At 35.1% G+C, this 1,153,433-nt stretch overlaps 2 protein-coding genes, 1 non-coding gene and 2 pseudogenes across 3 annotated transcripts; 3 read left to right on the forward strand and 2 right to left on the reverse strand.

Moving 5' to 3' along the window:
• The first annotated feature begins 124,990 nt into the window (after nt 1–124,990).
• NLGN1 (neuroligin 1) lies at nt 124,991–838,570 on the forward strand. Its single transcript, XM_047786673.1, has 6 exons — nt 124,991–125,425; nt 142,434–143,247; nt 358,575–358,727; nt 832,007–832,219; nt 835,593–836,382; nt 837,410–838,570. The coding sequence occupies exons 2-6, from the start codon at nt 142,755–142,757 to the stop codon at nt 838,230–838,232; spliced, it is 2,472 nt and encodes an 823-aa protein (XP_047642629.1). The 5' UTR covers nt 124,991–125,425; nt 142,434–142,754; the 3' UTR covers nt 838,233–838,570.
• LOC125114167 (U1 spliceosomal RNA) lies at nt 804,756–804,919 on the forward strand. The gene has a single exon (XR_007131718.1). It is a non-coding gene; the product is annotated as a U1 spliceosomal RNA (small nuclear RNA).
• Nucleotides 838,571–859,381: 20,811 nt separating the features above from the next.
• On the reverse strand, nt 859,382–863,718 carry LOC125110901 (anaphase-promoting complex subunit 15-like; annotated as a pseudogene).
• A 5,672-nt stretch (nt 863,719–869,390) lies between these two features.
• On the forward strand, nt 869,391–870,651 carry LOC125110910 (transmembrane protein 256-like). The gene is made up of 2 exons (XM_047752586.1): nt 869,391–869,481; nt 870,305–870,651. The coding sequence occupies exons 1-2, from the start codon at nt 869,391–869,393 to the stop codon at nt 870,649–870,651; spliced, it is 438 nt and encodes a 145-aa protein (XP_047608542.1).
• A 233,893-nt stretch (nt 870,652–1,104,544) lies between these two features.
• LOC125110919 (la-related protein 1B-like) lies at nt 1,104,545–1,105,573 on the reverse strand (annotated as a pseudogene).
• Nucleotides 1,105,574–1,153,433: the final 47,860 nt, after the last annotated feature.

Consider the following 1,153,433-nt stretch of genomic DNA (forward strand, 5'->3'; position numbering starts at 1 on the left):
TGGATTATAGGAACAGTTCAGTGATCATAGCCATTGTAGCTGTCAAAGATCAGTTGGCACTCTCAAAGAATTCAACTGGGGAGATTTTAATGAAGGGGATGTTTATTGAGGTGTGGACCTAGCTAAGGGAACCAGCAGTACATGGCACATCACCCAGGTAATAGCATCCATGGGAAGCCATTACTACCTTTAGGCCTAAAGGACAAAGAGAAGGAATGATGTTATTTACCAAAACCTGTGGGAGGGAGCAGTAACTGTGGTAGATGGTCTCCCCTAACAAGAGCTGAGGTGATGGGGAAATTCAGCTGCTGTTTGAAGAGTGACTTGAAAGGGAAAACACTGGGGATGTGAGCGTGGATAATACCCTACCGTCTCTCTTCCCACCCTTCAGTCTCCTGGCAGTGTTTGCTCTCAGAATACGCAACTAGAATTCAGGACAAGAGAGTTAAGGTGGGGCCGTCATTGGAGGTCATCCTTCTAAGGCACAGAACAAGAAGAAGAATAGAGAATAATTTGGGGAAAACAGGCAATTAGCTATCATCATCATCATAATCATCATTATTATGCCATTTCAAAATTGTCATTTTGTCTTTTTAGTTGGTTTTTAAAAATATTTTGTTATAGTTGATTTACAGTGTTCAATTTCTGCTGTACAGCAAAGTGACCCAGTTATACATGTATATGTGTGTGTGTGTGTGTGTGTGTGTGTGTGTATTTTTTTTTTCTCACATTATCCTCATTATGTTCTATCACAAATGACTGGATATAGTTCCCTGTATTATACAGCAGGGTTTCATTGCTTATCCACTCCAAATGCAATAGTTTGCATCTACTAACCCCAGACTCTCAGTACATCCTACTCCCTTCCTCTACCCCTGGGCAAGCACAAGTCTGTTCTCCATGTCCATGAGTTTGTTTCTTTTCTGTAGATAGGTTCATTTGTGCCATATATGAGTCCACATATAAGTGCTATCATATAGTATTTGTATTTATCTTTCTGATATGACCTCACTTAGTATGAGAATCTATAGTTTCATCCATGTTGCTTCAAATGGCATTATTTTGCTCTTTTTATGGCTAATATTCAATTGTGTGTATATACCACATTTTCTTAAATCTATTCATCTGTCGATGGACATTTAGATTGTTTCCATGTCTTGGCTATTGTGAATAGTGCAGCAATGAACATATGGGTGCATGCATCTTTTGCAATGAAAGTTTTGTTCAGATGTAAGCTCAGGAGTGGGATTGCTAGATCATATGGTAGTTCTACATTTAGCTTTCTGAGATAACTCCATACTGTTTTCCCTAGTGGTTGTCCCAATTAACATTGCCACCAACAGTGTAGGAGGCTTCCCTTTTCTGCATACCCTCTCCCCCATTTGTTATTTGTGGACTTATTAATGATGGCTATCTGACCAGTGTGAGGTGGTACCTCATTGCAGTTTTGGTTTGTACTTCTCTAACAATTAGTGATACTGATCATTTTTTCATGTGCTTATTGGCTATCCATATGTCTTCTTTGGAGAAATGTCTATTCGGGTCTTCTGGCTATTTTTCAATTGGGTTTTTGGCTTTTTTGCTATTGAGTTGTATAAGTTGTTTGCATATTTTAGAGATTAAGCCTTTGTCAGTTACATCATTTGAAGCTATTTTTCTCCCATTCTGTAGGTTGTATTTTTCTTTTTTTTTTTTTTTTTACGGTTTCCATCTCTGTTCAAAACTTGTAAGTTTGGTTAGGTCCCATTGTTTTATTTTCCATTTTGTTTCTGTTGCCTTGGAAGACTGACGTGAGAAAACATTTGTACAGTTGATGTCAGAAAATGTTTTGCCTATGTTCTCTTCTAGGAGTTTTATGGTGTCTTGTCTTATATTTAAGTCTTTAAGACATTTTGAGTTTATTTTTGTACATGGTGTGAGGTCGTGTTCTAGTTTCATTGATTTACGTGCAGCTGTCCAGTTTTCCCAGTACCACTCACTGAAAAGACTTTATTTTTCTCACTTTATATTCTTGGCTCCTTTGTTGAAGATTAATTGACTATAGGTGTCTGGGTTTATTTCCGCGTTCTCTATTGTGTTCCATTGGTCTATATGTCTGTTTTGGTATCAGTACCACACTATCTCGATTACTGTTGCCTGAAGTCTGGGAGAGTTACACTTGCTGCTTGTTTTTTTTTTTTTTTTTTTTTTCCCCCCTCAGGATTACTGGGTCTTTTATGGTTCCTTATACATTTTTGGATTGTTTGTTCTAGTTTTGTGAAAAATGTCTTGGGTAATTTGATAGGGATTGCATTGAATCTGTAGATTGTATTTGTATACTATGATCATTTTAACAATATTAATTTTTCCAACCCAGGAGCATGGAATACCTTTCCATTTTTTGAATCCTCTTTAATTTCTTGATTAATGTTTTATCATTCTCAGTACATAAGTCTTTAAGTTGCTTTGTTAATATTATTCCTAGGTGTTTAACTTTTTGTGGTATAATTTTAAAATGTATTTTTTTATTCTTTTTCTAATATTTCATTGCTAGTATAGAGAAATGTAACCTGTTTCTGAATGTTAGTCTTGTATCCTGCTACTTTGCAGATTTCATTGATCAGTTAGAGTAGTTTTTGTGTGGAAAACCTTTGGGTTTTCTATCTATAGTATCATGTCATCTGCATAGAGTGACAGTTTTACCTCTTCTCTTCCAAATTGGATACCTTTTATTTCTTTTTGTTTGAGTGCTGTGGCTAGGACTTCCAGTACTATGTTGAATAAAATGGAGATAGTGGGCATCCTTTTCTTGTTCCAGATTTTAGGGGGAAGGCTTTCAGTTTCTCTCCATTGACTATTATATTGGCTTTTATTATGTTAAGGTATGTTCCCTCTATACCCACTTTGGTATGAGTTTTTATCATGAATGGATGTTAGATTTTGTCAATTTTTTTTTTTTGCATCTAATGAGATGATCATGTGGTTTTTGACTTTTGTTAATATGGTATATGTTGTTGATTGATTTGCATATGTTGAACCATCGTTGTGAACTTGGGATAAATCCCAGTGGTCATGGTGTATGATATTTTTTGTATGTACTTGGATATGGTTTGATAAATTTTTGTTGAAATTTTTCCATCTACATTCATCAAAGATAATGGCCTGTAATTTTCTTTTCAGAAATATCTTTGTCTGATTTTGTATTAGGGTGATGTTGGCTTCATAGAATGTCTTTGGTTCCTTCTTCTTCAACCTTTTGGAAAAGTTTACGAAGGGTGAGTATGACTTCTTTGTATGTTTGATAGAATTTGCATATGAAGCCCTGGATGTGTGTTGTAGGGCATATTTTTATTACACATACAATTTCATTTCTAGTAATCCATCTGCTCAGTTAATTTCTTTCTCTCTTTCTCTTTTCTTTCTTTTTTTTTGTTTTTTGTTTTTTGTTTTTTTTGTTTGTTTGTTTTTTAGGGCCACACCTGCGACATATGGAGCTTCCCAGTCTAGGGGTTTAATTGGAGCTACAGCCGCTGGCCTACACCACAGCCACAGCAATGCAGGATCTGAGACACATCTGTGACCTACACTACAGCTCTTGGCAACAAACCCGCATCCTCACGGATCCTGGTCAAGTTTGTTAACCACTGAGCCACAAAGGGAACTCCGATCTATTTCTTTTTGATTCATTTTTGGTGGGCTCTATGTCTCTAGAAAGTTGTCCTTTTCTTCCAGATTGTCAAATTTGTTGGCATATAATTGTTCATAGTTTTCTCTTACTGTATTTTGTATTTCTGCAGTATCTGTTGAGATTTCTCTTTTTTTCATTTCTCATTTTGTTTATTTGAGTTCTTTTTCTCCTCTTCTTGGTGAGTCTGGCCAGATGTTTGCCAATTTTGTTTACCCTTTTAAAGAACCAGCTCTCGGTTTTATGCATTTTCCTATTGTTTTTTTTTAATCTCTATTTTATTGATTTCCCCTCTGATCTTTAAGATTCCATTCCTTCTGCTGACTTTAGGTTTTGTTTGTTCTTCTTTTAGGTGGTGGGTTAAGTTATCAATTTGAAATTTTTCTTCTTTTATGAATAAGGCCTCTATCACTGTGAACTTCTTCTAAGAGCTGCTTTTGAGGGATGCCCTAGATTTTGAATCATTGTGTTTTCATTATCATTTGTCTCAAGGTGTTTTTTAATTTCCTTTTTGATTTGCCCATTGGTTTTTTTAGTAGCATATTGCTTTGTCTCCATGTAGTTAGTTTTTTCTCATTTCTTTTCCTGTGGTTGATTTACAGTTTCATGCCATTGTGGTCAGAGAAGACACTTGAAATAATTTCTATACTCTTAAATTTGTTGAGGTTAGTTTTGTGCCCCAGTGTGTGGTCAGTCCCTGAGAATGTTCCTGTGCTCTTGAAAATAATGTATATTTTTGATTTTTTTGCTGTAATGTCCTGAAAATATCAATCAAGTCTAACTTTTCTATTTTGTCTTTTAGGATCTCCATTGCCTTATTGATTTTTCTGTCTAGAGGATCTTTCCATTGATGTGAATGGGGTGTTGAAGTCTCCTACTGTTATTGTATTCCCATCACTTTCTCTTTTTATGTCTGTTAGTATTTATTGTATGTATTTGGGTGCTCCTATATTATAGACATATATATTGATGAATGTGATATCCTCTCGAATGGATCCCTTTATCATTAAATAGTGTTCTTCTTTGTTTTTCTTTATAGCCTTCGTTTTAAAGTCTATTTTGTCTGATATGAGTATTGTAACTACTGCTTTCATGTCTATTCCATTGACATGAAATATCTTTTTCCATCCCCATCACTTTCAATTTATATGTGACTTTTGTCCTAAGATGAGTCGCTTGTATGCAGTACATAATAGGCTCTCATTTTTTATCCAGTCTGCCATCTGTATGTCTTTTGATTGGAGCATTCAGTCCATTGACATTTAAGGTAATTATTGATAAATAAGTATTTATGGCCATGTTAAACTTGTTTTCCAGTTGATTCAGTGTTTCTCCTTTGTTCCTTTTTTTTGGTTGGATGATTTCCTCTTGTGTCCTCTTCTTTTTAGTTTTTATAAATGTAATGTTTGGCTTTGACTTATGGTTTTCCAGTTTTTCAAATGTGTTAACCCCTTCCTATATCTGCTTGCTTTAGCCTGATAGTCATATGTGCTTAAACACATTCTAAAAAAAAAAAAGTCTAGATTTTCTTACTTTCCTTGCCCACATTTTATGATGTTGAAGTCATTTTTTTTAACATCTTCATATTTGTCCTTTTGTTGTTCCTTATGTTTATTGTAGCTTTTTCATTAAGTTTTTTTTTTCTTTTAGTTCTGTATACTGGCTTATTTAAGTGATTGCTTTCCAATTGTGATTTCCTCTATCCTATTTCTTCTTACTTCTTTTTTATTTCAAGGCACCCTTTCAGTATTTATTTTAGAATGGGTTTAGTATTGCTGTATTCTTTTAGCTTTTGTTCGTTGGAGAAATTTGTTATCTATCCTTCCATTTTAAATGATATTCTTGCTGGGTAGAGTATTCTAGGTTGAAAAATTTTCCCTTTTAGAACTTCATATATATCTTGCCATTCTCTTCTGGCCTATAGTGTTTCTTTAGAGAAACCAGCTAATAGTGTTATGGGGGGGGGTCCTTTATAATTAACTCTTTGTTTTTCTCTTGCCGCTTTTAGAATCTTCTCCTTATCTTTAACTTTTGCCATTTTTCATATATGTCTTGGTGTAGGCCTGTTTGGGGCCCTGTGTGTGTCCTGTAACTTAATATCCGCTAACTTTAGATTTGAAAATTTTTCAGCCATAATTTCTTCAAATATATTTTCAATCCTCTTTTCTTTTTCTTCTCATTCTGGAATCCCTATTATGCATAGATTTGCCTGCTTTATATTATCCCATAGATATCCCATATATTGCTTTCATATTTTTTCATTTGGTTTTTGTGTCTGCTGTCCTGATTGGGCAATTTACATTATTTCTATTTTCCAAGTCACTTATTTATTCCTCTGCATTATTCATTCTGCTCTTCAGTGCCTTTAACTCAGCTTGCATCTCTGCAAAAGAATTTTCTAACTTTTTTGGTTCCTTATATTTTCTAATTCCTTTCTAAAGTAATCTGCATTACTGTTCATATCCACTCTTAATTCCTTCACATTCCCTCTTAACTCTTCAGTATTTTCACTCTCCTTTTTGCACTCAGCATCTCTTAGGCTGCAGAGGTCTGTTTCATTATTTGTTCCTTTAGGAGAATTCTCCTGATCTTTTAACTGGGAATGGTTCCTGAGCTTCTTCATTTCACTTATATTTTCTTCTTCTGTGAGTTTAGGGAAAACACTACTGTAGTCTTGGAGGGCGATTTATATTTGAGGGAACCCCTGGGTATTATGTGAGGGCTTATTATTATTATTATTATTATTATTATTATTATTATTATTATCTGATGTGAGGGCTGCTTTTGGTTTGGATGCTTGCTGACCCTTTCTTTAGTGTATGCAGGCTGTTAACCCCATGCTGGTGTACGTTTTGCAGTTGCTTCCAGGGAGATGAAGGCAATGGACAGGTCTAGTAGCCAGTGCCTGGTTGCTGGACCTGCAGGGAGCTGGCACAGGCTCCTTCTGGTTGCCAGAACCTGGGAAGTGTCAGTGACCCTCAGGCAAGTGTGGGCAGTTCCCAGAGCATTTGACAGTGGCAGCTACAGACCATGTTCATTCTTGGGGGAGTGAGTACAACAATGGGTGGCACTGAGTTACAGTGCCTTCATCTGTGCTGACCTCTGAGGTGACTGGGGCCAAAAGTTGTGCCTAGTGGTTGTGGACTATACCCACCTCTCGAGTCTGAGATGGCTGTGGTGATTTACTCCTGCTGCCCTTTGCCTGAGCAAGAGATGCCCTTCGACCCAAGAGCCCATGCTTGCACAGAGAAAAATATTCCTATGGTGGTCTTCCCCTCTTCCTCTTATCTTCACAGCAATGGTTCCCCTGCAGGCCTAACCTTCCTCCTGGGTTCCCTCAGGTATAGTGCTCCACTCTCTAGCCCTGAGGGAGTTGTCATGTCCACTTCCGAACCCTAGTGTTCTCACTGGAAATGACCTCTGGAGCCTGAGTCTCAGCACCCAGCCCACGCCCGAGCATCTCAGGCTGTGGTGTCCAGGGGTAGTGGTACTCATGGTTTGTGTGTGTGTCTCTCTCTGCTTTTTCTTCCTAGGTCCAGCTGTCATGCTTTTCTCTGAGGCTTTGAGGTTCCACCATCTTGGCTGATCTTTCCATCATTTAGGTGGCCTCCCAGGATATTGGTTCCTTTTCTCTTTCACAGCTCTTTCTCAGGAATGCTGATCCCATTCTGATTCTTTATATTTTCTCTTCTCCCTGTCTCTCTTTTTTTCCCTTTTGTTCTACTCAGTCATGTGGAGGCTTTCTTGCCCTTTTTGTAGGTTTAAGGACCTTTGCCAGCGTTTAGTAGATGTTCTGTGCAAATCATTTACATTCAGATTTTTTTTTATGTGTGTGGAAGTAGGTGATCACCATATCTTACTCCTCTATCATCTTGATCCCACCTCAAATTTTATTTTTTAAAGAAGATTTTACTTTTCAACTTTTAAAATTACAAATGTTGCAAAAATAGCACAGGAAGTTCTATATCCTTCACCCTATTACATTTGTGCCATTTCAGAATTGTCATATTTTACCTAATTTTTTATTATTTGATATACATATATATATAGGGAAATCATTGCCATCATTATCAAGTATATTTGAGCTGAGAAGTCAAGCCATTCAGTGATCAGGGGAAATGGTATCAGAAAGAGAGAAAAGTGAGTATCACTGCTCTGAAGTAGGTTTGCTTCATTGGTTGTGCAGATTTTGTAGGGGCTGCTATTCACATAGGTGGTGTTCACAAAGCAGAGAAATATGTGTGATTTGAATAAAATAAAGAAGGGAAATTGAGGGATACATGCAACTGAAGAGACAGGCAGGGCTCAGTCATCTCCATTCTTATGGGTCATGATAATGATTTTGAATTTTATTTTAAATGTAATAGTAAGGCCATTGAGATTTTAAATGAGGAAGTGTCTTGATCTGGTCTGTATTGATAAAAGATAACTTTGGGTGCTACCTGGAGATTGAATTGTGGGCAGGCAAACATAGAAGCAGGCATGTTGTCATTGCAGTATACTAAGAGATGATGGTGGCTTGGGCTGGAGTGGAGGTAATAGAGAAGTAGATGGAATCTGGATATGTGGGAAGTAAAGCCAACAGGCTTTCTGTTGACTGAATATGGGAGGAGTGGTGGATGATGAAAAAAGAGTCATCAAGGGTGATTCCAGGTCTTTGGTTTAAACAACTTGGTAGATGAGATTGGCATTTACCAAGAGTGAAAGCCTGGAAATAGAAATGTCTGTGTTTTGTGTTTGTGGGATGGGGTAGGGAATGATATATGTGGTCATTGCAGAATCAGGAAAGATGTCTATAAGACAAATATGTAGACATATTAAAAAGATATGTCTACATATTTGTCCAGCAGTCAATGGTGAATTAAGACACGAAAGATACATTTAAATGTTATCAGTATTTTATGGTAATTAAAGCAGTGGAAATTAATAAGAAGATTAAGGATTGAGCTCCCTGGGTCTGCCCCAATATTGAGAGTCCCACAGAGGTACAGACAATATAGGAAAGTGAGAATAAGCTGACGGTGAAGTAGGAGGGAGACTAGGAAAGTTTGTGTTTTGTGAATGTCATAAAACAGGGTGTTTTAAGAAGGAGAGAGTGATAGGCTCTGTCCTGTGGAACTGTACATACCATCTCCTTTCAGTTTCAGGAAGCTTCTGTTAATGTTGATTCATTTTTTCCTCTATATCATTTTTCTTCTCCTCTGTATTGGATCTTTTCAATCCTTCACTTAAGCCTGTTCAAATCTTCTCTCTCTTAAAAACTGAAACCAGGAGTTCCCGTTATGGTGCAGTGGAAACAAATCTGACTAGGAACCGAGAGGTTACGAGTTTGATTCCTGGCTTCGCTAAGTGGGTTAAGGATCCAGTGTTGCTGTGAGCTGCGGTGTAGGTCACAGATGTGGCTTGGATCTGGCATTGCTGTGGCTCTGGTGTAGGCTGGCAGCTGTAGCTCCAATTAGACCCCAAGCCTGGGACCTCCATATGCCGCAGGTGTGGCCCTAAAAAGCGAAAAAACCCAAAACAACCAAACAAAAGAAAATCGAAACCCATAAATTTCTCCCCAAACTCCATATTCAGCAACTTTCCTACCCCTCAATATTTTTCTTTTCTTTTTTTTTTTGTCTTTTTGCCATTTCTTGGGCCGCTCTTGCGGCATAAGGAGGTTCCCAGACTAGGGGTCGAATCAGAGCCATAGCTGCCGGCCTATGCCAGAGCCACAGCAACGCAGGACCCGAGCCAAGTCTGCAACCTACACCACAGCTCATGGCAATGCCGGATCCTTAACCCACTGAGCAAGGCCACGGATCGAACCAGAAGACTTTATGCATGTTTAACTCAAAGATTCAGAGGTGTCAGTGCTCTATGATTTTGGCTTTCCCCTCATGGCTATAGGGAAGCTGCAGCATTCCTAAGGAGATGTCCTCACATCAGACATGTTTTTACCTCTTAGTGTTTCATGTTTTATTAAGGAAGAAAAACTTTTCAAGAGGCCACCAGCAGAGGTCATTTAGGTTTCACTGGCCAGTACTAGAATTCATTCTTTAGATATAAGGGAGGCATCTTTTAACCTCAGTGGTGGGAGACAGGCTCTGTCAACAAGAAGAAAGAGGGCAGTGGCTATTGGGTAGGCAACAGAATGCTCTGGCGTACTACTCCAGTATTGCTCCCACCAGATCCCTCCACCAAAAGAGCTTTTACATTGATTAGTAATAGCAGCTCCATTGTGATTTTCATTTTTATTTCACTTGATCTCCCACCTTTTTTGGAAAAATCTTCTTCTTTTGAATTCAATGACACCATGCTCTTCTTCTCAGTGGCTTCCTATTATTCTTAGGATGAACCCAAAAGCCTATCCTAGCCTACCAGACCATGTGTGTTTCATAGCTAGATTCTCCTGCCATTCGAACTCTGCCCAAGAGCACATTACCCCATGATCTATGCCCTTCAGCCACACAGACAGATCTGCTTTAAGACATTTGAACCATGCCTCCATGCCTTAGGGCTTTCCTATATGCTGTTGAGTCTTTTTGCCTGAGTTCTTCCAATCCCTTTATCTAGTTTATGTCTGTCTATCTTCCAGTTTCAGTTCAAAGTCACTTCATTAGGGAGGTGTTTCCTAATTTCCTCCACCTGACTTGCCTCATGCTTCCTTCCTCTTTCAATCTTACAGTTTTCTGTATTTTTCCTTTGTTGCATTCCTCAGTTTCTATATTTGTTAGGTTACTGATGAATGCCTATTAAACTACATGATGTAATAGCAATATCAGTTTTGTTCACCATTTTATTCTTAATTCTTAGTTCATTGCTTAACTCTGTTAAAATACAGTTGTTTAATAGGTAAAGGAATGAATTTCAATGTGTCTTTTCAGTTAACTGCACTGACAATTCTGATTTTCTATTTCCACCTTGCCTGAGATTAAACAAATCCCAAAGTCCTTTCAGGTGTGTGTGTGTACACCTGTGGGTGGGTGTGAATATCATACCAAATAGACTTGGCAAGAATGACTGACAACTCTTGTGTAACTAAAGCACAAACTCTCTGACATTTTTTTGGTTACTCAGAAACCTTACATGCTAATTTTATTGTTTTTAGGTCTTTTAAGGGAAGCAGAGATTGACAGATAAGAGGCATCTAGACCAAGGAGATATTATTTAATTTCTTGTTGAAAATAAGATTGTGAGAAATTATGGCAGATATTCTGTGCTCACTTTTTTTCCTAATAACTGAAATAATCTGAAGAAATTAATGTCTGATTGCAGTTAAATAAGAAAAGTAAAACTATTACTGTAACTGTATTTATGATAATTTTATGCTATAATGATAAGTCATAAACAGACTCATTTCACAAGAGTCCTTATGATAGTTTTAAATGAGAGCCAAGTCTTAAGTAATTTGGAGTTAAACACTGTGATAGAGCTTTTTGTAAGAGTGTCACATACATATTTTTAGTTTATTTAAAAAAGAAATTATAATCAGGAACTTTATTTATAAAGCTGTTATCCAGGGTTACTGGGAATTTTTTAGCTTTTATTTAAAATAAAAGTATTATATGAGATGCAATTATTCTTCTAGCATATGTGGACGAAAATTAGAAATGCAAAAGAATATTTTGCCATGAGAATTCTTAGATACATACCCTAAATAGTAATTTTAAAAATCAATATTTATTAATTGACATTAATACATATTTAGAGAGCTACTAATGTAGGGTAGGTACTGTGGTAATAAGAGTTGATTGCAAATTTCAGAGTTGGAATATGTAATTTATAAATCATGTAGGAATTTCTATGTACTGTAATTACCCTTTGGACTTATAACTGTGTAATATAGGTGTTCTAAGTTACTCGTGAAATACTTCTAAGATAACTGAAAGCAGGCCAAAATAAAGAAAGAATATTAAACTAGAGAAGCCTCCATGGAAGTTCCTCTCATGGCTCAGTGGTTAATAAACCTGACTGCCATCCCTGAGGATATGGGTTCAATCCCTGGCCTTGCTCAGTGGGTTAAGGATCCAGCATTGCCATGAGCTGTGGTGTTGGTTGCAGACTTGGATCCCGAGCTGCTGTAGCTGTGGCTGTGGCTGTGGCTGTGGCCAGCACCTGTAGCTCCAGTTCAACAGCTAGCATAGAAAGTTCCGTATGCGGCCCTAAAAAGCAAAAAAAAAAAAAAAAAAAAAGAAAAAAAGCCAATGTGTTTTATAACTAAAACAACCAAAATGGCCTCCAGAAAATTGTAAACCTTGAGTATTTTGTTTTTCAAATACTGGCATTCCTTTCTCCTTTAATAGTTCAATCAGCTAAGATTGAGCTATTAAAATGTTGGAATGTCATGACCCAAATAGTATCTTAGAGCTCAAGAACTCACAACATGCTTTACTGATTTTTCTTGGGAACCATTCAGAGTTCATCAACTGATTGGATTCTTTTTTTGTCTGTTTGTCTATTGTTGGATCTATAAAGGATAAAGTAATTTTAATTTGGTTATAATCAGTTTCTTGGTGTCTACATGACAATAAAAGAGGTTTTCAGGGATAAACCCACCTTGGGGTTAGGCACTGGTCTCGGGTGACTCTGATGTTCCCACAGTGTAAAGAGTTGTCCAGGAATTCTCTTTCCAGACATAAAATGCAGTTCTGTCCCTTTTGCAACCATCTAAAAGAGTTGGGTTTGAAAGGGACTTAGGCGGTTTCCCCAGAGACATCTAGAGAGCATCAAATAGAAGGATGAATTAAAGAGAAAGACAGGAGTATGAAGAGACAGGAATTTACTCAAGAAATTATTGAGTGTCAGAGAGGTCCATTATAGGCAAGTGAGATACATCCCCCAATCAGCTCCGAGCAATTAACACCTATATAAGCTTTGATGTAAGGGAATCAATCAAACAGATTGAACTGTCTATGCATGGCTGAAATCCTTGATTCTGAATTAAAAGGGTGGTAAAGTACCAAATTCAGTTAGAACTTTTAGTAGCACTTGGGGAATTTTATATTCTAGCTAACCATATGGTTATCCAGTCCTCCTGGGAAAATATAGGCTCCTGAGTACACTTGTTCTTCCCACCTCATTTATTTCTATTTTTATTTTTGAGCCTTTGCATTAGTCAGGCATTGAACTGAGTTTTACACGGACCACATAATTTAACCCTTAAATGGGGAAAATTCTATTATGACCATTACATAGATGTGGAAACTGAGGCTTGGAAGGGTTATTGACCTAATTAACTCCAGTTAGAACATCTCTGCCCCCACTGTCCACCTTTCAGCATGGCCCCATGTCATATGTGCAGTGGGCCTTCAATACATATTTGAGAAATGGGATAATAAGTTATGTCAGTATTAATACCATTCTTTTAATTTTCAAGTTGGTTTTATCATTGTTCTGTAAATATTCATGATTTAGTCCACAAATGCTATCAAACCATATGTTATGCACTCACAAAAGAAAGTATAAAGATTCTCTCCCAATATATTTTCTTTATTCCTTGAAAGTGTACTGTTTGATTATATAACAAATCTCTCTTCTTCCTTTTCTTTGTCTGCCTTCTCCTCATGCATTGTTTTAAATGTTCTATACCTATGTAGGTTGAATTTCTTATCACTTAATAGTTATATGAGATGGCTCAGTGCCTGAAATCTTGACCTGTATAGTAGGCGTAAGTGAGATGCTGCTATATAGACTAGGAACTCTATCTAGTCACTTATGATGGAACATGATAATGTGAGAAAAAGAATGTATATATGTATGTGTGACTGGGCTACCTTTCTGTATAGTAGAAAATTGACAGAACACTGTAAACCAGCTATAATGGAAAAAATAAAAATAATTTTTAAAAAGAATAATACTTCATAGCATAACTTTGAGAAATAGACAAAGTTTGTGAAGTTGTGCTTCTTGGAATATTTATGGTGAAGAATCATTTTTGGAGGGGCTTTTTTTTCCTTAAGGAAAATAATTAAATGAAAAATTTAAAAAATGTTTATGATTAAATTCAGCGGATGATGTCACTATATCAAATTGATATAAAATTTTCCCCAAATTTACTCTCATTTCTGTGTTTGTCTCACAGCAGACAGGGAATAAGATCACTGAGGTAGTAGCCCACTGGCCCTGTGTTGAGTAATACTGATATAAAGTTCCTAAAAGAGCGCCCCACACATATTCAATGCTTAGTACCTGTTTGCCTTGCCATTGAAAACAAGCAAGGTACAATGAAGCTCTTAGTTGGTACCTTTCTTGCCCTTTTAACTGTTTCTCTCCTCCAAACCACTTGTTTCTTTCCACATTTCGTCCCTTAGTTTTTTTTTTTTTTTTTGTCTTTTTGCCACTGCTTGGGCCGATCCCGCGGCATATGGAGGTTCCCAGGCTAGGGGGCTAATCAGAGCTGTAGCCACTGGCCTACGCCAGATCCACAGCAACGCGGGATCCGAGCCACGTCTGCAACCTACACCACAGCTCACCAAGGCCAGATTGTTAACCCACTAAGCAAGGGCAGGGACGGAACCCGCAACCTCATTGTTCCTAGTCAGATTCGTTAACCACTGTGCCACGACGGGAACTCCCTGTCCCTTAGATTTTTAATCACTTCCCTATCTCTTCCGCACCTTTATTGCTCTTGTTTATTTATTTTGAATCTTCTTTAAAGTTTAACACTAGGACTGAAGACTCTCTTCTTGCATGCATTTCCTTGGGTTGTTCATTTCATTAGAAGGTCACTTCTAAATCTCTATTGCCTCCTCCCTACCTCTGCAGCTTCCTCCCCTGGTTTTGTGTCTTTCCATAGCCAGTTTCTAATTCACATAATTCTGCCTTCAGGATGACTTTAATCTTCAGTTTGTGATGCACTTCCTGATTAAGACAATCACTTCCTACTGTTCCTCTAGCATCATGTTCTTTCTTTATCAAATCATCTTGTATGCAGTGGTTATTATTCTCTGTTTTAATACCTCATTCTACTTCAGATGATCACCGTTTATTTATTTTTCATTTTCAAATTTCTATTAGGAATTGATAACCTAGTATGTCCAAGCAAATTAAGAAAAGATGATGTTTATTTTCTCCTGAGATTTAACTCCAGCACTAAGTCTTCTACCTAGCTACTCTATTCAGAATTCGAAGTCCATCTCTTCTTAGCCTCCTCTATCCACCCATCCACCATTCATACCTCACATGCTCTGTGAAGACTGTTTGTAACTAATGTCATGCCAAATTCTTTCCTATAAGAGGGCCACAATCTTCTCCTTGTTCTAATCCCTCTGGGGGCATTTTCTATGCCCAAATCTAATTCTGTGAAGAAACCTGTTGTTCTCTGAAGATCCTTGAAGATTGCTAAAATTTCCACAAGTGACCTGTGACTTTGTATTTACCCCCAAGCATCAGTATTATTAACTATTCTGAATAATTAATATTTCACTTTTACTAATAAGAATCATCTTGTTCAAAAACATCTGTAGAACATTATTCATCCAAAACAATTTGAAAACAAGTCAATACAAAATTATAAATATAAGTATGCTTATTCCCAATTGCATTCAGAATTTTCATGTCCCATGTTTCCTTTACCCTTAAAATCTCCCAATTTTTCTGCATTTTTTTTTCTTCAGTCCAAATCTATTACTGTCACTGGCCTGGTCCCCTCATGATATTTTACATTGGGTACAGTCACTTCTACATTTCAACTTTCAGTCCAAATGTTAGCACTACCTAGAATGCTTCTTTGTAGCCTTTCTGCCAATTGACATTTATTATTGTTCTTATTACTCTTACCATTGTCATCTTCATCATCATTGAATTGACTGAATAACTTGCTTCCTTCAAGAAACTGTCATGACTAACTTCAGGTAAGCTCTTTTCAAAGTGTGATCTGAGAATCCCTCAAAGTTCCTGATATCCTCTCAACTGCAAAATTGTGTGTGGACAGATTTTCTTCTAATATATCAAGCAAAGCAGCATATCCCAACAGATTGAATGCAGAAGCAAGTATAACAGTGCAGCTGTCTTATAATAAGCTCAGAAAACCAAAGCCATTTTTCATTTCTTAGTGACTAGTTTTGATTTTGAAAATATTACTATTTTTATAAAATTGTATTGATATAAACTTCCTTCTCAGAACTGCTTTTGCTGTGTCCTATAGTTTTGGGATGTCATATCTTCATTGTCGTTTGTTTCTAAGATCTTTTCATTTCCTCTTTGATTTCTTCAGTGATCTATTGGTTGTTTAGCAGCATAATATTTAGCTTACAGGAATTAGTGTTTTTTGCTGTTTTTTTTTTTTTTCTTGTAGTTGATTTCTAGTCTCATAGAATTGTGGTTGGAGAAAATGCTTGAAATAATTTCAATTTTTAAAAATTTACTAAGGCTCGATCTGTGGCTCAAGATATGAACTACCCTGGAGAATGTTCCATTTGCATTTGAGAAAAATTTATGTTCTGCTACTTTGGGATGGAATGTTCTATAAATATTCATTAGAAATATATTGTTAGTATTGGTATGTAATGGAGTCATCAGTGTTATTTAAAAATGAAGCAATAAGCAGAGCCTCCTCACCTGCCTGCTTGTATCCCTCACAAGTGTCCTGTCTTATCTTAATAAATCTATTTCTTGCCTAAAAAATGAAGTACATTAATATTTTAAATTTTTTAAAATTTAATTTTTCAATTATGATAAATACCCTTAGTGCATCCTAAATACAGAAAAAGTCTTTGGAGTACTCCATAATTTTTAAGAGTCAAAAAAAGTACAAAGACTAAAAATTTGAGAACTGTTGTTTTAGCCATTAAGATGTAAGGGACATTTTGTTACTATATATCTGCTTATACTTTCTAGCTTTATAAGTAATTATAAATATCATTTATTGAGAGTCTACTATAAGAGGCATGTTTTGTATATTATCTCTATTATAGTAACACTGTAAATTAACTTCCTTATTCTAATTATATAGATTGTAAACTGGGGTGTAGAGAAATTAAGAAATCCTCTAAGTTCTCCCAGAAATTAAGTGGTATAGTCAGACTACTACTTGACTACAAACCCCTAGAATTTCTTACTGTTTAACACTATCTTTCATAAGTGCATATTATGGCTGAAACTACCTCCCAGGACATGAGTTAAAATTTTATATGCATGGAGTCAATTAACAAAATGATTATTGAATATGTATGACCATTCTTCAGAAGCCTTTAATGACAAAGGTTAATATTCAAATGACTTGTTTATCTCTAGAACAATTTTTTTTTTGCAAAATTACTTCCAGTTCTGGATTGCCTTATATAGACAGTGGCATATTGGTTTTATAAATCATTAGATTTCAAAGAATAAGCACAAATAATTTAGCATTTCCTAAGGTAAGCTTTTGAAGCCTAATTTTATATTAATTCAACTGTAGATGCTTAACATGATCTGAAAACATTTCATAGTTCCATTTCTTGATAATATGCTTAGTTCTCCATAGAGGAATTAAGATTTTCAAAGTTATCAGTGAACAATTAAGCTTTGTTCAATTAACTGGCCTGCTGCCATGCTTCAGGGTGCTGTGTCCTGCAACTCAAAGAATTAACACTGCACAGAGGATACTGGCTTTTGTAGATGAAGCCAACATTGAAGACCTGATGCTCAGGAAAAAAAAAAAGAATAATTGATTTTATTTGTTGCTGAGAACTTCTTGTAGGAAGGAGCACTGCCTGACTCATCTTATAGGAACCTTATATAGACTTTGTGCTGGGAAAGAGCCTAATAGATGAGACCTACCAGGGCAGCAGGGAAAAGATAAACACCCCACCCTAGCATACAGAAACAGAGGAATTACCTGAGGAAGGGAATTGGTAAAGAAAGATGATACTTTAGTTTTAGTCAAATTTGGTGTAGAGGCTAGACTTTCAAATGGAAGTGTCATAGTAGGCATTTAGAAATCTCTGTCTGAGTTTAAGGAACGAAAAGGATGGGATTTACAGAGGTGAGTCTTTGGATTAGAGGTGAGAGATACAGCTATACTTTTTTGAATGGAAATCACAAAGAAATAAGCTTGAAGAGATGACTGCTAAACATTGTACAAATCCTGTTTAGACTGAAAGATTAAGAAAAAAACAAGATAAAAATGGCCAAAATAGAATGTGATAGAACATACCATTATAATACATAAGTGCCTTCAAGGGATCTAGTGAGAAAGAAGTTTCAGGGAAGAATATTTCATCAACAGTATAAAATGTCCCAAAGGAGGAGGAATTAGGAAAGGAAGAGGATATTGTGCTTGTTAATAAGAAGTCATTGATGACCTGTGACTGTTGGTGTAAATGGTGGATCCTGTAACAGTAAACACAAGAAAAGAAATAAGATGATAGCATAAGAAACTAATAGAAAGATAACAACTATAATTAAAGAGATGAAAGTAAATACACAGGGTTTTAAAAAAAAAGATTGATAGATGCAGTTAGGAGGATGCATGGATGACCTGAGAGAAAAATTTCTTCATCTTCAGGTTGTCTGGTAAATACATGAAGCCAGTACTCACTAAGCACCCATGGTATATAGGCAATCTTCTAGGTGCTTGGAATACACCAGGGAACATTTTAACCCCAAATCTCTTTGCAGTAAAGCCTGACATCTTTTTTGATTACTTGACAATCTCCTGGCCCTGGGCTAATTAAGCACCACTAGAAGAATGATAATGTGTATATGCAGTGGTTTGCTGATAAACTGGCTCACTGGAGAAAAAGATAAAAAGCCCTAATAGAGTATTTGAGGATTTCCTAGGTATAAATATTACATGATGCCCAGTTTCTAGCTACATCATACCACTGACAAGATTTGGAAAAATGTGCAGAATGGGCTTTCACAAGCCAATGCAGCCAGCCCCAGGCTCCAGCATGATACTGCCATGTCTTGTTTTGTGTTCTTGGTGTATTAAAGCACGCTGCCTTCACTTCATTCATCTGTACAATGGAGAAATACTTTGGAATTTTTATGGGGAGGGAGTTTATTATTGTATAGTTTTGGTGGGATCAAAAGCAGGAGAAATGCAAGCTATCCAAAAAATCACGTCATAGATCTTTATAAGTGAAAACAATTTTAAATTTAGATGTGAAAAACAACATTTAAGAAATAAACTCACAGATGGTAGACAAGTTTTAGAAATACTGTAATAACACCTCATTTATCTAACATCATCAGAGAATGAGCTGTTTCACATAAGTGAAATTTCCTATTAAATAGAACTTATAGATTTAAGCACTAGAGCTTTTTAATTTTAAACAAGTTTATGTGGAAACTTCACAAATGGATTAGAAAACTTCTTGCCTTTATAATTTTTATAGCATATTTTGAGGATTCAAAAATAATTTATCATTATACAACATTTTAAAATAGAGACTATATATAGAGAGGATAAAATACAATTTATTTCTAATCCTATCATCTAGGGATAATTAATATTAACATATTGCTTTATTTCCTTTCCATCTTCTTATTTGCATTCACATTTTTAACAAGTTGAAATATTTTGTCTCTAGCATATGTCACATAAATTTATTTGCAAGCATTTTCCTGCATTAGCTTTTCTGGGAATACATGATTTTCAATGGATGTATAATATTTCATCAGTTGTATTGGAATTATTTTAAATATATACATTCTGTTAATCATTTAATTTTTTGCAGTTTTTTTCATAATGATAGTGTGCTGCAATGGATAGTTTTATTTATCTCTGTGTAAATCTTTGACATTTCTAATAATAAATTCCAGGAAGTGGAATTAGTAAAAGATAAGGTTATTATTTTAGACTTTCAGTGAAATTGGTTATATTTTAGTAAAAATTGGTAAACCCTTGACTTCAGAAAGATTATGACAATTAATATTTTCACCAAAAAATGCGTGAGAATACCCATCTCTTTATGTTCTTGCCATCAGCAAGTATTGCCATCTTCGCTATTGTTTTCAAACCATGTGCTGCATGTCATAATGAACTCAGAGTCATCACTGTTCATATGAATGGGATAAATGAGATGACACAAGGGAAATCACCTAGTATACTCCCTGGCTCATGGTCATTATTTAGTAAGTAGCTACAAAGGATCATAGTTGTGAGTTCACACAATGAAGAGTTATTTCTCATTCATGTTTCAGTATGGATCAATTAGAAGTCTTCTCCATGCTGTATCTTATTTGCTCAAAACACAATGAAAACTTTTTTCTTATAATGTGTGAACTGTGAATTTTTTTCTAGGAAAAAATATAATAAAAGCCCTTCTTATTTCAGCAGTTTACTTAAGGAAGATGTCATAGTTTGGATTACTACAATTGGTTCAAGTCAACCTCAAGGAAATAAAGGCAATTTATAGGAAATGACTCCTTTGCAGTGCAGGTGGCAGAAATGTGAAAGAAGGCTACAAATAAACACACCCACTGGAATAAAACTTCACAATAAGCCAATAATACTTCAGAATCAGTTACTAAAGTCAAAATTTATCATAGATTTATTAGTTATCTAGGGGTGGCTATATAACAGAAATTTGTTTTATAAGTCTTGAAGTCTGAGATCAAGATGTTATCAGCGTTGATTCCTTTTGAGGGCTATGAGGAAGAGTCATGCTTCTCATTTAGCTTCTGCTGTTTTGCTAGCAATCTTTGGCGTTCCTTGACTTACAGATGCATCACCTCCATCTTTGCCTCCACATTCACATGGCATTCTCCCTGTGTCAGTGTCTGTGTTTAAAATTCTCCCACTTATAAGGACACAAATCATATTGAATTAGGAGTCCACCTACTCTATTATGACTTCATCTTTATTACATCTGCAAATACCCTACTTCCAAATCAGGTCACATTCTGAGATATTGGGGGTTAGAACTTTGATATATAAATTTTGGAGGGACATTGTCAACCCATTTCAAAAGACTTTTAGAGAAAGTCTTTAAAGTTTATTAAAGGCACAATTTAAGTTTAAGTGATTTTTGTCCTACTGGTTTGCAATTGCATTGTTTTTGATTTGTCTTGTCTTGCATTTGTTTTGTCTTTCAGAATATAAATGTGAAGGGTAAACAAATATCAAGTATTATGATACTTGATATTCCTGCATACTGGAAAAATTTCCTATCCGAATAGATGTAAGTTTATGATTGCTTAGAGAACATGGATCTTAACGTTGCTGAAGCAGGCAGGTTTGCAAATTTTAGCAGTATTGACATTCCAAGGAAGAAGATAATGAATTCCAGCTTTCAGAACTTCAAATCTTATTATTAATGAAGAAGCATTTAGAGTTAATATAAAACTCAACAGAAGTAAAATATTTAGAAGAACTGTGGAGGTATCATCGAATTTAGGGACTTGGGGAACATGGGATCCTTCTCTTAAGAAAAGATATCCAAAATAAAGAACACATTCTCAAATCCCCAAACACAAGAGACAAGATGCTGGTTACATTACAGTATAAAATGGAGTTGAAAATGCTTAGCTTTTTATTGTTCCCAGTGGTAGCATCTCTTAAAATTTGATCATAAACTTTAAAACTGTCTCTTCCTTCTTACTTTTCCCCCCTTTTCCAACAAAGACAAAAAAAAATGTCCCCTCTCTTCTCTGTCATTTCATCCTTATTCATAGTGGTCTTTATGAGTGATTTCCTTGTTTTACCTCATTAAATCTTGTCCAATATAAAAAGTATATATGTGAGCCATAGGGGAAGCTGTGTTCCTTGCCCAGAAAGGATATTTCATGAGTAAAATTTGTACTCAGGAATTATAGTAAATAGTTAAATTGAGTATAGCTTCATTTAACAAATTATATGTGAGTTAACCTTGAGGAACTGCCAGTATCTAGCATTGTGCCTTGGGTAGAAAAAATTTATTAATATTGCCAACCACCTTGGACTTATTAAAATTATCCTCTATTCAATATTCTTCACTAAAATTAATATTTCTCTCTTTTATTATTACTAATAAAGAAAGAGTCTTACCTGGAAAGTGAACGCATAAAAAATGCTACAAGGGTACAAGTTCTTAGAGAATATAATTACTGTGCCTACAGTAACTTTTCTTAGAATTTTTCAATTATCAGCTTGAAAAAATTTGTTATTTATACTGTGTGCAGTATTTTTGTTCAACTCTGAAATTTTTGACCCAAATAAGACAGCAAATTGTTCTTAACTGTCCTCTCAGGAATCTTTTGGCCTGGGGGATCATGAATAAATAAATAGTGTTGGATCATAAATTCCATTAAGAACACAGTATCTCAGAGATTGGTATTTATTTCACAAAAGACAGATACACTGAGGAAGCAAATCTGCCAATTCTGTATAAGGCTTATTTTCAAGTGTGTAGTAGGAGGACTTTTTCAGGTGATGAGAAGTCAAAACCCTTAATAGCCAAAGAGTCAGTAAGCACACCACAGAAATACATGAGTGATTGTTATCTTTCCTCATATTAAGACCTGTGAAAATTTTAAAAGCTGTTTTTAGTTTATAAATTTCAGCTATTACAAAGCAAAAAACATATTGAAAAGCTGTATTGATAAATACTGCAAATTGAGAACCTGTAATGTTCCAGCAGGAATACCTAGCCTTCCTAGAATAATGAAACAAAACTTCAAAGAAGACATTCTCTCTGTTCATTTTGAACGGTGGCCATTGGGTTAAAAGTAGTGGTGAATTCCCCACTGTGGAAAATGAGCTTTGAAGTTCTATAAATGCTGATTTGCAGAAAATATGTTTAGAATGAATTCACCTTCCTCTGTTTTGACCTGCAAATATCGACCTTGAATTCCAGAAAGAAAAGCGTAAAAACATGAAACTTTAGTGAAATAATCTCTACTTAAAGAATCTGAATCTTGAATACCAGTCCTTCCAGACAATGATACAACATGGTCCTTCCAGAAAACTCTCTCTGGAAAACTCCCCTTCAATTTCCCTACTTCCTATGGTCTGTTTATAATTAGGAATATTGTATAATAAAATAATGGATTTCTTTTTGCATTGGGCAATAATTCCTAGTCTCCTGTAATGTGTGTGCATTCTTTTTTCAGTCTCCAAAGAAATATTGTCAGCTTCTCAGCATCTTTTTACTGGTCAGGAGGACAAGCCTGCTGTGTACTCTCCGGCTGCCAGGATGCCAACAGCCTAATAACACAGTGCTCCTTTTAACGAGGTGGCAGATTTCCTATCTCTGAAAATTAAGAATGTTGGTCTCTGTTGTAATTTGGCACAGGGTTTCCTTTCCCTTATACAATTTCTTCTAGTAGTAGCAGAAAGAGTTCCACTGTTAGCCTCAAACCTAGATCAAGGTAAGGGAGATAAAGTACATTGCTAACTTAGGCCAGGTTTCCAGTGACATTAATAGTCCTGTGTATGTTTTTTCTCCTCCTCTCTCTTTTCTTCCTCCTCCTCCATCATCTTCTTTTTTAAAGTTTAGTTTGTCTTCTTTGGGATCTTAAAACAATCCTCAGTGAGTATGAGATAGGATCTTTAGTACTTGATATAAGGATTATCTTTCTTTTACTTGAAAACAAACAAAATAAACATGTGTCAGTAGCTGATAGAACAAATTGATCTGGAATTCTTACCTGGGAAATGTGCCATATAGTCTGTGGAATGTTGCATTGTCTAAAAAAATTAATTTCAATTTGTTTCTTAAAAATAGCTATCTGTAGATATGGATATGTCCATACAGCTATAGACATAGATGATATATATGAACAGAACAGAAAAACATGAGAACATCTTACTAATATTTTATGTTATTCTGACATAGTTTGACTAGTGTATATATATAAATATATATATATATATTTATATACATACTGATAGCCACAATTTTTCTTAGTTACTTTAAACATAAAATATACATATGATTTATTATATGTCTTCATGAAATGGTGGAAGTTATGTGTAACAAGTTAATATGGTTTCTGATATTTTTATATTATATGTAAATTTTTTTTTTGTCTTTTTAGGACCATGCACACGGCATATGGAGGTTCCTAGGCTAGGGATCCAATTGGAGCTATAGCCTCAAACCTATGTCACACCACAGCAACACCAGATCCAAGCTGCGTCTCCCACCTATACCACAGCTCACGGCAATGCCAGATCCTTAACCCACTGAGTGAGGCCAGGGATGGAACTTGCATCCTCATGGATACTAGTCAGATTTGTTTCCGCTGAGCCACAATGGGAACTCCTTATATATAATTTATAAAGTTTTAATATTATCTTAAGTGCAGAGTGAAATTTACCAAAGTAAAGTTACACCAAGGCCAATAATTTTCAAAATGAGCAAATAATAATGACACTTACTTTTCACTAATTAACTTAGACTTTCAAGTCATACCTATATAATTACTAAAATTTGTGAAAAATAGAATATACTTGCAAAAGTAATGTTATTGCAATGTGTTAGTGCAGTTAGTGCTATTTATATATGTAACAAGTTACATGTATATAATGCTTTAAACTTTTTCTTAAATGAATCATTCTATTCTTTACTGATTAATAAAAAGCCTTATACAAGATAACTATAATCTCTATGTATATGCATCTGCATATATACACATTATTTAAATGTGGTTGACTTACAGTGTACTAGTTTCAGGTTTACGGCAAAGTCAATCAGTTATACATAAATGTATCTCCATTCTTTTTTCTCATATAGGTTATTACAAACTATTGAATAGATTTTGCTGTTCTATAGAGTAGGTTCTTGTTAATCATAGTGTGTATGTGTTATCTCCATCCTCCCAATTCCTCCCTCCTCTCAATGATTTCACCTATGGTAATCATAAGATTGGTTTTGAAATCTGTGAGTTTATTGTTTTTATTTCCAAATTTCCAGCAAAATGTAGGAATGAGAATCAGCTGCTGAAAACATCTCATATGATATGCCCTTTTTGCTTACAAGTCAGACTGCATATTAGAACAGACTTTTGGGGAGTAAGTACTGTATTTTTTCCACCATTGAATCCCTAGATCCTTACATGATGATGAATACATAGGGAAAATCTAACAAATATTTGTAGCATACATTAATGAATTATTGATTTACTTAAGGAACAATTATTACTAATCATTCTTCAAGTAAATATTTCATCTTTTCTGACTGAGCACATTACTTTTACTAAGTTTTATAAAATTTGGAGGAAATGTAAACACAATTTACATCTGGAACAGTTTCTAAAAGAGACCGACATCTAAAATGTTGTTAGAAATCAGTTAATTGGGTCCATTTATTAATTAAACAAGCATTGTACTTTAAAGGAATTGGCATACAATCCAGTTAATGGGATGACAGGAAGGAAGGGAGTCTTTTTCTTCTCTGAGAAATTAGTGAAGTTGGCATGGTATTATGATATTTTATGACCGTAGTTCTCTGCCTCCAGTGTCTCATAAATATTGATTACTTGAAAGCAGAGTGAGATAAGCTGGAGAAACCTAAGGAGAAGGCCAAGAGGAGAACAAAACCCCATGTAGCAGGAAGACATAATTCAACTCAGAAGCAAGCTGATGTCTCCTTTGACCAGCAGAGCGCAGCCTGAGCAGGGACTTTGTCCTCTAGAGATGATAGTAATGCTCTAAGTTGAAGATCTGCTTTCAGGGCTGTATTAGCAAAAAGTCAAAATTCTGTAATAGGCTATATAAAAATGATTTTTCTTTTATTAACCTGTATGTGGAAGAAAGGTTTGGATAATCTTAATATTGTAGCTTTTAGAAGTTAATTAAGCAAGCTAATCATATACATATTTATAAATCTCTTTATCACCTTTTTGAAAATTACACTAAAAATTCATTGGGTTTTGTGGTGTACGTGAGCCTGCTTGACACTGGAGTCACAGTTCCAAGAAAAATAAACTGGATAGGTAGAGCCCTAGAGGCATAAGAAACATGGAACATTTAGGGAACTGTATAAGTAGATGTCATAGGTAGTGAAATGGAATGAGGAATTAAGAGGAACCTGAAGGTGAAAGGCCTTTGTGTGCTAACATAGAGAATCTGTGTCTTGGAGTTCCCTTGTGGCACAGCACATTGAGAACCTGTGTTGTTACTGCAGCTGCTCGGATTGCTGCTGTGGTGCAGGTTCAATGCCTGGATCCCTGGCCTGGGAACCTTCACATGCAGTGGGCATGGCCAAAAATAAAATCTGTGTGTTACTCATTAATAAAGTGGAGGGAAAAATTATTTTGAAGGGTCATTCTGACATTTCTATTGAAGATGAATTGGTGGGGTTTTATCAGAGATGGAGAGACCTGTAATAGAATATTTCAGTATGCTAGAAGAGGTAGAAAATTTATTTGCAGGTAGGAGTAACATCCCTAAGTATTAATTATGGATTGATTATAAGTTGGAGAAAGAGAGAGGAATCTATGGTGTTAACTTGAGCCAAGGTCATTGTGGTAGCAATTGAATGGATGGTAGTGACACTGACCAAGATAAGAGGGAAAAGGAGGAATGGGGAAGAGTATGGCAAATTCATATTTTGATTTGTTGAGGCTGATAGATAAGTAATATCTAATGGAATGAGCACTGGCAGCCAGTTGTATGTATTGCTTAGAATTCAGAAGAGAGATCTTTACTAGGCATGTAGACCTGGATGTCATTTACATATAGGTGAAGCCATGAAACGTGTAAGTAATGGTAAAATTTAAGGGATAGGTAAGAAAAGGGAGCCTCTGTAGGGACCTGAGATTGAATAATGAAAGAGGAAAAATAAAGAGAATGGGAGCATGAAAACCAAAGGAAGAGTATATTTCAAAGAGTTAATAATCAACAATGCCTGTGTTGAAGGTAAATAAGGACACAAAAGAGGAAATTGATTTGGAAAAGAATATATCAATTTTAACTGCTGCATACCGCATTTTAACAGAGTAAATAGGGTTAAAAATAATGCCATTTGCAGCAACACGGATGGAACTAGAAACTCATACTAAGTGAAGTAAGTCAGAAAGAGAAAAACAAATACCATATGATATCATTTATATCTGGAATCTAATATATGGCACAAATGAACCTTTCCACAGAAAAGAAATGCATGGACTTGGAGAACAGACTTGTGGTTGCCAAGGGGGAGGATAAGGGAGTGGGATGGACTGGGACCTTAGGGTTAGTAGATACAAACCATTGCATTTGGAGTGGAAAAGCAATGAGATCCTGCTATATATAGCACAGGGAACTATATCTAGTCACCTGTGATGGAACACAATAGAGGATAATGTGAGAAAAAGAAAGTATATATATATGTGTGTGTGTGACTGGGTCACTTTGCTGTACAGTAGAAAATTGACAGAACATTGTAAACCAACTATAATGGAAAAAATAAAAATCATTAAAAATGATTTGAGGATGTGGATGAAACAAATGTAGACTATTTTTTCAAGCCTACTTGTAAACAAAAGTGGGAAAAGAAAGAGGTAAAGAGAGCAGGAAATGCCATGAAAGCAGCCTGTGTTTGTTATGTGACAAAAGACTGTTTAGATACAATGTAGAAAATACTTGGTAGAAAGCCATGACTCGAAGACAGAAAAATGAAGGCTGTGATGGAATTATTTGGTAAAGCAAAGTTCCTGAAGTGATAGAAGTGGATAAGAGTGAGGATGAAGGAATAAGAAAATAAAAGGAGATAGGGAGAGGAAGAGGGAGGAGATGGAAATGATACATATTTTAAAATACCAACCCAAAATATCACAAGCTTTAAAGGGAGTTTATTGATTTTTATACTTGTGTGGTTTTTAAAGTTAGATCCAAAGGAACAAAGTCATCGTGGCTGATTTTAATTCCATACATAGGCTTTCTTCATATCATTACTTTGGTGGTCTCTGAGAGGTCTAGATTTCACTCCCATTTTAGAAATCTCCAGGGAAAAGACTTTTCTACTCCCAGTGTTGACATATCAATTCAGAGAAATTCTCTCCTTGACTTTTCCTGGCCATGTGCCTCCCCTAGATTACAAACAGTGGTGGGGATGGGGACATGGTTGACAGCCAAGCCGAGACCACAGGGGATGGGAAGGGGATGGATGAGGAACCATCAAAATTGTCTGGGACAGGGAAGAAAAAGCAGCCCTCCTCAACGAAGAAGAAAAGTTGATATCTGAGAATGGGCTTAAGCTTTGGGGAGTAAACACACAATCATCTTTATTTTTATCTTTTGTCATTTGTGTGTGGGGGGGTGTGAGTGTGTGTATGTGTGTGTGTGAAGTAGAAAAGAAGTTATAAAAATGGGAAGGACTGGAGTCAAGTAGGCGACTTTCAGACAGTGATGGAGATTTGCAACTGTCATTGAGAAGAACTAAAAGTAATCTGACTTCAATATGTAAAGAGATGGACAAGTTGTAGGGTGTTTATTATATAGGACAGCTTAAAATTTACTAGATTTGGTTCAAAGGGATTGGAGTATATTCTAGTGCTGTCACATATTGTTTGTGTGAGTTTAGGCAACTCTTCTTGTTTGACCCTTTACTTTTTTTTCACTTGTAGAAATAAAATGTGCAAAGCATGTTAATCTCAGGGCTAGCCACAAACTGGATATTGCATTATGGATTTGCAGGCTTAGAGTCAGATGAATTGCATTAAAGTGATAATAGGAGACGATGCATGACTTGCTTCTTGGAAGGGATGAATAATGGGTTTCCATTTGAAATTAATATTTAACTTTCACTGAACAGAAAATGTTACAAAAAAATCAAAGTTCACTTTCCCTTGTCTGGTTTTGAAATATTTTGAATATGAACATTTTATTATTAGTGAAGTTCTGCACATAAGCGTTCAGATTTGAATAAAGCAGTTGAGAATATAAAAAGAACAGGTCCAGGATTTTACTCATGGGGTCTGAAAAGATACTAAGACAGATTTATAGCAGTTACTTTCCATATCTCATTACATAATTACCCAATCAAGGACATCAACAGGATTTAGTCTGATTAAATTGGTAGTAAATGTAGTAAATTTTCTAATTTATCAATAGGAAATCTCTGGATAATTTGGCTAGGTGATGGTTCCTGCTTTTAAATTATTCAACTTAATTAGTCAATCAGTTACCTAGGTCTCTAAGCTCTTTCGATAACTGTTACTTGAATTTAGTGACTCTAGGGTCTTTGAAATTACCTGGACTACAGCAGAACTTCAAACTGTTTAGTTCATTTGTTCATCACAGGGAAGTAAAATAAAATAAATCAGGTATTAAGTAATTACTGTTTCATGAACACAACAAGCTTGTGTGTGTGTGTGTGTGTGTACACAAACCCTTACACTGTATTGTGTCAGGCACTCATAAATACTTCACATATATTAACTCATTTAAATCTTGCCTTGAGATAGATGTTAGTGTTATTATTATTGGTCTAGTGGTAGTATTATGATCTCTTAGATGAGGAAATTGAGACAGAAAACTGGTGTTCATACCATGGCTCAGGAATCCATGCATGATACAATAATTATGCTCTAAATATTTGCTATTTTTAGAGAGGTTTTATGTGCAGAATTTCATTATTTTCCAGAATTATTTTTTCCAGTAAAGATTCATAACAACTGAATATTTGTAGTAACCACTATTTTAAAATAACATTTATTATTTTTCTGACTATAAAGTAACAAAGAAAATAAATAAAGCTATATATTACACACACACTATCATGAAGAGCTATTAACTGTTATCAATTTGGTCTATTTTGTTCTGGCCTTCCTAGTAAGATATTATTATATTTTACAAAATTTGGATCCAATTTAAAATAAATTTTTCTATTTTACGTCTTTCATTTTACATTCGACAAGGACCATATATTTTCCTAAATTCCTAAATATTCTTTAAATTTGTTTTTGGATATAATGTTTTCATTTGGGTATATCATGATATATTAAATTCATCTTCTATTGTTGGATACTTTGTGAATCCAGTGATGATTGTGGTTATTATGCATTTTGAAAAAATTTTAAAGGTACTCAGAAGTTAAATTGCTCAGAAGTTAAAATATATGAAGATTTTCAAGTCTATTTGAAAGACGCTCCCAAATTTCTCTCTAGGAATATTATTATGCCAGTTTACATTCTCACCAGCAGAGTGTGAAAGTACCCATCTCATCACACCCTAATTAGCATGAATAATTTCATTTAAAAAGTCTTTGGCACTTCGATAAGTGACAAAATTACATTTCATTGGTACTTTAACTTTTACTTCCTTGATATTAATAACATGAAACACTTACGTTTGGTAATAATTTTTGTTTCCTTTATGAATTGCTGTCTTTTACTATTTCTTTCTTTCTTATTAATTTACACTTAGTCACTTTGTTTTCCAAACCCTTTCCATTCTCCCTAAACTGTTGTTAGTCTTCCAGTTTTGTCTGTGGTAGTTATCTGATGGTATGTCCCTTGTTTGTAATCAAATTAAGTGTCCCTTTATGCATTATTTTCCATAATGGTGGCACATATGAAAATACTTTCTTCACTCTTAGATTATCCTAATCTGTATACATTTCTAGTGCTTTTATGTATATTTTCTTACAACTAGTAGGTCTCAATTTCTCTTTTATATAAGGGGGGAGGAGGATCTCACATTTCTTTCCAGAGTACTTTTGAAGTTACCACTTTATCATGCAATGCAAATATTTTAATATAGTCGATTTGTTTCTCTATGTGGGTTTACCTGTGTTTTTTGGTTTTGATAACCATTTATATTCCTATCTGTCTCCACACTTCCAATACACTATCCACAATTTCCTAGATCTTTGTATAGGTTTTCCTTTCTAAATGAATTACAGGAGCATTTTTCTGATACTTCAAATATCTCATAGGTATTTTAATTAAAATTTTTGTTAAATCCCTAGGCATTTTGAATGAGCTCTATTGATTGTTAATGTTTCTCTTTATAGGTAGAGTGGTCAAGGAAGGTTACTCTCTTTCTCCTCCTTCTTCCCCATTCCATTCCCCTTGGGAGTATTGCCTCCTCTGGCAGGCTAAGATGATAGCTCTTGTTGGCCCAGTGAGCCAGGGAGTGAGGGGTAGTGGATGTACCACAGGGATGGAGACCCAAACAACATAAAATCATAGAAAGTCTATCTGTGGTACAGAATAAATCCTCAGGTCAAGGCTTCAGTCTTTGACCCTGAGGAGAAGCAAACTTAGGAGAAAACATCAGATCAGGGGCCCCCATGAATATATGACACAAAATCACTATTTTCTAACTGAATTTTAGCATTGCTTTCTTTCTATATATATATACACTTGTTTTTCCATTATAGCTGGTTTACAGTGGAAAATTGACAGAACACTGTAAACCTGTATTGCTTTAAATAATGAGTGTAAACATTATCACAGTACATATCACAGATATTTTCAATAACTATCACAGATATTTTCATGCCACTTAGAAATATCTCAAGTATTATTTCTGCTTATTATTTTTAAATTATAAGTACAGCCTTGTAGCTATCATATTTAATGCTTTTTTTAAAACACATATAATGCCAAATCATACATTTTTAAAAAATAATTTGATGGTTGAATTTAATTTTAATTTATTAGTAATACTGTATTTACTGTATTTATGGATATTTTGAGATGAGGTTTATAGGTTTCAGCAGACTGTCAAAGGGGCTTATAGCACACAAAACTAACAACCATAATTACCTGTCTAGGGATTTGGAGCCAAAGTTGCAGAGAAAAAGCTTCCTAAGATTGTTCATACCCTTTCTGTTTTTTGTCTCTCCACATACGCATGGTTCTGTACCATCCTGACAATCTTCTTAGATACTGAAGTAGAGCTCTGAGTCACTGAAGCTCTTGCTTGGTACGGGCATTATTTGTCTCAAGGCAATGGCAGGAGGGAAGCAAGAGTATAATTCTAATTGTTCCTTACTATTTTATTCTCCCACACTCATGGCTGGCTGTCTTTCCTCAAGACAGACATACCTGAGCAAAACAGTCATCAATTTATGCTTTCTTAGTTTCTCTTCACATAATCAACTTTTGCCTGATTTATTCTACAATAACTGAATTGTATGTTTCATTAATTTTTGTTCAGATAAAAATTTCTTCCTTTTAATTATTTCAAAAATTTTAAAACTTTTTAACTTCATAAGCTAGACTTAAGTTTGTTCTTATTTTATTTTATTTTGTGTTATTTTTTTTTAGGACTGCACCTGTGGCACGTGGAAGTTCCCAGGTTAGGAGTTGAATGGGAGATGTAGCCACTGGCCTACACCATAGCCACAGCAATGCCAGATTCAAGTTGTTTCTGCAACGTACACAAAGCTCATGGCAACACTGGATCCTTAACCCACTGAGCCAGGCCAGGGATCGAACCTGAGTCCTCATGTTTACTAGTCAGATTCGTCTCTGCTGAGCCAGGATGGGAACTCCCTGTTCTTTTTTAAGCTCTCTTCTTTTCCAGTATATGCATTTAAGCGTACAAATATTCCTCTAAGTACTGATTAGGATACACTGAAGGTGTGTCCTAGACAACACATGTAGTGTTCTCATAACCATTTCAAATCTATATATTTACTAATTACCTTTATGATATCGTCTTTGACCCATCAATTATTTAAAATTATACTCAAACCATGGTATAGAGGTTTGGGGGTTAAATATTTGTCATTTTGTTACAGTGTGGTATTTGTTAAGATTTGTTTTCTGTGATCAGTTTCTGTAGATGTTCTATGTGTTTTTGAAATAGCATTAATTCACTAACTGTCTAGAATCTTATACTCATCCACTAGAAATTATTATTTTTGTTTTCCATGTCCTCTACATTCTAGTACTGTTTTGTCTGCTTTGTCTGTAAGATATTAAGATATCTATGTTAAGATTACTAAATTAAATATTTGCTTTGGTCAATTTCTCCTTGTAATTCACTCAAAGATTTTACTGTATTTTGTAACAATGTTCCTGGGAAAATCCAGGTGAAAATTATGTCTTCATTGTGAATTGTTCTTTTTTATCACTGTATAATTACTCATTTTTCCTCTAAAATTTCTTTTTGTCACAAAACGTATTTTCTCTGAAATGAGTGTACTTATACCAGTTTTCCTTTCTAGGTATTTGTGTAATTTCTTCTTTTTCATTCTTTTCTTTTATACTTTTCTCTGTTACTGTGTTTTAGCTATTTATTTTTTAAATAGTCTACAGATATCATTTTTAATGCATTCTAAGAGTTTATCCTCTAAACTGATGATTTATTTACTATATATTCATTGCGGATACTGAACCGTTTAAATTCTTCTTTTTTATCTTATGTGCTTCATAATTACTAGTTTTTGTTTTGTTTTGTGGGGAGATTTGTTGCTTTTTCATTTATTCGTGCCTTCTTTGATGACATACATTTTATTTTGTATGTTGTATATTCTTTTCAGTATTATACTTAAATTTTAAAAACCATTTTTCTTGGGAGTTCCCATTGTGGCATAGCAGAAACAAATCCGACTTATATCCATGAAGATGAGGGTTTGGTCCCTGGCCTTACTAAGTGGGTCAGGGATCCACTGTTGCCATGAGCTCTGGTGTAGGTTGCAGATGCGACTTGAATCCTATGTTGCTCAGGCTGTGGTGTAGGCTGGCAGCCCTAAAAAGCAAAAATTTCTTGCCAAAGCAATGCCTAACATTAAATAATAACTGTATTTTCCTTTCTAACAATACAAGATACTAGAATGCTGTTTATCTTTAATCACTACTACCTCATTTTATGTGCTATTGTTTTAAGGTTTTTATTGGATTTCAGCTTTTTTTTTTTTTTGCAGGCTGAATCATTTATTTATTTATTTATTTTCATTTTTTTTATTACTCAAATGAATTTATCACATCTGTAGTTGTATAATGATCATAACAATCTTATTTCACAGGATTTCCATCCCATAGCCCAAGCACATCCCCCCACCCCCCAAACTGTCTCCTCTGGAGACCATAAGTTTTTCAATGTCTGTGAGTCAGCATCTGTTCTGCAAAGAAGTTCCGTCTGTCCTTTTTTCAGCTTCCACATGTCAGTGAAAGCATTTGATGTTGGTGTCTCATTGTATGGCTGACTTCACTTAGCATGATAGTTTCTAGGTCCATCCATGTTGCTAAAAATGCTGGTGTTTCATTCCCTTTTATGGCTGAGTAATATTCCATTGTGTATATGTACCACATCTTCTGGATCCACTCCTCTGTCGATGGACATTTAGGTTGTTTCCATGTCTTGGCTATTGTAAATAGTGCTGCAATGAACATTGGAGTCCATGTGTCTTTGCGAGTCATGGTTTCCTCTGGATAGATGCCCGGGAATGGGATTGCTGGATCAAATGGTAGTTCTATGTTTAGTTTTCTAACGAATCTCCATACTGCTTTCCACAGTGGTTGCACCAATTTACAATCCCACCAACAGTGCGATAGGGTTCCTTTTTCTGCACACCCTCTCCAGGACTTATTGTTTGTCGACTTTTGGATGATGGCCATTCTGGCTGGTGTAAGGTGGTACCTCATCAAGGTTTTGATTTGCATTTCTCTAATAATGAGTGACGCTGAACATCTTTTCATGTGTTTCTCGGCCATCTGTATGTCTTCTTTGGAGAATTGTCTGTTTAGATCTTCTGCCCATTTTTGGATGGGGTTGTTTGTTTTTTTGGTATGGAGCTGTAGAAGGTGTTTATAAATTTTGGAGATTAATCCCTTGTCAGTCGATTCATTTGCAAAGATTTTCTCCCATTCTGTGGGTTGTCTTTTCATTTTGTTTAGGGTTTCCTTTGCTGTGCAGAAACTTTGATGTTTGAGTAGGTCCCATTTGTTTATTTTTGATTTTATTGTCAATACCCTGATAGGTGGATCTGAGAAGTTGCTATTGTTTATGTCAGAGAGTGTTTGGCCTATGTTTTCCTCTAGGAGTTTGATAGTGTCTGGTCTTATATCTAGGTCTTTAATCCATTTGGAGTTTATTTTTGTGTATGGTGTTAGGGAGTGTTCTAATTTCATTCTTTTCCATGTGGCTGTCCAGTTTTCCCAGCACCACTTATTGAGCAGGCTGTCCTTTCTCCATTGTATAGTCTTGCTTCCTTTGTCATAGATGAATTGGCTGTGGGTGCATGGGTTTAATTCTGGGCTTTCTATCCTGTTTCACTGATCTATATGTCTGTCTTTTGGTACGTGTATACTTCTTATGAGTCAATACAGCGATATTTGGATGCAGAACAGATTGAAATTTACAAATGATTGCATTTTATGGCCTTAGGATTTCCTATAAATTTGGATGTCTTCTAGCTAAGGTCAAAATTAGTGTGCATATATATACATGCTTCATGTTTCTATTAAAATTATTAAGTTCTAAAGATAGAATATAGTAATATATCAGTCATAATTATATAAGAAATTGACAAGTGAGGATATTTTAAAACATATTGAATCAGAATTCATTGTGGAGTTCCTGTTGTGGCTCAGTGGAAACAAACCTGACTAGGAACCATGAGGTTGCAGGTTCTATCCCTAGCCTCACTCAGTGGGTTTAGGATCCAGTGTTGCCGTGAGCTGTGGTGTAGGTTGCAGACATGGCTCGAATCTGGCATTTTTGTGGCTCTGACATAGGCCAGTAGCTATATCTCCTATTCGACCCCTAGCCTGGGAACCTCCATATGCCATGAGTGCAGCCCTAAAAGGACAAAAAAAAAAAAAAGAATTTATTGCAAGTATAATATTATAATATGGTTGGCTCTTCATATCTGTGGGTTCCACATGCTTGGATCCAACAAAATTCAGATCAAAAATACATGGAAAGGAGTTCCCGTCGTGGCGCAGTGGTTAACGAATCCCACTAGGAACCATGAGGCTGCGGGTTCGGTCCCTGCCCTTGCTCAGTGGGGTAACGATCCGGCATTGCCGTGAGCTGTGGTGTAGGTTGCAGATGCGGCTCGGATCCTGCGTTGCTGTGGCTCTGGCGTAGGCTGGCGGCTACAGCTCCGATTCGACCCCTAGCCTGGGAACCTCCATATGCCGCGGGAGCAGCCCAAGAAATAGCAAAAAGACAAAAAAAAAAATACATGGAAAAATTCCAGAAAGTTCCGAAAAGCAAAACGAATTTACTGTGGTGCAACTATTTATATAAATTTTAATTGCATTTACAACTATTTACATAACATTTGTATTGTATTAGGCATCATAAGTAATCTAGAGATGATTTCAGGTATACCAGAGGATGTGTGTGAGTTGTATGTTAATACTATGCCATTTCCTTTTTTTTTTTTTTTTTGCTTTTTAGGGCCATATTTGCAGCACATGGAAATTCCCATGCTAAGGGTCCAATTGGAGCTACAGCTGAGGGCCTTATGCCACAGCCACAGCCACGTGGGATCTGAGCCGCATCTGTGACCTACACCACAGCTAATAGCAATTCCTGATCTTTAACCCGCTGAGCAAGGCCAGGTATCAACCCTGCATTCTAATGGATCCTAGTCAGATTCATTGACCGCTGAGGCATGATGGGAACTCCCGTTCTATGCCATTTCATATAAGGAACTTGAGCATCCTTGGATTTTAGTGTGGGAAGGTAGGGGAGTGGTCCTGGAACCAATCCCCTATGAGGATGCCAAGGCAGGGCTGTAATTCATTGCATCACAGGGCCAATAAAAAGTAGAGTAGGTTGAGGAACATCAAAGGATAAAGGAACCAGTAACCTTTGATTTATTTGCACTGAATTATTAAAAAACATGATAGGTGAATAAATTGGTTTTAAGGCATTTAGTGATTAGGCAACAAGAATGTTATCTCTCAAAATTTGTGCTTAGTAGTAAAATGTACAGATTTTTTTTTTAATATACTCACATCTCTCATTTTTTAAATTCTGGTGAGGCAAATTACCCAAGAAGGTGATATCAACTCTAGTAATAAAATATTTCAACAATATGAATATAAACTATAGAGTACTATACATAATCCATATTTCTCATTTTTTTTTCTATAATTTCTCTCTGGCCCTTACACAGTCTTTTGGTTTATTTTCTAAAAATAATGCAGTAAAAATACAAATAATATTTTGTCCATATCTAGAAATTTAATTTTGCTAGTTTAACCTTCTACTGTGGGCTTAAAATTTGGAATACTGATGTTTTAACATGGCAGTTATGAGTATTACCCTAAGAATCCTGGTAGAAAGAGCTTTCTGGATCTTTGAACCTATCATCTAGCTGCAGGTCATTGTCAGCAGTCCCTGAGACTTATTATTATTATAGATCAATAAATATTTCTCAAGTAGTAAAAACTGAAAGCTCTATTTATTGAGTTTATATTATATGCCACTCTCTGTACTAAAGTTTTACATATAGTAAATTTCCTTTATTCCTCAATATATGCCTATAGGGTATTATCAACCTCATTTTACAAATGAAGAAACTAAAGTTCAGCAACATTAAATAACATGCCCCAGGTCACACAGCTGTTGAGTCACTTGTCTGAGAATTCATTCCAGGCGTGTTTATGAGGTATGAACCACAGTCTCTGCCTTCTGGATATGTGCCATATTTTGCCTACATAGTGAACAAATTCATTTTTGCATGCTCCCTGGTCCAAAGAATATAAAATAGCTTCATTTTAGCATCTAATATCAGACTGTAATTTGCGTTTTTCAGAAGAAACTGCTGATAGGAATAGGGATCCATGACTCCACAACCTCACTGTGTACCCTTGTCTGTTTCAGGTACTTATGGAGTGGATGATGTACATGAATTAATGTATGTATGTCATAATATTGTATTAGCTACAAGTATATTTTCAAGTATCTACTTTATGCTAAGCCCAATTAGAGGTGCTTTGCATATATAAGATCTTTTAATGCTTATTACAACCTTGTGAAAATGGGACTCATTACTCATATTTTACAAATAAGGAAATTGAGGTACAGTGAGGATAATTGTTTTGTTCAAATCCGTTGAAATAGTAAGTGGACACCTGAATTTATAACTTAAGCAGTGGAGCACAAGGATTTAGATATTCAACACTACTCTGTAAAACAAATACATGGAGAAAAAGATTTAACATATGTGTAATGAATGATTTATTTGAAACATATGTAAAATAGGTATTTCCTTGAGGTTTATATTCTTATTTTTAAACTTTATTTGAAGATTCCTAAGAATTATAAAAGTTGAGAGAAAATTGCAATAAACTTCCATACAGTCACTGTCCCATATTCAACAGTTGCTGCATTCTGCCATATCAAAATGATGGTCCTATAAAATGTTCCATAATCTAGACCTGTCTGTTTGATCTATGTGCTTTTTTTTTTCACTTGTTTTTCCAGTTTCTTTATGTATTTGTCAGTATTTAGTGTTGCTAGTTGTATGTGTGTATAATTCGTATTTGGTTGTTTTGTTAATTTTTGCCATTGTAGACAGTGTAGTGTTATAGTGGTATCCTATTATGGTTTTAATTTAAATTTATCTTCTGAATGAAGATGTTGAGCAATTTTTCATGTCCTAATTGGCCATTTATAAATCTTTAATTAAGTGTTCCTTTCAGGTATTTTGCTTGCTTATTTTATTGGTTATGTGTCTTTTTGTGATTGAATTGTAAGTGTTCTGTAATATATCATGGATACTAGTCCTGTGGTAGATTTATGTTTTATAAATATTTTTCTGAGTTTATTGCTTTCCTTTTCATTTTCTTAATAGTCTCTCTTTACTTCATTAGGTAAAACTTTTTGATTTGACGAAGTCTAGCGTATATATATATATATATTTTTTTCTCTCTCTCTTTTTTTGGTTTGTTTTCTATTGCCTACATGAGAGATTTTGACTTTCCCAAAATTATACGGATGTTCTGTGTGTTTCTCCAACAGCTTTTTATTTCAGATGTTATGTTTAAATGTATAATCTGAATTATATATACATATATATATATATAAATAAAAGGGAAGACTCTCAGTTCTGTGATAGAACTGAGAGTCTTCCCTTTTACCCCCATCCACTTATTCCAGCACCATTTGCTGAAAATGCTTTTCTATCATCATTTGATTGCTTTTGCATATTTGTCAAATACCAGAAGACTAAATAAGTCAGAATTTGTTTCTGAGCTTGTTATTGTTTCATTGATTTCTTTGTCAATTCTCATCCCGATATTATTTAGCCTTGATTATTGTAGCTATTGTGCATAATATAGCATAATACTAACTCTTGAAGTCAGAGAGTGTGAATCTTCTAATGTTGCTTATTTACTAAATTGCTTTAAATTTTCTAGACATTTCCATTTAAGTTTGATAAACAGCTTGATAATTGTTTTGGCTGTTCAGATATACATATAAATTTTATAATCTTGTGACTGTTTACAAAACAAGCTGCAGGGATTTTAATAATGATAGTATTGAGTCTTTGGATTAATTTGCAAGAATAAGTATCTTTCAATTTATGAACATGAAATATTGTTCCATTTGTTGAAAACCTCTTTTAATATCTGTCAGCAATATTTTGTGCTTTTTACCATCTTGTATAAACCTTCCACATCTTTGTTAAGTATATCTCTTAATATGCTAAGAAATTATAATATTATCATAAATGGAATTGCTTTTAATTTTAATATCCAGTTAGGTATTGGTCTATATAAGTTTAGATTTTTTTTATTATTAACCATATATCCTGCTAGTTTTTAAAAGTCACTTTCTGGTCCAGTAGCTTTTTGATAGATTCTTTATCATTTTCTGTACAGATGATCATGTATTGTTTGCAAATATGTTTTTACTTCTTCCCTTCCCATATAGCTGGTTGTATTATTTTGTGCCTTATCTCACTGCCTAAAACTTCTCGCACAAACTTGCGTGGAAATGGTAAAAGCAGAAATTCTGATTTGTTTTCCAATCTTAAGTGAAATTATTTAATCTTTCACAGTTAGATAGGTTATTTGCCACAGTTGTTTTTCTTTTTAAAAAGGCTTAATCAAGTATGAATTTATTGTCTTTTTTATATAAGACTCTCTGGAGTTATGCTTCTAGTTGCATTTGTTTGGCTAGCTGACTATGCCAGAGCTATCATCAATATACATTTTATATTTATTTCTCAGAAATCTAGAATGTCACATAAAAACAATAAGAACACATTTACATTTTATCAGGTTTTGAGCTGTACACTTTTTTTAATAGATGCCCTTCATCAATTTTTGGAAATTCTCTTTGTTACTAGTTTTCTGAGACTATTTTCTAACCATAGCAGGGTATTTAATTTTCTGAAATTGTATTAGAAAATATATATTAAAAATTTGTATTGGTTTCACTTATAGTCACCATAGTTAATCTGACTGACTATTCACTGAATTTCAATTATTAAACCAACATTGAATTCCCCAGATAAGCCCCAATTGGTCAAGATATGTCATTATTTTTATATATTACTGATTTTACATAGATAACATTTGCTAAGGATATTTTTTTGCATCTAAGTTTATAAGGGATACTGGTCTGATAGAGAACAGACTTGTGGTTGCCAAGAGGAAGGAGGGAGGGAGTGGGGTGGACTGGGAGTTGGGGTCGGTAGATGCAAACTATTAATTACATTTAGAATGGATAAGCAATGAGGTCATACTGCATAGCACAGGGCAATATATCCAGTCTCTTGGAACAGAACATGAAGCAAGATAAGAGAAAAAAATGTGTATATATGTACGATTGGGTCACTTTGCTATACAGCAGAAATTGGCACAACATCCTAAATCAACTATATTTTAATAAAAAATAAATAAGGAATGCTGGTGTATAGATTATTTTCTTAGAATGCTTTTTGTGAGGGGGGCAACAGCCCATTAAAGTTGACTTTGTAAGTTGTGAGGTTTTTACTACTTTTCAAGAAGTGAAAGTGCTTTTGTGGGATTATATTATTTCTTAAAACTGTTTTGATTTATGTTTAAGTCTTTAAGCCATTTTGAGTTTATTTTTGTGCACACTGTCTAAATTACTGTAGCTTTGTAGTAAGTCTGAGAGAGTTATGCCTCCTGCTTTTTTTTTTACCAATTGCTTTGGCAATTCTGGATCTTTTATGGTTCCATATAAATTTTTGGATTGTTCTAGTTCTGTGGAAAATGTCATGGGTAATTTGATAGGGATTGCATTGAATGTATAGATTGATTTAGGTAGTATGGTCATTTTAACAGTATTAATTCTTCCAATCCAGGAGCATGGAATATCTTTCCATTTCTTTGAATCCTCTTTAATTTCCTTGATTAATGTTTTGTAGTTCTCAGCATATAAATCTTTCACCTCCTTCGTTAGGTATTTAATTTTTGGCAGTGTGATTTTAAAAGGTACTATATTTTTATATTCATTTTCTAATATTTCATTGTTAGCATACAGAAATGCAACCAGTTTCTGAATGTTAATATTATATCATGCTACTTTACTGAATTAGATGATCAGTTCAAGTAGTTTTTGTATGGAGTCCTTAGGGTTTTCTATCTCTAGTATCATGTCATCTGCATAGAGTGACAATTTACCTCTTCTCTTCCAATTTGGATACCATTTATTTCTTTTGTTTGTCTGATTGCTGTGGCTAGCACTTCCAATACTACGTTGACTAAAAGTGGTGAGAGGGCATCCATGTCTTGTTCCAGATTTTAGTGGGAAGGCATTTGGCTTTTCTCCATTGAGTATTATATTGGCTGTGGGTTTGTCAAAATGGCTTTTATTTTTTATTTTATTTATTTATTTATTTATTTTGTCTTTTTTTTGCTATTTCTTGGGCTGCTCCCGCGGCATATGGAGGTTCCCAGGCTAGGGGTCGAATCAGAGCTGTAGCCACCGGCCTACGCCAGAGCCACAGCAACGCGGGATCCGAGCCGCATCTGCAACCTACACCACAGCTCACGGCAATGCCGGATCCTTAACCCATTGAGCAAGGGCAGGGACCAAACCCGCAACCTCATGGTTCCTAGTCGGATTCGTTAACCACTGCGCCAGGACGGGAACTCCAAAATGGCTTTTATTATGTAAAGGCATGTTCCCTCTATACACACTTTGGTATGAGATTTTATTATGAATGGATGTTGGATTTTGTCAAATGCTTTTTCTGCATCTATTGAGATGATCATGTGGTTTTTTTACTTTTCTCCTGGTACTATGGTGTATGACATTGATTGATTTGCATATGTTGAACCATCCTTTTGAATTTAGGATGAATCCCTCTTGAGTGTGATGTTTGATCTTTTTTTTTTTTTTTTTTTACATGTGGTTGGATTTGGCTGGGTAAAGTTTTGTTAAGAATTTTTGAATTTATATTCATCAAAGATATTGGCCTGTAATTTTCTTTTTTTGGAATTATCACTTTCTGGTTTTGGTATTAGGGTGATGGTTGCATCATAGAATGTCTTTGGGATTATTTCTTCTTCTACAACTTTGTGGAAAAGTTTAAGAAGGAGAGTATAAGTTCTTCTTTGTATGTTTGGTAGAATTCACCTGTGAAGCCATGTCGCCCTGGACCTTTGTTGGTAGGGAGTGTTTTGATTATACATTCAACTTCTAGTATTCGGTCACTTCAATTGATTTCTTCTTGATTCAGTTTTGGTAGGTTCTATGTCTCTAGAAATTTTTCCATTTCTTCTAGGTTGTCAAATTTGTTGGTATATTATTCATATTATTCTCTTGTGGTTTTTTTCTATTTCTGCAGTATCCATTGAGACTTTTCCTTTTCCTTTTCTTATTTTGTTTGTGAGTTCTTTCTCTCCTCTTCTTGGTGAGTCTGGCCAGAGGTTTGCCAATTTTGTTTACCCTTTCAAAGAACCACTCTTGGTTTCATTGATTTTTTCTATTGTTTTTTGAATCTCTATTTTATTGATTTCCTCTTCGATTTTTATGATTCCCTTAATTCTGCTGACTTTAGGTTTTGGTTTTTTCTTCATTTTCTAATTCTTTTTAAGTTATTGATTTGAGATTTTTCTTCTTTTTCAGGAAGGCCCATGTAGCTATGAACTTCCCTCTAAGAACTACTTTTGTGGGATCCCCTAATTTGATTGATTTTGAACAGTTGTATTTTCATTATCATTTGTCTTGAGGTATTTTTTCATTTCCCTTTTGATTTCATTGTTGACCCATTGTTTTTTTAGTAGCATGTTGTTTAGTCTCCATGTAGTCAGTGTTTTCTCATTTCTTTTCCTGTGGTTAATTTACGGTTTCATGCCATTGTGGTCTGAGAAGATACTTGAAATAATTTCTATACTCTTAAATTTGTTGAGGTTAGTTTTGTGCCCCAGTATGTGGTCAGTCCCTGAGAATGTTCCATGTGCTCTTGAAAATAATGTATGTTTTGATTTTTTGGATATAATGTCCTAAAAGTATCAATAAAGTCTAACTTTTCTATTTTGTCATTTAAAATCTTTTTTGCTTTATTGATTTTTTTGTCTAGAGGATCTTTCCTTTGATGCATTATTATTGTATTCCCATCAGTTTCTCCTTTTATGTTTGTTAGTGTTTGTTGTATGTATTTAGGTGCTCCTATATTAGGGACATATATGTTGCCGAGTGTGATATCTTCTTGAATGGATCCTTGTATCATTAAATAGTGTCCCTCTTTGTCTTTTTTTATGGCCTTCATTTTAAAGTCTATTTTGTCTGATATGAGTATTGTAACTCCTGCTTTCATGTCTTTTCCATTGACATGAAATATCTTTTTCCATCCCCTCACTTTCAATTTACATGAGTCCTTTGCCCTAAGGTGAGTCTCTTGTAGACAGCATATTGTCGTTTTTTAAAAAAACAATGTGCCACTCTCTGTCTTTTGATTGGAGCATTTAGTCCATTGACATGTAAGGTAATTATTGATAAATAAGTATTTATTGCCATGTTAAAGCTTGTTTTCCAGTTGATTGTCTCTCCTTTGTTCCTTTCTTCTTCTTTTTTGGTTTGAATGATTTTCTTTTATTTTATGCTTGTGTCCTCTTTAGTTTTTGTGAATGTATTCTTTGGTCTTGGTTTGTGGTTGCACTGTTTTTCAAGTATGTTAATCTCTTCCTCTGTCTGCTTGCTTTAGTGTTACAGTCTTATAGGCTCAAACAAATCCTAAAAAATAAAATAAAAAAAAAAGAGTATAGGTCTTCTTACTTTCCTTGCCCACATTTTATGATATTATTGTTCTTTTTTTTTTTTTTTGGTCTTTTCTAGGGCTGCACCCATGGCATATGGAGGTTCCCAGGCTAGGCGTCTAATTGGAGCTGTAGCTGCTGGCCTACACCAGAGCCACAGCAATGCAGGATCTGAGCCACATCTGCACCTACATCACAGCTCACAGCAACACCAGATCCTTAATCCACTGAGTGAGGCCAGGGATCGAACCCACAACCTCATGGTTCCTAGTTGGATCTGTTAACCACTGAGCCACAAGGGGAATGACTGCTGTTCTTTTTTAACATCTTCATGTTTGTCCTTTTCCTCTTCCTTGTGTTTAGCATTGATTTTTCAACAGTTTTCTTTTTATTTTAGATCTGTATAATGGCTTTTTTAAGTGATGACTTTCTAGTTGTGATTTCCTCCATCCTCTTTATTCTTTTTTATTTAGAGGAAACCTTTCAATATTTCTTTTAGAATGAGTTTAGTATTACTGTACTCTTTTAGTTTTGTTTGTTGGAGAAACTCTTTATTCTACTTCTATTTTAAATAAGATTCTTGCCAAGTAAAGTATTATAGACTGTAAATTTTCCCTTTTAGAACTTTGAATATCTTGCCACTCTATTCTAGCCTATAGTGTTTCTTTAGAGAAATCAGCTGAAAGCCTTTTGGGGGTTCCCTTATAATTAACTCTTTGTTTTTTCTTGATGCCCTCAGAATTCTCCCCTTATTTTTAACTTTTGCCATTTTTATTGTAATATGTTGTTGTCCTGTTCGAGTTCAACTTGTTTGGAGCCCCGTGTGCTTCCTATATCTTGATATCTGTTTCTTTTAGATTTCTTTTCTCTTTTCTCTCTCTCTCTCCTTTTTTTCCCCTTTTGTTCTACCCATTTATGTGGAGGGTTTTTTATCCTTTTTGGAGGTTTACTGTCTTCTCCCAGCATTCAGTAGATGTTCTGTGTGAATTCTTCTACATGTAGATGGTTTTTTTTTTTTTTTGATGTGTTTGTGGGAGAACCATGTCTTACTCCTCTGCCATCTTCATCCCACCTACTTAAAAATTTTTAATTAAAATCTGATTGGATTTCCCATCGTGGCATAGTGGAAACGAATCCGACTAGGAACCATGAGGTTGCAGGTTTGATCTCTGGCCTCACTCAGTGGATTAAGGATCCAGTGTTGCTGTGAGCTGTGGTGTAGGTAGCAGTGTGGCTTGGATCAGGCATTGCTGTGGCTGTGGTGTAGCTGTAGCTCTGATTAGACCCCTAGCCTGAGAACCTCCACATGCCACAGTTGTGGCCCTAAAAAAGACAAAAGACAACAACAACAAAAAAGTATAATTGATTTACAGTATTGTGCCAATTTTTGCTGTACACCAAGTGACTCAGTTATACATTATGATACATTATTTTGTATATTTGTTCATCATGGTCTATCCCAGGAGATTGGCTATATCCTGTGATATACAATAGGATGTTGCTGTTGATTCTTTCTAAACATAATAGTTTGCATTTACTAACACCTAACTCCCTGTCCCTCCCACTCCCTCTCCCCTCCTCCTTGGCAACCCCAAGTCTGTTATCTATGTCTGTTCATCCTTTCATAGATAGGTTCATTTTTGCCATATTTTAGATTCCACATACAAGTGATATCATATAGTATTCATCTTTCTCTTTCTGATTAACTTCCCTTAGTTTAATCACCTATAATCTCTAGTTACATCCATGTTGCTGCAAATGGCCTTATTTCATTCCTTTTATGGCTAGGTGGTATTCTGTTTTTTGTGTGTGCATTTGCGTGTGTATCATACCATATCTTTTTAGAACATTCATCTGTTAGTGGACATTTAGGTTGTTTCCATGTCTTGGCTATTGAGAACAGTGTTTATGTGAACATAAGGGTACATGTATCTTTTCAAATTACAGTTTTGTCTGGATATATGCCCAAGAGTGAGATTGCTGGATCATATGGTAATTCAATTTTTGGTTTTGTGAGGAACTTCCATAATGTTTTTTATAATGGTTGCACCAATTTCCATTACCACCAACAGGGTAGAAAGATTCTCTTTCCTCCACACCCTCTCCAGTATTTGTAATTTGTTGATTTTTTTAAATGGTAGCCATCCTTTCTGGTGTGAGGTGGTACCTAATTGTAGTTTTTATTTACATTTCTTTAATAATTAGTGATGTTGAGCATTTTTTCATGTGCTTACTGGCCATCTGCATGTCTTCTTTGAAGAAAGGTCTGTTTAGGTCTTCTGCCCATTTTTTAATTGGGTTGTGTTTTGTTTTTTGTTGAGTTGTATGAAATGTTTGTTTATTTTGGAGATTAAACCCTTGTCATTTGCATTGTGTGCATCTATTTTCTTCCATTTTGTAGGTCGTCTTTTCATATTTTTTTATGATTTCCTTTGCTGTACAAAAGCTTGTTAGTTTATTTAGATCCCATTTTTTTATATTATTATTTTTATTTTTTCCAACTCTTTTATTTTTGTTTTTATCTCTCTCAACTTGGGAGATTGTCCTAATAAATCTTTGTACAGTACCACCAAAAAAGCAAATTATAAGCCAATACTTTTCATGAATATAGATGCAAAAATTCTTTAAAAAATTCCAATAAACCTAATTCAGCAACACATAGAAAAGATCCTACACTATAACTGAGTGGAATTTTCCCAAGTTCACAAGAATTATTTAACATATGCAAATCAATCAATTTAATATACCACATTAACAAACAAGAAGTCAAAAACCACATGATCATCTCAATAGATGAAGAAAAAGCACTTGATAAAATTCAACATCAATTCATGATAAAAAAAAAACTCTTATCAAAGTGGGCATAGAAGGAACATATCTCAAATAATAAGAGCTATTTATGGCAAACCCACAGCCAGTATAATACTCAATGGAAAAAAACTGAAAGCATTCCACTAAAAACTGGTTTAAGGCAAAGATGCCTACTCTCACCACTTCTATCAACATAGTATTGGAAGTCCTAGCCACAGAAATCAGACCAGAAAAATAAAATGTATCCAAATTAAAAGGGAAGAGGTAAAATTGTCACTATAGGCAAATGACATGATCCTATATAAAAACCGTAAGGGCTCCATACGAAAACTACTAGTTCCAATAAAAAATTCACGAAGAAGCAGAATACAAGAGTAACATTCAGAAATTTGTTGCATTTCTGTATACTAACAGTGAAATAGAAAGGGACTGTAAAAAATTATCTTTTTAAATCACACCAAAAAAACCCAAAAAACCAACCAACCAAACAAACAAAAAAACCTAGGAGTAAACCTGACCAAGGAGGTGAAATACTTATACACTGAACACTATAAAGCATTAATAAAGGAAATCAAAGAGGATTCAAATAAATTGGCTTTTATTTATTGAACTAATTTTAATTCATTTTCAGTTTATTCTTATTTGACCTAAATAGATTGTGTCTTGCAAGGAATCAGACAATTTTATTTAAGTTGTCAACTGTATTGGCATAAAATTGTTCATATTATTCCATTATTAATCTTAATGTCTATGACACCTGAGTGATATTTTTTTAGGAATTTCTTTTTATTGTTACTTTTGTGTTTTCTCTCCATGTTTACTGATCATACTAATTATATGTTTCCTGATTGGTTTGAACTTTTCAAAGAACAAGTGTCTTTTTTACACAGATTTCTGCCCTTAGCTTATGATTTTCTCCTTCCTACTTACTTTAAGTTCTGTTTGTTCACTTTATTTTTTTTTCTGTTTTCAAAAGATGGACATTTAGATACTTGGTTTTAAATTTTTCTTTTTTTCAAATGAAGGCATTTGAAACTGTAGATTTCCTCAAAGCAATGCTTTATCTATTTTTTCCCATACATTTCTTATGTTGTTTCTTTCTTTCATTCATTTAAAAGTATTTTCTACCATTCCATGTGTTTTCACTCTGACCTATAGAGTCTTAGAGGTATGTTTTTAAATTTCTAAATATTTATATATTTTTAAAGTGCTTATATTTCTAAATCAGTTTTATTCTTGTAAGACTACATTCTACATATTATTTCACTGCTTTTTAAATTATCATGATTCTGTTTTTAGTGGCCAAGCACTTGTTCTACCTTGGTGAATTTGCCATATTCATTTTTTTTTCATTTTTTTAATGTTTAGTTGATTTACAATATTGTGATAATTTCTGCTGCACAACAAATGATTTAGTTAAGTTATACATGCACACCATGTTCATTTGACAAGAGTGTGCCTTCTGCAGTTGTTACATGTTCTATAAATATCAATTAAATGTTCAAATCATCTATGAGCCTACTTAATGTCATTCTATTTTTATATATTCATAAAAATAGGTACAAAATCTTAAATCTTTAGTTTTAATTATGTAAATTTCTTTGTTCTCTATTTCTGTTCATTTTACTTTCACATATTTCAAAGATTTCTTATCAGACCCATTTCTCTTTATGAATGTTTTGTATTCCTGATGAATTAAGTCATTTCTCACCTGTAAATGCATCCATCATAATATTATTATTATCTGATAATATAGTCAGATGATAAAGCCTATATTATCTGACTTTATTACACAATCACCATTATGCTTATTTTTTGCGTGATACATCTTTTCGTATCCTTTTAATTTGAATTATATCTTTATATTTAAGGTGTATCTCTTCTGGCTACCATATGTCTAGGTCTGTTTTTTAATGCATTTTGAGAATGTTTCCCTTTTAGTTAGAGTGTTTATTAGTCCATTATCATTTTATGTAATTATTTTTAATAATAAATAAATCTGGGCATAATATTTTATTATTTTTCTTTGTCTCTTCTCTTTTTTGATCCTCTTCCCTTTTCTGATCTTCTAGATTATTTAAAATATTTTTAGCATTTCAATTTCTTTATTGATTTTTTTTACTATAGTTCTTTGCACTTATTATAGTTGCTCTAGGAATTCTTGTATATACCTCAACATGTGCCTAGATGTGGGGTTTTTGTATATATCCTAGTTGTAGTTTGCTAAGCTTCTTGAATACATAAATTTATGTCTTTTACCAAATTGTGAAATATTTGGCCATTAATTCTAGTATGTAGTATTATGTAGTAATTTATGTCCCCTTTTCTTCCTTCTGTCCTTGCATGACTCCTATTATGTGTGTATTAGGCCTTTATATGTTGCCCTGAGATCCTTAAGTCTTTGTTATTCTTTAAAAGTATTTTTTCTCACTGTTCTTCAGATTCAGATTCTATATCTTCTATTATTCTGTATTCAAATTTACCTGCTCTTTTCTTTGCTATGTAATAAACTATTTTATTTTAATTTTTCATGTAATTATTGTCAGTAGTTTCTTTTGCTGAAGATTCTTTTATTTTTAAGTATGTTTTCTTTTACCTTGTGCATACTTGTAATGACTGCATTAAATTCTTCTGACTTCAGCCTCAATATAATCTGAGCATTGGCCTTCATTATCTTCTTGAGAATAATTTTTGTTTTTTGGTCTTTCATATGCTGAGGAATTTTAGATTTATCTTGGACATTATTAATGTTGTGTTGTAGAGTCTTTGAGTTTTATTTTCATCCCATGAAGTGTTATTATTTTTGTTTTTATCAACTAACTTGGTTGTGATCAAACTACACACTGTCTTGGGCACCAGCTCTAATTTCAGGTTTTTTTTTTTTTCTTCTTGGATAGGCTGTTATTTTCTTTATCCAGGGGTCTCAAGCCTTGAGTTGAAAACAAATTTTGTTAGGTATTTTTAACGGCTTCTTCATTTAAAAAACTTTTGCTTTTTAATATTTCACAATACTTTAAATTATTTTGTACATAATTTGTATGGCATTTGATTGTTTTATAGTGTTTTCCTTAGAACTTTGGTTCTCTATTACTAACCATTTTATTAATATTATAATAATCACTTAAGTTTTCTTGGTACAAAATACCCCACACATAACTAATTTTCTTACTTATAGACTATATATTTTGCCTGCTATCTAACTTAACTGTGCAATTAACTTTTCCTGTATCCTAAGCTCAAGCTCTTCCTTCTCTCTGGAGAGCAAGTAACAAAATATTTTATCCATTCTCTTTTTACTATCTCTGTTATTTAGGACAGTTGTACATGACCCCTTGTTTTCTTCTAAATGTCTTTCCATGTCACAATTTGATTTTGGGTCAGCCCTACTTGTTTTTTCTCTTTGTTTTTGGCCCCTTCCTTTTTTCTCTCTACTATATTTCCCCTCCTAATTTTCAGTCAATTTGGATAAAGTTTTGTTTCATTACTTATTATCTTTCTGCCATTTTCTTATTTTCCCATATTGCAGATTCTGACTGCAGAATTACGGTTTCCCTCTACCTTTCAAAGTTCATGGTTCTAGACTTTAAAAAAAAATACTAGACAAATCTCTCTATGCTTTTGTTTTTGTCTTTTCTCAACTTCTGTGAATGTTGGGCTACCAGTTATACTTGGATTTTTATATCTTCATGATTTTTCTTAGGTTTCTTCCTAATAAGATTTTATTCCCTCTTTGTCACACAACTTTGAGAACAGAGACCATGTCTTCATTATTCTATATTCATCAGTCAGTAGTTTATTGAGTGCCTGTGTTTGTCTCTATTGTTCTGAGAATCTAAAGTGCAAAGATGTAGTTCCTGTCTTTGCTTGTGTAGAATGCATACTCTTTCATCCCTCATCTTTGCCACTCTCATCAGTTCCTAACTTAGCACCTTGCCATAAAAAGTGTATTAACTGAAGTGAATAGCCACCATATTTAAAGTCTATAATTAGATGCACCCTCATTTAAAAATTTTTGTCATGCTGCATATTCTTTTTAAAGCTGTGGTAAATTATCACTTATGGAAAATTTAAGCTCTAGACTAAACTTCCAAATTCTGTTGAAATCATATCTTACTGTTTTTTTTTTCCCCATAATCGTCACTACTTGCAGTCCATCAGTTATCCCAACCAGTGATTGGGTCAGTTTAAACTATCATGGTAATTGCTTATCAGTAGTGATACCTAAAATTCTTACAGCAGCGTTTCATAAACTTTTATGTAGATATATGAATTACCTGAAGATTCTGTCAAAAGAAGAATCTGGTTTAGAATGTCTTGGGTGGGCTTGGGGTTCTACATGATGGGCTATTCTGTAATGTTTGTCCTTCTGGTTCAAGAATCACAATTTGAGTAGAAAACTTCCAGCATATCCTGAGGGTATTGGGGACAGATAGATAAATGTTAGATCAATAAATACTTTCCCATCTGCTATAAATAAGAAATGTAATTTTATGTAAACATACAAAATATTGAAATTTATATTCATCAAAAAGGCAGCATATACCACAGGTGAACAGAACTAAGTTGAAGATATATACATATTTACTAAATTTTGTTTTTGTTCATTTTGCTGAAAATTGGAACTAACTAGGTGATGGCTATTAAAGTAACAAACATTTTTAACCAAACTTGGGAAAATCTAAGATGCATACAAATCATGAGCAGTGAAGACACTAACTATGTACATTTTCTATTCAGGGGAAAATTAATATTTAGCTTTTCTTATGTTATCAGAATTGACAGAGATACTTTGTTAGTTTGGACTATGAAAATAAGTGTGGCTGATAGAAAAAATAAGGGATTTTTCTTTGTGAAAATATGTAAAAATAGATTGATATAGATATTAATATTACTCATATGTTTAAAAAGAACACAAACTTTATTAGAGTAAGATTTAAAGAAATATGACTTCTTGTTTTAACTAGATATCTTTTAATCTTTATTAATTACTAAAACCCTTCTTAATCCAACTCTGAGATTTTGAAGCCCTGAGGCTTCTTTTATTCTGCATACCAACAGCTTTTTTTTTTCCAGTTTTTCTCATTCTCATTTTAATCTTTTTAGTAAAGAGTACCAATTCCTTCTAAATGGCAGGGAAAGAAAGTTAGGTAGAGATGTGAGGGCACTGTTCTCCATGAATCACCATGAATACATTTTTTCTAGACAAAGGGTTTTTTATTTGTTTTCCGTTTCTTCAGAAAGCCTTATTTATGTCTTTTCCTAAACTTCTCTAGCTAGCCAGTATACCAGCAATATCAGCTCACAAGATAATTTAGATACCTCTTTCTATGAAAATTTTGGTGTGATAATTTTTGTGTGAAGTGAAAACAACATTACCACCTGTAGGGTGGTGAATTCCAGTTTTTCTAAACCCCACCCACAAACTGAGTAGAATTATTCCTTTAAATAACTTCATTTTGGCATTCCCACAGTAGCATAGTGGGTTACGAAACCGACTGCAGCAGTTTGGGTCACTGCAGAGGCATGAGTTCCTCCTGAGCTTGGCATGGTGGGTTAAAGGATCTGGTATTGCCCCAGTTGCAGCTTGGATTTGATGCCTAGCCCAGGAACTTCCGTATGCCTCAGGTACAGTGAAAAAAAAAAAGTAAGAAAGAAAAAAAAAAAAACAACTTCATTTTCACAAAGTGGCCTTTTTTAACTCTTCAGTGTTGGTTTACCTCCCTTGCTACTAGCCCCATGACATCTTTGTCTTACATTTACCTAATTACAACAGCACACTTAGAAATATCACCTGACCAATTGTCTCTATTCCTTGCTATACTGTGTATTTCATGAAGGCCTGAATCAGATACTTCTTGTTTATCCCAACATCAAACAAAAAGCTTGATACACTAAAGAAAATATCCGCTGCATTTCAGTGGTGATTTAACGACTATGTGTAAATACCTTCCAAGCTGACATCTTCCAGGTTTGTTTAATTCTTCCAATGAGATGCTTCAGTGTTGTGAACAGGAAATCAGATCATCTCTGAAGGCTTAGTTCTCAGATTCTCACAGGTTCTAGTAATAACTGTTTTGTGAGAACCTAGAAAATATTAAAAATAATCAGACAAACAATAAAACCCAAAGTCTAAAGTTGGAGGGGATTTTCTCTACCTACTTTTCTCATTTAGGAATTGCCTCTTATCATACAACAATAGTTCTGTTTCCTGTCTACCATTAATGTTACCACTGTAATTTGTTATTTTGACAGATTTTGTCCAGTTCAAGAGATGGGAAAACATGTGAAATGAAAAACAACTTTCAATATATTATCTTTTTAATGTTCAGTGCATGTAAAAAATCCTCATTAGTGTAAAGAATAGACATAGTTTATAAAATTTTTATCAGAAAAAAGTTGGCTTCTCCCTAGCTCATTAATTAATTCTGAACAATCATGTAAAGATCATTGATTGGAGGGTTCTTAAGGGCTAGCTGGGACACCTGCATGCCTTAGTACAGTCTTCACCCTATGATGACAATGTGTCTGAGTACCCACATTTTGCAAGACCATGGCAGATCCCAGCATTGTATCCTCTCATTCATTCTTGATTTAATAATACCTGCCATGACCTGGACTTTGAAGTTGCTAGACACTTAATGACTTTATATTTTAACTTATACTGTAATAATTTTTCCACGAATATTTTTGCAAGTTAAACATTTCAAGTGGTAAGTAGTTCATTTTGACAGCAATCAAACTTTTGATTATCAAGAGTGGATTTCTATTCTTCAGTATGCAGAAGTGATTATTAATCTTTTTGCCCATAAACATTAAACTCTAGTACTTGGCAATTTTCCTAGAGACTTGCGAAGAAAAGGTCTTATGTCTCAAAAGCTAAAGTATATAAATAAATCTCAAGGTCTGAAGGGCTAATTTCAATGAAATGTGATACCTTTTATTCATGTGTGAACTTTCAGATGACACAAATTAAGTTGATTTGAGGTTTGTGCCATGTCAAGTCATGTATTTAATAAATGCTTCCAGAGAATATGAACTACTACCCTGATGTTTCCACAATTCTCAGTTTTTCACAACATAACTGTATCCTTTTGTAGCTAATGTTTTCATCATGTGTTTACATATGTTTCAAGTTTATGTGTGTTTTACCAAATACTAAGTTTATTCTTTATACTGAAAATATATGTGAGTTTTGGATTTTTCTATGAAATCAGTCACCTGCATAAGAAGTATTAATAATTTGGTGCAGAGTATAAATACTAAGTATAGAACAACTGGGAAAGAGAAATAGGCAAATGGCACACATCACTGAATTTTAATCGACATCCTCTCCCCTGGCTGTACTGATAAGTTCCTATATGACCTTCATAGGGGGTTTCATGTTAAAACATTTAGAGGAAATAGTGATCAGGTTAGCAGAAGAAGCTAAAAGTACACTTCTAAGTCTTGGAGCCTACTTACAGTTGAGTTGCTATTTGTTGTAGTTATATGAAGTGAAGCTGAATTATGTATGAATTGTATTTACTAATTGCATATGATTTATAGACCTTCTATAATTTATCAAGCCTTATGGTGTATAGTATCTCCTTTTCCCCACAGTTAACATTCAGGAAGATGTGGATATTTATGTATATGTATTTTATGTATGATATAATTATATGTACCTATTACATATATAAAATTAACCCTATTTACAAATGAGACTTAAAAACATCAACTAACCAGAAGCCTCACAGCTGTTAAGGTTGGTACATAGCAACTTGGATACTTAAAATCTTGGTTAAAGCCTACTTAAATAAATATATAAGGATTAAGCAATTTGGCAACAAATAAAACAAATCCATTAGCAAATGTTTGCTGAATACCTACTGTGTGCAGAGCAGTGTAGGAACCTCATTTTCTCATTGCTTAGTGGCACTTTCTAAACTCCTTAGCTGTTTTATAGTTGCATTTTCCATCACTATAAAGACATGACCCTCTCCTGGGCTTCAAGCCAAATACTGAACAGCATGAGATAATGTGCAAAGGCTTATTCTTGTCATCTGATAATTTATAAAAGTGAAATTGTCTACGAGAAAGATTTCTATAAATATGCTTTATATAAAATCATGTGTAAAAGATTTTACTTTTTGAATTAAACCATTTGTTTTCATTTGTATTTTAAGATTGTCTATCAATTTGGCCTACGAAGTTATTATGGAAGCAGACATTCCTAGTGCCTGCTGTTCTCCCTAGGAATGCTTGTCACTTTATGGCAACCACATTATCTTTTTGAGGCCACCTGGGAATAGTTTATTAATTTGTTGGTTTACCAGTCTCTAGTTATCTAGAAAAACTTAATGCTATTTCCAAAGGTGCTACAGAGAACAGCACTGTAAATCTGATACTTGGTAATTTTCACTTTATGATGGCTTTCATGGGATATTCTGAATGCCTGTATAGAAGGGAGCCCTGGCTGGGGTTCTTTCTCCTTAATTTATTATTCCCCACCAAAGATACTTTGTTTCCTTTGCTTACTGACTAGAAAAAATAACAGGCAGGAGTTACTGGCAGCAGAATAGGAAAGTAGCAACATCAGAATTGTGATAATTAGGAGGCCTACAATGGCACACACTGCCAATTAATCTTGATGATAAGAAATGTAGTTTACTTCAGTTACTAATAATTCCTCTTCCAGAAGACCTTGATAGTCATCAATGGTCAGTGCAATTTCTAATTTGGGTTCTGTTTCATTGGACCATTATGGACACACCTTTTTACTTCACTCCGGAATTCTCATCTGGATACTACAGGGAATATTGTTTCTAGTTATTGAGTATAATCCACATATTTGCTTATTTGTACATAAAACTTAACATATGTATAAAGCACTTGGTGAATTCATGAAAAAACATGTGGAATATATTCAAAGACTCTCATACTGGTAGCTCATACATGTGTTTCAGTATTCCAAGGAGTAGTCAATGTTTTTTTTTCCTTTATATTAAATTTTTTTCAGACTTATTTTTGCATCAGCTTCAATAATTCAAAATATAACCTAAAAAGAAAAAAAAAGTAGTTTTCAAAGTGCATATCTTGTGGTTCAAATGTTCTGATGGTTATGAGGACTCTTGAAATCTCTTAACCTCACATTTATTTTCCACACTAGTTTGCTGCCACTCACAACCCAAGGTTAAAAGAGACCTGTTTACATCCAAGTTTCCATGTCCTCTTTTCTCATACACTCTTCAAATAGCTCCAGTTCTGCCTCATGTCAACTCAGCATCAAAATAGATTTTATAACATCATCTTTCATTCTTCCCTGTTGTTGATATCTCAGCAGCATTTGAGCTCACTGGCTACTTGCGCTTTCCCTTTTCTTTTCTTCCTATCATTTTCATTTCTTCTTTCAGAATTCCCTGTAGGCTTGTCTCTTAAATAGGGCCAGTTAGAATCAGAGTTTCGTAGGACCAGTAAGTCCTGGATGTAAATGCATAAGGCCCCCATTCTAAGCAGTGGACCCAGAGATTGAAGAACCTGCTTGATATCTAGTTGGGTATCTCATAAATATGTCAAATGTAACATGTCTGTAAATAAAGTATACCCTTCTTCGCTCATCCACACACCTTACACCACCCCCCCCACACACACACTCCTTCATAGCCAGATTTCCTCATATTCTGTGTCTCAGTAAATGTTATTTCTCGTCAACCGCTCCTTGAGTCAGAAAACAGGGAATTAGGCTAATCATCAGTCTCTTTTTTTATACCCTTTATCTGGTTATAAACTTAATTTCCAAATCCTCCTTGAATTTGCCTATTTCCAGTTCCCATTGTTGTAACTTGAGTTCAAATTACTTTCATCTCTTGACTGGGATGGGATTTCGGGGGCAGATCCTCACTGAGCTCCCTCCATTAATCTAAACACTGCATTTCCACCAAAGTGAACTTTTAAAAATAGATCTATCATGTCACTGCCTTACTTAAAACTCTATGTTTTTTTAATTTAATATAATTTAATTCTATCCTATAATTCTTAGGATAATGATCAAGTGTTTAATATATCTCATGACACCCTACAGAATATAATCCCTGCTACTTCTTCAGCTTTATTCTATACCATTCTCCTCCTAAGTGCCTTTAAAATTTTTAATTTATTTTAAAATTATTATTAAAGTATAATTATAACTATTATATATAATTAATAATAATTATTATTAAAGTATAGTTGATTTACAATATGTCAATTACTGCTGTACACCAAAATGACTCAGTCATATATATATATATATATACACACACACACACACACACACACACATATACACACACACACACACATACACATTCTTTTTCTTATATTATTTTCCATCATGGTCTATCCCAGGCGATTGGATATAGTTCCCTTTGCTATACAATAGGACATTGTTATTTATCCATTCTAATAGTTTGCATATACTAACCCCAAACAATGTACCAAGCTCCTTCCTATATCAGGACTTTATCATGCTTCACTCCCTTCATCTTGAAAACTCTCTGCACCTATTGAACCCTGTCTCATCTCTCTTCACCCAATAAGTAACTATATATCCTAAAAAGCTCAGTGAAAACGTCAGTTCCTCAGAAACCTTCCCTGACCATGCATGATCCTCTTGTTATAAAGTCTCCTTGGCCATCTGTTCTTTTCTGTTGTTGAATCTAGCACAGTTATTAAATAATAGCTTAATTAACTACTTGTTTGAAAATTTTCTCACCTGCTATAATATATGCTGCATAGGATAAATTACTATATTTATATTGCTCATTGCTGCACAACACCCAGATAGCACCTTGCCATGAAAGCAGTGTATATATTTAATGAATGATCAAATGAACAAGTAACAATTTAAATGACAACTGGTACTAGCAATTTCTAAAATCACTGGCACATAGTAAATAAATGTTTATAAATAAGTAAATGTATATTAATTTTTAAAAATACTATTTTTCTTAAAAAATAATCCTGATAAATGTTGACCTTGGCCAGATTATTAACTATACATCTTATATCGAAATGATGTTTGTTACATTTTTTTGTTTTGGCAAAGGGTTTGTTTTATCCTCTTAAAATCATACAATTTAGAGAAGAGGATATAGAATGGTTGAATGTCAACCATTCTACACTATACTAAAGCTGATAGTTATCATTTTATATCTCGAAGTTTTTTCTTGTCAGAATCCACGTATTTCAGATTTTTACAAAATGAGATAGAATAAAATTTTCTGCAACTTAAGTTTAACTGAGTTTGTCATTTTATTATTCCAGAGTTGGTTTTTGTTGTTGTTTTTTTTGTTTGTTTGTTTTGTTTTTTTTTTTGTTTTAATCTGTAGGGCCATGCCTATGGCATATGGAAGTTACTGGGCTAGGGGTCAAATTAGAGCTGCACATGTGGGCCTATGCCAAAGCCACATCAATGCTGGAACATAGCTGCATCTGCAGCCTAGGCTGTAGCTTGCGGCAATGCTGGATCCTTAACCTACTGGGTGAGGCCAGGGATTGAATACTCATCCTCATGGTTGCTATGTTGGGTTCTTAACCTGCTGAGCCACCAGAGGAACTCCCAGCGTTCTTCTTAATTAAAGTCCCAAAAGTTCTTTGATAAATTCAGTATCCTGTGCTAAATTGCAGCATTTTATTTAATTATGAATTTAGGCAATATACATACTAATACTGGTTATAACTGTGATGTCATTACTTACAGAAATGAATTAAAGCTTTTCATATACTATAGTTGCTGCAGACATCTCAAATATATTTTTAAGCAATCTCTCCTTTGAAAGTGTGGTAGTTACATCTTGTTACCTAATATGCTAACAGACAAAAAATGCTGTATTACAAATTTGATTCTTTTTTTTTTTTTTTTTTTTGCTTTTTAGAGCCACACCTGATACATGTGGAGGTTCCCAGGCTAAGGGTCTAATCGGACCTACAGCTGCTGGCCTACACCACGGCCACAGCAACACAGGATCCCAGCCACGTCTGTGACCCACACCACAGCTCCTAGCAGCGCTGGATCCTTGACCACTGAGCAAGGCCAGGGATCAAACCCACAACCTCACAGTTCCTAGTCGGATTCATTTCTACTGCGCCACAATGGGAACTCCACAAATTTGATTCATTTAAAATATTGATGATTGCATATTGGTTTCTTTGAAATCCTGTTTTTTGAAATGAATTTTAAAATATTATTCTGGAAAGAGACCTTTGTTAAATTTTGCCAGATTGCCAAGGATTTCATATGACAAAATAGTAAAGAACTCCTGCATTTTTAGTTGTATCATTCATTGTGTTTAGTGTTCATTCATAAAAATTCTTTAGGGAGGAGACTCCAGTCTTCAAAAGAAGAGTCAACATGAAAAAGAATGCCATAGGTCCTGCATTCAGATTCACTTGTAAAAACCTGGGTTTTTCAAATTGTTTTCTGAGTTCCTTGCTGTTAACATGCAGTGTGTTCTTTTCCAACCCTATCAAGTTCTGTACCCAAATTCTACTCATTTTAGGGTGAAACTGAGGTTGTGAAGCAGAACTGGGTCCCTGAACACTTGCTACTTCACTACTCTGCAGGGAAGTAATTCTTTTGGACTAAATTTTTCTCTTCCACTCTACGGAAAAAATACATATTTGCTGCTCATGAGAAAAAAATTAACCTCAGTCTCACTCTACCCTGGGCTGCACAAATCTATGATTCTGAATGGAAGGAGGTTGTAAGACCCATTCTTATTTTGACACACTGAGGATGAAGGAGTTGGTTGAGGAATCTTTTCATGGTAGGTGAGGGACAATCACATACATCCAATTAAAATGAAGAAAATGAGAACACAGTCCCCTTTTCTTTTTAACTAGGGTTTGTTGCTGTTTGAACTAATTTTTTCATTTCTTATGGTCATTACTACCCCTCAGTAAGAGATAATATATTGAATTCTGTGAAAGCTATTGAAAATATAGAAGTTCCATTGTGGATCAGTGGTTAGGAAACCTGACTAGCATCCATGAAGATGCGGATTTGATACATGGCCTCACTCAGTGGGCTAAGGATCCGGCATTGCCTTGAGCTGTGGTGTAGGTCACAGATGTGGTACAGATCCCGTGTTGCTGTGCCTGTGGCATAGGAGGGTGGCTTCAGCTCTGATTGGACCCCTAGGCTGAAACCTCCATATGCCGTGGGTGTGGCCCTAAAAAGACAAAAAGACCAAAAAAAAAAAAAAAAGAAAAAAGAAAATATAGTTCTGGTCAGTATTTCCACCATGCTACACTGGGTTTAAACAAATTCACAATTAACCATCTATTTTAGTGAATTTTCTAGGTAACTATTGATTTTTTTTTGTAAATGTAGAAATTTTATATTATTTTATTGATAAATTTATATCTAAATACATTACATCTTTCCTTATTTTCTTAAAGTGTGTTTGTGGATATGTATACGCATACATACACATCCACACACATATTTCTTAGCTGCTTCCAAAAATAATTTAATTGTGACCATAAATATTCCATTCTGTTAACCATGGTTCACTTTTCCTGACATTTTCAGATTACCAATAATGAGAACAAGTGTTGGTATCTGGAAGGACATTGGCTTTGAAGCAAGACAGCTGGGCTTGATTTCTGGCTCCTTTGTTCAACAGGCAGTTTTGTGACCATGGGCAATTTATTTAGCCACAGATCAGCTTACTCAACTGTAAAAGGAGGATGCTAATACTACCTAATTAATTGAATGAAATAGTAGCTGTGCATTGAGAGGTACATATCTGGTATCGAATAAATGGTAGTGATAGAATTATTGTGTTGTAAAATTCTATATTCAGGACGACTGAATACTTTGTGCTTTTTCCTCTATGAAAGATCTTTTTGAGTGTTCTTTTGTCTATTTTTAGCGACCAGCACATCACTGCTGAAAGAGTATTTGTTGCACCTTGTAACCTTCCTTATTTTTGCCTTTTTTCTTCCTCTCTTTGTAATTTTAATTCATAATTTTTAGTTTTATGAGTAGCAGTTCTTTCACTTTACAGACAAGGTCAACTAGTGCACATGCTTTTTCTATTTGGTCAATGAACTAATAATGAATTATATTTTGAGGATGCGATTATTTTTTTTCTCACTGGTCCTATTGTCCTTTGGGTGTTTTTATGTTGTTCAGAGGCTTTTCTTTTTTCTTTTTTTTTTTCTATTTGCTCTCTTTTGAGATGATGGCAGCTACCAGGAATAAACAAATGGCATCTGTGGCTACTTTCCTGTGTAATCGCCAATGTCACCTAGGTTCTGCAAGTCATATATCTACAGGGACCTCACTATTCTTGCTTTCCCTCTGTTCCTGGAGCTTTGGAACATTTGTCAGTCTCCTGAGTTCTGCAACCTACTGATCTTTTCCTCCTTATTAAGAGAGAAGCCCACAGTTCTTTAGTTTGCTCCCCAAGGAAGGTAGAGAAACTATCCTCTCCTAGGCAAAGATCAGTTATAGGGTGGGGTTGATGGAGGCAGGTTGGGTCCTGTGGAGTTGAGTACAACCTAAACTTTATGCTTGGTTGACTACATATTCTGACACCCCAGTCTTACTCCCACAGCTCAACCAGCCCATCACCATTAAATGTCCTCTTACTCATTTTCTCACAATTTTCCAAGAGTCTTACTGTCTTTCTAACATCATAGTTCCATCATCTCAAGTCCATCACGCAGATGGTGCTTCTGAGAGTTCCTATTGTGGCTCAGTGGTAGCAAACCAGACTAGTATCCATGAGGATGCGGATTTGATACCTGGCCTCGCTCAGTGGATTAAGGATCTGGTGTTGCTATGAGCTGTGGTGTAGGTTACAGATGTGACTTGGATTCCACATTGCTGGGACTGGGGCATAGGCTGGCAGCTACAGCTCTGATTCTACCCCTAGTCTGGCAACTTCCATAAAGAGGGTGCAGACCCAAATAGACAAAACAAAACAAAACAAAAAAACCACAACGGTGCTTCTGGAATAGGTTCAAATTTCTTTCCCATGGGGAAAGAACATTTTGGAACAGGAAATTCATCAAACATTCTCAAATAGAAGTTTTCCTTCCCTTCCCCTCACAACCTCAAACAAATACAAAATAAAATTCTGATATACTTTCAGCACTGGCTGAGTTAAACATGCTGTTATAAAAATAAGTTTGAGAAGTTCCCTTTGTGACTCAGTAGAAATGAACCCAACTAGTATCCATGAAGATGCAGGTTCTATCCCTGTCCTTGCTTAGTGGATTAAGATTCCGGCATTGCTGTGAGATGTGGTGTAGGTCACAGATACAGTTTGGGATCTGGCATTGATGTGGCTGTGGTGCAGGCCGGCAGCTACAGCTCTGATTAGACCCCTAGCCTGGGAATTTCCATATGCTATGGGTGTAGCCCTAAAAAGCAAAAAAAAAAAAAAAAAAAAAAGTTTGATAAATCTGGATGTTTTCAATATTTCGTATTTTGAAGGAAGATTTAAAAACTAATTTTCATCCCATTTGAAGCTTTCACTACATTTTTCCTGTTACCCTGTTTTTAAATCTTTCTTCAAAATATCGAAATGGATTTGCTTTAAAAAGAGTATGATAAATCTACCTTCAATGTTCAAATGGCCCATAATGTGAAAGTATGCTTCAGTACACAGAACAGCATTTAGTCATATGAATAGATTTGATTGGAATCACATTCTGCAGTGTAATAGGAATTTATGTGTGGTGCGGTGTAGCAAGGTAAATTCCTAAATGTTCTAAAATTGGGTTGTGATGATGGTTATACAAGTATAAATATAATAAATTTTTTTTTAAATGTTAAAAAATTCTTCACTTAAGGGATCAAACTGTAAAGCAGACTTAAATAGCTACTAGTTTGAAGCATTATGATGTTGTTTTGTCATCATTCACTGCTAGGGTTTATTTTGTGCCTCTGTGTGAGAGTTTTTGTTTGTGGGTTTTTTTTCACTATTATTTAAGCTATTTATTCATTAATGTTTCACAGTGTCTTTCAGCAAACATTTATTCCATTCCAAATCTGGAAAAAAAAAGTTCTGTTAGGTTCTGTGGAGCAGCAGAAATCAATAAGGTATGAATTTGCACTATCTCCTAGTCCACTAGGGCAAAGAGATAAACAGGCAACTAATTCACACAGAGTGAAAGGAAATGAGAGCTGTGGCATGTATGCAGAGGGACAGTGTCAAATTGGGTATGGAGAAGAATATGTCTATATGTCATAAGTAGATTCTTAAAAAAGAGATGGGATTTATGATGGTTGGACCTGGCATTCAATTAAAAGCCTGTGAATAATATGGGTAACTATTAGAGATTTATTTATTTTTTGTATTCAAGCATGCTGAATGAAAAAATAGTAAAAATTGTGACAGGTGAAAAGTTCATATAAGCATCCATGTCACATTTGCTTTTTCTTTCGGGAGCAATATAAAGTTAAGTCAGAGAATAGGGAGGTAGCTTTATCAGAAGAGTTCTAGGAATCACTAACATCTGAGTTAAAAGCAAATGATTACTTCAAATATATACAGTTTTCATCCCAGTGACTATGTTTAAATCTTAAGAAATCTAGCCAACAGAAACATGAAATTTCTCATTGCTAGACACAGATAAGCATTCCACACTTGCCCTTTTTTGCCTCTGTGTTTGCTTTCCATTTTGGACAAAACTGATTAACTAAATCTGAAAGCGTTTTTTTTTTTTTTTTTTTTTTTTTGAGAATAAATCTAACAGAGTTTGAATGGCTTAGGAAAAGATACTTATTTTATTATAGCGCTTGCTTTCCTGTAAGAAGTTCAGCATGTTTTATGGGCTTATCATGGGCATATTTAGAAATCAAACAGAGAAAAGGTTTTAACAAAGCCATGTTTCCTGGTGTTTGTCTAAAGCTCCCATGCAACTATTAGCTCAGCCACCAAAGCTGGTGCCCTATCTTGATGGTGGAACTTTAATGAATGCCCTTATCCCCTTTTCTTAGTGTTAGGTATGAGCAGTATATTCATTGTCTTCATACTAAAAAACATATGCACTAAGTAGTAAGTCAAGTGGCTAGATCTAGAAAAGAAAATGTGACGATCAAGCCATTCCTCAACATTCTCTCTTCCTTTCCTCAATACTGAAAAATTTTAGCATATTATACTTATTTCTGTGTAAATTTTATAAATCTGCATACTATTTTGGAGGCAGAGTTATCTTTGTATTCCTTGCAATAGATAATATGGTCCTTGCATATAAAAGACTCTTGGTGACTATTAGACTGAGCTACATAAATTGTTCTTTGTCTAGAGTCAGAAATGATCAAACACTAGTAATATCAAATGGCTCAATTTAAGTTTGAGTGAATGAATTATTCTTAGAACTCACAGTCTATGGGTTTTTATCACACAACCTAGAGTTTTCACTGCATAATGTACCTTACTGAGTCTTGTCACTCTAGAACGTTGTTCTGCAAACTCTTTTGATCACATACCCCCATTAATAAAACATATTTGAAGTTACATACATATACAAATATGTATTCTTATTATAACTTATATACTTACTTTTTATTACCTTACTAAGGTATGCTTGGAATTGTGTGCATCATCTACCAATTCTCTGGTATATACATGCCCCAATTTTGGAAAATGCCATTCACAGATTAGCTTTCTGATTGTCTCAGAGAATGAAAGGTATATTGTAAGTGGTCTTCAAAGCTAATAATTTCTGAATAATTTCACCCCAAAATAAAGAGTTAATGATGAATTCAACTAAAGTGGGAGAAGGGATATTACTCATATATAGACACATTAAGGGAGACCTCATACATCAAAACAGATTCCTCCTTTTGCAAATCTATTTTAAGTCAATTAAATATAGCCGATTTTTATCCCAGGTCATGTTTTCAATTTATAGCTATTCAATCTTACATAAGTCGTAGTATATTTTACATAGGATTTATGATTTATATTGTTTATACTGTTTAATACTTTAACTTGCCTTTTTTCCTCCTTAAAAATTCTAATAACATGTATTGTCTGATTGAGACAATCAGTCGTAATCATACACTGTTTTCGTTGGGGAATCTAAGGAGGGAACAGAGGCTGGAATTAGATGATCTGCTAAGTTTGATTCTAAGATTTGGTGCTTCTTGGTTTAGGAGAAGGCTTTTAGGAGTTCCAAGTCATCTTTGACTATTCAAGAAATAACCATATAATCAAATGATTTTTCTATATTTTTTAAAAAATATAATAGAAGAAGGTTGCTGGAGCACAGTTAGAGAAACTGACACTCCATTTGTTCCCTTAGCTATATGGCTGCTTTATTCAGTGTGAAGATTGATATCACTCACCTGTTATTGAACTTGATTCTCTAATCTTGGCAAGCGTTATTCTCCATTAGGCTCAGTGGGTGATGTCATCACTGTCCATATGATTAAATGACATTTAGTAATATGGATTTCCCAAATTGTGTAATATCTTCCTACTATGTCATCACTATCCCCACGTTTTAGCCAGAACACAGGCAAATTTGGCTCTTACAGTGAAGGGTTCAGATAGATAAATACAAGAAGGGAAGGTTTTAATTTGGCACTGACACTGTTTAACATTCATAAAAATTGTTTTACTGCCCAGATGTTGGAAATTTATTAATTATCATATTGGCTCTTAGGCCTGGTTCTTGTAAGAACTGTAGTAGAGGCCAGACGCTAAATAATCTTTTGTCATTCTGCTGAATAAAGGATTGTTTGTGCTCTCCAGTTGATGAATTATCTCTGTGCCTTGTCATTATAAAAAGAAACTCATCTTGTTCACTGGTCTGGCAGGAGATGAGAAGGCCCTAGAGAGAGCACAAAGGATTTTTCCTTTCACAAATCATGTGTAGGATGTGTACTGTGGGTCTTGTTTGGAAATGAATGTGAAAAGAACCCAGGACAAAACATAAAACTTTCATTGTTAGCAATACTTGATATATGATAGATCATTAGAAATTTACAGGATTAAACATCTGTTTTTATCCATAATAAATTACGTTAAACCTAGAAATCAACTTTAGAATAGACTAATGTACTTGTGTGTGCTTTGTGAGTAAACGGAAAACTTAAAATTCGAATGAAGCGGAGAAAGTACCAATAATTGTATGTTATTGTACTAGTTTATAACAGAGATTTATGGAAACATTGGACATCAGCATATCATTGTGTATTGAAGAGAAAAAAAAAACTAAGTTATTCCTAAAAATCACTATATTTCCACTAAATAATATGGGTAAATACCTATAGTTGGATAAATTGTTTTGCTGGTTTTTTTTAAAACAAGTAAACTTTATTTTTTAGAGCAGTTTTAGGTTCACAGTAATGTTGAACACAAAGTACAGAGTTCCCACATAACCCTTGTTCCCACACATACAAAGCCTCACCCATTATTAGTATTCCACACTGCATGGTACATTTGTTATTATAGAGGAACCTTCACTGATACATCATCAGTCCAAGTCCATAGTTTAGATTAAGATTCATGCTTGGTGTTGTGCATCCTATGGCTTTGAACAAATGTGTAATGGACATGTATCCACCTTTGTGGTATCATGCAGAATAAACTCTCTGTGTTCTGCTTATACATCACTTCCTTTCCACCCTCAACCATAGGCAACCACTGATCTTTTATTTTCTTCATAGTCTTGCCTTTTCCGTATTATTGAAACCACACAATATGTTGCCTTTTAAGATTGGATTCTTTCACTTATTAATATGCATTTAAGTTTCCTCTGGAGGAAACTCCTTTTAAGGCTAGATAGCTCATTTCTCCTGATATGGGTGGACCACAGTTTATTTTTCTATTCACCTAATTATTTTCATGTTTTGACAAGTATAAATATAGCTTCTATAAACATCCATATACAAGTTTTTGTGTGGATGTAAGGTTTCAGTTTTGGAGGGCAAATACCAAGAAGCACAATTGTGGATCATATGTCAAGAGTATGTTTAGTTTTATAAGAAACTGCCAACTGTCTTGCAAAGGGGCTGTACTATTTGCATTCCTAGTAGCAATGAATGAGCGTTCCTGTTGCTCTGCATCCTCACTAGCATTTGGTGTTGTCAGTGTTTTCTAGATAACCTATATCCACTTTTATCTTTTCAAGTAACCAGCTTTTGGTTTTGTTGATTTTCTCTACCAATTTTCTATTTATAGTTTCTTCAATTTTAGCCCTATTTTTATTATTTATTTTCTTATGCTTATTTGGATTTAATTTGCTCTTTTTTTTCTAGGTCTTAAGAGGAAAGCTTAGATTATTGATTTTTAGATTTTCTTCTTTTTAAATATATGTATTCAATGCTATAAATTTCCCTCCAAGCACTGCTTTTACTGAATTCGACAAATTTTTATAAATTGTATTTTCATATTCATTTAGTTTAAAATATTTAAAATTTTTCTTAAGGTTTTTTTTCCTCTGGCCCATGTTTTATCGAGAAATGCATTGTTTCGTTTCCAAGTATTTTGGATTTTTCAGCTACCTTTCTGTTTTTGATTTATAATTTAGTTCCATTGTAGTCTGAAGGCAGAAATTGTATGGTTTCTATTTTTCTAATGTATGAAGGTGTGTTTTAAGGCACAGGATGTCATCTGTCTTGGTGAATGTGCTGTGTGATCATGAGAAAAATGTGTACTGTGTTGTTACAGAAAGAACTAGTCTGTATATGCCAAGTATATCTAATTAAGTGATGATGCTGTTGAGTACAACTCTGTCCTTATTGATTATCTGCTTTTTGGATCTGTCCATTTCTGATTAGAGGAGTGTAATAGTCTGCAACTATAATAGTGCCTTTATTTGTCCTTATAGTTCTATCAGTTTTGGCCTTGCTCATTTTGATGATGTTGTTAAGCACATACACATTAAGAATTGTATACCTTCTTGAAATATTTCTGTCATCATTTTGGATGACCCCTTTTTAATTCCTTATCATTTTTTTCTTGCTCTTCCACTGTGAGCTTAACTGAAGTAATGAGGAGGGAATGCAGGAGGTAGAATAACAGATTTATAGAGGCCTTCATTGGAGAAAGAAGGAACAAACTCATCTCATCAATCTCACTTATTCCTCAACCAAATGCAGTTATGAATTCTGCACACATAGCTCATTTATGGAATTACTTGTTCCAAATACAGTTAACTAATTTTTAGTTCTTATCTATTTGTTCTCTCAACTGAATTTGACACACACACAGGGAGACTGCTATACTATCCCCTTATTTTGAAATATTATTTTTCTTTGCTTTCTGTGATACTGCCATCTCCTAACTTTTCTATTTTTCTCTCTTAACCTGTAAACTGTGGTTATCTGTATGACATTATTGTAAAGCCTCTTCTCCTCTCCCTTTGTGTTCTTTCCTGGACAATTGTGTCCATGTCTGTGGCTTACATTTCAACTTTTATAATTATTAATCCCACATGTACATCTCCAGTTTAGGTCAGTCTCCATAAGGAACCAAACAGAAATATTCAAGTGCTTACTGGGAAATCTTTCAAACACCCTGAACTCAGTGTATAGAATGCTGAATTTGAGGACTTTCTCTGTAATTCTAGTCCTTTTTGTGCATGCCCTGGCCTAATGAATGATATCAATCCACCATTCTATGTTGCTCTAGAAAAGAAACTTGTAATAATTCCTAATCCCTCTTTCTCATCTCCAATATACAATCAATCACCAAATCTTGTGTATTTGAACTCCTTAAAATCTCTTGAATCTATTCAACTTCCCCTATCTTTTTCTTTTCTTTTTCTTTTTAAGGCCATACCTGTGGCATATGGTAGTTCCTGGGCTAGGGGTTGAATCAGAGCTGCAACTGTGGGCCACACCACAGCCACAGCAATGCTGGATCCAAGCTGCATCTATGACCTATGCTGCAGCTTGTAGAATGCTGGATCTCTAACCCAGTGAGTGAGGTAACCTGCATTCTCACAGACACTGTGTGGGGTTCTTAACCTGCTGAGTCATAATGGGAGGTGCCCCTATCTTCTCAAATTTGTGTTATTGTCGTATTTGTTTCTATTTATTTATTATTTATTGAAGTATATTTGATTTACAACATTTCTTCAGTTTCTTAGGTACAGCAAAGTGAAATAATCACACACAGTTCCCTCTGCTGTACAGTAGGAGTCTATTACCCATTCATTCCAAATGTTTGCATACACCAACCCCAAACTCCCTATTGATCCCACTCTGCCGCCTCCCCTCTGGCAACCACAAGTCTGCTCTCCATGTCCATAATCTGTTTCTGCTTTGTATATGGGATCATCTGTGCCATATTTTAGATTCCACATGTAAGTGATATCACATGGTATTTGTCTCTCTTTCCGACTTATTTCGCTATGTATGAGAATTTCTGGTTCCATCCATGTTATTGCAAATGGCATTATATTGTTATAATATTTTATGGCTGAGTAGTACTCCATTGTAGCACATGTTATTTATTTATTTATTTATTTATTTAATGTATTTATTTTGGTTTTTTTAGGGTCACACCTGTGGCATATGAAGGTTCCCAGGCTAGGGGTCAAGTCAGAGCTGTAGCTGCCAGCCTATGCCATGGGCACAGCAACACCAGATCCGAGCTGCATCTGTGACGTACACCACAGCTCCAGATTCTTAACCCACTGAGCGAGGCTAGGGATTAAACGTGCATCCTCATAGATGCTAGTCAGATTCGTTCCAGTGAGCCACACCAGGAATTCCCTGTACCACATCTTAATCCATTCATGTGCTGATGAACATTTAGGTGGTTTCCATGTCTTGGCTATTGTGAATAGTGCTTCAGTGAACATAAGAGTACATGTATATTTTTGAATGAATGTTTTTTCCAGATATATGGAGAAGAGTGGGATTTCTGACCATATGGTAATTCTATACTTAGTTTTCTGAGATAGCTCCATATTTTCCATAGTGCTTGTACCAATTTACATTTGCACCAACAGTGGAGAAGGGAACGCTTCCACACCCTCTCCGGCATTTATTATTTGTTGACTTGTTAATGATGGCCATTCTGACCAGTAAGAGGTAGTACCTCACTGTAGTTTTGATTTGCATTTTTCTAATAATTAGTAATGTTAAGCATTTTTTCATGTTGGCCATCTGCATGTCTTCTTCAGAGGAATGTCTATTTAGGTCTTCTACCCATTTTTCAGTTGTGTTTTTTGTTTGTTTGTTATGGAGTTGTATGTGTTGTTCATATGTTTTGAAGATTAGGCCTTAGTCTGTTGCATCATTTGCAGAGATTTTCTCCCATTCTGTGGGTTGGCTTTTCATTTTTTAATGGTTTCCTTTGCTGTGCAAAAGCTTTTGAGTTTAATTAGGTCCCATTGCTTTATTTTTGTTTCTATTGACCTTATTCTAGAAGATGGATCAGACAAGTGTTGCCATGATTTATGTTTGAAGAGTATTCTACCTGTGTTTTCCTCTGGGAGCTTTGTAGTATCTGGCCTTACATTTAGGTCTTTAATCTATTTTGAGTTTTTGGTATATGGTGTTAGAGTATTCTAATTTCATTCTTTTATATCTAGCTGTCCAGTTTTCCCAGCACCACTTACTGAAGGGACTTTATTGCCTCCTTTGTCATAGACTAGTTGACCATAGGTGCTTGGGTTTATTTCTGGACTTTCTATCCTGTTCCATTGATCTATATTTCTGTTTTTGTGCCAACACCATGTTGTTTTGATAAGTATAGCTTTGTACAATTATCTGAGGTCAGATTCCTCCATTTCCATTTTTCACTATTGCTTTGGCTATTTGGGGTCTTTTGTGTTCCCATACAAATTTTAATATATTTTATGCTAGTTCTGTGAAGAATGTCATTAGTACCTTGATAGGGATGCCATTGAATCCATAGATTGCCTTGGGTAGTGATTAGTACTTTGATAGGGATGCCATTGAATCTGTAGATTGCCTTGGGTAGTGTAGCGTAGTTTTGCCAATAGTGTTTCTTCTAATCTAAGAGCATGCTGTATCTATCCATCTGTTTGTGTTGTCTTTGATTTCTTTCCTCGATGTCTTATACTTTGCAGACTATAGGTCTTTTGTCTCTTTCGGCAGGTTTATTCCTGGGTAGTTTATTCTTTTTGATGTTATGGTAAATGGGATGGTTTCTCTGATTTCTCTTTCTGATCTTTCATTGTTAGTATATAGAAATGCAGTACTTCTGTGTGTTAATTTTGTATCCTGCAACTTTACCAAAATTCATTGGAGTTCTAACAGTTTTCTGGTAGTGTCTTTAGGGTTTTCCAAGTATAATATCATGTCATCTGCAAACAGTGATAGATTTACTTCTTTACCCATTTGTATTTCTTTTATTTCATTTTATTCTCTGATTACAATTGCTAAGACTTCCAAAACTATGTAGAATAGTGGTGGTGAAAGTAGGCATCCTTGTATTGTTCCTTATCTTAGTGGAAATCTTTTCAGTTTTTCACCATTGAGAATGATGTTTGTTGTGGGTTTGTCATATATGGCTTTTATAGTATTGAGGTAGGTGCCCTCTCTTCCCACTTTCTGCAGAGTTTTTATCAGAAACATGTGTCAAAATCTTATGTCAAAAGATTTTTCTGCATCAATCAAGATTATATGGGTTTTCTTTTTCAGTCTGTTGATTGGTGTATCACACTGATTGATTTGCAGATGTTGAAGAATCCTTGGGATAAATCCCACTTGATCATGGTGTATGATCCTTTTAACATATATTTGTATTCAGTTTGCTAATATCTTGTTGAGGACTTTTGCATCTATGTTCATCAGTGATATCATCCTGTATTTCCTTTTTTGTGGTATCCTAGTCTGGTTTTGGTATCAAGGTAATGATGGCCTCATAGAATGAGCTTGAGATTGTTCCTTCCTCTGCTATTTTTTTTTTGGAAGAGTTTCAGAAGAATAGGTGTTAACTCATCTCTGAATATTTGATAGAATTTACCTGTGTAGTCGTCAGGTCATGGGCTTTTGTTTTTTGGAAGTTTTTTAATCTCATTTTCAATTTCAGTGCTTGTGATTGGTCTGTTCATATTTTCAATTTATTCCTGGTTGAGTCTTGGTAGGTTGTACCTTTCTTTGTAAGAATCTGTCCATTTCTTCTGGGTTGTCCATTTTATAGGCATATAATTGCCTATAGTAGTCTCTTATGATCCTTTGTATTTATGTGGAGTCAGTTGTAATTTCTTCCTTTTCATTTCTGATTTTATTGATTTGAGCCCTCTCCCTTTTTTTGTCTTGATGAGTCTGGCTAAGTGTTTATCAATTTTGTTGATCTTTTCAAGGAATCAACTTTTGGTTTCATTGCTATGGGGACAATAATAGTAGTTAGTTTTCTTTTTATAATTCTACATGGAGTCTGCGTATTCTTAAACATCTATGTATATTTATATGTATGTGATTTTTAAAATATGTTTTACAAAGTCAGCAGTGTGATATACGCTTTTCTGTTCTGCACTTTGTTTCTGCTGTTTTTCTGTCATCTACCTATCTATCATGTGCTCATTAGTGTAACCTTATTATTTTTAAACTTTCATAGAGGTCTGTTATATGGATATGTCATGTTTTATTTTTTTGCCATGCCTAGGGCAGGTGGAAGATCCCAGGCCAGGGACTGAACCCATGCCACAGCAATGACCCAAACCACTGCAGTGAGAATGCCAGATCCTTAACCGGCTGCACCATACAGGAACTCCGTGTCATATTTTATTTAATCTGATTCACACCGTGAATAATTAGACTGTGGACAATTAGACTGCTCAATCTACTACAGTAACAAAGAATATCAAAATATATACCCTATACAAGCATCACTTTGCAAACATGAAACATAAAAACTTAAAAATATCAGGTAAGGAGGTTCAAATATTTTTAATCTTGAAAGGCCTTACAAAGATACCTTCACTGGAAGCTGTATCTGTTACATTACCACCAGCTGCATCTACAGCTGCCTCTACAGGCACTGCCACCAAATGCAGTGTGTTGCCAGGCAAGTTTATTTTTGACAAACTAATGGGTAAAAAAATATCTCCTTTTTATTATACATCTTAGAATACAGTGTCCTTTTCTATGTTTAAAAGCCATATGTTGGTTTTTTTTTTTCTTTTTAGTAAACAGACCATGTTTTGCTCATTATATTCTTAGTGGGCTATGAGTCTTATGATGATTTATTTCAAAGTTACATATCATCATAAATATATGTTTTTATTATAGTTGATTTAGAATGTTTTGTCATTTTCTACTGTATAGCAAAGTGACCCAGTCACACACACACACACACACACACACACGCACATACATTCTTTTTCTCATATTATCCTCCATCATGTTCCATCACAAGTGACTAGATATGCTGTGCAGCAGGGTCTCATTTCTTATTCTCTCCAGATGAAATAGTTTGCATCTACCAACTCCAAAGTCTCAATCCATCCCACTCTCTCCCACATCCCACTTGTCAGCCACAGGTCTGTTCACCATGTCCATTAGTTTGTTTTTTTTCCTATAATAGTTTCATTTGTGCCCTATATTAGATTCCATATATAAGTGATATCATATGGAATTTGTCTTTCTCTTTCTGACTTCATTTAATATGAGAGTCTCTAGTTCCATCCAATTTCCTGAAGATGGCGTTATTTTGTTCTCTTTTTTTGGTTTACTCAGTAGTATGCCATTGTGTATATATATACCACATCTTCTTAATTGGTTCATCTGTTGATGGACATTTAGGTTGTTTCCATGTCTTGGCTATTGTGAATAGTGCTGCAGTGAACATGTATCTTTTTCAGTGAAAGTTTTGTCTGGATATCTACCCAGAATTGGGATTGCTGGGTCATATGGTAGTTCTATATTTTCTGAGGTAACTCCATACTATATTCCATAGTGGTTATACCAATTTACGTTCATGTCAACAGTGAAGGCGGGTACAAATGCGCCCTTTTCTCCACACCCTCTCCAGCATTTATTACTTGTTCATTTGTTAATTATGGCCATTCTTACCGATGTGAGGTACCTCATTGTAGTTTTGATTTGCGTTTCTCTAATAATTAGTGATGTTGAGCATTTTTTCATGTCCTGTTTGCCATCTGTACATCTTCTCTGAAGAAATGTCTTTTAAAATGTGTTTAGTATTCCTATCCTCTTTTAGTTTTTGTTTGTTGTAGAAATTCTTTATCTTTCTATTTTAAATGATATTCTTGCTGGGTAGAGTGTTCTAGGCTGCAAATTTTTCCCTTTTAGAACTTTGAATATATCTTCTGGCATGTAGTGTTTCTGTAGAGAAATCAGCTTATAATCTTAGGGGCGTTCCCTTATAATTAAGTCTTTGTTTCTCTCTTGATGGCTTTAGAATCCTCTCTTTATAACTTTTACCATTTTTATTATAATATGTCTTGGTCAGGGCCTGTTTGGGTTCAACTTGTTTGGGGTCCTCTGTGCTTGCTGTATCTTGATATCTGTTTCCTTTAGATTTGGAAAGTTTTCAGCCATAATTTTTTCACATATATTTTCAATCCCCTTTTTCTTTTCCTTTTGGAATCCCTATTATGCATAGTTTGGCCAGCTTTATATTGTCCCATAGATCTCTTATATTGCTTTCATGTTTTTCCATTTGGTTTTCTGTCTGCTGTCCTGGATGGATAATTTCTACTATTCTATTCTCCAAGTCACTGTTTCTTTCTTCTGCACCATTAATTCTTCTCTTAAGTACCTTTAACTGAGCTCTCATCTCTGCAAATGAATTTTCTAACTTTTTTGGCTCTTCCTTATATTTTCTAGTTTCTTTCTAAGGTAATCTCTGTTACTGTTCATATCCATTCTTAATTCCTTCATATTCCCTCTTAATTCCTTCAGTATGTTCACTTCCTTCATATTCCCTCTTAATTCCTTCAGTATGTTCACTATCTCCTTTTTTTAACTCAGTATCTGCTACACTACTTAGGACTGTTTCATTGTTTGCTCCTTCAGGGGAATTCTCCTGTTCTTTTCACTGAGACTAGTTCCTGAACTTTTTCATTTTGCTTATATTTCTCTTATTCTGTGAGTTTAGGGAAAGCAACTACTGTATTATTGGAGGGCTCTTTATATGCATGAGTCCCCTGGGTGTTTCATGAGGACTTACTATTTATTTTTAGAGTCCTGCACATGCTTCCAGGGAGATGGAGGCAATAGTCAAGGCTAATAGCCAGTGCCTGGTTGCTGGACCTTTGACAGTGGTAAGGGGAACAGCTGGTATAGGCTGTTCCTAATTGCAGGTCCCTGGGAAATGACAGTGATCTTCAGGCAGGTGTAGGCTGTGTCTGGAAAGTTTGGCAGTGGCAGTAACAGGGAGTGTGTGTTCCCAGAGGAGTGAGAACAGCAATGGGTGGTGATGCTCAGTTGCAATGCCCTCCTGTGTACTGACCTCTGAGGTGACTGGGGTCTCTGGTGGTGCCTGTTCACAGACCCCTAGTGGTGTGGGCAGTGCCCATCTCTGGTGTCTGAGATGACTTCTGTGGTTCACCCCCTCCACGCCAAGAGGTGCCATGTCGCGCTTAACCCCCTGGTGCCCTTTGCCCACGTAAGAGGTGCCCAGCCACCTGTAGCCTGCACCAGAGGTGTCCCACCCTCTGAAATTCTGTGTATGCTCCTATGGTGGTCTGCCCCTCTTCCTCCTGCCTTCTCCAACAATGGTGACTTGATTCTCCTGTGCACCCAGACCTCCTCCTGGGTTCCCTTGGCTATGGTGCTCCACTCCCAAGCCCATAGTGCCCCACTCCCTAGCCCCTTAGGCTGTCTCCACACAGCCACCCCAGTCCTCTCCCTGGAATTGACCTCTAAAGCCCAAGTCTCAGCACCCAGCCCCTAACTGAGCATCTCAAGCTATGGCATCCAGGGGCAGTGGTGCAGATGGTCTATGCACTCTCACTCCTGCCTTCTTCAGTCTAGCTGCTGCACTTTCTCTGAGACTATGAGATTCCCTCCCTCTCAGTTGATCTCCCTGTCAGTATATGTGGTTTCCCAGGATGTGGCTTCCTTCCTCTTTCACAGCTCCCTCTCAGGAGTGCTAGTCCCCATCCTGATTCCTGTTTTCTCTCACTCATTTTTTTTTCCTCTTGTTCTACCCAATTATGTGGAGGGTTTCTTGCCCTTTTTGGAGGTAACATCTTCTGCCAGTGTTAAGTAGATGTTCTGTGCTAATTATTCTACATGTAGATGGTTTTTTTGATGTGTTTATGAGAGAAGGTCAGCACCACATCTTACTCCTCTGCCATCTTAATCATTCCCTAATTATAAATATATATGTAACTTATATTTAAGTATCTATAAATGTAACTTTTATTATTGTATATATGGGTATATATAGTTGTAGTTTTATATGTTAGAGTTACATATCATAAAGGTATATGTATATGTGTATCTATAGTTTTATATATATATATAGTTATAGTTACATATCACCCATATTATATCATGTATTTATGTATGTGTGCATGCACAGACATGTGGACATGAGTCGAAAATATTTCACCCATTTATCTTTTATCTTCTGACTTTGCTTATGAAGTTGTTTCCCCTTCAGAGATTTTTAACTCTGTGGTCAGGTTTATCAGTTTTTCTTTACTGCTTCTGAGTTTTGTATAATTTGGGAAGTCATTCCTCACTTTAAATTGGTTTTAAAAATTCTCTGCTGTTTTCTTTGAGTATTAATTAACTTTTTCCTTTTATATATAAATCTTTAATTCAACAGAATTTTATTTTGTTATAAAATTTGAGGTTATATCCAACTTTTCCCAGATATTTTCCCAGATTATCACAATGTTATTCATTTTTTGATACATATTTTCTTCATTAACTTGAAATATTCTTTTTTATAAGTCAGTGATAATTTGCTCAGTTTTAATATGTGATTTATTTGTAGGGTTTTGATTCCAGTTGACTCTTCTTGCTACTTCTCCACCACAACAATCTTTAAGTTATTAAAGACTTATGTTTTGATATCTAATAAAGATAGTTCTTCCTTTCTCATTAATCTTTACAAGATCTGTTGAATATTATTATTAAAACACATTGAAATAGATTAACTTACAAATATTAACAACTTAGTAATTTTGTATCTTCCTTGGCAAGAATATTTTTTTTAATTTGTTTTAGTCCTTTTATTTTGTCGCTAAGGGGGTTTTAAAAGTTTTCCTTGTATAGAATTTACACATCTTCTTATTAATTCATTTCTTTATCTTTGATATTTTTTTGCAACTTAAGTGATTTTCTTTCATTATTCAGCATGACTTTTTTCTATTAATATATGAAAGCTATTGATTTCCACATGTTAAATTTTTAGTCAATCATTGATATCTTTGAATTTTCAGATAAAACAATTACATCAATATCAAATGATTTTTTCTCTTCCTTTCCAATTTGCATATATTTTCCCTGTCTAATTGTGTTGTATAATACCACATAATGACAAAAATTTTTATAGGAGAAAACATCACTGTCTTGTTTCTGACATTAATGGGGATAATTCTATTGTAAACTTATTAAATTCATGTTGTGAAGTTTAGGATTTCAGATGAATATATTTATATTTCATCATATTAGTAAAACATTTCTCCATCCCTCTTTTCTTATTAACAGTAATACTCTTATTAAGAATAGATTTTGATTAAGTAAAATCTACTACACTATAAAATTTAATATATTTGTATATAATAATTATATGATTTTTTTTCACTTTAGGTGTTATTTCGGTGAATTACACTAATATATTTCTTTTTTCTTTTTTAACATTTTTATTATAGTTGATTTACAATATTCTGTCAATTTCTGCTGTACAGCAAAGTGACCCAATTATGCATATATATATACATTATTTTTTTCACATTATCCTCCATTGTGTTCCATCACAAATGATTATATATAGTTCCCTGTGCTACACATCAGGATCTCATTGCTTATCTATTCCAAATGCAATAGTTTGCATTTGATAACCCCAACTCCCAGCCCATCCCACTTCCTTCCCCTACCTTGGCACCACAAGTCTTTTCTCCATGTCCATGATTTTTTTTTTCTTTTCTGTAGATGGATTCATTTGTGCCATATAGCTCAGCAGTTTAAGGATTCAGTGTTGTCACTGCAGCAGCTGTGACATAGCATGGCATAGGTCACTATGGTGTTGCAGGTTTAATCCCTGGCCTGAGAACTTCCACATGCTATGGGCCAAAAAACAAAAAGAACCTCCATACACTAATATATTTCTTTCTTTTCTTTCTTTCCTTTTTTTTTTTTTTGTCTTTTTAGAGTTGCATTCGCAGCATATGGAAGTTCCAGGTTAGGGGTAGAATCAGAGCTTCTACTGCCAACCTACACTACAGCAATGCTGGATCCAAGCCACATCTGCAATCTACACTACAGCTCACAGCAACTCCACATCCGTAACCCACTGAGTGAGGCCAGGGATTGAACCCATGTCCTTGTGGATACTAGTGGGGTTTGTTACCTCTGAGCCACAATGAGAACTCCCTCTATTTATTAATAGTTAGGTTTCCTCACATTTCAGGGAAAAAACGTACTTGGCCTTTCAATATGCTGCTGAAATCCATTTGTACATAGACTTATGTGATGGTAATAGATGCAAAATTATGTTGAGATGGGAATGAGCAAGTGCATATGCTTATTAGGAATAACCTTGATCATTTCACTGAAGAAAAATGATTATTATTAAATAATAATCTGTTTAATTACTCAACATTTTAAAAGCCCATGCTAGAAGCAAAGATTGAAGCAAGGATTGGGGTTAAGAAGATGGTAGGACATTATTCCTGCCTTCAAAGACCAGCACATACCTGAGTGGGGCAGAAAAATACTCAACAAATCACAGTGCAAAGTGGTCAGTGCTTTTACAGTGATGGTGGCCATAGAAACTCAGGGACCAGGACAACTGAGATGTTTGGGGGTGTTAAGGGCATCAAGGTGGTGACACATAGTCTGATCTGGAAGGGTAAGTTTAAGTTTTGCTTTGGGAAATAGAGACAAAGTAATGCAGAGGGTGGCATGTGGGACATCCCCAATACATGATACTGTTCTGGAGACTCAAGATGGATGAGAGAACTGGCAACAGGGTACAGTTTGCTAGGAAACAAAACAGAGATGGCATTAGGTAGCCTGGACATAAAGAAATGTCAACCTGAATTCAAAACATATGCTTTTATAGAGCTAAGTTGACCACTAAAATTATTGTATAAAGGCTAAAACTTAGGACTCACTTCATTTATATGGTTACCTTGGTTGATAGCATCCTTCTCTAGCCTGAGAGATGGTACTGAAAACAACCAGGTGTGACCAGTTGATAGAAGTCATTGTGTGCAAGAGCCTAGTTAGGTTCTGGGCATAATGACTATTTCTTCCAGAGAGAAATACAAATTATTCCACTATGTAAAGAGAGAGGCATTGAAAATAAACACAGTCTAATTAAGAAAGAAATCAGATGAGACTGTGTAGCTAATATTTAACAACCACCAACGAATGCATGTCAGGCAGTGTGTATGTAATATCCCCAAACCTATCTGGGAGTTAGGTATTTCCTTAGTGAAGGGTCAAATATACTATAGAGTATGCTTAAGTCACAAAGCTGGTAAGTGACAGAATCAGGATAAGAAACCATGTCTACCTGGGTCTTGAGTATAGTGAGACACATCACAAACTTGAAAGGATTTTTTTTTTTTTTGTCTCTTTGCCATTTCTTGGACCGTGGCACATGGAGGTTCCCAGGCTAGGGGTTGAATCTGAGTTGTAGCCACTGGCCTACACCAGAGTCACAGCAACGCAGGATCCAAGCTGCGTCTACAACCTTGTGGCCATCATATGCCTGCAAGTATCGAACACCCAAATATGGCAGTGACTAAAAAAGGGCAGTAAAACCTAGATTCAGCAGTGTGCTTATGATACGGTTTCTTATTCTTTACTAATTTTTAAGATCAAGAATCCTTGAACCCTTTTCTAATGCTCCTAGTTGTATCTACTCTTACAGCAAATTTGACCTCTCTACATTACATACAAAGTCTTATACATTAGGACTTTATTTAGAACTTCCCAGCTCACTTAGTAATAGTAATAATGGTAGTACTTATGTAGTACTTATCATGTGCTTGGCACTGTTCTAAGAGCTTTATATATTTTAACTTATTTAATCCTCCCAGCAATACTAAGTAGGTACTATATCATCAGGAATTAAGCGACAGAGCTTCTAATGGCAGAGCATGGTTTGGGCTCAGATCATAACAATGAAATTAATTTATTAAACACTGTCTGTGTGCTAAGATGCAGTAGGTGCTTTATCTGCATTGTTAGCTCTAATTATCACAACTCTGTGAGGTGGGTATTATCATCCTGGTTTGGTAAATGAGGAAAGAGAGATTATAGAGATTAAACAACTTGCTAGTAGGTGATAAGTGAATCTGGAATAATTTAAGCATAGGGCTGTTTGACTCCAAAGCACAAGCTATCTCACTCCATCCATGCCTGGGGCCTACCTGTCATTCTGAACTAGCTCTACTCATCCATGTTGGGTCATGAGAGGAGGGAAGAAATAATGGACACTGATGGGTTTGACATGCCATCATACTGGATGGTAAAGAGTGAGATTTGGGGGAAATGAATGGAATAGAAGCTAAACTCAGGGAATAAATATTCTCTTCTGGACAGTAGTAGATATTATCCTTATACACAAAAGCTGTTTGTGAGGATAATTTCCAGAAGTGAGCTTAATTAGATTTCTTTCATATATTTGAATGAACTAAGACTTTCCATCATCTTTACTTAATTTAGCACTTTTGACTGAGAGCTGCTGATTTGGTCTTTTATCAGTAGAGAAAATATTATTGAGTTAATTGTCACTTAAGGTGTTAATCTGCTTGTTCTTTAATTTCTCACCTTTCTACTCATAAATCTGATTTGATGCTGAGCAAATGCCTATTCTTTTGCTTTAATTGTGAATATAGACTCTGAATATAGAGTCTAAATAATTACTTCATAGACTATTATTTTACACTTCATCACTTTTCTTTTGTCAGTTGCTTAGTGCGTAATTATATAAAATATTTATTGGTTTTAGTTGAAATATGTTTCACTGCTTGATGCTCTTTTTAAAAAATTAGGTTCCTTGAGGTGTTTTTGATTGTCTTAGGCTTTGATTTAATTGACATAACCTTCCTGTTCTCCAGCTTTTTTAAACCTTTCAAAATCTTTTTTTTTTTTTTTATTCCCAACTCCTTGTCTTTTCAGTATTCTGTGAACTATACTGGTCTTTACTTGTAATATATACTGTTACCCTGCTTGAAAAATTATATGTTAATCTAGTGTGGCACTTAATTTTCTTGACACTAACAAACATTCCATAAATTTTATGTTTAAGCATACAAATCTAGAGAATAATTTGATTTTGTCTTCATTATTTAAAAAATATTATAGTTGTTTTATAGTATTCTGTCTATCTCTGCTATACAGCAAAGTGAATCAATTTTGCATATATACATTTTTTCTCATTTTATCTTTTATCATGTTCTGTCACAAATGATTGGATATAGTTCCCTGTGCTATACAGCAGGACCCCATTGCTTATCCATTCTAAATGTAATAGTTTGCCTTCATCATTTTTTTATTGCTATTATTTTTCCAAACACATTGATATATGGGAAAGTACGTGAGAATATATAGACTCTAGGGTGTGAAGACTTTAATTTTTTAAGAATTTTGTATAACAGCATAAATGTACATAACAGTAAAAATAGTATAAATAAAAGTATAAAAATAGATATATCTCTATATATCTCTATAAGATAGATATATCTATATCTATATATCTCTATATATCTATAGCTATATGAAATAGATAAAAACAGTATAAATAGATAACAAAATATAAGCAAAATAACATGGCACTATGAAAGCTATAGCAAAAACTTTTCTGTAATTTCCTATTATTGCTTATTCTGTAGGATGTTTAAATGCTTAAGTCTTCATGGTATTCAATTTTAAAGAAAAATTCAATTTGTCTTTAAATGTTTCTTTATTCTTAAGCTATTTCTAGTTCACATGATAGACTTGATTTTTATTCATTTTTATTTTTCCTAAAAATTTTATTCATTTTGCCTATATGAAAAATATACATACATGTTTTTATAGAAATCATGTTATTAGCCAGTCAAGTTCTGATTTTCTTTATTCCAGCTAAACTTCCAACTACCTATAAATCCCACGCCTCTTTCATTCAAAGTCATCGTAACCAATTATTTAAACATGTAATTCTCAATAGATCAAAGATTTTACCTTTGATTGGCAGCTGGTCTAAAGCTCTACCTTACATTTTATTCCTGTAAGCCTCCAGATAGGATATTTGATCCTTGTCTAAGTCCTCTGCTCTTTTTTGCCCTCATGCCACTCATCTCCTTATAAAATCCTGCATTTCATTATTGGCTTCACACAGACCCACAAATGGCTGTTTTCTCTTATTAAGTTCCCCTGGGCTCTTCAGCTAAAATGGAGCTCTATTTTATAGAAATGCATTTCTACTCTTACTATTACGATATCCTTTCACTCATTGCTTCAATTTCCTCTTCACTAGATTTCTTTTGAATTTCCTTTAATTTGGTCCCTTAACTCATGAATTCACCAAGGCTATGCTTCCAAATGCCACTAATAATCATTTCTTGTTAAAAACCCAAAGCTATTACTCTGTTCTTGCATTTCTTTCACTCTTGATTACTTTAGACACATTTAAAACTCTCTTTATTGCTTATATATTTTTTCTCAGTACCAAGATCCTATGAGTTTTAGATGTTTGATGTCATCTCTTTCAGGTATATCTTTCAAACTTTTAAAAAAAGTCATTTAAAAATCCTCCTGAGGACCAACTGTGAATATTTCTTATATTTTCAGTAACTGCCAAAATGAAGGATAATTGGAACTACATTTACATTCATAATGTTTTTTGCTTTCTTTCTTTAATTTTCACACTGCCCAGAGGACATAGCCATTAGGATTACCCATCGCCACCTTAAAGCGGACCAGAATTTACTAATTTTTTCCTACTCTAAGCCATTTGTCTTACTATGTATATGTGTTTCTTAAAGTAATTCTGGTGATTAATCAGCTACTATCTATTGTCTGTATCATCATAATAATCAAACTCTGCTCTAATACAGTAGTCGCTAGCCATGTTTGACTATTGAATGCTGTAACTGTGACCAGTGGTTATTTTTGCCTGTTTCTTTTTCATTTTTAAATGCATATGATGTATTTTGTATCTATAGGACTAAATATTAGTAAAACTAATTTCACCTGTTTCTTTTGACACTTTTAAATCTGGTTCCTGAAAAACCTAAAATTGCATTTGTGGCTTACATTTTATTTTATTGGGTAGTACTGAGATAGGTTATACTACAGTTACAACCTCCAGATTTTAGTGACTCACAACTGCAAAGATTCAATTCTCCCTCAGCCTCCATGTCTGTTGCCCACATTTTTTCCTCCACCTCTGCTCAACTCTTGTGGACCTCTCCATTCTCTGTAATACTCAACATACTGTCTTGATTCATGCTTTTACTTGATTAATAACTAAATTTAAATTTTCTTAACCATCATTTATTTTATTAGTAGTCAACTTTTGTATTATCCATAAGAATTGAAGGGATCCAAAACACTAATACTGCAGAAAGTAATACCTCTCTCTTCAATTTTTTTGTGATAAATAAGACGGATCACAAAACATAACTGAGAAGTACTATTTCACCTGGGCGGAAACTAACTTCTAAGCTTCAGTGTCACGCTTTTGAGCTTCCTTCACAGTGCATGGCTCATCTACACTGTAGATAACATTTCCTCCTCTATCTCCCTCTCTTCATTTATTACCTACTTATTGCTTATACATTTTTTTTTTAGCCTGGCTATATTTTGAGGTAGCTCATTACAATACATACAATTTAATAGAATAACAATGAAAAGATGAAAAAAAGTGGGATAAAGGAAAATAAAAGTAGAAAAAACAGATGTCGGGGTATAGCTTGTTCACAAGGATATAAATCATAAGGCCTTAGGCAGAGAGTAGTAAGAGACTGCAAGTTTGTTGTTCATCTTCTTTATACCAAAGTGAAAATCTAATCAAATGTGAGATTTAGTGTTTCTAATATGGAAAAGACTGCTTTCTCAAGGGAATTTTAACATATGCAGGCATGTTTGGATGTAGTGAAAAATACCCTTTATTAAATATAACATTACTTTTTCCATAGCTATTTAATGTTTTGCTTTGTGACACATTAGTACAACAGAATTCACTTATTAAGTCATGTATATTTTTTCTTTCCACCAAATGTCCATCTCACTCTGTACTACAGTTAGACATCAGGCTGCAGGTGGAGCACTGGGCACTTTGAGCCTTAATAATGCATAAAATGAAGGCAGAAATGTAAGTAAGATTGTATTCTAGCCTACCAAAATGTTCAGACTCCAAAACTGGAGTGAGGTGGCCAAACCAGAGTGAACAATGACTAGAGATGTTAACTCACTAACTTTTGGTAATGATGGACAAGAGCTGTTTTCCGTAGTGATTCTGTACATTTTTAATCCTTGCTCACATTTCATTGTTGCTTCTTCAGCAGCCATTGCTAGCTTTTGGCTTTCTGTTGTCAAAATAAGTAGGAAACACCAAAAGTCAGATGGATATGACATTTTTTTATTCAAAGATAGGGCATGAGATTTGAATATAGCCACAACATGCACAGATGAGTGTTGACAGCACTGAGACTGCTTTCACAGTCATCAGGTCAACTGTCATGATCTGAAACTGATTAACTAATTTACAAAAGCAAAAGCACTGTGACTAGGCAGCAGCAGAAGCTTAGAGAATATAAACTGAGTTGCCTCTTGCAGTTCTCTTTTTGAGTGGTGTTGGGGCCTTGGGAAATTTGACTAGCGTGGTGAACCCCCCTCTCTGTGTTCTTCCTGTGCCTCTCCTGGATGTGTCTATGGGCATGGGAAGATGGCCATCCGTCCAGCTGATATCTTACCAATCACTGCATTCTTCTGAGAGGTGACCAGACATGACCCTCACTCCATCTTAATCACAGTCAAATTTTGAGATCATTAATCTTTCCTGATAATGAGGATTTAATTCTATTTAATAATAGAATTAAAATAGTGATTTTTTTTACTTTCTCCCTGTTTCCATTTCCATTACTTTGTTCACTGATAGTTAATCACTTGGTATTTGAAAGAAAAAGTAAACAATCTTTCAAACTTTAATGTGTAAAGAGCAAAACATTAAGGCAGTATTCTCAACGTGTGTCTAAGGGCTAACTACCTGCCTCAGAATCTCTTCATTTACCTGTTAAAATGCAAATTTCTGGTTCCCACCTCAGACTCACTGAAGTTTGAGAACCAGCATCTTATATAGACTACCCTAACAAAAAAGTAATTTTTACTTATTCTTCATCATTTTAATCATTTAAAAGTATAATAATGTTGAGGAATGGCTAGCTATCTTTTCATGAGTTACCATACTAAATCCTCATGGGCACTATGGTCCAAGTAGCCTTTCTCAGCTGCTGTCCCACAAGGAATTAAATCCTAATGACTTAAGACATCTGTTATAGGTAATGAATTAGCTTTTCTATTATGCCTCTAGAATTATACTAGTTATATACCAATTTCCAGACAATGGAAAACATAATCACTCAATCTGCCATGTTCTGAGGTTCAGAGTTTATTTTATTGAGTTTATAAATTTGGCATTCTTATCCATAAACAAAGACATGATATTTATATTACTTAGGAAAATTAGAAGTTGGCAGTGTCTTTCGATATTTTGAAATCTCTTATTATCAAAGTAAATCATACACATGTTGAAAAAAACAATCAAGTAGCATTCTTCCACTAACTTCTATTGCAGTGAAAATAAAAAAATTGTAACAGCTCACACTAACAAAGGTTTATTTCTAGCTCATACTGCAAATCTATCCCAAGTTGTCTGGGGGCTAGCTCTGAAACATGTATTCTTATTCTGGGACTTGGGCTGATGATTGACCACCAGAGTTTCTGACTATAGAAAAAAAAAGGGAGAGTGTGGTGAATTATGCACTGGTTCTTAAAGCTTCCACCTGGAGGTGACACATGTCACTTTCGCTCACATATCATTGACTGTGACTAGTAATATAGCTTCATTTAATCATACCAGGATCAGAAAGTTCAGTACTGCCATATTCTCAGGGGACAAACTCTGGAAATACTTGGTGAACAGCAGTAATGATTACAAGTTAATTGAAAGGCAAGTGTTATTATCAAATTTTCCCTTTTCCCAGGCTCTGTCCCCAAGAGACAACTACTTCTGTTTCTGTGTTTACCTTTTGTAATGCATATTTTTAAATATTGATACCTCTTTAAAAAAATCAATGTATGTATTGTAGTTGATTTTCTGCTATGAAAGAAGAGTTTAGTTCATTCACTCCATCAGTCTTCTCTCTGGTCCTGACCCTTCCACCAACTATTTGCCTTTTTTGGAAGTTAATTGCTGATGTACTATAGTGAGAAGCGGGTATACCAAGAAAGATGAATACATGATGTCAAGGAAAGAGTGGTCTTAATTTAGAAGCACAGTAACATGTTGTCCTACTATGATATCTATACTGTTGGCTTAGAGAACAGTGGAACAAAAGGTTTTTGGTGGAAGACTCTAGGCAATAGGAATCTATAAAATATAAAGATAATTAATATATAAAATGTAAAGATAATATAATATTTATACAATTGAGAATATGGTAAAGGCATATATTTTTTAATTTATTTTTTATTGTTATTTCCCTCAACACACTTTTTTTTTATTTCCACTGTACAGCATGGGGGCCAAGTTACACATGCAGGAATACATAATTTTTCTCCCATTGTTGTGCTGCATTATAAGTATCTAGACATAGTTCTCAATGCTACACAGCAGGATCTCATTGTTAATCCATTCCAAGAGCAATAGTTGCATCTATTAACCCCAAGCTCCCAATCCCTCCGACTCCCTCCCCTTCCCCCTGGGCAACCACAAGTCTATTCTCCAAGTCCATGATTTTCTTTTCTGTGGAAAGGTTCATTTGTGCTGTATATTAGATGCCAGATATGAGTGATGTCATATGGTATTTGTCTTTCTCTTTCTGACTTATTTAACTCAGGATGAGTGTCTCTGGTTCCATCTATATTGTTGCAAATGGCATTATGTCATTCTTTTTTATGGCTGAGTGGTATTCCATTGTGTATATATACCACATATTCCTAATCCAGTCAACTATTAATGGACATTTGGGTTGTTTCCATGTCTTGGCTATTGTGAATAGAACCGCAATGAACATGCAGGTACATGCGTCTTTTTTAAAGTTTTGCCCGGATATATGCCCAAGAGTGGGATTGCTGAGTCATATGGTAGTTCTATGTATAGTTTTCTAAGGTACCTCCATACCGTTCTCCATAGTGGTTGTACCAGTTTACATTCCCACCAACAGTGCAGGAGGGTTCCCTTTTCTCCACATCCCCTCCAGCATTTGTAATTTGTGGACTTATTAATGATGGCCATTTTGACTGGTGTGAGGTGGTATGTCATGGTTGTTTTGATATGCATTTCTCTAATAATCAGGGATGTTGAGCATTTTTTTCCTGTGCTTGTTGGCCATCTGTATATCTTCCTTGGAGAAATGTCTATTCAGGTCTTTTGCCCATTTTTCCATTGGATTGTTGGCTTTTTTGCTGTTGAGTTGTGTAAGTTGCTTGTATAGTCTAGAGATTAAACTTGACAGTGGATTTAAAAAAGGAATATTCATTCTAAATGACATAAAAAGGTATTTTCCTTATAGAAATATAGGGGCTATTGGACTTATAAGAGATGAAATATAATCCTACTATATGAGTCAATGTTGTAACTGACCACACTTGCAGCAGCAGCATCACAGAAAAATAACAACTACTAGGTTGGAGGTTTTAGAACTAATCTAACTGTGTAAATATACAAGGAAATTTAAGGTTGTCAAAGTTTGTGTAGAATAAAAGAGAGGATGAGGAGCGGATAGGAATACTCATGTCCTTTCTCATTCTGCAGAATGGCGAGTTAGTGCATATTGTCTGTAATTCCTGACATTTGGTGTGGATGTTTTGTTGTGCTATTTGAAATTGCAAAGCTATCAATGGTGACTGAGGATAGTGATTTAATTATATGTAGATTGGAAGATTAATTTTCTGAAAAAGGAAGCAAGAGTGGTAAACTTTCTGATTGTTGGCATTTATAAAAATGTCTTTATTCTGCCCTCATAATCAACTGAGTTTCATTTTACATAGAATCTTTTTTTTCATTATAGTCCATTACTTTGAAGATTGTGCTCTATTTATTTTTATATTTCCAATATTACTAGAATCTAATCTGATTCTTGTTCCTTTATTGGTGACCTATTTTTTTTCTTCTCCTTAAAAGAAGTTGTGGTCCTGTTCTTGAACTTGATGTTATTAATTTTACAAAGATCTATATGTGCATTTCTTTTTTCATTCTTAGCAGGTGCTTGATGGGTCATTTCATATGAAAAGCTATACCCCTAAGCTTGGTAGATTCAATTCTCACATTTTTTTTTTGATAATTTTTCCCCTACTTTTTTCCCCATTCTCTCATGCTTGAACTCTGGTTAATTTGATAATGGACTTCCTTGTTTGACCTCTGGCATTACGTATTTTCTCATATTAATTTTATCTTTTAAACATATTTTTCTTTCTAGAGTACTTCCTTTAATGTGACTTTCATTTCTTCTACTGAAGTTATGTTTTGGAAATTTTATTTGTCTTTTCCAAGAGCTCTTGTTCTTTTATTAATCTAGTTTTGTTGAATCCATTTTTTATTTTATGCATGCGGTGTCTTCCTATATCTTCTTCTGAGGTACTAACAAAAGCATTTTTTAAAGTCTTATTCTGTTCTCTAAATTTTTTCTCTCTTTTGGAGTTCACTCTTCCATATGCACAGTTTGGCTGTTTTTTTTTTTCCACATTACTTTCCTTAATTGTCTAAATCACTGATTACTTTTAATAGTTAGAGTGAGGTAAGTAAAAGTTTCCTAGAAGCTTTGTAGGTGTGGACAGCATTGATGACTAGTTTTCTTTTTATGGTGAACAGGAAAGAAGGCAGCCCTTATACTGTTTTTTGTTTGTTTGTTTGTTTGTTTGTTTGTTTTTGTCTTTTTGCCTTTTCTAGGGCCACTCCCACGGCATATGGAGGTTCCCAGGCTAGGGGAATAGTCAGAGCTTTTGCTGCTGGCCTATGCCAGAGCCACAGCAACTTGGGATCTGAGCTGCGTCTGCGACCTATACCACAGCTCACGGCAATGCCAGATTCTTAACCCACTGAGCAAGGCCAGGGCTCAAACCTGCATCCTCATGGTTCTAGTCAGATTCGTTAACCACTGCGCCACAACGGGAACTCCCAGTATACTGGGGTTCTGATGCTGAGTTTTCTTAAATTTCTTTAGAGCAGAATCCTTTATTTTTTGTGTGTTTTATTTTTGACTTGGATGAATGATAGGTAAAATGCATATTTTTCTGGATCAGGATTTCTGTTTAGAGACTTTCATTTAATCCTTCTCCTGTTTTTCAGTCTCATCCCTCAACTTTAGTGTTATATAGAGTTGTCCTTTATATTTAAAGATGTTGTTGCACATGTCAGCTATTACTGAGTGATTAAAAATCCATGGTACGTGTCTATTATCCCTACCACTCCAGTTACTATAGAGCACAGCTTTTTTGTATAAACAATTGTAGCTAGTGTTACTTGTTCCCAGATTTCTGAATATTTCCTTTAACTTTTCTACCCCATCATACTCACATCACCTGTCTTCAGCTCTTAGTTTGCAGTAGGTGGTCTAGTAGAATGTATTGAAGAAAACTCAGTATTTACTTGCAGCATTTTATCTAGTTCTGTTGCTACCCTGGCTTTAGACAACTCAGATTAGTATATTTACTAGCTCAGTTTTGTCCAATTTCTTAATTCTGTTTGAAATGTCTGTTGCTGGTTTGGGTTTTGTTTTTGGTTTCTGTGGGTTTTTCCCCCACACTAAAATGTCAGAAACTGTGTCATTGAAATAGAACTCTTCATCCAGAAAAAAAAAAAAATTGTTGCTTATATAGCTTGCAGCTAATTTCACAACATATGTTCAGATTTTATACTTTTGTCTATTATCATAGCCCTTAACAGTGTTCTACAAATATAGCAAAAATGGATGTACTACTAATGAAATCTGTCATTTGGTTGTAGGGCTTACCTGGCACAACTTAGTAAAGAGCTTCTTCAAGAAAATAACTCATTCTTAGCACTATTCTGCCGTTTGAAAGCAGAACATAAACTCCTAATATGTGAGCATATTCATTGGGATAAAGCCAGTTCTTGAATAATTGTCTTGAAGATGTTTTGATGGTTTTAACAGTGTCCAGCGAGTGGAAAGTTTATGAGAAGATAGCAAGCATATTATGTTATCTTGTGCTCTGAAATATGACTAAAATAGATTAAATAAGTCAGATATCATAAGTTAAGTTCTTGTAAGAGTAGCCAAAGAATCTTGGATTTCTCAGAATAAGATATCAATGAGATTGATGATGATGATTCATTCTTTTATATATCCAACTAAATGTTTATTGAACTCAAAATCTGTGCTCTAGTCACTACATTAGAAGCTAGAAATAAAATGGTAGAGAAAATAGAGGCAGTTCTTTCCCTCATGAAGTTAGAGGTAAGTAAAGACAGAGTTGTCATACAATATGATAGTGTAACAAAATATTGTCCTGGTAACATAGATGAGCGATAGTAAACAAAGTCTTGGATGGAGGGATGGAGGTCAGGGAAGTTTTCTCAGTGGTAAAATATTGTCTTATCTGAAATATAAATGGTGTATAGAAGTTGACCAAGTATATGAAGGTCAAAGGAGTGCATTTTAGAGAAAGGGGAGGTGGAAAGTTCTGAAGCATGGATATAATTAAGTATCACAATAATGTTTTAAGTGACGAAAGTAGTGTGTTGAATTGAGTGTGAGAGTAGAATAAGGTGTTAATTCATAATAGTGTGTTGTCATAATATGGACTTTATTATCTTAAAAGTAATAGAAAGCCCTTATTTGATTTTAAGTAGGAAAGTACTATGATTATGTTTGTGTGTTTATTACTCTGGCTCCTGTTGGAGAATAGTCTAGAGAGAAGCATCATTGGACAGTAGAAAGACAAAGGGCTAGCATTCATCTGTGTGAGAGATAAGAAAGTAACAACAAAAACAGAGAAAAGTAGATATTATAGAATTTGTAAATTCTAGTAATGTGTTGGATATAATGAATGGGGAAAAAAGATTCAGGAAGCACCGTGTTTCTCGTCTGGGCAACTAAGTGGCTAACACTGCCATTCCCTGAAAACAAAACAAAACAAAACAAAAAAACAAAAAAATAGGAGTACATGGAAGTGATTAGATTTAGAGAAATCCTTGAGACAAGTTTGTGATATATTGAGTTTGAAGTACTTGTGGAACACCCAAATAGAGGTATGAAGTAGAGAGTTAGAAAAGTAGGTTTAAAAAAAGATTTGACCTAGATATATAGATTTGGAAATTTGCAGCAGATAGGTGGCAAATTAAGCCATAGAGTTCATGATACAATCCAGAAAGTAAAGGCAGAATGAAAAGGGAAAGGGTCTATAATAGAAAACTGAGGAACCTCAACATGGAAGAGATAGGGAGACCAAGAAGACCCTAGAAGGAGTATTACAGCAGAACCAGGGAGAGAAAGCAATGCGAGATAGAGGGAGAAGATGATCAAGAATGTGAAATGATACTGACAAGTCAATATATAGTCAAGAACGTAAGTTATCTGTTAAGATTTAGCTACAAGATAGTCATCGATGACTCTGCAAAATTTCTATTGTCAAAGATAACTGAAGTCTCAGAGGTGTAAAGGCAAAGATAGAAACAAATGTTACTTTCCCAGAAGACTTAAAACTCTAAGCAAGTATGTGAGAATGGGCTTTCTCTGAAACCCTGTCAGATAAGAATAGAGATAGTTAAAAATATGTAGATAAATAGATTAATTTTAGTACAATTTGAGACTTTTTCACCAGAGTAACAATAAAAGAAAAATGCATATAAATTAGATTCCACTGGATCTCAAAGTCCCTGATTCTATGCTATAATGCTCTCATTCCAACATATTTCCTCTGTCTGGGACATGTTAGTATAATAAGCCTGGGCACTTGGGTTATGCTGTCAAATATCACCATGATTGTTCAGCTAACAATGAAATGCTAAGAAATATACAGTGTCATCACTTTAAATACACTTTTACTTATATATGTAAATTGAACAGTACTCACAAGTGTATAAACAAAAAATTATTCTACATCTTGAATGAAGAAGAGAATAAATATCTTACTAAATTCATTAACAAGATTAGCAATACTCTTTAAAATACTATTTGAAATTAATACATACATATGCTTTTTAAAAAAGCAAATAGTGCAAAACTCAAAAGGTATGAAATAAAAATGTAACTTCTCATATTAAGGCCCTGGCTTACTCACTGGAGGAAACCATCTTTTCAGAACTTTAGCCTGAATCTTTAAGTAAGGTATGCTTTTTAGGGGAGGCTTATCCAGTTTGGAGCACTTATTACTTGAATTTGGGGCTAGAGTGACTGGCATTACTTAAATTGTCCGTGGGTATTATTACTGTTTTCTCTTGTGACTGTCTTACTGCATATCAATATAAATCTTTCCAAATCTTATTTTTATACCAGAGGCCATCATCAGCTGTCATTTGAGTTCTCTCTCATTCTGAACTACAGTCTTGTAAATCTTTTATTCACTCATCAGGATTATAGCCCATACTTTGAAAGAAGTGCTTCATTCTAATTAGTTCCACAGGTGTCTTTCTTTTAAAAAGGAAATGGATTCCACACTGTCTCCAGAAGAATGTTTTTGGGTCATTATCCTTTTGATAAATGAACTCATTGCTGAGCTGGGGTTTCCCTGAAGGGTTTCTGTGATGCACAAAAATGCTGTGTTATAACTTTTGATCCATGATTGCCCTAATTTTCTCAATTTATCCAATGTTATATCCAGATATGCAGTCTCAGATCTCCAATGAACCACACTGATACTTCATTGTTAATTTTATGTACTTACTTTTTTCTCAGGTTGCTAATAAACCTAAGTTCTTCTCTTCATACTAGATATTATGTGTCAGCTCTTGTAATAATGGATTGTTTATGGCATTGGCATAAGAATAGGTATTTATAGACAATGGATTAGCAGTTTGAATTCTTCCCATGTTATAAGCTTTCAAAAGTTGTTAGTACTCTCTTGGGGTCTATATAATATGAAGGTGGTCTGATTACAATTCTAGACCGTCAGAAAGGAGCATGGTTCCTATTATAGAGGTCAGGAACAGAAGTCTTGATAAAGAGACCAGATGTCTCCTTTGGATGGCTTATTAAAACAAAACCTGAACATGTTTGAATTTTTTTCCCAAAAGTTATATCCCTGGAGTAGTGATAAAGTGTTTCATTCTCTCTTCCCAACAATCTGCTCATACTATAGCAATTTATTAAGTTACTAACTTACTCCTCTACTGCTGTCTCCAACACTAAAATCTGAGAAAGTTCTTTGATATTGTTCATTTTTCTTGTTCCAAACTCTCTCCTGCCAAAAACAGACATCTTTGACCCTTCACTTAGCATCTCCAGCCAGCCACCTTGTTATTCATGTTCTCTGGATTTCATAGTTATCATATTGTCAAATGGTGGCTGTAAATCTACCCTACATCTCTCAAATTAATTGTTAGTCACTATATCAAACTTTAGGTACATTTGACCAAGTTGTACTAGGATACAAAAGCATATATGTAAGATGATTTTTAAATGCCTTCCATTATATCAGCCCAACTTAAAAAATTTGCATGCCTTAATGTAATAAAAAGGTGAAAGAAAATATTGAAGAACTCAAACTTAAAACCGTGCTTCAAAACTGGATTGTTTTTAATGAGACCAGCACCTTCTTTCTAGATCATGTGGTACTTCTGAAATTGTTATAGAAATAATGTGACCTGTCTGGAAAGCTAATGATGGTCAGTAAGTTTTAAGACAGTTTTCTGAAGGGAAGTATAGTATATGATTTCAGTTTGGTAATAAAGCCTGGGCTTTGATATTATTTACTGAAGAAGTTTTCAATTATTTTTTTAACCATGACCCCAAAAGCACGTATGATTTTATATCAGTATCTGGTACACACAAACACACTTACATGTGTGTGTATGTGTAAATATGTATGTAAATATATTTGTGTGTATATGATATGAAGAGGAGATATTACTGAATGATTCTTATTTTATAATGCGCAATGCCCTCTGATATATTCTGTACTTGTCTATTCTACTGTGAACCGTTAAAAAGTAAATGGTCACATCCCATTAGATTTATTTCATACTCAGTTGATGGGTCACACACTGCAGTTTGAAAAACACTGCTCTACTGTGGCTTCTTGAGAATTGTGAATATATATTTCTATATTATGTCCTTTCTACTATGATTGCTTTCATTTCAGAAAAAGATTTGTCATAAGATATGTTTATGCATTGGGGATTTTTTTAACCAATAACTGAATTTCTGTTAGATTCAAGATACCACATGTACTGAGTGAAGACTGCAAATGTGTTCACTATCATTGTGGATCAAAATAGTTTGTAACTATCCTCTTTCATACAACTAGATAGTAAATCCATATAAGCTTTGTGTTTAAAAGTAGTATCAAGATTTTTCTTTTCATTCATGCTTAACTGTTCCCTGAATAAATGAAAGACTGCTTCCTAGAGTATTATTCCAGCATACTTATAAAATTTAAATATTCTTTAGCAAAAGATAAAGGAAAATAATTCAAATTTAGGTTAAGCCAAGTGATCATTTAATATTTTTTGTCTATTTTAGTGTAGTTTCAGTGAGTCATGCAGGGTTTTTTTTATTTTTATTTTTTTTTCTGTTTAGTGGTCCATATGCCTGTATCAATATAAACATTGCCTATCATTTTATACTAAAATTTACTTTCTCCCTGAATAAAAACAATGCTTCCTCTTTTTTATTAAATTATTTACTGGAGGGATGCCAAATCATGCAATGCTTGTTATAAAAATTGTTTGAACCAGTTCTTTATGATGCTTACATTACTGGAGAATATGACCATGCATATTTCTGAACCAGCTGACGGTGTTAACGCTTAGGTTTCAGAGAACAAAGCAATCCTTTGTAAATTACGTTCATATTTTCTTTGCCTTGCAAGTTATTCAACATTGTTCACCCTATTACAGAAGTCAGTCACACAGTCTCTCCTAAAATCTAACTCTTCCTAATGGGCTGTTATTGGTGACATAACCTTATCTTCTATCTCAATGATTAATTTCACAGGTCACTGGCAGATGGTGGTTTTCAAAATGCAGAAGGTGACGAGGAGGTTATGAGAATCTCTGTCACTTGAGTTAGACTGCAAAGGGTCATGAATTCTATTGTTGACTCAGTCAAGATTTGATTTTTAACATCAGTTGAACTTACCCATTTTGCCTCTCTATACAGTATTGTAATTTGTTGGTTTTTTTTTTTAGCAGTGATGTAGATTTTTTCCAAGTGAAATGTGATTGAGAACTATATTTAGGCAATTAAGGTGGAGAAAATTTTGTTTTTAATAAATACATGCAGAGGCTTAGAACAAGTATCAATGTAGTGCCCTTTGCCCTTGATTGGATATGGGATCTGATATATGACATGTTTTGATAAATAGCAGAAAGTCGTCATTGTCATCATATGACCACTTGGTATTAAGTATATTTCCTAAAACTACTGAAAAGGTATTGAAAGTATTTTCTAAATTCTCAAAGTTCACAAGTCACATTAGTAACCTATAAAGCATTTGTGAGACCATTACGCTACTACTTGTGAAGTTAATTTTACTAACTTAAACTTCGTTGATAGACTAGTGACTAGAACAATAGAATGCAAAGCAGGATATTATCATGGAACATCTTAGACATTGAGAAGTTATGACTTTTTAAATTATGTACCCCAGTTTATTTGCTTATAGCTATATAAGAAATATTTTTAATTTAAATTCCCTGACATTCTTCCAGTTGTTTCTCCTTACACAAGACATCTTTTTTTTCCTCATCACATACATTTCTTTCTAATCAGATTTCTTTATTGTACTACCACTTTATCTGAAAAACCTCATTATTTTCTTTCTTATTATCACCTCCATTTTTTCTTAGCATCATCTATAACTTTGGTAGTTGAGAATCACAGATTGTGTCAGGCTGGAGTTGTGGACATGAGGTGAGGCGATGACTCCAGAAAGTAAAGGAATATCAGTGACAGGCAGTGTAATTTTCAGATCCTTATCAAACTTTTTACAAACAAAGTAAAAATTTAAGAAATTAAATGATCATCACAGTACACAAAGCTATGCCAGCTCAGTGCTAACAAACTCAAGACAGAACTATTAGTTCTGCTAATGTCTATATTAGGAAGTTCTTAAATTTGTGGGATACTCTTTGCCACTTAGTTAATATGTGAGGTTTAAATAGCTTAAAGGCTGGATTGACTGTTTTGTGTTTTTAAAAGTATTGTGTTTGGCATAAATTATTTTTGACGATCTCTGATCCTAAGAAGGGTTATATTTATGTCCTGAGGATCCACATTTAAAAAGACCCTTTTGTCTTTTACATGTACTTTGGTTCTAGTTTGATATAATCTCTCAGTTTTAAAGATGTTTATAACTACTTTCTTCAGTAGAAAATATTTTAGGCAAGAATATGAAACCCCTTCCAGAGGTAAGCAGGGTTTTGCTGTGATCATGAAGCCAAAGCCATCTAGCTCCATATCCCAACTTTAACCATCAACTACTCAAGTGACTCAAACCAAGCTATTTCACATCTATAAAGTTCTGTTCATTTATATAATGGTACAAATTATACTTATTCAGAATTCTGTAAATATGACCAGTGACAGTACTGTGAAAGAAATAGGCACTCAGTGAATGGTAGTATTAACCATTTTATTGTTGTTTTTATTAACAAAAGCTCTGTGTATAGTTCCTATATACTATAATAAATTAGTAGTAATTGTAATTTATGTAGTCATAAGTTACAGTAATTCCTATTATCAAGTTTGTAGAAATCTAAATAAAACAAATATATCCAAAATGATAGAGAATACCCTTTGTAAGCCAGCTGTAAGATGATGACTATTAAGCAATGGACAATCTAATCCTTTCCTCAGATGAGAGAAAATTACTTCCTCCATATTGAAATAGATTCACTGTGGAAAATTCATGCTTAACACATGAGAACCTTTCTGTAGAATGTATGCCTAATATGCTGGATAATAAATTCACTTTCACCATTATGAAAACATGGAGAATTCTTTTTGATAGCAAAAGTGAAACCTGGCCACCTGGGAGCAGCCTATGGAAATCAGATTCTTATTAATGGGTAGAGGGTCAGAAAAGTTATGGTGGCTTTAAATGTAGAACAAGTTTTGAGCAATGATTGCCCTCTAAATAATCCAAGATAATTTGAAAGAAATTTTTCCCAGATTAAAGCACCCATACTTCAGATAATAACTGCTAACAGTAGAGAACTAATGATCTCTTTTTTTTCCTACAAATTTGAGTGTGTGGTATTAAATTTCAACACATTTATATATGTGTGCTATTGTTAATGTTTTGCCTTAATTATATGTTTATATAATATAATGGTGTTGTAAAGTACACTATATTTTTGAAAGCTAATGATTTCTGTATAAGAAACTATGTTTAGACACTGTTATTCAAAATGTGATCTGTGGACTGGCAACAAGGAAGCTTGTTAAAAATGCATACTTTTAGATTCTGCCTCAGAACTAAGCAATTAGACATTGTGTTTTAAAAGGAGTCCAGTTAATTTGGTGCCCTTTAAAGTTTGCAAGGCCTTAGATTAGACCCCAAAGCTATTGCTGACTTTGAAGGTCTTTATATTTCCACATTATAAATACTTGGAGAATTAACCTGCAAATCCAGTTTCTAAAGTGATAAGGATTACCACAGTTAACTAGTTGATGAAGAAATAAATCCTAATTGCACATAGACACGTATGAAAAGGAAATTATATTGTCTACCAAGGCTAATACCAAGTCCAAATAAATCATGAGGCTCTAAATATATCCAAAAGAAGTTGAGATTACTCCATGTAAGTGCAGAATGAATTACTATGGTTGACGAATAGACTATACAGGAAAAGAGATTTTGGTGACAAATAATTGAGCAGTGCACATGTACATTGCATTCCCTCTCAAGTAATATCTGTTTATTTCCCTTCCATAAGCAGAGGTTACCTAATAATGTATTAGGAGCACTCTCGAAAGAGCATCTTGGATAAGAGGTTTAAACTGAAAGACCTCAGAAGAATGACCTCGGAGGGGACTTTCAACTCTAAAAATTCTGAACTTTGTCCACTCAGGTGCTAAAAATGCCTGTGAATAATTGGATATATGTGACAAGTGAAAAGAGAAGTGTTTGAATGAACATAAGTAGTGGTTAGATTTAACAACTAATAAGAATAATCAGCTACACTGCCTGTGCAGATTTAAGAGGCAAATTACATGTTTAACAAAGCCTACTAACAGAGGTGCTTTTAGCTATTTTGTGAGGACTTAGAAACTCTCTCATTGAGCCCTCTGCTGGCTGATATGCAGGGTAACACTGGTTTTTGGATAACCTTTTCCCCTGGGCAAAATGTTAATTAGTTTTACTACAAAAAGAGGTGCGGAGAAAGAGCAGGGATCAGTTGATTAAGATGGCTCATGAGAGCTCCCACTTGATTGACTCTTGGAAGTTTTTTTTTTTTATTATCTTTGTAATGGCAGTTGATTCAACTGGTGCCATGTGGTGACACCAGCAAATAACTTATCTATTTTTAAACATTAAAATCAAATATATTTTCAAAAACCGTTCTAAAATTTATAATTATATAAAGCTTTGAAAAAGTATAATTAACTAATGGAAGTTTCCTAAACTAAGAATGAGAGATATTTCAAAATTACTTTGGAAGAGAAACAAAAAGATATACAGTTTTGCTTAAACATGTTTAGAAACAGGTTTAAGACTGAATCACAGTAAAGTTTAATTCATTATCATTTTCAGGATGTAGTGGTGCTTTTGAGGGAGAATCCAACACAGGAAAGAAAATACTTCAGTGTGTATTATTTCCATCATCCCCAGAAGTTCCTACTGTGCTTTTTTTCAATAAATCTCTATTCCCTGAACACTCCTCTTCTGAACTGAATCACACTTTAATCAGCATAGATTAGTATTGCCTGTTCTTGAACTTCACTATAAATGATTTGTATTTTGCTTCTTTGAGTCTGAAAAATCCATCCAGGTTGTTGACCTTATCAGTAGTTTGTTCTTTTTTGGTGATGAATAATATTCTACAATTTATTAGTTCTTCTGATGGTGGACATTTAGCTCATTTGAAAGTTTTTAGCTCATATAAATGAAGCTGCTATGAATTTTTAAATTTATCTTGTATAAATAGGGAGTGGAATTTTTACTCTTATGGTAAATGTGTAAATGTAAAAAAACTTACAAACTATTTTTCATACTGGTCGAAGCTTTCTACATTCCCATTAGCAATGTATGAGAGTTCCAGTCACTCCACATCCTTGCCAATGCTTGCTATTTTTAGCATTTTAAATTTAAGCCTTTCTAGTGGGATGTGAAAATGTATTTCCTTGTTGTTTTATTCTAATGATGTTGAATGTATTTTTGTGTGCTAATAGGCCATTTTTTTAGTGAGTGTTTTTTTGTTCAAATATTTGGCTATTTTTTATCACACTTTATCTACATATTGTCGATTGCTTAGTGTATTATAGATATAAGTCCTTTACCAGATCAGAAGAAATCCCTATTATTGTTGATTTGCAGATATATATATATTTAAATCACAAATTAATATAGAATTCTATTGTTATTTTTCTTCATCAGTTGAGATGTTTGTGATTTTGAACCTTTAATTAATGAATTAGATTTTATTTTTTTAATGTAATGTTAAACGTGCCTTGAATTAATGGGAACCCACGAATTGTATCTTTTCTATGTATTGATGTATTCATTTGCTAATATTTTGTTAAGGATTATTATTTCTATGTTTAGAAGGAATATATGTGTGTATGTATATATGTGTGTATATAGTGTGTGTGTGTATGTGTGAAATCCTCATCAAGTTTTGGTATCAGGATTATGTAGAGCTCATAAACTGAATTGGGAAGTGTCCCATACTTTTTCTGTTAATGTGTTTTTAAAAGATGAACATTATTTATTCCTCAATTGTTTGATAAAATCCAGCAGGGAAATCTTTAGGCCTATAGTATTTTTTAGGGAAGAATTTTTATAAGAATCCAATTTTTTAAATAGATATGAGGCTATTTAGTTTTCCTATTTTCTCAATCACTTTTTTTTTCTTTTTAGGGCCGCCCTAGTGGCATACATAAGTTCCCAAGCTAGGGGTGGAATTAAAACTATAGCTGCCAGCTTATCTACAGCCACAGCCATAGCCACAGCAGATCTGAGCTGCTTCTGTAACCTACACCACAGCTCATGGCAATGCTGGATTGTTAACCCACTGAGTGAGGTCAGAGATCAAATCTGCATCCTCAGGGATACTAGTCATGTTCCTTTCCACTGTGCCACAATGGGAACTCCTCAGTCACTTTTGATGAGTTGTGCATTTCAAGTACTTTATTTTATTTATGTTGTCAAATTTATTGGGATAAAGTTCATAATATACTTATATTTTCCTTCTATTATCTAAAAGATTCTTTATTGATCTTACCTCTTTCATTCATGATATTAGTAATTTGTATCTCCTTATTTTTCTTGGCTAGTCTTCTTAAGTATTTTTCCATGCTGTTGATCTTTTCTTAAAAGCAACTTTTGGCTTTGTTGGTGTTTTAAATTGTTTCTTTACACATATTTTGGGGAGTTATTTGTTCTTTTTTGTCTAACATTAATTTATGACTATCAGTTTCTCTCTAAACACCATTTTAGCTTCATCTCACACATTTTGATATTTTATAACTATATTATCACTTAGTTTAAATATTTTTCTAAATTACCTTGTTAGGTATTCTTTGATCATTGTGTTTTTAGGAGGATGTTTTTAATTTCCAAATGTATGAAGGGTTTTTTTTTAGGATTTTTTTTTTTTTTTTTGCTGTTGATTTCTAAGAATTATTTGTGGATCAGAAAAAGATATTCTTTATGATTTTAATATTTAAGGTGTTAAAACTTATTTTGTGCCACAGCATATGTTATATCTTGGTAAATGTTCCATGTGCATTTATAGTTTTTGTTTGGATATCGGATTCATTAACCACCGTGCCATGATAGGAACTCCTTATTTTTTTATTAAAGTATAATTGATTTACAGGGTTGTGCAGATTTCTACTGTACAGAAAAGTGACTCAGATACACACACACACACACACACACACACACACACTCTTTTTCCCATACTATCTTCCATCGTGTTATATCCCAAGAGATTGGATATAGTTCCCTGTGCTGTACAGTAAGATCTCATTGCTTATCCATTCTAAATGTAATAGTATACATTTACTAACTCAAAAATCCCAGTCCATCCCAATTCCTCCCCACCTTGGCAACCACAAGTGTGCTCTCTATGTCTGTGAGTCAGTTTATGTTTTATAGATAGGTTCATTTGTGCCATATATTAGATTCCACATATAAGTGATATCATATGGTATTTGTCTTTCTCTTTCTGACTTACTTCACTTACTATGAGAATCTCTATTTTCATACTTGTTGCTGCAAATGGCATTATTTTGTTCTTTTTTATGGCTGAGTAGTATTCCATTGCATATATGTACCATATCTTTTTAACCAATTCAACTGTCAATGGACATTTAGGTTGTTTCCTTATTTTAGCTATTGGGCATAGTGCTGCAATGAAAATAGGGCTGCATGTATGTTTTTTAATTATAGTTTTGTCTGGATATATGCCCAGGAGTAGGGTTCCTGGTTCATATGGTAGCTCTATATTTAGTTTTTTGAGGAACCTCCATACTGTTTTCCATAGTGATTGTACCAATTTACATTTGTACCAACAGTGAAGAAGGGTTCCCTTTTCTCCACACCCTCTCCAGCACTTATTATTTGTAGACTTATTAATAATGGCCTTTTCTGACCCATGTGATGTGGTACCTCATAGTAGTTTTGATTTGCATTTCTCTAATAATTAGTGATGTTGAGCATCTTTTCATATGCTTATGGGCTATTCATATGTCTCCTTTGGAAGAATGTCTGTCTTTTTATTTCTAACATATTTATGTCTTTATATTTTAAGTGTGACTTTTTTTGTACAACACATAATTCATCTCACCTTTTTACCTAATTTTAATATTATCTTTGAATTATTTTGTCTACTTATATTTAATATAATTATTTTAAGATTGTATTGAAGTCTCCTATCTTCTTTTACTATTTTTTATTTACCCAATCTAATCTTATTTTGTTCCTGCTGTTCTCTATTCTTTGAGTGAGTTGTATATATTTCAACATTCCATTTATATTTTTTGGTAAATATTTAGTTAAACCTCTTTATTTGATGACTGCTTTAGAAATTATAATATGAATTATTAACTCATCAAAGTCTACCTTAATTAAATCTTCATTATTTACTGCTTCACAGAGCCCCTTCCCTTGTATTTTGTTCTTTTATTTCTATATTGCTAACCCATGACACTTTGTTATCATTTTTCTTTAGTCTTCAAACAAATTGAGAAATATCTGAAGCTACAACCCAACACCCTTCTACTTCCAATATTTTAAGATCAAAAAGGTAGAGGCCGCACTAATGGTAGTTGGTATACCTAATTGCAGATGAATTCAATATAATTAAATATGAGTACCATTACCAAATCAGCCCAACCTGCAAGGTTGTTCAAAGAGTATTCCCTCATACTAACTACTAGGAAAAGAAAGAGTTTGCACTTTCGGACATTTAGATTTATTTTGATTGATCTTTACTAAAGCCCCCAAATCTAAGGGGCTGGAAATATTATGAGTATGAGCTATCTCAATTTTTAGCCCATGCTCCACTGCTGCTTTCTTGGAAAAAAGCAGGAGGGAAGAAGTGATAGTCCAAACAATTTTTTCTAATATTTGGGCCTCTTTCATATACACTTACAACCTATATGCCCTACACTGTCATCTAAGTCATGATTTTACCTTGTCCCTGAAAAGTCTCTGTCTGTGGCAGACCTACTCTCTCTTTGCCCAGACCAAGTATAAAATCTGCCAAGCTCACCTATCAGTTGCTTGTTCTTATCTGAAATTTGGTTCATCAAGATTTCCTAGTACCTGCCATTCCTCACTAACCACACAAAATATTATGATTTTTTATTTATCAGTCTTTCCTTATTATTATGATGGTAGTGAGGGTGTTTGTACTTCCCTACATCCTATTTGGAAGTAGAAGACACACGAGCAATATTTTAAATAAACACATACTCTCTCTGGAGATACAATCAGAGATGTAGATATATAAAGAGATAAAGACTTAGATATAAAGAAATGTTTTAGCTTAATATATATTTTATGTTCTATGAATGCTAAAAAGCTTTTTATATATTTTATATGGTTAAATGAGAGTTTTTATTAATAGATTTTAAAATAGTATATGAAATATTGTTCTCTCTTGTGAAGAGAATACATCTGATCATTAATAAAAGACATTAAAGTATATTATCAATTGACTTCAGTGATAACATGACTATATTTAGGTCAACTTTGTAATAAATCTGAGCATTATGACTTTCCTTATAGTCCTAGAAATTTAGAATTGTAATAAGGAAATTGATGAGAGAGAAAGAATAAAAAAGAAAGGAAGAGGAAAGAAGGGAGGAAAGGAAAAGAGAGGAGTAACTTGTTATTTACTGCTGTAAATTTTAAAGCAATCAACATAATGATTTTTTTTTCCTTGTTCAAATACTCACCAGTTTTAGGTCAGTGCTAGTTTTTCTCCATATTTTTTACATTTTAGACTAAATTCTTAGATATATTCTAACACATTAAGATTGCAGAACATAGGAGTTTGCTTGTGGCATGGTAGGTTAAGGATCTGGTGTTGTCCCTGCAGTGGCTCAGGTAGCTGCTATAGTGCAAGTTTGATCACTGGCTGGGGAACTCCCATATGCTGTGGGTGTGGCCCCCCAAATTGCAGAAGTTTATAAAACTTGCAGAAAATTTTAGTTAGTTGCTTTTACTCCAAGATAAAAAGAGAAATCTTAGAAATTGTGAAAAGACTCAAGATTAAAAATCCCTAAAATTTTTTTTTTTTTTGTGTGTGTGTGTGTGTGTTTGTATAGCTTCTGGAGAATCCTTCTCTTTAAGGCTATTCAGTCCTGGTTATTCTTAGACTTTCCCAAGTTAATATAGATATACCTTTTCATCATTTGCATTATCAATGAGGATGAAATATGTTGAAGAATGTAACATATAACTATAAGCTATTAGCTGAAAAATAAAGATGTTAAGATATATAACAGTTTATCAACTATCACCTATACAATTAGGTTTGTTTCGTTTTTGTTTTTGTTTGTTTATTTGTCTTAAGAGAAACTTAGATTGTTCCTATCAAGAATAATCTGCAATGCTTTAGAACCAAGAAGCACTTCTTTGTGAACATAGATTTCAGCCACTGCAAAAAATTCTGCCATTGCTGGACAGGAGCTATAGGTGGCCTTCTTACTTTCAACTTAGGGATGGCTGCTCTCTAGGCAGGCTGTCATTGGGTCTTGCTCTAATAGGGAAACCATCAGAGAATTTCTATCTGAGGAAACCCTGGCTTCGCTCCCAGCCTCTTGTCTCTACGCAATATACACTGGTTTACTTCTAAGATCTGCATACTCTCTTCAACATTTTCCTACTCTTTGTTTTCAAGTCTCCTAGATCCTAGCTCAAAACCCTATCCAAAAGTTTATTATATTCTGGCGGAAACAGGGGTGTAGGTCACTATGGTTGTAGGCACATCTCTCACATCAAGATCCCCCAAAGGCCACAGATATCCCAGGGACATCCATCTTCAACTTAGAAAACATAATAGCAGGCATGATATATATTTAGCTAATATGAAGTTAATTAAAAAGAGACCAAGTTCTGTATCAAAAGATAAATATAAGTTGAAGACTTTTCTCTGAAAAAGAAGTAAACTATTGTGCAGTACAAACATATTTATTAGTTTAGTAATTAACTTGTTCATTGGATTATCAACTAATTCATAAGCCCACATGGCATATTAAGCATTAAATTAGATGCTTTGAAAAGTATTGAGATTACTTGAGATATAGTCTCTGTCTGTAAAGAATTTAACCATCTAGTAGGAGAGATGAAATATGTACATTAAAAAGTGTAATAAAAGGTATAATCTACTGAGGGCTGTAAAATATGGTAGGAAACAGCTTTAATGGGCTAATTATTTTATATGATGTGGCACAAGGATTGAAAAAGTTGGGCCATGAAAGAACAGCGCAGTTGGACATTTTATAGAGGGGGAGGGTGAAGACAGTTCAGAGGGTAAAAAGAATGTGAGCTAAGTAATAAAGGAGAGTCATTGAGAGGCGTGCTCAAGGAATGAAAGGCAGTGCCTTTGACCAGATGCTAGGGACTGTGGAGAGGTTTTAGCTAGAGACAATCCTGGAGAAGTAGACCAGGATCTGATGTATACTTGTGTGTGTGTGTGTGTGTGTGTGTGTGTATGTGTGTGTGAGAGAGAGAGAGAGAGAGAGAGAATGAATGTGTGTCTTCGCAGTGGAGAATGCTGTAAGGGGGATTATTTCAACCACTAGTGATAGTAGTAACAACTTTATGTAGCAATTTGCAGTTTACAGAATACATTTATATATGTCATCTTACTTAATCTTCCCAGCAGTGGTCCTCACTCGTCACTCCTTAGTCTCCTTTGTTGGTTACTCCACTTTATGTAGACATTTTAACATTGGAGTGCTCTGAGGTTCATTTCTTTGTTCTCATCTTGGGGTTTACACTTACTCCCTTGGTTATTTCATTCAGTTTCATGGCTGAAAATAGCATCTATGTACCATAATTTTTTAAAGCTGCGTCTCTATTCCAGGAAGGTCTTTTGAATTCCAGATTTGTAGAAAAAGATACAAGTCAGTACTGCCTACTTGACATCTCTACCAAGACGTCTAATAAACTTTAACTAACACATCCAAAGCTGTGATCTCTATCTCTTCACATCCTCTTAAATATGAAGCCCATCTCACCTGTAGCCTTTACCACCTGAGATAGTGGTGACTCCACCATTCCAGTCACTCTGTAATATGTTGCAGTGATAGACAAGCCTTCTTCTAGTCTGGATCATCTAAGGACATGTGCTGGCACAGCACAAGCCTGCAGGTTTGCAGACATCAAACATTGTATAAAGAGAACACAGTGCACCTACTCAAAGTGAGTTACTATTAGATAAATTTTGAAAACAACATGGGATTATTGATACTATAAATGCATTTACTATTTGAAAAACATCAACAGGGTCTTTTAGAGATGCCTCAAACTCACCGGAATATTGCATAAGAAATTCAGAGTAAACAAGCACATTTGTAAGAAAAGCTAAGGGAAGTTAAATATAGGTAAATGTGTGCTGAAAGCCAAGGCATGATTTAAGTTTATCTACTATCAAGAGACATGTATTTACATCAAGTAGTAAAATTACATTACTGAAAAGATAAGAAAAGCAACAACCTTATCTAATTAAGAGCCTCTAGCATTACTGGGACTCCTAATTCTCTCCAGTCTACTTGTATCTGCTCTCAAACAGATGTGTATTTCACTGAGCTCTCTGCAAATGTGATAATGTTATGCAACAGGGTAACAAACCTTAGAGTCATCCTTGACTCATTTCTTTTTCTCATGCCATCATGTATTCAGTGGATCTTCTTGGATCTACCTTCAATATATATGAGAATCCCCCACCTTTCTTATCACCTCCATTACTATTACTCCAGTTGGAGCTATCAGCATCTCTCACTTGGATTTCTGCAACTGGCATCTGACTGGTCTTCTTGTTTCCACTTTTGCCCATCCATTATCAATGCAGCAGCCAACTGATTTTTATTTTTAATAAAATGTATTCTTCTATTTTTTTTTCTTGTCCTTTTAGGGCTGCACCTGTGACATATGGAGGTTCCCAGGCTAGGGTCCAGTTGGAGCTGTAGCTGCTGCCTATGCCACAACCATAGCAACCCAGGATCCGAGCCGTGTCTGTGACCTACATCACAGCTCATGGCAACACTAGATCCTTAACTCACTGAGCGAGGCCAGGAATCAAACCCCTGTCCTCATGGGTGCTAGTTGGGTTCGTTAATTGCTGAACTACTACAGGAACACCCTATTCTTCTATTCTTCTGTTCAACATTCTGCAAGGGGTTTCCATTTCTCCCAGCATAGCAGCCAAATATCTACAATGGCAAATAAGATCCTCATGTGATCTGGCCTTTGTTACCTGCCTGACCTCACCTTCAGTCTCTTTCCTTTTTCTCTCTGCTCCAGCCACAATGGGCTTCCTGATCCACGAATAGATGTACCAGGCACACCAGGTACTTGTTATTCATGTGATCCACTGTGTAGAATGTTTTTCTCCCCTAAAGAAGTTTGCTTCTTTAAGTACCTTTTATGTGTTGTAGGTACAGGTTTCTTTTAAATACCTCTGGATTTCTCTTATGTTCTTTATAAACTTGAGTGAAGGGAAAATATAGGCATATAAGACTAATAATGAAGAATGTAAATTTCTCTTCATCCTTTTTGTTTGAATAGAAAGACATTTAAGTAGAACTCTGCTGATCCTACTGAGTAATGGATGGTTAAGGATATCATCCTTAATGACTAATTATGTAAAATATGACATGTCCTCATCAACATTTTAATTTCTCTTCTTCATCCAGGGCTATGGGAGGATTACAGTTTCATGCCTTATTGAAGTTTGGTTGTCACCATATAACTTACTGTGGCCAAATGAGAAGGTGTTAACAGATATACTCTTTGTCTATCTAAGAGCCAGCGTGCAGTTATCCATGCTTTCTTCTCCCTCATGAACCCTGAGTTCATGAAAAGATGGCTGTATCACAAGATGGTTCAATCCTCATTCTCTGAACTGTTTCAGTAACTATGAGGACCAGAATCTCTACTGAATCATATCAAACAGATTTTTAAGTTGTTATTACAGCCTGGCCTAACTTTTTCTTGAATGCTATACCATCGTTTTAATTCATTTATCATGTTTACTAGGGTTATAATGAAGAGTTTAGAAAACTAACAGGAAGTAATGAGGAAAATATTTCATTCAGTTAATATGTATTAATGTCTACTTTCTAGATACTGGAATATAGTGATAAACGAAATTTCTTGTCTTCATAGAGCTAACAGTCTAGGAGAAGTTGGGGTCAGGTGTTGGGTAGAGGGAATTATAGGACAAACCTCCTGCCATAAGGGAAACCCAGGTCAGTGTGATGAGGATGAAGGACCGAGGCGTGCAGGGCCAAGTAGGAGATGATGTCAAAATAAGTTATGACCAGTTTAAGGTGGGAGGTCATCAGAGGACCTTTAGAACTCAGTCCTGGGAAGTGGGAAAAGTGGGTACTGTGAAGTTGTGGAAGAGAGCAGGCATCCAGGTGAAGAATTCAAGAGAATAGTCAACTTGAAGTCCCCTATGTAAACTGAATAGAGTGAGATAGGCTGCAGGCTGCCTTACAGATGGAGGATGAAGTGAATGTGAGATTGAGAGCAAGTCCTCTGCAGTGGTGCAGCATGGGAGTAGGAAAAGGGAGACTACCTGAAAGTGACTGGGATTTGGTAGCAGAGCAGCAGAATTGTATTTTCCAAACTCTACTAGATCCCAGGACCAGGGCTGGGGAATTCCCACTTATTCTACTTCACTGAAGCCAGGAAAGGGCTAGGATGCTTTTAGAAAGCTGGAACCTTCTTCTAATACTTAGAATAGACCTAGGGATACATAGGTACTAAAAGGTGGTAGAAGAAACATGGGCAGTTCTTTGGAGAGAGAAGTTTATTTTTCCTTTTGCATAGGGAAAAACAGGGAAATTGTAATAAATATGTCACCACAGAGAAAGGAAGAACAGAAACCAGAAATAATGATTTTGATACGGGCTCTCTCAGATTCCTGGTTATATGTAATATATAAACTACCACCAAGATGCTTTGACAGAAAGAAATGTTCTAACAGACATGAAAGAAATGTTTAGTAGAATTAATTGGAGTGAAGATGGAGCAGATGTTAACAATGAGAATTTTATTAAGATATAGATGCGTATACTGAAGAGCATTTACACTGAATGAATGAAAACAATGCCAATTAAAGCTGTTTCAGGCGTATTAGAATTCATTGAATTAAACTGATTTTTCTACTCATTATGAATAGAGATTTAATCCCTCACTTGTTCATCTTCTTCAAACTCAAAGCAGAGTTATTCATAAAGAAAGAAGAAGAACTGAGAGTAGTGGGATTATGCAAAGAATGGACTAGAAGGAGTGAGGTATAATGGAGAGATGTAAGCCTATAATTAATGGCACTGAGAATGGCTGATGTCAGACAGTTACTATACAATAGTACTTTATTATTTCAAATTCGTCTAAAGAGAGCTTGAAAGTACCCATCAGCATCTCTTGTTAGTAAATAGGTTAACTGATCCACAAATTTCACGTGTCATGATTTCAGTGGGAAATAACTTCAGGATGGAGATTGAAGCTATAGAGCCTTGCTTCTCCCCTAGGCTTTTAATCGTGAGGCATTGTTCTTGACCCTCCCTTAACTTCAACAGCATTCAGACAAATTAGTTAATTATATGGGTTAGTAGGTCATCAAAACATGTATAATTGAACAAACCATATGCAAATCAAGGCTAAATTATTTGTAATTAAATAATGATTGCAAAATTGGATTCTTTAGTGGCACCCATTAACAAAGGTCTATTAAATACTTAAATTTGGAAAAATAATTTGATTTCTGGAAGCTTGGGGTTAGTAGATGCAAATTATTATATTTAGGATGTGTAGACAACAAGGTCCTACTGTTTAGCAGAGAGAACTGTATCCAATCTCCTGGGATAGACCATGATGGAAAACAATATTTTTAAAAAAGAATATGAAAAAAAGAATTTTCTTTCTAAAGTAGTATCACTTTCTGCCAAATTTTATATCTCAGTAACTGATACTTATCTTCCATACTTAGCTTTTCCCAAACATTTTCCCCAAGTTCCTCTATACCACCATCACACAAAAGATTAAACTTTTTCTTGTGTGCTAGTGACAGCTCTGCTTCAGCAGTTTTCACTTTGATTCATACAACTTCATTTCTTTGTCTCTATTCCTATACTTGAAATCCTTTAAGGATGAATTGTAACTTAGGCATCTCTTTATCTCTAGGGTTTGGTAGACTGCATGGTATTAGTGTGTCTTCAAAATTTTATTGCTTAAAAAAGGAATGAATGAATGAGATATAAAGAATTAAAAACTTCAGCATTTGGGGAACTAAAAAAGAGATTTATGCCATGTAAATCTCATGTAAAATGAATTATTCTAGTATCAAATTGTGTCCTAGGATGACACTAATATAGAAGAAAGATTTGCAGTGAGTTTCATTCTGTGGCTCTATAGGATCTTAGGAAATTCTTTTAACTACTTTATCTGCTAAAAAAGGATGATAATACCTATCACTTATTCTTCTTATCTGCTTTAGTTTTGCTTTGTGTTTAAGAGAATTGAATAATTATGTGTTTGTGTGAGTGTATGTGTTCTGTGTGTGTTTGATTCTGATACACATAGTGTGGTAAACATTTAAGTTTCTATTGATACATTAAAAGTGGTCCTCTATAAGATAAGATTAGAAAAGGCAAATTCATCAATTTCAAGGACCCCCCCTATTTAATGTCAGGATTAAGTGTATGAATAGTACATACATTTTGCTATTAATTTTAAACTGAATAAAATTTTTTTTCTTGTAGGGTACTGTTACTTTCAGTAAGCTTGAGATGTTGATGAGAAAGAGAAAATTCTGTTTTTTTTTTTCTTTTTAAAAATCTGGTATACTAGGTTTATTGCAATGATTAGATATGAGAGGTATATACTCAATCAAATAAACCAATTTTTTTATGTTCTCCTTCAAAATAATTCAAATGTTTACATTTTTATATAATTGGACTCAGTACAAATTTAATTTTGAATACTGTTTCTTTCACTTACATTATATCTTGAACATTTTCTCATGTTGCTACATGATTTCCTAATAACATTTATCTCAAGTATATTGCCATATTTCATTTAAATATTCTACTAACTCTGCATATTTTTATTGTTGCTAAATGTGGTATTACAAATTATAGGGCAAGGGGCATCTTTCCATAAATAGGTTTTCCTTCTTTGGGATTATTTCTTTGGATTAAATTTCTAGCAAAGGGATAATTAAATCACTGGGCTAAGTTTATCTCCAGAATATATCTAGAGAGGAAATGACAAATATTTTCCTTCTTAATAAAGAATTCTTCTGTTGAGAATCAAAATCCTGAAGCTAAGTTAAATTAATGACCACTAACAATTTGTGATATTTCATGAATAATCAAAACCATTAAGCAACCAAAAAAAAAAAAGGAAAAAACCCTAAAAAAAGAAATCAAGGAAGCAAAGATAGCTTGAGAACTAAAAAGAAGTTTCCAGTACTTATTTCTTCAACACTGTTTTCTTAATACTTTTGGCTGAGGTGAAAAATGCAAAAGGAACAATGGAAATGTTACAATTCTTAAAAAGTTCAGTTAAAATTACTTTCTAAAAGAATTTAACACTAATAATGTACTAGTTTATCCTATCAGTTTTGTGACAGTGTTTTGTAGTATTGAAAATGTTTTATTAGATATAATTTTAGTAAAATTATAATATTGTTTACCTTAAAAACAAAAAAAAAGTAAAAGAAACCAAGGGAAAACACAGAATTGTGAGCCTTCATTAAAATGTTTCTTCACAATCTATTCTATATTAGCTTTTAAATGGAGATTTTCAGGAGTTCTCATTGTGGCTCAGCAGGTTAAGGACCTGACATCTCTGTGAGGAAAGGGTTCAATCCCTGGCCTCGCTCAGTGGGTTAAGGATCTGTTGTTGCCACAGGCTGCAATATAAGTTGCAGATGCAGCTTGCATCTGGTGTTGCTGTGGCTGTGGCATAGGCTGGCAGCTGTAGCTCCGATTCAACCCCTAGCCTAGGAACTTCCATATGCTACAGATGTGGCCATAAAAAGAAAAAAAAATGAATAAAAGGGAGATTTTCATTCGTCTTTCAGTTTATGACCTAATCTATGGCTATGTGCATTTTGTTTACTGAGGACTTCTGTTAAATTTTTCCTTTCAATATTTAAATTCTATAAAATCTCTTCATCTTTGTATAGTTATGTTTTCAGAGAAGCCTATTTTTACTTTCTCTAAATAGTAGTCACTTGAATCTCATTAAGAATATTACGATAAATGAAAAAAAATTCTCCTATGTTTTCTTAAATATATGTTTCCCCACCATGGTTTTCTTTGTTTTTTTCATATTTTTCAATCTGTTCTTTCTTTTTAATGCTGTTAGTTTTCCTCAGATGCTTGCTGTTTTTGCTTTTCTGTTTACATTTATAAATAAAAGATTAGATTGTTTAATATAGGTATCTGGCCAGGTTCTTCTCTCATGGAAAGAGAGAAGTGGAAAGTTTTAGAGCTGTGAATTAGGAGCTGCTGAGGATCATGGCTGTCCTATTTTCTGGCAGAGTGATACAGCATATGCAGCAAGTTCAAGTGAGGCCCACTTCTCTGCAGTGTATGCCACATTGTCCCACATTCATGCTTTTCATAAAATATTCCTTAGAAAATAGCATTCATTCATTCTTGTATTTCTTCTTTCAACAAATTCTTTATTGTGACACTGAATAGGTTCAAAGTGCCAGTGAAGAAAGGTGGGGAAAAAAAGACTCTCTCAAAGAGCAATTAGTAAAAGTGCAAGTGTGATAAGACAAAAGGAAAAGAAAAATTAAAATTCCTCCCTAACCCAGTTTGGGAGTGGGACCAGTGAGGGGTGGGATGGGGTGGGTGGTGTCATGGTTTCTACAATCAGTGCTAACTAAAGTAAGATTTGATGAATTGGTATAGGTAAAATGGGTGAATTAGTTGGGAAAGAGGGCTTTCAAAGAGAGAATTTTCTGGACAAAAAGAAAACTGTGAACAAGTCAAACGCTTACGAAAGAGCATGGTGCATTTGAAAAATCACAAGTAGCTCAGCATGCTTAGAGAAGCAGTGTGTGGCAGGTGCTAAGGCTGGACAGGAGAGCAGGAGGCTGACTTACAGGTAGTAGCTGGAGCTGACAACACCCATGATCTAGAAGACATTATTATAACATAAGGGAAAGAACATTTGATTGAGGATCAAGAAATGAGAAGTCACTAACTAGATGAGCTTCTTGGCCAAATCGCTTGATTAGATGGAGGCTTCATTTTCTCATCTGTAAAAGGAGCAAGTAGTTTTCCAGTCATGCTCCAGATTTGTCCTCCTAGAGGATGAAGGGATATGGTAGGCATGGCTCTTGCTCCCCTGCCACCTTCCCTTCTGCTACATCAACTCTGTTTTTACCTGAAATATTTGCCTTAGAATTTCATGTGATGTTTTTTGAAGACTTACCATCACCAAAATTACTTTTAAAGCCAGAAGACTAAACTGTCTTGGGTCTTTCTGCAAATTAGGAAAAAAATAGCAATGTATAGTATTAGAAAGAATGTCAGACTAGAAGTCCAAGTTCTGATTTCAACACTTAAGAAATCCCTGCGTGGCTATAACATAGTCAGTTTTTTCCTTTTAGTCAATTCCTTCAATCATCACACACACACAAAAATACTATCTGCTTTCTTGTCTTGAAAGTTTTTTTTTTTTTTTCGGAAGTCAAATAAAATTAGATATGCTCAAAGTACAACTATTTTATAGATGGTTGATATTCTTAAGGAAAATACTGCCTTACTGAAAGGTCTTTCCTTTGTATGAGAATCTTGTATGTCAAAGATTCTTGGCATGAAATATTTTTTATGGCTGCACTTGTGGCATATGGAAGTTCCCAGGCCAGGGATCGACCTACACTAAAGCTGTGGCATTGCTGGATCCTTAACCCATGGTGCCACAGTGGGAACTCACAAGGATTTGGTTGTTTAATGGAAGTGAAGTTTCTTTACCCAGAAGAGAGATGAAAATCTCTTTACTGGACAAATTTCTCCATAGCTTTCAATGTGTATCAGAATGAGTTTTATTTATTTAAAATTTTTATTATAATAGAATTTAATATTAAAAAGCATTATATAGTTCTTGACCAGTGATGGTAACCCTGTATCTCAAGATATTTCCTTGGGTTATCCATTCCTTAAGTTGAGATACTATGTATGAAATAAAATGTATCTGCTGTTCAGAATACATCCCTTACAAAACTCTAGAAAGTAGGTTTAGGCATTTGTTTTTTTGATTGTTGGCCTCATTGTTTTATTTATTTATTTACTGTCTTTTTAGGGCTGCACCTGTGGCATATGGAGGTTCCCAGGCTAGGGGTCTAATCAGAGCTGTAGCCACTGGCCTACGTCACAGCTACACCAATGCCAGATCCGAGCCACATCTGCAACCTACACCACAGACATGCAACTGCAGATCCTTAACTCACTGAATGAGGCCAGGGATCAAACCTGCCTCCTCATGGTTACTAGTCAGATTTGTTCCATGGAGCCACATGGGAACTCGTGGCAGCATTGTTTTAATAGAGCATTTACAAAATCAACAAACCTTTGTCTTAATAATGCTGATTGTTCCCATTAGCAGAACTTAGACGTGTTGTTAAGAGATCTTTCTCTATTCAGAGTGAGCAGGGGAAAGGTAGAGGAGAATAGGTAATTCTGCCTTTTCATAAATATTGTAGCCATTTCAGTATTATGGGGGGAAGGAAAAACCCAAAGGGAATAAAGTATCACTAGCAAGTGAAAAATTTAGGAATTAAACCCAGGTTCATCTGATAGCAAATCCTATGCACATTGCTCTGTGATAACAAGGTCCAGTTTAATACAGATAAATGTATTTAATGCAATGTACATTATATACTGTATTATATGTATATTCAAAACAAGAGAGGTAAAAGGGGAGAGAGAAAAAGAGAATAAGGAGTTGATGCAGGCTATATTGAAACTTTATTCTGTTTTCTGTTGTTATTATTTTCTCTGTAACATTGCTTCCTGATCTACTTCTTCTTGATGTATTCAGGGAGAGAGAGGATAGAGAAAGATTTAAAATTTTTTCCAGCATGAGGGGTCAAAAAAAGATGAAAGAACATTGGCATTATATCATAAAATTTCATTTGAAATATATGTAGCCAAAATTAGGATTGATACTGAGTTGTATTTTGATTGATTTCATTTAGAGTTAGATTAATTTTGAAGCTTTTATTAAATGTACTCTATAACTCAAAGTTCTTTGTAACTCGCTTAAATACAATCAATTGGCCCTTTTGATAAAAATATGGTTGATTAATTAAATTGAAATATTCATATTATATTGAAGAGTAAACCAAAAATAGGGAGACCTTGATTTCCAAATTGCACTGGAAAATAGAGGAGATACTAGATGTCAGAATTTGATTAAGTAGAATTAAAATTCAGTTTGAAATTTAATATTTAAAATTTATATAATACTTCCTACAAATAAATAGTTTAAAAAACATTATGGGAAGCATAATTCCAAAAACAGTTGATCATTTTAGATATTCTGTTTTTGAAAGGTTATGATCTAAGGCTGGCTCCTACCAAAGGTTCTCATTCATACCCATCATTAGACTAATTTACTTAATGGACAGTCCTCGTTACAAAACAAATTCCTTTAAAAAATTTAATCCTCAAAAAAGGGGTAGGGAGAGAGAAGAGGACATCAGAGAACATTCATTGGATGCTACAGAAGAATGATTGTTCAACTTTAAAAAGATCTACTTAGCTACTCTATTATACTTCACAACTTTGTGCAGAAGAAAATTATGAGTGCTTTTTACAAAAGGCTTTGGATGCAGTGAAGACAAACAAATCAAGACACATTTTTGATCTGCCACTCCAGTAACTCTAATAAAAATATTTTATTCTGATTCGATACACACTTAGAGAACACATGAATGTGGGTTCTAGACTTTCAGTTAATGTCAAGAATATTAATTTCAGTTTCTGGAATTAGGTTTGAAAAACAGGACAGATAACAATTTTCATGGTGTTTTTCCATTATGACTCCAAGATAGTAGATATTAGTTCCAATAACATATCTTCAAGTGTTTTTAGTATCCTATTAAGTAACTGATTTAGACCTGATTAAACCTTCAGGCTTTCTTATCATTCCCTTACAATTATATTCTTTTCTAGTTCAAACATCATTCTTCTCTATGGAGAAATTGGAAGCTTGGGTTTAATGGTGCTTTTCTCTTGGTCATTTGTTCATATTACCTAGTTGGCTCCAAGCAATGCTATTTTTAGCCTATCCTTGGTTTTATATGTGCCCTGAAAATATCAGTGACATTTCTTTTCTGTTATCCTTAGCATTTTTCATAAATATCAGATAACTCAGTATCATTAGGTAATCATATTCTTCTTTCATTTTATTTTGTTGTTCTTCCTTTCCCAGGCTTTCTTGTTAAATACACTTCTCAAGTGCAGACTAATAGGAAAATTGGCTATAGATCATCCTGATTTCTTTATATTCCTTTATGATTCTTAATCTTGATTGTTGTAGATAAGAGAGTATTAGAATCATCTATATAACAACATATGTATTTTTCTTTGAAATTTGTCTCTTATAGTCTGATGCTGCAGTATTTGATATAATAGTCACTTATTTGTGACTGTTGAGCTCTTCAAATGGGATTAGACACCTAAATGTCCAAGATAAAGATTAGATTTTTTAATATTTTGTATGAAAGATTATAAAATATCTCAGTAATTTTTGATAGTATTGCATGTTGAAATGATACTTTTAAAATATATTGAGCTAAATAAAGTAAATTATTGAATTTAATTTCACCTGATTCTCTTTTTTTAAAAAAAATGTGCATTAAAAATGTAAAACTGTATATGTAGCACACATTATTTCTATTGACTAGCATTGATTATTCTCAGAATACTTTTGATATTCTTAATTAAGTGTATTTTCTTCTTATTGTTGCTATAACAAATAACCATACATTTGGTGACTTAAAACAACAAAAATGTATTAACTTGCAGTTCAGGAAGTCATAAGTCTGAAGTGGGTTGGCAACGGCTCTGTTCTTTTGGAAGCTTTAGTGGGTATCATTTCCTTTCCTTTTCTAACTTCTAGAGGCTACCTGCAATCCTTGGCTGATGGCCTTGTCCTGCATTTGCTAAGCCAGCACTGTGACATCTTAAAATCTTTCTCTTAGTTTATCTCCCTATGGTCTCTGCTTCTGTTACCACATCTCTTACTCTGACTCTTCTGCTTCCTACTTATAAGGACTCTTGTGATGACATTAGGCCCATCTCAAGATCTTTAATATAATCACACTTGTAAAATCCCTTGTGTCCTGTAAGGTAACATGTTCACAGCCTATAGCGATTTGGGTGTGGGCATCTTTGGAGGGCCATTGTTCTGCTTGCTATTTAAGTGCATTCAATGGTATGCTTTCTTTGTTAATTGCAATTAAAAAATTGTTTAGGGACAATGATGCTTTAATATAAACAATAAAATTTAAGCAACAACAAGTCTAAAGTGGCTTGGGGCAGTGGCGTGTCATCTAGCAATGCCGTGGACCTCAGTGTGACCTTGGTTACGTCAGTCATTTACCTTCTTGGGTTTTTTCCTATTTAGCAAAATGAGATCTTTAGAGTCTATGCAAGGACTGTAAAACTGTAGTTCTTTGGGCCACAGTTCAAATGTGCTTAACTTATTTTAATGATTGAATCCTGGTAAAACTAATTTTAGCTATAAGATGTTTTTCTATATCTTTTATCAGACTTTTGAATGATGAGGATGTGAATTATGAATTGTTTTAATGTATTGCAGATAACCAAGAGTTATGCTCATTTCATCATATAATAAACTTTTTGTTTTTCTAAACTAACCAGCTTGTAGACTATCAATTTGATCTTATAACAAATCTTGCTTTAACTTTTTTGACATTATCTTCTCTGCATAATCTACTTAAGCAACTACTTTTTAAAAAATTGCTTTTTTTCTCTTTCCTTCTCTCCCTCCCTTCTGGTAAACAGAAATAAATAGTTAAGATTTTATTTTTTAAATAACAAAATTTATTAGCTTTCTTATCTCTAGGGAGGTTTGAGGAATTTTTATAAAAAAACACCAAAGTACTTAAGCTGAATGTCATGATTTTTAGAATGGATAGTTGGAAAGTTGAACAACTTCTTTTGCATTGAGTGTAGTGTGGTTTTATCATTCTATTTGACTGCATCATTCTATTGTTTGTGTTCAGGTATCAGAAATAATTTTATTCACATACAATAAAAAAGCAAGCTCCAAATTTAAATACATATGATTTTAGAAAAACTCATACTTTTTTTTTGTCTTTTGTCTTTTTTGTTGTTATTGCTATTTCTTGGGCTGCTCCCGCGGCATATAGAGGTTCCCAGGCTAGGGGTTGAATCAGAGCTGTAGCCACCGGCCTACGCCAGAGCCATAGCAACGCGGGATCCGAGCCGCGTCTGCAACCTACACCACAGCTCAGGGCAACGCCGGATCGTTAACCCACTGAGCAAGGGCAGGGACCGAACCCGCAACCTCATGGTTCCTAGTCGGATTCGTTAACCACTGCGCCACTGCGGGAACTCCTAGAAAAACTCATACTTTTGAAACCATTGTTAAATAATTCCTAGTTTGTAGGAATTATCTAAAGAGTCAGATTTATGTGTAAAGAGATCCTTGGAGGGGGAAAGATAGATTGACAGAGACAGAGGTTAGAGGGGGAATGACAGAAAGAGACGGAAACACACACAGAAACATACAGACACATACACACACTGAGAAGGGGAGGGAGAGGGAGAGAGAGATCCATTCCCTTTTAAAATGTAATTTAAAGGTCTCCTTTATTTAATGTTTTAGGAAATTATGGAACTAAATATTTTGGGACAGGTAGATGATGCTCATTAAATCACTAATTAAACAATAATGAAAATCCAGGCTACTGTTTACTTTTAATTGAATAATTAGCATAAAATCCCATTCAGAAAAGGAAGAGTAACCAACCCGTGTCTGTGAAGTCAATGAGATGGCAATGCCATTGGGATAGAACTAAAAAATTTCCAGCTTGAACTACAGAACATTAATTTTCATGTGGCTTTTCCATAATTAGGTCAAATTTTACAGTAAATTTTACTAATACTGGAAATGTAGACTCAAATAAGCTAATGTTACACAATAAACTTTAATGGATGATATACAATAGGATGGTTTCCTGGTTGTATTTATTCAGAGCTAAAGGGATACTTAAGGTCATTTTATATAATTAAACTCATTCTAGACTACACTTCAGTGTATTAAAATTAATCATAGTGTGATGGAATCAAAGGCAGCTAAAATATCGAGATAATTTGCTATGAGGTTATGAGAGGGTAAGCATAAATACTATTCAATCTGACAAATTTATAAAAATCTACAATTTTATATAAACCAGATATTCCCCCCAAAAATAAAGTATTAAACTTTTACCAACTTAAATCTTTGAAGTTGAAAATTTATTTTTTAAAAAAATAATTGTTTCAAATAAATATAAGTACAAATAATAGATGTTTTAAAAAAGAGCTCCTTCAACAAGAAACAAAACAGGAGTTCCCTTGTGGTGCAGCAGGTTAAAGATCCAGTGTTGTCAGTGCAGCAGCTCAGGTCACTGCTGTGACATGGATTCAATCCCTGGCCCACTGGAATGGCCAAAAAAAAAAAAGGAAGGAGAAGAAAAGAAACAGATTCTTAACTATTAGCATAATGGTACAAATATTCAGAAGTTTTTAATAGTTGGAAATGAATCATTTGTTTTGAAATCTGGATGTATTTCTGTCTTAAACCCCTGAACTTTGAAAATATGTTTTTATAATCTCAAACCAGCCTTGATGAATAAGCCCTATTTCTCTATGTAATAGTCTTATCCTAAAATATCTAGTATTGATCATTCCTTCCTTGGTTTCCATTCCAGGGCTTCAAACCATGAAATATAAAGATGCATCTGGTAAATTTAGCATTCAAGCAGGTGTGTTCTCCCAGTACATACCTGAAATATTCAGTATCACTAAAGTGTTTTAAGTAGTCTTTTCTAATTAAGCAGGATTGTGTGAGCAGATTCTTCCCTGAAGAAAGAACCTCTTCGTAAACAGCCACCTTTTCAGTAGTTAGGCCTTGTAATGTTGCAACACTTTATATTTTTATGACTTTCATAATTCTGAATTGTCATTCATTTAAATTCAAGATGTGAGCACTTAAAATAAGGTTACATCAGGGGAGTTCTGAAGATGATGGAGGAATTTTTCCCCTAAGACTTGCTTTTGAAATCTGTTTTACAGTATTTTATAAGTTATTATTTATTGAGACATCTTTCAGACAATCTTTCATAGCATCCTAAAATGTTTACTACCAGGCAGACTTAATTGATTTGACCTGGTCATAAAAGTATGCTTTTATATCAATTATCCAAAAAAAGCACAACTCTCTTTTCAAAATGACTTATATTAAAAGGAACAGTTAAATACTTTCTCATCTATTTTTAGTAGTACCATACCATTTCTTTACATTATCCACTTGGTATTAAGCATTTTTTTTGTTTACAGTACAGAAATCAAAATAAGAGGGGATATCCTACCTATCATGGGTTTTAGCAGAGCTGAAATTTTAGTGACATAATCAAATTGGAATTCCACATTCCAGTTGACATTCAAGTTTGTCATTCTTAGTTCTTCATTTTCCAATTATTGTTAGTCATAGTAAGTTTTTACTTCCCTCCTCTGTTTCATTCTCTGAAGAGAGACTAGCAAGCCCAATGCAGAGAATAAATTTGTTTTCTTGATGTATAACTAGTTTCACTCTTTGATCTATTAAGTCATTCATTCACATATCATTTGTACTATGAGGAATAATATAAAGACGAAGTAAGTTTCCATCATCTCTGTAAAGTAAATCACCAGGGATTCATATTCATATTTTAGTCTCATCCTACTCTTTCTCCTTTTACTCTTCCACCTTCCTTGACTCTTTTAACCTGTCAAACAAGTTTGTACTTAAATACACTGAAAATGAGCCTTTAGTTTTTTTTTTTATTTTTGCCTTTTTGCCTTTTCTAGAGCCGCTTCCTGCGGCATATGGAGGTTCCCAGGCTAGGGGTCTAATCGGAGCTGTAGCTACTGGCCTATGCCAGAGCCACAGCAACGCAGGATCAGAGCCGCGTCTGCAACCTACACCACAGCTCACGGCAACGCCGGATTGTTAACCCACTGAGCAAGGGCAGGGATCGAACCCACACCTCATGGTTCCTAGTTGGATTCGTTAACCACTGCGCCACGACGGGAACTCCAGCCTTTAGTTTATATTAATATCTATCTATATCTCTTCAGTATGCTTGGTAAAGTATTAATTCAGAATAATACTAACCATTTATAGTCAACCAATCAGTCATCAACGGCAAACTCTGGTTTTTGTTGTTTGTTTGCTTTAAAGTCAGCTCTTCTATCACCTGTAATAAAATTTTTTTTTAAAAAAGTCAGCTTTTCTGTTATATGCTTCGTACTGGGCCCAGTATGCACGAGGTATTCAGTAAGTGGTTGCTGGAAGAATATGTCAGCTTCTCCAAGTTTCAGAAATATTATATCTACTTTTCCCCCTTGTCTGTTCTATTCTCAAAGGAAATTAAATTGTCATCTTACTCTCTATAACAAAACGGCTTTGCTTATTGCCCAGGAACACTGTTCTGAATGGTTGACATTCTATGGTTTGACCATTTGCCCAGACATCTTTCCTGAGTTTTGTGTGAGTTGAGAATATTAGTTGCAAATATAGCTCATTTTCCTAAGATCGAGCTCTAAAAAAATTCTTTACTGGAGTTCCCATTGAGGCTTAGCGGGTTAAGAACCTGACATAATGTCTATGAGGATGTGGGTTCAATCCCTAGCCTCACTCAGTGGTTTAAGGATCCAGCATTGCTGCAAGCTGCGGCATATGTAGGTCACTGATGGAGCTTGGATCTGGTGTTGCTATGGCTGTAGTGTAGACCTGCAGCTGCAGCTCTGATTCAGCCTCTAGCCTGGGAACTTCCATATGCCACAGGTGGAGCCCTAAAAAAAGAAAGAAAAAAATTCTAATATTTTAGTATCCTTACATATTTTGCACGAAATGTGAAAAATACTGTATGATGATTTTTGAAATGAGATTTCCAGTTCTCATATTTCACATCAGCAAAGCCTCCTTTTGTGAATTCATGTACTATTTTAAATATTCTAAAAGAACTTTCTTTTGTGTTGTAGTTTGGCTTAGGGATAGTCTGGATTTGGTGGTTTCTAGTTAACTAGTCAGAACTGAATGTAATTGATGGATTGCCTGTTTTACTGTTTCAGAGGTCCTGTTGCTATATGTCAGACCAAAAGAAACTATATTTTTAAAACAAGCTAGTTGAGGATTACTTTTTTCCCCTATCTCAACCACATTTTTCTTATTTAGTGGTGATTTTTGCTTGCTAGCTGGAAATTTGTATACTTATTATGGTAATAAACAAGCATCTATGCATTTTTGTTTCTTAGAAATATAAAGTACTATAGATTTTAAACATATCTACATAGATTTTAAAAATCTATACAGACTTCTATGCAAAAAGCACACTATGAAATTCTAAACTCCTATACTATTTTCTTCACTTCTGCATATACTTACTCTAATTAGAAATTTTTCTAAAACTGTAATGGTTTATAGAAATTATATAGTTTAATTATTTCATTTTAGGGAAATAGTTAACACATAAAAACAGTTTATATATATTATAAACACCTGTACAGTCAAGATTCAGTTTGATAAATAAACATTGGGTTAAACCTCCCCATGATATCTTTCCAGTTTCAGTAACCCCAGTTTATCCCAGAGATAACCTATACCCTGATTTTCATGTTTATATACTTTTGCTACATATACATATGCTCAAAATAATAGGTATTATTAGACATTAATATTTTAAAACTTGATATGTAAACGTGTCATCCCACAAGTATCTACAACCTGCTTTTGTTGTTGCTGCTCTCCTTTGTACTTTTGAGATGCACTAATGTTAATTCAAGTGCATTTTTCTTTTTATTGCATCTAATATTGCAGCACATGAATATTCTGTAGATTCCTTGTTCTCTTATATATCCAAAGATGTTTTTATTTTTTCTCTTTTAAGTAATTCTGCAATGTGTGTTTTCTGTACATATGGAGAAATGTAGAGAAGAATGAAGGAGTGGGGAGACTGAATTTGGGGATAGGAGAATCTTGATTGCTAAACTGTTCTCTGAAGATGTACTATTAGATGTTCTTCATGACTTATCCACATTCTCATCAATATTTCATATTGCTGAACTTACAGAATTTTTTGCCAGTTTCATAGTTGTGAAATGATATTACATGACTTTTAACTATTATTTTGCTAATAACAATGGAAACTGAGTACCTTTTTCAGGTGTTTATTAGACATAGAGAATCCTCTGTCAGTTTTTCATTTTTTTGGCTCATTTTTTTCTGTAATATTTTCATCTTTATAGATTTATGAGATCTTTATATACTTGGATACTGATCCTTCTTTGTTATATAACCAAAGATACTGCTTGACAAATATCTTCTCTCAGTCTCTGCTTTGACTTTTTTGATGTATATACATTTTTTTCATATGCTTAATATATTGTGTGAATAATTCATCTTTTCTTACAGCCCTATATGCCCCCTGGTATTTATTAAGTTCTAAGCCCTTTATTCTATTCCTCTGGACTAGCTTCTTTCCCTGAACCAAACTAACTTCTATCCCTGAATCTTAAATTTTATAGATTAATTTAAAATTGAGTCTTCCATCCAGGAACAAGTATAGTTGTTAATTAATTTGAGTTTATTTTTTAATGTTAATATATAAATCAAGCTTGGGTCAAAGGTGACTGCTCAGTGTCATATAGCCAATTAATAGCAAACGAGTGGTAGAAGGAAGATCTTTTGAGTCCTTAATAGCTCATACACTCAGAAGGTTTAATTATTTAGTCAGTTAAGAAAGAAGATTGTGGAGTCCTTGCAGCTACTGCACCCACCATTAGGAAGGTGAATTCAACTTCCCCAGTTTACTAGGCCCTTGAAAATCAGTGTGGTTGGAGGGCTTGTTACAAATGCACACTTTCATCTCTTTCTGGTCCTACTCCCTATTATAAAAAGATTCTTGACTTATTGGTAGGCACATAAAGTTTATGAATTTTTACTTAACAAACAGAATCCTGAAATTCATTGCATTTTTTTTTCTCTTTAGAGAAAAAATGCTAGTAGTAATCTTGAGGTCATTGAATTGCAAAGGTTTCAGGTAAGCAACATAGAAGCCTATATGATGACACTTAGATCTTGCTTTTCAACCACAGGCTTCAGCAGCCATCCTCTACTTTGCTGAATGAACTTCAGAAGTTATATATGCATTTATTTATGCATATGCAAAAATATATATGCATATTCCTGTAAAGGAGACAAAATGTTAAGGATTTCTCTAAAAACAGCATATCTTAGGAATAGGGAGGTTTCTTTTGATATATTTAGTTATTCAGGCAGAAAACACATTTGCTTTGAAATCACTAGCTGCCCCAAATTGGCATTTTTAGCACTATATGCCATTGGTGAAAATTCTGTGGAAAAATGATTGAATATTGGAAAAACATAAGCAGAGAAGATTCAGTCTAGAGTAAAACAAAGAAAGATCAGGCAATTTTTTCAGATGGTTATATACTGCTCTCGTTAATCTCAGTGCCGCCTTCTTCTTGTTTGACTACAGCCAGTTATCTACAGGGGGAGAGGTGGGGGATGAGGAGAGGGGATTTAAAAAAAAAAAAAAAAAAAGATTCCTGCAGTATCACCTCGAACCACTAGGGGTATCTTTGTACCATTTTTCATCCCGCAACGATTTGGAGTAGAAACCTATATTAGGGGAAAACCAGGGTCCTCGGCATTTTTTTTTTTTTTTTTGCGAGCAGTGCACCCAGAATCCAAAAACATTTTTTAAAAAGAAAGGAAGAAAGAATCCATAGTTCTTTTGGTCACCCGAACAGTGCTACAAAATCGCTCTACTGGACTTCAGCACCAGGGATTCATTTTTGAGGTCAATTTCCAATCGAGATAAATCTATTGGATTAGTAGGATTATCTGATTGCAGCTGAAAGAAGTAACGTTGTTTGATCATTTGTATTTCTTGCCTGATGGTCGGATTTACGTGGAAGTGGTTTTGGGTCCCAAGGATTCTGGATCGTGGTTGCATCTGGAGAGAAAAAAGGATCAATCGACACGTTTTGGAAGTGTCTGTGGGTGAATAAAAAAGGGGGGGGGCGCAAAACTGGGATTGCGGCTGTTTAAAGAAGAAAAAAAAAATAAAGGACGCATCTTGAATTCTGAAACAAGAATTACCGGGTGCTGAAGATTTCAAAAAAAAAAAAAAAAAAAAGCGTCTAGGAACTGGTAAATACTTTGAGCAATTCAGCTTGAATTTGACGGCGAAGTGTTGTAGAAACTGTCTCCTTGAATATTGGAAGGGGACTGGGGGAAGATGAGGGGGCCCCCTCTGTGGATTTATCTTACTGAGGGTAAGTTTGGGGGTTTTTAATTGGGAATGGGTTGCCTGGGTCTGTGTGCCGCTGCGTGAAAGGTGCTGCGGACGCTGTGCCTGTGAAATGGGGAGATAAGGGGGCATGTAAACCACCTCGCGCGTCTCCCCGGGATCACCAGGGAGCTACCTAGACTGAGCTTAAAAACCTTATTTTGTGGCATCGGTGGGGAAGCCAAACAACCCTCCAAGCTCTCAACTTTGCATTGAAAACCTCTCAGTCGGAAGATCCCTCTTGGATCCAGTCCTTTCTCCTAGTGATACTTTAAGGAGAAGAGGCAGCAATGCCTTGGAAAACCTGCATGTAGAGGGGGAGAGCCCAAGTAGAAATCGCTGCCTTCTCTCGGCCGTGGTTTGGGTGGCATTATTGGCTTCTAGGGTAATTTTGCATGGGAAATTGGCCGTTTTCATGTCTCCTTCTCCCTCCCTCTTTCTTCCTTCCCCCTCATCTTTCTTCCTTTCCCTTCCCGCCTCTCCCTTCTCTCAGCCAAACACAAAATGGTTAAAAGGGTTACAGGGTCACTGCATCCGATAGAAACAGGTGACTTGGCCACACATGTTGTCTTGTAATTCACTTCCACGACTTTGCAAATACAGTCCGAGGTAACTTTCTTCGAGTTGAACGAATCCAAATAGGCGTTGCAGCCTTTCAGCCGAGGGCCCAGGCTGGCAAGTGCGCCAGGCAGCCGGCTGCATTTCTGATGCGTCCCTACCCTGGCTGCCTCGCTACTTACTGGCTTTTCTTTCCAACTGAGCGGTGCGCGAGTTTCCAGACATTTTCTTGCAGCTGAATTCAGGGATTTTTCTTTGACTTTTTCTTTTAAAATTTATTTCATACCTCTTAAAAAAAGCTTATCTTTATTTGCAGAAGGATGATCAATTTCAGCAGATAAAATTAATCACTCAAATGAATGAATGTTAATTGACTTAGGAAAATAAAAGTTGCTTTGGAATCCACAAGAGCATATTATTCTGAACCAATTTTGGAGTCGACAGAGAACTACTACATATAAAGAACTGACTTATTTAAAATATATGTATAGATATTAAATAAGTTAACTCACCCTTCCCTTTATAGGCTTTTGTTTCTTCAGCATCATAATTTTAGTTGTCTTTTCTTATTTAAGGCCAATTCATTAAATTTTAAACCCCAGACATTCAGCTGCATTAGAATAAAATGGTGATAATCTTTAAAATTAAAATAATGTAGTTTCTACATTTTAAGCTTTTAAAGAAAAACACCAAATATTTTTTCAAGGATTTATCTTTACAGATTGAAAGGCATGTAGATACCTTTATGGTTTTAGTACCAAAGCCTCTCCATTAAGTGTGAACTCATTGAAAGGCAACTCTTCAATGTCATCTAAAACACTCATAGTTCCAGTACTTATTTCAGGAATTCCAGATACATCAGGCATTCTGGTATTAAGAGGAGCCTCACTAAACTTTCTTTCTGGTTTTGTGTGTGTATATGTGTTTCTTAAATCTAAATTCTGAAGCAAACATGATGCTATTACTCTTTTTCAAGATTAAATAGCAAAATTTGAAAGTCTTGTCTCCCAAAAATTCTACAGTGGGAAAGTTATTTTCTATTTCTGCAGACATTGTGTAAGCTTGTCTAAAGATGACAAAAAAAAAAAAAAAACAAGAAATAATTTCTACAAGCCCAACTGTTAGTTTTAAGAAGATATCTGAGAGGCTATGTTTGCCTTTTTTTTTTTTAAATACAGTTCTAAGTCACATGGCTCATGTGCAGCATGAACTTGAATGGATATTCTGTGTTTTGGTACATTCTAGCCACTGATCTTAGCCACACAGTCCACTAATATTTAATGTATTTTTTTCAGAGTTTAACTCTAAAAAGACATCTAGCAAATAACAAATAATAATAGTAAATGCTGAAGGTGAATGGGAGGTAGGCTGGAATTCTTCTTTTTAGGCTACTAGAGAATATGTTGATATTATAAAAATAGAGAATATGAAATATGAAAAAGAAAGTCATTTTAAGAGGTAATTTGCGTATTTCACAAACACTGACCCAGTGGTCATGGCATGTGCCACAGTACTGAAGCAGAAGGGTCAGCTTAAAATGCCTTTGTCATGGCTGAACTATATTTTTCTCTGTCAAGAATAAGCAATACTTTCTAGTCCCTCGCACAGTTTTCCTTTGGCAGTGAAAAGGAAAAGTGGGAAACTTGGGCTTACTCTATGGTTTCTACATCTGTTCCTATATAAAACTTCGGTAAACTTTGTAGGTGGTAGATCCACTTTGGAAGGCTAATAACAATAGAAATAAAAATAAACAAAACTACACACGACAAAAATTTTTAAAGCTGTAGCCAGTAAATAAAGAGCAAAATACCCAGTTGTATAAATATTCTCTACGAATTAAGTGAATAGTTCTGAGAACTATTTTGAAGTCAGAGAAGTTCACTTAGAAAATTAATTACATTTTCTATACCTTATCCAAATACATATTTTTGGTTATGATTATTAGAAAGGACATAGTGGAGTTTCCATTGTGGGTTGGCAGTTAATGAGCCCAGCTGATATACATGAGTATGTGGGCTTGATCCCCGGCCTCGCTCAGTGAGTTGGGGATCCAGCTTTGCCGTGACTCTGTGGTGTAGGTCGCAGACGTGTCTCAGATCCTGCATTGCTGTGGCTGTGGTATGGGCCAGTGGCTACAGCTCCAATTCAACCCCTAGCCTGGGAACCTCCATATGCCATGGGTGCAGCCCTAAAAAAAAAAAAGACTGAGGGAAACAAAAAGCAGGGAGGCAGTGAGAGATTGGGAATTTGATTTGGAACCCCTCAATCTTAGACTATACATCTGAAGCTGGGTCTTTAGGTCATGGGGAGCCATAGAGAGTTTGTTTGTTTGAAAAAAAAAAAAGAAAGAAAAGGACATGGTGGCCTTGATCAGATGTTCTAGTTTTGCTACAGAATAACACAAAATATAGTAGTTTGAGGGTAAAGAAATGGAAACTCCCAATTAAGCCTGAAAGTTTCAAGCACAGTTCCTAATGCATATAAAAAGAAATAGCATTGGATTCCCTGAAGCTTGTGACCATGGAAAAACTGATATTGCATTCACTGGAGCTTTGCTGCACCTGTCCCTTGAAAACCATCAATGTGTTCTAGCTGGCCTAACAATCAGGGGGAGCTAATACATATGCTGCAGATTCATTCTATGATTTTGAGATATGGAAATACAGTTAAATGTTATTCTACATTAAGTGATATTTTTAAGGGAAATTATTACACACTCTTAGTTGAAGGCAAAATGAAAAAGGCAATCCTTTTTTAATTTGTTCAAATTTAACACATAGCATCTCAAAATGCAAATCTTCCATCTCTTTTGCTTTATTGAGAAATGAAAAAAAACCTTAAAACTTATAGTTTAAATTTTTAATATTTAAATTTTCAAAGCCCATAAAAATTTTTAAAAGTTTATAGAACTTTCGTGATGAATCTAGTGTGTCTTTTTTATTGCCTTTTAAAAGATAATTTAAAGCATTTTGAGGTAAGCTAACCTCTTAATCTTGTAGGATAGCAACATTCTCAACTCTTCCTTAAGAATAATTACTTAATAGAAACAGGTTTGATTATTTTTCTTTGTTATTAATGGCATCGCATTGACAGTGTTCAGTAATGCTATGTTGCAATAAATGAATATGAATTATTTCTGCCTTCAACATCCTCTCCCTAAATAAACAAAAACACAAACAAACACCTATTTGGTATCAAACATGTGAAAGAGAAAGACTGTCAACTCTTAAGCTTAACTGAAGTCAGGAAAAATAGTAAGTCATTCCAGGCATTTGAAATTGTTAGACATTAAACTTTGGGGGGGGGGTATATGAATTCTTTTTATAACAGTCAATATAATCTCTTCTGTGCCTATTTCCCTTGCATGTAAGAGAAATTCTAGTCAATGGCAATACGCTTTACTGCTGCCATTACTGCAGACTTTATAGATCAGAGATGTGTCAGCATGTTAGCTTTAGCAGTAATGCCTCTATTGTGTGAAATCTTATGGGCCTTGCAGGCACTCTCTCATCCTGACACTCATAAAACGTTCAATCCCCATATTTATTATTTAATTTTCTTCCTATATTTAGCAACAGAGCACTTCAGTATATGAATGTGTAGCCAAAAAATGACAGGCAAGCGTGAATGGGACTGAGTTTTAATAATAAACATATTAGGGACTGCTAAAGGAAGTTTAATTAAGAAAAACAAGTTGAGCATGAAATTCATTTTGGAACAAATGCAAGTTAAGTTATTGCTACAGAAGTGAAATCAAAAACCACAGAGATACATCATAGGAAATAAAGTTCTAGGCTGAGACTGGACCTACTAAGTGCAGTTGACATCTAAGTGCCTGCCTTTAATTGATGAGATTGGTTCTGACTTATGAAATCAAAGAATATACACTTTTTCACTAAGTTTTCACTTTTCTATAGCAATTTCGGTTTAGTGTGTTAACTTTGTATCCAGGCATGCTTTCTGCATTAGCTCCCTTGAGACAGGCCACCACAGTAACCTTTCATTTTTCTGTAGTCTGCTTTTCTAATACCACGTGTGCCTGCAGTTAGAGCTACTTGCTAAAACCCATACCACCCCTTTGGGTGTGTTGTAAGTGGTACTTCAGTAAGAGAACTGCTGATATATCATTTTACCTGTACCTATAGTTCTATTTAATTTTTGACATGATTTAGAAAATAAGTAGATTTATTTATATATTTGCTTGTTTATTTATTTGGTGTGAGATTGTATCTTGGGGCACAAGTTGAAGAGGAAATAGATTATTGGGCAAATATTTCCTTAGAATGTGGTTTTCTTTCATTTTGTCTATATTTAAATAATGTAGGTACATTTTTGAAAGACTGAAGCAGTCAGGCAATAATATGAAGGTCTTATGTATGTTCCTCAACAACTACCTTTTTGCTAACATCTGATTGATAGGCTAATTTATCCTTTACATAGATTTTTGGCATCATTTACGTGTAACAGCAGTTTTTTCTTCCTTGAAACACACAATGAATATTGAGTCTTCAGAAAAAAAAAGAGATTAGTTGTAACATTTCAAAGGGATTTGAAAATCTTGTAATCTTTTTTTTAAATAGTTATGGTGAATAATTTCATACTGTCATATGGAATAATCATCATGCTTGGAAACTTAACGTGGTCACATATTAAATCAATGAATACTGATTTGATTTAAAAAAAAAACTTGGAATTATCACTAGTACAAGTTTTTCCATAGAGCAACCATTTTTCTTATGACAAAACTGACCAGGAAAACCACAACATAGAATACTGACCAGTAGTTGTCACAACATTCACACCTGAAAATAATTCTTGAGATATTTAATAGTTAACCATAACACTAAAAGGAAGAAAGGTTCACTTCAGTAACCATTATGTTTCAAGTCAGTGCATCTGTCATTTTTGATTTAAATCTATATTACTTAGCTGTCCAAAACTTTGCACTGAAGTGACATTGTTATCTATCCTTTCTCTTATGGGTGAAAAAAAATGGCACTAGTTTCATTACCTCTTGAGCTATGCCAAGTGTTCTAATGCATCTGTTGCTATGAGACTGATACCAAAAGTTTCTAGTATTCAGCACTGTGGTCTTTAGTAATAACATTTGAGGAGTTAATTAATATACAAAAGTAAAACATTTTACATGTTGCAATAATACAGTAGTAGTAGCGTATACAACTTCTGTGATGACAGGGATTTTTAAATTTTTTTCTGGGTCTTCAAAGTTGTGTGTGTTTCTCTCCAGCACCTAGAATAGTGCCTGGCATACTACTAGTGACCAATAAATATTGTTAAATGAATAAAAAGACCCAGTTGTAACTTTGAATGTTAACAAGTAAATATATAACCTCTTGCTTAATACCTGGTCTCTTCATTTTTGCTTTTATTTTTTTCTTAACATAAAATAATTGGTATTTGAATTGATAGATATTTTAAAGCTATGCACAAAACTCCAAAAGTAAAAAGGAATGTTTTTAAAAGATTGAATTTGAATCAAAAACAAATAATAATTGACTTTTTAGTGAAATTTTTAAATAGTTTATTTATTTTGATAAATTATTTTAGAAGTCTTATAAGTGTAATATAATTATTTGTGGTTATAATTTACCATTATTGTGGTTAAAAATATTATTTTCTGCCATGTATAAAACATTAAAATTCAAGAAACTTTGGAAGCACTAAAAATTATTTCAACTACTTGGAACATAAACAATAGGCTCTAAAATATAATGAATTTTGGTATTTTGGTCATTAATTATAACTTTGTCAGCTTTAAAAACACTTTATAATCACAAGTTTCCTATTATTCAGTTTTATTTATATGGTGAATTCATTTAAGCTTATATGCCATGTGCATGTTAAATTCTTGTGAATGTATATTCAGTGATGTTCTGTTACCCAAATGGCCCATAAATAGAGCATTATTTTTAATTTTGTTATTACTATTACCAATGGAACTGTAATATCAGGGGGAAAATGTCAGTATCTGAAAAAGATTGCAGGTGTAATATTCTTTCTCTTTTGGGGCCTTGGTTGATCTCTAAGCCAGGTCAGGAGTTACAGGAACTCTTACTGTCATTTGGTACCTTACATGAAAGGAGTTGGTGGTTATAGTCCAGTTCCTAGCAGACGATTACTCCTTAAACAATGCTAACTGTAGTATTTGTCAGTTCTAATAGAAACCTAGGACTGAATGGGCATAAAGGTTTAACTATCCCCTCTCTGCTAATCATCCTCCAAGGGGTCAAGATTGACTCACCCTGGCACAGCACCAGACTGAGAAACTTAGCACTGCCTCTGCCAAAGTTGTAGCTATTCTCTGGCAGCAAGGGATTTTTCAAAAAGGACTTTAATTAAGCAGGGCACCAGGAATGGCAATTCTCCATTCTTCCCAGGCCCAGCAACTCACCAGAAACAAAAATAGGCTTACATAGTGAATTGAGAATGTAGTATTGCTCTTAGGTTGTACTATCTTCTCTATGAAGATATCAACAGGCATAATTAAGTTGCTTCTGAACAGGGTGACTTGCAACCCAAAAGCAGCCCTTTTCAAAAAGAAAAAAGAATCAATTTAATATCAAAGGAAGTAATCAGCTCTCCCTGCAGTCTCTCCTGAGCTTTTGAGTGATTATTCATTGTCTTCTGAGGAAATCACAGGGTCCCCCATTATTTTTAAAAACGTATCCTGCAGTATTTTACATATATGTTGAAACTCTTGCCCAAGGTTTTTTTTTTTTTTTTAACATGTCATATAGGTTCCTGCCCTTATTACCCCCTTAACCTTGTGCATTGGAAAGTAGAGACTCTTCAGTAGATTTGAAATTAATTAAATAATTAATATTGAGAGATTCTATCTGGGAGAGTATGTTGAATAAACAGAAAGTAAAACTTTTTTATATAGTTAAATGGATTGTTTCAGACACATCCCCAAAACGAAACAAACAAGAAACTCACCAATGTTTAGCCATTTGTTGCAATGATGGTCTTAGCAGAAACATTCAATTGTAGAATGCAGAAGGAAATGCTATTACTTTGATCTCTTTTTCTTTGTGTTGTCAGAAAGCTGTTATGGCACCTTAGAATCCCATTTTTTGTCAAACAATAATGGAATTAGGCGCCAGTCTGTATGGCTATGCATGCACACCTCTGTATGATGAGGAAGTTTCCTTGTACTTCTATTAGTTTTCACCTCTTCTCTGTTTTGTCCCCTCTTGCTGCAACTATAATTGAGATACTTTCTTCACAGAGGCCAGGTATCAGAGGAAGAAATAAAATCTGAGGTAAGGTTAATTGTTGAAAAATAATATAATAAATGAATGGGTTTTTCATTCAAGAAATATTCTCTAGTGACCTACAATGTAATGAATTGTTCTGGGGACAATTGTTAAAAATCAACAATTCAAAAGCCATAACCTCTATGGTCAACAATTAAGGCTATCGGATTGTATTCTTTTTGTGATTATAATTATCCTCATCATACTTGGGATAAGATCTCACCTCCCTAATGTTTTGGCCTCAACCTTTTTTTTGAATGGTCAGTTCCCCTCCAGCCAGATGCCTACCCCCACCCCAAGTCACACAAATCTCTTTGTTCATAGAAAGCCTCAGCCTTCTCAGCATTTGAGTCTTCTCTTGTCTCTGTCTGACACGCTTTGTCCCCTGCCAACTTCTCAACTTTCAGAACCCACTTTACAGGTCATTTCTTCAGATCATCCTTCCTCCAGGCTTATTAACTCTCCCCTCAGAGCACCCTGCATTGTCCTTCTTGGCAAAGCACTTATGACTAAATAGTTGTCAGTGTGATTGATTAACATAAAGTTTGTCTTCTTCATTGAATTTTAGTCTCTGAAAATCAACACCTTGCCTATCTTGTTCATATCCACCTGCCAATGCCTGGCACTAAATGATGTAAGAATCGAAGAATGAAGAGGGAATCTGAGTTTGCAAATTATTGCAGTAAAAAGGACTATAGGTTCAGTTACAAGTAAGGCAACAAATGCTTTGAGAGTTGAGGGGAGTGTTTTTGTTGCTGAGAGGATCTGGGAAGGAAGTACTAACATTTGAACCAGGCCTTGAAGGATCCTAGCTGGAGTCCCTCTAGGCAAAATCCGAAGGGGAGAGTATTTTCTAGGAAGGAAGATCTTAGTAAATAAGTTGGGCCCAGTTCACTGACCACTGATCCCAGTGCTGTGTTTTATTTGTTTGCTTTATTAGTATTTTTTTTTTCTCACAAAGATAATTTGCTACCGCATATAGCCTCTGTGATGTACACGTGGATTACTTCATTACTTCTTTAAGATATTTCTTTGATCAAATTTTTCTTCCCATTACTGTCCAATTTTAGCTTGCTTTTTCTCCTTAACATACTATTTCCTCTATTATTTATATACATCATGTAGAGAAGTTCATTCAGTGTAGAAATAGCCCAAGGAGAGAGAGAACAAGTAAAACCCCACTTACATTTTCTTCAAAGGAAGGGAGAATGGGATGTAACCTAGGAATGCGTTGAGGGCTGCCTACCCTTCTTCCTAGAAGGAGGCTCTGGACAAAATTGAGGAGGAGGGAGAGTCTAACTTTAGAGTCTACTAATTCTTCTGCCTTATCTGTTTCTCTTTGTCTGCTACATTTATTTATTTATTTACTTGTTCTTATTTTATGGAAAAATATTTCAGTGGCCTGTGTTTCTGATCTTTGGTTTAATTATCAGTTACACAAAGATGATAATTATCCCTACCTCTTGGTATTTAGAGACAATTAAATCAGATGATATATGTAGCTCCCTGCCCCAGTCCATGCTCATTGGCCATAGCATTAATCAAGTTATTAATTGGTTAACAATGGTCATGATAGAATATACTTGTGACCACATTTGTTCTCAATAGCTCCATGTTGGCACAGCCACAACATGGGTGGTGATAGCCCTTGAACTTCTGTGTGATTGAACTTTGATATTCCCATCTTTGTGATTTGTGGTTCTATTCCTTTCTTAATTTTTCTCCTTATCCCTACCCTTCTGGTACTGCTTGCCTTCCTACCCAGATTTAATTAATCCTTTCAACACTAGAATTACTATTTCTTATAAATTTTGCTCCTTTAAATTCTACCATTCTTGACTTGCTTATCCCCAGTTCTAACTTCTCTCATTTACTTTATGCCCCAGGTTATAGGATGCTACTGGAAAAATTCTCAATTTGGAGCTACTCTAAATCATGCCTATTAATTAACCCAGAAAGGTGACCAGCTACCTTCATATTCCCTCTGGTTGGTGTCCCTCCTGTGTGTTTCACTCTCCTGAGAACCCTCAGACTGAACATATGACTTTATTGGATTAATCTCATTCAAGAACAAAGCAAAATGTCATGAATCATAAAGGTTCAAGGCATATTCTTTAGAGTTAGGAAGTCTGCCCTTTTTTAGCATTGTAGCCTTAAGAAAGTTACCTAAGCACCTAAAGCCTCATTTTCCTTATCTCAATTAAGAATATCTGGCTTATAAGTTTGTTAGGAGACCTAAATGACATGAAACAGGTTAAGTGCTTGGATATGGCATAAGTAGTTGGTGATCTATAATATTAGCTGTTTTTGATATCATTTTCCCATAAATGTGGATGTATTCAGCTATACTTCAAATCAAACATGAAAATAAAATAGCTTCTGGTTTCTTTCCCACCAGTTCATTTACTGAGGTAATGATTTCCACACGTATGTGGTTACACAATCTTCTGCTTTTAATAACCTAATCATGGAAAAAGTATAAAATATATGCTTATACTCCTGCATAGATGTCTCTATCAGCAGATTACAAAACAAAGACAAAATCAGATATTAAATAATGAGAAAGATAAAGTCAGTATTTTTTAATTTCTTATAAATTTAGTGCCTTCATTCCATCATTCATTAATATCTCAAGATGTAGAGATTCTCAGGGCATATTCCCACTACTAAAATAGATATAAATTTGCATTTCAAAGTTATCTTTCTGATATTTTCAAATATTTTTGTCTGCTTGTTATTATATGTGATTAGATAGCCATTATTTTTAGTCTTGCGATGTAGCTGAAGAAAAGCTTATACTAGATGTAGAAGTTTTATTTCAGCTCGTTTCTTGTCCTTATGGTTCTATTACTGGTAGTTCCTTTAATCTATATTTATCTTGTGGGAAAAACTTAATTCAGTAGTCAATTTTTAGAGGGTTACATTAACTAAAACATGATTTTAAAAAGGAATAAATCTACTTATCCAGATTTATTCTTGGTGTTAACACTTAGTACATCACTGAACATTGAAGAGGAACAGTAACAGCTAAAAACTGCCACTACCGGCAAACTCACCACAGTGTAGAACCATCACCTTCCTAAGAACATCTCAAGCACTATGTGCATCACACAACCATATGAACACACTGGTGTGAAACCATATATTCATGTTAGCAAAGCTTAATTTCCTTCTCTGTTTGCTTTATGTAAAAACATTACAATTGTAGAAATTCAACAGTTTACTTCCTTTCTCTCATCTGGTCCTCTTGTGGTGGGAGATCTCTGTTCCATAGTACTGCCAGTTTAATTATCTTATGAATAGATTTGATAATACTCTTCTCCTGTTAAGAATATTTAATGGCTTTTCATCATACAGTGAATAAAATTCAAACTCCTTAGCCTTTTAGGGAAAGGCTTGCTTGATTTGGCTGTAACCTTTCTTTTCAATTCTATCTAATGCTCAACCTCATTTACTTTGTGTTCTGACCAAACTAAACTGCACCCTCTTCAAACGTAGCTGCTTCTTTCCTTTCTGTCAAAGGTCAGGTTTCCTGAAGAAAAAAATAAAAAGACTCTGAGATGGAAGTTTGCCTGCAAAAAGTTTATTGGGACAGTACCAGTGGGAAAAAACACCTGGGAGGGAGTCAGAGAATCAACAACCAACTCCTTCTACCCATTTCCACAGGGAGCTTTGGGGTTGGCCTGAGTTGGTTGCATTGAGACAAGAAGACTAGACCTTTCTTGCTACAGTATGTGGACTTGCTACTTGAATGTGAGCTGCTCCCAGGGAGATTGAGCACCATACTGTCCATTACATATCTTTTCCACTGTTTTTAGAATGTTCCCTCTACCTTGAATTTCTTCTGTGACCATAAGTATTGTCCAGTCCTTTGAGGCCCAGCTCATATTCCTCCTGTTTCATGAACTCTTTCTTAATCCACTGACATGAGGTAGACCTGTCTCTTTCTTTTTTTAAAGTCTAGCAACCTTTTTTTCTGATTGCATTCATTTGTTTATTCATCTCATTTTAAGTTACTATGTAAATTAACTACATATTACTTACTTAAGCATTCAGTTACTGAACAGACTCATAGGACTCAAATAGTTTATGCTCATTTAACATCTTTATTACAGGCCAATGAATCAATAGAGCAACCGCAGGAGAAAAGTATGCCTTGAATGGGGTCTGGAAATGCCAGACTCAGGCTTCTTTGTTTTCCTACTTCTGGATCCCAAAGGATACCCCTTGTGTCCAGGTCATGAACCACCACTGGTGTACATGTGAAACATCTTGGTACAGGAAGCCCACGATCTGCTGGTGGTCAGGTTGTCTTAAACAAATGTGCATAAGCACATTTCAGTTACACTGCCAGGCTTAGCCATGGAAAACTGCCATACTCCACTGAAACCAGTTATTACTAAATGCAATTATTATTAAATTATTATTACTAAATCCAATTCTTAAATCCCATGATTATTACTGAGTGCTATTGACAGGCTATGTTCTAACCTCAAAGCAGCTTATTGATTCATACATATAAAACATTCTTTATCTTAGGTGAATGCAGTCAATCTTTGTTGTCTCCAGATATGTATTGTAAATTTACCTATTCTCTAAAATGTATTTGTAACTTCAAAGTCAATACTCATAATGCTTTTGCCATCATTTGCAGGCATGAGCAAAGCAGCAAAAATGTGTTTCCTCATGAACACATTTCCTGCTGAGGTTGAGCAAAGTAATTATCTCACTTCGTGTTCATCTCCTATGTGGAGATGCATAGAGGATGGAGATGGTAGAGTATAGCATAGTGCAAGGAGCTCTAGCTCCAGGTCAATTGGAGGGGGATTGAATCCCAGTTCTGGCAGCTGGTAGTGAGGTGGCCTCAGACAAGTCATTAAATAGTTCTGAACTTTGTTTACTGTTTTGTAAAAGAAAATAGAACCTACTAGGATGAATTGTTTTCAAAAGGGTTTAGGATTATAATTTATAACAGTGATGTACATGCAGATGCATATATATATGCATTTCCCTCAGAATGATACAGTTCCCTCAGAACAATGGATACAGAGGCATTTCTCTTAGAACAATGGGTCTGTATTCCATAATTCAGTGTTTGCAGTGACTTAGAACATAACTATGTGGTGAATAAAGACCATCAGTTGTGTAGCACTACCAAGCTCCATGCAACTCTGATGATAAGCTTGCCGCCAAACCAGATCAGCTGAGACCCATATGTGCACAATGTAAAGGATTTTCACATAAATTTTATGATGAAAATTTAATTTAAAAATAAAGATATTTTTAAAATAATAGCACAAAATCCTTGCCCTTGAATAACAAATTCAGTATGAGGGAGTTGGGTTAAACAATAAAACAAATAAAAACACACAATAAAAGTAAAATAGAAAATTAAAAAAGGCTATGTAGATTTAGAAGTTAGAGTCATTCTCCTGAATTCCACCTCCCCATATATCTTGTATTTATTAGAGACATTTCCTGTCACATTTCAACCTGTAATAGACACATTTTACTTCTTTACAATATTGTAGCTACTTGGGAACAATGACTAGATTGTACTTATCTTTAAGTTCTCATAATGATTAGCACAATAGTTTATACACTGTAGATGTCCAATAAATGTTTATTGAGTGAATGAAGGAGCAGATGAATGTGGCCACCCACTGTGATTATTTAATGTCCTAGAAATTTCCATCTAGTCTCTCCAGCATCATCTTTTTGATTTGGGTCACTCGGGAACAAACTGGTTGAGAACTAGATGTTATGATAAATTAATGCAAGGAGATCATATATTCCCATTTATGATATATTTTTAAATATTTTTTATCTCAGCAGGATTGCACATGTTTTAACCTAAATATATCCCATTTATGATATATTTTTAAATATTATTTTTTATCTCAGTGGGATTGCACATGTTTTAACATTTAAACCTAATGCCATGTTTGTGAGCTGGTATCTTCACCTATTGCAAGTCAGAGAAAGGAAGCTAGTCCTGTGTGAATTGATAGGCTCATCTACTTGTCTAGAGTGCCAAATAAGCCTTTCTGACTTCATTATTTGCATGTATTTATTATAAATTATTTACGTAAAAATACAGAGAATTCCATAACAAAAGGTTGTGTGTGAGACACAATACCATCAAATCTTAGATTTGTAAAATTTGCTGTAATTAATTAATTGTGGTCTTTTAAGGCCTCATCACAGGTTATCATTCTTATTCCAATTAATTAATAACATCAATTGATAGAACTAATTTTCTACCCTTTTTTCTTTACCCATGTATAACAAATATTCTGTTTATATGTATTTATCTGTGAATAATATGTAGTTTTATTTTGTCTTCATATTTAAACTTTATTTAAATAGCATTTTACTGTGCCTGATCTTTGTTAAAAATTTTTGAGATTTATCCATGTTGATATATTTAGGTCTAGGTTTTTTATTTTCATTGAAGTATGGAATTCAAATTTGTGGATGAATTATAATTCATTTATCAATATCTATTAATGCATATTTATGCTATTAGGAATTTGAGTTTTTTGGGGTTACCCATTGTTTTTCTATCATGATCTTGTGTAAATACATATGAACACCCAGTCACTGCATTCAATGTAAAGTTAAAACAGGTAAAAAAAAAAAATAACAAAATAAAATCTAAAGTTCCACCAGGAACAGAGGAAATCATTTAAAATTTTCTATTTCTATGAGATTGTCGGAGTGTATATCTAGAGTCTATCTTCTGAAGGAACATAAACCCCTTTTACAATTCAATTTTAACTGCACTAGGATCATTTTTTTAATGGTGAAAGGAGAGACTGTATCCTGTGTAATGATTAAGAGGATGGCCTTTAAATTAGATGCCAGTGGGCTCTTGGATCTGCTATTGATTGCTTGAGAGACCTGGGCCAAGATACTTAACCTCTTTAAGTCTCAGTTCCTTCTGAGTACAAAGGGGATAACTGTTGAACCCAATTTATAGGTTGTTATAAATGAGATGAAAACACCTAAGAGCTCAAGAGTTTGGCATATGCTAAGGAAGTACCAATAAATAGGAAGAAAAAACCTGCCAACAAATTTGAGAATTTTTATATTTAGGCATATATATGCACATATATGTTTAAATTTTCAGTTGTTTAAACAAGCCATATCTTTTATATTAGACTTGGGCAACTGTTACTACTATAGTAGTAACCTCTGAAAAATATTTGGGATCAATACTATAGTTTTCTATAAAGGTGAGCCCATGTATAATGGGATATTTTTGTAACTTCAAAAGCTAAACATTATTAGAATTTGAAAATTTACTGTAGTATGAAAAACTCTGATCCTCCACAATTTGTGTTAAAGTGCACATTAGTGGGAAACAAGAGGCCTTTTATTTTTAACATAGTTAAGGATTTGTAAGTACAAAAATGAGTGTCATTTTGTTAGTAACCAAACAAGTACTTTTTATTATTGATGATAAACCAAGTGTGTAAAGAAGAATTTTTGGAAATTACTGTGTTTGAAAATTAGGTTGAATAAAATATGGTGATGGCGACATTTAAGTCCTTACCACATACAGGTTCTCTATTTTAGGTATTTTAGATGTCAAAATGATGTTTTTTAAATACCAAAAGGTGACTAGGAAAAACTGAGTTGTGCTTTGACCTACCACTGTGCAAAAAAGAACATAATATACTGTTAATAGAAATGGTTTGTGTAGCTCAATCTTCCGTACATGCTAGAGTTCCGGGACACGAATGGGATTGGGTCTAAGGCTGTCTTTCTCGTGTTAATGTGCTTTCACAGCAAAAGTGTGCAAATTAACACAGACTAAAGTATCCTTGAAGAAAGACATTTATCTCCTTATTGCCTCTGTGATGAATTGTTCAGAGCTAAAGAACACCAAGCTTGAACCAAATCTCCTGCTGCCCTATATAGTTTTTACAATCTCCTTTTCAATAACACAAAGTCAGGGCAGCCTCGCTGCCAGACCAGCACTTCTTCAGGAATCTTCCCATCATATAATAGGGTGGAACCATCGGTAATACAAATAAACACTATTATTTTCAAACTAAGTACTTTAAAAGGTTGCTTGAACAAGAAGAGACAAATTTGTCTGGTGGTGTGCTATTTTGCAGTTAATATGAGATTCCATTGTGAATTGCACTGCACTGAATGTTACATTTTATTCTGATGGTCTTAAGTTGGACTGGGTAAACAGTGCTAAAGGTTTGATTAAAGTTAACCTGCAGGATGCTATGATTAGGTGTGGTGGTTCTTTTAAACTACGACACCTTTTTTGGTATTGCTCCTTTGATATTTGACAGATAATGAGAACATTTTTAATTTAATATATTGACTTTGACTCAGAAATTTATTTTTCTGTTGCACAATTACTGATATATAAAATATATAGCTATATGGTTAAAAAATCATCTGCAATAAATTACGCCAAAGTGTATCTCTTTTTTCAAATTGTGTCTAAAATCATTTTATGTTTCAAATTCTTGAATCTTAAGTTATTGTGAAGGAGCTATAGCCAATGATTTTATGCCTACTTTTCAGAAACAGCAACGAGATTGTACTTATAAATTAGTTCCTCTTAAATGATCATAGTTGAGCTAACACTGGTTTCCTTGTTCTAACATTGTTTTTGTTTTTTCTATAGCACAGGGTTGGGGACCACCTTTTTCTTTGTTTGTTTTTTAATATATATATATAGTCAGTCTTCAAAATTTGTTTGTATTTCACTAATTCCATACCAGTATTTTAAAAAAGGCTTTCTTCTATTGAATCTTCATTTTTAAGTAGGTTTGGTGATTAATATTGTGGTTCCTTGAAGTGTTTGAAAACCTTTAGTAATGGGGAAATTTCTCACATACACTTCAGTATTTTAAGAAAACTGCATTGTGAAATGCTCCTGAAACTGTGTGTTTTGACGAGGCCTGCTTCAACTTAAATAGGTCTAAAATCAGGAGGCAAGTTTCTCAATATTCCAATAATCAGTTATTTAACCTGTCAAATCATATCAAACCATAATTTTCCTATGGTAGTATTTAACTCACCTGAATCTGCCACTAGTAATGTATTTCTGTAGCTTGTAAAACATCTAGTTATCACTCTGTCTATTTTAGCTTGTTCATACTAATGATTTATTTTCATTTTCTCTAGGATATAGACCTGCAGCTAACTGGATTTGATTTATAAGAGGGAAATATACAGTCAATGGCCACTCTTCTCACATTGGTACTATGGAAAACAGAATCGTCAATAGGACATGGTCTGATAAATAGTGATGATTGAAGATTCTGCTTCAATACATGTGAAATCAATGGGAGATACAGGCTGCATGAAGAGCTTTCTGAGCTTTTCTTGACAAGCTCATCTTTAAGAAATCGGAAGTATATTCTACCATTTATACGGCTTTTCTCAAGTGGATACAAATACTTTTGCCTCACTGTAACCAGACAACTATACAACTAATGTGGGACCATGGCACTGCCCAGATGCACGTGGCCAAATTATGTTTGGAGAGCAGTAATGGCATGCTTGGTACACAGGGGATTGGGTGCCTCATTGACTCTTTGTGTGTTGGGCTGTTTGCTTCAGGCTGCTCATGTGCTCTCACAAAAATTGGATGATGCAGATCCACTGGTGACTACCAACTTTGGCAAGATAAGAGGGATTAAGAAAGAACTCAATAATGAAATTTTGGGTCCTGTTATTCAGTTTCTTGGGGTTCCATATGCAGCCCCACCAACAGGAGAACATCGTTTTCAGCCTCCAGAACCACCATCTCCCTGGTCAGATGTCAGGAACGCTACTCAGTTTGCTCCTGTGTGTCCGCAGAATATCATCGATGGCAGATTGCCAGAAGTCATGCTTCCTGTGTGGTTTACTAATAACTTGGATGTGGTTTCATCATATGTACAAGACCAGAGTGAGGACTGCCTGTATTTAAACATATATGTCCCAACTGAGGATGGTGAGTTTACTACCGGAAAAACAGGGAGATAAATTTATATTTTTCTTTTCTATTCTAAGTATTAACAATATTAATTCATGCGTATTGGTAGCATGCATGGCTTTTCCTGTTGGCATGTAGACATATTATACATGCGTGCATGCTGCTCTTTTTGTTTATGTGTGTTAGTGTATCTGTTCTTATTTTTTCCCGTGCCTACTCATTTTCTTTCCTCTGCAGCACGTATATTTAGGTAGAAATGGGTTCCTAATTTCCATTTCCTACCAAATGACTTCTGAGAAGATGCATCAACATTTTTCCATTGCATGTGCAGGCTCAACGAATTGGGGATCTTTCGCACTCAGTAAATGCAGGAGCATATTAAGTTAGACAGTGGTGTTGCATGTTCCGGCGGTCTGTGATGGAGCGCCATGTTATTTTCTAGTCTTCTATTCATTTTTCAGTAAAAAGAATATCCAAGGAATGTGCCAGAAAACCCGGCAAGAAAATATGTAGAAAAGGAGGTATGTATAAAAGTGGAAATAAAAAATGGGGGAAACAGCTTGCAGAGGAAGAACAAGATATTCTCCCTTAGGATGATCTGCTGATGCTGGGAAGTGAATAGTTAGGCGATATTTGGAAGTTAATGAAGCCTGTCAAAGCATAGAAAGATGGTTAAGGAGAACTCTAGCTGAGTAGATGACATTGACAAAGCTCTTTGGTGGTGCCTTGTGTGCTTGTGCTGGTAGCATTGACAGGAGTTGAAGTTCTGATTTGAGTGTGTGTATAGAGGAAAAGATACTTAGGTTATTATGTTGCCTACAGGGAAATCCAAAGATGCTGGTCAAGTGGTCAACTTTGATCTCAGAAACCTTTTCTACAGATAAGAGATTTCTGCTCCTGTTAAAATTGATCAGTTCAATAACAAGTCCAGGTTTTTTTGTTTGTTTGTTTATTCTTAGTTCCTTCGGAACACCCTGTGGACTTTGTCATATAAGGGTAAATTTGCCATAACTATTTGGCACTTACCAATATTAAGTAATGATATTTTTCCCCAGATGGTCTTTCCATTTTCAGTCACTCTTCCAGAAAAAAAAGATTTAATTTTACAGCTTTTTATACTAAATATTTACAGTCTTAAAATTGCTTTAGCATTTTTATATTTATGTTAAACAATTTAAAACATAGGGAAGAACATGATTCAGAAGCTACAATTAAATCAACCTTCAAATCATCCTCTAGCCAGATTGAGCAAATGTAGACACTGACAGCTGCAAGCTTGCATCTGAATGTAGCTTGTCCACACTCCATTTTTATATAACATCCAGTAAATCACTCATAAAAGAGTATGATTTTCCATGGCAGTAAATTATCTAAGTGTTATTTTGACCTTATTATAACTTTGTAGAATTTTCAATCTTCATACAGAAGTCATATTAATATTCTAGTGCTGTACATTCTCTATGCACCTCTAAAATCTGGCTGGACCAAGTCAGATTTCATTACAACATCCTTGTGGGGTGCGAGTGTCTAAACTGTTCTTTTACTGGGATTGTGTTATATGGAAGAATCTTCATATAACCAAATCCTCATTTGCAGATCAGAAATATTTGCATTAAATTGAGTTTTGTTTTGTTTTTGTTCATTTCTTTCTTAAGTAGATAGAATGGGATTTAACCTTTATTTTATTATTATAAAATGTCATGATTTGGGTTAAAAGAATAGTACTTAATAAGGTAGATATGGAGGCAACAAGGATGTTTTAAATAATTAAAAAAGTCTCTTGTTTTTTCCCAAATGAGAATAACTGCAGTAATTTACATGCTTTCAACTAATGTACAATACTGCAGTGGTTATTATTATGCAGCTTATCAAGCATGTGTAATTAGCTAAGTGACTTTTGCCTCCTATCACAAAGATGTTGATTCACAAAGTCATAAATAAAGATGCTATTGAAGAATGCATAAATAGACCATAATACATAAAAGCATGTACAATCAAAAAATGATAAGGACACCAAAAGGTAAGCTAGTAAGTAAGAAAGTGACCTTTATCCTCATACAACTTCAGAAGGAAATGGACTCATTAGAAAAGTATTTTTCATTGTTCTTTGGGTTGTTGGTTCCATCTACTTTATGAGAGAATTGGCAAAGAAGTATGTAGGCTGTGCTATTTACTTTGGCAAAATTTGAACTAATTTATAATTAGCCTGAAGACAAGATCTATAGATACCTACATCAGTTTGTATGGTTTATAATCCAAACCAATTGTGTTTTTATAGTAAGAATTCTAGAGAATTGATTCACTTTGTTAATATATCCAATTATTATTAAATAAGTTTTTATTTATTAGCTGTTTGTATATTATCCTAAAATCTAAATAACAAAGAATTTAATGTAATTCTCTATGCAAATAGTCTTTTTAGAAAAATAAACAAAACTAAATTTTATAGCTTGACTTGTAACCTGAGGAGTAGAAATTTCTTCCCAAAGTTTCAGCTGTTTTTTTCTTCTCTGTCATGAAGGATCTATCCTGGTCACTTCAAGAAATCATGTTTTGCTAGTTCAAAAAATGTTAGTCATTTCATATTTATACATATATATATTGCATATGAACTGTGAGTTCTTCAAAAGAATTCTGGAAATTTATAAATAATGGTTTAGATAAGAATAGTTGTACTGTATTTTATCCAGGTACTAATAAAATTTTGGCTTATTATTTATCTCTTTTTTAAATTGTGTATAGTCATCTGCAGAGGCAGATGGACCCCCACTCTTGTGCCAATCTGAGTATATTGTGTTCATTCAAAACTGTTTAATTGCCTAAGTCATGTGTTAGTCAAGGGGGTTAGTAATGAATGAAACAAAGATCTCTTCTCTCATAGAACTTACGTTCAAGAAGTTTACAAAGAACAAAGCATTTTTTGCATTTTAATTTGTGTGAAAGGAAGAAAATCTTCTCCCTCCTCTGAGATGCCTTGCTATAATTTTTAAATAGAGCTTTTAAAATATTTTTTTCCTGTGCAGTTGAATAAAAAATACAATTTTTTTTACTATTAGCTTGCCTTTTATTTAGAACAGGTCCTCCTAGTTATGTGTTTTAATTTATCTTGTTAAATTTCCCATGATAGTTTTAGTCATATGGTAATTACTCTCTAGATTTGTTTTTTTTGTTTGTTTTTCGGGTTTTTTTTTTTTTTTCGTGTTTTACTCTTGCAAAATTGAAAAAAGGATGCATGCTTAAAATGAAATGACTGTCAACACTGGGCCAGATAGGCAGGAAACATGTGATAGAAACTGAAATTTGGTTGTAGAGGACAGACATAATTTATCACAAAAAGTTTCTGAGCAAAGTAAATGACTATCCTTATTTTACAATATAAAAGTAGGTTCTGAAAGTTAAGTGTTCTGACCCAGTTTCTGGTAGGTGGGAGAGTCAGGTTTGGCCCTAGTTCTTGCTTATATTATATGCATTTTCATTATGTTAAATTACCCCATGTGGATGCTTTCTACCGCAGAATCTTGTATATCGCACCCTCTAGCCCTTCTTTTCTTCCTGCTTGCTTTTGAACATTCAAATATATTGTGAATTCATTTTATTCTATCAGTTGACTTTGTTTTAGTTGGGTTTAATGCTCACTTTAATTGAATTGGGTCAAGTCAATGTTAGCAACTGATTTCCAAAGAAAAGTGCTTAGTACCCATTTTAGTGAACATGTTTCTCACTGTCCAGACCAAAATCCCAACACAGTCTTCCTAGCTGCTCTCAGGAGTAGCTTTAATTTGCTTATATTTCATTTTGTTTCTCCAGATTGCTGTCTTGTGAGAGTGCCAACAAACAGTAAAGTAGTCAAATATTAGGCAGTAAACATGAGAAGGAAAAACAAGGGACCAGAGAATCCACAGCAAATTGATTGGCTTATGGACACCCTGGAGTTGTTTGGTTTCTCCAGTACTTTTACTATTATTTACATAGTTCCTGTGAGATGAATACAGAATTAATTTTAATTTCTGCAGCAGTTAACTTTTTTTCACTTCCCCCAATTTTTATTGTATAGAAAATTAGAATTTTTCTAGATGGTGCTGGTATAATTCTTGACTCCTTGAGACTCTTATTACTGATTTTAATAAATATTTTACTTTCATGCATTGTTTAATAGTTTTTATCTTAGATAATACTGAATTCATTCAAGAGCCTTTTCCACAAACTTAGGGCTTATTTGGTGATTTATAGAGACTGATTTTTTTCTTAATTAAATATGTGTAAAAATGACTCCTATCACTGTCAATGTTTTTAGGATTTTGAAAGGCAGTTATATTTTAGAATGCTTTTCCTTCACACTTATGCATTTCTATCTAAATTATTTATTCTCTTAACAAATGTTTATTGTCCTTACTCTACACTGATTAATTACCACTCTAGGCCCCCAAGATACATCAGTGAAAAAAACCCAAAACAATAACAACAAAAATCCTTGCCCTCCTAGAACTTCTATGCTACTGTGTGGTGACAAATTATAGACAATGAACATCATAACAACTAAATTTGAAAGGTATAAAGCAGATGAGAAATAAACAGCTCAAGTGTGCTGGTGTGGAGGGTGAAGGTAAATGTGAATAAGATAGTCATATAGTCCTCTTTTCCCAGATATCTTGAAACAGATGTCTGGGAAAAGAGCGCAGCAAGGAACAAGTACAAAGGCATTAAGGTGGGAGTCTGCCTTGTGTCTTTAAGGAACAGCTAGGAGTATAGTAAATCTGGAAAGAGTAGAAAGAGGGAATGAGATTCAGAATGCTCTGACTTTATATTAAATAGATCATTCAGGCTTATGTATTGAGAGTAGATTACAGGGGAATTTGGAGAAACTGGGAGAGCCAATAAGAAGCTATTGTAGTTTGGACAAGATGGCAGCTTGGTCCAGGCTCAGACCAGAGGAGTAACAGTGGAAGTGTAGAGGTTTGATACAGTATGAAGATCACATTGCTTGATCATTTGGTTATGGATTGTGAAGGAAAACAGGCAGTTAGAGAAGATTCCTAGATTTTGGTCTAAATACCTAGAAGAATAGATTTGCCATCAATTAAGGTGGAGATAAAGGAATGTAGAATAGTTTACAGGGAGGCGTGGTAGAAAGGTGATGTTTTGGACATCACTTTTTGATCACCTAAAATTGAGCTGACTCTTAGACATCTAAGTGTAGACATCAAGGAACCAATCTGACATTCAGAAAAGAGGTGTCAATGGAGGTATAAATTTGAGAGTCATTGTGATAAAGGAGGTAAAGTTTCAAAGTAATGAAGCTGAGTGAGCAGAAAAGCAATTGTTTGAAAATAGAAGAAAGAATACACCAAAGATTAATCCATGAGATATTCAAACATTAAGAGGTCTGTGAAAAGAGAAGGAAAGGCTATGGAGACTGAGAAAGTGTTACATGTGAGATGGGAGGTAAACAGAAATATTTTTGTTGTCCTAAAAGCTAAGTAAAGAAAAATAGCAAAATAGAGAAGAGTGATCAACTCTACTAAATGAACTTTTGTAGGGTGATCTGGGTCTGACATTCTTTAGTGTGTCTAAAAGAGAATTGGTGAAGATTTGGGGTCACTAAGCACAAATAATTATTTTTAGGATTTTTTTGCTATAAAAAGAGCAGAAAAATTAGAACCATAAGGAATAATAGAAGTTGTTTGTGCTGCTGTAGTTTAATATGGGAAAAATAGGGAAATTTTTGTATGTAGAAGGAAGGGAACAATTAGAAATATAGTAGAAAGATGGTAGACTTCTAGAATAATATCCTTAGAGAAATATGGGATCGAGTATAAAGTTGGAGGTTTTAGATTAAAAAGAGCATAGGTAGAGATTTAAATTAACATGTGCCTAAGCAGAGAAGAAGAAGCAGTGTGGTTCTATTCTCATCTGACTGTTTCTGTTTTAATTGTTCAATGTATAACATTAAGGGAAGTGGAGATAGAATTAACATTTGGTGAGCTCGTAATATGTTCCAGACATTTAGCCTTAGTAATTTATTTTATATCACAACTGTGAGATTCCTATCTGCCTTTACGAATGCAGACATGGGGGACCAAAGAGGTCCTATCCCCCTTTACAAATGCAGAAAAAGAGGACCAAAGAGGTCCATATTTCCAAAGATAAGTAATTTGTTAGTGGCCAACTAGATTTCCTTTAAGGAGACTATTTTAGAACACAGGGAATAAAACAAAACAATAAAACAACAACAATAATCATATTTATGTGGGATCTCAGATCAAGTAGAAAATGAAATTGGTGGCCAATTTGCTAGTAGAAAATGCTAGAATAATTACAACATCTGGTTCATTTGGGGGTTGGAAGATGAATGGGAAACCAGATTAAATCTGAGATTTAGCTTCATATTTGAAGTACTATCCTTGGATACATGTGGTTAAGTGTCCTAAAAGCCAAATAGTTTAAGTTGAAAGTCTGAAATGAAGTAGATGTAAAAGGGTTGTAAAGTTTTAAAAGAACAGCATCAATTGTTCCATTGTTTACTGACAGTCAGGGAGATCCTCTTGAAGCCAATGATTAAAAGACCATTATAGTTGTCCAACTCAATTTTTCCAGAGAATAAATACTTTTTTCTTATAGAAACTGGGGTTGAAGTTGAAAACATATAAGACATGCCACCAGCAAAAAGAGCTATGTCACAAAATAAATTCTTTGTAGAAAATGCTTTCCTTTCTTCTATCCAATATGACAATACATTTTTAATGTATTCTTTTCGCATTATAGAACATCTACCAGCTTAATAATTATGATGCAATCTTTGCTTTAATTAACTCCTGCATTACTTTCCATTATAGATTTTGTTGATAATATTTTGATCTTTAATATTTCTCCTCTGCATGCTCTTCTCCTTCCCCTCATGGTGGTGCATGCTAAGGTAGTTTAGAAAATGACCAACTTGAGAAATCACACCAGTACATAAATTTGTGTTAGTAACAATCACAGAAGGTCATTCTGGAGTTGATAACCTTAAACTCTGGACTAGATGTAGAAACACAATTTCTCATCACAAATCTTCACATACTCCTTTTTCAGTGGATAGAATATATATAACACTCCTTGTATTAGATTCCCAGGGCTGCTACAGAAACTGTGTGGCTTTAGACAAAAGAGCTTTATTCTCTCACAGGTCTGAAGTAGAGAAGTCCAAAGTCAAGAAATTGGCAGGGTTGGTGCCTACTGGAGGTTCTGAAGGAGAATCTTTCTGCTGATTGTCATTGGCATTCTTCAGCTTGAGGTTGTATTGCTCCAATCTCTAATTCTGTTGTCACGTGTGTGTACTTCCTTGGGTGTCTCCCCATATCTTTGTGTTTTCATATGGCCTTCTTATAAACGTACTAGACATAAGATTTATGATCCACCCTAATCCAGTATGAACTCAATTACATTCGCTAAGGCTCTATTTCCAGATAAAGTTATTATTTTGTTAGGGTTGCTGTAACAACCACAAACTGCATGACCAAAAGAATAGAATAATTTTGGACTCAGAGTTTTAAAGATTAAAAGTCTGAGGAGTTCTTGTTGTGGCTCAGCAGTAACAAACCTGACTAGGTTTCATGGTGTTGCCAGTTCGATCCCTGGCCTCACTCAGTGGGTTAAGGATTCGGAGTTGCCATAAGCTGTGGTGTAGGTCATAGTTGTGGCTCGAATCTGGTGCTGCTGTGGCTGTGGCTGTGGCTGTGGCCGGCAGCTGTAGCTAAACTTCCATATGACGCAAGTGCAGCCCTGAAAAAAAAAAAAAAATGAAAAAGAGACTTTGGCATGTTTGGTTCTTTCTGAGGGATGTGTGTTGGAATATTCTGTACTAGGTCTCTCTCCTTGGCTTGTAGATGGCTATCTTCTTCCTGTTGCTTCACAGGGCATTCTCCCTTTGTCTATTGAGGCATGATTGACATGTTAGTTTTAGGCATACAACATTATGATTTGTTACTTGTATATGTTATGAAATCATCACCACAATATTTTAGTTAACATCCATCCCCATATAAAGTTACAAAGTTTTTCTTTCTTGTGATGAGAACTTTTAAGATGTACTCTTAGCAACTGTCAAATACACAGTACAGTATTAACTGTAGCCACCATGCTATATATTACATCTCTGTGGCTTATTTTGCAACTGTAAGTTTGTACCTTTTGAGCCTTCTTCATCCATATTTCCCACCCCTCACTCTAGCCCCTGGCAACTATCACTTGTTCTATGAGGTTGCTTTTTTGTTTGTTTGATTTTTAAATTCCACATTTATAAGTGAGATCATACAGTTATTGTCTTTTTTTGGCTTATTTCCCTTAGTATAATGCCCTCAAGTTCCATCCATGTTGTCTCAAATGCAAGGTGTCATTCTTTTTTATGGCTTGATAGTATTTTGTTTTCTTTATCCATTTATCCATCAGTGGACACTTAGGTTGTTTCCATATCTTGAGTATTGTTAAGTAATAATGCAATGAACATATGGGTACATATATCTTTTCAAATTAGTATTTTTGTTTTCTTCAGATAAATGCCAAGAAGTAGAATTGCTAAATAATATAGTAGTTCTGTTTTTAGTTTTTGAGGCATCTCCACATTGTTTCCATAGTGATTGTGTCAATTTACATTCCCTCCCAACAGTTTCAACAAGGTTTTCTTTTTTCCGGCATCCTTACCAATACTTGTCATTAGTTGTTTTTTTGGTAATAGGTATTTTGATAGGTTGATAGGCATGAAGTTATGTCTCTTTGTAGTTTTAATTTGCATTTCCCTGATGGTTGGGGATGTTGAGCATCTTCTTATATACTTGTTACACATCTGTATGTTTTCTTTGGAAAAATATCTATTTGGATCCTCTTCCCATTTTTTAGTCGGTTTTTTTTTTTGCTACTGAATTGTTAAGTTAACCCTTTTTATAAAGATACCAATCATATTGGGTTAGGCCCACCCTAATGATCTCCTCTTAACCACTTACATCTGTGAAGAGCGCTTTCTTTCTCTTTCTTTCTTTTTTCTTTCTCTTTCTTTCATTCTTTTTTCTTTCTTTTCTTTCTCTCTCTCTTTCTTAAAACAGAAAAAATAGAAAACAAAAACAAAAAAATTGAGATGTAAATAAAATAGTTTTATTTTTTCAGATATACTTTTATCTTATCTAGTTTTTACTAAATATTATGTGATAGTTCCTAGAATTTTCTGAAGCTAAATCGTGTTGAGTAATCCCCCTTTCCTCTATATATCAGTTTGATTTTTTTTTTTCCTTTTCCTAGCCCTGCTCCTGCAGCATATGGAGGTTCCCAGGCTAGGGGTCTAATAGGAGCTGTAGCTGCTGGCCTATGCCAGAGCCACAGCAACGCAGGATCCAAGCTGCGTCTGCGACCTACACCGCAGCTCATGGCAATGCCGGATCCTTAACCCACTGAGCAAGGCCAGGGATCGAACCCACAACCTCATGGTTCCTAGTCGGATTTGTTAACCACTGAGCCATGACGGGAACTCCCTGATTTTGTTTTAGACAATGAAATTTGCTCCTTTCTTAATTCCCCCTATAAATTTGTGCATGCTTCTGTTACATCACTCACCAGGCAATGTAAATTATTGAATTACATATCCCTTTCCTGACTAATCTGCAAAAGTTTTAAGGATAGGAACTTTATTTAAGTATCAATGCAATATAATATATCATCATGCACATGTAGAGTATTGATGGAGTTAATGTTTCCCCCTTTTTTAATTTTAGCTCTCTCAAGCAGATAATCCCAAACTTGAAACACAAGCCTTCTAGAATCTCCTAGCTGGCTTTCATTTGAGATGTCCTTCTCTGTTTGTGGCATTGGGATCTTCAGAAGACCCTATTTCTAAATAAGATCATATTCTGAGATATTTGTGTTTAGGACTTAAGCATAGGAATTTTGCAATGACACAATTGAACCTATAAAGTCACATTCTGAGGTTCTAGTTGAACGTGATTTTTTTTAATGACCTACAGTATTTTTTTATTGAGGTACAATTTACACATAACATTGTATAAGTTTGGGGGTACAAATGTATTGATCTTACTTATATATTTGCAATGTTATTAGCAATATAGCTTAAGCTGACACCTCATTGTGTCATATAATTATCATTTCATTTTTTTTCTTATAGGGACACCAAGTAGTCTTCCATTTTTTTTCATTCAAACTGAATCCTCAGAAAGATCTCAAAATGGTGCTATCATTATACCCCTGCTATAGGTTGAAAAATTGTTGCCTGTTAGATTTAATTGACTTATCCAAGGTCACATGGCTGCCAATTAGAAATGCTGGGGCTCCTTTTCAAATCAAAACTCAAATTTCACTTGCTATTAAATCCCTTCAATAAACACAGATGTCTCTTCTGTACTGAAAAGTTTCTTTAAGTATTCTTCTATCAAGATAGTATGTTATGCATTAGTCTAGATATTTTTAAATATCTAAGTGTTTGGCTTTGTGTATACAAAGTGATTCAGACTTTTTTTTAACTTTTTTTGGATTTTAAACATTTTATCCAGATGGTCGCTTACGTATAAACATGGTGTTAGTTAAGATTAAGATCTTACCAATTTAAAGCTGTAGTATCATTGATTTTTAGTATTGTTACATTTGTCATATTTAGGCAATTGGAAAAAGTTCTTTCTAAAATAATTTTTAATTTAAGAGCTATATCTTTGTCTACTCTAATCTTATTCATCTGGTATCTATATAATGATAGCATTAGAGCAATTTAATTATAGTCTATAATTTTCATTAAAGCATGAGAATGTTGCAAAAAATCAGTTTTAAACAGTGACAAAAAGAAATCTGAATAAAAGGAGCTGGGGTAATTGAAGCCATAATTGTAATTTTCAAAAGTAGAGAATCTGATTAATCAATAACAGTCTTAATTTTCTACTCCTTATTTCTGGACTAAAGGAAGAAGTTTTCACACTTCTCTTCATCTCTTTCCTTTGAGGCAGGACTTTTGGAGCTGTTATACCAAAAAAGGAATAATATATTGTTTCCTAATTAGGAGGACCATGTACCTTCCCTCTCTTCTCTTTGGCTCACATTCCGTTTTCCCAAAAAGCTTCACTGATCTTCTTCTGGAATATTTTTTTCCAAGTTCCTCAAAGTGGAAGGTAGAAGAGAGAGGAAAGAGGGATAAGTGCACAGAAAGATATGACACAAGGACAAGTGCTTTCCTTCCAAGTAGATATGAAGCATTTGTAAATATAGCTGCTGCCAGGAAAGAAAGAGGAAGCCCTGTGTAGAATTATCAAGAACATTTGGATTCCGAGGCCTCATGGAAATAGATATGCCTCCATGCAGGGGGGTCTCTGGAAAGAGGAATGCCCATGGCTAGTGATCACTCTCCATTGCTGCTAAGTTCCCACTCACCATCTTCCTCAAGCTCACCATCATTCCAGAGAGTGAACTGGACAGGCCTCCATTGGCAGCTCTAAGCTTTCATCAGAAAGAATCGACATGCCCTTTTGGCACAGTGATTTACAAGCCAGGCAGTTCCTGAGGATTCTGAGCTGCCTCTGAGCTAGGCATCCAAGTAGCCCACTGGTGCCTCTCTCTCTCTCTTTCTCTTTTTAATTTTCTTATTATGATTGATTTACAGTGTTCTGTCAATTTCTACTGTACAGCAAAGTGACCCAGTCATACATTTATATACATTATTTTTTCTTGGTCCCTCTCTTGACTCACACCATGTCCTCACCATCACACCCTTCCATGCTCCGGCATACCCCTACCACCGGCACAACCTGGCTTTCATTCCTTACACATATAGGGAGAGACTACCCACAGTGCCAGGATTTCTTTAAAAAAAGAAAAAGGAGGGGGAATTCTGTTGCTTAAAAATGTTACAAGTCATTTATTTAGAGATTAACTTTATTTCAATGAAAACTGAAATATCAATTTGCATTCTGAAATTTTTTCTGTAATGACTATTTAAGATATTTTGTATTCCAACTCACTCTGAAAGACCAAGGATGAAATTTTTTCTCCCTATTTTTATTTGATGAAGACCTTCAGCCACCTGTGCAGTTTAGCAAGCATCTTTTTGAGGGAAACATACAAATATAAAACCTTGGAGGATATTTACTGGGGCTTCAGACTGTCATTAGTGTATTCTTTGAAAGCAGTGTTTTTCCATGTCTATCTCTATCTATCTATCTATCTATTTCTGTATTTACTATTCTTTTGGCGTTGATGTTACTTTGCTCTGTTTTGTCTTCTGCACCCAGGAGACACTGCCTCAGATTTCCTGCATGGCTGTTCCCTCTCTCTCTCTCTCTCTCTCTGCTTGAGTCCACTTTGGACAAAGCACTCATGTCCAGTGCTGCTGGAATCTCAGTTGGGCAGGACATCATCTTTGCCCTTAGGGAGCTTAAACTGCAATGACAGCCTGCAGGTAATAAGAAAAACAGGACTTTTATTAGTGGCCATGTCAGTAAGACCAAGTAAATGTAAGCCTGATTTGTATTGAAATCTCAAAAATGAGGGAACGGCTGCTTCTGTGGAAAGAAAAAAAAAAAAGGTAATGATGTTGATATTTGGCACTATGTTCCCTATAATAAAACATTTAATTAAATCTTTAAATGTGTACGGAGCACAAAATATGCACATCAGAATAAAACACATCAGGCATAACCAAAACTATAATTATATCAGCTATGTTGCCTGAGCCCACCTTTGTTGCTCTGCCAAGAAGAAATGGTTTAAAACTTTCTATCCATCTGTTTAAAAAAAAAAAAAAGCCTCTGCCATACCTATACACATTTCCATGAAACTTGGGAATGCTTTGGCTACTGATATAACAGCTGCGGAATTACTAGGCTGCAGGCTGTCTCTTCTAGAGGTAAATTAACAGCTACTACTCTGTGGTTCTTTTCACACTTTTGTTGAGTGTCTACTCTGTGCAGGGCCCTGTGGTACATCCTGGAGATACAGAGATAAAAAGGGCATTAAAGAGCTTTCCTCAAAGCATTCCTGTCTTGTGGGAGTGGCAGATACAGAAAGAGAAAACAAGGTAGTGAGGACCCTGAGGAAGGGCAGCAAGGAGCGTTATGGGAACGCATATGAGAGGTGTCTGTGGTTTAGAGATGTCTTGTGATAGAAAGTCATCCCTGTGATTTAATATATATATGTATATAATATTAAATATATTAATATATATATTAAATATGTATATATATATATCTGATTTACTTTGCTGTAAACCTGAAAGTAACACAACTAAGTCAACTATACTCCAATTTTTTTTTTTTTAAAAAAGAAAGAAAAGAAAGAATGTCATCCCTGATGTGAGTACCCAGGAATAAATCTTAGAGTCCCTCAATGCCTTATGCTGTTAAAGCCTAGAATGGTAGAATGGTCTTTGGGACCTTAACAGAGTAACTCGATTAAAATATTTCTGAGTGCTTATTTTGAATGTTTGTTTGCTTGTTTACTTGTGCGTGGATATGTATGTATGTATATCTGTTTGTCTCCACCTTCTTTACCCAGATAGCATTTGCCTTCTGTGACTGTTCCCGCTTTGCCATGCTTTAGAACCACTTACCTGCCTACTTCTGAGATGCTGAATCTGGTCTGTTGTGTGTTGGGAAACTGAGCAATCACACTCAAAGGAAAAAAAAAAAAAGAAAAACATGTTTGTGAAATAATAACAAATAGGCTTGAAATCAGTGGTTCCACTATGAATCATCCATAGCAACTTAAATATATAGACTTGGTTCAGAGATTTTTTACATTTTATTTTGTATTCTAAATAACTGAGGCAGTTTCCAAATAATTGGGTGTTTACTAATTGTGAAACTATAGGAGCCACCCCTCTTTTCATGAGTTGATCCCTCAGGGATGTTTGCAGGCATCACTTACTCCTGATAGTCAGGGCACTGAAGACATTATCCCTCCACCTTGGTGCACTCCTTCCCTCCTTCTTTCTCTGCTTCCTTTACCTTAATCTTTCCCCGTCTGAATCACTACAACAGCCTTTAACAGGTCTTTCTATTTCCATTCCTGCTCTTGCAATCCATTCTGCATGTAGTGGCCAGTGTGATCTTTAAAGTCTAAAATCCAAATGCTGTCAACCCTTTCTAATCCTTTAGGGATTTCCTCCTGCTTTTAGAATAAATACAGGACTCCTGACCATGGTCTATGAGATCCTCTGTGATGACTCTCACTATATTTTTCCCCACTCTCTAGACTGTAGTCTTTCTGATATGCTTTTGGTTACTGGAATAGCCAATTTCTGTCCCACCTCAGGACGTTTGCACTTGCTGTCCCTTCTACTTCGAATGTACAATGTCTCCCTTTTTTCCTAAGTCATATAATTCTTGGCAAAATGCCACCTTATCAAAGTAGCCTTTGGTGAACACTGTTAAGATAATCTCACCTTACCCTTTCCTCCAGTTATTTTTTAATATCCTCTTGGTTATTTCCTTCATTATATTTTTTTATCTCTGTATGGAATTATCTTGTTCGTTCATGTGCTTACATATATACTCTCTGTCTGCCCCAGAAGAACATTTTTCTTCTTCACTGATCACTCCTTAGCTCTCACAAGGGATTCAATAAATAATCATCCAAACCATAAACAGCCTTAAGAAATAATGCACTTTATTGGAGGAAGCCATCATCTCCCACCATCTGTGTTTCCTTCAGTGATACTATGCCTGCTATCAGTCCTCACCAGACAGAACAAGTAAGAATATATTCTATTCCCCTCTGATATGCAATCACTATTTGTTTATGTTTCCCCCAATGAAGAAAATTTCAAAGCCAACTCCAGAGTCCTTAACTAAAAAATAACAGTGCTCTGTGGCTCAGTGTCTGACAGATATAACCTGGACTCTGTTGCAGGGGCCCTTGGGCCTGAGTGGCTGCCAACAGCCAAGGCTCTTGGCTTTCTGCCTGTGCACGTTTCTGCCAACCTTATTGCCTCTGCACTGAATTTATATTTTAATACAGGACGCCAGCAATGCATTTGTGTAATAGGAGCACGGAGAATGATTTTCCTTTTCCAGGACAGAAGCTTCATTTTCCCTTCCCACCTTCTAATTTAATTTCCTTTCCCTCTTACCCAACCCCAATTTCCCTCCTGTGACAAATACATCTTTTTTTGTAATTATTTTACTTTCTTTATCCTTGTTCTACCATCTATCTCTATGATAGAACTTCTCACCACTCTTTCCACTAAGGCATTTGATTTGGCATTACTGAGGAGGCAGCCCCTGAGAACTAGATGAGCTAAGAAGAGATCTAATTGGATTGCCATAACGGGTTCTCTATATAGTATGAAATCACTCCTCCAGTGGCCTGTGCCGGGGAGCTCCTTCCTTATGATTTAGCCTTCAGTTCCTTCATCTGCATGCATCCAAGGGTTTTTTTTTTTTTTTTTGCTCTTTTCTTCTTTTATTAGGTGTTAGAAACTATCGGCTTTCCTATGAAAAGCAGAAATACCCAGAGGATGAGATCTTCCTTTATATACAGAACCAAAGGCTGAGTTTTGGGAACCTGGTTTGTGACCTCCAGATGGTTGATAAGTGAAGAAGTATTTTGAACCTGACAGATAATGTGCAGCTTAGATTACTGAGATACATGGAGAGCCCAGTGGCTTTTCTAGTGGGTGGTGGAGGCTGGATTTTGGACAGTTTAGGATGGAGAGGCATAGTAAGACCATGATAGACCTAGAATCCCTCAGTCTGGTTGAGAGAGACAAATATGGCATAGTAGGAACTCGATCTGTGTCTCAGAAGATACTGCAGAGATGATGAGAAGAAGGTGATAGATTCCTAGCTGAGCTGCTTCAGAGGTGGGTAGTCTCTGCAGTCAAACTGATCCCTGTACTCGGGATGGCTTCACAGTTAAATTCTCTACTGTTGCTATCTTGAAATTCATAATCATTTTTGAACAAGGGATTCTGCATTTTCATTTGGCATTAGGCCTCACAAATTATGCCGCTGGTCCTGCTTCCTGGCTTTGCTGGCATTTTCCCCATGCTGTATACCCATAGATGCTCTCATATTTCTGAGAGATAGTAGAACAGAAACCCTCTGTGCCTGTCAGAAAGTTTGATTCAAACTCTCAACTAAAACACTATGAACATTTGTGTTTGTACCCTTATAATTCCTTTCACATCTAAAGGGAATAATGAAAAAGGGACATGTTGTAATTTGGGGAAATAAAAGGTCTGTTTTTCTTATTCCTATTTTTATGCATTTGTTCATTCTTTCATGAAACAGTTTTAAGTGTCTAACATGTCCTAGGGACTATGGTAGAAACTGAGGAAAAAAACAACTGTATATGGTGTTTTCTCACAGGGGGGCAATCAGACAAGGAAGAATAAAAAATAATTATTATAATAGCTACCACTAGTGCAGTGCCTATCATGGACCAGCTGTTGTTTTAATGGTTTCATATATCAATTCTTGCAAAGCCCTAGAAATTTTTACTATTAGTGTCCCTATTTTACCGATGAGAAATTTGAGGCACAGATAGGACACATAAATTATATGAGGTTCCACAGCCTGAGAATGGTAGAGCCAGGATTTAAAACCAAACAGCTTAATTCCTTTGACTGTGCCCTTAGCCACTAAGTATAACAGATGTTAGAGGTGCTATGAAGGAAGTAAATAAGGTTATGTGTGGTAGGGTGCTGCCCAGAGGAGGGAATGGCCAGTTCCCCTTTGGATGAGAGTGGTGAGAAAAGTGTTTATCATAATCATCTTGTTTGAAATGGACTAGGAATCATGAAGAAGTGCCCTATCCACTGAGGAAGAGGATTTACTAGGGTGAGGTAGGAGGAGACTGGGCTAAGTATGATCAGAGTGTTCACCGAGAGATTGGCCTTGATAAGGCCAGCTCCCAGTTCTTTGTGTCTAAGGACCTTGGAGGTTTTATCTAGGTGACGGCAAGTCATTATACATTTTAAGCAAAGGCTTGACGTGATCAGATGAGAACTTTAGAGTATTCTTTCTGACTACAGTGTAAATGGTATAAATGATAGAATCCACGGTTGAAATACTACCGTAGAGGAATAGAGGGTTATTTTAATGATGTGTCAGTGACTATGCAGCCCGTACCAAAGACAATGGCTAGAGGTTATAAAGGGGGAAATGAAGGATAAGAGATGTTTTTTGGCAGCCTAATAGGATTGGGGGTTGATTGGTGTTGGGAGAGCTGAGGAAGTTATGGAGCTCAGGATGTCTGTGGGACATCTCACCTCCCAGTGCATTTGATGCATGGCATTTAGTTTCCTTCACCAGGCTTCTCTAACATGCTTCTTCACCAGGACTCAAGAGGGGAGGGCAAGATAGAGACTCAGAAGAAATAGAAAAGAAATAAAGTTTGAGAAAATGGCAGAGGAGAAAGAGAAAAGGAAAAAAGTTTCCAGAAAACAAACAGAGGACAGTATAGAATACTGAACAAAATGTTAATTTCCCATATTCCAAAATAAGGTAAACTCTTGAAAATAATGTCCCCTGCCCCCATGCATAGTATATGTCTGAGTCATCTTTTAAGAATAGAACTTGAGGGAGAGGTGAGTATGTTAGAACAAGACAGAGAGAGATGACAGAGAAGTATGGCAATAAGGCAGAAGAGAGTCCTAAGTCTATAACCTACCCTAGGTTGGGGCAAGCTTGAAAATGGTAAGAAAGACAAGTAGAGACAGCAAATCACAAACTGTCAGCTAAAGAGAGAGTAAAATCATTTAGTTAAATGTAAATTGCTAAAAAGAACAGACAGGTGCATAATTTATGTAGATTTGTATTAATGACTAGACAAATGAACATAAATTTTCAGAACACTAATAGCTCAGAAAATACATGTTGATTGAATTCAGCATGCATTTGGAGCATTTACTGTGTGGTATCCTTCATGCTAGGTACTAGAATACAAATCCAGTCTGTACAAATTAATAGCACACAGAGACATACACATTATACATGCTGCACTCAAGTACTTAAAATCTAGCATGAAGGTGAATTATCAGTAATCAAGTAAACATACTGTAAGACTAGAGAGATCATTAGAAAAATGACATATTATAGATCCTTGTGAGAAGGCAAGAACTCACCGAGCTGAGTGTGAATTAGAACCGTACTTTAAAAGAAGTATTATTTTGTTTTGGCCTTGAGGAATGGAGTAGGTTCTCAGCAGTCAGAGGTGTAGGATTTTTGTCCAGCAAAAGGATAGGGGTAGCAGTTAATAAAGACTGGGGACAAAAGTGTCCTGTAATTTAGATCACAGACAATACTAAATTGTGGTACAATATCAATATTAATTTTGGTAAAATATTAGAAGGCCTAAATGGCTAAGATGACTGGTTTTATTATCTCCTTTTTTGCCTCCACCAGAAAGAAAAGGGCAGTTTTTTTGTTTGTTTGTTTTTTCTTTTTTCTTCTTAAGGCCACACTGTGCCTTATGAAAGTTCCCAGGCCAAGGTTAGAGTTAGAGCCACAGTTCATGGCAATGCTAACCCACTGAGAGGGGCCAGGGATCGAACCCACATCCTTACACGGCATTGGGGCCTTAACCCACTAAGCCACAACAGAAACTCCTACTATCTACTATTATGCATTAATGATTTTTTGGGCAAGAAATTATAGTGACAATAAGGGTAGTTTTAGAAGAAAGTGGAAAAGGAACTGGAAGTTTAGATAATTGATTAGGTTACAGGAAAGGAGACTAAATAGGAAATAGTTCATATGAAAGGTGGCTGGCAGTGGAAACAAAAAGATGCATTTGAGAGACATTTCAATGCAGAATTAGCAGAATTGGAAATTGATTGCAAAAATGTGGGGGTGGACAGCAAGAAGGCTTTGGGCAGGTTGATAGCAGATTGGAGACGGTATGGCCCTAAGGAAGGTGGGCTCTTAATATATTTTCAGACCTACTTAGGAATAGATGAGCTTGTAAAATTTTCAGCAAAATTGATCATAGTAATGAATAAGCCCTCCTTTTCTTTATTCTTATCAAAATGAAGGTATAAGAAAAGCTATTTATGCCTTGGTAGTGTGTTCAAATAAAATATTAACCTCATCAAGGCAAGGAAAGCCTCTGAAAAAATCCTGCATCCATTTTTTACCAAAGAGGGGAAAAAAAGATGATGCACCTTCTGCACTGAAATTCCTCTGTTACTTTCATTTCTCAGATGGGAGTAGTTCTAGATTTCCAAAAGAGAAATGAATAGGATACATAATACTTTACTCAGAAAAGGGCCACCCACTGCCATAGCCTGTGTGAGTGTAATTCTCATTGACAAGCTAAGATAGAGAAGCATATATAAGGCCACTTGCACAGACTCAGCCTGTTTTTCCAGCTATTTAACTGTTCACATCAAGACCTGTGTTTATTTGCATGGAAGTGGAATGGACCCAAAGAGCCTGAAAGCAGCATAGCCGAGTGTCTTGCTGTGAATTACAGATGAGGCTGGTGAGGCTTTGCCCTGAGACTCATATACCTAGATCATTAAAACCACAGAAACCTCAGAGAAAGACTGAAAATACAGAATGTGAAACATGAAGTAGAAAATTATCTAAAGCAATGGCAGGAAGATCTGGCAAGATTAGAGCATGACAGAATGCTCAAATTGCTTTTTGATGCTGACCTGCTGAAAGAAGAGAAATAGTTACAGGAAAAAGAGAGGGGAAGAAAAACAAACTCATTTTGAGATTTGAGGAAAACTGAACATCACATTTCTCAAGTGCTCATATTGAACCCTTTTAATAATAGGATTCAAACAGGAAAATTACTTATTTGGGTTATTTTTGGAAAAAAAATAGAACAAAGTTACTAGCCAACCCAATTAGTCAACACAGCAGGTTGCCATATTTCCTGGCCAATAACATATGCAGGCCTTAGGGGAGCTGCATGCTGCCTTCCAGATCATTGAACAAATGACTTCCTCAGTGTGTTAATTATGCTGAAAGAGTTAAAAAACAAATCTTCTAAATGTGTTCTCCACTCAAGGGAATGTTGAGTTCAGAGAAGCTAAGGTGAGTGACGAACCAAACTAGGACTATTCCTAAAACCCCCAATGCCAGGATCCTGTCCCATCCCCATTCTACAGCAACACATGTTCTTTATTCCTTCTGTTCATCTTATTTGCCATGTCCATGTCGGTGGCCTGCCTCTAAATTGGGCTTCCAAGTGAAGGTTAACTTTAGTGGAGGTTAAATCATTCTTATGTTTTTTTGTCCTGAAAGCTCTTTGGCATGGAAGTCAGCAATACTGATTGAATGTTGGCAGCCGGGGAGCCTATTGACTGTACTGTCAAGGAGCTCATTCCATTGGGAAAGGAAATTAGGGCAGGTGCATATTTAATGTAACTGCAAGGGACTGTGATGATCATGAAAGAGGAAAAGGTCTTTGGAAGCTTAAAAATAGGAGGGATGAATCCTAATCTCCCTCAAATATGTTTTAGATCAGGATAGAGAGTGGGCAATCAGAGAATGATTGTATTTCAGGTGACGTGGACTTTTGACAAGTAGGTGTTCAAGGAGAGCATGTGTGCCAAGAAGCTAGATAGCATGAGCAACAGAAGAGATGGAGGTGGAGAGGAACACAGATTGTTGCTCTTGTGCCTGGAGTTGGGCTGGGGAACAGGTAAAGAGTAGCAGGAAAGAAAGATTGGGACTTTTTGAAGGACTTTGAATGCCATTGTGAGGATTTTACATTTAATTTGTTAGGCAAAGGGGAGCCACCAGATGTTTGTGCATAAGAGAGTGACATAATTAAAACAGTTTTAGGAAGATTAATTTGGCAGTTGTCTTTGGTTAGATTGATGTTGCAAGAGGCTGGGACTTGGGAAAAAATAGTTAATGGGCTTTTACAAGTGTGTCATCTAACAAGAAGTTGATCAGTAACTTGAAAAAATCTTGTAAATATTTAAAATTCCTTATAATTCCACTGATATCTATTTAAAAGGCTCCAAAAGTGTATAAAGGACATTATTATTTTTTTCTTTTTCTATTTTTCAAAGAAAGAAAGGTGAGCTGAGAGAACCAGTACCTGCAGTTGAAAGTTTATTTTCTGGAAAAGGTGCTGGGCCTCCCACTTTCCTGCCAGCACATCAGCTGTGGAAAGAGCTCTGGCTAGATCCATGGTTTCTGGTTCTTGTTCTGTCTTTGCCTTGCTGGGTGACCTTAAACAAGCCATACCACCTCTTTGGGCCTCAGTGTGAAATGAGGGCTTGGGCTCCATGACCTCTAGCGTTATTTCCATATTTCACATTTTCAGGTTTCTTTTCTTATTTTTTAAAATAGGACAAGGGAATTGCAATGGATAAAGGGTTAATGCCTGTATAATTTTCTTCTGCCTATTTCACTGACTCATCAAGAATTTTAGAGAGGAGGATGAGTTGAAGACTTCATGCATGGATTTAATGTAGCATGAGCTTGTTTCATTTCTTGCAACAATTTGAATGCCACCTTTAATGTTTTCTTGTCATGCTGCTGCTACTGTTTTTCCTTGTTTCCAAGAAGCTAAACTGTTGCAGATATCTGTTCCCGCATCTTACAGTGAATTAAGAATATGTGAAGGATATATTTTCTTCTTCATATTTAAAAAGATTTAGAATACCAATTTAAGTAAACTAGCTGTGGTATAATATTAGTATATCTTAGTTTTATCTGCAAGGGAATAATTTAAATCAGCCTTCTATGGATTGTAATACTTTAAACACATGAATGCAGAGTTCCCGTCGTGGCACAGTGGTTAACGAATCTGGACTAGGAACCATGAGGTTGAGGGTTCAGTCCCTGGCCTTGCTCAGTGGGTTAACGATGCGGCGTTGCCGTGAGCTGTGGTGTAGGTTGCAGACACGGCTCGGATCCCGCGTTGCTGTGGCTCTGGCGTAGGCTGGTGGCCACAGCTCCGACTGGACCCCTAGCCTGGGAACCTCCATATGCCGCGGGAGCGGCCCAAGAAATAGCAAAAAGACAAAAAAACAAACAAACAAACAAACAAAAAACATGAATGCAAGACGGGTACCACATGAAGTAACATACAGAAATTATTTCAATTATTTAATTAAAATAATTAAATGTTAATAGAAGACATAGTGAGTATTAGGCAACCAGTGGTAGTATTTCCAAGACTAACTTATGGCTCACATGTTGGTTAATTTTCCTTAACTAGGAAGGTGCTATGGTTTATAATTCTCATATTTTATTGTCTCCCTATTCATTTATTAATTTTTTTCTGGGGACTTCCAGATAGTTTTATAAATGCTTGTAAGGATAGCATGGTTAATGTGTATTTCAGTGAGAATCTGCTCGAACTGTATACAATTATCAGAGGTTTCATCCATGTCAGTTTGGTCAGACAGATGGGTGAGTCAAATATTTTTAACTCTACTCACTTGTCACTTTCCTTATTATTTCCATTTAGGTAGTCATCTGTTTCTAGATATATCCTATTACATTTAAAAAGTATTTAGCAGACAGAATTTGAGTCTGGGTATACCACTGTCAGAAGTACCCCTCCCCTTTTCTTCAATTTTGCATAAAAATGGACATAGGAACTACAATGGTGAAGAACTAATATAAAGGAATGACATATATTTGGAACAATATCCTTGATATGAGTTTCAGAAATAAGCTAATATAAACTCTCTTCTGAGATGTGGACAAGTATAGAACATGAAAAGAATATGCCTCTTGCACAATCCCTGCCTCCCTCAGACACAGATAACCACTGTTACTATCACCCTGGTACTTTTGCTCAGATTGCAGTTGAATAGACAAGTTTGGTTTTCTTATTGAATTCAGTATATTAGATTAAGTGGAGACATATGTACATTTATTCATGCTTCTGCATTTTCTCCCAAGTAGTATTTTCTATTGGGTCTTGATCTTTCCCTTTTCTCTTTTAGAAGACACCAAAGGCATGTTTGCTTTAAGCTACAAATCGTTAACTATTTACTTAATAATTTGTTATGAATTATTTATGGATTAGCAAATAAATCAATATTTTAGTTTTAGATCCAATAAAAGAAATTAACTAGTAAGGTAATAAGATCATTAAGAAATGTTCATTCAACTTGCCTGTTTTATTCACCTAAATCTGCCTCAAAAAATCTTGGAATGTTTAATGTAATAAAAGAAGCCTTTAAGGAGTCTAAGATACGAATCAATTGACTTTTAACAGTTATCAGTTTGAAAAACTCAGTATATAATTGAAATAAACTTACTATTAGTAATTTGGACTTTGATTAATATAAAGGATGATATATACATCTTTGAAAACTTATTGTAGTTATTGTTTCTTATAGCTAGAAATGCACCTTTGGTAATTGAGTTTATATTAGCATCTATATTACAGTATATTCAAATATATAAAGTCTCTTCTCTGTTTATAGCCTGTAGATCAATGTCTAATAGAACTACCTACAGTCATAGAAATGTTGTATATCTGCTCTGACTGGCATGGCAACCACTAGCTACATGTGGCTATTAAGAACTCCAAATATGCTAGCGTTCCCGTCATGGCTCAGTGGTTAACGAATCCAACTAAGAACCATGAGGTTGCGGGTTCAATCCCTGGCCTTGCTCAGTGGGTTAAGGATCTGGTGTTGCTGTGAGCTGTGGTGTAGGTTTCAGATGCGGCTTGGGTCCTGAGTTGCCGTGGCTGTGGTGTAGGCTGGTAGGTACAGCTGCAATTGGACCCCTAGCCTGGGAATCTCCATATGCCGCGGGAGCAGCCCTAGAAATGTCAGAAAGACAAAAAAAAAAAAAAACTCAAAATATGTTAATGTGACTGAGAAACCACTAATTTTATTTAATTTTGAGTAGTATAAATTAAAATTTAAATAGCTATCTCTGATTAATTGCTGTCATTTTAGATAGTGCCACTAGAGAATGAATGTTAATATCACCGCAAGGAAGATAAATGTTATCAAGTATTTTTAAATGTGAGTAAAAATTTAGTGTCTATATTTTTATGTTTTGAGTTTAGAAGATAATAGCTAGATATTGTTATAAGAAAGGAACTTATTCAAATGGACTGTATCATGTATGATTATTTTTAATTTCAGGCATTTTTGGAGTAGGATACTATAAAATTTATTGTAATCAGGTCTTCGTAGATTTTTTTTTCCTCAGAATTTTTATCATCGGTGTTTCAAAATTGAAACACAAGTTATTCAGGATAATCTATTGCATCAGAAGTTATTTTATATAGGATGCTCTTAATAGTATTTTTTTCAGAGAGATACATACTTAAGAACTTTTTTTTTTTGTTATTGAAACTAATGTTCACCATATCCTTGAGAGATTATATATATATCCTTGACCATTGTGAGCCACATTGTTCCTGCTGTTCTAGAATTGGTCTCTGAAAAAATGACTTAATCATTTGGAAATATTTTTATTAGTTGTTTTTATGATTCTTAGCTTACAAACTTATCACATGGCTTGTTTCAGAGATTTTAAATTGACCATTATAACTGCTGACTTTTCAAATCATTTTCTAAGACTGTGCTGATGATTCATAATCTGTCCTACATTTACAAAAACTCACTGTTGTCAAAAATGGCAAAACTATCCCAGTGGGAGAGAAAAGTAGATTTCCCTTGGGATCTCTTAAAACTCACTGAGTGGGAAACAACCATATTTTCGTAAGATTGGTTCATGAGTAAACCAGTGGCATCAGAAGTTATATCTTCTTTCTTGCCTTCGTTTTTTTACTCCAATCTGCCATGGTTTCAGTTGAACACATTGTATAGAAACATTTGCAATTTGTGACTTTCTAGCATATTAACTTGAGAGCTAAAATACTTATTATTTGTCATTGCATCATCTCACCTAGCATTATGCTTTTTTTTGTTGTTATTTTTTGTTTATTTGTGGCATTCTAACCCTTGGTACAAAATCTGTTACTTTTAAGGCTATTATTCTTTTACTCATGATTTTCTTAATAGCAGCTTGAGTTTTTTTTCTAATCTTTTTTTTATTTTTTATATTTTTTACAGAATAAAATACATATATTTAAACACAATTACATTCACACAGATTATTATATCATGGATTTTAAGAAACAGATTAAGTGACTCCCTCTGGAGAAGTGCAATGGAAAATATGCTGAGACAAATAGGAAATTTATTCTATACTTTATCCCATTTTGTATGGCTTTCATCTTTACTATTTAGTATTATCTATTACATTTCAATTTTTCTTTAAATATTAGCATTATATTAAAATTGTGTATATAGCAACTAAAATTTATAAAGAAGAAAGGCTTATATACCATTAAATATTTTATATAGCATAATAAATAGAATAACTGGTAAGAATAACAAAAATAATACACCCTCTGAAAATAAGTAAAATATAAAATGCATAAATTGGTTAAAAAACAGTGTAACTATATAAATATGTCCTCACAATTTGTTACATCTATTTGATTCTTCAATATAGGCATTACACCATTCTAGGTGATGTGATAAATAAGACATTATAGACCTAACATTGTACCATGGAGAGAAATGGTTATTAATAATACAATTGTAGAACTGTATTATTTAATTGTACAGTTGCATTATTTAATTATAATTATCATCAATTCTTTGATGGAGAGGAAATCAGAATCAGATCTAAGGAGACCTCAGCATTCCAAGAATGATGTCAAATGACCCCCTTCATGGTGGATTATGCACTTACTTACTATGAGATATATTTCTTCTCCAGAGATTCCTTGTTTGTGTATCCATTGTAGATTTTTGGTTTGCAGTTATTCTGAAGTTTTGATATGAGTCTATATGTATATGAAATTGTTTTGAGTTGTTGTTCTCTTAATTGCAAGTTCATCTCCAGTGTCCTGCATTTATACCCACCTCTTCTCATGATTTCTGATTTTGGTGGTAAAATTGTGCATGGATGATTTTGTATCTTTACTATATCTATACCTTTACTGGTGAGCCTTGTCATTTGTGGTATTTTTGTTTCCTGCTGCTGTCTTTTCTTTTCTGCCTAGAGAAGTTCCTTTAGTATTTGTTGTAAGGCTGGTTTAGTGTTGCTGAATTCTCTCAACTTTTGCTTATCTGAGAAGGTTTTTATTTCTCCTTCAAATCTGAATGAGAGCCTTGCTGGGTAGAGTAATCTTGGTTGGAGGTTTTTTCCTTTCATCTCATGAAGTCTATCATGCCACTCCCTTCTGGCCTGCAGAGTTTCTGCTGAAAAATCTGCTGATAACCTTTTTGGGGTTCCCTTGTATATTATTTGTTTCTTTTCCCTAGCTGCTTTCAATATTTTCTCTTTGTTTTTAGTTTTGGTCAGTTTGATTAGTATGTGTCTCAGTGTATTCCTCCTTGGGTGTATTTTATATGGTACTCATTGTGCTTCCTGGATTTGAGTGAGTGGTTCCTTTCCCATGTGAGGGAAGTTTTTGGCTATTATCTCTTGGAATATTTTTTCTGTCCCCTTCTCTCTCTCTTCTCCTTCTGGCACCCTATAGTATTATAGATACTGGTGTTGGTACATTTAACATTGTCCCAGAGTTCTCTTAGACTCTCTTCATTTGTTTTCAGTCTTTTTTCTCTTTTCTGTTGTGCATCCATAATTTCCACTAATCTATGCTCCACCTTGCTTATTCATTCTTCTGCCTCCTGTATTCTGCTGTTAGCTACCTCTAGTGAATTTTTTATTTCAATTATTGTATTTTGCATCTCTTCTTAAGTTTTATATCTTGTATCTCTTTGCTCAGTGTTTCCTGTAAGTTATCCATCTTTGCCTCCAGTTTATTTCCAATGTCTTGCATCATCTTCAGCATCAACAGTCTAAAGGCTTTTTCCTGGAGGCTGAGAATCTCCTCCTCACTTAGCTGATTTCCTGGGGTTTTTCCTTTCTCATCTGAGGTATAGTTCTCTGTCTTTTCACTTTTACTGGTTTTTGGTGTGGTGACCTTTTGACAGATAATAGAGTTGTAGCCTCTCTTACTTCTGATGTCTGCCCCCCTTGTGGCTGAAGTTGGTATGGGGGCTTGCTGTAGGCTTCCTGATGGGAGGGGCTGATGCCTGCCCACTGGTAAGTGGAGCTGATTCTAATCCCTCTGGTGGGTGGGGCTTAGTCTCTGGATGGGATTAGAGGCAGTTGTGTGCCTGAGGGGTCTTTGGGTAGCTTGTTTACTGAGGGGTGGGGCTGTGATCCCACCTGGATTGTTGTTTGCCTTGGGGCTTCTCAGCACTGATGGGTAAGGCCAGATTTTCCCAAAATGGCCACCTCCAGAGAAAGGCACGTTGATGAATATTCCCGAGAGCTTTGTTTTCAATGTCCTTCCCTCACAACAAGCCACATTCACCCCTGTTTTCCCAGGATGTCCTATATAGAACTGCAGTCAGGTTTGACCCAGATTCCCATGGAGACCTCGCTCTGCCCTGGGACTCAGTGCACATGAAAGTCCGTGTGCACCTTTTAAGAATGGGGTCTCCGTTTCCCCCACTCCCATGGAACTCTTGCGCACAAGCTCCACTGGCCTTCAATACCAAATGCTCCAGGGGCTCTTTCTCCCAGTGCCAGATCCCCGCACGTGAGGGTTTGATGTGGGGCTCAGATCTTTCATTCCTGTAGGTGAGTCTCTGTGAACCAGTTAGTTTTCTGTCTGTGGAGCTTCCCACCCAGGAGGTGTGCGGTTGTTTATATCACATAATCGCCCCTCCTACCTCTTGATGTGGCCTCCTCTTTTTCTTCTGGAGTAGGTTATCTTTTTTAAGGTTTCTGGTCCATTTGGGTGGAGATTGCTCAGCCTTTAGTTGTGACTTGTTGTTTTTACGATAGAAGTTGAGCTGCAGTCCTTTTATTTCGCCATCCTAATCCTCCTTTATTTTCCTAATCTTTAAGAAGTTGTGTGTTACTTATTCTACATACTTTTTTTCTCACAAGGACTCATGTTTTCAGTTTTCAAGCCCTGGCCATACATTTCATCCAGGTGAAATCTTTTAATCTGTTGACTGTGCGGCAAAATAAATCATTCCTGAAAATCTGTATGCACTGTCTGAATTCTTATTTAGTTTTCCCATGAGGCTTTTGTTGATGTTGTACCTGATCCCAGTATTTGTCCTTTGAACTTCTCTCTTTTATATCTCCATATCTTTCCTTTTTATGTGAATTCTGGCTTCTCTTCTGGTCAGATAGTGCTCTCATCCTCTGTCGTTTACATAGCTGGGAGTTAAGGCAGTGAAAAATAATTCTCACTGACTTGATCCTGGCCTGCCTGAGTAAACAACCTTCCTGAGGCCTCAGGGTCATCTGAAAGGGCTTTGATTCCTCACCTCTGGGATGACCTTGCTCTGTAACATGCTGTTCTTAGTGAAGACTGCTTTCTGTTCTTGTTTATAGATGCGAGAATGTCATTGGCATTAACCACAAGGTGAGTTCACTCAGCTGGGGGAGGGGGAACATAAAAACCTTCTCTTATTCTTTTATTATTACTGAGTTTCTCTGCCTGCAATTCATGTGAAATTATGTATATTTTATGAATTTTAGGTTTTGCCTTTTAACAATAGTCGTACAGCATCTAAGCTGTGTAGAACATCATATTGGTCTTGTGATTGGTTAGATATGAAAAACATCCATGTAAAAATGCCCATAAAGAAAAGAGTTAAAAGATACACAGAATGAAGGTTTTAAATATGTATTCACTCTGTATGTAAAACAACATATAGTTACTGTCTAACAAAATTGAGAAGAATCTTAGAGATACTTTAAGCTACATCTTCATTTTTTAGGAAAGTAATTTGAGAACTGATGTAATTTTAAAATTTTGTCTTAAGCTAGATGTAATATTTCAATTACTTAATGAGGTGAAGTCACTTTGTGGAATGTTATACAAATAACTATCATTACTTTATAAGCAATTTTAGGATTCCTCTAATCCTTTTCTTTTCCTTTATTCTTCAATTTAATCACACTGGTAAGGGACATTTTTGAGTTTTAGAATATCTCATTGCTCAGTTTTTTTGGTTTGGTTTTGTTTTCCTTTTTCTTTCAAGTCCAATTATTTCCTTGTACATGGACCATATTCCCAGACTGGAGTTGATCCATTGTTAGTTATTTTGTCACACACCCTTTCTAAGTTCTTAAAAATTAGACTTCAAGAATAGCAAGCTGATCAATAGACAGTTACTTTTTAAATTAACAAATACCTCTTAAATTAAAATGAAATATTCTTTATTCAGAGACTTAGCTTTACTTAATGATTAAAAAAAATCATAATTTAGATTTAAAAGAAAAGCCATATAATAACAGGTTATAAAACATCTAATGAAACACTATTTGAAACTTGAGAATTCTTAGATAAAGGGCTTTTAGCCAGTTGTGTATCAAGTTTCTGTTAGACAAACTCTCTTTGAATCCTGTACATATAACTAGTCCCTTTATCTCTAACCCTTTCACATCTAATTTAATATTGCTGCTTTAAACATTGTACTTTCATTGCTCAAAAACAAACAAAAAACAAACCTCTACTGTGCTAAGACATTGAAGAAATCAGTCTCCAGCCTAGTCATTATCAGACTTATATAATTATAGTTGAAAAGCCTTCAAAATTCAATAACTTCTTTTTCTAACCTTTATAGAAATGTTTTATTATTATTATTATTGTATACCAAAAATTCAAGAGAACTTAAAAAGTGCTGAAGGTTAAAGAAGGCAGGAGTTGTTTGACAAGGATTTTCTTTTTTTTTTAGACAAAGAAAAAGAGAAAAAAATGCATGTCTTTAGAATAAACTATGTTCCTAAGTTCTGTATGAGACATGCCTGGGAAAGCGAACAAAGGCAGAGCTAGTCAAGTGTAATTGGGAAGCTAAGCTATTTTGGAAGGAATTACCAAGTCTACATAGACAAGGAGAAAAGTATTTTCAGGGAAGTGCTTAAGTAGCTGATGTTCTCTCCCAAGTATGAGGAAGATTTTTAAGGCACAGAGCTAAGGTTTTCCTCTATTGACATCATGAATAAAGAACAGTAATCTTTTTTTTTAAAGTAATGAATATGAAGTTCTAGAATTCTTAACTGTAATTATTCATACTTTTACCTGCTTTTTCTTAATTTGGTAATAAGTCTGGTATATTTAAGGAGGTAGAACCAAAAGACATTTCAAAATAAAGTTGGGTATAATATTTTTTTTAAAAAAAGGAAAAAAGAAAACTTTATTAAAATATTCATGGATGGCAGTGTTCTGCATTTCTCCAAAAATAAGGTGGTTAGTGTATTCCTTCCAGGTAGTTTCTACTGATCTTTTATAATTAGATACTTCCCCTCTCCATTTTGTGCAGTTATCAGTTTAACAGTATTCCTGTTTAATGTTACCATTCTTCAAATTTTCTTATTTTCTGTGAAGAGAAGCTCAATTCTTTGTAAGTTCTGTTCTTTTGCAAGGACATCTGTTAAGACATCAATATTCTTTAAAATTCCTTTCTTAACACATTTTCCTAATGTAGAACAATATTCTCTGATATGCCTTGCTTAAATTTTCTTTCAAGTATTATAAACCTTTGATTTTGTTACCACAATTAACATTGTATGCAAATTTTAAAGTTATTGGAGATGAGGGAGGAAGACTTTTAGGAGAGAGAGACTTGAGAGGTGTAGCAAGAAAATAAAAAAGAAGAGAGATGTGGTTTGGTGGAAGTTGGTCCACATGGGGAGCTTCAGACTTTTTTGGTCCAAGACAAGAATAAGTAGGTAAGTTGCCTTCTCAGGACATGAAGGTGTCCACACCTTCTCAATGATCTTTCTGACTGATAACTTTGTAGAGAGTTTTAGATTTATATCATTGGAGAAAGACAAGTCCATTCTGAAAGTGGTTATTTTAAAGCTTGTTATTAGCAAGTATCTGTTACATGATCACTGAGTAAGGAATATTCTGTTAAGCAAGCATGTGGAGGATTCTTACATGTGAGAAATAGATTCCTTGTATTTCTTTTTCTTTTGTCTTTTTAGGGCTGCATCCCACAGCATATGGAAGTTCCCAGGTTAGGGATCAAATCAGAGCTCTAGCTGCTGGCCTATGCCACAGCCCCAGCCACAACAGTTCAGGATCTGAGCCCCGTTTGCAACCTACACCACAGCTCATGGCAACGCCGGATCCTTAACCTACTGAGCAAGGCCAGGAACAGAACCTAAATCCTCATGGATACTGGTCAGATTCCTTTCCACTGAGCCATGACAGGAACTACCCAGATTCCTTGTTTTGAAAAAGATTGTTTATGTTGCTATTTGTTCATCCTTTCTAAGTATAGTTTAAAAAAAAATCTTCAGGGCTTATCTTTTTTTTTTTTTTTCTTATTTATTTTGGGACTCAGCTCTCCTTTTACAGCCTAAAATAACAAAAGACTCTGTGTTTGGCTCATATGTTTCTATGTTTCTGTGTGTGTATGTGTGTGGTAGGTGGGGAATAAGTATTTCTATGAAATATGTATATAAGAAAGAAAGTGATGCTACCAGGAACAAAGATTTCACTTCTTTGTACTTCACAAATGTTTTTTATCCCAGAGTTATTTTTTGAAGTATAATATCATTTGACTACTCAGTAAATAGAGATATTTGTAGTTACCTATAGCCATGGTTGTAACTATGTAACATAGTAACATATGTAACATACTTGTAAGAGTAATCCAGTCCAAGTAGGGGGAAAATCTACTCTGGGTTTACGGTTGTTTACTTGGGAAATTATTTTCCAACATGCCTTCAGAATAAGTGAAAATGGGTTTCCATCTCATAAATTTCTTGTCATTATTTTTCTTGCCTTATATATTAAAATTAACAAAAGTCTGGAAAATTATGTTTTAGTAATTTATAATTTTAAGACATTTAAAAATGTTCTGTATTTCATAATGAACTTTAATATTTTTCTCTTTTCTTAAGCTGAAAAAACTTGATCCAGGAGCAGATTTTTTTACTGCTGGGGTATAAACTCTTGGAAAATGGTTTTTATAATAGAAATGCTGCCATAACTTTAAATCCAGCAGTGCTAGGAGGCAGCCTTCAATCTTCATGATTTGCTGACAACATAGAAGTTTGTTTTCAGATGCATCTGCAATGTCTATCTTGAGCATTCCAGATTGTAGGAAATAAAGTGTCTTCCTCTTACAGGGAAAAAAATCATTTTGCTGAGGGCAGCATCAGGGGAAATGGGTTTAGTATGCTGTACATGTCATTTAGTGCTTCTTGAACTTTGCTAGATGTTTTGGTTATAACTTGGGGCTTCACAAATGGTGGCTGTGCAAACATTTGTTCTGCGTAATTTTTTTTTTCCCCTCCAGAGTGTCTGGAAACCATGGCTATGAAATTTCTAGGAATAGAGTTAAGAATTTCATCTTGCTTCCCTTTCAAAAACATTGGTGCATCCTGGTGTTGTGGAAAATGCCTGAAGTCACTGTGAGATTATTTTATCTGAAGGGATGCTTTTGTTGATGGTCTATATATAAACACTCCAAAAAATGGCCATAAACTAAGTGCATCAGAAAAAAAGACCTTGCTTTACTTTTAGCTTTGTCATTTCATGCTTTATGTTCAGGTGAAGGTCAGAGAATTCAGTCAACCAATCATTAGATATTTGAATTCTTGCTGGGTGCTTGAATATTTGCATGCCCAGAAAAAGTCAAGGAGGCAGGATTTTCTTACAGGTAACTAGGCTCCCACTGTCCATTCTTCCTCTCATGAGAGTAAGAGCCAAGGAAAACAGCTTCTGGATTATTTGTTTTTCTAAAATTGTGGGTTCACTAGGTACACAGGTAGGATTTTTGCTAACTACAGAGTGATCACCTTGAAGAGTGGTTCTGGTAATTATCTTCCAAAAAAGGGATGGAGGTGAGATTAATTCAGTATCTAGTTTGAGAGAACTTTGAGTGTAATGGCTCCCAGAATTTTTTTTTTCATGAGCTAAAAGTTTGTAATTTGCATTTAAAATATTCTTAACTTTTGATACCATGAAATATTTGTTATATAAAAAAAGAATTGTGGGAGCTAAAATCTGGCAAATGTAGAACCAGATCATAGAATGCCTCGTAGGCTCCATTATATACCTTAGCCTTCACTCTTTTTGGGATGAGGAGCCTTTGAAAAGGCCAAGAAATGCCAGGAGCTGAATTTGTTGGCTCTTTTCAACCTTAATAATACTACGTCCAGAATTGACAGCTTCATACTATGACTGATTATTTTGCTATCCTTTCATAGACTCCAGCTCAAAACCTTTCTGTGGCGTTCATTTGTGCTGCATTTAATATCTTTTGTGATTTGGCCTCTGCCTACTTTTCTAGCTTTATCTGGTTCCACCTTGCTATCGGGTCTGCAGTTACTTTGTCTTTCCTTTAGCATGTCTAATGTACTCCTCACTAAGGCAGTTTTTCTTGTCGTATGCTCTTAGCCACATATATATATGTGTTATTTAAGAGACAAAATGGCTGTTTACAATTGATCTGATAGGAAATAGGATTTTATAAGTTCTCTAAAGAGGTATTTTGTAGCTCACAGATGGAAGGAATTTTGGAGATAATTCAAACATATTCATAGCATTCAAAAATGGCAACATAGGTTCTATGTGGACACCTCCAGTGACAGGGAATGGAATTGCTACCTATAAAGGAAGCCCAGTCCTTTGAACTGTTAGAGACAGTTTCTCTGAGAAAAGAAAATTCTGGTGAAGTCTTATTGGATAAAGATCTTCCAGGTTGACAACAGAAAGAAACATCCTGATTCTCTTTATCATCTAGCAGTTCTCATTTAGCAGTACAATATTTATAGAAAACACATAATATATTGGGCTGCATTTTTTACTCTTAACCCTTTCTGTTTGCCCATAGCTTGTTAACCCTTTTATGCATAATCCACTTATATTAGCTTATACTGACAACAGCATTGCAGGACATTGTTCTGTTGCTCATTTTCATAGAATTCTGAGATGATATGATTAATGAAACTTGTTTAAATGATTCCTTACTAGAATAAAGACAATATACTCAAAGTTGTATCTGCCAATAAAGGTAACCTTGCCTAAATCCATATTTTTAATTAAAAACAGTATGGGCTTTAAAATTTTTCAAATTATTGGTGAAACACATGTTCTTTGTTTTATAAAAAAGAAAATAATATAGTACTAGATAAAACAGTAAGTGAAAATCTCTGCTGACCTCTTCCATCTCACTGGGTAACTTGGTGACAGAATATATGGAAAATATAGTTAAAAAACAAAAATTAGAATTTTATTAGCAGTTTAGTGGGTTCATGATTAGGTGTTGTTATTGCTATGAAGGGTCACTGCTGTGGTACAGGTTTGATCCCTGACCTGAGAACTTTAGCATGCCATAGGTGTAGGCAAAAACAAACAAATTAAAAAAAAAAAATTAAGTTAAACAAATGTCTATTATATACCCCATAAAATAAATAAGTAAATATAATCTCACCCCTATGCTCCCCAATCCTATCCCACGTATATGATAACTATGAACAAATTCATAATCCTCTGTATTTACTTAGTTTATACTACTATGCTTCATATGGTAGGTTCTTACATACATATGTCAAATATCTATCATATGAATAAGTTTAAATTAACTCTTTTACAAAATAGAATAAAGTACTAGATGTTACTCAGCAATTTGCTTTTTTTCAATTAGCATATTATAGACTTCCTCTCATATCTATCATGTGTATCTTATTTTATTTTTTATAATTTTAATGCATATATAATAGGAATGTACCATGATTCATTTAACCATCCCTGTCTTGACAATATATTTTAAAAGGGATACAAAATGTTATTTTATTTAGTGCATTTATAGTGCAGCTTACTATTGTTACCGAAAACTGTGCTTTAGGAAGATTGTTCCATTATCATTGTGCAGGAGGAATTGGAATTGGGAAAGAAGGTGTGGAAGAAGAGCAATAAGATATTTTTTCTCCCTGTGATGATCCTGATCTGAGATGGAGAGAGATAGACCAGTATGGGGTAGAGGAGGGGCTGGAGCTGAGAGGTGCAGGGAGCACAGTCAGGGAAGGGGCCCTTGGAGTGACCATAGGACGTCTGAGTGGGCATGGAGAAGATGAGAGTGCTCTGCTACACAATGTAGGACTCTTACCATTGTGACACATGGATAGATTTTAATTTTGGATCTTTTCTAAAATACAACACACTTAAACAATAAAGCCGTTAATAGTAAAACTCTGCTTTCCTTTTTATAGAGTCCATGAACATTTATTTTGCCTAAAACACTGGTAGTTACATAACACCATAATAATAACAAAAATAGCTACAGGTTATTCTATGTTTCCACCTGCCAGTTGCTTCTTATATCCTATGATCCACTTTTTACAGTCCTCCTGTGAGACTGGCATTGTCATCCCTATTTTATTTTATTTATGTAACTCAGAAATACTAAGTAATTTAAGTTTATATGGAGTTATTGTCTTTGGAGCTATGCTGCTTCTGCAGATAAGGACAGGGGAGATTCTGTTTCCTGTATTAATTCTCATTAGTTCTTGAATACAGATGAAATAAGGCATGATGCCAACAGAAGTGGAGTCCTCTCTTACTTTCGAAATATAGATCGTTCTTGATCCTCTTTTTCTGTTTTGAATTGAAAGTTTGGGTTTATTTTTTCTATTTGTTAGAAGAGAAAAACAATCACAAAGATCTATGATACCTTGACTGTATCTAATAAGAGTATGCAAGATATTTCTAAAGAAAATGGCTTCAGAGCACACTTTTCTGGAATGAATGCTCACCAGGCCGGCCATTCAAGGAACTGACTACAATTTGAATTTGCTTCCTTTGTTTGGGGAATTTCTGAGCTCAGAAATAATTTCTCTTTATTATCTTAATTTTCTCATTACTGTTGTTAATTAGACATTTTATTTCAGTGAAAAGCTTGAAATATCATTCATTCTTTCCTCAAAATTATTAGAAATTCTGTCTATGGGGAGTTAATTATAGAAAACATTTTCTAAAGGACTGAGTTTTATGTTTAGAAAAATGAAACCCACATTACTATGGAATTATTTTACTACTGAGTCTGTTAATAAATAGATATGCAAGAAGATGGTGATCAAGAATGTTAGGCTCCTGGGGTGTAATTCCAGTCAGAAGAGAGCTGTAGTTTATTTATTGGCCATGCAAAGACATCAAGGGGGCTGTGTTTTATTCCCAGCTTCTAAATTATTTTAATTTGGTATTTGGCAAATTGCCTACCCTAGTTTCTATATTTCTACCAAAAAGCAAGAAGGGACCTTAACAATGGTATTTATCAATTGTTTGTCTAGTAGAATGTAAGTAGTCAGTATAAGGGAACAAATGCCACACATAAATTGTATCTGTGATTATCCCTACCTCACCCCTGCAATCCTCAGTTCCAGGAGAACTCACCTCTGTTGATTTCCAGACTCCACACTTGGTCATTCCCTTTTGGATCTCCCACCAATATCAAAAGAGAAAAGAAAGAAAGCAGAAAAAAAAAAATGCTTTCTGTCAACCATCTTTTCACTGTATAATTAATAGTGATGTGAAGTGGTTTTATTACCCTTAGAGATAATATAAAACCCCAGAGAAAAGTAAGACTCAAGAAGCCAGAGCTGAAGGGGTGGGATAAACTCCTGAGGGAAATTATAACATATAGATTATAATTGAGGTTGAATAGATTCGGATTGAGGTTCAGAAATTGAGTGTCTTCCTTAAGATCACAAGTTGTCCATGACATTTTTCTCTCTCTCTCTTCTACCTTCCTTCCTTTTATTTTATATTATTTTATAAACCAAAACACCCCTCATTTCTCATTTTTAGAATCTCAATTCTTCAGATTGGGATAGTATGTCATAACTAAAAATTTGTAAGTCAGAGAATGCAGTCGAGGGTCTGGGATTTTAGCACATGATTATTGTAAACTTTTTGTTCATTTTTGGGACAAGCTGGAAAATAATTCTTTGGTGATTTAATGTGAACTTGATATAATCTTAAGGATGGTATGATATTTGTCTTCCAGATAACAAAATGACTTTTATATTTCTCTTGGAAACATACATTATTGGGGACATTAATAAATATAATGTTTGGAGTTCCTGTGGTGGCTCAGCAGTAAGGAATACGACTAGCATCCATGAAGACTCAGGTTTGATACCTGGCCTTGATCAGTGGGTTAAGGATTCCATGTTGCCTTGAGCTGTGGTGTAGGTTGCAGGCACAGCTTGGATCCCATGTTGCTGGGGCTGTGGTGTAGGCTGGCAGCTGCAGCTCTGATTTGACCTTTAGCCTGGCAACTTCCATATGCCATGGGTTAGGCCCTAAAAAAGGCAAAAAAAAAAAGAAGTAAAAGATTATAATAACAAACAAAATTAGAAATGTAAAATAAAGAATTAGGATGAGAATGACTTCCTGTAAAAAGAGGTCAAAAGAGACTATTTGGGTGTTTCATGACAGTGCTGTGCAGAAACCAGTATAAAAAGCAAATTGTCTGTTGTTAACGGTATGATTCAAAGAAGAATCGAAGTAAGATATATTCTGGGAATTTTTTGTCTCCTTATATTAGTCTAACAGTGAATAAAGTAATACAGGTTACTTTGATACACTCAAAAGAAAAGTGTTATCTTGGCTGAAGGCACATGCTAAGTGATATGGAGCACTCTTTATTTTCAAGAAAAGGACTCAGCTTACCTGTCTCTAAAGTATAAAAGTCAAGGAAAATAATTAAAGAGACCTATAAGATTTCTTAGCATATAATACAAGGGATGATTAGGTAACTGTATCTAGGAGATGGTTTGTTTTTTAAAACATCTTTGGAAATATGCATCTTAAGATACTGAGAATAATTTGAGATTCCTCCTCCTTGTTCATTTGTTCTGCTATTATAATAGATAAATGAAACAATGGTCACAATGGTCCATAGTTGGTTTCTGGATAACATTAAAACTGAATGACCCATACTTGGTGTGAATCAAATAGAAAATTATTTTTATCACTATTCCTTTATATGTAAGTTTTTGACATACTTTTGTTCCAATTACTATAAAATGGTGAAGGTAACATTTAAAAACTAGTCAAACAACAGTACTGTATATTTATTTAAGGCTCCTGAAGTAATCAGAATTTGCTTTTTATGACCCTTATTGCTTTCACAGGCACTACTTTATACTTGAGATGTTGAGATATTGTGATGTTATGAGGCATGGCTATATAGCACAGATGTTTGTTCTCTTGAAGCTGAGCTCAGGGAAGCTTCTATGACATCTTAAAATATAGAACAAAATTATGGGTGAGAAAAACATGGGGAAGTTAAACCATTAGCTATACCATTATTCAGAGCCATGAAGATGGTTTCTTTTGTGGCTAGGTCCTCATAGTATGCACACGGGACATATACTTTGATGGATACTGTGCTTCACTGAATCTGTGTTTTAGATTTGGCCCTCTGGACCCAGATAAAAATCACCAGAGATGCTGTTTCATTCCTTACCTTTCAACATTTGGAAATGGGAAGTTGTGAATCTTTGTTGGTAAACCACTCACTCCAGTCAAGAATGTATGCTATTAGGTTTATTAGTAGATTTTAGTAGAGGTTTTTGCTCTCCCTACATCCTCCAGAGATCTAAAACTTGAGATATGACTTTCTTTTCGACTAGGATAAAAGTCTGGTTTTATGCCACTTCTTGCTCATCAGTACAGTTCACATTTTTTAAACCAATGGATAGAAGGGGAATGCATTTATTAGAATATTTCTTTTTTTTGTCTTTTTTGTCTTTTTGTTGTTGTTGTTGTTGTTGTTTTTATTTCTTGGGCTGCTCTCGCGGCACATGGAGGTTCCCAGGCTAGGGGTTGAATCGGAGCTGTAGCCACCGGCCTACGCCAGAGCCACAGCAACGCGGGATCCGAGCCGCGTCTGCAACCTACACCACAGCTCATGGCAACGCCTGATCGTTAACCCACTGAGCAAGGCCAGGGACCAAACCTGCCTCATGGTTCCTAGTCGGATTCATTAACCACTGCGCCACGACAGACACTCCATGAATATTTCTTTTATGTAGCCACAGAGATGAAAAACCCTAGATGTGCCCCTGTTTTGCTGCTCCAGCCTGAAAAAGTGTTATTGTAGCTATGAAATGAAGTGGGTGTAAAATGAATTTGATAATTCCATTGACTTAGTAGACAAATGCTGATTTCATCCTTTTTTTGTCTTTTTTTGGTCTTTTCTAGAGCCACACCCATAGCATATGGAAGTTCCCAGGATAGGGGTCTAATTGGAGCTGTAGCCGCTGGCCTACGCCAGAGCCACAGCAACATGGGATCCAAGCCGCGTCTTCGACCTACACCACAGCTCACAGCAATGCCAGATCCTTAATCCACTGAGCGAGCTCATGGTTCCTAGCTGGATTCATTAACCACTGAGCCACGACGGGAACTTCTGATTTCCTCTCTTAATAGGGAAAGGTAATGCAAATATCATTATAAAATTTAAAGGACAATAATTTGCAGGTTGTGAGCATTGTTAAAAGAAATATATGTGGAATTTTTAAGTAACATTTTAGGGAGTTCCCTGGTGGCCTAGAGGTTAAGGATTCAGCATTGTCACTGCTGTGGCTTGGGTTCCATCTCTAGGCCCAGGAACTTTCACGTGCCTCGGCGGCGCCCCCAAAAAATAAGTAAAATAAAATAAAAATTTAAGTAATAGTCTTATAAATAATTTTATGTTTTTAACAGTGCCTTCCTATTACCTCCTAAGTATGTGACATTAGGTCTCTTAATCCTGCCAATGTTTTTATTCCTCATTTGTAAAATGAAGGCAATGTCTGCTACACAAGGATTCGTGAGCAATTAGATGACAAAATGTGAAGGAGTTTTAGCTTTGAGACCCTCTTTGTGTAATGGATTATTTTATCAGAGATGAGATCTCCAAGAAAGAAGTTCTTTTTATAGAAATATGAATTTTTAAAATATTATTTATAATCCCTTGGTTATATGATAATTTCTTCTGTAAGAACATTGTAAGGAGTATCTGAAGTAATTTTGAAAAGAGGAATTATTTTATTGTATTAATTTTCATACACAAATTATAGGCATTAATTGCTTTTCCAGCTGATAGAATATAAGCATGTAGTACAGGAGAGTATTGCCATACATAAATGTATTTCCTACACTGAAGAATAGTCATAATATTTAAAATTCAAGGAAGTGGGAATTTAGGGAAAAGTTCAAACTTAGCTGCAGGTTTGATACCAGCTATGCTTGTAAATTATAACATATTCCTACTACTGTTATCAAAGGTGAAACATTCATGTAAAATATGAAGTAATGGATTTAATCTTATTTTATTAATTTTTTTATGGCTGTACACATAGCATATGGAAGTTCCTGTGCCAGGGCTTGAATATGAGCCACAGTTGTGACCTACATTACAGCTCCAGCAATGCCAGATCCTTTAATCCACTGCACCAGGCCAGGAATCAAACCTGTGCTTTCTCAGGGACCTGAGCCCCTGTAGTAAGAATTTTTGTTTGTTTGTTTGTTTTTTGTTTAAACAACAGAAATTCATTGTCTCACACTTGTGGAAGCTAAAATCCTTGGTCAGTGTATCAGCAGGGTCATACTCCCTTTGGAGATGCTAAGGAAGAATTGATTCTGAGTCTGTCACTTAGCTTTTGGTAGTTTCTTGGTCTTTGGCAGCAGAGGTGCAATCTTCATATGGCATTCATCTTGTGTCTTCATGTTGTCATCTCTGTACATTTCCCTTTTAATAATGACACTATCTGTATTGGATTAGAGCCCACCCTAATGATTTCATCTTAACTTGACCACCTCAGTTGAATTCTTAACCTACTGCACCACAGCAGGAGCTCCAAAGGATTTTATTTTTAATAAAAATAGAAAAATAAGGAAAATTTAGAGTGAGTGATTGCCTTGCCTTTATATTACTTATGTCTTGTTTTATGTGCTGAACAGGAATGCTGAAGACCTTGTGAGAGCTGTAGGGATGGGGGGAATAGCAGTATTGTCGAATTTGAATCTTTAATATAAAATACTTCACCCAATTAGAATTGGATTTCACTGTATTTGTTCTCTAAATCTAAATGTGAATGGGTCAGACCATTAAGAATAAAATATATAATCAATAAGCAGTTTTCTTGGCCAGCATGCTCTTTCTGACTCAGTTAGGGCAACAGCCTAGAGAAAAGCTGCCAATCACCTGTCTCTCTCCCAGTGGAGTCAGGTAGCAATTTGCAGTCTTAGAGTCCTGAAAATTCAACTAGGCAGGTGGCTAATTTGAGTCAAGAGGCGAAGTGAAGAGTATAGAACTTGGTCTGGCAGCAAGCAATGTGGTAGGCAAAGAAGCTGCTGAGGCATCTCAAGGACTGGTAGAACTACCTGGCCCTTCAGACCTCTGGTCTTATGAAAACTGATGGGGGCAAGGCAGGTGCCCAGTCAAGAGGTGCTAGGCAGCTTCTCAAAGCATGGCTAGACATCGGAAATTGGCAGTGGGGTCTAGTTACTGAAAATGTAGATGAAATGCAGAAATGTACTTACAAGACTGATTTTAGGGTGTCAGAGCAATTGCTTTGACCTAACAACGAGTCTCCTGAGCTACTAAACTAGAAGTCCTGAAAGCCTCCTAGAGAAAAACCAAGACTGGTACCAGAAGATGAAGCTGGGTGAATGCACAATTGAAAACCTAGGCTCTGGGTAGAGAAGGAAGAGGTGTGCCCTTGGGGAGCCATGCATATCTTGCAATATTCACTTACAACTGACTCTCTGCCTGCCTCCTTCCTTTTCTTGTTTGTATTATTTTCCTTTTTTTTTTTTGCCTTTTCTAGGGCCGCTCCCGTGGCATACGGAAGTTCCCAGGCTAGGGGTCTAATCGGAGCTGTAGCTGGTGGCCTACACCACAGCTCACGGCAACGCCGGATCCTTAACCCACTGAGCAAGGCCCCCAGTCAGATTTGTTAACCACTGAGCCTCCCTTCCTTTCTTCTCCTTTTCCTTTCCTCTTTATTTCCTTCTTTCTTTTTCTTTCTTTTTTTTTTTTTTTATTTATCCCCCTTCTTCTCTCTCCTTCTGTTCCCCTCTCTTTTTCCTTTCTTGCTCTTCATCCTTCCTGTTTGGCTTTTAGCAAGGGTTTAAACTTCAGTATTCTAGTTCATTCTAGGAAAACACACACACTCCTTAATCATTTATCTACATGAGGCTTAATATATCATTTACCAAAGACAACAGAGTCCATAATATGATTCATAATGTTCCAAGTATGTTACATATAAAAAATGAATTGCAAATTATTTCAAGAATCACTCTTAGTAAAAATTATTCAGTGAAAGTTCTTGAATTTACATCAAGGAGCCAATAAAATTCATGAACAGTATATTTAATATGTCTTAATCTATTTGCCCTACATTCTAATTTTTGTTTTTTGTTTTTCATGATACTGATATTTTTTCAGTGGCCCATTCCAATTGTTGTTCATAATAACCCATATTCAGTCTTTGATTATTTTCTTATACGTAGATCAATTTAAACATTTTTGGCAAGCATATTACCTACCCAGGTAATCTTACTTGCTTCTATTGGGAGGCATGCAATGTATGATTATTCTATTATTGATGATGCTATATATTTGAAGACTTGATTAAGAACGTGCCCATAGTATCTCACTGCTGAGATACTGGGGTGGCTTTGATCTACCTTGGAAGTGGGTAAACTAAGTCCTGTGGGTCAAATTCTTGTAAATAACATGTTATTGAAAACACCTATACTTAGTTGGCTACTGCTGTTTTCACACTACAGTGGCAGAGTTGAGTAGTTGTCACAGAGACAATATGACCTGCAAAGCCCAAAATATATACTATTTGACTCTTTATAGAAAAAAAAGTGTGTCAACCCATGATTTATATGCTTTTAGTGGATTGCTATTAAATATATATCTTTACATATTTAATGTTAGGAGTTTACTTCTCTTTTGGCAAAAATAAGTTAACAAAGACTAGATTTACCTTCTGCCTTAAATAATCAAAAAAATGAAACAAAGCAAACATAGTTAATATATATGAAACCAGGGGTTTTAAGACAGTGGATGTCATACAATGGAAATTAAAGAAAGAAATCTCTGAGAAACAGGGAATAAAATGAACCCTGTAACTGTCCCATCTTACTCCTTTAAAGAGTTTCCAGACCACAGTATAGGGAAGAAAAATCCAGATGGAATCCAACCAGCTCCTAGAGTTGAAAGATCCTAGTATTTCAAAGTAGCTATGGAACACAGAGGTAAGAGAGCTGAACAGAAAGAGAAGTCCAGATGTATCGTGAGTATTCAGCACAGTGATTACAAAAAATATGTGGGGAAACTATCAGAGACCAGGAAAGAATTAGGCAGACCTATCAAAATGAACAGTACGTGATACACACACAGACTGGACAAGATTAATTCATGTTCCTACCAGCCAGAGTGGTAAAACTCATAATTTATGAGGCGCATGGCAAAATACTTAGGAAGTTCTTGCCTTAGCAGATGGGGAACTAATTAGCCATAGATTAAGCATTGTCCTATACCTACCTAAAAGTCTTATGGTAAGCCTCAAAAGATCAAACTTTTCTATGTAACTTAACAGAGCCCTACAATGAAGCTTAAGAATATTTATAGGACTATAGACATACCCAGTATCTAACAAGATAAAATTCAAAATGTTTGGCATTCAGTTAAAGGTTAACATCCATGCAAAGAAGAAGGAAAACATGACCCTTAATGAGGAAAATAAGTCAATTGACCTAGAACTAAACTGGAAAAGATGGTAAAATTAGTAGACAGGATAATAAACGTTGCTATAACTATGTTCCAGGTGCTTAAACAAAGTTAAGATATGGAAAATATAAAAAAAAGATCCAAGGAGTTCCATTGTGGCTCAGTGGGCTGAGGACCTGATGTTTCTGTGGGGATGCAGGTTCAATCCCTGGCCTAGTTCAATGTGTTAAGGATCCAGCAATTCCATAAGCTGTAACGTAGGCTGCAGGTATGGTTCTGATCTGGTGTTGCCATGGCTAGGCCTCAGCTTCAGCTCCATTTTGACCCATAGCCTGGGAAATTCCATATGCCTCAAGTGCAGCTGTTAAAAACAAACAAACAAACAAACAAAAAAACAAGTCTAAGTTAAAAAAATGAACACTACAAAATGTAAGATGAAAAATACATTGAGCTAATGGCTGATTAGCATTGTAGAAGAAAGAACTTGACATAAAAATAGAAAATATTCAAAATGATACACGGAAGAGAAATTTAAAAAATGAACAAAATATCAGTGCTCTCTGGTACAATTTAAGAGGCCAAATATGCTTTGAATGGTCTCTAAAGTAGAGAAGAGAGTATAGAAAAAATATGTATTTGAAGAAATAATTGTTGGAAAATTTCCAAATGTGATGAAAATTATAAATCTACAGGTCCACAAAGTGCATTGAGCCCCAATTACAAGAAAAATTTTTTAAGAAGACAATAATCTCATCATAATCAAATTGCTCAAAATCATTGTAAAAAGAACATATGAAAAGTATCTGAGAGAAGATGCTTGACATACAGAAAAAAAAGTTAGTGATGTCAGTGTAAGTTTCATAAGAAGTAATACAAAGGAAGAGACAGTGATCAAAGTACTTTTCATAAAACTGTCAACCAAGAATTCTCTATACCCAACAAAATATACTTCAAAAACTATAGTGAAATATAGTAACTTAAAGAATCAATCATTAATAGACACCATAAAAAATGATAACAGAAATCCTTGGAGCAGAAGAAATATTGGATAGAAACATGGTTGACATAAAGAAATGAAGAGCATTGAAAATAGTAATCAAATTTGTTAATTTATGATTTTTTTCTTATATAAATCTCTTGAAAAGATAATCGACTAAACAAAACATTTGAAGGATGTATAAGTAAAATGTATGACAACAACACCATAATGTCTACGTAAGGCCAGAAATGAAAGTACAATCTAAGAAGATTCTTCTTTTTTTTTTTTTGGCCACACCCTCAGCATGTGGATATTCCCAGGCCAAGAGTCAAAACTGAGCAGCAGTTGCAGCCTGTACCACAGCTGCAGCAAAACTAGATTCTTAACATGCTGCATCACAAGGGGACTTCCAGAAAATTCTTATACTGAACATAAAATCGTATAATATCATTTGCAAGTAGACTGAGATACGTTAAAGATGTTTACCCTATAAACCCTAAATAGATGATTAAAATAACAAAACAGTTGTATCTAACAGGCTGACAAAAATTAGATGTGGAGAGTCTAATCCCCTTTCTTCCTTTTTTTTTTTTTTTTTTTTCCTTTCTTCGGCACCCGTGATATATGGGAGTTCCCAGGCTAGGGGTCATGGGAGCTGCAGCTACAGGCCTATGCAACAGACACAGCAATGCAGGATCTGAGCCAGGATTAGAGACGTATCTGAGCTACATGTGTGACCTATGCTGAAGCTTGTGGCAACGCTGAATCCTTAACTCACTGATTGAGTGCAGGAATTGAACCCATATCCTCTTGGATACTAGTTGGGTACTTAACCCACAGAGTGACAACGGGAACTCGTAATTCCATTTCTTTTGAATCTGGGCTGGCCATGGTGACTTGCTTTTCTAGCGAATGCTGCAAAAGTGTTTATCTGCAGCATAGAGGCCAGAGCAGAGAAATGTCATAGAAACTTGCCAGACTCTTGAGACTTGCTGGGACCAAGACATTATGTGGTGATTAAGTCCAGGATGCTCCATGTAGAGGCCACATGGACAGAGATCAAAGATTTTGGCCAACAATCTTAGGTCAACAACCACTACCAATTAGACAACCACATGACTGTCTTCTTTGAAACAGGTCCTCCAGCACAACTGAGTTACCCCAGCTAATGCTGTGTGGAGCAGAGATGAGTCCCTGACTCTGAGCTCTAGCCTCACTCAAATCACAGACTTTTGAAAAAAAAAAAAAAACAATTACTAAAGGTTATTGGCATTTTAAGCCACTAATTTTGGTGTAGTTTGTTATATAGCAATAAATTACCAGAGCAGTTACCTTAAAGAGAATTAAAACTAAGTAAATAATACTTTAATTTCCCACTTTACACTAAGATGCTTTTGTTAACTCTTGAACTTTTATTTCCCTACCCTATTTTATTAAAGAATATTGTGTACAGGATTGTAGGTTAGTATATTAAATGTTTACACATTTATACATCAACAATGCCAGTAACATCCTATCAAATATTGATCCGCAGTAGCATAGCATAGGATTTATCTTAATAAAAATGATAATTTCCAAGAATTAAAAGCAATTTGTTTATTACTATTATCCTATCTACTTTAAATAAGTATTAAAGACAGTTAAAAAGCTATGTGTAGATCAGGTCCTTGTTAAAACAAAATAGAAAGAAATCCATAAAAAGAAGGAATTAAATCATTGCATTGTTTTCTTGGTTCTAAGTATTACCCTTTTAACATTTTAATATTTCTCAAGTCGAATGCTCTTTATGATGGGCATATGTGTTTGAATAGTCGTTCTGCCTGTCCACCCCAGAGCTAGTACTAAATCAAAGAACTGTGTGTACATCATGAAGCATGTTTCTTTTTCTTTTCAAAATAAAATAAGAATCTGTAGACCGATGTCTAATATCTGCAAGAGGATTCGTCAGGTATTTTGTTTGAAATGGCCAAACGTAGATAGACATAGAGCTCAATTTGCGTAGGAGGTGAGGAATTGGTGCTATTTTTTTCCCTGAAGCATTGCCTTTTCAGTCATACATACAGCATAGATTCAGTAGAGTATGTAGTGATCACAGATGCTGAAACCATGCTCCTTGGGTTCAGATCCCAGCTATTCAATGGTAGCTAAATTTTGGGAAATCCTGACTGCATTTTAGTTTGCTATGATGATTAAATGAAGAGCTAATATTTATAAAGTAGACAGGAAATTACCTTCATATACTAAGCATCATGCAAATGCTTGTTAAATTAAATAAGAGGCAGGGAGAACCTCGGGGGGGGGGGGGTAAATAGGCAATTATTTTAAGGGAGAAAAAAATAGATCACTGTAATAGGATTTATTTAAGCAGCTGCTATTCTATTTGCATCAACTCCTGTTCACTTCTACTATAGCAAGTATGAGAGATGCTTTTGAAAAGTTTTCAAGCCTTTAGAAAGTTCCAAGGTCTAAATATATGCGAACCTTTTTGTACTGCAGCAAGTTTTTCTGTTATGTACACATTTTAGTACAGATGGCTATTTTGAGAGAGTGTAAGCAAAACTGGTTATAACAAATGAATTTTGTATTCTCAAGATTTGTTTTTCTCTCACTCTGTTATCATTTTGAGCTACATTTTTGGAAGCATATATGACAGGTGTACTTACCAACTATGCCTGAAAGAATTATGTTCCGAAAAAAAAAACAAAAAAACAAAAACCTCTACCACTGCAAGTCTCTAGCTCCCTCTCCTTTTTTCATGTTGAAATTATTCCTGCATGAATTTGTTTACTTCATTTTTCTCAGGTGTATTTATTTATAATTTATACCCTGCCTACTTGGCAAATGATTTTAGGATAGCTTTTTAAAATTCATGTATAATAAGACAATTAAAATAAAAATAGCTGAAACTCATATGAGTGTATGTGAGGGTAAGGCTCTCAGTGGAAAGTACATATGCTTAAAATCTTAGTAATTTATATAAATTCAGTTTTAAACTTTGTGGTAGGCAAGATAAAAAGGAACACTGATTTAAAAAGGGACTATTCAGAGTTAATTAGAACTGATAATAATTTTCTTTTTCTTGTCCTTAATTCTGAAAAGCATTTTCTGTGTGGTTTCTGCCTTTTCATGAAAAATGTCCTTTACAGAGTTTTTACCAAAGCTGAAGAGCTATTTCTTATATTTCAGCCCACTCTAATAATAGTCAAGGGTGTATCTTGATAATGTTTTATTTAAACTTTTAATTGGTTTTGAGTTTTGGGTTATTTTGTTTGTAGAGAGATGTGGCTAATGTAACCCAGATATATTGCCTTCTGTTTTGAGTACAATTAGGATATTTAATGAAGCATTTCTCAATGGCTGGTCCCCCACCACCTACGTTAGAATCACCTGAATAATTTATTCAGGATCTCACCTCAGTCTTAACAAGAATCTTTGAGACTTATTTATTTTTTTGGCCACACCCATGGCATGTGGAAGTTCCCTAGTCAGGAATTGAACTTGCATTACCCATAGTGGTGGCAATACCAGATCCTTAACCACTTGGCGACCAGGTAACTCCAGGGACTGTTGTTTTAATTAAGCTCCTCAAGGGATTGTAATGAACACCAGTCATGGCAAATCTTTTGGGAAGAGATCAAGGGGCAATCTAAGCTACAAGAAATTTGAAGTTGGAAAACTTTGGATGCCACCGTTCCAGTTTTCACAACTTGTAAGTGATTAATTTTATCTCAGTTTCTTCGCACATGTGAAAATAGAGGAAATCATTTTATTTAACATAATAGGAGATTATTGTAATGATTATATTAGACAATTAATATAAAAATCTTTGGAAACCATGAAATAAAATAAGTCAGTTTCCATTATTGTCATGGGAAGATGTGGTTTAATTACCCAAGTGGACTATGGCACAGGGTGGGTAGGGCTTTACATCTCATGTCTTGTTGGACTCTTGAATTCCTCTTGCTGTAGGATCCCAGGAAAGGGCCTCTCTAGGAATCAGGTAATGTAGGGATTCTTCTACTTCTTAAATCAACTTTCAAACAATCCTACTTATTTTAGACCTGATTCACTACTCTTCCAACTACTTGTCTGCCAATTCTTAGAATATTTGGAGTTTGGCAGTGAAATTGGGTTACTTTTGACCTTCTGTATTGCCATCAAATTTTCATAGGGAAGTACTTCATTTCTTCATTATAGCCTCCAAACTAGTACTCTTGTCTGCTTTCTCTTCTTTTGTTGTTGTGAGCTTTTGCCTCTTTGAGAGAATCTGAGCTATCGTTTTAAGCAGTACTAGGGAGTAGTGAGGACTGCTAATATAAGATTTTTACTCTGAGTTTATTCCCATAAATTATAAATAATTTCTCATTAAAATAAGTTGGAAACCTGTTACACACTCTTGTTTTAGAGTATTTTAAAATGTGGTGCATATATTTTGCCTTCACCCCACCCAAAAAAATTAGAATTATCCCACCCATTCCAGAGACCCAGATTCACTCACCTTATCCACAGTAACATTAAATAAGTAAATAAATGAATTAACAAACACCAGAGCTTCTTGAGAAAGGGGGCATGAATAGTGGATAATTTTGAAAAGTACTGGATGATGATCCTTGTTCCCAAAGTTTCTTATTACTTCATGTTTTTTTTTTTTTTCCCTCATAAAAGCTGATAAATGTGACAGCAGATGTATGCCCAGATCTACTGTGGGAGTGATAAACCTAAGTTTGAAAGTGCATAGACACTTCAGTAAAGGGGATTGGAAGAAATTAAGTTGTATCAACCCTACCAATAAAACATGGATAATTAAGGAAAGAAAAATGATATAACCTGTATATCTCAGTTAAAGTAACTTAACAGACATGGTGATAGGTTCCCACTTTTCTTATTTTCCTTAGGTATAATCTAAAGTATAACCTAAATTACTCTGTCATTGACTCTATTGTTGAGTCTATTGTTATTCTATTAATTACTTCTCACCAAGGATACGAAGATTTGGTGTTGATTCCAGTGCTATTAAGCAGTGGTTTTTAAGTGGATACCCCAAATGATCCACTGGGCGTAGTATCTCTGTGTTAGGCAGTTCCCTTCATGGCTCAGTGGTTAAAAAACCCAACTAGTATCTATGAGGACGCAGGTCCAATCCCTAGCCTCACTCAGTGGGTTAAGGATCCAGCATTGCCCTGAGCCATTGTGTAGGTTGCAGACGCTGCTGGGATCCTGCATTGCTGTGGCTATGGCATAGGCTGGCAGCTCTAGCTCCATCAACCCCTAGCCTGGGAACTTCCATATGCCTCAGGTGCGGCCCTAAAAAGAAAAAAAAAAAATCTATGTGTTGTTTGTAATGTGCATTGTAATCAGTTCTTACAGAACTGTATCTATATGATTTATAAACATGCACAGAATGGAGGCCCATTGTTAAAACATTTGTAAAACTATCCTATAAAGTAAAAAAATTTAAAAAAAAAAGTTATTCAGAGAATAATTCTCTAAGGTAGTCTTATTTGACCCTTCTCTGAAGACAGGCTCACAATTATTGTAGTTCTCTCTTCTCCAAGAAAGAAATGTAACACCAAAAACTTGAAGCCTAGGGTTGTCTCATTAGGCAGATGAGTTCCTTAACTTATATTGCCTCTATTTTTACATTTTAACCAAAGAATCTTGGCTTGCTATTAGTGTCACTGTGAGCAATAGCCAGTGGAAGTAATAATAAAACATCCAGTGAAAGTAAAACACAAATATAGAAGAATTTTAGAGTTCAGAAGGGTGCCAGATTAAGATAGAAATCTCATATTATATTTAATTATTATGTATAAGCTGTTAAAAACCAAGTGGATTCAAGAAAAGGCATTTCTATAGTAATTTTTTCAAAGATGCAAGTGGTGATTTCTAAGTCTGTTCTATTTGCTGACTTCTCTTTTTGCCAAGTGTCAGTTCTTTGTGACACAGCTGAAATGACAATCACTGTGTGATATAAGCATCTACTTGTCGTGTACATACAAGGGTATGTCAGAAATATTAACCATGTGGGAGTCATTTAAAAAGCAAGTAAGTATGACCAGAATCATTTGGCACTTAGAACCTTCCAGAGCAGCAGTTTAAAGAAATAGCCTTGGGCCACAGGGTCTTCTTTGCCAGTTAATATCCTGGGTTTGTTAGGTAAAAGGGACACAGTGATGCCTTGATCCCTGATTCACAAATTTTAGAGCATTTCTAGCTTTAAATTTTGATGTGTGTATTGTTGCTGCTTATTTGTGAATCTCTGGGCTTCTTTATGTGCCTTTTTAATGTGTTTTCTTCATTGCTTTCATCATTTGCATGCTTATGTTTATTTTTAGCTAGGAGTTATATATGTGTGGTTCTATATTTTGTCAAAATTCCTTATCATAATGGCCTTCCACCGCAATGTTGATCTTTTAGGCTAAGTGTAATTCCTGAAAGCCATATGTGTTTTATTCTGAATGTCCTTCAGCTTCTTATATTTATTGACAGATAAGCAGGTCTTCTTCTGTACTCTCTTGGTTTATGTAGGTTTCCTAGGCTAAGTATACAGCAAGAGAAAAATGTGCTACATGTTCTAGTAAAATGAGTGGTTATTCTTGCCATTATGTGGAATCCTCCATAACATAGAGACAGCGGAGGAGGAAGGTGAATTATGTTCCACTCTGTCAGCCCCAAGCTAAATGGAGCTTTATCTTTTCCACACAGTGAAAACATCTAGAGAGAATGCAGTCATTTCCATTGTACAATGAATCACTCATTAAGACATCCATGGAACACAAGCTCAGGTATCCTAGCTACTGGGGCAAAAACTGGTTATCAAAGTTAGGCAGAATACCACACTAAACTAATCATATTTTATATTCTATTCAAGTGAAAATCATACTTGGGAGTACATTAAAGACATTTTCTGTGTATGTGCATTGAAATTTGTGTACCCCAACTTTCAAATGTTGTGTTACAAGTTTCTGAACATATTTGCTTTGTTTTAACCTCTAAAAATGATCAAAACTGTTAAATTGCCTGAATAATTAAGGATCAAAACCGTTCTAGTCAATTGATATGTGAATGCCATTTGAGTGAAGATCCTTGGAACACAAGACTTTATACACTAATTCAGCTTTACAGCCTGGAGGTAAAAACAAACAATTTCATGGGACAGAGACTGCTTTATTATTTACCTAAGACACTCTTAAAATGCTAAAACCTACTACTAGTTTAAGGAATCAGAATCAAAGATGCATGATTTTTGCTACTATAAAGTTCCTTTGAATGGTGATAAAAATACAGGTTCATATTTTATCTGAGTGTACCCAGTCTGTTTTCTCTTTGCATTACACTTGGAGCTATCGTTATGTCCTATAAAGAAGTTTGGCTCAATTTCAGACTCAAGTGTCTAGTCTCAATGTATCCTCAAGTTAATGAACTTCTCTGGGCTTGAGTTTCTTCAGCTACAAACCAGGAGAGTGTGAAGGTGTTTTTAAAACATTGTTTGAAGAGACTGGAGAACAAGCATGAATGAGTAGTGTCCAGTTAAAGGTCTGTTGTAATTGTCCACTGAAGAATGATTGTGCCTTTCATAGGTGTTGTAGCAGCAGAATCAAAGAGAAAGGAACTAATTAAAGAAATAGATGAAGAAGATCAAGAGAATTAAAGCTAGAGTAGTGAATTGAAAAAAAATTTATAGAGTTTTTCTGGGATTCCAAGAAATTTGGTTGATGACTATGATGATTATGCTACCTAATGTTTATTAAAGTCATACTACTATGCATCAGTAAAAGGTGAGTGATACCCACATTTTCCAGATGGAGAAATTGAAATCTGAGAAGGCATGTACCTTCCCTAGCATTACATGGCTGATAAGTGGAAGCATCTGGATGTGACTCTATGTATGTCTCACTTCAAAGTCCAAGCTCTCATCATAAGATACAAATCAAACAATGCGGTAAGAGTACGTGGTTAATATTATATTTCATAGAAGTAGTGATGGTATGTACAGAGCACTAATAATTACCCCTGGGACACTGGTTACCTTCCACCATTTTGATAAATGAATTTCCTCTTAGATTTTTGACATGTGTGTTCCTCAAACTATGTATCACCAGACATAAGTCTTTGTTGTGATTAGAAACATATACTATTCCTTGTCTTTAGCTATATGTTAAATGCAGCTGCCATTTGTAACTATAAATTGTTAGAATCATTAAGTAAATTTTGTAATCCAGCATTTTTGGCCATTTAGTGAAGGTCATTAAAATAACCATTTCATTGATTAAAAAAAAATGTTTACCAATATAGTTGATGTAAACAGTGATATACTTATGCTCCATACATGGTAATAGGGCAAATTAGAACAAGAAGCAATGTGTGCAAGCCTTTGGGATACCACCTAATCAGACAGCAGCAGCTTTTTACTAATTAAGTTGTTGTGGGCTGATTGCTGAAGGCATTGGTCTGTCAAAACTCAAATGACAAGACTCCTGCCAGTGTCTGCATATGGTAAATTCTTTAATCATTTCACTGCTCATTGTATGGCATATAATTCTGTTACTCTTCCAAGATACAGGCTCTCTTTCACTAGTTACTGAAGTCTCTTTTCAGCTTTGTGTAAACTTATGACAAAGGACATTATGGGATCTTAAGAAGAAAAATATTAAGGCTGTTCAATCTCATCGTCAAATAAGCCCTTGCAGGGCCTAAACTTAATACATAAGGAAGGGATAATAAACTGAGACACACATAATTTGCTCGTAGGTATAGTTAAGCTACTTTAAAAATTTTTTTCAATCTTGACAAAGTCACTTTATCTCCATTTCCTCACATATGAAATAAGTAGGTTGTACAATTTAAGGTGTATCTCATCTATGATAGCCTAAAACCTTGTCATCTAACTATGTTTAATTTCATAAACTGTTTTAAAAGTTGAAAAATCTGTTCAGTTAAAGGTTGATTCACAAATCCACTTGCAGTAGCTATTTCTTTCATTATGGCAAGTGTTTGCTATTGTATTCCTTATAAATATTAGATGTTTCATTCTTTATGGAAAATTGAAGTCTTTTTTATTTGTTGGAATACAATTTTATTGATTTCCTTTTACTTAATCAGTAATTCCCAACTGGAGGAATTTAGCACTGTCTATAGACATTTTTGACTGTCACAAATTGGGGAGTGCTGCTAGTACCTACTGGTAAAGGGCAAGGCTGCTGTTTTACATCCTACAATGCACAGTAGAGGCCCCTAACCTCAGTAAAGAGCTATCCTGCTCAAAATGTCAACAGTGCAATGTTGAGAAATCCTAAACATTTACTTCAGAGTAAAGAGGGATTAGTCTGGAAGTCTTGTTTGTACCATATTACAAGGTACATTACAGGGAAAAAATATATATAAATCAATTCATTAACTATTGTAAATGAATCAAGCAACATTTAGTTGTAAATAATTATGTTCAGTTTCTATAAAGGAATATTTGGAAGGAAATGGCATAGTTGATGAGAGATTCTGGAGTAGGCAGGTATGAGTTCATATCCCGACTTTATCTTTTGAAATTATATGACCTTGAGCAACTTATTTCTCTTTTTTAAGTCTGAGTTATCTCATTTGAAAAGGTGTTTAATTATGCCTTCCTGTCATTGTTGTAAGACTTAAAATAGAGCATTGTATGCTTATAACTAAAAGCTATTTGAAACTGACACATGGCAATGATTATGTTAACAATGATTTCAATGAATAGTATAGTTTTGCTAATCGATTTACTAAAAAATTCTATGAATCAAAAATTTATTTGCCCCAGTTGTTTAACTTATTAAGATTTTACAGCAGAAAAAGAATACTGAGGTATGCTTCTGTGTCTTATTTAAACTAGAAAAGAAAATAGGAAAACAACAGCTTTTAAAAACAGTTTTCTTTATCATTTTAAAATAATATATGGAAAAATAATTTCAGATGCTATAAAAAAGAAACTACTTGCATATATAGAAACCGGTGCCAAAATAATAAATAGCATTGGAAAGATACCGTAAAGAACTGTGCTGAACAAGAGAAGCTCCTAAAGATATTAAAACCACCCACAAATGAATCAGAAAAAAGCTGCAGTTGAAACATGACTAGAAATGTTCTGGTAGTTGAGCTGGGAACCATTTGCAACATGCTCCTTTTCTAAACTTTCTGTCTTTTCTGCACTGTTACGCCTTGTCAGGGTCAATAACCTTGAGCAGAAAATGGTCAGGTGTAGAGCAGTGAATTCACAGATGCTTGAAAAGCCAAGCTTCTTGAAAATGATGAGTTTAAAATCTGTAAATCAGTGCTATTCTTTTCCATTATGAGCAGTCTTTCTCCCAAAGGAATCCTGGCTGATGAGTAGGAGTGCATTATTTAAAAGAACTGTAGAAGTACTTCTTAGGTGTTTTTCCCCTTTAGCAAACTGTTGGGAAGATGGAGGAGTATTCAGCATGAGGTATCCTGTCATTAGATTTATTCTAGGCTTTTTCAGCACTGTAATTTATTTCTGTGCCAAAACAATATGAATTGTTAAAAAAAATGTACTTCTTCACAAAATGAAACAATTGGACGGGATCCCTATTGAATTATGCACATATCTTAGCTAAGAGAATGATATTTTCTGAATAGTAAAAATCACATCCTTTTGCAAAAACAAAATACTTAAAATCTTTATCAGTACATTTTTAAGGGCTGCTCTTGTAGTTGGATCAAAAATGAACTTTTGCAAAACTTTAATGATGCCCTGAAAGCTCATCACATCTTTAATTTAGAACACTACATCCATCATCTCTTGTCTTTTTACTAAGATGCTTCCTTCTGGAAATGAACACTTTCATAGAATCAGTTCCTATGTTTTAGAAATATGGTATCATTTCATTGCACGTGGAGATTCTTCCAGAAAAAAATATGGTCATTTCATATCCTTTCTGAAAAAGTAATGGGCAGCTTAGGTAAGGGAACAATTAATGTCTAAAAATGAGCACCAGACAGAATTAGCAATTCCCTCCTCTGTGATCCTAAGGCAAGGGGTAAGGAAGTTTCTAGTCACTGAGTGCCACTGTGGCTAAAACACTTTTGATGCCTTCACATATTTCTCATGGAATCTTCTGGGCCACTGTGCATGGTGAATGGAACTGTAATGTATATTTTTCATAGATGAGAATACAGAGAAATTAATCTCAAATGCGTTGAGTAACCAGTGAGTAGTATGTCTGAGTCTGAGTCCAGACTTGAAGGTCTCTAAATTTAAAATCCCTCCCTCTGTTTAGTGTTCTTTTGTTTACATTTCTGTTTTAAAAGCTTCCTCAACTGCCTTAAATCTCCACTGGTAGATGAATACTTCTGTGTCAGAAGCTAGGCTTTGTACATCTTAGTGCTCATCAGATATTCAGTATTCCTGACTGGCATATGATTGGTCCTTATAAATAATAGTTAAATAGATGCCAAGATTGAAAACATTCACAAAATGCATCTTCCTCCATTTGTCAAACAAAGGTGTACCTGTCAAAGCATTTAGATATCCTGAAGATCAGTGTTAAATAAATGTGTGGTTCTATTTCTACTGGAGTGACAAGGTTTACATAATTGACACTAAAGACTCCAACATGCTTAACTTCTCTTTGAATCACCTTACCAAAAAAAAACAAAAAAACAAAAAAAAAAACAAAAAAAAAACAAAACAAAAAAAACAATTCTTTAGGTAGGTGTTCAGAAATAGTGCTTATCTTTTACAACATGAGAAAAATAGGATATGTATTTCAAAGGAAGGCATTTACATTTACCTATGTGGTGTTTGTGCATTTTTTAATGTCCAAATCAACTGTAATTAGAAGATCTAAAATAGTAGTGACACATCTTTGGTGAATTTTTTTCCTAATAGGAAGTTTGTTATATTTATTCATATTTTATGGATTTGTAATTGGTGTTATTCTCTAGCCCTGATTGATATTATAATGGAGTGCTGCCCAAGCATTTCATTTATATCTTTGACCTCCTTTCAGTAACACGTGGTGGGCAGGGACTGGCTACACATCTTTGTATTACTGCAGGTTTGTGGTTAATGGGTGAATTCATAGTTTGCTATATTGATACATATGACTGAGGATGCAAATTACGATGTACTAGGAAAAACATCATGCCTGGACTGGAAACTCTAACTCCAAATCTTCTCTTTGGGAGTTCCCTTCGTGGCTCAGTGGTTAACGAATCCGACTAGGAACCATGAGGTTGCGGGTTTGATCCCTGGCCTTGCTCGTTGGGTTAAGGATCTAGGGTTGCCAGTGAGCTGTGGTGTGGGTCGCAGATGTGGCTCAGATCTGGCGTTGCTGTGGTTCTGACGTAGGCCTGCAGCAATAGCTCCAATTAGACCCCTAGCCTGGGAACCTCCGTATGCCGCAGGTGCGATCCTGGAAGAGACAAAAAAAAAAAAAGACAAATCTCCTCTTAAATGTCTCTTGACTTTGAGTTCTTGGTAAGGAAAATCATAGCATTGCAAGAGTTATATAAAGCCTTTTCCCCCCTCTGACAATCATATTCTATTGACATAGATAAATACAAGCCTAAGGATCCTCTTCTAAAAAGTTAAGCTCCATGTTAATATTGATACATCTGTGCAATTCTGGACCAAATCAAAAGCTCTGACCAAAATGTGTATCGTTTTAAATGAACTATGTTCAGTGAGAGTTAAAAGTTAGACTATAAAGGAAGTAGAAAGCATGCCTGATGTATTTATTTTAAAAGAGTTTATTGTTTTTGAAGGGAAATTTTGTTAAGTTAGCTCCATTTTAATCAGAGGATGTCAGAGTTTAAAGATCTTTTCTCCTATAAAAAGATATGACTAACAGATAAGTCATTCCCTAAAAGGGACTTTCTTGATGATGCTGTCTTTCTTTGAAAATGATCCCAGTTCTCTCTGAATGTGTAATAGATTCACTGCTATCCTGAGGGTGAAAACTCTGCTCTAGTCACACGCGCGCACGCACACACACGCACACACTTGCATGATTACTAACTAAAATGATAATAAAGATGAGCAGTTTTATTTATAATATTACTTTTTATCACATCCATTATCAAAACATCTTGAAATCTACGAACAGCATAGTTATTAATTGCCCTCTTAGAGCTATTGAAAGTACATGTTAACAAAGAGAACACTCATTATCTTACTCACTTAAAAAGAAAGTGTTAACATTTTATTGTGTATTATATATTGCTCAAGATCAATCCCTTTACACATATTCAGAAATAAGAACTTTTTGGACTTAAATACAAAATTTTAAAAATATACAGATAATAATTTTTATGTTGTGTTTTATGTGTATTTTGTTCTGCTCTTTTACATAACAATGGATTGCAAACATCTCTGTATGCCAATAAATCTCAAGGAACATCTTAATTTTCATGGCTATATATAGCTTTGTGTATGAAACATAATTATGTGTTGGGCATTTAGGTCATCTCCATTTTAGTTATTTAAACATAAAGGAATGTGCGCATACACACAAGTGTCCATGTACACATATAGCTTTGTGGGGTTTAATGATTATTCCCTTGGATAAATTCCTGCTGGTAAGTTTCTGGGGTTAACAGGTATAAACATTTCTGGTTTTTTTTTACATTAAAAAATAATTTTAGACTTACAGAAATATGGAGAAAATAATACAGAGATTTTCCCAACACCCTTCAGCCAGCTTTTAAAAATGTAACATAGGAAATTCCCTCATGGCTCAACAGTTAACAAACCCTTCAAGGATCCGGCAGAATGCGGGTTCTATCCCTGGCCTTGCTCGGTGGGTTAAGGATCTGGCATTGCTGTGAGTTGTGGTGTAAGTTGCAGACGCGGCTCAGATCCTGCGTTGCTGTGGCTGTGGTATAGGCTGAAAGCTATAGCTCCGATTCAACCCTAGCCTCTGAACTTCCATTTGCTGTGGGTGTGGCCCTAAAAAGAAAAAAACAAAACAAAACTGTAGCATAGTGTAACCATAGCCCAATGATCAAAAGCAGGAAGTTTCATTGGTATGATACTATTATCTAAACTTCAGACCTTAATTGAATCTCACCAATTTTCACTATAATGTCTTTTTTTTTTTCTGTACCAGAAATCTGTATGCATTTAGTTGTTCTCTCTTTCTTTCATATCAGTGACAGTTCCTCAGAGTTTTATTTTGTGATCTTGACACTTTGAAAGAATCCCAGTAAGTTGTTTTATAGAACATTCCTCATTCAGGTTTGTCCGATATTTTCCTATGCTTAGAATGAGGCATACATTTTTGCCACAATATGTGTCCCTCACCTTGCATAGCACCAAGGGTTTTGTGAGGTCCATATGTTTTTTCACTGGTGATGATACCTATCTTGAACATGTGGATAAGGTGGTGTCTTCTGGGTTCCCCACTGCAAATCTGGCATATTTCCCAGGTAACGGGTAAGTATCTTGAAGGAGGTACTTTGATAGTATGCAAATATCCTGTTTATCCTTACCTTTTGCCCACTAATTTTTGAATCCCTGAGTGAATCTTGCCTGTAACAAACATTACTGTGGCACCTGTCTAATGGTGATTTTTCCATTTCTTTCCTCTCTTCATCGATGCTCCACTTTTATTTATTTGTTTATTTTTTTTTTTTTTTTTAGGGCTGTGCCCGCACCATATGGAGGTTCCCATCTAGGGGTCCAATCAGAGCTGCAGCTGCCAGCCTATACCACAGCCACAGCAATGCGGGATCAAGTGGCATCTTCTACCTACATCATAGCTCATGCCAATGCCAATTCCTCAACCCACTGACTAAGACCAGGGATCAAACCCTCATCAACATGGATACCTGTCTGGTTCGTTAGCATTGAGCCATGAAGGGAACTCTGATGCTCCACTTTCAAAATGACTTTTTAAAATTTTAATTTATGGGATATTTCAAAACTGAATTCTTCAGAAAACAATAAAACAGATATCAATGCATGTCTCCAATCTGATTTAATAAATTGGTAACATCATTTGGCATATTAACTTTAGGTCTCTTATTTTGCACATAATTTTTAAAAAACCTTTCACTTTTTTGGCCATGCTTTAAGGCATATGGAAATTCCTGTGCAAGGGATTGAACCTACTCCACAGAAGCACCTGTGCTGCTGTAGCGACAATGTCATATCCTAACCCCTTGTGATGCAAGAAACTCCTGCATATGGTTATTTGTTTTGATATTCCTTTAGAAATAAAATATAACAGGTATAGCTAAATTTCCTCTCCTATCCCTTTACTCTCCTTCCTTCTCCAAGAAGTTGGCATTTATTTAATTACATGCATTTTAATTATACACATGCATATAAGTTTGACCATAAATACTGTAAAATTTTATGCATTTCATATTTTGATCTAATCTTATCATGCATATAAAACTAAATGTACTTTCTATACTTTTAACCTTTCAACAATGACATTTTGTCTTTTAGATTTATCAGTGTTAATATGTATAGATCTAGTCCGTTCATTTTAACTGATGGAATGGATAATATTCCATATGTTCAAAGAAAAATGTTTAAGATTCAGTATTTGTTTGACACATTTATTGAGCGGTTACTGTTGGGATATAAAATGTTTTATTTTCTGGCTTTAGAGAGGATATATTAAAGAGAAGGAAGATTTACATTTTAGTACAAATATTGTGATCTTCTTTGTAGTAGCTAAATCTTGGAACCATGAAAACTTAACTTAATACTATGTTATATTCTCACCAAAAATAAAAAAGTATAAAATGTGAAGGGAGGGATGTGTTAAGTTGATGGCGGAGTCCTTTCACAAAGTAGATATATATATCAAGTTATCACATTGTACACTTTAAATAACTTACAGTTTTATTTGTCAGTTCGCCTCAGTAAAGCTGAAAAAATAATGTCATTCATTCATTTATATGATCTAGAAATATATGTTTATCATATGTTTTAGGTACTAGGGATGCAATGTGCTTTCCTTAAGAAGCTTGTGGTCTAGAATTAAGATTAGATCTGTGAATAGTAATATAATTATCTAAATACTATAATTGGCACTTTTCCAGGTTATAATGAATTCAGAAAGTAGGCAGTGATCATCAAATTTTCCTAAAGTAGAATCTACCTAGAAGTGATTGTTGACATATCTTAAATATGACAAGATAGATTTCAGTTGGTTGTGTTTTCAAAGGAGAAGAAAATGCAAAATGTTAGCAGAAATAACGAACCAGGCAAACATCCAGCTCAATTAAATGTCACATAATTTTAAATGGGTGTATGAGATGGGAGGTGGGATATTGGGAAAGGTAGTGTGAAGTGAAGAAATAAGCTTCAAGTGCAATATAAGTAGAAACCGTATCTGGACAGGACTTTCAATTACTGTAGTTTTCACATGGTCTGTTACTACATGTGCTCTTAAGAAAAACAATTCTCGGTCACGTCCTGACTTGGCCCTTTTTTTTAGTGGTATTGATGTGGACCATTCCCTCCCTCACTGTTATCTTTTTAAATCTTTAATATGGGACCACTAATGCTTAATTCAGAAGGATTCTAGAGGTATGTAATAGTTATGACTAAACTCCATGCATAGTAGTAGTAGTTCATTATAGTTCCCATTGGTTTATTTTTGTTTTTATTTCTGTTTCTTGGGGAGACTGACCCAAGAAAACATTTGTACCATTGATGTCAGACAATGTTTTGCCTATGTTCTTTTCTAGAGTTTTATGGTTTCTTTTCTTATGTTAATTCTTTAAGCCATTTTGAGTTTATTTTTGGGCATGGTGTAAGGGTGTGTTCTAGTTTCATTGATTTACATGTAGCTCTCCAGTTTTCCCAGCACCACTTACTGAAAAGACTGTCTTTTTCCCATTTTATATTCTTGTTTGCTTTGTCGAAGATTCATTGACCATAGGTGTCAATTATTTTATATTTATAAATATAAAAGCTATCATTGCTATATTAACATGCTATGTTTATTTTTTTCTGTAGCTGGTTAAGCAATAGAGTAAATGACTACTTTCCTCCATTAAAAATTGGTGTGGGGTAATTTTATTTTCATTTTGAATTTAATTGAGGAAAATGATCACATTCTCTTTTTTTTACCCATCATCTCATGTATTTATCTCGTTTTCTTTTTTTCTTCTTTTTTTGGGGGTGGGCAGAACATTTTAGTTGTACTCTCTAGCAAATTTCTTTCTTTCTTTCTTTCCTTTCTTTTTTTTGTCTTTTGTCTTTTTTTTTTTTTATGGCTGCACCCACCGCATATGGAGGTTCCCAGGCTAGGGGTCTAATCGGAGCTGTTGGGGCCGGCCTATGACAGAGCCACAGCAAAGCCAGATCCGAGCCATGTCTGTGACCTACACTACAGCTCATGGCAATGTTGGATCCTTAACCCACTGAGAGAAGCCAGGAATCGAACCCACAACCTCATGGTTCCTAGTCGAATTTATTTCTGCTGCACTACGACAGGAACTCCAGCTTGCTTAGCAAATTTCAATTATACAATAGTGTTATCAACTGTAATCACCAAATTATACAATAGATCATCAGACTTTATTCATCTTACAGCTGAAAGTTTGTACCTTTTTATCAACTTTTCCCTAATTCCCCTACCCCCAATCCCAAGCAGGCTCAGTACTTTCTATTTATGACTTTGACTTCTTTAAAGATTCCACTTAGAGGTGTACCATGTGATATTTGTCTTTTTCTGTCTGGCTTATTTCACTTAGTATAATGCCCTCAAGGTCCACCCATGTTGTCAAAAATAGTGATTTTCTTTTTTCTCGTGGCTGAATAATATCCTCTTGTACCTACATATTTTACATCTTCTTTATCCTTTCTTCTCTGATGAACTCTTAGGATGTCTCTGTATCTTGGCTACTATGAGTAATGCTGCAGTGAACATTAGAATGCACATAACTCTTTCATATCCTGCTTTCATTTTTTTCTGGGTACATATCCTAAAGTGGGATTGCTGGATCATATGGTAGTTCTATTTTTATTTTTTATTGTTTTTGGAGGACCCTCCTTTCTGTTTTCCATAGTGGCTGCACTAATTCACATTTTCAAAATGATTGCATTTTTAATTTAAGAAAGAACAGTATGCAGTGAACATAGGGGTGCATGTATCTTTTCAAATTATAGTTTTATTCAGATATATGCAGAGTGAGATTGCTGGATGATATGGTAGTTCTATATTTAGTTTTATGAGGAACCTCCTTACTGTTTTCCATAGTGATTGTACCAGTTTACATTCCTACCAACAATGTAGGAGGTTTCCCTTTTCTCCACACCCTCTCCATATGTTGTTTTTGACTTTTTAATGATGGACATTCTGACCAGTATGAGGAAGTACCTCGTTGTTTTGATTGGCATTTCTCTAATAACTAGTATTGTTGAGCATCTTTTCATGTGCCTATTGGTTATCCTTATGACGTCTTCGGAGAAATGTCTATTCAGGACTTTTGCCCATTTTTCCATTGGGTTGTGTTTTGTTGTTGGTGGTGGTGAGTTGTATGAGATACTTGTATATTTTGGAGATTAAGCTCTTGTCAGTTGCATCATTTGCAAAAACTTCTGCCTTTCTGTGTGTTGTCTTTCTTTTTTCTTTTTTTGATGTCCTTTTCTATGCAAAAGCTTTGAGCCTAATTAGGTCCCATTGGTTTATTTTTGTTTTTATTGTCATTATTTTTGGAGATGGATCGAAGAAAATATTGCTGTGATTGATGTCAAAGAGTGTCCTGCCTAGGTTTTCCTCTAGGAATTTTATAGTATCTGGCCTTACGTTTATGTCTTTAATACATATTGTGGCATTATTCACAACAGTCAAGACAGAAACAGCCTAAATTTCCAACGATAGATGAATGGATTAAGAAGATATGGTACATATATACAATAGAAAACTACTCAGCCGTAAAAAGAACAAAATAATGCCATTTGCAGCAACATGGATACAACTAAAGATTATCATACTAAGTGAAGTAAGACAGAGGAAGACAAATACCATACGATATCACTTACATGTGAAATCTAAAATATGGCACAAAAGAACCTATCTATAAAACAGAAACAGATCAGGAATAGAACAGACTCAGACTCATGGTTGCAAAGGGAGAGGGGGAGAAATAATGATGGACTGGGATTGTGGGGTTAGTAGATGCAAACTATTACAGTTAGAATGGATGGATAATGTGGTCCTACTATATAGCACAGGGAGCTGTATCCAGTCTCTTGCGGTAGAACATGATGGAAGATAATATGAGAAAAAAGAATTTTTATTTAAAAAATTTTTATTAATAAAAATAAAATTTTTATTAATAAAAATAAAATTTTTATTAATAAAAATAAAATTTTTATTTTACGTAAAAATAAAACTTTAATTTTATTTATGTATGCTTGAATCACTTTGCTGTACATCAGAAATTGGCTCAGCATTGTAAATCAACTATATTTCAAGTTAAAAAAAAATAAAAACAAAACCAGTGTGGTGGCAATATGAGAAATGACTTGAAGGGACTTAAGAGAGTAAGACTTCTTAGGAAGGTGCTACATTTGTTGAGTGGTAACAACGAGAACAATGTAGTACACTCTTATATATTGTTTGCATCATTTTCCTAGGGATATTGTAACAAAGTACCGTAAACTAGGTGGTGTAGAACAACAGAAACTTATTTTATCACAGCTCTGGAGTTCAGAAATCAGAAATCAGGGTGTCAGCAAGGCCAGGATCCCTCTGAAAGTACTAAAAAAGAATCTAGCTTCTGGTAGCTCTTTTGTTTGTAGCAGCATGACTTTGGTCTTCTTGCATCATTCTCTCCGTGTGAATGTCTGTCCTTCACATGGCTTCCTTTTTATCAAGGCACCAGTGGATGTGTTTGGATTAGGGGCCCATCCTACTGTAGTATGACCTCCTTTTAAAGAAATATATCTGCAGCTATCCTATTCCAACTGAGGTCACATTCTAAGTTACTAGAAGGGGGAGGTGAGGACTTCAACATATGAATTTGAAGGGACGCAATTCAGCACATACATTGTTCTTTCTGACTTCAGAGTCAGATAGCCCTTTTTTAGGTATTCCCTGGCCTTGTGGTAATATTACAGAGTGACCTTAAAGAGTGACCTTAAAGCTACTTTATAGCTAAAATTTTAGTTTTTTAATAGAACCAGCTGCCACTGCTTATTGGTGCTAATCAAAAGCAACCTCACATTTCAAATACTAGGTAAGTATGGAATGGTGTCTATAACTTCTTTTTACTTATGAGTGCATTTTGTGGATCAGATAATTTTAAATTATCAGATAATATCAAGTTTTAATAAAGCAAAGTATACAATTTTGTTTATAATATAATTAAAACTCTATAGGGGCTATGCATGTATGTGCATGTCTGAAAATTAACATGCTAGAAAGGAAATATAAGTTATTATGCTGGTAAGATTATGGTTTTTTTTTCAAAAATTGTCTTTAATTTTTCTTATTAATAAAGAGAAAACCAGTAAATACAAAACATCAACTGATTTATTAAAACTGATTTCTTTGACTCTTAGATCTTATTTCCAGACTGTTTGAAACTATTGTCATTATTCTGAACACATAGAAAAAGCTTAGTAACTGCTTGGTGCTTTGATGTGATTATTAATACCACAGCTTAGACGTGACATGAAAAGTGAATAGAGTGCTGAATTATTTTACTGCATGCATCCCACTTTTATTTTAACTATTGGCCCATTTCTTGATGTTGAGAGAGGTAATGTTTAACTCAGTCTCATTTTAATTTAGAGTAAGTATGAAAAAGTGATGATCATCTCATTCATTTGTAGGAAGATTATCATGGCACTCTTTTCCTTCGGGAAAAATAATGTTGGAGGCTGCATAAAAATGTACTGCTTTTGAGTGTACTATTCGTAATTTTGGGTTATTGGTGGTATTGTCAGAAATTCTATAAATAGCTAAATTTAAAAATAAAATGAAGTTATTTGGGGAACAAAGTGTCATTACTGAAGGTGTTTTTTTCATATGTTAAACTAATAAATAGTTTAGACAGTCCTTTGCCAATTTATCAAAATATCATCTTCAGGTACTATGTTGGAAAATTACTAACTGTTGGAGTGTGTGGCTTTTGAAAGGTGTCCCTATATGCAGGGACCTATCAGTTTTTTGCTTCTGGAATAAAGCAAAGATGTTAATCATCAGTATTGAGATTTAAAATGTCAGAAGTTCTTAGCATAACAATTAAAGGTTAAAAGTTAAGCATCTATGGTAGCATAAATCCCATTGTACAAAAAGAAAACAATGCTAAAAAAAGTACTGAAATAAACATTCGAGTACTTAAATATACTCAAATAAATCACAATAGCTAAGCATGACATAGGTAGCAAACACTTTTATACTATAATGGCATATTCCTTAATTTTATTCTTATAAGATGATTTGCTTTGACTTTAATCCTATAGGTGGTCTGAGAGATGGTTAAAATACCCTCACACATGCACCATTCACCCTTAGGTACATATGTGGCCATTGATATGTTTGGGGAAATAAATTTTGCTTCCCTGACAAAATTCTTAAAAGTGGAAGATGTAGCATAAAACTTTTGATGAAATGATGTAGGATTAAGACCATTTTACTTTAACAGGAATAACCACTTGGAAGAGAGAAGACCTAAATAGCAAACAACTCTATGCTTCACTATACCTGCAACAATAATTTTCTTGCCACTTTACATTTGGCTCTTATTTTTGGCCATGCCCTTGGCATGCAGAAGTTCTTGGGCTAGGGATCAAACCCATTCCAGCTCAATAACCCAAGCTACCACAGTGACAACATCAGATCCTTAACCTGCTGAGCCACTAGAGAATTCCTACGTTTTTCTTTGTTCGCCTTCCCAACACTTTTACATTTACTGTGCTCATTTACTTCTCCCCATGATACAGATGAACCCAGTAGGAAATCCCACTTGACAGGTGAGGTGAGGAAACCAACCCTCTGGTATGTCTAGTCTCTGACACAAGGGCAACTGTAGGCTAATGTTCAAAAGGGTGAGAATTTGGATCTGCCAGAGGTCAGTGCTCTACTATAAAGTATTGTGGATACAACCATATTTTAAGTGCAGAATAACAATTTAGAGCTCAGAAAGGTTCTAAGAAGAAAGGGATAGTTTATTTGTAGTCACGAAGTTGTATTGGTCCAAGATTTGAGAAGAATAATACTGGAGATTTATATGCTACCTTCCCTTGAAAGGAAATACAGAAATGTTTCAAATGATATCAATCAATACCTGTAAGATAGCAGATGGTGGCTATTGGGGTAGATAAAGACTGACCCAAATGCTGAAGGACCTACATATGGTCACTGTTTACAGCAGAGTGTTCTGACACCTCATGATGTAGAAACCCTTGGATAAATGAAGATTAAATCCTGACTGAATTCTTTTTTTTTTTTCTTAAATATTACAATTTTTTTTTTTTTTGTCTTTTGCCGGGGCCAGCTCAGCAGGATGGGGCTGAAGAACGGGTGCTGTGGAACTTAAGGAAAAGTAGTTAACATAAAACAAGACACAGAGACATTTATCTTAAGTAGAGGTGGGAGCCAGGGAACTCAAGGTCTCCGGGACCAAGAGCGCCCTGCCTCAAGAAACCACACTGCTTTTATTGTGAGATCAAGTGAGGAGTGGCTATGGGTGGATGATACAGGGTTTGTTTACTATATATAAGTTCTTTTACTATTTAGAAAGCCACTTAGGTGGTAAAGGGTTAAGCTCTTACTCTGACCTCTAGGCACATAACAGTTCTTAAGTTTAAGTCACTTATGCCTTTAGGTCTTTGTTCTTAAACTTAAGTCATTTACCAGCACTGTGACTGTTTTTCAAAGCAGGAAGATGGGATAAAGTAAGACAAGAAGATGGGATAAAGTAAAGAAGGACAAGATGGAGTTTTCAAGGAAACATGACTTGCAACATCTCCCCCTTTTTGTTTTTGTGGGAAGACAAAAATAGGTCTTGCAACTTTTTTCATTTCTTCTTGAATTATTTGCTTAGACAGAACACAGTCCAAGTTAAGTCTCATAGTTCAAGTTAAGTCTCACATGGAACTCCTCGGGTTTCTGCTGTGCATAGACTGACCAGCTTCCACGGGTGGCCAGAGCAGGGCTTAGCACTCTGATGATGGCAAAGGGAGTCTCTGGAACTTGACCATGAAGAGATTCTTGAGGTGCTATACAGCCTCCCCAGTGTCCATGTCAGCAGCAGATGCAACCTTCTTCACTCTGATGTGATGGATCCATGGGGCAATACCCACAACCTTTATAGCAGTTGGGCTTGCTATGCGACCCTCAGTTTACAAATGTTAATAAATAGCCACAAAGAATGTATCAAAGCCCATATCTCTACACTGACTACCTGAGTTAAAAATCTACCTTAATTCCCCCCCTTTGAGTTGGAGACTCTAACTTTGGGAAAAGGGGCGACGACCGCTCTAACTTCTTCCTGCTGAAAAGGGGCGTCGTTAGGGAAAGCAGTTAGGTCTCCACTCATGGAATGGTCAAGTGGGCTTTGATAACATTGCTTTGGATACCTCAAAGAAATATTTTCACCGGGAGGAGGAGGTCAGCTGGTTCCACAGGGCAGCTCCAAAAACTGGAGCTGGATTGACAGCTCATGAATCTACTGATGAAGATCTAGCAGGGAATTAGACACATTCTGTGAACAATCAGGACTACAACATTTAGATTTTATAATAGCACAGGTAACTCATGATTCTTCTGATTTCTCTGGCTGGTTATGAAACATTTGTATACCTTGGTCAGCATGCAATGGAAAGCTACCTTATGTCCTTTTGAACAGTATGATTTATGGCATCACCTTCAAGTTAACTTACTCAAATATATTCTAAACAGTCCCCACCATGTTCAAAATTCTCTTCTCAATGTCCACTTGCCACACACCCTATATATTTTTCTGTATCCATATTAGTCTGTCACTTATTTTCCAAGCAGAGCAATCAGCTGAAGACAGACTATCTTTCTTTTGCCTTAATAAGATGCAATTCCATTCCTCATTCCTTCTATATTGAAAACACTCATTCTACTTTTCTAAAGCAACCACGGACTGACCTTTATAATTTCTAAAAACAAGTTTTTCTTATAGAGACCATCTCAGGGTGGCACTGATCATATTGGTTAATCATTCTAAAGACCTTTAGTTTTTTGTTTAGTAACTGATGTTTCAGTGTCTCATTTGACTTCTGTTAAACCTAGGTACAATAAGATATTATACCTAATGTTGACAACTGTAACAACGTGTATGTAGTTACCTTCCATATTTTAGGAATTTCTAAAAGAGGAGTTGGACTCTGAAACAATCAGAAAGGTATTGAGAAAATAAAATGGATTCCCAGTCACAACTCAAAGGTTGTGTAAAGAATTTTGTAACCGGCTTGCCAGAAATATAAATGCGGCAGATTCATGAGGGAGGGGCCCAGGATTGGAGAGGAGGACTGAAAAGTGGCTCTGTATTCCTACATTTAGAGTCACCCAGGGCTGAGTGGTGAGAAGGACAGGAGCCATTATGGAAATGTTCCATCAGTCTTGATCCTGGGCCTGAGGGGTCAACCACAGAGACCTTCGTCTTCAGGGGCAATTCCTCTTCCAGTGATCTGAGTCTTGGGGCATTCCCATTTAAAGGGTCCCTCTTTTCCTCAGAGGAAACAGACTCCGGGCCTAGTTCTTTGCCCTAGTCCTCTCACCTTTGAGACTCCCAGGTTGACTCCCTGTAGCACCATAACTAGAGCCTCAGCCTTTTCTCAGTCTCTCTTCTTGTTCTCCTTTCATTCTTCCTGGCCCCGATTATAACATACTCTGAGGAGGTGCTCCAGATCCTGATCAGGGCCAAAAGCCAATTTTTGGAGCTTTCTCCATATATCTGGCACCGGCTGAGCTATGAATTTATCCTTAAGAATTATTTGGCCCTCCATTGTTTCTGGGTTCCTTTGTATGTTTTCTCAATGCCCTTCTGAGTCTTGCTAAGAAAGCTGATGGACTCTCTTGTTAAACCTTCAATAGTTTTTAATGGGTTTTACTCATGAGGCTTTTAATCCCTGTACTATACAAGTAATAAAATGATTTCTATGCTAGTTGTGAGAATACTTACTGCGATGGAAACCAAAGTAGAGAGAGCTAGGACCAAATTATTTGGAGTAAGAGGCTTTCCTTTTCTTAGTAGATTTTCAGCTTCTCGGGTTAGATGTTTGATCTGACCCCAAGTGGGAAGATGAGCCCTTATCATCCTCCTTCTGGGGTCTGGAGTCGAGGGATGCTTCACAAGCTTGCTCATGATATGGTTTGATTCTTCTATATGGCCCTTCTCTAATTGTTCTTGGACAAGATCACTTAAAACCTTTAATTTTTCTGAAGAAAGAGGCCACTGCTCAACCCAAACTGGTTTTTCTGTAGTCCATTTCAGTCGAATAGGTTCAGGAGAAACATAATTATTTTTACAAGCAGTGGCCGCTAATGAAAAGGCCAATATCCCAAACCAGATTTGTCCATTTTAACCTCAGGTTCAATAGGTTCCACTCTCCCTTGATGATGTCTTCCTAATCCCAATCCGGGAATGTAACCCTGTTTCTGCAACATTTTTTGGCTTTGATGACTATATTGATCTACTGGCGGTAAGTAAATTTCTGCATGCCACTGTTGTAATAAATCTCTCCCCCATAGATTAATAGGGAGTTGAGCAACATAAGGTTTCAATCGAGCTGGCTGCCCATCTGGTCCTTCACAATTAAGCCATTGGGCACTCTTTTTGAGACCCTCTGCTTTTCCTAACCCAGTGACTTCAACATCAGCTGGCTGAAGAGGCCACGTGTCTGGCCAGTGTAAATGGCTAATGATTGAAACATCAGCACCAGTATCAATCAATCCTCTAAAAGACTTCCCATTTATGATAACTTGACAAGTGGGTCGTTCCTCTAGGACCTTTTCTGATAAAAACACTCCTGCCCCTCCTGTGGGTATTGAATCTCTTCTGTCTAAAATTATTCCTGTCTTTTTTCTTCTGGACTCTAGGTAAAATTAAGATTTGAGCAATCTGATCCCCTTTTTTAATTTTCCAAGGCATCGCAGTGGAAACTATCACTTGTACTTTATCATCCCCGATATTATCCAATATCCTGGTATGAACTCGGATTCCTTGTTCTGTTAGCTCTGCCCTTCCTATTATCAATCCTATTGTATCTGATGGTAATGGATTTTCCAATTTGGTTGTAATAGAAGTAGGAGTTTCACTAGGAAGGAGAATTAAATCCTGTACACTAGGGAGATCTACTGTGATGTCGAACTCTGGTGCAGAGCGTAGTTCCAGGGAGTCTGGCTCTTGTTCTGAATGGGGAATGCTTCCTTGGTTGACGGGGCTGGAAGCTTGCCCCGAGGGTAGTTTCCCAACAAGGGGGTTCCATCTTTATGAAAGATGGACCGGCACTGGTTAGCCCAGTGATTTCCTTTATTACATCTTGGACATAGTCTGGGCTGTTTGTTATTGTTACTAGAAGGTGCTGAAGCTCCGTGAAAGAAAGGTTGGGCTCGTGGAAGAGTGTGACATTGTTTTTTAATATGTCCTGTCTCACTACAATTAAAACATTTTCCTGAAAATTTGTCTTTAACTTTTAAATTAGCCATTGCTTGGGCTAGCATTGAGGCCTTAAAAGACTCCGTCCCCACTCCCTGACAGGCTTTAATATATTCGGCTATGTTAGCTTTTCCTTTTAAAAATCCTATGGCCTTTTTGCAATCAGTGTTTGCGTTTTCATATGCTAACAATTGAAAAATAGTATCAGACACCTCAGAGTTAGTAACTTGTCGTTTTAATGCCTCTTGTAAACGAGCTAGAAATTCAGTATAAGGTTCCTTAGGGCCTTGTAGGATCTTTTGAAAAGAAATATTTATTTGACCCGTAGATTCAATTTTATCCCATGCCGTTAAGCAACATTGTCTAATCTGTTCAATAGCCAAATCATTCATTCTTAATTGATCTTGAAGATTACTCCAAGGACCAATCCCTAACAATTGTTCCGTTGTAATTGGAAGATTTCGAACCTGATTACGATTAGCAGTAATTTGGGCATGATCTTGCCACCAAGACTTAAATTGTAAATATTCACTAGGTGATAGCACCGCAGGGGTTAAGCTATGCCAATCAGCAGGAATCATACGATTTCCTTCAGCTACTCCCTGCACGATTCCTTTTGTAAAGGGAGAATTAACACCATAGTTTTGAACGGCCTGTTTTAATTCTTTAAGTATTTTAAAAGGAAAGGGCTCATGAATGAACTTGTAAACTCCATCAGGGTTGGCGGGATCAATGCCTGGAGCCACTGTCTCCCTGACAGTTACTGGAAAGGCTAAGTGTATGGCATCCAAATCGCCTTCCCTTTGAGCCTGTAAAATTCCCTGTTGAATGGATGATAGGTGGTGTTCACGGATAGCACTCATTTTCTTTACAACCCTGGAAGTAGAGGCTTGACGAGTCCTCGTCACCTTACTCCTAATAGGAGGTGATTGAGGAATATCTGAATCAACAATTGGAGCCGAAGGCTCAGGAGCCAGATACCCTCTATGATAATTTTGTTCAGGGAGTGCATATTTAGATTCTTCCAACAAAGGTGTAAACTCCCCTTCTTCCTCTAAGTCCTCTGTGGTCTCTGGAAGTTCTAAAACTGATTTAATTAAGTTCCAAGTACTCCAAATGGACACAGGAATTTGAATGCCCTCATCATGCAATATCCTAAGTTCCATTCCTATCGTTTCCCATATCTTTAAATATAATGTTTCTGATGTAAAAAGCCAATCACAATGTTTCTCAATAGTCTGAAAAAGTTTCAAAAGCTTACTTTCACTTGTTTTTGCACCCCCCTTTTTAAGGAGTTGTCCAAACAAACAAATGTAAGGATTATAGTTTCCCATTTTACCCCGTAAATACCTGAGAGAGGGAACTTATCTGCAGGATTTCTTTAGCGTGGCCACACAAAATTCCTCCCTTCTTCTCAGGGCTCCACAGCACTTCCAGTGAATAAAATTTCCGCTGTAGTCGCGATCCTTCGTTCCTCGTGCCTGCCTGCTTGTGAGCCTGCCCCATGTTGGGTGCCACTTGCCGGGGCCAGCTCAGCAGGATGGGGTTGAAGAACGGGTGCTGTGGAACTTAAGGAAAAGTAGTTAACGTAAAACAAGACACAGAGACATTTATCTTAAGTAGAGGTGGGAGCCAGGGAACTCAAGGTCTCCGGGACCAAGAGCGCCCTGCCTCAAGAAACCACACTGCTTTTATTGTGAGATCAAGTGAGGAGTGGCTATGGGTGGATGATACAGGGTTTGTTTACTATATATAAGTTCTTTTACTATTTAGAAAGCCACTTAGGTGGTAAAGGGTTAAGCTCTTACTCTGACCTCTAGGCACATAACAGTTCTTAAGTTTAAGTCACTTATGCCTTTAGGTCTTTGTTCTTAAACTTAAGTCATTTACCAGCACTGTGACTGTTTTTCAAAGCAGGAAGATGGGATAAAGTAAGACAAGAAGATGGGATAAAGTAAAGAAGGACAAGATGGAGTTTTCAAGGAAACATGTCTTGCAACAGTCTTTTTGCTATTTCTTTGGGCCGCTCCCGTAGCACATGGAGATTCCCAGGCTAGGGGTCGAATCGGAGCTGCAGCCACTAGCCTACGCCAGAGCCACAGCAACGCGGGATCCGAGCCGCGTCTGCAACCTACACCACAGCTCACGGCAACACCGGATCGTTAACCCACTGAGCAAGGGCAGGGACCGAACCCGACCCACAACCTCATGGTTCCTAGTTGGATTTGTTAACCACTGCACCACGACGGGAACTCCCTGACTGAATTCTTAATGGGTTTGGACAAGTTTTTAAACGTCTAGGAGGCTCTGTGCTCTCTGAGTGCAATCAGGTTCTGATAATACCTCTTGGATAGAGTTGACCTAAGGATTAAATGAGAAAGCACATGTAAGTTGCCTCATAGAGGACTGACACATTCGAGAAAACATAGTTCTTGAAACATTAGTTCCTCTCTTTCATCTCCCCACCACCTAAGGTATTTCCTTAAGGTTTCAGCCTAGTTGCTCCAATCAAACCTAGTTGCTAGCAATCAAGCCTAGTTACTATTTACCTCATTACTATATTTTTAGTATTTATAGTATTTTGTAGTTTTATCATAAAGTTTAAGTACCTAATACAGTGTGCCTCTTTCAGCTGTATTGTTTTATTCTCCTTGCTGAAAAATAAAGATTCAAAGTCACTTTATAACAGCATAAATGATTATGCTCATTATTTGGGGAACATTATAGGAGGAGGTAGACCTTTAGGGACTCACTGAAGGCTTTGCTGGTTTAGGCCGTGTCAATAAGCAATTGATCTCTCAGAGTAAAGGAATTTGGAATGGCTGAGTTATATTTTTAAGAACTGTTATGATATGATGAAAGAGCTGGTTTGTGATAAATAAAGTTTTGTTTTTTAAGGACTAATTGGAAATTTTAGGGAATTTTATTGATAATTCAATAATTTGTATTATTGGTATCAATTTTTTCCTTGAAGAATATTATGGAAGAATTATACATGAAAAAAATGGCATTTTCTGGTGCTATGAAATGTGCCAGTGGGTAAGTGAGCAAAGTAAGTTGCCGAAAGATGTAATGAATCTACATTGTGAGGAATGTTTCCAAATACATTGATTTTCCTTGACCATAATTCATGTTAGTTAATTTTTCTTTTTTTTTTTTTCGCAATAAGTAGTTTCCAGTACTAGTTAACCCCTGGTGAAACGTTTTATGTCTGATGATGTGGTCATGTCATCCACCTAACATCTTCCTATTTGCCGAGACCAGCTCAGCAGGATGGGGCTGAAGAACGGGTGTTGTGGAACTTAAGGAAAAAAAGTTAACATAAAACAAGACACAGAGACATTTATCTTAAGTAAAGGTGGGAACTGGGGGACTCAAGGTCTCAGGGACTAAGAGCCCTGCCTCAAGAAACCACACTGCTTTTATTGTGCTCTTGAGGATTACATCAAGTGAAAAGGGGGTTGTAGGTGCAGGATATAGGTTTTATTTTTATTATTATTTTATAAGTTCTTTTATTATTTTAAAAGTCACTTAGCTGGTAGATGGTTAAACTTTTACTCTAAACTTTAGACATTTAAGAATCATTAGCATTTGAGTTAGCTGTCTATGCATAGCATGTCAGAGAATCCTCACTGTGCTTCTGCAAATGGCATGCCTATTTGTGGCAATCCTGCGTGCCTAGATTTGCACCTTGGTTCTCTTTGCTAATGCATATTCTGCTAACGACCACTCATAAACCACTTGGCCATGAGGTTCCTCTTTCTCTTATTCTTTAGAGGACATATCATGTTTGTGCGAATGGCGTGCCAATCTGCACAGGTCCGGCGTGCCTAGACCAATGTATTATGTCCTCATTCAGCTGATCCCGCGAATAACCCATGCCTTTAGGTCTTTGTTCTTAAGCTTAAGTCATTTACCATCACTGTGACTCTTTGTCAAGCAGGAAGATGGGACAAAGTAAGGAAGGACAAGATGGGGTTTTCAGCAAAGAGGCTAAGAAAATATTATAAAAACATGTCTCGCAACACCTATTTGCTTCAGTAGAATCCTTGTGTATTTATTCTGAAAGCAGTATCACAGCATTAGGGTATATGTTAAGAGAAGAAGTTTTAAAATATGGCTTCTTTTTGAAATACTGGTCTGGTCTATTAAGTTAGCATATCTACTGACTGTGATTTTTGCAGTAATATTAAAATACCATTTTTTAAGAAAAAGAAAGGAGTATCAAGTATGATACCAAGAATCTTACATTATTGTATTTAGTTCTTAGAATAACCCTATAAGCTCAGTGGTATTATCTCATTTTACACATGAGAAAATGAGGGCTTGGAAAAGATTAGTATTTTGTTAATGTCACACAACTAGTTAGACATTAGAATGCAATCTGTGACTATAATAGCCACTCTGTTGTTGTTGTTTTTAATTATATGCAGTCATCCAGTAATCATGAGTGTCTGGAGCTCCATGTTTATTTAGGTCATGAAGGTTTGTTTCATTTTCTGGAGGCGAATGAAAAGTGTACAATATTGAAAGAAAGTTTGGGCAGAGTTCTGTAAAATATAAGAGAAAATAAAAGAATGGTCTTTTCTGAAATTTACTTATTTCACATATGAATTATTGGTCATTTTATCAAGCATATTTATTGAGCCCATATTGTGTACCAAGCATTAAACATTCACATTATTATCTTAGTTTTACTGACAAGCAAATTGAGGCTTTGAGAGTTTAAAGAGGAGCCCTGTAGGGGCAAATATTGTGGTCAGTTTTGAACATGTTATTCAAAGCTGTAGGAAAATTTGTTAAAGGCATAAAAGACTATGGTCAAAAACGGTGTTTGCATAAGAAACTATTATGGGGGAATTAATTAGGACAATAGTAAATTAAGTTACCCGTTAATTATTAGGGTAGCTTTAAGATTTTCCAGTGCATAGACCTTTCCTAAAGTTATTTTTTTCCCCAAAATTAAGGTAAATAAGACATAGTAAGGGAGTTTTGGAGAGTCCCAATTGGCATAAGACATAGGTTCATACACTTGGAGGAAATGATCCAGATTAGGGAAAGTTTTCTGCCCCCAGAAATCAGTAGTGGTAATAATAAGTATCTGAGATCTATCTTTATTGTTACAAAAAACCTAATTGTTTCATGCTTTTTGCATGATAAGGTTATTCAGATTCACTGCATTTCTTTGTTTTTTATTCAAATTACATCAGGCAGCATGGTCACATTGTTTTTCCTAAGCTGGCCAGAAGGTTTGATTGGCAGCTATAACCCTTTAATTTATACAATAGATTGATTATTAATAAATAATGTTTGTTAGCCTTGAAAAATATGAGTTTTTGGATTTAGTTTAAAGAAGGAAAGAAGCAATAAAACAGAAATCTTTGTTGATTAAATATTTGGAAATGATTATGCTGAAGTCTATGTGAACCTTTTTTAATGAAATATTTTTATCCAAACATAGATGAATGTCAATAGAATATCCTTTTTTGTTCTTTTTGTTCTTCAAAGTAGTTGATTTTCAAAGTACTAGAGTCCCAGGCTCATTTCATTGCTTATACATCTCTCAATTGACCAGCCAGCTCAATTTCCAGCCCTGATCATTTCAATGCATTTTAAGAGCTTTAGGTAGCAGTATAAACTGAGCAATTTATTAGAACAAATAAACAAAAAACTCTGAGAAGTCCTTATAAAGAACTAATCCGAAAATCACACTACAGACTGAAAAGAAAAAAACTGGTTATAAGTGGGGAAAGTATCCCTTTCCTCAGTAGTTGTAACCAATTCTCTTATTCTTGATGTCTGCTAATAGTTTATTAACTATCAATTGTTGATGCCAGGAACCAAACTAGATGTTTTATAAGTATCCAATTCAGTGTCCTAAAAAACATTTGAGATTGCTTTATACATACAAAATAAGGTTAAATAATTGATATAATGTTATACAGCTTGGGATTGAACCCATGATTTCTTGATGCAAAAGCCCACAGTACCTTATATCATGCCATTTTTGAATACAGTGTAATAAAAGATATAGCAGTGGTACCATGGCGTATGACTCAGCAATAAAAAATAATGAATTATTAATGATTTATGCTCAGTGAAAAAAAAGGCCAGTTCCCAAAAGATTACATCCTATGTGATTCTGTTTATATAACATTCCTCAAATGACAAAATTGTAGAAAGGAACAGATTAATGGTTGCTAGGGGTTAGGAAGGGAGCATATGGGCTGGTGCAAGAAGGAAGGGGGTGTAGTTACAAAAAAAAACCAAGGGATTTTTGTGGTGATAAATTGTTCTGTGGAAACATGAACCTGTACACTGATAAAAGTGCATAAAACTGCATGCGAACACACACACTAACACCACCTGCATATACACATGAACATATATGTATACACACAGAAGAACAAGTAAACTGGGGAAATCTGAATAAGGTTAGCGGGTTGCATCAGTGGTGATATTCTGGTTGTGATGTGGTGTTACAGTTTTGAAGATGTTATTAAGGAAGCTGAGTGAAGAGTACAGGGGATCTCCCTGCAATATTTCTTTCAACTATATGTGATTCTACAATTATCTAAAATAAGAAGTTTAATGTTTAAAATGTAGCAAAGGGTAGTGGAAAGGGAAACCTTCAGTGATCTTTGGGGCTTGCTGGTTTTTCCTGGTTTCTAAAGAGCCAGAGAGCTGGGGTAGTGATGCCTTTGACAGATTGTAAAATCTGTGCAGGCTAACAGGCACATCAACAGGATTGGATGTTAACACAGTTTAGATGGAAAATGAAAACAAAACAAAACAAAAAAGGCCTGGCAGTGTGGCCAGAGCTCTGCTGTATTTCAAATGAGTATAAATCCCATGTAAGGAATCTTAGCCAGTCTACCCTGGGCTCTGACAGTGGCCATTCAGCCCCCAATAATTGATAAACTATAAAGAATACATATGCTATGTTTTCTAGATAAAGTTAAGTTTTGAGATTGTTTTTTTAATAAAGGTAATATATTAAATCCAGAACTGATTATATATATATATATCTTTGGTTTACTTTTCATATACATTTACATACTAGAAAATACATTTAATAAAAATAAGATTTTTATTTTGATTATGTAGTGGCTACCTACTAAAAATATTAAGTAAATATCCTTCCATAGACTTAAGAATGGCTGGACTTCCACTGCACATCTCAGCATACTCCAAACAAAGCAATTTTTATGCTTTCTTTTACTTATTTGTTTTCATGTTTCCCCCTGTCTAGACATTGAATCCTAGGATTGTTAAACATTTTTTCATTTGTATATGTCTCTTCTTCTTTTACCCTGAGCATAATTCCATGCAAATGTTGATGCTGAACTAATGTATGCTGAAATAATTTAAAAGTGAATGGTGAGGAGAAAAATGGTGAAATATCATGTGTAACTACCCAGTGCATATTACATTTCCAGGGAAGAAGAAGGCTACAGAATCAGAACTAAAGGACCTAAGATCTGGAGAAAGAATATTTCTGTAGCTGTCATATCAGGGCATTGTTGAAGGATTGGGGCAGGAGATACAGATGTTCAGACAGTTGTGGAGTGAAAGGTTGCTGTCATCTGGGCTAGAAAGGTGATCTGGAGACCAAGATTTATACCTAAGGTTACAAATAGAAAGCCAGCCAATTATAGAATTTTGTCTTTCACCATACCTAATGGTAGTTGCATCTTTCATATGCTTGGAGCTGGATGCTAGAATATATTTCTTACATCCAGGCTAATCCAGAAACATGTATGAAGATTAAGCTTTTCTCACAACTCCATCTAACTCATATCTCTTTTGTATCCTTTTATTACTTCATTTTCATGTCCCATAACTTATTAATAAATTTATCACTTAAAGTCTTCAAATTTCTTTTAAATTATTGAGTAGGAAATTTGATTTTGACTTCCTTAGCAATATTTTTTTTAAAAACTGGGACAGTTTCTTTACAGATAAAAATATAGCTGCTCAGAGATAACTATATAAATTTGATATTTATATAACCATTATATGAAGCTTATGCATTCTGAACATGTATTCTTAAAAACATTTTAATACAGATAAAAATAGAGATGTGATATCTAAATATTTAGATCTGTGGGGAAAAAAAACTACTGTAAGTGAACCATCTCAGTATCAACCCAGTACTGTTTATAGTGTGCTAACCACCTTTATAATAGTAATGTCTTATAATAGGTAGTGTGCTAACCACTCTTATAATCTTCCTAACAGTCATCCTTTCATTGTGTATTAATGTCCATATTTGTCAGGTGCAGAAACCAAGCTGAGAAAACATTAAGTAATTGATTGAAAATTATACAAAAATAGTTGAGATAGGATTAAATTCGATGACTGACTCCAGGGCCCTTTTCATTCTGTGACATCAAATGGCTATTTTCAGAAAAAAAAAAATTAAAAAGCCTAGTATAATATAATTTGATTTTCAATTATCTACAGTTTCTGGTGTATCTTTTAAAATTTATGTCCAGTTCTATGAGTTGAATTGTTTATGTGTAACTTCCTCACTTTGTCCTTTATCTTGTTGTAGCTGTATGGAAGCAGTTATGGTATCAGCTATTGAAACAGTTTCTGAATTGAAATGCAGTGCATCTAGTCAACCTGAGTGTCCAAAGTCCTTTAATGTGAGAAGAGTTCATTCTCGGGGTCTCTGATATAGTCATTCAACATACATATACTAAATGCCTACTATTTATCAATACTTGTTCAATGTACTGGAGACACTAAGATGAAATGACATGATTACTCCTCTTAAGGAGCTTACAGATTGGTGAGAGGGAGATGAAAGAAATAAGAACTGTGTATAGTAATTATTGGTATAGGATAAAGAAAGGCTGTTTGTTGTACAAGAAGGGAGAGCTTATCTGCATGTCTGTGCAGCCATGAGGAAACCAACAATGCCTTCACAAAAGAGATGATAACTTGACTATGAATTGAAGGAGTAGTAGGAATTAACCAGGAGACAAAGCCTGGGGTCATTCCAGATGGAAAGATTCATGCTGTGAGGTCTTGGGGGTAATATAATGATTCATTGTTGCTGCAGTGAAGAGAGTGAAAAATGGAGGAAGTTGGTTGCAGAAGGGGCTTAGAGAAGTAAGCTGGGGCCAGATTTTAAAGGGACTTGTACAGTGGCCAAAGGGTTCAGTCCTCCTGTCTGTAGTAATGAAAATCATTCACAAACTAGTTTATTTATTTATTTTAATTGGCAAGTGATAGAATCAGATGCAAATTTCAAAATGATTGCTTAGACAACAGCTTGGGGAAAAAGATAAAAGAAAATCAAACCCTGGAAGCAGAATTCTAGTTAGGGGGCCACATATCTAATCTAGATGAGAAATTGAGAAATACAGGGGTCTTCAACTAAGGCATTGGTGGTGGGAATTGAGAAGAGGGGCAGATTTTAGAGATATCTAGAAAAATGTGTTGCATTATAACATGTTGGAGTTGAAGAGTATAATAGCTGGGTGGTTCCATGAACCAAGATAGAGAATATAGTAAGTGGAACAAGTTTAGTGGGGAATTAAACAGATTTGGTTTAGGTATGTTGTTGAATTTGAGAATACTCTAGAGACCATCAACTAGTATTGGCCCAGTCTGTCAGTACAAAGAATCTATTCTGCAGTGTTATGCAGCCTGGATGTGAAACATGTGCAGTTAGATTTTAGAGGCAATCTGAGGTTGATGAAAGACAAGTGAATGAGTTTATTGAGATTTTTGGTGAGAGAAAAGTGTGATTCACTAGGGCTAGTGAAAAAGAATAAGTACAGGAAGAAACTGATAGATCAGTAGAAATTACCCAGATCAAGGACTTAGAGGTTCCAGGATTTCAGAAAGAATAGAGTAGGAAAGAGCTGAAAATAGTCTAAAGATTTTACAGGTAGAACAATTCTGAGTCATATGGTACTCTGTAGATTAAGGTTATATTAGTGGGTTGCTGAAATGACTTGGGGATAAATGTTATAGAAGAAGAGATAAAAAAACTGAGAAGTTCAGAAATTGGATAGGTTACTGAAATCACTCAAAAATCGTTACCCGATTTAGCTTGGACAGAGAGATTATAAGCCGAGTTATATTTTGTGAATGTAGGAGAATGATTTTAAGTTCGGTAGAAGTGGTTGGAGTGAGGGGTAAAGGATGGTATAGTAAAATATTTTGGCCTCAAGGAGAAAAGACTTTTTCAAGAATGAATTAATTATATTCTTAAAATTGAAGCCAGAATCCAGGAAAATGCCTGAGGTAGCGCCTGTGTTTGATGAGAAACCAGTTGCATGAGTACCACGATCAGTTGCTGATCATGGATGACTGAGTGATGAAACTGGCTCCATGTTCTAAAGAATATGACATATTCTATATGATAAAAGTTCTTTGGAAAATGTGTGCAGAGGAACAATGAATTTTTAATTGGGAGATGTCAGGGAATGTTCTGCAAAAGGTAAAATATAGGACTAATACTTGAAATGTGTGCAGGAGTATGGCTGAAGGAAAAAAAGAAGTTTGAGGGAAGTATTTGGGAATTGCAAATATTTTGAGACTACAGTGAAAGGAGGATGAGAATGGAAATATTTTATCTTGTATTTAAAATTTTTTTTTTCTTTTGCAGGGGTATGAGTTTCGTGCTGATTTATGTGACTATTTTGCAAGTTTCTTAGAATTTTTACTTGTATATTGCTTATTGATAAAGTCATTTGTTGAATAGTAACTTAGTATTGATTTGAAAAAGAAGATGTCATTTTAGAGATGACCAAAAATATGCTTTTAATATAAATTATTGCAGACATATTGCAGAGTTTTTTTAAAAACTCAAAAAAACAAAGGTTGAAAGTTAATAATGTAATATTTTGAATAATTTTAAATATAATCATTAGTTTTTTTAGAACAATGCTCTCTGTATTATGAAGGTGGTATTAAAAAAAATCTAAACCACTAAATTCATTTTAAATTCTAATTCTCTGAATGTCAAGTGGCAAGATGGATCAAGTTCATGGTCCACGTGTTTTCTCTGGAACACCATGCTATGACAACGATCATATTTCAGCACATTTGAAATATGTCAACAGCAAATAGCCGAAGGAGAGGAAATTGGTTGATTTCCATTTAGATTTGTCACTAGGGGATTTGTAAGGAAACTGAAGTAACTTTGGGGATTGAATAATATATATATTATTTGTTTCAGTTCTTGTTCCAGAATATTTTTGACCTGATTTCATATATATGTGAATATATATATATATATATATAGTAACATATAATACATACATAATATATAACATATAGCAAATATAGTAATAGAGATATTACATATATGCTATAGAATATATATATTTACATTGAGAATATACTTGATATATATATAATATAAGGTTAAAGAATATTGTGAACCAAGAACTGAAACAAATGTACCCTTTCTGACCCAAATTAAGCAGTCTGATGCCTTGGAATTGGAATTTTAGACATAGGAAACTAGGTCAGATTTTTTGGGGGGTTCAGCCTACATTAAAAAGAAAGCTAGAACAATTCATCTTAAGTATTTCCCATTTGCTTCATGTTAAAGCAGTATTTTTCAAGAAAATAATGTTTACCAGTAGGGATTTTAGCTACATTTTTTTTCTTTGAAATTTGTTAGGCCATCAAATACATGATGACAAATTGTCTGTTAACTTTGTGTATGTTCAGACTACTCTCCCTTCAAAATATATGTAGCATTTTCTGTCCTGTGAGATGAGATAAGCAGAGGTTGTTTTATATGCCGAGCACTGTTTTTTTTTTTTTTTTTTTTTTTTAATATGGTAAGGAAATAGAAACATGAAATGTTTGCTCCAAGCTAAGGTAACAGAATGACTTTATGGTCAGTGTTTGGATATGAAAGAGGAATAGAAGAAGATTGATGTTTTGATGGATAATAATTGACTCTTAGCTGTTCTCACCCTTCTACAGGCAAGGATGAATTTGCACTGATGCTTCCTTGCTGTCATTCTAAATAATATATTTCTGTGGCTCAAGCTGTTATCAGTAATTGTAAGTAGGTGTTTTTGTGACAGTCAGCCCTCTGGAGCCTGCATGATGAATCTGTCCTTGGCCTCTTCAGCCCTCCCTGGCTGCAGTACTTGAGTTTTATATCTCAGCACTCCCTACCTCTCAGGACAGGATCTGCACAGTCTTTTGAAATTGTTTGTTTGTTTGTTTGTTTTAATGAAGATCTCCCTGAGCAAGAAGCATTTGAATGCTCTGATTAAGCATTGTACTATGGACTCAGACTCAAAACTGCCAGTAACTATCTATTTAATATGTGATCCAGACAAGTTGAAGCTCTCTGCACCAGATTCCTACACTGAGAATGTTAACAATAACCAACCCCACAGAAGTGTTGTCAAGTTGAATGAACAAACATGGAATGCTGTCAGTACAGAGCTCATATGAGCTCAATGAATGCTCAGTACTATACTTACTATGATGCTTGGGAATTCACTTAACTACCCTACTCAATCTCCTTATTTCTAAAAATATTTGTAAAGAAGTTTGAGGTTTGTAAAAATGAACTTACTAAGAATTGACAGATGGTATAAAGCCCTACTCAGTACGAAAACAGGCTGTGAAGTTTGTCAGACCTGATTTGAACTTGACTGTGCCATTTACTAGTGTTGTCTGTGGGCAATTTGCTTAAAATCTCTTTGCTCTGTTTTTGATTTTCAAAATGGTGATAATAATAGTAATACCTACCTCATAGGGTTTTGAAAGAATTAAGTGGGAAAGTGTATATACACCACTTCTCATAGTGGCTGACATAGTGAATTCAAGACATGATAACTATTGTTATTATTAATACTATTTTGAAAATTTTCTTTAAATGATTCCTTTTATGAGGTTGTCTCTGCTCAATATAATAACAATAGCTCTTACTGTATGTGCCGTGATTTTCTGAAAGATAGTCCATATCTTTGAAATTGCGGCCTGAGGTGTCAATGAATTATATACTAAGAAAGTCATGGATGTTGAAACCTGAGGTTCAAATCAAATTTAGGTATCTTTTTAGTTGAAGAAATCCACTCAACCTATTATAATTTAAGGAGTTTTCTCCAGCATGAGAGAATATTTAAAGATTTTTATTAAAATGTCATCCTGTATGCTGCTTTTGCAACTGTTGACAGAGATGAAAGCTATGCTTTTCATTACAAGGCATTCTGTATACAGCATGCATTTTTGTGGTTAGTTTTACAAAAATAAATTTAAATATTGCTTCCTTCCATTTAGTATTAATATGCAGCTGGCATGTATTTATAAATGATGTATAAGTAGCTATTTTTGCCCCTTTTAAAATACAGAGATTTCATTTGATTTGCTTTTCTCTCGTTTTTATCCCCTTGTGTTCTCAGTGGAAGACATGAACATTCCTGCATATTTCAAGTCCTCCTTCCCTACCCCCTCCTCTGCTCCCCATGAATTTAATACTTCTTCATGCACTGTGTGTTTGAAAACACCAATTTAGTGAGTGCTGGTATTATCTTTCTGAAAAATAGGGTTAAAATTTCCCCAAATCCCACTAGGCTTTCTTCAGACTGTCACAATTGAGCATGTGGAATTGACTTCAAATGGGAGAATCTCCCAGTGCCAGAATGATGACCAGTGCTGAGACATGTAAAAGGTTCAGAATTAGAGAAAGACTAGATTTGAAAACCTAGATGTAGTAACACAAAATATAGTTTGTTTTCCTCTTTACCCCTCCCATATTCATGGTAATAAAAATAATTAATGACTTAATTACAAGGTAATCACTTCCTGTGAGCAAATCATTTACACTTAACCTCGGGTCTATACAATTAAGGTACAAGTTAATTCCCTTCACTTGGTTGATAGACTCAAATAAGGTAATGTATATGAAGGCACAGGATAAACCGTAAAGTTGAGAAGGATAAGTCAAGTATTATGCTTTGTGCTTTGAGAACATTTTCAAATTTAATCATTCTTTCTACCCCAGGAGATGCATATTATCACCATTTTGCAGATGAAGAACCAAGACTCTAAGCATACATATTAGTTAGTATCTATAGGGTTTGATTTTAACCAAGGTCCGTCTGATTCCAAAGCTAGTGATTTTTGTTTTTTTATCACAGTATGCAAATATATTATTATTACTTAATTGTATATAACAAGAATACCTTGTTTTATTCAGTGAGTTAAAATTCAAACCAGCTAAAACAGAAAAATAATTCAGAGTGATTATTAACTTTTCAAAAGAATTCTTTGCTTTTGATGACACAGTAGAGTCTTTTTGAATAGAACTTTTGTTTTCTAGTGCAATTAAGATACAATTTGATATTTAAAGACTTCATTTAAATTCACATTTCCAGAAACATGGCTTGTGGAAGCTGACATATCCCTTCAGTGCCTTTCCATTTTGAGCTCAGAAAGGAGATGAAGCATATTTGACAAAAATAAATGTGGAGGTTAAAAGTCAGACTCTACATAGCGTACTTTCCGGTTTGCAGTATAGTTTAAAGAGTATCTGAGTAATAAGACATAAGCAGTGTTTACTTACAAGCCATTAGATTTCTTCACATCTTGACCTTGAAGACCTAGGCGAAAGAAAAATATGCCTGAGTTGTTCTAAGAACTCAGTTTTTCTTTTTCTTCTTTGGCACCCTTCAGCATATGGAGTTCCAGAGCTGGGGGTCAGATCCAAGCCAGAGTTGTAACCTATGCCTCAGCTGCGGAAACACCAGATCCTTAATCCAGCGAGCTGGGCCGGGGATGGAACCTGTGTCCTGGCACCGCAGAGGCACTGCCAATCCTGATGCGCCACAGTGGTACTCTAGAACTCAATTTTTACAGTGGGCTGAAGTGGTCGCCCTAGATCTTTGAGCTCATGTGATATCCAGTTTAGAGCATATTGAAAGTGATAATCACTGAGTCAGGTTGTTTGCTTCTTTGTCAGTTTTAAAATTACATATGGAGAATTTATATGGAATAAGTTTTTCCTGGAGAAGATATTTAAAATTTGAAAATTATATGTAGTTTCACTGACTATATATTTATCTCAATTTAGTATTTTCCTAGCCATAGCAGCTAAGTCTATAATAAGCTATTCTAAAACTTTAGCAAATGAATAAGGGAACAATATTCCAAAAGCTTTAAATGTAAATAATACCTGTCTTACATCTAATGATTCAGAAGTTATTGTTTTTAATAAAGTTCTTTTGCATTGTGGATACTATGTTATTTCATACTAATAGATTTAATTTGTGTCACTGTTTTAATCCTCTCTGCCCCAGTATGATGGCAGATAAGTCTTACCATGATGTTAGCCTTTATTATTAGCCTATCTAAGGGCCTTTCTCTTTAATAATGGAAATTCATTTAATAATGTATTATTTGTGTTATATAAAAGATAATTACAGGATACCATTTGTTGCTCCAGTTGAAAATAAATTTAAATAAGTTGCTCCCAATATTACAATAGACACAAAATGAAATATTGGTAATAACTAATTATGAGACAAAATCATTAAGAACTCTTTGGACAAGGAGAGAACAGATTTGAATCATTTTTATGTATGGTTAAGACCTATCTCTAGTTTTTATGAGCTATGTGGGTTGAGGTTACTAATACCTTAAGAAAATTAAGTGCTAAATGTATTTTGAATGTATCAATACTTTGACGTGTTCTAAACACTGGTAAAAATGCTCCCAAGATTCCTACCCAGATATTTGCTGGGTGTTTTTTGAGGCCTTAAAATAATATGTATCACTGTCATGCCTTAGCCCCTGCTTAGAACATGGGATATCAAGCAGACTTTGGACCTGAAGAAAAGAGGATATTGGGATCTAATTATCAGAAATCAGTTGAAAAGCAGTGACTTTAGATAGTGAATAGAGCCAGATGATAAATGTGTCAGCTAAGAACTCCTATCCAGGAAATTTAGTACATCAGTCTAAAAGTACCTAGTTTGAATGACTCTGAACGACTCTGAAGCAGGGACTAGGATTATATATATATATAATCTCAAAAGAATAAGCATGATAAGATTTGATGTGGGCATGGGCAGATCATTAACTTCTTCTCAACCTGAGATATCATCATGTAATTAAAATCAAATTAATAGTCTTACTTGGTTGAGAAGATCAGAACCCAAAACTCATGAGGTGTGTGTCTGTGTGTGGAGGAGGAAGGAAGTGGATTGTTATCAGGCTACAAGAAAGGAAGGTAAAGGCAAGAAGGAGAAAAAGAGGTCTAGCAGATTCTAGTCGTCACTGAATATGTTCACTTGTGCAGGTAGCTAATGCCTAGTACTTTATTTTTAAATTTTAAAACATTTTATTAGGAAATACATTGAGTTAAAACCAATGGCAGAACTTGTCCTTTTGGTCACAGTACACAATTGATTTTCCATAGCATAACTCTGGAGCAATACTGAGATAACTTGAGACTGGAGTTGTTTTAACTTATTCTTGAGTTGCTGAATTCGGAGTTCTAATATTGTACTATGGTGAGGAGACATGACGTATTTGACTAAAAATAGCCAATACGTAATAACCACAACAGTTTAATCAATGAAAGTTTTTTTACTTCCTCTCTTTTTTCATTTTCAAAAAGGAGATTAAACTTTATTGCACTTCTCTTTAAGTCAGAATTATTGTATCCTTAAGGTTTTTAAATTCAAATTATGTTTTCTGATGATTTCCTAAGGATGGTTAATTTTCATTTTCATCACTGTGTAGATTTCTGCCAACCTCTAATCATAGGCTTGCTATTGCTTATCCATTTCTCCCAGCCATATAGATCAACTAAATAACCACCTCAATATCTTGCACGTAAATAGACACTCAAGGACCTCATATTGAATCTTAACGATGTGTTCGGTATAGTGACGTGTGTCCAAAAAAAGGGGTTATCATGAGTGTGAAAGTGTGTAGGTAGCATCGCTAATCTGTGCATGTTGGGTTCTGCTGCGGTTGCAAGGAAACGCCAAATGGAATATAATATTGTATTGGTTTCTTTGGGTTTGGGACTTAATTGTGTATTTGTAGAACCATGTTAGATTCCCCTGCAACAGTGGTTCTCAAAATGATCAGACACAATAACTCATTTGTATAAAATCTTCTGCAATGTACTTTCAATTACACTGAAATTAAGCTAAATGACATATTTTCTACCTACATATACCTTTTTAAAATTAATTTTAAAGTGATATATATTTTATTATGTAAATGTAGAGGTGTGGCTTCACTAAAAGAGAGATGAAATAGGTACTTAGGCCTATGCATAGACTTGCTAACATGGTTAAAATGCAGACAGATACAGGTGTGCTGTGTTGGAGACACAAACACCACAAGCAACCTTACTTTTCCAAAATAGTAACTGACTCCTGATAATGTTATGAAAAAGAAAATACAGACTTCTTTGAATTCACAAAATAGTTGTATCTGGAGATAATTCATATTTTTATTTAACTGTGACAAAAATAGTTTTAATATCGATATGTAAAGAGGAGTTGAATCATGGACTCAGATAATTGTCCATAGTTTTTTTATATAGATGTCCAGGAAGGTATTTGAAAGATGTGTCCGATGTAGGATTATTCTTTACTCTATAGGATTGTTCTTGAAAGCAGAACAGTTAGCAAGTGGTGCTCAGCAATCGGTGAGAGAGCTTCCCGAATTAAAACAAACAAACAAATGAACAAACAAACCTAATACAGACTAGAGGACACAAGCACTCTAGGTGGGAACTGTTGCTCTGCACTAGTTTTTAAATCTGAATTAAATTTCAGGAAATACTAGTTTTCTAAGAAAGGTCTTAAATCAAATAGAAAAGTAGGAAGTGCAATAATAAATGCTAGTATCTAAAATGCCTGATCTTATGGGCATTCTGCAGTTCATATATAGGAATCCATGAATTTGTTTGCGTTGCAGACATAGACCAAGTCTGAGCAAGATACTGATGGCTCTGTGCCTTTACTTTTCAAAGCCTCTTTCTTCAAGTATTAAATAATACTAAATTACATAGTGATGTGAACATGCTTTGTAAACCTTTAAGACAAATATGAGTGCTAACTAGCAATTCTATTGTGGAGATTTGCTTAAATACAGATTTCCTGACATAAGGATTTGTTAATGGCTCCTAAAAAGGCAATGGAATCCTCTTAATTTGTTTGCTCTCCTGGGATAGTGAGTTTAAATAGGCTTAGGCAAAATTAATGATTCATTGAATTTTGACCTCCAAAAACAATACTGTTTTCTTAGGACTTTGTGTTCCTCTGAGTGCTGTGTGGCTATGAAGCAGAAACCAACTTAAAGGTCGTTTACATTTTTTTTTTCATACCTCAGTAATATACTGGAATCAAAGAATCATAGTTACTTAGAGAACCCTTTAATTGTTTTAGTCATTAAAATTAGGTTGTTTATTGAATACTAAACATCTGCCAGGGACTATGTTATTAAAGATATTGTAGGCAAGTCTCACGGTCTAATTTTTACTCTAACTGTATGTGTGGGAAAACTAATCCTGCCTTCTCCTGCTGGTTAGAAATTAACTAAGTTTCCAATCTGTTTCAACAATCCTTCAGTCACTATTCAAAATTAGTCTTCAAAATCTCATAGACAAATTGCTAATTTCTGAAATAAACTTTCCTGACTGCCTTTTCTCTCCCTAAAATTGTGTCAGGGAGCATTTGGAAGGCTGTTTGGTATGAAACTGTGGCAAAGGTTGAGTTTTTCCATTTCAGCATCCTATTGTCAAATTTAGTCCCTGTAACTTCCACTTACTCGTATACCAATTATTCGTGACTGCTATCTGCAGCTAGTAAAATTTATGTCCTGCTCTGACAAGTCTTAATCTACTCTGATTGGCTGTATTGGCCCCATTTGGCTCCAAGAAAGTCAGACCCTGGTTTTTGCCCCAATTCACTTCCAGCCTTTTCTTTGGATTCCTCTATATTGTTCTGATGGACTGCACAACAGACTTGGTGGTTCTCAACTCAATATGCTGGCTGTGTGAGATAGTGCTTGCAACATGGCAAAACCAACCCCAAAACCTTTCTTTGTCTGACTGCTTCTCTTTCTAAGGGTTAGGAGATCTAGCTGTGTCCCAAGATCGTGTGGGGTAGCCCAGGAGTTGGCTTCTTCCCAAAGTTTGTAGAGACTAGAGAAATGTTGGAGCTTGCAATTTGTACATGCCCCATTCTATTCTTAAGGTTCTTCCCACTTAGCCAACATTCCACCCATCTTTCAGACAAATCTGGGGAAGTCAGGCCACATATCTATTAGACTGGCTCTTCTACTTACTTTTCCTTTTTTCCAGTATTCTCTGGGGACAGAAATGAGGGAGTGGGATTTGGCTCCACAGCCTTTTCCTGTTGGCTCTGACAACTCTGACCCTCATTATCCTAAATGAGGAACCAAATTAATTTTGACCTTTTTTTTTTAATCAATATAATAGTAATCTGGTTTGCAAGGCTCACATGTGCAGAAAAATCTAATTTTGACTATCAGAAACTAAATTTGATCTTCATTTATTCTTCCTTTTTGCATTTCATCTTTAGCAAATCCTAACCCTCCCATTCTACATTGCCTCATTCATTTGGGTGCTTTGGTTGAAGTACAATAAAAAATATTCTCAAAAATGTTTGATAGAAAAGCACTTTGATAATTTTCAAAATTCATCCCCAGTAAACTAAGCATTTAGGATTCAGTGGTGGTGAAGGTAGGCATGATCTCTACACTCATGGAGTCCACACTCTATTTGTGGAGAATGGGCACAAGATAAATAAATATAAGTTCAAATTAGTGTAACAAAACTGTAAACAGAATGTTAAAGCAGGGAATATTGGGAGGTTTGAAGAAATGGGATGGTGCTTACTTTTTCTTTATATTTAAAGAAACTGAGACTTAGAACTTTCCAAATATGAATTGTTTAGTTATTGACAGAGTCAGGAATAGAGGCAGAAATTCAGAATCCTTTCTGAGCACACCCATTTTACAGGTGACAATAATAATGATGATGATGATGATTCTGGCATGAGTTCAAGTCAGACTTGTTTGTGTAAAATATTATGCTATAAAACATCCTCTACTCCAGTTAAATTAGGCTGCTCACCACCCCCATCATAGCTTACATATTACGTACCTTTGTGCTTTTTGTTTTTCATTCCTGGAACGTCATCTCCTCTCACTTTATGCAGCTCAGACACATCCTTATTCATGAATCCAATTCTGAATACCACATCTAGAAATAATCTCTCAGCTCTTGAAATTACCTCATGTGACATTTTTCACATACTGCCTGAATTACTGTTTGGTTTCCCACTGAATAGAAATCATTTTGTGGTCCAAATACTGTATACTGTAAATGTATAAGTACATTGCTCACAGTTATCAGTAAATATTTGGTGAATACATGAAGTATGCAATAGAAACCTATGATTCTAGATTCCATAGAAATCCCTGGCACCTAAATGGTTCAAGGGCCTCATAATCTAATCTAGTTAATGAAGGCTATAGTGTCTGCTTCTGTTTACAGCAACATTGAATGCATGCAAGAAATAAAAGCACAATGAAGCGTAAACACAGATACGTGACTAATTTTGTGTATGAGATCAGAACCAAGTGTGGTTAGTGAAGGGAGCTGAAGACAGACTTGAATTTAAACCATTTTTGAAGTACGGGCTGAGCAGGTTGTGGTGCTTTAGAGAAAGTGCCTTCAGAGAAGCTTTAGAAATTACAGAAGCTATAAAGAGTGAAGACAAGCTCTCTTGATATGCCTGAGTGAAGTATTAGCTGGAATATCTAGGAGGTTGAGAGGTGGAAGCTTTGAAGCCTGTGATGAGGAGTTTCAATTATATTCAGTGGATAATTGGGAACCATCATTGGCTTCTGAGAAGGGGAACTTGAAATAACATTTAGGGAAAACTCCTACTCCTGTCCTTTGCTCATGCTGTTTTCCCATCTGGAAGGTTTCTTTCCTTTCTTCCTACCTCTCTTTAGCCCATTTTCTTTCAAAGATTAGTTCAGGCCCCTCCATCTCTGAAGTTCTTCTGATGATCCTAGTCAATGTGTGCTATCTCTCTCTCTCCTTCTCTCTCTTTTTCTTATCTCTCCCACCCATACCTTATTGTTTTCACTACAAAAATTAGCACCATAATTAATTCTTCATTCTTAATTCATAATTGAGTCCTTAATTTTTTTGTTTTATTATATGGACTTATTCAGTAATCCAGTGGTTCTTATGTTCACTGATGGAAAATAAGGTTTCTATGGGCAAGTATTGTGTATTATGTTCTTATATACTCCACCTGAAAGAGATCTAGGTGCATGGATATTTAATATGTATCTTTAAGTTACACTGGGAAAATCTATGAGCCAGGTATGAATTCAGAAATAAATAAGTTTAAAGGTTAGACGGGACCTAGAGTCCTCCCTTGAGCTTGTGTTGGGATCAAATATGAAATCAGTACCAGAGGTTTGTATCACACTTTTGACCCTCAGTGGTGTTTCTAGATGGATCATATGCTAGATTCACCATACCTTATTCTGGATGATAGTGATCTTGCCTCAGAAAAAAAAAAATGAAGCAGCCACAATAAATATTTCCTCTAGATGAAATGTTTTCACTTTTGAAGGTTTTTGAAGAGGTATTGACTTCTAGGGGTAACTGATAGACTTAAATTTCCATTTGCAGAAGGACTTCAGTCACGTGAAAGCCAAGATTGTCAAGAACAATGCACTTTTTTGTAATTGAATACAGAATTAATTTCATTGCTCTTGTGTGTACATAATATCTTACATACTGTGGATTCAATATATCAGAAAGTAGTAGAAGTTTTATTTTTCTGGTAGCAATAATTAGTGAATAACATTCAAATGTACAAACAAATTCAATGTACTGACTATTATGTCAAAATTTTGTATGTTTAAAAAAATCTATCATCATTATTATTTCCTTTATATTTGGGTTCTAGAAATAAGAAATTCTCATTTGAGATCAATATTTTATTAAGCCCATTAATGTTTAAAGATAGAACTCTTCTGATATGTCACTTAGGTAGTCACTATCTTTTCAGGTATTAAATAAGTAAGCTAAGCTAAAAACCTTGTTTGGTGGTTATCACTTCTCTGGGCATGGCAGAAGTACATTTTTACCCAGTTAATTTTTTAAAAGGCAATGATATACTCACATATACGGCATAAGCAGTAAGTGATAAATACCTCTAAGGCTTTAATACCATGTGACTGCTGTATAATATAACAAATGTTCCATTTTGTCTTTGAAAATAAGGAATATTGTATAAATGCAAAGTATAACTTTTTTTTAACCACATTTCTCTGAAGTACAGAGGTAAGATTGGACTTATCAGATATATGCAGTGGGTGTTGAAAATCCTTAGTAACAAACTAGTATAACTTTTACATTATTTTAGAAATGTGTCTGATAGTAGAGATTTGGAAATGCACAGAAAGCTACAGAACCCTGAAGGCAAAGATGAACTACTTGAATTTAATATGAACTAAAATGATAATACCTTATACTTAAAAAGCTAACTTTTTTTTGCAAGATAACTGAAGTCTTTAGCTGCATTACTTCTAATCCTCAGAATACATCTGTGCACATGGTCTCTGTGAACAGGGTTAAATGCATTGGAAAGAACATCGACGGAAATAAGGAGGGGGTCACTTCCCCATTAACAGCTACTGTATAGAAGGAAAAGTACGTGCCTGATTTCAGAAAGAGCTGATTAACACAACTATCTTCTCCACTGTAGGACAAGTCAATCAAATCTAATGTCCTTGCTGTTTTACATGGTATAAATTTGTGGCCTTACAGAGTTTTGTTACATGATTTCCTTGAGAATACACTGTAAATGGGAGTAAGAATTAGAGTTAAGAGAAGCTGGCTAAGGAATCTTCGTAAGGTAATTTTATGGAAAAATAATAGAGCCAGTGATTTTGATATCTTGAAGCAGGAACAGTTGATACACTGATGATCTTGTAATATCGAAGGCACTGTTTAGGGTGACCTGTGGACCATCTGTAAAGTCAATCTTGTTAAGGACTGGGAATATATTTTAGCTATGAATTTCAAGAAGAAACTGATACAAAATTTACCTATTAACTACAGAAACAAGGGCCATTATTGCTATTTCCTTCGTAGATGGTAGCATAAATATGTAACTTGTCAGAGATAAAAAAAAATAAAGAATAGTGGAGCATGTAGGGAAATGAATAATAAGTAAGTCACCCACATGTATTTAGATCCAACTTGTGTTTTGCATTTGGGGCAGGAAAACAAACACTGCAGGCCTTTAAACTGAGACTTCCAAATTGCAGGACTTTAAATTGTGTTCTCCAATATATGTCAAACGGTTTTCCAGAAATAATAAGACTGTAATTAGAAAATAACATTTAGTGGAGATTCTAAACTATGATTTCAAACTTTATCAATACTTCAAATACTGCTTAAAAAGTTACTTAAATATTGATAGGGTTTTGATAAGTCAAATGATCCATTTATTGAAGAGAATTCCCCTAAGCATCACTTTACAACCTGATTATATTTGTGTTTTATTAGAACTTTAATTCACATTAGCCTTTATTCTCCTGAAGTTAGAAGCATAAATTAGAGAATTTTTTTCACTAAAACTGGCTGTGAGAATCACAGATAATGTTTGGAATTGAAAACATGGAAAATAACGAATAAAGTAAAACAGGACAATGTGGTTAGAAAGATGAAAAGTGTTTTTCTTGGGCTTATTTTGAGTCTCTAGGATATCCAGGGAGAATATTTTTAGGAGAATTTGGAAGTACTGGCTTGGAGAATGAGATAAAAGTGATTTGAAAATTCTTAGTATGGAGATCTTAATCCAATCCATGCTGCAGAATGAAATTTATAAAGTATAAAGGAACACATTTAAGGACAACCTACTTGCAGTAATATGAACATATACAGGAATAATAGGAAAAAAAAAAAAAACCAGTCCTTGGAAAGTGTGGGGAGAGTCCAGAGCAAACTCCTAAAACACTAACAGAGTGCCATGAGATTGACCAGCCCTATTAGTGATTTTGTGGGTCATATATTGGTTGCTGCTGGTTGAAAGTGCTGTTTTTCTCTTTGTGATCTGAATTAAAGATCAATTGTCAATTATATTTACACTTCTATATGTTTAAGTCAATGATTCATTGTGGTCAGGGCAGGACAAAAAATGACAAGATGAACCACCAAATAAAACTTTATCTAATGTAGGCATGCTAAGCAAGCTGAAAATGATTTGGACACTTGAGGGGCAAGAGGTGTTTTGAAAGCTTGTGAACAGTAATGACAAGGTCCCATTTAGTGTCTCAGCGTGTTTGGTGTATTGGAACACACTGAGGGGTACATCATTGAAGGTTTTAACTAAACTGAGATATGGATTGATTCAATAAGACATATGTTGTTATTACATTGCCTTGTGCCACAAAATGAAGCAGCATTGCGCAAGTTTTTGTGTGTCTGTTAGAGTGTGTGGTTACATAAATAAGACATGTTTTGTGCATAGTTTCTGGTATCCAGAGTGGAAATCTGCCATTGTTGCATAGGCAACATTGAAAATATTACTTGCCTTTTCTGCCTTGATTGTAAATTGAAAAGCAAGATTATTAAGCTCAGGCCCCCAGCATATGTATGCAGTGCTCCCTATTGGAAGATTGCTCACATGTGCAATTTCATGTTGCCTTTTATTAACTATGACAGAACACACTTGCAGTGTTCACTCAACCAATTGCTCTGAAGAGTATTGCAACAAAGGAATTTCAAACATGAAGAACAGAAATATATTCCACTGCCAACCCTCTGCTGAAGTGTAGACAGATGGTTGACTATTGAAAATATATGGGTTTATTACTAACAAATTCTACCTATATCTTTATTTATCCTCCCTTTTTTAGTAATGATTTTGAGACTCTTTGCTGACACTTTTCCAAAGACTTTCAGCTATACTTGTGGAGCCTTATAGTCAAGGACTTCTGATTTTTTTAATTAGTCAGTTTTTTTGTTTGTTTTTTTTGTTTGTTTCTTTGTCTTTTTACCTTTTCTAGGGCTGCTCCCATGGCATGTGGAGGTTCCCAGGCTAGGGCTCGAATCAGAGCTGTAGCCACTGGCCTACACCAGAGCCACAGCAACATGGGATCCAAGCCTTGTCTGCAACCTACATCACAGCTCACGGCAACGCCGGATCCTTAACCCACTGAGCAAGGCCAGGGACCGAACCCGCAACCTCATGGTTCCTAGTCAGATTTGTTAACCACTGTGCCATGACAGGAATTCCTAATTAGTCAGTTTTTTAATATTATACATTTTATGGCCTTAATAAGGTTGCCAATAAATAATACATTTCAATGTAAATTATTTTTTCAGAGGAAAAAGAAAAATATTTACCTTTAGTACCTAAAGTACTTTGAAAACAAACATAGTTCTATAATTTTAAATATTATATCAAAATGGACATTATTAATACAGTTAGCCCCAGATTTCAAAGGACTTGTATTCTAACATTCACTTGTGGGTCAATAGCTTGGAAGCTTATTGATTTATTTATAATGGTTAGGGTCCCAGAATGACCCACAAAATCCTCCTCAAAAATGGTACCACCCAGGGGTATACATTCATATCTGGTCTTCCGTTAACACATTTATTGTTCCAAGTTGTTGATAAAGTTTAGCAGCAAAATTTGGGCTCATATTTGAATCCTTTGATCCTATTATTTTCCAATGCTATCTACACTGGTATGCTTCCCCTAAAAGTTATGTTTTTGTTTCTTTTTTTTAATCGGGCATTCGTGAGTAGTCCATAGATTTTTCTCAAAACCAGTATAACAGAAAGTACATCCAACAAGCATAAGGCAGTTTTGTCTTTTTTATTTCTTGCAATAAAACCTTGGGCAATTTAATCTCTGACTCTCGGTTTCTCTCTCTACTTGTAAAATGCAGAGAGTAATACCTTTATCATAGGATGTCTGCTACCATTAGAAAGTTTGTGAAGTGCATATCAAAGTGCCCAACATACATTGAGATTCTCAATATGTGGTAGCCATTTATTTGTGATTATTTTTGGTGCGTTCCAACTAATTTGATCAAAAACTGGATATCTATTAGATTATATACTTCAAGAAAAGAGTGAATAATAAAAGAGTGGCCCTCAGAAATAACCACAATCCAAGATTTAAATGCTGACAGCATTCACTCTTGACCTTTTGTTTCTTCTTGTCTTTGTTTCTTGACTTCAGTGCCTTCCTGGATACTTCAGCTTCTCTTATGGCATAGTGGGAAAATGACTGTATCAGCTTCTAAGACTTTCCTTTTCATTTCTAGTTCTTTAAATCTAAGGAAAGGACTTTGAGTTGACTCTGTTAGTTCAAAGGGTTTATACACTGCTGAACCAATCATCTGTGGCCTCAGAATGGTGTCATTATGAACTAGAGTGAATGTTCATTTGGCACCTGTCCGTAAGGAGAAAATAGGCTCAAGTTTCTGGAAGACAGAAGACAGTGCTGGGCAAACAACCCTGTTTGCTACACTTCTTCGTTCTTTTCTTTCCTTCACCTACCTTTCCTTGTCTTCCTCTCCCTAAGAAGGATATGGCCTATTGACCATTGAAAGGACAACCAGGTAAACTTGTTTCCTTGTTTCATATGTGTTTCAGACACCTACAAATGTTGCCCTGCCTACACAAAAATTCTGAATTTTTGCAATCTAATCATAATTCCATGATTGCATTATGATAATTATTTACCTACAGGGAGTTCTACAGACATTATGGAGTAAATGCTTAATAGAGTAATATGCTTCATAGAAGTATTTTGCCAGAGAAGAATAGGTTTGCTGTAAAGAAAAAAAAAAAAAAAAGATACAACTCTTCCAAAAGTCTACTATGACACAGAGGAAGCCCGAGTACATTGTACCTGACTGTAATTACCGATGCTACTCTTCTCATATAACTTTAAAGACTAGATCAGAAGTAATATTTTCATATTAGTTTTGACCATGGGAAGACTTAAATATTTCTTTCCAGTTTTTATTCTGTCTTCTATTCACTAACATATAGATATATATTTTAATTGCAATAAATTTCATAGCTATCCATGAGAAATCTGGTGCAAATCTGCATGGTGCTATGTCAGTGGACCAGAACTGGGTTCCAGTGATTTTTTTTGTTTTTTTGGCCTGGATTTCCAGGTCTATGTGAACTCCTCAAGCAAGTAATTTTACTTTTCTAAGCCTAGGTTTCTATATCTGATAGAGAAGAAAATGGAGATATAAATAGTGCTTATCTCCTCAGATCTTTTGTGAGAAATAAATAAATAATGCATGCAAAGTATCTTTCACACAATGTGTTAATATAGGTTTGTGATGATAGATGTGAATATAATTGAATTAGTGGCCATTTTTCCTCTTATTTTATGAAATTTTTAAATAAGATTGAGAACAATGTGCAAATGTCTATAGTGTTTATTAGAGAGACAGGGAGAGGGAGAGATTTTCAATCTAATTTTCATGCCCATTTTCCCTTACAGGCTGGACCCTGTCTGTGATTAGAGGGTAAATTACTCACCTTTTAGTATTACATTAATATTTTTCAGATTACGGGGGCCATTTGTAAATGTGTGTTGCAGTGCATTGAAAGGTAATCAGTGGTCTAAAAGCATTAAAATAAGCCTTAAGAAGTGAGAAAAATTTCTTTCTATATGCTTTATTTCTAGGTGGTTGAAACCCTGTCTACTTTTTCATGTTTTATTTTATCAGTCCATAAATTCTTAGGAACCATTGCTTGCAGAAGATTGCTGATTTGTGGAGCTTAGAATTTTTCTGCAACTATTAGATACCCCATAAATGCTACTTGATGATAACGGTGATTCATTTTTTCCCTCAAGAAATGGAAAATCACGAAAGAAAGGCACACTACAATACTGAATTATCAGATTGAAGACTTTTTTCCCCATATACTAGTGAAAACAAAATCAAGGCTCAGGTATTCTTTTACATAACTGATTCTCCCACTGATGAGAAATAAAAGACCTTTCAAAACATCCCAATAAATAGATCTGGTACCTAATGGATCCATGCACTTTCTAATGGAAGAACAACAAAATATTCCCTTTTGATGTATGACTTCACCCATTGATGGCAAAATTCCTTAAAATGATAATTGATTCTCAGATTCAATTGGCCACAAATTATTCATGCTTTAGTATGTGCCTTGTTCTTTACCAGGCCCTATAGAATATACAGAACAAATACGTCCCCAAAAAGCAATATTTTGCTAGAGAAATTTTTCTATGTTATGAAAAGAAAATATCTGAAATTCTTAACAAAACTAGAACCCTCCACCTCATACCCATGACCAAACCTTTTTATAAATTTTTAATCTATTAGGATATGCTCATACGCCATGGTTAAATCCTTGTAATAGCCAGCCTTAGGGACATCTATTCATTGTTCTGTTGTGTAAAAATGAGAAAATTAAGGCAAATGCCTGTCATAAAGAAGGATTTTAGATCAACTAATTACACAGTGAGGCCAACAAATATATGTTTTGCCTGGGATTGTGGAGTTATCTCACTTGTTTTATGTATACTTAGCTTAATAATAGCATGAGTTATTATATCACTTGTCACAAAGCTTCCTATAATTAAGTGAAGGGGTTAATCTAAAATTAATCTAAATTTTCTTTGTTTGGATAAATATCATGACATAATTTGTAAGCACATATGACCTCCCTCCTGTACCCTGTAAAATAACTGTTTTTTTTTATTTTTGCTATTATATGTACTCTTCTAGCATTTCTACTTTCACTCATAGTTGTAATCAAAATTCATAATGATATGGATACTAAAATGCATTTCCCTTCTGAAAACAGGACATGGCCTTAAAGGTATGGGATACCTCACTTAAAAAACACCTTACAAAGCCTTACCTCAAAGACAAACGTATGTATGACTAATTTAAAATTTAACAATTTGTGCATTGTATAGCTGTGCCTACATAGCTATTTTTGGTAACTTGAGTATTAATTTTTGCATTCTACCCTATTTTATTTGGTTTTTATTTCCCTGAGTATGAATAAGCATTTTTCTTTACATAAAGAAAGGAGAGATTTAAAATATAGGAACTACCATCATCTTAATTTTATTCTGTGTTCTGTCTACTTTACGTTTTTCCATTTCAGAGCCCACATTTCATGATAATTTACCAAGCATGGACATAAGATAAAGGAATCCGAATGAAATGTCACCAATACAGTTAAAAATATACATACATAAATTTTAAGGCAAATCCAAAATCAAACTGACATTAAATATGTGAGTTCACGCTTGTCAAGCTCTTCTTGGTTTACTTTGACCTAAATTTCCAATCTGATATTCTTATTCAAATGTGTCATGAGGGCAGCCAGATGGCCTGATTTCTCCAAGCAGAAGTGTTCTGCTTTCTCATGGATTATTTGAAATCAGTTGCTCTTGTAGTGAATGTAAATGTAAACTTCTTGTCTCAGTGAGCTAAGCACCAGTATGGGAGGTTTAAAGTCACACATCTGAGTCCTGGTCTCCAATACTGAGTCATCATGTAGCCTCCATGGTCTTGACTTCTTATTTCTCTGTCTTGAAAGCAAGAATAATAATATAATAGCATTTTTTTGGTCCTAAGGTTTTGGGGGAAAAATAATGTAGAAAGGTATAGAAATAACAACAAGTAAATTTTGGGGGACATGTAAATAGAGACATTGTAAAGTGCTCACAAATAATGAGCTCTCCTTTCTGACCAGTTGGGAGAAAATTGCCCAATATTGGAAGGTTAGAGGACAATAAGAAAAAAAAAGAACTTTTCTGGCCACAGAGGTACCATTTAGTGCACTGGAGCATAATTTATTAAGTGGACCTCTGTGGCTAAAAAGAGCTAATTCACCTACCAAATTGAGCAAATTTACATTCTTCTCATATAAAAGATGAGACTCAGAATAGCTAGTTATTCATCTTTTGGGAAATAACTTGGTAAGATATGAACAATGAAGTAAATCAGCAAAATGAAATGTATTCCCAAATGCCAAAAACCACAGGCTCCTGGGATATATACTAAAATATTATTGCTAATTGTATATCTTCAAAAATTATTGTAAATGCGCTCATATTAATCACTACTGCAAAAGTGCTCTCTTTCCTTACTTTTTTCAACATTCCATTTCTTGGAAAAAAATACAAGATAATTTTAAAAGCAATCAGAAGAGTCAGATTAGTTCATTTTAATTAAATTTTACAGAAAACTGCCTTGTTATAGATGTGAACCCTAGTTAGTGACTTTCTCAAGGTGAGAAAAGATATGCTCAGATCTCCATATTACTGTAATGTACTTTGTACTCTATAGGTAGAAACAAATAAATTCCACCATCATTAAGACTGTATGGAGAAAGCTGAACAGTAGTGGTTAATGTTTTCATAATGAGTTTTTCATATCAAATGCAGAACTTCTATCATATTTTCATGGAGTTTTCATGGTATCTGTACACAATGAAATGCCTGTTTTCTCCTCTCTGATGCATCATCTTTAGGCAGAAACTTGCATTTGTGCTTTTGGTATCTGGCTATTACCTGAATCTAACCTAGTCTCCAAAGATTTCTGCCACATTTATTTTTTGTGTGCAAAAGATTTTTCTATAAAAGCTATGACTTATATGTGGCAGGGCAAGCCAATTATCAAGAAGCCAGAGTAGGGTTACTTATGTGTGCTAATTTGGGAGTGGCTAATAGAAAAATCTAGACCTTATCACAAAGGTGCCAGGAAATCTTTTTAAACTCTATAAAGTTTTTCTGATGAATATAATCAGAATAATGGCCCCCCAAAGATGCCCATGTTCAAGACTATGGAATCTATGAATATGTTACCTTATATGACAAAGAGAATGTGCAGATGTAATTAAGTATCTTGAGTGGGGAATTTATGTTGGATCATCTGGGTGAACCCAGTTAATCCAAAGCAAAGTTTTAAGAGGGAGGCAGAAGAGTTAGGGTCAGAGAAGGAGGATATGAAGAAGGAAACAGAAAGCCGAGTGATACAGCCTTGAGCCAAGAGTAAGGGTAGTCTTTAGAGGCAGGAGAGTGCAAGGAAACAATTCCCTTAGAGCCTCCAGAAATAAAGCAGCCCTGCTGACACCTTAATTTGGCCAAGTGAATCTGATTTTGGACTTCTAGTCTCGAAAGCTGTCAGATATTACATTTCTGGAGTTTTAAACCACTAAAATTTGTGATAATTTGTTAGCAGGAAACTAATACACAGTTGTTAACTGGACTTTTCAACTTTGGAATATAGAATTCTGAAGTTTAAATTAGAGCACAGTGATTGAGACTCAATCCTGTAGCATATTCTTCATCTTTTTCAAATGATGAAGGTAGACTGTCTTCATGACACAAATCTATTGCACTTGAATAACTAAAGCCAGAGAAGGAAAATGACCTGCTCAAGGTAACAGAGCTAATTAGCATCCAATATGAGTCTCTTTTGGGGCTGCAGAAGATTCTTAGACCACTGATATGTAATTTCTATTAAGTTGCCTCTGTTTCATGATAGACATTTGCCTACTAAAGATCAGTGCTTAAGAAGTGTTTTCAAATGCTGAGATAAGGAATAGGGGTAAAAGTGAGTATGAGGGTGAGGGGATAGGGCTGGGGAGGAGTCCCTTTGGAAGAATTTACTAGGGTCCTGCTGAATTCCAGTCTCCTCAAATAGTCATGAATTGATTAGCCATGGTCCCTGCCCTCTTGGTACCTGCTAATTAGGAAGGTAAATATAAATAAATATAATTATAATTAACTAATACCTTTCGAGGAGGAGCAATATTCTGCAATAAAGTCTTAAAGCACATAATACAAGGATTTTTTTTCTCTTAATCTGTATGATCTTTGAACAAAATGATGACTGAAAAAGAATTTAGTTTCAGTAAGATCATCATAATTTTGAGCTGTTTGCTCTGCAGAGAGTTAATAATCACCTTTTACTCGGGGGAGGATGGATATATGTGTTTTTCAATGTCTTTGGAAACATACTTGTGTATATTTTAGAAGCTCGGGTTTGTTGATGACACTTCACTGCAATACCATCAGTTTCTATGGAGACACTAACTATTATGCAGTTAAGGGAGAAAAAAAAAAAAAGACTTTCCTGCTTCCCTGTGGCTTTAAACTGTTTTTACTTGTTTTCCTATTCTGCACATTCGGAAATAAAATTAAAATGGCTTTCTTTTCAAACAATATTATTTAAATGCCAAGGATCCTCTTTTACTTCTCAAAGACTATAAATGTTTACACATTAAATACAGTCCAGCAGAAAATGAGATCTTCCCTGACTGTCCCAGTCTAATGGCAAAGGTAGTGTTTCCTCTCTGTGGTTTGTAAATATAGAATTTGTTGGCATTATATTAAGTTCCTGTTTTAATAAGTTATACATTAAACACTACCAATAACTACAACTTTGGTCTTTTGCACAGCTGTGGTGTGTAGATAACTTCCATTTATACTAGCTGAAGTTGCATTCATTTGCATGCCAGTAGGAAAGTACCCTTTATACAACCAAATTAGTACAAAGCTATGTGAAAGAATACATCTTTTCTACTTAGAAGAGGCATGGCAATTGTCTTTAATAAAGAAATCCATATTAGTGTTTGTTTCCTGGATTGTGATGGTTCTATTGTGTTTTCTTTTTCATCATTCATTTTAAATGTTTAAAAAAAAATTGGTAAACAACAGATAAGATCCCCTGCTGTGAACTCCCCTTTTATACAGGCTTTACTCACTGGGTGGACCTTTTGATTCATTAAATTCCTCCTTAAAGTAGGATTCTCTGTGTTACTGCTTTTTTTTTTTTTTTAATTCTAAGAAATGCAGAATTACATACCTATCAGTAAATAGTTGGTAAAGGCTTAAAACCATTTCTAAAATTGCTTATAAGAAATGAAAAAAAAAAAAACCTCCTGAATTCATACATTCAAATGTATTTTAATATCAAAATTGAATGTTAAGTGTTAACAGTGAATCCATAGAGATAGTGTCATACTTTGCAGTCTGAGTACCTTTAAGTAGCACAAGGTCTTTCGACATAATTAGCACAGAATATTGAACCCTGCCAGAAATATGGGATCCGTCATTAAATTTAGAGGCTTCTTTATCTCTCTGAGTCTAATCATGTGTGCAGAAGACTAATTGTTAATAGCATGGTCTTTATTGCTCATAGCTTTCTTTTATTTTAAATGGAATGGTCTGCTTCGTGAGAAATAATTAGGTTTTATAGGCCTACCTGCATAGAGCCTTTTGTTGAATGTCTTATGGTTTTGCCAATTCAGATCCTGAGAGCAATTAGAGGCTGTGGCGGAACTGTTCCTTAAATCACATGCATATTGTGTTATTGTCTGCTTTTTATTTTTATTTTTTTACCTGCAGTAGCAGATGCAGAAGCTTCAGTTATTTGCGAGTACACAGAGTAATTGTTAGCCACTGCAAAAGCTTGGTTAGGGAGGCGTAAACTTGGGAGAGGGGCATGTTATATAATCTGGCACATGGCAGTGTGTCCTGATGTCTGACTTTGTCCTCATAGTGATTATGTTCTGTCATAGAAGAACAAGTCTTTAACATTGTTTAAAATTACAAGGTGGTTTCATTGTGTAAAATGATGGTTCAGAGTTAGTCAAACTGTAGTCTTTTAGGATGTATGGATTTGTTCAGCCAAAAATAATTTATTTGCTTCCTGTGGTCATTTGGGAATCATTTGTTTTTCAGTGAGGTAAATAACAGGGACACTTTTCAAAAGCCCATAATAGTTGTCACAATCAACATTTCATTTCTGAGCGTTCAATTTATATGATGAGTCAGAGACTCCCCTGGTGAGATCTGATAGAACCATTGTCAAAAATGTTGCAAAGTTTAATAAGATCTTGAGAGAAATTCATGTTATCGTGGAAAATTTTGCTGAAACGATTTGGCTACTTGGCTGACTGACCTTCTCCATGAGATCGAAAGAGTCAATGATATTACTGTTAATAATTTAATGATGATGAAAATCACTGTTGTTGCTGTATTAAAATGCCTGTATAAACTGCATGTTACTTGCAGTTGTCAAGTAGCGGTGAAGAATTGGTATTCAATTTCCAATATTCTTGCTTCAAGTGACAGTAAACTCTATGCGTATACTGTTGCATTTGACTTGAACTTAACAGTGCTTTTTCTTTTCTGTATCTTCAATGTGTTAGCCAGTTACCATTTGCTCAGGCAACTCTACTTCTGCTACCATATAATCAATAGCAGTCAGGCTACTTTCAATCTTGACAATTTTCTTTAGTGGAAAATTGTTTTGCATAGGCCTTTTGCCATCCCAATTGACAAGACATCTTCACTCAAATCTATAGTGTCAGGCATTATTAACCCCCAAAAGGCACTGACAGCTTTAGACATATGCATGTACAGATCAATAGTATTTTCCAACTAATATCCTTTGGAAACATTTTTTTATTAAAATAATAGAAACTAGATACATTTGTGACCTATATCTAGTGGCAAACCTGGAACTAAGTTTGAAAAATGTCATATGAAGTTGTGCGATCCACACTGAAATATACCAGTGGAGAGTGGAGCGGGCCCATCATTTTTGGTAAAAAGAAATAGGTCATCGTAAAAATGTTTTTGCATCAACCATGGTACTAAGATGTTTATTTTCTTTCCTTATCTCTCTTTATTTCTTTCTTTCTCTTTCTTTCTTTCTCTTTCTTTCTTTCTTTCTTTCTTTCTTTCTTTCTTTCTTTCTTTCTTTCTTTTTCTTTTTCTTTCTTTCTTTCTCTCTTTCTCTTTCTCTTTTTCTTTCTTTTTCTTTCTTTCTTTCCTTCCTCTTTTCCTTCTTTCTTTCCCTCTCTCTCTCTTCCACCTTTCTCCCTCTTTCTCCCTTTCTTCCTTCCTTTATTCCTTTCCTCCTTCTCTCTCTCTTTCTTCCCTCTCGGTGAAGGAAAAAACAGGAAAACATCTTTCTATTATATAGCAGATTCTATTTTGGGTAACAGATTTCTGATGGGTAAAAATGCATATTGTCGCTTTGAAGCATACCTGAGATTTTTGAAATCCTGAGAGGGGTTTACATTTGTATAAGTGATTGGCTAATTAAAATATTATTGAAGGGAGTTCCTGTAATGGCACATTGGAAACGAATCTGACCAGGAACCATGAGGTTGCGGGTTCCACCCCTGGCCTCACTCAGTGGGTTAAGGATCCGGCATTGCCATGAGCTGTGGTGTGGGTTGCAGATGCAGCTCAGACCCCACATTGCTGTGGCTACGGCGTAGGCCGGGAGCAACATCTTCAATTCTACCCTTAGCCTGGGGACCTCCATATGCTGTGGGTGTGGCCCTAAAAAGACAAAAGATGAATACATGTATTATTGAAGTATTATTTTAGAGAATATTTCTTCTTATGGAGAAGAGATGAAAAACTAGAAAATCCAAGAATAACCTACCTTAGCAGGTAGAAAGTTTTATTGGAAATAATCTGACTTTTTTGGTTATAAAAATAAATGAAAAATTATTCTTTCATCAAGCAGAAAACCTATTTGTCCTCTTTTTTTTTCCTTTGTACATTTTTGCCACAAAAAAAATCCTGTTTGTATTTATGAAAAGCAGTTGTTGTGCTGTCTTATGGTCTTCAGATCAAACATAATTAAGAAAAAAAATTCTAAATAAGGTTAAGATTGAGTAACTTACCCTTCAAATGCAGTAAGGTTGGGGAGAATTACGTGTTTATGAGTTATGGCAACTTTAACAATTAAACTTAAAATAATCGAACTGGAAATAATTTGCATATTCCTTGTAAATATTCAGATATGTTTTAAGTAGAACTTGAAAGTTCCTTGGAGTCCTATTTTCAGAGATAAATATTATTTATGTTTTATAGACCTTTCCATCTTTTATCTACCTAAATGCAGGCTTAATGTATTTACTGTTCCATCATTTGCTTTCTTCATTTAACAATATATTGATGATTTGTTAGTACACATAGATCTACCAATTTTTAGAATAGATGTCCTATAATTTGTTTTAAAAAATTCCCTATGATTAAGATTTGGACTGTTTTCAAATTTTCTCCATTATAAATACTACTACTACTGTATTATACTACTATAATATATGCACTTATGCATATATATTTGCATACTTGTTCAAATATCTCCTACATATAGGTTCCTGGAATTAGAGTTGCTGGCTCAAAGGTATTCAGATAATTTTTTCTGCACTCCCACCATCAGTGTATGAAAATTTGGGTTTCCACAGTTACATTGCCCTTTACTATCTTTTTGTTCTGTGTTCCCCTGATAGGTTAAATATATATCTGTTTGGTTTTTAAATCTGCTGTTCTTTGTTTTAGTAAGCTGTTGTCTTTTTAGCCATCATATTTAGCAGGTATTACCAAACCTCTATAGGTGTGGCTATCTACTTTTAGGTATCTGTGGTTATAGATCATATAGATATAGATATAGACATAGACATAGTTACAGGTATAGTTATAAACATAGATGTAGACATTGGTATAGAATATAGACGTAGGCAAAGATACACAAACACACACACATAAACATACACACCTTTTCCCATAGCTAGCTTTTGCTTATGCTGTTTCATCTACCTAGAAACTTCAATTTCTCCCTGCATACCTTAATTCATTCTGGGAAGCTGAACTCGTATTCTGCTATCCCTACTGAGTCATAACTGTTTTTTGATTGCTCTTGTCAGAAATCTTATCTCCCTCCTTAGAACATCTATGGTGCCTTGCACTCCTCTGGGACACTTAAACTTATTCTTTTGTCTTTAATCTGACTTAGGCATTTTCAGCTTCAGTATTAGTAGGCAAGGTTCCTGGCTGCAGGAACTATGTCTTACTCATCTTTTATCTCCCATGGATACCTTATGATTTGGCAATATTTATTGGTTTGGGGAAGGTAATATGTCAGTGTTCTATACTGCTGAATTCTCATTATTGTCTGCCACAAAAGGTGTGATTTTTGAGAATTACAGTGTTTTGGTAAGGAACGAAGAATATGGAGATAATAACAATGTACTTCACAGAGTAGTAAAGATGAATAATAAGACGATAGTTTGACAAATACTTTGTATACTATTAGTATTAGAGTTAAGATGTGAAATTTTATGTCAGTAGAAAGTAAATAAGACTGAATCCCCTTCTCCCAGTGTGTACCCAATGATGCGAGTCTTAAGTATGTAAATAGATAACAAGATTCCAGTGGTAAATGTTATGGCCATATGCATCCATCAGAAATTGTTTAGTAAAAGCCAAAAGAAAAGTCAACTCCCAAATAGGGTTATACTCTCTTTCCTGTATGATGGAATAGTTAAATTAATGGCTAAATCTAATTAAGAAACTGAAAAATTACAACATTACCTGCTGCCAATACTAAACCCAATGGACTGTGAGATAGGGATATGGTACACTCAAAATTACCTCACCATTGTTGAATATTAAGGCAATTTTGCTACCTATCCTTAGAAACAGAACAGCCCTTGCAATTACATTTTGTAAATTGTTATTGGTTCAAAAATTAATGACTTTTACTGTAACAAATGGATCATCACAGGTGACAAAGCACAGTTTTAATTAATAGTGACAAGTAAAACTCTTTACAGTCAGATTGAATTTATATTAGCAATTATATAAGAAATTATATTTTGATCATCACAATTTTACATTGAGGTTAAGGTTCTAATCATATACAGTCCTGCCCCTAACATTTTGTAGGGCATGAGCAAATATTAAAAAAAAAATGAAATAAGTCAACAAACTGTTAAATATGTTCTTCTTGATAAATATACTCTCATAATGACCAAGAAGCTCAGGTTTGAATTTAGAATTCTCTAACTCTTATGTGAGAATTCTCTAACTCCATGTGAGATTTTAGCTGAAGGGTGCATCTTTTGCTTGCTGCCTAATGCATCACTTTTCCACTCCTAGCTCAATGCTGCCCCACAAGGGATCTTATGTTCTGACTCTAATGAACCCTGTTCTAAGACCATTGATACAACTTCCTAGTCCCCAAAGCTCTGTCTTGACCAACCATCTGGTCTAGGGATACATATACTACTCTCAAGAGGATGGACCAAGAAAAAGTCCTAAAAAGCCCTATAGTAAGCTTAGGAGCATTAGGGCAAGAAATGTTAGTTTTGTGTATCCTGAAGAATGGTCTAGGAAGGGGTATTATAAACTACATCCCTTTGGCCCTGCAGATTCTTTGTCACTTGAGAAATGCAGAATGGCAGGGAGTTTTAGGTAGATCCAGGGCCCACCTCACCTGTGTCTAGGGGTGGTGATAATTATACATGAAGTGCTTGACATATCTCAGAGATATGCCACAATTAGATAATGCCACAAATGGCTCAATGATGATAATAAGTCTAATACACTGATTTTTAAATTATATACATTTTATATAATAAAGAGGAAGGTTTTATATTTAAACCAACACATTATTTGGTATATTAATTTTGTTTTGAAAAAAGGTTTCTCCACAATGTGATTTCTATTCAGTTGTGGTATTGTTTCTTTTTAAATGTATTTGTAGGGCATATAGTTATTGAGAAATCTATATTTCAGAGTCACATACGTCAAAGTCAGAAAGCACATCAAATAGTTCACATAGACATAGCAACAACCATGGGTATATGCACCAGTTAGGAGAACCTAGATATTTGTTTAACAGGACTAATAACTAATTCTGTACACTGTATACATGTATATATCTAGAAAAGCATAAGAAATGTTAAAAGCATATTCATCAAATTGTTAACAATGGTTTCTTTGGGGATAGAATCTGTATTTTAAATCTTTCTCTGCTTTCAGTACTTCTGTAATATTTTAAAAACTAAGGCTGTTGATAGACTTTAAAGGTGTAAATACCTAATACAGTACTTATATCTTGAAATTTAAGTATTTGTCCATTTAGCATTACTTTTGCTTTTATGCCATGCTGAACTGGTGACAGACATATCTTAAATTTGACATTCAATAGACAAAATTAACTATAGATTTTTAAATATTAAATGAATGAATATATATTTAACTTGATATTATAAGAAAAATTAAGGAGTTCCAATTGAGGCTCAGTGGGATAAGGACCAAAAATTGTCACTGTGAAGATGAGGGTTTAATCCCTCATGTTACTCAGTGGGTTATGGTCCAGTGTTGCAGCAGCTTGCAGCATAATCTCCAGATGTGGCTTGGATCTGGTATTGCTGTGGCTGTGGTGTAGGCTTCAGTTACAGCTCCAATTAGACCCATGGCCCAGGAACTTACATATGCCACAGGTACTGCCTTAAAAAGAGAGAGAGAGAGAGACAGAAAGGAATAAAGAAAGAAAATTTAAATCAATGTACCAAAAGATATAGTGGAAAATATTAGCCTTACATAAAATAGAAGAGGACTAACAAGTTACCCTTGTTGGCTTCTTTGGATCCTATAAATTCTAGAAATGTTATGTTTAACATTTCACTTAATATTCTATTAGCTGTATTGCTCTATTCCTACTCACAGTAAAACAAAAAAATCTCTGCATTGATTTCCCATGATTCATGCATTTCTTCCTTACTTGACTATCTAGCATAGTCTAATTTTTCAGCATTTAAGTACCTCAACTTAGTTTTAAATGCAGTATTTCTTTTTTTTTTAAGTCTTTTTTTTTTTTTTTTTTTGTCTTCAGGGCTGGACCCACGGCATATGGAGGTTCCCAGGCTAGCGGTCTAATCAGAGCTATAGCTGCCAGCCTACGCCAGAGCCACAGCCATGCCAGATCTGAGCCACGTCTGCGACCTAAACCACAGCTCATGGCAATGCCAGATCCTTAACCCACTGAGCGAGGCTAGGGATCAAACCCACAACCTCATGGTTCCTAGTCAGATTCGTTTCCACTGCACCATAATGGGAACTCCTAAATGCAGTATTTCTGAAAGTATTTCCAATCATTACCTACTAAAAATGAGTCATATTGTTTAAAGATGATTTAATTTTCCAAAATAGGTGTGTCTCCATCATTCTTATCTTTTACCTGCTCTTAGATGCACTCATCAAGTATGGTGACTGGTTATGATTGTTATGTTATTGGCCCACCAAGATATATATTGCTGTGTCCCAAGTCTCATACTTGGTCTGTGAGAATGCTCTGTAAGTCTATGTCTGCAGTGTCCATTGAATGCCTCATAGCACACAAGTGTATTGTCTCTGATAGCAGGGCCTCTATTAAATTAATAAAAACTTAATAATTAAATTTTTAACCGTATCTGTAAAATTTTCATTAACCGAGGATCATTTCACAGTGGATCCCTTTATACCTGAGACACTTTGGAGGTCGTATATACTTTTAGAGTCATCTAAAAAGGCATCTAGAGGCTTAACAAACTCAAAAGTACCATGAGAAAGTAGACTGGGTAGTCCATAAGAAAGCTGGAACTCATGGTTCATGTGGTGATCTGGGAGTTCATACTCCTCCTAAAGGCATCTTATTAGAACTCTTGTAAAGTATCGTGCCAGTGAAACCAAACACTCTCATGGGCTGTAAGTTAGAGACTCTAAAACTAAGATTCCCATCTATTATATACATTTATTATTCGGTATTTACAGATGCAGATAGGAAGGTCCAATATTGCTATATTCTAAATTGAGGAAACAGGAACAACACAAAATCAAGAGATGCAAACATTTGTAAGAGGAATAATAGTACTGATTTTATAATGGGTATCTGGTATTGTTGAGCTCATTTCAGCCATCTGTTTAGATTTAAATGATTTGGGATAATATTTCACAGATATCCCAATTTATTTTCTGGCTTAGAACCAACAGTGAGATTATTAGTTTGGTGATGGGGGGGGTGCAGGGTGGGCAGAATCAGTGTGTAACTTGCTTTTCAAGTCAGAGAGGTAAAGGACAACCTTCCAAGTCAAAATATGGAGCATAAAAAAAGAAGGCCTCTCTCCCCACCCACCCACCCAATGAAACATAAGCTGTCAAAACTACTACTTTCTGCATGCCGGTTTCCTTTGCTAATGTGTGAAAGCAGTAAGGCTCATTATTTTCATCTTGGTACAGGTGTCAGGGAGGTTAGACTACCGGGGTTCCTCAGAATAATCACATAGTGAGAATGAAGTTGTAGATTACTTTATTCTTCCCTTTAGCACAACTTAGCAGATAGAAGGAAGGCAGTTTCTGCCAAGGCGGCCCACTTGGAGACACTTCCTAAAATACAGTCAGGAGTTCGTGGTAGTCCCCCCCAAGGTCCTAACTGGGGAGGGAGAGAAGTAGATGGATTCAATTCATGTGGCATCACTTCTTTAAATATAAATACAGGCTCCCTGCAAATGATTCTTTCATACCCATTTCACTTTACTTCCTTTGCCCAATAAGAACTTAAATACTCAGGTTTGACAGTTTTGATATATGCATTGTTCATGCCCATTTCCACAACCATCATATAGAATATTTCTGCTTGAAATTTATTAAGTTAATTGTTCTAATACCAGTAAGATCATAGGCAAAATAAATATGCTACTTCTTTTTTTCCTTTTTCTATAAGTGACAATTTCCTTGGTCTCATTCATTTCATTTATTAAAAAGCTTTAACATTTGAGGGTCTGGTCTTGAACTATTACAGAATAAGGGTAGCAAAAAGGGACTAATTTCCCTTGGTCAGGAGAAAGGTTTTTCATCCCTTTCATTACTTGACTTCAGTTTTCTCCTTATTTTCTATCCTTTGACCAGTATATAGTAGTTTTATTATGCTTCCTGATACTACATTGCTGAGAAAAATTAAATTACTTAAGTAACACACATTGCTTTTGCAGATAGAAAATTTATTAGTCAAAAATATATAAACTATTCTGCACCCTGCTTTGGTTGATAGTTTAAACAAAAAAATAAAATCTTTGTTCTGTTTTCATTTTGTCTTTTATGTTATGACACAAAGAAAACAGGGTTTCAGATTTATTTTTTTCTTTATTTAGATTTAATGAATTTTTTTCAACTCTTGCTGAACAACAACAAAGAGAATACAGCAGAGAATTTTATTTTAAATCATTTGGAAGATTTTTAAATGTCTAATAAATAAACATGTTTACAATAGTTGGAGATATTCATAAAAAAATTCTAGCATTAATAGAAAAACTTTGAGTTATTTTACAAAACAAAATTGAGTCTACAGTTTTATTGGTTTCCTGTCAAAATTGGCTATCTATAAGAGCTAGTAGAGAAGATGAATTTGAAGTTTTAGAAAGGAGATTTAAATGAATTAATCTTTATAGACACTTTTAATTTTAGAATTTAACTAAAATATTTCTCATTTACTGGAAAGATGAGTCACAAATTTTGTAGGTCTGTTCATTTTATCTAAATACTTGAGTGCTTGGCAATAGGATAGTTTTTTATTTGTGTATAATATGTACCATGTATACATAATGTCTGCTTTCCGATTAAAGTATCATCTATCTAATCTGTAAGAAAGTGACTTATCTGAACTCCAGTCCCTCTCTTACAGCAGGCTAAGCATTACTAATATATAGGAAGGAAGAGGCAGCAGAATTTTTGCCTTCAGAAAACCTCAGGGTCGCACCCCTTTGGAGCTCATCAGAACCCATTCAGGTTTACCCCAAGGGGTCACTTGATGCACTGCCTGATTCTCCTCTGTGCTGGGGCTGAATGCACAGCTTCAGCAAGACACCCAACTCCTGCCAGCTTAAGAAAAGTATTATTTTAATGATGATTATAATGAGCTTGAGTGTTGCTGGAAGCCAAATGTATCCTTAAGTCCAAGAGAGAACACTGCAATCAGAATGAAGTATAATGTAGCTGAGATTATTATTTGATAAGTTGCCCTTTTAATTTTTCCCTTCTACTGTACTCCTTTATTGGATACTGTTCCAAGGTGAATAATTGTCATGTTATCTTAATGAAGATATCATAGCTACTGAATGCACTGAAAGGAGGAGACTGCCTCTGACCGTTTATCCTGACACATTAATCAATGAAATGGTGCCTTTGATCCCAGCACCTGAATTCATTTCTAGTATTTGATTTTGCCTCCAGCAACCATTACAAGCTACATTTTACTAAGTGACTTCGGTCTTAGCAGATGGCTTTTAACCACTTATAAGCCCATCCTTGAACTGCATTGTCATGAGAAGTTCATTAAGGGAACATCTAATAAAAGAAACTTCAGCTAGACAATTTGATATGATGATGCCATGGCAATCCTTAGACTTAGTGGACATTGAGAATAAATCTTGGTCTTTAATAGAATTTGATGTAGTCTGGTTCCAAAATGGTCATATTTATTTTAACTTCTGCCAGACTTTGTGATGGAAAATTATGGAAAAGAGTAAAGTTAAATAGTTTTCATTTTTAAGTTGTTGCAATCTCTTAAGGGAAGTTCATTGACTTGATAATTGCTCCTTTCCATTTTCCAAAAAAATATTTATCCTGCCAGATAATATTAGAAGTGCATGAGAGGTAGTAAACTAGAGGACTTGGTCCCAGCTTGCTGTGTAACAGCTCTTGACCAGTGATTCCCAAAGTGTTTAGGGTGTGAGTGACATATTTTCTATGGCAACACAGTATGCATAGTATGTTAAAAACTGGAAAAAAAAAAGGTTTACAGATAATGGACTCTATTTTCTATTCTATTTAATTAAAAAGAGATGCTGGTCACAAATCACTAAATTGAGTTCATAATCCATGAATGGATCTTATTTCATAATTCTACACCACAAGTTATATGAATTAGAATAAAGGGAAGTGTACAATAAATTTCTAAAAGTTCCTCTCAACTGTAAAAATCTATGGCTCTGACTAGAAAATGCATGTAGATATGATCTTCATGTGATAGATTCAAATCAGTGAATATTCTGAATAGGTCAATAGATGCACCACTTGCCTGTGTGATTTCATTCAGTATGTTGCTCTGATGCAATTTTTTTTTAAAATAAGTGGTAAAATGTGATAATTTTTAAAATAATATTTTAATAATCACTAAAAATTCCTTATAAATAGCAGAGAATTTCCTGTTACTGTACAGTATGTATTAAATTTGATGAACTGAATGCGAAAAACTTTTCTTGAACTACTCAAATAAAATAATTACTTAATTGCTGAGCCACAGTTGAAGGTAATTTGTGTAACGAGATCTACTTTTCATACCTCTGTCATTTCTCTGCCCCTAGGATAGACGCGGCTGGCATGGAAATTTCATGGGGCCAAGGACCATCATGTCTTTCAGGACTACTGACAGTTTTTTCTCAAAGCAAGGCACTATCACAGGCCCAGTTCCATGGCACTCATTAAGGGTTTGTCAAGTCTGTGATATAAAGGAGTGGATGAACGGATGGATAAACAAGTTTGTTTTATAAAGGCTTGCTCTAGTTTACTTGGAAATAGCAGAATTGTCCTTTTATCTCTGGTTTTATTTTTGTTTAATCCTTCCTGTACTTAAAATTCGTAGTGACTGCATCTCTTCTGATCGCTTGTTTCACCTAAACTACTCCCTTAACAGTGCCTTCTTGCCTGGCCAAGTTCCTGACCTTATTTTCATGTTTTCCTCACAAAATTGACTTGGCTATTATGTGGTTCCTCAGATCATGTAGTTACACACTAATGCCCCTTATTTGGTTCTTCAGGCCATTTGGTTGCACACTAATTAACTCATGTTAAGGAATGAAGAAATCTCATTAATTGCTTATAGTATAACTGCTTTCAGAAGAATTTACATCTCAATCTTAGATCTCTCTTCTAGGGGAATGCATCCTATTGGATGGTGTTATTAGCACTTTCAGAAAGATATGGGAAAGCTAAAAGAGTATATTTTGTCAGTATCCCACAAATAATACTATAGAGTTGATGTATGCTCCTCAGAAAATGCTGACACTATACTGGGGATAGAGGTTAATAGGAAATCCTGAAACTATCAAAGTGTTTGTATGTATGTGTGTGTGTGTGTGTGTGTATATATATATATGTATATATATATATATATATATATATATATATATAGTCCCTTTCTGTGGTTTAGGACATTTTTCTCAAACTGGTTGTAGATTTTGGGGTGCTTATAAAAATAGTCAATCTCTTAGTCATTGTCCAGACCTATTAAATCAGAATTTCTGAATATGGTAACCAGAAATCTTTAACTATCTCAAGTGGTATGTATGCATGCATGCTAAATCAAAGACCCAAATTTTCTATTTTTTTTTATGTTGGAAAAGATCTGTGATAATTTCTTTGAATATAAGTTTGATTTCCCCTTTTCCAGATGACCAAAGGTCACTTATTTTTCTTCTTGCATTATAAATTGGCACTGGGCCAAGGGACCTGAAAGCATAGTTTAGTCAATAGGAACTTATAGGAACTTCTGTGCTACTATTAATACTTATCAAAAGTCTACTTCCAATACCAGGCAGAGCCAGCTTTCATTTTATTACAGATTACTTGCTTAGGAGTGACAAAAGATGCTAAATGAAAGGATAGAAGTAGATGATCTTTTAATCCTATTTTAGCTCTATAAAAACACTTTTTTCATTATGCCACATGTTATTTGGAAGTTAAGCCCACTAAGGATAAAACACAATGAAACTAAATGTTTTATTTGAATTTCTATGCAGATATATTTTGGATACTCCAGACCTTCAGTGTTTCCATTTGATTTTCTCTACTAGCAAGGGTAACAGAGTTAAATTTATTCTTTAAACAAATATTATTGAATGCCTTCTAGATAGCAGGCATAGTGCTAAGATCTGGAGATGGAGGAAGAAAAATACTTGATACCTGGTTTTATGGAGCTTTTGATAATCCTAAGGAGATAGTTATTTGTGATATTAATTTTTAATGAGATTTAATCGGTACAGTTGCAATGAGTAGTATGTGAGTGGTAGATCAAAGCACCTGGTCAAGGAAGGAAGTCTTGAAATGATATTTCATCACAGTCCTGAAAAATGGACAAGAGGTAGCTGACCAAGAAGAGGGTCAGGTAGAGTATTTCAAGAAGAAATAGCATCAGTGAAGAGTCTATCCTTTTATCTTAAAAGATGTTTCTTTAAGTGGTCATAGGCAGCACAGCACATATTTTTATAAGTAAACACTATTAATTTAGTTGTGCATAATCATTACTTTCTATTTCTAAATTTGTCAGTTCTGATCACCAAACCCTAAGGTAAAATATAAATGTGTGATAATTAAAAACAATGATGATAATAAGTTCCAGTACTTACTGTGTGCAAACTATTGCTCTTAATACACTTATGAATTATCTTATTCCTTTTTTACAGTAACTCAATGGGTTTTTCAAAGGCAAAAAACAGTATATAAATTTTATGTAATTATTTATAGAGATTATTAGAGAAGGCCTGGAGAGAGAGAATTTTAAAAGCAAGATAATATGTTTATTAATGCTAGAAAAGTTATAAAATAATTTTGTATCATCTGCAATATAGTAGTCACTAAACCATGGCTTGCTCTTTGCTTTGCATATTCATTTAAATGATTAATCATTTTAATAAATTAGAAAAGTGGCTCCCATTTGGCCAGGATAACGTACCGTACATGCATTGGTACTGAGGAGAAAGTGGCTATGACTTCATGGACATCAGGAGTATGTGCTGGACAAAAAGGGGCCCCCATGGACCTGAGTTGGATATTTATTAGAGTTTAGAATTGTTTATATTTTTCAAGAGTCTTCTATAAAATCATAAATTTCCTAGAATGAAGAAATATCTTAAGCAATGGCAATGGCACCTCGGATGGATTAGTAAAATAACAGAATCAATTGAAAAATTACTCCCAAATTGGTATCCGTAGACTGGATTGGTAGCCTTTGCTGTCTCAGTAACAAGCTCTTTCAGAAGCCATTACCCTGTATATGCTTTTGCTTTTTAATTTTCATAAGTGGCCTTAGACTATGCTCCTATATTAAGGCACAAGAAACAATACTAAGGGAAGTTTTGTTGCATAGGCACTGTGACCACACCAAATCCAGAGTCTGATAAATATGCTACCTATGTGACCTTCCTAAACATATGTAACCTCTCCATACCTCCCTTTCTTCATCAGTAAATGAGAATTGTAATATTGTCACTATCATTTATAATGTTAAGACCTATCATAAGAATTTTGTGAAGACCCATTCGTTCACTTATTTACACAGCACTTTTTTTAAGAGCACTTGCTATGTGCCAGGCACTGTGTTACTTTTCAGTGGAATAAAGACAATAAATAAAAGAATGAGAAAAATATAGAGTGTGGAGAAAATTAATCTGAGAGGGGCAGGGATATTTTAAATGGCATAAGTAGGGAAGATTTCTCTAATAAAATGACATTTAAGCAGAGACTTGAGAGAATCCATAAAAGAAACAGCAGAGAGTGTTCATGACATGTTCATAGATCTGCAAGGAGGCCATTGTGGCTACAGCCATGTGAACAAAGGGGAAACTTTTGCAGAGGTAAGTTCAGAAATATACCAGGAAGGTAAGAGCATATGATGGCCTTGTAAGGACTGGCTTTTATCATATATCACCACATTTAAGACACCTTTGAGTGTTACTTTCATCTTTATTCCATGTATGAGTAAGAAAAAACACACCTTTCATGTAAGTGGTAGTACAGTATTTTCCAATCAAGTATTTTTATTTTCTTTTACTTAAAGAGCTCACCAAGTTTTATTTCAACAAAGATGCTACTCTGTGCCATTCTGGCCTGCTCTTGTGACTTTTTGCAAACACAGTAACTTCTAATTTCAATGTTGAATCAAAAGGGAAACATCCTGAAGACGTTAAACTCAAGATATATAGTCCCAACATACCTATGGTTCAACTGAAGTGATGGCGCTATGAGCTGCTATAACCAAGTTTGTTCATGCATAAGCAGTGGCCACTATATCCCAACTACCACCTGGCTGACAGCATGTCCCAGACACCTTTTGATTTCATAGGTAAAAAGTAAATGTGTATTATTATCAGTTAAATGTAGAAATGACATAGAAATTCAGAGGAGAGAGTGTTGAGAAACAAGGTAATTATTTACTTCAAGAATCCTTCTTGCTCCCATGGAGAGAATAGACTGAAATGAACAAAGGTGGAGGCAGAGAGTGGCCAGGAGGTTTATTTTAGTGACAGTAATTCAGATAAATGGTAGTGGTTTGACTCAAAGTGCTAGTTCAGAGTTGGTCATGATGTGATCAGGTTCCTATATATTTTGAAATCAGACAAGGTTGCTGCTGATCGGTTATGGGGAATGAGAGAAAGAAATCAGAATGATTCTTGGGTTTTTGGCTTGAGATGGAGAAAACTGTGGGCAGTGGTTTAGGGCCCATAGGTCAGGAGTCTGATATTAGACATGATATGTGTGAATTGCCTGTTACTCATTCAAATGGAAATGTTGAGTAGGCAGTTAGAAACTGAGCCTGGATTCCACGGAAGTACAGCCTAGAGATATAAAATTGACATAAATTGACTAGGTCCTAGGATAGATACTTTTTAATACCATGAGACATGATGACATCACCTAGGGCAGTGTTTCTCAATATTTTTGGCACTGTCCACACTTACAATAATGTTTTACATCACAAAGGTATACAGCCTACACACTGAAAAAAGATGTATTGTTTCATGTAACTTTATCTTACTATTTGTGATATGTTTTGTTTTTCTTGTCTCTTTTTTTCTCTTTTTGTTCAAAATCCAAGTTATTACATGTTTCTCAGATTGAAAAACAATGACCTAGGGTGAGAATGAGGATAGAGAAGAGGTGAATTCTAAGGACTGAGCCTTGGAGTTCTCCAGCATTTAGAAGTCTAACAGAGGTAGTATATGCAAAGGTCTTCAACAATGCCTAACTCATAAAGCTAAGTTTTTAAAAAATGTTCATTTTTATTTAGAATGCCCTCCCTCCCCCAAATGTTCCTTAATTTATTTTAATCAGTCTTATAGGACTCAGGGTGAAGTATACAGAAAAGGAAATAGATATTGTGTTAGTTTTCTATGCTCTGTATTATAACTCACAAATATAGTAACTTAAAACAGTGTACATTTATTATGTTAGTTTTGATAACTTAGAAATATGGGTACAGTTTAGCTGAGTTTTCTCTTAGGATCCCACTAAGCTACATTCTAGGTGTTAGCCAGGGATGTAGTCTCATCAGGTCAACTGGGGAAATATCCAGTCCAGAGCTCCTCAGGGTATGGGCAGCATTCATCTTCTTAGAGTTGTAGGAATGAGATACTTCATTGCCGACTGTCTGGTGGGGGGTCAGTCTCAACTCCTAGATGTGATCTCCTAGTCCTTGCCGTGTGACCCTCCCTCTTCATAGATAATACAGAACATGTGTCTTACTTTTTAAGCACAGCAGGTGATTTTCTCAGTCCCCATTCTGCTAAGATGGACTTTTATATAATGTAATACAATTATGAGAATGACAGTACACCATCTTTGCCATATAAAATAACATAATTGTAGGAGTGAAATCACTTTTGCCATACTCTATTGGTCAGAAGGAAGTAATTTTTATACCCATAAGGGGAGAGAATTATGAAAGAAACTGACCTATTAGGGGTCACCTTAAGATATGTCCTCCGGCCTTTCTCCTTCTTATTCAGGTTCCCCACAGTCTGGAACTTGTAGAAAAGAGTGAAATTTCTGTTTTTTATCTTGATTATGAAGTAGGAGAGCACAGACTAAGGGTGAAAAGACATGAGCTCTCCTCTTAGACTTTTACTTTTATCATGTGAATATGACAATGTAACTAACCCGTTAGAACCTCAGTTTTCCCGTCTTTAAAACAGTGGTGGCAGTGCCTTTCCAAGCATATTTTCTCACAGGATTCTCATAAGTACGACAAGAAATAATTTATGTAAAATTGAATTTTGAGCTATAGAGTAATGACAATATAAAAACTCTAAGGTGACAATATTCTGTATGATGATGTTTATACTCTAATTCTCTGAGCTTTCATTAGCCATCAGGGAGGGTACAGCAATATTCTAAATGGCTTGTGGCCTTTCACCTTGTTCTAAACCTTATCCATAACAGGATCTCAAATATTTATTGACTGAATCAAGCATGTTTTTCTCCATTTGGTGTATAACTAGTTTTGTTTATCTTGGGAGCCATAGATAGTTTTACCTTCTCTTATAAAGTATGTTTGATTTTTAAAACAAACCACAAGTGTTTCACAGTTTGTACTAAAGGAGTACTTTATTGCTTTTTTTATTACCTGAAAAATGCAACAAAAGTTTAAAATTAATAACAGTCAGTAAGAGGGAATAGGGATAATAAAAGTTATGTTCCTTGCCTCAGAAGCAACTCACTTTCCATTTCCTTATTTTAAAAAATCAGAAAACTTTCTGGTGGTTTATCAGGGGAGTTAAAAAAAAAAAAAGAGAGAGAGAGAAAGAAATATGAAACTTTCACACTTGAAGCTTAATTTTTCTACTCAGTATCTGTCAGTTGAGAACAGAGTAGGGATTTACTTGATTTGGATGGTTCCTCAACTCCCAGAAGACACATACTCATATTTGCGAGGAGAAGACAAACATGAGAAGAAACATGAGAGGAAAAACAGATTAATTACAAAAGAGCGAATCTGGATACCATAATTATTTTATGGGACCATGTCAGTTGGTCAAGTGGCAAGCTTAAATGATCATTCCCAGAAATTTTATGAAATATACAGAGATGAATCCCCAGGAGAAAAACATATTTTTCTCTTTGCAGAACAATAACTACTTTGTATTTGTTAAATTTTTAAAAAATTTCATCAAACACATCTTCCAGTGCTCATCATTTAAAATAATGGCATCTTGTCGATATCTTCCATTTATACCTGTCACAGATCTATCTACTGCTGGAGTTTTATGCCCTTTTAGCATCTTAATCGATCTCCTAGAAATGATATTGACACAGTCCAGGCTTGCCTTTCACCATCTGCTGAGTATTTCCAAATAAATATTCTTAAATTGAAATTCACTTCAGCAAAAGCCAATTTCTAACCTTTCAGCCGAGCTCTTCCCAGCCCTTTCCCTTCTTTATCTTCACAAGGACAAGAATATCAACATTTAGCAAGTGCTGTGGCCCTTAGTCTATGCATATATACTCATCTGTACTCTTTATACTTCATTCAGGGAAGACATTCTAGTACACTTACAAATCTTTTCTACCAAACAACATTGACTTAGTGTGCCTTTTAAGATGAAGGCAAAATTATGCCAATTAATCTGTACTTTTTTTGATATTGCTGAGATGGAATTTTTGTAATTACTTTCTTTTGCAATGCAAGCAAAATGTGAAGGGGGGACAGACACAATAAACTCAAGCATACTGGAGGTGAGTTCCCCATTTAGTTGTAAAAGAATGTATATTTGAATGCATGAGTCAAGTCAAATCATAACAGTCTTTGCAGCTGGTGTGAGGAGCTTAGATTCTGTCCCCAAAGAATGGGGTTGCCACTGATAGTTTAGTGATTATGAGGTAATGTGGAAAAAGTTAACAAAATAATCTCTAGTGGTTTGACTGATGGTTCAGACATTTTAAGGCAAATGTTGCTTTGAAGGTGGTTATTCTCATGCTGGTGTGAAGTGCTAAGGTGGATAGAATTAGAAGTGAGAAAGACAAACTTGTGAGAGCTGGGTAGTTCAGAAAAATGGCTAGGGTGAGTGATAGATGTGAGTGACAAATGGATAGGATGTGTTTAGACTCTAAGTTTTAAAACAAAAGCTTTAGTAGAAACTCTCTTAAAGGCAAGTTTTGGACAATGGAAAAATTTCATTTTTTATACTGCATCTATGTATGAGAAGGCAGAATTATGAAGAGGTGACTATTGCTTTTATACTCCATTGCTTTTTGAACTTTCTCTTATTTTGCTTAAAGTCATGTGAGCCTGTGAATTAGTTATGTGGTTTGGGTAGTGCCTCTCCCAAATTCATGTCCACCCAGAACCTCAAAATATGACCTTATTTGGACATAGGGTCTTTGTAGATATAATTCTTTAAGATGATTCATGCTTCATGAGGATGGTTTCTGTATCCAAAGACTGGTGTCCTTACAGGACTAGGAGAGAATATACAGAGGTACAATAAAGAAGAGAATGCTATGTGAAGACAGAGGAAGACTACATAGTGAGGCAGCTACAAGTCAAGGAAACCACATATTGCTAAGAGCCAGCAGAAGCTAGAAAAAGGCAAGGGAGGATTCTTCTCTAGACTTTCAGAGGGAGAGTGACCCTGGTGACTGTTTGATTTCAGACTTCAAGCATCCAGAATTGTCGCACAGTAAAATTCTCTCATTTCAAGCCGCAAAGCCCATGGTAATTTGTTATAAACACTGTACTTGGTGCTTTGTTCAAATGAGCTCACAGAAATCTGTGTTGGGGGGGCTTATTATTATAAGCTTTTTAAATGAGGAAACTGAGGCTTTGAAGGATTTTTGCCCTAATTACACCCTAGTGGTAACTGGTTCAGCCAGGATTCTTAAAACTACAGTTGGATTTAAGATCCACCAAGCAGTTTAACTCTCCTCCATTCCTTCAGCTTCAGAGCAGCTCCTAGGAAACACATTTTATGGTTTAAGGGTCACTGAAAAACATTTTTTGTTGAGTAATTAGAATCAGGAATGGGCCGAGGGTTTTTGCTCCAGATAAAACATCTTATTCCTGTGTTTAGACTTCTTGGGCCTTCCATGGGCCTATGACCCTTTTGGGGATTACAATAACTTCATTTTGTTTCCACCTTTCCCAATTCTCCAGTCTTTGGTAACTAAGATTTTTATCTCTAATTTTTTTTATACAAGGACATAAGTTGTGTGGGTGGTTTAAAATACACATACTTCCATAAACTTGGAGTCACAGTAAAGCAATATGCAAGATATTTAAGCTTTTTAAATGATTTCTTCTTGATTTTTTATAATGCCTTTGATGGAATGCAAATCTGAACTTTGGAGTTTCTGCTGTTTATAGAAGATGTGCATTGGCAAGTGAACTTTTTTCCTTTTGAAGGAGAAGTATCACCAATATTGAATAGAAAGCTTTAAAGGTGTCTTTCATAACCATGCTTCTATATATTGAAGGTGAATACAATTTTTAAATCTCCAAGTTACCCACATGTATACATTGCTGGATTCATAAATGAGCAGTTTGATATTTTGATCATATACATCTTTATTTATTGTAAATTTCTATATTATTGTAAATGTTTCAGAAGTCACATTTTTCATTTGCATGTCTCTGTTTCAAATATTTCATATGTGGGATTTAGAATTTCTCAGTAGGGCTAGGAGGCACATTCTCCTCTTTTTTTTTTTTTAAATGATTTTTATTTTTTCTGTTATAGCTGGTTTATAGTGTTCTGTCAGTTTTCTACTGTATAGCAAGGTGACCCAGGCACACATGCATGTGTACATTCTTTTTTCTCACATTATCATGCTCCATCATAAGTAACTAGATATAGTTCCCAGTGCTGTACAGCAGGATCTCATGGCTTATTCATTCCAAAGGCAATAGTTTGCATCTTTTAACCCAAAATTCTCAATCCATCCCACTCCCTCCCTTCCCCCTTGGCAAACACAAGTCTGTTCTCCATGTCCATGATTTTCTTTTCTGTGGAAAGGTTCATTTGTGCCATATATTAGATTCCTGATATAAGTGATATCATATGGTTTTGTCTTTCTCTTTCTGACTGGCTTCACTTAGTATGAGAGTCTCTAGTTCCACCCATGATGCTGCAAATGACATTATTTTGTTCTTTTTTATGGCTAAGTGGTATTCCATTGTGTACATTTACCTCATGTTCTTAATCCAATCATCTGTCGATGGACATTTAGGTGGTTTCCATGTCTTGGCTATTGTGAATAGTGCTGCAGTGAACATGCGGGTGCATATGTCTTTTTCAAGGAAAGTTTTGTCTGGATATATGCCCAAGAGTGGGGTTGTTGGGTCATATGGTAGTTCTATGTATAGTTTTCTAAGGTACCTCTATACTGCTTTCCATAGTGGTTGCACCAATTTACATTCCCACTAACAGTGAAGGAGGGTTCCCTTTTCTCCATACTCTCTCCAGCATTTGTTATTTGTGGATTAATGATGGCCATTCTGACTGGTGTGAGGGGATATCTCATGGTAGTTTTGATTTGCATTTCTCTAATAATCAGTGATGTTGAGCATTTTTTATGTGCTTGTTGGTCATCTGTATATCTTCTTTGGAGAAATATCTATTCAGGTCTTTTGTCCATTTTTCAGTTGGGTTGTCGGCATTTTTGCTGTTGAGACATTCTGCTCTTTTTGTGCTCTACTCTATTGTGTTTCCTGCTGGAAAAACACATTGGTTCAAAATACGATCAACAATTACTTATTGAGTGCCTACTATTGGCCAGACACTATTGTAGATCTTGAAAATATAATTTCCAATAGGAAAGTAAAATATATATGCTTTTTATGTATGCTTATGTCTATGCATGCATAAGAGATTAATTTGATCAGTTCTCTGGGAAATACTTGGACATAAAGGAAATAATAAAGCAAAATTGTCCTAGGAAATTTTTATTATATAATATCACTGCCTTCAAATTCAAACTGCTATGCCTCATGCTTTGATTTTCTTACACAGTGCAATCCTAAAGAAATAGAATATGAGCTACAAGTTTTACCACATGTAATTTAAAATTTCCTGTCGATCATGCTTAAAAATGTAAAGAAATATAGGTTAAGTAAACAGTAACTATATATTTTATTTAACCTAATATTTCCGAATATTACCATTTCAACAGGTAATCAGTATAAAATTATTAATTAGATCATATTTTTTGTATCAGGCATTGGAATTCAATGGATATTTTGTACATACATATCAATTTGGACTAATCATATTTCTGGTGCTCAAGGACACATGTGGCTAGTCATCCCTGTGTGACGCAGTGTGTATCTAATGCCTTGATTTTTTCTTCCTTGCCTTTTCATTTTAAAATTGGGACACCTGACCTTTCTTTTTCTCTTGTTCTACAAATGCAAAAGAAGTGGGAAAAACAAGCATTTATGCTCACTTGTTTTTCTGAAGTATTCCAATAGAAAAACAAAGTACAGTGTTTATGAGAATGATATTTAAAAATATAAAGCTAAAATATTCATGCTTTTCTATAATAATTTCAAATTTGGATATGAGGTAGATAATAAAATCTCTGATATATGCTTTTTGAGCAAATGATATTTTCTAAATTTAGAAATTTAAATAAATTTGAGAAAGGCTTCAAAGAAGCATGGTATGAGCCTTGAGAGATCCTTAGTTGTTCTTTCTCTTGGAGATGCTCTGCAGAAGAATTTTACTATATAACCTCTATCTGTGTCCTTTCAAATATCTAAGACATTATGTCTCAGATGATGATTTTTTTTTCCTCTGGCAGAATTTAATATTATTTTATGCATAATTTAATTACTGTTATTACTAAATGGCTTTAAGAAAAAATAGACTTTTTGCAATTCTTAGTTTCATTTAGTTCTTGATGAGCTTATAGTTCTAAAAAGTTTTATACACTAATTAATTTAATATGACAATGAAACCTAGCACTGAAATCTGAAGAATGACAAAAGAAATGGAGTTACTTTGTAATTTTTGTTTCTAATAATTTTGTTTCTAATATTTTGCAAAATCATTTAATTATAGGATAGACTATGTTCAGTTTCAAATTTTTACTTCAGAGGTGCACAACTGGTGTGAAAACTGTGTGGACTTTGAATCCTGGGCCCCGTGAGGATTATGAGTTGCCTCATTGTGAAATACTAACTTCACTGCTGAACTGTTGAGAGGATTAAATGAAATAGTATGTGATATACAGTGTTGTGAGATATCATAGCATTGTGTGAATATTAGTAAAGGCTAACCATTCTTCCTCCCTTACCACAGTCACAACTTATTTTTCTTTCTTAAAAAAAAAAAAACCAAAAAAACAAATAACCAAAAAAAAAAAAATCAAGTTCTTTCTTCAAGCTGAACAATAACAGATGAAACATTTTTTTTCTTTTTAAGGAAACTAATAAAAAAATAAATTTGGTTTAAAAAAATAATGAATCAAAACAAAATCCTGTTCCTCTAACTTATGAAGGCATGTAAATGTTCAAGTGCAAAAGCACAAAATAACACGTGATTAGGTTTTTGGATCAGGACTGATTACTTGAAGTAGTCAAAAATTCAGAAATAAATTTTTTTTAAAATGAAGATACTGCTCTTTGCCAATAGATTAATCAAAAAATAAAAATCACTGAAGAATTAGATCAATAAAAATCATAGAAGAATAATCATTGTAGTTTAGAATAGCTGATTTTTTTTTCAGGAAAAGTACAAACTATTGTTTACATTTATTCAAATGCATCCCTTTAATTTATCAGTGCTTAGGATAGTATTTTAAGCCAGTTAAGATAAAATATTGCCTGTCATTTTAATTGCTTTAAACCCTTTTCACTAGGACCCTAAATGTCCCAGTAGGACATCTTAGCATAACTAGATGTTTTCCATCTTTTAATTACTATGACTAATTTTTTACAGCTCAGTTACAAACCCTTGAAAATAATGAATATGGTGACACAATCTTAATTATAATGGTGCAAATAGCGCCACTCTAATACAGTGTGGGGCTTACATTGAAAAGGAATTTCCCCGGAATTGAAGCTCCTCTGATTGCTTTCCACATCACGTTTTAAACAAACACTGTGGTGCTTTAGCCATTACTTGGTTGCCTAGGATACACAGTTAATGTAGCCCTAAGATGCTGCTACCAGTTCGGCTTTGAGGCCATGCCTGGAAGCTCTGCACATAGCTGCTTTTTCAAATAAATCAGAGAAATTTAACGAAGACACTTTGAGGGAAGTGCATTTTGATTAATGAAATAACCAACTGTATTTTTGAGTAGTTGCGTTGATGAGTTATTTTTATTTTAGTTTAATTTTCTTTGAGAGTGGTTAAAAGTGACTGTTTTTAAAACAAATACAAAATTGATTTAAATCCATAATTCTCAGGCCATTCTCCAAGAATATAATTTTGTTTTGTTATTTAAGTACTGAAAAAGGTAACTAGCTGATCACGAGAGTCATTTCTATAAGCCTCTTCATTTGATAGTGTGTCTTTTATTGTTACATTTTTATTTTGTCTATGTGAAAAAACATGTCACAGTTTATTTTTATTAAAATATTGAAATGTTCATAATTATCATAGAAGTTTTATTACAATAAAAATAAACATTAGCAAGACAATATTTGTAACCAAGTAACTAATGACAGTATTGATGCTGAACCACAGAAAGGTACATAAATTTCAACAGTTGGTGTACATTAACATGGTATCTTTCAATTCCTATAATAGATATTTTTAATGTTTCACCAAAAGTTGGTTTGGGATTACATGTGAGATGGAAATAAAAAGCTAGTTCTAAATCTTAACAAAACTTTGCTTATGTGATTTTAAAAATCAGTGTAAGTCTTGTCTTAATCCTATGAAAAATTGAATTATCTTCTTCGCTGATTTGAATGCAAATCAAATTGGAATCCTTGAGTGGGAAAAATCCAGTACTGAACCAGCAGGTGGTGCTTGAGTTATAAGTGCATTTAGAACAGTGATTTTCTTTTTTAATCTTGCACACTCTTCAGGAGTGATTGGTCTTGTTTTCATTTATTCTATAAAGGTCATTACATTTTAGAGGGGAAAATATTATTTAGGGCTTTTGAATTATCTCGAATTGATAGGCTTAACTACTTTCAATTCTTTGCCTTCCTCCCTGCCTCCCTCCCCCTTTTATCTAATCATTGTTTTCCGCTCTACAGTTGCTTTCAGCAGATATACTGTCAGCAAGGAAGGGCAAAATCTTTTCTCCAAAGCCGAATTACCTGGGTGGTAGGAATGGTAATATATTGTTTCTACAGTCAGGTGCACAGAGAGATTTAGGCATGTTGCTTGCACATGCATCACTGTCTTATCTAGGAAGGACTCAAGGAAGTTGCTAACTTCATCTTGAAATCTAGGTGTCTGTTTATGGCTCCACTTTCCAAATTCACTCTTCTCTGCTAGCTCTCTCTGTTTTTCTTTTCTTTTTTTTCTTTTTTTTTTTGCCTGTGGTTATTAGCATGCAGAGTTCTTTATGGTGACTTCACTTTCTTAAGTCCTCAAAACACATATGATCTGAAAAGTAACAAAGTTATGTGTTTTCCCGTTTGTTACAAGTAGGAGGAATGCTGTTTATGTACTAAATTCTCCAGAAGAGAGTTACCCATTTGGCCAAATTCAGCAAGAAATTAAAATTCATTGCTTTTTGATAGATTTTGCATTTTTAAATGCAAGTATAGTTAATTTACAATGTTGTGTTAGTTTCAAGTGTGCAACAACATGACTCATGCACATATATACATATATATACTCACATATATAGTGTTTTTAAATTAGATGTACTAACTCTAGTTAATGACCATAATTCCTAAATAACAAAGGACACTATACTGCTGCTTACCTAATGTTTTATCTTTTCATAAGCATATCAAGTATATTTTACTATTATATTTTAATTATTGAATATTAACTCTAAACAAAGTCCTTAGGTGATCCACTGTTTCCATAGAAATATCAGAGAGCAATGTATAATTTCTTAATATACATTTCTTAAATACAGAGAATCTCTTTATTGGCTGATTTTATTAAGTAATGTTTTGTAGTATGGATCATTTTAAGATTCTAGATTCTAATTTATTTAGACCATTAGATTTCTGAAGCTATAGTTTAGGTGATAACTAACTCATAATCCTAAAGTAATAGGTGTGCTGTTTCTCTACCGATTAGAATTCCATTAGATGATAATTAAACTATGTGGATAATTAATTCATTTTAATATAAGCAATCTGAATAGTCATGTGTTTGTTTTTTTTTTTTCCCTCTCAGAAAAATCCCCCTTTCTCCTATTTTTTCCCCCCTGTGGGAATTTTCCTTCCTAGAGTTAGTATCTTTATCTTCAACCAATTACTGTAATGTTTTCTTCTTCAACTTTGATTTAAAGTGATCAGAACAACTGATGTCATCAATGGCAGAATAAAGCAAATAAAATAATGGACCTTCCTCTGTATGTCATCATCGCACATCTTTTTTCTGCAAAAATTTTTATCGTCTAAGAATTAAACTTAATACACTATTTGTCTGCTATAAATCAGCTGGGTCTCTGATAGAGGAAATGAACTTCATTTTGCCTGTGTGAGCTCCATTGGTTCGTATGTCTTATTAATATTCCATTTTCAGATTCTTGTGATTATGAGTGGGCATAAGATGCAAAATATATTCATGATTCAGTCAGACTCCAACTGCTATTGAAGTTTGACCGGTGTAACAACAATCCAAAGTCCTTCTAATCTTGGGTCCAGGGAGTGAATATTTTGTTGTTTTTATTCATGGGAGTTTATTTTCATGTCCTTTCTCCCTATGGGTCTTAAACATCAGAACCAGTGAAACCAATTTATTCTTTCCCAGTTCATCTTTGGCTACTCGAATTTACTGCAGAGCTAGAGAAAAGGAATGTAAAATACTAATGAAACAATTCCAGCTCACATCCCTGAGTGCTGCAAATCAAACCTGAAGGATTAGGAAAAAGACCCCTCTTACAAGTTTATAAGGAGTAAAATTTCTTACAAGTTTATGAATTATATTTAGCTTTTCATTCTTCTGCTGCATGGAAAGCTTGTCATCAACTGGCTGATTCTTTGCACACCAGGGCAACTCTTCTGCCTCAAATCTGCATAGAGATAAGTTTTGCGAGGAGCAGAGTCCCTTTGGGGATGAAATTTGCTTTTGCTATTTTTGTTATTCCTTTTTCACAGGAGACTGTATAATAATTTTCTGCTCCAGGGTCTTGAAATAACATTAAAGATTGACAATTCAGTTAGGCTTATCCCTCTCAGGTCTAAAGTTGACTCATATTGCACAGGGGAATGATGATGTCCACATGACTTTTTAAAAATACTTTTTACATATGAATATTATTTTTCTGGTTATAGATAGCATTTCAGAATGCTTTCCTGTGTTTGTGTCACTCAAAAACATTATAAAAATATAGTTTATCTTTGTATACTCATATTCTCCCTTAGGGTGATTTTGGTCTTTGGAGGAGCTCTTAGAAACTTCTTTCTCAGGCAGACACCAAGCAGATGGGAGCACAGAAAAGTTGGAAGACTTCGTGATTGGAAGAGGTAGGCAAAGGCTAAAGAAAGTAGATGTCCTATGTTAGAGAGAATCCCCACAGCATTGAGGGAATGGGGGAAAATGAATTCAACCTGATTTAATTTTAGGCTTTATATTCACTACTTAATACAAATATGAACATGAGGGTGCTGTCCACCTTCAATTCTTTTTGACCTTCCTTCCTTCCTCCACTTTCTCATCCATGGAGGTGAAATTAGCTTATTTATTTCAGTGGTTGAAGAAGGAGGAAATTTGTCCTGTGCCGTAGCCTCTTTTTCTGAAAAGCCCTGACAGTATGATCACTGAGCTTAGAAAAAGCGTGTAGGTTAATTATATACGTGTTGTATGTAATATGCTGGCAAACATAATATCCAGGGACATAATTTACAGACAGGTATGAGAAACCAGTGTCAAAGGAATGGAGAAGAAATACAAACATAGAAAGAGACCAGAACATAGTTATGATATGTGATTAAGTCTTCTCCCTTTTGTTTTTATTTCTGAACAAAAATATTTCCTTTGTCACTTCTCATGGAGCCTTCTCCTATTTAGGAGGGAGACTTGAGAAATTGGGGAGGATTCCAATATAAGAAAGAGTCAGAGTAACCAAAATGAGTTTTCACTTGAAAATCCATGTACCTATGCAAGTTCCTTTTTCCCATTCTATGGATTTTTGTTTGTTTGTTTGTTTGTTTTTATGGTATTGTTTGGAAAACAAAAGTTTTTAATTTGGGCAAAATCTAGTTTATAAATTTTGTCTTTTGCTGTTTGTGTTCTTGGTGTCATATCTAAAAAGACTTCACTGGAGGTCTCGCTGTGGGGCAGTGGGTTAAGGATTCTAATGCAGTAGCCTGGGTCTCTGGGGAGGTGAGGGTTTGATCCCCTGGCCTTGCACAGTGGGATAAAGGATCTGGCGTTTTAACAGTAGCCGCCTAGGTCACAGCTTCACAGCTGTGGCTCAGATTCAACTTCTGGCTGGATTTCCATATGCCATGTATGTGACCATAAAATTCAATTCAATCAATCAATCAATTTTAAAAATAAAAAGGCTTTGCCTAACCCAAGATCACAAATATTTGTATATATATATTTTAAGAGTTTCTTTATAAGCTTTACTTTTTATGTCTAAGGCCCACTTGAGTTAAATTTGTGTATGGTGTGACGAAAAGTTCTTTCACATGTGGATAACCAGTTGACACAGGAACATTTGTTTAAAAAAATTATTCTTTCCCCATGGAATTGACCTGGAAACCTTGTCAAAAAGTTATTTACCACAAAGATTTATTTCTGGACTCTTAACTCTATATCCTTATGCTAGTACCACACAATTTTCCTTAGTTGTAAGTTTTGAAACTAAGAACTGTGAGTCCTCTAACTTCATTATTTTTCAAGATTATTTTTGTTTTTTGGGGTTCCTCAAAGTTTCATTTAAATTTTAGAAACAGCTTGCCAATTTCTGCAAAACAATCAGCTGAAATTTTGATAGAAATTGTTGAATGTATAGATCAATTTGGAAATTACTACCATCTTAACAATAATATTTTGACCCATGAACATGAGATGTCCTCCCTTTTATTTACATCTTATTAACTTTCTTTCAATAATTTTTTTTGTTTTCAAAGTACATGTTTTGTACTTTTTATTATTTATTTATTTATTTGTTTAATTTTGTCTTTTTGCCTTTTCTAGGGCTGCTCCTGCGGCATATGGAGGTTCCCAGGCTAGGGGTCAAATCGGAGCTGTAGCCCTCGGCCTACGCCAGAGCCACATCAACTCGGGATCTCAGCCATGTTTGCAACCTACACCACAGCTCACGGCAACGCAGGATCCTTAGCCCACTGAGCAAGGCCAGGGATTGAACCCGCAACCTCATGGTTCCTAGTCGGATTCGTTTACCACTGAGCCACGACGGGAACTCCTGTACTTTTTAAATTAAATTTATTCCTAAGTACTTTATAGTATTTTTTTATATTTTTATAAAGAAATGGTTTTCTAAATTCACTTTCTGTTTATTTAATGCTAGTATGTTAAAATATAATTTATTTTTTATGTTGATCTTGTACAAAGCAAATTTGCTGAACTTATTTATTAGTTCTAATAGTTCTTAAATGGAGTCCTTAGGATTTTATATAACATGATATATTATCTGCATATAGGTTTTTCATTTCCTCTTTTCTAGTATGGTGCCTTTCATTTCAATATTTTGCCTAATTGCCATGGAAAAACCTCCAGTTCAGTGTTGAATAGAAGTATCAGGAGCAAACATGCTTGTCTTGTTTCTGACTTTATGGGGAAAGCTTTCAGTATTTTACCATTAAAATGGTAAAATTAGCTCTGGGTGTTTCCTGGATGTCCTGAAGATGTCCCTTTCTACTTCTAGTTCAGTGAGTGTTTTTTCTCATGAAGAGCAGTAGAATTTTTTCAAATGCTATCCCTGTATATATTGAAGTAGTCATGTGACTTTTGTCCTTTATTCTGTTGTTACGGAGTATTACATTAATTAAATGTAAAACCAACCTCAGATGCTTGGGGTAAATCCTACTTGGTGATGGCAGATATTCTTTTTTATATGTTCCTGGATATTATTTGCAAGCATTTTGTTTAGGAGCATACTCACTTTTACAATGCAAAGCACTTGTAAAAACAGGCTGAAACACAGATGCAAAGAAACTATGCATCTATCCTTTCCTTGTTTTCATTTGATATGTTTGGCACCAGTAGAAAAAATGGGGAGATACAAGTTTAAAGTATTTGATATTTTAAATATGCAAGTGCATTAGTGATATGGCTAAAGAAATACATAAAATACCCAATAATGCCAATCCTAACTATCAGTTTATAACTAGAAAAAAAAATTTGGATCTGAATCTAGGTGCCCCAGAAAGATATCCGTGCCTCCACTGTGAGGTAAGGGAAAAAATTGTAGATCTTGATCTGTATGTCATCTACCTGCCTTATCTATTATTTTATTTACCTATTTATTATTATTTATTATAGATATCCATATTTATTTATATAATCTTCCCACAAAAATTAAAACATATTTGTTGAGGAATGTCTTTTTCTAGTGGTTTAGCCTTTACTTGGTAGGCAATGCAAAAACACTGCTATCTTTTGATTGAGGATGTGCTGTAAGAAAGGTTGCCAAATGTGGTTAGATGAAAAGCACGTGTATCTGTAAAGATTTTAACCTACGCAAAAGGCTACCTACAAAAGGTCTGGGCTCTGACAACCAGCCTAGTACATCTTCTAGAAAACAAAGGGAAACATTGTTTATCTTGTCAATGGAAGGGGTTTGCTTATACTAATTCAGGATTTAATAGCAAGCTAAGCCATGGGGAGCTGCTATCATGATGAAAAACGCCACTGGCGTCCTCCGGAAAAGGTACTTCTGATGTAAAAGACCTCAGGGAAAGATTTCTGGGGAATCCATAATTAAATGTCACATCATGGCAACGGCAGAGAAAAAAAATGACTCTACTTGGAAAAAGATAAAATATGAATGTCGGGTCAAAATATTTTTATACCTTGTAAAAAAAAAAAAAAAAGGCCAACTCTTTTCCTAGTGGCTCTGGACTTCCAATCAAGCAGCGTCACTGAATAAACCATTTGTTAACAAAGCAATGATAGGGAATACACTTCAGCGTTGCTTGTCTTGATAATGCTGATTGAAATTCCTGGATTCTGGTTGGCATTTCTTTCATTCTGGATTGATGGTCATGAGATAATTGAGAAGAATGATACAAGAGTGATTTATTTCCTAATAGCTTAAAATAGATTAGGGATGAATAGCTTTATTTGCTTTCTTCACTTGCCCTAATGTAGTTTGTTTATTTAAAAAAAAAAAAGAAAGAAAAAGAAAAAACAAATGTACTCTAGCTTTTGTTTGTGCAGCCTGCTAAGACAGTATTGTGATTCAGAAACAGTTCATTCCTCCAGATTGGGCCAACTCACCATGACAAACACATAAAACATGAAGGTCGGTGAATGATCAGACAGTACTACCCCTGGGGAGTGCCATAGAAGCTGAATGGTTGAAATTGTGGGGTTGTTGCAATGACTTCAGTGATTTGGGACTATAGTAGGGGTAATTGAAAAATTCTCTTGTTTAATCCTATTGTAGGGGTCATTGAAAAATTCTCTTCTTTAAAAAATGTGGATTCCCGCTTTCATGCCCTTCTGAGGTGAGTTTAACAGTTAGGGGCCATCTTTTGCACATGGTACAAAATGAATATGGCTCTTTAGATAAAGTCAGATATAAAGCCAATATAAAACCAACTTCTCCTTAATCCCTCACACAATCCCCTTTTCACAAGAAATACTGACTAGGAAGAGAAGGACATGAGCTAAGACAAAAAGGAAAGAAAAATCTCAGGAATAAGGGGGAAAAAAAAATACAGTGAAATTTAGGAAACAGAGAATACCAAAAACAAAAGCTACAGTGATAAGCAACAACACCTTGCTTGTTTTTTCTCAAACCACAGTTCATAGGAAAGGAAACATCCATATGCTTAATTCTTGATTATTGTCAGACTTTGGAACTGAAGGACAAACTGAATGAATAAATTGCTCTCAAAAACTAGAAAATCTGTACATAAGGTAGAAGAGGTAGGGCTAAGGACCAGCACTGACACAGAACCAAAGAAAGTAAATGAGATATGAAATTAAGGAGGAGTGAAATTATCTTCTGTGATACTTTCAAGGCCTACAGAAAGTTTTGACACACTTTATTGTTAGCATCCAAAAACCCACTAGTAGATTTAGGAAAACTCTTAGCATATCGATATGGACTTAGTTATAAGAAGGACTAAATATTTGACTTAATATTTTGTAAACTAACATAGTCTAATTAAGATGGTCATTAGTACATAAGTATTACATCTTAAATATCATAAGATCAATGCAGTAGTAATCCATTAACATGCTGCTTGATTTTCATTAAGTGGAACCAACTATGTTGTTGTACCTAGCCCTAGTACAAATCTGGTACATAGCAGGCAATCAATAACTATTTCTTAAGTTAATACATAAGTACATTTTAGTCAGTGCCTTCACAGACAGACTATGTTATTGGCCTTCACCCAATATTTCTTACATGCCCATTCTGTGCCAGATAAAAAGGACACAATAATGTTCCAGGGGTCGATAATCTTCAAAGTAGCATAAATGGGCTTACTGGCATTTAGTCTTTTTACTGTGGTCTTTGTAACAGCCTTCCAACTCATGGAAGCATAGTCATGTTCCAGCTAAGAAAGTCCAAGGTACAAAGTCTAGAGGTAAGAAAGCTTCTATCCCTAAGAAAGCTGAGTAGGTATCCTTACACCTACCGTGTCCCTCTATTTCATGCTCCCTTCATGGAAGTGGCATTTTTGCTGCCTCTGGGCCCTCTGGTGAGCAAGCAGAACTGGTCTCACTTCAGTTCTTACATCCCCCAAGTCACAGAGATGTCTTAATTTATCCTGCAGTGCTCTCCATCCTTTCTGTAGCATGATTTGTTCCATCCATCTCTTTTCTTTTTCAGAATCCTCTTCCTTTTCTCCAAGGATAACTGTATTACCTCTTACGGATGCAAAGTATGTCTATTTTCCCTTTAAAGGATGCTGACACTGTTAGTGAAACTAAGGATTCAAGCAGTCATCAACAGGGACATTGGGGAAGAAGGGGTGAGGGGAGGAAAAAAACTAAGATTCTCTTTTAATATCACAACTAATGTCACTATATCAGGTAGTAAATATAGAATTTTTCTATTTGTCCCAATTGATTAAATGTAATTAATGGCATTTCAAAAATACTGTTCCTTGATGAAAGAAAGTGAGTAAAATATTTTCAAATTCCTACTACATGCTATACATGCACTACTATATGACATACGCATTTTATATGCAATATCTTATTTAATCTTTACAATGATCTTTTTAAAAGGTAGCTACTGTATTTCCATTTTACAGATGAGGAAACCATCAGAATGATTAAGAGATTTCTTTAAAGACTTATAACTAGTTATATTATGGATATAGCTCTAAAACCTTATATTTTCTGGAGTCCCTATCATGGTGCAGCGGAAACAAATCTGACTAGGAACCATGAGGTTACGGGTTCGTTCCTGGCCTTGCTCAGTGGGTTAAGGATCTGGCATTGCCATGAGCTGTGGTGTTAGGTCGCAGAGAAGGCTTGGATCTGGCATTGCTGTGGCTCTGGCGTAGGCCAGCAGCAACAGCTCTGATTAGACCCCTAGCCTGTGAACTCAATATGCCGTGGGTGCGGCCCTAAAAAGACAAAGTAAATAAATTAATTAATTAAATAAAACCTTATATTTTCTTTTATAAGACACTGTTGACCATATAAAAAAATCTAAGATTTCACTTTTTAAATGACATGCTGATGCAACAGATTCTACCTGAGTTCAGGTATACATTTCCACTTCATTTTTTGATTTATGATGGGTTCCTTTGCAAGAGGGCAAGTTGTGATTTTGTTCTCACAAAAGTGGCTCCTGGTTTTCTTATTTTAGTTGAGGTTTTAGCAGCCTGTTGCTATGGGTCATCCCTAATGTAGGAAAAGCATAAAATACATTTGATGCTCTTTTGGATAAATTATTCCTCTAGATTTAGGGGAGAATTTTTTATACTATACCTATAAAATTATTTTCACATACTTGAATTTAAATGCATTTTCCCAAAACTTCTATGTAGAGATTGCCTGGCTAGACCTCTGTCTTAATAGCAGCAGCTTTGCTGCAGAAGATCATTACAAGGAATGCTTTGGTTTCCTTAATATGCTGTGTCTACCAAAACTTGTCTTATTATTGAGGCATTTCTCTCGATGGACATTTTCCGCTGTTGATCCTTTAAGACTCACAGTAAACTCACACTTCAGCAATATATGGCAACAGTTGAGTTGTGCATTCTAAATTTAATTTATTTTTATCATTCATATTTGATAGTAGCTTTAATATTTAAAATCACGCAGATATCTAACAAGAAGTGGTGACATGTATAGAATGTTGAGTCTCTACTCCTAGAGTTAGTCTAAATTATGGTCTCTGTGAGAATGATTTCTTAGTGACTAAGTACTCATCAGCTCGAGGGACAAATACACCATTTACTCTACTGTGTTATATTTCCTTCTTTGAACAGCTGCTACTTATTATTCATATTACTTCATGTCAGGGCTTTATACTATCAAATATATCATAGCAAGTATCCATTATCTTTGCCTCCTTCACATAGAGCTGAAGAAGAAAAACAATTTTCTTCTTTAGAATTTCCTCTACAGTTTTTCAGCTATGAAACAACATAGCCTACGTTTCGTCGTCTTCTGTATCTTAGGGGAAAATATTTTATTCTTGATGGGGCTACAGGGGTGAAATAACAGAAGCAGCAAGCTGCTGGCCTCTCATTGGGCAGTCTGATGGGGAGGGAGTGGGGATTGATCAAGAGCAGACTCTGATTCTTTGAGCAAGTTCTTTGTCTCTCTTTGAAGGTTAACTCCAGACAATACAGTTTCTTTGACTATCTACAGAATATGATATTTGGAGATGGACACTCAGATTTCATTTGTCATAAGTTTAATGTTTAATACAGTAAAACCTGTCAGACAAAGCAGTTGCCAACTGTGTAAGATTTCTGAATACTGGACCACCATTTAAAAAATTAAAATAAGCCAGTTAGAATTGAGAAAAATTTCTGTAACATATAGAGGCAGCATGATATAGTACAGAGTGGTGGAAAATACATGGATTTGGGGCCACACTGATCAACCTCATACTTTAGTTATGGAATTGAAGACCATTGGCTTCATTCTCTGAGATTCAGTGTAATGCAAATAATAGGACTCACGTTGAAGGGTTGACAGAGGAGATATATACCACAACAGGATAGTAGATACTACACAGTGAATGTACAGAAAGTGTGTGTGTTTGTTTGTTTGTTTTCTTCCTTTTCTTCTTCCTTGAAACAGGGATTTATTGGGTTTTTGGACACTATGCTTTGGTCTGAGGAGATGGTGATAAGCAAAAGCAGATCTACTGTCCACTCACAGGGGGTATATAACCAAGTGGAAAGAACTACAATAAGGAAACATTTTTAGCAATAGAGAGACACTCCCACCGGAGCAGGTGCTGTAGGAATGAGAGACAGATGAGAGCAAATTTCAGAAGAATTTGAGCCCGTCATGAAGGTCTGGGAAGACTTTTGTGAGATGGTGACAGCTGAATTAAGATATGAAAGAAAAGTAGGAGTTAACTAGGCATAGTAGGGAGTGAATAGCCTCACCACCACCACCATTATCCCTACCATCAACATTATAAAACATGAACCTCATAATTGTTTTTCCAAAGAAGGAAACACCATCTCCAGTTTTTTGGGTTTTTTTTTTTTTGGTTATTTATTTATTTATTTATTTATTTATTTATTTTTGTCTTTTAGGGCTGCAGCCACAGCATATGGAGGTTCCCCAGACTAGGGGTCCAATCAAAACTGTAGCCGCTGGCTTATGCCAGAGCCATAGCAACATGGGATGCTACTGCGTCTGTGACCTACACCACAGCTCACGGCAATGCTAGATCCTTAACCCACTGAGTGAGGGCAGGGATTGAACTGGATGCTAGTTGAGTTCACTAACCGCTGAGCCATGATGGGTACTCCCATCCAAAATTTTGAACTTTATTAAGTTTTGCTGTGTATCACATCCTTGTCTTTCTTTCTGCCTTTCCGTATGCACATCCCTGCTTCTGGTCACTTTTGAGGCTGCTGATCTGCAGTAGTACTGAAGAGGCTGTTATTAATTTTTTCACTTCTTTATTACTCTGCTAGAATGAGACTGATAGATCTGTATTCACCACTACACATACCTTCCCACAATTAAAAACCTCTCTATTCCTCAGCAGAGTCACATCAATCACTCTTCATCCACATCACCAACTCCAGATGTTCTTAGCATCATTAACAGACCACCTGTCTTTCCTAGCACTAAACTGAAGCTGGAAGGTCCAGTTAGGTCAGTGGTGTCCATTCCTAATGGCTCATTCCTGACCCTGAGAGATGAGCCCTGTGTATGGGCAGACCATGGCAAACATGCACAATGGCACTTGTTTCCTTCATCTACCATGAAATGTCTTTAGAATTAGTGACTTAGAAATTCAACTCTTACCAAGTTTTCTGTGTTCAGAGATGCCTTGCTTGTGACTAATGTCCTTATTACAGTTTAAATGAAGAAAAAAAGAAAATTGAGTTATAAGATAGCTTTCTTTGTCCTTTCTTATCTCCATGGAGTCATTCAAATACGTTGCTAAACATGTTTTTTAAAGTATTAAATCCTTGGAGATCCTATCTAGTTTATGCTTAATTATATTAACATGTAGTAATTGACTAATTTAATTGAGTAAAGGGATTATCTTGTTTTTTCCTTAAGTGAGGTCTTAAATTCCTTTTTCTTCTACATGGAAGAGTTTGTTATTCATGTATTTGTTTTTTTTGAACAGACCGACGTTCAGATGAACCTAGCACTGCCTGAGTTGCATCAGTGATAAGAATAGGGAGGAAAAAAATATGCATTTTTTGAGGACTGAAAAAGAATTTTAAAGATCATCAAGTCTATACCTCTTGTTTTATAGATAAGATTATATGATTTGCCCTAGATCACATGGCAGGCATTTATGGGAACCTCCCAGCATCAGGTGATGTTTGGGTGTACTGTGACAGAGCTATTAGATGGCACAGTTACCTAGTGCCAGGAAACAGCTACTCCAGAAAAAAGGGGGCAGATTTCAGTTTGTTTGTTTACTATCACAATGTCTTATTTGAATCATGGATTAGTTTAAAAGAGATTTCAGGTAAGTATAAATCAGGCATGTTCGCTTCATAGATAGGGAAACTGAGACTCATAATATTGTGGTTACTTATCCGTGTGTAATTGATTTGCAGAGGACACTAGACTTAATCAGAACTAACTTGGTAGTCACTGAATGCCTTCGCTAAGTGAGGCATTGTACTAGCCAGTGGGTTATGAAGTTAGTGATAAAATTTGCTCCCTGAGGATTGATGTTTTTGTAATTCGCAACCAGCAGAAGGAATGGAAGGTTTAGACCATCCATTGAAAGTTAATCTCAGGTTCAGGGGACCCTATTAAAATTCTTCAAAATTTTTCTTGTTATTCTCAAGATAAAGTTTAAAATCTTTAACATAGAGTCTACCTGGCCTTCTACAGCTGGCCATTCCCTTCCTAGCAATTCTGACTCATTTCCTAATACACTCCCCTCCACTCACTGAGCCCCAGCCACAAAACCCTCACCCCTTTCTCTAACTCCTGTCAGGTATCCCACACGCCATTGTCTCCACACTAGCTAGTTCTGACTTACTTTCAAGTCTGAGTCTAAATGCCCTTCAGGAAAATTGTTCCAGTCTACTCTATATTAAGTCTCATTTGTCCTATGATCTTATAGAGCATTTTTTTTTGTCCTTTTTGCTATTTCTTGGGCCGCTCCCGTGGCATATGGAGATTCCCAGGCTAGGGGTCCAATCGGAGCTGTAGCCACCGGCCTACACCAGAGCCACAGCAACGTGGGATCCGAGCCGCGTCTGCAACCTACACCAACTCACAGCAACGCCGGATCATTAACCCACTGAGCAAGGCCAGGGACAGAACCTGCAACCTCATGGTTCCTAGTCAGATTCGTTAACCACTGCGCCACGACGGGAACTCCTTATAGAGCATTTTAATGGGTCCTTTATAGTCACAGACATAATAATGTAGTTATTTATGCAATTATTTACTCAGTTTATCACCAGAAGATAAGTAATCCCCATGAAACACAGATTATGTCCTTTTGTTCAGTATATCACCCTGTAGCATATGGAATGGAGCCTGATATATAGTAGGTCCTCAACAATTATTTGCTGAATGTCTGAATAGATGAATGAGTCTCTTTTAGGGTGACTTGTCACTGCTCTGCTTGATTGGTGTGGGAGAGTTTCATTCTAATCTCAAAGGTCTGTTTTCTCACAATCCCTTCCAAATCCATTAGGAGATATGTCTTCCCACACTCATTCACTCATTAACACACTTTCACTTTCTTCCAAAAGTGAATAATATACTCTTTTTCAAAGCAATTCATAATTTCATTCATTTAGGGAATATTCTTAGGATATGTGCAAATATTGGGGTATGATATGAACGTTATAAAGCAAAGTCTTTTTTCCCCTGAAGACATATATTTCAGAGCCTAAAATTATATTATTTTTTGATATGCTTACTGATCTGGAAATAAGTGCATTGTTTTACTTTCATTTTAAGAGTCATGAAGTGTTCTGTCTAGAAGGGTGCAAGCAATGAAAAATTTATAAGTGCTGAAGAGATAAAACAGTTCATCCCTTAGATTTACTCTTGCAACTGACTTCCACATTTTTACAGAAAGAACATCATATCTAGTCATGTAGGAAAGTGAAAGTTATAATGGAGGAAACAATATCTACCTAGTATACGTGGAACAATCTTTTACTCCTTGTGACAGCTTCTGGGAAGAAAATGTCATGGTCGGATAGGTCTCCCTTGAAGTTATCCTCCAACGTGTATGAGAAGAAACTAGCTGTATTTTTCATCTCTGTATAAGCATTGACTGTTGGTCTTCCCGTATCTAAATGGGGGAGAGGGAATAAGAAAAGGATGGATATCAAGAATTTGGCTCATGGGGACTGGCTATGTCTGCATAGTACCACAATATCCATATAGGATTTAAAAAAAAAATCATCTTACTTATAAGTTCACCCATTAACTACTGAAAACTGCTTGAGTATAGCCTTATACTTTTTACATTTCATCTATCTGTTACAAATTAGCTTAAGGCCTAGAGCCTCTTCCCCAAATATTACAGAATAGGTAGGTGTTATCCAACTTATTTATACAATTTTCAAAAAGAAAGGATCAGCAGAAACTCTAAAGTTCCTAAAAGGAGAGGCTTTTGGTAGCAATACAGTTGGGAGATTGAGAGATTGTGTCTAAGTAAACTCTGAGAGCTTCATAGATAGAGCCTACTGTTTAAGACTGCTTGTTTATTTGCAGAAGTTTTGTTTGCAGCTAAGAGAGGCTAATTGATATAACAAGATGACTACTCTTTGGTGCTTCCTCTGAGTATAGAGAATCCAGGTTGTTTGTGGCCCTGTAATTGCAAACATGAGGTCATGATAGGCTTATAGCATGATTAGTTGTGAAATTAAGTTCAAATGCATGCTTATATTTTGTTTGCATATGTGTATCATCTTCTATGTGCTTGATTTGATCATAGATAGGTGAGTAGAATACCTGGATGTCACTCAGGTGCACTCAGAGGTTCTGATACATGGATTACATTTCTCTGGCTGCATCTTTTATTTTGATACCTAATTGGATCTGGGGTTATCTTTTTCTGGTCAGACTCTTAGGCATGCTTCCTTTTCTTTTTACCCCTTTTGTTTCATTCGTCTACAGTCTTTCTGTTTGATTTTTTTTTCTAGGAAACCAAAAACACTATGTCAGAGAAAGAAAAATCTTAGGGGGACTATATTTTATTGTATGCTTAATTTGCTCTAGTTAATCAAAGACTAAAAAGTGAAGGTGAAAATATAAGGTGGGGAACCCTATAACTGAATTAAATATACAGCTTGTCTTGAAAAAATATTTCTCTTACTCATTCTTTGTTTTCTTAACCTAAGCATCTTTTTGCTATAGTTTAGAAAGCAATCTTGGCATGAAGTCAAGTGCAAAGTAAGAAGATGACTTATGGCCTGCTAGATTTACGAAGTCATTTTTCTGTATGAGATGACATACTTCAGTCAAAAGGCTATTGAACAGGTATTGGGAACTGTGTTGACCCTGAATGGATCAGTTTGTCTTTCCTAGCCCTCAGAATCCTCATCTGTAAAATGAGAATATTGTCCTGGCCAAATGGTCTGTAAGTGTCCCCTCTAATTGTAGTGTTATATACATTTTATATTGGGTTACATAACTTGAGATTTTTGGCATGTTAATGACAAATTTAAATATAGGCAAATAATTTGAATGTCAATAAATCAAATTATAACTGAGGATTTCATTAATTAGAAAGACCCTCCCTCCAAAATAAAAGCTCATATTTCTAGTTTGAAACATCAGTGATCCTTATTCCACATATAAAGCACCATTTCCTTAACTAGTGCTTCTACTCTGAAAATTAATTGTGGTAGTAACATGTACATTCAAAATATTTCTCTTCCAATGAGAGATTTTTATAAGCCACTAAACATTGCTGTCACTGTGCCCTGGTGACCAATACATAGTAACGGAAAGCACAGATTTAAAAATCAAACTTATGGTTACCCAAAGGGAAATGTGGAAGAGAGGGGTAAATTAGGAGTTTGGGATTAACATATACACACTACTATATATAAAATAGATAACCAACAAGGACCTGCTGTATAGCACAGGAAGCTATATTCAATATTCTGTAATAACATATATGGGGGAAAAATCTGAAGAAGAATGGATATATGTATATGTGTAATGGATTTTCTTTGCTGTACATCTGACCCACAACATTGTAAATCAATTATATGCTAATAAAATTTAAAACAAAACAAAATACATAATTACAACTTGGAAAGTGCATAAAAACAAAAAACAAACAGAATGAAGTATTCCTCCATTATCTTGTTTTCTCAGAATAACTCCCTCTTTAACAGGGTAACTATATTACAGTAAAGTCTTCATAAACTGCATTAAGTTATCTAGACAGTAGATGGAAATGTTCCTGGTAAATTTTGCATACCTTTCATTTATTCATACTCAGCTGAAGATAACACTGCCCAAAGTAAGTAAATTTAACAAAGTTTATCTCCTGTCTTCTTCCCTGTGCTTTTCTCTACTTTGGTCAGAAATTTGTCCAACTGGAAATGTGGAGACCTAGACTGAATTAATTCTGTCAGCCCATCAGAGGCTTCTTCCAGAATGTGGATACCACCCTGCCCTGATTTACTCTGTACTGAAGCAATTTTCTTGTCCCCTGCCTGTCATAGAAACACACCTGTTCTCTCATTTCTAGTCCTTGTAACCCTTCTCATTAGTTTGGATTTTTCTGCTGAAGCCTATTTCATATTGTCCAGTTGTTGGGAGATTATTTTGCTCTATATTTAATGAAATTTTATTACCATATCACTACTTTTCTCATGCCTTAGACCATAACTTTACGCTTCCTCTATTTGTTTTATACTTGGGTAATGAAGTTTCTGGTAACAGTGTGTCCCTGGATTGCATTGCCTCTGCAAATTGGAGGTTACTGAACTAAGATAGAAAACTCATTTTTTTGGCATAGTCAGAATATTCTATTTTGTACTTAACAAAACTTAACAAAACATTAGCTTACAGACTGAATGGGATTTGCCAATTTTCTAAGAACTAGAATGCAGTACAGTACAAGTAGTAGTGGATCTGTACCAAAATAATTTTATATCTATTGAGAATTCAGAACGCACTTCTGTGCCTCAAAGGAATCATTATGCACACTAATTATTGTTGTACACTGCAGAAATAGCAGTTAGTAGAGGTTTCTTTTGATAGAAAGGCAGATAAATCAACTCCCCTGTAGTTTATTCTTTAGATGATGCATAATCCCTTAATGCAAATGCCCAGTCTTCCTGCTGTTTACATTGAGGTCTAAACTCCAACAGAGTTATGATGTGTGGAAGAAAATTCAAAGGCAAAAAAGTTCTTTGTAATGTACTTGACCCTGGGATCATTAGAACATTTCAGGACAACTCAACTGCCTGAAGAAAGAACAGTGCTTTAGATGAAGTACTTTAACTACAGTGGTTGAGGCAAAAATCGCACTAAGTACAGTAGTTGCAGAAAAGAGTGCTTCAGAAAACAGTTGAAACCAAGTGTTCAACCATGTGGCAATATGCTCCTTGAAACTGAATTCTGGTTACAAACTTTGGAATATAGCTTTGAATTTAAAATTATGATTTTAGCATTGCCAGAGAAGGGGAATATCAGTAATAGGACTCTACTAGTTATAATTAGGTTTTGTGCAAAAACCAAATGTGGTCTTTTTTTGAGGGGGGGAGAGGGCATGTTTGCAGCATGCAGAAGTTCCGGGGACAGGGATCAAACTCACACCTCAGCATTGACCCTACTGCAGCAAGAACAATGTGAGATCCATAACCGGCTGAGCCAGCAGAGAACTCTCCTTTTTTGAAAAAAGAAAACAAAACAAAACTGACACAATCCAATTGCAAATGGCTTAAATATTCTGTATTTTCACTTGATGCTTGCCAGAGAGGATTATAAAAGCATTTAATATGTTTGTCAGTAACCTAATATGCATATAAAGACATGATCGTAACGTGATTTTACTGTAACAGTTATTTATCAACTTTCTAGTCCCTCACAAAGTAGCTTTAATTCAATCCATCTTTATTTGCTATATGTTTTTTGTAAAAGCAAGCGTATGTAAGCATAACTGTCACATCTCCCTACAAGCTGGCATGTTGCATCCATTTATCCAGTTCATTCAAACAAGCCTTAAACTAAGTTACCTCTTTCTGTAAGAATCTGTTATGCTAAGAATCAGACACTGATAAGACAGAAACTTCTGCCTAAGCATTGACAGTCTAAACAAGTAAATCAATGATTTTGTTGTATACAGAAAGGAAGAGGATATCCTTACAAGAGAACAACAGAAACAAAGTCATGGAAGTGTTAAAGTTTAAGAGGATTTGGGACTCAAATATAATAATTGTTACTAAGCACTGTTCTAGTTACTGGGCTAAGAATTTTATTATCTAATGTTATAATAATCTATTTTACTGCCTAATATTATAATATTAGTATTATCTGTTGTGAGTCTCATAACCATCCTTCAAGTTAAGTTTGCTCTCCTTGCTTTACAGATAAGAAGTTGAGGGTTAAATAACTTGACCAAACTGTCACATCTAGTAAATCACAGAGTAGTGATTTGAATCTGATTCTGACACCAAGTCCTGTATTGTTAAAACACTGTGTCTAGTGTGAGTGATTTGTCATAGCTGAGGAAAAGAATTCTGAGAAAAGCGGCTGAAACACAATCTCTTTACTAGGCAGGTAAAGAACTTATGGACCCTGTATGCTACATTTGTATTTTTCTGCTCTTCAATATTTCATTCACTGATGTAAGTTATTTCCAGGATTATACTGCTAACAAATATCCCTCCTGCCAGACTTCTGAGTGGCAAATAACAAATGTTTTCTGGTATCTTAATAACACGGATTTGTATTCTTGAATTGACTTTTTTTTTGTACATGGAAAGCTTAGCCAGTTTTTACCGTGAAGAATGTTGACCTTCTGAACTCTTCTCCTTTCTTCTTGTCTTCAACCCTGTGTCAATCATTCACCCCCACAGGCAAACTCTGTATCTTTTCAGAAGCAGACATTTTTCCACAATCGTGCTTTCAAGTATTCCACTCTCCATTCACTCTCCAGCTACTTTTTTCAAAGCTTACCCACAGTGCCCCCAAATCTTAAAATTCTTTAATCTCACTCAGCAATGCAGTAATTGATCCAACCAAATCTTCCTTGTTTCTCATCCCATTAATGTCTTCTTCCTTGTATTTAAACAGCTTAAAGTCCATCCTTATTATCTTACCTATTAATTCCCTACTCATCTCTTCCTAGACCTTGACTGTCTGCCTCGCCACTCATTCTGCTAAACATAACAGGAAAGGCCGCAAGCATGTTGAATGGCTGACCACTCTAAATATACTGCCAACTCCAAGTAGTTCTCAGGCTGCCCCATAATTGTATTACAGTTTCCTTGTTTATTCTCCTTCCTTCTGTAGTTGACCTCTCCTCCCCTCAAATCTTCAAGAGTTCCTCTCCAGTCTTCACTTTCAGTTGCTTACCTTGACTCCTTATTTCAGTGAAAAAATAAAAGCAATGAGAAAAGCATGTTCATGACTCCCCCTCATCTTACCTACTACCTACCCCCATCTCTACCCTTATACTCCAAGAAAGACCAAAACCTCCCCTTGTATACTAGACACTATCTACTTTGGCCAGCTCCTGGAAATTGTTCCAAAAAGTTTCACCCAACCACCTTTTTAGCACCATCTATTTTTTTTTCTTTCTTTCTACTAGATCATTACCATCAGCATGCGAACATGCTGCGGGGCTCAGTCCTTGAACTCTTTTTCTAAGCTATACTTATCAAGACTCCTGGCTTTAAATTCTATCTATGAATTTGTAACTGTCAAATTTAGCTTTCTGCTCCAGTTCACGCCTTCACTTCCGGATTTGTATATTTCAGTGTCCATTCTCCATCTCTTCTTGGAATTCCTGTTGTTATCTCAAATATACCATGTCCAAATGGTTTTTCCTTCCATACTGGCATCATGGTCGTCCCTACCTTAGTTAAAAGCAACTCCAAGTTTATAGTGGCTCAGGCTAAAAATCTTGAAGTCATCATTGACTTTCAGCTTTTCCTTATATCAGTATCTAATATGCCAGAAAATTGTGTTGGTTATACCTTCTAAATATATCTGGAATCTAATCTCTTCTTATTTATCCACTCTGGACCAAAACACCATCATCTCTCCCCTATATTATAATTTCTCTCTTTCTATCCTGTCCCAATAGGCTTGTTCTCGACAACCATAGTGATTATGTTCAAAGAGAACTTATAGCATATCATTATTTGCCTCAAAACCATTTACTGGCTCCTTTTCCAGACAAAATAAAGACCAAAGTCTACCTAGTGGCCTACAAGACCTTATAAAGTCCAGCTCATGTTACTCCTTAAGTTATCTACTTTTTCTCCATTCTCTCACTATCTTCAACTACACTAGCCTCTTGCTTTTATCAAATTAGGCATGTTCTAGTCTCATCACCTTTCCTTTATGTTCTCTTTATAAAGAATGCTTTTCCTCCAATACCTGTATGATGTGGTCTCAGTTTTATTTATTTATTTATTTATTTATTTATTTATTTATTTATTTATTGTCTTTTTGCCACTTCTTGGGCCTGTCTCGCAGCATATGGAGGTTCCCAGGCTAGGGGTCTTATCAGAGCTGTAGCCGCTGGCTTATGCCACAGCCACAGCAAAGCGGGATCTGAGCCGCGTCTGCAACCTACACCACAGCTCACAGCAACACCAGATCCTTAACCCACCGAGCAAGGCCAGGGATTGAACCCACAACCTCATGGTTCCTAGTCGGATTTGTTAACCACTGTGCCACAACAGGAACTCCTCTCAATTTTTTTAAGTCTTCCCTAAAATGTCGTAATATCATCAGGTTTTTTTTCTCACTGTGCTATATGTAATTCTAATGCCCTCTTCCCCTAGTGTGCACTATATTTTTCCTGTCGTTTTTCTAGAGAACTTGAAACATTTAAAATATTATATAATTTACTTATTTTTATGGTTTGTTATCAGTGTCTCTGTTAAGGATTTTATTTGTGTAAAAATTTTGAACATTTGTGCATTGATGTATTTATTCCCTATGCTTAGTATAGTGCATAACATGTAGTGGGCTTGCAAGGAATTTGATGAATGAATAAATAAATCTATAGGAAAATGGGTAATGGCTTTATCACAACTCCATCTAAAGTAGGAAAAGAAAATTTAAATGCTTTATCCAGCTCTTAGCACGAGACATATCAGACATTCCTAAACATTTAGGAGTTGTAGGGAAAAAGTTCTTTACAAAAGAATCCTGTATATAAATTGTAGAAGATGTTATAACTAAGAAAAATAAATACTTTTTCAATACCTAACGAAGTCTCTGATTCAGGCAGAATCATTAATAGATAAAACCATTGGATTAAAGGTTAATGAGGAATCAGGTATCATCATCTTGACCCATTGCTCAGTCTTAAATCACTAAAATTGGGATAAACCAATATCATGTGATAGATCCATCCTGATATTTTGGTAAATAAAATACACAGAATCACTTAGAGACTGTTTTTGCCAAAAAATGAAAAATCATATTCAAATCTCATAAAATCTTCAGAATTAGCTGATAGTTCATGATAAATACAGATGATTTGGGGGCACTTTAAAGGACATCATGATGAAATATATACATTTAGAATATAGGGAATTCTCATAAAAATTATGACTCAGTTTTTTTGAAAAAAAATATGAGTGAAAAGTCAGTTATATCAAAAGAAATATGTTATATAACAACCCATGGTAATGTGCAGACATTGTTTAAATTCTGATTCAAACAGAGCAACAGAAAAATAGTGTTTTGAAGACAATCAGCAAAAATTGAAAATAGTTTGGTTGTTAAATTATATCAAGGAACTTTTGTTAATTTCATTAGATATGGAATGGCTAAGTGATTATTTAAGTAAAAGCTAAAATTGCATACTGAAGTTTATAGTATGAGATGACACCATATGGGAAACTCACTCTAAGATACTTTGTAACAAGAGAAGTAGGGCATATGATATAAGAGTGGCAAAACTTTTATCAAACTTGAATGACAGGTGATATGGACTGAATTGTGTCTCCCTCAAATTCACATGTTGAAACTCTTAACTCCACTGTGACTTTGGAGATAGGGCTTATAGGAGATAACTAAGATCAGATAAGGTCATAGGGTAGGATTGGATTCTAATCCAATAGGATTGGTAGCCTTATAAGGAGAGGAAGAGAGAGGGCTCTCTGTTTTCCTCCCTATGCACACATTCCAAGGAAAGGTCATGTGAAGCCACAGCAAGAAGGTAGCCTTTGGCAAGCCAAAAACAGTGCTCTCACTGGAAACTGAACTAGTTGGCACCTTGATCTTAGATTCCTCAGCCTCCAAAACTGAGAAAAATAAATTTCTGTTGTTTAAGCCACCCCATCTGTGGAATTTTATCATGGCAGCCCAAACAGAGTGAGTGAATATAGAGGAATTGATTATGGTAAGCTCTGTAATGTTAGATTCTTAGAAAAAAAAAAAAAATCCTCTGCTGAAATTTTGACCCATGTCAATAAAAATGTTACTTAAAATTAAAATTCTCATTTTGCTACTCTGTCCTCTACCCTCAGTCCATTTGATCTTGTGGTTTTTCTGATGATATGCTGTTAGCAGCCTGTAGCCGACAAGAGAAAGTCCAAGCTGTTAAACCAGCCAGTCTGTCCCTTAATTAAGCTCTAAATGAATATTTCCAGAAATGTCTCCTTCTGCTCTCTGTAATTCATTTTTATATTTTACCAAAAAAACCCCTAACTTTATATTACCCAAAGTGCCATCTCTCCCCATTTATATTTGTAATGATTTTTTGAGTTCAGCTCAATTTTTACATTAAAATAAAAAAGATAACTAAGCAGTTCCTATATCCAGTTACAGGCAGCCAAACAAATGAAGGCGGGTTCTGATATCAGCCCTTGATTTTTCCTTCCTAGGGAACTGGTAGCTTTCATCAGTGTGGAGGAATTACTTCTGATAGAACTATATATCCTCTCTTATGGCTCTCACTCTGGGAGTCCCACTGGTGCAGGATATCTCCTAGTTTCAATACCTTCATTGATGAGTTCAGAGTTTTGCGCTCATGACTTGAATGATACTAAGCCCATATTACTAAGTGTTACTTTTCTTTTACCTTACATATTTTGTTTCTTTTCCTATCATCCTCTTTTTTCGCATAACTCCAGGATCTTGCCTGTAACTTGCTACTTCCATATTCTTTTTTTTAATATAATAATTTTTATTTTTCTCCATTATACTGGTTTACAGTGTTCTGTCAATTTTCTACTGTACACCATGGTGACCCAGTTACAGTTCCATATTCTTTTAATTAATGCAGTTATATTCACATACATACAAAAGTTTCAAGTTTTTGGTTTACAAAATAGGACTCTTTCATCTATACTTCTCTGCATCTTGCTTGTTCTTACTTTATAGCTCATTACAGAAATCTCTCCTCATCAACTGCGGAAGATTTAATGAATTTTTCAAAACAGAAGATAACATATTTATGACATAAACATTTAAAATTCACATATGAGCAAAGTACAAAGCAATTAATGAATAATAAGTAACTTATTTCAGCAGAGATAAACCACAGTTTACTCAGCCATTTCCCTACTGATGAACATTCACTTTTCCTTTTCTAGTTTTGCCACTAAAACCCTGAAGGAGTGGAGTCACTGGTATATGTGTTTTAATTCAAACACATGCTTGAAATTGGTTTCCAAAAAGTTTGTGGGAGTTAACGTTTCTTTAAGCAGTGTATGGGAGTGCCCTAGTACATAAGGGGATGTTAGACATTGTTATGCTTTGGTCATTTGCCATCCACTGGGGAAAATAGTATCTCAGGATTATTTTCATTTGTATTTCTCTCCCTCCCTGTGGTGGTTCATCATACTTTCATCTATCTCTGGCCATTTTGATTTGCTCTGTAAGTTGTCTATTTTTATCTTTGGCCCATTTTTATACTGAGATATTGTATTTATGTTAGCTATTTTTAAAACATTTAGTATATTAAATATAATAACCCTTTTTAATATCAGCATCATGTCTTTGTTTTTATTGTTTATTTATTATTCATTAATTGCTTTGTATTTTGTTCATATATGAATTTTAAATGTTTATGTGATAAATGTTTATCTTATGTTTCTGAGCTTTTTGTCTTATTTTTAATGAACTCTCAAATATCTAGTTTGTATTATATAATTCCTAAACTGTCTTCTAAGATTTTTATTGTTTTATAATTATATCTTTAATCAACAAGAATTAGGTGAGACAGGGATCCAATGTATTTTCTTCTAATGGCAAGTCAGTTACAACATCCATTTATGAAATTAGACCATCCTTTTCAAATAAATTGAAATACCTCCTTAGTGATCCATTATATTCCACAATATACTATGATCTATTTATGAGTCATTTGTGACTCTCTGCCAGTGGTTTTAAAATTTTACATTCATATAGCATCTTCTCTCTTACTAGTTGAAAGTTCTGTATTCTTGCTTTGGGGTCCCATAGCACTTTATTTTTACTTCTTTTAAGGCAATTACCACTTACTACCTTAAATTATAGTTGCTTATATACATGCATCCTCGGTTTTGCTATAAAAACCTTTAAGAAAAAATCCCATCTATTTTATCTTTGCACCCTCCACAGCTTCTTAAGCAATTTAGAAACTTCTGACAAAGCTATTGAATGAATACACAAATGATGAAACACAACTCATGAAACCATAATAGTTTCACACAATTTAAGAACCCTGAAATAATGGATATTCTGGTCAAGATATGGCAGATTTTTGTTCTTGTTTTACTTCAGAAAGTTTTTGCTGCAGTGAATGGAGTTGAACCAATAAATTTTATTTATGTTATATAGTAATGTTTTAGTCATTGGTATGTAAACCCAAACTACATTTTCTTGCATATTTCATTGTACTATATGAACACTTAGTAAATAGTTCAGTTTAATTTAATTTTACTTAGTACTTTTTTTCCCACTTATTAATGCCATGCATGACATAAATGAGTCTGCATGTGTCTTCAAGATCCAGAAAGCTGGTAATATTAATCCAAACCAGTGAAAAACATTTATTATTAAAGGAGATTTATTCAGTTTTTTAACTCACAGCTTTTGAAATACTGATTTTTGCTGTAATATAATAACAACAATCACAGCAACTGAAATTTCTAATTCATTAATAGGTTGGAATTACACAAATCTTGATATTCAAGTCAGCAAAACAGGGCAATTAACAGATGTTTACTTGGAGCTACCTAAAATCAAGCAACTTTAACTCTGGGCCTATAACAATTTTTAGAGGAACTATTTGTGGTAGCCTTTGGGTTAAATAAAATAGGAAATTCTACTTCATTTCTAGCCATTTTGTGAAGTACATAGCAATGCTGAAAGATGACTCAATTTTGCCCTTTTTGACATAATGTTTTCTCTCTTTATATTTAGCATATAAACTGAATATAAGCCAGTGTTCAGAAATTTTTAATACTCAAATTAGCATGTAATGATAATACTGAGATGCAGTCCTTGTTTAAAAAAAAGCAATTTCTTGTAGGGTGCTCAAAGCTCACTGAGTGACCTGTTATTTTCTCTTCTATTGAAAATAGATAAACTGTCTCCTTGGAGGTTGGCAGGGGTTCCAGACCAGGAAAAAAGGGTTGGTCAGAAAAGCCACACTTAGTGGCTGTGACAGATAGGCAGGGCATGATGGGTGAGATATCAGGAAGCTGGCATGAACAATCAGTGTGAATCAAAAGTATAGTTGCACTGGAGCAAAAGCTAAGCCTTCCTGATGAGGTAGGCTGATTGGCAAAGTTTATGAAACATTGCCACATTTTATATATGGTTATTTAACACATTTTGATTAGCTTTGTCTGAGAAATTTTCATTGAATAAATCATCATATTTCTGTTTTAATAGACATCATCTTCTTTAACAATCTTTATTTCCTACAGAAGTATTTCTTTTAGCCTGGTTACTTCAAAATTAGCAAAGTGAGCAAACTGAGGCCTTGGCTACCATTGTATGAATTGAGTGGATGCTCTTTTTGTCCCATTGCTTTTTTTTCTCTGACCTAAGCTTATCAAATGAAATGACATACACTTTTTACCAGGAACAAATCAGTAATAGAAAGCCAATCTAATAACAATGATCCAAGAACTATCAATTTAATATCAAAGACTTTGATTAAATACTTGGAATAGTCCAGCAGAGATATCTAGTTCTGAGTTCAAAGCAAAGAAATAGTCCTAGGAAGCAGTTGAAGAGTTAGAGAAAGTTGGAGGGTCAAGAATCTTATGGCCTGCTAGTAATATTAGTATTACTCAGTAATATTGAAGCAGTATTCTGATTTAATCCTGATTATTTCTCCAGGACAGGAAATAGCCAACAGTTGCTTGGCTTAGGGGAAAGGCAGAGAAGTGACTCCCTTGGAAAGAAGGGAAATAACAAAAGAACAGTATTAAAGTAGACTCCAGAGAGAATGATATTCTCTGACAAACAAACATGCTGGGTCTAACTGGTAATGAAGCACTTTTTGTTTTACAATAAAATGAAAAGCAGTTTACTATAACAGTGGGTTGCTAAATGCGGGATGCATCATAAAAGTGATGATGCACACCAATATTTTTACCTTTTAAAAATGATAATATATACAAAAGAGTGAACAGCAAAGCATTTGAGTGATTAAAATCTAAATGAGATAAAATATACCATAACTACATAAAATATGCAAATGATGTGATCTTTTTCTTCATTTACTATGTCTTAATGGTGGGGGAAATGTACTTCCAATTGATACTAAAAAGAAACTGTTTTATTATGTTTACTACACAATGAGCCTGCCTAAGGCATTCTCTAGTTATGTTATACATTATTAACTGTTATAAACCATTACTCTGAATAGCACCCAAGAGGCCTGGAAGTTAATGTGTCTCTTTAAGTGTTTAGCTTACTACAGGAGAGTAACTTAGAAGTTGAAAAGTGACTGCTTGTTCATTAAATCTGATTCTGCCAAAAATTAGGATAAAGTCTGGGGTGGGGTCAGGGCATGTCAGGAAATAAAAAGGAAGAAGAGGAGAAAGGTTAAATTTATTGAAATAGAAATTCCAAATAGTGATTTCTTTTTTTTTCTTTTTTCTTTTTCTTTCTCTCTCTTTTTTTTTGTTTTTTGTTTTTTGTTTTTTCTAGGGCCATGCCCATAGCACATGGAAGTTCTCAGGCTAGGGGTCTAATTGGAGCTGTGGTCACCAGCCTATGCCAGAGCCACAGCAATGCGGGACCCGAGCCATGTCTGCAACCTACACCAAAGTTCACAGCAACACCGGATCCTTAACCCACTGAGCAAGGCCAGGGATGGAACCTGCAACCTCATGGTTCCTAGTCGGATTTGTTAACCACTGAGCCATGACGGGAACTCCATCCAAATACTGATTTCATAATACTCTAGGTTATCCACTTCAAAAACTATCAAGGAATTCTCCAAATAATCAGAGAATGTCTCTGGCATACCCCCTCAGCCCCACCCCTGTATACACCTAGGTCCTTGACAGTCACGAGGGATGTGGTCTCACATGACTTCAGACTTGAGCCTTTCCCCTGCTATGACTGCTGATAGGTAAACAATGAGAGAAATGGACAAGGTTTGGAGGACTTACTTCTTCTTTCTCTTCCTCCAAACTGTTAAACTTATTTGGTTAGAAAATTTGCTTCTAGTTCCTATACTGCTAAGAACAGAGATAATTAACTGTTGATTATTTAATGAATGTTACCCCAGCACACGAATGATGTAAGGAAAGCCCCCTCTCCCTTTTTTGTTCCAGTTTCCACTAGAGTATAAAAATAACATTTCCTGTGTGATTAAACTTATTTCTTCATTCAACATTTATTCGCATATCTACTATATGCCAGATAATGTGCAAGAGGTAGGAAAAAAATAAAATCTATATCCATGTCCTTTTGAATAAGATTAGAAAACACTTAAGAGAAACTTGTGGTTTTGATTTATTTTTAATTTTTTTACTTTTATTTTATTTTTTGCTTTTATAGGGCCACACCCACAGCATATGGAGGTTCCCAGGCTAGGGGTCGAGTTGGTGCTACAGCTCCCAGCCTACACCACAGCCAAATGCCAGATCCGAGCCTTGTCTGTGACCTACACCACAGTTCTCCACAACGCCAGATCCTTAATCCACTGAGCAAGGCCAGGGATCAAACCTGCAACCTCGTGGTTCCTAGTCAGGTGTGTTTCTGCTGAGGCATGACAGAAACTCTGGTTTTGATTTATTTTTTTAAATACACATATAATTTTGGTTTGATAGGACATAGGATTTTTTTTTTTTTTAGTTTAGCTTACTTTGTATCTCATTCGCTGTGAATTTTTCTTAGATCCACAAAACATTTTTGATGCTATGAAGTTTCTCATTTAATTTGCATACTTAGTAGAACTTTATGTTGGTTAACAGGTAATAGAACTGTCCCATGCCTTCAACTTTGTCCTTCCTGACCTTCTACCTGGTGGTCTCTTCCCCTGTATCCTAGAGATATGACAAAAAGGAGAGATAAATGAGGAAGGAAAAAAAAATTGAAGAGGGAATGCAAAACATAGAAGAGAAATGGAAAGAGAAAATGACAGACTGTAAAAGGAAGACAAAGGCATTCAGAAGTGGGAAGACAGAATCAATAGTGTTAAACACAGAAGCAAATTCACACTTACTTATTGTTTTACACATCAAGCACAGACACTCTTTCCTATGAGGTAAATAATCATTTATATCTGAAAATTTACAAGCAGATCTTCAGTGTGTCCAATGATCTAGCAAATGTCTCAGATTGCATTTGAGAAATTACAAAATACTATTCATTTCTTGTTTTTAAATGTTATTTTCATTGGGCGTGATCAGTTTTTAAAGTTGTCTGTGAAAACTTTGTTTTCTCACAAATGAGTTCCAAACAGATAGCCCAAAACAAGCAAACAAACAGCAACAACAAAAGAAAACCCTCGACTGTTCAGGATGGAGAAAAGTTTAACAAGAGTTCATGATGAAAAATACCTGGGGATTGAAGTAGAGAGGGGTCTCCAATATGCGTTAAAAGTAGAATATTTTTTTCAGCAAAACCAATATGATCTTAAGGGACATAATGAAAATATAATGTGCAAAAAGGAAGTGAAAAATAACTCTCCATCTGATCAGACCTGCCTTAGGTTTTACATTCATCAGAGAAGATTGCAGAGAGACTAACTCTGTTAGAGGGAATGACCCCTGCCTCCTGTGAGATCTGACTGTTGATTAAGCAAAATGAGAGCAGAACCACGGGGTACAGCATAATTGTCTTTATTTATCTGAAAGGCCACCTGAAACAGGTATGTTTGCTCCCATGGCCCCAAAGGATTAGGCATAAGAAATATACTCCAGCTCACATTTCAAAGGGTACTCTTATACTTAATGGATGGGATGTCAATAATGGATTGGGCTATGCCAAATCACCTTTAGCCACATTTAGTTTAATCTGGATAACTATCTGATAAGAACGTTGTTGAAATATTCAGTCTTCAGGCAGATAATTAAATAAAAGTTTTTCCATGTTTCTTTCTACTCTAAAATGTAACTTTCTGAATATTAATAGTAAATAGAAATACAGAGTTCTCTAGTCTAGCAAATGATATATGTATTAATAAATTATCTTAATATAGTTTTTCTCAATTATTGCCTTATATCAATGAAGCAGTCATTTATATTATTTTATAGCACTACATTATACTGTATGACACTTTTGTTGAATAATTTCTGTCTTATTCATTAGAAAAAAATATCTTTATGTTCATCACTAGGGCTTCAAGATGGATAAGACATCAATGATGCTCCCTTCTCTAGATCAGTGATGACAAAATAAATAGTAATTACAGTTTATCTTGAGAGAGTACTTTAAACTTCAGCTATAGGTCACTGTAAATGTTTAATATATAATGTAGAAATAAATTAATAACTTGGAAAAACAAAAGAAGGAACTGGCATGGTATCCTTCAATATTGTACATTTATCTTCTAATAGACACTGAACCTGTTATCTTAAATTTGTATTTAAAGAAATGTAAACATAAAGGGATTTCTTACACTCGATGACCAAATTATATTTGGCACATAATTGGTATACAGCATATGTTAGTCAAGAAATCAATGATGGACAAAATAGATTGAAGTTAGCTTGTACTGAACATAAAAATTATTTTCTAATATGTAGGGAATTATGGCCAAAATTGTGGAAGATATGAAGATATTTACAAGGGAATAGACATTTCGCTTGAAAGATATTAAAATTAAGAGTACTAGAGAGTTATTTAGATTTCCCATCATGGTGCAGTGGTTAACAGATCCGACTAGGAACCATGAGGTTGCGGGTTTGATCCCTGGCCTTGCTCAGTGGGTTAAGGATCCGGTGTTGCGGTGAGCTGTAGTGTTGGTTGCAGACGTGGCTCAGATCCCTCATTGCTGTGGCTCTGGCGCAGGCCCGCGGCTGCAGCTCTGATTAGACCGCTAGCCTGGCAACTTCCATATGCCGTGGGTAGCGGCACTAGAAAAGGCAAAAAAAAGACAAAAAAAAAGAATTATTCAGTCTCAGATACTGACTCTTCAGAATCTCTCCATGAGAAACTTTAGATTTAAATCATCCATCTTAATTCATTGTCATTCAATGTATGAGTGCATTGTTTACTAAATATGAAGACTGGACACAGAGTCAACAGTGATGACTTATTCAGTCTGGAGAAGTAAGGCGCATATTAATTGGTATTCTATGTTTTATTTTTTCAAATTAAATGATGGTTACAAAATATAGAAACTAGTCTAGACAAATTAAGTCATTTCCCAAAGTTCAGCTATTAAAAGGACCTTCCTGTTTGATACAACACATCCCTAATCCTTATACTTTCTGCCTTTGAATAATACTTGATTTTGGCCAAAAAAAAAAAAAGATTAGAAGTGTTGTTTAGAAAACTCTACTGCCTTGATTTTTTAGAAAATATCCTATTTCCCCTATCTGAGAGCAGAGACATTCTTTTTGAAGCTCTTCTCATTTGATAAAAAATGAGTTTACTCATCAGTTGTCAATTACTCAAGATAATTCAGCAGGAAGTAAGAGAAAAATTGCTGAGATAATTCATTCATTAAGCAATTTATTAATGAATTAAATAGCCCCCTCTCCCAAGGTAGTAAATAATCCTGTGCAATTGCTTCTTAGGATTTGGAGGAGATTTTTCATGTCAAACCTAGCTCTTTCAAAGATGCTCAAACTTTTAGAATGGCCACTATTCATCAGTTTATACCATACATATTACACATGCCATTTATTTCCTCAAGGTTACCTTTTTTTAAGGTCACCTTTTAATAAACTCTTCCTAGACTCTTTTATTTAAAAAATTCTTTCCATCAAACTGCACTTATGTTTTAATTAATTGTCTTCCTTTTACCTGTCAAATACTTAAAATAGCCAGTAAAAAGTACTAAATTATTTTTTTAGTCTAAAGCGAAATAAGAACAAAACTTACTTCTTAATTGACCTAGGTAGGTTTACATTACTTAATTTGAGATCCTTCGTGACCCAGAAAATCTGAATCAGGGGCATGGTTTTGTTATAGTGATTAATAGCTATTTTTTGGCATCAATAGTGATTTTTACCCCTTTGATCCATTTTCCTCACAACTGCCAGAATATTGTACTTACTAGGAAACTCCTCTACCAAATCTTCCAGTGGTTAACTGTTTTGTTCAGGAAAAAAACCAAGCTAGTTAGAATGGTTTACAAGATCAGCCATAGCCTACCCCATTCCTCATCTTCCACCATTGCTTGAGTTATAGTACATGTTATAGTACATGTTCAAGCAACCTTAAACTATTTGGCTTCCTGATCTGTATTTGACTTCTCAACATTCTCCCCGAACATACATGCTAGCGTCTTGTGTTCCCTGCCAGTCATGTTTTTTTTTTTTTTTTAGTAATCCAACTTTCAGCTCAGAAAACTCTTTTGAACTTTTCAGCATGTGCTCCCTTAGCAAGTCATGTGTATGGAGTAAAACATGCTATGCATGTGACTATCTACTTTTCCACATGCTTAGCTCTTGCAGAGGTATTTATGATGTTTTATGGTGCTTCATCCAATGCTTGGTACGCAGTAATTACAGGATTGGAGATAGGTTTTAGGCTATTGAGAAAGACGCTGAATGGAAAGATTGAAGAGTATAAGGTTGAGGTCATCTACTTAACTTCCTCTATTCATATGTCAATGAATAAATGAACAAGAGGGTTGTATAGTTATGATTTGAGCTACCTGAAAAAAGAGTTCAGAGTCAGTTGGCTTCTCCTACACTCTTTTCTCACATCACCTACCCCATTGGCCAAAGGTCGCATTTCCCCTACAGGACACTAGAAAAATGTCCAGTATTCTTGTTATTTATATTTTCTGCATGTAAAATCTATACTCTTTTTGTCCTTCCTTCCTTCCTTCCTTTCTTTCTTTCTTTCTTTCTTTCTTTCTTTCTTTCTTTCTTTCTTTCTTTCTTTTCTTCTTTCTTTCTTTCTTTCTTTCTTTCTTTCTTTTTCTTTCTCCTTCCTTCCTTCCTTCCTTCCTTCCTTCCTTCCTTCCTTCCTTCCTTCCTTCCTTCCTTCCCTCCTTCCCTCCTTCCTTCCCTCCTTCCCTCCCTCCCTCCTTCTTCCTTCTTCCTTCCCTTCTTTCTTTCTTTCTTTTTTTTTTTTTGCCTTTTTAGAGCCACTCCTGCATCGTTTGGACATCCCCAGGCTAGAGGTGGAATCAGAGCTGCAGCTGCAGGCCTGCACTGCAGCCATGGCAACAGGGGATCTAAGCACATCTGTGACCTACACTCATGGCAACACTGGATCCTTAACTACTGAGTGAGGCCAGGGATTGAACCCGCATCCTCATGGATTCTAGTCAGGTTCATAACCCGCTGATTTTAGGAGCGGGAACTCCTAAAATCTGTACTTTTCAAAGCTCAAGGTAGTTAATGGAGGTCCCTAGTTTCTATTCTGTTCCAAAGATGCAGCAAAATTTGGAAGTTATTTTCTTTTTCTAGACTTCTAGAACATGTCATACCCTAATAGAATTCTCAAGTTGGAGTTCTTGTCATGGCTCAGTGGTTAATGGACCTGACTAGGATGACTACGATCCATGAGGATATACTTCCAGTTACATAACTGCACTGAACTTGGAGTTCATGCAGTTTACAAAGTAAAAATCATTAGCATATGCCTTTGTTCAAGCCCAACTTTCAGTGGGCTTGCTCCCATCTCTCACCTCTCAAAAACCCTATGACTCTTCAAGTTTCTCTTCGAATGCACTTCCATAAAGAAGCCTTCACCAAAGGCTGCACTAGAAGACTGCACAGAAAAATTGAATTCCCACCGTTTTTCCTTTCCCATAGTAGTTTGCTCTTATCACTCATTTCAATCATCCTGATTCTAAAATTGTCTACATGTCTGTTTTTCCATAACATGATGAGATCTGGAAGCATATGAGAATGGTTAGCACAATTTTGTGCATAGTAGGTTTTTTCCACACTGAATAGTAGATGAGGAACTTATCTTTGTGATTCACCTTAATTTTGCAATCATATGCCATCATTTAAAAACAAATCTATAAGCTTAAATGCAGATGTGGTGATTAGGGTATTTGAGTACATTGAGGAATATCATAATTCTGTAAAACTGTAGAGGAAGTAATTTTCTTGGCTGGAGAGCAATGATAAATTCTCTCCATTTTATTTTTTTACATTTTTTATTGAATTATAATTGACATAAAATATCATGTTGGTTTTAGGTGTACACCATAGTGATTTGATATTTTTATGCATTGCAAAATGATCACCATAAGTATAGTTACCATCTGTTATCATACAAAGTTATTATAACATATTCCCTATGCTCTGCATTATATCCTTGTGACTTAGGTATAACAGGAAGTTTATATCTCTTAATCACTTTTGCTTATTTCACCCATCTTCTGACCCCTCTCCCTCCTGGAAACTACCAGTTTGTTCTCTGTATCTATGAGTCTATCCTTTTTTATTTGTTTTGCTTTGTTTTTTAGATTTAACACATAAGTAAAATCGTACAGTATCTCTCTTTCTCTGTCTCTCTTATTTCACCTAGCAAAATACCCTCTAGGCCCATTTGTGTTGTCACGAATGGCAATATTTCATTCTTTTTTATGAATAATTTTCCATTCATCACATCTTCTTTATCCATTCATCTATCAGTGAATACTTAGGTTGCATCCATGTCCTGGATATTGTAAATAACACTTCAGTGAACACAGGTGTGCATGCACTTTTTGAATTAGTATTTTCCTTTCCTCTGGATAAATACATAAAAGTGGAATTGCTATATAGTATGGTAGTTCTATTTTTAATGTTTTTAGGAAGCTCCATACTGTTTACCATAGTGAATGTACTAAATTACATTCCCATCAACAGTGCACAAGTGTTCCCTTTTCTCCATGACCTCACCAATACTTGTTATTTCTTATCATTTTGATAAAAGCCATTCTAAAAGATATGGGGTGGTATTCAATTACGGTTTTGGTTTGTATTCCCTAATGATTAGTGATTCTGACCATCTGCATATTTTCTTTGAAAACATCTGTTCAGGTCCTCTGCCTATTTTTGATAGATTAATATTTTTTTAATATTAAGTAGTATGTGTTATTTGTGTATTTTGAATATCAACCTCTTATTAACATAAGATTTGCAAATACCTTTTCCCCTTCAGTAGGTTGCCTTTTCATTTTGTTTCATGTTCCTTGGCCGTTTGATGTATTACTATTTGTTTATTTTTTCTTTTGTTATCCTTGCCTGAAGAGACATATCCAAAAAATATTGCTAAGACTGATGTCAAAGAGCATACTACCTATGTTTTCATCTAGGAGTTTTATGGTTTCAAGTCTTACATTTAACTATTTAATCCATTTTGAGTTTATTTTTGTATATGGTGCAGTAAAGTCGTCCAATGTCATTTGTTTAATGTAGCTGGGCAATTTTCCCGATGCCACTTATTGAAGAAACTGTCTTTTCCCCCATGGTATATTCTTGCCTCCTTTGTTGTAGATTAATTGACCATATGTGCTTGACTATATTTCTGGGCTCTTTACTTGTTACATTTATTGGTGTTTCTGTTTTTATATGAGTACCATACTTCTTTGATTACTGTAACTTTGTAGTATAGTTTGAAATCAGGGAGCATATCTCTTGCTTTGATTTTCTTTCTTGAGGTTGGTATTTGGTATCTCTTCTGGTTCCACAATAATAGTAGAATTATTTGTTCTGTTTTTGGGAAAATGCCATTGGAATTTTGGTAGGGATATCATTGAATCTGGAGATTAGATCATTTGAGGTAGGGTGGACATTTTAACAACATTAATTCCTGCAATCATAGCATGGAATATTTTTCCATTTATTTGTGTCATCTTCAATTTCTTTCATCAGTGTCTCATAGTTTTCAGAGTATGTGGCTTCCACTTCTTAAATTTATTCCTAGGTATTTTATTCTTGATGCAGTTAAATGGGATTGTTTTCTTCGTTTCTCTCTCTCTCTCTCTTTTTTTTTTTTTTGTCTTTTTGCCATTTCTTGGGCTACTCCCGTGGCATATGGAGGTTCCAGGCTAGGGGTCTAATCGGAGCTATAGCTGCCAGCCTATGCCAGAGCCACAGCAACGTGGGATCCGAGCTGCGTCTGCAACCAACACCACAGCTCATGGCAATGCCGGATCATTAACCCACTGAGCAAGGCCAGGATCGAACCCTCAACCTCATGGTTCCTAGTCGGATTCGTTAACCACTGCACCACGACGGGAACTCCCATTTCTCTTTCTGATAGCCTATTGGTGTATAGAAGTCCAACATATTTCCATATATTAATTTTGTAACATGAAACTTTTCTGAATTCATTTAATATTTTTGATGTAGTCTTCAGGGTACTTTTGGGCTTTTAATTTATAATATTAAGTCATCTACAAAAATATCAGTTATACTTGTTCCTTTCAAATTTGATTATCTATATTTCTTTTTTATGTAATTGCTATGGCTATGACTACTGATATTAAGTTGAATTAAGGTGACAAGAGTGAGCATCTTTGTCTTGTTTCTGACCTTAGAGAGAAGACTTTATCTTTTCACCATTGAGTATAATGTTAGCTGTGGATTTTTCATATATGGCCTTTAAATGTTGAGCTATAATTCCTCTATACCCACTTTATGGAGACATTTTTATCATAAATGGATATTTAAATTTGTCAAATACTTTTTATGCATTTATTGAGATGATTATATGATTTTTATGCTTCATTTTGTTAATGTGAGGTATCATGTTGATTGATTGTAGATGTTAAACCATCCTTGTAGCCCTAGAATTAACCCCACTTGATCATGGTGTGTGATTCTTTTAATTTTTTTTTATTGCTGAACTTGGTCTGCAAATATTGTATCAAGATGTTTGTATCTATGTTCATCAGGTATATTTTGACCTATAATTTTCTTTTTGTTCTTTCTTTTCTTCTTTTTATTTCTTTTTTTTTTGTGTGTGTCTTAGACTGAATTTGATATCAAGGTAATATCGGCATTGTAAAATGAGTATAGAAATGTCCCTTGCCTTTCAACTTTCTTGGAATAATTTACAAAAGATAAGTGTTAACTCTTCTTTAAGTATTTGCCAGATTCCCATGTGAAGCCATCTGGACCTGGAATTTTTTTTTATTGGGAGTTTTTTTTATTACTGAGTCAATTTTAATACCAGTAATTAGTCTATTCAGATGTTCTATTTCTTCATGATTTAGTCTTGAAGATAATATGTTTCTAGGAATTTATCAATTTCTCTTCTAGATTGCCTTATTTGTTTGATTATCTGTGTATGTAGTTTATTCTTATGGTACTTTGTATTTTTGTGGTATTGGATATAATTTCTACTCTTTAAAAAAAAATATGACTGGACCTTGGCCATATAGAAGTTTCCTGGCCAGGTACTGAATCCGAGCCGTGGCTGACATCATTAACTGTGCCATGGTGGGCATTGAACCTGCACCTCCACAGTGACCTGAGCTGCTGCAGTCAGATTGTTAACCCATTGTGCCTCAGTGAGAATGCTAATTTCTAATCTTTTACTCCTAATTTTAATTATTTGGGCTCTCTTTTTTTCTTGATGAGTATCACTAAAGTTATGTCAATTTGGTTTATCTTTTCAAAGAACCAACTTAGTTTTATTGATCTTTTATTTTCTTTTCAGGGCCACGGGTGTGGTATATGAAAGTTCCCAGGCTAGGTTTCGAGAGCTATAGCTGCAAGCCTACACCACAGCAACAGCAACACTAGATCTGAGCTGTGTCTGGGACCTACACCACAACTTGCATCCAGGCCAGATGGTTAAACCACTAAGTGAGGCCAGATATCTAACCTGCATCTTCATGGATACTAGTGGGGTTCATTTTCCACTGAGCCACAATGGGAACTCTGATGTTTTCTTTTTTTTTTTCAGTTTTATTTCATTTTTTTCTACTCTAATATTTATTATTTCCTTCCTTCTGCTAACTCAAAGATTTTTTGTGTTTTTCTTTTTCTAATTCCTTTAAAAGTAAATTAGATTATTTAAGATTTTTCCTGTTTCTTCAGGTAAGAAGGCTTTAATATGAACTTCCTTCTTAGAACTGCTTTTACTGTATCCCAAAGATTTTGGAACACTGTGTTTCCGTTTTCATTTGCCTTGAGGTATTTTCCAATTTCCTCTTTGATTTCTTCATTGGCATATTAGTTCTTTAATGGCATGTTGTTTAGTCTTCATGTGCTTGTGCTTTTTTATTTTTATTTTTATTTTTTTTTCAGTTTTCTTCTCATAAATGATTTTTGGTTCCATACATTGTGGTCAAAAAAGATGCTTAATATAATTTCAGTCTTCTTAAATTTACTGACACTTGTCTTGTGGTCTAATATGTGATCTGTTTTGGAAACTGTGCCCTATACTGTTTTCGATGGAATATTCTCTACATATTTACCAAGAACATAAGATCTAATATGTCACTTAAGTCCAATATGTTTTATTGGTTTTCTGTCTGGATGATCTATTCATTGATATAAGTGGTGTTAAAATCCCCTACTCCAATTGTATCATTGTCAATTTCTCCCTTTATTTATATTAATATTTCCCTTAAATATTTAGGTGTTCCCACATTGGGTGCAAAATGTTTAGATTTATCATTATTTAATACTGCTTTATCTTTATTTAATACTGCTTTATCATTATGTAATGCTCTCTTTGTTTTTTGTTTCAGATTTTGTTTTAAAGTCTATTTTATCTGATACAAGTATTATTATACCAACTTTCTTTTGGTTTCATTTGCATTAGATAACTTTTTCTATCACTTTACTTTCAATCTTTGAGTATTTTTGAGTTTGAAGTGAGTCTTTTAGGCAGCATAGAAAAGAGTCTCATTTTTATGCATTCAGTCATATTATGTCTTTTGTTTGGATAGTTTATTCCATTTACATTTAAAGTAATTAGTGATAAGTATGTATTTATTGTCATTTTGTAAATTTTTTTCTGGCTGCTTTTGTAGTTCCTTTCTGTTCCTTTCTTCTCTTTCTTGGTCTCCTTGTAGTTTGATTGTTTTCTTTAATGTTATGTTTAGATTCCTTTCTCATTTTCTTTCTCATAGTTCATACTATCATATATATATATATATTTCAAGCACTGCATGGGCATCCCTCATGGGGGCTGCATGCATCCACTGGCTATGATAGGGCTCCAGCTGCTGTGCAGGGAGCAAGGGACTCAGGGCACTCTCCCAGCCAGATTGTGGTTCAGTCATTGCAGGGAGGGATGGGATTTGAATCACTTAACTCTCCTGATTACAGCTTGGTCTCTGCATGGGATGGGCAAGGTTTAAGGCACTTGCCCAGCCTAGTTGCAACTCAGCTATTGGGAGAATGAAATACAGAGTACTCATCCTGACCCACTGCGGCATGGGATGGGTAGAGCCCTTCCTCCAGTGCTACCAAGATAAAGAGAGCCACCAAAAATGCAAATGTGAGCTCCATAAACAGAGTTAGAATTAGATTATAAAAATAGCATCTACCAATACTGCCATACCCAGATAAAGTCCTTGCAGATCCCTAATTCTGACAACTGCTTTTAAATTAGTTAGTCTTCTTCATTTATACTATAGGTGCTTTTCAATCTTGTGTGTGTGTTTGGCGGGGGGGGGGGGGGGGGGGGGGGGGAGGGTGTGTGCTAAATATCAGGGCTGATTGATTTGTACATAAACACTTAAACAGTGGGATCTCTCTTCCCTACCAGCCTTTGATTTTTCTGGTCATAATCCCTTATGAGTTTAAAAATCAGATCTTTTGGAAGTCACTCATTCTGGTCCTAACCCCTAGGGTTGGGGTGTCTGATGTGGGTCATAATTTCTTCACACCTAGAGAGAAATTTCTGTATTTTGGGGATCCCTCCTGATTACGAGGTCAACATATCTGAACTGATGTCTGAGCAAAGCTGTGTCTCTGACTTTCCTGTCCTTGATGCATCTCTTTTGTTTTTTGTTGTGGACACATGGTTCCTTAATTCCCAGGTCCTTTTCAGAGGAAAATCTTTCCATATATAGCTGTAAATATTTTGCATCCATGGGAGGAGGTGAGTTCATTGTCTTTCTTCATGGTACGGTCACTTTGAACCCCTTCATTTTTAATTGATGTTCTAAAGAAATACTGCTTGAATGAATAAGTGCTCATGAGAAAAACTGAGAACTTATACTGTACAAAGTTTTTATGTGACATTATATTTTTAAAATAAAAGCTAGTAAATGAATAACTTCAGCTTCATTCATTTATCCATTCACTTCTTTCTAATATTTATTAAGCCTTTAATAGGACTCTAGAATTTGAAATATTGCTAATATCTTATCCTCTAAGAAGTCAATATTGTTAAAATATAGTAACATTAGTCTTGTTAGTTAGAATGCTTATACCTGATTAAATTAAAAAAGTAAATTTTGATATTTATTAAACTATCCTATTTTGCATATACTGTTTTGTAAGAATGGGAATCCTTTGAGGAAGAAGAGGGGGAAACAAATTGAAATATTAAAATTCTAAAATATATACACGGAGTTCCTGTCGTGGCGCAGTGGTTAACGAATCCGACTAGGAACCATGAGGTTGCGGGTTCGGTCCCTGGCCTTGCTCAGTGGGTTAACGATCAGGCATTGCCGTGAGCTGTGGTGTAGGTTGCAGACGCAGCTCGGATCCCACGTTGCTGTGGCTCTGGCGTAGGCCTATGGCTACAGCTCCGATTAGACCCCTAGCCTGGGAACCTCCGTATGCCATGGGAGCGGCCCAAGAAATAGCAAAAAGACAAAAAACAAAATAAAATAAAATAAAATATATACATGCATATATATTTATATATATCTTCAAATACCTAAGCATTCAACTTTAAGATGTTATAATTAACTCGTAGCAGTCTTTTTAGTCTTGAAATTATCCAAAAACAGAAAAGTGTAAGTTATTTTAAAAAATTCTATAATTCTCTTTGCTGAATGTATCAGCATTACTGTTCACCAGAGAAGGAACAAAATCCTTAGTAGATTTTTTATTTGTCACATAAATGTGTGTTTCAGTTATTTAAAGGAAGAAGAGAAGAGGTTTAACAGATTATTGACTAATTTCCATTATCCTTTATGTAGATGTTTGACTAATTTATTCTCACTTTAAATAGTGTACAGTAGAGATTTTTTTAATTTGAAAGAACACTTTTTATTATAATGAAGTAAAAATCAAATTTGTTCACTTTTTCATACTGAGTAATGAAATTTTAGTAATTATTCTGTTGAAAAACATGAAAAAATGAATAAAGCAAAATTATAATCATCATGCTCAAAATTACATAAGATCAAAATTTCATAAGATCAAAATTACATAATTTTGATGCTCAAAATTTCATAAGATCAAAATTTCATGCTCAAAATTACATAAGATCAAAATTTCTTCCATAATTAAGTTCATTTCCTAACAAGTCAATTCATTCAGAACTGCATAAGCTCTTTATTTTATATTAGTTTTGTAAATTGCAATTACAAAAAATATATGATTATATTGTGGATATAAATACACAAACCCTTGGGATAAAGTTCGAAACCCCCTTAACTCTTATCAATCTCTTTTCTATCCCCAGAAATAACTACTGCTGTATATTTACATGCCTACTCATTGATATTAGCAAGAATACTTTATGTGTATTTTGAAACATTTATACAAATTATTCTGCACTTTTTTCTTTGTTTTTTTTTTCTTTTTGGTCTTTTTGTTCTCTTTGGTTAATAGCTTTCTCTATAATTCATTAAATTATTTTTAAGTTCAGCTTATGATTTTGGTTACTATTATGAGTGGACTTTTTATAATATTTTCTGATTGCTTATTGTTGTTATACTTGAAAACTTTTGGTTTTTATGTGTCACATCTGTTGAACTCATTCTAATAGTTTGACATGGATTCTATTATCTGTTTAAATGCCAATATTTCTTACAGATATTGAAAATGTTTCTTCTTTTCCTATATATACATCTTTTTTTGAGAGGTCCTATATTTTTTGGAAGTAATTCCGCTTTATTGAATAGAACCTGTGATAGAAATAATGACTCATTACATCACAATCATAAAGCAACTTATTTTTTTCCTATTGCACCTTTCAAATATTGGAGGAAATATCTGGTAGGTCGCACTTAGATTAGAAAGAAAAAATGCCCAGACCTCTGTAATTGTGGAAATATAGCACTGTATTCACAGTTAAGCTCCTCTTCTTCCCCAGCTTACTGCTTCTTCTGGTCAGAAGCCTGCACCAGAGGATGGGGCTGTGGTGGTCTTCTCTTCCCATTCCTGCTCCTCAGTGACTCTGACCTTCCTTCCCACTCACCACATTTGTTCTTTGGTTCTTTTGTGGGCTGCCTGACTTCTTCAACCACAACTTCCTTTCCCCCTGCCAGCAGGATGTAATTCCCCTCACTTTTACATCCAAGGGCATCACTTTGACCTCCTTTTGAAAAGACCGTTTTACTCTGGCAGAAGCCTGCTTGAGTAAACTTTCTTTTCTTATGACCCTAGGTCAATATCCCTGTCATGAATTTCATATATACTCTCCTTGATGTATTCATCTTTGGTCTTCTATCAGTGCAAGGGCAGTTACTGCCCCAATACAACATTCTACCCTTCTACCATAGACAGTTCAGTCAAGATTTGCCTGTACCTTTTTCCCCACTGTGCTCAGGAAAATGAAGGACATGCATGCCAAGCTCTCGAAGTCTACCCTTTGAATCTCCTCACACTGAAGGAAGTGAGGCAAAGCGTTCATCTTCCCTCCTCCATGGGAAGGACAAGGTAATTGTGTCCACAGAGAGATTTTTCCAAAGAAATAAATCCCAGACTACCTTCTTTCCACAAATCATTTATTTCCGTGTAGTCAATATTCGGGTAGGAGTTGCAAAGCCAGCTTTTCAGTCATTTCCTTTGCAAGTCTTACATAGGTGACTTAGAGGTTCACTTTGGAATAATTTTGTTCTTGATCTTGTCTAAGAAAGAAAACATTCACATAAATACCTTAGTTTTAAAAAATCCTGTGGCATTCTTGATTTTAACTTATCTGTTTCTTGGATATTACCATTTAATGTGGGTTTTGTTATAAATTTCAAATAGATAACTTTAATTACTTTATGCAACTGTGTCGACTTAAAATTAAACTAAGTTCCTGCCATGGCATAATGGGATCAGCAGCTCCTTGGAGTGTTGGGACACAAATTCAATCCCAGTCTGGCACGGTGGGTTAAGGATCCTGAGTTGCCATAGCCGCAGCATAGATCCCTGGCCCAGAAACTCGACATGCCTCTGGGTGGCCAAAAGAAAAAAAATTTTAATTTAAACACCTATCTTTGCCATGCACACTTTAGGCTCCTTGAAATATAGAAATAGGAAGAAAAGAATTCTATCTTACATTGTAGTTTGGAGGAAAGGTCATAAAAGTAAAATACATTGTACATAATTAAATATATAAATATATCCAATGTTTTAGACATCAGTAAGTGCTATAAAGTAAATAAAACATGGTTATATGAAAGAGCGACTGGGGTATGAAAGTAGATGTGTTGGGGACGAAAAGGCTTCTCTGTAGAGATGACATTTAAGCTGGATTTTAAACTGAAGCTAGTCATATAAGGAACAGAAAAGAGAATATTCTAACCAGGGAAAATAGCACATGTGAAGTCTTAAAACTAGGGTATAATTACTTGTATAATAAAAAAAGAAGGACCAAATAGCTATGGGACAGTGAGGAAGAGTAGATTCATTCAAATAGCAGAGCATGTGGGTCTTGGTAAAGAGATTTAATTTAAAAGTAATTGGAAAAAATTGGATGATTGTAAGCAATAGAATGACTTAAAGGCGAAAACTGAAGTGGTTACAAGCAAATTTGATGTGTGTCACCCTAATTATGAGTATTGAGATAGCCAAAACAAGAAATGACAGTGTCTCAGACAAAGTTATTAATAGTAGAGTTGGGGAGAACTTATATAAAATGTGCCTGGGGGAAGAAAAGGACATCCTAAGATAGGGTGCCTCAGTAGCCAGATTTTGCCTATGGGCACTCCCCAGTCTTCCTTTGAGTGTTTGGCTACCAGATCATCCTATCTTTTCAAAACAAATTCCTGTATTTAAAGTCCTTTCAAGAAACATAAAATTGGCATGTGATGATCATTGTACAACCATAAATGTAATAAATTCATTGAGTAATTAAAAAAAAAAAAAGAAACAGTGACTTCTGTTCCTGGGGAACAGAAGACAGGAGTAATTAAAAAAAAAAAAAGAAACAATGACTTCTGTTCCTGGGGAACAGAAGACAGGGGTAGGAGGAGATTACAAGATTCTACATCTGCTCTTCTATCATTTCTCAAATAGCTGTAGTGTGGGCTCTCTGGAGTCCTTTCTGGTCTCTTTTGGTATTGAAACCACCTTTTAAAAGTGGTAGTTCTCAGTGATCATTTTGATAGTGGTTTCTTTGTTTAATCCATTCTCATTTGTTTTCTCTATTTCTTAGATTTCATGTTGTTACTGTATACATTGATATTATTTACATTTTTTTCTAGATATATGGAGAGAGAAAGTCTAGCTTTTGTTTAATTTACCTTCTTGATTTCAAACTTCTTACTATAACTCCTCGACATACACATGCATACTGGATATGACATATCATTTTTTTTTTGTCTTTTTGCCTTTTCTAGGGTTGCTCCCATGGCATATGGAAGTTCCCAGGCTAGGAGTCTAATAGGAGCTGTAATTGCTGGCCTATGCCACAGCTATAGCAACTGGGATCCGAGTCGCATCTGCCACAACTCATGGCAACGTTGGATCCTTAACCCACTGAGCAAGGCCAGTGTTCGAACCTGCAACCTCATGGTTCCTAGTCGGATTCGTTAACCACTGAGCCACAACAGGAACTCCTGACATATCATTTTAATATAGAGTGTCCAGCAAATGACTCAACATTTTTATAGATTACACTCCCTTTAAAGTTATTGCAAAATAATGGCTATATCCCTGTGCCATACAATATATCTTGTTGCGTATTTATTTTATACATAGTAATCTGTGTCTCTTAATCTGGTACCCTTATCTTGCTGCTCTCCTCTTCCCTCTACCCACCCAGTAGTAATCACTAGTTTGTCCTCTATATCTGAGAGTCTGTTTCTGTTTTGTTATTTCATTCATTAGTTTTATTTTTTTTAGATTCCATGTAGAAGTGATAGCATGGAGTATTTGTCTTTTACTGACTGGCTTATATTACTGAGTATAGTGCTCTCCTGGTCTATCCACATTGTTTTATATATGTAATATGTAATATAACACATTTTTTATTCATTGCATATCTTGGCTATTATAAATAATGCTGCTGTGAACATTGAGGTGCATGTATGTTTTCAAATTAGTGGGTTTTTTTTCTTCAGATATATACCCAGAAAAGGAATTGATAGATTATATGGCATTTCTATTTTTAAATTTTTTTCTTGAGAAACCTACATGTTGTTTTCCATAGTGGCTGCACCAATTAAGAATCCCATCAATAGTATAGGAAGTTTTCCTTTTCTCCATATCCTCATCAACATTTGTTATCTGTAGACTTTATGATAATAGCCATTTTTAACAGGTATGAAGTGATATCTTGGTGTGGTTCAGAATTTCATTTCTCATAAGATTAGTGATGTTGGGCATTCTTTCACATACCTGTTGGACCTCTGTATATATTATTCTGAAAAATGTCTATACTACACAAAGCAATCTACAGATTTAATGCAACCCCTATAAAATGCCATGACATCTTTTAGAACTAGAACAAATGTTCAGTTCTTCTGGCCATTTTTTGATCAATTTGTTTTTGTTTTGGTATTGAGTTGTATGAGGTATTTTTATATTTGCTACAATCCCCCTTAGTCATATCATTTGCAAATATTTTCTCCCATTCAGTAGATTATCTTTTCATTCTGTCAGTGTTTTCATTCATTGTGTAATAGTTTAAGTTTAAACAGATACCATTTGTTTATTTTTTTATTTTTATTTTTTTCCATTAGGAAAAAAATCCAAAAAATACTCGAACACAAGATATCTTTCATTTTCTTTGTATCATCAGTTTCCTTCATTAGAGTGTTCAGAGTACAGGTCTTTCACCTCCTTGGTTAAATCTGTTCCTAGTTGTTTTATTCTTTTTGGTGTGATTTTAAATGAGATTGTTTTCTTGCTTGCTTTTTGTGTTACTTTGCTCTTTGTGTATAGAAAAACAATGGATTTCTGCACCTTAATCTTGTAGCCTGAAACTTTACTGAATTTGTTTTTTAGTTCTAGTAGCTCTTTGGTGAGAATTTTAGATATTCTTATATAGTAAAATGTCATCTGTGAAGAGTGACAGTTTTACTTCTTCCCTTCCAATTTGGATTTGCTTTATTTCTTTTTCTTGCCTTATTACTATTACTAGAATATCCAATACTATTTAGATAAAAATGGCAAATGTGGACAGACTTTTCTTAGTCCTGGACTTAGTGGGATGGTTTTTAGCATTTCACCGTAGAGTATGATGTTAGCTATGGGTTTTTCATAAATGGCATTTATTATGCTAAGATATGTTTCCTCTATACCAGTTTTTTCCTTTTTTTTTTCCTATTTGTTTTATCCATGCCCACAGCATGCAGAAGTCCTAGGCCGGGGATTGAATCTGTGCCTCAGCAGTAACCTAAGCCTCAGCATTGAAAATGCCAAATCTTTAACCACTATCCCATCAGGGAACCCCTCCTCTATATCACCTTTAATGAAACTTTTTATCATGAAGGGATATTCAGTTTTGTCAAATATGTTTTCTGTCTTGAGATGATCATGTGATTTTTATCCTTTCTTTTGTTAATGTGGTGTATCACATTGATTGATTTGCAAATATCAAACTATCCTTGCAACCCTGGAATAAATCCCTCTTGACCATTTTATATATTGTTGGATTGGATTAGGTAATAATTTGTTGAGGATTTTTGTATTTATATTCATCAAAGACGTTTATTGGCTTGTAATTTTCTGGGTTTTTTTGTAGTGTATTTTTCTGGTTTGGGTATCAGGGTAATGGTGGTCTTATAAAATAAATTTGGGAATGTTCCATCTTTTTCATTTTTTTTTTTAAATAGGCATTAGCTCTGTTTTTTTTTATTTTTTATTTTTTTTGGTCTTTTTGTCTTTTTAGGGCAGCACATAAGACATGTGGAGGTTCCTAGGCTAGGGGTGAATTGGAGCTGTAGCCAATGGCCACAGCCACAGCAATGCCAGATCCAAGCCACATCTGTGACGTACACCACAGTCCAGGGCAAGGCTGGATCCTGAACCAACTGAGTTTTGAACCTGTGTCCTCATGGATACTAGTCAGATTCATTTCTGCTGAGACACAATGGGAATACCCTGTGTCTTCTTTATATGTTTGGTAAAATTCCTGTGACGTCATCCAGTCCTAGGCTTTTGTTTTCTGTTTATTTATTTATTTTTAATTCCAAATTTGATTTCACTATTAGTAATTGGTCTGTTCTTTACCTGTTTCTTCCTGATTCAAGTCTTACCAGTTAACGTATTTCCAGAAATTTGTCCATTTATTCTAGATTGTGCAATATTTTGGCATATAACTGTTCATGGTATTCTTCTATGATTTTTTTTCTGTCTTTGTGGTATCAGTTGTTATTTTTCCTCTTTTGTTTCATATTTTATTTGGGTCCTCTCTTTTTTTCTTGTTTGGCCTAGCTAAAAGTTTATGAATTCTGTTTCTCTTTAGAGAAAACCATCTCCTGGTTTCATTTGTCTTTGCTATTGTTTTTTTAGTCTCTATTTTACTTCCTGTCTGATCCTTATTATATCCTTCCTTCTGCTGATTTTGCACTTTATTTGTTCTTTTCTTTCTAATTCATTTAGATGGTGGTTTATGTTGTTTATTTGAATTTTTTGTTTGTTTGTTTCTTGAGGAAGGACTGTATCACTATAAACTTTCTTCTTAGAATTGTTTTTGATGCATCCCATAGATTTTGGAAAGTTATATTTCTATTTTAATTTGTCTTGATGTATTTTCTCATTTCCTCTTTGATTTCACTATTGACCTATTATTTTTGTTAGCACATTTTTTTAGTCTCCACATGTTTTTTCCTTTCCTATTTTCCTTCAGTAATTAATTCTAATTTTATACCATTGGGGTCAGAAAAATTTCTTGATATATTATCTAGCCCCTTAAATTATTCAAGACTTATTTTGTGGCCTAGCATGTTATCCATCCTGGAGAACATTTTCAAATGTACCTTAAAGGGAGTATTCTGCTGTTTTGGAATGGAATGCCGTGTATATATCTATTAAGTACACATAGTTTATTGTATCATTTAAGACCTCTGTTGCCTTATTGATATTGTCTTCATGATCTGTCCATTGATGTAAGTGGGGTCTTAAAGTCCCTACTATTTTGTATTATTGTCAATTTTTTAATTTCTGTTAATATTGCTTTATATATTTAGGTCTCCTGTGTTGGGTTCATGTATGTTAATGAGTATAATATCTCCTTCTTGTGTTGATTCCTCTGTCTTTACATAATGCCCTTCTTTGACTTTAATATCAACTTTCTTTTAAAGTCTGTTTTGTGTTAATTGATTATTGCTACCCTTACTTTCTTGTCATTTCTGTTTGCATGAAATATATATTTTCCACCTCAGTTTAAGTCTGTGTGTCATTAGCTTTAAAGTGACACAGCATATAGATGTGTCTTTGTTTAAAAAAAAAAAATCAATCAGCCACCAGTCTATTTTTGGAGCACTTAGTCCACTAACATTTAAAGCAGTTATTGACAAGGATATACTAATTGTCATTTTATTGTATTTTCTAATTTTTAAAATTTCTTCTCTGTTTATTTCTCTTTTGTTCTTCCCTCATGTTTTGATGATTTTCTTTAGTAGTGTGCTTGTATTCCTTTCTTTCCTGTGTTTGTATGTCTACCATAGGCTTTTGATTTGTGGTTACCATGGGGTTCATATATGTTGACCTATAACTATATCTGTGTGTTTTAAATTTGTAGTCATTTAAAGTCATACACATTCTAAAAGAACTGCCTTTTTTACTCTCCTTCCCTACATTTTGTGTTTTTGTTGTCATATTTTTTTTTAAAGAAAAAATAGTTGGAAAGTGTTACAAAAAAGAAGAGACTATACAAATGACCAGAAAGTATATAACTTCTAAATATACTAAATATAATAATCAAAGTCAGAAACACAATGGATAGCATATTAAACATGGCTAAACATGGAGTACACCAGAAAGTAATCTTGGGGAGTTCCCATCGTGGTGCAGTGGTTAACGAATCTGACTAGGAACCATGAGGTTGTGGGTTCAGTCCCTGCCCTTGCTCAGTGGGTTAATGATCCGGCGTTGCTATGAGCTGTGGTGTAGGTCGCAGACGCGGCTTGGATCCCGTGTTGCTGTGGCTGTGGTGTAGACTGGCAGCTACAGCTCCGATTAGACCCCTAGCCTGGGAACCTCCATTTGCCACAGGAGTGGCCCAAGAAATGGCAAAAAGAAAGTAATCTTGAAGACATTACACATAATAAAGCCTGGAGACACAAGTAGACAATAAATAAAAGGTTAAAAAGACAGAGTAAAATTAGAAACTGTAATGAACATCTAGTCAGAATTTCAGAAAAACAGATATGATATTGGAGAGAGGCAGTATTCAAAGAGATAATGAAAACTCCAAATGTAATGAGAAATACTGGTTTTTAAGTTCATGAAGCTCCAAATTTTCCAAGACAGCAAAACAAAAACAACATAAAAATCCATACTAAAACATACAATAGTGAAACTTGCAGTAACTAAAGACAAAGGAATCTTGAAAGAAACCAAGAGAGAAAATGTTTCACACAGAAGAATAACAATTCGACTGACAGGTTTTTTTTTTTTTTTGTCTGTTCTAGGATCACACCCTCGGCATATGGAGGTTCCCAGGTCAGGGATCTAATCTGAGCTGTAGCCGCCCAGCCTATACCAGAGCCACAGCAACGTGGGATCCAAACCAAGTCTTCGACCTACACCACAGCTCATGGCAATGCCAGATCTTTAACCCACTGAGCAAGGGCAGGGATCAAACCTGCAACCCCATGGTTCCCAGTCGGACCCACCAACCACAGAGCCACGAAGGGAGCTCCTCGACTAACAATATCTATGGCAACAGTGGAAGTTACAAAACAGTGTGACAGCACCTACAAAGTACTCAGAGAAAATAACTGTTAATCTAGAATTGTACTCCTAGTTTATTAGTTTGGACAGTTGTCTGACTGATTTAATTGAGAGCAATATTAAAATTTTAAGCAAGGTAGGAGGTTTCTTATTCTCTTTATTAAAACTGAGCTGGAGTTATCCTATGGCACAGCAGGTTAAGGATTGGCATTGTCACTGCAGTTGTTTAGGTTGTTGCTGTTGCACAAGTTCAATCTCTGGCGGGGGAACCTCCACATGCTGCTGGTGTGGCCAAAGACAAAACAAAACGAACAAATCCCTGAGCTGGTCCAATGTAGTAGAGGAGTTTTCCCATGTAGGGCAGTGTGATACCTCAGCTGCTTGCATCTTATTGCTGTGCTCTGCACAAGGCCATTGCTTATCAAAGTGAATTCATTACTATATGTTCCCCTTCTAGTCTGTTGAGAAGGATGAGCATGATTAAGGAGCACATCTTGTTTTCATTTAAGAACAACATCCAGGGAGTTCCTGTCATGGCTCAGCGGTCAATGAATCCAACTAGGAACCATGAGGCCACAGGCCCGATCCCCCACCCTGCTCAGTGGGCCAAGGATCTTTTGTTGTCATACTTTGCGTTTTCATGTTTAGTCTGCCAATGCTTATTTCAGTCATAGTTCATTTCATATTTCTTTTTGTATTTTAATCTCTGTACTAGCTTATTTAATTGTTGATCCCCAGTCCTTACTATATATTTGTCTTTCCTAGTAGAACTTATTTCCTTCCTTATAGTTCCTTACTTCTTGTTATAGTCTTTTCTACTTAGAGAAGATCTTTTATAATTTCTTTCAGGGTAGGTTTAGTATTGATAAACTCTTAATTTTTGCCTCTCCGAGTTCTTTATGACTCCTTCAATTCTAAATAATCATGCTGGGTAGAGTATCCTAGGTTGCAGATTTCCCTTTCAGCACTTTGAATATATCATGCCACTCTTTTCTGGCCTGCAAAGTTTCCACAGAAAAATCAACTGATAACCTTGTGGGGATTTCCCTTACATGACTCTTTGTTTTTCTCTTGCTGACTCTAGAATTCTCTTTAACTTTTGCTACCTTAATTATGATATATCTTGGTTAGCTTTCATCTTATTTGGAACCCTTTGTGTTTTCTGGATATTATTTCCTTCTTCAGGTTTGGGAGTTTTCAGCCATAATTTCTTGAATTTATTTTCTACCCTCTTCTCTCTTTATCTTCTGTGACCCCGTAAAGCATGGTGTGCTTAATGTTATTCGGAGAGTTCTTAAATTACTGTCATTTTTTTCAATTTGTTTTTCTTTTTGCTATTCTTAATAGGTGATTTCCATTATTCTGTCCTTCAGATAACTTATGCATTCTTCTATAACTTAGTCTGCCATTCATTCTTTCTAGTGTAGTTTCGTTTCAGTTATTGTATTCTTCAGTTTGACTAATTCTTTTTATATTTTTTAGTTCCTTGTTAGAATTCTCACTTTGTTCATCTATTATTTTATCTAACTCAGCATTTTTTTACTAATGCTTTCATTCTTTATCTGATAAATTGTTTATTTCTGTTTTATTATTTACTTTTTCAGGGAGTTTCTCCTTTAGCTGAGACCTGTTACTCTATCATTTTATTTTACTTAACTTTCTCTATGAACATAAGTGAATCTGTTACCTATTGAGGTTTTGAAGGGGTGTCCTGTAAAAGTATCCCTATACAGTTCGTATGTGCCCTTGCTTTGGAGGAAGAGCTGGATTTGATGTGAACAGAAGTCATGCCTTTTTCAGGGTGTGCTGAAAACTATCACCTCTGTAAGAGATGGGCCTAGAGACGGAGAGGTTTGGGCTGTAACTAGATGTAAGGCAGGCCTTCCCCTCTGCTCAATGGCCATCACCTCCATAGTGGGGGTGGGGTCGGATACCAAATTGAAGGAGCAGAAGCTGTGCGGAACAAATCCAAGCTGCTCTGTTCTTTTAAATGTGTGGTCTCCTCTCTCCCAGCACCAGCAGCCTTGTCCAAAAGGGAAGAGTATTGGAGCAAGAAGGGTCCATGCAGGCTCTTAGTTCATTACATCATGGTGTCGGTTTCAGTGGGGTAGCCACAGCCACTGGCTGTGCCTCTGATGTGCTGCCTGTATAGGTGCTGGCAATGGCATCCTCCTCTGTGTCCAAATCCCCATTGTCATTTACAGCTGATCTTTCCTACCAGCTTCTAGCCTCCAATGTCCCTACCTTGTTTTAGGGCAAGTTAGACCCTCTTGGCTCTAGCTTGGTATGTGTCAGAGTATGGGCTGTGGCAATCTAGCTGTTCTCAGAGATTGAGACCACCTGTGATATGCTACCTGTGTAAGTTCTAGCAGTGGCCACCCCTACCACTACCAGACACTGTGCAGTGTCTAAGACACCTCTGTATCCCATAGCTGAGAGCTGACCTCTCTCCTCAGTTATGGCAGCCCTTACTCTAGTGTGAAATTGTGAGGTAAATTTTCCAGAGCCTGGGACATTTGCTGGTTCAAGCTAGGGCCCACTCTAGGGCAGTGCCAGAAACCAAGTAGCCCCTGGAGCAGTACTCAGTATACTCTCTACACCATACCTTGGGAACAAACCAGCACTTACACACTTCTCACAAGTGGAGTACAGGCTTTCTACAGCTGTCTTGTTAGTCCCGGTGATCCTCCAAACAGCCATGAGGCCTCATCTTCCTTGTCAGATTCCGGGACTGGGGCACCCAATGTATGGCTAGAACTGCTCACTCTTCAGATAGATCGCTGCTTGTGTAATCTCATATTTCCTCTGAGTCCCTTCCCAGGGGCACAGGTCCCAATCTGATCACTTTTCTTCCCTTCCTCCCTGATTCCATGTGGATCTTTCTTACAATCTTTGTTGTACAGAAGTCTCTCTGCTAGTTTTTAGTCAGAATTTTTCTGCATGTTGTTACATTTTTGATAGGTTTGTGGTGGGAATTGGGTACTATGTCCTTATATTCCAACATTTTGATCAATCTTAAGTATTTTGAATATAAAGAGAAGAAAACCCATTAAATGATTAAAAGAAATTTCCTTATATTTGATCATTCTGATGGTAAATAATAAAGTTTCTATGATTCATTGGAAAATAACTCTTATAGGGAGGTTTAATAGATAGGTTTGGTAGCAATGGAATAGACTTTCATAAGGCAACATCAACTGAACACGAAGCAAGCCTAAGACCCTGACTTCATTATTGCCTTTATCTTTATATCCAAGCCAACAAACAGTTAGACTGTGTTGATCACACAGAGAGGTGTTGATAAATTCAAAATTTTAAAAATAAAACTCAGTCAAAATAAAGTATCCGTATAACTGTGTCAATAATAATAGTGATTTAAAATACAGGCTCTGTAACATGCTTTAAAATCAGGTTCTCTACTCACTGGTTTGGGCAAGTTACTTAACCTTTCTAGAAGTATCAGTTTAGTCATTAATGAAATGGGGATATTAACAATGTCTTCCTCATAGAGTTATTGAGTAGAATTAATGAGGTCATTCATCCAAGGTGGTTTCCCAGTACCTAGGATATTATAGGTAATAGAAGCTAGCTTTATTAGATTTTATTACAACCATAAGTTAGAACTTTGTGTATCCAAATTGGTGTATTATGGATTCCATTAATGAATTTTCATAGATATGTGGTAGGGTCTCTTTCTGAACACTGAACTGATTTCTTTTGAAGAACACTTACCACTCTTTTCCAAATTCCATGCTGGTCTCAAAGGGTTCATGCAACTCTCCCAGGTATCTATTTCATGCATGGAAAATCTAGCACTTTTGTGACTTACAATTAGAATAATCATTTTATTAAGCAACCAATGCTCCAGTGGTTATAGTACATTCCTAAGGAGTATAATCTTATGAAGCATTAATCAAATTCATTTTTTCAATTAAGGTGTTAATGTTGATCCTTGGTCCCTGAAAGGCCATTCCCGATTACAGAGGATGAAGTTGTAAAAGTGTATTTTAAAATAGCATACAGTTTCTTTAGTGTAGATTTTTAAACACTTTTCTTCGTGGCCTATGACCATATATTTATATTTACAAATATGAGTGTCTTATTCATGTGAGTCCTTTTAATTTTTCCTAGTTTTATGAATCTCTTATTTATTTTGAAATTAGACTTCAAATTGCCCCAAAGAAGTACCCCAGTATTCCTATAATTGGTGAAAATAAGAAAAATGTAAAAGACTAGAACCTTGGAAAATATGCAGCAGACTTTATTAGGTAGGCAATGGTTTTGGGAAACAGAAGTGAATTTTTTGTGTGCCAGTGTTTCCATCGTATTACAGATGGCTCTTGCTGGCAGAGGCTAAAGGCAGAAGGAAGCCAATAAACTTGCCATCTTTTCCCTAAGAAGATATGAATAATATAACATATTGCTCTTAAAAATAAATTTTTGACACCATTCTCCACTAATATTTGTTTCCTCTTGTTTATCTGCCTTAAGGTTGCAATGCAAAGACAATATTTAACCTTCATATTTCTTGTCAAAAGATATCATATCACTATCAAGTATATTTTATCTCTCAGTCTTTTCTTCCTTAACAATGAAGTCAGTGCTCCAAAAATGGATAGGGCAAAAATCAATTTTAACTGGCTGGTGATGTTTTTTCATAAGCAACTTAAGTTATTTCATATTCTTTAAATGTAGGAGAAAAGTAGAATTTAGAATTGTAATTTACAAAACATAATAAGGGTAATGAATCAAGGTGATCAAGGATTTTGATATGTTATAGTTTAACCAACAGTATTTATAATGGTAGAAATTATTCTTATGGAGTAAAAATAAGTGCAAAATTACTCAATTTAATTTGCATATATAATACATCCCTGGGATAATAATTAAGCTAAGTGGGCTAAGATCACTTTTAATATTTTGTTCATAAAATATTGACTATTTTAAATAGTAATAATATTCATTAAATGAGTTAATTACACTTGATGTATTTTATATCAATATTCTGTGGAGATAAATAGTAGCATTAAAGAAATAGTAAGATTTTGATAATCTGGAAAGTTTGAATATTATGGTTAGATATTAGTTCAAAAATTTATTTTAACATTTTTCATTATTTTTCTGAAAATATTACTTGACTTTTTTCAGTCAGTGCCCTATATTGAACATAGACTCATTTTTCCATTTTCTTTTAATATTTTCTTATGTTAGGTATCCACAAATCTTCAAATAAACATTGTAAATGTTTATTACATATTATGAGTGATATCGATTAAATTTGAAGAAGTATGCAATACCATGTAGGCGAAAAAGATTTGTTTGAATCTTTTGAAGGCATCCAGTTTAGGTGAAGTGTTACTTTGATTAAAGTCAGTTCCCTTAATATTTGTTGTGTCACCTTGTTTATTTAACAAACCTTTACCAAGTTCTAAAGTGTTTAAGCTTCGGACAGTGACTTCGGGTGTAAAGATGAATTTGATGTAGCCTCTGTCCTTCAGATGCTCACAGTTTATTGGAGAAGCCAGAGAAGCGTCAAGTGACTGAAAGCAGTATGGCAGGGATGATTCATCTAGTTTGAATTAATTATTGTGGAGCATAAGATAAATCTGCATGTTACAAAAATGATAAAATTAAGCTGATTGTATTTTAGTTCAGTAAATTTTGAGAGGCATTGTCATCTACAAAGCTGTGTGGGTCCTGTGTACTCTATAACAGGCCTTAAAGTTGAGTAGCTGAGCATGGAGTCAAATAACCAAACGTGTTCTACTAGTTTTCCCTCAACTACTATTTTTACATGATTATGTGAAATGTTCACAAGTTGATGCTTCATTTTTCACCTTCCTTTAGCTATTTTTTAAATTTCTGTTTTTGATTTGACTTCATTTGTCCAAAAAGTACTATTTATTAACCTGTAAGGTCTGTGAGTCAGGGAATTAAAATACATGAATAGACTTTCAAAATTCCATGCATAAAAAGCTACATGTTTTCTAGATAGCTGTCTTTGAAAAGTCCATATTTAAACTTAAGGTTGACACTTTGTCCTTAATTCATGCTGCAGTGCTTCTAGCTTCCCTACATAATAATGTGAGTTAAGGAATGTATTAGTCTGCAGCTACTAGTGCTGTCACTTGGTTCATATATTTAACAATGACCCCTACAGTTTTCTCTCTATGTGATCCATAAACACATACATACATGTTTATGTGTGTGCTTATTGGGATCATTAATGGGTTGAAATGTTCTATTTATGTCCTAAATGTGGATCTCTAATCTGACTGAATAGTTTATCAGCTGAAATAATTGCAATGGTAAGTGCAAATAGCTGAAAGACTTAAAGGTTCAGAGAATGTTTCATGAAACATACATATTTTGAAATGCCCATCTTCTCCCTGGTAATCAAGATAATAGCATGTCTTGCTACTATCAGAATTTCATTCTGAATGGCCATTTTATTGCTTAGGTAAAAATTCAACACATTTATTCCTGTGTAGTTTAAATTCCTCCCTAGCATCATAATTAATTTGAAAAATTAAATATTTATTGAAGAGTCAATAGAGATTTTGGCACAAATAAAATCAAAGCATCTTAGAGCAAGAAGTAATCTAAGAGAAGCATACCTTAGCATCAGGTATGCCTAGACTATTTATTTGATTTGTCCCAGGTTTAACAGCAAGTTAAAAATTATGACCATATGGTATTTTAAGAGATTAAAAAGAATACTTGTTCATGATAAAAAGATGGAAACATCAAGAAGAGTGTAAATGAAAAAGTAAAAGTTCAACCTATTTTCCCATATCACATATATACTTACTCCCTAGAGAAAACAATTTATAACAGTTTTTGGATATTCTTCCAGGGAATGTCTGTGTAAATTTAAACATGTGTGTTTAATTATTTTCCTATTCAAATGGGATGATGCTTTTCATATTGTTCTGAAATTTGCTTTTTCTTCTTAGTCTTGTGTGATACATTACTTTATTATCAGAACATATGGATCTGAATTCATTTTAACAAATGCATGAGACTGAATTGTTTCCCTGCTATGAATGGATGAACTTTGACGGTTATTTTAGTTACCGTTTTGATTTTTTCATCATTCTTCTTTTTGGATTGATTTAACAATCATGTTGTTATCATGGGCATTTGTTAATTTCTGGATCTGAGGATAGTTTAGTTTGATCTCCATGAAAATTATTGGATCAAACATGAGCTCTAGAGTTGCCATAACTAGTTAGTGATGGGGTTTTGGACAGGTGGACTTAACTTGCAATTTTTCTATGATTTATAAGACGGATATTTTTATAAAACAGAAACATCAGCCCTTGACTTATTTATTCTCCTTGTTTGGAGAATACAATGAAGCAATATGTGTTGAAGTATTTTTGAAAAAGATGAAATCTTTATTAAATTCAGCATCCCACATTTTTGATAAGGTTGTAAACCATACATAGTTCATACCTGGGCAATGTTACCTGCCTCGGTCATGGAAAATAACTTAAGGTAATTTTTTTATTACACTTTACTTGATCTGAGATTTAAGGGAAATTTGAGACCTCACTGGTCTACACACAAGACAGAGTGGATGAATCTTCCTCTCCTTGCTCCTTTAGTTATTGTCATTATATCTGGCCTTTGAGACTTGCAAAAGCAACTCTAGTGTTAGAGAAGATTCTGAAGTTTTAATTATCTTTGTCTACTGTAAACTGTAGATAGAAAGGACAACTAGGAAAGGTAGGGCTTTGAAAGTGTTCCACTAGGTTAAGTACACACAATACCTAGCAATGTTCCAGACAGGTTCATAAACACTCAAATGTTAATTCCCTGATATTTTATAGATAACCAAATTAATTGTAAAGTAGTAAAGGTGTTGGGTAATGGAATTATAGTAAAAAAAAATTCTCATCAAGTTACTTTGTTTTAATATAATACTACAAAAATTTTGTTTTAAGACACTGTCAAAAAACTATGTGTATGTGTATATGTAAACTGATAATTTAATGTGGTAGTTCTGAGTACTGCATATTTCCAAAATTTCAGTTCTTCCTAATAGCTCCTATTTTATGAATGTATGTATTTTATGGACTTTTGCTCCTTGGAATAAACAGTGAAATAACTGTAGGTATTTTATCTGCTTATTCCATCCCTCAGGCAGCCAGCCCCTCTGAGAACAGGAAAGGAAACAGGTGTGGCCAGGCAGCTTTTATTGTGTGCTCAAAGCTTGCCTAATCTTTTTTTTTTTTTTGGCATTGTTTCTCACCACTCATTAATTAAAATTGTTATAAAAATTTATCAAACTATAGCCTTTTGTTGTCATGCTTCATTTTCCCCTTTGGTTTAAGTATATACAACTAATTATATTTCTTTTCACATAGTGATTTTTATATGTGCTGACATAGAACTATCTCCTAGATATATCATTAAGTAAAAAAAGGCAAGAGAAAACCATGACTTGAAAAGATACATGTACTCCAGTGTTCATTGCAGCACTACATACAATAGCTAAGACATGGAAAACACCAAAATGTCCATCGAGAGAGGAGTTGATAACAAAGATGTGGTACATATACACAATGAAATATTACTCAGCCATTAAAAGGAAAGAAATACCAGCATTTGCAGCAACATAGATGGACCTCGAAATTATGCTAAGTGAAGTTAGTCAGACAATGAGACACCAACATCATAGGCTATCACTTACATATGGAATCTAAAAAAAGGACACAGTGAATTTATTTGCAGAACAGATACTGACTCACAGACTTGGAAAAAGTTATGGTTTCCAAAAGAGACAGATTGGGGGTCGGGGGGATATACTGCGGGTTTGGGATGGAAATGCTATAAAATTGGGTAGTGATGATCGTTTTACAAGTATAAATATAATAAAATTCATTGAGTAATTTAAAAAAAGCAAAGGGCAAAACAGTGAATTTAGAATACTGTCTTTTACATCTCATGCCCTAGATGTAATTTGGGGCTGTATTTTAATTGTGAATAATTTAGGGCTGCTGGATTAGCGCCATGGGCCACTGAGAGCATTGAAACATATTTTCCACCACCAAAATTATTACAGTATTTATTTGAAGGGGTCTATTTTATAATATTCTTCTAGCTTTTTAATTTTTTAAATTTTTTTTGGGGGGGCACACTTGTGGCATATGGAGGATCCCAGGCTAGGGATCAAATTGGAGCTGTAGCCACTGACCTATACCACAGCCACAGCAACACCAGATCTGAGCCACATCTGCAACCAACACTACTCCAGCTGTCTTTTTTAAAGTTAGGGACATTGCATGAAATAATCTCTCTTTAAAATATTTGATTATATAGCAGTTTTCCTTAGAGGAATTTAACTTTTTAGCATAATTTTAGCCTAGAAATATGCCCTGATAATAATGAATTTATGGAGCACTAACTCTGTGCTAGGTAGTGTACTAGGAAGTTTACGTCTGTAATATTTATGCCAGTCCTACAAAAAGGTGCTTTTACCCTCACTCTTCCTGTTAAGAGAGCTTAGAGATATTTAGATCATAGGATAGATATTCTAAGTGTTAAAACTTGAGTGTCCACAGAATGTATTAGGAAAAGTAAGGAAGATAAATATTAACATCTCTCTATGGAATATGTGGGCTGCAGCCTTGTCTAGAGGCAATAAATGGCTAGATAATTTCCGTAAGTCTTCTTAGTTACAGACTGGGTCTGAGAGAGGGTATATATCACGGGAGCTTGTCTTGTCTGCCTACTCCCACAACCAGGCTCATCAGAGAGACATCCAGAGAAAAGTGGACACACAGACACATCTACCCAGTGATGCCCACATAAATAGGAGCAAACAAGCAAGAAACACACACACACAGACCACACACACAGACACAGAAAGAAAGAGAAGGAGCATACACAGGGGAAAATTCAGAAAGAAAACTTATGCCATCAGAAACATAAACTCAGAGACATTCATGGTATAGACACAGTGTGATGGATCAGGGAGGCTCACAGAAAGAAATACACAAACATAGCACCTAGAGCAGGACACAGGGTGTCAAAGACAGTCAGAAGCAGAAAAAGAGAGATGCATAAATGGAGACTAGAGAAATATACACAACAAAGAAAGCATACGCCTGATCAGAGAGATACACAAGGCAGAGCAAAGCATGCAAATAAGCATCAAGACCTAATTGGGCAAAGTCCCATACATCCAGAGCCATTTACATACAAGACAAAGTGAGTGATATGTCACTCCAAAAAATGAAACATGTTTAACTAGACAGGAAAATTCACACATGTTCACACACAAATATACACAGAGAGGCAGATGTGACATCCATGCACAGAAAGATAGACACACACACATAAACAGAAGAGACACATAGATAACCTGTAGACAAGAATAATAAGACTTCAGTTCGTAATATAATAAGAGTTCTAAAGCATCCCTGCTTCCCATGCTCCTGCATTAGGCAGAGGGCCAAGAATTCTTCATTTCCCAGGCCACAGATGGTGCTACCGCCCTTGGATCACTGTGCTCTGTTCTTATTGCATGTTTATACTTCTGTTTGTTTCATTATGTTCTAAGCAGCAAAATTCTTTCACTCTTTGACGTTTATCCCCCTTGTTTATTTCTTGGTAATTTTCACATCTTCCTTACGTTATATATCTTAATTTTTTCAAAAGCAAGTTCTGAATTGCTTCAACTTGGGTTCATTATTGTATCTAAAAATGAGTTTGTCTTCTTTAGGATTTCCTATACAGGATTCTTCTCCTCTACTAGGTAAGATAGTAAAGAGAATATTCTTGGTAATAGATGAATCCCAGCGAATCAAAAGTCAGTATTAAATAAACTTTAAACCAATGTGGTGTGAAGTATTTTGAGAAAAAGATTTCTTGATTAGATTTATGAATACAAAAGGAAAGGAATAGAGCTTCTTAGTACTTTTAATGGTACATGCATGTTTACAAGGGGTTTTATATGATATATTTACATTTATATATATGTAATCTATCAATCAATATCTCTATTTACCTATCTATCTACTTAAATATTACCACAAAATACAGCTTTACTGGGGAGGGGGCAACTCTCTTTCTTCTGGGGATTGTTTTCTCAAAGAGATAGCACCATTGGACTTGATCTTTCAGTCATCTAGACATTTCCAGCTGATGTGTGTCATAGCCAAACATCCACACAATGTGGTCAATTTCATATATTCACATAGAGTTTTTCATTTTACTCCACATAGAGAGTTAAAACAAAACAGAGTCCAGATTCCCAAAATAGGAAAAGGGTCTAGAACCCAAGTTTTCCACGAACTGTGGCCCATGGACCTCATTCATCATTAGATTGCTGAATTCTAGGCTGAGTCCTGACCAATGTTGGGGGAAGGAGAGGTAAGAATTATTTTTTTGTCTTTTCAGGGCTGTACCTGTGGCATTTGGAAGTTCCCAGGATAGGGGTCAAATTGGAGCTGTAGCTGCTGGCCTACACTACAGCCATAGTGAGGTGGGACCACGCGACCTACACCGCAGCTCACGGCAACACCAGATCCTTAACCCACTGAGCAAGGCTAGGGACTGAACCTACATCCTTGTGGATTCTAGTCAGATTTGTTTCTGCTGAGCCACAATGGGAACTTCCAGAATTGTTATTTTTAATAAGCTTTCCAGCTATTTTTTATGCACACTCATTTTGGAGAAGCACTGTTTGGAGAACTAAATTGTATTGATTTTCTTACTGGGATTAATTCTGAAAGATATGTTCAAATAGAGAGGAAGGGCAATGTGGGGAAAGTATTCCAGCTGTGAATTTTGTACATTGAAATTGTCTTGAATATCCTTATCCAATTTTCTTTCTTCCTTTTTTTTTAATGATGAACCATTTAAGTCTTTCTATGTTTCTGTTATCTTATGAGTTTTTTCATTGCCCTACTGCTTAACAAGGTATATCCAGAACAATTAGGTTGCCCATAGAAACAAATTTCTACTCCATTTTGACAAAATCATGTTGAAATGCATTCATTCTCAGTGAAGTTACCTTTAGATGAATCACAAAAGATAAATGAACTCTAATTCTATGCAATTAAAACATTAGATACTGTTTCTTTTAACATGTTCCAAAAAAAGTGAGTTTTAATACTAAATAAATATATATATAATCCTATTCAATGGAAAAACATACAAGAATGGTAACTTAGAAAACACATATTGGGGTAATTATTCTCTTATAAAAGGGATTTATTTATCCAAATAATTCACCACAGGGTACTCAACATTGTAGCCTCTCTTAGTGTATTTAAAATTTACAAACATTGATTCATGTGCAAATTTTTCGAACACGTCTCTTGCCTGAAGTCTACTGCATATTTTTTTTTGCTTTAAATTTTAAGACAGCTGTTTCAAGCTAACATAAAAATTCTGTGATATTCAGGACATAGCTGTTGATCTAAATGTGAAATATTTCATAAAATCAAATGTGATTTCCATACATTTGGAAAAAATGTGCCTTCTGTTTTCATTATAAAAATATTGGAGACTAAATTATAAAAATATTGGAGACTAAATTTAAGAAGTATTTATATTTATATGGGTAAAATTTTTTTTCAAAGGCAATCTTGACTGCCAATAGCAAAATATAAGTATTAAATATGTTATCTTTGATAAATATTATTATTCTGGGCTATCTTACAAAAGTAGCTTGGTTCAAGGCATTTTAATAGCTTAAAGGGAAGAATGAAAATACAGAGAAGGAGAAATCAATAAAGCATGGGGCCTCTTATCCCATATTGATTCTTGTAATCCAGTAACCATTAAATACTTGAGAGATAAGCCTCTTTTAAGATGGCATGTTTATGTTTTGAAGATCAAATACCTTAATTTTGCTCATGGGCTTCCCAAAACGCAGTTTATGCACAAAATAGAATACAAGTTTTCAGTGGCCATATTTCCTATCACAGATATTTTTCAACTGAGTGCCTTAAAGGTGCATTATAAGTGGGGTTCCTGTCAAGCAATTGCTTCTTCTCATGCTAGTGAACATGATCACCTGCTCAACAATGCTACAAATTATAAACTAAAGCTAGGGCATCCACATTGGTAATAGAATTAGCAAAAATGTTTTAATATTCAAATAATTTAAAAGCAGAATTTCATCTAGAATATTTTGTAACCTTTCTGGAAAAATTTTTGGCATCTTAACTGGATAAAGTATTAGAAATGCTAGCTTGTCGCAAACCTGTCAGTTCCTTTCTTGATGAGTATTATTACAATGGAAATAAAGCATTGCTATGGCATTTTGCTTTTAAATTTTCTGTATTTTTTCCCAATTCTACAAACTCAGACCTGACATTTTTCCAAAAAAGAAAAAAGTGGGTTTTTTAATCATTTGGTAGTAATCATTTTCAAGTCTGTAATGACTAAATATTAAGTGGGGAACAGTTTCCTTAAATACATTTGAAACCTTTGCTTTTTTAAAGACAGCATAAAATACCTGTTTTTTTTCCTCATGGAGTTGTTCTAGTATCAATTAATCTAGTTTTATTAATGTTTCATCTACTGTGTTTTAATGATAATTCTTAATATTTAGTGTGTTCTTAAAATGTGCCAGAGACTAGTCTGAGAGCTACACAGAAATTACCACCTTTCATGTATGAGATTCCTGTTATTTCTATTCCAAGTTAATCAAGGGCCAGGGTGATCAGGTAACTTGCCAAAAGTCTGACTACCTAGGATAGTGAAATCAGGATTCAACAACAGGGAAGTCTGGTTCCAGAACTTGTATTCTTAAAAGGCTTGTAGGAAAGCAAAATAATTTTAATTAAAAAAAAACTGTTTTAGGAGTTCCTGTCATGACTCAGCGCAAATGAATCTGACTAGCATCCGTGAGGATGCAGGTTTAATCCCTGGCCTCACTCAGTGGGTTAAGGATCTGGCATTGCCGTGAGCTGTGGTGTAGATAACATACATGGCATTGCAGTGGCTGTGGCTGTGGTGTAGGCTGGCAGGTGTAGCTCCAATTCGACCCCTAGCCTGGGAGCCTCTGTAAGCCACAGGTGAGGCCTTAAAAAGATATAAAAAAATTAGCTTTAAGTGTATAGAGTCTTTTTTTTTTTTTTTCGGCTATTTCTTGGGCTGCTCCTGCGGCATATGGAGGTTCCCAGGCTAGGGGTCGAATCGGAGTCACAGCCACTGGCCTACGGCCTAGGCCAGAGCCACAGCAACGCGGGATCGGAGCCGCGTCTGCAACCTACACCACAGCTCACGGCAATGCTGGATCGTTAACCCACTGAGCAAGGGCAGGGACCGAACCCGCAACCTCATGGTTCCTAGTCGGATTTGTTAACCACTGTGCCACGACGGGAACTCCTTTTTTTTTTTTTTTTTTTTTAAGATAATACAAGTACTCTTCTTTCAAATGTATAATGCTGCCGGTTCTTTGTATCATATTCATAACTTTTGTAATTGGTTGTCCCCACAATTTCCACTTCACTTAATGCCAGGAATACAGAGCTCCCATATGTGAAAAGCCTTTTGCAGTATGTTCATAAATACCATCTTACCTGATTATACAGTAATCTCCTGAGATGGCTAGAAGGCATTGTCTTTTCTTTTTTTGAAATAAAGAGAGGCTTGGAGATGTGAAGTAGCTTGAACAATGTCACACATATTGTCACCTAGTGGCAGAGCTCAAACTAGAAACCAAGCCTTCTCTTTCTAGCTTGGGCTCTTTCACTACAGATCCTGGCAGCTGTCATTTTGAGATGAGCCATCTCACTAAGACTGTTGGGTACCATGAGAGCAATTGCTTCACAGCTTCATCATCTGGGCCCTAGTGTGCCTGTGGGGTCCATACCTCTGGGATGAAGTATCAGACCCAGGTTCAGATGTGATGTTCTCCATTTAAATAGATCATGCTTCCTGCGTTCTTCCAGACTGCCTTGCTTTCATGAAGCTAATTCTCTACCTACTCAGCATCTCTGTTAGGGACAGGACATCTCTAAGACTCATTATTTCTGCAGATCACAATGCTCATGTCTTTATTTTTATTTTTATTTTTATTTTATTATTATTTTTTTTGGTCTTTTTGTTGTTGTTGTTGTTGTTATTGTTGTTGTTGTTGTTGCTATTTCTTGGGCCGCTCCCGCGGCATATGGAGGTTCCCAGGCTAGGGGTTGAATCGGAGCTGTAGCCACCGGCCTACGCCAGAGCCACAGCAACGCGGGATCCGAGCCGCGTCTGCAACCTACACCACAGCTCACGGCAACGCCGTGAATCGTTAACCCACTGAGCAAGGGCAGGGACCGAATCCGCAACCTCATGGTCCCTAGTCGGATTCGTTAACCACTGCGCCACGACGGGAACTCCTCATGTCTTTATTTTTAAATCCTGTGTCTGCAAACTTGACCATCTCTCCTCACACCATGGAAGAGTTGCCTGGTACATCTTATCTTACACTTCCCTACATTTGTACTTGTTTCATTTACTATACTCTTCATCATTTCAATGTACCTAATACTATGTAATAAATTAGCAGCAGAGTTTACTCTGAGTGGATAGGGAGTCTGAGTGTGAATGAGACACACAGAGATTTCTCCATATCTCCCATTGAAACACTCGTGGATTTCAACTGCTATTCTATTGATCTACCTGAAAGCAATTTTATGACATATTTGTAATATTCTGTGGGGGCATAGAATAGTCCTTGATGATGTGAATTCCAGAATAATACAGACCTGGCTCCATATCCTGGCTCTCTACTTATTAGAAAAAAAAGATATTGGACAGATTTATCATTTTTCTAAGCTCTAGACTCCCCTTCCAAACTACCTGTAAATGGAATAAAGATAATCCCGGGATTTGGAATAGTTGTGAGGAGTCAGTGAGATAAGCCACGTGGAGTAGTTAGTGTAGTATCAGCTTCCTTGAACAAATTTATTAATCTCTATTTCCCAAACTCTTAAATGAAGGTATTACCACCTTCTTCATTACAACAGCTAACATTTTGATAGACCATTTACATCAGATCAAATGAGTAATTTGATATGTCATCTAACCTAGTTCTCATAACAGCTCCATAGGTAGGTATCATCATTATTCATGTCCTTATTTTACATACAAGGAGTTGGAGACAAAGAAATTAATACCACAGAGCTTTTAAGTAGCAGAGGCAGGATTTGAAACCAAGTAACATAGTTCTAGAACCTATACTTTAATCACTGTGCTTTATTGCTTGACTTAGCCTAGCAATTAAAAATATATGAAAATCCACTTTGTGTTAGACACACTCAATTGATGACTCATCCAGAAGGCTCTTTCTGCCAGATTGTCCTTGTCAAAATATGGAGCTATGTGTAGCTAGTAGGGGAATTATTCTTGAGTGAAGTACTTTAACATAATCTTTTTGGATTCTGTTCTGTTCTGTGGGCATTGTCCAGATCCATATTTAAAGAAACTGTTTAAGGAAAGTTTTGTCTGGATATATGCATGTGTAACTGGGTCACCATGCTGTACAGCAGAAAAAAAAACAACAACATTGTATTGGGAAAATAACAATAAAAAAAATTTAAAAGAAAAGGAAAAAAAATAACCTGAGTAATACAGAGGGTAAGAACATTACAAAGGTCACATAGCTAGTGGAAGGCTGAGTGGGAGTGACCTAATTCTCAGTCTTTTTTCTTTAGTATGTATTATGATAGGATGTATGTGTGTGTGTGTTTATTAAGAATTTGGTTTGAAGCAGTAGATAGAATAAAGGTGAAAGAAAAAAAACTAACCAAACTTCTCTGTGTTAAGCCCTTTACTAGGCACTTTTAATTATTATAACAATATTTTTAGGGGGCTTGGCACTGTGCTGCTAAGACTCTATAGAGTTAAAAAAAAAAACATGACCAAGGTTACACAGCTAGCACATGAAAGAGCCAGTATCCAGACCTATATATGTATATATCTGTCTCCAAGTCCATTACAACACACAGTATCAAGAAATATTAATATATATTTTAGGAAATTCATAGACTTGTGAGTTTGGGAGCATCTTTGAAATGAATCCAGAGATAATATTAAAAATATAAATTGCCTAATTAGAACGAATGTCAGCCCGTAACACTGTGGCTGAGTGCTGGGAGCTCCTGCTATGCCAGGCATCAACACTTTGGTTTCTTGAAACCAGCTGCAGTGAGGTCATCTGGGAAAGAAGCTAAAGCCAAAGCATCTTAGGTGCTAGAGTAGAGGGTTCTGGACAGCAATAATTTGCTAACCTGTACAGAACATTTCGCTATTTCATTAGCCTATATGATCACACATTATCCCTAGGTATTCCTGCTCTTCTTTTAAGTCAGATTGACTATTTAATTTGTCCACATTTAAATTATTCCGTAAACAATTCAGTTTAATAATAGGCACTACGGGGAAATTGTTCCTCTTAACTTATATTACTTATTTGCTTTAAATTCTGTGATCTTTGTCCTTCCAAGTTGGTTGGATCGTTTTTAATAATTTTTTAGTTTTCCTTTTAAAGGCACATTTATAAATATGTATTTTTTTTAATTTTTAATTTAAATGACTTCTAAATAAAATGCTAATTAGGGGAATACTAAAGGCTTTATACTTGTAGTATTAGGTCTATTAGTTTGTGGTTTTTTTTTAAGAGATCTATACTACATCAGACACTTCTACACCCAGTTTTCTGTTCCTCTGCTTATCTTTTATTTTCATTTGACTGATTATAAGGGAGCTACCCAGATAAGAAATCTGAGATCCAGACATAGCTCTGTCTTTGGCTAGCTTTGGGGTTAGCAAAATCAGTTCATTCTCTACTGTTACTTTCTTGAGGACCTATAAAGTGAGAGGGTTTGAGAGTCACTCAGCAGGCCTTCCACCTCTAGTGTCTGTCCTGTGTATATGGGCATATATGGTAACTGGATTCCAAAGTGTTTCCATAGTTTCTAGTGTAAGCTTTGCATTGATTGTATCAGGCAAGAGGGAGCACAGAATTGTGTCCCCAACAGATTCCAGCTTGCATGGTAAGAGAGAGTAAAGCAATGTGGAAGGGAGGGCATGGAGCAGAGAGTGAAACCACTTCTCTGAGGATCATAGATTAACAAGGATGTGCATGTGTGAGACATGAAAAGTCATCTCGGGAACACACACCACTAGGCTAGCGTCCCAGGAATTTAAAATTAGAGGGTTTATCTTCACTGGCTTATTTCCTAGAGAAACCCAGTTGGATAATAGGATCTTAATAAATACAGGTTCAATTTATTTATCTTACTTATGCAGATAAAATGTAGCAATGTCTGGAATTAAGGTATTTTCACAATCGGGTCTTGCTGAGAAGTAAAGAATTACCTCTGATTCATATCCTGAAGACAGAGGTTGAGCCAAAACACCAAGTAGTATACCTTTTTCTTCGGTGTAAACATTTTCTGCACATTATTCTAGAGGAGATGCCTTATGATCTTCCATCTCTTTTCCTCCTCTCTGAGTTGATTATAATTAGAACTTTAAGGAATTAACTCTGTGGAATAAAACACACGAGGCATGAGTGTGAAATCACTTTTTTGTGCAACATTGACCAGACTCACAGTGGAAAAAGAAGTATTCTATTTTGGTTTTTTTTGTTTGTTTGTTTTTCCTCACATATATTCATAAGGACATTTATGTTCTGCTTTCTTAGCAAATTTCAATTACACAATTCGGTGTTATTAACTGTAGTCACAATGTGATGCATTAGATCCTCAGAACTTACCTGTCATATAACTGAAAGATTTTACCCTTTTAGCAACCACTCACTATTTCTCCCACTCCCCTGACCCTGCCACTTATTTTTCTACTATTTCTATGAGTTTGACTTTTTTAAAAAAAGATTCCATGTATTAGTTGATACTATGCAGTATTTCTCTATTTGTCTTTCTCTGTATAGTTTGTTTTACTTAGCATAATGTCCTCCAATTTCATCCATGTTACTGCAAATGAGAGGATTTATTTCTTTTCTAAGGCTGAATAATATTCACTTGTGTATTCACTTGTGTATGTATTTGTATATATGTGTGTGTATATACATACACATGTGTATATATGCTATATATATATACATATATATGTATATACTACATTTTCTTTATCTGTTCATCTGCTGATGTCACTTAGGTTGTTTCCATACTTTGGGTATTGTGAACATGGAAGTACAGATACCTTTTTAAGATAATGATTTCATTTCCTTTGGATATATACTCGAAAGTGAGGTTGCTGAATCATGTGGTACTTCCATTAACTTATTGAGAAACCATCATAGTGTTTCCTTAGTGGTTATGCCACTTTACATTGTCACCAACAGTGTACAGGGATTCCTTTTTCTCCACATCCTCACCAACATTTGTTATCTCTTGTCTTTTTAATAAGAAACATCCTTAGAGATATGAGGTGATATCTAATTATGGTTTTGATTTGAATTTACATGGTGATTAGTGATGTGAACACCTTTTCATGTACCTGTTTATTATTCATAGGTCTCCTTTGGAAAATTATCTATTCAGGTACTGAACTCTGTAATTGCATTTTTTCTAGGGTTGAATGAGTTCCTTGTATATTTAAAAATATTAACCCCTTGTAGTATTTGTGGCTTACAAACGTTTTATCCCATTCTATATTTTACCTTTTGATTTTGTTGATGTTTTCCTTTTCTGTGCAGAGCTTTTCAATTTGATGTAGTCCTACTTGTTTATTTTTGCTTTTATTGTCCTGCTTTTTGGTGTCAAGCACAAAAAATAATTCTTAAGACCAAATTTAAGAAGTTCATCCCTTAAGTTTTCTTCTAGGAGCATAAATGTTTCATGTTTTATGTTCAGGTATTTAATACATTTTGAGTTGATTTTGTGTATGGTATAAGATTGGGTCCAGTTTCATTCTTTTGCATGTGGCTGTCCAGTTTTCCCAACCCCATTTATTGAAGAAACTGTATTTTCCCCACCATATGTTCTTGACTCTTTTGTTGAAAATTAATTGACCATATATGCATGTGCTTATTTCTGGAGTCTTTATTCTGTTCTCTAGAACTCTATTTTTATACCATGCTGTTTTGAATACTATAACTTTGTGATATAGTTTGAAGTCATGAAGTGTGATGCTTCCAGCTTTGTTCTTTCTCAAAGTTGCTTGGGCTATTTGAACTATTTTGGAATTATTTGTTCAAATGTTAGGATTGTTCTATTTCTGTGAAAAATGTCTGGGATTATTTGTTCAAATGTTAGGATTGTTCCATTTCTGTGAAAATTCTATTTCTGGAATTTTGAAGGGATTGCACTGAATCTATTGGTCACTTTGGGTGGTATGGGCATTAGAGCAATATTAATTCTTTCAATTTATAAACATGGGATATCATTCCATTTATTTTTGTCCTCTTAAGTTTCTTTCATCAATATCTAAAATTTTTCAGTGTGCAAGTATTTTGCCTCATTGTTTAAATCTATTCCTAAGAATTTTAATTGTTTTATGATATTATAAATGGGGTAGTTTTAATAAATTCTCTTTCTGATATTTCATTGTTATGAAAACATGACTGATTTTTGTCTATTGGTTTTATATTCTGAAACTTTACTGAAATATTTATTAGTTTTAATTGCTTTTTTGGTGGAATCTTTAAAGTTTCTTTGTATAAGATCAAGTCATCTGCAAAGAGAGACAATTTTACTTCTTCTTATCTGATTGTTACTTTCTATTCCCTTTTCTTACCTAATTGTTTTGGTAGAACTTCCAGTACTGTGTTGAATAAAAGTGGTAAAAGTGAGCATCCTTGTCGAGTTTCTGATCTTAGAGAAAAAGCATTCAGCATTTTACCACTGTATGATACAGTATGATATTACCTGTACATTTGTCATATATGACCTTTATTAGGTTGAGATGACTTCCCTCTATACAGTTTGTTGAAAGTTGTTTATTTTTAATTATGAAAAGATGTTCAATTTTTCCAAATGGTTTTTCTTATCTATTGAGGTAGTCATTGATTTATATCCTTCATTTTGTTAATGTGATGTTGTCACATTGATTTGAGAATGTTGAGCCATCCTTGCTTCCCTAGAATAAATCCCATTCAATCATGGTGTATACTCCTTTTAAAGTATTGTTAAATTCAGTTTTCTAATATTTTATTGAGGATTTTTTACATCTATGTTCATCAGGGATATTGCCTCTCATTTTCTTTCTTTGTGGTGTGTCTTGGCTGTAGTATCAGAGTAATGCTGGCCTTGTAACATTCCACTGCCTTGCTTTTTTTTTTTTTTTTGGAAGAGTTCACAATGATTGGTATTAGATTTTCTTTAAATGTTCATCAGAATTCAGACAATGTGTTTTAGAAAGCTTGGAATGAAAAGATAAAATCTGGAAAGAGTAAGGAGAACCTTATGGCTCAGTCTGGGACATTTAGTATAAGATAATAAGGAATAAGGAGTGAGTAAATATATTTAAACAGAGTAGTGAAACAATGCAAGTAGTATTTAATGAAACTAATCTGAAATGCATTTAAAAAATATTTTACATGATTTGTTTCCATTTTGAATAAAAAAGTCTTATTTTTGCTCATGAATTTCTAAAACATCAAAACGAGTGTTATACTATATTTAATTTTCATCTGTCTTGTTATAACTATTTTAAAACACAGTACAAGATCATTGTATATGCTTTTGCATTCTGTTCCATTGGAGTGCTTGCAGTTTTAGTCTTAGAAAGAATTGAATGTGTGTACATTTTAGTTGAGGATGATTATTAAATATTTTTTTTCCCTTTCGGCTCACCACTAATATCTACTACTTCAAAAGTGTATAGAATACAAAATGGTTTGGGAGACAGTCTCATGTCTGGATTACAGTGGAAGCAACTAAAAGGCTATTGTAATAATTCGAGGATATAGTAATGTGGCTACAGACCAGGCTAATAATAGTCAGTTGGGGAGAGGGTGACAGAAACAAAATTTCTCTTGGAGTATTGGAAGAAGAAACAAACGGGTGGAAGAAGAAACGGTTAAAGATTATTTCTGGATTTCTAGTTTTGAAACCGAGGGAAGGGTTGTACCTCTGAAAGCAAATCCTGTGCTGGGAAGTAAAACTGTCTTTGAGGTGGAAATTCTGGGCATCCCTGTTGTACTGAAGTGGGAGTGAAATATCCAAGTAGAAACAGCTTGTAGACTGTATCTTTTTATGAATATAAGAAAACTCTTAGGCAAAATAAATACACATTTTATCAAAAACTTTTAAATATTTATAAAATCTCAGATATGCTGGACTCTTGGATTCTACTTTTTGGTGATATTCGTTTTATTTGCAAACAAAAATAGAGCAAGAAATTATATGCTCTTTTTCCTGATCTAATTTCTTCTAATAAAGCTATTCTCATCTGATGAAAATATAATTCAAGACTTCTATATAAAATATTCTCTGCCATATTTCTTCAGATAACTTTGTCTCTTTCTGATTTTCTGTTTAAGATCCAGATAGGGCAGTTTATCAGTCTGCGCTTTAACCTTTTAAATGGCTTTCTGTTGCTTTTAGGATTGAGACAAGAATTCCAGAGCTTGAGGCACTGCAAGCTCTGAATGATGCCCATCTATCTCTCCATTCTCATCACCACTACTTTCTGTTCTACTACCCATGTGGCAGCCTCACCGACCTTCAGTCTCCTTCTCATTTTATGGCTTTTCACATGCTATTTTTTTCTGTCTGACATCTTCTTCTCACCCTCTCTTCCATCCCTGGCCTCCTTTCCTGCTTAGTACTCACTCATCCTTTAGTCTTTGGACCATGGTATACTTATTTAGTGAAGAATGCCTAGGCTCAATCGGTCCCCTTTTCTAACCTCTGGTAACGTCAGGACTTTATATTATAACACAGTTTGTAAGTATGTGTTTAGATGTGTTATTCTTTGTTTAATGTTTCTTTCTCCACCAAAATTAATTTTCATGAGGGCAAGTCTCTTGCTTTTTTTGCCCACCATAATATCCTGAGGACGTAAGTAATATACGTTTGCAGAATGACTAGATGACTGGATACTGACGGCCGTGACTGGAAGGTTGGACTTTTGATGCCATGTCAGTCCTTAAGCCTTGTTGAGATAGCTCTAGCATCTGATGGTATTTGTGACCTTGCCATACTCCAGGTACATCTCTGGATAACATGTGGAAGCCAGAGCAGTGGATACTGTCTTCATGAAGTACTGAAAGGCTTATATAGCTTACAGCCACATTGCTCCAGATGGGAAGGGAACATTATTTTGATATTCTTCAAGCAATAAAAATACTACGTCTGCATTTTAAAAAAATCAAATATAATGTAAAAAATAATGAGGTTTTGCCAATTTGGTGATGCTCAGCTTAGGCGTTAACCTATTTTACTTTCTATCTTGTTAAAAATTTTTCTGAGATCCTATAATTTTTATTTTAGACAAGATTGCTTTTGACTTCAAAGTGTTGTAATCAAGGTAGTTTTATAAAGAAAAAAAACTTGTTTTTTGTATAAACATAAATAAGCTCTTCTCAGTGTTCTGGACCCAAAAAGATTTTTCTTTCCCTCTTTTGCAGACTTTGACATCAGATTCTCTTTTTCCCAAAAGTCATGTTTACAGCTGTGTTCTTCGTCTAAAGAACTGTCTGAGGGAAAAACTTTTGTGTTCATGTAGGTGTTTTCTTCTAACACAAAGATAAACATAGAGCATGCCTGCTGTTTTCATACTCTTGGAGGCCAGTCGCTTCCATAGTGTATGTACATACAAACCATTAGCTTAAACAGAGCTCACCTAAAAGATACTCAAACATCACAGTGGCATAGCAGTGCCACCAAAATCTGCATAGATATGGAGTCTTTGAAAACTATCAATCATTCCAGTGTTTACTTCTACTATCTTATCATAGCCATTTGCATCATATTGAATTTTATCATAATGTAGATTTATGACATTAACTAAAAATGTTGCATTTTTAATTGAAAAATTTTCAAGAAATAAAATTATTTTTCAGCTATGATTTTTAAATATATGTTCATATAATCAATAATTTAAGAAGTGTGATAACATTAATACAGTAGTATCAAATTAATGAATGTTATTTCAAATCAGCTGCTTTCAAGCATTTCTCTATTAAGAAGTGTCTATTGCAATTATATAACATCAACTAGGCTTCAGTGTGTAAAGTTTGGTACCTTTGCAATGACAACAATTGTTGTAATATCTGATTTCTTAAAGTCATATTTTAGTGTTTATCAATTTGGAATAAATCAGATACAGTGAAATATTGCTGTTTTAACTTAAAATATATAGAATTCTAGCATTGTCCTCCATATATTTTTCAGACATAGTTAGATTGTTTTACATCCTTGATCCTAATTTAAAAAATTAAATTAGTCCTAACAACATCCCTGTAAAGGTCTAGCTGGCTTCTAGTTGCTCCAGAACAACAATGTAACATCTTTTAATTTTCCCATTGTGTGGAAGTGGCTTTAGGAATGCTGTCAAGCCAGTTTTCCTCGAAAGGCTGTTGGGTAAAGAGGACAGGGAAAGAGTACAGTGATGTCATTAGCCAGGGCTCTCCATCTCTCAAGACGGGATTCATGGAAGCCTGGAGCTCTAAATAATCCGAAAAATTTCAAAGACATATTCTCTTAAGAGGGGCACATTTCAGAGTTCCCGTTGTGGTGCAGCAGAAACAAATCCGACTAGTATCCATAAGGATGCAGGTTCCATCCCTGGCCTTGCTCAGTAGGTGGGGGAATCTGGCATTGCTGTGAGCTGTGGTGTAGGTCGCAGGTGCACCTCGGATCCTGTATTGCTGTGGCTATGGTGTAGGTCAGCAGCTACAGCTCTGATTCAACACTCCTAGCCTGGAAACTTCCATATGCTGCAGGTGCGGCCCTGAAAAGCAATCTGACTAGTAGCCATGAGGGTGCAGGTTCTATCCCTGGCCTTGCTCCGTGGGTTGAGGCTGCCGTGGGCTGTGGCGTAGGCTGACAGCTCCAGCTCCAGCTCCAGCTACAGATCCCAGACCCCTAGCCTGGGAACTTCCATATGCTGCAGGTATGGCACTAAAAAGACAAAAAAAAATTTAAAAAATAAAGGCCACGTTTCTCATGGATAGCTTTCTAATTCAGGAGCTAATGTTACCCTCAACCTACTTGCCTTTTGCAGATATGTGTGACACAAAATATGGATATTTCTGCTGAATTGAACCTGCAATGAAGGAATTTATAATCAGTTCTAATGTATTTGAGACCTAAAGTATATTAGACCTGCATCAAAGGGAATGATAAAAAGCAGTATTAATGTGGGTGGATAGTAATTATTTTGGAGCTCATAATTATTCTCCTGTTAACTGGAGAGAAATGCTGATATTTTTATTCCTTTTTTAAAAAATGAAAGACACTGTGGTCAGATTCTGAAATGTCAGAATGCATCATACATCCTTTGTAAAGTCTGATACTTTGAATTATACTTATGTTAATGGAAAAGGAACTATTCTGGATTTAAATGAGTTCAGAGTTCATGACTAGGAGTCTTTTTGCCTTTCTTAGTCGTGTTGTTTCACCACTGAATCTATTTATTGCCTGTAGGAGGTAAAAAATATAGTAATTACTCTCACTCCCTTTCAAAAAGACATGAGGTCTGCTTTCTTATTAACTCTAATAAGAGTTATGTGTGAGTTTTTCAAGGAGGACAGACCCTATAGATTTTCAAGATAGAATAAATCACTTCTACACTCAGGTTTTAGAGGACTCATTTGCTTTATATTTTGGTGATTTAAGATACCCATTTAAACTGCTGGTATTGAAGATGCACTATTTGTAGTTTAAAAGACGCATAAGCTGTGGTTGGAATGTTGATAATCATTGTTATTTATGTTGAAGGATAAATGTTTTACCCTCTGGAGAAGTCAGTTGATCAACCTGCAGGAATACATAGTCTCTAAATTTTGGTAACCTAATTTTCTTTTCATAAGAAAACTAATGACAATTATCTCTTGCAATTATTATTAAAAATTTTAATATCAGTAATTACAGCGACAGTAACAGATTAAAATAGAGGTAAAATGACCCAGAGGTGCTACTATTCTAGAAAGAAGGGAGATCAAGACAACAGGTTTTCTTTATAGCCTGGGGATAAGGAATCTTGAGATCATGTAGGGATCTGGTTCTGTAAACCACTAATATGTGTTTATTCTACTAAGGCTTCCTCAGAGGAACCAATGTTGAGTTAGGCTCTCAATTTGCAACCCAGAACCTCTTAGATATTTATTCTCAGTGCCTTTAGGCAAACAAGACAAATGAAATCTGTTTTCTTTCTTTTTACAACCTTTGTGTTTTTGTGTATGTGTGTATGTGTAAAACATTATCAGCCCTCTTCTGCCCAGATAACCTTTAAAATATCAGATTTGTAAAAAAAATTCTTAATGTTAAGAAAACCCAGCTATGCTTGATTCACTAAAATACTGCTGGAATCCATATGTGGGGCAATTTAATATCATCCAATAATAAGGTTTTAAATAAAACCTACTAAATAATATTCAATAAATGAAATTCTTTAGTTGCAAGAGTGACTTAATCCTCCCATAGAATAGTGATGTCCTTATCTATTTATGATGCTGAAGCATCAGTCTTTAACTCTTCAGATTTGCTATCTATCAGTCTTTAACTCTTCAGATATGCTACTGTAAAAGATGCTTCATGAAGTGTATGTATGTAATCATTATCCCACATCACTTAAGAGGCATGCAGCTTTCTGAGTAGGGAAGGTGATAATAAATAACATAGTAAAAATCTGGTTCATGGAAAAATTCTCTCCTATACATAGTGTCATTTCCATGGCTTATCTGCTTATACAGACGCAGAGTCAAATAGCAATTGAGAACTATGCCCTGTGTGTGAACAAATGGGAGATCACATGTTAATAAAAATTCTTTAAACATCCCACATCCCACATAGACCAAGAGCTACCAGTTCTGTGTGCTGCATGCAAAGTATATAAAACTATTGGCTCTTAGCTGTAAACATGAACTATTTCCCAAAGGAGTCATGTAAGTTGCCTTGGGTACTGTAGGAGGAGAAAGAAAGATAATTGTCCGAGAGAGATACCATATAAAGCTTCACACTTAACTTGTGATAGGTTTTCCATTTGTCGCCAAAAATTATTGATCTAACAATTCAGAAAAAAAAATTAAGCTTACATTAGGGGCTGTGTTATATAGCCAAGAGTTAAGCAAATTAAGTAATTTAACTAAAATTGGAAAACTGTTGTGGTTTTGGCAGCAATAAATAACTACCATTACACTTAATCTGTGTTATAACCAGTAAATAAAACCATAATTTCTACATAGTATCCCTAGAAATAGAAATGCAAGAAAATATATTTGTCGAAGCTTGTTCATTTACTCCTTTTGATAATTATAGAAAAAAAGTAAATGCTTGAAATGTTCCAAATCTAATATTTTACATGATATTTTAAAATTAGAATATTTCAAATATAGTTCTGATACAGGACTTTTCAAATTTAAATTAAAAAGATTTCTATTTTTCAGAAATGCGGCAACATTGTTGCATGAACATCAAATAATACTTTCTGACCTTAAAAAGACTAAATGTAGATTTCTGTGAACTTGCAACTGAGTGCTAATTAACACAAACTATTGCTTTCATCTAGGTTTTTTTACTAATGAAATGATTGCTTGCAGGACTGTGAAATATATCATTTAATTTACTGTGTACAGCTCCTCTGTCTGTATTTGAAATGCCTTTAAACCATGACCTTACAATTGAGTAGCCAATGGGTCCCTTTAGTTGCATCATCAATTTCTCCATTTCTAACCTTTTGATCTTTGCCAGTTAATATTATTTTTCAAGGCTGTCTCTCTGAGCTGATGAAACAACTATATTATATCTCTTTTTTTCCTTCTGTTTTGTGGGATTTTTTTTTTATTATTATTCTTTGAGGGCTGTAATATTAGGTCTTGTCTTGAATTGTAAACATAATGCATAGTAATTGCTGAAAGACTTAGAAATCTTTCTCAGAATGTTTAATAATCCTTCCCTATGAAGTGTGCTTAGAGTTAATGCCTGCTTCTTTACTATTTATCTTATTGAAATCAACACATGACTTTCAGTCCCCATTTTTTTTCTTCCTTTTTCTATGACTGTTATTTTATGCATGACAAAATTCTCTTGCTTATGGTTATGTGGTTGGCTGTCTTTTAACATGAGTGTCCTGTGTTTGTAATGATTGCTTTTTGCATGAGGATTATGAAATGCCAAACAAATTAAATGGTTGTGGAAACAAAAAGAAATGTAGGGCTTCACTTGCTTTTTTGTGTGCTGAATATGTCAATTATGTGACGCTTAAAATTACTTTCATATGGCCTTTGACTTCCCCTTTGGTGTGCTCCTTTATTCTAGCAAATTAGTATTGTTAAATATAATAAAACATTTATTAAACATTCACAGTATTTTAATGCAATTATTATCTTAAAGCATGATCCCATTATAAATAACTATACTGGGCATGAAGTTGCATGAGGGCATAATTCCATTATATTTCTAATTGATTATGAAGTATAAGCCCTGACTCTGTAACTACCTTAACTGCTAAACACTGACTTCTACCAGTGATAACTTTGCTCTGTTTTAAATTCACAGATAATAATTAATCAAATCATATGGGGAAATATTTGTGTAATATCAAGTAATTTTAAAAAGTCACAATTTTGAAAAATGTATCTATAAAAATGTATAAAACCTATGTGTTAATTATCTTACCAAAAAAAAAGAAAAAAGAAAAAGCTCCCTAAAATATTCATATTTCTGTTTTCCCTAATGCTATTATGTTGTCCCAAATTAAAGAATGAATTTGGCCTACCTCCTTTATTGTTGTCACCAATTCAAATTAGAAAGGACATTGAATAAATTAAGTTCTTTCAGCTAATAAAATTGTTTACTTTTTTTTGTATGCAGTGGGTATTTAAAATAATCATTTCCTTTGCTTACGACCTGAGTTTCAAATCATAATGTATTTTTTATGCTGAATATACTGACGGACCAAGTCTTCTATGAGATATTTTGGGGAAAAGGAGTTTTTTTCCTTAAACAAAATAGATAATCAACTTTGATGTAACCACTTCCCCACTCTTTTTGGAAATATCCTTGAGAATTTTAATATTTGCATTTATTTTTTTCCCCTCAGTCTTGTTTATTCTTGAATTGTCTTTTTTTTTTCCCTCCATTTCTCCATTCTCAATCCTAGGTCCCCTTACAAAGAAACAGACAGATGATTTAGGTGATAATGACGGTGCTGAAGATGAAGGTATTTTTTTCCACCAAATCTACTTGCATGACAAGGGCCTCAATCACTTTTTCCACCCCTTTCTATTTTTTTACTTCTTGTCTTTTTTTGAAGAGTTGTTTTTAATTCCCGTTTTTGATGTGTTTTGTCTTCTTGCTTGTTGTTACATATAAATACACATTTTTAATTTTTAAAAAAATGAATGTTAAGTTTTGCTTTTGACGCCAACCATTACAATGTTTTAAAAAGAGGGGCATTTTTTGTTTTCTTGAACTGACTTTTGATATGTTTCATCCCATGTTTTGACTGAAATTTGTCCATATTCTTTGAACTAACTAACAATCTCTCCCCCTGTAGTCTCTCTGTACCCATTTTGCATGTTTTCTAATATATGTAAATATTTTACCCAATATCAAAATGTTTTTCATTTTTACATTTGATATTTGTTTAAAAAGAACCCAACACCCAATAATAAGAAGGATAAGCTAAAAGCTGATATAAAGTGTTTCTTGAGCAATAAATTTAGATTTAAAAAAATACTGTTTTCTGCTTATTTGCTTAACTATTACATAAGAAATGAAACTATATAGATATGAAAGGCATTACACATATTCACATAACTGTAGTAAACATTATGCAACCATTTATGTACTCTGAGATTAGATGAATATCTTTTAATTTCAAAGGCACATAATTTTATGATTGACAAATGAAAATGTTCTGAATTTCGAATTGTTGCCAACTATATGTAATGATTTATTTCTTACTGTACTAATACCCAAATTCTTTTCTCTTTCCAACTTTCTTATTCTGAATACTCTGTGAATGTAAGCACTCACTAGACTGATTTGACATATTTCATTCCATCGTGTATCTTTACCTGACATTAATTGGAGTATCTAGAGAGGCCCATTGATTCTTTCAGTTCATTTTCATTCCAATTAGTTTTTTTTTAATGCCATGCTAGTTATGAATCTTAGAGAGATGATGAAGGTAATCCCAGGTTTAAAAATAATTCCCAGAACCCTAGAAATTAAATCCCATTAATTAAGATATTAATGATATGGTAAGAAAGATTTTCCAAAATAAAATCATCCACAATAGGCCAGCAGAAGAGCTAGTTTCATGAGCTACAACTATGAATGAATTAATCTTTTTCTAAACAATTTGAATTGTTTTTGTTAAGATATATGAATTCAATAACTACTTTATAGAAGATTAAATTATAGAAGTATTAAAAGCTCAAAAAACATATCAGGTATTAATATTTTTAACATTTAAGAATTATTTTGATTAAATGAAATTTATGATATTGGATTAAATATTCATTTACCATGAATGCCACTGGTGGATTAAAGATTAAATACAATGCAGCCATTAAGATTTGAAATAAATCATTATAGCTGCCCAAGATTATCATTTTGAATGCTAATAGCTAAAAATAAACTTGTAATATCAAAATGCAAATTTTGATTTTTTTTTTAACGTTGTTAGTAATCTGAAATATTAAAACGTCAAAGACATTTATTCACTTTGAGGACCTGGATTATTGTTCCTAGTGCTCTGTGAAGAGTCCTTCCACTTGGGGTCCTATAGATTTCTTGAACCCTCTGAAAATTTTTTTTTTTTTTTAAGGGCAGCACCTGGTGCATATGGAAGATCCCAGGCTAGGGGTCAATTGAAGTTGTAGCCTCTGACCTACACTACAGCCACAGCAACACGGGATCCGAGACACATCTGTTACCTACACCACAGCTCACGGCAATGCCAGATCCTTAACCCACTGAAGTGAGGCCAGGGATTGAACCACGTCCTTATGAATACTAGTCGGGTTTATTACCCCTGAGCCACAATGAGAACCTAAAAATTCTTAACTCTTAGATATTTGTTATCTAAGAAATACTTAAATATAAAATATTTCTTAGTGTGTAGCTTTGTAAACTCCAAATTTTCCGAGTACTCACAAGATTAGTATACATCATTTTCCTGTTTAACAAATATTTAGATGGATTTAATGTGCTTTTTATTTTTCTTTTGGTAAAAGAGCATCAAGTAAGACATTTATATGTTTACAAATGATAACTCCGAGCAACCACAGTGAGCTAAGCCCTGTAAATATGAATATATTTCATAGACCTATCTTAAAGCACATTTACCATTTTAAAATAGTCATTAAAAATATCCTAAACCCCTATTTAAATTGGCAAGTAGTAGTCAAGTTAAGTACTAAGCCAGTCAGTCATAAGAGTTACCAAATTGATAAATATTTTTAAACACTCTAAATATAATGTCAAAGCAGTAAATTCGAGTTCTATCTATTCCTCTATATTGTTGTTTTGGATAATTGTTTATACGTGAAAGATAAATTGAAATATCCTACAGGATTAAAAAGAAACCTTCATAGAAAAGTGTGAGCATTTTATATTCAGTGCATATGACAATTATTTTTGTAGATATGAAGGTGAATGAAAACTGAAGCCAATTTTTGCATTTGTTCCAGATCTTGAAGCAACATTACTGGATAAAGTAACAAATATAGACTGTTTGATAAACTACTCTAAAATACTTAAATCAGAAGTCTGGTTATATGGTGTTTATATGGAATTCTCCATTATTTCCTGATAGCCCAACTCTTGTACCTGCTCTCTAGGTTTCTGTCTCAGCTATTCAAAGGCGGTCTGAGACATTGACTGGGCATGTCCCTTACTGACCTCTTAATGGAGCACTATTCTTTACTTTTAATTCTCATTTGTGTCTTTGCCATTGTTCTTTTGCCAGTTTTAGGCCAAACGCAGTTTATTACTCTTCGTTTATGTTATAAAACATTATAAAATGATCAAAAGAGCTACATATTTTAATAATAGGCTTTTGACATAGTTTCCAAAAAACTCATTTGAAGTAATAAAAAATGATCAAAGCAACACCCTAGATTTCTATCATTTATTTTGGGGATTTAAGATATATCTAAAATTTTTAGAAATTGTGCTAGGAATACTTTAATATTTCAATATTCAAATGCAGTTTTATATCCTACCTAGAGCTTTTTGAAAAAATTTTGGTAGATTTTTGTGTCTTTTTTTTAAACTAAAAATTATACTTTTAATTGTGTTAAGTACAGTTTAACAAACACAAATTTATCCAACACTTCTATATTCTTTTAATGGTTCAAATAATAACTGAGGTTCATCAAGTGAGTAGGGGGGTGAAAAAAAATCTTGAAATATCTTTAAATATATTAGAGAAGGTTTTAATTGAGGCAATATGCCACAACTTAAAAATTGTCTTAACACCTCAAGCTCTAAATTGTGGGTAAGTAAATACTTTATGAATTCTTTAAGAAAAAAGAAACTGGCCACTGGTGCAGCCCTAAAAAGAAAAAGAAAAGAAAAGAAAAGAAACTAGTAAACATGTTTAAGGAGTTATGTGACTAATAATTATTCATCAGGAAAATTTAAGGGAATTATGACTTTAAACATTGGTTGTCAGACAAAAACAAATCCTCATTAAGTGCTCTAATTGACACATCTACATTGACTTAAAATTGTGGTTTAATAAAGATAAAATTGTTACTAAAATTTAAAATCAAGGTGTATACTCAGATTCCATGTTCATTATTTTTTAACTTGAAAACTTAATTTCTTACCATAAAAATTTTAGAAGAAAAATAATCATCACTGTAGTATCTTTTTTATCTCCCACTTTTCTTCAGAGACCTAGATGCTTAGCAAAGCTTGAAAACATTCCAAATAACAGAAAATACAAGCATGCTTTATGAACATTTGTAGTTTTATTAGACTTGAACTAGAGTTTTAGTCTCTGAGAGTATTCTTTTTATTTTAGTAAAGTTAATAGTACCTGTTTAGCAAAATCAGAAATTTTAGGTGAAATCCACCTTGTATCTAGGGGAAAATATGAGACAAGATTTAGAGGCTTGTCTCTAAAAAATTAGTTATAAATTACTATATCTAATATATTTTCACTAGAGACATAGTGGCTACCCCAAGTTTTATTATTAAAATGATTGCATTAGCATATAGTATCTAATAGTAGGGCTAGCTGATGTAGCAATTGCATTTATAGGTCTGATTCTTTTTATTTTTAACTTCTATTTTTTTATGGCCACACCCATGACATATGGAAGTTCTTGGGCCAAGGACTGAATCCGAGCCATAGCTGTCACCTACACTGCTGCTTTGGCAACACCAGTTCCTTTAACCCACTGTGCCAGACCGGGAATGTTTGCACCTTCAAAGTGACCCAAGCTGCTGCAATTGGATTCTTAACCCACTGCGCCACCTCGGGAACTCAGAGTCTGGTTCTTTTTATAATCAAAATAAATATAGGTATAATTTAAGCAATTTACATTTATTGTTATATTATTATATTACTATATATATATTAAAATTTTAAAAATTAATATTTATATTTACATGAAAAAGACCTTTAATTATGAAGAAAAGTAAAGTCTAAGACAGGCCCTGTTATAAAACTCAATCAAAAGCAAAGTCTAAGGTGGACCACTCTTTTAAAATATAATGAAGTAGTTCTGTAATATAAACATGGCATTTCCCAAACTTTATCAGCAATATTAAGAGTTTTGTACAAGAATCGTACCTATTTTAGTAATTAATACCCCCCATAGCATTAACTTCAGGGTAACTTCAGAAGAAATATTGTTCAGAACACAGCATTGGAATTTCTTTATAGAAAAAACTGTTGCCTATGTTAAGTTCTTAGAAAAAGTTGAAATCGTGAGAAGTTCGGAAAGACACATTAGAAATCAGAATCGGCCCAAACTATCAGTGATCCTTTCATGTCTAGTTTTCAAAGAAAAATAAGAAATGGCTCCTGGAATCTCTTGTCATATTTTCACTGTTTCCTGACAGTGTCCACTTCATTCTGCTTTTAGGTCTGAAATGTGGCAAGTCTTCTCAATGTGTGCCTGTATTGTTTTCCAGGTGAACAGAATGATTCTACCAAGATTTCATTACTGTTCACAGTGGTGCTTTGTAATTCTATGTAATTTTAATTAAAGAAGAATTTTGAAACAGCCTCCCTCTGTGCTACCTCCAAGCATACAATTAGCAGCGTACAGTGTCTGCTGTGAACAGTCAGTTAATGATTTCAGTTTAATAATTTATTATTGCTTCTTCAGTGCCAGCCATACAAGAAAAAAAATAAGCTAAAACTGTATGCGGCAAACAGGCATTTAAGGAGGAGAGTTTGACAATTTCAAAAGAATTGTTTTCTCTCTGGGAGCCTAACATCCCCACAAGCCCCCCAGTTTTACAAATGATTGAATATCATTTTCCCTCCCAAGGATTTAAGGAGAAAATTTAGTTTTTTACATTAAATGTACCTGTATGAAGTGGATGGTTTTGATGTCAAAATATCCTCTTATCACCACTTAAAAATAAGACGCTTTTCTCAAGTACACCCTTGCAGGGAGGGGAAAAGATTGTGATAAATTTATACACTGGTATTAAGTATTATATAAAATTTAAAGTAGTCTTTTAAAAAGTCTCTAAATTCTGCAATTAACTATTTCCCCAAGTTGAAAATCAGGACAAACAAGTTAAGCTACAGTTTCCAATCTTAAAATGATTTTTCATTGAAAGAAATCACTTTATTATTATAGTAGGAAAATTAAAGCATTGTATTAGTCATCTTTTTTACAAGAAATGTAAAGCAGTATTTACTTTTTTTTCATGGTTTTGTGTCAGATCCTATCTAAATGCTGAAACCTCAGTCATAATTATGTAGGAGAATTATTTGATTAAAAAATTGTCAAAAACAAAGGAACAAAGCCATACTTTTGAATGACTACCCATTTTTGTGGGTAGCAGAGATTATAGAGGAAGTTCTTATTATGGTTTAGTGGTAACAAACCCAACTAGTATCCATGAGGACATGGGTTAGAGCCCTGGCCTCACTCAGTGGGTTAAGGATCCTGCATTGCTGTGGCTGTGGTGTAGGCCGGCTGTAGCTCTGATGTGACCCCTAGCCTGGGAATTTCCATGTGCCACTGGTGCTGCCCTAAAAAGACAAAAAAAAAAAAAAAAGAGAGAGAGAGAGATCATGGACTATTATATAATAGTGATGTTTTGGATATGTAGATATTTATAATCTATAGATATATGTACACATACAATATTTCAATCTATATAATAGTTAAAACCATTTCACCAATATACAGTTTAGCATTTTTCTCTAGAAATTAGTACATTTTTTACCAAGTAAAATTATCCCATTTTCCCCTTACATATTATTTTTAGATCTTTATTGAAAACTATATAATTGGCGTAAAGTATCTTAGAAAAGCAAATAAAATTGACTAAGATTTAGAACTGTAGAAATCACTTTTAACGTCACCCTAAACTTTGGAACTTTATGCTTTGACTTAGCTGTATTCTTGTCTTGTGTCTACATGACAAAATCTTAGAGCCAAAGTGGGGCTAAGAAGAGTACAGTAGTCACAAAGAGGGTGAAAAATATGTTAGTACGTTTTCTTCTTCCAAAGGGTAAGAGTAGTTGTAATGAACAGATGACCTGGACTTAACTGAAAAATATCACATAAATGACAGTCACATTAATGCAACAAAGACAGATATATAGATTTATGGGCTTTACTGCCTTAAACATTCATCTGACAGCACTTGAATAATTAAATGAAATTCTTGCAACTTCTATAACACAGTGTTTTAATTATGTTCACAAATTGGAGCATAAGTTATTCAATGTAATTATGATGCATTCAATAAAAATCTTTACAGTAATTAAGAAATGGAAAAACAAGAGTGTTTTATTCACAATAGCAGTGGTACCATCATCCTTAGTTTATGGCCCATAAATTCCATATGAGGTCTGTAACATTTGTCAAAAGAAGTTTTAAGAATCATTGTCATTCTGTCATTTCTTTTGATTCTACTGGAATCACTTTTAAAAAAGTAACAAAATTCACACTTTTTTCCAATTTGTTTGAGTTTTGTAATTCACATTATAATTTTTAACAAGATCTTAGGTAGAAAACAATGGGTATCTATCACTCTTTTCTGCAATAGCTCTTAATATGAGTTGCTTAAGAAACACTTTACAAAGACAGCAATTTAAAGAACTGCATTAAAATCATGCCTTCCTGTCCCTAAAATGGAAAATATATTCTCTGCTTCATTTTGCGTGTTTTTTGAGGATAAGAACAATTGCCAACTATTTATTTTTCAGATATTCGGGACAGTGGAGGTCCCAAACCAGTGATGGTGTATATCCATGGTGGCTCATATATGGAAGGGACTGGAAATTTATATGATGGGAGTGTCTTGGCAAGTTATGGGAATGTGATCGTCATCACAGTCAACTACCGACTTGGGGTACTTGGTAAGAAGTCTCTCTTTTCTTTTTTCACTATCAGTCCGTGAAGTATGTGATAGTTTTGGTTTGAATTTTTGTTTTGCTTTGCTTTGTTTCACTTACTGTCCTGTGCTTGCTGATTTTGAACCAAAATTTGATATTTTCAATATTCTATAAATATTCATAAATTACTTGACAAAACACAGCTGGGGTTGGTTTTAATGTTTAAAAGTAAACAGCAATGAAATTATTCACACAGTTGATGAATGCTCTTCTAGCTTGGCTTTATAGAACTGTGAAAGGCAGCAATGGCAGGGTCTTTCTCAGGAAGAATTAGTCCCTGGGCCGATTTTTCTTTCTTCTACTTTTCTTTTTTATGATGCTGTAAAATTGCCTGAGGTTTGCCCTGAACATAGAAACAAATTTATAGTCTCTTCAAGAATATGTGTATGGACTAGCTTTGGGGAATGCCATTTCTGTGTAGTTTTTTTTTAATTTATAAAATATAATTAGAAATATTTTGTTTGAATATATTTGATTAAATTATTTGATTTGGAAACTAGCATTGATTTAATCATGTCAGAAAGTTCAATTCAACAACATATATATGCATGTAAAACAAAATCAACTGGAGATCTTTAGTTTTGAATAAAAGTATTGGGCTATTATTTTTAAAATATCAGGTACTCTGAAATAGGCATATTGCTTTATGTAATTGCCAATTTTTAAAATATAAACTTACTATTCTACATGTACAAGTTTATTTTTATTCTCACAATTAGGGATGTAAAATAACTGTGACATTTAATAAAACACCTTTATCTGTGATATTTTAGGTTAAAGGTATTTGCTGAGAGTATGATTCATCACAAAAGCTTTTTTTTTTTAAGCTGTTGATCAAAGTCTTAACCCTTAACTAGACACTTAAAAAGTTATGATCTATAATATTGTTTTGGCACAAAAGGACAACTTATTCTTTACTATGAAATGTTTTTAAAATGAATTTGAATTCTATTCTTCATTATAATAGTTAATATTTATTTTAGTCATTGAGAATCAGTTTAGTTTTTTGGTTTTTCTCTTCAGTGTTAGTTATTATTCTCTGATTCCTTCTATGTGATCATAATCCTGTGCTTATGCCAATCTCAAAATATAAAAAGGAATAATTTTTGTCAGTCAAGTTTGTGTGTCTTTGGGAAGGAGCTATGTTAACAATGCAAAGTGAAATCCTGTTCTTTTTCTAGTTTGCTATTTTGAATTTGGAATATGGTGGACAATATAATAGATGCACTCTCTCAATGTAGGTATAAAATATTTCTATATCATTGTTCAAGGACACATTAGTTTCCCCATTGTGTATAGTCATGCGTTGCTTCAGATGATTCTTATAATTTCAGCGAGTAGGGATGAATGCCATCCCACCAAAGAAAACTCTATATTAGAAGATGTAAAAAGAAATGTTCATAATGTTCTTAGATCAATCTCCTTAGATTAATATCATAGTGTTAGATTAATGTCTAGCACTAGTTGGATTATATCTAGATAGTTAGATTAATATCATAGCATTGTCATTTGTTTCATAGGCAAGATTTTAATGTGAAGATCTTCAATATCGTTAATGTATTTAATTTTAGCACTATTTATAACTAAGCTGTTTTCAATGATTATCACTCTTATATTTTTCTGAATTTCTTAAATTGAAAATCCTGATGCAGTGACTATTTTGCCATTTTAAAATTTAAAATTAAATGCCAAATTGTTGTAAGAGTGTTTTTAAGGACTTAAACATCCGCTTAGTCATATACATTTATTTTACTAAAATAATCTTTTGGTCATACCTTATGTCACTTCACTTGGTTATTGGTTGTACTCACATAAAATAAGATCCCATAAAATGAGCAGTGTTAAAAGGAGGGGGTATAAAAAAAATGAGCAGTGTTGTTATATTAGTATAATCTTTGTCCATTTTAAAAAATGTGTTCAGAACTGATGAAGAGTGACTTCGATCCAATTTCAGTCTTCTATTCATGCTCATATCGTATGTTTAAATGCCATACTCTGAATGATTGGATTGCAGGACAAAAGATTAACCAGTTAAACAATGAAGAACTCAATCAATTACTTGGTCTGTGTCATGGCCGATAGCGTTGGTATTGCTGATGGATGGTATTCCCAATGTTAAATATTTTTTCTGGCTCTACTGTAGTTTAAGATTTAACCTTTAGTTGGCTCCTTTGTTTCTCTTACATACATTGTACACTAATAATCACCATTAAGAATCATCTGCTTTTATAGACCTCCTCTCAACATGATAAAGTACAAAACTTTGTTAGTAAAACATTCTTAGATGTGTTTCAGGACATAAGTTCTAGAACATAAGTATTCTGGTCACTTCCCAAAATATGTGTTGGGTTTTGTGAAAATGTATTTAAATGAATTAACTTGTGAAAAAAGTAAGTTATCAGAACATCTGTTTCAGCACACTGTGCATGTGCAATATACCACAACTGGGTAAACAGCTCATCTGCCAGGAGAACTTCAACAACAACAAAAAAAACTATAGGATTTTAGCTGTTGTTGTTAATAATTTGTCTGCAAGTAACAAGGTAAGCCAAGGTTTCTTGAGTTTGGGATCCAAAAGTATTGCTGTTTTGTCGGACTTGGGAGAGTTTGGACATGAAGTAGAAAATATGATTTGAACTTGTATCAGAGGAAATCCTGAGTTATGTTTTGATTTGGATGTCTTGGTGTTAAGGAAATCAATTCTGGGGTCCAGTGTTCAAATTGGCTAATTATGAAACTTGCTCTCAGGTGATTGACAGAACATATCAGGATGTCTGAAACAGGTAATGTAATTAGTTTTGACTTGAATTTGCCATCTAGGAGGAAAAATATTACAAGTTTGTTTTGGCAATAATTAAAAATGTGACAATGTTTCAATCAAAAATTTCATACAGCTATTTAGCAGCCAAGGTTCCAGTTTGAAGTATTTCATGTTAAAAAATATTGTTCATTATGAAATAGGAGTAACACAAAAGGAAAAAAAGCCTCCTATGATAGCATTGATCTGAAGATGCTGGAAACAGATTGGAGTTAGTTTCTCAACCAAGACTGTTTTGTGGTTTTCTGTGAAGTGGTAATGTAGACTATTACTGTCATTGCATTGAAAATACTATTGGTGGTGGTAAAAATTCTAATAAATCTAAAAAAAAAAAGGCAAGGGAATAGAAGACTCTGCCTGCTAACATCATTTCCCCAGTATCTTGAAGTTCTCTGTAACCTTATCTCATTCAGTCTCACACTTATTTTAATAAACATTTAGACTTTCTTTCACTTTTGGTTATATACATTTCTTTGTCTTCAGTTTTAACTCTTTGTACTCTGTTAATGTATTTAAAATAATTATTTATAGGGGTTTTAAAATATTCTCGAGTATAGTTAAAAATAAAAATTATGTTGAAAATAGTGATAAATTTAAATTATGCACTCTTAAAAGAGCAAAATCTTTTATTGAATGTTATGATTGTAAATAGGATAAGCATATGTACTCATGGACAAAATTGAAAGAAAATATGAAATAAATTGTTCACTATTGAGTTATTATGCAAGGAATATTTTTGATAATAGAAACTATCCAAATATTTTAAAATCTTAAAAATGAAAAAATACATTAACTAATTTAACCTTAAAAATGTGTTTTTTAGCCACCTCTCTAAATTTATAATAATAATTTGTTATTTTTTAGAGAAAAAATTTATATCTGTGGAGATCTAACTTAGTCAACCATAATCATCAGACTAAAATTTAATAAGCTGCTTTTACTTTGATATGGATATTTTATAGGCAATTATACATTCATAATTCAACCATATACAATTTATTTTAGAAAAAAACATTTTAAAGATTTCAGAGATACTGATATCTCTGGCTATTTGACAACATTTTAGTAAAGGGTTTAATTAAATATTTTACTCAGTGGTCTAATGTCTCTACTACTCACTCAGGGAAAAAAATAATTGAAGTGCTAGTTCATCTACTAGTTACATTTGAAGAATTACAGTTAGCTAACTTTATAATGTCATGTAAGACTAAACCATTTAAAACTAGCTTTCATTAATGTTACTGCATATCAGTATTAATGAACACCTAAATATATATATATTCTGTTAGAAATGGTTAATGAGACTTGTTAATTCTTGTAATTATACTGTCTGTGCAATAATATGCTTCAAGTAACAGAAGTTAAATAACTTAGGTGTAGTCAGTCATCAAAAATACAGCACTTATTTCCAGCACTATGTATCTTCTGTGAGGGATAAAAAGTAAGAACAATATAGTGTTTATCTTTAAGGAGTTTTCAGTCTAATTAAGGGGGAAAATAAGTACTCAAGAGAGAACAGTCATTGATATTCTACTTCACAATTTATTAATCAATTTATTAATTGATTGGTATGTACATGGTCACTTGATATAGAAAAAGAAATAAAAGAAGCATAGGATATCAGATTGATCAATATGAATGCAGGGATTGAGATTCATCTTTTAATCTGAGTAGTTTAGCAGCAAGGAGATTTGGTAAAGTCTAGGTAAGCGTCATGATTTAAAAAGAAAGGCAAAAATTCCTATTTGTGGCACAGTGGAAATGAACCCGACTGGTATCCATGAGGATGCGGGCTCAATCCCTAGCCCTGCTCTGGATCTGGCTTTGCCGTGGGCTGTGGTGTAGGTCACAGACGAGGCTTGTATCTGGCATTGCTGTGGCTGTGGTGTAGGCCAGCAGCTGTATCTCCGATGATTAGATCCCTAGCCTGGGAGCTTCCATGCGCTGCAGGTAAAGGCCCTAAAAAGAAAAAAAAAAAAGAAAAAAAAGAAAGGCATATTCATTTCTCAAGGTGCACAAGGTTTTGTCATTATTTTTCTTGTTTTTTTCATCATTTTTATTTCTGTTTGGTTGTAAATCTTCAGACAACTCTAAATCTAACTTATATATGACAGGAATATGTAATCAAATATTAAATTTCATAAGATGATAATATCCTACTATCATCTAACTGCGTTCTTTGGAGGTAGAAGCAGGAATTTGTCCTTGAAGAGTCAAAAATATATTCATGGATTTAGTGGTATTTGAGCAAAACCAGGAAAGATGGATTATCTCTGGGATTAACTGAAGAGAGAAAGATACTCTTTTGATTTTTATTTGCTCATACCCTTTACACTTCAAAAAAGTGGAGGTAATTTGTGACACACACATATAAATAGGTTGATAAAATATTGAATATGAACACCTATACTATATAGAGAGATGATGCAGAAACTAAGGCTATGAATAGATACTGTACTGAAACATAAATGTATATCCCAATTTCCTAGAAGTAAAGTAAAAATAATAATGGAATGAATTTCTCATTTTAATTATCTACTAAAGGTTTATATATATATATATATATAATATATAAGTAATATATATAATATAAATTATATAATATAATAGATATAATTAAGATGTAAAGTTTTTAAATATATAATATATATTTACATATAAATATATAATATATAATATATTTCAGAAAAAATATAAATATATAGTATATATTTCAGAAGTATATAATATATATATTTCAGAGAAAACACATCAAGTTTCTTCTCACACTATAATACAGAGAAATTTACCATGAGTTGTTTTTACTTGGAACTCTAAAAAATATAGGAATCATGTGATAGTCTTTATGTTATTAGAAGATGCAGAAATATTCTCAGCATAAGATTATATATAACCCTCTGTAAAGGCCAAGGGCAAAATAAATAAATAAATAAATAAATAAATAAATAAATAACTTTATAGTGTTATTTGAGCAAAGATCTAATCAGATGCAATTGAAGTAAGATATCTGATGATTTCACTTGTAATAGGATAGAGCTTAAAACCAATTTAGAGCAATGGACAGTTAACTTGGTCCATAGATTTCTTCTCTCAAATACCAGTGTGCCAACTGAGTTTTAATAAGAACTGGATGCTAATCAATTCTAGATTGAGAATTAAAATGAGCTCCTGGAGTGGAGATATTGTTTGTCCTTTGGAAAAAAAGAAACTTTAGATAGATAAGGACAGAATGCAAAGTAGGCCATTTATTATTTTTATTCTACCCATTCCCTTTAAAATGATTTCAGGTGGCTTGCAATAAAAGTGATTTTTTTAATGATTTTTATTTTTTCTATTATAGTTGGTTAACAGTGTTCCGTTAATTTTTTACTGTACAGCAAAGTGACCCAGTCACACATATATGCATTCTTTTTCTCACATTATCCTCCATCATGCTCTGAATACCATCTGTATGGAAGTGACTTCCAAATTGTATCTTCAGGACTGACTATTCCTCAGAGGATAAACTTAGATATTTCTGCCTCCTGATATTTCCATGTGGATGACTAATGACTGTCTAAAACTTAATGGCTAAAATATGTTGATTTTCTCAGGACTGCATATTTCATTGTCTTCCACAGGTTATATAATTGCAACAATAGTAATAATAACCATAGCTACATTCATTGAGAATTTATATTCCAAAAGCTGTTTAAGCAGTTTGCATAAGTCACATTTTTTGTAGGCTCCCCCTTGGGGAATCCAAGGATTATATTACTAAATTCCCACAATAACCTTATGAGTTAGGGTTGTTACTTTCCCAATTTTATAAATGCAAAAACAAGTGAGAGGTTAAGTAACTTATTCTTAACAGTCATGCAGGTCAAACAGTATTAGGTGGTGGAGCCAGGAGTCTAATCTGGGCAGTCTTCTCTTTCACCACAGTATTATACTGATAGGATTGGCACTGCCACCCATCCGGATGATATAGCAAAATCTCCAAAGATTGTTCTGGTTTGTCTTTCCTTTAAGTTGAATGTCCATTTGTCAGCATCTCTCACTGCATTGTTCCAACATCCACCTTGGATCTGTCTCCTTTCCATTTCTCCCTTTGCCAAACTATGCCAATTCTCCTTAAACCTCTTATGTTATTTATCTCTTTCACTTTTGCTCTCATCTCTAATCCATTCTCCACAGAGAAAAATCAAATTATCTTTTTAGATACAAACTATTGCCTTTGGAATGGATTAGCAATGAGCTCCTGCTGTGTAGCACTGGGAACTATGTCTAGTCACTTATGATGGAGTAGAATGTGTACATGTATGTGTAACTGTGTCACCATGCTGTACAGTAGAATAAAAATTGTATTGGGGAAATAACTATTAAAAAAAAATCTTTTGTTCAAGTAGTCCCTTACAGTTCAAACTCCTGTTGTTCAAGGGTCAACTATAAATAATGGTGTTTTTAATTCATTAAATAACTTGGTGAAAAGTAAAAAGAAAAAAAATATCTTTTTAAAACATAGCTTATACCAGATAACGTTTTTGCTTAATACCCTCATCTGGCATCCCCATTGTTCATGGAGAATAAAATTCAAACTCCTTCCCTGTCCTGTCTGACAAAACCCTGCATGAATAGTTATTTGCATCTCTTGGTACCTCTACCTCTTGTCCCTGTATCTCTTACTCTTTATCTCAAACTGCTCTTACTCTCTGTGCCAGCCTTTTTTTTTTTTTTCCTCCATATACACCAAATTCACTCCCATTTTTACTTGCTGTTCCCTCTGCCCCAGATCTTTGTGAGGCCAGTTCCTTATCCTTCTCATTTGGTTGAATTGTCTTCTTCTTAGAGACACAATCTATGTTCATCCAATCTAAAAGGAGCCACCATATTACAAGTCATCTACATTTTTAAAATTCTCTGTATTACATTGATCATACCAATAACTTCCTATTTATATTTCAATTTTTTTGTATTATTTTCTAGCTCATGAAGCCTAAAATAGTCCCTGGCATATGTTATTTGCTCAGGAAATATTTGTTTAGTAAATTTAAAGTGGATCTGAAGAGTCAGTAGGTGTTGATCTGACATGGTCATGGAGTGGAGGAGGAGGCCAGATTTGAGGCAGAGGGAAAAGGCTGGGTGAAAGCCAAAGGAAGAGAGAAGCTTGGCATGTTAAAAGAGATAAGCAAAGCCAGTTGGAATGCTTTGAGTAAGGGTTGAGCAGTGTCAAATAAGGTTGAAAACAGGCAGCAGGCCATGCAGCTTCTCATTAAAGATTTAGGACTTCTAAGAACAATAAGAAGCAATGATAGGTCATGGATCAGATAAGTGATATGATTAGATTTGCATTTTAAAAGTGTGTTGAGTAGGCCTAGACCTTGATCAAAGTTGACATCCTGCTGTGGATACAGAAAACATGGAATGTGCCTCATTAAGGTGAGATGCTTGGTAAATTCAGTGAATGAGACAGACATTTCGCTCACAGAGGATTGAGGGACAAACTGAGTGTTGCCTGACTCAGGTGAGTATGGGAATCTGCCTTTTACACTAAGAGCAACCCAGGGATTTTGCCAAATTTCCCTTCATTTTGATAACAGGAAAAATTAAACCAGCATTATTGAGAGCTTTATTGAATTCCTTCTTTGAGGTGTATGAATCAATATTATCAGCATTATTCCAGACACTGACCAATATAAGAAATTGTAATAAATTACTGTATCATGAATTCTCCTTATTTGAGTTTTCATGTTATTGATATGACCTCATTTAAACTCTGGGTTATTCTAAGAAAGAGATTTTTTTAAAATTAATTCTGGGAGGAAGTTGGGAGTATGTGGTTTATGATTTCATTATGAGCAGTGATTTGGAATAAGATCTCTGAATGTAGAAGAAAAATTTCCCCCATTTCTAGTCAAAGTGTTCTTTTGGGTCCAGAACTGAACAACTGATTTCAGGCACTCAAAAGGAGGACTGCAACTAACCAATCTGTAAACAAAAAAGACATTTATATTTTTACCGATCTGTAAACAAAAATATATTTAGTTTCTTATTCAGCACAGCAGCCATCATTTTAACTCGGTCATTCACTTATTCATTCATTAATTCCAAAAAACATTTGATGCATATCTTCACTATTGGTTCCTACTAGTTGGGGGGTCGGTGTTCACAATGTTAAAAAAAAAAATCAGAACCAATCCTTCCTTTTTGAACCTTACAGTGAGTAGAAACATTGCCATTAAACAAATAAAACTATTAGGACAAATTTTGATAAGCTGTATTTCCAAAAAAATAGGATGTAAGAAAAAGAATATTTTTGGTGAAAGGTACACAGAGGCTTTTGGGAAAAGCCTCTGTGTACCTTTCATGCGAGGGCAATTATAGATTTTGGTTTTGTTTTTCCCCATGCATTTACAAATTTAAATGTTAAAAGATAGATAAATATTTTGAAATACGGTTAAAAGGCGTAAGATAATTATAAGCAAAATAAGTCACATAAACAAGCAGCTGGGGTACAAATGCAAAAGTCCAAACAAATGAACAGACCACCCACAATCAACCAGGCAAAATCCTCTATCAGAATTAAGTGAGAGAAATTGGCTTGTGAAATACAAATACCCACAGAAAGAATTCCAGGGGAGGAACTAGCCCTTAGCTATTGGATCTATGGATTGAGAGAAGGATAGTAATAATTTTCAGAGACAATTAAGGTGTCCTGCTTTACCTGCCCTATATCCCTGAGATAGTTTATTCAACATAGTAAGTTAGTCCCATCACTGATTTTTATTTTTTAATAGAGATACTGTGTTTCTTCTTCACCCAGAATCAGTTATTCTTCTTTTATCAAACAATGAGGGTTTGGATTTTGCTTTTAGGTTTGGTTTGCTTTCAAATGATCCATTCCTCCCTTTGATGAATCTTCAGTAGGGACCAAGGCAGGACCCCCTCACCCCTCACCTCCATGATCCCTGGTAACCCATTCACTTGCGCTAATTTATGCGTTAAATGTATTCCCTAATTTTATCTGCCAGGACATCTCCTGCAGTCTTTCTCTTTTTCTTTTTCTTTCTTTCTTTCTTTCTTTTTTTTTCTGCTTTTTGGTGTGGCATATGGAGGTTCCCAGGCTAGGGGTCGAATCACATCTGTTTCTGCCAGCCTACATCACAGCCACAGCAACCCGAGATCTAAGCCATGTCTGTAACCTACACCCTGCTCATGGCAATGCAGGATCACTCACCCACTGAGTGAGGCCAGGGATCAAACCCGCAACCTCATGGTTCCTGGTCGGATTCATTTCCACCACGAAGGGAACTCCTCTTTTTTTCTTTCTAAAGTCTTTCCTTGAACTACTTATTCCATAAACATCTGAATTTTTGTCTTTTTGCTTTGTTTTTCTATTTTTAACTGGCACTGTTTGATTTTTTTGAGATTCCTTATATATGTTTCTTTCTTTCTATTTCTGTTGCCACTAACTATTCACTTTGGGTTACCAGGTCTTTCATCTGATCTTCCAGCCTCTAGACTCAGATTTATGTATCATTTCATTCCCAATCATAAGCAGTCAAAATTCCTTAAATATATAGCAGAGTACTAGTTGTTGTTATTGTTTTTGTTTTCCTCTGGTCTGTGTTTCTGAATAGTTCTTAGCAACTCTGAGATCCATCTCAAATTTTTCCTGCAATTTCAGGCCTGCTACAGTATGTTGCTCTTAGAAAACTGTATCTTCTATCAGTTTTTGGAGTCTCTTCCACACAGTCCAGGCTAAGTTCTTCACAGCTACTGGGATCATGTCCAACCATGTACTTGCCACATTTTGCCCACTCTCTGTAGTTCAGACATCATCCTACCTTCTATAGAATAACTGAGGCTGGACTAATTTATCTCTTTTTTGTTTCTATAGTCTTTAATTTGGCATGCAGAAAGCCAAATCTACTTGTTATATTGTTACATATATTAACTGCTTAATATAGTAGGTGCCTTGCAACTCAAACTAGAAATAAACACTGTGAATTATGTGGTTTTCCAGTTTCCATAAGACTAGCAGAATATTCTGTATATGCAATTCAGAAGTCATCAATAAGCTTGGAAATGAATTCACTGTGTCCTCTTCTTAGGATATACATGTCTTAGGATACAGAGCAGGCAGAAAGAGTGGCTACTGGTGGAGGATGTGGATAGTATGGAGTACTAAGCATGTGCTTACACAGGCCGAATATCTGGTTTTACGTAAATGAGGTTATTATCTTGCTAATGGTAGCAATACTTTGTCCCCAGTAGCAGTGGCAGGAAAAACCCCTGGATCCCCTGGAGAAACACCCTGTGTACAGGAGCTCTGATACATGAAAGCTATAATTTATATTAAACTGTTTAGCGATTTCTGCATTTACTATTTTCATTATTCTGTTTCCTGCTTAGCACTGGGAAAGTGAAAAGACTGGTGTTCCTGAGCATTAAATTAACTTCAAAATAGTATTAAAACTCCACTTTTTGAATTAAAATATATACAATATGGCAGAAAGGATAGCTATTGACTTTCTATGTGTAATGGGCCATGAAATCTACAAATTTTGTGAACTCAGCTTAAGGTTATTCTTTTGTAAATACAAGGGGAAACAAAAGAAAAAAATTTGTAATTTATTTAACTTTGCCTTTTGAGACTTTACCTATCTTGAATTGATTTACAGTTGTTCAACTATTGTCACAAATAGGCAGAAGTTGGCGTGAGAGATCTTAAACTGACTATTGATTGCCCACATCCCCACAGTATATAGTTAGGACCATAGATTTAAATATTTTTCTCAGAAAAAATTTCCAAGTATGAAACAAGTATTAGTTCTCATCTGATTTATATATCAGTAAAGTTACCATTTAGAAACCTTTCTAAAATAACTGAAGATGAGACATACACAAGAGAAATATTAACTTTTGTTTTGATATGTGCTAGCTTCTTGTATTTGAGCTTTTTTCTTCCTGGAAAAGTCAGTTCTTTTAGAGAATGTACATCATACTCAAACAGAAGTGTTTTTACAAGGAATTTTTGTGTTACTATTATCATAATTAGGAACAATTTTTTCTGACAGTAAAGAATATGTTAATATTTTGTTATTTAATTGTGCTAGAATTGTTTTTTTTTTACTTTGTATGAAAATAAGCTTTAGGAAATATTCATTTTTCCTTTTTAACATAAATGAAAACATTGCTTTACTGTGTAGTGTTTTCTCTTGAAATAGACCATGATTTTATCTGTTTAAAGTCATAAGAAATTTGTTTTTCTGAATGTGTTTTTGACTCTTCTGCTTTAGAACCAATATGTAATATTTACCAAAGTAAATCATTTACAGTCTATAATTTATATTTGAGTTTATTATCTAGAAGAACATGTATAGAGGGAACCACATCAAGCATGTATAACTGTTCCCTAATTCTAGGCTATTCTTCATTCAAATAAGTATTAGATACATATTTCCTTAGTAGTAGCTCACTGTAATCTATATAATATTGATTTTAGAAAGGTAATCAACTACATATTTAACAAACCCATATTTTTACCCTTTCATTTTCCACAAAGTATTTGTGACAGCTTATCAGTATATCCAATAAAATTATGGTTGTATATAAATAATGAATTGGGTTTAGAAAAAATAGAAGACCTGGAAGATTGGAAAAAACATATTCTCAGAACATTTCCAGAGTTGATGATTTGGGCTCTGAGCTGGAACTGTCCCAAGTTTCCTTTATTTCTTAACATCAGAAGAACTGCAAAACATGGCAATTCTTCGGGGAAATCAAAAGTATTCTAGTCATTAAGTCTTTCACAAAAAGCTTGTCATGTGCTACTTCATGTTCAGAGGGCAAATATAAAAATAAAATTCTATGATGAAAATGCTTAAAATTAACAGTCCAAACCCCTGTAGTTTAAGCTTGTTAATGCAACATATTTGGTGTGCTCTATTTACCTATAATCATCTACCCCTGTCTTTTCTCTACCTATTGCTAGAGTCTATCAAGAGGAATCTTTCAAATAAAAAGTAGGTGAGGGCAGGGGCTATTGAAAATAAAGCATGTACAGAGTTGGATTTTTTAAGCTATGTGCACACTTGATAGGCCAGTTTTCTAATTGGATATTTGTTTTATATGAGAAAACTACTGATTATTTTGCTGACCCATGATTATAGGCAGACTGAGTCACAGGGTTTGGATAATAAAAGAGCTTCTTGGTGGCTGGCCCAGTTCATGCGCTGTTCCTAAGAGGGAAGGATAATTAGTTTTCTTTTTTAAAATGGTATCACCCTTAATATCAGAAATAGATCAGAATCAAGACGGTCATAAAGAATCTAACTTTTATGTAAGCAAATACTTTTATTTTTTATTTTATTTTATTTTTTTAATTTTATTTTCTCACTGTACAGCAAGGGGATCAAGTTATCCTTACATGTATACATTACAATTACATTTTTTTTCCACACCCTTTGTTCTGTTGCAACATGAGTATCTAGACAAAGTTCTCAATGCTACTCAGCAGGATCTCCTTGTAAATCTATTCTAAGTTGATGCTTTTAAATTGCATCTGTAGTAACATGGTACTTATTGAGATAGAAATCACCAACACTACAAGTTTCCTAAAAGCATTTTTAAGTAACAGATTTAACTTGCAATTATTATGAAAATGTCATTTTACTCCTGAAATTTTCTTGTTTAAAAATTTGAATGAGAGTAATGTATAAGAGGAAGAGAAAGAGGTGAGGTAGTGAATTAGAGATATATCTATCCTGATGATTAAAAATATGCAGAAACAATAAGGTCCTGGATTCATTTAAGAAAAGATATGCAGAATATATTTCTAAACTATGAGACTTTGTAAAACTTTGGTTAGCTACCCATTGAAAATTAATTAGGTTTTTGTAGATGATGTTAATAAAATACTCAAGACCAAAATGGATACATGTTTTTACTATTTTTATGAGCAGAACAATGTTTGAGAAACAGAGTCTGTATTTCTCTTTATAGTTAGGTCAGAAAAATAAGAAGAAATAGAGACGGTTATGGTACTTCTAAGTATGTGAAAAGCATATCCCTGAACCTTTTGAAATAAGGATAAAACAGAAGGAGAAAATCTTACAGAACGAAGAGAGGACCCTGATATTTGTCCAGAAGCGGGTTTGTGGATTTCTAAGAGTACAAGATACTGTCATCAAGCTGAGGCCCACTAGAGTCAGTTTCTTCAGACATGGGACCATGCTGTGCACATCCTCCCCAGCCTATGTTATGGAGCAAAAATTCCATTAAAAAGTCTTGGCTATGAAAATAAGTAAGTAAATAAATAAATAAATAAATAAAGGTTTCATATGATCGAGAACCCAAATGTGGAGTTCTCTTCATTGATTAAATAAATTCTTAATTAGCAAGGGTTTACTAACAGGTAGTATTAGACTCCAGGAGTTCTTGTTGTAGCTCTGTGGAAATGAACCCTATTAGTATCCATGAGGATGCAGGTTCCATCCCTGGCCCAGCTCAGTGGGTTTAGGATCTGGCATTTGTGTGAGTTGTGGTATAGGTCACAGACATGGTTTGGATCCTGCATTGCCGTGGCTGTGGTGTAGGCCGGCAGCTGTAACTCCAATTTGACCCCTACCCCAGGAACTTCTATATACAGCAGGTGTGGGCCTAAAAAGAAAAAAGTGTTACTTTCTAGTGTTCTATTAAAAAATCAACTTGCTATATTATCTTTTAAAAAAAATTTTTATCCTTTTCTTTTGCTCTAGTCTTTACATAGTAGTAAAAAACTGTTCTGAATAGAATTAAAATTGAGTATCTACAATTTAATTTTGTGTCAGTTCACTCTGTATTATTTCTATATGACTCAGTAGATGTCAGTGGAAATTACTAGTTGCATTAAACTAACTAAATCCTAATTAAAAAATCTTCACATTGTTTTAAAGTTATATGTATATGTATGCCTTCTACAGGTTAAAAAATTGATTAGCCAAGTCTTGAATCTTGCAAAAGTTATAGAACTATTTTCTTAAATATTCCTCTTGGAAAACTCCCTACCTACCACTTACTGCTTCTAGACCCGTTGTACAATAGAATTATAATGCAATCTGCATATGTAATTTTAAATTTTATACTAGGCACATTAAAATACAAAGAAAGAGATAAAATTCATTTTAAATATTTTATTTCATTCGACTTAATATTTTATTCAACCAAAATACTATCATTTCTAGATAGATTCAACATGGCATTCTTAATGGAACATTTTGCCCCTTTTCTGTTTTATAATAAGGTATTCATTTTATACTTACAGAATATCTCACTTCATAAGCTATATTTTCACAGATAAGGTAAAATGTGGTCCTACCAAAATAATATAGTTGAGTTTAATAGAAAACAGTATTTGACACTGCTTGTTTTTAAAATGTAAATCAACTAAAATTAAATAAAACTTTAAAATGTAGTTCTGTAACACAAACTATATTTTTAAGTGCTCAACAGTTACATATGGGCCCCATAACTCTAGACTTGTTTTTTTTGCTCTTCTTAGAGCCACACCTGTGGTCAGGGATCAAACCTGCATTCTCATGGATGCTAGTCAAATTCATTTCCTCTGAGCCATGATGGGAACTCCTAGACAATTGTTTCTTAACTTTTTTTAAAATTATACTCACCTGTTAAGATAATTTTTTAAGCAGGAACCCTCAATTCTGGATATATTTGTAAAGTATATACATATATCACGGTACTATCATATTATTCAACTTGTAAAAATACTTAGAAGACAAATTTTAAAGATGAAAAAGCATTTAAAAATAATAGTTATTTTATTGTACACATTTTAAAATGCATTTTAAAGCTGTATGCTTAACAAAGGATTGGTATGTTTAAGGTATTACTATTACATTTTGTCATCCAGAGATTTGGAAGACTGTTTCTAAGATCAGGCTAATGATTAGTTTTAATGGCTGTTAGGACTGAAAAAGATGATTCACAAAGACACCAAAGTTTAAGGAGCAGTTCATTATTAATCACAGTATGTTTAAATCCATATAATAGTCTTGACAATTCTGAAGGTTGAAGTCTTTTTAGGTAGGATTACATTGTCATGGATTCTACCTTGGAATGTAGTTGACTACAATCTCACTCTTAACAGGGGAAAAAAAAGTATCAATTTGTCACTTTTATGGCTTATTGGTCCTTATAACACCTTCAGTCTGTAGGCTTTTGCAGAAATCCTTTGAAGCCACCTGCCCCCCTTGTGAGTGCAAGTTTTATTAAAATTAGATAACACAAACAGTAAATCCACCTAATTGGACTCCAGTATGCCTTAAAATAACAAAATTAACAAGGATATAATAGGCTGCTAAGCAGCATCCTCCCTGCCCTCAGGTCCTCATGCATTGCATATATATGACACATGTATAAGATGTGCACCTAAATGGTGTGTTTGACTTACATACCTAGGGAAGGCATCCAGTCATTCTGTATATTAGAAAAGTTAGGTTATTTGCTGGTTTCTTCCTCCCCTCCTTTGGATCACATTGTAATTCCCTTGGGTAAGCACTCACCGTTATGAAGACTACTGATCTAAATTGAAATGTTCCTTATCATAAGGAGTATGATGCAGTGACATTGTGTACTGATATTATGGTTTGGCGGTTTATTTTATATTGACAATTGGTAGTAGTTTCAATATGTCTAATATAAGTAACTAAAAATATTTTTCATTGTCTAACATTGAAAGCCATGGTATTCTTAAATCAGACTAGAAACTTTAAATGGGTACTTTTCAGCTTTGTGAGTATATAAAAACTCCATCCAAAAATCTCACTTAGACCCAAATAGCCACTTAGACCTCTGCAAACTGTACCCAAGAGAAGAGCATGGAAAACTGTGCCAGCCAATGAACTAATGCAAGAGTGGAGGAATTAAGATCTCTCTCTTTTTTCTGTGGCTGTACCCTCAGCATATGAACATTCCCGGACCAGGAGTTGAATCTGAGCCACAGCTGTGACCTATGCAATAGCTGTGGCAACACTGGATTCTTTATCCCACTGAGCCTGGCAGAGGATCAAACCTGTGCCTCTGAAGCCAACTGGAGCCTCAGCAATCAGATTCTTAATCCTCTGTGACATGTCAGGAACTCCAAGATCTCTATTTTTTAAATATTCCTCATTTCTTTCGTTTATAAGAATTAAAATTATAGGAGTTTCCATCATGGCTCAGTGGGTAATGAATCTGACTAGGCCTCACTCACTGGGTTACGGATCAGGCGTTACTGTGACCTGTGGTGTAGGTCACAAACGCAGCTCGGATCCCGAGTTGCTGTGGCTGTGGCGTAGGCCAGCAGCTACAGCTTCTATTGGACCCCTAGCCTGGGAACCTCCTTATGCCACAGGTGCGGCCCTAGAAAAGACAAAAGACAAAAAAAAAAGAATTAAAATTATACTTTATTATAGTTCAGACTATAATGTTCTGCTGAACAGGATTGAGAAAGCTTTTCAGCAAAAATCTTTTTAAGAGATGTTTTTAAGTGCTGATAGTATGATTAATTTTCATTCATTTTTAAAAACAAATTGAGGGTCTAACCACTTATTTGCAAATGCTCTTTTGATAATGAGCATTTAAAAAGATCCTTTTTCATATTTCATGGTGGGAAAAACATAAGAAAATGTCATTTTTCAAAACTTTCAACTTGATTGTGTTTTGCTTAGCCTTTTTACACTTGTTGGTTTAATATCAGTAAAATGTATTACGTTATTTAATATTTTTCTTTTTATCTTATCCTCTCCCCCCCCCCAGTGTAAAGCCTTTTATTGGTCAAAAATAATTGGTGTTTACACAATGCTCTCCAAAGCTCAAGAACTTTTCAGCCAAATTAGTTGGATGCTCATCTCCATTTAACATGATCTTTATTTACATGGTGCTTGATATACTCTTTCCCACTAATGAGAAGTAGATCTAAGAGGATTAGATAGAAGGAATGATAAAATCGAAATCACTATATGCCTCCTGTTGATTATTCAAATAAACAAATTATTAGATTGGTTCTATTATTTCAAATTTTTTTAACTTTTTTTTTAATTTCCCTAATACATTATTTTTTTTCCTACTGTACAGCATGGTGACCCAGTTACACATACATTATACATTCTTTTTTCTCCCATTATCATGCTCCATCATAAGTGACTAGACATAGTTCCCAGTGCTACACAGCAGGATCTCAATGTTAATCCATTCCAAAGGCAATAGTCTGCATCTATTAACCCCAAGCTTCCAATCCATCCCACTCCCTCTCCCTTGGCAACCACAAGTCTGTTCTCCAAGTCCATAATTTTCTTTTCTGTGGAAAGTTCATATTAGATTCCAGATATAAGTGATTCAAAGTTTAAAATACTTGAGGTTTCTGAGGTGAAAGATTACTAACCTTCCACTCTAACATATTTTCTCTCTAGAGATAGCTAAGAGAGAGCCTAATCATAAGGTCACGTTATAAAGCAAAATACAGTGCATTTTTGAGTTAAGGTTCGAATGGAAATAGGCAAGGTTAAGCCACTTCACTGAAAGTGGATGCTTATGTCCTAGTTTTCTTATATAATTGTTCTCTTGAGGCATGTTAATTCAAAAAGGTGACAAATTCATGCAGTTTAATTCCAGAGTATAGATGAGGTATTATTTTTTATAACAAAAAGTGCACTGACTATTGACTCTTTGTGTGTGTGTGTGTGTGTGTGTGTGTGTGTGTGTCTAAATAAGAGGATGTTCCTCTGTTAGTCAGAATAGGTTAAGGTTTGTTGCAGGAATAAAAACTGAAAACAACAGTGGCTTAATGTGACAAACTAGTTTTTTTTTTTTGTTTGTTTTTGCTCACTCGAATTCTTCTGAAGATACAGACAACTCTCTTGATCATCTGTCCTCCATGTGACATTCCTGTAACTCAAATTGTCTTGATCTTGATCTGTGTCTCTGCCTTCTCAATATATGGCCTTCTCTTTTTCTGAGCCAGAGAAAGACCACAGAATTGCACACAGCCTTTTCATTTTCTTAATTTAAAGTTACTGATGGCATTGACCAGAGCAAGTAATATGCTTCCAACTAACTGCAAGAGAACTAGTACACCTTAGAGAAGTGATAGGACAGTCCTTACTGTTTCAGCTGTGATCCTTTAGTCATCCAAGGCAACACTTAAAATTTATGTGTATGAGTCCAAATGATTTATTCTAAGGTTCCATCTGAGTATTTATTCTTGGAGTTCCCATTGTGGTGCAGCAGAAACGAACCCAACTTGTATCCATGAAGACGCAGTTTCAATCCCTGGCCTCACTCATTGGGTTAAGGATCTGGCATTGCTGTGAGCATGGTGTGGGTTGCAGACGTGGCTCGGGTCCCACATTGCTGTGTCTGTGGTATAGGCTGGCAGCTGTAGCTCCGATTTGACCCCTAGCCTGGGAACTTCCATATGCTGCAGGTATAGCCCTAAAAAGCAATAAATAAATAAATAGATAAAAATATTTATTCTTAAAAAGCTATTTTTCAGTGTTTTGAAAATAAGGATTTCTGGCAAGAATATGATTCATTATTTGAAAAACAATGAGTCAATGGTTAATTTATCCTAGGCTAGATATTGGGGATATAAAGTGGAGAGAGGCGTAATCTTTCTGCTCGCAAAAAGCTTACTGACTTGTAAAAAAGATACTTAAACTTATACATTATACTGATAAACCAAATCTTGCATTTATTCAACAAAAATTTATTTATCATCTATTAGGTACCAGGTCCTATACTAGGGATCAGAACAATGTTTCTGATTCATAGTGATTATAATCTATATAGGGCAGGGAGAGGTGTATAGAAATAATTTTTTAAAAACTCAAAAATTTATATCAGAGAGTAATACATACTGCGAGGAAAATAAAATACCATGATTCTCAGAGATTAAGCTAGAAAAGCTCTCCGTTAGATTAGATGATTAGCAAAGACTGCCCAAATTCAGGGACATTCCTGCTGAGACCTGAGGAGTCAGCCATTCCAAGGTCCAAGAATACAGCACTATAGGAAAAGAACAGGAAGGACAAAGTTTCTTAAATTGTAATTAGTTAGACTACAGAAAACAAACCAGTGGCACTGGAGCACAATATACCAGGAGCAGAGTGGTAGGGATTGAATTTGGAGATGGAGGCAAAATCTAGATTAAGCATTCTAGTGAAGAGATATGAATAAGCATAAGCTATTTAGGGGCACCAATTTTGTCCTATTATCTTATGACAGAAAAGAGGATCAATATGAGAAAAGCTGCTTGGGAGAGAGGGTGCTTGAGCTATATTTTAAAGAATGAATATGAATCAGCTGGCCCAGAGAGCTGAGGGTCAGCATGTGCAGGGAACTTTAAGCTGTGCATTATTATTAGAGCCGAAAATGAGAGGAAAGGAATAGAAAACATATATCTGACTGTGCCAAGAATTTGGAGGCATGGGCAGCAAAGAGACAACACCATAAGACCCCCATTTTATCTTTGCGGGTGCTAGAAAAATATCAACACAAAATTGTATCATTTCACACTTTAAGATTTTGCTTATCTAAACAAAAGGAAATTAAATGTTTTATAATTTCTATAATCTTGAGTTTGCTAAAATCATTTATTTCATTCCTATGATTGATACTTTATCATCATATGTATATATAATGGCATGATGTGAGTTAACTGTCATATATATAAACACATTTAAACACATATTAAATTTGCCATTGAAGACTTATTTCTGTACTGTGAATTCTGTCATGGTTTTCAGGACCTAAACTATTTTATAGGCCCTTCAGAAGTTTATGAGATTTAAAAAACTAGGCTGAGGGTCTATGTCTAGAAATAGGGATGCACTTCTATATGATAAAGACAAGTGTTTCCCAGGTATTGAGTAGTCCTTCAACATTCATCTAACTAACATTCACAGAATACTCTGCTGTGCTAGACCCTGTGTTAGTTACTTGGGACCTAGCAGCAAATGAGGCAAAATTCTCTTCTTTGTTGTGCCTTGTATTTGAATGAGAAGAGAAAAGCAATAAACAAGATGAATAGGTAGAGAGTATGTTAGAGACTGATAGGTACTAAGGAGAAAAACATGTCATAGAAGGAAGATGGGAAATTTGAAAAAAAAAAAAAAAAGGAGTTAATATTAATAGGGTGGCCACAGAAGGCTTTGAATTAGGACCTGGCTGAGCATCTGTACCAACAGACGTCTAGAGAATAGCGTTTTAGTTAGAGGGAAAAAGCAAAGGAACTGAACTGAGAGGGGGACTATGTATATTCAAGAAACAGCAGCTTGACCTCCCTTTGAGTCAGATGGGCCCTCGGGATGGGATGGGGCAGAGGATAAGAGCTGCCATTGGAGGGAATGTAGCTTTTTTTGTTTTCCCCCCTGAGTAATATGGAAATACTTGCAAGAATTTTGAGCAATGATGCTCAAAATTCAGATCATACCTGAATTACTTTTTATCTATCATCCTTTGGCTTCTGTGTGGAGAATAGATTGGAGGGGAGCAAAAGTGTAAGCAGGGAGATTAGCTGGGAGGCTACTGCAATAATCCAGGCAAAATATGGTGGTGGCTTGGACCAAAGTGGTGAATGTAGAGGTGGTTAGAAGTGGCTGGATTCTAAGCATTTTGAAGATAGGGCTGATAGGATTTGAAGGATGGACTAAAAGAGTTGAGAATGGTTCTAAGGTTTTTGTCCTTATCCACTGCGAGAGGGAGCTTCCATATCCTGAAAATAAGAAGAAGGCAGGAGGAAGAACTTTGTGGTGATGTTGCAGGAGTTCAGTTCTGTATCAAAGTGGAGGTTTAGTATCAAAGTGGAAGTTACTACTTGGTGATTGGCCATGCAAGTCTGTACTTTAGTGGGGAGGTACAACTAGAAAGGAAAATTGGGGAAATTATTGAATTTTCACAATCCAAATAATCATGACTTTCAGGCTTTAGATTCCTTTGAAGGGTTTACGTGATTTGTTTTCTCAAATCTATTTCATTTGGATTTTTGTTTTTCAGTTCTGCCCTCTTGTGTTCTAACAGTTAACACTCAGCCCATCTTATTTAATACTTGGCCTTGAGCATAGTATTATATCTAATGGTTTTAAAAATCATCTGTGATGTTTTCTTCTTACCTATATAAAGTATGTAATTGATCCCAAGATGCCCTACTGAGTGGCCATAATATTATTTTCCAGATGAGTTTTAGCAGGTTATAGATTTACTAGAACTGGGGTATGTGTCTATATGTATCATGAGAATGTGTTTATATGTGTGTGTGTATACACACATATATACAAATTATAGATATGTATAATATGTATTTATTTATGTGTATATGTATATATGAATATATGTTCAGTCAGTTTACCAATATGTTTCCGTGTGTTTAAGTTATGTTTTTATTTTTAGTTGGACTTATCTGAGCATGTTAAAGAGATACCTATTTAATATAGTGATCCATGCATATGGCTCAACTTGTACCATCAAGATTTATAATTCTCTAATTTCATAGTCAGTTAATAGGATTCCCATTCACCTCCCAGGCTGTCATAACTTATGACATTCATAAGTATGTTTCAGTATGGTTTTAGCCAAGGGGAGTCATGTAGCCAGTGAAGCAGAGAGAGGAAAGAAGATTGCCGTACTTGAATCTGTACTATCAAAATGACAAAACGGGCCTATAATAAACAATAGGTTAGTGCTTGATATGCCTACAGCATCAATTGCAATGCACAACAGGCAAGTTATTTATGAAATGAGCCTCTTGAAAATATATAGCTCTTATAATATGAATCTCATTTCTGTGTCCCTTCCAACAAAATAGTGTGGTATTATCCATCTATTTAGACCACATGGTTGCTTTATTATTTTTTAAAGTATGATGACACCATATAGCCGGGAAATATTGAAGAAATTCAATCATGTAACAAATGGAACACAACTATTTTTAAAAATATCTGTTGTGATATTTAGCTTTTTAAAAATTTTAGGAAAAATAAAATATAATTTTCTAGAACACAAAATAAACTATGCTATCATTATGCATACATTATTTGCATTGTAAATTGAAATAATACCAATAATGAATTGTCATGTGCATGCAGTGGCTATAAATGTTGGTCAGTACAGTGAATACTCTGGAAGGAGCATGTGAATAACTAGTCCATGCTTCCCTCATATTCCAAACTGAGGTCTTTATTTACTCGTAGTTCTACATGAGGGTGGGTTGAAGTTCAGGACTTTCAAGGAGACTAATGCAGAGTCTGAGTAATAACATCAATGAATAATATAATCTACTTCCAGCCTCCTCTAATAAGAATAGACAGATTATTTCAGATTTGATCTAGAGTTATAGTTCTCACTTGGTCAGCCCCAGTATCCCCTTTTAAAAGCAATGGCTTGTATTCAACCTTAAATATCCTAGAAAGAAATAATGTTTAATATTGTATTATCTATACATATGTTTAAAAAGATATATTAACTAAATCTTTTATCTGCAAAGTAAAAGAGGAAAGTAACTTTTAAAGTGATATATGTTTCAAAGTGCAAGTTTTGCATCAGGACCATGCTACAAGACATAGTGAAGTGGTCAGATGCCTTTCCCTATATGTGGAACTACTGTGAACAAACACACAGCTATAAAGGCAGGCTGACAGACACTGATATGTTATTCTAGTGGCTCAGACACCACTTGTAACAGTGTAATTGGATGATGTCATTCTCTGAAATAATGTAAAAGTCTTGATAAAATTTCAAATAAAATCAAATACACTGTATTTTGTATAAAGTGCCATACAATTGTTTTTATTTGTCATGTGGAGAACAGGGCAATTTTTTCATTTTTCATGACAGTCCCATGTTTTACATGGCTGTGTAGTCCAATTTATGTCAGTAGTTAAAAATATACTCATATTTGTTAAGGCTTTAAATTGAGTACCCTTGATCTAGAACTTTTGGAGACTTTTTATAGGTTCTTCTTGAATGTTATGGACATACATGATTTATTGTAATTCAACAGTGATACATACATAATCTGGACAAAAATATTTAGATTCTTTTCTCTTTGTTGTTTCCTTGACTATTCACTTTGGAGGTTTAATGGCTAACTGATCATTAATAATATTTTCATACAGCTTAGTTTATATTATACTTTATTTTTTAAAGAAAAAGATTTTTCCTATTGAGTCACTAAAGTTCTCATGTTTCTTCCAACACATCTACAACATTCTATTAAAATTGGAGAACTTTCCTTGCATTACCTATTCAATTTTTTTGAACATTTCACTGCGTCATTCCTCCTCAATTTTCTACCATATAATGTAAGATTATTATTCTTTATCGTACTCTATTCTTTAGTTATATGAAGTCTTAGATTTTTGACCCTGCAAAAAGAAATCTATCAGTTTGAGACTGATGTTTACTAGAATATTTTGCATAGATGTTAAAAACAAAAAGATATGTGTGAAACATATATTTTAAAGAACACAAATATCATGATGTAAAACTGCTATTAATCACTAAAGCTAATATTTTCCTGAGTTATTAGATTCTCTTAATTTAGGAAAGTATGAAAAGTTAACTTGTAGCCAACATTAAAAACATATTATTATAACTAGATTTTATTTTAAAAAGTAATACATGTGCTTTAAAAAGTAATATATATAAATATTAGAAAGGAGATGAAGAAAAGTGCCTCCTTTTACCCAGATTTATAGCCTTTATAGTCTTCAAAGCCTCAGATAAGACTAACATTTTTTTATATAGACAATTTTATATTTTTTCCTTCATGGCTTCAGTGTTCTATATCTTGTGCCAGGAATCAAGGTTTTTTTTGTTTTTTTGGTCTTTTCAGATCATTCTAAGATTATGTTTAAGAAAATCTCATAATTTTGTGGCTTATTTTTCAATTAAACTTATAATTGTTCTAAGATTTACTTTGATATATAGAAAATAAGATTTGCTTTGGCATATGATAAAGATCAAATTTTTCCCTTCAAAACCACGTTTTCCTCAAATAGTGGACCCAGTGCCATTTTGGATTAGTTCATCTATTTCTCACTAAATTAAAATGCTAACTTTTCATATTCTAAATTTGTATTATATTCATACACACATTCATCTTCTATCTTTTAGATTTGCTGTGTATATTGATATGCCCATTCCAATTTATTTAATGTTGCTTTTTGATACATTTTGATGTTGGCATGGCTAATCCCTGCTCCTTGTTACCCTTTGTTTTTTTAGAAAAATTCTGACCTTCTCCATGTATTATTTCTTCTACATGCATTTTTGAACCACCTCATCTAGTTTTAATTTTTTTATTGTATTTTACTGGAATTGCTTTAATATTTACTTGAGAAAGAAAACTTAATATTTAAGTATTCTATAGGAGATGTAGTTTTTTTTGGTATTCAAGAAAAGCATGTTTAGTACATTTACAAATGACATAAAGTTCTTATAAATTCTGTAGTAATGATAACAATAATAATTACCATTTAGGGAGTACAGTCTTTTCCAAAACCTATCGTACAAAATTTATACACATTATCTCAATTAATTATCACATTACGTAATTATATATGTAAGTTGGGTATCAGAGCAGTTAAGTAACTTACTTGTGTCCATAGTCAGTAGGAAGGAATTCTGATTGTCAAACCAAGGCCTACATGAATTTAGAGCTCACACTCTCCCTTACTGTGTGAAACTATATTTATTTCTATTTAATCACTCTCACTTTTCAAAGAAAAATGAAGGCAAACCAGGTGTATCTAGAAATTGAGCAGGGGGTGTAGTAAAGGAGAAATCCTGTGGACTTCACATAAGAAAAGGTGCATCGGGAGTTCCCTTCATGGTGCAGTGGTTAACAAATCCGACTAGGAACCATGAGGTTGCGGGTTCGGTCCCTGCCCTTGCTCAGTGGGTTGACGATCCGGCGTTGCCATGAGCTGTGGTGTAGGTTGCAGACGCGGCTCGGATCCCGCGTTGCTGTGGCTCTGGCGTAGGCCGGTGGCTACAGCTCCGATTCAACCCCTAGCCTGGGAACCTCCATATGCTGCGGGAGCGGCCCAAGAAATAGCAACAACAACAACAACAAAAAAGACAAAAAAAAAAAGAAAAAGAAAAGGTGCATCGTTATGTTCTCCATTATACCAACAGCAAATGAGGATAAAGATTATGCATTGCTCTACAGACAATGAATGCATTGGATTGCCTAAATCTACCAGTGGACACTTACCTAAATTTTCTGATAACTAATAATCTCCCTGAATGTGTCACAGGAGGAAATATTTTTTAATATAATATGTAGAGCTTTCCCCTCCTATGTTTGTCCCTTTGTACCGTTGAAATTTCTTTTGAAGTTGGGTGATTTTTGCAGTTGACTCTGAACATTATAATTATTTTATCAGAAAATCATTGTTTGAAAATGTTTTCTGCACTTTCGTATATGGTTATTTGTTTCATTATTGTATTTTACAAGAAACTCTAAGTATTGATAGTACATAGACAAAAAGAGGAGAGGCTTCTCAATAGGAGATGTTTGGTTTGCAGTTGATGGTTGATAGAATTTCTCTGCTAAAATTCTGGAATGATAATTTAAATTTGCAACAGTAAAATTTAGGTCCCATATATTTTCTTTGTGAACACATTTCATTGTCAGTAATCTAAGTAAATTGGTTATTTATTTTAATAGAGATGTAGTATGTACTGAATAATACATGTGCTATATGTAATAATATAAATAATGTATTTAATGTTGCGCATATACACACATATTCTTTCATCTCTACCCTCTAAATCTCCATGAAGATTTAAAATAGCCATTGGTGAGAATGAGCATCCTTGTCTTGTTCCAGATTTTAGTGGGAAGGCTTTCAGTTTTTATATAAAAAAATAGCCATTGGTTACCACAAATATATAAAACATTTTTAATATTGAATTAAAGGCATGAATCACAATCCAAAAATATTAGATGTTTCCTTCTGGGAAAGAAAGGGGCAGTGATCATCTGTAAAATATTAAAAATGAGAAACTTAGAACAGGAGAATGAATATAGCTCAATGGACTTAAGAAAATTACTAAGATATTTACATATCACTTTGGCATTTTTAAATTATTTTCACAATTCTTATCTCATTTGATCTTTACAAAATATCTATAAAGTTGACAAGGCAAGTATTAATAATTCCAGTTTGTTTGTGGTACGTGAGACTTGGTGATGTTAGTAAGAATGGCTCTGTTGATAGGTTTGCATGCCAGAGCTGGAACTTGCAACTAGGTATCCTCACTCAGGACAAAAATTAAATTTAAAATGGTTAAGATAAATCTGTAACATAGATCTATGCCATAATGACTGTAGGAGATATTAAAGACACTAGAATGTTGTGTAGTACAGCCCTAACTCTATAATGCCTAATATATCAGGTCTCAATCATTATGACAATTCTATAATGACTTAAGTGTCTTATATTGTCATTGTAAGTAAGACATATATTGGAATTTTAAAGTATTATTCATACTCTGAAGTTAATTATTTTTCTGGGTCTGTACCATATTACTACAACTGCTGTTCCTATTATTATTACAGCTAATACTATAGTAGTAATAGTTATAATACTCATAACAACAATATTAATGATGATTTATTGATTTATAAACCTTACTCTATATGCATGCTAGAGGATTTTATGAATTTATTTATAAAAGAAAAAAATTGTAGAGTGCTGACAATGTGTTCTAACCAATGAAATGATATAAACTTGGGAAAATAATTATGGTTTAATGGAATTTTCTTTAGTAACTGCTTCTAGGCAATTTAAATGTAGATGACTTCATTATTTTCATACTTTAATGTGGTATTATGATATATGAAAGAACTTTCTAGACTGTTACTGAAAAATAAGTTTTCAAACTCCTACTGCTATGCCTGTATCATGTTTTTCTTTTAATATTCAGACAGTGTGGTACAATCCCATTGGTAGCATCAAAAGTTAGAACAATGTGGCATTTTCTATAACTTCAAGTTTAAAATGAGCATTTTTGGTTTGGATTTTTTCTAAGGCTGTCAAGAAAATAATAAAGCTCACATGGGGAAAGGGTCTTGAATATATAATTACTCGATAAATTGATCTAAAGGCCCTATATTGATCTACTGAGTAACATGATATTCATTTTTGAAAATCACTATAATAGGTGTTACAAAAATCATCTAAAATATACTTATATAATATATGCTAATATCTCCTTTGGAACTTTGAATCCCTCTTACATATTAACACAATGGACTTAATTTTAAAACTGTTGAGAAAACAGTTTTGTTCTTTTTTCTTGAAGTATGCATAAAAATGATAAGAAACAGGAAAGTAAGAGTACTCTATTTCCATTTTTAATCCACCTCCTTACTAGCTCATACTGTAGCTACTTTATTTTTTTAAGACAATGCAAAGAGTTTTTTTTTTAAGTTCTTAATGCATGTAAAATTAAGTAAAATCATACATATACTTTAGGGTAACCTTTCTATTAACTTTTAAATGTGTTTATGTTTTAATGTACTCATCAAAGTTCTGTAGAATAAAGGAAAATCTGCTTTAGGACAGTAAACACAGACAAGCTCCATTCTTTATGAGACAACTTGAATTTTAAAAGAATGTCTATTATAAAAATATTCAAAGACTTTGAAAAGCCTTTTGTTCTATAATGATATTCATTTAATGTACAATATATTGAGCAAATGGAATAGCTGTCACCTGAGGTAGACTCTGCTTATCTGAGTGTTAGCACAAGGAAAAGCAAACTCAGTGATATTCTGAACATTCATGTTCAAACTCACTGTATAAGATGGTCTACATTTGTATCCATATATTGAAGTGCTAATTAATTCTTTCTACTGCAACTTATTTTCCTAGCATATTTAGTCGTATACATTTATTTTTCTTTTAACTGTTGCAAATCAAAAATAAATAAATTAACTACCCCTAATGTATGTGTGTGGCTATGGTTAAGTTCTGTTATGAGGTGGGGGGTGCAAAGGGATGGAGACTTTGCAACTCTAGACAATGGGTACTCCTGTTCTGAAATCTTTATGTAATTTCAAGTCATTAAATAATCAACTTGCATTTTTTTTATATATATAAGGATTTTTTTCCCATTATAGCTGGTTTACAGTGTTCTGTCAATTTTCTACTGTACAGCATGGCTTTTAAGCAGCTTTATTGAGGTGTAACTAATATTCTAAAAATTGGGCATATTTAATGAATATAATTTGATGAGTTTGGACATACACATATCCCCACAAAACTATCACCACCATCAAGGTACCAATCAAGTTATCAATCCATCATATCCATCACCTCCAAAAGTTTTCTCATGTATCTTTGTTATTATTATTGTTATTTGTGGTAAGAACACTTAATATGAAATCTATCCTTTTAAAACTTTTTAAGTTCATAATATACTATTGTTTACTATACAAACTATACTGTACCACAAATGTCTAGAATAAATCCATCTTATATCATTGAAATTTTATACCAATTGAAACAAAGCCCCATCCTCCTCTATCCCCAGTTGCTGGTAATACCAGTCTGTTCCCTACTTCTAAGAGTTTGTCTAGTTTAATGGGCAAACTAAGATGGAATCATATAGTAGTTGTTCTTTTGTAACTGAATTATTTCACTTGACATAATGTTCTCCAGGTTTATATATGTTGTCACAAATGATGATTTTTTTTGTCTATTATAAGGCTGGATAATATTCCATTAAATGTATATACCACATTTTCTTTACCTGTTCATCTGCTGATGGACGTTTAGGTGGTTTTCATAAGTTAGCTCTTGTGAGTAGTGCTTCAATGAAAACTTGCATTTTTGATATTTTACAAATGGTATGCTTATAAAATGGTATGCTTTAAAAAAATCACTAGCCTTAAAGTGATAGGACACAATAGGAAACAGTATTATGGAGGTAAATGACATGGAGTCATGGAAGAACTGAGTTTAGAACTAGATTTTTTGATTCTCAGGTCAAGGCTTGTTCCTTTACATTTTGCCTGGTTAACCTTTACATTTTTTTCGGTCTTTTATCTTTTTATGACCACACCCATGGCATATGGAGCTTCCCAGGCTATGGGTCTAATCAGAGCTGTAGCTACTGGCCTACACCACAACTCACAGCAACGCCAGATCCTTAACCTATTGAGTGGGGCCAGGGATCGAACCCACAACCTCATGGTTCCTAGTCAGGTTTGTTTCCACTGTGCCACGATGGGAACTCCAGCCTTTGCATTTTTTTAATGTGGACATTTGAAATTGCATACCACCTGGTCAACTTGCTATTTTGACAGGGAAAATTGAAAGACATATTTTGGAAATTAGCTATATAAGAATAAAAATTTATTTTTGTTTGTTTTAACATCAGATTTGTCCATATGGATAGCCCTGTAAAATAAGTATTAACCCTAACTTTTGGATAATTTACATTTATCATATTTTAGATAATGCAAATATATTTTGTTTGCACATTTATGATATTTATTTTTTAAATTAAAGTACACTTGATTTACTGATATTTTATATCAAAAGTTAACATTTAGCCTTTAGATAGTGATTTGTTCAATTACTGATTTAGGTTATCACATTCATCAAATGAAAATTTGCTTTGTAATTTTGTATACCTTGAAAAGTTAAGTTCTTTGTTTAATATGATGAATAACTTTTGCCAACCCCAGCCATAAAGTCATTCCACTAGAATGTATGTTTAATATGAACTGGAAATTTGTCTGCCTGATCCAGTGCTAAATTTCCAGCCCTAAATACCTCCCTGTCACAAAGAGCCTTTCAAGAAATATTTGTTGAATGAATGAATGATTCATTGCTGCTTTTCTATGGAACTTATAAAAACAAAGTAGATAATGATGTTGGTAAAGTTTCAGAATATTTCCAAGAACTTCTGAATTGCTTAGAGAGAAAAAATTGGGAGTTATGATTGCTGAGGCAATGGATTCTATACTCATAGAGTGAAATTGTCTCTATGTTTGGAATCCTGAGAATGCGAATAAAAATATGATGTGCAAGCAGTCGAGTTTGACTGATGCTTCACATGAAAAGCCTTACTGACATTGAACTATTTTTTTCTTCTGCATGTATTCATCCAGTTCAAGATATTAAAATGTGTGAATTATTTTTATTCTGAAACCCTTTCTCTTAGTTTATTTTATGTTATCAAGAATCACCATCACCCTAATTCCAAAATCAGACAAAGATACCACAAAAAAAGAAAACTCTCAGCCATTATCTTTGATGAATATAGACACAAAAATTCTCAACAAAATTCTAGCCAACCAAATCCAACAACATATAAAAAAGATCGTGCACCACAACCAGGTGGGATTCATCCCAGGTTCACAAGGATGGTTCAACATATGCAAATCAATCAACATCATACACCACATTAACAAAAGAAAAGTCAAAAACTGTATGATCGTCTCAATAGATGCAAAAAAAGCATTTGACAAAGTCCATTTATGATAAAAACTCTCACCAAAGTGGGTATAGAGGGAACATTCCTTAACATAATCAAAACCATTTATGACAAACCCATAGCAAATATAATACTCAGTGGTGAAAAATTGAAAAACTTCTCACTAATCTGGAACAAGACAGGAATGCCCACCCTCACCACTGCTATTCAACATAGTTTTGGAAGTCCTGGCCATAGCAATTAGACAAACAAAAGAAATAAAAGGCATCCAAATAGGAAGAGAAGTGATAAAACTGTCACTATATGCAGATGACATGATACTGTACATAGAAAACCCTAAGGACTCAACCCAAAAACTCCTTGAACTGATTAACAAATTCAGCAAAGTAGCAGGATATAAGATTGACATTGAGAAATCAGTTGCGTTTCTGTATACTAACAATGAAATATTAGAAAAGGAATACAAAAATACAATACCTTTTAAAAATTGCACCCCAAAAAATCAAATACCTGGGAAGACACCTGACCAAGGAGGGAAAGGACTTATATGCTGAGAACTATAAAATATTAATCAAGGAAATTAAAGAAGACATAAAGAAATGGAATGATATTCCATGCTCCTGGGTTGGAAAAATTAATACTGTAAAAATAGCCATACTACCCAAAGCAATCTACAGATTCAATGCAATCCCTATCTAATTACCCATGACATTTTTGACAAAACTGGAACAAACAATCCAAACATTTATATGGAACCACAAAAGACCCAGAATCGCCAAAGCAATCCTGAGAAACAAAAACCAGGCAGAAGTCATAACTCTTCCAGACTTCAAGCAATATTACAAAGCCACAGTCATCAAAACAGTGTGGTACTGGTACCAAAACAGACAGACAGACCAATGGAACAGAACAGAGAACCCAGAAATAAACCCTGACACCTATGGTCAACTAATCTTTGACAAAGGAGATAAGAATATAAAATGGGAAAAAGACAGTCTTTTCAGCAACTGGTGCTGGGAAACCTGGACAGCTGCATGCAAATCAATGAAACTAGAACACACCCTCACACCATGCATAAAAATAAACTCAAAATGGCTGAAAGGCTTAAATACAAGGCAAGACACCATCAAACTCCTGGAAGAGAACATAAGCAAAACACTCTCTGACATCAACATCATGAATATTTTCTCAGATCAGTCTCCCAAAGCAGCAGAAATAAGAGCAAAAATAAACCAGTGGGACCTAAACAAACTGAGAAGCTTTTGCACAGAAAAGGAAACCAAAAAGAAAACAAAAAGAAAACTTACAGAATGGGAGAAAATAGTTTCAAATGATGTAAAGGACAAGAGCTTAATCTCCAGAATACACAAGCAACTTATACAACTCAACAGCAAAAAAGCCAATCAACCAATGGAAAAATGGGCAAAAGACCTGAATTGACAGTTCTCCAAGGAAGATATACAGATGCCAACAAACACATGAAAAAATGCTCAACATCGCTGATTATTAGAGAAATGCAAATCAAAACTACCATGAGATACCACCTCACACCAGTCAAATGGCCATCATTAATAAGTCCACAAATAACAAGTGCTAGAGGGGGTGTGAAGAAAAGGGAACCCTCCTGCACTGTTGGTGGGAATGTTAGCTGGTATAGCTACTATGGAGAACAGTGTGGAGGTACCTTAGAAATCTATACATAGAACTACCACATGACCAGCAGTCCCACTCTTGGGGATATATCCGGACAAAACTTTCCTTGAAAAAGACACATGAACCCACATCTTCATTGCAGCTCTATTCACAGTAGCCCAGACATGGAAACAACCCACATGTCCATAGACAGATGATTGGATTAGGAAGAGGTGGTATATATACACAATGGAATACTACTCAGCCATAAAAAAGAATGACATGGGAGTTCCCGTCTTGTCGCAGTGGTTAACGAATCTGACTAGGAACCATGAGGTTGCAGGTTCGATCCCTGGCCTTGCTCAGTGGGTTAAGGATCTGGTGTTGCAGTGAGCTGTGGTGTAGGTTGCAGACATGGCTCGGATCCCATACTGCTGTGGCCCTGGTGTCGGCCGGTGGCTACAGCTCCGATTGGACCCCTAGCCTGGGAACCTCCATATGCCGCTGGAGCGACCCCAGAAAAGGCAAAAAGACAAAAAAAAAAAAAGAACAACATAATGCCATTTGCAGCAACATGGATGGAACCAGAGACTCTCATGCTTAGTGAAATAGGTCAGAAAGAGAAAGACATACACCATATGATATCACTTATGCCTGGAATCTAATATACAGCACAAATGAACCTTTCCACAGAAAAGAAAATCATGGACTTGGAGAATAGACTTGTGGCTGCCCGGGGGGAGAGGGAGGGAGTGGGACAGATCTGTAGCTTGGGGTTAAAGGATGCAAACTATTGCTCTTAGAATGGGTTTACAATGAGATCCTACTGTGTAGCACTGAGAAGTATGTCTAGATACTTACAATGCAGCACAACAATGGGAGAAATAATTATGTGTTCATGTATGTGTAACTTGGTCTCCATGCTGTACAGTGGGAAAAAATAAATAAATAATAAATTTAAAAAAACAACAACAAAAACAAAACAAAAAAAGAATCAAATTTTAAGAGACAATTAAACCCCCACACTACTTTTTCTTCAACTTCTTGAATGGATGACTCTTTTTTAAGAGATTAGGATCCCAGTCAGTAAGTTATTTCATCCTTGGTTATTGTGAGTAGAAAAAAAAAATCTATCACCATTTCTTAATTCATTAAACTTAAATCATGTGTGATAACAACCATTGCCCTGTCATTTTGATGTATTTTTTTTTAGTTTCAAGTTAATTTAGAGTTTTTACCTGTATGTAAAATTATCATAGTCCTTTTTCTTCTCTGAAATGATCTTAATTTTATTAAATGTCTTAATACTTTATAATTGCATAGAAAACTATCTGACACATAGTAAGCAAAAGATACATGTCTAGTAAATTATTTTACCTTCTTCCTTGAAAATTGTCATATTATTAAACAGTGAGTTTTCAGTCAGTGATAAGCTACATCAAGTCATTAGAAAGATGAGACCCTGAAGACCCTCTAAGGGGCTTTAAAAGCCATCGTGTACTTCTTTAAAAAAAAATTGTAGTAAGACCATTTAACAGGAGATTACCTTCTTAGCAAGTGCTTCATGTTGCATAGATAATGCTTAAATCATCCAAACAATTATGACAATCAGAGAAAATTCACACGGGCTGACAAAACCACTGAATCGCATCAGAAAATGTGTTATTATGGATGTAGTTAATAGCCCAGTTATTATTGTCCCCTCTTAACTGATAAAGCAACTGAGGCACAGGAAAAGAGAAGTTGAAGTATTCACCCTGCTAGTAGATGATTGATGTGGACATTGGAACCCAGAGACAACCTGAGGCAGATATCTCTGCCTCTCTAGTGTGCTATTTTACAAATAAAAACCTGGGTTAGGGAATATAGCATACTTAATTTGAGAGACAAATTAATGTTGGAAAAATAGTGACAGTTTTTAAAATAAAACGATATGTCTATACCATGATTAAGAAAGTAATGATAGATAACAAGTAGGTACATAGTAGTTGGAGACTATGAAGAGAATACCAAGTACCTATACAGCAAAGAGGGTTGCACTAAGAATATGAGCATGAAAAGAAAGGGGATTTGTTGCTGTTGTTTGTGAGAGACATTGTAGAACACCTCATAAATGGATAGAGGAAGGAAGAGTCAAAGATGACACTGTTTTTTTTCAGATTTTTATTTTTTCTATTATAGTTGATACACAATTTTCTGTCAATTTCTGCTGCACAGCAAATTGATTCTCCCTACCTAGCTTTAAATACTCTCAAACATGGAGTTCCTGTCGTGGCGCAGTGGTTAACGAATCCAACTAGGAACCATGAGGTGTGGGTTTGATCCCTGCCCTTGCTCAGTGGGTTAACGATCCAGCGTTGCCGTGAGCTGTGGTGTAGGTTGCAGACGCGGCTCGGATCCTGCGTTGCTGTGGCTCTGGCGTAGGCCGGTGGCTGCAGCTCCGATTCAGCCCCTAGCCTGGGAACCTCCATATGCCGCAGGAGCAGCCAAGAAATAGCAAAAAAAAAAAAAAAAAAAAAAAACCTCTCAAACTTGACTTCAGCTTACCTGACAATTTCATTTCTACCAGTATCTCTGTGAAAATTATAGCTCCAAGAATTATAAACATACAAATGATTTCGCACTATAAGCAGAGAAGCCACTAGCTCTATAATAATTATTTTCCACTTTTTCCCCACCATCTAAGCAATTCTAAAGTTTTTGAAAAATTTGAAAACTCTATGAAATTAGTTATCTTTATATCTATATTTACATTATATGTCCCAAATCAAATACCAGTCCAATGTGGTAAAATTAGTGCTGTGGTATTATAACTGGATCATTATTTCTAGTTGATATGTTTCCCCCAAATATAGATCATCTGGTATGACTTCATCCCATCCCTCTTAAATGAGAGTATATTTATCCATTAAGGCAGCTTTGGAAAAAAATTGCATCTAGCACCTAAAATAGATGAAATGAGAGGACTCTTTTGGCATTCGCAAACTGTATGGGATAGGAGAAAGTTGTTCAGGGAGGATTGAGGATGGATTCATTCATTTATATTGGTTGATTTAAGTTTATTGTGAGATAGTGAGGTGGAGATGCCCAAGCAGCAATAGCAAACTCTGATCTGGAGGGACCTGGTGTTGGAGATGGACATGTGGAAAGTATCTGTGGAGGGCATAGCCGAAGTCTTGAGTGCAAATGAAATTGCTGAAGGAGAAATATTGGAGAGCAAATTGTATCGAGGGTGGAAACTTTGGGAAAGTCCTATGTACAAGAAACCACAACAAAGAAGATAGGTCAGCATAAGTAAGAAGAAACATGGAAGTAAGGGGAGAATGGGAAAGCCAAAGGATGAAATACTATGAAAAGAAATGGTCAGTTCTTTAAGAAGGCAAGGGAAAAATGCTGATGACTTTGGAGGTTATGGGTGATGTTTGGGAACATAGTTTGGTGGAATGATAGGCCCAGAACTCAAATGACAAATCATTAAGGAACATATCTTTAGCTGGGGTTGGGGTCAGTGGGAGGTAGCCTTTTATTTTTTTATTTTTTTATTTTTTTTAATAATTTTTTTTTATTTTCCCACTGTACAGCAAGGGGGTCAGGTTATCCTTACGTGTATACATTACAATTACATTTTTCCCCCACCCTTTCTTCTGTTGCAACATGAGTATCTAGACAAAGTTCTCCATGCTATTCAGCAGGATCTCCTTGTAAATCTATTCTAAGTTGTGTCTGATAAGCCCAAGCTCCCGATCCCTCCCACTCCCTCCCCCTCCCATCAGGCAGCCACAAGTCTCTTCTCCAAGTCCATGATTTTCGTTTCTAAGGAGATGTTCATTTGTGCTGGATATTAGATTCCAGTTATAAGTGATATCATCTGGTATTTGTCTTTGTCTTTCTGGCTCATTTCACTCAGTATGAGATTCTCTAGCCCCATGCATGTTGCTGCAAATGGCATTATGTCATTCTTTTTTGTGGCTGAGTAGTATTCCATTGTGTATGTATACCACTTCTTCAGAATCGAATCCTCTGTCGATGGACATTTGGGTTGTTTCCATGTCTTGGCTATTGTGAATAGTGCTGCAATGAACATGCGGGTGCACGTGTCTCTTTTAAGTAGAGTTTTGTCCGGATAGGTGCCCAAGAGTGGGATTGCGGGGTCATATGGAAGTTCTATGGATAGATTTCTAAGGTATCTCCAAACTGTTCTCCATAGTGGTTGTACAAGTTGACATTCCCACCAACAGTGCAGGAGGGTTCCCTTTTCTCCACACCCCCTCCAGCACTTGTTATTTGTGGATTGATTAATGATGGCCATTCTGACTGGTGTGAGGTGATATCTCACGGTAGTTTTGATTTGCATTTCTCCTATAACCAGCGATGTTGAGCATTTTTTCATGTGTGTGTTGGCCATCTGTATATCTTCTTTGGAGAAATGTCTCTCCAGGTCTTTTGCCCATTTTTCCACTGGTTAATTGGTTTTTTTGCTGTTGGGTTGTATAAGTTGTTTATATATTCTAGAGATTAAATGCTTGTCAGTTGCATCATTTGAAACTGTTTTCTCCCATTCTGTAAGTTGTCTTTTTGTTTTCTTTTGGGTTTCCTTTGCTGTGCAAAAGCTTTTCAGTTTGATGAGGTCCCATGGGTTTATTTTTGCTCTAATTTCGATTGCTTTGGGAGACTGACCTGAGAAAATATTCACGATGTTGATGCCAGAGAGTGTTTTGCCTATGTTTTCTTCTAGGAGTTGGATGGTGTCCTGTCGTATATTGAAGTCTTTCAGCCATTTGGAGTTTATTTTTGTGCATGGTGTGAGGGTGTGTTCTAGTTTCATTGCTTTGCATGCAGCTGTCCAGGTTTCCCAGCAATGCTTGCTGAATAGACTTTCTTTTTCCCATTTGATGTTCTTGCCTCCCTTGTCAAAGATTAATTGACCATAGGTGTCAGGGTTTATATCCGGGTTCTCTATTCTGTTCCATTGGTCTGTCTGTCTGTTTTGATACCAGTACCACACTGTTTTGATGACTGTGGCTTTGTAGTATTTCTTGAAGTCTGGGAGAGTTATGCCTCCTGCTTGGTTTTTGTTTCTCAGGATTGCTTTGGCGATTCTGGGACTTTTGTGGTTCCATATAAATGTTTGGATTGTTTGTTCTAGTTCTGTGAAAAATGTCAGGGGTAATTAGATAGGGATTGCATTGAATCTGTAGATTGCTTTGGGTAGTATGGCCATTTTTACAATATTGATTTTCCCAATCCAGGAACATGGAATATCTTTCCATTTCTTGACATCTTCTTTGGTTTCTTTGATTAAAGTTTTATAGTTCTCGGCATATAGGTCCTTTACCTCCTTGGTCAGGTGTATTCCGAGGTATTTGATTTTGTGAGGTGCAATTTTAAAAGGTATCGTATTTTTGTATTCCTTTTGTAATACTTCATTGCTGGTATACAGAAATGCAACTGACTTCTGAATGTTCATCTTATATCCTGCTACTTTGCTGAATTTATGAATCAGTTCAAGGAGTTTTGGGGTTGAGTCCTTAGGGTTTTCTATGTATAGTATCATGTCATCTGCATACAGTGACAGTTTGATCTCTTCTCTTCCTCTATGGATGCCTTTTCTTTCTTTGGTTTGTCTAATTGCTGTGGCTAGGACTTCCAAAACGATGTTGAAGAGCAGTGGTGAGAGTGGGCATCCCTGTCTTGTTCCAGATTTGAGTGAGAAGGCTTTCAGTTTTTCCCCATTGAGGCTTATATTTGCTGTGGGTTTCTCATAAATGGCTTTGATTATATTCAGGAATGTTCCCTCTGTACCCACTTTGGCGAGGGTCTTGATCATGAATGGATGTTGGACTTTGTCAAATGCTTTTTCTGCATCTATTGAGATGATCATATGATTTTTGACTTTTGTTTTGTTAATGTGGTGTATGATGCTGATTGATTTGCATATGTTGAACCATCCTTGTGAACCTGGGATGAACCCAACCTGGTCATGGTGTATAATTTTCTTGGTATGTTGTTGGATTCGGTTGGCTAAAATTTTGTTGAGAATTTTTGCATCTATATTCATCAATGATATTGGGCGATAGTTTTCTTTTTTGGTGGTATCTCTGTCTGGTTTTGGAATGAGGGTGATGGTGGCATCATAGAATGTCTTTGGGAGTATTCCTTCTTCTTCAACCTTTTGAAAGAGTTTAAGGAGGATGGGCACCAGTTCCTCTGTATATGTTTGATAGAATTCACCTGTGAAGCCATCTGGTCCTGGACTTTTCTTTGTAGGGAGTGATTTTATGACCTCTTCAATTTCATTTCTAGTGATGGGTCTGTTCAGTTGGTCTGTTTCTACTTGATTCAGTTTTGGCAGGCTGTAAGATTCTAGAAAATTGTCCATTTCTTCCAGATTGTCAAACTTGTTGCCATATAGTTGTTCATAGTATTCTCTTATGGTTCTTTGTATTTCTGCTGTATCCGTTGTGATTTCTCCTTTTTCATTTCTAATTTTGGTTATTTGGGTTCTTTTTCTCCTCTTTTTAGAGAGTCTGGCCAGGGGTTTGTCAATTTTGTTCACCTTTTCAAAGAACCAGCTCTTGGTTTTATTAATTTTCTCTATTGTTTTTTGAGTCTCTATTTTATTGATTTCTTCTTTGATCTTTATAATTTCCTTCCTTCTGCTGACTTTAGGACTTTTTTGTTCTTCTTTTTCTAAGTCATTTAGGTGGAGGGTTAAGTTGTCAATTTGGGATCTTTCTTCTTTTTTGAGAAAGGCCTGTATTGCTATTAATTTCCCTCTGAGCACTGCTTTCTCAGCATGCCATAGATTTTGAGAGGTTGTGTCTTCATTATCATTTGTTTCAAGGTAGTTTGTAATTTCCTTCTTGATTTCCTCATTGACCCATTGGTTTTTTAGTAGCATGTTGTTGAGTCTCCATGCAGTAGGTTTTTTTCTCTTTCCTTTTCCCATGGTTGGTTTCTAATTTCATGGCATTGTGGTCAGAGAAGATACTTGAGATAATTTCTATGCTCCTAAATTTATTGAGATTAGCTTTGTGTCCCAATATGTGGTCGATTCTTGAGAATGTTCCGTGAGCATTTGAGAAGAATGTGCATTCTGCTTTTTTTGGATGTAGTGTCCTGAAGATATCAATGAAGTCTAACTTTTCTATGGTTTCCTTTAGGATCTCTGTTGCTTTATTGGTTTTCTGTCTAGAGGATCTGTCCATTGATGTGAGGGGGGTATTAAGGTCTCCTACTATGATTGTATTCTCATCAATCTCTCCCTTTCTGTCTGTTAATATTTGTTGTATGTATCTGGGTGCTCCTGTGTTTGGGGCATATATGTTGATAGTAACATCCTCTCCTTGGATGGATCCCTTAATCATTAAGTAGTGTCCTTCTTTGTCTTTCTTTATGTCTTTTGTTTTAAAGTCTATTTTGTCTGATATGAGCGTTGAGACTCCTGCTTTTCTGTTATGTCTATTGGCGTGAAATATTTTTCCCCACCCTTTCACTTTCAATCTATATGTATCTTTTGTCCTAAGGTGAGTTTCTTGAAGGCAGCATATTGAAGGTTTTTGCCTTTTTATCCACTCAGCCACTCTGTATCTTTTGATTGGGGCATTCAGTCCATTGACATTTAAGGTGATAATTGATAGATGATTATTTATTGCCATTTGAACCTCGTGTTCCAGTTGATTCTATGGTTCTCCATTCTTCCTTTTTTTTTTTTTGGTTGGATGGTCTCCTGTTATTATCTGCTTGAATGTATTTTTTTTTTCATTTTTTGCAAATGCAATATTTGGTTTTGGCTTGTGGTTGCCCTGTTTTTTAAGTATGCTAGCCCCTTCCCACCATAATTGTGTGTTTTAGCCTGATGGTCCTGTAAGTTCAAACACTTCATTACTATATTAAAATTAAGAAGAGAAACATACAAACAAACAAACAAAAAGGGTTATTTCCTTCCTAACATCCCTTGCCCACATTTTATGGTTTTGATGACTCTTTTTTATTTTTTTCTTTTTAATTTTATTTTGTTTGAAGCATGTTCATGATTAAATCTGTATGCTGGCTTATTTGAGTGACTGCTCTCTGACTGCGGTTTCCTCAGTCCTAGTTCTTCCTCTTCTTTTTTTTTTTTTTTTCCTTTTCTTTTTTCTTCCCTTTCCTTCCGTTTTGGTTTATAGAAGCCCTTTCAATATTTCCTTTAACCTGGGTTTTGTGTTGCTGTATTCTTTAAGTTTTTGTTTGTTGGAAAAAATTTTTATTTCCCCTTCTATTTTAAATGATATTCTTGCTGGATAGCGTATTCTAGGTTGCATATTTTTTCCTTTGAGCACTTTAAATATCTCTTGCCATTCCCTCCTGACCTGTAGTGTTTCTGTAGAGAAGTCAGTTGATATTCTTATGGGGATTCCCTTGTAGGTAACATTCTGTTTTTCTCTTGCTGCCTTTAGGATCCTCTCTTTATCACTAACTTTTGCCATTTTTATTATGATGTGTCTTGGTGTGGGTCTGTTTGGGTTCAGTTTGTTTGGGGCCCTCTGTGCTTCTTGTATCTTGAACCCAGTATCCTTTAGATTTGGGAAGTTTCCAGCGATAATTTCTTCAAATATATTTTCCATCCCCTTATCTTTTTCTACTCCTTCTGGAATTCCTATTAGGCATAGATTGGCCCGCTTTATATTATCCCATAGGTGTCTTATATTGCTTACCACTTTTTTGATTCAGCTTTCTGTCTGTTGACCGGATTGAGTGATTTCCATTATTCTATATTCCATATCACTGATTCGTTCTTCTGCATTATTCATTCTGGTTTTTACTGCCCTTCGTTCAGTTTGCATATCTGCAAATGAATGTTCTAGTTTTTCTTGGCTCCTCCTTATATTTTCTAGTTCCTTTCTGAGGGTATCTGCATTACTGTTCATATCTTCTCTTAATTCCTTCAGTATTTTCACTATTTCTCTTTTGAACTCCAGGTCTGGCAGACTGCCGAGATCTGTTTCATTGTAGACTGTTTTAGGTGAGTTCTCCTGTTGGTTTGACTGGGGGTGGTTTCTCAGCTTCTTCATCTTGCTTGTTGTTTTCTTTCTCCTGAGGGAGTTGTACTCTCCGTTATCAGGCAGTGTTTGCCTTGTCACTGCCGTGGAATATTTCCTGAGGACTGGCATTGTTGGTCAATCTTTTTTGAGGCAGTGTGGCTTTTCTGGAGTGTTGATGGGGCTAACAGTGTTTCTGTGAAGCAAAGGAGGACTTCCTGAAGGCAGACAGGACTGGGAGGTCCACACCCCGATGGTAGCAGATTTCACTTGGTCATGCAGAGCTTGCTCTGGTGTTTTTAGGCTGTGGGGTTCTTGCAGGGGGCTGGCGGTGTTGGGCAGCTGTTCCTCAGGAGTGCAGTACCCCCTGGGGGCTGGAGCAGCTATCTGGGTCACTGCGAACCTAAGAGGCTCTTCCCTAGGGCAAACCAACTCAGAAGGACGGCGTGCGAATGTAGGCGGATCTTTTCACAGTCTGGCCAAGCTTGTTGCAGCTTTTCTGGGCTGCAGGGGCTCTTCCAGGGGGCTGGTGGTGCTGAGCAGCGATTCTGTTTTAGTGGGGCACCCCCTAGGGGCTTCGGCAGGTAGCAGGGCCACTGGAAACCCAAGAGGCTCCTCCCCGGGGCAGCCTGACTCCGAAAAACCATCCGGGAATTAGGCAGATCTATTCACGGCCTGGCTAGGCTTGTTCTAGCTTTTCGGGGCTGCAGGCCTTTTCTCGGGGGCTGGTGGTGTTTGGTGCTGCTCTGCGGAAGTGTAGCCCCTCCAAAGGGCAAGCAGGCCTGTGCAGGGACAGCCCCTCCGGTGGTAGGCTTCATGCAATTGTTGAGGCCAGCCCTCCTGGATGGCAGGCAGCCCCAGGTTCGGTGAGGTCATAGGGGTGGCGGGGGTGGGGGGAGGGGATGCACTTGGAAGCACAGCTTTCAGCTAGCTAACGGGCCTGTAAGCTTGCTGTGGCATGGGGGGTATTCTATGGGGACCCACCCCTTCTTCTCTCCCCTCCCCAGCACGGGTGCAGACCAGGCTCTTCTCCCAGGTTCCCTCTGATGCGGCTTTCCACTTCCCCGCCCCTAGAGTATTGCTCCCTTCCTCTGCGACAGCTTTGTTTTCTATTCTCCGAGGCAGTCTCTGCCCCGTCAAATGGTTTCTAGACCTCCCAAGCAGTTTCCGCTCTGCCCCGCCCCCCCAGCCCCATCTCGGGGACTAACCTTCGGAGGTAAGGTCTCAGTGCCCAGCCCCCACCCAGGCGTCCCCCGGCCCTTTCTCGGGGACTAACCTTCGGAGGTGAGGTCTCGTGCCCAGCCCCCACCCAGGCGTCTCAATTTTTGGTCACTGTGCCCATAGTTTAGCTGGTCCGTTCGGTTCTTGATCGGCTTTTCCGTACTCCAACTTACTGCTACACTCTTCTCTGCATCTGGAGATTCCTCCGGTTCGTTTGATCTTTCCCCCGTGTAGGTGACTTTCCAGGGTGTGGGGTCCCTTTCTCCTCCGCAGTTCCCTTTCGGGATTGCCCGTCCCGCTTGGATTCACCTTCTCTTACTCTCCTCCTTTCTCCCGTTCTGCCCAGTAATGTCACGAACTTCTTGTCGTTATTGGAGTTTAGGTTCCTCTGCCAGCGATGGGTTGCTGTTCTGTGCGAGTCATTTATTCTGTAGATGTGCTTTTTTTGTTGTGTTTGTGGGAGAGGGCAAGCGTGTCCCCCTACTCCTCCGCCATCTTGTCCTCTCTTCGGAGGTAGTCTTTTAGACTGCTCTATTAAGAACCCTGGTAATGAAAGAGTGTAAGGCTGAGAGGGTGTTATGAGGGAAAAACGGACTGGAGGAAAAGTGCTGTATTTATTTTGTTTTCATATGTTGAGTGTGTGGATTTGGTTGCATGTGAGTAGGTATACTTGGAGAAGTAAACCTGCATGTTTCCAAGAGAAATTAAATATGAAAGGAAAGTGGTGGAGAATGAGACTTTTATAAGGGAATACAGATTTGATGCAACAAGTTCTTGAAACACAAGGAGGAGTCTGAGGTATTCCGGCCTGAAATCAAAATACCTTTTCTGAAAATTTAACAGCAGAAAGAAAAGTTTCCAACTTGTTTCATCTGGTTTTACACCTAAACTTCTTGAGTTAGGCTGTAAGTCTTGGAAGAAACAGTGAATAACAGTGCTTTCCATTCTTTCATTATTGACATTTCTATAACTGAGTAAGCGTGATTCTAGACTTACTTTGCATGATTTTTCAACATTTCACTCATTTAACAACTTTTATTTAGCATCTAGTATGATTTACATTGTATACAAGGAAAGAATAGAGTTTCTGCTGAATTCAAAGAGTTCACAACCTAGTAGTTTAAAATGACCAACACTATATGGCAAAGAAGTTTATGAGATAGGAATAAAGGCATTATCTTATGATCAGTGGAGATTCTTTGTACTAGCAAAATACCATGCATTTGCATTTAAAATGGCATCTCTAGTATGAAAAAGGGTTTGGGGGAAAGACACTGGATCATGTGAAAAAGAGTTTGTCGGAGTTCCCGTCATGGCGCAGTGGTTACTGAATCCGATTAGGAGCCATGAGGTTGCGGGTTCGATCCCTGACCTTGCTCAGTGGGTTAAGGATCCAGCGTTGCCGTGAGCTGTGGTGTAGGTCACAGATGCGGCTCAGGATCCCGCATTGCTGTGGCTCTGGCGTAGGCCGGCGGCTACGGCTCCGATTAGACCCCTAGCCTGGGAACCTCCATATGCCGAGGGAGCAGCCCAAGAAATGGCAAAAAAAGACAAAAAAAAGAAGTTTGTCATTGATCTTAAAAGATAGTGATTTCCATAAAACGATATATCACGCTTGCTTTCTGTTAGTTCTATGCTCCCACCACTTCTGCTGATATTAGTTGAACAAATTCTAATATATTATCAGACATATATGAATATTAGTGATAGAACAAATATATTTTTAAATTAGAACCATGATACGTAAAGTGAGCCTATGCCTTAATGATCAAACTCTGTGATTTGCTTACAGCATCAGTACATAGAAGGGCATGCTTTATTCCACCTTCAGCATATGGCTTGTGTGTGCTGTGAGACATAAGACCAAATTCTCCTTTCTACCACAGAAAATCTAGATTAATGATCTTCTATTAACAAAAGCAAAGAAAGAAACCAAACAATAACAGCAACAACAAAACCATACACACCCTTGAATATCTTAACATTATTATAACAAGAAATTTATATTGTTATATAGAAATAAAATTTACCCTCTTCAAATACTTCTTAAGGATTCAGTAACACTCATGATAGATAGATAGATAGACAGATAGATAGATGAGTGAATTAATCTAGGAGCAAATTAATAGGAAATATAGAATGTTAGAGTTTGTAGGGATTTAAACAGAAATTGTCTAGTCCTGGGTCACTTTGCAATATAGCAGAAATTGACACAACATTGTAAATCAACTATGCTTTAATAATAATAATAAAAAGAACAACAACAAGAAAAGAAATTATCTGGTCCAGCACTTTCTTTATAGATGAATAATTGAAGTGAGGTATTAGAGGAAAGAAAGAGGGTTGGAATGTAGTTCTCTTTACTCTCATTTTTTCTTTTTAATATTTATTTCTTAGTTTCTAAAATAAATTTTACATTTTGAGGAATTCCCGTCGTGGTACAGTGGTTAACAAATCTGCCCCTCGTGGTGCAGCAGAAAGGAATCCGACTTGGAACCATGAAGTTGTGGGTTCGATCCCTGGCCTTGCTCAGTGGGTTAAGGATCCGGCGTTGCTGTGAGCTGTGGTGTAGGTCGCAGATTTGGCTTGGATCCCATGTTTCTGTGGCTATGGTGTAGCCTGGTAGCTACAGCTCTGATTAGACCCCTAGCCTGGGAACCTCCATATGCCATGGGAGTGGCCCTAGAAAAGGCAAAGACAAAAAAAAATGCTTTGATATCATAGTATTCAACATTTTGTCCTATAACCATCTGTTCAGTCATCTATTTGTCATTCACCTTTAAGGATGGTGATTTCCTCGATGGGCAAGAGCTATGCTCTGCTGGTTTGTGTTCCAGGTACAACTATAGATCCTAGAACATAATAGATAGTTTGAAAATATTAGTAGAAATGAATGAAAGAGCCGTCATTTCTGAGATGCATATTTATAAATCCACCACTCAGGGCTCCATGCAGTGTTGCTGAATGGAACCTCACTGAATAGAAAAACCTGCTCCCGCTCTTTGTTAGATCCTCTGACCTAGAAGGGTGCATTCTCAGCAGATAACAGGTAACCCAGGGCTCAGTGCTTTCATATAAGGTAAATTGGCCCTAGAATTTCAGGAACATTATCAAGAAATTTAGAATGGAAGTTAGAAACACATCTGGAGATACCTGGAATGTCTGGGGTAAGAAAAGATGGGAAAGGGATGGGATGAGTCCAAGCCAGAGAATCCTCACTCACATCCCACCAAAATTGCAAGTCCCTTAATTCTCTGGGTGCTACAATCATGACTCTGACCTAGAGAGATGGAGAATCTGATTTCACTGTGTTTTCCCCCCTCTCTTTCCCATAAATGTCTTGAATTGGACCATAGGGAACCCTGTTAGGAAGAGACTGATGATACTTTCCTGAGGAGGGAACTGAGACATAGGAAGATTAATTCATTTGCTCAAGAGTAACATGAATTATGTGTCGTCACTGTACTACACCAATCTGATACTCTCTTTTCCACGTTGTGTCACTGAACTCACATTGGTATCACTAACCTCTAGGATGTAGTTTTCTTTATGGGCAAGAGCTATGCCATCTGAGTCTGTGAGTTACTAAATTTTAATAACCACGTGACGGTGGACAATCAATGTCCTTTTGTCTAAATGTATCGAGGAACAACTATAGTAAATATACCTCTGAAGCCTCTGTAACTTAAAATTTTTAAAGCCTTCTTTAGCTAATTTTTTTTTCATTTCTACTGTTCCATGAGTACACAAGAAAGGAAAATGTTAAATTGCTCATGATGCTTATTAATATTCCAGAGTAGTTGTCTTTAAAAGTATATTAAAAAAAGTATATTAAAGGTGCCTCTCTTACAGACTTTCTTTATCTGATTAAATGTTTAAAGAACAATGTTTGAAATGATGAACTTGCAAAAGACGGTTAAATATGATCTTGTTTTAAACAACACTGCCATGAGAATGCTGTTTAAAAGATATCTTTGAATTGCATTCTGAGATGACAACTGATGAATAGCTTTGTTTTGCTCTTTTTTTGCCAGAAAGATTTTTATGTATCACTTAGATCTCTCAGTTCATTTTTCTCACATCTTAAAGATGGTAGCATTCTTATATTACTTACCAAATGTAAATTAAACACAAAGGGAAAACAGACGTTTTGATCAAGTCCTCAGTTCTTCAAATAAATATTTCCAACAATGACTGCTACCAGCTATTTTAGAAATGTTAGCTTTAAAAACGGTGGTTTATTTTGAAAAGAAGTTTTTAAAAGACTACTAATTGGCACAACGTTGTAAATCAACTATAATTCAAAAATGTAAAAAAAAGCTATATTATTATTATATTACTTTAGTCACTCCTAAAAAGTACACTCATTGTAAAATTATTTTATAGATACGTAGAGAAAAAGCTAAAACTTTATTATGTTATGAATTTCCTACCTATGTCTCTTTAAAATACAGCCTTGGCTGAATGGAAACATTTAAAAAATTTATAATAAAATTGACTACACCAATCATTCCCCCTTAAAAATAATTATTTTATTCAACAAGTAAGATAATAGGAGAAAATCTTATAGTCAATGCTATTTACTTGTATAATTCAACAAATATTTATTTAAGATTTAAAACAGGTTAGAGGAATATAATACCAAAAAGATGAATAAAAGTTATTCAATAAATAAAAGCTTGGCAGTTCCCATTGTGGCTCAGTAGTAATGAGCCCAGCTCGAATCCATGAGGATGTGGGTTCAACCCGTGGCCTGACTCAGTGGGGTAAGTATTCGGCAATGCTGTGAGCTCTGGTGTAGGTCACAGACGTGGCTCAGATCCTGTGTGGCTGTGGCTGGTGGTTGCAGCTCCAATTCAACCCCTAGCCTGGGAACATCTATGTACAACACATGCAGCCCTATAAGGCAATGAAATAAAAAGTGAAAAAAAGAAAAACTTTCTGTTCTCAAGAAGCTTACAGTCTAATGAAAGGAGTAAGTAACAAATGTATTAGATTTCCCTGTGCTAGTCATTTACTCTATGCCAGAAGTCTTGTTAATGGCAGCCTTATTACTTGGGCTCAGATAATAGATTATCCAAAAACTAGCTGTGAGACCTTGAGCATGTTACTTAACCATACTTTCTTTTTTGGTAAATATGATAATTATAATACAGTTATGATAATTTGATAAACACATAGGGTAAAAATCCTAGAAGAGTGCTTGACACATAGTAAGCATGGAATCATATTAGCTAGTTGTACCGTGAATCTTCATTTCACACTTATGATAATCATAATCTCTGATAGACAGAGAACCTTAGAGACATCAAGTCTTTCCCTAGGTTCTACCCTAGAAAGGACAGACCCATGAGTTAGTCTAATATCAATGCAACAGACTCCCAATTCTATTGACTCCCAACTCTATTGGTATTCACATTGGTTTTCAAATTAATTTTATCTATTTTATTTTCTTAAATTTTTTGTCTTTCTCTCTCGTTTTTTTTAGGGCCACACCACAGCATATGGAAGTTCCCAGCCTAGGGATTAAATTGGAGCTATTGCCGCTGGTCTACTACACAGCCATAGCAATGCCAGATCCAAGCCACATCTGTGACCTACACCACAGCTCACGGCAACACCAGATTCTAATCCACTGAGCAAGGTCAAGGATTGAACCTGCATCCTCATGGATACTAGTCAAATTCCTTTCCACTGAGCCACAATGGGAACTCCTCAAATTAATTTTAATTGTTAGAAATCTTCAAGTCATGTATCTCACAAGGTGGTAATAATATAAAATGATACTTTTTTCCTACTGTGAATGTCATCTTTGTGAATGTTAAAATGTCTTACTTTTTCATTGTTTTTAACATATATATATATGTATGTATGTATATACATGCACACATACATGGCCATTGTCCCCTAAACTGCTAAGAAAAGGAAGATGTGTAATAAGCAATAGATTAGAATATTGTCGTGCATTTATTGAAGTATAAATAATCACCTTCCAATTTGGAATACTGTATTGATTTTCCCAGCTAACTTTTCTCCTATTTTTAATAGATATTTCATTTAATCTTTATGCAAATTGTTTTACCTCCTACTGGGTTTTAATGAGATGTTAACTATTTTATTTTCTAGCTGTCATAGAATTCAATAGTATATACTGACATTAAAAATTAGCTATAATTACGTACATAGATTTATTTTTAAATCACGAATAAAGGATTGAAAAACCATTTTATAGGCATAAAGTGTGTGTGTTGGGGGAGTTGCACATGAAATGAGAAACTAATTGGAAGAGTCCATAACCACCTCAAAATGTAGCAGATATACAAGATATTTCTAATAGTTTTATATACCACTTATCATCAACTATCCTTGGACTATAAATGATTTTTTGAAATATTATATAAGCTTTGCAATAACTAACATATAATGAGAATATAATTTATCCATTGGGGGAAGAATTATATTTTTCCCTCCAACTTGATATTTTGTTTGAATTACTCTATATGTGGTAGCAGATTAAATGCACTTAATTTTAATTCACATTGATTAGTCAATTTTCTAAGTCTTCTCTGAACTTTACAGACATTAAAGGATAAAATGACAAATTCATTCTCTAGTTGGCTCCATGTGTTGTCACTCAGTCATCTGAATATGTCTGACAACCTACAAACATTAGAAGGGTCCACATGTTACTAGAAGCTTGTTTGAAAATTCATAGTATTTTATTAATACAAAATTTGTGGTGTGCAAAATATTAAGTACTTCGTAGGATTAGTAATTCAGCATGTCTTTGGTATGAGTTCCATGCTGTCTTAAAATACTGCTTTAAGCCAATGTTAATTACTTGTCCTTAGTCAAGCACTTTGAGGCAGTTGGGAACACTTTGCACGTTGGGAACATGCAAAGAAAACAGTGTGATATGGTAAAAAGGATACTGATTAGGAAATTATCCCTGCTTTGGCTTTTGCCTCTAATGTGGACTTTGGTAACTCATTTAAACTCCCGAGGCTCGCTCTTTATATATAAAGTTACAGCAGATGATTAAGCCAGATGATTTCTATGTTCCTCTACTGTGATGACTATGAAAAATCTCCATTCATTTCATAGATGTGTTCTTTCAGAAGTGTAAGTAACTCATAGTTCATTGATATCACCAAGTGTATTTGAGCTCAAGTGTAAGAGAGTCATATGTACAAAATGAAATATATTTATCTGAGCATAATGTTTTCTCTATATTAATGTATTTTAATTACATATATAATTTCTTCATATTAGTGTAGTACTTGCTGTAGAAAATTCAAGTAATACAGAAAAAATATAATGAAGGGTATAAAAAGCCCTGGAATTTCACTGCTCTTAGGCAGCCAATTAAAACAGTTTGGTGGGAGTTCCTGTCGTGGTGCAGTGGTAACGAATCCAACTAGGAACCATGAGGTTGCCAATTTGATCCTTGGCCTTGCTCAGTGAGTTAAGGATCCAGCGTTGCTGTGAGCTGTGGTGTAGGTTGCAGACATGGCTCGGATCCCGAGTTGCTGTGGCTCTGGCGTAGGCCGGCGGCTACATCTCTGATTCGACCTCTAACCTGGGAACCTCCATATGCCACAGGAACGGCCCTAGAAAAGGCAAAAACACACAAAAAAAAATGGTTTGGTGAACATCTTTCCAAACATTGTCTTTACATCACTAATACATGCTAAAGTAATATAAATTTTTATATAAACTTCATTTTATACATATATATCTGTGTATATATGCATATATATATATTTATATACATACATACATACATATATTTCTATTTAACAATATAATTAGAACATCATACTTATCAATGATGACATTCAATAACATATAATAATTACCCAAGGTGATCCTGGTTGATGGCTGGAGAACAAGTTCTCACTCTTCTTAAGGATCACTGTGTTCTAATATCTGAGTTATGCTTAGGTCTTCCTCACCATATGATTAGAAACATGTTTATTTTATCTTCTAGCATTTTGTCAGATTTTTTCTTGGGGGGGTAATGTTTAATTCTTGACTTTATCTGGAATTTAGTGTAAAGAATGAGTTTAAGATACACCTTCCTACTTGATGGCCAATTATCTCTTTTGGTTGAAACAAACATTTTCTTTACTGACTTCAAATACTTTTGTGGCATACACATTAAATTAAGAAATTTTATATTTACTTGGGTCTGTTTCTAGACTCTTCTGTTTGTCTTTTAATCTTTCATGTTGCTTACCTCATGATATTTTTACTTAGCTTTATAATATAATTCAATATCTGATGGATCAAGACCACTTCACACACATCCATTACCTTTTTGTTCATTATGTTCCTATGTTAACAAGTTTATTTTTCTGACAAATTTTACAATATTTCATCCAATCTAACCTGAATTCACGATAAAATTCTCTTTAATTCTGTTGTGAATATATAAATTAATTTAATGAAGACAAACTCTTTTTACAATGTCAAGTCATTCATCTCCAAGAATAAGATATACCTATTTTCAGATCTTTGATATTTGTTTCAATAGACACATATATCTAGGTTGTATATATTCATGGTTATATATATTCTTTGATTTTTCAGGGTTTTGTAAAGGCACCTTTGAAGCCATTTTTTAAAATTATATTTTACAAATGGTTACTTTTCTGAAGTGATTCCTAAACAGCCACCTTAAAGAATGAATTTATGCTTTCTAAAAACTTTTCTAATCTTAAATTGTCCAAGTAAAAACCAAGATATTTGAAAATATAGGAACATTATCCCTGTCTTTTCATACCTAACTGAATGAGAACAAGATCCAGGTGTGTTTGCTAACAGTATTATCCCCTTCCTTATCATTCATCTATTAAGAGATGTTCATAAATAGGAACAATATATTTTAGCTTGGAAAAAAGTCATGTTTTTATCTCATCAAGGTGATGTGGATAGAACATAAAGACAAAGGTTTCCAGATAGTGTCAAGTGAGTTTATTTGTGATCTTCCAATCTGGCTATGCTATTTCTATTTCAGTATGTTTGCTGATCAAAAATTGAGGAGAAATACACGAAGTCTTCCATACCTTTACACCCCTGTCCTTTTTGCCTTGCACACTGTTCTATCTTTAAGACACAGCCATAATCACATGTAACCTACTCCATTAGTCAACTCCTTAAATGTCTTCCCAAGTTTTAAGTGTAAGTTGTCAACATGATGGTGCCACAACATAAAAGATGGCAATAAGTGATACCTTTATAAGGTAGACAGGTAGTAAATTATTTATGAGATGGAGAAATATTTCTTTGTCTCCATATTCCTATTGCTGATGCTTTGGGGGATCAAATAATTGAGTTTAATATGAACTTGTTGTAAATGATTTCAGCACATCTGAAAAATTAGAAAGCATAGTAAGTGCTGAATTTTATACAGTGTTGGTTACATTTTAAAATAACATCCTTAATAACTTTTTCTTCCAAACACAGCCCCCTTTACAGAGTAAGTAGATTTTTATGTAAAGCAGCAGATCCACCATTAGATCCAGTCTAAAAATAAGTATAACAAAAAAAGTATAGAGTGTCCAAAAAGTCTAACACAGGGGAAATTGCATATTTACAGTACAGCTTGCTGGATGGCTGAATTTCACAAATAGATTGTGTTGTAAACCAGCACATCAACTGTTTCTTATATATGTGTACTAAGTGCATTTTGACTGTCATTGACTTTGTGCTAGATACATATCTTCTTATGAGTTCATGTAGTCTTAAAAACTTGTATTACTTAATAGAGACTGTGTTTAAGCTTCATATTTTCTGCAGATTTTCCCTGTGCATTTAGAAATGTCATACTTTTAAATATCAAAATAAGTCAACCCAATAGTGTGTTAGGAACTCAGAGCCAGCAATAATAATGATGGCATCTTTCCTGATTTTAATTAAAATTATTGTGACAATTTCACAAGCTAGTTATCAAAGTGCATATACTTTTGATGGTGATATACTTGTTTTATATAATTGATATATTATACCCCAAGTATTATATGTAAAAATTACTCATTATATGTAAAAATACTATATCTTTAATGTATTATATATGTTCTTTGTTAACACTGATCAAACACTTAAGATGTGGAAAAACAAAAAGGTAAACTTTTACCATTCAGATATACAAGTTCTTATTTTATCACCTTTATGCTACAGAATTTTGTTATTTTTTTTAGAAGGAATATAAGGAAAAAACTTTTTTTGGTTCATAATTCGAATACCCATTTTCCGTTGCAAAGTACATTAATATACCTCTTAAAAACAACAACTAGTTGGGAACTCATTTTAATTGAAGTGATGAAATTAAGTTTGCTACCTATATTAAATGTCTTATAATCACTCTGCAGTTTCAGCTTATGAAAGAGGAAACAGTGCAATAATGCCAACTGAAAACTTCACTACTTTTTGGCTTTGCCCAGGAAGACCCTTTCCTATGTATATATATGACATTATAAAGAAAGAAGGGCAAGTTATCTGAGTATAAATTTATTCTAACTTTCTGTGTATAATAGCTCACTCATATTGATACCAAGATTAGCTTCTCTTCTTATCTGCAGGGTAGTAAATACTTCATTTAACTCTTTTCAAATTAATATTTACATTCATTCTTTTATTATAACAATGACAGCCAAAGAAGACAGTGCCATGGTAAATTCAAAATTATAACTGATAAACAATGTCATAGTACAAGGGATGGATTACCATTAAAATTGTTATTTATTGGGAAGAACATTTTGGAGGAACCGATATCTGAAACTGGAGCTCAGAGGACATACAGCCCTGAAATAGAAGGAGATGTGGAGAAAGGTGTCACTGCTGTTTTGCCAAGATGAGGTTTAGCAAGGTTGTTACCTCCCTAATTATATCTAGTGGCTAGAAGTGTCAAATAAAAAGTTCAGATCTTTGTCACTTTTTTGTTTAAATCACACCACAACGTCAAAACTCAAAACAGAAGGGACTAAATGTTTTGTTCAAAATCATGAAGAATTATTTTGGTAGAGCAAACTGTATCAATCCTTGTCTTCTATATATTAATGGATGTATCGCAGTTTTCACTATTAAACGAAAGGAATCAAAAGGAAATGTGACATAGCCTATCACTTTAGATGCTCTAGTAAACAGTGTTTGCCACAATGTGGATGAACTCTTTTTAAGGTCATTATCATTAACAGTTGTTGAAGGTGTCCATAAGAATCATGGTATTAAAAACTTGTATTTTGGGAGTTCCCATTGTGGCCCAGTGGAAACAAATCTGAATAGTGTCCACGAGCTTGCAGGTTCGATCCCTGGCCTCTCTCAGTGAGTTAAGGTTCTGGCATCTCCATGAGCTGTGTTGTCGGTCACAGACAAGGCTCGGATCCCTCTTTGCTGTGGCTATGGTGTAGGCTGGCAGCTGTAGCTCCAATTTGTCCAATCCGACCCCTAGCCCAGAAACATCTATATGCTGCCTGTCTGACCCTAAAAAGCAAAACAAACAAACAAACGAAAAACTTGTTTTTTAAAATTTAATCCTTTCTATTTGTGTACCAAGTTACTGACCAAAGTTCGCTCTTTGGAAGAATAATTATAATGGAATTAATATGAAGACTTTTTTTTTTTTTGCTCAAGTTGTTTCCTCTGAATGTGTGTTCTCATTCGTGTGTAATATTTAAATAAAATTATAATTTAAAATATTCATGAAAATATTTAAAATTTTTAGAAGCAGCTGTACTCTAAACATTGTCTATTAAATGTCTGTTTTGGTAAGTTAACTAGAAGCCAACTAATAATAAAATACTCGATTTTTTAAGTTGAGATGCATTTAGCAAAAGAGTTTTAATGTGCTAAGGCCTACATATTTGAAACATTAATTTTAGAAGTGTCTATGGCAACATAATGCATTCTTGTAGTCTTCCAAGATGTGCCAATTTTTTAATCTTTCCTAAGAGCCACAAACCAAGAGGCCTGTCATATACACAGTTAAGGATGACCATAACTGTTCAGAGAATTGCCAATACTAACAATCTTAATAAACTTCTATTACTCAACATACAGGGTTTAAATGTCAGGAAACACTGTAACTAATTTTACCATGAAATCTAAATAATTCTGGTATTACAGTCATCCCCAGTAGGGAAAATATAATATCCCAATTCACCTTTATAAATAAATATGGCACGTCTATTATAATTTATATTATTATGGTGGCCAGACTGAAGGTTGGGGACCGTACACTACCAGTGCATTATTATTCTTTAAAATAATAATAATAATAATGTAAATATTAGTTGCTCTGCAATGAAATAATGTTTCTATTCAGAATCTTCTTTCTCCTTAAATCTTCATTACCAGGTCTTATTTTCCTACCAAGAGTAAAAAGAAGGGAAGATGCTATTCTCTCTGTTAGTCACCTGTCTCCATTTTCAGGATCTTGAGGCTTTCTTTCTGGTGTAATTTGTCAAGTGCACAGCTCCTTATTTTAGTGTTGATAGAATATAAAAGCTGTTTTCCCAATATTGCTGAGACTTCACTTCCAAGTAGTGTAGTTGCAACATATTTATGTAATAGTAACATTATCAAACATTAGTAGCATTTATGCAGCTCTTTTATCAGACATTATCTACTTGCTCATGCCATCTCATTTAATCTTTAAAACAACGTGTGTTTTGGAGGTGTTAATCCTGTTTTCCAGCTGAGCATTACAAAACGTTGAGTATTTAAAAACTTTGTCTAAGTCACATAGTTGAAATAGGAATATAAGGCAGATCTCTCTCAGGTAAAAATTATCTGAATAGAGATAATGAACTCGATATTTACTAACTGTATTTGCCAGAGGTTGAAAAAAGGAAAGTAGCACATATAATTCCATCATAGAAAACTTCTCTTGTAATGGGAGCTATTGTCCAGCACAAGCAGCAGCAATATTTATGCAATGTAGGTGAGACAGTGGGGTCCAAATTAGACTCAAAACTGGCTCTGCAAAAACAGAGAGGTAGATGAACCTTCCTAGAGTCTATAGCCATAAATTTATATGCATAGAAACTGTTCCAGAGAAAATCAGAAGAAAATGAGAATTGGTTTTTTTTCATTGAAAACCAAGGAATAGGAGTTCCCGTCTTGGCCCAGTGGTTAACGAATCCGACTAGGAACCATGAGGTTGCGGATTCGATCCCTGCCCTTGCTCAGTGGGTTAACAATCCGGCGTTGCCGTGAGCTGTGGTGTAGGTTGCTGATGCGGCTCGGATCCCGCGTTGCTGTGGCTCCGGCGTAGGCTGGCAGCTACAGCTCCAATTCGACCCCTAGCCTGGGAACCTCCATATGCCACAGGAGCGGCCCAAAGAAATAGCAAAAAGACAAAAAAAAAAAAAAGGAAACCAAGGAATAGTAGAAGCCTAGAGTGTAAAGTAAGTGGTAAGTGTTCCAGAGTATCACTGGAAAGCCAGTTGACACATACAATTTCACAACAGGTTTTGTGAGACTTAATATAGGATGAACTTTAGAGCCCATGTTCACAGGGAAGTAGAAATTGCAGGGGGTGGGGTCACCATTCTTCCAAACATAACCCAGCATTTCTCTGGTTCTAGACATTGGGAACTTGGGAATCTAGAAAATGTTCTTTTGGCATTTTCTCAGGGTATTAGTAAAACAAAAACCAAACAAAAACCTTGAAGAAATAATGTTCCTCATTTGGTTCATGTTCTTATTTAGGACTCACTCTTGAGCACAAGAGGAAGTTCATGTAAGAATTACCACAAACATTCTAGAAACACGTAAGAATAATTTCCAAAGGCTCTGAAGTGGGTGGGTCTTGAGTGCAAGTGTCTTAAGCAGATGGAAGCTGAGAGACATGGTAATTTGGGTTGATCCAAATTCTACTATTGATCCAGCTAGAACCCACTGACTGCTGATGCCTGGCTCATTTGTAATCAAAATTCTAAAAGACTAGAGTAATGGGTGTTTCTTATATGCTCTAAACATCGCCAGTATCATGATTTGAAACATATAGTCTTCTCAATCTAAGACCCTCCCATGTCATTCTTGGTAATTTTATCATTTATTTCTCAAAATCCAAGTTACTTCTGATTTTCTTAACTACCCTAACTGATTTTCTACCTCTCTCACTTCACAAAAGGACATGAATAACTGCTTCTGAAATTGGCAATATTGAACAGCTTTGAAAATTGACCTACAAGTACCAAAAACACCCCCAAATCATGGAAAATCATCTTACCACCTTGGAAGAGCACAAGTACTTAGCCTGTGGTCTCTGAAATAGATCCCACTTATTGGGCTATATTGAGTAAATTTGGGATGTTACTATTTTCTTATTTTATTGTCTAAGAAATCTATGAATCCCCTTATATTTTCTATCACAAGCGCATTTTAAAAAATTAAATCAATAATGACCAAAAGCTAACAGTAGAAAGAATATATTTTAAAAATTGTTTATAGCCAGCTATTGCCCTAGGTACAAAAACATTTCTCTTTTTTTTTTAAACACTTATTCTTTCAAGGACCTCATTTTGCAGTTACCTCTTTGTTATCATCTTCACTTGCACATTGAACCTGGAAAGAGATTTCCAGGCTTTTCTTTTCCATTTTGAAATCTCGGAAGACAACATTGTGCTGGATTTAAAAGATGCATGAGTGAAGAAAAATGAGCTCTGTCAGATTTCTCTGCTTTGAACTGAGTCATATATTTTCCCTATATCCATACACCAGACAAAATAGAAGGATATAATGATTTGTCATTTCCTGTTCTGGGATGTTTAATTTCAGACACCCTTTTCAAGGTCTGGAAAAACAGTTACCTTCTGTTTTAAAGTTATAGTCTAGTAATCAAGCCTGTGTAGGACCTGGGTAAAATGTTAAGATTTGACATAGTCCAGGGAGCACTACCATTTAGATAGGTTTCCAATTTCTGAACTCTGTTATTCATCACAGTTGTTGATTAAAATGGGCCATGATTTCTATCATTGGTTATCCCATTGTAAACATACAACTGTAATATCGAAAAGAGTTGGCATGAATGGTTCCTGTGGTAATTCGTAACTCATACATTATTTGATTTCATTTCATTTGGAATGTCAGTTTTAAACCAGTAAGTACTGAGCCCAAATGAAATTTTTATATGAGACTCCATATTCATCATTAGGATTAAATTGCATGTATAGTTCATACAGGTAGCACTAGATTTTTCATTACTGCAACATCTCTGCAAAATATTCTTCCTAGGTCTGAAAATGACCTTCATATCATTTATTCATGTCTTCACAGCCATAGAAACCACTAGTAATGTCAGTAGTTAATTAAAATCATGGATCATGTCTTGGTTTGAAAATGTCTCTACAGTTTTTGTCTACAATAAAATCTTTTAACGCTTTAGAATAGAGAAAATCATAATATAAATTAAATGTATTTCTGTACTTAATAAAAACATGTGGATTTAATATTCTCTTTCAGTATAGTTTAATTTCACTTTGTTGTTGTTGTCTCACTTTGCATAGCAGTGAAGCCCAAAACACTTTAGGGAAAGAAAAAATAAATAAAAAGAAAGAAAGGGAATAAAATCTTTCCAATTTAAGGGATTTGGTATTTTATCTAGTTTGACAGTAAAATGAAAAAGATATTTTGAGCATCTATCTTCCTAATAACTAACACTATGAAAATGATATCTATCACACTATCAAAGAGCTTATAATATAGTTATACCTTAAAGAAAGGCACCCTGTCTTCCTTTTTGTACTCTATAAATTTTTGCACCTTTTTTTTTTTTTTCCTGCCTCTCAGGCATTTGTAACTGTGACCTCACAAAGCTTTTTTTGTTTGTCTCTTTCTTTAGACTTATAACAAACAGGCCATACCCAGTGTATTCAGAGAGACTTCCGTGCAGATAGGGATCTTGGAAAAGTTTTTTAAGGATTATTTTACTCCTTAGGAAACAATACTGTCGTGTGTTATGAAATGAGGGAGACAATAGTGAAAGAATCCATTGATATAGTAAATAAAATAAGTTAGTTAAAATAGTTTTTCCTCCATTGAAAAACTGAGTTTTCTTCTCTAGGCCTCAGTTTCTTATCTGCCTATTTAGGGACTTGAACCAAATAATGTATGAATGGGATCTCCTCTTTTACATGTCTGAAACTTTTGTTTAAGCTATTATACTGAGCACCAACATTAAACATGTCCATTTCATCCAAATTTTAAAGATTTTGGCAAAAAGTTGTTTACAGTATCCCATGGTATTTCTAAATCTCAAGGTTATCAGTAGTTATATCCCTCCTACTCTTTTTCAGTCTTAATTTTTTTAAAGGTCTGTGCTTCTTTCTTGTTTTCTTAATTAACCCTGCCAAAGTTTTATTTTATAAATCTTTCAGAGAGTCAACTTTTGGTGTTATTAACCTTCACTGTTTTGTGCTTTTTTTTTTTTTTTTTTTTTGCTTTTTAGGGCCACATCTGCAGTATATGGAAGTTCCCAGAATAGGGGTCCAATCAGAGCTGTAGCTGCCAGCCTGTACCACAGCCACAGGAACACCAGATCCAAGCCACATCTGAGACCTACACCACATCCTTAACCCACTGAGCAAGGCCAGGGATCAAACTCACAACCTCATGATTAGCAGTCTGATTCATTTCCACTGAGCCACTATGGGAACTCCTGTTTCTTTGTTTTCTTTATTATAGTCATATATTTTATTTTTTCTTCCTTTGTATTGTTTTGGGTTTGCTCTGTTAAATTTTAGTTTTATTTAACATTAGTAAACATTTCATTAATTAACATTAACATGTAAATGTATCTAAAATATTTTCATAAGTAATAATTGTTGTTCAGTTCTGTATATTTAGGAATTTCCATTGTGGAAATTATGCATTATTTAGATGCATTTCTTTTTAAGTTTCTAAATTTCTAAGAATTGTTGGATACATTTATATTTCTAACTATTGATTTTTCTGATTGCAGATTATAGGCTATAAATTATTTTGTATTTGTTGAAATTTTCTTTTATAGCCCATTATAGTTATAAAGAGATTATCCATTTCATTCTAGAGATTCAAAAATATTTTCTAGAGTTAATAAATAAAGGTATAAATATAAATGTAATAGCAGAAGGAACAATGAATGTCATCAGTAGATTAAATACATTTAAAAGATTAAAGAAACTGCCCTTGTGATCAGTGTGATCAAGTTGATTGATTAAATATTTCAAAAGGAAACGACATTTGCCTTCAAACCTCTATACTCTTATAAGGAGAAATACTCTGTAAAGCTCTAAAGAGATGAAATGTAAATAATTTTAATTTTTTGTAACATCGTTCTTAAGAATCTTCCACAATGTCTGTCTGTGTGCCCTTCTTCAGCAAGAGTCTGCTTTCAAGGACAGGCCTGTGGGATCCAGGCTAATAAGACTGTCAAAGATATCCATTCAATTGCCTATACTAATCAACGTAAACAAATAAATGGACAGCCAAAGAGTGTTAGACATCATCTTTGAGTGGGTTAAGCTGTTAAAATATAGGTTTGTATATCCTCTATTGTTGAATCACAGTATGTAATTAATACTTTTTTTTTTTTTGTCTTTTTAGGGCTACACATGCGACACATGAAAGTTCCCAGGCTAGGCGGGTGTTGAATCAGAGCTGCAGCTGCCAGACTACACCACAGCCACAGCAACATGGGATCCAAGCTACATCTGTGACCTACACCACAGTTCAGGGCAATGCCAAATCCTTAACCTACTGAGCAAGGCCAAGGATCAAACCCTCCTCCTTATGTATGCTAGTTGGGTTCCTAACTGCTGAGCCATGTCCGCAAACTCCATTTTTGTTTTAATACTCTTAATGCCATTTATCTATATTTAAGGTTTTTTTAATTAGCCTATTGTAAAGTTAGAGAAGACTTCATTATGTCTCAAAATTTAAAGTTTTAAACCTTGAAATAATAGAAATAATAATTATAAAATTACATATAGGATGATTGAAAAGGTGTGGGTATGAAAGAACAGTGACTATTTTTTCTTTTATACTATAGGGTCAGTAGGTGATGTGTGATTTTGAAAATTAAAAGAAATAAGCAAAGGTATATCAATCAGTCGTAATGACAACCACTAGAAAAAAAATGTTTTTAAATAGTGGCAAAATAAAAGAAATAATAGGATCTGGAGTTGGGAGATGGAGAGGAAGAGAGGGATAATTTTTGTCTTCTAAATTTCTTATTTTTCAAAATGATAGTTAATAGATATTGATATGTGTAATTCCAGTAATTGACATGTATGTGTTTATATAGTTGTACATATACAACTACAATTATAATATTTAACAAATAATAAAAATAAAAGTGATTGCCAACAAAACAATTAAAAATGAAACTTTGGGCATTACAGATGAAGGACTGAACTTTGTGTGTGTGTGTATGTGTTTCTGAACCTTTCATTTTATAATCCTTTATGTAGTTGAAAATATTTCATCACAGGCATGATATAACTAATTTATTTATAATCCTGTATTCAGGCAAAGAAACACCATTTAGGTAAGTAATTAGCCATGTGTATATATGGATTAGCTATGTCCGTATGTTTGGATATGGAAAGAGGACCAAAATATATTTATAAGTAAAATAAAAATACAACACATATAATTGTGTGTACTATATATTTTGATTATTTAAAAATGATAATGATACAGAATGTTTCTATTAATCAATTCATGGAAAGTATCCAGAAAGAAACACACCAAACTAATTACAGTGACTGTTTTGGCAGTGCTTTATCTTGTATTCCATCATATTGCTGAAATATGTTTCACTAGAACAATGCATTGATTATACAGTACAATTTTAAGTGTAAAAGAGATTCAAGAGAGCTTAGTTGGCAGGATATCTAATTTAACCTAGTTTACTCTACACCTCCACTGTTCAGGTTTTCAACTCTGTAGGTATAGGATTTCTCTGTGCCTTGCTCACTGTTCTGACCCCAGCAGCCAGATGAGGTTAGTCTCAAAACCCATGATAAAAACCCTTTAAATATTTCTGTAATGAATTAATAAATACAAGTAAAGTGCTTGATATAATATGTGATATACAGTAGTTATGCAAGAGATGAAAGCTCTTGTTTTGATAAATAGCCTATATGAACTATAAGAATAAATTGCTTTTGGTAATTAAAATTAAAAATCATTCAGATAGCAGTATGAGTGATGGCTGATGGAAAACTTTTATTTTTTCTATTATTTTCTACATGGAATTTTAAAATGATCTATTTGTACACACATTTCATTTTTTAAATAAAAGAACTGTTAAGAATTTAACTCCAGATTGTTTTGGCTCAACATTAAAAACAGAACATTCTTATTTGTGCCTTTACATTTTTGTCAGTGACATACACCTGCCTTTCTTTGTAGTGTATGTTTAAACCAGATTTCTCCAAAACGGATAATATATTTCCTGAAGTTGCTTTATTATCGTCCTTCATATCATCAAACCAGCCACAGAAATCTTTGCTTACTTTTAGGTGTCAGAATTCTTATAAGCAGAATGATGCTTCTTTCTTGTAAGTCCTATCTATAATAAAATCTTGCTGAGTACAGGAGTACATAATGGCATTTACTTCCTCAATTAATTTCATTGTGAATGTGCTAGAAGTTGTGTCAATGAAGTTATCCTGGATGTCTTTAATAGACAATAAGCTTCAGTCATGATCAGAGTGAGGAAAAGGGAGAATTGAACGTGAGCTAATTTGATGGTTATGGCTTCCGACGAGTTTTCATTTCCCTTCAAGCTTTGGACTAAAGCTGGAAGCAAAAGTAAAATGCAAGATGCTGGAGGTGCTTTGCTGCTCTGATTTAACTTTAAGTAAATCAGTCATGTTCCTGACAGGACTGGCATTCCACAGAAGGATGGTAGCCAAAACACAGTAACCTCAAATATGGGGTCTGAAAGTCTTCAGGCAGAGGAGAACTTGGTCAGTTGTCACGCAGTCTTCACCTTATATTAATGAAGGGAAATTGATCAGTCTATTGCAATAGATGTAGTTAATTTCCCCTCAAATTCAAAGTACAGCCTGCCATAGCCGCTTCTGATATTCTGATGATGGTGATCAGAGGAAAATTGGAAGAGTGACGATCCGTCTCAAATGGAAAAATGATGATTAGAAAGGAAAGATTTAACCATTTTGCTTTGGTATAAATAAAGTTGTCAATGCAATAATATTGTTGGATGGCTGGTTTAGATGCAAGAATTTAGTAGAGTATTCATGAAATACAATATTATACTCAGTTTCACAAGCATAATATGACAGGAAAAATAACTTCTTGTCTCCATTGTAGAAATGAGATATAAGTAATGTATTATAAATTTGTCCTGGTTTATGAATGTGACAGTTAATAGATGTACATATTGGCAATTTGCTTAGTAGATTATCATTTACTGTCACTTTTTTAATTAGAATGTGATCTTCCATTGTCTTTAATCTATTTATATCATGGATGACAAATTTCTTTCCCTTAAGCAAAATCTTTATTTATCATAAGGCAATTTTACCAAAACTATTACATAGAGGAGGGAACCATAATAGGAGTCATTTAACTTTTGAATTTTCAGACTACTTGACATCTTGGAAAAAAATAAAAAATAATTTATTTTTATTAAAAATATTTGTGATATTTGCACATTCACCGTGTCCAAAACACCGATATTCTCTGTTTACCTTAAATATGTAATTATTTTGCCATTAATTTTGTAACCATGCATGGAAAATTTGAGTAGATTAAGGCACTGCTGGTGTATACAACTGAAACTTAAGTTCTAGGTTTGTTTGCCACTGATGGCCAGCTCTGGAGGCAGGAGTCACCTCCGTGGTTTTAAGTCTGGTATATGCATCTCTTTCACTTATAAAGTGTTAAAGAAAATAGTTACACTGATAAAAAGATGATTATTGTAGAGGAATATTAGGTATGTGGGTTGTGGAAGAGGAAGATGGAAAAAATTAAGAGAGTCTGAACTTCCTTTTGAGGGCAAAAAATCACATGGTTTTGACTGTGTGTGATGCTAATCCATCAGCCTCTGTTGGGAGTGTAAGAGAAAATGTATATAGATGATGTTTAACTGATGGCATTTGTTTAAATTATTTCAGATTGGACTGTCAATTTACTAGTATAATAGCTGGTGCTAATTCCAAGGGTAAAATTGTGAGTTCAGTATAATATTTGTCAAAAGTAAATGCTGCTCCATTTTAAGTGACATCTTCAGCTTTATTTTAGTGACTGATATGATATAAATATAACTGCAATTTTGCTGATTCTTCACTTTTATTCTTTGTATTTATTTCTGCTCATCCATTTTAAAAAAATCCCAATTTTGAAACTCACTTTCAGCCATTCATCTCCTAAGGTCTTAACATCATGATGTATTATATGATCATGTAATGCTTTTGTTTCCGTGTCTTTAGGAAATTACTTCCTTACCTCCAAAATGCTCCAACCTCAATGACTGTGCTTAGTTCTCATGCATACATATTATAGCCAAAATTTATTGGACATATAATATGCCAAGAATAGTCCATGTACTTAACATATACTAAGTGGTTTATTCCTGAGTGCATGTCTGAGAGAGGTACTGTTACAATTGTAAGCTTACAGATAAGGACCTGGGACACAGAAAAATTAAGAAAATTAATCAAGGTAACCTACATGGGAAGTGCAAATTTTGAAGTTTAAGTTCAGGTAGCTTGATTCCAGACTTAGCCCTGTATCTTAAACATAGAGCTTTGATATTTTGAAATACATATGTCTCTTGGAAGTCTGACCCTTTATGTGGTTTTTAGACATTAGTTATGCTTCAAAACAAATGACATGGAAGAAGATTTTGATGAGGAAAAATTTGACACTGGAAGAGAGATGGCTCTTTGGGAATGAAATGTAATAAAGAACCGAGCTACTAGAACATTAGACCCTTACTTTGATTAGAAAAATGTGTGAGAGCCATCTTATGCTATTAGCCATAATAGTGTTCTGGACTCTGAAAAGTAAGTGGTGATAGGCTCCCTCTTCAGGAGTTGAGTTTAACAGCACTAGGCCTGCACAGTTGAGAGAATGCCCTAAAGGAATCAGATACCTGTGAACACATCTGCTTCTTTCCCTTGGGCCTGATATCTGTTCTGTCATTGGGGTGATTTTGTAGATTAGAAAGATCTAGTTGAAAAAATATTTTTGTGAAAAACTCTGCAAGCAAATAATAAAGCAACTCATTACTTTGAGAATTTCTAATGGTGGGTAGCAGACATTTGAAAACAGTAATGACAGTAATTAAATAGACAGTAATTCTTTTTCTACATTATATAACTAATAGGACCTAATGTTTGATTCTCAGTATATGAATGGATGTGTGAATGAATGAATAGATAATGAGAGTGGGAAAATAATGATTTTTTTTGATAAAGCAGTCGTGTTTGGTATCATCTATTATGAGTAAAACTATTTTAGAAATTGAATTTTTCACAATCGACTTACATAGAGTGGATTTTATATTCTCAACTAAGTTTTAGTCAATATCAAATTTGAAACCCCAGCAGCATCCAATTGATTTGTTGGTTTTAGACAAAAAGGAATTTCATGGAAGACCTTTGTGTCTGTATTAACACAGAGCCAGTGAAGAAACCCCTTTTTCAATAAAGCCATATTTTCTGATTTAAGAATATTTATTAGGTTGGCAGAGGAGATTATATAGTAGTGATGTTAGTTACCTAGCACCCTTTTGGGGATAGTCATTGTCTTTTTCTTAGACATAATAGTGTTTAAATTATCTCAGAAAGGTAGGCAACATGTGTAATGTCTTTAAGGGGACAAAGGAGTGAAAATGGAGAAGAGTTAAAACTTAGAAAATTACATGATTAAGAACTAAAAATTTCCAACTGTAGGCTTTGAATGTTTATAGCTATTTTAGGCACCCATACAATCTTCCACCATGATAGTCTATCTGTACTACTAGGAAGATCTGAGCACCATTTTAAGGACCATTTTGTGATCAATTAGCATCATTAAAACTGATTTACATAGAAATTGTTAAATAAATTTAAAATGCAACCAACCTCTCCTTACCAAAGTCTGTAGAAATGATATCTGATGCCAGCATAACAATCAGCCAGTTGTGTCTCCTAAATTTAGCAAAAATGTATTCGCTGTTTTGAGCCAGAAAGTAGAGGCAATTTTGGCCAATGGCTTGAGTTCATACGTCTAGTAAACAGACTGTCTTAGATGAAAATAAATGTATATTTTTCTGTGTTTGCTAATTTAGAGTTTTTTTGCACAGGGTTACTCATAGCTACCAATTTGTGTCACTTATAGAATGGCTTCGACTTTTATCTACCTCTGATAGGTAAACTAATATTTATGGTTTTTTATGAATAATTCTTTTTCAAAAATATTACAAGCCTACTTTCCATAAATTAAACAAATTATACTAGTTTTTGAAGAAACATACAATCTAAGTATTTTCTCTTATCTCTTATTATTATTAGGGGGTGGTGGTTGAGAGGATACTTAAATTACTCTTTCAATTATAAAAATGTAGCCACATTTGACTCCTAGATAAAAAAATCACATGAAGAGGCAGGCTAATGGGAACATGCAATACATTGAGAAGTTTCAAATTCAGTTACTAAGAATAGTTGGATGTATACATAGTTTTTAAAAGTGAGGCAGAACACTGATTTGTTTGAACTGAGAGTTGGACTTGCTTTAGTTATTCAACTCTAACCTTGGAGAATGTTCTTATATGGTTTATTGCCATTTAAAAAAAATTATCTCACTGTCCAAAACCTTAATCCCTGCATGGACAATAGTCCATCTTCTGCATATCAGAATTTTAATGTGTATTGTAGAACTCTAACTTTCTAATATTTCCCAGTTACATTCAAAAATGCCATCCAATTCATACTGATAGCTTTCTCTTCACATCAATGATTGGTAAATGGTTTGTAAAAGGGCAACAACTGGACAATCCTAAACTTTTTTTTCAGCAGTTACTGAATCCTGTGGACCTGATTACTGAGTAGAGGGAGAAGTAGGTGGTGTGGGTGAGTATGGAGAAGGTGAAGGTGAGAAACTGAGAGGAATGCATAACCAAGAAGTTAAGATATTGAAGGCAGTAATAGTTTAAATGCTTTGTCTGCATATATTCAGCCAGCACGTATATCTATTTCGATATCATTCAGAGATTGAAAAATACTATGTTGCTGCTGTCCAGAGATTCTGGTATGTATAGCATCATATACAGTTTGCTTGAATTGTTGTTTTCAAATCATTAGCATACAGGAAAACACAAAGTAAAGCTACACTGACCACTGTTCACTAATTAGTCAATAAAAAGACAGTGAGGCATCTTATGTCCCTCTTAGTTGTGGTTTCCATACCTTTGAGTGAGAGAAAAATGGTCCTGGTTATAGCAAAAAAGAGGATTCAACCAGACATCAGGCAGGTTCTGACTGCTTAAAGTTTTACATAAAGAAAGTCTAGAGCAGTGATTCCCAGACTTCATCAGGCATATCGAACTCTGGTAAAAAAAAAATGTAAACTTACCAGCATCCTACAGCCAATGAAATTGATTCATTAATTCTGGTGGGACAAGACTCTTGCATTTTCCAAACACCTCAGGTGATCTAAAGCAGGTTTCCATTGAGTGTATTCTGTATTCTGAGGTACAGTACTGGACAGTTGGGCTGAAAGACATATTTGCATGAGGTGTTTGGAAAGTGAGAAGAAGAAAGGAAGGAGGGAAGGAGGAGGGAGAGAGAGGAAGGGAAAAAGAGAGAATTAAGAAACAGAAGGAAAGAAAAGAAAACCCTTGGAAACACCCTCAGTTGGAACAAAAGACAAAAGTTATCAGTAGATTCTCAAAGAGCACAATACACTGTCTCTTCTCAACTTAAAAATGTCATTTTTCATATTTTGAGTATATTTTTACTGAGTGATATTTCCAACTTTTAAGGAATGTAGCAATAGATCATAAAAAGTTAATTCCAACTGCAGAGGATATCATTTGGCTACACCATTATTTTTTAAGTGCAGAAAAATGGTGAGTAGCATTAAATTTGAATTTTGTAGTTTAAATGGCAGAATCATTCAAATCATGCACTGCTATTGAAACTGCTAGCAGATTTAGGAAGAAATAAAAGCACTTCCTTTCAATTAGTAATTGCTATATTTGATAAAAATGAGCTATTTTCTCAATACAGAAGTGAATATATACATACCTTTAAAACCAATTCTACCTATAAAAATGCTCCTAAAGGACGTCCATAAATTTAATGAAAATAATAAGTAATCTTGAACTTTGCAAGATGATCATATCTAGGATTTCATATGTTAGCTAACAAATGGCCTATGGAAAATGTTTGGTTTTATTCCCTGGACACAGGAAGCCGATCATCTTTTATTGTAAGGAAAAATGAAGGTTCTTTTTAAATCTACACCCAGAGAGTTCCCATTGTAGCTCAGCAGGTTAAGAACCCGAACAGTATTCATGAGGATGTGGCTTTGATTCCTGGTCTCACTAAGTGGGTTAAGGATCCAGCATTGGTACAAGCCATGCTCAGGTTGCAAATGTGGCTTGGATCCAAGCTGCAGCTCTGATTAGACCCCTAGCCTGGGAACGTCTGTATTCCCCAAGTGTGGCCCTAAAAAAGAATGAAAAAAAAAAAAAGGTAAATCCACAGCCAGAATCTACCTTAAGAGGACACTCTCTATTTTGTCTGTGTACATTTTAATTTTTTTTGTTATAGTTGATTTACAATGTTCTGTCAATTACTGCTGTACATAACAGCAAAGTGACCCACTTATACATATATACACACACACACATTTATATGTATACATTCTTTTCCTCATGATATCTTCTATCATGTTCTATGTTTTTTCAATAGAAATGGATGAAAGAAATTCATCTGTAGGAAGCCTTATTTGCAGGTGGTCAGTAACCTAACCTGACCACATCAGCGAAAATCAGGCTCCTTGGTGTGGGAACAGGTCTTCAAATCAGCACAGACAGCACACATTTCCACTTCTATTTCCCTTTTTTGTACTGGCATTTATGGAATTTAGATAGATAGATGGATGAATACATAGATCGCAAGTGAAGCTCTAATTCATTGTCTCTTCGACTAGTGTTTTTGTTGCTCTTTGCATCAGATGCCCGACAGAGGACAAATTACAATTTCAGTCTGTATCAAGAATTCCAGCAGGCAGAGGCATCTGACTCAGATAAATTAAGCACACATTTGAAAGAAAGTCTTTTATTCTAGATACGGCTGACTTCATTGCTAGCTCTGTGATGTTCAGCAATAGATCCAGAGGGTGGGAGAGAGGAAGTGCTGACCAGTGCAAATGCATTTCAGTGTGTGAAGCATGCCGGATTATCAGAAAGTCTGTTCAGAGCATATTGTCCTAAATTTTAGCAGAGATCCTTACTTTGGTATCAAAAAATTCTAGTATTTACTATATGCATTACCATATGTCCTTTCAGGACTGATTATTAAGTTGCCTAATTATATTTTTCCATTATTTTATCTTATTTGAAATTTAAGCTTTTAAATAAATTTATTTAGGCAATTCTTCTGATTTCAAAATCAAAAACTATAAATTCCATGAAATGAGGGACTGCATCTTCACAAAAAACCTTGTAAAATACATTTCACCTAGTTTTTGACTATTTTTTCGAAATAATGAACACTTGCTTAGTTTAAGAATCTAAAATAGCATTTGAGACCTGGAAGTGTGTTTCGTATATAATTTGGTGCTTAAATTAGCTCAGAATTTTCTTCTTTTTAAGTTTTTAAATATATTTCATTGAAGTATAATTGATATACAACATTTTATTATTTCCAGGTGTACAACATAATGATTCAACATTTGTATATATTGCAAAATGAACAGAACAATAAGTCTAGTTAACACCCCTCATCATATATAGGTGCAGAATATTTTTAAATTTGGATAGAGACTTACAAGATGTACCATCTTCGCAGCTTTCAAGTATGCGATATAGTATTATTAACTATAGTCACAATGCTGTATATTATGTCCCCATTACATTTGTTTCTCAACTGAAAGTTGGTACCTTTTAACTCCCTTTATCCATTTGCCTCACCTCCCCAAAACTGCCTTCCAACTATGAGTTTGAGTTTTTTTGTTTGTATTTGTTTTTAGATTCCACATATAAATGAGCTCATAGGTTTTTGTCTTTTTCTGTCTCAGCTCAGAGATCTCTGATAGTTCCAGCAAGAATGGGAACTATTTTAGTTTTGCTCTCATGGTCCAATAAATGGAGTACCCAGGATGAGAGATTTACCGGTTCTGAATTTAAGAATGCATCAAGCTGGAAGATATTGGAAACTATATGGTTTTTCATAAGAGATGGAAACCATCTTCATTTTTCTTATATTAGCCTTCAGTGAAAAGTGTGAGTGTGAAATTAAATGTTTACTCAGTGAAGATTTTACAATGAGGAGCCACTGGAGATAGAGAGATCTTCTTGATCTTTGTTTCCCTAGGATTTAACAAAATGCCTGGCATAGAAGAGGATCTCAGTAAATGTTGCTTGAATTGAAATATCTCAGTCTCAAAAAGCAAGTTGGAGATAAATTGCTGGTTTTAGTTCTTCAAAAGACAGTATAGTAGTACTAGTAGCGAAACTTATATATGGTACTTGAAACCCTAACGACGTGGTTCAGTAGAGTCAAGCCTGGGCCACAATCTTCATAATGTATCAGGGCAAGTGCCCAACTGGGTCAGGCATGTGTGTTACTGCTGTCGATATCTTTCATCTGGTAGAAGAATGGTTTTGATAGAGGCTACAAGAGCATACATGCCTGGCTACTTCAGGTAATGTGTGAAATACCAAATCATGGTCTTGATTCACCTGGGAACTTTTGGGACATTGCTTAGGATATAGAAATTTTAAAACTTGGGTGACATTCAAATAAAATGTAAAATATGTATTATCTGTAGAACCTTTTTTCAAACACTTGTGGCAGTTAGCTGGAATTGATGAGAAATAAATTGCTGAATGGCATCTTTGGTTTATAATTTAAATACACGAAGACAGATTGGATGATCCATCAGGTGAGCAGAACTAGCTGCAGCCAGAGCAACTGGGTAATGAGGAGAGTGTGCTGCTGGTGTGAGCAAATGCATTGGAAGTGCCTCCCGTTCATGGACTAGGGAGGATGGGGTAGCCAAGGGAGTCCCCTGGTCTATGCTAAAAAGGCAGGAGGACAATTCGATATGACAGATTGACTAGCTAGCTCTTTATTCTGAATTGTACGTGTGGGCAATGGAAGGGTCTTTGATGTGTCTCCAGGGTGGGCCTGTGCTAATGACTGAGTGAATGTGATTTAGACTGCAGTGTAATGTGAACTAAACGTAGCAAAATAAAATCTAGAATTACAAGCGGCTTCTGTACTATATCTGCCATGTTCTTTATCTCTGTGAACAGGCAGACTCTCTGCGAAAATGCTGAAATGACCACTGGATTTGTCCAGTGATGTCTTGACTGAACAAAAGTTTCTTTGTTTTTTAAGGGAATTTGTTTGTCTGCTACTTTTGCTGTAGAAAGGCTTTCTACGTATATATGTATGTTAGCCCTCTGAAGCTTCTTAGTTCCCTGAGGCTAACCAGAGAGCGTACTACATAGAATGCTTCAGTGTTTGGGGTGAGCCCAAGTGACTTCAGGGCCAGCAGAATGATGGCTTTTCTTTCACACTGGGGCCCTGCATCTTGATTTAAGGATTTTCGTATTTGGTTTCTAGTTGGCTTCTCTAAAAGTAAAATTTTGAACTGGGTTTTAAAGATTATAATCTCACTAAGTAATTTATTTTTCGGCACAAAGTGTTTTCACTTGAATAATGTCTGAAACTTTGCTTCATTCTTTGGCACCTTTGTCTCTTGTTCTTTATTACACAGCGAGACAAAGAGGATATAGGAAAGGTAGGTGAAAGAGGAAGTGATCCAGACTTTAGAGTTTAAGGGCATGATGTCACTAACGTCATATTACTTTGAAATGTCTCCAAACCTTGATGTCAGTAGTGCCTGGCACATGAAGGAACTCAGTTATTTCTTGCTAACTGAAAAAAATGGATGTATTATGGATTTTACAATATTATACTTGTAAGCTAAGAAAATACTTTAAATTTTTTTATCAATATAATGAAAATTAACTTATAACAATTCAGAGTTTTAACTATAAATTATTTAAAAGGAAGCCATTATAATTGTAGATATTTTTGCTCCATTTTTATATGAAAAAAGGAATTGTTTAAAATTCTTGTTTCATTTTATTGTGGAATATTTCTTCTTAGTAAAAGATACAAATATTTTAAATGTTTTTGAAATAGGTTTTCACGCAAGTTAGAATGTCCTGGTTATCTGTGAAAGGTTAATCTTCTTAAATTATCATGACCTGGTTTTAGATGTAATTTTTTTTTCCTTTAGCTACACATCCTGTATCTTGGATTGCAGACTTTGGGTAGTGACTATTTTATGATATTGATTAAGAGACTTTGTATACTCACTTCTGGAGGATATCCAGTCTTTCACTTGTAGAAGAGATCCTTAACACTTTTTGAGCTACAGACCCCATTGGCAATCTGATGAATCTGGTGGATCCCTTCTCAGAATAATGCTTTAAATACATAACATAAAATTACATAAAATTATAAAGAAAACCAATTATATAGATATACAAAATATCAAAATATTTTTTAATATAAAGTTGAAGATTATGTGGGCATTCTTATTAGCACTCTAAATAATATTAGACTGAGTCTAATAGCAATAATCATTTCAAAGTATAATTAGCATAAATAATATTTTATATATCTATAGCAATTATAATGTGATATGAAAACATCTATGCTTTTCATTGACAACAGAGTCATAGTATTGCTAATACCACTGTGGTTTATTTCCTGCTTTCAAAATGGAACAGAATATAAAATTCCGGTTCGAGGTTAGTGATGATAGACATGTAATATTTTTCCTCATCTAAGTACACAGACTGGAGTTATGAACCCCTGTCATAGAATAGTAATAATAGCATGATCTCCATGGTATAAAAAAGGTAAAGATTTGAGACTGCCTCATAGGATGTGCATTTTGAGTAATAAATTTGCACAGATCTATTCCCTCTCTTGATTATTCCCTTTTGTGACAAGTAGAATATTTTGGAAAGGTGATAGAAGGAGGGAGCAATCTAATTGAAGATAGGAGAAATATAACCCAAGCCCCAAGACAGTGCTCTTTTTAATTAATGGATGTTGAAGTGTTTACAGGGTATGTCCTCTACAGGCAATGAAGCTAGTTATGTTTTGTTAATATTAGCAGGTCATTAGGCTTTGATTTTCAAAGTCAAATGAGTATTGAGGTATAAACTATGTCTTCTCAGGTATTCCTGTATCATAGCAAAAGAGTTTTCACAAGCTTCCTCATTGCCTGTCAGACTTTGCCACCCAGAACTTGAGCACTGCAAGAAAAGCACAAAAGGTGCTGCTGGAATGTGTGCTTTTGTGGGAAAGTAGTCTAGTCTGGACGTGTATGTCCCCCTAAAGTTCATGTGTTGAAATGTTAACACCTGAAGGCAGTGACGTTAGTAGGTGGGGCCTTTGGAAAGTGATTGGGTGAGATGGAGCCCTCACAAAAGGGAATATTCCATGAGAAAAGAAACCCCACAGAGCTCTCTTGCCCCTTCTACCAAGCAACCTGGAAGAGGGCCCTCACCCAAACATCCTAACCTACTGATCTCTAACTTCCAGCCTCCAGTACTGTGAGAAATAAATTTCTGTCATTTTATAAGCTATGCAGTCTGTGATACTTGTAATAGCAGCCTTAATGAACTAATATCCATGGTATAGAAATTCCTGAGCCCATGGCAATTACTAGTTGCGCATGTGTTAGTGACTTTCATCTCCCTCTTACTTCCATCCAGTCCAGGCAAAACCTGCATCTGGAACCTTAACTCCTAAGATCTGTACTCAAGTCCCGAGTCTGCATCGTATGCTGAATTTCTTTCATCCTTGGCCCACTCATTTATAAAATCTGTTCTGCCTTCCAAAAAGGTTTGTTTAAAGCTTTAGATGTAATAATACATGCAAAAATCATTCATTGTTAAGTTGTGAAATGCAATGCAAATATGAGTTATTACATGATAGTAAAAATAAACATACTGAACATTGTACTAGCAAATGAAAATTAATGTAGCAAGACTTTTTATTAATCCAAAACAATTTTAAACAAAAAATGGCATCACTATTTCTTTTAATGAGGAAACATTTTGATTTGAAATCTTTAGTCCAAATGTATTCCTAATGGTGTCCTAAACTTTTATAGAGTTATGCTTTCATTTTGTTTTATGATATTAAACAGGATTGAGTCCCTAGAAGTTAGGAAACTTCTGTCTGTCTAAAATTCTAACAAGAGTTCAGTATTTCAATTAGAGATTTTATCTAATTAAATGGCAGACTTACTTTCATATGATTAGTAAGCTGAACCTCAGATATGACTTATAAATAAAATATAACTACCCAGTAAGAATTTAGGAGATACTTATAAAGAGTTTAGTGCAGGTCAAGGTGGGGTAGATAAGAGTTTTTAAAGCTTAACACATGACTGAAAAGCCTCTCAAAAATCCCTGAGAAAATTTTAAAACTGAAGATAGTGATTGATGAATGTGATAACATTCTAAGTATAGCAACAGTGCTAAAGAGCTGAAAAATCAAACTGATTCCCCGGGAAGGCAGGAACATATTAAGAAATGTCAGGTTGGTAGGGGTTCTTAAGGAAACAAGATGTATAATTTTTGAACCATAAGTTATGACGCTTGTGGAAGTGGGTAATTTTGACAGCACATTTGTGGTGGTTGCGCATCAGAGCAGGTTAAATCACTTTTACAAAATACTTTTTCTTCTCTATAACTCAACCACTAAATATTTATGTATCATAGTTCAAAACATTTGAAGAGCTTCATTTTATTTTAAAAATTAACAGGAAGTAATTAATTATAATTAATTAATGTTCAGATGTTTGTATGCATAAAGTTGAAACTTCTTTTAGAGTTATTCATGAATGGATTAAAATTAAAAAGCAATTGGAGATTTGAAGAAAGATATTGTTGATTTACATTGCTGTGAAATATGGGGCATTGCTAAAAATAGTGTGGTTTTTAAAGTTGTTACATGATTCCAGAGCTATAGCAAAAAAACATAAGATAAACCTGGGGCATCCTGTGTTGCCAGAAAAATTTAAAAATGCTAAAAAAAAAAAAGGAGCATGGTGCATAGCCAAAGGGCATAGAAACCAACCTGAAATAGCTCCTAGTAACCAAAGGTAGAACAACTTAACCAACAAAATAAATAACATAGGTAAACATATAAAATATATGAATAAATAATTTTTTAGATTATACCCCAAACCTTAAGTAAATATCTGTAAATTTGAAACTGACACACATACTTAAGTGGATAAATATATAAATAGGGTTGAAGTAACAACTTTTTCAGAGAATAATTCCAGTGAATAAATGTAGAAAAATGAGGGAGATAAGAAAAATCACCATTAAAGCCCAAAGTTGTAATTGTTTTAGTCAAGACCCACTGATGGATGCTAAATTTGATGAGTAAAAGTTTAAACATAAACTGGATATTTGCATAGTCCTAAAGGATCTCCCTCCCCAAATGTAAAATTGTAAAATAATTGAAAAAATAATATGATAATAGAGAGTCCCGATAGGCACTGCATGGACCAAAAAATAGAAGTTAACATCACCAGCAATATGTATTGATAGGATTTACCTCCATTCCATATACTGAGAAGGACACACTGTCCTTCTGGTATCTTTTCTAATAATGTGTATACTGAACTAATGAGAAAACATTAGACAGATCCAAATCATGAGCCAGTCAGTCTATGAAATAACTGACCATTACTCTTCAAAAGTGTCAAGGTCATACAAGATAAGAAAAGACCGAGGAACTGCCAGAGATTGGAGGAAACTAAAGAGACATAACAAATAAATACAATGCAAATGTTCTGGACTGGATCCTGGAACAGAAAATAATATGTTAGTGAAGCAAACTAGAAAAACTTGAATAAGTTCTGTCCTTTAGCTGATAGTATAGCATTCAGGTTAATTTCTTAGTTTGGATAAATGATCTATGCTTATATAAGATGATAACATAAAGAGAACCTAAGTGAAGGATATATGAGAACAGCTATTTTTGCAACTCTATTAGGTATAAAATTATCTCAACATAAAAGGTTTTTTAAAAAGCTATTATATAAAAATGACATATACAATTGTAAGGTAATTACTAACATTTACATAGCAATATGTGCCAGGCACTATTTTAAATGTTTTGTATATACCAACTAGATAATGCTTACAGTATTATCTTATAATTGCTATTAGTATCACCATTTTAAAGACGGGAAAACTGAGGCAAAGACAGGCTAGGTTCTTCCCAGGGTTATCCTTCTTGGTAATGGTGGGGCTGAGACTTCAACTCAGGACTTTAACTCTAGAATATGTACTCTTTAATCACTGTCTAATGGTCTCCAAGATAAGTGACTTGCCTATAAGGAATACAGTTACCGTGTGGACGGTACCTCTGTTTTAAACACCTTGGAAATTTATTTTAGTTTGTAACACTTAAAACAATAACCTGTGTGATAGCTAGTGTTTGTCCTTTGAGAATATCTTTGGTCTATAAAAATTGTAAAGGGCTACATGAGTTTGGTATTTTTAAATAAAAAAATGAGTGGCTATTTAATCATAATTCCAGCAGTCTTATTGTGGGTTTTATTTTTTAAATTTAAGGAAAGATTTAATCATCTTTCTCTATTAAAACACATGACGTGTATATACTATTTTGCAACCTGCTTTTTCATTAAACATTATGTCATGACTATGTTAGTGATAAGTGCTAATATGCATCACTTTTAATATTAAAAACATTTAATTCTGTGAATATATTAGACTTGATATAATCAAGTATCTGGGTTTGTATATTTGGTATGATTTTTAGAAACAATACTGTTATAAAGATCCTCATACATGCAATTGACCCTTGAACAATGAAAGGGTTAGGAGCACCAACCCAGTCAAAAATCCACACATAACTTATAGTCAGCCCTCTGTACATGCAGTTACTCTATACTCGAGGTTCTACATCTGTGGATTCAACCAACCTTGGATGGTATAGTATGTTCTATTGAAACAAATCCACTTATAAGTGGATCTTTGCAGTTCAAAGTCTTGTTGTTCAAGGGTCAAATGTACATGCTTATATCTTTCTCTACTTATATATTCATCTATCCTTTTTCTCATTCATCCTTTCAAATATGTTATTTCTTTTTACCTACTAGTTCCAGGCACTGTTCTAGGTGCTAGAAGTATAGCAAACAACAAAACAAGCTATCCTTTGCCATTAAATATCTCATATTATTTAGGATAAATCCCTGGAAGAAACTCAGAATTTCTGAGTCAATAGTTAAATGGATATTTCCATGTTTTAACCCACTTGTCTCAATATTGCCTAAAGCAGTTGTGACAATTTACAAGCCCCTTAGAAATGTTTTAGAGTCCTGGTAAACTGAATATCTAGTATTTTCTTCTCTTTTCTTTAGATTGAATAATTTCTGTTGATCTAGCTTCAGATTCACTGAATTTTCTGTTGTCTTCAACTAATGTTAACTCTAGTGAAATTTTTTTTCAGATATGGTATGTATTGTATTTTTCAGTTCTAAAAGTTCATTTTTTGACAGTTTCTATTTCTCAACTGACATACCTATTATTTCATTAATGCTGAGCATGGTTCCTTACATCCTTGAGCATAGTTATAAAAGCTGTTTAAAATCCTTGTCTGTTCATTTCCACCCTTGGCCACTTTAAAATCAGTCTTAATTAGTTGCCTTTTTATTGAATGTGGATCGTGTTTTCCTGTTGTTTTAGTGTATATCATGAATGATACATTGCAGAGACTCTATATCCTGTTATGTTCTTTCAAAGATGTGCATATATCTGCAGTTGCTGTCCAGTGTCCTCAGATAGTTTTATGTGATTTATAATTGTCAAAATTTATCGTTGTCATCTATGGGATTGTTGTTCCAGTGTAAGTCATGTGGCCATGACCAGAAACAAAATTCCCTATAAAATGATTCTTGAAAGTATTTCTCAAGTATATTTTAAAATACCTTGAGCATCAGAATATTATTTTGCATAAAGACCATCACTAGACAAATTCTTCAGACTTTGTTTAAATGTCATTACTTTGTACCTATGTTCTGTAAGTAAATATGCTTTTTTCTTTCATATTTTTAAACCTAATAGAGTGTTTGATAATCCAAAGAGGTTTTCTTTCTCATGAAATTAGAACAAAATTAAAAAAAATAATAAATTTGCATTATCTTTACAAAGAATTCTCTGCCTTGTAATTGACAAGAGTTCTCTGGAGGAGATAGAATTATAAATATACTTTTTTAACATTAAAAATAAAGCAGAAAAATCAGGCAGAAGGGATCAACATCAATTTATGACTTTTTTTTCCTGGCACTTAATTTCTATTTCTGGACATGCTAAAACCACCTGTCCTCATCTCAAAGTTTTACCCTTAAGTGCCGTTTGTAATAATACACATTAGAATACAGATGGTTTCAGATTTGTAGCCTGCCCTACATCCATTCATAGTGATCTTCAAGTTAAAAAAATATAAATATAACACTTTCTGTACTATCTGCTAATGTATTAACAGTGAGTGATGGGAAGTACTGATTTAGGTTACTTAATAAGGATCTGCATACTTTGGAATAAGCTGAAATTTTTATACCCACAGATACTCATAACAGAGAGGACACTAAAAGGAAGTCCCCTACATATGTATATGCATAAAATCCTAGATTCTATCTGTACACTGATTTTTATATCACATGAATTAAAATCAGCCGAACACATGTAATCTACCAGTACCATAAGATTCAGCTAAACTGTCACAATGTTGATGGCTTCTGAGGGATCTAGCAGATATTAATATTTTACTGTGAAATTATGTTGTGCCTTTTTCCCTGTCCTCAGATTTAGTCTTTAATGCAGTTTTTGTATGTATCTTCCCACACAATTTAGAATAATATTCATATCCCATATTCTGTTATTTTTTTCATAAATACTTTATATCTGTCCAGCTGATTTGAAGCTCTTTATATAAATGAAACTCAAAGTACTTGTGCTAGGTGCAGTAGATGACTGAGAAGTGAAAAGAATGGCTAAGTTGTTTATGATTGTCACTACTGTATTAGAGTTTGAAAGTATTGAAGGTTTTTGCCTTTTTATCCACTCAGCCACTCTGTGTCTTTTGATTGGGACATTCAGTCCATTGACATTTAAGGTGATAATTGATAGATGATTATTCATTGCCATTTTGAACCTCATGTTCCAGTTGATTCTATGGTTCTCCATTCTTCCTTTCTTTTTTTTTTTTTTTTTTGGTTGGATGGTCTCCTGTTATTATCTGCTTGAGTGTTTTTTTTTTTTTTTTCATTTTTTGCGAATGCAATATTTGGTTTTGGCTTGTGGTTGCCCTGTTTTTTAAGTATGCTAACCCCTTCCTATAATTGTGTGTTTTAGCCTGATGGTCCTGTAAGTTCAAACACTTCATTACTATATTAAAATTAAGAAGAGAAACATACAAACAAACAAACAAAAAGAGTTATTTCCTAACATCCCTTGCTCACATTTTATGATTTTGATGACTCTTTTTTATTTTTTTCTTTTTAATTTTATTTTGTTTGAAGCATGTTCATGATTAAATCTGTATGCTGGTTTATTTGAGTGACTGCTCTCTGATTGTGGTTTCCTCAGTCCCAGTTCTTCCTCTTCTTCTTTTTTTTTTCTTTTTTTTTTTGTGGCTGCCTGATGGGAGGGGGAGGGAGTGGGAGGGATCGGGAGCTTGGGCTTATCAGACACAACTTAGAATAGATTTACAAGGAGATCCTGCTGAATAGCAGTGAGAACTTTGTCTAGATACTCATTGCAACAGAACAAAGGGTGGGGAAAAAAATGTAATTGTAATGTATACATGTAAGGATAACTTGATCCCCTTGCTGTACAGTGGGAAAATAAAATAAATAAATAAATAAATAAATAAAAATAAAATAAAAACACAGAGACATGTCAGTGGAGTCCGGAGGGTAGAAGTACAATTGGAATAAACCATGAGAAGGAAAAAAAAAAAAAGAAAGTAAACACTTTAAGATATATTGTAAAACTAAAGTACTTAAAATAGTAAATGCTATATAGCTAGCCTAGAAATAGATTTTGTTACATATAAAAATTTGATATATGTTGAATGCATATTAAATACATGTAAGTAAAAATTAAAAGCATTAATAAAAAAGGTAACAATAAATGACTGAGGGAAAAGCATCTGAAGGAAATAAAATATGTCACCATTATCAATTCACTAAATATTCATCTAAATGCTTGAATATTTTTAAACTGCTGAACATCAAAACTCAGGAAATAGAGAAAACATAGGGAAGAAATAAATGACAGGGAAGAAAAAACTTTTAATTGTTTGAGACATTATTTTCAGCATATATTTAAAAATATAAATCTTTATTACAAAAGCATTCATAAGTGTGAAAATATATTAAAACTCAGAAGAGAAATGGACAAAAACATGACTATTACCAAAAATGTAATTAATAAACCTATAAAACTATATAATCCCTTAGTATTTAAAAACACATAGATTGAAGTGGCATTAAAGATCTCTTTCCAGCCTCCAAATTAACAGTTGTTAAATAACAGTAGTATCCTTTATATTTGGTTGTATTTTGAATAGTAATCTTTTAGAAAGCAATTCAAAATTTATATCAGGAACCATATACTTGGTAGCATTATTTGTCATTATTATCATTTCCTTTACGAAGAATGCATTGATAGGAAAGAATCCAAAATATGAAAAAAAATACACTGTAGGGATATTTGTTTCAACATTAATACAGAATTACTTTATACTCCCTAGAGGCCCATCAATAGAGGAGTATTTAGGTAAGTTATGGCACATCCACACAAACTCTTGTGCAGCCCTCATAAATAATGGTCACTCAGACCCCATTAAGTCATAGCATCGGGTTTATTATATAATTCTAAATGAAATATTTACATATAAACGTTAAAAATAGTGTAATTATAGCTATGTACTAGAAGGACTCTTAAAAAATGAAAGTAAATACTTCAAAATTATAAAATGATAGGCATTATGAAGGAGAGACCATGAATAATTTTTATCTTCCTTCTTCTATTTCTCAAATTTACTGTTATATCAATATTACTTTTTAAAGTCAAAACTAAATGTTAAGGTATAAAAAGAAAAAAACTGTATCTTGAATATTAGAAATACTCTAATATGTATTCTATCTTGTAATAATTTTAGATATTTTTACCAATTACTGTTATTCTTTTATTATGAAGACAAATAGTATTAGACAGCAAGTGTAAGCATCCCTCTGGTCTTCAGGATTTTTGTAACACTTAAATTATAAACCAAGGTGTTTTTTGTTTTGATTGTTTTTTCTTTTTAGGCTACAGGTGCAGCCTATGGACATTCCCAGGGACTAAATTGGAGCTACACTGATGGCCTGTGCAAGAGCCACAGCAACACAGGATCCAAGCTATGTCTGCAACCTGCACCACAGCTCAACGCAATGCCAGATCCATAAGCCACTGAACTGAGACGAGGGTTGGAACCCGCATCCTCATGGTTACTAGTCAGGTTTGCTATCACTGAGCCACAATAGGAATTCCATAAACTGGGTTCTTAAACTGTACATAAGGCAAAATGTTTTAAAGCAAAAATAATTCATGGCTCAGCGGTTGATGAACCCGACTAGGATCCATGAGGATACAGGTTCTATCCCTGGCCTCACTCAGTGGGTTAAGGGTCTGGCGTTGCCATGAGCTGTGGGGTAGGTCGCAGATGCAGCTTAGATCCCACGTTGCTGTGGCTGTAGTGCAGCCCAGCAGCTGTAGGTGTGATTTGACTCCTAGCCTGGGGAACCTCCATCGGCCCTAAAATAGCAAATAATAATAATAATCAATTTTACAAGAAAATCTGAAATACAGATGAGTGTAAAAATGAAAATGACTGACGGCATAAATCACTTACATAAATATCACCTTTCAGTTTCAAATCAGAAAATTCCTAGAAGAAAAGTATCCTCCTGACTTCACAGAGACCATTGAAACTAATAAAAATAACTTCAACCCCACAGCAAACCTTTGCAATTATGCCACGTTATGATTCTCCTCATACTACGAAATAGACTAAACATGGAAGAGCTCAAGGAAAAGTGACTTTTAAAAAATATGGCTTTCTTATCTGATTAGATTTCATAGATTGTCAGAGGCAAAATATCTTTATACTTTTTTGTCACTAGAATTGGTCTTAAGATGTTAGGCTTCCACTATGTAAATCAAAAGTCAAAATTCATCAGTGCCATTAATCTGTTAAGGCAAAGCTTATTCGAAGTGCATGTCTTCATAATCTTTAAGTAATAATTCTTTTGGAAAGTTTTTAGACAGCAGTCAAGACTGGAAATATATATACCCATTTTTTACTCAAGACTTGATCACATTTAAGGGACTTTAATCTGGTGAGGAGGGAGGATTTCCAGTAATGTTTCTTGGATCACAATGGTTCTGGAAGTCTAAGTAGTTCAGAATTCAGATCTCCTACATCTTTTCTCAATTGTGTTTCTTTGACTTCATTCACCATTGTAGCTGAACACTTGACTGTAAAATCAATACCCAGTCAAAATGTGGACTTAACACTGCTAGTGATCATGATAAAACATATTTGGTCAATTTTGACTAAAACGTCAAATGAATGTTTTATATTTAGAGCTAGAACAAGTTGTAATAACTATCATCTAATTCTTATTCTCACCTCACTAAAATTTTGAAAACTTCGACTTCCTGAAGGGCAACAGCTAATTAGAGGCAGAGTTCTAACAAAAGCCTGAGTCTCCCACTCCTATACAGGGCTCTATCCAATATATTAGGTTGCTATTGAGGATAATTCTAACTCTAATTTTCCATGATTAGTTTTAAAGCATAATCACTTTCTATACATTCCAGGGAAACATCTTTTTACTTACTAAAAATAATCATCTCTGTAAGGTATATTTCTAAGTTTTATTGTTTTAATATATTTTTAAAATTGTCCATCTGAATTTGTGAAAATTTGACTCTAAAGATTCAAAACAACAAAGCAACAGTAAAATAAATGAATAAATAAAAATTTTAAAAACCCACCTCAATCACTACCACCATCACCAAAATATGAGTTATTTTCAAGGAAACTATTTATTAACTTTAATTAGAACTTTCTAAGTGACTTTTAATTGATACTCTAACTGTATCCCATACCTTAAAATAATGCACATGTTTAGCATCAACAGGAAATGTTTATTGCAGGTGACATTGAAACATGTTAATGAACATGATCCACGTACATGAGGTGGGGAATAAAATCTTTGTGAATCACAACACCCTCTATTCCCAGGACTCTCAATTATAACCATATCTGAATCTCTTAGTCCAATAATAATTGATTTAATAATAGATATCCTAAAGCAATTAAAACACTTGAGTGCCTCTGAGCTTCACAGATAAACTAAATAGTGTTGAACATATTTTTGTGTTATGCTTATTTCAATATAGGCTAATCTTTTGAATGTACAGTCAATCTATATTACATTATGATATCTTATTAATATGAATATCTGATTCCCCAGAACATCTACCTAAATAATAGCCAAAAGTTTATTGCGAAGACTGTTTTTCTCTATAGTATGTACCTCCATGATTTTTTTTCTTAGATGTTGAGGAGGGCATTGCAATTTGGGGGAGTATTTCAACTCTACAGTGTGCCAGTTAGAACCAAGGCTCAGAGCTCCTCATTTTGTTATTTTCCTTGTCATTTGCATATGGATCATTGACAGCTCATCATTTACAAGACGTGAACAAAGACAGGGTTATCTTGATTCAGTTGAGAATTAACTGCTTTGACTGGAAACGTTCTGTTGTTGGGGTAGAATACTACATTTCATACCAGCTATAGAAATTTTGTATTTGTATTCACTATTTGCATGTAGAATAATTTTGAAACTAAAATTGAAGGTTTCTAATTTGATGCAGAATGACAGCTATGTATTTCCATAAATGTATGAGCATTTTGATATGAAACTGTTATTTCTCATCTGAAGTCATAATTGTTCAGTGTGAAAGTAGGACATGGGAATGATAATAATAATAATTTGCCTTTTTGAGATCATGGCAATAATAAGCATAATTTTCAGAGCTGCATATAAGCGAAAGGAGCTTTGCCTGTAGGCAGCATGACAGGATGGTTATTGGGGGAGGAAGATTATGAATTGCTGACAGGTGGATTACCCATTTTTGCAGCCATCTTGCTTCTCTGCCCTTTCTTTCTGCATAACTACAGCCTCTAGCCAGCTACCTGCCACTGCTTTACTAGAAACTGTGACAAAGAGAGCAAAATGGAGGTCAGTTTAGGAATCTCGAAGGGTTAATACCTTTTTTTATAAAGCTCGGTAGCATGACCATTTAGTTGTAACATGCCAGTATTTTTTTTTTTTAAGCAATCTGTTTTCTTTAGAAGAATCCATTTCTCTGGGTTGTCAAGAAGTAAAAAGGGTTTTTTGCTGTTGTTAAATGATGTTTTAAAATCCTGTCCAATTTATGTTAAAGAAGGTAACTAGAATGATTGAGACTGAAAGACAGCGATACATGAAAAGGAATAAAAGAACACAGGAAGCATAAGGTCTGGCAACAACCATGATAGTTGTTTGGCTGCTAGTAGCAGTAATAAGGACTAGTTGTACTGGTTGAGAAAGCTGTCTAATTCAGATGCATCCAATAAAATACACATCCTTCAAACGAGATACGGTATATAAATATATACTTTCAAAAGCACTATCACCAACTCCAATTCTGAATGACTCAGAAAAAATTTTAAATTCTTCAAGCTCATAGACTTAGGAAAGAATGTGTTGAACTGCACAAATCAGTAGAGATTTTTCTAAAAGTAAAACGTTCAGTTTGTGTGTGTGTGTGTGTGTGTGTGTGTGTGTGTGTGTGTGTGTGTTTGATTGGGTAAAATTATATGAGTTCATTGGGCCTCTGTATCACTTTCTGGTGACCTAGTAGTCATTTTTAGTTACTCCATTTAGTTATAAAGAGCATAGAGTAGGAATATGCCTTTAATATTCTGTGTTAACCTGGACTATGAGAGGAAATTCCCTTTTAAAAGTGATAGTGTTGCCATTCATACAGGGTGTTCAAACCAAAATATCGACCCTCATTTCTGAGGCCTAGCCCTTGGTTGTTTTTCAGAGGATGGTGAGAGGTTAGTTCAGAACCACCCACACACACATGTCTAGTTCCTGGGTGATCAACAGAATGCATGTGTGAAAAGGTTGCTTGGACCAAAGATGCAGCCTGTGCCTTTGGTTCAGGGATTCCCCTCAGTGCAAAATCTAGCCTGCTTTTATAGATATTACTTAGCATCATGCACAAAATATTCAGCTGCCTTACTCTTGAACCCTTTTTCCTGACTCCAAACAAATGTTCTTTGGAGATATGAATGTGTGAAAGGTGGTCATTTATATAAACCTGGAGAAATACAAGGAGATAGGATTGAAGGAAAATTCTTATTGCCCTCTGATCTTGAAGGAAAATTGATTTATTATTATGAAATAACAAAGAACTCTTAAGGCTGAAACCTTTTTTGCCCTACTTCAACCTGATGGAAAGGTTTCCTTCCAAGTTATAAACCCATCCAAAGTGTGGCCTCTAATGGAAAACTGAGAGCTCTTTCACACATGGCGGTTGGAGCCACTGCACTAATAAAAGGCTTCATTAAAATAGGGTCAGAATCAGTGTGCCATGGCAATTTTCAGCTACAAATTGCAAAAGAATTGGTTTCACCTATAATGAGAGTTCAATTAAATTACCTTGGTTTTCCAAGAAGGAAATTAAATATTGAATCCATCATTGAGTGTTTATCTTGAAGGGAATAATGTATGGACTGGAGAAGAGTTGAGATGAGCAGACATGGCCTCTTCTCTAATTATTCTTTACTGCTAAGGACCTGCTCTCCAACCAAAACCTTTCTCCCTCCCTGTCTAGTTCTGTGAGAAATACGACGACACAAGACCGCTTGTCCCACAACACAGGGATGTTGGAAAAGTTGACAGGAAATGTCAGTAAAGCACTCTCTGAACACAATAGTAATATTGTACACTGCTTTTTCTCCGAGCTATTGATCAGATGCAACAGCCTAAGTAACCAAAAGTAGCAAATACATAATGCTGATCTCTCATCTCCCACCTGGGGGTATTGTACACTATCTGCCTAGATTCTCTTTAACTTGATGTGGTATTTTGTTGGATTTTCAAGTTATTTGAACAATCTGAAAATCATTTAAAATATTTATAAAACAAAAGACTTAAATCCCTACAGAGTATTGAATTTGGTCAAAGCACTATCATAAAATAATGTATCTTTTTCTTATACATTATGTCCTTTGCCTAGTACATCCCTTTTCCACTGTGTGCCTGGTTTGACTTCTATATTTTCCTACAAAATTCCCAAATCAAGTTTTTCGTAGCTGAAACATCCTCAAACCTTGAATGGTGGGGATAATTTGCTCCTGGCCAGTGTCCAGGGCCATGTGCCATCCTCCCCAGCGCAATCCCAAAATTTACCAGGACAGTGGGTGTGAGTGGCTCTCCTGAGGGATCCTGGGAACTCTTCTTAAATCCAACACTTTCAAATTTAGAAAGGTTGGTCCTTTCTATTACCAAGTGCTCAAATGAAATCCAATTATATCATTCCTAAATAAACCCTATAGCTCTGTCCTAATCAAGTCACAATAATGCCCATCATGCAGAAAAGACAAAATTGCTTCTAGCACACTACCTCACACCTAGCAGTGAGTAATAAATACTTGATGAATGAATATGCAGGAAAATGCACTAAGTGGCAGAATCCATATTCTACAGCCAAGGTCAGGGCAATTACATTTTAGAAGCAGGCTTCACAGGGAAGTAACAGTAACTAGCATCACTGTTCTAGTGAAGCACGTCAATGGAATAGTTTTATTATGGAAATTTGATACTTGAGAGAAGTCAGCTGTTTTTACTTTATTTATTTTAAATATATCTTAAATCAGAATTTTTATACATATTTAAATGTTCTTGCAATTGCCTTATTTTTCTGTACTTTGTTTTAGTACTGTACTATACAAAAATGCTGTACTGTACTTTTTCTGCTTGGACTTGTGAACACAGACTACATGATATTTTTCTATGCTATCACTTCTGATAGTCCCTGACATCTCTGTTCTCTGTTTTCACTTTACATGGCTTCTTTTTTTCAGATATATTGGGTTCTTTCTAAATGTAGGTTGGCAAGATGAACGGTGAGAGGAACAAAACACTATTAGAATTTCCCTGTGTGTGCTTAGTAACTGTCATTTCCTTTTAACTTTCAGAATAGCACTGTTAGGTAACTGTTAGTAACCCCAGTTTACAGATGAGAAAACTGAGTATCAAAAATGTATGTATAAGTTCCTGCAGGCTAAAATGTGTCAGGACAGCATTCAGAACCAGGAAAAGACATAACAACAACAACAACAACAAAAATGACAAGAAATGAGAAAGAAGCTGTTATATCATAGCATCTGTAGATTGGAACAGTTGCTGTCATTTCCAGTTGCTGTACGCTTGTGGGATTCCTACCCAGCTCTATATCCAATTATGGATCAGGAACCATGAGATGAGAAAGTCTGAGCTGACATAGGAAGGTGAGTGAGCAGATAGAGGGAAGGGAAAGTGAAGAGTACCCAAGAGTTACTGCCATAACCAACAGGTTTTAAGCAACTCAGAAGATATATTGTCCTTGACAGCCATTGCAGTAGGTGGCGATATTGTACCACCTTGGAAAGTTGGGAAGCATTCTTCTTCTTTTCTTTAGTCTCTGAAGTTAATCTGTACTGAAGCTATGTATTTACTGGCCTCCTACCGCTTTTATACCTACAAGTTGCATTAATTTTTGACCCAATCTGAGATGCAGATAGGAAACAGGTATCTCCCATCCACAACTCTCCAAAAAATCAGTTCCAAAAATCCAAGAGCCCTTTGGCTCTCCACATAGATGTCTCCTAGCACCTCAAATCCAACATGTCCTAAATTGAATATATTTCCAACCTCAGGATATTTATATCTCTTTTCTGACTTTTAAAATTAGAAATATCCCTATTCACCCAGTCATCTAAGCCAGTTATCTGGATATAAGCCTTGTGGGCAATGAAATAGTGGTTAAGAGCATAGCTTTTATAGTACGTGGGTTATGAGGTCAAATTGTATGGTTTGGGAGTTCCCATCATGGCTCAGTTGTTAACAAATCTGACTAGAAACCATGAGGTTGCAGGTTCAATCCCTGACCTCGCTCAAGGGATTAAGGATCTGGCGTTGTCGTGAGCTGTGGTGTAGGTCACAGATGTGCCTAGGATCCCACATTGCTGTGGCTCTGGCATAGGCCAGCAGCTGTAGCTCTGATTAGACCCCTAGCCTGGGAACCTCCATATGCCACGAGTGTGGCCCTAGAAAAGATTAAAAAAAAAAAAGACAAATTGTGTGGTTGGAATTTGGCTCTCATACTAAAAATGTGATTTTGAAAAGGTTAGTTTATCTTTCTAGATTTCAGTTTTTTCCATCTTTAAAATGGTTGTAACAAACATACCTTTCTCTTAGTGTTATTGTGCAAGTCATATGATATAATCCAACTTAAGTGTTTAACATAATGGCAGGCACATATTAAGACCCAGCAAAAATTAATAATGGTGGTGACCATGGTGATTAATATCATTAGCTTTTTCCTCAATCATCTTCATGAAAATTTACCAAATCCTATACATTCTGAGTACTTTCATATCTCACCTATGTCTATTACTTTGCCTTAGACTCTAATCATTTTTAGGTAATTATTATTGTATGGGCTTCTAACCTGCTTCTTTAGTTCTTGCTTAACCCACTTCCATTTGCCCTTTATGCTGCCCCAGAAGCATAACCACAATTTTTTTCCTCTGCCTCAAATTCTTTAGTAGCTTGCCTATTGTTTATAAATGCCAAACTCCTTTTCAAAGGAGTCATGCATGACATAAACCCTGAATACTTATTTAACAACATCCTTGGCCTCCTGCCACTTAACACCCTTTATTCTCGTTCATGCAGGATGTGAATGAGAAGGAGGCAAAGTCATTTCACCTCTTCATGCCTCTACTTGTGCCCTTACTTCTGCCTGAAGTGTCCTGCCAATTTACCACCTTTCAAATTCCTATTCACTATTTAAATTCCCATGAAGCACCTCCAATCCCTCCAACTGGTGGCTTTATCTTTTATGACATACTGGATTTGGCATAGATTTCCTTTGTAATACTATTGCAGATTATTGCAGTAATAATAATGCAACAGTATGGTAGTGCTGATTATCATTATATAGCTAGTCTAGTCCCAGTGGGTGCTAACATCTAGTACACCACCTAACAGGAACCTGAGAAGAAGACTGGGGAACCAACAGAGGATAGTGGCTCACCTTTTGGAAAGCAAACAAACTAGTTGCCAGGCATAGTTTGTCTCAGAGACCCAAGTTTTAGGAATGAAAGTCTTTGGTAGCTGGCAAATTTTGTAACCACCTGGAATAGAGGCTCCAAGTCATTCATTCTCATGAAAGATAGTATAAATAGACTCTCATTCTTTAATGTTCATTAAAGATATACTCTAATAGATACTTCGGAGTCATACAGTATATTGGTTTTTTAATGCTGCCTTGCAAATTGCTGCAAACTTAGTGGCTTAAAATAACACACATTTATTATCTTATAGTTAAGAAATTAGAAAGTCTGACATGGGTCTCTCTGGGCTAAAATCAGGTGTTAGCAGAACTGTGTTCTGTATTGTAGGCTCTAGGATAAAATCTATTTCCTTGTTTTATAAAGTTGTTGTAGAATTTAGTTTCTTGCAGTTAGGACTGCAGTTCTTCAGCATGCTTGTCAACTAAGGGTCTTGCCTGCTCCTAAAAGCCTCCAAATTCTCTTTGATTCACCCCTGCCTAGGTTTTCTTGTTTCTCTCTGACCATAGTTTTTAAGGACTAATGTGATTAGATTAGGCCTATATGACTATCACATCTGTAAAATTCCTTTTGTTATGGAAAGTAGCATATTCACAGGTTCTTAGGATTAGGGCATAGTCATCTTTGGGGAGCATTATTCTTCCTACTATACATAGAACCCAATAATTATTGTCAGGCTTTCCCTCTGAGAACTAGACGGCTCATGGTTTGTAGAATAAAAGTCTCCTTGGGTTCTGAATACCCTGTTATGAAGTACTTGAAAGAACCAAATAGGCTTGTGTCTCCAGTGTAAAAAGGTTTGGGGATTCCCCATACTATGAGAAGGCATTTTGACTTCCTTAGTATTTAGGATTTTATTGGACATGTGTTTATTTGATTTACAAAAATAAGCATGTGGAATAAAGTTGGTATATGCTTTGGAGTTCTGGTTGTGGTGCAGTGGAAAAGCATCTGACTAGGAACCATGAGATTGCAAGTTCAATTCCTGGCCTCACTCAGTGGGTTAAGGATCTGCTGTTGCCATGAGCTGTGGTGGTTGTGGGCACGGCTCAGATCCTGTGTTGCTGTGGCTGTGGTGCAGGTCAGCACCTGTAGGTCCGATTCGACTCCTATACTGGGAACCTCCATATGCCATGAGTGTGGCCCTAAAAAAGCAAAAAAAAAAAAAGAAAAAAAGTTGGTATATGCTTTATTAGGAATTCTCTGACATTGTCTCTGCTTTTCATTCTCTTTTCCAGCCTCTGATTGTAGTTGCCATTCAGGCAGAAGACATCATTATAAGTTACCTGTCTGTCCTGAAACCTCCAATTCTCTCAATCTAGCCTCCTTATCCAGCATCATTCTCACTTCCTCTTCTCACCTAATTATCTCCTCCCTCAGCCAGAGACCTTGACTTTCAAGTCTCATTTCACTCAGATAAAACTTCCCTCCTTGACACACTCCTTTTTCCCTTTCCTTGAACTGGACCTTTCAATTGGTATTCCCAAGTTGCCTTCATTCCTAAACCTATTGTTAAATACATCCCATCAAATTTTCACAATAAACTATTCTTATGTCTTACCAAATGTCATTTCCAGGGTCCCACATGATCTCCTTTGTCAGAACCAATGACCTTTCATTCGTAAGCTTATACATTACCTCTCTTTATTTATTTATTTATTTAGTTAGTTAGTTTTCCTGCTGTACAGCATAGGGACCAAGTTACACAAACATGTATACATACTTTTTCCTCCCATTGTTGTGTTGCCATATAAGTATCTAGACATAGTTCTCAATGCTATCCCAAAGATACGTTACCTCTCTTTTGCATTTAGCTACTTCCTTTTTGAAACTCTACCTTCCATTGAACCCATGACATTTAACTCTTCTTTTTTTACATATTTTTAAACTCTTACCCTCTTTCTGGATTTTTTTGCCTCATAATTAGATCCCCCAAGATTTAATCACTCATAATTAGATCCTCCAAGATTCTGGCAATCATGGTAGAGATCTTTCCCTGAGTAGGACCTTGATGGCTTTGTAATAAAATCTTCAAGCACCTACTATCTCCCTAAATAACTACTACATTAGACAGAGGTAGTGAGATTTGGTGTTTTCTCTTAAGGGTACTTTTCCATATTGTTGCTGCTCTTTTTAATCCCTACAAATACATCATTAACTAAACACACACTGGCAGATGCCCACTGAGATTCCGTAGAACCTAGAAATTGGATGAGTTGTTGAGCTGCTAAGTATAGTCTTAGTCACCAATGAGCATGGTTCATCCTAATAAAGAGGTTTTATTTTTAGAGTGTGCACCTTAAATCCAGTGATAAATTACATTTTGATCTCATCATGTCTAGGTTAGGTATATTGTCATACAGATACCCTCATTTGGATGTAGAACAAGTAAAGCTTCTTGTTCTAACTAGTGAAGGCAATAAACAATAAATATCTTGAGGTAAGGCTTGTTCAATAAACTGGGCAAACTAGGCACTCAGTTCTACAAAGAAACTCTCCTTGCCACGAAAACCTACAACTCATGGTACAAATCAGTATTAATAAAATAGCATGGTGTTCTTGTCCCCTTTAGACTCCATGACTCCTTGTAGTCAATCAGATTTGCATTCATAAAAACCATGGTGTACTGTAAAAAGTTAATATTGGGAAAAAAAGAATTTAAAAGCCACACATAATAGAAATGTATTTTGAGATTATACTTGAATTGCCATGATTTGAGAGAAAATATATCTGATGAAAATTGTCTTAAAGCTTAGCCTCCACTGACATAAATGATCATTTTCCTGCTAGATGTCCCCTCATTATATATAAGAATTTTAAACATTCCTAAAAGATATAAAGTGTCAGGACATTTATTTATAAGTTATCTTGAAATTGTATTTAAGTCCAATATTTTGCCATTCTTTAATCATTTAGAGGATTTTATCTTTATAGTTGTACATTTAAAAATTATATTTCATTGCACATTTTTACTTTACATTTTGCTTAATAAAATATAAGAAGTTTTGCTTTCAGTTTCTCTTTTAAATATGGGGAGAAAATTACTATAATTTCTTAGTAGAGAAGCAGTGATGTGTTGAAGCTAGCTCATACTGGCTTGTAAAAGCCAATTGCATCAATCTTTCCCCAATTCTACATTCAAAGTTGTCACATTGGTAGCTTAAAATGGGCCATGGTGAAAATATTCATACAATGGAAATCAGCAAACACTAAAAATCAGGGCTCTTCTCCCCAGAGAACTGTTTTTTTGCTTTTTTTTTTTTGGTTTTGTTTTGTTTGTTTGTTTTTGATATTAACCAGCATGCCACTGGTATTAGGATATATGCATTTTCTATAACCATACAATTAGCTGCTAGATCTGGGAGGGCAAATGAACTGGTTGATTGGTTTTGTTGTTGTTGCCATGAATGTGGTGGTTATTTTGTTTGTTTCGGTTTTTTTTTTTTTTAACAGTTAGCTAGGGACTTATCCATTTCTGCAGTAAAACTGTCGCTAAGACCTGGGAATCTAATAAGTTTTTAGTAGTAGGATTGTACACTCCTTGACAAGGTACCAACCACAAATAGTCACTGTAAAAAAACAGACTATCAGACACAGAATCAACACACCTTCAAAGAAATCCCAGGATTTTAGGCAAACTGAACTTTAAAGGAAAAATCAAATTGTCCTGTAGATGATTCAGACCAAGTTAAAGAGAACATTAAAAATGATTGTAGCAATAAAAATTGTTTCATTAGTGGGGTAAGGAATAAGTTGTTTCCAAAAATGATAGAATTATTTGAAAATATTAAGCATTAAAATTATTCAGTTTAGAGAGAGAATGATAAACAGTTATATCTCTCAATCATTTTGCAAAATAAATTAGGTAAGAAACCAATTCCGTCCCTTCTACTTTTCCTCCATTGCCCCCACTTCAGATTCCATCAAACTTTGGGTTTCAGTTACTTTAGAAGAGGCAAGAGCTTTAAGTATTGGGGTGCATAAATTTCAATAACTGAGAGGATGAACTCAGATACCACAATTACTGAGTTTGATATAAAGTCAGAATAGAGTCTGATTTTTTTAATTTGGGGAATTAAAATTAACACATAGAAAAAATTTTCAAACTAATTGATAACAAAAATGTACGGTGATTTGCATTAGAAGACTACATTTATTTAACTTTTTTTTTTTCAAAACCATTTTGAATAATCCTGAAACATTTTACCTCTGTGAAACTCTTCAGTTAGTAACATAAGTGAATCTTGGTCACTGATTAACTTAAACTGGACCAGTTAGATTAAACCAGGGCTTGACCAACTCTGGCTGGTTAGGCCAAGTGTGGCCTGCTGCCTCTCTTATATAGTTGATGAGCTAAGTATGATTTTTATATTCTTAAATGATTGAGTAAAGACAAAAGAAAAATACTTTGTGCTATAAAAATTATACAAAAATTTAAAATTTCCATAAGTAAGTTTCACCAGAACACAGTCATGGCAATTCTTTTACATGTCCTTATGGCCAATTTCAGGCCATAATGTCAGAACTGACTAGTTTTGACAGAGATTATATGGCCTGTAAAACCTAAAATATTTACTGTATGTCCCTTTATGGAAGAAATTTTCTTATGCGAGGATTAAATTATACTTATCTTTATTTGATGTTTTAATTCCATTCCTTTACTTGAATCAAATTAAGAAAATTAACAATTCTCTTACAGATATTGAAAAGCATCATATGTTAATTATGAAAAATGTAAACAAGGGAACAAAATGATGCATATTCCATCAGCTGAGTTCATTACAGATTGCATGTTCAGATTTTTCCTTTCCCTTCATCCATCTCCAGTCAATGGGTCTTGAGCAGCTGGTGTATCTCCTACTCCTCATCAAAACACAAAGAATAAAAAGGCACAGCTTTTTGGAATTATTAAAAAGAAGTCAGTAGAGATTGTGCTCAAGACAGAGAAAATGAAGAGACTACCTCATAATTACATTGCATTCTTTTTTATTGATTGCTGAAAACATTAATTTCTCAAACATATACTTTTAAAATATGTCCACATTTTATAAACTCTGTTTTGGCATTACTTCATTTTTTAATACTGAGAGCCTCAAATGATTGGAAAGAGCTGGACCTTCTCAGAGTCTGACCACAGCTTTGGGTGAATCTGTTACACTGTGGATATGAATATACCCTAATGTTATTGGTTTGGCTTATACACAAATGCAGATAAGCAACCAGAGGAAAAGAAGTAATTGTCTCTGGCCAAGTGAAAACAAAAATGGATTTTAAAAAATCATGAATTTCTTCCCATGAATCTCTTATTATAACTTCCCTTATTGCTAAATGTGATTTTGAGTAACTCTATCTCCATCTCTGCCCTGTATAGATCTTCTAACTATGTCAGAGAAAGTAGAAGAGGGAATCTACCTTCTCATTTTTAAAAGGCGAGGTTTACTTAGGATTACCTATCCAAATCCGAAAACATCTTGAGGCCTCTGGAGTTTTAGAGGAAGACAAATGTGCAAAATATGAAGATTCAAAGACAGAATTGACACTGAGACAGGGCAACATTTGTTTTGACCAATAAAGTAATCCTAGTAAATCAGTCAAACAATTCAAATTTAATTATCATCTTCTTGGCATTTTTTTCCTGGTAGGGGAGGTGTAATATATTGCCCATATATTGCAGGAAAATTAGGTAATTATGAAATGACTATGTTAAAGTTACAAAAGCAACAAGTAACATAGCCCTTATGACTCCAGACTTCTATCTTTTGCAACTGCTCTTGAAGGAAAACAACATAGAGTTCAGCAAAAGTACTTTGGACTTTTTGACCACCTAATTTAAAAATATTCTGTTACTGCCATTTAGCCTAGTGAAAGCTAGAATACAGATATACTTCCCTCACCTCTAGAAAAACCTTTTTTTTTTCCATGTTAATGTGGCACTGTGATTGAGTATGAATTAGGAATTCACACGTATGTGCTCTCTTTAAGTCGTGCCCGTATAGTGTGTGATCTGCTATGTGTGGGGACGAGAGGAAGAAGCACAGTCAACACAAAGACTAGCTTCTGAAACTGATAACAAAAAAACAAATCAAAATAGAAACAGAATATTTCAAAGCTAGTATGATTTTTTTATTGTTGTTGATGTGATTTTTTTTTTTAAGAATGTGTTTTCTTTCAGCAGCTTGGCATTTTTCTCTATTGGGTGTTAGATTTGAATAGTACAAAATTACACTTAAATCTGTTTGCAGTCTCATTTTTGAGTTTATTCCATTTGTTAGCTGCCCTCTAAAGAATATTTTTTATTTTGCTTATTCAAGATTTGCATATTTTGTATATAAAACTTAGATAAATGAGTTCCTCATTTCTAAGATTCCCTACGAAGTGATAAAGGATTCCATTTGGCAAAACTCAAGTATAAAATAGTGGTATCTCTCTTCATGGTACTCAAGACATTTTACTTTGATCATTTCATTTTGGAAATTATATTGGGAAATGACCTAACTTTACACAGGGGGCTTAATTTCTTTTTTTTGAGAATAGGCCCTAAAATGCTGTGGAATTTTATTGATTTACTTTGAGGAACACCGCACTGCCCTTCAAGAATTCTGAGCTGAATTGAAAGGACGTATTGCAGTTGCTGTATCAGAGATGGAGCCATTTGTCTCACAACATTACACAGTATATATTGAAACCTTCAGATATATTTTGCTTGTCTAAAATACAACTTTTATATTTAAGTCATTTTAATGACAAGCCAGTATAAAAACTAATGATCAGATCGTCTGGTATAGATTTTATTATGACAGGTTTGCACTTTGCTTGGCATCCAAATTTTGCTTGCTTACATAGATAGACATTGAGTAAATGTTATTTGATTATCCTAATCAGTGCTCATACCTTTTCAAGAAAACTGCCAGTTCCCCCCATTCTGCCATATCCCATATCCCAACTTCTTTTAGCTTAAATACTTTTTATGTAACTTTTTTAAAATCCTGCAGTTTTCCTTTTCTTCTTGGATAGGACTCATGAAACAGTCCACTTAAGGAATCTCAGCTTCTGTGCCTGGTGTTGGCCTGTCCACAGGGACACACACTGGCCTTTGTCTTTATCTTCCTCCTTGACTGGTGAGGATTTCAGTATTGTCATAGAGAGATAGCTGATTCTTGGCACTAAAAATGTGCTTTTTAAAGAGAGTTTGTATAAGGATAAAGAAAAATATGTCATCTCAAATTTGTAGGTCAATTTGATATCATATAGTATCACTTTTTAATAGTTACGTAACCTTGTTTTTCTCAAAATTGAATAATGTTAGACTGTATTTATTCTTACACATGACTTTTTAGTAACCAGGGCTACTCAACCCAGTTTTTAAGTTGGAAAGCCCCGGATAACTATGTTTTACTATTTGATCATTTGTTCTTTTAAAAGGCTAGATAACCGTATTTTTTTTCTTTTTCATTTTTTTTTTATTAAGGTAAGCTTGGAGTACACATGGAATAGCACATTTTGTCTTGTTTCAGAGCCAACTGAGAACAGGATTGTAATTTTATTAGATTATATTCTGTGAACTCCTAGCATACAGTCTAAAGATGATATCAGGAGCATCTTTTTAACAAACATATTTCATAACTACTGTGTGCCGGACAAGGTTCTGGTGTTGGAAACAAAACAAAAGCAAGACTCAGTACTTTAATATTAGAGAGCTTCCAAAGGATAGGATAGATAAATGCAAATAAAGTACTGTGCAATTAAAGCCATGATGAAAATACTCTTCAAAACCTTGGCTTTACCACCTAACTTTGCTTTAGTGGGTCAGGACATTCTACACAGGGTGAAAAACACTTGTAAAGATCTAGAAAAAGTTTAGCATGGAGAAAAGACTTATGAAGTAAACAATGGCCAGGTCAGGAAGGGCATTCCCTGTTCTATTAAGTTTATCCTGGGGGCAAAAGGATACCATGCTGATATGGGCCTTTAGGAGGCCTATGGCCTTATCAGATCAGATCTGTAACAATCCTTGTGAGAGCAGCGATTAGATCTAAGGAAAAGAGATTTGTATGAAGAGAAAAAAACTGGTTTGGAGAAAGAACAAACCAGACCAGACTTGGCTACTGACTGAATGAGTGAAAGAAATGGAGTAGGCAAGATTAACCCTGGCCTGGACAGATGATGAGGCTTTTACCTTAGGATATATATGTGCTAACGTTAAAAAGCCTTTGCATGTTAAAAATGACTTAATCTTTTACATAGTGCTTTGACTATGTAAAAATATATGTAAAATATTTATATAAAATATAAAAATGTTTCTTTAAATTTTTACAGCATGGGATGGACGAGCACTTTAGGGTTATTGGCTGCAAATGGTTCTATTCGTAATGTATGGGCAGTGGGGCCCTACTGTACAGCACAGGGAACTGTGTGTGACTGGGTCACTTTGCTATACCAGAGAAATTGAAGTAACACTGTAAATCAACTGTAATTCAAAAAATAGGGGAAAAAAAAGTAAAGCTCTCTACTACTGCATTTTCATATTCCTTTTCTACAAGGGGCAGATGACAGCCATAGACTGGGAAGAAGTGATTAAAAAGTAGGAATTATCTTTTGGTGAGACCAGGCCTACCTCATCAAGACAGTTGCATTTGAGGTACAGGAAATAGGAAAGAAGGTAGGAAACTATACCTGCGGGTATATACCTTCTGAAACAATGAAGCACACGGTTGCTGAAAGCTGGGACAGTTTGTCTTCTATTTTAAATTCTCAAATGAGAGTCAGTGTCAGTCTCAGCCAAATTCCTTGAAATACTGTCTTATATTTCAGGGAGCTGTAAGGGGATCTTTTATTACATCCTTTCAAATCCTGATGTGCCCTCTAGAAGTTGGCTTTAAAATACTTGTAGTCTTTTTTTCCTCCAGCACAGACTCAGAAGACTCTCTCTCTCTCTCTCTCTTTCTTTTTTCTTTTTTTCCCATTTTCAAGAAGCTACAAAGTTTACTTTTGAAGTACAGATTTACTTTTCCAAGAAATTTGAAGGTCTTCTCTATGACAGTTCAGTTTGAACTTTAAAAACTTTGCGATATATTCATCTTATGTGACTTTAGACTGCCAGTTTTATATTATTTTTTTGAAAAGTCAAGCTTTCTGAGGTTTTTAGCCTGTATATAAATTCTTGTGAGTTCCTTAAGTGCCACACATTATTTCATTATTGAGTGGCCTTTTTAAAATAAAAGAGACATGATGTAAAACTCTTCCTTTCTCTCTCTCTCTTTTTTTTTGGTTTTTGGTTTTTGTTTTGGTCTCCTTTTCTTATCTGTCCCTTTCCTCTATTCACTTTTGGTTCAACAAATATTTCTTCTTGGACTAATACATTTAGGGCTTTGCGCTAGCCCTGGAAGCACAAAAAGAGGATATTCCTACTGTCAAGTGGTTAGAAGCCCTTTCCCTCCTGCTTCTCTCTTTTTAAATTTCACCTTTTTAAAAAAAATATAATGCTTATTTTTTCCTGCCTTTATTTTCCTAAGTGGACTACACTTGTGTACATATGTGACTAGATAGCATTTTTTTTCATTTAGCTTTCAAGTAGGCAAGCACAAATGTGCCGGATAGGTCCACTGAGGTTTCCATCCTCAGAGTGGCAGTGGGAGGAAGATGCAAATGGCACACCTTTTCATTTCTTCTTCTGGATCACTTCTACTTCTGGGAGGGAATGCTTGGGACTAGATTTGACTATGTTTACATTGGTGGCTCTACTTGGTAGTCAGCAAAGAGGTGGTAATAAGATTTGATAGGACGATGTCAACAGATGCAGACAAGATTGAGCTCTGCCCTGGTAAATAAAGATAAGCTTGCCAATACAGACTACAAAAAGCTAGAGACACTTCAGTGTCCCCAGTGAGAAGGACAAGGTGCCCTGGCTTTCTGATACTATTGTTTCCACCATATTTTTGAGATGAGGATCCTGTAAGGACTGTGGAAAACCTCTCCTTTCTAGTCTCATGGGATTTTTCTAGTCTCATGAGAGTCATTCAATACTCTCCTTGGAGTCTCCTGATGATTCTGCTTGATGCAAGTAATTAGTAACAATTCCAGAATCTCCCTACCTCTTGCCTGGCTCTCTTTCCCAAATGGACGATCTTCATAGCAGGACAAAGCCTCAGGCCTGCTGAGGTCTATTCCTACAGGTTCCAGAGTCTATTAATTTTTCTACAGATAAATAGCACTGCAAATATCTTGGTTATTTCTTTATTCTTATTTTGTACAGGTTGAATTTGCAACTTCAGCCCAAATTTTAAAATGACTCTAGAGCAAAGTGAGCCAAAGATTTCAAGTTAACTTCCAACCCCAATTTGTACTATCTGCTTAGAGCAATATGCTTAGAAGGATGCCAAGGTGTCATGCTGGTTGAGTGAGAGCACACTCTGGTCCATCAGGGATATATTCCACAGGCGAGGGAGGGCAATGGTGGCATGCATTCCTGACATCTCCCATTCCTGGCCCAGCACTATCCTAAATCTTTAAGAGAGAGGAAGACTGACTTCTCCTTTGGCCCACCCTGGGACATACACTGGTCTGTTAGGTGCTGGCTATGAATAAGATTACACGATTTGCCAGTGTAATGTGGATATGATAACAGATGTATTGCCTGGGGCATTTCAAGCAGGCATAGAAATATTTAGTAAAAATACCAGAAGAGTTCCCTGGTGGCCTGGTAGTTAAGGATTTGGTGCTATCACTGCTGTGGCTTGGGTACATTCCCAGGCCTACAGACAGCCAAAAAAATAAAATAATAGACGACATGGATCCAGAAGCAATTTCCTCTCACAGATTTGCCTTTATCATTGTAAGGAAGTCTCAGCACATGGTCTATCCTTGAAACAAAGGCCAAGGTGCCCTGGATTGCTGATACTAATGCTTCCACCATACTCTTGAGATGAGGATCCTGTAAGGACTGACATGGTACCTAGCATCCTACTTACTGACATGGTAGGACTTGAGGAGTTATGGGAACTTTTGACCTAACAGAAATAAAAAGCTCTTCCACCAGTCTATGGACAGTCTTTGAAATTTAATCACAGGGTATGTATCCCTGTGGTATACTAGGGAAATTAAGCTCTGCCATGTAAATAAATTGTAGAATTAAAGAACTCAGAGTGAGGAAGACTAGGGTCACCGATTCAGCACTACTGTTTTCTAGCTGAGGAAACTAAAACACCTTAGTCAACTTTAATTTCAAGGGGAAAGAAAACTAGTGTTTATTCACTAGCTACTGTTGACTGTATTATAGGCTAGGGGACTTGAAAGTAGAGTTTAACTAACATGTTTAAGATTACACAATTAGGTTAGTAACATAGTTAGAATGTGAATCCAACTTTGGCCCCTAAGCGCACATGTTCTCTGCATGAGATCATATTGCTCTCAGTTTTATTATCTTTCTCCCCATTTATCTTCTTCCCCTATTCATTTCACCTACTGTTATCTTACTCGACTAAAATCTGATCTCTGCTACTTTAGACTTAGCAACTGATAAACTAATTTATGACTTTTGTTCAGATTTAATGCCTCACGACACTTATTGTATACCTACTTTGTGATAACCTCTAGGAATATAAAAGAGATAACCCCCTGCCCTGAAAAACTGCAGAGCATTACTGCACTGCCATCTCTCTAGACGACCTATTTCTTTTTGTAAACAAATCTGTGATAAATTTATAACTACATTTTCCATCATCCCCAACACAGAGCCAAAATATCAGCTGTTCTTTGGACTATTTCAAATCTACTTCTTCTGTATCACTTTTTCCTCCCTTTAGTCCCTTCGTTTTTATGAAATATTAAGAATGTCCACTTTACTAAGGCTCTCTTTGATTGATTAATAACTGCTTAAAAGGTCTTTGGAAACCTCAAATACTAAGCAAATTGTAAACTATTTTCTCCTATAGATTTTGGTATTTCCCCCCTGGAAACAGCTGAAGGTCTTTCCCCTCGTCCAGGCCTCGTCATCATTAAAACTTAAGGAAGAAGAATTGGTGGCATGAAATATCTGCTTATTATTGCCCCTGGCCAGGCTCAGCAAGCAGGAAAGATTCAAAACCCAGGAAGCTTATAGCTCTGCTCATTATAAAGAAATGCCACCACCAAGATTTCTCACTTCACTTTCCAAAAGGATATTTAAGTGTAAGAGTTTTTTCCCAGCAAGTCCTTGTTATTCAGATTGAAATATTATGTCAGGTTATACCTTCTGACTTCAAAGCACTATTTAAAGTGTGTATTGCCCCTTTCAGTTGGTGGTGAACAGTTGCACTCATGGTATTTCCAGAGTCCAGAATTCCACAAAGGATTCCTCTGGAGTCAAGGACAAACACACTCCTGCCCCATGTACCTATGTTTCTTTTCCCAGGCTGAGTCATTTTGTCTCTTCTTAGCCCATGTGAAGAGTTGAGAGTGACTATGAAAAAAAGAGTATCCTATAGAAGATGTAACTTAGAGTTGCTCCAATTATTTTTCACCTTTCAACAACCATAGCGCTAAAAGGAAGAAACAGCACATTCTGTAGAAATATTGATAATTAAAGTCAGTTAAAGCTATAAAAATAAGGGTTTGAGGGACCAGTTATAGTTGCTAAATTAAAAAAAAAAAAGTACTTAAATGTTAATACCGAGGCTAGTTTGATTGCAATGAAAACAGCACACTCATCTGGTAGCTTCAACATAGGGCTGTGTCTTAAAACACTTTAGGGAGATTTTGCAACTTTCCAATGCCACCTCTCCATCCCCACCCCGAAACCTTTAGAGAGGGGCAAAGAATGCTTTTTTAAAAACAATTTTCATGATATTTAAAGGACAATAAAAATATTTGTATTTCTAAACCTCATGATTTCACTTGTGGTAAATTATCCTAAAGAAATAATTCAAAATAAGGGAAGGACTACAAGAAATGAGTTCAGAGTTATTTATTATACATAAAAATTTAAAGAGACTAAATATTTAATGGATAATCATAATTTCTATCCCATCACCCCACACCCAGCAATATAACACCACCTGCCTATGTTGGGTTTAAAGGCTGTCTAGTGCAGTGTTGGCTCTGGAGCCAACCAGAATGCAGCCTACTGGTGGCAGCTATCTGACTCTAGAGGGACTGGCAAAGCCAGGGGCAATTACTATTGATGTCATACTGAAATTATATTTACCAAAAAAAAGGAGAAAGAAAATAAAATAAAAAAGAAACTGCTTGTAAATCACCAGAAGGAAATAGAGAAAAATGAAAAAATTTGACTTGTTGAAAGAGTAAGACTGTACAATAGTTATTTTTCTTTCATTTTGAATTCTGTTAACATAATTTTAATGTCTGTACAGACATTTTTAATGGGAACTATTGGCAGGCTAAAGATATTTTTTACCTTTATTAATTTATCTAAAGATTAAGCTGTAATAACATCAACTGGCCAGACTCAAGTGGCGTAAACCCAGTATCTTAAGAGTCACCATTTGTCTTAACTATCAAAAAGTATCTCTTCCTACCAGTGGGACAGGAAATGGACCATTCTTCCATTACTGGCACGTATTTGGATTAGGACATTGTCTCCTAAAATTAATGTTACTCATTTTTAGGAAATGACTAGCATATGCATTTTATTATATTAGGTAGTTACTAAGTCAGGAAGTTCTTATGGAATGATTCAAGACAAGAAATATTTGATTGATCAAGAGGGAGGAGGGTAGGAGAGGCTGACTTAAGATAAAGAAAAATCCCACACATTTGACATTTGGTATCTGGAAAAGAAAAGCAAGGCAAACTTTATTTTAACCCTGGGCTTGACTCATTTTCAGGGCTAGCAAGCTGGTGATCTTCTGTTGCCTTCTGGATACTTCTGTTGATAAATTGTTCCCTGGGACCTATGTTGTGTATTATCCTTTATCATAGGACTTTCCCAAACAAAAGCATTGCATGCTTTGGGCCTTTCCCCTAACAAAATTTAATTCAAAAGGGATTCTTTGTGTTAGTGTGTGTGTGTGTGTGTGTGTGTGTTCTGGACCAGGTAGTCCCTGGCATCTCAGACCTTATAGGTCTTGTTTTAAAACTAACATGATCCACTTACATTATTGAGCAGTCAATTTACCTGAAGATGCTAATTATTTGGATTATTTGATTGTTTCATCTGCCAGGTCAATGGGTGAGAAATGTATTTATCTGGGGGCTTCCTAGTTTTAAACTCTAAAGTCGTTGACATCTTAATCCAGGCTGGGGATTTGATATACAGTTTCTTTCTTTCTTCCTTTCCTGATTGTTGGCAAAATTCCAGTGGATACAGTGTTTCTCAGATATTAAAGGCCACATAGACCACCTGGGACTTCGCTAAAATGCAGATTCTGGGGAGTTCCCTTTGTGGCTCAGTGGTTAAAGAACCCAACTAGGATCCATGAGGATGTGGGTTTGATCCCTGGCCCTGCTCAGTGGGTTAACAATCCAGTGTTGCTGTGGGCTGTGGTGTAGGTCACAGAAGCAGCTCGGATCCTGCATTGCTGTGGCTGTGGTATAGGCCGGTGCCTACAGCTCCTATTTTACCCCTGACCTGGGAAGTTTCATGTGCCACAGGTACAGCCCTAAAAGAAGAAAAAAAAAATGTAGATTCTGGTTCAGTGTAACTGGGGTGATGCCTCAGATTCTGTGGTTCTGATGCTGTTTGTGGTGCTTATCCGTGGGCTACAACTTTGAGAAGCACAGGCTCTGGAATGTGCCAAACCTTGAAGGACAGAGGAGGAGAAAATACTGTCTTTTCCTACAAAAAAAAAAAAAAAGAAAAGAAAAGGGGTTATCAGCCTTCATTCTCCCTTCTAATAATTCATACAATCATTCTAACATTTGAAATTTGTTGCTATTTTATTCTGCTCTGTAGTGATTCTTTCTTCTTTCTTCTTTTCTTTTCCTATACAGGAAAAAAATGGGGAAAATAATGTAGATAATCCCTTGATCTAGCTCATATTTCTTTGGTATGCTTTATTTGGGTTCTGTATATAGTATGCAGATTTACATACAACTGCAGCCTATATATGCTACTGAATTTAAGATTTTAAAATGCCTAAATGTTTATAAATAATATATAAAGCTCTCAGCTATGTGTATATTATGTACATATTTATGTGCTTGCTTCAGGAAAAAGAAACAATCATTTTGGTAGTGGTGCAGCATAAAAATGTGTATTTAGAATTAGATACTTGATTTTTAAGTTTGGACTGTTTTAATTTTATTGTAACTGGCAATTTTCTCATCTTAAATTGTTCTTTGTCATCTGTAAAATGGGTATGAAAGTATTATCAGCATTATCAGGGAGTATGGAAGATAAAAAGAAAACTTAAGCAAAATACCTTGCAAACTGAAAGCATTTTACACAGTTCCTAAATAATGATGATTCGCTCTCATCAAGTACCTTGTCTGAAATCACAGTATATTTTATTTCCTTTCACAGAATCTCATTAAAGTATGAGAGAGATTAAACCAAAAAATAAAAACAAAACTCCTTAAACTCACCATATCTTTAGAAAGAAACAAACTGTTTGTTATAATATCCACAGAGAATTTATTAAGAAAGTAATCACCTAAACAATAACACTGTGCTAATTTTTGAGAAATAATTATTTAAGCTATTACAAGCTTCAGTGCTTTTATAGCTAACATTTTTTTCCTCTAGCTTTTCTAAATCTAGTAGTTTATCTCAATTATTAAGTGACACTAATATGTAAGTATCTAAGAGGTGAAATAAATTCATATTAACCTTGCATAGAATGGCTTCCAAAACAATGATCAAACTTCATGAGAATGCAAAAATACTTCTTAAATATGATAATCATTTGGAAACACTGACACATGTATCTAATGAGTCAAAAATATTAATTTCCTTTTACCCTCCCCCAATATATGTAAATGTTAGCAAGCCTGCTGAAAAGGTTGAATCAGAGATTAGCTCAAAACTGTCAAAGAGAATATCAAAACGGCACCTTCTAGGGCATGTAGGCAAACCAAATACTTAGTGGAGACAGGGTAATTTATCATAGTGCAGTTGCGATGGCAACAACAGTTCTTGGTGTCACGTGACCCAAAGCAGTTTCTGTTGACTGGCTCTAATTGACTGTCAGTTCAGCAAAGGTTCCACTGTTTCCAGTGAAAGGGAAGAGAGAGCATTGATACTTGTTGAAAAGGCATAATAATAATAGTGTATCTCAAACCATGAAAGCATCCCTTTGTCTCCTTGACGTTTATTTTTATTCTGACTAAAGGGACCCCTCTAATTTTTGTTACACAAAGACCCCTTATTTATTCACAGATTAAATATGTGTTTCTCTGTTTACTAAGAATTCCATCTATGCCAATGGTGTTGCAAGTAACAAGTATTTAAATTTTATGATGTGCTAAATTTTGAACAGCATTTTTCTAATATTTTTCATAAAATCACAAGAAATCAGTTGCAAGAAATATGAGCTAATAATTAAATTTCCCTGCATATAATTTTCTCAAATATAAAAAAATGGAGCCTGACAGTGCTCCCCTCTGACCTGAAAGAGCATGAGATCTTTAGGGAAGGTAGACAACAAGTTTGTACATAATTTTTCTTGTCTCCCTTTCACTGTTAATTTTTGTTGACATGTAAGAAGGGCCATAGAGATAATCACACTCTTTGATTCCACAATTCCGCTCTTGGGATTTTTATCTTGAGGAAATTCCACTAAAAAAAGAGTTCTATGACAGGGGAGAAAGAATGAGATTTGGAGTCAGATAGATATGAATTTCAAATCCTGGTTCTGTCTCTTGCTCACTGAGTGCCCTTGGGGAAGTATTTTACCTCTCTGAACCTCAAGCTTCCTCATTTGTAAAACAGACTGGAGTGTATCCATCCTGAACAGTGATTGGGAACCTTATAAATCATCTGTGCTAAGTGCCTGGTTTTGCCTTGTGTATCTACCATAGCTCTCAGTGTGCAGTACTTCTCAGTGCAGCAGCATCTGTAAAGCAAAACCTTGGAAACATTCCATATGCCCCAAATTAGAAATCTGAGTTAGTATATTCTATACTAGTAGATTAGGTATATCAAGAGGATTAAATATGCAATAATAATTTTAAATTTTGATCTTAAAAAATAGGACCTATGGAGGTATGTTTATGACAGTGTATTAGAAATAGCAGAAATAGAATTATGGGCTTTGTAATATGCTATCATATAAAATATACATTTATGAAGAAGGTAGTTTAGCCAAATGAAAGAGTATAGTAGTATAACTCTAAGTGATTACTATATTGATATGGAACACCTCCTTTAAGGCACTTTACTATCCATTAAAAGTTTGTATGATGGAGTTCCCTGGTGGCCTCGTGGGTTAAGGATCTGGCATTATCATGGGCTTGATTCCTAGCCCAGAAACTTCCACATGCCACAGGGGTGGCCAAAATAAAAGTTTTTAAATTAAAATATATAATGAAAGATTAAAAAGTAGATGTTAGAGTGGCAAGGTGAGCACCTTCAGCAACTGGCATGCCCCCTTGAGTCCCTCTTTCTCTTTCACTTAAGAATACTCATTCACCCAAACTCCAAGACAGCTGCTAAAATTTGGTTCTGCTAACACTTTTGAACATTTCCTCTATGTCCCCAGAGCAGTGCTGCATTAAGGGAGAAACCGAAAAGAATCTGCAAGAAAGAATCCATGTGTGAAAGAATTGCAGTTTGTGAACCGAAGAGATAGAGCAAGTGGAAGTGAAAGCAATTTGCAAGGTTGATTAAAAGGTGTGGTTTGCATTTGGAATGCCTTTTCTTTCACATTTAGGACGTAGACCTTGGATACCCTGACCTGTGGAAGGAACAGCTGTGAGTCCACATTCTAGTGTTTTCCATAGGACCGAAAGCTCATTATAACCTCAAACCAGTGATCACAGGAACTAAGAGACAGGATTTTCTAGCCGAGCTTTTTATGTCATGGTGGACCAGTTCATTGAGTGCCAGGTTCAGTGCGGACAGCTCAGGGAGGAGTGAGGAAGACAGATAAGTAGGCATTGACAGAGGCAGCTGGGTAAGTCTCACAGTGAATGCTGACATGCTCTCCTCTCTGAACATCCTTGCTGAACTGGCTAGCATCCAGGTGCTATTATCTACTCTGCCAAGGATGGGCCACATTTCACTTCATGCAAAAAGTATGTCAAGTAGAAGAACTCAGTAATAGCCAAAGAAAACTGCTTGATGCCTTTTTACAGTATTCTAATCAAGACTGTTCTGCATCTAACCAAAAGGTGATTCTTAATTTACCCAAAGAGTCTCTGTCAAACTTTATTGTTACTGTTTTAAAACGGAAAGATAGATATTGGAAAAGATTAAAAATATTTGCTGTAGCTCCATCCTACTGGTTTTGGTCAAAATTCCCTCTCATTCATCGTTAAGGTCCCCTCCATAGGTTAGAAGCATACCACACTCCAGGGGACCTATACCTAAAATGAAGAAATTAAACTTTAGTCAAGTGTTGTGCCATTGGTATTCTCACTGACAAGCCTAAGTGGTCTCTTGAAATTCAGTGGCCCTGTGTTTCTTTATGATACATGGGTCATAGTTTTGGACCTTGGTTCTTCCTCCCTTGTTCATCCATCTCTCTTTGAGATGTCATCTCTCTCCAATGTGGCTAAGTTCTCTTTGCTCTGTTATAGACTTCTCTCTTTGCCTGGATCCCTGGGCAAATCACTTTTGAGATGGAGGGAACCTCTTCTCCATTTCAGCCTGTCCCCTTCCCTCTGCTTCTTCTTCAAAAGACTTCAGCTTTTGTAAAACAAAAGCCAGCTGGACTTACAGGACATGCTGATTTGTGGCCAGCCTTATATGTCCCCAGAGACAATGAACCATAGAGGTGACTTGAATAGGGGAAAGGTTAAGAAGAAAATAGAGATGAAAAAAATTACTGTTATCCACTAAGATGCATACCTTCACAGTCCAGGACAAAATACACAATAAAGACATGTATTATGTGGTGTGTGTATGTGTGGTTTTTTTGTTGCTATGTGAAAGTGTAAGCATAGAGACAGGGAAAGACTAAAGCAAGCATGGATCAATAACCACAAGATCACCAGGTTGAAGGAGGAAACAATTTGAGTTCCCTGATATTGGCCCTTTCCACTAATGCTAGGTCAGCTCCAGAGATCACTGTTTCATAAATCAAAAATGTTTCAAGTTTAGTTGACATTGTTTTAAGTGAAAACAGTGTCTTATCTTGTGTGTGGTAATGTTCATTAGATGATATACTTGTATGTGAATGCAGCATGAGATTTTATTTTGAAGGACATATAATCTTTGATTATGAGTTTTTAAATAATCAATACAATTATTAATAGCATTAATTATGACTTTTTAAAGTCATTTGCACCTTAAGTTTGACTTTGACCCTTTAGCTTGTTTGGGTGACATATTAACAGGACTGAGATCATGGGCATGGATTTTTTTTGGGACCTGGCTAACCAGATTACATTCCATAATTATAAAAATTCCATTCTATTCCCAACCCGCCAGCTTTAAATGCATTCGTCTGTTCTCAAGGGGTGTTTTTTAAGAACATGTGAACTAATCGATGGAAATCAATTTACTATTGGAAAAAACTCACACTTTATGACCTACATCTTATGAGTAACCAGCATCTTTGCATATGGAAGACATAATTAATTTATTTATTTTTGAATAAGACATAATTATTTAATCTCTACATGGATATCAAGATAAAATACATTTACATTAAACATATTGTTTACTCTTGACAAATCAGTAGGCTGAAGTCTATATTTGCAGACAGGAAATTTATTGCTCTTGAATAACATCCAATTAAGATTTTAAACATTTTCCTAGAGCAATCAAAAAGGAAAAAAAAATGTGCACATATTTTCCTGCTAATTATTCTTTCCCTTACAATTAATCAGGTAAATTTTAGAATTATTTCCAGCATTGGTAATACAGTCTATTTAAATTAATAAAGTAAATACAATCTATTTCATCTCTTAAGCTATGCAAATACTGTAGTAACTGTAATGCCTATCTTAATCTTTCTTATTCTTTTCTTTTTTTTTTTTGGAATCAAAATTGTGTGAGAAAGGCAACAAAGTTACAACATGGATGTCATAAGCATGATTTTAATTTCTTTGAATCTGTTTTAAAATCTGTAAAATTTAGGTAACATTTACTCCAGGCTTCTTGGGAAAAAGAGATCAGCTAATCACATTATTTAAACTAGCACAATGTAAGCATATAACACACAGTAAACAGTGTGATGATTACTTATTACAATCATCAGACATTGAGGGGTCTGAGTTCAACTGCCTCTCAGCTACTCCCCTATTGCTGAGGGTAGTAAGAAAGCTATGGAGAACTGTGGTGATATCTGAAACTAGATCCTTTCATTGTGCAACACATTGCGAAACACTCAATAGCTAGAGTTAAGATCCTATATAAAATGTATTTAAAAGGTTGCAAATCCCACAGTTTGTAAGATATTAATACTGTACTGAAGATGCCATATCTACTGTATTATGGAGCCCCAAACACAATTGGTCAAACAGACTTGTGGTTGCTAGAAGTATTTTGTTCATTCATTGACTCATTCATTTATTGATCACTATAAATGGAGGAACATTGAGAACAAAGAAATAATAAACTCTAGCTTAAGGAAATACATGAAGGAGACACATAATTACAATACTAATTATACCATATAGTATGATATAATTGTATTCATGTAAAAGTTCTTTGTAAATGTTGTCATAATAGTGACAATAAAGGATTGTGTGAAAATCGTTAGATATGGTAACCAGTTAATCACTGCGACCTTCAAAGTTTCAGTGGGATGGCCCTTTAATGCAAATTTTAATTGTTGTAGAGCCTAAAAAGATACATAGTTTGGGAATTCCCAGGTGGCTTGGTGGTAACAAAGTACTGACCAGTACTGATGAGGATGCAGGTTCAGTCCCTGGACTCGCTCAGTGGGTTAAGGATCTGGCGTTGTGGTGAGCTGTGGCTTAGGTCTCAGATGCAGCTTAGATCCTGTGTTTCTGTGGCTGTGATATAGTCCAGCGGCTACAGCTCCAATTCGACCCCTAGCCTGGGAACTTTCATATGCTGCAGGTGCAGCCTTAAAATAAGCAAAAAAAAAAAAAAACAAAAAACAAAAACATAGTTTAGTGACAGTTACACAAAATATATGGTAAACAGTGACGAGGCTACCTTTTCATAAAAGTGCTTGAGTTTGGCCAGATTGGAATATGGGATGAATGTTCTAGTTTCTCCATAAAAGATACCCTAGTATTGTGAGGCTGAGGGTTCACTGCCTCCTAGTGTATACTGAGAACAAATCTAAATGCTTTAATTACAGTAATGTCCAAAGATAAGAGCAAATGAAATGTTTTGGATAGTTCCTGGTGATTGGACCAAACTGTCAAAGGAAGCAGTGAGCAATAAAGCAGACCTAATTTTGTGTCAATTTGGGTGTTTTTTTTCCTCCCAACTTCAGAGTACAGTGGTAGAATAGGCTGACTTCTTGAATGTTTCTTAATTGAGTGAGAATGACTTAGAAAGAGGAAGAGGTACATATTACCTAAGACTAATTCTAGCAAGAAAATCTGAATAAGTGCACTCCAAAGGGAATTTAAGAATTTACATAACAGAAACTAGCACTAAATTTAGAAATGAAAGATCTGATTTGCAGAATCTTATATTGCTTCACTGTATGAGGAAGAAATTCTTGGATTTTATTGTAGAGGAAGATTTAAGGAGATAATGAACTTTTGGATTATTTTATATTTCTCTGGGTTAATTCTTTAACATGGCTATTGGAGTCAGTCACACCTGGAATTAAATTGACTGTATAATTTTAGACAAACTTTGTGAGGATTAAGTACCTCTTTTGTAGAAATGGAAGCACTAATATGTGTAAAATATAATATGGTGACTGACATAAGAACAAGCACAAAATTAATATTCATTAAATCTTAGTTTACTTTTGCTTCAATTTCTTACATAGATACTGGTGTTTCACCTCTTAAGAAAATGGCAAGAATTAGAACATCAATTGAATACAAAAGCAGATTTTATGTGAAACAAAGAATGTAGCATACCCACTTTTTCCTCTAGATTTTTCAAAGCTCTGACTTAAAATGTCCAGTTCTGAGTTCCAGGGATGGTTAGATTAGTTACTCCCTAATAGGGAATATGTTGAATCTAAAAGTAAGGCAGAAATTCTGAAATGTCTCATAGCTTACACCTTGTTTGGAAGCTTCATATCTATGTCAGGTTGATATTCTATCATCTGAAGTCAAAAAGGAGGCACTCACACATTTTTTTTTTAACAGAGCAAGCTTTTATTCTTCAATTTTCTTTTTTGATTCCTTATCTATACTTTTGGTGAATGTTATGGAATTTTAAATCAACAGGCTATGGTTCAAATCCTTTCACTTTTTTTGTTTGTCCTTTTCAAAGTTAAACATAGACTTGGTTTCTCATCTTGGTAAAACTGAATAATGAACATCTCTCTCTAAGATTACTTCCAGATTTAAATGAGATCATATTTGTAAACATTTATTTTATTAACACAAAGCAACTATTCAGTCAAGCATAGTCATTTTTCTTACTATTTATTAATATATGTGATACATTATTACTTATTAACATCTTCAAAGTGTGGTATTTACAATCCTTTTGATATCTTTTCTGTAGGATCTTAAATGTATTATGTTATAGCAAGAAGTGACCTAGTCATCAGGTCTCACAGTTATCTGTAGCCTACTGCACATCTCCAAAGGGTATTAGACATCATAATGTTAAAATGCATAGAGTGGCAACTTACTCTAATGAATTTCTTATCTTCTCCAATTGTATCAGTTTCCTATTGCTGCTGTAACAAATTGCCACCAATTTTGAGGCTTAAAACAACATAAGTTTATCCTCTTACTGTTCTAGAAATCAGAAGTCCAGAAATCAAGTTGTCAGCAGGATTGCATTTCTTTTGGAAGCTCTAGTGAAGAATATATTTATTTACTTTTTAGGGCCATACCCGCAGTATATGGAAGTTCCCAGACTAGGGGTCAAATCAGAGCTGCAGCTGCCAGCCTAGGCCACAAGTGCAGCAATGTGGTATCTGAGCCACATCTGCAACCTACACCACAATTCACAGCAACACCAGATCCCAGTCCCACTGAGCGAAGCCAGGAATCAAACCCACATACTCATGGATACTAGCCAGATTTGTTTCTGCTGCTCCACGATGGGAATTCCATCCTTGCTTTTCCATCATCTAGAGCTGCCTGCATTCCTTGGCTTGTAGTCTCTTCTTTCATCTTCAAAACCAGCAGCCCAGCATCTTTGAATTTCATGTTCTCTCTCCGACCTTTGCTTCCATCAGCACATCTTCTCTGGTTCTCACTCTTCTGCCTCCTACTTTCCCCTGAAAGAACTCCTTTGATTTTGTGAGATCCATCCAATAATTCATTATAACCTCCTTATTTCAATATCCTTAACTTAATTACATCTGAAAAATCCCTTTTGTTAGGTAAAGTTTTATATTCAAGATTCTAGGGATTAGGGCATGGACATCTTTGGGAAGTAGTCATTTTATCTATCACAGTAAATTTAAAGGAAAAGCTCTTTATTCCCTTGGGGGTCATAAAGAGCATATTAAGAGAATATTCATTTAATGTTGCTTATGTTTTTTGCAAGTATATATCAAAGAGGATATAGCAGAGGAAGCTTTTAAAAGGTTCTTACTATTTGACAGACTCTGTGGAAGGTAATTTACATAACTTCATTAAATTACCTAAGCCACACCCATTTTATTAGGTAGATGGCTTTACCTTATTTTATAAAAGAGGAAATAGGACTTTTAGGACAATTGTTCCAAAGTCACACAACTAGCGGTAGAATCAAGAATTTGTAAAAAGCTTGCTCAACTCCAAAGACTATACTCTTAACTAGATCATGCTCTGCCTATAACTCATTGCATTGTTAACTAGAAGAGATTAAAAGAATTCCTAGAATATAAATAAAATTTTTAAGGATCTCTATATTACTTTACATGGACCATTGCTTATGCATTCTACCAATGATTTCATCTTTTTCTGAACTAAAAATAGAAGACATTCAACCAGAATGTATTCTTCTATTACATATATAGTTGCTAAATATAACCAGTTTTGCTAAAAAGACTAATTTTTGCTTTCAAAACAGATATTTAATACTTTTTAAGAGATTTACATACATTTTACAGGATAAACAGTTTTCAAAGTGTTGTTCTGGATGCTGAAGAGCTTTGTAGTTTATTTAATCAAATGAACATATTGAGATGTTGTTTATTTTTTAAGCTTTAGTAGAGGGATCCTAAATTGCAAACTGTCCTGAGTAGTAGAGATATTTCTTTTTTTTTTCCTAGAATGTAGAATTTTATAAGTACTTAAGATTTTCCTGTCTTTTTTTTTAATTTTTTTTAGAGATATTTCTTAATGACATGTTGAGAAAAGAAGAGCAAACCTTAAATCTTATGAATTTAGCAATTCCGATTTTGATCTTCCAATCTGTTAAAAGCCTGAATACAGTTGCTTTAAGGCACTAAAGTGAAATGGAAATAAAATAAGATTATTACATACTATTATCAGGTGCTCTACTCTATTTATGTAATAACCAAGTCTATTGATATTTCCTCCCAGATTTATACCAATGAATGACCTTTTGGCTTAAATGATTCATTAATTCCTAAAGTAGGTATGTTAGAAAGATAGTAGAAATATAAATATTATTTCACCATTGAGAGTGCATGTATAATAATGAAAAATATGATCCATCCAAGTTTGAGTTGAAAACGTTTATTTCCTTCAGATTTTGTCTAAATGTTGTATCTTATCATTCAAGGAAACAGCCTCACTGATCCAGGTGAATACAACCAGAAATCTTTAAGGAAGAATACAGGAATATTCTTTTTGAGTTGGAGTAAAAATCAAGTTGTAGAAAAAAACTAAATAATTATGTTTTAATGTCTTCGATCAATTTTCATTAATGAATTCTTTTTGGACTTCAAATGGAGAAGATCAGGCAAACATAGGTTATTTGCCAGAAATGGCCAAAGAAAGAAAATATAAATGTAGTTCAGGCAATTTGCCTCTGGCTGAATGTTTACGAAAATAAATTCAGAGGGAATTATTTAATCATTTATTTACACGGCACCTTCAAATGAATGATTTAAGGTACATGGGCTAAAGGTTTGCAGGAATCATCCTCTAGAAAAATGGAGTAGTTTTAGATTTTTGGGGGGTGGGTGGGGTAGCTATTGACTACTTGAGAGAAAATTTGATGACCTGTTAGAAATGTGTTTGAAATGTATCAGGAATGACTAAGTGATAAGGCAGTTATTTCAATTCAAGTTGTCTTTAGGAGAAAACAAAATCAAAAAAACACTGAATTGGCAACATATGCTAATCAAATGTACATCAAGAGACCAGCAAACTATAACACCCTTTTTAAATAATTTAAATCATATTTTAAATTTTTGTCTAATAGCTCAAATGATAAAACCGCTCAATATGAGGAAAAGAAAAAGAATATATTGTGTGAACTCTTCAAAGTATAATTGAGATGATAAAATAAAATAATATTTTGATTAATATTTCTAGATAAGCATCAACCCTTGTGGTCAGTGGGCTAGTACATGCCTCAGGCTAGTGGACCTGTTTGTATAGCCTACATAATGCCTGTTCTGATTATCCATTGCTGCATAAACCAACCCAAAATGTGGTGGCTTAAGCAACAATTTATTTTTGAACTGTCTTGTGGTATTGTCTTCATTGGGCTCAGTGAAATGGCCCTCATTTGGGTCTCATGGGTTTTCAATCAGGTGGTCTCTTTAGTTCTAGTTATCTGAAGATTTGAGTGGGCATAACATCCAAAATGGCTTCTTCACTCACACATCAGGTACCTCTGTGTTCCTCTGTGAGGCCATTCTTTGTAGTAGCGCAGCCCTGACTTCTCAACAAGAGCCGGAAGCAGAGATGACAAGTTCTATTCAGGACTTCACAGATTATATGAAATTTGTGAAGCCCAGCACAATGTAAAAATGCAGGGCCCCTTGTCAAGCATGGGGTCCTGTGTGAAGCTGGCCTGGGCTCTATTAAAAGATATGTCTGCTGTTGACACAGTGTCACCTGTGCCAGCTCCCTGTGGGGGAATGTCATGCACAGATAGGGCCTAATGAATTGATCATGGCCAGCTTGGAGGTAAGCTAACATAGCAGTTTTAAAAACAATGGAGTCAATGGCTGATATTGAAAAACTAGAAGAGTGTACTTTAAAAAAACCCATATTTTTGTCTTCCACTGAGCTCTGAGAACCATTTTATGTAGCTGACTAATGCCTACCTCTTTTAGACAGAATGTGAAAGTTCTGTTTCCCACACTCTGTACCTAACCCACTTCCTAGCCACGGCAGCCATTTGTGTTTGAGACCTTTTTGTGTTGTTAGTATAAAGTGCTGCTTGATTTTTCTATGATATAAATATAACTATAACTATTGTATAAAATTCTGTGTACTATTCTAAATTTTTATATATTTTAAAATTTGATTTTCTGTGTTTATTATTTCCCTCTTTGATTTTATCATTGTTTTCCTTTTAAGATAAACCATGGACTTAATTCAGCAAAAATCAGTATGATTCACTTTGACAAAACATGGAAACAACAAAGCCTTGTCTTTTTTACTAAGGGCTCATTTATACTTAATTTCATATAATGCATTTTTTCATGAAGGTATAGATTTTCATCTAATTATTTTAATTGTGGCTGGTGTCATTTATAGATATCAACACATAATAACATAATAAAAAAATGAATGAGCAAGAAAAAGTTCTGACCAATAAGCATCTTACAAACCATATTCTACAGATTTTCAGAGCCATTTCAAGTGAATTTTTGAAGGAAACCACAATTCGGGTATATGAAAGATAATATTACTGTTAAATAATCTTTGTTAGTGCTAATGGTGATTTACAAAGATTCCACATCATAATTACATAAGCAATTGTATTCACTATACATTTTTATATATTTAATAGTACTTCTGAAATAAAAAATTCTATATAAATGCTAAGGACCTGCATATTTTTTGACCACTTAACAACTATAAAATCACAATGCTTTTCTTTTGTAACTTTCAACTAATTATAATTCCCACATGAATATTCAAAGTGAAAATATGGTCCAATTAAAATTGATAAGAAAATTGGATGTTTTACAAATACCACATCATTCACTTTAACCAATCAACTCACTTTATTGGCTAATTATCAACAAATTTTCATTATATAATATTAGCTTTATTAGGAAATATAGCTCAAACTTAAAAAATTCATGCACCAAACGCATTTGTACACATTCTTAAATTGAGAAAGTTATTATTGGAAAATAAATACTTGAACATTATGTTTTATATAAGCTATCATACTTTCATAGAACTATTTAAAATTTTATCACAAGTGGACACTTGCTGAATTTTTCCAAGCTAGTTTTATTTTTTATTAATTTTGCATTCTTCTTCCAGAATTGCAGTTTCTTCTCAGAAAAAAATGATAGCAGATTTTGGGTAAAGGTAATTGGAAGAAAGAGGCTGGAAGTTCTTTACCGGAAACAACTAAACACTTTCCCTTTTTTTTCTAATGCTGTATCTCTTCTCTGGAAAGTAATTTTATTGACTCATAATATGACTTTTTTTTCTGGGATAGTGGTAGGTACACAGTCTCAGCAAGCAAATTGCTGGGATTAAATATTGTGAGCAAGTCACTTAACCTTTTCATTCCTGTTTCCTTATCTGTAAAATAGAAAGAGCAATAGTGTATGTCTCATTAGGCTGTTCTAAGATTTAAATAAGTTAATGTATGAAAAGCTTTTGTTACAGTGACTGGCAATAATGTGTTATATAATTGTTTGCTATCATCGTTGTCATTATTGTGGTTTCACTTTTTTTGTTTTTCAGCAGAGTCTTACCTAAAAAACTAGAAGCTGGGATCCAATATTTTCAAACCTTATTTCATTCTATTTCAGTAATTTAACTCTATGGATCTTAGAATCTTAGAAGTGGAGAGGAAATGAGAAGCTGGAAGGCAAAAGCCCAATCACAGCCGTGGCTGCTAGGGTCTGTGAGAGGGGGCAGGGGACAGGCAGGAGAGATTGGATTTTTTAGTAGAGGGTCCTGTTTGCTAACTGTGATCTTTAAACTAAACTGGCAAATCCTGGAACTTCAGAGTTTTCCAAGGTTTCAAAATTAGTACTTCTAAAGGAAGGAATGTCCATCTATCTGCCTTCCAAATGGCGATATGCACTCCATGGATCAGTCTGAGAATGTGACTGCTTTGAAGGTATCACCTGCATTCCTTTTCTTCTTCTACTTTTACAAGTGCACTTCATAAAGCACAGCATCCATCCTTGATTCCCTAAAGTTTACTGATCTCTGTGGTTTAAAAATTTCTAGGGTAGGTTAAACATCTTGCAAGATGAAGCAATCTTGAGGAAATAAGTTTAAAGCTTTCTGAGTGATGTATGATATACTCTCCCTTTTCTAGCTCATGGACTCTGCAGTATACATCTGATAAATGAATTAGAACAAAAAAATATTCAGAACATTAAACAAAGAAAGGTTAGAATACCAATGATTGTATTAAGGAAGAGAATGGCTGAGTAAAAAATCCTTTCACAAGTCAATTAATTTCCACTTCTTTCTTTTCAACAAAATTGAAGGTGATGTTAATTGAGCTGTCAGCTGAGAGATCATTAATGGTAATTTTTTATTACAGATTACTATGTAATTTCTGGCACATCGTTTGGAAGGAGTTCAAAGAATTGAATGACACTGCTATAACAAAACTTCTGTCCTTATTTTCTTATTTATGTGAATTAGTTTTCTCAGTACTGACATATATAAAAATAAAAGTAACAATAAAAATTATTTTGAATACTATCTTACTAGAGCAATAAAAGTATTCAGCCATGAACACAAGAACTAATTGGAGAATCAAGGGCCATCCATCTCATTAAGAAATGAATTTCCACTACATTTTTATTTTATATTTAGTAATTATCAAAACATATTTGTCTTGATCAAGTACATACTAAAAATAATTATACTAAAAGCTAAATCTAGAAGAAAAATCTTAAAATTCTTATAGTCACAGAAAATTTTTATTTAAGTTTGTATTTAAACATATATTCTATGGCAGAAAATCATAAGATGATCAGTAGAGGTCTTTCAAAATAGAACATTTATTTTATTAAAACGACGTGAGGAGGTGACAACAAATAAAATTTCAAGGAGGAAAATATACAATGAAAAATATTTAACTGTTTAGGCAAACATTGATATATTTTATTTTATAATGTATGACAGTGGTTATTAAGTTAATGTGACATTTAGAATCAATTAGATACAAATAATAGAATTATAAACGTTATTTTAACCTGTCAGTACAATAGTGTATTGGGAGTTACATATTTTCATGTGTTAAATTTATGAGGAAACATTTTAGGTGTTACATGTATGAACGGACATAGTTTTAAAAATATTCTTTTAGGGGTGATCTGAGCAAAAATGTCTAAAAACCATAGAATGGTGAAACCTTCCAAGGAATTGTCTGGTTCTAAGGTTATATGAATATTTTGAAAATAAAACTATACATTACATGAAATTAATAAAATTTTATTTGGGATCTTACTCAGAATTGCTTTTAAAATGTTTAGTATTTGATTTTTAAAAGCCTATTTTCAATTATTTATTTTTTTTATATGTGAAAATTCTCTTTGGCAACTTGATATCCTTCCTAAAAATTAAAAAAGAAATAAGACCACACAAGTAGCAACATAACCTTGGTCAGACCTTTGGGGTTTTTCAGTGGGGGAGAGAGGGAGGGAAGAGGGAAACAAGGAATGTTCATTAGAACATTATTTAGTATACTAGAAAATTCCTTATGTAGATGTTAATAATATAATCCATTTTAAGTACTTAATTAAAAAGTGACATTTTACAAAGCAGTATGTGGATAATGAAAGTAAGCCCCTGAGGTTCTTTTGGGAATGTTGGTTTTTTGGTATGAGTTTTGGACCAACAATATTTTGAAGAAAAAGTAGTTAATTTAAAAAATTCAAAGTAGGAACTCCCTGACTCAAAAAGCAGGCCAGGTGCATTGAGAATGAGGAGAGAAACTTCTAGGGCAGATGCTTTTTATTTTACCAGTTCACAACAATTAAAAAACATCTACCTGGACAAAATGTAGAATAGTACATCTGTTATTGTCCAGATGTTTTCTTTAGCTGCCCACCTCACAAAACCACCATGCTGCTTCTTGCTAACACGGGAACTAAAGGAATCGCAGTCCTATTTCTGGAGACAAAACAAAAGAAAAATAGAGCCTGCTCACATAGCAAAGCCCATTTATAGAACAAGGGGATATGATGATGTTTTTTCCTATGAAAAGTGCATCTATTGACAAATATATATTTGTGAATTTATTCTTAAAAGACTAATTTGAGGGAGTTCCCATTGTGGTTAACGAATCCGACTAGGAACCATGGGGTTGTGGGTTCAATCAGTGGGTTAAGGATTTGGCATTGCCATGAGCTGTGGTATAGGTGGCAGATGTGGCTCGGATCTGGAGTCGCTGTGACCCTGGCATAGGGTGGCAGCTATAGCTCCGATTAGACCCCTAGCCTAAACATTTATAACCTATAACTTTTATTTTAAACTAGACCTTTATTTCTCTTGTTTGTCTGATTGCTGTGGCTAGGACTTCTTCTTTTTTTTTTTTTCAGTTGTGGCTAGGACTTCTAATGCTATGTTGAATAGCAGTGGTAAGAGTGAGCATCCCTGTCCTGTTCCAGGTTTTAATGGGAAGGCTTTCAGCTTTTCTCCATTGAGTATTATATTTGCTATGGGTTTGTCATAAATGGTTTTGTTTATTATGTTAAGGAATGTTCCCTCTATACCCACTTTGGCGAGAGTTTTTATCATAAATGAATGTTGGACTTTGTCAAATGCTTTTTTCTGCATCTACTGAGATGATCACATGGTTTTTGACTTTTCTTTTGTTAATGTGGTATATGATGTTGATTGATTTGCATATGTTGAACTATCCTTGTGAACCTGGGATGAATCCACCTGGTTATGGTGTACGATCTTTTTGATATGTTGTTGGATTCAGTTGGTAAAATTTTGTTGAGAATTTTTGTGTCTATATTCATCAAAGATATTGGCCGATAGTTTTCAAAAGAATCTTTCCACAGAAAAGAAAATCATGGACTCGGAGAATAGACTTGTGGTTGCCCGGGGGGGAGGGGGAGGGAGTGGGATGGATTGGGAGCTTGGGGTTAATGGATGCAAACTATTGCTTTTGGAATGGATTAGCAATGAGATCCTCCTGTGTAGCACTGAGAACTGTGTCTAGTTACTTATGACAGAGCATGATAATAGGAGAAAAAAGAATGTATACATGTATGTGTAACTGGGTCCCCATGCTGTACAATGGAAAAAAAAATGTGTTGGGGAAATAACAATAAAAATAAATAAATAAATAAAAAACTAGACCATATATTTAAAAGTTTGAAAAATATGTATTCATAATTTACATAATAACAAGTCAGTACCCAGATTAGGAAAAAGAACAGTGCAGTATCTTTTTTAAAAAGTTTATTTTTTTAAAGTGACATCCATGCCATTGTTCTGATTTCTCTTACTCTGCTTAGGATGCAAAGATTTTCAAAAATTATAAGTGTCATTCAAAACTTCTCTAGCCGTCATTCATTCTTATTTTAGTGCTGTCATTTTCATTAGAATCATGGTGTGCTAAAAATTCTATGATCTTACTGTAGTCTAATTCTATTTAAAAATAGTTTAAGGATGACCACGAAATGAAATACTTCTAAATCTTTGGGCTTAAAGATAATTTCTTAAAGTATAATTTCATTCTTTAAATGCTGTGTTGTTTTGTTGTTGTTGTTATCTGTGTTAAAACAGATCATAAAGGACTATTATTCCAATCTCTAAAGATTGGATATCTTCTGGAAAAGATAATTTAGTTTTATTAGTTTTTATTGGAGCATACTCTGAAACCTCAAAAAAGTCTATGTTCCCAACTCTAGTTTCCCTAGGTAACATTGTTTTATTTCATCATTTTCCCTTTCTAACCATAAAACTCATAAAACGATTCCTAGCTTCCCACAGAGATTAACGTTCACCTGAGTCGGCTCTGTAGGGATTCCTATTGTCCGATCCCAACCTTCCCACTGAACCCTGAGAATAATCTGATTCAGACAAATACCCTCGTTTTATGTATTCACACATCCATCAGATTCTATCTACATTTAAACAGTTCCCTCTGTAGACTACTACACAAGTAAATTTCATTTCTTTGATCTCATGAGGGTCCCCCTCCACCGCACTGGCTCATCTTTAGTACCTATTATATGTATGTCTTGTAATGTTCTTTTATATTCCATATGTATCTGTATCTGACTAAATGCTCCAGGAAAGCAGGGAACACATCTATGAAAAGTTTTAAGAAAGTGTGTTTGGAGGTAGGCGTAGAGGCAGTGTTGGATGGATACATTATCAGTGCTGACTTTAATATAAGCCTTAACCTAGTGTTACCAAACCTTAAGACAATCCAGTACCTCCTTCAAAATATTGTCGTATCTGTATTACTGTTTTACTGCCTGTGTTTATTTTGGTAGGGTATATGCAAAAAGCCAATTGAGTCTTTCTTACCATTTCCCCTTTTAGTAAGATCTAGCAAATTTAATCTTTTTTTTTCTCTCTTCTCAATTAAAAATACCCTTTTCAATTTTTCTGGACTCTTTGTGCATAAATTTTCTCATTTTTAAATTTAAAAGTCTGGTCTACTGTCAAAGCTGAAATATCTCATCAAATTTAAATTCTCTCCTCCCCCAACTCAAGCCTGACCCAGGCTCAGAAACCTATGGGAGAGTTGCATTAGGAATATAAGTAGTCCTTTCTCCTCTTCTTCCTAACACTGTACCTTCCTAGCTGCTTGCCACTTTGCTATGCTAGTGCTGGTTCTTTCCCAGCTAGGAAAAGAGAGGAGGAATACGAGAGGGCATGAACTCAGAAAAACCTTTCTTGAAACTATGAATAACTGTGCAGTTTTCAAGAGTGGCCTTATTTTGGGGTTGGAGGAAATAATAGGGACCATAGGGGAGACCTTGGCCTTGCATTCGTGTACAGTCATTCTCTGTGCCAAACAGAGCATCAAAGCCTTTCTTCATTCTGAGCCAGAGGTCCTACCCCTTGTGTCCATGTACCCTGCCTTTGCAGTGATAGAAGAGAGACTCCAAGAGTCTCCTACTTCTCTGCAGACCTGGTCATGTCCAGCCCAGGGCCTTGTATGTAGGAACTGAACCTTCTTCTGAGTCATTGAGTCATTCCCCAACATTCAGATTGCCTGAATACAAATGCAGATTTATTTCTATTATTTATTTTTATCACTATGATCAAGAAGGAGTTGTTCTAAACAAATGTGATATAAAACCTCTTCGGATTTTACATCCTGCGTTATGAGTTACCTATTGTTAACCTTAGGGAGTTAGGTTGTGGTTAATGTTCATATTCTCTTCCATGGGGAACCTAAGACTCAGAAAGTTTAATTATTTTGCCCAGGGTCACATACTTGTGGTGAATCCACAAGAACTCTGTTTTTCAGGGTTACCACATAGCCTCCTTCTGGAAGCCAGTTAAACTTTGATAACTTTCCAATTTGCCTAAGCTAAGTCGTATGTTATCCCTTTGTAGTCGTGGACAAAACTGTTGAATCTCAATGATCTTATTTGTCAAAGTAAAATAACATTAATAATATCTGTCTCAGAAACTTATTGGAATAATTAAGATCTGCAATACCTGAGGGCAGGAACTATGTCACATAGTACATGCCACATAAAAGGCATTTAGTAACAGTTGAATTGAATTAAATCTCACAGATAATAAGAAGACTTTTAATTTTCAACTTTATGTTTTTTTATATTTCTCTACCATCAATGGAGCGGTATTTAGAAGTATGCTCACAATAGATAGTGTATAGTTAATTTTGGGAGGAATACATTTTTACAAGTTCAATTATTATTGTGAATACTATTCTTGTAGAATTCTGTATTAAAGAATGTCTGAACTTTTTGTGAAAGTCAGTTTCTGTAGACATATCCAATTCAAAGATTTTATATCACCTTGGCAAATGAGATACATTCCATTTAATCCATGTTTCATGGACTAAAGTTATATAAAATTCTTACTTTCCTCTGATTTGAATGGAGCAAGGTGCTCCTTGCAAAATGCATTGGCTCACCATAGCTTCAGATGGAACAAAAACTTATAACAGCTACAAGATGATCAGTTACCTACCTTCTTGTCATGAGGGGTTTACAATATGAGCACCATATGGTTGGTGTCACTTACTTTGCATTCCTGTGTATTCTTTCTTTCTTGCAAATTACCAGCTAAGTTGTACATTCACCTTAAAGGCATTTAAAGTATATGGCAGGTTGTCAGATTTGCCCACACAGTATCAACTGAGAGTTTTAATTGAAGTTATCTTTTTGCTGAGTAGATGGGAATTATGTGACTTTTGATTCTGTCGTTATAATGGAATTTTTTTATGGATAATCACTGTCATTTACAAAAAGAAGTAAAAAAGAGCAACTTAGTTTTCCAAATCTTTTCCGGAAGAAGCTAATCTCTTTGTTACAGTATATGTCTATCCAATAAGCTCTTTCAAATTATTTCTTCCCTAGAACTCCCTTTGATGACACCTGATAGCAAAAGAACTGTAGGTGCTATTCATGGTAAGAAGAGAATATTTATCCCAGCATCTATACTTGGTGCTTCAGAAATGATGACTGTTTTATCTGGGAAACTCTGCACCCACTGGGAGACTTATACTTTAAATTTTACATCACTCAGGGTTGGAGCTGATTATTCTAATTATTACTATTTATTATTTTTTTGCACCATCAGTGTTGCATCAGGTGACTTTGGTGAAAATGTTTGAGTTAGAAGAGGAATTGCTATTTTCATGTTTCCTAATCGACATCGATTTGTATGGCTAACATTTTAGCAATAAGAAGCAAAATTTAAAACTGCAGCCTGCTGTGAAGGGAAGTCTACACATTGAATGAACACTGCAGGGACATACTCATAAATATTCATTAAACAGGGTTTCATTGAAAATGAAATTTAAGTACTTAGGGTAATGCAACACAAGTAGGTAAAAAGCGATTCCACCTCGGCTAAGGAGATAGGATGGAATGAGATAATCTAGGAAAGGAGGATAGAGTTAGTGCACGCCTTTTTGTACACTAAACTATGAGTTAAGAAGATGGAGAGTTAATTCAATTGTCATATTTATCATGGTGCTTCTGAGGCCCAGTTTTCATAATAAAAGGGAACACAGTGGTTTTTAAACACCCCATTTAATATAATCTGAATTTGGCAGGTGGTTTGAAGGTCTAGAAAATTCCTTTGGAAAAGGTAATCAAATGTTATCTTTTGGAGATAGCATTGTTCAAGCACTCAAGGTGGCCTGCTTCTTAAAGTCTATTGGCCTCCAGTAAGTCACTCAGCTCTCTAAGTCTGTTTCCCACCTGTAAAATGAATGACACCACCTCCTTACTCACACGGTCTTATTAAGGAGAGAGAGTGTATGTATGCAGAAATGTTTTATAAATGATAAAGCACCATGAAACTATTTATTGTTCTAGTTTATTAGTGTTTATTTCAGATACTTGTGGACCCTAGTTCCAACCTTGATGATTGCCTAGTTATACTGATCATTTTACATTTGTTGCTCTATTCTATCTTCTTGCAATAGGTGAATTAATAAGTGAATTCAGATACTTGATAAGTAAATATGAAATGAGCAAGCATCATAGTAGGGGCTTAGGGTAAATCAATAAACAAAACAAATAAAATAGCCCACCTGCATGGAGCCTATGTATTATTTAGAGAATGTCAACAAGAATCTAACATAATAACTACCTAACAGATTAACTTTGTTAACGATGAGATGTGCTTTTGAAGAAAATAAAGTATGGAGGTGGAATAAGGAGTATGGAGCATAGCAGGGGTATAAAAGGGCTAAGCACAGTATTTTCAAAATAGATTGGTCATGGAAGCCTTTGGTATGCAAACTAAAGACAGTGTGCAAGCATTTAAAGACAGTCTTTGAAGTACATGAAGATGCAATCTCTGGATACAGAAGAAAGAGCATTTCAGACAGAGACATCAAGTACAAAGGCCCTGAAGCAGAAGTTATGTCCCTGGCATTCAAGGAACATCGATGACACTTGAGGACTACAAAGAAGTGAGTGTGAGAGAAAAAAATGGGTAGAAATAGGGTCAGAGATAAGATCATAGGGACTCTAAGGTCATTGAAGAATCTGACCTTTTACTGTGCATGAATAGAAGAAAAGAAAGCACTAGACAGTTGTGAGGAGACATGGGACATGGTCTGACCTATATGTGAGCAGGGTCATTCTGACTTCTGAGTGGAGGAGTTTGGTGACCACTTAAGAGACCGTTGTAATAATCGAAGTGAGACACAATGGCAGATTGGGGAAGAGTAGTAGCACTGAGGGGTGAGAAGTATTAAGATTCTCAGTGTCTTTGAAGGTACTGCCAGAATAATCTGTTTGTATTTTGGTTTGAGCAGTAAAAGACAGAGGGAGGATGACACCAGGGATTTTCACCTGAGCAAATGGAGGGATTGTGTTTCTCTTAACTGAGGGCAGTTTTGATTTGTTTTTTAGTGTGCTTGTGTCTGAGTGAGCTTGCAGGTATTTAAGATCAATATTAGATGAGTTACTTGCTTATTTTTTAACCGGTCACTAGTATGAGTTTTCCTATCCCTATAGGGTTATCAAGCAAAACATATCATTATTTCAATTTGATTTATGTTATTCTGGCAATAGATGAGTCCTTAATTTTGTTTTTTAAAAGGTTGATTCATAGGAAGTAAATTAGGCTATGACTACTTTTTCTGTATCATTTCTGTTATTACTTAACTATAGATGTATATAAAAAATACAAATATGATTGATTCCATTTTGCTGAAGAGCAGTGAATTACGTTCAGTGAGAAAATGAACAAATGAACCCCTCCTCAGCTAGGAAATCTGTGAGAGAAAAGGAAGGTTCATATTATTTTAAAAAGTGATGGAATTTTTCTACAAGTTAAATCTAGGAGGAAAGTAGAAAGAAAAAAGAGCTCCAATATTACTGTTCGGGAAAACTGTTAATATAGTAACATCACCCATGGTTACTGAAGTCTTCATGTGTGAACAGAGTCTTTGAGGTTGTGAGAGCAGGAGGTGGAGAGGACTAGACTGATGGAATTATTAAAATGGCTTTTTCTTGTTAATCTTGATTAGAGTGATAGTTTCATCACAGGTCTCATGGGCTAATAGGAATGAATGAGTTAGCACTTTTGATGATCCCTTGGTAGATGACTTGCTAAAAACCAGGGCATGACTGATGTGCATGCAGGATGAGTCAGGTAGATATGATTCATCCCAAACGCTGGCTGCCTCAGGGAGCTGTGACATTACAGCTTAGCTCAGGTGTAAGTGTGGGAGTATCTGCTAAGGTTTTTTTCCCTACAAGCCACCTGAAATCAAGGGAGATTAATTAACATAAGTGTAAAGGTGGCTGGTGTGATGGGTAAGGGTGGAATTTATTAGAAGTATGCTCAGAGAATCTCAGGAAGTCCTAAACAACCAGATCTTAAGAAGAACAGACAATAAGGAAGCCTAGAGGATCAGAGGAATCTTAGAAGTTAGTAGGAGAGGAACCAATGATGAGCAAAAAAATGTTATCTTCGGAGTCATGGAATGATCAAATGGGAGAAGAAGGAATCAGTGGTCCAAGAGATGAGAAGGCAAACAAAGAAACATTCAGAGGCACATTGGAGGCAATTCTAGAACTTGGATTAGAAAGGGCCATAAATCAATGCCAGTCTTTAGTGATGGATGGTACTGCAAGTGAGAGACGAGAAGTGCAGTGAATAAAAGGAGAAAGGAGTGTAGAAAAGTAATAGTTTGGCAGCCCCGTGGTGCAAAGAAGGGACATGCTTCCCAGTGCTAGACTTACAAGTAGATAAAAATGAACCTCTATTACTGAAAAACTTCCCAATAAACCACATTTAAGTTAAGGAATATTCAGTTCCACACCTTGAAAAGAACTGGATTAAGGGAGTGGATGACTGCAGTTGGGGATTCTTCAGAGAGTGCATTGTGGAAAGAAAGCAAGGAGCAAGGGTACAAAAATGGCTGTCCTGGAGGTTGAATAAAGATAGCATGCATTTGAGACTGTTTATTTAGTTAGCCACCAAATTACAAGTTAACTCAGACCCACTGGTGCTTGGGGAGGACCCCAAGCACTTTAAGAGGAGTCAGATCTGATGTAATTAGTTATTGCTCCTTCTGGCCTTTTCTGTTTCCTCTTTTAGAAACATAGGATGAGATGATAATTACTATCAGATAAATCAACGGAACTTTCTTGTGATATTTTATTTACTTTCCCTTAATGTAGACACAAATCCCATTAGGCAATGGCTATGTTATTTCTGTGTTCTGAATAACATCAAGCAGACTCTTAGTGAACTCCAGAAATGTTAATCTCATCTATTTTGCCAAATCTCAAAGTCTCAGCTTGGTTTTGATAGATTTTCTTTTTTATAAATGTATATTGTAACTAAATAAGGAAGATATACTAAATAACAAAATAACAAACAAATGCTTCACTTATTGGAGGAAAAATGTTTAACACTTGAACCATATGAAATGCTATTCTCAGTATTGGAGAAGGGGTGCAAAAGACATTGGATCAATCATTTTTCAAGACTTTGTAGTATTATTAGAGAAAAACCAACATGCACAAGTAAAATAGCTATTTATAAATAAATATTTTAAAATGCATCTAACAATTTACTATAATCCTGAAAAAAAAGTTGGGATTGTTTATGTTTTGTGGCAAATTAAATAGTTTACATTCTGTGGCAGAGTTAAACAATATCTAAGTTGCTCATTTGACTTTGTTTTATAAAGAAGTTATAAGAAAAAGTGAATAGTAAAAATTTATATTTGAATTATAAGCAGATATATTGGTAAAACTCAAATGGAGATTTTTAAAAGAAAGATAAGAATTATTTTGATTAACTATCCACTTCTCATTGGGCTGCTTAGCTTACAGGCCCTTTTCTGCAATAGAGATCACATTGTACCCCTTATCTTTATTCCTAGCAATTAAGATTTTCCCCTTATTTTGTATGTCCTGGGAAAGCATATTCTGTAAATTATAATTTTCTTGTTTTTGATTAAAAACAAGATTAGTGTTCTCAAACTATTTTTTTCAGAAAACTTCTTGATGAATCAGTCTTGATCAGAAAATTAACCTTCAGGTGAAGATCAAATCACAGAACAGCTAAAAGTCCATAGCTCTGTCACCAACATATCATTATTTCAACATCTGTTGAGGTTGATGTTTAAAAATTCAGAAATTTCTCTTCGAAAAGATAATAGATTATTCATGCCTATGCCAAATTCTTCAATAAAAGAGCCAGCATTTAGTGAAGACTTATGGGCAGTCCCTCTTCTAGATATTTTATTTTCAGGGTTTCATGAAGTGCTCATAACAACCTTTTGAGGTGAATATTCTTATCTCCATTATACACATGAAGAAAGTGAGGCTCACTGGTTATGTGATCTCTCCTAGGCCCCTCCATTATTCACAAACAAAACTAGATTTTCAGAGCAGACATTGCTTTTAAATTGTGTGCTAAGTTCTGTCCTTCTGAGAAATTCGGAGTCTTTTCCTTTTTAATTTCACTGCCTTAGTGCAAACCTTTATTATTTTGCTCAAATCCAAACTAGTTTTTTAGAACACAAAGCCTTTCATGATCTTGCTCGTGTCAGCTAATTTACAGTTAAACTGTCTTGAGGCTTACAAAGAGACTTGCCTAAGGACATACAGCTAAGAAAAAATATCAGAGATGGAATTTAGCTGTAACTAAGTGAATGAGAGAGACAATTCTTCGTTAAAATCTTGGAACAAGAATCAATAATAAAAGTCTAATCTCAAACTTTTCTTTAATGCAGTCCAGCTTGAAAATATAGATTTTCTACCTGCCCTGAAGGTCAATAGATGCTAGTTTTATCGGAACCCAGGAGAAACAAAAAATTCAATAAAGCCACTTCTCCACAAAGTCAAGCCAAGTTCCAGCCTCTTGAAGTTCAAAATGGCTGGTTCCATCTGTTGTGACTATGGAGTCTACATAGTGCACATGCACGCACAAGCAAACACACACACACTAACACACACACACACATAAACACACACTCATCCTCTTTCTCTTAAGGTAATTGAAAAAAAAATCCATTAAAACTAGAAACTAGACTTTGGATAGTCTAGACTAACTAGATTGAGATTTTGTCTTATTTTTGTGTGTGTGTTTTTGACTTTTAAACCTATTGTTAGTGTAAAAATCCATATATATTTTTATTAACAGGGAGACAAAAGTTATTCGAATTTGTAAACTAAAAAGAAATATTGAATTATAACATGAGGGAAGGTGGTAACAACCACAGATTTTTAGACTCCAAAGACATATATCAAACCACATGGACAGTATAAAGATTTCAGCAATGCTATTCTGAGCTAAATCTTCTTAAACATATTTTCAAGGGTTATACCTCATGTAAAATATTAAACTAGTTGCCAGAATTTCTCACAGACATGGATTCTGTTGTACAAAATTATCATTTACTTCATAAATATTTTTGGATCTGTATATTAATGTTAACCCTTTAAAAGGAATGGTTTCCTCTTTTTATGCTATTTTTATTTTTTCCAAACATTTATTCTTTTCACTTGTAACTGACATGAAAATTTCTAAGAGCAGGATCATCTAAGACTAGTGTCAGCAAACCGCAGCCCTAGGTCTTACCCAGCATGCTGTTTGTTTTCGTATAGCTCTCTAGCTAAGAATACTTCTTACATTTTTATAAGGCTGAAAAAAATCAAATGAAAAATACTTCAAGACATGTAAAAACAATGAAATACAAATTTCAGTGTCCACAAAAAAACTTTTACTGGAACGCAGCCCCGTTCATTCATCTAATTATTGCTTTCATGCTACAATGGCAGCATTGACTAGTGGAAATAGAAACCCTGATTTAAGATGGCAGAATAGAAGGACTGGAGCTCAACTTCTCTCCTAAAAACAACAAAATTCACAACTAAAGACTGAGCAATCTCCACCCAAATGGACCGGAAACCCATACCCTACTCCAGAAGAAAAAGAGGAGGCCACATCCACAGGTAGGAGGGGTGATTTCGTGATATAAACAACCCCATACCTCCCAGGTGGGAAGCTCCACAGACTGAAAACTAACTGGTTCACAGAGACTCACCTACAGGAGTGAGAGTTCTGAGCCCCACATCAAACCCCTCTCATGCGGGGATCTGGCACTGGGAGAGAGAGCCCCTGGAGCATCTGGTATTGAAGGCCAGCGGGGCTTGTGCGCAAGAGCCCCACAGGACTGGGGGAAACAGAAGCCCCGTTCTTAAAAGGTGCACACAGACTTTCACGTGCACTAGGTCCCAGGACAGAGCAAGATCTCCACAGGAACCTAGGTCAAACCTGACTGCAGTTCCTGGAGGACATCCTGGGAAAACAGGGGTGAATGTGGCTTGTTGTGAGGGAAGGACATTGAAGGCAAAGCTCTCGGGAATATTCATCAACTGCCTTTCTCTGGAGGTGGCCATTTTGGGAAAATCTGGCCCCACCCTTCAGTCAGCTGCTGAGAAGCCCCAGGGCAAACAACAACCCAGGTGGGATCACAGCCCCGCCCCTCAGTAAACAGGCTACCTAAAGAGCCTCAGGCACACAGCAGCCCCTAATCCCATCCAGAGACTAAGCCCCACCCACCAGAGGGATTAGAATCAGCTCCACCTACCAGTGAGCAGGCATCAGCCCCTCCCATCAGGAAGCCTACAGCAAGCCCCCCATACCGACTTCAGCCACAAGGGGGGCAGACACCAGAAGTAAGAGAGGCTACAACTCTATTATCTGTAAAAACGTCACCACACCAAAAACCTATAAAAATGAAAAGATGGAGAACTATAACTCAGATGAGGGAGAAAGGAAAAACCCCAGGAAATAAGTTAAGCAATGAGGAGATTCTTAGCCTCCAGGAAAAAGACTAGACTGTTGATGCTGAAGATGATGCAAGACATTGGAAATAAACTGGAGGCAAAGATGGATAACTTACAGGAAACACTGAGCAAAGAGATACAAGATATAAAACTTAAACAAGAAGGGATGCAAAATACAATAACTGAAATAAAAATTTCACTAGAAGCAGCTAACAGCAGAATACAGGAGGCAGAAGAACGAATAAGCGAGGTGGAGGACAGATTAGAAGAAATTACGGATGTGGAACAGAAAAGAGAAAAAAGATTGAAAAAAAATGAAGAGAGTCTAAGAGAACTCTGGGACAATGTTAAACGCACCAACATCCGTATCATAGGGGTGCCAGAAGGAGAAGAGAGAGAGAAGGGGACAGAAAAAATATTCCAAGAGATAATAGCCAAAAACTTCCCTCACATGGGAAAGGAACCACTCACTCAAATCCAGGAAGCACAATGAGTACCATATAAAATAAACCCAAGGAGGAACACATTGAGACACATACTAATCAAACTGACCAAAATTAAAGACAAAGAGAAAATCTTGAAAGCAGCTAGGGAAAAGAAACAAGTAACATACAAGGGAACCCCAAAAAGGTTATCAGTAGATTTTTCAGCAGAAACTCTGCAGGCCAGAAGGGAGTGGCACGATATACTTAACATGATGAAAGGAAAACACCTCCAACCAAGATTACTCTACCCAGCAAGGCTCTCATTCAGATTTGAAGGAGAAATAAAAACCTTCTCAGATAAGCAAAAGTTGAGAGAATTCAGCAACACTAAACCAGCCTTACAACAAATACTAAAGGAACTTCTCTAGGCAGAAAAGAAAAGACAGCAACAGGAAACAAAAATACCACAAACAACAAGGCTCACCAGTAAAGGTATATATACAGTAAAGATACGAAATCATCCATGCACAATTATACCATCAAAATCAGAAATCATGAGAAGAGGTGGGTGCAAATGCAGGACACCGGAGATGCACTTGCAATGAAGAGAACAACAACTTAAAATAATTTCATATACATATAGACTCTTACATCAAAACTTCAGAATAACTGCAAACCAAAAATCTATAATTGATACACAAACAAGGAATCTCTGGAGAAGAAATATATCTCATAGTAAATAAGTGCATAATCCACCATGAAGGGGGTCATTTGACATCATTCGTGGAATGCTGAAGTCTTCTTAGATCTGATTCTGATTTCCTCTCCATCAAAGAATTTATGATAATTATAATTAAATAAGCCACTGTACAATTAAATAATACAGTTCTACAAAAGTATTTTTAATAACCATTTCTCTCCATGGTACAATGTAAAGTCTATAATGTCTTGTTTATCACATCACCTAGAATGGTGTAATGCCTTTATTGAAGAATCAATGAGATGGAACAAAATTGTGAGGACATATTTATATAGTTACACTGTTTTTTAACCAACTTATCCATTTTATATTTTACTTATTTTCAGAGGGTGTATTATTTTTGTTATGCTTACCAGTTAAGTTATTCTTTTTACTATGCTATATAAAATATTTAATGGTATGTAAGGCTTTCTTCTTTATAAATTTTAGTTGCATAATATAACAATTTAATATGATGCTAATTTTTAAAGAAAAATTGAAATGTAATAGATAAAACTAAGTAGTAAAATGAAAGCCATAAAATTGGGATAAAGTATAGAATAAATTTCCTATTTGTTTCAGCATATTTTCCATTCCACTTCTCCAGTGGGAGTCACTTAATCTGTTTCTTAAGATCCATGTTATAATAATCTGTGTGAATGTAATTGTGCATAAATGTGTGTATTTTATTCTGTAAAAAAAGAAAAATTAAAAAATTAAAAAAAAAAGAAACCCTGTGGACCACAAAAATGAAGCATTTAATATCTGGACCTTTGCAGAAAAAATTTGCCAAATCCTGATCTAAGGCCATGATTTTTAAGTCTTCTGAAATTACCTTTAACATGGAAGATGTTTCTTTTTCCAAACCATAAGCCTTTGATTAACTTTTATCAGATCTCTCTTAAGGCCTGGCATATTTAGTGTTATTGGTAAAATTGGTAACTTCATCCATCAAGATGATTAAAGACTTAATTACAAGAAATATTTTCTTTAGAGAGAATTTTCCAAACAGAGGCCTGTGTTCAAAGGATGGTTCTTGAAATCTCATTTTCAAAGAAAAAAGTTGTTCTTCTTCATAGTATATGTTATAATTGAAAAATTATGAACTCTGACTCAAATTCCTGGGTAGGATATTAAATGTGTCTTATACATTGAATAGGGGGTAATTATATCAACCTGATAGGTTTGTTGTGAAGTATAAATGTAATAAGTTTTATGAATGAATCAGGTTTTGAGTATACTATTTTAAGTTGTAATAGATAGTCAGTGCATTTTAATCCTTTTCTGTCTTCTCGGATGCCAGCTGGGATCCCTGTTGTCTTAAGACAAAAACTAGATCTAGAATCCAATGTAATAGCTCTAACACAATAGGCTGGGTGTGAGTGGTCAGGCTTTGTATTTTTTTAAATGTTACAAACACTTATTCTGTCTTTATAGTTTATAAATCCAGTCTCTACATCTGCTTTTGCCTTCAGGGTACCATGTTTCATTCCGAGCATTACCATATAGGTGTCTACCTCCTACACTTCCTCATAAGTACCATGCATTTCATGTTTATTATAGTCTGTTTAATTTGCATTATTTCAGGTTCCTATACTATGAGTTTAGACATTTCAGGTTAATAAACACCATAAAAATTATTTCTCTCATTTATTCTAGCATTAGAAGGGTAATTACATCTAAGCAGTTTGACATCATTGTGAATCTATTTGGATGACCAGAATTACAATGGCAGATAGCAACCTGTGGACATTATTACTGCAGTTTACTGTTGCATTTTCACAAATTTTAAATGAAAATTCTCAGCTGAAACGGTACCACAAGATTGAAGGAAGGACATTTAAAGTGAAGCAACTTCCATAAATAAGCTTTCATGATTGAGCACATTGATTCTAATCATTCTTTTAGGTCTTCAAGGTGTATGACTTTTGCAGCCCAGAAAGAAAGACTTGACTTTCTTGCCTTACCTTTTTACTCCAGCATTGGTACTTTTGCTTCAGCATTCACTATCGCATAATAGGCAGTGAGTATATTAACAGATTGGAGGACTTTGAAATGATTCTAGTTTTGCTGTTTTTGTCTTGAATTAATACATTTATTTCTATTATTTAGAAATATAACAATAATAAAATAGTTTTCCCTAGAATAATGTATAAAATTATGTTAAAGCACGTGTAAACACAGACATGTGCATACAAACGCAAGTTTTATGAATTAACTTATGACACAAAATTTAAAATTGTGCAGTTAATAACTTTATCCCTTTCCCATATGCTTTTTCTGATTATATATTGCAGCTCACAGACCATTTAATGAACAACAATACCATCAAGACTGTTAGAAAAATGACCAAATTTAAAATAATAAGGACATAAATTATCAGTTCGGAGTGCATAATCTTCAGTTAATGTGTACATTTTAATTTTTTTTATTGAAGCGTAGTTGATTTGCAATGTTGTGTTAGACTCAGGTGTACAGCAAAGTAATTCAGGTATATATATATTCTTCTTTCAAATTATTTTCTTTCAAATTATGATTTATTATAGGATATTTTATGTTGTTTCCTATGCTATACAGCAGGTCTGTTGGTTGTTACCTGTTTTATAAATAGTAGTATGTATACGTTAATCCCAAACTCTAATTTATCCTTCCCCTCCCTTTCCACTTTGGCAACCATAAATTTATTTTCTATTTCTATTTTGTAAATAATTTCATTTGTATCATTTTTTTTTGGATTCCACATATAAGCAATATCATATACTTGTATTTGTCTTTCTCTGTCTTACTTCCCTTAGTATGATAATTTCTGGGTCCATCTATGTTGCTGCAAATGACATTATTTCATTCTTTTTTATGGCTTACTAGTATTCCCGTATGTGTGTGTGTGTGTGTGTGTGTGTGTATTCTTTATATATATATTCCATTGCTATCTAAATATATCACATCTTCTTTATCCATTCATCAGTTGATGGACACAAGTTGCTTCCAGGTCTTGGCTATTGTGAAAAGTGCTGCATTGGACATGGTGGTGCATGTCTTTTTGAATTATAGTCTTCTACATTAATGTCTTTTATGAAATAGCTGCTCAGTTTCCTTTTTTTTTCTTCCTTAATTATAACCTGTCTCATTTACTAAGTTTATGAAATAATTCATCTATCAAAGAGAGGTGTTGGGGTATGTACAAATGAAACAAAGATTCTGACTCACTCAGAGGATGAAATTGTTAGATTTTATGAACCTTAGTAGTGGCTCAGATGGGAAGATGTGATTTATCATTAAGCCCAATTCTCAATGAGGACATTATAAACAGCAGTTGTACCTTGATAAGATCTTCATATTACAAGTGATTTGTTACCATTGAGAATTAAGTATTCAAAGTTTGTAATTTTTTTCATTAATTAGCAGAGAAAGAGACAGGGCTAGTATGAAGAAGAAAGCATGTAACTGTGACTTCTTTTATCCACACTATATCACTTAGTAAGCAGTTGCTAGATGCAAACCACAAATAGCTATTATACTTGACAAGTGATTCTATATTATCTGTAGCTCTTTATTTATATCTTTGTGGAGTGTTGAGGTTTTGTCCAAATGTGATTAGCCTAAGATAGAGTAGTAGAGGCAAATGTCTTCCATTTAAAAATGTAAAGTGATTGCTCTGTTCAATTATGTAAGAAAATATATGTTAGTGTTTACATTTTACAAAGTTAAATACTAGATGCTCTGTTAACATTTCAAAATTTGTAGATGAGACCCAATAAAGTAGTTGTCCTGGTATTAAAAATAATGCCTCCAGGGTTAATCTTATATAAATATAACACTTAAACATAAGTTGGTCATTAAGTTTTCAACTATCTGTTATCTATTATCTGTTGTCAAACCCTGGGAATGCAATGCTGTCTAAGTGTCTAGTATGAGAAGCAGAAAAATCATATTGTATTTTGAATGTGGTAGTCACTAGTGCTATTCACAAGAAATCCAGTTTCTTTCAAAGCTCAGAGTAGAACTGCACTCCCTGGTCCCTAGAGATTAGATGTGGCCATTTGGATGGTTTTAACAGATGAAATGTAAGCAGAAGTGTCACTCTATAGCAGTAAATTTAAGAGCTAACCTTTGATTCACTACCATCTCTCCAAACTGAGCACTAAAGGATGTGTTTCCCATCGAACCTCAGCCTCATGGCCAAGTTGCTAGAATGAGCAAGCTTTTTTTGGTGATCTGCATTGGACATGCACAGCGACCAGGAAAAATTTGTTTGTTATGTTACCCCTGAGACTTTGGAGTTCTTTGAGACTTTAGTGTAACTGAGCCCATCTTGACTGATACTGCTAGTGTGTATAAAATGTCACAAATTAGGAACTTTTTGAATATACTGTTCCAGGCTGAGACAGATAAGATCAAATGAGTAATGAATCATTAGCTTGATTTCTCTATGGCATAGCTTGACAAGAGGACTTAGAACACTTTCCAGAAGGGGAAGGCTCTGACCTCTTGTTCTATACTTTGCATCCCATTTGATCAGTCCCTGCAGGGAGAGGTACAGAGAAGTGTCACCTCAGGAGTTTCCAGCTTCAGTGACTGATGGCAGATGGTCTTGATGGTAAAAGAAATCCTTGTGGGGGATGGTGATCTGTACCCCCACACAACTTTCTATCATTCTGAACAGACTTAGGGGTGATATCCAGAGGTGAAATGAGTAAATTGGTGTTTCCTAAATTTAACTGATCAACACAATGGGATGATGAAACTATTTTACAAGTTGAATTTTTTTTCATCTTTTTAGGGCCATACCCACAGCATATGGAGGTTCCAAGTCTAGGGGGTCAAATCAGAGCTGTAGCTGCTGGCCTATAGCCACAGCAACACCAGAATCCAAGCCACATCTGCGACCTATGCCACAGCTCATGGCAACGCTGGATCCTTAACCCACTGAGAGAGGCCAGGGATTGAACCTGCATCCTCATGGATACTAGTGAAATTCCTTTCTGCTGAGCCATGATGGGAACTCCAAGTTGAATTTTTTTTAAAGCAGTACTGAACCCACAGAAACACAAGCCAAACCAAAAGGTTAGAAGATAGTGAGCATAAATCTCTTCTCTCACCTAGATGGTAAATCTTATTTCAAGAAAGGATTACTGTAAATAGCCTTAGTGTGTTTCCTGAAATATGCAAGATGTGTATGTTTTTGCGTAGCACATGGAAAAAATATATATAGTAAGAACCTTTATATGTTTGCTAAAATATATGTATGGTATCATTATACATGTTGCTGTTTCTTAATGTAGCTCTGAGGACCATTTAAAAATGCAAATTACCAGGGCTCCATAAGCTCTGATTGAGTATATCTAGAAGAAAAACCTCAGGAATATTTATATTTAAAAAATTGATTAGGTAATTCCAGTCATCAGCCATGTTGAAAACATTTGCTGTAGGTAATCTATAAGATTCCTTTCACCTCCAAGAATTTTATATTCTAAAATATGTCCACATAAATGATACGCTTGTAACATATCATTGATTCTTCATATATCATCATCTATTTATTCGCCAATTATATTTATTTGCCTTTGACCTTATATCTTCTTTGTGCTTTATTTCAGTGTTCTTTAAGTTAGAGAAACATTGTGTGGGTTATGCAAAATAGGCTTACAGAAATGAGTCATTAGCAGAATATTTTCTAGAAGCATACCTCAAAATTCCAAATATTCACATACTAGAAAAATTACTATCTGTAATGTAGCTTAAATTTCCAGCTGGAAATGTTCATCTAACTGTTCCTGTGAGCAGAGCTCAACTGTGTTGGACTCAACCAGCAACATTGATTTTCCATGTTCTTCTTCCTTCAGCTGAAAAGAGTCAAGTTAAATCTGTAGGGAATGAAAACTAAACAGCCCTTAACATGAAGGTCTATGTCCTATTGCATTTATCTTGTAGGTTAAAATCACTCATTGATCGCTAATCACCTGTGGTTGTTTACACACAACAGGTTCCCTGGATAGCACCAAACCACAAAGAGGATTATACATACTGCAGGAAGCAATCAATAAAAAGGCTCATAATGATCTTCCTAAGAGGAAACTGAAAGATTTTCTCTTTGTGACAGTCTGTATATGTGTGATAGGATTGTCAAAACAGACATAAGGGTTTCCAGCTGACAGAAACATGTTTTTAACATTTGGCTTTCATATCCACTTTTCTTGTCTAACTATAATGATATTACACATGAAAAAAAGTCATTTAAAAATTTATTTTAGTAGACAAGTTCTTGCTTTGCCTTTTTGCCCAAATAATTATGAAACATGCCATTTGTCACCTTTAGAATATGACTGGGTTATTTTTGGTGTTTGGTTTTGTTTTGCCTTGTCTTTGCCTAAAGCATCCACTCGAGTCCACTTTTATCATCTAAAAGAAGCTGGATGATATTTATCTCCATGTTCTTAAAAAAGTGGTTCAGTGCATCTTCTAGTCAAAAATGATTATTTGCTCTTAAACAAAAAGTACATTGTGTATAATTAACTAAAATATATTGAAACGTGTTTCAAGCACTGATCTAAGAACAGAAAATAAAGTCATGATGAAATTACAGCTCATCTTTAAAAATTTCACACTCCAATAGTTGTATCTTATAGATTCTGGTGTACAGTTTACATTATACCTCATTCTCATTGGAGGAAATAAGGGGACCTATTAACTCAATCAACATGAGTTTATCTTTCCTGCGTTTTGTCCTGAAACTTTGAGCATTTATATAAGACCACAGATTTGATATGCTCCATCTGAAAAGTCAATTTGAACAAATATAATTTCAGAATGAATCTTTCATTCCAGCTCCAACAAGGAGGAAGGAGTCTGGGCCATCTGGGAACACTTGTGCCTAGAGAGAGTATCCCGTCTAAGATTCCTTGAGATCTTCTCTTAATCATATCCTGTTACTTCCTGATTTCATAAAGTAGCCTTAAAATTTTCCCCAGATGGTATTTGACAGTGGTATACTTCTTATAAACAGTTTGAGATTATTGAATATCTGTGTGCAGTTGTCAACCAGGTGTTCTTGAATCCAGCCAACTGCTCATTATTATACATTTATAGTGATAAATATTGACTTATTCTATATTATATGAATACTGACTAGAAATTGCTTTAATGATTACCATTACCATTTATGTTTACTGTTTCTGAAATTTCACAATCTTAACCAATTCTCCATAATTATAGAACATTTCTTTATAGGTTTTGAATGTTATACTTGGTACAGTTTGGTAAAAGGGCTCTTGAGGAGCTTTGAAGGGTTAATAATGGGGAGAAAACACTGGCAGTTGTCTAGCTTTACAAGTGTGTATAGACTTTGAGAGTGAATGTCAATATCCACATGCCAGATAGTTTTGCTTGCTGCTGCAATTATATGAAGATCTCAGTATGGAATCATAATTTGCTCCTCAAACTACCCAGGCCTTTCAGAACACTGCCTGAAATTAAATCTTCCACTTGTGCATGGCTTATGAAAAATTGAATGGCAGTTCATTTTCACAACACATGACAAACATAAAAGAAATTATGAATTAATTTTAAATCCTGCTTAGTGGAGTCTTATCAAATTGATGGCACCCTTTGTCTCACTGAAGTCAGGCATCAGAGTTGATATGCTTAATTATAAGCAGGCATCTCTAAATGTTTTAAAGTGACAGCTTGGATCATCCTATTGGATCCTCCCATGGTTTGAAGCCTAAAACAAAACAATTGGCTTAAAAGGTTGACTGAAGATGACTTTTACTTCATGCACTATATTAAGCACATCAAAATGTATTATTATGCTGGATGTTCAAATCAACAGAAGCCAAAGGCTTTTGAGAGCTTGTTTAGATAGATGAATGGATAGATAGATAGATAGATAGACAGACAGACAGACAGATTTAAAAATGTATTAGCTTGTGTCTGATTCTCAAACTGTTTTTCTTTAGTGTCTTTCAAGGGAAAACAAGATGGAGTTAGAATTAACTGTCCTCCTACCATCGTCTTTGGATTATTCAGGAGCTAACTAGCATTCGATGAATTATTTAGACTTTGTCTCTCCCATTTTGGCCATCCCACTATTCATTAGACACCATAATCAGCTTCTAATTGAGACTGTACCACGAATATATGTACATTATCCACCTTAAGAGCATTCTACTTATGAACAGCAAACATCCACAGATGCTGTGGAACACTGGTGCTTTGTTCTTAATCAGATGCCAACACTGATAGAGAAAGCTGTGTACTCCTCCACATTTGTAGAACTTGTTTTTTTTTAGGCTTAAATTTTTTTTTAAGAAAATGGCAAGTGTCCCAGATCATTTTATTTATTTAATTTATTTATTTATTGGCTATGGTGTGCAGAAGCTTAACGTGGAATCTTAATGCCTGGAGTGGGGACTGAGCCTTGGTCTCAGCAGTGAAAGCCCTGACCTAACTACTAAACCACTAGGAAACTCCCACATTTATTTTTCTTTTTTTCTTATTTTTTAACTCAATGAATTTTATTACATTTATAGTTTTACAATGATCATCACAACCCAATTTTATAGCATTTCCATCCCAAACCACCAGCCCCTCTCCCCACCCCCAACCTATCTCCTTTGGAAACCATAAGTTTTTCAAAGTCTGTCAGTCAGTATCTGTTACACAAAGAAGTTTATTGTGTCATTTTTTTAGATTTCACATGTAATTGATAATATATAACATTGGTGTCTCACTGTCTGACTAACCTCACTTAGCATGATAATTTCTAGGTCTGTTACGGAACTTCCTCAGTTGTAAAACTGATGATCCTTCTTTATCCACTATTAGGTGTGTTCTTGGGTTTGGATTATTTTTTTTTCCCCAAGGGAAATATCATGGTTATGAATATTGGGGAAAATATATTAATACTATAGTCAATTTGTATAAACACATAGGTATTTAATGATGCACTACTTATATTTTTGGTAGCTTGTAATGACTGCTGTACTGTTCTAGAGCTAAGCGCTATGGTCAGTCAAATTTAGACTCACATTTGCTATTAACTTATACAAATAATCCTAGAAAAAGAAACTTACTCTAATGGTGTTGGTTTGAAACAAGATAAAAAACGTAAACCTGAGGTATATTATTCGATGGCGACTAGCCTGACAACCATCATAAGATGGGAGTAAAATACTTCAGGTTGGTTCAGATGATGATGATGTGGTTCAGATTTTACTATTTTCAGCATATCTCTATCTCAGAACAGCACTGACAGTTACTGAAAGTGTGGCATGAGCTTTATAGTTCAAGGTTTAGTTTCAACGCCTTTTTTTTTTCAATTCAGAAAGGAAAAATTTTCCATCCGCTAAGAGAAAAATGTAACCAGAAGAGATGTGAAACTCTCATGCCTATGAGAATAGACCTGTATTTGTTTCCCTTCTTTTTCTTATTAGAGCTTCAAATATTTCCTTGTACATCTGATAATCTTCCATTAAAATAGTAATAGTCATGACAATGATGAAAAATACAGATCTGGATGTTAGTGTTAAAACTAAATTTTTGGAATTCCTATTGTGGCTCAGTGGAAGCAAATCTGACTTGTATCCATGAAGATGCAGGTTTGATCCCTAGCCTCACTCAGTGGGTTAAGGATCTGGCCTTGCCATGAGTTGTTGTGTAGGCCAGAGGCTACAGCTCCGATTTGACCCCTAACCTGGGAAACTTCATATGCCATGGGTGCAGCCCTAAAAAAGATAAAAAGAAAAAAAACCCTAAATTTTCATTTATTAATTTAATTAAAAGTATATTTTATTTACTCTTAATTTTTTGGGGGGGGACTGACAGTTTAGCATATTGATAGCCCTGAAATTAATAAAAGACGTAAAATATTCTTAAACTTTTTTTCTTTGGAAACATTTCTGTATTAATTACTTTTTTAAAGGGCCTCATTTGAGATCCTGGCAGAGCCATCCATTCTTTCTTTAGATTTCAGAATCAGTTCTTCAGGTTTCACTGCGGACTCCATCATTCCCACCAGGAAAACAAGCCAGATCAGGAAAGCACTGAAGTCTGGAAGTTAACTTCCTGAGAGGCCATTCACAGTCAATTACATTTGAGCTTTTTTTTTGTCCTTAGGTACTTGGATTGTCTGTTCCTTTTTATTGGGTAATATTTTGTGTTATCTGCTTTATGAGGGACCTGAAGAATTGAAAATGAACCAATAATTGAAGGTTTTAGAGGAATTCAGCTTCTTAGTTTTTTGTTTGTTTGTTTTGTTGTTGTTGTTTGTTTGTTTGTTTGTTTTGGTGGGGAAGAGGCTTTCATTGTATATTACAGGCAAATTTCCTTCCCTGACATCCAATTTTTCACATTTCCTACTATTATTGCCTATAAAAGTGAGAACAGCCTTTAGGGAGCCCAACAAATCTTCCCAAGTGTGAAGCTGTGAGACTTTGTTTTTCCAGAACCACTTCAAGAAGCAATGCTGTATTTCTACTTAACATTTAATGTTTTGCAGCTGCTAAAGAATTATTCACTAAGTAGTAAAACAGAGGAAAATCAATCTCTTCCTTACATCATTAGTAATAAATATGTTTGCTTATATTTTCCAAGAGAAGTGAGAAGAAATGCAGATAATGAGCAACTATTTGACAGACAAATAAATGTGACAGCCAATATTAGACAAAGCAAAATACAAAATAAGAAACAGAAACATTTTATCATTTTTTTTTGTGATAAAACCTCATTGAAATGTCCCATTAATAGTACTAAAAGTTTTTGGTCCCTGTGCAAGGGGAATTGAAATAAATATCCCAGGAAGGAAGCATTGAACCCTGTAGAAACAAATTAGTCCTTGTAAGAAAATGTATTTTCATGTTGTATTTTATGATAATTTCAAGTTGAGCTCAATTAAAATGAATCACAAATGATCATATGGAAAAATATTATATGAAAAAGGGCAATGATTGAACTTCTGTCTAAACCTTGTTTACAAAGTCAATGTGAAGTTAGTAGAAATTTTCCCAGCAGCAGGTTTCTGATGCTCTGTGCTGGACTGCAGAGGGAAATTGGAAAGGACAACCTCTGGTCCTGGAAAGGTTGATTGGGATGAAATGGTTTCAATCAGTAATCCTTCTCCTAAACCCGGGGTGTTCACTGTCAACTGTGGAGTTTGACTGGCAAGTCTAGCTATAAGGGGAGGGTGATGTGATTCAAGCAGAAAGGGTGATTCTCCCAATCAGGTCTCATTGATTTTTCCTATTACCAATTTTGATGCATCTGGAAAACTGTCAGACTTCCTTGTAAGGCAACATTTCACCTCCTCAGTTATCCCCAGCCTGTTTGCTATCTGACAACCCCTTTGCTCCTTTCCAGTGCTTTCTAGCTTGACAGTTTGATACACTGTATTTTAATTAGCCTTTTTGTATTTTCAATCATCCTCCTAGATTGTTATCTCCTTGAAGGAAATGACCATGCCACATTCACACTGGTATTCAGTAATCATTATTTGTATATGTGAGTATATAATAAAGAGAAGAGTTTTAACCAAAGCTTTATGTTTTTTCTGTCTGAGAATTCTATGGGTAACTTTATATTTGACAAACTTTGATGGTGAAGGGAAAATGAGATGGAGGCCACTTTCTGAATAATTTAGATCCTTAAGCCACCTTTACCTGGCCTTAAATGGAAATTTGATTGGATTGCTTTCATCCAATCTGGGCTTCATTTGACCTGATTTGAAAGTCAATAACATGATCTGATAGAAGGACTCTAATATATGCCTCATCTGCTTGATGTCAGGAGTTTTATGGAAATTCTAAAATAGACGGTATTTTCCATCACGTCTTGGCTTCCTTCAGAGAGGGTGGTGGGACCAGGAACCAGAAATCTCTCTGGTGACGTTGGTTACATCTGTGCAGCTATCAGCATTTCCTCCTACACCTCTACCCTAACAAATACATTTTTTGGTGTGGGTGTAAACCTAATTTCGCTGTGCATAATGTTAGTGCCTCTGGAGTGTGCAGAGCTGGCTGGATCTGCACTCAGTGGTTTGGGAATACGGCTTTCCTTGTCATTATTTGCACAGTCTGTAGTATTCAGCTGCCAACCCATGCCATATTATTTGTGTGGTGCTTGGTGACAGTCTGTGTTGACTTTTAGCTCTGATTCTTGACATAATTTAATGAGCTAGAATGCCATTTTTCCCTGTAAGAAATATGCACATATTTTCAATGCCAATGAAAAGTTGTTTATTTTACACATATATTATTTTTCTGAATACAGGATTTTGACTCTTAAAGTCCATTAAGATGATACATTCAGTATATAAAAATGTGCTGTTTTTCCCACTTGCATTTACAAGAGGTTTAGTCTTCAGCATAATTGAGGGAGGAAAATGTACCCACTTGGTTGTACAAGTCTTCTTTTCTACTCTTCCTAATTAGCTTTTAACAAGCTGTCAATCTTCCACTCTATATGTTGCATTCATGGGGAAAGAACAAGGATGAGTTGCAGTCTCCCTGTGAAAGTAGGCTGTGCATCTTAAGAGAGGCATCTCCAGGCTGTCAGGGTAGGTCTTCACACCACAGCTTTGAGTCAAATACAATATGACTTTTCCTGGTGCCATAAACTGATGCTGAGCACATAAATTTATGTGTCTGTGTCATCCGTCTCTTTCCTTAGAGATTTCATCAGCTTCTTCCACACAGACCCTCTTTCATATAACAGGAAAAAGCCCACTCCATATTTTTTCTTTTGTTAAATTAGATCTTTTAAAATAATGTCTGTTTTAGTTATTTCTAAGTAGTAGAAGTTATATGCATTCAACCCGAAGAAATATAAGCAACTCAAAAACTTATACCTAATAAAGCAAAATAACCTGTTAATCTACCACACAGATAATCACTTTAATATTTTGTTGCACTTCTCCTGGGGTTCATGTAAAAGTTTCCCTATAGTTGCAATGTGTTAATGCATCTACATGTTGTTACTTATTGTCTCATTTATAGAAAAGTAACATTTTATATTATTTTGTAGCATGCATTTTTATTTAGTGATGGCTTATAAACATTTCCCACGTCAGTAAGTATTACAGTATGGTTTTTAGTATACATTATCATGTGGCAATATGATAACTGACTTAATCTACTTAACCTACTGAGCTAATGAACATTTAACTCAATTCTCAGTTTTTGCTAGGAATAAATTATCTCTTTGTGTTTCCTGGATCACATCTTTAAGACAGATTCCTAGACATGGAATTATTGAATCAAAGGCTACATCCATGCTGGATCTTTTCATATCTATCATAAATTGCCCCACAGAAAGATTAACTCTTCTCATATCTCCACTATTAGAGAACAAAGGGCTTTCTCTGCACTGGCCTCTACTCAATGGGACATTCATTATCTTTATCACTGCCAAATGAGAAGCAAAATATAGAATTAAAAATTCTCATTGGTGAGGTTAAACGGTTATCATAGGTTGGAGTCATTTCATTCAGAAAGAAAAAACAACTTAAGTAGCTAGCTTAGTGTCATTTTTGAATGAAGGTTCTCTTGTATCACATGCCTGGTTCTCTACAATGTTTCATTCTTGTATGTGGCCTGGGACAATTGTCTCATCTTTTCTGTATAATGCAGACAATAGTGGTAAATATTTCACTGATTAGTGTTATGATTAATATATTGCCATAGGTAATAATAAGAAGAAAAGTAATAGTATATGTCTGTGGTACTTACATGTCAGATACTGTCCTTAGTGCTTTATATGTTTTAACATTTTTATTATGTTATGAAGTTATATATAATGCATTTATCAATGCTTGGTATACTCAACAAATATTGTATTAACTGTTATTTCTGTAAGTATTATGCTTTTCTCATAGCATGTGCTACACATGGACTAATGCTATGGATGAAAAGTAATTTTATCAAGACATTTCCAAATCATCTATATAAAATTGCTTTAAAATATCCAATACAGAAGTTATCTATTGAAGCAGCAATTTAAAATGTTTTTCACTTAATGTAAGACAAAATTGTGAGAAGGAAGGATGTTTGAAAAAAAATAGGTTAGTAAGTAATATCACTGTTATTGACCTATCATGTGCCAGTATTCAATGTTCTTACTCATGGCTGGAATTGGAATATACAGATTTCATGGAGTAGAATCAAGCAGATGGCTAGTGAATTAGAACAGTAGAGACAGTCTCTTTGAATAGTCCCCCAAAAAGCTATGATTTCTCCATTTTACTGATTGTATCTGCTGCTACCAGAGGTCAAACAAGTGAAAGATCAGACAGTTAAATGTTTGTTCATTTGCTCCTCAGTGTCCTGATATTTGGCTTCCAATGGAAATTAGTGTGTTTTAAAGTTAGCATCAATATTTAAGGCTCTGTGAGGCAATGTGGGAGGAAGCATAGAGAAATGGTTATAAGCAACATTTTGGTGTCAGGAAAACCTATCTCCAAACCTCAGGTCTGCCATTTTGAGCCTGGCTAGCACTGGGAATGTTACTTAAGTTCTCTAGGTTCTAATTTTTTTATTTATAGAATGAGAACATTTACCTCAGAAGTTAATGTGTGATGAAATGAGATAAGCAATGCCAAGCACATAGCACAGGGCCTGGAAACCAGGCATAATACATTCTGTTAGTTGTTGATTTTATAATTACTATTATATGGACAGGGCTGAATTATCCAACATGCAGTCTGTTGATGTGTCAAGATTTGACATTGAGGTGTCTGCAGAACATAAATGTGAAGGTGAGCAGAAAACAAGTATGTGTGGTTGCCTTGAACTCAAAAGATATGAGTTTGAGAAATAAATTTATTTGTCATTAGCATATGAGTGAGTGAGTGGACAGAGGTAAAAGTGTTAGGAGAAAGACGGTCCTTGAAAAAGTAGGTGGGAATAGGGCCTAGGGCATAGGAAGTGAACAGCTTTTACAGAGAGGAAGAGAGAAGTCTATGATGTAGCAACAAGAGAGAGGGCAAAAGATGAGCCTGGGCAGATTTATGAATATTTATATTTTTATCTTAAACTTATGAAAATTGGCACTTGTGCTCTTGTGCTCATGAACCTAAAAATGTAATGCTTTTTAACCTGATTCCTACTAAAGTTTTAAAGTGAATCTATGTCCGGAAATTTTAGTTGGTAATAATAAATTCAAATTTGATAGTAATCCAGAAAAACTTTAGCTAAAATAAATGAATTTGAGGAAATTGATAAATGATGCATTTTTAAAGATTTTTTTAAAAATGGAAGATAACAATTTGTAAAATTGTTAACGATCAGGATTTTATACCCAGAAAAGTTTTGCCCAAAGAGAATATACCTCTCTTCACCATGTTTTTTACTCTACTCAACCCATGTAAAAAAAAACAGTACTTACTCATGAAGAGAAACAACTAAACAATTAGATAAGCAGTATAAATTAGCATTGGAAAAACAACTCCTCACACATTCTCTTTAGATACACAATTCTCCTTATGTAAGGATAGCATGTTTTTAGATGACTTTTATTATAGTTGAAAATCCTCAATATATATATATATTCAGCATATATATATGCTTTCTGAATATATTCTTAATTATTTCAATATTTAAGTATGATGTAGCCTTTAGTTATTTTTCACTCCTACCAGAAATGATACATTTAAGAAATACAAGACTTCTTAATCTACACGGTAGAAGAGAGCAAACTGTAAATAAAACCTAATTAGAAAGATTTATCTTCCTATATGGCTTGGGGCGTTTTATACGTTCTTATTGTGCTTATTTATATTTTCAGAAAACTCTCCCTAATAGCCAGTGCTGTAAATGTCAATTTATAGACTCTGAGGTAAAAGAGGCATCTGAATTGTGCTTTTGAAACCATGTCTTTACTACTTTGAGACTAAAGATGATGAATTGTTAAATAATCTTCACTTGGCAAAACCAAGTCTTAAAAAATGAAGGCCTCCAATAAACATTCAGCTTAAAAAATACTAAGGAATATCTGTGTAATAATGTGTCAGAAAGCAAAAGCATGTCATTGCAATAATTCTAAAATGAAAATTAAATAAAACTAGAATTTATACAAATTTATTACCATAGATTTACCAGAGTGTTGCTAGACTTTAAGGTGTCAGAAGGAAATCATTATGTCTTGCACTGCTGGATCAATTACCTTTGCAACTTCTAATAAATTTTGTCTTCTGATTTTGATGGATGTTTAACCATCTGCTTCTGGAAAGATTTCCATTTATAGACCTGGAAAATGCTTCAACGGTGTGCTTATTAAGTGTTGGTAACTGCAAGATTCAAATAGGTTTTTTGTGTGGTTACCGTGACAGCCATTGAGACCATGAGACTGCTTTATATTGAGACTTAATATCCTTTTGTAACTAAGACAGTGAAGGAAATTTCATGAAAGTATTGTTTTTCTTTATTTCTATAACATGCTCCAAAGAATATTTAATAGAATAATTTATGTTAAAAATTTTTAATTTATTGGCCAAATGGAACAAATTGATAAATAATTTGAAAATTTGTCTCTGTGAATATGCAACTTGATTTGGTCAAGTTTGTTCTGTCACATTTATAAATATAGTTAAGCATATGCTGTTATAAAAAATATAATTACTGAGAAGTATAAAATACATTCTCATAGTTATAAAAGAATCCAGAATTGGAATATTTGTGTGTGCTATAAATTTAATCATATTGAGTATATGTTTATATTGCAAAGGAGAGCTTAAATAAATATATTCATATTCACGTTTTATTCTTAAGAGATCCTAGGTAATAAAAACAAAAGGCGTTTATATAACTAGACTTTAAAAGGAACTATTTCTCCATCTAGCTTGAAGAAATAAATATTAAAACTTTTTTCTTTGGAAAATTTGTTGTAGTTTTCCAGCTTATTAAAATTAGTCTAATACACTCATATATTATCTTAAAAGTCAAATAATGGCTAAGACTTCTACTTGGCATTTTGACAATATTGATTAGTATTAATAATACTGAAGCCACAACATACTTGATCTTATCTATTCCTATTAGATGTAACCTCTTTAAGAGCAGGTATGACTCTGATCTTTGTATTTTATATCTTATATTTTATCATTTTTATAAAGATTAATTGTAAGTTATTCACATACATTTTTATTATGTTCACATAACTTCACCATGTTTTAATATTACATCATTTTATGTAATTTTTCCACAGGATAATTTATGCACAGTACAGTAGAAGGTACACGTCTGTGCCCGAGGGCGTACTGTGGTGAATACTTACTAACACATTAACACACCTGATGCTGTATAAGATGTGATTTCTTTTTTTTTTATTTTTCTTTTTCTATAAAAACACTATTGTGACAGGGGGTGGGGAATGAAGTGTGTGGATCTCTAGGAAAAACATGTCTTTCTTACTTTCTTATTCCATACAGTTCAGGCATGTTAACCTCCTTCCTACAGACCTATAGATGGGCATGTGATCCAGGATTGGCCAGTCTTTTCCACCCTCTAGAGATGATTTAGAGATGGGGACATGTAATCTGATCAGTGAGTCTCACAGTCACAAATTTTTATCCAACACTTTATAGAGCCGCTGAGATGAGAAGTGTAAACCTGGAGTTTGTGGCAGCCATTTTATCTGCCCACAAATGGCGATGTCTTGCAAGGAAGAGTCCTTGTGACATTCTTTGATTCTGGGATCCTGTCCCATTTTAAGCTAATACTATCCTGGATTTTTTAACTAATAAATGACCTTATTTTCGCTTACGTCTGTCTAAGTTGGACTTAGATTACTTGCAACTGAAAGATACCTGGTAAATACAGTAATCTGCATAGTGGTTATTTTGTCTACAAAACAAAGGGACTGAATTAAAATCTATTTTTATGATCACGTGGACTTGGTAACGGAGACCACATATGTTTTTTACATCAGAATAAACTATAAGTATTTATCTCTTTCCTTTGTTTTATGTTTTTACTTAATACTAATTTTTAAAAGTACTTAGTATCTTTTTAACCTCCATATCTTTCAATGATTAACTAACTACTGTGCTATTTATTATAATTCGTAGTACTTTAGAATTATTCATTTTTAAAAATATTCATAAAGGCAATTAATTGTGCTTAATCATTATTGGCCATGAAAAAAACAACTCACATTTTTAAATCAGGTTATTTACTAAGTTCCCTTACCCAAATACTCACCCAAATCTTATTATCATTACCTAAAATGTTTAAGCGCAAAACAAATTTTGTTAAACTGAACATACATTATTAGCTTTGCAGAAGGAACTTCATTTTATTAAAAAGGGTTGGGGGGAGTTCCTGTCATGGCTTCGCGATAACGAACCTGACTAGTATCCATGAGGATGCAGGTTTGATCCCTGGCCTCACTCAGTGGGTTAAGCATCCGGCTTTGCTGTGAGCTGTGATATAGGTCGCAAATGCCATGGGTGCAGCCGTAAAAAGACAAAACAAAACAAAAGAAGATTGCCATTTTTTTGAAGTAAGTTCGTTAACTCTTAGAAATGATTGTCATTCAAATGGATGTAAAAGTAGGATGATATCCTGGTCAGTGGTGGACAGTCCTTGATTGCCTGGGTCAATTTCAATTTATATCTGGTTTTCTGGTAAAATCATTAATGGTCCCTCATTTTGCTATCAAAAGTATTCCAGTTTGGTCACCCTAGATATAGCCACCAAAGATACCCTATAGCCAAATGGTAAAAGCAAAAGGCTAATAAATGAAGTGTCTGAGAGATATAACTACAAATAGTATACATGGAAACACTTTATAAAATCTAAAATATTATCATTATTATACTATTGTAATTTATGAAAGAAAAGAATGGAAGAAATACATATATATAAGCATATTTTATGCTTATTAACAAATTTTCCTGTACTCACTAACCTTCAATAAACTATTCCTGAAAAACAAGAATCAGGTTTGACCCACAGATAGTACCTGGCTTATCTGCATCAGTGTGTTCCATAGCAAAACTCTGTGCTAAATGAAGCATTCTTTACTAATCATCTACATCAGTAGTCACCACTAAGGAGCTCTTTCTAAACTGTAAATCTTGAGATAAATGTAAAATGTTATCATTGTTATTAGTGTTATCATTTCCCTATTTTCATTGGGAAATCTGCATTTAAAATTGACAAGGAATTTACCTTGCAAGAGGAATTTCATTTTTAACTTCTGGGATAAACTGTTAGGTTAAAGTAAAGTCAGCATTTTATTATATCCACCAACTATTCTGAATGTCACTTCTTGATTTGTTACTTCTCTTGTGTCCCACTTTCTTCATGTATATTTGAGTAGAAACACAATTTACTTTTAAAGCAAAAAGAGAAATAATAGCTAATTATATTGAATTTATTTATAATTTATTATTCATATTAAACCACAATAAACTAGGATTTATCACAATGGACAAACTAAAACCAAAGCTGCTTTTTCTGGATTTCCCTTATATTTCCATAATTTTATTTATATTACCTTATATAGCCACATACACATATATACACAAATATATCAATAGAGGGACAATTATCCCTTGAATCTGGAAATAATACTGCATATTTTCAGGACTCATGAAATCTCCTTTAAGTATCAACAGACTATAAAAATTGGCAAACTTTTTAGTGAAGTTTCAGTTTAGTAAATATTTTAGGTTTTATGGACCATATGATCTTGGCTGCAACTATTTCATTCTGCCATTTATATATATAGCAAACAACCATAGATAAAACATTAATAAGTGTGGCTATGTTCCAATAAAACTTTAATTCAGGTACACTGAAATTTGATTTTCATATAATTGTCACAAGTTATGAAATAAAATTCTTCTTTTAGATTGTTTCAACCATTTAAAATACAAAAACCATTCTTAAACCATAGGCTGTAGAGAAACAGGCAAGGGGATTACATTGGGCCTATGAATCATAGTTTTCTACTCAAAAGAGCATTAATACTGTGCCCTACAAGGGAAAAAATAATAATAAAGAATTGTGTATGGCATTCAACAAACTCATGCAAATGTGCTGTCATTACATACAATGTGTTGAGAAAGAATGGCTATATTTTTTTCTTCCCTTAGAAAATACAGAAAATTATAACACTGGGAAAATTCTATAATAACAACAGCTTCTAATTGGTTTTTACATAAAGAGTCCATGACAAATGCACTGTCAAAAGAATGTTTTATTATGCAGAGATATGATGTCAGTTTAATGTTTAACCAGCTTCCTTGCCAATCAAATAATGCTATAGATAGGTATGACATCATGTCTGGACATAATCATAGTTTGACTGATAGGTTGGAATATGGAATATAAACAGGAAACTAGAGAATAATTGCTTGACTTAAACTTTAAGTAAAAATAGTTGAAGAAGAAAAAAATGCTCAACAACACTAATTGTTAGAGAAATGCGAATCAAAATTACTATGACCTACTACCTCACACCGGTCAGAATGGCCATCATTAACATGTAAACAACAAATGCTGGAGAGGATGTGAGAAAAGGGTACTCTCCTTCACTTTTGATGAAACTGTAAATTGTTATAACCACTATGGAAAACAGTATGAGGTACATCAGAAAACTAAATATAGAACTACCATATGACCCAGCAATCCCACTTCTGGGCATATATCTGGACAAAACTTTCATTGAAAAAGATACATGCACCTGTGAGTTCATTGTAGCACTATTCACAGTAGCCAAGACATGGAAACAACCTATATGTCCATTAATATATGAATGGATTAAGAAGGTGTGCTATAGATACACAATGGAATGCTATTCAGTCATAAAAAAGAACAAAGTAATGCCATTTGCAGCAACATGAATGGAACTAGAGTCTTACAGTAATTGAAGTCAGAAAGACAAAGACAAGTACCATATGATATCACTTATACTTGGAATCTAATATATGGCACAAATGAACCTTTCCACAGAAAAGAAATTCATGGACTTGGACAATGGACTTGGAAAACAGACTTGTGGTTGCCAAGGGGGAGGGAAATAGAGTGGGATGAGCTGGGAGTTTGGGGTTAATAGATTCAGACTATTGCATTTCAAGTGGATAAGTAATGAGATCCTACTGTATAACACAAGGAACTGTATTTAGTCACTTGCGATAGAACATGATGGAGGGTAGTGTAAGAAAAAAAAGACTGGGTCACTTTGCTGTACAATAGAAATTGACAAAATACTGTAAATCAACTATAACGGAAAAAAATAAAAATCATAAAAAAACAGAATTATCCTGAAATTGTTGCTTCTGTAACTGTCAAGGTATGATCTAATGATAAAAGAACCTTGCAGGTATTGATACCATTTAATTTATTGATTAGTCACATAGTTCATTTTGAATACATTTCCATTATATAGATCAGTATTATTAATAGCATTGAAGAACATTCTGAAAACTCAAGAAAAAATATAGCTTATCATGTGAAACAAATTATAATCTAATGCCAATTATAAGCAAAATATAGAATTAATGTTACATTTGTGCTAGTGAAGTGAATTCTTTTTTAACATGAAACTATATAGAAAAACCTTTTCTAGATGTTATAGAGATTTTAAATGACATTAAAATAAAAATATCCAAGTTTGATTAAGCAGAGTTTTTTTTAACATTACTGTAATACTGTTATCTGATTTAAAGATATTATTTAGATTTGAAAAATTATCTCAAGATATATATTTTAAAATTTATTTTTAAGCGTATTATCTAATATTTTATATGTAAGGATGCTTGAAAATTATGCAGCACAACAATAAAAAGATGATTGTCAAGCAGTTACTCAACTATTAATCTGAAACAGGGGTTTACAAACTATCTTCCATATTTATATAGTAGGCCAAATCCAGCTAGGTGCCTGTTTTGGTAAAAAAGGATTTATTTGGACACAGTCACTTAGCGAGGCAGACTTTACATGCTTCATTGCGTCATGTTGTCTGTCCAAGTCCTTCATTTAAGAAACAAGGAAATTAAGCAAAAAGATGTAAAAAGACTTATTTAAGGTTTTATAGCAAATTAGTGGTGAATCAAGGTAGGAATCCAGTGTTGATCTCTTAGAATATTCTACAATCAAAGGAAGCAAGATAAAGCCAGCTTTTGAACAGAGGAAAGAAAATAACAGTCTTTTAAATTGGCCTCAAGGTCCTTCATTGTCATCATCTTCTTCTTCTTTCTCTTCCCCCCAGTTCCCTCTTGTCCTCCTTGTTTTTCTTTAATAAGCTAGTTGTAAGCTTAATGTTGGAATTTAAAAGAAATCAAATTTAAATTAAATTACATATTATTTATAGTTATTGCTCTCCTAAAACATATTTTATGTATTCTCAATTAAATTATATTTTGTGAAACACTAATTCCTCCATGGTAGTCCTGATTGAATATTTCTTAACATTTCTGACATACTAAATACACTTAAACATTGCATTCAGGGAGTTCCCATCATAGCTCAGCGGTTAATAAATCTGACTAGCATCCCTGAGGAAATGGGTTTGATCCCTGGCCTCGCTCAGTGCTCAGTGGATTAAGGATCCAGCAAGTTGGCTTGAGCTATGGCATAGGTTGCAGAGGTGGCTTGGATCCAATGCTACTGTGGCTGTGACATAGGCCAGTGGCTACAGCTCCAATTGGACCCATAGCCTGGGAACCTCCACATGCCATAGCAGCAGCCCTAAAAAAAAACAACAAAAAAAGACAAAAAATTATAATTGCATTCAATTGTATTTGTTTTAGTCAGAGCAAAACGTGATGATACTGTTCATGATTGAAATTTATTGATAAATAACTAAGCATAATCCTCTCACCCATGAATTGTAAGGAAGATTAGTAGAATCCTAGATAGAGAGAATCTATAGATAGAATTGCCCACAGATATCTATGAGGATGGGAAAATTAATTTTCCCACTAATTTAGCATATAGATGATTTTCTTTTCTTCAGAGAACTCATTGTTTCCTACAGAGCTAGATATTTTTTAATGAGTTGATAATAGGGCAAGCATCATGCAATGATGATTTCAGGCATCTATGTGAAAGACTATCAAATACAAAAAATATTAGAGATATAGCTACAGGACTCTGACTCATGCTATAAAAATATAGAAAAAAGTAACCATTTAAAGGGTACTATGTTAGACAGATTTTAAATATCTTAGCATTAAATGTGCATGACTCTGAGGAAAATAAATATATTTATTTGTATGAATAAATCGGATTAAACCAACCTTAATTAATCACTGTTTACATTAAGTCAAAAAGGGCTATATTATGAAAATTTTCTCTTCAAAACAGATGCTCAAACCCTACAGATCATAATGCATATATAAACATCAAAGCTCATTGTATTTTAGATAGCTGTAGTCTACTGGTACCTTCTGAAATATTCTTTTGCTCTGTCTATTTTCTTTTTGGGTTAGAATCAAGTACTGACATGTAAAAGGACACTGATCTGAAACAGATATTACTGGTTTTCCCCAATATCCACTCTTGTCTTCTTGCTTGGATAACCCCTGATTTTTAGCCCAGAATAAAGGCTGTTTTATTTAGATTACTAAACAATCAATAATCCTATTTAAGAAGGGCATGTGCATACTTTCTGTCTATCAGAGCATAAGTAGAAGTTTGTTTCCACCCTCTTCCCATTGTCCTGAATAAAGCTATAGCAGTGAGCGCTCTTTGTCCAATGGGAAGGAGGAAATACCTAGGGATGGCAGAATCTTAGGAGAAAAAGAACATGAATCCTCCATGCTCCATACTCGGAGCCACCATATTATCCGTGGATTGATGATGCTTATAGTGACGCATGAGAAAGGAATTTACTTTTTACAAGTTATACCTAACTTGTAAATGTTTGTTATCTATCAGATGATCCAGGTTGTTTTTCTTTAATGATATGAGGAATTACATGAATATTGAATTCCTAATATTCAGTGGGTGAACATCTTGCATTCCTGAAGTAAACTCAACTTGATCAAGTTTGACGCAAATTGAGTTGGCCATTTTATTTATGCTCTTTATGTTAATATAAAAAAACCCTGGGAGTTCCCGTCGTGGCGCAGTGGTTAACGAATCCGACTAGGAACCATGAGGTTGCGGGTTCAGTCCCTGCCCTTGCTCAGTGGGTTAACGATCCGGCGTTGCGTGAGCTGTGGTGTACGTTGCAGACGCGGCTCAGATCCCGCGTTGCCCTGGCTCTGGCGTAGGCCAGTGGCTACAGCTCCGATTCGACCCCTAGCCTGGGAACCTCCATATGCCACGGGAGCGGCCCAAGAAATGGCAAAAAAAACAAAACAAACAAAAAAACCTTATATTACTCTGAAAATTGTTCTTTTTTTAATGTTTCGATATCAGATTCATGATACTTGCATTTGAACCATTTTGGTCGTAAACATTATTGCCAATTTTTCCAGTTTCTTCCATAATTATTAATATTTTTTAAGGTTTTCTTCTTTTACTGGGGGGTAGGACAGGTCAATTTCGATTAGCCACATATATCTAGAAAATCATCCTTATGCTTAGATTTGTATATAAAGTTATATAGATTTATATATCACATTCTCAAACTTTTTGTCAGATTTTGGATATTCTTTCATTCTTAAATGATGCGTCTTGGTTTTTTCTCTTTTTCTCAGTATTACATAAGGCAGAAATCTATCCAGTTGGCATTGTCAAATAACTTTCACTGATTTTTTCTGCTTTATAATTCATTAACATATTCATTGCAACATCTATTTCTTCCTGTTTTTTTAAAAAAAATATTGTTGGAATATAGTCTACTTAACAATATTGTATTATTTTCAGGTATACAGCACAGTGAATCAGTTATACATATATTCATTCCTTTTTCCTACATAGGTATAACAGACTATTAAGTTGATTTCCCTGTGCCATACAGCAGGTCCTTTTTAATTATCTATTTTATATACAGTAGTGTGTATATGTTATTCCCATTCTCCTAATTTATTCCCTGCCATGGGTTCCCCTATATTAACCATACATTTGATTTAGAAATCTGTGAGTCTGTTTCTTTTAATAAGTTATTTTGTATCATTTTTATTAGATTCCACATATAAATGATATCATAGGATATTTGTCTTTCTCTCTCTGACTTTATTTAGTATGATAATCTCTAGGTCCATCCATGTTGCTTTAAATGGCATTATTTTGTTCTTTTTAAGGCCGAGTAATATTCCATCATCTTCTTTATCCATTCCTCTGTCAGTAGACTTTAGGTTGTTTCCATATCTTTGCTATTATAAATAGTGCTGCCATGAACATTGATGTGCATTTCTTTTCAAATTATAGTTTTGTCTGGATATATGCCCAGGAGTAGAATTGCTGGGTCATATGGTAGTTCTGTATTTAGTTTTCTGTGCATCCTCCACAGTGTTCTCCATAGTGGTTGTACCAGTTTACATCTTACTAACAGGACAGGAGGGTTCCCTTTTTTTTACACCCTCTCCAGCATTTTTTTGTAGACTTTTGATAATGGCCGATCTGACTGGTGTGAGGTGATAACTCTTTGTAGTGTTCATTTGAATTTCTCTAATAATTAGTGATGTTGAGCATCTCTTTATATGCTTTTTGGCTATCTGTCTTCTTTGGATAAATGCCTATTTAGATCTTCTGTCAATTTTTTAATTGGGTTGTTTTTTGTTTTTGATAAAAACCTTCATGAGATGTTTGTATATTTTGGAGATTAACCTCTTGTTGGTTGCTTCATTTGCAGAGATTTTCTCCCATTCTGTGAGTTGTCTTTTCTTTTCTTTTTTATGGTTTCATTTGCTGCATAAAAGCTTTTGAGTTTAATTAGGTTTCATTTGTTTATTTTTGTTTTTATTTTCTTTACTCTAGAAGGTGGATCTGAGAAAGTATTGCTACAGTTTATGTCAGAGATTGTTCTGTTTTCCTTTAGGAGTTTCATAGTATCCGGCCTTATGTTTAGGTCTTTAATCCATTTGGAGTTTATTTTTGTGTATGGTGTTAGAGACTGTCCTAATTTCATTATTTTACGTGTAGTTATCCAGTATTCTCAGCACAACCTATTGAAGAGACTGTCTTTCCTCCACTATATATTCTTGCCTCCTTTGTCATTAATTGACCATAGGTGCTTGGGTTTATCTCTGGGCTTTCTATCCTGTTTCATTGATCTATATTTCTGTTTTTGTAGCAGTACCATACTACTTTTATTCCTGTAGACTTATAGTATAGTCTCAAGTTATAGAGCCTGATTCCTCCAGCTCCATTTTTCTTTCTCAAGTTTGCTTTGGCTATTTGGGGTCTTTGGTGATTCCATGCAAATTTTAAAATTCAAATTGAAAAAGAAATGAAACTGTCACAGTTTGCAGATGACATGCTACTATACATATAAAATCCTAAAAATGCTACCTGAAAACTACTAGAGCTTTCTGTAAAACACAAAATTAATACACAGAACTCTCTTGCATTTCTATATACTAACAACAAAAGATTGGAAACGGAAATTAAGGAAACAATTTCATTTACCATCACATCAAAAAGAATAAAATACCCAGGAATAAACCTACCTAAAGAGACAAAAGACCTGTACTCTGAAAACTATAAGATGCTGATGAAAAAAATCAAAGATGACACAAAGAGCTGGAAAGGTATACCATCGTCTTGGGTTGGAAAAATCAGTATTGCCAAAATGACTATAGTCCCCAAGGCAATCTTCAGATCCAATTAAATCCCTATCAAATTACCAAGGGAATTCTTCATAGAACTAGAACAAAATGTCTTCCTGCTTTACTTTAAAATGAATTGACTTTTTATTTTTAGTTTTTATTGCTTAGTTAATAAAAACATTTATAGATAAAATTTTAATTTCTGACTAAAACTTTGAGTATGCCCCAGCTTTTGATGTGTTGTATCCTCACTGTCATTTTTCTACTGATATCTGAATGGAATTTTTCTCTCTCTTTGGCTCCAATAGTTACTTTATGGCATCCTTTTTGTTTAAATTTCAAGTAATTTTGGAAGGTTTTTCAATTTTATTTCTAACTTTAATTTTTATGGTACAGTTACCCTTCTGTATTGATGGGGGGCTTGGTCCTAGGACTCCCTCCTCCTCAAAAATCTGCATATGCTCAAATTCCTTATAGAAAATGGTGTGGTATTTGCACATAACCTATGTACATCCTCCCATATACTTTAAATTACCTCTCTAATACTTATAATACATAATACAATGTAAATAGTTGTGAATACCATGCAAATGTTATGTAAATAGTTGTCTACAATGTAAAATGTTCTATAAGTTAAGTTACTAGTGCACAACAAATTTACATTTTGCATGGTGGAATTTTCTGTGATTTTTTTTTCAAATATTTCCCATCTGTGGTTGGTTGAATCTACAGACATAAAATCTGAGGATATAGAGGGCTGACTATATTGTGTTCACAGAACATGGTCTATGGGCTATCTAATATTAGAATTTATTCAGGTTTTTGGATATTTATATATGATAATTTTAAAATCTTTTCACAGAATTTTAAAGCAAAGATATAATATATATCCTTTAATTATAAACTATGTAAAGGGAAGTTCCCATCATGACTCAGTGGAAACAAATCTGACTAGCATCCACAAGGATGAGGTTCAATCCCTGACCTCGCTCAGTGGGTTAAGGATCTGGAGTTGCTATAAGCTGTGGTGTAGGTCCCAGACGCAGCTCGGATCCAGTGTTGCTGTAACTGTGGTGTAGGCCAGCAGCTACAGCTCTGATTCTACCCCTAGCCTGGGAACCTCCATAGGCTGCAGGTGCGGCACTAAAATGATAGATAAATAAACAAACTATATAAAGAGAAATATATTACTTTTATGAATTAATTTTACTTTTTAAATCCTCGGCATCCTTATCTGTTACACATTTAAGTAAAAATAGCGAGGCACATTTTTGGTTCCATCTATTCTAATGTTTCTATCCATTTTCTCTTGAAATTATGAAAGTTCTTTTCTTTATATGTTTAAATAACATTATCCACTTTGTTTATGTCAGGTCTATCTTTAATCTATATTAAATATCTGAAATATCACTTAAATTTATACTATTGTGACTCCTCTCTTTATGTTAAATTTAGATATTATATCCTTACGTCTTTTCATTTTTTATTTTATTTTTTGCTTTTTTTTATTTTATTTTTTGCCACACATGCAGCATATGGAAGTTCCCACTAGGAGTTGAATCAGAGCTCTCCTGTCTCCCTGTGCCACAGCCACAGCAATGCAGGTTCCCAGACACATATGTGACTTACACCATAGCTCATGGCAATGCCAGATCCTCAAACCACTGAGCAAGGCTAGGGATTGAACCTGCATCCTCATGGATGCTAGTTGGGTTTGTTACTGCTGAGCCACAACAGAACTCCTATTTTTATTTTACTTTATTTTATTTTATTTTATTTTGTTTTGTTTTGTTTTCATCCTATGGCACATTCTTCAGATATCGTTTCATGGGTAGCATTTGGATTTGTTCTTATAAGCCACTTTGAATATCTGCTGTTTGTTTTTGTGATTCTTGGCCATTTCTTGTGTATACTTTACATCCTTTAGCTATATGAACTAGAAAATAAATTATACATATCTGTCTATGTACCTATCTCTTTTTTTTTTTCAGCTCTTCTCCTGCATTTTTCTTTTTCCCTTCCTTCCTTCTTTTTCTCTGAGACCTATTGACTCTGTATGAAAATAGGAGTATATTTTGGTGGAAATTATTGAAGGCAAGCTCAAAAAATTAGTATCTAGAACATATACCAAAGTCATGTAGCAGTTCTTAGGGACCTTGAATCAGCTCCCAACTTTAATAATCACAATTTATTAGAACTTGATTTCTCTTCCATTCTAGGGCCAATTTAGTTCTGTGAAAATATTTTTTATACATATGGACTATTTTTGAAGACATTATAAAATAGACAATTCATTTGTAGTAGTTGAAATATATGCATATATAGTGCCTTTTTGCATGCTGCTTAAGATGAAGACAGAGAAGAGCATTAAATATATATTGACTATAAGGTGGATGTAATTTTTTGTAAACCTAAAAAAAAAAAAAACCCAAAAACCTGTGTGTCAAGATTACAGCAGAGGTGGGGGTGGTACCTCCTATGCAAATGAGGAAGAATAGACTCCATGCTGAATAAAGCTCTGGTTTCAGGCTGCTGAAGATTCTTCCTCTCTTTTGAGAGGAAAACAGAAAATAACTTCACACAAACTACCCCACAGTAAAGAAGCTTCATCAGTCACTTGACCTTAACCCTTAACAAGGGCAGTTTCTACTGTCTACCTAGCTCTTTTGACCCCCAAAAGTGACTTACAGCTGCTCAGTTACTCATGAAAGTCTTCCTTAAGCTATTCCTCTCTCTCCTGCTTCTTAACTTTCTGCTGATCTGAGTGAAAAATGTGGTGAGCTGTTTTTAAAAGTCTTGAATCTTTGTACTAAGTTCAGGAAGATTTTACTGGGAATTTGATTTTAAAAACTGAAGTTGGACTTTGAAAATCAAACACAAGACAACACTGGGCACTGAGTTTGCCACAAGGTGAAGTTCATATCTCTCTATATATATTTTTTATCTTTGGAGGTATTTTGGAGGTCACTATAAGGAGGAGTCAAATATGTAGCTTCTGAGTCGAGTGTTAAATTGGGAGTCCAATGAAGAGAGTATTTCATCCTTTCTTTTATAATACAATGTATTACGTCAAACATCCTTTTCAGGCTGAGCTTACTCACTTAAATCTATTCTTGGTGAAAGTTCTACCACGAACTGTCACATTTTAGTCAAAGTTTTCAACATGGATATTTTACTTCTCCCTTTTACCTGTACATACTTAAAAGTAGTTTTCAATAACAGATGGTGGAATGGCTCAAATATTTCCTAAATAGTTATTTCTTTTTTCAAATGGGAAATTTAGTCCCAAAGATCAAGGTTTTGTAAGGATAAAGAATTTACTATGCAACAAACCAGGAAGTTTTCTGTTAATACAAAGGCATGTATTAGTTCCATTAACTAACAACAAATACATTCTCAGTAACTACAAACTTATCCTTCTGATACAGAATAGCCTAAGGGTGTTTTCTAATTAAAATTTTGAAGCTGATGCTCAGTATACAATATCTGTCTAAATTAAGCTGGGATCTCTTATTATGAGTTAGTCTATAATCTTTTCTTTCACTGCTGAGCAGCAGTTTAAAAAAAAGCTAATTTAGTTAAGTCAGATCAAGGTCAACCCTAAACTATTATTACTATAGCAAATGAAGTTGGTGGTAGTTATGGTTGAGTTGCAATTTATGTAACCTAATAATCCTACTAGTAATAAAAAAAAATCCAACATAATAATATTCTACCATTTATTGCACTCCTGCTGTGTTCCAGGCCTTTTAAACACATTATCTTATCTGACTTGTGCTACAACCATGTGAGAGAGTTATCATTCCAATTCTATGGTTAAAACGGCTAAGGTCAGAAAAGAGTATGGTTTTAACTAAGACAGGAATGGAAGCCAAGGAGTTGAGGGGTAAGGGTAAAATGGACAGTTAGAAAAGAGGTTTGTTAAAGAACTTTCAAAAACTTATTTATGTTTTTGTCTCTATAAATTGCTTTTGTAATATATGTGTGCCTTAGATGATAGGGCAAGATAAAGGAAAATACAGAAGGAAATAAAAATGGCTAATTCCATCTCTCACATGTTGCATATAACTTGCTTGGGAGATTTCAGGGACTGCTGATTAGTTAGATATGGGGGCCCGGAGTTCAGGAAAGGGGTCCGGGTTATAGCTTTGAAAATCATAAGCTTATAAGTAGAAGTTGAAGTTTCAGGTATGGAGAAGATATTTTCAAAGAACTGGGATAGACCACGAAGAAAAGAGGACACAAGATAGGGTTTGGGTAAACATTGGTATTTAAATAGCAAAAATAAGATTAGAGATAGTAGAATTATTCATTCAAACAGAGAGTTAACATAGAGATTTTATGGTATAGAAATATCCAAAAATGTTGAATTCTGGGACTCAAGTAAGATAAGGCTTAAAGGTCTCTAGTCAGTTTGCCAATGTTTTAGCAAGTGAGCAAGAAGAGGTGGGCAGGTTTGAGAGCTCAGTGCTCTATTCTTGAGCATGTGGTAGGTGGTTAGTGGGGAAGTGAGTAGAAACTATAGAAGCCAAGGTGTGCAAATGAGTAGATTATGAATTCAGTCACTGGAAATTCAGAGACGAGTTTTAGTAGAGGGACTTCACATTTATCTGGGGAGAGGGAGAATATTGAGACATATGAGATATATGATACCTAAATGACATCCTGAATGATGTCCAGCACATACATCTCAATGGCATGTCCCAAGAGAGCTGTCCCAAATGGTGATGTTAAGAGGCCCTGAGTGGAGGGAAGACTGGTGCTGAAATCCTGCCTGAGCCTTGCTTGCCTGGCCATGTCAGCTGGAGAAAAGCGTGCTTTTTTTTGTTAATAGTCCCACCAGAGGGGGCCTTTTTTTCTATTTAGTCTTCTCAGAAAGGACACCTTTTACAATTCAACCTCCCAGAAGAGATGGTTTTCTTTTAAGTTACACAAGTACTCGCTTGTAGCGACCTAAAACTTAGCATGAGTCTGGCAAGGGATTTCCTTTCTTGCTCAGCAAGTTAAGGATCCAATGTTGTCACTGCAGCGGCTGCTGTAGTATGGGTTCAATCCCTGGCCAGGGAACTTCCACATGCCCTGGGGGTGGCCAGGAAAAAAAAAAAAGTACCCCAAAGCTATCTACTGCAACCTGGATGTGTGACATTTGAGCACATTCTGGAGGGTGTGGATCTTGCCTGGGGTCGCATAGCTAGTCAACAGCAAAGCCAAGACCTTTGATTCTCCCAATTCAGGGTTCCTTCCACTAGGCTAAGAAACAGGTTTAAACATCTGCTTTTGGTAGTAGGATGTTAAAGCACTTCTTCATCACAGCATCCTGAATATCGAATTCACCTAGTATGAGTTAGAAGCTTGAAATGCAGTCCCTCTGGCTTTCCAGAATTGCCCTGCTTGTGAAGACTGTAGGAATCACCTGTAATTCTGACTTCCAATTTTTAATGTGTTCTTCCTAAATGGATACAAAGGGGCATGGTAAAAATATGGCAGTTTTATTTTTCATGATAGTTTTATACATTTATGGCTTTGAACCCAAATAACTTTTTTTTTGAAATTGTATGCCAGTGTTTCAAAATATAAGAGTATTGCTTGAGTTACATTAACATTTTCAAGTGGTACATGAGGATTAGATTGGAAATCACATGGATCAAATTTAGAGAATATCTTGGATTTTGTGGGTTTTATTTAGATTTGAGATCTGCATGATCATGCTGAGTAAGAACTTAAACACAAAGAGCTCTGCAGGACAGCTCTGAAGAATGGCATGATAGTATCTTTGTTCATATTTATAGCCACTGTTTTCCAAGTTGTGTTTCTTGAGTTTTTTGCAACTGTTATTTGAATAAGTAAATAAGTCTGTGGTAAAATGGTGCTATGCTTTTACTATACCCTTTTCCTACCCCTATATGAAAATATGTATAGAAGTATTCCACAGTTGGGAGAAAATTTTTCTTAGTTTTTCTTTCTTTTCAGGAGCTTTCACTAGTAGCCAAGTTTTTAAGATATCTTTGAACGCAAATACCTATCTTCTCCTGAAGAAAAGGTCCATTTGCTATACTAAAGGAACCACTAAATTAAACAGCTAAAAAGAAAAAATGACACAGTCTGCTGTAGTACATACAAATGCTACTGATATTAATACTGTAAAAAACACTGAAGTTACATATAAGTATACAAACTTTTATATTATGCATGTATATGTTTATGTGTAGATTTGGAGGGAAGGGGTTCTCAATACAGCCTTCTGCCTTAGTCAGGCTTGTTCATATCTTAAGAATGCTTCAATTTAGTACATTTTAGTAATAGTATCTTGTATTCTTTTTGAGAATTAAAGATTTTAACTTTACTAGCATCAACTAATATTTTATATATATATAATAAATATATATTTTATATATATAACTAATATTTTATTATATATATAACTAATATTTTATATATATAATATCTTCATGACAAGGTTAGAAACTTGAATATGTTTCAATCAACTTTGCTAGTTTGAGAAGACATCATGCCGAGGTTGAGACTTTATGTCTTCTTTATATTTTCTTCTAAGGAAAAAAAATAAGTGTTTAAAGAAACAGCAATAAGGATGAAATAGATGATGCATATTTAGTGGACTTTTTTCCTTGGCTCTATGAAAGTAAGGGTTCATAGGGTGGACAAACTGATAGACAGGGTAAGGCAGAGGGATATGGGATGAAATGTTTTTCAGAAGGATTGTGTATGATAGTAAACCTTGAAAGCATGAGTTAAGGATCATACAGAGCAGGCCGAAAGAGACAGAGAGCAATTAAACATTTCTGAGAAGCTGAATTATGCAGTAATCTAAAAACTTAACCAAAGGTTAAAGAGGAAGTTTTGGGTGGCTTAAGGGTGAAAAAGGCACTTAGGAAGATGCTAAAGGACAGATTTTGACAAGAAGAAATTTTTAGTGGAAATAATAGTTGTGTTCAGATAAACACAATGAAGACCTATCTATATTTACACTATTTCTAAGAGAAAGCATACCATTACACACCCCTACAGAGTCACCTTATTACAGTTCAGGAAAGAGTCCTAGAGTTTGCAAGCACAGTCACCGGAAAGGAGGCTCGCAGGTTCTGACTGCTGTGCACCAGCATGGTCTGTCCGCTGCCATCACCGTCCAGCAGTCGGGAGTTCTGCCACATTGCTTAAAGGCCTTAGAGTACTTCTTCTGCCTACTGTGCTTACAATCACTCCATTTCAGCTAGTCTATCAGCTGCTTTGCCACCCTGCTGTTATTCATCTTCTACACATGTCTAGCCCAGTAAATCTGAATTTCAGTGAGCTTGACTTCCATGCTGATGTCCCAGGATCCTGCTGTTGTTGACCTTGCCTTGCTATTAGATTTTAAGTATGACTTGTAGGCGAAGTTGATAAAAATGTTCAAGAAACCATATAATTTTTTTTAGATATTCATCTCCAGTTTATCTACTGAAGAAATGTTGGCCTTGCCATTATTTGGTCCTAGACTTTTCTCTTTGAATGAACTTAAAGGCTTGGTTCGTGTCATAGTTCTTTATACTTACCTAGCAAAATGTATTCTAGTTCATGAAACCACTCTAAATACAGGGGTATAACAAGGTCAATGCCTGACATTGATACTATTTTAAGGGAATATTTCATCTGTTTTTATATAGAGTGTTCTGTTCAACTTTTGTCTTTTTAAATCTATCAGATTATCAAGGTTGATTCTGCTGAGCAAGCCAGTATTACAACTCATAAAGTCTGCTTATCACTGAGTCTGTTACTACAGGACAGATGGAGTCAGTGTATAGAATGTATACATACTTTCAGCAATCAGCTGGGGCACCTGAACATCCTTAAATTGATGTTCTTGTGTTTCCATATTCTTTTATGTAATGTAAAAAATGGGTAGTACAAATAATTCACACACTTTCTTAGTTTACTATTTAATTATGTTTATCGTCTTTGGTAATTTAATAATATTTGTTTCTGATGCCAGCTCCTTCAAGACTGACCTTTTCCTTCACTTTAGTTCTTTCAAATCAAAACAAATAAAAATATATCTCTCTTGGCATCGTCAGATTAACCCATGTCATACATGCTTTGGATTGAGGAAAACATGGTATCCCTTATTAGGGGAATGTATGAAAATGAGCTTTGAAAAGCAGATCTGTAGACTTTTGATTGAATTAGAAAGATATTAAGCATGGGAATGAGGATTTTTAGGCCATTGGCTCTATTGTAACAAACAGGGAAAAGAAATGTCATGATAGGAAACTTGCTGGAGTTTTCAACCTTACTTTTATCCCTTCAGAGTTGAGTGGTTCACACTTGTATTTCTGTTTTTCTATAACTTATAATAATAAATGTGAATTTATAAGAAATTCCATAGCCCTTGAAAACATCTTGGTATTTCAATTATAAAATTTTAGAATAAGTTGTATAACTTATAGCATGCATTCTCAAGTCTGCAATATCTAATCTGGTTTAATTACCATTAAGAGTATCTTGAGCGTTCCTGTCATGGCTCACTGGAAACAAATCTGAACTAATAATCATGAGGACACAGTTTCAATCCCCGGCCTTGTTCAGTGGGTTAAGGATCTAGCATTGCCATGAGCTGTAGTGTAGGTCGCAGATGCAGCTCAGATCTGGTGTTGCTGTGGTGTAGGCCGACAGCTACAGCTCCAATTAGGCCCCTAGCCTGGGAACATCCATGTGCCACGAGTGCGGCCCTAAAAAGACCAAAAATTAAAAAGTACCTCTTCCTTCTATGGAAAATGAATTTTTTAAAATAATGACTGGAGTTGAATTGCCATTTTACCTGCCACACAAGCTGCATGTTACTAGATTTTTGCTTTTCAAATATAAGTAAAATCTAATGTCCTTTAACAGTGGATTATGTGATATATCTTTATCTATATGTTTATATAGATATAAATAACTGTTATATTTATATATAAAATATATACAGATGCATATTTATGTGTATATATGTATATGTATTTACATATAATTATAATGTAAAGGGAGTTACCATCATGGCTCAGCAGAAGTGAATCTGACTAGCATCTATGAGGATGCAGGTTTGATCCCTGGCCTTTCTCAGTGGGTTGAGGATCTGGGATTGCTGTGAGCTGTGGTGGAGGTTGCAGATGCCACTCAGATCCCATGTTGCTGTGACTGTGGCAAACTCCCTATGCTGCAGGTGCAGCCCTAAAAATACAAATATAAATATAAATATAAATATATATATATGTATACACACACACATATATATAGTATGTAGGTATATATTTATAACTTATACAAATGTTATACATTTTTAAATATAATTTATAATATATAAATATATATCATATATTTATATAATATATACATTTATATGTATCTCTGTGTGTTTCTATGCCAATATAGTTCTCTCAAACAATTATAGCCCTATAGATGGTTTCACTGTTCTGAAAAATGGGTTAATGACAGTTTTTACTTCTTTGACACAATACTGCCTGAGGCTTTTAGTAGAGTGTGTTAACCAGAAAAAAAATTAACTTTATAGGCAGAAGATGTACAATGAATGCTTTATTAAATCCTAGCCTTTCTGGAAAGTTATCACAGAGCAAACTTTGATGTGTTCACTTATTCTAACACTCTACCCTTATTGAGAAATCATCTTTAACTCTGAGTCAGCCTGGGGATTGAAACTGTGTCCTGGCACTCCAAAGACACCACTGATCCCACTGCACCACCATGGAAACTCCCAGTGGTAGTTTCTTTTCCTTTTTTTTTTTTTTTTTTTTGTCTTTTTGCCTGTTCTAGGGCCACTTCCCGTGGCATATGGAGGTTCCCAGGCTAGGGGTCTAATCGGAGCTGTAGCCATCGGCCTACGCCAGAGCCACAGCAACGCGGGATGCGAGCCGCATCTGCGACCCACACCACAGCTCACACAATGCCGGATTGTTAACCCACTGAGCAAGACCAGGGATCGAACTGGCAACCTCATGGTTCCTAGTCAGGTTCGTTAACCACTGCGCCACGACCGGAACTCCTGCTAAAACATTTTTAAATGAACTATATAGAGTTATTTAAATGCAATCAATAAGTGCATATCATGTATTGCATTTCTGATAGTTTCTTTGTAACTCTTCATAATTTTGATATCTAAAATAATAAGCATAATTAAGATTGGTGTTTTCTAAATATATATCAATAAAAAAATGTACTCTAGTCTTTAAGCCCCTAAAACAAGGTAAGCTCCATCCTTTTGGCTAAAAAACAACAGAGTACATGTGTTTAGTGCTGGATGATTAAAATAAATGTTAGAAAGACTTGTAATATAACTATGAGAGAAGATGTCCAGAATACTTTGTGAAAATATAGGAAAGTCACCTCACCAGCCTCAGCCTTGAAGGCCATTTGATTGTTAGTCATTCTTGCTAAAAGGGACAACATTTACCAAGAGTTGAATCCAAATGCAAGAAGTTCAGTGTGGCCATAGTCCAGATGTTTTATGGGTAGGTTGAAAGAGATTAAGTAGGAAGGATACAGGAGCCAGATAATGAGGGCTCTGCTTGCAATGGAAAAAGAGTTGGATGTTATCCAAAGTTATAAAGCATGCATTAAAGCTTGGGCATTTATAGGAGGTGTAGGTTCCAGAGCTATTAGAGGAACACAGCAAAGCATAGTGACTAAGAGCACCTGCCTAGATCTGGTTTTAAATCCTGGCCTTGCCAGCTATGAGAATTCTGTGATATGGACAAGTTATGTAAGCTCTAAACATAAATGTCCTTATCTACAAAATACTTGCCACATCAAAACTTATTGTGCAGTAAGTGGTAGTTGTTGCTGATAATGCTAGCTGCTACTTCTGTTTCTTTCTTTCTTTTTTTTTTTTTGCTTTTTTTGGGCCGCACCCATGGCATATGGAATTTCCCAGGCTAGGGGTAGAATCAGAACTACAGCTACCGGCCTACACCACAGCTGCAGCAACACAGGATCCAAGCCACATCTATGACCTACACCAGAGTTCATGACAGCGCCAGATCCTTAACCCACTGAGTGAGGCTAGGGATCAAACTCACATCCTCATGGATGGATACTAATCAGATACTAGTCAGATTCATTTCTGCTGAGCAATGGCAGGAACTCCCTATTTCTGTCTCGTAAAAAGTGAAACTGAATACCAAATTCTGGAGGTAATGGAAAACTTGAATGCTACTGTGGAATTGACTGGAAATAATGGAAGAGTAGGTTTGGAGTTTGGTGTTTTAGATATGTCAAATTTGAGATGGAGATTGGAGATCTAGTGGAAATCAGTTGTTGAGTTATTGGCAATGATGTATTGAATGGTAAAGCTGTATAAATGGTGATTCACCACTTACTAGAAAGAGAATATAGACAAATGTCAATAGTGAAAACCTAGGTATAGTTGCTAATATGTAAGGAATAATCTGTGGAAAAAATGAAAGAGAGGGAACAAGGGGAAAGGGGATTAACAGTTAAAGAAAGATTCCAGGAGGGGAATTATTATATCTACAGAAAGGAGCAACTATGGAGTCACTGGCAACTTTCCAGGAGTGAAAAGGGCTAAAATCAAATTTAAGTGGGATGAGAAATGATTGATACATGAAGAAATGGAGAAAGAGTATAGAAATTTGGCTAAAAATGGAAAGAGAGAGAGGCATGACTCTGAGAGAGGCGTTTATTTTGTTTTAATTTGACTATATTATTATATCCCAGGGAAAGAGCTGCTTAATAAGGTTAAGTACACAGAAAAAGTGGCAAATAATTTTGTAATAAAAATTTTATTTGAAAATTTCCCTCAGAGCATGAAGAAACAGTAGGTGTGAAATTCTAATGTGAGGCACCATAGCCCTCTTAGAGATGTCAATTTAGGTTTCTTGAGATTCTCTGAAGCCATAATATGGGTTCCCTGCAGTCACAGAGCACAGAGGACTGGTGCCTAAATTACCCCAAGAAGTTAAGGCCTGCCTGAGCACACCAGGGAAGAAAATGCCTTCACAGAATCTTCCAGGGCTATGGTGTATAGAGATTACTCCTGAACCAGATGTGGATTACAACCCAAACTGGCATCCAGTCATTGACTGTTGCCCAAGCAGGCAGCCAGGAGTGGTCATGAGAGAGAGGGATCTACAGGGAGTGGACATCCAGGAAACCAAGAGCCAAAAGAGGAGCAATACATTGGCCACATATGAAAACTACAATGGGAAGTGCCCAGCTGAGATGCTTCTGAAGAACATATAACATCCTCATGAAGAGAATTAGCTTTAAACACGTGACAGGACTAGAAAACATCTTACAACGGCGTTAATCAAATAAGACTATCCCACCTTCCTTTTCTAGTGGGAGAAGAAAGAGTAAGAAACACAGACTACCACATTCATTTCTTTGATAGCAGGAGGCCTGCCTGCCTGTAACAGAATAGCTTCAGCTTGGATAAAATTTCAGAGTTTTGATTATTATTCAATATGGGATTTGTATAGATACTTTATTTGTGATTTAAAGGGATTACTTTTCTTTTACCTACAAATGACTGGAAAAGTCATGGATTGTTTGGATTTTTACGGTAATAGTGGTGGAGGTGAGGGACTTTTCAATTGAATAAATGTAGAGACGGGAAACAAAAATAAAGTTGTATTTTAATTACATACAAGAAGTCATGCTTATTCATCTTACTGGTGCATGTTAAATAAGGTCCTAAAGGGGTGAGGGTCATGAAGTCAACATTTGGGAAAACTGACCTCGAGCAACAAGCTTTCACAAATGTGGAAGAAAAGGAGATAATGAAGGGTGCTAACAGTAAGATGTAGTTGAAAGAGGGGATGAGAGAACAAAAATAAGTTGTGAGAACTGTCTTGTTTTCTTTGGGAAGTGTTGGGCTTCCCTCTTAAAACAGCGGTGAGGTGCTGGGTAGATTGAAAGACTGAAGAATGATAGAGGTTTGGAAGACAGTATAGCAGTGGTTCTCAAAGTGTGGTCTCTGGACTAGAGCATGGCATCTCCTGGGAACTTGTTTAAAAAGGCAAATTGTCAGATCCTAGCCACAACTACTGAATGTGAAACTCCAGGGGTAGAGCCCAATGGTGGGTGTTCTGACAACCTCCCCCACCCCAGGTGATTCTCACACACACTAGAGAATTTGAGAACCATCCGGGGTAGAGTAGAGTGGTTTAAACACACAGGTTCTGTGTTTACATTATAGAAAGTCACTTATAATTCAGTGCCTTTGCAAATTATTCTGCCTCTCTGTGCCTCAGTTTCTTCATCTATAAAATGAAGATATCCAATGGCAACAACTCACAGTATTTTTATCTATGACTCAATGTAGTTTAAGTCTTTAGAACAGTCTCTGTTACATTGAGAGTGCTCAACAAATATTCATTATGATTATTGTGGAAAAATAAAACATTAAAAATTCCTAAAAGACCTGTGAGTTCTTATTAGTCTAATGTGCTATGCTTTATGACATTTGCCCCCTTGGTGACACACACTAACTGTTTTAGTTTCTTGACATAAGACTGTGAGCCCAGGAGCTGTGTCATCTTTTCCTTTTTGGTGTACATCTTCAGCAGCATGAGGCATGTGCTCAGGGACTGTTTGATGAAAGAAATGGAGGAAGAAGCAAAATAATGCGTGAAGAGCAATGCATATAGAATTAGTCAAACTCTGTAGGAGTTTTGAACAAAAATGTGATAACTAATTTTTGAGGAATAAGATTATGTTTTGATTTTTTTCAAAAATGCTTTAAGTATGTCTTTGAAGAAATATTGCTAGGAGACTGTATCAAATACAGTGGTCTGGTGAAGGGTAATTTCTGTGTTAACTAGAGAATCCTGATTTCCAGTATATTTGAAAGAAACTGTCAGTTTGCATTCATTATTTTTCCATTTATGTAGATCTACATGGCTTCATTTTTCATATGTTTAATAATGTTTTCCAAGACCCATATACTTTGATCGTAGTATTAGCCACATAGATGATTCCCCAGCAGTCCTGTACTTAGTATCAGTGATAAAGCTATATTTGAAAATCTCCTCTTTGTCTTTTTATGGTTACCCTCTAATAGGCTGGAAATGTGTAATAAAATACCCTAATGACTACACCTTGAGAACTAAATTCCATTCTAATTGTTTTGATGCATGGGCTAGCAGGATAATTGATTGACACTAAGACCACTCAGTAAACAGCCAGCTAACAGAATTAGATAAATGAAAACATATGGTAATTACAACTGTGCAGAACAACTTGGAATCTGCAATGTAGCCTTGGGGTAAATAATCAAAAGTATGATCAAAGAGCAATTAGAGTTAATAAAAGTCTTGTGCGATTAGGATTAAGAGAGGCTGAAAGATAAAATTGTAAAGTTTTAGGAGGCTATTTGATGAAAGATTTATTTTATTCCCCAAAAAGTGTTTTGTTATTCTAGAGTAATAATTGAATTCTTAAAAGATGGAATTGTCATGTATGTATTTATAACATTCCTTATGAAACATTTAAGACTTTTCATACCACATCATTGACTTTTTTTTATAAAGCACTTAAACTTTTGAGTCCTCAAACTTTGACTCATTCATTCATCTGACAAATAATTATTAAGCACTTACTTTATAAAAGGCTCTAAACACTCTTGAGAAGAGGTAAGACAGGAATAAATCTTGACCTCTGAAATTAGATTTGGGTGGAAAATTAAAATTTTAAACTCTATGTTCCAAGGTGGAGAAAAGGAAAATCCTTTAGGAAAGATATGGATAAATACTTCCAAAGCTAAAAATAAGTGACTACTTTTGTGAGGACTTCAGAGAAAGCTTTAGAATCACTTCCTAGTTCTTAAAAGTTTAAAGAATCAGTTACACATATTAATAAAAATAGGAATGGTTTGTGTTATAATACTCCCTATATTGGGCTCTCTTTTATGTTTTGTCCTTCCATGCATTTTTTTAATAATTTAAATTATATTTTTGATTGTCTTATTTACTCAATGAGTAAAACTAGAAGTAGAGCCATGGGTCATAAATCCTAAACATAGGCTTTACACTCTTCTTTTGATTCAAGATCCAGTGATATTCTTCTCACGTGCCACCCTGAATATTTATTGTCAGATTCACTGAGCTCAAATATAGTGGTGACCCATGGTCACACCTCTCTAGAAAAAGAAAGAACACTGGCCAATGGGATTTATATATTTCAAGGGCTGGGATCTGTGGTGGCGTCAGCATCATGGAGCATAGTTTTACACATTTCTGAAGAGGAGTATATTAACACCTTCAGCTGTCTTCGGATACGTCCATCGTTTCTTGCTTAATACTGTGGGCTAAAAATAATCTAGATTTTGTCTCATCAGTTTGGCAATTCAGGAAAAGTAGAGAGTGAGCTCACATGGATTATTTGATGGATGGGCTTCAACACTGGGGATATCCCCAAATCCTGCCCTTTATTCTCTTCCACTGCTATCTGAACCTCCTTTTCTAATCATTGAGGAGTAATTGGCTGGGAAAGAGACTGTGGGAGGAAGAGAATAACAAAACAAGAGTTATTGTGTAAGAAGAAGGTGACAATTTGGTGCTATGTAAATCATGGTATAATATTAATTCCAGAACAAAAATATAATTGATTTTCAAGGAGGGGAAATGCACTAATACTAAAATGTAGAAATGTAATAATTCTTTGAAATATGAAAAATAAGAGATATCTTTGAAGTGATGAGAAAATGGAGATTCAAATACGCTACCTGACTTACCTAAGGTTGCACAGCTAATATGAGCCATTGTCTGGAGAGAGTATCTTATGACTCCTCTTCCTTTTCTCTTAGAACCTGAGTGCCCAGGCCTCCCCTGACCAACCTGTTAATGCCCACCCACCCCAATCATCATCTGTCATATTACCCTCCATCTTTTTTTTTGTGCATTTTTTGTTCATGTCATTATGATTGATTTTATCAGATTCATGTGTTTATTCACTGTTTCCCTACACTAGAGACTGTGTTCTCTTGAGAGTAATAATACATCTTGTTCACCACTGTTTTTACATCTAGTTATCACTGTTGTGTCTCCATCACCTAATACACTGTTGGTGAATCCACAAGAAATATTTATTAACCATTTACTATAACAGTGTGAGTCAGGTGTCAATAAATCAAGGTAATCACAACTGAGTGATATACATTGAGTGCAACAGGAGTTATGGAGATAACATAAATATCCCCAAAGTCCACACTTGGGGTTTTTACTCTCTTATTTGGCTGTATTATAAAAGCTATTGCCCTTTTACCCCAACATAAAAATGCACATCCAGCCCTCACATAATGCTTTGTATGTACTTTTATGAGAGGTTAATTGACTCAAGGTATTCTGAAGGATTTGCTATAGGATAGACGATTCGAGAGGGTTAACAACAGAGTCTGCTAGGCAGAGTGGTCTGTGCTAGGTTCTAGGGAGTGCAGCAGTGAGTGAGATGTGGTCCTTTCCTTTGGGTGGTTCATTGTGTCATGGCATGTAAAGCTCTTCTGGAATAATAGAAGCAGGATTTTAGAACTATTACAAAAAATAAACTTATCATACTTAGGTGATTGAACCAGTGAAGCTGTGAAGTAAAAGCAGAGCTAGAACTGGAATGCAGATTTTCTGGTGCTCAGTCAGTATTTTTTTTTCTATTATAAATGACTGTGAACACTAGTTATTCTTATACTGACTCTCTATCATGGATAAATATACCTTAACATAAGGTGGTTTCTCTGATTTTCTTATTTTCAGTTAGTTTTTCTAAGCAGCACTGAAGAGCATGATTCTACAAGCCAATGATTCTTTCTATGACTGTCCCCTTAAGGAATCTATGACCTTTCATGTTTCTAAAGTAAGCATCTGCAGTTCTTTTCATTTTTCCTCATAAATACTTTAACTTCTTAATAATTTGATTTTTTGACCACTTTCCAATTTATTAAGCATATACATTTTTCACTTTACTGCTCTTTATCCGGGTTCTTTACTCAGTCTCTGAATACTATAGTAAAGAAATTTATTTGCTCATTCATTCCTTCATGTTTGCTTTCAGTTAACAAAAATGTATTGAGTATCTACCATGTGCCAGGTACTATAAATATAATATTGAGCCAACATAGTCAAACTCCTCTGCAAAAGAGCAATGGAATAGTGTGACTAGAGTGTAGAGTGAAGGGGAGCTTTAATTGAGTTGGTAAGGTAGATAGAGATCAAAGCATGCAAGATCATCTGCAGTTTATTAAGGAGTTTCTTGACCCTAAAAGAAATGGGCAACCACTAACGTTTTTTAGGCAGGAATTTAAACTTTTCATATTAGAAGTTCAAGTTGCCAAAGTTGACTTTGGTGACCTGGTTTGTGTTTCTGGAAGTCTAGTGATGCGGTTTACTGAGATTGGGAACAATGGACAGAGTATGAGGGGAGGAAATGCATGCTTTCAATTTTGGCTGTGTTGAGTTTGAGATGCCTGTGAAACACCCAGGAGGAGATGTAAAATAGGCAGTTGGTTATATAAATTTGGAACTCAGAAGAATGTTATGGCCTAGAGATATAATTGTATGAATCAATTGTGACTAGATGATAATTGAATCTGTGAGCATGGATGAGATCACATAGGGAGAAAATACCAAGTTAGAAAAGGAGAGAGAGTTAAGGAACAATTTTAAAATATTATCAACATCTTGTGGGTTGAAGGAGGATAAGCATGCCAACAAAGTAGAAAGGAAAGGCAAAAAATAGGAGGAAACCAGGAGACAATCGTCTTGAAGCCAAGGGAAGAGAAAGTCTCAACAATGTCCATGTTTCTGAGAGACTAAGCAAAGGATAAAAAGGTCATGACTCTTGTTTTACAAGTAACAAACTATTTATTGACTCTGGTAATTATAATGCTCAGCTGTAGTCTGGCCTCAAGCAAGCCTCAATGAGACATAGTGCCACCAAGAATCATACATCTCCTCCTGCCTTCTGCAGCATCGGCTCTGTCTTCATCTGTGATTGATTGGATGGAAGGATGAGTGAGAAGGGAATGTTTAAAAGATGGATCCTAGGTTCTGGCTTGTGTACCTGATTATATATTGGCATTATTAACTAATATTAATAAGACAGAGGAAGAATAGTTTTGGAAGGAAACGTTTAATTTAGTTATGGGCATGCCGAGTTTAAGACATAGGTGATGCATCCAAGTACGGATGTTGAAAAGGCAGTTCAAATTAAAAGAAAGTTGTAAGTAAAATGATGGAAGTACATGACAAAGAAAGTGAAGAGGGCCTGGCACCTTGCATTGAGAGTCCCAAATATATAAGGATTAGGTATGATGGAACAACCAACAAATAAGAACAAAATGTCATGGTCAGTAAGAAGGAAATCAAAAGAATGTGGTGTCATTGAAGCCAAAGGAATAGAATTTTTCAAGAAAAAGGGAGTAATAAAACTTGTCAAATATTACTGAGAATCAGGTAAAATGAAAATGAGGACCAAAAACATCCATTTTGTGGAGCAAGGAAAGGTACTGATGACATCAGGAGTTATTTCACTGATAAACTGGTGGCAAAGGCAGGTGAGTCAGGGGAATTGAGTCAAAATGGAGTGAATTAATGAGTGAATGGAAAAACAAGGACTGAGGAAGGATATATCATCCAAAAGAATGAATTGTAAAGAGGAAAAGATAAAGCAGTAAAGGATAAATTGGGATCAGAGAGGTGATTTTGAGAGACAGTTGAGAATGTTAAATATAAATAGGAATAATCTAAGAGAGAAGATGAAATTAAAAATAAAAGGGAAATCAACAGATGGGAAAGGATGAGATTCTGAGTGCAGAAATGGAGGTTTTACAAGACAGGTACAAGGTACAAGGTCAGAGGATTATGAAACATGAGAGCTTATTAAAATAATGTCTCATAGACTCTAAGTTGAAGAGGTGAGTATAAGACAGTGTTAATGAGTAAAAAGTAAAAAAAAAAAAAAAAAGTGCCAATAATGTAAAGCCTCTAGTGAGACAAACAACAGCTCTGTTTTGTGTAATTGAACAGCCGTATCTAAAGAGAGTTCTATTATTAGCATAGTTTATGCTAAGCCTGGTACACAATGCGCAATTTTTCAAGATAACTATGGGACTGGAAATCTTCCCAAAGGTACCAGAGGGACACATTATCTTCCTATACAAACATGGTACTTTTGTGTGTTCCTCTTATATTCTTTTCACCATATCCGTTATTGATTGATTGTGTATCTATCTAAATAAGTCTAGATTATGAACATCTGTAATGCTCTTCTTTTTCCTTGCTTAAGCACACCAAATTTTTTTTAGTATAAAGATATTCAATAGGGAGTTCCCTGGTGGCAGAGAAGGTAAAGGATTCAGCATTGTCACTGCTATGGCTCAGGTTGCTGCTGTGGCAAGGTTCCATCTGTGGCCTGGGAACTTCTGCATGCCAAGGGCATGGCCAAAAAAAATGCTCGGTAAGAGTTCCTATTGTGGCATAGTGGAACAAATCTGACTAGTATGCTTGAGGATGCAGGTACCATCCCTGGCCTCGCTCAGCAGGTTAAGGATCTGGCATTGCCAGTTGCATGGACTGTGGTGTAGGTTGCAGACATGGCTTAGATCCTGAGTTGCTGTGGTTGTGGCATAGGCTGGCAACTGTAGCTCCAATTCGACCCCTAGGCTGGAAACTTCCCTATGCTGTGGGTGTGGCCATAAAAAGTTTAAAAAAGAAAAAAAAACTCAATAAATGTGTTCAATGGATTAATCTGAAGTTTTACATTTGACATCTTAATGACTACTGTATTTGTACTTCTGAAGTTAATGTTGAGTTCCCAGGTAGCAGCAATAGCATAAAATTACTTCCATATCATCTTCTGGGCTGAGGCATGGTATCTAAAGTCTTTAGGGTTTAGAAGTAGTGTTATTTCTTCTGGTCCAAACACTGTCTGTTTTATACCAGCCAGTTGTGCCTCTTGGCAAATTTAAACCACTAGAAAGTGAATTTGAAAAATGATAAATTATTTTATAGCCTTAACATATAAACCATTCATTTAAAATATTTATTAAATAGGAAATAATGTATAAAATGTGACTTAAAAATCACATTTTCCTAAAATATATATTCTTTTAAAGTTTCTTTCGGAGCTCCGGCGTGGCACAGCCAAAATGAATCCAACTAGGAACCATGAGGTTGTGGGTTCGATCTCTGGCCTTGCTCAGCGGGTTAAGGATTCAGCATTGCCATGATCTGTGGTGTAGGTCGCAGATGCAGCTTTAATTTGGCATTGCTGTGGCTGTGGCGTAGGCCGGCAGCTATAGCTCCTATTGGACCCCTAACCTGAGAACCTCCATATGCTGCAGGTGCGGCCCTAAAAAAAAAAAAGTTTCTTTCATGTTATATTTACCTCTCATTCTTATTTTCTATTATTTAATAATATCATAAAATATTTACTTCACTTTCCATTATATCATAGAAGTATTCTATGTTGCTATATAGTCTTTAAATATAATCATCATTTTTAATGACTGCAAAAAATGCCCACTGAGTTGATGCATTATAATTTACTCAGCTATTCTCCTTTTGTTTGACATTTTCTTTACTTCTATTTTTTTCCTCATTATAATACTTTAATGAACATATTTGGAAATATAGTTGTCCTTTTTTCTTTCCTTAAGATATATGCCTAAGGAGTATATATCGCTACATCAAAAGATAAATATATTCATGTGATTGTTGACATGCTTTCATAAAAAGATTGTATAATGCAATATTGTTCCAGACTCATGTCATCAGGTATAAAAGTTTTGCTAGTTTAATATACATATAAATGACTGCTCTGCTTTAATGTGTGTGTGTGAATGGGGTGGGCATTGTTTTAAATTAGTGTAAATATTCCTCCAATAATTCAGTACTATAATTGGCCCATTCATATTTTGAAGAATATCAATTATTTATTACCAATTTATTTGATTTCTTAAGAAACCAGTTCTTTATAATTTGATCCATATATTCTCCCCAGTTGAGACTTTCCCACTTGTTATAGTTAGTTCAGTTATATATTTATACAGAAGGTATTTTATTAATGTTATATGAAATCTTTACTTGCACCCTATATTTAAGAATATATTAGTGGCTGAGGCTCTGGACATTGTAGTTATATGAAACTTGATTCAAAAGCCAATTCTGAATCTCTGGTTGTCCTACTGGTGACCTAACCTTTGGTTTCCTCATCTGAGGATAATAACTACAGTATAACAGTTGTGGGAGGATTAGATAGTAAGTACTGAAGCATTGTGTTCAACAAAGTTCAGCTATTCACTTCTTTAGATTTTCAGCCAAACAAGTTGGGATAACTGGAGTTTATTCTACTTCATTTTATTTATTTATTTATTTATTTATTTTTTTAGGGCTGCACCCGTGGCATGTGAAAGTTCCCAGGCTAGGGGTCGAATCAGAGCTGCAGCTGCCAGCCTACACCGCAGCCATAGCAATGCCAGATCTGAGCCACAATGGATCCTTAACCCACTGAGCTGAGGCCAGACGTCGAACCCTCATCCTCTCAGGTACTAGTCAGGTTCATTACTACTGAGCCCCAACAGGAGCTCCTCTACTTCATTTTCTTTTTATTATCCTCTGTAGATTCACCAAGATTCAAATAACATGTTGCATAGTCATATGAATAAAATGTGAAATAAATAGGTCTCTAACCATTAGCTCAGTTCTAATCATTCATGTGTGCCATTCTTCGGCCTGATATAAATGTAAATGCCAAGAGTGAGGCACTCTGGTTTCTGAGGATTAAAGGGAAACAGACGGTTTTGCTGAGAAATATGTCAAGAAGCTTTATTAAAAAAAAGGAAATAATAAATTTCATAATTTATATGTTTAATATTTAATTATTCCATGCATCTTTTTACCTTTACAAAGAATAAGGCTAATTGGGAAAGAAAGAAAATTCTTTTTAAAAGAATAAAAAATAGAACTTCAATAGCCTCTCTATCATTGTAACTCTACCACATATCTTTGAATGCTTGGTCCATAGAACTGATAAAGAGTCCAGAGACAAGGGTAGTATCCAGAGCCAGAAGATGTCATGGGTAGTAAATTTAGAGTAAGGGCAGTTAACCCTATAAAATGAAGGATGATTGATTATTCTAGAGAATATGAAAATTTAGATATGAAAAGCAGTAAATGAACTGATTGATGGTCATAAACAGACACACCCTGTATCAATTTCTGAGTCAGACTTCTACCTGTCATATTGGTAAGGTTGATCCCAATTGGTAATAAGATTAGTTTCATCTCTGCTGCTGCTGTAAGTTTCGGTGAGGGCAGTGTTGTTATGTATCTGGAACATTTGAGTACCCTATAAATATGAGACTCTCTTTCAAGTTAAGTTTTGACTGCCGTTCACTTTGAAAAAGACATTGCAAATTCTGTCTCATGCATTACACTACCTTGTCACCACCAAAATTTTCTTTGTTTCCTGATAACATGATACAACTCCATACCAGAAACACATGTTTAAAAATATTGGTCACTAGATAATGAGTAGTATGGGGATAGTTGTTTAAAGATACTGAATAGAGTTAGAATAATAGATACTCTTGGAGTTCTACTTTTTGCCTCATGAAAACATTTTTGTTTCTTATTACCCTTATTCTTTTTCTCTTTGAAGGAAAAGGAGCCAAATACAAATTAAATTCAAAACTATAAATTATTGATTTTTCTGGATTTTTCATTTATTGTTTTGGATAAACTCCTTATCATATTTGTCATAAACATTATCAGTTTTCTTTTTTTTTCCCCTTCATCTTCATATTTGAAGGGCAACACATTTCTTGGTGTTACATGGCCATGTCAGGACGTATGTCAATTGGCATGTACTAAAGAAGTAACTAGTAAGTTAATTTATACAGAGCATGACTACAGGCACTCTTGCTTTAAATTTCCCCAAATTGACTTGTTCCCTATCTGCCCTGGATATGGGGGTGGCGAATGGGAGAGCACTGGTCCCACTTTGCTCAGGAAATGCTTCTGGATCTCAGTTTTGAGTTCAGTGTATGCCTGAAGGATTAGTGTAGAATTTCCTAAAGTGTTTTTCATGGACCTCTTGAATCAGAAACACCTGGATCTTTGTTTGAAAGCAGATCTATCCCAGACCTATTGACTCAGAATCCTTAGGGCTGTATCCCAGGAATTTGATCTCAAGGCCCATCTCTCTACCTACTTTTGCTTACTATGCTCCAGCCATTTTTGGTCTCTGACTCATGCCAAGAATGTCTCCCCTAGAGGCCATGCACAGCTTTTTCTTTGCCTGGACTCTCATTCCCAACTTTCTCATGAATGATTCCTTCTCTTCATTCAAGTCTCAGCTCAATTGTTACTCCCAAAGAACAGAGTTCACTGACTCTGCAAAGTAAGCCCCGACTCTCACCCAATATTTTCTATCTCATTAGTATGTTTTATATGTATCAAAGTAGTTGGCAATATCAGATATTATTTGTTTCTTTATTTTTTGGCATATAATGTATGTCCCTTTATGTTCAAGTTGGAACTTTTTTACTAGCACAGGAACTTTGTTCATTGCTGTAATTGCAGAAGGTGTTCCAAGAAGTGCTTATAGAATAAATGACTGATTTTTTTTTTAACAGGCTCCTCAGGTTACTGTCACACATCCTCCAAATTGACACCTTGGGGCTAGAGGATGTCTCAGGACTAGCATATGTTTCTCAATTAAAACCAAACAATGTGATGGCTGAAGTAACTCCAGTTCTTTGGCATACGCAGATCTTCTCAGAGGCAAATCAGTTCTAAATGAACTCCAGGAGTACTTTCAGGAGCCCTGTGGGAGTGTGAAAGTTCCTAGCTGGAAACAAAGATCCTGACTTTGGGTCCTAGCTCTGCTGGTTTATTATGTACCTTCATTAGGCCAAATAACCAAAGATTGTAGACTTCGGGGACTTCACTGTGACACTTTATCTCTGAGTCTAAATTTTTGCATATGTAAAACAAGAGAAGGAGCCCAGATTAGTAAGTCATAATAGGTTCTACAAAATGCTAATTCATTAAAACCTAAATATTGGCTTACTAAAAATAATGCAAGAAATTGCAAAAGCTTATAAGGCACAAAAATTAAGGGAATTCTGACTACTACAGCTCTCTCTTGGATATACGTAATACACACTTGCCATTTAAAATTAGTAAAAATAACTCTGGAAATAAACCTGTTTACATTTATTTAACCCAGTATTCCTTGAACTTTTTTGGTCACAGCATTTTTACTTATCCTGCAACACATCTGAAATCATATTCCACAAAATTCGGTATGAGGAATTCTGGACTAGATGATCCTAAATCTATCTTCTGGTTCATGTGGTCCCAAATTGTCTAGTGCCACATCCAAGCATGCTTGCCATCCACTCTGGAAATTCTGCAGTTCCCCTGGGACTGGCTACATATTTGCAGTAAGAAAGAACTATGGTGATTTGAATCTTTCTGCTTCCTATGCTTAAATCGGTCATGAATATCTGCAAGGTTGGAGCCATCCTGAGGAGGTAGATCAGACCATTCTATGAGCACATGACCAGGTACTCCTCTCACTCCATCTCAGCAGGTCCTGAATCTTAGAAACTGTGCAGAAGTGAAAGGGTTCAGGCCAAGAGACCTTTTATCCAGGTGGAAGAAACTCATTCTAATGCCAGATATACCAGATGCTGGACTAAGAAAGAACGTTTTGTCTATTGCTATAGAAAATATACCTTTAAAAATATAATAAAGCAAGGGCTTTTAAAAGTTCCCCTTAGGCTGTCATTGACACAATCTTGCCATACTTGAGGTGACTCAAATGAATCTGCTCCAGAGAACTCATGTATCCCTGAAGTTAGACTTTTGGTAATAAACTGACTTTTTTAAAAAGTTCTCCAATTATGGGTTGAATTGTATCCCCCCCCCAAAATTTATCTATTTAATTACTAACCCCTAGTATGTCAAACTGTGACCTTATTGGGAAACAAGGTCATCACAGATGTAATTAGTTGAAAGTTGATAACGTTAAGATGAGGTCATACAAGAGTAGAGAGGACTTCTAATCCAATATGACTAGAGTCCTTATAGAAAGGACATATTTAAACGTCAAGACAAAGACACACAGAGGGAAGATGATGTGAAGAGATACAGGGATAAGATGCCATATACAATCCAAGGAGAGAGCCCTGGTATAGATCCATCCCTCTGCCCTCAGAAGGAACCAACACTGCCAACACTTTATTTCAGACTTTTGGCCTCCACATGCATGAGACAATAAATGTGTACTCTGTAGGCCACCCAGATTGTGGTACTTTGTTTGATCAGCCAAACTAATACATAGGATCTAAATTTTGGAATCAGGTCTACAGGTCCTATGTATGTACTTACCCAACTGCCAGATGAACTCCTGCCTCCAGAACTCTGAATGTCAGAATGGTCCTTAGACGTGACAGAGCAAGTCAGTCAGTGATCTTCCCTAGACCACTTTATTTGGTTCTTGTGCCCTAGACTACTCGTCTAGCCCAAGTCTTGGAGTAGATCCCTTAATGACATTTTAGTGAACTTTATTCTTCTAGTTTATTTTCCTTCAGCTGAAATAAGTGAAAATTGGAAGAAATTACAAATGTTTGGAAAGCTAAAAGGCAATAAAATTACTTTGAAACATACTTTGTACCGCCTCATAAGGTTGACCAAACAACATCTTGGGCAAAACTGCCTAGATTTTTAAAGTGGATATTAGAAGCAGGAAATATAGAAAATTGAAGCGAATCTTCCCTAAAATTATGGCTCCCACCGCCAGTGTTCTTTGAGGACTGGCCTAATGCAATTCCTACCTCTTCAGCCTAACACAGAGAGGTCAGAGCTTTAAATGGCACTTGTAACAAACAGAAGAGTCAAATTGCTCTTGTCACTAATTAGTTCAGATGTTACTTCAAATTGACTTTGGCCCTGTTATTGAATCAAGAAATCCAAATCAGAAGGAATCAACTGTGGAAATGCTACCAGTTCAGAGAATTAAATCAGTCTTTTTTTTTTTTTTGGCAGCTAGAGAAGGAATTAATGCCCATGTTTAACTTTTGTTTAACACTAATCTGGATATAAGAAGGTTGACAAAAAATATGGAAATAACTATAATATGAAAAACATCAAGCCTTGAATCCAAAAACTTGCAAATGTTTCCATGACATTTTCTATATTGTTGCTCTGTTTGCAGTTCCTTTCTATATCCATTAACCCAGTTCACCTTAGTAGAGTAATATTATCATCTAACACACTGGTCACCATTAACTTCATTTTCACCAGTAAAACAATCATTCAGTACCTCATCCTCCTGATCCTGTGCAAAGAGTAATGTGCAGGCCCAGCTCTGCCTTGTAGTTATTTATAATTGTATTGTTGTATTGAGAATATGCCATACTGTGATTCAGTTGGACTTAGCAAATGACTTTATCTTTCTTTTTGGTTTTATCAGCAAAGAAGGTCTTTCTTCTGAATTCTCACTTGCTTTGAGAATTAATGAGATCATCTATTAGTCATGGCTTTACTGTCAAACATTCCAAATGCCTTTCCTTATCAATACCAATATTTTAAAGTGCATTTCCATTTTATTAAATCTGTTGGCTTCCACTTGGGTAATGTAACCAGAGCAATAATAGAGATGCACAGATACATTTTGAGAAAGCTCAGCATTTTTCTGCCATCTGAAGTAAAAATCGGATATCCAATTACTGAATATACCTCTTTTGAGATGTAGCTTCATATGCTCATTTTGCATTTTGTTTCCAAATATGTTAGAGATATGGGGACACAAAATTGGAGTAAACAGTAAAAGTCCACAAACTCTAATATGTCTAGTCTGATAACCCTAGACAGGGGGCTGGGGTGGAAAGTCATCACAGTTTGCTTCTTTCTGTGAGAAAAGGGTTACAACAAATGGCAGATCCTAGTTTAAAAGTTCTTTATTTGTGTAGAATAAAGATTCTGTGTGAGTTAGGGACAAGGTCCGTCTCAAAAAAAGTGAAGGTGCAAAGTTTTTTATTCTCTCTTCTACCATGTTTCTGTCACTCCTTTATAATAATCTGCTGTGTTTTCTATGGGCTCCCTATAGCCATTATTGTTTAGCCAATTCTAGGACGAAAGAAGAAAAAGAGCAAGTTGCTCTGTGTTTAACTGGAAGAACCAGGGTAGTAGGGCTTTACTTTCTTACCACAAGTCTACCTGGCATGACATCCAATAATTATTAATAATGCTTCCTGGAAGCACAACTGTCCAAGCAGAAGTTAACTTCTCCTGTATTTTCTTTTTTCCTTGATCAACTTTCCTGAATTCCATATACCAATAGTTTTGTTTTTAAAATTTATCCTTAAATATTTTTATATAGTACCTTCTTCAACTAAACGGATTGATTCTACTTTAATTTTCCTATTATGTGCACATCTTTTTATTTTTTCCTTGTCTTTAAGTACCACTGCTCTCTCCTCAGAGAGAACCAGGGGTTGAATTGGAGCTGCAGTTGCTGGCCTATGCCACAGCCGCAATCTTCCTACCTTCCCTGTCATTTCTACCTGTCATCTCTGTCATTTAATCACCTCTTAACCTTGTTCTCTCTCTCTCTGTCCTTCTCTGTTGCCCAGTCTGCTTTTGTTTTTCCCACTTGTTGAAGGAAAGATAAGGCAGGAGAGACCAACCAGCTGATTGGCAAGAATCTTCATGAGGCGGCACTTAATCTAATGAAGGCACCCGGCTTTGGCTCAGCTAACTGCATTCCGTCACATGTCTCACAAGTTGTCACTTGTTAACTAAGCCCACAGAGCCTGAGGTATAAGGCAGCTGTTATTACAGAGCAGGAAAACCCAACACTCACATCGGCTCTATAACAGCATCAGCATAACTTACACATTCCTTACTTATAGGCAAATCTGCATAGGAAATCACAACCTGAGTCAGTTTTCCTTGAGAAATGGTGCTTACCTAAGAGAGCTTGAAAAACTCTTGTCCACTGTAAAGATAACTTTGACAACAGTATCATAAAGCTTCATGTCTGTTGCCTAAACCTTCTCTCCCATGGGCAGGATTGAATGGGCATTCAGGGTTTATGTTTTTCTCTGATTTATTTCCCCATACTTCCATGTCTGAGCAGCCTTCTTGAGGATTGACACTTTTAACAAAAAAAAAATGATGCTGATACATTGATTTAAGTCATAATCCAACCTAGGAATCTTCCATAATTTTAAGATGACTTTGCATATATTAAGTCTCACCTACTATCATGGTTAGGATGTGTCTATATACCATTCCCAGTGGCTAAAACTCTAAAGACGTTTAAAAAGAACCCTGAGAGTTTGTAGTCTCAGGCCAAGTATAACAAGCAGCTCAGATATGTTATGGAAGACCGTCTTCCCCCATTGTTCCTTTCTCCCATGCTCAGTGTTTTAGTTTTGCATCTCATGATTCTCACAGCTCCAAGTCCTCATAGAACAGCACACAAATCAAAAAAAGAGGGATGGGGTAGAAAGGCTGTCTCATCTCTCAGCTTTCTCTTCTGATGATTATTCCTGCACCCCACCTCATCTAAGCCTTTCCTCCCTCTTTACTTCTCATTGAGCATACCCAGATCACCAGCTCAGCTCTAGACAAACTATTGGTGTAGAAGAATAGAATTGGCATAGCTGGTTTAGAATAATCATGATCTATCCTTGGCAGCTGGGCTTATCGCCCAGCATGGGAGTGGGGGATGGATTTTCTTAACCAGCAAGAAGTAGAAATGGCTGTAAAACAGGCTGGAATGAGTGACTGCCACACCACACCTCAGTGGGTGATTATATAGTTATACTCTTAGGAAAATGTGACTTTATTTTAAGTTCTTTGGGTGCTACGCAACCTCACAATTTTCTCCATGTACTGCTTGCCTTACCTTTCTCATCCAGACTCTGCCTGTTAACTATTTTCTTTACTTTCCCTATCTTGGATGAAAACATTTTAAAAAGATATAGGTCAACAGCACCTTTATAGAAAGATACATTTTTGTTTTTTACAAAGACATTAAAATTGCAGCTGGTTTGAAAATTTTTGCAAATAAGCATGCAAATTTTTATATGACTTGCATAATAATTCTAGTTAACAATGTTTCATTGCCTTAAAGTTTTATTTTTCAGAGGGACTTAATCTATTTTGAATATTATTTGATTCAGCTAGTATCATGAAAGTTGTTTGCTCTATTGGCAACTTGATTATAATGGCAGTTCAAGCAGTATGTGTCTTCTTGAGATAATGTCATTATAATTTAAAGGGAAAATTAGTAAACAACTCACAGCTGTTTGGTATGAAATGTGTGTGTATAGTTATGAATATTCATAAATATTTTACCCTAATATATTAATTTTATTTTTCCTTGAAAAAATAGCAAAGGATATTAGAATATAATGATTTTTGAGTCTGTATTTTTTCTTATTAAAAATGTTTTTTCTGGAGTTCCTGTTGTGACTCAGCAGGTTAAGAACCCGACATAGTGTCCATGAGGATGCAGTTTTGATCCCTGGACTTGCTCAGTGGGATAAGGATCCAGCATTGCTGCAAGCTGTGGTGTAAAAGTCATAGATGCAGCTCGGATCCGGAGTTGCTGTGGCTGTGGTGTAAGCCAGCAGCTGCAGCTCCAATTCAACCCCTAGCCCAGGAACTTCCATATGTTGCAGGTGTAGCCATAAAAATAAAAAACAAATTTTTTTCTAAACATATATTGATTTTTAATAGACTATTTTTTATAGCAATTTTAGGTTCACAGCAAAATTGTTTGAAAGTGCAAGATTTTTATAAAAACCCAGGTCCCACACATATGTAACCCCCTTTTATCTACATCTTCCACAAGGGTGGTACACTTGTGACAATTGATGAACCTATATCAACACATCATTATTGCTGAAAGTCTGTAGTTTACATTATGGTTCATTCTTGGTGTTGTACATTTAATGGGTCTGGAAAAATGTATAATGACCTATATCTACCTTTAGAATATCATATGGAGTAGTTTTAGTGCCCTAACAGTTCTCTGTGCTCCAACTGTTCATCCCTCCCTCCTTCCTATTGACTTTTGAAATATTAAAAAACCTGAATAATTGATATAATCTAATAGAAAACACTTTAAAATGAATAAAAATATATTGTCTCCATAACTCATGTGCATTTTAGAGATTGTATATTATTCAATACCCTAAATGTATATGAGTTTATTCAGGGTCAAACGTAGCATGCCAAATGCTGTAATTCAGTGAAAACCGCTAGAGCAGAGATGTCCAGCTGAATGTCTAGGATGATAGACATGTTCTATATCTGCACTGTCCAATACACTAGTTACTAGCTCATGTGTCTGTTGAGCACTTGATATGTCGCTAGTGTTTCTCAGGAATTAATTTCTCAGTTTTATTAAATTTTAATTAAATTTCGATTTAAATGGCCATACGTGCCTGGTAGTTACTGTGTCACAGATCTAGAAGGAATAAAATGTGAGGGAGAATATTTCTATCATACATTATTCAAGGCTGTAGATGCCCCCTCTCAGAGTGTAGGAATGGTCCCTGGTATACTGAACCCCAAATATCAGGACACAGAAGAATTACTTGGAAAACCAGTTTTACTTGAAGCTCTTCAACCACAGAGATGTTTGATGAGTAGATGTGGAGTCTTGGATCAGGTGATTCTGATACAGCTGTTCTGAGAACCACACTTTGAAAAACACTGTTCTCAGATTTGCCTATATCCTTTCCCCTGCCTGTTTGCAAGAACCAGCATCAGCAGCTGTTCTCCATTATATAGTGCCTTTCAAACATTTCTGCCTTTTTGCCCACAACTCATAGTAAGGAATAAAAATACCATTTTTCAGAACATATACACACATACATACATATGTATGTGAGTATATGTTTATTATGTATACATGCATATATCTAATGTGTATGTATACACACAAAAATATATAAATATCACAAAAGCATATTTACCTTTATTAGTACAATGAGCTCTGATCTTTTCAGTTATACTGCTTTATTTCAGTTTTTAAGAATCTGATGGTTACCCATTAAAATGATTTATGGCTCAGCAATGTGTCAGGATTCAAATGAAACAAAAATTCTGCCGGATAGTTGTGACTCAGGCCCTGCAGCTGCACATAGGACATTAGGGCAGAGGCACAGAAGCAGCAAGTGGAGAGAACTTTTTTTTGTTCCACCTGCGCTGAGCCACGGGCCCTGCCGCATGGCTAAGAAATGTCTAACTCAACAAATGCACCAGTGACTCTTTTTTCTCTTAAGTGATTCAAGAATAAACCACATATTTATGGCCAAACTGCCATAAAAAATCACACATAAATATCTCCTGTAAAAATTATTTTCATAAGTAAAATAGGCTTATCTTTTTTAAAATGTGATGATGAATTTGTCCAAAAGTAGTTATAGTGGTGACTTTTTAAGCTGAACACTAAATGGATAGTTTTAACACACTCAGGTATATTATATTGGTTTTGAATGTATTCACTCATTTTTATAGACCCAGAAAAGGCAAGAATATTTTAACAGCACACATATAGTCTAAAGTTCTGTTCATTGTAAGAACCTAAATATTTATCAGAGATCCTTGAGCCAAATAACGCAGCAGTGTTTGTACTTATTTGTTAAATTCTGGAAGATATTTCTGTTTATAGCAATCTTAGGCTGTTTTTGTTTTTTTTTCCCTCATGTTGGAATGGATCTTAATTTTATCCATGTGGGTTACAAATCTGAAACAATTAAAATTAATGATTGTGTGGTATAATAGGACAAGAGTCTATTCAATCCCTGGGGAATAAGTGGTTCTTCATTATCACTTGTTATTCCTCCTGTTTCTTGTTAAAATATGTAAATCAATAGAAGAGGGACACCTTACAGACATTTTCATTATTTTAGTGTCACTGGGATACAGGTTGGTACTGTCATAATGCATGGTCTCTTCACAGCTGGATCCCATATTCAGTGGTAGAACATTTTCATAGAAATGTCTTAAATGTGCTGGGGGAGCATGTAAACCATCTAAAGATTAATTCCTCATGAGTTCACTTGTATATAGCCAAGAAAACTCACCCATTTAGTTATTCATGTGGTTTGTAAAAGACACACCATGTGTCCACTAAAGGGTCCACTCTGTGCTAACTATATTTGCAGCAAAATATCAGATAGAATTTGGACATGATTCGTTCACTCTTCTTGGGGCAGAGCAGACCCAACTGATTGTAGCATGAATCAAATAGAGCTACTAGTGGTTACATCAAATGTTTAGAAAGGCTGTGTGTGTGTGTGTGTGTGTGTGTGTGTGTGCGCGCGCGCGCGTGTGTGTATCTTTGTGTCTCTAAAAATGCTATAATAATTTTTGATCAGTAGGTGGGGTTGCAGGTCCCAGACATTTTTAAAAAATATTTGACCTTGTTCAAAACAGAGTATATATAGGGTAGTAAGGGGTATCTTAGATTTTCCACTCAGTAATTTAATTATAAATTGTGTGTGTATTTGTATATGCATATACACACATATATGTGCACATGAATCAATTTAAACCAAACACATTTTTTTTTGTTTCATGCTACTATAGATAAACATTTCCCATCAATCAATGTAAGTGGATTGCCATTAAAAGATTTTGCGTGCTTAACTCTTATGTAAAAAATAAAATAAGGACACATATATGGTTCATATTTTACGTTAAAAATTGTGAAACACAGAGACAGTATATTGGTAGGTATTAACTTGGTGAGATTTTTCTTTTGTGTGAATATTTCCATATTTAACCTTGATATGAAGCAAAACATTAATTAACAATGCGTTAATTCTATTTTAGAACCCATTGGAATTTAATTTTCTATCTTAGGTCTAATGGAAAAATCTTAAGCTCATGTGCAATTCATTCTTCTTTTACAATGAAACATTTTGTTTAGCAAGGACCCAGGCAAAATTAGGTGACAGCATTGATCCTTTATTTCTCTCTACCAGCATCAAATTCCTTAGCTATATGTTAGAATTAGGGACATGTGCTTTGCCCAAAGGAGATGGATATTTTCTGTTTTTAAAATACAGAACAATTTTTAGAACACCATGAGCACTTAAAAATGTCAAATAATTATAATAATACAAGGCAGAAGGCTAGACGAACATCAACAGCTTTCCAGAGGAAATGTCTGAAACTGTGACCTTACCAAGAGGAAACAGAAGGAGAAGGATGAAAGCTAACAGAATTGGGCACCAAATCTTCAAAAACTGTTAGCTGTAAAAAAATACTGACTTTAAGTGAAAATGCCTAATGTTTGTGTTTATTTTCATTTTTTACATGCTCACAACTGTGGGTTTTCTTGGACCAAAAAATTCATTTTTTTTACTCCTAGTTTCTTAAAAATTATCTAGCTACCAGCCTGAGTTTTTCAATTTTTGGTTGCTTATGAGAGAAACTAACTATGACTGGCTTAAGCTAAAAGGACATTTTATTAGATGATTCAAGTGTCATGAAACCCAAAGGCCAGAATGCGATTGTTCCCAGGGAAGGGACTGTAGCCAGGGATTTGGAGCCTGATGGAACTTGCTGCTTCCCTCTGTGCACCCATCCTACTCTTTCTGTAGACCAGCCTTCTCTCTTTCAAAGGCACATGGAGGAAAACTTGGCCACCCATAACCTCCTGAATTTATATGCTTCAAGATCAACTGAATTAAGGAAAGAAAAGGATGAATCTTTATGAGTCTCAATCGCAAATTCCTGAAAGGGAGACTCTGAGCTGGAATAGGTCACATGCTCAGTGTGGTCCAATCAAATGTGTCCAGATGGCCTCCTCTTGCACAAAATGAGCCAGAGGACTATCTGCCATGAATAAAGTGAGAATTAAGGATAAATTATTGTGAATTCACCAGCTATTTCCAAATGCCTCTGATTAGTGGTACACTATTTTCTGTTTTGTCTTTAATCATTACAATGACGTTAATTAATTTAATTAGTTTGATTTTATCAACTAATTTGTATCAGATGCTCAAGAAGAGATGAGTATTAGTCTAAGCATGAGTGTTCATGTTGTCATTTTTAAAAGTTGAAAGTAAAGTTTGGAATAACAAATGATGTCAAATAGAAAACTCTTAATTCCTCCTTGTACACAATGGTTGTAGCTCAGCATCTACAATTTACTTAGTGCTTTCTTGTCATTCCATATGTTTTAAATTATTTCTATTTAAAGATATATATTGTATATGTAGCAGCAAAGAAATACTGTTTTTTGGGGTGCTTCTTAAACTTCTCAGTACATCAGAATCACCTGGAGGATTTATTAAACCATGGTTTGTTCAGCCTCACACCCAGAGTTTCTGATAGAGTTAGTCTGGAGTAGTGCTCCAAGAACATCCTCCAGGAATTTCCTCAGCAAAACTACCCTAACATAAGCCTCAAATCCATATAAGAGAAGTTTTCAAATAGTGAGTTGTGACATATTAGTGAGTGATTAATTCAACTTAGTGGAATTTTTGGATAAAAGAGGATGCAAATATCAGAAGGTATTTTATACTCAAAGTAATCATTACACTCTGAATAACAGTGTAGTTTCACAATGCAGGTCATGGTCATAAAAATTTACAGTAAACTATATTAAGTCATTTTTAGATGTGGATGAGATATGATAAAAAAATCTTGAAATGGGGTGCCGGGACACATTTGTGCAAAATCATGATGTTGGAGAGGCAATATTCCCATTCTGTAGCTAACCTAGAGGTCAGTTATCCAACAGAGGAGGCATGAGAGACCCATATCAATTGATTAAAACTTTGCATCTTTCAAGTGTTTCCAAAGTCCTCTGCTTTTTACCTGACCAAATATCCAAAATCATCTATTACAGTGACTTTATGTTTCAGAATCCTAAGAGTATATTAAGGCTGCTAAGAACTGTGAAATTGAGGCCAGTATGAGTTGTGCTTTTGGTCCCTAATTCTACTTCAATTAAAGTTCTTTATCAAATAGATCCTAGGGCTAATAGTGTTTATTGAGTGCCATGTTCCTAGCACTATTCTAGGCACTGTATTTCTTCATAACTGTCCTATTAGGATGGTAATATTAGCATCACCTCCATTTTTTATTAAGGAAACTGAGGCATAGTGCGTTTAAGTAGCTTGCCCAAGTTTTCAGATTGTGTACTTAACTATTACACTATAGCTTCCTTTTATAGCACAACTACACCAGAGCTCAAAACAAATCCATCTTTAAAAGATCCTTATTTAATATAACTACTTAATTTAAGAAGAAGGAGGCTTTCAAAGCTCAAGAAAATAAAATTCTACAACAAAACTGCAGAGTTGCAGGAGACCCAGGGCTAAAATTGAAGTTCACAGTTTGTTTAGTGCTATTCCCATTAAATAAGGAGTTGTCCAAGATCATGGCCATGACCATTGTCAGTACACATTGACAGCTAATGTCCTGTGGGCCACATAAAGCCATCAGTGGAGATTTCTCTATGGAGCCACACTTGAGATTAGCTGAAGGATTGACTGTCACTAGCTTGCTAGATTCTCTTTTTATACTCATTTTACAGAGGAAGAAAGCAAAATCCAACAAGGATACATAGTTTTTCCTGTGTTGCATTTTAGTAAGTGGTGTAAGTGGGCTTTACAATTTGCCTCCAAAGCATTCATTTCTTTCACCTCACTTGTTGATATTTCTCTTGCCAGGTACTCCATTGTCACACTACTTTTGATTTTGGGAGCTGCCTACTTCGGAGGCAGCTTTCCTATTCATATGTAATTTATACAAACTTAAAGTACTCTCTTAACATTTTTAGAAGAAAATTCCCATGTGCCTTGAGTGTTTAAGTAGAGGAGAAAATTAACAATGTTATGACTTGTTTTTAGCAAGTAGTTAAAATATATTAAGGAAAAAATGCTAAATTGTAATCTCAAAGTCAAGTTTCACTTAATTATGTATATCAAATGAAAAAAATCACTTGTATTAAAGCTTAAATTATGACAGTTTTATCCCCTCCCTGCCCATGAGGGATTAGCCACCTATAGACCACTTATCTCACAGAGTCCCCAGAACACCAACACGTGTTCAGGATTAAATCTATTTACACTGTTTTATTCTCATCGGGAGTCACTGCCTGTCCTATCATTGGTCCCACAGAAAAAACATTGGTCGTGCTAATTTTAGTCCTCTCAAAGCTGCCATCCCCTGACATACTGGCATGATTCTAGGCTCTGGACAAAGCTGAAGAGAACATCATTCACTTATTACATCCTCCAACTCCACACTGAACATTGTCACCTGGGCCTGAATACATTATTACCCATAACACAGTCTGTGAAAGATTCCTTGCAAAGGATTCCTTCTGCTTCTGATCTTCAGCTCCCAAACTCCTATCAAAAGTTGTGCACACCAACAAAGGAGATATGCTTATTTCTGTAATGGCCAGCAAGTCTTCAGACAAAGAGCAGGCTTTCTCCTACTTAGATACCCATCTCTATAGGAGCCCAAATCTCCAAAGATGCAGTACAACTCTGGACCCTCTGTAAAATAATCTTTGTTACTTGATGGAACAGTTGAACTCCTTAGAGATACAATTGATTAGTCATATCCATTTAAGAAGAGGATATGACTTAATATGCTTGTAATAGAAAGCCCGGTTGGTATTTTTCCCAGAACACAAGAACAATCTGCCCCGAAAGGGATTTCTAGAAGTTTTAAAGAAAGCTTTCAGATGGCATTTCCCCCATAATCCATCCAGAAAGGTTTTAAAAATTCTAGGACTGAATTTTACTTGAGGTACTTGGTCATAGATGACATTAGAGGAGTTCTAAGAGATGATTTTGCTTTTGATATATTTGAATCTATGTCGTAAATAGCCAGAAATAGAATTTCAGCTGTGTATCTTGTAATAATGGAAAACTACTAGGAGTAAGATGATGCAAATATTAGAAGTTTTATAGAATACATGTGTGAAAAATTGTTAAATATCAGTGATTAAAAGAATTAATATCATTTTTTCAAGAGTTATAGCCAAAGGGTGCCTTTATTCTCTTGCTGCCACTTTGTATTTTAAAATCCTAATAACATTTTGGGAACTTACCTCTTCATTTTCCTTCAGAGCCAATTTATAAGACAAAGAGATTAATTTCCTTTCTAGTTTTACCTCGTTTTTGCCCAAAGCTGGTATTAACCAGCATGATCACTATTTTATTCACAAAAGTAGCTTCAATTGACATTTAACTAATTCCAAAGAATGGAATCCACCCTTGAATAATGAAAGCATATCACTAATAAGCACATAGGGCAAAGCATTTCAAAGTAGAGTGGCATCTTCAAAAGAAGAGTAAAAACTTATTTCAAACAATGGGGTAATTGCATGTCTTTCTAGTTATTAATTTAAAGAAATAACAAGTTTTCTAATATGACTAGATCTTTAAAAGTCCATTAAATTAGGGACTCATAATAGTTGCCTGAATACATTAAACATTTTATTATCCCTAAACATAAATACACATTACTGTGCCGATCTTTTGATGTAGGACCAACAACTTTCTTTTGTTTCCTGGCTCATTAATGGGAACTTTCCACATTCTTTCTCTTCCGTAATATACTGACTGCAGATTTCCAGCTTCTGTTTTTTTAATGAAAATTGCTTATCAATATGAGAAAAAGTTCTAAACATTTTCCCATTTTTAATTATTATACTTTCACACCTATTTTACAGCAATTTGAATTATTCCAAAGCATGTGTTAGTTTTTAATGGCAATGATTCTTTCTTTTTGCATTCATTATCATTGTTAAAATAAATAATTTATTTAACTGGCACAAACAATATTAGTAAGCAAGCAGCACTACTTGTGGAATTAGGAAGGGTGAATAGGAGAAAATTCTACCCCCTCCCAGATTCTGTAGGTGTTGGAAACAGTCAGTAGGTTTTACAAAGGTCAGAGTGATCGATGAATCAACAGAATTGTTTAAATCCAGGTTATTTAAGAAAACTTTAGTACTTTGAGAAATTATCTGTGTGTCATATTTCAGGTTAAATACGTTAAACATGTAGAGTCACATAACGAGGGAAAGAATGCAAAGGACTCATTAGGTAAAAACTGATAGAGAAGAATTCATGAAGTTAGTGGAACTTAAAGGACAGGTAAATTTAAATACTTAAGGTGAAGGAGGGAAGGGTAAAATTGACCCGAGAGGCGCAATATGGCAGAGTGTGCAAGTACATCATGTGTCAGGTGTGTTCATTGGTAGCCAGGATTAAATCACTCTGAGTGAAAGGGCTAGGGTGATCACTGGTCTTCCTTTGGGCTCTTCCAAATCCTAGGAGATCTAAGGAGCTCAGTCAGGAGCTATCTCTGTAGTGCTTTGTTTTGTTTTTTGATTTTTATTATAGTTGATTTACATTGTTCTGTCAACTTCTGCTGTACAGCAGAGTGACCCAGTCATACATCTATACCCACTCTCTCATATTGTCTTTCATCATGTTCCATCACAAGTAATTAGACATAGTTCCCTGTGCTATACAGCGGGACCTAATGGTCTATCCATTCTAAATGTAAGAGTTTGCATCTATTAACCCCAAACTTCCAGTCCATCCCACTCCCTCCTGCTCCCCCTAGGCAACCACAATTCTGTTGACCATGTCTGTGATTCTGTTTCTATTCTGTAGATAGGTCCATCTGTGCCTTATTTTAGATAATATATGTAAGTGATATCATATATATTTCTCTTTCTTACTTATTTCACTTAGTATGAGAATCTCTAGAATCAATGTTGCTAAAAATGGCATTCTTTTGTTCTTTTTTTATGGCTGAGTAGTATGTCATTGTATAAATGTACCACATCTCCTTAATCAACTCATCTGTCAATGTTTTCATGTCTTGGCTGTTATGAATAGTGCTGCAGTGAACATAGGAGTACATGTTTCTTTTTGAGTGAAGGTTTTGTCCATATGTATGCCCATGAGTGGGATTGCTGGATTATATGGTCATTTATATTTAGTTTTCTGAGGTACCTCCATACTGTTTTCCATAGTGGTTGTACCAATTTACAGTTTACCTCCCACCAAGAGGTAAAGAAAAGTTCCCTTTTCTCCACAATCTTATTTTTAGTCTTATTATTTGTTATTTGTAGTCTTATTAATGATAAATATTCTGACTGTTAGGAGGTGGTACCTCATTGTAGTTTTGATTTGCATTTATCTAATAGTCAGTGATATTGAACATTTTTTTCATGTGCCTGTTGGCTATCTGTATGTCTTCTTTGGAGAAATGGCTGTTCAGGTCTTCTGCCCATTTTTCAGTTGAGTTGTTTGGGTTTTTTTTTTTTTGCTATTGAGTTGTATATAGTGTTTGTTGTATAGTACTTCAGCCTAATGCATACTATCCCTCAGACCAGCCTATCCTGTCCCCATAGTTCAGTTCTACTTCATCAGGCTTAAATGCAAGATTTAATTGTACCAAGGACTGATCAGCAAAAGACCTTTGTAGAACATGCCAATCTAACATTTTCTGTGGAAGATAAAGTTGAAAAAGGCTGTTAAGGACAAAATCAAAATGGGCTTTCAATTTCCCAAACTAAAATTTTCAATTTTATCCTCAAAGATTATAAGAGAAAGGTTTGAACTGGTTACTTAATGAGTTTAAAAGTCCAGGTTTTAAAAGGATTTGTCTTTTTTTTTTTTTTTTTTAAGTTGTGCCAGTTTACACAGGTACCATTAGCAAGTGCCATGCTTGATTTTGGAACAATTCTATTTTTTTTAGTTTTTTAAAAAATTCAATTTATTTTAGCAACAACGTCAGAAGAAAAGCTCATCCATTTCTCCCATCCCTAAATCCTTGCCTCTGGAAACCACCAGTCTATTCTCTGTATCTATAAGCTTGGTATAATATATATGTGTAACATATATTATACATATATATACATTATATAAGATCCCACATGTAAGAGAGAGAATACAGCTTTAGTCTTTGACTTATTTCACTTAGCATAATGCCATCCATATTGTTCCATGTGAGAATTCATTTTTTTTTAATGGCTGAGTAATATTTCTGTGTGTGTGTGTGTGTGTGTGTGTGTGTATGTGTGTGTCTATGTGTGTGTATATTGCACAGTTTCTATATCCATTCATCTATTTCTATTGATGGACATTTATGTTGTTTCCATATATTGGCTGTTATAAATAATGCTACAATGAATATGTGTGTACATATATATTTGAAATTAGTTTTTTTCTTCAAATAAATACCTAGAAGTGGAATTAATGGATCATCTATTTTTAATTTTTTGAAGAACACCTATATTGTTCTACAGCCTACACCACAGCTCATGGTAATGCTGGATCCTTAACCCACTGAGCAAGGCCAGAGATCTAACCCACATCCTCATGGATCCTAGTTGGTTTCATTAACTGCTGAGCCATGAAGGGAACTCCCTCTTCTGTCCATTTTTAACTGGATTTTTTTTGCTACTGAATTGTATGAGTTCTTTATATATTTTGCATATTAACCCCTTACCATATATATACTTTTCAAATATTTTCTTCCATTCAGTGGGTTACTTGTTCTTTCTGTTGATTGTTTCTTTTGCTGTACACAGGCTTTTTAGTTTGATATAGCCCCACTTCTTTATTTCTGCCTTTGTTACTTTTGCAAAATATTTATTTTTATTTAAAATGTAGTGTATGTTTAAAAGGAAAAATATAGAATGAGAAAGGACTTAAAAAGTTATTGAAAGAGACGATCTGAAAAGGCCTATAGCTATTAAATAATTGAATCAATAATGAATAATCCTTCAAAACAAAAAGCACCAGATATAGATGGAATCATTGGTAGATTATATTAAATATATAAAAAGTAAATTATTCCAACTATCTCCAATCTTTTTCTTTTTTTTTGTCTTTTTTGCCATTTTTTCTTGGGCCACTCCTGCGGCATATGGAGGTTCCCAGGCTAGGGGTCCAATTTGAGCTGTAGCCGCAGGCCTATGCCACAGCCACAGCAATGCAGGATCCGAGCCGCTTCTGCAATCTACACCACAGCTCACAGCAACGCCGGATCCTTAACCCACTGAGCAAGGCCAGGGATAGAACCCGCAACCTCATGGTTTCTAGTTGGATTCGTTAACCACTGTGCCACGACGGGAACTCCTCTCCAATCTTTTTCAGAAGATACAAACTGAGGAAATACTTCCTAACTCAGTATATGAGAACAACACTATTCTAATGTCAAAACTAGAAAAAGACAGTACAAGGAAAAAAACTAAAACTACAGACCAGTACCTCTTATGAACATAGTATAAAAATATTCAACAAAATATTAGCAAATTGAAACTAACATTATATACAAAGAATTATATACCACAACTAAATGAAATTTATCCTAGGTATAGAAGATTGGTTCAGCATTTGAAAATAATGTAATCTAACACACCAACAGGTTAAAAAAGAAAATCACATAATAATATCAATTAATGGAGAAAAGCACTTGACAAATATCCAAACCCATTTATGATAAAAAAATAAAAACTTTGAGCAAGCTAGGAATAGAGGAGACTTCTTCAATTTGACAAAAAAAAAAATCTACAGCAAACCCACAGCTAACGTCAAATTTAATGGCAAGAAACTAGACGATTTCCTACAAAGATTTGCAAAGAAGATATATATACAGTGAGTAAATATATAAAAATATGTTAATGTCATATGTCATTAGAGAATAGCAAATTAAAACAAGGAGATACCACAACACCCCTATTAGAATGACTAAAGTCTAGAATACCAACAACACCAGATGCTGATAAGGATTTAGAGCCACAAGAATTACAAGTGGGAATGCAGAAAGTTACAGCCACTTTGGAAAACTGTTTGGCTGTCTTTTACAAAACTAAAGACACTCATATCATAAGACCCAGCAATCATGCTCCTTGGTATTTGCCCAAATGAATTGAAAGCTTGCATCCACACAAAGACCTGCACACATATATTTATACCAGCTGTATTCATAATTGTCAAATCTTGGAAGCGACTAAAATATTCTTTATAGGTGAATGGGTAAATAAACTGTGATACATTCAGATAGTGGCCTATTACTCGACACTAAAAATGATCTATCAAACTATGAAAAGACTTGAAGGAAACTGAAATGCATTTTATGAAGTGAGAGAAGCCAGTCCAAGAAGTCTAATACTATATGATTCCAACTATATGACATTCTGGGTCAGGGGAAACTATGGAGACAGTAAAAAGATCAATGGTTGTCAGGGTTTGGGATGGGAGGAGGGATGAACAGGGAGAACATGGAGGTTTTTAGCTTTTTAGGCTTTTTCACCAGCCTCTAGTGAAATTATTCTGTATGATATTTGTTACTGTGCATTTGTCCAAACCCTTAAATTTTATGACACTAGGAGTGAACCTTAATGCAAATGATAGACTTTGGATAATTATGAAGTGTCCAGTGTAGGTCCATTGCTGTAACAAATGTGACTGAGTGATGGAGTGGTATCGCTACTAGGGAGCTTGAATATGTGCAAGGTCAGGAGGGTATATAAATAATTCTCTCTACTTTCCACTCAGTTTTAATGTGAACCTACAACTCTAAAAAATAATGTTTATTAATTTTTAAAAATGTCTATTGGAGGAGTTATCTTGTGGTACAGCAGGTTAAGAATATAGCTTTGTCACTGCAGCAACTTGGGTAGCAGCTATGGCATGGGTTTGATCCCTGGCCCAAGACCTTTTGTATGCTGTAGGTACAGCCAAGGAAAAATAAAAAGGCTATTGGAAAGGCCCAGGTCTGAGGTACCGAGGAAAATGATGGACTTCCAAGACAGACTAATTACTGAGAGAGTCATCAAAAGCAGGGTATATGACAATTTGTACTAGAGTGAGAAACGGATGGAGGTGTATTTGAAAAAATATGAAAATTGAGAATGCAGGTAGGCTTTTTTTTTTAATTACATAATGAAGTTTATTATATTTATAGGTGTACAACAATCATCACAACGAAATTTTACAGCATTTCCATCCGCAAACCCTCATTCCATTCCCCAACACCCCCCCCAACCTGTCTCATTTGGAAACCAAAATTTTTCAAAGTCTGTGAGTTAGTATCTGTTCTGCAAAGAAGTTCATTCTGTCCTTTTTTCAGATTCCACATGGAAGTGATAGCATTTGATATTGGTGTATCATTTTCTGATTGATTTCACTTAGCATGATAATTTCTAGGTCCATCCATGTTGCTAAAAATGCTGATATTTAATTCATTTTAATGGCTGAGTAATATTCCATTGTGTATATGTGCCACATCTTCTTGATCCATTCCTCTGTCGATGGACATTTAGGTTGTTTCCATGTTGGAGTACATGTGTCTTTGCGAGTCATGGTTTTCTCTGGATAGATGCCCAGGAGTGGGACTGCTGGATCAAATGGTAATTCTATGTTTAGTTTTCTGGGGAATCTCTGTACTGCTTGCCACAGTGGTTGCACCAATTTCCAATCCCACCAACAGTGTACTAGGGTTCCTTTTTCTCCACACCCTCTCCAGCAGTTGTTGTTTGTTGACTTTTGGATGATGGCCCTTTTGGCTGGTGTAAGGTGGTACCTCAGAGTGGTTTTGATTTGCATTTCTCTAATAATCAGTGACATTGAACATCTTTTTGTGTGTTTTTTCGGCCATGTGTATGTCTTCTTTGGAGAGTTGTCTGTTTAGGCCTTCTGCCCATTTTTTGATGGGGTTGTTTGTGTTTTTGGTATGGTGTTTATAAATTTTGGAGATTAATCGCCTGTCAGCTGATTCACTTGCAAAGATTTTCTCCGATTCTGTGGGTTGTCTTTTCATTTTGTTTAGGGTTTCCTTTGCTGTGCAGAAACTTTTAAATTTGATTAAGTCCCATTTGTTTATTTTTGTTTTTATTGTCATTATTTTAAGAGGTGGATGTGAGAAGATGTTGCTGTTGTTTATGTCAGAGAGTGTTTGGCCTATGTTTTCCTCTAAGAGTTTTATAGTCTCTGGTCTTACATCTGGGTCTTCAATCCATTTTGAGTTTATTTTTGTGTATGGTGTTAGGGAGTGTTCTAATTTCATTCTTTTCCATGCGGCTGTCCAGTTTTCCCAGCACCACTTACTGAACAGGCTGTCCTTTCTCCATTGTATATTCTTGCCTCCTTTGTCAGAGATTAGTTGGCTGAAGGTGTGTGGGTTGAATTCTGGGCTTTCTATCCTGTTCCCCTGATCTACAGTTCTGTCTTTGTGCCAGAACCATATGGTTTTGATGACTGCTGCTTTGCGGTATAGTCTGGAGTCCAGGAGCCTGATTCCTCCAGCTCCATTTTTCTTTTTCAGGATGTCTGTGGCTATTCTGGGTCTTTTGTGCTTCCAAACAAACTTTAAAATATTTTGTTTGAGTTCTTTGAGAAATGTCCTTGGTAATTTGATAGGGATTGCATTGAGTCTATAAATTGCCTTGGGTAGTATAGTCATTTTGATAATATTGACTCTTCCAGTCCAAGAGCAGAGAATGTCTTTCCATCTGTTTGTGTCATGTTTGATTTCTTTTATCAGTGTCTTACAGTTTTCAGAGTACAGGTCTTTTATCTCTTTAAGTAGGTTTATTCCTAAGTTTTTTATCCTTTTGGATGCAGTGGTAAACGGGATTGCTTCCCTAATTTCTCTTTCTGATCTTTCATTGTTAGTATATAGAAATGACGTCGATTTCTGTGTCTTAACTTTGTATCCTGCGACTTTGCCAAATTCATGGATGAGCTCTGGCAGTTTTCTGGTCGAGTCTTCAGGATTCTCTAGGTATAGTATCGTGTCATCTGCAAATAGTGATAGTTTTACTTCTTCCTTTCCAATTTGGATTCCTTTTATTTCTTTTACTTCTCAGATTGCTGTGGCTAGGACTTCCAAAACTATGTTGCAGAGTAGTGGCGAGAGCGGACATCCTTGTCTTGTTCCTGATCTCCGCGGGAATTCTTTCAGCTTTTCAGCATTGAGAGTGATATTAGGTGTGGATTGTCATAAATGGCCTTTATTATGTTGTGGTAGTTTCCCTCTGTGCCCTCTCTCTGAAGGGTTTTTATCAGAAATGGGTGTTGGATTTTGTCAAAGGCTTTTTCCGCATCTGTTGAGAAGATCATATGGTTTTTATTCTTCAGTTTGTTAATGTGGTGTATCACACTGATTGATTTGTGGATATTGAAGAACCCCTTGCATCCGTGGGATAAACCCGACTTGATCATGATGTGCAATCCTTTTAATGTATTGTTGGATGCGGTTTGTGAGTATTTTGTTGAGGATTTTTGCATCAATGTTCATCAGTGATATTGGCCTGTAATTTTCTTTCTTTTTTTTTTTTTTGTGGTATCTTTGTCTGGTTTTGGTATCAGGGTGATGGTGGCCTCATAGAATGAGTTTGGGAGAATCCCTTCCTCTGCAGTTTTTGAAATAGTTTCAGAATGATAGATGTTAGCTGAGAATGCAGGTAGGCTTTTAATGAAAAACAAAAACTCATTAGATACCATTCAATTTGAGAAATATTAATCCAATACCTACTATGTGCCAGAAATGAAGGCTAAATCATTATGCTATAGGCTTCTAGAGGGTTTATTGTCTTAAGAGGAGATCTGCAACTATAGTGTCTATGAAGTAAAGTAAAAATATATAGTGGGGGTAAAGATCTCAGACCCTAGAATCAGAACCTGACAATTCTAAGTTTGTATTCTGCATCCATCACGTTCCAGGCTGGGACCTCTGGCAATTTTTGTATCATCTTTGCATCTCTTGACTTCAGTTTCCTCAAGGCAAAGTGTGTCTATACCTCATAACTGTATTTTGAGGATTAAATGAGAGATAATCTGCGTACAGCAGTTAGCTATATCTTGGTATATGAAAAACAACAGTTAATGTGATGGTGGTAGAAACATAATGATAATAATGGTATAAAGCAGGTTCTGAGCATGATTTGACTAAGTACGGAATAATTAGAAATGTCTGGAGACCTTTTTTTGTGTCAGAATTTGGCAAGCCATGGGCATCTACTCATAGAGACTAGGGATGGTGTTAAACATCATTCAATATACAGGATAGCTCCACAGAAAAGAATGACCTAGTCCCAAATGTCCACAAAAAATGTTAGGGTTGAGAATCCCTGATATAGAAGAAGTGCTTTAACATGAATAAAAGGATGCCATAGAAATAAAAATGAAGGAATTTGGAATGAAAGTGGATAAATTAAGATAATAGAATCATCAAATTATTTTTTATACCAGTGCTCAGGGCCTACCCAATAGAACAGAACCTGACTCCTGGGATCAGTATTTTCTCAGACTTCTCAAGTGATTCCAGTGGCATCTAAGCAATGCTGGCCTAGTTGAAATAACTGAAAAGTAGAAGAATATATGAAACTGGACCTTGAGTTTTGTTTCCCAGAAGCAGACTAGGGTTAAAGGCCACAGAGAATTTCTAGTGAAATATTCTGCCTGTTAAGGAAGTCACTCTATACCACTTATTGGAAAGAAGTTTGGAAGAGCAGGAAAGGTATGTGGAGTGGAGGTACATTGGTGCTGCCCTACCTTTTCTCATTCCTGGCTCTGTCCAGGTCAGTATCATGACTACTCAGAACATGTAGAAGGTTTATTTATAGACTAGAATTTTAGGGTAGGTTGGGATAAAGTCTTTTGAGTAATTCATTTATCTTCAAAATGTCAATATTTTAGTAAAAGGATATTAGATAAGTATATAGAAGACCTCTGTCTTAGCTCAGGATGCTGTAACAAAATACCACAACCTAGGGGCATATAATAGCATAAATTTATTTTTTGGAAGCTGAAAGTCCAAGATCTGAGTGCCAGCAAGGTAAGATTCAGGTGAAGGCTCTTTTCAGGGTTGCAGACTCATAAGATGGAGAGCAGAACAGAGGAAGCAAGCTCTGTCTCATGCCTCTAGGGCACTAACCCTGTTTGTGATGGCTCCACCCTTATCATCTCTCAATGGACCCACTTCTAATACCATCACATTGAAGGGTAAGATTTCGACATATGAATTTGGTGAGGATCCAAACATTCAGTCCATAAATATCTCAAAAGCCTGTGAAAGGAGTTGCCACTGTGGCACAGTGGGTTAAGAATCTGACTGCAGCTGCTCTGGTCACTGAGGAGTCATGGGTTTGATCCCTGGCTGGCACACTGGATTAAAGGATCTGGCATAGCCACAGCTGCAACTTGGATTCAGTCCCTGGCCTGGAACTCCATATACTACAGATGTGGCCATTAAAAAAAAAAAAAAAAGCCCATGGAAAAGGGTATATAGCATGAAACCAAAAGGAAGTAAAAGAGGTCAAGAAACAAGTTTGTATGTCTTTTTGAAATAAGGGAGATGGGATGAAGGCCTTAATGTTTCAAAAAAATAATAGGAAAATTTTCAGAATAGCAGCAGAAGTGCCAAGGACTTATAAGGAAGAGAAATTTGCAACGATTCTTTTCCTTTTTTGAAAATAATTGCTTTATTTCATATGATGTATTTAGTGGAAATTGTCTTAGAATAATTGATAGTACTAGTGAAGCAAAATTCTTCAAATCCTTGCTTATCAATGAGTGGGCCGTCTGGACTAGCAGCATCAGTATTACCTGGGATCTTGCTAGAAATGAATAAATTGAGGTTCCACTCCAGAGCTGCAGGTATATTGTATGCACATTAAAATTTGATAAGCACTGCTCTAAATTATGGAGTTGAGCTTATGGTAAGTAGATGTATATTAAAATAAAATAATTTTTGGAAACCCTTTATTTCATATTCTAAATCCTGCTTTAGCCTAAAAACAATTTTAAGAGATTTTTTTATTTAATAGATATTTTTCCTGAAGGAATACATAAGGAAATTTTAAATTCTAAGATATCTTTTTATGTAAATTTCAATGTAAAAATAAGGTTTATTTTTTAAAAAACTGATGGAAAATAAGACTTGAAGAAAAAACGTATTTGTCTAGCTTATCTGTAAAGCCTAAATGATTAGATGTTTTCTTCCAAGTTAATATGTTATGAAATGGTATCATTTCACAACTGAACTTAACAAAATAGTAATAATTTTGATGCAATATCAGATTTAAGAAGTATTTATAGTATATAATCAAAGATTATATGTATAATATTTAATGGGATGTCTGATATAAGCATGCTCTGCAATAGTTCATACTTTCCATAGAATCATAGAATTTCAATGCTAGAATGCACCTAATAAATGACCTAAAATAATTCACATTCAGTTCTGCAGTTCCTTCCTCTGTGTCTGTATGAGTTTTTGATTATCTGTGTCACTTAAATGTGTTTCTCAGAATTTGAACCAAGCACCAGCTCCATAAACAATGATGACTTACTATACTCTGGAACCTGTACTTCAATTTATTAGCTTAAGGGCTCCTTTTAGCTTTGTTATTACTGTATCTCTATTAACATTATTTACAGCATTGTTCAAAATTAGGGCTAACCAAAACTATCAGAATACTTCCCCGTGAATTCTTGCCAAATTTTTCTACCAGGCTGGCTTGTGCAATTGAATTTTTTGAAAGTAAAAAGATTTGCAGAACAGATGCTGACTCACAGACTTTAAAAAACTTATGTTTTCCAAAGGAGACAGTTCCGGGAGGTTGGGGGATATGCTGGGGTTGTGGGATGAAAATCCTATAAAATTGGATTGTGGTGATCATTGTACAACTATAAATGTAATACATTCATTGAGTAATAAAAAATTTTAAAAAAAGATAGTTGGAGCATTATCAGTTGTTGGGTGTGGGACTAACTTGTTAGTATTTGTCAGGATAAATTCGAATCTTGATCCTGACACTTCTCATATCGGCCATTCCTCCATGTTTTGTGTCACCTGAGAACTATTGCCAAGAATGCTTATGTCAGACAAATCCCATTCATGCCATTTGTTAATACCCTTTAATATCCTTATTTAAGTAATTGACCAAAATAGGAGTATGCTGCTCCAATCCAGATATTCTTGAGTAAAAATTAAATGAGTTTGGAAGAAGGTTCTATGTGAATCTCTTGGCTTCCTCTGTTCAATTTGCTGCTTTCTGAATGCAACAATGGCAATTGATAAGCAATAGGAAAAATATTTCTAGTTTATTTTAAAATTTATCTAGTTTAATCTTTAAAATGGGATGATAATCATCAAGATTTCAAAATGTGGAAATACTTTAATGTATTTGGTCAGAAAACAACTCAGTCTAAATATTAGCATTTGTTGTTTAAACAGAGTAGAAGACTACAGAGAGAGAGGGTAAAGTATGACCAGGTATGGTTACTGTGGGAGTCATAAAATATCTTAAATTATGTTCGTGTTAAATCTCAATTATAACATCATTTTACTGTAAGTTTTTTTATTTAATTAACTTCTGATTTTATAAATTAAAGCTTTATTATTTCTGGAAAAAAATGATAAAAGCCTCTAAAGATTATTCAGTGTATTTAAAATAACAAGTCTGCCTGGGTCAAATCCAATAATTAATACTTCCCTAATGAAAATAAAATAGAGATTTCTTACTATTAAATAGTTTTATATGCTATCTTCATTTATTAATATTACTTCACCTCTCTAATGTACTTTTTACTCAAGGATATAATAGTCTGTTATAATTTGATCTCTATTTCATTGATGGACAAACTGGGATATCAGAGGTGTAATGACTTTCTTTGAACGGTTTGTCCCATTAATGGTGAAGACAGCTTTATTATAATCTATGACCTGTGATGTAAAATATCTCCATTCTTCATCAAAGTGCTGGTGAACCCTTTAGGTGCTATTAACTGGAAAATTCCTAAGTTCTGGATTTTTTTCCTCTTTGTATCTTTAGATTCTCAATATTTAGTGAATGAATGTACTAACAAAGTCTAATATATATGACTCTTTCACTTAGGAAATGACTTTTTTTGCAAAGTCCAAATATATAAGCTTTACTTATTCCATTCCCTTGTTCCTGTTTTATCTCTTATAATGAGGTCTTGGCATAAGCCCGCTAATATGTTTGCATGCTCTCAGGCTACACATCCGCCCCAACCCTCATCCACATGAACACATGCCCTGCTTGTTCTTGCCCATATGAAATTGTTCATGCTTTTCTCACCACCTTAAGTGAATTTCTTTTTACTGTCAAACTAAACTTATAGAGGGAAACAAAAGAACAGCAATGAAATATATGTGTACTGGAACAAGATTCTCCAGGTCAAATCTAGCTCTTTGATTAACCAATTGTGTAACATTAAACACTATATATCACCTATCTGTGTCTCATTTTCCCCATCTGTGTAATGAAGATTATAATAGTGTTTACCTCACAGGGTGTTGTTTTTATTAAATCACCAAATAGTTAACAATGTTGACTTTGTTATATTTTCAGCTATATTTAAGACCTTGTCTTATGCTTCCTTGTACGATGCAATCAAGCTTCCATCTCCAGTCTCCACCTTCATTTCCTCCATAACTTACCCCTGTCTCTCCTGGATTATTTGATAAGATTGTCAGTATTTCCCTGGTTGCCAAATCTAATGACCTTTCTCAGAGTTTGTTCTTGTTTTCCCAATAAACAGTTTTAAAAATGCCTCCTTCTCCAATTTCATAGCTTGCTTTTAGGATATTTTCTACCTCTCCAGACTGTATTTCTAGTTTCAAGATTTCTATTTCTATTCTTGTCAAGAGCTTTAACTTTTTGGCCATCAGTATATAGTCATCTGGTCACAAAAATAAAATCAGTTCTATTTTTGTTTTCATTATTCACTCTGTCTCACATGTTCTCTCACACAGACCCCCTCTCCTCCATCCCCACTGGCATTCTCTTTAATCAGGTCATCCATTGCCTGTATTTGAAAAGATTTGTCCAATCTTTCTGCTGGTCTTATTTGCCTCATGTACAAACATGATCTATCGAAATCACACTTCTAATTTTGTGTCCCTCTCTTGCTTACAGGCTTTCCATTGTTTCCAATTGCCAATGAGCCTCTACCTTATTTTTCTATTCATCATGTTACCAACTGAATTATTCCCCTACCACCACCCCAATTCATATGTTGAGGCTCTAAACCTCAGTATCTCAGAATGTGATTGTATTGGATATAGGGCTTTTAAAGAGGTAATTAAGTTCAAATGGAATCAGTAGGGTGGGCTGCCTATCTGATAGAACTGGAGGCTTTATAAGGGAAGGAGATTAGGACACACAAAGAGATACCATGAATACCTTTGCATAGAGGAAAGACCACACAAGGACACAGTGAGAAGGATGACCATGACAAGCCCAGGAGAAAGGCCTCAGGAGAAACCGAACCTCCTGACACCTTGATCAACTTTCAGCTTCCAGACTATGAGAAAATACATTTCTGTTGTTTAAACCTCCCTGACTGTGGTATTTTGTTTGGCAGTTTCTACCAAACTAATACACAGCGCTTGTGTCTTTCATAGTCTTGTGCTTTAACCGAACAAGTTATTTCCTGTTCTATGCTTTTGATCATGCCATTCTCTTATTCTCAAATGTTGCAACTCTCCTCCTATCAAGCATCAATCTTCTCAAAACCCACTTCTTTGTGAAACGTCTCCTGACTCTTTCCTGACTCCAAGAGTGCTTTGTTTCACCTTCCCTATGGCACATCTTACTTTACATCTTAGGATAGGTTGTAGCTAATCATGCTTACATCCATTAGTCAAAGCATGTCACATGGCCAAGCCTGATGTCAGTGGTATGGGAATTATACACTCCTCCATACACACACAGAGAAGGGCCCTTTATGAATAGGATTATATCAGTGCCTGATTTTGCAGAAAACATGTGGAAACTAAGGCAGGTACAGAGAAATCCTAGGTTCTCCTTGCTTCTCACCCCAGCATTTCCTTACCCAGGTTCTTTTCTGTTTGCTCCTCACCTCTACCCTTGCCCTAACCCCACAGCAAAGTGATTCACTCTTGGCTTTTCAGGCAGGCACTCAGGTTTGTTTATACAGACAAGCTCATCTCTGAGGGGGAGAGAATGTTCTGGATGTATTCAAAATATTGATCCTCATTCTGCTGTATAGACTGTGCTCTGTAGAGTTAGGGAGAAATAGAATAATTTAAGACAATGAGACCAAGGCCATAGCTTCGCTATGCATCTTGTGGATACTAGTCAATTTCCCTTCTGCTGAGCCACAACAGGAACTCCCTAAGTTGACACTCTTAACCACTACATATATATAGGTTACTTCCTCAGGAAGCTTACTATTTAGTTGGTAATGACTGGAAGTAGTGATTTCTAAATATTTAGGTTAAATTACAAGTAGAAAACATAATATAGCATGTGTAAGCTGAGTATCATAGGAGAATAGAGAAAAGTAGGAGTGATTAATTCTAACAGGCTAGGAAGGGAGATGGGAGGCTGATGGCTCAGTTGAGCATAAAGGACACATAAGAGTTCCATAGGCAGAGGGCATTTATGACTTGAGCAAGCTCAGAGATGTGGCCAGGTGGACAGAACAGGGCACAGCTCTGGGTGAAGCTGCATGTAGAGGATACTTAGCAAAGTTAGAGAGGGTTAGGATCGCAAAGGACCTTCGTGATTTTACTAGTGAAATTTGTACATATTTAGGGAAGTCCGTAGGGAGGCACTTCCTCTCTAAATGAGTATCAACTTTTTATGGGTATGCTGGGATATGTTGAATAACAACTTCAAAGATGGCTTAAAAACAGGACTTGAGAATTTTTTTAAGCAAAACTTAATACCTCTGAAGACAAACTCTGTAATGCTTAAGGCCAATTTAGCCTCTGAAGTTCAAATGAGCATGAATGCAATTAGCCATTGACTCCCTTAAAATGAGGATAGATCTGCCTAATGTAGCTTGTAATTTGCCAATTGCATGTAAATCATGTTCTCCTGAAAATCACTGAAGTTATATAAAGGAACAGTCTTTTCAACATGTCAAATCCAAATACTGACATCATTTTTCAAAATTTTTAAAATTTATAACATACTAATACAAAAAGATAAAACTCTTCAATTTCTTTCTTTCAAATTTCTATTCAATAACTAAATATTACTTAAATGCTTCAGGAATAATTCTGTTAAGGCATCTTTACTTAATATTGTCTATTCCATACACTACATTTCTTCCTAATTTGAGTTTTCCACGTACACTCAAAATTCCTCCAATGACAGATTTCATATAACATCCATATTGCTTATTAGTTAAATCATGTTAGAGCAGGTAAAATGTTGAATGAAAAAAATGTGAATCGATGAATTAAAGGGAATTCATAAAAATTTCTTGTTTCTGAATAAAAATTGATGTTTGTTGATGATTTATTGCATTTTCCATTGGGAACCATTTTACTTAGTGCCGTTAGGTTATGTATTAAATATAAAAGGCTAGAAAAATTAATACCATGTCTCTCTCAAATCTGATGATGAGCTGAGAAGGTAAAGTCTAAATCTCAGGCTTCAAGGTCAAAAAGGGATTTCTTGCCTGATTCAATTACTGCTCAATTTGATAGCAGTAAAGGAGTTAAGAGCATCTCTCCTACAATTTGGCTAGACTTTCATTATAAAAATAGAACACATTAACAGGAAACCATTAAACACAATTTACGTGTGAATAGCACCCTGGTAGAAGCTTTGCTTCTGCCATTTACAGGATAAAGTAAAGGTAGATGTTTCACATCAATTACCAGTCACTGTGGACAACATACTTTCATTAACTCTGTGGTCAAAAGCATTCATTTCATATTTATATTTTAAGAATGACAAAAATCCATTCTTTTCAGTATTAATCTGCGTCCCACACAATTACTGTCCTGACATTTATTGGAGTAATAAATTGACTTTAGTGTTTGTTGGCTTTTCCCCTCCTTTGGCCATCCTGCTTTGCTGTATTGTGTAATGTGCCTTCATTTTTTTTTTTTTAACTGACTGGAGGGAAAATGGTTCCAATTTCACATTAGTGAATGTGGCCCATTTATTTTAATTTCCTTGGTACCCCTAAGAGAAAAAAAAAAAGTGTCTATGTTCAGAATTTCAATTCAGGACAGTGGCTATAAACATAGAATGCAAACTAGCTTGGGGATTTAAAGCTTCTATTTATTGTCAAAGTTTTAGTTTATACTTCTCAAATCCATAACTATGCTAAAATAGGTGTAGCAATGTAATTTCTATGAAGAGATGCAATGAAGAGACCCAGGTTCAAATACAGGCTGTGCTGCTCTTTCCGAAACTGTGGGGCCCTGGCAGTTATAATTAATTTCTTCGAGGTTTATTTTCTCATCTGTAAAATGAGGATACTAGTAGTTCCTTTCAGTTATTGTAAGGAGGAGATTAAATGACAAATAAAATATTCAACAATGTTCACTTAGGTTCCTAAAGAGATGACATTTCTTCTAAATGCCAAATTGATAGATGTAGGGCCAGGACTTCTCAAAGCATCTTCCCATGCTTCTCAGAGCCTCCAGGAGCCCTCTAGTGTAAGCTCAGAGAACTTGCTCAAGTTCTCCCCCTTCCCAGCTCCTCAGGGCACCCTGACAGTCTGTGCTACTGAACCTGTGGTTGGCGCAACCCAGGGCCCACAAGGTGGCCCTTTCCACCTCCCCTCAGCACTTACCCCTCAGCCTAAGGAATACCGGGTCCACATTTCCCTGCCGCCTGCAGAAAAAGCAAGTGTTTACCCTAACTTAATTCTTGATGAGGCCTATTTCTCTAGTTGTTATTTTTTATCCCTTAATTTCATTTTGTTTTTATCCCCCAGTATGAAGTCTCACTGGTTTCAGAGGAAATACCATTTCCCACTCAAAGGGCACATGTCTTTACTCCCAGCATCTGACAGAACAATTAACAGAACAGTCTTAACTAACTCTATAAGGTACCTATTGTCCAGTCCATGTCCTTTTTACCTTTTCTCCTCCAGTAGAGGAGTTCTAAAAGTTCCTCCTGGCTTCCTGAAGGAAGCTTCTTAGTTTTGAAGCCAGCTACTTGAAGATTTGTAATTCTCTTCTCACTATCACAGGTTCCACCAGGGTCAAATTTTGGTTGTAGCTCAGCCCTAAGGTGATAGCAGCAGAATGTCTACTCCCTTTTACCACTCTAACTCCAGGAAAATAAGACTACATTTTCCTTGTCACCTTTTTGTATGTGTGTGTGTGTGTGTGTGTGTGTGTGTGAGATCTGGTTGAGATTGTAGATAACCATTTTCAAGGGATGTACTAGAGATGCTGGATTTGAATATAACAATTAACCAAGAGATTTTATTCATTCCTTTGAGGGTTTTTGATGTGATATTGTAGAAGAGGAAAAAAATTTTCCTTTTACCCTTCTAAGTTTTTAGCTAAAACTCCTATAATAAAAGACTTACTAACAAGAGAAAAACAAAGAAATTAACAGGTATACATGCATACATGGGAGATACTGAGGGGAAAGTGAGTAACTACCTGAGGTGGCTCAGAATTTCAGTTATGTAGTATCTTTTTTTTAAATTTTTATTTCCCCAATACATTATTTTTTTTCCTACTGTACAGCATGGTGACCCAGTTACACATACGTGTATACATTCTTTTTTCTCACATTTATGCTCCATCATAAGTGACTAGACATAGTTCCCAGTGCTACACAGCAAGATCTCATTGCTAATCCATTCCAAAGGCAATAGTTTGCATCTATTAACCCCAAGCTCCCAATCCACCCCACTCCCTCCCCCTCCCCATTGGCAACCACAAGTATGTTCTCCAAGTCCATGATTTTCTTTTCTGTGGAAAGCTTCATTTGCGCCGTATCAGAGAATAACACATTTTTGAAGAAATTGTAGATAAAGAAAAGCACTTTTAAGCTACTAAGGGCAGAGAAAAAGGCTAGTTAGTACAATCTGTTATATAGATTCCTTTGGTGCCTTCTTCAGACTGATAGGGTCCAAAATTACCTCTGGGGATTAAACTTTGTCCTTTCTGGTGGAAGGGAAGAAGAGACACATTTATAAATTTATATCCTGCTTTTATGCAAATGGGAGAGAGCTAAGAACTTTATACCTATTTCTTCTCAATTGATTTCAACTCATAATAATCTGTATGCCAAAATGACAGATGTGGGGGTAGCATGATCTTCTGTCTTCCAACATGAAGTTACCAAAGCAGAACACAAAGTTGAGCAGTTAAAGTGAATCACATAGTGAGGAGAAAACACAGGTACTTTATTGACATTTATACATGAGCAATGAATGCATCAAAATGATAATCTTAAAAGTATAAAGAGGAGTTCTCATCGTGGCACAGCGGAAATTAATCTGACTGGGAACCATGAGGTTGCGGGTTTGATCCCTGGCTTCACTCAGAGGGATAAGGATCTGGGATTGCCATGAGCTGTGGTATAGATCAGACGCGGCTCGGATCTGGTATTGCTGTGGCTCTGGTGTAGGCTGGTGGCTATAGCTCCGATTAGACCCCTAGCCTGGGAACCTCCATATGCCTCGGGTGCGGCCTAAAAAAATTAAAAAAAAAAGTATAAAGAGAAGTTTCTGCAAAAATGTAAGGGGACAGTAAATTCAAAACGAGAATAACTTTAAACTATGATGCACACAATGGGTGAAGCCTTTCAAATACTCCTCCAGATTTGCACAAAGCAGTGTATCTTGATGAGCCCAGTTTCTGGATTAAAGGTATTTTCTTGGGATGGTAACATACACTTGGGATATTGAGCATTCTTGAACAAATTCTTTATTTCCAGCAGTCCTCACACTGTTAATATTTTATTATAAAATTTTTGAAAGGCTTTACTGTTATATGATTTGCAAATAATTTGTTTTCTCTCAAAATAACAATACTATTGAGTTTAAGACCAATATGCACACAGTTGGATGAATTCCTTTTTTTAATTACTAAAATAATAGTATTTTAGTAACCCAGAGGCAGTTGTGTCAGTGAGTTGGAGATCATCTTCAAGAAGATCAAGTTCAATACAATGGTGTCAACGTCTAATTAGCTACAAGGTCATCTGGAAATTGTTTAAAGTTATTTGCCATTGAACAGACCTTAAAATTTCAGACTAAAAGACAAAACCTAAGTATATGTGATGCCTCAAATACATTCTTTAAGCCAGAGAAAACATCAGAGAAATCTCCATTTTATTCCATTCTCATCTAGAACTGGTATTTTCCAAAGGTTATGGTTAATCCTGCCACATGTTTTAAATGAAGTGAAACTTTATCAAAGACCTTACAAGTGTTGGAAAGTAATCAAGATAGTTAACAAAGATTCCCAAAACTGGAAACAACCGAAGCCCTATGGAAAGTGTAAAAATAATAATAATAATAATAATAATAATAAATAAAAACAGCTGAAAGGCCACCAAGTGTCTTAAAATATGTAAACCACATGGTTTTATGTACATGAATAAGCATCTGATTTTTGTCCTACATATACACACCAAATTTCTTAGCATATCATTTTAAACTTTTTGCTCTATCATCACAACCTGTTTTTTTCAGATTCGCCCATATTTTACTTAGGTTTAAGCCACACCTGTCAATTTCTTGTCCTTGAACCTATCTGTATTGTTCTCTCCATTTTTGCCAAGTGTCAACATTCTACTTATTCTTCAAGACCCTATATAATTGTTACCACTTTAGGAAGAAATAACCATCTCCTCCTCACTTCATACACCTGCTACCTGCTTCTGTTAAACATTATTACTGTCTCCCCGTATGACTGCATTTCCCTCTTTATTTGTCTTTCACCGTTAAATTGTATCCAGAGGAAAGAGATCTCACTTTATCCTTCCCTTTAATCTCTAATAGTATGTCATAAAGAAATAGAGGCTTTAGAGCCTGACAAACAAGGTAGGATGTTGAATCTTAGTTCACGACCATTATGTCCCAAAGCAAGCCATTCAGTCTCCGATCTTCTGTTTGCTCGTCTATAAAATAAGGGTAATAACCTACCTCTCAGACTTGTTATGGAAATCGAGTGAGATACCATGTAAAGCATATGGCACAGTACCTAACCCTGAGTAGAAACTTAATAAACAGTGACCGATATTCTTGAGGGAAGAGCAGTATAAAGGAGATAATTTCCAAGTCCGAGTGGTGGTGGAAGTGGAAATGGTGGAGCTGGTGAAAAACAGGGGCTGGAGAAAGTCTTCAGCAGCTCACACATCTGCCTGATTTTTTTATGGACAAAAATATTGTTTTATTTTCTCTGTGTCTCAAAGTAATGGTTTTACTATATTTTTGCTCTATTCTTATGGTTTTTCAAGATAAAATAATGTTAAGCCATTATTTTATTTTTTTGGAATTAGGCATTTATTATTTGTTTTTATATTTTCCATTATAGTTGTTTTACAGTGTTCTGTCAATTTCTACTGTACAGAAAGTGACACAGTCACACACACATATATATTCTTTGTTTCACATTATCCTCCATCATATTCAATCATAAGTTAACTAGACCATCAGTTAAGAAACAGCACATTATATTCTTACAAAATCTATTATCTAATTATATGCTATATATAAAACTCCTTGAATATCTAACCCTGGACTCAATAGAACTACATGTTTTAAAGGAATATGGTTTTTATTTCTCCAAAGTCTCTCACTGTACACTAGTCTATGGTTGTTTCAAGAATATTTTTTTTAATTACACAAATGAATTTATCACATCTGTAGTTGTATAATGCTCATAACAATCTGATTTAACAGGATTTCCATCCCACAGCCCAAGCACATCCCCCACCCCCAAACTGTCTCCTCCGGAAACCAAATGTTTTTCAATGTCTGTGAGTCAGCATCTGTTCTGCAAAGAAGTTCATTCTGTCCTTTTTTCAGATTCCACATGGAAGTGATAGCATTTGATATTGGTGTATCATTTTCTGATTGATTTCACTTAGCATGATAATTTCTAGGTCCATCCATGTTGCTAAAAATGCTGATATTTAATTCATTTTAATGGCTGAGTAATATTCCATTGTGTATATGTGCCACATCTTCTTGATCCATTCCTCTGTCGATGGACATTTAGGTTGTTTCCATGTTGGAGTACATGTGTCTTTGCGAGTCATGGTTTTCTCTGGATAGATGCCCAGGAGTGGGACTGCTGGATCAAATGGTAATTCTATGTTTAGTTTTCTGGGGAATCTCTGTACTGCTTGCCACAGTGGTTGCACCAATTTCCAATCCCACCAACAGTGTACTAGGGTTCCTTTTTCTCCACACCCTCTCCAGCAGTTGTTGTTTGTTGACTTTTGGATGATGGCCCTTTTGGCTGGTGTAAGGTGGTACCTCAGAGTGGTTTTGATTTGCATTTCTCTAATAATCAGTGACATTGAACATCTTTTTGTGTGTTTTTTCGGCCATGTGTATGTCTTCTTTGGAGAGTTGTCTGTTTAGGCCTTCTGCCCATTTTTTTGATGGGGTTGTTTGTGTTTTTGGTATGGTGTTTATAAATTTTGGAGATTAATCGCCTGTCAGCTGATTCACTTGCAAAGATTTTCTCCGATTCTGTGGGTTGTCTTTTCATTTTGTTTAGGGTTTCCTTTGCTGTGCAGAAACTTTTAAATTTGATTAAGTCCCATTTGTTTATTTTTGTTTTTATTGTCATTATTTTAAGAGGTGGATGTGAGAAGATGTTGCTGTTGTTTATGTCAGAGAGTGTTTGGCCTATGTTTTCCTCTAAGAGTTTTATAGTCTCTGGTCTTACATCTGGGTCTTCAATCCATTTTGAGTTTATTTTTGTGTATGGTGTTAGGGAGTGTTCTAATTTCATTCTTTTCCATGCGGCTGTCCAGTTTTCCCAGCACCACTTACTGAACAGGCTGTCCTTTCTCCATTGTATATTCTTGCCTCCTTTGTCAGAGATTAGTTGGCTGAAGGTGTGTGGGTTGAATTCTGGGCTTTCTATCCTGTTCCCCTGATCTACAGTTCTGTCTTTGTGCCAGAACCATATGGTTTTGATGACTGCTGCTTTGCGGTATAGTCTGGAGTCCAGGAGCCTGATTCCTCCAGCTCCATTTTTCTTTTTCAGGATGTCTGTGGCTATTCTGGGTCTTTTGTGCTTCCAAACAAACTTTAAAATATTTTGTTTGAGTTCTTTGAGAAATGTCCTTGGTAATTTGATAGGGATTGCATTGAGTCTATAAATTGCCTTGGGTAGTATAGTCATTTTGATAATATTGACTCTTCCAGTCCAAGAGCAGAGAATGTCTTTCCATCTGTTTGTGTCATGTTTGATTTCTTTTATCAGTGTCTTACAGTTTTCAGAGTACAGGTCTTTTATCTCTTTAAGTAGGTTTATTCCTAAGTTTTTTATCCTTTTGGATGCAGTGGTAAACGGGATTGCTTCCCTAATTTCTCTTTCTGATCTTTCATTGTTAGTATATAGAAATGACGTCGATTTCTGTGTCTTAACTTTGTATCCTGCGACTTTGCCAAATTCATGGATGAGCTCTGGCAGTTTTCTGGTCGAGTCTTCAGGATTCTCTAGGTATAGTATCGTGTCATCTGCAAATAGTGATAGTTTTACTTCTTCCTTTCCAATTTGGATTCCTTTTATTTCTTTTACTTCTCAGATTGCTGTGGCTAGGACTTCCAAAACTATGTTGCAGAGTAGTGGCGAGAGCGGACATCCTTGTCTTGTTCCTGATCTCCGCGGGAATTCTTTCAGCTTTTCAGCATTGAGAGTGATATTAGGTGTGGATTGTCATAAATGGCCTTTATTATGTTGTGGTAGTTTCCCTCTGTGCCCTCTCTCTGAAGGGTTTTTATCAGAAATGGGTGTTGGATTTTGTCAAAGGCTTTTTCCGCATCTGTTGAGAAGATCATATGGTTTTTATTCTTCAGTTTGTTAATGTGGTGTATCACACTGATTGATTTGTGGATATTGAAGAACCCCTTGCATCCGTGGGATAAACCCGACTTGATCATGATGTGCAATCCTTTTAATGTATTGTTGGATGCGGTTTGTGAGTATTTTGTTGAGGATTTTTGCATCAATGTTCATCAGTGATATTGGCCTGTAATTTTCTTTCTTTTTTTTTTTTTGTGGTATCTTTGTCTGGTTTTGGTATCAGGGTGATGGTGGCCTCATAGAATGAGTTTGGGAGTATCCCTTCCTCTGCAATTTTTTGAAATAGTTTCAGAAGGATAGGTGTTCACTCTTCACTAAATGTTTGATAGAATTCACCTTTGAAGCCATCTGGTCCTGGATATTTTTTTGTTGGAATTTTTTAAATCACAGTTTCAATTTCAGTTCTTGTGATTGTTCTGTTCATCTTTTCTATTTCATCTTGGTTTAGTCTTGGAAAATTGTACTTTTCTAAGAATTTGTCCATTTCTTCTAGGTTTTCCATTTTATTGGCGTATAGTTGCATATAGTCGTCTCTTATCCGTTGTTTTTCTGTGATGTTCATTATTACTTCTCCTTTTTCATTTCTAATTTTATTGATTTGAGTCCTCTCTCTTTTTTTCTTGATAAGTCTGGCTAAGGGTTTATCAATTTTGTTGATCTTTTCAAAGAACCAGCTTTTCGTTTCATTGATCTTTTCTATGGTTTTCTTCATTTCTATTTCATTGATTTCTGCTCTGATCTTTATGCTTTCTTTCCTTCTACTAACTTTAGGTCTTGTCTGTTGTTCTCTCTCGAGCTGCTTTAGATGTAAAGTTAGCTTGTTTATTTGAGCTTTTTGTTTCCTAAGGTGGGATTGTTTTGCTATAAACTTTCCTCTTAGAACGGCTTTTGCTGTATCCCATAGGTTTTGGAGTGTTGTTTTTTTTTTGTTGTCATTTGCTTCTAGGTATTTTTTAATTTCATCTTTGATTTCTTCAGTGATCCATTGGTTGTTTAGTAGCATGTTGTTGAGTCTCCACTTGTTTGTGTTTTTTGCAGATTTTTTCTTGTTGTTGATTTCCAGTTGTATAGCGTTGTGGTCAGAAAAGATGCTTGATACGATTTCAATTTTCTTAAAGTTACCAAGGTTGGATTTGTAGCCCAGGATGTGATAAATCTTAGAGAATGTTCCATGTGCACTTGAGAAGAATGTGTGTTCTGTTGCTTTCGGATGGAATGTCCTATATGTATCTATTAAATCCATCTGATTTAATGCTTCATTCAGGGCCTGTGTTTCCTGATTGATTATCCATGTGAATGATCAGTCCATTCCTGTAAGTGGGGTGTTAAAGTCCCCCACTATGATTTTGTTATCATTGATTTGTCCTTTTAAGGTTGTTAGCAGTTGCCTTATATATTGTGATGAACCTATGTTGGGTGCATAGGTATTTAAAATTGTTATATCTTCTTCATGGATTGATCCTTTGATCATTATGTAGTGACCTTCTTTGTCCCTTAAAATATTCTTCATTTTAAAGTCTATTTTGTCTGATATGAGTATTGCTACCCAAGCTTTCTTTTGATCCCTGTTTGCATGAAATATTTTCTTCCATCCTCTCACTTTCAATTTGTATGTGTCCCTAGAAGTAAAGTGGGTCTCTTGAAGACAACATATATATGGATCTTGTTTTTGTATCCATTCAGCCAGTCTATGTCTTTTGGTTGGGGCATTTAGTCCATTAACCTTTAAAGAAATTATTAATATGTATGTTCTTATTGCCATTTTATTAATTGCTTTGGATTTGTTTTTGTGGCTCTTTATTCTTTGCTTTTCTCTCCCCTTGTGGTTTGATGACTATCTTTAGTGTTGTATTTGAGTTGATTTTTCTTTGTTTGTGTATCAATTATAGATTTTTGGTTTGCAGTTATTCTGAAGTTTTGATAGGAGTCTATATGTATATGAGATTGTTTTAAGTTGTTGTTCTCTTCATTGCAAGTTCATGTCCAGTGTCCTGCATTTGTACCCTCCTCTTCTCATGATTTCTGATTTTGATGGTATAATTGTGCATGGATGATTTCATATCTTTACTGTATATATACCTTTACTGGTGAGCCTTCTCATTTGTGGAATTTTTGTTTCCTGTTGCTGTCTTTTCTTTTCTGCCTAGAGAAGTTCCCTTAGTATTTGTTGTAAGGCTGGTTTAGTGTTGCTGAATTCTCTCAACTTTTGCTTATCTGAGAAGGTTTTTATTTCTCCTTCAAATCTGAATGAGAGCCTTGCTGGGTAGAGTAATCTTGGTTGGAGGTGTTTTCCTTTCATCATGTTAAGTATATCGTGCCACTCCCTTCTGGCCTGCAGAGTTTCTGCTGAAAAATCTGCTGATAACCTTTTTGGGGTTCCCTTGTATGTTACTTGTTTCTTTTCCCTAGCTGCTTTCAAGATTTTCTCTTTGTCTTTAATTTTGGTCAGTTTGATTAGTATGTGTCTCAATGTGTTCCTCCTTGGGTTTATTTTATATGGTACTCATTGTGCTTCCTGGATTTGAGTGAGTGGTTCCTTTCCCATGTGAGGGAAGTTTTTGGCTATTATCACTTGGAATATTTTTTCTGTCCCCTTCTCTCTCTCTTCTCCTTCTGGCACCCCTATGATACGGATGTTGGTGCGTTTAACATTGTCCCAGAGTTCTCTTAGACTCTCTTCATTTTTTTTCAATCTTTTTTCTCTTTTCTGTTCCACATCCGTAATTTCTTCTAATCTGTCCTCCACCTCGCTTATTCGTTCTTCTGCCTCCTGTATTCTGCTGTTAGCTGCCTCTAGTGAATTTTTTATTTCAGTTATTGTATTTTGCATCCCTTCTTGTTTAAGTTTTATATCTTGTATCTCTTTGCTCAGTGTTTCCTGTAAGTTATCCATCTTTGCCTCCAGTTTATTTCCAATGTCTTGCATCATCTTCAGCATCAACAGTCTAGTCTTTTTCCTGGAGGCTAAGAATCTCCTCATTGCTTAACTTATTCCTGGGGTTTTTCCTTTCTCCCTCATCTGAGTTATAGTTCTCCATCTTTTCATTTTTACAGGTTTTGGGTGTGGTGACCTTTTTACAGATAATAGTGTTGTAGCCTCTCTTACTTCTGGTGTCTGCCCCCCTTGTGGCTGAAGTCGGTATGGGGGGCTTGCTGTAGGCTTCCTGATGGGAGGGGCTGATGCCTGCCCACTGGTAAGTGGAGCTGATTCTAACCCCTCTGGTGGGTGGGGCTTAGTCTCTGGATGGGATTAGAGGCAATTGTGTGCCTGATGGGTCTTTGTGTAGCCTTTTTACTGAGGGGCAGGGCTGTGATCCCATCTGGATTGTTGTTTGCTCTGGAGGTTCTCAGTGTTGACTGATGGGTGGGGCCAAATTTTCCCAAAATGGCCACCTCCAGAGAAAGGCACACTGCTGAATATTCCCGAGAGCTTTGCCTTCAATGTCCTTCCCTCACAACAAGCCACATTCTCCCCTGTTTTCACAGGAGGTTTTCCAAGAACTGCAGTCAGGTCTGACCCAGATTTCTGTGGAGACTTTGCTTTGCCCTGGGACCCGGTGCACATGAAAGTCTGTGTGTGCCTTTTAAGAATGGGGTCTCCATTTCCCCCAGACCCATGGAACTCCTGTGCACAAGCTCCACTGGCCTTCAATGCCAGATGCTCCAGGGGCTCTTTCTCCCAGTGCCAGATCCCCACACGTGGGAGTTTGATATGGGGCTCAGTACTCTCACTCCTGTAGGTGAGTCTCTGTGAACCAGTTAGTTTTCAGTCTGTGGAGCTTCCCACCTGGGAGGTATGGGGTTGCTTATATCATCTAATCGCCCCTCCTACCTCTTGATGTGGCCTCCTCTTTGTCTTCTGGAGTAGGATATCTTTTTTAAAGTTTCTGGTCCATTTGGTTGAAGATTGCTCAGCCTTTAGTTGTGAGTTTTGTTGTTTTTAAGAGAGAAGTTGAGCTCCTGTCCTTCTGTTCCACCATCTTAATCCTATCTCCTCCAGGCTCCATGTTTAGTGTCTTTGCCTCTAAGGCTGCAGTCAAAAATCTCAAGAACATTTTAATCCAGGTCAGGTCTATGATGCAAATCTATATGCTTTAATCTCTGAAGCATGTATAATAAATCCTTTCTTTGACAACCTGTCAAAGTATTCTAGTTAGCTGAGATCAATCCATGTGATTGACTCTTTAGTGGAATCATAGAAATTGGTACCATTTGTGGTCATTTTATAATGGATTTATTGAGAAGATTCAACATGACTTGTCAAGCAGTGACATTCCACAGGTACATTTAGAAACATACTTAAGACAAAATTTAATTTGCTTTTAGAGGACATTATACACAAGGTTCTCCTGTCTCTGAACCAGTCGAGTATATTGACTGGTTTCCCTACTTTTCCTTTACCTCTGCAACTTCATTTATAGGTAGAAGTACAGGATTGAATGTTACCTTTGATCAAAGTAGCTAAATAATCCTGTGTGTAATTTAGATCCCATACAATGTGGATTGTGTGTGTTATTTGTTTGTGTATAACTTTAATACATATTTTTAAAAAAGAGGACCATACCAGTAACAGTGCATATGTATTTATTTTAAAATATGAGAAAGAAAACCTGAAAAACACTCATAAATGTAAACAAGTATTAACTAAAAGGATGACTACTACAGCAGTGTTTTTGTATCAAAAATGGAAACTTCCAAATATCACAAAAATGAAGTATTAATTAAATAATACTAGCCAGTATTATTTACAGTATTCAGTACTCCGTATTCAGTACTGAGTAATAATTCAGTATTCAGTAACATCAAATGCAAAAATATATATATTGTTGAACTTAGGCAAAGAAATAGATTCCCAAATGTAACTATATATTATGCAAATAGATTATAAAATTATAGCTACGATATACTATTTTGTTGTAAGTAAACAATTTCAATGCAAATATAGCTAAAGATATGTACATAAAAAGGCACCAACATATTCACAGTGATTATCTCTGGGTGGGTGCATTATTGGTAATTTTTTGTTTTTCTTCTTACTCATTTAGGTTTTCTGCTTGGATATCTATCAGTTCATACTAGGAGAATGGGAGAAGTTAGTTTTCACAAAGGAAAAAAACTCCAAAGAGCTTTATTTTCTTTTAGCATTTGGTTTAAACTCTTTAAAATGTTTGCATAGGTATGCACCAGAACAACTGATTGCTTATTACTGGAATAATAATGCATAAATAGCAAGCCTGATAGACACCATTCAAATAGTACACATTGACTCTTACTGTCACTGGGCCCTCAAGCTTGGTGTTACAAAACTGTATCATGAGTTTATAAGTGTTCAATGACCTGCTTCTAAAACTTGAAATGATAAAAGCCTCTAGACTGAACACTTCCTATTACTGAATGTTGTGCCCTAATACATTGTGTTATGGTAGCTTCTTCTTCTCGTGCACTTTAACACACATGTCTTCTTGAGATTCTTGTTAAAAAGACAAATATCTTGGATAACATAAGTTTGTAGGTCACACATCCATCTGAACCTGTCATTTACCCAAATTGCAAAGCTATCATGTGTAATTTGTCTCAATTAGCAATTTTATAGTTAGTAATTAACTTTACTGTTAATTGATTCTCTCTGTAATAAATGCTTGAGGGAAGTGAAATGAATATGATGTAATTTTTTTGTCAAAAAGAAAAAAAATTACCTTGAGGTTTGTGCAAAAGCTGCATTGCCTTGGAAGGACATTTTCTCTTTCATACCAAAAATGACACCAAGAGATTGATGGGAATTTGTATGAGCTCTTTTTGAAGATTGAAAATTATGTGGATAATTTTGGTATTGTTTTATTTTCTTACTTTTTAATTTTTTTCATTAGAAATGAAATTTTATTTAATTTTTTAAACATTGATGTCTAGGTCTTGATGAACTACTCTCCCTAAAAGATGTAATTAAATGTGCTTTCATAAGAAAATCTATTATACTTAACAGTTTGAGGAAGCCTGTATAAATTTGTAAAGGATTAATTTTATATTATATCTGAGTCATTCACTAATGTAAATGTTAATTTGAAAGCTTGCCTTGTTGAATGCCTGAGTATATTTTAGCATAGCAGTTTAGGTGATGCTCTTTAGTGCTGGAGAAAAACTTTTGATTTAAAGACCTCATTATTCTTATGGATATATGGGAGAGATGAGTAAAATGCAATTAGAAAACAATACCAACAAATTAGCATGTGTATTCTTACATGAATATTTGGAAACCAGGGGTAATTTTGTGTCCTTTAGTTGTTGCTAAAAGTAGAGATTTAGGGGTGTGGTCTGTGGTTTTATATTGTGCAGCAGATTCAAAGAGAAGAAAACATTTAAAAGTACATAGCCCAAAAGTTATGTCCTCCTAAGAAGAAGAAAACCTTTTCCTCTTAGGATCTCTGGCTGGGCCTGGAAATTAACTGACAAAGTCAGATTAACAAGGAAAAAAGCATAAACATTCTTTTAACACAAGTTTTATGAGACCTGGGAGCCTTCTAAGAAAGTGAAGACCCAAAGAAATGGTTAGGCCTGGGCATTTTTATTCTAGGTTTTATGAAGAGTGGAGAATTATGGAAAACCATGATAGGACAGAGGTGCGAACTGAGGGAGGAAAACTGGGGGAAACAACAAGGCCTATTTGGATTCTTCTGGGTTTTCCTTGGTCTTTGCAGATAGGATACCTATGGAAGTGGGAAGGAAACCTCTCCCCACCCTGAGGGTCTTCTGACCTGAGTCAGGGGAGACAAGGGAGGTCAGAGAGTCCTTCTGGCACCAGCTTTTTCTATGATCTGATTCAGGGGAGGGGATTTATGACAACTGAATTCTTTGAGGAGACTCTGCTTTTAGACAGATGGTGATTTCAGGAACTCAGATGCCTCCAGCTCAAAATCAGTCTGATGTCAAAGTGGCTTATATCCAGGTGTCATGTCCTAATTCCCCTCAAGCTTCATACCATTCCCATTAGTGATTTTACCACTAAGTATATCTCTTTACCTATTTTTTTTCTTGCTTGCTTTTCCCTCTTGATTTGTTGCTTTTGATGAACCTGTCTTGACTTTGGTCTCTGGTAAACTAATGGATTGAGAAGAGTGGGCAGTGATGAAGACAAAATCTTAAGACAAGATTGTGTGGAGATAGAATAAATTTGTACCGCATGCAAATCCTCCAGTATTTTCCTCATATCTCTTGGTGTCATTAAACAGTGATTTACAAGGGCCAGGACTAGTCAGTGATGATGCATTCATGGGTAAAATGGTAGAAATGAAGTAGTAAAGTTTTCCTAAAGCTAAATATATTCAATATAAAGAACCTCCCTTTATTTTAAGATTATAAAACTCTTTTTTGAGTTAAAAATACCCCTTTGTTTAACAAAATAATAGTGTTAGTGGAAGAAAGGTTGTTTATTTTTTTATATCTCTTCTGGGGAAAGCAATTAGGATGGAAATTTTGTTTTGGTTTTCCAAATTTTTTTTTTAATTTTAACTTTACTATTCTATTAAATGCAATGATCTTAGAAGCCATGTAATAGAAACCAGCATAAGAAGTAAGGCAGTTCCTCTCAACGCTTAGGTGGAGATGCATACCAGGGAACTCCCAGCCTCCATGCTTCTAAGATTGTGGAGAAAGCAGATTTGAGGGGGAAAAAATATCTTCATGCAGAAGGTCTAAGAAAAGTAATGAGTGAGAGAGACTTGGAAAGAGAGAAAGAATGAGAGAGAGATCTAAAGGTCATCACATTTCTAGTTTGTTATCTCTAAGTCCAGCTCTTCTCTTGGTTTTAGTTACATGAAATAATACCTTTCTTATTTTCTATGAGATACTTTGAGTTTGAGTTACTTGCAAAGAAGAGTGTCCAGGTGAAAAAGTTTCTAGAGAGGGCAATCTCCAGTTTCCTTTGCGTGGCCCTTGAACATTTTTGTTCAAGAGCAGTGCCTGCAGGCTGCCATGGGAGTGAGAATCTTGACATGGGTTGCAGTGACACAAGTCTAAGGGGAGAGCCTCATGATGCTGCCTCTGCCCGTCCTGGGCTCTGTTGCTTGGTGTTGTATAGATGGCCAGTAGGTGTTGGAGATCTCTGCTGGCTTTGGCAAATTTCTGGTGTTCCATTATCTCTCTAGGTTCCTTGGTGCATGCTTGCTTGATTTCTACTTAGAATAACCTCTTTTTAATGTCAAGCACTCCCTAGTAGTCAGATGGGCAGCCCTAGGGTCTCTCCTCAACCCCAATAAAGCAGTTCCCTTTGTTTATTCAGTTTGCTTTACGCAACCTTTTGCTCTGGGGCTGAGTCAAACTTTAACATATGTTTGTTACTGTAACAGAAAACAAGCTAGAAAATCCTAGAATTCTAGGTGAAGAAGACTATGAGCAGTTAATTTCCAAATGTTGTAAATACGGAAACAAGGAGCCTGGGGGTTTGTATAATTTTCCACACATTATTTTCGAATATTTGTATGAGATAATATTTTGGGAACCCTTTATTAAAATATATCTAGTATTTATTTCCATTTTTTCTACTTTCTCTTCTAATGACATATAGTTTTCATATTTCTGTTATTTTAAGGACAATTAAATAATAAATCTCCCTTAATCCAAATTTGAGTAATATACAATTTTTAATACATCAGGTAAGAAATTTATTGTAAATTTATGTGCCTTTACCCTCATAAAGAGCACAATGATTTTTACAGAGAAAATTAATTATATAAGCATTGTTATTAAGGTAGTAACAATTTTTTAAGCACTTTAACTCTGCATATACATGCAAACAATTGATACGGTGATATTAGAACATTCAAACTTATCTTCTGAAGTACCTTCACTTGACAACAAACTGGTAATTATGTGTGCACTGTAGTAATAATTAAAATTCAAAATTTTTAGCCACTCTCACTGACCCTACCTCAAATTGAACTGAATAATTAGGGTTGTACTAATTCAAGTTTACACAACATAAAAATCTTCAGGTTGTCTTCACAAATCCTGATGAGCAGAGTTTTTAAAATTATCTTCTGAATTATTTAGTAGCATCACAACAGAATCCACATTTAATGAATACCACTCAGCCAACAGTTATGGCTGGTAGTGGGTTACTTTGCCTCTCAAAGAATAAGCCCCCTCTTAGCAAGACAATTTCTGGAATAGCCTGTAGGAAGATGCAAAAGAGAATAATCTTTTAAATGCCACTGACAATATTGACTCTGAAAAGTCAGGAAAGAAATCTCCAGAGTGGAAGTCATGGGATGAATTGTTGAAACACTGCTGTCTGTGAGTAGTGAGGCAGAGCTAGATGTAGAATACAGAAATCATGGTTCCAGATTTCCTCTTCTAGAAGAACATTCATTCATTGATGCACAATAGATCATTTGTCCCTGGTACATAGTTTCTTAAGATCATTTGAATCTTCTGGGTACAATCTGGCTTGCTAATGTCTTTCAAAATCTTACAGGACCTTGAAGGGGGCAAAAAGGGGGCTTCTGGAAATCCTAATAATGCTCTATTTTAGATCTGGCTGTGGTTACACAGATTTGTTCACATCGTGAAAGTTCATTAAGCTATAAACTTAGGATTTGGGTGCTGTTCTCTGCACATGATATACTTAAATACAGTTTTAGTTAAAAATGAAACAAATATAAAAGAATTTTTTTTAAGTTACTGGAAATTTTATACTCATAAAATACTAGAAGGGGAAGTCATTGAGAAATAAAGAGGAAAAGTCCAAAAAAAAAGGGAAGAAGAGAAAAGCATTCTGCCATTGCCACCGTGTGGCTCCCTGCTATAGCTCCCATTTATCCAACACCTATTTAGTGCCAGGAATATGCTCTGTGCTCTACATATAACACCTCGATTAGTTCTCCCCCAAACTTAGTGAGTTAAATATTATCATCTCCATTTTACAGATGAAAAAACTAGAAGTTTGGTGAAGACATATGATTCTAGGTCCCAAACTTGGTATCTGCAGGAACTGAGGGTCTGTTTGAAGACGGGCTCCTTCTCCCAGGTTATTTTCAATGCTTTTTGGTAATCCTAGGACTTCTCTCTTCTCAGATGTCCAACTTGCTGGCATCTGCCTGCTGTTTGCAAGGGTGAGGAATGGGATATGGATAGAAAGGCCTAGAATTAATATCATGAAATCTCAAGGGAATTAATGCCCATTACTTCCTTAGAGGTGGAAATCCATCATCACAGTGTGGAGAGGCACTGCTGTTAAATTCTCTGCAAACAACCATCTGTCTGAGATCTCCCTGAAGTGGCAGCCATCCAGGATGACTGTGTTGCTGCAGCCTTTGGGTGGTTGGAGCACTGTAATGTCTATGTTAATAGCTGAGAAATAGCAGCAGTAGCCAGACCACTCCAATGGAACAGTTCAAATCGGGGTAAGTTTGATTGAGCAAAAAAGTCATGCTGACTGTGTGATGAAGAGGCAGAACTGATAACAGTGACAGGTCCTGCAGTCAGCAGCTGCGGATTTCATGTGAAGGGCAGGCTGATCAGGAAAATGGGAAGGGTTGACTGCCAATAACATTTCAGAGTTGGGGGGGATGTTGTTCAGGGCATCTTCCCACTCCTTGTATACCACTCATCACATGTAGGCACTTAGGAAATAAAGTATACTTGTAATATCACAAATTGCAGGTGAGTATACACAAATATTAGCATAGAGAGAAGATAAAACTAGTGCTCATTGCAAAAATCCAAATGGAACCAGAGCTTTGTCTATTGCATCCAGAAGTTCATAGTTCCCTGGTGTTCCTAGCATCCCTATAATAATAACATGGACTTGACCTTAAACTTCCACAGTAGAACATAGATCATCCATAAGTCTGAAAAAAAAATTTGAGTATCTATTAGGTACAAGGCTTGGAGTGTTACGTATTTAGGGGAGAAAAAAAGAGGTCCCATGATTCCCACCGGTAACTGTGAGCTTGCTAAGTGAGTCATATGTGCAATGGAGACGACAGGAGTGCCATGTCTCTCTCCAGGAAAATAGATTGTCTTCTGGGTAGCATCAATTATATTTTAAGGAATGCATAAGAGGTTAGGATTGGGAATACTTTAGGTTTATGGCCCATGTATAATATCTTGGTGTTACACTTTCTATATCCCACTGAGAAAAATTTTCTCCTTGTACACCAGACAGTTATTTGTATGTGGCCCTCCAAAGATCTCCCCAAGGTATTTCTGGCAAAAATAAAATTAAAATAATATTTTAAAAAATAGTCATCATTCAGAGCCATGAAATAGTCCAAAGTCTTCTATTATAAGCATTAAATGACCAGTAAAATCAGACTTCTCACCAAAGGGGCACCGTGAGTCAAGTTTTTAATCAACACCAGTGACTCTTTGAATCCTTTTGTCTGCTTACTGATAATGTAAAATCATCACCATATTGTCAATCCAGCTATAGTTAAATAATTGGCAATCTAGTTGATACCATTTGGATTTTGTACCATCTTTCACTTAGAAATCTTTAAAAGAGAAAACAAACACATTTCATTTTATCAGCATTTAATTGCACCAGATAAATAAAAATTAAATGACTACCTCTAAATCATACTCATCATTTTTCATGAGCACACATTTTTCTTCCTTTAGCACTTTCTAGCTAATAATTCCTCCTCCAATAGTAATAATAATAACTGCTATTTAGTATGTGCCTTCTGTGGGCCAAGAATTAGAAATATGTTACACACATTATTTTATCTAACTACATTCTAAGTTCTGATTAATCATATATTATATAGATTTTTCTAGAAATCCAGTTTTGAAAAACTGATTAACAAGCATGTAGATTTTCCAAATGAGGGCAAAAATGCTGAGAATCATTAAATAACTAATCTATAATCTTTCTGACTTAGGGTTACACAATATGACTTAAATATGACTCAAAAAGCATAAACCAAAAATGCAATGCATATACAAAAAATTAAGATACTCTGTTCAATGAACAATGCTACACATAAAACTAAAAGAAAGATTTCTTAACAAGATATATCTAGCATCTAAAACTGATAACGGGGATTGTTATCTAGAATATCTAGGAACGCCTTTAAATCAAACAGTAACATCAGGGACCCCAAGAGAAAATAGGCAAAGTATTTGTTGCATAGTATAGCATCCAGAAGAAATTCTGAAAAATGTAATTTACCCAGCTCTCAAACCAAAGTACTATTCATCCTGATAACCACTCCCTCCAAAATTTATCTTCTTGGAATCTCTCAACAACTTCAACCCTTTTCTCTCACACCCTCTTCTCAAACTTTGTGTGTAGTTTTTCTTTTATCTGGTGTAGCTATTTCTGTTCCTCATTTTGAGCTTTGCAACTCTACTTATTAGCTTAATAAGCAAAACAAAAGTCTAGCAGGTAAGGTTCAGGGGAAAAGGTTATAAACACATATAAGACTACAGTCCCTTTGGAGCTAGGTGTATTTCAGAATTCCAGTTTTCTTCAGGTTTTTGGAAGTAATACGGTGCATAAGGAATACAATTAAGGAGACTGATATACTAATGTAATAAAAGTTAACTTATTTTTTCTGCAATAAAACATGAATATTCACAATGTATGGAACTGAGACTTTATATCAGTTCAGGTCAAATTTTGCCTTCAAATAAATTCAGATCATGTCAAGTTTTGCTGTCCAATGAGGTTTTAAAAGCTTGATTTTGATAGCTTTTGAATTATGAAATTGAGAATAAGGCAATGTGATCAATCCCTTATTGTACATCAAATTCAAGAATTATAATCATGAATTAATTTATACAAAATTCATATCATTGTATAGGTTATAATAAATGTAAAGTGGGTGTTGGCTATGATTATTATTCATAATGGTACACAATTTTATGATACTGGATAACACATGCCTTGTTGTACTTAATCTTTATAACTACTCTATAAATTAGATAATTTTATTTCCCTCATCATATAGAGAATGAGAGTGAGACTAAGTACTGTGCCCTGAAGCATCTGGGTGGTTTGTGGCCAAGTTGAATTTCCATATAAGGTGTGTCTCACTCCAAGGTATATGCTTTTAATCATACACTATACTGTGACTGCTGATGCCAAGAGCAATTGATAGAATAACATATATTTACTTATTCTTCCTCCTGAGACCTCACTAAAATAACAGCAAAGGATATTTTAAAATGCTATCCCCATGATGGGGTGGCAGTGTAGAGGAGAGGAAGTGTGGTAGAAGGAAAATAACAAAACTTTGGAGTCTGGAAAAGAGAGACAAATTATAACTGATTAAACACATGAAGGAAACTAAATCTTAAACCAAGAAGCAACCCAATTTAACTTACAAAATCCATAAAAGTTCAGGAAAATACCAAACTTCATATCTCTAGAAGGATAAAATTGGGATTTTTTTTTAAAAAGGAATATTGGTTAAAACTCTATAGAAGCAGAGAAATGAAACTTCTAAGAAAAAATAAAAAGGAAATGCTGGAAATCGGGCATCCTAAGAGAAGTGCAGACTGTCTTTGATGAGCTCATTTCAGACTTGATATGGCTGAGGAAACAATCAATGAACTTGAAGATGAAGATAGGTGAATAGAAACTTCCCAAATTGAAATGCAGATTCTTTTAAAGAAAAGAATTAAAAAGTCAGACTGGAATTTCCAAGAACTGAGGGAAATTTCTAAAGGTGTAACATGTATGTAATTGAAATGCCAGAAGGGAAAGAACGAGAGAATGGAACAGAAGAAGTAATAAGGATCAGGAACTTTACAAAATTAGTGACAGATATCAAACTATATATACTGAAAATTCAGTGAACACCATGCAGGATAAATACCAATAAATAAAAATAAAAAATAAATAAACAAAAACAAATCAAAAACCCCTACAGTAAGTATCATATTACGTAAGGTACATCATACTCAAACTGCAGAAAATAAAGGCAAAGGGAAAATCTTGAAGGAAGCCGAAGAGAAAAAACTCACCTTTAGAGGAATAAGAATAAAAATTCTATGGAACTTGTCATCAGAAACTATGCAAGCAGAAGAAGAGTAGAATGAAATATTTAAAATTCTGCAAGAAAGAAAGAAAAAAACCCCACCAATCTAGAAGTATATGTTAAAAAAATTATTTTGCAAAAGTGAAAGAAAACTAAAGACCTTCATAGATAAAAACTGAAGAAGTCATTTTCAACTGATATAATTTACTAGAAATGTTAAAGGAAGTTCTTCAGGCAGAAGGCAAATGCTGTACATCAGATATTAGGATCTACATGAAGGAAAAAGCATCAGAGAAGAAATAAGTGAAAGCAAAGTAATTTTTAAATTTTTTTCTTAAACTGAATTTAATTAAAGGGTAATTATTTAAAGTAATAATAGGGACAATGTGTTGGGTGATCATAGTGTACAGCTAAATAAAATGTACAACAGCAATGTCACAAAAGATGAGAAGTAGGAATGGAAGATCTATTATAAATCACCTGTACTACATGAGAAGTGGTATAATGCTATTTGAAGGTGGACATTAGTTTAAATGTGTATTGTAAACTGTAATACAACGAAAAAAAATTTTTCTTTAAAGAAGTGTAGTTGATACACTGAAAGAGGTGATAAAATAGAATCATATTAAATGCTGTTTGAAACTTGAGAAGGCATGAAAAAGGAAGATGGCCAGATAGAAACAAACAGCAAATGTAACAAAGAGAAAAGAGGTACAAACTATATAAATAGTAATTCCATGATATCAATCATTTCTTTAATTTTGAATAATCTGAAGAGACCAATTAAGGAGTTGCCACTGTGGCCCAGTGGGCTAAGAATCCAAGTGCAGCTACTTTGATTGCTGCAGAGATGCAGGTTCAATCCTGGCCCAGCACAGTGGGTTAAAGGATATGACATAGCTCACAGTCACAGCTCTGATTTGATCTCTGGCCCAGGAACTTCCATATGCCGTGGAAAATAAATAAATAAATAAATATAAACAGACCAATTAAAGGACAGATTCTGAGGATGGATTAATAAAAACAAGACTAATATATAAAAAACCTATTTTAAGGAGTTCCTGTTGTGGCTCAGTGGTTAATGAATCCGACTAGGAAGATGAGGTTTCGGGTTCGATCCCTGGCCTTGCTTAGTGGGTTAAGGTTCCGGCGTTGCCATGAGCTGTGGTGTAGGTCACAGATGCAACTCGGATCCCACATTGCTACAGCTCCGATTAGACCCCTCGCCTGGGAACCTCCATATGCCGCAGGAGCAGCTCTAGAAAAGGCAAAGAGACAAAAAACAAAAATAAAACAAACAAACAAACAAAAAACCTACTTTAAATATAAAGACTCAGATCAAAAGTTAAGGAATGGAGAAAGACATACCATGCTCACCCTAATCAAAAGAACACTAGAGTAGCATTTTAAGTTCAGAGGTAGATGATTTCAGAACAAGAAATATTATCAGGAACTAAGAAGGCTATTACAGATGAAGCACCTGCTGTGTGTCTATCATCATGACAGATTTTTTCACTTACATTATCTCATTTATTCCTCATGAAAATCCAATTGTTGGAGTGCATTTACTTTGTTTGAACATAAGGAAATTAATAAAATGTGAAAAATGGCATTGTATCAGTTTCCTCTCATTAGGTAAATTTTATTAAAACAGCAAACAGAAAACTGGCACTTGAAAACCACAACAGGAACTCAACACATCATTATATATGCTCATCTTGTGTTACATTGATTATTGTCATAAGCCTGTTTATAACTGCTGACACTGTTGCTGCCCCCAGATGGGGAAGAGGCCCAGGAAGATGAGTGATCCACAGAACCTTTCACTCCAGCCTATTGCTGTGTGTGGTCTGTGGTTTTCTTGCCTCGTAGGCTCCCAATACTCCAAAGTCTCTGTCACATGTAATCTTGGTGGCAATTTCTACTGCTTCCTGGTGTCTCACAGCTTTGCCACATGGCTTGATGTTACGTTTGGTGTGTGCTTAGCACATTTCATCTGCCTGCCAAGTCTGAGTTTGCTCCACTTAACTCGGCTCCTGCCTCAGTGTCCTGCTACCATTTATCATCCACAAACATCTCACCCTGCAGAGCAGAGCTGGAGGGAGTGTGGCTTCAATGTTGCTGGGCTGGCTGGAATCCAGGGTCTTGTTGCCAGTGATCTGCAATTCCATTTAATCATAAAAAGGGTTGATGGTGTGGCTGGTGAAACGGCCTGGGAAATTCACATGCTAGCAAATCTACAATCTACATCCCATTACCACTGCTCTGACTTCAGTAGTTCAGTCTCCTAACCTCATTCACAGTTTTATGACCCTCTCGATCACCAACTTTATTTGTACACTCTCCATTTAAAAAGTAGACAATATATGATTTTTATCTGGTGTGGGAAATGGCACTTTTTTTAACATTGTTAAAAAAATAAAGAGGTAGTTGGTATCTTCCATTATTAAGTGTATATGACAATTCATTAACTTAAGCAAAGCATTAAAATATTGGTGTGATATTATAAATATTGTTATTTTAAAAAAATAATTCACTATCAACTACTGGACCTTAACTAGTGAAACTCAGATTGGACTTAAAACAAACAAGCAAGTAATTTAACCTGGAAATTATTGCCACAGGCCTCCTGCACACTTCCTGGCTGTGGGGTTATTTTATATATATTAGTTTTATTTAACACACTCTTATGGACTCATTGTGATATGCCAGGCAGTCTTTTAAGCATTTTACAAATATAACATCATTGAATGCTCATAACAACTGTATGGATTATGTACTATTATTATCCCCATTTTATTGATTAAGAGACTGAGACATGGAGTTCCCGTCGTGGTGCAGTGGTTAACGAATCCGACTAGGAACCATGAGGTTGCGGGTTGGATCCCTGGCCTTGCTCAGTGGATTAAGGATCCAGCGTTCCCATGAGCTGTGGTGTGGGTCGCAGATGCGACTTGGATCTGGTGTTACTGTGGCTCTGGCGTAGGCCGGTGGCTACAGCTCCAATTAGACCCCTAGCCTGGGAACCTCCATATGCCTCGGGAGCAGCCCAAGAAATGGCAAAAAGACAAAAAAAAAAAAAAAAAAAAAGAAAGAAAGAAACTGAGACACAAGTAGCTTAAGTAACATGCTATAAGTCACACAGAAAGTGGCAGGGCTGAGAACTCACCTATGCAGAGCTGCTACATAAACTGAGATTATAACCATGTCTGTGTTTTATCAATCTCACCCATGATGGTGTATCCCCAGTGCTAAATTTCACTATTACTTTAAGCAAAACTCCTCCTTCTGTGGAAATGTATTTTTCTATTCTCTGTCACCAAACATGTTAAGGACACTCTAGATGTTTACTGATTGCAGAGAAACTAGATGTCATGTAAAGTAGTTTTGACCCAAAACTAATAAGTGAGGTAGTGAAGTTTAGAGAACTGCTCATAGAAGCCAAATGAGATTTACAGGATTAAAAGGAAAAAAAGCTAATGAGTATTATATTGTCCAGCCTCCCATTGACTGTGACCCCTTGGACAAACTAAAAAAAGAATCCCCAGAAAACAAAATAAAACAAACAAACAACAGTGTTAAATGAGTGAAGCAGCCTGCTGTGGGGAAAAGATAACAGGTTGGGGATCAAAAGTGGAAATTCTAGTCTCTCTTGTGTCCTGGAATAATTGAGTTATTTTGTGAGTCAGTGTATATAACCTTGTAATTTCTTGAGATAAACAAATTAAGTCTCTAATCCAGCTTTCTCATTTACTCCCTGGGTGTCTTTGAGGGATAGGTGCTTAGCTCTTCATTTTCTTTCTCTTCAGAGCAGACACATTTTCTGCTTTGTTGTGTGTGTGTGTGTGTGTGTGTGTGTGTGTGTGTGTGTGTCACAACATCCACCTGGACAAAGCAGATTCTACTTAAATATCCTAGTAGCCAATGAAATTATGAGTACATATGTACTAGAAACTAGGCTGTGTAACTAGGTTCAACGCTATGTTTTGAGAATAAAAAGTGATAGAGACTAGAATTGGATTGTGTCTTCAAAAAGCTCAACCTAATGGGAAAGATAAATGTTAAAGAGTGCTGAGGTCAAGATAGGTCACAATTATTAGAGGTTCATAGAGAAAAGCAGCACAAAGAAAGCTTCACAGAGAAAATAATGTTTCACATGGATTTGAGAAGGAGTGAATTGGATGGATCAATAGGGAAATAAATAGGATCTGAAGATACAGGGCTTGTGGGAGGAGGATAGTGGGAGAAGTAGTCCACAGATTAGGAAGGTGGCAGGTTATTCTTTGGAAAAGATGAGATTATCAACCTTCCTTAGGGTGTCGTTCTGGGCAGCCTTAGCATGGCCTGGAAATTTACTAAAAATGCAAATTTTCAGGACCCACACCATACCTGAAGAATTAGAGACCCTGGAGATGGGATTCAGAAATAAGCGATTTAATGAGTTCTGCAAGGGATTCTCATGCAGTCTAAACCACTGGCATAGAGCGCAAAGAAAAGTTTCCAAATATGCCCTTTCCTATGAACCTTATTCCCTCACTTTTTAGCTGGCTCCTTCAACAAGTTTAAAGGCTAGGAATTCCTAGGAAGAAAAATTATGTGGTAAAATAAATTCTAACTGGTGTCTTCTAGTATTTATAGAAAGGTTTTTATCTATAATTCAAAATGCGCAGGCATACTTTCATTCATCTTTGCTTATGTTTCAAAACTGAGTATTTTCAGTAATCTTTTTCTCTGTAAACTCCATTCAGAAATAAGTGCACCCCCTTTCTGTCAAGTGTGCTGAACTCCAGTAGCATGACTAAGCTCAAGAGAACTCTCTCCTGATGTTAGAGATCACAGTGTTGGTTAAAGCACTAGCAATGTAATGTCCTTCATTGCAGAAGGCTTAATAACATAGAGCTCCTTGAATAAGTACACCTTACCCTTGAACAACACGTGTTTAAACTGTGGGGGTCCATTTATACACAATTTTTTTCAGTATTTAGTACTATAGTGCTTCACCATTCGCAGTTAATTGCATTCGCAGTATCAAGGAACCGGGGATGTGGAGGGCGGACCACAAATTATATATGAATTTTTGAGAGTTAGTGCCCTTAAGTCCAGCACTGTTCAAGGGTCAGCTGTGTAACAGATGATGCCATCATGCAAAATACTATTTACTAGAAAAGCACAGGAGAAGAAATAAGAAGCAAAAGTACTTGGATATCAACTACGGGTGATAGTTAAGGATTAACTTGACTTTGTACTGTGTTCTTTTAGGATAATTAATTTTTTAAGGGCCAAATAAGTCACAACTGCTATTTTGCATGATTTAGCACCATTTATTTCCTCTGAAGTATACACATGATAAGAGTAATTAAATAGCCATAGAAGAAAGCTAAGGCAATGGTTTTGAGCATATTAATTGGGTGGTAATTTCAACAGTAAAAATGTACAATTGACAATGTGATGAAACATTATTGAAGAATGGTGCTATGAGGGCTGGGATTTTAATAAGTTGAAAGAGAATGTGTTGGTGCAAAAATGTAAGGTCAGAGATGATGCCTGATGTTAATGCCTCCAGTAATAATAAAAATATATTGAATTAATTTTATGACACAAATACATTTGCAAATATGTGAAATGATGTTTCTTGCTCTTCTTACTAAAAGAATGTTATGAAGCATGAAGCCTCCTGAAGAATATTAACTAAAATAAAGCAATAAAGAGAGAATGTGGCAGTCAGTATGAATCTGGGGGATAGAATTCTCATCATGTTTTAACTCTCCTTTGATTTCTATAAACAGGTCATGGTGCTTTACTCCCCCCCCCCCTTAGGTTTTGGTCAAATGTTTTGTAATCTAATGTCTAGTTGTGCTGTGGTCAGTGGGCACATCTTACTCATTGTAAAAAGCTGATTCACTGATGGTCAGCCACTATGGCTCTCACTTGGTTCTCAGCTCACTCACCATATTGATAAAGAATTTAGCTCTACACTTTGCCCTTCTGTGATGTGAGACATAGACTCTACCTATAATAATAATCTTCCCATAGAAAGATTCTCAGTGATAGGCCACTTCTACAACATATTCTAAGGATAGTCTTTTCGTCATGGAAGCACATACTAAAAATGAAGCTTAATGCCAACCTCCATCATTTTTCTTGTACAGGTCTGTTCAGAATGCCCCTGAATAGTTTATGGACTATTTCCTCTAATGTTATTCACTGAGTCCATCACTTGTTTATTTAAAGAAACTCTCTACCTCCAAAACAAAAAAAAAAATCTAAACTAAACTAAAAATAGCTACTACAAAGAGTTAACGTCTTTTGCTTTGGAAAAAAATTATGTTGTGGGCCTAGAGCTATCCTAAATCTCTTATGTTTCATTTCCTGAGTGTCCAGGTGACCTTTCATAACCCTTATACCTTCTTAAAGGGATCGTCTTTCTCCTTTTCTAGGAATCTTCAAGAAGAACTAAGCAAACATACTCCAGCTCCTTTAATCCTTTCTTTCTATACCCAGAGTAGCCAGCGATGCTTGAGTCTTCTGTGTTTTGAGTTGTCCTTTAGTTATTTGATGTATATAACTCTGGAAGTAGAGAACACGTGGCATTTTCCTTTTATATGCTCCACACAACCTGTCATAGTCTTAAGCATCAAAAATTGCTCTTTGAATGTATATATAATTCACTTAGCAGCTCCAGTTTCAACTGAAGTTGTTTCACATAGTACGAGACTCCTCCTCAGGCGTTAAAAAACGAGACAGGCTCCCTTACAAGCCAGGCATTTAGGAAGGAGGTACCCAGTCCTGAATGCCAGATGCCTCATAATTTTACCGTCAGATCCAGAGCATAATTTTTTACCTCAAAAGAGTTATCTTATGGGAATGGCTGTCCAAGATCCCTCAGTTAATTTCTGTATTTCCAAAGCCTTTTCACTGGCTCCAAGTGACTTTTTTTTCCCCCCTTGAGAAGGAAGCATTCAAAGGCATCAGATAAGAAAGGTAAGACTCAGTAAGTCAGTGAAGCTATTGGAGCTCACTCCTTGCAAAGGGCAAAATATACATACCTAAAAAATGAAAAGAGCAATAGGGTGAGTGCCAAGACCAAAAAAACGCAGTCAGGGTTTCTGGTCTGAGGGTATGGTACCTTTGAATTGTTTGCAGGCCTGTGACTGCCTGTGCTTAGGAAGATAAGAAACATTGAGAGGTAAGTTTTCTGCTTGAGAATGTGAGAAACTAAAGTAAAATAGTTAGGATCTTCATGTTGTGGCCACAATAGCTTGAAAGTTAGTTGAAGTTGAGCTACTGATATGCCCAGAATAGAAATAAGGCCAGTTCTTGGATGTTCCAACAACTTTCCTGAAAATGATCTTTCTGAGGTCAATATTCACAGTTCTCCCAAGTCAAAGGCATTTTTTTTTTTCTCTGTCCTAAATCTCCTTGACTTTCCATAGCAGTTAACTCTGGCTCCCCACTACTTATGATAGTCTCTAATTTGACATCCAGCCTGGGACATTCTCTGTCCTCTTTATTTTTGCCTACTCTGGTCTTTTCAGAGAAAAGGTACAGGAGGATGAAAAAAAAGAAAAAAAAAAGGCTAGCTGTCCACCATGGATCTACTTCTTCTTAGCTCTGTGTGTTATAAGGGGAGAGAGAGAGAAATAAAGAGAGAGGGAAGTCTGTTACTAGGAGAGGTCAAGGACACCCTTCAAAGCACACTGAGCAAGTGACTGCCAGCTATGTACAGGAGGGAGGAGAAGTGAGTTAGGGAGGGAAATCTGAGTAGATTCTAGCCTCCTCGGAAAGGAGCTTTCTGTGACCCTGCAGGGGAATGTAGGTGAAGTAAAGGAGAAAAAAACCAACACACATTGTAAGCCAACTTTATACTGGGCAACACATTCATTCATTATAAAAGAAAAATTGATAAACTCCGTCAAAATTTAAAACTTCTATCTCTTGAAGGATATCACTGAGAAAATGAATTGGTAATCCAGAGTGGGAAAAATTATTTACAAAACAAAAACCTGAGTTGTCATTGCCTCATTTTATCTCAGAAAAATCCTTTAGGAAGAAATTATAATTTCTCCTTTTCCAGAAGATGAAAAATACCAGCAAGTTTTGATTTTTTTCAGTAATTTTTATGAAAATTTTCAAACATCAATAAAGTTAAAAGAATTTTACGGTAAATATTCATATATCTACCATTAAATTTGGTCATTAGCATTTTTTAAATTTATTTTACTACATATTTATCCATCTGTTTATCCCTCTGTCTATCCATCCATCCATCCATCCATGTTTTGATGTAATTCAAAGTAAACTGCAGACATCAGTACATTTCTCCTGAAGTACTTCAGTGTGCATGTATTAACTAGAACTCAATAACTGCTTATAGTTTTTGTTTAAATATATAATGCACATATATAATGCTCAATTCTTAAGTGTTGTTGTTTTTTTTTTTTTAACAAAAGCTTGACAAATGCAAACAGGCCCGTGTAATAAAACTGCAATCAAATCACAGAACACTGACATCACCAGCATGCTCCATCCCAGTCATTCCCTGCTTGTCTAAAAGATAACCGCTGTTCTGATTTTTTTTTCTCAGTAGTTTCATTTTGTCTGTTTAGAAATTAGATAGAATTAAAGAGTATTCACTTTTTCCTATAAGGCTTCTTCCACTCAGTGTAATTACATTGACAATCATCCATGTTGTTAGTATATTAGTATTTTTTCCATTTTATTGTTGAATAGTACTTTGTCCCATTTTTATTATAATAGCATACTCTGTTTATTCATTTTTCTATTAATGGACACCTAGGCTGCTGTTTGAGACTGTTATGAAGATAATTGTACAAATATTTTTAGGAGTCTCTATTCTTATCTTTCTCATATAAATACCTGGGAATGGAATTGCTGTGAAATATTTCCCCAAGTGACTGTGCTATTTTGTATATATATAAAATATATGTTAGTTGCAATTGCTCCATATCCTTACCAACATTGGTGTGGTCAGACTTTAATATTATTCTGTCTGGTAGCGTTTGTAGCAGTATCTCAATGTAGTTTTAATTATTATTTCCTGGAGACTAATAATTTTGAGCACCTTTTATGTGCTTTTTGGCCATTTTTAATCTTTTTTTATGAAACATCTGTTCACATATTTCACGTGTTTAAAAATACCAGTTTATTAAAATTTTATTATTAAAATGTAGAGCTGTACATAGATACTTTTTCTTTATCAGATATACTTTTCACAAATATTTTCTCCTACTCTGTGTCTTACATACTCATTTTCTTAATGGTATCTTTAATGAGCAGAAATTTTACATTTTGATGTATTTTAATGTATCAATTTTTAAAATACTCTTTTCTACCATCTAAGAAACCTTGGTTTAGCTCTAAGTCATACAGATATTCTCCCATATTTTGTTTTAAAATCATTAATATTTTATATCTTATAATTGGCTGAATGTTCAAATTAATTTTTTGTATAGGGTATGAGGTAGTTTCTAAATTTTATTATTTTTTCCTTGTAGATATCTAATTTTCTAGCATCCTTTGCTGGAAAGACTTTTCTTTCTCTATTGTATTGCTTTGGTTCTTCTCATGAACTTTTAAAAGAATTACCCAAGGTTTCACATCTAATAGGCGAAGTAATAAAAGTCAAAAATCACATTTGACTGAAAAAAGCTGTTTACATTCTTTCCCAAAACATATAGGATTAATGGAAAATAATGCTAATAAAAATATCCAAAAATGAATAGTCACCATACTGGTTTGTAGTGTAGATTATTTTATTTAATTTTCAAATCAACTCTATTAAATAGACATTTTTATGGCACCTGCTTAGAGATAAGAAGACCAATTCTAACAGTGGTAGAATAATTTGTTAAAGCCACATAGCTCTTAAGTGACAAAACCAAAACTTGACCCAGGTAAGCTTGAATCTTTAAACTGCATTTCTAATTAGTGTGCTATATCACTGTAATGAAGATCAATGTGCCAATCATACATTTCACCTGCTGAGAAGTGACAACATTAGCTGTGACCACTACTACTGCCTAGAAAGCAGGCATATTTGAACCTAAACAATGCTTGGAGAAAGCTAGAATTACAGATCAGCATTTTTTAAAGTGATATCATGATGTCTTTAATGACTTATATTTCCATCCTTTATATTTTACTTGTAGTTTTTAAATAAACCTTTATGCAAATATGATTAAAAATAGTGTAACAGCGAATAGGTATGGAATGTTCTTTTTTCTTTGTTGTAATAGAGCAGGCTTTCCGTCCTCTGAAATAATTTCTTTAACAAGAGTTCTGATCCCAAATCTGATTTTCTTAGTTTCAAGAAGTCTAAAAAATGTGCTGTGATTTAGAGTACTACTAGGGTAAAAAACTATTTGTTTGGTCATTATAGTCTTAGTGTTTCAACAATGACTTAAAGAAAAAGGTGTTATCTCAATACATATGAGATTTATTGAAAGCATATCACTAAGAACTGTACCTACTATTTTGCAAAAGCCTGTGAAAAATTGAGGCTCCATACTATATTTTCTTAAATATAATTTACCAGTGACTTGAAATTGCTTTTATATATAAAATGATGACAATAGTATTTCCTCAAATGGACTTGAATGCACGAGTTCTGTTCTTTAAATAATAATGGAAATTTGAACATTGGGAGAATAACATATTTATTTATGCCTGTTTTATTAAGAGCAGGCACCAATGCCTCTAATAGAAACAAACAGACGTTTTACTTTATTTATTTATTTACTGTTTTCCTTTGCGTATGTATGCTTCCTGGAGCTCTACATTAATGCATGGGAAATGGGGCTCTGCAGAATTTCTGGGCTCTGCTTACAGGCGCAGTTTGTCCAGTGTGACACTTGTTGGCCTCTAGTTACCTTTTCTTTGGGCCCACATTCTGGGTTCAACAAACACATGCTTTTCTATGCTTACATGGAATAAAGAAAACTCTCTTTATGCAGCCTTCTAAGTCTCTGTTTCACAAGGACTAAATCTTAGGAAATACAGATTTATACCTCTAATTCATAAGGGATCACCCTATAACCATGCTGCCTACCTCATAAAATTGAGTTGAAAATTGAACAGAATTACTAAATAATTGTATATTTGTGAAGTATCAGAAATTGGATTTTATTGCTGAGCAAAAAATAGCTTTCTTATTCCTTAATTTTGTTTAGTGTTAAGTCACCTACCCAACAAATTTTACAAGAGCTAAGAGTATCTATGAAAACTCTATAATATACTTAAAAGAATTTTTTGAAGAATTTTTGAAGAGTTAAATACAAATATACTTCAAATGTAAAATTAAAATTAAAATTAAGGGAAGTTACCAATGAAGAACAGGTGGGATTTCTAGAATTTTAAATATTTCTAGTTTCACATTGAAAGAAACATTAAATAAAGCTCTGATGGAAATATACAATGAGACTGATGTTTTTTTTTTCATGCCTGCTAACAAAACAACCATTCTGCATCCCATGGAACAAGGATCAAGTTTCAAGTTTTATTATTTAAGAAATACATTTCATAAAGCTATTGCTGCCATATATAGTGATCCTGCTGATGGATCTGAGCAAAGTAAATTGAAAACCTTCTGGAAAGTATTCGTCATTCTAGATGCCATTAAGAACCTTCATGATTCATGGGAAGAGATCAAAATAAGAACATTAACAGGAACTTGAAATGAGTTTACATTTGTGAGTGACTTTAAGGGGTTCAAGACTTCAGCAGAGGAAGTAACTGCAAATGTAGCAGAAATCAGAAGAAAGCTAGAATTAGAAGGGGATCCTAAGGATGTGACTAAATTGCTCCAATCTCATTATAAAACCTGAATGACTGAGGAGTTGCTTCCTATGGATGAGCAAAGAAAGCGGTTTTTGAGATGGAGTCTACTTCTAATGAAGATGTTGTGAAGACTGTTGAAGTGACAACAAAGGATTTGGAGTATTATTACATAAACTTTGATAAATCAGTGTCAGGGGTTTGAGAGGATTGACTCCACTTTAGTCTTTTTTTTTTTTTTTTTTTTAGGGCCACACCCATGGCATGTGGAGGTTACAGGCTAGGGGTTAAATCAGAGCTGTAGGTGCCAGCCTACACCACAGCCACAGCAACACAGGATCCTTAACCCATTGAATGAGACCAGGGATCAAACCCACATCCTCATGGATACCAGTCGGGTTCGTTACACGATGGGAACTCCTGACTCCACTTTTGAAAGAAGTTCTACTGTGGGTAAAATGCTATCAAATGGCATCACCTGCTACAGAGAAATTGTGAAGAGTCAACTGATGCAGCAAACTTCATTGATGTCTTATTTTAAGAAATTGCCACAGTCACCCCACCCTTTAGAAATCACTGCCTTAATCAGTTAGCAGTCATCAACATCGAGGCAAAACCTTCCACAGCAAAACAATTACAACTTGCTGATGGCTCTGATTATGGTTAAGATTTTTTAGCTATAAAGTTTGTTTTAATTAAGGGCTATATGTTTATTTTTAAGACATAATGCTATTGTACACTTAATGAATGCCAGTATTGTGTAGACATAACTTTTACAAGCACTGGGAAAACAAAAAATTAATTTAGCTTGCTTTATTTTGATATTCATCTTATTGCAATAGTATAGAACTGAACCTACAATATCTGTGAGATATGCTTGTATATTTTTATGAAGTGCAAATTTTTCCATTTCTCTAAAGTTAGTGAGAAGACAAGACAAGACACCATTAACCAAAATTCATTTTACAGTAAACCCTAAGATTATATACCTATTCTATCAAGTAAGGGTTTGTAGTTTTAGCCAAGGTTAGGTACAAAATTCTATATATAAATGAGAAAATGACTGAGAATTGAAATATGAATTAGGGTTTGGTGATGGATTGAGAATTATCCAAATCTACTTATTGAGTTGCATACTATTGTATTTGCTTGATAAAACTACAAAGAAAATTTAGACATTCCTATCCTAAGGGATTTTAGTAATTCAAAATTACTCTTAAATACATACACCTACATACATACAAATATACACACACAAATACACACACACAAGTATGCATAATGATATGTGTCAAGGGAGTTCCTGTTATGGCACAGTGGAAAAGAAACCAACTAGGAACCATGAGGTTTCGGGTTCAATCCCTGGCCTCGCTCAGTGGGTTAAGGATCTGGCATTGCCGTGAGCTGTGGTGTAGGTGGCAGAAGTGACTGGGATCCCACGTTGCTGTGGCTGTGGTGTAGGCCAGCAGCTGCAGCTCTGATTTGACATGGGAACTTCCATATGCCACAGGTGAGGCCCTAAAAAGCACACACACACACACACACACACACACACACACACACACAAAAGTGAATATAAAGAAAAGAACAGCCAGACAAGACTCAGTGCTACTGGGAGTCTAGAGACACCGTACCTAGCTCTAGCTGTATCATTGTTTTATTTGTATAGTTAATTTTTTTCTGTTTTATTCCCCCCAAATATTCAAGATAGTCCAAAAATAAATATAATTGACAAGATATTTCTTTAAGATAATTGATGAAATTTATGTGAAGGAAAAATTTTGGAAGAAAAAGTAATTTGAAACCGAGAGGAACTCTAGGGTTCTAAGTGGTCACTGTAAGGTCTTAGGCATTTACTGTGAGTGGGGAAAAATTGGAGTATGAGCTTGCTAGAAGGGAATAAAAAGGAGATCTGATCAAGTTTGTCATTTCAAATGTCTAAATAAAGGAGTTGCACTGGGAGAAATTCCTCTATTCTCAGAACTCAGCAAGAAGAGAAATGTTTTCTGTCTCTCCTCAGGAAGAGAACGTTGTGGGAGAGAGTCAACATCCTCAACACATCATTGCTGTAAATACAAGAAATTTTATAGGATTGTTTCTAAGACATACCTTCAGATGGGCTGCTGATTTAATATTCATTTGATATGAAGATCAGTTGTGTTGTGTAGTTTTGGACTAGTCACCTGCCCTTTCTAAGCTTTAGTTTCCTCATGTGCACAGTGAGAGAATTAGGTTGATCGGGTGATTTAGAGAATAAATTCCACTTTAATTTGCTAAAGAGACGTGAAGTCATTGGTATTAATGATGGCAGAGGAGGCTTGTGGGGAAGACATTGAGTTTGGTCAGATACAAGTTGATATTCTCACAGAAACGTTAAGGAGACAGTTGGAAGCATGCCAAGGGAGAGTGGTCAGGGTTGAACAAAGAAGTGTAGGTTAGTGTCATGTGTCACAATTTAGAGCTATGAAGAAAATAATTTCTCTTAGAGGGAATATATAAGAGACAAGAACCAATCTACAAGAATGGTTGTGACAATCAATCCATAAAGGATATCTGCAGAATTATATGACAGTGAAGCCAACAAAAGTCATCGAGAAAAACAGAGTTCAAGAACTTTAAAAGGATATAATGAGAGATGATTTTATGAATTGTAATGAAAAATAATACTTGAGGATAAGATACTTTAATAAGTATGATGCAATATAATTTACAAATTCAAATTAAATACATAGAGGATTTTTATAAGGAGTTATAGATACTAGGTACCCCAGAAATCTTCAAAAAATACTGAGAAAATAATTACTGCTTTAAAAATATTTTATATTGTATAAAAAGTGATAAAAAAAAGAGAAAGAGAGAGAATAAGTTAGACTATCATAAATGCCAAAGGACAAGTAAACCTGTCTTTGAAAAAGATAGGTGACATCTGGCTAGCAAATCCAGGGTGAGCTTCCTGGAAGTAGAAGAATTGAAAATGATCCTCAAAGAAACAAAGTGACAGGATTAAAGCATAGAGGGAGAGATACATGTTTCTGAGCATCAGGAACAGCATGGACAAAGACTCGGAAGTGAAAAAGTTTGAGATTTCTAGAGAACAACTATGTGGTCACATAGAGTATCAGAGTATGCATAAGGCAATAGTTATTGATATATTTGAAAAACTGGACTGAGGCACTCCATGCTAGTGTTGAAATTATATCTAATTTGTTGGATGACAGGTAGCTGTTGAGGTTTTTTGAGCTTGTAAATGGCATGAACAGAAAAGTTCTTCAGGTCAACACACCCAGCAGTATTAAGACCAAGCAGAACAGGATTAGGGCAGGGAGGGTGTGGGATGAGCGAGGTTGTGTCTCAGTAGGAAGTCCAGTTATGGCAGTAGTATGGGGAGCCTGAATGAGAAATGCCATGGTAGGAATGGAAAGAAGTGAGTTGAAAGGGCTAGCACACTTGGGCAGGGATTGAAAGTCAATTTGTAACTACTAGAAAATGGCAGCATGACCTAAGACTAATTCCCTATCTCCACTGTCATCTTTCTTACTTAGTAAAAATGGATTACAGTGTTTTGCTTCTACCTATCTTAGAAATGCTGTCATAATTGATTACACATATTTCCCCAAAGTAATCTAAAGTGCTTTAATTCCTTGGAAGTGGACACTATGTAAATACGATTATTCATTATGTATAAAAGTAGAATACAGCATGATGGATGTGCCAAGCCTACGCAAGAGAACTGTTTGAGAATATTGAGAGAGAAAGAAGCTGGATAATCAATATGCTGTTTAATGTGGATGGCTAAAGACATTGATAGAAGGATACCAAGTGAAAGGGAAATAGAACAGGATAATGCATTTGGGAGTTAAGATGGGTGAAAGAAGGTTGTGATACGTTAAATAATTTTGAGAAAAAGTATTTGATGGTCGCTGTTATATATTAAGTAACAAGAAAAAGGTGTAAAAGTCATTTTAGTTTAGTTCATTTGTAACATTTATAAAAAGAAGTGAAAAGAATTAGAACAGTTAGGCATATAGGTGTACAATTCTGAATTTTATTCCAAAGGTGATCAACACTTCAATGTATAGCTGCATTTAGAATAATGCTTTATTTCAAAGATAAGTCACTACAGTCCTAGAGTTCTTGTTTTAGAGTCAAGCGACTAGAGTTCAAAATAATGGGCACTTTCAGAGGCTACTGGTACTGATCTTAGGGAGGGAGACTTGGAGGGCTTAAAAATATCACTTTAGGATCATGTTTTTAGCTGATACCTGTATCAAGAACCATGAAAGAAAGGAATCCAACTCAGTGAAGTTGAGACTTTGAAACTTCTCCTCTTTTTTTTTGTTTTCATTTTCCTAGCCTGATTATGGATTACATTGACCCAGTATTTGCCACAAATTAAAAGTTTCTAATCAGAAAAGATTTCATCATTTGGCATAAAACAAGGAATGTCACAGTTTGATAATTCATGCTGTGTCTGGGTACAGAGAGGAGAAGGCTCTGCTTTTGTGTTAAAAGGTGAAGTTAATTATGTTTATCTTTTGGGATTTCCCTCTAGCAAAACTTGACCACTCCAGCCACTTGGCCTCTTTTTTATCACAGTTTCTTTGAAGCTTGTTCTTCTCTCAGCTGATAATATCTTTAGGGTGAACACATAAATGCTGAAGAGCATCCTAGAATCACAGGAGGGGAGCTATAATGGTGAAAATGGGGACTAGAATTATTGCTGTGATAAGTGTCAATTCCATTTGTCTGACCAGTTGAGCATGGTGGGTCTTGTCACAGAAAGAAGAAAGTGCTGGGCTGAGAGGCCAGCTATTGGGAAAAGGCTTGGCTAACTCTGGAATTCTGCAATCAGGAACAGTTGTGAAGGGGTGCCCTGACCAGTGCTTCTAAGGATGTTGTTAGTGCCATTATTAGAAAGTGCGGGGGCATTTCACAGAGGGAGAGGTGGGTGTGCAAAATCACTGATCCCATGGTTTCCAGAGTTTGATGAGATTCTAATATTCCTTGGACTTCCCTCACGGCCAAAGGCAGGAGGTAAAGGACCGAGTAGGGGGGGCCTCTGGTTCCCTACATTGGTTCTGCTGCATCTACTCTGCTTTTACACATTTTCCTTAATGTGGTTCCAGATATTCTTACATTAGGAAATAAGATTCTGCTCTTAACATAAAATAATTGCGATTCAAGGAATAAAGTGACTCACTTAAGTTCTCACGTGTCTCTGTGAAGAGCCCCAAGTGGGCTGAATTTCATAGCCCCAGTTTTAGCGGCAGAGTAAATGAAGCTTTGGCATGTGCCTCAGAAGGGTTGCCAAGCCTGGGGTTTCACTGATGAGACAGTTCTCACCTTTGTGAGCTGGTCAGCCGCAGCAACATACACCAAGGAGAGCTCCCTTTTGCTTTTTGTGAATTGGCTTTTGCTGTAGCACAACTAACTGGCTGCAAGGCAGATTTCTTGCAATCAATTTGGAATGGCTCTGACTTTCTCTTACCCTTATATATGGCAATCAACTCTACATGGACGCCTGGAGGATGCTTCAGGGATTGGAGGATGTGAATGGGATAGAATAGCTTATAAACCAGGGCATGTCACAAAAACTGAAGGGAGAGGGTAATTACAGTACTCAGGGCTATGGGGACAACTAATGGGATCAAACTAATAAAAGGAGATATTGCTTGAGAGCAAGTGGCATTAGCCTTTGTGAAAGCCTCCAAAAGAATGTAAAATTATGCTTTCTGTCATTAAAATCTTTCTTTATCCCACCCACCCAGAAGTAAAAAGTAAATCCCTGGCAGACAGACAAGCCTCTAACGAGCATATGCTTCTGCTCTATCTAATTTTCTGTTTGTCTGAATAAAGACACAATGCAATACTATTGAAAGGAGATGCAGATTTATGTGCTTGACAGTAATAGCTCAAGACACTTGGATTCTCTATCTTTCCAGTGCCAATAAAGATCCCCTTCCCCTCTGTGGAGAAATTTAGTTATTCATGTAGCATAATCTGTTTTAACACTTAACTCAAGGCTCACAAACACCAAGCAATTCTTCAGTAGATGTTAATTTCTTTTTTTACTTGCAGCCTCACACTCGTATTGAGATGTCGCTGGGCTCTTTCCTCTATGAACCAGTTTATGAATGTGCCCGGTAGAAAATGTAAAATGAAGTGTCGTTTCAATCCAGGGCAAAGAGAAGGCATGTGTTGGGTAGTAGAAAAGTTCCTCAATGCATCAGTCTGTAAGGCATGTGTGAGACAGATTCCGATACAGTTCTGGCCTCTTTTGGTAACATGTTCTGCTTTGCCTTTTTCTTCATAAGGATATTAATTATTTTCTCTGGAGATATCATTGAAGAGTTAACAAGAGAATTGATGAGATTTTTTTTTTGTCTTTTTTCCTTTCCTAGGGCCACTTCCCACGACATATGGAGGTTCCCAGGCTAGGGGTTGAATCAGAGCTGTAGCTGCCAGCCTACACCACACCACAGCAACGCCAGATCCGAGCCAAGTCTGCAAACTACACCAAAACTCATGGCAATGTCAGATCCTTAACCCACTGAGCAAGACCAGGGATCAAACCCGAAACCTCCGACCAATATCCGACATGGTTCCTAGTCGGATTCATTAACCACTGTGCCATGACAGGAACTCCTGATATTTTTTTAAATTAAACAAGGAATGTGCTTGAGAATGCATAATTTATAATAAATAAGCATCAACACTTAAAAAACCCATGAAGCAAAATTCTTTGGGCCTGCTAATTTTTTAACTTGTATAGCCAGATTTCTTATTATAGCATATATTTTAATGAATTAAATAGGGTGATATACAGGTATATTTTAATGTGGCAATAAAAATCAAATGGAAGCAACCAAATTTATGTGATGGTGAGCCTTGAGGCTAATATTTTACTATATCATTTATTTAAACTCTTGGGTTTTTGGCCATTAATAAGACAAAGGTAAGGTAATTAGGTGCTTCTATTAGCGTACAGACACCGTATCTCTAACACTAATGGCAGAAATCTGTCAGATTTTCAGTACTGCAAATTTGACAACAAAATTGACAACCAACAGACTTTTAGAGGATTCTTAATTTGGCTTAATCTGTAGAGATTATTGCATATCAGTGCCAACTACTTTGTGAAAGTAGCAACAATATTCTTATCAAAAATGCTTGTAACAAAATTAATATGACAATATTGTTTTATAGCTAGCTAATCACTACTTTATGCAGGGGGGAACATTATAGAATGAGATTATTTATAAACTCCATGCCTATCCTTGTTCTATTCCCAGAACACATGTATAGGAATTTTTAGAGTTATTGCATTCTGTCAGAGCAATATTATTTTTTAGGGAGATAGTGGAGTATGGACAAAAGTACCTTGAAACTGATGTTAAAAGAAAGAAACAACTCGGGAGAGTTTCTCGCCTTCAAGACTTAATATCCATGCAGTTAGGGGCCAGTTTCTCACTCTCCCTGAGTCTCAGTCTGCTCTTTAAAAACTTAAGAGTAAAACTGCTTGTTCCATTCAGGTCTCAATGCTGTTATGATAATTAAATATGATGATGAGGCTGAAAGCATTTTACAAACCATGAGGCAAGAAAGAGATGGCCACCATTATGTTTTAAAAAATCTACTCATCTAGTGGTCCCACAAACACAATTTTACTAACTATAAATGCATTGATTGTAATTAACTCTATATTTACGTACCATTTTCACATATTTAATTTATGGTTTTATTGGACTTCTATTAGTTGGAAATCATTCTACATAAATCTTTCCATACTCTTAAGTTTTTGTTTTGATAGATTAGTGTCTGGAAATAGAATGATAGGGAGAGGGTAAGGCTAAATGATCTTAGAGCTTCAGGTACTAACATGTAATAGTTTTTCCTTTTTGACTTGGCCCTTCTTTACCCTTCTTTCTTTTTTCCCTGGTGCCATCCAGTCTTTATTCTCTTTTTCCAATTCCCCGATCCTTGTTCTTCTTTCCCAATCTCTACTCTTCTGTTTCTCCATTGCTTCATTTTGCCACCTTCTATTTGGAATATCTAGTTATTAGAGAAGAAAATTCACAAAGTTGCTTGAAATTGTTTAATTTAGGAGTTTCCATCATGGTTCAGTGGTTAACGACTGAGGATGCAGGTTTGATCCCTGGCCTTGCTCAGTTGGTTAAGGATCTGTTGATGCTGTGAGCTGTGGTGTAGGTCACAGACACAGCTGGGATCCCACATTGCTGTAGCTCTGGTGTAGGCTGAAGGCTGCAGCTCCAATTGGACCCCTAGCCCGGGAACCTCTATATTCCATGGATGTGGACCTAGAAGGACAAAAAATAAAAGAGAAAATGATTAATTTAAAACTGTTACCTTCACTATTATTGAAAATGTTCAGAAAAGGAAATATTAATTTGTTTCAAATATTGCTATTGTGAATGACAGATAGGACTCTTGAAGTGTTTCCACTGAGTTATGCGCAACTAGACAGCAAGGACTGAGTCTAATTCAAGGCTATGTCCCCAATGCCTAGTTTGGAGCTCTGAGTAACTAAACAAAGTGGAAAATTGACAGATTTGTTAAACCCAAGTCAGTGTTTTAAAAAAGAGGTTGTACTAACACATCAAGAAAGCCTCAATTACAGAGACCAACTAAACTTTTTCTATGGAGAAAACCACACACACCCAAATAATTATATTCAAAAATTATTTGACAGTACAGAACTAGGCAGTTGTAAGGAATACAAAGATATCTAAAATAAAATAGTCATTGACAAAGAGTTTATAGTCTTGAGAGGATGAATTAAATGAGTCCTATAGTAAAACTTGTTATGTTGACCCATGTAACCCTTCATAATCTGACCCTCCATTTACCTTCTTAGTTTCTTGCCTTCTCCTCTTCCTATGCTTCAGGTATTCTAAATGAGTGATTCTCAAACTGGGTTGAAGGACATTACTTTTTTTTTTCTTTTTTTGATTCACATGGGATGCATATATGGTCCTACCACGTGTGACTAGGACATTGTTCATGCCACATGCAACTCACTTGTTCAACAATATGACAGTTTGGTCTATACCATATTCAAGACAATGAAGAGTCCATTGATACTTTGATGTAACACCAGGATCAAACTTCCCTATAAGTTTCTATATATTGTTGGTGGATCATAGTTTTAAGTAACATGCTTTTCAATTACTTGCAGTTTGCAAACCATGTGGCACTCTCGGCCATTTCACTTGGGTTTCTCCCTTCTGTAATGACCCTGACTTCTCCCAGCTAACCCCTGACTTGCCTGTCAAAATTCAGCCTTCAAGCCACCGCTTCCAGAAAGCATTCCAAGACTGTGACTCAGAGCCCCATTAAGTGCTTATCTTCTGCGTATGTCACAGCATTCAGTACCTACATTTGAGCATATGGGTTCACTTTTCTGAGTATGAACGCCTTAAAGGAAAGGTCTCTTTTCTCTCCAGTGCATAAAAGTGCCTAGTGGTCATCACTGACCTTTAATATTTAACTACTAAGTAAATGAATCACCAAATGAACCAAAGGGCATTAAATGGCACTGGCAACACAGAATAGGGAGATACTCATTCTAATTGAAGGAACTGAAGATTTCACTGAAGAAGCAGTATTTGAACTGGCCCTGGAAAGAAGAGGAAGTTGGCAGGCATAAGGAGGAATGACATATTTTAGGCTGCAGAAAGGGCAGGAGAAAAAGAAAAAAAAAAAAAAACCAGCATTGATCATGAATTCATGATCTGATCAAGAAACTGTGCTTGTTTAATGGGGCTAGAATGTTGGGCCTGTGGCAGATGAAGCTGAAGAGAAATAAGGAGAGGGAGACATTTGGAATTTCCCAGGAGGATATGTAAAGTCATTAACAATTAGTTATATTTTAGAAAGATTCATTCATGATCTCAGTCCATAGCCCTCTAGCAATTGAATGTCATGTGCCATGTTTGGTCCCAGTCCTGAAATATAATCTCCATCCTCAAACGGCTAGTGGACTAGCCAGACAAGCAGCAGTGGGACCTATTTCAAGATTTTTGCTGAGAGTTAAATGATTTAACATATAAACAAATAAAAAATGCTATCATAACATTGTTTGCATATCATAGTAAACAACTGTAAACACTCCATAAATATTAGCAATAATTATCCCCTTATATACCTAATTTATTTTCCTTGATCTTATTATAAATAAATTCAGAACATGTCAGTATATCTATGCAATTCAGCTGGACATTGAATTTTTTCTGTTTGCCTCATTTGGAAGGATGTTACATCAGTTTTTCTGTTCCAAAAGAATCTGAGTCTCTTTTGTGTTTTCCAGCAAGATACCATATATTTAGAGAAAGTATTGTGCTGAGGGCTTTGTAAGGCCCTCTACTATGCCTTACCTCTACTATTTAATTTTCACAACTCTACAAGGAAGATACCATTGTTATCCTCTTTTTAAAGATGAGGAACTTAAAATTTAAAGCGGTTAAGTAGTTTGCACAAAGGAATTTGAGCAAAGCTCTATCCCCCCAAATCAAGCTTTTAACCATGACATCTTATAGGCTTAGTTATACAGAAATACATTTAGATAATTTTCAGTGATGTATTAAGTGTATTGGGTGGTTCTTTATGCCTTATAATCGTTAAGTTTTTTTTTTTTTTTTTTTTTTAGGCCACACATGCCGCATATGGAAGTTCCCAGGCTAGGGGTCGAATTGGAGCTACAGCTGCTGCTTCAGGCCTGTAGTACAGCCACAGCAATGTGGGATAAGCTGCAACTGTGACCTACACCTCAGCTGATGCCAACACTGGGAATCCTTAACCCACTGAGTGTGGCCAGGGATTGAACCCGTATCCTCATGGATACTAGTTGGGTTCATAACCCACTGAGCCACAATGGAAACTCCCTGGAAGATCTTTTTTAATCTTACCCTTCTGAGAATATTTTTTTTTCTCTTTATTGAATTATATGTATTACAAAATCATTATCATTAACATGTCATTTAAACAGTCTACTTGGGCTTTCCCCTACCAACTCAAGGTTATAATTTACTTAAAAGATGAGTAAACCTTAAATCTTTCATTGGAGCGGATTTTACTTTTAGCACAAAAGAGAACTGAGTGTCCTCACCATAGAAATTCCCTAAGACCAATATATATAATGGATTTTTATAGTCACTCTTCAAAGATAAATGGCCATTTCTGTTTCTATTTTCCTGTAATGAACCATTTAATAAAACATTAAATTTCTGTATGTCATTTGCTAATAAGCTCAAGTGCTATATTTCAGACTTAAGAAAACTATCCTCCTTTCAGGCGATTTTAATAAATTGCGAAGCCTTGTCATTTATTATGGTAAACATGAACTTGATCAAATTAATAATAAAGGACTTCTAATTAATCTTTAGATGCTTTCATTCTCTTGGGGAAATACAGGTTTTATAATATGACTTTTAAACTATATATATATTTTTTTTCATTTTTCTGCATTAAGATTAATTGCTTGCTGATTGACAGTTTGAGTTGGGTTCTATTTTCCTCCTGCCTAATTACATCCAATCATTTCGTTATCCTTCTGTAATTTCATGACAACTCTACTGAAAGTATTGTGACTGTAGATTGATGTTCCACAGCTTCTTATACCCTTGTAATTTAGAGCCTATTAATGGCAGATTAGGGAAAAAAAAAAAAAAAACAAGAGCTTAATAGGTTTTAAATTGGCCTTAAATTCTAATTAGAGAGAGTTCCCATTGTAGCTCAATGGTAACGAACCTGACTAGTATCCATGTGGATGCAGGTTCGATCCCTGGCCTTACTCAATGGGTTAAGGATCTGGTGTTGCCATGAGCTGTGGTATAGATCTCAGATGTGACTTGGATCCCATGTGGCTGTGGCTGTGGCTGTGGTATAGGCTGGCAGCTGCAGCTCTGATTTACCTCCTAGCCTGGGAACTTCCATATGCCGCATGTGTGGCCTTAAAAGCATAAAAAAAATTTTTAAAAAATGAAAGAAAAACAAAAATCGTAATTAAAGAGAAGAGAAGTAAGTCATAACTTAGTTGTTTTTTTTAATCACAATAGAATTTCGAGGTGTTGATATGTTAGGGCACTGTTTCTTTGGGGGAAGGGGAAACTTCCTGGTAATTAGACATGTGTTAATGCTGCATTGCTTAGCAGAAAAAGAAGCCAGCTGCTGTGGCGATGCTGTGATCCCTAATTTGGCAACAGGACATCCCATACCAACAGTCTGGGCCCAGGTCTGTGGGTGGCCAGGCAGAAAGATGAAAGTATAATTTGGTATATATATAAAACCTTACACAGAGACACAGGTCATAAAAATGAGTTGCTTGGCAACTGGATTTGAGGAATGCCCTGACATAAAGTTTTCTAATCCTCCTTGTATATTATTGTTGCCAGCAGTAGCCAGCTCTGGTTGAAAGTAACCTTGAACCTGCAATGGTCTTGTGGATGGATTCCAATGAAGGGCAATATGGCTGCTAGATCTATCACCCATTAATTCTCCAGTGTCGATTCTGCTGTCTAACTTGCTAGGTGGGGGTCCCTTTTTTTCCCCTGCAACTGTTCATCTGTATCTGTTGCAAGGCTCAATCAAAAAGAATGACCTTCCAATATAGAGATGAATCATCCTCAGTCAAGGGAATTGAAGTTGTTAAATTCCCTGGGTACAATTACAAAACTAGCTGCTTTGAGGGTAGGGAGGTTGTAAACCATTTCCTTTAATTTGCTAAGCCCTTCTATTTATTTTACAATGGAAAGGAGATAGTCTTAGATGCTGAAGAGAAGTCTTAGATGCTGAAGATAAGTACTTGTCAAGTCAGAGAAAGAAAAAAGAGGAAAATATTTGGATTGGCATTATCCCAGGGCATTGATTATGATTTTGAAGGAAGAGAGAGTTGTAGCTAAGATGATTTCATTGCATTTTCAGTGAAGTATCTGTAGAATGCAGTAACAGATGGCAAATGGTAACAAGGCAGGTAAGAATATATTTACCAGTATTTTTATGCCTCCTTTGTCAAGTGAATGAGTTCAGAGCCTTTTATATTATTATTCATGTAAAAGCAGTCTGTGCATGGGGAATTAGGCAGAGAGGCAGTTTTTATTTTCACAGTTGACTTTTTAGAATTATGAAAACTTAGCTTCTTAACTCCATTTGCTTATACATCGTTTTGACACGTTCTGTAATGAAATTTTATGGCAAAGTAAAGCATTTATACTGGAGAGTACCTGTTTCAGTTAAATTAGATAAAAGCACATGAATTGGACACACTTCCAATTCCATTGCAGATGAATCTCACTTTTACAGATTTTGGAAAAGAGCATTAGGAGTGGCATGTTATAGCACTAATAAAGAAATTTATGTATTTCATCTTGCTTTTTTGTTGCCATTTTCCAGGGCCCATTAAACTGCCTAAAACATGATAGGCAAATGCTCATATATATTTGTTGAAGAAATCATAAGTAAATAGATGAATACTAATCAAAAACTACTTCAGGAATTTGCATCATAAATCAACTTGCATATATATTTTAAACATTAATAAAATATTAATCTATTATTAATTTTATCTGACCTACCTCTGCCAGAAGGTGTAAGGATAGTTTGGAAGTAAATATATGTGTTGTATGGTTATTGCGAAAAAAATTTACTCTTTATAGTAATCCATATACAATTTCGCTGAGGTTTTTAAAGCAGCAAATTTCCATGCAAAAATATATAAAGCACTGAATTTGGCAATACTTCCTGTCTATAGATAATTTCTATTGCCAAAGGTTCAGCATATCTTTGGGCAAGAAACTGAGAGCTCTTAAAGCAAATGCCAGGCCTTTCACATTCAACCCTGTAGGTTTGAGGATGAAATGTGAGTAATCTGATCCACAAATACATTCGCAAATGTGTATAACAGCTGTATGTCAGAGAATAGGACACAGTTTCCTGTTGCTGTTTAGTGATTTTCTGAGCTTCCACAATGTGCCTGGTGCTAACTGGGGCACCTCCATTATTCTCCATCTGTGCTCACCACCAAATCTGCCAGCCATCCTGCTGCTTGAGGCCTAAAGCCTGTGGCAGAAAGCCTGACAAGGTAAATGCTGAAATCTAGTATTGCTTCCTGGGCAAGGCTACCTAGTTAATCTAGTAAAGGGATCACTTTGTCACCAGGATTGATTTAGACTATGAAAGAAAGCTGTAGATTATCACGGCCTCCAAGCAACTTTGTGTGGAGAAGATACCAGGTTAGAATTTTACAGAACAGTATTATCAGTGCCCGTAGGGAAGGATGGGTTAAGAGCAAACCTACTGTAAATGAAGGGATTTTTAGGGGAGTGTGAGAGAGCTTTAGTAATCAAATTTGTGAATAGTACATAAAATGCATCAGCTTCTATTCCCGATTTTACTTCCTATTAAGCAATGTGCCTAGAGTTTCCTGGTGGCTCCACGGGTTAAGGATCAAGCGTTGTCACTACTGTGGCTCTGGTTACTGTTGTGGTGTGAGTTCAGTCCTTCATCTGGGAACTTCCCTGAAACATTGTCAAAGCCAAAAAAAATTTTTTTTAAATTAAGTAAATAAATAGTGTACTAAACCAAACCAGCCTTTTCTGCCAAAACCTTGGGGAAACAATCCTTATTCTTTAAGCTAATAGCCATTTTTTAATCTTGAGACTCTACTTGGTGAAAATGAATATCTATGACCTCTTGCAATATTTCAGTTAAATCAAATGCCTCATAATGACCCATTACCATTTAACGACAATCCATTAAATGGCAAGCTCTGTGTGATGAGCTCTATGTGGATTATTATTTCTAATTCTTTCACTAACCACCCTAGTTACATGCTGTTACTAACATGAGGAAACTGAGGCACAGAGAAATTACATAATTGTGCTGAATTTGCATGGCTAACAAGTATCTAAGCTAGAGATTTAAGCCTGGCTGCCTATGACAGTTTAACTCATGCTCTTGTACACCCTGCAATAAGGGCTCAAGGCCCTCATAGATTTAGAAATGATATTTGTGGCTTCTGAATTCTCATCTTTGTCCTCTTTAAAACTGATGGTGAGTGTGTGTGTTGAAGGAGAGACGCCCCCAAAAAATTACTTAGCTTCCCTCAGGGCATTGTGAGTAGTCATCACAGTAACACCAATGCTGAACTGGAGGCCTTCAATTCAGAGTCATTTTTATTTGTCATTTGTGTTTTCACAGATTTTGTAAAAGAGCACATGCTTTATAATAAAAATTTGAGTTGGGGGATGACTATGGTGGGGGAGCAGTGAACTGGAATATTTTCCCTTTTCCAACTAGACCTGGACAGGCCACCCCATCTCACATTTTGGTAGATCACACAGCTTCAACCATGCGTAACTTGAACTTTTCAAGTTGATGTGAAAATAGAGAAAAAGGAAAAAGAGGAAGGGTAGGAAAAGAGAAAATGGGAAACAGCTCCAGAATTGATTTATAACTGCAAAAAGAACCAGAACATGTGTTCTCCTTTACTCTCCTTGAGCAATAAGATTTAAAGCAAGTGGAACTAAACTTTTCCTTGAGGCTCCTTCCCTTTACTCTCTCCCTCCCCAGGCAAATATTCATTTTTCTTGAAGGATATTGCTGATCAGAATCAAACTTTCCCTTCCTCTTTCTTGCCACATACCATCCTGCCCTACAATTCAACTTGCTTACTCCTACGCCTTCAAGATTCCTCCACTTTCAGTCAATCAATCATGAGAAGAGCCATGCTGTAATTTTGTGCTTTTCACATTCTTAACTTACTTTACAATGGGATTTTGAGGTGCTTTTTGCTGGCTCAAGCTGATAAGAAAAAATATATAAGAGTGTTGCCTTCTTGAGCTTACATCAATGTTGTGAATTATATAATGAAACCTGTCTGGTTTGGAATTCTAAAGCTATTATCATTCTAGCACTGAGATAGGATACCAAAAGAGCCATTTAGGATCTCTCAGCCATTTATAGCTTGAGAAATCAGATTCTTTTCCTCTTAAAAATGGTTTGTTGAGGGTAGTTATTCAACTTACAACATTGTCAATATTTTGCATTACCAGCCCTTGGGGAACACACTGAATCCTAAGGTATGATTTCTCCATAAGGTTATTTTGTCTCTTAAATGAGGTCTCAATATCTATTCTAGTGGTGTTTGAAAAGTTTTCACTTGGGATCTTCTGTGACCTTGGTGTTGTGTGCCATTTGTGCATCATTAAAAGGTTGTAATGAAGTTCTGCGGCACACAGATTGTAAAAGGTCAAGCAGAAAGTTGGGAGCCAATGAGGTTGGGAAGAAAAATTGTGCTTGCTGCAGAAGTTGAGGGATTCATTATATTGATGCTATGGGGTTTTCAGCAGAGTAATAACTGGGTTAGCAATAGAATGTAAATCTTCTCAGCCACTTAGTCTGAATCTGCTTCTTCTTGATTTGTGGGGATATATTTTTAACAGAGTACAAGGAAAGTCATTACACTCTGAGGAAAGCCTGTGGAATTGGTAAATGCACTGTTGATGGGCCGGCCAAAAAGAAGAGTAGAACTAGAGGAATAAAGCACACCAGGCTTGCTGGTTGCCACACTAAGAAATATTGTCAACCCATGTGATATAATTGTCTCAGAAGAACTTTGCATAAGGGATTATTTTAATTCTTAAAAGGATATACAGTATTGTTTTTAGCTTCAGTAGTCCAGAAGTGCAAGTATAGTTAATTAAAATGCATAAAATAATTATCAACAGAATTAATTAAAAGGATTTGAGATAAAAATAACATCAAAAAGGCAGCAGCTTCAAGCCAATTTATTAAGGACCAGCAAGATAAGCTAATGAGGTCTTAGCTACTCCAAAAGAGGAAGAAACTTGTAAGTTACTGGTTCCCTATTGAATATTCTCTGGATGCATTTTCTTAAAATGGAATTCTAGAAATTATGTTCAAAAGTGCAGCAGTTGATTGCGTGTCTCACAAGCTTACATATGGAGTGAAATAATTTCTTCTTTAAACAAGCCCTGAACCATCTGTTAACTTAAGTCTCTGAATTTTACTTGAAAATAATTGGAAGTCTAGATATTCCACAAGACTAGCTCAATGTAGTCCTTTAATTTATTCATGGACTTTTAGGTGTGTGTGTATAAGGAGGAAGGGATAAGAAACCTTTTCCTCCAGAAGGATAAAGAGTCATTAAGATATATCATAAAATTAAGACTATTATTAGGCATTTCAGCTTGATTCAGATCCAGTGGCTTAAGTTGAGTGATTAAAACGTTTTTAAGAAATGAAAATGACTTTTTAGAAAGGTTTTGAAGTTTGGGAGTGAAGGACAATAGGAAATTACACAAAATTTATTGAAAAGCTTGTTTTGTAATTATAAAGTGTTAAGGTATCAGAGTCTATAATTTAAGGTAGGAAAACCATCTATAGTTCTGTTTTCAATAGGTGGCACTCTATTTTGTATAGAAACTGACTTATTTTCTTTATCAGCATTTTATAGATGACTTCCTTGGGCCAAGTGGAGTTTGACTATCTATTGCTGTTGTTCATATTGTAGCCATTCCAACATTTAAAAATTTGTTCTGTCTAAAACTGACTAAATATCAACTCATAAGACAGTATAATGCAATGGCTTGAAAGTATTCCTTGAAAGAAAAACAATAATTGGATGAACTGGAATGCTATATCATAATCATATAGAACTAGAATGACCTCTATGTGTCATATATATCATTCACTAATATATTCTCATTGTTCACAGGAGATAATTAGTTTTCTATCTATATTTTTCCTCCAAGATACAAATATTATTGAAATCATTACCTTTGTGATAAAGAAACACAGTCATTTATTAATATGTGGTTTCTTTATTAGTTTAGAACTGCCTTTTCTATTAAAATGTGTATACCCAAAATACTTTGGTTACTAATTTAACAATGATTTAAGTGTGATAATTATGTATAATAAATATTATATTTATATGTGCTCTCTTAAGTATGACTTATTCAATACTAATAATAGCACCGAGTCTTATCTTGTCTATTGTATCTGTCTCATTTATTTATTCATTCATTTAGTCAGCCAACAAAAAGTTTCTTAGCTAGTGCTCTATACCAAGCTGTAGTAAGTTTCCCCTCAGAGAAGAGTCTATTATCTAGTAGAGAACCAAATATATAGGAAAATAATTGCAATCCAACATGGTAGTATATAGAGTGGAAGCATACAGTGTATGTATATCAAGTAGAATCACTGTCAAAAGATACTTTACTACATATAGGAAATCAAGGTGATTGTGAGTAATAAGTGAGAGAAGGGTTTGACATTATGAAAACATTCATGGCTATTAGAGTTAAGTGATTCACTATCTACCAAATATTTATTGAGGATTTGCTGTGTGTCATTTACTGTATAAGACATTTCGGATATAAAAGTAAAAAAGAAAAGATCCTTGTCCTCAAAGAGCATAATTCCAAGTAAAGGAGACAATAGAAGACTAGAGGAAATAAAATAATTACATTCTATAATGATAAATGCTTAAATAAAACTATGCATCATGCTTTTAGCAACATAGAGAGGAGGGAATAATTAGCTTCCTAAGTGGATTGGGAAAATTTCACTGAAGAGAGAAAGCAGCTTTGATAGTTGAATTAGAGTTTGTTGGACAGGGTCAGTTGATCCAAGGGGCAGGAATAAAAAATATGCCACTATGGTGGTCTGAAAAGGCATGGCAAGGGAGCCTAACATCACACTATGAATTACAGGATGATGTCTCAGGATGAGTTAAGAGATAGGTAAGGTTAATCCTACCATGAAATTTCTTAAAATATGAGCATGAAAATTCTTCTGAAAGGCATAGTCCTTTAATTTTAATTTATAATGTTGCAACCTTAAAATGGCATGACAAAGTATAGGAAGATTTTAATACAGATGACCCTTGAACAATGTGAGTTTGAACTGCATAGGTCCACTTACATGCTAGATTTTTTTTCCAATAGTAAACACTAGAGTAGTATACAATCCATGCTTGATTGAATCTATGGATTCAGAGGAACTGTGAGCACAGAGGGTTGACTCTAAGCTACGCACAGATTTTCAACAACAGAAAATGTGCAGAGGATCCAGAGTGTTGGCACCGCTAACCCACCTGTTCAAGAATCAACTGTATATCGGAGTTCCCATCGTGGCACAGTGGTTAACGAATCTGACTAGGAACCATGAGGTTGCGGGTTCGGTCCCTGCCCTTGCTCAGTGGGTTGATGATCCGGCGTTGCTGTGAGCTGTGGTGCAGGTTGCAGATGCGGCTCGGATCACGCGTTGCTGTGGCTCTGGTGTAGGCTGGTGGCTGCGGCTCCGATTGGACCCCTGGCCTGGGAATCTCCATATGCCACGGGAGCGGCCCAAGAAATAGCAAAAAGACAAAAAAAAAAAAAAGAATCAACTGTATATCAATTTAACTCTAAGATAGGATGAAATGAAACATACATTGTCTGAATGGAGCATATGCATTATTCTCAGGTACACTTGGAACATTCATAAAACTTAACCATTTGTTAAGTTATAAGGAAAATCTTACTAAGTTATAAAGTTTCAATAATATTGACATTTTCTTATCAATACGCAATAAAATTATATATATTTTTTTGGTTTTTTTAGGGCCGCACCCATGGCATATGGAGGTTCCCAGGCTAGGGGTCTAATCGAAACAGTAGCCACTGGCCTATGCCAGAGCGACAGTAACACCAGATCTGAGCCGTGTCTGTGACCTACACCACAGCTCATGGCAATGCCAGATCCTTAACCCACTGAGCGAGGCCAGGAATTGAACCCGCAACCTCATGGTTCCTAGTTGGATTCATTAACCACTGGGCCACAATAGGAACTCCAAGATACTACTTTAAAAAGACATTTCAATGGAAATATAAGGATTCTCTATTAACTCTTAACGAAAACGGGAAATACAAGTCCTAATTTCAGAATTTCCAAAAATGAATACTAAAACTCCAAATATTCAGATCTATGTGATACAAATAAAGAAATAAGAAAAAATCATAATATCCAATATTTATATCAATAAATATGAAAGAATGATATAAATGAATTAATTTCTCAACATAGAAAAGTAGAAACACAACAACATATCATGCTTTGAAAAAAATAAAGCTACCAGGAGTTCCCTTCATGGCTCAGCATTTAACAAACCCAACTAGGATCCATGAGGATGCGGGTTCCATCCCTGGCCCCACTCAGTGGTTGAGGATCCGGCATTGCCGTGGGCTGTGTTGTAGGTCACAGATGTGGCTCAGATCCAGTGTTGCTGTGGCTGTGGCATAGGCTGCAGCTGTAGCTCCAACTGAACCCCTAGCTTGGGAACTTCGTATGACATGAGTATGGCCCTAAAAAGGAAAAAAAAAAAAAAAAAAAGTAAAGCCACCCAAGAGAAGTCAATAATGAAGAAAAAGATTCTTAGTAGAAAATTGGCAGAACACTGTAAGCCAGCTATGATAGAAAAAATAAAAATCATTTTAAAAAAAAGACCAAAGTTTGGAGTTCCTGTCATGGCTCAGTGGAAACGAATCTGACTAGGAACCATGAAATTGCAGGTTTGATCCCTGGCCTCGCTTAGTGAGTTAAGGATCTGGCGTTGCCATGAGCTGTGGTGTAGGTCACAGACGTGGCTCAGATCTGATGTTGCTGTGGCTCTGGCGTAGGCCAGCAGCAACAGCTCCAATTAGACCCCTAGCCTGGGAACCTCCATATGCTGCAGGTTTGGTCCTGAAAAAGACAAAAAAAAAAAAAAGACTGAAGTTAAACAGAAAATAGAAAAACAGAAGGCAAATAAATACATCACATGTTGTTAATTTGACGTATCAATAAGGTAAACAAGCCACTATCTATTTAGATCAAGGAAAAGTGGAGAATAAAAAAAATAAAAGGAAATAAGATAAAATATAGGTTATATATTGAAACAGAAAAAAAGCTAAAAATTATGAGGCTCTTTGCCTCTCTGAAAATAGACTAGAAAATTGAGATAGCACAGATAATTTTCTAAGAAACATACTGCACATAGACTTTAATACAGTCACACAATGAAGTAGTATGAACCATGAAAAATAATGAAAAATATCTCAATTTGAAAATATAGAATAGTTTATTTGATATATTGTGAATTGAAGAAAGCAAAGTTCAATATTGTTTGTTAACAAATATAATTTAAACTCTCAGCAATAATATCATCCCTAATATTTAAGAGAAAAATTTTAAAATATGTTAGACATGTCATGAATCAGGGAAGTATGACTAATAATCAACAGAATGACAGTCAATAGAAACAAACCTTGAGTAATTCATATTTTGGAACCAATAGAAAAAGACTTTAAAAGCCGCTATTATAAATATATTCAAGGATTTAAAAGAAAGAATGTTCAAAACAAATCTGTGGATTCTTCTGCAAAGAAGCAGAAATGATAAAATATATGCAAATTAAATTTTTAGATCTAAAACTTACAATATCTGAAATTTTAAAAATCATTATGGGTTTAAAAGAAAATTGAAGACTGCAGAAGAAAAAGTTAGTGAACTTGAAGACAAACCAATAGATAGTGCTTGATCCAAAGAAAACAAGGCAAGCCGAAAAAAAGTGAAGAGTCTCAATTCATCTTGGCAGCTTTGTACCACAAGAAATGGTTAAAAAAAGTTTTTGATGTTAAAGAAAATGACACCTATGGAAATTTTGCTCTATAGGAAAGAATGGAGGGCACTGGAAATAGTAAATTGGGAAATTGGGAAGGAAGTAGAAGACATTATCAACTTTTATTTTCTTATTTCCTTAAAATATTTCTGACTGTTTAAAATGGTAATGCATTGTGGGATTTATTCAATATGTAAGTATAAAATATATGACAACATTAGCACAAAGGGTGGGAGAATAAATGAAATTATGTTGTGAGTTTCTCATATTTTAAAAGACTGTAGTAAAATTTTTATCAAATAGCAAAACAATAATGTGTGTGTGCACAAGTGTGTTTGTGTTTGAGAGAGAGAGAGATTAAGACAGAGATGTGGTAAAAATGTTAATAGTTGGTGAATTTAAGAAAAGGGTTTAGAGGTATTTATGAATTTTTCAACTTTTCTATAGTTTGAAAAACTTTAACAATAAAAAGTTACTAAAAGGAATAGCAGATTATGAAGTACCAATAACTGGATACATTTTAAAGATAAAGGAAGGAAGATTCTAAGAAAGACATTTTGGAAGCTGCATAAAGACAATGCTTTATTCTTAATTTAGTAATGGAAGTTAGTAGATGTAAAATAATTTTGAATAAGTTAGTTAATTAATAGGAATTTGGGAGATTAGAAAGAAGAAAAGGAAAATAATTCTGAGTATTAACCCACAATCTTAATTTAACAAACATACAGTATAGGAATTAAAAGCATGAACTGTGGAGCCAGATTCATAGTCTGAGTTTGAATGTTGACTCCCATTACCTACTAGCTATGTAATCTTGGACAAATAACTTCCTTATGTCTTAGTTTTGAACAAGTATCATCATAATAACTGTATATATGATATGGTATACAATGTATACATCATATATATACATATATATATATGCACCCACACGTACATACATATATACTTTCATTCGCTATACTTTTTTTAGCTGCACCTGCAGCATATGGAAGTTCTGGGCTAAGGATCAAATCTGAACTGCAGCTGCAACGTGTGTCACAGCTGTGGCAACATGGGATCCTTAACATACCTCACCTGGCCAGGGAATCAAACCCACACTGCAGCAGAGACAATGCCAGATAACTTGCAATGATCCCATGCCCTTGTATTCATGCTTTTGTGTAATCCCCTCCCCCGAGTGAGAGTACAGTCCCTACTGACTCTCTTCTAGGAAGAGAATATGGCTAATGTGATGAAGCTATAAAAGAAAGAGACTTTTGTCTTGTCCTTATTCCCCTCAGCGCTCCACCAGCTCTTCTCACTTGCTTGTCTGAGGAGGCCAGCTGCCAGGTCGTAAGCTTCCCTATAGAGAGGCCAATGAAGCCAGGAACTAAGGCAGCCTTTAACCAATGGCCAGAGAAAGATGAGGCCCTCAGTTCAACCCTCAAGGGACTGAATCCTGCCAACAACCACACGAATGAGCTTGAGAGCAGATCTACCCCTGAGTTGAACCTTAAGATGACTGTGGTCTTGTTCGAGACTCTGAGCCAAAGGACCCAGATAAACAGCACCAAACCTTGAGAACCATAGAAACTGTGAGATAACAAACATCATTATTTCAAGTCATAAAGTTTTGGGTTCGTTTTTTGCATATCATTAGATAACTAAACACTTGGCTTTGGAAAAGTTATTTCTAAAACAAATTTGAATCGCTGGATACTTAATTGCATTTTTGAGCTCTTAAGAGGCCTATTACAATAGACTTAAAGCCAACTTCACCACTACACAAATGATTCTTCGACTAATTATCCATAGTCTCACTAATACAAATTTGCATAGGCAGTTTATTCTTTATCTTTTTTTCTTCTATTCTCCTCATTTAGAACTGATGATATAGTAACTAAAGTAACTTGAAAATAATGGACTTTTCAAAATAAAAATATTCCAAAATTATCTGGTTCCAAGAAAAAAGTGATGTCAAAATAAGGTATTAATTTATTTCATATATGTTTCAATAAGCTGTCAACTTATTCCAAGGTTGAGTATGCTTTTTAAAAGTTTCTTTTCTTTTTTAGTTTTTACTATTGACCAAGATGTCAATTCTATATAAATATAGTTTTTAGATGATTATGGATCAAATCTGTGTGTGAATATCTATATGTGTGTCACATAATCTTAGTTGTTTTTAGGTTTCGGTTCTACTGTGGTGAAGTAACTAGTAGCTTGTTTACAGGGATGTCTTACATGATCTGGAGGTAAAAATCATGTCTCTGTGACACCTTTTTTCTTTAGGTACTAACCTTAAATTGGTTCTTGCTGTGGGCAAAGCGTTTTTTGGCAGGAATACGTATGTGAATGACTTGTTTGTGTTGGAAATTATGACTTATACACAAAAAATCAGAACCAACAATCTGATCAAATGACTGGCCTGGTGTTTAATTGAAGAGAGAATTGATAGCAAATAAGTTCTTCAAATATTCTTGCTGAAGCTAATGTGTTTTTCTCAAATTGTGATGTTCTTGGTGATAAAAAATAATAACACAAAGAAACTTAGTTGACACACTTAATCTAAAATCCTTTTCTTTCTCTATGTTCCTGAGTTCTTTGCTTAGTAAACATTATCACTAGTTCACTAATTCTCTATTTCGCTGAAGGAGTTTGCCTTAAATAACTCCTTCAGATAAGGAAAACAAATTCAAAAACCTAATCACAAAAGAAAACAGGTAAATAATGATACTATGTTTAAAGTCATCTTTTGTCTTTTGTTACTGGGAGATTGAAATGAATAGAATACCTTTCTATTTTCCAAGCCCCATTAAGTTAATCATAGTATAAATGGGAATTTAGTAAAACTAGAATGTATTTGGGGGTATATTTTTACTGACTACAGTGGAAGTCTGTAGTAACTTTTACTTCTATTGAGTATTCAGAAATGGCAGATCAATAATTGCAAATTCAGTATCTGGAATTGATTTTATTTTGTTTTAAATCAGAGAAGAGATTCACAATGGTGGTTGTTTAGAAAATGCGGCTTAAAAGTCCACATGGAAAGTCAGTGTTACTTTTCTTCTCTGTGACATTAGAGTTAGATTAAGTGGGATTTTTTTGTTTGTTTGTTTTCCTTTTGCCTTTTTGTTCTTTTTAGGGCCATACCTGTGGCATATGGAGGTTCCAGGCTAGGGGTCAATAGAAGCTACAGCTGCTGGCCCACGCCACAGCCACAGCAATGCCAGATCCAAGCTGCATCTGTGACCTACACCACAGCTCACGGCAAAGCTGGATCCCCAACCCACTGAGCAAGGCCAGGGATCGAACCCACAACTTAATGGTTCTTAGTCAGATTCGTTTCCTCTGTGCCAGGACGGAAACTCCTAGATGAAATTTTAATTGGGTTAAAGTAGGCTGATCTGAGTGGATTGCTCTGAAAATAATTATTCTCAGGTCTCCCCTACTCTCATAAGCACACAATGTTCTACCAGAGGAATTTCATTTGGACAACTTCTTATGAATCTGCACAGATAGCTCTGTTACCTAGTTTGAGTCATCTGTTATGCTCTGTGCCAGGGCCCCCAGATGTCTAAACTTAGCCTTTAAGAAATAGGATAATCAAATTCATCTATTTGAAGAAAATAGTTTGGGGCATTTGGGGAAAAATTCAAGAGGACATAAATATTAAAGAAAGTAAGTGTAGAATGTTGAAGTACAGAGAATTGTCTTGAGAATCAGGACACAAAAGTCCCACGAAGCACACCCTAGTTCTTTACTTTGAAGCTATATAGGATTTCCTCTCAGCAGGCTGGCCTGAGGCAGAACTGGGAAGTAGATAAAGTTAGAGTACTTGTTTTTCCTCCCTTGTGTCATTTCTTCTGTCACTGTATATACATTTGCATTTTAACTGGGCTTCCTTGCTTTAACTATTGGAAATTAGTATTTCAGGAGCTTTGAAAATAGCTGAGAGGGAATGTGTTTCTGAGTAAGGTGGGCTTTCAGAGCTTCTCCAGGTTCACTATACAGTGGCTGCCTTCCCTGTCTAACCACTTGAGGGCCCTATCTCCGGGACGAGTTAGGTGGTACAGTAAAAATGCTGTATGAAAGGCAAACATTATATGAAATACCTAAACATCTATTGGGAAACCTCAAGTCTCTCCCAACCTGCTACCATGAGCCCAGTCTGCTAAGTAGTCTGACCTCCATGCCCCTCATTCTAAATCATGTCTGCACTTGATTTGAACCTGGTAGGTCCATTTTGAACTTCGAGTTAGCAAAATATGAGTTGCTGATCAGAAATGTTCACCTTCAACTGACTTTATGTGCAGGGTTTTTAAGTTTGTTATTTAAATATTAATTTAGAAAATGTTGATGAGGCTGAAGAAGTGATATTTGATATAGAAGTGATCCAAGCCACAGGTTCCCTTTAATCAGTCTTATTTCTGCTTCATTTTAAACTCCTAACCTGGTGTTTATCTAAAATAATTGATGGAGTAAAAATTCATTTCCAATTTTTACTGTAAAAAAAAAATAAACCTGAGAGCGTTTTGTAGAACAGCAAGTATACTTCACATTAAGGAGGGTGGGGATGTGGTGATGCTAGACATTTATTTACAACATGCCAGGTGTAGAGAGAAATGAGTTGGTGGGGAGAAAAGTGTTATTGCTGTACATGTATGTGTATGTGATTCTGTGCTAAACTGTGGTGGAGTCAAGGAGAACAACCAAGTTTCGCAGAGAGGAATCATTAGAAGATGAGACATGCACAGGTTTGGAGAAGTATAAAGAATGGGCTTTAATCATTCTGGAAAATCTAGAAGAAGCTGTATGATATAGAAGTTAGAATAAGTGTGATTTGGCATAGGGCATAGAATAAGTCATATGTTATATAGCAGAACCTCAAGGGCAGTAAGGTTAAATACTCAGGGAACTTGATTGCCTTCGATGCTAGGCTAAATAATCCAAGGAGGGTCCTGCAGTTTGTGAGCCTGGATGTAATATGATCAAAGTGGTGTTTTGGAAATGTAACTGAATAGCTGGACATAGGCCAGATTAGAGGGGAAGAGACCAGACGAAGGAGACAAATTAAGAAGCTATTTTAGTCACCAGACAAGTGATGATAGTGGGAATGAAGAGGATGGGAATACCCTGGGAGATATTTTGAAGAAGTAATTAATGAGACTTTCTATTTATATAAATACAAGTCATGAAGGAGGCAATGAGACCCCTGAGATATTCAGCTGCAAGTGAAACATACACTTTATTCCTATATATGGTCAAAATAAAACTTGTGTTATCAAAGCATATATTTTCTGGAGCACTTGAATACTTAAGGTTGGATGAAGGAGAAATACCACCAATTGAGTGAACAGTAGTGCCTGAAAGTATGAAACTGGACCACACAGGGGGCATGGTAGGGAGCTCATTGATTATGCAATTGTCTGGATAGTTTGGGGCCAGGAGTTCAAGCGATAATAAAGAAACCATCTCAGTGTGTCAAATAAGTAACAGCAAAGTAGTTTGAACCTCAGTCCTGTCATTTCTGAAAAAGCTGTATACTAGAGTAGTTTTTAACACACATAAGGGAGAAAAACTTTTCCCGTCTTCCTTTCTAGGTGCTTTGTCGATCAAATTGACGTAAGACACATTAACAGAAGAAAAACAAATTTAATTTTTTATATATGGTTGCTCTAAAGATATGACATTAAAAAAAGTGACCAAAGCAGGTAGCTTTTACACCTTTTAGGCAAAGGAATAATAAATTTGTGTTGAATTTAAAAACAAAGGGTTTGGGGCTTGGGCTAGCTAATTAGTTAAGAAGTAACAGCTTTGTTTATATAGCCTTCTTGGCCCTGAATTATCTCTGGTGATAAGGATGTCTCTAAAGAGGTACAGGGAGGGTCCCTTTCACATTGAAATTTATTTCCTGCTCTCAAGAGAGCAAAGGAGGATCAGAGTGTCCTTCTGGCACCTGCTGTTTCTCGAGTAATTTTAATTCAAAAAAATCAATATGCTAAAAGTGACATATTTTGGATGGTGTATTTTGTTCCCCTTCACATACAGTTTCAAGACAGAAAGAACAGGTTTTTAGTTCCAGCTCTAAAACATACTACTTGTCTGATCTGGGCTGAGTAACTTAAACATTACTAAATCCCAGTATCCTCATTTATAAAATGGAAATGACAGTTGAACCTCCCCGTAGGGTGATTGTGAGGATTAAATGAGACAGCTAATGTACAATAATACTAAGTTTGATATTCAGTCATTGGTCAGTACAGAGATATTAGTTCCATTTTTTAGCATGGGGTTATTATAACATGCACAAATGAGTACAGAATGATTATTTGGGAAATGATTAGAAACAATATAGAGGTCCGATCTTTTCTGCAAGAAAAACTAGAGGAAACAAGAAACAAGAAAAACTCTAGAGGAAAATCAAGACTATGAAAGGCTGAATTAAAGAAAACTTAGAAAATTTCTGCCTAAGAGTTTTCTATCAAATAAACATATTGCAACTATGCATTGTAGTTGGTTCTTATTTGCCAGATAATTTATAGTATGTTCCTCACAATTCCTGGCATTTTAATATAAAATTTTATATATTAAATACCAGATCATTTTTTATTAGAAAGTCTGGAATGGCTAAATATATAAACTGATAAATTACTGTGAAGTTGGTGTAGTTATTAAATATGAATGTGAGGCTGACCAGATCAGTAAAACTAATTGCTACCCACAGCATTTTCAGCCAGGAGCAGGAACAGATACAGCAGACATTGTGGGTGATAGAGGCAAAGGCATTGGTGTGGCTGCTGTAGCATAAGGGAATAGGTTATTAAGGATTGTCTTGGGAGCTCCACAGAAGGAACTGACCATAGAGTCCAAAATAAGTTCATAGCTGCAGCAGCTATGAAGAAGCTAATGGTATATGAGCCACCAGAGAATAGATGAATGAATCATTACTGCTATTAAGTGTTCATACCTGTGCAGTATATTTGAAACATAAATGACTCAAATTAAAGACATTAAGATATATTGCTGTTCCCAGTGCAAAGGATGTGATATTTCCTTCTTAATAAAGTAAATGACTGAATAAAACATGCTTTCTTATGTAGAATTTCATCTGTGTCAAATGGCTCCATTACTTATATAATTCCTTAAGTTCTGTTTGTATGGCATTAATATATTGACTGTATACCTCAACTATTTCATCAGATGCTCAAGAGAAAACAAATTAAAAAAAATAAAATTTTAGATTTAATGAGTTCAAGAAGCCAGGATTTTCAGAGATAGACCTAGAAAATATATAATCCAACCCTTTGAGTTATTTTTCTCTTTGATTGAAGAAGCCACCTAAAATTACACTAGGAATACAGAGTGCATTCCCTTAATAGCATTAGTATAACAATATTCTAATCAGTCATAAAGTTTATACACAAACTTTACAAATTTTAGTATTGTATTTCATTAGGATTAACTAAGAGCTTATGCTGCCTATATTTCAGTAACTTCTAAAACATAGATTTCAGAGTTCTTCGGTGGGGAGACCACTTTAGAATGTCTGAATAGGCCCCTTTATAATATCTGAAGAGTGTAAGGATGAATTTTAAGAGTGTATATTTTGATCATAGTGCTAATGAGATTTACCTAAAATCATTTCCTCTACTAGTAGAAAATTCTATACCTTGAAATCACTCCTTCGGGTTAAAATACTGATTCTTTGCTTCAGTTTTCTTCCTTCTAGAAGTCTGATAGGTCACTGTGAAGCCTAAATAATTATTTTCAATATTTTGGAAATCCTCATGAAAACCTTAATTTACTTTTTCTCATTTGGTTGAATGTATAGTGATCCTAATTTCATGCTAATCAGAAACTCAGATTAACTGTTAGTGGCATCACTGAAACTTGGGATGTGATGGATGGAGCAGGCTCAGCTGAAATACAGGTCTGTCATCACAGGGCCCATTCTAATCACTTGCTTCAAAAAAATACAAAATGATAGTCAAAATATTTGAAAACAAAATATACACGGGGGAAGAAATAAAGTGGTTCTCTGTGGTTTAAAAAAAATGAAAACCACTATTTTAAAAGTACTCATAATATCCTGAATCCTTGTGTATTCCAGGCAATATACATATTGCCTGGAATACACAATAAATGGTTGGCTCCCACTTCATACAAAAGCAAAGATGGGTTTAGCAGCTACAGTACCAGGAAGCAGAGACTGATACAATATGTCAAAGAGATGTCAATCAAATTGAAAGTAGTGAAAAAGTCAGGAGCAGGACTCTTCTGTGTGTGTTTGTAACATAAGCTTATTTGGAGTTCCATGTAGAAGGAGTATCTCAAAATAAAAAACTTGATTCCAAATGGAGGCTTGAAGTAAGTGTTAACTGTCTCTGACAGGCTCTGTTTAAATCCTAGGGAAATAAAGAGAATCAAACAGACTTATGTAAATTATAATTATTGCCCATTTTCTATGGGCAAAGGTGATGATGTGCTAATATTTATGGTTGAGCCTCTGTGTTTTAGGTGTTGCTTGTGATTATCATTTCACACTAATTTAAATTATTTTTATTCTAGTACAAACATAGACATAAGAATAGAAATATTTAATTCAAAGCTGTTTTTCATAGTTATAACTAATCAAAATATGAAATGAGTTTAATTTCCAAGATATTACTTATTTTCTTCTTGAAAACATATTGAAAATCTGGAACAAAATGCAAGTCATAACATTCAGGATCAGACATGGATTTAACTTTAGCAAATTATACAAGGTTCACTTTTCTAAAAAATGGAAAGTGTAGTAAGCATAGTCAAAGTTGACAGCAGAGAAATCAGCTAAATTATGCTATAACAAACATGATGTAAGCTCCTGGGGTTCCCCAATGAGGCCGTACTAGTGGAAACAGCTGTGAATGATCTTAGTAAGGATCATATCAGACCTTCTGAAAGCTTGACTACTCCCTTCAGCCCAACCATAAAAACACAAAGGTTAAGCAGGCTGGCATCCATCCTTGTGCAGATATAAGCTAATGGGCATCACACCTGAGCCAGGAGTTTCTAATGAACCTCAGGGTTGTACAGTGTATATTGAGATACCTAGTGTCTAGTCAAACCTTGTTCATTTAATTCCAAACAAACTTCTCATCAATCTTGCCCTTCCCAAGATTATCCCATTTAAACCAAGTACATTCCTGAATTTAGTGCTGTGAAACCAGAGCAAGGCTTAGTTTTCTAGCTGTCTCTTGGAGTGGTGCTAACAGACCCATGGATGAGCTATAGGAGCTATTTGATAGAAAAATATAGAATCTATAATAAATTTTCACCCAAAATGGAATGGCATTTAAGGGATATTCTTACAATAATCACACATAATTTTTATTAATGTATAGTTAATATATAATGTTGTGTTAATTTCTAACTTAATTTTTCATGCATCTAAAAAAAATCAATTCCATCAATATTTGAAAACTATGTATTCCCATGTCCTCAGATCTGGAGAAATTTGGGGTACAATCAATATTTTATAGAAGCACACTATCAAGTTATTACATGAAGATAATGAGTTTAATCCACATCATATTGGTTGGTTACATTCCCTAATCAATCAATAAATAGCTAATCAATTTAAATGATAATCAGAGTCCCTAGATTAGAAACAATTTTGATTAAGCGATCCTTTAAAATAAATGCCAGACATGATGGGAAATGTCACAAAATGAATCAAAATTTATTTCTGATACTCATGTTGGCAGTAGAACTTGCCCAGGAATTATACATTCTGATTGAGGGCAGAATAGAGCCACATGGGAGTAGACATTTCTGCAAATTCATGTGACTCCTTTTTTTTACTATTAAACTTCGTAAGAATTTGTGTACTAAAGAATGTCTTAGAGGGAAAAAAAAATTTACTTCAAGATATTTATTTTTTACCATTAGAGCTAAAAAGAAAAATAAAGAGGACATAGTAGTAACCATATGTGGATTATTAATTCTTGCGTGTATCAGAATTTAATATAAATCTCCATACAATTGAAAATAAGCTATTAATATCTTAATTGCATTGCTTTAATTAACTTTATCAGTATCAAATCATGCATAGAAGTAACTAACTTAATACTAAGAATATACACTTTACATTGTTGTATGAGGAATCACCGTGGGTGTAACAACATCTGAGACAGTAATTGAAGTAAGCAACAGCACTTTATTTTACATATCTCTGCCCACATGGTATCATTCAATTAGCATGCAATTGCTAACCCAATTAAATTCTAATTTATATTATTTACATTATTTTGTCCAGTTCGAGCGATATCTGGTGTCAAAAATTTGATCAGCAAAACAAAATTTTCTTTCAAATGAATTTTATTCTTTATGTAAGTGATACGGGCATGTTGTAATTCTAAATTTTAGAATATATTTAAGACCTGGTCTTTAACCATTAAACCCAGTTTTCCTTTATTTGTTTAGCTGCTTTGTGGGCATACAGATATAGAGCCTTGCCTTCTTTCCATCATGCTATTTGAAATTCAGTGAGGCTTCCTCAGCACTCACAGTGGGTTTGATGCTGCACCAGATTACAGGGATTCAGGATGGGTGAGAGAAGTCCCAGGCGGTGATGCCCTATGTTCAGCCAAAGCTTTCATCTCAGCTAGAAATGCTCCTCTTTCTTCTCTTTGCCTAAAAAAACTCCTGTGCATTTTTTGCAATATAATTTAATTGTTCTATCTCCAGTGGAAGCTTTGTTGAAATTTCCAGGGAGAATTAAGTGTTCAGTCCTCCTTCCTTTGGAACCATAAGATGCGTGAGTGCTTGTGTATGTGTTTGTGTGTATGTATTTGTCTATTTATGTTCACAGATGTGTGTATTTGTGCTTCTAAAAGCACAGGGTTGTGAATTTAAGGTGGATATAAGCATATGGTTGTGGATTTAAGGTGGGCAGCCCAAAGATTCATTATCAAGATTAACTTGTAATATTATCAAAATACAGTTTGAATCATCCATACTTGAATTAACCTGATGCTAACAAAGCTTAATATTCAGGACCTCTTATTTGCATAGGCCCCTGTGAGTACTGGCAGTTATTGAAAGGTATTAATGTTCTAGGTGGAAAGGGAAAGTCGGGTTTAAGAACCATTTGCTGCAATTTCTGATAAAGAGATCTCAAAAAAAAAGGTATTTGAATTCCCAAGATTTCAGTATTTGCCAAGTTAATTACTTACTCTAAATAAATGTTTATTTTGTACCTAGTGTTTGGATTTATTTTTCTTAAAGAAGTTACCCCAGATTGTATAAGTGTCAGCACTATAAAATCTAAATTATCCTATTTTGAGACTGCAAAGCAGATGCAGAGAGCAAGTCACTGAACTAGTGAGTAAGCTTAGGATATTTTTTACACTTATCACTGCATTCAGTAGGGTGTTGCCGAGGTCCCAATTAGAAACATAAATTTTTTTTTATTGTTTCCTGTTCATATGTAATTTTTGCAAGTTGAGTTTATGGAGACTCAAAAATAAAGACATTGTTATAGTAGAGAAAGAAGCAACAAACACCCTGAAGCCAGGGAGATCAAAATTCAAGGTTCTAGCTTTATTCACTGGTAAAATCACAACTAATCAATTTAAAATTTCTGATCTCTGGAATTCTCTGATGGCTCAGCAGGTTAAGAAAATAGCATTTTCGGAGTTCCCGTCGTGGCTCAGTGGTTAACGAATCCACAGCTTGGATCTGGCATTGCTATGGCTGTAGTGTAGGCCAGTGGCTACAGCTCCGATTAGGCCCCTAGCCTGGGAACCTCCACGTGCCGTAGGAGCGGCTCTAGAAAAGGTAAAAAGACAAAAAAAAATGAAAGAAAAAGAAAATAGCATTTTCACTGCTGTGGCGAGGGTTACTGCTATGGCGAGGTTTCAATCCCTGGCCCCAAAACTTCTACATGCTGTGGGTAGGCCAAAAAAATAAATAAAATGAAATTTATGATCCCTCATTTCTACATGTGTGAAATGCAGACAGTGAAATATATCTGGCTGAATTTGGGGATGATTAGAAATGACATATTTAAAATCTTTCATATATCACAGGTAATCAAAAATGATGTAACTGCCATTGGAATTACTTATCTTCTCAGTAAAAAATGTTTTGGGAAGTGGTTTCTGCCCATTTCTCTTTAGTAATTCTAAGTGTAACCATGAAAGGACCTCAATTTGGTGCTAATATACCTTTAACAGCTCTTGAATAGCTGCAGCTTCTTATCTGACCCAACAAGGAAGGAGCTCTGAGTTCCATTTTTATGAGAAAGACATGGCCTTTCTTACTTAGCTCAGGATATTTACCTTCCCCCTTGAGAAAATACCAGGGAGGAGCCAGGAAGAGAGCACATAATATTTTAAACCAAAACAATCAAACATGCAAGTCAAAAAGACTTCTTTTTTGATAACATTTTCTCTATGGGGATGACTATATATTTTGGATGCAGGAGAAGGCTAATGTATTCTATGTGTAAACCTTCTGTTACTTTTAAAGAGTACCACCGCTTGGTTGAGGAGGTTGAGATTGGAACTCTTGGGAATCACTGACAATGGTAACTAGATAATTCAAATTTCTCCCATCCACAGCAGCTCTATGCAGTCCAGCTTGTGAGCAATTAATCTACAGAATTGTCTGCAGCTGATAATAAAAGCTGATTTGCTCAAACAAATGGACAATTTTAAGCTGATCCACAAAAGACAGTTTACTTTATATACCTTATATGCATATTGTGCTGCAAAATCAGTACCCTGATAGACACACTGAGTGATAAATCACAGTGAAAGATAGAATTTTTCCAAAAAAAAAAATCTAGTCCCACTTTTAAAATGAGATTATGGAAACCATATTGTGAGAGGAAATGAAGCACTGCATTCCCTTCATATATAAATATATATTTATATATTGTATTAAATGCACTCCTTTTAGAGTATTGCTTCACTAAGATAGTAATGCATCAACTGGTATACCCTGACTAATTTTACAGGAGTTTAATGCACTACTATGTCATTGAAATCTGTGAAATTGTTTCGCTAACTTGGTTTTAAGTGACACCTTTCTTATTTAAGGGAAACAGTTTTCTTTCTAATGTTGTGATAATAGAATAGGTAGTATAAGACTAATTATATAGAAAGTAGTAAATGCTCAGAAAATGGTTGAATAACATGAAGAAAGCTGGCATATTTAGAACTTTATCTTCATTGCTCAAACTTTTGGTTAACAACAATCAGACATGGAGGGCATATTTTTATATAGCTCAAAAATATACAAAATTTGGTCTCTAGAGGGAACAAAAGCCAGAAACATCTCACAGATGTGCAGTTACTCTCTAATGAATTACAAAACTGTTACCTAAAGTCTATCCATGGGGAGTCAGCATTGGAGGAACAAAATCAAACACTCAAACATCTGTATACACTATATAGCCTTTTGCCTACAGAGGAAAAATACTCAGTGCTGCTAAAAACTTAAGTAAAATATTTCAAAAATCTAATTTATATGATGAATTTATTGTATTTTTAGAAAAAGAGCTATTATTTCATGTTTTCATGGAGAACAGCATCATATATAAGATAGTCCATTTTGCTAATTGACTTGTAATGTGTAATGTTGTAAAAAGATGACCAGTATACATGTTAGATTCATCCCTTTTGGAGAAAAGTTTCAAAACATTCAATTTTGTTATGTTCTGGAATCAGCACAGTGTGCTCCTTGAGGAGAACACAAAGGTGTTCAAGAGCATTTATTAAAAGTATTAATGGTAATTGTCCATCTGAAGGGTTCTGGGCAGAAATTTACACTATATCATCTCCTAAGGTTCTTACAACTTTAAAATCCTATGTTGTCTTAATTTCATTTTCCTAAACATGTATATATAAAGATTCTTCCTCACAAGCAAGTACATGGACATTTCAAAAACAAAAACCAACCAAACAAAAAATGGTAATGGACTAATGGAAAGAGCTTACTTTTTTATGGTCAGGTAAAAGATCAAAACTTCAATCCTGACTGTCACTTCCTACCTATGTAAACTTAGGTTACTATCCAATCTTTGAAACTCTTTTTTTTTTATAAGGTGATATTAAAGATAGAGATTACTTTCCCTATTTTGCATTATAATCCCTGGAAAAGAAAAGGACTGGCAATTTATTTACTGCTGTTTTACATTGGAAGCAACATTGGATATGTTATTTTAAGAGAAAATTTATTTTTCATGCTTTGTAATATCCTACTTTGGGAGTATCTTGCATAACCCTTCCCCACCTACAAATCCGAAGAATACTTCCTTTACTATTAGCTGTATTTCCATAAAGCCAGGTTACATTTTCTTTTATTATTTTAGTGAAAACAAATACCATGATATAATTTTGTGTGTGCATGTAAATATAAATATATTTTTCTCCTCCTTCTTGTCTGTCAGATGGTGATGTTAATGTATTTGACTAAACACTGTACATGAATCTCCATATATTTATCTATATTATATCTGATTCTTTTCACTCTGTTGCATAATTTCTGTTCATACAACCATTGCATCAATGCCTACATCTGAATGATACAGTAAATGGGATAGAGATGCTCAATCATAACAGACAGAATAAATTAACCCCTTCTTATCATCCTGGTAGAATTTAACTGTCAGAAAGCTGGTTGCTCTGTTGGGTGGGCTGCTTGTTTGAAGAGCATATTCATCAGTGAGTAGGCCACACCTCTCTGCTGTGTACTTACTCATGAGTTAGTTCTGGACAAGAAAAAGTCTGTATTGCATCATGTTGGCTGCATCAGAGGGAGAAAGGCATGCATCATATTTATTTATAACTTGGTAAAAGAGGGATACTTAAATTATATAAGCCTATCTTGAAGTATGTTATCAAACTTAAGGACATTTCTACTACCCAGTTTAGTTCATTCATATCAGAGAGCAATAGTGTTCTAAAATGAAGTTTTTAATATTAGACATAGGCTGCAAGACAGATATAGAAAAATATACAATGGCTATAGTATTATTATTATTTAACTGGCCATGTGTGTTAAAATTAGACTCAAAGAAATGGATTTCATTATTCAAGTTATATTTTTATAATTGTCTCTCTATTTAAAGTAAAAGCATCAAGCAATTTTTTTGTCCTTTTCTTATTTGGGGGGCCACACCTGAGACATACGGAGGTTCCCAGGCTAGGGGTTGAGTCAGAGCTGAAGCCACTGGCCTATGCCACAGACACAGCAATGCCAAATCTGATATGTGTCTGCAAACTACACCACAGCTCATGGCAATCCTGGATCCTTAACCCACTGAGCGAGGCCAAGGGTGGAACGTGCATCTTTAAAGAGCTAAATAGTAGATATTCTATCAGGCCTATTGATACTGGCTTTAGCAAATTGATAACAATCTAGCATTCAGTGTTCTTTGAAAATACATAGTTAAAATCTAAAATTGGATGTATAATATTCAGTGATATCCTATATTTTGAGGTCACTTACTTAAAATATAGAACATAATTAACTATTTGGAACATAGTTAAAATATGGATTTTAAGTCTTTTAATATTCAAAAAATAGATTTCAGAAAGTTCATATACTAATGCTCTTGTAATTCATTCTTTAAAACTCTCAAATCCTCAGAGAATTTGTTCTTATCTTGCAACTAATACTTATACTCTGATGCCATTTTTTCCCTTTATAGCCATGGCAAATAAGGAACAGATGAAAATATGCTGGCCATTAGTAACAGGGTTTTTGACAAGAATAAGGAGAGAGAGCTGCTAGCTAGTTTGTTAGGTCAGGGATATAACAGCTCTATATTATGAAAAACAACAACAAATAACCCAAGAACCAAGCATTCTGTGAAGGGATAAACAGTTTCTGGAAGAAAAAAATATATATGATTTTGTATTTTGCAGTACAATGAATGCAAAAAATGATGCTTCTGCTAAATTATTGTTATAATTCAAATACAATATTTCATAGAGCAAAAGCTTTTTCACACACGTTAGTGTTCTTTTTTTAATTTAGTACTTTAGTGTGGGAGGGGATATGGTAAGAAATAATTACCTGAAATAGCTGACTACTGAACTATTCCAGGTAATTGAGTACTAATACAGAAATTCCAAATCATAGCTTTTTAAAAGTCTCTCCTTTTGATTTCCTGATATATTTTTATAAGATTGTACAGGCACTTACATTACAGTTCCCATAGATATATTTAACTAACAGTCATTCCTAAAGATTTATTAGTGAGTGGATTCCAATAAAAATCCATGTCTTGGAGTTTCCACTGTGGCTCAGTGGGTTAAGAAACTGCCGTCATGTCCATGAGGATGCAGGTTTGATCCTTAGCCTATCTCAGTGGGTTAAGGATATGGCCTTGCCGTGAGCTGTGGTGTAGGTTGCAAATGTGGCTCAGATCCTGCATGGTTGTGGCTGTGGCATGGGCTGGAGGCTTCAGCTCCAATTCAAATCCTAGCCTAGAAACTTCCATAAGCAGTAGGTATGGCCCTCAAATAAATAAATAAACAAATAATCCTTGTCTCTTCTCATAGCCCTTTCCCTCCAGGTTTTACCTAAGACAAAAACAACATACTCCTTTCCACTCTTTGAAAAGATGGTATGGAGTGAAAAATGGGAGAGGGCAGGGGGGAGAGTCAAAAGAAACTCTATTCTTCTATTCTTTGTTCTCTAAGAATTGAGGATATGGAAGAGCCTAGATAACCAAAATAAGGGTGAGATTATGGCTGGGTTTATTGATATTCAAAAGTAAAATGTGATGAGAAAGGATTATCTGTTCTAAATAAAGAGATAGTAATGTCAACCTGTTAATACCTTATCTGAGAAAATACTGTTCCTGACATTTAGTGCTCCAAAGTCTTCCTATAATCTTTGTTCTGCTCTTATATGCCATAAAAATCTATTCTCCTGTAATTCAATCATGATTCATGTTTTTATACTAGAATGATGAGCTTCGGTCTTGATATCTTACTAAAGTTAACTTCAAATATTTAAACAATGTGAACTATCTCTTTTTAAAAAACTTAATAGGAAGACTGAGAAGTAGTAATTCATCTTTTTTGTGTGTGTGAAAACTAAGACTATATTCCCTCAATTATAAAATATCTTTGTAAGAATTATCACCAAGTTAGAAACCATCTTTGAAAGAAAAACAGCACTATCATATTTAAAATATATATAATCAGTTGTGAAGTGAGATCCAATTTCATAACAGCTGCAATTATAAAAATATAAAAATTATTTCTTAAAACTTGCTCCTTAATGAATGGATAGATGGTATGTATGTGATAAAGCAAGTGTAGTAAAATGTTAGGTATGGTTATGAGAATGCTGTATCCTCTTGATTTTGCTAAATATATGAAATTTTTCCCAAAGAAATATTGGGGAAAAAATGGAACAATTAAATACTCCTGTTTCAAAATTAAGAAAAATAGCATTTATCAGGCCTCTACTTGCTTTACTGAATTATTTTTCTATTATCACTCATCTGTGAATATGTTTGCATGAAGTTGTATTCTCATAAATCAAGCATGAATCAAGTCATTCACTTATAGTTCTTATAAGTGATTCCATTCTTATCCTTTGGGTCTTATTCAAATTTCCTCCTTGCCTAGTACTCACAACTTCATGCTAAAGAATATTCATAACACAGAGCTCTTCCTTTTTAAGGTACCTCACACCTTCTAATTGTCCTATAGTTAGGATGTCTGATTCTTGACACTTTGAGGGAAGATTCTTTGTGTTTCGTTCTTCACAACAGGAGAGCCTGAGGAAGAAGAAAGACCTTTTTTTTGAATTCCTCAAATTAAAAATCTGATTAGTAAAGTTCTAATTTTTATCTGTGGTTGAACAGCTTATTGAAAGTGAAATAGGTAGAATATCCAGTTTGTGGCAGGACACATTTTAAAAGATACCTGAATCTAAGTTCAACTTTTTAAAAGGAATTTATTCTGTTTTTTAACAAACAGTATTTGAGCTCTTACTATAATCAAGAAAAGTCTGTGAATAAAAGTCTTTTAATTTCCACTACAAAAAAAGTTGGCAATTGATTTTCAAGCAAATGAATGCATTTTTATATAAAATCATTAATATTCATCTATGACTTTTGAAAAGTCAAATAGCACAAATATGTATATATCAAATTATATATATATGTGTGTGTGTATATATATATATATATATATGATAGTATCCTTAAGAAATGATTTTTACAATACCCCCAGATTAATTGCATTTTGGATGCTTAAGGAGATATATATAGCATGTGGTTTCTCTTACCAAATATACCAAATATCTTACCAACTTCTCACCTCAACCACAACCACTTTGTCCTTTCATAAAGATTTGATTTGCCTTGGTTTTGGCCCAGTGTAACTGACTTCAAACTTCTGTCCTCCATAACCATAAGAGAAGAAATTTGTGTTGTATAAAAAAAAAAAAGAGGGTTTTGTGTATATATATATAATGTACACACACACACACATATATATATGCATATACATGTGTGTATACAATTTTAGATTTAATATGTATGTTAAACAAGTAATTTTAAACTTTTTCCCTGATATTGAGGCATAATTTGATTATTAATAATTTAATACATACTCTTAAAGGAGAAAGTTATGTATGTAAAATATTTGTTATAGTTTTTAAAACGATAGGATAAAAAGCTTCAGTGAAAATATAAAAAAGTAAATATAGCATGATGTTAAGTTCAAAAAACAGCAGAAACTTTAAAACTCAATATAAGCAACTATATAAATCATATACTTGCTTAAAATGATTGGGAAGGAAAACTCAAAAATTGTAATAGCCTTTGTTATCTTTGTGGCAAAATTCCTACTATTTCCTAAAACAATCTCAAAATGTCAAAATATTAGAAGTATTACTTTATTGGAAATAAATATTCGAGCAATATAACCTTATATAGTATATAATACAGGAATTCTTTTTTTCTTATTATAAATCAAAAGATTATAGCAGAATCCCTATAAAGGATTTAAATTTGTGTTTTGTAATGTTGTTTTTGTTTTTTTCTGGTTATACATCTCCACAGACAAAACTCGGAATGCATTTTAGCATCCAAAGTGCAATTAATTTGGCGATGTAATATATATATCTTTTCTAAAGGATACTATCATTTTTTCATAGACAAACCTTTAGTGTTTTTTTTTTAAATAAAACAAACAAAAAAAACAAATAGGTAAGAGTTTGTCCAAAGCATTCATCTCCTTGGAGTCATTTTGTTTTATATTTAGCATAGTAAGAACAGGCTGATCAACCTTTCTATAGTAGTTAAGTGTAAAATTACCAAGCTTGCCAATGCATACATAAATTGCTTAAGGTATAAAATGCCTTTATTGTATTGAGCCATAGCGATGCGATAGTGGGAAAGAAAAAAAAAAAAAGGTATACTGTTGCCAAGTTTTAAGTGATGTAACTAACAATTATGCCCTGCTCTCAGGATCCCAAATCCAATTCCAGGTATGTGGTTTAGATCTTTGCATAGACTCACTGAGATTTTTCATGACTGTATCCTGGCATTTAAATGAAGTGTACAGTTCTATACCACAGCTAAACCAGTGGACACTAGAAAATTAATTTTAGCTCATTTATGTTTGCCCATGTTCTTATAATGCTCTTCATAATTGATCGTAAGGATTCATTGTTCCATTTTTTTTTCATTTGAATAGTTATGAGTAAGAATTGTGGTGATGTATGAAATTTTCTTAATCACAAGCTAGATAGCAGAGAAAGAAAACAAGTGAGTTCACCATCTCAGGAAGGATATTTTATTGTCATCTTTTACTTTGTATTCCTGCAGTGTGCTACCATTTGCTGCTTAAGGCAGAGACTTTTAAAACATTATGAAAGCAAAGTTTTAATAGGTTTTACTATATGACATATTTAGCATTCATTACATTTTGTATTTTTCCCTATAATGTTATGATATAAAATAAAGTAGTATCAAGAGTGGGATGCAGAAAAAATCCATTTTACTTCAAGATTTACTTTGTATTGACATTAATATGCTAACTTAATGGTTAATTCAAAGAAGAGTAAACAACTCATTCTAGGGGCCAACAAAAGTTCAGATACCTTCCATCAAGAGAGAAGGCAATAAGACTAAGAGGCAAGTGAAAATTAAAAAAAAAAAAGGGGGGGGGGAAAGAAGGGAAAATAGATTTTAGGAGGCTTTGAGAGAATATAAAAATGAAAAGCACAAGAAAAGTGCCAATTTTGCAACCTTTATTGTCATAATTGAGGGCCTCATTTATCAAATTGTCAAAAGAAAGGGGAGAAAAGAATAAAGAAAAATCATCAAACAAAAAAATGATTTTTTTATTCTTTAAAATTGTGTACCCAAATTTTTCAAGACATAGTAAAGAAGGTGCCTAAAATGCATCACCAAGTGCTGGAGCATGTGCATGGAGGACCCATTTTATGACAGATTTGAAGTGAAAGTCGAAGATACCAGAGAATAGGCCTATAGTCTCTTTTTAAAAATCAATAGCTTTTAAAATCCCAAATGCTCTCACGGATGAGATTAATAAAGACCAAGAATCCATCCCGAACACACACACTGACTTCTATTACAAAAGGAAAAATGAAAGCACTGCTATTACTGACACAGTCAATAGATTCCCACCTCAATATAGACTGTACTTTCTATATTTTTAATTTAAATGCATATAGTTCTGGGGACTGGAGCATGATCAGCATTCCTTCACTTCAGAGCATAATGGAAGATGTGGAAGTTTGTCCCATAAATAAACATATAACCTGTCTTTGGTACCATTTGCTTAATATATTTTCCCTGGGAACTTATCTAGCCATTCTCAGTATGTGGTTCTTCCTCTGACGTGCTCTTTATTACTGCTTTCCCTCTTTCAACTAGAGCTCGAGCAGAATATCATGAAATCGTGCCTCTGCCTCAGGTGTGAGGACATGTAGTCCAAAGCCCACAAAACCAGCAGCAGTGTTCAAAAATAAAAGAGGATATTAAAATACTTACATTTGGAGTTTTGTAAGTGTCAAGAAATGCACAATTTATAAGCACATCATCTTTCCCTAGGACCTGAAAGTATTTTACTTTTGTGTTTATAAGCCCTTGGGGTAAAAGGGACCTCTATCTAAATAAAATAGAAAAGTAATTAATAAATTCTAGGGAGTTCCCTTTGTGGCTCAGTGGTTAACAAACCCAAATAGGATCCATGAGGATGAGGGTTCAATCACCAGCCTCGCTCAGTAGGTTAAGGATCCGGCGTTGCTGTGAGCTGTGTTGTTAGGTCGAGGAAGTGGCTTGGATCCCATGTTGCTGTGACTGTGGTGAAGGCCGGCAGCTATAGAGCCAATTTAACCTCTAGCCTGGAAATTTCCATATGCCGGGGGTGTGGTCCTAAAAAAAAAAAAAAAAAAAGAATAAATTCTACTCTAAAAGATCTTTCAGCAGCGCTTTCATTCTTACTATAAATCATTCAAGGGAGCTTTGCAGTATCATGTGGAGTGTGCAATAGATCCATTTCATCCAATTATGTTTAAGAAGTAATTCCCTCACTGATTGGCATTTAGAATTTCTATGGCAAATTTACAAATGTATACAGAAAGAAAAATATACTATACAAAATTTTCCTGAGAGACTGTATAAACAGATCATTTTTCTTTCAAGATAACATGTAGTGGACCCAGGTTTTTGTAGTGGTACATTCACTCTATCTAGATTTATCATTATTTTTCTTTAACCCATTAACTATCACCCAAAACAGTTTAATAGATAAAGATTTGCTTTTCATTGAGGATCTGCCACCATTTGTTTCATAACATAGGCATCTAGTCAGTTATTAATGTCTGAAGTGAGGAGTAAAGAAAAAGTCTTCCATGCATGTAGTACAGATCAGAGCTGTACACATAAAGAAAAATCAATCTGCCTGTTATAAAAAAGAACACACATCTCTTTGGGTAATCTTTTGATTGCTGTATAAGAATCAGCAAATGTTCTATATATATAATAAAAATTATTTTGCATTAGAATTTTTAAAAATTTATTTCTTTTTTCTTTTTTCTTTTTCTTTTTAGGGCCGCACCTGTGGCACATGGAAATTCCCAGGCTAGGTATGGAATCTGAGCTGTAGCCACTGGCCTACACCACAGCCGCAGCAACGTGCAAGATCTAAGGTGCATCTGTGACGTACACCACAGCTTAGAGTAATGCCAGGTCCTTAACCCACTGAGCAGGCCAGGGATTAAACCTGTGTCCTCATGGATACTCAACTGAGCCACAACCCAACTAGTGTCCATGAAGACACATGTTCAATCTCTGGCCTTACTCAGTGGGTTAAGCATCTGTGTTGCCATGAGCTGTGGTGTAGGTCATAGACATGGCTTGAAGCCCATGTTGCTGTGGCTGTGGCGTAAACCAGCAGCTGTAGCTTCGATTCAACCCCTAGCTTGGGAACTTCCACTTGCTGCAAGTGTGGCCCTAAAAAAAAAAAAAAAGAAAATGAAAAAACTGAGCCACAATGGGACTCCTGCATTAGAATTTTAAATTGGAAAAATAAACAAAATAGAGTGGCTTAAAGGAATAGGTTGTTGCTCTTGAAAGCCTCACAAAGCTATTTCAAGGGGGAAGAACACTTGGATCAATTCATACAGAGTGAGCTGGCCATTTGAGAACCAACTAAAATCACTTTTCTGTAACCAAACTGGTAGAATTCAAGTTGAATATAGGGTCACATAAAGATCAAAAACCAAAAGAGGACTGTCAATACCTGTACATGATCCATGGTGAGATTTAAGAAAACAGAAAATTATTTCGGAATATCATAACAAGTTTCCAGAAAACCCAAGTATTTCTAGCCACTTTCTGTTTAAAGTGTGGTTCTTGGGCCAACTGCATAGACATCATCAGGTTGCTAGTTAGAAATGTCGATCTCAGGTTCTTGTCTGACCCATCCGGGTGATTCTTACTCAGTTTAGAGTAGTGACATTTTACCTGCAAAGATATTTGCAGCCTCCTCCAGATCTTCACAATTGTAAATAACATCACCACCTTGATCCATTGCTGGACCATAATCTGGTAGAGCCTGAGCAAACATAGTGCTGAAGCTCTGAGGCAGGATTTCTCTTTTCCAGACAGCTATGACCTACCTAGAGCAATGACAGATTTTAAATGACCTGGTGCCTGAAGGAAATAAACCTGAAGTTGTGAAGCTGTGATGAAATTTGTGGTGGTCTCTAATCAGTCTGGCAAATGGATGATTCTTGGTTTTCAATGCTGGTCATCTCTGATTAAACCTTTTAAAACATCTGTTTGTTTTCATAGGTTTCTATTTTGATTACCAATGCTTCATGTGTTTTCCGTATTTATTCTACAATTATAGAATGTATTTCTATTCTGTATTTTTTTAAATTTCTTAAGGTGATTTATACATTAGACCTAGTGATTGGAAATACTTTCCAATTACTTAAAAGAAAAATCCAAATTAAAAATGAGCTCACCTCTAACCTTTCCTTGTTGCGGAATTATTTTCTTTAACTAATATAGTATAGTATCTAGCCAGGCATGATGCTAGATCCAAAACTGTTGTTTGATCTTTCACACTGTTTTTTTCTTTTGTGGCTTGGGTTACTGGGTTTCTTTTGTGGCTTGGGTTAAGGTTTGTGACGAATGAAGGCAGGCAACCATCAGTTGGAAAAGACATATGAAAAACCAGAGGGAAGAAGGTATACAAAGGATAACATGCAAGTAAAATAGAAAAAAAGAGTAATTTCATAAAAAATGGAGGGTAGTTACCATTGGTAGAAAGATAAGACTTGTTGGTTTTTTAGCAGCTATAAGAGAAAATTTTGTAGTAGGTAAAATGAGAATCTTGGTATATCAGAAGACTTTCTTTATCCATAGGTACTCTGAACTGTGGTTACTTCTTATTAAAAGTTGTTATTAAAATAAGTTGCCATTTAGTAACTTAGAAAAACTAAATGAATTAACGTTATACCAATGACAGGATCCTATGTTTCACAAACCAAAAAAATTGACACCATGTATAACACCTCTCTCTCTCCCACTCTCTTTCTCCTTTTCTTTCTCCCTTTCCACTTCAGACAATGAAATGGGTCCCTGGAGCCCAAGTCTGTTGCCACATAAACATTTTGGTACATGTGGGCACATGACAGCTGTGGACATCTCATGAAATGTTGTTAGTCTTGTCATGGTGTCCTAAAGAAAATCTGAACATTCAGTTTTATAGTTATCCAATGGTTATAGACAATTGCCATTTCAAATGTGGCCCACCGATTCTAACTTGAAATCAGTCCTCTATCTTCCTTCCCCCACTCTTTAATCCATCAAGTCTTTAAATTTTCTAAGTCATTATCAAGATGAACTGAATCTATACCAGGATTTTAGAAGGGAGCAGCCCCATAGCTCATTGTCATTCCCCTGACCTAGTCAGTCCCAGTGGCCATACATAACAGCAGCAAATGCAAAAAATAAACTCTGGGAGGGCTTTAAAAAGCTTAGTTTTCTTATGAGAATGAAGCTTTAACTTTGCCTGGAACATCAGGGATCTGAAGAAATACAGTCTTCCACTTATTTGCATTAGCCAGAAAGGCATTGTGCTAACATGGAGCCTTATTTTTTGCAAACATAATTTTGCAGGAGAAAAGGAAAAGGAAGAATTGAGATAGCTATCTGAAGTAAATGTAACCATATACAAGGATCCAGTTATGGCTAAATAAGTGCAAGCAGTAAAGATACATGTTTCCGGAATAATGCTTTCTTTAATAAGATCCCACATAACCTGTTAGAAGATATGGGCATTTTAGAGGCACAGCTTCTAGCTAAGCAGCCATAAAACATACCCAACCTGTACATGAGACATTGGTTAGAGGAAGGAAATAAAGGCAGATCACAGTGTAGTTAAGAAAACAAATAACAGTAGTTTGTCTCTCCGAAGCCAACTGATTAATAGCTACTCAAAAACTCATCAATAATGCTAATGCCTAGCAATAGGTTAATGCAGCACATTAGCCTTTTTGACATAAATGAAACCCTGGGAAACATTTATTTAAGGTGTGAATTTGATTGTGATTGCCTCTTTCCTAAGTTTGACCTCAAATGTAGTTTTTTTCCTGCTAGCTTTGATGTTTAAACAATCCTTTTACCCAATATCAGAATAATTTAATTAATATATATTTATTACTATGCATATTTATTACAACAGAAAGATTGAGCCTCTTTGCTTCCCCAACCTATACTCATTCTAAAATGTTTCATAAATCTCTTTTTTTTTCTCTCAAATGGTCCTCTCTATGTTCTCATATATCTAAAGAGAAAATATAATAAAACTTACTGTTGTGGTTTTGGAATACAAGTAAGGAAATTCCATTTCCTATTGAAGTTAAGTTGAGGAAATTTGTCTTTATTTTACATCAATGTACAAATCTGAACATTATCCAAGAAAGTAAAAATCTATATCCCAGGGTTCTATATATTATAGACCATACTACAGTAGTGACTCTAATCCAAATCTATGGGTAACAAGGTGATTTTATACACTTTCTTAAACTTTTTGGAAACTTTGTTTTATTAATTGTCTAAAAAGCAGTTTACGGATTATATTTTCAGAATAGCACAGTGTAAAAACATAAATGAAAAGACAGTTTCTATGTTTTGTTTTCTATCTAATATGTTTAAGCATTTGTGTTTTAAGGACTCATTATCTCTTATAGGGACCAGTAGCTACAAAGTGAAGACAAAATCTTACAGTTTGATTAAAGCTTGTATGGCTTGAAGCTCAACTCCTTTCATGTCATTTTGTCTTAGTGTCCCTTATGCAAAATAAGGCTTATTGTTACAACGTATGCTATTAAGATTTAATAGGTATCTACTGGGTTTCATTTTGGCTGGACTCATATTTGAAAGTTATAGTGGAGTTCCCTTGTGGCACAGTGGGTTAAGGATCCAGTGTTGTTTCTGCAGTGGCTTGGGTTGCTGCTGTGGCATGGATTTGATCCCTGGCCCAGGAACTTCCATATGCCTCAAGTATGGCAAAAAAAAAAAAAAAAAGGAAGTTATAGTTTCTATTAATCTACACCAAATCTCTGTGAGAAATTCAACCTGAAACTTTCATTGTGAAGCATAATTATCTCATGGAATAAATGTGGAATTGTAGGAAGGTATGGGCTTTACATACCTGCTAATGTAATGCCTGGGCAATTTTTTCTCTCTAAGCTTCAGTTTCTTTAATAAAATAAATTTAAAAAATTATCTCACTAGATTGATATAAGAAATAAATGGGTGTGAGAAAAGCTTTTTGTAGTCTACAGCCATACCACCCTGAATGTGCCTGATCTTGTCTGATCTTGGAAGCTACGCAGGGTCAGGCTTGGTTAGTACTTGGGAGAAAAGCTTTTTGTAAATTAAGTCATTCTGCATATTGATATTGATATTAATCACTAATACCTCTCTCAAAATTGCTATTGCCAGGTTTATTTTGTGTTTAAAATAGCAAACACAATTTTACATTCACATTTGAAATAGCAGATTTTTAAAATATGCATTCTTTGTTGAATAGTAAACACATGGCTTTTCTCTTCTCAGCCACAACAAAAATTCACATGGACTTCACCTTCCCTGTCTCATAGAACAGACCCACAGTGAGGAAAGATTACCTCTGCATTGTCTCCACTCAGCTCCTCCTTTGCTTCATTTTAATGAGTTGCTTCAAAATGGGAGAAGAAGTCATGTCAGTTAATTGAAAATCAGAAAAAATGTTGATCTTGTCAAAGGAGTTTTTCATTCTTAGCTATTGGCAAAACCAGCTTCTGACACATACTTTATATCTCCATTCAGAGAAGACGCAAACTTAACATGTGAACTTAACGTATTCACCAGTTTAATAGCACAGTACAGTGTTCTTGAATTCCCAAAAGTGACAAGCTCTTATGAGCCTGAGGATCTATATACATGCTGTTCTTTTTCCCAAAATAGTCTTTGAAATGCCCGCATTAGTCTCATCTTTCGAGTCTCAGGTTAGATGTTACCAAATCCGAAAGTTATCCCACCTATTCTACCCTTTTCCTTCATATCCTTGATCTCATTGTGTAATTATATGTATGTTTATTGACTTATTTGTTGTTCGCCTCCTCCAGTTTACTTTCAACTCCATGAGAGAGGGTTACCATGTCTGTTTTGGTCCTCTCTGTGTATCTTACAGAGTGTCTAGTACATAGAAGGCAGTCAATAAATACTTATTGACTAAATGAATAAATTAATAAAAAGAACATAGAAAATAGAATTTAAGTGTATTTGTGAAAGTAGAGTTTGTCCAGAGACATTACCTCAGAAGGCTGGATTGGATAGTTGTAATTGTTTGCTGCACATCTCCCTGTGGATTTTTTGCTAACATTTAAACTCAATAAGCCTTAAGCTTAGTTCATTATCACTCCTCTCCTTCCTGTAACTCTCCATCACACCTGCTCATCTTTAATATACTGTCCAGTTCCTGTAATGGCTACATCCACCTCCTGGTCTAAGAGTAAACTCAGGGATCATATATAGGTCCTTCCTCTTCTTCTCTCTATACATTGAAAAGATTTCTTCCTCTGAAATCTCTTCATTCATTCTTACCTTATCTTCATCTGTCTCTTAGCTGAAAATCAGCATTAACTCCTGCCTGGTTTCCATGTCTCCAGTTCCACCATTCTTATTTGCATGCTGAACATTTCTTATTAAATTATAAAAATCTTGGAGTTCCCGTTGTGGTGCAGTGGTTAACGAATCTGACTAGGAACCATGAGGTTGCGGGTTCCATCCCTGGCCTCACTCAGTGGGTTAAGGATCCGGCGTTGCCGTGAGCTGTGGTATAGGTCGAAGACACGGCTTGGATCTGGCGTGGCTGTGGCGTAGGCTGGTGGCTACAACTCCGATTAGCCCCCTAGCCCGGGAACTCCATATGCCGCGGGAGCGGCCCTATAAAAGGCAAAAAAAGACAAAAAAAATTATAAAAATCTTAAGGGCAGAGATTCTCTTAGTTATCACAGTTCCTGACACAGTGACATATGCATAGTTGATTCCTGCTTACTGCTTATTTATTTATTCTGCGATTTAGTAGTTAGGTCTTTGCAAAGCCAAGCTGTAATATGTAATAATGATGATTTATATTTGTAAAGTTGCTTTTCAACATGACTTCAAATCCTTTGTCTCATAGCTTAGTTGTAATTTGGTAATTGTTACATCATTTAAAACCTACAAAGCTTGATTCCTCTATCCCTTTCAGGCTGTTTCCCCTGAGGGTGTAAACAATACTATCTATTATTTAGTTTTTAGGATTCTCTTGTTATACCCTATTAAACCTAGATAAATATTCTCCTTATGTGTTTCTAGGGAAGTAAATTGCTTTTCTGCTCAGTTTTTCTTGGCCCTACACACACAAAAAAAGAGTTGGGCATATATTTTCAGGTTGAAAAGGGAAACCCAGTGAGCCAGTCACAAAGACTAACTTTTTAATCTCAGCAGCTGTGGGACTTGGCCAGTGGTTGTCCCACCTTTTGAAAAGTAATAGCCTAATCAGAGTGGAGAGAGGCAGGGGGATCAGGCTGATCAGAGGAGACTTGTCTGTAGCATCTAACAATTTCTCTTTGTCCCGGCAAGGAGCAGAGAGAGTTCATCAGGCATACAGCCATCATATCAAATGTTCTGGACACCTTCTTCAGGGCATTTGTGGATTTATGACTGGACAGGCCTTTTTCTGCCTCAGCACCCTTATCATGTTGTTTCTTCATAGTCAACATGACTGAGATAAGATAATGTGTGAGGGTAACTTGACAGAGTCTGAAAAATAGACAGAGCTTGAACCTGCTTGAAGAAGTTTCAAAAGTTAAAGTTATAAAGGTGCTTTGTGAGAAAAAGCAACACAGGTGTGCAGTCAGATTTAGTTCAAGAAGAAAAAATTAATTTCAGTAACACACAGGTAGCCAATGAAAATCCAACTGAAGGCAGTTGTCATACATCTTGTAGATTACCTGGAGAGTCACTAGCAATTGAAATAATGTATGCTGAGTTAGATCGCTTACACATGATAAGGGAGTGACGCTCTTGTGTAAGAGTCCAAATATACATAAATATGTATAGCATTTACAGACACTACTAGAAGCACCACATTCAAGGAGTAAATTTTTTAACATTTTAAGCAGTAGTTTTTCATATGACATTTTTAATGGACATTGAGTATTTAAAATAGATAAGATGGAACTACTGTGATTAAAACAGTTATGGGGAAGAATTGGAAACTCCACATGCTTGGCCTTCCCACTTGTCGTCCATGGTGCCCCTAGAAGGTCCTCCACACAAGTTGGGCTGATTTAGTCAGGTACAAATACAACCTATACCCATAATAGTGTAAAACTTTTTAAAATACACTTAAACAGTATAATCATGGAAATATTATTTAATAGAGCATTAATAACCTGTGTAAATTACACGTCTTACCTTATTTTTGTAGCAATGACTCAGAGAGTAAATAACTATTCTACAAATGTTATGGAATTCAGAAAGCCTTTTTGGGCAATTTGGCAAATGATTTTGAAGAAAAAAATTTCATAGTGGCTTTATTCTCATAAGTTTTCCTAGGAGGGCATGAGCAGTAAAGAGCAAATGGTTTCTTTGCATTTGACATTAGAATTCCATTTCCTGGAACTTGCGTTGCAAACATATTCATCTCTGTGTTACTCATCATAAGGGTGGCAAAGAATATCACAGATATAATCATCTTAGATCTGAGTAGTCTGAAATGAGAAGATCAAAGAAGACCAAATCATATAACTCGATATTGCTATTTTTCCAAAGCTGTATTTAGCTGTATTAAAGCCATTTGCAAATATTCAAGTGTACTGTTCTTTGAAAATTTTTAATGAGGTAATCTAATATTTAAATGTATGAAGGCATTGGACTTCAGACATACACTTGGATTCTAGAGGGAGGTCAGAAATCATTCTCATCAACTCCACCCCCAAAAAGAAAGAGGGAAATAGATTCTTTCTATTCCTCATGCCCCAGGCATAGAAAGGATTTTTGGCCTCAGAAATTAGTGTGATACTGGGAGAAAGGTGTCACAAGGTATACTACTCAAGTTAGTATCCCATCCAGACTAGCTTCTGCTTAAAAGATTCCTGGGAATCACACTCACTTTGTTTTGGCACAGAGTCAGGATAGAATATTATATTCATATTTAGAAATGAAGTAAGCAATAAATAGAAGTTTCCAAGTGTGGATTTGCTACTAATCTATGAGAAATGCGTGCAGGGTGTATGCATTCCACCTAGATGTAGTTCATTATATTAGTGGACAAGGGTGTGGCCCAAGAAACCTGGGAGAAGTGGGTGGTTTAAGACTTGCGCCTCATTTCTATTCTCAGTTACTACTATCAGTACACTTTTTTAGGTGACCAGTAATGACCACTGCTGTTAGAAATCCATGCACATTTTTGTAGATATCATGAAAGTAAGAAGTAAATCCAAAGATAAAGGTGTTTGGATTTTTCTTGTGACTCAGTGGGTTGGGGATCTGGCATTGTCACGTGGTGGTTTGGATGACTGCTGTAGGAAGGGTTGATCTCTGGCCCAGGAACTTCTGCATGCCCATGCTATGGCTGCAGCCAAAAAATAAAAATAAAAAACAAAAGCCAAAGGCTAAGTATTATTATTATTAATTATCATAATCCTTAATGAAAATTACAAAAGTGAGTCTTCAAAATCAGTATTGGAGAGGACTTAAACATTGATTATTTTTTGTTGCACTAGAGTTGATTTACAATATCATAGTAGTTTCAGGTCAAAATAGTGATTCAGTATTTTTATATGTTATACTCCATTTAAAGTTATTGTAAAACAATGGCTGCATTTCCTTTTGCTATACAATATATCCTTGTTTTATTTATTTTATACACAGATCTTTTAATCCTATACCCCTATCTCTTCCCTCCCCCATTCCTCTCTTCACTGGTAACCACTAGTTTGTTTTCTATACCTGAGAGTCTATTTCTGTTTTGTTATACAAATTTGCTTGTTTTAGGTTCCACATATAAGTGATAACATAGAGTATTTTCCTTTCTCTCTCTGACTTACTTCACTAAACATAACACTCTCTAGGTTGTTCTTTCATGTTGTTGCAAATGGCAACATTTCATTCTTTTTTATGGCTGAGCGATATTCTATAGTGTATCTATACCACATCTTCTTTATACATTCAACTGTTGCTGGGCACTTAGGTTTCTTCCCTATCTTGGCTATTGTAAGTATTGATGCTGTGGAAATTGAGGTGCATGTATATTTTGAATTTGTGGGTTTTTTTTTTTCAGATTTATACTCAGTAGTGGAACTGATGAATTATATGGTAGTTCTATTTTTAGGTTTTTTGCAGAACCTCCCTACTGTTTTCCATGGCTACTGTCCCAATTTACATTCCCACCAACAACTTATGAGGGTAAACTCTTCCATGTCCTCACCAACGTTTGCTGCTTGTGGTCTTTTTGATGATAGCCATTTTGAAAGGTGTGAGGTGATATCTCATTGTGATTTTTCATTTGCATTTCTCTGATGATTAGTGTGTTAACCTTTCCATGTACCTGTTAGACATCTGTATGTTTCTTTGGGAAAAAATCTATGTGGTTCTTCTGCCCATTTTTTTATACATATAATGAGTTTTATTTTTTTCCATTATACCTGGTTTACAGTGTTCTGTCAATTTTCTACTGTACAGCATGGTGCCCCAGTTACACATACATATATACATTCTTTTTTATCATGCTCCATCATAAGTAACTAGACATTGTTCCCAGTGCTACACAGCAGGATCTCATTGCTAATCCATTCCAAATGCAATAGTCTCCATCTATTAACTCCGAGCTCCCAATCCATCCCACTCCCTCCCCTCCCCCTTGGTAACCACAAGTCTATTCTCCAAGTCCATGATTTTCTTTTCTGTGGAAAGGTTCATTTGTGCCATATGTTAGATTCCAGATATAAGTGATATCTTATGGTATTCGTATTTCTCTTTCTGACTTACTCAGTATGAGATTCTTTAGTTCCATCCATCTTGCTGCAAATGGCATTATTTCATTCTTTTTTTATGGCTGAGTGGTATTCCATTGTGTATATACACCACATCTTTCTAATCCAGTCATCTGTTGATGGACATTTGGGTTGTTTCCATGTCTTGGCTGTTGTGAATAGTGCTGCAATGAACATGTGGGTGCATCTCTCTTTTTCAAGGAAAGTTTTGTCTGAATATATACCCAAGAGTGGGTTTGCTGGGTCATATGGTAGTTCTATGTATAGATTTCTAAAGTATCTCCATACTGTTCTGTGGCTAGGAATCCAATACTATGTTGAATAAAAATAGTGATAGTCTTGTTACTGATCTTAGAAGAAGTGATTTTAGCTTTTCATTGTTGAATGTGATATTATCTGCAGGCTTATCATATTATGGCCTTTTTTATGTTGAGGGAGATTTCCTCTTATACCTACCTTGTGGAGAGTTTTTAATTACAAATGGATGTTAAGTTTTGTCAAAAGTTTTTCTGCATCTATTGAGATGATCACATGATTTTTATTCCTCAGTTTGTTAATGCAGTATTTCACATTAATTGAGGATCTTAAACCATCCTTGCATACTGAGATAAATCCCACTTGATCATGGTGTATGATCCTTTTAATGTATTATTGGATTTGGTTTGCTCATATTCTGTTGAGGATTTTTGCACCTATGTTTATCAGTGATGTTGGCCTGTAATTTTCTTTTTTGGTGTGATATCTTTATCTGGTTTTGTTATCAGGGTGATGCTAGCCTTGTAGAATGAGTCTGGAAGCTGAACATTGATGATTATTTTCACTTAGCACTTACTATGAATTTCTATTATGTGGAAACTATTTTTGAAAGTTCATTGAAGTAATAATAAAAACGTTAAAATAAAACCCTTCCCAAGTTGATAAGCATTTGCTGTATTCTCTCTTGACATATTATTAACCTTTTTTTTTCTGGCATGGTTCCAGTGAGTGGCTGGTTCCAGCTTCATTAAGTTCACTGAAATTTTTCTCTTAACCTGTTTATAGAAGCTTGTCATCAGTCAGTGCTGTCTTCTTCTTTTTTTTTTTAATGAATGAGAATTAAGTAAAAATTAAGACATCTGACATAGACCATTAAAGAACCATCTGAAGAAGTTCTCTTGTGGTGCAGTGGGTTAAGGATCTGGTGTTCCACTACATTTGGGTTGTACTGCAGGTTTAACCCCTGGCCCAGGAACTTCCACATGCTGTGGGCGATGAAAGCAAGCAAGCAAGCAAGCAAGCAAGCAAGCAAGCAAGCAAGAAAGAAAGAAAGAAAAAAATAAAGAAAAAGAACCCTCTGAAATTCTGAGAGTTAGGAACTCTTGTTTTCATATCCTTTCTTCAGCCTTGTTGAGAAATGGCAAAGAAATTGTACTTAAGTATTAAAATCTCATCAGAACACAGTAATAACACAAGGTGCCCTTCCCCTGACTCACTCTTTCAACTGAATGCAGCTCTAATTCCCCCAGACTGGGTCAATGATCTCTCTTTTCTATTCCTTTATTCCATATTACTCCATTATAATGTTTTTACATGGTCTAGTAACTACATGAGTATTTTTCTTGGTGCTAAATGAACCACAGATTCCATGAAGGCAGAAACCATGTAATATTTTCACTGTAGCCTCAGTATTTATCATGATCCCATGTCCATTGGAGGTTCTCAAATTTACATTAATATAGAAATATTAACTTTATGAATGGATAAACCCAAATAGTACCAAAAAATAGCTTGCTTGATAAATAAGAATGTAAGTAATATTTTGTGGAACGAGATAGCAACAGTCCCTTATGCTTCTGCTTTTAATTAGGTAATACCCTTAAATATTGATTGAAGAGCAGGAAAACAGATGGCACAATTACCCCATTCTGTCCTTAAGAACCACTCTTAAGAAAGCCAGTTCTCCTATCATTGGTACCTCTTACCATCACACTCGTTTATACAGATTCACTTTTTTTCCTTTTACAACCCAAATTTCCAGCTGAGTCAGTTCATCTAGTAAACTAATTCACAGTTAATTTATGATTAATAAATATGTGTTAATACCAGCAGAATAGCTTAATACCTAGATCTTCTTTGTTCTTTTAGAGAATATATGCAAGTAAAATGAACTATAAGACTTAATCAGAGGGAATAATCCTAACTGGAATGTTAGAGATGGATGGGCTACTATATCTCTGCTTTCAGATTACAAAAGCTGAGAGTTGTTCAGTTTGAAAATGCGTAACTTTTAAGTGCAATAACCCCCAAATAAATACATATATCATGTTTGACTTAGATGGGATTTCTACTAATATTTTCTGTTTTTTTAAAAATCACAGAACTTTAAGAATGGAAAATCATCTGGTCTCTTTTATGTTATTTGGGTTTTAGTTAGGAGTAATAATTTTTGGGAACTTATTGAATTATATTATTTTAGTAGAAACTCTCAACATTGCTTTCTTAATTAAGAATATTGGTTAGAATTTTTTTAAATGTGATTCAATTTGTAGAACCTATGTTAGTGGTATTTAGAAAGCCTCTGAGACTTTCATCAATGCCCTTAAAAGGCAAGGCAACATCTTTCTGGGAACCACATACTGGAATGAACTAAGTAATTAAGTAAATAAATAGACATAAAAAATGTGGGTGCATTTATGAGTGTAATTTTTTAACCAATAACTTGTGGCTTTTACTACCACTGAATATTCTAAGGACTTCCATTTTTCTACTCTGGGAATGATTTGAGGGTTAATGAGACAATGGGTCTATGAGTACCACTGTAGAAAGATGCTAGCTACATATAAATGATTATAATTATCCAATTTTCTGAATGTTTTCTTAATAAGCAGATGGGAAATTTCCGTTCATGGCAAGGAATTTCAAAAGCTTAATCACTTCATTTTTGTAAGTATTCAAAATTTAAGCATAACTCTGCTTAGAACTCAAATCACTTTTAGAAATCATCCATATTTATTCTTCAGAGCAAAAATTAGTGAATGAATGTGAATAACTTTGGATGGTCTACACATCAAACATCAAAGTGAAAATTTGGCAGTTGTTCAATTTATTTTTGATCAGTGTAGATTGTCAAATGGAATATTCATGGCCCAAAAGGGAGGCTTTAAAATTGTTTGGATTTGGATCTGCAAAGAATTGTTTTTATGTATTAATATAATGTACATGAGTTCTTTCTATCAAATCTGTGTTAAAAACAGATAATTCTACTAGTCACTCACTCCACCTTTTGAATAGTCAATCATTAAGTTCAAAATTATTTAAATTGATATGAATATAGGGTACAATTATGTAGTGTTTTGGAGTCAGTGTATCCAGCTGTGAATAAAAACACAGTGTATAACGGAAAAATCTCTGCTTTAGGTTTACAAAGAAAGCAGTTTCAAAGAGTAACTGAAATGGCATTTCATAGAGAGATCAAATCCTGATGGAAGTGATCAGAGGTGTGGCACAGTCTCTGATTAGCAACAAGGATAGCCACTCATTATCACTCCACACCAGCTCCCCCTAATAAGTCAGTGGTTCATTGTCAGTAAGTGAGTGGTACATAGTTACCAGCATAACTGCCCGATGCTTAATTAATGTAGCTCCAAGTTTATGTCTGGATTAGCTGTTTTCTCTGTCTTTTCCACCAAGTCCTTTCTCTGCAGCATATCACTGAGGTGGTATTAACATTCATCTGATAAAATCAAAGCATTTACTCATAAATGTTGGACCAAAGCAAATTCATTCACAGGAAAAATAAAAAGGAAATTTAAATACAAATCTCATTCATAATGCTGCTAATTTGTTACTACTTGCAGTAAAGCTCTTAATGAGATTATCCAGGATTGAGCCTGTTTCCACTGAGAGTTTCATTAACCTCCCAAACATTGTCCCTTTATTTATGGCTATGTACTTAATGTATTTGATTATATTTCATATCCTGTAATTCATTCTTTGCAAATGTGTAAATTTTTTTTTTTTAGTAAAAGAAGGAAATTCAGATGTTCATGATTAAACTTCTCTTTGTATAATATACACATATCTATGTCCATTTGCCTATATATTCTCTTAGGAAATTATTTGATAAAGGTAAAATGAGGAGAACACTTACCCTCGAATGCCTGTTTTGAGGGTGGAAGACAATCAGAAAGTTGGGGTAGTCTCAGTTTTCTAAAGTCCTATTCAGGAATGATACACTGGATAGAGTATAGAATAGTATTTCTCAGACTTTCATGTGTACCTAAGTCACTTCGGTGTCTTGTTAAAATTCAGATTTTGATTTGTCACTTCAGCATGAGGCCTGAGTCTCTGCATTTCTAAACAAATGTCACAAAAGCTGCTGCTCCATAAATCAATAGCATTTTGAGTTGCAAAAGAATAGTATATTAAATGACTAATAGGTAGAATTACTTTCAGTTTAAAGAACAGAACATAAGGCAGATGTGTGTTCTAACCAAAAACCAAAAATAATATCTTAAAAATACAGAAATGTCATTACATAGAAGCCTGGGTATGCATTTATCAGGAATCTTAGCTTTGTTAACTTAAATAAGATCTTATTAAATGAATGAAAATGCCACCAAATGAAGATATCAATTAAGTTGGGCTCCCTGCTGTGAAATTCTGATAGTTACTCATATTAAAGATAAATTGCTTTATTAAAGCTGGACATTTCTATTAAAACCAAAAGCAGCCCTTAAAAACAACTGTATAAATCAAAAAGCAAATGTTCAGGGGAAAACAGTAGGAGTTATGAGGCAGAAATTTTAGTCACACTTCAGTTGTGGAACCAGCTTCTTTATCTATAAAGTGAAGGTGATAAACATCTGGTCCCAGTCTCATAAATACATTAGTGAGATCTGATATGATAATCCATGTGTATGCATTCTGAAATAATTTATAACTTATACCTAAAACATTTTTAAAATTACAAATACTATTTTCTGCTATAAATACCAGGCCATGATATAGGCCATGCTGATATATATACTAATTTGCAGTGTTTATGTCTGTTTATGATTTCCAGGTTTTAACACATGTGAGGGAGAGAACCATCAATTTTATTTTGTGGTACATATTCAAAAATACACTGGTTTCATCTTAAAATCTTCTTAGATATTCTCTTGGCAAAGATTCCATATAAATATGTGGTAACATTATTAATTCTCATTGAAGGATGCGTCCCTGGAGTTTTGGGATTAATGGAGAAAATATCATTCTATATCTGTATAAACAGTTACAGAAAGTGATTAAAACTTATTTAGGAGTAGGTATCAATAATTATGTTAACTTGCAACATATGTGCCATTATATTAACCATTTAGTTAAACATGACAAAGACACTGAGGAGGAAGCCTTAGTTTAAATAACCTCTGAAGTAAAAATTTCAAAAGAATTTGCTAGCCTGAAACAGACATCTTTGTGAAAAGAAAGCTTACTGTTAGTCAACTCAAACATCTCAAAGAGAGATAGATGGAAAATTTTGTGGAGTTAATTCTCTCAGGTGATGAGCTTTTGTTCAGAAAGTTTCAGTGTTTCTCAGTGTTCATCTGTGGACAGGATGCAGTGCTGATGTGTTTTGCCAAGTCAGGGATTCCACATGGCAGCTGTCAAGGTTGATCTTTGAAGATGTGCCTTGAAACTTTACTATGACCCATGAAAACTCTTAGACTTTTCTGTGGATCACAGAAAGCATAATTTAGTTTATTCAGGTTTTGCATTAATTGAGCATGGCTAAGCAAAAGAAAAGAAAAATGGGAAGAAAAATCTTGAATTTTCCCCTCCTCCCAATGTAATCTGGTGTCCTCATTGTTGCTTCCATTTTGCTATGCTAGACTCTTGATAATTTAGGAATCTTTCAACATGGGCTAAAATTTTTCATGAATCACTGAATTCTTATGTTAAAAGTGCTCAATTGCAGTTATTCTATAAAGTACGCCATGAAGTATATTATTTTCACTAATTTAACATGCTTTTATTAAGCTCTGTGCCACTCCTGGAATCCATGGCTAATCTTGTATCTTGGTTCAAAGTCCTGCAATGGCTCTGCTTCCCAAGGCTTTTGAATGAGGTCAAACCTCATCAAGGATTGTGAACTGACCATGCCTACCCTGATTTACAATCCATTTTCTTTACTCTCACACCCTGGTTTCGAGCCATATTAACTTCTAAAGGTGGCTTCCCCAATAGGCTGTCCTCTCTCAAGACACCAGGCTTTTATACAGGCTGTGGTTTACAGTTAAAAAGTTAACTTTATGTTCTCTTTTTCAAATCCCTCAATTTCAGTTTTAAAAGTCACCTCTTGTCGGAAGCTTCTAAAATTCCTCTATAGGGTAAGGAAGGTACCCTTCTGGGTCAAGTGACCACCTTTTCTGCTTTTCTAGGTACAGTCCCAATTTATATCTATATTCTTAGCACTCCATTTGGTTAGTACCCCCTTTCCCTCTCGATATAGTATATAGTCCTGGTTTGGGTGGTATGTTATGTGATCATCACACTTCTAGGACTTCCATATCCCCTGTGTGTCAAGGAAGAGGCCAAAAGCATAGTTGTTTTCAAGTCAGCAAGGTCTGATTTCAAAGGTTTCCATGTGTATTAACTGTATGATGTGAGCATAGGCAGTTAACTGGCTATTTTTGGCCTCAATTTCTTCATCCATAAAATTGGGACAATGATAACTAACTTCTGATGGTTTGTAATTTTAAATTCAATTATGCATGCAAAGCACAGAGCTTATTGCTTGCTATATTGTAGGCGCTCAATAAATTACAGTGGTTGTTGTTTTTAACTTAGTAATGGCCCTGTGTTTTAATTACATGGTACCTCCTTCACTGGACTGTGAGCTTCCTAAAGACAGACTTGGTGTTTGTCTTTTATTTATTTTTCCCTGATGCCTAACACAGTGGTTGCCACAGTGTAGATTTTTTTTTTTTTATTTTCCCACTGTACAGCAAGGGGGTCAGGTTATCCTTACATGTATACATTACAATTACATTTTTCCCCCAGCCTTTCTTCTGTTGCAACATGAGTATCTAGACAAAGTTCTCAATGCTATTCAGCAGGATCTCCTTGTAAATCTATTCTAAATTGTGTCTGATAAGCCCAAGCTCCCGATCCCTCCCACTCCCTCCCCCTCCCATCAGGCAGCCACAAGTCTCTTCTCCAAGTCCATGATTTTCTTTTCTAAGGAGATGTTCATTTGTGCTGGATATTAGATTCCAGTTATAAGTGATATCATATGGTATTTGTCTTTGTCTTTCTGGCTCACAGTGTAGATTTTTAATAATGTTTATCAGATTGAGAAATGACTAGAAGAATAATTGACTGCATGAATGAAATGAATGAAGACATATTATCTGTCCTCATAGGAAGAAAAATACTTTTACTCTAAGGCATACTATATGTCACAAGTACCCTAATAAATAAAAGACAATAGGAGAACTGAAGAAATTATACTTGTTTTCACTGGGGCGATCAGAGAAAGAGGCACTTGAATAAAATTTCAACATGCAGAAAGTGAGAAGAAATGGCATTTCAGACAAAGGGCCTGATCACTATATTTTCATTGTATGATGAAATTCTTAGTAAATAATATCTACTGTAACTTTAAATAATAAAGAGTGTTTCTGAAATTGAGTGCAAAAGTTCAAACTTTCAACCCGCTGAAGAGGCCTTTGTGGTCGCCATTTTTTCAACCACAGAGGTATTGCTGAATATGACTCCTTGTATCTCATATGCAATTTGGAAAACTCACAGTCAGGGTTTCTTTTTCCTCTTGGTTTAAATGTTGAACATTCATGTGTAAGTGTGATGGGGGAATGAGATATTCATTTTCTTCCCCTTTGCTTTTTAATATGATAATCATCTCTTAAAACCATAGTTAAAATTAATGAAGATCTTTTTTTTCTAAAATTAGAAGGATCTATTTGCTTTGACAAGTTCTAACTGTTTATAGTGTCAGATTATTTTCAAAATATTACAGATGTGGAAAAGGCGTAGAATTAGTTTTGTGTAAAATTATGGCTTGTCTGCAGATAACACAATCAACCTTTCAAAAGCAAACACCTCTTTCCAAGTATAGTTGTTAGGAAATGAAAGCCTTATTCAAATGCTAAATAAGAAAAATGATGATAGGAATATAAACTTCTATGGAGAAAGAAATAACAAAGAACAGTATTGTAGGCATGGTTTTCAAAGAGATTCCCAACTGCAGGTGCTGCCAGGTTGTTGATTGGTTCACTGGATGGCCTTGATGGTGCTGACAGCCCATCAGAGTGGGGAAGTCAAGTTAATGGACAGCTAATATCATGATTGAATGGTGCCTGATGTATTTGAAGATGGAAAATCAATAGCCTATTAGATTCGTCAGGAGAAGATGGGGAAGGAAAAGCATTCTGTATGTGCCTTCATCACCATGGCTACACTAATTAAGCACCGCCTTAAGATGGAGAGGAGCCTGGAGAATTGAACTGGTAATGAGATTCAGGCTTGAAGTAAATGAAGCAACTTCACCATAAGGCACACTGACAGACAATTAAACCTTTTTATCAATGCAGCTTTCATCCGGAAATAAAATCTCATATGGCAGCTATAAAATAAATGGGGGACTGGGAGGAACTGTAAATCTTTTTTCTCAGCTTGCAGTTGTCCTTATAACTTCCACATTGTTTTGACATTTGGGTTTATTTGCATTAGAAGTTAGTCATAGTGAGTAACATTTCATTTTTCTACACAGAAGTTCCTGGTGTGTCACATTTGTTGAAATGTTTCAAGGAAGGTTTTGATTAAGCATAAAACTGACTAGAGATGAAAAGCAATTTCCTCAAAAAATTTTGGACTGGAATGAGGAATATTCTAAAGAGTAATAATTGCTATTACCATTTCAAAAATCCTTTCAGAAATATTTCAAAAGTAGTTCATTTTATAGATTAAGGCTCATTTTTGCTTATCCAAATATCACCTCTTCCTCTAGCTAAAAGTTTTGTGTTAGGAAAGAAAATTACAAATAGAGAGAGTCTTCTTATCCAAATTTTCAGAACTGGAGTAGATTTTATTTTTAAACACAATGACAGGGGAATGGGTTTTTATTGGCAGTTAAATGTTCTAGTGAATGGGCAAATATCAAATATGCTATCAGAACACAGTGAAATAATATAACCCATCTGCATTTTACAAAAAAGACATGCTTTTGAATCAGAGGCCTTTTGTTATGTTTCAATGTATTTGTGTTACAGTGAACTGCTGCACATAACATAAAAATTGTATTACCTATTAGAATCATACTGAAATCCCTCACCAATAATATTCTTGAATATAGTTTATACTCTATGGCATAGCCGTACATTTACCTATTAAATTTCTGTACACATTTTCTAAGATTCTGAAGGGAAATGGCAAGAGCATAACATCTTTCCTTTTTTTTCTTTCATTTCTTCATGATACCTAACACTGTGTACTTCACACAACTGATATTTATCATTTTCCTTTTCCTATATATGGGTTGTTGGTAACATTTCCTAGCTTATTTTCTGTATAAAAGCAAAAAAAAGTAAAAATACCTGGCTGTTTGGTTTTGTAGAGTAACGATATTTCACTTTATCTTTTGTTTACCCTTATATATTTAATACAATTTTCCATTTCCCAGTCTTTCACAATGGCTTCTAATTTCTTCTTTTGGCATTACAAATCATCCTGCTTTAAGTTTTTGTAATTTCCTTATTTCTTCCGCAGTGGTTTGGTTACTTGTCTTTCTATCCATGTTCTATGGCTTGGCTATTTGAGCTTCAGAAATATTATAATAATGCTTCACTCAAATTGACCATATGAGCTTTAGAAATATTATAATAATATTTCACTAGAGCTATTTTACTCAAATAGTTTTACAAAGTGCTTATTAGCTGTATTACACAGGGGTGTATTTCTACAGGGACACAGATGTGTGCAGTCATTCCTTCATTTACTCAAAAATATCTGTTGAATGTTTAGAACTTAATGTTCTCAATGTGCCTGACACCAGGAGCATGGCATACTGGGGATTCAAAGATAATCTTACTAGACATACACTCAGCCTTTGATAGTTATAATATTTAAAAACTCAACATACAGTTGACATATAATCCAAGTTACATATATGAAAATTAAATATAAACTAAATAAAAATGAAAGAAATAATGTAATAGACATATATCTGATGAGCTGTAGTAATACAGAAAAAGTTGAGTGTTTCTGGTTTGCTTTTGCTATTCTTACTTGGATATTTAAAAGGGTTTCAGGAAGGAAATAGGATTTGAGTCCAATCTTGCAGATAGGTAGGATTTTTGTTAGTGTTGGGGGAATGGAAAAATGCCCATATTAATGAAGATGTGCAGGTGAGCATGGTTAGAGTTATTTTCTTTTTGGCAGGACCATAAGTTGTATTGAGTAGGATGAAGTCAGGATTAGATCAGAGAGGATGTAAAGTGCCATGCTAAGGAATTCAGATATTATGCTAGAGCCAAGGGGAATCTACCAAAGGTTTCTTCTGGTCAGGAAATCACATGACTGTGAGTTTTCTGGATATGGCTAATGGCAATTGTAGAAAAGAATGCACCATAATGTATGTCCTCGGATTGTAATTAGCAGCCAGAAAGGAAAAAAGAATGAGGATTCACAGATTTTGGTGCAGAGACTATTGCATAGATATAAATGAAAAGTAGCAAATACTGTGTTTTGGCAAGCAGGGCAGAGCTAAGGAGGAAGAGAGACCAAGAGGTAGGTTAGAAAGTGATTCATCACACTCAAGTTCTAACTGGATATACATATATATTGTCTTTTTGTCTTTTCCAGGGTCGCACTGTGACATATGGAGGTTCCCAGGCTAGGGGTCTAATTGGAGTTGAAGCTGCTGGCCTACGCCATACATTGGGGGATCTGAGCCAAGTCTACGACCTACACCACAGCTCATGGCAACGCTGGATCCTTAACCCACTGAGCGAGGCCAGGGATTGAACCCTCAACCTCATGGTTCCTAGTTGAATTCATTAACCACTGAGCCACGACAGGAACTCCAACAACATATTATTTAATTGAACATTTTATTTGAGATAATTGTAGATATACATACAGCCCTAAGAAATAATACAGAGAGATCCCATGTTACCTTTACTTAGTTTCTTCAATGATAATGTTTTATAAAACTGTGGTATAATATCATATCCAGGATATTGATATTGACACAGGCAAGATAAAAAGTAACTCCACCACCACTCGGATCTATCACGTTGCCCTTTTACAGTCGCATCCATTTCTCTCCAGCTCCACTCCCTCCTAAATCTGTTCTTCATTTCTATACTTTTGTCATTTCAGGAACATTATTTATATGGAATCATGCAGTTATATTAGGGATTGGCATTTTTCAGTTAGACCAAGTCTCTGGAGATTCATCCAAGTGATCGCATATTTGTGTTTCTGCATACTAAATATAAGCAATATCTTTAAAACTGAATGATAAATGTATTTGATATGTTTATAGCAAAAATGTTTTAGAAATATTAAAAGAACTGTGTGTTCAGTTGCATTCTGAATATTTTAAATAAACTTTACACTTAATTGTCATTTTGTTTTGTTTTTGCAAGGCTTTTAGGATTAATTGGCCTATTTGGAAAAAAGAAATAAAAAACAATTAATAGCATAATATAATGTAAAAACAAGTGTGAAGTTCCTGTCATGGCACAGTGGAAACAAATCTGACTAGGAACCATGAGGTTATAGGTTACATCCCTGGCTTCGCTCAGTGGGTTAAGGATCTGGCATTGTCGTGAGCTGTACTGTAGGTCACAGACATAGCTCGGATCTGGTGTTGCTGTGGCTTTGGCATAGGCCAGCAGCAACAGCTCTGATTCAGCCCCTAGCCCGGGAACCTCCGTGTGCCCTGGGTTTGGCCCTAAAAAGACAGGAGACAAAAAATAAAAATAAAATAAATGAAAATAAAAACAAGTGTCCTCTAATAATTTTAGGTTAATATTATTGTACTTTGGGGGTGATTTATCCTTCTGGGAGAACTTGTAAAAAAAATAATAAGATCACTTGTTTAAAGTTTCAAAAGTATTTTTCTCCTATATCTATTTGCAGGCTCCTATTGAGTAGGCATTATTTCCTGTCCCTCACTTTCTAGTTTAGATTTAAGTAGCTTTGAAGTCATTGTTATGTGCTGCTAAATGGCCATTATAGCTTTTTGGAGTTGCTTTTGAATTTTTATTCTCTATGCCTAACTTACAAGGACTTCTTGACCATACACATTTTATTAAGCCACTTAATTTTCATAAACATGTTATTTAACCTACACTGTCAAAAAGGTCCTCTTTCTCTTACTTTGATAGTATTTTTCTTTATTGCTGATCTAATGACTCCATAAAGAAAGTAACATATTAAAAATATTTCTTTATCCTTCTTTATTTTGGCTCAGTTGAATTTTTATCCAGGGTGGAAAAAAGTACTAGCCATTAATGTGTGGTATCTTATTGGAATATTTATGATAAACAAAGATGTGAAGATATTTTAAGCTTCTAAAGATTCCTTTCGGGGTTACATTTCAATGCTACTCTCTAGGAACAAATCCTTTGAAATTTAAATGTGAATTTGTATCTGCTGATGCTGTAGCATTCATGTCTGAAATAAAATCAGAAACTGTCCATAAGTTCCTATACCATTTCTCGCTTGGCCAACTGAAAAGGGAGACAAGGCAAAGGCCTTTTTGTGAATTAAAGACATGTTAAAGAACTGCAAAAACCTAAAACACTGACTTCTCTGAATTCTGTGAAGGATTCCACATATTTTGGTTTTCAGAGTGGTATACACTTGGTTTGTCATTTTTAGAAGTGAACACTGCCAGTACATACTTCCCCAGACTTGTTAAAAAGCTTGAAACTGCAGATGTTCACTTGGGTGGCTTCTCCTCACTGAACATTCCCCTGATTTGTAGTTATTTAATTCTCTATTCCACTGGGTACTATGCAACATTTCCCTGTAGATTTGTACTTTCTTTTCCATGTCTCCACCTCCCAAATGAACTAATCACAGCATTCATTTGGCTGTTTGCATTATTATTGTAGCTGGGTTTTATTTCTATCTATCTATTTCAAAGGAATATTTATTTCCTTGTATTTTTTTTTTTTAGGTAAGGTTAGATTTTATTCTTATTATTGTTTGGATTCAACAACCAGAAGAAAAACATAAAAACCTAAAATCAATGGAAAATGCTTGTATTTTTTACTAATTAGCTTTTCAAGTATTTTTCCCCCCTTTGGGTTTAAAGTATACTATGGAAATGAATAAATATTAACAAAAGAGAGCTATTATGACACCAACCTAAAGGACAATGCCTAGCACATAGTAAGTAATCAAAGAAATATTCTAATGTATGAACAAATGAATAAGGGATGAAGAATGTTCGCTTGATGTAAACTGCAAAAAGATGGCATTTTGGCTAAGGATCCTAATCTGAGATATTATTTTCCTAATATCCTGGCCCTTTGCTTAAACCACCTGGATAAATACCTCAATTTTAATGTATTTTGATTATATAAATACAGAACCTTAGAACATTTTCTTTTAATCTAAGGAGACCTAGGGTAAAATGTAGATGAATTAACAAACTTAAAGCACTAAACAAGAAATATATTATTCCAGAGTACAATCCTTTTCTGCCTCTTAGTAAATAGTTACTGCTGCTTTTAAAAGGTCACTTTCAGAAACACCCAAGGCACATGTTGAGAAATATTTATTGTCAGTCCTTATACACACTTGGGCACCACCTGGCACTAAGTAGCAATAAATTTGTTCTCATGAATCAGCCGGAATATACCCTTTTTTTAAATTATTATTTTAATTTTTTTTAAAAGTCTTTATAAAGAGATTCAAATCTTCTTTTAAAGGAGATTCTGTGATTTTCTTAACTATTAGCTGTCACTTTTGTTATTCACCTGTCAGCCATTCTAGGAGCAGAGGTATGAACTTGTGTTCTATAATATGGCCACGTGAGGTAGTGAAGTTGGCAAGGGTGGGACTGTAATGCCCAGTCCTCAGGGAAAGCAGTAAATGCTTCTAAGCTCTGATAGGTCATAGGTAAGAATACAGACCAGATATCTCCAGAACATACAATTTTTTCAGAGAAGCTGGAACTTAAGATTTCTATGTGAACTCTCCTGTCCCATCTTTAAATGTGGGCAATTATTCTACATGTTTTTAAACCCACTATGATCAAAGGAAATGAATATATAGGAGGGTGCAAAGTACAAGTAGAGCTTAATAACACATTAAATAAAAAATAGAATCCCACAATATTTCACATAGCCTTTTTAACTTTTGGTAATTTTTAATTTAATTTTATTTATAAATTAAATTTTTTATTGAAGTATAGTAGATTTACAATATTGTGTTAGTTTCAGGCCTATAGACTAGCAATTCACTTTTCCATATATATATATGTATACACACACACACACACACACACACATATATTTTTCAGATCCTCTTCCCTTATAGATTACTACAAAATATTCAATATTTTGTAACAATTATTGACTAGCAACTATTTCCTGTACTAGTCAATAGATCCTTGTTGGTTATCCATTTTATATGTAGTAGCATATATATGTTATATATATGTTATATATGCTACATATATATATATGTTCATCTCAATCTCCTAATTTATATCTCTTTTAATGAATATATACATATGCAATAAAACTGTAGAAAAAGTAAAGCAATGATATGATGAACACAGTGATACAAAATGGTAATTATATTTGCTGGAGGAAGGAAAGGAATGACTTATTAGATATAGGTTATTATTGGGAATTCCCATTGTGGCTCAGTGGAAACAAACCCGACTAGTATCCATGAGGATGTGGGTTCGATCCCTGGCCCAGTTCAGTGGGTTAAGGATCCAGCATGGTCATGAGCTGTGGTATAGGTTGCAGACATGGCTTGGATCCCACATTGCTGTGGTGTAAGCCAGCAGCGGCAGCTTTGGTTTGACCCCGAAACTGGGAATTTCCATATGCCGCAGTCGTGGCCCTAAAAAGCAAAAAAAAAAAAAAAAAGATATAGGTTATTATTAAGGCCTTTCTTATGGATTGAATGGAGGGTACAAACTAAATAAATGAACATATGAACTTACACATAAACTCACAAGGAAGGCATGTCTTAAACAAGGGTCAAATTCTGTACATATTAAGTCTTATTTAAAAATGTATTAGAACAAGCTAAACAAATGTACTGTTACATCTAACAGTGAATCTAGTCCTTGAACCACCAGTTTTCATACTAAGAAAAGAAGCAAGACGTTTATTATGTAGGTGAAAGTTGATATGTAAGATAAAAAAAAATTTATTAGAATGACTCAGGAAAGGTCACAAAGTACTATCTGAATAATTGCCAAATCAGTATATAGGCAGTTGGCACTAGATCATGAATTAGGGAAATCTCTAAGTGCTGAGAAAGGTTTCTATATGAGGTATAAGGAAGGACTAAGTCATAATTTATAGGACCTTCCCCAGGTCAGAATATCCAGTTGAGGAATTCCAATTGTTAATCAGCATTAACAAACTTGACTAGTATCCATGAGGATGCAGTTTTGATCCCTGGCCTCCTCCAGAGGGTTAAGGATTTGGTATTGTGGCGAGCTGCTGTGTAGGTCAAAGAGGCGGCTAGGATCCCGTACTAATGTGGCTGTGGCCAGCAGCTGTGGCTTCAATTTGCCCCCTTGCTGAGAACTTCCAAATGCTGTAGTTGGGCCCTAAAAAGCAATAAATAAATTAATTAATAAGTTGAAAATTAAAGTCATTTGGATATTGGAGTAGATGTATAGGTAGATATGGTTTCAACTTTCTCTCATTCAATTACCATGTTTATAAATTTTAAAAACTATCTGTGCTTCAGAAGATTTTATGAAGGTAAGAACTTCTTTTTTTTTGGTGTTACAAGAGCTAGACTTTATTTTTTTTAACTTTTTAATATGAACATAAGTAATAATTCACAAAATTGAGTTTGAACTTTATGAACAGAATTTGAAAATAAATATAGGATGAATCAGTGTTATTATTATTATTCTGAACTGATCACTGAAATTCCTATTTCTCTCTCCTCTCTTTTATTTTTGTTGACTCAGCACTATTTCAGTGATATTTGCTAATACCACTCTGTTCTTCTCACTGTCAGTAGATCCAAGACACAGATTAACTGCCCAGGTTGGATGTAGAATATACTGTATATCTCCAGTTGTATTGAAAACTCACTCTAAAATGCCACTCATTACTCCTGCTTCTCTATTAAAATGATTAATTCGAGCAGAGACCAAACTAAATTGATTTAGTAGTCTACTTATAAGCCAATAATATCACATTTTTAAAGATATGTTAGACTAAAATGCAAATATAATTTATTCTTTATTTTTTGAATGTTATCAGTTAATCTTGGACCTGGCGCAGTGACTAGCAGTAGGTACTCAAGCAGGTACTCAATAGTCAGTGAAGAAATTAATTAATGGTTTGGCCTTTTTCTTTTTTAATTGATCCTCAAAATAACTTGATAAAAACCACAAATCTTTATGGTTAAACACAAGCATATATGTTATTTTTATAGAATATGTATATAAGCATACACGCCTACATGTACATAATATTATCTATAATTTTTGCTTTTTAATTTTCAAGGAATATTAACATTGTCATATGATACATACATTAGTAAGGAAAGGAAGATAAGAATAGTAAAAATAGAGATAATCCCACCACTCATACTGGATTTTTGTTTTTTATTTTTTTATGTTCTAAACCATGAGTGAATGCTTTGACATTTTTCTTCATTTGAAGGTATAATTCCTAAGAGCATTTGCTTATCAACACCCTATAAGCTCCAAAAGGCACATTTTCACATGCAAGTAGATTAAGATATTAATTTTATATAATTTCAAATAAAATGATCTTAAAAAAACCAAATAACATACAGAGATTTTTGAAAATGAAGTGAAAACAATGCATAAAGTATATGTTTTATTTCAAAAATAAGACAGTTTTTTGAGCCATATTCTTTACTAATTAATTTGGATATATTCTACTCTATATTGGGGGCAAGTGTCCATTAAAAATAATTTAAAATTTTGTGGTACTATTACCTTTTCATCATTCTTACCTCACTTATCTAGGTGAATTTAAATTCCCTTTTGACGACTTTGCAACAATTATTGCTATAAAAACCACAACTGGACTTATTAATGATGGCCATTCTAACTGGTGTGAGGTGGTACCTCATAGTAGTTTTGATTTGCATTTCTCTAATAATCAGTGATGATGGAGAAAATAAAAATCATTGTAAAAAAAACAAAACACAACCAGAGATGATCTGTGTTGTTTTAGATCTGGTGATAGGAACCAATGAACTTAACTTCTACATAATTTAACAGCTGGAGCCAAGAATTAACCTCCCTAGGTCTGCATCCTAGCTTTGCTACTTATTAGTTGTGTGGCCTTGGAATAATCACTTAACTAATCTGAGACTCAATTTAATTATTTAAAATCTGGATGCAAACATCACTTATATCACAGACCTATCACATGGACTTAGTTAAATGATTCTTCTATAGGTTTTAGGTGCCTAATATCTATATATATATTAATGCTTTAAAATACTTCTGATACTTGATAAGCCCACTGTTAAATTTTTATATATCAGTAACTATATGTGGATGAATAAACTTAAATTTTAAGGACTGAAAATTTGAAAGGTCTATAGCAGCCCTTTTTATAATCACAGTATCAATCTTTACCAATCAGGATTTATAACACCAATTCAGACAGAACTTTACAGCACAGCAATGGCAGGTGATGCTCTAATAAAAGTAATTCTTCATTTTTCCCACAAGCTTTCTCCTCTAACTTTATCTCCCCTCCTTCTCTATTTTTAGATTAAGTGGTACCAAGATTTGATAGAAATTTTCAGTATGTTAACTGAAACTACTCTTGTGTAACAGAAATATATTTCTTCATCATATCTATTTAGGCTGAAGTACTGGTTTTAATTTCTCAATGTTGTACATGCACGAGGTTTAGTTTTTTTGCCAGGTGATCCAACTTGCTTGTGTTTCCTTGCTGTTCTCACCTTTGTGGCTTTTCGAATATTGGAAGTATTTAGGCATTTAAGTTCCTAGAAACACAGCTTGTGGGAACAAACACATGTCATAAACCTTAAGGGAGAGACTTTATGTAACTCATTAAAATACCAATCTATGGATATCAACTTAAAGCCCCCAGTAATATGACTGAAGTTGTAAAAATGATCTCTTCTCTCATTTTGCATAATCCTCTGTTTTAAAACAGCATCTAAGCAGTTTCAAAACTCACAGGAGTGCTCTAAATATTGTAAAGTGGATGCTTCATACCAGTTTATCTGATGCCACATTCAATGAGGCTTTCAGTTTCAACTAGATCAAGTCGCAGAAATAATTACTCTGTCAAAAACAACCAAAAAAAAAAGTTTCCTTTCCTTTAAAATCTGTTTCCTCTTAAATTACAAAGTTGCTTAACATGATTTCACGCACATAACTCTCTAGTTCTGCCACATTTATATTTTGCTGCATAGCTTACATGCATTTCTACATTACCAATAAGGTGCTGTTATCATTGTCCACCTCACAGATGCACCCAGCAAACACATCTTTCTGTCTAATGCTCATTTTTACCTCGGCTCAAAGGGCTTAGCAATGCTTCTAGGTCTCTTCTCTCAGCGAGTGGAGTCTTCCAATTCACAGTCTCTCTGACTCTCAGAACTGTCTAAAATAGTAGGCAACATTGCTTATGTATTTTAGCCAAGTTCAGAATGATTTGTTCAAGATTATAAAGCCAATAAAGGGTAAAAGCTGTATAGGAACCTGGGTTTTCCAAATGTTTATAGAGACATCTTTACTGCCTGATTAGCAAAAGGCTATTGACTACACTGACTTTTAAAGTGGTTCCATAATTATGGACTGTCTCCTTTAAAATTTATTATGATCTTTGGTTTTTCCTGTTTGCAGATTAAAAAATCCAAGTCAACAGAGTGTGGTCCATGGAGCAACACACTGAAATTAGATTTGGGTTCAAAACCTGTATGGCTTCTTGCCAATACTATGACTTTGGAAAGTGATGTAATCATCTTGAGTTTACTTATTTGCCAATGAAAAGATTAATTGAGATAACTGAAGTGCTTACTAAAAACAGTGCTTGGAACTTAAGTTCAATAAATAATAACCATTCTTTTGTAAAAATTAAAACATGTGAGAAAAGAGGATTAGATATCAGACAATACTTAGTCTCTAGCCCAACTTCTCCGTATCTCCAACTGTGTGACCTTGAACACATCTTACTGTCTGGATATTGTTTTCCTCCTCTGTTAAACAGTTATATAAAACCATATTTCAGAATCCATATAAAGATAAATGATTCATGGAGAGATCCTTTTAGCAGAGAGCCTGGAGGTCATGGAGATAACTTTCGAATCCCTGATCCAAGATATTAATGGTATTGAAGAAGTCTAGGAATAGGCAATATGGGAAAGGGTGGTAGGTTAACTTAGAGACTGGGCAGAGGTAAAGACAGCCTGGGCTATGCTTAGACCCTAGAAAATATAATGGAAAAGACAAAGCCCTAGGGTTTAAAGTTTAGACTACAATTTCTTCTCTACCACTAATTTGCTATGGAGCCTTAAAGTTGTCATGTAACTTTTCTGATCTTCAACGCCCATCTGCTTAATGAAGATGTGGAATTAGATGACATGTGACTATGGTCACCTGTAGCATTAAGGTTCTATGTGTTATTCATTAGATGACAACATCATATATTCCACTAAATACTTCATATTCTAACTGATGTTTTAGGGCGAGACAATAAAATGTTCCTGTAGGGAATTTTGTATGTGCATCTGCCTCCTAAAAGTTTACAAGAGAAAAATTTATTGGAAAATTAAACATCTAAGAAGTCAAGCACCAAAGGAAAACTATTAACCCCTCAATTCCTAAATTTAATAGCCTCCATGGAACTTGTATAATCCATGTTTATAAATGCTGAACTAGATAATATAAGAGCTTTGGAAAATAAGAGATTTTTGTCATTCTTATCCTCATCACTATCACCACCACCACCACTGTCATTATCAATGGCATAATGTTGATAATGCTTACAACATTATGCTCTTACATTTATGAACACCAGTTCTATATACTGCAAAATGGATTGCAACATGTAAAAAATTTGGCACCCACAGGCCAAAATAGCATTTGGAAACCATGCTTGCAGAGCAGAAAGCCGAATGTTGACTTTGGACTTAAATATTAACTCGGTGCAAGTGTAGAATTCAAATATTCTTTGATAATAGCAAATGAAATAGAAGGCATATAAGCCATATTCCAGTTAAATTTCATTTCAGTCGTGAATGACTTTCACATGTATTATTTTCTCATTTCGTAGAATAAATAACAGAATGATATATATAAAGAGATTTCAATTCCGTACAGGGGGAAAGTATAAGCTGGCACTGACAGCCTTATAATTTAGTAATACACAGTGTCCAAGGCACTTTTACACCCATTATTTTATTTTATATTTGTAACAATCATATTTTAGTAAACTTGAAGATATTATTTCATCTACGTTATGAACAAAGTAAGCATAAAAGAGGTGAAGTCACTTCTTCAAGGGTATAGTTAATTTTGAATTTTAATGATCATAATTTTTAAACTTTCTATATCCTATTTTGTTTTGCTGCCATTCCCTTCAATTATGTTATTACGATCTCTATTAGGAATTTATCAAAAAAAAAAAAACTGGTTCATGTGAAAGAGTGAAGATTTCAAATAATAGATCAATGTTTCTCAAATTTTGGGTGTCAAAGCACACAAAGAAAATCACTGGGATAAATCATCCAGGCCTCTCATGACTGGTGAGGAATGGCCCTGAGGGTTGCAAGAAGTCAGTACCTATTACACCTATAACCTCTGCAACACGCCATTGTGCTGCTGCCCACCAGCTGGAAACCCATAAAGATATGATTTATTTGTCCAAAGATTAGAGGGAAACTCTATGACTTTAATTTTCATATTTCTTTTTTTTTTTTCGAATACCCATTCCAAATGTCCTTTACTCAACATACAATCTTTTCTTTTTTTAGGGTCACACCCGTGGCATATGAAAGTTCCCAGGCTACCGGTCGAATCAGAGATGCAGCTGCTAGCCTACACCTCAGCCACAGAAATGCACTATCCAAGCCGCGTCTGCAACCTACACAACAGTTCACAGCAACATTGAATCCTTAAACCACTGAGCAGGGCCAGGGATTGAACCTGCATCCTCATGGATACTAGTTGAATCATTAGCACTGAGCCACAAAGGGAACTCCTATTTAACATACAGTATTAACAGACACTCAAGTGCAATACTCTATTTCAGGATCTGAATCTAATCTGTTTTCGAAAAGAACAAAGAAATGCTATAGGCAGGGAATAAATTTGCTTCACAAGGAGGTTTTTTTAAATTTTTTTTATACTAATTGGGGTCATGTCAGGAGTACTTTTTTATTTGTTGATTTTTTTACCTGCCTTTAGAATCGCTAGTTTGTGTTTTTAACATTTATTTTTATTTGTAAAATGTATAAATTGTTTGAGCCACTACTGTTTAGGACTGCTCAGGGTTGTTTTTAGGGAGAGGAATAGCAAACATTTCCTCCAAATTCCTCCCATGACCCTAATCACTTTCTTAGTATTATACTTACTCATTTCTATGCATTTCATTTGTTTTCTTAGAGGGATCATCTATGCCTGCTTCAGTTTCAAGCCCTCAGAGAGCTTACTATGATATCTTACATGCAGCATCCTAACTTTACAACCAAATCCATCCTTTTCTAAACACTTAACTGGGCCCCGACTATGAATCCTACTGTATACAGACTCTGTGAATTAAAAATAAATACATCTATCCGGACAAAACTCTACTTAAAAGAGACACGTGCACCCGCATGTTCATTGAAGCACTATTCACAATAGCCAGAACATGGAAACAACCCAAATGTCCATCGACAGATGATTGGATTCGGAAGAGGTGGTATATATACACAATGGAATGCTACTCAGCCATAAAAAAGAATGACATAATGCCATTTGCAGCAACATGGATGGAGCTAGAGAATCTCATACTGAGTGAAATGAGCCAGAAAGACAAAGACAAATACCATATGATATCACTTATAACTGGAATCTAATATCCAGCACAAAGGAACATCTCTTTAGAAAAGAAAATCATGGACTTGGAGAAGAGACTTGTGGCTGCCTGATGGGAGGGAGAGGGAGTGGGAGGGATCGGGAGCTTGGGCTTATCAGACACAACTTAGAATAGATTGACAAGGAGATCCTGCTGAATAGCATTGAGAACTTTGTCTAGATACTCATGTTGCAACAGAAGAAAGGGTGGGGGAAAAATGTAATTGTAATGTATACATGTAAGGATAACCTGACCCCCTTGCTGTACAGTGGGAAAATAAAATAAATAAATAAATAAATAAATAAATAAATAAATAAATAAAGATATATTTAGGAAGTACAAATGTAATGATAAGAGCAAAGGTTACACAACTATTTGTTCAATGCATTGTAATAAGTGCTGAAGTTTACATTTTTTAAAGCATCATTTATTCACTTGTAGTGGAGAAGGAGCTAAGTCAGGAAAGAGTTCATGAAAGAGAAAACTCCCTGAAGTTATTTCTGTGGATTCTTAGATGTTCAGTAAAAACTTGGGGGTGAGATGAGGAGTAGAAAGAAGGATGTTTCTAGCATTTGCCTAATAACGTGTCCTAAAAGAGACATAAACAAATATCTAGGAGTTGCCATCATGGCACAGCATAAACAAATCTGACTAGGAAGCATGAGGTTGTGGGTTCAATCCCTGGTCTTGCTCACTGGGTTAAGGATCCAACATTGCCATGAGCTGTGGTGTAGGTCACAGACATGGCTCAGATCCTGTGTTGCTGTGGCTGTGGCATAGGCCAGCAGCTGTAGTTCCAATTTGTCCCCTAGCCTGGGAACCTCCATATGACATGGGTGCGGCCCTAAAACGCAAAATAAATAAATAAAATTTAAAAACAAAACAAATATCTAAGTATTTGGAAGGATCTGGAAAGACATTATATACAAATGGAGTGTAAAGTAAGGTACCAGTGAATTTGTGTTCCATACACAGCAGTGGCATGGCTTTTCCTGTGAACATCCCAGGCTATATAGGTCACATAGTTGGATGTGAACCTATCTGATGTTTTCCAGACTCTATAGTAAATTACCCTATGTATGTCAATATTCTTCTTTATAGTACTTTTAAAAGGCAATAATAATTACTATTTCATCTCTAGCTAAGGCAGAGGGCCTGGGGCCAAAAAAAAATTACTGGAATATCTTACTTGTTCATGCTTAGAGTATGTGTAGTTCAATTAAAATAAAACAAATACAAAAGTAAGACATGTCTGTTACTGAAATCTCAAATAGTATTAAGGCTATTTAATTAAAAACTGAATATCTTTCTTCAGACACAACTCATATTGTCAGAATTAAGCCACTATTGAGCATTTTGTATGTGTATTCCCAAGCCTATTTCTATTCATTTCTAAATGTACGTGTTTCTTAGCATTATAAATGCAATCATTGTCTGATGTACTTTCTTCTTCATTTTGTTTCTTTTTCATTTAATATCATGCCATAAACTGCTTTCCTTACAGTACACATAAGTTCCCTTCATTTTTCTTAACCAAAATATGCTACAGCTTGGATTTACTATATTTTTAAATTTCCTTTATCTTGAAATGTTGTGCAAACTCTAATACTGGACAGTGTTCTAATTTCAAATTTATCTATGAAAGCTTTGCCATATATGTAATTATTCTGTGGAGTTGTATTAGGGCCTTTTGTTCCACACCACAATGCTCTTGCTAGGGGCTCTAAAATCACTTCAACCCAAGAATATCTTCCTGGAATGACCACAGGATTACTATATGACTTACTTTGAAGACAAATGCTCAGGTAGTAGCAAGAATTTTTTTGACTTAAGAAAGTACTCTGAGAGTATTTGCCAAGGACTCATCACCCTAGGATTCACTTAATCTAGATCAGAATTTCCCTGTATTCTGTAGAATACTAGTATATCAGTATATCTCAGATAGCTGTTCAGCCAAAAGGAATTGCTTGGCCATATTATATGGTATTCCAGTAGTTTCCCTTGGATATTCATAATGCACAAACTTATATTAAAGGTGAGAAAGTTCCTACAAGGAAAAAAAAAAACACTTATCTTTGTTTAATTTAGGATGTCTTACTATGAATGCTGAACACATTTTAAAGTAATAGATATGTCTCATGAAACACTGGCTTTCACATTTTGAGGACCACTGATTCAGATGTCTAGAGAGTTCTCAAAATGTCCAATAACATTAAAAAATAACTGGCATTAACAAACTAAATTCCAAATATCATAAAATTATAGAGCTAGAAATATCATTAGAAAGAGATTTGAGGTATTTGTGAGGATTACATGAGATGATAATATGAAACATCAGGTCATCAGGCACAGAGCAAGTGTTCAAAAAAATGCTGTCTTAGAGTTCCCATTGTGGCTCAGCAGGATAAGAGCCCAACTAGTTATCCATTGAAGCTGCAGGATCGATCCCTGGCTTCATTCAGTTGCTGCAAGCTGTGTTACTGTGATCTGGTGTTACTGTGACTGTGGTTGGCAGCTACAGCTCTGATTCGACCCCTAGCCTGGGAACTTAGATATGCCCCAAGTGTGGCCCTAAAAAAAGACAAACAAACAAAAACAAAACAAAACATGTTATAAATCTTATCATTATTAGTTCCAACTATATGATCATCCCATCGATTCATTTATTAGTTTGACCATTCAGAAAATGTTTACCAGAGATCCCCTTTGCCTTCCATAATAATTTAAATTTTACCCTGTAACATTGAGTAACAATTAGACATTTTAAAGAAGGATATAATGTGGTCATGTTTGTGTTTAAGAAAAATCCCTGTCTCTCTGCAATGTGGAGGTTACATTGACAAAGTTCAGTCCCCAAACTGTAAAGTTTAAATCCTCAAAAGTTTAAAGTTTCTTAGGCAAATCATCACAACCTAAAAGTGCTACAACAAAGACTAGAACTCAGATCTAGTCTGAGTCTAGTCAGATCTAGTCAGATCTAGTCTGAGTCCAGGCCTCACTCAGTATCACTGCTGGTTATGTTCCCAGCTCTCAGTAAAATAAGGCCCAACAGTCAGTGTTTGACCTGCAGTATATCTGAATCTGCAGATCAATAGGCCTTATGATGTTAGCCATTCACTTCAGTGACTTAATAGCCTGTAGCTTTCAAACTTATGCACTAGGAAGTGCCTGGAGTCAGGAAAATTCAAGTTCAACTTGAATGATACCTTTAAAGTCAACTGGGTAGCCTTGCATGTGACCTATTGTTGGTAAAACATTGAGGTTCAGGACAAGTACATATGCTCATTATTTCTGCTCTTCTGGAACAGTGACTAGTGACTGCATTTGAAAGAACTAAAGCAGTGAGTTCTGTCTTAGAGCCACTTGACCTTTCCAACTCTGCTTGACCTCCAGTCTTTCCACAAGTCCTAAGTGAAATGAATATGCTTGAGAGTGCCATTGTCTACAGCAGCATTTTATTTTGAGATCACTGACCAGACACATTTCCACCCAATAGGGTGACCTGTGCTTTGTGTGAAAAGACGATGCAGAGCACAGGGCAGCATTGCAACATCCACATTTGTATTCTAGACAAGTTGGCAAGTGTATGAAATTAACTAATGCAATCAATGATTGGGACTGGAGCTTCAAGTAGATTCAGAAGCTGGTTCTAAGGTAGATTTTCAGCATAGGAAAAACATTTTTAAACAAATCAAAAGCTTTGCTTTATAGCTATGGGAATAAAACTTAGTCTTGAATAGATTCATTTCTGGATGTTCAAATTGCCAAGCCCTCATCATTGAACTTTTCATCAAATATAGACAACTAGTTTTTAAACTCCAGTACCTCCAGATTCTACACAGTGAGAACTGTTTGCCCATATATCAAAACACCCATCATTTAAAGTACATGGAGTTTTATGGGGAAAAATCATAAACTAGGTTATATTACTAGAATGTATGTTTCTAATTTCTTTACTTTGTAGAACTGAACCTACATGAACATATAAATATGAGAAACCAAACTCACTATTCTTACACTTGTCATTTGCTTCTTTAAATCAAGCAGACTTTTTTGCTTCTAATTTACACCCACACTCTTCTCCATCTATTCTTTTACCCTATTTCATATATGTGGAAAATCTTCCTGTCTTTCACAAGTGGGGATTTCTCCCTGCCCTCTTCGAAATCCCTTAACCTCTAGACTGGCTCTTGATCATGCTGCCTTGAGATATCCTGTGGAAATAAAGGAAAGAGATGAAAAGAAAATGAGTAAACCCTTTTTCCCAAGCCTAGTGATATTGCCCATTTTCAATCTCTATAAAAATATTGCAAGTTGTGTAATGCTGCCTGTGTCTAATTGTTTTTTCTCTTTTTCAAAGTAAACTTGAGAGCAAAATTTTTTCACCTAAAATTTTAACCCATTTTGAAAACTGGCTTTCTGCATGTTCTATAAGAGCTTGAGCATGAAGGAAAGGCTTAATAACCATAAAATAAAAATAGCAGGGTCATACAAAAGAAATGTAACCTTGCTGTATTCTTTCTTGCTTTAAGTGAAAGAAGGGTTGTGCCCTCTGTTAGCTGAAAATCCACCAGGATCCCTTAGTCTTTTATTATCTTCTACCTAGAGGGGGAGATTATTTTTTTCCACCTCTCTGATGATATTTTCAAAATAATCCTTGTTCTATAAAACCTCTTCAGGGAGAAGGACTTCAAGAATGCAATTTATGACATCCCCATGATTATAATGTGGCAAATTTGCCCTTCAGATTCAACAATGACATTGTTTTTAAGCCAAAACTAGAGTTAGGTCTCCTAAAGCAGAGATTGCTTGCTCTGGCTTCTCCCTCACATGGAAAATCATGCCTAGCCTTGCTTAGTTTTTTTAAATAACATAGAGAAGAAATATTCTTTTTTCTCTCTTTTTTTTTGTTTTCTATAGCTGAATCTGTCATACACATGCTGATAGAGTCCCACAGATATACCAAAAATGTTTGTTTGTTTCAATGTATCATTTTAAAACAAAGAAAATAATGGATAAACAGGCAAATAAATAAACTTAGCCCACCCTTCAAATGAATAGAGAGAAGGCTTTTTAAGACGGTAAATATATATTCAGATATCCACTGATATTTGACCATAATTTGGAGCCACCAAGGATGAAGGTGACAAATGCTACCAGCTATGCATTTAGGCAGTTGGCAGGTGTAACCATAGATATTTAATATGAGGTAAATTCACCTAACACAAGGCTTCCTGGTGTTGACTCCAACTGTAAGAGAAAACTATATTTTCCTTGTCTTTTCTCAATACTTCTGACACCAGATGTGCAGGGATTTTTCTACATCAAGCAATTATTTAATTCTCAGCAGTGTGTCCTACAAAGTTAACTGGATTCTGACACTATCTATCTGCAGATAGCATCAAATCCCACAGATTAAGGGCTCAGTCCCACAAGGCTGTGCCCAGGGCAGAGCTCAGTCCCACAAGGCTGTGCCCAGGGCAGATACCAATCTCAAATTCCAGTTGTCATGGATTCTTCTGATCAACCAGCTGTAAATCAGAGTTCTCACAATCCCCTCCTCAGGTCTGATAATGTTCTACAATGGCTCAAGGAACTCAGGGAAATATTTCTTGACTTTAACTGATTTATTATAAAAGGAGACTACCTAGAAACCACAGATAGAAAATTTGCATAGGGTAAACTCATCATTCTACTTGTTCCTAGAGCTCAATCTCTCACCTTCTGAGACCTCCTCCCTTTTGTGAAGGCAGTGGGTGGGTCTGAGAACCACCCCCCCCAGGCCCTTGGTCATTTTGTCCCAATCTGAAGCGGAAAGGGACTCCAGCCTGTCACCTCATTAACTCCTTATGAATACACAAGACACTCCTATCCCTAAGGAAATTCTAAAGGTTTCAGCAGCTCTGTCCCAGGAACCAAGAGCAAAGATAAAATACATTTTTTAATATAGCACAATGCTCCCCAGGATCCATAATTGGGGGATCCCAAGGCAAAGAGAGAGAGCCATTTGCAGGTAGGTTTTGAAGATGAAAACCAATGGCAAAGGCAGAAAATAGGATGGTTACCTGAGTAGGCAAAATACTGGGATTTGTTGCTGCTGAATGACAGGACATAGAGGGCAGAAAACTCCTGCAGCTGATGTGGTGGTCAGAGATTTCTTTCTGAGAGCAGTAACATTGAGTTTGTTGTCGTGTGGTGTTTGTGTTCTGTTTGCAGTTCTACTTTGAGGTCTCTAACTAGTTCAAAAAAATTTCTTCCTCATTCTTGCCTCTTGAAGTCATATGTATGCATATGTGTGTGTGTGTATCTATATATCTATGTATAGATATATTACATATATTACACTCTAAGTGCTAGAGAGGAAAAAACAGAGTTCCATGGAAGCATGTAACAAAAGAACCAAGCTTAGTCTGCTTAGCCTGGAGGTTCGTGGAGGTTTCTTAAGCTAAAACTTGAAATTTGACAAAGAATTTACTGGCAAAGAGGTAGAAGGGACAGTAGGTGCAAAACATCTGAATCAGGAAGGTTCTTGGGGTATTTGAAGAATTTAACGAAGGATAATCTAGTTGAAGATTATTGAATGTGATAGAAAAATGGCATGAGGTGAGGCTGGTGACACATGTGGCAGATTACAATGTGGCAGTGTAGGCAAAGGCAAGACTTTTTATTCTAAGAGCAATCAAAAACCATTAGAATGCTTAAAGGAGAGGTGTGACATGAGTAGATTTTCAATTGAGGGGAAGTTGGTATGATACAGGGAGTTCAGCTGTGGACACATTCCCCTTGGGAGCTGGTCAATTCCGGACCTTGACAACAATGGAAATATTGAATAGGCAGTTGCATAATCCAGTCTGAGACTCAAAAAAAAGGTCCGAGTCTGAAATATTACCTTTGGAGTTGACAGAATATACGTACATATGTCATGGTTGTACATGAGATTCTCTAGAAAGAGGGTATAGTGATAAAAAAGAAGCAGGCTAAGATGCAACACTGAATCCTGACAAATATCAAGTATCCAAAAAGATAGGACAAAATCTTTAAGACTGAAATCTCAGGTCACAAGAATGAGGATGTTTCAAGAGAGTTGTCACCAGCCACCTTGTCAAAAATTATGGAGGTCATATAAAGTGAGGCAAAAAATGCCCACTGAATTGAATAACATAGAGATTCTACTTTGAGGCAAATATTATGCAAGATTTTTACATCTAGCTTTAATTCTCACAGTGCAGTAGGTATTATCTTGGGGCAGATGAAGAAATGAGAATCAGCGTTTAATATTACATGTTTAAAAAGGGTGGGGACAAATCTGGACTTCAAACCCATGTCTGTGATGCTGGAGACACTTCTATTCTGCCACTAAAGCCCCTCCCTGAACTGGTTTTGTTTTTTTGTTGTTGTTTATGCTTATTTATTTGTTTTGGCTAAAATCAAGGCCGTGGAACTAGATCCTGTTTATTCTCTTATTACTTTATGTGTATGTAGTAGCCTTGTCTCTCCCACTGGATTTATGAGTTCACTAAGCACAAGCACCAGAGCATAATGTAGGGGAAAGAAAATAGACTTTGCAGCCAGACAAAACCTGGATCACAGTTTAAAAATTATAATGTCCATGAAGTGTCTCGTGAAGTGACAGGTACAGATGAGCCAAGTGTTGAATGGGTGTGACTTTCATTATTTCTTTGTATTCCTTTCAGCTCAGTGTGCTGAACAGGGTAAGGTTAAATAAATATCAAATTTAATTCTTAGGGTACTTGAGTAATAATAAAATCTTTATCAGTTAATTGTTCCCATCATAATTGCTCATATAGTTTAGGAGTCAATCCCCTCCCAATAATGAAAACTTGCCTTACCCTGGGACTGAGACGAGGATAGAAAATGAGATACTCTGCCTTTCCTTAAACCTGTGCAAATGCCACATTGGAAAACTAGACCCTGGAAAATCATGAGCTCCTTGACAACAAGTTCTGTGATTTCTCAAAACTGCCATTTCCATTGTACCTAATCTAGCACCAGGCACATGGTATTTGCACAGCACTTACTAAAATAAAATAAACAAATTGGATGTTGATGAAGAGATTTCTTGGCCCCTAAAGATGTTAAAAGTTTTCTTTTCTGGACTACAAAATGTAAGGTGCTAGCATGGCATTCTAACTTCGTAACTACCACACTATTTGTAATGTAGTTCTATCTAGTCTATATGTATGCACAATAGGGTATACCTTATTATCCTTTTCAAAAATATCATGAAAATAATATGATTTCAGAGGTTATTTTTGACACAAGCACAAGCTAAAAATGTTTCTTAGATTGAAGCCAAAGCTTAATAAGTATTTTTAACATCATGATTCATCAAGCTTAATATGTTGAAGTGCTACGTGAGAAATCTTATCTGAACAGTTCAATTATGCCTAAGTATGTGGGAATTCATGTGGGACCAAATGTAGATGTTTAAAAAGTCATCAATGGTCTGCTTTCCTCCTTTTCAGAGCTTTATGGGTATAGTAACTACCCCATGATCCAAGTGTGTGCTCATTTTCTATTATTTAGGTATTATCAGAATGCAATATTTTTAAACCTCTTGATTCTGTATTATCTTTCTATTATTTTCTGGATGTGTTCACCTGTGCTAGCTAACTTTTGGACATAGTGACAACAGTACCCTTTGGATCTTGTGTAGGACTATGAAATTGTGCTGGTCCACCCTCATCCTGAGCTCCTGCCTGACCAACCTCTTCAACATTTTCAACATGCCAATTCTACCACCTTCCCTTGAAATGGCACATCCCTCCCACGCATCCTGCTGTGGAAATTCCCCTCCTTCCAAGGCTCAATTCTAAGACTAACCTCTCAAGGAATGTACATATAGCTGATACTCAATGAAGGCATGAGTTGAACTTAATAGCAAATAGCAATTTTCTTCCTAACTTAATCCCTCAAGTGCCATTAAAAATGAATAAATTGAGTCCATTAAATGTCCCTCTCTAGATCTTGAATGAATATGTGCAAACTGCAGGTATATTGCAGCCATCTGAAAAACAAATGTTTAAGAGGACCAGGAAGTTAAAATAAATGAATACAAGGAGCCTTAAAGAATATAATGTAGGGATGGTGGAGATTGTGATAAAACTAAAGAGCATATGCTTGTGTATAGAAGCAGCCCTGCTATTTTTAGCTGATTTTTGCTATACTTTGTTCTGTCATTTTCTTACTACCTAGAGATGTGCCTGGCACAAGGTAGAAACTCAATAAATATTTGTCGAATGAGCTGCTGACTGACTGAAATGAGAGACCATTGCTTCAAAATCTCCCACTTTCCCAAAAGAGAGAGATCCAAAATTTTTATTGGAAACATTCTGAAGTTTTAAATCTTGACAAGTAGCCATTCCATTAAAATGAAAAGTCTGCTCTGACCAAATACATCAACAGACATAGCTTGACCTGAAGGCCAGCAGTTTGCTATCCATCCTCTATTTGATTGTTAAGAGGAAATTCTTTGCTAATAATTTTGTAAGGGGTACTAATTCAAATATTATTTCCAGCTTCTCTCTGTCTGGAATCATGAAAAATAGTAAAATAATAATAGAAAAGTGTAGGGTAGATAGAAATTACACTTCATATTTTCTGAAAACGGTTTCATTTGGCTTCTCATTTAATCCTTACAACAGTTCAGTTAAATGGGAAGAAAGTTACTTTCACCTCCATTTAACTGCCTTTGAATACATTCAGTCTCTTCACTGCTGTTCTGATTGAATGGTGATTATTTACTGACCCATTTTAAAAGCAGACCCAAAGTCAGTGTAGTTCTTGTCTTTGTACATTTAGTCAAACTGACTGACCTTAGAGAACTCAGAGCACAGTTCCTTTACCTGCACAGTTGGTGGCTTGTCACTTGTCCATTTTGGGACAAGCTATTTCAGTGGGCTTCATAAAGGAGCCACCTGTGTGGACATTCAGGAAGGCTGGGTTCTTTAGATATGGTGTTGCACAAAGCAACCTGAAAAGAACATCATAAAGCATGTCCTGATTCTTTCCTTCCTCACTGCCTTATCTGGAAAATGTGTCTGCCTGCCAGATATAGCAGTCTCAGTAAATCAAAATAGAATCAGGAAACAAAGGGAATTAGAGACAAATTTATTTTCAGAGTATGTCTTTGTCCTGTGAAGAGCAAAAGAACATTGCATCTGTTCGAGGCTCTTGTTACCTAGATATCATAGGATACAATCCTCAATGCAAACATGTCTAAACATGTGTGATCTTCCTGTTGTCAAGTCTGGAGAGGAGAGACTTAATACAAACAAATATGTATCATGTAAAACCAGATGTCTTAGTAACCCCTCATTTGACTTCAGAAGTCTTGGTCTACCCAGGAAATGCCTTCAAGACTTAGAAATGGTAAGGCCCAAACGATCAATTTTTTTGTTCCAAAATTTTAAGTAAGAATCCCAGGCAGCTAGTGTGGGATGAATGAATAAATGTGTTTCAACACACCACCTATCCCTCCTGCTCTCCCACCAAGTACACAAAATACACATATGCGTGAGCGCACACACACACACACACACACTCATTCATTCTTTCCATTGTATCTAATAAAAAATGGGAGTGAAACTACCCATAGACCACAACCTGCATAAATTCTTACAAAAATGTGAGAATTTTCCTAAGTTCACAAAGGCGAGTTTAGTAGTTAAAGTACATATGACACCTGGGTTAAGATGGACTTGTTAGGTACCTTGAGGACTTTGACATTTTTTTAACATGTGCTGGCCAGACCTCACCTCTGCTGCTGGATGGGTAAAGTACCCCAGCCAATGACTGGGAACTATGTCAGTCTGTATCACTAGGTTTGTGAGGAAATATTTGTAGTTAATAATGGTTTTTTTTAGAAGCATGCAAAGATAAGTAGCTAGTATGCTTTGCAAAACAAGAAACCTAAGCTAAGTATACCACAAGCATAATTTTTTATTGTCTGCTCCAGCACATTTGCCCAAGTTCATGTGTAGTTTTCAAGTAAAGAACTTTCTTAGATTTGCTGATTGTACTATGTTGGTCACTTCTCTTGTAACCATCAGCATCTGTAGGAGCCTATTGCTAACCTAAAGTAAACGGCTGCAGTGCACACCATGTAAGATATAAAACATCAGGGCAGAGGACAGATAATTCTACCCTGTGGTCAAATTACTGTGTTGCAGATACCCCTAAATCTTTTTCCACTTTCCAAATCAAAATCAGTTCCTTGCCTGGAAGCCTAAATCTTAGGGGATCTAAATGGACCAGATATAATGTAATAAATTAAAATGAATAGATGCATTCATGCCCAATCTTGAGGACCTGTGGTATGTCAAGTTATGTAGTATGCAGGAAACACAATAAAAGACAAGAAAACTTGGAGACGGTGGCTGGGAGAGGTCATAGAAAGGGTGTGGCAGGGGGAGCAGACAACAGGGATAAAGGCAAAGGCACAGGACAGTGCATCAGAAGAGTTGCAGTCATTCATATGCAGAAAAATAGGGGGGTCAAGGGGAAACTGATATGAGAAAAGATGATAAAAAAGTGGGTTTACAAATTTGATTTTTATACTGAAAATTAAAAGCATGTAGAAACATTCTTTAGTCAGTAGCAGAGAATTCCTATTCTGAAAGTACTTGCTAGAAATGGTGATTTTTATAGTGCCTCACATTTAATTCCTGCCAAATGATCACTGAGATAATATTAAAAAGAAAAACACTGTCATAGGGATATAGGCATGTATTGTATGTAGGCCATATGTCGTGAAAGACCTTCATGTGATTCTTATTCATCATACCCCCTCATAAAAAGAGACGAAAATATTATGTTGGACATATTCATCATCCATTCTTCACCTCTTTATTAAGTCAGGTCATCAGCAAGCATTTCAGCACCAGCATGTGTTTTAACTCTTCATGTAGATGTCATACCCTTGCCTTTCTCTGAGACAATGTAGGAGATAATAAAACATGGGAACATCTCTGCATTGTTCAAACTATTAATAACTACTGTATTGTCTATTACATTGTCCATAATGATTTATATAAAAGTCTTCACATACATATCCATTAGTTCTCTGCATTCTTTGTTAACCATAAGAAAGCTATGGAACCTACTGTGTTTGCCTCTTTATCGTGGATGATAAAAGCCCAGAGCTAAGTTCTGATTTATAGCCATAAATTTTTTTCCATATTCATTGTATGATTCAGAGCACATTATTTAAATTTTTGGAGACTCAGTTATCCTTTGGAGCATGGGACTAATAATGATATTAATAGCAATAAAAATGAATAATAATACCTGTTATATTATCCAAAAATAATTTACTTTTTAAAACTCTGGTATAAACAGTATAATATGCGTGTATTCGTATCTATTTAAATAAACTATAATCTAATCCCTAGCATTTGAAGGGCCCTAACATAGCCACTCCAAGATGGCGATGTAAATACTTCAAATATTATTAATGAAACTACATGAGAGCTTGCCAATTAGTTAGAGGGATATTAGAAATCTATATGGTAAAAGACAGATGTTTAAAATGTGTCATTGCCTAGAAAGGCGGTAAAGACATCATTGTCCTTTCCTAAACAAGGTATTAGAATATAAAAAACTCAATAGCTCAATATCTTCAGAAATGTATTCCAGGTATGGACATCCATTTGGTACCTATTTCCTGGAGCACTTTGTTGCCTAACCCATTACAGAAATTAGCTGGCCCTGCCATTATTGCATGTGCCTATGCTATAAAAGAAAAAGAATTTCCATTCATAGTCTTTTCCAGAGTTTCTCAGGATAGAGAGTGTGGACTTGCTTGAATTTACAAGAAATGGATATATGACAATGTTTATGTCTGCTTGACAATCAACCTTTGCAAAAGAATTTGGTATAAGACTTGCTTTCAGTGTAATATACCATCTGGTAACCTGGGAATTGAAGAACTTCTTGTCCCTCCGATTACTGGCGAATATACTTACAAAACAAACAGACCATTGAAGGTGATATCATATCTACCTTTCTAGTAAGTTTGTAGAATTATGTATATACATATAAAGAAAGTGTTCTTAAAACAAGATTTAGGCAAAATAAAATTAAATAGATTTAGACAAAACAAAATTAGACAGCTAAACACGTAGCAATAAATAGATTTAAAATGCATTGCAAGTACTTATTTTAAACGAGTGTCTTTTGGCTTAGCAATTTTACATCTGGGAATTCTGTATGAAGAAATCATAGGACAGTGCACAAAAATTAAAACGCAGGAATGATTACTGCTATACAGTTTGCAAAAGTGAAAACTGGCAATATTCTGTGTTTTGACATAATATTATTTAATAAATTATGGTATATTAATACAGTTAATAATTTCCATTATTACAGTGATAATAAAGAGCTATATTACTGACACAAAGACATGTCTATAACACACATTAGCTGGAAAAAACAGATTACAAAAACAGTATGATAGTTTAAGTGTTTTTTTGTTAAAATATATATGTACAGAAAAACATCTTGAATGATATACACCAAAATATCAGAAAAGATTATGTCTGGAAGGCATAATTAGGAGTGCTCCTTGTTTTTCTTTTTATAGTTTCTGCTAATGGCATATCCAATTTTTATATTCAGACAAAACAATAAGGGAAAACATATTTCTATCTTAAATCATAAAACTAGAAAATAAGCTTACAAAATCACAGGCTAAAACACTTGGGTAACTTTGACTCACAAACTCAGGTTTGCAGGTGAGTTGTGCTTCTTTATGTCTAAAGAAATCCCATCTCTTTAGATTCATTCAATCCCTGATTGTGAGAAAGTGTTAAAACAGTCTGAACTAGAGGAATTAAGGAATTCTTTCCATCTCTGATGATATCCTTTAGTCTAATTTAAATTACTTTTAAAATATTACTATTCAGACTTCAAAAGTATTTACAGTTTATGTTATTTTTCCCTCCTGTTTCTTGTTTCTTGGCAAGTGTTTCTAATATGCTTATTATCAAACTGTTGCAGATTCTCTTAGAATAAGCAACCAACAATTGGTGAAGACTAGCATAGTGGTCTAAATGACAAACTATAAAGATTATCTTCTTCAAACTTCCCTAAACGTTCAAACTATTTTTCAAACATTTGTTCCATAGAAGCAAATACATTCCACTATGTGGTTGACATATTCCATCTGCTGTTTGTTTATTTTAATGCCATTCTAGAGGCTTCCAAATGAGTTTAAGATGAAAACATTTCTATTAATGTTTTGGATTCCTCTTTGCACTTCCTCTAGGATATTGTTTGTGTCTACGGTAGTAATAAAAAGAGCAGAGTCATCCCCATTGATACAGTTGGTTCAGAGATGGATCACCAATGATGCCAAAATCATTATGTGAAAATTTGGGAAAGCTTTGTCATAACAGAATAATTGTGAAGTTTCAAGGTATTACTCTACAGATTGCATGTTAATTACAAATGGTAAAACTTACTTTTTTATGGAGAAATCTGGTGGGAACCACCTTAACCAGGAGATCAAATTTAACTTCCTTAATAGTGGGACAATCTGACATAATGTCCTTTCTGATTTGAAGTAACATGAAATACAAAGTATTGCTTATAGAGAATTTTTGCCAAGACTGTTTAACTTAAATCTAACCAAACCATTAGATCTAACTCCCAGTTCACAGGAAACACTGAGGAACAGATTAACTAAAACCAAGAAGAAACAATCAGAGAAAACCTATTGGAAGTCATTCTGTAAGACAGTTATTCTGGTGTCTTCTAAAAGTCAGTGTAATCGGAGGAAAAAAAAATGGTGGGGATTGTTTTAGATATAACAAACAAATGCACTATGGGAAACTTTATTGGATTTTGGATTACAAAAATAACTGTAAAAGACATTTTAAGGAAAATTGGGTTGTTTCCATGTCTTGGCTATTGTGAATAGTGCTACAGTGAACATGCACGTGCATGTGTCTTTTTTAAGGAAAGTTTTGTTGGAATATATGCCCAAAAGTGGGATAGTGAAGTCAGGAAGAGAAAGACAAATGCCATATGATATCACTTATATCTGGAATCTAATATGTGGCACAAATGAACCTATCCACAGAAAAGAAAATCATGGACTTGGAGAATAGACCTGTGGTTGCCAAGGGGGAGGCGGGGAAGTGGGATGGATTGGGAGCTTGGGATTAATAGATGCAGACTATTGCCTTTGGAATGGATTAGCAATGAGATCCTGCTGTGTAGCACTAGGAACTATGTCTAGTCACTTATAATGGAGCATGATAATGTGAGAAAAAAAAATGTATACATGTATGCGTCACTGGGTCACCATGCTGTACAGTAGAAAAAAAATAATGTATTAGGGAAATAAAAGATAATTGGGAATATTTGAATATGAATTGGATATTAGATGATATTATGGAATTGTTATATTTTTATATGGGATAGTGATGTTATAGCTACATAAAAATATGCTTATTCTTAGGAGATGAAAATAATTATTTGAGGGGAAGATTTATGTATGAAATTTACATTCAAATAATCCCTCGAAGAATGAGAGATAGTAAGAGAGCATGAGAGAGGGCAAGCAAATATGGCAAAATATTAATAATTGTTGACTTCAGATGGTAGACATATGAGCACTCATTTTATTATTCTTTTAAATTTCTGTTTTTGAAATTTTTCAAAACAAAGAAAAGGAAAAACACGGGTTAAACCAAAAAGAAAAAAATCAAGCACTTCATATGAATACTTGGCATTCTGATTGTATTTGCAACCTCATAAATATCATAAAGTTAGAATATTTAGAATTCTCCTTTCATTGTTTGTTTCTTTTAAAACTGCTTCAGAGAAAGTAGTTTGAATACTCTTGTAAGGTTGGTCCTGTCTTGAGAGATTTATGGATTTTTTTTTTCCCCAGTCTGTTTATAACCTTCTGTAAAGCTTGTGGAACCTTTTGGACTAATCATCAATAAACATTTACTAAGCACTTCCCAGAGTGCCAGGCACTCTACTAGTCAAAATGGGTTTAACAGTGTTCAGAGTAGACTCAGTCACTGCCTCAGGTGTCAGGAAAATGATTCTATTCTTTATCCAGTAATGAGATTATTTTAAGTGATCTCAGCAAGGAAATTCAATCTCACAAATGATTTTTATGTTACAGTTCTAGGACTCAGCACTCTCTGCCAAGGGAGTGGATGAGATTGCTTAAAGAGTGTGGAGGTTGAGAGAACCATAGGGGTTGTTCACCAATTATGGAATCCAAGAATCTGCTAGGATCACTCTGTCATTTGGCCACAGTTAAATTAGGCTCAATACCTGGTTCATGATTTGTGGAAAGTCAGTGGCCTCCCCAAGCATGCTGTAAATTCCTAGATCCCACAGACTCTCACAGTTACCTCAGGCTCTACTGACTTACTACTGCCAGTGAATCCATTCAGTTCTTGTTTCATCCATGTCATCTTAGCTCCACTTCTTGATTTTTGTATAAAAGCAAGGACTTTATGATATCTAGAAATTTTCTGAGAGGTCAAGTGGTCAATAACATTAGCTGTATGTTGGAAGGGGTGAAATGTTAAACAAAAGAAAAAGCAAGTCAAGCTGTTAAAGACCTCACAGATCATTAAAGATTCCAGGTTTTATCCTGTTTCATTATCTTTAGGTTGAGTCTCTCTGGGAAAATGTCATTTTTATTTTTGACATCTAAATTTTCAACTGTTTTTTTAGGAAACTATTTAATCTCTCCTTCAGGATCCGTCTTTTTTCCGCCAATAGTATAGGTCCCATGTCTAAACAATTCAGTGTGAGTTAATCCCTGGGTCACCTGCCAGTTAGTTCTTAGAGGACTTTTCCCTTTGAATCAAGCACAATTGTGACTTTTGCTAGGAGACAGATTCAACGGTAGGCACCAAAGAGATGGGGTAAGAGGCTTTGACATGCCCAGTGAGGCAAAGTAATCTGTGTTGGACAGGATCTCCCAGTCTAGTCCCCTTGAAGGTCTTGCTCCTAGCACAGATCTTCCTAATTACTCCTTTGACTGTACCAGCAAATTCAGGTTTCCCAAAGGTAAACAATGCATTTTGGGAAGCAGATTGTCAAATGCCAAGAGAGAGAATCTTTTCTTACCTGCCGTCTGATTAGCAAGACCATCTTTCTTGGATGGAAATGAATATTTCTTATCACAAAAAATAGTGATGTTTCAAAAACTCTCACCTACCGTCTGCCCCATACACACACACTGCACACCACAAGTGCACACATACCTCACACCACACACACACACACACATTTTTTATTTGAGCCTTTTTAAAAATTTGAAATAGACCTGAGTAACTCTTTTGTTTATTCCAATGCCTGGACAAAACTTTATAGCCATTACCAATAAGGTCTTAGACTTTTAATAAGGTTGCAGGCGAGGCATTCCTACTGCTCAGTTTTGATTTTGAAGGTGAAAGAAGAGGATGCATTATTTTATTGCATCTGTAAGACAAAGGAATGGCTGTGATTCAAGAACAGAAAGAATAATCTGCAAAGTAGTCAAAAGACTATAAGAAGAGAATCAAAAAGACCATTCTAGAAAATAGTGGATGGGAAAGCCAATTTGCAAAACATTAGGTTATGAGGGATTGGTGCGGTAAAAATGAACAGAGTTGTGACACAATCTATAAGAGAAACTGGGAGAAATGGGGAAGAAATATGGCCCATCTTGTTCGGTTATCAATCTGAACTTGATAACCGATGTACATGAAGCCATCTACTTAGCCAAAAATTTACATGAATCATTTTGGGAACCTTTATAATTTAAATTATATCAATATTTAATGCTTTGAGAATGGGAAAGCTATATTCTTTTGTGAACTGAATGAGGTGTTGTATCCCTTCCTGACTCTGTACTGAGAGGCTAAGAAACCAGCCCCATGGTGAGTTCCCAATATGACACTACATAAGGAGACTGAGGTGTGTGAAATAGTAAGAGAAACCTGATTTGTCTTCATATTTCTGGATAATCCCAAAGGGGCCTGTAGCTTCTAAGTAAATGACTTGAAGCTAGACAGTGTGGGTCCCGGAAATTCTGAAGAAACTGTCTTATGCCACCAGGGGAGTGAAGACTGGATCAATTTATCATATACAGTGAACTGCATCCTGAGCAGTGGTGATACAGCTGGGTGCCCAGGTGCAAGTAAAGGCCAGGGTCTAATCCTGCCTTCCCAGATAGCAAGAAAATTCTCCAAAGGGTATGCAAGAGAGATCCAGTGTTGTGCCCTTTCTTTTATTCCTGGAAGGGCTGGCACTCTCCCTGCAAGAACCTGCTATTTATTCTTTCTTTTCAGAAACAATTTGAGCTACTTCTGATATAGAAAAAGGCAATTTAACATTTTGCTAAAGTTCTGAGATTATTAAATCCATTTCCCTAATGTCTTTATTATAATAGCTATCATTCTGATCATCCCACATGTAACGTTATTGTTTCTTAAAATTTCTAATGCATCTTAATCAGACATTTGGTTTCCTAAGTTAACCACTTTTGAGGCAATTTCATGTAGATTATATTACTCAGAACCCTTATTTTAAATCTTGTATTAGGTAAATGTCTGAAAATACTGAGTAAATGAATGAGGTACAACTTTTTTTTTATAAATAAAATTGTGAGTAGTTAGCTAGAACATACAGTAGGATTGTTTTCTGTTATATCCTAATGACAAGTAGATGACATGAAGGTGTAACCTAGATCATACCTAGATCAAATCTGGTAAAATAAAGAAATAGAAACTGCTGTTAGTGTATCATTGGGAATTAAAATTCAATAAGGTGAAAGTGATTATATATGAAAACTAGTTTTTAAGTTTTAAAATTCTGCCCTCCTTTTGTTTTCTCACCAAACAGCTTAGTTTCTGTTCTAATATGTTTGAACATACGTAGAGGGCTTTGATCTTTGCTCAATCTGAAAATAACTCCAAAATTGCAAGATTGAAACAGTCCTCAATTACTGAATATTTTGCAATTCACAGGATACAGCAGAAGTCTGTAAGCTATTGAAAATATGTGTCTGATGTGAATGTAGAATGTTCACATTAATGTTGAGAACAGGAAAATAAAAGGCACATAGCAATACATATCATATTATTGGCGTTTGTTACCTCCATTTTTCAGATGCTGTAGGAAGGAACCAAGTCAAATGAATACTCAAGCCTATTGTCATGGAGTTCCCATTGTAGCTCAACAGAAATGAATCCGACTAGTATCCATGAGGATGTTGGTTTGATCCCTGGCCTCGCTCATTGGGTTAAGGATCCCGCATGGCCATGAGCTGTGGTGTAGGTCACAGACTCGGCTCAGATCCCGTGTTGCTGTGGGTGTGGTGTAGGCTAGCAGGTGTAGCTCTGGTTCATTCCTAGACCCCCTAGCCTGGGAACTTCCATATTATGCAAATGTGGCCCTGAAAAGCATAAAAAAAAAAAGCCTGTTGTCATGAACCCTAATGCTAAACTTATATGGCTCGGTATTATCAAATTTGGATTTATGTCATTGGATTCTGAGGCTACAGAACCAGGTAAAATATAGGGAAAACTTTACAATTATGGGGTGGACAAAGCAACATTGTTCTGACAGTGAAAATCACCCAACTGTAATTTTTTTTAAGGGAAAAACATACCTAGTTCACATCACCTGATTATTAAGAGGAACCTGATGAAGTGATTCTACTAGAGGCAAGGGAAAAATACTTATTTCTTGACATTTTTCACTAGGCTCAGGAGAAACTCAGTTTACCATGATTAAACTAGCTCTTTCATTTTGAAAAGATGTCTGCTCTAGCCAGGTCAGCTTTGCATGAGACTTTAGGACAGGGAGTTGGACCTTTGTGTTAGGCAGAACCTTCTAGGCTCCTTAAGTATCTCTGGAGTCAGATATTACCAAAGAAGGGCCATCACACAGAATTGTAATAGGCCCTAACGGCTGTTTTGGCCCTGGCCCAGACTTACCGCTAGCATAGCTAGCAGTGATCTAACCCTGTAATTATCCTGCTGCCCAACTCCATGCCTGAGGACTTAACTATGTACGCATTACTGTGTGTTAAGTCACTGCTTTTCATCTCTTGGTTAGAGAGTATTTTTCCAAAATCTTATTTAGTGAAAACAAACTACAAGAAGAAAAAAGTAGGAGTTTTCAACTGAAGATACTCCTAGCTCTCTGGCTCAGTGAAAAAACTAATCAAATAAAACTGAAAAGGGGAGGACTCTTGGCACGCTTATTCATTCATCCACTCATTTAACAAATGCCCACCATTTGTCAGCTCTCAGCCAAGTTCCAGGAATTGTGTGATGAAGGAAATAGTCTCTGCCTTCATGTGGGATAGAGTTTAAACATAATATTCTGCTAAAGATGTGTTATACTCAGTGTTTGAAGATCCACAGGCTTTCTGTCATGAAAGTGTTCAATCAATGCATTCTCCTTTGCATTTATCTCACTTTAAAAATGTGTGGGAGGGGGAGGGAGAGAGAGAAGGAGGGATAGAGGGAGAGAGAGAGGGAGGGATAGAAGGAGAGAGAGAGAGAGAGCAAGAAAGAGAAAATGTGTAATTCTAGTTTATCTTGTCAATAGGAGAACCAATTTTCCTCTGTTCACTTGGGGGTTTTACAGAGGAAATATGATTTCTGCCTCTTTTGTTCTCTAGCAATGTAGAATGCATTTGTGTTCTCATCTGAAAAGAGGAGAAAGATGTCAAGGTTAGAGCTCTAGTCTTTTTTCCTTCTCACTTATTTACTCAATTCAAGGAAAAGGGTTACAAATTGGTTATAATTTGTTTTTATTTTTACTGCTCTAGCACTTTACTCATAGTAACTCAATAAATGTCTGGTCATCGTCTTCATCTACAATTTACCAGTGTGTGCCCAGCAATTATTAGTTAATGGGAAAGAAGAGGATGAGCAACATCTAGTATCTGCCCTCTAAGTGCTTGAAATGATGGTAATTCAATCATTATAACTAGAGGAGAGTTAAGGCTTTTTTTACTAGGAAGAGTCCAGTTAAAGAAAAAACTGCAAATAATTTATTTTTCATGACATTTTCTCTAAAGATGTATTTCACAAACTGTCCCAAGGTCAATTATATACTAATTCATTCCATAAGAAAAGGAGCTGATGATGACATCAATTGAAACTATATCATTGGTGCACAAGGGTTAAGTAGCAAAGGTAAACGGGAAGCTTTACTGCAGGGCTTAGTGCACTGACTATTCAGAAGGTACTAATATGCTAGATATCCCAAACTAATTTGACTGTAGAATGTGTTTTCTCTGCAATCTTATTAATTTGTCTCACAGAATGCATGTGTTCCACTGAACAGTTTGGAAAAACTGCTATAAATTATATTTCCCTGAATCATATCTCCTAGAATATGTTCCTACATGACCTAAAAGAAAAGGAAATACACGAGCAAACACAACACAAAAATTCATAAACAAATATGAACTCTGCAGTTTCTTAAGGCTAACGTTACACTAATTAACAAGAATGTAAACATCATTTTGCAATTAAAAAGATACATTTAGGAGTCACTAACCTAGGTTTTAATGTAGACTACCTAACTTACAAGCCAAATGATTGTGGGAAAGCAGTGTCAACTTGCTCAACCTCAGTCTTTTTATCTGTCCTGTGGGAATACTGATATCTATTTTGACATTCTTGCTGGATCATTGAAAATCTCAAGCAAGGTCATGGATATGAAACAAGTTTCAAACATCTCGCACAGATTATTATTATGTTCTACCAGAAATCCTTTCTGTCATTTACTATTCTGGGATAATATAAGACTGTAAATATGAATAAAAAATCGACACATATATTAATTTTGACATTTCTTTTGGTAAAATTAAGAATATGTCTATATTATTTCAGCAATTTTATAAGCGGGAACTTAAATACAGAAAAGGAAAGTCATTTTCTCTGGTTTTATTGGGCTGAAAGGGGCAATAACATCTATTCCAGCATTTGCTTTCTAGAAATAAACAAAAACAGGCTTTATTTGCATATACGATGCCCAAACTGTTCTGGAAACTATTTATCTGGTAATATTTGGTCAAGTGTCATTCTACTTATTAACAGCATTACCATAGAAGAAATTGATAACTCAGGTTGGACTGCTGGTTGATTTGACTCAAAGTTAGAATTGACACTGTTTTCCAGCCATTCTGTCTGTTAATCTATAGGCATCATTCCAAACACTAGGAAATTTTAGGTCTCCTAAAATATATACAAATAACCTGACATTGGGAGTAAATAAAATAGTTTAACAGATACCAAGCTTGATCTCCGTAGAATTTGCCTATATACATACAGATGTGTATATATATATATATATATATGGTATTACTTCAAATTTAGCATAAAAATTTAGTCTCCAATGAATAGGGTCTCTTTGTAAGTTAATTCAAGTTAGTAGAAAGAAATGTTGGTTGCCAAAATTTATGCAAATTATTTTTAATAGTGTTGCTTTTTCCCTCCTCAAGGCTTAACTGTAAATTGCAATTCAGAATGACATCATTATTTTTTATTGAAGTATAATTGACTTACAATATTCTGTTAGTTTCAGATGTACAGCATAGTGATTTGATTTTTTTCAAATTATATTCTATTATAGTTATTGACGTTATTCTTAAATTACAATTTAGTCTACCGTTTTTACCACCATTACTAATTTCTACAACTCTTGGCATAATATTTAGTTAATTCTGCATAGCTATATATTTCTCAGTGTTTTTATAAGATGAATAATTGCTTCAATTTTTAATATTTATTTCCTCAATTTTGGGCATTCATAAAAGTATAAAAAAAGGTGAGGTGCTTGTAGTAAAAAAAAATTGAGAGTTTTCTCATGACACAGCAGGTTAAGGATCCAGCATTGTTATGGTTGAGGTGCAGATTTAAATCATGGCCCAGGAAATTCCACATGCTATGGATGCTGCCAAAAAAAGAGAAATAAATAATCTAGTTGATCAATCAATTTCAGGTGGTAAACTTGAAACATTTTTTGTTTGTTCGATTTTCTAGTTGTTTTATAATCATGGCTAAAGAGTATATAAGTCAAACATACTTTTAATACCCAGCTTCAAGTTCTTGTACAGAAAAATTAGATTCTGTATTCTGCTAACATTACTGTGTATTACTTAGTCAATATCTACATTCTAGATACTTTTTTTTTAAGCGAATAGACTTTATTTTTTCAGAACAGTTTTAGGTTCGCAACAAAATTAAACAGAGAAATTTCCATTACCTCCTATTACCACACATGTACAACCTCCCCCACTACAGATATCCTGTACCAGAGTGGTACATTTGTTACAATTGATAAACCTACATTGACACATCATTATCTCCCCAAGTCTGTAGTTTACATTAGGGTTCACTCTTGGTGCTATACATTCCATGGGTTGGGACAAAATGTATGACATGTATCCACTACTGCAGTATCACACAGAATAGTTTCATTCCCCAAAATATTCTGTGCTCTGCCCTTCAAACCCCTCATAGCCCTGGCAATCACTAATTTTTTTTACGGGGTCCGTAATTTTGTCCTTTTCAGCCTGTCACATAGTTAAAATCATACAGTATGTAGGTTTTTCAGATTGGCTGCTCTCAGTAGTGTGCATTTGAGTTTCCTCCGTATCCTTTCATGGTTTGATAGCTCATTTATTTTTAGCACTGAATAATCTTTTATTGTCTACATGTACCAGAGTTTATTTGTTAATTTACCTCCTAAAGGACATCTTGGTTGCTCAAAAAGTTTTAGCAATTAAGAATAAAACTGCTATAAACATTTGTATGCAGGTTTTTGTATGGACTTAAGTTTTCAATTTATTTTGGTAAATATCAATTAGCATAATTACTGGATTGTATGATAAGAATATTTCAGTTTCATAAGGAAACTGACAAAACGTGGTCCAAATGGGTACCATTTTGTGTTAGCAATGACTGAAAATTCCTGCTGCTTTAAGTCAGTGTCAGCCTTTGGTATTGTCACTGTTGTAGATTTTGGCCATTGTGATACGTATGTACTGCTGTTTCACTGTGGTTTTAATTTGCAATTCCTTAATCTTTTCACATGCTGTTTGTCATCTGTATATCTTTCTTAGTGTGGTGGCTGTTCAGAACTTTTGCCTATTATTAATTGTGTTGCTTATTTTCTTATTGTAGTTTTCAAAGAGTTCTTTTTATGTTTTGGACAGTAGTCCTTTATCAGTTGTGTCTTTTACAAGTAATTTCTCTCGGACCATGGCTTGTCTTCTTCATCTGTTGACCAGATACTTTTCTTCTGTAGAAATATTAGCTATACTTTTCAGGTAATTGGTGATATATTATTTATTTTATCCAACCTCAAAGAGATCCTGTATTTTAGATAAGCAAAAAAATGTCCTAAGACCTTAAACATAGAATTGATCTGTGGTTTCTTGCCAGATACATTTATATGCTAACGTGGCTATTTCTAATATATTTTCTCAATTTATTTTAGACATGTTCATTGACTGGGATTAGACTTTAATAGATATTTTGTAAGATACCCATCATTTCTTTCACAGGAAAGAAATAAATTATTATTGAGTCAAATAAATTAATCTTTACTTTTAAAATGTCATACTTAGATAACCAGTGATAAAATATATACTACATATTGGGGGGTATTCCAAGTATTTTATATGTATTATTTTATTCAGCCTTCAAAATAATAAGAACTGTTACTATTATCCCCATTTTATGGATGAGGAAACAAGACAAAGAAAAGGTAACTCTCTGAAGGTCATACAACAGTGCTTGGGCAGAAAAAGTAGTATTCAAACTCAAGCAATATAGTCCAGAAAACTAGGGCTTAGCTCTTATATCTCATTTTGGTAAGTCATGTTCCCCCTCTCCGGAACATTAAAATTTGTGATTGTTCTTGGTTGGTGTCTCCTTCAGTTTTCCGTCTTGTAGTTTATTATTATTATTTTTCAATCTGTAATGTTTATAGAGATTAAATTTTGTGTAAAGAGCTGAAGAAGAAGATGTGGTTACTTCCTAAATTGTATAGCCAAAAGCTGAATTTTTTTTGGGGCGGAGGCTATGCCCATGGCATGTGGAAGTTCCCAGGCTAAGGGTTGAAATGAAGCTGTAGCCACTGGCCTATGCCACAGCCACAGCAATGCCAGATCTGAGCCGTGTCTGCAACCTCCACTGCAGCTCACAGCAATGCCGGATCCTTAGCCCAATGAGTGAGGAAGGGATTGAACTCACATTCTCATGAATACTGGTCGGGTTCATTACTGCTGAGCCACAGCATAACTGCCTGTATTTTTTTTTTTAATAACTCTGTGATTGGAAAAAAATTATATTAGCTAATTACTCAATTCTTGGGAATGATGTTAAGAATTTATTTTTAATCTCTACATTAAAGTATTATCATTTATTATTTCTAAAATAATTAAATAGCCAAAGAGTACAATTTGAGCAAAAGGAAAATTTTAAAATACATATGCTAAATGTTGTTTAATGGCTTCTTAGATCATTTTATAATTGTTGTTACACTTCACTTAACATTTTTCTGGTCTTGCTTTAGTAATTAAGTGCTTTGGGCTTTTCCGTGCCATTTAATAATAGTTTTTCTACCATTTTTCATTAAGAAATTAACAAGAAAAAGACATTTCTTTAATACAAGCAAATTATTTTTCAAGCAGTTAACAGGATTAGGAATTCTGTTATCCTTCACGAAATCTATGAGTAATTTTCCTATCCAGTGATGGAATAGATGAGAGGAGGGTTGCTGAAGTGTTTCTTAATCTTTCATCTTGTCACATTAGGATTCATTAAATGCCAAAATTCAAAATGCCTCCTGTGAAGAAAATAAAATCACACGTGTCAATGGTCAGCTCTTCAGGGAAGAGCAATGGGTGCAGAAATAGGAAACTCAGCTTGATGAGAAAATGGTTTGATTCACTGAAGATATAAATAAATCCAACCAAAACCTAAGGCTCCTAAGGGAACAATACATAGATACCTAAAAACGTTCTCCCTTACAATACTCTGTAGTTTTTACATCTGTAATACTTATCCACTAGTGATTCATTAAATCAACAGATAAGTGTATTTAGTGCCTACCAAGCATGAGATACTCTCTTATTTTGACATGATCTAGAGACCAGATACTAGTTTTATGAAGCCTGCAATCTAGCGGGGAAAGGGAGAGAGACAAATAATAAAACAGATCAGCAATAAACAAATATGTCAATTCCAGGTACTAAGAGAAAAACAGGCCTCTGTACTAAGAGAAAAAAGGCACAGATGGCTGATTAAATCCATAAAAATGTTATTTATATTATTCGTTCCATTTGTATACCATATATATGGAACTAAAATACACAAATTCTTAAACTCTAGCTTAAGAAATAAAACATTTGAAGCTTCCATGTGCCCTGCTGATCTCAACTTCTCCCTTACCACCACCTCCAGAATTTGCTATCATTTTTAATTTTGTGTTTATTTGCTTAATTTTCCTAAGCAAAATGTGTGATTTTACCACACACGCTTTATATATATATATATATACACATATATATATATCTAAAAATATAGTGTCTCATTTTGCATGCTTAGAATGTTACAAAAATGGCACAATAGTTTTTTCTGTTTATTTTGCAACTAGCTCTTTTAGACCTACATTTTGTTTCTGATATTCATCCATGTTGATGCATATTCATGCATTTTCAATACTACGTAATAATATTCCAGTGTGTGAATTCATCACTGTGTATTTATCCATTCTGCTCTCTATGGACATTTGGATTGTTTTCAAGTTGTTTGTTCTCAGCTTGTTTGCTGTTACAGCTAACATAGCTCTGATCATTTTTTAAATCATACTTTCAATCTAATGCATATGTGTTTCTCTAGGAGTATGTTCCTAGATGTGGAATTTTGAGTCAATGAGTATGTGTCCAAATTTTCCATTTTCCACTCTTTCAAGTAGTAGTAGTAATGTGCACACTAGAAATGTGACTATTTGGACACAGTATGTTCCACACAGAGAATGAAATCAAAGGCCATAAGGTGAGATGAGCTGGGTTAATCTGAGAAAGGAAGGCCAAAAAGTTTAAATGTAGCAAGAGGTCAAAAAGGTGGGAAAAGGCTAGATCAGATAGAGCCTTTAGAACATTTGAAATAATAATCAGGATGAGAAGCACATGATTGAGTGTACTACACCAAATTGTTAATAACCTTCAAATATATATACATATTAGTTTATACCAATAATATATGTTGATAATAAATATTAAAGCATTATAATATTGTTAGACATTATATAATGTATAATATGTCATTATATAGTATAGAGATATAAAATAATTTATAATTTATAGAATAATAAAATTATATATATATAATTTATAGACTTCTACATACTATATAGAACAGGGAGACAACCAAAGCCACAGTTAGCCTCTGGGAAATTTGTGTTTCAGGAAAACTCCAAGTTATGAAACCAAAGTGAAGAGAACCACAGAAACAAAGGTGCTATGTCTGATGTTTGGCATAACTTTACAATTATTATACTTGCAGCATAAGATCAACTGCTCTTCCCCAAGATGTCACCTTTAATAATCTCCCTGCTGCAAATGGCCTCAGTGGTTGTATAGCCTGGCTAGGAAGCAGCCAGCAGAGGCTTTATTAGATTAACATTTAGCTTTCTTTACTCAGGGTTGACTTTGTGAAGTGCTAAAGGAGATGATTGGAATCAAAGCCTCTCCCCACACATACCCCTTGGCGCAACCACAGAGAAACAGTTTCTAAGTATAAATTTATGGTCAACTATTGTTGGTTCCCAAACAGAAGGTAGGGAGAAACTACAGAGAAAGGCAGACCACTGCAAATTGGTAGGTGGCAGCTTTAATTAACAAGAGAACCTACTGACAAGGCTTGTCTTGGGTGGCTGCAAGAGGAGTTAATCTCTGCTCCTGCCTTAAAGGTGTATATAGAGGCCATAACTGGGCTTAGTCATGGATAGCATCCAGATGGTCTCAACACCATAGTGCTCTCTCAGGTCTGCATCCTTGACAGTGGCTCCTCCTGTGGGGAAGATGGGCAGAATGTCCAGTCCAAGGACAAGGAAGGGGTGAGGAGCCTTCAATTCCCCAGGTCCAGTTCTCAGGACCCATCACATCCTCTCAATTACCTCCAACAGCTATTTAAAGCTCCAATCTGTTTATTTTTCTCCATCAAACATGAGTTTAGGTTCTGTTAACAAATTCTTCACAGCAGAAATTAATTACTGATTAAACAACATCTACAGAGCTGAATAAAGCAGCATTGCTTGATAAATTAATGTGTCTACCTTGTATCCATAGAAGAAATAAGGCATTTAAGGTAAAATAGTTAAACAAAATAGTTAAACACACAGGCATGGAAGAAACATATTGCACTTTTTTTAATGAGTCATCAGTCTTAAATCTCTGACATTGCTGCCTACTGATTCTATTGAAATAACATTCTCTATTTTAAAAGAAAATGCCCTGAAGTCTATGATACTACCATTACTTAGTTTGTAAAATTATATACATTTTAATAAATTTCTTGCACTGTATTGCTAAAGAAACATAATGTATTTTAAAAGATGCTTAAATCTAAATTCCCATACCAACCTAAAATAGTAACTAGGTGGTGACAATATGCTGCAGTGCAATGGCTTTAAACTTTTTGACCAAATTTCACAGTAAGAAAATTATTTTATATCACTCCTAGGATGTGCACACACACACCTGTACACACATGTTCATACACACAAGCACAAACCTTACAACCACATCAAAAATTTCAGAATCTAAATTTACCCCTAATATATGCAGGTGCCAAAATACACCTATTCCATTAATCTATTCTATTCTATTCTACTCTCCTCTACTCTTTCCCTCCTTCTTTCTTTTTTTCTTTCCTATCTTATTTTTAATTAATTATTTTTTTCTTTCCTTTCTTTCATGATGTTGCAGTGGTTAAGAATATGACTCTGAAAACAAACAAAAGTGGCCACAAGGCTTGATTTCACCACTTTCGAGACCTTAGGGAAGTTATTTAATCTGCAGCTTTAATCTTAATATACTTCATATGGATTTTGTGAGAGTAAATTAAATAATTCATATAAAGAAATCAGCACTGGAGTTCCCGTCACGGCTCAGCAGTTAGCAAACCCAGCTAGCATCCATGAGGTCGTGGGTTGGATCCCTGGCCTCACTGAGTGGATTAAGGATCCAGTGCTGCTGTGAGCTGTGGTGTAGGTCGCAGATGTGGCTCAGATCCCGTGTTGCTGTGGCTGTGGTATAGGCCAGTGGCTATAGCTGATGGGACTCCTAGCCTGGGAACCTCCATATGCCTCAAGTGTGGCCCTAAAAAGACAAAAAAAAATGAAAAAAAGAAATCAGCACTATTTTATCACCAATAGTACTTGCTCAATAAATGTTAGTATCAGTAAAAGTTATTAGTTTTCATTTTAAATCAAACCAAATACTTTCAAATGCTTAAAGATGATTCAAATAAAATTTGTTATACAACAGCTGATGTGAATCTGAATTACAAAAAGTGGACCTTTAAAAAAGTAGTCCATAATTTATAATATGTTCTTTTGCTTAGTAGGGTTTACATAAAACAGGTTTATGAGAGAAAGAAAATTCAGTTTGTGGAAACTGCTTTAACAAGGGTGAAAAGCAGTTTGAAAATTGAAAACTTGTTTCAAAATGTTTTATGGATTCAGATACCCAGTGAACCCCCCACAATAGTTTGATTTTACAATTAATCCCCAGTTAGAGAAATAGCAGTCGAGTGTAGCCATTATTTCTCATTCACCTCAAACTACAACTTAAGTCATAGTCTATCATGTTGAACTGAGCTGTGTGTAAGAATGTCATGAGTATCATCTGTGAGTGTTGCCAGTGCCTGGAGAAGCCCTCTTTAGGTCCAGGGAAGACAAGTCATTTATGGTGGGACCAGCATGGAATCAGAATGCAAGAATGTCCCCTACAGGTCTACCGAACTACAGCAAATCCTTGCAGCCTCATAGAAGTGTAGGTGCCCTGTTGCCAGTTCTGTTTCTTTTACAATAGGGACTGAAAATATGGATTTTTGTGTAATGGCATCCTATTTCTAGATTCTGGTAAATAATCTTTAAAAAAATTAAACATCGTGTGGGAAAACAAAACACATTGCTAGCTGGATCTGGCCCATGAGATGCCAGTTTATAGGCTGTGATGTCATTTAGCCTGAAGATTTACACTTGCTAAAACCAGAGGAAGGGAGGGTGTGGGAATTAATTAGATTATTGTGAATAAGAGTTTCTTAATATATTTGGAAAGACCTCCACTTCAAACACTGCATATGAATAATACATGATAATGACATGAATATTATTGTACTTTAAACATAAATGTACCACCACATTAAAATAGCTTCTAAATCCTCCTCTTGTTCTTAGTTGCAGAACAAATTTGCATGCCCCAATTACCAACATTCTGGTGTGCATTTAGCAGAAGAACACTTCTACAAAAGAATGTGTGTCATTCAGTGAAGAACGTGACATAACAGGGTTTCAAGCTACTGAACTGAACAATGAATTTTTAATTCTGTCAGTGACAAACATCAGCGATTCTCCATTTTGATTAAGGAGCATGGGCATTTCCCCCTTTTGATGTTGCACCCTTTTTAATTTAAAAATAAAGGAAGACCTTAGAAAAATGTGTCACATAAATATACTGTTTTTCTATTGACGTTTCTCTAGTTTAGATATATTTAAAAGTGACATAATAAGTCGTGGACAATCCTATGGAAGCCATACATTGCCTGTATAAGTGGTAGGGTAAAAATAATTATTCCTAAGTGCTAGGTACTTTTCCATGACTTACAGATACATAAATAAATAAGTATAAATTTATAACATTGTCTCCTCACTAATTTCAAAATAGAGGACAAATTGCCATGATCAAGTCGCTACACATATTTTTTTTCTTTCCTTCCCACTTTCTCGTCTATATTCCTTTAAATCCATTTTCAGTAAAATATAATTAATACACAGCAGCATAACTGAATTTACTAGCAGTTAATTGTGTCCTCCCACTTAAGTATATAGATCTTGATGATATAGACATTATCTATATGTATACATATATTTTAAGAAATTTTACATGTTATAAATCCAAGTTGTATTAGTAAATAGAGGTCAGAGCTACTAAGCTATTAAGAATTATTGAAGATTCTATAGTAACTGTTAGTGTGGTTTCAACTCTTCATTTATTTATCAAATATTTACTTAGCACCTACTATATGCCTGACTGGAAGGTAAGTGTGAACCATACAACAGTAAAGCTTTTATTACTTATACTACACATTTCCACAATTACATTATTCTGCTGTGATAGACCTACCATCATGCAAAGTGCAAACGGCCATTGCATACCATTCAAAACTTGTTGCAAAAGCACATGTTCTCCTTCTGACTTTTTTACCAACTCTTCTTTTATGAGCACTAATAAAATACTTGTATTTGCAAGGACTGATGAATAAGGAAGTTCTTCAGATGTGACTTCATCCAGCAGTCTTGACCTCATCTAATTCTCATATGTTTATGTTTAACAAGAAGGAAAAACTTTCAGAGTAACTGTAAACCCACCCCTCATTTCCACCAGGGTTCCATTGGCCAGAAATGGATTACGGTCATACCCTATCCTAGCCTCTGCCGCAAACACTTACTGTAACTCAGATTTAACATCCTTTCTTAGATCTTCATCTTCCCTCATGCTGTTCCTCTGAAGTAGCTTCTTCTGACATCTCCACCTGTTCAAAACATACATCTCAGTAGCCACCTGAAACTAATCCTGAAGGCTTCATATGCCATTCCTTCCCAAAGAGGAGAACTCTGTATTCCAAACATTTAGTCTGTGCCCATCGTCATCTCTAGCTTTTCTGCTTTGTTTAATAGTTATCAGAATGTGTCTCTTCATTTCCATATCAAATCATAAGCACACCCAAATGTTGGGACAGTTAGGTTTCAATTTTTTATGGCTTTCAAATCTTTCATCACTTTCTTAAAATGATATAGTCACTGAACAAATATTTGATAAACTGAATAAAATTTTAAAAATTTAAGCCAAAGAATTCTAAAACTATTTAAAGTGACCTACAAGTCAAAACTAGCACAATGTGATAGATAAAGAGTCATTCTTCTTTAACTGCATTTTCCACATTCAGGTCCTCTCCTCTGCCTTTGAATTCCCTGGGCTACAGACATGTTTTCCCCAAGTCCGGAAATCATTCTACAGCTCACATAATTCTCTCTTTCTTTTCTAAGTTTGTATGTCTATCAGAGCAGGGCTGCAATAGCATGTACTGACAAGTGGGGGTCTTTAAATATAGAAATCCACAAAAGCAATGTTCATTTTGAAACAGTGAGTTATATAAAATAAGTTAATTTCTCACACACATATACAAGCTTAGAAAAAGCTGTTTTGCATTTTTTTTGTTTTTTTTGTTTTGTTTTGTTTTGTTTTTTTGGTCTTTTTAGGGCTGCGCCAGAGGCATATGGAGATTCCCAGGCTTGGGGTCTAATTGAAGCTGTAGCTGCCAGCCTACGCCATAGCCACAACACCAGATCTGAGCTGTGTCTGCAACCTGCACCACAGCTCATGGCAATGCCAGATCCTTAACCCACTGAGCAAGGCCAGGGATAGAACCTGTGTCCTCATGGATACTAATCAGATTTGTTTCCACTGAGCCACAATGGGAACTCCCTGTATTTCAAATGTATATAATGTTTTACTATCTATTGATTGATCAATGGATCTATACTTGTTAATATTTAAAATTTTACTTTCTACCTTCATTAACCTACTGACAACCTCTGCAGGCATTTGAAATAGTTGCTTCATATTGAACATGCTGATTGTGCACACAATTTTTCAAACATTCTTTTGACATCTCAGCCATATTATGTGTGTTTGCATTTCTCTGGAATGTTAAATTGGCCTCAGGCTTCTAAGTTAGAACATATTTATGTTCCCAAATAAATTCCTCGTAAGGACTTATCACAGAAAGATTAAGTTCCCATGAATATCTAGAATATTTTTTCTTTGTAAACCTTTATATAGCCTTCAGAAAACAAGCACAGCTTGGTACACATTTATTCAGATCATCATGTTATGTTGATGGATTTTTTGGTGAAATCTAGTTCCAAAAAGTTTTTTTGCATCAAGGACTCAGTGACTGATCTAGATGAAATATGCTGCCTGAAACACATTTGCGTATTAAATGAGATCCAGATATTCCTTTGAATGAAGTTCCTCTTCTGTTCTTTAACTGATTCCAACACTACAAATGGACAAAAGATTTATTTTAAAAATGCATTTCCCAGTTAAAACTTAGCTGAGAAAAAAAATTTCAGGAACTTTTATTAGCATGCATTTTTTGAATTTCTAGTATGAATAGAAATGAAAATGGCTATGAAGGAAAGAATATGAATATAAAAACACCTCTGTGTATTGGTTCTCATATCAAACCTTTTTTAAAAAGGCTTTAATCACAAATCACATGCAAAAGCAGCCAACCAAACTAGTTCTGATATTGTCTTCTTCTGAGTTGCAAAATATAGTGGTGGGAAATAAAAATTATTAGCTAAAACTCTAAAACACTTAAAGAAAAGTAGAACTAAACTTTTCATCTAGGTCTGTCCCAAATGTACCATATGCTATTCATATAGAAAAATTTCCTATAATATCTATCCACATACCTATCTGTTTGTCTGTTTATATAAATATATCATCTGAACCATGTTGGCATATTTAGGATTCTTCATCAGAAGGAAAGATGTTCTTGATTTCAATGAAACAAAAAATTTAATGATGAATAGTACTTCGCTTATCAATTATATTAGTTAAAGGGTATATCACTTAGGTTTGCATATAGTATTCACTGAGGATCCAGAGGATTCTAGCATATTACAGGAAAAAAATTAAAATTTCATACTCAACTGAGAAATCCAGAAAATTAATATAACAAGATGATCCTAAACCATCTACCTCTGTAACAACTTGTCTCCATCGCTATTCTCTATCCATACATCAACCAGTATAGTTGTTTTTAAACATTTATCAGATCATTTTATTCATCTGCTTGTAAGTTACAATAGTTTTTCATGCATTTAGAATAAAATGCAAATTCCTTGCCAGTATCTGGGTTCTGTGTAATCTAGCCCTTGTCTACCTTTCCAACTTCACTTCATACCCCTCCTCTCCCTGTCGTACTACCCTCCAGGCCACTGTAAAACACCAGCTCACATCTTCCACGTGGGCAACTAGGTTCTTCTGTTGGTGACTTTTCTACCTTCAAGCCTTAGTTTAAATGATCCTTCCTTGAAAAGACAGATGTCACTCTCACATCTTCCACGGCACTTTGTAGAACTTAACCACAATTTATAATTTTGACATATGACAGTTGTATTATATAGCACAATGGTCAGTGTAATGAATGTCCTTAATGTAAGTAAGGTAACATTTCAAGGACAATTTTAAACTCAGTTTCTCTTAGGTTTGAAAAAAATGTAGGTAGACATGGTGATATTCACTCTCCCATACATATTTAAAATGAATGTAGGTATAGATATATGTTGCCTTTTGCTTACAGAGCAAATCATAGTAAAAATAGCATATAGTCTGGCAAGAGGTCTTAACTTCTTCCTTTTTCTCTAATGTCAACCCTACAACTTAATATTACTTTCATACTTACACTTCATTTTTCATGCTTTTAAAATAGCAAACATCTTTGAGATACTTATGATTCTATTACATTTAAATGGAGTTAAATTACAATTACAATTGTAATGTATACATGTAAGGATAACTTGATCCCCTTGCGGTACAGTGGGAAAATAAACAATAAAAAAAATTAAAAAATAAATGGAGTTAAAGTTTGCACATCATCAAAGAATAAAACTATAATATGTTTTAGTATATTTTTTAAAAGTCTGCTGCATTTTGAACCCTAAGAACTTAAATTTAGTTGAATGCTATATATCTTCTTATGTTTATATGTTTTTATTCAGTAGCATTTTCAGATACAAAATTTCAATTACCAAGGTTTTTTTTTCAAGTTTTTTTCCTAAACAGTACTAGATCATTATAGCTTATAACATTTGGACATAATCAAATTATTGATATAATTTGGAAAAGAAGTTATGGATGTATATGAATTCAGTCACTTCATTTATAAATATGGATAATGTGAGTGAATTCATCTGATATTTTTTCCCCTTAAAGCATTACTCTTTTTCCAAACACTAGCCAATTCATAATGACTACCTAGGGTTTTCTCTATTTAAGAAAACCCTAGATAGCTTTGGCATTTGCAGAAGACTGAACTACAACGTAACCAAAATAAAATATAGCTGTGATTTATTTCCATATGTGGTTAATAGCTCATGGCAAAAATTTGAAGGTAACACATCTTCATTGAATTATATTAGGTTATTAGAGAATTAGGAAGGAATCTAAAACTATCATTATTCTCTAAGATGGCATATTTTTCTTCTCAAAGCGGAAGTTAGCAGAAAGATCCTGGACAGAAACTAGATCACAAAAAAGATAGTTTATGCTTCATTTTATTAAAAAAAATTCAATATTAAACTTATTTTAAATAAATTTATTAGAGTAATAGTACAAATATACTTAAGATTCCATAGTGGGAAAATGAGATTACATTTCTATGGTATAAGTGATTTTTTTTTTCAGTTTAATCTAGGGCTCTTTGTCTTCAAATAAATTGTTGTAGATGGCATAAAGTAAGTGGCTTGGTCCTTTCTACACAGGATTTTTTTTTAGATCAAGCACTTATGAAGGAATATTACTACAAGGAATTTTACTGAACCGGAAAGCATAAATGAAGGCTCATCGATGAAATGTGTTGAGAGGAGGGCAAAATGTGAAATGTTACCGAACTAAAATGAACTTTGTTTTGTCTCTAGGGCAGCTATGACTTAATGAAATGCAGCTATGAGCAGAATAAATCAGATTTTACATAGAAAATTGACAATGAAAGCACTTAAAAAGAAATCACAATGTTATCCAAATAGAATCTATATGTGTGTGTGTATGTGTTTTCATATATAAAGATTTTAATTTTCCTTCCTAAATACATTTGATATATTTGAAATATTTTTATTCCTCGGTTATTGAGAGATCAAAAGCCCATCATTTTAACATCAACTAGCACAACTCGGACTTTTTTTTAAAAATTGCCCTTACTATGTCTTCACAAAGACAGACATTGGTGCTTTAGGTGGAGGCTGTTTATGTTTCTTTCTTTCAAGAGATGCTTGACAGCTGCTCCCTGGAGAGGAACTCGGACTCTTTAAATTTTTATTAGGCTACAGTATTTGAAATTTGGAGAGTAGACATTAGCCTTTGAGGTGCAGTGTTTGATGGTATGAATCTTTTAAGCTGTAGTACTGCGAGAGAAGATTTTAGAGATTTGCTACAGACCATTTGTCAGGGGACAATGAAGCATTTGTGAACAATATACAGTGAAAATCTACTTGCAAACTTTTCATTAGACTGTATAGGAAAATCCTACTGGTATGTTTTTCAGGTTTCAATGATACGTCAAATAACATAGCCACTAAGGTGTAATGGATTTTTTTACGTTTAGTTCTCATTTTCAGACAAAAGAAATGTCTCCCTGGCTGGAGTCGCTTTATATTACAGAAGTAGTATATAGCACAAATTGCAGTGAAGATAAGCAAGAACATGCCAAATGAATAAAGAAGTATCAAAATGAATTTTAAAAAATAGGGTGGCAAGAAGTGGAGTATGTGTGTATTCACATTTTTTTTTTTTTTTTTTTGGTAATCTAAATGGAGACTCACAATGTTTCTGGACAACAAAGTAGATATCGGTGAAATCCATTACAGAAAAGAAAGTTATCCCTTTCATTTTTTTTTCCTTTCCTTCCAAGTATTCCTGTCTTCATCTGTAATCAAGTCTTTCTGTGGTGATATGAACTGGCAGGGGGAGGGAGTGCAAATTCAGGGCACATGTTGATTATTTTAAGTAGCATGGTACACAGGCTGTGAGAAGAAAATTCACCAGCTTTAACCAGCCAAGGCATAAAAAGCAATAGCAGAGGCTTTGGTGAAAAAAAAAAGTTCTTTTTCTTTAATAAATAACATCATGCTCTGTTTCTCTTCTGCTCAAAGACCGATATGGGGTAAAGGCAATTGAAACATGCTGTTTGCTAGAAAGTGGCTTAGAAATACTGTTTAAGCAGGTCAGTTGCCTTAATACTATATAATAAACCTTGTTAACTAACAGCTATTCCTAGAACAATTCATTTCTCTGGGAAATCTGTCCAGGAGATATTTCAATTAAGGTCAGTTGGGCTCATAGAAATATGTTCCCCCTGTTGCCTGATGTCTTAGTCAGCTCAGACTACTATAACCAAATATCATGAACTGGGAGGGTTCGATAATAGGCATTTATTTCTCACAGTTCTGAAGATGGGGAAGTTAGAGATCAAGTTGCCAGCTGATTTGGTTCCCTGAAGAGCCTCTTGCTGTCTAGCAGCTGGCCACCTTTCACTGTGTCACATTGCTGGGGTGTGGGTGGAGCAAAGTGGGAGGGAGGGAGGGAGGAAGAGAGAGAGAAAGAGAGAGAGGAGTTATCTTGCATCTCTTCCTTAAAAGACACTACTTCCACCATGAGGGAGGGTCTCACCTTCATGACTTTGTCTTAACCGAATTTTCTCTGCAAAGCCTCATCTCCAAATACCATCACATTGACCTATTTTATTTTGTTTTGTTCTTTTAATGCTCCTCATTTTCTGAATAAAAATAAGATGATCTATTTTGAATGGAATATGTATAAATCCTGTTCATTCGATGACTTTATATAATTAATCATCTGTCAGTGGGAAGAGTGAGGTTTTCTTGTAAAAATACATTATGGGATAGAGAATAAGGTTCTGTTTATGGAAACTTACTATATGCTTTAAAGGTAATTGTTTTAAGAATGATGTTAAGGGAGTTTACTTGTGGCACAGTGGGTTAGTGATCTGGCTTTGTCAGTTTTCATGGCAGTGGCTTGGATTGCTGCTGTGGCAACAGGTTCCATCTCTGGCCCAGGAACTTCCACATGCTGTGAGCGTGGCCGAAAAAAAAAAAAAAAAAAAGAATGACGTTAAGACATAGTCTAACATAAAAACATAAGGAAGGAAGTATCTTACTTACGGAGATCCTCATATTTAAGAGGTAAATATAGTTTGTGATGTGTAAATTTGAAAAAGCATGAAACTAATAGTATTAAAAACGTCTGATTTTTTGCATAAAATTTACAATTAATGCCAAAATTTAAAACGAATTAATGTTGGAGAAACACTTATGTAAAACAGTGGTTTTTATATGGTGTATGTGGATATCATAAGGTGAGGGGTTAGGGAGATAGGAAGGGGGTGAAAGGAGCCAGGGTGGGATATATGTACTGTAGTTTGAAAAAGCCATTAATCAAACTATCAAAGCTTACCTAATACAAACATCAGCCTCATCATATCTGAGCTCCTGAATTCCACCTTAGAAACCCACCTGCTTCGTTCTTCAGGCCTTTCCCATCTCCTTCTATGTTAATCTAGACCATGGTAACAGCTGCTCACAACTGTTGGATGCTCTCATCCTTTTTTAGTCTCTCTTTCTAAACTCGTGTTTCTAACATCTGCACACTGTACATGAAAGTTATAAAAAATTTCCCTTCTCCAGTGTAGAGAAGAATTCTTTTCTTAGTAACCACTGGGTCACTTCAGGAATAGCCAGGTTGATACTCATCCAGTATTCACTAGACACACTTGTATTTGTTGTAAAATATCTTGAATAGCTCCCTAGAGGACCACTGCTACCATAGAAAATAAGACTTTGTATTCTTTATCCACAGTTTTCTGAATTTATGACACTCTGAAAACCAAGAATGAAATAAAGTACTTGAGAGATTTTGACCCTTGGAGTCTATACCCACCTGACTACAGTTAAATTTTCATCCTTTTTTAGAACTGATAAGGGTGACTCAAATACCATCAAACAAATAAACAAATTAATAAAGGGCCAGACTCAAGGAAAGGGCAATTTGAGGGCAGTTTTTAATTGAGGGAAACATTTTAAAAATTCAGCTCAAATTGTAATATAGTATGGCGCACACTGTATTCACTAAATATACCAACTCAATTTTATGAAGTCCAGTTTGTTCTGATTATGCAGACAGGAAAGAGAAGAAAGAGAAATAGGATCTAGTGAAAGGCTGAGAGAGGAAAAGAGAAAGATCAATAAGGAAAGAGATTTTCTAAAAGAGGTGGAGAGGCAAGAAATATTTCTAAAAAGAAGATCACACAGGAGTTCCCGTTGTGGCTCAGTGGTTAATGAATCTGACTAGGAACCATGAGGTTGCGGGTTCGATCCCTGGCCTTGCTCAGTGGCTTAAGGATCTGGTGTTGCCTTGAGCTGTGGTGTAGGTCTCAGACATGGCTCGGATCCCGAGTTGCTGTGGCTCTGGCATAGGCCAGCAGCTACAGCTCCAATTCGACCCCTAGCCTGGGAACCTCCATATGCCACGGGAGCGGCCCAAAAAATGGCAAAAAAACAAAACAAAAAAAAAGACAAAGACAAAAGAAGATCACACAGATGAGAAAAATTAGGCAGCAAGTTCTCTGGGCTATAAGGTTGATAATGTTAATCGAATCAGGCTGCTGATCTGACTCCACGGTTTATTTATACTATAGTCATCAAAGGAAGTTCTCACCTGTTATCCCTGTCTTTTGAAATTCCATGAGCTTTTCAGCAACTATCCACTAGCCACTGCTCTTCAACTATTTTATTATACTTAACTTTAGGTAGGCATTTAACAAGATGCCATGGCAGCCTCCATGGGGGATTGATTTCATTCTCTTAAATTCAGTCTTACAGCTGTAGCAATATCATTTCATAAGTATGTGGAATGGGCCAGATGAAATCAATTTCTTATGTGATTTTTCTTTTCCATTCAAATTGTTCCCTGATTTTCAGCGTGGACTCTTTTCCTTTCACCCAGCTCCAAAGCTCCAAAATAGATACACATACATACACAAGCACCTGCTCTACAAATAGAATCTATTACTTTATTTTTTTAACTTCATAATTTTAAACTTACAGAAAAGTTATAAGAATTATACAAAAAAAAACTTCAAAACTTTTCAAATGTTGGTGTTTTATGGCATTGGCATTCTCTCACTATTTTTCATATGAACCGTTTGTGAGGATTTTGTGGACCCCTAGAGCCTGATGATACCTCCTTTCTCCTAAGTATCATCCCTAAAAAAAAAAAAAAAAGTTTTTTGTATTTTTTTAACTGAATTATTTCAGTATTGTTTCTACTAGTAAAATTGTTTGGCATACTCCACCACTACTGAATGCCTGTTTATAATAAAATCGGATTAAAGAACATCTTTTTTATTTAGCATTGTTTTTCCATAAGAAGTTTACTTGAGTTGCTGACATCTCATTCCTTCATATTCATTCTTATACTTTTATAAAGTATTTTAGAGGAGATGACTGTGAAGAATAAAATTTTGAGTGAACATTTTTTGCTTTTTTCTCTAAATATTTATTCTCATCTCCTTAAACTCCATACTTGACCCTACAAATAGTGTGATGCTAACTCACTTCCAAACAGATCAGTATAATATACACCATTAGCAATGGATCTGAAGAACTTAAAACGGTTTATTTTGGTCAGTTAGTATCAAATTCCAGAACAACAATTTTTGCGTTTCTAACTTAATTGAAGTCATGTCACCTTGGCTGTCTCAAGTGTATACATAAGGTTTTTGCGTGGATTAAGTTTGCTCCTAAATGCAAAGCACTTAAAAAAATGTTGAGTGGGTAATAAGTTTTGTATGAGAGCCACTGCTATTGTTAATATCAAATAATTATTCAAAACCATCTCCTTTCCTGTTATTTTCCTACTGTTTTCCATGACTGTATCATAGCCACAAAGGTTGAATTTCTTAGAGTGATCATCAGCTTTCTCTCTGGTCCCCTGACACTTCATTTCCATTTCTACCCTTAGGCAAACACATCTGATTACTTCTACTTTTGCAATTGTATTTGTTTCTGATGTTACTGCCACCAGTATGGGCCAGGCCTCACCCGTCATGTGTCTACTGCAGCATTAGAAAAGGATTCTCTGCATTTCACGGTCTTGGAAACAGCATCCTGCCTCAGCTTCTTCACATCAAATACTCTTGCTTCCTGCTATGTACTACCCTTTTTATCTATCCACCAAATGAGAATATCTGTGAATGTACTTTGTAGAGTATAAAGTCCTATGTGGGATTTTATTATTATGCTACATTTTAACTTAAACATCTCTAGGTCTTAATGAGTTGTTAGGAGAAAATGCTATTTAGTGTTATCTATAGTTCTATTCCTTTTTTTTTTAATTTTTTTGTCTTTTTGCCATTTCTTGGGCCACTCCCACCGCATATGGAGGTTCCCAGGTAGGGGTCAAATCGGAGCTACAACTGCCAGCCTACCTCACAGCCATAGCAACGCCAGATCCAAGCTGTGTCTGTGACCTACACCACAGCTCACGACAATGCCGGATCCTTAACCCACTGAGCAAGGCCAGGGATTGAACCCGCAACCTCCATAAATAAGACAATATGATACATCATATTAACAAAATGAAGGGTAAAAATCATATGATTATCTCAATAGAAGCAGAAAAAAGCATTTGACAGAATTCCCCATCTGTTTATAATAAAAACACTCAATTAAGGAGGTATAGAGGGAACATACCTCAACATAATAAAAGCCATTTACAATAAGCCCATCACATTGACATTATGCTCAACAATGAAAAATGAACTATTTTCCTCCAAGATCAAGAATAAGACAAGAATGTCCACTCTCACCACTTTTATTCGATATTGTATTGGAAATCCTAGTCAGAACAATTAGACAAGAAAAAAACAAATAAAAGACATACAGATTGGAAAGGAAGAAGTAAAACTGTCACTATTTACAGATGACCTGATAAAATATAAAGAAGAAGACCCCTGAAAACTCCATCAAAAAACTATTAGAACTAATAAAAGAATTCAATAAGGTTGCAGGATATAAAATCAGTACCAAAAAATCTGTTGGATCTTTATGCACTAATAATGAAATATAGAAAGAGAAATTAAGGAAACACATCCCATTTACAATTACATTAAAAATGGTAAAATTAATCTTTGACAAGGGAGGCAAGAACATAAAATGGGAAAAAGAAAGTCTATTCAGCAAGCATTGCTGGGAAACCTGGACAGCTGCATGCAAAGCAATGAGACTAGAACACACCCTCACACCATGCACCAAAATAAACTCCAAATGGCTGAAAGACTTCAATATACGACAGGACACCATCCAACTCCTAGAAGAAAACATAGGCAAAACACTCTCTGACATCAACATCATGAATATTTTCTCAGGTCAGTCTCCCAAAGCAATAGAAATCAGAGCAAAAATAAACCCATGGGACCTCATCAAACTGAAAAGCTTTTGCACAGCAAAGGAAACCCAAAAGAAAACAAAAAGACAACTTACAGAATGGGAGAAAATAGTTTCAAATGATGCAACCGACAAGGGCTTAATCTCTAGAATATATAAACAACTTATACAACCCAACAGCAAAAAAGCCAATCAATCAATGGAAAAATGGGCAAAAGACCTGAATAGACATTTCTCCAAGGAAGATATACAGATGGCCAACAAACACATGAAAAAATGCTCAACATCGCTGATTATAAGAGAAATGCATATCAAAACTACCATGAGATATCACCTCACACCAGTCAGAATGGCCATCATTAATAAATCCACACGGAGTTCCCATCGTGGCGCAGTGGTTAACGAATCCGACTAGGAACCATGAGGTTGCGGGTTCGGTCCCTGCCCTTGCTCAGTGGATTAACGATCCGGCGTTGCCCATGAGCTGTGGTGTAGGTTGCAGACACGGCTCGGATCCTGCGATGCTGTGGCTCTGGCGTAGGCCGGCAGCTACAGCTCCGATTAGACCCCTAGCCTGGGAACCTCCATATGCTGCAGGAGCGGCCCAAGAAATAGCAAAAAAAAAAAAAAAAAAAAAAAAGACAAAAAATAAATAAATAAATAAATCCACAAATAACAAGTGCTGGAGGGGGTGTGGAGAAAAGGGAACCCTCCTGCACTGTTGGTGGGAATGTCAACTGGTACAGCCACTATGGAGAACAGTTTGGAGATACCTTAGAAATCTATACATAGAACTTCCATATGACCCCGCAATCCCACTCTTGGGCATCTATCCGGACAAAACTCTACTTAAAAGGGACATGTGCACACGCATGTTCATTGCAGCACTATTCACAATAGCCAAGACATGGAAACAACCCAAATGTCCATCGACAGAGGATTGGATTCGGAAGAGGTGGTATATATACACAATGGAATACTACTCAGCCACAAAAAAGAATGACATAATGCCATTTGCAGCAACATGCATGGGGCTAGAGAATCTCATACTGAGTGAAATGAGCCAGAAAGACAAAGACAAATACCATATGATATCACTCATAACTGGAATCTAATATCCAGCACAAATGAACATCTCCTTAGAAAAGAAAATCATGGACTTGGAGAAGAGACTTGTGGCTGCCTGATGGGAGGGGGAGGGAGTGGGAGGGATCGGGAGCTTGGGCTTATCAGACACAACTTCGAATAGATTGACAAGGAGATCCTGCTGAATAGCATTGAGAACTTTGTCTAGATACTCATGTTGCAACAGAAGAAAGGCTGGGGGAAAAATGTAATTGTAATGTATACATGTAAGGATAACCTGACCCCCTTGCTGTACAGTGGGAAAATAAAATAAATAAATAAATAAATAAAAGGCATAAGGGGAAAAAAAAAAAAAGGTAAAATTTCAGAGGTCCCACTGTGGTGCAGTGGGTTAAGGATCTCACTGCCTTGGCTCCAGTAACTGCAGAGATATAGTTTCAATCTCTGATCCAGGATTGTGAGTTAAGATTCCAGCATGGCCATAGCTGTGGTGCAGGTCACAGCTGTGGCTTGGATTCAGTCCCTGGCCCAAGAACTTCTGTATGCTATGGGTATAGCCATGAAAAAAAAATAGTATCATTTCTTGGGATAAATTTAACCAAGGAGATGAAAGACCTGTATATTGAAAACTATAAGATGTTAAAGAAATTGAAGAAGACAAAAATAAATGAGAATATATTTCATACTCATGTATTGGAAAAATTGATATTGTTAAAATGTCCATATTACCCAATGTATTCTACATATCAGTACAATTCCTCTCAAAATTTCAATGACATTTTCCATAGAAGTAGAACAAATAATCCTAAAATTTGTATGGCACCACAAAAGACCTTGACTAGCCAAGGCAAACTTGAAAAAGAAGAATATAGCTGAAACTGTTACCTTCCCTGTTTTCAAACTACAGTACAAAACTATAGTAATCAAAGCAGTGTGGTATTGGTGTAAAAATAGACACATAGATCAATGGAACAGAATAGGGGCCCCAGAAATAAACCCACAGATATATGGTCAATTAATTTATGATGAAGAAGCCAATAATATACAATTGAAAAGGACAGTATCTTAAATAAGTGGTGTTGGAAAAACTAGAATGCAAAAGAATGAAACTTGACCATTGCTTTACACCATACACAAAAATTAACTCAAAATGAATTAAAGACTTATACAGTGACCTCCAGTCACAAAACTCCTAGAAGAAAACATAAGTTGTATGCTCCTTGGCATAGGTCTTAGTGATATATTTTTTAAAATATGATACCAAAAGCAAAGCAACAAAAGCAAAAACATTAAACAGGTGGGACTACAGCAAATTAAAAATCTTCTGCACAGCAAAGAAAACGATAGGAAGAACAAGCAATCTTCTAATGAGAGAAATATTTGCAAATTATATATCATCAGATATTCAAATAGCTGATCCAAATATCCAAAATACATAAAGAATTCATAGAACTTAATAGCAAAAAAACACAAACAATCCAATTAAAAAGTTGGCAGAATATATGAAAAGACATTTTTCCCAAGAATACATACAGATGGCTAACAGGTACACAGGAAAATACTCAACATTACTAATCATCAGGGAACTGCAAGTCGAAACTCCAATGTGATATCACCTCACACCTGTTAGAATGGCTACTATCAAAGAGACAAGTAACGAGTGTTAGTAAGGATGTGGGGGAATAAAAAGTACCCTTGTGCACTATTAGTGGGAATATAAATTGGTACAGCAAGTTTAGAAAACAGTATAGAGGTTCCTCAAAAATTTTAAAAACAGAACTACCATATGATCCAGCACTCGAAATTCTGGGTAATATGTTGATGAAAACAGGAACACTAACTTAAAAAAGATATATGCACCCCCATGTTCATTGCAGCATTATTTATAATAGCCAAGACATGGGAGCAATCTACATATCTGTTGATAAATAAATAGATAAATAAATTGTAGTCTTATTATTCAGTCATAAAAAGGAATGAAATCTTGTCTTCTGCAACACCATGGATGGCCCTCAAAAGCATTATGCTAAGTGAAGTAAGTTAGAAGACAAAGACAGATGCCATATACCATATGATCTCTCTTACACTTCAACCTAAAATAAATAAATGAATGAATAAATAAACAAATAAATTGATCATAGGTACAGAAAACAGATTGTTGGGGGCCAGAGATGAGGGGTGGGGAGTGGAAAAGATGGGTGAACTGTTCTTTGGTTTTTATTTATTTGTTTGAATTAACTGAAAAATAAAGCTAAACTTAGTTTTATCGGAAAGTTCTTTGGTGGAAAAATATGAGAGAACAACACCAAAAATCCTGTTCAATGAAATCAGTTTCACTTCATTAGTATGTATCCAGTGAGTATAATCAATATATTAGGTAGTTTCAGGTTAACTATAGGTTATTATTAACTTCTAATAAGTATTAGCAAATTTTTATTATAATCCCCATTTGATTCGTAAATCCTTAACTATTCCTCACTGTACATAATTAAGTTTTTGTATACTTTAGAAAGTAAAGTATTACAAAGTCAGTTTTTGTTATTGAATTGACACTATTTAGAGTCTAGCAAACTTCTGAAGAAAGAGCATAGTGTCTACTGATGTTACTTTTTTCTAACTAGGAACTTTTGTGGAAAAAACTATAGATATAGATAATAAAGAAATATAATATTAATTTCAGCACTGTGCATACTGCTTAGAAATTGCAACTATCTGGATGGTATAGTAAGATTTCAAATAAATAGGCCTAGTTTTCTGATGCGCAGACGTCTAAGGAAGAGATTTCCATTTTGAAGAGAAAAAAAGGGGCCTTTAAATTTTAATTGTGTATTTTTATTTTAGTATGTTTTCTTTATATTGACCAATTGCATGGCTTTAAAATAGAACCTATTAAGAGTTGATTGCTGCTGAACATATATATATATGTAAAATGTATAAAAATATGTACATATATATAATATATAAAATAGTTTCAAGGCACATGAGGAATATGCCAGGTTCAAATTCTCTCCATACATCTACCAGAGCTCATCGATTCAAAGATGCTGTCCCCCTTTCCCCATATTTTGACTCAGAATTCTTAGAGTTGATGGCATTTTACGATCACCATGAGAAGTTTTGATGTGATTGTCATTGACTGATGTGATTACTTGTCCAAAACTGTTCATATTGTTGTCATTTCAGTTACATTACATGCATTATAGGAGATACACAAGTAGACTTTAATTATTATTTTAAAAGTCTTCCACAATGGAAAAAAAAGCATAATACTCAGTACTTAAAAATAAATGAAGACCAGAGGCATTAAAAATGGTGAATTCTTATTAAGCTGTACTGAAAAACAGTGTTATCTTACAATACTCAATAGTACTCAAGGGAAATTAAGGAATGACTGATTTTATCACTTCCCCTCTGAGTTTTCCCACAGAATGTCAAGTATTCCCCCAACTCCTGAGAAGTTCAGGATGGTTAATAGTCACTGACCAAGATTCACTAGGTGTTTAGGGGGACTTTGAGCACTTAATAGGGGAAGTTTCCACATTTTCTTCATTTCCTTTCCTTATAAAATCTCTTAGGCGTGTTGATGAATATTAGCACAAGTGCCAGCCTGAGACATTTTCATTTCTATGGGCTATCTCATTTGTGTTACAGTTTCAAATAAAAGAAAGTAATGCTGTAGTACACCAGTTTTTAAGAAGCACTGAGGTTCTAATTGTCTTAAGCCTAATAAACAAGGCCTACAGATTAGACCAGCAGTTCTCAATTTTTTTTCTGCCACAATATAAACAGTGGAAAACACTCTCACATATAGATCAGACTTGGACAAAACACATACACACACAAAGCTGTTTCAGTATGATTCAAGATTTTCATCATCTTGAGCCTCAGCTTCCATATGCTTTTGCAAAATCAGGAATTCTAGAGTTGGAAGGACTTAGAGGACTGATCCAGTCCCCGGCCAATATAGGTATCTTCTAATATTTGGCTCAACAATGACAGTTGCTAACCTTGATAGTCATATAAAAAAGCAGCTAAATCTACTTTGCAATAATTTAGTGTCTAAATTGAGGAACGGTCTGCCCCCACAGTATCTTGTATTCATGTGTCCTAGCTATGACTTTTTGAGCAATATATACATGATTACCTCATACCCCTTACCCCCAAACAGAAATAAGAACTCGCATAGACTTTTTAGGGCTTCTTTCCCTTCCCCTGACTCTATTTAGTTGAATTTACTGTGTCTTAGTAATATGATGGCTTCCAGACTTTCACATCTTTCTATAGTTTGTCAAAATGAAAACATCCAGATCCATACAGAGTAATCCAGGTATAGACTGAGTTTGAAGGAACTGTAAACTCTATTTAAAAACTTACCCTTTTCTTAACTTCCTGAGCAGTTACTTCACAGTTTTTCACTCTTTAAGAAAATAATCTATGAAATCATTATCTTTTGTCCCGCTTTTTAAGATCAACTGCTCTCAACGGAATTAGGTCTGATTCTCTATTGTGCAATTGGTTTTTTTGAATTTATTCAAAATTTCGTATTTATTCTTCTAAATTTCACGTCATCATTTTCCAAATAAACTATTTCATTGCCTTCCATGAGAAAATGACTGTGGGAGTTCCCTCTATGGCACAAGGGGATCAGAGGCATCTCTGGAGTTCTTGGACTCAGGTTTTCTCCCTGTTCTGCACAGTTTGTTAAGGATCCAGAGCAGTCGAAGCTGTGGCATAGGTCGAAACTACTGTTTGGATCTCATCCCTGGCCCAAGAACAGCATGTGCTGTGGGGTGGCCAAAAAAGGAAAAGAAAAGAAAAGGAAAGAAAATAACTATAGATCCTGGTTAAGGATTTGCACTGAGAAATGTGACAAGTTTAAAGCATTCTTTTGGCTCCTCTGCCATTTTGTGAAAATGCAAACTCTCCATGGGTTAACATCCAAGGTGGTATAATAGCCTGTAAATCAAGGCAAAGGTATCTGAATAAATGAAGATGAAGGGAAGAAAAAAAAAGCACATTAATTCTTTGGCTGTTCTCTGTCAGGCACAGGATTAGATATGTAAATTATCTCCTTTAATTGACACCCAATCCTAAGAGGAAAAGATATAGATATAGATAGATGGATAGATAGATAGATAGATAGATAGATAGATAGATAGATAGATAGATCGATCGATCTGTTCTCTTTGTACTCTACCACACTGGATGCAAAGTAGGAAGTTAGGCTTGTATATTTTACCCACCATTGGCTAGCCACGTGTCACAAGCAAGTTCCTTGAATCTTCATTTTGAAGTGGAGACAGATAAGATTAAACCTTACAAAGAGATATCTCATCAAGTGCTATCTGTCCGAAGATTATCACAAACTCCAAGATACCGCTATCTACTAGACTAGAATATTTTGTAGGTAGGACTGGGAGGTAACACCAAACTTCTGAAGGTTAGAAAGTTAACTTTTTTTTCTTTTCTCTTCTTTCATGGGATCACCATTTACAACCCATGATTATTTCTAATCTCATTAATCAAATTTATGTTGTTTCTTTGGTCTATAACATAAATTTCCATATGTATTGGAACCTAGAAAACTCTTTGTGATTGCTTTAAGTTTTGTTCAATTTGTCCATCGACATTTCTCATCTTCTACCACTTTTAATAATATCTTTTGAGATTGAGAAATAAAATCCAAATGGTGCTTTTCCTGGAATTTTTACTTCTTTCAAAGCTTCCTTCCTTCCCCAGTAATGGTGTATCACAGAGCAGAACAGCAAGTGGTGATCCACTGCTATAATCCATCAGCAGGGCCCCCTGGCTCCATGATGGATTGTCATATTACATCATCATCCCAAAGGCTGACAGGAAAGAAAGTGCCTCAAACAGCCTCTTTCATAAATTGTTTTAGTCCTAATGAAAGAAAAAATGGTTTGAAAGGGTAGAGATGAGTAGGAACACTCACTATACCTTCCAGCTCTGTATTGAATTATGTACATGTGAGAGCAGCCACCAAATTGTTTTGATTCACAAGATAGAATTTTCCCTTTGTTTTAAAATGAATATACCAGCTAATGTGGTAATAGTGACCACTGCACTCGGCAATATCTTAAAGGGATTTTGAATCATCTGAATTAAAGAAAAGACAGGTGATAGCAGAATAGGTTTTATAATACATGCACTTTGCTTCTTCAGTAAAGTATTACACATGCATGCTATTGCTCTATTAGCCCAAATGTTTAATTAACTCCTTTTTACATTTTGTATCCTTATCGGGAGGCAAATTTATTACTGAACTTTAGTGTACCTGCTTCCATATTTATGTATGAAAAATGTGAAACAAAAATTTGCATTCTTATTAAGAAAAAGTAATCATGAGTTCTGTTATCCATTTACTGGATACTTGACATTTCATAGGGTTGAAATAAGTGTGTTGAAAGAACAGGCAGACAAATACGTGATTAAATCTCTAAGTTAATTCTTTCTTTTTCTAAAGAAATCAGTATGAAATATATAGTAATGTTATGTTTTTAAGAGTAATATGTCAAATGCTTTTGCGAGCAAATTCAATAAATACCTTATACAACTCTAGGGAAAATAATTTAAAATCAGGTATCACTAATGATTGAATGAGAGCTGTATGAAAAATATGGACTTTGCAAGACTTAATGTATATTTTAATTTGCCCAAGCTGCTCTTCTTTGTTCCTAAATTAAATAACATCATGAATAAAATGAGTTTTAGGGCAAAGTCTGTTATATCTATTATCTTGAATATCCCCCCATGCATCATTTTCCAATTGTAGAATTTGCTTGTTAAAAATAAATAGTGGCACAATACGCCATGGGCAAAGAGAACTCTGTTCCAGAATATGCACTTGTAAACTAGTTTCTGCCCTTTTGTAATAATTCATTTAGTATCTTAAAGAGATATCTTATGTTGAAAAAATTAAATATTAAAGTCTTAATTCCCTTCTGAGGCCACTATAAAATTAGGTAAAATGAATTCATAAGCAATATTCAGAAATCTCATAATGCTAGCACCTCAAATCATATTTTACTTTGGGATTTTGAATTTTTAGGTATTACATTACTCCCAAACTGGAAACATTTAGTTCCATCAATTGACTTCTTTAATAGTTCCACAATTCTCCTTGTCACCAATCTTCTCACCTGTCACTCCAAGTTTTATGACCTGGAGAAGCTCCTGTTCCACATATCAGAGTCACCAGCTTGGATGACAGTAACTCAATCCTATTATTCTTCCCATCCCCCCTCCCTGGTTTTTATTTCTATGCCAAATTATTAATCGTTGTGTTTAATATAATAACCTCTTTCCAGTTTAAATGCTGGCCCCAAATCCTAATGTAATCCTTTGATAGTATTTACACTCAGATTTTTTGAATCTTTGGATGCTGATGATTTTTCCAAGGCTTTGTCTATCATGTCAAATATCTCTTTTGAAGTACTTCTGACCTTTAAAATACCCAAATTAGTGGTATGGATATTGCATGGAAAATTATCATTGAAAACCCTCTTGCAGAAGCCTATGACATCCACCACCTCACATGTGCACAGGACATTAACATTTGTAAACTGTCTCAATATTTAATTATGTTAAATTATTTGGGAGGTACCATAAATCTTTTCATCATTTTCAGAGCGAGGAAAACCAGACTCAGAGGAAGTTAAAAGACTTGCCCAAAGTAATCAATCCTAGTATAATAAAGAGTCAACACCAATCCTAAGAGGCTCCATGCTACAGATGTTAAAATGCTTTCCTAACAACTCCACCATACTTGCCACTGGCGTGATTGCCCAGGAGAAAATCTTTGGAATATTTCTCTTCTCCCACCTGTGGTGAAAATACTAGATTTGTCTTTCCAATTCTCTACACTGAGCATATGTTTTCTGTGTTAAATCCGCATTCACATCTACAAACAGTTCAAGGCATACATTATTACTAGTGTTTTGTACTTAATACCAATCCATGAGTTCTGCTTTGGGGTCAAATTTCTGGCTCTGAAGTTAGTTTTGTTGAATATTGTATTTAATAATGTAGTCTGCAAGTCATACTGGGAAGTGGAGAATGCAATTGTATGCTTTTTTAGTGCAAAATACCCCTCATCTTTTACCTTACACTACTCAAGTAAAACCTCATTAAATATATCTATATCAATTAAATGTAGGGAGCAGTCAAATAATAATTTCTCTAACTCTGTTACCTACACAAATATGCAGAATTTTTATAATAAAAATCTTAAAACAATGTTTAAAATTTTAATATCTTGGAATTCCTGTCATGACTCAACAGAAATGAATCTGAATAGCATCCATGATGATGCAGGTTTGCTCCCTGGCCTCGATCAGTGGGTTAAGGATTTGGTGTTGCCTTGAGCTGTGGTATAGGTCACAGATGTGCCTTGGATCTGGCATTGCTGTGGCTGTGGTGCAGGCCAGCAGCTATAGCTCTGATTCAACCCCTAGCCTGGGAACCTTCATATGCCATGGGTGTGCCCCTAAGAAGACAAAATAAAAATAAAAATAAATAAATGTTTACTATCTTAAGTTATTGTACACAGATATAAATAAAATAAATCACTAGTGTCATTTTAAAAGTTCCAACCATGATGTAAGCAAACACAGAACTTGGCATTTATAGTGAACAACTTTTCTGTAGGCTGTCAGCTATAAGCTTTTCTTTCCCTACTGAGCAGACTGCCTCTTTGGGAAAGAGAAGACCATTACGGCTTAGTACTCTGAAATTTTTCTTGTTTTGGAGGGAAAGATTGTTGTGTGTTTTCAAGTGCAGAATAATGAAGGAAGATTGGTGGTCAAAGGGATGAGGACAGAGGCCAGTAAAATCATTTTAATTGGACCTAAAGATCAAAAGCATACATCTTTGAATGCAGGTGTGTACATGCAATCATTAGACACTTGTGCACACTCACAGTTAATATCATTTAAACATAATTTATATGTATAACATATGGACAGAAAAGAGTTCCTAGAAATGTATATGACTTGCCTCAATAGAAACTGAACATTTCAGGGGGTAGTTGCCCTTAGTTTTGATAACTAAGAATTAAAGCATGCACTTTTTAAATTGTTCAGTGCTAAATTTTATGGGAAACAGCAAATAAAGAGTTAGCTGGTCATCTCTAGACTAGGAGATTTTTATAATCCGGTAAACTATACATACTTAATTTAAAATGATGCTGTTGTATGTAGAACATAGAATTAACTTAGAAAAATGTACTATTGTAATTTAACTGTGCTCCTATCTATGCACTATACTGAAAATTTGGAAATGATTTCAGAACACACTACCTCACCAACAAAAATATTCATGGAAAAAACTTAGAAGGAAATATATAAACCCATTATTTTTCTCCAACTGATGGTGTTTTGCATGAATTTTTTCCCCTACTTATTACATTTCTTTCCTCCGTGGTTTCCTATATTGAGTATTCTTTCCTCCCTGGTTTCCTATATTGAGTACATATTTTTGAGTTGTTGGTTTTAAAAAGCTACTTTAAAAATAACTGGGCAAAGTACAAAATTTTAATATCTACTAAGAAATATTCATTTGTAATATGATTAGAACCAGTGGCTTGGTTGATGATAAATTCTATTTGATTCCTTTGTTCATAAGCTCCATTATTGGTTTTACATATGTATCGTATGTGATAACTATGAAGAAATAACTAAGTACGAGTCACTGTCTTTAGCAGGGGAGAACATTACTTAAATTTTTGAAATAAAAGTCTTTTCAGTATTATAGTTAAGGAATAATAATTTGGATACCAAGTAAAAGATGGTTCCTTTATTAACAAGTTTCAATATAAAGAAAAATGGCAATTTTTTATTCAGTTATACTTGAATCAAAATATCACTTACTCGTGATCTTTTGTTGTGTTATATTCTTAGGAAATATAGTCTTGACAGTGGAAGTAAAACACAGTCATAATTAATAAACTTTTGCTTTTTTCTTCTTGTTAGAGTCAGTCTTTAACCATGACATAGTAACACTTCAGACAGTAATACTGGTTGGTGACTATATTCCCCATCATGGGAAAGTAGAAGAGTGAAATGAGGAGAGAACTGGCTCCAAAGTGAGGGCCGAGATGGCTTCTTAGCTCTGCCACTCATTAGCTTCATGAATTTGGACAAGTCCTTTAATTTCCCATTGCCTCAGTTTTCTCTTCTGTAAAATAGGTACAAAGAAAGGTAAAGGGTTTAATAGTGCCTGACATGGTCAGAAATTCATGATAAAGATTCACAATGGTTGTAAGTTGTTAGTGATTTCTACCAACTACGGTGTTGATAAAGGAAGCTCATGCATATCTTGTGCAGTCTTCACAAATTATTTGTAAAGCAGGAAGTGCATTATTTGTTTTATAATTACCATTTAAAATGTCATCTCTGTGCTCACAAGAATAAGTGGAAGGACGAGTAAACTATCTAGATAATCTAAGGCAAAAGCTTTTTCCCCTTGATTTATTATTCGGATAACTGACCCCTGAAGTATGCTTTCTTTTTTTTTTACTTGAATTATAGTTATACTTTTCTCCATTTGCCACACAGTGTGTGTAGTCAGCCTAGGTGTTATTCAGTAGACCTGTTCCAACATCTACTGTGATTGATTTATTTAGAAATACCTCCAGGCCAAAATGAGAATGAAAATAAATGGAACAGATGAAAGTGCCCTGCTGCAAGCAAGAGCTACAAATTGAGGTTAAGAGTAATTGCTTTGGCATAATTGTTATTTGTAATCTTAGAACAAATGCAAATCTCCCATTAGGAGCAGTAAATCCAGTGCTTAAAGTAGAAGATGAGTATTTCACTGCCTAGCAATGGGAAGCCATAGCTGAATGCGAAATGCAGCTACAGGAAAATTCCCTTAGGCCCTTCATTTGAACTAATAAATGCAGGGAATACGGTGACATACAAGTACCTAAGAAAATTAATATTGAGGTAGGATTTATTTCCTCTACATAATTTCTTTTTCCAAGAAACTTTATAAAAACTTTGTATTTATAAACTTTTCATGTGCTCTCTCAGAAGTCCTTTATATTTATACTGAGTCTGGCTTCCAGAAAGCCTGATGTACTTTTTATGATTCTGAGCCTGCACACCTTCATCACTGAAGTAAATGATAAGATGAAGTTATTATCTTTATTTTAAAGAGATGAGAAAGGAAATATTGAGAGGTTCAGTGACTTTCCCAAGGTTATAAAATCATTCTGTGAAAGATCTGGGAAGAGTAGAAAGAATACAAAATTCAAACTCATTTTAACTACTATATCATTTTTTTAAGTCAGAAGGTTATTATTAGTAGTGAAATTATGATAATCATGGTGATAAACCAAAGGTTGTCATTAGATTCCTCAAATATGCAACAATTGCAGGGCCAAGATTATAAGATGTGCCATATTTATTTTAAAATGAATTGCTTGCCTAACAAGAGAATAGTATTTTAAACTATTAAGTTAAAGCTTATATAAGATTAAATTGAGTTCTTGGCTACATAACAGGTTACCTCGTTGTCTTCATTATGCAGAGTAAATGAGATTCCAAGGTCCATGTGTACCTTCGAGAATATTTAGAAACATGAGAAGCTGCAGAAGAGACTTGGATAGTAACACTGAATATGTGTATTTGAGAAAGTGATGGGTGCAATGGGAGAGAAAATATATTGTATTGTTGCAATAGAATAGTGAAAAATGTCAGTATTCAGACAGTTTCTGATGTATACACAGTCAGGGTCAAATATCAAGAGGATTGTTTTTAGTCTTCCTGACTGAGATCATGCTACCTTAATACTATTTGTTAGATGTTGGCAAGGAGAAAGGTTGGGGTGATATAAATGTATTTTTAACTTAAAATATTTATTTTGTTGGTATTTAAAGAAGACTATGTCAACCCTTGAAAGGAAAGGGGACAATGCAGAGGCAGTGGAAAAACTAGACACTGCTTTAGACAAAGAGGTATGTTTAAATTCTAGGGAAACCAAACATTTCTGGGGGGTGTTACCCTAAAACGGCTCTCCACGTGTGATCTCACCTTTCTCACGAGGCTCTTCATAGTTTAAGAATAGAATATTAATTCAAAGTCCATTTCTAAGGGGCCATGTCCACCAGGCTACACTCTGATACATTTTTTTTTAACTTGTGACCTCCTTGGGTAGAATCCGCATAGTGACAGCTTTTGATCTGTGCTTTGAGTAAATCATTTATGATGCACTGGATTGGGAGGGGCATTCTTTCCAAGACAGTGGCAGAATTACAGCAATATAATCCCAAGCTGATTCAGTGAGACCATCTATTTTTCTTTAATAAAATAAAATAAAAGAGCTGTCAAGCACTATTTATGCCTCCTGCTGCTGTTTCTATATGAAAAGAATGTGGCCCCTTCTTTCAATTTAGTAAGGAGGCAAAGGAGTCACAGAAGAGTTAGAGATGAAAGAAAAATTAAACACAATGCAAAAGGGAGAGTGCCTTTTAGCATACATGAAGGAGATGAGAGTGAAATATCAAGGACACTGGTATCATGGGCAGTCGTCCCCTCACAAAAAGAAACCACCAGCAACTGAGGGAAAGTTTGCAGCTTTATCACTCTTTATTTCTCTTTCCCATAGACTACAATGTGTTGTCCAATTTTCCTGTGACTCTGACCTAGCTGAATGATTGCATTTAGCTAACAAAGAAAACAAGTGCACATTTGTTTTTGATTTTGAACTGTTTATAGAGAAATGTCATACAATTACAGCAAAAGCAGATATGGAGTTCAGAAATATTTTACAGAATACAAATGGCTTTAGTGCAGGGCAAAGGTGATCATCTTTTCCCCCTTAAAGCCTGGTATTAAGTTACTAATGATTTATACATATATAGCAAAAGTGGGAAAAGGCTCACTTTTAGTTTTATCCCTATAAAGATGATATATCTCACCGTCATTAATTATCTTCCTAGTTCACTAATTAAGAATCCAGTTAATTTGTTTGAGATAATACATCTATTCACTGAGTACCAAGCATGATGTCAATGATTGAGATGTTTATAAAAATAAATAAGGTGCTATTCCTTACTTTCTGGGGATCATAAGCAACTAGAGGTTCAGACTGTAAGAAAAAGAAGCTCATGGATTATAAGGTACAAAAAAACTTGGGAACTATGGAAAAGGGAGAAGGAATATGGGTTAGCTTCTTAAAAAAAAAAAAAGGCATTTAAATGGGTTTTCAAAGATCAGAAGGACTCCAGCAAGTGATCAGAGTGCAGAGAAAATAGATTTACATTTGATTTATTTCACTGAAGATGAGAAGCGAGGATATCACTAAGTTGCCGTGGTTTCCATGTAAGAGACATACTTTGCAAGACATTACTGTGTACCTTGATCTACAATAACCAGATGAGTGACACTTTATAACATTATTTACCTATATTTTTCAATTTAACAAACCTCCTCTTGACACAGCATACTGCTGCTGCCACATGGAATAACATAAATTTAGTGAATAAACCATCTAGGCTCACTCTCCCAGGCCTTCTCCACATGGTTTCTTTTGTGTTTTGGAGATCTAACTCCACCCTCTCTCCTTATCCACTGAACATAGGCGCATAAACCTGGCTATTTATTACGTCTTAAGGATCCATTGAAGGAGTTCCTTCTTCTGAGAAGCATTTTCTGCAATCACTCATCCCAGATCTAGGTGAAATATTTCTCCTCAGAGCCACACAGGCCATTGCTGTTACCATAAATTCATTGAGGGCAAAGACCAAATAATACCAGATAAGCCTTTTTATCTACAACACCTGGAAAAGAGCTTGCCTTATAGAAGGCACCAGCACAATAAATATTTGTCAACTGGGAAAAACAAAAATAGAAAAATGTAGAACGAATGTCTCTGAATAGACTTGGAATCTCATCCAGCCTTCAGTTGGCCAGAAAAATCAGCAGGAAATTGTAGTACCTCACCGATGTGTCCTATACTTCCTCTCACATTCACTTTTCATATCCGTAATTAGCAGAGTCTACTAATATTTCCTTCTAAATATTTCTTTTCCATGGCCTCTTCGTTTTTTTAATCTCTACTAACATTGCCTTAATACAGTACCTCATTTTTCACTTGGGCAATATTGCAATAACTTCTTAAGTGGTCTCCCAGTTACAATAAATGTCTATTAAATTGAAATGGTTGAATTGTTTAAAGTAACAGTCTTATTTTGAAAATAAATCAGCTAGCAAGTACCTGCTACCCACCAACAATATTCACTATTATGTGCTTTGGGGGAGTCAGAAGAAGCAGAGCATAAAAACTACCACTTTACTCCCAAAACACTATAATCTGGGCATGGAGAACCATGAAAAAGTGCTTCTCAAAATGCATTGTGCATAAAAATCACCTGGGGATCTTATTGAACTACAGATTCAGAATAGGTCTTGGGTGATGCCTCAGATTTTGCATTTCTAACAGGTTCCCCAGTGATGCTGGTGTCGCTGGTCTGTGCACCATCCTTTCGTAGAAAGACATTAAAGCCCCTTAAGTGCCTTAGAGTGGCCTGGTAATGAAGATTCTAAGGCAGGCAGGCTTCGTGGAGACAGTAGGAGATACAATGAAAAAGTGTCCAGGTTGAGAGAAGAATGTAAGATGAGAAGATGGAAGTCAGTGCCCTATTCCTAGGTAGTTTTTAAGATTTGGTTCACTTTCATCTCCTCTCTAAAGCCTTCCTGAATCCCCCTGGCACAATCATACTGCTGCTCTTCTTCCCAGCTCTCTTTTCATCTCCTCTAAATTACACACAGAAAAATCTCTCTAAAATACAAACCTAACTCTGCCACTCCTAGGCCTAAAGCCCTTCAGTGTCTTTCCATCACCTGCTATATAATTCCAGACTTGCCGGTCTGTCCCACACGAGCCTGGCCAGATCTGCAGCGTCATGTTCTAACACATGTAACCTGTGTTCCCCAGGCTTTCCCTCATGCTTTCTTATCTCTGCTTTTCACAGGCTGCTGCCTCTGGAAAGCCCAGTTCCTATTGCCTATCCTGTCCATCTGGCCAGGCAGAGTTAAATATCTCAGTGCCCTTTTTAGTTCCATAACAATAATACATTATTGCACTCTTCTGTTTATTTCCACTGATGCCACCACTCCTATTTGAGCTCATATTTGGAAGGATCTGAATTTCATATTTTTTTTTGCATCTTCTTCCTCTAAGGCTTTATTCAAACTATAGAAGGGGCTTCAATAACTGTTGGCTAAGACAATGAATGAATAAATAAATCCCAACTAGTTACTTACTTAAATGCATCTACTAAATGAAAACTAATTTATAAGAGCACTAATAAACAAAACCAGTGCATACTGTGATGAACCTTCATACTGAGGAAGTAATGTTGGAGTAAAAGAAGAGAAAGAGGAGGTAGAGGAGGAAAATGCTAGGAAACACTGAAACAGGGATCCTGGAGACAGGTATTTATTGTTTACATGTTGTCTGCTCCTTGCATTGCACATATGCACACATATGCACACATGTATATGACATTCATAATTTAAGCCATCCCCAAAAACTCTACTAAATTTGAGCTCATCTTTAGAAATCAGCAGGAAAGCCAGGGGAGTGTGTGAATACTCCTTCTTTTCAGGTCACTTCATTATTTGCCTCGGTCGCCTCTCGAATATTGGACTGAACTGAAATGAAAGGTCTCATGGTGCGAGCAGTCAATGTTTCTCCTATTTACAGATGGCATGGAGAGGCGTATAGACAACATATGTGAATTATTATTTTTCAGTTGAAAGAGCGAAGCTCAACCTTGAATGTCAGGGAGCAATTCAAAGATGATCCTGAATAAAAATAAATCATGCCTCATGGCAACTCCTGAGAAAGCTACAAAAATGATCACATCAGTAAGAGAGAAAGATATCTTTAGCACCTTTTTTAGACCACCACTCAATAGAAAAATATAAAAATCAAAAACATTAGACAAAATGATAAGCAAACAGATGAAAAATGTAAAAGATTACCTGCCATTTACACTGAATGCATTATACTATCAGAGTTATTGTTACTCAGAAATCTTACATTATTAATATAAAAGGGTCTTGGCAATGAGAAAAATGAATTTAAAGTATTCAGTACATTTTACTGCAAACAAAAAGCACTAACCAAAAATTAATGTAAATAGAAATAACAATGGGAAATTATTCATTTTGTAAAGAGTAATGTCACATTATATGAGGATTAATGTTAGGGTTCCTTCACATCATTCTTCTATAGAAATTAAATATATATAACTTATTTCTGCCCCCTGAAATTATGTTAGGACTTTTCTACATGATCCTTCATTTTAATCTTTTTATCCCTGCTACTTTAGAGTGCTTACCAGGTTGTAAATTCAATAATATTTTGAAGTTGAAAAAAATGACTTATAATTAGTTACCATATCAGTCAATCAGAGCATCTACCTATATGCTGAGCACTTCCCTGAAGGCAGCAGAAGAAACAGAGGACACAGATGTGTTGCCTATCTTTCTGGGTACTAAAGTGTAGTAAGGAGACAATACTAAGAGTGAGAACAGTGAGGTACTGTGGAAACCAGTACATAAGCTCTATCGTGTAGCTCAGAGTGAAATTGCTGTTGGGGTTTAGTGTTGAGAAGTTCTACCATTCAGGCATGATTTTATGGGTTGGGGATGGAAAGATCAAAACTATTTCAGGAGGGGAGTTCCCATCCTGGTGCAGCAGAAATGAATCCAACTAGGCCCCATGAGATTGCAGGTTTGATCCCTGACCTTGTTCAGCAGGTAAAGGATACTGTGTTGCCATGAGCTGTGGTTTAGGTCGCAAATGCCACTGGGATCTGGCATTGCTGTGCCTGTGGCGTGGGCCTGCGGCTACATCTCTGATTCAACCCCTAGCCTGGGAACCTGCATGTGCCGCCGGTGCAGCCCTAAAAAGAGAAAAAAAAAATTTTTTTTCAGGAGGAACTAGACATGAAGTGAGGTCCAGAGTGAAGGGATATGAGGGAATGTAAAACTCTTAAGATTCAAGAAAGAGCATGATCCTAGATCCAGAGACAGGAAAGAGCATAGTACACAGCCAGGTGCATGCAGCTCAATTAAATTATAAGTGGGACCCTCTAGATTTGGGACATACACAATCTGTACAGCTCTCTGAACATGCTGTGCTGTTCCTTGAACTCACTCGATTCCATCCTTTGAGACCTAAACATTTCTGCCTTTGTAAAACCTTTCCTGATCCTCAGCCTTCCATCACACACTGTATGTCTATTAACAATTATCTCTATAGACCATAGTTATATATAATCCTACCAACTTCATTACTGTCCTTTGCATATATTCTAAACCAGCGCTGTCCAGAAGAATATTCTGTGATGATGAAAATAAGTCTGTACTGTCCAACACAAAGAACCTCTAGCCGCACTGGCTACTGAGCACTTGAAATATTACTATTACGGCAGAAATAATTTTATAAAAAATTCAATAAACTTTTAATGAATTTTAGTAGATTAAAATTGGGGCCAGTGCTATTGTATCAGACATTGCAGTTCTAGACCATAAGTTTCTTGAGGGAAAGAATTGGATATAATTATCCATATACCTCAGCATGCTCAATTATTGTATATATTCAGAAGTATTCAAGAAAGTTTCGTGAAGGAATGATCAAATCTGAGCGGATCTCAGTGCATAGTTGACAAAGGAGTGAATGTAGATAAAAGATCCATGAAAAAGTTACAAGTTTTAATGGTACTTAAAATATGCATTGACAGATGAGAATGGAAAGTAGTAAGTATAGAGTTTATTTTTAAATAATTATTGGGGTTAATAGATACAAACTATTGCCTTTGGAATGGATTAGCAATGAGATCCTGCTATGTAGCACTGGGAACTGTGTCTGGTCACTTATGATGGAGCATGATAATGTGCGAAAATAGAATGTGTACATGTATGTGTAACTGGGTCACCATGCTGTACAGTAGGAAAAAAAATTGTACTGGGAAATAACTATTAAAAAAATAAAAAATAAAATAAAAATAAAAATAAATTATTGGCAATGGTGGGCTTGAATAGAATTAACCAAAAAATCTGCTAAAATACTAATGTGCTATGTAACTTACGTCTAGTTTTAAACTGCATTTATCCCTTTATACTTTATTCATTATATCTAAGTCTTCATACACTAGGCTATGATCTCCCTGAGAACAGAGACTTAATCTCACTGTATCTCTAGTTCCTAACATAAAACCTAGAACATAGTAAGCACTCAATAAATGTTTATTGGATAAGTGAAATGAATGATAAAACAGGAAATAAACTATATTAATAAAACTAGCAGAGTTGATGTTCAGAAAGGAAAGATAGCTATTGCAAAGGCCCTAAGCGACTGTCATCAATAAAACATCCTTCAGCATCTACTTTATGTGTGCATTTACACCTAGTACTTGAGAAACCTGTAAGAGTTATTTCAAATAACTTTTCCTAAAACAAAATCACAGTTGCATCCTTCTCCCTGTCCCCAAGCCAGTGCTCTACACAGTCTCTTTGCTTTTAGTTTTAAATTTGGTTTTAGGCTCCTTGGCTCGTTAAAAATTTTCTTGTAGTATTTTCGTGACCTTAAGAGAATGGAATGGAATTTCTTCTACTTTCTCATGGTAGGTAGTTGACATTATGCAAGGAGAAATGTGTCACCATAGACTAATCAGAATAAATTGCAGGAGTTTTACCTAATGCTTGTGCGTCAGACCTAACACATTGACTAGCATATCCAATTTATCATTTCTGATAGATTAGAGTTTATATTTGCCAGCCAGTGCTGCTTCTCAGAGCATAGTTTTTTTTACTCTGTCATGTCAAAAGGGATCATTTTTACTTCTCCCTTGAGAAGTGCCAAGTTTCACTACCATCTCTATCTTTTTTCCATCTTCCAAGTGGCTCAAGCATCAAGAAGAAAACAGGTCTTTGATTGCTGGTGCTTAAAGTATACCTGGTAATTCCAAAGATATTTATTGAGCACTTCCTAGACAAGACCACACTTTAAGTGCTTTGAGGGATATAGAGGTAAATCATGCATGAACCTGAACTCAAAGAATATGGTATCTTCAGGAAGTTAAGATATGCATATATTGGTTACAAAGCAGAAATTAATAAACTTAGTACCATGGTTTAAAGCATGAAGCTGAGAAAGCAGCCTTGGATTTATTTCTTACCTCCCATGTTAGTAGCTATGTGACATTAAACAAGATACATTAACCTTTCTGAACTTTATTTTCCTCATCTGCAAAGTGAAGAATACTGATTTTTATCCTGGATTCTTGAACTCTAATTTGAATAAAGCCAGACACCCCTGGTGGAGGATGTGAGAGGCCAAGCATGTGCATACCTTAACATTGTTCTGTCCCTGGCACACATAGAAAACACTTAGGTAGTACTTGGCATGAAGCAAAGTGTTTTCTGAGTTTACAGAGATGATGTTTTTGCTGTGTGGATTTCCTGGATTTTATCTGAGATAGAAAGATTGATAGGATTTAGATGTAGAAACTGCAAAGGCAAGTTATAAGGAGAAGGGCATCTACTGTACATAGTATTTCAAAAGGCTGGGAGATTGGGTGTAGATTATTAATTTTCCTTATAGTTATACTTATCTAAATTTTGAGTGCCTACAGTGTATGAAGCACCATGCTAGGTGCCTTGGGAAGGGATGACACAAATATAAATGGACTCTATTCTCACAGGAATCATTAACTAGTAGAGGAAAATATGAACAAATATCATGGTGGGGGGTAAAAAAAGAAAGGAGCCACAGGAAAAGGACTGAGTAAGGGCTAAGGAGGAACATGGCCATTCTTGATATCTTAAATTAGGTCAGTTTCTTCGTAAGGCATCCTGCCCTCAATACTGTTCCAGCAGCTTGGAAATAATAATGGTTGTTTTATTCTGATTTAGTAGCTAGATCAGGGACCACAGAGAAGAATAACTTCAAATCCCATCCTAGCAAGGTCCTGACTAGCTCAGACAGGAAGGCTGGGGATTTGTCAACACAGAGTTGTTTAGGAAATTTGGCAACCATAATAGGGAGTCAACCAAATCCCAGCCAAAAAAGCTTGCAGACTTGGGGCAGGGCCTCTAACAAGAGAGCTTCTTAGAAGTCATGAATGGTGATGTAGTAAGATGATCTCTAATCTGTTTTTAGTTACACCTTGGCTGGATGGGCTCCTGGGAGAGTCAGTCCCTAATCGCTAATATTGAGGGTTTGCCTTAATGCTAGGAACAATGCTTCAGTTACCTTTGTATCCTCCACACTAAGCACAGCTCTTAGATCATAGTGGGTTCCCGTTATGTACTTATTTAGTGAATGTATCCTAGTGTTTATTCAATAGTAAAATTAAAAGACTTGTAATTTTTAAAAATAGCTATTTGAATTCTATAAAGTAAATACTTAAATGAAAGAGAACAATGGTTTGAAGGCAGAACTGACAGATAATTTTAATAATAAAAATAACACTCATGACAACATCACGCCATGATTCTGTTACACTTTATGCTTTTCTAGAGTTCTTTTGGTTTTTAGTTTTGTATTTTGTATTTTTATGAAATAGAGTATATATGAACTTGTATAAATAATTATCATTTCACCCAGAATGTTTTGAGAAATTAAAAAGGTAAAAAATAATGGCCAATATTAGTAAAAATAATAACAACAATAATGTCAAAAACATGAGCTACCATCCACTGAATAATTGCTATGTCCCAGCTGGTATAATAAGCACCTTTCATGTGCCATCTGATTTAATCCTCACAACAAGCCTATGAAATAGGAACCACTGCAAGCTTCCTGTTACCTTGGAGGGAACTCAGAGTTAGAATTCTTAGAAAGAATATCAAAGATCATACAGCAGGAAACTAGGAAGACTAGGATTGGAATGAAGTCCTTGTTCTTGACATTCCTAGTCTTAAGTGATAACTAAACTTCCTCCCCAATCCTAAATAATAACAAGAACAAAAACTGATGCTCTTTATAAGCCCATCATATGTTCTATGTATGGATCTTCATTGTATTTATCCTCAAAACAAGAGTAAATAATACATTTGGTTATCCTGTTTCCAAGATGAGAAAACTGAGGCTTAAAGAATTTGGCTCCTTGCCCATGTTTAAAAAGCTAGTCAGTTGTGGAATAGAGAAGGGACTCAGGTTCACTGAAGAGAGCTAACAGCATTCCTAATCACTACCTTACATTAATGGAAATTAAATATTCTGATTAGGAGAAAATTAATACATTTATATTATGTGAACTTTTGTTATAGCTAGCATAAAATAATATACATACAACATTAAAGTCATACCAAATATAATTTCTTATTTCTACAATGATTAGAAAGATTCTGAAGTGCCCCATCCCCATGCCTATAATTAGCATGTAATAATATTTTTATAGCGCTGGTATTTGAACCTTTGGGCCATTAGCTACTGAGTATGTAAGGATTGCTTGAAACATTTTCCTATACTGAAGTGGTAGCTGAATAAATTGTTTTGAAATCAAGTATAAATGAAAGACACAGAGGAAAGAGTACTTTTAACCCAAGCCCTACACCTTCACACGAGAGAAAAAAATATTACCTTTCCCTAGTGGGAGGGAAGCATTGTGGGGGAAGGGTAGCATAGCTCCAGTGTTCTCAATTTTTAGAATTATTCTTCAACACCTATTTCACTCATTAATAGTGCATTCAGCTACCACCTACTTAAGTAATTGTTAATAATCAGAAAAAATTTCTTCATCCTTTAAATATATCATGAAAGTGAAATTTTCCTACCACCGTAACAAAAGAAACAAATTCAAGTTATATAATGTGAAAGTACTTGCCATTTCATTTGAGGTACTGGGATATTATGTATATGTCCATCATTCTTCAGCAGGTTTCAAAATCTGCTGTGTATTCTTTTTTACAACTGATAGAACTCATTACACTAATAGACTAGTATTATGTAAATGTATTTTATCCAAATATCTAGTATCCATAAGTAGTTTATTCTCTATATCCCTAATGTAATATATCAAACAATAACTCATTTGTCAAAGGGAGACAGTTCATTAAAATTCAACAACCATTTGGCCAGGATAAAACAGCAACAGTATAAAAATTGATGTTGCAAAACTTAACAAATGAGGGAATAAGGCAAGTGTGAATCAGGAAATTGCATGCCTGCCCTCTAGGGCCATTTTTGGGTCACTTGTCTGAATTTTAATATTACAATTGTTTTACAAAAAGTCTCCAACTTATTAGGCTGGGAGGGAAGCCAATTTACAGCGAGGTGACTTGAATATCAGGTGCATTCAATAAATGAGAACAGGATGCCACTTGGGACTTAGGAGCAGAAAAGGTACAACACGAGCACTGTGCTACAACTCAGTTTTAAAAGTGAATTATTATGATTTAGAGAGCATGTTCTCTACTTCGTTATGTTTAAGTAGCATGGTGAGTAAAAGTTTTAGACACTTTTGTTTATGATTACAAATACAATTTTTGCTCCATATTTTTAAAACGAGAAAAAATATCTAGTGAAGAAATAGCACCTCCTAGAATTTTGGACTGTTCAAAAAGCCAAATAATGGGAGTTCCCTTCGTGGCACAATGGAAAGAATCTGACTGGAATCCATGAGGATGTGGGTTCAATTCCTGGCCTCACTTATGGCATTGCCATGACTTGTGTAGGGTGCAGATGTGGCTCAGATCCCACAGTTCTGTGGCTGTGGCGTAGGCCAGCAGTTGTAGCTCTGATTCGACCCCTAGCCTGGGAATTTCCATATGCTTTAGGTGTGGACCAAACAAATAAATAAATAAATAGACAAAAAAAAAAAACCAAAAACACAAAATCCTAAACAAAACCCTCATTCTATTGTGAAACTTACAGTTATTAGCTAAAGGTGACCAATGGTTCACTTTCAATTGTAGAAAAAAAATGAAAACATGCAACTTTTTAGGGCACTCAGAGAAGTACGTTTGTCCTTTGTAATATATCTATGAAATTTGTTTAAAATTAACAATAAAAGATATATATAATTCTATATACAGTATGTAAAATATATAACTATATATGTGTTATTGATATTACAATTTCATCTTTTATAATTATATACATATTATATAACATAATTATCTTATATAATATATAATTATATATAATTATGAAAGAGCATTATTATAAACACATCAGACTTTTTCCTTTTTTTTATTTTTAGAGCCACACCAGCAACATATGGAGGTTCCCAGGCTAGGGGTCGAATTGAAGTTGCATCTGTGACCTATACCACAGCTCACGGCAACACTGGATCCCCAACTCACTGAGAGGAGCCTGGGATCAAACCTGCATCCTCATAGACACTAGTTGGGTTCATAACCCACTGAGTCACAACATGAACTCCCACATCAGACATTTTTAATATAGGATATGTTCACCAAGATTATTTTATTCTAATCATTAATATATTCATTTGTGCATGTACTCACATTTAAGTAGAAATTTCATTATGTTTACATGCAGGTACTGGTTTACACATATACACATGATTTATTAGTTGACTATATATAACTGTTGCCTAAGGAAGTTCTCATTTTAAGCTCTCATCACTTTAATGGTATCTGAACAATTCCAAAATCCTTTCCCTTATGCGCAAACAGGCTCTACTCTATGTACAGTCATCAGGGAAGATTACATTTGATCCTTCATATGGCTAAAGCATAAATCTATCTTTCTAAAGGCAAATATTAAGGGTTTGATTGAGGCAGTGATCTCTGTGCATGAGATGATTTTATTCTAGTCCCTCCTCTTTTTGTTGCCAGTAATATATATATAAACTACTTTAGGTAACAGTTATATACATCCAACTAATAAATTATATATATATTTATTTACAAAACTATACATACTTATATGTTATTTATATATTTATATAATACATATTTATATGTAATATATACACATTATTTTATGTAAACATATTTGCATATTTTATATTTATATATTTTATATATACATTTATGTTTGAATCTGTATTATGTTTAATACAGATATATTTATATATATATATTTATACAACTTTTATTTTCTTCCATAAACCCCATGTATTACACTTGTTCTCTCTGTTAACAGAAGCCTTTGAATGTAGTAAAAATGGCATGCATTGTGAAAGGAAGCCAAAGTTGCCAACTTGTTTGGCCCATTCATGGATCAAGTCTTCCTTAGAAAGCCACTTTCTGTTCTCCATAAGTTTATTGTAAGGAGATTTTCTCATGCAAATAACCAGACCTATGTAGTGATCCTCCCTAACATGTTTGTGCTCTAAGCAAATTTCACCTGCTGTTAGAAAGGAGCTTTTGGTGTCACAATTACAGCTTTGTTATGCATGTAAGAAGTAATTGAAGTACAATACTACTAGTGGAGTAGTACAGCTATACTTCCTTGTAAGCTGTTAGTCATATTATGCAGCTAATAAGCAAAATTCAACTAAGCAAAGCTATTTTTGTTACCAGTTTTGCTCTTGACAGAGATCAAAAAAGGGAAGCTGGCTTGCAACTCCATGACCTGTCATTATGCGAAAGTTTGTCTCCTTCCAAAAATGAAACTACAGTTCACACTGTTTGGTAGTGTTCCTGTGCTTGTTTGAATAGACTGCCTTGTTGAAACTATGAAGAAAGTGCTAACAAGTATTCTCTGCTTAGTAAACTTATAATTGCAATTAAGGCTTAAGAAGAGTAATCATCAAGAATACTTAGATGAGGAGTTCCTGTCATGGCTCATCCATTAACGAACCCAGCTAGTATCCATGAGAATGCAGGTTCGATCCTGGGCCTTGCTCAGTGGGTTGAGGATCCAGGGTTGCCGTGAGCTGTGATGTAGGTCGCAGATGCTGCTTAGATCTGGATTTACATTGCTGTGGCTGTGGTGTAGGCTGGTGGCTACAGCTCCAATTGGATCCCTAGCCTGGGAATTTCCATATGCCATGGGTGCGGCCCTAAAAAGACAAAAAAAAAAAAAAGAATACTTAGATGCTGTATCCCAGGCTTTGGGGCTTGAACTGATACTTTCAGATTTAGGGGTTTTGTTTTTTTTCAGTTTCAAAAGTCTATCTTAAAATAACCAGAGTGTTTGAGCATCGTACCTATCTATATATTTCCTTCGAGTGGGTTCCTTATTCAATCCTGCAAATGAGGCCTGTTAGAATTTCTTGTGTATGCTGTTTACAGAAGCTTATTAAAACAAATAAATATGACTGTGGTTTATAGTCCTCATGCTTCAATTTTTCTATTGTGCCTACAACCCTGAAATTTTACTGTATGTTGGTCATATTATAGCAGGATACCCACCGTTTTATTTTTGATAGTGTCATAGGGTGGGGAAAAAAAAAACATTGTTTTATTTGAAAAGATTGTAAAATATATGTGATAGGATTTTTGAAACAGAGAAATTTTATCTTAAAAAATTCAAAATCTTAAACAGAAAACTTGTTTACTTTCAATTTAGGTTTTGAAAAAATGATTAAATTCAGTCAAGTAGCCATGGATTTTTGCCTGCTTGATGAGTAATCATATCTTCAGGGAACATTACCTTTTCAACTAGTTGCTTAGGTATCCTATCTAAGATGCAATTTAAGAGAAGATTAAACTTGTATAGAAATCATTGGTACTGTGCAGATGTTATAACTCATGAATTTTGTTCTCAACAAGTTAACAGAAAAAATATATTTATTTAAGTATGAATTCAATATTTATATATTAGGTGTCTGCTCTGGGCTTAGCATTGAAATAGACTCCCAGAGAAATACATAATGTAGACAGTGTAGTTCCTGCCATGATTACTATTGCCCAGTTTTTATGTGGGTTTTTTGTTTGTTTGTTTGTTTGTTTTTTGTCTTCCTCTCTGGCCTATAAGCTCTTGAGGAAAGCTATATAGTCATATGTGTTCCCCAAAGTGCTTCCCACCAAGAACTAAAGGAATAAACTTTTTAAAATTTGCATAGGAAGCCTGTATAATGAGCTTCCTTCTTTCACTCATTTCCTGCCCGTGTCTTCCCCTCAGCAATTTTGTCCACACACGACTGCTCACTATTCCCCACCCAGAATGACTTGTGTTTCCACATCTCTAGGCCTTTGCTATTGCTAATCTCCTGCTAAAAACACACAATAAAAAAAGTCCTATGCCCCATTTTTTAAACTTAACTCCTCCTTCAAAACTTACCACTATTACAGCACTTATCTCATTGGCATATAATTAATTGTCTACCCCTCTCACTAAGCCAGGGTAATTTTGCAGCAATCTGGAAAAGAAAGAAATAAATTAACGTTAGCCTTTTCAATTGACCTCATGTCTATAAACAGACATTCATATATGATCCCTGCCCCACACCCCGAGTGAGAGACAGGATGAGAGATAGAATGAGGTTCAAATGTAGGGTAAGACTCAGTGATAGGGTAGAGGTTAGTGAGAAAGTGAGAGTGGAGAATGGGATGACTAATATCTATTGGTAAATTAGTGAGTTAACATTTTGATACAGTCTCATCAAAATCACCATGTCAAATAACTGCCACATACGGACATCTATCAGGTGACTTCGAACAGTTGGTATAATGGAACAAAAAAGATGACCACACTATAGTTAAAGGAAGTTGGGTACATTTTAGACGTTGTCCAAGAATTAAACATTGCCAGCACTGGCTAAACTATTAAATAGGGTAATTCTATCTTGTAGATGCTTCCAACTTCTCCCCTTTTCCTTAGACATCTCTGCTCTTCAGCTTCCCTAGAGTACCTTCCACACGTATCCTCCATCTCAAGAGCCTCTTACATTAAAGTCTGTCACATCACATTTGGGAAAAGGATCATTGTCTTAATGATGATTGAATTCCCATTTCATTGAGAGATAAATGACCTTAAGCCAAAGAAGTAGATTTTGAATTTTGAAGTTTCAGGCAGCAGCAGAATTAAAGATAGTAATAATCATCTCAGATCCCCAATACCAGAACCTCAAAACTTCTCACCCCACTAGTCTCAGTTCTGTGCCCCTTGATGAGGTTTTCTTGAGAGATGGAGAAATTGCTATTATATGGGAAATGAGTTGTGATTAAAATTATTCAATCCTGCCATTAAAAAATAGTATAAATGGGCATATGGGAAGAGTGAATGAATAAGTGCTCTTATAAAGAGAGCCAAAAAGATTATCCATCTCTCATTTCTAAAAGTACCACTGTGCTATCTGGTATAACATTACTATTTGTAAGCATTGGTTCAGAAACATATGTATTAAAAAATTCTTATCTGGCATTATTTCATAAGGTTTTCCATTTGTCTATTAATTTATTTTTAAAATTAATTTAAAACCCAATAGTCACCCAAATTTAGAATAAATTTCATTTTGTTTATTATTTTTCTTCATTTAGATTTACCTATGGGATTCCACAGCACACCATTGTTAATTGGTATTTCTATTCACTGGATAATAATGTTTCTCTGCTTTTGTTATTTATGTATTTATTTATTTATGTTAAAGGAACATAATATTCCTTAATATGATTTAAGATTCACTTTCTGAAACTTTTCTCCCCAAACCAGAAGCCCAAAATTTAACCAAAATTTAGGAAACAGTCTCTATTATTCTCTTTAATGTATATTCCACATATCCATTTTCAATGCTTCCAGCTAAATCAAGTTATTTAGATTATAATCAGAACTAAAGCTAATAAAAAAGCTATTTGTAGAGAAGGAGTTAAATTATTAGAAAGAAATTACATTGGTAGATAGATATAGATAGATAAATGACATAAATAGATTTAGCATAAACATAAATAGATTTAGCACTACTTTTATAACTAAAATAAATCTAGATGATAATAAAGTACAACCTCTTCACTCAAAATAAATAAATAAAGGAAAAAAGGCCCAGAGAGATTCAGTGACCTACCCAAGATTGTTTTTTATTCTAGTCAGAGTTAGACCCACACATAGAAGTCTTGACATTTAGACTACTTTCTTTCTATCAGACATAATAATTTTTGGAATTTCATGTTCCAAATAAACAAGCACATTTGTGATCTTGTTTGGAAAATGGAGTTTCAAAAAATCATTGATGATATTTCACAAGCATCATTCTTAACAATTATCATGTTATCATTAACATATAAATTAAAAGGCTGCAGTAAGTAGGTATATGAGTAATTTAGAGTTTATTATCTTAACACTCAAAGAGACAATCTGAAGAAACAGATTAATAAACCAGGAAAAGACAATGCAGATATTAGGGGGCCAATGAATATATGAGATTGTATAGCAAGCCAAATTTAAGAGTCTGAATTTGGACTTGGACTAGTGGGGGCTTAGAGAAATCTCTGAGGTTTGAACCCACTGATTGTACAAGGACAGCTCAAGTGTCTTGGTACAATAATACCCCTCTCCCAATGTGCCACATCATTTTTGTTCCACATGTTTCCTTTAGGTTAGAGGATATGTCACTGAGGAACCGTGGGTACAGAAAACATAACTCAACTCTTGGAAACTATCAGTGAGGCAGGCTATGTTTTAAAAAATGTTGCCTGTATTCGGGGAGATGAAATGTAATCAGACAAAGTGGGAATCCACTACTGTAGGCTTGCCAAATATTCATATGGATTACAGGTAGGCTGCAGTTCAGTGGGCTCATTGCAGGTTCACCAAGTGCTAGTCCTGGAGAGTAAATCTAACTCCCAGACCCCAAATATTGAGGGTCAGTGGGCTCCTGATCCTGTGCCAAAACTGATAAGGATTGACTGGGAAAGAAGCGATTTCAAACCTGTAATTTGAATCTTCAGCAATATATAGGTGGACCATTGTAGAAGGCAGAGATTGACAACAATAAACTTTAAAATTTGGTTCTTAAAAAGATTTTCGGTAATGTTATCCATTCACTTAAGTAGCATTATTGTATTCACAAATGCATATTGTGTAACTGCAATAGTCTCTAAACTTTCCATAATCTAGAATTTTGTCACACTCAATTTTTATGTCCAAAACCTAATATGACTTTATAGCTATTGATAAATAAGAGGATAATTCAGTGTATCAAATTTTGTCTTATTTTATTCACTTTGTATGTAATCTGAAGGTCTCCCAATAGTCATCTAAAATTATACTACTTAGATTTTCTTTAATGTTTATTTGTAAACTAAAGTTGAAATTCATTTTCAGAAGTTCTCAATTTTATTTTTATCATCTTGGATAAACCTTGTATGACCTACTATCAATTAAAATGCAGATATGCTTAAGGAATTATTATAACCATCTACCATGGCTAATGATCTTATATTTTTAGGCACAGAAGTTGCTATTTAATTAGAGTTTTGTTGTGTTTTTGTAGAATAGACTCTTTTTTGTAACATTTTCATTGATCAGAGGTCAAAAAGCATCCAGAAATCTTTTGGGGGGTTATTTTCTACAACAAACATTCATATGGCATTTAAATTATAAATTGAAAAATAAGTCAGTTATATTTGAAATAGTGGCCAATAATCAATGCTGTCACTATTTATAATACATAGAAAAAATTAGCTAACACATGTAGAACTTTGTCCATGCCAGGCTTTATCCTAAGTGTTTTAAATATGTTGACTTCATTAATCTTTACATCAACCCTCTGAATATTATCTCAGTTTTACAAATGAAGAAAATGGAAGGTTAAGCAGCTTTCCCAAGGTCATTTAGCTTGCAAGGGGAGAAGCAGGAATTAAACCCAGCTGGTCAAGCCCCTGAGTCCATGATTTTAATGAATATTTCATTCTATCTATTTAGAACAAAGTCTTCTGTAACATTTCTTGTTACTGGGAATGCATGGATGGCAAAAAACTCATTATTCTTTTCTGCCATCACCTTTTCTTAAATGTTACTTAGGCCATGCCCACAGAAAGTAAGAAAATTTTATGTATCTGGTTTTAACAAATAGAGCATAGGATTGAAAAGACAAAGATACATTTCAACAATGTGGTGTGCATGTTGTGTTCCAATGATAAGCCAAAATTCTTTGTATGTCTTGAAGCCAACACTAATAAGGTAATGAGTCATTAACTTCAAAAGTGTAGATTACATGCAGGTGAAGTGATCTCTGGTTGCAAGCAACAGCAGACAACTCTGACTACCCTAAACAAAAGGAAATGTACTGGAAAAATGGTGGGAGGCCAAAGGATCCCAGGAAGCCTTGGAAATCAGAGCAACTAAGTTTGAAATGCAAGAACCAAGTTATACTGGTGGAGAGGAAGGCAGATTTATAGGTACAGTTAATAGCAGGTGGTCAGGAGAGCCACAGCGAGATGAATGAACTCCAAATATTTTCAATCTGTTTGCTGGTCAACTCACATTCTAGATTCAAATTCTAATAACAGAGGACCTGATTAGCCTGGCTTTGAAAACATGACTCTTCCCTAGGAGATGGAGAGGACTAGAATACAATCCTGCTAGGCTACATTCAGTGAGGACAACATACCTTCCATAAAAACAATTGTGCTTGCTATTAGAAAATGAAACTAGGTATGGACAGTCAAAATCCCTCAAAAATTCATGGATGAAACCTCCAAAACAATTATCATCTTTGTGTGTGTGTGTGTGTGTGTGTGTGTGTGTGTGTATTAAAGCAACCTGTTATGAAAGCTGCTTTAAAATTATATTTAAAATATTTTTCTGATTATAAAAGTAACACATATCCACTGTATAAAATTTGGAAAATATGCAAAACTCACGTATAATCCCAAGAATTACCTAATATTAACATTCTAATATTTTCATTTTCTTCCTACAATTATACATACACACATATGTGCATGCACTGTATAATAAAAGCTGTGATAATTTCTGTAATTTTGCACTGTGCATTTGTCACTCAATTGATTGTTATCACTTCTATACATCATTAATCTTCAAAAGCGTGATTCCATTAAACACATAATTATGTGTAGAGCAACCATTCTACCCTGCTATACATTTAAGTTATAAATAATAATGATAATAGAGAAAATGAAAGTAAGATAGCTAATATTTGTTGAGCACACACTGTGTGTCAGGTATTCTTCAGAATACTTTACATGAAATCCCATTTTACAGATGTGGAAACTGAATCTTAGGGAAATAAACGTCCCAAAGCTCAAAGAGCTAGTGGCCGCAGGGTTGAGATTTGAAAGATACCCTTTTGAGCCTGAGTCTCAAGTTACTACTTTTGCAAATATTAAATATGAGTTGATGTATATATTTACATGTAAATATATTATGCAGCTGGCTGACTTGAAGTAAATTCCTCAATGGGGAATCATTGACTCAAAGAGTGTGGAAATTTGCAAAGCCCTTGATGCATTTTGCCTCTACAAATATAATAATTTTCACTCCTTTGGCAGAATATGAGAATGCCCGTTTCATCACACTATTCCCAACACTGGACATTACAGTTTAAATTTAAAATTTGAGAATTTAAAAAATGGGGTATTATTTTTATTTGCATTTTTAATAAGACTACATTTTTAATAATAATAAGACTGGCTATATTGCCCTTATTTTTATCTTTATTGTAATTAAGTGACATTCACTGAGCCATATTTATCTAATGCTCACAGTTCCCGCCCTCCACTGAGGTGTAATTTGGTGATATGCCTTGAATCCTTTCTGATTTGGTCTTATGCTAGATTTTATATCCTTATGCTCATTTTATGGAACAGGTCTGTGGAAGTCATGTTACCCTTACATACTTCCAATATGTAAGGGTGTGACAAGGGATATAAGCCATGACTTCACCTGCAAAATGATAACAGGAATAATACATTACTCGGAGCCTTTTTGTGAGGATTAAATGAAATAAGATGTAAAGGGTTTAGGACAATGATGCATTCTAAGTGTGTGTGTGTGTATAAATATTGCAGTAATAGTGGTAATAGTGGTATCAGTAATAGTGGTAATAGTATAAAGAGTGAGAGTAGATGTATGGTCTAGGCACTGTTTTCTAATTCTGAGTCTGGACAGGGTAGAAGGGTTGTCCTAGAGCTCAAAACCAAAGAAATCCCTTCCAGGGTGATCCTCTCACTGGAAAGATACTGGTGTCAAGGAATAAATACAGTAATTAGGTGAGCTTTGCCATGCAGTTAGGGCCAGAGGTGGAGGGACTGTCAAATATGTCCTCTGAACAACTCATGGAAACAAAGTGTCCACATTAGCTTTGGGGTACCATAGATTCCATCATTTGGCTTCCTCTGCAGAAACTCAGATTCAGATGGCATTCACTGTGGTAACTACCATGTGCCAAGGCACTGTTCTAGGAATTTTCCAAACATCCCATTTTAACCTAACACAGAAATATACCTAGCAGCTGTGAAGGAAGCGCTGTTATTTACAGAATAATATTATTTACAGAGGAAGAAGAAAATGCCATATAAGTTCAATATCTGCCCAAAGCCCACATTGTGGTTAGGTTAGCCTGGCATTTTTTCCCTGCCAATGACCTTTTCTGGACATCTAGGTGTGGAGACCTCTCGCTGTGAACCAGACTTAACAGGGGAAGTTTTATAGTTCCTGGTCTGGCCAGCAGGTGCCTGAATTCCAGCAGCCCTGAGTTTGAATTCAGCCTTCCTGCCTCTCCCCTTTGCTCATCATGTCCCTATGGGAAAATTGCTTAATTCCGTATTTTCTCATCTGTCAAATGGAAATGATAACAACTACCTTGCTGTGTCAATGCTGGGAGGAAAGGTAAACTTTTAAACTGCCTAGCATGTGAGAATAATTTGTAGTTATTATTAATAATAAATTCAAACCCTGGCCACTCAATTTTTAAGGCTTGAATTTTGTCTTCAACTCATTGCCTCAAAAGTATTGCAGAATTTATGTCTTCATATCCTGACCCAGAAGCAGACCTCCTTCACTCCTTATGTCACTTATACATCAATGTAAGCTGAATGTTTTCTGTGCTCAGGCTCTATCTAAGTGTTGTGGAAGGCATTAAGATTAATCAGACATAGATTCCGCATGAAATGTCCTTACAGTCACCTCTACAAGTGTGAATTGGTACACATAGCAGAAAGTGGTAAATGCTTCAGTGGAATAAGATTTCAGAGAAAGTGCTATATACATTGAGGAAAGATTAATTGCAACTAATAAAGGTCACAAGGTAGCAATATTAACAACCCTTTCCTTTTATATGGGCTTTTATCTGGGACTGAAATCTCATGGCAGCCTCCCTTTCAGCCATTAAACTGGGCAACTTTATCTCACTAGACCTTAAACAGACAGTTAGCCCTCTTCTCCCTAGTTATTCTCCTTACATCAGGAAAAATATTCCAATCACATGGGGTCCAAAGTACTGATAACCTTTTCATCTCACCATAGAGAAGTAGGATCCCCAGAATCTACAAGTGCTTGGGTCCCAAGGGTCGAAACAGATCTGTTTGTTCTTGGCTCTGCTAAAGTTTCTTTTCTTAGTGACATTGCTGAGATGGATTCCAGCTTTCTCACCTCTTTACTCTTCTCCTTAGTGCACAGCATCACCTCCCCTCAGCAATGGCAGGTTGCTGACAGCTTTCTCACCCTGTGGATAGGTGGGTTAAAGTTGCAGCCTGGAGATCGAGGGATTGTAAGTTTGGATGGATAAGGTCTAAGGAGAAGTAGGTATCAAGACGTCAGAAAATCCTCAAGTGCTCTTTAGAGCTTAAATGTAAAAAAGAGAGGGCAACCTTGAAAGAGATTTCTCACAAATAAATGTCTCCCGCTAGGATTGCCATCCACTCTCAACTAAAGTCTGTGCCTGTTACAGAACCAAATTTGGGACTGCTCACCTGCTCACAGTAAAACCAATCTACTGATATCAGGTTGTGGTGAAGGAAAGTGCAGTGTTCCTGATAAGACATCAGACAAGGAGTTAGGGCAGCTAATGCTCAAAAAGCCCAAACTCCCCAATGGGTTTTAGGAAAGCATTTTTAGAAGCCAGGTGAAGGGAGGAAAGTCACAGGGTGTGTGATCAACTCGTGCACAACTCTCTGATTGGTTGTTGGTGAGGTAACAGGGAGGTGTCACAAAGGTTAACATTATCAATCCTCAGGCTCCAGTAGCTCTGGAGGCTCCTGGTCATCAAATAGTTAATGTCTTACCCTTAGGTAAGGCTTTTTAGCATGTGTAAAACACCACAGGAAATGTGCACCAGATAATGTTACCAGTTTTCCTAACTGACGGCTATTTTGTCATTCCGTGTTCACATTCTTTCAATCATTCATTCTTTTTTTTTCTTTTGTCTTTTTTCCTTTTTCTAGGGCTGCACCCGAGGCATATGGAGGTTCCCAGGCTAGGGTTCTAATCAGAGCTACAGCCGCCGGCCTACGCCAGAGCCACAGCAATGCGGGATCTGAGCCACATCTGCAACGTACACCACCGCTCACGTCCATGCGGGATCCTTAACCCACTGAGCAAGGCCAGGGACCGAACCTGCAACCTCATGGTTCCTAGTCGGTTTCATTAACCACTGAGCCATGAGGGGAACTCCAATCATTCATTCTTGAGCCAGGTTTCTCTGACTCAGAGGAAACCTGGTAAACAATAGCTTTTCTACAAATGGATCTGCCCCAGGAAGACCCCATGGATTCTTGCTGGGTTACATATCTAGGGTGTGAGGTAAAGAAACCTCTTTAGATGGACAAAATAATGAGTTTAAGCTGACGGTAACATGCCACTGCACTTACTTCTTTCCGTGGTCCTTCTTTACCTAATTTTCCCAGACCTTTTGGGTGAAGTCTCTAGCTAAAGGCAGGTTTTCCCTATGTGTTCCTTTTATTCACATTTCTTCCCATTCATTTTCTCTCTGCTTATTATTCTTTGATCATTCTTTCCTTTTCTCTTATGTTTCTTTCTTTTCTCATTTCTATTTCTTCCTTTCATTTCTTATATTCTCAACTCACTTCTTTTTTTTCATCTTACTATCTTGATGACTTCTGTCTCTTGATGTCTCTCTACCTTTGTTCTTATCTCTCTCCCTTGATGTGTGTCTTCTGCACCCAAAACCCATGGTACTTGAGAAATTGGGGATAAAATGACCTGGGTCCAACACAAAGCTTCTTGTTCCACTAAGCTAAATACAGAGACTTGTTCCCTGCTCTTAGTCATGTCTATTTCCAAATGAAAAGACTGCTAATGATCTAGCAGGTTCACAGTGTAGATGAAACGCAATTATGTGCTGTTTGCTGCACAATGGCCTTTGTGTCCGCCAGTCATACACCAGGTGGTGAAAACAGTGAGCCTACTTTATCCTTAAGCATGAGAGTGTTTTTCTAAAACAAACAAACAAACAAAAACCCCAAAAGACAAAACACACACACACAGAAAAAAAACCTTGAAAAATAGTTTTGAAACTCAAAGTATTTTATCTAAAAGGTCAAAGATTCAATGGAATTCTATTTTTTCCTTGTTATTCAAGTTGCCATTTTTCTGTAATATTAGCTATGGTGTGTATATGTTTTCAGCCTGAGTTCTTTCTGTCCTCTACTACTAGACTTTGCCTTAACCTCATAATCCTGCCTGCTTTTCAGCATGTTCATTTTTCCATGGCAACAGAGATGCAGATGAAATATTCTGGTGTTACTGTGGGGAAGAAGTAGAAGAGAACCTGAGTGTGACTCATCTAAAAAAAAAATCTGTTATTCGAGAATAAATACATGCAGCAGTAATAATAGTGGTCAACCCTCACAGAAGTCGGTGAGCTGCACCTGAGTGGTGGAAGGCAGGATTTTAGCCCTCAATGAGTGCTGACATGTGTCAGTCAAGTAAATCGCCCTTATTTTTCTGTTAGGAGTTCTGGATTTTTTTTTTTTCCTATAAAAGGGAAAACACGTTCTTTACAATCTTTTTGTGGACAGAATTGAACGTGTCATTGAACAGATATGTCTGTATGAGGGGCTTGCTCACTGAAGCACACATTTAAGATCTCTTCTCCTATGATTATTAGAGTTCTTGACATGTGTACCCACCACCTCACATCCCCACTAGCAGAAATTCCCTGATGCTGCAGTGACCTGAACAGGAGAGGTAATTTTCTGCCCCTGTGCTGTCTGGCAAATGCTACTATTCCACTTGCTGCTGAAGATTTCTTTCCTGGAGAGATGTTTATAATTCTTGTTGGAGGGTCCTGGTGTGGGTGGAGGAGAGTGGCGTGAGTATGTAGGCATTCACCCCTGAAAGTTAGTTGGTTGCACACTTGTTCCTGGACAGCTAGAGGCAGGTGCTTCCTGTGGTGTTTTGTCTTAGGACTTTCTTCTCTTGCCCAGGACACTGCTGTTCTATCATCCACCAGACTATTTCAGCTGCAGAAGGCAAATAGAGATCTGATTCATCCAGGGTACCCATATATATGAAGAAAATGGATTAGAGACCAGAGAACATCCTCTCATCCCCGCTCCCCCAGCATCACCAACATAGGATGCCATATTACATGAATGGAGAGTAGGAGTTATGGAATTGCCCATGAAGCAAGGTCTTGAAAGAGGAAGTTTTTTTTTAATTAAGTCTACTGCTATAGAATTTCTGGATTTGAATGATAAAGCTGTGGCTATTCTGTTATTATTAGAGAACTAATCCAATCATTCTTTATTAAAAAAATGTTTCCATAGCAACATAGGGAGAAAACAGATTTTCTGGGTAGATACTATAATTTGATTCAGATAATATAGAACTTCTATTGGAGTCAATTTAAAATTATAATGATTGCACAGATATTGTTCTTGAAGCAATAATATTAAGATTTTTAAGGAAAGGAACTCATGCCAAAAATAAATTTTTTGTATCTTTCTTAAACGCAAGAGACAGCAGACTTGTATCTACATAGGTAAAATTAAATCAGATGGCAATGATTAATTAACTATGGTTTATTTCTCCAAACCTCTAGTTTTTTTTAACAGCAGTTGGATTTTTCATTTTATTTTTTAAAACTTTAAAATTAGCATATCATTAGCTGAAATCTTTAATAACTTATAATACCAGAATAGTTTTGTTTTCTTTAAGGACAATGGATCAGAATATATTTTAACATTCCACAATACTCTAGACTAGTTTTCAGAGGGAGAAATAGTCTTGCTTATCAAAAAATATGTTTTGGAGTTTCCATCATGGCTCAGTGGTTAATGGATGAACCCTACTAGTATCCATGAAGACATAGGTTTGATCCCTGGCCTCGCTCAGTGAGTTAAGGATCCAGTGTTGTCACAGACCCAGCTCAGATCTGGCATTGCTGTGGCTGTGGCATAACTTAAATTTACTTAAGCAAAACCATGGATTGTGTTTCCACTGATGTAAAGAAATTTTTATTGAATATTTCAGCTGATCTCTCACTCAATTAGTTCATTATATAAAGTTCCATAAATGATAACTGAAGGCCTTGTGGTTTCAGTGAAGTGTATCAGATCTTGTTGGTATTTGCTTCAGTAAATATAGGGTCTTTTTTCCTACATAATAACGTTTGGAGTGAAAGTTCTGAGACAGCATAAGCTCATGAAGAAGCAAAAAATGTAATCTGATTAGCAGGATTTGTATCTATGCATGATAAATTATAGAAGATTATGGCTTTTCCATGATTAACAACTTCAGAAAGCTTCATAGATGAAGACTTTTGTTGTTAACCTGGATGATCTTTCATGGCTAAGACAATTTCCTATATCATCCGTCACAACTTTCCACCTTTTGGATTTCTAGGCAGGCAAAACACTAAAAAGCATATTAACTAACTTTCACACAGGTTTTTTTGTTTGGTTGGTTTTTTTAGATGCCACCTGTAAATCCTTTTGGATTACCCACTTCCAGATATCATAACTTAGTCTGCAGGGGTTTATTAAAGGAGGATTTAAATGTGATTGCTGGCAATGAGTTGGCAGAAATGGAATTTAGAAAACTATTCACATAACCACATGGTTGTAAAACCTCTTGATCCAAAAATTATGTAATTGTGCTTAACACAAATAGTTAGCAAGTTATTGTAGCACTTTTATAACTTCAATGTGATTCAAAATTTTTAAAAAATCTTTATGTGTTCAACAAATATCTCAAGTGACGGGAATATATAATTGTAATTTCACCCTTAGGAATCTGCTGAATTTCCCTCTTAAGAAAACTAAGATACTGAAAACAAAGCCCTTGAAGATTTAACATTGATTCTGTCATATTCCATTTTCAGAATACAATTAGTCTGAGGTTAAAGCTAAATATTATATCATGACAATTTTCAAAAAGAAAATGGAGACATTTAGAATTCATTGCTCACTATTACTTCAGCCCTTCTTTTATAATTAATCTGCACAACTCTCCAAATACAATAACAAATGAAAATTTTAACTTTAGTTAACATTGAAAAAATCAAAGGAACTGTATTTTTGTTACTGAAATAATGTTTTAATGCTTATATTATGGCAGTCATTTTTGGAGTTTTCAACTCTCCAAAGGTTTTATGTTTTTATAGTTTAGACTCACCCCCTCACTGCTCTGCATTCCAAACTGCTTTAGATACTTGTCAGTGCTCCTAGAGTTTCCCAGGTTTTCTTTTTAGCTCCTGGTGATATAAAGCATGCTAAATTTCTGGCTGAGAAGTATTTGCTGGACTTCCCATCTTAACTGGTGTTCTGAAAGCCTGAGTGGAATGGGGAAAAGAGCATGAGAACCCAGGTAGTGCCATTTACTCCTATTCTTGTGAAACTGATAGGCTTTAGAAGGGAAAGATGTGCCTTTATTTACCCAGCAAGATCTAGTACAGGGCCGGAAAAAAAAAATTGATGCTCAATTGGCATGATCCTCCTAGATTATTTCAGAGAACATAGTTATGGTTGGGATTGTGAAGTTTGATATCCTGCATACTTACTTTATCCTCCCATCTCTCAGACTCTGGACTGCTTACAGGTATACAATGGAAACACACACACAGAAGACTCAATGGATTAAAAAAAAAAAAAAAAAAACCCTGCTCAGCCCCGAGAGCTGCCAATTTAGCCTGTTGTAGAAAAAGTGAAAGGATATTAAACATTCTTTTTTCTACTTCTTATGAGATTCCAGACTGATGAAATTTGAAAAATGAAAGGTGCCTATGTTTTGAGGGTTTATACCTCTGGTGAACTAAGAGAGTCTGAAAAGGTGAAAAGAATAATAACTAATTACTATCTGGGTTCTCAGGACTAACAGGTTAACATTTAGCCTTGTAGGGGTTCCCTGGGGATTTTGTTGTGTTCAGTGCATTCATGATGAAGAGGGCAAGATTTAGGAACAAAACATGCTGAGAATGAATAAAAGCAACATACTTGGCCAGCATAATCGTCTATCATATCTCCTGGTGTAATGCCCCTGCTCATGTCCTGCATAGGATGACTCCAACAGGATCTGAGCAACTGCACAGGGCCTGGCTTACAGTAGGCACTCAATACTTATCTGTACAACAAAGGTACCAGTTCAAGGATACAGACAAAGTGCATACAATTCAATTTTCAGCACAATTAGAAATAAAATGAGGATTCTTTTATTAGAAAGAAATTAATTTGTATGTCTTGCCAAACTAAGTGTATGACCTGAATGGATTTTATTATAGTCCTAATGCATGTGGCTGCTATACATGGGTGCCACAGGCTATGAACAATTCCTTTTTTTTTTCATTTTTTAAAAATTTTATTGAAATACAGTTGACATAAATGTTCTGTTTATTTCAATGTACAACAAAGTGATTCAGTTATACATATTCATTCTTTTTCAGATTCTTTTCCCATTAAGGTTATAATATTAGGTAGAGTTCCCTGTGCTCTAGAGCAGGTTGAGCAATTTCCAACATAAGACTATTTTGTATTCCAGGATACTGTTTTTTTCCCAGTATCCAAGTAAGATAGTCAGAAATAACTGTCTCCAAAGACATTTGCTTACACCTTATCATAGCTATTAATAATTCTTTGTGTGTCTTGCTGCCTGACCAAACTATAATCTCTTGTTCCTCTTTGAACTCCTCATGGTGCCAGGCATAGACATTTGCATATTCTAGGCCTTCAGTAAAAGTGGAATTAATATTCTTGTTACAGATGTATAAATGAATTTCTCTTAATTCAAATATATGCAAACTAGAAGTGCTTGCCAAATTCTAATTGGTAAATAATGCAAGCCCTGCTTTGGTTTCTTTGAATACTCCCTCTATTTTTCAAACCCCTTGACACATTATAAAACAGCTTTAGCAAAAGGCAAATCAATTTATCTTAACAGAGACTTCTTAAAGATGCCTTTTGGGAATATGAATGAATGATATAAAAAGGGCATCCATTCATCGGTATTTCCAGATCATGAAAATATCATTCATTTCCAATGCTATGCTTCCTGCGTGACTACCCGAAAGAAAGCAGCAGACTGACTTTGTATTCTCATTTCAAACAGAGAGTAGTCTGTGGGAGGTGGGAAGATGCAGTTGAATTTGATCAAGTCAAACTTTATTTCTCTTAGCAAAGCTTATAGTAAATCTCCAAAGTAAAGCGAAGGGTGGAGGTGATCAGGTTTGCTACCACGGCTTAACAGTGAGTTTATTCAGAGAAGGAGATGAAATAAATGGTAGGTCTGGGAGGATGATTCACCATTACTGTAGCCGACCTGACTCCCATTTCAAATACCTGATTTAAATCTGATCAGCATTACTTCAAAGAGCTAAATCTGGGATCAGATGGAGTCTGAGCCCTCATTGAAAGTTCCCAAATACTCTCTAATATTGCCTGCACATAGCTGGCATTAGGTAGCTTGCATTTATAAATCTGACAGCATATCCATATGTTGTCATCATAGGTGTACCATTATTATAAGATAACACCATTACAGAGTAAAAAGAGAACGATAATTTATCAATCTCGAGAGCCAAGAAAAAAAGCTTAGAACCTCAATTCAATCAACAAAGACCCAAAGGAAATCAGCAGCAGCCCTAAAAACTGAATACTGATTTTTCTTTTTTTTGTCTATGTTTGTGATGGTCTTTGGTTTATTTGCATCAGGGAGCAGTGTGTATCTTAGCCTAGTGATATAGGCAGATGGTAACTCTACGTTTTTAACAGAAATGCTGCTACTTTTGATGATTTGTTAAATTCTTCCTCCATCCTTCCCTGTGACTGCTTTAGGACTCTTTCTTATTGCAATCTTTAGCCCTGAGCATTATACATATTTCCAATCACAAATGTTTGTTGTAACTTTGTACTTGTCACCATTAAAATAGTAATTATCCTGTGCTTTCCAGTGGATCTCTCCATCACAAAGGGGTAGATATATTCCTATAGGGAAATGGCTAATAAAGTGGTTAGATCAGATGAAATCTGTGTAGATTAGTGTGGGCATATTGTCACGCTAGAGAAGGGTGATCCTCACCACACTGCATCCTCATTGGCCACCCTGATACCTGTCTCCCTTTCCACCCTTTACCTCCTGTGCTTACCTAGATCACTATGCCTTAGGCACCCCAGCATTTGCATTCTTTCTAGACCCACCAAGGTGTTCCCATCTCAGGAACTTTCTGTTGCCTCTTCCTCGAATGTTCTTCCCCCAGATTATCATGCGCCAGGCTCTCTCTTAACATTTCCATCTGAGCACATATATCACATCCATAAAATTCATATCACCTATATTCCCCAAACCCTGTCTCACACATTAACACCAGTTTTTATCTGTCACATCCCCTTGTTTAATACTCTTTATTTCACTTACTACTTTCTGAACTTATCATACTTATTTTCTTATTTATTTCCTGTGTATTTCTCTATCCCACTGTGAAAGCTCTATGACATTAAGGGCTTCATCGATCTTGTCTACTGTTGTATCTCTAGCACTTTGAGAAGTACACCGTAGGATACAACAAATATTTCTTTTTTTAATTCTTTCTATTTTCTTTTTTTGGCTGCATGCACATCATGTTGGAAGTTCCCAGACCAGGGATCAAACCTGATCCATAGCAGCAACTCAAACCTCTGCAATGATAATGCCAGATCCTTAACCTGTGATGCCACAAGAGAACTCCACAATAAATGTTTATTGAGTAAATTGATGTGTTCTTCAAAGAGTACTGTAGATAAGATTAATGGGGTGACTGATGTTAGCAAAAGTGGTGGGGAGACTATTGCATATTTTTAGAATCTGGAAAGTGCTAATGGCCTAAAGAAAAGAGATTTTTAGTCTCTGGGCTAATATTTGGCAAAACTGAGACTAAGTTCAGAGTCTTTGGACTGGATTCACTCTCCCTAGCAACCCCCACCTTCAGAACTTGAGGCTCTAAACTTTTCTCGTACTAGCTTTATTTCAAATGGAATTTTTAAATATTGAGAGGTGCATTTGTTTTCTATACCTGCTACAATGAGCTATCTCAAATATAGTGAATTAAAGCAGCACAAAGTTACTATCTTACACGTGTGTATGTCAGAAGTCTGATGCAGGTCTCCCTGGGCTGAAATTAAAGTGGCATCAGAATGGTATTCCCTTCCCAGGCTCTGGTAAGGAACCCATTTCCTAGCCTTTATGGGCTTGTAGAAGTCAACCACGTTCCCTTCAATTTCAAGACAGCAACATCTGGTCCAGTCCTCACTTTGCATCACTCTGACCTTCTGCCTTCCTCTTCCACACCAAAGGGACTTTGTGATTACCCAGAGCCATTCTCTGTAATCCAGGATAATGTCCTTATTTTAAGGCCAGTGAATTGGCCATCTTAATTCCATCTGCAGCCTTCCCCTGTGGAGCACATTCACACATTCTGGATAACAGACTGTGAATGTATTTTTTTTTTTTGGGGGGGGGTCATTATTCATTCTACAAGAAGCAATATAAAAACATTTTTTTTAGTAATTTTCTCTCTTTTAAAATCACTGTGGTTTGTATTTTGGAGTATGGGGCACTATTTGAGTTGTAGGCAATTTTTGATGTTGATAAAATTCTGCTGAAATAATTGCCCACCTACATAGTTAATTTTTCTCTTAAATTATAATTTTCAAAAGTTAAAAATAGGACTTGCATATAAGCTTAAGATAAATACATATATTAAAAGTTTTATTCACCTTATTAACTAATAAAGGAACCATGATTGTAAGACTGGTTCGGAGAAATATGTGAAGAACAGGGATACTGAATGCTGAATGATTTTGCTAGTGCTGAGGAACAAAATTGTATAATGTCCCATATTACCATAAAATTATAACCTTTGGGGTTATTGTTTTCCACCAGACAGAAATCCACTAGTTAAGATGTAACTTCACAGTGTCTGCACTGTCATCACACATCTAGGTGCCTTCTCTACGAAATTTTTTAATTCTTGTTTATTCATGTTAAAACTATGACACTGAAAAGAACTGCAGGCATTCTCCTGCTTTTAAGTTTCACATAATTCTAAAGGAATTACTGAATTAAAAGTTAGGCATAATTTTAAGGTTACAGTTTCCTTTGAAAGCTATTAAGTTTGTTGGTGATGATTCATAGTTTGTCTCCCTTGGATTTAAGATTAAGGATGAAGCACTGGCTCTGTGATGCTATTTTACTACCCCTAATTTATAGTTATTAGTCTAAAATGGTATTTTTTGAAAATATTAACAAGATAATATATGTGAAGAGTTCCCGTCGTGGCTCAGTGGTTAACGAATCCGACTAGGAACCATGAGGTTGTGGGTTCGATCCCTGACCTTGCTCAGTGGGTTAAGGATCCGGCGTTGCCGTGAGCTGTGGTATAGTTTGTATATGCAGCTCGGATCCCGTGTTGCTGTGGCTCTGGTATAGGCTGGTGGCTACAGCTCCGATTAGACCCCTAGCCTGGGAATCTCCATATGCCCCAGGAGCGGCCCAAGAAATGGCAAAAAGACAAAAAAAAAGAAAAAAGAAAAAGAAAAAAGATAACATATGTGAAACACTGAATTAGTGCTTTAACAATAAATCATTTAAGACAATGTTACTGAAGAAATATTGACATTCTAGGGTTTTTTGATGTTACCCTAAGTTTATTAACTACAGTTCTATGTTTTTTAGAATATGTGATTTGTTTTTACTAACACAAACCAGAATCCAGATTATCAGAAATGAAATTAAGCAGTGCCTGTTATATCCTAAGAATTTAAACATTCCCACTATTTTCATTACTTCCTCAGAATCATTATAGTTGCCATATACTGAATTTTTAAATTATGTATTTACCTAGATTTGCATTACCTATTCTGAACTGCTTAGTACATTTCTGTGAAACTAGTTTATAGAAACAAGCAATTATTAGTGAATTATTAGTCTTTATCATGCCACAACAATGGTCCCTATTCAAAGTGTTAATAAGTACTTAAAATATTTATGGGCGCATATTATAGTATTATGTCTAGAGATAACGGTTATTTTTAAGAATAGACCCAAACTCACAGTTCTTTTTGGTCCCCCTTTGACTATCCAAGACAGCAGATTCCAAAACATTTAGTTGACGGAGTTTTCAGAAACCTTTCAGTGTTTGGGTGGGGTTTTTTTGTTTTGTTTGTTTGTTTGAATATAGAATAGCCTAGTGAACATTTAGAATTAGTCTTGACTATATAATATAGAAAGTCTAAAATATAGCGGCTCATAAAAAAAGATGATCATTTGTTTTTTAAGTAAAGTTTCACAGATAATCAGTAGGACAGATGTATAGTTATCAGCAATTCGGGATTTTATAATCCTAGCCTGAATTCCAACTTAAAGGTCATTTTACAGTCCAAGATAGCAGCTCCTTAGAAACTGCAACACATCCTTATGCCTAAATATTACTGTCTAAAACTTACTGGGAAGTGTAGTGTTTTGTTTGTATGCATTGATGTCCAGAATAAAATTAGAAAAAGAAGGGAAAAATGAATATTCAGTAAAAATGAGTAGTTTCTGTCATGCTTAATGAATTATTTAAACTGTTAGAATCTGATGGAATTAACAGAGAGCTCAAATCAAAATCAAGGCTTCTAAATTTCAGGTCCAACTGTTATTAATTAGTTTTTCCTCATTAAATACCTAAACTTTGAACCTTAAATCATCATTGGACTTAACAGTGAACATATCTTGGGTTTCTTTCAGTTCAAAAATTCAATGATTTTATAATATCATTTACTTATTTATAACAAAATGTAAATAATAAAATTTATATTTTTATCTTTTTATAATATTTCTTTCTTGGCCTAAGAAATTATATTTGGGATTTAACTATTATCGTGTTGGCTTCTGGTATGTTCAAAACACAAACTAAGAACTTTTTGGAGAAACATTTAGGCATTTGAAAGCTACTTTCCATCCCACTAATAAAAATGTGATACTTCTAGAGCCTGTGGATAAGCCTCAAAGCAAAAACACCTGTTTAAAATTATATCTCCTGCCTGTGATCAAGCCAACACACTGGATACCTTCCTTCATCTGAAACTTTGAGGACTATTTGCATATTAAGAATATAAACCTTAACTAATCCAGCAGGAGGGAAAGTATTTATTTGGTACTGAGAAAATTTTGCTTCCAGAGTGAAGCTATTTGACTGATGATTGTCATCTTTTATATGCCTTGTGACTGTGATAGATGGTCTTGAGCTTCAGTGATTCATAATGGCATTTGGAGGCATGTTAAAAAGCACCTAATTCGAAGGAAGAAGTCAGTAAAAATATTACAGCAAATGTAGGTTGCAGAAAACCATGGTAATCTAACAGAAGGACAGTGTATTGCCAGTGAATATACTTGAGGTCAGTAAAAGAAAACTATTTCTAAACTCATCACGGGCTCCAAATAAAATGGTGTTTTTATCTTTTCTACTCCAGCTTCCCAGTATGACAGCCTTTCTCACTTCATTCCTTTCACTCTTCCAGAGCCTCTCACCCCACAGAACCAAATGGTTTTATGCAAATATTCAAATCTCCTTAATATTCAGAGGAGAACACTGTGACCAGGGGAGATTCATGAAACCCCATGGGTGAGATTTTGGCAGTGCAGAGATTAGAAATCCAGTTTTACTGAATTTCCAATCCATTTTTGATTGCATTGCTGTGTTCTTTAATAATTCTTGTTAAATTGTTCCTGGTCCAGGTTTGGGGATCTGGTTAGTGGCTGAGCTAAGGCCAGGGTCTGGACTCTTCTTACTGACTCCTTATACCTCCTTCTGTACAACTTGTCATCAGCTAATGGATTTGCACTGTAAAATGTAAAGAAGGGCTTCATGGAATCAGTGAGAGAGATAAACAGAGGGACAGAGGGCATCCCCAGCGCAGGTGACAGGTGACTCCATATCAGGAGGGCAAACCAGTTCAGGTCTTCCAGACCCATCATCATCTCATTCACTCTTATAAACAGTTTCTGAACACATGCTATGTACCATGGAACATTTATAGGTGGTGCCTATATGATAACAACCTCCCTGGCCATGTCCCCTTTGTATTTGCAGTAACTAGAAACTGAAATTCACAGGATGGTTTAGACATCATTCTGTGATACTGGGTCAGCTTAGAGAAACCCTGATACCAAGATCTGTCCTGTATGGTTGATGGATGCCATCTCTTTCCATCTCAGAATACCTTTCACATTGACCTATCAGCTACCCAAATCATATCATGAGTGCCATATTGCTTCTACTCTGTTGCTGTCTACCAAAGGCCTTATTATAAAAAATATATGTCAACTACTCAGAAATAATATTTCAACAAGTTAGTCTTTATATTGATGCCATAGGGCTGCCATGACAAAGTAGCACACACTTGGTTTTTGTTTTTTTTTTAATTTTTTATTGTTTTAAGTATTTTGTTTTATTTTAATTTTTCTAATATTTTAAATTTTTATACATTTTTTAAAGGTTACTTTCTGCTTAGTTATGGCAAAATATTGGGCTATGTTCCCCATGTTGTACAACACATCTTTGCACCTATCTTATACCCAATATCTTGTGCATCCCACCTCTTCACTCCTCTAATGCCCCCTGCCTCTAGTAACCACTAGTTTGTTCTCTGTATCTGTGAGTCTGCTTCTTCTCTGTTATATTCACTAATTTGTTGTATTTTTTAGATTCTACATATAAGTATCATACAGTATTTGTCTTTGTCTGACTTATTTCACTTATCATAATGCCCTTCAAGTCCATTTATGTTGCTATAAGCAGCAAAACTTCTTCGTTCCTTTTTATGGTTAAGTAGTATTCCATTGTGGTTGCTTAAAATGTAAAAAAATGTGGAAGTTCCCTGGTGGTCTAGTGCTTAGGACTTAGAATTTTCACTGCTGTGGCCTGGGTTCAATCCCTGAGAACTGAGATCTCACATCAAGCCACTGCATGCTGTGACCAAAAAGAAAAAAGAAAGAAAAAAAAGAAAAAAATATAATATTTATTCTCCCACAGTTCTGGAGATTAGAATTCTGAAATCAGGTGTTGGCAAGGTGTAATTAGTTTTCATGAGGTCGTATTCTACTAAGATGTGTCATAAATTCAATAAGACTGAGGTCCTTATAAGAAGCAGATACATAAAGAGAAAATACCATGAGATGTCAGAGGCAGTGAATGGAGTTATGTTGCCATAAACTGAGGAAAACCTAAGATAACCAGAAGCTGGAAAAGGCAAGGAAAGACCTCATGTTAACTAATTACACCTGTAATAACCCTATTTCTAAATAAGGTCATATTCTGAGGTAATGAGGGTTAGGACTTCAACATAACTTTTGTGGGGACACAATTCAAACTATAACAGTTTCCACTAATATGTACAGTTGTTTATCAAGTTGGTTAGATCTTACCTAGCAGGAAGCACAAACCCTGAAAAAATGATAAAGAATGCTTATAAGTTTTTATGAAGTCAAGGAGAAGGGTGAGAGGGCCAGGAAGAAAAGTGAAGGAGAATAGAAGGAAGCCAGTATGGCAGCCCCAAATGAGGTGTAATGACGAGCATTCCTTGGTCAACCAGAAGACCACACAAGCATATCAGGCATCAAAGTGGGGGAGCTGGAGAGGCACTAGAAGATTATGCCAGCTAAAAGAGTGAGGGGGTGAGGAAGACAAACTTTACCTACTTTTTAAGTTTGGCTGTGCCAGAAGATAAATGAACTTCAGAAGCAGAGTTTTGCAATTTAAAGTAAATTAAGTCAATGAATAATATCCTCAGAAAATTGTCTTTGGCCCTCTCACAGTTCTTTTATGGCTCATAACATTTTTTTCCATGGGAAAAAATAATGCTTTAGACAAGTTGAATCCAAACCACTTAAGTTCCCTTTAAATAATCAAGCAAGGTTAAAATGAGAATACTCATGGTAATAGAATCTGCCACCAGGGGAATATAGCTTACCGAGAAAACTATGACCAATGCCATTCTTTAACCACCCCTTACCTTCCTGAGTGTAAAAGGTAATACTGCAGTAGGAAGGATTTAAGACAGATAATAAAAATGCTCCCTTGAGTTCCCATCATGGCTCAGTAGAAAGGAATCTGACTAACATCCATGAGGACACAGGTTCAATCCCTGGCCTCACTCAGTGGGCTAAGGATCCAGCGTTGTCATGAGCTGTAGTGTAGGTCGCAGATGCAGCTAAGATCCTGCATTGTTGTGGCTGTGGCATAGACCAGCAGCTACAGCTCCAATTCAACCTTTAGCCTGGGAACCTCCATATGCTGAGGATCCGGCCCCAAAAAAGACATACATACATACATATATAAATGCTCCAATTGTCAGGTTTTTTTTTTTCTCAGTATTGATACATCATCTTTCCTTGAGAGAGATTAAGGAATAGAAAGGAGATTATCAGAAATAGTTTAGGGAGTTCCTGTCGTGGTGCAGTGGTTAATGAATCCAACTAGGGATCATGAGGTTGTGGGTTCTATCCCTGGCCTCGCTCAGTGGGTTGGGGATCTGGCATTGCTGTGAGCTGTGGTGTAGGTTGCAGACGCGGGTTGGCTCTGGTGTGCGCCAGCAGCTACAGTTCCAATTCGACTCCTATCTTGGGAACGTCCATATGCCGTGGGTGCGGCTCTAGAAAAGACAAAAAAAAAAAAAAGAAATAGTGTAAATATGATACTGCTTTACTTTACTCAGTCTTATAAACTTTTTAGTTTAACCAAAATATTTCCTAGCACAAATCCTCTTTTTCTTTGTTTCTCAGTAGTGAGAATAAACAGCACTTATGTCCTTGAGAACCTCATATAGTATTGCAGTCAAGGCCCATGCTGTGGACCTTCTTCAAAATAAAGTCATCCTCATCTTTAGAAAACTCTTGGATGGGGGCTAATGTGTTCCTTCAAAAATGAGACCTCTCTGCAGAGAAGCGCATCTTAGTGTAATTGAGGCATTGCTCATTTGAACCTTGTATCAGATAAGCAACCATTATTTCCAAAGCTTCCCTCCTTCTCCCATAGACTTCACTATAATTGCAGTTTTTGCATCTTGACATTCTCTAAGTTTCCCACTCTGTTGAGGGATCCAGCTGACAGTAGCCCTTTTTATATTGTTTGGAAGCATTTCATCATTTCCCTAAAGTGGAAGGATTGCCTCTGGCTGTTATTGCCATTTATTGAGATTGGGATGACGCTCTAGTTCTGACAGAACAATTCTGGTTTATGTTCAGCTGGTGACTCATTCTGACCTAGATCATTTTCTGCCATATTTGTTCATCCTCAGTCTTCCCTCTTTAAAATAAGTACAAAATATCCAACTTTACTTCAGATAACTTGTTAAGATACCCAAAAGATGGTTCCCTATTTTCTAAAATGCTGGAAAATTCTTTTGTATTAGTCAGGGTTCCACAGAGGAACAGAATCAATAAAAGAATATATATATATATATATATATATATATATATATATATACACACATACATAGACATATATACATAGATGTATGTATATATGTGTATATGTGTATATATACATGTATCTATGTATATTATATGTATATATTTATACACACACACATGTGTGTGTGTGTGTGTGTGTGTGTGTGTGTGTGTGTGTGTGTGTGTGTGTTATGGAGGCTGAGAAGTCCCAAGATCTGCAATCTATATTCTGGAGACCAGGAAAGGTAACCCATGATTCCAGTCTAAGAACCATCAGGCTCAAGACCCCAGAAGAACCAATGTTTCAGTCCAAGTCCAAAGACCAGGAAAGACTAACATCTCAGCTCAGAAGTCAAACCCTCTTACTCAGCTTTTTTGTTCTATTCAGGTCTTCTGTTGATTGGACGAGGGCCATCCACATTAGGGAGGGTAATGTGCTTTACTCAGTCTGCTGACTCAAATGTTAATCTCATCTGTAAATTGTTGTTAATTTAAACAGCATGTACAGAACAATGTTTGGCCAAATGTCTGGGCACCCCATGGCCCAGTCAAATTGACACATAAAATTAACCATCATAGTTGTTAATAGTGCCAGCTAGTGCCATAATTATGCAGATGTACGGGAGACCCCTCTGAAATAGGACCCGGGACTGGGAAGACACAGATAAGAGGACTTGTGAGGAGGTGGAATGGAAATGCAGAGGATTTAACCCCATGTAGCCTGGGTTTGGGTCCTGCCTCTTCCACTCTTTGGCTGGGAAAGTTACATAACTTTGCACCCCTCAGTATCTCTATCTGGAAACTGGGGATTATTAAACCTACTCCATAGACTTGCTCTGAGTATTTCTCAAGATGCAGTCTTATCATCTGCTACATAACAACATAAGCATAGGGGTTCTTGCTTAGGCAGAAGCCTAGACCCCATTTCTGAAGATTCTGATTCACTAAGTCTGGAATGCAGCCCAGATCTTTGACATTTTAGCAAACATCACAGATGATTACCAAGCCTGCCAAATCTAGAAAACCACAGCTGTGAGATTTAAGTGTAAACCGCCTGGTACGTATGTAGTAGGAGTACAACAAAACAGATTTATCCTGGACAAACCATCAGCAACTTGAAAACACGGACCGCTTCTGTTCACCCCATATCCCCATTAGTCCAATGCCCTGGCACGTGACAGATGGTCCGTAAATATTTGTTGATGTGGATGGTTAGAAATCACTACTCAGCGTTGCAGTCAAAGAACAGGAGAGTCAGAGAATGTTTTGTTCAACTGCAACAGCATAAAAGCAAAACATCCCATCAGAAAATAAGCAGGATTGCTGACAGCAGTTCAGTTTTCTAGATATCAGCCTTAGAGCAGAAGAATAGCCACCTGGTATCAGGTAGAAATCATCTGGAAGACTATAGAAGGAAGAAGCTAGAACTATAATGGATATTATAGCAGGAAGGAACCAGGCAGAGAGATGATTTAAACCTCACTGGCAGTCAGGATTAAGGTGTCCACAAAATCTGAAGGGAAAAACACCATGGAGCTGGAGAGCAGAGATTTTGCCCTAAGAGTGAGAAAACTTGGGCACTTAGCTAAATTGAGGAATTCTGGGAAGATTCTGGTGCACAAATTACCAGAGGTAGGTAGTTTTAGGGTAATACCAAAATAAATCAAAACTGAAAACATAATGAGGAAAACTAGAAGCATTGTTAGTTGTATGATTAAAATCAGATAAATTGTACAGACCTACCCGTTCAACGAAAAATTTGGTCATGAATTAGTGTGGTGATCTCCTGCTGAGATACAACTATTGGGACCCTATTTCAATCACCCTCCATTTCTGATCTAGAACTAGGAATATATAATTAATGTTTTATAACTGGAGCTAATGTGGTTGTTATTGGAATCATAATCAAGCAGTGGTTTGATCTTTAAATGCAGAACATCCTGACAAAAAAAGCAGTTTTCTGCTTACACACACACAACTTGAAGACAAAGAGAAAGATAGCATTATTTCAAAAATATTAATGAATTCACCATGTGAAAATGATCTTGAGAAATATACCTGACATGTGTATACATAAAGCTTTATTCCTCTTTCATTTTTCATTTGATTACCTCAGACATTATCCATAACGACGTATGGATCTATTTTCCTAGTATTATCCTAATACAGTTTTCTAGGGCATCACTTAGCATATGATTGTGCTTTCCAATACCTGAGTTATAGTCTTATATCTTATTATGCATATGAAATATTTAGACAGCAATTAGCCCAGCGATTCAGTACATTAATTACTTGCTCTTTAGAAAGTAACATGCCAACAATCTGCAAAGAAAACCACAAAATAATTCTATGGCAATACAAGCATTTGTGTGTTTTTACAGATAAATCCATTACATGGAGTCATTCATGGTGAATAAATGGCAAGCAAAAATAGGATTTATCAGGGTAAAGCCTTAAGGGTTGTAGAAAACACAGGAAAATCCAATTAGAACTGCAGGGAGTTGGTTCAATCTCTTAATCGGCACTGCAGCACAGCAGATTAATATTATTGCCTACTATTTAAACTTTATTACTCCATTTTTCTGTCTGTGGTCCTCTGCTTTGCCAGCCCACCTTGAAAAGATGGCAGGCAGAACCATATAATACTTTTTATGGCCTTGGCATCAGCACTGTTTTGTGGCTTGAAAGATAAGTACCATTCGAGAAATGATGAGGTGAGGAAGCAGGTGACGCTTTAGCTTGTTTTATAAGCCAGAGTGTGGGGCTGTTTTCACTGCATTCTAATCATGAAAGCCAACAGCACGAGCACTTTGCCAACTCCTACTGACTGACAGCAGAATTTACAGGAGTCATTTTTCTACAGAATTATCCTCATAAAGTCAGAGGCAACAAGAGAGAGTGACTACGGCAAAGACCCCAAATGGATGATGGTCTTGGGTTCCAATTACAACAAAGGCGCAGATTTACCAGATGACCTTGGGCAAGTCACTCAACTCCCTGATGTCATGAACAATCTTTGAAGTTTATTTAAAACCGGTTTCCTGGATAAGCAGTGCTTACATAAGCATATATCAACATTTTCTTTTCTGAAAAAGTCATGCTATATGCCTGCATCTAAATGTCCCTCTCTTTTCTAAAGACACTAGTCATTGAATTTAGGGCCCACCCTGATCCAGTATGACCTTAACTAATTATATCTATGAAGATCATATTTCTAAATAAGTTCAGTCTGAGGTTCCAAATGGACATAAATTTGGGAGAAATACTATTGAACCCTCCTCAGTAGGAGAATTAAATTTATAGCTCTAAACCTTTTAATATTTTAGTATGAGTAGACATAAGTATTCAAATAATTTAAAGCATAAATCTTTTCATTAATGGGTTATTGCATATACATATTAAACACAGATACAGTCTGCTTGATTTTATGGTATATTAACTTATGCAACAAGTATTTATTTTATTTGAAACCTCCTTTTTTTGTTGTTTTTTTGTTTTGTTTTGTTTTGCTTTTTAGGGCCATACCTGAGGCATATGGAAGTTCCCAGGCTAGGGGTCAAGTCAGAGCTACAGCTGCCAACCCACACCACAACCATAGCAACACTAGATACAAGCTGTGTCTGCAAACTATACTACACTTCATGGCAACACTGGATCCTTGACCCACTGAGTAAGGCCAGGGATCAAACCCACATCCTCATGGATACTAGTCAGGTTCATTTCCACTGCACCACAACAGGAACTCCCTTGAAATCTTTCAAATAGTTGTAGCAGAAGCAGATTGTACAAGTACTTCAACCAACAGAAGATTTCTAGGGTTAAGAGTAGATTCTTCTGCTTTAGATAGAAACTTGGTAGGCAAAAGTTTATCTGATTCAGAGTTTAGAAAACTAATAAATCAGAGCCTTTTCTTTGCCCCAAATCAATGCACACATTATTTCATATAGTAAATAAGATGAAGTGTGTGACTTGCAAAGCCAATAGTTTTTTATTTCACAATCAACCTGGTTCTCTTTCACTTAATCATTTTTTGAATAAAAAGTTCCTAGGTTAGGTTTGGGGGCCATTTTGCATTGGCACAAGAACTCATTAGATTCAGCTCAGTCAATATATCTGGCCAAATAAGATTCCTGTTTGGGCAAGCCAAGTTTTCTTTTCTCTGAGTCGGCAATTCTCTTCCATTTTTCAGGTTCACAAGACACATGTAAATGTAATCTTCCTTCTGCACACCACTGATTCATTTCTTTCTTCCATTTCTCCCCAGGTGTTGATTAGAGCATTCCAGTTGCTATTCCTATCTATTTTACCATATGGAGTTGTTGAGTCGATATAAATGGAAGTGTTTATTTGAAAATGTAACTTTTCCCCTTATCCTTTTACTATTCTAAGGTTGTAGTTTACTTTTTTAAAGTGTTCCACTAGTAATTTTTTCACATTTTCCAAATCCAGTTCTCACATCTCATGGAACTTATCTGCTGAGATTCTTATATGGTTTGTGCCACCAAAGAGGGGCATAGCCAATCTCTACTCCTTTAGGGATTTTATCTCTCTCCTTCATAAACCACTGAGTTTTACCTTCTCCTAACAGGGTTCTCACAGTGATCAGAGAAGAGCTAACAACAGTACACTGTTCTTACTTGCAACACCTCCCCTATCTCCTACCTTTGACCTTCCAACTAAATATGGATTTTATCCAGCTCACTCTCCCCTTGTGCCAAATCCGTGTGCAGATTCTGCATTTTATATTTGCTGTTAATATCATCAGTGTCTTTTTTGGTTCTTGGTGATAAGTTCCTATGGGGAAAGTTCAAATCAAATCTGTGCAATTTTCTTTTCTTTTCTTTTTTTTTTTTGCGGGGCGGGGGGGTGCACTAAACTAAAACGTATCACACACAAATAAGTTCCTAACAAGCTTGTTCTTTTCCCTTCAACTTTCAGTGTCTTTTCCTGTCTCCTTTACTTGTGTCAGTCCCTTAATATTGGTATTCTGCAGGGTTTCTTTCTTCTCACTTTCCCTGTACCTAATCTCACCCACTCACCTGCCTTCAGCCAACCTGCCCGCTGGCAACTCTCAAATCAATGTGTGCAGCCAGATGTCTTTTACTGACTTCTAAGTATGTAGCCTAGATGCAAGTACTTTGTTGACAACTGAGTATCTCATGCTTACTTTCTCAAGAAATGTTTTTCAAACTTTGTTGACTTATTTACACAGAAATAAATGCATTTTACATTTCGAACCATGAAGTATACCCAGACTCAAAAGGGCCACATGACCTGATGCCTCCAATAACAAGACCATACATAATTTAACAAATCATCGTTAGCTTCCAAATTGCTCTCCCTTCTGTATTTTCTCTTCTGGGTTATGAGACACTAATACAAAAACCAGAAGTTTTGACTCTTCTACATTTCTTACAAAGCTGGCCACAATGTCATTAGCATTCTACTTTTTCTTTTTTTTTTCTTTTTTTTTTTGCCATGCCCACGGCACATGGAAGTTCTTGGGCCAGGGATTGAACCCAGGCCACAGCAGTGACCCAGGCCACTGCAGTGATGACAGATCCTTAACCTGCTGTGCCACAAGAGAACTCCATCATTCTACTTCTTAAATATCTCTCAAGTTTAAATAACCCCAATTCTCTATCCCACCACATGGATTATTATTGCATAATAATCCCAATAGTTCCGCTCATCTCTTATCTGTCATTTAGTCCATCTTCCATACTGCCACATGTTATTTTCCTTTACCTTTTTTTGCTTATCTTTCTCCTTCCATATATCAACCATTTTCTTGGTTCTAGAGATGAGCAAGAAATAATTCCTCTCCTGAGTTACTTACAATACAGTGGAGGAAAAAATTGTAAACCAATAACTACCTATATTTTACATAGGTAAAATATTCTAAAAGTTTGAACAGCTTCAGCCTCTCTAAAAAGGAAAGACATGGAAATCCAAAGGAACTATCTAACTTAAAGCTGTTGTCTTGAGGAAGTAAATCTCTATACTCACCGGCCATCTCCTACCTCAACATTTCCCTTTAGGACGCATGAAGCTAACTGAACTTTTTTGCACTAATCTTTCATCTTTGGAGAGTCACTCAAATACTTTTCCAGAACCCCCAGGATTTTTCACAGAACATGCTTTGAGCATTGCTGGTGTAACCCAAAATACTCTGCTTAGAGATAAGGAATCTGAGGCCAAGAGAGAATAATTGATGTGTCCAAATTCAGAGAGCTTCTTAGAGGTTGAATCAAAAGGAAAATCCAAATCTTCTAAATAATCACCCATGTTTTTATTTTAGGTTTGATGTAGGTTCTTTCCTTGTTTCTGCTGCCCTTTTTCCCTCTCCCAGAACAGAAAAAGACAACTCATTAATTCCATTCCTGAGTATCTCATTAATTCCATTAATTCCCTTCCTGAGTCTGTACAATCTGAGTTAGTCACAATATAATATTCTCAAAAAATCCCAAGACAGGAGTTTTGAATCTTGTTTAAAATTTTAATGAAAAATATAGCGTTTTTCTATAAACAAAAGTATGCCTGGAATTTTAAGGGTTTTCAGATGCCACTAAACCCCCTCAAGAATCCCATGGACATTCACTTTGTGTAATGAGCAAGGAGAGAAGAAATTCAACAACCAGCATCTAGTCCAACCAGCTTGTAACCTGAATAACCAGAGTGATGCAATATGCTTTGTACTGTTGGTCTATCCCTATGTTATTATTCTTGTACGTCAGAAATATAAGGGTGCAGAAGAACAAGGTTAATAACTAGGATGACAAAATATCTTCATTTTGAGGGGTATTTTGGGTCCTTTTTGTTTTTGTTTTGTTTTTTATTACTACAATTAAAGTCTAGAATAGCAAGAAATAATAAACATATTAAAGAAAAGATTTCTAGAGCAGAAAGAACAATGTGAAATATACAAAAGAGCATAATGATCTTATTTTATTAGAAGTTATATAGATATTATCACAAAATTCCATATGGTTTTCTCCTTTATACTGAATGTCATGTTTCCTATATTAAACAAAATTGAAATGCACTAATGACCACCAAAACTTAATTATCCCCTGGAACATCAAAATAGTTTCAAAGAGATGATTAAGAGACAGATGGCTGTGATTGTCTGTGTTATGAAGAAAGCATGGTAGTTCTTTATGAGCACAGCTAGGAAATGACTGTGAATGCCAACAAAGTATATGGTCTCTAATTAAAGGCACATACTGTGTCTAGAGGGAAGAGAAAGACTCTTAGCTACTCCCCCCTATGGTTATCTAGGTGTATTTGTGACCATCCATTTCTCATATAAGGCAAGACCTTGACCTAGGTCAGATTGAAGAACTAAGCAGGACATACTGTAAGAAGGATTTTCTCCAGAGGTTTTTTTGTTTTGTTTTGTTTTGTTTTGTTTTCCAAGTTCAATTAGCCTGACACAAAAGTGGTAATTTTAAGTTCTCATTGGTATGTGACTTTCTATATTGCTATAACATTGGAGTGCTATTAAAGCCAATATATAAGATGCTTTTAGGCTAGTTTTTGTTGAGCTCAGCTTTTACTAGACTCATGATGCATTGAATTTTACTGTTACTTCCTCTACTTTTTAAGTATCTTATAACTTAAGAACCAGGTGCTATATGTCTGTTACTCAATTAAAAAGGGCTATATACCACCCACTAAAATTTAAAACCACACTAAAATAAAGAAGTGACTTGTTGAAATGTTCCTTTGTGAATATTCCTCCCACTTCTTGGGCTGCTTGATTATGGCCATTCTATCCAAATTGGCAGTTTGGGGAATTATCCATTTCTTGAGGTGATGACTTTTTCCATTTGTCCCAGTTGCAGAGGAGCACATGTGTTTTTAATGAAGTTACATCTTAAAGACCTGCTTATTTATTACAGGTATACAAGAAAGAAAAGCAAGTAGAGATAGGATCCTTGGCTTTAAGTGATTCACATATTAAAAATAGTCCTAGGCTAGGTCTAGTAAGGTTTATAATAGACAAGTTTTTAAGAGTAATAATTAGTTGCATAGGCTTTACTTAAATTTATAAATGGAAACAAACAGTTGTTATACTTACCTGCCAGGTTCATGCAGACATTATGTAAAAAAGATAAAGCAATGTTTATTGCCTGTACAATTAGCTAATTGAACACTTAGGTAATTTTAAATACAGTCCATTCATTACATTAACCAAATCCCTGTGAGGTTGTGAGAGTAAAACACAGCCGCCCAAGGGAATACCCACTCTTGCTACTTACTGGGGGAAAAAAATTAAGATTTTTACAATCTCCATTTTAGAGATGAGAAACCTATGCTAAGAAAGATTAATAGAGGTTCACAAAATCCATTTGAATCAGAGCAGAAATTCAAATACAATTGTGTTCAATTTTCTGATCCCCTCTTGATTTATCTACAGCACAAAAAAACTCATACCACTTAATATAATTATTTTTACTTCCAATAATTTCCTAATTTATCAGTTCAGCTATATTTTTAGGAGAGTATATTTTTTTATAACAGAAAAAGAGTCTCAGAATTCATAGAATGAGATGACAAAACTGTAACCAAAAAAAAAAAAGGCAAAGAAAATTTCTTGAAGCTAATAAATGTCTGTCAGGTGGTAAACCTGTCAGGTGATGGAATATAGATTTCTAACAATCTTTAAAAAATATTTATTACACAGTATTATTTAATTAATTCGAGTGGAATTATATTTCAAGTATGGAGATAAAAAGAAATTGATGTTATTAGAATCTAGTATTTATTTGTCTTATTTAAATATGCCAAGTGCATTGAAAATATAATTTTGTGCTTGCCGTTAAATTTGACCATTGTATAAACACAAATAACAGAATCCAATCTGACATTATTTGCACATTACATATACTTAAGTGATTTTAATATACATTTTTACATATACTTATGAAAGTTCCTACATCATAATTGATAGTAGTGAGAAAGTTTGATATTAGCTCAGAATTATTGTGTTTTTTCTCTTTCTGTTTCCTTATATTGAAATCATTTCTCAATGGTTTTTCCAAAGAGAATTCCTCAGTTAATTAGGTAGGTATTTATTAAGATAATTGATTCATAAAATTAAGATTACCTTTGTTCATTTGATTTTGGAGGAGCACTACTATAACAAATGAACAACCTCATCATTTGCTACTTTTTTCCAGTGAGTGCTCAGGAAAGAAATTAAAATGATACATCATCAGTGTAGCTTCCTATAAAGTCAGATGGAACAACTTTTGCAAATCAAATGGCATGCAGTTCCACAAAACAGAGATTTGACTCAATTATGAGACTGATCATGGTTCTATTAGCATAAATCATTTACCTTAATCCCTAGAGGTACATATTTTCAGGATACCTACTACGTGGTAGGTGCTAAGGAAATGGAAACTAAAGACAACACTGTATTTCCTTCACCATGTATATAAGGGGATGTAAAACGCCTCTTACAAAATAAGTGTAACATAGATGCTATTCAGAATGAGGTACCTACATAGTTGCCATTTTAATTCCATGTAATATCTCCTGCAAATAAAATTTTATTTGTCCTTTACCTACATCTGGTGAAAAAAATTCATTTCAAACTGCAGCATGAAATATGGCCTTCCTATTCATAGTTCTTCTTCAGAATATGCCCTGCCCCCAGCAAGCATTTCTCTACAAAATTAAGATAATAACAAGATTTTTCTAGCCTGCTGGGTGACTGTGGGAATCAAGAAATAGCATAAATATTCATCATGTAAGTAGACTATTGTATTGATTATAAAGCAGCCATTGATAATTTCCTGGAGGGTGTTACCTTGTAGAAATCAGGCTGTTGTGTCATGTTCTCACTGAAGATCAGCAATTCTATCTGTTTCCATAGCACATCAAGAGGTTCAGTGTACAGATTCTAGCCTCAGACTGGATTTTTATTCCTAGCTCTGCTACTTACTGGCTATATAAGGTGATGTAAATTTTCTTTAAAGAATTATAATACTTGTCTACCCTAAATTATGAATAGAGCTCTTCCCAGTGTTTTCACCACTAAAAATCAAAAGATGATCAGAATATAGGAAAAACTGATTTATGTGCAAAGGTGTTTACTTCAGCATTATTTATTTTAGTGAAACATTGGCATCAATCTAATGTTTAAATATAGAGATGATTAATAGATTACAGTACACTTATAAGAAAAAATATTACTGTTATTATATATTATACTTTGAAGTGACTTTAATGGTATAGAAGATTATTTCTGATACAATGTTAAGTGAAAAAGCCAAATAAAAGTTGTACATATTTTGTACATAAATGTAAGAAATTCTCTTATCAGTAAATACTTGGGTGAAGAAATTACGGATCATTATTTTCATTTTTATAGTTTTCTTCTTTCTAATTCTCCAACAAAGGCATGTACTACTCTTACTGTCATCTCCTTTTAATTCAGTCTCACCTTGCTGTCCAGCAGTAGTTCAAAAGAATTTCTGACCTAGAGTTATGTTGCTCAGGCTCTAAGAAGAGCTTTGTGAAATCCTCTGCCTTCTCAATTACAGCACAGCTAGGCTTCTGCCCCTTTAGCTCTGTCTCTCTGAGGTCCTCAGAGAGAGTTGGGGGATGTCCCAAGAAAGAACAAATTAGAGCCATAGTGAAGTGCATGGTACTGAGAAATCACCCTAGTGAAAAGTTCGCTGTTACTTTAAGTCTGAAAGCTTCTGTTGGGTAGCTTTACATAGAATAGTCATAGCTGGAAAAGTATCCATACCGGCCCTCTGCTTTCCAAAAAAAACACATCAAGTTAGGTTTTAGGACAGTTCTTAAGAGCTGACCATTTGTATCTTGGGCATTTTGAAATTTCTCTTTCCTTCCCACCTCTCAGTGACCTCCCTGCCAATCTACCACTAGTTCTTTAAAACTAATTTTAGAAAGTTACCTGGAATAGTTTTGATTTTTACCCCCTCTACAAAAGGGAATAAAGAAAATCAGGACCTCAGGAGTCTAAGATATTGATGACTAGTTCACAACAACAACAACAACAAAAAAGAAATACTGATGGTGGAAGTAAAGGGATATATGTTTGTGGTGTGGACAACACACCCTTCCAGTTTCCCAAAGTGGTGTCTTCAGTGTTCAAGGTTGCAGGTTGCCAGCAAGACTGGCACTGGAGGAGTGGCATTGGAGGATAGGCGTTTGCATTTCATAGTTACCATCTTCCCTGCACAGCATCACCCTTCCCTAATTCCAGTGTCTCCAGACTCATGATTGCTGACCTCCAGGGCTCTCATGCTTTCCCAAAACCCCAAACTGGGATTCAGCTTTTAAGTCAAACTGGCCTCACCAGTGCTGACATGCTCCATACTTGCCTTTTTTCTCATCTTGGTTCCAACCCCAAGGTTTATTTTCCTGGCAGTTATGTAGAGAAATGGCTTTGCCTTTAATCTTCTACAAAATTATGTAGTTGCACATTCCTTGGCTTTATGGCATAGTGGTAATTGAATATTTCTGTGAGTATCCTCTTGAGCCAAAGGAATGATTCGCACATGTAGGAATTTCAGCCCAGTCCTGCACTCAAGATGGCGTTTAGTGAATACAGATCTCTGATAAGTGGTCACCATTACCAACCCAGCCATTTACTTCTTTAATAATAATGCAAATTCAGTACTTATTGCAATCTGTATTATATGCTAATTTCTAGCTTATTCTGGTTGTGCCAATGACATATTGACATATAGTTTCTTTTTTTCTTTTCATTCTTTATGTGAGTATTTAAACTATTTTTCTGTAGTTCTTTTCAGTAACCTACTTTTAAGTTCCATATGAGTAAAAGAATATGAAACTTAGTCCTTCCCTACTAAGTCACTTAGTTATCTTTTAGCACCAAATTAATGAAAGATAACTGTGCAGTTTATAACTGCAATTTTTAAAATATGTAAGAAAATCTTTTTCTAAAATTAGCTTATATCTTGAATTTTTAAAGAATTTCCCTTCATATTTCTTCCTTTCAAGGGTGTTTTTGTATCCTATTCCACTGGATTTTGTAAAAAAAAAAAAAAAATCATTGCTCTCATCGTTCAAATCATGGCTTGTTTGTTTTCAGTATCGCATCATCAAACCATGTCGAGCATTTGACCTGAATTTGTCAATCTTGTCACTGGCTTGACCTGAGAACTCAGATTTCATATGCCTTGTAGTTTAAGGGTGTGTCCCCTGAATTCACCTAGAAAGCTACTTTTTAGGACATTTAACCCAGTGACACTGGGAATTAAACAAAAAATTGTCCATTTCCTTACTCCTCCTTGCTATATGCAAAGGCTGTAACTCCCACTCTTTTCATCTCCTTTCCCTGACCTTTCCTTCTTGGCTAAGACCTCCACTCTAGAGAGTGATAATAATTAACTTCAGGGAAACTGGTGTGAGGAAAAGGGAACAGCAGCGAGCACATACTTCTTAATTCAGTTACTTTTCTCACTACAGAACTTCTCTGTGTCTGTGTGAGCTGACGTGCCTCCAGCTCAGTGGTTTAACAAACCCTTTATTGTACATGTCACCCTATGATTCTCTTACAATCCTGGTCAGGTGCATCAAAAGTTCAGTTTCCTAAGACCCAGAAAAAAGTAAAATAGAGGATCTGGTTTAATTAAAAATGAGAAATCCTCCTTTAATAGGCTTGATGTCTTATTGATTTATGTCCTTTGTGATTAAAAATAGGACTTATGGTTGCTACTTGAATATTAAAAGTGTGGATTTGTTAATGTCCCCTTGGTATCATGGTCAGATAGCTTATGTAGAATTATAAAACGCTTCATTCCAAACAGAACAGTGTTTCCTTAAAGAGCAGACCTAAGATTAGCCCAAATTCCTAGCTGGTTTGAGAAAAATGACCCCCAAAAGGCAAGAAATAAATTGAACTCTTCCAAAATCATTACCCCCAGTTCCCCTTTACTCTCCTTTTATTTCTCTCCGTAGCACTTTCTACCTCTGATAGTCAACATTATTTACTGACTTATTAGTACCTAAAATTAAAATCCAAGAAGGTAAGGAGTTGGTTTATGTTGTTCACTGCTATGTCTCCAGTGATTGGAAGTGCTTGTGCCTACTGGGCCCTCAATAAATGATAGTAAGTAAATGGTGGAATGAATATTACAGACAGAGGTTTTGAAATCTATAAAAGTTTGAGGCTTAGCATATAATAAATTTTGGTAAATATGATATAGGTGGTTGAAAAGATGATGTGTTCTCTGTGGGCTGCTTATTGTTCTATACAGACAAATTAATTCAAGCTGTAATCTAAACAATATGTAATTCTAATCATGTAATTCAAATTCTTTGTGCCCATACATATATTTCCTATATAGAATGTCAAATGCTCAAAGACTTACATAAAAGACTTTTAAAATAATTGTCTTCCTACCAATGCTCCCCTTATTAACTGTTTAAAGTTTTCTATTTGCAGGAAGTTTATTGTACATGTTTTAATGTTATTCTCTTTGTCATGTAAATATTCATGACAATTATTTTCATTGTAGGTTATAACTCTGATCCAAAATCTGGTTTCTCTTTAGGAAAAATCTAAGTTCTTTGATATTTTCTTTTCTGACTTTAAATTTAGTACTGCCTTGGTGCTTGCTTTTAGTTTACCTTGTAATGCTTTTCCTCCCATTGACTTTTATATATTTTTATGTTTTGCTTATAATCAGCATGTATTTCAATTTTGTTTCTTAACCAGTTAGAAATTCTTCACCTTTTAAAAGTAGAATTTATCGCATTTATATATATTATCACTACCACTCTACCTGGCCTTACTTGTTTTATTTTTTTTATTTTTATTTTGTTATTAAGTATTGTTTTTATTTTTTATTTTTTTATGTTCATTGAAGTTTTTTTTTTAATTGTAATCAATTGTTATTTCCCCATTTTTTTTTCTACTGTACATCATGGTGACCCAGTTACACTAGCCTTACTTGTTTTAGATTTAGTTTGTTTTTTATTTTTATCTTGGTTATAATTTCTGATGGTTCTCTTTATTTTCTTAGCATTTATTATATGGATTCTGTGGGCTTACCTTAAGTGTTCCATTGAGTATAGCTATTTCCAAATCTATAAAAGTAAATACACACAAATTGCTTTTAACTCTTAAGAGTAAGTTCATTAATTCATTCAACTTAAATTTATTGAGCACATACTATGTACTAGGAAATATTTTAGGCAGTTGAAGTACATTAGTAATCAAAGCCCCAAATTTATGGACCTTAAATCCTAGTGAGTTGCTATTAAGAAATTACAAATAATAGTTATAGTTAATTAACGGGTAAAGTCAAAAATTAAATATTTCTTGTTTTCCTAATTTGATGTGAAGAATTTCACATACTTCATCTTCAGCTTTATTTACTACCCTCCAAATTTAAAGGCCCTGTTAATATATTTATTTGTTTAGACCTAGAAATTTACATTGATTTTTGTTTATAGTTTATACAACTTCCAGTCCATTAATGATTCATATTTTGTCTATCCAGAGCTACAATTAGAGTACTATGTTTAACAATTTTATATCACACCAGTCCTTTAATAATACATTTTTCCAGTTTTTAAATTCTGAGATTTAATTCATCTTTCAATTAGCTTAAATTCATCTTTAAGTAATATTTGCAAAATTAACATAATTTTTGATCCAATTATATCTGAAATTATCATGCTATTGTTTTCATGTGTGAATAAATATTTAGCTAGGATAAAAAATTTTTTTGTTTTTTTTTTGTTTTGTTTTTTCGTTTTTGTTTTTGTTTTTATTTTTCCACTGTACAGCAAGGGGATCAAGTTATCCCTGCATGTATACATTACAATTACATTTTTTTTCCCCACCCTTTGTTCTGTTGCAACATGAGTATCTAGACAAAGTTCTCAATGCTACTCAGCAGGATCTCCTTGTAAATCTATTCTAAGTTGTGTCTGATAAGCCCAAGCTCCCGATCCCTCCCACTCCTTCCCCCTCCCATCAGGCAGCCACAAGTCTCTTCTCCAAGTCCATGATTTTCTTTTCTGAGGAGATGTGTCAAAACTCTATTTAAAAGAGACACATGCACCCGCATGTTCATTGCAGCACTATTCACAATAGCCAGGACATGGAAACAACCCAAATGTCCATCGACAGATGATTGGATTCAGAAGATGTGGTATATATACACAACGGAATACTACTCAGCCATAAAAAAGAATGACATAATGTCATTTGCAGCAACATGGATGGAACTAGAGAATCTCATACTGAGTGAAATGAGCCAGAAAGACAAAGAAAAATACCATATGATATCACTTATAACTGGAATCTAATATCTAGGATAAAAATTTTAAGCTGTAAGTTGATATCTTGCCCTGAAAACTTTAGCACCTTCTCTGTTGTCTCCAGGTAGTTCATGTCTCAGAGATATCGGTTGCTAGTCTGATCTTTTTTATTCCTTTGTGGGCAAGTTTTTTACCTCTATAGTTGACAGCAGGATGTATTAATTATCCTTGTCATTCAAAAGTTTTGTTCTAGTAGGTGTTTATATATTTGTAGGCCATTAGAATACTCATTTTTAAAATCAGGGAAATATCATTCTTGTACTTAAATTTTTGCCTTGCTAATTTGTACTTGGTAATTGCCTGCTTTGCAGTTGCTCAGATGATCTTTTCCTCGTCAATGTGTATCTATAACTCTAAGATTACATAGCCATTTTCTCAATCTCTAATTTTTGTTCTTTATTTTTGTATCTTTATCCTTTTATTCTCTATTGTAGGGAGCCTCTTAAGCTTTTCTTCTTCCTTACAAATTCCATTTTCAGTTCTGGCTTATTTTATCTTTATAACTTTCTAATCCAATTGCATATATTCTATACTTTATACCCTATGAAGAATGCAAAATAGCATTTTCCATATTCATTTTCCAATCACATAGTAAATCATTTTTATAGGTAAGCACTCTCAATCTTGCAAATATTATTCTTTTTGTCTCTCTTAATCTATCTTTAATTTCCTTACTTATTCTCAAATGGAATGTCATATACTCTGACTGTGTAAGTACTACTCAATAGGTGGGTGGAATGTCTTGGCTGTGATTATTGATAACCTACCTGGGAGCTGGTTACATATCTATTTGATACGTATGGCTAAAAGGTAGAATGATATGCTGCCTAAATCTGAGAACTTATATATTTGTATCTAGCTTTTTTGTACTGTACTGATCTTCTCTTGGCCCCTTGTATCTAGAAGTTATGTAAAGAGTGTCCTGATGTTAAGGGTTAAAACTTTGGATTCACTGATGCCTGATGCCAATTACTGTCAAGTTATCTTATTATGTGAGCCATTAAATTCTTTATTGTCATTGCTCTTTTCTACTTAATTCCTTTAGAATTCCCCTCCTTTTTTTAACTGAAAGAATCCTAGATAATATATAGTTATTATTTCTTTATATGCTTTAACATGTTAGACAGGCAGTCCATAAAATTGTAGATGCTGAAAACCAGGTGAAGGATAATATCCATCAACCATCTATCTAGTCTTAGATCTAAGAAAGGAATTTTCATGTTGAAAAGTTAACTGAGTAGGACTAAGAACAAGTCATAACTCATAATTTGACAAACTCTAGGTCTGGATACATGCTCAAGGAAAAAAACGAGAAAACATCAAAAGTAAAAAATATTTTCCTTCTTAAAAATGTCATCAAGCAGAGTAAAGCATCACCATGCTAAACAAAAAGAAGGCATCTGAAAATGATACAGAAAGCAGAATATAACTTTAGAAACTTGACATTATTCCTAGAATGCATAGTACCTTACCTCTGAAACAGAAGTATAAATCAACTTGGAGAAAATAGATTGAAATAAAAGCCATCAGGCTGATATTTAAAAGGGAGTGGTGAGATAAGGATGACTATCAAGAGAATTAAATAATAGTGGCAGATTTTAAATCCACAATGATTGATATTAATAAAGAGTAGAATCAATACAGTAGAAAAGTGATACATTGATGTGAAAGTCGTATTTTAAAAGCCCACTCATAATACAGGGGAAAAAGGAAAATAGAGTTGAAATGAGGAGGGAGAAATGATAGGTATGATATTAAAAATACAGAAAACTAACTTTAGAATAGTAGAGTTTTCTAAGAAAAATATAAAAATTGGAATAGAAGCATAATGAAGTATATTATGGAATAAATTTATTGAGTTGAAAAAAATGACTATCCAAATTGAAAATACTTTCCTTATTTTAAGCAAAGACTAAAAAGAGATATATCCATATTTGGATAAATCCCAAAAGTTTTTTAATTATAAAGCCTGAAAAATGCATGCTCTCATTTTTCAGTCCTCCCCCCCAAAAAAGCATGTAAAACAAACAAACCTAACAGAAAACATATCTAGAAATGAAAAAAATCACACTGGTCCCAGCCCTGTCTCCAACTTCATTGCAAAAGGCAACAGAGCAGCAGACCTAGAGTTTTAGGCAAAAACATTGTGGCCCAGGGATATCACACACAACAAAATTTCTGTTCTCAGATGTTAATACCACACTTGCATTCACTGTGAAATGAAGTAAGAATTCAAATACATGATATATGTAAGAGGCTTTATAGTTTTTTCCATACTTTATTTGTTCCTAACTCAGGAATCTGGTTGGAAATTCTTGTCAGGGGCATTCTGCAACCCAGATGAGATACTAGCTTCTACTTTTTTCCTCATCTGTTTCTTTTCAGCTTCCACCAATTTCCAAAATGTGTTCTTTGTGCCACATCTTCCATTTTACAACTAAAGATGGCCTCATATGATTTATTTGGTGTCTACTTAAAATAACAGGTGCTATCCTAGGATTGTTGCTAAAAATGGCAAAACTTAGTTTTGAGAGTTATACAACACTTTAAATGTTCCATCTTCTTTTCTTCTTTATTTTCCTCCTAGAGAAGCAGAGGTGAATAAAGTCCTATTAAAATCATTTTAATTACTAGAAAATTTAATCATACCCCTTCGTAATTTTTAAAAAATTCGTTATTTCATAAGTCGTAGTTCTTCTGTCTTTCCAGGAAGAACTGAGTGATTTTTTTTTCTCCATTTTATGTTTTTATATTTGTTGTTTATTTTTCAGTTTTCAAGTTTTCCTTAGTGTACTGCTTTTTTCATTAAAAAATAGAAGAAAATTATAGCTTTAAAAAGCAGTTCTCATGCCATAGAGAGATGAATGCCCTACCAAATTTTGACCTTGGACTTCTGAGCCAGCAGCCCTTGGAAACAGTTTTCTAACCAACATTCAGGCATACCCTTATCTGTTAATATAAAAAAAAATGAACACCTTCTTGGTACTTAGCATACTTTAGAGAACAAATTCAGCACAGCCTTTCTTCTCAAGGATCTTACAGTTTTGGAGGAGAGAGGTTCTAAACCAATAAAACTCATCTACACAGACATCCTTGCCAGTCTGGCTGCCTGCTGACAGAGCACAGCAGCTCTGCTCTGTGAAGTAGTCTTTAATCTAGTTTTCACAGCAGCAGACAACATTGGTTTTTCACATGGGCTTTGGAGTCAGAACCTCTGAGTTCAAATCTAGGCTCTACTACTAACCAACTGCGTGATTTTGAGCTAACATTAATAACACCGACCTAGTAAAATTAATCAGAATTCAATGAGTGAACACTTGTTTCTTAGACTGCTTAGTATATCATAAATGATTTATAGAAGTAAAATAAATAAAAGCCAGTTTGATCATTATAATCAGTTCCAAGATCTCCAAGATGTTTGTCACTGCTTAACTTCCAGACTTTTTATTAACATTTTATTTATATTTATCATTTAAAGATTTTATTCCTCTATGTCTTTTTCATTATTTGAGGGAAAGTTGAGAGAGGGTTTATTGGGTTTCTTTAATGACATACCATTTTTAATCACCAATCTTGCAAAGTAGAATAGAATAGCTAAACAGACCCAAGCCACTGGGGTATTTAAATCTTCACTTATAAACATCCATAATTTCTAAAAAAAAAAAAAAAGTATACTCTTTGCATACTTCTTTGATAACCCTTTAGTTCAAGAAAGAAGCTCAGGAGTTCCCATCTTGATGCAGCAGAAACGAATCTGGCTAGGAACCATGAGTTTGCAAGTTCAATCCCTGGCCTCACTCAGTGGGTTAAGGATCCGGCATTGCCATGAGCTGTGGTGTAGGTCACAGATGTGGCTCAGATCCGGTGTTGCTGTGGCTCTGGCGTAGGCCGGCGGCTACAACTCTGATTCAATCCCTAGCCTGGGAACCTCCATATGCCATGGGCATGGCCCTTTAAAAAAAAAAAAAAAAAAGACAAATAAACAAGCAAAGAAAGAAGATGATCATATTTAAATTCTTCCTTTTAAACCTGTCTATCTTCCTAGATCCAGGGCTCACAGAATGACTTAACTGGCTTTTCAGGCCAGTTTTGTGGGTGGGCAGGCTGGAGACTTCATCACTATGGCAATGACAGGTTTAAATAAACAGTGTCAGCAACATAAATTAGCTGCTGCCACAAAGCACTGCTTCTAAACCAAACACAGAACCACATTTTAATGACTGTAAACTCAGAAATTTTTACCTAACATTAAATTAACTAGGTCACTACCCCTGGGCCTTTTCTTTCTTGACATCTCTTTAAAATCCAACTTCTTTATCACTTTTTCTATCCCAACTTCTTTTTAAACTTTTCTAATACATTCTCTGAAAGTCATATTAGGTTGGTGATATTGTGGGATCTCTCTAATTAGAGTATATGCCATTCCTTACTCTTGGGAAAAGAACCACAAAATACTTGTCACAGATAGAAATAAACATTTTAGAGGTTCTTCTGGGATCCTGTTTGAAAAGTACCATACAACAATGACAACTGCTCTTAGTACACAAGGTCAACACATGTTAAGGCATCTAGTCAGCACAACAGCCTAGGGAGACACTGTCCATTCTTCAGAGAACACTATTTCACAAAAGTCAGTATGTTCACCAAAATTCACACTCCCAATAAGTGGGAGAACTCATCTCAGTACCCAAGTTTTCTGACTTGCAAGATCCAAGCTCTGTGACATTTCTATCATCAGAGCAAAAGGGGGAAAAGTCAACTTGCTTCACTTGTGTTTAATTTTAGTCTTCTCTTAGAATGAATTACTAACAACTAAAAGTAGACTATTTTCTTTCTTAATAAAATAAATGCATGTTTGCTTTATGTTTTAGTTTGTTTTCTTTAGCTGATAACTATAGAAGTAAAGGGGAGTAATGGTTTCAATATAGTTATTTTGAGGGTTTTTTTAATTTAATGTTTCTCAGCCATGTCTTTAGACACTTAAGATAGTGCTGATTTGAGAACAGATAATCAAGTGATAATCCTCCTATTTAATTTATGGAGAGTTTAAAAAGGTCAGATATTATGCACAAAATTTTCTACATGATGATCATCATCTACTAAAACTTAAAATTTTAGTTTGGAGAAAACAGTAATTAAGAATCTGGTCTCTCTTCACTGCAAACACCACATTTTCTCATTGTTGAGAGCTAGTTATGTATGCTCATTGAGGTGGAAATACAATACAGAACATTTGAATAACAATGTTATCCCCCCAAATGTCTTTTTAGTAATACCTTATTGAAGAAAATGCCTTGTAATGGTAAGTAAAACTGGAAGAATTGAAATAAGAGGAATAAAAAATGTAAGGAAAATAAGAGAAAAGATGATCAAAGTTGATTATTGCTGCAAAACAGTTGTGGTTTATAGAATTCTTTAAAGGAGAACCATAGATGTGCAAAACAGGGACAGAGAGTCTTCTAAAAGGCACATTTAGAGTGTTGCTAGTTTCTGACCAGATATTAGGACAAGAGGTGACAGAGAGACCCCCATTAAAATGCTTGGTGAGCACTCCAGAGGCCGCTTTTGAGTTAATCGGTAATTTTTCACAGACGACATCTAATCTATGAGTATAAATTACTTTGCACTCTTATTATTCCTTAATTGAAGTGCACCAATGTGAAATTGCCATAGATGTCACAGGAATGATTCTAGCCCCAATTAACTTGGGTGGAATTGAAGCCCTTTTTTCCCTGAACTAGGACTATTGTCTGACATCTTGTATTTATTTAAATTGTTGCTAGAAAATTAGAGGGAGTCTGTGTGTGACTAGGTGTTTTATAAGGATGTTCTGGAGTCAAAAGAGCATCTACACAATCTATTTCTATTTTAATCTATAGCCTCTGATGCAACTGTTTTGTGTAACAGATGTGCAGCCAGCAGTGGCTTAATCTCCCCAGATTCCATTTGGGAAGTATAGATTCATAGCAGTCATTTTTTTTCAAAGTGACATTTAGAGTCTCTGTGATTTTTAATTCAAAAGACAACCACTCTTATTTTTTAAAAGTAATTATCATATATAGCTACTGTTGTTTAATATATGAAACGTGACTTAAGCTTTCTGTCGAGACTATAAGGAAGGGCAACATGAGTGAACTCAATTATTAGGCATTCCATTCTATCAATTCTAAAAATGGTTGGAAGAACATATTGACAATAACTGATGAATATTAATAGGCAACCGATTTACAACTATAGTCTTTCATTTTTTCCTAGCCAGTATAATTTGGGAAAACATCCTTGGTTGAATACTTTTTATCTGGAATTAAAAACCATTATAGGGAGTTCCCTGGTTATCTAGTGGTTAAGGATTCAGCATTGTCACTGCTGTGGTGTGGGTTTAGTCCCTGGCCTGGTAACTTCTGCATGCTGTGGATATAGCCAAAAATAGATTTATTATATATATGTACATAAAATATTATATATATGTATATATGTATATATATAAAGAAAATAAATCTAGTCTCTAAAGACACAGTAACTGAACAGATATAGATACAATTAACTCTACAAAGACAATAATGATGAAATTGTTTCTCAATTCTCTGCGTTACTAGTAAATACTATCGATGTCAAAGATTATACCTCTAGGTATTTTATAAAAGTGAGTTTCATAAGTTTTCTGCATGAACACACTGATCAATTGATGTTTTGATTCAAATATTCTGCCCAATTACTTTTCACATTCTTAAGACTTTGTCTCCAAAATCTCCTATTACATGAAAATGTTACCTAGTATGGGAACTTATTATGTTACCTAATATGGACCCTAATTGGCATGACTTGAAGATTAATATCAAAGGTTATTCTCTAGCCTTGACAAAATTGTGCCCATTTTTAATTCAATTCAGTGTATATCACCTATTATTGACAAGGCCTAGGGATACACATCAAGTGACTTCTAGATATTCAATAGTCGTTCATCAGATTATTTAGCTAGTCCCAAAACAAGTATTTTAGAAATGAGAATGGTAGGCTCTGGTGAGGACCTACTGAGGTTAGGATAAAGCAGAAATATTTAAAAGAAATGCAAAAATGGCAAGATTTCCACCCCACACTTATTTATCTATTTCACCTAAGTCAAATTTAATAAAAATGAAATCATTGATCTTTCAGTGTACCAGTTGCCCTCTATATGATCTTATCCCTAAACACAATTGGTTATAATGGTAAAACCAGCTTTCCGCATACAGACAAAATTTTGTGGAAATAATAGACAGGCTACGCTTTAGGGGAAAAAAAACCTCACTGGGATAACACTAGTTTTATTGTCTAGTTCTGTTTTCTGGATTCTACAGGAATTACACTCATGAATGAATGGGTGGTTAAGTTTCTTCCAGTGGAGAAAAATGGCTCTTGATAATCAGCAGATGGCCACATCTATGGATGGAATCAGTAGGAACTAAAGAGAGCACAGTTAGTCTACTAAAGGAAAGTGACAAGTAAATCTAGCTAATCCAACTCAAATGCCCATTGATCCTTAATAGTGTTAATTTATGGGCCAGGTAGGCATACAGGATGGAATAATCCTCAAGAACCTATGGCTCAAGAGCCCATTTGATTGGAGCATTTCCAAATCTGAAGATTGATACATCTTAAGCATTCTCTAAATTACTGTGAATCCTTTATGGATTAGGGAAGATCACATATGCTTCTTTATAATGCCAATAAAATGCATAAGTTGTCCAAAATTTTAGGTGTTACTTAAAGACCAGCATCTAAGGTGATTTTCTAGGCTTGACAGTACTGTGTCCATTTTTGGTTCAAATCCATGTACATTTATTGAGAGCCTATTAAATGGCAAGTCCTAGGGACACACGTGTCCTGGAAACTGTAAAAATAATCCTTGACCTCAAGAGGCTCACCATACACTGCATTCCTTTTTAACATGGGTTCTTCATCCTTATCTGGCAGAAAGTATGTTCAGTGTCTTTGAGAGAAAAGCACAGCTCTGTCTCTCTTAAGTCTGTTTCTCAAAACCTTTACTAAAGGTATTGTGACTGGTCTCTTGTCCCATCTCTCTTTCACTCTACTTCGTATTCAGACATCTCATCTAAATGATTTTATCAGTGCAGCCCAGAAGTTTCTCCAATCTTTTAACTTTACTCACAGTTATCTTTAGTCTGCAGGTAACAGACAGCTGTCAGCTAGACCACCTCCCATTCGTCATTCACCATGCAAGTGGCCCAGCTCAGAGATGAGATAGAGAGCCTATGCCAACAGTCCATTACAGCAATGGCAGGGAAGCATCAACAGCCATCTCAGCTGGAAACCTCCCAACTGTGAATGACTAGCTGTTTCAGGGTCCACAGAGGTGGCTATTTTCTGCTTTGCTGCAATGTCTGACCTGATCTGAATAAGATCTGAGAGTGTCTATAAATTTGCCTGGAAATTTACACAGGTGTGATATATGTAAATTACAGATTCTTGAAAAAAAAATCATTCACAGGACATGTTTTTAGCCTGTATCTGTATACAAGAAATAAGCAGACCCAGAATGACTCATCTGTTCATTTTGGCTGTGTTACTGAGCGATGTGGGTGACTGCATAATCAGTTCAGCTTCGAATCTGGTGGGGCCAGAGTTCCAGCTCCACCTTCAGGTTTGCAAGTAGAGCTCACTTGCTAAATCACTAGCAAATAAGGGCACATGCAGAGGGAACAGCAGAGCCAAGACCTCAGATTGGCATAGCAGAAATAATACCCAAATTCATTTAAAGATTGTGTCATTATATAAAAGATGGCCTGCTGTGTGCTAGGGGCTGTCAAGGGTTACAAAGACGAATTTTTTTCTCCCTTTTCACTCTCATTCAAATATTTATAGTCTAATATGGAAAGAGTCATGTGCATAACTACTTATAAAAATTATTCAAAATAAGTATGTATAGTCACCAATTTAGCAAACATTGAGTATTTATTATTTGTTAGGAAGTGCACTGAGGATATATTGCAAAATAAAGAATTATAAAGATTTCATCTCAGATTATTGCATGGAAGGTTAGAATTAAAAATAGATACTGTGATCTCATATACAGTCTTAATATTAGAGTTCTTTACATTGCTTTCATACTGTCATTTTCCCCATGCTTGCTTCTCTGTTCTCTACTCCGTAGCTTCTCCATGTTCAGAAGATTTGTAATGGTCCTACATACAATTGAAAGTTTCAAATAAAAGTTGTAAAGAGCCCTCAAGGGAATGTTACAATTGCATTGGTGCCCATATATTTGTCTCTTAAAGGACAGTCTGAGACTCTGAATAAGATGTTGAACACCTGAAGTCCAATTTTCTAGATATGAAAAACATACCTAATGTAGATATACCCTGCCCTCATCTTTAATAGTGGGTCACTGCTTAATTTAAGAGTAGCAGTCAGCTGAGAATGACACTTCTTTTTTCATTTTAATTATAATATGATTGTTCTAATGTATGTGTTGCTTATTTCCCATGCCTCTCTAAATTCAGTGTCTAGTGCTGTGCCTGTCACATGCTCCAATACAGTTTTCCCTTGAGCTGAACTATAAGATACATTCTGAATATAATTGAAAAATGGAGCACTCAGGGCAAAGATCCAAGGCCAGTCTCTTTAAGTGCCATGACCAGGGAACATAGCCCTTCCTTGAAATAGGACTAGACAGTTCTGTCCCCAGAAGACGTGACAGCTAGCTCTCTCTGAAATGAGTGCTGATATCAAGTGAAGCTAGTTCACATTCCCTTTAAAATTAATGTAGAAATGAATGACTACTTTATCCACTTACCTACTTTATGAAAAGTGAGGCCTGTTCTACTTAAATGAAGGCTGAAGAAACCATAAGTCGTTAGCCTAGAAATGCTTTTGATGAAAGACAAATTTTCTATTGAGTAATGTTTAAAACCAGAGGAGTTTCCTTCACTTTCCTTTTTTGCTTAGTTATTTTACTCTTCTCTGATTGTGCCTTTGTATTGGAAGAAGGAGGCTGTTGTGTTTCATTGTCACAAATGGATCACACATTTGTCCCAAGGTGTGACCTATGGAAAGGAGAAGATTATGTTATCAAGAAAGAAAAGGAGGTTATGAAGGTTGGATGATTTGTTAAGGGAGAAAAAAGTGTTCAGAAGAAAAATGCTTAGAACTCCAGGAAAAGTCATCCTTTACATTTCTACAGCAAATGAATATTTTGCTTAAAAAAAAAAGATCATTCATAAAGGCAAAACTTCATTATCAAAATATTAAGTACTTTTTTTTTTTTTAGGACAAAGCCTTTACGTCTTACTCTGTCATCAACTCCTAGGTGACCTCAAATTCTTATCTACTATTCAGGGTTATTATCTAGATTGAATGAAAGATGGTATACAAAGTATTTAACCAAGAGCCTAGAGTAGTATAAAGCACTGATTTCTAGTTATATTACATAGGACGAGAATTATTATTTTTTTGGCCACATCCACGAACTATGGAAGTTCCCAGGCCAGGGACTGAATCTGAGCCACAGCTCTGACCTATGCCATAGCCACAAGAATCCTGGATCCTTTTTTTTTTTTTTGTCTTTTTGCCTTTTCTAGGGCCGCTCCCATGGCATATGGAGGTTCCCAGGCTAGGGGGCTAGTGCAGAAGCTTTCAGATGGTAAAAGAAATACAAATAGAGGAACACTGACATAGCTTAAAGCCTGGAGGAAAACTTGGGCAAAAAAGGAATAGAAGTCTGACCTGGCTATATCAAAGAGGCTGAAAAAAAGAGGAGAAAGAGGTCATACTAGGGGAACTGAGTTGGTGCTGGGTCTGGAGGCCGAGTTTGAGAAGTTAATATTCTTTACTTCCTTTTTTGCTTTTTTTTTAGGGCCGCACCTGTGGCATATGGAGGTTCCCAAGCTAGGGGTTGAATAGGGCTACAGCTGCCGGCCTACACCACAGCTACAGCAATGCCAAGTCGGAGCCATGTCTGCAGCTACACAACAGCTCACGGCAACTCTGAATCCTTAACCCACTGAGCGAGACCAGGGATCAAACCCACAACTTCATGGTTCCAAGTCGGATTCCTTTCTGCTGCACCACGAGGGCAACTCCTAACATTCTTTACTCCTGACCACAAATAATTTAAGAGGAGCTGTGGCCCAGCTCAGGAAAAGAAGCAGCTGTGATCTAGGATATGTATGTGTATATATATATATATATATATATATATATATATATATATATAATCAAATATCGATCACCCCTTCTTACCCTCAAAGCCTTACTTGTTCTTTTGAGCAGAGTTTATCTGGGCAGAATGTGACATGCTCCTATTAATAAGGAAAGGACTTTTTTGTTTTACCATTGAGTACAGTATAACGATACCAGCTCAGCTTAGCAGGAAATCAAGGCTTGCTCTGTTGTTGTCAAACTTGCAGCTGTAACTGGGGCTGACTATTTTTTTATGGGTCAGCCACCACATACACTTTGGTGGAATTTTTCATCTTTGATGATAGCAATATTAACAAACTCTAATTTTAAGAAGCAAAAGGAGACTATGTATAAAATAGAAAACTGCTATTTTTATAACTCAAATAGTCACAGAAATGGTAACTAAGAAATGGAAACTTACAAATAATGTTCATTAAATATTGGACCAATTTGCCATGTACAGTATTTTATTATTTTTTTCTTTGTCAGAATGATGGAATAGGAAAGAGTCTAAGACGGATTACATACAAATGCAATCCTAAACGATAGGAAGTAGATTGTGGACCAGAGGCCACTAACTCATAGTGTACCTTTTTGTGTAAATTGGGAAAAGGTGCCCCCTGCAGGCCAAATTCCTTATGTCATGACAGTTTTCTCACTGAGGTGGCCCTGTTTATGAGCAACCCTATGACACCTGGGGAAAGTTGGTCAAATGCAACCCTATGGCAAGCGGGGCAGAGCTGGTCAAACTAATGGTCTTTCCTCTTAGAAAAGCTCAAAAGAATTCTTAGCATGCTGCATAATGATTTTTCACTTGGCATGTAGAACAAGTGAAAAACCTAAAGAGCAGATTATTTTCTGTGGAATCTAAAATATTGCTTTTGTTATAACTAACTTTATTCAAACAAATTGCAAATTAAACTACTATAACTTGGCTCCGATCAATAAATATTCATCTACATTATGTATTTATCCATTTATATAAGAGCTGGGGAATAGATTCATACAATGTAGACAAAAAAGAATTGGATTGTTTTGCCCAAAGAGTAAAGATTTTCCTTGAATATCCTGCCAGAAGAACCTGCCAGATGTTTTCCATCTTCTCTGAGTGCAGAACAAAAGGAAACTGGCTTGAACTACATAGATGAGTCAAATCAGAAAAGACTTTCCCAGCAAAGAGAATAATGATATTAGTTGATAAGAGAACTTTTCTTCCCAAGGTAGATAGATCTTTAAAGGTAAGATTAAGGGATTTATTGCCTGGCTCACATTTTAAAATCCAATTATTCCTTTCCTTTGGAAATATAGGGATAATATGTAGATAATAACCAAAATTTTTAACTATAAGAAAAATTAATACAGTTACATAAAATAGGCCTTACACATTCCCATTTTCGTTGTGGGAGAACTGATTTTTACGTGGAAAAATACCCCTGCTTGTCTAGAATAGTTAAGGGCAAATGAAAAGTAGTCCAGAGTACAGGTCAACAGAGTAGATAGTTCCTAATAACAAACTTATGCCATCATAGGCCTATAACGAAACATTATTACATGTAAAAAGCAAAAAGAGGAGGGAATGTAAACAATGTAGTGAATAAGTATGAGTAAAGAAATCCACAACTTATTTCTTACCCTTTGCAAGCACTGGATATAGAAGATAGGAAAACTGGGATCCTAAACAGCTGTGTGATATCAGGCAATTTACAGTCACTCTCTGAGCCTCAGTTTTCTCATCTTTTTAATTGTGTGATTGCACTAGTTACTAGTGTTCCTTCCAGCCTTCATATTTTTGACAGGAAAGTTCTTTGGTTTAAGTCATGACATCAGAGTTCTCAAATTTTAGTGTACTTGGAACTTGCTAAAAAGTCTAGATTCCACCCCCAGAGATTCTGGGCCCTTTCCCCAGGCATTCTGATTCAGCAGGTAGATTCAAAAGAATTTTTTCACATACTTTCTTTGCGGTGAAATTGCAGAAAGGTAAAGAAATACATTCAAGAAACATTTGAATAAAACTAACTTTCTGAATAACAGGAGACATGTCATTAGATTTTTGTACATTGAGTAACTAGCAGAATGCCTAGGAAAAAGTTGTTGCCCAATGAATGTTGATTTAATGAACTAATTTTCTTCAAAGATTTGTATTTGTAATATCAATTGATCTTCACGATTATCTAATTCTCTAAGAGAAAGAAAGGACATTTCTAACAGAAGAAAGATAGGATACATAGAGTTCCTCAGAAACTTCAAATTGATGTAGAAGTGCTTTGTAGGTTAGCAATTTAAAAAAAAAAATTATACCTTCTCTTCAATATAACTCCCTCCAATCCTCAACGTAAAAGAAAAAAATTGAATTCTGAACCTGTATGCCTTTTACTAAGTACCATAATAACAAGATGCTGTTTTTATTCTGAAAAAAAGACTAACTCTTTACATTAAAGTGCTAGAAAATCAAGCTGTCACTTCAGCCCACAGCAACTGTCTCTTGCACCACCTCTGCCAAATGTCAACCTTCCTCTCTGGGGTTTGATTCTGCTACTGGATCTGGGGGAGTATGCCTCACTGCACAGCTTGTAACATCAGTCTCTGTGCCTCCAAGTCTCAGATTCTTTCTCATTTCACCTCATGTATATTAATAAAGAGATTAGGTTCACTTTTTTTCTTGAATAGCTAATCACTTGGCAGCCAACAGCCTACTGTGGCATTGCAGGTCAAAATCAGCTGAAAAGGACAGTGACTTCGAGCTGGAAAATATAATGCTTCGTGAAAACTGCACCCACGACAGGACCTTAGACTTGTCATCCAGACATGAAAGATTTATTTTCAATTACAAATCCAGGCTTAATGTGAGGGCACCCTGGGGGAGATTCAGATCACTGCTTCTTTTAAATTGACCTTCTACTTGTTTCAATATTTCCTTCACTTTGGAACAGCATTCCATGACCCTCTGATCTGAAGATCCATATTAGCTACTATAGGAATTGCTGGGCTAGGAAAACTTTTGAAAAATTTCTCTAGCTGAAGGCCAAGTTACATGAATAATTTCCTCCATGATGAACCTTCACTGGTTAAAACAGCAATAGATTTGGGGCTTCAGGCAACACTTCCAATGGATTGGAGGAGCCAAGAGTGCCATGTTACTTAGGCTTCAATAGAACCCAAAAGCAAAGAATTATTCCAGCTTCAATATTGGGTGGCTTTATTGTTAACATCTAATCAAGACCTATCACATGTCCCTTTAGCATCCGTAAATAAGATTACCTGAGGCTAGCTGCTAGTGCTGCTACATTGGACACTGGAATTCGTGGTTTGCCTCAGGTTATTTTAGGTCCCTGTTCTAGTGCCTTTATGTACACTTAGCAGCTGCTCCAAAATGCATGCCATATGGCCCTAATCTAGGGTTCATAAGCTTATCTTAAGAACCACTAATTGAAACTTCCAAAACTTACCCTTCAGGGGCGATACCATGATCAGGAAGGTGGTTCTCCCAGAGCAAGGCTTATCCATTGCACTCCGGATATGTTGATCCCTGTGATTTCCCCAAATGTGGGAAACTTGACTGCATAATTTGTGGTATTGGGGGACTATGTTCACTCTTTTCCCTGGAAAAAACAAAAACAAACAAACAAACACCAAAGAAAGAAAGAAAAAGAGAAAAGAAACATCCTAGGAAAAGCTGTTTCAAAAAGATCTTCATAATTTAAAATTTGGGGGAGGGAGTAAGAAATTTGTGTTATCATTCAGGATTAATCAGAGATCTGATTATTAGGAAGTGGCTTAGTAATTTTCTTTATTTTGTAGCTTTTACTACTTCTAACCTAAGACTTTTCTCTTTCTACCTGTGGTTCCAGACCATTTGTTGTAGAATACTTACATCATCCTTGGTTTTTGCCTTTGAAGCTCTTATGCCTATAGTCACAGACATTTGTATTAGATGAAAGTTAACCTATTTTCTTCATGAGATTTTTCTTGGGCATATTTAGTTTTTGGTTTTTTGTTTGTTTGTTTGTTTGTTTTCCTTAGTAATTGTGTCTGCATAGCATAAGGAATCGTGACAGATTTTTCTGGTATTTATAAACCAGGATAGTCTAACTATATGCCTATTAGGGTAGGCTAAAAAAAAAAATTAATTCTTTCTTGCCATATGTGAATTTACCTATTTTTTCTGAAATCAAAGCTACTTAGTAATAGCCACCTTTAACCTCACAAACATTTGCTGTATACCTACTAGCTGTATGGCACTGTGCCACATCTGGGAATAGGGTCAAATAAATAATTACAAATTCATGTTAGTACATGCTTACAAAAGACTGTCCAGAGTAAACTGAGCATTTAGAGGAAGGAGGGCTAACTATGTTTGATGTTTTCCCAACAACAATATTTGAGCTGAGCCTTGGAGACTGAGTAGGTTGACCATTTAAACAAGCTAAAAAATAGTTGTCCTCTGCAGAGAAGAGTCAGTGGGTGAGAGTGATGAAATGATGGAATCAGAGCCAAGGGCTCTCTAACTGCAAAGAGTAGAATTTTTGTGGCTTTTGGTACTTTAAGAGAATTATAGTCAAGGTTATTATAGTGCTTAGGCTTCTTCTTAAACAGAAAATTTTTAGGGAGTTCTTGTGGCTCAGTGGTAATGAACCTGACTAGTATCCATGAGGATGCAGGTTTGATCCCTGGCCTTGCTCAGTGGGTTAAGGATCAGGCATTGCCATGAGCTGCAGTGTAGGCCGCAGACTCAGCTTGGATCTGGCATTGCTGTGGCTGTGGTGTAGGCTGGCAACTACAGCTCCAACGTGACCCCTAGCCTGGGAATTTCCACATGCCACAAATGTGGCCCTAAAAAGACCCCCCCCCAAAAAAAAAGAAAGATAGAAAGAAAAGGAAGGAAGAATGAAAGAGAGAAAAGAAAAAGTTTTTATTCAAAAATGACATAGGAAGTTCTAAATGTATTGAACATAGGGTATATTAATATCATCCCAATCCTTGGATATTTTGACAATCAAGTGAAAGCCACTACATGAGTTTAGCTACATGCTCCAATAGACAAAACTACATAGTGACAGATGTCCTACTAGGACGTTCATTCATTTGTTATTTATGGATGATTTCATGGAATATTTATTCAATGGTAATTAAGTTTAGTGTCAGGAACACAAAGATCTCCTCTATTTACTCAGGGAGATAAGCCAATACACCAGTGATAATACAATTTGGCAAGAGCTCAGATGGAGGTAACCCACAGATTGGGTGCTAAATCATCTTATTTACATCTTTCCTGTCTTTTGCAGTTTTCAAAGTGCATTTGAAGTGTTCAAGGAAAGAGCTGTTCCCCTGCCTTCCTCATTGCCTTTATTTATTTGCTTGGTATAATCTAGGTAATACAAACTACCATGCTATTTCCCTAATCCTCAAATTTTAAGTCATTAAAGTTATTTTTAGTTAGGGAGTTATAAATCTATTGTTCCTTTTTTGTTTGATGTGTGGATGTATGTTTGAGAGTGTATATAATGAAATGCTGGTACATTTATATATGTGGTGTTAGATTATTTACTGTTGTTGCAGATTAGCAGTTTTACCTCATTATAGGCCACTTTTTCACAAATTGGTATCCCTATACTTGAAAATTCAGGATACATTAGTTTCTTTTTTTTAAGGTACTAAAATTTTTTTGTAATTTTTATAATTAATTTTTGTAATCTTAATTTTCCTTACTAAATTACTTTGTAAATTTGCTTGTTTGTAATTACTAAAAATTTTTAATTGCTTTATGTATGAAAAGATTATCCAAAAATTTTAACCAAAGGGAAATCAAACTTCCAACTATTAGAGATATCTCACCAAAAAAAAAAAAAAAAAGCTATTTTATTGTTCCAAAGAGAAGGATGTGCTCAAAGATGATGGGAATGTGTCAAAATGATATAGAGCCAGAACTGAGAGGCTCCAACTGGACAAATGTGGGATGATATAAGCAGCAAAATAAATAATAATTGTAAAAGATTATAACCCCCAGAATAATAAGAACCCATGAATATATAATAATAATATTAATTAATTAATACAACTGGGGAAAAAGGAAAACTTTTTCTTATAGCCAGTTCCAACTAATAAGTGATGAATTTAATATTTGTTTCAGATAAGAATCATGAACAGATACTAAAATTAGTGGATTAATATGTGAAGAAAAACAGGATATTCACGTAGTTTCAGCATAATCTTTCTACCTTATACTTATTAACTTCAAAGGGAAAAAGAGTAATAAGTTAGTAATAGAGAAACCTGACAAATCACCACCTTAACCAAGTGGTCATGGGACAAATAAACAATGTTCCCCCTGTTATGGTGCATTGAGATGAAAACAGCATTACTTCTATGGTCTTTCTGCCAAAAATTCATAAGCTGAGGAAATATAATCATGAGTAAATAGCAGATAAAGTGTAATTGAGGGGATATTTTACATAATAAGTGACCTTTATTTCTCAAAAAAAATCAAAGTCAAGAAAAAGAAAGACAGACGAAGTTACTGCTTGAAATTAAGGAGATTTTATAGAAAACTAAATTAAACATATGATTCCAGATTTGATAGGAGAGGGAGAGGGAGGAAGGGAAGCAAAGGGAAGGGAAGGGAAGGGAAGGGAAGGGAAGGGGAGGGAAGGGAAGGGAAGGGAAGGGAAGGAAAGAAAGAAGGAAGGAAGGAAGGAAGGAAGGAAGGAGGGAGGGAGAAAATGAAGATGTTAAGATTGAGAAGTCTGGGTGAAGACATATATGGAAAATTTTTATTCTAATTTTTTAAATGTTCTTGTAATACTGAAAGTTTTAAAATTATTAAATGTCAGATTAGCTTTTAGTAGAGAAGAATATAATGAAAACAGAATTTAACAAAGACTAAATTTTACTAGTCATAACTTAGAATGACATTCATCTTCTCAAAAAACTGTATAGTGGCAGAAGTAAATAAAACAATCTGGTTTGGTCAATATTCATATGAAATTAAGGAAGTAGTCTTGTCAGCTTTCCTCATTGCCCAGACCTTATGTCCTATTCTTCCCTTTTTATTATTTGTGTCCTTCTCAGGGGTCAGCTAGTGTGGGATTGAGGAACATAGCACCTCTCCTTCCCACTCAGGTTGTTGCCAAAATTTGGCCTCTGTCTGCCAGTGCCACATTGAAACACAGAGTTTTGGGTAAAGAGAAAAAGATGGCTTTATTGCTTTGCCAGGCAAAGGGGGGCCATAGCAGGCTAATGCCTTAAAGACTGTGTCCCCCACTGGAAAGAATTGTGAGCAGTTTTATAGTTAAAAAAAAAAAAAAAAGGAAAAACAGGTTTTCAGATAGGAATCAGGTTTGAGACAAACATGTACTCTTCTTTCTTTCGGGGAATCTTAGTCATCAAAGCTGGAGTCAAGAGATCTCAGCATGATCATGATGGTGGTCTTCTGGGTTATTGCCTAAAATAACAGTATTTGTGAAAAGGGCATATTGATCAGAGATTGGAACAAACCAGGAAAATTCCTGAAAAAATCATGTGCTAATAATCTTTAGCCCATAGGCAGTTATGCTCAGGGTGCCTAATCTGTAGTTTACGGGTGATTGTGTTTAGGGTGCAATTAAGACAGGGAGAAGGACAAGGACGAACTCTAAGCTGTTCAGTTTTAAAGTACTGGTTTCTAAAAGAAGCATATGGAATATAACTTTTCTCTTAGGTGTATAAGATGCTTATATTATAACGTGTATCACTTGAGAGGTCTCCTGCCTCAAGGCTCTACTATTGTTGCTTGACTGTTGCTCCTTTCTTTGCACCCCTCCATTCCCTGATCAGTAACTGTCTGAACCTGTCCCTTGGAACTCATGGAAAGTCACTGTGGCTGTGTGAGGTCCATTTCCTAAGAACAAGAAATTGGGGACACAAAGGCTTTTGTGCCCAGGAGCCCCACAGGGGCTTGGTTTCAAGGTCCTAACTCTGTGCAGTTGATTACTGCTGCCTGTTTTAAAATGGTCCAAATTACCCAAATATTCTCCCCACCCTTTTTTTTGGCCATTTTCCCCTACAGTCCAAAATATGTGCAACTAATATGTGTTTGCAGTTTTGCTAACTATTCTAAAATAATGAGCAAATTGACATGATTGTTACCGAACCTAAATTCTGGTGCCGAATGCACAGTGAAGCCAAACCAACCAAAAAGTCAAAGTTTGGAGCAGAGAAATGTTTATTGAAGAGCCAAACAAGGACAATAGGTGGCTTGTGCTCAAAAAACCCATACTTCCTGGTGGTTTTCAGGGAGACGTTTTTGCAGGCAAAATGTGGGGTGGGGGCTACAGGTTGTATGACTTTCTTCAGGTTGGCTGGCAGTGAGATAACAGGATGGTGTTCCAGGAATCTTGTATTTAGCCTGAAGTATCATCTTCCACCTGGGTGGGGGCCTTAGTTCCTGCAAAAGAACTCAAAGATATTGTTATGTATATTCCTTGAGGAAGAATAAGGACCCTCCTTTAATCCCTACAGTGTTATTTCTTGACAGTTCCTCCTTTGTTTCTTCATTCCCTCATTTCCCTGATTAGCAAATCCTTTGCCTTCAATGTCTGTCCCTCACAACAAGCCACATTCTCCCCTGTTTTCCCAGGATGTCCTCCAGGAACTGCAGTCAGGTTTGACCCAGATTCCTATGGAGACTTTGCTTTGCCCTGGGACCCAGTGCACATGAAAGTCTGTGTGAACCTTTTAAGAATGGGGTCTCCGTTTCCCCCAGTCCTGTGGAGCTCCTGTGCACAAGCCCCACTGGCCTTCAATGCCCAATGCTCCAGGGGCTCTTTCTCCCAGTGCCAGATCCCCGCACGTGAGGGTTTGATGTGGGGCTCAGAACTCTCACTCCTGTAGGTGAGTCTCTGTGAACCAGTTAGTTTTCAGTCTGTGGAGCTTCCCACTGGGAGGTATGGGGTTGTTTATATCACGAAATCACCCCTCCTACCTCTTGATGTGGCTTCCTCTTTTTCTTCTGGAGTAGGGTATCTTTTTTAAGGTTTCTGGTCCATTTGGGTGGAGATTACTCAGCCCTTAGTTGTGAATGTTGTTGTTTTTAAGAGAGAAGTTGAGCTCAAGTCTTTCTATTCTGCCATCTTAATCCTCTCTCCAGCCCAGCTTCTTAAGAGTCTAAAGCACAATCTTTTACCCAATGATTTAGTCCAGTTTTTTATGCTATGACTTAACTGCAATTTTGAAATTGAATTGATTTTAATTTTTTAAAAGATGCTATAAGATTTCTTTACATGTAAAGTTGAGATTGCTCTCTATATAGATAATTAACATATATTGTTATTGATATATTAAAACAAAACTATTTGACCAATCTGTAGGAGTGGTTTAAATGGGAGCTATTAAAACTGGAATTATAGAGGGGATGAAACATTTAGTTAATTGTGTGAAGATAATTTTGTTCTCTTTTGTTTTAATCTAGTCTTTTAAAAATTACAGTTGATTTACACTGTGCCAATTTCTGCTGTACAACAAAGTGACACACACACACATATGTACATATGTATACACACGCACACATTCCTTTTCTTATAGTATCTTCTGTCATGGTCTGTCCCAAGAGATTGGATATAGTTCCCTGTGCTATAAACAGGACCTCATTACTTATCCATTCTAAATGCAATAGTTTGCATCTGCTAATCCCAAACTTCCAGTCTCTCCCACTCCATCATCCCTCCACCTTGGCAACCACAAGTCTGTTCTCTATGTCTATGAGTCAGTTTCTGTTTTGTAGCTAGGTTATCTGTGCCATATTTTAGATTCCATATATAAATGATATCATATAGTATTTCTCTTTCTCTTTCTGACTTCATCTAATATGAGAATCTCTAGTTGCATCCATGTTGCTGCAAATAGCACTATTTTGTTTTTTTATGGCTGAGTAGTATTCCATTGTATACATGTACCACGTTTTCTTAATCCGTTCATCTGTGGATGGACATTTATGTTGTTTCCATGTCTTGGCTATTTTGAGTAATGCTGCAATGAACAGAGGGGTGCATGTATCTTTTTTTAATGAAAATTTTGTCCAGATAGATTCCTAGGAGAGGGGCTGATGAATCATATAGTAGTTCTGTATTCAGTTTTCTGAAAAACCTCCATACTGTTTTCCATAGTGTTTGCAACCATTCCCACTAGCAGTGTAGGAGGGTTCCCTTTTCCCCCATACTTCTCCAGCATTTATAATTTGTAGACTTATTAATGATGGCCATTCTGACCAGTATGAGGTTGTACCTCATTATAGTTTTGATTTGCATTTCTCCAAGAATGATGTTAAGCATGTTTCCTGGTGATCCATATACCTTCTTTGGACAAATGTCTACGTTTTCTGCCCAATTTTTTATTGGGTTGTTTTTTTTGTTGAATTGTATGAGTTGTTTGTATATTTTGAAGATTAAGCCCTTGTTGGCTGCATCATTTGCAACTCTTTTCTCACATTCCGTAGCTTGTATTTTCATTTTTTTAATGGTTTCCTTTGCTGTGCAAAAGCTTGTAAGTTTGATTAGGTCACATTGGTCTATTTTTTTTTTTATTTCTATTGCTTTGGAGACTGACCTAAGAAAAAATTTGTACAACTGATGTCAGAGAATGTTTCACCTATGTTCTCTTAGAGTTTTATGGTATGATATCTTATATTTAAGTCTTTAAGCCATTTTGAGTTTATTTTTGTTCATGTTATGAGAACGTGTTTTATTTTCATTGATTTACATGCACCTGTCCAATTTTCCCAGCACCACTTGCTGAAGAGACTGTACTTTCCCATCTTATATTCTTGCCTCCTTTGTTGAAGATCAATTGACTGTAGGTGTCTAGGTTTATTTTGGGGCTTTCTATTCTGTTTCATTGATCTGTATGCCTATTTTTGTACCAGTACCACACAGTATTGATTATTGTAGCTTTGTAATGTCTGAATTCTTGGAGAGTTATGTGTCCTGCTTTGTTTTTTTCCCTCGGGATTTTTTGGCAATTCTGGGTCTTTTATGGTTCCATATAAATTTTTGGATTGTTCTAGTTCTGTGAAAAATATCATGGGTAATTTCCTTGGGGGGGTTCACATTAAATCTGAAGACTGCTTTGGGTAGTATGGTCATTTTAATGATATTAATTATTCCAATCCAGGAGCATGGGAGAGCTTTCCATTTATTTGAATCATCTTTAATTTCCTTGATTAATATTTCATAGTTCTCAGCATATAAGTCTTTCACCTCCTTGGTCAGGTTTACTCCTAGGTATTTAATTTTTGGGAGTGTGATTTTAAAAGGTATGGTGTTTTTACATTCCTTTTCTAATATTTCATTGTTAATATACAGAAATGCAACTGATTTCTTAATGTTAATCATATCTTTCTACTTGAATGAATTCATTAATCAGTTCAAATAGTTTTTGTGTGGGGTTCGTAGGGTTTTCTATATATAGTATCATGTCATTTGAATGTACTGACAATTTTACTTCTTCTCTTCCAATTTGGATACTTTTATTTCTCTTGTTTGTCCGAATGCTGTGGCTAGGACTTCTAGTACCATGCTGAATAAAAGTGGTAAGAGTAGGCATCATAGTCTTGTTCCAGATTTTAGCAGGACGGCTTTCAGCTTTTCTCTGTTGAGTGTTATACTGCCTGTGGGTTTGACATAAATGGCCTTTATTATGTTGAGATATGTTCCCTCTGTACCCACTTTGGTAAGAGTTTTTATCATGAATGGATATTGGATTTTGTCACATGCTTTTTATGCATCTGAGATGATCATGTGGGTTTTGACTTTTGTGAATGTGGTGTATGATGTTGATTAATTTGCATATGTTGAACCATCCTTGTGAACTTGGGATGAATCCCCCTTGGTCATGGTTTATGATCTTTTCTATATGTTGTTAGATTCAGTTGGCTAAAATTTCATTGACTAGTTTTGTGTCTGTATTCATCAAAGATACTAGCCTATCATTTACTTTTTTTTGTAGTATCTTTGTCTGGTTTTGGTATTAGACTGATAGTGACATCCTAGAATGGCAGTATTTCTTCTTCTTCAATCTTTTGGAAGGGTTTAAGAAGGATGGGTATAAGTCATTCTTTGTAGGTTTGTAGAATTCACTTGTGAAGACATCCAGTCTTGGACTTTTGTTCTTAGGGAGTGTTTTTATTACATATATGATTTCATTTCTAGTAATCAGTCCATTCAGTTGATCTATTTCTTCTTGACTTATTTTTGGTGAAAGTTGTCCCTTTCTACTAGGTTGTCAAATTTGTTGGCACACAATTTTTCATTGTATTCTCTTAAGGTTTTTTGTATTTCTGCAGTACCCATTGAGATTTCTCCTTTCTTATTTCTTATTTTGTTTATTTGGGCTCTCTCTTGGCAAATCAGGTTAGAGCTTTGTCAATTTCAAGGGACCAGAATTTGGTTTTATTGATTTTTTCTATTTTTTATAAATCTCTTATTTCCTCTCCGATCTTAACGATTTCCTTCCTTATTCTGACTTAGGATTTGTTTGCTCTTCTTTTTCTAATTCTTTTAGGTGGTAGGGTGGGTTGTTTATTTGATTTTTTTTCTTCTTTTTTGAGGAAATCCTGTATTTTTATGAATTTCTAAGAATGGCTTTTGTGGCACCCCATAGATTATGTATGGCTTTGTCTTCATTATCATTTGTCTCCAGGTAGTTATTTTCCCTTTTGATTTCTTCATTGACCCATTGTTTTTTCAGTAGCATGTAGTTTAGTCTCCATGCGGTCAGTTTTTTTCTCATTTATTTTCCTGTGGTTGATTTCTAGTTTCATGACATTGTGGTCAGTGAAGATGCTTGAAATAATTTCTGTAATCTTTAATTTGCTGTGGTTAGTTCTGTGCTCCAGCATGTGCTCAATCCTAGAGAATGTTCCATATGCACTTGAAAAGCATGTATATTCTGATTTTTTTGGATGCAATGTCCTGAAAATGTCAATTAACTCTAACTCTATTGTGTCATTTAGGATCTCTGTTGCCTTACTGATTTTCTGTCTAGAGGATATGTCCACTGATGTAAGTGGGGTGCAAAGTCTCCTGCTACTATTGTATTCCCACCAATTTCTCCTTTTATGTCTCTTAGTATTTTTTATATGTACTTGGGTGCTCCTATATTAGGGGCACATATATTGAAGACTGTAATATCTCTTCTTGAATGTATATTTTTATTATTAAATAGTGTTCTTCTTTGTCTTTCTTTATGCCCTGTGTTTTAAAGTCTGCTTTGTCCTATATGAATATGGCAACTCTCACTTTCCTGTCTTTTCTATTTGCATGAAATATCTTTCTCCATCCCCTCAATTTCCTGTACACTTTGCCCTAAGGTGAGGCTCTTGTAGGGTGCATGTTGTAGGCTCTTGTCTTTAATCCAGTCTGCCACTCTGTCTTTTGATTGAAGCTTTCAGTCCATTGGCATTTAAGCTAATTACTGATAAATATGTATTTATTGCCATTTTAAACCCTCTTTTTTTTGGGGGGGGTGATGATTTCCTTTTATTTTGTGCTTGTGTCCTCTTTAGCTATTGTGAATATATTTTTTGGTTTTGATTTGTGGTTGCCCTGTTTTTCAAATATGTTAATCCCTTCCTATATCTGCTTGCTTCATACTGACAGTCATGTAGGCTCAAACACATTCTAAAAAATAATTTATATTTTCTTACTCTTCTTCCCCACATTTTGTGATTTTAATATCCTTTTTTTTACATCATGTTTATCCTTTTGCCCTTCCTTGTGTTTATCATTACTTTAACAATTTTATTTTCTTTTTGATCTTTATACTGGCCTATTTAAGTTATTATTTTCTAGCTGTGATTTCCTCCATCCTATATATTCTTACTTCTTTCCTATTTAGGGGGGACCCATTCTGTTACAATGGGTTTGGTATTGCTGTATTCTTTTCATTTGTTGTTGTTGTTATTGTTATTGGAGAAATTCTTTATTTCTCCTTCTATTTTGAATGATATTCTTGCTGGGTAAAGTATTCTAGGCTGCAGCTTCTTCCCTTATAGAACTTTGAATGTATCTTGCTACTCTCTTCTGGGCTATCATGTTTCTGTAGAGAAGTCAGCTGATAAGCCTGATGTAGGTTCCCTTACACCTAACTCTTTATTTTCCTCTTGCCACTTTTAGAATCCTCTCCTTATCTTTAACTTTTGCCATTTTTATTATAATATGTCTTGATGTAGGTCTGTTGGTTTCAACTTGTTTGGGGCCCTCTGTGCTTCCTGTATCTGGGTATCTGTTTCTTTCTTTAGATTTGGTAAGTTTTCAGACATAATTTCTTCAAATATATCTTCAATCCCCTTTTCTCTTTCTTTTCCTTCTGGAATCCCAATTATGCATAGATTGGCCAACTTTATATTATCCCATAGATCTCTTATATTGCTTTCATGTTTTTTCATTTGGTTTTCTCTCTGCTGTCCTGATTGGGTGATTTCCATTATTCCATCTTCCAAGTCACTAATTCATTCCTCTGCATTATTTAATCTGCTGTTCAATGTCTTTAACTCAGCTTTTGTCTCTGCATATAAATTTTCTAATTTTTCTTGGCTCCCCCTTATAGTTTCTAGTTCCTTTTTAAAGTAATCTGTGTTACTATGATATACATTTTTAATTCCTTCAGTATTTTCATTACCTCTTTTTTGAATTCAGTGTCTGTTAGATTGTAGAGATCTGTTTATTTGTTTGCTCCTTCAGGAGAATTCTCATGTTCTTTTAACGGGAATAGTTCCTGTGCTTGTGCTTCCACATTTGGCTTATTCTCCATAGCCTGAGTCTCAGTGCATAACCCCCACTTGAGTGTCTCAGGCTGTGGTGTCCCAGGTGGTTGTACTGGTGATCTGTGCAGCTCTCTCTCTGCTTTGCCTTCCTCTGACCCACTGTTACATTTTTTTTATCTGAGGCTTTAAATTTCCCCCTCTGTCCTGGCTTATCTCAGGTGACCTCCCAGGGTGCAAATTCCTTTCCTCTTTCACAGTTCCCTCTCAGGAGTGTGGCTCCCATCCTAATTCTTTTTTTTCTCTTCTTTCTCTCCCTTTTTTTTCCTTTGTTCTATCCAGTAATGTGGAGGATTTCATGCCCTTTTTGGAGATCTGAAGTCTTCTCCCAACATTCAGTAGATGTTTTGTGGGACTGGTTCAACATGTAGATTTTTTTTTAATGTGTTTGTGGAAGAAGGTGAACACCATGTCTTACTCCTCTGCCATCTTTATCTTGCCTCTCTGGAGATAATTTATTACTATAGTTCTCTAAATCCTATATATTTAATTATGGTTATTCATAAGACACTATGAACGCAGAGATTCATTTGAATATAACTGGACTTACTCAATATTATTTCAAGAGAAATTAAATACAAATCCTGGGTTTTGCACCAAAATGTCATAAGCTATATTTAGAAATCAAATTTCCATCTGAGGAGTTCCCATCATGGCTCAGCAGAAACGAATCTGACTAGTATCCATAAGGATGCAGGGTCAACCCCTGGCTTCACTCAGTGGGTTAAGGATCCAGCATTGCCATGAGCTGTGATGAAGTTTGCATATGTGGCTTGGATCCTGTGTTGCTGTGGCCCTGGTGTAGGCTGGCAGCTGCAGCTCCAATTTGAACCCTAGCCTGGGAACCTCCATATGCCATGGGTGTGGCCCTAAAAAAGACCCCCCAAAAAATCCATGTGAATATATTTGTGATATAGAATTATAGGTAATAAACTACCTAGAGTGTATTCTCATTCCCTCTCTTTCCCTCAATCATTCTCTCTCTCTTCCATACACACACACACACACACACACACACACACACACTCATATCTCCTTTAGCCTTCAAGAGTGCTTTCTTTCTAAAAGCACAGTAATCCTTCCATAATGTTGTTTTCAGGGTTCATGCTATCAGCCTATCTATAATTTATAGATCAAAACATTCAAAAAAGATTCTTTCAGGAATTCAAACTAATTTTTGTCATATCAAAATCCATTTAATAGCAAATAAAATTAAAAGAGTTCCTTGTCATATTGTTTTGTATTTTAATATGCTCTCCTTTTTAGGAATATTGCACATATGAAGTATTCCTTTATGTAAGAAAATATCGTGAAAACTTATTTAAATTGTTATGTAGATTCAATAAAAAGTAATTAATATAACCAGAAAGATATATTTATTTCAAACATATTTTTAAAAATTTCCATTTCAAGAATGATTTAATATTTCCAGGACTGCACACACATAAACAAATACAGAGAAGTGCAAGTACACAAAATAGACTAGACATTGTGCTTTTGTTTCTTAGCATCTTTGGCATTGTAGGAAAAAAATGATCCTTTGCATTTCTTAGTATTTTTCAAAATTATTCAGGAAGATTTGTCTTCATCTATTCCTTCAATGATCCTAAAGAATTTTACTTTCATATATTCATTTTGAGTATATAGATTGATTTACTCAATCAATAGGGACTATTATCACAGTCTGGTTTTCACAAATGTAATTGACTTCCTGTTTTTTTCCTAATCCATTAGAGGCATACTTTAAATGGCATATAATAATTTTTATCACAATCATTGGCCCATTATGTTGAATTTCTATAATGGATCTTCAATAAGAAAATATATATAATTTTTTAATTACTTCTGTACACTTGTTGAGATTGGAAACTATACCCTTAAATATACTTAATCAATTTATATGTAATATATCTCTAAGTATTTTCCACATAATAAATTAATAGTCTATAAAATGGAATATTTTATAAAATACTTTCTACTTTTTCATTCATAGTGCAAAATGTATCTCTTTGGCATGAGGATTATTTTCAGCTGATTATTTTTAAGAAACAGAAGACTAACTTTCTTTTAGCTCCCCCTTTAGCTGCTTAAAGAATTAGATAAAAGGGCCCATAAGAGGAAGCAAATTATCACAAGAGATGTCTGCAAAGAATATGGATTCAGTGTGGTGGGGAGAACTCATTAGATCTTATGGATCACAGTCAACTCTATGTCCCATTATCTCTGTCTGGACCAACAAACATTTGTTTACCAAACATTTGCTTTTCCATCTCCTGCAAATCTCCTTCCTCCTCTTTGAACACCCAAACCACTATCTCCAGCATCCTCTTTTGTCTTTAACTGAAAATGGCATTTGAGGTGAAGGTTTTAGCCATTTTGGCAAATTACCCTGTTTTTATGGGTCTTTCTCTTGTATACATGTTATTAAATTTAATCTGTCCTATCAACTTAATTCTTAGACCAGCCAGAAGAACTTAAAATCATAGAGGAAAGTTTTCTCCTCTCCCACAATACCAAATGTAGAAATATATTAGAGGGTAGATGTCTGTTTTATAAGTGATAATAAATGCATTATAAAAGGTATGAAGTCAACAAAATGAGTGAATATGTTTAAACTATTACTAATGTCTTTGACCCTTCTTTCTACAGTGATTTCTATACATAGGAAAGTTACTCACTATCACTGCCACAATACCTTTTTTTTGTTTTTGACCTAAAACAAATAGATTGCCAGTTTTTTCTTCAGCAAAAATGAGTTCATTTGAAATCAATAGAGAATTGAAATTCAGGTTTTATAATCATGGCAAGCTATGTGCAAGTGCCCCCACAGCAAGGAGAAAAAATTTTTAAAGAGGGGAAAAAAGGAAATTGAGAGGGCTGTAGTAAACAGAGGGTTCTTTGGATAAACAGAATTCAAACTATGGTGACATTTAATTGGCTGAGTTTTGAGGGTTTTTAATTGGCTGAGCTCTTGCCAGGGAAGAAGAGGAAGTCATTCTCCTTCCTAGTTGACTCTGCTATCATCATAGGGCATGAACGTTTCCCCTTCCAGCCTCCCACCTCTATTTTAATTGAGGTTTCTGTTTATTAATTTTTATATTTCCCCATTTTGATAAAGACCTTTCTATGAAAACATTGCTGATCAAGAGTTAGGTTTTCCAGTTTCAGTGGCCTTTTATATCTCAGTGCCAAAAGGTATCTTTCCTCTGTGTAAAGTCTGATGTTGGAGGAAAAGTGCATAGATTAAAAATCTATTGAGGTCACATTTGAGTAACCATGAGAGGTAGGGGCGATAACTCTCAGGCACATTTTATCTGAAGTCCATGTGCTATCCAGATCACAGACATTGGTGATCATCTGAGGCAATATGTCAAGGTTTGGCAGAGAAACTTCCTATAGGCCTGGTCCAGACATCTTGAGAAAGCTTTCTTATCAGATACTTTGATTCTGGGAAATCTTTACTTTCAGGTCATCAAATGATGTGCAGGTCCAGTCAGGGTTCAGGGCTTCTTTTAAGTGTGCCATATAGCTACAACAGTCTAATCCCTGGAGTTCGGCTGTACAAGGGTTGGTTAGCAGTACCTGATGGGAGCCTTGCCACTGAGGTTGAAGAGAATGCTTATGGAGGTCTCTTCCCCAATAGATGAATTCTTCAGGTTACAAGGTGTGATGCTTAGGTCCTTGTTTCCCAAGAGCTCATTGTAAAAATATTGCTTTACTAAAACATGGTTATTTTTAATAGAAGCAGTTAAGCTGTGCAATATTGGAGTATCTCTTCTTTATTATTTGTGGGTCAAAAGAGGCAGGAGACAAGTCCTGTGGCTTGAGTCATCTGTGACTATCTCAAGGAGTATGAGTTTATGAGTTACAAAAGAGGTGGATCTGAGATTTAGAAGGGCCAACAGCAATGCCTGGGCCAAAATAGTTGGAGGGCTTCTACAAATTTTTCCAATTGAGTATTAATAATGCCGTTAGTGTATTCATTTAAACCAGAGGGTTAATGGTGTTAAACATAGTAAAAGTGTTGTAAAACTAGCCAAAAGTGTGGGCTTGTCAGAGTACCTGACCAGGAAAGAGGGTTTCTCAATCATTATGAAGCTTGAAAGGGGTTTGCCAGATTGGGATAATATTTTCCAAAAGGATTTTAGCCACAGATGAGGCAGTACCCTGTCACAAGGGAAGGCTTCAAGTCAAGTATGAAACATACAGACTAAAAACATTTGTATCCACAAGAGGGAGGAAGTTGAATGAAATCCATTTGCCAGAACTCAAATGGTCCATTAGTCATTTTAAAATGTCCAGGAGCAATAGGAACAGGTTTCCCTGGATTATACTTTGGACAAGTGGAACAAGTGAGGTAGGCATTTTTTGCAGCCTTGCTGATGTTTTCCCACCAATATGGATTCATGAATGCTATCATTTTGATAGTAGATCAATGGTTTAATGCATGTACAATGATTAAAAGTGGGAATTTTGGAGCCTCTAATAGGACTGGGTTGTTATTTGGTCCAAACTAAAGCTTTATCTTTTTATCAAACCTACAATTGTTGAATTCTAACAATTCCACTATTGAATTTCTACACATTGTTGAATTTCAGCAATTATTGAATATTTTGTTTTCTGAGGCCAATTGTTTGGGCCTTTTTAGCTAGTTTCTATAAATTATCATTTGGAGAAATATCCCTCTTGACCATGACAGAGGTTTGGCTGTTTTTGGCTCCTTTTAAGGGCAACATTCCTTATGGAAATGTCAGCAAGGTGATTTTCCTCAATTTCTAGAGAGTCAGATTTATACTGCTCCAGAATATTAATAATAGCTAAAGCAGCAGGTAAAAGTATTGTATCCAATAATTCCTGAACATAGGGGTATTTTCAATTTTGTTTCTCCTAAAAGAAGGGAAGCCACATTGCTCTCACAACATTCAAAAATCATGAGGTACTCCAAAAGCATATCTACTTTCAGTATAAATATTAGCAGTTTTGCCCTTGGCTAAAGTACAGGCGCATGTAAGAGTGTATTATTTGGCCTGTTCAACTGAAGTAGCCATAAGTAAAGATGTTGACTCAACACTATGAAAAGGCATTGCAATAGCACACCCAGCACAGTATATTTGTCATTGTTAGCTTTTAAATAAGAACCATCAATGAACCATGAGGAGGCAGAATGTGGTACATAGAATTAAGCAGTCATGAGATACCTCATCAGAGACAGAGGGGAGAAGAGTAGCCAAGTTATGGTTGTTATGACATACAAAAGTTATGTGAGGAGCAGTTAACAAAAGAACTTCGCAAGAGGTGAGGTGGCTGACAGAAATACTGAGTGATGAGAATTCAGGGGAGCATCTGCTTTGGGGTATAGAAATAGTTAAAAGAGGTCCCACAATAATTTTCTCAGTGGATTAACCAAAAGGGCAGTGACTAATGGCTCTAAAGCAATAGGCATATCTCTGTACACCGAGTCCCCTTGCTGGCTATAATACATTATGGGTCACTGGTGAACTCCATGTTTGTGGGTGAATACCCTAAGGTATTCCTTTTAAAATATTAAAAAAAGTAAAAAGAGAATCTGATCATTGGGATACCCAAGAGCAGGTGGGTTCATCAAATACCCCTTTATGTCCTCAAAGGCTGTGTCATCCACTTCTTCCCAGAAAACTGGGTCAAGATTGTTACTGTTGAGTGAAACATATAGAGATTTGGACATAAGAAAAATTTGGAATCCAGTTTTGGCAGTAATCAACTAGCTTAAGAAAACCTCAGAGTTGGTGCTTAGTTTGGGGTTCAGGTAAATTTAGGGCACCATGAAGTCTATCTGGCCTAAGTGTAGCCCATATTCTGATATCAGATACCCTAAATATTGTACATAGTCTGGGCAAACTGCAATTTTCCTTGGGGATCTTATGTCATGTTAAGGCTAAAAGCTTTAGCAAGTGATTGCTGTCTTCCTGTGAGGAGGTTTGAGGAGGAAAGCAAAGAAGCAAATCATCATATTGCAACAAAGAAGAATCTCTAAGGAACTTTGCATATTCCAGATCAGCCTTCAGCATTTGTGAGAAGTAAGAACTCTCAACAAGCCGTAAGACTTTATTGTGTAGATGAATTGTTTTTCTTTCCAAGTGAATCCAAAAAGTTATTGGCTAGCTTCAACAACTGGGATATGAAAGAATGCACTGCATAGATTAATTACAGTAAAAAATTTGCTTCTAGTGGGAACAGATGTCAGTAGAGCATGAAGATTAAGAAGGACAAGGTGGGGAGAAGGATCAAGATGGTGGAGGAGAAAGATGTGATGTTCACCTTCTCCCACAAACACATTAAAAAAAAAACTACGTGTAAAATGATTCATATGAAACATCTACTGAATGCTGGCAGAAGACTTGAAACCCCCTAAAAGGACAAAAACCTCTCCACATAATGGGGTAGAACAAAAGGGGGAAAAAGAGAGAGAGAGAAAAAAAGGAATCAGGATGGAATTAGCACTCTTGAGAGGGAGCTGTTGAAGTGGAAAGGAACTTATACCCTTGGACACCACCTAAATGATGGGGACACCAGCCAAGACAGAGGGCCCTCAAAGTCGTGGAGAAAAGTGCAGCAGCTGGACTGAGGTGGGCAAAGCAGAGAGACAGACACACACAGACCATCTGCACCACAACCCCCAGACACCACAGCCTGAGATGCTTAGGCGGGGGCTGGGCACTGAGACTCAGACTCTGGAGGTCAGTTCTGAAAAGAGGACCAGAGTTGACTGTGTGGAGACAGCCTGAGGGGCTAGGGAATAGTGTGCCATAGGCTGGGGAGGCAAGCACAACAGCCAAGGGGACATGGGAGGAGGTCTGGGCCCACAGGAGAAGCAAGGTACTATTGTTGTGAAGGGCAAGAAGAGGAGGGATGGACAACCATAGCAATATCCTTCCTTGTACATGTGCAGTCTCCAGATGGCAGGGTGCCTCTAGCACAGGCTACAGGTGGCAAGGCACCACTTGCATAGGCTACAGGAAACAGGGCACCACTTGTGTGGGCTGCAGGTGGCTGGGTACCTCTTGTTTGGCCTAAGGGCAGTGGAAAGGGTTAAGCATGATGTGCAACCTCCTGTGTGCCACAGCATTCATCTCAGACACCAGAGGTGGTTGTGGCCCACCACCATTTTGGGTCTGTGAACAGGTACCACCTTCAGCCCGTCACCTCAGAGGTCAGCAAAGAAGAGGGTACTACAACCGAGTACCATCTGTTGTTGCTCTCACTCCATTTGGAAGGCACCCAGATACATACAACAAATACTAACAGACATAAAAGGAGAAATTGATGGGAATAAAACAATAGTAGGAGACTTTAACGCCCCACTTTAACATCTCACTTACATAAATGGACAGATCCTCTAGACAGAAAATCAATAAGGCAAAGAAGATCCTAACTGACACAATAGAAAAGTTAGACTTAATTGACATTTTCAGGACATTGCATCCAAAAAAAAAAAAATCAGAATATACATTCTTTTCAAGTGCACACAGAACCTTCTCAAGGATTGACCATATCCTGGGGCACAAAATTAACCTCAACAAATTTAAGAGTATAGAAATTATTTCAAGTCTCTTCTCTGACCATGATGGTATGAAACTAGAAATCAACCATGAGAAAACAAAAGAAAAGAAAAAAAACTGACTACATGGAGACTAAACAACATGCTACTGAAAAACCAATGGGTCAATGAAGAAATCAAAAGGGAGATTAAAAAAATACCTTGGGACAAATGATAATGAAAACACAGCCATTCAAAATCTATGGTATACCACAAAAGCAGTGCTTAGGGGAAAGTTCATAGTGATACAGGCCTTCCTCAAAAAACAAAAATCTCAAATAAACAACTTAACCCACCACCTAAAAGAATTAAAGAAGAACAAACAAAACCTAAAGTCAGCAGAAGGAAGGAAATCATAAAGATAGAGATTCAAAAAACAATAGAAAAAAATCAGTAAAACCAAGAGCTGGTTCTTTGAAAGTGTAAATGAAATTGATAAGCCTCTGGCCAGACTCACCAAGAAGGGGAAAGAAAGAACTCAAATAAAATAAGAAATTAAAAAGAAGAAATGTCAATAAAGATTGCAGAAATACAAAAAAACAAGAAAATATTATGAATAATTATATGCTAACAAATTTGACAACCTAGAAGAAATGGACAATTTTCTAGAGACTTAGGCCACCAAAACTGAATCAAGAAATAGATCAATTGAACAGACAAATTATGAGACATATAGTTGAATATGTAATAAAAACACTCCCTACAAACAAAAGTCCAGGACCAGATGGCTTCACAGGTGAATTCTAGTGAACATACAAAGAGCAACTTATACTGATCCTTCTTCAACTTTTTGGAAAAGTTGAACACTCCTAAATACATTCTATGAAGCCATCATCACCCTAATACCAAAACCAGGCAGAAATACTACCAAAAAGGAAAATTATAGGCCAATATCTTTGATGAATATAGACACAAAAATCCTCAACAAAACTTTAGCCAACTGAATCCACTCACATATAAAGAAGACCATAAACCACGACCAAGGGGGATTCATCCCAAGTTCACAAGGATGGTTCAACATACACAAACCAATCGCCATCATACACCACATTCACAAAAGTCAAAAACCACATGATCATCTCAATAGATGTAGAAAAAGCATTTGACAAAACCCAACATCCATTCATGATAAAAACTCTTACCAAAGTGGGTATAGAGGGAACATACATTAACATAATAAAAGCCAATTTTGACAAACCCCCAGCCAATGTAATACTCAAAGGAGAGAAACTGAAAGCCTTCCTGCTAAAATCTGGAACAAGACAAGGATGGCCGTTCTCACTACTTTTATTCAGCATAGTACTGGAAGTCATAGCTGTAGCAATCAGACAAACAAAAGAAATACAAGGTATCCAAATTGTATAAGAAGAGGTAAAACTGTCATTCTATGAAGATAACATGATACTACATATAGAAAACCCTAACTCCACACAAAACTTCTCAAACTTATCAATGAATTCAGCAAAGTAGCAGGACACAAGATTAACACTCAGAAACCAGTTGCATTTCTGTATATTGACAATGAAATATTAAAAAAGGAATACAAAATACAATACCTTTTAAAATCACACCCCCAAAAATAAATACCTAGGAATAAACCTGACTAAGGAGTTGAAAGACTTATATGCTAAGATCTATAAAACATTAATCAAATAAATTAAAGAGGATTCAAAGAAATGGAAAGATATTTCATACTCCTACATTGGAAGAATTAATATTGTTAAAATGGCAATACTACCCAAAGCAATCTACAGATTCAATGCAATCCCTATCAAATTACCCATGACATTTTTCACAGAACTAGAATAAACAATCCAAAAATTTATATGCAACCATGAAAGACCCAGAACTGCCAAAGCAATCCTGAGGAACAAAAACCCAGCAGGAGGCATAACTCTCCCAGACTTCAAACAATATTACAAAGCCACAGTAATCAAGACAGTATGGTACTGGTACCAAAACAGACATACAGACCAATGGAACAGAATAGAGAACCCATAAATAAATCCAGATACCTATGGTCAGTTGATCTTTGACAAAGGAGGCAAAGATCAAAATCAGATAAAATCAGAAAGAGACAGTCTCTTCAACAAGTAGTGCTGGGAAAACTGGACAACTTCATGTAAATAAATGAAGCTGGGACACACCCTCACATCATGCACAAAAATAAACTCAAAATGACTTAAAGTCTTAAACATAAAATAAGATACCATCAAACTCCTAGAAGAGAACATAGGCAAAACATTCTCTCACATGAACTGTACAAATGTTTTCTTGGGTCAGTCTCCCAAGACCACAGAAATAAAAAAAAATAAACTAATGTGACCTAATCAAGCTGACAAGTTTTTGCACAGCAAAGAAAACCATTAAAAACAAAACAAAAAAACAAAACAAAAAAAATCCAGACAACCTATGGAGTGGAAAAAATACTTTCAAAGGATACAACTGACAAAGGGTTAATCTCTAAAATTTCCAAACAACTAATACAACTTAACGGCATGAAAGCCAACAACCCAATCAAAAAATGGGCAGAAGACCTGAACAGACATTTTTCCAAAGAAGATATACAGATAGCCAACAAGCACATGAAAAAATGCTCAATATCACTAATTATTAGAGAAATGCAAATCAAAACTACAATTAGGTGCCATCTCACACCAGTCATAATAGCCATCACTAACAAATCGACAAATAATAAATGCTGGAGAGGGTGTGGAGAAAGGGTACCCTCCTACACTGTTGGTGGGAATGTAAATTGGTACAACCACTATGGAAAACAGTATGGAGGTACCTCATCGTTCTCTAAATATAGAATTACCATATGACCCAGCAATCCTACTCCCGGGCATATATCTGGACAAAACTTTCACTGAAAAAGATACATGAAAGATGTATGTTCATTCCAGCACTATTCACAATAGCCAAGACATGGGAACAATCTAAATGCCCATTGACAGATGAATGGATTAAGAAGAAGTGTTATATATAGACAATGGAATACTACTCAGCCATAAAAAAGAACAAAATAATGCCATTTGCAGCAATATGGATAGAACTAGAGACTCTCATACTAAGTGAAGTAAATCAGAAAGAAAAAGAAAAAAATACCATATGATATCACTTATATCTGGAATCTAATATATGGCACAAACAAAACTACCTACAGAAAAGAAACAAACTCATTGAGAACAGACTTGTGGTTACCAGGGGGAGGAGGAGGGAGTAGGATGGACTGGGAGTTTGGGGTTAGTAAATGAAAACTATTGCATTTGGAGTGGATAGGCAATGAGATCCTGCTGTTTGGCACAGGGAACTATATCGAGTCCCTTGTGATGGAACATAATGGAAGATAATATGAGAAAAAGAATGTATATATATTCATAACTTGGGTCACTTTGCTGTATAGCAGAAATTAACAGAACATTGTAAATCAATTATAATAGGAGAGATAAAAAAATAACAGCATGCCAAAGATAACAGTTTATTTCTCAGAGGTTCTGGACATGCTTCTACCCTCAGCCCCTACATTTTCTTATCAATAAGATAGGAGTGTTACAAGGATTAGTACAAGGGAAAATAAGGTCTTGAGCCTTGATCTACTATGGGCATCACAACTTCTTTACTTATAGGGTATTTGTTAGTTCTGCAAAGAAGTTTTGAAAGATCTATTTGAATCTTGAGGTGCACTGTAAATGTGCCAACATCACTTGGAGATTTTGCCAGAAGGAAGGTAGTAGCTGATTCAATAAGGACAGCTTTCAGAATCAGCTCTAATACCGTCAGAGACAGCACAAATAAAAGATGTCAGAGAGTAAGTTAGTCCTCCTGGTGGGTTACTTGGATGACTTTGATGACTACTGCAAACTTCTAGAATTGTCTCCCCCTTTTGGTAGAGAGAAATTCCAGCATGATATTTCTCTAAGAAGTATCTGCCTTATCATGGAAAGAGTAGCAGAACTAAGGAGAAAAGGACACATATCTCTCAAAGGGCCAAAGCAAAAGGGAACAGAATCAGAGAAGGGAAACTCTTGATGTTCAGCCGCAATATTTAAACTCCAAATCAGAGGATTTTTATAGTAGTTGAATTGAGCATGGAGAGAGTGACTTTAGTATTATTTAGGACTGCAAGAGATTCATACCCAATCTAGAGAAATTCTTCTCCAAACTGATCACGAGGGAGGATTTGGAAAAGCCCCTGCAATTCCTTGTAGCCTCATCACTGAGAATTAGGAATGTAGAAAAACTTGTTAGAAGACTGAAGTCACCTACAGCACTTAAATTTGTAACAATCTCTCTTCCAATTTCCTGGCTCTTTTCTTCTTCTTCTTCTTCTTTTTTTTTTTTCCTGCATTTTAGGGCCGCTCCTACGGCATATGGAGGTTCCCAGGCTAGGGGTCCAATAGAAGCTACAGCTGCCGGCCTACACCACAGCCCCAGCAATGCCAGTCGGAGCTGCATCTGTGACCTACACCACAGCTTGTGGCAATGCTGGATCCTTAACCCACTGAGTGAGGCCAGGGATCGAACCCGCAACCTCATGGTTCCTATGGTATTCATTTCCACTGCACCACGATGGGAACTCCTGGCTCTTTTCAATAATAGCAGAAACCAGCACAATTTTGGTTTTGTTTAGGGGCCTTCCTTTGCTGGAGTTGAAGATTAAAAATTTTGGAGGTCTTCCTTTTAGGTGACTCCTCCAGAGTGCGAGAGAGCTGGCTTTGCCCAATTAACTAAGTCTGGAGTGAACATAAGTTTCCCATTCCATCCTGATTCTTTTGATTAGAAGGGAAAAGTCCAGGTTTAGCCAATTCATAAACAGAGTTAAAAGCTACCAGGGTAGAATACACATCTGAAGAAAGAAATTAATTTTCTCTAAAAATTATCTGAAGTCAATTTAAGAGACATGACCAGTTTCGTCAGAATTTTGTATGTGAGCCTGAATTTTATCCAGTGAACAGGCTTTGGAAAATACCTAGGAATTGCCTGATGAAGTCATCCAGTGATTGAGCCAGATAAGATAGTAACTTAGGAGGCTGATCTCAGTTGTAACTCTAGAGATGGTTCAGGATTTTCCCAATTAGCAGTTTTCATCCAATACTAGGTCTGGCCTTCACTAACAAGCATACGAACTAGCTGATATAATCAGAGAAACCAGGATCACAAGTTTGAGTGGCTGTATTAAATTCCTCTAATTCTGTGAGGGTCTTTGTCTACTTTGGGAAAATCTTTGACTATAACTTTCAGTACAGCTTTAGTCCAGGAACTATAAGAAACTATAGGTTTAGCCTCTGGATCCTCAGAAAACTTGATATTAAAGGGACAGGTCCTGATAGGTTCAGAAGAAAGGAGGGTGGATTGAGTTTCAGGGGAAAAGGGAAGTTTGGCAAGAGAATTAGTACAGAGGAATTGAGGATATAGAGGAGGTATAGGTGGTATAGAGGGGAAGGAGGAAGATGGTGCCAGAGGCAGGGTCTAAGACAAAGAAATCAGGGAAGGAGAATGAGGCTTCAGAAGTAATTTGATCTTTCATTAATTGTTTGCCACAGTTAATCTTAAAATCTTATTTTGCAGAGGCAATTTTAGGCTCCCAATAACATTTGAAAACTTCAAAATACCAATTGAAATAGGCATTGCGTTCAGTTTTTGGAAACTTTAGACCTATGGCTGTCTTATTCAGTTTTAAGAAAAGTAAGCTTGGGAGTTCCTTTGTGGCACAGAGGGTTAAAGATCTGACATTGTCACTGGAGCAGTTTGGGTCACTTCTGTGGCTAGGGTTCAATCACTGGCCCTGGAACTTCTACATGCTACAAGTGTGGCCACAAAAGAAAATAAGAAAAGTAAGTTTGGAAGCCCTTGATATTATAAATTGTCTTTGGTTAGGTTGGTCCATTTAGTTAGACACATGCATGAGGAAGGACTGTAGGTTTTCTTGCATTTTGTTTTGTTTTGTTGGGCTTTTTTGAGGGGGGAACCCATGGCATATGGAAGTTCCCAGGCTGAAGATCCAATCGGAGTTGCAGCTGTCAGACTATGCCACAGCAACTTAGGATCTGAGCTGCATCTGCAGCTCAAGGCAATGCAGGATCCTTAACCCACTAAGCAAGGCCAGGGATTGATCCCAGGTCCTCATGGATGGGTTCACGGGGTTCGTTACCACTGAGCCACAATGGGAACTTCAGGACCATAGTTTTTTAATCATAAAATTGGCCAAGGTCCCTGTAGATGGGGCATGCTCAAAATTTTTAGATAACCAGGATATGTTTTCTGATGTTTCTACCTATAGTAAAAGAATAATTTTCAAACAGCCTAAACAACTCAAGCAACTCAAATGGTCCAAATGGCCTGCAGGTGTAATACCAGCCAGGTCTAAGGGAGCAGTCTAGTCCCCAAAGAGCCAGTCCAAAGTCTGCTCAGTACAGCCCTAAGGGAATAGCCCCATTCCAAGGGAGTCAGGCTGAAGGCTTATTAGGTCAGTGCCAATAGAAAAGCCCTACTCCAAAAGGAATTGGGCCAAAGCTGAACCAGCACAGTTCTAATGAAACAGCCCTTGTTCCCAATGAGATGGGCCAAAGGCTAGCCAGTTCCAGAAGAAACAGTCCCTGTTCCATAAGGAATCCTGTTGAAGGTGAGCACAGTTCCAATTTGAAAATCTAGATTTCCAAAATCAGGCAGAAGTGCCAAACAAGTACTCGCATACAGAACAGTCTTAACCAGAAAGGACAAAGCCTTAAAGTAGATCCCAAATAAAACCTGGAGAGCTTCAAAATGAAAATAGGGCAGAAGCCTAGGTCCTTAAGAAAGCCCCAGGGTCTTCTAGAAAAGCAGTGAGCAGCAATGGGCTCAATGTGGGTATCACACTTGTTTGCCACCAGGTGTCTTCTCTGGATCCCCATGCAAGCCACCAAAATATTGACCTAAAACAAACAGACTGCCAGCTATTTCTCTAATAAAAACCGACTTGTTTGGGATCAATAAAAAAATTGCAATTTGTATGAGTTCCTGCTCTGTTGAAAAGGGATCAGCAGCTTCTTGGGAGAACTGGGACATAGGTTCAATCCCTGGCCCAGCACAGTGGGTTTAGGATCCTGCATTGTTGCAACTATGGCTTAGGTCACACGTATGGCTTGGATCTGACCCTGGCCCAGGAACTCCATATGCTATGGGGTGGCCAAAAAAGAAAAAAAAAATTTTTTTAATTTGTGTTCCACAACCATGTAAGTCCTGTCACAGCAAGGAGGGGAGAAGTTTTTTAAAGGGGGAAAGGAAACTGGGAGGATTGCAGTAAACAAAGAGCCCACTGGAGGAACTGACAGTATGAAGAATAGTGACTTTTCATTGGCTGAGTTGTGAAAGTCTCTCACTGTCTGAGCTACTGACCGGTGAGGAAAGTTTTTCTTCCCTTTGAGCTCTGCTATTGTCAGAGGGCATGAGAGTTCCCCTTTCTGACTTCCCAACTCTATTTTAATTGATGTTTCTGTTTATTAATTTTTATACTGTCCATGTTTTTTTCAATTGCCTTTTCCACTCTTGTTACTTTAGATCTTTGTAACTCTCCCCACCTCCATTCTATTATTCAGCATATATTCCTTTGTTATTAAATTCACTATAAAACAGAGCTTTGAGCATCAAGGAAATATGAATCTCAACTTTTCTAAAGTTTTCACTTATTCTCCACTGTTTTCTAATTGAGCAAGTCTCCTCAGTTTAGTGTTTAAGGCATTCCAAAATGTAATCTCAACTCTAGAACAGTAATTCTTTGTTAACCATGGCCCATCATCAATAAAAATGTGCATATACATCTACATGCAAAGAGTTGCATATAATTTTATGCAAAGTCTTAGAAAAATATCCCTGCTCTATACCCTCATAATCTTGACACTCTGCCAGGTGTACTTTAAATTCCAACCGTGTTAGACCACAATCAACTTCAGAGCTGATAGCATTTATGCAAAAAAAAAAAAAACAACACATTTTCATATACCCATGACACTATCCCAAATATCTCTACCAAGAAGTTCGTCCCTAGAATGTCTCTCTTGAGGTCTTTAGAATGATTTCATTCTCTTTATCTGCCCCCTGTTATCTATTACCTGGATAACTTGGGAAGAATTTGGGGAAGATAAATATCATTTTTCAGATTTTAGTCTCTGCTATTCTTTTTAAAGTAAGTTATTTTATTCTGGTGGAAAATAATTTTTACTAAAGAACTTGGGTTATACTCATCATGATGAACACAGGCTTCCATTGTATTTAAATTTGATGTCCATTTGATTCATGTCAACTCAAAAGAGTGTTCTATGATGTCTTTTTATTTCTATTTCCCAGGTTTCTTGAGCACAGGGGATCAGGCTGCAAAAGGAAACTATGGACTCCTTGATCTCATACAGGCTTTAAGATGGACTAGTGAGAATATTGGATTCTTTGGTGGTGACCCCTTAAGAATCACTGTTTTTGGATCTGGCGCTGGGGGTTCATGTGTCAATCTGCTGACTTTATCCCATTATTCTGAAGGTAACCGTTGGAGCAATTCAACCAAAGGTATTATGCAGGTTGCAAATTTTGACAATTTTGGTGTCTGCATGCCACCACCATCAGTAGTATGTGATGCTCTGTATATATTTCTCTGTTCAAACTAAGTGTTAGGTTGAACTCAGTAACTGTTTAAAACTTCGTTTCTTCAGCTTCTCTATGCATGTTTAAATTTTTGTCAAACTCTTTTCTTTGTCTCCTGTGAAGCTTGGTATGGATGTCCTTTCAAGAACACTTAAGAATAATTAGCATTACAGTTACTTTTCTTTCCTCCAAAGGGTGGTTTTTGGGAAAATCAAAGATGTTGACAATTCTGTTATCTCTTTTTATTTGGTAATCAAAATCAAGGACAAGGGTTAATATATATATACTTTTTTTAATACAAGGCTTGAATATAATCTCTTTTCTAGATAGTAGGCATTTTAAATCATTTTTTATTATGAAGATAAGGAAGGAGTTGTAAGCTCGTTTGTCTGGAAACATGACTTTCACTTATTGTCTGAGTAGAACATGGATGTTTGATTATTTTGCATGCATGATCCAAAATTGTCAAAGCATTGAGGTCACCAGTAGATCTTTTAATTAAAAAGAAAAATATGTTTGAATTTGTGCTTTTTCTATTTTCAACTCCAAGAGTATGATTTTTTTTTCCCCTGAATACTCGCAAAGCAGCGTGGAGCACTGAGGCTGCTTAAGTCCATGAATATTGTTCTTGTCTCCATTTTCTAGCCTTGATGTCCTTTTTCCAAAATGCCTACCCAAGGCTCATCATGTTGGTCTTTATGGACTTCCATTTTACCATGAGTCTAGTCACCCCTTCTAATAGCATTATGAATTTTAAATATCCACAAGAACAGAAGTGTTTTGTTGAAGTCTGTAAAACAAATACTTTTTCTCCATTATAGGTAGGAAGATAGGGAATACACATCAACATAGACCATCTTGTATTTTGTTTTTCCATTGTCATTTTATATATATTAAGTATACTTTTTGTCAACTGTAATTCATGAAGCATCTTAATTTGTAAGACTGAGTTTTATGATATGAACATGAGACATAGAATATTAATTTTTGGTTTTCGAAGACACATTATTGTGAAACTTCAAAGTAACAGTCATTGAGTTTACCTATTTGGAGAATCATATACTGTTATAGACTTAATTTATAGTCAGTATATGTAGCGTCACATTTCTATTAGTAGAGTTCTGATTCAAGATGACAAAATGACATGTATATGAGAACACTTCCATTTGTATAGAGATTTTAGTATATGGTGAAATGACTTATTTTGAAATAACAAACTTTGTTGTTGTTGCTTTTCTTAATTGAACAGATTAGATTATTTTAGTCTGAGGACTATACTAATGCCAATACTTACTTAGGATAACATTAAAAAATCTGTTCAGACTTCTCTAGGGCTATTTGGTCTCAAATGCTATTTCTCCTGATTTTTTTCTAAAACTTTTTCCAAATGTAAAGTGAATGTGGGCACCAAGGCCATTTTTAGCCAGTATAAGACTAGTATTGGATAGAGACGAATCAATTAGCTCATCAGCTAGCATCACTATTTATCACTCCATGGTGTGGTAAATAGTAGCAAGCAGCTACGCAAACATTTGAAAATATAGCATCCCATCACACTTTTCAAGGAAATCTGTCCATTTCTGGCTAGACAAATGGACTTATGTTTGATCTAGTACTAACCCTGTCTCCACTTAATGAAGCTGCCTGATTTGCCCAGGAGATGCTCAGAAGAGGTCTTGAAATCATCTAATTCTTTCTCCATTGCAGACATAGACTTCAAAGTCTGAAAACTTCCCAGGGCTGCAACAATGCTTAGGCCTCTATCAGGAGTCAACCACACATAGCAAGCACTCTCACTTATGATAAAATATATAGTTTCCCCCAATACTGTCTAGATGGCATATTTCAGACTATATTAAACATAGTATGTTTTGTCCTCAAAATCTTTCTTGGTAATTTAGTTAAAATCATTAAGTCCCTAAAATCGGAAATAATCTTATAGAAATCTTATTTTAGTTGTAAAGTTTTTAAGCAGTAAAATCTTTCTCTGAGCAAATGTTGACAAAATATATAGCCTTTATAATATTTTTAAATTATCAGTATTTATAGTATTTGCTCTGGCAAACTTTGCTCTAGCAGACTAAAAATGTGCTTATAAAGATGTCAGAAACAAAAACAAATTTAAATTAGTGTTGTTTGACTTTTTGAAGTATTTTTTGAATTATCTAGAAACATATTACAGACATTTTGAATGCATATATGTGTTTGGAGAATAGAGTGAAAACTTTGCTTCTAATTCAGTCATTGCTTTAACACCTTTATGAAAAGAGTCCTTACACATTAACACATATGAATGATTAAGCATGTGTTTGAATAACTGAACTACAAAGCTAGATTTAGAAACTGACAAAAAATGTAATTTTTAAAATAAATTATATTTTTAAAGCAAGAATTTTATTAGAAAATACCTTAATGAATAAAGTTCATTTATAAATTTGAATGGCATAAGGCTCTTATCAAACTGCATTTGGAACCATGATTTATAATTCTTAAATGTAATTAAGAGAAAAGCAATGGACCATGTACTTTTCATCTTTTATGACAAAATATAGCAGTTCACATTAAACTGCAAAAAAGTTAAAACACCCCCCCAATCCTTCTGCTGATGGTTTATTCTTTAATCCCATGAAAACACTTCAAATGTATGTCTTCTTCTGAAAGATGAATATTCAGCATGGTATGTCTGACATAAAGAGCTGGAAAGAGTATGTCTAAAGTAATACTCTGTTTTGTGTGCCATCCCCAGGGTATTAGCAGATTTCCAGTGCTGGTAGTTATGTAACATCTCAACAAATTTTTGTGAAACAAAATCTGATAAAATAAACACAGAGATCCATTCTGAAGAAAGATACATGCAGCCAATTGGAGGAAATATCCTCAAAAGCCAATACAAAATCTAATGAAGAGTGAACAGGAGAGAGTTGGCCCCTTCAGGTTGGCTGTAATAATAACATAGGTGTTTACATGCTAAGCAAATAAATTTGGGGTTTTTTTATAATACTATTTACACATTTTCCTTCTCTCCATGCTTACTGCTTTTTTGAGACAGTGTTCAATTTAGATCTCTTAATCCCAAAGTAATTGCTACTCAAAGCAGAAGACTTAGGTACACCTCTTCATTATACCCTGGGAATGACTTTATGTACCTTCTCTTAAGCAAAAAATGTCTCCGTTTCCTTGTTTCTTGAGTTATATCTGGGTTTTTATATACACATATAAAATATGAGACTTTATTGTTTTACGACAACATTATTCAAAGGTTCTCTGAAACTCTTTGTTGTTTTTTTTTTTCCCATAGGACTTTTTCAACGAGCAATAGCTCAAAGTGGAACAGCCCTTTCCAGCTGGGCTGTTAGTTTCCAACCTGCAAAATATGCTAGGATGCTGGCCACAAAAGTTGGTTGCAATGTTTCAGATACAGTAGAGTTAGTGGAATGCCTACAGAAGAAGCCTTACAAAGAACTTGTTGACCAAGATATTCAACCAGCAAGATACCACATAGCCTTTGGACCTGTCATTGATGGTGATGTAATACCAGATGACCCTCAGATATTGATGGAGCAAGGAGAGTTTCTCAACTATGATATAATGTTAGGGGTTAACCAAGGGGAAGGGTTAAAATTTGTTGAAAATATAGTAGATAGTGATGATGGTATATCTGCTAGTGATTTTGACTTTGCTGTTTCCAATTTTGTTGATAATTTATATGGATATCCTGAAGGTAAAGATGTTTTGAGAGAAACCATTAAATTCATGTATACTGACTGGGCTGACCGTCATAACCCTGAAACCAGAAGGAAGACATTACTGGCTTTGTTTACAGATCATCAGTGGGTGGCACCAGCTGTAGCTACAGCAGATCTTCACTCAAACTTTGGTTCACCCACATATTTCTATGCCTTTTACCATCATTGCCAAACAGATCAGGTTCCAGCTTGGGCTGATGCAGCTCATGGAGATGAGGTTCCCTACGTGCTAGGAATCCCCATGATTGGACCTACAGAGTTATTTCCTTGCAATTTCTCCAAAAATGATGTGATGCTGAGTGCAGTCGTAATGACATACTGGACAAATTTTGCTAAAACTGGGTATGTACCTAAGAAATGAAGTTTGTGATAATTTAATAAGAGTATTCATTTAAGCACTTAAAGATACATATTTGTGCCCAAATGATTTAATAGGTTAATACCAATATTAAATTCCTTTATTCTAAAGTCTATATTTGTGGTACTTCAAAAAGCATTGTTTTATTAGTTCTTACTTCATAAGCTTTATTAAGGAAGGCTTATACCTTTATTGCATTACTCAATAATTAGATTTTTTTTAATTACACAGGACTTCTTATTCAGTAATAACAAATCTTATTTTATAGAGATTTTCAATTGACAGTGCTGTATACTCTTTGATGCTCCCAACTACCTTGTGAGGTGGGCAGGTCAGGTACCATAATCCTATTTTACAGAAAAGGGACCTTAGGCTATGAAAGCTTCATACGGATGTTCATATGTCTAGTACATAGCAGCTTCAGGACTCAATTCCTCATCTACAATTCCAAACCCCAAGATTTTTCCACTGCTGCCTCTGCTAGTTCCCTTATGAGATGACTCAGGTGCATATGAATTTTTATCTTCTTTTTACAGCCACACCCCCAGCATATGGAAGTCATGGTCTAGGGGTCAAATAGGAGCTTACACCACAGCTGTAGCAACACCAGATTGGAACCTCATCTGCAACTGTGGGACAGCTTGTGCCAACACTGGACCCTTAACCCACTGAGCAAGGCCAGTGATCAAATTTGCATCCTCATGGATCCTAGTTGGGTTCTTAACCTGCTGAGCCATAATGGGAACTCCCAATATATGAATTTTTAAATCTTTGTGTATATAGCAGCCCATGAATAGAGAGAACAAGAATGTGAGGTTTACTTGCATTGCACTATCATCCATCTAACAACCTGCCTGCTATGGGATTGGATATTTCTAGGTTGACGCAAGTTGTGTTAAAACACAGTCTAAAGCCTGCTGAATTACCTCTTCAATTAGATGTTAAAGTAGTGCTATTTTGATTTTAAAAGAATAAACCCATTTTTTTCATAATTTCTCTTTTCTTTTCTAGCGACCCAAATCAACCAGTCCCTCAAGACACAAAATTCATCCATACCAAACCCAACCGTTTTGAAGAAGTAGCATGGACCAGATATTCCCAGAAAGACCAACTTTATCTTCATATTGGATTAAAACCAAGAGTTAAAGAACATTACAGAGCCAACAAGGTGAACCTCTGGTTGGAGCTGGTACCTCATCTGCATAATCTCAATGACATTTCTCAGTATACCTCGACAACAACTAAAGTGCCATCAACTGACATCACTTTCAGACCTACGAGAAAAAATTCTGTACCTGTCACATCAGCCTTTCCCACTGCCAAGCAGGATGATCCCAAACAACAACCAAGTCCATTTTCAGTGGATCAAAGGGACTACTCAACAGAGCTGAGTGTCACTATTGCAGTTGGAGCTTCACTGCTCTTTCTGAACATCTTGGCCTTTGCAGCCCTGTACTACAAAAAGGATAAGAGGAGACATGACGTTCACAGGAGATGTAGCCCTCAGCGCACGACTACTAATGATCTGACCCACGCACAAGAAGAGGAGATCATGTCCCTCCAAATGAAGCACACTGATTTGGATCATGAATGTGAGTCCATCCATCCACATGAGGTGGTTCTTCGGACCGCCTGCCCCCCAGATTACACACTAGCTATGAGGAGGTCACCTGATGATGTTCCCTTAATGACACCCAACACCATTACAATGATTCCCAACACTATACCAGGGATTCAACCCTTACACACATTCAATACATTTACTGGAGGACAGAACAATACTCTGCCCCATCCCCACCCCCACCCCCATTCACATTCAACAACCAGGGTATAGCCAGATAAGAGAAACAAACTCTATTTTTTTGATGGATTGCAGTAAAAGATTACTGAAGATTCCTTGGCTTTCAACCTACAAGACTCTTACTATTTAAATAAGGAGGAATATTATGTGAATATACATATCAAGTACTTTGGGGGTTTTGGAAAAAAAATGAATTGTACATATATACACAAATCAACTTTAAAAATGAATTTCAATTGCTTGAAGCAATTGTTCTGAATGATACTTTTTCATTCACATTCAAGAATTAATTTTTTGAAGATTTATGTTACATAATGGAATTAGGCATGTGGAACACCAAACAGGAGAGAACTATGTCTGAAATATAAAAATCAAAAAACAACCATGAATATGCACAAGGGACACACCAATGGAATGTCAGATAATTTTCACCAGTTTTTATTTGGAGCTGTTTTATTGTGTAGACCATATTTACATATTTGGATAAGTACACAAAGCACCAATGCTGTTAATGGCCTTAGCAGAGGCTCATGCTGAAATTTGCCAGTAAAACAAAGAAGTTTAAAGACTGGCAGGTCCAACATTATCACATAAGTGCTGTCAGTATAAAGTTGTGAGGATAAAGGAAACTGGATATTTTTAGCACGATGTGCATGATAATTTATATGCTTGGTGGCTGTGCTGCTGATTAAGCCGTAATTAAAATTCTTCTCATCCCATTGGAGTTTTTAATAGAAGCTTCCTCCTTCAATTGGCAGACCTAAAGAAGATTTTAAGGGGCAAAAGTAATTACAATAAAATAATTCACTGTTGTATTGATAACAAAAGGAATTAGTTATTCAAGGTATTTGAAGAAACTATAGGTATAGTGGTGAATACTCGCTGAAATGAATCCTAGGAAAAAAAGCCCTTTGTTTTTAATGTTCTTTTCATTCCCATCTAAATAATTTATAGAAATATAACCCTAATTGGACATGTGTTACAGGAGCTATAATTTGCTGTGGTTTTTGTTACTCTGTATTTTATTCCTTTTGGTCAGGTGAAGTGTGTCCAAAGAGTTACTTGCAAGTCTTTCACAATATGAGGATGCCCCCAGTTACCACTCTGATTACAGTTCTCAGTTAATTGATTTACTCATGTTGCATGACAAAATGTTTACTAATAATAATTCAATATAAAGTTATGTCCCTCCTCACATCACTTATCTTTCTCACTGAGGTTCATTCACTGGAATTTACTCATGCAATCTCAGTAGAGTGCAACGTAGATACAGAACCTAGAAGGAGAGAGTCAACATCTGGAGGATTTTAGTCTTACACATACGTGTGTGATTTCAAATGAATATTCTAAGACCACAGGAAACTCTTCATCCCCCTGTTGTTTACCAGTAACAGTATATCACAGACCTTTCCAAATGTTTGTATATGTAATCAGATGTACATTTATATTAAAGAAAATTGAGATGGACTTAAAGAGCACATCCTGATAAATACTTTCTCTCTTACCTGTACTATATTTCTATTAGACTAAAGTTATGTGATTTTTTTTTACATTTTTTCAGATGACTAGCAATTTTGATAGTTTGTAAGATAATGCAAAGAACTTTCTCTGACAAACTAACTGCAGTAACAGAAACCTTTCTTTTCAGTTACTCTTTTTCAAGAATGAAAGCTTATTATACAAAAAAAATTGTATACTACTTGATGGAAACAACTTTGTACATCTTGGCCATGTCACTGGTCATTGCGTGAAATAAAGATAATAATGACTATTAGTCCAATGCTAAGAGACATGATCTTTGCTCATTAAAGAGCTAAAATGTTTATTGCTGTTTTGTCTTTTTTTAAAAAACAAAAACAAACAAACAAACAAACAAACAAACATGGCTGTCTCAGAGTCATTTTTCTAAACCAGTCAGGTTTTTGAAGACATATAGGTAACTTCTGCAGAAAACACAGCAAGTATTTAAAGGAAACTCTCATCTAAGATGAAACCAATGAAACTTTAACATGATGAATTTGTAATCCCAGGAACTCATGCGAAATATTAGCATTATATTGTTAATACCTCTTATGTGAGAGTGGTGTGGAAATAAAATCTGCCAGTTGTTTTCAGTTAAAAAACACATGTTCCAATGCTGATCATCAAGGAACAGGTATATTGGAAACAAATGTGCAATATTTATGAAATGAGAATAACTAGGTTCACAATAGAAGGGTGATTAAATTATCATAAAGTAGTGGATAGAAAGTTATCCTTGTAAGAAAATTTTAAAGTGCTGAGCAAGACATTAAGTTAACATAAAAGTAAAAAATCTTCAATTTCAAGGAATTTATTTAGTTATAATTCCCCCTCCCAATTATTAACTATGAGTAAAATGTAGATATTGCTCCTAATTTCAAATAAAAATCTCTGTGTGAAGCAAAATGCCTTCAAAATCCAGAGCTATCTACGTGCAGTTTTGCCTGATGTGGTTATGCTTTTTGACTGTGAACTACCAATGTAAACAAATAAAAAGAACTATTTAGCATCTGAAGTATTGTTTAATCAGAAAATTGTCTTGTACTATATTGACTAAACACAAAATAAAAACAGAGTAGAAATGACAAAAAATAAAAAATATAAATGAAATATTTCATATGCATTACTTCACTTGGCAAAACCATTTTTTATATTTTAATAATGGCCATGTTTATATCTATCTGTTACTCTAAACTTATCTATCAACCAATTTACCTAGCTATACCATAACTGACATCTATTTTATATTAATTTAGGGAAATGATTTATGAAAACAAAGCATAACCCTATTCTTTTTTTTTTTTTTAATTAATGTAGCATCAACTTTGTGGAAGATAAAACAGCTCTAAGCCTTATTACTGTTTCAAGTCGTGATAAAGTCATTGTGAATGAGTGTTAGTTGCTAATTTTATAATTATGGCAGCTAGTTTTCTGAATATAAAATGATGTCCCACAATAAACAGAACATTAAGAAATGTTTTTAAAGCTGAAACAAATTTTAAAGGCAAGAAATATTTTTAATATTATTATTAAATTTTACCCAATATGTTTTAATTGTATTTAGATAATAATTTTCTTTAGAAGAAAAAGTTTCAAAAATTAAAAGAATATTTTTGTCATCACTTATTAATTTAGATTCTTCTGCTTGGATGAAACTGCAAATAGACAAGGCTGCTTAGAACTTATACAAACATTAAGCCAAAATTGACTTTGTTTCATTGTCTTGCTATTATACAGAATCATTGCCAAATGTTTATCAACAGATTAATGTTGTTTTAGAGCATGGGCTTACAAATAAATGTGACATTTCATAATTTTTAATTTCTATTGAATATGTTGACTGTGAACAAAATCTAGCTGACTGCTATAGATGTATCATGAGCGTCATTATTAACTTTAGGAAATTGGAAAGTCATTTGCTAAAGCATTAAAATTATCCAATTTGAATGTGAAGAGATCATGCTAATAGTTCAAAGCAGAAAATGAGTATAGATCATTTAATTCTTCATTTAAAAGTTGACCGTAATAATGTTTAAGTTCAAAAATTTTTGATCTGTATAACATGAAAACAGCAACACAATTCTTAAAAAAATCAACCATATGTAATATTAAAGAGAAAAATAGGATGACGCAAATCTTACAGAAAAGAAATGCCAAAAGTCCTATTTTTTCTATAACATATTCTTCTGTTATTTCACCTGTTAGCATACTTATACTGACACACATGGTAATACAATGAAAGGATTCAAAGAATGTGGTTTTGCATTTCATCTTTTAAGACACTCTTACATAGAAATTGCTGGGATTCTTTGGCGAGTTTCACAGAAATATTTTCATAGGGCAAAATGATGAATAGAATTCTTAGCAAGCTGTCAAATATCCTGGCAGTCCATTACTGTTTATTTTCTTCTGTGTTATTGGTTCAAAGTACTGGCATTTCCCTTCATTTCTAGTAATTAGTTGTTATAGACTATCACTTTTTAATGTGAGTGAAAATTAGATAATTTGGTTATACTTGTGAAAACATGCTCCCAAATAAATTCAATTAATGGGCACTTTCCTGCTGAGATTTTGTTATCATTCATTTAATTATCTTGTCAAGTTTTATTGTTAACGACAATTGTCTTGGCTTTTTTAGTCAATAAACTAAGGGAATTTCTCCAACAGCCTTATACCTCTCCTGCACTTGATAAAACAGCATATACTTCAAATTTCCATCAGAATTCTCTAAAGAAATTTCCTACTGATGTGAAACACTTGATAACAAACCTGATTATTATTATTTTTATATTACTCAATGAATTTATTACATTTATAGTTGTACAATGATATTTTTCATAGTCATTCTGATTTATTTTGGCACTTTTCTGTATTTGCATACAGGCCAGAAATCTATTCCATTTGAAAAGGATTGTAGCATCTACAGAAAGGAGTAAACATGTATAGGGCAAAGAGCCTTTCTTCCTAGGATTTTATTAACATTATCATCTTTTTTAAATTTGCAGATGCTAATAATTCAGTGTAAGAGGTATAATAGGATGTCATATTATAAATTTCCAATCAGGAAATTTTATTAGAAAGGACTTTTCTTGTATTTAGTTTGATTTTTTTATGTTATCAACTGAGTCCAAATGATTTCTGAGAAAGACAAAGGTAAATATTTGAAAAGCAACAATTATTTAGACATTTGATTTAATGTTAAGTGCAGAAACTTAAACCTCCAGCAAACTAACTTTTTTACATATAGGTAGTTTTAATTTAAAAGAAGTCTGAAGTTGTTTTAGACAATCATAAATCAGGTAGGTATATAAGATTTTCTAGTCAACCACTATATAATACCAAATGACATATATATCCTATCCACTATATGATTTCTAGAATTTTTATGCTGGCCCTTTCACTTGTGTATTTACAAATAACATTGTGTACCACCCTACATGTGTGATAATGTGATAGAATTTAGTCCTTAATGAAAAGTCAAGCAAAAGTGCTAGCATTTTGTGCTGAAATGAATGATAACAATCAAAGCTTTAAAGAAATTTGCAAAAGTACACTAATAAAAACTCAGCAGATGAAAGTAAAGCAGAGGGACTATTTTTGAATGCCATTTCCAGAATTGATATCTATATTAGATGGTGTGTTTAAAAGGATTTTAGTGTTTTTGATTCATCCTTCTATGCACTCATATCATTTAGCAAATTAATGGGGCATATGTCATGTTTTTGTAACAAAAGGCCATTGGGTTGTCATGATTCAGTTTGTGTTTGGACATCCGTGGCTTTCATTAAAAACAGGTTTATTATCATGAATAAATATTACCATGTTTTCCAAGTTGTGTTGACCATTTTTAAACTCAGAAATAATCTCTTCTCTGTTTGACACACACAAAAGCATTTCCAAGATAAACATTCCCTTCCAACTTCTCTATATTGCCCACACATATGCTGACAGTTCTGAGTTGATGGAAACAAGGATATTTCATAGTCTGTTTACCTCTTGGTGAATTCAGGGAAAGAATCTGGAGTGTAAAATTTGGGAACTTGGATACAGTTATTATACAACTTGTCAGAAACAAAGGAAAGAGAGAGGAGAAAAAGCAAAAGGGAAGGAATGAGGAAATGAGAAAGAAAGGGAGAAAACTTTCTCAATTTATAATTAATGACTTCTTGCTTCCAAATAGTTTTTTAAAAAAAACAGAGATGGATGAAAGTTATATAAAAAGAGTGCAGAGAGATTTAAATAAATCCTTTTAAACCATAATCTATTTTACTTAGAGAACAAGATTAATAGTATTTAGAAAATGGTACCAAACTTAATCCTTAATCCAAGTGTTTTTCAAATTGTGTCACTGGACACAAACATAAATAAAATCTAGAAAGATGTATTTCTAGCCTTGTACAGTCTAATCAATATTAATCTTGTTTGAGAAGACTGAGTGAAGTATTGGCAGCTCTCATCTGAGTATAGCCTAAGATAAGAGTACAGTAAACAAGCAGGACATCATAGAATTTCCCCATACCTGGTCTAAAGACCAGTATTTCCAAACTTAAATAGAATTGTCATTGCTTTGCTTGTCTCTGTGGCCACATAGAGCCATCAGTACCAAATAAATAGTTTAAAAACACACTCTAAGAATTTCAGTTTTCACTAAAGGATTTTGAAGTTCTGTAGGATTTCATGTTTTATATGATTTATCACTATATTTTTACATTTGCTTATAGGTTACATAATGTTATTTTTGAGTTCAAAAAAAAGTCCCAATTATATTCTATAAATGTTAATACGAAAGCAATATTTTCTAATGTAATGCCATAATTTGAAGTCCTTTCTACTGCCCCAATCCTAGAGATTTGCCTTGAATCTTCCCTTAAACACTTCTGTTTCTATCTTGAAAACACTCAGCTTCTCTCTCAGCACTGTTGCTCTGCACTACAGGAGATGTCCCCACCAGCTCCCACCCTTCTCTTTCCATGCCCTCTCCCATCACTATTTATGCCTCCTTCTTCAAGGATGTGGAATTTGAGGGGAAATTCTCAAGGCGATTTAAATAAATGGTGCTTTAGGCAGGTAAGAATCTAGTGACCATGAATCAAGTAATCAAAGGAATTAGACATTTATTCAGTCAACAAGTTGTATCCATGGTGTGCCAGACAAGGTGCTGAGATTAGACATATGAGCCAACTCCATGATTTACTCAATAACATACTACTATTGCTACTCTAGAAATAGGATTGAGCACTTAAACTATTCAAATCACCATGTGTCCTATCCACTAAACCAAATCATTACATGATATCTTGTTTTATCTACTTGATATGTTTCAAAATAGTAAACATAAAACAACATTTTTTGAGTTTACAGAAACATTATTTGAATTCCAATGAGCAAGTCCATCAACATAGATAGGTGTAAAACAATCCTTCCTAGCAATAAATAAGGCCACATCTGAGTCACCCTATATTAGGACAAAATAAATCATGGAATACAAAATACTCAGCTTAAAGCTCATCTGATCCAACCACCTAACCCCTCAGTCCTCTACCACATTCTGATATGTGTTTGTGAACCCTATCATTGCATAGTACCATGAATCTGGAATTGTAACGCATTTGGCTACATTGGGGACCATTTGGATTTCTTCCTTATATTGATCTGCTGTTCTTTTTTTCTTAAGAGTCATAATCCGATTTTTTTAAAAAGAATACTTTAAGACAGCTACCATATCTTCCATGAGTAGCTTTATCCTCAAAGAAAAAAAAATATGTTTTCCATATACCATTCTGAACACTGTTTTTTGAATAGCCTACCAAACCTAAGTTTCTTAGGAAGGGTGATGTCAAGAGTTGAACATAACAAATACTTCAAGCATAGGTTGATCTCTAGTTATTAGAACACCAGTGTAAACATCCTCATTGCAGAAACTAGTTTTTAATATAATCTATGATAGCATCAACTCCTTTAGTGGCCAAAGCACACTAGTAATTCAGATTGAGACCTACTCCCTGCTAAAACCCCTTAAAATTTTACACGTACAGGCATTAAGCAAATTCTACCTTCATCCTGTTTTTGATAATTTGAACTTCACCTCATATTTAAGATACTGAAAACTATGACATTCTACCTTATTAGATGGAACACATTGTTCCAGCCTATGAAGATCTTTCCATCTGAGAAGTATGAAATCCATTAAAATGACAAACATCTTTTCTATCTTTTCCCAGATCATTAACAAAAAATACTATCCAGAATCAGATTGAAGACAAAGCTCTGGAGTAATGGGAGTTGAAGTAGTATGTATAGAACTGAGAACAGCAATAGCTGGTATTTGCTTAGCACTTACTTCATTCTTGGTTCTGTATTACACCCCGCAATAAATGACTGCACACCACCCTCAAAATACCTATATGTATTTACTTATATGGCTATATGTAGTCATTGGTTCATTCTTTAAAAGATATATATATATATTTTTTTTTTGGTCTTTTAGCTATTTCTTTGGGCCGCTCCCGTGGCATATGTAGGTTCCCAGGCTAGGGGTCAATTCGGAGCTGTAGCCACTGGCCTACGCCAGAGCCACAACAACGTGGGATCCGAGCCGCGTCTGCAACCTACACCACAGCTCACGGCAACGCCGGATCGTTAACCCACTCAAGGGCAGGGACCGAACCCGCAACCTCATGGTTCCTAGTAGAATTCGTTAACCACTGCGCCACGACGGGAACTCCCTAAAAGATATTTATTAAAGATCTATTATATGTGAGTCACTAAGCTACATATAAGTAATAGAAAAGTAAATAAACTATGGCCTTTGTTTACCCATTGCTAGTAGCCAAATGATTAATTCTTCATTTTGTCTACACATTTTGTCCAAATGCCCAAGACATTATCAGATAAATTCATCATTTTCTTCCATTTAAAATATTTGATACTGTAGTCATCTTTAGTAAGGAAAGTAGGATAATTGCTCTAGACCTATTTAAAATTTTCTGTTCTGACGGAGCTTTATAGTAAATGGTAGACAATATCATAGGAAAAGAATGTGGTTCTGCCACTGTATTTTCCCCTATTCTTACACTAATCATTTGCTATAATTAGGATACTGGTTTAGGCCAGGAAAGTGTAATTTCCAAATGAGAGTGCTTAATAGAAAAAAGTAACTCCATGAACAAAGTAAAAAAAAAATCCAAATAGGATAACATATTTTGCAGTGAAAAATAAACATCTCTCTCATTTCAGATCCCAATTCCTTAGTCTTCTTCCCCAGGAATATTTACAGTTAATAACCTATATATGTATTTCTACAAATATTCCATTCATATACAAATATGTGCACATGTGTTTTGCCTATGTATGTATGTAGAGGAGAATAAGTATATATTCTTTTTATCCTCATCTGGAAAAGCTCCATGGGAGCACACAATATGTCTGCTTTATGAGATGACTGAAATATATAAAATTTCTCGAATATGTTCATGAATACAAACTATTCTAATCAAATTTGCAACAGAATATGTTTACTTGTTTGTTTCCAGATCTTAGCTGGGTGAAGGTCAGGAATGACCAAGATCGTTCCTGAAGCAAAAGAATAAGCAGCAACAACTTCATATACCATATTTCAAGAGTTTCTATTAAGCTGTTGTAATTAAAACGGTGTAGTATAAATTAAGAGGTGCAAATGGAGAACAAGAGCAAATGAAACTCATAAATAAACAAATGAAAAAGGAGGAATTTGGGGTATGCTAGAGTAACAATACAGATCAAAAGGAAAGGAAAAACTCTCCAGCTAAAAGTTGCTATCTACATGAAAGAAAATTAACACCAGAAAATTAAAGATAGAAGTGTGAAAAGCAAGTTTTAAATGTTTTAGAAAATATAAAAAAAGTCATATCTTTTATAGGGAAGAATTTATTAAAAAATGAAACAGTATAAACCATAAAGAAAAGGTAAAAAATTGAAATTAAAATCTCAATATGTCAGATAATATTTTTAATGATGACAACCACATGCTAAAAGTAAATATTTACTACACATATAAGCAGTGAAAGATAAATTAACAAGTTGAATAGAAAACTCCTGTAAATAATAGGGAAATGACAACCCACAAGAAAAATGAGTTTGATTAAATACTGTGGATTGAAAACATGTCTTTGTTTCTGCCCTCACTAATCCTCACAAAAGTATAAGAGGAATTAAAAATATACAAGGTCATCAGAACAAGAAGAATAGAAGAAAAATTATAGATTAGGATTTCTATAAGGCTTTTGGAAGACAAAAATAGATAAATTAAAAGATATTAAGGAAATAATACAACCTATAAAAAATAAGTCAGAATTAGAAGAGTTAAAAGATGCTTTAATAGGACTCAAGAAAGAATTATAAATAAAACAATGATTTCAAAAGTGAAGACCAAATTGAAAGAAACACAAGGCCAAAGAATGCTTTAAGAAAGTTTAAAAATACCTAAAGTGTAAAGAAGGTAAAAAGGAGAAAAAATCCAAATAAAAGAGAAGAAAAAGAATTCAAGTAAAAATGACAAATAAAAAGGTAGGCAAATAAGACTCAAAATATATGTATATGGAATCTTCAAAAAAGAAAACTACAACAGAGAACAAAATAAATAAAAGTATAATTCCAGAAAATTAGCTCAACACAATAGAAAAAGATTGAAATTACATTTTGAAAGGATGATGCACTAAGTATCTGCAAAAGCTAAAATTGACCAACATTAAGATAAATTCTAGTAAGGTTACCAAATAGCAAAAAAAAAAAAAATTCTTTGTAAATTTACCTCCAGGTGAAGAGATTTTCTCTATGGTGGAGACTCTTGTAATATAACTAGGTTATCATCAGACTTTTCAAAAGCAATGCTTTATGCCAAAAGAAAATCAAATGGCATATGTAAGATGCTCAAGGAAAGAAAATGTGAGTCAATGATTTTTATATTTAGCCATAAACTAACTTTATTTAAAATATAGGTATGAAACCAATAGACAAATTGTTAACAACATTCAAGAGTTCGAGGAACATTGTTCACATGAACATTTCCAGAGAAATTTACCATAAAATGACCTTCAGACAAACAGAAAGATGATACTGATGTATGGACTTATGGCAAACACTAAATATGTATTTACTCAAAGAACTATGGCTAAATGAGGATTATAAGGTGGAGAGTACATTAGACAATAGCTAAATGCTTTGATAATGTAGACATAATACAACTATAAAAAATAAGAATAGGAAAATTATATGCAAAATTTTCAATGACATTCAGTAATTATATGGGTGTTGGAAATAGTGCTATTGCTACAGCAAAACTGTTACTTTTCTAATGAGGGAGATGGCAAAAGAGGAATTTGTGATATGCTATTTCTATCAACTCCAGCATCTTTGAGAACTAGCAGTCTTATGTAGAAGAAAGGATAATCTGATGCAAGATAGAATAGGTTAAGTAAACCTGTGGTCTGGATTTTAATGTAGACCAGAATAAATATTTTTTTAAAAAAGTTATGAAAATAACGGCCAAAACCATAGCAACGAGCATCTGCAGAGCTCAGATTGTGGTCTTGAAATAACATTTACTACTTTAAAATGCAAATCAGAGAGAAAGAGAGAGAGAGTGAGAGAGAGGTACCTGGAGAATGAACTGTAGGAGATGAATCTGGAAAATCTTATCAAAGACTTCTATAAATATATCAAAAAAGACTTAGGAGCCATCTTGAAGAAGATCATGCTATCTAAAGATGGGACAATTTGAGTATCAAAAAGGATAATTTCAATTGATTGAAACAGATCAGATCAAAATCCGTAAGTCAGTAATAGATTAAAAAAAAAACTCTTCTGTCACTTTTGGAGGATAACTAGAATTTAACTCATTGTTGTGAAAACTGATAACTAAAAGGAAGAGTTAAAGAATTTGTCCTACCATTCTTCTGTGAACCATATAACTAGGTAGCAAAGGTAATTTACTCTTTATAGCATTATTTCAGCTAATAAAAGAAGGATCATATTAGAATTTCATATTTCCACACTTCTAATAAATTAATGGATCTAACTATTGAGCATCAATATCATTATAAAAATAGAAACAAGCAGTCCTATGCACCTCTGGATGGAAATACACAACACCAATTCTGAAGCGGTCTTGTACTAAAAAATTAACCTATTTTCGATGAAGTTTCTAGGTCCAGCTTTTAAGAAATACATAGGACATAGGGGCAGGTTAAATACACAATGGAAATAAAATCAGCAAAATGCATATTATAGGAAATTTTATCACTTAAATTTCCTGGTTTCTTCAATGAATAAGTTTCAAGAAAAATATGGTGAGATAACATGGAGATTAAAAGAAACTTACAAAAACTTAAAAAAAAAACTGCATAGGGAAATACCCTTAAGAGATAAAATTATAAAGAAAAGCAATGTAGGTAACAAATACCCAAGATATTAATTTATTTTTATTTTTTAATTTTTTTAATAATGATTTTTATTTTTTGCATTATAGCTGGTTTACAGTGTTCTGTCAATTTTCTACTGTACAGATGACTGGATTAGGAAGATATATATATATATATATTATATATTAGGAAGATATATATATATATATATTATATATATAATGGAATACTACTCAGCCATAAAAAAAGATAAAATAATTCCATTTGCAGCAACATGGATGGAACCAAGACGTTAGTTTAAAAGGGAGGAAAGAAGTTGGGATCAAGATGGAACTTGTGAAGGATTTTTGGTGTGGTCTTCAAAGTTCTATTTCTTAATCTGGGTGTTTTTTCCCTGTAGTATTTTTCTTTCAGTGATGTATTAAACAAATATTTATTTTGTGAGATTTTCCTCTATCTACATTATAATTTACAATAAAATAAAAAGAGTTGTAATAAAAGATACCATATATGAAAATGTTTCAGCCTGAAAGGATATGAGTTTATTAATTGAAAGGGCCTACCAACTGCCCATCAAGCCTTCAGGCACATAGTCATAAAATGTCAGGGCATCAGAAGAAGAGTTTCTAAAACTTCCAGAGAGAAAGAAAAGGAGTTCTCAACATCAGCTCTGCAAACTAGAAGACATTTTTTAGGGGAAATTATGATCTATCGAGAATTTTATATTTAAACAACGTATTAGTCCAGTGTATCAATCCAAGAAGATATGAATCCAGGAGATAGAGATGGAACAGCCAGGAGGACCACTCAGGAGGACAGAAAACAATCAGCACTGCTCAGAGTGCCATGGGAGATCCTGGAAGAGAGGTCTCTAGGATAAGATTGAAATTGATGGAGTATCTGATATTTTGTAGATACTCCATGAAGAAAAAAATGTTATTTGTATGGATTTTATAATTTTTTTGCTGAATTTGAGGAGAATACAGAAAACGAAGCAACAAAAAAAATGATCATAGTCAATACAAAGAAAAAAAAAAGTACTATAAGAAATGGAATATAATACTTGACTATATATTTGTGCACACAAATAGAGGTACACTTAAAGGGTAATTCTTATAAGTGCAAAAGTTGGACCAAAGGATATTTTCTCTTTTGTTGACTATTTCCTAATTTATTTTCAAAGATGTTATATAAATTTACTCTCCCACCAACAGTGTATTAGAGTACCTGTTTCCCTCCACTCTGACCAGAAATGTAATTACCAATTTTTTATCTTTTCCATTTTAATAGTAAGTGGAATATAATTATTGGATTAATTTGCATTTTTAAATTGAAGTAAAGCATTTTTTTCTTATGCTTATAAGCCATTGTATTTCTTTTTATATTAAATGTCTTCCTTTACTTTGTATATTTTTTCTATTTGTTTATTAATCTCTTCTTATGGAATTATAAAAGCTCTCTATAGATAAATAAAATCAATACTTTTTGCCATATGTGTTGTAAATAATTTTGCTCAATTTTCCTTTGAATTCTATGTTATTTTGTGCTGGGCAGAAATGTTTGTGTTTTGTTATTTAAATGAATTAGTGTTTCCTTTTGTATTTTTTGGATTTTGTATCTTGTTTATAAAGACAATTCCCATTCCAAAATTTTTTTTTAGATTTGCTTATATTTTCTTCTGTATTGACAGCCTCATTGTTTATGGTTCAATTTTTGACCCATCTGAAATTTATATTCACAAGCAGGTAAGGAAGAATTTAGTTTTATTTTTTCCCAACATTTGAATACATTTCAGACCTCAGTCAGACCTCAGTAAAATAGATTGTGTTTTATTGTAAAGCTGAGAACTTTTATTTTTAGCTGCTGAAATCTACAAGACTGTAGAAAAGCAAGATGCTAGCAAAACCATGTGGATGGTTGCTACCCCAACCTATGTTCTTACATGCCTATAACTGAAACCCACCTATTCCTTTAGTAATTTGACATCTTACAACCAAGTGGTAAATTTAAAGGAGTTTAAAACTATCCAGTCAATGAAGGGAACGTCCTCTTATGATCCCAGTCTGCACATGAATACCATCATGGGGCTCTGGATTATAAAGTATATTCACATCTATAGGCCATATTTTTTAATTGCCACTCACTACTAAACTAGCCTAAAAATAACAAGCTTGCTGAGCTGATGAATCCTATAATCAGAAGAAAATCAATAGTTAGAAAAGAACTATGAAGGTTAAGTATTTTGATCTAGGTTGAAGTCAGGAAAGGGCAACAACAAAAGTACATCTTCACTTGACCTTGGATTTATAAACTTAAACCAAATGCCTCATAGATGCTACCATAGGATTGCAAGGGATTTCTACCAGGTAGGTATCTTAAAGACAAATTGTTGTCTTGACAGCTTTAAGATACCCTACCTGAGGGTCTTGAGTGTCTTCCCAAATTGTATAATATAGAGAAGATAGTCCTCTAATCACTTTTTCTCCTAATGCTAAGATTTTAATTGTTTAATTTCTTTATCCATTGCCCAAGATATATATTGCCTCTCGAACTTTCTAGCCTTTTTTTTTTTTTTTTTTTTGCTGAGCCTGTGGCATGCAGAAGTCCCTGATCCAAGCATGGAACCCACACCACAGCAGTGATCAGAGCCACAGCAGTGACAATGCTGGATCCTTAATCCACTGAGCCACCAGGGAACTCCTGATCATCATTTTTTTAAGGTTAATTCTTGGGCCCACACTTTGCTATTGCTATATAATTTATTGCAATATTTTTCACCCTAAGCCTCAAAGAAATAAGAACAGATAATTTTTTTAAGTAATAAAAAACAAAAAGAAATGATAAAAGACTTCATAATAGACTTGGAGAATATCTAATGGAAACCACTTTTGTTTAGATTTCCACGAAGGCTTTTTGCAGAGATGAATGAACTCATGCCATGAAGCTGCATATGTCTTAAAATATGGTAAAAGTTTGAGTCCTGTGTAAGCAAGACTGTATATAGAGGAACTCTTTAGCTGATGATCTAAGTAGTAATTAACATTCACTTATCATGTGTACATCAAGTTGCCACGCTACACAAAGTCTACACAATATTTTGGGAGACAAAAGAGCTTAGCAATATGTACAGTTTATAATAAAATATTCTGGGGAGTTAGGTGAGGGAGGAAGAGGGAAAAGAACTGGGATGCCCTGCAGATGTGTTAAGGAGGGAGAAGTATTAATTATTTTTAACTCCTCTGGCAACTAAAAGGTTTTTTTGAATAGTCAGCACATATGTTTGTTTCAAGGGATGTAAAACCATGGGGAAAGATTGAGGATGCTAATAATTAGAGCTGCAGCTGATGAATCATTACTTGCAGAAAAAATCTTAGCGAGGAAACAGTCATCAAGATAATATTCATCAGTAGGAATCAATCTCATCAATTTTCTCAAATTTTCCACAGTTCAAATTCTGTTTCAAACTACATTTTCATTCTCTGTCCTAAATCAGAAAGTTATTTTTACCAAAAAACACAGAAATAGAAAACTATAGATTAGAAAAAACTATTAGATTTGACGTGGAGGTAACTATATTCATCTATCAGAAAATATCTTGTCCTTTTATGTGCCATGTAGACCTGGAAAACAGTAAAGTGAAGATGTGAGTTAAGACTTATGAGAATTTTTTTTTCCTGGTGAGAATTCAGCCTTGAATATCTTGGTCAAAACTTCAAATTATTCTTCTGTATATTAGATAAAAAGACCCATCAAGTTCCATTTACCCAGCTAAGGTGACACTATTGTAAATGCTGCCTTCTACCTAGTATTGTCTACACTAGCCTCTATGCAAAAGAGCATCTCATTGCAAATCCTGAGTTTCTAGAGTTTCTCCCTCACTTTCCCTGCCCTCTGTGACCCCCTTTCTTTTCCTATTTGAAAACTTGTTTTGCCCTTTCCCCTTGGATGCACGATCTGGTCCTTCTTACCTTGGCTTTACTTCTGGGTGTTTTCTTCACTGTTCTCTATGTCAGTACATTCATACTATCATTTGTGGTAAAATCCCTCAGACTAGGTTTCTAGGGATCTTCCTTCATGTATTTCATTGTCTATCTTATCCATCTTCTCTTTATTAATCATTAGTGCCATTTTATAGTTTTGACTCTCAATCACTCTGTCTGGATGTTGAAACAGCCTCCTATGTAGTCTCCAAAGTCCTCTGTGACCTAGCTGCTCTTTACATCAATAAACTTCTCTATCTTCTTCCCCAAAAGTCTGGACTCTAACCACAAGTAAACCTTCTAAAGTTCTCCAAATGCGTTGTTCTCTTGGTCTCTCTGCTCTGAATCTTTGCACAGACACCTCCATCTTCCTGCTCTTTGCTTGGCCAACTCATAGTCCTCCGTTTGGACTCAGCTCAGAGAGAACCTCCTCTGGGAAGCTCCCTCTGGTCTTGATGACTTCTAGTCTAGGTAAAAATGGGGTTCTCTGTTTTATCTCTACCACAATGTAAATCACACTTTACTTGTCTTTCTCTGTACCCTCCTCAAAGTTATAAATTCCTTGAAGTCAGGGACTATCTTCCTTGCAGTTGTACTCCCTGTTACTACTTCCCAGTTCAGACTGGGGAAAGCAAATGACAGGTGCAGTCCATGAGAATGTCTTGACTTTTTGGCTTCCACGATTTTTCATGTGCTATTCTTTTTGCCTGAATTTCATCCCTGCAGATTTACCTTTCCTCCGTCCCTCTGTACATGCCCTAGTCTATTGTAACTCTGCTTATTCTTCCATATCAGACACAGTGTTCTCCCTCCCATGAGCATTCCCAACTCAGAACCACAAGAATTGATCTGATCTATATCCAATCATGTAACATAAATTACACTGCTTTATTGTGATACTCAATCATTTTTTTCCTCCTAAGATGGATGGATTAAAAATAGGGACTATGTCTTAAAATATTCATATTCCCTACATCATCTATTACTGTTTTGCAAAGAGTCAGAGCTTAACATATACTAAGTGAATTATTGTAAAACAATTTCCCAAAGCTCTGAATTTTTCTGTGTTTCCCCTATAAAATAGTATTTTCCCCTTGTGAATTTCTTAATCTTTCCCATTCTAACAAAAAAAAATATATATATATGATTTATTTCTGTATGTTTTCCTTAACAGAGTCCAACAGAAATCCTTCTGATGACTTGGTGGAAGCAACAGAAATGCATGAATAATTCCATTTGGTGCAGGTGAAATTGTAATTAGAATTCACATCTCTTCAGCTGATGTTTCAAAGACTCAAAGATCTCCAGAAGGAACTTCTCTCTTCTCTATCTATGAGCAATGTGGAGTACCTGCCCTTTTTATGTTTTCTCTCATCACCAACGTGACCAAAACCCAACAACCTATCATTTAAAACTCCAGCTCAAATCAGATATTTTTATCATCTTCCCTGATTTCTCTAAGATGAAAATAATTCCCTCCCAGCCCTGTATATACATAATACCCTATCTGTATCTCTCTTATGACAGTAATCTCTTTCTGCTTCATATTTTTGTAAGTATGTAGACCCATGCTTTGTATCCCTTCTCAAATGTGAATTTCCAAACAACAGAATTTGTGCCAGATTTGCTATTCCGCTTTGCCCATAGAAAAGTGCCTCACACTTATGTATTGGTTCTACAGCTCAAATTATCTGTCAAATGCCATATCCATATTTTATATCCAATTGTATTTCTGTAAAGATTATGTGAATGGGGAATTCTCCTGTGGGCATGGGGAGGTGGGGGAGCGGTTAAAAATCAGCATTGTCCCTACAGCAACTTGGGTCACTGCTACGGTGCAGGTTCAATCCCTTACCAGGGAAATTCCACAGGCCATGGGAACAACCAAAAAAAAAATAAGTTTATATGTATAAATATGATATGTACATACAGTACTCATATTTGTGTCTTTGCAATAGAACTAATATGTATATTAAGCAAATCTGATCACCACTCTAAAAGTGAAACATCTAATTGATATTATTACAACTTAAATTGTAGCCCCAAACTTATTTTGGTGCCATTATTCTCCCAAGATGTAACAAAAACCTCAAATAGAACTTATACCATATGGCTTTGATATCACTTCCTTCCTTCCAAAGCCTTCCTTGATCCTCAAAGAAATCCTAGAGTTTTTATTGTAATTACAGAATATTATAGCTGCCCTCTCATTTAACTGCTTTGTTTGTGATTTCATTGAGGACAAGGACTCCATCATTATATTGACCTCTGTGTTCACAATGCTTAGTAAGATAACTGTGTTGGGCAGAATAATATTTACCTCCCACTCCACCCCTACCAAAAGTATCCACGTCCTAATCTCCAGAACCTTTTCAATGTGTTACCTAACATGGCCAAAAGTAACTTTGCAGATCTGTGACTAAGTTATGATTTAGAAATGAAGAGACCATTCTGGATTATTCAGGTGTGACCTAAATGTAATCACAAGGGTCCTCATAAATGAAACCCAGAGGCAGGAGAGTCAGTCAGAGAAGCTACATCAAGAGAGGCATAGGTTAGGCGAATGTAGTTAATAGCTTTGGAAGTGGAAGAGTGACACAAGCCAAGGAATGCAGCTCGCCTCTGGAAGCTGAAAAAAGTGAGAACATGGAATTTCCCACCCAGAAGGAACACAGTTCTGCCTACACCTTGATTCTAGTTCAGTAAGATCAATTTCAGTCTTCTGACTTCCAGACATGTAAAATAACGTGTTGCCTTAAGCCAACAAGTGTGTGGTAGCATGTTACAGCAGCAATGTAAAACTTTCACAATAGCTGACACTGTGCAGGTGATTCATAAATATTTGCTCATTAAAAGAGCAAAAGGATATTAGGCCTGAAAAGAGTCTGATAGGATCAATTGAGTTGGAAACATAGAGGGTATGTGTGAGATAAAGGCAGGTAAAGAATAATTTCCCCATTGCTAGCTGATGGTGGGCTTGTAAGAGAGGTGCAGGTTAACAATGACAACAACAAAAACACCCAAATTCCCCATTTTCTGGCTTGGGCAACTAAATGGATAATAGATAATATATAAAGAAAGGTTATGATCTTAGTTTTGCACACATTTGGAATCAGGGTCACTATGGAACAACCAGAGGGAGATATCAAGGAACAAAGGAAAATTTGGTCCAGGAGCTCAGAGAAGATCTGATGTAACCCAACAGTCTTGGACAATGAAGTTAGAATAGCAATATAATTGGAGATTATGCTAGAAAGACAACATGATGTTTCTTAAGTGCTAGAGAAGCCAAACCCAATTCATCAGAAGGAAATTGGAATGGGTTTTTGAAGGTATTTGGACTGGGAAATGATGTAATCAGAATGATGCTTTAAGATTAACGTGGTAGTCTTACATAAAATAGCTTGGTAGAAGGGGAGAATTAAGACAAAAATACCATTTATATCTTACATATCACTTTCAAGGACACTTTCCTATTTGATCCTCATAGCAATCTCATGAAGCAGGTAAGATAAAGCATTATCAAAGGCCATACTTTTTGCTATATCATCATAAAATCACTTGTATAAGATTGATGATTATTTCAACCTACATTTAAGTGTTACATACAATTTCCAGTAAGCTCAATTTCTTACTATTCTAATCAGTGTATTAGTGTTCTTGGTCAAATTCCTAGCTTCAAACATTCAGGATCTACTTATCAATAGATAAATCAACAGAAGTGAATGAAGGAATATCATCCATATAAAATATTTCAAATAAATAAAATAAAATATTTCAATACTTACATAAATCAAGTTGTCCCTGAGGGGAAATAGGGACAACATTGCATTTTTATTAAATGGAATACCAAAACATTACTGTGAAATGAGTTGCTTTTGTCCCAAATAGTTGTTGTGATGATAGAGTCCTATTAGTCCAACCCTGTTAACCAAGTAAAAGCATCTGGATGAACCAACTAAAAACCTTCTCTAGGTTTCTCACATGGCACTTTGAGATTTCAATTTTGACTCTAATATCCATCTGAGAAGGCTTTAAAATTACAGAGCTCAAAAATCACATACTGCAATGAAAGAGTCTCAGGGGCTATATTTAGGTGCTGTTAAATCACCAGGGATGATTGGGTCAGAACAAAAGAAAGATAACTGAGAGAGTACTCAGGTAAATCAGGTTAGGAGCTCAAAATTTCTCACCATTACAATTCCCAATTCAGTTCTCTTCGTTTGATTTATGGAAGGCTGCTCTGAAGCATTCCTATGAATAATTCAGCACTTACAGCCTCGAGAAGCCATGTAAGCCTATCTTCATATAGATTAAAACAGGTTCTAAAGTTGATTTCACTACAACTTAAGCTCATCTTGGAGTTCATTTTTTGACTCATGATTTGGTTCTACACCATCACTAATCCAAATAAAACCACTATTTTCAAAATGCAGGCATTAGCAATTATCTTAGGTGATCTCGTGATCTCAGTGTTTCAGTAACACAGAGATGGTCAACATGGTCTAAAGCTTTCTCTCTCAAAGTACGGTCTGTGGACCAGCAGCATCAGCACACACTGGAGCTTGTTAGAGAAGGGAAAACTAGAGACCTCCCAGGAACCTACTAAATCAGAATCTGATTTTCACAAGATCCCCAGGTAATTCATTTCCACTTTACAAGTTTTAGAAGCTCTGATCTAAAGAGCAGGCATTTCAGAAATTGCTTTGAGTTTTATGTCCTAAAATCCTTTCAGCAAACATTTCTAACATTACAGCAGCTCCAAGCCCTTCCAAGTTTCCTATTTCTTCTGCTTCTTCTGTTCAGTTTCTTTGAGATTATAAATAGTCAATCATCCAAAGAGTTTTCAGGCTCTTTATACTGGGGCATGGTGGTGAATGCATATAAGGGTTTATTTTTTTCCACTAAACACACTTCTTGCTTGACCATACATATGCCATGTTTCCTTTTTTCCAACTTAATTTGTAAAATCATAGTAAGGAAAGAAGAGGGAGCACAGTTGGCAGAATGTGTTGGGATGAAGTAGAATATATTATAGGTCAATATCCTTTTCCCCCAGTTCCACCTCACGGATAATAATTTCAATTACTGGATTATAATTTTAACCAATTTATGTTAACTAGGTACTCACTCATGGGAAACAGATAAATCTCTGAAGTTTAATAAATTACTGACAATTTTACTCTCTGCATTTCCTTACTTGAGATGGCTTGAGGGTGACATTTCCTCATGAGTAGACCGGGTGAGCAGAAGTGTTTCTTGCTGTGTTTTGTTTTTGTTTTTCCTAAACAGCCATCAGCTGGTTCTGCAGGGGGTATAGAGCAGGTTGGCCAGCATAGAATCTCCCTGAGGCCACCCTGCCCTGTCTACCTCCGATTATCAACTGCTCCTGACCCTGTTTGTTGCCCTCCATGTCTACCTCAGTGACACTCCATTATCAGACTACTAGCTATAATCATTCATCTCATCCATGTCCTGCATGTCCTCATTGTCCTCTAAGTCTTCACTCCCCTCATTGTCTTAATCTCTTGCCTCCTTATGTACTGTGAGGCTGTCTTGCTAAGAGATATCAAGTTGCTGTCTTGCTGTGTAATGCTCTGGAGCCAGGGTTAGTGATGCTGTTCCTGTGGGTGCAGCTGTCTCTTCCAACTAGGGTCCATCCAGATTAAACCACAAGGTCTCTGCAAGAGGCAAGAGTGAGGGCCACAAGGTAGATGGGGCTCCTAGATAGTTTTTTGACCTTGCCCAACTCACTTAACCTCTGAGAGTCTTGGTTTCCTCATCACACTAAGAAGTAGCAGCCTGCCATTGTGTCTTAAGATATGGAGTGTGCATGGCAGCAGGATGATAGCAAAAGTGAGCCATTTTCAGCTTCCTGCAGAAATGTTCAGTCACAGCCCAGAGTTTAGGCATAAGGGGACAGGCATTTGGTGCATATACATAGATTCAGAAGGCCTGGATTCCAGTCCTAGCTTTGTTACCATTTACAGTCATTTGCCAGCCACATGGCCTTGGACAAACATTTAGCCCAACTAAGGCTTTATTTCCTAGGGAGTATGATGAGGAGGGGAATCTTCACTCATGTTCAATGTCAAATATGTATCACATAACTTTATATGCATATGTCACACATTCCTCCCAATAATTCTAAAAGACTAATCATTAGTCTTAATAGGGAAAACTGAGGCTAAAAAGATCTCATAGCCTGCAAATAGCTGAGAAGGAATTCAAACTCAGGGCTAGCTAACTCGAAGACCTATAAAAGACTATATATATATATATATATATATATATATATATATATATATATAATTATTTTTTTCCTTTTCAGCTGCACCCATGACATATGGAAGTTCCCAGACCAGGAATCAAATCCAAGTGGCAGCTGTGACCTATGCTGCAGCTGTAGCAATGCCAGGTCCTTTAACCCATTGCCCTACAGCAGGAACAACTCTATTTTTTTTCTTTAGATCAGTGCAGCCTACTGATATATGATGTTGTAATGTCCAAGTGAATTTTTGAAAATTACATTTTTAAAAAGCAAAATATACAGAAAAGTATGGTGTGGTTATAATATTTTAACTAACTTTGTTTTGATCATATTACAACAGCAAAAAGCCTCAGCCCTGCCCCAAAGATGCTGAAAGTCTGGCTGTGATAAAGCCTCATAAAACAGATAATGGATATACTATATTACATACATTCAGTTAGTTCATTGACTTGAGTATGTAGTAAGAATGACTGGGGTTGATTTTGCAAGCAATACAAAGTTGACTAAGATGGACTCTTTCCCTCAAAGAAATAATACTATAGCAAAGTTGGTATGTAAAGAACTTGCTGCAAATAAGACAGGATGAAATGATTATTAAGTAGTGGTCCAAGCAGCATATCAAGAGAGTACAGAGAACAAAACACTGACTGAACATAGCAAAGAAGAATCTACAGAACATACCACTCTTAGGAGTCTTAAAAGATGTGCAGAAAATGTGAGAATGCATTCCAGGCTCAGAAAAAAATGATGGGCAAAGGCAAGGAAGCATGAAAGCATATATGTGAAAAAGTGTTGAACTGAGGTAGTTACACCCCAGAATGAAATAGTCCTGGAGAGAAAAAATAGACTTACCACCTTAACTCTTTAGTAATATTTGAATTCTTTGCAACATGCCTTCTCTCCTGGTTTTCTTTTAAATTTAAATGATGTCATATCTGAAGAAAAACGTATATTACATTGTATAGTGTGAAAAAATTTGAATAAAATTTTCTACCATGTAATGTGCTAATTACAGTTACCAACAGTAAAACCAAATGGGTTAAGAAAAAGCAGAGGATTCCCAAAGAAGAACATTTGTGCAAAAGAAGCAGAGCTTAAGGTGGCCTTAAATAATAGGTTAGAGATGACTAGCTAGAGAGGAGAAAGAATTGAAAGAATTCTGAAAGAGAACTCGGATGACTTGTCATTTCAATCATGCCTCCTTGCTTGACCCAGTTTGCCTGAGTGGAATTGTGCAAACAATTGTGGAACGTCTCTGCCACCAAGAGTACATATCGCTGTGGTTAAGTTTAAAAACCCATGAAATGAAGCATGCTACAATGAAATAGAGTGTTTTGCAGTTTGTCTTTAAAGTTCCTCCTTAGCAATTTGTATTTTCTTTCTAAAAGCTTAGAACAAATTTAAGTTCATGGCATGTAAGTTCACCTCTTTCTTTTCTTTTTCTCCCACATTTCAGTGTGAAAGTGTAAGTAGAAAATCTGGGAACCTATATTTGAATATTTAAGGATATTATGGCATCATTGGTTCTTTACAAACACATTCAGGCACTTAATTAAAGAAAAAATAATAGTAGAAGAACTGCATAGAAATATAATAAGCCCGATTAAAGCAGTTCATACATGGCTGCTTAAAAAGTGTACTGGAACACTAACTAAATGATCTAAAAAATAAACAGACATTAGTTAAGTCTATATTAAGTACTATTGACAGAACACAGTGTATTTTCATGTTCGATCAATACTTAAGTTGATAAACTTTTATTGTATTAATACATACTGTTAATTACATTTCACTTTAAAATAATGCTCATTATGTCTAGAAAAAAATGAGAAATATATTAGCTTAATTATATTCAAGTCTCTATCTTTTTTTTCAGTGATTCCATTTGTGAATCTGAATCCAAGTTTTTTAAGCACTGGCATGGTTCTATCCTTTTCCTAAGAAGTGGGTCAGAGTCTGCATCAGAGCCTTACCATCTACAAAAGGCAAACCACCTGGGGGGAAGAGAAAAATGACCTAAGAAAATGAGCTTAGACATTCCAAAGACAACTTTCTATATTACTGAGGTCTAGCTCTCACCTGGACACCAGAAAGGATAGGGAAGTCAAGCTATTCATTAGAAGAGAACCCAGATTAAGTTCCTTTTAATGAGCCAGTGGGAGGAAAGTTAGGTACTCTGAGGATTTCCCAAGAGCATCTACTCAAAACCAAGAGACCAAAATGGGGTAATGGGTACAGAATATACTTACTCCTTACAAAAGAGCTCAAATGTAGGTATCTCATAAAAGGCAATTTCTTCTCTCAGGGTCTCATTCTTCCAAGACTATTTTCCAAATCTCCTCACACATCCAGTCACATCACCCTCTGTCTTTCCCACTATATCTAGAGGTCCGTTCCCATGCCTTAACCAACTCTGGCTCCTGGGACATCAGCAAGGTCTATGGTCCAAGTCGGCCAGGTCCAGTCAGCAAAACAGAGCTCCTGACATGTAGTTCAAAGGGACTTTAGATAGAGGGAAATAGTTATGAAAGTGTTGGAAGAGATGCAGAACCAAAAGGGGTGATGAGAAAACCCATAACATTAGCAAGAGCAGGAAGCTGCTATCACCCTGTGGACTATGATTAAAAAACCAAACAAACAAACAAACAAAAAACCTGAAATCATTAGAACCCAGGAGCCAGGGATATCCAATGGGAACCAATACCACAGAGTGGGGAAGCAGGGGGGAGGCTAAATTGTAAGCAGGTATCACAAGAAGAGACAGAGCTATTACCACACATCTCCCAAATCAGAGAGCAAGAAGGGGAATGAACCTGACTTTTGACCTTGCCTTCCAATTTTCTGCCAAGTCCTTCCATTGGCCAAATGAAAACCAGCAGGGATAATCCCTTGTGATACAGAGCAGGAGAAGGCTGGCAATGGGTCTGAGATCAAACACTGAATAACTGATAGAGTCCCCTTTTCATCTAGGAATGGAGATCAAGCAGTTATTTAATATTCCTTTTCCCAGGAAGAGAATGTCTTCTTCAGGAAGACATCTGGGACATACACACCAGAATACCCTGGAGTAATATATTTAATGAGCCTTTCTCTCTCCTTAAATGACTGATTTTTCTCTCTCCAAGCAGCAACTGAGATTTGCTGCAGGGCCTGACTTGTGGCAGCTGCTAAGGTCTCCCACCCAATTCTGCCAGCCAGGAACTATGACCTAATCTCTGGTGCGGAAACTACTCTCTTACTGTGGAATTCAGCACCCTTAACTGCCGAGTACCTCTGAAGTCCCTGATGGCTTGTAGTGATTCACTGGGGATCTGGAGACCTTCCACTTCTTTCTCCAAATCAAACTGCATCTAAGTGAGGATAATCATTTTTTAGCAGCCACAGTAAAGATACAATTTTTCCCCCTTTTTACAGTCACACTGCAGCACATGGAAATTCCCAGGCTAGGCATTGAATTGGAGCTGCAGGTGTCAGCCTACACCATACCCTCAGCAATGCCAGATCCAAGCTGCATCTGTGACCTATGCTGAAGCTTGTGGCAATGCTAGATCCTTAACCTGGGGCTGGGGATTGAACCCACATCCTCATGAACACTATGTCAGGTGTTTAACCCACTGAACCACAACGGAAACTCCAAGACACAAAATTTTCAGTGGTGAGCAAACATAATAAAAGTTTGTTTCTCGCCTCTCCCCCTTCTTGAAGTTGTCTGGATGACATAGCCTCCAAGGCAGCTTAGGACTGAGTTGCAGCTTCTGACAATCTCTAAGGAGCCAGCTTCTAGGGTCATTTACTAGCTTTGATAGGAGGCAAGATCAGTAATCAGCAAAGCTGTGCAGCTTTTGTACCTCAGCAAGGAACAAGAATGGAAAAACCGAGCCGAGAGAGGTGACTGGCAGCCCAGGTTCACTGGCACCAAGATTCAGAATCATCTGACAGCATCACGGTCCAAACCTTGGTCATGTCAGCTTAAAACTCTTCTTGAAGTTGATGATTGTCCTCACTGATTCATATGTCAGAAGCATATGAACCCCTTAGTCCTATCACTCAAGCCGCTCAGTGGTCCAGTGTCCACCCTGGCTGTCACCAATGACTTACATTTCCTTTTAGAGATCAAGACTAAGGCCATTTAAAAGAACATTGGTACAACTTTTGGAACACAAAGAAAAATTATCAGGATTCACCCTCTTCTTAGGGGGCCAGGTAATTTTGTTCAAGATAAAGTAACAAAATAAAAACATAAATAAGAATGGTGAGCCCTTTCCCCATAATAATCATAAAATGTGAAATAGCTCTCTGCATTCTTCTACCCACAATGATCTCTGACCACCTGAACAAGGACCAATAGTTAGTAAACTAATTTTCCTAGGGCACCTACAACCTGTCCATGAAGCTGAGGTATATATAGATGATGACCTTTAAGCATCTAGTGATTTCATTTGATCTGGGAAATGGGCTAGGTCAGGTAACACTTCATGAATAAATTATTTTATATTACTTTTTCAGAAAGACTAGATTTAGTGGCCTTAGGATGCTCAGATTCTCGGTATTTCATCTTTGACTTGCTCTCTCATACAGCTATCATCCTCTTTCTGGAGCGTTCTATTTTTCATTGAGATGGTATGCATTTTTTACCATATACATGTAGATAAAACTCTTCCAGCATATTTACTGATTGGGTTTTCTGATTCCACGAGGCATCTGGCAATCTGATCTTCCAGTTTGCCTATTTGATTTTTTCTCTTTTATAGTAAGTGTTCAGTTTTTGTCAAAATACTGCATTTGTAGTGTTTAAAGACTCAAATAGTACTAAAGTCTTGCAATGAAAAATACCAGTCAGCCACTATTACCAGGCTTTTCTCTCCAGAAACAAATCAATTTCAACTCCTTTGCCTATTTTATATGGTGTTAACCTTCATATTTATAAATATACTTGTACCATTTCTTTGACTCTCTAACATTTATTTTCAAAAAATTTAAAGCCACAGAAACATTGAATGAATTGTACCTTTCATTGAGATTCACCCATAGTTAATATTTTGCCACCTTTGTTTTACCCGCCTCTCTCTTTTGACTGAAGTATCTGGCTCTAAGTTGTACATGTTATGACACTTTGCAACCAAATACTTAAGCATGTCTACTTTAAATAAGGGTATTTTTGCTCCAAATGTCTTCTGGCTTTTGATGATACTGTTTAAGGAACTCACAGGCTACATTAACATATCCTCAAGTCAGAAATCAAAGATGGCCTGGTGGAGCATAGGATAAGTTTTATTAGAACTTAGAGAAATTTTATTCCTACACTAGCACATACCTGGTGCATCTACCTGACCTCATAGAATTTGAATACAGCTTCCTTTACCTATAATTCTCACTTCCATAGAAATTATGAGCTCCGTTTCCATTGCTTTCCTTCAATCTTCAGTGCCACATCTGCCTTTTCCATCTACTAATAACTTCCAGATGACTTTTACCACTGGTGACCCAGGAGGACCTCCAATACATTCGTAACTGTATAAGAATGACATTTAGCAGCCCCAAGCCCTGGCATCAGATGTTCTTTGGGCCTTTTTGCAAATTCTACACTTACCTTCATCCTAGAAGCAGAAGAAACTAAACACTATGTGAGTTATCAGCCTCTCTATTAATAACTCAATTCATCTACCTCCCTAGATACATTCATGCCATTGTTCGTAGGTATACTTATATCCCAGGCCCAAGAGCCTCTGTTGAATGATGCAAGATGAGAACCCACCATTATTACACAGGTGCTCTCTTGCAACCTGTTATTCCTAGGGAACCTGTAGTAAGAGTCCTTCTATCTCCACAAATTGGAACACTCCTTAGAGGTTTAAAACACTCCACAAAGAAATATGACTTCTGCTGTACCTGGGAAAGTGTATAAGGAAGTGACATACAAGCTGTACTAGAAACCCCGAGCCGTTCCTCCATAACAGAGGTCCTAAGGCAGGAGTCCAAGTGCCCAACAACCCTCTTTCTTCTACATCCTCCAGAATCAGGGCAAGGGAGGGGACCTACAGAAACATGATCCCAGCAGTCAGAAATATATCCTTGCTTAAGGCATGAAGGAAGGACTTATTCTGGACCTGGTCTAAGCCAGAGAAGAGACCAAAGAGAATAGGATGGAATGTGCACTGTTGGGATGTTTAGGAAAATAAATTGCAAAGTTAGGTCTCTGTGTCAATTTCCTTTCATTTGGAAAAGGAAGGGGCAGCCGGGTAAAGGCAAGTGCTTAAGGGTGTGTTATGGGTAGGAAAGTTGACCTTTGATTTTCATTTTTATTTTGTAATTTTTAGTGATCATATATATTTTCAATAATGATTTTTTCCATTATAGCAGGTTTATAGTATTCTGTCAATTTTCTACTGTACAGCAAGGTGACCCAGTAGCATATACTACTATGAGGTACCACCTCACACCAGTCAGAATGGCCATCATTAATAAGACCACAAATAACATGCTGGAGAAGGTGTGGAGAAAAGGGAACACTCCTGCACTGTTGGTGATCACATATCTTTAGTGATCACCTTTTCGCCAATAGAGATCCAAATCTTTTACAAAGATGCTTGCAGAGAGTGTCTTCCAATGTCTATTTATCTTCCTTGAACAAGAAAGCTTTGTTTGTCTTTCTAGTGAGAACCTCTACTTACTTACAGCTTATAAAAGAGCAATTATTAGCTTTTCCTCACAATGATACTTCTACTCCAAGAATTTTGTCCAAAGGTTTTTAGCTTGGCATTTAAGTCTCCCCACCCATCTTTTATTATTGCTGCTGCTGTCTTCATAGGCAGAGTCAAAAAGAAGTAGATCATCCCAAGCATTTCTCCACCAGACGAATGATTTTCTAACTTTGCTTTAACCAATAAGAGGAATGCACTTTTGTATTAACCTACTGTTTATTTTTTTCTAAGAGAAATCCAAATTTATCTCTTCCTTCCTGAAGAGTGCTTCAGCTGTTAAATTTATGAAGTTAAATGTTCAATAATTCTCATAGCAAAAATTATAGACAGGATCAGAAATAATTGCTATCTAAAACAAATGCTTCTAAAAGAAGGGATAAAACTTCAACTTATATGAGTATAACATATAGATTTTGCTTATATGAAACTCAAAAATCATTTAAACAGAGAACACATGTAAAATCATCATAAGGGGAAATTGCAAATAGTGCTACATTGATGAGTTCCAAATACTTAAAATGGACATAGAGAAAAAACTTTAAAAGTAGACTTCACATGAAATATTTTAATTTCACTGAATTACTTGGAAATTCTAGTATAAATTTCCAGTCATATTTCTCAAAGTGTTCTCCACAGATCAACAGTATTGAAATTTCCAATATACGTGGTTTAAAATGCACATTCTTGTGCTCTATCCTAAGTGCTTTCCTGATAGAATTCTCACCCACACTAATTTTTGAGAACTATTATGAGGGAGAAGAAAGTGGAGTACTTATTTGAGAGAAAGGATTTTACAAACATACAACATCGATGGTAACTATGAATGTGGCAAAGCATTCATGTCTTTGAAGCTAAGTGCTAAAATGTTATTTACTAATGAAATGATGAGGTGTCTGAGTTGGGTACCATTAATCTTGACTTGGTCATTGCTGGAGCTGGGTGATAGAAACATGGAGACTTTATTATTTCATTTTTTATATATTTTATATTTCCCATACTAAAAAGTCTTTTATCACATTACATGCTGTTCCCAAAGTAAGGACGAGACATTGGCCAGAGGGTGATTTATATTTTTTCTACATCATGAACTAAGAAATATTAATCCTACATGCCCTGAAATCATTGAGTGTACATCTGGGATTTAATCTAATTTCAACTGAGTTGTGTCTGATTAAACACACAGAAATCTGTATTTGAAAGTATATTTCTTCTGAAAACAACATTCTAAAGTACTATAGTCATTTAAAATTATATTTTTTTACTTTCTTGACTTTTTTCATAGTGTTTCCAGTAGCACTTATTAATTATAACTACTCTGATGTGACATCACCTTTTATTTTTGATCTTTTTCTTTCCCACATGACCCTGTCTCTCTTGAAAAATAAAACTCTTACTTTGGGAAAGCAACTTTAATATCTGGGATCAGTAGAAAGGGTCATGTCTCATTTATTAATGTGCTGGAGTCTTTGTCCCTTTAGTCTTTTTTGATCTGAAGAAAAATAACTTCATTTTTTTCTACTAGCCCCAAATACACTGAGGCATTGAACTCTTAGCCTCTCTATGCCTGGCAGCTTCTTTTTAAGGGCTAAACTCTTCTTAGATTGGTTTGTACAAGTAAAACAATTTGAACAAGTAAAACAATTTGAAGTACATCTATAAGTTTTATGAGATCAATAGACTAGACTACACAGGAGATGGCAGAATGGTACTAGGAGTTGTCCAAGTCACAACTTTCAAACGGCTCGTCTTTACAGATATCAGCAAAATTGAACTAATCAATACCCCCCAGCTTCTGAAAGTCACAGTGCTGTGCAGAGAAAGGGCGGTTGATTAGCTTAATCAAAGCCAAGGTTGGAACAGTCTACAGCCATGAATATAGAAATAGATCATGACTTTAAAAGCATTATTCTGAAACTGTTTTAACCTTTACATCCAGTGCATTTTTAAAGGAGCAGGGAGATGAAAAAGAAGAAATCAAGAGAAAAGGAACTTATATGGTAGAAAATATTGTTTAAAATCAATAAACTTGTTAATAAAGATATCGTTAAGCTGTTGGAGGGAACACAACGTGCACAATTCTCATGCTGGCAGTAAGGCACGTTAACTATGCTTGATTATACTGAGTGGTGATGACATGGGCTTCTTTCTGCATATGCTAAATTATTTCAAGCTAAAATCTATCATCTTCATAAACAAGCAAACCTAAATTCTATTGTTTAGGAGTACAATCTTTGGTATTAAAGTTATCCAACAAAACGAAGAAGTGATCACCATTGAAGTTGGATCGGTGGTTCCTTCTAAAGGGGACACAGAGTGTTGTCATGGGGAAGGGGCACAGAGAGAGCTTCGGGGGTGCACACAACATTCTCTTACTTGAACTGAGGAGTGGCTATGCAAGTGTTGGTGTTTACAGTAATTCATTAAGTTATATTTTATGCCATTTAAAATGTATATTGCGGGAGTTCCCATCGTGGCACAGTGGTTAACGAATCCGACTAGGAACCTTGAGGTTGCGGGTTCGATCACTGGCCTTGCTCAGTGGGTTAATGATCCGGCGTTGCTGTGAGCTGTGGTGTAGGTTGCAGATGCAGCTCGGATCCCGCATTACTGTGGCTCTGGCGTAGGCTGGCAGCTACAGCTCCGATTAGACCCCTAGCCTGGGAACCTCCATATGCCACGGGAGCGGCCTAAGAAATGGCAAAAAGACAAAAAAATAAAATAAAATAAAAATAAATGAAATATATATTGCGGAGTTCCTGTCGTGGCTCAGAGGAAACAAATCTGACTAGCATCCATAAGGACACAGGTTCGATCCCTGGCCTCGCTCAGTGGGTTAAGGATCTGCTGTTGCTGTGAATTGTGGTGTAGGTAGCAGATATGGTCAGGATCCTACATTGCTGTGGCTGTGGTATAGGCCGGCAGCTGTAGCTCCGATTCAACTTCTAGCCTGGGAACCTCCATATTGTGCGGGTTCCTAAAAAGAAAAAAAAAAAAATAAAGCAAAATAAAATAAAAGCCCTACAAAGCAAAAAAATTAAGAAAAATAAAATAAAATAAAAATGCTTATTGTATTTTGCAATTTTTGGAAACTGTTTAAATAAAACAACTACCCAAGAGAGTGTGATTTATACATTTATACCAATCTGGAACAAACACAAAATCAGAATTTTTATTAGTATTTCCACTGTTTAAGAGTATTATATACAGCGTTCACTCATCGAGTGACCATTCACAGCCACTGCCAGACCAGGGCATGCTGCTTTCCACTGCCTAAGTGCCTTGTTTGGAGCTGGGGCCTTAGGCTTGGCCTCTTACTGGGCACACAGAACCCAGTTCCCAGATGCCTACGGGAAGGAGCTCTTTGGTAAGACCAACAAACACCACTTATTACACAGCCTGGCCCTGTTAGGGGTGCCTCTGTACAGAAAGTCCCTCTGGGCCCAGGTGCTGCTAGCTTCTGGAACTACCTCATTCTGTATCAGCTTTTATTACCAGGTTCTGAGTGGAGACCCCAGCACCCAGATTTGGGCTCCTGAGAGAAGGAGCCTGTTATTCTTGGGCTGGTTTACCTTGGCAATTTGAGCTTGTTTTTAGTATCTGGGTACTTTTTTTTTTTTTTTTGATCTTTTTAGGGCTGTACCCACGGCACATGGAGGTTCCCAGACTAGGGGTTGAATTGGAGCTGTAGGGGCCGGTCTACACCACAGCCACAGCAATGTGGGATCCAAGTCACATCTGTGGCCTACACCACAGCTCACAGCAATGCCGGATCCTTAACCCACTGAGCGAGGCCAGGGATCAAACCCATGTCCTTATGGATGTTAGTCGGGTTTGTTAACCACTGAGCCACGACAGGATTTCCTGGGTACTCTTTTTTAAAGAATTGGAGCAGGAGAGGATTAAAAAGGAAAGGCAAAACATATATAGCTATATTATATAAAGAGAAATATATATTTATGTATATATAAATATACATGGTTTTTGTACATGGTTTTATTTTTTCAGTAAAGATATACCTGAGGAAACATTTCTGGCATCTGGTTAAATCTAGAGGGACCTACTTGCAACTAATATTTCAGATTGAATTTTTTTGGTTTGAGTAGCAATAGCTTCTAAATCTTTTCTCAGCTTTATATTTTTTCAAAATAGACCTCACGTTTCCTAATCCACTCTTCTAGACTGTCTTGTATAAAGTTTCCCAATCAAATTGCCAAAGACACTTAGTCCTCTCTCACTAGACATGAGGTAATACACGTTTAGAAGTTTCCCAGGTGCTCCCCAGTTCAGGCTAAAGTAGAGCTTAAACTAAAGCTTAGATATCATAAGCAACACCAAGACTACAAAGCTAGAGACAGGTTCTTTTGAGGCCAAAAGTAGTACCCATATCTTTCATATCACAACACCAAATAAATCCTGTTTGAATACTTATATAATCCATTTAAATCTAGTCTTTAACCTTTGCTAATAATCAGTATCCATAAATTCAGTTCAATAGAACATTAAGAACTCTTAATACTCCTAAGCTAGAGCACAGACACTGTAAGGGAAATCTTATCCTATCACTCTCACACCAAATAGAGAAAGATGAAAGCAGGAGAGAAAAAAAAAAAATCAATGCTTTCTGAAGAATGTTACATTTGTAGTTGCAGTGGGAGGTTACTAAAGTGAAACAGAAGACATGTTTTGTGAGCACGGAGAAGGGCTAAGCTCAGTGATCCAAGTAACCACATAGTTATTACTCATCGCCTTAACATCTCCCAAGCATCTAACTCAGTCACTGTTCCCAAGGCGTCCCCAAGATTTCCACAGTCTCCTCAGTCTAACCTTCCTGCCTCCTGCCCCCTCTCATTTAGTCAGCTTCTCTCAATTTTCCCCAATTCTATGCCCAGGATTTTTTTTTTTTTTTATCCTCTAACTCCCTGCACTGTACAGTGTTCTTTCATTCAGAGCTACTTCGGGAATAAAGATAACTTTCTGGAGCCTAGATTCAATTTATCCAAGGAAATAGTGAAAATGAGGGAATTTTATGGTATGGAATGTGTCCAAGCAAAGGAGGAGATGGTGACTGCTCCAGTCCCATTATGGAGGTGCTGCCTGCTCTGTGCATGTGGCTGTGTGGGCTGGTCATAGCCAAACCTTGGCACAAGAGAGTCTATAATTCTTGGAACCCCAGACATCCATGAAGCAGTCACAGGGATCCTAATTTAAATATTTGAAAAATCCTTAGAGAAAAATCCTATTTTCCCAATACAAGCCCACAGTAAATTATTGTAAATGGTTTGTTCAGAAGAAAAATATTTGTCTGAACCACCAGTGGAAAGACAAATTATAAAAAGGGCTGTTAGTGGTGGAAGGTTGGGAACTACTGCTCCAGGGAACAAAGGTTTAAGCTGTTTGTATTCTGCACAGAATCTAACATATGCAAGAACTCTATAAATATTAAAGAGCTGCCTTTCAGAAGTGACATTGTGGTGAGCAGCTGATACTTTGAAAGTGATTAATAAGGATTCCAAAAAGAAACTGTAGATCTTATGCCATTACAGAATGCTACTACAAGTGGATTCCATATAACATCACCTGGAGCATTATAATACTACTCTGATAGAAGCCTTACAAATATTTGGAGGAAATTGATGTACCAATTATTTTAGTGCTGGCAATGAAGTTTGTTTATGCACGGATGTACTTGTTTGTTGTTGTTGTTAGGGATTGGTTGGTTTATTTCAGGAAATAAGATACCTTTGCTTTTCTTCTCAAGGCTGAATGAGAAGGTAAATAAGACACAACACTAAACAGATATGTTCCTAACAGCTTGATTGTAAAATATTCCCTTGGATGACATGAGTTCTACTGACATCTCTGCCACACCCTTGAGATGGGTAATGTTGGGGATGTTGCTTAACCCCTCTGAACCTCTGATTCGTGAGCATAATACTATGGAGTTGAAGATCACAATACATGTGAAAAAAAGTACATGTGAAAGGATTTTGCAATCTATAAGGACAAAATTTTGTAAAGGACCAAAAAAAACAAAATTCTTCTGTATGAACTCATATTTCTTTCCTTAAGGTCTCCTGATTAAATCACCAAGGTCATCTGATACTCTTGTTTTGGTATTCTATGAAACCATTGTTTTCCCACATGAATTCCTGTTATATTATTGGGTATGTTATTATGCCGGTCAGGTTCAAGAGATAATTAAACATGATTTGTCACCAAAACAGCATGTGTCAATTATATCAAAGTCAAATGAATTTAAATTCCTTGATTGTAGCTGGTAATCTCTATTTGTAATTAATAAGGATAAAGGTTTGCCAAATTGGATGTGTAAAAATTAAAGTCAAAGAACATATAGGTATAGATCAACCCTTTCATATAAATAAATCTATGATTGTATTAGTATATAAATATTAGATAAAATATACAAAAACTTGAAAATTAACATGAAAGCAAATTATCTTTGAAATCTGAAGCAAAATGAAAACAATACAACATACTGGTTTTCCAAGTTGAAAACTGCTTTGATTGCTGCAGGCAGACTGGTATGCAGTGAGAGATTAATATATGTGAATTTTCCAGACTTCTTCCACTTATCTTTTCCTCTGGCTGTCTGCTCCTAAAATCGTTCTAAAAATTTTCTCGTCTTTTATTTCACTAAGAGAAACAACAAAACAACAATTATAACATTCAGAGAATTAAAGGGTCAGCTACCTGCTTTATTTGAACAGAGGCTTATGCTCAAATGTGTTGCTTCTCTGGAGCACTAAAATTGCTAAAATCCATATTGACCTTGAAGAGGAAAATAAAATAAAGCAGTTGCAAATAGGTTGAAAACCGACAATTCCTGTGTTAGCTGCTCCAGGGATATCGTAGGAAATCGACTTTTGTAATCAAGTGTTATTCATGCCTTCAAACACGGATTACTTGTTGGGCCTCCTGGGCTTATGACACGGATGTCACTCTCTCCTTTCAAAACCTCATGCTTCTTAAAATTGTGCTGACTTTCTGAACTTCACATTTATAGCATACTATTATTCCTGGTGCATAAGCTTATTGGTCAAGGATGTTAGAACACACCTGACACCACTAATATTTAAATACATTAATATATTAATTGATTCAGCAACTTTTTATTTACACCTATAAACCACCAGAACACTGAGCTAGACACTATGAAGACTAGAGGAGACTATGCCTTCAATGTACTCACAATCCAGGATGCTGTGTGCAATTGTATAAACAATTATTAGAATGAAATGTGATATGTATAATTATAGAGGTAGGCATTGGATGCTGCAGAGAAGAGAGGAATTGCTAAATGCCCCCATAGGCATACAAATTAAAAAAAAAATAATGAAAGCCATATACACACGAAAACATTTATTTAAAAGTCTATCATAAGTATGTAGAAATTAAACAACATACCCTTTAACAACCAATAGATTAGAAAAGAAATCCAAAGAGAAATTAGAAAATATCTTGAGGGAAATAAAAACAAAAATACAACATACCAAAACTTATGGGCTGCAGCAACAATAGTATTAAAAGAGAATTTTATAGCAGTAAACATCTACATTAAAAAAGAAAGCTCTTCAGTAAAGATCCTAACTTTATACCTCAAGGAACTAGAAAAAGAAGAACAAACTAAGTGTCATTTAGCAGAAGGAAGGAAACAATAAAAATTAGAGCATAAATAAATGAAATAGAGAACAAAAAAACAATAGCAAAAAAGTCAATAAAATTTAGTTGATTTTTTAAAAAACAAAGTGACAAATCTTTAACTAGATTTATGAAAAAAAAAGACTCAAATACATAAAATCAGAAATGAAAGAGGAGATACTACAATTGATGCCACAGTAATAAAAAGGATCATAAAAGATAACTATGACTAATTACACTACTAACAAATAGATAACCTAGAAGAAATAGATAAAATATACATTCTACTAAGACTGAATCACAAAGAAATAGTCTTCACAGAGCTTAAAATAGTATGGATATTGAATCAGTACTCAAAATTGTTTTAATAAATAAAGTTCAGGACTTGATATCTATACAAATTCTACCAAAAATTTAAAGAATTAATGCCAACCTTTCTAAAACTTTCCCAAAATTAAAAAGAAGGAAATAATTCTAAACTCATATTTTATGAGGCCAGAATTATGCTAATACCAAAGCCAAATAAGGATTTGAAAAAAAAGAAAATTACTAGCTAATATCCATGATAAATACAGATGCAAAAATCTTCAACAAAATACTAACAAATTCATTTCAACAATACATTAAAAAAATCACGCATAATGACAGTAGGATTTATCCATGGGATGCAAGGATGGTTCAATACATGCAAATTGATCAACATTATATACCACATTAACAGAACAACTGATGAAAATAACATCTCTATAGAGGTATAAAATGTAGTTGACAAAATTCAACATCCCCTCATGATAAAACCTCTTAACAAACTTAGAAGAAAAGTACCTCTATATAATAAAGACCATACATAAAAAGTCCACAGCTAACAGCATACTCAATAGTGAAAAACTAAACACTCCTTCTTTAAGATTAGGAGCAAGGCATGGATACTTCTTTCACCACTTTTATACATATCAGTACTGAAAAATTGAGGCAAGCAATTAGGAAAGAAAGAGGGAGGGTGGAAGGGAGGGAGGACAGGAGAGAGGAAGGGAGGAAGGGAGAGAGGGAGGGTGGAACAAAGGAAGGAAGGGAGGGAGGGACAAAGAGAAGAAAGAAGGAGGGAAGGAAGGAAAGGCATCCAAAGAAAAGGAAAAAGTAAAATTGTCTTTGTTTATAGATAATATGATCTATGTATAGGAAAAACCTAAAGGTTCCATTTAAAAACTATTAGAACTGAGGAGTTCCCATCATGGCTCAGCAGTAATGAACCTAACTAGTATCCATGAGGACTCAGGTTCAATCCCTGGCCTCACTCAGTGGGTTAAGGATCCAGCATTGCCATGAGCTATGGTGTAGGTCAAAGATGCAGCTTGGATCTGGGGTTGCTGTGGCTGTGGCTTAAGCTGGCATCTACAGTTCCAATTCAAGCCCTAGCCTGGGAACGTCCATATGCTGTGGGGGCACCCCTACAAAGACAAAATATTAAAATTAAAACTGTTAGAACTAAAAAATGAATTCATAGAAGTTGCAGGATACAAAATCAAAACACAAAAATCATTTGTGTTTCTAATATATTTAACAGTGAACTATCTGCAATTAGTAAAACAATCCCATTTATGATGGTACGAAAAGGAATACATACTAGGGAATACACTTAACTAAGGAAGTGAAAGATTTATACACTGAAAAATACAGAATATTGATAAATGTTTTTAAACAAGACACAAACAAATGGAAAGATATTATATGTTAATGGATTGGAAGATTTAATATTGTAACAATGTCCATACTAGTCAAAGTAATTAGTAATATCTATCAATTCGATGTAATTCTCTCAAACTTGTCTTAATGACAAGTTTTACAGAAATAGAAAAAAAAACAATTCTAAAATTCATATGAAACCTCAACAGATTCCAAATAGCCAAATCAAAGTGGAGAAAGAAAATCACACATCCTCATTTCGAATTATATTACAAAGTTTCAGGTCCTAAAAGAGCATGGTACTGGCATAAAGAGAGTTTGGCAGAATGAATAAAAACACATGATCGAATTATAACTGTCTACAAGAGACTCATTTCAGACCCAAAGACACAAATAGATTGAAACAATGAAAAAAGATATTCCATGCAAATAGTAACAAAAAGAGAGCAGGGTGGCAATACTAATATCAGTTATGTCAAAAACTTCACAAGGGACAAAGAAGGATATTATGTTAGTGAAAGTTACAGAGCAGCCAGAAGATAAAAAAAATGTATAAACATGATCATAAAATATATAAAGCAACACCTGGTAAAACTGAAGGGGGAAACAGACAATTTTACAGAAAGAGTTGGAGACCTTGGTACCCTACTCTCAATAATGGATAGAACAATCAGAAGTAAGGAAACAGAGGCCTTAACACAATAAACCAACTAGATGTAATAAACATATAGAACACTCTACCCAGCAACAATAGCAAACACATTCTTCTCAAGTACACATGGACATTTTCAAAGATAGACTATATGTTAGGCTGCAAATTAAGTCTTAATAGATTTTAAAAGATATCATACAAAATATCTTCTCCAGGGAGTTCCTATCATGGAGCAGCGGAAGCAAATCCAACTAGGAACTGTGAGGTTGCAGGTTCAATCCCTGTCCTCACACAGCAGGCTAAGGATCTGGCATTGCCATGAGCTGTGGTGTAGGTCACAGATGCAGCTCGGATCTGGCATTGCTATGGCTCTGCTGCAGGCTGGCAGCAACAGCTCTGATCAGACCCCTAGCCTGGGAACCTCCATGTGCCGTGGGTGTGGCCCTAAAAAGGAAAAAAAAAATTCTCCAATCATAATGAGATAAAATTAACAAAGAAATTATCTATTTCAACACCCCTTTCTTATAAAAACTCTCTAGAAAGTCAGCATAGAGGGAACCTACCTTAACATAATAAAAGCCATATATAACAAACCCACAGCTAATATCATTCTCAACAATGAAAAGCTCAAAGCATTTCTGCTAAGATCAGGAATAAGACCAGGATGTCCACTTTCACCACTATTATTCAACATGGTTTGGGAAGTCCTAGCCAAGATAATCAGAAAAGAAAAAGAAATAAAAGGAATCCAAATTGGAAAATAAGAAAAACTATCACTGTTTTCAGATGACATGATGCTATGCCTAGAAAATCCTAAAGATGCTATAGGAAAACTATTAGAGCTCATCAATGAATTTGGTAAACTTGCAGGATACAAAATTAATACACAGAAATCTGTTGGATTTCTATTTAATTAACAATGAAAGATGAGAAAGAGAAATTAGGGAAATAATCTCATTTACCATTACATTGAAAAGAATAAATACCTAGGAACAAACCTACCTAAAGAGACAAAAGACCTGTACTTGGAAAACTATAAGGCAGTGATGAAAGAAATCAAAGATTACACAAACAGATGGAAAGATATAGCATGGTCTTGGATTGGAGGAATCAATATTGTCAAAATGACTATGTTACTCAGATTTAACACAATCCCTATCAAATTGCAAATGATATTCTTCACACAACTAGAACAAAATATTTTAAAATTTGTATGGAAACACAAAAGACGCTGAATAGCCAAAACAATATTGAATAAGAAAAGTGGAACTGGAGCAATCAGGCTTCCTGATTTCAGACTATACTACAAAGCTACAGAAATCAAACCAGTATGACATTGGTACAAAAACAGAAATATAGATCAGCGGAACAGGATAGAAAGCCTGGAAATAAACCTAGGCACCTATGGTCAACTAATTTATGACAAAGGAGGAAACAACGTACAGTGGAGGAGAGACAGTCTCTTCAAGAAGTGATTCTGGGAAAACTGGACAGCCACATGTAAAAGAATGAAATTAGAACTTTCTCTAACACCATACACAAAAGTAAACTCAAAATGGCTTAAAGACCTAAATGTAAGACCAGATACTATGAAACTCCTAGAGGAAAATATAGGCAGAGCATTCTTTGTCATAAATCACAGCAACATCTTGTTTGATCCAGCTCCTACAATAATGACAAATAAAACAGAAGTAAACCAATGGGACCTAATTAAACTTAAAAGTTTTGCACAGTAAAGGAAACCATAAACAAAATGAAAATACAACACAGAATAGGAGAAAATCTTTGCAAATGAAGCAACTCAACAAGGGTTTAATCTCCCAAATATACAAACATCTCATGGAGCTTTATATAAAAAAAAATTAAAAATGGGCAGATCTAAGCAGACATTTCTCCAAAGAAGACATAAGGATGGGCATCAGGCACATGAAAAGATGCTCAATATCACTAATAATTAGAGAAATGTAAGTCAAAACTATAGTAAGGAACCACCTCATAATAGTCAGAATGACCATAATCAAAAAATCTACAAATGATACATACTGGAGTGGCTGTGGAGAAAGGGGAACCCTTCTACGCTTTTGGTAGGAAGGTAAATTGGGGCAACCACTATGGAAGACAGTTCAGAGGTTCCTTAAAAATCTAAATATAGAACTACTATATGATCCAGAAATCCCACTCCTGGGCATATCCAGGAAAAACATAATTCAAAAAGATACATGCACCCCGATGTTTACTGCAGCACTATTTACAATAGCCAAGACATGTAAGCAACCATTACAAATCAACTATCCTCCAATATCCAATAAAATATATAAAATTAACTGTAATAATATACTCAATTTAACAGTTCCAAAATATTATTTCAACATGTAATAAATATTTTTAAAGTATCAAGAAAGTTGTTTTTTTTTTTTTGGTTTTTTTTTTTTGTCTATTTGCCATTTTCTCGGGCCGCTCCTGTGGCATATGGAGGTCCCCAGGCTAGGGGTCGAATCGGAGTCATAGCCACTGGCCTACACCAGAGCCACAGCAATGTGGGATCTGAGCCACATCTGCAACCTACACCACAGCTCACAGCAATGCCGGATCCTTAACCCACTGAGCAATGGCAGGGATCGAACCCGCAACCTCATGGTTCCTAAGTCGGATTCATTAACCACTGAGCCATGATGGGAACTCCTCCATCAAGAAAGTTTTTTACTTTTGTTCTTACTAAATATTTATAATCCATTAGGCAAAGAGCCCCCAAGGTTGACAGTGCAGGTTAGATAGATTACGTCTTATTTGTTAGGACAGAGGTATTTATGGATGTAATAAAAGTGAGAAGAGGAGGTATTTAAGGCAGCCTGTAGGAAAGGCTTCAGAGTGAGAAGAAGGCTGAGTAGGGAATTGAAGGAATCAGGAATTATCTGTTAAGCACAAAACACGAGGCAGAACCAAAACAAGGGTCAGAGTTAAACCCTCAGTGATTCAGTCAGTAAAGACACAGTGAGCCACAGTTAGAATCAGGAAGTTTATTACTTACATATTTATAGTGAAAGAAAGAATAGCTAAAAGTTCCAATTCTCTGAGTCTTTGTCCTACACACCAAAAAAGGTGACAGGAAAACAAAAAGGTGCTGGTTCACTACAATATGCATTGTGGGGTACCCCATGGCTGATGATTCAATTCTAGTTGCTAAGGGGATAGGACAGAAAGCCTCACACCTCATCAAAGGTGATAAGAAACTGTCTCCCAATAACCCTCCAGGGAGGCAAGTGAGAGATGACCTCATAGCAACTCCTCAGAAGCTTCTCATCCTTTTACGTCCTGGAAAGAGCACAAGGCACTCTTCCAAGATTCAGATTAGCTGTGGCTCAAGCTCTTGCCTGCAAGACTTTTGTGCATATGTGCAAGGTTGCCAGGCATCGTAGCAGGACCATTTCCCTACATTATTGAGGAAGGGAAAGAAGAAGAGAACATCTAAGAAAATAAACCAGCATGCAGAAGGGCAAAAAGTTACAATGTCTGGCTAGAATATGGAGGCATGTGGCAGAAGAGTAATATGGGAGATTGAACATTGGCACAGACTATCCTGGAAGGATCTTGTTAATCCTAATGAGAGTTTTCTGTCTCAAAGAATTTCAAGGAGTTCCCTGGTGGCCTCAGTGGGCTAAGGACCCGATGTAGTCACTACTGTGGCTCAGGTCACTGCTATGATTCAATCCCTGGCCCAGGAACTTAAGTATGCCATGAACACAGCTGAAAGAAAAAAGAGCAATAAAATTTTAAAAGTAAGAGAATTTTTTAAAATAAAGGATTTTCAGGAGAGAAGGATGGATCACAGATTTTAGAAAGGACACTGTTAACAGTATAAAGGAAGAATTGAAATGGACCTAGATTGGAGGTGAAGCTGGGTTTGCTGGAGTAAGGGACATCTCAAGGATCAGTGAGAGCAAAGCATCATCAGTTTGTATAGTCTCCTTTTATGACTGAGAAAAAACACTCACCAATCGATTGGATGTGGTCCTTGTAAGCAGGGAGGAAAGGCAAAAGGGTTCAATGTCACATGCCCTGTGTGCTCCATTTGTCAATAATCCAATTCTGCCGTCTTCCCTTTTCATGTTGTAAATTTTGACCTTTTCAGGATTGCTTCCTCCCCACTCTGTGCTAATTAATGGAATTCCATCACTTGGTCTTGAAAAATGAAAGCCTGAATGACTGGTGGAAAAGATCTCAGGAAGCCAAGGAGAAAACTGTTGCCTCTCCCCCAAACCTATAGAAAGCTGGTACAATTAAGCGTCATGAAAATGTTATTTCTAACCAAGGAGTCTGGCAAACACCCAGACTTTAAATCTCAGTCTCCCTGCCCATCCCTAAGCCTTTGCTCAAATGTCTCCTCATTGCAGTGTTTTTTCACCACTTGATTTAAAATTGTAATCTTCCTGGGGCTCCCTTGCAACGTATTCTATCTCCCTGCAATTATCACCAACTAACATATGTTTTACTTATTTTGTGTTTATTTCTGCTAAAACATAACTCTATGAGCTCCTTATTCCAAGTGTGTTTAGAAAAGTACTGGCCATATTGTTATTACATTAAAAAAAGAATATATCCTGTATTATTCTATTTATATAAAGTTCTAAAACAGGAAAAAATATTTAATTATTATCCACGTCAACTTAGTGACCACCTTTGAGAAAAGGGATAATAATAGGTAGAGAGCATAAGAGGGGTTTCTCTGGTGCTAATAACATCTGGATTCAAGTAGTGGTTACACAGATGCAGGCTGTGTTCTTAGGACTTTTACACTTTTACACTTTTCTGTATCTGTTATACTTAAACTAAAAGTTTATCTGAAGAAGTTGAGAAGAAGATACTTCTCCCCAGCAGCTGCTTTTTCTGTCTTTCTGATTTTTTTGTTTGTTTGTTCTTGGTTTGTTGTCTTTATTACATCCCCCTTTCTAGATGATCATTCCCCCTTGAGGCATCATCATTTCTGAGTTGCCAGCAGGGAAAGGACTGAAAAGTGAAGGGGTGAAGGGCTTTCTCCTGGAGAGACTTTTGCTTTTCATTAGGAAGGAAAGCCCTCCTGGTGACTTATGCCTGCCTGTCATTGAGTTACATAATTACTCCTGTGATAGATATTTACCTATGCAGCCTGTAGACCACAGAGATATTAGAAAAGGGATGGCAGGGACTCAACTTACATTAGCTCTTCACCTTGGAGAGAAATTTGAGAACAATGTTAATACCAGTAAATGTTTGTAATGTAAATGTAATGGAAAAGAAAGATACCAAGACCCAAAGTACTTCAAACCACAAATCATTAACTAACCCCACATCTGTAGTATATAAGTTATACCTCAAGCTCCTTCATGTCCTTCACTTCCAACAGGTGCTTTGGATTGCTATCTCCATTGGTCTCCTCTGATCAGGAGAACTGCATCAGATATGAGCAGCCATGCTTTATATAGAAGGCTTAGATAAAGACAGGCAACTGTGACCCTCTCTACTCTTTCTTCTGAACACGCCTAGACTCTTGCATGGTTTATCATGCTCTCCCAGGCCTATCCCATCATATGCCACACATGCTATAGAAAGAAATTAAAGAAGCAATAGTGCAAGAGAGATTTAAGAGGGAGCTTAAACATAAATAATTAAATGAATTATTTGTTTCTAGATTTGTTCCTTTGTCTATTTTCTTATGTAACTTGTTTCACAAAGTATTCAAGATAGATTCAGTTTTACTTCTAAAGCATCCCTCTCCCACAAAAAAATTAAGCTCTGAGCCATTATCCTAAATCTTATGTAACTGAGGGTTCCATTTTTTATGTCTTATTTCTAAATTTCTCTGAGACCTAAAGTGGCAGAAGGAGTGAGAACACTTCCACCCCATTAGAGGTTAAATCTTGGGACCAACACCCCTCACTCATGTATTCTTCCTTTTCTTATGGCCCCAAAGTCATTTTAAAATGCTTTTTTAGGACTACTCAGAAACCAGAGAAATATTTCAAATGACCTTATACACTAAATGTAGCAGTCACCCCTCGATTATTCCCAATTCTCAAAATATAACTGGCTCTGTTGTCCCACTACACTAATGGTACCATGTTTATGGTTAACATCAGTTAATTACTATGTATCAGGCACTATGCTGAGTACTTGGACAGACATTAATCCATTTGATGCTCACATGACCCTATTAGCAGATGCTATTTCTATTCTCATTTTATGGATTAGAAAACACATAGGTTAAGTAACTAGCTCTAGTTAGTTCATCCAAAGGGGATAAGAACCAATTTAATCTAGCTCCAAAGAGAGTGTTTTCTTTCTACCCTATCTTTGCCCCAAGGTAATATCATCTTAACTCAAATAACATATAATTGTCTAATATTTACTATATTCCATAAAATGTAAAACATCAAACCCTAGTTAATGCTCAAGCCAGTTAACACGTATATTTTTTTAATTAGCAGCTAACTGTCTAGAAACCATACCCCTCCCAATTTTCTTCCTATTCTATTGAGTCCTACTCAGAGTGTCACCAGTTTGAATCTGGATTTCTCACTCAGCAGCCACAGCTGTGATACTCCTCCATGACCTCCCAAACTCTATGATTTCAGCTCCAAGACTTTCCTATCAACCTTCTGTTTTCCAAAGACAGTCACATAAGAATATGTTAGTGCCATACCCATAGACTTTCAAAAATAGTCTTAGATAAAAAAGAAACAACTTTAACAGCTATTAATCTATGCAATGTTTCTCTTTGCAGTAGTACTTTCCATTTAAAAGTTGAGTAACAGATTCCTGCATCTTTCATTTCTAGGATAAAAATTCTCAACATCAATATACCCAAAGGATAGTATCTACTTCCAGCAGTAAGGGGGTTCAATGTAACAATGATTGAGGGTACGAAAAAGACGGAGGGATAAACAAAGAAAATCTTTCTTATGATAATGTAGCCTCATGGAAAAAGTGGAGTGGGGGAGGAAAAAAAATTTTTTTTTTCAGGACCATACCTTCAGCATGGAAATTCCTGGGCTAGGGGTTGAATCAGAGCTGCAGTTGCTGGCCTACAGCACAGCCATAGCAAAGGCAGATCGAGCTGCATTTGCAACCTATGCTGAAGTTTGTGGCAATGCTAGATCCTTAACCCACTTAGCAAGGCCAGGGATCAAACCCACATCCTTGTGGATACTAGTTGGATTCTTAACCTACTGAGCCACAAGGGGAACTCTGAAAATAATCTCTTTAAATGTGTCCTACTTGAAACTTATACTCTCTTTCAAATTGAAAATCATCATCTGAATACTAAATCAGAGTTAGTGATTAAGTGAATCGGGGAGCACATAGATCATTAAAAAGATGAAGAAGTCTTCAAGGTCTGAGTTTCACCTGTTTCAGGCATTTTGTGCCAATTTTTCAGAAACTACCAAAAGTAAATGTCATAACACTTAGAAGGTACCTCCCCAAAAGAGTTAAACTGTAGAACTAAGATTTCCATAGACTTGGATCAAAAACAATGACAACTCTACTTAAGAAGACAATCTTCTTTCTCAGAGAGCAGTACCTCTAAGATTTCTTTATTAAGAAAAATTGTAAATTTTCAAAAGTGTACTCCAGTCCTCAGCTTTTTCTTCATGTCACCTTCTACAGCTTTTGTGTCTATAGATAATACCTGAGGCATGATGGAATAAACTGACTTTCAGGAAGTTATATTATAAATGCATGGACCATATTGGAGATAACCAAAGCCCTCCCAAGCAAACAGAATAGTTCCAGGGTCAACAACACTTGAGTCTAAAACCTTAAAGTGTATGTCCATCACAAGAGGATGTGGTCATGAAAGGTACATAGAGAAAAGACAAAGCACCCAGCACCAATACAAGTGACCTCCATGGCAGTAGTGCTTGGCACACCCAACATTTGTTCTATTAAATAGGGACAATAAAAGGAAACACATTGTAGTGTAGAGGTGAAGCAGATCGACTTTGTGTCCTTCAACCTAGGTGCAAATTTTGTCTCAGCAATTGCTGCTGGTGATACTTTGAGCAGGTTATTCTGGCGGATTTGACTTTTTAATCTCTAAAATAAGACTAATAATACCTATTTCATAGGGTTTTTTGAAATGAAATAATGAAGTAATGTGTGTGAAATGCGTATCATAATGCCTGACACAAAGCATGCACTCAATAAATAATAAGAGTGTTAGTAGACTGATTTAGAAGAGGCCCCAATGATTCCCTCCTCTTATGTACATGCCCTGTATAATCACCTGCCCTTGAGTATGGCAAGAACCAGTGAATATGATGGAGTAATCATTTCCATGATTAAGATTCCTAATCTTAATCATAAGTTAATCAAAGGGGAGCTTATCCTCAGTAGGCCAGGCATAATCAGATGAGTCCTTTAAAATTAGGAGGATTCTCCTGCAGGCTTCAAAAACCAAGCAAACTGTGTTTTTGTAAGAGGAGATGGCTGTAGGCAAGAACCTAAAGGTGAGATCTAGTTGTGGAGAGTAGTCTCCAACTGAAAACCAGCAAGAAAGTGGGGACTTCACAAAGCTGCCTAGAAATAAATTCTACCAATAATCAGAACGAATAATGAAAGAAGACCTGTAAACTCAGGTGAGACTAATGCTCTAGCTGGTATCGTTTTAGGGCTGCACCTGTGATGTATGGAAGTTCCCAGACTAGGGGCTGAATCGGAGCTGCAGCTGCCAGCCTACATCACAGCCATAGCAATGAAGGATCTGAGCTGGATCTGTGACCTACACACACCACAGCTCATGGCAACCCTGGATCCTTAACCCGCTGAGTAAGGCCAAGGATTAAACCTGCATCCTTATGGACACTAGTCGGATATGTTACCATTGTGCCATGATGTGAACTTCTTCCCTAGCTGATATTTTATCATGGTGAGATCCCATCTAGAAGACCCAGTTGAGCCATAATCAGACTCCTGACTCATGAAAATAGTATGATTAATAGACTGGTCTTGTTTTGAGCCACTAAATTTGTGGGAATTTGTTACACAACTATAGAATATTAACACACATAGTAGCTGTTGTGATAGCATTACTACTACTATAATTAAGATCATATAACTATATTCCTCTGAGTCTAGGCTCACCCCAACATTCTGATAATGTTGGCATCTCCCATAGCTTGTTTACAAGCAGAGAATGCTGGTCAAACTAACAATTATAGAATATATAACACTATATATAGAGAATATATTTACAGTTAAAGTTGATTTAGTAGTAACACTGGGGAGGTCACAGCTACTTGCTATATGGAAGAATTTAACTAACAAGTACTCCACTTTTTAACTTTTTTCCATCCCAGCCAGTGAAATCTCATTTATATACTAGGGAGTCTAAGGGCTACCAAGGAGGACTAGTTTTAATCTTTATGGTAGATAGTAATGCTCAACAAATATTCTACATGCTATCCTAAAGGGTCATAAGACTTTCTATGCAATGAAATATAATTGAGCTGATAATTGAACTGATACTAATTACTTCTAGACTCAGGCATGAAAAGCCTATGAGCAACCTCCATTCTTTATCTTCTCTGGCCAAGCCCTTTAAGGAGGCCATGTGTGCTAGATGACATAAATGCAAGATGGTGAAGCCATCATCAGCCTAGATTCTTGAGTAACAAAGAGGTGCAATATCCCATGTCAATCCTCAATGAACACAGAGCAGGAATAAGAAATTAATTTTTGTTACTTGAGTATCTAAGATTTCAGAGATAATTTGTTACCACAGCAAAACCCAGATTTTACTAACAAAGAGGTTAAATAAATGGAAATGGATAAGGAAGTGCTACTCATTTCAAGTTTTCTTTCTTTCTCTGCCTTCTGTGTATCTCTCTTCTCTCTCTCCTTTTTAAAAAATAAAATAAAATTTATTTTTTGGCCATGCCTATGGCATGCAGAAGTTCTGGGGCCAGGGATCAAACCACGCCACAGCAGAGACCCAAGTCACAGCAGTGACAATGCCTGAAACTTAACCTGCTGCACCACCTGAAAACTCCTCTCTTGATATTATCTATCTAATAAGGATGGTTTAATAATATTGACACTGATGGGACTTTGAGCTTGACTTACTTCTTTCTTACTAACTTCTTTCTTACTGGTAGGTAAGCCATACAACAGGCTAAGTTTGCTCTTTCAGATTCATGCATCCTCCATGATATCATGGTTGAACCCATAACATACAATAAAAATGCATCAGTTTAGCTGCCATATATCATGTGTAAAAACTAAGGATAGGCAGCAGCAACTATTTTAGCAATTGATGTTTGAAGGAGATTAGAAGACCTAGGGATCCTGGCTATATTTCCTTTACAAATGACAACCAGAAGCCATCCTTATCTTATTCGTGATTTTTAAAGGCCATCTTCTAAATGTTTTGCCACTAAGTATGGCATGAGATATTGGTCAAAGTAGATATTGTTTTTGATTTTAAGTAAGCATTTTTCTTCCTGAGTTTTCTTAGCAATATTCTGAGGACATAACTTTTTTGGACTCAATGGTGATGATCATAAGACTTCTCTCCTTTGACAGTTTGAAGTGATAAATTATATTAATAGGTCTCCTAAGCTTGAATCATCTGTATTTCCTGGAATAAACTCTACTTGGTCATGATAGATGGTATTTTTTTAATGTAGGGTTGAATTTGACATGCTGATATTTTATTTATAATTTATACATATATATTTCTAAATGGTATTGACCTAGAGTTTGTTTTGTTTTTTTGTTAAGTTTTGATATCAAGGTTTCCAGTTTTATAAATAAATTTGGATAATTTCTCATTTTTGCTACACTATGATAACATACATACTATATACATTATATGTATTTTGAAGTTTTAAATAATTGGCCAACAAGCCATCTTACTCAAGATATATGCTAAAATAATTATTTTAGAATATTTTCAATTTCCCCATATTTTTCTAATTATATTTCAAATTATTCCCAATTCTAATTTAGCAGTTTATGCTTTTCCAGAAAATTATCCATTTCATTAAGGTTTTCTAATATATTAAAACTTTTATTCTTTATATTGTCTTTAATTATAGTTTTACTGACTTTTTTCCTTAAATAGAGTTGTTAAGTAACTTACCTTAGTAGTTAATCTATCAAGTCAGAGTTAAAATATACAAACTGTTGCATCTGTAGTAACACAGGAAATGCTTGCTAATGTTGTATGAGTTTGACTTGCAATAATATCTATTGATAACATTTCTAATCCAAATTTTCTGCATAAGACTGCAGGTAGTGGCAAGGTGATAACTTAAAACTATTAAATTACAAATAATAACAACTCATTGAAATTTTACATAATGTGAGAAGGGAATAATATCTGGGTTTTTTAATAACATATGGGACACCAAAAGTTATGCAAATTATAATTGAAATATGAGGGAGAGTTCAAGGAAGATATCCTGCCCATTGACAAAGGAATCTTATCCCATGAGAATGAAATGGAATACATGTAAACAGAAACATGGCTTTAAATCACGATGTTCATTTTATAACATATTTTTTCAAAACAAATATCTAGAACATAAAGCAAGATCAACCTGCATCATATAGTTATAAAGACAATCAAAATACAATGTTTTATAGTAATCTAAATCAGGTATAATGTAAAGAGTAAAATGAGAGACAAAGTCTTACTAACCTGATTAAAGCATAACATAAGTGGATGCAGAAAATGCTTTCCCAGGAGAGCTATTCATAAAAGCACAGTCCTCTACAATATCTGGCAGTATAATTTGTGGAATATTATCTTCTCAATATATTAAATTAATAATTTGTAATTTGACTAAAAATGAGCCTCTTGGTCCCACCTCATTTTCCATATCCAAAAGATGGAGACACAGTCCTTTGGATATTCAATTTGTTTTCATGGAACCAAAGGATTATGAGAGCTCATATAGGCTATGAAAGCTATTTTTTTTAATATTAGGTGAAAACTTCTAAAAATACATTGGACAAATTAAAAGGTACAGGGAACACTCAGCAAAGGCATAGACTGTATACTTTCAACAAGTTAAAAGAAATTCAAGAGTTTGTGAGAGGTTGATACAGTGAATGAGAAATTGTGATATTTGATGTAGAGTGTCATATACATAGATACTGATATACTCTCAGTGATGGAAGAATTTAAAATGAAAAATAAAAATGTGTTTTATGTATCTAAAGCTTGGACAGATATTTAGGAATAAACAGGAGTTTGGTCAATGACAGCTATGAGGCAGTATAAAGAGTGGCATATATTTCAAATAAGTGAGAATTTGTATACCAAGACAGAAGAGTAGTAGTTTTTATGTGACAGTGATGTGCAGGATGGACTGGGGAAATGTCTGGATACAAAGATTTCAGGTGGAAGTCTATTGAAATAGTCCCCCCAAAACCAAAAAGTAAACAGAAAATGAACCCTTGATTCAATCCAACAAATATTTATTGAGCAATGACTATATACAAAGTACTCTTCTAGGTGTTTAGGTTAAAATTGTGAGCAAAACAGTCTAATATTCCTACCCTTTTGTGACTCACATTTTAGCAATTGAGGGCAAAAGCAATAGAAAACAAGATCATGGCAGCAAGAGATATTGGAAAGAATGAGTTGACACAAACTTCTTGATATTGATGGTCAAGAAAAGGAAGAATTTCCAGAAAATTCTATGGCCTTAAACCTAACTAACAGGTAAAATAGGCCATTGATAGAGGGGGGCAAGTGAATCGGCATATGTTGAATCCATCCCAGTGCCAAGCGCTAGAGACATAAAAATGAAGAGGAAGGAGCACCATTCTGGAAATGCAACTGCTGTGATGAGAGTAGCAGTTCTGACAAAGTTGAAATTTTGACTCAGAGAGGACATCCCTATGAAATAGTCAACAAAACAATTGGAAAGTGGTTTTGAAATTCAAGAGGGATATCAGACAAAGAGAAATCTGACTAGGAAGTAATTTTTCTAGTTATCCTCATCTGTGAAATCACAAAGAGAAAAAGAATAGAAAAAGAGGCAATGGCCAGAGTCAAAGACTAGAACACAGATACGGATAAATATCCATTGTAGAAGTACACAAAAGAAGACTAAGAACAGTGATAGGGATGAATATAAAATAAGAAAAAGAAAAAATGCTGGAATATCATCAAGGTGATGTGAATCTATATGAGAGTTTCCCAAAAGATGGAATCAACATCAAAATGAGCAGAGATTGGATAGAAAGAGAAAATACCAGAAAACAAATGCTTCAGAAGGAAAGTGGGAATTCCTGAGAGGAAATGCCAGAGTACATAGAATTATCAGTTAAAGATCAGAAATGGAGAAATTTCATGTATACTACCTTTTTTAAGGAAATTTGGTGATAGATGAGTAGTCTTCAGAAGTAATCTTGGTTCTTTGTGGAAAAATAGATAGAGATTTAAGTGTGTAGGTAAATTGAAGAGAAGCAGAATGTGCCACCCCAAAATATGCCCTGTTGGCATAAGGATTATTTTTGAGTTGATTATTACGAAAAACCTGAAGACACAAAAGAAGCTCTGAAAACAGTAAAAGTTTCCTTTTTGTAAGGGGAATTTACATCAGAAAGGGGACTATACCAGGAATTAAAATTTTTTTTCTGTTAATCTGTTTCTTATTCCAACGGAGTCCCAGACAAGAACCTAGAAGGGAAGAAAGAAAATTATTTCCCCTCCCCTACAAAACTAAAGAGAAAAAGCTAGTGGTCAAATTGAAGATCCAAAAGAAAGCAAATGAATGAAGATTTCTCAGAAGAGATGTGATCATTTGAAATTGAATCAGAGTCATTATCATTAATTATCATTAACATGATAAGCATTTCTTCTGTCAAGGAAGCAAAGGATCCTTTATGCATGTACTTTGAGTTGCAGAGTAGAAATCAGGGGAAATTTATGTATGAGAGCTCAGATTTTACTCAGTAAAGGAAGAGGAAGGTCATACTGTAACTGAGCAGGACCATGTGGGGCTCCTGGGCAAAAAAGCCTTTCTGTGTTCCCCATTCCTTATTTTTAGGAAACGGGCCTTATTCAGCATTCTTGGCCTTCCCTCTGAACCTTCCCCAAAGGGTAGATTCAGAGAGTTACTGAAAGAAGGGAATGAAAAGACTAGGGAGGAAGAGTCAAGCAACAATAGTACAGCCTTTTGGCATGGTCCTGATTCCCCCTCAAGGGATACACATAATGAGGTAGGCATTTTACACACATGAGAGAAAAGTTATATTCTTTACGTTTCTTTTAGAAACAAATACTTTAATATTGAACAGCTTTGAGCCCTTCCCTGTGATTCTCCCCTCATTTGATTGCACTCTAAACACAATCACCCATAAACTAAAGATTAGGTACCTGAGCACAATTACCTGTAGGTTAAAGATTATTAGCACATGATGTTTCTCAGAAACTTCCCTAGTTCTCTAATCTCTCTTTAATATGCCCTTTTTGTAGGTACTGTTAATTCTAGGCAATAACCCAGAAGACAACCACCAGGATCATGCCAAGATCATCCTGAAGCCAGCTTTGATGCCTAAAATTCCCCTCAAAAAGAAGAACGCTTGTCTGCCCCAACCCTGATTCTCATCTGAAACCCCATTTTTCTCCTTTTAGACTACAAAACTCTCTGCAATTCTTCCCCAAAGGTGGGCACAGTCAAGGCATTAGCCTGCTGTGGACTCTCTGCCTGGCAAGTCAATAAAAGCTATTTTTTTCCTTCACCCAAAACTGTCTAGGTGTTTCTCTTTGGGACCAGTGAGTAGAGGTTGAATTTTTGAAACAATATGCCATGTCTTCGGGTGATAAGGGTGATGAGAAAGATGATGGAGATTACGGAAATGTTTTAAATTACTGCCTTTACCTTCCAACCCCTTAGCAAAATTCAAGACCCTAGGAATTTAAACCAAGAAGGAAGAGAGAGAAGGGTACAGGAAAGAAAGGGACATGGGCCTAAGGGAGATACTGAAGAAAGATTTGAACTTGAGGGGAAAAAAAATTTGTCTTTCGATTCATTGAGGAATGATTTAAATTTTAAAAAGAAACAAAAAGAAAATTATTTCCTGGGAAAAAATTCATATGAAAACACAGTGATTAAAAAAATAAACACTCTGATATATGCTACACTTTCAAACATATTAGCCAAATTAATGTTCTAGAATTCACTTGCTTTGATAGTCATCATACATTATGATCACATATATTTTGAAGTAAATTTTAGTAATGATATCGTATACAATGTTTAGATATCTAATGCAACCCTGCTATTAAAAAGCCAAGATTTTTATCTAGCAATAGAAATAGGCATGAAAATGAAATAAATTATGCTGGTTTCTGTGAATGAGTAAGTAAAAGTGAAGGTGGATATTCATATTTATTATCACAATCATTGCTACTAATAGCAACTGAAATGATTTATTTGCATTTAACCAGGTAAGAAAAAGTAAGCATTTCATATGGATTACAATTGCTAAAGAGAGTATCTGAATTTGTATCTCCTACATCGTTTTTCAAAAAGTGGCATAATCATGAGGGAAATTTACTGTGTGCCTGATTGCAAATGTCTTAGTTGAAATGCACAAATTTCTTCTTTAAAGTGTTTAATACTTTGCAGAGACAAACAGGTTTTAATTTAATGATGGGATAAAAGGCCTGGAAAATGAAATATGAATAAACTGAATTCACTAGAGTTAAGAATTAAGATCAAACAATCCTATGTTCAGAGTGACTCTAAAAAAAGTTACGAAAAAGTGCTTTTAATGTGTTTCTTATTATGGTGCTATTTCACTTTTCGTTTCTCATTTCTATCCATAAAACGAGGCTTTGCTTCTGTATTTAGACTTTAACTGATGATCCCAAAATACAATGTCTATTTCAGCATGAATACAGAGTCTATAGAACTTTTTCCATGTTTTGTTCCATGACCATTATTATGTGTGAAGAAAAGCAAAATGCAGCCAATATTTATGACACTTCATCTCAATGAAGAATACCTGTGTAAATTTAACAAAATATAGCACAGATTTTTAAAAAGACAACATTTTTAATAAGGACGCTTAGAAAAACAATGTTAAAATTCTTTAATTCCAGTGTGCTCGGTGGTCCCACCAATCTATCTCTTAACTTCAACGGTATTTGGGCACAACAGACCCAAGGACACCCCTTCTTACAGCCTCTAACCACCCTCCAACCTTCAGAATCAGCACAGCTATCCTCAGCTTCTAGGACAAGCCAACGCTATATTTTGAGCTTAATGTCTTATTACTGATAAGTTCCCAGATTTGTCAGAATTATTGCACCAAAGTGGAGGCCACTGTCAATTGCCTGGTCAATAGGCCTCTGCAAGCCTCCTACACCTACCTCTCTCTGGGCTTCTATTTCCACTGTGACGATGTGGCTCTTGGAGGGCATGAGCTCCCTTTTCCAAGAATTGTCTAAGGAGAAGCACGTAGGCCCCAAGAATTTCTTGAAAATGCAAAACCAGTGCTGCGGCCATACCCTCTTCCAGGACATGCATAAACCATGTCAAGATGAGTGGGGTAAAAGCCAGAACGCTGTGGAAGCTGCCATTCTCATGGAGAAGAACCTGAACCAGGCCATTTTGGATCTACATGCTCTGGGTTTTGCCCACACAGATTCCCAGCTCTCTGATTTCTTGGAGAACTGCTTCCTGGATGAGCAGGTGAAACTCATCCAGAAGATGGGTGAGCAACTGATCAAGTATCTACTTGAAAGGCTCATCCTGAAGCACAACTAGGAACTTCTGGAGCCCAGTGGCCTTTGAGGAGCCCTTCTGGTGTCAGGGATTCTGCCAGAAGCCCCTGTTTACAGTCACGTGACAGCTTTTTAATCACTCTGGGGCCCAGTTCCAAGCCTTGGACCAAATGGAAACAATAAAACTTTTTGTAGAAAAAAAAAAGGAATTTCTCTGTTATACATTGATGTATAATTTCTGTTTTAAGTTTCTCATCCAAAGTTGCTTTACATCAATTTGTCATTTTCAGGACTAGACAGAATGGATCTCAAATTTAGTCCTTAAATATTCTCAGCTTTCAAGTTTGAATAATGTTATGTATGCCAGGCTATGAGGAGCCTATGTGGCCATACCAGACCATCAGGATCACTACACAGGTGCTGAAGGTTTAGTGTTTCTTGAACTTTGTTCTGCTGATTGAATACCAGAATCACAGTTTAAATAGCATATTCTTGGGCTCTGAGACCTATTGAGCCAGAATTTCTTAGGATTGGTGGCCAACAGTTGGAAATTTTAATACTTTTTCCCAGGAGACTCATGCATCCTTAAATTTGAGAACCACTGCCTAATGCTGTGTCATAGTTTGGCAATTTTCATGGTGGTGGAGAGAGAGGGCAGTGATATCTAAATAAGTAGAAACATGTTGACAACTGGAGTGAAAATGAGATAGGAAGGAAGGGCACAGGGCACAACATTAAAAGAATGACACAAACATTAAGAAAACAAGATGCCACAAAAATCAGTTTAAACTACTAGACCCAAGATCTGACTTCCAGTGCACCTCAAGCCTCACTATGTGCTCATTACAGTATGTTAGCATGGTAAGTAACACACTCACAGATGCTATGACAGTTCTTAGCCCAATTATAAAAGGTCAAAAAGTGGGTGGTACCCCACTCCCAGAAAGCCCCACTCCCTTCCCAAAGGTAGTTATACTATTCTTCCCACTTTTTAGTCTTTAAATTTCCTAGCCCTTGAAAACTAATCATCCCAAACCTCAGGATGCTCTCTGAGGTTTGGAGTGATTCACCTTCTGAGGTGACCCACACACTGTGGAGTGTGTATCTCTCTCAATAAACCTACCTTCACTTCACTAAGGCTTGCCCTTGAATTCTTTCCTGCAGGGATCCAAGGACCCTCATTGGGCAGCCTGTCTCCAGGACTCACAAGGGAACTGGGACATGACATTCCTTTTATGTCCAATTTTGCCTACAACAAAATACTTTGCTTGAAATATAGACTATTGTAGAGTTGGCCACCTGCATGTGAATCAAGAAAGATATATTCTGGTAGGCAGAATTCTAAGATGATTCCCAAGATGCCCACTCCCTGGGGTACTTAGCCTGTGTAATCCCTAATATTGTGAATATGATGAATTTCACTCCCATTATTAAGTTATATTAGATGAGACAGTTGATTTTAAGAAAGAGAAATCATCCTAGGTGAGCCATACCTAAAAAGGAGAGCCCTTAAAAGAGACTGGGCTCTTCCTCAAATTTGTGGTTCAGCACCTGAGAGACTTGACAAGATTTCCTATTGCTGGATTTTCAGGAAAGGGGTCATGTGGCAAGGTATGCTGGCAGTCTCTAGGAGCAAAGAGAACCCCCCACATGACAGCCAGCAAAGAAACAGGGACTGCAGTCTTACAACCACAAGAAGCTGCATTTAGTCAACAAGCTTAATGAAAATGGAAACAAATATCCTCCCAGTCTCCAAATGAGAATACAGTTAGCTAAGATCTCGATTGCAGCTCGGCAAGACCCTGAAGAGAGAATTAAGTCATTCCATGCCTGAATTTCTGAACTAAAAAACTGTGAGGTTAAAAAAAAAAAAAAGGTGTTATTTTATGCTCTTAAATGTATGGCAATTGGTTTCACAACAATAGAAAACTAATCCATGTTCATTTGTGCAAAAGTGGCCCTGGCCTGTAGAAACAGGTATCATCTGAACCAGCCACAGTTATGTACACTTTGACTTCATTGAACCTTGCATATAAATGAGATTGGCGCTATGTACCAGCAGATTTTACATATCAGAGGTAGGATTATAGAATCACCAAGATCCGCTATGTCCAGGTTAAAAAGATTCATTAAGAAATTATTGGTTGGTGAGTTCCTCTTCTGGCTAAGTTTTAAAAAACCCGACTAGTATCCATGAGGACATAGGTTCAATCCTTGGCCTGTTAATGTGGATTAAGGATCCAGTGTTGCCAAGAGCTCTGGTGTAGTTTGCAGACATGGCTCAGATCTGGTGTTGCTGTGGCTGAGGCGTAGGCCAGCATTTCTAGCTCCAATTTCCAATTCAACCCCTAGCCTAGAAACCTCCACATGCCATGCATGTTTACCCTAAAAAACAAAAAAACAAAAAAGACAAAAATAAATAAAGAAATTACTGGTAGGAAGTGCAGAATCCCCAATAGTTCAAAATTCCCCTATCAGAAATGATTTTTAAAACTCTGTTCAAGTTTATATGGTACAATCAGCATTATAAGGTAGATTAATATTTTAATCTCCATTACCAAAGAAGCATAAGAACTTAATTGGAGTTGATGGTCCAAGATTGTGCACTAAAACTGCCAGCATAAGACCTCATTCTCAGAATAATTATTTTCTTTACCAAAGAGAATCTCATGAGTCCATCTCTTCAGCCAAGATAAATCATTTTTTTTTCTCTTAATGTGTTCATGAAAAACATCTTCTTTTCATTATTTCTTGTGGTCACACAAGCATTTCATTGAATATTTCTATAAATAGTTCCCACATGACCATGCCTCCTTTGATGACTTTGCAGTTCTAATAAAGTGATTAGAGCTCCTTATCCCTGCTGTGGCCTCTGCTAAAACGATGTGAAAATACCCCTCCTGCTGGGGTTACCCTGCCAGCAAAATTCAAATGACCCACCAACAAGTACATCTGTTGTTAATTTGACTTTCTTTGCCCTTGTTACTTTTTCCTACTATTCTATGAGATCTTTAATTTTCCCCTTGAGGCCCTAAATTCCTTTGTAATTATTTATTTGTGGAGAATGTCTTCTACAGTTAAGACTGGGTTGATCAGTCTTCTACATTTCCTCTAACAATGGGTGTTTTAACATACCACTTGCTCTCTGAAACCTCAAGGGTTCCTAATTAACAGGTGTTTGAACAAGACAGGGTCGTCCTATTTGCCTTATGTATTCATTGTGTTCTATTATGGGTCCCAAATATTCTGATTAACCTGTGTGCAGTCGTGATCTCACTGGAGAATGAAAAAAAAAAAAAAAAAACCATGGCCATGAATCTGAAACACAGATTCAATGAGATTTTGACAAGTAGTTTCGCTAAATACAGGAGGTAATTTAGATTGGAGAACGTTTAGGCACAAACTGTGAAATGTTTCATCATGTTTCTTCAGAAATGTTAAAAACAAAACTGGGTGTGGAAGCAAATTTCTTTTTTTTGGACTTTCTGATTTATACCTTTCACACTGATGAAAGAAAACTTGCTTCTTTGCTGATTTTGCCTTCAGCCTTATCCCATGGTAGAAGCACCTGCTTCTTTGGGGCAGATGGCCCTTTCTTACTTGGTCTATGGATCAGGCAATGCTGAAAATACTGATTCCAGGATCCGCTGGTGGCCCAGTCCTGGCTAACAGAGGTCATATCTCAAGGACCACAGTGGGACAATACATCACCGCTGTGGGCCAATAACAATCTGGGGACGTTCATAAAAATATTGGGAAAGATAAGCTGTCTTTAATGTGGGGTTTCCACATGGGTTACAAAACCTCTAAAGCTACTATTGACCCAATTTTCTCTTACATAGGAGAACTTGTCTGAAAATGGCAATAACCTAGGAGAAAGCTGGAGAGAAGAGACATAGAGCGTGGCCATTTCATTATTCCATCCTTTGAGACTCCGCACCTAGCCAGGCCTGAAGGTATAACACCCCCAGCCTTTTCAATTACTTGAACCAATCAATTCCCTTTAATAGTTAAGCTCCTTTGGGCTGGGTTTTCAGACTTGCAATTGAAAGAATCCTGCCTTATAGAAAAGGTCTCTCACAAAAGTTAAATTAATTCAAGACTCTACCCTTTGAATTTAGTAAAAATGACATTATGAAGCTAATTTATTGACAATAATTTTTCAATGGAATACAATCAAACTCCTGAAATATACCTTCGGTGATTATTTTAAAGTCATAACCATTACATAGTTCGAATTTTTCCAGTATTTAAAGGCACTTCAACGATATAATCTCATTAATTCTTACAATGTCCTTTTGAACTAGCCAGGGGACAGGTATGCTTATCTAATAATATAATAGTCCGTTCTCTCTTGCACTTCATGACACATTTCAGTGAAGGTTGAATAACAAAGCACGAGGTCACCTATGTAAGCACCTAGAGAAAACAGTAATTACTTCCCTAATGGTGGGTAAGATATCACTGTGGAAATCAGAATACGGATTACAGCACAAATTCATCACCTGTGAGGGACAGAAATGGTGTGGCCAATAGAGCTTTTAATAATGTAGACAGGTGGATATAAAATTTATCCTGATGTATTTCATATGTACTATATAGACATTTAATCAACACATTTTAATGGAAGTCCTTCCTTCTACTTGACTCTGTATATTAAGATAATTTCATAATTTATGAATATAACATATTTGTTAAATAGTGAATGTCTTTATAAAATATATATTCAAAGAATATGAAAATATACATTATTTGAAATATGCTAAAAGTAATTTTCTATTCCCCATTATATTTTTCCTCACTTTAAAAAAAGTATGGGCTTTTTTCTCAATAAAATAGGATCTACTTAGACTCCTAAGGAAAGCAAAATTGGGGTAAAAGATATTCCCATGTTGCTAAATATTTTTCTTATTAAGATTCAAATTATATTTTAATTTTTTAATAAAAATTTTCCTAAAATATATTACACAACCCTGACAATTTAATTTGCTCTTGATGACTGAGTGGCCTCCTCATGAGCATCCTTCTGGGTTTTAAAACTTTAAGTCCTGCTGGATTTACTAAAATATGTAAAGTGGTTTAAACCCAAATGCTGTGCTTTATGAATTCATTTGTCTGCTTTTGATAATTTCCTATTTTTTTTTAATTCTGTGGAATTTGTGTAGCTTTCAATAAAGTCCTTTTACTGGAGTGAATTTGACTTTGTATTACTCTTTAGATGTTTGTGGAGGCCTTAGAAAAACAACTAGATAACCCAGCGATTTTATTCCTGGATATAATCCACCATAAGACACATACAAAAATGTTCAGAGAAGCACTCTTCACAGTAGCCAAAACCTGGAGATAACACTAATGTCTATCACAAATAGAATTTTGTATAAATTTAGTATATTTGTTGCAGGAAAGTGGGGCATGAGAGGATGGTCATATCCCAGGTCTCTGGCCAATTCCTGGAATGGGTCAGCCATGTGAGCGTCCTTGGCTTTACACAGGGAAGAATTCAAAAGTGAGCCGTAGCTGCCTTATACAGATTTACTTAGATACACTCGCCATAGGCCGAACTCTTTGGTCTATCTCAAGAGGAGAAAGTAGCCCAGGGCTGTGAAGGGTGTTGATTTTTATGGGGTGGGTAATTTCACATGCTAACAAGTGGAAAGATTACTCCAACTATTTTGGGGAAGGGGTAGGAACTTCCAGGAATTGGGCACGCCCCTACATTTGGGCGTTTTATGTTCAGCCTTGGAACTGTCTTGGCGCCTGTGGGTGTGTCCCTTAGCCTCTGCTAATATATTACAAGGAGCGCGCATAAGGACGCTCGAGGTCTGCTGCCGGTGGAACTTTCCGCCTTCTTGCATCTCCTCTGTTCTAAACAGTGCTTGTGTTACTGTATTCTTCCCAACCACGGGGTCATTCATTAAGGACTGTGCCCTGCCCACTTCCCTCCTCTTTCGTCTTCACACCATGGGATAAGGTTTAACCATGAGGATGGACTGACTTCACAGCATTGTATGGACGAAATTTCCAAACAAAAATCTGAGTCAGTGAACCTGGAGCTTGGTGTGTGGAAGTTTACAGCAACTGGAAGCGAACAAGGTGAGCAACGCTGGGGTGCTTGGTATCACTAATTTTCTGTTCCTTGATCTTGGTCCTGGCTCCACAAATGCGGTATTTATGAAAAGTTGTTGAGCTATGCTATGGTATGTGCATGTTTCTGTACCTGCTTCATAGTTCAGGGAGAGTTCACTCAAAAAGAAGATAAAAACAAATTATGATAGGAGTTTATGCTGTGGCTCAGTGGGTTAAGAACCCAACATAGTGTCCCATGAGAATGCAGGTTCAATCCCTAGTCTCACTCAGTGGGATAAAAATCCGGTGTTGCTGCAAGCTTCGGCATAGGTTGCTAGAGGCAGCTGGAATCCAGTGTTGCCGTGGCTGTGCTACTCTAGGCCTCAGGTGCTGCTGCTTGGATTCAACCCCTAGCCTGGGAACTTCCATATGCCACAGGTGAAGCCCTAAAAAGGAAAAAAAAAAAAAAAAATATATATATATATATATATATATATATATATATATATATATGCACACCTTTCTGCTTATATAAAACACTGCTTTCAAAATTTGTGTAGTATCACAATTTATTCATCCATTTTGTAATTGTTTGTTTATTTATGTATTCTGTCATGATCCAGGTCACAGGCAAGAGGCTGGAGATGCTGCAAAGATTAAGGTAGTTGTAATCCCCACCTGCACGGACTTTGCACTCAAGTCAGCTTCATGCCCCACCCCTATAACATTCCTGTGAGGTAGGTGGAGAACATATGGTCTTCTGAGTTTTGTTTGTTTATTAGATGGAAGACAATTAAGCATGCTTATGTGTTTCAGAGAAGCACCTATTTGAGAGATAACAAATGCAGGATGTGAGAGGGAAGGCAAGATGTAAAAGTGACACCCCTGAAAAGAACACAAAAAGGATCCCAGAAGCAGGTGAAATGAAGGAAAACTCCAAACCGGGAATTATCAGGGGTCATGTGCTGTTCGTCAGCTGAGTGTGGACTAGAGCTCAAGAAACTGACACCTCAACCACATCAACTCAGATTTCTCTTCACTGCTGCCATTTCTAGGATGCCAATAAATCTTATTTATACTCCAAATAATAAACCTGGTTCCTATGTACATAGTTCACCATTATCTGCTGATGTTATGTTACTCCCCTCAAACAAGGAGGCGAAGCATCATGGCTTAAAACCAGTGAAGGTCTTAGCTTTCTCTGGAGAGAACCAGAATGGGAGAAAGGAAAATATGAGAAATGTGAAGAATTGGAAAGTAGAATAATAACTCTAATGAAAAATATGGGAGGAAATTCCTCTTTGGAAGCCATTGATTGGGAGAGAGAATTTTAAATACTTTGGGATTTGTTTCAGAATGCTTTCTAGGAAAGCAAAGATACGAGCAAAAGGAAAATTTGGGTGCCTTCGGCCCTGGGGAGAAGGTTCCTATATATGTTAATCAAGGTTCTACAAGCAGCAGAAAGCAAGATGGAGTTAAATGTGGAAAATGTTTACAAGGAGTCCCTTTGAGGAAAAGTGAGGAAGATGCTAGGGGAGCTTGGAAGAGCAGCGAAGTCTGACTCTTTTAAAATAAACATAAGGAATGAATGTATGGTAAAGAGTCTTAGACTAGGTTGCACTTCAGAAATAAAGTTAGTAATGTTATTTGGGGGTCCTCAAAGAAAAGTCATCCATCAGACAAGTCCTACATCTCCCAGTAGTGGACCTGCCCTGGAATCCCTGCTGCACTTAGTCATGAGCTGGAAGCAGCCCCCAGAAAGTGTTGCATTGTCATGAATATGTTGTTGGATTTCAGAGCCCAGCAGCTGGGACCATACAGGAATAATATTCTCCCCAGTTAGAGATCTGAGGAAGGCATTTTCATGGCCACTAAGCCTTGTGTATCCTGAAAGACAAAAATGGGGTAATACTCATTTTGAGGATAAGAGGATGTGGGGATTTTTTTAATACTATGAATCTTCATCTGGACTCTGCAGATGCAATGCTTGGAGATATATAAGGCTATTTTAGAGAGCGCAAGCATTACAGTTGTATCTAAGAGGCAACATCAAACAAGGATTGAATCCAGTGAGGCTCTGTGGGAGAGCATTGTAGGCAAGGGGAACAGTAGATGGGAAGAGTGAGGAGTATATGCATGTCCTGCTCCAGGAAGAAGAAGGAAGCCAGTTGAGAAAACAAGAGATAGAGTAAAAGGGCTCTCTCTATAAAGTGAGCAAGATGGATAGTGAAAGAAAATGAGGTCATGGAGTCAGCTAGGGATCAGATCATATAAGCCTGGGATGCCATGGAGAAGCTGTAAATTCACTCTGAGTAGCATGGGAGGTTCCTGGAAGCTTGGGGTAGAGAATCAATAGGCTATGACTCATGTTATTAAAGAAATCACTCTGGTACCTGTGTGAAGGATTGACTACAAGTAGAAAGACATTCCCCAAATCATGTTTTCTCAGGTTCTCAGGATTTATCTACCTATCCTCAATTATTGTTTTAATCCTTATGTACTGCCTTTTTCATGGGTTTCTTCCCAAGAGGTGAAACATTCAAATGAAGCAACTGAAAAACATGTAATAAAGGGATTGCATATGAGAATAGGGGAAAGGTAAAAGGAAACCAGCAAAAGAAAGATACACCCTGATCCCCTTCTATAGGTTTGAAAGGGAAAAGGGAGGGAGCAGATACCACGAGGCAGAGAGGGAGGAAGAGCCCTGGGAGAGAACCACCAAACAAAAGCTCTGGAGACCTTAGCCACTGCTAACCCATGGCCCCAGCAGGGAGGAAGGCAGGGTCATAGATGCCTTGACCTCACTTTGGATAATGCTTCCACTTCTGTGGGAGACTCCCATTGAACAAACCTAACCAACAGTCAGAGTGCAGGAGAGCCTTCAATATAGTTCATCCATATTGACCTCTTGATAGAGTAGCTGGAGAAGGGTGGCAGGTAGATCTGCAGGCATATTCAGTAATTAGTCACTACAGATGTGTACTAGTATTTATTTTTTTAAAGTTAATCCTGCTCCGTAAGTTTTATGTGTCTCTCTTGTCCTGTCACTCTCACTTCTTCCCAGAGAACCTTTTTGAATCTACTTAGTGGCACCAACATTTGAATTCGTATTCATGCCTCTGCCTGCTTCCTCTGGCTTCCATTCTACCAGTCATTTGAAAGGGCTCCTCCCAAGGTCATCACTCAACTCCTACTTGTCACTTCCATCTTAGTACTTATTTTATTTGACCACTTTTCAGCACTTTATCATAATAATGATCCTCTTCTCCTTAAATGAGCTTTTCTGTTGATACCCCTCTTTTCTTCATTTAATTCCTTACTAGTTTCTTAGTTCTGCTATAACAAAGCACCACAAAGTAGGCGACTTAGAATAAAAGAAATTTACTCTCCCACAGTTCTGGAGGCTAGAAGTCCAAAATCAAGGTGTCAGCTGGGCCATGCATTCTCTGAAATCTCTGAGGGAAGACCCTTCCTTGTCTCTGCCAGCTTCTAATGCTTGCTGGCAATCCTTGGTGTTTCTTGGCTTATAGATGCATTACCCTAGTCTCTGCCTCTGCTGTCATATGGTGATATGTGTGTGTGTGTGTCCTTTCTTCTTATATGGATTTTAGTTGTATTGAATTTAGGATCCACTCTAACTCAGTATTATTTCATCTGAAATTGATTACATCTACAAAGAGCCTATTTCCAACTAAGGTTACACTCATAGACCCCTGTTGAACATAAATTTTAAGGGGCATTATTTAACTCAGCACAGGCTCCTTTCTTGAATCTTCTTTCAAATCGCCCACTGCTTAAAATATAATGCTTACCCAGGGTTTTCCTCATCCCCAACTCTCTCATTCTGCATAGATTTTGGTCACAAATGCCTACAAGTAAGTAAACATATAACAAAAATAAGTGATGTGGTTCTGTTACAAAGAAAACTAAAAAAACACCTACATTATAATAGCAAGTAATCTTGGTCTAAAGATAGGGCAGGTGATACAAGCTGTGGTCAACTGAAGGAATTGTGTCCTGTTCTACAGGTAACAAGCTGTTTAGACTCATCTGAGTGTTACCATTTAGAAATGCAAGCTTAGTGTTGTCAAGCTGTTGTTTTTTTTTAAGAAAAACTAGAAATCTTAATTTTTATATAAAATCCCTTAGAAAATGATTCAAAAATAAATAAAACCAAATAATAAAAAAAGAAAAAAATACCAATACATGGGGAATCACTACGCAGACCAAACAAAAGCCATTTATATGAATGTCCCACAGGTCTAATTTGGCTGACAGGTCTAGTTTGATCTCTATACATCTCTCTGATGATGTTGAGGGTTACTTAGGATCAGTGGTAATCTGTTCTTAAGACTGCCTGTCTTTGTTGCTATAGAGATGTAGAAAGAACATCATAATGGACAGTCATACTTGTCTACCCACAAGAATATCAAGCTTCATACATTAAATATTAAATTTAGCACCCCCCCATCACTAAACTTGCCTCTCTCACATAGTCTCTTTCTCAAAGAATGTCAAAGTCAGAAGTCTGCATCATCTCAGATTCCTCGCTATTCCTTAGCATCCTAAGATTATCAGATGTGATGGGTTCCACCCTAAGACCTGGTATGGCCATCCCCCACTATGAACAAAGATCCTGCTATCAGGTGTGTTATGGATACCTCCCAGAACCTGAGGACAGAAACCAGACTTCCCTTTGGGCAAGCCAAATTCATGACTACATACTATGAAATATGATTGATGATTCAAAATAAATCATGTCTATTATATAATAAATACAGGTCTAATTGTGTCTTTCCCCATCCTTGAATATCTTCAGTTGCTCTCATCATCCTCAGGGCAAGAGCCATTCTCCTTAGAATGGCATACTAGGCACCTCAAGGTCTAACCTCATACTATACACTCTTTTCTTTGTACACTATGGCTCTTCCAAACCACTAGAATACTCCCTAATGATGCTGCTCTGTTCTTATCAGCAGCCTGACTAGTAAAAATAGGCAATATACAATAGGCATTTATTCTACAAGAAAGTTACTTTTATTTATTTATTTTTTTGATTAGTGCAAATAGATTTAGACAAGGTTCTGGGACCTATGAGTGTGTGTAGGAGGTGTTCCTTGATGAGGAGAGAAGATGTCAGAGTATAGAAGAGAAGGACTGATATACTCTAGTTTGGCAGGCAAGCATCAGAGGTAGGATTAAAGCTCAACTTCTTTTCCACCACTTAGTGGAGAGACGAAATGTTCAGACCTCCATCAAACTCTCCCACTTGTGGCCCTTTCTTGCCTCAGAATTTCTGAATGTGCAATGTTTCCCTAGAAAGCATGTATCTCCCCATATGCACACACAACTATGCTTCAAGGCTCCATTCAGAATGTCTCCCCTTATCATTATTCCTGCCCTCTTTCTTCTTTGGATGTGGATCATTTCTCTATTGCACAATATTGCCTGAACAGTTATCAGGTATATTAGTACTGTTTATTTGTACCTTCTTCCTCTGACTATGAACTTTACCATACTTTTTATCTCTACACCCTTTTCACCTAGCACAGGGCCCAATAAAATTGGAATAAAAATTTATAGATCACATGAGCAAATAAAGAGGGGGGAGAGAGAGAAAGAAGAGGAAAAGAGAGGGCAAGAACAGTGGGAAAGAAGAGAGGAAGAAGGGTGAGAGGAGGTTGAAAATTCATTTGGTTTGCAGATAAGCAGAGGAGTTAATGTCAAGTATAATAGAATACTATCCCTTGAAACATCCAACCCCAGCCCCCAAGCAGCAACCCTTCTGATGGCAGAGTTTAGTTAGCTCAAGGATAACACAAGGCATAAGCTGAATGACATTAAACTCCTCATGGGTTCATGCCCAAACCAATTCCCTCTGCAGGGAGGTAACATTTCCTTAGTCTTCCATGGTACTGTTAGAATCTCTCCAGGCTATGGTAGCAACAGATTTAGTAGACAAGAGGGACTAGCAGCACATCACATGAACTGAACTGGAAAATGTCCTGGCCGATTAACAGCAAATGTCTGTGGCAATTAACAAACAGCCTGGGAACAAAGACTATCTATGTTGTTATGCTCAGTCCTGGAATTTTTATTGTCTCTTCCTGTCTTTGGTTTTATAGTTTCAACATTTGAAAGATGTATATCCCACTCTTTCACTAGTTTGTAAGCTCCCTCGAGGACCCAAACCCATCTAATACATCTTTTTATTCGCAAAACACCTAGCACAGTGTTTGACTCAAAGTAGGACTGCCATAAATATTTTTGAAATAAATGAAAAATTCTACCCAAAACCTGAAGCCGTAGTTTGTCTTCTGCTACCAGGTGTCCGCAGCACAGCACGGGCATAAATTAAATAGTGTGGCTTAAACATTTCTCCATACTTTTTAGTTGCCATAATCAAAACAAAACAGATAAAGTTGGGTTTATATGAGGAAGGACATTTAGAGGTTATTTAGTTAAAGTCTCTCTTTTCAAATCAGAAATCTCTTAAATTGGCTCTTCTAACATAATGGAACTAGAACTACAGCCAGGCTACAATTAGAAGTCAGTCTTTAGACCTTCAGTCTAGTGCTCTTTCTTTTACAGCATCTTTTCTCATTACTTCTTTTTAGTAATCAAAATAATAAGGGTGTTTTTTATAACAATGCTTTAGAAAGCATAAATCACTTTGGTACATTTTGATAGTTTTCTCACTAATAAACTTCAACCAGCCTTGAATCTTTGTTAGTTTGCATTCAAGAGCCACTTTTGATGGTTTGTCATCAACCTTCCCTCCTAACTCCCTGAAAGAATAGAGGCCACCAGCCAAGGTCACTTTTCCCTTCTGATTCTTTCCTGAGCTATTTCTGATTACTTCTCATCTACAAATTTATCCTAATTTTCTCTCAGTTAATCTTAGAGAAGGAGGTCGTTCCTTTTCTTTCTCAAAGCTATACCTGCCATCCTGGTACTTAATCTAATTCTTGTCAATATCCAAGAGATTTGTTCTATAGTCCAACTTCTCCCTCTCCAGAGGTTTAGACCTCTCTCTAGTTACTGGCACCACAGACAGGATTAAATTTCTTCCATCTTAAAGCCTCCTGATCCTACCTCTTTGAATAACTACCTGCAAATTCACCCTCCCCTTCTTATTCAAACATTTTGGAAGAACACATTCAGTCTCACCTTGTTTACGTCATACATTTCTCATCTCATTATAATCTGCCCTCCACTCCTAAAATGCTTTAACCAAAGCCACAGACTGCTTCCTAATTGCCAAACACAGGGGAATTTTCCAGCCTTATGTTACTGCTTCATTTTTTTTTCTTCTCAAAACATCTCCCTATTCTTTGAGTTCCCATGACTCTGTGTTCTTTTCTTCCCTTGAAATGTTTTTGGTCATGGTCATTTTTTTGTCTGTTTTTTTTTGTGTGTGGGTTCTTTTTCTTCCTACTCCTAAAATGTCAGTTTCTCACAAAAAATATAATTAAGATTTCAAGTACCAGTATATACTGATGGACACCAAATCTGTATTTCTAAATCAAAGTTTTGATATTCAGATATGGATGTTCATATACCTATTTAATGGTTTCCATGTTCATGCATGATAGGCTAGAATCAGAGACTCAGAGATGTGTTGGCCATGCATGCTGTGTTTTATTGGAATATATGTTCACTTTGGGGAAAGCTTAAGAAGAAAAGCATGGCTGATAAAGTTTGTGAAGGGGATAAAGCTTCTCAAGTCATCCATGTGTGCTGACACTAAATACCTGGATTGTTGGTATTTTGGTTTCATTTTTCACTTTATGAACATAACAAAAATAACAAAGTGAGAGATTAGAAAGTAAAATGTCTGAAAATAAATGAGTAGTCATTGTTTTTGCAATTTCTTAACTGAAAAAATTAAAAATATATAAAACAGCAATAGAGGAAGTCAGTGTAAAAGTTTTCTTCATATTATATTTAAATGCATAGAAAAATTAGTAAAAGATCCCTGCCTATACCTCCTTCTATATTCAAGCTTTATGTGCAATGATTGGACAGGATCCCTCATTTTATAGCACTTGACTTGATGAAGGATGCTATTAGATGTATTGCCTGAGGAAATATGAAATTGTGGGATTCAATGGCCTAAATTTCACTGAAGGCACAATAGAATGGATAAGATCTCTCACTTGATTTTATTTGAACAGAATTTGAAGTGTGTGCCATCAGAAAACCACATATTTTGCCCAAACAATAGTTTTTATCCCCTAAATTCTTTTAGTTGTAGGGTGGCATAATGTGACAGTAAGTGTCTCCAAGTACTAGTCAAACCAAATTACACACTTGAGCCTGTGCGTGCTCTGCCTGTTGATGGCAATGTCCCTCTTTTGTCATCCTTCCTCATCAGCTGTCCTGCTAAAGTGTGCAGTGAGTAATGATCACAGGGTGATATTTAATGAAAACGCAACCCATGACTCTGAGCCAAATGTGACCCCTACTATTCTTCTGCTGTTAAGGAGTAATTACCCATTCCCTATGTAGTTGCAATTGCATGTGTCAGAGATCTCAGGTTGCCAAAATATACCAGTAAACTATTCAACTTTTTAAAATTTCCCAACATACAAAGTGCTATTGTTGATATAGGAATGCATAGGAAGTCTGGCTCATGGGAAGATTAAATATAAATAACCTTACTTCCACTAATTTGGGTGAGAGGTGCAACACCTTTTAAAACTAGCTTTTATAGAGGAGATGAAATGAAGATGCAAAGATTAATGCTATCCATTTCAATGGCCAGCATGTGTCCAAAAGGCAAACATATAAATCTAAAGCAAATAGAAGTGCATCGCTTAATTTCTGCTTATCATTCATTACACAATTGCCAGGAAGTTAGCCATTACATTTGCAAATCCATCACATCTTAAATTCATCTTGGAAAAGTTCCTTCTTCCATTATTATATTGGGCTTTTATGGACCTTTGATGGCTCTCACAGTAATCAGCACTGGAGAATCTACAAGATGAACACAGACTAAAGTTCTGAGAGAAAGAAGATGACTGTATTCTACATTATTCTCTAATTTTTTTAAGTGCCTCAAAACTAAGAGCATGGGCTCTTATTGATGTAGGCTAAGACATTTTACTTACAATGGCCACAATTCTAGCAAAGAATAAATAAATTTAAGATTTCTAGTCACCTGTTGCTTAATATAGACAAAGTAGTAAGCAACCTGTGATTTTCTTAATGCCCAAAACTAATGATCTTAGCTTTGGAAAAATGCTTTCATATCATTTTATAAAGTAAATTTGGAGTTCTCGTTGTGGCTCAGTGGTTAATGAATCCAACCAGGAACCATGAGATTGCGGGTTCGATCCCTGGCCTTGCTTAGTGGGTTAAGGATCCCGCATGGACGTGAGTGGTGGTGTACGTTGCAGATGTGTCTCGGATCCCGTGTTGCTGTGGCTGTGGTATAGGCCAGCAGCTACAGCTCTGATTCAACCCCTAGCCTGGGAACCTCCATATGCTGTGAGTGCAGCCCTAAAAATCCCCCCCCCAAAAAAAAAGACAAAAGACAAAAAAAAGTAAATCTAGTTTGTAAGAAATAAATTTTCAGGCATTTATAAGCTTCATGTATACTATTGTATGTCCTATTCAATAAAGGTAATCATAAATGTAATAACAGAAGCAAGTATAAGGAGTGGAGAAACAATGGAGCAAATGATTGATTTGGAAAAGGAAAAGGAATAAGGTAGAACATAAAAGTAGTCCAAAGGCTAATAATGGAAATGCCTATCTTGAAAGATAACAGGAATTTGCTATGTATGTGTGGTTGACACTCCTTCCACCCCAAGTGGTGGAGTCTGTTACCTCTCCTCTTGAACTTGGTCCTTAGTGACTTACTTCTAATGAATAGAATGCCACTGTATGACTACTGTAAGACTAGTCATAAATGATATAGCTTCACCTGACTCTTGCTCAGTTGAGACTTATATGTTTTAAGGCCCAAGACACCAAGTAAGAAGTCTGACCCTCTTGAAGCTGCTGTTCTAGAGAGACCATTTCAAAGGACCACACAGAGAGAGATGCCCAAGGAACTTATTCTTCCAGATCCCAGTTGCTTGAATCCTTTGAGCCCAGGTACCAGATATGTGAATCAGCAAACCTCAGAGAATTCCAGTGCTAGCTAACATCTGACTGTATACAAAGGATAGATCTCACTGAACAAGAACCACCTAGCTAAGTACTACCAACTCTCAGGACCACTACTCATGCTGGCATGATTTGTTACACAACAGTGGATAACTAGAATGGTAGGCAATAGGAGCAGCCTGTGAAAACTGTGGGGGCTTAAAACATCCTGATGTTTTCGAGCAAGAACAAGTAATTGAATATGGTCAAAGGACAGAGTATGAGTCCAGGCAAGGCAGGAGAGATAAGACTGAAGAGATTATCGAGGCCAGGTCATGGAGGTCCTAATAATTCATGCCATGGAGTTTGATTTTTATCCTGGAACTAAAGGATATTCATCCATATTTTAAAACACATATATTGATAAAGATGAGTCTATTACTTTTGAAAATTTTTCAGGATATTATTAATATTGTGAACACACACACATTACATTGTCAGTTTAAGAAATAATATGCTCTGTAAATGTGCTTGTTTTGTTAGTATTCTTTTGTTTCTGGAAACTCCGAAGGACTAACTGCTTATATTAGCACTTAACTTTACTGAAATCAAAGCAACCCATCCTGGATAATGGCTCGTCCAGACATATTATCAGTCAGGGGTTATTTTCTAGTCAGCAGCTTCAATGGCTCTGGCTTTATTTAGAAGGATTTCAGTGCTTCACTGAAATGGTTCATCTGAGCACTCTGTGCATGGTTCACCTTTTGTGGCTATAAAGATTACTTAGAGTCTTTAATTATAAGAACCCTGAGTGGAAGAGAGGTTAACATATTTGTCAAGCTCACCCAGCTATGTTGTACTAAGGCCAAAAATAAGACCTACACATTTTTTCAATTAGTCATTCTTTACAGAACACATTTAACTGGCCAACTTGTGGCCATGTTGGAAAGAAACTAGAATAAAGTGGTAAAGTCCTTAATGCTTGACTGCAACTGTTTCCATAGAAATATTGCTGGGTTTGCAAATACCAACACTTTGACAATCTATAGCTGTTATTCAATATTATATTTTTAATAGAAAATAAGTATCTCATGTTCATAGAAGACAACAGAGGTAGGAAAGAATTTCACAATGCAGGGTCTGCTCACTTTACATATTATATATTATATATACATTTATTGTCATATTAAACTTCTAGATTAAAGGGGGTATTTGAAAAATGAGAGATCTTTTTCCTTTTTATCATCAAAAGTTGTTTATTCAAACACAAAACAATGGGCAGTGAAAAACATCCTGATTTTTTTTTTATCACATTTTAGTGGGAATAAGGTGGGGCATAGAAGTGTTAGGGACATATGGAGACGGCCGAGAAGCAAAGACAGCTCTATCTATCCCTAAAGCTTTCCCAGGCCACCCAGGTTCAAAGCCTCTTAGATTTTGGGAAATGGCATGTCGTAGTGAAAAGACTATTAACTCTAAAAGCAATAGAATAGGGTATTAAATGGGGCTTGTCCTATTACCTCTAGGTTTCAGTGAAGCCCCCCAAGACTGAGCAAAGTGGATGATAGGTACCTTCTACATTCTAAAGGAAGGTGTTAGACACATCAATGTGGCACTAACTTAAGGCAGCAAAATCAGTACAGCAGTGGATCCTTAGTTTCTATAAAAGAACAATAGTTCATCAGAGAGATTAACCAAAGTAAAGAGTTCTCAGCCTTGTTTAAGTACACCACACTCTGCATCAAGAGAAGTGAGAAGTAATGAGACTTGATATAAATATTAGGAGTCTTTAAAAGAGAGACCCAGTTGGCTATTTGGAGAACCTGACATGCAATCCCAGGATCTATACAAACATGAAGACAGGCTCATGCCTCTCACCTGGAGAGTGCTAAAAGTGGGAGGATGGTTAAGCTGATTTGAATGGCAAGGCAAGTAGAGAGGGCAGCAATGAGAAGCAGACTGCACGTAGATTGTTTTGGGAAGCAAGGTTTGAGTCCCCTCATGCCAAATGGATTCCTTGGAAGGTGGTGTTCAAAACATATTGATGGACCTCAGCCAAAAGGGCATCCCACAGGAAGAAGCTGGAAATGTGCCAGAAGTGAAGTTTCAGGAAGTCAGCCAGAACATGAATTCCCTGTGTCAGACAGCATTTGAAAGCTTTCTGTCAAAGAAGACACTGAGAGGTGAACTATAAAGCCTTCTGCAAGAGAGACACTTCATTTTCCTGCTACCCTGCTCCCCTCCAGTCCCCACTTAGGGTACACACACATATGCTGGAGCAGCCAAGTGCCCATTAAATGGAGAGAAGTGAAAAGACTACAGCAGCTTTACCACTTCCAGTATGTGATTTCCAGCTCAGGCTTTAGCTAAAGCAGAGGAAGAACTTTGAATTAGATGGATGTTTGAATATTTGTTTTAGGAAGAATTAGACTTGCTGATACCAAAAAATTAAAATTATCCTTAAGCTGAAAGTGGCATGAAAAATTGTGCAAACTGCCGATCAAGTGTTGAGGAGATGCAAAGAATCTTTTTTGAATGTAGACATGGTGAAAAAAAGCTGTGTCATGATCATAACCTATCAGAATATAACTCTTGCAATAAAGTGGTTATGTACAGAAAGTCTGAATATCAATATTGTCACTTCAGATTTGTTTGAGCTAGCTTCATTTATAAAAATGGGATAATAATGGCTATTTATAGATGCTGAGAGGAATAATTGAGGTAATACATTTGTAACACATAGCGCATAATATACAATAATATTCTGTTTCTTCTGCTTTTGCTTAGTTGCCATATTAAAAAAAGTTAAGGCAGTTTATAATTAGGTTGCTTAATTAGAAGTCAAAAATCAAGGAAAATAAAAAGGCATGAGTGGCGTGTAAGCCAACAACATATGAACCAGGTTTATTACTATGATTAGGCCTCAATTTTGATGTTATTAGAGACTAGACCAAAAGAGTTATAAAATTCTTATTATTTGATTAAAGGAAACTTTCCATTTCTTCAAGTGAGAGACATTCTTTTGGGTGCTAAACCCTAAAAATTAATTGTATCATATGAAACATCTAGGAGACTCTCCTTTTATTTATGCTGTCTAGAGATTCCAAAATCTATGATCCAATTATATTGCAAACCTTCTTTTTATTTTATTTTTTTGGTCTATAATTTGAAATTCAGAAAGATGTTATAGCCAGTCCATAAAAGCTGTTTAATGAAAATATAGCTATTTTTTGTAGTGCTAAGGGGATGCCCTCAGTTGTATTTCCTGGTAAAGCAGAGAGTTTGAATATATTGTGTGTGTGTGTGTGTGTGTGTGTGTGTGTGTACATGCCTGTGTATAAGCACCTGCACAGGAAAAAAAAAAAAAAGGATACTTAAAAACAAAACAAAAACCCTATTTATTGTTAATTCATTAAATCTATTTTCAGTATTCTTCCTGTCCCACAATGTTGCCTACCCAGACCTGTTCCACAACAACCAAATAATTTTCAAATTATTTGCTTTCCTTTCTCCAAAAAAAATACTTATATCCCAAAGGGTCAGCTGAGCTTAGGAGTAGAGCAACCTGATTAAATGAATTCCCATACTAACATGTAAATACCTAAAAGCTACTTATCATTTCCAGAAATACTTATAATTTTATCAGAGTATTCTTTTTTTTTTTTTGGCCACACCCACAGCATATGGGATCAAACCTGCCCCAGAGCAGTGACCCAAACCACAGCGATAACAATGTAGCATCCTTAATCTGCTGAGCCACCAGGGAATTCACAGAGCAGGTTTTTTTTGTTCTTTTTTTTTTTTTTTTTTGAGCCCAATGTTCTAAGAATTTAAGGTGGCATAACAAAATAAGATTAAGATTAAAAAAAAATTACCCAACCTTAATCAACATGATCAGTGTTTGTATAGCACCCATGTAGTGACTTCCTAGGCTGGGAGCACAGAGCTACTAGGAGAGTGGACAGTTTATGCATGGGCTTTCCCCTTCAAAGATTGGCTTCTTTTATTATAAAATCTCATTCAGTATATACCTCTCATCTATATTGTATTTTTAATTAAGTTGAATGATGTACAGCATTTGTAAATGTTTCTAAATTGCTAATACTCATTGTAAATGAAAGAGTCTGCAAAAGAATAATCTCACTGAAAATAATCTACTTGATTTGTCAAGTGAGAATGTGCTGACATATAGAACCAAGTAGCCTCTGAAAATGTAGCAAAAACACTAAATTCTTCAAGGAAAAGTTGTATTTTCCCAAGATTTTCAGTGTTTCGGAAATTATAATCATTCTGTTTATTTATGTGTGATGAAAAATTTTCCGAGCATCTGAGCTCTAAATTTAGAGAATTTTGAAAAGAGTGAATTGTCCCTGCAGTTCAGCAATGCTGAACAGGATCCAGGGAGCAGAACAGTAGAAGGAGCAATGAGACATTCTTCAGCCACCCTTGATAACTTACTATTTTCCCTGTGAATTAGGCATGTTGTTTAATACATGTTGGTGTTTACGTGGTTGGGGAAAACCATTGTTAAAGTGTTTTTTAAACAGAAAGAACTTCTTTAAATTTCTCTAAGCCCTCCTCATTTTTTAGAAGCTGCCTCATATGATAACCCATAAGACAGAAGTCTGGAGGTTTTGCTTGTTTGTTTGTTTTTTTAGGGCTGCATCTGTGGCATATGATAGTTCCCAGGCTAGGGGTAGAATTGGAGCTGCAGCTGCCAGCCTACACCACAGCTCACGGCAATGCCGGATCCTTAACCCACTGAGTGGGGCCAGGAATCAAACCTATATCTTCATGGATACTAGTCAGGTTTGTTTCTGCTGAGCCACAACAGGAACTCCTGGAGTCTAATACTATCTGTTAGTAAATCCTTGCTAAGACTTTATTTAATCAGTGAAATTTTTTTCCCCTTTATTTTTTATATATGAAGAGTTACACTGTATTCTGTGTGGTTACCCTGGCTGTCTCCTGAAGCAGTACTTCCTATCTCACATGCTAGTGCCAGCCCTCAAAACCCACTTCTGACTCAGGCAAGTTTTTCAGGCTTTGCTTTAAACATTGAAGCTTATACTTCTCAATGAATCAGCAGTGAAATCTTGGACCTCTTGCCTTAATCTGATCTGCCTACTCATCTTATTTTACCACTTTGAGATATAGTAATAGCATAGTTTATCATTGATTCAGAAATACTGATATTTGTTAGTTTCTAGTTCTTCTTCCTACCCCACAAGTTTCATATGTTGTAATCACAGAAAAAAAAGAAAAAAGATATGACATGTCTATTATATCTATTGTTTAGTACAAATCACCTGGAATATAGGTCGAGATCCTCCTGTTCAATCCAAAGAAGGAAAAGGAACATCTCTGGGCTCTAAAATACCATGATGATTCTTTGATTTTTTTTTTTTTTGTCTTTTTGCCATTTCTTGGGCCACTCCCGCGGCATACGGAGGTTCGCAGGCTAGGGGTTGAATCGGAGCTGTAGCCACCGGCCTACACCAGAGCCACAGCAATGCTGGATCCGAGCCGCGTCTGCAACCTACACCACAGCTCACGGCAACGCCGGATCGTTAACCCACTGAGCAAGGGCAGGGACCGAACCCGCAACCTCATGGTTCCTAGTCAGGTTCGTTAACCACTGCGCCACGATGGGAACTCCGATTCTTTGATTTTAATTTAAGTAATTCCATTATCTTTCGCATCCCCTGAATTTAGTGCCTTGGGTTAATTTTCTTTTTTTAATAGCTAGGGCCTATAAATCTACTTTGTAATCAAATATATTGAGTGTTCTTTCATAATCTGTCTAAAATTATCCTTCCACTTTTATTACCCAGAATGTCAACTTTTCCTTCTTAAAGTAGTCCAACTTTCCTTTGTCTGATCCATTTAGATTTTGTATTCATCAGCATGTTAATGGGAGCTGCAGCCCTGGTAATGGATGAGATCACTCAGCATGAGCACAAATGAGAAAAAAGCTAGGGAGAGCAAACCAATCTTTTAAGGCAATAGAGGAGACATCAAGGAAAGAGACAAAAAAAAGCATTACAATAAAAATAAATAGTAAGTAAAAAATAGAGTGGTATCCAGGAAGCCAAGAGAGAGAAGATATTTCATGTGTGAAGTAGGGATGGAGTGCACACAGGGAACAGAGTTCATGTCCAGAAAACAATTTAAAGAGATTTGACAATCTGAAGATAAATAATAATGAATCAAATACAATTGAAAATGACCATTTGCAAAGGATTGTAACATGAATGGTAGGCAAGTAAATTTTCACCATACTTACAGGCACATGGAAGAAGAGTTATAAGGCAATAGACAGAAGGGAACAAGATCAAAAGATGTTGTTTTCTGACTTAAGATTATTTAATAATATTTATGAAGTGGCTAGCAGAGAGGAAGAGAGAAGATATAAGAAAGACGAAAAGGTGGGCAAACTTGCTAAGCAGCAAGAGAGAATGAACTCTGGAATCTGATAACAATTAACTAAAACTGTATCACCTCAGTAGAATATATTTTTTCCTAATCATATTTTTTAAATTACTCATTGTCCCCCTTTTTTTTAATTTGAAGTTTTGTTCTATCTAATCTGTACCTAAGTGCTAGCCCTTTCAGTGTATCATAAAGTTTAATATTATCCCTTAATAAAAAATTTAAAAGAAACTGATTTAAATATAAACATTTAGGTTTTACAAAAGTACTCTACTGATTAAACTGATATTTTTTTTATCTTATTCTCTTCATTTCCTACTTTAAAAATAAGAAAATATGTCCCCAAGTGATAACGCACTTTAAAGCACAGTTATATTATAAGAAATGTATTCTGGTGGAAATAAAACACACCATAACAGAGGTTTGCTGTACGGATGGACATACTTTGAAAAATTCATTTCTCAGTTAAGGTATCTGCTCAGGCTTTGAAGGGAAGGGGGAATTGCTAAAACTATCTCAAATTAAATAATACCCTACTGACAAACACAAAGAGGGTAATGTTCAGCTGGACCAGAATTTATTTGATACCTGACAAAATGATTGGTTCTAAGACAATCATTCAAATCATAGGCTACTAAATTACACAGTGAAGAGTGTACAGGTCTTGGTCTTTTAACACAAAGAAAGGAAGCCTCAGTCAATTTGCCAATCATTTCCTTAGATAGAGCCTCCCATTTTTGGATAAAATGTTACAAATGATGGAAAGTGTTGTAAGTTAAGCAGCAGCTCTGTTTACAGAGAGAGTACTTGAATGACTAAAACATTTTGTAATTTAAATGTGTTATCTGATGGAAACAGTTACACAGAGTATCATCACAAGCATCTGTCTTTGCAGTCTCATTGCAAAACTATTCCAGGTCAGCTTCTGTGGAACGCCCCCATGATGAGTTAAATGATAAGAACCCACACAGCCTAGAGCAGGGAGTCTGCAGTGCTTCTTCTCCACTTGGAACAAATGAGTGCCTCAGTTTAAATCCTCAGTGGATGTGAATGTACATTGGTTTTCTATTTAGACCTAATGTTGTGTAAGCCACGCTACTGGAGCTCCTGGCTTTTCCTCTGAAGACACCAATTGACCATTTCCAGTGTGATCTCACAGCCTTGCTTTACCACTCCAATAGATTAGAAAAGTCAAGCCAACCTTATTTAGAAGGTTCAAAGGAATGATGCAGGTTGAGGAAAACACCTTCCTTTCCATCTGCAAGCAACCTATTCTAAATAATTCTGGAACCATGTTGGCTTATAGATAAAGTTGTGCAAGCAACTGGAGACAAGCAGAGGTTTATGACCAGAATAGGATGCAATAGTATTAAAAGGAGGGATTAATGTCAGCAGTTTGGATCTTAACCATTCCTTAAATGAATGTATATAAAAGTCAGGATTGCAATTGGAAATATTAATTTTTAACAAGTCAATTCCTTAATAATCAGAAAAAGTCAGGATTGTAAAAATAAATAAAATTTCAAGTAATGTTTAAATATTTTAATCTTTGCCAGTTTCTGCCACTGTGATTACAAGAATTCAAATAAATGAAAACCTCCTTCTTTGGAAAGTAATAAGTTTAGATTCTGTGTAAGATCAGATTGTATAGTATCTATAAACATTATCTGGTACATATACCATAAGGAATTAAATAAATATATTGTTAATTAGTCTATGGCAAAAGATCTTATTAAAACTCTTTATTACACTTATTGCAAGAGTGTTGTGAGAACCTAAGAAAGAATTATCTCTTGAATCTCATTTTCAAGAGAAGCTGGCCTTCTGAACAAGTAATTTGAGTTTTTACATATGCTTATGTTTTCTAGGAGTCTTGTAACTTACTTTATTCTTTGCTTTGACTGCTAAGAAACTCAGGAGAAATATGCAGTCCATCTATAGGAGCATTAGAAAATAGGGTGACATTTTTGTACTAACATTATTCTGGGTTTTATTTTCTTTATTCTTCCACTTAAAATTCTTCATCTACTTAGTTTTTGAAAATTTATATCAGTATAGTCTTATGGATATATTTTTTTATACTTTGAGTTATAATCCAATGGTACTTTATATATATTGATGTTTGTATTTTTTTTTCCGCTTTGGCCATTGAGAGCTATTTTAGTTGGTTCTTTTGTCCAAAGGACTACCCCTATTATTGTTGTTTTTCATTATTCTTTTTATACACTTCCTTACTTTCTGGCACTAGTTGATTCTCCAGAATTATCTTGTATGTTTACTCTCCATTTCTAGAATCAACCATTTCTCCAAGCAGCTGTGTATTCTCTTATTGGAGAATATATTAGAAACCAAGATCTGGGCACTGAGTGTACCATTGTTTATGGTTCCTCTTGACAGAACAAGGAAATATGTGTATATATATTAACACATATATAAACATATAGCTATAAGTATTTCTATATGTACCATATAAACCACTTTCTATGTGTTTTATACCTTTAATACTTATAGCAACTCAATGACATAAGTTCCATTGGTAGCCCCACTTTATAGATGAGGAAAGAGATATAGAGGCCATAAGAAATTTACCCAGGCTACAAAATTTATGGTATTCAAAGATGTAGTTGTTCTTGTCCCATATTTACATAAATTAAAAACCAACTTATAAACAATGTGGCAGTTTCATAAAAAGATAGGCATAAATTTGCTATACAATCCAGTAATTCCACTTTTAAGATTCTGTCCAAGGAGAATGAAATATTTTTTTACACAAATCCTTGCATATGAATGTTTATAGCAGAATTATTCATAATAGACAAAATGTAGAAATAACTCAAGTGTCCATGAATGAATGGATAAAAGAAATGTGGTTTATCCATATAATGAAACACTACTCAGAAAATAAAATAAAAAGAATAGAGTACTGATACCTGCTACAACAGGGATAAACCTCAAAAATGTTATGCAAAGAGAAATAAGCCAAAAACAAAAGATTACATATTGTGTGATTCCATATATATGAAATGTCCAAAAAAGGCAATCTAAGGAGATAAGAAGTTGATTTGTATTTGTCTGGAGTTAGAAATGAGAATGAGGAGTTCCCGTCGTGGCGTAGTTGTTAACGAATCCGACTAGGAACCATGAGGTTGCGGGTTCAGTCCCTGCCCTTGCTCAGTGGGTTAACGATCCGGCGTTGCGTGAGCTGTGGTGTAGGTTGCAGACGCGGCTCGGATCCCGCGTTGCTGTGGCTCTGGCGTAGGCCGGTGGCTACAGCTCCGATTCGACCCCTAGCCTGGGAACCTCCATATGCCGCGGGAGCGGCCCAAGAAATAGCAACAACAACAACAACAACAAAAGAAAAAAAAAAGAAATGAGAATGAGAATAAAATCTAAATGGACAAAAGAATCTTATTGGGGAAAAAAAAAAGAATCTTATTGGGATGATGAAAATATTCTAAAACTGGATTGTGGTTTTGCTTATGTAACTCTACATCTAGAAAACTCTTTGAAGTGTACATTTTAAATGAAGGAATTTTATAATATGCAAGTTTTATCTCAATAAAACTGTTTTAAAAAGTTATGGGCAGAGGAGTTCCTATATTGGATCATTGGTTAACAAACCCAACTAGCATCCATAAGGACGTGGGTTTGATCCCTGGCCTTGCTCAGTGGGTTAAGGATCCAGCATTGCTGTGAGCTGTGGTTTAAGTCGCAGACCTGGCTCAGATCCCATGTTGCAATGGCTCGGGTGTAGGCCAGCGGCTATAGCTCTGATTCAACCCCTAGCCTGGGAACCTCCATATGCCATGGATATGGCCATAAAAAGACAAAAGACAAAAAGAAAAAAGTTATGGGCAGAGGTGATAGTTGCACAGCATTTGAATGTACTGAATATCACTGATTTATATACTTTATGTTATAAAAAAAATTAAAAAAAAACTAAGTTGGAGTTTTCTGGTGGCCTCCAAGTGGTTAAGGACTTGACATTGTCACTGCTGCGTCTTGGATTACTTCTGTGGCTCAGGTTTGATTCCTGGCCCAGGAAATTTTGCATGCTGAAGGTGTGGCCAAAACAAACAAAAAAACCTAAATAACTAAAAAGTTTGGACGCTGTCAGATTTGTACGTATTTTAATTTTTTTTTTTTTTTTTTTTTTTGCCATGCCTTTAGCAAACAGAAGTTCCCAGGCCAGGGGTTGAACCTGTGCCCCAGCAGCCACCCTAGCCGCAGCAGTGATAACACTAGATCTTTAACTTACTAAGCCACACAGAAACTCCTATTTTAAGGTTTTTTTTTTAATGATGTTCTTATTCATGTGTTTACTTTTAAATCTGCAATTTGTATTCATTATATAAAAAGCAGGAAATAAAAAAATCCCTAATTACCTGTTATCCTACCACCTAGCAATAATTTTATTTAATTTATGGGCATATATCCTGCCTATCTTTTTTTCAGTATGTTTTTATCAGGAATGCAATCTTACTATAAACATAGTTCTATAGTATGATTTTGCAGCTTAACAATATAAATAAATGTCATACTATGCCAATAAGATGACATGGTATTGAAATTTGAAAACAGAATGCCCACCTCATTTAAAGATAAAATCCACTCTGTGGGAGACACAATGGCCAAATCATCAAATACAAACTGAATCACTAATCTCTGCAATGGGGTGAATTATGTACCCCCAAATTCATATGTTGAAATTCTAACTCCAGTGTGACTGTATTTGAATATAGAAGCTATAAGGAGTAATTAAGGTTAATTATGATTGTAAGAATGGGCCTTGACTCAAAATTAGTATCCTCATAAGAAAAGATAACAGAGTTCTCCATCCTCTCTCTTTCTTTCTCCCTCTCTCTTTCCACTTCTCTCTTCCTCTCCCTTTCTCACTCCACTATGTGAGGTCACAGCCAGAAAGTTGCCATTTGAAAGCCAGGAAATGAGCCTTCATCAGAAATTAGATGAGTTAGCATCTTAATGTTGAACCTCTCAGGTTCTGGAGCTGTGAGAAAATAAATTTCTGTTGTGTAAGCCACCCAGTTGGTGATATCCTGTTAGGTCATGCAAGCTGAGAAATGCCCATGTTTTCCAGTCAATTCTTGCTCCTAGACTAATTAATAAACTATTCAACAGCCTTTCCTAAATGTGAACTATTATGTTTCAGGCACAATACTAGGTACTTCAAACATGTTACTTTGTTTTATTCTTAGAACCCCTTGAAATCATTTTATAAATACAGAAACCAGTTTGCAGAAAAGAAAACTAACTTTATCAAAGTCACACAGCTACTAAATGTAAAAGTTTGAACTTGAATCCAGGCATGTTGGCCTGTGGAGGCTATGTGCATGCCCTGACAATTCACTGCTCACTGCTTCAAAGGACAGAAGACTGCTGAAGCTAAGAGTCTCTGCTAGGAATTAATAGTGCAGGATTTATTTCCAGCATAAAAGTTTACCTAGATTACACTTTTATTGATCACCCACTATGTGCTAACTGCTGTTTATGAAAGGCCATAAATGCCAGGCTATAGAGTTTTTATTTTATCCTCTAGTCCAGAGGTCAGCTAAATTTTGTTGTTGTTGTTCTATAAAGGGTAAGACAGTGGAAATTTTAGGCTTTGTGGGGGATACGGTCTCTGTGGAAACTACTCAATTCAGCTTTCAATTCAACTACTCAAAAGCAGCCATAGGCCATAGGAAAATAAATAAGCATGGCTGTGTTCTAGTAAATTTCACGTATGAAGACAAATAGTAGGTTGAATTTGGTCATCATGCCATAGTTTAACAACTCCTGATATAACCAATAGTAAGCAAAGATGCTTGAGAGGGATTTTATGGTTTTGAAGACAGATTTGGAGGAAAGAAAAAATAAAGGCAGAGAAAGCTTAGAAGACCAAGACTCAAGTGACTTGGTATAAGGCATAAAGAGAAAGAACCAATGTTCGTCGTGTGAGTCTGTCAGGTTTTTAGATTATGTGTGGATTCTCTTTAGAACTCAAACTTAGAACTTCCATTTTTGAAAACTCACAAAAATAAATTATATGCCAGTTTAAGTCAATATTTAATTTCTTTCTTTCTTGGCAAAACCAGACATCTAATTATCAAGGAGTTTGAAGGTATTCAAAAGCAAATACCTCTATAACCCTGTGTGTGTCTTTCTGCCTGTCTATCTTATAGCCCAAGGAACCACAGGAGCCAAGGAACCCCAGAATAGCTATCAAATGTCTTTATTTGTAATCGCATTACTTATTAGATCAACCAAATAGTGAGGATGTGAAAATAAGGATGATATTGAGGAGGTCATGCCTCACAAATAGCCATCACTTTAATGCAAAGCTGGGTTGATGAATTAGAATAAAACCATCCATTTAGAGGGGTTCCCTTTGTGGCACAGCAGAAATGAACCAGTCCTACTAGTATCCATGAGGATGTGGGTTCTATCCCTGGCTTCGCTCAGCAGATTAAGAATCTGGCATTGCAGTGAGCTATGGTGTGGGTTGCAGATGGGCCCAGATCCTGCGTTGCTGTGGCTGTGGTATAGGCTGGCAGCTGTACCTCCAATTAGGTCCCTAGCCTGGGAACTTCCATATGCCGAGGGTGTGGCCATAAAAAGCAAAAAACAAACAAACAAACAAACAAAAACCATTTACAGAATCTTCCTTGGAAAGAGATAGGAACTGGGCCACTTGGTCCTTTATTTTTATCCATAAAATCCTCTTTTATGAAAATGTTGGCATGGCAATTTATTTGTGAAGCAGTGAGCGAGAAGGGTTGACTACACCATTTAGTAGATGAAAAGGAGAAGACTCAAGGGGATTTTAATTCATTTGGTCAAGATCACCCAATTAAATATTGCTTTATCTGGGAAAAATACAAAACATTGTGAGTTTCTATCTACATGATCTCATAGCCACAAACTAGAAAATGAACAATCCTATTAATGAGCCAGTTTTTGCCTATATGATGATAAAACATTGATTTGACTCATATCACTTTTAAATTAACCAGCCATTTAGGTAACGTGTTACAAAACAACTGGCATTCTAATCCATCCATTACTTCTTCCAATTAAATTGTGTTGCCTTATAACTCTTGGCAAAAGAGCATTCACTCATTTGTTCATGCATTGTTTACTGGCTAAACACTTAGTGAGCACCAGCTGTTTCTCGGGGCAGGGTACTGTGCTTAATAATAAAGGAAATACAGAGATGAGGGAGACTCAATCTCTGCCTGTGAAGTTTCCAATCTCAAAGGGGATATAACACAATAAAATAAATATTGATAAATAAGTGACAGAAAGGGATGTATCCTGTGTTGATAAAAAGTCAGGTGCTTAAAAACCACAGGCTTCTCACTTTGAGGAAAGAGCATTTGGTACAACTCTAATGTACCAGACTCAGGTTTAAGTACTGCCACTAACTAGCTTTTCCATTTGCTTAGTCATGGGCCTCAGTATCTCCATCTGTGAAAGGATCAGTTGCATTAAATGTTTGTTAATGCTTTTTCCTACCTGAGTTTCAATGTTTTAAGTTGGGGAAGAACATGAATCTTAGTATATCTCAAAGGTTAAAGGGAACTGATGAAAACGGTAGAAATACAGATATTCTTAAAGACACAAGAATGGATCTTAATTGGTGCAGATAAACTAGGCACAAAGGGAATTGCATAAGCCAGCTACATATGTAAGAGAACATAGTGATAACAATACCTACATCTATGGGGCAAATATCTGGAAGCAGAATCTGGATGGAAGCATGCAGCTGAAAGCAGACAGAAACGTCAATGACAAGTATTTGATGTAAAACAGTAATTCTTTGGGTAGCTCCCTTTTCTGCACAAACATTGTCATGGAGAGAGGGAAAGTATGGAAATGGGAAAGGCTATCCAGTGTAGGAGTTGACATCCTGGCAGGTCAGTCCTGGGTAGTGAGAAGCTGCAATAGCACTGATGACAGAACAAAGCATCCTTGCTACCACAGCACAGGCTACTAGAAAGAGGCCCAGGGAATTCTCAGGATTCAGTCTCCATATTTGATGTATTATGTGCAGCTAGCATCACCTTATGGAAATTTCTAGGTCAACCACATGAGTGAAAAATATAAGAGCGATGAGAATCTGGAAGTTTAATTCATGACAACATCATGAGTGAGGAAAAAGCTCTTCAGTTCAACATTTGTGCTACAGAGGTCAAGTGCAATGGACAAACTCTTTTCTGAGTTAAAATTATCAAATCATTCTCATTTAGAGCAACAACAACAGGACCTTTCTAACATGAGTTTTGGAACCTTAATAGTATGTGAGACCCTTGAATAATTGACCCCTTTCCTTGATTTCTCACTAATAATGAATTTTTTCCTAGAGCAGAAGGCAAAAGCAACAGCTTTAGAAGCTTAGGGGATCAAGTGTAAAACTAGTATCTGTGGTCTAACCTAGACCTTAGCAGTGGGCATTGCTATGGATATAGATCTAGGCCCTGGGGTAAGTTCTATGACATGGAGGATTCTGCAAAGTGTGAGTGAGCAGATAATCTTCCAAAATAACAACAACAAAAAACCTGCAACCCCTTGTTCCCTCCCTTTTGGCCTTGTCTTAGAAACACCCATAGTCTGAGCTCAGACTTCTTGTGCTCTGAAGTATCCTTAGCATCTGAGCAGAAGGAGAGGTTGAGGAGAAAACTGAAGTCATTCTCTACATGCCTGGCTCATGGGATGTGCCCAAGGGGAGCAGCATACCATCATGTTAAATGACTCAAGGGCATTTCTGAAACAATCTAGGAGGATTGCTTTGTGGGAGATTAATGACCTAATGGATCATTTTGAAGAACTGTTGGTTAATAGGATCATTACTGCACCATAGCCCATATGCCTCTCCAATTGTGGTAGTGAGAAAGGAGTTGGGAAAAAAATTGAGAGTGTGTGAATTATCATATTGTTAATTACTGAACTAAGAGTCAATAGACTGTGTGTGAAAAATGCCTAGAGCTCACCTTGTTAGATTTGCAGAATGGGTATTACTAGATAGCAGTTACAGTGGCTGAGGATAAAGAGAAGAGAGCTTTTATCTGGAGAGCAAGGTTTCATCCATTTGAAATGATGCTTCAGGTTCTTTCAGGAGGCCCTGCTGTCAGCTCTCAATGGAAGAGGTAGTTGGTGACTGGAGCTAGTTTTAGGCAGCTTTTTCCCTTTTTCAAAAATATCTACCATTTCTTGAAGGTAATAGATGAATTACCTCGCACCTGAGTATTAGCAAAGACCCTCTGCTGCTTAGGAAGAATTTTTTGTTCCACTCCCACCCACATCTTCTCAGTGCTCCCCTCTAAGCTGCAGGCTCCTTACCTTAAATAAAAAACATTCTTTAATAGAGGTCACTCCCACCACCACCACTCCCACCAGCCTTTGTAGCACCATAGGCTTGCTATCAGTGCTAGACAAAAGTGATAGGAGTGAATTCCCTAGAAGCATGCCTCAACTAGTGAAGAATATTTTCTTGAGGTAACTCTAAAGCTATAGTCTTCGCAGACGCCCAGAGTTTCTTAAAGAAGTGAGTTACAGTGAGTTGCCCACAGCTGTAACCTACATGATAATTTACTCTCTGTTGCCTTCCTTCTTTTTCTTGCCTCACTTCCTTACTCTCCTCCTGGTGTTTCCTGGGACCGACTCTCTACTGATTCTCAAATCTCTGTCTCAGTATTTGCTTCTAGAGGAATCCAAACAAAGACACTATGATAACATGTCTTGTTACAAATCAGTCTCAAATATGTGTGCCTAAAGATTAGGAACACAAGCACATACACACTTATGATTTAAATACAAAGGCTTTCTTTTATATTTTTTTATTTTTCTAAATGTAACCAATTGTTATTTCCCCAATACATTTCTTTTTCTACTGTACAGCATGGTGACCCAGTTATACATACATGTATACATTCTTTTTTCTCATATTATCATGCTCCATCATAAGTGATTAGACATAAATACATAAAGTAAAAACAAACAAACAAATACAAAGGCTTCCATCTTGTTCTGCCCCTTGGTGCAAAATATGAAGAAAGGGCAGGAAAAATCTATCATTTCAGGACACAACTTACATCTTACCTATCTGGTGGTCATCTGCTCATCTTCAATTAGGGGAAAAAAGGAAAAGGAGCTCAAGTCTGCACTCTCTAGATCCTTTAAAAACTGGCAACTAGAAGTTTAGTATCACTCTGGAACTTGTTAAAACTGCAGACTTTCGGATCCCATCTGACCTACTGATAGAAACCTACATTTTGTTTAACAAGATCTTGAGACAATTCATATGCATGTTATAGTTTTAGTGTCATTGCCCTTAGACAGAGGAGGAAGAAAGTGTAGTAATTCTATCAGCAGATCTTAGCAGCTTCAATTCTCTGCTTAGGTTTGCAGTGTATTACTGCTATGTCAAGTTACACAAAAAGGAGTCCTAGAATTTCACTTATATGGGGTTACCTGAGTATAGATGAGATTTTACCCTTGCCACCAGGTGTAACAAGCTGTCAGATGTAACAGTGTCCTCTAGCCAAAGACCCAAGAACACAGGTAATTGAACAAGTTGAGTTTATTACCAGTTGCCTGAAGAGAGAACACATCATGGGGAACCCTGGGGTGACTCAGTAAGAGAGTGTCAGAAAGGACTCATTAAAGAATTTGGATTTTGGTTGAGTGATTTTGGAGAGGGTCCAAGGAAGTAGGATGTTGCTGTGAACTGGGTGCTGTCAGAAAATGAGGATAATTCTATAATTGGGCACCTCAATAAATCTTATCTATGGAGAGGACAAACTGAAGTGAGACTACAGTTACAGTTAGAAAAAACCACCTAGTGAAAGTAAAACAGAAGATATGAACTTGTTTTTCATTTGTGGTTTTCAGATTTCCTATGCAACATTTTATCACCTTTAATTTGAATCTCAGGACTAAAGATGCATACCATTTGTTCAACATGGTCTTTAAACAAACTAACTACTTTCTTTAATGTTTAACACAAGAAATGGTGGTTTATTCTATAGTTTTTTAAAACTAGTTGTATTGAACTCAGTGAAAAATAATATCATTCAATCATCTATTTAAAGAAATCATTTCCTATGTAGCTACTATGTTCCACACAGTATTTTCATGTCTAATGATACATGGTGAAGAAGACAGATTATATCCCTGCTATAATAGAACATATAAATGGTGGAGAAGGACAGACAATAAATAAATCAGATAAAAATCCAAACAGTGAAAGTGCTATGAACATGATGAAACATAGTGGGATGATTGAAAAATGGAGAAGGGGGTGACTTTAGTTAGTCAGGGAAGGATCCACTGAGGACATGATGTTAGAACTGAGTCCTGAATAATGTATAAGAGCCAGACAGGTACAGACTTGAGGGAAGGATCTCTGGATCAGAGATAACAGACCATGGAAACCCCTGTTTAGCATAAGATTAGTGTCAAGTAAATAGAAAGAAGGCAAGTATGGCAGAGTGCAATAAATCAAAATGGGGATGGTAAAACAAACAAACAAACAAACAAAAAAAAAAAAACAGGCTAGAGGGTAGAGAGATAACGCCTAAAATTTTGTTTGCCATTTATGAACCTGTGAAATTTGAGAGGCATCATAAAGAGTTGGTAGTTGGATATTGGAGCTTGGGATTTGAGGTAAGAGTTCAGAACTGAAGACATACATTTGGGGACCATCATCTATGTTGTATGCTTTGTTGTTCAATCCTGACTTCTGCTTAGGATAGGTCTTTGAATATAAGTTATAGGAATGAGGTATAAACTATTAGGTAAAAAAGATAAGGTAATGGGAAACCATGGCTGTTGGTCTAAGCCAATATCTTGGAAATGAGGTGAAAAATTATAAGGTCTTTGAAAAAAAAAATTTTCCAGGTAGGATTTGGAAAGGATGCCTTCCAAAATTCAGCTGAGTTGAATCTGCTTATCTATCTTCAAGTAGAATGGAGAGTGGCTCAAACTAGGAGATGGAAAACACGTTTCTCAGAGGCAGCAGGAATGGGGGGAAGGGGAAGGTGGAAAACAGAGGACTTTGGGGTATTATAAGACAGGGAACTAAGGCCCACTCTTGTGCGCTGACGTGGAGATTAACTAAATATAGCACAAAATTTAAAGGAGGAAATACTATTTAAAGCTTAGGACAAATAGTTTTAAAGTGATAGTAGGAAACATAGCTGTCTTCAGAGTTAGTGACTTCGTTTATATGTTCTATCTTTTCTGTTTCTGGTATTTCTGCTAGTTGAGTCTTGGACTTCCTGGGCTGATACTCAAATTCTTTAATTCTAGTTCTCTTATTTTTTGTTTTTTGGTGTTTTCTATCTACTCTCTTATAAATTTTTCTTTAACAATCTTTTAAATTAGATATTAATCACATATTTAACTTTTTAAAGTTTCACATATAAACAAGAAGCTTTAAACAATTGATTATATTTAGGTTTATAGTGATATACTGTTGTGTATATTTTTACCATATGAATGAATATTTTTTAAAAGTTAAAGATGGCTACAAGTGCCTATAGTGAGGAATAGATACAAAAATCCTACTTTTTGTTCAAAAAGTTTCACTTTTAGGAAATAACAAAGAAATAACCAGAACTACAGATAGGGTTTTATACAAAGATACTCAGTATGACCTTATTCATTCAACATACTCATTAAATGATTTTTTTCTTTTTGCCTACTAAGTTTCAAGTTCTAATTTAAGCTGGCATTGCCAAATATTTAAAAAATTTTTCCATTCTCATGAATATTACATTCCTGTCTTAAAGTAAGTAAAACTGTGGAAAGAGCCTTAATTTCCTAAAACATAGGAATGGTTAGATAAATTATACCCATGTGATTAAATGCTGAGTAGCTATTTAAAATAAAGTTTATCTACATACTAATTTAGAGAATTCACTGAGAACTCCAGTGCCTAGCATATAGTTTTCCATATGACAATATCTTACACACAAATGAATATTCTTAAATATTAATTTTGTTCTGTTTTCTTCAGGTGATTAGGATATAATGATATTAATTTTTCAGTTGTATATTATACATTTTTAAAATGTTTATCACTACCAAGTATTATGTCCATTTATTACCTGGTAATAACTGTATATTAACAAATGTCAACAGTATCACTTACTATTAAGAAATAGCACCCATTTTTAAACTTTTAATAATAAATGCTTCTTCTAGTTATAAATTAAAAGTTTAATATTAACTTGGAAAAACACTGGTATTGACAATGAATTGGAAAAAACTTACTGAAGCATTCAAATCACTTTTTCTTTGTGTACTTACCAGAGATCTTTCTTCAAAGATGAATAATTTATATTTATAATTTGTACTTTAATATTTATTTTTTCTTAGAGACTCTTACCTCATTTCAAGATGAAAACCTGGAAGCATTTTCATTTTTCACCCTTACAACCCTTTAGATTAAAGATAGGGAAAATATTAAAATTTCTGCTATTTCACATAAAATTTATTACATAATTCTTTATTATTAGATTCTTGAAATTATAAGAAAACACAGTAACTTAAATATGATAGGGTTAATGAGAACACAAATAATTTTATTTTTTAATTTTTTAATTATAGTTGATTTACAATGTTCTGTCAATTTCTGCTATACAGCAAAATGACCCAGTCATACATACATGTATATACTTTCTTTTTAAAAATATTTTTATTAAAGTATAGTTGATTCACAATGTTCAATAATCTTAATTTTAAAAATGACTGCTAATATGAATTAAGGTCTTAGCGTATTTTAGATTTGTGTTTTGTGTATGGATTATTATCATTAATCCTTAAGGAAATCTATTAGGCAGGAGCAATGATGGTTCCCCAGTCTACAGATGGAAAAAGAACAGTGGTTTTTAATATCTGCAGCTAGCCATTGGTAGAACCCAGATTCAAATCAAGATCTGTCTTGCTCCAGAGCCAATGATTGTAATTATGCTTTTTTACGCATATGAGGTTATTCAGAGTCCAGACTTTTGAGGTTGTTAACCTTGGATGGTAAAAGAGAGTAAGACATTTCCAGAGAAGGAAAGGCATAAACCTCTCCTCACCCCACCTTTTTACCTACAAGTGTTCTTTAGGTACCCAAACTGACTGAGACTGTAGGATATGTCAAGACGCTAAGGCCATTGCTGGATCTGCAGCTCCAGTATCATAGTTTGTAGAAGATTGCCACTGCACACCCTAACCAGGGGTTGCCATGCCATCAACTCCACAATCCCTGCCAACTTGAGTCACTTTAGGACATAGAAAACTCATTATCATTGGGTCCAAGAATATGCATTTAGTAGCCAGCTCAAGAAAAGGGAAGAGACAATGCTGATTAAGTTGAAGCATCAGGAAGTAAGCAATCCCCTCCAGCAGGGAGTCAAGAAGTAGACATAGCCCCAAGGATGGCACACAATGTTTATTTTTATTTATTTATTCCCCATTTTTTTGTGTAAGAATTTATGGAATATAATATATAAGTATATATACACACATACATATTCATGCACACATGTTTAGCATGCACACATACACACACACACAGTAACAAGATTATAGAAATTAGATGCAAGTCAGGGTAAACCAAAAAATCATTTTAATCTATAAAATTCACAATGATTATTAAAAATACTGTCTAGTGTAGGTGAGGGCATAGAGAAAATGCATCAGGAGCATTTTTCAATAGTCGGATAGAATCTAAGGGGTCCTCCTCCAGTGTATGATGGAGTGTAAGCCATTCATTACCTTGTTACTGTTGGTTCAAAACTTTGGAAGTTCTCTGGGTGAAATCTGAAACTGGACTCCATACAGAGGGCAAGGATAACCTGAAGAAAGAGGAGACCATTCCAGATGTGTAGGTGGCAGATTTAATAAGCAAGAAAACTTACATAGAAGGCTTGTCTTGGGCAGCTGCAGAATGAGTAGATCTTTGCACCCAGCTGCCTGAATCTTAAAGGTTTACACTGAGGCCTTAATTGAGTTTAGTCACGTGTACCATCTAGATGATCTCAATACCACTGTGCTCTCTTGAGGCTACATCCTTGGCAATCGCTGGGATATTTGTTTTCTTGTTACCAATTTATATATTATTAGTCTAATAGGCATTAACATTTTCTCTATCACATGTTTGTTTTAAACATGTTTTATTATTTATAATTAGACCATCATCTTTGCTTTTTTTGGTGTGTTTTTAGAGGCAATATGTCTTAATATGCTTTGATACATTTATATAGCAAAATATGTCTATTTTGTACCTTTGCTTATTTTCAGTTTTTATTTGCCTGGTATCTCTTCAACTACCTCATTTATTGAATTATGTCTTTTTTATTACATTGTTTCTTATAAACAGCATATACCTAGTTTTTTGTTTTAACTGCAGTTTCCATCTTTTAGTATCATTTATTTCTTTAAATAAGGAAATATCCCAATAGAAAAATATATAATATTAAAATACAGTTCATGGAGGAGTACATCTAAATGATTGTTAAATACTAAAAATGTGTGATTAATCATCCCTAGTAGCAAGAAAATTTAAAAAAAAATTTAAATGAGCTATATACATTTTACATCCATCACATTGATAAGCTTTGAAAGTAGTCTTAATCCCAAATGTTGGTAAGCATGAGAGGGTAAAGCTATATACAAATATTTAGTATTACTAAATCTTACTTTCTGCTGAGATGGTTTAGTAGTATTGGTGTCAGATGATAATGAAATTTTCTCTAGAAATGTATTTTCTATCAGAGAAATCTATGTGTCTATTTATCTATCAATTCATCAACACTTCCATCTATTTATCTACTTACAACTGTTTGCTTTTCATCCTCTTCTATTATAGGCACTCTCTTCTGATTCATTGTCAATGAGATGGTATATTCTCTCATACATCATCTTCACACAAGTAAGTGGAGATACATTCTCAATTCCTGCAGCTCTGCAGAAATTGTTCCTCCTCTGTAGTGGGTGATGCTAGGTTGAATTAACCTATACTTTCAGGTGTCTATGGTTGTAACTCCATTAGCTTCCTGATGATGGGAAATTTAATGTCAATCTGAATTATTTATTTGCCAAGCAACTTTTTCTTTCCATTTGCAGTTTGTAAAATGCTCTCTTTAGAATCCAGGGATTTTATCATGATATTTCTGATCTTTCCTTCTCAGTCCTGCATGTAACTTGCTAAACCCCTTCAATTTACAGACTCTAATCTGACTTCAAAATAGGACATTTTTTCCTACTGCTTGTGAAATTAAATATTTTCTCCTTCCCCACCTATTCCTTTTTCTTCCTCTAGAACTAATTTCTTTTAAATTTTAGGATTCCTGATTTTATTGTATCTTATGATTTCTATCACTATTTCCATTTCTTTATTTTGACACATTTCTTTCACTTAATCTTTAAGACCACTCATTTAATTCCTAACAGTGATTATTTTCTCTTTAAAATTATCTATTAACTTTTTAGTTCAAACACGAACTTTCTCAATACTTTAAAAATTTCTTTATTTATTTCTTGAAGTGCTCATCAATCTCCTCTAGCAGTACTTAGCTAAGAACCAGAATGACTATGGGTTTTTTAAAAAAAAATTTAAAAATCAATGCAGTTTGAGTCCAGCTGCTAATCTGTTAGTCGTGATAGTATCACTAGTGAAGGGAGTTGAAGCTGTCATTGTATCTATAGGTTTCTAAAACTTTACTGTGCAATATGTTTTCTGGGAATCTTGTTGCAATCCTGGTTTTGATCCAATAGATCTGGGTTGAGCCCAAGATTCTGCATTTTTATTAAACAGCCAGGTGATACCACTGTTGCTGGGGGGCATGGACCACACTATCCTTAGCAAGGGACTAGCATCTACCAGCAACAGTTTGTCAGTCCCAAGTGTGGAAGCAGCATCACAAAAACTTTTTTTCTATTTGCAGCCTCCTCATGTGCAAAAGTTAGCATTTTCCAGACCTTGCTGTTAGAAAAGGATCTGTACCACACATTTGGTCTCCCTGTTGGATGGAGGAGACAAAGTGGTTTTGCCAGGAACAGTCATCTTTCCTGGGGATTTGTGAATCTCTAGGGCAAATTCTCTTTCTAAATTTCACAGAATTTTGCTAAACACTTCATATTTCTTCACTGTTGGTCTCTAGAAGGCATCAAGGAAATATCCTCCATTTCTTTACATCTGCTTTCAGAAGAACCAAGGCTTTGCTCTTACCCTCCAAGCCCCCTGTCAGCTGGTTCAATAGCTACTTGGGAGAGTAGTTTTTTATTGATTTGGACTTGGGGGACATTTTCAAATTGTATCTTCACATGCAAAAACAAAACAAAACAAAACAAAACCTTCTACTACACATTTAAGCCTGGAAGTGATTTTCATGATAATAAGGAAGATATACATATTTTAAATGTTTGATATCTGTGAATCTGATCTAGACTTCTATAAAGAGCCTAGATCTTAAGCAGAAAAAAGAAGGGAAAGATCACATAAAATTATGTTATTAAACTGGGAGGGCAAAGAGCTAGTACTCTGTCATGGGAGACTCCTTTTGACATAACGCTAAAGAAAGTCAAAATGCTGTTTTATACCTCGAGGTCCTGAATAACTAAAAAGAAAAGAGAAAAACTAAAAGTAACTGAAAATTATAGAGCACGCCAAATCACTCTATTCTCTAGCCCCTCTTTCTTCTGTGAGAGGATCTTGCCATTGTTGGGCATATGGGTAAATCAGGTAAATGAAAATAATTTACATCGAGTTTTACCTTTCATATCCTCCAGGGAGTGTGGCATCATCTTGGCACCTTTCCCCTGTACCACAAAAGAGGAAATCAAACATATATCCTGTGCCAAAGTCAGCAGTCTCACTTTAAGTCTCTTCATTCCTGGAGATGTCCAGATATACCGTCTAAGATATTTTCTCTTTTTTTTCCAAAACTTCGTAACTATATTTTTATATTTATAATAACTAGTTAAACCAACAGTGATGCACTTTCCATAGAAACCGTTTCTACCCTGTTCTAATACGGTTGGTCTGCATAGAGTACAAGGGAACAGAGCAGCTGCAGGCAGAATAAACGGGACCGCTATGAAAAGGTAAAGGTCTCCCTGAGGAAAGAGCTGTGCCTTTAACAGTGTGACCTAATGGAAGAGCTCGAGACATAAAAATGCAGCCTTCCCAAGGCATGAAGCTTTCATTCTTCTCTAACTGCTTCGGTGAGAAAACTCCCAGAGAGACTGTAAAAGAGCAGTGGTGTTGTCATTATCATTCCTGTGTAAAGGAAAAACCTTTTATGTCTAAAGATTTTTTTTCTATTTCATAAGATATCTCTGTTTGAAAACTTTTAAATATGACTTCAGGACTCTGCTTCTAACCGGTACACCAACTCTAATACAGTAAATACTCAATTTCAGCTACTCAATGCAGGTCTACTTAAATTACTTTCTGATAAAAGTTCAAAAGATCATCTATTTACAGCCTTGATACCACCTCTGGGATGCTGTGGCACATGTATGAACCAATAGCAGTGCAGTAAAATGTCATGAACCTATATAGATAATAAACCCTGCACTGTGAGAGCTCCTGTGTTAAGCTATATTTCATCTGCTACACTGGGGATATCATCTTAAGACTATAGATCTAGAAGAAACCTCTAGAGACAGATTTATATATTTCTCTCCAAATATCTCAATACCATTCAAGACTGAAGTTTGTTTTCTCCATAAATGTATTCCAAGACAGAGATTCCAATTTTCAAGTTTTTTATAAATCATCTACCTTACAAGACGGATGTCTATTTATCTACCTAAATCTCTTTTAATAATATTAAAAAATAAATAAAACTGTAGGGCTTTTATTTTTGAGGGGAACAGGGACATAAAATTAGGAAACTTGAGTCCTGCAAAGAGTGAGCAGAATTAGAACTCTGTCTTCTGACTACTAATTCAAAATTCTTTTCAGTATATTATGCTGCCTCAAAAGTGAATGAAAATCTAATGCATGTAATAGTATTTTATTTTATTTTTTTGTCTTTTTTGTCCTTTTTAGGGCCACACTCATGGCATATGGAGGTTCCCAGGCTAAGGGTCTAATCGGAGCTGTAGCCACCAGCCTATGCTGGAGCCACAGCAACGCCAGATCCGAGCTGTGTCTGCCACCTACACCACAACTCACGGCAATGTCGGATCCTTAACTCACTGAGCGAGGCCAGGGATGGAACCTCATGGTTCCTAGTCGGATTCATTTCCGCTGCACCACAGCAAGAACTCCCAATAATAGTATTTTAAAATACTATCTACCATTACTATTCACAATGAATTTGTCTTTTAATTTTTATATCCTTTTTTCTGTCACCTTATAGGCACAATATTAAGAAAGGATGAAACAGGAATATGTAAAATCAACACAGACCCTTTTAACGGGGAGTGGCAATTGGTTAAAAAATTCTCATGAGTTAAGAGAAAATTGTTTAATCCAGACTATTTTACTCACAGGAAAAAGGAGAGATTGAACTAGGTGATTTCTAAGACTCCTTCCATTTTAACATTATTTGAGTCAATTCAGTTTTGCTTTATAAGAATTTTCCTAATCCTTTTACACCACGAAAACATCCAAGGCTTCATAATTTGTACCTTTACCAAAGAAGACTGATGTGGACTTTACAATCTAGTGAAGTGATATTCATAGAAAAAGTCCCTTGGAGTTCCAGTTGTGGCTGAGCAGGTTACAAACTTGACTAGTAGCCATGAGGATGTGGGTTGAATCTCTGGCCTCAGTGGGTGAAGGATCAGGCTTTGCTGTGAGCCGTGGTGTAGGTAGGAGATGCAGCTCGGATACCCTGTTACTTTGGCTGTCATGTAGGCTGGCATCTGCAGCTCCAATCTGACCCCTAGCTTGGAAACTTCCATATGCCACAGGTGCAGCCCCTAGGGGAAAAAAAAAAAAAAAAAAGATTGTCCTGAACCTGGACTGTGTTTTATTAATGTTACAGATGTGGAGTTTGCAGTTATGATTTTTATACTTTATGTTTTCCAGTTCTTTTTTGATATCCTAAAAAAAGCTGTGAAAAATCAAGGTTAATCAATCCATCAGCGATCAGTATGACAATCATCTGCCAATTACAATTCTTCTTTATACTTCAAAGTTCTTCTCCCACGCTCAGAAATACACTGTAATTTCAATGACGTACTCTTTATAAACAGAACACAGAAATGAATGGATCTTGGTGAATGAATAAGAATTGGTCTTCATAGAGTAAGAGGCTCTCAAATTGCACATTCTTATGATAATCTGCACTGAATGAAGATTACTGTGGGTTTCTTGCATTGGGATTTCTTCCTCCTAATGTAACTAAGAATGGCATGCTGTCTCATCCCTGTGGTACATAAACAATGTCATAATCTTCACAACCTCCTTCCATTTTCCTTACTCCACTCAAGGCTTCAGCTTCACTTCAGCTTATTCAATCCCCATGCTACCAACAGATGGCCCAATTTTATAATGCTCCTATAGTAGAGTCCTTAATTATAATTTCCTCAACTTTCTTTCCCACCTGAAAATCTCTATCATCACTTATGCTATGCTCTGCATTACATGGAGGAAGTCACCAGGGCTTAGCAGTCAGACAGATCTGCCCAGGTCCTTTACTTGTGCAAGTTATACCTCTCATCTTCAGTTTCCTTAAACTGAGAATGATACTTCCTTCACAGGGTATTATTATATCCCAAGATAAAGTATTCCTCTCTATATAAGTATGCTTAGTAGATTGGCTCTTGTTTGCACATAACATGTGCTCAGTAAATGGCTATTGGTCTTCTCATCTCTGAAAAATTTGTCCTTTCCTCCTTAGCAAGACTAATTTTGTCTAGCTTCTCTAGGTTATCACATGTCCTCTACTCCTGCTCAGCTTTGTAATCATTAAAACAAACTTCCTCCTGGATTTACAAATATGTTTGGATATACCCTTGTTAGTGTACAGCTCTATGAGTCTTGGCAGATGTGTACGGTCATGTAACTACCACAATAGCAAAAACTAAGAAAGTTGAATTAACTCCCCAAATTCTTCTGTGTCTTCTTTTATCCCCCAGCTCCTGGCAATCCTTAGTCTGTTTTCTGTCCCTGTAGTTTTGCCTTTGCAAATATGTCACATGAATGGAATTATACAATATGTAGCCTTTTCAGCCTAACTTCTTTCATTAGGTATAATGAGTTTGAGATTCATCCATTTTGTTACATATGTCAGTCATTTGTTCCTTTTAAGAGTATTCCAGAGTGGAGACAGACACTATGGAGTGTTTTCCAGCTGTGTGTGTTACCCATTATTGAGCTGAAGGGCATTTGAGTTTTTTCCAGTTTTTTGACAATTATAAATAAACCCAAGCTGATTTTAAATCGCTTTTCTTTTCAAATTAGTTTTCATTTTTTATATTTAACTACTTAAGTTTGAAAAGCAGTTGTCTCCATTGGGTATATATACTACATCTTCCTAATGCAATCATCCATCAGTGGATATTTGGGTTGATTCCATGTCTTGGCTATTGTGAATAGTGCTGCAGTGAACATGCGGGTGCATGTGTCTTTTCTAGGGAGAGTTTTGTCTGGATATATGCCCAAGAGTGCGACTGCTGGGTCATATGGTAGTTCTACGTATAGTTTTCTAAGATACCGCCATACTGTAATGTGAGAAAAAAGAATGTATACATGTAAATGTAACTGGGTCACCATGCGGTACAATAGAAAAAAATATATATATATAAATAAATGATAAAAATGCAGTTCTCTTCTATTCCTACAAATCGTTTAATTTATAGAATCCATTATGAATTTATGAATTTCATTTCTGCTCACCAAGTGGAAATTTCTATATGAACTAACCTTCTTGTAATATTTTGCCAGACTTAGACTATGTCAGCCAAAGCTTCCTGCCATCATTCTGTTTGTTATTCTTTTCCCCAAGACAAAAACTCATTAGGTATCTAACCAGTCATCCACATTGTTGTAAGTAATAGTTTTATAAGTTTTGCTACTTCAGAGCATGGAGAAATAGTCTAACTTTCAGTAGTAATATTCTTCCCACCTGCCTCCCAGTCTCCATGCAATGCAAGAAATTTTTTTGGGGGGAGGGGAGGTGTTTATTACAATATCTTTAAAATTCTAGATACATTAAGCAGTTTATGCTGTGGTAGCAAACCCACCAAATATCTAGTAACTTAATATAAAAAAAAATTTACCTTGTCCTTGTGCTTTCTGGCTAATGTAGACAGGTAGGGGGTGTTCTGGTCATGGTGCCACTCAAAGAGCAAGTCTGATGGAGACGCTCTCTCCATATGCCCTTCATCATTCATCACTGCAACAGCAGGGAAGGAAGTGGCAAATTACACGCAGATTGATTGCACAAAATGGACACATGTTACTTCTACCTAGAAGTGATACCTGCTACTTATGCTTACTGCTTACGTCTCTTTGCCAAAACAAGTCACAAAGCTACTTCAAAGATGGTGAGAAAATAACGGTCCTACCACGTGGTCCATAAAAGAGATCTCAAAGTCTATGAAGGACACTACTAATGGCTACAATAGTATTTAATTTCCCTCCAAGCATTTAGTCAATTTCTCTAACACCTGTTTACTAACGATTACATCCTCTACCCAGCAATTTAAAATGCCATCTTTATTATCCACTAAAATCTTATATGTAATAAATCTGTTATTAGACTCTATTCCATTACCTTTTGCTACTTCCTACCTCTAACCATACTCTAGTACCATGGCCATATAAAACCTTTTCATAGTGGTAGGGCAGGACCTTCTTTACTTTTCTATTTCAGAACTTTCATGGCCTGTCCTCATGTATTTATTCTTTATAAGACTTTTTTTTATCAATCTTAAATATGTGAATAAAAATAATCCAGCAATAAAGAATACATATAAGTAAAGCATGAATGTCCCTCTTCAATCCCTTTTTCCATTCTCATTCTCCTGTTAAGAAGTAACCTTTAATCTATATTCTACCAGTTCTAATATACACGTACATGCATATTTTTGTAGATTTACAATATATTGGTATGCTAGACTAATATTATTTAGTATAATTGGATCATACAATACATATTATTCCACTGCTTTTTTCTAAGTTAATTTGGAAATTAGGTGGACAGGGAACATGATATTAAAACTTTGAAATGTGTTAATATTTGTTTTATGGTTCAGCACATAATTTATCTTGTGCATTTTCCATGTACTGTTGAAAGAAATATATATTTTGCAGTTGTTGGATATAGTGTTTTATAAATGTCACTTAGATCATATTGATTGATAATGTTGTTCAAATCTTCTATGATGATCTGTACTGATATTTTGTCTACTTATTCTACCAATTACTGAGAGAAGTATTAAAATCTCTTACGTTAAGGATATATCTATTTCTCCCTTTAATGCTGGCTTCATGTACTTTAAAATATTATTGTGTATTCACTTTAGGATTTTTATATCTTTTTGATGAATGGACCCTTTCGTGATTATAAAATGACCCTCTTTATGTCTGTTCTTGTCTTGAAATCAGTATTATCTAACACTGATATAGCATTGCAGCTCATACGCTTAGTGTTTGTCTGATTTATTTCCATCTTTTTATGTTCAAACTGTCTTTGTCACTACACAGTGGATATTTTGTAGGCAGTAAGTAGTTGGAGTTTGCTTTTTTATGCATTCTATAAACTTTGAATTATTGATGTATTGACGTGAAATCTATTATCATCCTATTTGCTTTCTATTTGCTATTTGTTTCTTTGTTCTTCCTTTTCTGTCTTCTTTTGGGTTAATAAAATCTTAATATCTCATACTATCTCTTCTCTTGGCTGTTTAGTTAATAGAGCTTTGTGGAGTTTTTATTTTTGGGTTTTGGCCTGTTTTCTCTTGGGGTTACAATATGCATCCTTAATTAATCACAGTCTTCTTGAATTAGAATTATGCCACTTTGCATATTATGTAAGAAACAGTGGTAAGATTTAATTTGCACTGCTCCTATCTTTTGCAATACTGTGTCACTTTTTTACCTCTACATGTGTTATAAACTTCAAAATATACTGTTTTTGCTTTTCTTTTGGTAGTCTATGACTTGGAAAATTTAAGAAAACAAATAAGTTAATGTTTTATATTTACCTCTGTATGTAATAACTCCAGTGTTCTCTCCTCTTTCCTATATATTTGAATTCCCATGTGGTATCAATTTCCTCAGCCTGAAGATATTCCTTTAGCATTTCTGTGGCAAATTCTGGGGGCAAAAAGTTCTCTCAGCCTCCTTTTATCTGAAAATGTATTATTTTTCTTTCATTTTCAAAATGTATTTTTGTTGAATCTAAAATTCTAGGTGAGACTTCTACTTACAGCCATGATGGTATAAAAGGATCTAGTAACCTCTTACTGTTAACTAGAAAGTGGAAAAAATTATTGCAAACAACTATTTTCAGATAGTGGGCAATAAGTAGCACAGATATGTGATCCCAAAGAAAGGAAAACAAATGAAGTGTGCCTCTATCATGCTTTGGCCTCCAGGAAATTACTCCCAGATTTTTGTATTGGGAAGGCAAACTCACAAAGATTCCAACAGCCTCACTGAACTGAGGAGACAAATCAGAGAGCAGTACAGTTAGAATTTTCAGAATTCAGAATCAGGAGATAAACAGAGAATGAGTTTTGTCAATCTGCACGGGGTCTCCTTCCTCCAAGGTTTGAACTCCCTCCAGTTTCTGTCTGATTTTGGTTGCCTTTAAACAATCTTGTTGAAAATATAATGTTTTCCCCAGAATATATCATTGCTATTAGCAGGAAGATGTGAGTCTGATACTCCTTTATTTATAGAAGACAGAACTCCTCTGATTTTTTTTTTCTCCTATGTCTTAGAGATCTTTTGCATCAATGTCACATATTACATCTGATTCTTTTTAGAGTTGGCTCAGTGTTCCATATTAGAAACACATCAGGATATATTTAACCATTTTTACTGACAGACAATTAAGTTACTTATAGGATTTTGCTATTAGAAAGAATGTTATGATAAAACAGCCTTACAAATATGTTTTTCTCTTGTTCTAAAATTTTTATAATTAGAATTGCAAAAGTGGGATTGCTATATCAAAGGCGCAAAATATTTAAAAATTTTAGAGGTACTTACAAAGATACTTTATCAAATTAAATTTTACAATATATATATTTCTGATTTCATTTACTCCTCAAGAACATGTTTAGAATAACTTATCGAATTCTACTTTTAGAAACTATTAGAATTTTAACTTAGATTATAATTTTCTTTTAATTATTCATATTTTTATATTTATTTTAATTTTCTTTTATATTTTTGACCCTTTAGAATTTTTGTTGGTGGTAATATTGTTGGTGGTTGGTCCTACTGTTAGTAATCTTGGTTTTGTATTTCCAGTAAAAATTGATAAACCCCTAATTAGAGAAAGTTTGAAAAACAAAAAAAGAGAATATTTCTCAGTTAGGAAAAAAGTATCAATTTATTTTTTTCTTAGGACATTTTATTCCAATCATTTTATGCATAGGCTTTGATTTTAAACAATTTGATCATATTGTATATAAAATATAAGATACTTTTCTTCTAAGCATTATATGAGGAGAATTTCCTTCATTAAATACTCAGATTCTTTTCAATTTTGGTTATTTTAAATAACACTGAAGTGATTTCGTTCAGTCCTTTTGTAATAGTTTCCCAGAAGTGAAGCTAATTGATAGATATTTAATAAATATTGTTAAATTACTTTCTAAAATGTTCCAGTAGTTTACATTCACATTTATTAAACTTCCATTTCATTACACCCTTGACAATGATTTTTTAATTTATAATAACTTCATAAATAAAAGATTTTTCATTTTTTCTTTTTACAGTAGTTTCATTACTTGTAAGTTTGGACATTGTTTTATAGGCTTATTAATCTGTTAATTTTCTTCTATTGAAAATTACTATTTTTTTCAATTATTTACTTTTGGTCCTCACCAATACTACTTTCACCTACTAATATTCTGATCACTGTCCCTCATTTATTAAGGGTTTTGCTAAATCACTCAGACTTGCTTAAGTTCTGCAATTACTCTGATTATCTACCAATATCCATCTAATATCTTTATTTCTCATTTTATTGACTTTCTCACTTCCAATGACTTCCGCTCCCACTTCACATTTGCCACTCTCTCCTGTCTCCCTCATCCCTGCAAGCGCTAGATAAATTCATAAATTCCTTTTTTTCCTCTGACCTTAACCTCACTCATCCTTCTAGCTCTCCTACTTCATTATTACCATAATACTTGTCTTCCTCTAATTGCCAAGTACTTAAGAATCATCAACATTCTCTCTCTCCATCAAATGTGTCTGTAATCTGTGTAAAACATCCCTTATCCTCTTTAACTTCATGAAATATTGTCAAAATCATTCTTTATATTTGGATCATTCATCTTCTATTATATTTATTCTTTAAAAATTCAACCCATCTCAATTCACCTGTCTTCCTCCTCTCTGACCAAACTTTCCTTATGGACACTGCTAATGATTGGCCCCATTACAAATTTAATATCTTTTGCCTCAACTGGGCCTTCAGGGCTTCTCAGGAATTTAGCGTATTTCCTCTGGTTGCTCCTACTTTTCCTAAATGTCAACAATTACTACCATAAACTTTCTTCTTTCTTCAAACTACCAGCATACGTCCTCTATGTCACTTTCAAAACATAAACTCAACCATTATTTCACAGAGAACAGTAACCAAATCTTTCTTAACTTGCTGTCATTATACTTTTATTTTACACTTTCTTCCTCCTTCCCTGACATAATTAGAAATAGATTCCTTCTCCTCACTAAAATTAATAGCCTCTAATCTTGCTTTTCTGCCTTGTCTGCTGCATCCGTCACTAGCTCTCTCCTGTGTCTTCAACATTTATAGCAATCAAAGTTGTCAGTTTTCTCTCACATTAGAGACAGAGGAAAGGAAGTAAAGAATAAGAGGGAGTTAGGGAGCTCAGGAGGAAGAAAGAGAAACTTCATCCAGGACTAAACGAGCTAATATACCTGGCAGGTAGAGGGTTATAATAAACATTTGTGGAATAAATGTTGAAGAGCATTAAGTTTCAGTGTGATAAACCTTGATTCATGAGCTTCGTGGTATCAAGGAAAAAAACTGTACCATTCTTCTAGAACTATAGGCATAACCAAATTATGCCTTTAAAGACATACCTGACCTATCTATCTATTTTGGAACAGCAAAGATTACACACAAACATGAAAGTAAAGTAGTATGCACTTGAATATTTAAAAAATGGAATTAGCTTTTAAAAGTTTAGCTTTTTCAGCAGAAATAGAAATGTTTATAAAGGGACAGAGAACTCCTTGGATTATTCTAAAGAATTCTAACATATAAATTAGTTTTACTTTATTACCTTATAAACATTTGTGTATATTTTTATTTTATTTTGTTCAGGTTTCTTTGGTTTAGGTTAGAAAGATTGTGTATTTCAGCAACCTTAGAGTCTTAAATTGGCGGGCAACATTAAGGATAGTGATTTGCATCAAAAAATAGTCATTGGTATACATCAAAATAGCATTTCTCCTGTAAATCTATTTATCTTACCTGATTCCTTGATCTGTCAATTATTTGCAAGTTCAAGAATTTTATTCTTAAATTCTTTGTGTCTCAAAGTGAATTAATACATTTTTTATTAATTCTAATATTAAAAGCAAGAACTATAAGCTCACTATATACATGGATTCTTGTGACTTGTTACTACCTTTGTGAATAGATTCTTCAAAAAATTTCAAATATATACTGAAACCTGAAATTCATTGTTTCATGCACCAGATGTCACTGTTTCTCCATGCTAGTAAAATGAATCAACAAATTTTGGCAGTTAAAAAACCCAATTTACCCTATATTTCTATTCCTAAGTCTATATCCAACATAGATATATAAGTGTATAAACCAAAATATGACCAAAAATATTCATAGTTGTAATATGCAGAATATTTAAAACTAGAAACTACCCAAGGGACAATCAAAAGTAGAAAGGATAACTTCACAGGGGGTGTATACACACAGTGGAATACTATACAGCAATAAGAATAAAATATTTTCAACCACACACAACAAATCTCAAAAACACGTTCAGTGGAAGAAGTCTGATAAAAAGAGTATAGTGTATAAGTCTGCATATTTTACAAGATCAAAAACATGCAAAACTAATTTATGATTTCAAAGTCAGATTAGTTGTTAACCTTGAGGGGAGATTGTCACTGGAAGAAGCCAAGAAGGGACTCCTGGGTGCTAGTAATATCCTGCCTCTTGACCTGGATGGTGGTTATACAGGTTTATTCAATTTATGAAAATTCATTGAGCTATAATTGTATGATTTAGACAAGTTATGTATGTTATACTTTATTTAAAAGTTCAATTAATATATGAACAATTAATTGAGACTTGGTTAATAAAACCTCTGAAGATTTAATCACAATATAATCCAAATTTAATGATTAAATATGTTGAGTAAAATGCAAGAATTCCTGAGCTTTTCCCTTTAGTTGACTCCAGATCCTAACATATTTTAGTTTGACTCCCATAGTTGCTCCTGATATTGTTCAAGAGAAACCTCTTAATCATGCCTTCCCATTTCATCCTGCTATGAGCACCTTTCATTGATCAGCTCTATTCTCCATTATCTCAAGCACTTCCTTTCTACTGACACTTTCCTCATAGAAAAGAGACCTGTTTATGGACATTTGGGTTGCTTCCATGTCTTGGCTATTGTGAATTGTGCTACATTGAACATGCTGGTGCATGTGTCTTTTTTAAGGAAACTTTGTCCGGATATATGCCCAAGAGTGGGATTGCTGGGTCATATGGTACTTCTATATATAGTTTTCTAAGGTAAATCCATACTGTTCTCCATAGTGGTTAGACCAGCTTTCATTCCCACCCTTTTCTCCACACCCCATCCAGCACTTGTTATTTGTGGATTTATTAATGATGGCCACTCTGACTGGTGTGAGGTGATATCTCATGGTAGTTTTGATTTGCATTTGTCTAATAATCAGGGATGTTGAGCATTTTCTCATGGTAGTTTTGATTTGCATTTGTCTAATAATCAGGGATGTTGAGCATTTTTTCATGTGCTTGTTGGCCATCTGTGTATCTTCCTTGGAGAAATGTCTATTCAAATCTTTTTCCCATTTCTCCATTGGTTTGTTGGCTTTTTTGCTGCTGAGTTATATAAGTTACTTGTATATTTTAGAGATTAAGCCCTGTCAGTTGCATCATTTGAAATCAACAGATGATTGGATTGGGAAGATGTGGTATATATACACAATGGAATACTACTCAGCCATAAAAAAGAACAAAATAATGCCATTTGCAGCAACATGGATGGAACTAGAGACTCTCATCCTGAGTGAAGTAAGTCAGAAAGAGAAAGACAAATACCATATGAAATCACTTATATCCGGAATCTAATATACGGCACAAATGAACCTTTCCACAAAAAAAGAAAATCATGGACTTTGGAATAGACTTATGGTTGTCGAGGGGGAGGGGAAGGGAGTGGGATGGATTGGGAGCTTGGGGTTAATAGATACAAACTATTGCTTTTGGAATGGATTAGCAATGAGATCCAGCTGTGTAGCACTGGGAACAATGTCTAGTCACTTGTGATGGAGCATGATAATGGGAGAAAAAAGAATGTATATGTGTATGTGTAACTGGGTCACCATGCTGTACAGTAGAAAAAAAAAATTGTATTGGGGAAATTACAATTAAAAAATTAAATAAAAATAAAATAAACCTGTTTAAGTTTCTTCTATCTTTAAAAACAAACAAACAAAAAATTTTCTCTGGTTCTCACTTCCCTCTAGTTAGTATGTTATTGTCAGAGTAGAACAATTCTTCTTTCCTACCCTCTTATGTTCAGTGTTTGGAGACCTGCAAATTACACTGACAAAAGACTGATTAATAAAAGATATTTTTTTCTTATTTTCACGACCAGTCTTCTGTATCTCCATCTTTGTCACCCAAGCATACCTCCTATGGCAATACCAAATCCATGAAGATTGTTCTCCCTAGGTCACAAGTAGCCTCCACATTGCAATTAGCTTTAGTGATATTCCCTAAGGTATTTTACACTATTGATAACTATTTTGGGGGTACAGCTAAACTATCTGAAAAATCACAAGTTGTCACCTAAAGTGTAACAGGAAAAAAATTTCGTTCTATGTAATAAATTTAGCAATATCATTGGATATTATTTTCTTTAGGCAAAAATTCCTAGCCTCTCAGATATCTGTTGCCATCCCAGAAACCTCTCCTAGACGACTATTAAGTACATAGTAGCATCTTGATTACTGCATATTTTTGGCAGTGAGAAGAAATGGGGATTCTTTAATCCGTTTAATATATTGGAGTTTTTTGGCACTTTTCTCTCCTCTTAAGAATATTTCTTGTCTGATTACTACTCACTTTAATGGCACTTGTAATTGAAATCTACAGGATATAAATCAGTGGTTTTGCCTTAGGGTAGTACCACCCTCTAGGGGAATTTTTGGAAATATTGGAGGGAGAGGGAAAGTAAGGTTGTTTGTCACAATGATTAGTAGTTGATCCTGGGATTCATTCCAGTAGCAGCAGGGCTGTTAGATGCCCTGCACAATGAAGAATTGTCCCACATCCTATAAGACCTTACCATGTACCACCAAATTTTCCTATAAATTAAAAATCTTCTTACAACAATTGGACTTGGAAACAACTTCATTCTATACATTAAATATATATATAGGAGTTCCATGGTTGCCTAGCAGATAAGGATCTGGCATTGTCATTCCTGTGGCTGCTGTGGCTTGGGTGTGATCCCTGGCCTGAGAACTTCTACATGCCACGGGTGCAGCTAAAAAAATCTAGACACACACACACACACACACACACACACACACACACACACACACAAACTGCATTTCTTGCAAGTTGAACATATATTGAATTTTCCAACAAAGCTTATTATTGTATAAATTGAGGGAAGACTTAGCTAAGAGTGTTCACCATTGCTGAAATTTACAATGACAGTGCTACTTACAATATTCGATTTGGCATTAAGGCATATTTCATCAGCTCAGGTTTGTGGTTATAGTTATATACACAGTTATTATACATATGGTGCAATAGTATTGTACATACAATTGTCCTCTTTGTTATATAGGCTAGTACTTAAGGAGATGGAACATTTGTACATTGAAGGACGGTCTCTTTTTTTCTCCTTTATATTAGGTTACATATATTGATTAATTAATTTTCTTATTGTGTAGATAGATTATATTAACTGTGAATTTAACTTTCACATGATAAAGAGAATATTTAAAATATTATTTAAAAAGGGGAGCCATTGGATATAATGGGCTGAGAACCATCAGTATAATTTTTGGATTAGCCAGTCTCTGTTCAACAATCAGGATGAAAGGATATCTCATATATATTCATGATGTTACACTATATTGTTATAAATTAGAAGAAGTAAAGAATGAGAGCAGAGGTGTTTTAGCGGCCCTTGGGAATGCTTCAGAAAGTATCTTTTTCTCTTTCAATTCCAGATAGGAATCCAGAAGACAGGTTATTAGAAAACTACAGTTTTAACCAATATAACAACTTTTCAGTCAACTACTTTCATTTTTAAGCACCTTGAAAATTTATACCACTTTTCAGACAGCTACTTTTTCTCAGTATTTCAATAGCAAATAAATAAATAAAATTTTTACATGAAATGATATTTTGATATTATGGTTTCAGGCCAGCTTATTTATCATGGGATTTTTTAGTGAGACAATAGCATATGAAACATTTGAATTGTACACTATATTTAGATATACTCAAAAGGGTTGAAGAGGTAGCAGCTTTGACTTTTTGTCTATTGTGAACTTGGACTATTTCCACATGTTTTCTAACACTCACATTTTGTCTATTTTGTCCTCAACATCTTTGTCCTAAATTGGTTTATCCGAGCTATACCTTAAGTGAAATACTATGTAAAATATCCATGGTCCTCAAAAGAACAGAAAAAGATGGTTTTAAAAAATAGTATAGGAGTTCCCGTTGTGGCTCAGTGGTTAAGGAATCTGACTAGGAACCATGAGGTTGCAGGTTTGATCCCTGGCCTTGTTCAGTGGGTTAAGGATCCGGCGTTGCCGTGAGCTGTGGTGTAGGTTGCAGAAGCGGCTCGGATCCCGTGTTGCTGTGGCTTTGGCGTAGGCTGGTGGCTACAGGTCCGATTAGACCCCTAGCCTGAGAACCTCTATATGCTGTGGAAGCGGCCCTAGAAAAGGCAAAAAGACAAAAAAAAAAATAGCATAAAAAGAATGCACTTGCCAAAGAATCATTCCCTTGTACCTCCATTTCTCTTGACTACTATTCACCATTTTTTACCTACTCTATTGGCAGGTACAATAAACTATATTTACATTACATTTTAAGTACAAGCTATATTTACTTTCAAATTTTAAAATGTTACTTATATTAACTTGTTTTTATTGTATAATTGAATGTTTTTCTACCTGTGAACATTCTTTGGTTACCTTGGATCAAGGTATTATTAATGTTCCCATTTAAACTAGTGGAAAAATAGTTTAATAGCTTTTGTGTTACAGTTTTCAGGGGAAATTGAATTTGTTTAGCAAGGATAAATGGAATTCTCCTTGACTTCAAACGCAAACTCAGATTTCTTCTTTCCTACCCTCCCAGGGCTATGTCTGCAGAGCTCCTATTGTACAAAAAGAATCTTAGGGAGGTACTGCCAATGTGACCTGGGATTTCAACTGCTATTCCAGTTCTTTGTTCTCACCTAGAGAATGTAAAGTATAAAGAAGTGTCTCTGTAAATATGACACTTCAGTTGAAGATATTCGCTCTTGTTATCTAACAATCATAGTCAGGAATCCCTGCTAATACACTCATACCATAATTACTAGGAATTTGATAAATTAAGGAAAAGATAAATTAGGAAATTAAGGTACAAATTAATATTGCCCTGATAAATCCTACCTGCATTTGCTAATAAAAGTGAAGAACTGAAAGTATTCTAAGATATATAAAAGATGGGAAAAAAACTTGACTAATTTCCTGTTCATGGATTTTTTTTCTTTCGTCTCTGTTTACCACTTTCCTCCCATTCCCAATTTGAAATAAAAATATCAAGGGGAAATTAATAAATGGTATCATACCAATGTGTATGTGTATTAAAATGTAGTCACTTAGCGAAAACATTGTTAGGTTAGGCATTCTATTAGATGCCCCAGTTTATCAGTGTAAAATTGTGCTTGCTTAAAAATTACTTCCTGCACGCTGATATTACATTTTCACCTGAATATTATTTAATTACCATTTATTTTTTATTTCTTTAGATTTAGGTAATGCTCTTATATCATTAGAAGCTAAACAATTATATTTTATGTGCAAAACACTGTCTTTTGCATCTGTTCAGCTATAGTTTAACAAGGAACTCCAGAAGCCCCATCTGTCATTCTATTCTATTTTCTTAACTTTGATGATAGTGTATGAGTTTACTTTGCAAAAATAGTCTTTCCCCTTAATCTGAGAAAAAGTAAAGATATAATATGAATTCATATGAATACAATGTGCTAGAATGACTTGTAGCTTATCAACAAAGTTGTTGAATATTTGTAGAGCACTTAGCACTGTCCTGAGTACTGAGTACTAAGAGGAAATCAAAAAAGACAGAATTTCTGCCTTTTTGGATCTTAAATTTAGTAAGAAAATAGATAACCAAGTAAACAAATAAGTAGGTATACAATTAAAAGTGGTGGTAAGTGGTATGAATCAGTGTACAGGAAGAGATGGCGATAGAGAGAGTGGTCAGGGGAAGTTTCCCTAACTCTAAGACCTGAAAGTTGAGAAGTAATCTTTTATAAAGTGGAGTAGGGGAACACCATTGCAATGAAAGAGAGCAGTATATCCAAAAATCTGAGATAGAACGCTGAGCACAGTCACATACCTAGTTAAGTTTCTCCTTTTTCTTTTCTTCCTAATATGAGATTAGGAGATTTGGACTATATGAGCCATGCTACTGGAGATTTGCTTAAGGATTCTGTAATAATAGTCTGTGAAAGGATTCAAAATTCAAGTGTAAAAATCTTTACTTTTGTATAACTCATTTTCCAAATCCCAAATATCTAATTTCCCCATTAGAAATTAGAAATGAAGATCGATATTCCTGAAGAATATAGAAGCAAAAATTCTCAAAAGAATATTAGCTAACTAAATTCAATAACACATCAAAAGGACCATACACCATAATTAAGTGGGATTTATCCCTAGGATAGAAAGATGATTTTTAACATTTGCAAATCACTATTGCAATACTCTAAATTAATATAATAAAAAATAAAAATTATATAATTATCACATAGATGCAGAATACACATTGGCAAAGTACAACATTCTTTTGTGATGAAAACTCTCAACAAATTGGGTATAGAAGAAACATACCTCAACATAGTAAAGACCATATTTAACAGACCATGGCTAACATCATTCCCAGTGGTAAAAGGTTGAAAGCTTTCCCTTTAATATCAGGAAAACAAGGGTGCCCACTATCACTACTGCTGTTCAGCAAAGTCCTGGAAGTACTAGCCAGAGCATTAAGAAAGAAAAAGAAATAAAAGCATTCAAGGCAGAAAAGAAGGAGTAAAACTGTCTCTGTTTGCAGATAATATGATCTTATACATAAAAAAATCCTAAAGATTCCACCAAAAATTATTCAAACTAAATCAAAAAATTCCATTAAGTTGCAAAATATGAAAGTAAATGCAATTCCTATCAAAATTCCAATAATATTTTTCACATAAATAGAAAAAAATGCTAAAATTCCTATAGACTATAAAAGACCTCACATATTCAGAGCAATCCTGAGAAAGAAAAACAAAGCTATAGGCATTACACTTTCTGTCTTCAAACTATATTACAAAGTTATAATAATCAAAAAATTATGGTAATGGCATAAAACAGACATATAGACAAATGGAACGGAATAAAGAGGCAGAAATAAGTTCTCACATATTTAGTTAGCTAATGTATGACAAGATTGTAAAGAATACTCAATAGAGAAAGAATATTTTCTTCAATATGTAGTATTCAGAAGACTGGATAATCACCATGCAGAAAAATGAAACTGAACCCCTAAACCCTTAAACACTTAAACCTAAGACCTGAAACTATACAACTCATAGAAGAAAACATTGGAGAACAACTCCTTGACATTTGTCTTGGCAACAGTTTTTTTGCATATGACATTAGTTGTATAAGCAACAAAAGTAAAAATAAACAATTGTGACTACCTAAGGCTGAAAGTCTTCTGATAGCAAAAGAAACAATCAACAAAATGAAAAAGCAGCCTACTAAATTGGAGAAAATATTTGCAAACCATAAATCTGATAAGGAGGTAATATCCAAAATATATAAAGAACTCATACAATCCTAACAAGAAAGAAACAGTTCAATTAAAAGATGGGCAGAGGAACTGAATAGGTACTTTCCAAAGACATGCAAATGTGTAACTGATGCATGGAAATATTTCCAACATCATTAATCATTAGGAGAATGAAAACCAAAACCACAGTGAGATATCACCTTGTAATGGCTGCATTAAAAAGACAAGAGATAACAGGTGTTGGTTAGTATGTGGAGAAAAGGGAACCCTTGTACACTGTTGATGGAAATCTAAATTGGTACAACCACTATGGGAAAGTGTATGGAGTTGCCTCAAATAATTAAAAATAAAATTATCATATGACCCAGTAATCTAATTTCTGAGTATTTATACAAAGGAAATTAAATTATGGTCTCAAAGGGATATCTGAACTCCATATTTAATGAAGCATTATGTACAATAGTCAAGATATGGAAGCAATCTGAGTAACTGTCTATAAATAAATAAAGAAGATATATGCCCATAATGGCATATTAATCATGAGAAATTTTAAAATCCCGCTATTTGCCATAATATGGATTAATCTTGAGGACATTAGGATAATCGAAATATGTCAGAAAGTAAAAGACAAATATATGTGATATCACTTACATGTGATAACATATGGAATGTGTTTCTGAAAAAGCTTAAATCATACAGAGAATAGAGTGGTAGTTGTTGGGGGCTAGACAGTGGGGGAAATGGGGAGATGTGGGTCAAATGGTATAGACTTCAGTGGATAAGATGAATAAGTTTTGGGGATCTCATGTACCACATAGTAACTATAATTAACCATACTGTATTATATACTTGAAAGTTGCTAAAAGGGTAGATCTTAAATGTTCTCACCACACACACACAACAATAAAAATAATTATGTGAGGTGATGGAGCTATTAACAAACCCTACTGTGGTAATCATTTCATAATATATGTGTAACAAAGCATTAAGCCCATGGGACCACCAATACAATACCTAACATTTATATGTGCTAATTAAATTCCAAGCACAGTTTTAAGCATTGAGGTGTATTAATTCTTTTAATCTTCAAAACCACTCTTTGAAGTAGAGCATGTGATTATTCCCATTTTAAAGATAAAGAAACCAAGGTACAAAGGGAATACATTATTGCCAAAGCTCACAAAACCAATGAATAACAGAACAAAAATCCAAACCCAGGCTGACTCCCTTTGGAAGTAGCTATCTTTAACTGCTGGGTTAAAGCACAGAAAGGCAGGAGAAAATGTCAAAGTGTCCTTGAAATAAATGTATATGCAAGTGTTCATTTAGCCAAAGGTGAATGTTTATAAGATCAGATAACTTTACTTGAGCTTCTCATTTTTAGTACTGGAGCACTACCCAAAATGTAGATTCTTCTGGCCTATTATTCTGTTTTCTCATTTGAAAACCTAATCTACCCACCCCAAATTCTCATTTTCTTACTGTTGACTGCTTTTCACACTCTCACTTTGCTCTCAGTAGACTCAGTCCATTGTCAACTATTTTTTATGCATATTCAGACTCTTCAGAGAAAATTCTCTTTATCACCTTGCTCTAAAGTGTCTCAAAGATATCAGGAAGTTCATTGGATAAATAGTTAAATTTTAATAATTATATTTTATTTTAATATTTATTAGAAAAAATATCATTGTCCTCTCTGCATATATATTATCAGGTTAAAATTAAAGGGAGACCTTATCTTAAAGAAAAAAAGGAGGGAGCTGATGAGTTGATCAAAAGAACACTGAGAAAAGAATAGTATATATATAGAAACTAGAAATGGCAGAAATCATAAATGACTGCACTTAAGAAGTGCTACCTTAATGTAAATCTATTTTTCTGTTGAAAACTCCAATTTTACTGTCATATTCTCCAGTATGTGCTGTGCTTTCTCTTATATCCCAGCTACCATAAGGCCAGATGTCAACTGCATTCTCCTGCTATCTTTTCCCAGATCTTGACTTTGCCTTCATTTGGAAACTGTCCTCCTTTGAAGCCAAATCTTCAAATTATAACATTGTATAAGCCCATCTTTTGTCTATGGACTATTATCCTTCCGATCTATCTCTTATAAACATAAAAACCTTCACATCCAGCTCACAGGCTTATGCTCATGGCTTGTGTGTGCGTGTGTGTATGTGTGTGTGTGTGTGTGTATGTGTATTATTAATAAAAGCAATATATCCCCATTTGTGAAAATTTGGAAAATATAGAAATCAATGCTATGTGTCATTATTAATAATTTTTTAAAATATTGTTATATTCCTGACATATATTCTACCGATTATTACTGATAGTACTTTGTTCATACTTATTACTTAACAGCACATCTTAATAGTTTTGTTATAAAATGGCTGCCTTTAAAATAGTATATGCAACCAATTCTTAATAGCCTAGTATAAATGAATACTACCATTTAATCATCCCCTATTTTTGGACACTTGGGTGGTAATAACCTTTCATTATTATATAATTTTTGCAATAAACATCTTTATGTATCAGTTTGAATTATTCCATTGGACTAGGTTCCCAGAAGGGAAATTTTAAAGTCAAGGGTCATGAAATAATTTAAAATGTAACTAGATAAATTGAGGACTCCTCAGGGGCATTTATAAAGAACAATGGGTGATTAGAAAGTGCCAACAAGCCTGCCTTTGGTGCTTTTGTTGTCTAAAGCTATTCCACCCCAGCAGCTTTTTATTATGCTGAGTGGGACTTGTGAGCTGAATGGACTTTCTGAGAGTTAAGAAGACAGGAGTGAAGCAAAAGTAGGGGAGGAGAGAAATGTGATAATAACCAAGGGTAGTGAAACTGTGAGAGTGAACAGGGGTGGTTAAAGGAGATCTAATGGGGTTTAGGAAAAATCTTTTATATGGAACGTACATTCTCTTTCACAAAAAGCTTGTAGTGTTTGTTCACACTCTGTCTTCAAGAAGTTCAGACAGGTCACATGGAAATTTACAGAGGCTGGTACACAAAGACTTATAAATGCAAACTTCAAAAGAATATCTGCAAAGCTTGCATGCTATGAATCTACAAAGTAGGTATCTGGGTTAAGGCTATAAGCTTTGGAAGAACACAAAAAGCCATTAAAGAGGCTTTTAGCTACTGTCTGGTGGTTTTGAATTTGGGAGGTGCAGGTAGGGGGTGAAATTTAAGGAAAACCCTGCAATAATATTATTGCAACCTAAATAACACAAGGCCCCAGAGAAGAACACTAGTGTTTCCCTTTGCTGTAGTCCTGCTTACCCTGTTGGCAGGCATTTCTGAAACAGAGTCTGAAGCAAGGACCAGAAATTTTGAATCTTATTAGGGGACTGGCATTCAGAAATGAGTAGACCTATGAAGGAAAGGTTGTCACCAACCATACATGAGCATGTGAAGTCTCTAAATTAGTCTACTACCAGACTTCTACTTCCTCTTATCCAGCTTTAAAAAAATTAATCTTTTGCATGCATTTGTGAAAGAGACACAGGTATGAATCCAGGCATGGTTTTAAGAAGTCTTTACAGATGTTAAAAAATAAAAATAAACAGAAGTAGAATTTATTTAAAAAAAAAAAAGCATCTGACCATAAATGAGACCTGTTTAATCTTGGGAGAACAATCGATAACAAAGCTTTTCTTTTTTGGAAGATTAATGAGAAATAACCACTTAAGGAAGTACTTGGAGGTTGGACACCTGAAAGAATGAAGGTCACAGGCAATCAGTCACTCTGTGAACGGTAGAGTCAGGCACTTTCAGAGAGATAAAGCCACTAAGGTTTGTTTCTCTGAGGCAGAAACCACTGGACTTTATAAAGTGGTAAGAACATTTAAACAATATTGTTGACAAATTACTGGAGGCTTATTGTGCACTAGCAAGAGGGTGAAAGTGTTCTGTAGTTATAGGAGGACCCCCACACATTTGATAGATCTCCTCAGAATCCATGCCATGTTCTCACAGGAGGCATCTGAGAATGCTCACACATGTAATTGCCAGGGAGAGAGAAAGAATAGCCAGTGCAAAAAACTCCCAAAGTTTACTCCCTAATAAAGGACAAATTTTATCCTATCTGGAGAAAGAAAACTCTGCCCTAATTCAGCTCTGTTCAGTCTTCCTGTCTCATCTAAGCAGGGAAGGGCTTAGAGGAAATACTGTGGGGGTGCCATCTGTACCTAGAGAAAGATGGTCTGTTAGAGTGGGAGAGAGCAGTTAGGCAAGGGGGAAGGCTAGAACGAATCATGATACAGATGGTACCAGATTAGAATCAGAACTCTGTTTGCTGCAAGGGCCTAGAACAAATGACGCCCCAGTGGCAATGAGCACAGCCAGCATTAGTTTCTAATACCTGGTGATGACTTGGTCACACCCTTTCCTATTCTGAGATTAAGGAAAATACTCATCATCTAGGTTTTTTGAGAATGTCCATTTTTTTTTCTTTTTTTTCTTTCTTTCTTTTCTTTTTTTTTTTTTGTCTTTTTGCCTTTTCTAGGGCCTCCCCTGCGGCATGTGGAAGTTCCCAGGCTAGGGGTCTAATCGGAGCTGTAGCTACCGGTCTACACCAGAGCCACTGCAACAAGGGATCTGAGCCACGTCTGCGGCCCACACCACAGCTCATGACAACGCCAGATCCTTAACCCACTGAGCAAGGCCAGGGATTGAACATGCAATCTCATGGTTCCTAGTCGGATTCGTTAACCACTGCGCCATGACGGGAACTCCTTGAGAATGTCCATTTTTTCTATTGCTAATTGCTGCATTTATTTTTGTGTTACCTTCTTTGCATCTTTAAATATTCTAAGATACAAGGTAGAAGGCATGACGAAATATGCAGTAAAATGGTAATTTCTGGACTCTTGCTTGCAAATGACAGAAATTCAGCTATAACCAGCTTGAGGAAAATATGGTATATATAAGGCCAATGTGCCTGGGAGACTTAAGGCAAGGACATAGTCTAGGGCTGGTATAGTGTCATTAGAACACTTTCTGCCTCAATTCTGTTTCCCTCTAGATATTCTCCATGAAATGAGGGAGTTGGTCCCCAGCTTCTCTAGGTTTGGAGCCTGTATAGCTTTATAGAGAATCACAACTCTCTGCCCTTAAGAATTATAATTGGTGTTTTGGGCATCTAGTGGTGGAGGCAGTATTCTTTTCTAGATAGTTCTATCAAATTCATTTGGGGTGGAGAAAACTATTTTCCCAAAGGCAAGGACAAACGGCACGGGGGGAAAAAATGTGTGTCCGTTGTGTACACTGACATGCTGGTATGGAAGATACAAAAGTTACATCAATAGATATATTGTATACTTAATGGAAAAATCATGCAAATGATGAAACCTCAAATATATATACTATATTAAAGTTGGAGGGAAAATGTTATGTAATACTTCAGATGGGTTATTTTGCCTTTACCTATGTAAGACTTATTAAGTTATTAAAGCCATTCTGTATTCTAGTAGTATTCTTTATTCTTAATCCTTAGATAATAATTTTATTTTTATTTAAAAGAAGATTTTAAATTATATATAGGACTGTTTTACTATAACTATTTAAGACAGGTTCTTGTCTGGAAAAGTTTCACATATTCATGCTAAGCCATTAATCCAATACACAGAGCTTGGGCTGCATATGCCATTTAATATTTTCTGCTGGATTATCTGGTATGTTGACAGAGCAAGAAAAGAGAAATTCTCAAGTCTTTTTTCCACCTTATAGCCTAGTGATGTATCAAAAATTTTTGTAAAAAAATGGGTTTTCAAGATGTGATCATATTTTAAAAGTCTTATAATGTGATGAAAAAGAAAACTAGCAATCATACAGTTATTCCTTTAGTTAACAAACCACTTGGGAATGCCAGAAATATAATAAGGAAAGGAGCAAATTATATTAAGCATTAGTAGGAAAGAGGAGTAGAGATAGTAAAAACTTGAGTTTAACTTTTTTTGAGTAATTAAAATTTTGATTTCATGTACACTCCTCTGATTTTTTAATTAAACATATCCTTTTAACAGATAGAGAGAAAGAAATCCTTTGTACTACTTGAAATATTGATATTTTGAAAAAAATTAGTCAATGGTAAATAGTAATAATAGTAACAATAAACAATTATAGTAACATAGTTTTTAAAAAATAATCCTCATTATTTCAGATATGAAAATCATTTCCAAATGAAGATGGAAAATTTAATTCATAGATCAAAGACAGAAAATGTTAAGAAATATTATATTTTGAAAGAATAAAAGTTTTTGTGTAATAACTAAGTTCTTTTCTCAAGGATCTTTAGAATTCCTTTATTTCTTGTTGAAGGGGAATTTCTTGCTTGAATTAGTCAAAGTAGGCTGAAAGCTTCTACATTCAACAACAAAATCAGTGGCTTTATGCAATAAAAGTTTCTTTCTCCCATACAAAGTCCAAAATGGATGTTCTGGACTCAGTGGCTGTCCAGGTAGTCTTCCTCTAAGGAGAGAGTTAAGGTCCTAGGCTCATTGCATCATGTGCCTCCTCCAAGGCAAGGACAGAGACTGGACCTCACAGGAAGGTACTTTTATTCTGGGGTGGATTTGCTTTATATGCCAGCAATGCTTAGGCAACCAGCACCTTCGTGGATTTACAGAACACTACTTTCACCATCTTGAAATCCCACACAACATTATTGCACAGCAAAATAAGTGAGGCAGAATGACATTAACTGGTCTTTCCATATATGTCACTGACTGGGATACAGTATATGTAGGGCTCCAAGAATGAAGAGGGAGAAATATGAGTGGGTTCTCTCACTATTGCACTGATTATTCATTTGCAGAAGTTTGCTTCTCATCCCTGAAAATTTAGACTCTTCTGATTTAGTGATCTCCGTTTCCAGGGAACCAAGGAATGTATCACCAGAGGACATGACCGCTGTTTTGTTGTATTGGAACTTGCCACTGCCATCTGGTCATTCTGCACTTTTGACATGTGTGTTAACTGTTAAAGACACAGGTACTTAATTAGCTGAAGTGATTGATCCTGATTTTCAAGGAGAAATTAGGCTCTCAGTATACAATTGGCCAGAAAGGACTGTATTTGGAACCCAGCAGATTATCTGGGTTACCACTTAGCAGGTGCATTATTTAATAATAAAAATTAATGGAAAACTACAGAAACACAAAAAAATACAGAATTACTGAGGCATTAAAATTTTTAGGAACAAAGATCCGAGTCACTCCACCAGCTTAATAACCATAACCAGCAGAGCTACTGGCTGAGGTGCAATGGATAATGGAAGTTGTAATTATCAACTTTCTCCTGACTAGTTACAGAAACAAGGACTCTAGCATTTTGCACATAGTATTTTCCTTCTTTCCTCCTTATGTCTTTATTATCTTAAGTAAAGTTTGGTGATGATACTGCTTTTGCTTTCATGCTTGGCTATAGAGGTGGAGTTATGATTGAACTAATAGAGGTACAACCTAACTAAATAGAGCAATAGGGTGATGTTACTGCTCTTGTCTGTGTCTCCTTTTGAGGGGGAGATAGTGAGAGGATTGTTTGAATAAATGCAGAAGCACGAAGTTGTTACCACAGAAGTTAAAAAATGTGAGGGGAGATGTGCACAGATGCTGAGATGACAAAGGTGAGGTATTTGCCCACGGACTCTGCTCCAAACCTACCCTCCCATGGTGTCCTCTGTGATGCTAGGACTAGCATGGGTTACATTTCTGAGACACTGATGAATATCTGCTAACAGGTGGCAATAAAGGGATTTTGAAAGTGGAGGAGCGGGGAAGGGGCTTTGTTCCTGTTAGCATGGTTTGAGCAGCTTCAGTCAGATGTGGTCTCAGTTGTCTCTTGCTGCTCCCAGGACTGGTCTTATGGCACATTCTCAGTGGTATCAGCTGTAGCCAAATGTGCCCTTGTTAAGAGGTCAGAGTACCAGCTTCCAGGGTCCCTTCTCTGAGTTCCTGGGGTATAAGCAGTAGCTAAGAGATACCCTGTAACAAAGAGTGTGGCTTTAGTTTTTGGTGTTTTGATTTGTGACCCTTGTTTATACCTCACCCTTCCTTTCCCGCCTGTCCCCACGTTTGAACAGGCTGACAAGGAAGAATCCACGTGTGCCTCCTCCTTTGGTGGTAGGCATTTCAAACCTTGCAAATCTCCAGCTGATGCACAGGAACTTTCGCTCCCACTCCTAGAGTAGCTAGGAGCCACTACAGAGGCCCAGCTCACTTTCTCTGCCTCTTTCAAGTCAGCATGGACCTACTTTTACCTACTCTTCTTTCCACAGGAGTCCCTGGTATGTATAATAAATTTTTTCTCAAATTGTCTTGGCGTGTGTTGTAAGTTTCTATATCCTAGCCATAATTGAGAGGGAGTCCATTTCACTTTTACAAGGTGACCATGAAATACAGTTCTTCCTCAGAGGACTAAGAAGCAAATTACATGTGGTCACTCTCTGAGTTCCTAGGTTTTGGTAACCCATATCTTTTCTTTTGTTTCCCCAGTGTATTTACTACTGTTACGTAACAACTTACCGAAAACCGGTGTCTTAAAGCAAATATTTATTACTTCCAGCTTTTGCATGTCAGTAATGTGGACACAGATTAGCATGGTGCTTCTGGATCAAAGTCCCTCATGAGGTTGCATTCAAACTGTGGACAGGCACTGTGGTCTTACTTAAAGCCTTGACTAGGAGGAAGAATCAGCTACCAAGCTTTCTTACAAGGTTTTTGACAGGCCTTACTTCCTCACACAAGAGACTTTCTTCCCACAAGTCTAACATGCGGCAGTTCATGTCTTGTCCCCTGGATTTCCTCAGATGAGTAATCCAAGAGAGAGTGAAAGTATGCTTAGAGAAAAGCTATAATCTTTTTATATCCTAATCTTGAAAGTGATATCTCATTACTTCTGCTTGATTCTATTCATTAGAAGTATCACAAGATCCAGCCTATATTCAAAAGAAAGTTATTGTACAGAGCATGAATACCAGGAGGTGGGGGTTACAGAGTCCAATTTGTAAATTCTCTATAATACCCAACCCTAGGGGTGGTGGCTGTTAACTTCTGCTAGAGTGTCTCGAACCATCCAGCTATCAAAGACAGCATGGCATACTCTCATCCACATTCTGGCCTGAACTAGAACCCAGTCACATGATTATGTAACTGCCTGGGAGGATGAAAAATGTCTGGAGCACACCTCTATTAGTGTAACTAACAGCTTCTTCCACATTGTTTAATATTCTAGAAGTCATACACACATTGTCAACATCTCCTGGATGCCACTTTTTCAGCTAACTTTCGTTACACAAATAAATTTCTGCAAAAACTCAAAATACTCTGTAAGCAGAGTGACTCAAAATTTTTTATTTATTTTTCATTGAGTTCCTCACATTAAGGCTTTTCATTTCCCCAAAGGCACTGAATGGAAAGAGTAGGAAGTTCGTATAGTTAACAGAGAGAGTTTGCACATCAAAGGGACTTTGATGTAAGAATTATTTTCTTTCAGTCATTACAGAATTAAAATATTTGTACTTGCTACTATACAGTATTTTCAGCAAAAGAATAGAAATCAGACCATTTATTAGCATAAAATGCACTGTATGCATTAATTTCTGTTACTCTTATTGAACTTTGAAATCACTAGAGAAAAATAAATAGGAATTTTGTGTGTGAAGTTTTATCTGACATTTTCAAGTAGCATACACCTTTGTAGTCAAAACAGACATAAGTAGAATTTGTTGTTAGTAAGAATTCTTAATAGTAAATTTTAGTACTTTTGGGATTATGACAGGATTATTCAATTTCAAAATAACTTTTCCAACTTTATATTTTTACTCATTATGGATCCTATCTGGCATTAGTTTTCTGTTTTAAAAACTAACTTTTCAAACAGGTAATTTATTTAGTGACCCCCCTCAAAAGAAAATAAAAATGTTTGCAATGTAAAGTCTCTTCACCCCTTCCTCAGTCCAATCAGTATATCTGATCTCCCCTTTATATGAGTAACTATTGCTAGTTTCTTAGGTTCCCTTGCAAAATTGCTTTATGCAATTTCAAGTAAATATAACAATATATCCTCTTTATACAGTATAGGTACTATATTCTACACACTGTTCCATAATTTTTCTTTCACTTTATACATCTTGTTTCCCCAAACTGTTTACAGAAAAGTTCCTCATTCTATTTATTTTTTCCCCTACATCTACATATAGTACATTCTATTGTGTGAATACACTGTAATTGATTTTACTAGTCTCCTACAGATGGACTTTTAGGTTATTTCCAAACTTTTGTTATTATAATGAATAACACTGTACATACATTATTTCTATAGAATAAACTCCCAAAAGTAATTTGCTGGTTCCAAGGCAATGTAATTCTGGTGTTTGTAATTTTGATTATTACTGAATAGCTATCTGGAGGGGGATAATCATTTATGTTCCAATAAAAAATTTATTAGAATGCCTATTTCCTATAATTTATTTTTCCAATGAAAATTACCTGAGAATTTCTAGTTGTCATATTGTACAAAAACTAAAACCATAAAATGACCATTCTTCAACCTACTTCAACTGTAGACCCTCAGAGTGCTGATTTTTAGATTTGAATAGTTTCAAGTAGACCTCTTCTAAAACAAGGATAATGGATTCCATAAGTACATACGTAATTTGTTGACAGAGCAGAACAAGGATCTGTATCTTTAAGATTGCCCCCCCCCTCCACTTAGCTGGATTAGCCCACAGTCTTGGAATACAGCTAAAAAATCTTGGAACAGCTAAAGCTCAAATTTGGCTAGAGAATATCACTTCAGCTCTGATAGTCTTTGATATTCCTGAAATTAGTTTTGAAAACTATAAATTTGTTAAGGCTGACTGCCTGTTTAATTAGTGCTTCTGTTATGTAGTGATTTAGCAACCAAAAATGTAACGACGTTTGGAATGTGACATGAAATCCTCACTTCATTGACGTTTTAAGTTAGAACAATATAATCTTTCAGTACTTTCCAATATCAACTTATATGAAATCTTAAATAAAAATCATATTATCACACAAAGGTTAAAGTCAGCTGTGCAAAAGGAACTTGTAATGTTATCAAATTGATATAATTTAATTATACCTGTTATATATAAAATACCTTGAAAAAATGGATCACTCTGTGCTTTACATTGTTAACATTAATTAATGATGGATTTAAAAGCTTTAAAAGCAAATATTTATTAGTCTAAATTTACTTTTAGATAAATTCATAAAATGTTCAAAAGCCCATGAGTCAAGGTTTAGTTTACAGAAGGCCAAAATTCCAACTAAAAAGTACATTCAAGTGAATTCAGGTGATTGAGGTGCTAATGGACACATAATATGGGGGGGGAGGGGGGGAGGGGGGAATTTTTTCTCTACCTAAAATGAGTGGAATTATCTCAGATCAAAACATTTCATTTCAGGCAAGGTAAGCTTTTTTATCTGAACTGACCAGAACTTCTTGGTTCCCAGCTTTAGTTGTATTGCCTATGTGTCTAAAGCAAGTCATAGGCATTCATATTACAGCCAGAAGTTCAAAGGTTTCCTTAGAAAAGCTTCCTAATCTCTTTCTCTATTTTCTGGGCTTTGGTTTTTTGTTATGTTTTGTTTTGTTTTTCCTTGCTCCTTTTAGTTCAAGGGCTTCACACCATTTAAGATTTTATCTCTTTGTTTCACATTAATAAAAGCTTAATGATAATCTGTTTGCCTCAGCCTGAAGATTTTGCAAAAGTGAAACAAAGAGAGATTTTTATCTTAGGGTTTTTCCCAATTCTGCAAAAATTAATCCTCTCAAATATTTTGCTTGTGTGTCTACACCTGTAAGTCTTTTACCCTGCAGGAGATCTCCTAGGAAAATGCAAATCATTATACAAGTCTGATAGTGGTTTTTTGTTTGGTTTTGTTTTTGTCCTCTCTTTTTCTTCCTATTTGAAAGACTGGATGGTAGAGCAAGGCACCCATTTTCCTTTATTTTGATAGAGAAAACTTCCCTCTAGCCTTTGGTGCTTACAGTAATTAGGGAGTAGAACTGTTTCTGATTTCTATTTGAGTCTTTCACAACAGTTCTACTACTGTTTTCTTGTTTGTCTAAAACAATTTCTGATTTCACATCTGTCAGTGTACCCTTGCTCTTATTAAAACTTCAACTGAAAAGATCTTTCTTTCAAAAAGTTTGACTGTACTTACAGAGGCCTAGCTAAAATTCCTTCCATGCCTTAGTATTAATTAAAACCACCTTTCCCCTAGGCAGTTCCATTGTACAAAAATAATAGAACAAAAGTAGATAGAAATGGTGAAAGGAGAAACAAAAGGGAGGGAGGATGAAAGTGGGAGAAAGGGTTACTTGTTCCCAATCTTTAACTCATGCTCTTTGTGGGTGGGCACTCATATATTATGTAACTATTTTGGTGGTTATTTTCAAGTTCACTCCTCAAATCTTTATTCAGATTCCTTTCTTCCCAAATTGACATCTCAGAGGGAACATCATACAGTTATTAAAACTAAGCAGAATGCATCCATCTGGTGTGCCTTTCAGGAATCCAGCCCACTAATTTTTTGCTATGGTTTGATGACTCAACTCCCTAAGATGCAGCACGGGAAGAATTTCCTCATTTTGCAGAACTGCCAAATCTCATTCATTGGAGCAAAGGCTCGTCATTTGGGGCTTATTTTTAAACAGTTGTTTATCTGTTTAAATATATATTTAAAAAATATCTCCTTCAGCAGAGGGAGTTTGTCATGATTTTCTAAACAGCGAATAAACATACTCCCCCCCCCCCCGCCCCAATAAAGCTTTGGCTTTCTGGCCACTGAGCCTAGTTTTATTGTTTTTGTTTTTTTTCCCCCCCTTCCCTCTCTTTTTTTCCCCTCTCCCATCACAACTACATCTCTTGGCCTCATTTGTTTCTTGGAGGTTCCAGTTTCTTTTCTTCCATTCAGACATCTATCACACTTATCTGCCTTGGAAAAAAATACTCGCTTTGTCTGTCCTCTTCCCTTAAAACTGTTTACCTAAGACCCCTCTTCACTTATCTCCCCTTTTATTTTTAAATCATAATAATTAAGCAAAGTGCAAATTAAGTAAGTGCAAAGTGCAGGCACAATGCCAAGAATCCTTTCAGTGCCTTCTCTCTAGGGGAAGGTGCCCTTATTATGCTATTGGGAAACAAAGGCTCGCACTCGAGTAACTTGCATAGTAAGGTTCTAAAGCTGGAACAGGTGAGGCTCAGCGCTACACTCTGCCACCTGGCTGGGGAGGCAATGCATTTAATCTTCGAAAGTTTTCTTAAACAGAAAAATATTTGTAAAATGTATGCAGGTTATAGAAGAAGCTCATCTCGCTCCCACGCGGGGCAAGTTTTCCAGTTTTCACCACCTTGAAGAAAAAATTCTTTCTCTATTCTTGAGCCTATCGCCGTGTAAAGCGGCTCCTCGAGACCCCCTTCCCACTTCGCTCCGCAAACGTGTCTCTTATGACTCAGCCCAGCCCGCTCTTTGCCAAGCGGCTGACGCTCGCGGCGGAGGCGCCTGGGCCGCCGCTCGGGGGCGAGGGCTCGTGCTCCTCCCGCTTTACGGCTGCTGAAAACCCGGCCCGCGCCAGGCAGCCGTACCGCAGACGAGCTCGCGCCCGCGCCGCTCAGGTAATCCGAGTCCTTCTGTTTGCAAAGTTTTGTCTCAACCGGCTCGGCACTTGGAGGCGGCGCGGCTCAGCGCGGCTTCGGCCCAGCCGCCCGGCCTCCCTCTTGTCCCCACTGCTGAGGCTGAGGCGTGGGCCGCACCCTTGCCTGGGTCCCGGGGCGCTGATCCGGCGTCATGTGTCCCGGCGGAGGGGCGCTTTGGCGACGCCGGGGCCAGAGCGACCTCCCGGGGCGGTTCGCGGGGCACCGGGCTCCGGCCATCCCCGGCCATGCACGGGCCAGAGCAGCGCCCGGCCCCTCCTCGAGGCCCCTGCCCACCTCCCTTAGCAGGTCCCGCAGCTCCCGAGCTGCGGAGCCCGCAGCCCCTGAGAGCCCGTAGCCCGTTTCTGACAGGTTCACACATGCACGCACGCCCTTTGAGCGAGGCATCCTGGCGGGACGCAGGTAAAGACAGAGGCGCTGAGGACCGTGCTTTAGGGATGGCTTTCCCGAGGGAAGCCCCAGTGTCTGGATTGCCTTTCCCGAGGACGCGCACCATGGCTTGCCAGAGGACGTTCAGCAGAGGCTGTTCGAAGAGCAGCTTGTGATTAGCGCCTGCGCTGATTTCTAGCCTAGTGCCTGGCTCTTACTACCATATTTCCCCCACGATCTCATAATTACTTCCTCTAGTTTTCCAGATCCCTTTCCCCCCCTACATTATTACTATTATTTTCATTTTCATTTTTCCTTTTGGGTATCTCACCTTTTGTTGTCTTTTCTTTTTTCCTCGCACTGTTGGAAAAACAGGTATACATACAGTATTTACTTTCCTACCTGTACCATTAGAACAAGTACACATACAGTATCCTTTACTTTCCTATAGACCTCAGCAAGTCTTTGCTTACTATCGCTTGTGCATCCTGAAGAGCAGAGTGTTGGATCCGAGACCTGTACGTGTGATTAAGTTATTGGATTGTGTGTCCTACTGCCTTAGGTGTGCCGAGCAGAGGACATCATGGCTTTGTTTGAAACCTACCTTGGGAACCTTGATAATAAGTTTTGCTTCTGTTGATGATCCACATCTTGACAAACAAGCGGTTCCATCATAGTTTCCTATAGTATTCACTCCATTCAGTTCAATGCAGTAACAGTTCTTTGAATGTCAGTCTTGGAGAGCTGGTGACAGGCTAAGAGAACAGAGATCCAATTCCTGTCCTCCAAAGATAACATATTGAGGAGGGACCATGGTGAGCGCTAGGATAGTGGTACAAAGTGTTCTGGATGAATGGGGGAGGAAAGGATTAATGAAAGGGTTTATTTATTTTTATTTTATTGGAGTATAGTTGATTTATAAAATTGTGTTAATTTCAGGTGTATAGCAAAGTAAATCATATCCATTCCTTTTCAGATTCTTTTCCCATATAGGTTATTATCCACTATTGAGTAAATTTCTCTGTGCTATACAGTAGATCCTTGTTACCCATCTATTTTATGTGTAATAGTGTGCAGGTACCACTTGAAAGCCTTGAGTTTTAAACTGGGCTTTGATATTTGAGTCAGATTTTACCCATTTTCTTTATTTTTCCCACTGATAATTCTTAATAGATCTTTCGAAAATACTTTCACCTCAAACTACTCAGATTTTTCTTCTTTTACAATTGCCAGTCATCTCTGATCTCAAGACTTCTGGGCAATGTTACTTTTATATTTTACATTTACAGAGATGACTTTTATCCCTCTTCACAAAGGTGAGCTAATGTATTCCTGATACCATACAACAAGTATTATAGACTATTATAGGACTAACAAGAGTAAAATTATATAATTATTACTTTCAAAAAGCATTTTCAGAGTCACATAAAGAGCTCAATACTTATTTAGTCAACAAATATTTATGGAGAACACTTGCATTGAAGTAAAGTATTGCTGTCTTGGAATATACATTCTAGTGGGACAAGACATTATAGAATATGTACAAAAATATAAGGTGGTACTGTATAGGAACACCTCAGAGATACTGTGGGTTTGGTTCCAGACCATTGCAATTAATGGAATATCACAATGAAGGAAGTCAGGAATTTTTTGGCTTCCCAGTGCACATAAATGTTATGTTAGTCTAGAAGTGCCCTGCTGGCCTTATAGTTAAAGATCTGGCATTGTCTGCTTAGCTCAGTTTCCTGCTACAGCATGGGATTGATCTCTGGCTCAGGAACATACTGTGGGGACACCTGCCCGCCCCCCCAAAAAAAGTTATGCTATACTGTAGTCTATTAAGTGTGTAAAAAACAAACAATGCAATTTAAATAAAAATGCTATACTGCTAAAAAATGCTAACCATTGTCTGACAACACAATGTTGCCACAAACCTTCCATTTTGAATAATCCGCTGTCTGTGAAGTGCAGTAAGGGAAGCACAATAAAATGAGATATACCTGTACTAAGTGCCATGGAGAAACATAAAACCAGCTAGGATGTGTGTGTCTGTGTTTAGTGGTTTAAAATAGGATTGTAAGAAAAGGCCTTCAGTGAAGATGACATTTAAGTAGACTTGAAGCAGGTGAGGGAGTGAGCCATGTGATATTTGGAGCATGAGTTTTCCAGGCACAGAGAATAAGAAATTCAGAGGTCCTGCATTTTGGTGTGTTCAAGACTCAGCAAAGAAGCTAGTCTTGTGGAGTGGAGTAGATAAAAGGGATAAGTAGGATAAGTAGTCTTAAATAGAGGTTGGAAAGTACTAAATGATCTAGCAAGCTATTTTACCTGAAGTAATATGGGAAGCCTTTGAGTGTTTTGATCAGAACTGTCTAACAGAACTGTTTAAGTCCATCACTCTTGCTACTGTGTTGAGAATAGATTGAAGGAAGGCAAGGACAGAAGTCACGGTGCTGGTTGAGCAAATTTAATAATTTATGTGACAGAGATGGTGGCTTAGATGAGGATGGTAATAATAGAAGTGTTGAAAAGTTCAGATTCTGGATGTACTTTGATAGTATGTTCCGCAGGATTTGCTGACATATGGAGTGTGAGAGAAAAAAATTGGGGAGAACTTAATTGCCTAAACAACTGAAAAGATAGAACTTACACTTAACTGAGTTGGGGAAGCTAGCAAGAGAAAGACATGGCAAGGATTAAGAATTTGGATTTGGATATGTTAAGGATTAGATGCATTTTAAATATCCAAGTGGAGATGTTGAGCAGGCTGTCTGAAGGCCAGGCTAATGATAGGAATGAAGGAATCTTTTTTTTTAGGGCTGCACCCAAGGCATATAGAGGTTCCCAGACTAGGGGTCAAATCAGAGCTGTAGCTACAGGCCTACACCACAGCCACAACAACTTGGGATCCGAGCCATGTTTTCGACCTACACCACAGCTCAAGGCAACGCTGGATCCTTAATTCACTTAATGAGGCCAGGGATTAAACCTGCATCCTCATGGATACTACTCAGATTCGTTTCCACTGAGCCATGATGGGAACTCCTGCATTAAGGAGTCTTTAGCATGCAACTGTTTTTAAAAGCAAAGAGATTAGATAAATTTACAAAACATATGTGGGCTTAGAAAACTTAGACCAGGGACTGAACCTTGGGGGGCTCCAATGTTGAGATGAGAAGCTACCTGCAAAAGATCCTGAAAAAGAGCTGTAAGAGGAGGGACAGGAGAGTGTGCAATCATGGAAGACAAATGAAGGAAGCGCATGAAGAAGAAGGAGGATTGTCAAGATGAGGTTTGAGAATTGAACAAAGGAAATCATTGATAACCCTGATGAGTTTCCATGGAGTGGGGGTGATGAAGGCTTGTTTGGAATGTTTGACAAAGTAGTAGTAGAAGAGAAGTTAAAGAGGATGATGATATATATCCCTTGATTATGAAGAAATTGGATCATTAGTTGGAGGGCTATGTGATATAAAGTTTTAAAGATGTACAAAACAGTGGTTTCTTGTTTTGCTTGTGAAGAGGAGCCAATAGCGATGGAAAATTGATGATGCAGGAGAAGGAGAGCAGTATTTGTATGCATGTTGGATAGAAAGGAGAAGTTATATGTTTTTAGGATTATGGGCTATTTGTCTACAGTAATAAGAGAAAAAGAAAACTCTGTGGACACAGATGCAGGTGGGGCTGTGGATGTTCTTTTTGGATTCCTTCTCTTTTCTCATTATATAAGTAGAAGACAGTGCCTAAGAAATTTGTGGGAAATGTTATCTTTTTTTCCATTTGTTCAGAGATATTGATAAGAAAATACTTTGAGATTCTGAGAATTTCCTGAAACAAAGGACTCTGCATTTTGTTGAGGAAAGAAAAGAGGGAGTTTCTACTTTGAGTTCTGCTTGGAAGAAGATTTGAAAAGAAAGTTGAGATTATAAAATAGAAGCTAGCTTGAGGTGAAGGAGAAAATAAGCAGGATCATATCATAAAATCTGAGAAAGACTGTAATGAGAATAAAAACACTGAATCTTACCTCCAGTGCTCTGGCTAACTATAGTAATCATCTAAGAATGTTACCATCATGTCAAAGAGATGGCTTGCTTTTAGGTACCAAGTGTGGTCTAGTAGAGAGCAGTGTTGTGGAATCGTGAACCTACTTATGGAAAGGTAAAAAGAGATGGAAAGATATGTTAGCTAGGACTAAATTTTATATCTTTTTTTTTTTTTTTTTTTGCTTTTCAGGGCCACACCTGTGGCAAATGGAAGTTCCCAGGCTAGGAGTCCAATTGGAGCTGTATCCACTGGCCTACACCACAGCCATAGCTGCTTGGGATCTGGTTCATGTCTGAGACTTGCACCACAGCTCACAGCAATGCCGGATCCTTAACCCACTGAGTGAGGCCAGGGATTGAATTTACGTCCTCATGGATACTAGTTGGGTTCGTTACCACTGAGCCACAACAGGAACTCCCTAGGAATAGATTTAAGTTGGGTTTAGAAAATAATATAACGAATACAGGATTGGCAACTAATTGGGTGTAAGGAAAGAGCATTTGACATTAATCATAGTGAGCCACTGGACAGGATGGAGAGAATTTTGCAGTTGGAAATGGTACCTTGTTTGGGATGGCTTTCCTTCAATTATTTAGGGACCATTTATTTTTAAATCTTAATTTTAAGATAGTTCTTTGTGTGAGGTCTTGGCAAGAGATGGTGATACCAAGATGCAAATGATAGGATCCTTGCCTTCAAATTACTGTTTCTAGTAGAGAATAAAAGAACATATGCAAGTATCCTAAGAGAATTGATAAATGCCAGATAAAAAGCATTAAGTGCTTAGAGAGGGTTTTGTGTTTGTGTGTGTGTGTGTAACCTTACTCACACTGTGGAAATTATCAGATACTCAAAAGTAGAGAGACTATGGTAATGAACCCCAATGTACTCATCACTCTAAAATCTATCAGTTTTCTTCCAATCTCATATATTGTGTCAGGGTAAAGGAGTGATTGTTTCTGCTCGAAAATCAGGATAAGGAGATTTCATGGAGCCTGTTCTATGAAGAGAGGTAGACAGAACATTGAATTGAACTAGAGTTTTTGTTTCTAGTTCTGTACCTGCCAATGGAGTATTTGCTAACTTCCTGTTACTCAGTTGATCTCTCTGTTCTTCACTTTCTCAGTGGAGTGTAGCTGTTATTCTCTATCAGGAAGCTGCAAACAATGGCCTTCAAGCCAAATCCAGCCTACCACTTGCCATCAGTTGATTGTCTATCTGTATTTGTCATAGATTATAGAGTTTTGTGTAGAAGCAGAGATGGCCCATAATATTTACTCTCTGGCACTTTATGAAGTGCTTGCCAAGTTCCTGTTCTACAGGACATCTGATATTCCTTTAACTCCCATGTGTTAATCTATTAGATAACTAAAAAAATGGGTTATAATAGGTAATATTTTTTTGAGCATTTACTAAGAGCCAGCACTGTTGTTTTGGTTTGTATGAGTTATCATTTAATCTTCATCCAAACACTATCACCTAGGTTGATTATTTCTACAAATGAAACTAAGACATAAAGTGGGAAAGTTAACATGCCCAAGGTTACATAGTACTAGTGGAGCCAGGAAGTTCTGTTACAGCATCCATATCCTTAATTATAATGCTTCCTTCTCTTTGGAAACATAGACAAAATCATATATGAAAAAAATTTTCGTCAGAGAATGAAAACTCATAAATCAATGATTTTTACTTAAGTAAAGTACTGTATTGTGATTATAGGTGTAAAGGCTTTCGTGGATGCTGGCTAATCGTGAATATACATTACAGGTGAATGGTGTATAAAATCCAAATACACCTGAATAGAAAATTCTAGTACCTCATCATTTTCTCATGAAGTCTTAGCAGATAATTGAAAGCAGAGCACTTTACTTAAAAAGCAGGTAAAAAGTTGAGGCTCAATAGGAACGAATCTGACTTGTATCCATGAGGATGTAGGTTTGATCCCTGGCCTCGCTCAGAGGGTTAAGGATCTGGTGTTGGTGATCTGTGGTGTAGGTTGCAGATTCTGCTCAGATCTGATGTGGCTGTGGCGTAGGCCAGTGGCTACAGCTCTGATTTTACCCCTAGCCTGGGAACCTCTATATGCCGCAGGTATGGCCCTAAAAATGCAAAAAAAAAAAAAAGCAGGTAAAAATAAAATGATATATGAATAGGAATCTATTATTGTTTCTTCTGACAATATTTACCAGTTTTCAGGTGTCCATGTCTTTGTATGGGACATGATTGGTGCAAAAGATTAGGAGTCAGACGTTCAGAGTACTAGTCCCAGTTCTGTCCCCAGTTTGCTTTTGTGTCTTTGTCTTCTCTGGCCCTTGCTTTTTGTCATTGTTGTTTTTGTTTTTTACTGAAAAATTAGGAGGGTAACTCAAGATCATTTTAGGGCTTCCTACAGCTCAAAAATATAATGGTGTAACTTTTTATTGGTACATCCAAAGAAATAGATGAGATAGCAACATGAAAGAACGAGGCTTGTAAAGAGAAAAATTTAAGCTCACTTTTTTCTCTCTCTAGACATATGAACGCATACATATATACGTACATAACATATATATTTTATGTACACAAAAATATATTTGCATATACAACTACAAAGTGAGTGTGATCCAATTTATATGTGATTTATAGTCATATTTGATGTAGAAGCAGTTAAATATCTGTCTTTACGTTAGTGCATTTTTGTGTTTATATGAGAGAATGGATGATTTTTTTCTCTCTTAGCCAAAAACGTAGTTATATAGAAAGTGAGTCTTGATGAATTCCTTGACCTCTGTGATCTGGCAGTGTGCTTCATGTTTTCTTTAGCAAAATTTGATTCATTGCTCAGTTTGTTTGCCAGTTAAAAGCAAATAGTATACTTGAAATCAGGGTTGTCTGTTTTGCACTGTTTCGTAGAATATTTATGTCAGACAAAATTGTAATTTAATTGTTTTGGCATTTTGATCTGATCAGTTCAGATAAGAAAGGTGATTTATCATTCATAGAAACCTTGTGTTTTGAGCTCAGCATAATTTTCCCTCAATTACTTGTTTATAAAGGTGGTTTCAATTTTTAAAATGCTGGGCTTTACTCATAATGGGAATTTGCTCTCAGTATTAATTACTAAAGTTTGACTAAGAGTATATTACAGAAATTTTGTGTTTTATTAACTTAAAAATTATATTTATATTTATTTATTTATTTTTTGCTTTTTAGGGCTGCAAGTGTGGCATGTGGAAGTTCTCAGGAGAGGGGTTGAATTGGAGCTGCATCTGCTGGCCTATACCACAGCCACAGCAATGTGAGATCTGAGCCTGTCTGAGAACTAAACTACAGTTTACGGCAGTGCCGGATCCTTCATCCACTGAATGAGGCCAGGGATTGAACCCGCATCCTCATAGATACTAGTCAGGTTCATTTCTGCTGAGCCAGAACGGGAACTCCTATTTTGTGTTTTAAATGTTCAGTCATGAAAAACTTTAGAAGAGTTAGGAACCTTTTGAAAACAGATAATGAAAATTCTGTAATTTTTGACTTTTCCATTGTATACAAAACCACATAGGAATGTTTTCTATATTATATTTGGCTTTTGGCTTTTTTACAGCCTTCTCATAGACAATTGTTCATGAATTTCAGTTTTAGGATTTTTTTGTATCACTCCAGCCTTATCTGTTGGTAAATTTATAACTTTGCATAGGCTGTGCTGTCTTATTCCTGTGCATTGTGTCCAGTTATCACTGATGAAAAAATAACCTCATATAATGTATTACTAAATGTACTTTGGGTCTCCTTATCTTTTTACACTTACTGGAGGAAAACACACACACACACAAAGCAGAAACACTTTAAAAAAATCATACTCTCTCTAAATAGTAATGATGTTAAAACTTTTTTTTTTTTTTTCCCAATCTAACATACCCACTCAGTGATTTGACAACTTCTTGGGCCATGTCCTTCTTCTAAGATGCACTTATAGACTAGCCATCTCCCAGAGGGGACCATTCAGCTTTTCTGAACCAAACCCGAAAAAGTATTTCCTGCTAGGCTTCAGAACTCTCAGAGAGTGCTCAAACCAAAATAAACACCTTTTGGTGCACTGTAACACTTTTTGGAAATGCTGGTTGTAGAAGTCAATTTGAAATTTTTAATTGCATTTAGGTGATAAAAGCATCCTTTATTTCATCTTCTCAAGTGATGTGAATCTGATTGGGGATGTTTTAAGAAGGCTTATAGTCTTGGACCCTTTCCCTAAATTTAACTTTGCTAAATTCCCATAAAACTTTAAAAGCCAGGTATTTTCAAGAGAAGTAACTGCTAATTATGCAGGACACCTACTCTTGTGTGTGTGAGTTTGGAAAACGCCTCAAGGCTTTACTGCTTCTTGTTGAGATGAAAAAGTATGTGAGTGGTATTTCTTAGGGAGGTTCTGTTTATAGGACATATGTAGGTCCTAGGATTAGCCCTTTTCTAGTAAATCATAGTTGACATCATAGAGAGCTAGCAGTTATCCTTCTGGTAAGAATTTTCCCAAAGATAGCCTAATCACCAAGGGTGTAGTGGCTACCTCACAATATGCCAGCCCAAATGGTTTGTAAATCACCACCTTGGAGCTGGAAAATAAGATGATGATTCTCTAACTGAGGTACTCTGAGCTATGTTGGAGAGCTCCAAGTCACAAATAAAACATGACTATCTTCTTGGAATGGCAAATTACTAAAAAAGAATGTGAATATGATATCCATTTCAAAATACATCTTTTTAAAAATAAAATTTAAGACTTTGAAATAATTTCTTGCTTATAGTAGGTCTTTATAGAATATGTTTTCAGATACCAGGAAAGGATACGAATTAACATACAAGTAGTTTGCTTGTCATATTCTCATTATGTTTAGTCCCCTTAAGGTTATACTCAGATTAAGTTTTTATTCAGTCCCATCAAATATTCATACTATAACCATTATACAACTGCTATGGTTTATTTGCTTTTCTGATGTTTACCTATACTGATCTTTTGGATTTGCTGGAATGATTTTCCTCTTTATATTTTCCTTCTGTACTCTTGACATTGAGGTATCTGTGAGAAGCTTCCCTCACTATCCCTCCCTTTTTTTTACTTTTTATTTTGAAACTATAGATTTAAGGAATTTGCAAAGATGGAATCAGAAATGTCCTGTGTTCTCTTGACCCAGTTTCAGCCATTGGTTGTATCTTATACAACTATAGTATGATATAAAAACCAGGAAATAGGCATTGGTACAACTTTTGTATATAGTTCTGTGTCATTTTATTTCATGTGTAGATTCATGCAGTTAACACACAGTCAAGACATAGAACTATTTCATTGCCACAAAGATCCCTTTTACAGCACCCTGCAAAAGAAAAATGCCTTTACCTTTAATATAGTAAAGGGCTTACTCACTTCCTTATTTCTAATTTTTGAGATATTTTTAAACAAATGCTAGGTTATTCTGTGTTTTGGGCCATGTAAGAGAAAGATGAAATATTATCATTACACTGCAGGAGAACTTAAATAGTCAAAATAGTTATAACATAAAGTAGTTTGTGAACAAAGTTTTCGAAGGCTCAGTCTCAGTCTCAGGTTGTCTTTAAAAACTTTTGTTTTGGAAGGTTAGACATTCATATCCTGAACGTAGGGACTATGTGGTTCTATTCATGACTATGACTAATCTTTATGTGTGTGCTGGAATTGCCTGGATAAAACTTAAAAAGAGAAAATGGGGAGCAAACAGAAAGAGGGCTCTTATTGAAGGTCTTAAATACTAAAGCAGCCTGGGGAATCCAGAGTTGGAGAAAAATAACATTTCAGCATTATCAAAAGTGCTATTAAATGACATTGTGCCATATTTGTTTTTACAGGAGTTCATGTCTACAGCTACACCAGGATCAGTCACTTTATGATTTTGTTTAATCAATATTATATGAGGATAATTACTACTAGGGCCTCAGAAATCCTTCTCGATGGATTTTCTGAGAAGTATTTTTAGCAATTGTGATCTGGGTTTTTATTCTCACGTATTATCACATGAACAGTGTAAATGTATCATTAAAGTACAGTCTGCATAGATCTTAGTTTTAGCAGCTTACAAGATATTTTTAACTTCATTTATTTGAAAATTTGTGATTTTTTAAAATGATTTTTATTTTTTCCATCAGACCTGGTTTACAGTGTTCTGTCAAGTTTCTACTGTACAGCAAGGTGACCCAGTCACACATATACATTCTTTTTCTCACATTATCATGCTCCATCATAAGTGACTACATATAGTTCCCAGTGCTATACAGCGGAATCTCGTTGCTTATCCATTCCAAAGGCAATAGTTTGAATCTATTAACCCCAGATTCCCAGTCCGCCCCCTCCCCCGTTTTCCTCTTGGCAACCACAAGTCTGTTCTCCAAGTCCATGAGTTTCTTTTCTGTGGAAAGTTTCATTTGTGCCATATATCAGATTCCAGATATAGGTGGTATCATATGGTATTTGTCTTTCTCTTTCTGACTTCACTTAGTATGAGAGTCTCTAATTCCATCCATGTTACTGCAAATGGCATTATTTGTTCTTTTTATGACTGAGTAGTATTCCATTGTGTATATATACCATGTCTTCTTAATCCAATCATCTGTTGATGGACATTTAGGTTGTTTCCATGTCTTGGCTATTGTGAATAGTGCTGCAGTGAGTATGTGGGTGAATGTATCTTTTTCAAGGAAAGTTTTGTCTGGATATATGCCCAAGAGTGGGACCCCTGGGTCTATATTTAGTTTTCTGAGGTATTTCCATACTGTTCCATAATGGTTGTACCAGTTTACATTCCCACCAACAGTGTAGGAGGGTTCCCTTTTCTCTACACACTCTCCAGCATTTGTTATTTGTGGACTTATTATGATGGCCATTCTGACTGGTGTGAGGTGGTACTTCATAGTAGTTTTGATTTGCATTTCTCTAATAATCAGTGATGTTGAGCATTTTTTCATGTGCTTGTTGGCCATTGATTTTTGAATATAAAAAATAGCTATCTTTTATGTGATTTTCAGCGCTATAAACCATAAGGTATTTTGGGAGTTTTGTAGATACTATTGAAGTTTTGTATTGTAGTTAGTAATGGCTGCTTCTCCTTTCATTCTTTCCCAGTCTTTTTAGGTTATCTAAATAAAGCAAAGAATTCCTGTCTCTCTTCTTAGTTTTTGCTTTGCTATCTGAATAATCCTCATATTATTATTATTGTAGTGATATTTAAACATTGGGCCCAGATAATTTTCATCTTCATTATGATCCTTTTCAATTTTCCAAGGTGAAAACAGTATAGATATTTTTTCATTTGCTTTACTCAATTTGAGATGGGTACATAGGAAGGGCAAGGCAGAGAGTGAACATGCTTATTTTGTCAAATATATTTTATTCTGTTCCATCAGTTGAAAGTGTTATATTTTCTTCCAAATCCTTAATTTCACTAAGAATGGAAAACAAATGATTTTAATGATTGTTAAAAGCTGAACATTTTTAAGTTGGATATTGTATATGTATGGAAAGAGATGATGTCTTGGTTTTTACTTTCACCAAGATTGACATGGTATACTGCCATCTCTCTCTAACTTCTGCATCCATCTCCAACTTGGGAATGTTGGCATAGATTCTGCTAGTACTGAGGGTTTAATTTATTGTTGCTGATATTAGAGTTAGTAACATTAGTGAGATTTAAATGACTCATCATCATCACCAGTTCTTCCCTTGAGTGGAGAAAGTTGCTCTTGACTTCATTGCTGCCTGGTATGTATCTATAAAAAAGCATCTGTTTTCTTATTTGTTCGGTATCAAATATAAAAATCTAATTGTGTGATTTTTCATATCCTTGTTAACCAAGAATTCAGTTTTAAAGCAAGCATAAAATTATATAATAGAAGCTTGATGCATTTGTGTCATAATCTAAACATTTTCTTAGTATGTATCCAATTTGAACTCTTCTAAGCATTTTTATGACTTAAAAAAACACCTCCCATTACAGTCTGTTTAGGACAAATTGGTTATAAAACTTGTAAATTAATGTTTGATAAGAATGGATTTGCCATTATTACTAGTTTCTGTCTCCGGTTATTTAAAGAGTTGCTTTATATCTCACATCTTTTTGGTTTACGTATTTTTGGGGGATAGTGAAAAGAAATATTTACTCATTTTCCTAACATATATTTTTTTTTCTACATGCATTTTTTCTACATATAATTGATAAAACATTATTCCTTAATGAAATGTTAAGGAATGTGGAAGATTAAGGAAGGGTCTTGTCAGTTTTATATCTGTGTTTGAGTAGCTCAGTTTTTTTTTTCTTTTTAGGGCTGCACCCGGGGCATATGGAAGTTCCCAGGCTAGGGGTCGAATTGGAACTAGAAGCTCACTTTGAAGCAGTTAAAGTTGTCTTTAGGACATCTGCCTTGTCTTTCTCTTGCACCTCATCTCCTTGGCCCACTTATATGTATGACCACCTTTCAGAATTTTAATTTCTTTCTTTATAAAGTGATACTAATAACAGTCCACTATGTAAGGATTATTGTAAGACTAAATATAGAGGGTATGTATGTTATTTTATATACATGAGTATATTTGAAGTTAGTTAGGTCTGAGTTTAAACCCAAGATTTCTACTAAAGTAGTCTATTACTCTGGGATTCTTGACAGCTTGGTTGGTCTTTCCTTCCTCCTTTCTAAAATGGGAATGATTTTACCTACATCTGAAGGTTGTTTTGGAGTTGTTAGTAATGTATATGAAACATCTAGTACATTTCCTGGTACCCAGTGCTTAATAAATGCTGTTTCCTGTTTCTTTTCACCATTTTCCTGATCTCTCCAGACATGGGGAAGGGGACCTGGAAAAGATTGCATATGGATGAAAAGATTAGGATGAAACCATTTTACTGCGTTCTTTGCTAAGCTGTAAGGGGCTTTCCTTTCCCAAAGGAGAGTTAGTGAGCAGCTTTCCTTGTGGTTTAAATTCTGGGAAGATTTTGCAAGTCACCATCCACTAACAGTTGTCTAATATCTGATCATTTAATACTATCACTCCTCTGTTTAAAAGTCTCTAGTGGCTCCTCACTGCCTTTGGGATGAAACTAAACTTATTAACCTGCTAAACAGGGCCCATTATAGTCTGTCCGCCATCAAAGACTCCATCTCCATTTCCTGTCCTTTATCCTGAACACACTTTGTGATATAAATAATCCTCCTTCTGTGCCCCCGTAACACACATGTGGACACTCTACTTGAAAGGGCTTTCTCGCTTCTCTAAATAACAGATATCCACATATTCAGCAATATCTCTTTTTGTACATGTCCCCACCCCTTCACCCAGATCCAGACATACTTCTGCTGAGGTGGTATATTCCTCGTATACATGGTTGCTTTTATGAGCAACATTTTCAATATCTCTTCACCCCATTCCACCATGTTTTATTTGCTACATGGGCAGAGGCAATGTATTTTATTTTTTGCCTTCTTCATCTATCATTACAGTGCCCAGAGTGTGCTTATTAAACTTATTAAATGAATTTATCTTCATGGCAAAAGCCAAGTACTCTTAATATGTTAGCCCCAACCAAAGCTACTCCTGAATTCCACCCTTACCCCCCATGTGAAGATGTACTTCCCCGTATAGATTATAAACTCTTAAGTATACTCTGTCCTTAGCCTTGCCAGGCATACAGAGGTTGCCTAGGCTCACGTCAGGTGTGATTGGGGGTTGAAAATACAGCTTTATCTTATCACTTCACTGCCTTTTGCTGCTTAAGCAAAACTGGTATACTGATAGGCTAATGGATAGAAAGTGCAGATTTCCTTACCTGAAACTGCTTGGGAATAGCTAGTAGGGCCAGGATTTGTTGCTGTTCAGGATTGCAAAGGAGGATAGCACACACATTTTGTGTGTGTGTGTTTGGGAGGGTATGGATGGGTGGGTGGGTAAGTGGAGCAGGAATGAGGAGGCCGATGACCCCTAGGGTTATGCAAGGCAAGTGTTTCCAGATAGTCCCCAAAGACGCTTGGTGTAAGTAGATAAGGAGAACTTTGTGAGTAAAGAGGGAGGAGGTTTGAGAGTATAAGAGGTGTTCAAGAGTTGTATTAGGTAAGTGGAGCTCAGCAGGAGTGAGTGAGGGTTAATAACAGAATTGGAGCTGAACTTAATTATAAATGAATTACATGTAAGTCTCAGAATGCCGTCTGCGGGGTCCATGTTCACTTGTAGGGACACTTAATGGCACCAAGTTATGTTGCACAGTAGGGATGGCATGGGAAAAGTAGAGAAATATATCACCTTGGCCATATTTTCTCCCAAATGAATATTGGGATTTATGGTCTGAAACATGGTTTATGGAAATCAGGGTTTTTTATAGTAATAATAGATAACTGTAGACCACTTAGAATTCAGTTGAGTTGAGTTCAGTTAAATTAAGTAAACACTGAAAACTATTCTTTGCTGAGAGAAGCAAACAAGAATACTTAAAAAAAAAAAAGATTACCCAGATTTGCCTTTCACAGAGCTTTTGTTATACTTGGAGGTGTGAGAAAATAAAACAATGACTCAAGTTAAGATTTTGTTTTGTTTTATGTGTTTTTTTAATTCACAAAACTACGTTCTTATCTGAGACTCTGATTTATATTTTATTACATAGTCCAGAGAGATGATTATTTGATGCTAATATTATTAGATCACAGTAGCTTATAACATATATTTTGAATTTGCTTTTTCAAAAGTTTATTTTGCACACTCTATTTTCAACTCACTCCTTGCCTTTTCCACTAACATTGAACATGTTGAGTGTGAAAAATGAGGTTGATAATCTTGAAAAAAGAAGTAATGTTTTTAGAATATCAGCATTTGTTATTACATTCTTATGTTTCTTTCATTAGAAGCCACACATCTTTTTTGGAAATGTATAATTAATTGAAGTAAAACTAAGCACAAGTGTTGGGATACAGAAGTTAACACTATTATTACATTTGATTAATTGTATTCTCTAGAGAACATTAAGCCTATTCTTAGAGGTGTAGTTACTTTATGAAATCATCTAGTTTAGTTCTTTTCATTTATAAAAAAATATTCAGCGACCTGCTCGGACGCACATAGGTCTGACTCAAAGGAGAACAAGCTGGGACCAGAAATTGGTGTTCTGATTTATAATCCAGCTCTTTTTCACTATCCAAATCCATGTATGACTGTTTTTTGTTTGTTTTTTAAACAGCTTTTTTATAAGTAGTGGCCTTCTCTCTCTTTTTTTTTTTTTTTCATTAAAATGTACAGATGCACTTTCACTGCACTTTTATTCTTTATTTCACATTATCGTAGTGGAACTGCCAAGCTAATTTAGTTAATATTTTCTTCAAGCCTTTTTTACCTTTTAGGGGGCTATGAAGATAGAGTGGCAAGCCAGTATTCTTCTAGGGCAGAGGAAAACCTGAAAAAGGGCAAGAGAGCAAGGAGAGAAGGGTTGGAAGGAAAGGATGGCCCAGAAGGGTGGTTCCTAGATTTTTAGGAAATTTCCACTAGTCTTTGACAAAATGAAAAAATAAGGATTATGCAGTGGGTTTCCACTATTTTAAAATCTATAATCATATCTGTCCTATTCTTGTGTAACATTATTAATTAAAAACTGATAACCCAGAGTTCTCTGGTGGCTTAGAAGTTTAAGTATCCAGTGTTGTCACTGCTATGGCAGAGTTTTGCTCCCTGGTTCTGGAACTTCCACACACTGCAGTCATGGCCAAAAAAAGAAAAAAGGATTGATAACTATAAATCCCCTAATACGTAAATACATATATATATATACACACACACGTACATATATATGTGTACATACATATGTATTTGTTATTGTTCTACTTTATGGGTCCTTGAACCGGCAACATTAGAAAGATTAAAAAAATGAAACCTGCTTTCCAGATGATCTGACTTTATAGGAACATAAATGCATGCTGCTAAAGCAGAATGAAAAAACAAAATAATACCAGAAATCATTCCCCCTCTCTTCCCACTAGTATCACACATAAATAATCCCCAGCAAATAAGAGGATATGCTAGAGTACATTAAGAGTCATAGCATGTGGAATAAAGCATACAGAATAAAGCATACTAAGAACTAGTTTTAATGTTTTTCTTTGCGTGTTTTCCTCTCAGATCAGGAAGAGAAATAATTCGAAGATCAGTTTTGTGTCCGGTTAACTTTTTTGTTCAAGTATAAAAGCTGTGTGGGGAAAAATGGAAACATTTAACATTTATTCCTATTTGGAAAAGTTTGTATAGAAAGATCCAAGTGACACAGATAATGTGTATGACTTGATTACTTATTGTGTTATTTTCTGATAGCAAAATACAGGTGAACCTTGAATAACTTGGGGGTTAGGGGCACATATCCTGCACACACACACACATAGCCTCTATGCCTGTCAAAATTTCACTTTTAACTTTACAGTCAGCCCTCCATATCCATGGTACTGCATATGTGGATTCAACAAACCAAGGAGTGTGTAGTACTGTAGTACATATTTATTGAAAAAAATCCATGTATAAGTGGACCCATTTAGTTCAAACCCATGTTGTTCAAGTGTAGTGTCAACTGTACAACTGTTTATTCCTCTGATATTTTAGTTTCAAATTGACTTTCAGATAATATTTGAAAAACAAATATTTTATGCTTAAAAACTTTTTTTTTTTTTTGGTCTTTTTGCCATTTTCTTGGGCCGCTCCCGCGGCATATGGAGGTTCCCAGGCTAGGGGTTGAATCAGAGCTGTAGCCGCCAGCCTACACCAGAGCCACAGCAGTGTGGGATCTGAGATGCATCTGCGGCCTACACCACAGCTCACGGCAACGCCAGATCGTTAACCCACTGAGCAAGGGCAGGGATTGAGTCCGCAACCTCATGGTTCCTAGTCAGATTCGTTAACCACTGAGCCATGATGGGAACTCCTATAAACATTTTTCTAATGGTAAAAATAATAAGTCATTGCAGAACACTTAGAAAGCCTAGAAAAATATAGAGATAGAAAAAAAAGTCACCTATAATTTACTATCCAGAGATGCCCTGTTAAAAAATCTCAGCATTTTTTTCTTTGATTTTTTTCTATTTTATTTTTTCCTTATATTTTTTAGACCATACCAGTTTTTTTCAATATAACTTATATAAAATTTTAAAAAATATTATTTCGAACTATGTAAATGTAGTTATTAATGACTGCATGGTACTTCATCTGACTTGGCAATAATAAATCTAACTATTTCTCTGTTGTTGGACATTTAAGTTGTTTGAATAAATATTCAGTCTTTAAATTAGGAGTTCCCTGGTGGTTTAATAGGTTAAGGATCCAGCATTATCACTGCTGTAGCTCAGGTTGCTGCTGTGGTGCAGGTTCAATCCCTGACCTGGGAATTTATGTGTGCAGTGAGCATGGCCAAAAAAAAATTGCAAGTTTGTTTTTTTTGAGGCTTTTCTTTTTTTCTCTTCAGTTGTATAAGCTTATTGAAAAGATTCCTCTTGAGATTAGATTATTAGATTTTCCCTTTCTTCTCCCATCTCCTCAAGTACATCCCAGTTAATCCCTGAAATTTTCCCCTCACTATTTTTTGTAATTTGAAAAACTCCGTGTTCTCTGCAACTGGTATGTCAGCTTCAGTTTAATTTTGATAGATGTATTTGATTGTAAAAGGTAAGGTAAATATGGCTCCTTTGAAGTTACCATGAACCTCAACAGGAAGTCCTTATGCAACTTGAGTGCATAAATATACTTTAGAGAATGTATGCAAAAATCCTAAATAGAATGTAAGGAATGAAATACTACATCCACTATACCATTTACATTTTTTTTTTTTAGTATGAAGAATTTTACCTCAGTTGTATGCAAAATGAAGTGTTTTATGCTGATATTAATACTGATGGCTGCATGAATTAAATATTGATTTTTTATGTGTAATTTATTTTTTATTGATCTCAGGAGTACAACAGTTTGTCAGTATTATAAACATTTTATTGGCATTATGGGACCTATCTGAGTTTAATAATTATATTCTTTTCAATAAAATTTATTATTTTGTAGGAAAGGATGGATAGTGTTGTGTGCAGAATTATTGAACAAAATGCTTGGTCCTTAGATCCCTTGATAAGACTGTGTGGATTTTTCTCTGGTTTAAGGTCTTTTTATTCATATGGTGAAAAGTGCTACTACTAGATTGCTATTCAAAATAATATATATTTCTTTGGGAAACTTTCCTCAATATTTCCTTTTCCTAACCTTATGGTAATTTATTTTGAAAATAAGCCTGAGAAATACAGTTTAATTAAATGTTGAGATTATTTCTGGAAAGTCACGATATATGATAATAAATCAGTCTACATTTTTATTTAACAAGATGCTTTTAGATGGTATTGGACTTTATACCACAGTTCCCTTATATGCTTTAAAAAACTTCTAAGACAATAACTGTGTGTGTGAGTGAGTTTATTGTTTTTCTAATATCTATTTGTTAAAATTATTTTAAAGAATAAATAGCTTATCTGGTATTATATTCTGTAAATTTCTCATATCATTAAAAGAATAATTTGAAGTGGACATAATAAATTGTTCCATGGTTGTAGTCTGCTTAGACTATTTTGGGAATTCATCATATAACAAGGGATGGTTTATTATTTCTCAGGTTTTTATTGCAAAAATATCTTTAATTTTTAATATTCTATTTTTAATGCTATTGTTTTTCAAGGAAGACATGAGAAAAATGTTAGTTTCCCTATAGAAGAACACTGATTTTTGTTTTAAAATGTTTTTTCTTTAAATATTTCTTCTTAAATGTTATTCCTTACTTCCGTAAGGGATTATTATGAGAGCATTTATACTTGGCTGGTGGAAAATTGCTTAGGACTCAACACAAAGAGAACACTGTCTCTTCAAGTAGAAATCAAATCAGAATATATAACCATTTTCTTTTTGCACATCTACGGAACTCAGGAGGAAAATTTCCCCTCTGTATGATTTTTTTTTTGGGGGGTGGTTAACTGTAGTGAAGTTCTTAAAATATTTAACAAACATTTATTGAGGATACCATGGACTTTTAAAAATATTTTTTTAGAAACAAAAAATATGGAAGTACTATGAAAACCAATGAAAAGTTGCTAAGATGAAATTGGAAAAATCTTCAGTATTGTAGATGTCTTGCTGAAGTGCTGGTACACTGAAAAATACAGGTAAATCTAGATTCAAAAGTGACAAGTCTGAGATAGTTTAGAGAATTAAGTTAGTTGTTGGTAGAGAGGTAAGTGTTAGTATATTAAGGGATAACAGCTGTCACTACATTTTTGAAGTGAAAGTAAGGAAAGGCGAGGGAACCATTTAGAAGAAGCACTAATACCCAACAAAGTTAGCTAAGAGAAGCCAGTTTACATATTACAGCCATATTACAAAGTTAGAATAGGGAAAGGTCCACAGATTTGTTTTCTTTTTAATTAATTGATTGATAACACGGAGCTGCTAGTAGACTCTATTTAGTAAACATGGTAATTATTATCCCATTTGCTTCATTGTCATTGTTCTGTCGTATTAAAATCTGCTTGTGAACAGCCTATGTATTTCTGGGCTTTGTAGCCTTGGGACAGTGCAGAGTCTAAAAGTAAAACTGACTGGGAGTTCCTGTCATGGCTCAGTGGAAGTGAATCTGACTAGCATCCATGAGGGCTCAGGTTCAATCCCTGGTCTGGCTCAGTGGGTTAAGGGATCCGGTGTTGCTCTGAGCTGTGGTGTAGTTCACAGACTCGGCTCAGATCCCTTGTTGCTGTGGCTGTGGCTTAGGCCAGCAGCTGCAGCTCAGATTCTACCCCTAGCCTGGGAATCTCCATATGCCATGAGCCTCTGATAATTTGTGTACAGTGAATCACCTTCTTTAGAAGAATGCTATGTAAAACAAACCATTGTATGGAGGAGACAGTAAAACTGTTTTGTTGCTGGGTCTGCAGGGAGAGATTTGCACATTTTGTGAGGTCCTGTGGAGAGTCAAGCAAAATCTGCATTACAGTACATTATCTCCTGTGGGGAAGAACCAGCAGGACTGCTTATGGTTCTCAACTATCTCTGCTCTGTATGCTTTTACCCTAAGATGTAAAAAGCCTTTCATTTGCTGAAAACTGTAACAGTGTTGGAACACAGAGAGAAAGGGATAAGAATAATAATAACAACAACAACAACAAAAATCAACTACCTGAGAAGGCAAACCTGCCAAGAGCCTGGGAAGCAATTTGAAGGGTGATTAGATAAGCTGATATGATTTTACAAACACTCTTTTAAGAAATAACTATTATATTCAAAGTGGAGAAAGCCATTAAGGTGAATGAAGAATACCTGATGTGTAGATATATCTGAAGTTCTTTTTATGAGAATCCTAAATACTAAATTTAATTCTATACCCTAATGATTAGCTTCTACCTTATTTTCGTTGTCAGATTTTAAAATTTACTTTTTCTTAGGTGCCTCTGTAAAAAGAAGTAGAAGTGACTGAAGGATGCAAAGTTGAGTAAGAAATAAATTTAAAAGTGGTCACTAGAGGTTAGAGGGCATATTTGGAAATTAGGATGCTGATATGCGTATTGGTGGGGAAAAATAAGGAATTCCAGAAAACTTCATATTATCTGAGCTACAGTATTTCTTTTTTTTTAATTATTTTTTTCTTTTCTTTCTTTCTTTATCTTGTTTTTATTTTTTTCAGAATAAAATACATATATTTAAACACAGTTACATTCACACAGATTATTACATCATGGATCTTAAGAAACAGATTAAGTGACTCCCTCTGGAGAAGTGGAAAGGAAAATATGCTGAGACAAATAGGAAATTTATTCTATACTTTATCCCATTTTGTATGGCTTGCATCTTTGCTATTTAGTATTATCTATTACATTTCAATTTTTCTTTAAATATTAGCATTATGTTAAAATTATGCAACTAAAATTTATAACGAAGAGAGCTTTATATACCATTCAATATTTTATATAGCATAATAAAAAGAATAACTTAACTGGTAAGAATAACAAAAATAATACACCCTCCGAAAATAAGTAAAATATAAAATACATAAATTGGTTAAAAAACAGTGTAACTATATAAATATGTCCTCACAATTTGTTACATCTTATTGATTCTTCAATATAGGCATTACACCATTCTAGGTGATGTGATAAACAAGACATTATAGACCTTACATTGTACCATGGAGAGAAATGGTTATTAATAATACAATTGTAGAACTGTATTACTTAATTGTACCATTGCATTATTTAATTATAATTATAAATTCATTGATGGAGAGGAAATCAGAATCAGATCTAAGAAGACTTCAGCATTCCAAGAATGATGTCAAATGACCCCCTTCATGGTGGATTATGAACTTACTTACTACGAGATATATTTCTCCTCCAGAGATTCCTTGTTTGTGTATCCATTGTAGATTTTTGGTTTGCAATTATTCTGAAGTTTTGATATAAGAATTTATACGTATATGAGATTGTTTTAAGTTGTTGTTCTCTTAATTGCAAGTTCATCTCCAGTGTACTGCATTTGTACCCTCTTCTCATGATTTCTGATTTTGGTGGTATAGTTGTGCATGGATGATTTCGTATCTTTACTGTATAAATACCTTTACTGGTGAGCCTTGTCATTTGTGGAATTTTTTTTTCTGGTTGCTGTCTTTTCTTTTCTGCCTAGAGAAGTTCCTTTAGTATTTGTTGTAAGGCTGGTTTAGTGTTGCTGAATTCTCTCAGCTTTTGCTTATCTGTGAAGGTTTTGATTTCTTCTTCAAATCTCAATGAGAGCCTTGCTGGGTAGAGTAATCTTGGTTGGAGGTTTTTTCCTTTCATCTCATGAAGTCTATCATGCCACTCCCTTCTGGCCTGCAGAGTTTCTGCTAAAAAATCTGCTGATAACCTTTTTTGGGGTTCCCTTGTATGTTACTTGTTTCTTTTCCCTAGCTGCTTTCAAGATTTTCTCTTTGTCTTTAATTTTGGTCAGTTTGATTAGTATGTGTCTCGGTGTGTTCCTCCTTGGGTTTATTTTATATGGTACTCGTTGCACTTCCTGGATTTGAGTGAGTGGTTCCTTTCCCATGTGAGGGAAGTTTTTGGCTATTATCTCTTGGAATATTTTTTCTGTCCCCTTCTCTCTCTCTTCTCCTTCTGGCACCCCTATGATACGGATGTTGGTGCACTTCACGTTGTCCCAGAGTTCTCTGAGACTCTCTTCCTTTGTTTTCAATCTTTTTTCTCTTTTCTGTTGTGCATCCGTAATTTCCACTAATCTGTCCTCCACCTCACTTATTCGTTCTTCTGCCTCCTGTATTCTGCTGTTAGCTGCTTCTAGTGAGTTTTTTATTTCAGTTATTGTATTTTGCTTCTCTTCTTCCTTAAGTTTTACATCTTGTATCTCTTTGCTCAGTGTTTCCTGTAAGTTATCCATCTTTGCCTCCAGTTTATTTCCAATGTCTTGCATCATCTTCAGCATCAACAGTCTAAAGTCTTTTTCCTGGAGGCTGAGAATCTCCTCATGGCTTAGCTGTTTTTCTGGGGTTTTTCCTTTCTCCCTCATCTGAGTTATAGTTCTCTGTCTTTTCATTTTTATAGGTTTTTGGTGTGGTGACCTTCTTATAGATAATAGAGTTGTAGCCTCTCTTACTTCTGGTGTCTGCCCCCCTTGTGGCTGAAGTCGGTATGGGGGGCTTGCTGTAGGCTTCCTGATGGGAGGGGCTGATGCCTGCCCACTGGTAGGTGGAGCTGATTCTAATCCCTCTGGTGGGTGGGGCTTAGTCTCTGGATGAGATGAGAGGCAGCTGTGTGCCTGAGGGGTCTTTAGGTACCCTTTAACTGAGGGGCAGGGCTGTGATCCCACCTGGATTGTTGTTTGCCCTGGGGCTTCTCAGTGCTGACTGATTTTCCCAAAATGGCCACCTCCAGAGAAAGGCACGCTGCTGAATATTCCCGAGAGCTTTGCCTTCAATGTCCTTCCCTCACAACAAGCCACATTCACCCCTGTTTTCCCAAGATGTCCTCCAAGAACTGCAGTCAGGTTTGACCCAGATTCCTATGGAGACCTCACTCTGCCCTGGGACCCAGTGCATGTGAAAGTCTGTGTGCATCTTTTAAGAATGGGATCTCCATTTCCCCCAGTCCTGTGGAGCTCCTGCGCACAAGCCCCACTGGCCTTCAATGCCAGATGATCCAGGGACTCTTTCTCCCAGTGCGGGATCCCCACATGTGAGGGTTTGATGTGGGGCTCAGAACTCTCACTCGTGTAGGTGAGTCTCTGTGAACCAGTTAGTTTTCAGTCTGTGGAGCTTCCCACCCAGGAGGTATGGGGTTGTTTATATTATGAAATTGCCCCTCCTACCTCTTGATGTGGCTTCCTCTTTTTCTTCTGGAGTGGGTATCTTTTTTAAGGTTTCTGGTCCATTTGGGTGGAGATTTCTTATCCTTTAGTTGTGAATTTTGTTGTTTTGGGGAGAGAAGTTGAGCTCCAGTCCTTCTATTCCATCATGTTAATCCTCTCTCTGAGCTACAGTATTTCTTGGTTTTGCTACCAAACTCAAATTCGGTTGCTTGCTGCTCAAAAGCCAATAAATAAAGAGGCAAATGTCAGTAGAAAGGAAAAGTGATTAATCCAGAAAAGCAGGCATTCGGGGAGAAGATGGACTTATGTTCAGAGACCTCCAAATATTCTGCTCAGCGACAGCAGTTTTTAAAGGGAAAAAGGGGGAAGAATTTCAGTGAATCATCAAGACAACAGGTTGGATTCTGCATTATTTTCCATTGTGTGTAGACTGGCTGACTCTTCAGATGTTATCTTGCCTGCATGCTCTACCTACAGGATTGCTAAGGGGACTGACAGAGGTAGAGAGCTATTCATTTTTTACCTGCTTAATTCTTCACTCTTCTTTTTTATATAGGAAAAGAATCAGCACGTTAGACAAGTCATGGTTTGGATTCCTGAGAGCATTAGTCTGGAGTTAGGTTAAATTTCCTAGTGATCTCATTCCTGTAATTAGGTTCTTTTCAGGTTAGAGGGGAATAAGGATGGCCAAATAGGGAAGGGGAAAAAGAGCTGCTTTCAGTTCCTCACTCTCAGATACCAGTCGATTTCTGTGGGTTTAGGGGCAAAGGTCCGTCTTCTATAACTTTCTATGTCAACATGTTTCTGTAGCATCTATTTGCTGACAATTTTAGTTGCCCACTTACATATATGGGCAGAGCAAGCTAAAGTTATTTTGATGCCCACAAAGATATAGCTTATTACAAGCAATAATGTTAATCCCATTCTCTTGAGGCCAGTCTTAGAATTGTGCTAGCTGTAGATTCAGTATTGCTCAAGATGGAGCAGCATATGTCATTGCTACAGTCTGGTCATCATGTAGTTAGCTTTTTTTCCCTTCTGATGGGTAGTTATAGTATCCATAAAACAACTCAGGAATGTTCATCAGACACTGAAACTGTGACTCTGTTGTCCTAATCATTAACTGCTCAGTTTTGTACTTGGAGGGAGCCCTGTAGAGTTCTGCTTGGTTCCAGTTTTAACCTTTATTATTTTCTTGATTTAGACGTTTTTAGTTTATAGGCTTATTTCACAAACTGATGTTCAAGTTTTTAAAAGTGTTTTGTATATGATAGTGTATATGAGACTGTAATATCTTATTCTAACCTATGTCTGTAACAGTTTTTAAAGTTACATAATAACAGGTTTAATAGTACAAAACTTTGTAAGTTAAACTCTAAAGTGATCATTTTAAAGTTAGTTGTTAGATTCATTATCTTTAGTATAATTTTACCTTAGTTTCTTATATTTACTTCTGGTAACTTCTAGCACTTTTCAGGGGGGTTGTCATCAATAAGCCATTTACATTGTATTCAATAAGATAGAAGGTTATTTCTCCTTCACATAACAGTGGTAGTTTGTAAGATTTAAACCGTTTTTTGAGATGAATAAAATTGTTACAATTATGTTTCCACTTGACAGAATTTGTCTAATATAAAAGCCAGTTACTTCAGGATTTTAATGCATTAAGGTGAGTTAAAATAAATAAAATGTTTGATTTGACAAATTCCAGGTGAATGTTAAATTGGATTAATATGTAGATTATTTTTCATTAGATTAAATATTTGTCATTTTTAGGTAGATAACACTTTAAGATATTCTTTTATGTTTCACTTTTCAGGTGAAAATGTTAAATGAAATATCAAAGTGTTTGATGTATTTTCTTTCCTGTAATAATTAGAATAAATTCATGTAGAATAGAAAGAAGTTAGCACATGCTATTATTTTTAAGCATTTTTTAGTCTTAATTGAGCAGATAGATTATATATAAAAGCCTAACAAACTTTAGTATCTGATGTTAGGAACAATGCTTTAATGATTGAGGCATTAATAACTTTAAAGTATCTGTAATGTGAATTTTCATTATATTTCAAAATAATTTTTTGACTTGAAACTTATTTTGTATGCATTGAAAACTTTTTCTTGAAGGATCTTTGTATTAGATTGAATGTATATGTATAATTCTGTGTGTTTTTCAAAAGTAATTGTTAAAAATGGATAATAAAGTAATTTTGACACAATTGAACCTAAGAAAGTTTATGTATCAACACAATGAAATTTGCTTGTGATCTTTTCCCAAATAGAAAAAGTTTTATTTACCTTTGTATCCCTGAATCCAGCACAAGTGTCTATCTAGTACGGAGTATGTGTTCAATACTTTTACTGAGTGAGTTTCAGTATCTTCTCGTATTATTTGTCATTGTTTAATCAAGCTAATACACCAAATTTGCTTTTATAATTACTGAAAGTTTAAATGAATTTAAATGTTTCCAAATACACTTGTTAATTATATTTGAATTACTGTGCTTTTCCACTTGTGATAAGTAGTCATTTGAATAAAAAACAAGGTGCCTGAACTAAAATGTATTTTTCCTTCTAATGCTTTTGCAATATTACATCAGTTTATTCAGCCCAGAAAGTATGTTTTTGATACTTGTCTTTTATGTTGATCGGTTCTTTAATATTTTCTTACTGTTTATTAATTTGTACTCAGCTTTATTTCCTACTTGTAGTCTTGTATCCTGATGCCCTAAACGCACACACACTATTTCTCTTTTGTTTGCACTTAGAGTTTTTACCTTTTTTAAAGCCTCCACTGCCCAGCCTTTTGTATGCCTGTGTGTGTATTTGAGAGATAGAATCACTGTAGCAAAGAAATCCTTTGGCTTAAATAAAATAGATGCTTATTTCTCCCTCACATAACAATAGTAGGGTAGTTCAAGGTTGTCAAAATGTTTAGTTTCACAAGTTTACCAGTCCCCAAGTTTGTTACATCTTATTGCTTTGTAGTCTAAGAGAAGTTTTCTTTGTCTGCAAGGTTAGATCCTGGTCACTGCTATGTTTGCCTTCTAGTTTAAGAAATAGAAAACAGAAGTAGAAGGCAAACAATTTTTGTTTAAGAAAGTAGCTGAAATTTTTCACATTCCATTGGTTGGAACTTTGTCACATGGCTACAGATAGCTGCAAGGAAGGCTGCAGCTATTACATGTGGCAACTCATTCAGCTAAAGCTCGATTACTAAGAAGCAAGAGAATATGGGTTTAAGTGACCACTACTAGTTGCCACTTGCATTTAAATTGTATTGTGCTGATTGGTAATTGTGTTTCAAAAGGCTCAAGGGAAAGATAGAATATTCCTGTTTTTCTGGAATGTGTCTCCTATGACCTAGCAGCATGGTGGGTCAAGCATGGTTAGTAGGACTCTGAAAGAGAAAATTGAATCCTAGGAATCAGTAGGTGTGCTTAAGGCCTAGGTGACCCCATGTAAGGACTTCAGGACCAACTGTAACAGATTTTGGGCTTGAGAGGTTTTATTAAGGGATATTGGGTTTCATATGCAGGATATCTGGGTATCCATTGTTAAATACACAACTTCTTTCTGTTGATGTTATTGCTAAAATTTGCTTTATTTCTTTTAACACTTTTGTGAAGTCTTAACTCCTTTCGGTGCTTTTAGTGTATTGTCCACAGTCTGTACCCTTAGCTTAATAAATGCAGGACCTATTAGAATATTTTTTCTTTATGGTTTATATAGTCTATCTTGAAATGTAAGGCTTTTCAAAAACACTATAGAATTACTGTGTTTTTGAAGCTGAGGAAATTTAGAGACCCTCACATATTGTGGGTAGAATTCTAAAATGTCAGTCATTTAGAGAACAATTTGTTAGTATTTATGAAAATTACCAATACCCTTTAATATAGTACTTATTATATATATTTAAAGTGTATTTCTGTAGGCATACTTACACCTGAGGCATGATGTGTTTATAAGATTATTGGTTACAACATTGTTTATAATATAAAAGACCAGAAGCACCCTGAATAACCTCAGACAGGGACTGGTACTGCTGTAGCTATGTAGCTATATAAAATGTTGAAGCTATTTAAATACTGAAGTGAAAAACTCTCTTAAGATTTATTACTATGTAAAAAAAGGGCGGAATACCATGTGTGATAAGACTCCCATGTATTAAGAAGGAATTGAAATGTATATTCATATATTCGTGTAAGCACATAAAATATCTCCCACAGAATTACAAATGCATGTGGTAGAACCAAAATATTTTTATTTAGGAATTATACTCTAAACTCCTTCTTAAGAATCCTGTGTTTATCCTTATGAAATTATATCCATTTTGATGACTTTTTCTTCATTAAGATAAAATCACAGTGTTTATTTTAGGAAATGGACTGATTGGCTAGTTCAGTTCTTTTTGATGTCGACATTATCTTCTACAATATCCCCCTAATTTGTTATCCCTCATATGCCTGAACACTGCCATTGATGGGCACTTGATTTCCTTCCCCAGAGAGCTAGTACTGTTTATTTAGCTACAGTGAGAAAGCCTGAAAAAGATCTAAGTAGTGTACAACAGAGATCTGGGAGCTGGGTCTATTACTAGCATATAATTACTAAAAAAATTCAGACTGATCTTTTGAAATAAGGGTTGAGATTGTTGTGAGGAATGCTGTTGTAAAGGGCACTGTTCCTACTTGTGGCAGTGCATTCCATAGTTAAATAGTGCTAGAATTCCTCTTTGTATGAGGCTGAAATCTACCCAGACTTACCTCTTCCATGACTTGCACACATTGGATTTTAATTCTGTTCTGTGATTATTATTCAAATAAAAGCCTTTCAGATGTTTGAAAAGACATCAGACTACAGATCCTTTGTTCCTTTGAAGTTCTTCATGTTATATAATTTCCAGACTCTATCACCCTGTTTATCCTCTAGACATCCTTTCTAGACATTCTTCAGTGGAAACATGATATGCAGAAGTGAATACAAGGATCTGAAAAAACAAAATACAGTAGAGCCTTATAGCAATAAACTTGTCTTGATGATGCGTGTGTGTGTGTTTTCATGTTAAGAAAACACACTAGTGTTTTCTGGTACCTAGTGCACACTGTTGTCTTATTTTAAGTTAGAGGTCCATTAGAGTACCTAGGTATTTTTCTTATGAACTGCTATTATTGTCTCTGCAATTACCATCTATATAGTACTTTCTATTTCTCACATGAAATATTCTTATAATTCTCATTTGTTCATCATAGAGAATTAAAAAAATAGAAAAGCAAAAATGATATTCGGAATTGGACTTACTCTATTAATACTTTATTTTATTAATAGAATACCTGCATCCTTGCAGGCATTCTCTAGAACAGTGTTTTTCTGAACTATAGGATGCTACCCATCATTGGGCTGTAAAGTTAATTTAGTGAATTACAGCTAGCATTTAAAAAAAAGAAATAAAATAGTATAAATTGAAAAACATCGTATAGCATTATACACAGAATAAGTACTGTTCCATGGAAATATTTTAATTAAGTACTTGTATATATGTTTTAATTAAGTGCTTATATATGTGGAGTAAAATATACAGTGCATCTGTTAGAATGGATAACAGTGGAAAAAAATGTTTAGATTCACTTTCTTTTTCATTTCTTTCTGTCTCACTATTCTATATCCTTTTACTTTCTCCCTCTCTTTCATTCTCTTTCTCTTTTTCTCCAAAAATGAAATCCTATTTTACATGCTGGTTATTGATTATTTCATTGAACTATGTTGTGACCAGCTCTCCATGTCAAGCATTTGTCTCTGGAGGCCTTTTCAGTGACTGAGGAGTATTCCACTGTATAGATGGCCCTGTCATTGATTGATTCTGTAGTTTGTTTTAACTTTCTTTTTGTTGGACATTTTGGTTGTTTCTAATTTCAGCTATTTAAATTTCATATACATCAAATTCTTTCTTGTGAATTGTCCCTAGAAATAGGATTGCTGTGTCAAAAGACTGGCATATTTTCAAATCTTTTATAAAAAGTGCCCAAGCGCCTTCCAATAGTGCTCTTATTTCCAGTGCCTACAAATTTGATAGTTTAAGATGGTATTGTTTTACATCCTCTATTTTCAAAATGATTTTTTAACTTAAAGACTTCATTTCTTTCTTTTGTATTTCAACATGTAAATGTAAGATCTTACTTAAAACCCTTTGGACCCTTTAAAATTACCCTTTCAGTGTTCTAAAACATGAGTTATAACTCTAAGATTTATCTGCAGATATATTATTTTATAAGCCTATTATGTTTTCATTCAGTTCATTGATAACAATATTGTAAATAGTTTGGGTCCAAATATAGAATCACAAGGTGTGATACCAGAAACATTTATTCTACGCTAATAAAGATCTACTCACCTGTCAGAGTCTTGGGCATATGTTCAACCAACTTTAAAACTACCTAATTGAAAGGTTATCCAAGCCTACTATTTTTATCTTTTCCATAAGAGTTTCATGAGAGACTTAGGTTTTTTTCCCAGTTATCTTCTATGAGGCTGTAATGTTTAGTGGTTATAAGCATAAAGTTCCTAGAGTGTTCTGGGTTTGAATCCCACACCCATAATTGATTAAGATCATTACCTTTGGTAGGTTGTTTTCATCTCGATATCTTGATTTCCTCATCTTTAAAATGGCAATATTTTTCCTTGTAGCATGATTATGAAGATTAAATGGAATAATACTTGATGCTTGGTATAAAGTAAGTGTTCAATGAGTGTTCCAGGTTAGTAATTCTAATAAAAACAAAAGAAAAAAATCTAGTATGAACTCAAGACATTTCTTGGTGATCATTGCTTCCATTTCTGAGTTCACAAATCATCCTATTAAATAATTATGTTTAAAAGGTGTGTTCTAAAAGTTTGCTAGGAATTACATGACTCTCCATTCTTTGTGGTTTGTCTCCTATACCCTTTTTGAGAAACAGCATTTCTATTTGAGTCTCAACATTCTGACACATTGAGTGATCATATCTGTACTTGACGAGAAAATTCTGAGTTATAATTTGTCTGGGATTGAGGGGTTGAAATCATTCATGTAAGACAACCAGGTACTGATATTGTCTCTCCATCTGTCTTAGCCCTCAGCTCTTAACCATGTTTTTATTCTTTTTCCAGTTTGAAGATCATTCTCCTTGATAGAAATAAATAGGAATTGAGTAATTCTACTTTTTCCATCATCTGTTCTATTTATTGAACATCTAAGCACACAGCATTGCTCTGAGTGCTTGAGGAAATAGGGCACTGAAAACAAGACATCTCTAGAGGGTACCAGTGTGAGTGTGTGTGTGTATGTGTGAGAGAGAGAATGTGTATAGAGGGGAGTTGGTGAGTATCAGTGAAAGAAAGAGGGATCACAAAGTTCCATTTATAGTATTTCTCATTTCTTTAAAATGTTAAGATCTCTTTGTTTCTTTGCTTTACTTGCTATATTTATTATTTTATTAAATTTTAGGATAAAATCATTGTTCTTTGCCAACCATGATATACTTAGAATGTGCTGCTAGGCGTAAACTGCATCTCTGAGTGGAATGAGTCCCATGTTTTGTTCAGAACCAGATCCAGATGTTGCTCTTTTTTTTTTTCTTTTTAGGGCTGCACCTGTGGCATGTGGAGGCTCCCAGGTAGGGGTCGAATAGGAGCTACAACTGCCAGCCTACATACATCACAGCCATAGCAACGCCAGATCCGAGCTGTCTGAAACCTACACCACAGCTCACGATAATGCCGGATCCTTAACCCACTGAGTGAGGCCAGGGATGGAACCCGATACCTCATGGTTCCTAGTCAGATTGTTTCTGCTGTGCCATGACGGGAACCCCAAGATGTTGCTCTTATAAAGCCATTTATACATATAAGCACTATTCCTTTTCCATATTTGTGTTTATTTTCCAATATCACTATCTTCAGTGTGTTTGGAGATGAAAATGTCATCTAGGTTTCAATGTTCTATGATTTTATATCTAGGACTTCATAGATTTATTCTGACACAATGTTTTGTGAATGTGGTACAAACAATAGAAAGACATAGTTTTGAAATTTGAGAAACTTGTGTTCAAACCCCTGATATCTCTTCTTGTAAGCAGTGTGATTTTTCCCGTTTCATTGAAAACTGAAAACCTAAATTTGCAGAGAGGGTCTGATAATACTTATCTTTGTGAATGTTAGTTTCCTCCTACCATTTACCCTGCCTTGCCTGCCAACTTGACTCAACCAACATGCTTAGTGGTTGAAGATTGTTACTTCATAAGATCTCAGACAGAAGGCCAAGAAGCTATCAGACAGTTAAATTGTGAAAGCCACTCTTGGCAAGCTGAGATGATCTACCCCAAGAAAACAGCACTTTCTGCTTGCTTCATTCCAATCTGCAGAAGATCATTCTTCTCTATACTCACTTTTCAGAGTGTCAAGAGCCACCATCAAGTTTCTTCCTCCCCTGGCTATTAAAAAGGAATCACCTGACCTTCTTAATGAAACTTTTTTCTTCCTGTGAATGCTTGTTATTTTTTATGCCAGTGGAGTTTGGTTTCAAAGAGACTTGGATCCTTGCCCTTTCATGATTACTGTTTACTTGCCAACCAGTTGTTCTTACTGAAAAGACAATACGATGCCTAGACATATTTAAGAGCCATTATAAATTAAATTTGTGATTAAGAGATTGCCTTACCTCATGAAAATGATATAAAATTTGGCAGGATTTTTTTTGAGTGGGGTGCTGGGGTGGAGAGGAGTGATGTAGTAATAATAACCTTAGACTAAGAAAGATGAAATATACCCATTTGTTTTGGAATTCATGATTTAATTAGTATTATCTGAAATAAAGTTTCACTGATGAATTCTTATTTTGAGGTTAGTATTTAGTATAGTTAATCCTTTCACAACTCAGCTTGTGGAAATTACATACCTTCTCTCTAAATAATGCCTCACTGAATTTAACATATTTCTAGTCAAAATTTCCTTGGGCCATTGATGCACAAATTTTAATTAACAAAGTTGAAATTAAGATGCTTTTAAAAACACTGAATGTAGTCATGAGGTTTCAGAGTTTGAAAATTAGGGTTGCAAGTTTACATTTATAAGTGGAACATTCTCAAGTCATATTAGAGATGAGAATTTTTGACTGAATAATTAGGATGTACTAGTTAATGGGGAATGAGAATTAAAGTGTATTTTGCCAGAGTGAATGCTGTCATCATTAAAAGTGTGAACCAACCTAACCTATAAAAGGGAATTATTTGAAAATCAATAATATTTACATAGTAATTGGTGTGAATAGAGAGTTGATGAAATCTGTACTTTATAGTTGTGTGTTTCTTATACGATTCTCCTGCCACCATTCAACCTCTTTCATTTAATTGCAGCGATCTTCCACCTTCTAACATTTAAACCATCTTTCTTCTCATGGCACTCTGTTTTTCAGTCTTGCTGTAATTCCGTTCATTTCAGCAAATGTTTGCTGAGTCTATGTCAGGTACTATACTAATATGTGGGATCTGAAAATGAGTGCTACATATGTTTTGCTTTCAAGGGTCTTCTAAGAAACTACTGGAGAACTACATGTGAGTTTTTGCTATTGTATCTAAGTCTCAGAACAGGCAAAATAACTGAGAATTTTGTAGATAGAAAGCATTTATTAAGTGCCTCACAGTTTATTCCATTGTATTGGATGCAGAATGTTATATCAGCACAATCCGTATCTATTAGTTATTCACAATCTGACATAGACATTGCCTTGAGAATAACATTTTGATGTATGTAAGAACATATTATTAAGGAGACAACTTAAATTTCTGAGGAGAGAGATAATATTTACTAAATTGTGTTTGGACTGTTTCACAGGGATTAGGAAAACATTTAGATCCTAATAGTTTGTAGCAAAATAAATTCCAACTCAATAATAGTAGAGTTAAAAAAAAAAAATCAAGCCACTGTTGCATTAGAAAAAGTAAAACTGAGTATTTATCAAACATGTGGAAGGGAAAGGGATTTCACAGTCTAAAAGCAAAGAAACATATCACTAAAGAAAAGATAAACTAATTTAAAGAAAAATTTCTTTGCATAAAGTATTCAAAAGGGAAAGAAAATGAACTATTTTTAGAAAACAAAGTGGACAATATGATGTTATAGCATATATAAAATACCTTTTAGAGAAAATATTAGGTAATGAGTAAGATATATAAGGAATGATTATAAAATTAATGAGACTAATTTATATAGTTTGTGAAATGTTTCTTTTAGTTGCATAGAAAAGTAGTTAAAGGGAGTAAAGGTAAAAAAGTAATCTATGAAAGGATTGACTAAACTTCTAATTATTGATACAAACTTATACTTGTAAGAATCACATGCTTAGTGAAATTCTAACATAAATCACACATTCATTCAGCAAAATTTTTTTGAAGATTTAACGTATGCCAGGTAACATACTAACTACTAAAATGATAAATATGAATAATAGCTCCTTCTCAAGGAATTCACAGCCTGTGGATGGAACACTCCCCCCACCCCCTTTTCCTCTCTTCCCTTTGTAAGCCTTGTCCATCAGTCTATCCACTCATCTGCTCATCCACAAAACAGATGTAATGAGTTCCTGGAATATATAGGGTCTTATGTTAAGTGCAGGGGTATTAAGATAAAAAGTGAGACTGTCACTGAGGAATTTAATCAAGGAGACGGGCAGGGAAAATGGTGGTTAAGAGATATAAGCAATGCCATTCCAGAGAATACATTCCCCCAGGTCTGCGAGGGGAAAACATGGAAACATGCTCCACGTTGGCAAACCTTACAGATTAACACCAAAATAGTAATGCATTTTATTCAGATTCTACACTCTTTGCACAAAAGAGTTATTGTTCTTTCCAAATATAGCAATAAATAATCAATTCCTTATTAGAATAACATTACTTGTCAAAAACCCTGTTCAAGTTTATTAAAGGTGTAAGTGGGTTTTGCCAAATATGTCTTTTTTTTTAATTTGATCTCTAATGTTTCATTATAACATCCTAATTTTCTGCAAGTTTACTCAAGTAGTCCATTCATTTTACACTTCGATATTTTTTTTCTAAGTATATAAATGCTCATAAATGAGTACAAACAGGTTTCTGTGATAACAATTTTGAAGTAAACTACATGTTGAATGTTAGAGAAATGCTAAAGTTAATTTTAAATAATAGTAAATACATGTTTAAAATGGATTAATAATTATAAACTATTATTTACTTGTCAGTGTCAGTATTTATTACATTGTGTTTATTTTTTCTGCTCATAACTGGACACATGTTTTTGTGTTGACTGAAGTGGTTTCATGAATTATACCCAGAATGGTTGAATGTGGTTTAACAAATCTAAGTGTTTTAAATGGGGATTACTGAGGAGGAGCAGCCAAAGAAACTCTGTTTAGGGAAGGTATGAAAGTTAGGGACCAGATGTTTTTTGAGCTAGGTTTCACTAAATATTTCCTATTGAGATTGACTGCTAATGGCTTATAATCAGGACAAAATTCTATGAAAATTAAAGAGCAAAGCAAACAGCAAAATGATCCATATACATTAATTTTGTTTCAAAATGTGCATTAAGTCTTGAATTTGTGAAATAGTCTTTTTTGTGGCCATTCTGTTATGTAACTGATGTTTGGACCAATACAGTTTCCTTGATATGCAGCTGGGATTAAAATCTCATTATGATGGTTTTTAGCTCTGTGCTCTTTATATACAGTTTTCCAATTTTGTTTATAATAGGAAAGAATGTTTTGTTTATAACCAAAAGAATGAAACCACATGGCAGAGGTAGGAAGTCAAACTAAATCAAACTTATATTTAAAATATGCATCCCAGTGGAGTACTTCTGTAGGCACCTTGAGTCACTTGTTTAAACAATCACTTACTATAGATGTACACTTAGAGATTGACATCTTAGAATCACAAAATATCATGTTGGGTGAAAGTAAGGGGCAGTAATTTGCATTAACTTGCTGCCTAAATTGGTTAATTGGCTTTCTACAAGAACTCCCTTGTTTAATCTATTTTTCAAATAATAACAGTTACGGCCTTAAGAAACATGCTTCCAGAGGAGGAATTTGCATGCTGTAACTTAGCTGTTTCAGTTTTTATTGTCAGGAACAAATCTGCAAGTGCTCTAGAAAAAAATTACCTGCATATAGGTTTCCTCTGGGGAAGGATTAAAACCAGAAAGGCAGTGAGCTAAAAAGACTTAATATTCTTGGTTTATAAACATCATAGAATCGGTGAATAATTGGCTTAAGGAACTACATATGTTCTTTCACTGTTATCCATGAATATTTCTATGGAAACTGTTAAGGAAAAACTGTAGCATGAAGGTGGTGAAAAAGTAAAGGGGTTTTATAGATTAAGGGAAAAAAAAGTCATTGGCTGTATATATCTATGCAGGACGAGTTTAATGAGGAATTGAGTGGTTATTACATTTAGCTGAAAAGGAAAATACTCTAATTATGGGTTATTTAAAGTAAAATATAGCCTATTATTTAACATTTTACATGTGAAAACTTTGGGATCTATTTATGATGTAAAATAAAATTACATTTAACATGATATTTCACAAAAAAATACTGATTGGTTTTGTTTTCAAAAACTTGTGACTGAATTAGAAGGTGAGGTTGTGTGGTTTGAAGTGTCTTCTGATACATATTTATTTGTAGAAATGTACAGTTGTAAGATTTATGGTAATTTAAATTTAGCCTCTGGGAGTTCCTGTCATGGTGCAGCAGAAACGAATCCGACTAGGAACCATGAAGTTGCGGGTTGGATCCCTGTCCTCGCTCAGTGGGTTGGGAATCCGGCATTGCTGTGAGCTGTGGTGTAGGTTGCAGACGGGGCTTGGATCTGGATCTGGTGTTGCTGTGGCTCTGTAGCTCTGATTAGACCCCTATCCTGGGAACCTCCATATGCAGCGGGTGCGGCCCTAGAAAGACAAAAGACAAAAATAAATAAATAAATAAATTTAGCCTCTGAAAAATGAGACTTCAGCCAGTAACAGTCTCTAATAATGTTTTTGAGAATTTAAGCATCAGAAAAACAGTACTCTCATATACGTTGTTGTTACACAAATACCTCCAGTCTATTAAAACTGCCATTTAAGGAGTGCCCATTGTGGCACAGTGGTTAACGAATCCGACTAGGAACCATGAGGTTGTGGGTTCCATCCCTGCTCTTTCTCAGTGAGTTAGGATCCGGCATTGCCCTGAGCTGTGGTGTAGGTCGCAGAAGCGGCTCGGATCTGGCATTGGTGTGGCTGTGGCGTAGGCCGGTAGCTACAGCTCTGGTTGGACCCCTAGCCTGGGAACCTCCATATGCTGTGGGAGCGGCCCTGGGAAAGGCAAAAAGACAAAAAAAAAAAAAAAAGACTGCTATTTAAACTGTCCCTAATATATATAGAAAAAATAATGTTTGTGTTATTACTTATTCAAACCATGGTAACAAATGAGTCAGCTTTAGAAATCGGATACAGTTTGGAATGTAATTTTCCCCTCTAATTCTACAAACACATATTGCTCATAGATAGCCTCATTAAAGTATATTAACAAACATGTATTAGACATCAGTTGTAAAGATATTTAGTGTTAGTATTCACAAATAATTACCAATATTTTAAACATTTAACATGTATATTTTACAGAAATGCCAAAAAGTTTGTGTTTTAAATGTGTCTTTTTTTTTTAACCATTTATCCTAGCAGTATATGAGAATACACTTTTGGGCTCAAACAGACTGTCTTTTAAGTGTTTGCCAATCCGAGAGGTGTGAAATGATAGCTCTTGTTACTTCAATTTACAAATGTCTGAGTTCTAGCTTCTGTTTATGTTTTTCCCCCCAAACTTGAATTTTCTCTTTTGTAAAAAGCCACTTAATTGCTCATGTTACTGTTGGGCTTTTTATGTCTGTCTTACCTTGCATTAAGAACTCTTTTATAACTCGGAGTTTAATTACCCTCTTTATTTATTATTTTCTTTAAATTTATAGTTGATTTTGTTTATGATCTCTTTTGGCATACAAAAGTTTTAAAGCTTTGAATAAATATATGTGTTTTCTTTTATAATTTTGTAATAAATTCATTCTTGATCATGAAAGTCTTTCAAAACTCCATATTATGCATATAATAGGCTGTATTTTCCTATGGGATTTTTTTTATATTCAAGTCTTTAATCCTAAATTTTTAAAGATATGATGTAAAATAGTAATCTAATATTATTTTCCTAAAGACATATATTTAGTTTTGCCAGCACCATTTCTAAAGTCATTGATCCTTTTTTCCTCACTGGTTTCATTATTGGGACGATTATCTATCTGATAATAATCATATTACCTGATGGACTTTATTCTTATTTTAAGTCCATGATCTAATAATAGAGGCTTTTTTCATAAGTTTTGATATGTGCATATTCCTTCCAGCAACTTCTTTTTTTCATATTTTAGGCATCTACTCTTCCATATAAATTTAAGATAATTTTATCTGATAAAGAACAAAAATTGGGATTCTAATTGTGATTTCATTAAGTATAGTTCTAAGTATTTTATACTTTTTTGAGTACTATGAGTGAAATTTTTGTATGTTTATATTGTTTTTAATTTCCTTAACTAATTCTCTTATTCTGCTAATTTCCTTTCACTAGAACTTTCAAGTGTTTTATTTTGTCTTGTTATTAACAGTGTAACTTTCACTGGTTTTCAAGTTGTATCTTAAATTTGGTCTGATAAATTTGGCAATAGTAATGCTGTTTGGAGGCAGTGCACATTAGTATTTAGTCTGCCTGTAAGTATCACCCATTATATATTGAAGCTTTATGTCACTCCGAGTTTGTATTTGTATTAACTTATCGGTCTCATTGATTCCTTTTATGGGAAGAGGATTTTTTTTTTGACAAAGAAATTTTCTAAAAATAAAGTAATAAATTATTTGAAATCTATCATTAAATTATTTTTCTTCACCCATACAGAATAACCTCGTTGGAATATGACTTAAAATAGGAAATACACAATTTTTCCTTTCACATCAACTCCCACTCCCACCTCCTTGCCAAACACACACAAACATACACACAATCTTGATTTGATTGGTTTGATGAGTACTGCAAAAGTACTTATACACTGAAGGATCCTTAGGGGAAAATAAAGAGGGTTGCCTGGATTGCCTGAATTGCTATTCACAGTGGCTGTTTACACTGGCAGAATGTGTATTGGCTTCTGCTTTGGATATAATAAAGAACATAGGGATGATTAGACTTGTGGGCCAGTCATGGCTTTACTGCTTAACTAGATGATAACAATCAGTGATTCTCAAAAAACATCTTTTCCTCAATTTTGTTACTTCTTAACCATTTGGGGATTGTGAACTCTTTGTGAAGCTGATGAGAATGTAAAACCCTCCCCAAGAAGATGTTTACATGCACATATACAAAATTTTGCAGGGGTACATTTTGAGGGAGTCAACCCATCTCTCTTGAAGCCTGCCCACCTGCCTATCTGTTCCATTGTCTGTAGCATGCATGGGTTTTCATCTAACACTATTTTATCCTTTGTTACTCAAACTCTCTGCCGTTGGTTTTTCAGCTAAAAAGGAGTAGATTAGATCTGAAGACCTCTAAAGCCTATTCCAGCTCTAACATTCTTTGAGCCGTAGGCAAAGGATATTGTAGTATCATAGCCTAACTTGATGAGAGCAATGCACTCTTACTATTCCACAATTAATAGAGTTTATCTTAGTAAGAATTTGCTACTGATTTAACTCTTTTGCATTCATAAATTGTCTGACTTAACAGATGTTGATTGAGAACTGAATAAGGGCAAAGCACTATAGAGTGCTTATACAATCGAGTGCCTGCAAAAAGGATCTTCAGCATAATTTAAGAGGATGAATAATACTGTAAATACTGCTTAAGAGAGATGAAGTGTGGGAATTAAAAGGAATAAACTTGCAATCATAAAACTTTGTCTATAAAGGGCCAGATGGTAAATATGATTTTGTTGACCGTACAGTCTGTGTCCTAACTAAACAACTCTGCCATGATATCATGAAAGAGGCTGTAGATAGATAATACCTAAATGCATGGGTATGGCTAAGCTCCAATAAAACTTTGTTTACCAAAACAGGCATTGGGCCTGGCTGTAATTTGCCCACTCCTGGAATAAAGGATTAAATTCATCAAGGAGCACTTTAACAGAAGAAATGGCATTTAGGATGAGTTAGGAGTTAGGCATTTGGATGGAGCAGAAAAGTCAGTGGCAAGAATTCCATGCTGGGGAGATAACACGATTAAAGATTTAAAGTAAGAATGTTTCAGAAACTGTTATATCATTGATTCAGATAGAGAACTTGTTTTTATTCATGTCATTAAATATTGGAGAGATTCCATGAGATAGCTTGTCTATTATCATGAGTCAGGACTTTTAGTCTTACTTTAACATTATAAATGTTGTTTTGATGGAGGATGGATGACTTGGAGAAAATTGTGGGCTCTCTGTTTTAGACTTGATAATTACTTTTGATGTGATAATCAAGAGCGAAAGCTCTTTCAAAAATTTCCATCACATATTCTTAGATTGGTAAAGGATGCATCTCTTTCTTTCTCCTTTAACAGTTTGAGATATAACTGATACACAATATGCAATGCCTACTTAAACTACACAATTTGGTAAGACTGGATTTGATTATGCATTGTCAGACATGGCAACAGTCAGGATTGTGGACATATCCATCATCCCCAGCCATTTCTCCATGCCCTGGTAATCCCTCTCTCCCATTCTTCTTGCCTTCTTTCTTAGCATCATCTAGTAACTACTGCTCTGCCTTCTGTCACTCTGTATTGGTTTGTATTTTCCATAGTTTTGTATCAATTGAATTTTATGATCTATATTTTTTTCCTCTTTACCCAATGTAATTTTGATATTCATCCGTGTTTTTTTGTGACAGTAGTTTATAATTCCATGCATGTACAGGTCTTTCTGTTGTTTCTGGTTTTTTGCTATCCCAAGTAAACCTCTGTGACATTTGTGTACAAATTTTTGTAGGTTATATGCTTTCTTTTATTTTGTGTAAATACCTGTGAGTGAAATGACTGGATATTATAGTAGATGTTTAACTTTTTAAGAACTATCAAACTGGTTCCAAAATGGTTGACCGCATTTCTTTCTTTCTTTCTTCCTCTTTTTTTTTTTTTGGTATTTTCAGGGCTGCACCCACAGCATAAGGAGGTTCCCAGGCTAGGGGTCAAATCGGAGCTACAGCCTGGCCTATGCCACAGCCACAGCAATGTGGGATCCAAGTGGCATCTGTGACCTACACCACAGCTCATAGCAATGCCAGATCCTTAACCCACTGAGCAAGGCCAGGGATGGAACTCACATCCTTGTGGATGCTAGTCAGATTCCTTTTCATTGAGCCACAATGGGAGCTCCCTGGTTAACCATTTCACATTTCAATCAGCAATATGTGCAAGTTCCAGTCCCTCCACATTCTTTTGAACAACTGGTATTAACCATAGTCTTCTAAACTTTAATCATTCTAATAGGTTTGTAGTGGTGGTATTATTGGGTGTTAATGTGTATTTCCCTAATGACTGATGATATTTAGCAACTTCTCTCTTGCTTATTTTCCATCCATGTATCTTCTGTTCAAGTCTTTTGCCAAATTTTTATTGGGTTGTTTGTTTTCTTAATGAGTTTTTAAAGTACTTTATATGGTCAAAATAGAAGTCCTTCAGATAAATGATTTCTACATATTTTCTCCTAGTCTGTGGTCTGTCTTTTTATTTTCCTAAACAGTGTCTTTTGAGTAATAGAAGTTACTAATTTTGATAATATCTAACTTACCATTTATTTTTTTTTGTATGGATTGTGCTTTTGTAGTCACATCTAATCTCATCTAAGATCACAAAGACTTTCTCTTTTTTTTTTTAAATTTAGCCCCAGAATTTTTTTTTTTTTTTTTTGGTCTTTTGTCTTTTTAGGGCCGCACCCTAGGCATATGGAGTTTCCCAGGACAGAGATCTAATCAGAGCTGTAGCCGCCAGCCTATGCCACAGCCACAGCAACGCTGGATCCAAGCCTTGTCTGCAACCTACACCACAGCTCACGGCAACACTGGATCCTTAACCCACTGAGTGAGGCCAGGGATTGAACCCGCAACTTCATGGTTCCTAGTCGGACTTACTTCTGCTGTAACACAACAGGAACTCCTAGCCCCAGATTTTATGCTGAATAAATCTGTGTGATCCACCTTGAGTTAATTTGTGTATATGGTGAAAAGTATGGATTAGAATCCTTTTTCATTTTTTATAGCAAATTTTTAATTTTTCCAGCACCATTTGCTTAAAATCTTCTCTCTACTGAATTAATTTTTGCACCTTTGTCAGAGTATTTTGTTTGCATATTGTAGATCTGTTTTTGGAATCTATTCCATTGATTTACATATTTTTGATCCAATACTTACTATACTATCTTAATTATGGTAGCTTTATAGTAAGATCTGAAATCAAGTAGGATTGACTTTCAGATTTTTAAAAGTTGTTTTGGCTAAGTCCTTTGAGTTCACACATGAATTTTAGAAAGTTTTTCAGTTTTCATAAGAGAGCCTGATGAAATTTTGATTAGGATTATGTTGAATTTATAGATTAATTTGAGAATTGCTATCTTAACACTATTGAGTTTTCTGACCCATGGACAAGGTTTATCTATTTATTTAGGTCATCTGTAATAAATTATGTTTTCAATGTGTAGGTCTCATCCAGATTTTGCAAGCTTTTCCCACAAATATTTTATATTTTTGATATGAATCTAAATGGTATTCTTTATTCTGCTGTTTATTTCTAGTATATACAAATTATATATATATGAGTATATATTTCTAGTATATACAAACTATATAAATATATATATATATTTTTTTGTGTGTGTGTGTGTGTGTGTGTGTGTGTGTGTGTGTGTGTGTATATAAAAGTGTATATCTTGCAACTTCCTAAACTCACCTTTCTCACTTTTTGGTCGTGGTGGCTTTTTGATAGATTCCACAGTTTTTGAGTATGGATGATCATAATGTTTGTAAACAGACATTGTTGCTGTGTCATCTGATTTAAATGCCTTTTATTTATGTTTCTTAATTCAATGGCTGGAACTTAAACACGTTGAATAGGTGCTGAGAGTGGACATTCTTGGTTTTGTGACTGATCATTCAGAGTTTCAAACTGTAAAGTCTGATAGATGCAGTTTTTTAGATTTCCTTTATCAGGTTGTGGAAGTTCACTTCTATTATTAGTTTTCTGAAAATTTTTATTAGAAAAGGATATTGGATTTTGACAGTGCTTTTCTTTGACTATTAAAATATTTTATATACTTTTTGTTAATGTGATGAAGTATATAGATTTTTACAGGTTTAATTAACCTAGCATTCCTAGGATAATCCCCACTTTGTAATGAGGTATTCTCCCTCGTGTACAATGTTGGATTAGATGTGCTAAATTTTTGTTTAGGATCTTTTTACCTGTGTTCATAAGGATTGTTGTTCTGAAGTTTTATTTTAAGTGTTTGCCTGGTTTTATTTTCATTGTAATATTGGTCCAGTAGAGTCAGTTGGAAGGTATTCCCTTCTCTTTGCTTTCTAGATGGATTTGCATAAAATTGATATTATTTCATCCTTAAATATGTGGCAGAATCCACAAGATAAGGTATCTGGGCTTGGCATTTTCTCATTTTTTTTTCTCCTATGTTATCTTCTATGGGTTTTGCAGTTTTGTGATTTACATTTATTTAGGTTTCTGATCCATTTTGAGTTAATTTTTATGAAGTGTATAAGTTTTGTGTCTAGATTCTTTTTTTTTTTTATGTTCCAGCACCATTTGTTAAAAAGACTGTATTTGCTCCATTATATTGCCTTTCACTATTTTAAAAAATTAATCGATTGTGTTTATCTGGGTCTATTTATGCATTCTCTATTTTGTTCCATTGGTCTTTTTGTTCTTTCACCAATACCACACTGCCTTTAATATTCTAGCTTTATAGTAAGTTTTCAAGCTGGGTGGTATCAGTCCTCCAGCTTTCTTCTATTCCTTCAATAATGTGTTGGCTATTCTGGGTCTTTTTTTTTTTTTTCATATAAGCTTTAGAATCATTTTGATTGGGATTGAATCTACAGATCAAGTTGCCAAAAACAGACTTCTTGACATTATTGAGTTTTTTTACCCATGAGCATGGATTTTTCGCTCCATTTATTTGGATTTTTTAAAATTTTATTTTCTCTGTGAAAGAAGTTTTTAACTACAAATTCAATCTCTTTAATAGGTATAGGTCTATACAGAGTTTTCTGTTTTTCTTGAATGAGCTCTGGTAGTTGTCTTCTTAGGTTTTCCATTTTATCTAATGATAGTGTTAATTTGTATTGAGTCTTCTTTTTTTGTTATTATTTTAGATAGATGTTTATCAATTATTTTGATTTTTCTCAAAGAATCAGCTTCTTATTTGTTTTTCATTATTTCATACTTCAATTGTGATCTTTTCTTCTCTGACTGTAAATAATCTCTGTATGAATTTACTTATTTATGTTCCAGTTCTATTAATTTGTCCCTTGTATATGTTGACATTCCTTTATTAGATGCATAAATCTTTAGGATTATTATGTTTTCTTGTATAAGGACTAGCCCCTTTATCATTATAAAAACTCTTTATCCCTGGTATTATTCATTGCTCTGAAATGTAGTTTTCTGATACTAATATAGCCAGTCCAGGTTTCTTTTGACTAGAATTATCTTGATGTATATTTGTTCATCATTTTACATTTAGCCTATTTGTTTCTTTATATTTAAACTGTTTCATGTAAGCAGTGAACAGTTGGGCCTTGCTTTTTTCTTTAAGTCTAATTTTATAATTTTGCCTTCCTATTGCAGTGTTTATAAATAATTTGCATATCGTCTGATTATTGATATATACTGAGGTCAGTTATCTTGCTATTTGTTTTCTATTTTTCTATTCATTCCATTCTTATTTTGGTCTTCTTCCCTCCTTTATTTTCCTTCTTTTACTTATTTATTTATTTAGGCTGCATCTATGGCATGCAGAAGTTCCTGGGCCGGGATCAGAGCTGAGCCACAGCAGTGACAATGCCAGATGCACTGGATCCTTAGTTTGCTGAGCTACCAGGAAATTCTTGTTTTCCCTATTTTAAAATTATTATTTCATGCTATCTCAGTTGTTGGCTTATTATCATTAGCTATAGTCTTCATTTTATTTTAGTGGTCACTTTAGACTTTATGGCATACATTTTTTAACTTATCAGAGTCTGCCTTCAAGTGATATTATACCACTTCATATATAGTATAAGAATTTTACAGTAGTATTCTTCCATTTTTCTCCTTTCATTTTTTCTGCTGTTATTGCCATACATTTTACTTATATTATATTACCAATACCTTCTTCTTTTCTCTTTCCCTTTACTTCTCTTCCCTTTCCTTCTTTTGTCTTTTCTTTTTGGTTCTCTTTCATGTTTCTTTTTTGCGTAGTTTCCAATGCATTGTTTTCAGATTCACTGGTCTTTTTGCTAATTCATGTAATTTACTGATAAATTGGTCTGATGTACTTTTCATCTCAGACATTAGACTTTTCATCTTTATAGTGTAATTTTAAAAAATATCTTCTTAATTCTAAAGTGGGTTTTCTTTTATTTTCTGCAAAGTATAGTATATTTTCATTTCCCTCATTTTATTTGGGCTTTTTGTGATATATTTTATTTTTATGTGTGTATAGAATCTGTGTATACATATATGGATATATATATATTTTCTTTATATATATCTTTATATATATATTTGCTTTAAGCATTACATTATACTTTAAATAGATTTTTAAATGATAAAATAGCTTTTACCCACATGTCTTGGCATTCATTTATATTCCTCTCCTCCTTTCTATCAGTACAGCCCTTCTGGTTCTCATATCTATCTTCTTTTTTTAACAGGAGTTGACAGTTGACAGTTGCCTGGACAACTAAATGCCTGATTTCCTTCTGTTGTCTTCTTCTCTCACTTGACTACTGCTGAAGAGTTGTTGTTGAAGTACAGAGCAGACCATTTACTCTTCTTCCCCAAGTTCTCACAATTAATGAATTTGAATCTGACTGGATCTCCTAATAACAAGTTTGTTCTTCTTTCCATTGCTTCACTGTGTAGATACTTCACTTCTATTTGTTCAGAAACTCCTTGAAGCCCAGAAATGTGATTAAATGATATGCAACAAATAAGGGCTGTAGAAACTCAAAGAAAGATTGTCAATATGGCCAATAGCAGTTTTTAATGCTTTCATGAAATTAAGTTGAGCATTTAAACATTTAAGTAACAAAAACTAAACAAGAATGCCAGTTAATGCTGGCTGTGTGATCCTTTTAGTATCATATGAGAAGGCATCTATAAGGGTGAATTGATTATTTATTTCACTAACTTCTTTAGAGGTCATTTTTAGAATTTGATTTGCTTTTTACTAACAAAAGATGAATGATTCTTATGTAAATGCTAAAATTTTAAACAGTGTTTTAATGGACTGAGGCTAACATTTTGTTCTGGAGGAAGTGGGCTCTACAATTGGGATGTAATTAATAGAAATCTGTGATTTGATTTACAGATCATTACTTTTGTACATAAGCATTCATTCAGTGGGTACTTGTTGAACATATCTACAGAAGATTAAATTGGGAGGTCAGATTCACTTGCACATTTGCTCTGTTTAGTCTTTAAAGCATTTGAAAAATATTTGACTTTGTGGCTCACATTTAAAAATCAAGAGGTTTTGTATATAAACCTGACTCTCTGGAGTTTTTTAATATAAGGAACCACCTGATTTAATCGTCTGCCTTCCCTCAATGGAACAATTGGCTAGAGTAGCAACTGTCCATTTTAAGAGTAGGCACTTCCCAGATCATTATTTCCTACTCATGTATATTGTGTTGTCTTCCTGGCTCTCATAGTTATTTGGGACTATGATTCTTGATGTCCTGTGTGTATGAAACTCTGTGAGATATATGATGGAAACTTACAACAATAAAAGTAGAAAAGATAAATATGATGTAAGGAAGTAAAAAAGATAATGTAAGTGAGAAAGGCTGAAACTTATATTCAGTAACACTGTTTTAACCATCATGGAATACAAGATTCCCAAATAGTTATGATAAGCAGCCTTTTTCTTTTCCATATAAATATAGGAACCAAATAAATATAGGAAACTGATCAACAGTTGCACACGGCTTTACTTCTGCATAAACTGTGCAAAATCTGAACCTGATGACTTAGAAATGTTGGCGAGAGGACAATAACATGAGGAATGGGAAAACAAATGGTATCATTTATTCCAAAATACTGTAAATGCTGTTTATTGACTGATAGGCTAGAGTTTTCCTTTCTCCCCCCACCTTTTTTTTTTCACTCAACTATCTATAAGTGATCAGTTATTACCATTGAAACCTTTCTTTGCTTATAGTGGATATCAAATATTTGCCCATATAACACCACTTCTCTCATTTTCTGAGAAAGCTCTCTAAAACGCACACACATACGGACACCTTACTTTATCCACAAGGCCTTTCACAGGAGCTGCTACCTTTTAATGACCACTGTCAAAAATTCACTAAATCGGTGAATCAAGGTGGGCCAGTTAGACTTTTTTTTCCAGTATTTTTTGAACAGATGCAGGTATAGAGGTGAGTGTTGTAGAAGATTCCTTTTCTCTCTTGTCCTGAAGCTTAGAGGGTGGAAATCGGGAAGCTGTTAGGGGCCATTTCTCTGACAAGGTACAAAGTCAATCTTCAGTAGGTAGCTACGAAGCCGACCCATAGGAGAAAAATAGCAACATGGTAAAAATACCCGTATCTGTGATCTTGGGAAGCCAGCCCTATCATTCCTTTTCCATAGTTTGTTCACATCAACCCAAACAATTCTCTTTTGGTCTAAGTTAGACGAAGCATATGTCATTTGCAACAAAGATAGTTCTGATTTATATATCACTATATTTTTTCTATTTTAATAATTTAATCCAGTGATTATTTTTAAATCCCATAGTTTCAAAGAATCTGCTAAGTATTTTGGAATTCTGACAAGAGTATTTTACATGCTTTGTTTTCATAGAACTTGAAGTCTAGAATGGGAGATTAGGTAAATCCACAAAGTTAGAATAACTTAATGTTTTTTGAGCTATAGAAGAAAAAATGTAATTAAAAGAGGAAGCAGTTATTATGTTGAGGGAATTGGGATAGTTTTTCTGGAAGAGCTGGCATTTGAATGGATTAGATCTCAGTGGGTAGAAATGGGGAAGGCATTCCATACCTAGAGAAAATAAATAAATAAATGGATTAAGTTTGGAAGCCTGGAGTATTTTTTTTTTTTTTGTCTTTTTGCTATTTCTTTGGGCTGCTCCCGCGGCATATGGAGGTTCCCAGGCTAGGGGTCGAATCAGAGCTGTAGCCACTGGCCTACGCCAGAGCCATAGCAACTTGGGATCTGAGCTGTGTCTGCAACCTACACCACAGCTCACAGCAACGCCGGCTCATTAACCCACTGAGCAAGGGCTGGGACCGAACCCGCAACCTCATGGTTCCTAGTCGGATTCGTTAACCACTGCGCCACGACAGGAACTCCTGGAGTACTTTTTAACAATAGTAAGTGGTACAGTTTAGCTGTTGTCTGTTAAGATGTCTAGTTTGGAATGGGAAGTCATGGCTATATTGTAGAGGTCTGGAATATGAAGGTCAATTAACTGTATTTGATTTGGTGAAAATGAGGGGAGAGTATTAAATATTTTTGAATATAAATATGCTATGTTCACAACTGCATTTCTGGGTTACCTTTGTAGTAGTGAATAACCTGGAAATATATATAGAGAGAGCGTGAGTGCATGAGCATTAACATATAGAAAATTAGTTTGGAATATACTACAATTATCAAGATTAGGCATGATCACAACCTAAAATAAATCCATAAGAGTAGAATGGAAAATATGTAGTTGTCAGATAGAAATGATGTGTTTGGTAAAGAAATCAGAGACAGCTCAGTAGTTTCCTACATAGTTGATAAGTTTGATGGTAATACCAATAGCCAGTGAAGATTAGAAACCTTATTATCCTCTAGTTTTTAGCACCCAAGCCACATACCACTTTTTTTTTTTTTAGCTTTAAAACTAAGCTTGATCCTAATGCAGTTTTTCTTCATATTCACCACTATAATCAAAAGACCACATACTTTGGAGTTAGCTAGGTCTGGTTCTAAATTTAGTCTCACTTATTATATAGCTGTGAGATTTAGATAAGATACTTAACCTTCAGTTTTTTTTTTTTTACCTCTATTATTAATAATAGGATTAACCTTCTATGGTACACATGAGAATTAGGTGAGATAATATATATTAATAATATATTAATATATATTGATCAACTAGAAGAGTACCTGGGATATAGCAAAGATTGAGTAAATGATTCTTAGTTGTAGGTGTCAATGTGCTGCCTAAATCTACAAATTCATAAGTCAGTCCTTAAATAAGGATTCAGTATGTGAAAATCCTTTTTTTTTTTCTTTTCTTTTCTTTTCTTTATTTCTTTGTTTTTCTTTTTCTTTTGTTCCACCCTTGCAGCATATGGAAGTTCCCAGGCCAGGGATCGAATCTGAGCCACAGCAGAGATCCAAGCCACAGCTGTTGCAGAGCCAGATCCTCAACCATCTGTGCTACAGTGAGAACTCCCTGAAAATCCTCTTTCTACCCTAAGCATGGAGACTGTTCCTAGCTTCATATATAGGGTTTCTGGGATAAATTCTTAGTCTCTTTCTTTGCAATCTCATGGCATTACCCAAACTTTTGTCATATTTGCTTTGTCTGCTGACTTGGTTTCCACCTTTATTTCTTGATTCACAGCTATTACTGGATCTAAACTCTATTCTGAACCAGTCTACTAAGCAATTGGCTCTCATATCCTGCTTAGTTCCTGCCATTCACACCAATAAACACTCCACTTCACACTTTGAGGCTGCTCCTCATACATCTTCAAACTAGATAAATGACATAAAATCTCTCCACAGCCACCTACTTGACTTTGGTCACCACATGATGTAATAAACACATTACATCATTGCCTACCTGTGAGATTTCAGCCTTTCCTCCTCCTAGCCCATTATCAACTTTGTTAGTGACATTGATGCAGATAAAGTCTGCACTTTGTTGCCACATTGTATTTGTCATCTGGATGTTGGCCAGCCATTTCTTTACCCTATTACTGGTTACTGCCTAAATCTCATCATATCATGAGCTAAGAAATTTTCAGGTCATTGTCTCCCTTAAATTCTATATTATTAATCTCAAGTTTATGGTCAATTCCTTTTTGACTAGAGTACCAAAGCAATTTAATTAGGAAAGAAGAGTTTTTCAACAATTAGTACTGAACAGCTTGATATCCACATGCAGAGAATGAAATTGGATAGCCCTAACTCACACCATACAAAAAATTAATTTAAAATGGGTCAGAATTCTAAATGTAAGAGCTAAAACTATAAAACTCTTAGAAAAGAAAATTAGGCAAACTTCATGCTGGGGCTCTGCAGTGGGTTTTTGTTTGTTTTTTGTTTTTGTTTTTGGTAAATAAAGACACGACAACAAAATCACAAACAACAAAAGAAAGATAAATTAGATACATCAAAATTTAAAACATTTATGCTACAAATTAGACAATCAAAAAAGTGAAAAAAATGGTCCATATGATGGAATAAAATGTTTGCAAATCATATATCTGATAAGGGACTTGTGTCTAGAAGGACTTTTAAATGTCATTCTAAAAAGACAAGTAGCCCAATTAAAATGGGCAAAGATTCTGAACAGACATTTCTTTAAAGAAGATATGCAAATGGACAATAAGCACATGAAAAGATGCTTGACATCATTACGCATTGGGAAAGTGCAAATCACAACCACAATAACATGCCACACTACACCCACTAGTATGATTCAGATAATGGTATGTGTTATTGAAGATGTAGAGAAATTGGAACCATCGTACATTGACAAGGGGAATGTAAATTGATACAACTATTTTGGAAAACAGTTTGGCAGTTCCTTAAATTGTTATACATAGGCTTTCTATATGACATAGAAATTCTGCTTTTAGCTGTATATCCAGGAGAAATGAGAACATATGTCTGTCCAACATGAAGACATGTATATGAATGTTCATTTCAGCATTTTTCACATTAGCCTAAAAGTGGTAACAACACAATTGTTCATCAACTGATTAATGGATAAATAAAATGTGGTATACCTATACAGTGGAATATTATTTGACAGTAAAAGAATGAAGCATTGATACATTCTACCACATTGAAAACGTATGGTAAGTCAGAGAAGCCAATCAGACCACATAATGTGTGATTCCATTTACATAAAAGGTCCAAAAATCTGTAGAGACAAAATTATTGGTTTCCTAGGGGTGGGACAGCAGGGAATGGGAGTGACTGATTATGAGTATTAGGTTCCTTTTGGAATTATAAAAGCATTCTAAAATTGTTGTGATTATTACACAACTTTGTGAATATGCTAAAAAACATTGAGCCATACATTTGGGTGACTTTTATTGTATGAGTTATATCTTCACAATGACGTTTTTATTTTATTTTATTTTTTTTATAATTTTTTTTTTATTTTCCCACTGTACAGCAAGGGGGTCAGGTTATCCTTACATGTATACATTACAATTACATTTTTTCCCCCACCCTTTCTTCTGTTGCAACATGAGTATCTAGACAAAGTTCTCAATGCTATTCAGCAGGATCTCCTTGTAAATCTATTCTAAGTTGTGTCTGATAAGCCCAAGCTCCGGATCCCTCCCACTCCCTCCCCCTCCCAAAAAGTAAGAACCTCTGTTTTCAAGTTTAGAACAAAGGGGCAGCCTATAATTTCCAAAATATATGGAGTATATTTGGAGGGAAGGGACCAAATAAGGAGAAGGAAATGTTAACTCCTGTCTGTCAAGTGGGAAGGGGCTTTTTATTCAGAGAACATATTTTTGAGAGCCTTTGTTTGGGTATTTTATTGAATGAAGTGGGAGTTGGTGGGTTTTTATTTTATAGTGAGGAAAATAAGCTGATCATTTAATCTCTTCATACTTTAGACTCACACTTATAAAATATTTAGTACCACCTCTAATCTTAATTAAAATTTGTAATGGAGTGGAGTTTGCATCATGAAAGGTGAGGGAGAGATATGTACTCTTAAAGTAGTTTATAGGTATATAAAGTAGTCTTTATATTTTCCAGAGCTATTGCCAGCAAGAATGAGTAAACCATTTTCTGGGAGCACATAGCCATAAGAAATGAATCAACCATATAAGAACATTGAGACACTCACTATCTTATAAAAAATTACTTGTACAAATGGGATATTGCTTAAATGGAAGAATTACTTAAACAATTTTGGATGATCAGTATACTCTTAGAAAGTACATTATGAACCTAAGATCACCATAACCTGTGTTAATATAGCTGCTGTTCTTTTTTCAACCCTGTATCACTTTTCACATTGTATCAATTACTAAATCTTGTAACTGCAGGCCATGATTATACAGCCAGCTCTCCCATGCTCTATAGTATCTTTAGGCTATCTAGAACAGCAACAGTGTGAGTAAAATTTGTAAATCTTAGAAGCTTCAGGTAGTCAAAGACCCTCTGGGACTCACACTGTTCATTAACATAGTCTTTTAAAGCCCAAATACACATTCTACACTCTTCTTGTTAAAGTTTCATATTATAGTATGTTTTAAATAATTTGTCATTATTATCATTGCCAAGTGTTGGATATTGAGACAATTGCCTTTCAATGTTGACTCATTTATTCCTGTCCAAAGTCTACTACTACATGCTTAAGTAAATTAAAGCCAGTTTAATATATAGTTGGTATCCTCAAGAATTAGTCTCAGCTGGTAATTTAACATAGATGTCCCTTCTAAGGAATTCTTTGTGTCCTAAACAATCTTCTGACATATTGGCATGTTTTTTCTTCCAGCCTTGATGTTGCTTCAAATTGTCCTATAGTCTTGTGTTGTAATATTCCATGATTATTTCTCAAAGGAAATGTGCATATGACTCATTCTCTTCTAGCACATAGTCCCCAAACTATTAATCATTCTACTTTATATTAAGTTTATAAAAGCAGTTTTATCAAAAGAAATGAATCCTTTTTCAGATGCATGCTTGATTTCCTGTGTTAATAAAGATCATTTCATTGTCTTTATTCTGTTGTCACTTGGTATATTTTAAAAATAGTTACTTCTAAAATTTACTACTGCAGTTTACATGGATACCATTTAGTAAATAAACATTGGTTTCTTTGAATTGTATCATAGAATCCAAGATACATTTTATAAATTAATATATAACTTACATCCTATAACCTGTTGTGGTAGATTCTATTTTTCTAGGACTAGTTTCTGAGAAAATGAAAACTGCTGGAATATTCAATCTTGATAAAAATAACTTTGGAGTATCTTAAGACACTGCCATGAGGGATACCTACCACAGGTGATTTTTTTGTGCTGAAAGCAACATCCATGTGCATTTACAACTTCAGAGGTACTTTGTTTTCAGAGAATGGATGGAATTTGCCTAAGAGGTCTGGAATGTTCACAGTCTTTAGCTTTGCAAACATTTCCAAACTCAACTGAATTTATATTAATTTCGTCACTTAAATAAGTACTCATGTTATTTCTAGGTCATCTCCAATAGTGCCAATTGCTGTGGCAAAATCTGGCAAGGCAGAATTAGGGTCTTTGGCTTGTGGAATTGCAAAGGGATTCAGCCCAAACACCTCCTTTTTCCAAGTGAAGAACTGAAGCATAGATTATTTAAGTCTCTGGCCTGGTGTAAATTCAGTGTTTAATAGCTGAGCCTCACTAAAATTAGTCCAATTTGTTCTTCCTTCACCTCTGGTGCCAACTTTGATGTAACAACTGGGTTTCAAAACCGTGGCTGGTGACCTTGGGGAGTTTTTCTTGATATAGTGTTTTAAAGGTCATAGAAGATATTCAGAAAAATCTGGCTTATTATTTAGAAACATTCTGAAAAGACTGAAAAACATAACTACAACAGCCTTTTTTGATGAGTGATAATAGGTGTTGAATTGTATTTTCCTAAAATATCATGTTGAAGTCCTTTGCCAGTATATCAGAATGTCACCTTATTTGGAGATAAGGTCTTTACAAAAGTGATTAGATTAAAATGAGGTCATTAGTCTGAGCCCTAATCCAGTATCACTGGTATACTTATAAAAAGAGGAAACTTGGACATAGACATGGACAGAGGGAACATCATGTAAAGACAGAAGACAGCCATCAAAGGCAAAGAGAGAAGCTTCAAATGGATTCTTCCACATAGTTCTCAGAAGGAACTAAGCCTGCTGGTTGTTTCTTAATGCCAGACTTCTAGCCTCCAAAACGGCGAGGAAATAAATTTCTGTTGTTTGTCACCCAGTCTGTGGTTCTTCATTATGGCAGCTCTAGAAAACAATGAGTTTTATTTAGCTGTATCCAGAGATGTGGGAGCAAGTACATTCTGAGAGTTAAACTAATACATAAAAAAGGAAAAAAAAAAAAAGGGATTGAACCAGTTATATATGCAACAGAAGAGGGATCTTAGCTCCTCCATCTCTTTTCATTCATTCACGTACTTATTTCCCTAGCCAACAGTTACACAAAGCTATGTCTTGAGCATTTTGTTGGGATATATGGGCACAAAAATTTGTTTGGTACAGTCTATGCCCTTGAAGAGATTCCAATGGTAGAGGTGAAGACCTAAACAAATAAAAAAATTTTTTTCTTGATTTCCTTTTTTCTTATTCACTGCCTCAGACAACTGTAAAGTTAAAAAAATAATTACCTATAATTATTTTCAACAAGTGCCTTTGGGAAAGCCTTTTCTTATTAGGTGTTTAGGGTTAAATACAAGTAAGCTTGAAGTAGGTCTTTTAGAAACTACCAAATAAGTTAAATTGTGACATTTTTCTGAGAATGAGATTTTGAAGATGCTCTAGCCCTATTCTTTTTTCAGAGGTTGCTGGTATGCTGGTATTCACCACAAATGTGGGCCATTAGTTTTCAAGTAATGGGAGAAGAGACAAGGGCAAATTCAAATTGCATGAAGTTCACTATTTTTTTAACCGCTATCAGTTATTTTTCTTGAGTAAATGCTCCCCAGAATGCTGCAAGCGTTTGATTACTTTCTAGAGTTCTGAAAAAGTCAATTCTAAATATTTTTGCCAATTCTTTTGTTGGTTTTATGTAGGAGAATTTTGTTGGCGTTTCAGTGATTTTCACAGATGTCGCTCCATTTCTTGTGCTTTATATTATGTGTATTAAAATATTTTAATATAACGTGTTTCTAATTTCCTTTATTATTCCTCCATTGACCCATGGAAAATTTATAAGTGTGCATATTTCAGAATTCTAGATATCTTTTTGGTACTTTTAAATTAACTGTCATTGCGTTCAAATAATATATTTGACTTCAGTATGCATGATTCATAAAAATAGTATTTTAAAAGTTCTGTAATAGAAATATGGACAAAGTATGCTAGATTGGAGAGCAAACAGTAAACTTCGTATGGGGCAAATAGGTATGGTTTTTTATTACAGCTTTGATTAAACCTTGAAGGAAGGAATGGTAGCTTCTATGCCAGATGGAAAAAGTGTCAGAGCATTACATGGAGTGGGTATGGTATATGCTAAAAGCTAAAGAGGATTTAAAAAATGAGGCAGGAGTTCCCGTTGTGGCGCAGTGGTTAACGAATCCGACTAGGAACCATGAGGTTGCGGGTTTGGTCCCTGCCCTTGCTCAGTGGGTTAATGATCCAGCGTTGTAGCCGTGAGCTGTGGTGTAGGTTGCAGACGCGGCTCGGATCCCGCGTTGCTGTGGCTCTGGCGTAGGCCAGTGGCTACAGCTCCGATTCGACCCCTAGCCTGGGAACCTCCATATGCTGCGGGGGCGGCCCAAGAAATAGCAAAAAGACAAAAAAAAAATGAGGCAGATGTAAGGAACCTGGACAAGCTCTCTAGGCAGGTGGTTTAAAGAGCCTATAAGAGATGCTATGGGTTGCTGGAAATGAGAATGGAAAAAACACCAAAATTAAATTACCAAAGGCCTTGTATTTTAGGGCAAAACTGTATGTAGTTGGATGCAGTAGGAAGATGGTGAGAGGATTTAAGCAGGAGTAGGAAATGATCAGACTGACTTTTTAGAGAATGAATTCTGATGCCAAATTCTAGAAAAACTCTAATGGGAGTAATCACAGGTAGAGACAGCTTGTCTTGCTCAAAGAGAGGAGGGCCTCTAACAAAGTGATAACCATGGGAAAAAGGAAGGCAATAATTTTATGGATTTTTATGGGATATATATGATTGTATATCCTTATTCAGTAGATGTTTTAGGTGAGGGAGAGGAACGTTTAGTTAACTTTTTGGATTGGGGGCTAGATAAATTACAATATTCTTAATCACAGTAGTCAATATAGGAAAAGAAGTAGGTTTAGTGGGGGGGAAAAAACACTCGTTTAGATCTGAGATGGAGATTTACTTTGCACTTATTCATGTTCACTCCAGTGGCTGTTTGCCCAAGACCCCAAAGACCACTGTTAAACAATCTGAAAGTGAATCTAATGGTGTTATTAATTTCATGAGAGGTTCTTATACATTAGCAAAAATATTTTATTAGAGACTATTTTTTTATAAACATAACACTGAGAGAAAACCTTGTTAATTTATTGAACGTATAAAAATTCAGGCATATATTTGTAAATTCAGAGCCATTTTGGAATAACTGGAAGATCGATCAAAATGTATTTGGAGTTGCTTAGCGAAAGCTAGCTTAAAAAAAATACCCTTAGTGCATTCATAAGGGGAGTGATTCTTGAGCAAGATTTCTTCTTCCTTTGGGAATGATCATGGTGACCATTCGCTCGATAGTTTATACACCAGTTCAGTTCAACAAACATTTGTTGAGCATTATTTTTTGTACAGGTCAGTGTAAGTAAGTAACCTTGTCCTTGCACCCTTATAGTCTCAAAACTATAATTTTTATTTTTAATTTTTTCACAGAATTTTATATTTTTTTGAGGTAAAAACATGGACTTAATCAGATCTTTTTTCTGAAATTTATAGCATTTGATTAATATCTTATTAACTGAGAAGATAAATAATGTAATCTGGGATTCGGTTATTTCCATTGCTGTTTAAACAGGGGTCTGATTTACCTCTCATTTTCCATTACCAGTATTTTCCATTTATAATAAGAATAAAAAAATAAGAGAAATTGCAGAAATGATGGGAAAAATGACACATTCCCTTGCTGTTCTCCAGTGGAGTCAAGAGTTTATAGTTTCTGTTTTACTACAACTATTACATCCTGTTTTCCCCAATTCAAGTACAAGTAACATTGACTTTTTTTGTCTTTTTAGGGCCGCACCCATGGCACAGCATATGGATATTCCCAGGGTAGGGGTCTTATCAGAGCTATAGCTGCTGGCCTATGCCACAGCTCACAGCAACGCTGGATCTTTAACCCACTGAGTGAGGCCAGGGATTGAACCCGCAACCTCATGGTTCCTAGTCGGATTCATTTCTGCTGAGCCACAATGACAGGAATTTCAAGTCATACTGACTTTGAAAAGTCAGGTTATCTCACTCTGAGTCCTTTCCTGCCAATCAGAAAAGGCCTAACATCTAACATTGTCAACTAACTCTCCCTCCTCAGAGTGTGCAGCCTCCAGACACCTCCCTAAGATTCTGACCTGGCTGTACTGCCAGTTTGCAAGTCAAGTAGGGCTGGATCTGTTCCTCTCAGCCAAAAATATATCCTCTAATTTCTCCCTTGTGTATTCTGGCAGACTACTTTTGGTTTCTAAGAAACCACTAGGGTATGAACTACTTATGTCAGATATTGTTTCAATGGCAAAGGCTGCCAGAATGCAGACATCTCACAGGTTATATTTGACATGTTGACAAAGAAGGGCAGTATAAATAGACTCATGGAGAGCTTATTGAGTTATTACACAGGAGATATTAAATCTTTTAGAGAATCAAGGATTAGGGATTCCAGCTGTCTTTTTTTCTGCTGCAGTTAAGAATTTTAATACTTAATAGGAGACAACTTGGTGTGATAGCAAAACAAACAGCTTGGACTCAAGAGCTGTATCTCTAATATAGTACAGTGAGTTGTGATTCAATTTCAATGGAGCTGTTTCCTCATCCATCAAATGAAATGATTGAACTATATCGTGGTCCTTAGGCATGTGTACACGTAACTTTGCATATAATTTCAAGAAGTTCGTGGAATCACTCAAGTGCAACAATGACCTACAGATTAGTGGACACTGAACTACATGGTCTCTTAGAACCTTTCAAGCTCTAATTTTTTTTTTTTTTTGGATTGTATGATGCTTGTGCTCTTGAGCTCCAGTGATGTTTTCTTTTGGTTTAGCAGCTGCTCTAGATGGGGCCTCTCTGGCTCTTCTAGGGTGGCTAATGAACAGTCAGCAGGCTAGCTATGTTGATTTCTTCCATAACCTCATTAGGCATCCCTTAGTACTTCCCACTTAAGTCTGTGGACATATTGTATGGACTGCTCTGAGATTTTCTCATTTGATGGTCTCCAGAAATATTGGACACTCTTGAAGCATTGAATATGCTAAGGAGAAAATGCAACTTCCATTAGCACTTTGGCTCTCTGTGTTGACATTAGATGTTGATAATGTATTTGACTCATTTCTTGGCTGTTTGCATGATCATAAACTATAAGGGTTCATTTTTCCTTTCCCTAGATTATAAGACAGAATTTTCTCCTAAGTAGAATTGGGTAAAGGAAAGGATTATTTGTCCATCTATATATTTCTGCCGAGATCTGTTCAATACTCAAGATTAGAATTATTAATCTTTTAACTATCCTCAGTTAAAAGTGTTAAAGTCTGGTTTCCATCTCAGCTTATTGCTGTCCTCGACCTTGATGAGATTACTTACAGTTCTACATTCTGATGGATGCTGCAATAATAGAATGTTCAAATAACCCTGAATCCAAATTGTGTTAGAACCCTTCTGTAACTGTTCCTCTTTACCATCATACTCTTCACAATTACTTTGAAAATCCTCAAACCTATAATACTATGAGAAATTAAGCATAAGGCTACTGGCAGTAAGATCTATACTAGACCTGTTCATTAATGCATTAATTGATTCATCCTAAGTGATCAAAATAATAATAACCAGCATCCAGATAAATTCTCTGTCTTGTTCTGTTACTTGCTCATGAATGCTAAAAGTGAATCATCTATTTAAACTAGTTATTCATAGAAAACTATACCTTTAGATTCTTATCTATAATCTTATTTGCTTATCAATTATTTTGCCAAAATATTTTAATATTTGAAAGTACAGTGGTCCTCCTTTATCCACGGTTTTGCTTTCTGCAGTTTCGGTTGCCAAGGTCAGTCTTGGCTCAAATATGTAATGGAAAATTCCAGAAATAAACAATTTATGAGTACCTGAGTAGCATGATGAAATTTCACACCACCCCCTTCAGTGCTGCCAGGAACATGAACCATCCCTTTGTCTAATACATATCATCTGTTTGTCACTTAGTAGCTATCTTGGTTATCAGATCCATTGTATTGGTATCACAATGCTTGTGTTTAACCCTTATTTTACTTAATAATGGTCCCAATATATAAGAGTAATGATGCTGGCAATTTGGAAAAGCCAAAAAAAGTCATATAATTATTTCCTTTTTTTCATCTTTTAAGTGAAAATGTGAGTACTATTGACTTAATAAAGAAAGAAAAAAATGTATGCTGAGGTTGCTAAGCTCTTTGGTAAGATCGATTAGTCTATACATGAAATCATGAAGAAGGAAAAATAAATTTGTTCTAGGTTTGCTTTTATACCTCCAACTGCAAAAGTTATGGCTGTGGTGTGTAAGAAGTACTTAGTTAAGATGGAAAAGTCTTTAAACTTGTGCAATAAGTTGTAATTTTTTTTAGGGCTGTACCTGTGGCATATGGAATTACCCAGGCTAGGGGTCGAGTCAGAGCTGCAGCTGCCTACTATACCATAGCGGTAACACTAGATCTGAGCTGTGTGGGCAACTTACACCTTAGCTGAGGCAAAGCCGGATCCTTAACCCACTGAGTGAAGTCAGGTATCGACCTCATGGATACTAGTCAATATCCATGTGGCTCGTTTCTGCCAAGATGTAGTTTTTTTAATTGAAGTTTAGTTGAGTTATAATAGTGTATTGTTTCAGGTGATTTAATATTTTTATACATAACACATACAAAGTTTTCCCTATGCTGTACATTACATCCCCATGACTTACTCATTTTATAGCTAGTAATTTATACCTCTTAATTCCCTTCACCTATTTCCTCCATCTCTTCCCCTGCCACCCCTCTGGCAACCAGTAGTCTGTTCTCTGTATCTCTGAGTCTGTTTCCTTTTTGTTGTATTTGTTTGTTTTGTTTTTTAGATTTCACATGTAAATGAAAACATACAGTATTTGTCTTTCTCTGATTTATTTCACTTAGCATCATGCCCTTTAGATTCATCCATGTGGTCACAAATAGCAGGATTTCATTCTTTTTTATGGCTGAGTAATATTTCATTTGTATATTGCTACTAAGTTTTATATATATCTCACATCTTCTTTATTCAGTCATCTATAGGTGGACACTTAGGTTGCTTCCACATCTTGGCTATTGTAAATAATGCTACAGTGAACATTGGGATGCATATATGTTTTTGAATTAGTATTTTTGTTTTCTTCAGATAAATACTCAGATGTGGAATTGCTGGATCATATAGTAATTCTATTTTCAATTTTTCAAGGAGTCTCCAAGGAACCTTTTCTGTAGTAGCTGCACCAATTTACATTCCAACCAGCAGTGCATGAGTGTTCCCTTTTCTTTATTTCCTTGCCAAGAATAAGATATTTTGAGAGAGCAATGGATTGTGAGAGATATGATATTTACACAATTTTTATTACAGTATATTGTTATAATTATTCCATTTTATTATGTGTTAATGTTGTTAATAATTGCTTTTCCTAATTTATAAATTAAACGTTATTGTAGGAAGGTATGTATTGGGAAAAACACACACACACACTCACACACACACACACACAGTGTACATAGAATTCGGTACTATCTCAGGTCTCAGGTTCCCACTGGGGTCTCAGAACATTGTTATGGATAAGAGGGGGGGCTACTGTGTAGATGGTGTACAAACAGGTAACATTTTCAGAGCCATTATGTAGTTTTAAAGGAGTATCATTACCATATATTCACCTTATATTTGTATTAAATTTTTTCCAGTCCCGAAACTTGTGTTAGCAGGGCCTGAAAAAAAGAGATTTTTCTTTGTAACTGGATCATCATATTAATTTATAACTATTTACATTATACTTAGCTTAGGAGAGAGTCTTCCCCTAGAAAACTTTCCCTCCCTTAGCCTACATTGTGTTTTTTATTTGCCTCCAACTCAGGTATACTTCCTCCTTGGTCACATTATGCCTTGAAAACACTTCTGCATATCTCTATTATTGCACTTGCCACATATTTTGAATATTACCTTCATAAATGTCTGTCTTCTCCACTAGACCATGACCTCCTTGATGGTGCAGACTTGATCTTATTTATCTTTTTACCTTATTACCTCGCAGAAACTGTAATGCTCAATAAATATTTAAGTGAATAAATGATAATTCCATTCCTTGTTGATTGCGATAATTTTGAAAATTAGAGGACTTTGACTAAAGTATGTAACAACATATTTAATTCTAACATTTTTCAGTGTTAGAGTATTTAATACCAAAAAACTGAATGATGAGCCTGACAAGACGTATCTTTGGAATGAAATAAACAAATGTTTTCAAAATTAAACATGTTAAATGTTTCAAGTGTAAATCAGTGAGGCCTAATATTTTAGAAGCCTTGCGTCTTTTCTTTTTCATTCTTGACAATTTCATTGAGATGTAACTGATGTAAAGTGCATATATTTAAATTGTACAGTTTATAAGATTTTGACCTATGTATACATTCATGAAACCATCACCACAGCATAGTGAACACATCCATTATGCCTCCATATTTCCTCCTGCCTCTTTATAATCTCTCTCTCTCCTGTCCAGGCCCTGCCCCCAGTTCGCAGGCAAACACTGATCTGCTTTGTGATTATATATTAGTTTTCATTTTCTATAGTTTTATGTGAATGGATCATGGAATATGTACTAATTTATTTGCTTCTTTAAGCATAGTTTTGAGATCCATCATATTGTATTAATAGTTTTTTCCCCTTTTTGTTGAGAGGCATTCAGTTGAATGGATATGCTACAATTTCTTTATCTGATAAACATTTGGGATTTTTCAGTTTTTAGCTCTTACAAATAAAGTGGTTATGAACATTCACCTGTAAGACTGTATATGGATCTGTGATTTTATTTCTCTTGGGGAAATATCTCAGAGTGGAATGGCTGGGTTTTATTGTATGATAGGTACATGTTTACCATTTTAAGAAATTGCCAAACTCTTTTCTAAAGTGGTAGTATCATTTATATTCCAGTCAGCAGTACATGAGATTTTCAGAGCTACAGTATTTGTACTAACACTTTTTGAGGTCAAGCTTTTAAATTTTATCCATTCTGGAGTTTCCATTGTTGAGCAGCAGAAACAAATCTACCTAGGAACCATGAGGTTGCAGGTTTGATCCCTGGCCTCGCTCGGTGGGTTAAGGATCCGGTATTGCTGTGAGCTGTGGTGTAGGTCTAGACCTGGCTGCGGTCTGGCATTGTTGTGGCTGTGGTGTAGGCCGGTAGCTGTAGCTCCAATTCAACCACTAGCCTGGGATCCTCCACATGCCGTGATTGCAGCCCTAAAAATAAGCAAAAAAATTTTTTTAATCCATAGTATACTATAGGAGTATAGTAGTATATCTTTGTGGTCTTAATGTGCATTTCCCTAATGACTAATGATGTAGAGCATCTTTTTTTCACTTATTGCCAATACGTATATTCTTTGATGATATGTTTGTTCAAGTCTTTTGTCAAGTTTTTTAATTGGTCTTTTTGACTTTTGAAAGTTCTTTAGGTTATTAAGATTTAAGGGCTTTTTATACATTCTAGATACAAATTCTCTATCAAATATGTGACTTTCCAATATATTTTCCTAATCTGTGGCATGTATTTTCATTTCCTCTAACAATGTCTTTTGAATAGTAGAAGTTTTTAATTTTATGAAGTCCAATTTGTTATTTTGCTCTTTTATGGATTATACTTTTTCAACATCATACTAAGAAATCTTTGTCTACATGAAGCTCACAAAGGTTTGTTCTATGTATTATTCTAGAGGTTTTCAGTTTTAAAAATTTAGGTCTATCAGGGTCCATTGTGAATTTTATATAGAGATTAAGGTATGGATATAAGTAATCTCATTATACTACTGGCATTGGGACTGGTCTTAAGGAGATAAAGAAGGAGGAAGGATGCAACAAAAATAGTTGCCACCTGCATAAGACTAGCTCTTCATTCACTAAGAGTAGTGGAAGTCTATTTCCAATCTATGTCACTGGACATCTCTGTATAAATATTTTCTAGATATAGAGAATAAGCTAGAGGTGTCTGTGGAGAGAGGGAAGGGGAAAGGGCAATATAGAAGTAGGTCGGAAAAAAGGGTTATTATGGGATTATGTGAAATCATAAGGGTGAAACTTTTAAAAATTGTGACACACAGTCCTATAGAACTTAAAGAATTTTTCATTCATTTAAAAATGTTTTCTGTTTTCACAGACATTTTCTTTAAACCTCATCAAACTGTCTCATGAAGGCATGAGTTGTTAAAAGGAGAATCAGCCCAAATCATCTCTACTAATGAAAATATTTCCAAGTATATAAATTGGTCATAACATCAACTCTGTATACAGAAAGTAGCCCCTTAAAAAAAAACTTTAAAAATGATGCAAGCAATTACTGTTATCTTAAAGTCTGATTATGTACCCTCAGCAGATAAGTTGTCTCAAATAGAGATCCATTTTATAACCTAATATTATGGAGTGATGGGGGAAATCCCTTTGTAAAAATTCTCCACTACTATCTCCATAATCTCTACTTCACTGAGTTTCATCCAAGTGCGAAAATGAAAAATTATAACCTGCCAAGCATCAGTGGCAGAGTGAAATGAAAAAATTGCAAGTTAATAACAGTGATGCCTAAAAAAAAATTTCCTGGCCAATTTAACATTGCTTCATCCAAGGTCACTTTTCAGAGCTGATTATTTTTAGTAATTTGCAGATAAGACCATTCTATCTTGGTCATGGTTAGTGAAGATCAAGAAAATGCCGGAGAAGGTTTAATACTCAAAGTTATCTATCGTTCTCAAATGAGATGCAAATCACAATTCCATTTTATTTTCTTAAGACCTGGTAGAAAATAGTTTTCAAAGAAAAGAAAATGAAAGGCTGTGTTATCTTCTGTTGGAGATATAATGCTGTGACATAAAATATTAGAGGTAAGTGGAACAGAGGATCCTTAGGTGGCATTCACTTAGAAAAGAAATCCTCCAGATCAAATGTTTCCCTAGAATTTTACTCTGATACATTAAAAAAATTGATTCAATTTTGTGCAAACATTGGCTATTATGACCACCTGTAGCTCACACCTAAACTTTTAGAAAACTTTCAAGGCCAGTCCTTAATTAGGTAGGTGAACTTTGATATCTTAGCATGCTTTTTAATTTTTAATTTTTTTATTAGTGATGTAGAATATACCATTGGCCCATGAACTACATGAATTTGAACTATGCAGGTCCATTTATACGTGGATTTTTTTTTTTTACTAAATATGTACTGTAGTACTACACCACCTGGGGTTGGTTGCATCCAGAGATATGGAATCATGGCTACAGAAGATTGGCTCTGAAGTTATATATGAATTTTTGACCACAGGTAGGGTTAGCACCTCTAGTGCCTCCATCTTTCAAGGGTCAACTGTATTTTCAAATATTTAGTAGCCATTGTACTCTTTTTTGGGAATTTCTTATTCATGTTGTGCCTTTTTTTTTTTCTATTAGTTCTCTTTTTCCTATTGTTATTTAATAATAATTCTTTATTTTTTTTGTCTTCAACTATGTTTTATTCTTTTCTGTTTTGTAAATTTTATTTATACTTTCCACAGTATGTATTAATACTTCCCTTATGGTTTCTGGCTGAGAACCATGCTTATAGAAGCTTTCCCTACACAGCTGTATGATTAATTATGTAAATTTTTCTTCTGTGATCTTTTCATGTTTAATATTTAATCCTTGAGCACTTGATTCTTAGGCACGATTTGAGGCAAGAGTCTAATTTATTTTATTTTCAAATAGCCGTGAAGTTGACAGAATACCACTTAATAAGTACCCCACCTTCTTGATTGACTTGAAATGTCTCAGTTATCACCATAGATACTTTTAAACTGTATTCTGAGGAAGTTTAGACATTCTGTAATGTGCTCTCAGGGGATATCACTGAAGAGCTGGGAACTAGGTTATGGGGATTTTATTCTTATCTTCCTTATATCTTTGTTGAAATAGCGGTTGCTTTTTTCTAACTATTTTTTTACATATTTTTAAGTAGTTTCTTCTTTTCTTAGAGACATTATGGATATAGAATATTAGTTTCAGATGTACAACATAATCATTTGATATTTGTATATATCGTGAAATGATCACCAAAATGTCTCGTTAACATCCATCAGCATACATAGTTTCTAATGTGAAATTTCTTCCTAATTTTTAAAAATGTTTTATTGAAATACACTAAATACAGATATTGTTTAATACACACATCAGTAAAATTGTATAGCCACTGTTGCATTTAACTTAGAGAATATTTTCCTCACCCTTGTGATGCTACACCTCCATTGTGCCTTTAGAACTGATCCTCTTACTCTTCTGCTGTCCTCTGGCAACTGTTGATCTTGCTTTCTAAATTACTTTTTTTTATTTTTCTAGAAGTTCATATAAATGAAATAATACAGTAGATAGACTTTTATATCTGTTTTTTTTTTCACTCCAGCATAATGCCCATTAGATTCATCCAAGTTTTTCCTGTTCAAGTAATTTGTGCTGAGTAATACTGCTGAGTTATCTGGATGTACCACAATTTGTTTATCCATGTTTGGATATCTGGACATTGTGAATATGGCTGAATATTTGCCTGTCATGAATATAGTTACTATGAATATTCTCATGCAGGTGTATATGTGGATACATATTTATATTTCTTTAGGGTAAATAATTAAAAGTGGAAATACTGGGTTGAATGGTAAGTGCACATGTAACTTTATAAGAAACTTCCTAAGAAATTACCAGGTGGTTTTCTTAAGTGTCTGTACTAATTTACATTCCCACCAGCAATATATGAGAAATCAAGTTATTTTACATGTTTCACAACTCTTGTTGCTGACAGTCTCTTTAATTTTAGCCATTATATTGGGTAAGTAGTGGTATTTCATATTTTCTTTCTTTTCTTTTTTTTTTGTCTTTTGTCTTTTTAGGGTCGCACCCGTAGCATATGGAGGTTCCCAGGCTAGGGGTCCAATTGGAGCCTATGCTATAGCCACAGCAACACCAGAACCAAGCTGCATCTACGACCTACACCACAGCTCACGGCAACACTGGATCCCTAACCCACTGAGCAAGGCCAGGGATCGAACCCACAACCTCATGGTTCCTAGTTGGGTTTGTTTCTGCTGTGCCACGATGGGAGCTCCTCATAGTTTCTTAATGGCTAATTCCTTTGCATTTCAACATAACTTATGAAAGCAGTTTCCCAACTTCTACAAAAAAAACCACCCTCGTGATATTTTAATATTGATTTTATTAAATAAATCCGGAGGGGAAAATTTGGGCCAGTTGACATTGTAATAGTATTGATGAACATGGTAGATTTATTTATTTATTTAAATCTTCTTTAACTAGTTTCAGTAAAGTTTGATAGTTGACAGGGTACAAGTTTAAAAATTTAAAAATTAAATCTAAGTATTTCACATTTTCATGTTATTTGCAGTAGCACTCTTAAAATTTTTAATTTTTCTATTTTTGTTGCTAGTATATAAATACAGTTGGTTTTTGTATATCAATTTTATCCTGCGTACTTAAACTCATTTATTAGTCCTCATTGCTTTCTACAGATTCCTTAGGATTTTTTGCATAGAATTTTTTTCTCATAAAAAAGTTTTTCTTTCCAAACTCTGTGCCTTTTATTGCTTGCTTTTGCCTTATTTTACTAGCTTAGATATCCAATATAATAGTGAGTATATGCTGTAAAATAAAACATCCTTCTTTTTTTCCTGATATAAAAGGGAAAGTAGTCAATATTTCACCATATAGGAATTATGTTAGCTGTAGATTTTACAGAGATGTGGTGTTCGTTTGCTTGGGCTGCCATAACCAAATATCACAAATGGGTTGGCTTAAACAACAGAATTCCATTTTTGCATAGTTCTGGAATCCAGGAGTGCAAAATTAAGGTACTGTCAGGGTTGGTGTCTGGTGAGGGCTCTCTTTCTGACATACCGATGGCTGCATTACTTTGTCCTCAGATGATCTCTCTCTGAGAGAGGAGTGAGAGAGAAAAAGAAGGGAGAACTTTCTATCTCCTCCTTTTTCTGTAAATAAACTAGTCCTGTAGGTTTAGGGCTTCATTCACGTGCTTTCACTTAATCTTAATTATCTCCTTAAAGATCTTGTCTCCAGTACAGTTACATTGAGAGTTAGGGTTTCAACATTTGAATTTTGGGGGGACAATTCAGACCATAACAGACACCCTGTGTTAAATGGAAGAGGTCCATTATATTTCCAATTAGCTTAAACATTTATTGTGAATAGCTGTTGAATTTTGTGAAATGTTTTTGGCATCTATTGAGATGATCGTATTTTTTTCTTTTCTTTTTTTAGTATGTTAATATGGGGAATCACAATTCATTTTTGAATGTTAAATTCATCTTGCATCTACTTGGCCATAATTTATATGCCTTTTATATATAGCACTTTAAGTATTTGTTTATGTGTTTATGTATAATTTATATATTATATATATTTATATGTTAGGGAATACAAATTGCTAAAAGTTTGTTGGGGATTTATTTTCGTATCTAAGAGATCATAAGAGATATTGATCTATAATTTTCCTTTATTTTAATGTCCTTGTTTGGTTTTCGATCAAGATGATATTTACCTTATTATGTGAGTTGTAAAATGTTCCCTTACTTTCAATTTTTCTGAAAGAGTTTATATAGAATTGAGATTACTTTTTTTTGCTCTTTCTTTCTTTTTTTTTTTTTTTTGCTTTTTAGGGCCACACCTGCAGCCTATGGAAGTTCCCAGGCCAGGGGTCAAATCGGAGCTGCAGCTGCCAGCCTACACCACAGCCACACTGGATCTGAGCCATTCCTGCAACCTACACTGCAGCTTGTGTCAACGCCAGATCCTTAACCCACTGAGCAAGGCCAGGGATCGAAGCCACATCCTCAGGGATACTAGTTGGGTTTGTTTCTGCTGAGCCACAATGGGAACTCCCTGATAATACTTTTCACTTAAGTGTTTGATAGAATTCCCAGTGATGAGGTATTGGCTTGAAATTTTCTTTTGGAAAGGTGTTAAACTTGAGTTTAATTTCTAACTTTGATAAGGGCTATTTGGGTTATTTCATGTTTAATCACATCTTTCAAGGAATTTTTTGTTTCATCCAAGTTATTTATTGGCATAAGATCATTCCTAATATCCCTTTCTTATGCTTTTTCTTCGTGTATAGTCTGAGTGATGTCCTCCTTTTTATTCCTGGTGTTGGTAATTTGTGTTATTTCCCATTTTCTTTGATATTTTGCCTGAAGGTTTATCAACTTTATTCTTTCAAAGGCATTGCTTTTGGTTTTATTGATTTTTTCTATTGTTTGTACATCTTATCTTTTATAGATATTTAATTTTATCTTTATTATTCCTTCCTTCTCTTTCTTTTGTCTTTTGGCTTATTTTCCTCCTTTTAGTTTTCTTTTTCTTTTAGTCCTTTAAAGTGGAAGCTTAAGGAAGATGATGTAAGAGCTTCCTTCTTTTCTAATACAAACTGTAATTTTCATCCTAAGAACTGTTTTAATTGCATTCATAAATTGTGATATAGGGTATTTTCATTTTCTTTCCATCTTTCTTAATCTGTTATGATTTCTTCTCTTTAACTCATGTGTTATTAGGAAAAATGATGCTTTCTAATATTTGTGATTTTCCAGGTATATTTCTGTATTGATTTCTTATTTAATTCCATTGTGGTGAGAAAACATACTATGTATGATTCAGTATTTTAAATTTATTGAGATTTGTTTTATGACCCAGAAAAATGTGGGATGTTCTCCAAATGTTAATTAGATCAAAACAATTGATAGTACCACTCAAGTCTTCTACATACTTATTGACATTTTTCTGTACTTGTTCTGTCAGTTATTGAGAAAGGCATGTTCAGTTCTCCTACTGTAAATGTGTATTTTTTTCTAGTTCTCCTTAAATTCTGCCAGTTTTTGTTCCATGTTTTTAAGGATCTTTTATTAAATGCATAAACTCTTTAGGAGTGTTATATTGATGAATTTATCCCTATGTAAATATCATTTTTATCCTGGTATTATTCATTGCTCTCAGATCTTATTTTTTGAGTCTAATGCAGCCATTTCAGCTTTATTTTTTTAGTTTGTGTTTTGTTTGTTTGTTTTTTAGGGCTGAACCCATGGCATATGGAAGTTCTCAGTGTAGGAGTCAAATCAGAGCTGCAGCTGCTGGCCTTTGCCACAGCAACATGGGATTCAAGCTATGTCTGCAACCTACACCACAGCTCATGGCAATGCTGGATCCTTGACCCATTGAGGGAGGCCAGGGAGGGAGCCCACAACCTCAAGGATACTAGTCAGATTTGTTTCCACTGCACCACAACGGGAACTCCCCATTTCAGCTTTCTTTCAATTCATGTTTGCATGCATATTTAAAGTAATTTCATTTATTAGGTAGAGCACACCAGGAGCCACCTAACTCCTAGAATGGACCTTCATGCAGATATTTAATTGAGGATTATCTACATTTTTACTCATATGACTGTTTATAGAATCAATTAGTTACTAAATAGTTTTTAAATACTCTTTTTAGAGAAATTAAAATGAATTGTACACATGAATAGATAAAATTATCTACATATCATTAGGTCAATTTCAAATTTGGGGCTATTTTTTCATAAGAGAGTATGTTTGCTTCCATGCTGTTGCTTATTGTTCCTTCAAAATTTTGTATAAATGTTCTTATATTTTTCTTTGATCACATGTATTATTATCAACTGCTGGAAAGGATAAATAAATTTGATTTGGAAAATTACAGTACTGCTTTTTACTCAGTAATACTACTCTTTTATTGATTTGTGTTCCCCCAAAGAATTGTACATCATCATTTATAAATGATTACACTAGGTACCATGAAACTAGTGTACCTAGTGTTTGGAAGTTAGTGCTTCTAAAGATATTACTGTCTAGTTGAGGCCATAGAATATTCACCCGTGACATTATTTATAAAGAATGTTTACAAATTAATTCACATAATACTCTAAATAGATTTCAGAAAAAAAGCAATGACTCTAAGGGAGCAAACAGAATGAAGCAGTATTAATCAAGATGGCATCATGAGGTGAATTCCAAATAAGGAAAACAGCATTTCAGAAAAAGCTTATCAGATGGGGAAGAAAATAATTCTCTAAGGCATAGAAGATTACATGAACACAGTAAAAGTGAAGGGTGTTGTTTTCTGTTGGGTTCAAACTCATTTTTATTTTATAACATGTAAGTATTAAAAATATAGGTTCTTAGTCAAATATTGCTTCAAAATCTGTTCTACTGTATACTGGTTATATATTTTTGAGAAAGTTTCATTTTTCTCATCTTTAAAATGGGGACAAAAAAATAAGGACAAAATTAACCTAACTCGTGGATAAAGTAAAACGGTGCATCTAAAATCTTTTGCACAGAGTTGGGCAAATAGTAAGTACTTAGTTAATTACATAAGAGCCCTTAGTATGTTTGCATTATAATCAGTACTTAGCGCATTTTACAAAGATTTTTTTTGTCTCTCTGGCAGGCTATACTCCTTTGAAGGGGCAGCTTTTCTATCAGATATTTTATTGATAAATATAATAAAGATGCAGTTTTACAGGACAAATAATTGTTTGGCCAAAGTAGAGAAAGCTTTTGGACAAGGAATTGCTTGGAATCAGAGAAATGACAATTGGAGGAAAACCTTAAAGGCAGTGGAGTAGAGTTTAAATTGCATAGAATTGTATTTAGTGATGAAATTATGTTTGGGAAGCCAAATTGGCAAGTGATGGTTTCAAGTGGTCTGAGACAGTTTGAAATTATTCCAAGATGATGCCTAGAAATTATTTCAAGATGATGTCTTTTTAGTTAAATTCTAAAACTAGTCTTAGATAACAATAGACATTAAGCATGGGCAACAGAGAAAAGAGATGAGAAGTTGTAGAGCAGGAGAAGACAGCAAAAGATGTAGCTTAAAGTGAATAGAGATAAAAATGACAGCTTAAGCCAAGTACCATAGAATATTTATTATTAATTTTCATACTAATCTACAACACTGGAAAACAAAAATACATGTTAGTGTTTATGCTTTCTATACTGTCTCCATTTGGTTTCTCTTAGTGGAGCTGTAAATATTACAATCCAGGGGCAAGTGCCTCTAAAATATTGACATTGCTTCTTCATGTCAGTCTTTTATAGCAATCTTATTGTTAATGTTATTAAATATTTTAAATGTAGTGTGTATTCAGATATTAGTTATGCATCTACCTTTTTGACCCACCACTATATACATGAAAGGGAATACTACCTACTGGGAGACACTATTATTTTTTTCCTTGAGAGAAAGGAAATTACTATTTGGATGTCAGTACACAGTAGCTCACTTTTTGTTTGTAGACAGTTCAGTTCTAACTGATAATCCTATTTTTTAACCAAGAAGTTTTGGGTTTTATTATTGTTATTATTTTTGCTTTATAGGGCTATACCTGGGGCATATGGAAGTTCGCAGGCTAGGGGTCGAATTAGAGCTGCTGCTGTTGGCCTATGCCACAGCCACAGCAACATGGGATTGAGCTGCATCTAAGACCTACACCACAGCTCAAGGCAACGCTGAATCCTTAACCCACTGAGAAAGTCTAGGGATTGAACCTCTATCCTCATGGATACTAGTCTGGTTTGTTACTGCTGAGCCACAATGGGACCTCCATCAAGAGTTGTTTTTGAGAGAGCCATTGGACCTTTATAAATTGATTGGAACTAACAACTCATTTCTCATAGTTGCCCTAAGAAAACCACCTTATTGAATATTTACCTTAGTAGAATTAATTTGAATTAATTTGAAAGCCTTCATATGAAATTATTCATTGAACAAAGATGATAAAAATTGATATATATACTGTTATATAATAAAAGTTGTTTATTTTTTATATTGCCTTTGCTTAAAACCACAGCTATGTATAGTTTTGGAACAACCCCTATGATATACAGCCTTATTTTTGCTGTATTTCTATAAATTTTTCACTCTATGGAAGTTAGATTTTTCTCTTGTAAAAGTTAGGAGAAAATTATGAAATTTAAGTTTTAATGATTAATGGGACAAAAATTCAAGCTTAAATCATCTCTATAATGTTGTTAAACATCCATAGAATAGAAATTTCCTTATGAAATTTGAGAAAAAGTAAATTAATTTGAAAGTCTAATATTTAACAATATTATTACAACTCTAAAATTATTCCTTAGGTTATTAAAAAATAAATGTGAATCAAAACCACAAGGAGGTACCAGAGTAGCCATCATTAAAAAGTCTACAAATAATAAATGTGGAGAGTGGGTAGAGAAATGGGAACCTTCATACACTTTTGGTGGGAATGTGAATTGGTGAAGCCACTGTGGAAAGCAGTATGGAGGTTCCATGAAAAACTAGTTCCCATATGATCCAGTAATTCCACTCTTGGGCTTTTATCTGGACAAAGCTATAATTCGAAAAGATGCATGCACCTCAATGTTCATAGCAGCACTATTTACCATAGCCAAAACAGTGAAACAACCTAAATGTCCAATGACAAGAATGGATAAAGAAGAAGTAGGACATATATACAGAGGAATACTACTCAGCCATAAGAAAAAACATGAATGGATAAAGAAGAAGTGGAACATATATACAAGGGAGTACTACTCAGCCATAAGAAAGAATGAAATGTCACTTGAAGCAACAAGGATGTACCTAGAGATTATAATACTAAGTGAAGTTAAGTCAGAAAGAGAAAGACAAATACTATATGATATCATCTATATGTGGAATCTTAAAGATGACACAATGAACTTATTTACAAACTTATTTACAAAACAGAAACTCACAGGCTTTAAAAACAAATTTATGTTCACCAAAAGGGAAAGGTTGTGTGCAAGGGATAAATTAGGAGTTTGGGATTAATAGATACAAACTATCATATGTAAAAAAGATAAACAACAAGATCTTACTGTATAGCACAGGGAACTGTATTCAATATCCTGTAATAAACCTTAATGGAAAAGAATATGAAAAATAATATATATATTATTTTATATATGTATAACTGAATCACTGTGCTGCACACTAGAAACTAGCACGTTGTATATCAATATACTTTTTTTTAATTTAAAAAATGAATTAAATTTTGAAAAGCTCTTTTGCTGTAGTTACTTATAAAATCAATTTTTATCTTATTTATTTATTTTGTCTTTTTGTACTTTTAGGACCACACCAGTGGCATATGGAGGTTCCCAGGCTAGGGGTCTAATCAGAGCTATAGCGCTGGCCTAAGCCAGAACCATAGCGATGCCAGATCCGAGTCGTGTCTGTGACCTACACCACAGCTAACTGCAATGCAGGTTTCTTAACTCACTGAACGAGGCCAGGGGTTGAACCCACAACCTCGTGGTTCCTAGTCGGATTCATTTCCGCTGTGCCATGACAGGAACTCCTAAAATTAATTTGTAAATGAATGTGATTTTCCTGTAGTAAGATACATATGCTTTCAAATGCTTTCAGTGTAGATTGAAATGTGAAGTTTTTTTAACCTGAAGGTTATGTTTAATTTTAATTTCTATATTATTATTAGATAAAATGAACAAAATTTCATATGCTAAGACTTGGATTTATAGAGTTTTTTGGGGGGTGGGGATTGTTGCTATTTACATATCATCTACTTATTATTACATTTTACATGAGGGCTTGCTTGTCTGTGCCAGTAAAACATTCTTTTGCCAAAAGAAAGCATTATATACTTTCATCTTTAATTGCAGTACTTCAAGAACAATTACTTTAGCAGTTTCTTTTGAAATTCTTAGAATTATATTTGCTTGTTACATGTAATTGAAAATACTATTGATATATATATTAGCATGTTTTTCTGGTATGGTACTATAACATGGCAAATGTTTCTGCTTTTAGCCTGAGTATTATATCTTTATCTTTTTTTTTTCTTTGGTCTTTTTGCCTTTTCTAGGGCCACTCCTGAGACATCTGGAGGTTCCCAGGCTAGGGTCTAATTGGAGCTGTAGCTGCCGGCCTACGCCAGAGCCACAGCAATGCAGGATCCAAGCCACGTCTTCGATCTACACCACAGCTCACAGAAACACTGGATCCTTAACCCACTGAGCGAGGCCAGAGATTGAAACTGCAACCTCATGGTTCCTAGTCGGATTGGTTAACCACTGAGCCACGACGGAAACTCTTATATTTTGATCTTAATCCATTAAAAAAAATTATACCTGAAGAAAATGTAGATGAGATGTTTAGCTAATGAGTAATGTATTTGGTTTTGATTGGTTTTGAGAAGTTTTAAATTCAAGTTAAACTGATAAAAACTTTTAATTTTTTTACAAGAAGACATTTGTTTTAGTTGCAGGCCCAAATTGACACCACGTGATACAGCACCAAGCTAAATAAATACCTTGTGATTACTCCTTAGCTGACAGTACAATGGATTATTATTCAATTAACCTGCTCATGTTCTTGTACAGTTTCTTTCAAAACTTTCTAGTATGCTTTTCTCATCCACCAATTTCCTCCTGAAACCAGAATATTATTTTTAAAAATTACTCAAACTAAAATGCCTTAGAGGCCATGTAAGTAAAATAGATGAAGTGTAAAGATGATCTCTGCTAATTAATACATGAGAAAGTAGGGAGTGTTGGGACTCTAGAAACCTGGAGAATATATGCTTTTTTAGAACCGTGGTCGCTAACTAACTTCACCCAATTTTTACAATGTAGGTGTGATGGCTCAGGGTTGCCAAAATGTTCAGTTGTATAGAGAAGGTAAAAGTCTGGGTATTCCTGATTTTTGAAGTTTAGCAAATAACATTTTTTAAAAACTGTATGGACTAATACTATTTGAAATATCAACTACTGAGGAACAAATTGCTTTAGGGTCTCATTTAAAATTTTGTCTTTAGGAGTTCCCTTCGTGTCGCTGTGGTTAACCAATCCGACTAGGAACCATGAGGTTGTGGGTTCAATCCCTGGCTTCACTCAGTGGGTTAAGGATCCGGCGTTGCCATGAGCTGTGGTGTAGGTCACAGATGCAACTTGGATCCCATGTTGCTGTGGCTGTGGCTGTGGCTGGCAGCTACAGCTCTGATTAGACCCCTGGCCTGGGAACCTCCATATGCCATAGGAGTGGCCCTAGAAAAGGCTAAAAGACAAAAAAAAAATGTCTTTAAAAATAAGACCTTTCTAGTAATGTTTTAAGGATAGTTTTTTTAATGCAAAATAATTTTTAAAGACATTTTTGATTACCAACTTTTGAAACCTATGTATATATAAACCAGGCCCAATGTTTACAATGTTGATGACAAAAAGGCTGTTTTGAGACCATTTCTCTCTCTCTTCAATATCTCCAAGTCTGTTTCCTTTTTTATGTTTCCACCTAGTGTGTTATATTGTCCTTATTTCCTCGAGCCAGTTAATTAACAAGTATATTTAATTCTACCTTCTTAATAGCTTTCATTTCTATTCACTTGACATTCATCTCCACTAGTTGGCATCCATCTCCACATCCATCTCAACTACTTTAGTTGAATCCACCATCATCTTTCATCTGATGAATGACACTGTTTCCTAACTGGTTTCTTTGCTTCTAGTCTTTCCAAATCCATTCTTCACACCTGAGATAGAGGAATGACCTATCCATAACATAAATTAGAGCCCTGCTTCAGATCTTTCAAGAATTCTACATTAACCTGAGAATAAGATCTAATCATCTTAACATGACCTGCAAGGCCCTTTATTATCTGGTCTTTTGTAACAGGTGTAAATTTATCTCTTCCCATTCTTCTTCATATTTACTGCTATAGTCAGATGTAATTCCTTCAACATTTATGTTTTCTCTTGATTATGGGCCTTTATAAATGTGGTCCTCCAGTCTGGGCCTCTTCCCCTTACTAATTCTGCAGGAAATTTATGTGTGAAGGGGAGGATAGGAGAAAAAGAAAGCTCAGATCTACTCTAATTGTTCTGAGCACATAGTTGTCCCAGTTGCCCTTTCAAAGACCTGAAGCCTGGTCAACTTCATATGGAAGCAGAAGTAGCAGCCCTTCCCTGATAAGACTCTTTGTAGTCTGTTTTTTTTTCAAGACAAAGGCTCAGTGATTTGAATTATCCAGAGTAGTAAAAGTTCTGACATTACAAAGATATATCCTAATTTATTTGAGTCAGCAAGTTATCTTTTTATTTTTTCTATCTCTCCGCCTCTGTGTCTCTCTTACTCATACTTACACACCTCGCTCTATGAGAGATGCACATCAAACAAAGAGAGTTTTATTGAAAGAAATAATCCCATCTCAAACCAACTTTTGGAGAGTGATCTCAGTATAAAGATCTTTTATTTTTAAACATGGGGATATCATTTTTCAAAGAAAGGAATTTTTTTTTGTCTTTTTTTGTCTTTTTGCTATTTCTTGGGCCGCTCCCGGGAATATGGAGGTTCCCAGGCTAGGGTTCTAATCAGAGCTACAGCCGCCAGCCTACGCCAGAGCCACAGCAACGCGGGATCCGAGCCGCGTCTGCAACCTATACCACAGCTCACAGCATCGCTGGATCATTAACCCACTGAGCAAGGCCAGGGACTGAACCTGCAACCTCATGGTTCCTAGTCGGATTCGTTAACCACTGCGCCACGACGGGAACTCCGGAAGTAATTTTTTAAAAAGTTTTTGAAACATGAGATCATTCCAAAGCCTCACCATTAAGATAAAGGTTAGCCCTTTGCCAAAGTTGTTGAAATGAGTGAATATATGAATGGTGTTTTTTGTTTCTGGTTTTTTGTGTGTGTTTGGTTATTTTTGGTCCTTCCTGTCTTTCTTTCATTGCCCTCTCTCACCCTCTTGTTTTCAATATCCTTTTCAAAGAAATGCCACATACAGTGGCATTCTATGTGTCCCACAGTGTACAGTGTCCTCTACTTTGTTCTTGTATTAATACAGCCAGTGGTTGAATGGACTATTTCGGGAGTCACATAACACTAACCAGGACTTAGAGATGGCAGAGGGTAATCATCAGTTAAATCCATCACACCTGTAACCTGCCTTCACTCATCAAGCTGGATTTAATTTTTGCTACAAAAGACTTGCATGTCCTCCAAATATGACAGAGCCTAAACAATGAGCTGTTTGCATGAGTTGCTTTCTAGAAACTTGGAGTCAGCTCTGTCTAGTTTGAGCTAAAGCTGCTTAAGACTAGTTAGGACCATGGATCCTCCAGCAGGGTATGTACCAGTGTCTGCTCAGTGATCTTTTGACATCAGAGGCCTGAAAACGCCACTCCACCCGAACAGTAATTACCTCACCTTTTCCCTATCTCCAATCACTTTTCCTCGTACACCCCATGCGTTGGCTTTATCCTATAAATACCTTGTGCCCCTCCCTTTCCGGGTACATGGATTTGAAATCTGTTCTCTCCTCTTCTTGCTTGGCAGCTTTGTGAATAAACCTTTTCTCTGCTGCAAACCCGGACATTTCGGCATGTGGCTTGCTGCTCATCATGCCAATGGACCTGATTCTGTAACATAACCTTGTTATATGGTGAGACTGATATTTAACAAACTCCCATTTATTTTATTAAAAATTCTTAAACAATGACAGTACCATTGAAATCAATGTAGAGCCTCCCAAGGAGAAAAAGCATTGTTCACATACATAAATTCTGGTTATATTTAATACAATTTTTATAGTCAAAACTAATATTCTGTTACTTCAGTATAATTTCAGCTTAATTCACATAAAATCTATAAAAGCAAAGATCAGTGATAGTTACTAATGGAGTATTCTGAAATTTTTGTCTGAATCTCTTATACAAATGTGCCTTGTTTAAGCTTTCCTATAACAAAGATGTAATAGGTGGTTTAAGTTTGAAAACAGAACCTAAGAGGATGACAACAATGGAGTGACAAGAAAAATAACTGCTTTGTACTAGCTGGATAAATTGAAAACAGATGAAAGATAAATTCTATCTCATGGGATTTGCTGCCTGCTGGGAACTAATCACATTAACTTTAACCCCACCTGAGGCTTTACACAGCCTATTTATCTCATCTGTGGGAAAATGTCTTTTTCCTTATTTATGGCTTTACTACTCTTACATTGCCTGGTCATTACCAACTTGTGCTTAAATTTAACAACCTAATTATGTATCTTACTATTTTAGCAACCATAATCATATGATTCTATAATATTATCTTGCTTTTTCCTACTTTTAAAATTAGTGAACAGAGTAGAATAAATCCAATAGGTACTTTATTCTATCTCTTTTTTTTGAGGTATAATTGATATAATATTAGTTTCCTGGGTATAATTTAATGATTTGATATTTGTATGTATTGCAAAATGATCACCACAAGTCAAGTAAATATCCATTCATAATACATAGTTACATCTTCTCTTCTGAAAAAACTTTATTTTTTCTTGTGAGATCTTTTAAGGTCCACTCTCCTACCTACTTTCAAATATGCAATACAGTATTATTTACCATAGTTACCATGCAGTGTATCCATTCTCCATGACATGTTCATTTTATAACTGGATATTTGTGCCTTTTAACCTGTTACTCATCTTCACCTGTCCCCCCATGCCTGCCTCAGGCAATCACCAACCTGTTCTCTATATCCATATCCATGAAATCAGGGTTTTGTTTGTTCATTTTTGTTTTTTGATTCCACCTATAAGTGAGATCGTGTGGTATTTGTTTTTCTCTCTCTGGCTTATTTCACTTTGTGTAATACCCTTTAGGTCCTTCCATGCTATAGCAAATGACAAGATTTCTTTCTTTTTTGGCTGAAAAATGTTCCATTTTGTGTGTGTGTAGGGGAGAAATCTTTAATATCTCTTCATCTATTGATGGTCCCTGCCTTGGCTGCTGTAAATGGTACTGTAGTGAACATGAGAGTGCATGCATCTATTGAAATTAGTGTTTTTTGTTTTCTTTGCACAAATATCCAAAGGTGTAATTGCTGGGTCACACAGTAGTTCTTCTTTTTTTTTTTTAATTGCATAACTTCTTTTCTGTCTTCAATGGTGCACCAATTTATATTCCCAGCAACAGAGCATAAGTGTTTGTTCCCCTTTCACTGTATCCTCACCAACACTTGTTTTTTATTTTTTTTTAATAATGATTTTTATTTTTTCCATTATGGCTGGTTTACAGTGTTCTGTCAAGTTTCTACTGTACAGCAAGGTGACCCAGTCACACATACATGTATACATTCTTTTTCTTACATTATCATGCTCTGTCGTAAGTGACTAGGTATGTGCTATATAGCAGGATCTCATTGCTTATCCATTCCGAAGGCAATAGTTTGCATCTATTAACCCCAGATTCCCAGTCCATCCCACTCCCTCTCCCTCCCCCTTGGCAACCACAAGTCTGTTCTCCATGTCCATGATTTTGTTTAACAGGCGTGAAGTAATTTTGATTTGTATTTGCCTGATGATTAGTGATGTTGATTATCTTTTCATGTGCCTTTGGTCATTTGTATATCTTTGGGAAAAAGTTGTCTGTACAGACAATTCTCTTATGAGAAAATTATAAAAGATTTTTTTTCTATGAATACGGTTGGTCTCTGTTTCTTCCCTTTCTTGGTTTATATCTGTCTTTCCATCTCTTTTTTTCCCTTCTTTTGAATTAACAAAAGCTCCTTGAAATGTGATCTGCTTCTTTATGATTGTTCCCAATATTACATGATTAATAACATCATATGCTAAAAATTGTACTAGAGTATGATTTAACTATATTAAAATATGATTGTCACTACCTCCTCATTTAATGATGACTACATCAGATGGCATCTAGTAATATAATTCTTTACTATTTTTAGTGTATCAAGGGAACATATAGAGAGTGATGAAATGACAATATTTTGATGGTGCATTGGTAAAAATGGATGAAGTGCCTTTGAACTGGAAATAAGCAGATGGTGGTGGGAGGGCGTGTTTGGGCTGCCTGGGCCCTATAAGATTTGCTGGGGACTTAAGGAATTGTCAAATCATACTGTAGGCACAGACAAGGTAGGAAACTCTGTAAGTTGAATTAATGTCATAATAGTTGTAAATATGTAATGTCTTTAGATGAAATGAAAAAGTCAGTCTTCTAGAGAATTTGTCTGGCATCTTTGAAGATACTATTGGTCATTTATATAATTAAAACAACCCCCCTGAATGATACTAGCAACTACCGTTTGGGGGGCACCCACTATGGATCAGGCTCTTGTGAGCTGATCTCATCCTCATAACATCCCTGAAAAGCAGTCCCAATGGTTATCCTCACTTTATGTAAGAGGATTCTGAGTTCCATAAATTTTAAGCAAGTAATCAAAGAACTATCCAGTAAGTAAAGGAGCTGAGATTTAAACAGGCTGATCTGATTCCACAGCCTAAATATGTGTGTCTGCCATGACTGTAAGGAGGATTACCTGTAGCATTTGTTGAATATTTGACCTTTGGATGCTCTCTCTCAATTTCTATCCCTTTTGGCTTGTACTTCTCTGCATTTACCTCCAGCTCTTAGTTCATCATCCTCTTTGCCAGTGGTGACGTTTCCCAGACAGAGTGTAGGGCATATTGCCTATGCCAGGAGAATAGCATTTCTTTGCAGACACTAAATCATGGCCTTGACCTCATTAGCATTGGGAACCTGGAATACATGCTTTCAAATTCTAGTCTTCCTATTTAGTAGCCTTGTGACTTTGGACAAGCAATATAATCTCTATGGCACAGCTTCTTTATCACTGTATAATAAGAGTAATAGTTGCACCCACATTATTACATAGAATTGCTTTGAGTATTAAATAATTTAATAAATGTATAGCACTTGACATAATTGCCTGGCATATGATAATATTTATTAGCGGAGTTCCCGTCATGGTGCAGTGGTTAACGAATCCGACTAGGAACCATGAGGTTGCGGGTTCAATCCCTGGCCTTGCTCAGTGGGTTAACGATCCAGCGTTGCCGTGAGCTGTGGTGTAGCTTGCAGACGAGGCTCGGTTCCCACGTTGCTGTGGCTCTGGCATAGGCCGGTAGCTGCAGCTCCGATTAGACCCCTAGCCTGGGAACCTCCATATGCTGCGGGAGCAGCCCAAGAAATAGCTAAAAAGACAAAAAAAAAAAAATTAGCTATTATTTGTCTTTTTTTTTTAGGGCCACACCTGCGGCATTTGGAGGTTCCCAGGTTAGGGGTCGAAGGAGAGGTACAGCCCCTGGCCTACATCACAGCCACGGCAATGCTGGATCCCTAACCCACTGAATGAGGCCAGGGATCGAACCTGCATCCTCACAAATGTTAACCACGATGGGAACTCCTATTAGCTATTATTTGTGATTATAATCATTGTCACTTTTCATAACTCATCTAAACAGAAACAATATTCAGGAAGTAACTTTTAGTATGTCAAATTTTCCCATAGCCATCTAGTGTTTAGCAATTGCATTTTGTAACTGAAATTTTTATTAGTGTTTTATCATTGAAATTAAGATCTGTATTACAATTAGTATTTTCTGTTCAGAATTTTGAATGTGTTGTGATGTATTTCATAATGGAGGAAAAGTGAAAAGAGGAAGTTATCAGGATGCTTCAGGTTAATTTTATTTCTTTAATAATTTTGTTCTGTTCTACTTATAGTGTAGTGAAATATTTGGGTTTCTAGGAAATGCAGAAAATTGGGGGCACTTCTGAGTGATAGATTTTTATTTAAAAATGTTATTGAGCTTTAAATTGTCAAAAATTGATGTATGAACTGTTATGTCAAATTTATCTTTCTGAGTTGCCAAAGAAATTCAATGAAAAGAAGCTTAGGAAGAGTTTTTATCTAGTTGATAGGTTCTAAAGCATCTGTCCTAATGGAAGGAGGAATTTGCATGGATAATGTAGGACAAAGGTCAGTAAAAACATCCATCTTATTTTATTGAAGTTATATTCAAATATAAGTTCTTTTAATATTCTCAGATTTCAGGGTGTAGCTACAAAAATTCCACCTGGCCTCAGTCCCTTTCTTGCTTTATTTCATATTGAAAATTTAATGCACAACTTCTCAGGGATGAACTAGACAGGGGATTGTCAAGTTATGTTCCCCAGACCCCATTTGGCCCTCCAGCTGTTTTCATGAGTAAAGTTTTATTGGAATATACACAGCCATGCAAATTTGTTTACATATTGTCTATGGTTGCTCCACATTGCAACAGCAAACCTGAATAGTTGCCACAGAGAACATACATCTAGCAAAGTCAAAAATATTTGTAATCTGGACCTTGACAGAAAAAAAGGTTTACCAATCTTTGAAGTATACAGATCTAAATGCACACATGAGAGCTTATTTTAACCTAGTGTTTCATATTTTCTCTGCAGGGAAGATTACCTCTCCTCACTAGCTTTTCCTAAGAGCATCGATGGTATGGGTTACATATGGCTACTGCTTCAAATATTAGTCTTTTTCCTTTTCATTTAGATTATAAACTCCCACTGCATGCTTACAATTATAGGAATAGCCTTATATAAAATACCTCAAGCCTAGTAGGAAATGTGAGTATTAAGAAGTATTGAATGGGAAAACTGATTCACCTCTTTCATGATCACCTTATTTTGTGAAACTCTTAACTAATTTGTTGAAACAATTGAAGTTAAGGATACTGCCTTATATATTATAGTTCACGAGACTTGAAAAAAAGACAAAATTATGGGTATTAAAGAGCATTAAAACAAGCTATTATGAAATCATCTAGCTTATTTCCATTAGTGTCATTAAAACTCTATTGGTATTTGAGTTTATCTGGCCCTATGTTCATATGCATGGTGTGTTTCTCAACACTCTTCACCAATTTTCATTACATTTTCTTTCACTTTTACTCATTTAGTTCCAGTCTTTTTAGTCCTTTCCATGACTTTCTGCATATTTTATGGATATTCCAGTTTTCTCAGTTTAGAGTCTAGAACTGGAATTAGTTCTGAAAAAAATGCCCTGATGAGTGCCAGAGTGGTGGTGGGATTATTCTTTAACCTAGGTGATCTTGTGAAGAGGACTCTGCATCATCATTACCATTAGCAAATACAATCCATGTAAAGGCCACCTCCCTAAAGTCTCCTTTCTCTTTTTAAAGTAAATTGAATAAACATAGGGAATGGAATTTACTAAGAGCAGAATCCAGTGAGAGTTCTCTATAAGGATATTAGAATTTCCTGTAGTTCATTTGCAGGTAAGTAGTTTACCTGTTCTGGGGAGATGATGCTGATTATTTAAAAATCAGAGATGAAACAAGAAACCCCAAAGCAAAATGATTTATTTGCTTTTTGGTAAACTTGATTCTGTTGTGTAACCTTTGAAACATGGATTTTATGAGTGATAGTATTAAAATTTATACTCCCTCTAGAGTCTGTTGTTAATCATTATTGCTCTGCCGGGCCTCAGGATTACCTGTCTGCATTGTAATACAACTTTCCTTAATATTTACAATTGAAATACCAATGGTTCTGAAGACATCTCATATATTTCTATGAATGAAATGGAATTCATGAGAAATAAGGGCTTGCCTCCAGAAATAAACTTCAGAATATTAAATTCCTCCTTAAAAATTTGTAGAATTTTTTTAAAACCAATGTTGATTTTGTGCTTCTAAAATAAAATATCTGATCATAATCGTTGTACTTCAATGCTCTAAAAGGTAGATGAATTCATTATCTAAGGATAATTGTAGTATAAATAAAATGGAGCAAACAATAGGTACTTCATTTATCATTTAGTTCAATGCATCTGACATTTATTAAGCCTCTACTTTGAAAGTTCCTGCAGAGATGATGTCAGGTACTTATCTTTGTAGGGGGAGGATTGAAGACAGACACCAGCATCTATAATATTTTAGAGAGTGCAGATCCATTACTATGACATTAGAAACTCTCATCTTTTGCAGAGAGAAAAAGAGAGGAGAAATGTAACTTGGAGCTCCAGATGAAGTTCAGAAATACATATTACATTTCTGGGACTCTTTCTTACTCTTATTAACTAGTAGTACCTGTCAGAAGTCTGTTAAGAGCATGGCTTGAGTGGAGGGAGCCATGCTAGGTCCTCTACAAAGCAGGAAGAGATAGGGAGATACAGATTTGACCCCGAACCAATGTCACCCATGAGATTTTCAGCTCTGCCAAGTTCTTAGTATTATAGAGAAGTCAGTCTTATTCATATGTCGCATAGAAAAGGAAGGTTGTGTATAGAGCTTGCCTAAATTTTGGAGTAGCAGGGACAAAGACTCTTTTTAGAGAAACTCTTCCACCTGAATCAAATTCATGTATTGAGTTCTGTTGTGATTCAAAGAGTAAAAGGCAGCATTGCTCTCAGGATCTCAGAGGACAGTGAGGGAGATAAAAATTTCTGTTGAGCTTTCCCAAACACTGGAAAACTGGCTAGAGTGCCTGTTTCACACTCTGATCTATTCGGGGTGTGTGTGTGTGGGGGGGGTGTTCTCAGAGTTTCTGCCCCCTTTTCCAGGACTCTTTTCCTTCTTGATCAAATCCACTTAATTTCAGCCTTTTACACTCACTTGGTCCTGCACCAAACTTTATTGCCGATTAGCTTTCACAAGAAATCCATCACATTAACCATACCGTGCCAGTTGTAAGTTTACAAGTTAACTGAAGATTTCGTGGGTTGTGTGGGAAGAGATCACATCACAGAGCACTCCTCAAGCCCCCCTTCCTGTTTCCTCCTGTCCAGTCATCTCTGTTGGCTCCCAAAGCTAAGACTCCTAATGCATAATGCTGTCTTCTTTATCTAGCAAATACCACCTGCCAAAGGTAGTCTAGTTTCCCCTCTTCCCACAAAAGTGCTGGTGATTTTTTATTTTTGAATAAATAATACAGGAATTGCAGATGAGATGGAGAGAGAAAGCAACAGAAAAGAATTTAAGAGAGTTTGGAAGTAACCAGACTTAAAGTGTCAAATTTTAATGTTGTGATTACAGTGTGTGCCACTTTACAACACCACAGTAGATCTTGGAACAAATTCCCTTTAATCTCATTCCAACTGTGTGCTTGACAGTAAAGCATCCATCCAAAGTATCACTAGTATTCTCTGGGTCAGGAAATTACTGCTCTAGTAAAAGAGGATATTTTGCAACCAAAAATTATAGTATGGACATTTGATAATAAAACCTAATGTTTGCAAGAAATGCAAGCTATACATAGAATAAATTAAAATGAAAGACAAAATTATTGGGAAATGGTGGGATTGTTGTGATTAGATATTAAAAGCTCATTTTTTTATGATTGGCAGCAATTTTTAAAAAGAAAACGTGTATGTATTTATATATATGTCATAGGAAAATGTTTTAACATTGAACATTGTGTATATAAAAATTAGTACTCTGGAAAATATTTGGTAGCATCTGCTATTAAATTTCTTATGTCTATTACACATTACTCAATGTTTCTTAGTAAAAATAAGTACTACAAAGCCATTTTAAAAAAGCTAAGTCACTAGTTTGTAAGACATATTGAGATTTTTCACCTGTTGGTTTAATTCATGAAGTATTTGAAGATGTAAACAATGAAAGACATTTTTGAGTTAAACTTAGGCTTGGGATATACCTTTTTTTGTTGTTTAATATTGTTTGGGATGCTATGTAAAATTAAAGTGCCTTGATGTTTCCTGAATTTTACATAAAAATTTCAGAAGCGGCACAAATGAATTTAGCAGTTGAATGACATTGCCACAGAATCTGTTTCTACCCTTTTGCTCTGCCATTCTCAAGATGTTAGCTGTGTCCTCAGGTTAATTTCCTCCATGCTCTCAAGATGACCAATGTGGTTACAGGCATCACATCCATATACAACCGTGAAGAAAAAGCATTTTGTTAGGAGAGTGGAAAACTTGGCAAGGAGCCCCCAGAACACCTTCCCCCCGCCCCCGTTTTGTTGTCTAGATAGATAACATGTTACCCTTAAATCAATCCCTGACAGAGGAAATGGGTTCACTATGATTGGCTGAGTTTGTCAGGTTTTTCTTAAACCTGGGCATAAGTCATCCTCCCAAAGTTGCTTGGGAAAAAAGATATACACTTAAGATGAATGAGGGTTCTGCGTAGCAAACAGGAAACAGTGATTTGGGTAGGAAGCTGGTAGTGTCTATCGGAGAAACAGCATCAGGCTTTGAGCTAGTCATTCTAAACCCTAGCTGCACATTAGAATTACCTGGAGAGGTTGTTTATTTTGTTTTGTTTTTGTTTGTTTGGGTTTTTTTTTTTCTTCCATTTTTTTCTCTTTTAGGGCTGCACCTGCTGCATATGGAATTTCCTAGGCTAGGAGTGGAATCAGAGCTGAACCTGAGGCCTATACCACAGCCACAGAAACACTGGATCCCCAGATCTGAGCCACATCTGCGACCTACTCTGCAGCTGGAGATAATGCCAGATCCTTAATCAACTGAGCAAGGCCACGATCCAACCCACATCCTAACGGACACTACTATGTTGGGTTAGTAACCTGCTGACTCACAATGGGCATTCTGCCAGAGAGCTTTTAAAAAAATATTTTGATTTAATTTTGCTGAGTGGCACATATTAGCGTTTTACAAAAGTACTCCTGGTGCTTTTAATATATAGCCAAGTTTGAGAAACACTGTGCTAGGTAAACTGAGAATAGAATAAGGAAATAAAAACCTTCATGAGTTAGCACACACTTAGCTGCTCAACCAGTTTTCGGTCTCTACTGAACAGTACCTAAAAATTAACCCTTGGCCAGCAGGGTAAGTTTACCAACACAAATTTTTTTTCTTTCATTTTTTTAAAGTTTTATTAAAGTATAGTTGATTTACAATATTGTGAAAATTTCTGCTGTTCAACAAAATAATTCAGTTATACATATACACATAACCATTCTTTTTCAGATTCTTTTCTCACATAGGTTATCACAGAATATTGAGTAGAGCTCCCTGTGCTACACAGCAGGTCCTCATTGTTCATATGTAATAGTGTGCATATGCCAGTCACAAACCCTCAGTCCATCCTTTCCCACTCCTGACTATCCCCTTTGGTAACCTTAAGTTTGTTTTTGAAGTCTGTGAGTCTGTTTTTGCTTTGTAAATAAGTTCATTTATATCATTTTTATTAGATTCCACATATAAGTGATATCATATGATATTTGTCTTTGTCTGACTTCACTTAATATGATAATCTCTAGGTCCATCTATGTTGCTGCAAATGGAATTATTTTATTCTCTCTTATGGCTGAATAATATTCCATTGTGTATATGTACTGCGTCTTATTTATCCATTCATCTGTCATTGGATATTTAGGTTGCTTCCATGTCTTGGCTATTGTAAATAGGATTGCAGTGAACATAGGAGTGCATGTATATATATATATTTTTTTTTTTTATAAAGTCTGCTAAATTTTATTTATTTATTTTTATTATTTATTTATTTATTTTTGTCTTTTTAGGGCTGCATCTGCAGCATATGGAGGTTCCCAGTCTAAGGGTCGAATCGGAGCTGTAGCCAATGGCCTACACCACAGCCACAGCCATAGCAACATGGGATCTGCACAGCAACGCCAGATCCTTAACCCACTGAGCGAGGGCAGGGATCAAACCGGCAACCTCATGGTTCCTAGTCAGATTCGCTAACCACTGAGCCACAACGGAAACTCCGCATGTGTCTTTTTGAATTATGTTTTTCTCAGGATATATGCCCAGGAGTGGGATTGCTGGATCATGGGGTAGTTCTATTTTTAGTTTTTTGGGGAACCACCATACTGTTTTCCATAGTGCTTATACCAATTTACATTCCCACAAACAGTGTAGGAGGGTCCCCTTTTCTCTACAGCCTCTCTAGCATTTATTATTTGTAGACTTTTTGATAATGGCCATTCTGACTGGACCAACACAAAATCTTAGACCGCAGTTAATTTGCCAGCTGGAAATGATAGTCATTGGATATTGTCTAAGAATGTATGATGTTAGGGTACTTGAATACCCAGACAACCTTCACAGCCAAGCAGAGATGGGCTTCTGTGTAAAGGCAGGAATATTAGTCCCACTTTTGTAATGAGAGAACTGAGTTGCAAAGAGGCTCTTAGTGGAAGACATAGAACTGGAGCACTGATAATAGTATCCTGACAACCAAGGTTTCCTTCTTCTACTTAGAGTTGCTTTGATTGTTCTTTTTGTCTTTGAGAAAAATGTCATTTGTTTTGGTCCAAGTAAAGCTTTGTAATTATAATAGCTACCATTTATTAACAACATATTATGAACCAGGAACTGTGGTAGGTGCTTTATTTCTGCCCTGACATTTATTTAATCGTCACAGAAATCACATGCAATAAATAGTACTAACTCTGCTTTATAGAAAAGAAAATTGGAATTGAGAGAGATTATTACTCTCTGAGGCTCTTTAATTAGTTCTTTTCTCTGGGATCTAGAACTTGAACTCAAAATGCCATAAAATTCCAAAAATGCATGTTCTTTTCATTTTGCTATGCCAGAGATTTGATTTTGTGCAGCTTGCCAGTTCAGCAAATGCTTATGGGTTGACTAATTGGTGATAGATGCTGGGCTACCTCTGGATTAGATGGCACTTTCTTTGCACAGAACAGTTTACATTTTTTTTTTTTAGAAGTGGCTTTAGGCCAATTGCTTTGCAGTTGTATCAAGTATTTAACATAATGATCAAAGAACCATTGAATAAGTAAATGAAGTGGAATTTTTAGACAGCTTAATTTGGAGTTGCTTAAATTTTAAAGACTAATGTAACTACCTTGACAAAAATGTCTTTTTCCAGAGGAACTTATTAAAATATAGGACGTAAAACCTTTTTAGATGTAGCTTATATTGCATTCCCTGATATTTGCAAACAGATATTGAGTTGCTGGAGAGTGTGTCTTGAGTTGTTCAGTCACACTCCATTTTACTGTTTTTAATAAAAACAATACTCAGTAAGAGACGTAATTGGTCTGTGAGGCTGACATTTATTTAGATTCTTGCTTTAGAATGTTTTCTTGTAATTGAAAGATAAGAGGAAAATAAACTGAGCAATGACTATTAAGGACTGACTGGTTTAGTTTTTACAGAGGTAACATTTTCCAAATTACTGAGTTATGATATTGAAAATGAAGGGCAATCGCCTTGTTGGGGGGAAAGTGTTAGAATAGCCCTAATGCAGAATTTCATTAAAGCAACTGTCAGGATTCTTCTATTTTACCATCACCTCCCCTATAATGTAAGAAGCAACTGTCTTTTTTAGTGAGTGTACTGCTGAAGAGGCATTTACAAATAAATGAAAAATGTCACAATTGATTTCACTCCTTCCCGAGTACTGTGTGTCAGCTTTGTCACAGACTGTCTTTGTTACTTTCTGTTTTAGATCTCCCAGCTGGACATTGGAAATAGCTTTTGATGGTTTAGGGCCTCTTTCATTTGACCCCAGGTAAGCCCACTGTTGGTGACCTTTTATAAATATTTGTAAAACTGTTTGAGCAATTAGAGAATATAACCCCCTCTACCCTCTTTCTCTCTATAACTGCTGTTTTTGTCAAAAAGCATTTCAATGTCAATATCATTTACTTACATTTTGGGGCATTAGAATTAATCCATGCCTTATGAAACATTGCAGAGTTATGTGATTATAATTCACAGTCTCTTCTTTAATATAGTGGTTTGCTATTATCATGCTTAATGTAATAATAATTCTAGTAAAAATATTACTTGTAAAGAAGGCATGTGGTTATGCTTTTCCTATATTTTGAGTAAGTGTCCAAATTTCTATCATTCTTTTTTTATAAGATCTTAGAGATACATCTCTCATATAATTTATATATAACATTGTTGATACTCATTCGTTATTACCATCACATATTCCAGTCTGTTGGCACTACTGCTAACATGTTAAGAGTACTGAGTTACTCTGAGCCGTATGTTATCTACATGATTATATGAATAGCTTATAACAGTGTATCACAGTGGTATTTGAATTCTAAGTTATTGTGGATTTGAAAAAAAAACAACAATATAGTGGAATAGTGGAATGGCCCAATAAGCAATATTCTGTTTCTCTTAAAATACAGAAGTTGAAGCAATTCACTCATTCACACAATGGATATTTACTGACTGTGAGCTACTTTACACTGAGGAGATGATGGTGAAAAATATGTATCATTCTCAAGAGCTTACAGTCTAGTGGCAATCAGTTAAAAAAATAGGCAAGGACAGCATCACATCATGAGTACAAACAACAGGAATAAGCATGGTGTACAAAATGTGAAATGAGGTGGGCTTCTAAGCCAGGCTAGGGATGAATGCTCAAGGAAGGAATTGGTGGTGAAAGAGGGAAGAATATTTCATTTTGGTGTTGCAAAGTAGTATGATGTCTGAAGTATAAGAGGGAGTTCGAGATAGGGAGATGTGTCTAAAGAATTCAGGAAGGGGAAGATCACTGAATGTCCTTCTGAACCATATCAAGAAATTGAGAAAAAAATTGTGAGCAGTGGCAGTTAAACTGGAAAGACTTCATCCAATATTGAACATTATCTTCCAATCAGGCTGATTAAATTCTCCAGCTTCTTCTATCTTAAAACCAGAAAGGCAGGCCATTCTTCCTCCTTCACACCTACATAAATAGAATATATTTCCTAGAATATAATGTGTGTGAAAGCAATGACTTGGGCTAATGCACCTTATTGTCCCAGGATCTATTGCAGTACTTTGCACATAGCAGAGTCTAGGTTCATAGTAAGGAGATGCCATCAAAATCAATATGAAATACAATTTTTAAAATAAATAATGTGTCAATATATAAGCAAAAAAAAAATATGTCAATAAATTCTCTTTAAAAACCTAAAAAGGGTTTGGGAAAAACTAAGAATAAGAAAAGAAAATTATTTTTAGCTAAGAAGAAATAACCAATATATCCAAGTTTTATTTGTTTTAACTCTAAAAAATATATAGACAAAATACATTATAAAAGATTTATTTTGTAATGGGAAAGAGATGAAATGATAACTATCATTAATCATATATTATAAGATAATGTATTAAGAGGATAAAGTTCACCTGTTTGATTAAAAAAAAAACTAATGAGGAACCTTTAAAAAAATACAATGGTTTACAAATCTCAAAATTACTTTAATAGTGTATATTATTATAAAGTGTGGACACCATGGATTCAGTTATAAAAGTGTATTCTATGTTTCTTACCATTATAAAGTTCTCCATTCTAGAGACTTTGCTTTGACCAGCTTTTCTGGGCCTGTTCCTTTAGGATGTGCTCTCTTGGAGTTCCTGTTGTGGCTCAGCAGGTTAAGAACATGAATAGTATCCAGGATGCACGTTTGATTCCTGGCCTAGCTCAGTGAGTTAAGGACCCAGCCTTCTGTGAGCTGTGGTGTAGGTCACAGATGTAGCTCACCTCCTGTGTTGCTGTGGCTGTGGTGTAGGATGGCAGCTATGGCTCCAATTCGACCCCTAGCCTGGAAACTTCCATATGCTACAGGTATGGCCCTAAAAAAGAAAAAAAAAAAAGATGTGCTGTCTTATGGTCACTTTGCCGTCAGAGTGTCCTTGAGACCAGTGGAGCATTCCTGTGAGTTATCTTTTTTTGAAGTGGCTACATATAATTATGGAAGGACTAAGTCACTCACCCAAGACTGCAGAGTAGGATATCGGCTCTCAGGTCTGTTTAGTGGCCTAAAGATAGACACAAACTGGCAGTTTCAATAAACCCAACAATTTTGGTAGGTCATTTGAAATACTTTTTTTCCAAAATGAAAATAACTTTTAAATGATAAAATATTTAAGCAATAAAATATTTAAATTTTCTAGAATATTTAAGCAATAAATAAAATATGAACAAAGATGCCAAGTTGCATACAGAATCTCTCACCTGTTGTCCCATAGGGTAATAAATGTTCACATTTTGCAAAGTGAAGAAGAGGCAGTTCTCAAAGAAATGCTACCTAAAGTTTTGGGATAACGGACACTTCTCTGGCTTGCTTTTGGCTAAAGTACAGGTTAAAAATAGCCAAATTACGACATTCCCATGGTGGTGCAGCAGAAATGAATCTGACTAGGAACCATGAGGTTGCAGGTTCAATCCCTGGCCTTGCTCAGTGGGTTAAGGATCTCACGTCACTGTGAGGTGTGGTGTAGGTTGCAGATGCAGCTCAGGTCTGGTGTTGCTGTGGCTGTGGTATAGGCCGACACTGTAGCTCTGATTAGACCTCTAGCCTGGGAACTTCCATATGTCACAGGTGGGGCCCTACAAAGAAGGAAATGAGAAGAAAAAAAAGAATAGCCAAATTAAACAACGTCTAGCGAAAGGCAGAAACGAGAGTAGTAGGCCTGGGAAATTTCAGAAAGGATCAGGATATGACAGTCCCAAACAGGCCTCTTTAGCATCAGAGTGATTGTGAGCTAAATGAATTTAGTTTCTGCAGTACTTTATCTGCTTAAAAGCAGAGCCTCCCCAAAGATCTCAAAAGTCATCAAATCTTCTGCAAAGCAACTATAATCCTCTCACCTCCCCCAATTTGGTCACAAAACTGACATATCCCCCACCTATTCTTCCAAGATCCCTTTTATCTATCAAAAATGTCACTTGCTTTTTCCATAAGTGCCCCTTCTCGCCTCTCCTTCCATAGAAAATTAGGTAGATAGACCCCAAATTCCAACCAACCCTTTTAAGTTATGCATCTACAAATGTTGTCTTGTGTATGCTCAATGCACATGTTAATGAATTTGTTTTCCTCTTGTTAATCTACTGCCAGTCTAATTTACAGGTCCCTAGCCAATGAACCTATAATGGGTAGAGGAAAAAAACTTTTTTCCTCCCTTACTGATTGACTGCCTAGGGTTCCCTAACACACAGTCACACTAAGTGCCAAGACTTCATCTCCGAAACATTTGGCTTAGAAACTAGCTTCCACATATCTCCAAGGTCAACACCTGACCTAAGGTTAACTCTTGGTATCTGATCTCAGTTTAGCAGCCACACATTCTAAACCTGATCCTGGTGAAATAATACTAACGAGGAGATCAAAGTTGAACTGAACGGGTGTTCTAAATGTCCTCATAATCCTTCTAAAATATGTTTTTAGCAAAAAACATGACCCTCTGTCTTTAACTGCAAATATGGGTTTTTAATAAGTAAAATGAGATACTTACTTTAGCATAAGAGCCCAAAGAAATCAGCCTTAGATCCTTGACTGATACACATACACATACACACATACACACATATATACATACACACCACCTTTAACAGCAAATAGGAATTTCTAATAAATAAGACAAAAATGATTATTTTATTTATAACAAGAGCTCAAACAAATCAAAAACACCACTAACTCCTTTAAAATTTGGAGTAGGAAAGTGAATCAGAAGTTCACAAAATAGCCTTTCTTCTAGTAAGAGAAAGCAATTTAGAAGAAAGAAAGAAAGGCAGGCCTGCCAGTAGGATGTGTAAACAACTGTGAGTTGGACAACTGGCAGAGGACTAGCTCTGGCCGGGCCAGGTGGTGGGAACAGTATGAGGCACTGGCTGCCTTGTTTTGGGGTCACTTCCTGTGCTTCTTCCGTCTGTTGGTTTCCTTCTTTTGCTTCCACCTTCTGACTCAGACAGCACCTGTTCTGTACCATTACCTTGGCAGGCAGCTTTAATGTCCATTTGAACAAATTCTTTGTGCCAAATTCTCTTCTTAAGTTACCAAAGGCAATTGTGAAAAAAAAAAAACTTGCAGAGCAGGTAAAACAAAAACAGTTTTCTATGAAAGCTATGTAGTCAAGTATACTGCTAGGAAGAAACAAAAACAGTTTTCTATGAAAGCTAAGTAGTCAAGTATAACCCTAGGAAGAACGCATGTGAATTTTACACTCAGCATCTGAACCTGGCTTGCTGACCAAAACCTTTGTTTTTAATTGTCTGAACAAAGGTGTGTAAATCTCCTCTATTCTGTTACTGTTTATTGAATGTCTGTTCTTGCTAACATACCCAATTTGACTTCTCTTTTTCTTTAATGTAGCTCTGCAAATGTCCAGGGACTGAGACAAAAGCAGTTGTTTTGCATTAAGACATAGCCTTTCTTGAGCAATACAGTGTGCTTTATGCCAGCCTGTTGCCTGGAGACCAGGGGCTTTACACATGGGTTTTCTTAATGATAGGTATTTTGAAATTTTCTATAGAAAATTTGATAGAATTTTTTCTTTGTAGCAGCAGCCCATTTATATACCTTTTAGTTTATAGAGATGGAAGGGGAGAATTAAAGCATCCTTCATAAGTGGAATATAGAAGTTCCTGCTGTGGCTCAGCAGCTTGTAAACTTGACTAGTATCCATGAGGATATAGGTTTGATCTCTGGCCTCTTTCAGTGGGTTAATGATCCAGTGTTGATATGAGCTGTAGTGTGGGTTGCAGACACAGCTTGGATCTGGTGTTGCTCTGGCTGTGGTGTATGCCAGCAGCTGTGGCTCTGATTTGAGCCCTAGCCTGGGAAGTTCCATATGCCAAGAATGTGGCCTTAAAAAGCGGAAAAAAAAAGGGGGGGGGGAGATACACTTTTGGCAGGAGGATACATAGTAGTGTTTCTACTCTAAGTAAGATTTTGCACTCAGGAGAACCAAAGTTTTTCTCTTGTTTCTTTCTCTTACCATATCACTCTACTTCTTCTTTTTTTTAAAGTAGTAGATTTTATTTTTAATTTTCATTTTTTATTTTATTTATTTATTTTTGGGCCATGATGTACAGCAGCTTGATGTGGAATCTCCCTCCCAGACCAGAGAGTGAACCCAGGTCGAAGCAGTGAAAGCACCAAGTACCAGCAACTAGACCACTAGGGAACTCCTCATATTACTCTTCTTTAACTCCCAATTTTTACTGGATGTTTAATCCTAAAAATATTAATACTTGGGTAACATGAATGTAAAAGAAAACTTTTCAGAAGCTTTTTCCTCTCAATAGCAATTATGCCATAATCCACATTCCATTTAATTTTAAATCCATTTAATTTTAATTGAGAATGAAGTGAGACACCTATTATGAAGAGAATTTAGTGGTGAATTCTGGTAACAGATTATTTTTGATCACCATATATCTGAATCATCTTTTGTAAAAATATTATATACTGATTTTTTTTAATTAGAAAATTAAAATGTGTGACAATATGGCTAAGCAGATTCTGGTCAGAAAGATGAAAGACAATGGTTAAGTAACATAAAAGTTATTAGCCAAGGGATTTGTTGTTGTAAAAGTACAATATGTTTATTTAGTACATTTACAGTTTATTAATCAATCAGCCACTCATCATATCATGGGTACATGACATGTATGTAAAAATGCACTGAGTGCTATAAAATACATATTTTTAAACAATCAAAAAGCATTGGCTGGTTCCATTTATGATTTTAATTATTAAAGAATATGGAGGCGTTCAGTATGTTTCCTACTACGGAACTGTTTGCAATTATAGGAAAACAAAATAAGCAGTGAACATATAATACAGAAATAGAGAATAGGAACGTATTTAAATAGATGCTAATTATAGGGTGAAAATATTTGTGAGACTCATTAGAAAAGGGTTAAATCTATGTGCTGTAGAATTTTCAGAGGTGATCTTTTAGAGGCAATATGGTTTGAGCTGGACTGTGAGAGACAGAATTTAGGTGGATGAAAGAAGTAAGTGGAAAACTTTTCTTGTGGGTGGGGATGGGGGTGACAAAGTAGCATGAACCATAAATGCAGTGTTTTAATGGTTAATGTCAGGGACAATGGCAGTGCGGAAGGAGGTGTTAGAATGGCACAGAGGATGTATTCTGGGGAGTTATTGTATGTGAACAGAAGAAAGCAGAGTCAGGGTCTTCAAAGCCAGGCACCGCATTTACGCAGAGGCAAAGGACTGCTGTACATCTTTGAGCTGAGGTCGCCCTTGCAAAGATAGGGTCTTCTGTGAAATGAACCTAAGGCAGGATTAGAGGCAGGATGGTTGGTGAGGAGTTGTGGACAAGAAGATTAGGCTGAATTAGGGTGTTGATTGGGGCGTGAATGAAGAAATACAGTGTAAGTAATTTTATTGATATTTACGTCTTATTTACAAATATAGTACAACAGTTAACACGTTCCAGAGACAGTAATTAGCAATCAGATTAAATTACTTTGATTACCTCTTTTACATTTAATGAAAAACATTTGAAGAAAGCTACTTTCTAAGGTGTTTTATAGTCTACCCTCTATATAGTTTATCTTTTATCTGATCCTTCGTTCTTTCTTTTTACTTCCTTCACCCTTTTTTTTTTTTTCCTGTCCTCTCTTTCCCACTTTCCTTTTTTAAAGAACACAAATTTAGGGTGCTTTTTATTAAGTTATTCAAATAAACTAATCATCATTTTGTATAAGTATTATCTAAATATAGCTTAAATATTATATAGGCTTAAAATTTTAAAATAGCAAACTTCTAGCATTTTTTCCTTGCCTGCTCCTGAGAGAAAACTATTTTTAACCATTCTGTTTTTTCTTCTGATAGCTCTATGCATATATAGTTATTTCTCGATTTATAACTAGTTGGTACTATTTATTGACTTCTTGCTTTGTTGGTTGAGAATTAATTTTTCTAAGATCTCACACTTGGCTGTACAAAATGTCCTCCCTTTAAAAAAATTACAAAGTTACATCACAATTGTTCATGGAATTGCTTTTACATATGTAGTAATAAGTGACTATCATTTACTACTGAACCAGGACATGTAATTTTTCCTTCCTGTCTCAGATATTTTTAAACATTAACATTTTCCTTTTTTGTTTGCTTATTTTCTGTATATCTTTTGCTATTTGTTCCCAAATGTTCTATAAAAGATCTGTTAAATGACTATTAATAATATTTTTAAATGAGGTTTTTTTGTTTGGTTGCATTTTTTTTGTTGTTGTTCTCAGAAAAGTGTGGCTTTTAAATGGCTTCATTATTATAAGACAGAGGCCCAAGTAATGAACTCATTCCTCATCTTAGGATATGAGAAGAACCAAGGAGGTTAAAATAAACCAGGGAGTGTTCTTCTGACGTGTCAACAAAATAAACTCTTGAGCTTGATTGGGAGAGAGAGAAAGGTTGGGAATTAAGAAGGGAACAGATTCAGATAAAACTCATAAAATAATCTGTTGGCTACATTAAATGTTTTTTGGTTCTGACCTAGAGATATTCCTTTTGTATCCCTTCATCCTCCTGCATCAGTTGTAACTCCTGTTTCTAGAACTGGTACAACAGTTATTCTGAGATGTTTCCTGCTTTTTGTATTAAGATCCTGTGTTAGCTGCATCTAATTTCTGCCTCCAATGGCTTTCTAAGAAAGGGTGCTTGGAGAAGTCTTTTTGTCTCCTACAAACTTGATATGTCTTTATTGTAAATTGGTGCTTAATTGATAGTTTGGGTGAGCATAGTCCACTTCCTCTGAGAAGTCTGACACCTCTATTTTCTTGTAGTATTTCTATTGAGAAGTCAGAGGCCATTGTAATGATCTGTCCTTTTCTTAGGATATATTGTAGTCTCTTTATTGGGCATCTGTGCATCTTTTCAAATTGAATTTTTGGTTTGGTAATTTTCTTGTTATTACTCTATTACTATGTTTTTATTTGCTCTTTATTTTGGCAACTCTTATTGAAAAAAAATACTGGCTATCCTAGATTAATTTTCTGTTTTCTTTTTTCCCGTTACTTTTCATTTCTTTTTTCCTTTGTTTCCTTGATTTTATCTTTTATTATTATTTCCCTAATTTTTAGGAACGCTTATTCTGTGATAGTTCCTATTTTATAGTATCCTGTTCTTGTTTTATGGTACACTATGCTAATTTTATTTTGTTAAATTATTTCTCACTCTGCAGAGTCTGTTTCCTCTTGTTTCTCTCTCTCTCTGTTTTTTGTTTTGTTTTTGTTTTTTTGTGCTGTTTGTGTGTTGGAGGCATTCCTTACATATCTAATAATCCTTAGGTGTCTATTTTAAGAATAAATGCTAAAAGCTGATAACTGTATGCTTAGGTAGCATTTGGCTTCTGGTGATCTTCATTATAGAGTGATGATGAGCAATACTTTTTATTTTCAGTACCTGATTTTACATATATATATATATATATATATATATATATATATATATATACACACACACATTTTTTATATATGTAATAAGTTTTACAACAACCCAGAAAAGTAGGTATTTCTCCCATTTTAGTGTTGAAGAAACAGTTAAATGGGGTGAAGTTATTTTCTAAGGTTACATCATGTCTCATTAGGTCTTTGTGAATCAAAATCTAGCACTCCTTCTAAGATATCATATCTAATTTTATTTTTTCCCTCTAGAGATACATTTCTTTCTTCTTCTTCTTTTTTTTTTTTTTTTTGTCTTTTTAGGGCCGTACCCACAGCATATGGATGTTCCCAGGCTAGGGGTCGAATCAGAGTTACAGTTGTCAGCCTACACAACAGCCACAGCAAATCCAGATCCCTAACCCACTGAGCGAGCCCAGGGGTCGACCCCACAACCTCATGGTTCCTAGTTGGATTCGTTTCCACTGTGCCACAATGGGAATTCCTAGAGCTACATTTCTGAGTCAAGTGGTGTTACAGTAAAATTTTGTGAAAATAATCATAGCTCTTTAAAATGCAGATTAAAGGTAACTTAAGTGTAAATACGTTTTGAAATGCCTTCTTGAAGCTTTTCAGTTTATAGCATTTAAACTGAATGTTGGACTAGTAAACTACAAAAGAATTAAAATATTTCCCCAGTTTGTACTTCACTGATGTCACCTCATTCTTGAAACATAAATCTAGAAATGGAAAGGGAATCACCTTCACAAACTGCATAATTGAATAAAAACATGAACAATATTTTAAGAAAAGAATTTGGTAATATATATCAATAGCCTTTAAAAAGTTGATACCTCTGACCTAAACAACTCATTTTAGAAATCTCTCTTACAGGAGGAAAGCAGAGGTGTAAATAAAGTTATAGGTAAATCTTCAAAATTGTGATGCTCACTATTATGTATGCAAACTTAAAATTTTAAACAGATGTTCCTGCTGTGATGCAAAGGATTAAGAATCTGACTATGATTGCTTGGGTCACTATGGAGGTGCAGGTTTGATTCTAGGCCTGGCATAGTGTGTTAAAAGGATTTAGCAGATTCAATCCCTGACCCAGAAACTTCCACATGCCCGGTATACAACCATTAAAAAAAAAAGAAAAAAAGGAAAAGAAACAACTGAAATTCGTACGATGGCAGGACTTTTAAATAAATTATGGTAAAGCCATATGGTGGAGTATTATGAAGACCTTAAACATGTTTATTTGTTTGCTTGTTTAAAATTGGAGTATAATTGGCTTAACAATGTTAAATAAATGTATTTTTTAAAAGGGGATTTAAAATATGGAAATAGCTGATATGTTAAGTGTAAAAACAGAGTGCCAAATTGTACTGACAGTGCTGTGCAAAGTAGGTTAAATCCATGTACATTTGCATAGAAAAAAGACTGGAAGAAAATATACCAAATTGCAAAATGTATTTGTCTCTAGTTTCTGGCATTATAGGCAATTTAAATTTTCTCATTGATACTATTCTGTAATTTCCAAATTTCTTAAAATAATTATGTATTACTTCAATAATAAAAATATGTAGTCTTTAAAAATGCTTAAAGGGAAACAGAAAAACTATCTAGTCGCTTTGCTATTGAGAGTAAGTGAAGCTAAGGGTTTGTTGTTTCTTCCCTGCCATCGTGTAACCATCGGTGGTCACTACTAAGGGGACAGAGATGGGCTCTTTACGGCCTAGGCTGTTATTAAAAATTTCCTGATAAAAAGCTGCTAATTCCTATTATCTTTATTGCCCCATTTCTTCTGTTTCCTAACTCCATTATCCCATATCTTATACCTTAAACCCTCATCATTGGATTGTCGTAAATATGGTTTATTTAAATCACTAATGTACACTTTAAATTGTGCAGTTTTATTTACAGTGCAACCCTAAATAGGATACATACACAAATTGAAATTTGTTTCTGAAATATTTCATAAAAATCTGTGAAACCTTTTCTGGTGACAAAAGTTATATATGAAAAAAGTTAAAGGTGTATAACTGGAGCTTATGAATAAAAACTAAGGGGAAAAATCACCCTGATTTCCTGTAATTAATCCTAGTCTAGCTTTGAGACATTTTTCTAGGTAAACAGTCATTTTATGTAATTTATTTACTAATTGTGGTGGTTTTAAACACCTGGGCTCTCTTTGCACTGTCTATCAAAACCTTTAGAAAATAAGAATCAATGTATGCATGATGTTGAAATGGAGTGAAATGGGTGAGATCTAAATATTACAGTCATCCCTCAGTATCCTCGGGATCCAGGACCCCTCGCAGATTCCAAAATACACAGATGCTGATGTCCTTTGTATAAAATGGCACAGCACCTTTGCTCTCCTTATCTGTGGGCATCTTACAGATACGGATGGCTGACTGATACTTATACTTTTGTGAACTTCAGCTTTACTGAATTCTAGAATAGAAATTATGTAAGTGGCATTGCCAGTTCTTTGGATACAATTTTAATGACAGAAATTTTTAAATGAATATTTCAAAACATATATTTTTAAATTTAAAGCACAGATAATTTGGCCAGATTAAATAATTAATTCTTGTAAGGGTGGGCAATAAATTCTGTGTTCTTGTGTATTTTTTCTTGTAATCACTGTACACATATTTATTAAGTGTCCAAGTGCTAAAACCCTGTTCACACTATTAAAAATAAAATTATAAAACACACTGGCTGGTATTTTGTATGAATATAGTGAAATTTCGACAAATTGCTACTATTTAACAGCAATGTAAAAATAATGCTTAAGGTCAGAGGCAAGAAACATCTTTAGCACAAATTCATTTATGAAATATGGCAAATTAAATGACACAGATTTTTATAATTTTGACATCTTCCCCAGCAGATTAAAGAATCTTATGTTTGGTCTAACTGAATTCATAATTATCTTATTTGTTAGTTTCAATTTTGGAAGGATGCTTTTAACTTCACTATTTTAGATTTGACTTTGGCAACTCTGCATTTTCTCCCACTGAAATGAGGCTGACGGGTAAGTGGCCTCTCTGCCTAGGGGTATGGCTTTCTTAATTACAGCTTCCCATCTGCCTCAGAATTGTCACACACGTTGGTTCCTCCTGTCCCCAAATTCCGCATGTGACTCTGTTTTCCATTCGGCACTCTTCTCAAAATTCTGATCCTACCTCCTCAGAATAGTTTGTTTACATTGTCAAAGGGGAAAAAAAAAAAAGTTTTCTAGTGGTATTATCCTGCCACACAGTTTAAAGAAAGAATTAAATTACAGCCATTGACTTATTTTCTATTGGTTAAAAAACTTCTTCTCCTTTGTTAGACAGTTTTTCTTTTTTTCTAAACATATATGAATAAGAAAGATAATTTAAGTTAAAATATAGTTTATGTAAAGAAAACAATTGAAACACTGAAAGTCTTTTGGGCCAGGGATCTCTGTTAACCAGGATAAAGGTTAAGCTAAGTCTTTAATTGTGAGGTGTAAGGAGTATTTACAGTGGCTTACAATGTGTTCCAGTGAGTGTTTTGTTCAAAAGCGAAATTTTGCTTTTTTATCCCTCTTTCTGGTGCGGACATTCACTTTTTTTCCTCTTAAACAGTCAGAGAATCCAATATACACTTTATAGCAACTTAAAAAATAAACAAAATGAAAGTTGTTTAATTCTATTTTAATCCATGATGCATCTTATCATTATTTTTAGCTTCTCCTATATACAGTTTACACTGGAGGTTAACTCAGGTGACTAGTAAATGAGTAAGTAAAAAATGCGAGCCTAATTTTTAATTTCAGTCTCTGCTCTTTGTACTATAAAATATCAGTTTCTTGTTTATAATTACTAACTTCATTTTTCTGAATGACAGAAAAGTTTTTCTGAATGGCTTAAAAGTTTTAGATTAATAGAAAAATAGATGAAAATTCCTCTAGTGGAATCAGGTACTAGTTTTTACTAAAAATCATTAATGCATGGAGCTGTTAGCACTGGATAATTCCTTATAATTGCTCTGTGATATGCAATCCCCTAGTGTTTCCACAAGCTTTAATTTTGGCACATGTGGGGATGGAGTATCTACCACACATATGTTACAGATGATGAAACTGTTGTGTTTTACTGAAGGTGATGCTTTTAGTAAATAGCAGAATGTTGTATCTCCAAGTACAGGTTTTACATGAATTAACTATATTCTGTTTTATTCAGCACTTACTGAGTACGTATTAGAGTTAATGTTAAAAGTACAAAAATAAACAAGGTAAGTTCCCTGCCTTTATAGATTTTAAAACTTGGGTGTGTTTGTGTGGGGGGAGACAAAATTGCATTAAATGACCACAGCGGACGGTGGTGGGACATGCCAAGTGTTACAATAATTGGAAACCTAAGTCAAGTGTAATGTATAAGAAAATGAAACAAATCTAGATTATTTATTTGGTCAGTGAAGCTTCTAAAAGGTGTAATGGTTTATGGGGAAGAAAACTGGAAGTGGCTATAGTTTTCGTAGGCTAAAGTTATGGAAAGCTGTGCTTTTGTTCTTCAAGGGATTATGGATGTAATGAGTACACCATGCAATGTGCCAAAATTTATGATAACAGAAAATAATTAAACAGGATAATATAACTGCCTATTGATGCTTACTGGAAATACTTAGGCATTCATTAAGTTTAGAAAATAGAAAACGTAGTTCTGTGTCTTAATTCATTCTACTTATGTTTAGGTGGGAATTGGGTTTAACGAGTTTTAATAATATCCTTGAATTGGATGTATTTATCTTTATCTAGGACACCTAGCTCCATACTCCTTTAAGTAGCACATTAAAAAAAAAAAAAAAAAAAGATAAATTCTTCCTTTGCTTTCATCTGTTCCTGAAAAATTTGAGTATATCCTCTTTGGTCTTTTCCTATTTCTTTTGATTAAGTCAGGAAACTTGCAGTCTGGGCTTTCCAAGTATATTCTTTTCAGTATTGGGTGATTTTTTTTGTTTTACATTTGAAGGTGTTACCCTCAGATGAATGTTAGGGACTTCTCTGTCCTTAAAAGCAATGAGAATTGTTTGGTAAATATATTCATCTTAATTTAACAAATAATGTTCTCTATGCTATGTTATTACATGCAAAGTAGAAATCTCTGTGCCTTAACATAATATGAACTGACATAGTTGATGAAATTTTAAAATTGATGTAACCACCACATTATATTTTACTAATATCTTTTTTTTTCCTTCTGTCTTTGTAAGAGCTGCACCTGTGGCATAGAGGTTTCCAGGCTAAGGGTCCAATTGGAGTTGGAGCCACCAGCCTAAGGCACAGCCACAGCAATGCGGAATCTGAGTCCCTTCTGTGACCTACACCACAGCTCAGGGCGATGCCTGATCCTTAACCCATTGAGTGAGGCCAAGGATTGAACCTGTGTCCTCATGGATACTAGTCAGATTCCTTTTTGCTGAGCCATGGCAGGAACTCCTATTTTACTAACATCTTTAAAAATATTTATATTTCCTCTAGAAAAGAAAAATCACCTATTTTTTTGCCACTTGTTATGTTTATTTAGCCTTTCTATTATAAATAAAAAGTTATCATACCTTTCCTGCTTTTCTCTTTAAGTTAATATATTGTGAATATCTTTAAATGTTATTAAATATTACCCTACAACATAATTTAGGCTGCAATTTAATACATGTACTGTGGAAAAAATTGTACCATGATTATTTTATTTAATATATTGTTGAACATTGAAGCTTTCCTTCCTTTCGTCCTTCCACCCTTTTTTCTTCTTTTCTTCCCTCCTTCCTTTCCTGCCTTCCTTTTTCCTTTCTCTCTACCTTTTAATTAAAATACAACAAAACTTCTTTTCAGCAGCTCTGTGAGAACATTACTTATTATTCAATTAGAATAATTCCTTAGACGTTAAGAAATCAAAATATATGTACATTTTTAAGGGAGTTTATTGTTTCATTTTTCTCCAAAAAGATTGTAGTAGTATGTATGCCTATACTCAAGATTTTTTTTGTAACTAAAAATTTATTTTTATGTAGTCATAGCTATCAATATTTTCCTTTGTGTTCTTTGCTTTTGAGAAGCCTCATATTCCCAAAGATTGTATATGTATGTGTGTATAAATAAATATACGTATTTATATACATATATTCTCAATATTGTAATGATTTATTTTATATATCTATGTCTATATATATGAATAGACATATATAAGTATAAGACCCTTTGGTCCAAATAGAATTTATTCTGGGCTACTCTTTAACAGTACAGCAACTGCTTTTATGAGAATGTTATCAGTTCACTACAGGCTTAGGGTTTACTATGGTCCACCAAAGACATTATCTATTTAAACATCACCTGTGACATAGAACTATGATGGTTATCCTATTTTATGGATAAAGAAACTGAGATTTAGAGACAAGATTTAAAGCTAAGTTATCTCTGGCTTCAAAGCTTGTAATCTTAACCAGTAAGCATACTGCCTTTCTTTAAAAAAAAAAAAAAAATAGAGCTACACTGTGATTGAGTACTATAATTAGTACGGTTGAATAGATTTCTTGAGGAAGGGATTGACTTTGATGATTGATGAAGACACTCAAGAGGCCAAAAGGGAACCATAGAGAGTTCTGCCTTGTCTTATTGAAGCCTGAGTCACTGCAGGTTCCTAGATGCTTTATATAACTTTTTTCTCTGTCTCTCTCAGATTACACTTTTATTCTAAAGAGTTTAACTTCTCTGTCGTCAGGTAACTGTAGTCAAATAAGTTTTCCTCTTAATATAATACAAATTTAAGGTGATAGGTGATTGCATTCAATGTGGAATTGTGAGCAGTTTAGGTTCGGATGTCAGGAAAAAGAACCGCTTTTGCAATTGAGGTTAAAGGTCCCAAAGAACAAAATGGAATGATTTACTACCTACATAAGTTTTCTCTCCACTGTTATGTTTTATCCTTTTATGAAAAAAGATTTTGAATGCTTTAGGAGACTGATGCAGAATTTTCTCACATTGTTAGCAAGTATGTATAAAATAGTGTTCTTTTCCTTATGGTCCAGTATTACCATTTCCTATTTGAATATTTAATATTAGAAAAATAGATAACAATCTTTTTGCTTTCCCTTGTTCATTATAAAAATATTGTCATCTCAATTAAAAAAGAGTGGATTATCTTTGTTTAAAAAATAAGCAGCAACGATTTTAGAAAATATTGGTCTGGCTTTCAAATCTGAAAGTTCCCTTTCTTAAATTATAAAAAATCCAGTACAGAATTGTATTTTTCTCAAGAAATAATTTATATTAAAGGGAGTGTGATATTTGTGAAACTCACTTTTTTAGAGTATGTGTTTTTGAAAAGCAAAGATTCATAAATTGACAATTTTTTTATGGATTATAAAACTTATAGTGCACCTTTATAGAAATATACTTTGACTCTATAATAATCTATAATTATATTATAAAAATAGCCTATAATGCCATCTATTTTTATATTTGTTAAGATATTAATATTGGTTTTCAAAAAATGTTACAAATTACATGACATTTTGGCCTTTTTATCCCTGACATAAACTCAATTTTCTTAATCATTGACCTACATGAAATCATAGGCATATAAGCAGTATAAGCCCTGTGTATCAACTTTTAAAAAATGCAACTTTTTAAACTATTATGAATATTTCCATTATGCATATAGGAAATTTAATTGTTTCTTTTTGTTTTATCTTGTGTAACATCTCATGAAAAAAATTTTAATATCTCAAGTTTCTGTTAATGTTATTCTTGTGTTTGATGAACATCATTAGAAAGATTTTTATGTTAAAATGTGAATTATCTTTTTAAACTCTGAGGATCACTTTCTTGCTTAAATAAATATTGTAGTAAAATCCTTTAAGAGGTGCTTTTTCATTAGGTTTTTAGTAAATACATCATAATTTTTTCTCATTTGTCACATTTGCCTATGGAGAAACATTTTCATCTATTCACCAACTGGTTTCCAACATCATGGAGTAGGAGTCTGGAGGAGTCTGTATGTACTACAGGTTGGTGGAATAGCTAGTACATAAAATAGTGAACCATTTTTGTATTACTTTTTAAAATAGCTCTGTTAGGAAGCCCTCCATATCATGCCAGGTTTGATGATTCACTAGGAGGACACGCGAGACTCAGCATGTAGTCAGATGATTGGCTATGATTTATTACAGCCTAAAGAAAAGGCTCATGGGGCAGTAGGTGAGAGAAACCAGGCACAAGCTTCCAGAAAGCCAGGCACACAGGAAGCAGTGATTCCTCCAGTGATGAGTTGTGACAAGTGTGAAATGTTGTCAACCAATTAAGCTTCTTAGAAGCTCAGCACCTTGGTTTTTTGGGGGGATAGTCATGTAGGCACCTTCTGCATGGCATGTACTGAAATTACAGACTCCCAGAAGAAAAGCTCAACTCAAATCTTTGGCATTATATGGAGACAGTTTAAAGTACCAGCATAGGAGTTCCCGTCGTGGTGCAGTGGTTAACGAATCCGACTAGGAACCATGAGGTTGCGGGTTTGGTCCCTGCCCTTGCTCAGTGGGTTAACGATCCGGCGTTGCCTTGAGCTGTGGTGTAGGTTGCAGACGCAGCTCGGATCCCGCATTGCTGTGGCTCTGGCGTAGGCCGGTGGCTACAGCTCCGATTCGACCCCTAGCCTGGGAACCTCCATATGCCGCGGGTGCGGCCCAAGAAATAGCAACAACAACAACAACAAAAAAAAAGACAAAAAAAAAAAAATAAAATAAAAAAAAAATAAAGTACCAGCATAAACTATGTTATTTATATACACTCTAGGCACAGTGAGGCTTTAATCAGTTCTGGGAATGGTGGGAACCCTCCTGAAATCCAAGTTTCCTCTCTACCACTGAAACATTATGTCTTTGAGAAAATCATTTTACCTTTCCAAATCTGTTTTCTTCTGTCTTAAATAGTAAGATATGCTGGGTAATATCAGAAATAATCTTTAATCCTCTAGTTATTAGAATCTGGGTTTTATATAGATTTGTTTCTTAATCTATGTAGATCAATGAGTTTCTTTTAAATTACTTTTTTCTTCTAGCCCCTAGTGGTAACTTATTATAGATGTGGTTTAGAGGCTTCTGTTACACTTAGGTTATTTCTCTTTGATTTTTCCTACTTTTACAATCTTCACATCCAAATATAAAGTTGTGCCTTGTATGTTAAAAACCCAAAGGGAGAAATTAAGTTATGGACTGCCTGGCCTTAATGAGAATAGATAGGAAAGGTGACAGAGCAGGGATTTAATCTCCATTGAACAGAGGAGGGCACAATAACTCAAAATAATTAATTTGTAAATGTCTGCACAGCTTACATATACAAAAGCCTAAACAGAAGTAGCTCTTCTAGCTACTCAACTTTGAAGGCAGACACTGACATTTTCATGTTATATATTCAGTGACTGGAACATAGGAATGGCCAACAAATTTTAGATAATAGTTGTATGAACCTGGATATCACCCATTCTCTCATTCAGCAAACTTTTTGAGAACATAGCTATCAAAAACTTTCTTTCCTCTAATGTTTTGATTGTTGCTTTTGTAATTACCTTTGGTATTTTTAATTCCCCTGCACCTGGCTTTCGCTATTGGGGACTTTATCTCTTTTCTTTGGAACATTAGTTTCTGCTTTGCTCTAGCAGTTTCTCTCCCTCTCTCTCTCTCTCTCTCTCTCTCTCTCTCTCTCTCTCTCTCTCTCTCTGTGTGTGTGTGTCTGTCTGTCTGTCTGTCTGTCTATCTCTGGGCACTAGAGACTATTTGGTAAATTGTAATTGGGTGTTTGGTTTTTTTTTTTTTTTTGCTTTTTGTCTCCTGATCTACTTTCATGTACTATTCTGATCTAGAACAGAGAAATCTCTCTTTGTCCCTGCTCAAGGCATCATTGAGATAGAAGCTCCCAAACAACACCATTTCAAAGAAAACCCTATGATAGAATAAAATAAAGCAATTTGCCATTTTCCATGAAGATCAGTGGCCATTCTGGTGGAAAATGTGTTCAATTGAAAGAGAATTATGGTGCTAGAACATTATTTCTTACAATGCTTTATGTATCCCATACTGACATTTTTCTTTTTAGTTAGTTGGACTTAAAGTATAGCTGTTCATGTGCATTCAGAGAATATTTTATTCAAAAGTTCTTTGGCATTTTTGGAAAACTCTTGCTTAGTAATTAGTTTTATTTTAAAAATGTTTTTCTAAAGCTACATGGAAAATGAGCACTATAACTGAATTTTCGGTATTTAAAAGTACCTACTAAATTATTTTAAAAGATGCATTTCATTGAAAACTGAAACATTATTCTATAATGAGGGTATTATATGTTTACAGCAATACTTTATCTTTTAGAATGGTATCTTGGTAATTTCAATACCATATTTAATGAATTACATTTATATTTCTCTACTTAACTCTTAGGTCTTATATGTAGAATACATTTGCAAGTACCAATACCTGAAATTTTATGATTAAATCCATTCATACAAATTTGATGCTTTGAGATTATGAACAAAAATGTTAGTTTGTCGTTTAAAATACTGGTGGCCTTAGAGTTGTAGTATTGAAATGTACTATTTTTGGATCACTTGCAATCGTAGATTCTGAGAGATATTGAAGTATTAATTTAAAACAAAAGGCATTGAAAAACAATAATATGTGAAATATAATAAATATTTCCAGTGGAGCAATAGACAAGATGGAGTGGCGTTGTAAGATATCTAGGCTTGGTGGAATTTTTATTTTATTTATTATTATTATTATTTTTTCTTTGCAGGGCCACACCAGTGGCCTATGGAGTTTCCCAGGCCAGGAGTTGAATTGAAGCTGCACCTGCCAGACTACACCACAGCCACGGCAACACAGGATCCAAGCCACATCAGCGACCAACACCACAGCTCACAGCAACACCAGATCCTTAACCCACTGTGTGAGACCAGGGATTGAACCCACATCTTCATGGATACTGTCAGATTTGTTACCACTGAGCCACAATGGGAACTCCAGAAGTATAATTTTAAATCTTGTTTATGATCTGTGTGTTTCAAGTTTGTTTATATTTTTGAATCAGTAATATACTTGCAAAGCTTTTGCATAGTTGTCTGTGAGTAGGGCTAGTATTATATTCCCCATCCCCAGGGAGATTAATTTATGCAACAGAGCCTAAAACTTACTTAAGACTAATATAAGCCCTTAAGGTTATAAACGTCCTTCTAGATAGTAAGTTTACTATGTTCTACAAATTCTTATATGTAGTATTTTTAAAATTTTTATTTAGTCCTAAGTATTTTAAAATTTCCATTGTGATTTATTTATTTTTGACCCATGAGTTACTCAACTGTGTGTTTTTAAATTTTTTTTTTTTTTTTTTTTACAAACTTGTAGTTTAATTGCATTGTGATCAGCAAAGGTGATCTTTATTTTGAAATTTCTTGAAACTTAATTTTTGGCTCAGAATATGGTCAATATTTGTAAATATCCTATGCACATTGAAGAAGACTGTGTACTCTATTTGTTGACTGCAGAGTATAATGAAAGTCATTAAATTAATTTTGCTAGTTTTATTGTGATAAATTTCTATAACTATTAATTTTGTCTGATTAACCTATAAGTACTTGAAAAAGTTGTGTCATTCTCTCTCAATGGTAATGATTTTCAAGTTTCTCTTTTTATTTTTCTTAATTTGTGTATTATATATATGGGGCCTTTTAACATGTGCATATAATTTAGAATTATATATGTTACTTATTCCTAGTGAATTGAAGGCTTTTTTTAAAAATAATGATTTGTGGTTGCCAAGGGAAAGGGGGAGGGAGTGCAATGACTGGGAGTCTGGGGTTAAAAATTGCAAACTATTGTATTTGGAGTGGATTGGCAATGAGATCCTGCTGTATAGCACTGGGAACTACATCTAGTCATGTATGATGGAGCATGATAATGTGAGAAAAAAGAATGTATACATGCATGTGTGACTGGGTCACCTTGCTGTACAGTAGAAACCTAAAAGGACACTGTAAACCAGCTAATTGGAAAAAATAAAAATAATTTTAAAAGAAAAAAATTAAAACAAAACAAACAAAAATAATGAAATTGCCATCCTAACTCTACTAACGGTTTAATTTTATCTGAAATGTTTTTGGCTATTCTAGATTTCCTTTGGTTCATGTTGGCTTTGCATTTCTCTTTTCATCTGTTTCTACTCAGTTTCAAAATTTGCATATTTTACATTCGTCTTGTGTCCCCATAGCTGTATTTCTTTTTGGGGGCGTATAAAGCGATATATTTATTTCTTTTTCTCTATTTTAAAAAATTAAGATTTTTGCTTAGCATTTTTACGTTTACAAAAAAATTTAGTGAAAAGTACAGAGAGGGTCCATAGATCTACTTACTTCCCCCACCTCCAGTTTCCTCCATTATTAACATCTCACATTGGCATGGTGCATTTGTTATAACTTAAGAGCCAATATTGATAGATATGTTATGACTATCTAATGTCTATATATTATATTAGAGTTCTCTCTGAGTTATTCATTCTATGTTTTTTGATAAATGTATAATAACATGTATCTACCTTAATTTCACTGACCTAAAATATTCCCTGTCCTCTAACTTTATATCCCTTCTTCCCTTCTTCTGAACCATTGACAACAACTGGTCTTTTTTACTGTATCCATAATTTCATCTTTTCCAGAATGCCATATAGTTGGAAATATACAGTTATGTTATCTTTTCATATGGGTTTCTTTCATTTGGAAATAGCCATTTAAGATTCCTCCATGTCTTTCTGTGGTTTGATAGCTCATCTCTCTGTATTGATGAATGATATTCCATTTTATGGTTATTTTCATTTTATGAGTGTTTAAACAAAAGCAGTTTGTTTATCTACTCACCTATTGAAGGACTTCTTAGTTGCTTCCAAGTTTTTTTCATTTTTGTTTTTTGTCACTTTGCCTTTTCTAGGGCTGCTTCCACGGCATATGGAGGTTCCCAGGCTAGAGAGCCAATCAGAGCTGTAGACACCGGACTACGCCAGAGCCACAGCAATGTGGGATCTGCGCTGTGGCTTCAACCCACACCACAGTTCACGGCAATGCCAGATCCTCAACCCACTGAGCAAGGCCAGGGATTGAACCTGCAACTTCATGGTTCCTAGTCGGATTCGTTAACCACTGCACCATGATGGGAACTCCCCAAGTTTTGAAAATTATGACAAAATTTGCTGTAATCATTTGTATGTAGGTTTTTGTGTGAACTGAGCTTTCAAAGCATTGGGTGAATACTAGAGTGTGATTGCTCGATTATCTTTTAAGAGTTTGTTGAATTTTGTAAAAAACTACCCTATTATCTTCCAAGATGAATATAATGTTTCTTTTCTTTTTTTTTTTTTTTCCTTTTAGCTTTACCTGCAGCATATGGAAGTTTTTGGCCTATGGGGTGAATCAGAGTTGCAGCTTCTAGCCTGTGCCACAGCCACAGAAGCATTGGATCCAAGCTGAATCAATGACCTATGCTGCAGCTTGAGGCAGGGCAGGATCCTTAACCCAATGAATGAGACCAGGGATCAAACCCACATCCCTGCAGACAATATGTCAGGTTCTTAAACTGCTGAGCCACAGCTGGAACTCCTAACTGTACCATTTTTCATTCCCATTAGCAATGAATAAGAATTCCTATTACTTCTTCATATCCTTGCCAGCATTTGGTGTTGTCACTGTTTCAGATTTTAGTGTAGCTAGAGTCTTAAAAACATCCACTCAGACATTTTCTTTTGTATAACTGTTAAATTATTACTTATATTTATTTTTATTATTGTTATTTATTTTACTGTGTCTTTTTAAAATTTAGTACTTACTTTTTCAGTGTACCATTTCTGTTTCCTCCTTGCTTTCCTCCTCGTTGCATTTAGAGGGTGTGTGTGTGTGTGTGTGTGTGTGTGTGTGTGTTTTACATACCATTTTCTTTCTTTTCTGGTTTGGAAATATTATTTTTGTGGTTTTTCCCGATGTCTTCGAAGTATGGTTAAAGCATAAATTTGAATGGTATTTTAGGACATGGATCTTATAACTCTTTGCTGTGATCATCCTCCTCATATACTTGTTATTTTCATGTTTCTTCAAATTAAATTTTTTAAACACCTCAACTTTTACATTATTATATTTTTGTAGATTTATTTTATAGATTCATTTTACATTCATTCCAGTAAGACACTTTATTGGAATACAATTCTGCTTTGGTGATTATTTCCTTTTAGCACTTTGAGGATATTATTTTATAGTTTTTCTAGCTACCATTATTAATGTAGAGATGTCTACTACCAGAATGGTGTTCATTTTTAGAGGATTTAACTTTCTTTACTTCCTCTATTGCCTTTTTATCTGCCTTTTCAGCATGTTCCTACGTGTCAGTCCTTTTAGTTGCTTTCACTATTTGAGCATTTTAAAAGTCATCATCTCTTCAAATAAAGACTCTTTAACTTTTTCTTTACCCTCTCCTTTGGTTCTCTGTTTAATGTTATATCTTCTCATTCTATCATCTATTGCTTTTAAGTTTTTCCCCATCTTTATCCATATTGACTCTTGGTATTTTAACTGCATAATTTCTTCAGCTCTGTCTTCCTCTTCAGATTATTTCTTTGGTTCTAGTTAATCTGTTATTTTACACTCCCTCTTATTTTATTTTTGAATATTATATATTATTTCTAAAATTTCTGTTCAGTCTCTTTTCAAATCTGCTGGTATTTTGGGAATCTTTTGTAGTATTTAAATAGTTTTACAACATAACTAATTTAAAACAAACCACAAAAGGCATATTTTATTGATGATGGATTTTCTTCATCGCTAAATCTACTCTGATAGGTACATACAAAAATGCTTACATTGCTATGGCCACTTCCAGCAGCCATCTTACTTTCCAATGTTTTGAGAAATGAGCATGTCATCTTAGTACACATGATAATCCCTTGGGCTCTCATAGCAAGATGCACGACTGATGTGGCAGAAATACATGTTAGGATGGACAGGTTATGACACAGATAATTTGATACTATTCTGATTTGATATGAGCTATGACAGTTTATATGATATTAAGATTTTTATTATGTTTTGCTTTTGATATATAATCTTAAAAAGATCTAGGTTATGTATTTTTAAGTAAACAGCTAAATAAGTTTAACGAATAGTTTATTAACTTTAAAATCCTTATGAATTTCTCAGCATGACGTGCTTGATTTTTAAAGTTATTGCTAGCAATTAAAAATAGATATATACTTATTACCTATAGAGTACAGTATGTCAATTTTTCAATTATAGTAAGACATCAGGCTGAACGTCTGATTAGAACATTTTCTCTAATAGATCTCACTTATGCTTAATTGAATTGCAAATTTTACTACATGTTTTATTTCTGATACATTCCAAGTATTACCTTACCTATATTTATCCTTAGAATTTTACATATTTGATTCAACAATGCTAGTGCATTATCAAATTTGACAGTAAGGTCAGGAGGCAATCTGATGCAGTCAAATGACTCAGGCCTAGTTTTAAATAATACTTCTGCTTAAAAATAAAAAAATAAACCTATATGTCAGTTGTTTAGTTTTTTTGAATATCAATTTTGTCACTTATGAGGCTAATAGTGTTACTGTAAATAGCAAATAAAAAAAAAACCTTATATAGGGCCTGGTAACTAATATTTTCCAAAGAAATGAAAATTGTGATCATTTTTATTACCATTATTATTAATGGACACGAGATTTTTGCATCCAAGCATTTCTCTTTGAAAGCTACATAAACTTTGCTATACAATGTGAAGCATAAAAATTAATTTTGCTATGTGGAGACAGGATTAAGATGGCAGAATAGAAGGACTAGAGCTCAATTTTTCTCCTAAAAACAACAAGATTCACAACTAAAGACTAAGCAATCTCCACCCAAATGGACCAGAAACCTTAAAAAAGATACCCTACTCCAGAAGAAAAAGAGGAGGCCACATCAAGAGGTAGGAGGGGCGATTTCATGATATAAACAACCCCATACCTCCTGAGTAGGAAGCTCCACAGACTGAAAACTAACTGGTTCATAGAGACTCACCCACAGGAGTGAGAGTTCTGAGCCCCACATCAAGCCCTCACATGTGGGGATTGAAAGCCAGTGGGGCTTGTGCACAGGAGCTCCACGGGACTGGGGGAAACGGAGACCCCATTCTTAAAAGGTGCACACAGACTTTCACGTGCACTGGGTCCCAGGGCAGAGTGAGGTCTCCATAGGAATCTGGGTCAAACCTGACTGCAGTTCTTGGAGGACATCTTGGGAAAACAGGGGTGAATGTGGCTTGTTGTGAGGGAAAGACATTGAAGGCAAAGCTCTCGGGAATATTCAGCAGCGTGCCTTTCTCTGGAGGTGGCCATTTTGGGAAAATCAGTCAGCACTGAGAAGCCCCAGGGCAAACAACAATCCAGGTGGGATCACAGCCCTGCCCCTCAGTTAAAGGGTACCTAAAGACCCCTCAGGCACACAGCTGCCTCTCATCTCATCCAGAGACTAAGCCCCACCCACCAGAGGGATTAGAATCAGCTCCACCTACCAGTGGGCAGGCATCAGCCCCTCCCATCAGGAAGCCTACAGCAAGCCCCCCATACCGACTTCAGCCACAAGGGGGGCAGACACCAGAAGTAAGAGAGGCTACAACTCTATTATCTATAAGAAGGTCACCACACCAAAAACCTATAAAAATGAAAAGACAGAGAACTATAACTCAGATGAGGGAGAAAGGAAAAACCCCAGAAAAACAGCTAAGCCATGAGGAGATTCTCAGCCTCCAGGAAAAAGACTTTAGACTGTTGATGCTGAAGATGATGCAAGACATTGGAAATAAACTGGAGGCAAAGATGGATAACTTACAGGAAACACTGAGCAAAGAGATACAAGATGTAAAACTTAAGGAAGAAGAGAAGCAAAATACAATAACTGAAATAAAAAACTCACTAGAAGCAGCTAACAGCAGAATACAGGAGGCAGAAGAAGGAATAAGTGAGGTGGAGGACAGATTAGTGGAAATTACGGATGCACAACAGAAAAGAGAAAAAAGATTGAAAACAAAGGAAGAGAGTCTCAGAGAACTCTGGGACAACGGGAAACACACCAACATCCATATCATAGGGGTGCCAGAAGGAGAAGAGAGACAGAAGGGGACAGAAAAAATATTTCAAGAGATAATAGCCAAAAACTTCCCTCACATGGGAAAGGAACCACTCACTCAAATCCAGGAAGTGCAACAAGTACCATATAAAATAAACCCAAGGAGGAACACACCGAGACACATACTAATCAAACTGACCAAAATTAAAGACAAAGAGAAAAGTTTGAAAGCAGCTAGGGAAAAGAAACAAGTAGCATACAAGGGAACCCCAAAAAGATTATCAGCAGATTTTTTAGCAGAAACTCTGCAGGCCAGAAGGGAGTGGCATGATAGACTTCATGAGATGAAAGGAAAAAACCTCCAACCAAGATTACTCTACCCAGCAAGGCTCTCATTGAGATTTGAAGAAGAAATCAAAACCTTCACAGATAAGCAAAAGCTGAGAGAATTCAGCAACACTAAACCAGCCTTACAACAAATACTAAAGGAACTTCTCTAGGCAGAAAAGAAAAGACAGCAACCAGAAACAAAAATTCCACAAATGACAAGGCTCACCAGTAAAGGTATTTATACAGTAAAGATGTGAAATCATCCATGCACAAAGTCAGAAATCATGAGAAGAGGTGGGTACAAATGCAGGACACTGGAGATGGACTTGCAATTAAGAGAACAACAACTTAAAACAATCTCATATACATATAGACTCATCAAAACTTCAGAATAACAGCAAACCAAAAATCTAACATTGATATACAAACAAGGAATCTCTGGAGGAGAAATATATCTCATAGTAAATAAGTTCATAATCCACCATGAAGGGGGTCATTTGACATCATTCTTGGAATGCTGAAGTCTTCTTAGATCTGATTCTGATTTCCTCTCCATCAATGAATTTATGATAATTATAATTAAATAATGCAACTGTACAATTAAATAAAAAATTAATTTTGCTATGTTAATGCTATTATATTTGTTAGGAATATTTATAGCTATTTTTAGGTATAAATTTGTGTAATATTGGAATTATGACGTAGGTAGAATCGATGTAGTACTACACTTTACGTGCTCATTAGCTCATGGAGCTAATGTTTCCTCTTTTTGAAAATGAACAGTTTTATTTGATCTAGTGTTTACAAACACACCAATCTATTTTTGCTGTTCTCTGTCACTACTAACTTCTCTTTATTATTACAACAAATTAATAATTGAATTATATACATATTGATGGAATACATACCTGCAAAAATCACCAATCCAGTTCTTATAAATTATTATGACATAATTTTTGAAGGTGAAAGGAAGTTTTGATAGTGGAATAGTGAAGATTAGAACTCAGGTTTTCTAAATCAGTTACATAGGATTTTTTCACCACACCATACTGCTTATCATAAAATATGGCCTCTGAGCTGAGATTTCATAGATATATGAAAAGTTTAGTTGCAGTAATTGATGTAGTAATAGTTCAGAACAAAGGGTGATAAGTGGAAAAGATGTATCCACTTAAAAAGGCAATGCATGATTAATGGACAGATATGAATAAAATAATGCTTTAGCAGTTCAGAGAATGAAACTATCACTTGTTCTGTGATGTTTGTAGTTGTCCTGTATGTCTATATCTCTGGAATATGTCTGTTCTGGGATGTATCTTGTCTCCCCACTTAGACTGTAGAGCCATGTGGATAGGAACTATTATTTTTATTTTTCTGTATCACCATGAGATACGACATCATGCACAATTGCTGAAAGTGCTTGTGGATTTAATCATTATGATTACTCCTTTTAAAATATAGGAATATATTCTAAGATATAAGTGAATTAGTCTTAATACAAGATTCTCTTATTATACTAAAATTAAATCTATACTAAAATGTTTTCAACACCTTGCCTGTACAAAAAAATGTCACCTAATGCATGCTACACCTTCTCAGTTATGTATGAAATTATATCAAATCTCTTTTGCCCAATGATTTTTTCAGTTTCAGCATCAAAAAAATGCCACGATTGATTGAACATATCATAGCTTTCATGAATGTTATGATTAATAGTTAAAAATTAAAAGATTATGAGTGTTTCTACCAAAAAATTCAGAAGACAGTATATCATGTGTATATTATATTATATTTGCAAATAGTAATTTCATTTGTAGATCATTTTCTGTGAGAAACACTTCTTTTAATAAGCAAGTTTTCATTCAAGCAGAACTCATTAAATATGTAAAATTAATTACTTTAGTGTAAAAATTAAATATATTCAGTATCACATTAAAAAATCAACATATTTGATGAATAATCTCTATATTAAAAAGCATCCATTCTAAGGGTGCAGTTTTGGCAAATGTATATATCCTCATAACTATGTTCACATATTTTTAATAGTTGTTTTCAAGTCTTTGTCTACCAATGCCATCACCTCTGTCATATCAGAATCTGTTTCTGTTGTCTGATTTTTATCCTGATGGGTGTCACTTTCCTCCTTCTTTACATATCTAATAATTTTTATCAGGTGATTGTAACTGTTACACTGCTACATATGTTTCATTGTTTCAAATATTGTTGAAGTTTGTTTTAGTGGCTGATTAAATTATGATAAGCGATGTTACCCAGGTTTAAAATATAATTTATCCTAAACTTATTAATCTCTACATCTATAGTATGACACTTTTTTTTTTTAATGGCTTCACCCATGGCATATGAAGGTTCCTGGACCAAGGATTGAAACAAAGCCACAGCTGTGGCAATGCTGGATCGTTTAACACCCTGTTCTGGGCCAGGGATCAAACCTACACCTCTGCAGTGATTCCAAGGGCGGCAATTGGGTTCTAACCCACTGCTCCACAGTGAGAACTCAAGAATATCTCTACATTCTAGCTAGATAGAGTATTGTGAATTATTACACTTACAACTCTCCTTACTTGTTCTTTGCTCAGCCTTATGGAATTTCATTCTCACTATGCACCACTTATTATTGAACAAACAATTCAGAGATCCCTATGCAACTCCTTAGAGCTTTTTCTCTACGTAGCTCCATTAACTGTAGTACTCTTCATGCAAATTTTAGCTTCCCCAGCTTCCCCAAACACATTCTGTTTCTTTGGTTTTGAGTGACTTCTTGCTTGCTTGGCTTTCACTCTTCTCTACTGTAGTCTGGAAAGCACTTTTATAACATTTTCTGATTTCCATGGTATAATATTCCTCCTATGGCTAACTTTAAGCTACTAATGTGGCATTACTGAACACAGAGTTGAGGGAAATGCACAGTTATTGTGAGCAACTGCAGCTGGTCCCAGTATACTAGGAGGCTTAGAATTTATGACAGTTTGTTTCTTTTTGAAATAAAGTGCCCTATTTAAAGAATGTATAATCACTTCTGAATTTTAGATTTTGAATAGTTTTCCATGTTTGTTTGGATAGTTTCTTTTACATAATTTCTATTTATCTTCTAATTAAGTTGTGTCAATTGATACAGTTTTCTGAGTTGCACTAGATACCTTCTAAAAATCTTTTTAAAAGAAAATCTAAAAAAGAAATTCTTGAGCACTTTTATATGAATATGATAAAATTTTTATTACATCTATAATGTTACATGAAATTTTATCACTTATAGTTTTTTTCATATACAGTGTATTTTGGGGCCTGTCTTATAATGAGCATTTCAACATTGCTTCAGCTGTCTTTTCTTTAAAAATGATGATTAGACAGTTCTATTTCTTTATGGCAGGGTAAATAGTAATGAATGCTTTTTCTTTTCTACATATAATCTAGATAAAAAGTGTGTTATAAGGATTATTTTTAAGCATCATATTTTGGAATTGGATGTCATGATTAAAAAATCCGATTACAAAATAATGGTGTTCTGTTGTGCAGATATTTGGATAATCTATTTTAATTGTGGTATAATTTATATTCAGTGCAATATTCAGATATTGTGTATGCCCATCAATCAGATTTGATGAATGCATAACAAGATAATGAACATTTCCATCACTTCATTAAGTTTCCTTGTGTCCCTTTTTAGTCTTCCCCACAGAAAGTTTGGTGTATTCTAGAATTTCAAATAAATGAAATCACACAGTACTGTTTGGCTATTTCCACTCAGCATAATTTTTTTGAAATGCAGCTATAGTGTTTCTTGTATCAGTTGATTTTTCATTTTACTTCTGAATAATATTTGTAAAAGCAAAACAAGTTTGTTTATTCATTCTCCTCTAGATGAATATCTTAGATTATTTCCAGTTTGGGGATATTAGGAATCGAGCCATATAAACATTTTTATGTAGGGTTTTCTATAAACATATATTTTCATTTATTTTAAATAACTAATTAGGTATGCATTTGCTGGGCCATAGGGTAGGTGTATATACAGCTTTAAAAAAAAAAATGACAAATAGGAGTTCCCACTGTGGCTCAGCAATAAAGAACCTGACTAGCATCCATGAGGATGCGAGTTCAATCCCTGGCCTTGCTCAGTGTATTTAGTATCTAGTGTTGCCATGGGCTAGGGTGTAGGTCACAGACACAGCTCAGATCCTGTGTTGCTGTGTCTATGGCTAGGCAGGGAGCTGCCACTCTGATTCAATCCATAGCCTGGGAACTTCCATATGTTGCAGGTGTGGCCCTAAAAAGCAAAAACAAACAAACCAAGAAAATCCTGGTGAATAGTTTTCAAAGTGGTGTACAATTTTGATTAGTATCCTAAACAGTTACTTAAGTAACTTGGGATTCAAAGTACTTACAGTTTTCTCAGTGAAGCACCAAATTTTAAAGCATAACAAATAAATAAGAATCAAGTAGTATTTTATGTACGGTTTACTAATTAGCTATGATTTAAAAGAACAACAAAATCATATCACTGGCAAAATTATTAATGTTGTAAACATGTAGATTTCTACTTAAAATATACATAATTGATTTACATAATTGATTTTTCCTTAGTTATTTTCCCTTCAGTATGGTTGGGACTTGGTGTCAATTACTATTTGGCTATGTGACTATTAGATTTAAAGCTCAAGGTTTTCCTAGTTAGGGATAAATTTGCTTAAAAGTCTTGTCTCATCAATGATTATAATTATTAGAAGTATATGATTTCTTCATCTGATTTTTGAAGTTGTCCGCTTTTATGAATATTGTAAAGAAATGTGCAAATTTCTAATTTTGTGCAACAATGGCTGGCTATTACAGGGGAAAATCTGCTTAAGTATTTTAACAAAAATTCTATATCATGAAATTTGCAAGTTTAGTGACAGTCACTAAAAATTATGTGAGATACAAGAGTACTGTGGGTAGAGATATTTTGATTTCTATGGTCTGTATTTACTTTTGGGTATGACCTCTGTGAGGAGAATGTGGATTATATCCTTCACTGTATAATGTCTATGCTTTTCAAAATGATAAAATTATTTTGAGATCCATACAAATTAAAATATAACCATATGACATGGAAATATTATTTAAATATCTCTATTTAGATATTAGGTATACACATATTATTTCAAATAATTTTGTGGTCACATATATTTCTTATTGAATGCATAACAGTCAGTCTGAGGGTCATTCACTTAATTGCATTATATTTCTTTACTATTCTAACCTAATTTTAAACTTGAATTCTTAAGGAGTAGTTTTTCTCATTAAAAAAAAAATGGAATGGATTTGTCAAGAGCAGACCTGCATTATAATAAATGTTAATGGAAATACTTCAGGATGAAGAGAATCAATAACAGATGGTAAATCTGATGTACAGGAAGAAATAAGAATAGCCGAAATGTTAACTATGTAGTAAATATTAAAAAATATATATTTTTCTCTTCATTTCTTTAACAGTTATGTTAAAACATAGGAGACTTTCTTTATAATTTGAGTTTAGTCATGTTACCATGTTACCAATTTACAAACCTAAATTGTATTAATAAAATTTCATCAAAACTAAAACTTCTTGTTATTCAAAAAAATCTCATTTGAAAAGTGAATAGTTAAGCCATAAACTGGGAAAAAATGTTCACAAAATATATATGTGATTAAGGATTTGTCATCCAACTGAAAAAAGATAATTAAATTAGCAAAAGGGGTTCCCACTGTGGCTCAGTGGGTTAAGAACCCAATATAACGTCTATGGGAATGTGGGTTTGATTCCCGCTCAGTGGGTTAAGGACTTGCTCAGTGGGTTAAGGACTTGGCGTTGCAGTAAGCTGCAGTGTAGGTTGCAGATGCAGCTTGAATCAGGTGTTGCTGTGGCTGTGGCCAACAATTGCAGCTCCAATTCAACCCCTAATCTGGGCTTTTCCACATGCTGCGGGTGCGGGTGTTAAAAAAAAAAAATCAGCAGAAGATCCGAACTTATACTTCGCAAAGAAAAATATTCACATATGCACATGTAAATAAATAAAAGCAATCATCAGGGAAATGAGTATTCAAATCAGAACAATAAAAAGTAATACAAAATAATTAAAAGAACAAATAAAAATATATGGGATGGCTTTCTAAATATACCTTTACAAAACTGTGATTACTGCAAAAAAATCATAGTAGTGACTGGGATACACATAGGAACACTTTTTATCTCAGTTGGATATTGTGTGGTAGTCATAGCTCATATCTTTTGATGGCTGAGTGACCTCTTCTTATGTGGACATAAAGATTGCTTTGCATAGAGGCTAGAAAACCCATGTTATCTATTTTATGAAAATATGTTCACTGAGAGGTAAGAATACTTTTTTTTTTTTTGTTAAAGATGATTAACATTCCCAGATAGCATAAAGACATTTTGTTTGAAAACATACATGCTTATATTTCAAGTTGTAAATTCATTCTCCCTCTACTTGTTACATGAAAGTAAAGCAGTCAGATTGACCAGCTTTGTGTCTCTGAGTCATAGCAGTGGTCTTGAGGACTGAGAGGACAGAGCACTGAATGAGATGCCATTTGTAAGTTTTGTCTGATTCCACCTGTGTCGATTTGTCCTGATTGTGTAAGGAGCTAAACTGTTTGGAAGTCACCTTGGGAAATCATGCTAGTCCTAAAAAATAGAGTCAATCTCTTTCAGAACTGACACCTGAATTAATCAATTTTCAGTGTTAACTGTTATACTAATTTAAGACCAAACTCATGTTTGAGGGTTAAATTAAAAAAAAAAAAAGAATTAAGATTATGTAGCCCAAGTTATTCTCCATCCTGGTTTTCATTCTTCCCAGATGTATGTCACATATTTGATCTTAACTTGGACTTTACAATTGCACCTATAAAATTTTAAACACTAAAATGTCAATTTTAAAGCACATTTTTACTCTTTTTATGAGGATAGTGCTGAACTCTAAATAATCCAATTTAACTTTGTTTCTGCCATAGTGGTGATGCCATTTTCTATTTATGATAAAATAAAAATAATTAATATGTTTATTCTTGGTTGTAAAACATATTACCTTTAAAAGATATTTAAATTTCGTGAGTGATTCTGAGACAGCTAACCAATGTATATTTCCTCTTTAGGCAAATAAAATCCAAAGAATCAAAATGTTAAATTTTAGATATTAAATCTTATTTCTGTAAACATCATTTCTTCATTTTTACTGAAATAATTATACAGTTAGTGAATTCATCATGTGAATAAGTGAGATTTAACTTTTATATCAGTGGACTTTTAAAAATTTATTGTTTTAAATTATCGATGAATCTTTAACTTTTTTCTGCAAAAAATGTGTAAGGATATAAACACAAGTATCTAATCTTGCATAAATGTATAATGGAAAAGAGGTATTTAACTAAATACATTTTCTGGAGCTACTGAGTAGTCATGGTAACAAAAAGTTATACAATTTTAAACATTTGTACATTTTTTTTTCATGTGGAAAGGCTTTTAGTTCTTAAAAATTGCTATTTTCCTCCTAAAATTATGTCAAAAATATTTCCAAGATGAGAAACAAATATATGGCTTATCTTAATGGTTTACATTAGGATATGCACTTAACTTTTTAAAAGCAGTTCTATGGTGGAATATTTGTCATATAATAAATTACACACAGTCTAAAATTTGTGACATTTTGGCTCATGTGTACATCTGCGACGTCGTTGCTTCAGTGAAGGTAATGAACATGCCCATCACTTCTTTGAATCCTTTCCTCCCATCACTCAGTCCTACCCTTTTGTCCGCAGGCAACCAGTGATCTGCTTTGTGTCTCTAGTACTCTCATTCATATTCTCTCTCTCTTCTTTTACCGCACGTATTTATTTTGAGGTTCATCCATGTTGTAGTGTATTTCAAGACTTCATTCCTTCGTATTCCTGAGTAGAGTTACATTGAAAATATATTCGGTAACTTGTTTATCTGTTCACCTATTGAGAGCTATTTGGATTGTTTTCAGATTTGGGTAATGAACATTTGAGTATAAGATTTTTGTATGTTCATATGCAATCATACACTTCCATTTCTCTTGTGAAAGTAATGAAATTGTTGTATTATGTGGTAGGAGTAGTTTGACTTTTTAAGAAACTATCCATTCCCACCACCTATGTGTGACAGAGGTCCATTTCCTCCACATATTCACCTAGGTGTATTTTTTATTAGAATATTGTTGATTTACAGTGTTGTGCCAATTTCTACTCTATAGCATGGTGACCCAGTCATTCATAGTGACCCAGAATATACATTCTTCTCATACTATCTTGCATCATGTTTAATTTTTAATTTTGTCTATTCTGATTGTGACACTGGTTTCTTGTTGTGGCTTTAATTTGCATTTCCCTAGTGGAGATGTTGTTGAGCACATTTTCATGTGCTTGTCTGCCATGTTTACAGGTTCTTTGGTAAAGTGTGTATATTTTGCCCATTTAAAAAATGTGTTTGTTTTCTTATTATTGACCTTTGAGGATTTCCTTATGTTCTGGATGCAAGTAATTTTTCAGGTATGTGCTTTATAAGTATTTTATCCTGGTCTACAGTTTGTCTTTATTATTATTATCTTCTTAAAGTGTTTTTCAAAGACCACAAGTCTTTCATTTTGATGAGGTCTAGAATCCACTTTAATTTTTGCATGTGGTATAAGTTATTGATCAAAGTTCATTTTTTGCATATAAATATATAATTGTATATTCATATGATAAAAGACCTGTTTCTCCACAGACTTGCCTTTGCTCTTTTGTGAAAAATATAATTGTCCAGGAGGTCTCATCATGGCTCAGTGGTTAGCAAATCCAATTAGTATCCATGAGGATGTAGGTTCAATCCCTGGCCTTGCTCAGTGGATTAGGGATTTGACATTACCCTGAGATGTGGTGTAGGTCGCAGATGAAGACTGGATCCCACATTGCTGTGGCTGTGGCATAGGCTATCAGCTACAGCTCTGATTTGACCCCTAGCCTGGGAACCCCCACATGCCAAGAGTGCAGGCCTAAAAACACACACACACACACAAATTGTCCATATATTTGTGGATCAATTTTTGACTCTATTCTCTTCCACTTTTTAGTTTTTCAGTCTTGATGTTAATACACAGAATCTTGATTAAGTGGCTTATAACAAGTCTTGAAATCATGGAATATTATTCCTCCAATTTTTTTTCCAGTTATTTTGGCTCTTATAGTTCTTTTAGAATCAGTTGGTAAATTTCTACAAAACAGTTCTTGAGATTTTTCTCGGGATTGTACCAAATCAAGTGTCAATTTGACAAAAAATGCATTTTAACAATATTGAATCTTCTGAAACATAAGCGCAGTGTATCTATTTTTTTATGTCTTTTTAAAACACTTTTTGTAATGTTTTGTAGTTTTGGGTCAACTAATCTGCATTTTTCTGTCGGATTTATCCCTATTTTATATACTTGATGCTATTTTAAATGTGTTTTATTTTAATTTTGATTTTTGCTAATGTATAGAAATGTATTTTTATTTTAATCTTATATCCTACAACCATGCTGAAATACTTATCAGTTCTGAGATTTTAAAAAAAGAAAAAAATCCTTTAGGAGTTCCCTGGTTGCTCAGTGGGTTAAAGATCCAGCAATCTCACTGCTGCTGTGGCATGGGTTCCATCCTAGGCCCAAGAATTTCCACATGCTACAGGAATGGCCAAAAAAAAAAAAAAAGGCAAAGAAACAAAAGAAAACTTTTTATTTTTTTTTAGAACGGTTTTATGTTTGTTGGGGAGGAAGAAGTTTCCTTCTTTTTTCTTCTTGAGTTCCTGTGGCTGGAAATTGACACAAGACAGATTAACAAGAAAAACATAAATATTTATTTTGTACATACAGAGGTCTCATAGAAATAGAACCTGAGAAGTGTCCAAAGCAGGCAGCATTTATACTTTTTAGACAAAGAAACAATAAATTTGAGAGGAATTGACCAGACAAAGAAACTAAGATTTGGGTGATTAACTAGTAGAAAAATAAGCAAAGTTTGAGCTTAGGTAGTAAATTAGAAAGACGTAATAAGGTGTGTTTATATGGGCTCCTGGGCCCTGAATTCAAATCCCTCTGGTAATAAGGATTGTCTTTCTACCTCCACCTCACTCCCGACCCCACATAGAGAGAAATTGCCTTTCTCATGGGAGATTTACTTTCTGTTTTCAGGGAAACAGAGAACAAGTCCAAAAGTGTCCCTCCTGAATCAGACATCTCTGAAGTAACTGTAATTAAAATAATCAATATGCCATTGAGGCATATTTGGGTGTGGCCTGCCCTGGACCCCAGTAGTTCCTTAGCAAAATTGAGCAGAAAGTACAAATTCCCTCCTACTCTTAGACCAAGCACAATCTCTCCCTCTGTCAGCATTGCCGTAACTTTTTAATTGGTTTCTTTTTTCTTTTTTCTTTTTCATATTTCTTATGCGTGGGTTTCTTGAGTTTCTTAGGTGTGTGGGTTTATAGGTGTCATTAAAAATGGAGAACTTTTGGCCATTATTTCTTTGAGTATTTTTTTTTTCTATTTTATCTCTGTCCTTTCCTTTGAGGAATCCAATTTCATGTGTGTTAGGCCACTTGTCCCACAGCTTGCCTATGTTCTACTCATTATTTTAAAAGAAAAATCCGCTATTCTCTTTGTGTTTAATTTTGGAGTTTTTCTGTGGCTATGCCTTCAGATTACTAACAGTTTCTTCCGTATTGTCTAATCTACTATTAATTATAATGACTATATATTTTAACCTCACACATTATTATTTTCATCTTTAGACTCTTGTCTTTATTTTTCATGTCTCCTTAACTTTTGAACACATACAATATAGTTACAATATGTATTTTAATGTAATGAACACTTTGAATTCAGAATAAGGGAATTTTGTTGTCGTCCATTAAACCAGGCATTAAAAAGATTTGCAAAATTGTAAATCAGTGCTCCTCTTCTTACTAAACATTTTCATAAAAATACACTATTTTAATATGCAATGGATTTTTGCTATTATTTTTAAATGTTACATTTTTTATTTTAAATTTAAATACATTTTTATTTTATTTTTTAAAGTGTTCTTTTAATTTCCAACTCAGTAAATATCAATAGGTATAACCCATATAAGCAAAGACTCTTTGGAGTCTTCAGTCCTTTTTAAGAGCACAAAGTGGTCCTGAAACCAGAAGGTTTGAGAGGTACTGATTGATTATCTGCACAGTCCTGCATTATCATGGTGGATAGTAACATTGACACCATATAGTTTTTAGGACTATATGCTGTGGTGTGAATATTTGCATTTCCTCAAAACTCATGTAAAATTAAAATCTCAATGCCCAGGATGTTGGTATTAGGAAATGGGGCCTTTGGGAGGTGATTAGTGCACAAAAGCAGAGCCTAATGAGATTAATGGTTTTATAATATTATATTGCTCATGCATGAAATCTAAAGAAAAAAGGATAGAGATGAAATTATTTACAAAACAGAAACAGACTCACAAGCACAGAAAAACTTACAGTTACCAAAGCGGAGGTGGGGAGGTTATTTAATTATTAATCTCTTTGATTAGGATTAAAATATACATACTACTATGTATAAAATATATAACCAATAAGGACCTACTGTATAGTGCAGGTAACTCTACACAGTATCTTGTAACTGATAATGGAAGAAAATGTAAAAAAAAAGAATATATATATAACTGAATCACTGTACTGTACACCTGAAACTAACCCAGCATTGTAAATCAACTATATTTCAATAAAATTTTTAAAGTAAAAAAAAAAAACCACAACTGAAAAAAAGAGGCCTCAAGATCTCCCTTGCCTCTCCTCCATGTGAAGACAGAGTGAGAAGTTGGCAGTCTGCTATCTGGAAGAGAGCTTTCTCCAGAACTCGACCAGACTGGTACACTGATCATGGACTTGCAGCCTCCAGAATGGTGAGAAATAAATTTCAGTTGTTTAAGCTACCCAGTCTGGTATTTTGTTATAGCCTTAATGGACTGAGACACTATAGCAAAGTATTTCTTCATAAACTTCACAACTATAAATTCTAATGGATTAGATTTGCTAAAATATAAAGTATTATTCAGCAACAATTTGGGCATAGCCTTAATGATATGTGAGGTGGGAATGCAGTAGATCATGATATTTGAGGCTAAAGCTTTAGGTTCTAGCTCTTAAATTTATACTCTACTTCTTAATTATTTCATCAACTGGGCCATATATTAATTTATTTGCTCAATTTTCAAATGGGTCAAATTGATTGAATATCACAGGGTTGTTCTTAGGATTAAATGAGATGACAGAGGTTGTAGCATTGAGAAAACTGTTGCACTATACTTATGTTAAAAGTTATTTATTGCTGGTGCTGTTTTGGTTTCTAACTTAAAATAGAGATATAGTCTGAGATAATGTCAAATAAGGTCTGTCTCTCCTGGGCAAACTTTTGAGATTTTATGTTTGTTCACATTTAAATATGACCATTAAATAAATTTCAAATTTTTGTCTTGCCTACTAGAACAAAATATGTTGTTTTTATTTTTTCTGATAAAAATATGTGCTGCAATTAGCTGAGATTTTGACCTAATTACGCCCACTAATATGTATCTTTTTTCATAGCTATTTGTATTTTTCTCACAATTTGAAAAAATAAGTCATTTAGTGTTGCATCTTAGTATAATGTAAGTAAATTAAATGTAATTTTTTTTCCTGATGCATAAGGTCATTTCATAACTTTAGAAGATATCGAGATTGTTTCCATCATTTTTTTTCCTAAAAATTTGCTCCTTCCTCCTCGCAGCATGTCTCAACTGCTTTTGTACAATATGTTAAAATAATTTTAAAATACTTTATTTTAAACCATGATTGAAGATACCATGTATATCTTTAAGGTTTCTGAAAAATTGAACTTTCTGTTTTAGAAAGAAAATTCCATCGCTTTCACCTATAGTATATATGTTTTCAATTCACAATAAATTTCTTTCCAGTAAGAAAACAAAGGACTGGGAGTTCCCGTTATGGCTCAGTGGGTTACAAACCTGACTAGTATCCATGAGGATGCAGGTTCGATCCCTGACCTCACTCAGTGAGTTCAGGATCCATCTAATGTTTCTGTGGCTATGGCTGTGGTGTAGGCCGACAGCTGCATCTCTGATTTCCCTAGCCTGGGAACTTCATATACCACAAGGGTGGCCCTTAAAAAAAAAAAAAAGACTTTTGCATAAAAGATGACCTTATTTTAATATTTTAATAAAAAATCAAGAATTACAATCTTAAAATTATATATTTGATATTGATAGAACTATTTTGCTAGACGTAAAATAGGTAAGAGTTACGTATTTAAAAGTACAACAGATTAGAGTGCTTCTTATTTATTCCTGTTTTTCTATTTTTATTTCTGTTTGTTGACTGTTTTTGTTCCCATTTTATTTTTAATTTATTTTTTATTACTCAATGAATTTATTACATTTATAGTTGTACAATGATCATCACAATCCAATTTTATTTGTTCCCATTTTAAAAGTCTGAGAGGGAGTTCCCGTAATTGTGCAGTTGAAACTAATCTGACTAAGGATTTGTTAAGGATCCGGCATTGCCGTGAGCTGTGGTATATGTCGCAGACGTGGCTTGGATCTGTCATTGCTTTGGTTCTGGTGTAGGCCGGCAGCTGTAGCTCTGATTAGACTCCTAGCCTGGGAACCTCCATATGCCGTGAGTGCGGCCCTAAAAAGACACAAACAAAACAAACAAACAAGTCTGAGGGAAAGAGTACTCATAGTTGGAAGAGATTTAGAAATAGTGCTTCTTACATTCACCAAATAATACATTGTCATTAGTCCCACCTCTATTAATATCACTGAGCAGATTCTTGGGAATCTAGGCAATGAGTAATGGCACAGCAGAATAATGTAGACAAAGATATGATAGATAACAAAATATACCTAAAATTATAACCTACTGGAATTTGGAATAACCTGAAAAGACATTGCTTTATTATGTTTGAGAATACATTTATTACTCAAATTACTTATGAGAAAAAAAATTTGCTGATAATTGCTAATTCTCTTTGAAAAATCTACAGCTTATACACTTTTTGTGGGAATTTTGGTAATTATAAATATGAGTCTTAGCGCCTTGGGTAAGAATGAAAAAAGCACTATATTCTATAACCTTTATACTCTAGTGTTCAGCATATGTGGGTGAATGAGCAAGGTCAAATTCTATTTTAGCTGTGAAAGAGTTATAGTGAAAATATGCCAATAAGTCAGATCTTATGGAGCATGTTTATTCCAGTTTAACTGTGTAAAGAATATGATAAATAAATAATTTTTTATAGGCTGTGGTTGAAAAAGATAATTTTTCCCCTTGTCACATTGAAAATTCATATAGTTTCTCCTTCCATTTAAAAATACTAAACAATTTCATTCTTTTTTACCCCTATTGATTTGATAGTTGTAATAGTATAGGTGAAATTTACTAAAATGAAAAGTGATTTTCATCAAAGTGTGTTCTGCCTGTTTTCCTCTAGGACTTTTCTGAATCTATCTGGCTTACATTTAAGTCTCTATTTCATTTTGAGTTTATTTCATAAAAAAGAATGAAGTGTTGGATTTGCAGCAACATGCATGGACTTAGCATTTTGCTAAGTGAAATGTCATACAGAGAAAGACAGATACTATATGATATCACTTACATGTGGAATATAAAAAATAAAATAGTGAATATAACAAAAAAGAAGCAGACTCACAGATATAGAGAACAAAATAGTGGTCACTAGTGTGGGGGATGGGGCAATATAGGAGCGGGAGGCACAAACTACGGGGTGTGAGAGAGGCTCAGGAATGTGTTGTACCACACAGGGAATGTAGCCAATATTTTGTACTAACTGTAAATGGAAAGTAACCTTTAAAATTGTATAAAAATTTAAAAATATAAATAAAATAGTAACAAATAAAATGAAAAGTGAGTTTTTAAAGTGAGATAACTAATTTTTTTCATCATTTTGATGTTATTCCATTTTGTGTTAGGAATACAGACACATGTGGAACTCAGGCTTTACAAAATCTTGTTTACTGTTGGTTTTTCTTTTTTGTTTTTCTTTCCATCTCTGTTCTCTTATATTTAGAGGGATTGAGAGAGAGAAAGGAGAAGGAATTCTGAATTTCCCCATTAGCTGGACTAAGCATAATGTGAAGGCACTCAAGGAGGAGTACTTAAAAAAAGACAAAAAAAAGGAAAGAGGAGTTTCCATTATGGCTCAGCAAGCAGGATAGGAACCTGACTAGTATCCATGAGGATGTGGGTTCAATCTCTGGCCCTGCTCAGTGGGTTAGGGATCTGGTGTTGCCCTGAGCTGTGGCATAGGCTGGCAGCTATAGCTCCAAATCCACATGCTGCAGGTGTAGCCCAAAAAAAGCAAAAAAAAAAAAAAAAAAAAAGAGAGAGAGAGAAAATTTAATTTTTAAGGGAAAAAAGGATTAGTCTTCTTAGGAAAAAGAAGGACTTGCTGGGTTTTCCATGGTCAAAATTTTTTATTGGTTATAGAAAGATATTATTTTGAATTATATATGGAGAAGGCAGTACATTCAGTTGCTCCCTCAGATCTGGGGGAAGATCCCACTTTTCCCCTGCCCCATGCCATGCTTATGTCAAAGAAAAGAACTCATACTGTGGGAAACAGAATAGGTCTGAGAAGCTTTCTATTCCTTTTGCATGTCAGTAGATTATGGGAAGGAACTCAAAGATGGGAGAGAAGAGAGGAAAAATGCCATGAATTGCCTTGTTGTTTCCCACTCTTATCCAAACTCTTGTATTGCAAATGTCAGGGCTTTTCTTACTAAGTATTGTGGGTTGTTTTTTTCTGGGCTTTCTCTTTCATTAACTGATACTTCATAGTTTTCAAAGCTAAACCAATACCGTAACCCTCACTTCATAATTTTTATATAATAGTTTATAGCACTTACTAACCTGAGATTGGAGTCCATTATAAAGTGTTGTGGAGGCAAAGCATCTGAAGAGTACAAAAACACCACCTCTAACACAAACAATAAAAAAACTCTTCCCTCTGACTATGATAAAATGCATTTATTAAGCATGTTATTAAGAACATTTATTAAGTTATGTTCTAGGAACCGTGCAAAGTGACATGATGTATAAATGAGATAATCTACAGATGTTAAATTGATCTGTCTGTCCAATAATCATCTAGTTAATTATAGTTTCTGTCTCCTTCCCCAGTCATACATATATCCCAAGAGATCTGAATTAACCCAATAATTTGCCTTCCCTCATTTTACTTCATTTATCATGCATTTAACACTTGCAAATATTAAGGTTATATTTAAAAAAATATTATATGCTAACTGATAGTATAAGATTATGAGTACTATTATGCAAAAGTTCTCATCAACTTCCTTTTTGACTCTTTACATGAAATTGAGTATGATTTTGCTGAATTAGTTATCAGCTACCTAATGATTCTAACTTTCATAATTAAGAGCGTCTAGCAATGATTTTTAAAAAGTATAGAAGAAAATATTTTCTTTCTTTCATTGATTCTTACATTTCCTTCTGTTTCCATTAGCATCATTCATCTGTTCTCTGACTTTTCACTCAGCCTTTAAAATTCAGAGGGAATGATATCTAGGTATCATTTCTTATGTGTAGTTTTTGATATCATACACATCATAGCTGCCCAGGAAATGCATTTGATTTTCTCTGACTCTGAGAAGAAGCACTGTTTTACTCAAACAACTTGTATGTCAGAAGTCAAGACTACTCACAAATGTGGCATTCTTCCAGGCAGAGACTTTACAAGTTGGAATTAATACCTGAGCAGGTCATCAACAGGAGAGCACTGGTCCCAATAAGATTTTGTTTGTAATCTGGGAAGTCACTATGTCAGTGATGAGCAGTAAGGTCAATACCTGGCTTCCAAACACACTCAATGAGAGACTTTCCAGAAGTCAAAATCTTATATATGAAATCTCACATTAGCTGAAACTGAATTGGAGACTCTAAAGCATAACTGAGTTTTGAAGACAAGCGCTGAGGATCAGATGCTGTGTGGTGCTGATAAACTTCTTGTTTCCTGCCTGGGTTAATTATGTTCAGTATATCCATAGGGGTGTAAGGGCTCTTGTTCCCTAAACATCTTAAAGGAATTGGTTAGCCTCAAGAAAAAGCATCTCTTTTTCATACATTCCAAAACTTATTTTATGAAGATACAGAAGAAATATTTTACAACTTAAAAGGTGACAGTATATTAATAATATTTATTCAAGTTTTGACATCATACAGGTTTTGGTTTGCTATGAATTTGACGTTATTAACATGCAGATAAGCTGTGTAATGATTAGACATAGTTGTAACATAATATATAATAGTTATTAATAACCAGGTGCAATTATATGAATGCTTTGTATATAATCTTGTTACACACGAAGTTAGTCTTTATTTTCCACCATTTTCTGCATAAACAAGAAGACAAATTTCTAAAGCTTGTTCTAAATGAGGATGAAAGAAATATAGACCTCAATAATAATGAAAATGAAGTTTAAACTGCATGTAAAGGGTCATGGGAAGAGGGAGCAAGGTTGTGGAGATCAGAATGAAGTGATAGTTTAAAATAAACAAGTCAGACTTTGTTAAATTTAAGTAAGTAAAGCTTTGCATCTCCGCTCTCCATCAATGTCCTCTGTATTGAAGTGAAAGCAGTTTTAAGTGCATAATCCATTTGAGTTTACTGTTCAGTCTTCTGAGTTGCAAATATATCAGTATTTAAAATGTAAAAGTGTTTTCATGTAATTCAATGTAACAATTATTAAGTACTTAACGGTAATAGAAAGACAACCATATATTCTGAGTGATAACAGGTTAAGTCTTAATGGCTGTTTACTCAACAGGCTTATAAGTTCGCAAGATTGATCTTGATGAATACACCATCCTTATGGCTCTGGCCCATCTTCGTGTCAGTGTCCTAGTGTTGCCTAGTATCTGGTACTCAGATTCACACTAGTCACATGCCTTGTGAAAAAAAGTATATGAAGCAAATTTACATTCTTTTTATCGTGTTAACATGGAGGTTGTAATGCTTTTCTGGGAAACTTCTTTCCTGGTATTATTTTATCCAGAAAGCCCAAAAAGTGGTCAGAAGGTTGCTTAGGATATAAAGAGCTTGAGCAAATGTATGCAAACTTTTTGTCTTATTTTAATTTAAGTAGAATTTTTTGTTCTACTTTTAGAATAAGTAAAATATTTACATTTTAGGAGTTCCCATCATGGTGCAGCAGAAACGAATCCGACTAGGAACCACGAGGTTGCAGGTTCCATCCCTGGCCTCCCTCAGTGGATTATCCGGCGTTCCCATGAGCTGTGGTGTAGGTCACACATGTGGCTCGGATCTGTCATGGCTGTGGCTCTGGCGTAGGCCGGCGGCTACAGCTCCTATTGGACCCCTGGCCTGGGAACCTCCATATGCCATGGGTGTGGCCCTAAAAGGACAAAAAGACCAAAAGATAATTTTTATTATTATTTTTTTTGGTCTTTTGTTGTTGTTTTTGTTGTTGTTGCTATTTCTTGGGCCGCACCCACGGCATATGGAGGATCCCAGGCTAAGGGTTGAATCGGAGCTGTAGCCACCGGCCTATGCCAGAGCCACAGCAACGCGGGATCCGAGCCGCGTCTGCAACCTATACCACAGCTCACGGCTACAATGCTGGATCGTTAACCCACTAAGCAAGGGCAGGGACCAAACCCGCAACCTCATGGTTCCTAGTCGGATTCGTTAACCACTGCGCCACGACAGGAACTCCTAAAAAAATTTTTAAACATTTATGTTTTAAAAATCAAACAATACAAAGAGGTGTGGAATCAAATTTCTGCTCCCACCAATGGCTCATTCATCGAGTCCCTCTGTCACTTCCATGGTAGCATTTTAATTTGATGTTTTCTTGTTTTTTAATTCAAATACAAGCAAGTCAAAATATGTATTCTTACCCTATCATATAAAATTGTAGCATACTAGAGACCATTCCATTCCCTGTATTTGTTTTTTTAACATCAATCTTAAAGATACTTTTATATTATTAGAAAACATTATTGTTTTTTGAGAGCAGTATAATATACCATTATAGGTAATCTCATCAGTACTTATCACTAGGTATTTGAGTTGTTTTTAGACTTTTCCTCTGGCAAAACATTGTTTTCATATATTATTTAGCACATGCCAAGTTTGTTAGTGAGATAAATTTCCCAGAGATAAGGTTGTTACATCAAGTATATCTCAGTTTTGATAGCTATTTGCCAAACTGCCTCTGTGTGATTGTGCTAATTTATACTATTCCAAACAATACATAAGATTTTCTGTTTTCCTATAGCCAAGTGATTAAAGTATATTGTCAAATTCAGTATTTTTGTCATTCAATGGATATGAAAACAATATATTATATATTTCAAATGCATTTTTCTAAGTGAGGTTGTTCACATTTTCATATGCTACCGTTTCATATATTTCAGAGATACCTATTTTCCTGCATGTTATTTGGTAGATAGTTTTATGGGAATTTCATACATGTTCAATGAGGCCTGAAGAATTTTCCCTGCCAATATTTGAATAGACCTCTCCAGAAACATCAATGTATCATTCCTAAGAACTTATTTTTATTTTAAGTGGACAATTTTTGATATATGTTCTTCCTTTTGGGTATTTGGACTAATCACTTTTATGCTATAGGGCAATTGACCCCACATCTTTATGTTCACACTTGGTTTTTTCCAAATAGGGGCAATAGGTGGTTTCTACTTTCTAAATTAATATCATGTTATTATACCCAAATGTCTTGATTGATTTTCTTTCTAAATTTCTCATGGATAATCTCATTATTATGACTGGATTTTTACAAGTTTTAACTCTAAGAGGACAAATTTGCTTTCTTCTTTTTTTCTTAAATCTTTTTTTGTCCTATTAGGGCTGTACCTGCAGCATATGGAAGTTCCCAGGCTAGGTGTCTAATCAGAGCTGTAGCTCCTGGCCTATACCACAGCTACAGCAATGTGGGATCCCAGCCGTGTCTGCAACCTACACCATGGTTCATGGCAACGCTGGATCCTTAACCCACTGAGTGATGCCAGGGACCAAACTCTTGCTTCCTCATAGATACTAGTCAGGTTCATTACCACTAAGCCATGACTGGAATTCCAGATTTTCTTTCTTTAATTCTAAGGTATTGACAAGAAAGGGAGTACTTTACTACTACTGCCTGGTGCCACAAATGCAGACATACCATTATTTTTCAGTCTTTTAGATTTAAATTACATTAGGTTGTTTTTTTTGTTTTGTTTTGTTTTGCTTTGCTTTTTAGGGCTGCACATGCGGAATATGGAGGTTCCCAGGCTAGGGGTCCAATTGGAGCTACAGTTGCTGGCCTTACCACAGACACAGCAATGCCAGATCCAAGCCATGTCTTCGACTAACACCACAGCTCAAGGGAACACCGGATCCTTAACCCACTGAGCGAGACCAGGGATGGAACCCAAAACCTCATAGTTCCTAGCTGGATTCATTAACCACTGAGCCATGATGGGAACTCCACATTAGGTTGTTTTTGTTTATTTTGTTTTTCCTAATTTATTTTTTTGCCAAACAACATACAGTAAAATAAAATGACATGACCTGACTTCCATTATGAATTACCAAAATCTGTTGATCCCTTTCCATCTTCCTCCTGGTTTGTTCTGCTCACCTATCTGAGGATTAATTAATCAAAATCAAGAAAATGCCACATGAGACAGTATGTGTTCTATCTTCTTTATTTGTTCTAATGTGTGAGCATATATATTATATAGTCTGTCTTTTTTCTGTTTCAATACTTTAATTATATATAGGATAATTACTTTCTTATGTCTATATCTTCTTAGCATCTCTTTCTAAAATGTACTTGATTACTGAGCATTATCTACAAGACAGATATTATATTAGAAGGCATTGAGGAGTCACAGTCTTTCTCCCTGAAGGGGTTCATTGTCTAGGGATAGAGAACTCTGTAAACTAGTTTCTTCAGAGAAGGTTAACCGAACAAGGAATTTTGAGCTGAATTTTGATTGATAAGCGGGGATTTCCCAAGCACAGAGAATGGTGGGAGATGCTGCATGTGCAAAGCAATGAGGATTGAAGATTTATACTTTGTTGGGTAGGTCATAGGATGCTGGAGCCCAGGTAGGTGGAGTCTTAGATGTCAGGCTGAAGCCACAAGGAGTTATTGATGGATTGCAAATAGATGAGGGACACAATCAGATTCGTATCTTATACAAATCTAATGGTAGAGGGAAGAATGAATGGGAAGATGGCAACACTAAAATAGAGAAATCTGTAAGGATATAAAAAGTTAAGCCAAGAAATTATGGAGATTTGGAAGTGAGAAATGATAGCAGACCTGGAACACAAGAGATCCTTGACAGATTAAAATCAGCATGATTTGTTCACTGATTGAATATGTAAGTGAAAGAGAGAAGATGGAACATAGAAGTCCCAGGCTCTGGTTTAAGTCACCGAGTGGACCATTATGTCAATCAACTGAGAATGGGAAGCCATACAAGTGGCTTTGAGGATAAGATGATGAGTTTGACTTGTGGGTGATGAGAGGAGAATGACAAATTGTTGGTTGAATATATTTTTGTGTAGCTTGAGAGAGAGCTGGACTGCAGATTTAGATTTGATAGTCATCCATACATAGGAATGATATTTGACGTTACTCGTATTGATCAGATTGTCCAGGAAGCATGAGGTTACACCCCTGAATTTCTACTACTACCAACCAATATTTAATGGATAAATTATTTCAACTCTTGAAAAGAAGCAGCAAGGTTTCTCAGGAAGCTGACTCTGAGGGAGATGGGAATAGAATTTAAAGAGAACCCTGTTATGGAAGCCAAAAATCCAAATAATTTTTTTAAGAAAGCTTGTGATTTTGTTTTTGTAATTTTATTAATAGTACACAAATGGTTAATGGAAAGGCATCATCAACTTGACTGACCTAATATTAGTTACCCTATGGAAAAAGTATTTTCTATTTTACCAAACTCACCTAATGCCTGTTCATAAGAAGGATTAAAATGTCATCTTGGACCCCAAGTTTATACACTAGATTAAGCTAATTTATACAATCTGACATTCTTTCAAAAAACCTAAAAAATGTCACTTAAAGTTCTTCAACTTTACAACACTGCCCAAGTTGCTTGCTAGGCTAGGTTTAGAGGCACTAAATAAAAATATCCGTGAGACTGTTTGATGGGAGGTCTTTATAATGGTATATCAGAAACACATTTGGAAGGGTAAAAATATGTAAGTGAAAGAGAGAAGATTCTCAGTTTCTTCAGTTTCTTATTCCTTAGTGTCAACATTAATAAATTAATGTCCATGTGAAATATTATTTCAACATGTGAGTTATACAGTGTATACTATACTGAAGAGCAAATCAAGTAGCAAAGGACCTAACAGTCTGGGAAGTCCCACTCAAGCCTCTCTATTTGTGCTTTATTGATCTGGACACAAGTACATAAGTTTGGAAGGAAAAGACAGAATCTTGCAATGTTTCCAGAATGATAATTATCTTTTCCACTATGAATTAAATTAGCACATGCAGCCCATGCTAATAACACTCAAATGGGCAGCTGCTATGAAAACAACAGTAGTCCTCTGGTCTGTCTTTCACCATCATCACAAAGGTGTTTATCTCTACTGTAGTGTTGGCCCAACCTCCTCCACAAGGAGTAAGGAGTAGACATTCTTGCATAGAAGTCTGGTCGTTTTCATTTCTGTAGCACGATTTTGTTCCAATATTTATAATGATAATTCAGTGAATCGCCTATTCCTCTGTATATTCTGATCAAATGACATCCAAGAGCATCAGCAGATCATCACCCTCACTGTACATGAACAAAAGGCTTGGCCTGGTATGAACTCTGGGCAATCAGTCAGTTGAGAGAAGTCTGTCTGTGGCACGCTACGTGCAGGAGGACCTGGAATTGGCCATTTTTTTGTTCTTTTTTTTTCTCTTTCTTGTCCACAATTTCCACTTCTGTGCTATCTTTCGGGTCTCTAAAATGAGATTAAGGTTTGTGCTGAGAGCTTGAGCACGGTGAAAACCAGCAATCAGGGAAACAGGTAAGAAACCTTGCTCATCCATCTTTCTCCTAAGAAAGAAGTCCTGTTCCAAGTTTTCTATACTTAAATAATTTTCAATTTGACCCTTGATATACTCTTTAAGCAGTGCTTCTTCAGCAGAATACATCTGAACGCCTGTACCATCATCATAGTAATACATCATACTGGTATTAAGTTCTGTTTGAAATGGTTGATCTGTCATTTCACCATGTTATCAATAACCATATGAATATCAAAGTTCAATCGAGGGTTTGCTCTGCCTCGTCCTCTTCCACGTCCTCGGCCTCTTCCTTGGCCTCTAAAAGAACCTTGTATATTACCACCTTCACTTCTCACACTGGAAACTTCACCTTGATCATCTCTCTTTTCTCTTTCACACCTCCAACTTCGTGTATCATTTCTCCTATTGTTATGTGATGATTTATTTGTTTCAGATTGACCTCTTGAGCTCTTGCAGGACCCTGGTCTTTCTTGACTGTCTGGTCTTTATCATCTAAGTGGAGTAGTACCCAGTTGTGCTTATTAGCTCTCTTTCATTGATTACTTGATTGAGTTTCATCCTCACTGACATTTTCACCAGGACCATCTAATTTTGTTTCTCAGGTTTCTTTGCTTTCACTGTTACTCTCTTTTCAACCTTGTCTTCTTTTTCTTTTTTATTTTGTGGCTTCTTATTTCCTTGACTGGTGACACTCTGATATTCAGTGGTCACTAATTCACTTGGTGTTGGCCAGTTCACCATATTGTTGAAATCACTAGCTTTGTTGGATTTTTTTTTTTTTTTGTCTTGAGTTTTCCTGCTTTTATAATTTTGGGGGAAGTGAGCTCTGGTGCGGAGAGCAGTGGAAACACTGCAAGCCAGGGCTGGAGGACCTCTAGTGGAGTCTCCAAATAATTTTTAAAAGCAGTCTTCAAATTGGTTAGATGTTAGAGAAATCAGGTAGAATTACACGTTTTTGAGTTTGTCTCTTATCTCAGATGTCAGAGACCTAAGTTTGAAATGATGTATTCTCTGACCTCATTGTTTAGAGTACAGTGGAGAGAGAAATGCAAATGATTCAATAAAATTTATTTTAATGAGGAAATTATGTATAAAGTATGAAACAAAATATGAATGGGGTAAAGGAAGATTTCAGAGGGGAGATATATTTTGAGATCAAACTGGAAAGACAAATGGTTTTCTAGTACCAGAGAAATAGTTAGGTTAAAAGAGAGTGCTACATGCTTGTAATAACACATCATTTTCTAAAAAAAAAAAAAATGCAAGCGGTACAGCATCACTAGAACACAAATTCTCAGTAGTGGGTATAAAGATAACTTGGAAAGGAAGGGATGAGAGAGAGAGGAGAGAGGATAGTTGAATAGTAGACATAGGATAGTTGACATGAGATAGTAGATTTGATTATGTCATCTTTAATGAGCTCAGAAAAATTTCTGAGCCATGCTGAATTATAATCAGTACTAACCAACAAATATTTACAGATACCCTAACTCTCCTTCCAAGCTCATGATTGTAAAGCACTTCCTGAACTTTTGCACTTGGGTGGAGCCAAATGACTAGTACTGGCCAATGAATTGTGATACATTTCATCTCTGTATATGAGCCTTAAACATTGATGCAAAATTCTGTACAGCTCTTTATTGCCCCAACACAGTATTGTGTATATTCCACTGCTTGGAGTTACTGCTATGAGCAGACCCTCCTCCTGGCCCACAATGGACACCTGGTATAAACCATGAATCTCCATTGTATTAAGTTATGGTGATTTGGAAGTTTTTTTTTTTTTTTTTCTGTAGCACAATTAGGTCTATTACGACTGAAAGATAGATATTTAAAGGTAATAAGAAGGTAGAATCAGTAGGATATTGTAGTCAACTAAAAGTAGCACGTAAGAGGGAGAAAGAGAAATCTAGACTAATGAACTATGTAAAAGATTATCCATTGCATTTAACAGTTAGGTTGTCATTTGTGATTTTAAAAAGCATCTATCTGGGGCATGATGAGGAGGAAAGAATGTTGATGGACTTTAGAGTAAATGGGGAAAAAGAAGTGGTGACAACCAGTGTTGAAATCAATATCATGAAAACTAGACTAGCTAATGATGAAATATCTGAACCTGAAATATATAAATACATTTTCTTCTATTGTAAGAAAATTTTACAAGCTATATTACCAGAGATTGAAATCAATGTTTTATAAAACAACAACAGCAGCAAAATTATGGCTACATTTAATAGTTAGAATATACAACTAATTTTGGGAAATGAAGGATTCTTTTTCGATAATAGGTACTAGAGCAATTCCTGCTTTCCTTTACAAATTCTGTCTTTAATTTATATGACATTTATATGAATAAATTCGTCCTTTATTTCTAAGACTTCAATTTTTCTTTGATTGCCTTTCAAAACATTTCTAGTTTTCTGAATTTGATGTTTTTAAGAATGAAAGAGGCAACATCTAGGTTGCCATTTAGCTAACAATGCAAATGTATTTCAAATTGTAAGATAGACACATCGTCCATTGTAGTTATTTTGTAAAGGCAAGGAAACCGTATTTACATCTTTTTGATTGTCACCTGTAAATGAAACATAATGATTTAATACAAGGTTATTAAATAGCAGGAAGCTGAGATAACACTAATGCAGAGTGATGGCAAAGACCAGCATAAATCCATAATATGATAAGTGTTGCCAATTATGTGATTTTTATTCTGAATCATATATAACCTATCAAACTGTTGCTGTGTGCGCTTTTAAACATGCTGCTCTATGAATATTTTTTTCCCATTAAGCTTTTAAAATCTTGAATAATCATCCAAGTACCATGCATTCTTTTTTTTTGTAGTGTATGTGGAGTCTTAATCCATAAAGATTCTGGAAAGAAATATACCTTTGCAAGGAGGAAGTGAGATGTTTCAGATAAAAAAAAGTAACATGGAATAGTCCAATGTGGCGTATTTATTACGTATATAGTGACAGTTATCAAAGTAGCTATTGTGGAATTGTATTAACATAGACACTGTCCAAGGTTAAGCATTTACAGTAAGTGTTTTATTACAGCAAACACTGCGCAATGCTCTTTAGGGTCAAATCTGCAGGCATTTAATTTCAGCAATTGCCATAATAGAGGCATTATGATAATGTCTCAGCCTCTTGGGTACACATAGAGTTTGGATGCTATTATATATTTTTTTCTTTTCCTTGCTTTTAAAGCTTTCGTCTGTAATCCACACATTACTTGGAAAAGCAAAGATTTATATCCTTCCTTATTTGAATATTTGGAACTTGGTTTCAAAGGTTGAAATGAACATAATCTAAGAATAAAATGGCATATTACAGAAAGGGGAATAATTTTTCAGATATTTTAGATCTTCAGTCACAATGGACTCATCTTTATCACAAAGGCCACATCTATTTTTTCTGAGTCTCACCTTCAAAATTAATGAATTTCAAAATGTTTTACATCTCCCATAGGTAAACTTAAACTCAGTTATTCTATCACACTATTTTGTTCATTGATTAAATTATCACTATTTTTAAAAGAACATAATTTAATAAGGTATTACTTTTTAATCCTATAAATTATAGGCACAGTTACTGTCAACAGGATGTTTATAGTCTAAGATAAAAAATGCAATACTTAAGAGTTTGGTTTGCTTGATAGTCACAAATGTATCTGTTTTAAATCTTTTATTTATTGAAGTTATAGCAAGAGAAATATAAATCTGTTATTCCCTTTGCTTAGATATCTGGAAAATACACAGTCTTTCCTAAGTCTTATAAATTACCTCATTTATCCAAAATATATCCTGATTCTTTTTTTTTTTTTTATTGTGAATTTCTAGTATCTCAGCCTGTAGATATACTCTGGGTTTGGTTGTAATTTGTTTATTTGTTAGTTTGCATTTATTTTTTCACAGCTGAAATAAACTCTTTTTTTTCTAGTTTGCATTTTAAAAGAGTAATTGGAGAAATATAGTTGACTCGTTTTTAGTTATCTTTTTTTTCAATGGCTGGAACTTTCAAAGTTTAAAGATAAGCTCAAGGGAATATCAATTATATTTTTTCAGAAAGTGTGTTAGATCACTCTAATTTCAGAAAAGCAATATCAGAGTTTTATCTGTTGATATTTTTTAAAAAGTTTTCCTTAAATTTAGTATTCTCATCTGTCGATTTTTTTAAAAAGTATTTTTCTTAAATTGAGTATTGAGTGATTCTTAAATATTTCGGGGATTGGACTAATGGTTTAAGAAAAAGCATGGTAAAGACAGTAATATAATTATATAATTAAAAGCAAGGTTTATCAGAGTCTTTATTAGATAGCTATAATATTTTTATTAGAGTTGGAAGAGGATAAATGAACAGGGACCCAACCATTCATATTCCTGTTTAAGCTTTCTTAAGACTAACTGATGAAATCCTTTGAAAGTAAATAATTTCTTTGGTATGGCCCATGAGTTTGAGTTGTTCCCTTGACACCCTAGTTTATAGTTAGTCTTCAAAGATATGCAATTGAAAACCACATATGTGCTGTCTTTGTTCCTCATCTGTGACCATGGTAACAACAGTCTCATCTCTGATGTCAACAAAAAGTTTGAACAAGTAGGGTAATCTTTGGGGGACTATGGCCTATGCTGAGACCAAATGAAAATATAGATTAAGGCATAAATTATATTATCTGTGATTATTTATGAAGACTGGCAGACCCAGGCTGAGAGAGAAAGTTGAATGGAGATGAAGGAACTAGTAGCAGGTCTGTATCTCTTCAGAGAGTCTGGGCTTCACTTCCAAAACATACCAGTCAGGGAGTTCCTGGCATGGCTCAGAAGAAATGAATCTGACCAGTATCCATGAGGACACAGGTTTGATCCCTGGCCTCGCTCAGTGGATTAAGGATCCAGTGTTGTGGTGAGCTGTGGTATAGGTTGCAGATGCAGTTCAGATCTGGCATTACTGTGGCTGTGGTGTAGACCAGCAGCTACAGCTCCAATTCCACCCCTAGCCTGTGATGCTGCCATATGCCACAGTACGGACCTAAAAAGACTGAAAAAAAAATACCAGTAAGTACAACTTGGAAAATGAGAATTTATTCGTTTACTAATTCATCAAATACTTTTTTGAGTGTCTCTTATAGTCTAGTCTCTTCTAGTATCAGGAAACCATATAAACAGAAAAGAGAAGAAGGTCCATGCTTTTATGAATCTTAATGGGAAGTGGAAGATAGCAAACAAGAAAAACAACAAAATAGAGAAGTAACAGATAATGATAACATATTCAGGGCATTAAAATGGGAGGGATATGATAAGCAGCAACTAGGTAGAGTCTGTAGATTAGGTCATCAAGAAAGTCCTCAGGTGATGCTTATTCTTATATAACACTTACATGAAGGAGCCAATTGTATTTTAACTTCTCTGAGGGTATTCCCAATTTAAAAATATACCCCTCTACTATGAACTGAATGTCTGTGTTCCCCCAAAATTCACATGATGGAATCCTATATCCCAATGTGATGGCATTAGGACATAAGACCTTTGGGAGGTAATTTGGTCAGGAGGTGGAGCCTTTATGAATGGGATTAATGCTTTTATAAAAGAGATCCCATAAAGCTCCCTGGCCCCTTCTGCCATGCAAAGATACAATGAGAAGTCTACAGCCTGGAAGAGGCCACTCACTTTCCCATCCTGGCACCCCTGATCTTAGACTTCTAGCCTCCAGAACTGTAGGACATAAGTTTGTGTTCATTATAAGCCACTCAGTTCCTTCAGTTCCTGGTATTTTGTTATAGCAGCCCAAATGAACTATGGCACCTCTTTTATGCTGGTGTCTGAGAAAAATGAAAAATAAAACAGGATCAAATATGGAAAGAGCACGTTTTTATAATAGAGGCCAGATTGGAGTATACAGCTTAATGTAAAAGGCGAAGTTTGACAGCCTCACAGTTCTAGTCTCTGACAGTTTCTTTGGGTAGAAAGGCCTTCCATACACAAGAGAGAGAGCCCATAAGCCTTTGTCTTGAGGGGGCAGGCTCACTGTCCTGCCCAAGAAAGGCCAAGCGGAGCAGAGCATCCAGGCTAAAGAGAGGCAAAACATCATAGTAGTGGGGATCACTTCACCTGTAAAGAAGCATTAGGAACGAGGAAAAAATCAGTCCACCAACATCATACCAATATCTCCGAGAAGGGTATAAAGACACAAACTTGGAAATGTTTTTGGATGTTCTGGAAATGGAAAGACGGTCACTGGGAAGAGACCACAGTGCGGAAGACAGTAAAATCAGACAAGGTTGGAAAGTTTGGCAGAAGCAAGTTCATGTCGAACTGTGTAGCCAGACTTCAGAGTTTGGATATTTATTTTAAGTGAAACTGGGGCTCTCAAGGAGGACAAGTGACACACTCTGACTTAAATTTTCAAAATTTATCCCTAATTTCTGTTTTGAGAATATATTGTTATGAGGGGATTGTAAGATAGGAGTCCACTGCTGATATCTAGGTTAGAGGTATAGTGGCTTGGGAAAGAGTGATCATAGTAGAGAGATAGAAAAGTAGATGGGTTCTGGATTTAATGATAGAATACATTTGGGAGATGAGGGAAAACGAGGAATTAAGCATAGCATTAAATTTTGTTCAGAATAACTACATTCCATTTGCTGAGAAGACAATCTGTGGAGGAACACACTTGGTTGTGGGGAAAGGGAGTCTCACATTCTAAGCTGAGAAGACTAGTAGATATGCACATGGAGGCACCATGCATGTTGGTTGGTGTGAGCCAGGATTCTCTGGGAGGGGCCAGCACTGATGACATAGACTTATATATCCTCTTTATATAGATGATATTTAAAAGCATGGGATTGAATAAGGTCATCCCAAAGAGCTTGTAGATATATAGGACTTCTATCTTTGTTATCTCAGGAGGAGGGAAACCCAAGAAAGAACAACTGGTTAAGTGGCCAGAGAACCATGTATGTGTGGGATTACAGTTGCAAAAGAAGGAAGCATTCAAGAAATAAACAATAGGCACAACTTTTAACTAGAAAAAAATATGCATACATGAAACAAAGTAAATGAATATACATGCACACAGGTACACATACATAAGGGTGAAGAACACATACCAGTAGCAGACATAGTGTGTATTTTAAAGATTTGATGTTAGCTTCAGCTTCCTACAAACCTACTCACAAAATTATTTAATTTTGTTGTTGGTACTTAAAACTTTATTTTTATCTTTAGTGGTTTAACAAATGATGATCAAGTGCCCTAGCCTAACATTGATTGAAAATCTGCATCTTATATGATAGTTAAATATCCTAAACAAGACTGCCATAAATTTTTATTTTGTACCATCTTAGATATGTATTGTTATCTGTTGCTGTGCATTTTGTTGGTCCTTCATGAATTTTCACTAAATCCTAGATATAGTGCAGCATATTGAAGCTGTTTTATTTATCAAGCCAACATGATTTCACTTAGTTTGATCCATGAGTCTGTGATTATTCACTAGAAATGCATTGTATTGTTCAACTTCAGAAGCTCCATTCCTCTTTTTCATTTTTCAGTTTTGCACTTATATTTATTCTTATACTCCTTCATAAATCCAGTATTTTAATTAGATACAGTAATTTATATTTAATAACCCATTCTTATGATTCATACTTATTTTCCCATTCTAAATGAAGTCACAAAACTTTTTATTTGTTGTATACCTAACAATGTGAGTAATAACACATTCTGGAATTGGCTGTTACTCAGTTTCATTTACTAATGTTGTGATTCTAACTACTGAAGTATCAGAAATATATTGAAAAACTATGCTGTTGTATTTAACCTGCAGAAACTCTCAGCCCAGGCTGTGTATCAGAATCACTTGTGGAGTTTAAAAAAAAAAAATAGAGTAGCTTGGGTTGAGAATTACTGCATTAGGCTATATTGTAGGAGTACCAGCTGAGCTTGTTATATCATAAAATCTCCTAAAATATTGATTCCAATCTTCTACGAGTGAGGCATGGGGTAGAAGCATAAAAGCTTTGCTCTAGCCTTAAACAAGAAAATAGACATCAGTAACATAACTTCAAATGGATGAGAGCAAGAGAAAAGTGTTGATAGATTGGAAAAATATTGTTCTTCTGCCCTGTGAAATGTCAAGATTCAGGAGTCATTGACCAGATTTGTTATCAATTCAGAGACATCTAAAGATGGGGAGCACAGGATATGAGAATCTCTATCTTGGATCTATTTTGGTAGTTCTCAGTCATAAGAGCTCTTAGTGTTCTTTAGCTCATTCTGCAATCAAAACTGTTTTTTTTTTTCATTTAAAAAAGTATAACACAATAATTCATATTTATTATAGATAAATAGTAATGATAATCTGGCAATCAGAAATAAGCACTTTCATATTATTTTCACATTGAATAATCTTTCAGAATTTTATGTGTAGGCAGTAGAATGTAGTAAGAGGCAAGTATATTTTCTGGTTAAGAAAACAGTCTTTGGAACCGGATTGACAATTTTTGTTTATTTTTCTTTACTGTTTGTTTTGTTTTGTTTTTTTGTCTTTTTGCCTTTTCTGGGGCCACTCCTGAGGCATATGGAGGTTCCCAGGCTAGGGGTCTAATCGGAGCTATAGCTGCTGGCCTACGCCACAGCCACAGTAACCCAGGATCTGAGCCGCGTCTGTGACCTACACCACAGCTCACGGCAATGCCAGATCCCCAACCCACTGAGCGACGCCAGGGATCGAACCCGCAACTTCATGGTTCTTAGTCGGATTCAGTTAACCACTGAGCCACGACGGGAACTCCCGGATTGACAATTTTTAAATGCTTATCTAGTCATTAACTAGCCCTTTGACTTTGGGCAAGTTACTTCTTTTCCTTATGCTTCTGTTTTTTTAACCTATAGCATGGGCATAATAATATTATGCTCCTATAGGACTGTTATGATGTTTAAATGTATTAATATATGTAAGTGTATCAGTATAGTGCCTTGAATGCAGAAAGCTCTTTTGTAGGTATTAACTGTATTATTATAAATGTAAAAAACATCCAATTTACAAAGATTGGATAGAGCCACTTTAAGCAGTTTTAAAATGAGTGCAAATTTCAAGGAATATTTATTCTTCTATTGATTAAGCAATTATTTATTTAGCTCTGACTATGTGCCAGGCACTATAGATCTTTATTAACTTCTTTAATAATATTCTGTTGTACAGATTGCACTGCATTTTATTTCATCAACTTTCTAGTACTAGACCTTAGAAATGTTTTCACTTTTTAAAAATATTGTAAGACCGTAGTCTTTGTAGCTAATTATGTACATACTTCTGTGAAGAATTTCTAGAAATAACTGGGTCAAAGGGTATGCAGATTTCAAAGCTTTTTGTAATTTTCTGACAAGTTGCCATTCAAGAAATTAGTGCCATTTATGGTTACATCAGAAAGAAAATTGAAGGCAAAGATCTTAAGCAAATGTAGTTGACTAAGCCATAGGGAATTTCAGAAGGATAATTTGGGCATTTCAAACCAAGATGTGACATTAGAAGGGGAGAAAAAGATCCAGTGAAAAGACATCAATAAATCAGGTAACTTCTGAAAATTTCTGTTACCGGAGTGATCATTTTGGTAAACTTGTAGCAAGCAGAAACTAGATAATTAAATATGAGGACTCAAGATTTTTTTAACCTTCCTTGGTATTGCCTGTTAGGATTTTTTTGGTAAGCATTCATCTATGAATTTGAAAATGGCATAAATGAAAAATCCTGTTATTTCTTTCACTTAGAGATTACGGCATTATTTGTGTTTTTTCACATTAGTTGATGGGGTCAAACATCTTGTTGTTTTGGGTTGATGCTGGACATTCGCACTATGCTCAAGAAAGTAATGTTTAGAAAAACATAAAGAAGTAAACAAAATTCTTATTTTGGAAACCAGGCTTATTTTCTAAATCTCTCTGCTGTCTACAAGGGTGATACTATCTGCTTCTCCCTTTTGTGGTCCTCAGTTAATTAACCAAATCATTGTTTGTTTGTTTTTTCTCCATGGATGTATGCAAATCTTTTAAAAAGCTGTCTTGATAATCAACCCTACTTAATCCTTCATATGTTATGTTGAATATGAAAAGGCAATGCTATTAATTCATTGTTTGCTTCAAGTTTTGTAATTACAACTTCACCTTTAAACCTAGTATTTAAAATAACATTTAACATCCATTTGATAGGTAATATTTTAAAAGATATTATATAAGGTTTTCTTGATTGGATTTTTAAAAATTGGATAAAATTACAAACTGAGTAGAAGTAGAAATTATCCAAAAGCTTTAAAAGTTGTTTTGAAAAGAAAATTGTTTTATGTTTTATTCATTATAACCATCTCATCAGTATTAAGTATACAAAAAGGGAGATGTGGCTGATGGAACGCCAATTAAAAAAAAAAACAAAGTTACATAAATTGGATACAAAGTTACAAAGTTGGATAAAATCATGAATAAATATCTTTTAGTAGAATAATATGTGTTAAGTTATTAAATTTTGGACTGTGTCTTCTGGGTTCAGATTCCAACACTGCTCTTTCCTTGGACAAGCTCTATAACCTCTCTAAACCTTAATGCCACCATCACTAAAATGGGCACAGTAACTGCACTCATCTCACAGTTCTTCAGGGTTTTTTGTTATTGTTGTTTTTGTTGTTATTGGTGATGGTATGATGAGGATTATTAGAGATAGGGCACAGAAGCATTTAGCACTATTTGACTAGAAATAGAAAACAGATATTCAATAAATGCTAGCTGTAACTATTTCAGTGACATGCAAGGAAAACATTTAAAAACAGGTTTCCATTAGTATCACATGTTTCCTTTCTCCACGGTTGCTGCTGGGGAATCCAGAGAGGTGAACAGATTTCCCTTCCTAATAAAACTACCACAGCAACAGCAGCTGTGACTGAAGAGAAAGCAGAACTAGCATCTCTTCAAGAGGGGACTCCCTGACTCAGCAGACATTATTCATTTTCTGAAGGATGTGAAAGATATTGATAGACTAAGAATCTTGGGTGATCCTCTGTGGATAGGAAACTGAAATATACCCAATATAATTGTTCTCATTAATCTTGCAGTGGATAAAGATCTTTGAGTCATCCAGTGGTCTTCTGAGACTAGGACCACAAACTGTATTTTTTTTCCACCTGACTGTTTCTATGTATTTCCTAGGTGCTGAAGAGGGAGAAGAGTGAATTGGGAATTATGTTTGAACTAGCTGGACAAAGAGAAAAGCAGAGTCCATGACAGATAAAATCATAGCAGACTATACAATGCTTGTCAACTCATAGTTCTATAGCAGTGTTAGTATGAACATTCAATATAACTGTCAGCCATGCCCTAGAGAGTTCAGAGGACATTGTCTCAGGTGAAGGACAGCTTATCACCAGAAATTGATGGCCCACCAGATGGATGGAGCTTGGAAATGGAACCTTCCCTTCGTCTTTCTGACAGGGTACCTGGTACTTGGATCAGTTAAATGGGACAAGACAGAGGACAGAGTTCACCTTGCACACTTAATGTCCTTTGAGGAATTTTGGTTGCTATCTCAGGATTTGCTGTGATATAACATATTTTGTACTTTTTCCCTTCTCTTGCAGAAAGTTTGGTATTTTAATAGTCATGAGTTTCAGGAGTTCCCGTCATGGTGCAGCAGAAAAGAATCTGACTAAAAACCATGAGGTTGCCGGTTCCATCCCTGGCCTCACTCAGTGGGTTAAGGATCCGGCGTTGCTATGAGCTGTGGTGTAGGCTGTAGATGCGGCTCGGATCTGGCATTGCTGTGGCTCTGGTGTAGGCCAGCAGCAACAGCTCTGATTAGACCCAAACTCTGGGAACCTCCATATGCCACTGGTGCAGCCCTAAAAGGACAAAAGATGAAAAAAAAAAAGTCACGAGTTTCAAATTCTCATGTAAGAATGAAATGTTAGCACAGAATAGACATCTTCAAATATTGCTTTTCTAGATTTTTTTGTTTAGTTGGTTTGTTTTCAAGGCTGATATTTTGTATTTTGTTTTTTTCTTTTCTTTGTTTCTGTTTTGCTTCTCTTGACCTATCAGGCTTAAGCCTGTGTACTTTTCAACAATTATTAAAATTTTTTTCTCAGCTAGTATGCTTTTTAAACATTTCATGGTTGCTTTAGTAATATTCTTAAGGAAAGAAATATACCTGTGTGCTTTATTTTTTAAGAAAATGATATTTCAGCATAAAATAGGTATACTAGTGAGGCATATCCAAATCTTCATTATGGAAATTACCTGATTGAGAGGTATTATTAAGAAATTTCTTAAGGAAAAAGCTGGCCAAGAGTTTTGTCTTAGAGAATAATGGAGTTTTCATTTTTGAAGGGAGTATTTCTTTTTTAAAGATGGGGTGGTAGGCTATATTTTTAGGCCATACTGAGGGAGCAATACCTGAGAAAGTTATTAGAATCAGGAGCTGGGCAAGATTGGGACCAGGGCTCAGGAATGATCTACATAATTCTGATATCAATGGAACTTCTCTTAAGGCTTTTCTCATCTTTGAGTGATTAATCAGATATTTAAAGTGAATACAATTACATGATCTCATCTAGAGAGAATGTTTGAAAGTGCAACCAAAGAAGAAATCACTGCAGAACTGCAAAGTTTTCTAAAGTTGGCTCCTCACTAAGAGAGGTCTTTCCTTTTGGTAAAGTCTCGTCTCCATTATTTATCTGGATGACAATGTCCCTAAAACAAGTTTTTATAAATCCTGAAAGTTGAGTCTAAATCTTCCCTGTAGGATGTATTATAACCTATTTTTTTTCTCATAAAGATACATTGTTTGGCAGAAGATTTGAATTTAATGTGCTTAAGTACAACTCTCCTTGCTGTGTATGTGTGTGTTTGTGTGAGAGAGAGAGAGGGAGAGGGAGAGATTTTTCACTTTCCCAGCTATCAGTTCCCCTATCTCAAACTAGTAAATTGAGACAATTAGTGAACAGGCTAGCAAGGTAAGCACTCAGTCTCACTGTAATGAGTTTTCAAATTCTTCTGTAGGACAATATGAGTAGTCATATACTTTCCTTAGATCTTTTAAGTTAACTTACTTGATTCCAGAGACCAACTTCCCATTCCTTTTCCTACTGAATTATTTTAACTGCAAATTACTAAATAGATTATCTTACTATCAGCATAAACTTTCTCATTCATACGTGGTAGAGTTAGGCTTGGGCTCAGTATTTTTGAAAGAATGATAGAACAATTATTAGCAAACTTTGTCTTTGTGATGAGTACATGTAAGACACTATTCTAAATGTTTTGTGGGCTTTTAGCTAGTCCAATCTTCACTTTGATGAAGGTTCTGCTATTAATACCCTTATTTTGCAGATGGGGAAATTGAGGCACAAAGAGATTTTTTTTTTACGTACTCACATAAGGTTACACAGCAATGAATTGACAGAACTGGAATTCAGACCACACAGTTTGACTGTAAAGCCCACAAACTCTAACTAATTGCTTTCCTGAAGAAAAAAGAGAAAGCTGATTTTTAGATAGGAAGAAATGTGGATTTTTATTTAGAAATGTGTAAGTTAAAGACTTTATCCCCAAGCTATGTTTGCTGCCATTCAAACTCATGAATCAGAAATATTTGGTATAGGCCTTTCTTGGACCAGTTCATTTCCTTATTCATGGACTTTATGCTGCTCCTCACCTTTCTGGCATGGTATAGGACAGAACTCCAGTTAAGGCACCCATCATGTGCAAGTCAGTACCCTGAATAGTAATGATGAGTGAGGAATAATTGAGATAAATAGTGATGCTTAATAATACTCTGGCAGAGTTGCTGGCAGAGCTCTGGGAGTTCTATCTTCTGGGAGTGCTATGTGTTCATTGCTGTTGTAGTTTATAGAGCAGTTTACGTTTCTTGATTTTTCTGTGATATTTACATGGTTCCAGAATATGGATATCTAAATTTAGTGGTTAATTTATTTTAGTTTGAAAATAATAAGGCTAAGGATTTTTCTTTTTTTTTTCTTTTTTGTCTTTTGTCTTTTTATGGCCACACCTATGGCATATGGAGGCTCCCAGGCTAGGGGTCCAATCAAAGCTTCAGCTGCTGGCCTATGCAACAGCCACAGCAACATGGGATCCGAGCCACGTCTGCAAGCTATACCATAGCTCATGCCAATGCTGGATCCTTAACCCACTGAGCGAGACCAGGGATCGAACCCGCAACCTCATGATTACTAGTCGGGTTTGTTAACCACTGAGCCACTATGGGAACTCCCAGGATTTTTCCTCTTCATTTAGTCAACTACTTGAGAGTGTAATTTAAAGGGAGATAAAAGACCTGATTTATCAGTTTGAGTAGGCTAAAGATGATGCTTTGACATAATCATCACCAATATTGCAGTTTTTTTCCTAAAACTTTAATTCATCAAAAACTATGAAGACCATAAGCTGAAGTGGTTGAAATGTAGAACCATCCAGATGTTTAAATTCTGTTTTTACTATTTACCTTTAATACAATTCTACGCAGATTTCTTACCTCCCCCTGACCAGAGGGCCACACTAAGAACAATCCCAAGTCTAGGTGACTTCATTCTGATCTTTAGAGGCTGCTCTTCCTTCTCATTCTTAACATGTTTCATGTTACTGAGCACTGCAACATACATTACCACTTACTGCTGAGTTTTTATTCCTGGATGGGAATGTGGCTTTGGTCCTCTTACATTAGTAACCCAGACAGTAAACCAAAGAAATGACTGCAGAGGCAGGGTGTCACATATGCCACATAGATTTCCAAGTACTTCTCTTAAAGATTCTGATTTAGTGGGACATAGGAGCATGTGTGTTTTTACCAGAGATCAAGATGATTTTGATGACAAGGCAAGCATGGGAAGCCTAGGAATAAGTTTTAGAGTTGATAGATCCTCAAAACCCCTATGCCACTTAACAAGCCATGATATTCATTTTCTAGTATAGATGTCAGTTACTTTTCTCATAGCTTTACTGATGGAGTCCAAAATAAGCAAACATGCAATGACCAGTCCCTTGGTGCATTGCTCTACAGCTTCTTAGTATTTTCTAGTGGTATGCTAATAATATTTAACAATTGGCTGTCCAGAACAGCAAGTCCTATGTTTGCCTGTTTCTGTGTAAATCTACCCACCATAGCTAATCTCAAGCTACCACAACAATTCCATTACTGAAGGCCAAGTAGTGAAGAGATGTACACATTCAGCTTCCATGAGCTGGAAGAAGCTGTTTGAGTATAAATTCTTGCCTCTGTTCTTTCACTCTCTGAAGTAGAATGATTTGTTGCATCCTTTCTCCATTATTTTATTTTACCTTAAAGAATACTCAACATGAAATCTCTTTACAAATTTTTATTTTATGAAACTTTTATAGAATATCTCCTGTATTAGGTAAAAATGGTGCATAGAAGATTACTACAATTCAATCTCTTTGCTTTATATCTGCCCAGATGAACACCTTGGAAGGAAAACTATTCAACTTGGAAGATTATGGCTATGCTGCAAATTAGTGGTTTATACTTTCAATTGAATTCCCTAGGGCTTCCTGTTAATCCTACTTTCCATTTCATCTTTCTGCATAGTCTCTCTTTTTATTGTCCATTATTTTACTTTACTAGTTGTCCCCTTTCTTTCCTCTATGTATTGTCACCTACTTTTTCTTTGTTGTTTTGGTCAAACAATATCAAAAATTGACGTGATTCCAGGGCCTTTACACTTAAAATTCTTGAAAAAATTTTTATTCTGTCTTTATTTCTTCTCTTTCCATTTTTTTTGGTGTTTACTCTCTGCCATTTGACGTCTTACACCTTAATGGGCCTATTTTTGGTCAAGCTATGTTGCCAAATGCAATGGACACATCAAAGCTCTTATCTTGCTGGACTTCTCTATAGCTGCTAGCACTGCCAATCCATCCTTCATTGACAACCTTCTCTTACCCACGTATATGCACATTTATTAGCCTCTTCAGCTTCATGACCATATACTATACTGTAGGCTTACTCACTGGATTTTTACACACTGTTTCAGTGGTTTTGAAATGTTAGCATGCATTAGAACCACCTGGAATATTTGTTAAAACACAGGTTACTGGACCTCAGATTCGCTTCTTCTATAGGTCTTAGGTAGAGAATGAAAATTTGTGTTTCTAATAGGTTTCCACATGATGCTCATCCTACTGGTCTAGGACTCATACTTCAAGGATCACTTCTTTAGCTCCATCTTGTATTCCTCTTCTATGTCCTGCCGTTAACTGCTAATTCAGTCTGTTTTGAGAGCTGGGTTTACTCTTCTCACTAAAGACATTCTGTGTAGGTGAGCCCATCTCTTTTCATGGTTTAATTATTGTGTTGTCCAACTGCAAAAATGCTTTTCTCTTGTAGATCTCTGACTATTTTAAGATTAAGATGCCCAATGATGTGCTAGACATCGCCTATTAAATGTTCCATAGGTACAAGAATTGCCCCCATGGTTAGTCAGTGGTGGAGGTGAAATTTGCATCTAGGTCTGTTTGAAATGGAAGTTTCCAGATACTACTAAGGGCCAACCTTGTGCAAGCCTTTGTAAGGATAGCGGTCTCAGGCAGGTTATGTTAACTCTGTTCTCTGTACTTTTTAATGAGCTCTTCTACATTCAGTCTTTTCTCTCTCATTTCCATCTCCAGACTGCAGTGGTATGAGAGATTTAAAATGCAAATCTGATCTTATCCTTCCTTAGCTTAAAACTCTTTGTATCTTTTCTAGTTCTCAGTAAATGGGATGAAAAGGATTCACTAGGAGAAGTCTTTGGGATCATGATTGTTATTGCAACTAATGTGTTCTGATTTTGTTATATGAAATACTCATTTATTTTAACTTTAGGACTTATAAGAGTCTCCCATTGAATGCTGTGATTGGGAATCCCCTTTTCCACTGCTGCTCATTTTCTGGACAGAGTTAATCTCTCCTGGCTTTGCACTGTATTAACAATTTAAGTTTGTCTCATGGCACTTACTCCCTATATTACAGTTATTTGTGTTCATATCTTATCTCTATGTTATAAGCTCTCTGAGAAAATGGTTCATCTCTCACTGTGTTTGATCCTCAAATTAATCCCCAGTAGCTAAATATTTATCCTTCAGTATGTTGAATGAGTGAATAAATGACTGAAAGTGAAAATAATGGTCTGTATTTTATCCTGAAAAAGTTACTTATCTAATTTTATGAGTAGCCATTTGTAAATATTATTCAGATTAAAGATCCTAATAAATTAAAAAAACAGAAGGATGTTTAAGTATAAATTTATTACAAGTGCTTATTTTTTAAATATCTAGTCATATGCTTTGATTTAGTGAAATGATTTAAGTGCATTATTTGTTTTTATTTTTTGAATCAATTTTTAAGTAATTAGAGGCTTTTATTTTTCATTCTGTCTCTCTGAAATCAGATTTCTGTGGAAATTTTTGCTTAATTAGGGCTGTACTAAATTGTATTCACAGGACTTATTTTTAAGTTAAAGTGGATTTCTCATAGTCAAAGAAACACAATTTATCTTGGTATCAGAAACTTAATATTACTTAGTACTCTCATGTGATATTTGGGTATCTTTTTATCAATTAGGCAAATATATATGTTCTCAATGTCCTGATAAAGAGGATGATGAAAATATAGTTTGTTCATTATATTTTATGTTTTTTGGGGTTTTTCAGGTTTTCAGTAGTAATCTGTATATATATTCTTTATAGTAAACTCAAAGACCCTTAGTTTGCATAGAAAAAGTTAACCAAAGAGAAATTGATTCACAGATATTGCTAGGTTATATGCATGCAAATATGTGTGTGTATTTATGTGTGTATAATTTTTTATGTGTGTGTAACAATGTATACACTTAGGAAGCAACTGTATATACTTAAGAAGATATTTATCAAGACTTTGGGGCTGTTGTCACTTTTGAAATACTAAGAGTAGAATGTTAAACTCTCATATCTATTACGTGATGAAAGTCCTTTGAGGACATGCCATTGTCACATGCCTGTGGAAACCATAAGCATGTTGTCTCCGGCTACAATGTGGAGATGTATGGTAGCAGCACCAGAAGCCATTCTAATGGTGCTTTATCTAGTCTACTGTGACAAATAATTCTACTCAGCTTGTCAGTGGTGACAGCTGAGACTTTTTGCTTAGATGCCTTGACAGTGCTTGTATTAAACAGCTAGAGCCATACACTCCATTAAGTTTCTGTAAAATGAACTGTCTGCTTCTTGCTGTTTTGCTGATAGTGGCAGCAGTTGTAAGCTAATCCTCTCCAGTTGTGGATTGCTTGACTGAGTGCTTTCCCTCATCGACAGGTACTAGATCTCATAGTTTTAGTAGAGTGGCTACAAGGTTGATAGCTGTGATCAGCCACACATCATTTATTTCATAACAGGTTTTTTTTAGCAGTTGTTTACTCTAAATTAGGCTGCAAATATGTCCTTAACTTGGAAAAACAACAACAATAACAACAACTGGCTTTCTAGATGGCGAACTGATTGACATTTTTTTTCACAACATAGTTATTCATAGGTCCTTGATGCAAAAGACATAAACATGAGAAGGGTGTGTCTCTATGTCTACGTTTAAGAATATGCACTAATGAAAGCTACACATTCCTTAATATGTTTATGTAAATTTAAAAGAAAGTAAATAAGTATTCTTTGATTTATTTAGAAAAATTAAGTCATTAGAGATAATGATACCTGATTGTTTTCAATATATGGGAAAAAATATAGCCTTGGTTTTTTTTTTTTCCCTTAAATGAATGGTAATTCCTTTAAGCTCTTTCTTATTACATTTATGCATTTTATCAAACTCTCATGTTCCTTTAGTTTTCCCTCTACAGGAAGGCAGAGCATGATAATCCTTCTCTAGATGTTACAAAGACCATACACCTTGAATTTGACATGAAAAGCCAATGCAAGCCTTGGCATTCCATTCGTAGACAGCTTTTATATTCTGCCTGTCATTGCTGGGCATTATCAGTGATGGAGTGTCTTTGAAGAGAACAAATAAGAAGAGAAGTATTTACAACGTTGAACATTAATTTTGATAGAAGTTTAGGAATTGAACTCTTAGCATATCCATATTCTTTGTAGTATTATTTTTTTTTCAAAAAAGGACTAGCATATCCATATTCTTTGTAGTATTACATTTTTTTTTCAAAAAAGTTAATCTAACCCCTTATAATATATAATGTAACATAACAACTTCTCATAATACTTCATTGGATATATTATGCCTAACCACACTTCAGTGAAATAAGAAAGTTTTGGTATGGTTTCTTAACACAGTTTTTTGCAGATGTTAGTGATTGTATAGATTTAGAAACGAAGTTGTGCTCCTGTCCCTAAAGCCTTTTGCTATCCAGCATAGGATGAAGCACATTTCAGTTGTGTGTTAGGAATGCATTGTTATCTTTGTCCTAGAGTATATACACTCATTGCAATCCTATAAAATTGGATTGTGATGATCATTGTACAACTATAAACATAATAAATTCATTGAATAATAAAAAAATTGAAAAGAAATAAACTCCTTACATTAATGTTGTAAAGATGAGGAAGAATTTTATTCAACAGGATTGGAGAAATTTTATGGTATAATAAACTGTTCTCCAGTATGGAATTGATTAACTCTTCAAACTACATAGCTAACAATTAGAGATGTAAAAGCAGTAATCTCCCAAATAACTTAGTGCTCTGTAATAGTGCACTTACCTCATACAGGTGACTGTTTCCTGCTATAGACCATTTTTCAGGCAAGGTTTCCCTAGGGCAAGGAAAATTACTCTGTTATTGTAGAAGAAAAAAGGGTGTTGATGATTTAGAAAGTAGACTCAGAAAAGGCTTGCCCACCGGTCCAGCTATACATTAATTGGGAAGAAACATTAGGTGACTTTAAAGAATAAGCCCTTTCAAGAGAAAAATTTCCTTTTAAAAAAGATGGGGAACTGAGTCTGATCTGCCCTTCTTTTAGTTACTAGAAAGCCCTCTTCCAGTGATGGTTTAGACAACATCCTACAAATCTTTCTGTCCCAAGCTTTTCTGCCTATGGTTCACTTTGAAATGTTAGTTGTGTCAGCAATTGATAGAGGTGATTTTTCTCCCTCTACTACCTCTGTTAAAAATGGATTGGAAGAGTCAGGGAAAGCAGGGAACAGTCACAAAGAAGTTGCATCACAACTGAAAGGATTCAAAGAATGTCTTTGGGAGAATTAAGCATGATTTCTAATCTTCTTATGAGCTCAGGAAAAAAAAAATTGCCAGAGAATCTTGTTTGCTTTTCTTAGGGACCTATCTCATTGATTATATTAGCAAAGCTTGTGCTACTTAGTATAATTGACTTTTGCACTGGATCTCCCTCTTTCCCCCTCCTACTGCTTCTCTTCCTCCATCTCAATCTCCATCTTTATCTTGATCTCTCTCTTACTGTTAACCACATTAGGGATCTGTGGCAGGATATTAAATGTACATTTTAAAGTGAGAGAAATAACTATTGTGTATGAGGCACTTAAAATTTGCTAAATAACTGTACAAACAAATCCATAGTTTTTATTTTATTAAGTCAAATTATAGCTCTGAACCTTATCCAAAAGATCTAGAAAAATAAAACTAAAATTTTATACAGTACAATGAAAATGTTCTAACAATTTATGTTGCACTTATATCAATTGTGTAATAGCATACTGTAAATTATATATGAACACAGGGAAATAGATTCCATACAAAGAGTACCTAATCTGACCTCCTGTCTCCAGATGTGAGTCTCAGCATATTTATGGAGTTCCCACAGGGTATATAACACAGCACTTGATGTTGCAAGTGTTTGGGAGAACATGTTTTGTTAAAGATATAATACATCAGTTGGGAAATGCATAATGATCATTAACTTTAACACTGCTTCTCACTAAGGAATTTACCCAAGTACTTCAGATTATACTTAAGAAAGCAACAGAACATGTAAATACAGGATGCTTTAAAGTGAAGTAGAAGTAAAGTGAAGACTTTTATAACATTGTATCTTACTGTTATTTAATTAGGAATAGCAAAGTGCAGTTTTTGAAGAGGCCCTGAAAGATGGCTGACTGTTTATACATCATCTCAGAGTATTTTTTTGGTATTCTGGAAGCATTCAGTCAGGGTCATTCTGAGTTTTGCTGGAAATTGCGATTTTGGGTACCAAGAGGTATGTGTATACAATGAAGTAGAAAATTATCTCCTCTCTGTGTTAGTGTATAGAGGGTACACTGGTTAGGTATTAAATCTGATGTCAAAATCATATCAGTTTCCTTATCCACTGTTTGGGGATTGCCAAAAGGTAGATACTTGTAAATCTTCCACTAGCAAAGCCTATGCAGTACATTCCAGCTCCTCCTAGTTTGGAAAAGTTGCTTATTAGCAATGTTATCCATAAAAAAAAAATCTAATTTCTATTTTTGGTGTCTTGATACTCTTGATTACTTGTGTAGAAACTTAAAATTTCAATATACACCCATTTAGTTTTTTGTATTTAAATTTATATACTTATCACACCAATGACGTAGTTTTAGTACTCATTAAATATTAATACTCATTGTGAAAAATAGTAAGCATACACAGTCTCAGTACCAAGGTTAAGTAAGTGATTAAACTGATACAATTTGAAATTTTTTATTTCATTTTGTCATTCAACTTTTTGAGAGTACCAGATACACTCTGCAAATTCACAGTAATACAAAAGTGAGTAAAACAATTTCTACCTTAAATCAGTAAACCTAGTGGGAAAGGCTTTTAGTAAATTATTTTAGCTAATTGAGAAGGTAAATTTGATTAACAAAGTGTAGTTCAAATTTTCTTGTCTAACTCAGAATATTTTTGTATACTTACATAAATAATTGGCTTAGCATTTTAAAAAATATGTCTGGGGTCAAACGCTATGTTATTTGTGTACCTTAAGAAGAACACTACGGAAAAAAATAATTGTAGTCTTTGTATTCTCATTATATTCTCTCTCTCTCTCTTCCTCCCTCTCCCTCCCTCCCTCTCCCCCTCTCCTTTTTGGGCATGCCTGTGACATGTGGAAGGTCTTGGGCCAGGGATTGAACCCATGCCACAGCAACAACCCTGAGTTGCTGCAGTGACAATGCTGGGGCCATAACCTGCTATGCCACAAGGGAATTCCAACAGTTCTCTTTTTAATTATGATTTTATATAAGGATTAAACAAACTTGGGCTTTTGCAGTCAAATTGTCTAATTTAATGTAAAAAAGTTTATGGTAGTAAAAGTGCTTCTTTACTGGAAAGGATTTTTATGTACCACATCATTGATTTGACCTGTCAATCCAATTTCGGGAAGTAATAAAAACAAACTGTATGTAAATAATGGAATTGATCAGAGTCCAAAAGAGATCATCCTGATGTTATTAATTAGACCTACATCTACAGAGTAGTTCCTCTTTCTATGATAGATACTAATATCTATCATAGATAACCCTTCCTTGAAAGATTAAATGAAACTGGCATCTTCAGTTCTCCACAAAAAGCTACGAATTTAGCAAATGCAATAATCAGACCTGATTTGTCAAGGATAATGTATAAACGGAATGGGGAATGGACCTATCTTCTTTTGATACAATTTTTAAAATTAATTAATTTAACTATGTTTATATGCTTTCAATCTCTAAAAGTGGAATATATGATATGTAAACTTGTCCTCTAAGAAGGATAGCCAGCTATATTCCATCTTTACTGAGTTTAAAAGCAGAAAAGAGCATCTTATATCGTAGAAGGAAGAAAGTGGTTTAGACACAAAGAAATTCTTGATAGTGTTAAGTCCAGAATTGACTACCTAAGAGATTTTTTTTTTTGTCTTTTTGCTATTTCTTGGGCCGCTCCCTCGGCATATGGAGGTTCCCAGGCTAGGGGTCCAATCGGAGCTATAGCCACCGGCCTACGCCAGAGCCACAGCAACGCGGGATCCGAGCCGCGTCTGCAACCTACACCACAGCTCACGGCAATGCCGGATCCTTAACCCACTGAGCAAGGGCAGGGACCGAACCCGCAACCTCATGGTTCCTAGTCGGATTTGTTAACCACTGCGCCACGACGGGAACTCCGACTACCTAAGAGATTTTAAATGTTTCTTTCTGGATGCCTTTTAAGAATATAATAGGTAGTAACTCAACAGGGATGGTTTAGGTATAGCCATGTCTTGAAGGGTATATAGTAAATGATTTCCTGAGGTCAGTACTGCTTCATAATTCTGTGCCTTCATTATCCATTTTAAAATTTGTTCCATAAATTTCTTGTCTACTTTTAGTAAATTGCTGTATTTCCTAGCAAGAAGGTTGAATAAAGATTCTCATAAATTCAGTGATGCTGTACTTGCAGCAAAAAAGAATGAGTTAAGTATCAAAGTATTAAATTTTGTCAACTCTCCATGATCTCCACCCACTGGGACTTTAAAATTTTTTTATTCACTCTGCTTAATTAGACATCTCAGATGTAAATAAGGTTTTTGTTTACTGTAACACAGCAGTACCTAGAAGGCGAGTCTTTTGAATTAAAGCAGTTATTTCCGCCATAAGGACTACATGAAAAAAAAAAATGCTCAAGACTCAAACTTGGGTTGATCTACTGAAAGGAATCAAAAAACACACGAAACTTTCCACAGTGTCATAGGCTACAGAAGAGTGATGGCTTCCTGTCTTTTTTCTGAGCCAAAATGTTTAAAGTTTTCTTTATAGCATCTACTGTATTTGGTGATCACAACACAAAATAAGCTCAAAAGCACCTTGAATGTCTTCAATTCTTCAAAAAATTTTCTTTTCACATCCGTCTACATTAGGACAATTCTTATAAGGATTATTTTAGTTTTAAGAACAGTGTTAAAAGAAAAAGTACACATTGGCTTAAGTAATTGTAACAACCTCTGGTACTAACAACAGTTTTAAAAGCTAACAACTGTTAGTAAAACCAAAGTCAAAGCAAAGGATACGTAAGAAATTAAAATAGGTACACTGGGAGTTCCCGTTGTTGCAAAGCAGAAAGAAATCTGACTAGGAACCATGAGGTTGCGTGTTCTATCCCTGGCCTCGCTCGGTGCGTTAAGGATCCGGCGTCGCCGTGAGCTGTGGTGTAGGTTGCTGATGTGGCTCAGATCTGGCGTTGCTGTGGCTGTGGTGTAGGCTGGCAGCTGCAGCTCCAATTAGACCCCTAGCCTGGGAACCTCCCATAGCCATGGGAGCGGCCCAAGAAATGGCAAAAAGACAAAAAAAAAAAAAGTTAATGCAGAGACATTTCAAAATGAGAACAAATGTTACTTTTCCAACACACTGGCTGAGATTAAAGCCGAAGCTTCCCTCATAGAAACTGAAATTAGATTTATGCCAGTATTTACTAGTGGTACACAGATGGGTGGGTCATATTGCTTCTACTGTCTTGTTACAGATGTTTGGTGAGATTGTTTAAATCCGCATATGTATTTTATTTTTAAATGGTCTGAGCAGGATTTTCACTTATGCATTGCATTTAAAAGGAGCTTGAACACCCTTTCCAATCCCAGTATCCTGGGTTTTCTTGACTTTTCATTTTTGCCTCTTTGTATTTACAGTTTAAAAGTTGATGCCAAATTTTGTAAAACATGTTCTCTTCCACGCTGAGATCCTCTGTGCCAACAATCTCCCTGGAGTGTTTGCTTTAGTAATAAGCCCTGAAAATGGGAACTGATCATGGAAATACTGGCAGCCCTTTATACATTAGGGGTGCTAGCCTGTGTTTCTGTAATTAGGAATCTGATTAGAAATCAGAGATGCTTTTGGTCTTCAGTTTCATGCTATGAATGAAGGGATTTGAGTTTGCCTCACTTTTGGAAGACAGAAAATTTCAGTCATACTGCAGCCTTCCAAGTCTGGCCACAAAACAGCCTGTTTTTTCTTTGAGTGTTTTCTAAGCAAATGGTAACTCTGCTTTCTTATTCTGTTTGTAATTAAAGCTTGCTTTTTGCAAATAATTATTTCCCTGATTCACTTCTTAATGTTTTCAAGTTTGATTCTCTTATTTATTCCCACACTTTCCAGACTTGAGTGTCTCCCCAACTATGTGCTAAAGCATAAAAACAAAATAATAACAATATTTATTAAATACTTAGTGTGTACCATGCACTATACTTAGAGAATTATGTGTATTTCTAATTCAATTCTCTGAGTCCTATGAAATTTATACAATTATTATCCCCATTTTATAAATGAGAGAAACACAGTCATGTATAGAAAAAGTGATAGAGCCCGTATTCTCCATCACTGTGTTATATCACCACCCTGTATTACAAAGCACTCTATCCATAGAAACTTAAGTCAGCATTAATGCCCTTAGTCATGCATCCATGTTCATCCTTTCCTTTGGCAAATATTAATTGACACATACCATGTGCCAGACATTGTATAAGGGTCTGGGAAAGCAAACATTAAGGAGTCCAGTTCCTGCCTTTGCTATACTTACAGTCAAATTGAGTACAATATTAATAGTGCCTAAACGATGGATATCAGAATGTGAACAAATCACCCCCAGGGGCTGCAAAAACATTAAAATACACAGCAACATACCGCTGTGTATTACATGAACTATTTTCAATTTGTGTAGTATTTTTTTTCAAATGGCTATGAAATTAATATGACAGGAATACTTCTTGATGTATTTAGATCTAACCACTTAATAAATAAAAATATTCAGTATTTCTTTTGGCCTAGAATACTATGAAAAAAAATCATTAAGAACATTAAGGACAAGTTTAGGAATCTCTGGACTAAGGAAGGCCATTTTATGGTTTTATCAGAGCAGTTTAAAGAATCAACCAAACAAAGCTCAACTAGGGAACTCTGATAGGAACTTAGGATTCAGGAGAACAAAATGAGACCCTGAAATTAATTATGAAAGTGATACCAGCTGGAGATGAAGAAATATTTGCGGGTTTTTATCACAGTTATTTAATCTCATTTAAAGGAACTGGAGTGGCTTTAGGATAATAGTTAATTTGAATACAAATTATAAAAGAGTTTTAGGAAATAGGTTACAATGCTGTTCTTTTAGTGAGCTAATTACATGATTTGGCTTATGTCTAAATAATAAAAACATCATGGGCTATCAATCTTATTAATTTGAATATGGCATTTTTGATGGTTTATGCTACTGCTTTTAACCTTAGGCAAACAGAATGTACAAAATAGGAAGAGCATATTATACTGTCACCCTCAGAATGTATAATGGTAGCATCTCAGTGGATGGGTAGACATCTCATTAAAAAAATAACTAAGTCTGAGGCAGAGATGTACTTGACAGTCCATTGTCTACTAGTTTCCTCTAATTCAGAATTGCCACAAACTTCACTAGTAATTTAAGTCCTGGAGTATGTTGAAATTGTGAGCAGTATTCCCTTAGCTACTTGATCATGAAAAGATGACTATGTGATACTAGGAGTATTTGTTGGCAAGAGGGAGAATTTTTATTGTATAAGTCTGCTTTCAAAGGGAAAAAAAAGGAGATAATGGAAAATAGCTGAATCCTTTTCTGGAAGATTGGAGAGATGACCTCTGGGACTTGCTCCCTTTATCTCAAAGCTAAGACTGAACTATGCTTTTCATATCACCAAGTGATGGAGTGAAGGATGAGAGAACATGAATGATCCATCAGGAAGAACATATGTAGGAGAAAACAATATTCACGAAATATATGATTACATGTAAGATCTGTACATGTGCATGTAAAGATGGTGATACAGAAAAGGTCATTTGATTAAGAGAAGATGTGGACTTAACCCTTATTTCTGCCATTTATTTATAAATATAATCATAATCTTATTACTTAACTTCATTAAACCTCAGTTTCCACAAGTATCAAAGAACAGTCATTGTAGGAAGGAGTACATGAGACAATATAGGTAAAATATTTAGGACAGAGAGAGACTTGTAAATAATATGCTTGATCAGTCACATTTGATTGTTAGTAAAAGAGTCACTATTAAGATATGCAAAACAGGTTGAGTTTTTTCTCGGCTATAAAAGTATCTGTAAAGTTGCCATTCTCATCTGGTAAGGTGGCTTCATCATTTCATTAAGGCTTCAGTTTTCTGCTTCACTATCCACGGCTTGAGAACTTCAAGACCTAATCCTCGTTCACGATTGTATTGAAGCTCTGGCCATCATATTTGGACTGGAGGCAGGAAGTAGAAAGAACTGGAAAAAGGAAAGAAAAGAAAATGTATTAGCTACCGATGCCCCTTTAGATGAAGTTTTCTGAAGTTTCTATCCAACTACTTTTTGCATTTTTTAGCTGTAATTTAGTGACATGGGCCAACCTGTCTGAAAAATGTTGCCTCTTAGCTGGGCACATGTGTTTCTGGAATTTAAAAAGCTCCTCTTAAATGGTTCTCTTATATTAAAGAGGAGAATGGGCAAGTCATGGTCCCTTACATAAACCCTAAATAGTATTCATTTAATAGGAGCATTTATTTCTTCACTGCTAAGCTGCATGTAACAATATCTGCTTTTTTTGGATTGACCAGAAGATTACATGAAATTGTATGTGCCAAGGTTACAGTCATCATTTGTTGAATAAATTCAAGACACTGATGTTTTGATTCTAAAGTATTGTTTAGCATCTATTTATTGCCTCTTCAAATTGCTCTCATTTCTACATCTCTAGGCAACTTCTTGAATATTTTTGATGCTTTTGTTATCAGAAATGGATGATATTTTAATTTTTAATGTTCCTATATCAATTTTATGATTGTTTCCAGGGTCTTAGTGGATTTTTATAACAAGTGATGTAAGCTCTCCTCCTAAAATGTAAATAAGAGCCAAATTACTTTATATAAAACTTTATAAAATGCAACTCATCAAAATTTACTTGGAAAACAGGATGAGCCATTTAGTAGTAAATTTAGATAACTGTTACATTTAACACATAATAATGAAAGTTAAGATAAAATTTGCAAACTCTTTACTTAGCAGAGTTTGAAAGGAAACAGCTATCTTATTTCAAGATCTTTTGAAATATTTTATATTTGTTAAAACATTACAACTGATTTTGCATACATGAATATCTCATTTCATCATCATAAATAATTCTGTAAGTTTATACATTTTTTAATAGTTGAAGGTGAATAAGGACTGCCCAAGGAACCACAGATCACTTTAGAATTATTATATAGATAATATTCTTCTTTTGAATTTTTTTATAATTAAAAAAGTTGATTAACATATAGTTGATTTAGAATGTTGTGTTAACTTCTGCTGTACATCAAAGTGATTCAGTTATGCATATGCACATATCCATTCCCATATAGGTTATCACAAAATACTGAGTGGAAATCCTGTGAAATCAGATTGTTATGATCATTATACAACCACAGATGTGATAAATTAAAAAAAAATAAAAGGTACAACAAAAAGCTTGAAAAAAAATAAAAAAATAAAATCAATGAAATATATGCTAAGTGAAGTCAGTCAGACAATGAGACACCAACATCAAATGCTATCACTTACATGTGGAATCTAAAAAAAAGACACAATGAACTTCTTTGCAGAACAGATACTGACTCACAAAAAAAAAAAAAAAGTGAGTGGATTTCCCTGTGCTATACAGTAGACCTCACTGACCATCCATTCCATATAATGTAGTGTGCATAAATTCTGTTCTAAATATGATGTACATTTCATTCTCTCAGAGTGATCTCCATGTTATACATCAATTGTGCAGTCATTGGCATTGTGTGGAGATTGGACTGTACTGATTCTATACATAAACCTAACATGAATTTCAGAATAAGTAGTAGTTATCTGGATGGCAAGCTCTAAAGGCAAAATTAGGATTGTCATATGTAACTCTGAGAGTGACTCGTTAAAGTCATTCAAATATTTTTGAGTATTATATGTACTTTTTCAGGCTACTAGCCATGAAGCAGAATTCTTTGAAATTAAGTCATTTATTAGAGATATTGTTACCTCTTGGTCTTCACATTGCTGTTGTTTAATAGGGACACTGTATTCTTTATTCTGTTCAAAAAGCTTTTCTCTGTTATAACATTTTATACAGATTCTGAGGTAGTGACTATTCAATAGATAGAATGATCTAGATAATATCCTTGGAATTTTCCTTATATAAGTTTCTTTGATTTAGAGGCTGCACATTGAAAATTCATCTCATTCCTTTTTACTGTCCATGATATTTATACCATGAACAAAACCAAACGCCCATAAAATATTGAAACATTTGTGTTATTTTTTCCTCTTGAGAGCATTTTGCTTTCATAAAGTAAAACCAACCGGAGCAAAATTTAAAGTGATAAGAAAAAGGAAAATTTGAAAAAAATGATTTTAAACATTCGAAATCAGTTTTGATCCTAAATAATCAAAAATGTTTACAAGGTTGCTTACATATTGTTCACTGAAATATATTTATACTTGTCAAACATGTTATGTTGGAAAATGGTATAGAACCATGCACACAGCTAATTTTAATTGTGGTTTATAGAAATACATTCCCCCTCCCCTGTGCACACACACTTTATTAGGAATAGACTGGAAGACTAGCACCTACAATGCTAATATCTTTAATCAGTGAATGAAGGTTGGGTCATTTTATCGTTTATGCTTTTACATATTTTTCAAAGTTTCTATTATTAAAATGCATTTAAATATAAAATGACAAAATGTTTAATATTGTTAATTAAAAATATTTACTGAGTACTACCATCTATCCCTAAGCATATGTACAACTATCAAATTTATTTCTGTAGTCTGACCAAATGGGGATGATTTATTACACTGGATATTTCTATGATTTACTATCCAGTTTCCCTTGATGGCTATTTCATGTGTGAGGCTACTTTCTTGGGAAAAATTTAGTAATGGGATTTTGAGACAAAAGCTAAAGTTAACTTTATGTTTCAGCATACTACAGAGTTTTCAAGATAATTCTACCAACTGTGAATTATTTTTCCATACTCTCAATAATTCTGAATGTTGTAGAGGGCTACATCTTTATCTACCTAATATGGGAGCAGTTCTATTTTCATTTCATTCTTTTGATATGGTAATGAGATTATGCCATATTTAATTGACCAGAGTTTTTATAATTTAGCTATTTGTTTGTTTATTTTTTGCTTTTTAGGGCTGTACCCTCGACATATGGAAGTTCCCAGGCTAGGGGTTGAATCAGAGCTGCAGCTGCTGGCCTATGCCACAGCAACAGCCACAGCAGATCTGAGCCATATCTGTGACCTACACCATAGCTCAAGGCAATGCTGGATCCTTAACCCACTGAGCGAGGCCAGGGATAGAATCTGCATCCTCATGGATACAAATCCAACAAATCCAGTTGGATTTGTTTCCACTGCACCACAAAAGGAACCCCCTAACTTAGCTATTTATGTCTTTGCCTAATTTTCTATTAGTATGTTGGGTTTTGATCTATTGGTTTATAAGAGTTCTTTGTATATTAGGCCCCTTCTGTCAAATTTTTTACCCCTTTTTCCACTTTTAATTTTTGAAGCCTTATTTATAGTAATCTTTTTCTACACATGATTACATTTTTTTGGAAATAGTTAAATATGTCATGATAGTTAAATATTTCAGCATTATGGAACAAGTTTAGAAGAGGCTTTATCATCAAAGAGTATGTAAAATATTTACTAAATTATTCTAGTATTTCAAGTTTTAACGTCTCTAATGTTTTTTTTTTTTTTGGTCTTTTTAGGACTGCACCCACAGAATATGGAAGTGCCTGGGCTAAGGGTTGAGCTGTAGCTGCCGGCCTACGCCACAGCCACTGCAACATGAGATCCAAGCCATATCTGTAACCTACACTGCAGTTCAAGGCAATGTTGGATTCTTAACCCACTGAGCAAGGCCAAGGATCGAACTTGTATCCTTACGGATACTAGTCAAGTTAGTTATTGCTTAGCCATAATGGGAACTGCTCTAATGAAATTTTTGATCTTTCTGAAATGTATTTTGCTGAAATGAGTAGAGGAAGATTTGCAAATTTCTACCTTTTACTTTTATTTACTAATGGAATTCAGAATTCATACTACTAATTTTTTAATAATCCCAGCTGATTTGAAGAACAAATTTTATCATATATAATATCCCTATATACCTGATAATTAAGATAAATCCAGATTGTTATAATTAGAATAGTTAACAAAGATGATTCATTCATTCATAGCATTATTAATATCCATCTTCTTCTACTCCCACTCTTTTATTCATACAGTGTCAGTTTATTAAAAGCCTGCTCAGTACTACATGGTTTGTGGTTGGTCTCCGACCTCTGGGATCTCAAAACTGAGACCATCTTTATTTCTTTGCAAATTAGCTACTATGGATATATCAGATATGTGTATTGTGATAGAATATTGTAATAATGAAGTGATGTATAAATTATTTCAAGAAAGTTTGTAAATAGAAAAGTTTTCTCTTTTCATTCCTATTAAAAAAGAAAATTTTATTCCAAAGTATCTGCAGGTGCAGGTCATAAAGTCTTAACGTTGAAAATGGTCTTAAAAATTGTTTATTTCTAGCTCGTCATTTTACATATAGGAACACTAAGACCCAAAGAAATTAAATGGCTTAATCAAGATCAGATTTTGAGTTACAGAGGTTAAATTAAAACCTGGGTGCCCAAATGGTTCTTGCATTTTGCTTTATCAAGATATTTCCTTAGTATGAGAAAAGATTCACAACTACAAAGGTATTATTATTTCCTTGTCTAACATTTTGCAGCACTATTACCTTGTTTCTGAAAGTTAACCACATTTTCTTGTGCATTATACAGAATTTTGGATGCCCATCTCCCTCCATTCTGATTCAGTAATATTCACTTTTAGCATATTGATTCTCTTCACTGTCAGAATAATTTTCCTGCTTTCTATGTACCACGATCCTATAACATTTTTAGGTATATGTGTAGGGAGAGATGACTCATTTGTTCTTTTCTTTCTATACGCATTTGTAAGATTTCTGATATTCTTAAAATACTGCATGGTTGGGGATAGAGAAAAAGAGACAAAGATGGGATTACAAACCTAATGGTTTTTAAATGACGTTAAAACTTTTTAAATAAAATTCTTTTTTTTTTTGTCTTTTTGCTATTTCTTGGGCCGCTCCCTTGGCATATGGAGGTTCCCAGGCTAGGGGTAGAATCGGAGCTGTAGCCACTGGCCTACGCCAGAGCCACAGCACCGAGGGATCCGAGCTGCGTCTGCAACCTACACCACAGCTCAGGGCAATGCCGGATCGTTAACCCACTGAGCAAGAGCAGGGACCGAACCCGCAACCTCATGGTTCCTAGTCGGATTCGTTAACCACTGTGCCACGACGGGAACTCCAAAAATTTTAAATAAAGTTCTTAAAAAATCTCCAAGGGCCACCTCCTTTAGTCAGTCCCTAATATCTGATGCACTCATTGCACACCATTTTTCTTATTACAGATAAATACACATACAGATGAGGCCATAATATTACTTAGGGGATGTTACATTTATATTTGACAAGTTGGCGTTCTTTGCTGTGGGAAGACTGGAAACCTAGAAGCATTATTTGGAAGGTTCTAAATGAGTCTGCAGTTGATTAATTAGTGGATTATGACCTTTAGTTACTACGCCCTTAAGACGAGGCCCGAACAAGTGCTAAGAGCAGTTTATCTTTGGAAGACAGCACCAGTGTTTCAGTACAGAGAAAAATAGCTTGATCTTTGGCTTAAGCATTTCCTTTGACTTTGGGAGCTTATTCTATTTACTTTTCCTCAGTAATTCTTTAGGGGCATTATTAGAAGCACTCTCTTTTAATTTGTACACAATATGTGAAGGGTATAAAAGTGAATTCTATGATCTAAATACTTTTGAACTTGTAATTTTATACGTTAATATATTGATAATACACTTTTGATAAAGGTTAAGTACTAAAAACAAGTATCTTTCGGGAAGGTTTATTCTCTCAGATCCTACATCTGACACCATGCTACCTTTTTGCTTTCAGTAGGGTATCTCCCTTTCTTAGAGATTGTCTCTCATCCCTACTGTGTGTGGGCTTGTGTTGAGAGGCTTAGCATTCCCTTCTTACCCTTTGGATAAGCATATGTTGCAGAGACAATGTGAATTCTCTGCATGCAAAGCCAATGTTCAAATAAGCATATAGATCTTGATAAGTGGACAAGAAAATGAACAATTTTACCCTGGACCACAAAAGTGGCTGATTAGCCCAGGAATTCTGAGGTTGAAAGGATAGTTATTAGCATAATGTTGTGCATAGGAAATGTAGTGGATGCCACTCTAAAGCATTCAATGTAATATATCATTTGGGGCAGCTTTGAAATGTATTATGACATAGTGGTTGTTTTTTAATTAGCTTTTCCTATTGTGTAAATGAAAGGTAATGTATGTAATGCTTCTTTCAAAACCAAACTACATATTTCTGAAACACAAATATTGTAATTTTTCATTTTGTTAGTTAAAATATTATTTAGAACACCATCAAAGTATGACTTTCACTAGTAATCATTTAGTGACTTGCTCTGATGTACCTAAGGGCTCTTTAGTTCTCTTTTTTTTGAGAAAACTTGAGCTATACAATTTTACCATCATTCATATCATCTTAAATTTTAGAAAAATTTAAGTGTTCTAAATCCCCAAGTCATTTAAAAAGCTAATACTGTTTCTTCATAAGTTTGTGATACATTTATGCTTAAAAAATATATTCTTACTTTTCCTGATATTTTCTGTTTTCAAAAGGATAGAAGGGGAAGCATTTGGATAATGACTCACTGTTCCTTTTTCAACTTGTATCCCTCTTTGATATTCTCAGCCACTGCTGTTAGCAAGATTTTGACTTATTCCAAAGTTAGTGGTAAAGAAACAAGTCGGTGGAGGAGTGGGAGTTGGACAGAAATTATTACATTAATTATTTCAGTAGCTCTGTTTTTACTAAAGAATTTGTTAAACAGAAAATTGGATGTGAGTTATCACCAATATTGGAAGCTGTAGCTTATCTTCAGGATGTTCATAAGTTACATGTTTTAAAATCAGGTCCCTTTGGATTTCAGGGGAGCTCTGCCAGCTCATAAAGCTACATGAGTCTTCCTAGTAGAACTTTTTTGGATCCAGTTACATAATTTTAAGTTACCCTGGGTAAATAATTGATTCATTTTACTTTCTTTCACTTTCAGAAGGGTTAGGTTTATTTTTGGTTCTGCCACTCCAGAAAAGATTATCACAGCGTGATATTCTTTTGTGTGACTAATAATGCCTGGGCAGTAACTGTTCTCAGTTCCCATAGATTCCCTACATATTCTTAATATCCTTTATTGGTCAAATTTGTTCTGTTTCTTTTGGTTATATATTCTTTATCGATTAGTAGCATTTATAGACAGAAGAATAGACATAATGGTTTAGGCACACTGTCTTTCTAAAAAGGTACTCGACTCTGTTAAATTTTACAAAATTCTGGTCTTATGAATTCTACCATAACAGTCACTCTAGTCCAGGGGAGTAGTGAGAAAAGAACGGTTTGTAGAAAAAGTAGGGGCAGCTGGGTAATAGTTGATTCTTTCACCCATTCCTTGTGGCGAAGATATTTTCTTTTTTTTTCTTTTTTTGTCTAGGGCCATACCCACGGCATGTGGAGGTTCCCAGGCTAGAGGTCTAATTAGAGCTGTAGCCACCAGCCTATAGTCAGGGCTACAGCAATGCGGATCTGATCCACATCTGAGACCTAACCTACACCACAGGTCAGCAATGGAAGATCCTTAATCCACTGAGAGAGGACAGGGATCGAACCTGCAACCTCATGGTTCCTAGTCAGATTCGTTAACCACTGAGCCATGACGGGAACTCCTGGAGGAGTTACTCTCTGAGTTTAACCGACTCTCTCTCCCTGTTCTGGCAATAACTTCCCCCTCATCGTGTTCTTCAAATGTTGACTAATCTTTGCTTATGGATCTGATTGTTGCTTAAAAGCTGGGGTGAGCAGAGAAAGAATACAAGTCTATAAATGTGGTATGTGTAATGGGAAATTGAATTACTTGATTTTATTTTTAAAATAGGCTAGAGGAAAATAGATGAAAACATAAGTAAACAAGGCACAGTATATGTTGGGAATGAATGTGTGTTACTAAGTATGCATCAGGTGGGGAATGAAGATTTCAAATATCTAGTTTTTCACTGTTCTTTCTTCTCAATTAAAGTCCTTATGTAAGCTTATATTTTGTGTATGATTCATTTTCTTGTCTCAGCAAATGTTTCATGGCATTCAGGTTATTGGTTATGAGGGAAAACAGGCTGTGACATCTGTCAACACACTGATTTCCAGGGTTGATGCAGATGGTCTGAGCTGATCCCTGTTCTCCCTCACACCCCATTTGTGTTCCTTCCAAAGCTACCTGCTCATCCACATTAATGACCTTCTGAAAGAGGCCTAGCCATGAAGGGTATTTAAAAGGTATATTCCCTGGCTATAATTTCTAGACCTGCTCATCATGTTTTCAAAGGTCTATAAAGCTGTAGAGCAAATAGACAAACTTTGGCTGAGATGATTCCATTTTCTAGAAGCAGTACAGAGAATAAAGAGTATTGAACTTGAGAATCCACAAACCTGCCTGAGTAGTTACTTGCTTTATGACTTCAGTAAGTCACTTTATCTTTTCAGCCTTGGTGGTTTCAACAAAGGTAAAAATATCTCATGGCATTGTTTGCAAAGACTAAACACCTTCATTAAATTAAAAATTTTGGTACTAACTATAAGTTAGCTACTATCATAGACATTGCAGTTACAGCACTTAGGAAAACATATAAATTATTCACAAATATCAACAATATACATATCCTCATGGTGATGACATTCACACTTGGAGAGATAGACAGTAAACAAATACATTTGTAAAATATATTCTATACCTGATAGTGATAAATGCTAGGGGAAAGAAAGAAAATAAAGGAAGGAAAGACAATAGAGGGTACTGGGAAAGAAAGAGTTGCAATTTTAAGTAAGGAGATAAGAGAAAGCTTCACTGAGATAATTTTAAGCAAAAACTTAAGGAGTTGAGGGAGAGCCACTAGTTATGGGGGAAGAAGTATCACCTTGGATGTGATAATTTATGTAAAAATTTTTAGCACAGTTGCTGGCTCAAAGTACAGTAAGTATTTGCAAATATTATTGTTATAAATAAATTGATCTTTATTTTAAGAAAGGATTTTTGATATGAAATTAGTGCATGACTGTGTTGATAGTGCTAGCATTGGGTTCCTCCTCTTTTTGTTATATGAAAACATAATCAATCCAAAGAATAAGTCATAGTCTCAAAATATTGTCGTCAGAAAAAACGTAATTGTTTCAGATATATTTATTTTTTCCACAAATAGAAAATTCTTCAAATATTGGAACAGAACTATTCTATAAAAGTTGATACAGAAACTAATAAAGCTGTTTTGTGTGAGTTTTCGTTTTTTGAACTAGAGTCTTTTAAAACACTTAAAGCTTGTGTTTACCTTATTATAGGAAGAAAGCTAAAAGTGGATGAGCCTGAAACATTGACTTTTATCCATCTTGAATTTCATGGAACATCCAGAATGATACATCTTTCCCTTCAAATATTTATCCATCACTTCCAGACAAGCAGTGTATGAGGCAATAAATAACAGACAGCTAGAACAGGAGAAAACAGTTTTTTAATGCCTTGTGCTTAAACTGTCACTCTGGCAGGAAGTAATAACTGAATGCTGCATTATTTAAGGCAAGGTAATAGACTACTTCCTTTTAGAGGCAAATTACTTTGGGATCAACAGCCTTTTCTCCAAACCCAGGTTTCCTTAGTGAAAAGCTTGAGTTTGAGTTTTGATATGAGATGATTGGCTACTGAATCCTAATGCTGTACATACCAGAAAAGGGTTTCCTTTGAGACATTCATCATTAAATGAAGAGTCTTGCCAAGTGCTTGCTTTTCCATAGTAGGCAGTGGGAGGTATTAAAAAGCAGAGACTTGGAGCATTTGCTCCAAGTGGGAGGCATTAAAAAGCAGACTTGGATGATCTGCATTTGATTTTACTACCTACTGGCATGATTCTGGATAAATTACCTAATGTCCTAGGATTCAGTTTCCCTACCTGAAAATGCAAGTAGTCATACTGACTTAACTGAGTTGCTGAGAGGATTAAGTTAAATAATGTGTGTAATGATCTGGACCTTATCTTTTGGTGTCAACAAGTAAATATTTACTACATACAGATGATTTAAACATCTTAAGTTACAAAATAAATATGTTTAGCTGTTAGATTTTAAGAACAAATGTTGCAATTTCTCTATTATAGAAGGCACCCAGAAAATATTAGTATTCTTTCCTGTTCCCTTTACTTCTTTGATTTTTTTTCTTTTTATTGCTGCACATGCAGCATGTGGAAGTTCCCAGGATAGGAGCAGAATACGCCACAGCCACAGCAATGCTGGATCCTAGCCACATCGGCAACCTATGTTGTAGCTTGTGGCAATGCCAGATCCTTATCCCACTGAGCAAAACCAGGGATCAAACATCCTCACAGACACTATATTGTGTTCTTAACCCACTGAACCACAACAAGAACTCGCCTACTCCCCTTTGAATTTTTTAAATTATAAATAGTTTACAGTCCAAATGATCGTATTCTGCTTAGAGACTGTATGTTAAGCCTCCACCTGCACACATCTGTGTCAGATTCTGTGCAGCTTTAATTTTTCTTGTCTTTCTTTTTTTTATTTCCCCAATACATTATTTTTTTTCTACTGTACAGCATGGTGACCCAGTTTCACAAAAGAATGTATACATTCTTTTTTCTCACATTATCATGCTCCATCGTAAGTGACTAGACATAGTTCCCAGAGCTACACAGTAGGATCTCATTGCTAATCCATTCCAAAGGCAATAGTTTGTATCTATTAACCCCAAGCTCCCAATCCATCCTACTCCCTCCCCTTCCCCCTTAGCAATCACAAGTCTATTCTCCAAGTCCATGATTTTCTTTTTTGTGGAAATGTCGTTTTGTGCCGTATATTAGATTCCAGATGTAAAGATATCATGTGGTATTTTTTCTTTCTCTTTCTGACTTACTTCACTCAGTATGAGTCTCTAGTTCCATCCATGTTGCTGAAAATGGCATTATTATGTTCATTTTTATGACTGAGTAGTATCCCATTGTGTATATGTACCACATCTTCCAAATCCAATCATCTGTAGATGGACAATTAAGTTGTTTCCATGTCTTGGCTATTGTGAATAGTGCTTCAATGAACATGCAGGTGCATGTGTCTTTTTAAAGGAAAGTTTTGTCTGGATATATGCCCAAGAGTGGGATTGCTGGGTCATATGGTAGTTCCATGTATAGTTTCAAGGTACCTCCATACTGTTCTCCATAGTGGTTGTACCAACTTACATCCCCACCACCAGTGCAGGAGGGTTCCCTTTTCTCCACACCCTCTCCAGCATTTGTTATTTGTGGACTTATTAATGACGGCCATTCTGACTGGTGTGAGGTGGTATCTCGTGGTTGTTTTGATTGGCATTTCTCTAATAATCAGGGATGTTGAGCATTTTTTCATGTGCTTGTTGGCCATCTGTATATCTTCCTTGGAGAAACGTCTGTTCAGATCTTTTGCCCATTTTTCCATTGGGCGGTTGGCTTTTTTGCTGTTGAGATGTATAAGTTGTTTGTATATTTTAAAGGTTAAGCCCTTGTCAGTTGCATCATTTGAAACTATTTTCTCCCATTCTGTAAGTTGTCTTTTTGTTATTTTTTATGGTATCCTTTGCTGTGCAAAATCTTTTCAGTTTGATTAGGTCCCTTTGGTTTGTTTTTGCTTTTATTTCTGTTGCTTTGGGAGACTGACCTGAGAAGACTATACTTTAAGGAATTATTTCTATAGTTTGTCCAGCTTTAAAATACTATCTGGTAGCAGGGTTGTAGAGTTGTGTATTGTTATGCACAGTAATAGGTTGGTTGATGGAGTTTGGACCTGAGTGCCAGTATTTTAAAATACAGCTTCCACTCAGTTGAATAATTATACTTTGATGTATGAAAAGCCCACTACTGAATGTGTTCTACTTTCAAATATACTTGTATGTGTTGTTATTAATGATTTATTTGCTTTTGGATGGTAGTCATGACAGTTTTTGCACTGTAACAGCAAAACTCTTTTAAGGTGCTCATTATTTTGGTATATAAAATGATAAACCAATGTGGGCCAGAAAATAGAAAATGAAATTAGTTGTGTTTTTATTTTTACTTTTTAATCTATATTATGGATAGGTGTATTTTTAATAGGCGATTGAGTCTTTTTCTACTTTTTACTTATTATTAAAATGTTTGCTATTTTTCTTGATATTATGTGAACGTATATTTAACAGGATTGGTAATAGTTTTTCACATTGTTACAGGATCCCACAGTGTTATTTTCTGTATATAGGATTTTAATCACTGTTCAAGTTTTTTTAATCAGAATTTTATAAAAGTTAAACTTTATCACCTCTATTAGTACTGTTTTGTTATTTTAAACAAAATATGTTTTGTTTTGTCATATTGACAAAAATGTGACCTTGTTGCAAATTGTTTTATCATAAATATTTCCCAAGAAGTCATTAATCTTCTGAACATAAAAGCATTTGAAATTTTCTGTATTAATTCCTCTGTGTATAATGGTCTTCTGAGTCTAGTGAATGTTTTATTTAATGACAATCCATTTTGAAGAGTTGGTATAAAATTATTGGCATTATGTGGAGGTGGGACTGCACTGATCCTATGTCAGAATCCTAAACTGTTAATTTCAGAGTAACTAATACTTACCTGGGTTGCAACTTGTAAAATGCAAGATCATATTTACCTCTTTTCGGTAGCTTTGAAAGTAGCTCATTAGTAGTTATTCAAACATTTTTAGCACTATCTACTTATTTATTATTTCAAAGTAGGGTTATTTTAAATTATTTGAAATTAAGCATTTGATTTAAAATGCTGTTACATTTTGACATTAATGTTGCTATTATTTACCAAGGGACATTATATTTTGCAGTCTCTTCAGGAAGACCTTACCTGTTGGTGACATTTTCATGAGATATGAAAGTTAATATTCATAGAATGATCTAAATAATATCCCCAGAATTCTGTCACCATAAATTTCTGTATATTAATAGCCGAAATTTCAAATTATTCCTTTTAGTATCCATTACATAAATACCATGACTTAAAAACAGCCATCAAAATTTTGAAATGAAAATATTATCTTTTTTCATGTTGAAGACATTTTGTTATTGTGAAAAAAGATTATCTGAAACACATACACAAGTGGTAAGAAAAAACAAAACAAAACAAGAAGACCAGTTTCTCTTAGCATAAATAATCAAAAAGATACACAAAATTCATATATAATGTTCATTGCAGAATATATTTGTGAAGAGTAACCAAGGATAGGGAACAGTTAAATAATTTACGGCATATCTCTATCTGTACTTTAAACAATTTTTAAGAATATTTTACAAGATTAGTTTATGACAAAGGAAATGTTCACAATATAGTGCTGTGTTAAAAATACAAAACTCTATACTTACTTTGATCTCAGTTTTGATTTATAGAAACATACACATGCACATACAAATATACATATATATGTTTATTTTAGGATTTAATAAACTAAATATTGTTTCATTTCTTCTGCTAAGGCTACTTTAATTTTTTCAGATCGTGTTCCCAAATAATGTAACCTTGTTGCAAATTATACACATTTCCAAATATCAGTGTTACAGAAACAATCAAATTGGGCATTTTTTGTAAAATTACTAAACATTCAAAGTACTCATATTTTTAAATTTAAGAAATAATTACCAATAGAGTACATATTACTGTATTAACTTTTGTTTTCAAATGATATAGTACCAGGGTGATGCTTGAGTTTATATCTTCAAACAGGATATCTTTTATTACCATAAACATGAAATCTAAGTAAAAACATCTGATCTAGTTTTTCTTATTAAAATATACAGTGTAAGCTTATTGCATGATTTTAATCACAATGGCAAGATTTTAGGGTCTTTCCACATAGTCTTCCTGCATGGCCTTCATTCAATAGGTAATGATGGAATGTCTAGTTTACATCAAGCTTTTGGTAGGCCATTTGGAGATAATAAAAAAAAAAAGAAATTTTTGTCGTTGTTGTTGTTGTCAAGAAAGAATTTTACAATATGATGCTTCATAGTAAGATAATAGAAGTATATATCGGAAGCTAAGGGACAAAGGACCCTAACTCTGGGTGGGATTATCAAGGAAGGCTAAAAAGAGTGATGCATCTGAACCAGGGCTGGAATAGAAGACAAAGATCAAGGAGGAAGGTAAAGGGCATTTCTGCACAGAAAACAACATGAACTGAAATATAACCATAGCACTAAGAGAAATTACAGAAGGGAGATCAGGCTTTTTAAAAAGATGATTGTACTATGTTAACAATATGAGCATAAATGATTAAGGATACTGTGAGAGTATCAAATTACAGATATAATAAGGATAACTATAAAATATTCTTTTGCATATTAATGCAATATTCAGCAGTATTAGTGAAGGAATTGGTTCCACATGAATGACTTTTCTAATAAATGTTTAGGGAGGGACAATTTAATTTATTCAATCTTGATAAAAATATGTCACTATTTTTGTTTTTTGCTTCATTAAATAAACATATTTTTACTCCTTTGTCCATTTTGCTTCTTTTGGAGTTTTGGAAATTGGTATAACTATCAAATATCTGTTTTTGCCCTCTAATATAATCATGTCTTCATGTACTATTTAAATACATGGCAATATTTGTCCTTTCTTTAATGCCTTCAGAATGCTCTAACTTTCATAGTTCTGTGATAACTCTTTTTGCCTTTTGTCTCCCTTCTGATAAGGAGCCCTGTACTTATTTCCAAAGGTTTTTTTAATAACCTGATAGTTCAACTTAACTTAAAAATTTTGGGCAGCTCCTTTGGCTAGTTAAAATTTTTTGTCATTTATTTCTGACTTGCTTAATTAAGATTATGGGACGTCACAGTATCCACTAATTCTAGATGATCTTAATTTTAAAACTTGGTTCACATGAATAATATAATAAATTTATATATTTTTGTGTTCTTTCATATTACAGAACTTTCTGTACCATGTAGTAAAAAAAAAAATTGAACTAGGACTCAGGGGTGTACATGGTTCTCCTAAAAGAATTTTGAATAACTATGTACCTTCTTGTATATTTTAAAACTCACATTTCAATTTTCCATCATAAATTTGATTGGTACACAGGATGTAATTTCTTATTAATAGTCACTAATTGTATCCAAAAGGAATCTAAATTCATAGTAATTGGACTTAGCATGATCTATTTGAAAATACTTGAGCAAGTCCACAGAAAAGAAAATCATGGACTTGGAGAATAGACTTGTGGTTGCCCAGGGGGAGGGGGAGAGAGTGGGATGGATTGGGAGCTTGGGGTCTATGGATGCAAACTATTGCTTTCGGAATGGATTAACAATGAGATCCTGCTGTGTAGCACTGAGAACTATATCTAGATACTTACAACAGAGCATGACAATGGGAGAAAAAATTATGTATACATGTATGTGTAACTGAGTCCCCATGCTGTACCGTGGGGGAAAAAAAAAGTGTGTTGGGGGAAATAACAATAAAAAAAAAGTTCTTTATTAATTAGAAAATTGCATGATTTCTTTTTCATTTTAAATTTATGTTAGGCAACTGGTGTTTAGAAGTCCTAAAATATATGTACTTGAATTTTCTCCATACATCTCAGACTGTTTTGTTGTAAGGTCTTGTCAAGGTTGACTTATTACTTGTAATTTAAAAAAATGTGTCTGTGGGAGGAGAGGTTGGTATACATTTACTGTATTTAGTCTAGAAATGTCAAAATATTAAACATCTTGGAGCATTTCTCAATCATGGGTACCCATCAGGATCACTTGAGTAACATTTTGGTTTCTAAGGCCCTATTCTTCGTCCCTGTGCATAACTGCCTCTCCTGCTGACAAATTTGTCCGGCATGGCACCCAGTCAGGAAAGAGAGAATTAGTCCTCTTTAACACTGCTTCTGAGGAAGGATTCATCTCTAGTCCTCAAAGGCTATGTGGTTCCAGGGAGTCCTGGCAGGATGTGTCTCAGGAGCTTATCACCTGCTGCCTATGATGTCTTTAAATAACCCCCCCACACACAAGATTATTTTCATAAAGGCTTGATCAGTACTTAGGAAGCAGGAAGATGTGGTCTGTCTCCACCCAATGAGCCTTGTAGGATGGGCTTCTGATCTCCGTTTCCCATTTAGCTTTAACAGTGTGGACCAGCTGGCAAAAGGGGTGCTTGTCAGAAGGCTCTGTTCAGGACCAAGACCCTCAAAAGGGCCTAGAAAGAGTCAGCCTAGTCAAGGTGTCTGGGCCTCCATGTATCTCTTGCCAGTAGTTTTCCTGATGCCAGAGCCAGGCCTCTGGGTTTATATGCTGGCCTTTCATTATAGCCCAGAGACACAGGAGGGCCTGGGATTGCTTGCTGAAAGTGGAAGACTAAAGACCTAGGATAATTCAGTGTATAGAGGAAGCATTCAAGTGTTGAGAGCTTGGGCTCTGTGTTTGAATTCTGAAAGAAATCACCAAAAGAAGGGCTATTAAAAAATGCATGCTGGGAATTCCTGTTGTGATGCAGTAGAAACTAATCTGACTAGTACCCATGAGGATGCAGGTTCGATCCCTGACCTCGCTCAGTGGGTTAAGGTTCCAGCATTGCCATGAGCTGTGGTATAGGTTGCAGATGTGGCTTGGGTCCCATGTTGCTGTGGCTGTAGTATAGGCCAGCAGCTGAAGCTGCTGATTTGACCCCTAGCCTGAAACTTCCACATACCGCGGCCCTAAAAAGAAAAAAAAAGAAAAAAAAAAGAAAAAAAAAATACCTGCTGACACATACCATATCCAGCCCATAGTCTAGATTTCCTAAATCAGGATCACCCACAGTGTGTATGACAGGCTGTTTGTGTTTCCTTCTCCTCTTCCCTGGGTTAAGAATCATTTTCAGATTGCTTGAAACAAGCAGTCTACACTTGTTTGTATAAAAAAAAAAAATCTACATTGTGTCACTTCAGGATAAACATATTTCATTTTCTTGAAAATATGATTTTTGAAAGTCACTCATTCAAGATTTTTTCAGTGATTCTTGTAATGCCAAGCACTGTTTTCAGTCCATGGAGTAGATTCTTTGCTTCCATAGAGATTTTCTGTCAACGGGACAGCTGGGTGGATATTGTTACAGAGGAACAGTACACAAGTAAGCAAATAGGTAATTAAGATAATTGCAGCAAATCACATGATCTGAAGAAGGGAAAACAGAATGACCACAAAATGTTTACCCTCGAATATTAGAAATCTGCTCTTCAATGATTTTTTCTCCTTGCCGTGGACTGCTTTTGGAGATACTGTTATGGAGTATGCATGATCAAAATAAAAAGCCAATTCCAGTGCTTTACATCTAAAGGTTGCAATATAATATTGCTATTTAGATACAACTTTGAAGTTATAGAAGGACTAGTAATTGTAGAACTTGAATCTAAGAGCAGCAAAAGCAAGCAGGATACATAATAAAGAATACATGGAAAGAAGATGGAACCAGGGTTGGAAAGATTTCTATATTTCTTTTATTCTGTTACAGACAACAAAAATTTCCCTTAGCTCATATATGAAAAATGTATTAAATTTATGGTTACCACCATATTATTTCATGATACATTTTGTTCTATTTTCAACTAAATAGATCCACTTAAAATAATGTTAATAAGACTGGTTTATGAGACAGTAAATAATTTTCTAATATTCATTCATTTATTGACTAAAATAACTGATGAGCAATTGGCATGGGATAAACCAAGGTAAATACTGTCAGTGAGCATAAATTTCACACAAATTATAAAATCTAGCAAAGGATATTCCATCTGTACTCAAAGTTCTTTGGTGGATAGAAGAATATGCTTTAGCAGTTCAAAAGAGACATAAGTAAAAGGCGATTAGGATTTAAAGGTGGGAGCTCAGTTCCAGTAGGAAGGGCCAAGGAAAGTACCATAAAATGGGAGAGAATGAGGAGCTCTTCAAAGGTGGGTGATGTCCCTATGTAGAGAAAGCAGTGATGGATGTCCAGGTAGAAAAAGCAGAGTGAGTGTGACATGCAGATGGGAAGGAGGAAGACTGTTTCAGAAGAAACATATGCTAATTCACAATGTCTGCTGGTCAAGAGGAATAGTATGAACAACTTTGGGGAAGGCTAGTTGATACCATATATAGGAGATCTCAGGAATATCCCCCAAGTGGATCCCAAGACTTTCTGTATGCTGATTTTTCTCTCTTAAGGGGATGCAGCTAGAGTTTTTAAAACTATGACTACTATCTGTTGTTTTTAAGCAAGATTTGCTTTGCTGAGATATTTATGCCTCTTTTAAAATATAAGCTGCACATCTTCAAAAAGATAATGGAACATATGGCACCTGTAAATTCTCTGTTGAAAGTACTTCTTGATTTAAAATTTATACTCACCTTAAAAATTATGTTTACAAATTGCATTTCCAAAAGAGATGCCAAGAGACCTGAGATAAGAGTTGTGACTGGATGTCCTGATGAGACTACTTTCTCTGCCACATGGGAAGGAATGGAAGGGTGGGGATGTCTTCTCTCACACCCTGCCACACTCACAGAGGCTGGGTTCTAAGGAAAAGGCAGCCTTTGGCCATTCCTAGATTGGAAAGGAAGGAGGTTCCAGATCTGTGGCCAAGTTCACAGAGGTAAAGATCCTGACATCAGGCAGCAGGTAGGAGGCAGCAGGGGCAATCCAGCCATTTCTGAGCACCGCATAAGTAAGGAATCAGTGCAGAGTAGACCCTATTTCAGTCTCTTGTGTCTTGTAATTTTGACTTTGTTGTGACACACACCAGACAGTATGGCTAACACAGTCCCAAAAATATGTGGGGTCATATTTTAGTGACCTTCATGCTAGACTACGGAATCTGGACTTTGAGTTAACAGGCAAAAGGCCTGAAGATTTGGCAATTTTTGTTCCTGTTACTTTAATTATGAGAATGACTTTGCTCAGAGATGAATATTAAGAAAATTTATTTGCAATAACTATACTCAACAAAACTTTAAAAAATGGAGAAAAAAGAATAAAGAAAAGCATAGTTTAAAAAAAAGAAAATGTATTTGATGTTTATGTGAAAAATGGGTTTGGAGAAGAAACTTCAGTCTATGCCCATGTAATTGATAATGTTTTCCCCTTAGAAAAACAGTTTTCTAATGTACTTGATAACTTTTGAAGCTAATTTTTTATAAGATTTTTTCCCCCATGTATTTATTAGAATATCTTGGGTCAGTTTAAACATATTTTCTGGTAAAGCCATCATGTGTTAAATAAATGTATTTTCCAAATTCAGCCTGACTAAGTGAGTTTCAACCTTGTACATTGTGACCAGAATATATAATTCATGCATATATTAAAGGGAATTAGGATAGATTCATAAGGATATCGCCATCAAATTTTATGGATCAGTGAAGATTATTAGACTTTCTGGAACCATGCTGTTCTTAAAAAGGCCTTAGCTGTAGAATGAATATATCATTTCTTTTTGCTAACCACAAGAGCCTTGATAGTGGAGGAAAGACAATGGATGCTTTCATGTTATGTTATTCGATATGGGAAGGGATCTTAGAAAATTTTCCAATTCCTAAATGTGTTTATTTCTTAATCAGAGAATTAGATTATTTCAACAGTTCTGAAAAATCAGTTTCTGTTTTAAGACCACACATCAAGTAAAATGCTAAAGTGATTCCCAAGAAGATTTATAATAAGATTACTAGGGAATTAAAAAAAAAATTTTTGGTTAGGACCCTTTGAAAATTCTGATTCTGTAGATCTAGACCAGCCTTAGACTCTCTGCTTTTAACTAAGGTCAGGTTTGAGAGTCACTGCTATATTATGTTATGGGGTAATATACAATGGAAATAGAAATACAATAGAAAATAGAAGATAGAAACTTGCCTTTTCATTTTGTTTTCTGGTCTGCCTGAAGGAATACATTCAAAATTAAGTGATACTTTCAGAGCTAGTGAATGATGAATTACAATTAATATGAGCAAAAAAAAAAACGCATTATAAGAGTAAGTCACATATTCTTTTTTTTTTTTGTCTTTTGTCTTTTTAGGGCTGCACCCGGTGGCATATGGTAGTTTCCAGACTAGGAGTCTAATCGGAGCTGTAGCTACCGGCCTACACCACAGCCACAGCAACATCAGTTCCAACCTGCGTCTGCAACCTACACCACAGCTCATGACAGTGCCGGATCCTTAACCCATTGAGTGAGGCCAGGGACTGAACCCAAAACCTCATGGTTCCTAGTCAGATTCGTTTCCACTGTGCCATGCCAGGAACTCCCACATATTTTTTTTATTTCTTTTTAAATTGTGGCAAAATATACATGACTTAAAATTTGCCATTTTAACTATTTTGGGGTACACAGTTCAGTGACATTAAAAACATTTCCTTTGTTGTACAAACACTACCACCATCCATCTGCAGGATTTTTTTATTTTCTAGAACTAAAAATTTTAAGCCATAATTTCCAGTTCCCTTCTCCCCCATCTCCTAGCAGCCATCTTCTTCCTTCTATCTCTGTGAGTTTACTCTAGGTCCCTCATTTAAGAAAAATCACATACTATTTGTCCTTTTATGTCTGGCTTATTTCACTTAGCTTATTGCCTTCACATTTCAGCTACATTGTAACATGTCAGAATTTCATTACTTTTTAAGGCTGAATAATATTCCACTATTTCTTTCTTTCCATCTTCCTTCCTTCCTTCTTCCCTTCTTTCCTTTCTTTCTATCCCGCATTTAGTTTATCCAATAGTGGGGCATTTGGGTTGTTTCTAGATTTTGGCTATTGTGAACAATGATCCTATCAGTTTGGCATACCAATATCTGTTGGAGCCACTGCTTTCAATTCTTTGGGGTATATACCCAGAAGTGGAATTTCTGTATGACGTGGTAAATGTATATTTAATTTTTGGAGGAACTGTTATATTGTTTTCTACATCAGCTACACCATTTTATATTCTTCAAACAATTCACAACATGAACCAAGTATTCTTACCTCTCTAATAGCTTATCAGCTCTTTGGGGGAAACTGCCTTTTGATTTTCTTGTAGTTTTTTCTGCTAAAGCCCTGCATAGTATTTACTGCCCACTAAATATATCACAAAGGCTAAAAACTAATAAGCAGTTATTGTTGGCTTATCTTCACTCAGTTGAAGCATATTTATGGTTATCAACCCAAATTGTAATAATTTAGTATGGTGTACAGACTGGAAGTCAAATTTGATTCTGAAACAAATAGTAGTGACTTTAACCCATCATTGTTAAATTAGAACATTTCCAAAGCCAACACATGTGGCAGCATTTTTGTGTTAATATTGACTGCTTCTCCTGATGACTTTTAAACATTACCTATGTATCCTTAAATGCAATCATCAATCACTTTGAAAAATGTTGT

The sequence above is a fragment of the Phacochoerus africanus genome, chromosome 1 (genome assembly GCF_016906955.1).
Source record: "Phacochoerus africanus isolate WHEZ1 chromosome 1, ROS_Pafr_v1, whole genome shotgun sequence".
Taxonomy (NCBI): domain Eukaryota; kingdom Metazoa; phylum Chordata; class Mammalia; order Artiodactyla; family Suidae; genus Phacochoerus; species Phacochoerus africanus.

Excerpts from the sequence above, each read along its gene's own strand:
- LOC125110910 (XM_047752586.1), top strand. The coding sequence starts at position 869,391 with ATGGGGAAGGGGCACAGAGAGAGCTTCGGGGGTGCACACAACATTCTC. Across the intron at positions 869,482-870,304 it reads TGCAAGTGTTGGTGTTTACA|CCACTGCCAGACCAGGGCAT; the intron begins GTAATTCATTAA and ends GACCATTCACAG.
- NLGN1 (XM_047786673.1), top strand. The coding sequence starts at position 142,755 with ATGGCACTGCCCAGATGCACGTGGCCAAATTATGTTTGGAGAGCAGTA. Across the intron at positions 143,248-358,574 it reads ATATGTCCCAACTGAGGATG|ATATTCGGGACAGTGGAGGT; the intron begins GTGAGTTTACTA and ends TTTATTTTTCAG. Across the intron at positions 832,220-835,592 it reads TTGGAGCAATTCAACCAAAG|GACTTTTTCAACGAGCAATA; the intron begins GTATTATGCAGG and ends TTTTTCCCATAG.